At 39.3% G+C, this 1153433-nt stretch overlaps 2 protein-coding genes, 1 long non-coding RNA gene and 3 other non-coding genes across 21 annotated transcripts; 2 read left to right on the top strand and 4 right to left on the bottom strand.

Moving 5' to 3' along the window:
* Positions 1–191754: 191754 nt before the first annotated feature.
* TRNAS-GGA (transfer RNA serine (anticodon GGA)) lies at positions 191755–191826 on the bottom strand. The gene has a single exon. It is a non-coding gene; the product is annotated as a tRNA-Ser (tRNA).
* Positions 191827–438576: 246750 nt separating this feature from the next.
* On the bottom strand, positions 438577–994368 carry UTRN (utrophin). Of its 13 annotated transcripts, none has more exons than XM_069598624.1 (75): positions 993314–994368; positions 988091–988255; positions 883208–883269; positions 863321–863413; positions 861996–862073; positions 861561–861653; positions 858949–859121; positions 856486–856601; positions 855603–855769; positions 851815–852018; positions 850225–850406; positions 849210–849360; positions 847605–847724; positions 845547–845648; positions 842164–842271; positions 841705–841884; positions 839618–839787; positions 834903–835026; positions 830837–830924; positions 823210–823451; positions 822375–822555; positions 820124–820269; positions 818749–818961; positions 807729–807842; positions 806796–806951; positions 802487–802657; positions 800931–801110; positions 796235–796369; positions 793829–793978; positions 792282–792443; positions 791573–791701; positions 790473–790646; positions 787889–788044; positions 782265–782435; positions 776502–776681; positions 772868–772996; positions 770480–770650; positions 768229–768390; positions 767666–767803; positions 760183–760371; positions 759127–759299; positions 748835–748985; positions 747465–747640; positions 739934–740069; positions 738139–738288; positions 734577–734652; positions 725209–725423; positions 721802–721919; positions 719485–719690; positions 714237–714391; positions 693847–694036; positions 604306–604478; positions 589638–589794; positions 569729–569858; positions 554333–554601; positions 545698–545844; positions 542570–542648; positions 539408–539468; positions 514781–514842; positions 513067–513141; positions 505099–505300; positions 498539–498624; positions 492819–492976; positions 490407–490573; positions 489375–489486; positions 474505–474641; positions 468624–468662; positions 468332–468397; positions 466538–466603; positions 453382–453540; positions 452751–452991; positions 449861–449969; positions 448266–448364; positions 444140–444162; positions 438577–440577 (listed from the first exon to the last, which is right to left on the bottom strand). In XM_069598624.1, the coding sequence occupies exons 2-75, from the start codon at positions 988167–988169 to the stop codon at positions 440569–440571; spliced, it is 10311 nt and encodes a 3436-aa protein (XP_069454725.1). In that variant the 5' UTR covers positions 988170–988255; positions 993314–994368; the 3' UTR covers positions 438577–440568. The 13 variants fall into 13 exon arrangements, with proteins under 13 accessions (XP_069454725.1, XP_069454730.1, XP_069454733.1 ...); XM_069598629.1 differs by having other exon boundaries at positions 855609–855769; XM_069598632.1 differs by lacking the exon at positions 993314–994368 and adding an exon at positions 992635–993029 and having other exon boundaries at positions 855609–855769.
* Positions 994369–1050218: 55850 nt separating this feature from the next.
* On the bottom strand, positions 1050219–1050301 carry TRNAL-UAA (transfer RNA leucine (anticodon UAA)). The gene has a single exon. It is a non-coding gene; the product is annotated as a tRNA-Leu (tRNA).
* A 59-nt stretch (positions 1050302–1050360) lies between these two features.
* LOC138444922 (uncharacterized) lies at positions 1050361–1051934 on the top strand. 2 transcript variants are annotated; one of them, XR_011258659.1, is made up of 2 exons: positions 1050361–1050683; positions 1051037–1051865. It is a non-coding gene; the product is annotated as an uncharacterized lncRNA (long non-coding RNA). The 2 variants fall into 2 exon arrangements; XR_011258660.1 differs by having other exon boundaries at positions 1050383–1050569; positions 1051037–1051934.
* Positions 1051935–1064517: 12583 nt separating this feature from the next.
* On the top strand, positions 1064518–1064590 carry TRNAW-CCA (transfer RNA tryptophan (anticodon CCA)). Its single transcript has one exon. It is a non-coding gene; the product is annotated as a tRNA-Trp (tRNA).
* Positions 1064591–1067972: 3382 nt separating this feature from the next.
* Positions 1067973–1124522, bottom strand: STX11 (syntaxin 11). Of its 3 annotated transcripts, XM_069598616.1 has the most exons (4): positions 1124323–1124522; positions 1123974–1124156; positions 1123627–1123746; positions 1067973–1069589 (listed from the first exon to the last, which is right to left on the bottom strand). In XM_069598616.1, the coding sequence occupies exon 4, from the start codon at positions 1069582–1069584 to the stop codon at positions 1068721–1068723; it is 864 nt and encodes a 287-aa protein (XP_069454717.1). In that variant the 5' UTR covers positions 1069585–1069589; positions 1123627–1123746; positions 1123974–1124156; positions 1124323–1124522; the 3' UTR covers positions 1067973–1068720. The 3 variants fall into 3 exon arrangements, with proteins under 3 accessions (XP_069454717.1, XP_069454718.1, XP_069454719.1); XM_069598617.1 differs by lacking the exon at positions 1123627–1123746; XM_069598618.1 differs by lacking the exons at positions 1123627–1123746; positions 1123974–1124156; positions 1124323–1124522 and adding an exon at positions 1103903–1104095.
* Positions 1124523–1153433: the final 28911 nt, after the last annotated feature.

The raw sequence follows: 1153433 nt of genomic DNA, 5'->3' as shown, positions 1-1153433 counted from the left end.
CTTCTTATTTAAGGCATTAGTGCCTCATGGCTTTCTGCCCTTTCTGATTTTTTTTTTTTGCATTCATTTTGCATTTCTTGCATTTTTGCATTGCAATTCTTTTTTTGCATTCTTCTAATAAGCATCTTGATGAAAATGAAAGAGGAGAGTGAAAAAGCTGGCTTAAAGCCAAACATTCAGAAAACTAAGATCATGGCATCTGGTCCCATCATTTCATGGGAATTAGATGGGGAAACAGTGGAAACAGTGTCAGACTTTATTTTTGGGGGCTCCAAAATCAATGTAGATGGTGATTGCAGCCATGAAATTAAAAGGTGCTTACTCCTTGGAAGGACGGTTATGACCAATCTAGATAGCATATTTTTAAAATTAATTTAAATTTATTTATTTTAATTGGAGGCTAACTACTTTACAATATTGTATTGGTTCTGCCACACATCAACATGAATCCACCACAGGAGTACACGAGTTCCCCACCCTGAACCCCCCTCCTTCGTCCCTCCCCATACCATCCCTCTGGGTCATCCCAGTGCACCCTCCCCAAGCATCCTGTATCCTGCATCGAACCTGGACTGGCGATTCATTTCTTATATGATATTATACACGTTTCAATGCCATTCCCCCAAATCGTCCCACCCTCTCCCTCTCCCACAGAGTCCAAAAGACTGTTCTATACATCCGTGTCTCTTTTGCTGTCTCGCATATAGGGTTATTACCATCTTTCTAAATTCCATATATATGCGTTAGTGTACTGTATTGGTGTTATTCTTTCTGGCTTACTTTACTCTGTATAATAGGCTCCAGTTTCATCCACTTCATTAGAACTGATTCAAATGTATTCTTTTTAATGGCTGAGTATTACTCCATTGTGTATATCTACCACAGCTTTCTTATCCATTCATCTGCTGATGGTGGATTTCTGGCCAGCATAGAAACCTCTGCCTTGGGGTCATAGGCCCATTCAGCCTTGTCCTCATCAGCTGTGCCCAAGGGAGCAAGAATGTGCAGTACAAAAATGACCCACTTTAAAAAAAAGCCCCCTATGTGTAAGAAACACTTCAGAAGGGTGTGGCAGGCATTCTGAGGATACTAGAGGACCTCCTTCCATGAAATCAGGGCAAGACTGTGACTTAGGCAGTGGAACCTAGTATACTGTGTTGTGTTATATTGATAGAGGCACTCCTAGATAGTAAACAACAAAATTCCAAAAAGCAATAGGAGACCAGTTGTTGCCCAACAGAGAACAAGCTTAAGGGTCAGTCCATCAGAAAACTGCTTTTATTGTGGAAAGGTGTTTCTTTCATGGAAGCCATAGATTAACCTTCCTTCTTCTGAGTTCAAATAACCTTCACATAAAACCAACTTTATGTAATTTGACTACAGGGCAAGTATATATGGCTTTTTCAACAGGAAGATATGTGTGTATACAAATAAACTATATATACACACAAAGCTACATATAACACAAAAAGTCCCTGAGTTAGGATGGTTAAACTTAAAATTTTTTTGACTTTATGATGACATCAAAGAAATATACATTTAGTAGAACCTGTCCTTTGAATTTTGAGTTTTGATCTTTTCCTGGGATCTGCATTATGATACACTAGTGATACTGAGCAGGGTAGTGAGCTGTAGCTCCTAATCAGCTGCAAGCTTGTGAGGGCAAATGATTGATATACTTACAGCCTTCCTTTTTGTTTTTCACTTGCAGTGAGTACCGTATTCAATAAATTACATGAGATATTCAACACTTTATTATAAAATAGGCTTTGTGTTAGATGATTATCTGACTGTGGGCTAATGTAGGTAAGCTAAGCTATGATGTCCAGTATATTAGGTGTATGAAACACATTTTTTACTTACAATATTTTCAATTTATGACATCAGGATATAACTCCATTGTAAGTTGAGAAAAATCTGTATATCTGTATGTGTTTCTAGACAATGTACATAAAGAGAAAGTGAAGTCGCTCAGTCTTGCCCAACTCTTTGCGACCCCGTGGACTGTAGCCTACCAGGCTCCTCTGTCCGTGGGATTTTCCAGGCAAGAGTGCCGGGGGCCAGCGTGAGGAATTCCGCCCATGGCAAAGGTCATGAGGAAGGAGGCTTGGCATACGCAAAGGCGTGATCAAGCCTCAGGAAACCCCCTGTTCTCGAGCATCTAACCCCCAAACCAGAGTCTGTTTTATGCTCTCACCTACACCTCTGACTTTACAGGGGGCTCTCCCCCATAACCGTTTCTCTCAGATATGCAGCTCCAAGGCAATAAAAATTCTTGGGCGTGACAAGAGTGTTTCAGCTTACAGACTCCTCTGAAGGTTATCTAGCCCACCTGTATAGGTTTGTCCGGCCACATGTGATTGTTTATAGCCTCCCAACCTGAGAGGCATGAGATGTTTTAGACTTACTAAAGGCAAATTATTTGGGGGAGTTGGAAATTATTAGTATAGTGTGTTGGTTAGGAACTATATTGGTGAAGGGTTTTTTATTTGTTGTGTCAATAATTGCTGCTAATTCCCTGCTCTGGGTGGGACAAGGATGTCTCAGGTCAAACCTCTCTGCTGACAGACTAACTTGTGTGACAGGATTATTCATACTCCTGCCACATGATTGTTTACTACCTCTTAACCATAAACAGCACAGAGAGTTTTGGAGTATTTTGAGAGTCTTAATTAGCATAGGACTTTTTCTTCTTGTTGAGTCAATGATTGCCACCAGGCCTCCATATCCTTAGGCACCTGGGAATATATTAATCAATATATTTTTTACTATAGAAAAGGAAATATGGTAGTTTTTGGTGTTAGCAATACTAGACTTTTTGAGTTAATGGATTTTCTCTTTTGTAATAGATCACTGTACTTTGTTATAAATCACTGTCCTTGCTATGTAAGAATGTAACTTTATCATATCTTAAGACTAAATAGATCTTAAGGGGAGCATTGGTGAAACGATTTTCATTTGTTGGGCTGATGTTTGCTGCTAAATCTCCATGTTCCCTACCCTTATAATGAATATAACTAACATATAGGAGAAATAAGTATTAACCTTTAAGCATATAGGAGAAATAAGTATTAACCTTTAAGACTAATCATGTTAACCTTGGGTTAAATAAATTCCTTTCTTGATTGTAACTCACTACACCCTCACCCTATAGGAATGTAACTTTATTTGGAGAGTGGTGCCTGGTTTAAGAAAAAACACCCTTGGAAGAAATAAGTATTTTGGTTATAAGAAAGAAAGGATCATAAAATGTCAGCAGGTCTCATTCATGGCCAGAAGATGATGTAATATCCCTAAGACCTTTTTTTATACATTTATGTGAAGCACCTGATTTTGATAAAGGTCAGGACTGCTGACCCCCACGTGACTCTGTATTCATCCCTATGTGTAACAAAAGGTATATAAGCAAACCCAAAAATAAAGAAATCGGATCAGTTTCCCAAAAGACTGATTCCCCCATGTCGCTTCTTTCTTGCTCCCGTTTTTCTGGCTGAATTCCCATCTGCAGCATGATGCTATTCCACGTAATCCAAGTTATTCAGCCTCCTTTTCTCCACTAATCTTCCTACTACACTATCCATTTCTAATCTCTCTATATCTGTGATTAAATATGTATTTTTCCAAAGACGCCGACTCCGTCCCCCCACCTTTGAATCACCCTGGATCCACCGGGGCTGGACCCCGGCACAAGAGTACTGGAGTGGATTGCCATTTCCTTCTCCAGGAGATCTTCCCAACCCAGGGATTGAATCCACGTCTCCCGCATTGTAGACAGATGCTTTACCATCTGAGCCACCAGGGAAGACTCAGACAATGTACATAGACACAAATAGATTTATATAACATATACAGTAATGTATAATCTTCATTATATGTATTCCATCATATCATATGCATTCTATTATAAATGAAAGGGAAAGTCGCTCAGTTGTGTCCAACTCTTTGGGACCCCATGGGCTAATACAGTCCATGGAATTGTCCAGGCCAGAAAACTGGAGTGGATAGCCTTTCCCTTCTCCAGGGATCTTTCCAACCCAGGGATTGAACCCAGGTCTCCCACATCATAGGTGGATTCTTTACCAGCTGAGCCACAGGGAAGGCCAAGAATACTGGAGTGGGTAGCCTATCCCTTCTCCAGAGGGTCTTCCTGACCCAGGAATTGAACCAGGTCTCCTGCATTGCAGGCGGAGTCTTAACCAACTGAACTATCAGGGAAGCCCCATTTTATAAATGATAAAAATATATAATATGTAGTATATATATATAGATAAAATATAAATAAATATGTGTATCATATATGTATATATATTTCCATGATACTTGCAAATGTAAATTTATCCCTCAGAGATAGAAGAACTCACAAAAATTAAGATTCTGGCCCTCAAAAGTAGAGGATCAGCCCCTAAAATATCATAAATGCCTCCAAAGGAAATTTCTAGCTGAAGCTCAACAAGCCTCCCCCTTATTCTACACCTCTGACTCCCCATGAACAATAAACCTATTGGAAACTTCAATACAAAGCACTTCCTTGTCAAGGGAATCCCATATGTATTCACTCAATAATTGATAAGAATCATTTTAATTTAGCCAGACTGTTTGCTATTACACTGCACACCAGACTCACGAATAGTTTCCCAAACTGGGTCATGGGAGATGGTTAAAAGGAAGAAAAAAATGTTTCCAAGTCTTAAAGACAGTCTGAAATGGAGATAAATATACTATTATTTGCAGATTTTAGGTTCAACCTTGGCTATTCAACAGCATCAGTTTTCCACCTTCATTTCTGCCTCCCTTCTGTTCATGAGCACAATACACTTCCATTACGGACCACTCTCATACACACAGTGAGTTTCAGTAAGGTGGCATGCACACAGCAGAGGACCATTCTTCCACTCTTCTACCTTATGAAGACTTTCAAAGCACTGGTCTACTGCAGTCTAGGTATATTGCATCTGGAGTTGCACAGTGTATAGACTGCACAATTGTGTGCCTCAGTTGCATATAACTGACCTTCTAATACCTTTGATTGGTATACAGTCTAGGTTAAAACTACTCCTGTCTATTCACTTTGTCTTTTGAATTCTTAGAAAGCATAAAAGGACAATAATTACAGACAATTAGGGGACAAAAACTCCAATGTACACACAGGTACTAAAGGCAATAGGTGATGAAATGTTTAATGCTCAGGCTCAGTAAAAACTGCAGTGCTGGCGGAGTTATTTACATCATTCTTCAAGGTTCTGAAAGAAGTAAACTGTGTCAGGAGGAAATATTGCTTTGTGTCTGGGGCTGAGGCTTGGGAGATGAAGGTTAAATACAAGAAACTGCTTGGGGGTGGATTTAACTGTGGTCAATAATTCCAGGAAACACACTATATTTTCATTCTGTGGAAATTAGCTTCTGTAAGTTTCCTATGTGTGTGTGAGACAGAGAGAGACAGGGAGGGAGGGAGAGAAAGGCTGTATATATGCAAGAATGTCTCAATTCCTTCAATCAGAAAAATCATTTTGAATAAAAATTGTTTGATTGTGGAGGTGGTTATGAGATTCTTTCAACTTAAAAGCAGCAATTCTCCACCCCATTAATTCCGTCTTCAAAGTTCGCCATTATTTAAACATCGTTGTTTGTCTCCTCCTCAGAGTTGCTGGTTTGGAAAGACTCCTGCTACATCCATTAACCACTGAAGCAGGCAGGGCTCCTGTTGGATTATCTTATTAAATGACTGTTTGCTTTTTAAATGTCTTATATATATATTTAAAAAAAGCAGAAGATCTATTTCCTGTCATGAAATAACCACATTGATTAAAACACAACCAGCAAGATGGCCTCAAAATTTGCTTCTGCCAAACTGGCAATGACTATGAAAACTAAGATTGCTGTAAAATAGCTTAAAGATGTGAAACCCCACCAGTAACTATTATTGTGGGGTAGGAACAGCACGAAAATAAACAGTATTCTGAGAAGAATCTGGCAAGACAGAATGGTCTGAACTGTATGCTAAAAATGCTTCAAAGCATTTAAGGTGAATATGAATTAGAGAACTAAGGAACTTAATACCAACTAACTGGCCATGTCTCTTACCCACTGGCCTTGATCTGTCCCTCTTTCTCCTTCAGGACAGTTCCCACACTGCCACCAAAACATTCTTTCTTAGATATTAGGTAATTAAAACTGCTAGATGTTTCCCTCCTACTTACAGATCAAGTCCAAAATTTCGGCATTGAGTGCATTGCCCTCCCTCTGTGTGTTCTGATTTCTCTCTCTCTCCAGATGATGACCCTCTCCCACCCATGCTGGAGCACCAAACCCTGCAAATTCTCTCTGCATCTGTGTTGTCCTCTAAAGCACAACTCATCCTTTCTACCTGGTGTGCACTTCCTTTGTGGTCTTTCAAAATCGACTTCAGAGATCATCTCTATGGGATCCCTCCCCAGACTCCTTTCCCTCCTGTAAATATTTTGTGGCACCTCTCACTCTGGTAGGATGGGACACTGGCAGAGTCATCTGCTGGAAGTATTTGGGAGTATTTGAGGCTGGAGTAACTGCCTGTAAGTTGTGGTTGTTCAGTAAACACACTGACATACTTTGACTGAATGTTCATTTGGAGGATTTAGGGATGCTGATAAAGGCATCTGAAGCCCCGAGGCTTCAGGGTAGGGGCACTCAGCCCTCTTAGCCTGTCTTGGCAGCCACAAGTTACACAGCTTATGTTTACACTTTCCATCCATGCCTGCACTGAAGCCCCTTTGGGGCAGAAGCATTTTCATTTCTGCATCCCTCTGGCCTACAGACACTCTGAAGTACTCAAGAAGTGCTTGCTGAACTGAATGCTTCCATCAGTCAGAACAAACACATTTTGAATATTTAAATCCTAATGGACAAAAACATAACTTTCCTGAGAAAAGAGCAATCATTCATTAGGAAGTAAACCAATCTTTAGAATTCCTCAGGAAATTGACACATATTTCATTTAACCCTCACAAATAACTGTGTGGACACAAACCACAGCATAACAGAAGGCACCATCAGACAAATATGAGAGATTATTAGCTTCTACCTTACCTCCGCTTCCTGAGTCTGGCTTCATTTCTCATCCCTCCCATGCCACGCTGTCACCAGGTAAGGGCTGTGTTCTAACCAAGATAAGTTCTAGGGCTAGCAGAGAAATCTCACAAATTGAGTTTCCTACAGTAAAGTTGCCATGGACAAAGGCTTAATCCTTAGTCCCAAATGTTCAGAAATTCAATTACAAAGGCTTTGTATCTTAATATCTTCCCTCAAGGAAATTTTCCTTGAATTAAAAAAACATGGATTCTTCCTTAATGATCCCACAAGACTCTGCATTTACCTCTGTCCAAGCTCCATAATTCTCTATATTGTTAATACCCATGTCTATCTTATCAGATTATTGACTTAAAGACAAGTTTAGTCCTGATAATCTGTATCTCCTTTAGAAGTAAGATGTCAGTAAAGGTTTCATAAATAATGAGTGACTGCATGTATTCAGTTTGGAGATGTTTAATCTTTTGGACAAATGTCATAAGATTCTGAAATAGAAAACTATATCATCAATCTAATAGTTTCACATTTGGAAAGATAGCTGTCAAGCTATAGCAACTTCATGTCTTTGGTCACAAAGTATGTGGCAAATCTGGAAAACCCAGCAGTGGCCATAGGACTGGAAAAGGTCAGTTTTCATTCCAATCTCAAAGAAGGGTAATGCCAAAGAATGTTCAAACTACTGCACAATTGCACTCATCTCATATACTTGCAAAATAATGCTCAAAATTCTCTAAACTAGGCTTCAGCAGTACATGAATGGAGAAATTCCAGATGTTCAAGCTGGATTTAGAAAAGGAGGTGGAACCAGAGATCAAATTGCCAGCATTCATTGGATCATAGAAAAAGCAAGAGAATTCCAGAAGAACATCTACTTCTGCTTCATTGACTATGCTAAAGCCTTTGACTATATGGATCACAACAAACTGTGGAAAATTCTGAAATAGATTAGAATACCAGACCACCTGACCTGTCTCCTGTGAAACTTGTATGCAGGTCAAGAAGCAACAGTTAGGACTGGACATGGAAAGACAGACTGGTTCCAAATTGGGAAAGGAGTACATCAAGTCTGTATATTGTCACCCTACTTATTTAACTTATATGCAGAGTACATTATGCAAAATGCTGGGCTGGATGAAACACAAGCTGGAATCAAGGTTGCAAGCAGAAATATCAATAACTTCAGATATGCAGATGGCACCACCCTATGGCAGAAAGTGAAGAGGAACTAAAAAGCATCTTGATGAAGGTGAAAGAGGAGTGTGAAAAGGTAGCTTCAAAATCAACATTCAAAAAACTAAAACCATGGCATCCAGTCCCATCACTTCATGACAAATAGATGGGGAAAAAGTGGAAATAGTGACAAATTTTATTTTCTTGGGCTCCAAAATCACTGCAGATGGTGATTGCAGCCATGAAAAGACGCTTGCTCCTGGGAAGAAAATCTATAACAAACCTAGACAGTATATTAAAAGGCAAAGACATCACTTTGCTGACAAAGTTCTGTATAGTCAAAGCTATGGCTTTTCCAGTAGCCATGTGTGGATGTGATTTGGACCATAAAGAAGGATGAGCACTGAAGAATTGATGCTTGTGAACCGTGCTGCTGGAGAAGACTCTTGAGAGTCCCTTGGTGAGCAAGGAGAACAAACCAGTCAATCCTAAAGGACATCTGCCGGAAGCCAGTGTGAGGAATCCCGCCCGTGACAAGGTCATGAGGAAGGAAGCTGACATACGCAAGGCGTGCTCAGACTTCAGGGGCCCCTCTGGAAATTCCTAAGCATGTACCCCAACAAAAATCTGCCGGCTTTTGTGCTCTGCTTTTCCACTCTTCTGACATTTTCTGGAAAAAGTCAATTCAGGGCTTTAGTCTTCTGCATTTGAAAGAGTGTTTCAATCCAAATAACCCTCTGATGGCTTTCTAGCCTGCCTACAGCTGCGCTGTGTGATTGTTTGAGGCCTCCTGACCGCAGGAGGCACAGGAAGCTTAAAACATCCTAGGAATGTAGGAGCTTCCGAGGAGTCAAAATCTTTAGAATAGGACTGATTAAAGGTTTCATTTGTTGAGTCAATATTTGCTGCCAAATTTTCACATCCTTTATTTGTAGATATAGTTAGAAAAACAAATAGTAGACCTTGTATTAGCAACATTAGATCTTTGAGTTAAGTACCTTCTTTGTTATATCCCACTGCACCTTTGTTCTATAGAGATGTAACTTTAATGCTTTAAGGAGATGTAGATTAAAGAAAAACACTTCAGGGGAAACAAAATTAACATTCATTAAGGAAGAGAGCCAAAAAGTGTTAACAAGCCTCTTGGCCAGAAGATAATGTAAATCACCTGAGACCTTTTGTATACAAAATGATGTATAGAAAGAGTCTGAGCTGCGAACGCTACATAATTTTGTGTTACCTATTGATCTCTGTGTTTTATCAAAAGTATAAAAGGCCTTCTGAACAATAAAGGATGGGGCCAGTTTCTCGGACCAGTTTCTCGAACTAGTCTCTCGGCCTGGTTTCTTGGGGCTCTGGCTCCCCCCATGTCTTTCTCTCTCTTTCTTCTTCTCTCCCTTTCCTTCTCTCTGCTCTTTACTTTAACTTCAGGCTGAATCTCCACCTGGGGCACGGAGGCTCGCCAGGTCTACTTACTTGCCCTGGCTGTTAAGACCCGCACGAAAGGGAGCTTAAGGCGAGGCACCCTTAGATATTCAAGCGGGCGCCGGTGGCCCAACGTAGATGGTGCAAATTCCTTGTCTGGAATTTTATTGGCCTTCCGTGTAAACCAAGCTATTCAGCCCTCTTCCTCCACTTAATCTTCTTACTACACTATAGTTTCTTAATCTAATCTTACATTAATAAATAAACAAGTCTTTCCATGCCAACGCCGTCCACCCTTCGAATTCCCTGGATCCACCGGGGCTGGACCCCGGCAGACATCAACCCTGAATATTCATTGGAAGGACTGAAGCTGAAACTCCAATTCTTTGGCTACCTGATGCAAAGAGCTTACTCATTGGAAAAGACCTTGATGCTGGGAAAGATTGAAAGCAGGAGAAGGGAACGACAGAGAATGAGATGGTTGGATGGCTTCACTGACTCAATAGACATGAGTTTGAGCAAACTCTGGGAGTTGGTGATGGATGGGGAAGCCTGGTGTGTTGCAGTCCATGGGATTGCAAGGAGTAGGACACAACTGAGTGACTGAGCAACAAAACATATAAAGTATTAGAAACAGTAAGAATCTAGCAAGTTTTCTGAGTATAAAATACATTTTTAAAGGCTCATTGCATTTCAGTATACGAGCAAAACCAGGTAGAGTATATAATTTAGTTTAAAAGATGGCATTTATATAACATTTAAACAGTAAATATTCTGAAAATTTAAGGAAGAAAACTCAAATATTGTGTTCTCATTCACTAAGTTGTGCCTGACTGTTTGTGACTCCATGGACTGTAGTCCACCAGGCTCCTCTGTCCATGGGGTTTCTCAGGCAGCGATACTGGAGTGGGTTGCAATTTCCTTCTCCAGGAGATCTTCCTGACCCAGGGATAGAAACCATGCCTCCTGCATTGGCAGGCAGGTTCTTTACCAGTGAGCCACCAGAGAAGCCCCTAAAACTCATTAGATGCCACAAAAGAGATTGACAAAAGACTTTAGAGCCATTTCATTGAGGAAGTCTCTATGGTACATCACGGAAACAAACATGTGAAAAGATACTCTAACTCATTAGTGGGCCGAGAAGTTAACCACAATACATTCTCTTCTTAGCAGATTTGCAAAAATTAAGTGTTGTCAGTGATATGGAGTTACTAGTATACTTATGCACTCCTGGTAGTATGTAATCACTTCAGAAAACAATCTAGCATTATCTAATAAAGTTGATTTCATTTAGTGAATGCAGCTCAAAAATTCCGCTGGTGGAATATCTAGGAAATACTGTAGAGAAACACTTTGACATATACAAATGTCTATCCACATCAGAATGGGAAAAATACAAAATAATCATATGATAGATTACTATGTATCAGGGGAATTGAATGCATGTCAGCTACCCATAAAAATGTAGATAAATATCAAGAACATAATTGAAGAAAAAAAGCAGAGTTGAAAATGAATATATATATATATATATATATATACTATGATTCCATTTATATAAAGTTTAGAAATAGGGAAAACTAAACACTATATTATTTAGGTACAGTCACATATTTAATGTCTATAAAGTAAAGTAAACACAAAAATTGGAGTAATTTTTATGAATTAGAAAGGAAAGAATGGGATATGGTTTTTAGAAGGACTTAGGGAGAATCTGAGAGGTTCTTCATCTACATGGCGAATACCTTAGCAGGGCAGATATTCAGCTGGTACAAACTAGTAACTAACATATCCTTGTTTTTGTTGTTCAGTCACTAAGCCATGTCTCACTCTGTGACCTCATGGACTGCAGCATGCCAGGCTACTCTGTCTTTCTCCATCTCCTGGAGTTTGCTCAAACCAGGGGAAATGTGCTGATGGTTGAGGCTCTGGAGTGAAGAGAATGGAGGCAGGGTGGACAACGTTCCACATCCTCTGTAGTTGCCAATCAGTGGGAGAGTACAATAACAGCTAGACATGTGTGTTAGGCCCTTTTTAATTTTTCATTTCAAGTTTAGTCAATCAGCTCTCTTTAGAGTGTTAGTTGCTCAGTCGTGTCCAACTCTTTGCAACCCCGTGGACTGTAGTTCATCAGGCTCTTTTGTCCATGGAATTCTCCAGGCAAGAATACTGGGGTGGGTTGCCATTTCCTTTAGTAACACATGCTTATTATTTATTCTGAGTTGGGACATGCTCAGCTATCCTACCTACAATAAATATAATATGCTTTTGTTCAGTCACTAAGCCATGTCCAGCTTTTTGAGACCACATAGATTCCAACATACCAGGCTTCCCTGTCCTTCAGAGTCTCCCAGAGTTTGCTCAGATTCACGTCCATTGAGTTGGTGATGCCATCCAACCATCTCATCCTATGTTGCCCCTTCTGTTCCTGCCTTCAATCTTTCCCAGCATCAGGGTCTTTTCCATGAGTCGGCTCTTCTCATCAGGTGGCCAAAACATTGGAACTTCAGCTTCAGCATCAGTCCTTCCAATGAATACTCAGGACTGATTTCCTTTGGGATTGACTGGTTTGATCTCCTTGCTGTCCAAGGGACTCTCAGGAATCTTCCTGACTCCTTCAGGACTCTCAGGAATCTTCTCTAGCACAACAATTGAAAAACACCAATTCTTTGGCATTCAGCCTTCTTTATGGTCCAACTCTTACATCCATACATGACTATTGGAAAAACCATAGCTTTGACTATATGGATGCTTCCCTGGTGGCTCAGCTGGTAAAGAATCTGCTACAATGCGGGAGACTTGGATTCACTCCCAGGGTTGGAAAGATCCCCTGAAAACTGGGTCCCCAAGACCCAGTTCCCACATAATCAATCTCTCCCATCAGGAAGCTTCTATAAGCCTCTTATCCTTATCCATCAGAATGGCAGACAGAATGAAAACCACAATCACAGAAAACTAATCAAACTGATCACATGGACCACAGCCTGCTCTAACTTAATGAAATTATGAGCTATGCTTTGTAGAGCCACCCAAGATGGATGGGTCATGGTGGAGAGTTCTGACAAAACGTGGTCCACTGTAGAAGGGAATGGCAAACCACTTCACTATTCTTGCCTTGAAAACCCCATGAACAGTATGAAAAGGCAAAAAGATACGGCATTGAAAGATGAACTCTCCAGGTCAGTAGGTGCCTAATACGCTACTAGAGAAAAGTGGAGAAATTACTCCAGAAAGAATGAAGAGATGGAGACAAAGCGAAAACAATACCCAGCTGTGGATGTGACTGGTGATGGAAGTAAAGTCCAATGCTGTAAAGAACAATATTGCACAGGAACCTGGAATGTTAGGCCCATGAATCAAGGTAAATTGGAAGTGGTCGAACAGGCGATGGCAAGAGTAAACATCAACATTTTAGGAATCAGAAAACTAAAATGGACTGGAATGGGTGGATTTAATTTAGATGACCATTATACCTACTACTGTGGGCAAGAATCACTTAGAAAAAAATGGAGTAGCCCTCATAGTCAACAAAAGAGTCCAAAATGCAGTACTTGGGTGCAATCTCAAAAATTAAAGAATGATTTATGTTCACTTCCAAGGCAAACTATTCAATATCACAGTAATCCAATCTATGCCCCAACCAGTAATGCTGAAGAAGCTGAAGTTGATTAGTTCTATGAAGACCTACAAGGCTTTCTAGAACTAACACCCCAAAAAGATGTCCTTTTCATTGTAGGAGACTGGAATGCAAAAGTAGGAAGTCAAGAGATACCTGGAATAACAGACAAATTTGGCCTTAGATTACAAAATGAAGCAAAGGCTAACAGAGTTTTGCTGAGAGAACACACTGGTCATAGTAAACACCCTCTTCCAACAACACAAGAGAAGACTCTACACATGGACATCACCAGATGGTCAATACTGAAATCAGATTGATTATATTCTTTGCAGCGAAAGAAGGAGAAGCTCTATTCAGTCAGCAAAAACAAGACCGGGAGCTGACTGTGGCTCAGATCATGAACTCCTTATTGCCAAATTCATACTTAAATTGAAGAAAGTAGGGAAAATCACTAGACCATTCAGGTATGACCTAAGTCATATCCCTTACAATTATACAGTGGAAGTGACAAATAGATTCAAGGGGTTAGATCTGATAGACAGAGTTCTATCAGAACTATGGACAGGGGTTCATAACATTGTACAGGAGGCAGAGATCAAGACCATCCCCAAGAAAAAGAAATGCAAAAAGGCAAAATGGTTGTCTGAGGACACCTTACAAATACCTCTGTAAAGAAGAAAAGTGAAAGGCAAAGGAGAAAAGGAAAGATATACCCATTTGAATGCAGAGTTCCAAAGAATAGCAAGGAGAGAAAAGAAAGCCTTCCTCAGTGATCAGTGCAGAGAAATAGAGGAAAGCAACAGAATGGGAAAGACTAGAGATCTCTTCATGAAAACTAGAGATACCAGAGGAACATTTCATGCAAAGATGGGCACAATAAAGTACAGCAATGGTATGGACCTAACAGAAGCTGAATATATTAAGAAGAGGTGGCAAGGGTACACAGAAAAACTGTACAAAAAAAATCTTCATGACCCAGATAACAACGATTGTGTGGGATCACTCATCTAGAGTCTGACATCCTGGAATGTGAAGTCAAGTGGGCCTTAGGGAAGATTACTATAATAAAAGCTAATGGAAATAATGGAATTCTAGTTGAACTTTTTCAAATCCTAAAAGATGATGCTGTGAAAGTGCTGCACTCAATATGCCAACAAATTTGGAAAACTCAGCAGTGGCCACAGTACTGGAAAAGGTCAGTTTCCATTCCAGTCCTAAAGAAGAGCAATGCCAAAGAATGCTCAAACTATCACACAGTTACACTCATCCCTCATGCTAGCAAAGTAATGCTCAAAATTTTCCAAGCCAAACTTCAAGAGTACATGAATCGTGAACTTACAGATGTTCAAGCTGGATTTAGAAAAGGCAAAGGAACCAGAGTTCACATTGCCAACATCCGTTGGATCAGAGAAAAGGCAAGAGAATTGCAGAAAAGCATCTACCTCTGCTCTTGATTATGCCAAAGCCTTTGAGTATGTCGATTACAACAAACTGGAAAATTCTTCAAGAGATGGGAATACTGGACCACCATTCTTGCCTCCTGAGAAATCTGCATGCAAGTCAAGAAGAAACAATTAGAACTGGTCATGGAACAATGGACTTTTTCCAAATTGGGAAAGGAATGTGTCAAGGCTGTATATTGTAACTCTGGGTATTTAACTTATATGCGGAGTATGTCATGCAAAATGCCAGACTGGATGCAGCACATGCTGGAATCAAGATTGCCGGAAGAAATATCAATAAACTCAGATATGCAGATGACACCACTCATGGCAGAAAGTGAAGAGGAACTAAAGAGCCTCTTGAGAAAGGTGAAAGAAGAGAGTGAAAAAGCTGGCTTTAAACTCAACATTCAAAAAACTAAGATCATGGTATCCGGTCCTATCACTTTATGGCAAATAGATGAGGAAACAGTGGAAACAGTGGCTGACTTTATTTTGGGAGGTTCTAAAATCACTGCAGATGATGACTGCTGCCATGAAATTAAAAGACGCTTGCTTCTTGGAAGAAAAGCTATGACCAACCTAGACAGCATATTAAAAAGCAAAGACATTACTTTGCCAACAAAGGTGCGTCTAGTCAAGACTCTGTTTTTTTCCAGTAGTCGTGTATGGATGTGAGAGTTAGGCCCTAAAGAAAGCTGAGCACAGAAGAATTGATGCTTTTGAACTGTGGTGCTGGAGAAGACTCTTGAGAGTCCCTTGGATTGTAAGGAGATCCAACCAGTCCATCCTAAAGGAAATCAGTCCTGAATATTCATTGGAAGGACTGGACACTGAAGTTGAAACTCCAATACTTTGGCCACTTTATGTGAAGAACTGACTCATTGGAAAAGACCCTGATGCTGAGAAAGATTGAAGGCAGTAGGAGAGGAGTACGACAGAGGATGAGATGGTTGGATGGCATCACCTACTCAATGGACATGAGTTTGAGCAAGCTCCTGAAGTTGGTGATAGACAGGGAAGCCTGGCATGCTGTAGTCCATGGGGTTGCAAAGAATCAGACACAACTGAGCAACTGAACTGAACTGAACTGACTGTATGGACCTTTGTCAACAAAGTGATGTCTCTGCTTTTAAATATGCTGTCTAGTTTTGTCATAGCTTTTATTTCAAGAAGCTAGCGTCTTTTAATTTCATGGCTGCAGTCACCATCCATAGTGATTTTGGAGCCCAAGTCTCTGCCAAAATGATGTGAAATTGAATCTTTGGCCTAGAATTTTAACTCTTCTATTATTAGATGTATATAGAAACAGAAATCTGACAGTGATGATAGCAGAGGTTATTATGATTTTATAAGGCATACATTTTCCTTTTTTCACTTAATAAGCATATATTACTAAAATCACACAACCCTGTGTAATGCAATGAAGTGGAAAGAAAGATAAATTATATTAAGTATTTTTCCTCAAAGAGTACAGAGTTTAAGAGCAAAGATAAAGACATGGTACAGAATGTTTACTAAGATTTCATTTCTTTCATCTTCACAAACTGTTGTTTTTTGCATTTGTTAATAAAAATAACCAAAAACACATAAATGCCATCTAAAGTGCTTCATTTTCTATTTAAAGTAGGAGGTTTTTAAATTATCTGCTTCTATAGGTGAAAGAGTTAGCTGTCAAAGTAGTATAAAGGACATGAAGATAGAAAGCTGCCTATTTTTGTTTTATTATGAAGGGAAAAGCAGTCAATGACTCAGGGCATTTTCTTTCTGCCACTGACTGACCCTATGACCTTCAGGAAATCAATTCAACCCTAAGGTCTTTGGGTTTCCTGTCATTCAGATATCTTTTCCCAGTGTAGATTTGAAGTTTGGGGTTTATTTTAAGGTTGTCTTCATTGTTTCTGTTCAAATATCTTTCTCTGATTTTGCCTGGGAAGACATCCTGGTGCCCTGAACGAGTCTGACACCCCAAACAGAGCCTGGTCTCTGGAATCTGGACTCTCCCAAATCTCTTGTCACTCTGCTTTCCTACATCTCTGTTCTTTAGTCCCTTCTCTCAATCCTCTTTTCTACTTCCAAGGACTTAGCTACCCCAATAAACTAACATGAACCGATGTGTTCATAAGCCTGTTGCTTTATTCCCATCTTAAGTAACACAAATGTAGGACAAGTATAGTTTTATGGAAGAATTTTCTTCCCACAAAGAGCACTGCTAAAAAGGTGAACATGAAGTTCCTTGGTTTGTGGGATGACAGGGGAAGTCCTGCATCTCTGGCCAATCAGTTGGCTGTTGCTATGGCAGAGAATGGACATGTCTATAGATAATTTCAAGAGAACATCTGCCATAATATCTTCTCCTATCAAAAACATCTCTCCATTTAGCCAAATTTAATATCCTCCTGAGCTTACATTGGTTATATAACAGTGCATAATGAAAGGGTGTTGAAATTTGATCAAATACTTTTTATATATATGTAATGAATCATATGGTTCCCTCTTTTCTTTCATAACTGTGCTGAATTATGTCAACTGTTTTTGAATGTTAAGCCAAACTTGCATTCTGGGAATAAACCCAACTTTTTATGATATGCTACCATTTTTGCATATTCCTAAATTTGATTTGCTAATAGTTTGTTTAGGATTTTTGCATTTGTAATTTTCCTTTCTTGCAATGTCTCTGCAAGTTTTGGTATCAAGGTTATGCTGTACTCATAAATAGAATTGGGAAACATTTCTTCTGTTTTTACTTCTCTAGAAGACTTTATGCATATTTAGTATTATCTTTTACTGAAAAGTTTCTAGATTTCGTTGCTAAAGTTATCTAACCCTGGAGCAATTTTATTGAATGGCTTTTAAATTATATATTTATTTTTATTTTATATTTAACTAGTAAGATTTTATTTATTTGTATCAATTTTTTGATGTTTTATTTTCAATGAATTGTTCCATTTCATTTAATTTTTCAAATCGATTAATATAAAATTAGTTATAATATTTTTTAGTTATCCTTTTAATGAATAAAATAACTATAATGTTTCTTTTTTCATTTCTGGTATTTTTAATTCATAACCATCTTGTAAATTACCAAGAGTTTTTCATTTTTATTAACTTTTCAAAGAAGTAGTTTTTGACTATATTGATTGTCTCTATTGCATGGGTATTTTAAGTTGTATTCTTTGGGTTTAATTTATTATTTTTCTAATATATTTATATGGATACTTACAGCATTGATTTTCAGCCTCTTTTATTTCTCACACGTGCATTTGGAAACAAATTTTGAATTGTGGTTTTAGAGGTATCATAGGTGAATAATATGATTATAATGAAATATATGGTCTAATTCTCACCGTGATTTCTTCTTTGATCCATGGTATGCAGAAAGGAATTTTAAAAATCTGATTGCTAGCCTTTGAAAGGCCTACAACCAAAATTGGCCCTTGGCTGGCATCTAGGAACTTACATCTGGGGAGTTTCCACCATTCTCAGAACTGATAAGAGTGGCTTACTCAGACTAATCTATATACACAATATGGTTTATGCTGATGAAATGCTGTCCTTCTGGGGGTCTGCGATTTTGGAACATATAGGAAGAAGCTGGTCTGACCAGCCCCCAGTAAAGACCCTAGGCACTGAGTCTCTATGAAAGGCACTGGTTGGCAGTAGTTCACACATGTGGTCACACTTGTTGTTGGGGGAATTAAGTGCATCATGTGTGACTCCATTGAGAGCGAGTTATGGCAGCTTGCACCTGATTTCCCCCAGATTTTGTCCCAAGTACCTTTCCTTTTGCTGATCTTGTTCTGTATGTAATAAATCATAGCTTTAAATACGACTATATGCTGAGTTCTGTGAGTCCTCATAGTAAATCATTGAACTTGAGAATGGTTCTGGGGACCGTCAACACATATGAGTCCAAACATTAGATTTCTCTCTTTTAAGTGCATCTGTTTTGCTTCATTGCACTTAATTGTCAAAGAATGTGAGATGAACGATTCTAATTTTAAACTGGCTGTATGAAAAGTCTATATGAATAAGTGTTCCATATGTAGTTGTAAGGTATATTTATTTGGAAGTAGTGGGCAGTGTTTATATAAATCTACTAAGTCAAGTTTGTTAATTTTAGTTTTTAAATTTGCTGATTTTTTTGCATGTTCTACCAGTTAAAGAAATGCATTAAAATAACCTACCATGATTGTAAATTTATGTATTTTTCTTGCTATAAAAATTATATCCATTTTGCTTTGCATATTTTAAAGCTATGTTAGCTATATTATTACTTGCATTAAATATAGAACTGATAACATCTTCCTCATAGACTGACCATTTTACTATACTGAATCTTATCACTAATAATATTTCTTGTTTTAAAATAAAACCATTATCTTCTCATGTTAGTGTATGTATATGTTGCAAAGTGAAAGAGAAGAGTTAAAAAGTTGGCTTAAAGCTCAACATTTAGAAAACTAAGATCATGGCATCCGGTCCCATCACTTCATGGGAAATAGATGGGGAAACAGTGGAAACAGTGGCAGATTTTATTTTGGGGGGGCTCCAAAATCACTGCAGATGGTGACTGCAGCCATGAAATTAAAAGACACTTACTCCTTGGAAGAAAACTTATGACCAATCTAGACAGCATATTAAAAAGCAGAGACATTACTTTGCCAACAAAGGTCCATCTAGTCAAGGCTATGGTTTTTCCAGTGGTCATGTATGGATGTGAGAGTTGGACTGTGAAGAAACCTGAGCACCAAAGAATTGATGCTTTTTACTGTGGTGTTGGAGAAGACTCTTGAGAGTCCCTTGGGCTGCAAGGAGCTCCAACCAGTCCATCCTAAAGGAGATCAGTCCCCGGTGTTCATTGAAAGAACTGATGTTAAAGCTGAAACTCCAATACTTCAGACACCTGATGAGAAGAGCTGACTCATTTGAAAAGACCCTGATGCTGGGAAAGGTTGAAGGCAGGAGGAGAAAGGGAGGAGAGAGGATGAGATGGTTGGATGGCATCACCAACTCAATGGACAGGAGTTTGGGTAAACTCCAGGAGTTGGTGATGGACAGGGAGGTCTGGTGTGCTACAGTCCATGGGGTCGCCAAGAGTCGTACACGACTGAGCGACTGAACTAAATGGAACTGATGTTGCATGTGTTTTTTCTTTAGGTTTACAAGGTACACATCTTTTCTATTCAGTGATATTGTATCTTTCTGTGTCTTTATATTTAGGTATGACTTTGTGGTAGCTTCCCGGTGGCTCAGACAGTAAAGAATCTGCCTGCAATGCAGGAGACCTGGGTTTGATCCCTGAGTTTGATCCCTGGGTTTGATCCCTGTGTTGGGAAGATCCCCTGGAGAAAGGAATGGCAACCCACTCTAATATTCTTGCCTGGAGAATACCATGAACCAAGGAGCCTGGTGAGTTACAGGCCACAGGTTTGCAAAGAATTGGATATGAATGAGCGACTGAGCACAGCACATCTTCCAATAAGTTGGACTGTAAAGAAGGCTGAGCACTTAGGAATTGGTGCTTTCAAACTGTGGTGCTGGAGAAGCCTCTTGAGAGTCCCTTGTACTGCAAGCATATTCAGTTCAGTTCAGTTGCTCAGTCATGTCCAACTATTTGCGACCCCATGAATCACAGCATGCCAGGCCTCCCTGTCCATCACCAACTCCTGGAGTTTACCCAAACTCATGTCCATCGAGTGGGTGATGCCATCCAGCCATCTCATGCTCTGTTGTCTCCTTCTCCTCCTACCCCCAATCCCTCCCAGCATCAGGGTCTTTTGAAATGAGTCAACTCTTTGCATCAGGTGGCCAAAGTATTGGAGTTTTAGCTTCAACATCAGTCCTTCCAATGAACACCCAGGACTGATCTCCTTTAGAATGGACTGGTTGGATCTCCTTGCAGTCCAAGAGACTCTCAAGAGTCTTCTCCAACACCACAGTTCAACAGTGTCAATTCTTCAGCGCTCAGCTTTCTTCACAGTCCAACTCTCCCATCCATACATGACCACTGGAAAAACCATAGCCTTGACTAGATGGACCTTTGTTGGCAAAGTAATGTCTCTTACATCAGTCAGTTCTAAAGGTAATTAACACTGAATACTCATTGGAAGGACAGCTCCTAAAGTTAAAGATCCAATACTTTGGCCGCTTGATACAAAGAGCTGAATCATTGGAAAAAGACCATGATGCTGGGAAAGATTGAAGGCGGGAGGAGAAGTGGAGTGACAGAGGATGAGATAGCTGGATAGCATTACTGACTCAATGGAAATGTTTGAGCTCACTCTGGGAGATAGTAAAGGACAGGGAAGCCTGGCATGCTATAGTCCAAGGGGTCTTAAAGAGTCAGCCATGGCTTAGTGACTGAACAACAACAAATCTTCTGATAAATTGTTTTTACACAAACAAGCACCAACTCATTCATAGCCAATCTTTCCAACTCTTTCCAATATTTCCAACTCTAGAATCAATTAGTTTTTTCTTTATCAGAGTCCAATCAGTTCCTCCACTACTTCTAATAATTTTGCTTTTTGTTTTTTCTGTCTCAATATGTTCTACTGATTTATTTTCTAATTCACTGATCTCTTCCGTGTGTCTAATCTGTAATTAAACCATCCATTGTATCCTTAATTATTATATATTTTACTAAAACTTTTTTCCATTTGATATCTCTCATCTCTTTCCTTTGACATACTAGTCTTACCTGTGTTAAGTATGACTGAGTGACTGAACAACATATTAAAGTCTATAGCTGCTGCTGCCGCTGCTAAGTCACTTCAGTAGTGTCCGACTCTGTGCAACCCCATAGAGGGCAGCCCACCAGGCTCCCCCATTCCTGGGATTCTCCAGGCAAGAACACTGGAGTGGGTTGCCATTTCCTTCTCCAATGCATGAAAGTGAAAAGTGAAAGTGAAGTCGCTCAGTCGTGTCTGACTCTGTGCGACCCCATGGACAGCAGCCTACCAGGCTCCTCCATCAATGGGGTTTTTCAGGAGAAAAGTCTATAGCTATTAACACCAATATTTAAATGTCCCATAGTTCTATTTTATTATCTTTTTCGCTGGGTTTTCAGTCATTTGTTAACGTCTTCTAGTCTGCTTGGTAAAGTAATAATTGTGTATGAAAAGTTATAGAGATAATTTGAATCTCTAGCCAGCGCTATCTTTTTCCAGATAGAATTAACTTTTGCTTTCTTGTAAACTTTCAGAATACGGTAAGTAATCTAAAATCAGGCTGGGATACAGCTAGTGTGAAGGTGTATCAATCTTTTCTGTATACTGGTTAGTTTCTTCTTTAACCTTAATCCTAGAGCACAGATCCTATGGGGATCTCACTGGAATTCTAGAAGCCCCTTCCCCTGATTTTGATTCCAAGTTCAGTGTCCCCACCTTTGTGAGGCTGTTGGAAACTCAGCTCATCTCCTAACCTCTTAGGCAAATCTTTATGCTCTTATCTGTAGCCTTTAGCTCTGCACTCCTTATGGACTGGTAACTACCTCAAGGGGAAATGTAGTGCATGATTGGGCTCACTTCACTTGTTATTCCTTTTTCCAAGATGGCTTCTCAAGTCTTGACTGTGGTCATAGTGTTGCTGTACAGTCCTAAGTGAGACCATTTAAAGCTTAGCTCAGGATCCCAGCCCTTACCTTCCAAAGTCTCAGCTTTTGTTAAAAGACCTCAACTGGTCACTGGATTATTTCTTTCCTGAACTTGTAGTAATACATTTATTTCAGCTTTAATTCACATGTCTGTCTCTTCTGGGTCTCAACTTATCTTGATAACATCAAACAGACATCCTTGTTGATTAGAATTAAGTACAAAATAGTAGTTATGGTTGTTTCTTCTTTTTTAGGAAGGAGGGAAGTCTCAGTAAATTAAGTTGAGCATTTATCAGATGTGCTGCTTTTAGCCAAAAGAGAATTTCAGCAGATGTACAGCTTGTTGAATTATACACAATACTTACTAAATCTTGCCTCTTGGATAGTTTTGCGATTTGTATTAGATCACAAAATCTCAGTCTGTGAAACAAATATAAGGGGGAAAATGCCAAAATGGAAAATCAAATCAGAAAAAAAGAATAAAAGGAAAACCAATTCTACATACAAATGAGTAAATGGAAGGAAAACATAAACATATGTGAGTTCTAATTAGTTGTTGATCTCTGTATAAATTGCAAATACATGACCATTTATTTATATATGAAACAGAAAATGCTTAATATAAAACATATTTAAAGAATACAGAATGGGATTTCAAGTAGAAGTTGACTTTGACTCCAGCACCAAAGTACCAAATCTGGAGGGAAATAAGGAGAAAGGTTTGTAAACTCAGCCAGCCAACTTATTTCAAAAGGTGGACCAAATGCTGGTACATAACTGCTTTCTCCAGACCTGCCTGTACCTGCAGCAGGCAACTCCAAGGAACAAAGTGATCAAACAACAGCGGAGCTGTTCCATCAGCAGTTGGTGAGCTACCTTTAAGACGCATTCAGATGGAACTTCGATGTTAATGGTGTTAGCAGGTAGGGTAGAATTTTCAAATAGGCATTTTAATTTTAGCTTGATCTCCAAGGGCCAGATCTCCCTCTAAAGTGGCTGCAAGCTGTGCTGCTTTCTATTCACTTCAGGAAATATACAATTGAATAAGCCATCCTGGGGTTGGTGAGATCCTCCTCTCTGGCTCCCTACGGATGGATTCTCTTTTTTTCTCTCCTAAGCAGACCAACAACCAGGTGGGAATTCAATAGCAAAGATGATTGTATTTTCTGATTTAATCAATATATTTTACATAAGATTCTGTGTGGCACTGATAGTTGTCTGTTCCCTCAAACGTCTGTGTCCCCTTCTACAATGGGGAGAACGTGCCTTATCAGTAATACCATTTCCCAGTACTACCATTTCCTGCTAAATGGAGCCATGGGACTAATTTTCACCAATGGAATATAAGCAAGTGGTGAGTGTCAGTTCTAACCTGGAAATGCATATTCTAGTCTCCTTTCCCATCTGTTAGCTGAATTTTGTTGCTGCAAAAGACCAAAGGTGTACTTGTTGAAGGTATTAGAATTTCCTCAAGCTGGGTTTCTAATAGGTACAAAAAAAAAGTATGTTCATTCTCCACCAAGCAGGAATACATACTAGACTTTCCCAAAGCAAGAAAAGTATGTCTATTGTGTTAAATAGTTGAGAATTTTGTTTTATGAATATGTTGGTTCCAATAGCCAGCATTATCCTCACTAATGGTGCCTTTATGGACATCTACACGTACACACACACATACATACACCGACACACATAGAGATAAGCACTCTTAGGCAACTTACTTCATATTCTCATGGTCTAGCTGTTTCAATCAGCATTCAGACAGAGATGCACAAACTTCCATAGGATGTGTGTATACATGAAAGTGAAAGTGTTAGTTGCTCAGTCGTGTCAGATTCTTTGCAGGCCCATGGACTGTAGCCTGCCAGGGTCCTTCGTCCATGGAATTTTCCAGGTAAGAATACTGGAGTGGTTTGCCATTCCCTTCCCCAGGGGATCTTCCTGACCCAGGGATCGAACCCAGGTTTCCCGCATTGCAGGCAGATTCTTTACTGTCTGAACCTCCAGGGAAGCCCATGTATATACATAAATACTGACATATACAATAAGTATATTGTGTGTGTATGTGTGTGTGTGTATAAAGATATTTGTTACAAAGATTTGACCTTATATGAGTTGTGGGAGTTAAGCCATCTCAGTGAGGCTATTGTTTCTGCATCTGATCCAGGAGTCTGAGGTCTACAGACAGGCTGTCTGAAGGCAAGATGCTACAGTGTAAGGGAAGGCTAGGGTAATTTGGAATCCAAAAGGGTCAGACTGGAATCAGTGTCAGTTCTTCATTTCTCAGTGCTTCCAGAACTAAATATATGAGTATTCCACAGGACACACTGTCACCCTTCATCATGATGCTAAACACAGTGTAACATACAAGTGGCAAAACTCAAGGAGAATCTGAGGGCAGGCGAAGTTGTTTCAAGCCTGGCTACTTCTCAACACCAAAGAAGTGAGAGCAGATAAGCGAAAATGAGCTACAAAAATGTCTGACAACCTTGCTTCAACCTTAGGCATTAAAAGACAAGATGGGTGCTGCTTCTCTTCCACTCTCCAAATTTCATGCAAAGAATGTCTTTTGTGGATCATTCTAAAAGAAAACATTTAGAAAAAGAATATCCTGTAAACATAGTTGAGCCTAGTCAAGTCGACATATTACACAGCCCCCATCCAGTCTGCTGATTAAATTACCAGCCAATTGCTCCTTGAAAAATTACTACTCACTTATTCAACAACTGTGCATTGAATGCCATCTATTTTTCAGTATCTGGGAAGCACTGAAGATAAAGATATGCATAAGATGTGTTCCCAAAATTTCGCAACCCATTATCCAGTGGAAGAAACAAAACTATAAACAAAATCATGATGCTGTCATTGCAACGGCATCACTATTCACAGGGCACTGTACAAACACAGAGAAGGAGCAGTGTAGGGTACTTAAGTTTATAAGCCTACTAGACTACCTTGCCCACACCAACACTTGGTATTAGGGCAGTGTGATGCCCCAATACCAAGAACTTCCAATATGCTGTTTGCCATCAGCAACATCCCCTGCTATCTTCCAAAGATGTTAAAATAAGAGTCATATAAGTATAGAAAGAAATAGTGAACTTCATCTTAACTTTAGAAATCAGACATGAGGCTAAAAGCAATCACTAAAAGAAAATGACATCAACTGCTTTACTTTAAATTGAAAACAGTATAGAGGAGAGGCTAACAAAAAGTGAACAAAGATCTATAGCCTTTGTATAGAGTCATTTTTCATATATATTCACTTCACCAGAAGTATGACTTAGTAATATAACAAGCAGAGAACTGACAAGAAATAGGGATTCATTTTTCCTTCCAACACACTGAGCAGTAAATTCTATGTCAGTCCATCATCAAGGCATGGAACATACAAAGTTCTGTTCATACTGCTGAAGGCATCTCACCAGAATTCTCTCATTAGCCAACAAACATTAACAAAATTAAAAATCAATTATTATAGCCTTCACTTCCCAAGTGGGAAAACTGAGGGCAAAGACAGACTTATTCAAGGTTAGGAAAGATTTATGACAAAGTGAGGAACCCCGTATCTCTGACTCTATTTTGGTGTCCACACTGCCGGCCTCAATCACCCGGCAATAAATGAAATGAATTGTAGATTCAGGATATTCCACCTGCCACACTTAAATTGACTTGCTACTTACTTGCTATTTCTTCTCCTCCTCCTCTTCCCTGAGCACCGGGAGTATGGCTAGCTGTGCTTATTTCAAGTGGTTTAAATAATCTGAAATATTATTCCCTGAGGAATTCGACCCAAGTAAGGGAGATGCAAATTTGTGGGTCCCAGAGCAAGTTAACCCCAAAGTGACCCAGACTCCTGGAATTTAGAACTTCAGTTTGCTGCAGTGTCGAAGGGATTTTGACTCTGACAGTAGACGTCATCTTTTAAAAATCAAAAGCACTGAGTGTAAATGCTGAATTTTTTTTTTTTTAAGCTAAGTGTTTAATAGTGTGCACATAGGTAGAAAGATATCATTTATCATCCAAACTGGGGCATTTTTGAAAATGAAGAGGATGATTAGTTGTTATGCCCAGAAAGTAAATAGAAACAGGGTTTCCTGGATAAGCTGAGACAAACCTGATCAACCTAAATTGCAGCATGCTATTTTTGTTAATGGATGGGTAGAGACATTGGCACCTTTGGTGAATATCCACATCATGTATAATTAGTTTGTCTTGGTAAGCTGCTTACCTTATTGTCCCTCACTTTGAGGATCTAAATTTAGATAGCATATTAGTTTCCTAGGGCTACTTTAATAAAGCACCACAAATCGAGTGATTTTAAAAAACAGATATGTATCGCCTCAAAGTTCTGAAATCAAGGTATTGGCAAGGAACATTCTTTCTCTGAAGGGTCTATGCGAGGATCTGGTCCATGCTTTTCTCTTAGCTTCTGGTGTTGCTAGAAACCTCAGATATTTCTTGGCTTGTAGCATCACTTCAGTGCTCGCTCCATCATCACCTGGCATGCTCCCTGTGTGTCTGAGCCTGAGTCTCTTTTCCTTTTTTCATGAGAACACTAGACATATTGGATTCGGGCCCACCCTAATGACCTTATCTTAGCTTGATAACATCTGTGAAGACTATTTCCAAATAAGGTTGCATTCACAGATCCCTGGGGTTAGAATTTCAATGTATCTTTCTAAGGGACACAACTTAACCTCTAACAGGTAGCAATGGGATCAAAGAGCATATATTTAGAATGAAAAAAGTAGCACTGGCTTGGTTGCTTCTAGAACATACTTTTCAGTTCAGACTTTAAGTGTTTCTTGGACCAAAGGACCTATAGAGAGGCTGGGGACAAGTGACTGAAAGAGGACACTGGGGAACTGCTGATCACAGAGAAGGTTATTTGAATGCAAGGTTCAAATCCATAATCTGGAGAAAATAGTCTTTAGGATATAATGTGCCTTCTTTATGGCATATCCCTTTACTGAAGCATTTCCCCGCCTTGAGATAAAGTCCATAATTCAGGCAGCACAACCTTTTGATTATTTCTTAGTTACTGTGTTAGGAAAAATTGCCACATCTGTTTTAAAATAGCTCTTGGGACAGCTAGTGATCCAGTGCTCGTGGCTGTGAGCTCCAGTGATGCAACAGGAACACGTGGCCAACTGCTCACCTTCATGGCAAACAGCTAAATATATCCACTGATGCAGTCGATAAATTATTCATGCCATTTCTGCCTAAAAGCAACACTACCATTTAATGCTTATCAGATCCACTTCTTCATTACTATATTCTTATGTTTTCTGTAGACAAACACCTGGGAGAAATCATTATCATGTCTTCCTGAGGTATCGTTAGCAGCTTCATGCTATCATTTCACAGGTTACATTACCCAGAAATAAATTAATTTTTATCTGGAATGATATAAAATCAGAGATGAATTGTTATCTAGAAAAGCAAAAATAAACAAGGGAGAAAATATCCATGCCTTCAGGCATTGGTTTATGTTTATAGAGTATTTCACATTTTATTCTTCAAGTTTATTCCACTAAAAATGCTTTGGGCTTGTATTCCTATAATTTATGGAATAATGCATTTTGAGACTCTTAGTTTATTCACTAAGAGTGACATAGAGATATGTCTCAAATGCAATTAAACACAATCAAAATATCCAAGTATGAAATCATAGAAGATTTATTATACTTTATTGGGAGACGACAGTTACTGTTATAAGCTTCATGGCATATCACAATTATTCCATAAACTTTTTTCGGTCCTACTTAAAATGGATCTTCTTCCTTTTGTCCAAAAAATTTGCATTCATTTCTAAAGGACTGGTTTACTTAATGCAAACGGATACTGCATACTGTATGGTAAAGTCTCAATTACACATGTCTTTAATAGTAACAGTTGCTTTGTGTTCTGTGTGTTGGGGAGATTGTATTTTATCTTGTGTTTTAATGTGTCACTGTGTAGACATCCAAGAGGTAGATTAAGAATGTTTTCAATTAAGGGGTAGAGGGGAATATTTTAATCAACTTGAGCTTGAAAAGGGGAGAATAGAGGGGAATTTGATCAATAATAGAGACAAAGATAGGATTTCTGGTACTGCCATGACAGGTAAAGATGATGACATTGACCTTATACCAAGAATGAAATGTCCCCAAATTGCAACAGACTTCAATTTTTAAACACCATCAGGTGTCATACACTGTTCTTAATTCATATTATTAATACAATACCTTACCTCCTAAATATATTGGGAATTAACGTAAAGCATATCTTTTACATTTATAGTCATTTTAACTCACTTTCTTCTCACAGCCTTTTTGTTTTAATAGAGACTAATGTGTGAAGAACTTGTTAACTGCTCAGAGTATCTAGTTAACAGATTAGTAGTATCAATGCTTTTCTTTTCCATTGATTTATACTCATTTATTTATTCTCTCCAAAGCTGCTTTGACTCCTAGGAATTTTTATGCCAAATAAGATAATCTTAGGAATATTCTTTGAGAACACCTGTGTTGTTCATTTACCATTGTAGCAAGTCAGAAATGAACTCAGGAATTGTTCCAAATGGAGTCACTGAAAAGCAAACTTTTGCGCATTCTCCCAATTCTCTTTAAAACTGATATTTTATTACGCCCTCTACTCAGGAATTGATCCTTTGACCTGTTATTATATTGACATCTACTGATAGGAGGAGGGGAGTTATAGGAGATCTGCATCAGTTACAAAATCATGGGTCTTGTTAAAGTGGGGTGATGAACTGAATGCTTCCCCCATAGTCATACACTGAAGTACTGTCTCCAGTGTATTTTTCCACCCTTCGCAAACTTACAGAAGAGATTTTATTTGTACATGCTTCATAATGCTATGCAGATAAACTTAAGCATTTGTCATCTCTTTATTTTGGTTAAAATTCTCCTTGCCTGAACCAGAATATGACTGCTCTGTTAGTTGGTAAACTAAAAGAAGCCAGATCTCTGTGAAATTTGGCTAGGATACCTATTACATGAGCAGTAGGAATAGAAATCATAAAATATTAGCAGCCAACATTCACTTTTCCAGGAATTATTATAAGTCAGTTCAGTTCAGTCGCTCAGTCGTGTCCAACTCTTTGCGACCCCATGAATTGCTGCACGCCAGGCCTCCCTGTCCATCGCTCCTGGAGTTCACCCAAACTCACAGTTCACCGATATCCATTGACTCGGTGATGCCATCCAGCCATCTCATCCTAGGTCGTCCCCTTCTTCTTCTGCCCCCAATCCCCCCCAACATCAGAGTCTTTTCCAATGAGTCAACACTTCATATGAGGTGCCCAAAGTACTGGAGCTTCAGCTTTAGCATAATTCTTTCCAAAGAATACCCAGGGCTGATCTCCTTCAGAATGGACTTGGTTGGATCTCCTTGCAGTCCAAGGGACTCTCAAGAGTCTTCTCCAACACCACAGTTCAAAAGCATCAATTCTTAGGCACTCAGCTTCCTTCACAGTCCAACTCTCACATCCATACATGACCACTGGAAAAATCATAGCCTTGACTAGACGGACATTTGTTGGCAAAGGAATGTCTCTGCTTTTGAATATGCTATCTAGGTTGGTCATAACTTTACTTCCAAGGAGTAAGCATCTTTTAATTTCATGGCAGCAATCACCATCTGCAGTGATTTTGGAGCCCCCCAAAATAAAGTCAGACACTGTTTCCACATCTATTTCCCATGAAGTGATGAGACCAGGTGCCATGATCTTCGTTTTCTGAATGTTGAGCTTTAAGCCAACTTTTTCACTCTCCTCTTTCACTTTCATCAAGAGGCTTTTTAGCTCCTCTTCACTTTCTGCCGTAAGGGTGGTGTCATCTGCATATCTGAGGTTACTGATATTTCTCCCGGCAATCTTGATTCCAGCTTGTGCTTCTTCCAGCCCAGCGTTTCTCATGACATACTCTGCATAGAAGTTAAATAAGCAGGTGACAATATACAGCCCTGACGTACTCCTTTTCCTATTTGGAACCAGTCTGTTCTTCCATGTCCAGTTCTAACTGTTGCTTCCTGACCTGCATATAGGTTTCTCAAGAGGCAGGTCAGGTGGTCTGGTATTCCCATCTCAGAATTTTCCACAATTTCTTGTGATCCACACAGTCAAAGGCTTTGGCATAATCAATGAAGCAGAAATAACATTATATGTATTTTCTCACCTGATCCTTATAACCCCTTAAGACAAGTATTACATTTGTCCTATTTTAGAGGTGAGTGAACTGAGTCATAAGAAGTTAAAACCCTAATAAGTAACAAAACCAGAAATTGAATGCAGGCAGTCTGATCCTAGAACATATTGTTTTAAAGCTTTTCTGGACTGAGGTAATATTAACAGAAAGGCAACAGGGAGAGAGACAGTAAATACAGTGGTGCTAGTCTGTTTAGGAATGAAGGTCTCAAAGTGTAATGGACCACTAACAGTCCTTGATGCTGGTGTCTACAGCTGACACATTTGTCTAACCTGTTTCCAACCACCACAGGTGTCACAAGTCTTCACTCTACTGCCATTAATATGCCTACCCTGCTTTAAGTCAAAAGTACACAAAGCAAGAGCAGGTGCCAAGGATGGGAAATCTGGGGAGTTGCAAAAATGCAGTTAAAAAGCTAAGAGAGGCGATAAAAAGAATTAATGTTGGTCCCAATGTAAATTAAGGCTAGAAAATGCTTCTAGCAGTATAAGAAAGATGTGCACTTTCTTCAGTATAAAACTCAAAGAGTAGTGGCTCCATCCAAGGTGGAGTTTACATTTCCCAAGTGGGTGGAGTTTTCTTCATCTCTTAGGACTTCAGATGATGGCCATTGTGAATTTAAAGAACCCCTTGCCATTTGTGCAGAAGCCAAAATTATCGCCAAGAAACAATTTGATCCAGCATTAACCCTTGACAGGAATGTCACCATTTGGAAGTCACTAAGAAGAAGCAGCGCCCAAATTGCTTGCCTCCCACTCAGTGGAATACACCACACAACTCCCCATCAACAAAAAACAGGAGAGTATGAAACTAACCGGGAAAGACAAAGTTGTGACTTTCAGAGAGGAAAAGGGAAAAAGAAAAAAGCACTTAAGGGAAAAATGAGTCCTCTCTTGAACGTTGCAAGAGTAAGAGGAAAGGGAGACCAGTGAGGACCATGTGGCTGTCCCTTGCCATATTTAGTGTACTAAGCACTGCAATAGAGACGGATACTCTATTGTTAGGAATTATCATCTCCATTTTTAAGATAAGAGAAGTTTGGAAAAATAAAGCAATTCGCCTTAAATTCCACAGCCATTCTTTCAGTGCCCAGATGTAAGCCCATTTTTCTGTTACAACCATAATTGTACTCTCCACTGCTAAACTCCATTCCCTTTGAGTAGAAAATAAGGCTCTAATTCCATGTTTCAAATGCTTGTAGACAGAATTCCTTCACGATGCTGCATTCCTTGCCTGACTAGAGTGATTTCAGAATGCACTAAGGAGCTATCACAGAGAACCACAGGGGCTGTGGTTTTTCTGTAGATGGCCCAGAATCTGGTGGTCTCCTGTCCCTGACTCATGAAGCTCCATAGAGATCTGGTTATGTGATATATACACTACCCTCCTGGCCAAAGGGATTTGGACAACCTTTATGCAAATTCAGCCTGAGTATGAAACATGGTTATTTTTCGACATGGCATGCCTCTTGTTCATTACATCATAACCCTCGTTATACAGCAAGATCACCTGAAAAACACCGATGCATACTCTTGATTGGAGGTGGAGCCCAGGAATCCATGTTTTTACTTAAAGGACCCCAACTGATTCTAATGTGCAGTCAGGGCTGCAGAACCACTGTTCTGCCTGAAAGACTCTCTGACCTAACCTTGTCTTCTATGTCCTGACTTTATTTTTGTTCATCTGACTCTCTTTTCCTACTGATTTTAATTTTTGTCTCTAAAGATCTCTGTCCTTCTGTTCTCAGGTGGTAACTTGGCTTCAGTTGTGACTACTCTCTGAGTTCTATTTTGGTTTCTTTGACCCTAGACTGCAGATTTTAATTAATTTGCTCTAGCATTTCAGCAGCAAAAGCTGAGTTCCTTTTTCTGATTCTCAGTAGAATGTCAACTCATCTCATTGGCAACCAAGAAGTAGGGAGAAATTCTGGGACTGACAGGTGGACCCAGAGAGGCAACAATTGACACAGCAAAGGATAATTGCCAAGTTCCATGTTTAGGAAGCTTTTGTTTATTAGTTCCATGTAATTTCACCTCCAGGTTGGCTAGATTGTCCTTGGTCTCCAGCGGTGTCTAGTTAAATTCCTCTCCTAAGCAGCCTCTTGAGACTCAGAGCTGGTGGCTCTATCCTCTGACTGTCACCACTCAGAAATCCTGACAACCCTCCTGGAAAGGCACACAGTCCTGAGCTGTACCTAATCAAGGTGAGCCTCCACTTTGATTCTATAAATCTCCCAGTCAGCCTGCTTCATGCCACAGAGCATGAACAAGTAGAAAATGGAGCATTCTCATTATAGCCCTGAGGAAACTGAGAAGAGACTGTCACCACCCCAGATCCTTTTGTTGATAATGTGAAAAGTAGCGATCCTTGAAACAGAGGATACAAGAATTTGTTTATAATTGGCATCCACACATATTTAAAAAATAATTGATAGGTTATATAAACTCATGCTGTGCTGTGCTTCATCACTCAGTCCTATTCCACTCTTTTGAACCCCATGGACTATAGCCCACCAGGCTCCTCTGTTCATGGGGATTTTCCAAGCAAGGGTGATTGGCAGGTGGAGGTCCCACAGAACAAGACCGTGAAGTAATTATTCACTTGGAAGCTCATCAAGGCCAATATCTCAGTTGAACTTCTTCCTCTGCCAAACCCTGTTCCCTGATTCCTTTCATAGGTATCAGTTCAGTTCAGTTCAGTTGCTCAGTCATGTGACCCCATGAACTGCAGCACACCAGGCCTCCCTATCCATGACCAACTTCCGGAGTCTACCCAAACCCATGTCCATGGAGTAGGTGATGCCATCCAACCATCTCATCCTCTATCATTCCCTTCTCCTCCTGCCCTCAATCTTTCCCAGTATCAGGGTCTTTTCAAATGAGTCAGCTCTTTGCATCAGGTGGCCAAAGGATCGGAGTTTTAGCTTCAACATCAGTCCTTCCAATGAACACCCAGGACTGATCTCATTTAGAATGGACTGGTTGGATCACCCTGCAGTCCAAGGGACTCGCAAGAGTCTTCTCCAACACCACAGTAAAAAAGCATCAATTCTTTGATGCTCAGCTTTCTTCATAGTCCAACTTTCACATCCATACATGACCACTGAAAAACCATAGATGGAACTTTGTTGGCAAAGTAATATCTCTGCTTTTTAATGTGCTGTCTAGGTTGGTCATACCTTTTCTTCCAAGGAGTAAGCCTCTTAATTTCATGGCTGCAATCACCATCTGCAGTGATTTTGGAGCCCAGAAAAATAAAGTCAGCCATTGTTTCCACTGTTGCCCCATCTATTTGCCATGAAGAGATGGGACCAGATGCCATGATCTTAGTTTTCTGAATGTTGAGCTTTAAGCCAACCTTTTCACTCTCCTCTTTCACTTTCATCAAGAGGCTCTTTAGTTCCTCTTCACTTTCTGCCATAAGAGTGGTGTCATCTGCATATCTGAGGTGACTGATATTTCTCCCGGCAATCTTGATTCCAGCTTGTGCTTCTTCCAGCCCAGCGTTTCTCATGATGTACTCTGCATAGAAGTTAAATAAGCAGGGTAACAATATCCAGCCTTTATGTACTCCTTTTCCTATTTGGAACCAGTCTGTTGTTCCATGTCCAGTTCTAACTGTTGCTTCCTGACGTGCATACAGGTTTCTCAAGAGGCAGGTCAGGTGGTCTGGTATTCCCATCTCTTTCAGAATTTTCCACAGTTTCTTGTGATCCACACAGTCAAAGGCTTTGGCATAGTCAATAAAGCAGAAATAGATGTTTTTGAACCCCATAAATATATCTGGTCCAAATTCCATCTCAGCATTTGTGGCAAACACCTAACATTTTTCATGCATGTATGTGCCAGGAAATCCTCTAAGATTTATAAACATTATCTTGTTTTCTTCTGCCAACACTCTTACAAATTAGGTATTATTATTACTCCATTTTGCAGGAGAAGAAACAGACATCGAAGGTACAGATTGAGAATTTTGACATGAACTGCCCAACTCCAAACCTGGGTATTCAGTCACATTTTATTTTCTATATTTGGGGCATATTTGGTGTTTTCTGGTAGCTTTATACAAGGTATAGTTGGAAGGCTAAGAACATGAAAGGTATTGATGAGAAAGAAGGTTTGACATTCAAGAAAGAAATTAATACAGGGGGTAAAGATTAAATCAGCAAAAGAATCAGTATGAAAAGGTGATCTACTGGAGATCTTTAGGGGGTGAGCAGAGTAGTTGGGAGTTCAGAGTTCTCTTATCTCAGAAAACTTAGGTCCTTCCCCAGTATCTCTTAGAAGAGGAATAAGAGGACTGGGTCAACTCTGGAAATTTTTTTCTTTCTAGCTAAGAAGACAGAACCTGATGAAAGAAGAGACATTTGCCTTGTTTCTTCCTTCCAGTCTCGGTGGCAGGCACTCGATCAAGTGTTCTCAAGCTTTGGTCCATATGGGAATCAGCTGAAGAACTTGGTGACCCACATAAATGCCTATGCTATATTCAAGGAGCCTGGGCCTCTCTCTGCTTTCTCATCCCTCTAGATGATTCCGATGTACAACAAAGTTTGAGAACTCCAGCTAGAGAAGTAGTTTATCCAGTATCTGAAGGAAATTCAGAGACACTCACTGGTCCCCAGATGAGATGCTGAACCAATCCCAACAATGATTTATTTTCAGGCTTCTTGCCGTGTAAAAAGAAAAACCTACTTAAGCTATTTTAAGTAATTGTGGCTAAAATAATTCTATGTTGATACACAGCCAAAGCAAAAAAGGAATCACAACCAATTATAGTATCTCTGATGCCCATAGAATCAAAATGTTCCAGTTGCTCAGAAAAAAATTCAACTTGGGCCCTGAGGCCAAAGAAAAATCACTCCCCTATGCCTGCATAAAGGAGACATTGCTTGCTGTGGTAAATAACACCTTCAGCAATATCCCTACTAGAGATAAAAAAGAGAACATTTGGTACAATCTCTTTACAGTGCCTCATTGCAAAATATCAAATCGTATACCAGGAAAAATGATTCCAGGGAATAAGATATAGATTGCAGGTTATCTGAATTAATCTAAGAATGAAGTTTAAAACGTTTGGATGTTTAACTGTTGCATACTATGAAAAGGTGAAAATCAAGAAGCAAAACTACGAAAATTGGTTTGATTTATTAGCATTGATGGGCTTATAATTTAGCTTGACAATTTTTTCTCTCTTCTGATACAAACACAAGCTTCTACTTTATTCATAATTACCCAGTATTTACCAAATAGAACTCAATAGCTCCATCTTCCTCAACTTTATCATTAGAGTACAAATCAATTTCAACTCATCTTGTTCCAGTTATATTTTATTTTTTTGCTCTGCCTCTCTAGGTATATTCTCAAGCTATTGTACTTACATATCCCAGCAATCTCTAAAAAGTGTCCAAACACTATAGCCTTTAAAGAAAAGTAATAATTGCCTTAGCTAACTGTGGTCAGAACTACTCAGGGAAAATCAAGGGAGAACAGCTGTGAATGGAGAATGTTGGGCCACGTGACACAAGTGCTGATGAAGGCGGATTGTCCCAGGGCTGGCCCAGAGTACTTTTTTTTTTTTTAATTATTTATTTAATTGGAGGCTAATTACTTTACAATATTGTAGTGGTGTTTGCCATACATTGACATGAATCAACCATGACTGTACCTGTGTTCCCCATCCCGATCCCCCCTTCCCACCTTCCTCCCCATCCCATCCCTCAGGGTCATCCCAGTGCACCAGCCCTGAGCACCCTGTCTCATGCATCAAACCTGGACTGGTGATCTATTTCACATATGATAATATACAGCAGTACTTTCAAGGTTTAGACCTGGACATGGCAGTATGCAGCAAAACTATTGTCTTATATAGTCATAGAAACTACAGTCTTGTACTGACATGGCTTAACTATCATTCACAAAAAACCCCACAGTCCAATAAGCCAGTATCTCCTTTTGCCCACACTGAAGACAACCAAACCTTGAGTGCATTTCCATGAGATTCAGGGGAACAGACATTTTAATTATCTTCCTTTTTGCCTTAGATTTTCTCAGGGTCTATACCTATACTTTCTTCCTTTAGCCCTGTCTCAGAGGAAAGATTACTTTGTCTTTTTGTAAAATCATCATTCCGCTTGTTATCTTGATGCCTTTCATCCTCCTGTCCTCTGGGACTTTACTCCATCAATCATCTCTGCTCCTTCATCTTGAATCCTTCACCTTCCTCTTGTTTCTTCCTCCTGATTACAAACGTGTTTCTCTGTATCCTCCCCCAAAACAAATCCCTCCCTTGATCTTGCTTCTGCGTTAAACTACTGTCTAATCTCTTCCCGTTAAGAGGGAACTTCTAAAAATAAAAGGCTATGCTCAAAGACTTCACTTATAACACCCACCACTCCCTCTTCAGTTTATTTTCCAACACTTTGAAAATAGGATCTTTACCTAACAATCCGTTTTATTTTGTTTTGTTTTTTAAAGAATGACTTCAATAAACTAATTATCCAAGTCAATTGCTTTTCTACGTTTTTATGTTCCTCTCTATGCCATCTGACATGACTGATCACTCTGTGCTTTTGAAATTTTCTTCACCCTTGGTGTCAATAATGACACTATTCTTCTGATTCTTACTGTAACTTCTATTCATTCCTGACAACTTTTAACAGTTTTCTTCTCAGAGAAATTTGCTGCTTCCCCATCTACTAGTATGTATGTGTGCATGCTCAGCTGCTCAGTCGTGCCTTATCGACCCCATGAATTGTAGCCTGCCAGGATCCTCTGTCTATAGTAAGAACGCTGGAGTTGGTTGCCATTTCCTCCTCCAGGGTACCTTGCCAACCTAGGATCAAATTCATATCTCCTCTTTGCCGGCAGATTCTTTACCACTAAGCCACCAGGAATCACACACACACATACACACACACATTCATATATATGTGCGCACAAAGGCTGCTTTGGAAGAATGATGCCACATCCACTCTCATCCTCAGCTAAAAATGACTAGTCACCAGTGTCAGGCTAAGTTAGGGGAGTAAAGTGGGGTGATCAAGACTTGGGGACTTAGCTCTCCTTGGAATATAGGCAATCCCAATACCCTAATTTTGTTCTTGGGCCCGTTCCCATCTCATTTTGATGATATGTTGTTATTCGGTTGTGTCCCAGTCTTTGCAACCCCACAGACTGCAGCATGTCAGGCTTCCTTATCCTTCATTATCTCCCAGAGGTTGGTCAAATTAACCTCCATTGAGTATGTGATACCATCTAACCATCTCATCCTCTGCAGCCCTCTTCTCCTTTTGCCTTCAATCTTTCCCAGCATCAGGGTCATTTCCAATGAGCTGGCTCTTTGCATCAGGTCGCCAAAGGACTTAATATTCAGCATCAGTCCTTCCAATGAATATTCAGGGTTGATTTCCTCTAGGATTGACTGGTTTAATCTCCTTGCAGTTCAAGGGACTCTCAAGAGTCTTTTCCAGCACCACAATTCGAAAGCATCAATTCTTTTGTGCTCAACATTCTTTATGGTCCACCTCTCACATCCATATATCACTACTGGAAAAATCATAGCTTTGACTATAAGGATATTTTTTGGTGATTACATTAATCATAATTTCTCCCTAAATGACATTCACATTTATTCACATTCAGCATCAATCTTTCAACTCCAATTCAGGTCAGTTTATCTAATTGCTTATTAGTCTTATGACTAAACTGACAACCTCTCTAACGCTTTATGTTCAAAGCTAAGTCACAACACCCAGGACTAAGCACAATGCATTGTTAAATAGCAAAACAAATATCTGTTTAATTGTTTATCTATATTTCAGAAAGTTTAAACAATTATATATTATTTTAATAAAACTAGATTTTAAAGCATATTGTGCATGAAAGTTATGTCTAGTGACTAGTATTTTTTTAAAGCCATGAGGAGGTTTTACCATTGAGCTATCTTGAATGACAAGGCTTAATGTATTCATGGCTTTTTGCACTATTTTGCACATACATAATTTTTAGACCCTTTAACAGAAGGGGTAAGGGTTAGAGGTTGTTCCTGTCTGCTCAAAGTCTGTTTTATAAATATTATTTTTAGAAACATGACTTCTGAAATTGTCAAAATGAATTCAGGACTATTGTATAACTATGTAAGTTTTGTAGACACAGCTAACCTAATAACCAATTCAGCTTGCTATTGGGCTGCTTACTTCAGTTTCAAGTAATAACTAGGGTAGCACGGACTTTCTGTGTGTGTGTGTATAATAAGTACGTAGATGAAAAGGAAAGTGATGTTGAACAAGGGTTGGGATTTGCCTCTTATAGGTAGGCTGTCCCACACTGCCATTCCATCAGCAAATATAACATTTAAAAATGGATCCACTGTTTCGTGAAAATAGATGTGGAAGTAGAAAAGCAGATCTTTCTTTAAGTTCCATGGATGCTCCAGTATGATTCGATGATTAGACAACAGATGGACAAACACATAAACACTAAATAAGAAATACGTGCCAAACTCATGTCCCAGGATTTATTCATGAGCCTATGAAAACTTGAAGACTTATGTGTGGCTATGCATATTTATGAAGCTGAAAACAATGGTATATTATTATTTCCTAAGCTGCAGGGCACTTGATTTTATGTGTGCATAAAATGACTATAATTTTGAGATGCAACATTTTTCACCTGCATCTGTCTTTTTACATGATAAGCAAGGGAGAAGGGCTTCAATGTCATATAGATTCATCTAGAATCATAAAGCTAAAATTGAATTCAAGACCTCATCTGACTATTAGAAATCATCAATTCTTTGCTTTTTGCTTTATTGAGGAGTTTGATGACTTTGAGAGGTCTGTTAAGTTCCCACTAAAGGCAGCCAAAGCCAGTATTAGGCATAGAAAGAGCTGAGTCCAAGTTTATGCAGCAAAAATTGGGCCCTGCATTATTGTTACAGTTACTCCGTGAGGTGAGATAAAAGTGGAACTGATTTCTTGTGCTAAATATCCAAAAAAATAGCAAGAGTAATTAACATGTTTGAGGGTTCCTATGTGCCAGGCACTGTTAAAAGCACTTTGCATGTATATTAATTCATTTTAACATTATCATAACCCATCAGAATGGATAATATTGTTAGTCTCCATTATACAGATAGTAAACATGAATGCAGGGGCAGTCTCACTGCTAGTAAGAGTAGAGTCAGATTCCAAATGTAGGCAAAAATTTTCCAGAGTCAATGTTTAACTTTTCTCTTATGTTAGCAGTTTCTCAGATAAATCCAAGTCACATTTTAATTTAGTGGTAATTACCTTGCCATCAAAGGTCTGTCTGGTCAAGGCTATGGTTTTTCCAGTGGTCATGTATGGATGTGAGAGTTGGACTGTGAAGAAGGCTGAGCGCCGAAGAACTGATGCTTTTGAACTGTGGTCTTGGAGAAGGCTCCTGAGAGTCCCTTGGACTGCAAGGAGATCCAACCAGTCCATTCTAAAGGAGATCAGTCCTGGGTGTTCTTTGGAAGGAATGATGCTAAAGCTGAAACTCCAGTATTTTGGCCATTTCATGCGAAGAGTTGACTCATTGAAAAAGACTCTGATGCTGGGGGGGATTGTGGGCAGGAGGAAAAGGGGACGACAGAGGATGAGATGGCTGGATGGCATCACCAACGTAATGGACATAAGTTTGAGTGAACTCTGGGAGTTGGTGATAGACAGGGAGGCCTGGCATGCTGCGATTCATGGGGTCGCAAAGAGTCGGACACGACTGAGTGACTAAACTGAACTGAACTGAACTGAACTGAATGCTCTACATATTTACTTCTGCCATTATTTGCTCAATTATCCACAAAATTATTGAAAACTCTAATAATGAGGCATTCACTATCTGAAAGTTGAAAGTACAAGATGCCAATATTTGGGGTTTGCCACAAACTCATCTGCCTTATGAAACTTTTCAAGGAAAATACCTCAAAGTTTTGGGGAGCTGTGCCCCACCATCTCAATGCATCAATATGAAACTTTGTAGTATGACTCAGTCACCCAAGCCACAGTTCATCCCTGGGATGGGGCATGACTTGACTGAGCCAATGACCCCTGCCTTGGGAATCTGGGGAGAGGGGGCGCCTCAGCTGTGACATGTAAAACATGAACACCTTTTGAAAGTAACATTCCCCCATGTGGAACAGCACAAGGTAAGAAAAAAGTACATTCATGGGGGAAAATTCAAGATAAAAGACACACAATAAAGGTTTCCCACCAGAGGACCAATCCTGTGGCCCATTTTTAAGCCCAGTGGAAGCATGCCTTTTGGTTCCATCACATTCTTTAGTTTCCATACACTTTGGGATATGTTTCTGGTATCTTTTTTCTTTTGGCTTTGCTGCTGCTGCTGCTGCTGCTGCTGCTAAGTCACTTCAGTCGTGTCTGACTCTGTGCAACTCCATGGACTGCAGTCCACCAGGCTCCCCTGTCCCTGGGATTCTCCAGGCAAGAACACTGGAGTGGGTTGCCATTTCCTTCTCCAATGCATGAAAGTGAAAAGTGAAAGTGAAGTCGCTCAGTCATGTCCAACTAGTAGCAACCCCATGGACTGCAGCCTACCAGGCTCCTCCGTCTATGGGATTTTCCAGGCAAGAGTACTGGAGTGGGGTGCCATTGCCTTCTCCATCTTTTGGCTTTAGCTGGCTCTAATTACATTTCTGCTACTTGCAACCATAGAACCCTAACTAGTTTACAGTGAGACACGTTATATTTAAACAAGTTATACATATTTTATATTCATTATGTTTAATTAAATACATTTAGAAAGTATTTTAAAAATATTTGCTGAAATGTGTGTCAACTATTCTTACCAGCTACATCAATCTGAAGGTTAACCCTTTGACAGTAGAATTGAGAGGACAGTTAGGTTTTACAAGGTAAGATTCATCAATAAAACTGAGCCATTTACAGCTCTGCTTCCCCAAGGGCATATAGTTTTTTTTCATGTCTATTACGTAAGGTCCTGAAATTAAGTCTCTAGCATGTCAAAAGAATGTTGAATGCATCATATTTCTTTTGACCTCTATTTCAAGTTCCTGAGTCAAAATGTTACCTGACTTGTGCATCTTTTCAGCCAGGCTATGGGCCTCTCAAGAGCCAGAGGCTCTGGATGTGAGGCAGGAGTACGTGTGGGCAGAGTAATGGAACTGGAAGAATAACGACAGGCCCTACCCACCTCTGAATATTTCCCTCAGATGCCTTTCCCAGTGAGAATGCTTTCACGAGAAAAGGAAAAGAATACAACCTCAAAACCATCCTACCACTCTCCAACTATTTCAGTCAAATGCCAAGTCAGGAGTAGAGACAGTCATAGAATGAAAATGCTGTCACTCAGAGGAGCAGTGGCCCATATGGTCCATTGACTAGACAATAAAATATTAGATCAGAGCCAATTTTGTGGCATTAGTAGAGCCTGCATTTTATTTAACTGAACTGTTCTCAAGTTTAGGTGGTACTTTTATCATCAAGAACCAGGTGGCTAGAATGTAATAGTGCTGTTTCATTTAGTGAGAGTATTTACTCTGCAATAGTTAATGGGTGCTCAGTGTTTGAGAGAAAGAAAGAATAGGGGAAAATGATCACAGGTAATCTGAGTTAATGTTCAAAAGAAATCACTGCAGTTTTAGTTTGGCTGAATGGTAAATGGTTCTCTCAAATATTTGAGAAAAATGTGCTCAGTGTTTGAGAGGTAAAAAGAATAGGAAAAAATTATCACGGGTAATCTGAGTTAATGTTCAAAAAAAATCATTGTAGTTATAGCTTGGCTGAACGGTAAATAGTTCCCTCAAATATTTGAGAAAAGTCATTCGCCACTTAATAGGTCATTCTTGTTTTGCCCAGGGCTCTTTGCAGTCATGTCCATATTTGACTGTAGATATAGATTGAGCCTATGTGGTCAGAATGACTGTGTATGGGACAGAGAAATAAAAGTAGCCACATGCTGGAAGCAAAGGCCAAATTCCTGGAGCCTAGGAGTACTAAGTGTTTGCTGAAACAGTCATGTGGGTCCGGAGAGCTGCAGGACAGAGGTAGAGAAGCTGCTCTAAGAGCCCAGGAAAGTTCTCCCGAGAGAATCAGCTGCCCACTAGCCCCAACAGCCCCAGCTTTGTCTACAACAAGTTCAAGCAAGGTCTTTTCTATGTTCTTACCACTTCTTTCTTCTCATTTCCTACAGAAGAAGCATCAGAAAACTAGGTTGCAGACCAGGTGAAGGAAGACAACTGAAAATAGAACAATAGGAAAGGTATCACTATATTACTGGGCTTGCCTGGTGGCTCAGTGGTAAAGAATTCACTTGCCAAAGAAGGAGACATAGGTTTGATTCCTGGGTCAGGAAGATCCCTTGGAGAAGGAAATAGCTACCCACACTAGTTCAGTTCAGTTCAGTTCAGTCGCTCAGTCCTGTCCAACTCTTTGCGACCCCATGAATTGCAGCACGCCAGACCTCCCTGTTCATCACCAACTCCCAGAGTTCACTCCAACTCACGTCCATCAAGTCCGTGATGCCATCCAACCATCTCATCCTTTGTCATCCCCTTCTCCTCCTGTCCCCAATCCCTCCCAGCATCAGAGTCTTTTCCAATGAGTCAACTCTTTGCATGAGGTGGCCAAAGTATTGACGTTTCAGCTTGAGCATCATTCATTCCAAAGAAATCCCAGGGTTGATCTCCTTCAGAATGGACTGGTTGGATCTCCTTGAAGTCCCAGGGACTCTCTAGAGTCTTCTCCAACACCACTGTTCAAAAGCATCAATTTTTTGGTGCTCAGCCTTCTTCACAGTCCAACTCTCACATCCACACAGGACCACAGGAAAAACCATAGCCTTGACTAGACGGACCTAGGTCAGCAAAGTAATGTCTCTGCTTTTGAATATACTATCTAGGTTGGTCATAACTTTTCTTCCAAGGATTAAGTGTCTTTTAATTTCATGGCTGCAGTCACCATCTGCAGTGATTTTGGAGCCCCAAAAAATAAAGTCTGACACTGTTTCCACTGTTTCCGCATCTATTTGCCATGAACTGATGGGACCAGATGCCATGATCTTTGTTTTCTGAATGTTGAGCTTTAAGCCAACCTTTTCACTCTCCTCTTTCACTTTCATCAAGAGGCTTTTTAGTTCCTCTTCACTTTCTGCCATAAGGGTGGTGTCATCTGCATATCTGAGGTTATTGATATTTCTCCCGGCAATCTTGATTCCAGCTTGTGCTTCTTCTAGCCCAGCATTTCTCATGATGTACTCTGCATAGAAGTTTTTGTTGAAGCCTGGCTTGGAGAATTTTGAGCATTACTTTACTAGCATGTGAGATGAGTGCAATTGTGCAGTAGTTTGAGCATTCTTTGGCATTGCCTTTCTTTGGGATTGGAATGAAAACTGACCTTTTCCAGTCCTGTGGCCACTGCTGAGTTTTCCAAATGTGCTGGCATATTGAGTGCAGCACTTTCACAGCATCATCTTTCAGGATTTGAAATAGCTCCACTGGAATTCCATCACCTCCACTAGCTTTGTTTGTAGTGATGCTTTCTAAGGCCCACTTGACTTCACATTCCAGGATGTCTGGCTCTAGATGAGTGATCACACCATCGTGATTATCTGGGTTGTGAACTTCCTGATGTTCAAGCTGGTTTTAGAAAAGGCAGAGGAACCAGAGATCAAATTGCCAACATCCGCTGGATCATGGACAAAGCAAGAGAGTTCCAGAAAAACATCTATTTCTGCTTTATTGACTATGCCAAAGCCTTTGACTGTGTGGATCACAATAAACTATGGGAAATTCTGAGAGAGATGGGAATACCAGACCACCTGACCTGCCTCTTGAGAAACCTGTATGCAGGTCAGGAAGCAAGAGTTAGAACTGGATATGGAACAACCGACTGGTTCCAAATAGGAAAAGGAGTGCGTCAAGGTTGTATATTGTCACCTTGCTGATTTAACTTCTATGCAGAGTACCCACACTAGTATTCTTGTCTTCAAAATTCCATGGACTAAGGAGCCTGGTGGGCTACAGTCCACTGCATCACAAAGAGTTGGACATGTATTAGTGGCTACAAAACAATTTCATTATGACTTCATTTTCCATTGAAAATGAAAGTTTAGCCTAAAGCAAAGGTTGGGGGGAACTAAATATTATATCAAGTTGAGAATTGTGGTTACAATCTAAGACTAAGAACCTGGTTTCTAAATGAGAATACACTCATTTGCAACTTAGAGTGATCCAAGACACTGTTACCTAAAAATGAACAGAAAAGCCAAGGAGACTTTGAGCAATTTTAGGTAGGGATCAATGATGAATACATTTTATCAGGTGGCAATGGGAGACAAAAACAAAGAGTTCATTTAAATTATATCCTGAGTTTTCCTTGTTCATGAATTTTCTAGAATTATTATTTTATTTTCCAAGCATTATACTAAGTGATTTATATGTATTATTTTATTTTAACTCTCACATCAAATATATGAATTAGATACAATCGTTTCTCTTAGGAAAAAAGTGAAAATTTGAGAAGTTCCATATTTTTCCCAAAGTCATATATTTAGTAAGTGGAAGAGCTGGTATATTAACTAGATCTGTCTGATTAATAAGTTCATGTTCTTAACTACTATGCTTTCAACTGCTACCATGTACTACTGGCACAAATAAATCATTCATAGTTCAGTAGAAAGGTTTGGGGGAAAGATCTTTCATGAAACAGCAAGTAAAACATCCCAGTTTCATAAGTTAAAAGATGGATAGCTGGTGGGAAGTTGCTGTGTGGCTTGAGGAGCCTTGTCTGGTGCTCGGTGATGGCCTGGGATGGGGGCTGTGGGATTGGGAGGGGAGGAAGACTCAGGAGGGAGGGGATATATGTGTGATAGTGGTTGATTTGTGTTGTTGTATGGCAGAAGCCAACGCAGCATTGTAAAAATTTAAAAACAAAATAAGTATTTCTATGTGTGTGTGACTATATGTGAAATGTTTTTAAAGTCTAGAAAGATATACCATTATTTTTCTCCAGTTGTTTGGGGGTTTTTCCATCTACTTGTTTAGCTTTCTTTCTTTCTTCTTCTTCTTCTTCTTCTTTTTTTTTTTTTTAACTATTATTGCTTTTATAAAAGGAAAAAATACTTACTTTTTTTTGCAGTAATTGAAAGTATGTTGCTTCTCTGTCTTGTGTTTTATTTCCTTGAGTTTAATTATGTGACTGCTCCTTTTTTAAATTGATTTCAATATTTCTATCACTGTTTGGCTTAAATTGGTAAATTCTGCCCTTCTGAGTGGTTTCTCCTGGTTCCCATGTTGATTGCCAGTGCCTGAAGCTCCCCAAGAAGTGCTTCATGGTTAGGGAGACAGCTTGCTTTTTCAGACAAGGATGCTTGATCATTTCAGAGCGTATTGCACAGAATCTACACATTAATTATTTTCTATAAAAATATAACTATTTAAAATACAATGAAATTGTATGGTATCACTTACGTAACTCAGCAAAGGGAAAATGAGTGGAACAGAAAGCACATCAGTGGTTTCCAGAGTCTGGGAGAAGGAGCAGGGTTTGTCTATACATAGACAGAGGGTAATTTGGGGTAGGGGGTAATAAAATTGTCCTATAAGGTGGTTATACAACTGCATATATTTGCCAAAACTTGGCTAACTGTACACTAAAAATAGTGGATCTTATAGTAGGTATTTATTTAGTTTAGTTTAGTGAAGTCGCTCAGTCGTGTCTGACTCTTTGCGACCCCATGGACTGTAGCCTACCAGGCTCCTCTGTCCATGGGATTTTCCAGGCAATAGTACTGGAGTGGATTGCCATTTCCTTCTCCAGAGGATATTCCCAACCCAGGGATCGAACCCAGGTATCCCGCATTGTAGACAGACGCTTTACCGTCTGAGCCGTATAGTAGGTATATTCAATCTTAATTTTAAAAAATGAAAAGAAATACAACATATATCCTGATGTTTCATTGTCAATTTTTCTTTTTTGTCGTATGCAAAAAATAATATTCAAGAAAAGAGCTTATTGCTCAAACTCTCTTCTTTTTGTCAACATCACTGTGCTTAATTTTTCTTCTCTGGCTCTCTCTTCTCTTCTCATGGTTAACAAGCTCACTAAAGAAAACCCTTACAACCACACATCATAAAGGGATCGTCTCACTCCCTCTCTAGCCTCCACATATCATGCATCAAAAAATTGACATTTTAATTCTTTGTTTTAAACAATTAACTCAATCTTTAAATTTCATTATGAGGAAAAGTCTGCTCCTTTAAGAAAAAATGGTTAAGATCATTATTTTATTCATTCTGGAAAACATCTAGAGCAGAGGCTTGAGATTTTGGCTGCACAGTGGAATCACTCAGGGAGCTTTACAAAAATCACTGGATCTGGGATCGTACCTCTAGGGATTCAGACATATTGTTGGGATACAGACTGAATACAAGCATTTTAAAATTTCCCCAGATCATTCTAAAGTGCAGCCAAAGTTCAGAGCCACAATCCAAAGTTTTAAGAATAGACTTTTTCTCTTATAGAAACTTCTTTCATAGCTATTCTTAAAGAAGGAAATGCTTATTTTTAGCAAGGAAAGTGTGTGTGTGTACAGAGAAAGCCATCACACTGTGATGTCCTCATTGATGAACTGATGTGAGATTGTGTTAACGACTAATGATGGTTCATTACATTTCCTTTCCAGGTGACAATTGTAGCTGCACCAAGGTCTCAGTGACACCTCACCTTGGATGCAATTTACATCTATAATCAGTTGACTTTAAGTAAAGCAGGGTAACCTCAAAAGTGTGGGTGAGCTTCATGCAATTGAAAATCTTAAGAGAAAATATCTGAGTTTTCCCAGAGAAGAAGGAATTCTTCCTTGAAGCTGAAATGCAGAAATTCTGCCTGAATTTTCAGCCTGCTGAACTAGCCTATGGATTTTGGACTTGCCAGCTTCATCCATGTGAGCCAATTCCTTAAAATAAATCTTAATCTCTGTTTCTTTATGTATATATATATACTCTCTCACTCCATATGTATAAATATATATTATATAAATATCTTTCTATATATATACACATATATTTTATATATACTAATATATTCTGTTTTATGTTAAATAATTTTAATATTATATTAAATAATGATATATTAATACTTTCTGCCTGTGCATCTTGGTGGATATATTATTATATGCTTATTATAGATATGTAATATATTATTAAATAATAATATACTTTCTGCCTATACACCTTGTGGATGTCCATGAATGGTGGTTGTACTGGGCAGAGATTGCTAATTCAAAAATATTCTCAAACATTTTTGTTGCTTAAATTCTTAAACAATGGTTAAGAAAAGTTCAGATAGGCATTGGAATGTCATTAATAAAAATTTAAAATACAACAAAATATTGTTGGTTTCTCTGGGCTCTATGGAAAACTAAAAAATCTGTACTGGAAGTATGAACGGCCATCAAGAAAGCCCAGTGAAATAAAATACTCCCTGAAACAGAATATTGATTCTCCACATTATTTAGTAATGCAAAAGGAAAACTATTCACTAGCTTCCTGGTCACCTTAAAGCGCTTCTTTGAAAATGGTCTAGGTGGAAGCAAGCTCCCAAGATGTACTGAGTCAAAAATCTCTTGCAAAACAGTCACCTCCTTCCTTTGTGTCCCTCCTCTCACACCATCACCCAGGCAGGGACACAAAGAAAGCCAAGACCTGGAATGATGATTTACAGCCAGTGGTGGCTGCAGGAATAAAACACTAAGAATTCCTTCTGAATCTCCCACCGGGTTGATCTTTTATTACAAACACAGAGGGTGTAAACCAGCAGCATCTTTACAACCAGGGTGCACACCACCACAGGTCTGGCCAGGAGACCAGACTAAGAAAGCACCTTCAGGTTCCAGCAGAAAATCCTGGGCCTCAAGAATTGCATCTATGCATGTGCTCCTGCATTGGGCTTCGCTGGTGGCTCAGACAGTAAAGTGTCTGCCTGCAACACAGGAGACCTGGTTTCGATCCCCTGGAAAAGGAAATGGCAACCCACTCCAGTACTCTTGCCTGGAAAATCCCATGGACAGAGGAGCCTGGTAGGCAACAATCTATGGGATGGCAAAAAGTAGGACATGACTGAGCAACTTCACTTATTTACATGTGCTCCTACTAGAAATCTCATTTCTGCTATTAGAAAGACAGAAGTCTCATGCATCATCTAATTGGAGAGTTATTTCACTATAATCCGATGATCACAGGCAAAGGGAACAACTCATTTTTTTTTTTTTCAGAAAGGTCTACCTATACTTACTATAAATAAGTGTGGTAATTTATTGTTGTCAGTCACTAAGTCATGTCTGACTCTTGGTGACCCCACAGACTGCAACACTCCAGGCTTCCCTGTCCTTCACTATCTCCCAGAGTTTGCTCAAACTCATGTCCATAGTGTCAGTGATGCCATCCAACCATCACATCCTCTGTCATCCTCTTCTCCTCCTCAATTTTTCTCAGCATCAGGGTTTTTTCCAGTGAGTCAGTTCTGCACAGTAGGTGGCCAAAGGATTGGAGCTTCAGCTTCAGCACCAGTCCTTCCAAAGAGTATTCAGGGTTGATTTCCTTTAGGATTGACTGGTTTGATCTCCTTACAGTCCAGGAGGTTCTCAAGAGTCTTCTCCAGCAGCAGAATTTGAAAGCATAAATTCTTTGGCTCTCAGCCTTCTTTATGGTTCAGCTCTCACATCCATACATGACCACTGGAAAAACCATAGGTTTGACTATAAGGACCTTTGTTGGCAAAATGACGTCTCTGCTTTTTAATACACTGTCTAGGTTTGTCATAGCTTCTCTTCCAAGATGATAATGATAGAGTCTAACTTTCAGTTTCCCTCCAGGGTCTCCTGCTGATTTCTCCTTTTTGCTTATTTCCTTAAATCTTTAAAAAAAATAAACTTTAGCATCCACCTGAATATTTTTTTATTTGAGCTTTGTTATGTATTCTTGTTTTGACTATTTAGCAGCTACTGGAAACATTCTCAGTTGAAGAGTGCTAGGATCTTTTTCCTAGAAGTTTACTTCTGCCAGTGAAAAAGGTTATTTATTATTTTAATGGGCAGAGATTTTCATTCTTGACTTCTTAAAAAAAGAAACAGAATAGAATGTCCAAGGATACTAGGCTGAAAAAGGTAAAGTTTATAATGGGGACTAGTTGTCGGTTTCCTTGGCCCCTCCTTGATTCCCAACTTTCTTCTTTTTTTCCCCCATTTTAATTTTGTATGCACTTTTCCCCCTTCCCCTTGACCTTCATAGCTTGTCCCACAGGACTGGAGCCGTTTGCTGACCAGTCTCAGAACTGTTATTGTTTAGTCATTAAGTCATGCCCAACTCTTCATGACCCCATGGATTGCAGCACACCAGGCTCCTCTGTCCTCCATTATCTCCCAGAGCTGGCTCACATTCATGTGCATTGAGTCAGTGATGCTATCTAACCAACCCATCATCTGTTGTCCCCTTCTCCTTTTGCCTTCACTATTTCCCAACATCAGGGTCTTTTCCAATGAGTCGGCACTTGGCATCAGATGGCCAACGTATTAGAGTTTCAGCTTCCGCATCAGTCCTTCCAGTGAATATTCAGGGTTGATTTCCTTTAGGATTGACTGGCTTGATCTCCTTGCATTCTAAGGGAAGCTTAAATAGAACAATGATGTCAAAGACAAACCCAAACAGCACAAATTTACCTTTTTCTTTCCTAGAGCTTCAAGATGCAACAGAGAACATATATTTAAACCAGTATTTAAACTCCCTACCACCATACTAACAGCTAAAAATAACTATGGAAGCTCAAAAGCAGAAGCTGTGAATTACTAAGAAAGGACCATGCCTGGGACGTTATATTGTGAGGATACCAGATTCCTTGCCTCTGCTACACCCAGATCCTTCTAGCTGTCTCCCTCTCAGATGCCTGCGAGACTGGACTCGGGCAAAATGCCAGTCAAAAGGACGCATTTAAGCTATGCTTATGCTCCTCCACAAAATCTTTCAATGTTTTCAGTAACTTAAAGTAGAAAAGTATTTAGAATCCTCAAAACTCTCTTTTCTCCAGTGCTTCACTCCCTTGCATGTTCCACAAACACCAAACCCCCAGTGCTTACTGACCTAAGGAGCCACTTTCCCTTCAATGCTCACTGACCAAGAAGAGGCACTGGAGGAAAGAAAACTCGATTCCCTTATTCTTTTCCACTGATCTCATTGTCTCCTCTTATCCCTCTGAAGAGTGCTCTTACATTTTCCCAGATTGTTCCCCTACTGAGGGTATCATATATTGGTGGAAACTGTTTTCAAACAGTTCCTATTCCTAAGATCATAGGATTAATGCCCACCCAAGTAGCTTGGGGTGCATTGGTTTATACGCCCATCTTGTTCCAATCATCCATCTGTATCACCACAGAGAAAGTGTTAGAAGGAATAGGTTCTTTATCTTGCCTCTTTGTCTTGATGTAAGCATGAATTATGTTTTAAGCAGGAAACTCAGCTTCCATGAACTTAGAGGTTTCAATCTATTTCCTTCATTCTAGGGGAAATATTAAATTGCTACTATTCTAACCCAGGGCAAGCAGGAAAATAAAATGAGAGTGAGAAGAAAATTATTGAGCATAGATTTCCTTTAAATTTTACCATTCACCTTCCAATAGGGTATCTCACTAATCTAAAAACTATCTTGTAAATCAGATATTATTCTTCCCAATTTTGAGTAAATAAGCTAAAAGGTTAAGTACCTGCCTAAATTTAACTCAGAGTCGTGTAAATCATAGAAAAATAAAAGTGAAAGTGGGAAGTCGCTCAGTCAAGTTGATTCTTTGCGACCCCATGGACTGTAGCCTGCAAGGCTCCTCCGTCCATGGGATTTTCCAGGCAAGGATGCTGGAGTGGGTTGCCATTTCCTTCTCCAGGGGATCTTCCCAACCCAGGGATTGAACCCAGGTCTCCTGTACTGCAGGCAGACTCTTTATCATCTGAGCTCCCAATAAATCATAGAATTTATTCACAACCAACCAATTGTTCCTAACCAAAACACACTATCTTTCAAAAACAAGACAAAACAAAGAAGGGTGGGGAATTCAAAAAAGGAGGGAAAATTAACCGAATCATTTTATTAGCAAGTAGGCAAGTCTGCAAGGGATTCTCAGGTGGTGCTACAGGTAAAGAACCCACCTGCATATGCAGGAGAACCTGTTTTCTGGATAGGAAAAGGGTATAGCAACCCACTCCAGGATCTTTGCCAGGAGAATCCCATGGACAGAGGAGCCTGGTGGGCTACAGTCCAAAGGGTCTCTAATAGTCAGACACAACTGAAGTGACTTAGCACGCACATGTCTGCAAGTGCTTTCATTGACTCTGGCAACATCCAGACCACAGCCGCTGACAAAAATCCCTCCATTTTGATATAACCTCTTTAGCTTAAAAATGATTACTGTTAAAGAAATAATGCAGAAACCAGTATATTTTTAACAATTTTTTTTTATCAATTATACTTTTAGTGAAGGAACTCTCAATCCTCTTGGGAAGAAGAGTCACTTTTAATTTCCTCCAAAGCATTGAAAACCCTAAGCATTTGGAACTCCTCTGCTGGAACTGTGTTCAGGGCCAGTTTATCAACCACATAAAGATATCTGTTTCATTGCACATATTCACATAGTTTTATAAACCCAGCTTGTTTATCTGCTTTTTTTTTAATCTGCTTTTTTTTTATTGGGCTCTAAATAGCTTTTAGCTATCTCCAAAATGAAATTCAGTATTAAAGGATAAAGATTGGCTGCTGCCAAAGACATTCCAAAAAATTTATGTTGGATTCTGAAAAGAATTCCAAGGGCATTTTTGAGCAAGAGCAAAAAGGGTAAATATATGACTTTCAAAGTGCTACTTTTTGATGGGGCTCAAATTCCTCTGAATGTTAAACTTAGGGTACGTTTGTCATCATTTTCATTACCTGCAGAGTAGCATTTCTACCTAGAGCAGGCAAATTAAAGAAAAATGTAAAGCCCTCCTATTTTCTAGATTCAGGAATCCAGGCAGAGCATTTGACATGAACCTGCATGATTCATAGAGGTTCTCAGAGCACTGCTTTTTGGCAGTATGATCTTTTGTCAGTGTGCAACTTGTAAGATAAAGGGATATATATATAGACCAGTGGGATCGTGAAGGAGTAGGAGGAAGCACTGCACAATGAGGAAAAAGTCCAAGGATAAAACTCCCAGATGCTGCTAGAATCCCCACTTCCTGAGATCTTCTCAAAAGCACAGGCAACTTGACACGTCAGTTGGAACAGATACTGGCAACAAATAAACACTGAAGCTAGAATGTTCAGCCAAGTAGTATAGGACAAAGAAAGAAAAAAGATGGAAAAACTGTCCAAATGTGACACATAGTGGAAAACCTGTCCATGATGTTAAGGACAAAGCACAGAAGCTCAAGACTGAGGCTTCATTGTCAGGATTGATGGAAAGATGGAAAGAAGGAAGGAGAGAGGGAGAGAAAGGGAGAGAGAAAGAAAGGAAAATAGAGCTTCTTGTCTAACAAGAGAACTTTGTGGAAACCAACAGGAAAACTCTATCTCAGGTGAATACTGATCTGAACATTAGGAACATCTCTATTCAGAACTACTGAAGCAAGTCTCTACTGGGAGATAATTCTCAGTGGGTCTCTCCTATTTGAGCTGGAGGTACTGACACCCTTTTCTCCTGGACTATCTTTTCAGGGGTCTTCATTAAGCAAACAACTCTGGAAGACAGAAAGAATGTCTCCCTCTGGGGCAAAGGCAGACTTTTAAATTTATTTTCTATTTTTTGTTTTTGTTGTCTAGGGCAATAAAGATAAGATCTCTCTCTGGGGCAAAGGTTGAATGGTGTTTGCTGACAGTCCCAGTGAAAGAATATTTCCTCAGCTCCAGATTGTTACCTGGGATACAAGGCCACACCGTGGGTAGAACATCTACCTGGGCTGCCCACTTGGGATGAGGGAGCAAGAGAAATAAATGTGGGCATGACACCTAGAAGGCCTGCTGTGCCATAAGTAATCAAGTCCTTTTTTTCAGATGCAAGAGTTCTGTTTTCTGCTAGCATCATCCATGAAATTGTTGCAGGTTACCTTTCTAACTTGCAATTAGGGTAATACTTCAGATCTTTCACAGTTTGTGACATTCTGTAACTTCCAGAGAGAGACTCACTAGGATGTTTCTATAATCTCTCTCAAAGCAACAACATTTTATCTCTTAGAAGACAATTAAAGCAGACATAGATGTCGATGAGAAAAAGGCCCAAGCATGGAGGAAACACACGTACACCCCCTCCCCGCCCCGCAGTATTAAGCACAGGATGAAAATGATATTTTAATATTTTGAATAACATAAATAGAAACGATAGGCATAGATAGATGGATAGACATTGATATATAGAGAGATAGATAAGTATAGAAACAAGAGAGAGAGGGAGATGACAGAGACAGACAAACACAGGGACACAGAGAATAAAGAGCATATTTGGGAGTGTGAGTGTGTATCTGTATTTTCATGTGTGTGTATCAATACTGAGCATTAATATACAAGTTAAGAACACACCACATAAGAATAAAATACATTTTCAGATTTTGCAACTTAGAATTTTTATTTTAAAATGTATTTCACAAGATATTGAGCCCCCCAACAATGAGATGAGTGGAGGATGAAGTAGGCTGATTTTCTCTTTATTTTTCTCTTTGATTTCTATCTTTGGTGAACCTTCAGGAGAAATGATGCTGTATGAAAATTAGGTTTAAAATTGGATCATTCATTTCAATTTTATTGCTTGTTCCCTAAAAGAAAAGTGGAAGAGCAATAAACGGTCTCTTGCCTTAGCGTTATCAATTTGTATTCACTGTGCTTTATATCTCCCATTTAGACATGGCTGTGTCCTGACCTTCCTTTTAATTTAGTTCCAACATATTTTTAGCATTTCATCTCATGGTCAGTCTCAAAAACTTCTGGAGCATTTTCGCAGCTTGCTGAGGTTACCTTTCATGAAGGTCTCAAACAGTTTTGTTTTTTTTATACATGTCACTTAAACGCAATGAAAACTTTTGTTTCAGAGAACTCAGATAGCCTTAGCACATTCCTTTGGACTTTGTTTCTTCAGAAAAGTTGGTGTATCAGCACTAATCTGGGCAAGAAAAAGAACTGAGGCAAACTGTAGGTTTTATCTAATCCTTGGAAGACATTTTAGCAGCATGCACGAAGTAAGAAAATCTTTCATCTCCCCTAAACCACTGAGTTCATGAAAAAGACTTCACTTCATAGGGTGAAATGAATAACATGAGTGAATAGGATGAATTGACATGAGGTCAACCTCAGAGGTGAGCTTCCCAAGTTGCGTGTGTGCTAAGTCATTTCAGTCGTGTCCAGTTCTTCACGACCCTATGGCCTGTGGCCCACATGGCTCCTTTGTCCATAAGATTCTCCAGGCAAGAATACTGGAGTGGGTAGCCATTTCCTTCTCCAGGGGATCTTCCTGACCCAGGGATCAAGCCAGCATCTCTTATATCTCTTGCATTGGGAGGCAGATTCTTTACATTAGCACCACCTGGGAAGCCCAAGTGAGGAGGGAAGCCTAATGTGAAGTCTCTTCAAAAGAATGATTTGGTCTCTCACTTTTGACCTCATTACTTTTCCTGCAGTAATGAGCATAGTTCCATTTTCCAGAAGAGCATATATCTCTATGAAAGTGATTGAAAGAATTATTTTTGCTCACTTGCTTTTAAGAAATAAAATTAAAATAAAAAATGTGTACAACAAAGACTCTGAGGTGGGAGGGTTTATTGCACCTGCTGATCCTGACTATTTCCCAAGAGTTTGTTATTTCTTCTCCTCAGAGTTGTCAGCTTTGGACACAAAACAAAACCACAGAGTATCGTGTGCAGACTTCCTGAAGGCCTAGCCAGGTGTCACTAGCATCACACTTAGAAAGTTTCCAGTCCTCTGTTGTCTTTCTTGCTTTAACCCAATCTTTCCACTTTGGATCTCTACTTTTTTCCCAGGTCCTCTAAGTTCATTTTCTGTTTGCAGCACATTTGTGCAGTTACATTTAAAGATTCCTGGTTTTCCTAAAAGTTGAAACCTTTCCTTGATCTGCCAGAGATGCCAGCTCTGTCACTTTCCTGAGTTCCTCTTGGATGACGTGTCCCTATGTGAATTTCTTGGAATCTTGTCATTGCAACTTTATGTAGCAGAACTATTTTAAGCATACAGTAAGAACATGCTTTTTATTCCTTCTAACTCTTCACCACCAGAATGTTTTCTTTAGTCATTCAACAAACATTCCAAGTGTCTACTGTTTGCTGGTTAAGCTGCTGCTGCTGCTGCTGCTGCTGCTGCTGCTGCTGCTGCTGCTGCTAAGTCACTTCAGTCGTGTCCGACTCTGTGCGACCCCAGAGATGGCAGCCCACCAGGCTCCCGTCCCTGGGATTCTCCAGGCAAGGACACTGGAGTGGGTTGCCATTTCCTTCTCCAATGCATGAAAGTGAAAAGTGAAAGTGAAGTCACTCAGTCATGTCCGACTCCTAGCGACCCCATGGACTGCAGCCTACCAGGCTCCTCCGTCCATGGGATTTTCCAGGCAAGAGTACTGGAGTGGGGTTCCATTGCCTTAACATAAGATACTTTAGACATGGTTTCTGTTCTTTTTGAGGTTTCAAGCTCTCAGAAATATTAGCAGGTGTCTTTTATTGTATCTAATCAATCACTAACACTCCAGCTATGAAATATCAAATGCATTCATTTCTTTGAATTCCTTCTCAATTCTATATCATAAACAACTCTCCATGGATAAAACTTAAAAAGGAAAAAGCCTAGCTAGAAAGACACAGTTTTTAACATAGATTTCACATTATAAGCTATTTAAGAAAGAATTGTCTGTAAGTGAAAATGAAAAAGCCCTCAACGAATATTGAGAAAATCTGGGCTCAATCATCAAAAAACACCTAGATGGCTACAGAAAAGCCACTTAACCTTTTGAATTTCAGTGTCTGCATCTGTTAAATGATGGGTAGAAGCAAATGTCCTTAGTTCTCAGATCTAAAATTCAATGAATCTAAATGTAAAAGTATTCCAGTTATAAAATGCTGTTTGAAACACATTTCTCATGGAAATTCAGAAATGTAAAAATTCAGGCAGCAGACACAGGAGGATTCACTAAACAAATAGATGAGGAGTTGCACTGAAACTCCCCATCTTGAGCACTCTAGGAGGAGGGCCAGATTTGCCCAAAAGTATGAGGCATATTTGGCTCTGAATCTGCTCCACAGCTCAACTTCCTCTCTCAGCAAAGTCGGATACAGGGCCATCAAAAGATTTGGGGTTGACTGTGACTTTTCTTCTGTATCTGGTGATGATCTTTCCAAATTTATCAGAAAATTCGACTGAAAAAAACCTATTTGTTATTGGATATGCAGGCTGATCAAGATAGAGAGGAAATCATATAATAATATCTACATGTGATGAAAATGGATCTTTTCCAACCCTGCAGGGATCTGCCATTTCCAATGTTGCAGTCTACAGAGAACCAGAAAGTTACATGTGGCTTATAAAATCATATTAGCAATTGCTGTGGAAAATCCTTCAAGGGATGGGAATACCAGACCACTTGACCTGCCTCCTGAGAAATCTGTATGCAGGTCAAGAAGCAACAGTTAGAACTGGACATGGAACAACAATCTGGTTCCAAATAGGCAAAGGAGTATGTCAAGGCTGTATATTGTCACCCTGCTTATTTAACTTATATGCAGAATATATTATGCGAAATGCCAGGCTGGATGAAACACAAGCTGGAATCAAGATTGCCAGAAGAAATATCAATAACCTCAGATATGCAGATGACATCACCCTTATGGCAGAAAATAAAGAGGAACTAAAGAGCCTCTTAGTGAAAGTGAAAGAGGAGAGTGAAAAGGCTGGCTTAAAATGCAGCATTCAAAAACTAAGATCTTGGCATCCAGTCCCATCACTTCATGGCAAATAGATGGGGAAACAATGGAAACAGTGACAGACTTTATATTTCTGGGCTCTGAAATCACTGCAAGATGGTGACTACAGCCATGAAATTAAAAGACACTTGCTCCTTTTAAGAAAAGCTTAAAGAAAAGCTATGACCAACCTAGACAGCATATAGAAAGCAGAGACATTACTTTGCCAAAAAAGGTCTGTCTAGTCAAAGCTATGATTTTTCCAGTAGTCATGTATGGATGTGAGTTGGACTGTAAAGAAAGCTGAGTTCTGAAAAATTGATGCATTTGAACTGTGGTGTTGGAGAAAGCTCTTGAGAGTCCCTTGGACTGCAAGATCAAACCAGTCAATCCTAAAGGAAATCAGCCCTGAATATTCATTGGAAAGCCTGATGCAGGAGTTGAAACTCCAACACTTTGGCCACCTGATGTGAAGAACTGACTCCTTGGAAAAGACCATGATGATCGGAAAGGTTGAAAACAGAAGAAGGGGACAACAGAGGATGAGATGGTTGGATGGCATCACCGACCCAATGGACATGAGTTTGAGCAAGCTCCAGGAGTTGGTGATGGACAGGGAAGCCTGGTGTGCTGCAGTCCATGGGGTAGCAAAGAGTTGGACACAACTGAGCAACTGAACTGAATTGAACTGAATACCGATTGCAATGATAATGATGATAGTTGTGCCTTTCCCACGGACAACAAAATAGGGAAAAGAGGAGACATTTTCTTTATGCAATTTTAGGGACTTAAAGAAAGAAATGTTTGTACATAGAACTAATTTTTGTGCAAAATAGTCTTAGAGATGAATATCCACTACTTATTTAATGATTATTTTAAGTGTATTTTGGGATATTGATTCTGAAGAAAATTTGACTTTTTTTTTTCCTTTTAATAATCATTTCTGCTTCTGCTATTCTTTTTGTTAAAGATACATTTTTAAGACTAGCTCTTCTGAGCCTTTGGTTCAGTGTCTGCATATCATGAAAAAGTTATTTGACTTTTTCCATTATTTTATAATGGATAGTGTCATAAACTAATATAATCCTTAGTTTCTACTGGCTTAAAGACATAAAGTCAATGACAGATCTCCGGTTTTCCATTTTAATGGCCAACACAAGGCATTCTAAATCAACATGCTTACCTTCATTAGACTTTGGCCAAATATGAAATTACATAGCAAATTATCCATAGGCATACACTGGACTGGCCAAAATGTTCACTGGGGTTTTTCCATAAGATCTTACAAAAAAAATCTGAATGAACCTTTTGGCCAACCCAGCAAATACTACCATAAAATCAACTTCATGGTGCAAAAATTATACTCATTTTCTACATTCCCCATGTTATATTTTGGAAACACAATATTCATCACTAGAGAAACATAATTTAGCTCACAGCATTCGTAAACCTGTGCTATGAGAAGGAGATCTCCAATGGCATTACTATAGATGTATATATAAATATTACTTGTGTTTCAGTTCAGTACAGTTCAGTCACTCAGTCATGTCCGACTCTTTGTGACCCCATGAATCGCAGCACTCCAGGCCTCCCTGTCCATCACCAACTCCCAAAGTTCACTCAAACTCATGTTCATCGAGTCCGTGATGCCATCCAGCCATCTTATCCTCTGTTGTCCCCAATCCCTGCCCCCAATCCCTCTCAGCATCAGGGTTTTTCCAATGAGTCAACTCTTCGCATGAGGTGGCCAAAGTACTGGAGTTTCAGCCTCAACATCAGTCCTTCCAATGAACACCCAGGACTGATCTCCTTCAGAATGGACTGGTTGGATCTCCTTGCAGTGCAAGGGACTCTCAAGAGTCTTCTCCAACACCACAGTTCAAAAGCATCAATTCTTTGGCACTCAGCTTTCTTCACAGTTCAACTCTCACATCCGTACATGGCCACTGGAAAAACCATAGCCTTGACTAGACGGACCTTTGTTGGCAAAGGAATGTCTCTGCTTTTGAATATGCTATCTAGGTTGGTCATAACTTCCTTCCCAAGGAGTAAACGTCTTTCAATTTCATGGCTGCAATCACCATCTGCAGTGATTTTGGAGCCCCCAAAAAAGCAAAGTCTGACACTGTTTCCACTGTTTCCTCATCTTTTTGCCATGAAGTGATGGGGCCAGATGTCATGATCTTAGTTTTCTGAATGTTGAGCTTTAAGCCAACTTTTTCACTCTCCTCTTTGCTTTCATCAAGAGACTTTTTCATTCCTCTTTACTTTCTGCCATAAGGGTGGTGTCATCTGCATGTCTGAGGTTATTGATATTTCTCCCGGCAATCTTGATTCCAGCTTGTGCTTCTTCCAGCCCAGCGTTTCTCATGATGTACTCTGCATATAAGTTATATAAGCAGGGTGACAATATACAACCTTGATGTACTCCTTTTCCTATTTGGAACCAGTCTGTTCTTCCATGTCCAGTTCTAACTCTTGCTTCCTGACCTGCGTATAGGTTTCTCAAGAGGCAGGTCAGGTGGTCTGGTATGCCCATCTCTTTCAGAATTTTCCACAGTTTATTGTGATTCACACAGTCAAAGGCTTTGGCATAGTCAATAAAGCAGAAATAGATGTTTTTCTGGAACTCTCTTGCCTTTTTCATGATCCAGCAGATGTTGGCAATTTGATCTCTGGTTCCTCTGCCTTTTCAAAAACCAGCTTGAACATCTGGAGGTTCATGGTTCACATATTGCTGAAGCCTGGCTTGGTAAATTTTGAGCATTACTTTACTAGAGTGTCAGATGAGTGCAATTGAATGGTAGTTCGAGCATTCTTTGGCATTGCCTTTCTTTGAGATTGGAATGAAAACTGACCTTTTCTAGTCCTGTGGCCACTACTGAGTTTTCCAAATGTGCTGGCATATTGAGTGCAGCACTTTCACAGCATCATCTTTCAGGATTTGAAATAGCTCAACTGGACTCCATCACTTCCACTAGCTTTGTTCTTAATGATGCTTTCTAAGGCCCACTTGACTTCACATTCCAGGACGTCTGGCTTAGGTGAGTGATCACACCATCGTGGTTATCTGGGTTATAAAGCTCTTTCTTGTACAGTTCTGTGTATTCTTGCCACCTCTTCTTTATATGTATTATTACCCTCTCTTGTTATTTCAGTCTCTCAGAAGCAGAACAGACTTTAAAATGTCTATAAATGTACAGATTCTGTACAATTTGAACAAAAACAACCATTTTCCTTGATGCTATACAAAGTTAAAGACTATATTGTATAGAAAAAAATTTTATTGTTTTCTTTTTAGTTTTCAAATGTAAAAATTAGTATCACATATATGCATAAATAAATCACTTTACTGTATACTTGAAACTAACAATATTGTAAATTAACTATACTCCAATTAAAAAACAAAGTTGTATCAGGTCATGATTATTGGGTGTCTAGAAACTTGTGTGCCATAGTAAAGATCTGAAGAGATGGGAAATATTTTTGGTGTGTGGGTTGATGGTTATGTTGAATGTTTTCAAATTTTATGGATTATGCAAACTAACTATGATATTACTTTAGAGTCACTAAAAGTTGTCTTAAAATTTTGTTATCTATGATTTCTTTTTTTGCCAAAGCTATCTTTTTTTGACTCCAAATCTCACCTTCTCATAAATATTCTACCAAAAATTGCTGTGTGCTTATATAACTCATTTTATGGATTGAGGCTATAAGAAATAACAAATTAACTGCAAGAGAATTTGGCAGCTTAAAACTGTATCTGTCTTCTTCAGAGCTTGCTAACTCAGTTTATCAAGTGATAAAGGTCAGTTCAATAATATGAACTAAATTGTAAATCTCAGATTAAGGGAAAATCATGTATGAATTTTCAGTATATGCCTGAAGCCTGGGGCTTCTGAGACATATACTTTTTAAAATTATTTTAAGCTTTTTTTTTTTTGTATTGGGGTATAGCTGATTAACAATGTCGTGATAGTTTCAGGTGGATAGCAAAGGGACTCAGCCATACATATACATGTATCCATTCTCCCCTAGACTACCCCCACCCCCATCCAGGCTGCCACATAGCTGAGCAGAGTTCTCATGTACTATTACAGTAGGACCTTGTTGGTTATCAATTTTAAATCTGGCATTGTGTACATGTGTATCCCAAAGTCCCTGACTATCCCTTCCTCCCAGCAACCATAAGTTTGTTGTCTAAGTCTGTGACTCTCTTTCTCTTTTGTAAGTTCAATTGTTGTATTTCTTTTTAGATTCCTGCAATGCAGGAGACCTGGGTTTGATCTCTGGGTTGGCAAGATCCCCTGCAGAAGGGAAGGCTATCCACTCCAGTATTCTGGCCTGGAGAATTCCATGGATTGTATAGTCCATGGAGTCACAAAGAGTCGGACACGACTGAGCAACTTTCACTTTCATTTTCAATTGTATCATTTCTTTTTAGATTCTATATATAAGGGATATCATATGATGCTTCTTCTCTGCTAAGACATATGTGCTTCCCAGGTGGCATAGTGGTAAGGAATCTACCTGCCAATGCAGAAGACTCAAGTGATGCGGGTTTGATCCCTGAGTCTGGAAGATTCCCCTGGAGGAGAAAATGGCAACCCACACCAGTTTTCTTGCCTGGAAAATTGCATGAACAGAGGAGCCTGGAGGGCTACACTTCATGGGGTTGCAAAGAGAAAACATGACTGAGCATGCATGCATGCTAAGACATACACTTTTCATTCCACCCATCTTCTCCATCAACAATAGAGGCGTAACTAGCATATTCTCCTCTTTTATGAATCAGACAAATGGAAACTCATTGGAAACTTTCTGAGTGGTTTTCTGATAGTGCTGACAAAGTATTAAAGCAGAAAGCATATCTCGTAGTATCAAGCATGCTACAACATAAATGGCATATTCAGTTCAGTTCAGTTCAGTCGCTCAGTCCTGTCTGACTCTTTGCGACCCCATGAATCGCAGCACTCCAGGCCTCCCTGTCCATCACCAACTCCCGGAGTTCACTCAGATTCATGTCCATTGAGTCAGTGATGCCATCCAGCCATCTTATCCTCGGTCATCCCCGTCTCCTCCTGCCCCCAATCCCTCCTAGCATCAGAGTCTTTTCCAGTGAGTCAACTCTTCGCATGAGGTGGCCAAAGTACTGGAGTTTCAGCTTGAGCATCTTTCCTTCCAAAGAACTCCCAGGACTGATCTCCTTCAGAATGGACTGGTTGGATCTCCTTGCAGTCCAAGGGACTCTCAAGAGTCTTCTCCAACACCACAGTTCAAAAGCAGCAATTCTTCGGTGCTCAGCCTTCTTCACAGTCCAACTCTCACATCCATACATGACCACAGGAAAAACCATAGCCTTGACTAGACGGACCTTAGTCAGCAAAGTAATGTCTCTGCTTTTGAGTATGTTATCTAGGTTGATCATAGCTTTCCTTCCAAGGAGTAAGCGTCTTTTAATTTCATGGCTGCAGTCACCATCTGCATTGATTTTGGAGCCCCAAAAAATAAAGCCTGACACCGTTTCCACTGTTTCCCCATCTATTTGCCATGAAGTGATGGGACCAGATGCCATGATCTTCATTTTCTGAATGTTGAGCTTTAAGCCAACTTTTTCACTTTCCTCTTTCACTTTCATCAAGAGGCTTTTTAGTTCCTCTTCACTTTCTGCCATAAGGGTGGTGTCATCTGTATATCTGAGGTGATTGATATTTCTCCTGGCAATCTTGATTCCAGCTTGTGTTTCTTCCAGCCCAGCGTTTCTCATGATGTACTCTGCATAGAAGTTAAATAAGCAGGATGACAGTATACAGCCTTGATGTACTCCTTTTCCTATTTGGAAATGTCATATAACATCATATAATTATGTCATAACATTTGTCAATAACATATTTCCAAAGAATATTGTTGAATTATCCTGGAATATACTGGCAGGATAAACTTGGAGGAAGAGTCCATCTTTCTCCATTAGAAATGAAGATCACTGGAGTAATTTGTTGGGGAGCTTTGGCAGGAATTTTACATTCTCATTAATCTTTATCCCCCTATGACCTCAAAATGCACTGTAATTTTCTTCCCTCAACAAGGCTAGTGAATTTAAGATATTTTGATTTGGTTATATGTGTCAGGGCTTCCCTCATAACTCAGTCAGTAAAGGGTCTGACTGCAATGCAGGAGACCTGGGTTCAATCCCTGGGTTAGGAAGATCCCTCAGAGAAGGAAATGGCAACCCACTTGTATTCTTGCCTGGAGAATCCCACGGACAGCCTGGTAGGCTATAGACCCCAGTCTGTGGGGTTGCAAGAGTCAGACACAACTGAGTGACTAAGCGTGCATATGTGTCAAGTAAAATAATGTACTTATTAAAATACAAACAGACACAAGATGTTAGTCTAAATTTACTAAATCATTTGATTGAAAGAAAACATTTATTTAAATAAAGAAGCCAGAATACCTGAGCTGCTATATGCTACCTATGAATTACATGAAGTCTATAGGTGGAGAAAATTGAAGAAATTATAGGAGTTATATTAAACTGAAAAATGGAATTATAGGGAATTAAAGCATTAGATAAAAGATAATCCACAAGTGGCACATTGCATACACAAAGGAAAAGCAGACATGTAAAAATTATGATAATCCATATTCCTCAGTAGGTTTATCAGGGGTTTGGGGGGATCAGGTTAAATTTTGCATTGCAAAAAGATTTTAGTAATGTCATATATATTCTTATAATTTTATGCTTCCATTATCCATAGTATTTTGGTGATTCTTCCCTGAGTACCCAACTTCAAATAATTTGACCTATATCAGTAATCTACTTAAATTAAGCTTTTCATTGGAAGGTAGTCATACCAATTATAGAAGTTGTCTGGGGATTTCTGTATATAAAGTAGATTAAAATATGAGCAATAAACAAAAAAAATAAAAAAAAATAAAAAAAATAAAATATGAGCAATATAAATTCAAGGATATGCTAAAATGACATGTTTTTAAACAATTTCAATCATTTTTTAAAGTCCATTCTTCTTTGTGCTTAAAACTTTGATGGGCATTAGATTTGTTTTCACATTTTTCAGAAACTATGCTTGGTGTGCACATTTTCCAAAGCGAGTTCCTCCTAAATATAGCTCTACTTAAGTTATTCCCCATTAGCATAATGAGCAACAAGGGAAATAAGAAGGCAAGTGGGAAGAACTTCTGCTTCATTCTCAAAGGCAGCATGTACATATAAATGTATAATATACAATTTTGTCCTTTGTTGAGAGATTCAGACTTATCTTTGGAATTAATATTCATTCTAATTAGAAAGACACGGATGGCAGAGAATTTTTAGTTCTGGAAAAATCATGAACTTGATTATTATGTCTTTTTTAAAAAGTAAGACTTAACATTTGTTGCTATTGCATTTGTAGAATATTTATTCTTTCAAAAACATAAAAGACTCCAGATCACAGCCATTTTGGATAAATCAAATTGGGAATTTTGACCTTATGTAATCAATAGGGCAGAATACAGTTTTTGAATAAAACCTTGTACTTAAAGGATTTTCAACCCAATTGCAGCTAGTGCCTACAGACATCTTTAGGATTCTCCTTTAAGCAAGAATAAGTACAAAATTATGAATGACAGAAGCTTAGAGTAAAAGTGGGTTCCCAGGCAGTGGACACATTGCTCTGATTGAGAGAGATATTTGAGGTGCCCTGAACAAAAGGAAAGAACTGCAAAGCTCTACAAAAAAAGTAATTCCTTGGGTTTTAATTCAAACATCCAACAGGTCTGTTCAGGTGGGTACACAGTCACTTTTCTGTGGTGTTGATCAGCATCGTAAGCTCTTAATGGTTGAAGTGTTCATTTCACTCAGCAATTTTCCCTCTTGGGCATCTCTCCAAATGGACAGTAAAAGTTAGTGGAAAGCAAAATTCTCTTCAAAAATTGCTTCTTGTGCTTATTTTGCAATTCAAGTGATATGGAAATTAATACCTGTGTCAAAAGGGTTTTCATCAGGCTTGAGTGGAAGCTGGACACAGTGTCTTCCTAAAGCTCTGCTTTCCTGGGAAGTACAGTGTTAAGATAAATATGGAATGTTGTATAAGTTTTGCTGTATTTATGCCTAATCTGTAGGACTACGCTTGGGCTATGGAGCTGAAAGCACGCCTTGGACTTATGGGGGTGCTTCCCAGGCGGCTCAGTGGTAACGAATCCATCTGCCAATGCAGCAGGCCCGGGTTGGATCCCTGGATCAGGAAGATCCCCTGGAAAAGGAAATGGCAACCCACTCCAGTGTCCTTGCCTAGAAAATCCCATGGACAGAGGAGCCTGGAAGGGGTCAGTCCATGGGGCCGCAGAGAGTCAGACATGCCTGAGCGCACATGCACACTCGGGACCTATGTGACTATACGAGTATAAAAGATCTGTAGTAAGTCTGGCTCCTATCTGCAGAGACTGCACTGGTCTTGAATGGAGAGGAGAAGAGAGGAGGTATGTACCTGAGTAATGCCGTTCCCCCATGAGGTAATGCTGAAACTCTTGCCCTGTAACCTTCTATAAAGCTAAGAAAATGTGGCCTCAAAGCTTATTTATACCTTGTGAGTCTCATTGCCAATTTGAACCTCTACTTATGACTACGCTGATACAATATCATTCGAGGCTTTCCTTTCATCACCCCTTCTGCCCTGCTTTCCAACCCTGCAGATGCGGGGAATACCAATACAAAACACAAATTAAGAATGTGACTCAGAAAAAAAAAAAAAGAATGTGACTCAATGACTATGTATTGAATGCCCTCTATGTGGGAGGAGAAGTGATTTTCAACAAAATCTCTGGAGAAAGTTATTTTTCTTCATAAAAAGATGCGTACACAGCTGCATCCTCACAGACATACACACAGCCTATGTGTCATCTCTCTGCACCCAGGCATAGTAACATATGGGAGGAAAAGTCATCTATTACTACAGGCTGTGACAATCACTGAGAAAATTTACTGCAGAAAATTAGTCGACAGTATTTCAGCAGGAGGTCCAGAAATGATCTATCAAAGATTCAGAGACTTGAGGCAACATTTCACCTCATTTATTCAAATGCTTTGGGCAAATAAAATTATGATAAAGCCTCTGGCAACCTATGTGTCCTGTGCATTTTGACAAGATTACTGCTAGTTGATTATTTGGGTTCAGTTCGAACTCAATAAATAAATAAATAAATAAAAGATTACATTTAATTTTAGTTGACATTTCATATAAGGGCATATAATTTATTTCTATTTAGTTTTATGAAACTGAAATTCAATTCTGTAACTCCTCAGGAGGAAATAGAGGGATCATGATTTGGCTCCATCCTGTGGTTTTCAAAAGCAAGCGACAAAGTGGCCATCCAATTAACACTATGAAGAAACAATTGGTCAAGCATTTGTAAAGCATGGATGTTAATCCTACAGCATTTAAACAAGTCAATCAAACTTGGCATGTGGAGAATGTTATACAAATAAGAACACAAATAGATTTCCAAAAGTGGTTTTCAAGCTTTGTTGCTGTTGTTCATTTGCTAAGTTGTGTCCGACTCTTCGTGACCCCACAGACTGCAGCACATCAGGCTCCTCTGTCCTCTATCATCTCTTGGAGTTTGCTCAAAGTCATGTCCATTGAGTTTGTGATGCTATCTAACCATCTCATCCTCAAGCTTAGCCACTTTCAATTAACCCCCATCAGTGTCTTGACCCTTTTTGGTCCTGGTAAAACCTAAATACATTTTAGGAGATGTGGCAGTCATGTTAACAAAGGGTTTAAAAGCATCCTACTTGGAATCTGCTTCTAATGTACTGATAAAGCTGTAATGTGGATGACATAAATATATCAGCATTAGCAATTAACCAACCATGGGATTCACCAAATATGTGTTGAAAGGCTTTTGTCAACCCTTGTGCAAACACCTCTAAATAAGAAACAGACTCATACTCAGGAAATTCAAGTCTACTGGAGGATGCGAGATGGCTAAAGAGCTAACAGAAAAAAAAACCACAGTGAGGGCAACAAAAAAAATGTGCATAGGCTATTTGGAAGTTCCTAAAAGGTATGCTAAGCCAGCCTGCTCAGACTAGGTTTCCTAAATGTGGTAACAGGATCACTGAATAACTGAGAATCAGCACAGAAAGTCAATTTGAAGGGCTTCTAGTACCATGAGTCTCAAGGTGAAACTAGGAGTGGGCAGGAATATACATGGGGAGACACGTGTACTTTTAGAAAGTATAGAACGGGCTTTCTTAGGCTAGAGAGCAGGAGTGGAGTTGCCCTAGGACTAGAAAAGCGAAGTTCTCCTAACCAGAAGGCATGCTAGCTTGGAAGCCAGTCGTGAGCTAAGAAGAAAGGAAATGTTGATCTTTTTGGTTGGTTTTGAGGAGAATTAAGGTCTTGTCAGAAGGCATTGTCAGTGAAAATTTATTAAAATCCTAATGCACACAAGGTGATGTCTTAAGATTGAAATTAAAATATATGGTAAAATCTCTTCGGTCCAAGGTCAGGGAAAGGAAAAAAAACTTGCCTTTCTTTTTTAAAGGAAGTTAAAGTGTGGGTGAGAATATGAAAAATTAGACAGAAATAAAGCAAGCTAGGACATAAAAGTTGATCAGGTTATCTTGTGCAAAGGAGGAAGTCAAAGAAGAGGGAATGTGAAATGATGTGTAAACAGCATCGCAGAGAATGTGTGCTCCAGCCACGTGTTTTTGTGCAAGACAGGCTGGGGACAAACACTGCAAAACTCAACAGATATAAACAGCTAAGACCCAAAGTAAAGAAATGTTCGTCTTCACATTCTCTCCCAGTCAAGGCCTTCCACTCACCAATTGCTTTTTTGGTGTCATCAGTTACCTCTGCATGTTTTAAGTTTACTTTCAGTTGAAGAGTTCCCACCCCATTTAGCATTTATTCCAGTAAGAAATTTTTACCTAGCTTCTTGAAAAAAGACAAACACTTTAACATTGTGAAACAGACCACATTTTCCTTGTAAATGTTTTGTAATAAATGAGAAACTGTACAGCAGTTAGTTCAATATTACCCATGCAGGATGAAGTCTCTGAGCAATTACCTTGTTTCCATGGCAACAGCATATCTGCCCATCCTTCAGTGTGATATAGGAAAGCCACCAAATTGAGCTTGTTCAGTAAAGCTAAGGAAAGCTCAGGGAATTGGGCAGAGGGAGGGGTAAGGGGGATTGGAAATGTGATACTAACGGGGTTAACAAACAAACAAATCGCTATTTATATTATTTATCAAGTGGTTCATTTAACCAACTGCAAGGAAATTTCCAACTGCAATGCTGGAAAATGGAAACCAAAAAAAAAGTTTGTTAAAAAAAAAAAAAAGAGGAAAATGACAACTAGACTTTCTAGTACCTTTGCCAATACCTAATCCCTTAAGAGAAGACCTCTGAAGAATTTCAGGACCTTGAGTGCAGAATGGAAACCGATATCCAGAGACAGTCACCTCAGGACATTTGCCTGGACCCTTCACTCCATGCAGAGCCTGCCTAGGCCAGGAGCTAAACCTTCTATTTTTAAGCATATTCTGGGGAGAAAGCATACTATTACTCTAGCTGTTACACTCCAAAGAAGTGCAAGAAAAAATAAGTCAGAAAAATTGTATCAACGGACACTGAGCTATATAGGGCAAATAGAAAAGCTGCTTCAGACTGAGAGTCTCTGGTCAACTACAGCTACCTGTTTCGAGGAGGTTTTAAATAGAGATTTAAAGTTGGAAATTAAAGATATACTCCTCAGGGGAAAGTGGACATTATAACAATGTTGTGTCTGGTTATCACACTTGATTATAGGCTCTCGAGGGAGCTGCTTCTCAAACAGTTTTAGAAATAGGATGTAATTTGGAGACATTTTCTTGGTGGGGATGATAAGGGAGGCGCTGAGCAGGAGGTGGGAAGGGAATGTGGAAAAGGTACTGGGAGGATGCTGGCAGAACGGTAAGCTGATATGTCACACTGCTTGAGCAACATGACATGTAATTACCTCTAATTACAAACATCTCTTGGAGCTTTGACCACAGAGTTGCAGATAAATATAAATGCTTTGGAGAAATACCTGGGCTGATATACTCAATGACTTTTTCTATTAATTTTTTAAAATTAATTTTTATTGGAATAGAGTTGCTTTCTAATGTTGTGTTAGTTTCTACTGTACAGCAAAATGAATCATATATATATTATATATATATATATATATGTATATATATATATATCCTGCCTTTTGGATTTCCCACCCATTCAGGTCATCACAATACATTAAGTAGAGCTGCCTGTGCTATATGGTATGTTCTAGCTAGTTATCTATTTTATACATAGCATCAGTAATGTATAAATGTCGATTCCAATTTCCCAATTCCTCACCCCTGCGTTTCTCCCTGCCCCCCCCACTTGGTATCCATACATTTGCTCTCTGCATCTAAGTTTCTATTTTTACTTTGCAAACAAGATCATCTATACCATTTTTCTGGGCTTCCCTAGTGGCTCAGTGGCAAAGAATCCACCGGCCAATGCACTGAGCCACTAGGGAAGCCCAGAAAAATGGTATAGATGATCTTGTTTGCAACCCACTCCGGTATTCTTGCCTCAGAAATCCCATGGATAGAAGGAGCCCAACAGGCTACAGTCCATGGAGTTGCAAAAAGAGTCGAATACAACTTAGCAAATAAACAATAACAGCATATTATTCTTCTAGATTTCACATATATGCATTAATATACAATATTTGTCCTTCTCTCTCTGACTTCACTCTGTGATGCTCTCTAGGAAGGACTTTCTTCTATTTAGATGAATAAGCATATTAATACAGAATCTCTAAGTCAAGTGTTTATACATCTGAGACCTTTGCTTATAGTGAGGACTAAAGAAATATTTTTCTGGGATGCTAAAGGCATAGAGAAACTAAAAAATGGAACACAAAAGTATTCAAGGGATTATTCTATTTTATAAATTACTCTGCCTTTCAAGTGTTTACCTTTTAAAAAGTGAAAAGTTAAACGTGAAGGTAAAAAAAACTGATAAGTGAAAAGATAGACATACTTTAGAAATTATCTTAAAAACAGGATTTTGAAATAACAACTTTGTGAATCTCTTTTCTATGTAAGGACTTGGGAACACATTATTTGTATTTTATAAACTACACGTTTGCATTGCCATATCAAAATTCCTCAAGATGGTCAGGAAAAGTATTTCTAAAAGTAATATTCAAAGAAAATGTTTTGAGAAAATACCATTTTCCTTCTACTTGTAAAAGCATATATATATATTGAAAATTTTATTGCTTAATTTAATGATACAAAATTTAATGTGTACAAAAAGCAAATATATTAGATAACCTATGTTAGTTAAATATTTAATGTAGAAAACTACAATATAAGAGATCTATGCCTCAGTGCTCTACATTAAAACTGCCCATAGTTACAGCTGGATCAAATATCAATATTCAGTCTGTCCAAAATTAATATATTCAGTTCAGAGATTTTTACCAGTATCTAGTACTAGCCTAAGATATAACATCAGCAATTGTAAACAGTAAACAAATGTTTGTTCAATGAATTAGTTAATGGAAGTCCAAATAATCAGTTCATTTTAATTTACCAGAGCTCACCACATTGTTTGGGAATATAGGTGTAACCACAGGTATCTCTAAATTATCCATCATTAAAGGACTCTTTCTCCCTCTTATAATGAATGGCATTATCTCTTCTTCATCCCAAGTTCCTTCTGCAGGTTTCTTTAACTTTCTTGTCATTATGGAGCTCATTTTCATTGTCTCTTTTGTTACCTGCTACCTCCATGGTTTTTCCAGTCAAGATAATTACACAAATTTAACAGACTTACTAAACATCGCCTTTGTGTCCATTGCTTCTTATCACTATGAATTTCAGCATAGCTTCTACACTAATCTATTGGGAGAGGTAAGACAGACACACATAAGGAACAAATCTACAGTGAATTATTAGGCTAATAAATATAGATGGTGCAGAAACAAAACCCTATGGTAGCTTACAAAGAGCATTGGAAGAGAATGAGTAGAAACTCAATAGATGGAAAGATACAGGAAAGTAACCGCTGAGCAGTTGTTTTCCATCAGACCCAAGGCGAGGGGACTTCATTTCATAGTACTTCATTTATTTCTCACATCCAAAGGTTGAGATGTACTTTCTCATAAATAAATAAGATATGAAGCCTAGCAGGGTTTCAAGCCTTGCCTTGGACAATGTTGACTGTAGGTCTCTAAGCAGACATTCTAATTCAAGTTGATACTATTTCCATCCCAAGCAGGAGGAACATGAGCGTGAACTAAGGCACCAAGGTAACATTATGCACAGGTGTGTTGGACAGACTTGATGGAAGAATCATACAGAGCAGAGAGAAGGGGGAGACACAAGCTTGGAAATAGCGGGTTTGGAGATGCACAGACTCTTATCTCTAGCCTTTCTTTTTGTTTTCATTTTCCTTAGCATTTCTAGTAGATGACTATTGAAATAATTTTAAAAATTAATGAGTGACTCTCTGTTTTAGAAATTCTTACATTGCCCATATGTTATTGCATGTTATCTACTTTATCCATTAGTGTCCTTAGTACATTAATCTGTTGTTGTTCAGTCACTAAGTCATGTCCGACTTTTTGTGACTCATGGACTGCAGCATGCCAGGCTTCTCTATGCTCCACTGTCTCTTGGAGTTTGCTCATATTCATGTCAGTTGAGTCAGCGATGCCATCTAACCATCTCATCCACTGCTGTGCCCTTCTCCTTGTGTCTTCAATCTTTTCCAGCATCAGGGTCTTTTCCAATGAGCTGGCTCTTCGCATCAGATGGCCAAAGTATTGGAACTTCAGCATCCGTCTTTCCAATGAATATTCAGGGCTGATTTCCTTTAGGACTGGCTGGTTTGATCTCCTTGCTGTCCAAGGGACTCTCAAGGGTCTTCTCCAGCACCACAGTTTGAAAGCATCAATTCTTCAGCACTCAGCTTTCTCTATGGTCCAACTCTCACACTCGTTTTAAATTCTTGGTCTGGTTAATTCCAACATTCCTGCCATATCTGGTTCTGATGCTTGCTCTTTCTTCAAATAGGCTTTTGGCCAGGGGGTTGTTCTTACGTTTTTTAATTTTTTAATAATTTTTTTCTTGATAGGTGGACATGGAGTGCTCAGTAAAAGCAACTGCAATAAGTAGATCTTCAGTAAAATAATGCAGTGGTGAGTGTGGAGGGCGGGGAGCATTCTGTAGCCCTGTGATTAGGTCTTAGTCTCTGAGTAAGTCTGTGTCTCTGAACTGTGGAATTCAGCACTGCTTCTGTATTTTGTTGTTGTTTTTTTTTTCTCCCCATAGGTGGGACAGGATGGTTGGAATTGGCTGAATGGTTTTCTTTCCCTAGGTTGATTAGACTTTGATAATACCCTAGGAGGTTAGGATCCAGTTACACTCAAACTCTTTAACACAGCCAGTGAGGCCCTGTGTGACCAGATCTGGCCTCTCTCCTCATCTGGTCCCCTCACCCCTTTGCTCACCTCCTACTCCAGCTACACTGATATTTCAGCACCCCCAGGGACCAAGCACTTCCTAGCCATCAGCCAGAGGCCTCTTCTCCCAACTTGCTGCCTGGTTGGCCCTTATATCCCATTAGGTCTCAGATGAAATACTACCTCTTCAGGGAGGTCCCCCCTCACTATTGAAAGGTAACCCCCTACCCCATTCTCTCTAGCCCTAATGATCTATTTCAGTGATGTGTGTTCCTAAATTTTACATTTATTTGATTATGTCCTTATTTACTGTCAGTTCCTTGGCTGTGTTGGAGCATCTTGAAGACATTACCCATGTCAGGTTTGTGCATCACAGTTTAACTGCAGTCAAGGACTAGGCCTAGAATATAAAGGTCAGGCAATAGGTAACTGTTAATTAATTAAAGAATAAATAAATGAATGAATTTTTTAAAAATTTTAGTCTTAGCATGAATCAATAAAATAATGTCCACCACTATTGTTTAAAATCTTTGAAATAAATGGTGACTTTTTACAAAACTATTTAAGAGTGACAGATGTTCACGGCCAGAAGGCAACAACATAGGGCCATGGGTAAAACAATAACTATAATGCAGTGAGAAATCATAAGAAAACAAATTACTTTTAAGTTAGATGTTACTGAAATCCTTATGAGCTGAGCAAGTACAGTATTCCACCCCCCTTATCCACAGTTTCATTTTCCAATGTTTCAATTACATGCAGTCAACCATGGTCTGAAAATATTAAATGGAAAGTTTCAGAAATAAACAATTCCTAAGTTTTAAATTAAGCACCATTCTAATAGCATAATAAAATCTCATGCTTCATCCAGCCTGGGAGGTGAATCACCCTTGTCCAGCTTATCCCTCCTGTTAGTCTCTTAGTCACTGGCTCAGTTATCTGATCCACTGTGGTGGTGTCACGGTGCTTGTGTTCAAAGAGCCCTTATTTTACTTAATAATGGCCTCAAAATGCAAGAGCAGTGGTGCTGGCAATTCAGATATGTCGAAGAAAAGCCATAAAGTGTTTCATTTACATGAAAAGGTGAAAGTTCTCGACTTAATAAGAAAAGAAAAAATCCTATGCTCAGGTTGCTAAGATTTATGGTAAGAAAGAACTTCTATCCATGAAACTGTGAGGAAGGAAAAGAGATTTGTGCTAGTTCTGCTGTGATACTTCACACTGCAAAAGTTATGGCCACAGTTCATAAGTGCTTAGTTAAGATGGAAAAGGCATTATATGTGCACAATAAGATGTTTTGAGTTAGAGACCACAGTCACATAACTTTTATTACAGTATATTATTCCACTAATATTTTATTATCAATCATTTTGTTAATCTCCTACTGTACCTGTTATAAATTAAGCTTTATCATAGGTGTGTGTGTCTGTGTGTGTGTGTGTATATCTATATCTATATATATATTATTCATGGTTTCAGGGACCCAGTGGGGGTCTTGGAACATATCCCCCCCTCCCCCAGATTACAGGGAGTTGACAAAGTTATCATTTTTATTTATAGACATCATCAAACCTGAATCTTGGAGTTTTCAAATAAACAACAACATTTTTTTTTTCTGTGACCCCTGCAGGATTTGACATTCATAGATGGTCTCACTTTTGCCTTCCTTTGAAGCTTTTTTCCAGCCCAGACTCAGGTTACACCTTGCAGATCTTTTAAGTCTGCACTTTCTCAGAACTTGTGATCCTTGCCTTAGGTAGCAGGTTTAATGTCAGGACTACCTCCATCACTAAAAAGCCTCAGTCATGTGTGCATAGGAAGGGACTTCCAGGAGAGAAATACGTATATCAACAGTGGTTTTATTTGGATAGTGGGTTAACAAGCAATTTTTAGCTATTCCTTGCATTTTGTTTTTCAATTGGGAAAAAGAAAGTAAAATAGCTTTGTAATTAAAAAATAGTAATAAAACCAGCATGATCCTTGAGCTTACTTATTGCAAAAATGAGCCACCTTAAGGCCAATTTCCTCACTGTTAAAGCTAATAATAGAACTGGTGAAAAGAATAGACTTCATGTAGTGCTCTCCTGATGACATTTAACCAACTGTAATAGTAGAAATAATGGTAGAAATAATAGAGCTGATTGTCAATATTATACTGAAATATTTATTGAGCAATTGCCATGTCAGGCACTATGCCAAGTGCTTTACATAATATTACCTCATTTAATCCCCCCAAAATTACATAAAATACTATTATTTCCCCCATTGTACACTAAGGATAATAACAAAGAGAATTGAAAAGATGGATATTGGCCCAGTGTTCAGTTCAATTCTGAGATATCCATTTCACATTTTATTTTAAACCATTCTTTCATATGTTTATTCTACAACAAGGTTAAGCATAAACTATGTGCCAAGGCCTATCTTAGTCATTAGAAATATGTAGATAAGCCCTCAAGTACTCAAATCTAGTGGAGAGACAGTTGTATAAACAGACAACCATAATGAAGTGTGCTAAGACAAAAAGAGGCAAGTTCAAGGTTTCAGAAGGACACAAGAAAGGATCTCCTAAACTAGACATGGGTGGGAAGGACAGATCAGAGAGAGTGTCTTGGAGATGGATTTAAAAAACAAGTATCAGTTGAATTTTCCTAGGTGGCTCGCTAATTGGGGAATGATGAGTCAGAAAGCATTTAATATCATTGAGTCTGAACCAAACACCTGAAACCAGAGACCTCACAGCACATCAGAGAAGGTATAAACATCGAACTTGGACTGGTGATCTATTTCACATATGGTAATATACATGTCTCAATGCTATTCTCTCAAATCATCCTACCCTTGCCTTCTCCCACAGAGTCCAAAAGTCTGTTCTTTATATCTGTGTCTCTTTTGCTGTCTCCTGTATAGGGTCATCATTACCATCTTTCTAAATTCCATATATATGCATTAATATACTGTATTGGTTGTTTTCTTTCTGACTTACTTCAATCTGTGCAATAGGTTCCAGTTTCAACCATCTCATTAGAACTGATTTAGATGTGTTCTTTTTAATAGCTGAGTAATGTTCCATTGTGTATATGTACCACAGCTTTCTTATCATCTGCCAATGAACGTGTAGGGTGCTTCCATGTCCTGGCTATTGTAAACAGTGCTGTGATAAACATTGGGGTACATGTGTCTCTTTCAATTCTGGTTTCCATGTATGCCCAGCCGTGGGATTGCTGGGTCATATGGAAATTCTATTTCCAGTTTTTCAAGGAATCTCCACACTGTTCTCCATAGTGGCTGAACTAGTTTGCATTTGCACCAACAGTATAAGAGGGTTCCCTTTTCTCCACACCTTCTCCAGCATTTATTGTTTGTAGACTTTTTGATCGCAGCCATTCTGACCGGTGTGAGATGGTACCTCATTGTGGTTTTGATTTGCATTTCTCTGATAATGAGTGATGTTGAGCATCTTTTCATGTGTTTGTTAGCCATCTGTATGTCTTCTTTGGAGAAATGTCTGTTTAGTTCTTTGGCCCATTTTTTTATTAGATCGTTTATTTTTCTGGTATTGAGCTGCTTGTATGTTTTTGAGATTAACAGTTTGTCAGTTGCTTCATTTGCTATTATTTTCTCCCATTCTGAAGGCTGTCTTTTCACAGGGCACTCAAAGCCAGTGCGCCGGGACAATGCTGAGGGCTGGGATGGGGAGGGGTTTCAGGATGTGGGGCACATGTACACCCATGGCTGATTCATGTCAGTGTATGGCAAAAACTACTATAATATAGTAAATTAATTAGCTTCCAATTAAAGACAATAAATTTTTTTTTAAAAGAGGACGAATAACATATGAGATGAAGAGACACTGAGGATTAAAAGATAAATGAAATGCCAGACTTACATTTTAGAAACATGACTTCAGCATATAATGAATAACCTAAGAAAGACTTAAAAGGCTAGAAATTTTGTTGGGAAACTGCTGAAATATAACAGTCAAGAGAGAAAAAGGACATTCACTGGGGCAGTGGTGGCTGAGTTTCTAGGAAAAGGGAAGATTTGTGATTTGTGAAATATTTATGAAACAAAGCTTGCAACATTAATTTGCAATGAATGAGAGGTTCAGAAAAAAATTAAAAATAACTCTCAGAATGTCAGCATGCAATATTAGAGCAGTGAATCTCTGTGCACTTGTTCTCAGTGGAGACAGAGAAGACAAGAAGAGAAGCGGATCTGGGAAAAGATTCAGACAGGCCAAATGGAAGTGACTATGGGATATTGTGTGGCTATCCTTAAAATTTTGGAGCTTATAAGAGATTTGAGCTGGACAGAGATTTGAAGATCTCATATTAGTAGTAGGTGAAAGCAAACCTCTGGTGAGATATTTCAAGAAGGGTAGGAAACATAGAACCTTGCAAAGAAATACAAGATTGCACTTTTGAAGCATAGAAGCAGCAGAAGGACGAGATGGGTCGTGAGCAAGGACAGAGTCTGGAAGAAGGGACATTTTAGGGATAGTTCAAGACAGAGGAGCACACAAACCCACGCAGGTTAGGACTGATATCAGAAGTGCAGAAAACCAAATGAGAGTAGTCATTATAGGCATTCATGCCCCAATTCTGATAGTGGTCCATACTCATGACATCAGTATAAAATTCTATGCCCTCGGATTCTGTTAAACTTTCTTTAAAGATCCTCATCCTTTGGAAAAGAAGTCGTGGCACTAGCAATTTATTTTTTTCTTTAAATTTTATCAGACTTCCCACTGGATTGCTATTCCTTGATATGTTTATGACCCATTTAGTAAATGACCTTCTTTCTACCTTCCTGAGAAAATTGAAGTTGCTGGGCATAATGTATCTTATTCGACTTCCTCTATTGCCAAATCTGTCCACAGCCATTCACTCCTCCCTCCATTCCAGCAAGCTGAGTGGAAACAGTGTTTCTAAGGTCCACTCACTCCTCTACACCCTTAACTCCAGCCGCGACCATCTTCTCCTACACGACCAGTAGATGCGTCACTACGCTAGATATTCCTCCTCATCTCCTTTCAACATCCTTCTATGCATTAAATCACAAATTAATCCCCGCCCAATCAAAACCACAGTATCACTCCACAACTCTTTTTTGAAAACATATTTTGGGGGGTATAAATAGTGAAGAACAAGGAAGCCTGGCATGCTGCAGTTCATGGGGTCACAGAGTTGGGCATGACTTAGCAACTGAAAAACCACACCACCTAATGCAAGAATCACAGGTACTGAGGAAGTACAGAGTCAAAAGATCTGCTGAGGGGATGAGGATAAAGTGAAGGGTAGAAACCAACATCACCCAAAGATATGGGAGGCTGGGTAAGGCCATGAGAGTTAGGATTTCTCCCAACTCCTGAATGCAGTGAGAAGCTGGGGAAGAGGGTAGGCTTTGGACCTGCACAGACTACAAATCTGAAGATCTAAGCTAAGTCTGAACCACTGTCCTGGGACACTACTGCTCCCACTTTAGCCCCCTGGCCGACATCTATGATACACAAATATTCACTGAGCAAAGTTCAGGCAAAATGTTTAGGTGGAGCTGTCTGATAGATAAGCAGCAGGATGAGAGAGGCTATAGCATCATTTAACCCCAGAACATAATGGGAAGAAATATTAACTCGAACAGTTTTGACTCCAAACATCTGACAATTAAACAGCATCCAAAATAGACTCCAATATGAACAGATTGCTCCTTGAGAAAGAAGTACAAATATCTCATAAACATATGAAAAGATGGTCAACCTTACTCATAATTAGAGAATTGCAAATTAAAACTCTAGTGAGATGTCATTTCTACTTAGTGGAGAAACAGGCACCTCATAGGCAACTGCTGGCCAAAGTGTAAATGGGTACAACATTTGTGGAGGGTAATTTGGCAATATTTACCTAAATGTAATGAGCTTCCCTGGTGGCTCAGTGGTAGAGAACCCACCTGCCAATGCAGGAGACATGAGTTCAATCCCTGAGTCAGGAAGATCCCCTGGAGAAGGAAATGGCAACCCACTCCAATATTCTTGCCTGGGAAATCCCATGGACAGAGGAGCTTAGCAGGTTACAATCCATGGGGTCTCAAAGAGTCAGCTACAACTCGGCAACTAAACAACAACAACAACAACATTCTAAATGTAAGACATTTTTCAAAATGTAAAATGTTCATGCACTTTAAGTCAGCAGTTCAGCTTCTAAGAATATTCTATAGCTATTATGACTAGTACTTGTAAGAAATGGCACATATAGAAAGCTTTTCATGGCAGAATTATCTGTGATAGCCAAAGGTTAAAGCAACCTGAACATCCATTGGTTTGACATTGATTAAAAATAAAAAGGATGATGCAAGCATACAAAGAATATTGTACAACTATGGAAAATAATCAGCAGATCCACATGCACAGATGTAGCAGAATCTCCAAAATCTAGTGTGAAATGAAAAGATGTAAGATAGCATCGCTCAGTCATGTCCGACTCTTTGCGACTCCATGGACTGTAGCCTGCCAGGCTCCTCCATCCATGGAATCTTCCAGGCAAGGATACTGGATTGGGTTGCCATTTCCTTCTCCAGGGGATGTTCCCGACCCAGGGATCAAAGCCGGGTCTCCTGCATTGCAGGCAGACTCTTTACTGTCTGAGCCACCAGAGAAGCTCTAGTGTCTATAATGTTCTATCAAACATATACACACAAAAACACACACTTGTGTGTTTTATAAGGGTTGTTTACAGACACATACACAAATGTTTTACCTCGTGTATTTTAGAGCACATATCTAGACAGATGTATAATATATTTGAAATAATCATCATCTTCTTGAAAGGAAACGGCATATTGAAGTGTCAGGATCATAGAAAACTTGCTTTTTACTATATACCTGTGGCTGAGTGGTAAAGAATCTGCCTGCCAGTGAAGGAGATATGGGTTCAGTCCCTGGGTTGAGACGATCCCTTGGAGAAGGAAATGGTCACTCACTGCAGTATTCTTGTCTAGGAAAGGCCGTGGACAGAGGAGCCTGGGGGGTTACAGTCCATGAGGTTGCAAAAGAAGTGGACATGACTTAGTGACTAAACAACAACAACTATTTTTTAACCTTTTGAATTTTGATGTTGTACATGTATTGACTACTTGAAAATAAGTTAATTAAAGTAACTACATAAAGCAGAATAGCCTCCCTGTTGTTTTGGTTGAAGATTTGCCTCGGCAATTTGCAGTAGAATGAAGGGAGGGAAAAACAAGAACTAAAAAAAGATGAATGGACAGATTTAATGATCCACTCAAGTTGAGGGACCACAATTTGAGAGAGTAGAACTTGGCATGGCTAGGGTGCTTTTTTGTTTTCCAGAAAACCTGATGGATTCTGTCATTAAGAATTATGCAGGTGAAGGAATTCCCTGGTGGTCCAGTGGTTGACTTTGCCTTCCAATGCAGGGGATGAGGGTTCAATTCCTGATCAGGGAACTAAGTAAGATTCCATATGCCTCTCTGCCAAAAAAAAACCCAACATAAGCAAAAGAAGCGATATTGTAACAAAGTCAATAAAGACTTTAAAAATAGTCCACATCAGAAAAAAAATGAAAAGAAAAGAATGAGCAGGTGGATTTTCAGTATTTAGCACAGGATTGAAATTTTGAAGGATAGAAGCAGCAGCAAGATTGAGCCAATAAATTGAGAATGGAAGTACGAGAAGAATTCAGCTGATCAAGTTTGGGTCTGGCTAACAGACCAGAAAGACATGCCAGAGGTACCGATGGAATGAGAGAAAGTGGCAGCTTCAAAAGCCCAGACGTCTGCAAGATACCAAAGACAGCTCCCATGGAGATGAAACGGGAAAGGTGGTATATCGGACAGGAAAAATGTCTAACTAGGTGTTTTCCCAGTGAAGACATGGTCCAGGCTGGGGGTAGCTGATTGGAGAAGAGGTAAAGGTCGCCTGAGGAGAGAGGACCTGAAATTCTATTGTTGCATCATTGAGTGATTTGTCTACCTGGGTGTTGACAACATCCAGAACTCAAGTTCGAAAGTGGGGAGGAGATGCATACTATGAAAAGGGCCCCAGTGGTTTTTTGGTGTTTTGTTTTTTTTTTATGGAGAGGAAGAGACTGGTGTTGAGGGTAACCTGTGATGGGGTGAGAATAAGGGAGAGAATTACAGTTTGCAATACTTAAACTGACTTTAAGGATAAGTTTAGATGTTTGATCTCTGTTACTAAAGTTGAGATTTGAAGAGTCCAAGCAAAATGAACCATATTCAGAATAGTTAATATTTTAATATAAGTTGGAGTTAAAAAAAATTAACTCTTATAGTCAACCAGCATGAACCCCACAGGTTCTACAAGCTCCAGCTCGTCGTGTCTGCCCTGAGTCTTACCACTCCCGCCTGGGGTCACACTCTTCCGGCTCACAGGTCTCATTGCTGGTCCTTAAACTCTCCAGGCCAGCTTTACATCACAGCTTGGCCCTGCCCACTCCCTCTGCCCGGGAAGCTCTTCCTCTGGTGCTGCAAGCTTCTCTCGGCTCTTTGTTCATGTGTCACCCTCTCGGTGAGGTCTACCTGGACCACCCACATGTAAAGCAGCAACTTTCATCTGCTTTTCTTCCCTGCTTTCTCTTAACCCATAGCACTTATCATCTTCTTAATCTTGTCTCTTAAATGTCTCCATCCACTAGAACAGAAGCTCCTTGAGGACTGCAGAATTTTTTAAAATTGTCTTTTAAACTATGTCTTCAATTGTTGTCTCCCCAGTTCCTAGAACAGTGACTGGCAATATTTAACACAAAATAAATATTTGTCAAATGAATGATGTTAGTTTTTACATAGGTAAATAAGTAGTGGGCTTCCCCGGTGGTGCTAGTGGTAAAGAACCCACCTGTCAGTGCAGGAGACGTAAGAGACACAGGTTCAATACCTGGGTGGAAAAGATCCCCTTCAGGAGGGCATGGCAACCCACTCCAGTATTCTTGCTGTGAGAATCCCATGGACAGAGAAGCCTGGCAGGCTACAGTCCATAAGATTGCAAAGAGTCAGACATGACTGAAGTGACATAGCAAATAAGTAGTATTCTCAAAACAGATTATTTTCCTGGATATGTGCGCTCAAACATAAAGTGCGTTGAACGTCTCACAGATCAGTTTTTTCTGCTTTGCCAGCTGTTTAATGAGCGTTTTCCAGGTGCGAAGCACTCTGCTATTATAGTAGATGGAAAGATGGTCTCAAAGGTTCCTGCTCTCAAGGATTTCACCAACTGGTAGGGATTTGAAGACCTCACTACAACTCAAGGCACAACAAAGTAGGGACAGCCAAAGTGCTGAAAAGTGCCAGAAAAATCAGCAGTTTATTTGCTGGTTTCCAAAGTGGTAAATAAAGGAACGGCTTGCAGCAGGGTAAGTGTGATACCCTGAAGGCACTGAGAGCGGATCGCCAGCAACACAGTGAAAGGCAACGGTGGTGACTGATATGCGTGGTTTAAAGACATTGCACGTATTCTCTCATGCCAGATTCTTCATAACTGTGCAAGGCAGGTTCTACCATTACTTGTTTCACAGATGAGGAAGTTGAGATGCAGTGAAGTGATGTAACTTACTCAAGTTCACCAAGTTCATGGTAGAGCTATCTTCTTAAAAAAATTTTTATTGGAGTATAATTGCTTTACAATATTGTGTTAGTCTCTGCTGTATAGCAAAGTGCATCAGCGATATATATATATATATATATATATATATGTATCCCCTCTTTTTTGGATTTCCATCCCATTTAGGTCACCATAGAGCACTGAGTAGAGTTCCCTGAGCTATACAATAGGTTCTCAGTGGTTTTCTATTTTATACATGGAACTGTAGTCCATGGGGTTGCAAAGAGTTGGACACGACTTAGTAACTGAACAACAGTGATACATAATACTAAGTCACTTCAGTTATGTCTGACTCTGGGACCCCATGGACTGTAGCCTGCCACGCTCCTCTGTCCATGGGATTCTCCAGGCAAGAATACTTGAGGGGGTTGCCATTTCCTTCTCCATGATACATAATAGGAATCTAGAAAACTGGTACAAATAAACATATTTGCAAAGAGCTAGCTTTTGAATTCAGTGTGCCTCCAGAGCTTTTTATTTGGGGCAGAGGGGGAGGTCGGTGTTGTTATTATATAATTCTTTAGTAATTCTATAATAATAATGATTAATCAATATATTATTATTTTATAATTATTAAGTAATTATTTTATAATTATTATTTAGAATTAAATAATTCTACATAATTATTAATAATTATACTATTTATAATAATAATGAATAATTATTATATATTAAAATAATAATTCTATAATAATACTTCTTTAAATTACTTTTATTGAGGTATATAGTTGGTGTACACTACTGTGTAAGTATTAGAGCTTCCTGTTCTTAACAGCTGTATGTTACTTTCTCATTTATCAGCTGAAGAGGCCCTTAAGTAGCTGAGCGAGGCTGGAACAGAGTTTGTATGGAGGGAGGTGGCAAGAGAGAAATTTGGATGGCATGGTCAGAGCAAGGCTGTGGGGAACCCTGAGCTCTTTGCTCTTAGGTGAGGACATCGCTCTGTCTAGTGGAGAGCTATTTTAGGGTTTTAAGAATGGGCATCATCTGTCCTGAGTTGCAAACAGAGCTAACAGCAACCTGAGAGAAGGAGAGAGATGTAAATTGGGCTAAAGGAAATGTATCAAAGGAAGAGGGTCAGGAGATATGTCAGAGGTGTAACCAGTAGAACCAAATGACGCCTTGAGAGCTTGAGGCCTGAGAGGTCTGTTAATTGAGAGACAGCACACAGGAGATAAGCACAGAGAATTATTAGAACTACACCCATTTTTATATTCACTAGTGTCAAAAAAAAACCCTTATTATCTAGCCATAAGGATAAACATTCTAAGTTCAAATAGTTTCCTGAGCAGATATGGAAATTAAATATTCCTCCTTCCAGCCTAAGAGAGATTTTACCACCTGCTGGTGAACTCAATTTATCAAGTTAATTAAACTATCTGTAGTAAAAAAGTGTACATATGTTTCTCTGAAATAGCTTTAATGGGGTTTGGAGCTTTTATGGGAATCTTTACCTGAGTCTGGGATTGTATATTTAGTTTTCTATTAAATTTTTCTCTCACATTTTCCCCCAGAAGTGGGGGTGGGGGGGGTGGGGGTGGGGAAGGTTGGGAATGACCTTCCAAAGAAATTATTTTTAAACTTATGTTAAAATATTTACTATCCTGACTATGGCTCACTTTTCCTTAGACTCTTCAAATCTCAGTTTTAATAGCAGAGAACAAGCATCTATACTTATCAGGAATGGTCAGCAGGGTTCTGACGGTGGTGAAGACTGCCCGGCAAGGCAAGAGACAAATTCTCAGCTGCTACTGTAGCAGGAAAACCTCAAAGACATCACCACACTCGCCTGAGCCTACTTCCTTGATACTCCGTATTACTTACTCATATTGTCATTCCATTGTGCATATATTCAGCAAATACCCATCCAGGGTCCACCCTGTGCCAGTCTTGGAGAGAGAGAGAAATGAATTAGCCACTTCCTATTATCAAGGAGTTTTCAGTTTGACTATTACAAACTAAACACTTATGATTTTAAAGATTAATATACGTCCCTCATGGTCCAGTGGTTGAGAATCTGCCTGCCAGTGCAGGGAATACAGGTTTGATCTTGGTCTGTGAAGATCCCACATGCCATAAGGCATCTAAGCCCACATGCCACAACTACTGAGCCCCTGTGCCTGGATCCCGTGCTCTGCAACAAGAGAGTAATCCCTGTTGGCCACAACTAGAGAAAGCCTGTACACAGCAATGAAGGAAAAAAATTTCTCAAAGACATCTCAACGAGATGATGTATATTTTGAAGCCAAAGTAACCAATCCACTTAAACACATACGATACTTTTGATAGGTGTTCCCTGGGTAATAGTTTACTTTTTAGCCTTTGTAAAAACGGCTAGACTCAAAAAATTAAGGAAGGAAAAAGCCAGCCTGGATCAAACGCTTTTTGTCATTAGTGTTATTGTGCCATATTTGTACAAAGAGGTTTGACTCAAGAAAGCCAACGGAGAGCTTCCAGGAGACTCTCAGTTCTCCTCCAGCCTGGCTTTCACATTTGAAAAATGAACTGCTTGTCTTCGGGTATTATATGGGGCAGCCTCTGTAACTTTAGAAATGTTTGTGCTTCTGACCCCTCATGCCCTCTGTTACCCACTGTCTGCAGACATAGAGGAGGCCAGGCCTCCTGGGTTGGGGGAGGGCAGCATGTTTTCTAGGAAATGGCAGGAAGACTGCATGGGGGCAGCTTTTGACAGCCTGTCTCACATGCATTTATCTTCACTGACCAAGCTCCATTTCTAGAAAAAGTGTCAGGGGTCCTGCTGTCAGGCAATGGGGTGACCACGGGAAGCCTAGTTGCTTGTGACAGGAAAATGTTCCCCACTGGGCTGGCAGGACCACAGCTGTCAGCACTGTTTAGACAGACATGCTCCCCCCTCCCCACTTCAGGGCTGAGTAGAACATCATTCCCACAGGACAACACAACAGACCACCTCTCTTGTGCTCAGTTTTCCTTGTGCTTTTACTCAGGAAGCACCAGGATATTCTCAGCCATCTTCAGAATTTGAAAGATAGCAGAGAAGCTGAGTGTTCAGAGCTCCTGATTCATTGGAGGCTGAGATATGTCTCTTATTAGCAACTAGTCCATTGCTTGGATAATGGTAGATATATACCCCCAAAATATGTGTTGAATTAATTCATTAATGATTTAGTAATATAATTAATTTATGGGCCTATGCCTGGCTGAGCACTGAAGAATTGATGATTTTGAACTGTGGTGTTGGAGAAGACACTTGAGAGACCCTTGGACAGCCAGGAGATCAAACAAGTCAATCCTAAAGGAAATCAACCCTGACTATTTATTGGAAGGACTGATGCTGAAGCTGAAGCTGCAATCCTTTGGCCACCTGATATGAAAAGCCACTGGATACAAAGAGCCAACTCATTGGAAAAGACCCTGATGCTGGGAAAGGTTGAGGGCAGGAGGAGAAGGAGAGTACAGAGGATGAGATGGTTGGATGGAGTCACTGACTCAGTGGACATGAGTTTGAGCAAAGTCCGGGAGATAGTGAAGGAAGCCTGGAAGCTGTAGTCCATGAGGTCACAAAGAGTCGGACATGACTGAACAACTGATCAATAGCAACAAAATGCCTGGCATTTTGCCTGGCATGGTACCTGGCACATGGCAAATGTCAATAATTATTTGATGAGTGGATGAACCAGCTGCAAAGTCTGCAACTCAGTTAAGCTCATGCTCCAGCACCAGATCCACGGTCATGACTTTATGGAGAAAATGAAGTTGTTCCAGCCTCTCCCATCCTCACTGTCCACTCCAGTCCACTCTTAACCAGGGCCTCCTCAGCTCACTCCAAACAACCTGTCTGCATGCAGTGTGGTCCCTGGACCAGCAGCATCAGTATCACCTGAGAATATGCTAGAAAAGCAAATTCATGGTCTCCACCCAGATCTACTAAATCAGAAGCTCTGTGAATGAGGCATTATAAGAAGTCTTCCATGTGATTTTGTTGCATACTAAAAGTTTGACAACTACTGCTTAGGTTTCTGGTTTTGTTTATTTCTAAAAAACCAAACAACAACAAAAACTACCCACATGAGGCTCACCCAGGAGTGTTTTCTGGACAGGTGGTTTGGCCTTTCCCCTAGATGCTAAGAATCTGAATCTCCAGGGCTGCAGCCAGGAGGATCTGCATTTTGAACAAGTGATTTTTTTTTTTTTTTTTACACAGTAGAACCACTTCCCCAAAGACTTGCTTTCTTTCCATCATCTGTTAGTTTATCAGTTTCAGCAAAATTTTCTAGTGGATTAGATTCATTTTAGATTCATTCATTCATTAGATTCATTCATTCAAATAAGGTGATAACCAGAGATATTTTCATGTTTAACAGGGAACTAATGTTCCCTCTGTCCTAAAAGAATAATGTGCCAATATAACAATGGAAATTCAGATCCTGTTGTAGGCAGTAAAGGATGCTCTGGGTAAGGGTGGGAGTTTTGCCCTCAAATTAAAAGGCATCACTGGATTCCTAACTGACACAGTGAGAGGGATGAGGGTCACATTGTGTTTTATCAATATATTGACTATTACGTCTTTGGAATTCAGCTCTTAAAAGAGATGTGGCTCACATGTGAAGCTTAACTTGCAGATGTGTAAGCTATTTTTTGACCATTAAAATGTGCTTTATACATAGAAAACTACTACGTAAATATCTGAATTGCCATCCATCATGACTTGAAACTTTGAGACTCTGACACATTGTATGTGTAGCCATCAACTAGATGGTATGGTAGCCATCTGTATGGTAGTCATCAACTAGATCGGAGTAGAAGCTGCTCCTTCTAATTCAGCAGTTACCACTCCCTCCTGCTCCCCATAATCTTACTCTGACCCATATCATCACCATCTTACATTGAATTCCTGTTCTCTGTGGGAGTTCGAGTTTGTAACTTCTGCTTTACATAATCCATGGAATATACATGTTTCAGTGCTATTCTCTCAAATCATCCCACCCTTGCCTTCTCCCACAGAGTCCAAAAGTCTGTTATTTATATCTGTGTCTCTTTTGCTGTCTCGTATATAGGGTCATCATTACCATCTTTCTAAATTCCATATATATGCGTTAATATACTGTATTCATGTTTTTCTTTCTGGCTTACTTCACTCTGTATAATTGGCTCCAGTTTCATCCACCTCGTTAGAACTGATTCAAATGTATTCTTTTTAACGGCTGAGTAATACTCCATTGTGTATATGTACCACAGCTTTCTTATCCATCCTTCTGCTGATGGACATCTAGGTTGCTTCCATGTCCTGGCTATTATAAACTGCTGCGATGAACATTGGAGTACACGTGTCTCTTTCAATTCTGGTTTCCTCGGTGTGTATGCCCAGCAGTGGGATTGCTGGGTCATAAGGCAGTTCTATTTATCTGCTTTACACCACCATCACCTCAGAGGGAAGCTTTTGGGGAAGAGGAGGGGTCCTTATAGGGTTAAGAGAAGGGATGCACAGGTATCCCAGGCAGTCCTGCTCTCTCTACATCCCTTCAAACAATGAAGACGCTTTGGATGTCATCTGACCCCTGTTACTCAGGTGTGTGTTCAGGTAGTACTTTCTAACCATTTGGGTTTTAATATGTTTTCTTGTCTCCTCAGCCAGGGCAGGAGGATTTTCTAGACTTCCCTTCCTTAACAACTGATTTTCTTTCTAGAATTCTGCTTAGCATTTTAATGCATTTTGTCAGGTTGCAATATTTTTCCCCAAAAAAATTAAATAAGTATTTTATTAGAAACATTTTTCATGTGTTAAAATTGAATCACAACATTCACTTCAGCTAGTATTCATTTGATTATGATAATGGCCATTTTTAACTAAGCATATAAGAAGACAATACAAATTATTGCTGGTCCACTTAATAGCATTTCCTCACATACCTATCAGAAATATTATACTGCTTACACTATCACACTATTGTGCATAATGCATTAATAAATAACTTTATAAATTTATGTTATATATTCCCACTACAAATAATTTCCCCCACCAAATATTTCCAGAATTTCCTAAGCTCGTGAATTAAATAAGTAAATGTAGCATCTGCCATTCTACCTGTGCCCCTCCCCCACCACACACACCTTTTCCTACTCTGAAATCTATTTGATGCTTTATATTTATTTCATGAGAAATCTGGGAGTGAGAAGATTTAAATTTACAGCTCTAATAGCCACTCTGAACTAGAGGTTAAGGAATAATAAGTCTTGCTCATGATAAAGTTGGTCAGTTGAAAGATATCATAGCCCTTTCCTACTGATGATTTTCACAACTCTGTGCCAGGGTAGCTGTTATTTCCCCAGTGCTCCTCTGAGGAATTTCTATTTTCTAAAACAGAAGAATATTGTGAAGCAAGAAGAGTGTAGAGCCTGAAACCATCCCCGCATCCATGTAGGTCACCATCCACTTTTAACAGTACCTAACTATTCCACTGCCTCTGTCAACAGGATTTTACCATTCCAGAAACTCCTGCCCAGGAACATAAAAGTCACAGCTATTGTCACAGTTTACTTTGGAAAAGTCTCCAAAATCCCATTTCACCTAGTATTAGGCTGTCCAGCTTTCTAAGAGGTAGAAGCAAATGACTGTTGACTCTCCAAGGCTCTTGGAAACCTCACATAAAACCCTTGCCTTCCTGTACCCACTAATTTGATTTTAATTTTTCACTTTACTTAGTATAATTGACAAATAAAATAGTAAGCTACTTATAGTGTTCAATGTGGTTATTTGATATGCATATACATTTTGAAAGGATTCCTTCATCAAATTAATTAACACATTTATCACTTCATATGTTTACCCTTCACTTTTTGGAGGCTTCCATGGTGGCTTAGCTGGTAAAGAATCTGCCTGCAGTGCAAGAGACCTGGGTTTGATCCCTGGGTTGGGAAGATCCCCTGGAGAAGGGAAAGGCAACCCACTCCAGTATTCTGACCTGGAGAATTCCATGAACTGTATAGTCCATGTGGTCACAAAGAGTCAGACACGACTAAGAAATTTTCACTTTCACTTTTTTGGTGAGAACATTCATTCTCCTCTCCTAGCAAATTTCAGCTGTAGAATAGTGTTATCAACAATGGTTGCCATGGTGTACACGAGATCCTCAGGCCATTTTCTTCTTATAACTGAGAGTTTGCATCCTTACATCAACCGTTCCTATTTTTTTCTTCCCCTAGTTTTACTCCTGGAAAAAACTTTGTTACTCTGTTTCTGAGTTCAACTTAAAAAAAAAAGAAAATCCACACCGGTGATTCCAGCAGTATTTATCTTTGGATTGTTTCACTTAATGCTTTTAAGCTTCATCCCTATTGTCCACATGGCAAGACTTTCTTCTTTTTAAGGACTGAATAATAATCTATTACATATAAATATATGTAATTTTACACACCCACGTACTCACCACGTTTTCTTGGTCCGTTTATCCATTGACAGATGGTTGGTTTTCATACTTTAGATATCTGTACTCTGATGTTCATTACACCATCACATTCATTATCATGTCATGGTTTCTGTGTGTGTTTGAACCCAGGTCTCCAGCATTGCAAGCAGATTCTTTACCATCTGAGCCACCAGGGAAGCCCATTGTGGTTCTTACCCAGTCTTAACCCACAATTACAATAGATGCCAGTTCAGTTCAGTTCAGTCACTCAGTCGTGTCCGACTCTTTGTGACCCCATGAATCACAGCACGCCAGGCCTCCCTGTCCATCACCAACTCCCGGAGTTCACTCAGACTCACGTCCATTGAGTCGGTGATGCCATCCAGCCATCTCATCCTCTATCGTCCCCTGCTCCTCCTGCCCCCAATCCCTCCCAGCATCAGAGTCAATAAGATGCCAAAGACTCAAAAATATCCTGAGTTTGCTCTCCTTTCTCCTTGACTTTGTGAATAGTAAACTCAGATTTGCCTGGTCACCCAGGCTTTTCAGGGGCATTTGAAGAGAGTCAGCATCCAATACCCCAAATGACCAGACTCATCAGTGACTTAGTTGGTATGTTTACCAACAATCTCTTTTCCAAACACGCTTCACAAAAGTTTCTGAGTCTATTTCAGTTGATTAGGTTCTGCCCCCACTGAGACAGGAAACTGATCAGGACTGGATTCCAGCTCTGCAGCTTCCTATGACCGCTTGACCTGGTCAGCGAGCTCTACCTGCTGCTCTCATCTGCACAGGAGACAGCGTTTTATTGTCCTCAGTTTTTACCATTTGCAGCACACCTTCTGCTGGAAGAAGAACTAGCCTAGTCACAGAGGAAGCCTAATTCTGGCCTCGTCACACAAATACTTTAGCCACACATTACTCCCTGTTTTTATTTCCAGGATATACAAATACAAAGGAACACATTCCTGGGTCCTTGACAGAATCCAGTGTTGTGATGTGCTGAGCCAGTTTAGTATGTATACCCAAAGCCGATTCCCTTCAGGAGGGATCCCTTTATCCTTGTGCAAATATTAAGTGCTTTAAAATACATTAAAAATGATTGTAAAAAGCATAACTCATTAATTCAAAGTGTTTTTTTCAACAAGTACAGTATATATAGCAGAGAGGTCTTATTTTCAGCCCTGGGTGTACAGCAGGGAAGAGAACTGACACAGTGTCTCCATGATGGAGATTAGTCTAATTTTGAGTGGCCGTGAAGAAAATATTTGCAAAATAATTGGCTACATTGCAATTGTATGAAATTCTATGAGGGAAATAAAGAAGGCTGCAAAAGTACATGCCAGGAGAACCTAGCCAAACCGGAACTTGGGAAGCTTGTGCCAAAAAGGTGATCTTAATTATTTATTTTTTTCTATTTTTTGATTGTGGGATCTTGGTTCCTCAACCAGGGATTGAACCCATGTTCCCCTACAGTGGAAGTGCAGTTTCTTAACCACTGAATGGCCAGGGAAATCCCAGAAAGTGATCTTTAAACCAAGACTTAAAACTATGTGATCCAATCTGGCTTCACTGGAAGATCTTGAATCTTATTACATTAGTTATCAGCATAAAACCTTAAAAGGATACATGGTATTTCTTCACTTGTTTGAGATATGTATTCTGGTAAAATTTTCAAAGATACTTAAGAAAAAGATAAGATTTGGCACATTGAAAGTTCATGAGTGAAATTCCTGATACAAATTTATCTGATTGAATGTGTCCAGTTATTACTGATGAGTGTCTTTTGGTTTTGTTGGCTTGTTGGTCAACATCGATATTTATTTGCATATGAGAGATATACAGTGATAATCCTCAAATTTTGGGTCAAAATTTTGTTTCATCTTCTCATGTCTGTAAAGTTAACAACTAAAATCTCACCTAGTGATTTCTTTTCATTTTGATTTCTTTGAAAAATATTTTATTTAGTTTCATTTGTAATATTTTTAGCTTTCATATATTATTTTTCCTCCTGCTTATATTGGACAGAAAATGTCACAAAATGACAGAGCTATAGAACATCCTGGAGAGGTTAGACAGATTGTATTATATCTGTTTAGAAAACACAAATGAGAACTTCATGAATATAAATTAGTGTTTTATTTTTTCTAGTGTCACATACAATAAATCAGTTCTCTGGCAAGTGACAGTGATATGAACAGTAAAACATCTCCTCATCTCTATGCAAAATAAAGGATTTATAGATAAATGAAAGGAAAACCTGGGTATGAAAAGAAAAGCATTCTTGTCTTAAGAGAGATAATAACAAGGGGTGGGTAACAGAGAAGGAGGAGGGTTTCATCATCGGGTGATTCCCACCTCACCATGGAAATCAGGCAGCAATCCTAGTCAAGCCTGGCTTAAAGATTTCACAAATATCTTGAAAATCAATATACTAAAACAGCATATTTTCTCAGCCAATCCTTCTATAATTTCCACCTACGTCCAGAAAGCAATATAATAAGAAGGAAGAGGAGAAGGAAGAAAAAAAGGAAGGAATGATGTGAGGGAAGGAGGGAGGAATTGGTTGAGGGAGGAAGGAAGGAGAGGACTTGCCTTCTTTGCCACAAAGACAAACAGGCTTGGTGTTCTGTTTAAATAAAGAAAACAACCCAAAACTAACATTTTAGAGGGCCTAATTCATACCTAATGAAAATGAGTTTATTTACAAATATCTTAAAGAAATTGGGGAAATAAGTGAAAAACCATTCTGTAAATATAGACATGCAAAATCATACATACTCAAGATTACTTGGTCCTTGAGAATTCAGGGAAAAAAACACTGAGGGTTTTGTGCTTATACAAGTGTATTTTCAATTGCATTAAGGTATTAGAGACTTCGTGTTATTAAATTATCGCTCAACTCATCCAGTTCCCATTTCCTGTTTGCTCTACACATCTACATCTCCAGAGCTGTCCCATGAGATAGGAAGGTATATTATACTAATTCCAGATTGAGCTATCTTTAATTAAAGCTTTTCTTGCAAGAATTTTCTGATGACCACAGAAACATATGGAACTCAGAAGTCCTAACATCTTAAAGTTTAATCAAATTGATTAAAGTTCTTCATAAAGTTGCTCATCTTTGCACAGCATAGGAAAATCTTGCCCCCTAGGCCTTATGATGGAAGCACTCCCTAGAGTCAACAGTATGTCTCTCTGCTTAGCTGCTCTCTTTTTCTCTGCTTTCTTTGGATTTCCAGTTCAGGAGCAAGATAATCTTCCAATCAGATACATTACCCCAACTTTGACATCTTCTATTTTTAAAGTCTGAGTAACATTTTGCACTTGAATGCTAATGAGGCCATTTATTTTGAAGAAAACACTAAATTGGACTCAGAGAAATTAAAAGAGACAATTTCAAAATGCCAAGATAATTCCTTAATCTGTCTGTTAAACGGCTGCAATAGCAGCTCAAGTGGCTGAGTTACACAACAGGAAAGTCTTGGTCCTCCGCTTCTCCAGGATCTCATCAGGCTTCTGGAAAACTTAGCTAAATATGCTTCAAAAATTTTCACCCTTTGTCAGATTTTCTATAGCTCTTAAAGTATGCTTGGAACTAGAAAGATGGGTGTATCAGTCTCCAACACAGCATAAATGATGATGAACCTTGGTCATATTGCCCTGGAGTGATTTGGCTATACTCTGATATCCAAGTTTTCATCACCTTATTTTCTTTTTCCTTTTTTTGCTTTTCTTTTATGATCCTATAAAGTTTTTACCGTAACAAATAAATTTAATCTGATCATTTGTTCCTGAATGTTTAACTGTGGTTCTGCCACAGAATATAAAGGATTAGAGTTGGCCTGTGCTGTTCAATCCAGTAATCACTAACCACATATAGCTATTTAAATTTAAACACACATTAATTAACATTTAATAAAATTAGAAACTTGGCTCTTCAGCTCACAGCTACACTTCAAGTAGTCCATAATCATATGTGGCTCATAACTACTGAATTGGCCAGTAAAGAAATAGAACATTCTCATCTTCACAGAAAGTTATATTAGACAGTGCTGAGCTCAATGATTAAGGAAACTCTGTGTGTGTGTGTTCAGTCACTCAGTCATGTCCATCCAACTCTTTGTGACCCTTTGTATTATAGCCCACCAGGCTCCACTCTCCATGGGATTTCCCAGTCAAGAATACTGAAGTGGGTTGCCATTTCCTCCTCCAGGGAACAGTCTCCACTCAGAGATTAAACCTCATCTCCCGTGTCTCCTGTATTGCAGGCAGATTCTTCACATGCTGAGCCATCAGGGAAGCCCCTAAGGAAATTAATTCCTTAATTCAACTGGGCTAAGATTTTTTCAGCATGTTCTTTAACTTCTCAACTTATTTAGAATATAGACATGCCTCTCAGAAGCCTATAGTTAGGCTAGCATCCAATTTAAGAGGTTAATTCAGTATCCAGGGAAAAGTTTATCAGGCTGCGTGAGCAGATGTGGAAAGAGGGTGCCATGCCAAAAAGAACCATTTGAATTGGGCTGTCTATCTGGAAGAGGCAGGATTTCAGGAAATCAATGAAATTCTTTTTTTATGGAGCTGAAGTTATGGACTAAATCAGAGGATAGAACAGCAGAACAGGATGCAAATGAGAAGGAAAGTTAAAGCCCAAATGCAATTGCTGGCAAAGGAGCACAGAAGGGCCAGGGGTTCCCCAAGTGGGAGTCAGAGCACAGTGTCAGAGGGAGGTGGGTCCCGTTTAAACAGAAAGGCAGGTTGTGTGTCCAGACCACATGGGAGGGCTCACCTTCCTTTGAAATAGCCACAGGATTGCCAGGCATGGCACTTCTTGGTTCAGAGGACTGGGATCATGCAAAACTGAGAGTAACCTGCACTGAGGACATTAAAGAAAATCTACTCTCTGTGAACAGAGGGTTCTCTCTCACTTATCTCTCCTCTAGTTTGTTCCCACTCTCTCCTCATAGATGCTTCTAATCACTAGTTGTGATATTCAATATTTCAATTTGTACTTGGGGGAAACATCAGTGTGTGTATGTATGGGGGAAATACAGTGTGTGTGTGTGTGTGTGTGTGTGTGTGTGTGTGTGTGTGTGTGTGTGTAGAATCAAAGACCTAAGTAATAGAAGTGTGAGCCCGAGTCCATACCACTAATGACTGCAGTACTCCACATGGTGGGGCAGTGGGCGGAGGGAGAGGTTGGGTGGGGTGGTTTTGGGGAGGGGATAAGTACCAAATTATCCAGTGCTGGAAGGTTACGATTTTGGAGATGTTGGGATGGGATGACTGTATTTTGCTTGTGGGAAGGATATGAATTTTGGGAGACCAGAAGTTGGACTGTAATGGATTGAATTGTGTCTCCCCAAAAGATGTGTTAAGTTCTAATCCCTGATACCTGTAAATTTGACCTTATTTGGAAATAAAGTCTTTGTGATATAATCAAGTTAATGTGAATCCATACCAGATTAAGTGAAAGTGAAGTTCAGTCATGTCTAAACTCTTTGTGACCCCATGGACTATACAGTCCATGAAATTCTCCAGGCCAGAATACTGGAGTGGATAGCCTTTCCCTTCTCTAGAGGAATCTTCCCAACCCAGGGATGGAACCCATGTCTCCCACATTGCAGGCAGACGCTTTAACCTCTGAGCCACCAGGGAATTCCTGGTAAATGTCTTTCATTCTGAGCTACAGTTTGCTATCATTTGTTACAGAGGCCCTAAGATAATAACACATCCAAATACATGTTATACCCTATTCCTATGGTTGGACATACCTCAGCAGAGAATGTACCTCAAGAGAGTCCAGGAATTGCACCATTTTACAGAGTTCCCAGGTCAGTGTTGAGGTGCTACCTCTGTTCAAGGCAGATTACTCTTCAGTAGACAAGTTAGATATTAGGATGGCAGGACCATCTGAGTTTTGGTGACCTTATATGGCAGCAATATAGTAAAAATTAGAACAGTAAATGGCCTGACTAAAATTAAATAGACTATAATGCATTCCTGAGGTTGTCGCAGTTGTCACAAAAGAGATTTCAGGAAGAGAAAAAAGATACTCTTGCAACAGGTGGGATAAAGGTTTAGCATCATCTAGTTTGAATATGGGGTTTCCTTGGTGGATCAGATGGTAAAGACTCTACCTGCAATGCAGGAGACCTGAGTTTGATTCCTGGCTTGGGAATACTCCCTGGAGAATGGAGTGGCAACCCACTCCAGTATTCTTGCCTGGAGAATTCCAAGGACAGAGGAGCCTGGTGGGCTACAGTCCATGTGGTCACAAAGAGTCAGACACAACTGAATGACTAACATACACACACACACTTTGAATAAGAGAAAAAATATGATCTATTTCATATCTCAAGGACAATGATGCAGATGTATTGGTTGCAATAAAAATTCCTTCCTACCTGACAAGTTGCACACTTAGGTTTTAAGAAATCCACCCCAAGGACAGGAGGAAGAGAACATACGCTATACTTTTCTTTGGGACCAAAAGCAGTAAGAACAGAAAAGTCATATAAAGATTTTCTTTGTGATCCCATGGATTGCAGCATGCCAGGCTTCCCTGTCCATTACCAACTCCTGGACTCAAACTCATGTCCATCGAGTCAGTGATGCCATCCAACCATCTCATCCTCTGTCATCCCCTTTTCCTCCCACCTTCAATCTTTCCCAGCATCAGGGTCTTTTCTAGTGAGTCAGTTCTCATCAGTTGGCCAAAGGATTGTAGCTTCAGCATCAGTCCTTCCAATGAATAGTCAGGACTGATTTCCTCTAGGATTGACTGCTTTGATCTCCTTGCAGTCCAAGGGACTCTCAAGAGGCTTCTCCAACACAGTAACCTGGACCTAGATGCCTGTTCTAGAATCTACCACTCAGGCACTAGGCCACTGGGATGTGGGCCCTTGGTATAAATGAGCACCATGGATCTGGAAATATTCCTGGAGATTCAGAAAGGAATTTTATTCTATGGGCATCAGTCTATGTCTCCCCATCTACCCAGCTTCGTATATGGAACCATCCTCAATGGTCCTTCTTCTGAGATCCTTTGCTTTCTCGGACTATCTATCTTTCTGTAGGATTAGAGACCAGTCCTGGGGGGGATAGCTAGCTGATTTGAGGAGCTGAGGCCATCATGTCTTTCTTCTTCCTGCCCATCTCTATTGGAACTCTTCTCACGGTTCTCAGTATCAGCTTGCACGGTTCTCAGTATCAGTTTGTACCATCCTTCCTTGTTAAGAACCTGGCAGGCTCCACACGACCCTGAGAAGACCTCTCCCGCAAAGGATTGAGGGCTGTGCCAACACCTACGGTCATGACACTTGAGCAGGGATTCCAGATTGTCACATATTCATTCACTGAGGCTTCTGGTCCCTTCCCAAGAGGGAGGAAGAAGGAAGAAATCTTGCTCCTCTACTCAGGTTTCTCCTATCTTGCTTCAGCCCACAGTCTCGTCCTATCGTGCTCATTTCTCCTCTGGAATAACGCAGTATAGCTAGCACAAACAGCAGACGATCTATTGCACACATGGAAACTATTTTTTATATGAAGCTATGTATTTTGAAGCTATTTTATTATTACTGATATTTCTTTATTGCTTTAGGAATTGAAGTGGGAAAAGTATGCATGATTAAGCATGTTAATCCACCAATAGACTAATGTACCGCCAAGTAATTAATAGCTTCTTCTATTTGATGTGCTGGAATCTTCAAAAAAAAAAAAAAACAGATGCACAATTTTTTTGGCCAGTGAATGTATCATTCAAATTACAGTGATGACGAGAAAGAATTGCTTTTACCTTGGTTCATTGGCAGCAGCAAATTATTGGGACATGCTTGAGCAGTTTTCAGTTTTATATTTATCTTTTTGTGATGTTGTATTAACTTTCTCTATCCCCTGGAGGAGGGCATGGCAACCCACTCCAGTATTCTTGCCTGGAGAATCCTCATGGATAGAGTGACCTGGTGGGCTACAGTCCAGTGGGTCACAAAGAGTCAGACATGACTAAGCAACTAAGCACAGCACATACAAGTCTCCCAACTTCAGGGAATACTAGCGTAAAACCAGATGCAAATTACTTGAGACATTCGAAATCACCAAAAAAATCTCTGAGTATGTACAAGAGATCTACAAAAATTCAGTCTTATGCTTAAATTTTGAAGTATGATATACTTTACTTTTGTTCTAACCTATTGGCCAGGTTACTTATTCCTTAACCTTCTTTTCTGAGTTTCTAAAACCTGGATACTAATTTAGGTATAAAATATTTCTGTCGTCAATGTGGTCAAATAGGTAACTTTTATTCTAACAAATATGTTTGGCTACCATCACATGCTATGCTATGCTAAGTCACTTCAGTTGTGTCCGACTCTGTGCGACCCCATAGACGGCAGCCCACCAGGCTCCCCAGTCCCTGGGATTCTCCAGGCAAGAACATTGGAGTGGGTTGCCATTTCCTTCTCCAATGCATGAGAGTAAAAAGTGAAAGTGAAGTTGCTCAGTCGTGTCCGACCCTCAGCGGCCACATGAACTGCAGCCTACCAGGGTCCTCCATCCATGGGATTTTCCAGGCAAGAGTACTGGAGTGGGGTTCCATTGCCTTCTCCAACCATCACATCGGAACATATAAAAACGAACTTACTTGTTGAACAGAGACAGACTATTTGGGGCAGAGTTATACCAGAAACTTTGGTTAAACTTAATCACTGTTTCTTGTACAACAAAATCATAAGTGACACTTCTGAATGCCTGTCAACTGTGCTTCCATTTATACTGACAACAATAATTAATTTAACCCAAAGTTGTCACCAAAACACTTCTTGGAAACCATGGCCAGGAAGCAGGGAGTCACCAATTTGATGTAAGGACCATCTTCAGAATCAAGGGAGAAGGTTAAAAGGTTGTTCTCAGAAATTGAATCCAACAAAAAACAAGATTAAAGATACACTATGAATTTCTTTCTGAAAAAAAAAAATCTTATTTCAATAGATGTTTTGTTAAAAGAATTGCTTCCATCACACAGCAGGAATTGAAATGGAATGTTAGGACTTGGAGCAGAGGCACCAGGGGCTCTCCTCCCCTAATAAGGGATGGCTCAGTGCACAGAACTCCATCTGAAATTGCCCTGGCTACCCTGTATCATGTTACCACTCTTCTTCTATTAATGGGGTCAGATCCTGAAACCAATGCCACTTGATCAGAGGCGTGATTTACCATCTTGACAATTCCAGACTTTGGGGTAAAAGATATCATATTCTAAGGTTTTCCACAATGGAGACATCCTTTGAGTCTTGTGGCTCAGTTGGTATAGAATCCGCCTGCCATGCAGGAGTCCTGATCTCTGTGTCAGAAAGATCCCCTGGAGAACGGAATGGCAACCTACTTTAGCATTCTTGCCTGGAGAATTCCCTGGACAGAGGAGCCTGGTGGGCTGCAGACAATGGGGATGCAAAGAGTCAAACATGACTGAGTGACTAACTTTCACTTTTGAAACTAATAACGCCCAGTCTCCAAATTGAGACTCTTGGTAACATGCTAGTCTAACCTGCTCCTGGAAAGCTTCTTTTGGGGAGATTCTGTGTGTTGGATCATCCAGCTGTGATTGCTGGGGTCAGCCTTAGCAGCTTGCAATATTTCTCCTGACCAGTGCCCTTTGCCTTTGAGCTGAGTATTCCAGAACCAAACTAACTTTATGGTATAACATCATTTCTATTTCTCAGAGGCAACTGCAACTCAGAGCTGTTAAGATGTTGTTCAAGGTCATGTAGCTAAACTAGGTTCTCTGAAGTCATTTTGTCTAATTCTAGACCATCTGTTCTCTCCACGTTACCACTCAGTCTCCTATTATTTCTATTCTGAATAATTCCAAACAGGATTTAGAACTTTAAAATTAATAGCTGAAACCTGGTTTATAAATCAGCCTCCTGTGCATTTGGGTAGCATGAACAGACTCAGTGAAATTGAACCGAGTGATAAACTGATCTTCAGTATCATAGACCCAGAAACTGGACCGATGATTTCACCTACATGCAGCCATCCCATGCATGTGCGTGTATGTTAGTTATTCAGTCGTGTATGATTCTTTGTGACTCCCTGGACTGTAGCCTGCCAGGCTCCTCTGTCCAAGGAATTCTCTAGACAAGAATACTAGAGTGAGTTGCCATGCCCTTCTCCAGGGGATCTTCTCAACCCAACCGATTGAATCCGGAGCTCCTGCATTAGCAGGCAGATTCTTACCATCTGAACCATCAAGGAAGCCCTAGACACCTGAAACAAACACTCTGATCGATTGCAGGTATGGGAACTAAATGGGAACAGTTTGGCCTCCACAAGTCTCCATGTAACCGCAGACACTCTGGATAATGCCACTTAAGAGACTATTATACACTGAGACTTAAGATCAGTTGCAATTATCCTGGCCTCCCAACCAGTCACCTTAACAGCAAATTGAGTTTAATGATTAAATCTTATCTTCAAGCTCAGAATAGCTGCACTGGGGAGCAGAATGAGTCAGTCCCTTCAATGCAGTTCTCGCCTTATCTTGCCACACTGTAGCACCACCCAGGTACTGGCACAGAGATCTCTCCATAATTCTCCCCAGCTCTTTCAGCTGGATCTTAATCTTGGAAGCCCAGTGGGTATTTGCTGTGCTTCACTGATACATTTATCCCCACCTCTTTTCACAGTGATTCTTACTGGATCTCCTTTAAATAGAACTTTAAAGCTTTCTTCCTTCTTAGTGTGCCGGTCTCATTGGCTATCTACCTAAAGAGTTATCGCCAACCGTCTGACTAATGTTACACACGCTCTTAACATTCATTATGTTAGCTCATTTACTATCCAAGCCTCAAAGCAAATTTTTCAATCTCTAAAAAAGAAATGAAGGTTTTCTCCAAAATGGCAGGGCATTTCTTTACTTGGTCTGTTCTTTAGTACCACAGTGGTTGGGAACAGTCTCTGGATTCACAGATAAGTACAAATACCAGCACTAGCACCAGTTATATGGTTGTGGGCATCTGCCTTCATCTGTCTAAATTTCAGTTTCCATTTCTATCAAGTAAGACTAACAAGATACCTTTATATACAGCAAAAGAAATGTAGATAAGGCACTCATAGCTATTGTTATTCATTAAAATATTTTCATAAATCAAAATAAATGAACTCTGAAAACGAAAAAAATGAAAATTAGTGCTTGAGAGGTGGAGTAGAGAAAAGCATGTGTGTAACCAATGTATTCATATGTGTCCCTGGATTAGGGTTCTGTTTAGCTTTAACATGTCTCCTTTCAACTTTCCCCCTGTATGATTAATGTATTTAGCAGAGGACTGATGGAGTAACCTCTCTAATACCTGGCACTAATTTGGTTCCATTCTGTTCAAAAGACTTCAGTGGATCCTCATCATCAAATAATTCAAACACAATACAATCTCTTTGTCTTGACACCCTTCACCCCTATCCAAAGGGCCTTGAAATGTTAACTATGAAGAATCTAGTGGAGGGCTTGGGACATAATCAGCACATATCAAGTCTGGCTTTACATTCTTCTTTGAAAATTATTGCCCAACTCAGTTACAACTCCCTCTGCACTTCTGTGGGTAGGGACAGCTCAGTGTCTCCTGAACAAATCCAGTATTCCCATCTGCCTCCGCTCCTCATCCCATCTGCCAAGACTCCTCGCTCAACTCAAATGCTAACCCATCTATAATTCTTTGCCTTGTATTTCTCTAAACACTCTCCTCTTGTATAGTTTATTACCTACTTCTAGAATTCTCCAAAAGTTTTATACTTCATTGGAAATGCTAAGGAATTCCATTTTAGCCAAAAGTAGTGCTATATGAAAAATGGCTTGTTAGGAACCCAGCACCCCCTCCAAATTTAGGAGATGACTGAGGCCTGAGCATATGAAAAAGGTTTTGAAGTCTGGTGATCTGGGTTTCAGTATCATCTCTGGGATCTAACAATTACCTGGCCACAGGCCGTTCCTTTACCTCCATGAGAATTGGCTTCCTCTAATGAAAGTGTTAGTCACTCAGTCGTGTCTAACTCTTTGAGACCCCACAGACTCTAGCCCGCCAGGTTCCTCTGTCCATGGGATTCTTCTGGGAAGAATACTGGAGTGGGTTGCCATTTCCTCCTCCATGGGATCTTCCCAACCTGGGGATCAGACCCAGGTCTCCCGCATTACTGGAAGACTTTTTACCATCTGAGCTACCCAACTAATACCCATTTTTGAGGATTTGTCCTGCAGATTTGCAATAATACATGAAAATCTTAGAGCCCAGCCAAAGAGTATCTGCTGAGTAAACAGCAAATATAATTATTATTTAATCAACTGGCAAAACTATTGGTCTACTGGGTCAACTAGTCAATCCTTAAGCCTGTACTTTAGCCTCGTAGGAGTTTATGGAGTTTTTCTAGGGGTTAGGGTTTAGGTCAAGGTGTCAGTCAAAAAGTTCAGCTCAGCTATGAAACCCCAAGTGATATCTTGTTTTGAGAGGCCCAGTCAGATTCTTCCTAAAGAATATGAATCATTTTCATGAATACATTAGATCACAAAAGAAGTTATTTTGACTCAGCACTATATCCATGTTTCCCTTTGAGAAAGAAGATTCACTGGAAAATGCACTGATCCTTTATCTTTTAATGTAGGTATGAGGCTTACATCTTCATGTGTAACTAAGAAATATGAGTCCCAGGCATAGATGTGTGTTTGTCCAGCATTTCATACTTACCGAATGTTAGAACTAGCTCTTAACACTAGATTTTCTGACTCCTAAATCAGCCTTCCATATATGAGGTACCTGAAAGAGTCTAGCATATCACTAGCATACTCAATAAGTATTCATTTTTATCTCCCTTTGTTTTTCTTTTCATTGACTCCAGGTTGAATCTCTTACAACTGCTCCAAGCTTGTTTCAGTTGGGAAGTTGCTTTTGTTTTTGAACAGGAAGAGAAGTGGTCTTAAACTAATGGCAATATAATCCCTTTTCCCATGGTGAAGTTGTATATTGTTCATGCAATGGTATCAATTTGGCTAAATAATTCAAACTTTAAAGGAAAATCTCCTCATCTCTTCACAGTGGGTAAGAAGCACTTCTTTTCTCAGTATGGAGAAAATTGAAGTGCAGATAGATGAAAGCTATGTCTAAAATATATCAAAACCCTTTTTTATTCTGCATCTGGATGTTTTTGACATTATGTAGAGTCAAAGCAAATTCTTATAAAATCAGAGTAGAGGAATAAATAATAAAATCGAGATTTTCTAGGCTTCTCTTTTATCATCACTTTATACAGTTGGCAGCAATGCTTCTGTACTCCTCATTGTTTCTAAATGTATCTATATTTTTTCTCAAAATTAAAGTTGTTTTTGAAAATGTTTATCATCCTTAAAGTAAAGGAATTACTTCACAACCCATTGACTGACAAATTAAATCTTTTTGGAGACAAAGTAAGCAATTATGTTAGATTAAAATTCTCATTGATGAGCATTCCAGGATGCTGTTTACCAAGTACTCTTATGTTCGTTTTTTTTAAAGTAATGTTAGATAAATTGGTGTTTGTGCAGTTTTTTTGGGTGAATCAGCATTTTGAGTAGGCACAATTCAGACATATATTAAAAATACTTCAGGAGGGGTAACCTGATCCATCCAAGAAAAGAAAACCTTCTTTTTTAATGTTTTATAGGTCAAGATAAGGAGTATCTGAAGGAATACAATCTTTGTACTAGATGGAAAGAGGCTTCAGCCATTCCACAACTAAGGAAAGCATTCTCTCAATTTTTCTTCAAAATTTACACCAAAGAAAAGCAGAAATCATTGTAAAAAATAGTCAGATTATTCACCAGATCTGTAAAGATCCAAAACCTAATTGGGTTAAAATTGTGTATACAGATAGAATATCTTTAGTATGAGACAGCCGTTCAATAAAAGCTGTCCACTGATTGCAGTAAGGAGATCCCGTAACAGACACTTTGTTGCCTGTTAACTATCCATTGCCTTTTATTCTACATCATCACAATCCCAATTGTTTCCATGATATCAATTTTTCTTCATTAAAAAAATTCCCAGCCTCCTTTGCAAGTATGTGTGGCCAGTGACATTTTCTTGGCTAATGAGATGTAAGCAGAAGTCATGTGTGCTTCTCAGAAAACCCTTTAAAAGCAGGCTGACAAAGACCTTTGACTCTTTGCACTTTCAATTCCTCCTGCACGGAACACTGATATGATGGTATAGATAGACAGCCTTGGATTAACCCTGAGGATACAAACATGAAGAATCTGATTACAGGGCCTCGAGTGGCATCATGGAAACTCTTTACCAGTCTTGGAATTCTAACTTCATGCATTTCTTATTCTAGGGGACAAATAAAAATAAAAACAATTTAAAGAGCTACAACTGAATAATTGGAAAAGGAAATGGCAACCCACTCCAATATTCTTGCCTGGAAAATCCCATAGGCAGAGGAGCCTGCTGGACTACCATCCATGTGGTCGCAAGAGTGGGACACTAATTAGTGAACTGAATAATATGTAATATAGTGAGTTTTCTGTTACTTGCATCAAGTATTTCTTTTTCTCTTAAATGACAGGCTTATTTATCCTTTGAAAAGGAAAAGTTAAAATTAACATTGCTTCCTTGTGGCATTATTTTATGATAGAATGGACATTTTATCAGCAGCATAAGGATTTCTGTATTTATCATGCTCACCTTGGAAATGTCCACAACCCCAATTATAATAAGAATATTTCACATAAGTCAGAACCAGTAACAGAACTGATTAAATCATCAAGGAAGATAGGAGGACTTATTTTATATGGACTCAAAGTACTCATAGACAGAGTACCAAAAGGTAGAGACATCACTTTGCTGACAAATGTCCATAGAGTCAAAACTAAGGTTTTGCCAGTAGTCATGTATAGAGGTTGGTGATGGACAGGGAGGCCTGGCATGCTGCGATTCACGGGGTCGCAAAGAGTCAGACACGACTGAGTGACTGAACTGAACTGATGTATAGATGTAAGTGTTGGATCATAAAGAAAGCTGAGCACCAAATAATTTATGTTTTTGAATTGTGGTGCTGGAGAAGACTCTTGAGAGTTCCTTGGACAGTCAATCCTAAAGGAAATCAACCCTGAATATTCACTGGAAAGACTGATGCTGAAGCTGAAGCTCCAATACTTTGGCCACCCGATGCGAAGTGCCAACTCATTGGAAAAGACCCTGATGCTGGAGAAAGACTGAGGGCAGGAGAAGTGGGTGACAGAATTGAGATGACTGGATGGCATCATTGACTCAATGGATATGAGTCTGAGCAAACTCTGGGAGTTGGTGTAAGACAGAGAAGCCTGTCTCTGCCTGACATGCTGCAATCCATGGGGCAGCAAAGAGTCAGATACCATGACTCAGTGACTGAACAACAAAGCACTCTCTCTTTACTATGTGTGCTGATACGATACTGCTCTACTCTACTACCACTAATATTAATGCAGAGAAACACTGAAATACATTGAAATGGGAGGAGTTCTCTTTTTAGACATACATGGCTAAAGCAGCTTTTTTCAACTCAGTTCAGTTCAGTCGCTCAGTCATGTCCAACTCTTTGCGACCCCATGATCTGCAGCACGTCAGGCCTCCCTATTCATCACCAACTCCCGGAGTTTACACAAATCTCTGTCCATTGAGTCGGTGATGCCATCCAACCATTTCATCCTCTGTCGTCCCCTTCTCCTCCTCACCTCAATCTTTCCCAGCATCAGGGTCTTTTCAAATGAGTCAGCTCTTTGCATCAGGTGGCCAAAGTACTGGAGTTTCAGCTTCAACATCAGAACTTCCAATGAACACCCAGGACTGATCTCCCTTAGGATGCACTGGTTGGATCTCCTTGCAGTCCAAGGAACTCTCAAGAGTCTTCTCCAACACCACAGTTCAAAAGCATCAATTCTTCGGCCCTCAGCTTTATTTATAGTCCAACACTCACATCCATACATGACTACTGGAAACCCATAGCCTTGACTAGATGGACTTTGTTGACAAAGTAATGTCTCTGCTTTTTAATATGCTGTCTAGTTTGGTCATAATTTTCCTTCCAAGGAGTAAGTGTCTTTTAATTTCATGGCTGCAATCACCATCTGCAGTGATTTTGGAGCCCAAAAATATAAAGCCAGACACTGCTTCCACTGTTTGCCCATCTATTTGCCATGAAGTGATGGGACCAGATGCCATGATCTTTGTTTTCTGAATGTGGAGCTTTAAGCCAACTTTTTCACTCTTCTCTTGCACTTTCATCAAGAGGCTCTTTAGTTCTTCTTCACTTTCTGCCATAAGGGTGGTGTCATCTGCATATCTGAGGTTATTGATATTTCTCCCGGCAATCTTGATTGCAGCTTGTGCTTCCTCCACCACAGTGTTTCTCATGATGTACTCTGCATAGAAGTTAAATAAGCAGAGTGACAATATACAGCCCTGATGTACTCCTTTTCCTGTTTGGAACCAGTTTGTTGTTCCATGCCCAGTTCTAATGTTGCCTCCTGACCTGCATACAAGTTTCTCAAGAGGCAGGTCAGGTGGTCTGGTATGTCTATCTCTTTCAGAATTTTCCAGTTTATTGTGATCCACACAGTCAAAGGCTTTGGCATAGTCAATAAAGCAGAAATAGATGTTTTTCTGGAAATCTCTTGCTTTTTCCATGATCCAGTGGATGTTGGCAATTTGATCTCTGATTCCTCTGCCTTTTCTAAAACCAGCTTGAACATCTGGAAGTTCACAGTTCACATACTGCTGAAACCTGGCTTGGAGAATTTTGAGCATTACTTTACTAGTGTGTGAGATGAGTGCAATTGTGTGGTAGTTTGAGCATTCTTTGGCATTGCGTTTCTTTGGGATTGGAATGAAAACTGACCTTTTCATGTCCTGTGGCCACTTCTGAGTTTTCCAAATTTGCTGACATATTGAGTTCAGCACTTTCACAGCATCATCTTTCAGGATCTGAAATAGCTCAACTGGAATTCCATCACCTCTACTAGATTTGTTCATAGTGATGCTTCCTAAGGCCCACTTGACTTCACATTCCAGGATTTCTGGCTCTAGGTGAGTAATCACACCATCGTGATTATCTGGGTCATGAAGATCTTTTTTGTACAGTTTTTCTGTGTATTCTCTCCACCTCTTGTTAATAATATCTTCTGCTTCTTTTAGGTCCATACCATTTCTGTCCTTTATTGAGCCCATCTTTGCATAAAATATTCCCTTGGTATCTCTAATTTTCTTGAAGAAATCTCTAGTCTTTCCCATTCTTATTGTTTTCCAACTTAACATCTTGGTAATTATGAAAGTTCCTTAAAAAGCCACTTTTATATTAAGAATATGATTTTCAATAAAATGTACAAATCTCAGATTTTCAATTCAATGGCTTTTGTCAATTTTTATCACCTATGTATTGGCAGTCTTTTTAGTTTTAGCACTTTGTAATCTAGTGCTATCTTCAGTTCAGTTCAGTTCAGTTCAGTCACTCAGTCATGTCCAACTTTTTGTGACCTCATGAATCGCAGCACACCAGGCCTCCCTGTCCATCATCAAGTCTTGGAGTTCACTCAACCTCATGTCCATCGAGTCAGTGATGCCATCCAGCCATCTCATCCTCTGTCGTGCCCTTCTCCTCCTGCCCCCAATCCCTCCCAGCATCAGGGTCACTTTTCCAATTAGTCAGCTCTTCTCATGAGGTGGCCAAAGTATTGGGCTTTCAGCTTCAGCATCAGTCCTTCAAATGAACACCCAGGACTGATCTCCTTTAGGATGGACTGGTTGGATCTCCTTTCAGTCCAAGGGACTCTCAAGAGTCTTCTCCAACACCACAGTTCAAAAGCATCAATTCTTCGGCGCTCAGCCTTCTTCACAGTCCAACTCTCACATCCATACATGACCACTGGAAAAACCATAGCCTTGACTAGATGGACCACTGTGGGAAAGTAATATCTCTGCTGTTTAATGTACTATCTAGGTTGGTCATAACAGTTAGAATTGGACATGGAACAACAGACTGGTTCCAAATAGGAAAAGGAGTACATCAAGGCTGTATATTGTCATCCTGCTTATTTGACTTCTATGCAGAGTACATCATGAGAAACGCTGGGCTGGAAGCACAAGCTGGAATCAAGATTTCTGGGAGAAATATCAACAACCTCAGATATGCAGATGACACCACCCTTATGGCAGAAAGTGAAGAAGAACTAAAAAGCTTCTTGATGAAAGTGCAAGAGGAGAGTGAAAAAGTTGGCTTAAAACTCAACATTCAGAAAACTAAGATCATGACATCTGATTCCATCACTTTATGGCAAATAGATGGGGAAACAGTGGAAAGAGTGTCAGACTTTATTTTTTTGGGCTCCAAAATCACTGCAGATGGTGATTGCAGCCATGAAGTTAAATATGGTTTAAATTTGCTTAATAACTAGTGGTGTTGAAAATATTTTCACTTTTGTGTCTTTGGTGAAGTGTTTGCTTCAACCCTCATTTTTTACTTGGTTATTTGCTTTGTTATTGAGTAGTATGAATGCTTTACATATTCTGTATATAATGCTTTCATGGAATATGTGCTTTATAAATATTTGTCCTAATCTCTAGTTTTTCTTTTCATTGCTCTAACAGTGTCTTTTGAAGAGTCAAACTTCAAAAATCAGTCTGAAATCAATTTTGTGTTGAATTTTGTAAATGTGTGGTAAGAGCTGAGAACTGAGGTTTAATTTCTGTCTCTATCTCTCTATTATTTTTTATATATAGCTATCTTTTTTTTCCACATCGTTTGTTGAAAAGATCTTTTCCTTCTCTGAATCACCTTGCTACCTTTGTTGAAAATCAGTTGGCACTTTTGTTGGATATCAATTTGATTTATACATGTACCCCACACTGTCACATCCATTCCTGTCTTTATTTATCCAAAAAGCATACTATCTTGATTACTAGAGCTTTAGGGTTAAGTCCTAAAACCAGGTAGTGTGAGTTCTTTAACTTTGTGTGTATGCATTTTTAATTTTCTGACTCTTTGCAATTGTTTGCATTTCCATATAAAGTTTCCATTAAGTTTGATGTTAGCTTTAGGGTTTTTTGTAGATGCCCTTTATCAGGTTGAAAAAATTTCATTCTTGTCCTAGATTTGGTAAGAATCCTTTCTCTAAATGGTGTTGAATTTTGTCCAATGATTTTCTGCACCTATTGAGATGATCATATGATTTCTAATTTTTAGTCTGTTAATGTGGTGCATTACAATGATTTTCTTTCTGTTTCTTATTAATTATTGAGAATAGAATGTTATTATATCCAAATATAATTGTGGATAGTTCTATTTTTTGTTCTACTGGGTTTTTTCTTTTTTTTTTTTAATTTGTGTACTTTAAAACTGTTTATTAGAGTAGACCGGGCTTTCCAGATGGTGCTAGTGGTAAAGAACCCATCTGCCAATGCAGTTAGACGTAAGAGGTACTGGTTCCATCCCTGTGTTGGGAAGATCCCCTGGAGGAGGGCATGGCAACCCACTCCAGTATTCTTGCCTGGAGAACCCCATGAACTGAGAAGCCTGGCAAGTTACAGTCCTTAGAGTCACAAAGAGTCAGACATGACTGAAGCAACTTAGCACATATTTCAATAATCTGATAGTTTATCACTAGGAAATGACCTTCTTTTGATGCTGTTGTTCAGTCGCTCAATAGTGTCCGACTCTGTGCAACCCCCTGGATGGCAGCACTCCAAGCTTCCCTGTCCATCATCACCCAGAGTTTGCTTAAATTCATGTCCATTGAATCAGTGTTGCTATCTAATCATCTCATCCCCTGCAGCCCTCTTCTCCTTTTGCCTTCAGTCTTTCCCAGCATGACAGCCTTTCTCAATGAGTCAGTTCTTCACATCACAAGGCCAAAGTATTAGAGCTTGAGCTTCGTGATCAGTACTTCCAATAAATATTCAGGGTTGATTTCCTATAGAATTGACTACTGGTTTGATGTCTTTGCAGTCCAAATGACTCTCAAGAGTCTTCTCCAGCACCATAATTTAAAAGTCTTAATTATTCGGTGCTCTGTCTTCTTTATGCTTCAACACTCACATCTGTAACGACTACTGGAAAAACCATAGTGTTGACTAAAGAGACATTTGTTGGCAAGTGATGTCTTTGCTTTTTGATTATGCTGTTTAGGTTTGTCATAGCTTTCCTTCCAAGAACTAGACATCTTTCAATTTCATGGCTGCAGTTGCCATCCACAGTGATTTTGGAGCTCAAGAAAACAAAGTCTGGAACTATTTGCATTGTTTCCACATCTATTTGCCATGAAGTAATGGGGCTGGATGCCAAGATCTTTGCTTTTTAAATATTGAATTTTAAGCCAGCTTTCTCACTCTCCTCTTTCATCCTCATTAAGAGACTCTTTATTTCCTCTTTATTTTCTATTATAATGGTATCATCTGCGTATCTGAGGTTGCTGATATGTCTCCCAGCAATCTTGATTCCAGCTTGTGCTTCATCCAGCCTGGCATTTCACATGATGTACTCTGTATATAAGTTAAGTAAACGGGATGACAATATACAGCCTTGTCATACTCCTTTCCCTGTTTTGAACCAGTCAGTTGCTCCATATCAGGTTCTGACTGTTGCTTCTTGACCTGTACATAGTTTTCTCAGGAGACAGGTAAAGTGGTCTGGTATTCCCATCTCTTTAATAATTTTCCAGTTTGTTTGATCCACACAGTCAAAGACACTAGCATAGTCAATAAATCAGATGTCTTTCTGGAATTCCCTTGCTTTCTCTGTTATCCAACAAATGTTGGCAATTTTATCTCTGGTTTCTATGCTTTTTCTAAACCTAGCTTATACATCTGGAAGTTTCATTTTATATACTACTGAAGCCTAGCTTGCTGGATTTTGAGCATAACCTTACTGGCATGTGAAAAGAGCGCAACTGTGAGAGTTGGACCATAAAGAAAGCTGAGAGCTGAAGAATTGATGCTTCTGAACTGTGGTGTTGGAGAAGACTCTTGAGAGTCCCTTGGACTGCAAGGAGATCCAACCAGTCAATCCTAAAGGAAATCACTCCTGGATATTCTTTGGAAGAACTGATGCTGATGCTGAAGCTCCAATACTTTGGCCACCTGATATGAAGAACTGACTCATTGGAAAAGACCTGATACTGGGAAAGATTGAAGGCAGGAGGAGAAGGAGACGACAGAGGATGAGATGGTTGGATGGCATCACCGACTCGATGGACATGAGTTTGAGTAAACTCCAGGAGTTGGTGATGGACAGGGAAACCTGGTGTGCTGCAGTCCATGGGGTCACAAAGAGTCAGACACAACTTGGCAACTGAACTGAACTGTACAATAGTTTGATCATTCTTACCACTGTCCTTCTTTGGAATTGGAATGAAAACTGACCTTTTCCAGTCCTGTAGTCTCTGCTGAGTTTTCCAAATTTGCTGACATATTGTGTGCAGCACTTTCACAGCATCAGCTTTTAGGATTTGAAATAGCTCAGCTGGAATTCCATCACCTCCATTAGCTTTGTTTGTAGTGATGCTTCCTAAGGCCCACTTGACTTCAGACTCCAAGATGTCTGACTCTAGGTGAGTGACCACACCATCGTGGCTATCCAGGTCATTAACATCTTTTTTGTATAATTCTTCTGTGTATTCTTGCCACCTCTTCTTAATCTTTTCTGCCTCTGTTAGGTCCTTACAATTTCTGTCCTTTATGTGCCCATCCTTGCATGAAACGTTCCTTTGATAGTTCCAATACCATGGATCTTCTTTATCCGTGGTAATGTTCTTTGTTTCAAAGGTTTACTTTGTTTGACGTTAGTATTAAAGTACTACAGCTTTGTTTTGATTAGTGTTTTATGATCTCTCATTTTTGATCCTTTTACAATGAACAACCTGGTCTTTTATAATTAAACCACATTTTTTTAGATAGCTTAGGAATGGGTCTTGCTTTTATATCAGTCTTACAATCTCTGCCTTTTAATTATACTATTAATTTTAATGAAATTATTTTTAAAGTAATGCTTAAACTTACTCTCTAGCTATTTGCTTTCTATTTGTCCTACCTAATGTGTGTAGTTGGGATTTTTTTCCCTCTTTCCTGCTATTTTGGTTTTGATTATTCCCCTTTATCTACATTGTCGACTCATTAGTTAAACTCTTTTGGGAGTTTTAATTGCATTTCTGAAGTTTTCAATATATATCTTAAACTTCTACTTTCTGGTAATATTATACAACATCATGTACAGCATAAGAACTTACAACAGTGTATTTCCATTTCTCTGCTTTTACTGGCCTTTGTGTTATTTTGTCATATTTTATTTTACATGTTATAGATTCGAAAATATACTGCTATTTTGCTTTTAAAAGGCTATTATCTTCTAAAGTCTTTAAAATACTTTCAAAAGCTTTTAAATGTTCCCATATAATTACTGTTTCCAATGCTCTCCATTCCTTTGTGTAGATCCAAACTTCTGGTAACATTTTCCTTCCTCCTAAAAGATTTATTTTAACCTTTTTTTTGTAGAAAATATCTGATCTTAATAAATTATCTTAGCTTTATGTCTGGGAAAATTCTTCTTTTTAATTTTATTTTTAAGACATAATGTTTCTTGGATATGGCTTCCTATGTTGATTTTTCTCTTGCTCTAAGTTCTTTAAAGATATTCAGCCATTTGCTTCTGGCTTAAGTGGTTTCTGATGACAAGTTGGCCATCACTCCTTTATACTTAACATGTCTTTGTTTTTCCTGGATGATTTTAACATATCCTCTTTAGCACTGGTTTTAGCAGTTTGATTAGGATGTGCACTTTGTGATGGTTTCTTCATGTTTATTCTCCTTGGGGTAATTTGGGGCTAATTTGTCAACTACTGAGATAGTAACTTCCTGAAAACTGTATCCAGTGCTCTGTGTGTGAAGGTATTTCTCACTCTGGTTTTGAGGAAAATTAATTGTTCATGAGGCTTCTCTGGTGGCTTAGTGGTAAAGAATCCACCCGACAATGCGGTAGACATGGGTTTGATCCCTGGGTTGGGAAGATCCCCTAGAGAAGGAAATGGCAACCCACCATTCCTGCCTGGAGAATCCCATGGACAGAGGAGCCTGGTGGGCTACCGTCCATGGGGTTGCAAAGAGCAACTGAGTGTCTAAACAATAACAACACAACAACAACAATTGTTCATGACCATATGTGCATCCTGGGGATTGTTTTGCCTGCTCTTTCCATGATTCTTTCCCCTGATTCAGACAGTTTCCTAACATGCAAACCTAGGTCAGCATTCTGAAAAGATTTGAGAAATCTCCTTTTCAGACACCTGGAAATGTAAATATTTTATATACATCATGAATGAATATATACAGATATATTCTCTGTCTCTGGTCCTCTGCATGGCTTCTTAGAATTTTCAAATTCTAGATTCTTTCCTTCCTATAGTAAGACTACTGGATTCTCAGCACATTTTAAAAAATAGGTTAAATTTACCCTTGCTACTTCCCTGATTCTTTTTTTTTTTTTTTTTTTGTCTCTCTTACATTTCTAGTCTCCTTTTTCAAGCTTCTGGGCCAAAAGAGTTCCAGAACCCGCCCCTTATGTCTTTAGTACAATGTAAGGTTACTTTTAGATACAGCTGAAATCATAGTATGATGGAACTTACATCCACCAAGAATCAAGTGTTCTATATTCCAAAATTACCTATCTTGCCTTCCTCCAATTACTGGAGGCCCCAAAACCTAATATAGGATTACTATGTTGACAAATAAAAGAAACAATGAATGTGTTATAAATTTTAAATAATAAGCCAAGCAGTTGTCCATGTGGTATAATTTAAGGAAAGGCTACCTGTTCAGTCTAGTATTGAAGTCTAGGAAATTCTACCAGCTTCTAGTGACTCAAGTAAATGCGAACTTATCTGTTAAACTATACTAGTCAAACCAGTTTAATTTGTTTATGACTTAGTGGGGTTTCAGAATTGTAAGAGATCATATAATATAAATAAGCAAATTCCTATTATTACATAGATGTGCAATTTGAGAAAGAAAAGCACAGACGCTTGTCTGAGATGTTTAGCAGGAAGATGATAAAATTGGGACTAGATCCTTCACAATTTATGAATAAAGGAAAGGAATAATGAATACTTGGGCAGAAAAGAACTAGAAGGTGAGGAAACACTAATATAAAATTTATGTGATTTTGACCTGCTGGAATGTTAAATAGAGCAACCTGTAAACCTCAGATGAGCATTAAAAATAAAAAAAAATCCAGAAAAAACAAAACCCCAAATGAGGCTAATTCACAAAGGAATACAAACAATAACACACAGTGTCAAAAACTATTCTAAGGTAGAAACGTTTCAACTAAGATTATCTTGACTTTTACCTCCACATCTAAGTAGCCAAATCTGAATTATAATTGTAAGAAGTACCACACAGTTGGGATGGTAAATTAATAACTAGAAGAAGATATATAACTGAATACCATTTTTTCTTTCAGATTAAAGTTTCATGTGGTCTTGGATTAATTTTTCATGGCTTCATTTAAATGAGAATACTGATTCAATGAAGAAATTTTACCTTTCTCAATATTTTTTATGTTTTGACTAAGCGTTTCTATTTTTCTTGTCTCTAAATTGCTCCACCAGATGGCAGTAACTGCACCACCTAATACTTTTAAAAATGGAAACAACCTGCTGAATCAAACTGAGTTTATCTCCAAGTATTTGACAGAGTTAAATTTTCATTGGCAGGAGGAAAAGTTGTGCAGAAAAAAAGTAGGTTGACTGTTTTGTATGTTAAATTAGAGATATTATAAGAAGGCCCATGACAATGAAAAAACCTTTTTTAAAAACCAAATGGAAAATACAAAACTCTGACCTTTGTACAAAAATTATGAATTGAGCCAATAAAAGTGAAAAGGCCAAATTGGCCACATTTTAAATACATTTAGTAAGTTTTAGGTTTTTTTTTTTTAAATACTGGTAAATTATGGTGTCTTTGAAATAATTTCAGATTTTTCACTTGTAAATATGCTTATTTCTCTATAATTTGACCAAAGTACTGCAAAAAGATAGTTAATATGTATCTTCAATCTCTTTAAATTTACTGAAACCAGTCAAGAGAAGTGAACTTCTAATTCTACCAAGTATTACAGCAGAGCTTTCTTTGACCAAACTTAATCGAGGTCAACAGATTGCAGGATTGTCAAAATGGATCAGTATATTCAATCATAGACTGCATTAACAGAACTGCATTAACAATATTCAAAACAAAGGAAGGAATAGTCTAGTCTATTTACATTGCTTAGTCTGAGTCCTCAGGCTTTGAAGCTTTGTCTTTAAGGTAAAGTGAAAAAGAGTTTCTAAAGAGCTTTGATTTCTACCAAAATCTGAGTAAACTGAGTAATGATGAATATTAAATCTATAGAAAGGAAATAGAATGCCACAACTATCTGCAAATATATAAAGGGCTGCTATGCAGATATACCATTCTAACTGCAGAAAGTGAAAAGGAACTAGAGTCTTTTCATGAGGTTCATGAAAGAAGATTGTGAAAAAGCTGGCTTAAAACTCATATCATGGCATCCAGCGCCATCACTCAAGGCAAATTGATGGGGAAAAAATGGAAACCGTAACAGACTTCATTTTCTTGTGCTCCAAAATCACTACAGATGATGACGACAACCATGAAATTAAAAGGAGCTTGCTCCTTGGAAGAAAAGCTATGACAAACCTAGACAGTGTATTAAAAAGCAGAGACATCACTTTGCTGATTAAGATCCATATAGTCAAAGCTATGGTTTTTCTAGTAGTCATGTTACAGATGTGAGAGCTGGACTATAAAGAAGGGAGAGCACTAAAGAATTAATGCTTTCAAACTGTGGTGCTGGAGAAGACTTTTTAAATAAAACCAGTCAATCCTAAAGGAAATCAGTCCTGAATATTCATAGGGAGGACTGATGCTGATGCTGAAGCTACAATACTTTAGCCACCTTATGCAAAGAGTCAACTCTTTGGAGAAGACCCTGATGCTGGGAAAGATTGAAGGAGGGAGGAGAAGGGGGTGACAGAGGATGACATAGTAGGATGGCATCACTGACTCAATGGACATGAGTTTGAGCAAATTCTGGGAGATGGTGAAGGACAGGGAAGCCTGACCTGCTGCAGCTCACAGTCACAAACTGTCAGACAGGACTTAGTGACTGAACAATAATTATGTGAAAAACAAATAAGATCTTTTGGGTTGCATCAGCAGACAGGTGGAAACTGCAGTGAGAAATCATACAAGAAAGGAACATCTTCATAGGACAGAAAAAGAGAGGAAAGGATTAAGGTGGGATGAGAAACAAGACTGTTACTGGACCCAGAAATTTACCCTAATGGACAGTGTCTCTAACACTGAGGCAATGAAGGAATTTAAGACCTTGGGTACAGAGAGGCAGGCAGTTAGAAAAGAAATCCCTGCAAAAAAGCAGAAACCTGAAAGGGATACTCTAAATAAAAGATGGTTGGAGAAAACTCTTGCCTACCAAATCAGAGAGAAGTTTGGCTGTACTGTGGTGGAACAAAACTCTTTCAGAGTCCAGGCTGCCCAAGTTCCCACTGTAAGAGGGACTTTTCTCCTGGCTGACATTTTCCAGAAATGGGATTTACTGCCTTAGGGCCTGGTGAGCTCCCAGCCATTCGTACCATGGAAATAATCAAGCAAATGCTGAGTTTGGCAGAGCCCCGAAGCTCAAGTCAGCGTCTGGCAAAGGGGCTGTTTAAGTGGGATCCTTGAAACACACTAATAAATACAAATTTTAGCTTTTGTTAAATGACACACCCCATAATATACAGAAGCTTTTCCAAATTGTATTGGACCTATACCATTGCCAGAGTCAAAGCTTAACTTCTAAGAAAAGGAAACAAAGCCTTGAGTCAACTGTCTGGAACATTTGACTGTTTCCTATTTTGGAAACAAATGTTGCCCTTTGTCAAAGAAGGGAGGAGATACCTGGATTTCAGGAGGTTCACCTGCTTTTAACTAAAAACGCTTTGAAGTTATGTCAAACTATGTATCCTCTTTGGCTATATTTAATTAATTTTAACATACTTGTGAAGATAATAATGACAATAGCTACCAAATATCGTGTCAGCACTCAGCATATGCCATGTAACAAGCTAGACACTTTGCTTTTTTTCTCAGTTTATCCTCAGAAAAGCAGTATGAGGAAAAGTCTAATGAAGTATATGGAGAAGTCAAAGTTTAGGAAGGTTAAAAAGTTTATCCAAGGCCACAAAACATGTCACATGCACTGTGGGACTTCGATCTTTGGAAATTCCAGCTCCTAACATGGCTCAGTTGCTAACTGTGTGTTATTTAGGGATCGGTCAAAAGACCTGTCTGGGACCTTGTGGATGTAATGGCGGTAATAGGCTGGCTGAACAGAAGCCACCTGGAAACTTCAACAAGCAGGCTCCAAGTCTCCACGCTGGAGATGCTGATTCTGAACGAGGGCCCTAATACCTTATTTTAGTAACTGGTTCCTTTGGTGATGCTGAAGTACTTCTACTTATTTAATTTTTTCTTTTTTTTTCCTTTGGTAGTAAAAGCCACATAAAACATATCATTTTAACTCTATGTAACCATACATTTCAATGACATGAAATACATTCACATTGTTGTACAACTCACCATCATCCACCTCCCGCATTTTTCACTTTCCTAAACTAAAACTCTGTTCCAGTTAAACACTGACACACCATTCCCCGTCCCCATCCCCCACCCAGTCCAGCCCCTGGCATCAACCAGTGAAGTACATCTACTTTATAACCACTATCACAGAGAATACAAATTCGCATGTCACGTGAGTTGGCATAAAATAATTCCGTCTCCTTTCAACTTGCGATTATTTTAATTATGTGAGAAATGATTACAGACCCTTAAGCCCAGAGAAGCTGGCCATCTAGAAGGAAGATGAGTCAACAGACCCAAGCTGCCTGCAAAAAAGACAGGATTTCAGGTTTAAAGATGTTTTGAAACAGTGTTCTCTGCCTTCCTATGGGAGAATGGCAATCTACCGCAGTACATTAAGCTGACAATTTCCAGTACATTAGACTGACAATTAAACAGTAACCTATTTAATTCTATTTAATCAAGATTTCCTCAACATATTTTTAAATTATTCTTGTTTTAATATTTTTATTTTTTGGTCATGCCATGTAGCATGTGGGATCTTAGCTTTCCCACCAGGGTTCAAACCTGAATCCCCTGCATTGGAAGTATAGAGTCTTAACCACTGGACTGTCAGGGAAGACCCTCCCCAACATAGTTTACCACTGACTTTTCTCTTGTAGTACTTTTGAATTCCACAGGAGTATTTAAGATTCAAGCACAAACATTCTGGTAGCTGTACCAGCAACTGCTGTCAGGACATCCCGGCTTTCTGGCCTATAAACCCTTTGCTTCCCAGATCCTCTCTTCTTTAGCCTTGAGCTTTTCTGCCCTTGTCTGACTGCCTAATCTCACAATAACCACGCAGATCTGCATAGTACACCACACTCCTGCCTTCCACTTTGGCCTTAACGCATTGTAAGGTGGACTGGACACCTCTGAGGTATTTAAACTTTCTCAGCCAGCATTTCTCAATAGCTGGTGCAAATACTGTGCTCAGTCGCTGAGTCCTGTCTGACTCTTTTGCAACCCCATGGACTGTAGCCTGCCAGGCTCCTCTGTCCATGGGATTTCTCAGCCAAGAATACTGGAGTGGGTTCCCACTTCCTTCTCCAGGGGATCTTCCCAACCCAGGGATTGAACTCGCATCTCCTGGATTCTTTACCACTGAACAACCTGGGAACACCTGGACAAGTCCAAATGAACAGAGTAATAAGCCAGGAGGGTGACTCTACCCCTGTATTGAAGTGAAGTGAAGTCGCTCAGTCATGTCCGACTCTTCGCAACCCCATGGACTGTAGCCCACCAGGCTCCTCTGTCCATAGAATTCTCCAGGCAAGAATACTGGCGTGGGTTGCCATTTCTTCCTCCAGGGGATATTCCCAAGCCAGGAATTGAACCCAGGTCTCCCGCATTGCAGTCAGACACTTCCCTGTCTGAGCCACCAAGGAAGCCCATGTATTATCTTCACATATTTAAGAAATAGTCTTGCCTCTAAATATTTAAGAAATAGTCTTGAGGAAATGGAAAGCTTGTCCTCTGTTTTTTCAGGGGCTGTAACTAGTACTTGGAGAAGGAAATGGCAGCCCACTCCAGTATTCTTGCCTGGAGAATCCCACGGACAGAGGAACCTGGCAGGCTACAGTCCATGGGGTCACATGGGTATACAACTTAGCAGCTAAACCACCATCACCAACTGTTACTTTTGGGAAAGGACTTTGCTCTATCCAACACTGGAGTGGGAAGTCCCATCATCCAGTATTGTGACTTACCCTTGACAAATTCAAGTTATGGCTGGATACCATCTCCCAAAGTTACCTTTTAAAAGGATGCTTGTAGAATGCTGGGCTGGATAATCCAAATTCTAGAATCCTAGTCTTTTTTAAAGAGAGTGCACATTCTTTATAGAACATTTGCCATGGGTGAGCTGATTAAATCACATCTCCAGTGGTTTTAATGTAATTAGCAGGGCCTGGCAAACAACTGAAGCAATGACATAACCAGTCTGACTGTTTAAATATTCAAAGTCAGAGTTAGGGAGGACCCCTGAGGATGGAGGAATTGTGTGCTCCACTTAAACATATGCCCCATACTAAATTGAATCTGTAAGTTTCAATAGTTTAGCCATTTGACTAACTTAGTGAAAAGGCATTATAGAAGAATTACGTGTATACTTTGGTACATGGAAAAAATGTAAAATATTTAAATTGTCTGTTTTAAAAGCAAGTAAAATGGAATGATTACTAGTAGATTATATATTGTGTGGTAGGGGTGGCATTGTCCTATTTTCTTTCCTTCTAGGAGCATATTCCTATGCATGACAATAGGAAAGGTGATTTGCTATAAAAAATATATCTCATTACATACAAATCAGAGAGACCCCCTGATGTAAAAATGAGAATATCTGATGTTGGGACCTTTTTGCCCATTATTTATTTGCAAATGAACTAGTCCTTGATTAGATTTTTGTAAAATGAAGTTTTTGTATCAGACAATTTGAAAGAAGATAAAAGTCACCCTACTATAATAAAACTAGTTGTGCTGCTTTGTTCAAAAGTGGAAAATTTTTATGGCTGATCTTAGTTTTGGCAAATCTTCAAAGAGCTCTCAGCAGACTTATTAATAGAATTTTGCAGTGGAAGAAATTGATGAGGTTATACAAAGAATTGGTAGCAGAATGAGGAAGAAAACATTTAGGATTTCAGAGCCTTATTTCTGGAGATGCACTGCCTATCAGATCCTTGGAAAGTGGTGTCTAAACTCTTTCCTTAAATTCTGGTTAATTTTCAGTTGAGTAAATGGCAAGAAGGTAGCAAAATATCACCAGAAGAGTCAAGGGTCATAGTGATGAAGATCAAAGAAAATCAACAGTCATGCCTTCAATCTGTGACTATCGGACACACTCTAAATGTGCTGAGCAAGTATCTCTGGAAGGACTTAGACAAGGATAATTGACAAAGACAAATGAGCTCCATGAGTACAGAGGTAGGTCTTGTTGCTGCTGCTGCTGCTGCTAAGTCACTTCAGTCCTGTCCGACTCTGTACGACCCCAGAGACGGCAGCCCACCAGGCTCCCCCGTCCCTGGGATTCTCCAGGAAAGAACACTGGAGTGGGTTGCCATTTCCTTCTCCAATGCATCGAAGTGAAAAGTGAAAGTGAAGTCATTCGGTCATGTCCGACTCCTAGCGATCCCGTGGACTGCAGCCTACCAGGCTCCTCCATCCATGGGATTTCCAGGCAAGAGCTCTTGCCTGGAGTGGGGTGCCATTGCCTTCTCCAGGCCTTACTCAAGTCTATGTCTTTACAAGGGAAACATATCTTTACTAGGTCTTACCTGGTAGGTAGGTAAGGTAGTAGGTAGGTCTTGCTCAAGTCTATATCTTTATTAGGGAAACAGTAAGCATTAGATGAATGCTGTTGAATAAACAGATGGATGTGATATTATGTTTATAATTTAAGTTTAAATATAGAAATATAACTTTGGACAAGATGGTTAGTCAACAGAGTAATTCAAGGTTTTATTAATAGAACAGAAACTGAAGGGAAGTAGTTTAAAACCTGAGAGAGCAGATTTCAACATCATGAGATCTTGTAAGAAAGAAAGAGGACCCATCCTACGTGAAGAGAAGAGAGGAATCAGTGTCCTTATTTTTTCAGGCTACTTAAAAGTTTAGTTCAAAGTCATCACTTCTTTTTCCCTCTCAAATTAGAGTAAGCTTAAAAGAACTTAGTCATCTTTTGAGGTGATACAAGTCTGTGACTCTTATTACATGAAAATTTGATTAAAATATATTTCCATTTCAAAAAATATTTTCAGAAAGAGGAATTTAGATTCTTTGATAAAGTCTAGTGATTCTGTTCTGTTTTGTTTTAAAATAATGATGCCTACCATTTTAAAACAAGCCACCTAAAAGAGATGTGAATAAAAAGGCAAAATTAGAAAAGGCAATTATTAAAATTTGATAGATAAGGAAAATTTGCATCATCTCTAGCTTTTTTTTTCCTAATTAGCTATGTTTTTATATAGCAATATATCTTATCCCTAGGCCATACAGCTAACAGGAGAAATGGAGTCTTTTTATAGCCTTTCCATACTTTTTCTTTGTGCATTGTCTGATGCTGTCTGATGCCAGAAATCAGTTAGTGATAATTCAGCAATGAGAACTTTAAGGAAAAGCATTTGGAGTCAGGCAGTGTTATCTAAATTTAAATATGGTCTTTGAAGTACTTAAACTAATCAAGCTAAACATTTACTGAATCAAAACCACTTTTACTATTCACCTATAAACATGATATAAATGGTTACCTTAAAGAAGACTGAGTGCCAAAGAATTGCTGCCTTTGAACTGTGGTGCTGGAGAAGACTCTTGAGAGTCCCTTGGACAACGAGGAGATCAAACCAGTCAATCCTAAAGGAAATCAACTCTGAATATTCATTGGAAGGACTGATGCTGAAGCTGAAGCTGCAATCCTTTGGCCACCTGATGCAAAGAGCCAACTCTTTGGAAAAGACCCTGATGCTGGGAAAGACTGAGGGCAGGAGACATGGGTGACACAGAGGATGAGATGGTTGGATGACATCACCAACTCAATGGACATGAGTTTGAACAAACTCTGAGGGAACAAACTCTGTCTGTGAAGGACAGTGAAGCCTGGCATGCTGTAGTCCATGGGGTCGCAGAGTCAGACATGACTTAGCAATTGAACAGCAACAACAACAAATGGTTAGCTTGCTTTCTGTTTGGAATAGCTCAGATATCTCAAGCTAACAATAACCTCAGATACGCAGATGACACCACCCTTATGGCAGAAAGTGAAGAAGGATTAAAGAGCCTCTTGATGAAAGTGAAAGAGGAGAGTGAAAAAGTTAGCTTAAAGCTCAACATTCAGAAAAGTAAGATCATGGCATCCAGTCCCATCACTTCATGGCAGATATATGGGGAAACAGTGGCTGACTTTATTTTTCTGAGCTCCAAAATCACTGCAGATACTGACTGAAGCCATGAAATTAAAAGACGCTTACTCCTTGGAAGGAAAGTTATGACCAACCTAGACAGCATATTAAAAAGCAGAGACATTACTTTGCCAACAAAGGTCCGTCTAGTCAAGGCTATTATTTTTCCAGTGGTCATGTATAGATGTGAGAGTTGGACTATACAGAAAGCTGAGTGCTGAAGAATTGATGCTTTTGAACTGTGGTGTTGGAGAAGACTCTTGAGAGTCCCTTGGGCTGCAAGGAGATCCAACCAGTCCATCCTAAAGGAGATCAGTCCTGGGTGTTCACTGGAAGGACTGATGTTGAGGCTGAAACTCCAGTACTTTGGCCACCTGATGCGAAGAGCTGACTCACTGGAAAAGACCCTGATGCTGGGAAAGATTGAGGGCAGGAAGAGAAGGGGACAACAGAAGATAAGATGGTTGGATGGCATCACCGACTCAATGGACATGGGTGTGTGTGGACTCCGGGAGTTGGTGATGGACAGAGAGGCCTGGTATGCGGCGGTTCATTGGGTCTCAAAGAGTCGGACACAACTGAGTGACTGAACTGAACACCCTGCAGAGTTAGAGAATGGACCACTGAGCTGAACTGGAGCCTGACTCATTCTTTGTGTCTCCTGATCTAAGTAGTTAACACAGCCCAGATTCCCGTCTGTACCCTATCCAATATAACCTGCAAATATCACTCCTTCTTTTAGTGCAAAATGAGATTTTTCTTCTTAAAATTTGTTTTGAAAAAAAATTAGTTTTCCTTTTCAGTACTTACTATTAAATATTAATATACACCAGGCACTGTGCAAGGTGGACCAAATTTATCACATCTTTGGAGCCTCATTTCAGCTCTGCTAATAGGTCATTATCCTTGTTTTATAGAGGAAATTGAGGCCTATTAAGACAGTTATTTAGTCATTATTTTCCAACAGCAGTTTTTCCTCTAAAATAAGTTTGGGGAATTGGTTTGAATCTTCAGAAATGTTCTGTATCTTTTAAAGAGAATGGATTTGATGACAACAGGATGGACTCCATTCTTACTACTAAATTTGCAACTATTTGACTTCAAATTAGATCTTTATCTGGTCCTCATTTTACTGCCTATCCACCCTAGTTTGTGGGCTTCCCAGGTGACACAGTGGTAAAGAATCCGCCTGCCAGTTCAGGAGACACAGGAGATGCAGCTTTAATCCCTGGGTCAAGAACATCCCCTAGAGAAGGAAATGGACTCCAGTATTACTGCCTAGAAAATTCCATGGACAAAGGAGCCTGGTAGACTACAGTCCGTGGTGTGGCAAAGAATCTGACACGACTGAGTGACTGAGAACACTACCCTAGTTTGTGAAGTCAAGTGTGGGTGTACTGTGAAAACCTGGGTTCAACATCTTCAGAATGACTATTAGAAAACTGATTCTGGGTGTCACAGGGTATTTCCCACCAGATAGGAGAAAAGAAATGAGATTCCAGTATTCTCTGCCCTCCACAGAATCATAAATGTGTTTGAGGTGCACACAGAAAGCAAAGGCAAACTCAGAGAAGAAAAATGAACTAAACCAATGGCTCCTGCTGGGGCTCCAGCGAAGACAGGAGCTGAACAAAAATGATGGGCACAGTACATCAACTGTACGTCGACTGTAATATTTAGTTCATGTGGCAAATATACCTTGGCTTCTAGGTTATGCCTCTCTTCCAACTGGTAGCATTTCACATTCACCCCGTGTGCTTGTATCTGGAGTTTAAAGAGACCGTGCTACAGTGGCAGTGGGCACTGCAGGGAGTGGGGTGGGAAGGCTGAGCGGTCAGGTCGGGAGACGTGGGGCCAGCCCCTATCTGTGACTGACTAGCTAAGGGTATTTTAAACAGACCGCACTATATCTATGAATCTTACTTTCCCATAAATTCAAACACATACATCATCCTTAGGGCCATTTCCAGATTTATGATACTAAAACTCCATGGGTATTTTCTTTTAATTTCAGTTTCTTTTCCTCAGTTATTACTTCATCCACTCCATGCTCATCTGGCATAGATTGTTTCTATCTGTACCTGTCACACTGCTAGTATTAGAAATGGTCACATACAGAGTACTCGCGACACATATACATATTAATATAAAATATGGAATTCTGCCTCCTTTATGTGTGACTAAATTAGAACATATGGAAGTATAAAGTGGTAGTAAGCTAACAATTATTATTAGCTTTGGAATATTTATTTGGTTAATAAAACCATTTCTTATGATATACACAATCCTGTGGAATATTTTATCATTACCAAGATGAAGAAACTGAGGCTCAAATTAAATAAGCATGTCAAGATTAATCAATGGATGACTGTTGCATTAGTTAACCCATATTCTCCTAACTTCACAAATTAATTTCTTTCCACCGTACCATGTTTTAAGAGGCACAAACGTATTGCATTTGTTGCAATTTAGATTCAAAAATGAAAGAACAGCATTATGAAGTTTGTGTTTCCAGGTTAAATGAGGCCAGAAATTGTGTTTGCAGTCATTGATCAGTGAAGGAAGCTTATAGGCTAACATGGTCATCAAAGGGGTCTCCAAGAAACATTTTCTGAAATAATATACAATCACAACTGGGGAAAGTCGGGCTTATTTCCAGCAGAGTCTAAGCGATGGACATTTCTTCTTTTTCCTGCTAGAATCTCTAAGCAAAGAGTAAGGAGTAGAAGACCTGAGGCATGAGGTGCTGATGGCACATTTATTAGGACCTAGAACCTCTTGGATTTCATCAGGACAGTGAGCCAAGGCGTGGAGGAAGCAGAGGCTGAATGAGGAGTACCCCAGATGAGCGAGGTGCTGACTGCTCAACAGTGGAAAAATAACTGGTGCTCAGGGAAAAGCATGAGCTGGGAGATGAGAAATTCTCAGTCCCACACCTAGCATCTTTCCTCCCATGAGAGATACAAACTAGCCCCTCAGACTTAAGCCATTTAATAAGAAAGCATTTGCTTTCTCCTGCTAATGGTTGCAAAGAAAAGTGCATTGCCAATCTTCTTTAGAACTTTTTTTAAGGGCTTCAAAATTTAAAGAGAGTACTCTTGTGAAATCTTTTTTCTAATCAAGGAGGGTGGTTCGAAGCTGTCTAGGTGTGGTTTGAAGTCTTGTAAAATATTCCCCAAAAAGGACACCCCCAAATGAAGGTGACCTGGCTATAGCAGACACCTCTAATGGTATCGGCTCAACACAATCACTCTTTTTTTTTTTCATTGTTTCAAAAAGAATTTGGCCAGAAGATTAATTTTCCCAGGAAGAGGCAGAAGGACAACAAACTAAGTTAAGATGATGCAAGGAAAGCCTTTAAAGAGCTTCATTTATTTGAAATTGATCCTGAGGAAGAAAATGCTGCTTTAAAAGCCTTACAAAGGGCCTCTTACCCCGAGGCAAGCTCCTGGATGGAGGTAATCACCTCCAGCTGACCTATAATTACCTAGTTTGGACCGAATCCACTCCAATCACCTACGGTCAAATGGATTCGACTGAAATTCAGATTTGCTAAAAATAAAATCGCTAACGACCCAGAGCAACTTAACAGTCTCTAGATGATTCATCATAAAGCCTAAACTTAGATTATCATGTCTGCTTGCCAGAGCAGTTGCTGTCTTGCTTTCATGAACATGAAATTTCATCTTCCTCTAAAATGTTTGAAAATCAGCAATTCTGTGGAAAGCCACATGTGTCTTGGAGACTGAACTATGGCTTTGTGAATAAAAACTGGCCCTCTAGCCAGAGGCTACCGCCATGATGACAGCAAGCCGCGCAGGGAGCAGTCATGATTGCTTAGCCATGCTGCGCTGAGAAGGAAAAGCGCCACTGCACTGATGCACAAAATTCTATGACCCATAAGACGGATGATGGTGGCTCTTACTGACTTACCGCTGTGCAGAAGGCTCAGTATGCTGGGAGGGGAGGTCACACAGTTGAAGACACAGCCCTTGCATTGAGGAAACTCCTCCCATCATTAAGAGCAAAGAGATGGGCTATGTTTACCTGGAGGGTCTGCCCTACGATTCACCTGCTGGGTGAATTAGGGCAAGCAGTAGAAAGCGAATAGTATGAGCATAATAATATTGCTCTTTTTTAATTTAAAAAAAAATTTCAGTATAAGTGATGTATAACATCATATTCGGGCTTCCCAGATGGCTCAGCAGTAAAGAATCTGCCTGCAATGCAGGAGCGCGGGTTCCATCCCTGAGTCAGGAAGATCCCCTGGAAAAGGAAACAGCAACCTACTCCATTATTCTTGCCTGGAAAATCCCATGGACAAAGGAGCCTGGCGGGCTTATAGCCCAGGGGATCGCAAAGAGTCTGATATGACTGAGACACAACAACAACATTGTATTCGGGTGTACAACATGATTAAATATCTGTATGTATTGGAAAATGATCCCCACAAGAAGTATAGTTAACAACCAACACAGTTACAGGTTCCCACTCCAGTATTCTTGCCTGCAGAATTCCATGGACGGAGGAGCCTGGTGGGCCACAGTTCACAGGGTCGCAAACGAGTCGGACAGGACTGAGCGACTTCACTTCACTTCATGATGTGATGAAATCTTTTAAGAACATTATTCTTAAATGAGATGCTCTTTTGTAAATGCAAAACCAGACAAATGCTAGTTTTGCTTATCAGAAAAGCTGACAGAAATGTTTACTGAGGGCTTCAAGTCTAATGTGTTTGAGTCCCTCTTCCTTCCTGCCCAATTCGCTTTGCTGGCTCTTCAGCCCACACAGGGTAGCAGCAGTAATCGAGATGCTCAGCAGAGCATAGTCACTAAAATAATGTTCACTCTGGAGCTCGAGGATAGAAAACTTAGGCAAGCATCATTTTTTAAACTCACTCACAAGAATGTTCTTCAAAAACATGTACGGTTTGTGGTTCCTTTGACACTGGCCCCTCATGTTAAACTTACAGAATAAGGGGAAGTGGACAGATGTGATGAGCAGGCGTGTGGTGCTTGCACTGGAGACAAGAGAAGACAGATCTCATTTTGGTCCACTGCCATCCTGTTAATTGAACACAGTACACCCGACTTGCACTCACAGACCCAGATCCTTCTTTCCAAGGATGGCCAACCTCCATGGAAAATTTCTGCTCTGCTTTTCAACTAAGATTGAGATAGGCCAGCCCCCAAATAACACTCATGAGTAGAGAGCTGACATCTACAAAGTGGGACAAAATACCTCTCTAAGATCCAGGAGACAAAAGCCTAGCATGATGGGAAAAACAAAGCAAATGTTCTCTGAAGTTGTCTGCAAATAAACTGCTGCTGCTGCTAAGTCACTTCAGCCGTGTCCGACTCTGCGACCCCATAGAGGGCAGCCCACCAGGCTCCCCCATCCCTGGGATTCTCCAGGGCCAAGAACACTGGAGTGGGTTGCCATTGCCTTCTCCAATGCAGGAAAGTGAAAAGTGAAAGTGAAGTTGCTCAGTCGTGCCCGACCCTCAGCGACAGGGACTGTTTATATAGTATAACTTCATTATCAGTTTCAATATGTGAAAGATGATAGATGCTATTTCAAAACCATATTGAGATGGATTTCCAAAAGAAGGGGCCACCTCCTACTTGTCTTAGGCTGACAATGTCTAGGAAGATATGTTCTGAATCCAGGACAATTCTATTTTAAACAGTTTTGCATTTGGAATCCTATATAATCAATTTTTTACAAATTAACATTTCAAATCTGGTTATTTAAAAGGTAGTGGGGGACTTCTCTGGAGGTCCACTGGCTGAGACTCCACACTTCCAATGCAGGGTGCATGGGTTCAATCCCTGGTTAGGGAACTAAGATCCCACATGCCACATAGTGTAGCCAAAAAAGAAAAAAAAAAAGTGGCATAAGCCTAACTTCTTAGTGAAAAACACAGAGCTGAAAAGTCAAATTGTATTTTCAGCCCTGCCAGTTATTATATGACAAACAAATATTTATTGTGTGTATTAATCGTTCAGTCATGTCCGACTCTTTGTAACCCGGTGGACAGAGGTGCCAGGCTCCTCTGTCCACGGAATTTTCCAGGCAAGAATACTGGAGTGGGTTGCCATTTCCTTCTCCAGGGGATTTTCCTGACCCAGGGATCAAACGCGGGTTTCCTGCATTGCAGGCAGATTCTTAACCACTGAGCTATCAAGGAGGCCGTTAACTTATTGAGCTGATAAATAAAAATAAGAATGACCTTGGGCAAGGCATGTAATCTTTCTGAGCCTCAGTTGCCACATCTATATGAAGGGGAGACTAATACTTGCTTCACTATTTTAGCTCTCAGGGCTATTGTGAAGACAGACAGGAAGATATAGGAGAACACAGTGTCCTTCAGAGTAAATGGTCCAACTCGCTAAGTTTCCCAGTATTTTTAGTATTGAAAAACGTGCTGCTTGTCATACGCAAAGGAAGCACTTTGGTCCATCCCAGCCCGATTTTTCCCATCTGACATGCTTCTAATGTAGTCAGAGGAAAGTGCTATTAAAAGATAGTGAGCTCTTCCCTGAGTGTTCTGAATAATAAACCAAGGGCTATGTGACCTTTCAGCCCTTACAACAGCATGAGGAAAGGCCATTTTATAAAGCAGAGGAAACACAGTGTCACAAGTGTATGAGTAATAATAGAATCCAAGGACATTTTATTTTCAATGGCAGTGTGTGCTCTCTGCTTTAGCAAAGGCCTACCACTTATCACTCTAATAGCATAAGTGAATCCTTTCCCAAAATGGAACTTTACATTGACATTTCTAGAAGGCTCTGAAATGCACAAAACAGGAAAACAAGGAAGAAGGAGCCTATCGTCTGAGGTGTTTCAGTTTTCAGTTCAGTCGCTCAGTCGTGTCCGACTCTGCAACCCCATGAACCGCAGCACACCAGGCCTCTCTGTCCATCATCAACTCCCAGAGTTCACAGAAACCCATGTCCGTTAAGTCGGTGATGCCGTGCAACCATCTCATCCTCTGTCGTCCCCTTCTCCTGCTCTCAATCTTTCCCAGCATCAGGGTCTTTTCCAATGAGCCAGCCCTTCACATCAGGTGGCCAAAGTACTGGAGTTTCAGCTTCAGCATCAGTCCTTCCAATGTATATTCAGGACTGATTTCCTTTAGGATGGACTGGTTGGGTCACCTTGCAGTCCAAAGGACGCTCAAGAGTCTTCTCCAACACCACAGTTCAAAAGTTTACTTCAGCGCCCAGCTTTCTTTATAGTCCAACTCTCACATCCATACATGACTACCAGAACAACCATAGCCTTGACAAAATGGACTTTGGTGACAAAGTCATGTCCTTGCTTTTTGATATGCTATCTAGGTTGGTCATAACCTTCCTTCCAAGGAGTAAGTGTCTTTTAATTTCATGGCAGCAATCACCATCTGCAGTGATTTTGGAGCCCAGAAAAATAAAGTCAGCCACTGTTTCCACTGTTTCCCCATCTATCTGCCATGAAGTGATGAGACTCGATGCCATGATGATAGTTTTCTGAATATTGAGCTTTAAGCCAACCTTTTCACTCTCCACTTTCACCTTCATCAAGACGCTCTTTAGTTCCTCTTCACTTTCTGCCATAAGGGTGGTCAGCTGCATATCTCTGGTATGAATATTTCTCATGGCGACCTTGATTTCAGCCTGTGCTTCCTCCAGCCCAGCGTTTCTCATGATGTACTCAGCATAGAAGATAAATAAGCAGGGTAACAATATGCAACCTTGATGTACTCCTTTTCCTGTTTGGAACCAGTCTATTGTTCCATGTACAGTTCTAACTGCTGCTTCCTGACCTGCATATAGGTTTTTCAAGAGGCAAGTCAGGTGGTCTGGTATTCCCATCTCTTTCAGAATTTTCCACAGTTTATTGTGATCCACACAGTCAAGGCTTTGGCATAGTCAATAAAGCAGAAATAGATGTTTTCCTGGAACTCTCTTGCTTTTTCATTGATCTAGTGGATGTTGGCAATTTGATCTCTGGTTCCTCTGCCTTTTCTAAAACTAGCTTGAACATCTGGAAGTTCACGGTTCATGCATTGCTGAAGCTTGGCTTGGAGAATTTTAATCATTACTTTACTAGAGTGTGAGATGAGTGCAATTGTGTGGTAGTTTGAGCATTGTTTGGCACTGCCTTTCTTTGGGATTGGGATGAAAACGGACCTTTTCTAGTCCTGTGGTCACTGCTGAGTTTTCCAAATGTGCTGGCATATTGAGTGCAGCACTTTCACAGCATCATCTTTCAGGATTTGAAATAGCTCAATTGGAATTCCATCACCTCCACTAGTTTTGTTCGTAGTGATGCTTTCTATGGCCCACTTGACTTCACATTCCAGGATGTCTGGCTCTAGGTGAGTCATCACACCATCGTGATTATCTTGATCTTGAAGATCTTTTTTATACAGTTCTTCTGTGTATTCTTGCCACCTCTTCTTAATATCTTCTGCTTCTGTTAGGTCCATATCATTTCTGCCCTTTATCGAGCCCATCTTTGCATGAAATGTTCCCTTGGTATTTCTAACTTTTTTGAAGAGATCTCCAGTCTTTCCCATTCTATTGTTTTCCTCTATTTCTTTGCACTGATTGCTGAGAAAGGCTTTCTTATCTCTCCTTGCTATTCTTTGGAACTCTACATTTAAATGGGTATATTTTTCCTTTTCTTCTTTTGCTCTTCACTTCCCTTCTTTTCACAGCTATTTGTAAGGCCTCCTCTGACAGCCATTTTGCTTTTTCTGCATTTCTTTTTCTTGGGGATGGTCTTGATTCCTGTCTCCTGTACAATGTCACGAACCTCCATCCATAGTTCTCAGGCACTCTGTCTATCAGATCTAGTCCCTTAAATCTATCTCACTTCCACAGTATAGTCATAAGGGACTGATTTAGGTCATACCTGAGTGGTCTAGTGGTTTCCTCCACTTTCTTCAATTTCAGTCTGAATTTGGCAATAAGAAGTTCATGATCTGAGCCATAGTCAGCCCCCAGTCTTGTTTTTTTTTTTTTTTTTCTGATTGTATAGAGCTTCTCCATCTTTGGCTGCAAAGAATATAATCAATCTGATTTTGGTATCGACCATCTGGTGATGTCCATGTGTAGAGTCTTCTCTTGTGTTGTTGGAAGAAGATATTTGCTATGACCAGTGCATTCTCTTGGCAGAACTCTATTAGCCTTTGCCCTGCTTCATTCTGTACTCCAAGACCAAATTTGCCTGTTACTCCAGGTGTTTCTTGACTTCCTGCTTTTGCATTCCAGTCCCCTATAATGAAAAGGACATCTTTTTTGGGTGTTCTATAAGGTTTTGTAGGTCTTCACAGAACTGTTCAACTTCAGCTTCTTCAGCGTTACTGGTTGGGGCATAGGCTTGGATTACTGTGATATTGAATTATTTGCCTTGAAAACGAACAGAGAGCATTCTGTTGTTTTTGAGATTGCATCCAAGTACTGCATTTCAGACTCTTTTGTTTACTATGATGGCTACTCCATTTCTTCAAAGAGATTCCTGCCCACAGTAGTAGATATAATGGTCATCTGAGTTAAATTCACCCATTCCAGTCCATCTTAGTTTGCTGATTCTGAGAATGTTGATGTTCACTCTTGTCATCTCCTGTTTGACCACCTCCAATTTGCCATGATCCATGGACCTAACATTCCAGGTTCCTATACAATATTGCTCTTTACAGCATCGAACCTTGCTTCAATCACCAGTCCTATCCATAACAGGTTGTTGTTTTTGCTTTGGCCCCATCCCTTCATTCTTTCTGGAGTTATTTCTCCACTGATCTCCAGTAGCATATTGGGCACCTATGGACCTGGGAAGTCCATCTTTCAGTGTCCTATCTTTTCACCTTTTCATACTGTTCATGGGGTTCTCAAGGCAAGAATAGGTGTTATGTCAACATAATTTACTGGAGGACTTACACTCTCACCATCTCCTTGATAGTGACCAGGATCAGGGCTAGGTGTTGGCCCTATGTGACCACCATGTTCCCTGTTATCTTTGGAAACATCCAGCACAGTACTAGGACACCGTAGGTTTCCATGAAAGCTCAATGATACAGAATCTAATGTCACACCTTCTTTACTGACACTCTTTTCATGTTGACTGTCCCTTCTGAAAGATCAAATTTCATTTTTCATTCAAAGAAGTTTTCACACACTGAAAATCTTTTGAGAATTGCATATATCCAAAGGGCAAGAGCTCTTGCTTAGACCTTATCTGTGTTACAGAAAGGAGAGCTGCAAACTGGATCACATAATCACTCCTACTCATCAACCTCACATGAAGAACTCCTCCCCTGGTCATTCTAAAAAAAGAATGACCATGAAACAGTGCAGCTGTCCTCCCTTCTTAGAGCCCAGAGGTGACTATCCCTGACCATCCAGTACCCAGTGATGACTGAGGATCTGCTGTGCTGAGAGCCCCAAAATAGAGGAAGCAACCTCAATGTGTAGAGCAGCACTATTCACAATACCCAAGACACAGAAACAACCCATGTGTCCATCAACAGACCAGTGGTTTATCCAGACTCACAGACTTAGAGAATGAATTTAGGATTGTCTGGAACTGTCTGGCAGGGAGAGGCGGGTAGGAATAGTTAAGGAGTTTGGGATTGACATGTATCAGTTCAGTTCAGTAGCTCAGTCGTGTCCGACTCATTGTGACCCCATGAATCACAGCACACCAGGCCTCCCTGTCCATCATCAACTCCCAGAGTTCACTCAAACTCATGTCCATCGAGTCGGTGATGCCATCCAGCCATTTCATCCTCTGTCGTCCCCTTCTCCTCCTGCCCTCAATCCCTCCCAGCATCAGGGTCTTTTCCAATGAGTCAGCTCTTCTCATCAGGCGGCCAAAGTACTGGAGTTTCAGCTTTAGTATCAGTCCTTCTAATGAATATCCAGGACAGATCTCCTTTAGAATGGACTGGTTGGATCTCCTTGCAATTCAAGCAACTCTCAAGAGTCTTCTCCAACACCACAGTTCAAAAGCGTCAATTCTTCAGTACTCAGCTTTCTTCATAATCCAACTCTCACATCCATACATGACCCCTGGAAAAACCATGTCTCCGCTTTTGAATATGCTATCTAGGTTGGTCATAACTTTCCTTCCAAGGAGTAAGTGTCTTTTAATTTCATGGCTGCAATCACCATTTGCAGTGATTTTGGAGCCCCAAAAAACAAAGTCTGACACTGTTTCCACTGTTTCCCCATCTATTTCCCATGTATACATTGTTATATTTAAAGTGGATAACCAACAAGTTTCTACTGCATAGCACAGGGAACTCTGCTCAATGTTATGTCACACCTGGGTGGGAGGAGAGTTTGGAGAAAGAATGGATACATGTATATGTATGTCTGTGTCCCTTTGCTGTGCAACTGAAACTAAAACAACATTGTTAATTAGCTATACTCCAATATAAAATAAAAACCTTAAACAAAGAAACAGACCATTGGCTTAAGAAGATATTGTGTATATATATCAGTTCAGTTCAGTTCAGTTGCTCAGTAGTATCTGACTCTTTACAACCCCATGGACTGCAGCACGCCAGGCTTCCCTGTCCATCAACAACTCCCAGAACTTGCTCAAACTCATGTCCATCAAGTCAGTGATGCCATCCAACCATCTCATCCTCTGTCATCCCCTTCTCCTCCCATGTTCAATCTTTCCCAGCATCAGGCTCTTTTCAAATGAGTCAGTTATTCGCATCAAGTAGGTAAAGTATTGGAGCTTCAGCTCCAGCATCAGTCCTTCCAATGAGTGTTCAGGATTGATTTCTTTTAGGATTGACTGGTTTGATTTCTTTGCAGTCCAAGGGACTCTCAAGTGTCCTCTCCAACATCCACAGTTCAAAAGCATGAGGTTTTGTTGTCTTGGTAGGTAGTTTCTCTCATATTGATGACTTATGAAGTGTTCATTCCTGTTTATACTATTGCCTTCTTTGTTATTGGCATGTACAGATGTTATTATTTTGAACTTTGAGACATTAATAATTAACATCAAAACTAGATCTTCATAGAAAAGTCCATGGTAACTTCAAGTTCTTAATCTTGATGCAAACAGAGGGAGTGATTCCCCCAAATCCATCAAAACATCATAGATTTTGTAGAGTGAAGTATGAAAGAACGATTCAAAATTCATGATAAATAAAGCACCAAAATGGCATTGCACTGCAGCCAGGATTCATTTGCAATGCACCATGGCTGAGCTGACATTTGATGACCTTTCTGAACTGGCCATCTACAACCCATAAGCATTTCTCAAGGTGTCAGATGAAGAGTGGTAAAAAAACAAGAAACAAAACTTACCACTACTTCTCAGTGTTAGCTAGGCTACATAAATAAGATAATGACACAGGCTAATTTTATTGGTCGTGCTGTTTTTGGTTGTGGATCAGTGTGGGTAGTGGCACTGAAACTGTAGTTCTCATGAATCTGTAGGTTGAGATGGGAATTTGAACAAACCACCATCAGCATTTGACTGGCTAGGGGAGTAGAGGCTGACTTACCAACTCATGTAAAAGAAGCTTTACATCTCCCCCAGCCCCGCTGCCAGAACTAGCGCTGTATGCTTTTATCCTGTTTTTGCAGTTGCGACTTTGATGGGCTTTAGAAAAAGACTGCAGAAATCCCCTCCCCAGGAGACATGAGAAAAAGGCATAGTGGTTCTGGGATGCTTCACAGTTTTAACCAGGAATCCTGACCAGCTCTCTGTGCTTAACTGACTCTTTTTTGTTTTTTCTATTATTTTTTTCTTTTGTTTTCCTGCTTATCTTCTTGGTCTACTCATTTTATATTCTACTCTTGGGCTCCTTGTCCTTCCCTTTCTTTTGACTGTTTCCTGAGCACTTACTACGCACCAAATTAGGTATTACATTCTGGGGCACAGAAAGGTTCAAAAGACAAGTTCTCTGCCCTCAAGGAGGCATGGTCCAGGGTAAATGTTATCTCCTTTAAGTCTCACAAAAACCCCTAAGATGTACTTATTAATTATTTTCATATTCACAAAGGAAGAAACTGGAAGTCAGAAAGATTAAGGGGTTGGCCCAAAGTAACACAGCCAGGATGAGGCCCTGAGGAGGCTGATTCAAGGGTCAGCTCCTGAGCCTCTCCATCAGCCCTCAGCTTCCTGAATTCCCCACCTCACTCTACCCTCATTCTTCACTTAGTGCTTCCCCAGTTTTATTCTAACTTCTAACAATTTCCCTTCTCTGTTCTCCTTAGAGAAGGCAGACAGTTATTTTTAATTGATAAAAGTCCATTGGTTTTCAATCCAGTTTTTAAAAGCCCTGTGAAAAGAAAAAGATTTGATGTTGGCCCAGCCTTCCATAGATGATCATGAAAACCAGACTTCAAAGGGACTTGGAGAAAATTTGATCAATTCCTTACAGAATGCTTGCCTAATTCTCCTTTGGGCCATCTGATCTTTTTAAGGTTTATGGCTGTGGGGATTGGACCCTGATTTCATAACTCAGTGTCTTCAAATATTTTCCCTGACCCCTTTGTTAAGAACTGAATTAAGTTTCCCAAAGCAGACCTGGAATATAATAGCTCAGGAAAAGAAAGGGGGGAGGGAAAGAGAGAGAAAGGAAGGAAAGGGGAAAGAAGAAAAAGGAAAGAAAGAAGGAAAGTCTACTTTTCAAGTAGAAAGGATAGAATGCCTTCATTCATGCGTTGTTCAAGTTTGCTGTTAACCAATCCCAAGGTATCATCATTAAAATAACTTTCCACAAGAAAACAACAGGGAACAAAAGGGAGACCATGAAATCTTTGGTACTAAATTAATGAGGCAAAGAAATAAGTATAAATAGTACAGTATAATAAGCTCAATGGTATCATTCCAGAGGAGGAAAGAGAGAAATAAATCAATCTCTTCACATCAAACTTCAGGAAAAGAGACTACTTGGAAACAAACACTCCTTCAACAGAATTGATCTCTTAAAACAAGAGAACAGAGAAAACCAATAGAGCAAACAAAGTAATGAAACTGAAATGTAGGGTTAATGTTCACTCATCAACACCTCGTGACTCAGTGGTAAAGAACCCAAGTCCCAGTGCAGGAGATGCAGGTTTCATCCCCTGACCAGGAAGATCCCCTGGAGAAGGAAATGGCAACTCACTCCATTTTTCTTGCTTGGGAAATCCCCTGGACAGAGCCTGGTGGGCTACACACAGCCCACAGGGTCAAAAAAGAGTTGGGCATGACTAAGCAACTAAACAACAACAGCAATCAATACATAACACCTCAGATTAATGAAGCCCTGGCAAAAGAGTCTAACTTTTCCATATCACCAACGTCCAGTGGAAAAGGATGTGATTATCAATCAAAACATGATAACAAGGGAAGGGAATCGATCACTTGCTTCTCAGTATTAAATGAAGGTAGTTCACAGAAAGACCTGGAGCCTGTCCACCACCACCCTCAGTAAGAAAACAAGAAGGCATTAATAAGACTTCATCTGTGAAAACTTTCCATCAACACTCACAAACCACACTGTAAACAAGGCTTTCTACGGGGACAGGAGTCTGGATTAAAAAACAAACAACAAAGCTTTACCTCTGATTCAATCTGCAACTAAATAATGGCATAAATGGAATGCTTTTAATAGCAGATTGCAAAGTTTTCCCCTAATGCATAGCTTTTAAAAAATCATTACTTTCCTGGCAAGGACTCTAATCTGATTACATATCTTTTAACGTACTTCTATCTGAACTTATAGTAATTACATATATGAACAAATACAAATCAATTCATTTCATTGCCATCATTAAATTATTTAAGACATTTCAAATTTTTAATAATTTTGCTTCTGAAATATATATTCGGTTAACAGAATTTGCAGCAAATTATATGGAGAGAGGAAGAGAGTACTTTATCTCCTTCAAACAATGGAAGCACATCCATTTGTTATTTTTTAAACGGTGACAGCAAAATCAATTCCAAGGGGGTGAAAAGAAAATGAGATTCTGAAATTCTCACCATACCTTCTCATTCCTCTTGACACACTAATTAGTCTCCCACCCTCTTCTCTTTTGCCTTACAGGATGTTTGCCTGGAGGAAAATGGAAATGGCAAAACAGAAGAGACACAGTGACTAATGAAAAGGACAAGAGAAAAGTGACAATTCCTTTGAATGGTGCCATTAGCTGCATGCTGTTTTCAGGGCTCCAGGCCTCAATATTCCAACATTTTCAATTGTTTACAGAAATTCCTATGGAGACTTATAGACTGTACAAAGCACCATCCTTGATAGTTTGCTCTTTGTACAATTAAGAATGGCATGCCCTTTCTATATCACTTTTCAAGACTATTATTAATCTTCTCTGAGACACGAGAAAAGACACATAATGAATATTGTCTCCTTACTACCACCATCCTGTTGTGAAGTTCAGAAGAAAATCTTTGCCAGGTTTTGCATATCAAATGACAGCAAAAAATCTCCAATAACTTTGAAAAGCAATTATGCACACAGTTTGTGATCAAAATTTGATATTCTGAAACACAAAATGTGTTTCAATAAGGGAAACTATTTGAACACATATTTTTAGGGAATCATTGATACAGAGAAAAATTAGAATTGAGACTTCACTAAAAATAACCCAACCCTGGAAAGTATGTGACTAAATCCAATGTAATCAACAACTTGTAAGGTACTAACACAAAAGAAATGTCTCTGTTATTGTACTGCTTCAGGTACATTTCTACCTATAGGAACTTTTTATTCAAATATCCTGTATATGCCTGAGGACAAATAAAGCATATGTAAAAGGGAAAAGCAAACAAACATACAGGGAAATGTCTTTTAGCTTTTTCTTTTTGTCTTTAGCTATATCTTCCAAAACTAACAAGAGCTAATTGATTTTTCTTTTCACTGCAGCATGATCTGGGGTTATTTGTGCCTGTTAGAGTTCTGAAAATTTTTAAATAGAATTAGCATTACCTAAGACATGACCAACCTAGATAGCATATTGAAAAGCAGAGACATTACTTTACCAACAATTGTCCATCTAGTCAAGGCTATGGTTTTTCCAGTGGTCATGTATGGATGTGAGTGTTGGACTGTGAAGAAAGCTGAGCGCTGAAGAATTGATGCTTTTGAACTGTGGTGTTGGAGAAGACTCTTGAGAGTCCCTTGGACTGCAAGGAGATCCAACAAGTCCATTCTGAAGGAGATCAACCCTGGGATTTCTTTGAAGGGAATGCTGGTGAAGCTGAAACTCCAGTACTTTGGCCACCTCATGCAAAGAGTTGACTCATTGGAAAAGACCCTGATGCTGGGAGGGATTGGGGGCAGGAGGAGAAGGGGATGACAGAGGATGAGATGGCTGGGTGGCATCAAGGATTCGATGGATGTGAGTCTGAGTGAACTCTGGGAGATGGTGATGGACAGGGAGCCCTGGCGTGCTGCGATTCATGGGGTCGCAAAGAGTCGGACACGACTGAGCGACTGAACTGAACTGAAGACATGATTTTCAAATTTAGAGTAAAAGCATCAAATTGATATTTGGGGCCAGGGCTCAAGGGGAAAAAAAAGTATAGATGCATATCTTAAATTACTTTGTATCCAAAGGTTAATTCTTTAGATTAACCTTATACATACATTACACACACACACACACACACACACACACACACACACACACTGAACTTGACGAGACAAAGCACCAGGCTTTACCAAAAGAAAGTAATTTCCTGGTAGTAGTCGCTTTCCTATTGTTACATTTAAAGATGGTTCCTACTAGTTGACAAGGTTTGCTGGGTCATAAAATCCAGTTTGTTTCCTTAGGGAACACCTGTCTGGGAATAGTCCTGTCCACTTCATGGGCTTCTCTTGGGGTCTATCCTCTATGGCTTGTTGTTTGGTCTCTAAGTCATGTCCCACTCTTTTGAGACTGCATGGACTGTAGCCCAACAGGTTCCTCTCTCCATGGGATTGCCAGGCAAGAATACTGAAGTGGGTAGTCATTTCCTCCTCCGGGACCCAGGGATAAAACTCACATCTCTTTCATTGACAGATGGGCTGTTTACCACAACCACAGAGCCTCAGGGAAGCCCTCTACGACTTATAACCTTCTAATATTTGAGTGAATTCAGTGGTTCCAGGGAAGGCAGAGGAAATAACAGGAAAAGACCTGAACTTCTGCAAAGAAAGCTGATCATGCACTTCTCCTAGCCAGCTTCTGATATTAATGGACATTTCATCTCTCTATGCATCTCTGATTTCTGTCTATAAAATCTGAGGCACATTCTTTCCCCACCAGAATGATGAATATTTAAAAGAAATTTCTGTCAAGTCTTAGAAATTGTTTGCTAAAATTAATGCCATAATAGATATCAATTTAGCAGTTTAGTGAAGACAACTGAATCATCAGAGTTCTTTAGGTAAAAGGCCCATAAAAGTGTCTTTCAAGTTCAAATATGGACTAATTATTATGAATATGTGGATTTTATTCTGACTTGGAGTGTTGAACACCTGTTTGTAGTGGCCCGGGGCTTTGATGTTTTGTATAAATTCCTTGTCTAGAACAAAATAATTTGTATTTCTTCTGCTCCAGTAAAATCAATCCAGAAATGCTACCTTCTTGCAAGTTGAAACATCCTGGCTTTCCAAAATGGCAGAAGGAGAAAATCCAACATCAAAATATTCTGATCTAGTTTTATTCTGCTTGTATTCAGTCTTTTTCTCTTTTGAGCTTTGATCAGTCTTTATTTTTTTCTGCCTTTCTCTGTCAGGAGAAGAGATAAATAACTGGAACAAAAATTGCTACCAAACCATATTTTGAATTTTAACTCAATATTTCCATTCTTCATTTACCAATCAGGACTATCATGGCAAAAGATGGATTAGAATGTTTGTTTTGAGACTTTGGGTCAAGTGGATGGAAATTTAAGGAAATCAACTCTGAATATTTACTGGAAGAACCAATGATGAAGCTGAAGCTCCAATACTTTCGCCACCTGATGAAAAGTGCTGACTCATTGGAAAAGACCCCGATGCTGGAAAGATTGAAAGCAGGAGGAGAAGGGGGCAACAGAGGATGACATCATTGGATGACATCACTGACTCAATGGACACAAGTTTGAGCAAACTCCAGGAGATAGTGAAGGACAGGAAAGCCTGGGGTTTTCCTGGGGTTGAAAAGAGCTGGACGTGACTTAGAGACTGAACAACAGCAATGATTGTCATTATGACTAGGAAAGCTGTATAGTGAACAAGAAGTACAGATTTCAAAGGTAAGCATAATATGTTGAATCATAGGAACAGAATTGATCCAAAATGCTTTAAGAAAGAAATAAAAAAATATTTGGTCAGAAAAAAATGTGGGTCCCAAGCCAGGTTGTCCAGAGGTCCATGTCATATGAACTTTTACATTATTTTATGCAATTTTCTCCTGTTGGTTCCCCACAGATAGCATCTCTGAAAGAAAAAAATATTCTGACACTTGTTACAACAGTAAGGCATGCTTAGGACTATTGTTATAAGCACAGGGACTCTTAACAATGATGTTCTGCAGTAGGGGAGAGAGATTGGGCTCGACTCTGAATCCAACAAGTAAAACTAAGGATCAATGGCCAAGAAGCAAGGGAAGGGGGTCAGCAGGTGGAAAGTTATTAAGAGAAAACACTAGAGCTAAGAGGGATTCTGTCTAAGCCTGCTTGACAGGATTCTTGCTGAAGACAAGCCAAGGTGATCACATATCACCTGAGGGATGGTGACACAAGAAATCTGATCAGATATTGAGGGTGATCAAATATTGAAGGGGAGGGATTCTCAATAACCTGGATTAGGATTCCTGTTAAAACTGCGCTCTTGAGAAGATGCTCGAGACAGGGTCTAGTTGGGCCCAGAGGAGTCTGTCTAGGGTTTGGTCAATAGAAGAGTCTTTGTCCCAGTTCTAGACCACCCTGTCTTCAAAGGACACCTCGTCATGGAAGAGAAGGAGCCCAGGTCCCAGCCTCCCTGCAGTGGTGCAGGTACACCCTGACTGGACCATCCTAGGACAAGAACTGCCCCAAGAAAGTGAGGACACTCAATTTAACTGAAAGCCATTAGAGCCCACCTCAAGAATTGGAGTTGGGCCATTGCCACTCAAGCTACACAGTGGATAAGTAAAGAAATACAGGTGGTATGACAAGAAATAAGGAGGAAAGATGCTGCCAGTCAGCAAACAACAGAAGTGCCTCCCTCTGAGCACTGATGACCTCATAGGTCTCTGTGGGACTCCTGTCAATGGTTAAACACCTCTGCAATCCCTAACATAGCATTCGGATTATTTTACAAACAAACACAAATATTCAATTCCTTTCTATGCTCTTTCTGCAACTCATAAATAACAGTGCATTTTTAAAGAGACTTGGTCAGACTTACACATGCTGCCTGTCAATCATGGAGCATGGTTTTCTTTGGCCCCCAAATGTCCCCTAGTTGGTATATCAGCGTAGTAGTAACTGATTGCAGTAAGGGACAACGTAAGGCAGAGCACCATCATTCCTTAGATCTTCCTCACGACCAGATTTCCTTTTCTTTGTATCAGCCACAAACTGCTTAAGATAATCATGCTGGGGGATGACACATACCCAAAGGCTGCCCTTCTACAAGAGGGTCCTGCCACTTCCACTTTTCTCAGAATTCAGCATTGCTCTTGGGCACAGAAAACTTCACTCCCAGTTCAGTTCAGTTCCCCTAAAGGCTCATAAACACTAAGGGAATATTTAAAACATAATGGAAGGTATTCCATACGTTTAGTTGCAGCTTGTGACATTATCATAAACCCAATTTTGGAGATGGACTAGAATACAGTGGACTACTTTGAACTGCTTGTAATTCACTGAGTTTCCTCTATGTAAGGATTGGTGTCTTTCAAAAATTCTGATAAATTCTCATTCACTATCCCTCAGATATTGCCTCTTCAATTTTGTTGCTATTACTTATCCCTGAAATTATATATGTAATATATATTACATGTATTAAATATGTAACTTACCATTCTTATAATCCATTTAGTTCCGTTCAGTTCAGTCACTCAGTTGTGTCTGACTGTTTGAGACCCCATGAATTGCAGCACTCCAAGTCTCCCTGTCCATCACTAACTCCCAGAGTTCACCCAAACCCACGTCCATCGAGTCGGATGCCATCCAGCCATTTCATCCTCTGTTGTCCCCTTTTCCTCCTGCTCCCAATCTCTCCCAGCATCAGAGTCCTTTCCAATGAGTCAACTCTTTGCACGGCACGAGGTGGCCAAAGTACTGGAGTTTCAGCTTTAGCATCATTCCTTCCAAAGAATACCCAGCACATATTATAGATGTATACACATCACTCCTATCCTCCATAAGACTAGTAGTTATTCTGTTTTTCATAATTCCCTTCACTTATTTTTCTGAATCTATATTTTGTACTTTTGCAGTTCTATCTTCCGGTTCACTGAGTTTCTTTGTTTTTAGCTCTGTCTAACCTGCTATTCAATCTATCTGTAGGATTTTAAGTCTATTTTGCATATTTTTAATTTCTTAAAGTTCTATTTGATATTTTTCCTGTTTGTTAGGATATTTTTATAGTCTTCTCTGCTCCAATTTTCAAGCTTAATTTGAAGTGATTTAGACAGATTCCATAGTTATTTCACATTCAATTTACAATAATCTCCAAAGTCTCTCTGGGTCTGCTCTGGTGTCTGTTGTCCCACATGTTCCCATGGGGCTTCATATGCTTTGGGATTATTGACTATGGGCAGCTCATTCTCCTTGGAATTGTTTCTGTAAAAACACTTTGAAGGCTGGGTTGAAGTTAAGTCTCTCCAAAGGTAATTTGTATTCCCTTGTGTCACTAGCCTGGAGTCACTTCCAAACAAGGATCACTCTAAATTTGCTACTTGAGTTTTTCCAGACTACATATATAGAATAAATCAAGATCACACATATCCGTGAGGGGTGAATTTAGTTACATATTTTCAGATGAGATTATTTTTTTTTCCTCTGCCCCACATCATGGTAAACACAGTTAAATTTCTTTGCTCTCTCCTTCTTCACAATAAGATTTCTTTCCTACTTAACTTATCAGTTCATTTCAGTTCAGTTACTCAGTCATGTCTGACTCTTTGTGATCCCATGAACCGCAGCATGCCAGGCTTCACTATCCATCACCAACTCCCAGAGTTTACTCAAACTCATGTCCATTGAGTCGGTGATACCATCCAACCATCCCATCCTCTGTCGTCCCTTTCTCCTGACTTCAATCTTTCCCAGCATGAGGATCTTTTCAAATGAGTCAGTTCTTCACATCAGGAGGCCAAAGTATTGGAGTTTCAGCTTCAGCATCGGTCCTTCCAATGAATATTCAGGACTGATTTCCTTTAGGATGGACTGGTTGGATCTCCTTGCAATCCAAGGGACTCTCAAGAGTCAAAAACATAAATTCTTCAGCACTCAGCTTTCTTTGTAATCCAACTGTCACATCCATATGGTCTTCCCTGGTGGCTCAGAGGGTGAAACATCTGCCCGCAATGCAGGAGACCAGGGTTCAATCCCTGGGTCAAGAAGGTTCCCTAGAGAAGGAAATGGAAACCCACTCTGCCACTCTTCCCTGGAAAATCCATGGATGGAGAAGCCTGGTAGGCTATAATCCATGGTGTTGCAAAGAGCCAGATACAACTGAGTGACTTCACTTTCACTTTCACATCCATACATGACTATTGGAAAAACCATAGCTTTGACTAGATGGACTTTTGTTGGCAAAGTAATGTCTAGGCTTTTTAATATGCTATTTAGGTTGGTCATAGCTTTTATTTCAAGGAGCAAGCATCTTTTAATTACATGGCTGCAGTCACCATCTGCAGTGATTTTGGAGCCCCCCAAAAATAAAGTCTGTCACTATTTCCACTGTTTCCCCATCTATCTGACATGAAGTGATGGGACAAGATGCCATGATCTTAGCGTTCTGAATGTTGAATTTTAAGTCAACTTTTTCACTCTCCTCTTTCACTTTCATCAAGAGGCTCTTTAGTTCTTCTGCCATAAGAGTGGTGTCATCTGCATATCTGAGGTTATTGATATTTCTCCCGGCAATCTTGATTCCAGCTTGTGCTTCTCCCAGCCCAGCGTTTCTCATGATGTATTATGCATAGAAGTTAAATAAGCAGGGTGACAATATCCAGCCTTTATGTATTCCTTTCCCTATTTGGAACCTCTCTGTTGTTCCATGTCCAGTTCTAACTGTTGCTTCCTGACCTGCATACAGGATTCTCAGGAGGCAGATCAGGTGGTCTGGTATTCCCATCTCTTTCAGAATTTCCCACAGTTTGTTGTGATCCACATAGTCAAGAATATAAAGAAGGTACTTCTCCAGGGTTCCAGCTTTATTTTTAAGGCTTTTGTTAGGTCTTCTACTTTATGCAGTTCTGAGGACTTCATTCCATCTCCTTTGCTTGTATAGCCTCAGCAGGAAAGCTCAAGGTCTCAGTGCATATAACTCCTGAGCAAGGTCAGCATCAAAACTTGCTTACCCCCCAGCATTCCCATTTAACTTTTGTTCTGTCTCTGCAAATCCCTTCCTTTTTATCAGTATGTTTTACAAGATGTTCAAAATACCTTTTATCCAGAATTTTAATTGCTTCAGTCACAAGATTCACTTTCAGCATCTAATTTACTACATTGATAGAAATAGACATCCTGGGAACAAAGTTATTTAGATTTATTTTTAGATTCTGTTTTTGTTTTAATTTATAATTTCTGTTATGCACTTTGTGCTCAGTCACTCAGTTGTGCAGACTTTTTGCGACCCCATAGACTATACCCCACCAAAATTCCTGTCCATGGAATTTTCCAGGCCAGAATACTGGAATGAGTTGCCATTTGTCTCCAGTTATGCACTTTGCAATAATATAATTCATGAGTGTCCTACTCTTGTTCCATTTTACGGTGGGCAAGCTTTATAAACTGATACTTGATAAATAATTGCATACTAAGTTAAATAGAGCTAATCTGTCTAGGAGCCCGGCATCTAACTTTTAAACAACAAGGGGAGAAACCTGTGTCACTGATTCTTCATTAATCACAGTGTAAGACCAGGACTAAAACAGATTCGATGCATGCCATTTGTTTGTCAACCACAAATCATGTACAAATTGCTACAGGACTGACTGGCACAAAATAATCTGGGGTAAAGAAATGGATAGCAACTGAAAGTCAAGCAGTGTAGAGTAGAAAGTCAACTATCAGTAAATAGTGAACCTACTTACTTTGGTTTACATTATGTCCTTATACCTTTGAACATTTATATCATTATTTGTGAAATCACACAAATAAATAGTCATTTAGTTTCATAGGTTTTCTTAATGATCAGTTTGAACTTCAGATTTATAACTCTAAAAGTTTCTAATTCTATTTCTAAATATTATTGGCTAAGTAGTTCGCTATTTTTTGTCAGAACTAATTTTTTAATTCATTCTTTAAAACTGACTTCGCCTTGCTCAGTTGCTGACAATTGTTTAAAAGCTTTCTTTCAAATGCAGATGATAAGCTAAATTCAACAAAGCTGTTACCTTTTTTCAAAAAAGTGGTTTCATTTATTTTTTTTTGTCTGTGCTGGGTCTTCATTGCCGCGAGGGCTTTTCTTTAGTTGTGTCGAGTGAGGACTATGCTGGTTGTGGTGCGAAGGCTTCTCATTGTGGTGGCTTCTCTTTGTTGCAAAGCATGGGTTCTACAGCACAGGCTCAATAGTTGTGTACAGGCCCAGTTGCTCCCCAGCATGTGGGATCTTCCCAGATCAGGGATCAAACCCAGGTCTCCTGCATTGGCAGGTGAATTCTTTACCACTGAGGCACCAGGGAAGCCCACAGCTGTTGCCTTTTGACATGGAAGAAAATTATCGCTCTTGATAGCCTAATCTGCTCTGAATTTGTGGATACATCAGTAATCCTACAAACATGTGAACTATTTTGAATAGTCATGAAAATAAAACTCTGGTCTTGTTGACCGCAGATCTTATCATCTACACAAACCACTATCAACATACTAATATTTGCTCTCCACAAGCTTTATTTCACCTTAAAAAGTCAGTTACCAAGTGACACTGGACATCTGAATTTCTTTTAGAAATTAAGCAATGGCTTATATAAATTGACCGCAGTCTTCCCACACTGACTTTCAAAACATCAGAAAATTTTTAAAATATTTATTGGGTATGAAAAATGTGGAAGTGACACCAGTCACCAAACTCCTAATCACATACTATTGGTCCAAGACATTTTGTTCTTGAAGTTTCTTCTACAAATTGGATGTAACCATTGGTAGATTTGATGCTGATGACTCCCACTAAACCACACTCCCAATGGTTTGTTGAACCATCTTTCTTAGGGATGTTTGCTCTTAGAACAAAGTTTACCACTCAGTTGCCCCATGCCTGAATTAACTAGTCATCAAAAGCAGGCGTGGCCTTGGGTTATGCATCTTATCTAAGATGTTGAAAAGTTTATTTCACTGATTTATTTATTTCTAAAACCCATTCAGAGAATTTGAGTTTTATTAATTATTGGTTCAGTTGACTTAGCATACTAAAGAAAAATCAAAATAATCTTCCAGTTGGTATTCAGTTCAGTTCAGTCAGTCAGTCATGTTTGACTCTTTGTGACCCCATGAATCGCAGCACGCCAGGCCTCCCTGCCCATCACCATCTCCCAGAGTTCACTCAGACTCACATCCATCAAGTCTGTGATGCCATCCAGCCATCTCATCCTCGGTCGTCCCCTTCTCCTCCTGCCCCCAATCCCTCCCAGCATCAGAGTCTTTTCCAATGAGTCAACTCCTCGCATGAGGTGGCCAAAGTACTGGAGCTTCAGCTTTAGCATCATTCCTTCCAAAGAAATCCCAGGGTTGATCTCCTTTAGAATGGACTGGTTGGATCTGCCTGCAGTCCAAGGGACTTTCAAGAGTCTTCTCCAACACCACAGTTCAAAAGCATCAATTCTTCAGCACTCAGCCTTCTTCGCAGTCCAACTCTCACATCCATACATGGCTACTAGAAAAACTATGGCCTTGACTAGATGGACCTTATTCAGCAAAGTAATGTCTCTGCTTTTGAATATACTATCTAGGTTGGTCATAACTTTCCTTCCAAGGAGTAAGCGTCTTTTAATTTCATGGCTGCAATCACCATTTGCAGTGATTTTGGAGCCCCAAAATATAAAGTCTGCCACTGTTTCCACTGTTTCCCCGTCTATTTCCCATGAAGTGATGGGACCAGATGCCATGATCTTCATTTTCTGAATGTTGAGCTTTAAGCCACTGATCAATAAATACATTTATTGTAGTTTTACACCAAAATACATCTGATATCTAATTCTAAATGAGCCTGAATTTTATGACATTTTCTATAATCTTAATATTCTGTGGAATTCTCCCCTACCAGTAAGAAAATCACAAACAGAATTAACAAATCTATTCAGAGGTGAGAAGGGCAGGTAAGAAATCAAGAATGACTTGGAAATTTGGGGTTCAAGTGACAGAGAGATTGTTGGGAACCATCAAAAGAAATAAGGAAGTAAAGAGAAGAAAGTAAGTCTACAGAGATATAAAAGAGGCTAATTTAACTTTTTTACATATTGATTTTGAATTAAAAATGCAGAAGTGAAAGGGATCAGAGAGTTAAATGTAAAGATGAAACAAAGATTGTTAAAAAGTATGGGTAATTCAAATTCTAAGAGCAATTTAAAATATTAATAATGATGACACTTTATGGAAACTTTTGAATGACAAGAAACATCATGATCAAAGGCTGAAGACAAATGACAAACTGGATTTTTGGCAACTGATAAGCAAAAGGCTAATATCCTTAATTTACAGAGCACTCCTAAAAATTAAGATTTAAAAAAACCACATACAGCAGCACAGGAAAAATAAGCAAAAAAGTATGAATGAGCAATTCAAGAAAAACTAATTGAACTAAATTTTAGCCATAGGGAACAATGATTAGCCTCACTCATAATATGAGAGATACAAATTTTAACTCACTATGAAACCACTTCCACAGATCATGTAGACAAAATCCATAGTCTCTTTTGATAAAACTATGGGGAAACAAGTGCTGTAATGTATTCTTGGTGGGAATGCAAAATTATATAACCCACATGGAGAAAATGTGATAAAACATAAATAAATTACATGTATATTTCTTTTCCATTGATTTAGCAATCCCACTTCTAGGACTTTACCATATGTATAAGATACACGTCATATACATAATATATGGCAATATTATACATTAATATTATCTATATTAAAGAAATTAAATATAAAATATTAATACAACATACAGCATAATTTGATTTATGTTTACTATAAAATATTAATAAATTAATAAATAATATAAATATTAATATAACAATATACAATTAAGCAACTATGTATATAAATTTATACTTTCCCTTTTCTTATGCAAAGTTAACAAACTATACTATTCTGCACCTGCATTTTTCACTTAAATTTCTATCAAGGTAATTACCCATATGTAGAAGTTTTCTTTATCCCATTTATAGTTGCACAGTAGTTCTTTGAGAGGATGTGAATAAAAGCAGTTTCTTCAACCACACCACTATGCTGGACATTTAGGTCTCTCTAATCTTTAGCTATTACAAAAAAATGCCACTATGGTGTTGCCTTAGCTTTTACAGTAGCTTTTTTATAACTTTGTTTGCAAAGACCAGAAGGAAAGATTCCAATGATCAGCAATAGATATATGCTTTTTGGTAAAGTCATTAGGTTGATAGGGAACTCTACAACGAATTGATCAGATTGATATATGGAAAACCCATGAACAATATTAACTTCACTAACACAAGTCATTATATGCCTAATGAAAGGATTTCTTGGGAAATTCACAGCATCACCATCTGATATATTCTTCCAGCCTCTAGATCTAACCATTAATTTACAGATATTACTGGGTATATATGAAACAAGATTGGAAAAATATTGATAATTTTTAAGTTAGGTGATGGCAACATGGGAATTAATTGCATTATTCTGCCTACTTTGTGTATGTATGAAATTTTCCATTAAAGAATTTTTTTAAAAAGAAATATAGCAAATATGGAAAACTCAGCAGTGGCCATAGGACTGGAAAATGTCAGTTTTCACCCCAATTTAAAAGAAAGACCATGCCAAAGAATGCTCAAGCTACCTCAAAATTGCATTCATCTCACACGCTAGTAAAGTAATGCTTAAATTCTCCAAGCCAGTCTTCAGCAATACGTGAACCGTGAACTTCCAGATGTTCCAGCTGGTTTTAGAAAAGGCAGACGAACAGAGATCAAATTGCTAACATCTGATGGATCATAGAAAAAGCAAGAGATTCCAGAAAAACATCTATTTCTGCTTTATTGACTATGCCAAAGCCTTGACTGTGATCACAATAAACTGTGGAAAATTCTGAAAGGGATGGACATACCAGACCACCGACCTGTCTCTTGAGAAACCTGTATGCAGGTCAGGAAGTAACAGTTAGAACTGGACATGGAAAAACAGACTGGTTCCAAATAGGAAAAGGAGTACGTCAAGGCTGTATATTGTCACCCTGCTTATTTAACTCCTATGCAGAGTACAGCATGAGAAACGCTGGGCTGGAAGAAGCACAAGCTGGAATCAAGATTGCCAGGAGAAATATCAATAACCTCAAATATGCAGATGACACCATCGTTATGGCAGAAGAACTAAAGAATCTCTTGATGAAAGTGAAAGAGGAGAGTGAAAAAGTTGGCTTAACGCTCAAGATTCAGAAAACTAAGATCATGGCATCCAGTCCCAGCACTTCATGGCAGATAGATGGGGAAGCAGTGGAAACAGTGCTGACTATTTTTCTGGGCTCCAAAATCACTGCAGATGGTGATTGCAGCCACGAAATTAAAAGACGCTTACTCCTTGGAAAGAAAGTTATGACCAACCTAGACAGCATATTAAAAAGCTGAGGCATTACTTTGCCAACAAAGGTCTGTCTAGTCAAGGCTGTGGTTTTTCCAGTGGTCATGTATGGATGTGAGAGTTGGCCAATAAAGAAAGCTGAGTGCTGAAGAACTGATGCTTTTGAACTGTGATGTTGGAGAAGACTCTTGAGAGTCCTTTGGACTGCAAGGAGATCCAACCAGTCCATCCTAAGGGAGATCAGTCCTGGGTGTTCATCGGAAGGACAGATGTTGAAGCTGAAACTCCAATAATTTGGCCACCTGATGCAAAGAGCTGACTCATTTGAAAAGACCCTGATGCTGGGAAAGATTGAAGGCGGGAGGAGAAGGAGAGGACAGAGGATGAGATGGTTGGATAGCATCATCGACTTGATGGACACGGATTTGTGTGGACGCCGGGAGTTGGTGATGAATAGGGAAGCCTAGCGTGCCACGGTTCATGGGGTCGCAAAGAATCAGACACAACTGAGCGACTGAACTGAACTGAATTGAATGGAGAAATACATTGAAAGAAAGCTTAAGGTTATAAATTAACATGGAAGTCAACTATACAGAAATGGAGAGATTAAATTAATGAGATTACTTAAAGATGGCAAGAAAAGAGAATCAAGAAAAAGCTGTAGGCAAATACAATATTAATAAGTATGAGGGTAAAAGGGAGTAGAGAAATTTTTACGAGAGAGAGAGAAACCAAACCAGGAGGAAGCTATACTTTAGACTCCTGTGTCAGTACACTGGGCTGATGGTGATCCTGTGATTGAAAAGAGAACAAAATGATGCCCATCTTGAGAAGGGAAAAAAGAAAGGATGGGTGTCAACATTAAAACAAGGCAAATATCATCATCTCTGAGACTGGGTCCCTGAGAGGAATTGTTCTAACTCAGCAAAAATAATTCATTCTTTCCTCTATTTGCAACCAAGAAATAGGCAGCTTCTTAGACATGGATGCCTGGCTATTGAGAAGATGGCAATTAATTGCATTTGACATTACAAGGAAGGCTATATCATTGGCATAGAAGCCCCTTAAAGGAGTTTTTCTCTTTGATAAGAAGATCTAGAGACTACAAAATCTGCCAGAAGAGGGAGAATTTATGGTTCTATGATATCTTGATGAGATGATATTATCCTGCACTTAGAAAATACCACTTCACATTATTCTTTACTATAAGGTCTGTAATTAAAACCCACTATGCACTGTAATTCTGAGTCTTACCTCATATTGAATTCAATGTTTTTCTTCCAATACTTGAAGGATTTTCGCTTTGGGTAACCCCTGGGTATAGGTGCTAGAGATATGGAATTGTGGATAGAATTTTAAAAAATATTTTCTCCTTGCCTCATCCAATTTTCTTCAGAGGCAGGTATCATTTCTCCCAACACATCCGTTACATTATACAAAGTCTTTTGTCCAACCTCCCAGGAATAAAATTCAGGCTTCTTATTGCTGAAACCTATAAAAAAATTAATTCCAAGCATATTGTCATGTATAATACCTCTGGGAAAGAAAGTTACTCATGGCCTCAGTGAAATTTTGGCAGGATTTTTACTGTCACACCATTAGTGCCTACAAATGGGAAGAACATGTGTATTAACAATTAGAGAAATCTCATATGGGATGACATCACCTATATACGAGCTGAAGTGTATACTCCTATAAAATAAAACCAAATATTTTTCTGGCAGAAATCTAGCTCAATAAAACCTCTAAAAAGTGTAGCCTGAAACAAAATTCCCAAGTTGGCACATACAGGTGAGCTTCATCGGTTCCCAGCTTTACTCACAACCCCTATCAGAGTATGATGATGTTTTGATATGCTATGCAGGAGCATGAGTGCCACTAAGATGTGATCTTTGTTCTATGTTTTGCGGTGTGCTTGTGAATTAAGATGTCCTTTTCATTACAGGGGGCTGGAATGCAAAAGTAGAAAGTCAAGAAACACCTGGAGTAACAGGCAAATTTGGCCTTGGAGTATGGAATGAAGCAGGGCAAAGTTAATGGAGTGTTGCCAAGAAAACGCACTGGTCATAGCAAAAACCCTCTTCCAAGAACAGACAATTCTACACATGGACATCACCAGATGATTAACACTGAAATCAGATTGATTATATTCTTTGCAGCCACAGATGGAGAAGCTCTATACAGTCAGCAAAAACAAGACTGGGAGCTGACTGTGGCTCAGATCATAAACTCCTCATTGCCAAATTCAGACTTAAATTGAAGAAAGTAGGGAAAACAACTAGACCATTCAGGTATGACCTAAATCAAATCCCTTATGACTATACAGTGGAAGTAAGAAATTGATTTAAGGGACTAGATCTGATAGACAGAGTGCCTGATGAACTATGGATGGAGGTTCATGACATTGTATAGGAGACAGGGATAAAGGCCATCCCCATGGAAAAGAAATGCAGAAAAGCAAAATGGCTGTCTGGGGAGGCCTTACAAATAGCTGTGAAAAGAAGAGAAGTAAAAAGCAAAGGAAAAAAGGAAAGATATAAGCATCTGAATGCAGAGTTCCAAAGAATAGCAAGAAGAGATAAGAAAGCCTTCCTCAGAGATCAATGCAAAGAAGTAGAGGAAAACAACAGAATTGGAAAGACTAGAGATATTTTCAAGAAAATTAGAGATACCAAGGGAACATTTCGTGCAAAGATGGGCTCGATAAAGGACAGAAATGGTATGGACCTAACAGAAGCAGAAGATATGAAGAAGAGGTGGCAAGGATACACAGAAAAAATATACAAAAAAGATCTTCATGACCAAGATAATCACGATGGTGTGATGACTCACCTAGAGCCAGACATCCTGGAAAGTGAAGTCAAGTGGGCCTGAGGAAACATCACCATGAACAAAGCTAGTGGAGGGGATGGAATTCCAGTGGAGCTATTTCAAATCCTGAAAGATGATGCTGTGAAAGTGCTGCACTCAATATGCCAGCAAATTTGGAAAACTCAGCAGTGGCCAAAGGACTGGAAAAGGTCAGTTTTCATTCCAATCCCAAAGAAAGGCAATGCCAAAGAAAGCTCAAACTACCGCACAATTGCACTCATCTCACACTCTAGTAAAGTAATGCTCAGAATTCTCCAAGCCAGGCTTCACCAATACATGAACCGTGAACTTCCAGCTGTTCGAGCTGGTTTTAGAAAAGGCAGAAGAACCAGAGATCAAATTGCCAACATCCACTGGATCATGGAAAAAGCAAGAGAGTTCCAGAAAAACATCTATTTCTGCCTTATTGACTATGCCAAAGCCTTTGACTATGCGGATCACAAGAAACTGTGGAAAATTCTGAAAGAGATGGGAATACCAGACCACCTGACCTGCCTCTTGAGAAACCTATATGCAGGTCAGGAAGCAAGAGTTAGAACTGGACATGGAACAACAGACTGGTTCCAAATAGGAAAAGGAGTACGTCAAGGCTGTATATTGTCACTTTGCTTATTCAACTTATATGCAGAGTACAACACGAGAAATGCTGGTGGGAGAAATATCAATAACCTCAGATATGCAGATGACACCACCCTTATGGCAGAAAGTGAAGAGGAACTAAAAAGCCTCTTGATGAAAGTAAAAGAGGAGAGTGAAAAAGTTGGCTTAAAGCTCAACATTCAGAAAATGAAGATCATGGCATCTGGTCCCATCACTTCATGGGATATAGATGGGAAAACAGTGGAAACAATGTCAGACTTTATTTTGGGGGGCTCCAAAATCACTGCAGATGGTGATTGCTGCCATGAAATTAAAAGACACTTACTCCTTGGAAGGAAGGTTATGATCAACCTAGAGAGCATATTCAAAAGCAGAGACATTACTTTGCCAACAAAGGTCCGTCTAGTCAAGGCTATGGTTTTTCCTGTGGTCATGTATGGATGTGAGATTTGGACTGTGAAGAAAGCTGAGCGCCAAAAAATTGATGCTTTTGAACTGTGGTGTTGGAGAAGACTCTTGAGAGTCCCTTGGACTGCAAGGAGATCCAACCAGTCCATTCTAAAGGAGATCAGTCCTGAGTGCTCTTTGGAAGGAATGATGCTAAAGCTGAAACTCCAGTATTTTGGCCACCTCATGCGAACAGTTGACTCATTGGAAAAGACTCTGATGCTGGGAGGGATTGGGGGCAGGAGAAGGGGATGACAGAGAATGAGATGGCTGGATGGCTTCACTGACTTGATGGAAGTGAGTTTGAATGAACTCCAGGAGTTGGTAATGGACAGGGAGGCCTGGCGTGCTGCAATTCATGGGGTCGCAGAGTCGGACAGGACTGAGCGACTGAACTGAACTGAACTGATGGATTTTGTTTAGGGATATTTGGTCAGTCGGAAAAGAAAATCCTACCAATAAAATGTATCTCAGTAGGTGATAGTACTACTTCCCTGGTGGCTCAGCCATAAAGAATCCACCTGCGATGCAGGAAATGCAGGTTTGATCCCTGGACTGGGGAGATCCACTGGAGAATAGAATGGCAACCCACTCCATGATTCTTGCCTAGAGAATTCCATGGACAGAGACGTGCTGGCTACAGTCAATGGGGTCGCAAAGGGTCATCACAACTTAGGGCCTAAACCACAACCACCTCCACCAGGTGATAATAATGAACTGAATCAGACAGCCAGAGGAGATGCTCGACAGGACTAAGTTCATATAATAGAGTGAAATATTTGAATGTTATCAGTTTTCCCAAGTGTTGATCATACAGCAAACCTTTGGGTAACATCCACTTTCAAGCCAGGTAAAAAGATACCCTCAGATCATACTATTTACTCAATAAAAATTCAATTAATTGATCCAGCCCATCACTTAACAACAAGCAACCTGAGATTCTTGTACTCCCAGGTAAGGTGGCTAAAGGAACTGAGAACAGGGAATTAGTTAAAGATCTGAGTGTCCATCCTGGCTCTGTCCCTTAGTAGCTAAATGACCTTGAGCAGGTTAGTGAACTTCTCCTATACCCATTCCTCCTGATTTAAAATGGGAAAAATAATAACTATCTCACAGGATATTAGTGAACATATGTAAACATTTTCTTCTGTTTTTAACTGACTCCTGAACATCAGGCCTTGGGAGTCCTTATTTTCCTCCAAAATGTTGACATATAGTATTTGTGTTCCATGTTATTTCTATCAACTAGGTAATTAACTTGGAAAATATTTAAACTGCATTGCATATTTTAGTAACTCTACTTGCTCCTGATAGATGCTTAAAAGTTGGTTCTAACTCTTAAAAGGTCTGTACTCTTTCTTTGCTTTCTACACATTTAAAAAATAATTATTAAAGTATCTTTATGATGGTTTTTCATGCCTCTTTTAGAGTATTGGGAATTTAATTAGATCTGTATAGGGTTTAAGCCCAAGCAATGGAAACTAACGGTAGGAACTCAATAGGTTAAAGAGTGAATGATTTGAGAACAGATGGGCTTTTCTAGCGACCACAAGCAAATTTCAAAGTAATACCTGAAAGTGCTTCTGAGTATGAAAGTCATGGGTGCTGAGCTAGCATCTCAAAAGAAAGTTCAAGGAAGCACTGGCTAGTGTTGTCCAGTAGAACTCTGTGATGATGGATGGTCAATATCCGGACTATTTAATCCTGCAGCCACTAGGTACATCATGAATACTCAGCACTTCGAATGTGGCTACTGTGACTGAATTCTTATTTCATTTTAAAAAGAATGGATATATGCGTATACATAACAGAATCACTTTGCCGTACACCTGAAGCTAACACAACATTGTAAATCAATCACACTCCAGTAAAAATGAATTTAAAAAGAAAAACAAATTTTTTAAGTAAATTGGACAATTGATTCTTAAAGCCAGAACCCCTCTAACCTCCACTAGTTGTACTTTTCTGTCTCATGTTTATTCAGACAAGTCCTGTGATTTTTTAAATATATATATCTGACAGCCATCGTCCTTTTTCTATTCCCTTCACCAGCTTGTTTAGGGACCCCCCTCAATCTATGCCAGGGAAACCCATCGGCTTCCAATATTCTTGTTTCTAGACTCTCCCCTCTCTAATTCAGTTGCCATTATAGCTTCACAAACTACCAAATTCACAACTGCATAAAATCTTCCTTCACCAACAGTGTGAAAACTCATGTTCTTAGCTTGACTTCAAGACTATCAGTTCAGTTCAGCTCAGTTCAGTTGCTCAGTCATCACTGACTCTTTGCAACCCCATGGACTGCAGCACGCCACATTCCCCTGTCCATCACCAACTCCCAGGCCTTACTCAGACTCCTGTTCATAGAATCAGTGACGTCATCCAACCATCTGATCCTCTGTCTTCCCCTTCTTCTGCCTTCAACCTTTCCCAGCATCAGGGTCTTTTCCAAAGAGTCAGTTTTTTGCATCAGTTGACCAAAGTATAGACTATATTATGATCCAAAAGTGAAAGTGAAAGTGAAGTCGCTCAGTCGTGTCTGACTCTTTGTAACCCGTGAACTGTAGCCCACCAAGCTCCTCCATCCATGGGATTCTCCAGGCAAGAATACTGGTGTGGGGTGCCATTTCCTTCTCCAGGGGATCTTCCCAATCCAGGGATCGAACCCAGGTCTCCCACATTGCAGGCAGACGCTTTAACCTCTGCGCCACCAGGGAAGCCCTGCGATATGATCCAAAGTTAAGGTCTAATTATGACTTGGGTGAGGGTTCACTTCCAAACAGGTGACACTTCTTTTTCCCCCAAGAAGATGTTGTATTTGGTATTCTCTTATTGCCTGTTCATTCTGTCCCTACAAGTTAATAATCTTCCCCAGTCCTTCCATGTATTCACACATTGCTGCATTCCTGGATTCTCTATGATAGTGATTTTTAAACTATTGTTTTTACTATAACCTATAAAAGGAAATTTTTTATCATGATTCTATTGGGCTTCCCAGGTGGCTCAGTGGTAAAGAACCCACCTGCCAAGAGGAGACACTGGCAACACACGTTCAATCCCTGGGATGGAAAGATCCCCTAGGGAAGAAATGGCAATCCACTGCAGTATTCTTGCCTGGACAATCCCATGGACAGAGGAGCCTGGCGGGCTACAGCCCATGGGATCACAAAGACCTGGATACACCTGAGCACAAGCACAGTAGGATTCACACTGATATCTTCTATTCTGTTGTACTTTATCCTATTCCATCCCTTTTTTAAATGCTGCTTTAAATCACTAAACTGATTTCATGATGATACTGTGTCATGGGCTGAATTCTGTCTCTTAAGATTTTTATGTTGAAGTTCTAACCCTCAGTACCTCAGAATGTGACCTTATTTGGAGATAGAGCTTTTAATGAGGTAATGAAGGAATGATGAGGTCTTAGGGTGAGCACTAATCCAATGTGGTGGCTATCTTTATAAGAAGAGGAGATTAGTACATGCACCCGCATAAAGGGAAGACCATATGGAGACATCCAGGGTAGAGGGCCATCTATAAACCAAGCAGGAAGTCTTTAGGAGAAAGCAACCTGCTCACAGTTGACTTTGGACTTCGAGCTTCCAGTATTGTGAGAAAAAAACATTCTGTTAAGTCATCTATTGTTTACATTTACTAGCATGGAAGCACTAGCAAATTAATACAATGCTTTAATGGGCTGAGATTCACAGTTCAAAAACCACTGCTCTACAAGTCTTTCCTCAACTCCCGCAGCACATTTTAATCATCTTATTTTGTAGAACTTACTTTCTCTACCAGTCATTTAAGCATGAAATTATATACTAATCTTCAGCTTTGTGTGTATGCCTTGCCCCTCTGCCTTGATTATAAGATCCTTGACAGTACAAAATAATCTTGTTTTGTCATCTACCAAAAAAACAAGTACTTTCCTGAACACATAATTATTAAGTATATTTTTGTTCAGTGAATGAGATTTCTCTTTTTTCAAGGCAACCGAACAAAATCTAACCACTAAACCCTGTGAGCCCTCTTTAAAATCTTTTTTTTCCCCATACCCATCTTCCAACATCTCAATCTAAGTCAATGATAGCAACATGCTGTCAAACACAGCCTCACAGCTCTTCTTGGCCCTGCTCCAAGCAGCTATTCCCAGTCTATCTAAGCTGCCATCATTGTTCAGAACCAACATTAGAGTTGGAATTAATGGAGTAGATATGCAAAGGTATTCTACATTCTCTCATCTCTAAAAATTATTTTATTCAATTTATTACTTTTTAAAATGAAATCACCTTGTACCATTCTGCCTACTTCAGTTTCAGCTCTTCCACAGTCAAACCTCTTGAAAGATTCTATATCCACCCTGTCTCTAATTTTTCATCTGCCATTCTCTTGTCAATCCACACCAATATGGCTTCTTTCCCACAGTCCACTCAAAAGACTCTTGCCAAAGTCACTAGGCATCTCCAGCAAACCAAATGCCATAGATGGGTTCTTCCCTCATCTTCCTACTTCCCCGCATTACTCAATATACTTGCTCACTCTTATTACTTGAAACATTCTCTACTGAATTCTTTGACCCCTCTATTTCCAGTTTTCCTTATACCAACACCAGCTATTTTACTGTTCCTCATTTGCAAGATCTCAGAGTATTGTTATCACTCAAGACTTAAATCCAGGCCCTCTTCTTTCCTCTCATCTTAATGACACATATGTCAAATATGTGTGTGTGTGTGTGTGTGTGTGTGTATATATATATATATGTATATGTATGTGTGTATATACATATACACATAGTGTTTATTGGAATCATTAGTTTCACAAAATAATAGTTTATGCATCTGTATGATTCTCTCTCATACTTTCTACTCCACTATATCTTATTCTATTTGATTTTTTAAATATTGGTCTTAACCAAAATTGATGTGATAACATTAATGGATTGTGACTCACAGCTCTAAAATCACTGCTTTCCCTGCAACCTTAAATAACATCTATATGCTAAACATTCCTTAATTTATCTCTCTCTCCTCACTTCCAGGCTTATAAATCCAACTGCTTCCGTACTTTATCCATTTGGCCATCTAGTAAGAAATCAAATGTAACCTCACAAAAACTAAGCTCTACTTTTCCCACAAATCTCTACTTTTCCCAATTAGCAAATGACACTGCATTCAATCTTGTTGAGCAAGCCTGAAAACTCTGGGCCTTGGTTTGCCCTCTCCTTAATTTCCTTCACTCATACAGAAAGAATGGACACTCAGGTCTTGTCAGTTCTACACAGGGGCAAAGGTGATGATCAGGACAGTGTAACAACTTCATTCTGATGCCAAAGCATGTCAAAATGGCCTGGGGTCACTCAAGGGCTTGGTCCCAAAGCTGTACTTCACTGCTTTGGGACAGCTGTGCAGCACCAGGCCTGTCAGGGTAGGTCAGCTCTCTCAAGGGTCATGAGTTTCTCTCTCCATGAAGCCTCAAGTGTGTTTCTGCCTCATCATCTCTGAGAGGACAAAGAAGTACAGCTGAGGCCTATTCTGAGCACAGTTCTGCAAGCCTGTTAGTTTCACCCATTCCTTCCTTCCTGGTCTCAAAGCTTGCCTTTAAACATTGCCTCACAGCTTGGCTGTTATAAGAAAGAGAGGCTATAGTGGACTCAGAGTTCACTGAGAGGCCACACATTAAAAGATCAAGTTATCAAATGATCAATTTCCTACTTTTATGTATTTATTAAAAATAAATTATTTAAACTATTTATAATGCCTTTAATACTTAATATTGGGTTCCCTTGTGGCTCAGCTGGTAAAAAATCCTTCTGCAATGCAGGAGACCTGGGTTCGATGCCTGGGTTGGGCAGATCCCCTGGAGAAGGGAAAGACTACCCATTCCAGTATTCTGGCCTTGGCTGGACTGGCAGGGTCTACAAAAGCTGAGGGAAGCCAGGGCTCCAGGGGTCCAGGGCTCCAGGGCTCTATATCTGCACATTCCTCTCCCTGCCTCTGTCTCTCTTTGCCTGTGACTGTAACCTCCATCTTTCTTCCACTGGCAGTAAGTTCCCATCCTTTGCCTGCCAAGAACCAAGGCAGAAGGGAAAAAGGAGTAGGAGAATTGAATGTTCTTTTTAAAAAGCTTTATCAAAAGACAAAACTATTCTATGCTATTAGAGGTCATAAAATAATTCAAAGAGATGCCCAGAGGGGTATGAACTGGAAAAGGGGTAAAGGGAATGAGCTTTCTGGGTGCTGGAAATGTGCAACTTCTGGACCTGGTTACACAGGCATATATGCATGCTAAAATTCATCAGGCTAGTGATGTTGGAGAAGACTCGTGAGAGTCCCTTGGACTGCAAGGAGATCCAACCAGTCCATTCTAAAGGAGATCAGTCCTGGGTGTTCTTTGGAAGGAATGATGCTAAAGCTGAAATTCCAGTACTTTGGCCACCTCATGCAAGAGTTGACACATTGGAAAAGACTCTGATGCTGGGAGGGATTGAGGGCAGGAGGAGAAGGGGACAACAGAGGATGAGATGGCTGGATGGCATCACCGACTCAATGGACATGAGTTTGAGTGAACTCCGGGAGTTGGTGATGCACAGGGAGGCCTGGCATGCTGTAATTCATGGGGTTGCAAAGAGTCGGACACGACTGAGCGACTGAACTAAACTGATATATCTTTACCACTTATTTGTTGTTGTTCAGTCCTTCAATCGTGTCCAACTCTTTTTGACCCCATGGACTGCAGCATGCCAGGCTTCCCTGTCCTTCACCATCTGCTGGAGCTTGCCCAAACTCATGTCCATTGAGTCTGTGATGCTATCCAGTCATCCCATCCTCTGTTGTTTTCTGTACCTGACTTCAATCTTTCCTAACATCAGGGTCTTTTCTAGTGAATCAATTCTTTGCATCAGGTGGCCAAAGTATTGGAGCTTCAGAATCAGCATCAGTCCTTCCAATGAGTATTCAGGACTGATTTCCTTTAGGATGGACTGGTTGGATCTCCTTGCTGTCCAAAAGACTCTCAAGAGTCTTCTCCAACACCACAGTTCAAAAGCATCAATTCTTCTGCACTCAGCCTTCTTTATGTTCCAACTCCCACATCTATACATCACTACTGGAGAAACCATAACTTTACTATATGGACCTTTGTTGGCAAAGCAACATCTCTGCTTCTTAACATGCTGCCTAGGTTTGTCACAGCTTTTCTTCCAAGGAGAAAGCATCTTTTAATTTCATGGCTGCAGTCAGCATCTGCAGTGATTTTGGACCCCAGGAAAATAAATTTTGTCACTATTTCCATTGTTTCCCCACCTATTTGCCATGAAGTGATGGGACCGGATGTCATGATCTGAATATTGAGTTTTCTGAATGTTGAGTTTTAAACCAGCTTTTTCACTCTCCTCTTTCACCTTTATCAAGAGGCTCTTTCACACCTCTTTGCTTTCTGACATAAGGGTGGTATTATCTGTATCTTTGAGATTATTGATATTTATTCTGGCAATCTTGATTCCAGCTTGTGTTTCATCCAGTTTGGCATTTCTCATGATGTACTTTGCATATAATTTAAATAAGCAGGGTGACAATATACAGCCTTGATGTACTCCTTTCCCTGTTTGGAACCAGTCTGTTGTTCCATGTAGCAACATCTTAAAAACCCTAAAAATGGACAAGATGTTTACAGGACAGAAAATGACTTCAGAAGGATTTGCAAAAGAGAGCTGGTTAAAACTGAAAAATCCCATGTGATCCAGCAATACCACTAGTGGACACATACCAGAGAAAATGGTGATTCAAAACAATACATGCACCCCAATGTTCTTTGCAGCACTATTTACAATAATCAGGACATAGAAATAACTTAAATGTCCATCGACTAAGGAATAGATGAAGATGTGTGCTGAATATGTATGATAGAATATTATTCAGCCATAAAAGGAACACGAATTATGGCTTTTGAATTATGGTTTTCTCTGGGTATATGCCTAGTAGTGAGATTGCTGGGTCATATGTTAGCTCTATTTTTCGTTTTTTAAAGAATCTCCATACTGTCCTCCATAGCAGCAGTATCAATTCACCTTCCCACCAACAGTGTAAGAGGTTTACCTTTTTTTCCACACCCTCTCTAACATTTATTGTTTGTAAATATTTTTGATGAAAGCCATTCTGACCAGTATGAGGTGATGCCTCATTGAAGTTTTGATTTGCTGATACTGAGCACCTTTCCATGTGTTTGTTGGCCATCAATAAATTAAAAGACTCTTACTCCTTGGAAGAAAAGTTATGACCAACCTAGACAGCATATTCAAAAGCAGAGACATTACTTTGCCAACAAAGGTCCATCTAGTCAAGGCTATGGTTTTTCCTGTGGTCATGTATGGATGTGAGAGTTGGACTGTGAAGAAGGCTGAGCACCAAAGAATTGATGCGTTTGAACTGTGGTGTTGGAGAAGACTCTTGAGAGTCCCTTGGACTGCAAGGAAATCCAACCAGTCCATTCTGAAGGAGATCAGCCCTGGGATTTCTTTGGAAGGAATGATGCTAAAGCTGAAACTCCAGTACTTTGGCCACCTCATGCGAAGAGTTGACTTATTGCAAAAGACTTTGATGCTGGGAGGGGTTGAGGGCAGGAGGAAAAGGGGACGACAGAGGATGAGATGGCTGGATGGCATCACTGACTCGATGGACATGAGTCTGAGTGAACTCCGGGAGTTGGTGATGGACAGGGAGGCCTGGCATGCTGCAATTCATGGGGTCGCAAAGAGTCGGACACGACTGAGCAACTGAACTGAGCTGAACTGAACCCATTTTTTGATTTTTTAAAATATATATATTGTGTTCAGGAGACGATTTTATGAGCCCAAATTCTTGCATCTTTTCACATCTAAAAAAGCAGTAAAATTATTAAGAGAAACATCTGTTCCTGGTGATGACCAGCAACCTTCTCATGACTAGTAGCAACCTTCTAACAATCAAAATATGTTTGATTGCACATATCCCCCAAATCACAGAAACACTGACCTTCCCCCCTTACCTCTTCAGAGAAGTTCCTTAGAACTATCTGATAGGCTGTCTCCTGGGCTATTGTACTCATTTTGTCCCACATAAAACTTAACCTACAACTCGCACATTGAGCTTTTTATTTTTTCCGTCAACACCAGATTACAATGAGTTGAAGCATGGGTGGGAGAAGATGATACAAAGATATACAATACAGTTTTTTTTTTTTTAACTTGCCTGTAAGTGGAATAAAAATATGACTAAGAATGCAAATGTAAAATTAATTCAAATATCAGAATTGTCATGAAGTCACATTCTACCCTAGAACCTCAAAACCTCACATTGAGTAAAAGTTGAAGTAGGCCGACTTTAGACTGCTGAAGCATCAAAAGTAGTTTTATAGAGATATTTTGCCTATAAGGAAGGCTCCCCAGTGTTCATTCCAGGAGCATATTGGAGGAACCTAGGTCACTTACCTATGCACTGTACACACACTCCTGAACAAGAAGGTACTCTTCATTCATTCAACATTATACAACTGTACCCTGAAGGCCCACAAAGGACGAAGCCCCACACCTGGTGCTAAGCATACAATAGCAAGCAAAATGGACCCAATCCATACCCTTCAATTACTTGTATAGATTCACAAAAATAATTCTAAGGGCTGTGAGGAAAAGATGTAGAGTGAGATCACTTAACAAGAGGGACTTGAATTAGTCTGAGGGATGGGAGTGTGGTAGGAAAGACTTTGCCAAGGAAGTAGAGTTTGAGGTGAAATCAGAAGGATGAAGAGGAGTTACTTTAACTGGAGGGGATGGTGTATACATTGGGAGAGGGGAAGCATTTTAGGTGTACGAGGGAGAAGGTGGTGAATGAAAGATGGACTGTGGTGGGAGTGCTGAGACCAAGGGAGTGGGTGGTAAAAGATGAGTGAAGAGTCAGGTAGGGGTCAAAGCATGAAGGGTCTCATGGCATGTTTCCATGACTTCGGAAAACCACAGAAAGCTTTTTTCCTTTTTTTGGCTGTGCTGTGTCTTCATTGCTTTGTTTGAGCTTCCTCTAGTTGCAGTGAGGAGGGGCTACTCTTTATTGTGGTGCACAGGCTCTTCATTGCTGTCTTGTCTTATTGTGGAGCACAGGCTCTAGACCTTGAGGGTTTCAGTAGTTGCAGAGCACATAGAGCTCAGCCTCAGTAGTTGTGGCACACGGACTTAGCGGAGCCATGGCATGTGGGATCTTCCTGGACCAGGGGATCAACTCCATTTCCCCTACATTAGCAAACTAATTCCTATCCACTATACCACCAGGAAAGTCCCTTTGGAAAGTCCTTAAGCAAAGGAATAACATAACCAGATTTTAATTTTAAAACATTTTATCTGAAAGAAGAATAAATTGAAGGGACATGGTGGTGATAGAAGAAGTTAAAAAAAAAGACAAAATTTTAGCAACATTAATAGGGTTTGGCAAATTAGTAAAGAAAAAAAGTCTTAAAGATTGTGGAATATAATAAGCATAGAGTCTAGAATACCAAGAATACTTGTTCTATGGGTCCCTTGAAATTCTGAAGAAGAGTAAACAGCAAAATGAGCCACCAAGGACACAATAAATTTGCAGCTTCCTATTTCTGCCTATTTATATGTCATAAGATGATATAAAACCAAGTACAGTGGCTTGACTGAGTATCTGGCTGGAAGGCAGTCCCACAAATGTACATCTGCAAGGTTTGGACTGGACTTAATTAGAAAGTCTGAAGAAAGTCAGGTCATCTCTTGAAAACTGTGCCCTAGGTTTTTTGTCCTGTATAGAACTGCTAGCTGGAAATAGCAAGAGAATGCTATTTGTAAAATTGAGCTGAGTGTTGGTTGCAGCTATATTAGAGTAATACATCTGGTGGACCCAAGAACATCAGGGCATGCTCCTCTTTCCCTTCCTTGATTGTGTGTACTTATTCTTTAAGACTGAATCTGTAGGTCATGTTGTGAGCTGTCTGTCTCTCTTACTGTTTAAGGTACACACCACAAACACTCTGGTCTGACTTGGCTTGATTAGATACTGTGCAGCAATCTAGCCACATGTTGGCAAGATGTGTTAATTCTTATAGACAGTTGTAGCATCAATTAGCACTTGGGAGTGGTTATTTGGTCAATTCAGTTCCAGTCAATCAACATTTATTGAACAGCAGGCACTAATGTACTAGGCACTGAGCTATACACTAGGAAATAAAGATCCCTAAGAAATAGTCATTGTCTTTAAGGAGTCTATAGTGTGGTCCGGGAGTTGGTGAGGGACAGGGAAGCCTGCTGTGCTGCAATCCATGAGGTCGCAAAAAATCACACACGACTGAGTGACTGAAGTGACTGATAGTGCAGTCTAAGTGGTGCTAATGATAAAGAACACATTTGCCAATGTAGGAGACGCAGGAGACCAGGGTTCAATCCCTTGGTCAGGAAGATCCCCTGGAGGAGGGCACAGCAACCCACTCCAGTACTCTCGCCTGGAGAATCCCATGGACAGAGGAGCCTGGTGGGCTACAGTCCATAGGGTTGCAAAGAGTTGGACATGACAGAAGTGACTTAACATACATACCTACAAGGAGCTACAGTTCCTAAAGTTCCTCTGTTCATGGGATTTTCTAGGCAAGAATACTCTAGTGGGTTGCCATTTCTTTCTCCAGGGGATCTTCCGAACACAGGAATCAAGCCTGTGTCTCCTGACTTGGCAGGTGGATTCTCTACCACTCAGCCACCAAGGAAGCCCAGTTCCGTACAGATTGTTAAAATCTGTTTCAGTGAACACCACATCATATTGTTATTGAATTCTCATACATTTATTTCTCTCAGTAGCCAGGGACTTCCGAAAGGATGAGGGACATGTCTAATTAATCTTTATAGCCTCTAAACTGAGTACGGTTTCTGGAGTATAGATGTTCAATATGTATTTATTGAGACCGAGGTTTTATCCCCAGCTCTATTGAGCAATTCATTTAATAACTATGTGCTTTTAGCTTCTTGTGAAAATGTAGATGAGAATGGCCTGTCTGCCTCCACAAGGTCAAATGAGTTAATAAGAGTGAGAACACTTTGGGAACTAACAAGACAGAACCGATAAATTATTATTGTTATGAGGGAGGGCCAGACTGTTTAGGAAAGCGGTAGAACTGAAAGTTGTCTATAGAACACATGGGGAGATTGCTTTTGTGTTCCTCTTATTTACATGCAATTCTGCAAGTGAAATGGAAAAACCCTGGAGAAATGCATGTAAATTCTGTGTCTGAGGGGAGACAGAAGACAAGAAGAGAAACAATCACGCAGGTCCCAGAATCCTATGACCAAATTCTCATCCTTCATTTCCTACGGTGTTTGGTCAGGGAGGTGGCTCAGGAATACTACAGCAGATGCTGGAGCTGTTCTGATCATCTCTCCCCCCAGCACCCACTGTTCTGAGGGACACCCACAGCTTCTGACTGCCAACTTCTAACTTTCTGCTCTGTGCTCTGTACAAAACCCAGGCTCAAATTCCTTGGTGCTAATGTGCTTGGCAGCAGCCGTCAACCAATGATAGAGCAGATGTTGGTGGAGAAATACCCCAGTTTCCTCCCCTTCTGGATGGGAGAGCTCTGCTTTACAAAGTGGCTTAGAGGCCATCTGAGGCATGGTACCCTAAGTGCCCAGAGCAGACTCTTCTCACTGCACATCTGCAACGGCTTCCCTTTTATCCCAGTGCCTTTTTCTCCACTTCTTTGTCAGTATTTCCTGGAATCCCCCTGCAAGGAAACTATCTGTATCCAAATCCTTGTCTCTGCCTCTAGAGAATCCAAGTCAGAATAACCCACCTCCCACAAAGCATTTAATATAAAAAAATATATTTGCAAGTGAGTTTCCCTGGTAGCTCAAAGTATTTGTGTTTTAATATAAAATATATTAACAAACAGGTTTCCCTGGTGGCTCAGATGGTAAAGAATCTGCCTGCAATGTAGGAGACCTGGGTTCAACCCCTGGGTTGAGAAGATCCCCTGGAGAAGGGAATGGCTATCCACTCCAGTATTCTTGCTTAGAGAATTCCATGGACAGAGGAGCCTGGAGGGCTATAGTCCTTCAGGTCACAAAGAGCCAAACACAACTGTTTGACTAAAACACACATGTTAAAAATATATAGATTTATTAAACAATAACTATAGATGCAAAATATATAATGTGAACATATAAATAAAGACATATAAACACATAGAAGCAGACCTCAGATATATTGTAGGCTCAGTTCCAGACCACCGCAATAAAGCAAATATCACAATAAAGCAAGCCATGTGAAGTTTTTGGTTTCCCAATGCATATAAAAGCTATGCTTACACTACATTGTAGTCTATTGAGTATACAATAGCATTATGTCTAAAAAAGTACATATCTCAGTTTAAAAAAATATGGCAAAGAATGCTAAAACAGTTACATAGTAATATAAATAATCACTTTATCAAAAATCACAGATCAGCATAATAGCCATAATAATAATGAAAATTATGAAATAGTGTGAGAATTACTAAAATGTGATATAGAGACATGAAATGAGAAAATAGTTGTTGAAAGATGGCACCAAAAGACTCACTCAGATTTGCCACAAACCTTCAATTTATAGGAAATGCAGCATCTGCAACGACCAATAAAGTGAAGTACAATAAAATGAGGTATGCCTGTAAAATAAATAAAATGATATGAAATTAAAAATTACTACTGCCTCTTGCACAAATAGACCTTCTTTGGGTTCATAAAGAGTCTTTATACAGTATTGTTTTATCAGAAGAAACAAAGGGCAAACAGGTTACTGCAGACACTGGAATCATAGGAAACTATTTCAAGAGCATCATTCCAGGGGGTCAGGTGGACATGAGGCCAACCTACTGCTCCCTGGGAGAATGTAGGATGGTGGGGCCCAGGCTCAGATCTTCAGGGATATCAGTCCTTCAGACATAAGATGAGATTTATAGCAAATGACCCAAGTATCTTCACCCCTAGTGCCGGAGCTTCAATCTCTCTCTTTCCTGAGTTTCTTTTCAGTCACTGGGAAGCAAAGGATAGGACAAGTCCCCTGTCTTTTTCTTTCTCCCAATGTTGAACTGGCTGATTAAAATGAAGAAAGACTGCCTTTTATCAGCATTCTGACAGCCATGGCAGATTATTCCTCAAACTTTACTACCTTTAGACTTCTAGCTTCTTCCCCAATATTGTTTTCAACATTTCAGAGAATAAATTAGATACAATTTTTACTGTGGCTTGAATATACAGTATGGACATCAGAGCTGAAGCCTGCCTCCTTACCAGTAAGGTCGGTCCCAGATAAGTAACAGACAACCACAGAAACCATTTAGTCCCAGAACCATGGCCAGGGGATAAAAAGTGCCTTAGAGAGTGTAGAAATTTAAAAAAGCATGCACATTTTAGCAAACAGACTGATATCTTTTACTTTTTAAAAATCCACCTGAAATCTCTCAAGTGAGAGATTAATGAGTAACAACAAAGAAGCTCTGGAGACAGGTGGAGTGGGATAATATACAAACTTGATCTGAACATAAGGGTGTGCTCTGGCCATTTCAACCACTTTCCCAATCAGACCTGATGGCAGAGAGTAAGTCACACTGATTGCTGAACAGCTGAAGTGATTACGTCACCCACTGTGTAACAGTTCGGGCATTTGCAGGTGACAGTGCATTTGCTGTGTAAAGTGACCGCTGGCAGCCGTTCAGAAACCCTAGCTAAATTTAGAAATGGCTTTCAGAACAACATCAGCTGATGCCAAATCAATTCAATACTTGACCCTAGGTGAAGAAACTAGAAGGGAGCCTGTTTTGGAAACAGAACATTTTCAAATTAAAGGGTTGATTTTGTCATATCATCTTCATTCTGGGATTCTTTTTCATTCGTGAATTGCTTATTTTACTGCTTCTCCACAATTAATATAGTAAATTGTTCACTAGGCATTTCACATTTCATTCATTCATTCACTCTATACATATTTATTGAGGACTTACCACTATCTAAAATTTACCTAAAGAGAATTAAGTTATTGAGGATATGGACTGTGTCACATAATTGGTCATGGCGAACATAAGGCTAATTGAACTGAAGATACTAGCAGGATCTGGAATGCTGTGTGGCCTCTCTCTCCCTCTGTCTCTCACTCTCTCTCTCTCAGACAGACACACACACACACACACACACACACACAGAAACTCAGAATTTTGAGCATTCAAGGTCAATATATAAATAGCAAAACTATAACAGTAGAAAAATACCTCCATGATTTCTGGGAGTTAAGAGACCCAAGGGCTAAGCTAGATTCTGCCAGTGACTTTCAGTTTGACCTTCAGCAAATAAATTCGTCTCACTCCACCTCAATTTCCTATGAAAGTGAGAACTTTCTCTGTTAGTTTTTCTACTTTATCCTCAGCTTCCAGAATAGAGCCTAGCACTGGTAAAACCTCAATAAATATCTCTTGAATGAATGAATAAAATAGTTTGGCTTCAGATGGCCAGGGTGTGGTGGGCTAGACCACAGATGAATTAGAAAGACTTGTTGACTGTCTCTGACCTATGGCCTTACTAAAAGCAGACTGAGTGGCCTTCATTGGCCTTTCACTTTAGACTCTCAAACTAATCTAAGTGTTAGATCTCTAGTCACTCTGATGGTGAGGGCTGGTGAGCCTGAGAAAAAGAAAGAGCAAGGGGAGAAATTCACTCCAATGCCTCACACAGAACTGGTGCAGATGTTGGAGATAAGAAGGGTGGAGTGGGGTGGGTATGGGGAGATGGTTTTGGTGGAGACAGAACACATATGAATTTAGGTCTTGTCATAGTAAAAAGGCACTGAAACAAAAAATATCCAGTGACATTTTTCTGATTGCTTTGGGCAAACTTCAGTGCTAATTTCTCTGTGATTCCACTGCATCTTGTATTACTAACACTATAGTTCATTCCCCTTCATGAATCACAACCTTGTCATGGTGAAGGGGCTTGCATAACTCAATGAAGCTGAGTCATGCTATACAGGGCCACTCAAGATGGACAGGTCATAGCAAAGATTTCTGACAAACCAAGATCCACTGGAGGAAGGAATGGCAACCCACTCCAGCATTCTTGATGTTAGAACCCCGGCAAGAATATTGTTCTTTCATGAACAGTATGGAAATGCAAAACAGTATGGTAGATGAGCCCCTCAGATTGGAAGGCATCCAATATGCTACTGGGGAAGGGTAGAGGGCGATTACTAATAGCTCAAGAAAGAAGGAAGCACCTGGGCCAAAGCAGAAACAATGCTCAGCTGTGGATGTGTCTGGTGGTGAAAGTAAAGTCTGATACTGTTAAAAAAAAAAAAAAAGTATTGCACAGGAACCTGGAATGTTAGGTCCATGGATTAAGGTAAATTGGACATGGTCAAGAAGGAAATGGCAAGCGTGAAACATCAACATCTTAGGAATCAGTGAACTAAAATGAATGGGAATGGGCGAATTTAATTCAGATGACCATTACTCCCTTGAAGGGATGGCCAAGAATCCCTTTGAAGAAATGGAGTAACCCTCATATTCAACAAAAGAGTCAGATGCAGTACTTGGGTACAACATCAAAAATGATAGAATGATCTTGGTTACTATCCAAGGCAAACCATTCAATATTACAGTAATCCAAGTCTATGCCCCAACTACTGATGCTTAAAACGCTGAAGTTGATCAGTTTTATGAAGATCTACAACACCTTTTAGAACTAACTCCCCCAAAAGATCTCATTTTCATCATAGGGGATTGGAATGGAAAAGTAGGAAGTCAAGAGATACCCAGAATAATAGGGAAGTTTGGCCTTGGAGTACAAAATTAAGCAGGGCAAAGGCTAATAGAGTTTTGTCAAGAGAACCGGCTGGCCATAGCAAACACTCTCTTTCAAGAGACAACTCTCCAAATAGACATCACCAGATGATCAATACCAAAATCAGAAGCTAAAGATGGAGAAGCTCTATACACTCAGCAAAAACAAACTGGGAGCTGACGGGCTCATACCATGAACTGCTTTTTACAAAGTGAAAGTGAAAGTGAAAGTGAAATCACTCAGTCATGTCCGACTCTTTGCGACCCCATGGACTGTAGCCTATCAGGCTCCTCCGTCCATGGGATTTTCCAGGCAAGAGTGCTGGAGTGGATTGCCATTTCCTTCTTCAGGGGATCTTCCCAACCCAGGAATCAAACCTGGGTTTCCCGCATTGCAGGCAGACGCTTTACCGTCTGAGCCACCAGGAAAGCTTATTGCAAAACTCAAGCTTTAATTAAAAAAGTCGGGGAAATGGCTAGGCCATTCAAGTATGACCTAAACCAAATTGCTTATGATTATACAGTAGAAGTGACAAATAGATTCAAGGGATTAGATCTGATAGACAGAGTTCTTGAACTATAGACAGAAGTTCATAACATTATATAAGAGGCAGTGACCAAAACCATTTCAAAGAAAAAGAAATACAGGAAGGCAAAGAGGTTATCTGAGGAGAGTTTACAACTACCTGAAGAAAGAAGACAAGTGAAAGGCAAAGGAGAAAGGGGAAAAATATACCCCACTTAATGTAGACTTTCAGGGAATAGCAAGGAGAGAAAAGAAAGCCTTCTTAAACACAATGTAAAGAAATAGAGGGAAACAATAGAGTGGGAAAGGCTACAGATAGCTTTAAAAAAATTAGAGATATCAAGGGAATATTTCATTCAAGAATGTATATGATAAAGGACAGAAATAGTAAGGACCTAACAGAAGCAGAAGAGATTAAGAAGAAGTGCCAAGAATACACAGAAGAACTACACAAAAAAGGTCTCAATGAGCTGGTGGTGTGAGCTGATAACCTCAGTGGTGTGGTTATTTGCCTTGAGTCAGACATCCTGGAGTGTGAAGTCAAGAGGGCCTTAGGAAGCATTGCAACAAACAAAGCTAGTGTAAGTGATGGAATTCCAGCTGAAGTATTTAAAATCCTAAAGTACGATGCTATTAAAGTGCTGCACTCAATACGTCAGCAAATTTGGAAAACTCAGCATTGGCCACAGGACTGGAAAATGTCGGTTTTCATTCCAATCCCAAAGAAAGGCAATGCCAAAGAACGTTCAAAGTGAAAAGTAAAAGTGAAAATTGCTCAATAGTGTCAGACTCTTCACGGCCCCATGGACTATACAGCCCAAGGAATTCTCCAGAGCAGAATACTGAAGTGGGTAGCCATTCCCTTCTCCAGGGGATCTTCCAAGCCTAGGAATCAAACCCAGGTACACAATTGTGCTCATTTCACATGCTATCACGGTTGTGCACAAAATCTTTCAAGCTAGGCTTCAACAGTACGTGAATCAAGAACTTCCAGATGTACAAGCTGGGTTTAGAAAAGACAGAAGAACCAGGGCTCAAATTGATAAAATCTGTTGGCTCATAGAGAAAGCAAGGGAATTCCAGAAAACCACCTGACTCATTGACTACACTAAAGCCTCTGACTGTGTGGATTGCAAAAAACTGTGGCAACTTCTTAAAGAGATGGGAATACCAGACCATTTTACCCATCTCCTGAGAAACCTGTATGCAGGTCAAGAAGCAGCAGTTAGAACCAGACATAGAACAGTGGACTGGTTCAAAACTGGGAAAGAAGTACAACAAGGCTGTATATTGTCAACCTGTTTATTTTATATGCAGAGTACATCATGCAAAATGCTGGGTTGGATGACTCACAAGCTGGAAACAAGATTTCCAGGAGAAATATCACCAATCTCAGATATGCAGAAGATACCACTCTAATGGCAGAAAGTGAAGAGGAACTAAAGAGCCTCTTGATGAAGGTGAAGGAAGCGAGTGAGAAAGCAGACTTGAAACTCAACATTCAAAAAGCTAAAATCATGTTATCCAGTTCATGGTATCCAGTCCCATAACTTCATGACAAATACAAAGGGAAAAAGTGGAAGCAATGACAGATTTTCTTTTCTTGGGACTCCAAAATCACTGCGGATGGTGACTGCAGCCATGAAATTGAAAGACGCTTCTTAGAAGGAAAGTTATGACAAACCTACCTAGACAGCATATTCAAAAGCAGGTGATTCATGTTGATGTATGGCTAGAAACCAACACAATATTGTAAAGCAATTATCCTTCAATTAAAAATAAATAAATTAAGAAAAATATCAGAGATGTCACTTTGCCAACAAAGATCCATATGGTCAAACCTATGGTTTTCTCAGTAGTCATGGACAGATGTGAGAGCTGGACCATAAAGAAGGCTGAAAGTCAAAGAATTGGTGCTTTCATATTGTGCTAGAGAAGACTCTCGAGAGTTCCTTGGACTGCAAGGAGATCAAACCAGTCAATCATAAAGGAAATTAACCCTGAATATTCATTGGAAGACTGATGCTGAAGCTGAAGCTCCAATACCTTGGCCACCTAATGCGAAGAGCTGTCTCATTGGAAAAGTCTCCGGTGCTCAGAGAGACTGAAGGCAATAACAGAGGATGAGATGGTTATATAGCATCACCAACTCAATGGACATGAATTTGAGGAAACTCCAGGAGATGGTGGAGGACAGAGGATCCTGGCCTGCTGCAGTCCACCAGGTGGCAAAGAGGCAAAGAGTCTGTTGTTCAGATTTAGCTACTGAACAACAACTCAACAAATTTGTTTGCATAACCCTAAGGTTATGAGTTCACAAAGACTAAAATGCTTAGAACACAGTAGGTGCTTAATACAAACATTTTCAAGTTTAGTTTATATGTGATAATTTTCTTGCCCGAAGAAACAAAGATGATAATGCACCTTTGTTCACAAAGTGAAAGAGGGAAGCTGTTTCCTCACGCTGTCCTCTGAAACATTTTTCAGCTCTCTTCTTCTTCCATGCAAATGATTAATCACTTCCTTATCTTCCAACAATTGGTGTTTTAGGTCACCCAGAAAATGCAAACATAACCTGGTAAGGTAAGGAGATCTTGCTCTCCAAAGGTGAATTGAAGAGCATCTTTTTTTCTGTGGTAAACATTCTGAGCTTGCAATAAATAAAATCAGAAAGAAAGAAAACATTGGCTTCATTACAGCAAATGATTCCCATACAGCCAGGAAGTGGTTTTCACATGGATTCATCAGGAATCATTATTAAACAAAATTTTTTGTAAGCAAGCAAACAAACCTGTAGAGCATAGTCACAATCGTCCATCTGCCAGTTTGTCAAAGACTTAGCCTCTTTGGATAGTCCTTAAGTTCATTCTAAAATGCTTCATTTGAATACATTTTAATAGGTTACATAACATTATAAGTATGGAAAGGACCCCCCAAAACAACCTGTTTGTTCATTTAATTACCTGGGGGCACCATTGCCAGTTAGTAATTGGCTCCAGTGATAAACAAAACTCCAGTGAAGTGAATTGAATCTAGTGATAAACAAAAATTTGATGGATTAGGTTCAAGTTTGATTTCTTAGATAGGGATTCTAGTTGTTGAGGATCTGAGTGAGAAGGCAGAGGTTCAGCTTCCTTGTCAAGAGGATGGGGTCTCCTAACTCTGATTTACAAGCCACTAGGGCTCTCTGACCTAATTTTCTACCTGAGTTCTCCTAACTACGTCACTTGGAAACTGTTGGACTTTCCCATCTCCACTCCCTGGCATCTCAGAGTAGCTCACTGGACATGATTCCTTCACGGGAAGTGACCTCTGTAGAAGGAATGCTGTCAATCTTTGGTTTATAGGGCTTTGCCCCTGACTAAAGCAATAACACATGAGCTTTCTATCAGGCTGGGCATGGTGAGATGACCACTCTTTTACTTTGTTTATGAGAAGCATTTTAGGCTTAGAATGAATGTCTTTTTTCACCTTTGTATATGAGGGATTCATCAGTTTAACTTGAACTGCCCACTCAGGTTAAAATATGATAAAAGTCAGTGATAGTGACTATCACTAAGATAAGTGATTTTATTTATTATAAAATTAAATTTTATTTATCATAAAAGTTTATTAGTAAAATTAGCAAAGAAACATTAATTCAAACATTGGTAAACTATTCTATTCATTCAACAAATTTGTATTGAAAGCTTTTTATGAACTGAAGTGTTGTGTTGGGTTTTTATATGGGAAGGACTCACAGTCTATTAGAGGAGATTAAGCCAAAGAATATGTTACTATTATACAGAGTAAAAGTGAGAACATTGAGAAGGGACCTTGACTCGATTTCACCTGAGTTCCTATCCTGTATTATGAGCTCCTGGGTATTTTACATTTATTGTATCACTGCTAAAAGACTGACATAATCAAAGAATCATTGAGAATAATAGTAGCAATTTTTACAACAGTTAAGGCCTTAAAAGGACATTTTTATGCACTCATATGGAATCAGTTCAGTTCATTTGTTCAACTGTGTCCGATTCTTTGCAACCCCATGAACCACAGCACGCCAGGCCTCCCTGTCCATCACCAACTCCCGGAGTCTACCCAAACCCATGTCCATTGAGTCAGTGATGCCATCCAACCATCTCATCCTCTGCTGTCCCCTTCTCCTCCTGCCCTCAATCTTTCCCAGCATCAGGGTCTTTTCAAATGAGTCAGCTCTTCGCATCAGGTGGCCAAAGTATTGGAGTTTCAGCTTCAACATCAGTCCTTCCAATGAATATGCATAAATAATTCAGGAAGTGTGCCTGCATAAGAATAGATGCTTGATCTTTGTCCAAATGGAGACGACAGGGGGTAGAGGAAAAGAGAAGGTGATAGACAACGAATTTGAGAAGCGGGTCCTGAGAACTGTAGTTAATGTAATAGCTGGAACATTTTCACTTATCCATTTATCTACTAACCAAGTGCACATACCTCCCTATATAGAAGTGTTCGTTTAAAAAGAAAGAGATCTTGGCAAGAAGAGATTGGTTAGAAAGAAGAAACCAGGTAAATGTATCTGGGGAAATTATCTGTTTCCACTTGTCCTGCCACAAGCTACTATTAATGAGCATCAACTCCACACGAGGCACTAAACCCAGATGCACTGAGAAAATCAGCTCAATTCCACAACACTGGTACCAGCCAGGCATTGTTATCCACTTGTACAGATGAAGATGCCAGCCTCTGAGCAGTAAAGGATTTATCCAGACTGACTCTGAGTGGCAGAACTGGACTATGAAACCAGGTCTGTTGTATTCCAGTACCTATATTCCACCACCACCCCAATTTAGTGTTGGACTGTGGATGCAAAAGAATTTGTGAAAGCCAAAATTAAACAGGGAAAATACTTAGGGAGGTCCTTGGGGAAAAATATCAGAGCAAAAACATATTCACTTGCATCACAGAGGAGATAGACTAAACTCCAATTTGCTCACTTCTGCTGGCTTGCTTTTGCCTGATCATTTCCTGATTTGTATTTGGTATTAAAAAAACTGCCAATGCTATAACATAGAATTAATGAGACTGAAATGACAAAAGCTATAAACAAAGAGAGACAGGTTTCATCTAACACTAGTAAGTGAAATATATAAAAGAGAAAATAAAGTAGCAGGTTTTGTAAAGCTCAACTTCTGCAATAAGTAAAGGAAAAATAAGTTTCATGTTCTACTAATAGTATAGTAAATGTATCCTTTATGAGTAGTCATGTAAATTTTAAAACTATTCAATTTTCCCTTCTTTTTCTTATTTTACAGTTTCTTACATTGATTTTATTTACAGTACCTTCCTAATTGCTAGGTTTTATATTTTAATTGGCTAGTGAAATAATTACAAACAAGCTTGCAGTGAAATTCTTTAAAACTAGGAACTCTTGGCAATGATACTATGAAATTTCAGACTGCTGAACTTTCAAAATTGTTGGCCCAGTAATAATGTTTGATTGGTAATCTTTGTCAGGAGAGCATTCTTAAGTTTCAATTTTAAAAAAATCTTTGGCATCCTTCACAGCATTTTTGTAGACCAATTATTTTCTCCTTGGGTTATTACTAAGATCTCTGCATGGTATACAAATTTTGCTTTCTGTTTTTCCATTTTTCCATTCAAAATGTAATTTCCTTATAGACAATCAAAACAATAAATATCTTGATCTTCAATACTGTAATAACTTGAAGCTATATTTTGACTGGGCTTCCCTGGCAACTCAGCTGCAATGCAGGTTTACCTACAATGCAGGAAAATTGCAGGAAGAATCCACCTGCAATTCAGGAGACCCCAGTTTGATTCCTGAGTTGGGAAGATCCCTTGGAGGGGGGCATGGTAACTCACTCCATTATTCTTGCCCGGAGAATCCCCATGGACAGAGCAGCCTGGCAGACTATAGTCCACGGGGTTGCAACGAGTCAGACACGACTGAGCGACTAACCACAGCACATAGTTTGACTAATTGTGATGATGGTACCGTGTTAGAACAGGAATAGAAATTTAGCTTTATGTTTCCAAGATCAAGAATTTTCATACCTCAAGAAAACGCTTTTATTTGTTTGCTAGAATCAATGGCCAGACTTATAGTTTCAAATACCCATGCCTTCAGATGATACGAACTATTAAAAAGACTTCTAGGACAGGTCCTTCCAGCCTAAATCTGATCTCTCTCTTGGCTGGTGTGTGTGCGTGTGTTCATTTATATTGGTATGAATCTTGAAAAATAGATAAATTAATTTTTCAAAAGGCAGGTAGGAATATACAAAGAAAAAAAGGGACTGAATGAAATAGCTCTATACAATAGCCAGGTTTAACTTCTAATGTTAGTAAATAAAATACACTTGAAATATCTGGGAAACCTGCCAGATAAAAAATGTTGAATATATGTTTAAGGTGGGTTTTTTTTTTTTTCCTTTTTTAAAGGTTAGATTGAGGCTTATGACAAACCATCCCGATAGAATTGGGAAAAAAAATCAATCAATTATATGAATGTTGTGTCTCCAGATTCAAAGCATCCAGCCGCAGCTGAACGGCCAACTTTCACATTTTCTCCCTCCCCAAACGTTTCACTCAACATTTTGGAATTATGCAGATAGGACTGAAACATAATCAAATGAAATAAGAGACAATGTCCCTGAAAACATTTTGTGACTTGCAAACAACCACAGAAATATAAGGTATTGTTTTTAAATAAATGATCCTCTTAACAGCATTAACTATAAATAGTAATAGAGGCCAGACAGCAGATTTATTGAGAGCTGTCAAATAGATTCTTTTCCTTTGTTGTGTCCTTCCCTGCTGGCCCCATGAAATAGGGATGAGGAAGAAGCTGAAGACAAGACTGAGATTGTGAGACTCTTCTTGCCGTAAGAGCCCCTGAATTTCTTTAACAGCAACTGTGGGAACATATTTGTTCTCTGCTACATTTATTGAACAATTTTTGAGCATAGTGATTCAAAGCCTGAGGTTTGGAATCAAGCAGAACAGTGCTCGTCTCTTATCAGAACTGAGACCTAGGGCAAGCTCTTTAACCCCTCGAAACTTATCTCTTCACCTATAAAGCGTGGGGACCCAGAGTTATCATTTATTCTCTGTAGGGTGCTGTGTTTCTTCACACTAATACTTACTCTTCAGCATTTAGACAGTGCTCTACAAAGCCCTTAGCACCTTGGCAGCACCCAGAATTCCTTTATCCACACAATAAGGATTACATTGTTCTTAAAAAACAGAGCCAATAACTCTATGCAAAACATTTGTCATACCTTAAAATATAGCAAATCAAGCAATGTATGATATGGAAGAGAAATATTCTTGTTTTGTTTTCATGTCAGTCTTTCCAACCCATCAGAGCAAATCACAGCAGAGTAAATGGAGAGCAAATTTAAGTGAGCAAAGCTATATGCCCAGTCCCTTGAACGTGCCCACCTACAAGACAGAAGACCTCTGTGTCCCGGGGACTCTCGAAGTCTGTAACTGCAAACGAGCATTCCCTCTGCTAGCTGTCTGTTCCATCTCCTCATGCTCAGGCTCTTGACCTCTCAGACAGACATTGCCCGGCTCTGCCTTCACCTCCTGCGGATTAACTGCAGCTTGAAAACCATATCTGCTCCAACTTTGCTTACTCTCTGGATACCCTTGATGTGCTCTTGGTTCTTGCCTGACTTCAGAAGGTTTCCAGTGGGAGAGAAAAGGCCACTTCACTCTTGAGTCTGTCCTTCACAGCTCCCCCTCTCTGAGACGACTTTGTGTAACACTTAATGAGACAGTCGAAGGTATTTGCATTTCAACACCTGCATCCATATCCCAGCTTCTGTAACACTCGTACGTGAATACTCTCTTGGTAATTATACGACTAGGGGTGATAGGGTCCCTTTTAAAGAGAGTAGCCTTGCCATCTTGATCGGAAGCTAAGTTTTGCCATCAATTTTACTGGCCAGTGTTTAAGATAATCGATAGATCGTGTCCAACTCCTTGTGACCCCATGGACTGCAGCATGCCAGGCTTCCCTGTCCATCACCAACTCCCAGAGCTTACTCCTGAATATAGTTATGGCTAAAGAAGGAGTTTTACTGGCCTACCACCTGCCTCACCAGTCATGGGCTAGGTCAGGGTGAAGAAGGTTTCTGTGCAGAAGAGAGGGCCATAGGAGTACCTGTAGGCACAGAAACTTCATTTTTGTAGCCCAGGTGGTTCTCTAGACTCACAAGAAACTGGTTTTACTGCTCAGAATGTTAACACTTTGCTCTAATTGTAGGCAAACTTAGGAATGAGGTTAAATTGGCCACTGGAAGGGCAAATGAGTAACCATATAAAAGGTGCATGGTAAGGAAACCACCCAAAGAATCATTGCCATAGTGAAAATTTGCACCAAACCAATACAGCCTGGTAATTTGCCTTTGGACTCTAAGGATACTTACATCTCGAGGACATTTTGACCCTGGAAAATCCCATGGACAGAGGAGCCTGGTAGGCTGCAGTCCGTGGGGTCGCGAAATGTCAGACACGACTGAGCGACTTCACTTAAACTTTTCACTTTCCTGCATTGGAGAAGGAAATGGCAACCCACTCCAGTGTTCTTGCCTGGAGAATCCCAGGGATGGCGGAGCCTGGTGGGCTGCCGTCTATGGGGTCGCACAGGGTTGGACGCGACTGAAGCGACTTAGCAGCAGCAGCTGCAGCAGGACAACTTCAGCTCCGGGACACCTCATGTGATCAGTTATAAGGCCATGATTGAGGCTGCGTCAGAACTCTACAGTTTCCTCTATTCCATCTGACTTTTTTCGTAAACTGGAGCCAAATCCTATATATTCCATTTGGTTTCTGTGTATACCCATCTGTGATGCTCTATTCATACCTATCCATTCTTTACCTCTTTTCTTTAAGTGTGAAGACTCTGTTAAAACAAGGAACTTCTAAATTTACCACTTTAAAAAAAGGGGGGGGGGGCTTCCCATAGGTTTCATTATGGAGTTTTGGAATCGATGCTGATTGCACTAGTTATCCTAATTAGTGGAATTGCTTTCATTTTACAGGCTTGGACTTAGAGCCTCTTGAACTTGATATATACACAACTGAGCAAAAACATCCACATGTTTTTTTTTTCATTTTCATTAGGAAATGAGGGCACAGTATAAGGACTAAATTTTTCTTTTATAGTGATAATCCACAATTAAAAATATTTTGAAAAATATCAAACATTTTTTTGAAAAATTTTTGAAGTTTGAAAATTATTTCCAGAGACTAAGACTTAATCATTTCTTAATTGGTATTCAGGAATCTCTTGAAGTTAGGCTAATTCCTCTCCAAAGCCCGGAAAAAAATTCTTTATCCATGAAAGGTCTATTGCCAGAATGCTGCAGCCGATGTAAAATTAAGCTACCCAAGAAGACTAATTTCTTAACGATTACTACCTCTTACCATGTTAGCCTAGATGAAGGGTCAGCAAACTGTTGTGCATAGACCAAATCCCAGCCAGCGCCTCTTGTTGCAAATTGGCAAAGAACCAGGTCCATTCATTTACAGATCGTCTGTGGCTACTTTCAAGCCACAGTGACAGAGTTGAGTCATTTCAACAGAGACCACTTTAGGCCCACAAAGCCTAAAATATTTACCATCTGGTCCCATGCAGAACAGATTTGCCAGCCACTGGCCTAGATTTTTGTATTCCTTCCTTATCTCAGGAGAAAGCATGGACCTTTGAGAATAAAACTCAAAATATGTACTTTTTTAAATGCCAGAGTCAATTAAGTTGAGATAGAGAGCTATCAGAAAGATCTAGACAGAACAAAGAGCACACACAGCAAGGGGCACTGCTCATGTGGAGAGTAAGCAAACCTAGTAGTCATTCTTGATCCAGAAGGATGTTGATTCCTTTGCAGATGAAAAAGTATTATTAGATAGAAGTATTTTCAAAGGGTATGGTTTTCCTCTAACATCTTAAATAATACAGTTCAATAAATATGACAACTAAAACCAATGTACACACCTCAACTGGATCTTGGATTTAAAGATAAAACATAATGGATATTATTATGATTAATAAGGAAATGTTAATATGTGCAATAAAATAGATAATAACATAAAATCAATGTTACATTTACTAAGTTGATAATTGTACTATAGTTTTATAGGAGAAAGTCTTTGTTCTTAGAGGACTGAAGGTTCATAATTATCTGCAACTGAGATTAAAATGGAACATTAAGAAATCAGAGAGAAATTGAAAGGGAAAAACCAAATGGGGCAAAATGTTAACAATTGGTGAATATACTTAAATGACATGTGGGTATCGAATATACTATTCTTGCAAATTTTCTGTAGGTTTGACAATTTTCAAAATAGACAGTCAGAGAAAAAGCTTTTAAAAATAGATAATGAAAGGTTTTTTCCCTCCCATACTTGGGGAAAGAATGGAAAAGATAAAATCCCATTCTTTTTACTGAGAAGTTAAATTTGTTATTAGCAAGTTTATTTAGATATGCACATAAGATTGTATTTCCTTCTCTTTTTACCGAGTTCCATCTCAGGCCTCATTGTACCCTTAAACTCTTCATTTGATTTCCTACACATAAGAAAAACTGTGTTAAATATTTTCTCCAGGAAAACATTATATATATTACACATGAGTATACCTAAAGCACACATTATAATCATATCCCTCAAACAAATATTTTGCTCCAGTTAAACCACTGTTTTAAAATCTTTTGAGAACCATGTCATGTTATGATACAAAGAGAAGATAAACAAACTAGATCCAAAGGGATCTCCAACACATGTCCCTCGTCACTTCTCAGAAATCTGGTAGTGTGTAAGCTTGCAAGATTGACACATTCACAGATGACAGCAGACAATCACCAAGGGGAAAACAACGACGTCTGGCATCATAATTTATGCTGCTGCCAACTGCTGACAGATATTCCACATGGGGTTTGGCTATGTGGTTTCAATATGCATTTTGAATTGTATTTGAGAGTCTACATCTCTGAGAAATGGAGGAGTAGCTTTCCCAGTGTCCCTCATAGCAATTCCTGAATGTTACTCTGCCTGCCTGCAAACAGAAATATGACGAGCAGCCTCTTGGATAACAATCATCTTGTTAGAGAAGGGGGCCACTGCCCAGGTAGTGCAGACCTCACTAGAGTTGTTAAACAAAACAAAAAAGTGCAGGTCTCTGATTCCCAAACCTACAACTGATATAAAAAATTAGGCACCGCTGTCTAGGTTCTTAATTTGAATTTGGTTCTTCTATGCAGAAGACATCTTACTTAACTGAATTGGAGACTGGATCTTCCTATACTCTAGTTCTAACTTTCACTTTTCAAAAAAAATTCCAAGGCTTTTCAGTAGACACTACTTTTCCTTAGAGTCAACAGCTAGGGTAGAGGTACACCACGGCATTATGCAGGTGGCCAGGAGAAATCGTCAGTGGGCCAAAGAGGACAAGGGCAGAAAAGCTTCACATGGAAGTCAGTGTGCAGTAAAAGCTCTGTGTGTATCCAATGAGGCTAAAATTGATAGGCTGCTTACATATGTCAAATGAGTCAATATATCAGAATGACAAATTCTGCCCTGTCCCAGTGTTTGGTTGCAACACAGGAAAATGGGCTGACAGAGTTGTGACATTAAACAATTATAAGAAAACATAACACCAAGGATGCTGTGTTACTTGCACAGTTCCTGTTCATGTTCCAAATGTGTAATGAGCAATACTCCTAACAATCCATTATGATGAGGGTGTCAACAAGGTGTATCTTTTCTGGGTTAAAATACTGAGTGCATCTCAAGGAAATTTACTTATTTTTTAAGACAAAGTAAGTAATTCTTTATCTTAAATATGTAGTTTGTGGGGTTTTTTTATCTCCCAAAATTATCTAGCAAAGATCTAAGTGCTTATTTTATTGATAGAGGTAGACAGGATAATGATACAAGATGCCATCTAAACTCCTGCTTATTTACCAGTTACACTGTGGGAAGAATAAAACAAAATATTATTTTTTTGGTGGGGGGGCGGGCAGAGCCGGTTCAAATAAGCCAAAAGATTTTGTGGCTTCTACAAAGTCAACATATATGTCTGAATAGTAGGATATTGTTATTTTATTTTATTTTATTTTATTTAGTTTTTTATTTTTTAAATTTTAAAATCTTTAATTCTCACATGCATTCCCAAACATGAACCCCCCTCCCACCTCCCTCCCCATAACATCTCTCTGGGTCATCCCCATGCACCAGCCCCAAGCATGCTGCATCCTGCGTCAGACATAGACTGGCGATTCAATTCTTACATGATAGTATACATGTTAGAATGTCATTCTCCCAAATCATCCCACCCTCTCCCTCTCCCTCTGAGTCCAAAAGTCCGTTATACACATCTGTGTCTCTTTCCCTGTCTTGCATACAGGGTCGTCATTGCCATCTTCCTAAATTCCATATATATGTGTTAGTATACTGTATTGGTGTTTTTCTTTCTGGCTTACTTCACTCTGTATAATCGGCTCCAGTTTCATCCATCTCATCAGAACTGATTCAAATGAATTCTTTTTAACGGCTGAGTATTACTCCATTGTGTATATGTACCACAGCTTTCTTATCCATTCATCTGCTGATGGACATCTAGGTTGTTTCCATGTCCTGGCTATTATAAACAGTGCTGCGATGAACATTGGGGTACATGTGTCTCTTTCAATTCTGGTTTCCTCGGTGTGTATGCCCAGCAGTGGGATTGCTGGGTCATAAGGCAGTTCTATTTGCAATTTTTTAAGGAATCTCCACACTGTTCTCCATAGTGGCTGTACTAGTTTGCATTCCCACCAACAGTGTAGGAGGGTTCCCTTTTCTCCACACCCTCTCCAGCATTTATTGCTTGCAGATTTTTGGATCGCAGCCATTCTGACTGGTGTGAAGTGGTCCCTCATTGTGGTTTTGATTTGCATTTCTCTAATAATGAGTGATGTTGAGCATCTTTTCATGTGTTTGTTAGCCATCCGTATGTCTTCTTTGGAGAAATGTCTATTTAGTTCTTTGGCCCATTTTTTGATTGGGTCGTTTATTTTTCTGGAATTGAGCTGCAGGAGTTGCTTGTATATTTTTGAGATGAGTTGTTTGTCAGTTGCTTCATTTGCTATTATTTTCTCCCATTCAGAAGGCTGTCTTTTCACCTTGCTTATATTTTCCTCTGTTGTGCAGAAGCTTTTAATTTTAATTAGATCCCATTTGTTTATTTTTGCTTTTATTTCCAGAATTCTGGGAGGTGGATCATAGAGGATCCTGCTGTGATTTATGCCTGAGAGTGTTTTGCCTATGTTCTCCTCTAGGAGTTTTATAGTTTCTGATCTTACATTTAGATCTTTAATCCATTTTGAGTTTATTTTTGTGTGCGGTGTTAGGAAGTGATCTAGTTTCATTCTTTTACAAGTGGTTGACCAGTTTTCCCAGCACCACTTGTTAAAGAGATTGTCTTTACTCCATTGTATATTCTTGCCTCCTTTGTCAAAGATAAGGTGTCCATATGTGTGTGGATTTATCTCTGGGCTTTCTATTTTGTTCCATTGATCTATATGTCTGTCTTTGTGCCAGTACCATACTGTCTTCATGACTGTGGCTTTGTAGTAGAGCCTGAAGTCAGGCAAGTAGATTCCTCCAGTTCCATTCTTCTTTCTCAAGATTGCTTTGGCTATTCGAGGTTTTTTGTATTTCCATACAAATCTTGAAATTATTTGTTCTAGTTCTGTGAAAAATGTGGCTGGTAGCTTGATAGGGATTGCATTGAATTTGTAAATTGCGTTGGGTAGTATACTCATTTTCACTATATTGATTCTTCCGATCCATGAACATGGTATATTTCTCCATCTATTAGTGTCCTCTTTGATTTCTTTCATCAGTGTTTTATAGTTTTCTATATATAGGTCTTTAGTTTCTTTAGGTAGATATATTCCTAAGTATTTTATTCTTTTCGTTGCAATGGTGAATGGAATTGTTTCCTTAATTTCTTTTTCTACTTTCTCATTATTCGTGTATAGGAATGCAAGGGATTTCTGTGTGTTGATTTTATATCCTGCAACTTTACTATATTCACTGATGAGCTCTAGTAATTTTCTGGTGAAGTCTTTAGGGTTTTCCATGTAGAGGATCATGTCATCTGCAAACAGTGAGAGTTTTACTTCTTCTTTTCCAATTTGGATTCCTTTTATTTCTTTTTCTGCTCTGATTGCTGTGGCCAAAACTTCCAGAACTATGTTGAATAGTAGCGGTGAAAGTGGACACCCTTGTCTTGTTCCTGACTTTAGGGGAAATGCTTTCAATTTTTCACCATTGAGGATAATGTTTGCTGTGGGTTTGTCATAGATAGCTTTTATTATGTTGAGGTATGTTCCTTCTATTCCTGCTTTCTGGAGAGTTTTTATCATAAATGGATGTTGAATTTTGTCAAAGGCCTTCTCTGCATCTATTGAGATAATCATATGGTTTTTATTTTTCAATTTGTTAATGTGGTGAATTACATTGATTGATTTGCAGATATTGAAGAATCCTTGCATCCCTGGGATAAAGCCCACTTGGTCATGGTGTATGATCTTTTTAATGTGTTGTTGGATTCTGATTGCTAGAATTTTGTTGAGGATTTTTGCATCTATGTTCATCAGTTATTTTAAAGTAAAAGAGAAGACTCAGTAAATCAGGTCATGGGCACTATTTCAGAGAGAAGCATAGAATACATCATTTAAGTTTTCTGCCGTATTTCTTCAGTCATAATGTCTAAGATCAAAATAATCCATATGTTTCCCATACCCTACCCCTTTATACAAGCTTCTAAATAGTAATACTGTTTATGACTTATAAAGACAAAAAATGAGGTTAGAAAATTAGTCCTAAAGCCTTGGAAAGCAAAAGAGATAAGATATAAGTTAAGTCATTATTTGTTTATCTAAAATGAATCCTTGGGAACAATTACCACTTCATTTAAAGAAATAAATCTGAAACTGTAAAACCTGCATCAGAAGCCATCTACACCTGATGGCCAACTTCATCAGCATCCAATGAAAGAATATACAGACTAAAGTCTCTAAGAATAGCTTACAGTGGATAAATCTCTACCTCTACCTAATTGTTCTTGTAATTAGAGAGGAAATGAGAACTAATAAAAAAGAAGGCAAAACTCCAGGGTGGGGCTGACTGGCTGGCTCACTTAACAAAATTAGTCTATATTTTGTTTAGAACTGGAGCTCATGACAAAGTTTCAATTTTGGTGATATACCACATAAATACATTGACCACAGAACTCACCCCATCCACAGTATTCACATGCCATTCACAAGTCCCTACCTATCTACCTTGGCGCCTGTACACAGTAAGGATTCAGGTAATAGTGAAATTATGGAAGGTAAGAGGGATGGTATGAAGATGCGAGTATGTGAATATATGAGTGAAAATGTTAGTTGCTCAGTTGTGTCCTACTCTTTGCAACCCCATGGACTGTAGCCCGCAAGGCTCCTCCGTCCATGGGATTCTCCAGGCAAGAATACTGGAGTGGGTAGACATTACCTTCTCTAAGGGATCTTCCCCAGGGATCAAACCTGGGTCTCCTACATTGCAGGCAGATTCTTTACCATCTGAACTACCAGGGAAGTGAAGGGCGAATATGTGAGTGAATAAAGAAATAAATGTTGAATTGATATGAAATAACCGGGGGAAAAAATACTCACATTAACAAGTATCACAACTTCATTATAACAATCTGTTCAGGGAGATTAATTGCTCATAGTATATAAAGAATGCATATATTGTGTCTAGATAGACGTTAGAAAAACAAAGCTTAGAAAGCTGTGTCTATCACTGCTGTCAGTTCAGAAAGTGCCGCAAGCAAAGTTGAATGAGAATTTTCACAAACTTTCATCGTGAAAGATTTGATTTGCTTGACTACCTTGTCTCACCGGTTCAGATCACTCCTCTTGGCTTCTGAAGGAGAGACTATGGGCACCAGGCTCAGTATGAGGTGGGGAGGATGGGGAATAGATGAGAGAATAACCAGCCACCCTTCTCAAACATTTCTGTTCATTTCAGGTCTTTGTTTTTAGGTTTTGTTTGTTTGTTTGCTTGTTTGTTTTACAGAGCCTTTAGTTCTTTGGGTGCCCTGCCTTCTCATCAAATGTGTTACTTTTATGTTTTTATCCAAAATGTTTCATAACAGTCTTCCATAATATTTCTGTAGTAATTTGCATTTCTTCCCCTGAGAGTTGTCTGATTTCTTTTTCTGTGCTTGGTGTTTGAGTTTCTTTTGTTTTATTGTCAAAGAAAGAAATTGCACAATCTGGTAAACCTCTTAAGAAAAGCCACAGAAGCACCAGCAATCTACTCTGGGGAACACACGGGTGATTGAATATGGTTTCCTATAGAATTAGGAGTACCACTGAGAAGACAGCGGAATCCATACCTGAAGTTGCTACCTAGTTCCTCCCCAGGCTTGACTGATGATTTCACTTGCTAGAACTCCTTTTCCTTCCCTCTAAATTGTTGGCAAGGGGGAGAAAGAAGAAGGGTGAAGACTGGGTGGCAGCTTAGTTTCCTACCTTCCTCAATTTCAGGGACTACTGTGAAGATTAAATAAAACATGAAAAGATTTTAAAACAGGAAAGGAGGGCCTTACTAGTTAATTGGAATTGCTTTAAGTTGTCAGACCTTACCAGTTGCCTGTCATATTCTCCCTAATTATGGTTGCTACTGCACTCAACATGCCAGCAAATTTGGAAAACTCAGCAGTGGCCACAGGACTGGAAAAGGTCAGTTTTCATTCCAATCCCAAAGAGAGGCAATGCCAAAGAATGCTCAAACTACCGAACAATTACACTCATCTTACATGCTAGTAAAGTAATGCTCAAAATTCTCCAAGCCAGGTTTCAGCAATACGTGAACCGTGAACTCCCAGATGTTCAAGCTCGTTTTAGAAAAGGCAGGGGAACCAGAGATCAAATCGCCAACATCTGCAGGATCATCGAAAAAGCAAGGGAGTTCCAAAAAAATATCTATTTCTGCTTTATTGACTATGCCAAAGCCTTTGACTGTGTGGATCACAAGAAACTGTGGAAAATTCTGAAAGAGATGGGAATACCAGACCACCTGACCTGCCTCTTGAGAAACCTATACTCAGCTCAGGAAGCAACAGTTAGAACGGGACATGGAACAGACTGGTTCCAAATAGGAAAAGCAGTACATCAAGGCTGTATATTGTCACCCTGCTTATTTAACTTATATGCAGAGTACATCATGAGAAACACTGGGCTGGAAGAAGCACAAACTGGAATCAAGATTGCCAGGAGAAATATCAATCACCTCAGATATGCAGATGACACCACCCTTATGGCAGAAAGTGAAGAGGAACTAAAAAGCCTCTTGATGAAAGTGAAAGAGGAGAATGAAAAAGTTGGTTTAAAGCTCAACATTCAGAAAATGAAGATCATGACATCTGGTCTCATCACTTCATGGGAAATAGATGGGGAAACAGTGGAAACAGTATCAGACTTTATTTTTTGGGGCTCCAAAATCACTGCAGATGGTGACTGCAGCCATGAAATTAAAAGACGCTTAGAAGGAAAGTTATGACCAACATATATAGCATATTCAAAGGCAGAGACATTACTTTGCCAACAAAGGTCTGTCTAGTCAAAGCTATGGTTTTTCCAGTAGTCATGTATGGATGTGAACTGTAAAGTTGAACTGTAAAGAAAGCTGAGTGCCAAAGAATTGATGCTTTTGAACTGTGGTGTTGGAGAAGACTCTTGTGAGTCCCTTGGACTGCAAGGAGATCCAACCAACCCATCCTAAAGATCAGTCCTGGGAGTTCATTGGAAGGACTGATGCTGAAGCTGAAACTCCAATACTTTGGCCACCTCATGCAAAGAATTGACTCACTGGACAAGACCCTGATGCTGGGAGTGATTGGGGGCAGGAGGAGAAGGGGATGGCAGAGGATGAGATGGCTAGATGGCATCACTGACTCAATGCACATGAGTTTGGGTGAACTCCAGGAGTTGGTGATGGACAGGGTGGCCTACCGTGCTGCAGTTCATGGGGTCTCAAAGAGTCGGACACAACTGAGTGACTGAACTGAACTGAACTCATTCTTTTGATTCTTGACCTATACAAAAAGCTGAAATAGTCCCTAAATTCGCACAGTGTCAGTCAGAAGGTCTGTAGCTTTTGAACTGTTTTAGATTCTTATCTGGGAAGATGAATGGGACTGGGGGAAAAGGTGATCTAAAATGAGGCATTCCCAGTAGCTCTTGGTTGAGGGTGGCAAGCAGAAATTGGCATGGATGTTTAGGGGGTACCTTTGTTGGTAATAGGATCTTCCTTCAAGGATGCTTTTGACCTAGGCAGGACCAAGAGTGTTCTTTCCACTCAGATACAAGTGGTTAAGAATCTTAGTTTATAAATACCCACTGCCATGGAAAAGTTATTCTGGGACAGAGATGACTATGGAGAGAAATCAATGGGAGAGGCTGAGAAGAGTGTCCTAAGACTAGCATCATCCCTGTTCTTTTTATTTTAGTTTCAAGACTTTTTTTTAACTTAAGCTAATTTGAATTGGGTTTCTCTCATTTGCAACCAAGAAGGCTGGTTGATAAGACAACATTCAAGTTTGCAACACTTCAGAATAAAAGGGTTTACTGACCCTTCTCCTTCTCTCACACCCCCGGATGCAATCCATCAGCGAATCCCACTGGCTTCTTCCTCAGCAGCTATCCAGGATCTCACCACTTCTCAGCTCTTCAAGAACTACATGGGTTTTGGTCACCATCACCTTTCCTCTGGATTCTTGCCTTCTATCAGGGTTCCTGTTCCCATGCTTTCCCTGCCATACTCTTCTCACAGTGGCCAGAGCGATCCTTTGAAAATAATTATTTCTCCAACTAAAATACTTCAATGACTTTTCACTTCACCCAAAATAAAATCAAAAATCCTTATCACAGCCTCTAAGACCCTCCCTGATTTAGCTGCTTCTGCCCTCTCTGACCTCATCTCTATTACTCTGTTCCTTGCCCACTGCACTATACCCATACTGGCCTCTTTGATGCTCCCTAAACACATCAAACACCCTCCCAATTTAGGGCCTGAACTACCTCTGCCAGGAAAGTTCTTCTCCCAGCTAGTGCATGCCACTCCCCACTTTTCACTCAGGTCTCTGCTCAAACATTAGCAGAGAGACATTCACTGCCCACCTCAACTATAATAGCATCCTGCCAATAGTCCCAGTCCCATTTCAACCTCTATCCTCATTAATCTACTTCATTTTTAATAGCACTTGGCACTATTGATTATATTAAACCCATACGTATATATTTTCTTTCTTCCACTGAATACTTCCTGAGGACTGGGACCTTAGCCATTTTGCTCTCTGCCATCAGCACCTAGAACAGCTCCTGACATTCAGGAAGACTCTGGATATGAGTTGCATAATGATACACACATGGCTGAGCAAAGCCTGTGCTCACTCTAGACAGAAATCAAACAATAAGTAACTGTGAAAGCAAGCAATTGCAGTCAGAACTTCATCAGTTACTGTACATTAATCTCTGCGAGGAACCCTAGGAAACAAGACACTATGTAGACAGAATGAATGATGTGGTCTCAGGGCTCACTCCTCTCAGTCTCTTCCAGGAGGACATTGGACAGTAAGTCATCCAGCCTCCCCAGGTGACAATAATAGCAACAACTATAACCCAAGGTCACCTACTTTATGCCCACTCTTTTAAGTGTTTTGCTTTTGTTAGCTATTTTTTTTGTGTCACGATTTGTTCATTTTTATAAATGTATGTGAAGTGAAGTCACTCAGTTTTGTCCAACTCTTTATGACCCCATGGACTGTAGCCTACCAAGCTCCTCCCTCCATGGGATTCTCCTGGCAAGAGTACTGGAGTGGGTTGCCATTTCCTTCTCCAGGGGATCTTCCCAACCCAGGGATCGAACCAGGGTCTCCTGCATTCCAGGCAGATACTTTAACCTCTGAGCCACCAGGGAAGCCCCTTTATAAATGTATACTTGCTTTTAAATGTGTAAGTTTCAGGTCTATATCAAAGTGATTCAGTATATTTATTATTTTTAAGATTCTTTTCCGAGTTTGCTTTTTTCTTTTCTTTTCTTTTTGGCTGTGTCATGCAGCATGTGGGATCTTAGTTCTGACCAGGGATGGAAACTCTGTCCCCTGCATCACTGCATTGAAGCTCAGAGTCTTAACCACTGGACTGCCAAGGAAGTCCTTTGTTAACTTCTTTTAATGACCACAGTGACGCTGCGACAAAGGCCGTGTTATTACACTCATGTAAGATTAGAAAATTATGTCGCAAGCGGTCTGAATAACTTGCCTAAAGTCACAGAACTACTTAGTTGCAAGCCAAGGTTTGAACCATCACATGCTGGTGCACAAATGTAGATTAACCACATTGCCACTGGACTGCACCATGAGTTATAGTTTAAAATATAGTCCTCATTGTCTTGTAGTACACACACACACACAATGTAAAAAAAGTAAAAGCTTCACAAAACAGTGCTTGCCCACTAATTATATACTATAATTATCTATTATCTATCATATGACCAGTGATACAAAAAATAAAACAAAGGGCCCTGTTTGAAGTCCTCTTTAGCCCCATCACACCCACCTCCATCTCTAATCTTACTTTTAAACAGATTCCAGGGTTGAATTGCACTTAAATCCCCACTGACTCAGTGAAGGGACCTTATTAGACAGTTCACTCTATAAGGAAAAGGACACATCCAGAAGAACCCACCTACAGAGAGGAGAAAATAGGATGAGAAGGAAATATTAAATTCTCCTATTGCACAATGCTGCCTAAGGCTAGCCCCATCCTGCCTACTGGAGAATTTCTACAGAAAGGTAAAACAGTGTTGTGCAAATAAGAAGGTTGCTTCGATTGAGGCTTAGTAGCATTCCTCCATGTCTGAGGAATGTTAGCTCAGGTCTGTTTCTGCTATTTAGAGGGCAGTGCCTATATACTGAGGGACCCGCTGGGAGAGGACAGGATGCGCTTGCGCTCAGTCCTCAGTCATATCCGACTCTTGTGACCTGTGGACCATAGCCCACCAGGCTCCTCTGTCCCTAGGACTTTCCAGGCAAAAATACTGGAGTGGGTTGCCATTTCCTTCTCCGGGGGCTCTTCCTGACCCCAGGATCAAACCCGCATCTCCTATATCGCCTACATTGGCCGGCAGATTCTTAATTACTGAGCCACCTGGGAAGTGGTCAGGTATTTATTTTTAACTTCTTTTATCTAATTGAGGTTTTATTCTGTATCTCTTAGCATTATTGTTGGATCTTTGAGATATTTTAACTAATTGCCTTTTTATCTCTCATATTTATGCCTTAAAACAGTTTCTAGGTGAACACTTTCAAAATAGCTAAATAAATGATTAACCTCTGCATAGAATGATTATCAGTTTTTATAAAACAACCTCAGGTTTTCACTTGTACAGTCACTGTGTTACCCAAAGTAGCTTTAAAGTTCTTCCCTAGATATTCCAGAATACACAGTATACTTTATTTGCATGGCAGCTGTTGGTGAAAATATTGGGATACATTAGTAGGCTTTATAATTAACTCATCAACCTAAAGCTTAGTTCAAAGAATTAATGATAGAGAAATCTACTAGGAGAAGTTTCATTTAGTTGTAGTTATAGCTAGTTGTATTCATGGTTTTTGACCCATTTTCAATGGATTATTCCAAACATGGCACAAAGTCTTCAAAAACCTCAAATCCTGATTCTAGGTACTATGTAAAATGTCTTGTGTTGCTTCTGCTCCTTTATTTTCCCTAATATCTCACCACTCACTTTTAAATTCCCAGGTCTCCTCTTAGAAAACCAGTCCAGGCTGACTCTCAACTCACAGCTTGTCTCTGAGTTGCAATCCCCAGTTACAAACACCCCAAGAACCTACTCCTAAATTTAATTTGCAATTTCCTCAGTGAATATGCAAAGACATGGAGAAAGTTTTTTTCCCCCCCTTTGGAAGCTCTAGAATTAGCTCTTAAATTATTTCTCCTTCCAAAATAGCTCTTAGGGTGCACAATAAAAACTTTAACCATCTTAGTTGCACTGCACTGAGTATAAGAGTGTGGTCTTGGAAATAATTAAATTCAGAAGGTCACAGTTCACATCTCAGATCTACTATTTATGAGCCATGTGAGCTCTGGCCAGATCTTAGGTTGTGGTGAGCCTCTGATTTCTCATCTAGAAAATGGAAGGTGGTGATACTTCCTTCCCTGCTGTGGCTGGTATCAGCAATATCACAGGGAAAGCACCTGGTACATGCTATCAATTAGATGACAGAGTGCAAGGTAGCCTGGTACTAAGAGGACAGGTTTTAAAGCAGGTCCAAAACTAATGCTAGTGGCATGCATGCTAAGTCGCTTCAATCGTGTCTGACTGTTTGCAACCATATGGACTGCAGCCCACCAGGCTCCTCTGTCTATGGGGTTCTCCATGAATGGACTGGGTTGCCATGCCTTTCTCCAGGGGATCTTCCTGACTCAGGGATCAAAACCATATCTCCTGTGTCTTCTGCATTGCTGATGGATTCTTTACCCCGTGAGCCACCTGGGAAGCCAATACTGGTGGAGACTTTAGCAAATTATTTAACTTCTTTGTGTTTCTACTTTTTCATCCATAAAATAAAAATGATAACAAAAAAGCACATAGATCACATGAGGGTTTAAAATATTTTAAACATTCAAAACATTTCAAGCAAATCTTGTCATATAGTAAGCAAAATATGTGAGCTTTTAGATCCTAAAAATTAATAATACACATCCCTTGATGCATTCTGGGGGTAATTTGAGGGATGTGGGATATTTTCTTCAAAACGTAGAAACTGCATTTATCTTTCTCCCCAAATGGGCATTAAAAAAAAGAAACACTGAAGGAAAATTTTCTCTGAAACTCATTTATGTGTTTGTTTGCTGAACATAAGGTTATAAAATCATTTAAGTTCATAGACTGTTAAAACATATATTAGACCAAGGGAAATGCTGATGCTGAAAACATTTGCTTCCATTATGTGGCTGGTTAAATAAAAGTAGCATTTCATTTGGCCAGTGAAATATTGCTTCTCAGAGAACTTGGAGAAGATGGATTACCCAAATGCCCCCGAAAGTTCCCTCTGCATAAATCCAATCTATCCTAGAGGCATAACTGACAGCAGAAAAAAAAAACAAAAACAAAAACTTAGCAAAAGCTGAGCCTAATGTGTATTCTACCTGGTGATGAATAATTTAACTAGTCTCCCAATTTTTGAGAATCATGAGAGGAAAAATTTTACTGTGCATATGACAAGGTGTAGTTACATAGGCGTGAAAGCCAGAAATATTTTCCCTCTTGGCAATAATGGAAATGTCCTAAGTTAACTGATTTAGGACACCTAGGGAAAACTTTTTGGAATTGTACTAGTTCAGCTTTGCTTCCATCATTGAAGTGCACATTTAGGAATTAAAAAAATATATATTTTCCACTGGTATGTTTTTGAGTAGCAATAAATAGCAGAAGGATCAAGTCAAGCTGAGGAGAACTAATCTCATTAAAAGCTGAGAAGAAAAACTAATCTCATTGAGTATAATTTAAAGGGTTTTGTGTTTCACTTTACAAGCTTAATGCCATCAGACCTTCCCAAGTGGTGCTAGTGATAAAGAACCTGGTTGCCAATGCAGGAGATGGAAGAGTCGCAGGTTTGATCCCTGGGTGGGGAAGATCCTTGGAGAAGGAAATGGTAACCAGCTCTGGTACTCTTGCCTAGAAAATTCCATGGACAGAAGAGACTGGCAGGTTACAATCCATGAGGTCACAAAGAGTCGGGCACGATTCTTACACAATGCCATCAGATCATTCTTACCATAAACCAGAAATGACTAGAAACAGTATTATAGGCCAGTGCAGTTCACCTCTGTGTGGGTTTGGCACTGCATTTGCTTGGGGACGATCTGGAACCTATGGAATGGGCTGTCAGATTTTGGAAGGTCCCCACCTTGCCTAAGCAGCTATAGTTCATTCTATAATGAAAGGTTAGAACCTGAAGAAAGACCTCTACGTGGATGTTGGTCATCGGACTATGGAGTCCCACTGATATCCTAAGGCCCACCCATTTTAGAAAGCACTCATCACTCCCCATTGCTGTCTCCACACTGATCTTAGAGAACCCTGAACTCGTTCATATAACTAGCAGAAGTATAAGAAGGTCAGTACACAACCTGATCTTGTGTACCCGATTGTATAGCTGATGAAAGACTGAAACATTTGGATTAAGACTTTCTCAAACTCTCAGCCATAATAAAAGGGGAAAAAAAATGCATTCCTGGAGTACGGTGACTGCAGATACTCCTACTTAATGCATCTCACTTGCTTTCTGGGGCTCACGGTATCTAACTCATCCTCTTTCTGGGTTCATCTCCCCACAGTGGATACTGGCATTTCCTCCATGTCTTCTGGGAGGTATGGAGCTAGATATGCACACTCTTCTGTTCAGAACAAAGAGAAAAGACTTAGAGACAAACACTGTGTTCTCTCCCCTCTACCTAAGACCTACTTTCAGAATCTTTATTTCTTATCTGAGAAGCTCCTCTTACCCTTGTAATTAACATCAGACCAATAGTAAAGAATCTGTCTGCAATGTTGGACACTTGGATTCAATCCCTGAGTCAAAAAAATCCCCTGGAGAAGGGAATGACAACCCACTTCAGTATTCTTACCTGGAGAATTCCAAGGGCAGGGGAGTCTGGCGGCTACAGTCCATGAGGTCGCAAAGAGTCAGACATGACTAAGTGACTTTCACTGTCACTTTTCACTTTCCAACCATTCCCATAAGACAGGCCATCAAAGAGAAGTAATCTGTGGACTTCAGCAGAACAATCATATCTCACTACATTATGGCTCCTGAATAAGAACAAACATACATATTTTATTTCATCCTTACAGCACCCCCTTGATTTGAATAATTTCTGCTTTATTGACTATGCCAAAGCCTTTGACTGTGTGGATCATGATAAACTGTGGAAAATTCTGAGAGAGATGGGAATACCAGACCACCTGACCTGCCTCTTGAGAAATCTGTATGCAGGTCAGGAAGCAACAGTTAGAGCTGGACATGGAACAACAGACTGGTTCCAAATAGGAAAAGGAGTAAATCGAGTACTATATATTGTCATCCTGCTTATTTAACTTCTATGCGGAGTACATCATGAGAAATGCTGGACTGGAAGAAACACAAGCTGGAATCAAGATTGCTGGGAGAAATATCAATAACCTCAGATATGCAGATGGCACCACCCTTATGGCAGAAAGTGAAGAGGAACTAAAAAGCCTCTTGATGAAAGTGAAAGAGGAGAGTGAAAAAGTTGGCTTAAAGCTCAACATTCAGAAAACGAAGATCATGGCATCCAGTCCCATCACTTCACAGGAAATAGATGGGGAAACAGTGGAAACAGTGTCAGACTTTATTTTTTGGGGCTCCAAAATCACTGCAGATGGTGATTGCAGCCATGAAATTAAAAGGCGCATACTCCTTGGAAGAAAAGTTATGACCAACCTAGATAGCATATTCAAAAGCAGAGACATTATTTTGCCGACTAAGGTCCATCTAGTCAAGGCTATGGTTTTTCCAGTAGTCATGTATGGATGTGAGAGTTGGACTGTGAAGAAGGCTGAGTGCCAAAGAATTGATGCTTTTTTACTGTGGTGTTGGAGAAGACTCTTGAGAGTCCCTTGGACTGCAAGGAGATCCAACCAGTCCATTCTGAAGGAGATCAGCCCTGGGATTTCTTTGGAAGGAATGATGCTAAAGCTGAAACTCCAATACTTTGGCCACCTCATGCGAAGAGTTGACTCATTGGAAGAGACCCTGATGCTGGGAGGGATTGGGGGCAGGAGGAGAAGGGGACGATAGAGGATGAGATGGCTGGATGGCATCACTGACTCAATGGATGTGAGTCTGAGTGAACTCCTGGAGTTGGTGATGGACAGGGAGGCCTGGCGTGCTGCGATTCATGGGGTTGCAAAGAGTCGGACATGACTGAGCAACTGAATGGAACTGAACTGAACTGAACTAGTAGATTTTAGCTTCTGCAAATAGTAAAGTTTGTATTACTTTGGAAGAACTGAAAAAGTTCTGTGATACAAATCTGGGAAATGAATTTCAAAAGCAACATGCTATCAAATAAAACTTTTTATACATTAAGTTAACACCATTAAGTCATAATATTATGCATAGAACATTTAATATAAACTGAAAAGATCAATAGAAAAAAACAGGCACATGACAGCGTTGCATGTTGATAGGACCTGGGGGTTAGGGTAGGAGATACCGAATTTCTGCTTTGTCTGTCTCTTCAATGATGCAATGCAGGCCACATAAGCAATATCAAAAGATTGAAAGATTGAAAGTTTCCATATATACAGTCTAGCTTCCTATAACATTCAAATTTAAAAGATGAACTAAAATAAAATATATGGAAATAAGTTATTTATAACTGACAAATTATGACACAAAAATAAAAATATTATTCTCACTTTTGGCATTTTTCTGGATTCTGTTTCTTAGATTTCACTATATATCACCCACCACTAAGAATACTTGAGGCGGTTAAACCCCAGTAGTTAGAGAAACATAACTCAGACAGATGCATTTAAGATTAGCTCATGAAACTTTGTACTTTTTAAGATAAAGAAACTTTCAAAGTCTTAGAGGTGATGAAATGAAATTACACTGAAAATACAGTGATATGAGTATTTGTATCACAGGGGAAACCTGGAAGGAACTCATAAGAAACAGAAAAAAAAAGAAATGAATTTATGAAGTTTCTAGATGTACTTCCTAATTAAGATATATTCTTAACTAAAGTATAGTTTACAGTTGTTCCTTCCTACAGCTTTTGATTCATTTACTTCTGGTTCACTTGCTTGTCATAAATTCCAGAGTCCCAGAGTCACTGCAAACACATCACTGAATTGCTTTTTACCACAGTAACCTTTTATCTCACTGCTTGAGGCACACATTTGTAGGCTGCAAGTTTATCTGGGATAACATCAAGTAACTCAGATAGTACAGTCTCAAAGGCAGCCAAAAAACTTTTGGCTTTTGTACAACAAACTTTTGTACAATTGTACAACAAATCTTTATACAATTCAGACAGCTTCCTACAGCCTGTAGCCCCAAATTTTCCGTAAATCTACCATCTACTCATTTTCTTTACCACCCTCACTGACTTTTTATTAACACTTATCCATGACATTCAAACTCTTTGGAGACAATGGAACTTCACTTAAAATGTTCAACCAGAGAGAGAATCCTTTCTTCCTTTGTTCTTTCCTCCCTTCCTTCCTTTTTTCTCCTTTCCATCGATACTTCCTTCTTCTGCATTCAATAAACATTGAGAATCAGCCATATGACAGATTCTGTCTAATGGATATATATTTATACCTGTGACATAGTCCGTTGCTGTTGTTCAGTGGCTAAGTTGTACCCAACTCTTTGTGACCCCATGGACTATAGCATGCCAGCCTTCTCTGTTCTCCTCTATCTTCTAGAGTTTGCTCAAATTTATGTCCACTGAGTTGGTGATGATATCTAATCATATCCTCTGCTGCCCCCTTCTCCTTTCGCCTTCCATATTTCTTTCCCAGCATCAGGCATCAACACTTTGCATCAGGTGGCCAAAGTATTGGACCTTCAGCATCAGCATCAGTCCTTCCAATGAGTATTCAGTGTTGATTTCCTTAAGAGTTGACTGGTTTGATCTCCTTGCAGTCCAAGGGACTCTCAAGAGTCTTCTCCAACACCACAATTTGAAAGCCTCAATTCTTTGGCTCTCAGCCTTCTTTATGGTCCAACTCTCACATCTATACATGACTACTGGGAAAACCGTAACTTCAACTATACAGACCATTGTTGCAAAGTCTGGTCTCCACCATAAAAGATTTTACAGTTTGATGGAGAAGATAGACCCTTCAATATACTATGACATTGAAGTGAGAAGATGTGTGAACATGTTGCTTTGGGAGCAGTGACACAGATGGTCTCAAAACTCTGTTAGAAATAAGAGGGACTGCTTCAAGAATGTGGAATGTTTGAGCCAGTAGAAGAAGCTGAAAAGGTAGGCAGGGGCAAGAGTAACTGTACCAAGGAGAGTAAACTTCGTCCTATGGACTGGTGGTTGGCAAACATGGACCTTGGGCTAAGTCCCCATCCTGCCATCTATTTTTGTAGATAGTTTGGTTGTAATTCAGCCACACCTGGTTTATTCAATATTACCTGTAGCTGTTTTCATGTTACAATGTCAAAGTTTAGTTGAGACAGAGATGATATGGCCCCAAAAGCCTAGTTATTCACTACCTGATCCATTACATTCAGAAAACGAAGATCATGGCATCCGGTCCCATCACTTCATGGGAAATAGAAGGAGAAACAGTGGAAACAGTGTCAGACTTTGTTTTTTGGGGCTCCAAAATCACCACAGATGGTGACTGCAACCATGAAATTAAAAGACGCTTACTCCTTGGAAGAAAAGTTATGACCAACCTAGATAGCATATTCAAAAGCTGGGACATTACTTTGCCGACTAAGGTGCGTCTAGTCAAGGCTATGGTTTTTCCTGTGGTCATGTATGGATGTGAGAGCTGGACTGTGAAGAAGGCTGAGCGCTGAAGAATTGATGCTTTTGAACTGTGGTGTTGGAGAAGACTCTTGAGAGTCCCTTGGACTGCAAGGAGATCCAACCAGTCCATTCTGAAGGAGATCAGCCCTGGGATTTCTTTGGAGGGAATGATGCTGAAGCTGAAACTCCAGTACTTTGGCCACCTCATGCGAAGAGTTGACTCATTGGAAAAGACCCTGATGCTGGGAGGGATTAGGGGCAGGAGGAGAAGGGGACGACAGAGGATGAGATGGCTGGATGGCATCACTGACTCGATGGATGTGAGTCTGAGTGAACTCCAGGAGATGGTGATGAACAGGGAGGCCTGGCGTGCTGCGATTCATGGAGTCGCAAAGAGTCAGACACGACTGAGTGACTGAACTGAACTGAACTGAACTGATCCATTACAGTAAAAGTTTGCTGACCTCTACCACACAGCAGTGATTTCCAACTTCCCCTGACACATCATGGTATACAAGGAAAATGGTAACATTTGAACAGTACATTGGGTTAAACAGAGATGCTACTCATGACAAGAAACAACCAGTCTGGAACCCTGAGCTACTCAGAGCCCTCTGTGAACAGTCTTATGCGGGCATGAGTGTTAGTGTTTTATCAGGCTAGGACCTATTACTAGTACGTGGGTTGGGGGGAAGAAAAACCCCCCAAGCCCTCAAACTTCTTTGTATTGAGAAGTCACTAGAGAATATTTTAAGCAAGAATGTACATATATAATGTTTAGCCAGGAAAAAAAAATGCAATGAGAAATTCAAAAATAACTTCCTTAGGGAAATCAGAGGTTCAAGGATTTATAGTTCTAACCAGCAAGTTGAAATCAATCAAGCAAAAAAAAAGCACATATTTAATAACTTTCATCTGAAAAAATATTCTATTAGGTTCCAAAGGGAGACAAAGACACAGGCCTGACATCATCATGGAGCTTGAGTGTTAGCCCTGCTTGCCTCAGAGGACTGGAGAGAAGGGTGCCCCCTGTCTGCCTGTTTAATCCAGAGCTGAGGAGAGATAGAAACCACTTCTTGGCAGCCTTTTGTGACTTGATGCTCCTGACTGAGAGAGAACCCATTACTTTGAGAAATGCCAGGAGCTGTCTTCTGCTCACAAACAAGCATATTTGGGGATGACTTCATCACTGTTCTGTAAGACTACCTGCTGACATTTGTGGCCCTGGATTGTCCCATTACCAGAAATTCTGTCATCAGGAATTCTAAGTTGAAGAAATCCTTATGAAATTGTAAAGATTCCCAACCCCACAAGTGGCTGAAATACTTGCATCTAAGAGCTTACTGAAGCTTCATTCACTCATGAAAGATGTATTGGGCACTTTCACTATTGCAGGTGTTGTGCTAAACCCCGGATGTCAGATAAGTCAATGGCTGCAGCTTAGTTGAGAAATAACTAGATCAGGTTCTGTAGGAAGACCCAGGGGTGTGTGTGTCTGTGTGTGCATATGAAGGTTCGCGAATATACTAGGTACATGCTGGGGAGATGGCAAGGTCTTTAGACAAGAGGCAGAAGTAGGGACAGAAAGCAGATATCCTAGAGACAACTTTCAGCCAGTTCATACTTGTGCCTCAGACTGTCTCTGTAAGATAATTTCTTTTTTTTTTTTTTGTTTTTGTTTTTGATCTTTCATGAGTATTTTATTTTATTTTATTTTATTTTTTTTTTTAAATTTTAAAATCTTTAATTCTTACATGCTTTCCCAAACATGAACCCCCCTCCCACCTCCCTCCCCATAACATCTTCCTGGGTCATCCCCATGCACCAGCCCCAAGCATGCTGCATCCTGCGTCAGACATAGACTGGCGATTCAATTCTTACATGATAGTATACATGTTAGAATGTCATTCTCCCAAATCATCCCACCCTCTCCCTCTCCCTCTGAGTCCAAAAGTCCGTTATACACATCTGTGTCTCTTTCCCTGTCTTGCATACAGGGTCGTCATTGCCATCTTCCTAAATTCCATATATATGTGTTAGTATACTGTATTGGTGTTTTTCTTTCTGGCTTACTTCACTCTGTATAATCGGCTCCAGTTTCATCCATCTCATCAGAACTGATTCAAATGAATTCTTTTTAACGGCTGAGTAATACTCCATTGTGTATATGTACCACAGCTTTCTTATCCATTCATCTGCTGATGGACATCTAGGTTGTTTCCATGTCCTGGCTATTATAAACAGTGCTGCGATGAACATTGGGGTACATGTGTCTCTTTCAATTCTGGTTTCCTCGGTGTGTATGCCCAGAAGTGGGATTGCTGGGTCATAAGGTAGTTCTATTTGCAATTTTTTAAGGAATCTCCACACTGTTCTCCATAGTGGCTGTACTAGTTTGCATTCCCACCAACAGTGTAGGAGGGTTCCCTTTTCTCCACACCCTCTCCAGCATTTATTACTTGCAGATTTTTGGATCGCAGCCATTCTGACTGGTGTGAAGTGGTACCTCATTGTGGTTTTGATTTGCATTTCTCTAATAATGAGTGATGTTGAGCATCTTTTCATGTGTTTGTTAGCCATCCGTATGTCTTCTTTGGAGAAATGTCTATTTAGTTCTTTGGCCCATTTTTTGATTGGGTCGTTTATTTTTCTGGAATTGAGCTGCAGGAGTTGCTTGTATATTTTTGAGATGAGTTGTTTGTCAGTTGCTTCATTTGCTATTATTTTCTCCCATTCAGAAGGCTGTCTTTTCACCTTGCTTATATTTTCCTTTGTTGTGCAGAAGCTTTTAATTTTAATTAGATCCCATTTGTTTATTTTTGCTTTTATTTCCAGAATTCTGGGAGGTGGATCATAGAGGATCCTGCTGTGATTTATGTCTGAGAGTGTTTTGCCTATGTTCTCCTCTAGGAGTTTTATAGTTTCTGATCTTACATTTAGATCTTTAATCCATTTTGAGTTTATTTTTGTATGCGGTGTTAGGAAGTGATCTAGTTTCATTCTTTTACAAGTGGTTGACCAGTTTTCCCAGCAAGCCACAGTAATCAAGACAGTATGGTACTGGCACAAAGACAGACACATAGATCAATGGAACAAAATAGAAAGCCCAGAGATAAATCCACACACATATGGACACCTTATCTTTGACAAAGGAGGCAAGAATATACAATGGAGTAAAGACAATCTCTTTAACAAGATAATTTCTTTTTATTACACATTACAAAAAGCAACACCACCCATGCCTCCCCTGGCTGCATGAGGTATTTACATATTTTCAACAGTTTTGTTCTCAGATGCCCAATTACTAATATACCACTTTAAAAATCCACCCATTCTGACAGCAAGCCAGGAAAGCAATAGACACAAAAGAAAGATTCTTATCAGAACCAACTGACATATGAAGCCAAAGTGGCATTTTGATCAATAGCTGCTGAGCAGCTTGGTGGTGCTATGCCCTTGGAGGTACCACTCTGCATCCCTGTGATTTTCATCATTCCTCTCCATCTTTATAGCTGCCCCTTTCCTGGTTTTAGGATGATGAAAAGGAACTAGCCAAAAACTGATTCCTCATCAGGTAATATTTCAGTAGCTTTTGAACAATCATTTCAGAGACTATGAAAAATGATGTCATGAATTCTAGAGTGCACTTTATACCCTAGGTCTTTTCAGTTTCATCCATTTGTAGTATCTGCATTGTCCTGAGACACATAAGATGCATTCTGATTCTCATCCCATTTCTTTACTGGGAGTAAATCTGGTGTCACAGTCCTCACAATTGTGGACCATTAAGACTAGATTGTCTTCGAGATTATTTACCTGATAAATGGCTTACATCATACTCCAGCAATATAGCCAAGCCTTTATATAATTGCCTCATTACAAAGGGAGCAATTTAAAGTCTTTGCCAGCATAGGGGATCATTTGGTTCAATGACTAAATTTATTCTATTAACAAGGCATAGAGTGATGCTTAGAAATGTCATCTGGTGTTAAACCTTAGAAGATATGATTATATCTGATTAATTTGGTGTGGTGCTTTGCCATACACTCAAAAGATAATAGAGAACATCATATTATTTACCTTTTTCTTGCAAATTGCTCTTGAGATAATGCTACTCCCCAGAGCCAACTCACTAAACACTTGTTTCTCAGAACTTGCTTCTACCACATTCAAACCAGTTTAATAAGCATTCTTAGAGAATCTACTATAGCATGCACAAGGTATTGGGCTAGGTACTGGAACTCAGCAATTTACAAAATACTCCTACTTTCTACCCTCAAGAAGCTTGGCAGGAAAGAATGGGAAGTCAGTGGAACTGCTCTCTACATGGGTGGCAAAATATTCTCCTTTTGTATCCCAACCCCTCATATACTATCTTGGATTTTCCCAGTCCTCTCTACCCCCAGTGTCTAACCTACATGGATACTGTGGTGGTTAATTTTATGGATCAACTTGGGTAATACACAGTGGCCAGCTGTTTGGTCAAATATCAGTCTAGATGCTGCCTGTTGCTGTTCAGTCATTGTCATACCCAACTCTTTGCGACCCCATGGAATATGGCATGTTAGGCTCCCCTGACCTCCACTAACTCCTGGAGTTTGCTCACCTTCATGTCCACTGAGTCAGTGATGCTGTCTAACCATCTCATCTCTGCTGCTCTCTTCTCCTTTTGCCTTCAATCTTTCCCAGCATCAGGATCTTTTCCAATGAGCTGAGAGCTCTTCACATCAGGTGGTCAAAGTATCAGTGCCAGCAACAGTCCTTTCAATGAAAATGCAGGGTGGATTTCCTTTAGGATTGACTGGTTTGATCTTTGTGCAGTCCAAGGGACTCTCAAGAATCTTCTCCAGCACCACAATTCAAAAGCCTCAATTCTTAGGCACTCAGTCCTCTTTATGGTCCAACTCTCACATCCATACATGACTACTGGAAAAAACCATAGCTTTGACTATACAGACCTTTGTCAGTAAAGTTATATTTCTGCTTTTTAATACACTATCTAGGTTTCTCATAGCTTTTCTTCCAAGGAGCAAGTGTCTTTTTATTTCATGACTCAAGTCACTGTCCACAGTGATTTTGGAGCCCAAGAAAAGAAAATCTGTTACTGCCTCCACTTTCCCCCCATCTATTTGGCATGAAGTGATAGGACTGGATGCCATGATCTGTTTTGAATGTTGAGGTTTAAGCCAGCTTTTTCACTCTCCTCTTTCACCTTCAGAAGAGGCTCTTTAGTTCCTCTTCACTTTCTGCCATTAGAAATGGTATCATTTGCATATCTGAGGTTGTTGATATTTCTCCCAGCAATCTTGATTCCAGGTTGTGATTGATCCAGCCTGGCATTTTGCATGATGTACTCTGCATATAATTTAAATAAGCAAGGTGACAATATACAACAACCTTATCATACTCCTTTCCCAATTTTGAACAAGTTTGTTGTTCCATGTCTGGTTCTAACTGTTGTTTCTTGACCTGCATACAGGTCCATACCTGTTTCTCAGGAGACAGGTAAGGTGGGTGGTCTGGTACTCTCATTTTTCAAGAATTTGTGTGGATCACACAGTTTGTTGTGATCCACACAGTCAAAGGCTTTAATGCAGTCAATGAAGCAGAAGTAGATGTTTCTCTGAAACTCCCTTGCTTTCTCCATGATTCAATGAATGTTGGCAATTTGATCTCTGGTTCCTCTGCAGTACATGAACCAAAGTTCCCAGTTCATGTACTGCTGAAGCCTAATGACATGGTCAAGTAGGAGACGGCAAGATTGAACATCAACATCTTAAAAATCAGTGAACTAAAATAGATGGGAATAGGTGAATTTAAATCAAATGACCATTATATCTACTACTGTGGGCAAGAATTCCTTAGAAGAAATGGAGTAGACACTACTATGAAAGTCTTTTTAACATGTGATGAGCATTTAAATTAGTGTACTTTGAGTAAATCAGATTATTCTCCATAACACAGGTGGGCCTCATGCAATAAGCTGAAGACCTAAGAGAAAAGACTGAGGTCTCCTGATAAGGAAGGAAGTCTACCTTTAGACCCCCCTACCATCTCAAGATTGCAGAGAAATCTCTTGTTCTCCAATCTGCTAGGCTACTCTGCAAATTTCAGAGTTACCATAGCCTACAGTCAATAACACTCTTTAAAACAAATCTGTCTGTCTCTTTCTCTGTGTGTCTCTGTCTTGCTCTCTTCATATATACATATGGTCTTGTTTCTCTAGAAAACCCTGAGTCATATATCTATGGGCACTGTATTCTTTGGCTTTGCATTTGCTTTGGTCAACAAGAGGCATAGACGAGGAGATTAGAGGGAAAGGAGAGAGGGAGGTATTTCTCGGCTCCCTTCTTGTAGGGCCCTTGGTTAGCAATGACTATGTCCCAGTTATGGCTGTGGCACCTGCCCAGCGGTTCTTTCCTATTTTAATATTCTGTCTCTCTTTTTCTGAGTTATGATAACCACTCTGTCATCTCACTTCTTGAGGCCTAGGTGCAGCTATAATTTATTATCATTGTTTACTTGGGATATTCACCACACCTTTTCAGGTGTCCTTCAATCCCATTTATACCTATGTAAATAGTTATTTCACCTAAATTCCCCTAAATGTGTACATTTGAGTGTGCCCGTTATTTCCTGTTGAGACTGTGACTCTGATTCACAAACATTCAACAAAATCTCTTCTCATACTGTAATAAAAAATAGTTTGTAATATAGAGTATATTGGGATCCAATGATTGGATCATTATTTCACACTGTCTATTAATTTTTTATAGGTAAATTCTCTTCAGTGTCAGCCTATTTACAAGCAAAGGATTTTGCTCAGAATGTTTTAAAACAAGAAGGAAATTGATTAATTGTCCAGTTCAACAGTGATCCAGCACAATTTTCACACTGAGGAAATTAAATATGGAGAGCTGAAAAGACCACATAGAATTACACAGTTGCCATTGGGACTGATTCTAAAAACTATGTTAAACTTTAAATTGTTAAGGAAATTTTTAAGTCTTAAAATCTACGATTTCAAAAATATCTCAGATGACAAGATTTGTGCGAAACAGACTGCAGAACTGCTATAAAATCATTCTACAGATAAAAGGCGATCTCACTGGTGAAGTCCTGCTCACCGGGTATTTTATTCTGTTTCCTCCAGTTACAAGCTTTTCATCCCAAAGTATTGACAGTACACCCTCTTAGCCTAAGTATATTTTTGCATGAAGAACTAAAACTGCTCATACCTTCTCCCACCATGATAAAGTACAATTAACAGATAATGTCACTGATGCCTTGGGTGGTGATCAAGGTTTGGTAAATTATTAATAATAAAATTGTGCAATTGGTTTCCATCTTTTCTTATTTCAAACCTTGTTTGTCAATATCTGAGGCTATATTAATATTTATAATTTCTGGTAAATTGGATAAGCCTGTCTGTCATGGACTGAATATTTGTGTCCCTCCCCTGAAATTCATATGTGATGGTATTAGGAAGTGGGGCCTTTGGGAAGTTATTAGGGTGGTGAGGATGAGTCCTCACGAATGGTATTAGTGCCTTACAAGGGGCAGAAGAGACCAGAGTTCTCCCCTTCTTCCGGGTGAGGACAGAGGTGAGAACCAGGAAGGAGAGCCTCATCAGACACCAAATCTCTTGGTGCCTTGATCTTGGGCTTCCCAACCACCAGAACTGCGAGAAATCAATGTTTGTTATTAACCACCTAATCTATGGTATTTTTGTCATAGTATCTTGACTGAACTGAGACACCTATCTAAAGCAGACATTATTTCTGAATATGGATCTTAATGTAGCTATAATGCTTCACACCTGGGCAATTCTCTCTTATTAACATTTTCAGAAATTTGGAGTAGACGTATATGAAACTACATCAGATATAGTCGAGAACTCAGGGTAGACTTTTTTGAAGGCCTATAACATATTTGTCCAAAGGAACTCAGCAGCTATCCCCACTCAATTCTCATAACCACTAAACAGCTGGCAGGCCTCCCTGACACACTCCTACCAGTCTTACCGGGATCAAAACCACTGAAGCTGAAGCTGTGGTACTTCACTTGCTAATCCCTGAACCAGGCAGCCCTCCCTCACTGTAAAAAAGAGATCTTTTTCTGGCTTCCCGCAGGCTCAAGGGGAAAAGAGTTCATTTAGATTTAGATAAGGCTGAGAATCCATCTGAGCCCCAAAGCCACAGGAGGCTCTCCCCAGCTGAGGGCTCAGGCACCTACATCTCTGCCCCAGAGGAAAGGGGCCGTGGCTCCAGCTGAGCGGGGAATATTGCTCTTCTTCTTCCCTCCCTCCTCCAGGGCCTTGTCATGCCTGCCACACACTTTTTCAATATAGATTAAGCACTTGTAATTCCATTTTTAGTTAAACTGTATTTTGTCAGCTCCCAGGTGTTTCCTCCCAGACACCAGTGTAGAGATGAGCTTGTGATTTATCTTCTGAGTTCTGCACAGGATAACAGGAAAAGAGAGCTCAGTGTGTTGAGGGGTTTTGGGGGGAGAAATGCATGATCATTTAATATAAAGGAAATGGCCCCTGGCCTTTGCTTCTTTATCCTCAGACTGGGCAAAAATCCACCTCCACAGGAATATGATACCTGCATTGTGTGAAGCCCAACACATGTTCCAAAGGGTCAAGAACCACACCCTTGTAGTTCAGGTGCTCTAAACAGGTGGGAAGAAAGAAAAAAAAGATGAAACAAAGGAAGGAAAAAAAAGGGAGGGAAGGAGAGAAAAGTGGAGGAAAGAAGGAATCAAAGAGGAATAAGAAGGGGTTCACATTCTCATGCAGTTCATTTATCTGACATTTATCAACCTTAGTGAGCACGGTGATAGGACCAAACCAACTAGCTGCCACCTCTCCACCCTATTGGAAGGGAAGGAAGCTACACAGCCCCCTGCATGCTTGCTGGGGGCTGGGTGCCTCACATATTCTGTGATAAAAATAAGAGCTTACATTTATTCAATTCTATGTCAGGCATTTTGGGAACACAATTTATGCACTTTGTTTTAATGTTTACAACCTTAAACAGGTACTGTTACTATCCCTGTTTAAAAAGAGGAAAATGGATGGTGCCGTAGGACTTAACTAAGTGCCAGAACAAAACTTCGAACACAGGACACTACAAAGTCAATCAGCTTTATGTTTAAAAACTCCTGACTGCCTTAAAAATGTTTTAGTCCTGTTTTAAAACAGAAATGAACAAGAAAACAGAGTATGGTCCTAAGTTATCTAACTCATTCAAAATCAAGCTTCCATTGAGTGGGAACAGGATGTGAACCCAGTTCTATATGATGCCCAAAGCCTACATTCCATCTGTGGCACCATCTCAACTTCTTGATTTCTGACTGAAATCCCTGTGTTTATAATCTAAAAAGTGCTGGGTGACGGTGACTTTGAATTGCAGTGTTCTCATCCCACCGTCCCGCCCTCTCCCATATACAAGTCTTCTAAGAAGTTAAACTTGAAGTTCACCTACATGGCCTCCTCATTGCCACAACTCACCTTGCCTGTATTCTGGCTCTCAGCCTCAAGACCATGAAGTCCAGGATCCAAGGAAAGAGGGTTCCAATAGCCATTCAGCAGTTTTGTCCTACAATAGATCCAGACATGCAGCACTCCTGACATTCCTCAAGCATCCATTCCACAAACATTTACTGATTATCCCAGTATGAACTATGATAAGTCTTAAAGCTACAGAAATGTGTGGAGTGCAGTGAGAACTCCTGCACCCAAGAAAAGCCAATGTCCAGTATAGAAACAGACACACTAACCAAATATTTAGAAATAAATAAATTCCCAGGGGCTTTAAGTCAAGTCTAGATTCTATAAATTAGATCTAAATGGAAGTAGACCAAGAAAAGGACAGTAGATGTCCTAGAGGTCTCAGAGAAGTTCCTTCAAGACAGAAAGTAGCCTATCTTGAAGGAAAAGAAATAGTTTACCAGATCTAAAAGCAAAAGTCTCAGGCAGGGACCCTTCGCATGTGCAAAGGCAGAAGTAAAGGAACACATGAAATTCTAGAAATGACCATAGTTCCATGATGGGAGTGGGATGTAGGGAGACTGGCAGGATCATGTTCTGTAAACACTTCTTGACTGCATTTTATGGGCCACAGCATCAATACACAACCTAAATTCCTAGTTGCAGCTCGAGGGTACTGAATCCATCCCTGGCTCTGCTTGGGGGCAGGAGGCAGGTTCTAGGAAGTGGGATGTTCCACAGATGCATCTGCATCCTCTCCCTTAGATCTGGGGGTAGGGAACAGAGCTAGACTTCCCAGGGCCTCTTGTCCCTCCGAGATGCTAGAGTCTCCCAGCCAGAGTGCTGACTGGCCATCACAGCTTCCCTGGCTCAGCTCTCCTCTCTCCCTTCCTCCTGGCAACACTTTGAATCTAAAATAAAATCAGCTTCTGCCCATAGTGAGTAATTACAATAATAATGATATTTCTAAGAGCTTTTTGTCTCCCTCCCCCTTTCTGTCCTGTGGCGGCCCCAGGGGATGGATAAACTCAGTGAATTTTACATGATGTGAAAACCAAATCATTTACCCAAAAGCTGCCTAACGAGGTTACTTTGGAAAGGAACACTACTCATAAAACAGAAATCAAAATGCCAAAAGGCAGAGGAAGAAATTTTTCGATAGTTGAATTCCTGACACCCACAGGCAAAAGAAATACAGAAGGACAAGTGATACTTAAAAGTAATCAAAAGCCATGGTGTTATTTTAAGGCAGATCATCTCACAGGTGAGAATATAAATAAGAATAATTCTTTACATCTCCAGAGCAGCATAGCTCTTAGCTTTTCCAAAAATGCTTTCACAAATACCATCTCAGTTGAGACACAACTGTTTTGTAGAGAATTCATACTCAGAGAAACTCGGGGTCAAGTGTTTAAAGAATTACCCAAGGTCACGAGACCCACAGTGGTAAAACCCATGTGGAACACACACCTTCTGCCTCACGGTCAGCATTCTTGTGGTAAGCAGAATTTTCCCCTGGAAGAAGCTTTTATTATTCCACAGACATAGGATAGTGCTGATTGTGTGCCAGTCAATATTCCAAGTGTTTAGGAATATTGACATAGTTAATGCTGATAACAATCCTTGAGGCCTGGAGAGAGTTAGTAACTTGTCTGAGTTGCCACAGCAGAGCCAGGATTTGAACTCCTGTGGTCAGATTTCAGAAACAGAGTTCATAACCACTAGGTTTTGCTGCTACTCTGAGTTCATATTCATAATTTTCAAACAAAGAAAACATGTTCCATCTCTAATCTGTTATTTACTTACTTTCTAAAGACTGACCTTTTAGAGGTTCACTCTTGAAAGTTCTTCAAAGTCAGTCCATTTTAATGTCTTAGACCCCAGGATCCTCAAAGCCCTATCATGGGATCTTTGAAGCTAAAACTACCTTTATAATAATACCAGAACATTATTTCCCTTTTCACTTCCATTCTGTAGACAAGTGTACAGTGAAGGTTTCCAGAGGTTACTTAATGTATGACATTGCAATACGCTGCATACAGAAGCAGATAGGATAATGTAGCTTTCATCTATTAAACCAGACATTAAAGTCATTGGCAAAAATGTAAAACAATTCCACTCTTCTCACTAATTGTCTTTCTTTGGAAAAGCAATGATTTTTTTTCATTAAAAATATGTAAATATGTAATGGATTTATTGTTGCTTTTCAAATAAGTTTATTTAACATTTTTCATTTTTAATTTCCAGTAATGTAAATATCAAAAGATAATTCACCTGGGGTCTTCAATGATTGAAAAATATAAATGGCTCCTGAGACCAAAAAGTGAGAATTCATCATTCAGGACAGTCATGCACCTCAGGGAATCTAACATGTCCAGTGTGTTCCTGTTTGAGATTCTTCCTAGAGCTTTAGCCCTTCTGATCCAACATGTGTGAACTGATTGCTCTATCTCTCTGATACCCAGTAGGGTAGCATGGGGACTTCCTGTAATGTGTGCTTAGCTGTTCAGTCATGTCTGACTTTCTGTGATCCCACAGATTATAGCCCACCAGCCTCCTCTGTCCATGAAGTTTTCCAGGCAAGAATATTGGAATGGGTAACCATTTCCTTCTCCAGGAGATCTTCCCAACCCAGGGATCAAACCTGCATCTCTGGCATCTCCTACATTGGCAGGCAGATTCTTTACCACTGTGCCATGTGGGAAGCCCTCCTCTTTCCTTTAATAATTAATTCCTTTTTCTTCCTCCTGTGTTGAATGATCTATTTCATGGATAATATGTCTTCCTCTTTATTGAGTAGTTGTTCCATTAGCTGGACAGGAAGAGCTGTATGAGATGTAAAACATTTTTGAGAACTTGCCCATATAAAAATGAATTTATGTTTTACATTAGTTTTTTCTTGATATAAAATCATAAATCAAAATTTTCCTTTGGTTTTTTTAAAGTCATTGTTCCATTATCTCCTACCTTCAATGCATTGTTGAAAATCTAGTGTTAATCTGATGCTCAGTCCTTTTTGGGATACCTAGTTTCTCTCCTCCTTAGCTGTATTCAGATACTGTATGATGACAGAAGTCTTTTCTTATTCACTGTGCTGGGCACACAATGGATCCTTTCAATGTGAAATCATATTCTGTAGTACTTCTTTGACAATCACCCCCCACCACCACTATCATTTTATTTATGATTTATTTTTGAAATTTCTACTAATCAAATATCATGCCTTCTTAATTGCTCCTATAAATTCTTCTTTCCCTAATTTCCATTTTAGCCCTACTTTCTGGGAGTACTGATCAATTTTTGCATTCCATTCTTCTACAGATCTCTTTGAAATTTTTACCACCATGATTTTACTTTCTAAAAGTTCTTTCTTATTTTCATTACTTTTTTTTTTTTACAGTATTCTCTTTTCAATTAATGGAAACAATATCTTCTGTGAGAATGATCAATTATAGGTTTTTAGATGACAGTAGTTTCCTGGGTTTTTTCCTATTTATTCTTCTAAAATTTCTTTTTGTTTATTTATTTCATGTTGGAAGCTTTTCTCAAGTGTCCAGTACACTTGGTTTTTCACTCATATTTAAGAATGGGGTACTACAGATTTAACAACTGCTTTTCTGTGTGGTGAGAAGGAATGATGTGCTTTTGCATGGGTGCCGCCAAAGTACACATATCTATTGGTCTTTTTAGCTAGTAAAGAAAAGCTGGAGGTCACAAACTTGGTAGGCAGTACTCTGGGAACAGGGTGGAGAGAAGACAATGCAGCAGAGCAATTAATGTCTCTATTGTAGACTTTATTTAATCCTTTGTTTTTTTAGCAGTTGACTCCTGCTTTTCAGTTTTCCAGGTGCTATATACTGTTATATTGAGTTTGGAGTCTTATTTTCGTCTTTGTTTTTGTTTGTTTGTGTCTTGGTTTTGTTTCATTTTTTAGATAAAATACACAGCTAGTCTTGTAATCCAAATGCAAAAAGTTTGAAGTTGTACCAATTTAATGCACAGAAGTTGCAGAGATGGGAATATGGTTGAATGGACAAACCCACTGATCTTGCACCTGAATGATGCTGTCATGAAGCTGTGATGATATGGAGTCAAACTATTAATAATAAGAAAAACATTTTTTTGGAAAATGGTACTTACTGTTTTTCACTATAATAAATGACACAGAGGAGGAGGTAGATGATATAAATATGAAAGCTTTCTGATGGCACCAGTTTAAATGGATGAGAAATATAGTAGTCACAAGGGATCTTCCAAAAAAAAACTTACTACAATCCAGCAACTGAACTGTGGTCTTTGGCTCTATTTAATAATGTAATTATTTCCTCACTAAGGTGAAAGTGATGCCACCCAACCATCTCATTCTCTGTCATCCCCTTCTTCTCCTGCCCCTAATCCCTCTCAGCATCAGAGTCTTTTCCAATGAGTCAACTCTTTGCATGAGGTGGCCAAAGTACTGGAGTTTCAGCTTTAACATCATTCCTTCTAAAGAAATCCCAGGGCTGATCTCCTTCAGAATGGACTGGTTGGATCTCCTTGCAGTCCAAGGGACTCTCAAGAGTCTTCTCTAACACCACAGTTCAAAAGCATCAGTTCTTTGGCACTCAGCTTTCTTCACAGTACAATTCTCACATCCATATATGATCACTGAAAAAACCATAGCCTTGACTAGACGGACCTTTCTTGACAAAGTAATGTCTCTGCTTTTCAATATGCTGTCTAGGTTGGTCATAACATTCCTTCCAAGGAGTAAGCCTCTTTTAATTTTGTGGCTGCAATCACCATCTACAGTGATTTTCGAGCTCAGAAAAATAAAGTCAGCCACTGTTTTCACTGTTTCCCCATCTATTTGCCATGAAATGATGGGAACAGATCCCATGATCTTAGTTTTCTGAATGTTGAGCTTTAAGCCAACTTTTTCACTCTCCTCTTTCACTTTCATCAAGAGGTTCTTTAGTTTTTCATTTTCTGCCCCAAGGGTGGTGTCATCTGCATATCTGAGGTTATTGATATTTCTCCCAGCAATCTTGATTCCAGCCGTGCTTCCTCCAGTCCAGCGTTTCTCATGATATAGTCTGCATAGAAGTTAAATAAGCAGGGTGACAATATACGGCCTTGATGTACTCCTTTTCCTATTTGGAACCAGTCTGTTGTTCCATATTCAGTACTAACCATTGCTTCCTGACCTGCATACAAGTTTCTTAAGAGGCAGGTCAGGTGGTCTGCTATTCCCATCTCTTTCAGAATTTTCCACAGTTTATTGTGATCCACACAGTCAAAGGCTTTGACATAGCCAATAAAGCAGAAATAGATGTTTTTCTGGAACTCTCTTGCTTTTTCCATGATCCAGCGGATGTTGGCAATTTGATCTCTGGTTCCTCTGCCTTTTCTAAAACCAGCTTGAACATCTGGAAGTTCACGGTTCACGTATTGCTGAAGCCTGGCTTGGAGAATTTTAAGCATTACTTTAGTCAATGGACATGGGTTTGGGTGAACTCCGGGAGCTGATGATGGACAGGGAGGCCTGGTGTGCTGCAGTTCATGGGGTCGCAAAGAGTCAGACATGACTGAGCGACTGAACTGAACTGAAGGTGAAAGTATCCAGTTGAGAAGTGGGAGAAAAATAAAAATAGAGAGGTACAATGAAATATTAATTTTTCCTCTGAATACTGACTTCATGATGAATATTTTAAATTTTGTGTTTTGTATGTGTGTGTGTGTGTGTGTGTGTGTGTGTGTGTGTGTGTGTGTTTGGTCGTGCCACATGGCTTATGGAAACTTAGTTCCCTGGTCAGGAATCAAACCTGGGCCCATGGCAATTAAAGTGCTGAGTCTTAACCACTGGACCACCAGGAAATTCCCTTTAAAATGGTGTTATTGCACTAATTAGATTAGATTACACTGAGTGTACAATTCAATGAACTTTTCATGTGTGTATACCTTTGGAACCAATATCTTGTTAAGACAGAAAATACTCCCCAAATTCCAGAAATTTGTCATGTGCTCTTTTCTAGTCAAATCTTCATTCAGGGGTACTGTACTGGTTTCTAAATCTATAGCTTAGCTTTGCTTATTCATGGACTTCATAAGAATATAATCACGGTTTGTGCTCTTTCGTTTCTGGCTTCTTTCATTTTTTCATTACATCTATGAAGTTGATCTATGTTATTGTGTGTATCTGGAATTTCTTCTTCTTGTTGTTTTTTTCTTTCTATTTAATGTTCCATTATATGAATATTCCACAATTTATTTCCATTCCTATTGATGGAGAATTTTCTTACTATTTCCGGTGAGGTTATTATGAATAAAGCTGCTATAAATACTGTTGCACATGTGTTTTTGTCGGCACATGCATTCATTCTCTTGAGCATATCTATAATTGTAGCATTTCTGAGTCATGGGTTAGGTATATGTTAATTTTGGTAGATACTGCCAAACTGTATTCCAAATATAATTGAGGTTGTTCACTCTCGTCAACAATATGAGAAAGTTTCAGTTACTCCACATCTTCTCTAATAGCTGTTCAAATATATGTATTTATTCATATGTCCCAAAATTATCCTATCAATTGATTTCATTTCATCAAATTTAAATTAAGACCAATTCACTGAAATGTCCTGATTGCAATGATTAGCTTAGGATGAGTTTGCCATAGTAGTACCTACCATCCACTCTCTAATAGCTAGAGTTGCATACAACACTTCCTATTAATGAATGACTTTTGGGACTTTTTTAGTCTGGCACTTTCTACAACCTATGCTACTGTTAATTCCCTGAAGTGTCCTTCAACACTTTCACTTTATGTTTTTCATAGAAGAACCTTTTCAGACTGAATCACAATCATCAAATCTAAATTACTGTTTCTCAACAAGCAGCTTCTTATTTCTTGGTCACCAAGCCGATTTTTTAAATTGATTCAATTACTTGAAAGCATATGGAAGAAACTGTGATATATCTACCAAATGAGAAAATATAGATCAGGTACAAAGAGTCCTATACCACTCAATAGGCTTTATTTTAATGCCAAAGGGGAATTATTCCTATAAGAAGAATTCTGCTGAGTGAAGATCATTTCTATTATCTGGAGATTATTCCATGTTTCAATCGACTTCTTTCCATTGCTCCTTTTTCCCACTTTACATGTAAAACTGCAAACTTGAATTTAATTCCAATAAATTGATTCTTAATTTCTTATTCAGATAGAATGAGCTCATGAAGAAGAGCAGCTACTTGGTTTAACCTAAAATTTTAACACATAATTTAGAAAATTCTGTTCCAGGTGAGTTGCTCTTTTTTAAAAGTATATTATATTAACATGTTTAATATGTCCAAAAATGGTAACATAAGTCATTCTTGATAATAAAAGGAAAATCTTGTGGCAATATCAAAGGGTCACAAGAAATGGGCTTGCTTGTGTCTTTACAAGAGGTCAACTAAATCAAAATATATGTAACTAGGTTCAGTTTTTGATCCTAGCTTTTAAGTTTGGCAATTTGATTTTGTCAGCACACAGAGAATAAATTTCTCTCTTATGTCTAATTCATTCTAAATCAAACTCACATAAGACTTGTCCAAAAACCAGAATTATAATTTATGAATTAAAAATGAGAAGTGTAATGGTTTTAGTGCTTAGAACACATCAGTATTTTTATTGCATTTTCCCCCAGTAGACGCAGAAGATAATCATGAAGCTGTTTCAAGAGCAAGGGAGTTATAGCTAAATGTTTCCATAGCATCAGACTCTGTAAATTCAATGTCTGGATTTCCACCTAGAAAATAGTGAAGGGAACCCCTTCCTGTAGTTGTGCAAATTTTAAAAATCCACTCTACTTAGTGTAAGCAGGAAAACGATTTATTAAAGAGCATTAATCAGTTTATGGAATCTTGAAAGGGCCAGAGACTTGGAGTCTATGAGCCGCGGCAACACCAAATCACACGCGAAAGAGTCCTGATGACATCGCGGCTTCAGACCACACTGAGCACAGATACTGCGGTGGGCATGGGAATCTTACCTACTGATTCCTGAGAAAACAAAGCAACTCCACTGCTTTTCGCACCAGAAAATGAAACCTACTTTGAGCACCTACTTCGTCATGTTACTTTCTTCTGATGCAAGCTTTCACTAAGATGCATTTAATTGGTGAAGCCAAGGTCACATGACTGCTGCAAAGAAAACTGAGAGAGTGAATTGTGCCTTATCCCTTGGGTAGATGAGAATCAGGATGTGGGAAGTTCCCAAAGATCAGCAGGTTTTCAGTAGAAGTTCCTGCTGCTGTTGCTGCTAAGTCACTTCAGTCATGTCCGACTCTGTGCCACCCCATAGATGGCAGCCCACCAGGCTCCCCTGTCCCTGGGATTCTCCAGGCAAGAACACTGAAGTGGGATGTCATTTCCTTCTCCAATGCATGAAAGTGAAAAGTGAAAGTGAAGATGCTCAGTAGTGTCCCACTCTTAGTGACCCCATGGACTGCAGCCTACCAGGCTCCTCCATCCATGGGATTGTCCAGGCAAGAGTACTGGAGTGGGTTGCCATTGCCTTCTCCATCAGTAGAAGTTGAGTTAGCCACAAAACATGACAAGTACCTGTAGAGGACATTGCCAAAGTTTGGTTAATTCTGTAACTCTTTCCCCTGATGTCCAGAAATTTGCTCTTTCCATCAGGGAAGTGGTTATGAATATGGCTATATAAAAATATAAATTTTAACAAATTTTGGATTTAAGATTGGTGCACTTTGTATATGTTACAGCTCAATTTTAGAATGACAAATGATAAGCAAGGACAAGATATGCTTTCATATTTAAGGACTGGACGTCATTTCACCATGATCCTTCATTAATGTATTCCCTAAGTAGTTAATATTTCTTTTTCCATATTTTTCTAATTATACAAGCAAAGTAAGCCCTGGTACACCTTTGGGTGCATGGCTTATTCCATGGGAGACATTATTAGAAGTGAAATCACTTGTGAGACATGATGAAATATTTTTAATGTCTTAGTGCATATTGCTGAATTATCAGAAAAGTTGCACCACTATACCTGCCACTATCAATACCTGGGTGTATTTTTTTCATTCCCCTCAGCAGTTTTATTAGTTCCACTTGGTCTTTTTTTTATAAAATTAATGAAAAAGTTTTCTTGTTTTAATCTGTACTTCTTTGATAACCAGTGCTGTAAACATCTTTGAATTAATATGAAATCATTTTCTTTATTGTCAATACATGCTATCCAAAGAGCAAAGTACAGTCACACTTATGTCATTCATTCTATTCTCATGAAATGGTTTTATATAAATCTTAATAAGAGAAAGAAAGGGATAGTGCAATCTGTTCTTTAGGCTTCATTGTATCTTTAGGCACATTGTAAAAATGTGCAAGTCTGTGCAATTTTATATCGCTGTTAGCAGACTGATGGAACCTATTTCCAATGCCTAAAAAAAACAAAACAAAGTAATAAATGGAAAGTTGTGTTTGATGACATCATTGTCTTTTTTGGTCTTTAAAGAGGGAAGCAGATCCCTCTGGAGGAGAAACCATAACCACAGTCTCACATGAGATAGAAGAATAAAGCCCCAGATTTCCTTAGGCAATTAATAGAATTTCAGGAAAAAGTTACCATCGACAGAGGGCTGTGAAATCGATTCAAGTGATATTTTATTTTAACTCAATATTGTATGGGGGAGAAAATCAAATAACTTTATTGAATAACCCTTCAAACTAATGTCTGTCTCAGAGTTCTTACCCTTTCATCTAATCTTCTGTAAAAAAAAAAAAAAGAATTAATTTGGGGCTTGGAAAGAAAAACAGACACTTTTCGCTATTTGAATAAAAATTCCTGAAACCTCTGTTCTCATCTGTAACTTTATTTTCATTTGTCAAGTTCAAAAAAATTATACAAATTTAAATTGTATAACATTAATTATAACATTAATTGAGACAGATTTTTCACCTTTAGAATAGTGAATCTTTTGATATAGCTAGAAAGTCAGTCTTCTCTCATATCTTCCTTAAGTTTTTGTAATTTTCTTCATATGAGACATACACATCTCTTTGTTCATTGCTTCATAATTAGTTAATGGGATTGGGGCTGTAGTGCAAATGGATTTTTTTCCCATTATTTGCTTACCAGTTATTGCTGCTATAGAGAAGTATTGACTTGTGTGCATTTCTCCTGAATCAGATGCTCTTTGAAATTCCACTAATTTAAAATCTTTCAATTGATTCACTTGGATTTTCCAAGACAATTTTAGATGTATTGACACTGAAACCAAGTTATTCTACTGCAACAAGATGACTTCACCTCACCCAGTTCTGAGCCTTTCATCCTCATTTTTATAACAGTCTCATTTCAAAGTTGATTGGCCCCACCCACAATGAATACACATGTGCATGTACACACACACACAAAAAAAATCGTGCCCAAACAATACCTAAGAGATTTATAACAGTACCAGGAATAGTCTTTATCCCCATGGGGCCAGCTTTAGGCAAAACTTGACCCAGTAACCCTGACACTGTCTCCAAGGGCCTAGGTCCTCTGTCTCCCAACTCTGCATAGTATCTGTGTTACTCCACCCTGAGACACCCATTCCATCTTCTAGGAGATCCAAGATTTCTTCCCGTGGAAGCCAAAGCCTAAAGTAAATTGAAGCAAATTAAAACTTAAAAACAAATAAATACCAATAATAAAAGACACCAGTTTGGGAACTTACTTTCTTACCTTATCCAAAGAAGAATGACAGAGAAGGAGTTAATTTTTTTTCTTCTAAAAGCTTCTCCTTCATGTCTCCCTCAGCAAACATCTCACATCTAATTCTATCCACAGGTGTGACATAAATGTCCCTGATTCAGTCACTCTACTGAGACACACTGATAGATTCAAGACAGTCAAGACCCACCCCTGGAGACAGTGATGAGGTCAAAACCACACCCATGGTGACTGAGACAGGCAGTCGTGGCCAAAGAAAAGTGAGGGACAAGGATGAACGTTGGGCAGCAAAGAACAGATATTCAGCACAGATAGTAGGTGCTAGCTACAACCTTTTTCATCCCTGTACCCTAGGAAGCTATGCTTATCCAGTCCATGCTTGTCTTAAGGCTGTGTCCCTTGTAAGAATTAAAGTCCTCAAATCAGTGCTCACCCAGCATGAATTAATCATTACTATGATTTCAACCTGAACAGAACCACAGTACCAGGGTGTGTTTATGGTTTCCCAATTCCTGTCTCCCCTTTTCTGAGGAAGTGAAGGCAGAAAGCTTTATGACCAGAGGGTCTTTGGATTCACTGTCCACTAAAGCCTCAGACTGAAGCACTGTTTCTGGTTTACCACAGTTCCCAAAGAGTCCAGAAGGGAGAGGACCAATAACTCAATGGAAAGCCACCACCTGCCACTGGAAAGCCAATTCACATTCTCCCTGCTGTTCCCCGTGGGAATACCGCTTGTTATAAAGAATAAATGTGCTTTTAAGTAAGACTGTGTTCTTGCTCATACTCACGTTTGATTTCTATCTTTACTCTGGAGGATACCACAAGGTTCTTCCAGATGCAGCTACTTCCTCTGTGACCCAGGCCCCAGCTCCTCTGGACTCTGCACCTCGCTCTCAGATCCGATCATTTCCCACCAGGTCAAGTAGCTGATTCTGAACAGGCCTTATCTCAGTATCCTTGCCTGATTTGTCTGTCTCCTCTACAATACTGCTGACAATGCTATAAACATTCTACGGTCTCAAAAAATATCTTTAATGACTTGAGAATTTTATTCCCTTGGAAGAACTACATACTCCCTGAAAGGGATCAAAGCAAGCTGAGACTGTACACATTTCCATGGAAGACAACCCATACTGGTCATTTCTCAGTAAACTTCCTCTTAGATTTTAATATGCACATTTCATAAAACACATGTATCTTTTTTTACTTTTATCACTTTTTAAATTTATTGGGATACGTTGCTTTACAATGCTCTGTTAGTTTCTGCTATACAATGAAGTGAATCAGCTATATGTATATATATATATACATATCCCCTCCCTCTTTGACCTCCCTCCCACCATCCTACCCATCTAGGTCATCACAAAGCACCAAGCTGTGTTCCCTCTGCTACACGGCAGCTTCCCACTAGCTAGCTGTTTTACATATGATAGTGTATATATGCCTACAAAGCCATAGCAAACAAGACAGTACTAGCGCAAAAACAGAAATACAGATCAATGAAACAGGATAAAAAGCCCAGAGATAAAAATCATGTACCTGTGGTCACCTAATCTATGATAAAGGAGGCAAGAATACACAATGGAGAAAAGGCAGTCTCCTCAACAAGTGGTGCTGGGAAAACTGGACAGCTACATGCAAAAGGATAAAATTAGAACAATCCCTAACACCATACACAAAAATAAACTCAAAATGAATGAAAGATCTAAATGTAAGACAAGACACTGAAAAACTCTTAGAGGAAACCGTAGGAGGAACACTCTTTGACATAAACCACAGGAAGATCTTTTGTGACCCACCACCGAGAGTAACGAAAATAAAACAAAAATAAACAAATGGGACCCAATTAAACTTAAGATCACATGTATCTTTAAATACAATGTTTTCCTGTCAATAACGATAAAGGGAAACTTTATGTCACCAAAGCTCAGTGCAACATAATTAAGAACATGACCTGCAGATAAAAGTCTTAGTAAAAGTGAAGGTGAAAGTGTTAATAGCTCAGTCGTGCCTGACTCTTTGTGATCCCATGGACTGTAGTCCACCAGGCTCCTCTGTCCATGTAATTCTCTAGCCAAAAATACTGGAGTGGGTAGCCATTCCCTTCTTCAGAGGATCTTTCCAATCCAAAGATGGAGTCTGGGTTGCAGGCAGGCAGATGCTTTACCATCTGAGCCATGAGGGAAGCCCTAAAATCTTGTTACATTCAAAATACGGCCTATCAAAATGCTGTATTTTGATAGGCCTACAAAAGGTGTGGGCCTATCCCAGCTGTTGCTGGTGTAAGAAAGTGGATCCTAAGAGTGGACTGCAGCATGAGGGACCCTGCAGATACAATAACAGAGATTATCCTGGAACACATTGGTGATATGACAAGACTGTGGTGAAAAACTTTTTTTTTTTAAATACAAAGTTGGTTGTTTTTAGTGTTTCTGCATCCAACAGCCTCAACCAGCTCCTTAAAGATTGATCAGTCTTCTGTTCAGGAGCCTTTAGAGAAGCCTCAGAACTTCAAAACTGTTCCTCTGATTCTGATAGTTGCCTGAAATTGCCCTTTTTCACCCAGTCATGCCAACTCCTTACATCACCTCTTTTCATAATCCTTGACAAACAATGGCTTCAACCCTTCTCCCCAATTCCATTCTCAATATTTTTCAACCTACAAATGACAAATAATTCATTACAAGAAATGAACTTTTTATTGTAAATTTTTATTAGCTTTTTCCCCTAACAGCTATATTTATTGCTATGTATCCATTTCTATGCTCTATCATAAACATAATATTTATGACATGGAATAAAAACTGTACATGTTACTGCATAAAATGCATTATTAATAGTCTTACTAAGTGTTTGCTGATCAGGAAGGAATGGTTAATCTTTTTACTTTCCAACTTGTCAGCTACTTCTGCCTAGACGTTTTACTGGGTTGTAGTTATATTTGAAGAAATGGGTTGGTTGTTGTGTGTTGACATGTAATAGATTATGATTTTTCTCCTTTTAGATGGTGAGTCATACAATTTGGTTAGCATTTTCATGCAAAATATCTTATTTTCAGGAACAGATTCTTATTATCATTTCATTATATTATTCTGGACACAATTATATGATAATATTATTCTGGATATAATTTTTCAGCATTTTTGAAGTTTCTACTGTACTCAAAGCACTAGGCTAAGTAATACACAGAAATCAAGGTGATCATTATGTGATTCTTTCACCCTCAAACAGCCCCAGAATAGTAGGGTAGATAGACATCTATTCATCAAATGACAATACATGCCTAATTGTGGGAAGCAACAAAACTGAGGCAGAAACAAAGCTCTGTGTAAGCAAAGAGAGGCATTTATTCCAATCAAAACAAAAGATAGAGATTTGACAATAAAGCTTAAAACTATCAAGTTAAAAAAAAAAGAGCTTACAAGCATTAACAAATGTGTTTGTGCATATTCATCACAGCACTAGCACACTAAAGAGAATGGCAAATACGTCCAAATTCTCACTTATCCCCTCAGTAGTAGGGATGAGGTACAATTTTGCAATGTTAGTGAAAAGAGAAGTCTATTAAGAAAACAAATAGGGTGGGCAAGAATATAAATAAAATATCTACTTCCTAAGCAAATAAGTGCTTGGATTATTTTAGAATTATCCATTAGTCACATGACCTTGAGCACTTAACTCTGCAGGCTTCATTTTTCACATCTGTAAAACTGGGACATGAATTAAATGATTTCTGGATGTCTTATAAGGTAAAAATGCTATAATTATATCATTCACACACAATTCAAATTTTTATTAAGTGCCTGCCATGTATACAGTACCATATGCACTGGAAAATATTGAATAGACATAATACACAATATATAATGCTTTTTGGAGAGGTCCATCAGTGTCAGCTTCCATGTGCACAAGTGCCAAAAGACAGTCTAAATAATACACAATTTGGGAGCTGAGAGAACAAGAAGATGTTGGAACCACAGGAAGCATCCTGGGGAGGAAAAAAGGGACTTAAAATATTTCACAAAAGAAGCTAGTATTTGAAGATAAAATTAAGAGGAAGAAGACACCCAAATCCCCTAACTAAGGTACCCCCAAAGGGAGCGTACAGGAATCCTTAGAGCTCCAGATCGATTTCTGGAAAATACTACCTTAAAAATTACTCACTAAAAGTAAATATCTAGGCTATGCTTCAGTGCAATTAGCAAGGACTGGTTTTCAAGTCCTTTATAATATGTAACTTATATTTTGTTTTCTGTGAGTACTGTTCTTAGTTTTATGGGATCATCAATACAACATTTGAAAGTAAATCTACAGTCTGAGGAATAGCAATAATGATGAAAACCTTATAATACCTTATACCTTATTCCTAGTGTGTATTATTAATAATGGTAGGGTCTGTTCAATGATTCATACACCTTCCTCCTTGAACGTTCAAGGCTGCTATGAGCTCATTGTTACAGGCATTGTCACTGGGCGTACTATTCTATGAAGTGTAATGGTCTTCTGATTATCATATTGTAGCATGTGAATAAAGCACTCCATCATTTCATACATAGTCTTGAATGAGACTATATTACTATTTAAGATTTATCAGGAAATGAGGATGAAATTTTAATATCAGAGACGCTTCAGTTAAACACAGTGACTTGTTCCCAGCACCAGTAATCATAGATATTCATTGACATAACAAGTTGAGAAAACTGAAAAAAACTGAAGTGACTTAGCACATATGTACTCAGTACTGTATTTTTTTAACTCACTGCCTTCATGACCTTCCTCCGTCAACCTTCCTAATGAATGGCGTAGACTTATGACTATTTATTTCCTGTCGGTCTGTCTTTTCTTCCAACTTCATAAATCAGCATCATTATAAATACCTCTGGAGACTGTAAAATCAGGTGGATATTTTATCAGTTTATAAGGAGTCTGAGAGCACTCAGCTATTCACATAAACATATTACCAAGCCCTGTATAGATTCAGTGAAGTTGAACACATTCTACCTTGAGGGAATATGAACCATATGAGGAAGGTCTGGCTAATGGCTGGGTCACACTAAATATCACGACAGTTTTCCTTTGAGTTCTAAATTTAAATCAAGACTCATTCCTGATTTTTAATCTCCAAACCATGAATCCACCTTTGAGAGGCTAAATGGAAATGGAAAACCAAGATTTCAGAGGGAGCAACAGCTATAGTCCTATTCTAGAGCCCTTGCAACAAAGACATTTAAAACCTCAATACATCAAGCCCTTGAATATCATCCTTTGCCATCACGTCTAAGGAGGCTGTGTCTCATAATTTCTAATATGACAGGAAGCACCCAAATCCCTTTTCCTGGATCAAGAGACAAGCTTAAGGATTAGAAAGAAATTTGGAAACTAGGTGCTGTTTTTCTGGATTCCAGAAGCTTGTCAATTAATGTATAACTTCAATGAGATGCAAGGTGGAGGGACGCCTGAAAAACAAGGAAACTGTGCGCTTTTGTACATTGAAAAGGCAAGGTTTTTCACTTCATAAAAGGTATGAATAAAATTTGTTAAAAGGAGGAATTACACATTTCTTATGAAAACTACACTTGGATGATTCTTGAGAAAAAAAAAATCATTCTCATGGTCACACATTGTTTATGCCAAAAACTTAAGGAGAAAATAAAATCACAGCTCTGTTACTGGGCACAGACAGAACAGGAACTGAAGCAACTTTCATTCCCTCAACCCCACCTTCCCCAGGACCAGTGGGCCCCCTTAAGCCACAAGGAGACTTTTAGGGCAGAGGAAGCTCCACTTACATCCAGCCAAGATAGCTGCGGATGAGACTGGAAAGACACATGGTACTGAGGAAGGTCTCTGAAGCCTTGGATGTGTCCAGAGGGAGAATGTGGAGATGCAAAGGGTTAAAGACAGCTGCATGGAAGGAGTTAGAACACCGTAGGGATTGCCAAGGAGAAGGCTCAGCCACATGGAAGCAATTTCGAAGGAAGATTTACCAAAGGAGCCCCTGTCGTATATGTTGTGCTGTGCTTAGCTGCCCAGTTGTGTCCGACTCTTTGTGAGCCCCTTGGACTGTAGTCCACCAGGCTCCTCTGTCTGGGGGATTCTCCAGGCAAGGATATTGGAGTGGGTTGCCATGCCCTCCTCCAGAGGATCTTCCCAACCGAAGGATCGAACCCAGGTCTCCTACATTGCAGGCAGATTCTTTACTGTCTGGGCCACCAGGGAAGCCACATCCTTGTGTTATACCAGAGCTTAATTCCATGTGATTTTACTTTGAGGAGAATAGGCAAGAAGGTAGCACCAAGAGGACACTGGTCAACTCCAGGAAGTGTGCAAACCTGCGTTCATACCCAGCCTGGGGGACTCACCTATGAGGTCCCAGAGGCTTCACCTTTCCCCTGCAGAGGATCACTAGGAGCCATGCTTTAAATCTCACAAGTCTTCCGTGAGAACATAGATTCAGAATGTCTGGCAGCACTTAAGCAAATCTTAAATCATGTCTTGCGATGTTTTAGAATAAATTCACACATGGTAGGGGTTTGAACTGGATCATTTGTTTGTTTGCAGAACTATTCTATAACTTCATTGGCAATTGTTCTAAAACTTCACCTGGTGAAATCAGGGTCCTCTTGATTTTATTTTGTACAGACACAAAGAGGAAGTGGGAGGAGGAGGAGGAATCAAAAAAAGAGGAGAAGGGAGAGGAAAACACAGCACAACCACATCAGAGTACTTTATTTAGCCTTAAAAATCCCAGTGCTCCAAAGTCTATAAAAATTAGGTTGCTTTCTTTCTCTAGGCAAGATTGTACTTTGCCACTTATCTCACTGGGCTTGAAAACTCAGAGTGCCATGAGACAGCCAAAAGGGTTCCACTGAGCCTTTATTTCCTAACAAATGTAGAAACAATATCCAGAAATAACTTTCACTGCCTCCTTCTACCTGAAGATTGGATTTTCTAATTATCCAAACCATCTTGAACACACTTGGAGAGATTTTCCAATGAACTTCTCGACATTAGGGACAGTGACACTGTCAGCAGTTTCTTTCCAGAAACCTTTCCTAAATATAGCAAGTCCTTTCTGTACTGGTTTTGATGGCTGGAAGATCACCATAGTGGTTCTTTCTTCTCCTCTATGCCACCCTTGACTAAGGTCCTGGACATTGACGAGTCATTTTAAAAAGAGTTGCCACATCTAGGTGCGGATAGGCTTCCACAAAATGGGAAACGATAAGGTCTGGAACTGTCTATCATGCAAAAGTGAAAAGAAGTGAAAGTGAAGTCGCTCAGTCGTCTGACTCTTTGCAACCCAGTGGACTATAGCCTACCAGACTCCTCCATCCAGGCAGGAATACTGGAGTGGGTTGTGATTTCCTTCTCCAGGGGATCTTCCTGAACCAGGGATCAAACCTGGGTCTCCTGCATTGCAGGCAGACGCTTTACTCTCTGAGCACCACTTCACAGTGTCCATCATGCAAAGATGGGCACAATAAAGGACAGAAATGATATGGACCTAACAGAAGCAGAAGATAGCAAGAAAAGGTGGCAAGAATACAAAGAAGAACTTCACAAAAAAGATCTTCACGACCCAGATAACCACGATGTTGGGCTCACTCACCTAGAGCCAGACATCCTGGAATGCAAAGTCAAGTGGACCTTAGGAAGCATCACTACAAACAAAGCTAGTGGAGGTGATGAAATTCCAGTTGAGCTATTTCAAGTCCTAAAAGATGATGCTGTGAAAGTGCTGCACTCAATATGCCAGCAAATTTGGAAAACTCAATAGTGGCCACAAGACTGGAAAAGGTCAGTGTTCATTCCAATCCCAAAGAAAGGCAATGCAAAAGAATATTCAAACTACCACACAATTGCACTCAGCTAACACACTAGCAAAGTAATGCTCAAAATTCTCCAAGTACTTGAACCAAGAACTTTCAGGTGTTCAAGCTGGATTTAGAAAAAGCAGAGGAACCAGAGATCAAATTGCTAACATCTGCTGAATCATCAAAAAAGCGAGAGAATTCCAGAAAAACATCTGTTCTATTGATTATGTCAAAGCCTTTGACTGTGTGGATCACAACAAACTCTAGAAAATTCTTAAAGAGATGGGAATACCAGACCACCTGACCTACCTCCTGAGAAATCTGTATGCAGGTCAAGAAGCAACAGATAGAACCGGATATGAAACAATGGACTGGTTCCAAACTGGAAAAGGAGTACGTCATTTAGCTTATATCATGCGAAAAATGCCAGGCTGGATGAAGCTCAAGCTGGAATCAAGATTGTTGGGAGAAATAGCAACAACCTCAGATATGCAGATGATATCACCCTTATGGCAGAAAGTGATGAGGAACTGAAGAGCCTCTTGATGAAAGAGAAAGAGAGTGAAAAAGATGGCTTAAAACTCAACATCCAAAAACTAAGATCATGGCATCTGGTCCCATCACTTCATGGCAAATAGATGGGAAACAACGGAAAAAGTGAGAGACTTTATTTTCTTGGTCTCCAAAATCACTGCAGATGGTGACTGTAGCTATGAAATTAAAAGATGCTTGCTCCTTGGAAGAAAAGCTATAACCAACCTAGACAGCATATTAAAAAGCCGAGACATTACTTTGCCAACAAAGGTCCGTCTAGTCAAAGCTATGGTTTTTCCAGTAGTCATGTGTGGATGTGAGAGTTGAACCATAAAGAAAAGTGAAAGTGAAGTCTCTCAGTCATGTCCGACTCTTTGCGACCACATGGACTGTAGCCTACCAGGCATCTCCATCCACGGGATTTTCCAGGCAAGGGTACTGGAATGGGTTGCCATTTCCTTCTCCAGGGGATCTTCCTGACCCAGGAATAGAACCCGGGTTTCCCACACTGCAGGAAGATGCTTTACCCTCTGAGCCAACAGGGAAGCCCATAAAGAAAGCTGAATGTCAAAGAATTGATGCTTTTGAACTGTGGTGTTGGAGAAGACTCTTGAGAGTCCCTTGGACTGCAAGGAGTTCAAACCTGTCAATTCTACAGGAAATCAGACCTGAATATTCATTGGAAGGATGGATGCTGAAGCTGAAACTCTAATACTTTTGGCCCCCAATGCAAAGAACTGAAAAAGACCCTGATGCTGGAAAAGATTGAAGTCAGAAGGAGAAGGGGACAACAGAGGACAAGATGATTGGATGGCATCACCAACTCGATGGACATGAGTAAGCTCTGGGAGTTGGTGATGGACAGGGAAGCCTGATGTACTTCAGTCCATGGGGTCGCAAAGAGTCGGACACAACTGAACAACTGAATTGAACTGAACTGGAACTGTCCACACCATGGCAGCCTGATACCATACATTGGGAAGTAACATGCTTCCTAAAATAAGTGGCTCTGCTACCCAGTTCCCTGTGGTCATTATTGTCTAACAGTCTTACATCAATTAATTCAATGCAGGTTTTCATACTAAAGTCTCCAATCGGTTTTCCTATACTACCTCCTTTTAGGGTCATGATGCTTGACTTTGTTATGAATTTGTTTAAATGATCCATCTCTCTGTATAGAAAAAAAATTGAACAGATACACAAATAAACAATATTTTGGAGGGTTTCTGGACCCCTGAAGCCCATGAACTGATTCCCTAAGTGTCCATGGACATTTAGTTACTAAATCCTATGCAACCACATTGCTTCTGGAAATACTTATAACATTTAAGTTGTCTACAGTTACAACTTTGGAAAATTAGCAGCTCTAACTCATTTTAAAAGGCTCAGTCACTTTGGTTCAAATGTGTCTTTAAGATGAGGAGATGCCATTCTCTTAAAGAATGGAAGAAAATTGCCCTAAATGCCAGTAACTAGACTTTAAGCATTACACATAGTACCACTGAAAACTGAGTGACAGGACTGTAAAAGGACAGGACACATGTCAAAGACACTCAAGAATATGTTTAGATAAAGTCTCTTGCCCACATTTGGACTGAGAGTTTCTATACACTTGCCATCATTGGAATACTCAAGAATTACAAATATTTGTCATAGTTTATAAACTACCAACCTGTCTTATTATATAGTCAATGTAGATAAGATCTTAATGGAATTGTATTACTTTAATACTAAATATCACTTTATAATAAAAACACGCAGCTCAACCCCAATGGTGGAGTTTTAACTATAATCTTGCATTACATTGACATGAAGCAGCAAAGCCAATAGCATAATGTCTTAAGAGAGCAAAGTGCAAAAGCATACATAGTCAGTAGGAAAAGAAAGGATATGAATCCAGAAAGAAAAACATCGGAGGCAGAGAAATATGAAACTTTAATCCTTTAGACATAAACTCTAATCCTAGAAAAATACAGAAAGTGAGACATGAAGATTTTAATACATAGATTTACATAATATAAAAGAAACATTTTAAAGACAGCATGTACTTATTCCAAAGCTAGGAAGGTATAATATATATATATATATATATATATATATATATATATGGACAACACCAGCTTAATCCCCTAAAACAAACCTCAAAATCATCAAAGCACTTAGAATTTTCTCAGAGAATCAATTTAACTTGCAATTTAAGGTGAAGTTTAGAACTCAAAGAAAGCTGACAACCAAAATTCTTTCCGCCTGTCGGTATCAGATTTCATATCTTTCTAATGAAGAGGACCATCTGGCTTGCTTTCTTTATGTATGCTGTCTTTTCAGATGTGGCACTGTTTGCTTCTGCTTAATTTTGTAATATTCTCTTTTCTTCCTTTACAGCTTTCTTCTCAAGCATGCCTTAGAGAACAACAGTCTCTAGAATACTGCTGAATTGCATGACTTCTGAGATTCTTGGGGAAACATTTCATTCTTTATACTATGAGAAAAATCTTTGAGGAAAGTTATTAGTACAGTACATTAAAAACAATAAATATTTATTAGCCAAGTGAGTAGGAAGTTGGTCTAGATGTTTTTCCCCTTCCAGTTTTATTGAGCTATAGTTGACATACAGAATTGTGTGAGTTTAAGATACAGCATAATGATGTGACTTACATACATTATGAAGTGATTACCACACAAGTTTAGTGAATATCCATCATCTCATGTAGATACAACATTAAAGAAACAGAAAAAAATTTTTTCCACTTGATGAGAACTCTTAGGATTTACTCTTTCATGTATAATGTTGGGCAGTGACTATAGATATTTTTTAATGCTAATTTTGTTTTTAAATTTTGTAAAGTGTTTACAATTTTCAAAGTTAAGTCTCTGAAGTTTTTTTTTTTCACTTTTTGCAGGTCCATTTTATTTATTTTTCATAAGTTTATTTTTAATTGGAGGATAATTGCTCCACAATATTGCATTGGTCTCTTTCAGATATAGAGAGTAGACGAGACAGAACAAGGAAAACAAATATCATATACTAATGCATATATATGGAATCTAGAAAGATGGTGCTGATGACCCTATCTGCAGGGCAGCAATGGAGACGCAGACACGGAAAACAGACTTGCGGACACAGTGGGGACGGGAGAGGGTGGGATGAACAGAGAGAGGAGCATGGAAAATACACATTGCCATATATAAAATAGGGAGCCAGTGGGAATTTGTCGTATGATGCAGGGAGCTCAGATCAGGTGCTCTTTGATAACCTAGAGGGGTGAGATGGAGCTGGGGGAGGAAAGATCAAGGGCAGCGGGGGACATATGTATACCTGTGGCTGATTCTTGTTAATGTATGGTCCAGATTTTTATATGAGAATATTTTATATAAGGATCTATGACTTTCTCACATGTAGGTTAGAAAAGATTGTTCCTGGGCTCAGAAGGCTTGCAATCTAGTCTTCAGACAGAACAAAAAGATAAGAAATTTCAGGCAGTAGATGATCAGTGTCAAAGAAGTGGTACATACAAGTGTTTGGAGAAAGCAGGGGCTCAGGCAGGGTTGGGGTAACCATGAAAAGTTTCAAGGACCAGGTAGGAACTGATTGCTCTTCACATGGATACCTGAGTATAAGATACAGTGGATGAAATATTATGATTATACTTAGAGAGACTTTGAACCTCATGTCTTACTCATTTTCCTGGTCAAACCAGCTTACAGTCTTTGTGGCAAGTTCTACATGCCTACCCAGAGAACCAAATTCTAATAAAATTCCAGAGATTGAAAAATCAAAGTTGTATTAAAATCAGTCTTACACTTGCTCACTCACTTGATATAAAAAACACAATAAAGGAGAAAAAAAGACTGTGGGAAAAACATAAAGTAGAAAATGGTGTATATTTAATTGCACTCCATTAGCCATTCTTCTCTTCTCAGGTGAAGCTCAGTGGCTCCCAGAAGAGATGATCATGTCTTAGTTTTTTGGTTTAATTTTTTTAAAGCTTAGTAAATCTGGTGATTCATTAACATGCTATCTTACTGTTGGAGTACTAGTGTTTTGAAACTCAATGAAAAATGGTTTCACCACTTATTTTATGGTACCAGATGCCAGCATTTCATGCCAATCTTTCTCACACAGTGTTGGATCATCTAATGGATGTGTAATAACTAGAAACGACTCTGGATAGAGGACCTTAGGAAAAACAAAAAATACTTATGAATACTTGAAGAAGATGATAGAAGAAACATACTCTCTGGGCCTTGCTACTGTCTTTTGAAATTTAAATTCTGTTTGATGATTTTTGCTTTTGGACCAGATTGAATGGAGCTGGTCTAATGAGCAGGAAAAAAAATGGATTCACTCATCTCAATAAAGTCATAAAGTCAGAAAGATATACACAGACTCCTTGTGCTGGGTGTATACTCTAGATAATTTCTAATCGGAAAGTATTTAGGAAACAAATTTGGTTAAAAGACTATATAGTTATACAATTAAAATATTTTTCCTAGAAAGGTCTTTTACTATTATCAAGTAAAATTTACTAGGTTTCCAGGGCACAGATGGATAAACTAAGGGGTAATAGCGTAAAGTAAGACTCTAACTCACATTTCAAACTCCACGTCTCCTTTCCCCCTTCTCATTTCCTACCATCTGGCCCACAGGGAGTAACCCTGGCAGCGTGAACCTCAAGTGACACCATAAAGCACAGACTACCTGCTGTTGAGGCACTGAGGCTCCAGGGTCCTGAAATCTACAGGCACAGAATTTCTCATCTCTATTCCTAAGATCTGAGGCAAACAGTAGCTCTTCTCACCCAGCCACATCAACCTGGGAAAAGCAAATCAAACCACCTTGGCATCTAACATCCAAAGTCAGTGGGATTCATTCACAGGAGACTCTTTTCAGGAGGCTAGGATTTAGGGCACCCCCCAGAGCAGGGATGGGGAGGTGGGCATTTCCAACAAGTTCCCAGATGCTGCTGCTGCTGTTTCTTTGAAAACCTTGGTCCATCAATCAACTCCCTTCTTTCATAATCTCTACCCACATGGCCATTTCCAGGCATGCTGAAATCATACAGAATGCCAGACCTTTCTATGGGGGCAGACTCTTACATAGTGGCACAGCATCTAAGATAACTTTCCATATCTGTATTGAAAACAGTACATTATCATTCCACAAATGTCCTCACTGGAGCAGATGGAACAGAAATTGGCTGATTTCAACAATGTCTTGTTGTGTAGCACCTCTTCCATGGCAGATACACTCTCGTGGGTATTAATATGCAAGAGAAATATCTTTACACTTTTTCTTCATACCATATGCCCATCAATGTGCCTCTCCCCAACATCTCCATGTCCCCAACCTTCTCATCTTTCTTCTTCTAGACTAGCCAACCAAACCGTTCATTATTGCCCAAGTGTTTTGTTTTGTTTTGTTTTCATGTGGACCATTTTTAAAAAGTCTTTCTTGAATGTGTTACAATATTGCTTCTGTTTTACATTTTGTCTTTCTGATCATGAGGCATGTGAGATTTTAGCTCCCTGACCAGAGATCGAAACTGCGTCCTTTGCGTTGGAAGGCAAAGTCTCTTGCCAGGGAAGTCTATGTGTTTTATGTTTCATCCTTGAGACACAAAGTAAAAGACCAGATGCACTGCCTGGACACTACCTGTTGGGAGGGTTTTGGTTATCACCTTTTTTCAAGAATATGCCTGAATGGTACTATAAGCGCAACCCCTGATCGTTTTCAGCTGCTCCTCGTATTAACAATGCTTAGTCTTTTTCCTCTTCCATCAGTTGGTATAAAGGATGACTCATGTTACCAAGGATGTAGACTGAAAGAGAGCCACTAAGACAATAGTGGTGAAGAAAATGGGTATCTGCTCTACATGCTGGCTCTGATTGTTTGGGCCCCTACCTCTGTTTATGATCCCAGATGAACATCTTCCACCCTGTGAATGGTTAGTTGATATACCTGATCTTACCATGTAGTAACTCTGATAAAATCCATCTCATTATGGACAGTTCTGCCCACATGAGCACTTGGTGTGCCACGGTCAGGTGTCTGTCTCTCCTCGGACCAGTAATATGACAAGAGGTATTATTTAGAAGATGTACAGTTCTCTGCTTTTAATGGCGTAGTCTTTCTCCAATACCTTGTGAACATGTGCTGTTGCTTTTCCCAGAAGAACTTGGCATAAATTCCACATGCTGCATTTTTTCCAACACAAATATCTATTACACCACTGTATAGCCTGACAGATCACACAGCTCAGTGGCAGGGCATTCACACTGCAGACTGGACTCGATACAAGGCTCTTGCTTGCTATGGGCCTAACTCAGAACTGGCAGACTTTTGTGTCACTCAATACAGGTCAGAGTTATTCTCAAGTGTGGGATATGCTGCATCTGAAACTTTAAAACGTCTACCAAGCATTGGATATTCTTCTTTATGGGAGAAGTTGCAAAATTAATAACCTATCCTTACTTTGAGGAGATGTGCTGATGTGGAGGATGTGAAGAGTCCCTGAATGTTTAGTCCCATTTCTCTAGAACACATGCGTCCTCACAAAGTTCTCCAACATGCTACCCATTTCTTGCTTATCCTTGCTGTTTTACATGATAGTATCAATACCGCAAACCAGTGTCATGTTCTAAAGGATGTTCATCTGATCCATGTTATGACAGCTAAAGAGAGAGTTGACATAATACTGGAAAAAATGGTAAATACTACCATCCAAAGTGAATAAAGCTTTCTGTTGGATAGAAAAGAAAACTAAGGAAAAATTCCTAAGGAAGACTGATGGCTAATGGACATCTTCTGTCAGCCCTTCTATCAGCTGAGAATAATAGTTCTGGAGAAGGATTCTGAGCAGGGCCATAAAACATGTGCCCTACATAAAAATTAATATTCTAAGAATTATGAGTATTATTAAAACCAATTTTAATAAAATAATGTGACTATAGGACACTTAACTATTCATGAAGTATCTTGAAAAATTACATTTTTCTTTACAACAACTCTGAGAATATTGGGTTGGGTACTACTATCTTTAATTTATAGATTTTTAAAACCCTGAGGCTCAAAGAACTTAAACTAATTCCTTATGTTAGAAAAACTATCACTTGATGTTTGATGTTTTCACAAATATCAAACATTTGTTATTCATATAATTATCAAATGATAAAAAGCCCACACAACCTGACTTCAAGTTAAGAGCATTTCCCACTCTCCTACTGAGGATTTTTGTATGATAAATAAGATGAAAGATGCAATAATGAGAGTATAACATCACGCTTTCCCTCTAGAATATGAGTGAATTTTTTTTAAACTTTTCATTACAGCTCTGTTCTTTTACAGTAAGAAATAATTATAAGGACTGACACTCAAGAAGCAGGTCAATCAGTGAATTAGGAATAGGATTATTTTTAAAGTAAGAGTGCTTGACAGTTCTTACGAGCTGGAGGGAGGCAGCTCTTCAAACTCTGAAATAAAATAAATATCTTCTCAGAGAGTTTAAAAAAATCAATGCTTAAAGGATTAGAAAAGAATTAAGCAAATTCATCTTTGAAAGAAAGACTAGTACCTAGACCCACGAATTTCAGCTTCCATCAGAATGAAAATCTAAAGAACAATAGCAAGCCATATGAAAGGACTTAGTTAACCATAGAAGGAGAGAACTGGCAGCTCCAGTGGCAATACTGACATTACCAAGTCAGCCCTGTCCCTATTAGAGTGTGTCCAGCCAAGAACTGACCACCAAGGCCCAGTGGCAAGCAGATTCAAAAGATGAAAATGGATGTGAGCTTCCCTGATGGCTCAGTGGTAAAGAATCTGTCTGCCAATGCAGGTTCGATCCCTGATTCAGGAAGATCCTACATGTCGCAGAGCAACTAAGCTCGTGCACCACAACTAATGAAACTGCTCTATTGAGCTGCAACTATTGAGACCACATGCCACAGTTATTGAAGCCTGTGTGCCCTCGAGCCTGTGCCCTGCAGCAAGAGAAGCCACTACAATGAGAAGCCTGTGCACCACAACTAGAGAGTCGCCCTTGCTCACCACTGCTAGAGAAAAGTCTGCCTGCAGCAGCAAAGACCAAGCACACCAAAGTAAATAAGTTAATTAAATTACAAAAAACAACAACGAAAAGAAGATGGATGTATCAGGCCATCTTTGGTTGAAATCACCAAACATCTTTGTGAAAAGAAACCTTATGCTGATGCTGGCACTGATTTCTATCAATTAATTAATCAATTAATTTCATCAAATTCATTAATTAGCACCAGGAGTTTTCTGGTGGCATCTTTAGGATTTTCTATGTATAATACATGTCCTCTGCAAACAAGGACAGTTTTACTTCTTCTTTTCTAATTTGTATTCCTTTTATTTCTTTTCTTCTCTGATGAAGCATGGATGGACCTAGAATCTATTGGACAGTGAGGTAAGTTAGAAAGGGAAAAACAAGTATCATATATTAATGCATGTCCATGGAATCTAGAAAAATAGTACAGATAAATCTATTTGCAGGGCAGACACAGAGACACAGGTGTAGAGACTGGACACTGGACACAGAGCAGGAAGGGGAGGAGGGAACGAACTGGAAGAGTAGCGCTGAGGCATATGTCCACTAGCAGGCTTCCCTGGTGGCCCAGCTGGTAAAGAATCCTCCTGCAGTGCAGGGGACCTGGGTTCAATCCCTAGGTTGGGAAGGTCCCCTGGAGGAAGGTATGGCAACCCACTCCAGTAGTCTTGCTTGGAGAATCCCCATGGACAGAGGAGCCTGCTGGGCTACAGTCCGTGGGGTCGCAAAGAGTCGGACACGACTGCGCGATGAAGCACACGTATACTCTACCATGTGTAAAATAGCTGATAGGAAGCTGCTGTATAGTACAGGGAGCTCAGCTCGGTGCTCTGTGATGACCTACAGGGGTAGCATGGGAGGCGGGGGTAGGAGGGAGGCTCAAGAGCGAGAGGATAAATGTATACATGTAAGTGATTCACATGATTATACAGCAGAAACTAACACAACGTTGTAAAGCAATTATACCACAATAAAAATAAATTAACTTAAAAAATTAAAAGCAAAAACACGTGCTCGTAGTAAAATTCCACTTCTAAAATTCTACTGTCCAGGCTCCTTACGCCCATCCTCCACCAAAAAAGAAAAGGTTATCAGGTCACCATGCCTTTCTTGCATGGCAGTCAAAACATTTCACGGACACTCCCCAGCCACTGGAATTTTTAGCCTCCTAATTTTTCACTCAGTTTGTTCTTGGCACCTAGAGAGGAGGAACATTAAGTATCACAAGACCCATATGGCAGGAGAAGGCCATTTGCTCTGCACAGACTGATGGATAGGCTGACTCCAGAAAGCTTCACTTTCCCGGAGGAATGACAAGCCAGCATCTGTGCTAATCTCTTCTGAGACAGCCAGGGTTTCTTTAGCAGGGCTCAACCATCACAACAACCTTATAGTAGGAAGATCACTATAAGGGACTGGACCCAGGAAGAACGCCTCTCCCTCAGAAGGCTCTCCTTTCATTGCAACCCTGCCAATGATGCTCCTCACTAGAATCATAACTGTGAAACATCCTAACTGTACAGCTCCTCCTCCAGCTCAGCATGACCTCCAGTCACGGTCATGCTCCATAATCAGCCAGGCTCTGGCAAGGAGTACCCTACATGAGCTCGACATAATCTGTTTCAGTGTCTTGTGGAGATAGACATCCTGGGGCCTATAATGTCCTTAGTGCTTTGTAGGCATAAGTTGAGAAGAATCAGGGGCTGTGCTCCAGAGGCAGTGGCTCCATCTAATGATGACTGAGTGCTAGCTACATTCCTTGGTCTCCTCAGCTGCAGCTGAACACCAGTTTTCCAAAGAATCCTCAGGCTATTTCAACATTCTTCACCAAAAGTGAGCGAAATGATACAATAAAATAAGTCTATCAAGGAAAAAAAGGAAATGCCTATTACTCCCTTCTTTCTGCCTCCTCTTTACCTTTTAGTATATAATTTGATTGCTTTGCATATAGTAATATAAGATAATTACATAGCTAATACTCTCTCTCCCCACAAGAGTGTGAGTTTCTTAAGGAGCTGTAAAAATAAACAACTCCACCCAAATGAAAAAAAAAAAAAAAAAGCAAAGGTTATATCTATTCACAACTCACTATATCAAGGGAGTCAGAAACCATCATTCGTATTTGGTAGAAACACAAATGCAGGCAAGAGAAAGCTTTATAACTGCCAAAACTGAAAGGCTTCAGGTATGCTCTGATTGGAAGCTGTTGCCCTGAGCAAGAAGAGGTAGGCTAAACAAAAGTGGTGTGTCTTGTATGATTAGTTTGGAGAACATGTTTGGCTTTCTGATTGGTCTTGATTTGGAAACAGAGGCAAAGAAATAGGGATGCTGGCACTCATAGGCCAAGTCTTGACCATTCTTGGCTGATTGCCACAGACTATGAGTCAGATTTCTATTGTCATATGTAATCTGATCACTGTCCCTTTGTTCGTCAGTCTCTCAGTCTCCCCATTTCATCACTGACACTTTGCAGTTCAGGAAAGGGTAGATATAAGGATACATACTTTACTGCTTAAAGATTTTCTAGTTGTCTCCATATTCAATAGTATTACAAAATCTTTTTAACCTTTTTGTTGTTATATCATTCTGACAATCATCTGAGTAGGCTGTGCAAACGCATTTAAGAATCTGGATAAAATACAACAAACCAGCATCATGACCACCATGACAGAAACAAGAATAACGAAATAGCCCCCATAAGATGATTCAAAATCAGGAACTCTGGTGGCCTAACCCAGGTCAGGAGAATAAATCTTATATGCTATGAAGATCAGCCTTAGAGAACAAATAGATTTTTCCTTTAAGGTTTTTTTCCTTAAGCTTGTTCTACTTTCCTTGCACCCATTTCATTGATCCAAGTATAGCAAGTATTGACATTGTCACAGATGACACCAGAGCTAGCACACACACAGTATTAGAAGCTTGCTTCACTGCTGATGCCAACCAGTTTAAACTGATACGTTTTCCATCTCAGGCAGAGGTGATATTGTTAAAAAGCAGCTATTTGTCTCTTTGTCTCATTACCAACACTGTGGATACTTCTCTGTTTGCATAAATGAGTCAGTAATTCTTCCAGGGAGAGTGTTTGAATAATTAGGAGTGCCTTCATATAGGAACTTACATCTGATTTAGGGAATTATAAATAAGATTTCATTATTTACAAACTTGTATTAATAAAATATCTTCTCTCCAGCTTTGGTAACTTAAAAAATTAAGTTCTCTCCATACGGAGAATTCTCAGAACACCTTTCCTGAAGTAAATGAGATGTTGATGTAAAGCAAACAGGACCAGTGTGCTGGCACAAAGGAAGCAGCATTGTATAGGGTCACATGAAGATCCAGGGGAAAAGGAGTCATTTATGACATAAAGTTGGAACCAAGCCATTACATTATCTGGGTTACACATTTGGATCTCCATTAGTCAATTCCAAATGACAAAATGTTTGGTCATTGCCCTTCAAAGGTCGTTGAATTAAAATTTAGAATTATCGAGGATCTGATCAAGAGATTATAATAATTGTCTCTTTTTCTGAAAAAGAAGGTCACTAGCAAAGTCACAGGCTGATTTTTTTTTTTAAGGTCATCTGTTCATGCAGATGCAAGTGGAAATATCACCCTATGGTCTCATTTGATGAAACCAGAATTGCCCAGAGGTTTTGATGATAGGGTCTGGTGATAGATGGCATTTCTAGCAATCAGTGAGATTGAGAGGAGTGGATATAGCATTTAGGATAACCTAAGATTGAAATTAGTGTATACTCTAACAACTGTTATTAGGAAAGAAGGAAAAAAAAATAACTGCAGGTCGGCAAAAAAAAAAAACAGTGATCTTTAGAAAATGATTAAAAGGGTGTATACACAAGCAAATCAAAAACAAAGCAAAAATTAGGCAGGTGTTTTAGTCCAATGTCTTGGGGAAATCTATACATTATCTGAGGTCATTTGTTTGTTTTAAAGTTCTTGGGTTACTATTTATTTCAGAAAATATGCTGTTTGGAAGGATTTCTGAGAATTCTCAGTTTGAGGTCCCCTATTGGAATAGTCTTTCAATTATGTAGAATTTCAAATTACCTCTTTAGTTGTGAAAGGTGAACCCAAAGATTGACTCCCTGGAGTTTCACTGCTGTATTTGATGTTAACGTTATCAGATAAGGTTACTTCCAGAGAGGTTCAAGGGCAGTTTTTCTTTGATGTCTCTTCCAATAGATGAAAACTCTTGGTTATCACAAAGCTCCTTGGGAAGATGTTGTAGGAAGGTGGCAATAGGGAATGGATATAGCACATAAGTACCTGTAATATTTTGTCCTATCTGCATGCAGTAGGGAAGATGAAATCACTAAATGCATGAGCCTTCCAGTCACCAATGTATCTTCCAGGGAGTGGACCATAGGGCCATAAGACCTAGTAAGAATACTTTGGCCAGGGAGACTCAAGAGTTTCTGCGGTTTCTCCTAATTTTAAGGTAAAGAAGATTTTTATTCTTTCAACCTTTCCAGAAGATCATAGGCAGTAAGGGGAGTAAAGGCTTTGAGAAACCTAGAGTTATTATTCCCCATATAGTGTGTGCCTTGTTCATTGACACAAAAGTTGATATGCCAGAGGTTGGAAACACAAATTTAACCAGATTTTTAGCATCTCCAGGGGGTGTAAAGCTCAGCAAGGAAATGCCTCAACCTCTTCTGAAAACAGACAGGCAATAACTAAAACATAGTCAAATCACATGGAGGTGGGAGCTGAATAAGATGCATTTGATAGTGTTCAAAAAGCCCTTGAGGTTTTGGTTTCTGGCTATGTCCTACCTTTATAATTTTTTCAGCAATATGTTGTTGACAGGTGAGGCATGACCCCCAAATAATCTCAGCTATGTTTTTTAAATTTCCCCACCAAAATTAATTTAAGATAGTAACCAATTTCTCTATTCCATAATGAATAGTTTCAGGCCAAAGAATAGTTTCAGCATTGCAGTGAAGAGCACAACCAGACCTTTTCCATTCTTCCATTTACAAGCCAGAGGCTAAATGTTGGTAATTTATAATGGCTTCTTTGCATCCCTCTGGGACTTATCCTTTCAGGGATTAGACAGGATAATAATCCACTGTTTGACATACTGATCTGCTGGAGCAGTTCCTTTGGTTTCTATATTATGTCTTTTTGCACAACTTTTAGTAGCAGCAACTTTTATAATACTCACCTCTCTAGGAAAGCTGTAATGTGTTTAAAAGTTCCTTAACTGGCTTTTCATTTCTAATGGAGGTTCTAGCAGAAGTGAGAGTCTTTGTTTCCAAAGCACTCCAAAGCCATATGCCAAAAGCATATATGCGGTCAGTGTATATGTTTGTTCTCTGGCCTTTGGTTAATTGACAAGGTCTAGTAAGAAAATCCCATGGACAGAGGAGCCTGGTAGGCTGCAGTCCATGGGGTTGCTAGGAGTCTGACACAACTGAGCGACTTCACTTTCATGCATTGGAGAAGGAAATGGCAACCCACTCCAGTATTCTCGCCTGGAGAATCCCAGGGACGGGGGAGCCTGGTGGGCTGCCGTCTTATGGGGTCACACAGAGTTGGACACAACTGAAGCGACTTAGCAGCAGCAGCAGCAGTATGTACAGTAAGTTCTCCATTAGGTTTATTTTTACCTACGGTAAGGTCTTCCCTGATGGTTCAGCAGTAAAGTATATCTGCCTGCAATGCAGGAGATGCAGGTTCTATTCCTGGATAGGGAAGATCCCCTGCAGGAGGAAATGGCAAACCACTCCAATATTCTTGTCTGGAAAACCCCATGGACAGAGGAGCCTGGTGGGCTACAGTCCATAAGGTTGCAAAGATTCGGACACGACTGAGCAACTGAGCACACAGGACTATATCTATCTATGGAAGAGGACTATATTCTAAAGGGGAGTTTGAATTAGTGATAGTATATCCTGTTTGATAACCTTCAGTTTCAGTTTTGAGGCATGATCCATTAATAATCAGGTCAGAGTTCTCAATGAAAGGCTCCAGCAAACACGAGCAGAGTACAGAGTTCCCCAACCGAGGTATGAGGCTCCCCTTCCAGCTGTAATGGGACAGTGAAGGGGTTCAGGGTATTGCAGTGGAGAATAACATGAGAGGGAGACAGTGAAAGAATTTCATGAAAAGTTAACTGGCTGGCTGAAAAGTGTTGCATGTTCTCAGGCAGCAGTGATGTTTGTACTGTATGAGAAGCCATGAGGTCAAGAAGGGAGCCTAGATCTAGTTCAGCAGAAGTACCAACAAGTTGTACAGCAGCAGCTATCCTATCAGGAGTGGGGTTATAGCAAGCAATGAGTTTTTGATGATTCCCATGAAATTGAGTTACAACTACAAAATCTTATCCAGGTTGCACAAATAGACAAAAGGGCTTGTTGTTGTAGTTAATGATACTGAAGTAAGGTTGTTGAAGAACTCTCTCTTGTTAGAGAAGGCCTGTTAATGCTTGGACTTTCTGAAGTTTCTTTACTGTAGCCTCAGTCAAATCCTAAAATGCTGTTGTAATTTCAGTGAAGTCTGGCACCCATCGTCTAGAATATCCAGTTAAACTTAGAAATTCTTTTAGTAGCTATTTTTTTGAAGGGTCTAGGAAAAGTTTAGATTGTTTTTAGTCTATCAGGAAATAGTGTTCTCACCCTCATTATATAGGTCATATCCTAAATAATGAATGGTATTTTAGCAAATTTGTTTTTTGAAACTATATGTTCCTTTTCTGCTAAGCCTGAGAGAATGTAAACTGAATACTTTCCTTATGAGTTTCCTTGTTCTCTGAAGAAAATAGGAGATCATCCACATATATTTCACAATTGACTCACAAGGGAAATTTAATCTTTAAGTATTGATTTGAGGAAAAAAAGAAAAACACCCGGGGTGTGATTGTCCAGATATATTGTTGTCTTACTCAGGTAAAGGCAAAAATGTATTGTCTATTCTGTTCTAAAGCCACACTGAAAAGGACAATGATCTAATATGGTAAAGCAAGTGGCTTCAGGCAGACAGGGTGGTATTTACATTAAGTACTATCAGGAACCAAAGGATAACAATTTTGCTAATGGCCCTGAGGTCTGAACAAACTGATATCCTCATCTGTCTAGTTTCTTTACTAGCAGGACAGGAGTATTATGAAGGCTACTGAGTAATAGCCTTGGGATATAAAGCTTTCAACTGTAGGTTTAATCCCTTCTTTGGCTTCTGGCTTCAAGAGATACTGGGGAAGTTTGTATAAGTTTGGTAGGATCTGCCTGAATTTTGCTATGTTTTGCTTCTATTATTTTTCCTATGTAAACTGAAACTTTAGCTAATAGTGTCAGATATGATGTATAGATCTTTATCTGGGTTATGTACCAAATATAATGGAGAAGATAAAGGACCAGCCAGAGAAGACACAACTTTATAATATATAAGAGTACCCTTAAGAAACTGTCCCTCTGGTGTGTATTTAATGTTATAGTCTCATTTACAAAGTATTTAATAAAATTTTCACTGTTAAGTTTGCAGGGGTGGTATCGCAGAGCAGAAAGGAATGTTTTTAGTCAAGGGCCCACAGGTTACACTTAAGGACTAGGAGACAGGGAACACCTATGGTTATTTGAAATACTTACCATCTGAGTGGTGTGTTTAACTCTTAGACAGCTGAGCAAACATGGTAAAGCTTAACATAGATAAAGAGGAGTGTCTATGTCTACCAGTAATTGATGAGGCTAACCATTTATATTTATATTTAATTCACACTGAATGTTTAAAGTTGAAAATACTGAGCTCTTTTTCCTTCCTTGCATCATCCCTTATTCATCTGAATAAAAAATTTTTCTTCACCTTGGTTTTTCTTTGGATGGGACTACCTTTTTTTTTCCCCCAGTGTCAATTCAATTTACAAACATCTACAACTCATCCTTGGCAATAGGTGTTTAGTTTGGAAGTGAGCTACCTAACAATGTGATCTATAGGACCTTAAGATTATTTGGGTTCCATCTTGGTTTTTGTTCTAAAGCCCTTTTAAGATGTTCTGTCAAGTATAATTCAGGAAAAGGGACTATTTAAGATTCCAATTTCATCTTTATTTCCAATTTCATGTTTAACTCCATTCTCAAAATGAGATGAAAGGACTGCCCCTTCTTGAATTTCCAAATATATTTTTTTGGAAAGTATTTTCCAATCTTTCTAAAAATTTCCCATTATTTCATCTCTCTTCTATTTCCATGATTAAACTGTGGTGCAGCCAAATTTTTAAATTAAAAAAAAATTTTTTAATATGAAATTATCCCTGCTTATTTAACTTATATGCAGAGTACATCATGAGAAACGTTAGGCTGGAGGAAGCACAAGCTGGAATCAAGATTGCCAGGAGAAATATCAAGAACCTCAGACATGCAGATGACACCACCCTTATGACAGAAAGTGAAGAGGAACTAAAAAGCCTCTTGATGAAAGTGAAAGTGGACAGTGAAAAAGTTGGCTTAAAGCTCAACATTCAGAAAACGAAGATCATGGCATCCGGTCCCATCACTTCATGGGAAATAGATGGGGAAACAGTGGAAACAGTGTCAGACTTTATTTTTGGGGGCTCCAAAATCACAGCAGATGGTGACTGCAGCCATGGAATTAAAAGACACTTACTCCTTGGAAGAAAAGTTATGACCAACCTAGATAGCATATTCAAAAGCAGAGACATCACTTTGCTGACTAAGGTCTGTCTAGTCAAGGCTATGGTTTTTCCTGTGGTCACGTATGGATGTGAGAGTTGGACTGTGAAGAAGGCTGAGCACTGAAGAATTGATGCTTTTGAACTGTGGTGTTGGAGAAGACTCTTGAGAGTCCCTTGGACTGCAAGGAGATCCAACTAGTCCATTCTAAAGGAGATTAGCCCTGGGATTTCTTTGGAAGGAATGATGCTAAAGCTGAAACTCCAATACTTTGGCCACCTCATGCGAAGAGTTGACTCATTGGAAAAGACTCTGATGCTGGGAGGGATTGGGGACAGGAGGAGAAGGGGACGACAGAGGATGAGATGGCTGGATGGCATCACTGACTCGATGGACATGAGTCTGAGTGAACTCCAGGAGTTGATGAACAGGGAGGCCTGGCGTGCTGCGATTCATGGGGTCGCAAAGAGTCGGACATGACTGAGCGACTGAACTGAACTGATGGTTCAAAAGCATGTAAAGTAAAATCTAAAATCCTTAACTACTTTTAAGAATGCAGCTTAGTAGTGTTCAGCTTCCCTGGTAGATTGGACAGTAAAGAATCCACCTGCAATGCAGGAGATGTGGGTTCAGTTCCTGGGTTGAAATTATCCCTTCGAGAAGGGAATTCACTTCATGCACTTCATGACTGCCTGGAGAATTCCATGGACAGAGAAGCCAAGAGGTCAGAAAGAGTCAGACACCACTGAGCAACTAATAATAGTGTTAACTACATTTACATTATCATGCAACAGATCTTCAACTAATTTTTACTGGGAATATTTTGGGTATGACTTTTAGGAGACTTTGCTCTATTGGCAGGTGCATTTTTTTGACTCTCAAGTTTATTGAGGAAGGAAGGATCCTGCAGTTCCCTTTCTGGGTCAGTCCAATCACCTTTTGCAATTCAGAATTTAGCATCTGAGGTTCCAACCAACATGTGCATAACTTAATATAGATCAGATAACCATGGGTCTCACCTGCAATGCAGGAGACCTGGGTTCAATCCCTGGGTTGGGAAGATACCCTGGAGGAGGGCATGGCACCCCACTCCAGTATTCTTGCCTGTAGAATCCCCATGGACAGAGGAGCCTGGCAGGCTATGAGTCCATGGGGTCAAAGAGTCAGACATGACTTAGCAACTAAGCACAGTAAAACCATGAGTCTAATGCACTCCAAAGAATTTTAAGTTGTTCTATGAATATTTGTTGGTCTTGTCTGCATTTAAGGTTACCTTAGCTACAGCTCATGATTTAGTTTGGTTCCAAAGTTAAAATTCTACAGTTGCCTACACACTTAATTCATGGGAGGGATGGATCTTAAGAGGAAACTGGAGTTTCAATTCATAAAAAAATAGGTGATCTGGACAAGAGAGACAAAAGGGAGGAGTCCACAGAGGTACAAACAGAGAGATTAGAAAGGAAAAGAGAAGAGGAATATTTGATAGTGGGAGGCAACTGGAAGACAAGCCTAGGGAGGAATTACCTCTTAAATGCATCTTATCTTTTAATATATGAGCTTGTCAAATTGTTCATTGTCATTAGCCAAAGAATCTTCTAGTGAAGAAACTGTTGATGAGAATTTTATCTGGAGGCCTCTGCTACCAATAAAAAATGTTGCTCATTGGGCTTGAAAAATATTATTCTCTTTCCTTCTAGGGTATCTCTAAAATGATCAATTAAAGATTGGAGTAAAGATGTCAGAGTAGAAGAACCTTGAGCTCACCTCTCAGGAGAAGACAAAAATCACAACTAAATGATGAACAATCATCAATACAAAAGACTGGAACCTATCAAAAATAATTCCACATTCAAAGACCTAAAGAAGAAAGCCAACAAGAGGGTAGAAGTCACATTTGCAATATAGTAAAATCCTTTACCCTCTGGGTGGGTGACCTGTTCTCCCATAGGAGTAAGAGTTCTAGCCCCACATCAGACTCCCCAGACTGAGAGCCTAGATCAGGAGTCCCCAGAGCATTTGGCTTTGAAGGCCAGTGGGGCTTGATTGCTGGGGAGAACCAGAGATTCTACTTTTGGAGGGCACACAAAAGGTCTGGCACATGCCAGAACCCAGGGCAAGAGCAGTGACTTCAGGTAGGCCAGACCTACCTGCTAGTCTTGGAGGGTCTCCTGGGGAGGCAGGGGGTGGCTATGCCTCTCTGGGGTCATAAAAGCCGGTGGCAGAAATATCAAGTGAACAATTGTGCTCAAGTCAAACATTCTCCAGGTGGCAATATCAAATGAACAATCGTGTTCAAGCCAGACGTTCCCCAGAATGGCCACTAAAAGCCAAACCACCTTCGGTGAAGTTATGCCATTAGAGAAATAGGTGCAAGATTTAAGAGAGTGTTCATAAGAAGCAGGACTTTTTCTAACAAAAAGAGGTGATTCAGACGTAGACAAACCTGTAGCAATAGTCACTGAAAAATGATGATTATGTACCTCATGCCTTGGGCCCCAACTAATATTTATTTGCCTCCAAACACAGACCTGACAGTCTGAGCCTCACAATAGGCATCAAGCTCTCAGAACTCTCAAAGTCAAGCTTTCAAATCAGGAATTAAAGATGGAAAGAGACCTCTATCCAGTTTTGTTGTTGACACATTTCTTTTTTTCTAAATGGACACTGGCTTCAGAAACCATAAACTCAATGGTGGATGAAGCTAGCTTTTGCACAATGGGCTTATACCCTATAAACGTCTTAAACCCTGTAAGTATCTATGCCTATGTTCTATTCAGTAAGTCTCCTTCTTATCACAACACATTTATAGACACAACCAAACATGGAAGCACAAAAGGGGATGAAAATGAGTGGCTCGATTCCACCAAGGATGCAAAACAATTGGAAACCAATAACAAAACCCCGGTACCAAACTGAAAATAAATAGCCAAGTAACACAAAAACAGCCAAGTGCTGGCTTACCTCAGCAGTGTGGATTCAACGAGCACCAAGCAGCAAAATGCAGGGGCCTCCATGAGCATCAGACATCAAAGTGACAGGCAGTGCAGAGTGGATCTCAGTGGAACCTTCAGGAAAACTGTGGAAATAAACAAAGACCATCCAAATGAGAATGAACAGGCCTACTTATTGAGAACTCTCTACAGTGTGGGAGTAAGTCACCATCACTTACATTTGACAGAGTCTCAAAAGCAGGCAAGGGAGTGGAAAACTTTATAGTGCAAAACAGAAGACCCCAGGTGTGCTTTGATTAGAGATTTGTTAACACAGGAAAGCAGGAGCTGGCCTAACAGGAAGCCAGGTATGATTGGTTTGGAGAACACATTTGGTTCTCTCTTGTTGGTCCTGAGCTGAAGTGGAGACAAATAAATAGGGACACTGGCACTCATAGACCATGTCCTGACCATCCTTGCCTGATTGCTGCAGAAGTGTTGGTTTAACTTTCCAGGCTGGTTGCTGCAGAGATGATGGGTCAAAGTCCTACTGTTATATATGGTTTATTCATTTGTAAACGTACTGTCTGAGGGAAAATCCTATGACTTGTATTAACTTTTCTCAATGAGTTCTAGCCCCAATCCTGGTAAAGAATAGAAGTTTAATAAATATTTGTGAAGAAGAAAGGTGATGAAAGAGAGAGATAAAAAGCCCAAATAGCAGTGAGCCCTAATTAAGGATGATAAACTAAAGGAAACGTCCGTGGAATGAAGCCATTTGAGACCATAGGAAATATGCCTTCAGGTGGTGTTATTTAACTGTGATCCGCAGAAAGAGTAGTATAGAATCCTTCAACATGACATGCAACATTCTGAGAAGATGTCACTTAATCAGAGAGAAGCTACAGGATGTTAGGACCAAACTGAAGCCAGGACAGGCTCTAAGGGGCGGGCTCGGCCTGAGAAAAGCTGAGGCTCTGGGAATTCCCACAGGCAGTGTAGCTAGACCAATCAGAAAAAACTCCCCGTAGCCGCCCTCCCGTGCCAGACCTGAGCCAATCCGGATAGGGATGCGAGGTTTAAAAGTCCCACGCGCGCCTACGGTTTAACCAATCAGCTATGCTGTTACAGAAACAAAGAACCATCTGTATAAAAGTATATGTGATTCAGAGCTCCAAGCCTTTGTCTGATTCCACTGTGCTGGATGAAACATGGGTCCTGGCTGGAGCTGGTAATAAACCCCTTTTATGCTTTTGCATTGCTGTGGACATCTTATTCTCTCCATTCTGGGGACTCGGACTCTGGGCATAACACAGGACATGTGAAAATGAAAAGAGTCGCAATGACTGGCAAAAAATATTGTCCTCCCAAGCAAAAGGGATGGTCTTTGAGGTAGTGTCTTGTGGGACTACCTGTTCAAGTAAGTGTCTTTTCAACCCCTTGCCTTTGAGGAGAGAGCACTGTCAGAAACTTCTGAAACATAGTAATAAATAAGAAGTGGCTGTTAACTTCCAGACGAAACCTTATACTGCTCCCACGGGTATCTGAGGCAGGCAGGACATTAATCCAATGCCTTTGCTTCGCACAGACACCTGTATGCATGCACACCACCCACACGCCGCCGCTACCCCACGCTCACATACACACAAGAGACAGAATTTAAATAGATTCCAACATCACCTGGAGAAAAATAGTTATGGGTTCTCTAAAAAGGAAGTATCAATAAATCAGTGCCTAAGGTATCTGTGAGAGGTCAAGCTAAGAAGCTGGCAGTAAACCAGGGGAGGTTAGCAAAGAAATAAATTGTATGTTAATTTCAAATTAGCATTTACACTGGTTCCAGGCTTCAAAGGACAAGGATCTGAGAGAAAGCAGTCAGAGGAGGAAAATTATTCATCCTAATTGAAAAAGGACTGTCTTGAGGGATTCATACTAGGGAGGAAGGCTCTTGGGATTATTGTAATCTGTCCCCTGTATTTGGCTGAGCAGTATGGAAGTAAAAGCCATCTCCCCTGGGCTGAGAAGCTGGGTACCCCATCAAATCAAGTGATGGTCTAGGGCATCAAGAGATATTTGGTTTTAACTAAGAGCTAAAAGGAAACCAAGGAAATTTTAATACCTTGAATGGCCAACAGCTATCTCAAGGTGCTAGAACTGTAGCAGTAACTTCAAAAATTCTAAAATGATATGGCAATAGAAGAGGAAAAATAATTTTCCCTCAACTCTTGGCTGAGACCCTTGTAATAGAAGAGATTAACAAGAGAAAAACAAGATTTTTAATATGTATACCTCATGTATGCATGGGAGATACCCAAGGAAAACTGAGTAACTCAAAGTGAAGTCTTAAAACTCCAGCTTATACATAGCATCTTCAATAAAGAACTATAAACTCATGGAGAAATTACAAGAGAAAAGAAAGCTGTTTTTGACTTTCAAAGGTAACAAAATGTGGGAAGGTAGATCTATGGGAGGAAGCTAGGAGCAGATAAAAACTAGTTAGTTGTTTCTTATGTAGATTTCTCTGGTGCCTTCTACAACCTAAAGCTGTTTAGGCACTGAGGATTAACTACTGGGGATTAACTTTTGTCCTTGCTGATGGAGAGGAGAAGGGGGACACATTTACGTCCTGCAAAATCTATTTAGGAGGGGAGCAGGGAACATTTCTTGTACCTGCTTCTTCTCAGTTGCCGCAGCTCAAAACAATTCTTATGCCAAAGTGGCTTATTTGGGGGTGGCATATTCTACTGGCTTCCCTGGTGGCTCAGATGGTCAAGAATCAGGACAAAGTGGTACAATGCAAATCAAATGGTTTCTTAAGCAGTTCTGTAGAGAAAAGGAAACTTTTTGAACTCCTTTTTTTCTCCCTTCCCCCAGGATTCTTTCTTTTCCATAATTAAGAAGCCAACATGAAGCAGCGGGAAGCAAAGTGTTGGTGGGGAGGTAATTACTAATAGCAGCATCAGTGCTGACACACACTTGCTAGGAAAAAACCTCTGGCATTTTTACCTATAACAAACCTGTCATCAGTGAAGGCACTTTAGAAAGCTTCTTTGCTAGTCTTCCCAGCACTAGAGAAAATAATTATGGTAATATAAGGCATTTAACAATCACTTCATGAGTGAAAAATTCTTTTGCCCAGTTCCTTCTCAAATGATTAGTTCTTAGGGATGGAAATTAACTTCTCTTTGCCCCCAGATGATCAAATTAAAGGAACTCTATCTAGTTTTGACCCCTGAAATTTTTTTAAAAAAATGATAATTTATAAAGCCTGGAACTTACTATAGTGTTAGTGTTAATTGTTCATTCGTGTCCAACTCTTTGGGACCCCACAGACTATAGCCCACCAGACTCCTCTGTCCATGGAATTCTCCAGGCAAGAATACTGGAGTAGATAGCCATCCCCTTCTTCAGGGGATCTTATTGACCCAGGGATGGCAGGTCAAAGGATACAGATGTCCTATATCACAGGCAGATTCTTTACCATCTGAGCCACCAGGGAAGACCAGCTGACTATTACTATTACTGGAGTTAATTCCTCAAGTGACCTTCCACATCTTCTTATATCTTATATTTTCTTTTATCTTTCCTGGGTCAGGAAGATCCCCTGGAGAAGGAAATGGCAACCCACACCAGACCTCTTACCAGGAAAATTCCATGGATGGAGGAGGCTGGTAAGCTATAGTCCATGGTATCACAGAGTCGGACACGACTGAGCAATTAATTTAATTAATTTATATCTTTCCAGCACAGTGTAGGTTTGAAATACGTCAAAGAAAAATTGCACTGCACACAGTAAAATAAATGAGGATTTTATTCAAGACCAAGCTGGTTTTAGAAAAGGCAGAGGAACTAGAGATCAAATTGCCAACATCCACTGGATCATGGCAAAAGCATGAGAGTTCCAGAAAAACATCTATTTCAGCTTTATTGACTATGCCAAAGCCTTTGACTGTGTGGATCACAATAAACTGTGGAAAATTCTGAGAGAGATGGGAATACCAGACCACCTGACCTGCCTCTTGAGAAACCTGTATGCAGGTCAGGAAGCAACAGTTAGAACTGGATATGGAACAACAGACTGGTTCCAAATAGGAAAAGGAGTATGTCAAGGCTGTATATTGTCACCCTGCTTATTTAACTTATATGCAGAGTACATCATGAGAAACACTGGGCTGGAGGAAGCACAAGCTGGAATCAAGATTGCCGGGAGAAATATCAATAACCTCAGATATGCAGATGACACCACCCTTGTGGCAGAAAGTAAAGAGGAACTAAAAAGCTTCTTGATAAAAGTGAAAGAGGAGAGTGAAAAAGTTGGCTTAAAGCTCAACATTCAGAAAACAAAGATCATGGCATCTGATCCCATCACTTCATGGGAAATAGATGGGAAAACAGTGGAAACAGTGTCAGACTTTATTTTGGGGGGGCTCCAAAATCACTGCAATGGTGACTGCAGCCATGAAATTAAAAGACACTTGCTCCTTGGAAGGAACATTATGACCAACCTAGATAGCATATTAAAAAACAGAGATGTTACTTTGCCAACAAAGGTCCATCTAGTCAAGGCTGTGGTTTTTCCACTGGTCGTGTATGGATGTGAGAGTTGGACTGTGAAGAAGGCTGAGCACTGAAGAATTGATGCTTTTGAACTGTGATGTTGGAGAAGACTCTTGAGAGTCCCTTGGACTGCAAAGAGATTCAACCAGTCCATTCTAAAGGAGATCATTCCTGGGTGTTCATTGGAAGGACTGATGCTGAAGCTGAAACTCCAGTACTTTGGCCACTTCATGCCAAGAGTTGACTCATTGGAAAAGACCCTGATGCTGGGAGGGATTGGGGGCAGGGGGAGAAGGGGACAACAGAGATGGCTGGATGGAATCACCGACTTGATTCACATGAGTTTGGGTGAACTCTAGGAGTTGGTGATGGACAGGGAGCCCTGGCGTGCTGCGATTCATGGGGTCACAAAGAGTCAGACACACTGAGCGACTGAACTGAACTGAGCTGATCTCAGTAGAGGTCATTGTTGTTGTTGTTGTTCGGTCACTAAATCATGTCTCACTGTTTGCGATCCCATGGACTGCAGTATGCCAAGAACCTCTGTCCGCCACTGTCTCCCGGAGTTTGTTCAAATTCATATCAGTTGAAGTCGGTGATACTATCTAACCATCTCATTCTCATCCTCGGCCACCCTCTTCTCCTTTTGCCCTCAATCTTTCCCAACATCAAAGTCTTTTCCAATGAAATGGCTCTTCCCATCCATCAGGTGGCCAAAGTATTGGAGATTCAGTAACAGAGAGAGATTGAACATAACTGTGGAAACCAATAACAGCTGGGTATTTGTAGCCAATGGGTAGGGCGAGGGAGTAAAAAGAAAGTTATGAGGAATTTGGTTTGGTGTCAAGGATACAGGGACCCCCTACTAAACTGGTTTGGCAGGATTCTTGCTGAACTAGGCTGACAGGCCAAAGATAAGGCCTAGTAATGAAGAGGGCTCCGAGCAGCCCAGTTAAATGTAGTCAGGGAGTGAGAGTCCTTTCAGATGATACAGTCAATCAGTCTTCACACTAACAGAGGTGTGATAGCCCAGGGTCCAAGAACTGGACCACATTTACCCACATGTTTGATTGTGTTTGTTTTACTTTCCTTTGGTTCATTGGCCAATCATTCAAAATAATCTTAGAAATTATTTTGAAGGCATAATTTAGAAATCACCAGAGTCATTTTTAACTAGCTGGTATTTGTGAATTTACAGAAAGCCTACAATTCAAATAACTCATATGCTTATATATCAATAAAAACCATCATGGGACTTCTGTGGTGATCCAGTGGTAAGACCCCAATGCAGAGGACCCAGGTTCAATCCCTGGTCAGGGTATTAGACCCCGCATGCTGCAACTAAGAGTTTGCATGCCACAGTGAAAGACCCTGCATGCCACAATGAAGGCTGAAGATCCCACATGCAGCAACTAAGACTTGGGGCAGCCAAATAAATATATAAAATATTTTATAAAAAATTAAAAATAGCTTTCATGGTAAGTTTGCTTTGTTCCTTGTTCAACAGCTATTACACATAATGGAGAAAAGAAAGACAGAGTAGACGTCAGTCAGGAACAGGGCCTCATGAGGTGTGCACACAGCTGGCGTGGATTGCCATTCCCTTCTCCAAGATACCTACTGACCCAGGGATCAAACCCGGGTTGCATCCCCAGGGACCTCCTGAGGGCCTCCCAATGCTCCCTATTAGGAGAGCTTCAGACTCATTGTCTGAGTTGCTCAAGGTCACATGCAGAAGCCAGGATTTGAAGCCAGGCCTGTCTGACTCCAAAATAAGATTCTTTCCATTATACCAGCACTTCCCAAACACCAAGCCTTGGACCTGGGCCAGAAAAATTAAGTTATAAGCTGTCAGAAGCAAAATGAAAAATACAAGGACAATGTAGCGGGTTTTTTTTTTTTAACAAAAGTAATTCAACTTAAAGCATTGTTCTTTTTCTGAGATTGTGGCCACTTTAGTGTTGAAAATGTTCTTTCTATTATGAAACGATAGTGGTTATGATGATTACTTGCGTTTGTTCTTGCTTTTCAATATCCTTAACCAGACAAAATTTATAATTTGGCCAAGCTGTAAATGACACCTGAATGTCTTTGATATTTTGTCACTCATGGAATTTTAGAACCTGGAAATCAGCTCTGCCAAAAGGTAAGTTCCCGTGAAACACAGGGGAACTAAGCAGCTTGGCTTGTTCATTTAGTTCTTCCCCCACCCCCATGTTCACCTCAACCTCTGAAATTTAGAGAATTCACTCCAATTAAAAGAAAAATTAACATCTCTAATAATTGTTTTGGTTTTCTGATTTTTCTCTTTTTTTAATTTTTATTGGAGTATACTTGCTTTCCAGTGTTACGTTAGTTCCTGCTGTACAGCAAAATGAATCAGCAATATGTATACATATAGCCCCTCTTTTTTGGATTTCCTTCCCATTTAGGTCACCATAGAGCAATGAATAGAGTTCCCTGTGCTATAGAGTAGGTTCTCATTCATTTCAGTCTAGCCCCCCAGGTCGTGTCTGACTTAGGGTGACCCTGACTCTTTGTGACCCCATGAACTGAACCACACCAGGCTTCCTTGTCCATCACCAACTCCCAGAGCTTGCTCAAACTCATGTCCATCGAGTTGGTGATGCCCTCCAACTACCTCATCCTCTGTCTTCCCATTCTCTTCCTGCCTTCAACCTTGCCCAGCATCAGGGTCTATTCCAATGAGTCAGTTCTTCACAACAAGTGGCCAAAGTATTGGAGCTTCCCATTCAGCATCCATGCTTCCAATGAATATTCAGGACTAGTTTCCTTTAGGATTGACTGGTTCGATCTCCCTGAAGTCCAAGGGACCCTCAAGAGTCTTTTCTAACACCACAGTTCAAAAGCATCAATTCTTCAGCATTCAGATTTCTTTATGGTCCAACTCTCACATCCATACATGACTACTGGAGACTTCTGACAAAATGTGGTCCACTGGAGAAGGGAATGGCAGATCACGTCAGTGTCCTTGCCTTAAGAACCCCATGAACAGTATGAAAATGTTTTTATTAGTTATCTGTTTTATATATAGCCGTGCATGTCAACCACAATCTCCCAATTCATCCCACGCCTTTTTTTCCTCCTTGGTGTCCATACATTTGTTTTCTACATCTGTGTCTCTATTTCTGCTTTGCAAATAGTTTCACATTTATACCATTTTTCTGGATTCCACGTATACACATTAATACACAATATCATGGAACAAGGACAGACACCAAGGCACAGCTAGAGAGGATGAGAATCGAGACAATTCTAAGGAATAGAAGAAAACCAGCCACTGGAGGGTCTAATGGCAGGAGGAGAAGCCAAAGGATATTGCTCAGACTGACAGGCAGTATGCATGCTATTTCTTCTGCAGAGAGCACAAGCAGAATCGTTATTCTCTGTGGAATTCACATTGTTTTTCACCTCTCCAGGGCTCCACCCCCTGGAGGGATGCCCACCTTCACCCATGAGGATGCACGTTCCTCAGTGAACAGGCAGCAGAAGTATAGACACGTCAGCATTCCTGTGCGCGCAAGAAAGTCTTACTTCCCAGGTTCCTCATTTTCAAGGGCTACTATTTTTAGACGACCATTTTTGAAGATGACCAGACATCTCTGACATAACAGGAGGTGTTCTATTTTTCACTTTTGCCTGCTTGCTTACTGGATGTAATAGAAAAAAAGGTCTCATTTCCTACTGAACCAAAACAGACAGTACATCATATTTAAGAGCCTTACAGTCAAGAACACTGCGTGTGTAACGGTCCACATTCAGTGGGTAATTCAGCTCCTTAAACTCTAGGGGCCTCTGTTTCCTTGCTTATAAAATGTGAATAATAAGATTCCCCACTTAATAGAGTTGCTGTAAGAATTGAAAACTGTATGTTCAGTACTACATAGACCTCCAGGTATATCCAATCAGTTCAGTTCAGTCACTCAGTCGTGTCTGACTCTTTGCGACCCCATGAATCGCAGCACACCAGGCCTCCCTGTCCATCACCAACTCCTGGAGTCCACCCAAACCCATGTCCATTGAGACGGTGATGCCATCCAACCATCTCATCCTCTGTCATCTCCTTCTTCTCCTGCCCTCAATCTTTCCCAGCATCAGGGTCTTTTCAAATGAGTCAGCTCTTCACATCAGTTGGCCTATTATTACATGGATTATATTTACTATAAGTAGGATAGCTTAGCATGTCCTAACACACAATAAATAATAAACATGTACTACTAAAGAGAGTTGATTGCCTAAACTTGAAGTAAAAAATTCAAGGAGGCTTAACAAGCATGTCTAGCTGTTGTTATACTCTCCCACTGATTGGCATTTACAGAGGATGAGGAATGATATCTACCCCCATTCTCCTCACCCAAGAGACTCAACCTTTAATACAGTTCCCCGGGTTTCCACATTGGAGTGGGGTGGAGTGTGCAGTGTTAGCTATCTGCCACAAGAACTCTAATGATGTTGGTCCATTCTAGCCAGTAAAAAGCACAGTCAAAAGGTCATTAACTCTGTCCTTAGATTGACTCAGACACTGAGAGAAGAAATACCGTGATGGAGTGAGGGATAGGGCATAGGTATTATTCCTGAAGCTGGTCAGCTACTTCCATCCTTGTTCTAGGTTTTGGGTGGGAATCCCTTTTCCAAAGCTCTTTCAAATTCTGGATAGCTCTTCCAATTTTATTTCTAAGTATTGGTGTCCCTTGTTACTGCTTCCAGATTATCTCATACACAACCTTTAAGCTATCATCATTAAACCAAGTCTTCTTTTTCTTATTAATTTTTTTCATTGTAAAGCTGTTAATCTTATTAGTGTTAAGAGATTTGTGAAACAAAGTTGGATTACTATGACGGCCATCTGAAGCCAGATTCCTGAAGTCAGGGGTTGCTGGACTACAGCCAGCTGTCCAAGTGGCCCTGCAGCCTGATTTTGTAAATATGTTTTTATTGGAACATGGTCACATCCATCCATTTACATATATTCTCTATTGCTGCCTTCTTGCTACAAGAGTGGAGCTAACTAACTGGAACAGAGATTTTATGGCCTGCAAAACTGAAAGCATTTACTATCTGGTCCTTAACAGAAAAATATACTGTTTCCATGCCCTATGGAGTCAGATCACTATCAGAAAAATTGGTCAACTCTAACAAAAAGTAGTCATCTACCATCATGATAATTAAGTAGCCAGTTCTGTCCAAAACTGTCCAGGATTGCAATGTGTCTTAATGAGATCTGATACTTGAAAACATGTTCTATTTTGATGGTTCAAAAGAAGACCCAAATTACCATCTTCCAATGGGAATTACCGAGGTTCTTCTACATGAAGCATTCTCCCCTGAAAACTACCTCCAGCTAATTAGAGTTGAAAACCGAAAAAGCCTCATTGCAGGTTGTTTTGGTGAGAAAATAAAAGGACACGACAATCAAAAGTCTAGATTACACTGAGTGACTGGGGGGTGGGGGCGCAGGGAAATACCTCCAAATTTGAAAATCTTTGAAAGAAAATTTGAGGAACAGTTTAGTTAAAAATAAGTAAAGTTCTCTTCTCTTTCTCTTCACAAGAAGCCAACTGTATATCACAAGGGTATCAACACCAGTATTTCTGAGTCAAATCTTAAAACAAATAACGAGCACTTGTTATTAATTTGCATTAATAAAAGAAACATATTCTTGATGGATTGCTCCATTCACTGAGTGAGAAACAAAGTTTAGGAAAGTGTGACCAAAAGGAGGAAGACCAGAGGAGCTACTTCTGGCTCTTTTTGCAAAGACACCCTTATAAATTCTAAAGTAAGTAAGATATACTTCAATTAAAGCACCAGAGAGGATCATGTTCTATTAAAAACAAATCTTTCTAATATGTCTTTATTTCTTTGGTCACATGTTCCATGCATTTCTCCTTTTTGTGGGTTGTGTACAGCTGGGTCATATACATTCTGAAGGATGTTTAGCTTTCACTGACTTTCCTTAATTCAATCACCCATGAAATTTGCCTCCCAGTTAAAATCGTCACATCTCTTGTGGAAAGCAATTTGAGAAAAACATTTTAGGAGACACAGAGTGTTCACAGCCTTTGACCTAGTTATCCCTCTGCTGAGAATTTATCTTAAGGAAATAATTCCAAAGAAGAAAAAAAAACCTTCTTATTAACTAAAGAATTATTTATAATAGCAAAAAACCCCTTTACATCCAAAAATAAGAGAATAATTAAGTGAATCATGATACATCAACTAGAAGAACTGTTAGTTATACAGTCATTAAAGTGATTATGGAAACTATGTAACAATACTGAAAGTATTCATGGAATAATGTTAAGGGAGGAAAGTAGAATGTAAAATTGTATCTGCATGATGATTACAATAAGAAAACCAATGTCTGCGTAAGAACTAGGACTGGAAGGAACACCAAAATGATTTTTTTGATGAGCTGAAATACAGGATTACTTAGGGTGGTAGAACGAAGGCTATATTGCTTTATTTAATAAATGTTGTTTATAAGCTTAAAAACAGAGAACATCTCATTTTTCCCCTTCCATTTAATATTTAAAATAATTTAAGAACTGTATCAGTCATGGTCCAGTTACAAAGAAAAGAAACCATTCCAACTAGATTAAGCCGGATGGCATTTATTCCTGGACTGAGGCAATGGTGGAGGAAACAGACTCTGGACTGTTTCCAGAGGTGTCTTGAGGCTGTCACATAGAACTGGACACCCCAAAATGCTGTTCCTCCTGCCACGACCAGCAAGCAGCTTGCAAAAGAGAAGGAACACTGCCTCTATATGCACTGCACCAAGGAGCTGGAGCTTCATGCTTTTTTCTCTTACTGTGTAACTCACTTCTGAATATAAGTTTTAAACAACAGCATCAGATTGACAGTACCTAAATCACAAGCAACAGGCTTTACAGCTTCCCTGGTACACTGAGGAACTAAAAAGAGGCTGAATAGTTGGTAAACAAGCCAGTCTCTAGCATCTACCCCACAAACAATTGCCAGATAAAATTCGAGACACCTAGTTAAACTAGAATTTCAGATAAACAACAAATAATTCTTAGAATTTTCCAAATATTGCAAGGGACACATTGATACTAAAAAAAATATTCATAACTTACCTGAAGTTCAGACTTATTTGGGCATTTCACGTTTTTATTTGCTAAATATTGCAATCCTGTTGCCATGGAAACTGATAGAAAGTGAAATCATTCCCAATTCATACAAAGTTTTGGTAATATTTATTCTCAGATAAGGATTCCTGCTGTAGAGTACCCACAGATTTCTAATGGAAGCATTTTCTTCTTTTAAACTAATAGACATTCTCTCAATTCTTTATAATTTCTCCAAAAATAGGGAGCAAACAGATGTTTGTATGTTGGTTAGATTCTCGACACCAGTGAGAAGATATCAGTGCTAGATGGCTCCCTAGAGAGAATGCACTCCTTGGAGGGAACTTTTTTTATCTACTGTTTTCTTTTAACAGATAAGTTAGAACAGAGTCAGAGCCCAAGACTCTCAGACTTGATCCTTTCAGTCAGGTGCTTCTGAAAAGAATAAATCTCCTTTATCAGTTGTGGTAGGTGCAAACTTAAGTTGCTAAGACAAAAAACATGGAATCCTGATTAACGTTTCTCATGATCACTGAGTGCCGGGGAAAGCATGAGTTGCCACTCAAGAACTGTGGGAGGAAGACTTCCCTGGTGGTCTGGTGGTTAAGAATCCACCTTCCAGTGCAAGGAATGTGGGTTTGATCCCTAGTCAGGATGCAAAGATCCCACAAGCCACAGGCAGCTAAGCATGAGCACCATAACTTCTAGCCCACAAGCTCTAGAGCCCGAGCTCCTCAACAAGAGAAATCTGAGTGCCGCTACAAAGAGCCAACACACCCAAAAATAACAAAAAATAAATAAATAAAAGACTCTTTTAAAAAGCTGTGGTAGGAAAATCTCTGAACCAGGATGGCCTGGATTTTAGCCCTGAATATATTACCACCCTGTTCGATAAAGCTTGAGTGTGTGATCATTCTTCTGAGTCACAGTTCCCTCATCTTTAAAATGAGGTCATTAATACTTTTCCTGTTCCCTGTACAAGTTTGCCATAAGGACCAAATAAGGACACATCTGCAAAGTTTTCTGAAATGCAAGAGGTGCCATATAAGGAAACTTTACATAGTCTCATGACTGAGAAGTACTAAAGTTTAAAATATTCAATATTCCAACCGTCGTCCATCTGTGGTGGGATCGTTAGATGCAACTTTTTCAATTTTTGCTTATTTTACCCTTGAACAAAGTAAGCGTGGGGCTTCCCAGGTGGTGCAGTGGTAAAGAATCTGCCTGCCAGTGCAGGAGACGCTTATTATGTGGGTTTGATCCCTGGGCCAGGAAGATCCCCTGGAATAGGAAATGGCAACTCACTCCAGTATTCTTGCCTGGAAAATTCCAGGGACAGAGGAGTCTGGCAAGCTATAGTCCATGGAGTTGCAAAGAGTCAGATATGACTGAGAACACATACAATGTAGGCTTAAGCAGTGACAGAAATCCCAAAGTAGAAATGCTTTAAACAAGATAAACAATTATTTATTGCTGAAGTAAATGAATTTTGGAGGTAAATGGGACTTAATGATCCTCAGGGACTCTGATTTCCTCTATTTTGTTCCTCTGTCATTCTCATCATGTGAATTTCAACTGATTTCCCAAGATCCTAATCAACTCTAACCATCACATCTGCATTTCAGCCATCAGAGGAGAAAGTTTTGAAGAAGGCATACACCTTCATTTTGAGTTGAACATGCTTTCTGGAAAGCAAACATCGTTTTCACTTACATACTGTTGCCATAATTTCATCAAATGGTTACATCTAATCAGGAATTTATAATCTGAGATAGCCACTTGCTCACCTATAAATTGAGATCTCTATAGCTGTCAGTCAAGATTGCCCGCCACAGTAGGTAAAAACCAAGAATCTTTCCACATGAATTAGAGAGGACTTAGTTTGGGCTTATAAACAATAAAAATTTATTTCTCACAGTCTTGGAAGCCAAAGTCTAAGGTCAGGGTGTTATGTCTGGTTCTCATAAGAGTCCTCTTCCAGATTGCAGACTATTTTCTGGGCTCCCTTTTATAAAGGCATTAATCTCATTCATGAAGGCTCCACCCTTATGACCTAATTACTTCCCAAAGGCCACACTTCCTAATAACATAAACATTGGGAATTACAATTTCAACAAATGAACTGAGGGGAAGGTGGGGGTGGGATAGACAGATACTCACTTCATTTCAGAGTAAAGATTAGCATTTTTTTTTTGAAGATCTAATTGAATTTATTAAATGACTCATGAATCAGGCAATGTCTCATCTGGCATAACACAGAGGTGCTCCAAGGAGTTACACATAATAGGTTTTCGGGACAAAGAAGTCATCAGTTCAGTTCAGTTCAGTCACTCAGTTGTGTCTGACTCTTTGCGACCCCATGAATCGCAGCACACCAGGCCTCCCTGTCCATCACCAACTCCCGGAGTTCACTCAGACTTACGTCCATCGAGTCACTGATGCCATCCAGCCATCTCATCCTCTGTTGTCCCCTTCTCCTCCTGCCCCCAATACCTCCCAGCATCAAGGTCTTTTCCAATGAGTCAACTCTTTGTATGAGGTGGCCAGAGTGCTGGAGTTTCAGCTTTAGCATCATTTCTTCCAAAGAAATCCCAGGGCTGATCTCCTTCAGAATGGACTGGTTGGATCTCCTTACAGTCCAAGAAGACTCTCAAGAGTCTTCTCCAACACCGCAGTTCAAAAGCATCAATTCAGGGTTATAACCCTGTATGCGAGACAGCAAAAGAGACACAGATGTATAGAACAGACTTTTGGATTCTGTGGGAGAGGGAGAGGGTGGGAAGATTTGGGAGAATGGCATTGAAACATGTATACTATCATATAAGAAATGAATCGCCAGTCTAGGTTCAATACAGGACACAGGATGCTTGGGGCTGGTGCACTGGGATGACACAGAGAGATGATATGGGGAGGGTGGTGGGAGGGCGGTTCAGGATTGGGAACTCATGTACACCTGTGGCGGATTCATGTCAATGTATGGCAAAACCAATACAGTATTGTAAAGTAAAAAATTAATAAAATTTTTTAAAAAGCATCAATTCTTTGGCATTCAGCCTTCTTCACAGTCCAACTCTCACATCCATATATGACCACGGGAAAAACCATAGCCTTGACTAGATGGATCTTAGTCGGCAAAGTAATGTCTCTGCTTTTGAATATACTATCTAGGTTGGTCATAACTTTTCTTCCAAGGAGTAAGCGTCTTTTAATTTCATGGCTGCAATCACCATCTGCAGTGATTTTGGAGCTCAGAAAAATAAAGTCAGCCACTGTTTCCACTGTTTCCCCATCCATTTGCCATGAAGTGATGGGACCAGATGCCATGATCTTCATTTTCTGAATGTTGAGCTTTAAGCCAACTTTTTCACTCTCCTCTTTCACTTTCATCAAGAGGCTTTTTAGTTCCTCTTCACTTTCTGCCATAAGGGTGGTGTCATCTGCATATCTGAGGTTACTGATATTTCTCCCAGCAATCTTGATTCCAGCTCGTGTTTCTTCCAGTCCAGCGTTTCTCATGATGTACTCTGCATATAAGTTAAATAAGCAGGGTGACAATATACAAGTCATCAGTAAGGGGAAAAGAAAAAAAAAAAGTTCACCGAAGAAAAGCAAAAGTTCAGATGAAGACGGCTCTTCATTGGCTGAGCTGAGGTGTTTCTCACTGACTGCATCTGCGGATGGGCAAGAAAGAGGTCTTCCTCCTACTGGAGGAGTAAAGTAGTTGCACTTCCTGCTTGGGTGTGAAAGGTACCACTCTTCTTGTGGAGGTCAGTAACTGACATTTTCCTGTTAGGGTAACTGAAATCTTCCATTGAATAAAGTCAGTTAGATCTTAAAAATCATTCAGTTGTGCCTTCTAGTTCAAGATGGCGGAGTTGAAGGACTTGCACGCATCTCCTCCTGCTAGTGTTGGAGGGTCTCCTGTGGAGACATGAGTTGGCAGTTAGCTAGCTGTGAGGATTGGAGAAGACAATGGCAACCCACTCCAGTACTCTTGCCTGGAAAATCCCATGGATGGTGGAGCCTGGTGGGCTGCAGTCCATGGGGTCACTAACAGTCGGACACGACTGAGTGACTTCACTTTCACTTTTCACTTTTATGCATTGGGGAAAGAAATGGCAACCCACTCCAGTGTTCTTGCCTGGAGAATCCCAGGGATGGAGGAGCCTGGTGGGCTGCCATCTAGGGGCTTGCACAGAGTTGGACATGACTGAAGCGACTTAACCTAGTCGACTTAACATGACTTAGCACACATGTCAAGTTAAGTGACTTAACACAACTGAACCTAGATAGCATATTAAAAAGCAGAGATATTACTTTGTCAACAAAGGTCCGTCTAGTCAAGGCTATGGTTTCTCCAATGGTCATGTATGGATGTGAGAGTTGGACTGTGAAGAAGGCTGAGCACTGAAGAATTGATGCTTTTGAATTGTGGTGCCAGAGAAGACTCTTGAGAGTCCCTTGGACTGCAAGGAGATCCAACCACTCCATCCTAAAGGAGACCAGTCCTGGGTGTTCTTTGGAAGGACTGATGCTGAGGCGGAAACTCCAATACTTTGGCCACCTCATGCAAAGAGCTGACTCATTGGAAAAGACCCTGATGCTGGGAGGGATTGGGGGCAGGAAGAGAAGGGGACAACAGAGGATGAGATGGCTGGATGGTATCACTGACTCAACGGACATGAGTTTGAGTGAACTCCGGGAGTTGGTGATGGAAAGGGAGGCCTGGTGTGCTGCGATTCATGGGGTCGCAAAGAGTCAGACACGACTGACCAACTGAACTGAACTGAAATGAACTGAACTGAAGCGACTTAGCAGCAGCAGCAGCAGCAGCAGCAGCAGCTGTGACGATGAGGGGACTGGCAGCAGCCTAAAATCTTATTTTAACCCGCACATGGACTAGGAAAGCCAAACCACAGTTGGTTTAATCATATAATTAAGTCATTGTCTAGATAGATTATCAGTTCAGTTCAGTTCAGTCACTCAGTCGTGTCCGACTCTTTGCGACCCCATGAATCGCAGCACGCCAGGCCTCCCTGTTCATTACCATCTCCCGGAGTTCACTCAGACTCACGTCCATCGAGTCCGTGATGCCATCCAGCCATCTCATCCTCTGTCGTCCCCTTCTCCTCCTGCCCTCAATCCCTCCCAGCATCAGAGTCTTTTCCAATGAGTCAACTCTTTGCATGAGGTGGCCAAAGTACTGGAGTTTCAGCTTTAGCATCATTCCTTCTAAGAAATCCCAGGGCTGATCTCCTTCAGAATGGACTGGTTGGATCTCCTTGCAGTCCAAGGGACTCTCAAGAGTCTTCTCCAACACCACAGTTCAAAAGCATCAATTCTTTGGTGCTCAGCCTTCTTCACAGTCCAACTCTCACATCCACACATGACCAGAGGCAAAACCATAGCCTTGACTAGACAGACCTTAGTCAGCAAAGTAATGTCTCTGCTCTTGAATATACTATCTAGGTTGGTCATAACTTTTCTTCCAAGGAGTAAGTGTCTTTTAATTTCATGGCTACAGTCACCACCTGCAGTGATTTTGGAGCTCCCTAAAATAAAGTCTGACACTGTTTCCACTGTTTCTCCATCTATTTCCCATGAAGTGATGGGACCGGATGCCATGATCTTCGTTTTCTGAATGTTGAGCTTTAAGCCAACTTTTTCACTCTCCTCTTTCACTTTCATCAAGAGGCTTTTTAGTTCCTCTTCACTTTCTGCCATAAGGGTGGTATCATCTGCATATCTGAGGTTATTGAGATTTCTCCCAGCAATCTTGATTCCAGCTTGTGTTTCTTCCAGTCCAGTGTTTCTCATGATGTACTCTGCATAGAAGTTAAATAAGCAGGGTGACAATATTCAGCCTTGACATACTCCTTTTCCTATTTGGAACCAGTCTGTTGTTCCATGTCCAGTTCTCACTGTTGCTTCCTGACCTGCATACAGATTTCTCAAGAGGCAGGTCAGGTGGTCTGGTATTCCCATCTCTTTCAGAATTTTCCACAGTTTATTGTGATCCACACAGTCAAAGGCTTTGGTATAATCAATAAAGCAGAAAGCTAGATTATAAGTTCCAGGTCACAATAGTGCAGTGTCTGCCACGTATCTGATCATTTATAAATATTTGAAGAAAACAAAACAACTGTTAGAGGCAAAGAGCGAGGAATCACAAATTTTATCTTTGTAGAATCAAGACTGCCAAAAATGAAATCATTTTGGTATTAAGAACTGAAATACAATAACTTGGAAAATGGTCTAACTCACAAAACCGGTGAAAGTGAAGTGACTCAGTCGTGTCCGACTCTTTAGGACCCCATGGACTGTAGCCTATCAGGCTCCTCCATCCATGACATCCTCCAGGCAAGAATACTGGAGTGGGTTGCCATTTCCTTCTCCAGGAGATCTTTCCAATCCAGGGATTGAACTCGGATCTCCCGCATTGTAGGCAGACACCTTACCATCTAAGCCACCACTGTGACATGCAAGCAAATTATTTAAGCTCAAATTTCTCACTTCATTCAGACCCGTATGTTCCAAGACAAAGTACAAACTGACTTAACTTTGCCTAGATTCATAAAATCTCTAATTGGAAAACTCCCTAATTTACAAATTCTGACTAGTTCCTGAGAAGCCTGGCCCATATGATCAATTCCAGCCTGCAAGTACATTTCCCTAACTCCATCTTTCTCAAAACACTCCACAGCTACATTGGTATGTATCAATAATAATATTAACAGATTTAACTTTGATAAAGGTATATTTCTGATGTTCTTTGGTCAAGAGTGATAGACTGTGTGCATGAATGCTAAGTAGCTTCAGTTGTGTCTGACTCTTTGTAACCCCATGAACTGTAGCCCACCTGGCTCCTCTGTCCATGGGATTCTCCAGGCAAGAATACTAGAATGGGTTGCCATTTCCTCCTCCAGGGGATCTTCCCAACCCATGGGTTGAACCCATGTGTCTTATGCCTTCTGCATTTGCAGGCAGGTCCTTTAACACTGGTGCCATCTGGGAAGCCCAGTGATAGACCATGTTTTATTAAATATCACACCTATTTTTAAAGTTTGTTTTCACAGATTTTCTTGAGCTGTAGACATATCAAGGTATTAAGAATTTTTTTCTAACACAAATTATATGTTATTTAAATTCTCCCTGGAAAAAGAGAAAAGAAATGAGCTGAAATATGGAATCAGTTCAAAGAGACAACATCAGGAGAGGGAGCAAGCACAAGAAAATAAATACTTTACAATCAATAAATGAGTCAACAAATATCAGCACACAAGTCAGATGAATTTTATCCTTTTGAAAAGTATTGTACTCCAATATATTTGTCTTTTCTACATGCTTTACAGTCTCATAATATTAAGTTTACACTCAGAATAAATATAAGTACACAATTTAATTTTTTTCTTATAATGTATGGTGGGATATATATTATCTGAGTTTTAATTATCTCATTTGTAGAGATATTATATCACATTTAACTTTGAAGAGCCAACCAAATGGTTCTCTTTTACATAATTAAAGACATTGTAAAATTATATTTTATATCTGCATATTTCATTATATATAATCATTCTGTATGCATTATATACTGGTGACATTCACTTTACTATGTATAATTGTATACACAAAATCATGTTTATTACACTTTCTGAGCAATTCAAACAATTTTTCTTGTGAAGCTTTGACTATATACAGTATTTGCCTGATGTGCTGATTCTAGAAATGAATCATCAAGTAATTTTTTATTCCACTGCAATACCTACAACACAGATGGGTTGATATGAACACATCAAAAGAAAAAAAATGGTAAAACTGTCAGCATGCAGTCAGTTCTCCATTTTGTTGACCAAATCTGAATTTTTATTCCTGAAGCCTAAGACAAACATATTTAAATGATATAAACAGTCATAGAGTCATCTGTATAGCAAAGAAAATGACTATGTTAATGATAGCACACAGACGACCACCAAAAGATGGCAGTCTCATGTCTTTAAGGGATAGGATGACGCAGAGACAAATGGTTGGGATACAAGATGACAGAGTGCGGAAGATGAAATTGTTCAGGTAACTGCTGGCTACTGCCTGTCGGCATAATTCTTTCCCCAGGTAAGGCCAATGAACTCTTATTGCAGAAAGTACCAGAAACGGAAAAGCATAACTTTCAATGCTATGGATTACACCACAAACGATTACATAAGGGAAGAAAGAGTTCACAATTCATTGGAAACTTTTTCACCACTGCCTTTTTCTCATCTTTCCTGGCGCATTCCTCTTTCATGCTGCGTCACGTGAATGCTGAGATAAAACTGAGGGCATTCCTCTGCTGTTTTTTTCTAGACTCACCAAATGAAAGAGAAAATAGACCTACTGTGGTCAGGAAGAGACTTTGAGGCCAATAATCTAGTCATATTCACATCCTTCAAAGAAGATATTCCAACCTGAAATACATCTAAATCCAAAATATATATGTATTGATTAACCTCCTTCTCAGCTCTGAGGTGTCAGGCATTAAGGCAGCAGATTGGTCCTTCATGCTGTGTGTCTTCAAAAACCCTCTCATTGATTTTTGTGACTTTCAGATGCACCATCATGAGCTATAGGCTGAACACAAAGAAATCAAAAATTCTAAATTGAAGTTCTATAATAGTTACCCTGCTCTTTTATTTCCTGCCTTTTTGATAAGCTGCTTCTCTCCAACCTATGCATATAGAACAGAAACAATTTGGTTTGCCCTTGAAGAATCCCTCCCCTACCAAAAAAGAACACTGGCATTATTCACATTTTCCCAATATGGATTTATGTAATGCCTTTTTTTTTTTTCAGTTCCAATTTGAAGGCTTGGAGAGTGGTGAAAGCTCATATTATTAAGCACACCCATTTAATTTCCAAAGTTAATGAGTGGAGCTCAACAGATTGAGTGCATTGTATCAGAATAACTTTGATTTCCTTGGAATTGCTCTGAAACTCAGAGAGGGTATGATGACCAAATGGCGCTAAACTAATGATCTTTTCATATTAGGATCTGAAAAGAGAGAAACAAATATTGTAGCATGCATAGCAATATTGTTTCAATTTGTAGATGGCAAAATGCATTTCATCTCAATTAGCAAGTAGACTTTGTTATGAATTGCTAGCCAGATTGCTAATAATTAAAGACTCAATGTGTCTTCAGTCATTACAATTGGGCAGTGATGAGAGGTTGTTAAAAGCATTTGAATTCTGTTTGCTCTATTTATTTGGGGAAAGGAAAAAAATTCTGATCTTCATAACGATGAATTAAGAAATAGTACATATGATTATTCTGGATCTTCTGGAAAAGATATCATTTCACAGTGTTTGCAGTGATGATACCCTAGAACAGAAATGGTCCCCAGAGGACCCCAGGCAAGTTCAAACAAGTAACTTTCCCAAACAAGTAACTCCCTGGCCCTTGCTCCAAATTCCTATCTCCCTCTTATTTTTAAAATAGGTTCACTTTTTTAAAAGTTAGCAACTGAGAGCTTAATACATGTATGCTTTCCCATACTTATACTCTCACGTAACTCACCTACATGGCCAGTTTTAGTGTTTATTTTGATTTGAGCAAACTAACTGCTTTACCATCTTGTGTTGAGATTACCTTAGTTACCCATTTCTTTCTCTTCCTGCAGTTTAGGTATGTGGGCATGATTTCATGCATGCAAATTATCACTAGCATCAATTTTTAAAACCCAAATCAGTTTAAGACATCCATTTCCTATATATTTTATGCTGAAACCAATTGGTAATGATCTTCAGTATTTATTGATGACTTTTTCCCCCTAAGATTTTTAAATAATGAGCTTTTGCCCTTGCAGCAATTTGCTATTGCAAAGTCCATTTCATGCTGTGGATTCTTCATATCTTTTGAATGGGCTCTTATTTACCATTATCACTGTAACAAAGAAAATGGACCCTCCTCCACAAGTGGCCAACTATGCCAGGTGCTATACACAAAAGGTCAAAGAAAGCACTCTTCGGCCCATCAGGGCTTTGTTTTAGAGATGAATTAGATCTCAAGTAAGATTATGATATGATCATTCCTGGCTTAAAAATCCAGACTGAATTTTCTGGCATAAATGTTACTGTTTTATGCTGATCCAGAGCTCATTCTCCACAACAACAACAACAACAACAACAAAAATGAAGAGATCAGCAAATGTTAGGGTATTTTTCATCAGACTTAGACAGCCATTGTGTTTAATTTTCTTTCACATTATACAGACTGCATTTCCCATTTAATCCCAAACACAAAAAATTTGCCCATGTGTGACTCTAATTGACAAGTATGGCAAGACTGAATTTCATATACTCATACTGGTATTTGATATAGTTGGGTGAAGAAATGATTCGGATTATTTAAATCTATCAGATTATTTAAACTATTTAAATCATTTAAATCTATGATAATCACAGTTTAATCCCTGTGGAGTTTCACTTAAAAGGTCAAAAGTCTATCCTATGTTCTAGTTTATTTATTTCTCCAATCTCCTAGAATTGTAGAAACGAAAATAATTTTTTTTTTTTCATTTTTCTCACTGGCCTTGTGTGGTGCAATTTAGTCAACTTGCTGTGGTCATTCATTCGCAACATACTGCTTCTGCTGCTGCTTAGGCACTCAGTTGTGTCCAACTCTTTGTGACCCTATTTACTGCAGCCCATCAGGCTCCTCTATTCGTGGAATTTTCCAGACAAGAATATGGAGAGGGTTGCCATTTCATACTCCAGGGAATCTTCCCAATCCAGAGATCGAACCCGTGTCTCCCACATCTCCTGTACTGCAGGCACTCTTTACCAATGAACCACTAAGGAAGCCAGATGAATATTTATTGAGCACCTATTTCATGCCAGGGACTATGCTAGATGCTGGAGATAGATTAGTAATCAGAGCAGACACATCCCTACTCCTGAGGAGCTTTCAGGCACTTTAATAGACAAATTCTGGAAATAAACTCTAGCAGTTCCTTAATTTTCTGATCATTTCTTTATCTAGTAAGATATGATTACCCAATAAATTATCGCATATCTAATATTTCCTCAACTCTCACTAGAGTATTTTGATAGAAATGTTAATGATCTCTGATACTTTCAGAGATCATTAATTCAGAAGGAAAAGTGTTACTAACTGTGATCATGTCCTAAAGGTAGAATTCTTAATCTTATTTACCAAGCTTAGCTATTTTTTGTTTTCTTTTAACTGAACAAATAAAAATGAGAAAATTTTTATTTTCTTACAGGAAAATTGAGAAAATATCTTTGGCTTGGAAACTTTTTCACCTGGAGATGTCTTTTAAGAAATATCTTATGCATTATAGTTAGATAGCAAATGGCTTTATGAATTAATGCAATCCAGGAAGACAAAATCTGTGCCAGTTTCATTCACTTTTGTTTTTGACACATAAAACTGAGTGCCTACTATGTATTGGCAATAAAGAAGTCAATTTATTTATATTTATATCAGCGAATTAAAATGGACTGGAATGGGTGAATTTAACTCAGATGACCATTATATCTACTAGTGTGGGCAGGAATCCCTTAGAAGAAATGGAGCAGCCATCATAGTCAACAAAAGAGTCCAAAATGCAGTTCTTGGATGCAGTCTCAAAAACGACAGAATGATCTCTGTTTGTTTCCTGGGCAAACCATTCAATATCACAGTAATCCAAGTCTATGCCTGACCAGTAATACTGAAGAAGCTGAAGCTGAACGGTTCTATGAAGACATACAAGATCTTCTAGAACTAAAAGCCCAAAAAGATGTCCTTTTCATTATAGGGGACTGGAATGTAAAAGTAGGACGTCAAGAAACACCTGGGGTAACAGGCAAATTTGGCCTTGGAGTATAAAATGAAGTAGGGCAAAGGCTAATAGAGTTTTCCCAAGAGAATGCACTGGTCATTGCAAACACCTTCTTCCAACAACAAAAGAGAAGACTACACATGGACATCACCAGATGGCCAACAGCAAAATCAGATTGAATATATTCTTTGCAGCCAAAGATGGAGAAACTCTATACAGTCAGCAAAAACAAGATCGGGACCGGACTGTGGCTCAGATCATGAAATCTTTATTTCCAAATTTAGACTTAAATTGAAGAAAGTGGGGAAAACCACTAGACCATTCAGGTATGACCTAAATCAAATCCCTTATGATTATACAGTGGAAGTGAGAAATTGATTTAAGGGTCTAGATCTGCTAGATAGAGTGCCTGATTAATTATGGATGGAGGTTTGTGACATTGTATAGCAGACAGGGATCAAGGCCATCCTCAAGAAAAAGAAATGCAAAAAAATGCAAAATGGCTGTCTGAGGAGGCCTTACAAATAGCTGTGAAAAGAAGAGAAGTGAAAAGCAAAGGAGAAAAGGAAAGATAAACCCACTTGAATGCAGAGTTCCAAAGAATAGCAAGGAAAGATAAGAAAGCCTTCCTCAGTGATCAATGCAAAGAAATAGAGGAAAACAATAGAATGTGAAAGACTAGAGATCTTTTCAGGAAAATTAGAGATACCAAGGGAACATTTCATGCAAAGATGAGCTCAATAAAGGAGAGAAATGGTATGTAGGTAACAGAAGCAGAAGATATTAAAAAGAGGTGGCAAGAATACACAGACGAACTGTACAAAAAAGATCTTCACAACCCAGATAATCACAATGGTGTGATCACTCACTTACAGCCAGATATCCTGGAATGTGAAGTCAAGTGGGCCTTAGAAACCATCACTACGAACAAGGCTAGTGGAGGTGATGGAATGCCAGTTGAGCTACTTCAAATCCTGAAAGATGATGCTGTGAAAGTGCTGCATTCAATATGCCAGCAAATTTGGAGAACTCAGCAGTGGCCACAGGACTGGAAAAGGTCAGTTTTCATTCCAATCCTAAAGAAAGACAATGCCAAAGAATGCTCAAACTAACACACAATTGCACTCATCTCACATGCTAGTAAAGTACTGCTCAAAATTCTCCAAGCCAGGCTTCAGCAATACTTGAACTGTGAACTTCCAGATGTTCAAGCTGGTTTTAGAAAAGGCAGAGGAACCAGAGATCAAATTGCCAACATCTGCTGGATCATCAAAAAAGCACGAGAGTTCCAGAAAAACATCTATTTCTGTTTTATTGACTATGCCAAAGCCTTTGACTGTGTGGATCACAATAAACTATGGAAAATCCTGAAAGAGATGGGAATACCAGAGCACCTGACCTGCCTCTTGAGAAACCTATATGCAGGTCAGTAAGCAACAGTTAGAACTGGACATGGACAACAGACTGGTTCCAAATAGGAAAAGGAGTATGTCAAGGCTGTATATTGTCACCCTCCTTATTTAACTTCTATGCAGAGTACATCATGAGAAATGCTGGGCTGGAAGAAGCACAAGCTGGAATCAAGATTCCTGGGAGAAATATCAATAACATGAGATATGCAGATGATACCACCCTTATGACAGAAAGTGAAGAAGAACTAAAGAGCCTCTTGATGAAAGTGAAAGAGTGAAAAAGTTGGCTTAAAGCTCAACATACAGAAAATGAAGATCATGGCATCTGGTCCCATCTCTTCATGGGAAATAGATGGAGAAACAGTGGAAACAGTGGCAGACTTTATTTTTCTTGGCTCCAAAATTACTGCAGATGGTGATTGCAGCCATGAAATTAAAAGAGGCTTACTCCTTGGAAGGAAAGTTATGATCAACCTAGACAGGTTATTAAAAAGCAGAGACATTACTTTGTCAACAAAGGTCCATCTAGTCAAGGCTATGGTTTTTCCAGTAGTCATGTATGGATGTGAGAGTTGGACTATAAAGAAAGCTGAGTGCTGAAGAATTGATGCTTTTGAAATGTGATGTTGGAGAAGACTCTTGAGAGTCCCTTGGACTGCAGGGAGATCCAAGCAGTCCATTCTAAAGGAGATCAGTCCTGGGTGTTCACTGGAAGGACTGATGCTGAGGCTGAAACTCTAATACTTTGGCCACCTCATGCAAAGAGCTGACTCATTTGAAAAGACCCTGATGCTGGGAGAGATTGAGGGCAAGTAGAAAAGGGGATGACATGAGATGGTTAGATGGCATGATCACCTCAATGGACATGAGTTTGAGTAAACTCCGGCAGTTGGTGATGGACAGGGAGGCCTGGTGTGCTGTGACTGATGGGGTCGCAAAGAGTCGGACATGACTGAGCAACTGAACTGAACTGGACTAAATGAATGAATGTGGCCTTGGTGATAGTACAAGGCTAATTCTTATTATTTAACCAGAAAAGAAAAAAAAATCACATGAAAATCCTCAGTGAAGTAAAATTTTGTGATAGATTTAGTCTAGTAACTTTTATTGTAAATACTGGCTTATTTGGATTTATCTCAAACAGTTAACTTGAGGTCTCTACTCCATTTTTAGATTTCAAGCATTTCCCCCCTTTTATTGTTTTTGTGAAATCTGTTAGTGCAAAACTGGCTTTGTTGTAAGTAATCTGTCTTTCTTTTTGGCTGCTTCTAAGGTCTTTGGTGTAGTACAGTTGCATTAAAATGTGTTTACATGGGGATTTCTTTCTTTTTTTTTTTTTTTTTTTTTAATGTATCCTGCTTAGGACTATCTGTGTTTTGTAGAATCATTTCTTTCTTCCATTCTGGAAAGTTCTGACTCATTATCTCATTGAATATTGCTTCTCCCTTTTTCAGTTTTCTCTCTCTGGATACATGCTAAATGTATGTGAGATCTCCTTATTCACTTCTCCATCTTTTAGTCTCCCTCACAGTTTATCTTTTTCTAATTTTGCTGTTTCCTGAAGGATTTTTGCTATGTCTAGCTTTTAGTTCAAAAATTGATTCTTCACTGTGTCTAATCTACTCTTCAACTTACTAAATGATTCATTGAAACAGCTGTATTTTTCATTTTTGAAACTGTATTTCAGTTCTTTCTAAACCTGTCTGCTTCATTCTAATAGTTTATTAATTTATCATGTTTTTATTTCATTTCTTCTTTATATAATGATTTGCACTACATCTTTAAAGAAAATAACATGAAACTTGCTTTCTCATTATTTTAAGTTCTTAGAGGACCTAAATTTGCTTTGTAGTACTTCCAATGACACTTACTCTTGGTCCAGTGCAGAGATCATGGCCCTACAGAACTTTTGCATTAATGTAGTGTGTCCTGGGGACAACGCTAACATGCATTATCATCACAAGTACTCAAGAGGCAAACATCTTTTCAAAACAGTGAATGAATTGAGGCCAGATCTAGGGTTACAAATTCTCAGGGGTGACATTTTTTTCTTCTATCTACCACAAATATAGATACTTTTTCTCATAGTCTATCTCTGCTGGCACATATACTTTTTTTTTCTTAGCCCATCTTTTCACCAAGTGTTAGGATTCTGGTTTTATATGGAGTTAAAGTTAATTAATGTCCCATCTTACAGAGAACAAGTCTGTCTCCCACTCCAAGGGGAAGTTAAAGCCTGGTCACTAAATCCAGGAAGTGCCCCTAAGACAGTTCAGCTGCTTGATTTTCACCTTCCTCTCATGGGAGTTTTCCCTTTCTGTCTTTAAAACTCAACCATGCAATCAAAGTGTCTTGTTAAATTTTGCCTACCAACATTTGGGACGTGGTAATAAGATACCTGGTCAGTCATATTGCTGAAAAGAAGTTTTACAAGGTATTTTTAACTCTCCTTTGTTATTTTACTTTTGGTCTTGACACACATTAATCAAAGCTACCATTTTCATCTGAGTTGAAGGCAAAGAAAAGATGATAAACATTTCTCTGGTGCTGGGACATCTGTACTCCTGCCAGAAAAGATATGGATTTCCAGGCTCCCTTCCTAATGGTACTGCTGCCTGTGTTGCAGGGTACGAAAGAAGTAAAGACTGTGCACGTATGGATTAACACTGCAGATCAGTCCTTGTGAATGTTACTGAACCTTTATTTCTTCTCTTGTTAACATTTCTGTATTCCTTTCTGGTATCCCCTTGACTTGCAATTCTCTTTGAGTCAAGGACTTTTTCTTGAGAAAAAAAATCAGATCTCAACTGATCTGAGTAACATAGAAACACTCGTTACAGGACCATACCCACAGACTAGGAGCACAGGCTCCCAAGTCATTGAGAGAGGGACAATTCATTCCTGTTTTCAAGCACCTGTTTTTCCTCCAACAAATTTCCAGGTAAGGAGCGTGCTTTGTTGTTTAAAAGGAAGTTATGTGCTATAAAGATAGGACTAGCAATGAAAAAGGAGAAAAAACAGTCCTTAAAAACATTTTCCAGAATGGAAGTCTCCCAGCATGTGGAAGTCATCCAGTGCTCCTGACAAGTTAAATCAGTGGCCTAATTATTTTTGCACAGGAAAGGTGACTCAGAAAGAATATGAAGAATGTCTTACAGATATCTGCATATTTATCTCATTCTTAAACCTACTCTTTTAAACTCCTACTCTCATATTTATGGACAAAGGAAAGGGTGAAAAAAAATTTTAAAGGCCACATGATGTGCAGGCTGATTAAAAGTGAAAGCCAGATCTGCTGACAATTGACAAAAGATCAGGCAGTCATTTATTTAATTGGACTCCAAGTGACAGGAAGGTGAGATGGTTATCGAAGAGATTACTCCTTTGTTCCAGCCTCACTGTTTAAGTCATTTCGAATGGAAAAGGGACTTTTTCAATTTCTCTAGGACTCTAGCCTGAAGAGATTTTTCAATATTCATCCAGGTAATCAGGATCAAGAATACCATTTGCCTCCCTCACAGAAAGAAGGGATGATAGGCCACTGACATGGAAGGGCTGAGAATGTTGGCTGTATTACCTCAGCTGCATGTCAGTGAGATACAGGGACGTGAATACTCAGTCTGTGCAGTTTGGTTCTTTGTTCAAAGGCCTAAAAATATGGTTCAAAAGAGAAACCCCCAACTTCCTCCCTATCTTCATTAACCTACAGAAGAATTTAATTTCTAATTTACAACTACTAGAATTCTGACCCAGGAGCATCAGGCTTTTGGTACAGAAAAACTAGATACTGGAAGCAAGCATACAAATATATTTTTCATCTTCTTAGCACTAGATTGATGAGAGAGGAAATAATTAAAACTTGCTGAGTACCCTGTAAATGCCAAGTAATGTGCAAGGCACATTACATATTTTATTACATTCTCACAATAACCTTATCATAAGAAGGAAATAGCCCAATACTTCATAGAGCTAAAAATACTTTGAAAACACTATCATTCATGCCTCTAACACTTGGGGGTTCTATTTAAAGATAAAAAATAAGGGTCGACTCCAAATTAGAGAGATGTGATGGTCATTGTTGTAAAGCTCAAGCGCTGGTCACTCTGATCAAAAAATTGCTGCCTTCAAGAGAATGTTAGACATTTGCAAGGCAAACTGAATCCCTAGGAATTCTTAGCAGCTAAGGGGTACTTTTAAGGAAAGGGTGACCCATACTATAATCCTTTCATGAGAGATGACATGGTAGCCTCCCACCATGCTTGATGAATTCATTTCCACAGTATAGGGCTGGAATACATAGGCTAGCTCAGAATGGAAGCAAAAAAATATTTGGAAAATTATTGCTATCATCAAATTAACTTTTAGTTATTAGTAATACACAGATACAGGCCACTCTAGAAAGGTGGATGAGGATGCCGTCATCAGGCCTTGGGACATAAAAGTGGCACTGTACAGGCTGAGTGGAAGAGTCTGGAGCTTGGAAGCCTCCCATCCATTCACCAACTCTCCTGTTCCAGATGAACACAGCTCTAGGAAGTTGTGGGTCCCACAAGGTTAACCCAGGAGACCTGTGTCACCAGGAGAGGGGGAATTACCAGATGGTGGCCACACTGAGGTGAAGGTCGGGAGAACCTCTTTTTCTTCTTCTTTATAAGTTGACTATTAGACCACCTGCAGAAGGAGAGGATCAGATGACCCTTGCCAGAGGTATGTATCTCTGTCACTGCATAGAGTTTTATGTTTATACCCATAAAGCAAGATCACCCATTGAGCAGAGACATGAACTCTGAGCACGAATTGTCTAGATGATGGGAGAGCATCTTCTCCTCTTGATCTTAAAATATCTCTTCCTATGTAGAATATTAATACAGGATTCCTGGAGGGCAGAGATAAGACCAGCAAGCCACTTTCAACAGAAAAATAGCAAGTGTGGTATAAGGATTTTTTAAGAGATAAAATTCTCAACAGGATGAATCATAAAGAACACAGGCAGCGGCCTTAGGGGGACAGCACGGGCCACAGTTCAGCAAGGATCAGAGCAGGAAGTTGACTGATCATTTCTCTCTTTTTTCTCAGACTGCAGAAGTCTTTGCTATAACTAGGAAGTAGCTTTACATAAAAGTCTACCAATCTCCAAAGGATGCCGACACAACAAATATGGTCAATTCATGTCCCAGTGCCTTCCTGAGGCCATCTTTGAATCAGATCCAGCCATGGTCACTGTTAAACTAGATTGTAAAGTCCTGTGATCTATCACTTAATATTCTAACAGAGTAAGTAAGCATTTCTCAAACTATACTCCATGGAGATAAAGATACAGTTATAGATACATAGATATAGATATACTGAGAAACCCAAAGGAATCAGATTAAGTTTATTTAAGTCAATGATTGCCAAACTTATCCAACCATACAACTTTTTAAAAAATAACAAATGAAGTCTCTTGGGACTTCACTGATCATATTTAATAAACAGTGGTCAAATGGGTAAGTGTATCATTTATAGTCTCTGAGATAACTGAAAATTCAGCCTTATCTCATTGCCTTTGAGTTTTATTCATTCATTTATTCATCAAAAATTTGTTCAGAATAAACTACATGTCCACTTTATAAAAATTGCTACATAATACACAGGTAAACAAAACAGATATTGTTCCTGTCATTTGGGAATAAAAATCAGGCAATAAAAAATATCAAATGATTACTAGTAGTATCAAATGCCATGATGAAAATAATCAGGATGCCTAAAGAAATAGAGAAAGACTGGAATGCGGCCAGTTCTTAAAGAATGAGACTGACCCAACCATAAGAAAGCTGGGAGCAGAGGCATATGGCAAGACAACTGAAGTCAGATGAGCTTGAGTGAGATGCTACTTTATTTTCCATACTGAAATCATAAATTATATTTCTGTCTATTTTAGGAACTTCCATCAATGAAAGAAATTTTGAAATTCAAGAAATTGTCTTCTTGTTATTCTGAGAGCAAAAGTTGGGATATTACATTTAAGTTTCTTGTGTATCCTGTGTTTCTTTTTAAATTAATCATCAAGTTTATTGTTTCAAATTGACCTACCTTGATGAAGTCTATGTTAACGGAGAGTAAAGATCATGCCTATCTTATCACTTGCTGTATCATAAATATTCAAATATCATTTTATATGGTTAATATAATTTATTTTTATGAATAAGTATCTTGATCCTCAGGAATCTGGGCAAAACACTATAGTATCTACTACAAATACTATCCTGTTGGTTGATGTAACCTTCATATTCAGGTAATTGCATTTATTTCACTTTGTTTTTATATATGAATCATTTATGTGTAATTGATTTGGGATGCAATTTTTAAATTATTCATTATCTAAAAATATTCTTTAAAACATGTAATAAAGCTCATGGGTATATTTTTTAATTAGAAAAATATTTAAAGTGATTAATGTGCATCAACCATCTTTAGCAAAGGATTATCATAGCATATATATTATGAGCTGTATTTTCTATAAGTAAGAATATATAAATTTTCAAAGAATGACAATGATTGAATAAACATCATTTACATTTCAGAGTGAAAGGATGGATGACATAAAAATAACATTTATTTTAAAAAGCAGAGACATTATTTTGCCAACAAAGGTCCATCCAGTCAAGGCTATGGTTTTTCCAGTAGTCATGTATGGATGAGAGAGTTGAACTATTAAGAAAGCTGAGCACTGAAGAATTGATGCTTTTAAACTGTGGTATTGGAGAAGCCTCTTGAGAGTCCCTTGGACTGCAAGGAGATCCAACCAGTCCATTCTAAAGTAGATCAGTCCTGGGTGTTCCTTGGAAGGAATGATGCTAAAGCTGAAACTCCAGTACTTTGGCCACCTCATGCAAAGAGTTGATTCACTGGAAAAGACTCTGATGCTGGGAAAGATTGAAGGCAGGAGGAGAAGGGGACAACAGAAGATGAGATGATTGGATGGCATCACTGACTCCATGTACATGAGTTTGAGTGAACTCCAGGAGTTGGTGATGAATAGGGAAGCCTGGTGTGCTACAATCCATGGGGTTGCAAAGAGTTAGACATGACTGAGCAACTTAACTGAACTGACGAAATCCACATTCAGTTATTGTGACATTTCTCAGCTAAGCAACTGAGTGACTAAAAAGAAAATGAATGAGCACTTAGAAGGAAAGATGTCTAATAATTGATAAGCCACTCTTCCATATCAGAATTAAACTACATCAGCTGATTAAAAATGCTGTAATTTCAAAAAATCAAACAGAAGAATATATGTGGGATTTTCAAAATTGCCATGAAATAAACAGAAGTAATTCTGACAAATATTTTAGTTCTAGAACTTACTTTTTTGATGATGATGATATATGTGTATGTGCCTGCATGCAAATGTATGTATGTGTATCTGTGTTTTGTATATATATATGGAGAAGGCAATGGCAACCCACTCCAGTACTCTTGCCTGGAAAATCCCATGGGCAGAGGAGCCTGGTAGGCTGCAGTCCATGGGGTCGCGAAGAGTCAGACACGACTGAATGACTTCACTTTCACTTTTCACTTTCATGCATTGTAGAAGGAAATGGCAACCCAGTCCAGTGTTCTTGCCTGGAGAATCCCAGGTATTGGGGAGCCTGGTGGGCTGCCATCTATAGGGTCGCACAGAGTTGGACATGACTGAAGCGACTTAGCAGAAGCAGCATATTATGTATGGACATATATCAGTTCAGTTCAGTTCAGTTGCTCAGTCAAGTCCGACTCATTGCAACCCCAAGGACTGCAGCACGCCAGGCTTCCCTGTCCATCACCAACTCCCAAAGCCTACTTAAACTCACGTCCATTGAGTTGGTGATGTCATCCAACCATCTCATCCTCTGTCGTCCCCTTCTCCTTACACCTTCAATCCTTTCCAGGATCAGGATCTTTTCAGATGAGTCAGTTCTTTGCATCAGGTGGCCAAAGTATTGGAGTTTCAGCTTCAGCATTCATCCTTTCAATGAATATTCAGGACTGATTTCCTTTAGGATGGACTGGATCTCCTTGCAGTCTAAGGGACTCTCAAGAGTCTTCTCCAACACCATAGTTCAAAAGCATCAATTCTTTGGCGCTCAGCTTTCTTTATAATCCAACTCTCACATCCATACATGACTACTGGAAAAACCATAGCCTTGACGGATGGACCTTTGTTGGCAAAGTAATGTCTCTGCTTTTTAATATGCTGTCTAAGTTGGTCATAGCTTTTCTTCCAAGCAGCAAGCATCTTTTAATTTCATGGCTGCAGTCACCATCTGCAGTGATTTTGGAGCCCCAAAAAATAAAGTCTGTCACTGTTTCCTTTGTTTCCCCATCTATTTGCCATGAAGTGATGGGACTGGATGCCACGATCTTAGTTTTTATAATGTTAAGTTTTAAGCCAACTTTTTCACTCTCCTCTTTCACTTTCATCAAGAGGCTCTTTAGTTCTTCTTCGCTTTCTTCCATCAGGGTGGTGTCATCTGCATATCTGATGTTATTGCTATTTCTCCCAGTAAGCTTGATTCTAGCTTGTGCTTCACCCAGCTTGGTATTTTTCATGATGCACTCTGCAAGTTAAATAAGCAGGGTGACAATAAACAGCCTTGACATACTCCTTTCCTGATTGGAACAGTCTGTTCCATGTCCAGTTCTAACTGTTGCTTCTTGACCTGCATACAGATTTCTTGGGAGGCAGGTCAGGTGATCTGGTATTCCTATCTCTTTAAGAAATTTCCAGTTTGCTGTGATCCACACAGTCAAAGGCTTTGGCGTATATAGGCTTCCCTATACATATATAGGCTCCCTTCATATCTCATTTGGTAAAGAATCTTCCTGTAAGGCAGCAGACCCAGGCTCGACTCCTGGGTTGGGAAGATCTGCTGGAGAAGGAAATGGCAACCCACTCCAGTATTCTTGCCTGGAGGATCCCGTGGACAGAGGAGCCTGTCAAGCTATATAGTCCATGCGGTCACAGAGTCAGATACAACTGAAGTGAATGAGCACACACACATGCATGCATATATATATATATATACATATATATATATATATTTAGACTATATATGTGTGTTTTCTGTGTATGTATATATATACATATATATATAAAAGGATCCCTCAGTTGATATTGTGGTTTTCCATGTGGCCAAACATATGGTCTGTATACACATTTGTCACCACTTTATCCCTTAATCTTATGAGATGCACAGAGTTAGAACTTAGATGTGTCAAATGCATTGATGCCTGGAAACAGAGAATGTGAAAAGTTAAAATCTCTTAGTCATTTCCAACTCTTTTTGACACCGTGGACTGTAGCCCACTGGGCTCCTCTGTCCATGGAATTCTCCAGGCCAAAATACTGGAGTGGGTAGCCATTTTCTTCTCCAGGGGATCTTCCCAACGCAGAGATGGAACCCAGGTCTCCTTCTTTGCAGGAGGATTTTTACCATTGAGCCAGCAGGGAAGCCCAAGAATACCTGAGTGGGTAGCCTATCCCTTCTCCAGGGGATTTTCCCTACCCAGGAATGAAACCGGGGTCTCCTGCACTGCAGGCAGATTCTTTACCAGCTGAACTACCAGGGAAGCCTGAGTAGTTGCTTGACAGTGATGTGTCCTTCCCACATATCTCTGTAGAGGGCTATATATAAGAAAATGAGTCTGACTCACAGTACGACTCATCCATTCCAGCAGTTGAGTTAAAAACTCCCAGTAGTTCAATAATATCCCCTACAGCAAAGCTGTTGTTTAAAACACATTGTTGAGCACGAAGCTCAGGCCTTGAGGACCAAATGTGGTCTTTCACTTTCTCCAAATCTGACTCTTAAAGCTACCAAGTTCATTTATTTCTAGAAAGAGAGAGAGAGAATAGCTGGCCTGCCCAAGGTGAGTTTGGTTCTGACTAGTCCTCAACCTCTTAAAGAGCGGAAGCGGGAGGTGAAGGTCCTGGAGAGAACCAGAAAACCGTCATGCAATTTTGTGAACACATAATTACTCTGATTACCAGTTACAAGGTGATTTAGAATGGCGTATCTAATGTTTTTACCCATTAGGAAAGCTGGTAAAATGCATGTGCCTACCCAGAAAAAATATCAATAACCTTAGATGTGCAGATGACACCACCCTTATGGCAGAAAGTGAAGAGGAACTAAAAAGCCTCTTGATGAAAGTAAAAGAGGAGAGTGGCTTAAAGCTCAATATTCAGAAAATGAAGATCATGGCATCTGGTCCCATCACTTCATGGGAAATAGATGGGGAAACTATGGAAACAGTGTCAGACTTTATTTTGGGGGGCTCCAGAATCACTGCAGATGGTGATTGCAGCCATGAAATTAAAAGAGGCTTATTCCTTGGAAGAAAAGTTATGACCAACCTAGATAACATATTCAAAAGCAGAGACATTACTTTGCTGACTAAGGTCCATCTAGTCAAGGCTATGGTTTTTCCTGTGGTCATGTATGGATGTGAGAGTTGGACTGTGAAGAAAGCTGAGTGCCGAAGAATTGATGCTTTTGAACTGTGGTATTGGAGAAGACTCATGAGAGTCCCTTGGACTGCAAGGAGATCCAACCAGTCCATTCTGAAGATCAGCCTTGGGATTTCTTTGGAAGGAATGATGCTGAAACTGAAACTCCAGTACTTTGGCCACCTCATGCAAAGAGTTGACTCATTGGAAAAGACTCTGATGCTGAGAGGGATTAGAGGCAGGAGGAGAAGGGGACAACAGAGGATGAGATGGCTGGATGACATCACTGACTCGATGGACGTGAGTCTGAGTGAACTCTGGGAGTTGGTGATGGACAGGGAGGCCTGGCATGCTGTGATTTATGGGGTCTCAAAGAGTCGGACATGACTGAGCGACTGAACTGAACTGAACTGAATCCAGAAAAAGAACAGAAAAGATTTACAAATAAAATATTAAAAGTAGCTCTCTCTTGGTGGTGAGATATTTACACTTTATATCTTTTGTGCTCTTCTGTATTTTTCCCGGGGGAACTACAACATTTCTATAATCAGGAAAACATATTTTTTTAATTCTGCTGTTTCATATTAGCTTTGACTTTTAGTTTATGGTCATGTTAGAATGATGTTCTAAGTATCTTGTGAAGGACAATATGGCTTTTTAATTGTAGTTGATCACATAGGGAAACAATGATTGATGAATTCTTTAGTGCCATATTGTTAATATAAATCTTTCATAGGAACAGGAGTGGTGATTTTTCAGTTTTGTCAGCAGTCTCTGGTTACGTTAACTGAAAATAGTCCATTTAGAAACATATTTTCCTGGAAAGAACAAAACATATTCAGAATTCACTATTTCCTTTATTCCGTGTTTGAATTCTTTGATTGACTGCTATACATGGGGTTTATAGAAATGAATAAAATATAGTCCCTGACTTCATAGAATTCATAATCTAGTGGGAGAGACTAATAAATTGACAATCATAAACAGTTATATACATATACATATGCTACTGAGCCAGATTCATCTTGCCTAACATAGAGAAGCCAGAAAGCTGAGACACCGAGGTTTGTAGAAAAGGGAAGACTTCTTTACAGTGTAGCTGAGCAAGAAAACAGGAGAACAAATCTCAAATCCACCTCCTGAAGGGAAGGGGCTCAGAGTATTTATGTGATCAAGAATAAAGGAGAAGGGAGGTCTGAGGTGTGGGGACCACGGGGGGAAATGACTGGGGAAAGATGTGCAGGCATAACTAAACTACACATCTCTGATGCTCAAAGGCCACAGAGTTGACTCTTGCACGTGCCCAGTTAAAGTGTAGGTGGCCCCATCCAGTCTCAACAAGCTCAGCTGGAACTGCTGCTGCTGCATCGCTTCAGTCATGTCCAACTCTGTGTGACCCTATAGATGGCAGCCCACCAGGCTCCCCCATCCCTGGGATTCTCCAGGCAAGAACACTGGAATGGGTTGCCATTTCCTTCTCCAATGCATGAAAGTGAAAAGTGAAAGTGAAGACACTCAGTCATGTCTGACTCTCAGCAACCCCATGGACTGTAGCCCACCAGGCTCCTCCATCCATGGGACTCTCCAGGCAAGAGTACTGGAGTGGGGTGCCATTGCCTTCTCTGCAGCTAGAACCAGATGACACTGACTCCAAGTTTCTGGGAAACAACTCAAGCAGATGTCTCATTGTTTAGAGTACCTACCACTTAGAAGATATGCAAGTCTTAAAACAACATTGATGAGTAAGGCAGGTGAAATGGATTTGACTAATTATCCATGGTTTCATATACAATACGCAGATTGGCTTCCCAGGTGGCTCAGTGGTAAAGAATCCACCTGCTAATGCTGGAGATGCAGGAGATGTGACTTCGATCCCTGGGTCAAGAAGATCCCCTGGAGGAAGAAATGGCATCTTGCTCCAGTGTTTTTGCCTGGAGAATCCCAGGCAAGAGGAGTCCAGTGGGCTATGTCCATGGGGTCACAAGAGTCAGACATGACTGAGTGAGCATGCAAGCATGCATGTACACAGATACACACACACACACACACACACACACAATTTATATATATATACACACACACACACATAGAGTTAAGGACAAACTAAAAGGAACTCTTTCTAAAGGAAAAATGAAAGTTGCTCAGTTGTGTCTGACTCTTTGCGACCCCATGGACTTTACAGTTCATGGAATTCTCCAGGCCAGAATACTGGAGTGGGTAGCCTTTCCCTTCTCCAGGGGAATCTTCCCAAGCCAGGGATCAAACCCAGGTCTCCCGCATTGCAGGCAGATTCTTTACTAATTGAGCCACCAGGGAAGTCTTTCTAGAGGAGATGATGCTGAAGTTGAATACAATAGTTAACTTGGCATTCTAGAAGGGAGGAGAGGGAAAGATCTGTCCAGCAAAAGTAACAGTATTTGCAAAGCTATCAATTTACAATATACTTTGGGGCATTCAGGAAATTTGCAGTGATTCAGAATGGCTGAAAGAAGGACCAAATGTGAGTATGACAAAAGACGAGCCTGGAATTAGATCACAAGGATTTTATACAAGCCTTCTGAAGAAATTTGATTGAACTCTTTGGTAATGGGAAGCTATTAAGCATGTTTATTAGTAAACTCAGAAATCTCAACATCACTTGAAATTCAATATATCCAAACTTAACACATCTAGTTTCTCTCCAAAATTAGCTCTCGTATGGAATTCCATATTTCAGAGAATGTCACCATTATCTGGGATTCCCTGATGGCTCAGCGGTAAAGAATCCACCTGCAGTGCAGGAGACACAGGAGATGCAGTTTCAATCCCTGGGTCAGAAAGATACCCTGGAGGAGGAAATGGCGATCCACTCCAGTATTATTGCCTGGAGAATCCCACAGACAGAGGAGCCTGGAAGGCTATAGTCCAAAGGGTCACAAAGAGTCAGACACAACTGAGCGACTAAACACACACACCATTATCTGTGCTGCTTCATAAGCCAGAGGTAAATGTAGTACCCTTGACATTAAACCCTTTGTCCCGATCTTCATCATGTTACCAAACCACTACTAAAATATCTTTTAATCATCATTCTATCTCTTCATCCACCATTGCCATCCAAATCAAAGTTACCACTATCTCTCCAGTCTCCCCCATCTCCTGCAATCTGATATTCATATCAAAGCCAGGTCTGTTCAAAATGCAAATCTAATACCATCTTTACATGTTTAAAACCTTCACACTTCAAGCTTATAAGAACCTGCATCGTTAGGCTCTTGCTACCTTACCCATGCCTTCTCACCTCACTCTGAACTACAGCCATTGCAGCCTCCTCTCAGCTCTTCAAATGTATCTTGCCCCCGCTCCTCCTACTCCTATTGCGCGTTCTGCCTTCTGGTCTAGATTAATCTCCCTTTCCCGTCTCTGACACTTCTCTTCCCCTGTCACTATAACATTCCTGACATCTCTGTGTCAGTCACTGGTTCTTTAGTGTAATTACTTCATTATATGTTTTTCCCAATTGAGCTCTCTGACAATATTGTATCTCTAGCATCTAATAAAGTATCTGACAAATAGTCAGTGCTCAATCAATCTTTTTTAACACATGAAGGAATAACATTAACAATTTGTGATATTGAAGTTTATTCTGATAGCAATATGAATTTTTTTTGGCATGAGGAAGATTAAAGGTAAGGAGAGGATCAAGATATAAATTTCATCATCAGACTAGAGTCCATAGTTGTGTGAGTCATACATGAGAGTGAGAATGGAGGGGAGCGGGGAAATCTGAGCAGTATCAAGAAGTTGGAATCATGCTGTAAGATTTCATTCTGAAATCAGGAAATACCTATAAACTTACAGGATTTTCTAGATGACTGTCACAGAAATGTTTAGATGCTTCTAGGTCCTTGAATTGGGAATATTTCCTCAAAGCAGAAATCTTAATTAATTATTAATGTATAAGATTTTTAAAATAATGACAAGATGGACTTCCCTGGTGGTCCAGTGGTTAAAAGTCCACCTGCCAATGCAAAGGGCACAAGTTCCATCCCTGGTCTGGGAAGATGCCACAGAGCAGCTAAGCCCACGCACCACAACTACAGGGCCCACCCTCTAGAGCCCAGGAGCTGCAGCTGCTGACCCCTGCAGCTAGAGGCAGAGTCCCACAGGTCCCGAAGTCCACACAGCCTAGAAGCAATGCTCTGCATCAACAGAAGCCACTGTAGTGAGAAGTCTGTGCGCCACAGCCAGAGAATAGCCCTGCTCACCGCAACTAGAGGAAGCCCACGCACACAAACAAGACCTAGCACAGCTGGAAAAAATTTCCAATAAATAAATAATAAAATTAATTAAGAAAAAAAAACAATGACAAGAATTATCCTCAAGTAAATTTAAGTTGGTGATATTTTGGAAGGCATGCAGTTGGGAGAGAAGAGAGCTTTCAGAACATATGTATGTCAATGGGTTTCTTATGCATTACTGATATAAGCCCACCCCTACTTCCATTTCCCCTTATTGTCGCTCTGATAAGCAATTTGGCTTGAATCCACTGGGGGTCAGAGATGACTGTTACCAGTATGCTACCTGTAGCTTCAGGAAAATGTCAGCTCTGAGGAGGGTGTTTTTTTTAAGAGTTTTTTTTTTTTTTCATAAAGAGCTTATTTTAGATGAATAGAATAATATCCTGTCTCATGCATGTATCAGATGTCTTAGACAAGACTAAGCCACCATAGTGTAGTCTTAGGCCACAATGAATTCCTAAGAAAATCTGACATTGCAGTAATCTATTTCAAAGGACTTAGAACAAATCTGAAGACTTGACTATGATAACTCCATGTTCTCACTATCAAATATTAAAAAAAAAAAATTCAGCCAAGTAAAGAATTGACTTCATTCAATGATTCATGAGTCAAGCAGCACCCCACTTACTAAAGAGAAAGGTGATCCCAGGGGTTGTACAAATGGGAAGATTTTTAGGAAGAAGAGTAGGGCAAGGGAGTAAACAGTAAAAGGAAAAAAGGATGATTTCTAGGCCAGCACATGTTTTAGGGCGGTATGGCAAGGGTTTTATCATGCAGATTATCTCTTCTTCCTGCAGAGGAGGAGGGAATGGAAAGGATCCACAGAACAGATCACTTTTTTGGTGCGTACCAGAAAATTCCAGACTGCTTGATTAACATTACATTTCTGATGAAGGTCAAAACTGCAGTCAGGTTAGTTGTTGCATCTAGGTTTAGTATCATGAACTTTTGAACAAGTGACATCATTTTGGGCCTGTGGTTTCTTTCCTTGTTAACACAACAAACACAAATATCAATTCAGCTCCTACACATATATCTCTAGGAATTTTCAGTGTGTTTGTAGCCCATGAATGTGCCTATTACAAGTCATTTGCAGAAATTTCTCTTTCAGTTAGTGTGCTTCTCTGTGAATGGGCTCATCTTCTTAAATGTGGAGAAACATTAGAGTCATTCAAAGGGATCTGCAAGATGTCTATTAGGGATGCAAATGTGCAGAATATGGACAAAACCAGTATAGCTCCTCTTGCGAAACATTTGGATTATGGAAATTTAACTTACAGAGAAGGCACTGCCACTTTCCACTTGAGAAAAGGTTTTTAATTTTAATTTCTGCATATTTCCTCTCTTATCCCCAGATGTGGTTATGCATTTAGGCCTTGGCATTCTAATCTTCTTGTTCTATACTATGTACGTCAGAGCTCTCATTTACTCTCTGAGCCTCACTATCAAATCTTTGCTTTTGACTTCAAATTTACATCTGCTTCTCAGAAACTTAGTCTACATCTCCCACTGAAAACTGGGACATTTTCAGCTCAAACTTAAGATGTCATGTATACACCAAGTACACCATTTTTCATGTCCCATTCAGAGAAACATATTCTATCAGTGGTAATAAACTTGGTGTCAGCCTTCAGTTAACGCTTTCTATGTTGACTCATTCAGATGGGTGATCAAGTGCTATAACTTTCTTACCGGATCCTATCACTTCCCAAACCCACCCTTATCCACTGGCCTTCCCTCCACCTTGCTCACCAATCACTTTCTCTGTTGACAAGCTGGGTAAGAATTTCTTGCTCTCTAACTTTCATCCGTCTCTCAGAAATGCTTATCAACATCCTGCCTCCCTTACTCTCAACAGATGTTCAGGCTGTCTATCACAAGCTCCTTAAGCTTCTCTACTATCCATCTCCAAATCTGTTTCTCTATTTATAAATATCTGTTCTTTTCGATTTCAAAATAAATATTTTACATTTTCAGTAGTATATTCACTTCCCTGTGTCCTGCACTGTTTCTGCTCACTTTTCCCAGCCTTTAATTTTACCATTTATCTCTGTAGTTTCTTCATTTTCATTCATTCAGTATCCATTGGAATTTTTTCCTCTGTTTATAAATGTGTTAAAAAATAAATGTGTTTAGATTTTACATTACCTAAAAAAAATTTTTAAACTGACTATATCCCTTCTAGCTACTGTTCTAGCTGTCTTTCACTTCTGGGGGAAAAACATGTACAATAAAATTATCACTGTATAATTTATCCTCAGTTTTTTCTTCACCTAAGTAACCATTTGCCAATACGTGATCAGCCACTGCACTACTAATGAAATCATACTTTCAAGATCATCAAAAAAGCTCCTAATCACCAAACTCAATAACCTTTTTCAGTCTCCCTTTTTCCTGACTATCCTGTATTACATACACTTAACTGTTTTTTCCTTCTTTATCTCTTTTACCTGGTTTCCATGACATTGCTCTCACTGCTAAGCAGATCTTTCCCTAACTTTGACTAATCTTTCTAATCTTTTATTGGTTCCCTAAAGTCTGTCTCTATGGCTACATAAATTTTTCTCCATGACCTTTTATTTTCCTTCAACTTCTCCACAGTCTCACTTGTTAATTTTTCTTTTCCTACTGCTTTTACTCCAGGACTCATTTCTATGGAAACAGATATCAAGTTTCGTGTATCCAGTCCCAAACCTCTTCCCATACCTCAGGCGATGATTCATTATCACTACATTTCCCCAAATTCTACATGCCTAAAACCAAACTTACTATCTTCATCAAATGTCTCCATGTCTGTAGTGGACCAAGGATGTTTCCAGTTCCACATTTACTACGTGTATTTATTCAACAAACATTTACTAAGCTCATACCTGTCCATTTGAAGATCCAAACACAAAACCAGAAACTGCTCAAAATGTTCTGTGCAGACAAAAGTTAATGCGGGAAATGGGTTACACAAGTGATGGAAGTCAAACAAGGGATGATGAGGTAACACATAGATTAGCAAAACCGAATCTCGGCTAGAAGAATGAGGAGAGGAGATTTTAGTAGAAAGTTCAAGATTTAAGATCACCCAGAAGAAACTGCAATCATTTGGAAGAAGCTACAACAACAAAAAGATGCAGCTGTTGCCAGAGATGCTGCTCAAGCAGGAAGAGAGAGTGAGAAATAAGCTGAATTCTCACTTCGTTTTGTCCTTCAACATCTGCTAATGTCTCTTTCTGGACAAACCAATCCAGAAGCCAGTGGTCATTATAACCCAGAAAATGCAGCCCACAAAATCACCCCCTCCGCACAACCGCAAGGGAGATTATACAGAGCAGTGTCAAAGAAGAGTGAGGAATGGATCTGAGAGCAAAACAAGCCAAAGATGGATCATGATACATCTTTTCTTGCCTCTCCATCATATTTTATTTTCATACACTACCAACAAGCTTCCACTCAATGTGCTGCAAATCTTCTTTGTAGAAAGTTATTCTCATACTTTCCTCAAAGAAAGGAGACGCAAAGTTCCATCAGTATTTTTGTCTTAATAATTCATGAACTTCAGGTGATATGCAGTCATTCGCATCTATTTTGGGTGTGATTTCTCATTGATCTTGTGACTTGTGTATCAAGTTATAAATTTTAACACTACCAGCTTCCCTTTGTAAATAAATATACATATGTGTATATATATATGTATATATATATAGAGAGAAAGGAAAACGCAAAAAGGAGAAAGAGAATACCAGAGCTCCTGCCACCCCCATTTCAGTAACTGCTGCCAAGACCATAGCTGATTTTTTTTAATAGAAGTTTTATTGAGATATAATTCACATGTTACACAATTCACTTATTGGAAATATGTAATTAAATGGCTTTTAATATAGTCATCAATAATGTATAACTGTCAGCACAATCGATTTTAAAACATTTTCACTATTGCCCCCAAAAAGAAACCTTATATTCATTAACAGTCACTCCCTATTTCCTCCTACCCCTTGTTGAAGATCACCCCATTTCTCTGAAGATCAATTTAAAATCCAGTCACTCCAGCTTTCAGGCACTACTCCAGACTCTGAAATTGGAAACATTTACTGTCTGGCCTATTCATTCAGATTCCCCATAGTGCTATTTATCTTTTTATGTATATGTTCTGTTTCCCCAATTAGATTATAAGTCTCTCAAGAACAAGACCCTTGTCTTGATTGAAGAGATGGAAAACATATTTAGAAATGTAGCTGCCTCACTGAATTTAATCCTCTTTTATTTGTTCTTTGATTAACTCATATTACTGAGAACTTTTCCCCTAATGGAGATTTTCTTCCTTAATCATTTCCCCCAAGAAAATAATTCAAAACTGATGGAATGGATTTAACGAGCAAATTTAAGGAGTTCGTTAAAACACAAAAATGGAACTGTTAAGAAAAACACATCAGAAATTATTTGTGGTTCTCATCTATTGCCAATATGCATTTAAGATGTGCTGGAAATGCTAATGTTTCTTTTGTTCCAGCTTGACAACAGTGTCCCTTCACTGTGGTAGATAACAAAGCATGATACTAACACAAGAAGGGGAATGAAACAGATTCATTTCCTCTAATAAATGTTAAATTTACAAGTTAAATATAGTGTTAGATCTAGTGTACTTTTAATCAATTCTCTCAAGTGTATACATAATTATATGTGGTTTTAAATATGTAAAGATGCTTTTTGGCCTATTTCTTGAAATGAAACTCTTGAATAATTAACACTTTTTAAAATGTCCTTATATTTTTTAATAAATGTCAGCATTTTGGATAAGCAAAAGTTCCTTTCTGTATCTGTATTTCTTTTCCTTTCTCTTCCACTTCCTTCAGTCTTTCTTCAATCTTTCCTTTTCTCTCTTCTGTTCTTACTTCCTTCTCTTTTCATTCCTCTTAGGGAAACATTAAGATAACTTCTTATATTTCTTAGGAACAATCTTGAAAAGCTAAGAGAATTAAATTAACTGTGGAAGAGGAAGACAGTTTGTATAAAATTAGTATCGATTTCTCTCCATTTCTACATCTTACAGTCATAATGAAAATAATAACAGGTCATATATCCTGCTTTATATTAAGCTCTGAAATAAATCCTCACCTTGTAAATTCTTACCTTGAACAGTTCTTTGAAACAAATAATTTCCAAATTAGACAGCACCAGGTAACATGTCTATAGTATTATTTTGTATCTAGAATTGTGTAAATGTTGGAAATGTTTCGCAGTCTAGTAGAGAAAGACATATAAATGATAAGACTTCTTTGGTGGTCCAACGGTAAAGAATCACTTGCCAATGCAGTGGACACAAGTTTGATTCCTGGTCCAGGAAGATCCCACAAGCCATGGGGCAGCTAAGCCCGTGCAACACAGCTACTAAACCCACATGCCTAGAGCCCATGCTCCACAAGAGAGAAGCCCAAGTGCCACAGGAGCCGATCTTGCTCACTGCAACCAGAGAAAGCCTGCACATAGCAACCAAGGCCCTGTGCAGCCAAAAATGAATTATTATTTTTTAAAAAGACATATAAATGAAATACTGGCAATGTAGTGATTAAGACGCTGTCTGAAGAGCCATGGGATCGCTCAGCACAGTGTTTCACTTCAGCAGTATTTCTGAACACCATGCTTTTGCCGGCTACTATTCTAGATGTTGGGAATACAGAGTTATTTTCCTTCAAGCAAATCACAGTTAATACAAAATTACCCCACAGTATAGTAACCAATTGCCAAGTTAAAATTGAGTCCAGAATGTCATGGAAACCAGAGATGGGAGTAGGACAGAGGGAGAGATTTCAGGAGTGCCACAAAAACTGTTGAAAAGAGTTCACTGCAGAGTGGAACCTTAAATGATGAGTAGGAGTACAATATACCTAATCTCAGAAGAAAAGGGGTGTGTGGAGATTGGAAGGATAAAGAGGACCGTGCCACGCAGCAAAATTCTTTATAGAGATGAAAGCAATGTGCTGCCTTAAAGGACCAAGACTCGGAATCTCTGAATTCCAAGATGCCCCTGAAGAATTTGTAAGAGACTAGACTGCAAGTAAGGATGAGAAGCATGAAAGAATCAGGTCATGAAAACCTTCTGTTCTGTGCTTAAGGACCATAGATTTTACCCTGAAGACAATAGGGAGCCACTGAGGAATTAAAAGAGGGATAACATGATCAGCTCTGTTCTTTAGAAGACTCAGTCTACTTCCACAGTGCCAGGATATATTAGTGGATTGAGGGTTATGGGAAAGGCCAGGAAGACAAAGAAACTCACAAAGAATTTCTCTTGTCACTCCCCAGATGAGATGCTAAGCACCCAAATTGAGGCAGTGACAATGGGTATGGAGAAGAGAGTAAAAAGCTAAAGAGAACTCAGAAACAATAGTGCTTGTTTCTAATTATATAAGAAGGGTATAGAAGAGAGGAAACTCAAGAGTAATTACATCTCTGGCTTGTAGAACTTGTAAGGAACTGAGCAGAGGAATAGCTGCGGTAAGAAGGGGGAGAAAGGTTGAATTTTGAACGTAGTATATGTGAACCAAGAACTTCCCGATATACAAGCTTGATCTAGAAAAGACAGAGGAACCAGAGATCAAATTGCCAACATCTGCTGGATCATAGAAAAAGCAAAGGAATTCCAGAAAAACATCTACTTCTGCTTCATTGAATATGCTAAATCCTTTGACTGTGTGGATCACAACAAATTGTGGGAAATTCTTCAAGGGAATACCAGACCACCTTACCTGAATCTGGTGAAACCTGTATGTGGGTCAAAAAGCAACAGCTGGAACCACACATGGAATAACTGACTGGTTCAAAATTGAGAAAGAGGTACATCAAGGCTGTATATACTCACCCTGTTTATTTAACTTTTATGCAGAGTACATCATGAGAAATGCCAGGCTGGATGACTCACAAGCTGGAATCAAGATTGCTGGGAGAAATATCAACAACCTCAGATATGCAGATAATACCACTCTGGTGGCAGAAGTGAACAGGAACTCAAGAGTCTCTTGATGAAGGTAAAAGAGGAGAGTGACAGAGCTGGCTTAAAATTCAACATTCAAAAAACTGATCATGGCATCCAGTCCTGTCACTTCGTGCCAAATAGAAGGGGAAAGAGTGGAAACAGTGACAGACTTTATTTTCTTGGGCTCCAAAATTGATGGACAGTGACTGCAGCCATGAAATTAAAAGACGCTTTCTCCTTGGAAGAAAAGCTATGACAAACCTAGACAGCATATTAAAAAGCAGAGAGATTGCTTTGCTGACAAAGGTCCGTATAGTCAAAGCTATGGGCTTCCGAGTAATCATGCATGGATGTGAGAGTTGGACCATTCTTCTGAGCACTGAAGAATTTATGCTTTTAAACTATGGTGGCGGAGAAGATTCTTGAGGTCCTTTGGACAGCACGGAGATCAAACTAGTCAATCCTAAACAAAATCAACCCTAAATATTCATTGGAAGGACATATGCTAAAGCTGAAGCTCCAATACTTTGGCCACCTGATGTGAAGAGCCAACTCATAGGAAAAGACCCTGATGCTGGGCAAGATGGAGGGCAGGAGGAGAAGGGGGCAACAGAGGATGAGAATGTTGGATGGCATCACCGACTCAATAAACATGAGTTTTAGCGAACTCTGGGAGATAGTGAAGGACAGGGAAGCCTGGCATGCTGCAGTCCATGGGGTCGCTTAACAACAACAACACCTAACCCTGTAAGAGAACATAATGGAAGAGGTTGGTGCTGGATGTGTGTGTGATAAGGTCTTCATGGATGAGACCCTGAAGACAGTGGAGAGAACGTACAGAGTAAAAGAATGAGAGGAGACTAGAACCAAAACATCCACCCCAGGATTCCTGCAGAGGAAGAAAGAACTGACTGATAAAGGGTAGTTCTGGAGAGAGTACTAGAACCACAGGAACAGTTTCAAGAAGGAGTAAAGGAACATGCCAAATTCCACAAGGAGAGATGCATTGATTCCTTTTTACTTTTCTATTGTTTACATTTTTTCTACCTCCAGCCTACATTTTAACATATAAAAACTCTCATTTATAACCACCAGTGCTCCATCTTTAACCTATCCTGCAAATTATTTTATTAGAAAAAAAAAATCTATTTTTAAAGCCATGTGGGATGACAGAATTTGTGCTGTAGAAGGTCAGACTAACTGAGAGCAGTTTGGAGGTTCTAATAATAGTTCCAGAGAAGATGGAGGGAAGGGAATGCAGTCGGTAAATATCACGCTTATTGAATTGATAGAATGTTATATTTAAGTGAAAGTGAAACTTAGAGGGAAAGAGTAAAGGAGATGAAAGAGCACAGATATTTAGAGATATAAGGCTTGAATACCCGGAAAAGTGAGAATTGAAAAACAATGCAGGCATTGGGCTGGAGAGTGGAAAGGCAAAGGATAATGCAAAGCAATCCAGTGTGTTCTCCCGAGTGTATTCTATTTGTTTTTCATCCCAGACAGAGTCTGGTAGCTCTCGGCGCTACTCATCACATATTCCTGCCTCGCCACCTCCCTAGCATACAGGAGAACTGCACTTCTGTCCTGTAGCACCTTGTGATAAGCCTTAACCAATCTGCTGTGAGCAGGAGGAACCAGAGCACTTTCTTGCTTGTGTGAGACTCCCCAGAGCTCTCTTCCTCCTGACCCTACCTGCCCACCTTTAAGTCAGCAGCTGTTCAGACAGCCTGAGTAACTGAATGATAACAATGAGTTGCTGCTGCTAAGTCGCTTCAGTCGTGTCCGACTCTGTGTGACCCCATAGACGGCAGCCCACCAGGCTCCCCTGTCCCTGGGATTCTCCAGGCAAGAACACTGGAGTGGGTTGCCATTTCCTTCTCCAATGCATGAAAGTAAAAAGTGAAAGTGAAGTTGCTCACTCGTGTCTGACTCTTCGCAACCCCATGGACTGCAGCCTACCAGGCTCCTCTGCCCATGGGGTTTTCCAGGCAAGAGTACTGGAGTGGGTTGCCATTTCCCACAATCAACATGAATCATGAATGAGAACTGGACTTCTGTTCCTTAAAGCCACTAAATTTTGATGATACCCTAGCATAACCTAGTCTATCCTGAGGGACACACACTCCCTGGGTGATTTGATAAACTTCCATAACTTCAGCTATGCACTGATGAAATCAGGTCAACAACTGTAGCTTGATCCTTATTTCTAGCTGCTTTTTTTTAAACTTTTTATTTTGTATTGAGGTTACAGCCAGTTAACAATGTTGTGACAGTTTCAAGTGAACAGCAAATGGACTCAACCATATATATGTATCCATTCTTTCCCAAACTCCCCTCCCATCCAGGCTGCCACATAACATTGAATAGACTTAGATGTGCTATACAATAGGTCCTTGTTAGTTATCCATTTTAAATATAGCAGTGTGTACATGTCCCTCCCTAACTTTAGGATTTTACAAGCATTTCAAATTGAACATTCTAAAACCAAACTCATTAAGTTACTATATTTTTTTCCAAGCAGTTACTCTCTCCCAAGTTCTTATCATACCTTTTATGTAAATTTCATTTCACAGAACAATCATAGAAAATCATTTCATTCACAGAACAGTCAAGGGCAAAATATCATATCCCAGCTTTAGACTACAAACTCTAACAGAAAGTGGTGAAGGCGATGAAATAGGTGCTACCAGAGCCGTAGAAGCAGAACCAAGTCGAAAGAAAGGGGAGTGATAACTAACGCTAAATATCACAGATAAGACAAAGGAGGTAGAAATAAAGTGACTCCAATGCTTTGCAATTAGGAACTTACTGGTGACTTTTAAGGAGATATGAGCAGATGGAGAGAGTGAATCCTGAAAACAGAAGAGATAAGGTATCAGCTGGAAAAAGGTTGAAAGTTTCACTCTGGGGACTGTTTATAAAGAGATGCAAGCATGTTTACAGGCTAAGATGAGAATTTAAACATATAGGAGAGAGAATGAGAGAAGAGTTGATGATGCAAACTTTAGGAAGAACTAGACAGAAATGGCACCCTGAGCACAGGTGAAGGACTTAGAGTTAGGCAGGAAGGGGGATTTCTGTTCTTCTGAAGTTAGGTAAGGGTAAGGGTAAGGGTACAGGCAGGTTTAGGGGGAGGAGTCAGGGTTTAAAACGATTCACGATGGTCTCCAGAATCCTTGTTAATGTGGCAAGGCCATCTGCTCAGAGTTCCAGGAGGACAGAGCAGAAGGTACATTTAAAATACTTATCTGAGCTTAGAAAAATAATGAGGTTAAAAATAAAACATTAAAGATTCGAATTGGAAAATTTTTTTTAGAAAATAGTAAACCCCACGAGTGAAGAGTGAATGCTGATTCTCGGTCATAACCACCTCCAATTTAACCATTCATGAAGCTATGTATGGCAAGATGATTGGAGCTTACAAGTAGTCTTGAACTTCACTGTTGTCAATAGTTTTAATTTCCTCCAGGAATAAGCTTTTTATCAGAGCTACTGATGTGTCCCTGATGTGCGATTTAAGTGGTTTCTCCAAGTGGGAAGAAGACCAGTCAGGTGGAAATATGATTGAACAGAGACTTAACAGATCTCACCCCTAAACCCAGCTCTACCACCAGCTAGTCAGCATTTCCTGAAAGCTGCCTCACTTCTCTATGTAACTATCCACAAGAACATTCCAGTTCAGCTACTCACTTCTACTCTAGCACCTCATCCACCTATCTCCACATATATAATATTGTATAGCAACTATATTTCAGTAAAAAAAAATAATAATAATAAAGTACTGTGATGTATGTGTGTATGTGGCTGTGAGTAGTGTAGTATTTTACTGAAAAAGTCATTTCTTCTCTTTCATGCAACAACCCAGTGCAGGCCTCCTGGTTGGTGAACGTTTCTCTCTTGTGCCGTAGGTAGTCCAGAGACCCTCAGTCTTATGACTCTACCATTGCCTAAGGTTTCAGAGCTCACTGCATTGAGGAAGAAGGGGCAATAGAGGGTTGAGAAGGCATTTCTTAAACAAAGAATGATACGTATCACCTCCTTGGTGAAGTACTGATCACATGGCCTCACCTTGAAGGAGGTGAGGCTGCTAACGGTGGCCCTTCACAAGGCAATATATCCCATCAACACCGAAGGTGAAGCATCAGTATTTATGGACAGGAAACCATCTCTGCACATCTGGTCCATCCGGTACAGCCCTCTTCCCATATAGAATACACTCACTGCCTCCCCAAAGATGTCAACTCCAAGTCCCATCCAGTCACTGTATCTGGGACCACACCCAGGATCCCTCGGTGGTGGGTGTATGGTGTTCTTCATCAGGGACAGGTGAGTCTCCTTGTGGGCCAGTGACCCACCATCCAGTGAAAACTTCCTTTGTGTAAAGGGAAGAATGGTTATACTTAGCAGCCATGTGAAGTCGCTCAGTCGTGTCCGACTCTTTGTGACCTCATGGACTGTAGCCTACCAGGCTTCTCCGTCCATGGGGTTTTCCAGGCAAGAGTACCGGATTGGATTGCCATTTCCTTCTCCAGGGGATCTTCCTGACCCAGGGATCGAACCTGGGTCTCCTGCATTGCAGGCAGACGCTTTACCCTCGGCCCACAGGAATAGGGAATCTTTCCAGGAAGAAATAAGAAAGACCCTCTGCCTGAGCAATGGAAGAAATTCCATGCTTTACTCTGCTTTTGCTTTTTCTGAGAAACTCCCCTGTCCATAGCTCTCCAGAGCCTCTGGTTCTGTTCCCTGGGAGTTTCCTTTTGTCTATTATCCTCCATAGTCACCTTTAAACTGGGCATTGTCTTCCCTCCGTGGAGGCTACACACTGTCTTCAGCCCACGTCCTAATGGTACTTCAGGCTGATTTATAAACACAGGCCTTTCTCAGTCCAGGCTTGTGATGGCTTTGGCAGTATAATTCCCTTAAAAGCTCACTAACCTTTTGATACAACTGTTTCTATTCAGCCTCATGTGCCAAGAACTTATGCCATTATTACCCAACATTGCTTAATATATAGCACTCATGCTCTTATGTCTTTCTTCTTAATGGTGGCTCCTTGAGGACACCTGAAAAATAGACTTGGGTGAGAAAGAAACATTCTTAATAAATTCTTTGTTGCCAGAGTATGGTTTCTATTTAACTACATAAATCCTAACACATCTTTGTTCAAACTTCTTTTCATTCTCATTACTTGGCATTTTGAGTCCAGAAACTAGATTTTCCAACCCTGAAAGTCCCCACATTTTGAGAATTTCCTCTATCACTTCTGTTCTAAGCCTCCAACTCTTGCCTGTGCTCATCTTCTAGCTTCTGATGACTGTGACATTCCTTGGCTTATGGCCACCTTACTCCAGTCTCTGTTCAGTCACATTGCTGCTCCTCTTCTCTGTGTGTGTGTGTGTGTATCAGACTTCTTAGAGCCTCCCATCAATTATTATTTTCACTTTCATCATGACTAATATTTGACACCAAAATCCTATCCAATTCAGATTTGGTCACAACCAAAACTCACAGCTTAATAAAAGGAGGAGCATATTCAGGGCTTCCAGCTATGAGGCTCTCTCTCCCAGAATCTGCATGAATTATTAGCACACTTTTCTATTTTCTCAAGCTACAGATGAGATCTCCATGCCTCGATGTCTCCTTGAGGGCTTGGGAATTTATTAGATAAAATTACTCACTCTGGCCTCCTACTAAGAACTCAGAGTGAGAAGAGTTCTAGGGGCAAAACTCTGAACCGTGTCCTTGAGTAAAACAGTTAAAGTCATCCCAACCCTGCAGCTGCCTTATCAAGGAGGAAAATAAAGCGAAGGAGTGGGAGGGGGCTCTGAAAGGAGAGGGGATAAGGACAACACCTGCTTCTTGCTCTGTTGTCTCTACTTTGGTAAAGCAAACAAAAGCCCAAGATTTTCATATACATGAGGTTGTCTTTGTTGAGCTACCTTGTCAAATAAATTGAGGCTTTAATGTGCAGAATGTTTCCCACACCCACCCAAACTTTCACTGTCAAGAAGACACAGTATCAAAGGGCTGCACACACTCAATTTCACGAACCAATAAACACAGCTTTTGCATTAATTATCATTTTCAGCTCCTTGGAAAAGAGTGACAAGAGTTATCAGGAAGATGTCCATTATTGCCAGCCTTTATCTGATGGTAATGGATGTCTGGCTAGTCACAAATTGAAGATTCCCAAATGAGGATTGGCTCTCAATTGAGAGAATGGGACTGGTTGTTCCCACATAGTCCCTTGCACATTTTATTAGCAAGGACAGCTATAAAATTTCTTCCTTATGCAGCTTTCTCTTGTTTGATTGCCTGGCTCAACAGGACACCAGCATTTCTGGTTTTGGCCCTGATACCCAGTTCAGATGTCTGTTGGTCAAGCCTTACTCTGTGACTTGTGCCCCAGGCCATCGCAAGAAGATCCAGGTAAGGGCTCAATCTCACCCGAGCTGGATCAGTCATAGACTGCCTCCTACAGTTGGGGAGTGACATTTACTGGAGCTGAGGTAAGGCGATACCAAGAGTTGAAGACATGTGTGTACAGTCGTTCAGTTGTGTCCCTCTTTTTGTGACCTCATGGACTGTAGCCTGGGGATCCTGTATCCTGTATTCATGGGATTCTTCAGGCAAGAACCCTGGAGCAGGTTGCAATTTCCTTTTCCAGGATATCTTCCCAACTCAGGGACTGAACTTGCATTTCCCTTGTTTCCTGCATGGCAGGCACATTCTTTACTGGCTGAGCCATCAGGGAAGAAGTTGGAGAAAGGACATTAATTTCTGCATCTTCGACTCCAGAGGATCTTCCTTCCAAACTCCAGGAGCTTCTACTTTTTCTTTAAGTTCATGAGCTTCCCTAGCATCTTTCCAATGAATTCCTTTTCTTCTTTAAGCTAGAAAGGATTGGTTTCTGTTTCTTGCAACTTAAAGAAATCAAATTAATATTTCCTTGGGGATGTAGCTTAGAAACCTCCAAGCTCATTATATTTTCAGTATATTGCTGAAAACGAGTTCTAAATCCTCCTGGAGAAGGGCCTCAACATTTTCGGTATATATATATTACCCTCCTAACTCTCTCCTCACTTCCCCTGACTCTTAAAAGCAAATTTCAGGAGACTTTAAAATTTATCACGCTCTTCCTACAGACTTGGCCTGTTTTATATCAGAGTGCAGTTGGAGTCAGATCTCCCTGACAGAAGACAGAATATTAACTAAAGCACAGGGTTAGAAAAAATCCTGTGTTCTGGATGCTAATCCAGAAATCTCCCTTGATACCCCTTCCCACCTCCCACCCAAGGCAGCAAAGTCCCCTGGAACCTCAGACAGTGGATTTCCAGTGAAAGTCACAAGCATGAGCCACGGTGATTTCTGTGCCACCCAGTAAGCCATAGCCAAGTGCTCCTCGATGAGGTCTGGATCTCAGTGCTGGAGGGGTCATTTTCCTGGGGCTCTGCCAGTCCCCTGGACAGTGGCTGCTCCTTACCTTTACCATTTTTGTACCCTAAGGTTTTCTTTCTTCTGTTAGTCAACACTTCACTATATCATTCTTCCGTTTATAATTTTTATGCTAAACTTTTAATAGTCTCTATGTAGTGTTTGTCTCCCAATTAGACATTGACTGCCTGATATAATTAATATCATACACCATAAGTACCCAACAAATGAGTTTTGTTCTGATAGCACGTTCATAAGTCCAGTTTGTTCACAACTTCAACAAAGTTAGCCTAGGTACCCAACCAACACAATCAGTTATATAGTACTGTACTCTAATAGTTGTATAATACTTTTCACACAAATAATACATAAAAAACAAAACCCCAAAATAAGCACTTTTAAGCTTACAGTACAGTACTTTGAAGAGTACAGTAATGCCAGCTATATCATTTGCTTTTGCACTTGCTTTTGGACATGCTGGGCTTGAAATGAAGACACTGTCCTACTGCACTGCGTATACTACTGTACAATAGAGTACACAAAAGCCTAACCGCTTGTAGGGCAGGCACACACATGACAGTATATGCCAGATGCGTGAACTAACTTACATGATTGGACATATGAGTGCACGTTTGCATTTTTAAAGGTTCACAGCTTGAAGGTTTATATGTAGAGGACTTACTATATTAATATGATGGTTAATATTATGTGTCCATTAAACTGAGCTGTAAGATTCCCAGATACCTGGTTAAGCATTATCTCTGAGTGTGCCTATGAGGGTGTTTCCAAAAGAGATTAGCATTTACTTTGTTTAATGAAAATAGATGGTGATCCCCAGTGTCAGTGGGCACCATCCAATCTGTTGAGGGCTTGAATAGAACAAAAATGCAGAGGGAGGTTGAATTCACTCTCTCTCTATCTACCCTTGGCACTCCTGGTTCTCAGACTTTCAGGCTCAAACTGGAACCTATATCATTTCCTGTCTGGCTCTCAGTCCTTCAGATTAGACCGTTGGATTCCTGGGACTCCAGCTTGTAGATGGTAGACTGTCGGAAGTATCAGCCTGCATAATCATGTGAGCCAATTCCTCATAATAAATCTCATTATGTCTAGATATAGATGTAAACTCAGGTAGAGATTTAGATATATAATAAATGTCATAATGAAAATAAATATATTGTTGCTTCTGTATCTCCGGAGAATTGACGAATATACCTCATTTTAGAGATGGATAAACTGAGGCTCAAATAAGGTAAAAAGGATACCTATGGTCACACAACTACTAAGTAGAAGAGACTCAACAAGAATACCAATTCGGTCTAATTACCAAGGCTCTTCTTCATGACCTGGAGATTCCCATGGCCCACATAATTCTGGACATGTTCAGTAATTTAGTGGGGCAATTGCAGATAATGCCTTCAGGCTTAATGTCTTCTAAACCAGTGCTCCTCGGGGTTGTCTGTGGACCTATGCCAGTTTGCAAATTGTTTGCTACCAGTTTGCAATGAGATAAGTTGAACAGACTGAGGATGTAGAGCATTTCATATTGTTACAACATTTGTACTGGATTTTACAAAAGTATTAGGTCCATGACAAATTAATAATTTTGAGAAATAACTAATTCCTTTCCCATAGATAGTTTTCTAAACTTTGGGCTCATTATTAAGTATATATATACTTCTGCAGTTCTTGCTGCAGAATCAAATATTGAAAATCTATTATCAGGTATAATATACCAGGTGTATTATAGCTAGTATAACTGTTACAGAATATAGATGTCTAATAGAGAAAAGGTGATTATAGCTGGCATAACTGTTACACATCTATATTTAATTCAAAGAACAGCAACAACTGCACAAAGCTACCCAGATGTAGAAATACTTAAACCAAGATAATGTTTCAGAAATTACCATGGGGCAGCTCACGCATAGTACAATTTGGAAGACCAGAGTCCAGTTGATCACCACCTGTCACACATAAATACCTTTCCTTAGATTCTAATGGATGTTACCATGGAAAGGAGAACGAGTGTCCCAGGTTTTCTTACGCAGTAAATATAAAAGGCTTCCAGCTTCGGTCTGGTAACTGTTTCTTTGTTTGATTCCCCTTGATGATGTAATAGAAATATAATTTTAAGGGTGCAGGAAAAATTTTTTGGAGAGGGTTAAGATAAATTCACTTATTATAACCCTGCTTCCCTTACAAACATGTTGCATTTAACAGAATTCCCTGGTTAAACAAATGAGCTACCCACATAATGATAGTTTCCTCTTACATGTCTTCTTAAACATGTTTAAAGGGAAAAAAAATACTTAAACACCTTATATATATTCCTGTTTTCTTAATTAAAAGGCATTACATATAACTTTACTTTGAAGGGAGATAGAATCAAAGAACACAGAGACTATGCCCCTATACTCAATGGAATGGACTGGAATTTTTTATGTTTTATGTTTAGATTTAGAATATTTTCCATTCTTGCTGTCAGGCTCTATTTTTTCTGAAATTATAATTAGTGCCTTTGCTTATTGCAACTGCAAGTTCTTTACCCTTTGTCATTTACTTATTTCCGGTGATATGAACTAATAAAACAAGTAACCAAACACACTAGACTTGTGTCTAGAATAAGGTTTTGAATGAAAATGTGAATTACTCTTCAAGAACTTTAGGTCTTTGACATATATCACTTGACCTTTTATTTGGAAAGGCATGTTAACACTCCCTCAGACATTACAAAAATAATTTATTTATCATAGCAAACTAAAATCATTAGAATAGAAAGTTTAAATGATCACAATGCACTTCCTGGAGACAATTTCATTTCTATATCCCAAAGAAGCTGAGCGGGACTTCTGGAATAGAAGTATCATCCCAGTCTGTCTGTGACTGTTCACCCAAGAGAGGCCTTAAGAAGACTTTCTGATTCCTAGGAGGACTTCTCTGGTGACTCAGGGGTAAAGAATCCACCTGCCAGTGAAGGAGATGTGTCTTCGATCCCAGGGTCAGGAAGATCCCTTGGAGTAGGAAATGGCACCCCGCTCCAGTATTCTTGCCTGTGAAAACTCCATGGACAGAAGAGACTGGTAGGCTGCAGTCCATGGGGTTGCAGAGTCAGACACGACTGAGCACACACACACGCACATACACTGATTCCCAGGAGATGTGACTTTTCATTCCTGCTGTCTACAATTTGATGTCTTCCAAAAAAAAAAAATCTACCCCACTCATCAGTCTCCCATCCCCAGAGAATCCAAGTTTATGAGGACAACCACAAGGCAGATGGGCACACCTCTTCAGTTTATTGTTCCCACACTGATGTGCTGTCCATCAAATACTGGCACTTCTCAAAACTACAAAATCATCCCCTTTTTGATAAATGTATCAAATCTATATAAAGAAATGTTGTTATTTTCGATCTTAAGAAATCAGTTGGATTATAGTCAGTTTTTGATCAGAGGTTCCTGTAAAAATAAAACTATTAAGGAAAAAAAAAAAACCTGTTCAACCTTGGTTAAAATTAAGAGACACTGTAGCACCCAATGGTACCTAATAAGCCTTGGAAGGAAGCATTCTGCTGACATAAGTCTATTATAGTTGTCTGCTGGAAAGATAAAGTACAAAAGGTTTTGTTTTGTTTTGTTTTTTTTAAGTAACATTCCTTGAAAACAGGATCACAGTGAACAAAGTACATTGATCTGTGGGGGAAAAAAAAATCTCCGTTTACATCCTTACAGATCCTGTCTCATTATCTCTACTAAGAGCAAGCAGAGTGCTTCTGATATGTTTAACTATTAACCATGCAGCTTCTGCTTAAACTCTCAGGAACATAACCTTCAGCCACAAAGCATGTAAAGATCACAAAGCTCATAGAACATTTTGATTTATGAAATAAAATTCACTTCCATAATTTACAGAAGAGCACTCCAAGCCTTATCCTTGATAACTCTTTATTTGGATATCATCCACTACCTTCTATTAATCAGATGTACGTCTGCATCTAGTTTTCTCCTTGAGGATGCATGAAGTAAAAAGTGTCTGCAGATTCTAATCTAAATGCACAACCAGAAGGCCATTTTCTTCCATGTTCCTAAAAACTAGTCTGCAAACAAAGTTTCACTGGTCTATACATTCATTCGCCAAATGATGATGGAATACCTATTCTGTGGCAGGTAAACACAGTCAGCTCTTTTTCTCCAACACAAAATGTATTTAAATTTACAGATGACCTGTTGTGATGTTATGTTCTTCCTCCTGTTTGAGGGCTGAAATACAGTGATGCAAAATGAAATTGCCTTTTTTTTAACATCCTTACTTGGCAAATTAAAATGTTAATAACCCAGTGACTATTTGCAATATTATTGCTCCATGAAGTCCAAAACGGCTACAACCACTGATCTTGCTCCTTCCCATCATCCCCAGACTATGTCTATTTGTCACTATATTTTCAGCATCTAAGTCCGTGACTTCCAATTTATCTTTATTGAATAAATGATTACTGGATGGATGGATACATGTATCCATCATTTTGAGGCAGACAACTTCCTGCTTAAAAAGGCGCAAGTTAGACCAAATCGGGGAACAAAGGTATGCTAGACATGTCTAAATGGATCACATCTTTCAGTAATAATAATAATGATAGTCAACCATCATTATTACTAATTGCTTAGCATATGCTGTATTGCTGTAAGTACTTTGTGTATACTAAATCATTTAGACACCAAAATGAACCTCTAGAGAAAAGAGTTTTATAAGCCCCTTTTACAAAGAAGAAATGGAATTCAGGGAGAAGATAAGAAATGTGCTTAAGTGGAAGAATCCCAGAGTTCACTCTGAATGAATACTTATGCTGCCTTCCTTTGACAAGGAGAATGGTTAAAAAAAAAAAAAACAGAAAACAGTAACTTCCATCCAGTCCTCATCAAGCTCCCTCTCATGCGGCATGAGCTGCAAATTCTAACTGATAGCAATGCTACTCTATTAAATTAATCATAACATCAAGCAGCATCTATATTTACTTCTAAATGTTATTTGTCATAACATCAAGCAACATTTATTTCCAAGTTTTCTGCTGTGTTTTTTTAAGACACATCCCTCAGAATCTCTTCTATCCATCACAGGGCCTAGTGTCATGTCATGTTCACAGTAGGCACTCAAAAATACTTTTTGGATTCAATCAAATTATTTGAGGACTACACTAAAGGACTATGTGGATCACAACAAATTGTGAAAAATTCTTAAAGAGATGGGAGTACCAGACCACCTTACCTGTCTCTTGAGAAAACTGCATGCAGGCCAAGAAGCACCAAAGGAGTAAGACAAGGCTATGTATATTGTCACCATGCTTATTTAACTTATATGCAAAGTACATCATGAGAAACACTGGGCTGGATGAAGTACAAACTGGAATCAAGATTGCTGGCAGAAATATCAATAACCTCACATATGCAGATGGCACCCCTTATGGCAGAAAGTGAAGAAGAACTAAAGAGCCTCTTGATGAATATGAAAGAGGAGAGTGAAAAATTTGGCTTAAAGCTCAGCATTCAGAAAACTAAGATCATGACATCCGGTCCCATTACTTCATGGCAAATAGATGGGGAAACAGTGGAAACGGTGGCTGACTTTATTTTTCTGGGCTCCAAAATCACTGCAGCCATGAAATTAAAAGATGCTTACTCCTTGGAAGAAAAGTTATGACCAACCTAGAGAGTATATTAAAAAGCAGAGACATTACTTTGTTAACAAAGGTGCCTCTAGCCAAAGCTATGGTTTTTCCAGTAGTCATGTATGGATGTGAGAGTTGAACTATAAAGAAAGCTGAGCACCAAAGAATTGATGCTAGTGAACTGTGGTGTTGGAGAAGAGTCTTGAGAGTCCCTTGGACTGCAAGGAGATCCAACCAGTCCATCCTAAAGGAAATCAGTCCTGAACGTTTATTGGAAGGACTGATGCTGAAGCTGAAACTCCAATACTTTGGCCACCTGATGTGAAGAACTGGCTCATTTGAAAAGACCCTGATGCTGGCTGGGAAAGATTGAGGGCAGGAGGAGAAGGGGATGACAGAAAATGAGATGGTTGGATGGCATCACCAACTCGATGGACATGAGTTTGAGTAAACTCTGAAAGTTAGTGATGGACAGGGAGGCCTGGCGTGTTGCAGTCCATGGGGTCACAAAGAGTTGGACACGACTGAGCAACTGAACAGAACTGAACTGATATATTCTCACCCTACTTATTTAACTTCTATGCAGAGTACATCATGTGAAATGTGGGGCATAGACGAATCACATGCTGGAATCAAAATAGCTGGGAGAAATATCAATGCCCTCAAACATGCAGATGATACTACTCTAATGACAGAAAGTGAAGAATTAAAGAACTTGTGGATAAGGATGAAAGAGGAGAGGCAAAAAGCTGGCTTGAAAGTCAACATTCAAAAAACTAGGATCAATGCATCTAGTCCCATCACTTCATGAAAAATGGATGGGAAAAAAAGTAGAAGCAGTGAAAGATTTTATTTTCTTGGGTTCCAAAATCACTGCAGATGGTGACTGCAGCCATGTAATTAAAAGACACTTGCTCCTGGGAAGAAAAGCTATGACAAACCTAGACAGCATATTGAAAAGCAGAGACATCACTTTGCCAACAAAGGTACAGTCAAAGCTATGGCTTTTCCAGTAGTCATGTATGGATGTGAGAGTTGGACCATAAAGAAGGCTGAGTGCTGAGGAATTGATGTTTTTGAATTGCGGTGCTAGAGAAGACTCCTGAGAGTCTCTTGGACTGCAAAGAGATCAATCAATCCTAAAGGTAATCAACCCTGAATATTCATTGGAAGGACTGATGCTGAAGCTGAAGCTCCAATACTTCGGCAATGAGCCAACTCATTGGAAAAGACCCTGGTGCTGGGAAAGACTGAAGGCAAAGGAGAAGGGGTGGCAGAGGATGAGATGGTTAGATAGCACCACCGACTCAAAGGGCATAAATTTGAGCAAACTTCGGGAGATAGTGGAGGCCAGAGAAGCCTGGCATGCTACAGTCCATGGGGTCGCAAAGAGTTGAACATGACTTAGTGCCTGAACAACAACAAAATTATTTGGGAGTTGCTAAGATTTGGATCTCATGGTTGAGTTCCATAAACCCACATGATTGAAGGGATAAGATTAAAGCAGCCAGAAGCAGAGGGACAATTTCTGACATAAAGAAACATCTTGAGGGATTAAAATAAACATGTATGGAAATCACCTGAGGCTCTGAAAACTTGATTAATTGTTTCAGGAAAATCAGGAAAATACACCAGTCTCGATAAAGCACTAAGCAAAAGCTTTATTATGCAGTACCTCCTTGGTATGCTGAAAGTACAGCATTAACAGTACTTCTTAACCACTGGCTGCTCAAAGTTACATAAATTATTGCCATGACAACTATTTCTTTAGCAATAAAATTATGAAAATCCGCAATTTCCCCTACAGATAACAAAGCCTTATCATTTGCTATTCACAATGAGCTTAATGTTTACCCCTCAGCAGTCATCACAGACAATGCATCTGTGTAGCAACACAGACCCTACCAACTTGGAAAGGAGGTACTCTAAAAGAACTCAGGAAGAAGGCTATTTCAATTGCAGGAAGCTTTGTCCCCAGAGGCAAACACATAATAAATGTTGGTTGGAGTTCCATACATCCGCAAAGACCTAAGTTAGTCATAATTTGGTTATAATGCACAATATTGAGGAGGGGGGAAGAAAATAGTGTGTCTAGATTCATAATTAGACAACAGGAACAGTAGTAAAACTGAGGAGTGAAACTCAGTCTGATAAAAGAACCCTTGGACAGTGTCAAGAGCTTCAAGACTGAACACAGTTTTGTTACTTCACTTTGTTAATGAACTTCATCTCTAGCCCTCTCTGCTCCTTCCCCCCAGACTTTTCTTTTTTCTTCAACCTTTGCAGGCTCCTCTGAGCTCAGGGTCCCTGACATGATGCTCATTCTGTCTTTGAAGCTCTCCCCATCCACCCAGCTTCCCCACGTCACCTGGCCACCACTTACTCATCCTCAGATCTCAGACTAGGGGGCCATTCAGATGAGATCTGGCCCTTCTTACAACACAGCATAGCATCCTGGGCTGAGAATCCAGGCACTTCATCTCTCTCATAATTATTAGGAATTAGTACAATTTCTTGTGCTTAGTATTTTTTTAACCTTGTCTTCCAACTAGAGACAAGCTCCATGATATCAGGGACACTGTTCTTGTCACCTCTATGTCCACAGTACATAGCACAGCCTGTGCTCAATAAGTATTTGTTGTATTCATGTGTTTTTAAAGCAGCCCTCCCTTTTCTTTATAAAAATGTAATATTCACAAGATTTTTACACCATGATGTGGTTTGAGGATATTGCTTAAGAAATGAAACAAAGGAAGAGAAAAGAGATCTTGCCTGAAAGGAAGGGAGCTTACAATAAGCACAGTATACTGTATTGGTGTTTTTCTTTCTGGCTTACTTCGCTCTGTATAATAGGCTCCAGTTTCATCCAGGAACCCATGTATACCTATGGCGGATTCATGTTGATGTATGGCAAAACCAATACAATATTGTAAAGTAATTAACTTCCAATTAAAATAAATAAATTTATATTAAAAAAAAGAATAAACACAGTAGAATAAGCTTCAGGAAATAAAAAGTCAAAAGAAATGGGCTAACATATCTTTTGAATTCTCTCATTACAAAGGGAAGAAGCAATTGGTAGAGGGAAACTACAGGACCATACATACAAGTAGCATAAGGCTGTCTGCATCAGCAATGGGGAGGGGGTAGAATGAAGCCAAGACATATCTGGCAATTTCTTTGTTTAGTATGAACACAAATGATAGTATTAATAGCTCAGGGAATGGCTTTGCAGGGAAGTATCCTTTTGACTTGACAAACATAGCTTAGTGTATCTTATTTTTTAACTCTTCATTCATTTAATAGTCTTTAAATTTTTTTTCTGAGCACCCATTATGTTACCAAGTCCTGAATTAGGTCTGAGATACAAGATTAACAAGATAAGTGCTGTTGGAAAACTCACAATGAGCCAACTGGACAGATAATTATGAGACAATGTGTCAAAGTCCTAGGCTGAAATTGATTCAAGTAAATAAATCATCATGTGGGCTTGGCCAGAGGGAAAGGGAAAAATGTGAATGGGGTCAAGAGAGCTTCAACTGGGCAGAGGAGGCTTGGAGTTGAGACTGAGTGAAAGGAGTTTCTCTCCAACGGAGAAGGAAAGATTCCTAGAGAGAGAGGAATGCGTGCAAGATGTGGGAAAAGCCTTTGGCTTGAGAGAAGAGCAGAGCTTCTCTGTGACTGGAATAAAGGATGCATCTCATGGGCATCAGTGAGCCTGGACAAGAGGGGATAGATCTTGAAGAGCCTTGCAAGTCATGAGTTTAAAATTCCCTCAAGACTAATGACATTCAAAATTCTTCTAAACATAGGCACATTCTTTGAGAAAATCTTATACCGAAGCCTATAAAGTAGATAAGACCATAGCTGCTGTCGGCTGCTGAGTGGCCACCTGACTCCTTGCCTCCAACCTCCACACACAGCCTAAGGTCCTTCCTTGAAGACCACAGACCTTTGAACACTCTGCCTGTGGACACCACAGAGTTGTTAGGGCAGGAAAGGTGCTCAGTAAATGAACTAGCTAGAGTCATGTGATCAAATGAGACTTTCATTTGTAGCTCTAATTTTTGCTTTTGAGTTTACTCTGACTGCAGTGGGGAATGAACAGAAGGGAAGCTAACTTAGTATGGGACAGGCATTCACTGAGCAATCCAAGGGTGGCAGGAGGCTAAATGATAGGACAGTCTTGTTTCAGGCTCACAATATTTTCCAGCCCTCCCTGACATTCCCCTTCTCGGTTTGGTCTAGAGCTGCACGGGAAAATTATGTGATTGCTCCCACAAAAGAAGTTGTCTTGTGACCTTCTCAGCCTAAGTGCAGCTGATTCCAGGAAGAAGAGAGATCTGAAGACAGAGCAAGAAGAGATCTTCCCAAAGTTGAAGGAAGACTAAGATGAGAACTGACCAGACCAAAAGTTCATGGGTCTGAAGCTTATACAGTTTGAGAGATCTTCTAAGAAAATGAAGTTATGAATATAAACTCAGATTTTAAAATAAATTTAGAAACATAAATCACAAGTTACAAATTTTAAAGATATTTAAAAAGAGAAAACATCACGAATCCACAAATACATTTTTACTGATGAACTGCCCCACACACCCATATGATAATGCTTTTGCTTACATTTTCCAGCTGCACACTCTTCTATTATTTCTTCATATGATAACCATATATTTTCTATAGAAAAGGTACATAATTCACTATTTCTTCTAGCATGGTCAGTTGCATTTTGATATATTATCATCTTTGATTATTTACTTAAAGTTTAGAAAATTTTCTTTCAGCTTACTCTTTTTTGGTAGTATGTAAATTTTAAGAATAGTCAAATTCAGGAAACTTCTATCAAGTCTATTTTGTTTATGAGGTGGGAGACTTCAGGTTATTTCAAGTTTTCTTTTCCTGTGACAAATCTTACTCTTTCAACTGATGACACCCAGCGACGTTGGTCACTGTCTTCATTATAGTGTTGCACTGTGCATTTATAATACGATCACTGAAGTCACTTTTATGTCAAAATAACAGGAAGTTTAAATTGTTTTCCAGTGTGTCCATGTGAATCACTCCTCTTCATTAATTAGATTATTAAGCAATCCCAAGGCAAATTCGATATCTTTTCATATCAAGTCCTCTCATACAGAGAAAATGTTTGGCTGGTAAAAGAATTTAAAGTTATTCATAGGATTTCAGTAAGGAGAGTAGCATATGCTAGTCAACCAATCGAATCTGGCAAGACAACAATCAAGTGGGGCTTCCCTGGTGGCTCAGGGGTAAAGAACCCACCTGCAATATAGGAGATGTGGGTTCGATCCCTGGGTTGAGAAGATCCCCTGGAGAGATTGAAATGGCAACCCGCTTCAGTATTCTTGCCTAGAGAATCTCTTAGACAAAGGAGCCTGGCAAGCTATAGTCCACAGGGTTGCAAAGAGTCAGGGCATGACTGAGAGACTAAACAATGACAATAAGCTAGTAATGTCTGACATCTGTTTACTTATCTAACACTTTATTTTTACACTCTTCCCATTATTTAATTCTAAAAAATGATTTGGGATAATTAAGTCACATTTCCTTTTCATTTTGACATTTTTCAATGTGCTTATACAAAACTGAATCAAATGTAGTGATCTGTTCAATAAATCTTATGACTTCAATAATTATCATTATTTCAAGAACACCACTTTTCATTGTAACCTCTGAAAGGCAAATCCCATTCACTTGAAAATTTAATTGGCTAAATACTCAATTAAATGCTTAACAATAACACTAAATATTTTTAATAAATCTGTTCTCTCTCCTTGGTTCTTCAAGGTGTCCATTTAGTGCATTTGTATTTGATTGATGTGTAATTCAAGAACCTTCTTGTCTGTGGAGTCCTCCTGACTTTCAGGAAGTTCTAATTTATTGAACACATTTAATAAATCATATAATAATACAATATATACAGTGTCTTATCTTGGACTCAGTAGTTGGAATCTTTTAACAGTTGGAACATTGGGCTTTTTGCTGTTGTTCGTAATATCTACTTGAAAAATATTTCTAATGTCTATTGTATGTTCTGTTTAATTCTCTGTAAATGTTACTGATATCACGATTTTAGGGGAGAAAAACAGCTTTCTTTTATTAAATAGTACTATCAGGACAAATATGGTACATATCAAAGTCAGTAAATTTTCCCAATAAAGTTGTTGAAAGCCCCTCATGCTCTTGTGATAATACAAGCTTTAGTTTCAGTTGCAATCAGAGTTTTTGGTGTGCCAAATTCTGTCTTTTTGTGTCAAATTGTCTTTTGCCAAAATTGCTCCTTACATTTTTTGGTTTCTACTAGAATACTTTCTTCCCATAGTACCTGAATTTGTGTGTAATTAATAATTCTGGGTAACGATGTATTTAGCTTACCTGAAATTAAGACATATAAAATTCATATTTATAGTCTTCTGCCACTGTAGGTACCTACATAGTTGTATAATAATATTTCTCTAAATTAAACACACTGATACATCAACAAATATGCATAGGAACTTTGTCACTGGACCACTTGTTTCATGATGATGTTTTGCTATGCTGGTGGTAATTTGGCATCTCAATTCATCTGGGACCCGCAGACTTCAAGACACGTGTACACAAGCTTAGTCACTCAGTCATGTCTGACTCTTTGTGACCCTATGGATTGTAGCCCGCCAGGCTCCTCTGTCCATGGGATTCTCTAGGAAAGATTACTAGAGTGGGTTACCATGCCCTTCTCCAGGGAATCTTCTTGACCCAGGGATTGAACCTGGGTCTCTTAAGTATCCTTCATTGGCAGGAGGGTTCTTTACGACTAGTGCTACCTGGGAAGGCTCATATACACTAAGATGTGAGCTAATATGTTGGGTTAAAAAAAAATGTGATTTCACACACAAAAACACCAATATTTAAAGTCCTAGTATAGATTTATGCTCCACAAATACAGAAATTCTGACAAATATTTGATTTTTTTATAACTTTCATTTTACAAAGAAAATTCATGGTATATTTATGATTGTATATAATGCATCATCAAGTGTATTTCCTTATGGAAAATGTTCTGACTAGGCATCAGTAGGAACTGCTTCAACACTAACATCTGATAACTGGAAGGATTTTCCATAAAACCGCTTCTGGCTCCAAACTTTTCAAAACTCATCCTTTCTCCACTGCCTACATATTTCCAGTGCCTTGTTATTGTTTAGTCGCTCAGTCGTGTCTGACTGTCTGCGACCCCATGGACTATAGTCCACCAGGCTCCTCTGTCCATGGGATTCTTCAGGCAAGAATACTGGAGTGGGTTGCCATTTCCTTCTCCATTCCAGAGCCTTAGGATATACTTATATCACAATGGCCCTGCACCATTGTTTCATGGTACTGAATGAGTTCTGGGAGGATTTCTAGAAGCCAGTCCTATACTACACCTACCACTGGCAATAACATAATCACACACTGAAGGCATTGAGCATGATCTAAACAAACTAAACATTTCCTCGACTCACCTTTCATGCAGTGTGACTTCCAGCATGCCAGTAAATACCAAAGCCACCCAACAAGAGATGGAATCAGAGTGAAAACAATAATCCTCACTGATCATAGCTAAAATACACAATTGTATGAATACACTGTAGAGTCCTTCCGAAGAACCGTTCCTGAAAATGAGGTGCTTTGAAGGTAGTTTTAATGAGCTTTCTAGTAAATTCCTGATCGCTCAGTTGGTAAAGAATTGGCCTGCAGTGCAGGAGACCCTGGTTTGATCCCTGGATCAGGAAAATATGCTGGAGAAGGGATAGGTTACCCACTCCAGTATTCTTGGAGTTCCTTTGTGGCTCAGCTGGTGAAGAATCTGCCCGCAATGGGAGAGACCGGGGTTCAATCCCTGGGTTGAGAAGATCCCCTGGAGAAGGGAAAGGCTACTCATTCCAGTATTCTGGTCTGGAGAATTCCATGGACTGTATAGTCCATGGGGTCACAAAGAGTCGGACATGACTGAGTGACTTTCACTTTCACTTTCTTTCTAGTAAATCTACTTCCTGTCAGAGGAATACAGCATCAGGATCAGAAAGCAAAGGGAGCATGGCCTGCCTAATGAGCACCTCCAAGGAGAAAAGAAATGCCTCTGACACGGCTGAGTTCTTGGCATCAAAACATTCCCTTGCCAAAATGAGACATGGAAGCCACACGGTCACTAACTTTTAAGGACCTCAAAAACTTGAACAGCTGCATTCTAACAGAAAACTAGAGGAAACACTTTGAAGTTAGGTATTTTATTGCTATTATTCTTGTCATTTCTACTGCCACTGTTGTTGCTTTCTAATAAACTGGAAACTCCCTAATTCCCAGTAATGACCAGCTTCTCACTAGCCTAAGTAATAGGACAGGGGCTCAGAATAGACTTGATTTGACAATAAAAAAATATAACACAACTTACACGTCCATGTTGAGATTATGGTTACAAATCCAGGCCCATTATTATCTCAATATTTCACATAAGATACTTGTTATTTCTAACACCATCTCAATAAACAGAGAGGTTAATAACAAACGTATATCATTGTAAATACAAGTATGACACTAGCTGAGAAAAGTATTAAGACATTATTTTCACTGACTATAATTCCAAAGAACAATCCATGACACCCTAAAGAGATTTATTCATATTCTTATGTTCAGAAACAGTTTAAAAAGTGACTGCCTTTCAATTCTGTAGTTTTATTTTCTTAATTGTTTAGGACAAAAATTAAAGTAAAAATATTTCACTACACAAGAACAGTGTTCTGCCTTGCACCTGGTTTTTTCCATGACCCCCTTCTGCATAGTAATCAGAGACCCTAATCTGCTCTTGCAGCTCCATGAAAACTTGTGGATAAAATCACTATGTTTGCGAAGCTCCCCCTGGTTTCTGACCAGCCTTAAAAAACAGTGAGGGTTGCAATCATGACTTCTGCCAAGAATACTGTACAGTACTGTTACATAAACTGATACCTGACAAATAATCAGTTCCCAGAAAATGATCTCATTGCATGGAGCTCCTAGTACTGAATAAAATGGAGATTATATATTTGGTGGCCAATCTGAAATGTGAAATATGTTGAGCTATTCCAGTGGGTGACATACAAAACTATTTCAACCTGTGACTAGTACTATGCTGTGAATGTGTATCATTGGGTGAGAACTCAAAGAAGGAAAAAGCGGTTGGCATGCTACTCCAACTTCTTGGGGGAAGGAAAAACAAATTACAAGTGACCGAGTCAAAATAAACTAGGCATAGGACAGGATGTCAGAGATGTTTATTTTGAAACATAAGCCCCAGTTCTATTCTACCACAGGGTAAAAATATGTTGATTTTTTTTCATTCAAATTAAAAGGAAAAACTATGAGTGCTTTAGTAAAATTTAAAGAAGGACTTTTGGACTCAGAGGGAGAGGGAGAGGGTGGGATGATTTGGGAGAATGGGAATTCTAACATGTATACTATCATGTAAGAATTGAATCGCCAGTCCATGTCTGACGTAGGGTGCAGCATGCTTGGGGCTGGTGCATGGGGATGACCCAGAGAGATGTTGTGGGGAGGGAGGTTGGAGGGGGGGGGGGGTCATGTTTGGGAACGCATGTAAGAATTAAAGATTTTAAAATTTAAAAAAAAATTTAAAAAAAAAAGAAGGATAACACTGCAATCTCTTCATTTCCCAGGGAGACCTCCCACTAGTACCTCCAATAAGTTTATGTCCTTGCAAATGCTTTGGCTACTCTAAACCTGTAATATTATGTGCAGAAACTCATGTCTGGAATTAACTGTGGATCCTCAGCAACTGAGGTAGATGGCATGTGACTAACTGCTCCATGCTTGCTCTCACTTTGTATCACAGATGCCTTGGGCTGGTGCCTGAAAATATATGGCTCAACTGGAACATTTTTTTTCAAAACTTAGCATTACTTCCATGTCTGGCTCATTGATTTCTGGTCAAGCCCAAGGAAGTAGGAGTATCCATGGATGGAGCTGTGCTAATGCTATGCCATGGCTCCAAATGCACCGCTTCTCACTAGGCACAACAGTTAAGATAGGCTTACCCTGAGACCACACCAGACCTCACACCTGAACTCTTGTTGCTCTGCGACTTTGTGCAAGTGTTTGTTCCTCTGGATCTCAATTTCTTCACTATCACAAGGAGATCCAACCAGTCAATCCTAAAGGAAATCAGTCCTGAATATTCATTGGAAGGATCAATGCTGAAACTGAAACTCCAATCCTTTGGCCACCTGATGCAAAGAACTGACTCATTGGAAAAGACCCTGATGCTGGGAAAGATTGAGGGCAGGAGGAGAAGGGAACAACAGAGGAGGAGATGGTTGGATGGCATCACAGACTTGATGGACATGAGTTTGAGTAGGCTCCAGAAGTTGGTGAAGGACAAGGAAGCCTGGCGTGCTGCTCTTCATGGGGTTGCAAAGACTCGGACACAGCTGAGCAACTGAACTGAACTGAACAGAGATGATGCTAGTGCTTATCTCTTATACTAGACAAAATAATATATGTAAAGTGCCTGGCTCAAGATCAATGCTCAAACACTGGGGCCAGTATTATTTTGCAACTCCAGATAGCTTTTCAGCTTTGATTCATCCACTCAGCCATTCTAAATAGTAGTTACAGTTTATTCATGAAATATGCATCGGGCACTAGTTCTGAGACCAGTTGCTGTCCCGGGCACTGGAGCCGCAGCCATGGGCAAGACACAGCCCGTGCTTTCTGTCCTGCCGCAGAGTCAACTCAGGGCAAGTCTGAGAAGGACAAGTTCTTGAAAGGGTGTGCGTTCTTCTCCTAGCCACAGAGGAATCCTCACCGAGACTGAAAAGGCAATCATCAGAAACAAACCATCCCCTTGAAATTGTTTAGAACAAAAAGGAGCAAACAGCTTTATGGACTTTTTAATGCTAAAGGCTGTAATTCAAATAAACAAATCAATTCATCAGTTTTTAAGGTCTTAAGACATTTCTTCAGGAGTCTACATTATAAGGTACGATCTCTGCCTCCGTGTACTCCTCTCCCTCACATTTCAGAAGCCCCGCTAACACGCATATACATTGATGCTTACAAACACCTAATTCTTTAAAACAACTCCAAATTCTGAGCCAATGGTCCTTATTGTTGCTCACTTTCCCATGAGGCTTAGCCACAGATGGAGATTTAACTCCTCACACAGACCTGAACATGGCAGGCAGCACGAAGAAATAAGATTTCTCACCACAAATTAATAACTTATCATTATATTACTTATATGTGTATATCAGTCCCTCATTCAACAGATTTTATTGAGTTCCTACAGTGTACCGGGTTATGTCGCAGATGCTAAAGGCAGAAGAGTGAACATGTGTATGGGCTCATGCTCAGTTCAGTTCAGTCGCTCAGTCGTGTCCGACTCTTTGCGATCCCATGAATCGCAGCACGCCAGGCCTCCCTGTCCATCACCAACTCCCGGAGTCCACCCAAACTCATGTCTATTGAGTCGGTGATGCCATCCAACCGTCTCCTCCTCTGTCATCCGCTTCTCCTCCTGCCCTCAATCTTTCCCAGCATCAGAGTCTTTTACAATGAGTCAGCTCTTCACATCAGGTGGCCAAAGTATGGAGTTTCAGCTTCAACATCAGCCCTTCCAATGAACACCCAGGACTGATCTCCTTTAGGATGGACTGGTTGGATCTCCTTGCAGTCCAAGGGACTCTCAAGAGTCTTCTCCAACACCACAGTTCAAAAGCATCAATTCTTCTGTACTCAGCTTTTTTACAGCCCAACTCTCACATCCATACATGACCACTGAAAAACCACAGATGGACTTTTGTTGGCAAAGTAATGTCTCTGCTTTAATATCATATCTAGGTTGGTCATAACTTTTCTTCCAAGGAGTAAGCCTCTTTTAATTTCATGGCGGCAATCACCATCTGCAGTGATTTTGGAGCCCCCCAAAATAAAGTCTGACACTGTTTCCCCATCTATTTACCATGAAATGATGGGACTAGCCGCCATGATCTTAGTTTTCTGAATGTTGAGCTTTAAGCCAACTTTTTCACTCTCCACTTTCACTTTCATCAAGAGGCTCTTTAGTCTTCTTCACTTTCTGCCATAAGGGTGGTGTCATCTGCATATCTGAGGTTATTGATATTTCTCCCGGCAATCTTGATGCCAGCTTGTGCTTCCTCCAGCCCAGTGTTTCTCATGATGTACTCTGTACAGAAGTTAAATAAGCAGGGTGACAATATACAGCCTTGACGTACTCTTTTTCCTATTTGGAACCAGTCTGTTGTTCCATGTCCAGTTCTAACTGTTGCTTCCTGATCTGCATATAGGTTTCTCAAGAGGCAGGTCAGGTGGTCTGGTATTCCCATCTCTTGAAGAATTTTCCACAGTTTATTGTGATCCACACAGTCAAAGGCTTTGGCATAGTCAATAAAGCAGAAATAGATGTTTTTCTGGAACTCTCTTGCTTTCTCCATGATCCAGCAGATGTTGGCAATTTAATTTCTGGTTCCTCTGCCTTTTCTCAGTTGTATGCTCAGTTGTATCGAACTCTTTGTGACCCCATGGACTGTAGTTTGCTACAGTCCTCTGTCCATGGGATTTCCCAGACAAAAATACTGGAATGAGTTGACATTTCCTTCTCCAGGGATCTTCCCCACCCAGGGATTGAACTCTCAACTCTAGAGTCTCCTGCTTTGGCAAGTGGATTCTTTACCACTAGCACCACCTGGAAAGAGTGAATAAAGCAGATAAATGTTAAGTCCTTTAGGAGCCTACATTGTGAGCTTCAGGAATAGGAGTTTCTCCATTCTTCAAGGCATTGGCTATAGGACTCAGACAATGGTATGAACAAATCTCCACTGGAACATGGACTGTCCTATTGCATCCATTCTAAGATGCACAGATGCACATTTCTTTCACCTGTTAACATCTCTGAAGCCAAAGTGCATCCTACAGTGGGCAGACTCTCATAGTTACTGCCATTAGTGGCATAGTTTGTGGGGCCAGGGGGAATCAAAGTTTGATTATTCTGAAGATCAAGAAAGGCCCAGTACACTAACAATAACTAATAATAATAGCAGGCAAACCTCAAATCTCACTGACTAAACATAATAAAAGATTATTTCTCTTTCAGTCTGATGCTAATGTTCCATTCTGGAGCACTCTCCTCCAAGCACTAATTTAGAAACCAGATTCACAGTGAAAACTCTGCAGTCCAGGACTCTGTGTTTCCCTGTGGGTCTTTTCCATCTGGCCAGGCAGAAGGGAAAGAGTATGGAGGATCACGTGGCGGAGATACTTGCCAGGCAGGAAGCAGCCTGGGTCACATCTGCCAACACTCCACTGGACAGCAGCCAGTCACTGGACACACCCACCTGCCCTCTCACTCAGCAGGCCGGGCCTTGAGAGAAAGAATAGCAACTGCACCTGAGGGTGAGAATCAGGCTCAGCCAAGAGAAACTGTGGATCCTGGACTTTGCTAACTCCAGGCACAAGCATGAAAAATAGGACGCTCATCAAACATGTTTCACTTGCTTAGTGCATTGGCTTTTTAAAAGCTATTTCATGTCTTCACTCTCACTTACTCCACAAAGTAACTTTGGGGGATAGGTATTTTTAGACAAATGAGGGATGAAGACAAAAGAGTTACTTATTGGCCTGATTCTATATGATATTACAAGAGTGACTATATCATTTATCTTTTAAACCAGAAAAAGGAAACAGGGCACTCTTACTAACTGCCCTGGAGAGCAGGCATAAATTGGGATAACCCTGGGTAAACTGGGATGTATTGCCCTCTACTCATGAAGGGCAGCGTATGGATCAAATCACAGAGCTCCAGACCCTGAGTCTGATGTTCTTTTCTCTACACTCTAGCTGGCCTTTCAGTCTAATTGAATCTAAGAAACACTTATGGGAAACAGTACTTAGTTCATTCTGGAGAACTATGTTAAAACTGAGCATTTAATGGTTTCAAATAATGTATCTGCAAAATGTAAACCAACCCCAAAAGATGTGCCATAAAAGTCATAGGTATTTAGTCCATACAAATGAAACAGACAGGGATTTAGTTGTAGGTAATTTGGTTTTATCTTGAAAATCCAGGGGCATGTGGGCTTCCCTGGTGGCTCAGACTATAAAGAATCTCCCTGCAATGCTGGAGACCTGGCTTTGATCCCTGGCTTGGGAAGATCCCCTGGAGGAGGGCATGGAAACCCACTCCAATATTCTTGCGTGGAGTATTTCCATGGACAGAGGAGCCTGGCGGGCTGCAGTCTACGGGGTTGCAAAGAGTCGGACAAGACTGAGCAACTAAGCACACAGGACAGGGGCATATAGATTTAATGGATTCTGTTTTACACATGATGGAAGAAATTGGACACAACATTCCATGCTTTGGCCAGTGATTCATATGAAAAGGAATCTGCCATCAGATGTATGTGTGTGCTAGAGAGATTTCCCCCAGACTCTTAAACAGAGTGACCATTTAACTTATCATCCAAATCACAACACTTTTCAGAATGAAGGGGTTCCAAAATTAATGTCAGGGGAACAGATATAAATTTGGACTGCCTAGGGCAAACTGGAATATATGGTCATCCCTTACAAGGGGAGGGGGCCATTATGCTCTCAGGGATTTTCACCCTCACCTGGCCTGGACAGGCTCTAAGTGGGGGAGCCTGTTACCATTCATTGCTACTTCACTGGTCTACCTTTTAAGAAGTGGGGCAAGAGAATGTTTCCAAAGCGGCTTTTTCATTCACAAGTCTGGTGCCCAGGCTGAGATGACTTAAAGTCTGAGATGACTTCAGGACTTCCCTGGTGGTGCAGCAGATAGGAATCTGCCTGCCAATGCAGGAGACACAGGTTTGACTCTTGGTCCAAGAAGATCACATATGCCATGGAACAACTAAGCCCGTACCCGGCCGGCAACTACTAAGCCTGTGCTCTAGAGCCCAGGAGCTGCAGCTACTGAAGCTCGCACACCTAGAGCCTGTACTCCACCACAAGAGAAGCCACCACAACGAGAAGCCCTCACACCATAAGAGTAGCCCCTGTTCACCGCAGCTAGAGAAGGCCCACACGCAACAGTGAAGGCCCAAATGCAGCCAAAAATAAATAAATAAGAAGAAAGTAAACAAATTTTTTTTAAGGGCTGGTTCAACTAGAACTGCTGAACAAAGCATACACAAGCCGTTCTCCATATGGTTTGAGCTCCTCCTAGCATGGAGACTGGGTTCTGAGTGGAATTTCCTAGAAAGAGAGAGTTATAAGCCCAGGAAGAAACTACATCATCTCTTCTGCCCTAGCCTCAGATATCACCACCTGACCTGAAACTCTTGTGATAAACGCACCCAAATTCACATGGAAAGGACTCATTTTTAAAACTGCAATATATTGGATTGGCCGAAAAGTTCATTTGGTTCTCTCTGCTGTTGTTTAGTCGCCCAGTTGTGTCTGACTCTTTGCAACCCCATGAAGGGCAGCACACCAGGCTTCTCTGTCTTTCACTATCTCCTGGAGCTTGCTCAAACTCACATCCATTGAGTCTGTGATGCCACCCAGCCATCTCATCCTCTATTGCCCCCTTCTCCTCCTGCCTTTAATCTTTCCTAGCATCAGGGTCTTTTCCAATAACAATGTGCTCTCTGTAACATTGCAGTAAATCCTGAAAAATCTTTTTGGCCAACCCAATATGATGTCTCAAGCATGTTCCTTTTTCTTTCATTATTATCAGACTTGCATTTGGGGCTAGCCAGCAAAACCACCACCGTAACAGCCACAAATTAAGCTTCATTTTTAAGTATTAAGCAAGCAAAGAGAAGACTTGTGTAGCGGAAAAAATATTGCTGCCAAAACTCTGAAGATGGTAAATAAGGCTGAGGATACATGGAGTCGAGAAAATATTGAATCCAAATCACCAACTCAGGACAACAATGGGACAGAACCCATGCAAGACCTGCCGTGGGCCACTGTCAGACAAATGTTTTACCCTCTCTCGACTCCACAAGTAGTGTAGACTCAGTCACAGCCCACTGAGACATCATTCCATAACCAAGTGGATGGATATCACCACTGCTTCTTAATTAATCCCTATCTTCAGTCTGACAGCCAGCATGCATTTGCCTCTGTTCCTCTCAGACTAGTTTTTGAGTAAAAATAACGTTCTATGACAACAAATAGTTAAGTAGGAACAGGAGCTTGAAATGAGGGAACTATTATTACAGGTTCCATTCTAGGTGTCTAGGACCCTGGAACTAATAATCCTTTGGTTATTCATTGTTAGTATTGGTGGTGGTGATGGTAGTACTTGACCAGGGTTTTAATGGTGATAGGGCTTCCCAGGTGGCACAAGTGGTAAAGAACACAGCTGCCAATGCAGGAGAGGGGGCTTTGATCCCTGGGTTGGGATGATCCCTTGAAGAAGGGCATGGCAACCTACACCAGTATTCCTGCCTGGAGAATTCAATGGACAGAGTTGCCTGGCAGGCTACAGTTCACGGGATCTCACAGAGTCGGACACAACTGAGCATGCACGCTCCTTAATGGTGATAGAAATAATTGGGTTAATCCTGTTTTTCATTCTGGTCATAGAAAAGTATTCCAAAGAACCAAAACCAACACTTATCCTCTCCTCTTGCTTGATTTTCTATCCCATCTAACAAGTAAAACACAACCCTGTTCTCCTTGGTCCTAATACATGGGAAACTGAAAGAAAAATTCAAATGACTGCGTATGTTCAAGATTCAAAGGTTTGCATTTTCTATGAATTCCAGCTCTGCCCTTTTCTACCTGTATTACCTTGTGCAACTAATCTCAACCAGTTATCCTATCTGAAAAAATGATGAGAAAAATAATATCTATTTTAAATGGTTGTCGTGAAGTTAAAGGAAACTCTGGATGTAAAGTGCTTAGCATATTATAAATATGCAGTAAATCAGTAAATGTTAACTGTTCTTAGCTATTATGTTTCTAGTCCCAGCTGGAGTTGATGATTTTAACTTTTTCCTCCTCCATTATGCATAATCGCAGTTTTGAAGCTTCATTTGTCTCCAAAACTTTCCCATTTCCATGCTCACCCTCAGCTGATTGCGTCTATACAGAGAAAATCTTCCTCTGAGGGGACCCCAGACATTCTCAAAGCCCCTGATTGCTCAAGGGTTTAGAGTCCTGGGTGCTAGAATGCAAACTCCTGACATGTCCCTTTTTCTCTGCCCCACCATCTTCCACATACATGTACATTACACAGAGCATGGCAGACACAGAAGTTGGCCTGGTCTTCATCACGAGCAGCCATTCCTTGGCCAAGATTCCCCTTGAAATGGGCCAATTTATGCAAGGGATGCTTTCTCAGTGATTCAAACCACTGGGAATCTGGGAACCAGACCAGAACTTATTCTGTTAACAGTTTCCTATGCAAACCACAACATGTCAGTATCCACACTTTTACCAGGGACAATGGACAGGATCCGTTCCAGCTCTCATTTCTCATCATTATGATGTTTTAATACTTCTGAGCTGTGGCCAGTGGTGGTTTGGAGCCCACTTAGGCTGGCTTACAAGAGCTGATTAATAACTTTTTAAGAATCTTGTAAGCAGTTGTTATACATAGCCATTATTTAAAATCACATTATGCAAACTTACATGTTAAAGGAATGATATTAAAAATAAAGACAATAAACACTTGAAATGCATCACATCCTTATTATTACACTACATTTTTCTGTTATCTCTGCCTTTGAGGTTGTTTACACCTACTCTATCTGTGTGTTAGGAAGAATTTATGACTATACACTACTGCGTATCTCCTCCCAACTCTGCAATAAGTAATGCTGTGTTTGTAGCTTTAAATTGATCATGGTGGCCACCAGAGATTGATTTATTTTTTTGTTGATTGTCTTGACATGAGAAGTAATGAAGAAAATGTTAACAATGCAGATTAAACCTGTAAATGTCGGTAGCCATTACAGTGTGAGTAGCACAAAAAAAATTGAGGGCCACTGCCCCAGTATTTGAAGCAAAGAAATTGCTCATGTCACTCACACACTAATGAACTTCTGATAAACATCTTCATTGTTTTGCTTTCAATTTAGTCTTACTGATTAATGTAAACAATATCAACTAACATTCATATCAGAACTGTACTCATTCATCAATTACAGCCATAGATTGGCTAGATATAAACAGAGTTTAGCAAAAATCATTCTATGAGAATCTATTGGCTATATGGCATTAGAGATAAAGAGCATTTTATATTTTATTATTACTTGTCAGTTGTGCCACACATCCTTTATATCACCAAGGTTTATGATACACATGTACATCCATGTGTGCATGCTAAGTTCCTTCAGTCTTGTCTGACTCTTTGCTACCCCATGGACCGTAGGTCCCCTGGCTTCTCTGTCCATGGAATTCTCCAGGCAAGAATACTAGCAGGGGTTGCCACAAGCTCCTCAATGGGGTCTTTGGGACTCAGGGATCAAACCTGCAACTCTTATGTCTCCTGCATTGGCAGCTGAGTTCTTTATCACTAGTGCCACCTGGGATGCCCATTTATGTACATATATATGCACAGATTTTTTTCCAAAAGTTTGTCCTTAAACATTTACTAGAACACTACTGGTGCCATGACTGTTTCTATTGATTCCTTATAAAAGGGGCAGACAGAGCTCAGAGAAGTTTTATCTATTTCCAAATGCCACATGTAAGGAGTTCCAAAATTCTCATGTTATTGATTTTTACTTCTTCAGTGCTCATATGGCATCTTTGCTGTATTTACAGAATGACTATGATGTAATGAGGCTGATCTGATAATAGACAGACCTGAGAAGCCCAGTAAACAGACCAGTACATGGTAAGTCACTTCAGTCGTGTCCAACCTTTTGCAACCCTATGGACTATAGCCTACCGGCTCCTCTATCCATGAGATTCTCCAAACAAGAACACTGGAGTGGGTTGCCATGCCCTCCTCCAGGGAATCTTCCTGACCCAGAGATAGAGCCTGAATCTCTTTCATCTCCTGCACTGACAGGTGGGTCTTTACCACTAGCACCATCTGAGAAGCCCAGTCAGTTCAGTCGCTTAGACGTGTCCGACTCTTTGCAACCCCATGGACTGCAGCATGCCAGGCTTCCCTGTCCATCACAACTCCTGGAGCTTGCTCAAACTCATGTCCATCGAGTTGGTGATGCCATCCAACCAACTCATCCACTGTCGTCCCTGTCTCCTCCCACCTTCAATCTTTCCCAGCATCAGGGTCTTTTCGAATGAGTCAGTTCTTCCCATCAGGTGGCCAAAGTATTAGAGTTTCAGTTTCAGTATCAGTCCTTCCAATGAATATTCAGGATTGCTCTCCTTTAGGATTGACTGGTTGGATCTCCTTACAGTCCAAGGGACTCTTAAGAGTCTTCTCCAATACCACAGTTCAAAAGTATCAATTCTTCAGCACTCAACTTTCTTTATAGTCCAACTCTCACATCCATACATGACTACTGGAGAAACCATACCTTTGACTAGATGGAGGTTTGTTGGCAAAGTAATGTCTCTGCTTTTTAGTATGCTGTCATAGCTTTTCTTCCAAGGGAAGCCCAGAACCCTCCACTAATCTAAGGAAGTAGCTCTGGATTTAGGATACATCTAAAGCCAATATCTGCTTTTTGCTTAATTATCAGTGAAGCATTAGGAGAAGGCAGCAAAATTTCCCTGTGTGATGCCATAGTGAAAGAAGGCATTTGATATGCTCCTTTTCTGGATCGTTCTCCCTCTAGCTCATTGAGCCAAAACCTGTGGTACATGTAGCTCTTCCTGCCCCTGCCCTGCTAGGAAGATGCACCGTGCCTCTGCCTAAATTTGAGAAGGAATCTGACTTAAGCCCTGGGTATAGGAGGGATTGGCTTCCCTGGTGGCTCTGCAGTAAGAATCCATCTGCCAATACAGGAGATGTGGGTTTCATTCCTGGGGTGGGAAGGTTCCCTAGAGAAGGAAATGGCTACCCACTCCAGTATGCTTGGTGGGCTACAGTCCATGGGGTCTCAAAGAGTCGGACAAAACTGAGTGACTAAACAATGACATAGAAAGAGACATGCGCTGGGATGGATTGTACACAGGATCTCATATGCATCTCAGCTCCCAACAACTTGGCCAACACATATAATAACAACAACCCAGAAAGATTTAGCAGTCAGATGGGACAACATATTGAGAACCTAGTAGAGCTAGATTGTATATAATAGAAAAGACGAGACTCAGAGGAACATAGTTAAAGACTATAAATTCTTTCAAGGTAACAATGAAAGTGCAAAAAGAGAATTGTTGGTAGCATAGGTCAATAAAAGGAAATGGAGATACTATGATACAAAATAAGAAAAGCTTTGCCTTTAATTATAGAAAATATTTTGAAAATAATCAATGCTATAATTCTTTCCCAAGGTGAATAACCTAAGATTCCTTTTTAAATAGGTATTAAATAATACAATAAGTATTGGATAACACTAGGAAAATTACAATGAGGAACTTTTAAAATGAATGATGCTTTACTCGAGTATGTTTATTATGATTTTATGCCAGTAGATTATATAAATAGGTAGGCTAACATTAAAATTTTAACTTTTTTCCATAGGCTTTTTGCATCTGTGATCATATTTTTCCTAAGAATTTTGCTTGCACAGTAGTAATAGAAACTTGAATTTTTCTGCTGGGTATTTCTCATGATAACAAGCTCATTATGTGTGATTTCACTGAATCATTTAACGCCAAGTACAGATTAAATTTCACTATAATTGAGTTTCAAGTTTTTAGATTTTTACCTACTAACCACACAACTTAATAGGAACACCCTATTTAATAACATGTACTTTTGCAATTTCTAAAAGGGTAGGCTTCAGGAGAATCTGGAAAGGGTATGCCTATCTCTAAGTGGGTTTTTTTGTTTGTTTGTTTTTGCAAATAGGTCTGTTATTCTCAAATGGAAATGAGTGAAATGTTTGATGGTTTTTAAATAGTTGGTTATAAATAAGCCTCTTGATTTTAATTTTGAATGTCAAAGTTATCATGATTTTTTTAGGAAAAGAAGTTTAGTTTGAAAACACTTAAACTTAGGTTCTAATGTAAAGTGAAAGATTTGTTTGATCCTCTGGAAACCCACAGGTGGAAGGCAGTATAAGAGGAGGTGAGCACGTCACAGACCTCTGTATACCCCAAGCTGGAATTCTTGGTGGAGTATGGACATATGGGGAAGAGTTAAAGAGTGCTGGGTGGACTTCCAGAGCCCAGTTGTTTGCCCCATGTGACATACATCCCAATGCCAAAATCAGGTGCTGCCTTCACTACACAACTGGTCCAAGAGACTCCACGTTCTCAGCAATCCTTATTTGCATGTTTTATGTCATCTAATCTAAATTTTAGGTGCCATATTTTATACTTAATTTTTCGGCTTTACCATATGAGAAATGAAAAGAAAAAAGAAGCAAATTACCCTTCACTTATTCTTTTCTTCCTATTTCTGGAGATCACCAAAATAATCTCTTTTGGAGAGGAAAACCATCCAGTACTTGGCTATTGCAAGGGATAGGCCTAATATTTTCTGTGTGTGCACTTCATGATGTTTTCATCAGTTTTACTGAAGCCCTATGGTTTTCTTGCTCAGGGGCTTAATTTATCACATGTGAGCCCAATATACTTCATGTCACTAGAGGTTAGAGCTTTGGACCATCTCAGAATCAGTCCCCAAAATCAGTCTGCTACCAGTGATAGCAAAAACTTTTTATATTTGCAAAAAATTAAATATCCATCCCCAAGAAATTGTTCATTTCATCACAGTAGAATTTTCTCTATGCTCATGTGTATTATCAACACTTGGGCACATAGCCAAGGCAAAGTTTAGCTAGATTAAGAGACCACTACACTTCATCCAATGTAACTCTTGAAATAAATAGTTCTCCTGCACTCCTATTCAAAGGGAGATAATGAACTTCTTTGTTAATTCCCAATGATGTGTAATGTTATGTAGAGAAAGATTCTAGCAAGGATCAGGGCATGAGCCATTATCTGAATTGCTCCAAGCTATTTCTCAGTCTCAGAGAGCAGAGCACTTTTTTTTGAAATATTGCCTAACCAAAAGGAACTCATGAACATCTTGAGCAAATGCTAGAAAAACTTGTAGTGGGTATTCACATCTTTATTCTACAACAATACCTTCCCACCCAAGTCCTTTTAAATTCCTTTTGTTCACTGAAGGAAGTCTGGCCATAGGAGCTTTTCATCAGAAATGAAATAAATTGATATAGAATTTTAGCAAACATGTATTGATAGAACATATAACTGATTTATTGAATAAGTTGGGCACAGCAGAGTGAAGACGTAAAAGAAATCTTTATTCTTTCTCATGTCTTTCTTTTCTCTCTGGGCAATTGCTTACACAGCTTTATTGCTTCTCTCTGTCTTTTGGATAATAATAAGCAGTATCATCTTTAGGTATAAAAAAAGTCTGTGTTTGTGTTAGTCACTCAGTCGTGTCCGAGGCTCTGCCACCCTGTGGACTGTGGCCCACCAGGCTCCTCTGTCCATGGGATTCTCCAGGCAAGAATACTGGAGTGGGTTACCATGCCCTCCTCCAAGAGATCGTCCCACCCCAGGGATTGGACCCGGGTCTTCCACATTGCAGGTAGATTCTTTACTGTCTGAGCCACCAGGGAAGCCAAAAGTCTAGTTCTGTCTCATATTAAGTTTCACCTTCTCAACTGATTTAAAGCTTTTTTGACTCCTCTGACCTGAATCTAACCCAGGCCGAAAACACACAGAAGAGGAGGGGCAGGCTGTTCTGGTCCCTGTCTCTTCGCCTTCCTCTTTTACTCCCTCCCTCTCACTCTGCTGCCCTTGGACTTGGGGGCTTGCACTGGCAAAGGGGCTTCATAAGGGCAATAGATAAAAAGGCCCCCTGACCGTGGTAACGTCTCATTACAGTCCTCCCCTCTGATGTTGGTTCCTTCTTTCATAGGCCACTTCTGAAGACTCTTTCTGCCACGCCTGCAGAGACTGCTCCCATCCCTCTTCTGGCCCATGCAATCTCTGGCTGAACACCGAGAAGCGCTCCTCAGTCCTGCTCCCACTTCTTCTGTCTTTGCTGGGTTCTGTCTGATATCAAGCCGCCCTTCGGAGGGGGACCCTTTTCAATACGAAAGGCAAAACACTCAGTACCTTTTCCTGCCAAACCTGAAAGGATAGGTGGCTCTTTCTTTTTCAAAATTTTTTTTTCAAATTTTTTTCCCATTTAGGTTATTACAGAATATGGAACAAAGTTCCCTGTGCTATACAGTAGGTCCCTGTTGATTCTCTGTTTTAAATACAGCAGGGTGAACATTTCAGTCCCAAACTCCCAGTCTATCCCTCCCCAGCACCCTTCCCCCTGGTAACTGTAAATTCATTCCCTAAGTCTGTGAGTCTGTTTCTGATTTGTAGATTAGTTCATTTGTATCGTTTTTTAGATTCCACATGTAAATGATATGATATGATATTTATCTTTCTATGTCTTACTTTATTTAATATTATAATATCCAGGTCCATCCGTATTGCTGCAAATGGTATTATTTCATTATTTTTATGACTGAGTAATATTCCATTGTATATATGCAGCACATCTTCTTTATCCATCTTCTGTTGATCACATGCCACCCGTAGGAGACTTTTTTCTCTTTCTGCTGCCATCAGAGACAATGTCAGCCAGCTCCTTGCCTTCGGACCTTGCAGGTGAGAACCAGACACAGTCTCTGACACCCCAAAGTCTAGGAGGCACAGGTCAAGTTCTCCAAGAACTTTCCCTTCATGCTTTGCTCTCATCTGGGGTAGTCCCTCAATGACACAGGACCACGTCTTAACGTCTATGTCATGAGAACAAGATCGAAATGGCAGTTTCCTTCCTAGCTGATATCCCAGCCAACTTTGAGATGGTTTCTTGAGGCCCTCTGGTTTTCTCTTGATATCCTGGGTTTTCTCTTGATATCAGCTCCCCAGTGTAAAGAGAAAGCCACTGCATGGGCATCCATTTGCTTACTTCAAGGAAACCTTTATCTTCTGGGTATAATAGAGCATCCTTTTCAGAAAGTGGGGGACTTGCCCCACTGTTCTTAGCTTTGAGGCCTCAGCTATGAGTGAAACAGCAAGAAGAATCTTATCTAACATCCTGTTATACACACATGTTCTATCTAGACCCCATTCTGTAAAAGTCTTTGTGGGCTTACTTGCCTTCCTTTATCCATCCATCTAGGTGTCTCCCCAGGGTATGCATTCCTGCTGTGTGGCTCACCTTGCTCTACAATTATGTGGACTGAAAGTAATGCTTTTGAATGCCAATCATATCCTCTCATGGGTTTCCCAGGTGATGCCAGTGGTGAAGGACCTGCCTGCCAGTGCAGAAGATATAAAAGACATGGGTTTGATCCCTGGGTTGGGAAGATCCCCGGGAGGAGGAAATGGCAGCTCACTCCAGCATTCTTGCCCAGAGAATTCCAAGGACAGAGTAGCCTAGTGGGCTACAGTCCATGGGTTCGCAGAGTCAAATAGGACTAACACAACTTCAGTTTAGTTCAGTTCAGTTCAGGCGCTCAGTCATGTCTGACTCTTTGTGACCCCATGAATTGCAGCACGCCAGGCCTCCCTGTCCATCACCAACTCCCGGAGTTCACTCAGACTCACGTCCATCGAGTCCGTGATGCCATCCAGCCATCTCATCCTCTGTCATTCCCTTCTCCTCCTGGCCCCAATCCCTCCCAGCATCAGTCTTTTCCAATGAGTCAACTCTTCAGCACACACATATTCCCTCAGGGCTACTGGAAAGGTCACAGGTCATACCCAGCCTGTGGCACACTCACAAATCTGAAAAAATGAGCCCATTACCCCAAGCTGGAAAACTAGGCTTCTTTCCTTGAAAATCTGGAAATATGTCCCAGGGATGCTTAGGCTGCTGGCAGAGGTGAGAAAATAAGATCTCAGCACATAAAAATGGTTGTTAAAACAAATATAATAAGCATTCACCAAGGGAAATTCCACTCTGCAGGTGTGTATTAAATACAGGAGAGAGAGGTATCAAGAGAAAGAGCACAGCTGGGGGTAGGGGGTGGTGAGGTAGCATTAAGGCTGGTGAAATCAGAGTTTTAGAGGGAGGTAAAGTGAGGATGAGACGATTTGACAGGAGGAGGGGCTTGCTTTGCTTTATTTTGTTTTGTTTGGAAACTCTGTGGTCTTCAGGCTTGACCAGAAAAACTCAGTGAGGAAGGAAAAGAGATGCATGTCTCCTTAGACAAGGCACTGCTTAGAAAATAATGAGCCAGAATTTTTTTCCTGCCACAACTGGAAGTACTCAAAAATAAAGAGAAAAGTTTTTCTCGAGCTTTCCACTTCAGGAAATAGATTAACTTTCACATGATTTTCTTCTAAAAAATAATCTCAGCGTCAGAGCAGAATTGGTTGCTAGGGAATTGACCCAGCCTAGTATTATTGGCAAGGTCCAGATTCTGAGACAATGTTATTTAAACATTCTCAATAAAATCATACATAGAATTGTAACAGTGATTTTGTTGAATTCCTACTATGTGCAGGGCACAGTGTTGGCAGAAGAGATAATTTAAATAGAATTTGTATGCTGTGAGCATTAACTCTGGCGGAGCTGTAAAGAAGTAATTTCTTAAAGAAAACTTACCTCTACATTACTGTCTTCAGAAATTTCCATGTTGCCTATTTAAGAGACAAAACTTCACCTCTTGATCATTCTAAATCAAGAATTTTGAATACATTTAACACTTTAAAAAAAAGAGCGTGCTGGAAAGGAAAAGAAGGAAATGTAGAAAATGATATCAACAAACAGATTCAATAATTTACCATCAGAAATTTCCTCAGAGCTGCCAGTAAATCTTTGGCAGAGCACATAATTAATATTTATGAGTGAGGCACTGTAGGGCCTACATCTGCCATTGCTTGGTAATTCACTTAAGTTTCTCTATGTTTCCATTTTCTTAGTGCTGAGGTAGAATCAATTGACCCCAGTCCTTTGGGTAAGGGAGACTGGTTTGGTGTGGAAGAAAAAAATATTTGAAACTCTAGAAAGGTAATCAGAGGCAGTTCATCCTTCTTGGATGGCAAAAAGAAACAGATTTGCACCTGGTAGAGATTCTGGTAATTTGATCCAAGTCCCGGAAAAAGTCAAAGGCCCTCACAAGAATGCCATAGTTTATTGTTCTCAAGAAGCAGGCTGACTATTCTTTCTGCCTCAGACATTAGATCTCCTTGTTGTCCAAGGGACTCTCAAGAGTCTTTTCCAGTACCACAACTTGAAAGCATCAGTTCTTCTCAAACCAGTCAATCCTAAAGGAAATCAACCCTGAATATTCATTAGGAGGACTTGATGTGAAAATCCAGCTCATTGGAAGAGACCCTGATGCTGTGAAAGGTTGAGAGCAGGAGGAGAAGGGGATGAAAGAGGATGAGATGGTTGGATGGCATCGCCAACTCAATGAACCTGAGTTTGAGCAAATTCCAGGAGATAGTGAAGGGAAGCCTGGCGTGCTGCAGTCATGCAGACATGACTTAGCAACTAAACAACAGACGTGTGACTATATCATCCCAGAGAAAGTAACTTGGACTGTAACAATATGTGCCAGCATCCCAGGTAAACTTGTGAGGAAATTCTCTTGGTTCATCTCTGGGAAGGAGACTGAAGTGGACCTGAAGTGCCCATCTCCACCAGCACTGGCAGGACCATAGCCCCAGTCTGGCCTCTAAATAGTTAATGACTGTACAGACAAGAGCACAGATTGAATTAATAATCGGGCTAAGGTTTAGGATGGTAAAAAGGATGATGGATGCCTCTTCATATAGAAGGTAATGGACATTCTGAAGGAAAGGGTAGGAGACTGGAGAAAAGATTGACGGGAGAGGCAACAGAGATGAAAGGGATGAAAGAGAGAGAGAGTTTTGAATGGTTCACCCTCCTTTTAAAGACCAAGTTCTTAGATAGAGATCATTCTCTTCTGAAATCTGAGCCATTAGAAATCTTCAGCCTCCATCAGAGTTGAGTATGTGATGGGTTGGAGAAGACAGCAGGATGGTGGCAAGAAGGAGGGTGATGCCCAGGGGGAAAGACCACCTTCTCCCTCGTTGGAAGAGGCTTCATACAGAGGGAATTGATGAGGAACTCCTCCATCCCAGCCCCAATCCCACCCCGATCCTGGTGTTGTCTAAGCAGGGCCCCCTGTGACCTACAGAGTAGGAAATCCCATGGAACTACAGAAAGAGAGAAGGTGCCACGGGCCCACATGGCTACCCACCAGAGTTTAGTAAGGAAAAGTCTTCAAGACCAGAATAATAAATTTTCAAAGGTATACTGTGAGTATCGAATGAGACCACTTCAGTAAAAATGCTTTTCACGCCATAAAGTGCTACACAAAAGTACTATTGTATACCAATCTCAATCACATACATCCTGATACAAAGTTATTGGTCTGGCTTCCTGTCTCTAATTCCAAAGTAATCTTTTTTAATGCCTACAGATTATCATTCTGAGCTGAAAGTCATATGGATTAAGTATATATTCTTTTCCTTTTCTTTCTTTCTTTTCTTTTTTCTTTTGATATGTATTCTTTATTAACCAGTTGGCGTGTTCCCAAGGTAGGCTAGGACAGAAGACATTGGAAGCCCAGAGCATAAATAAGAAGGCACTGTGTTCATTTGCTGAGCTGTTTTGGAGCATCTGCTTTGTCCCAGACAGCGTGAGAAGTACCAGAGACAAAAATAAATAAATAAAAGAACAGTTTGTACTCTCAGGAGACCTCAGTCTGAAGGAGGAGACACAACAATTCCGCCGAGTTTAGGACAGGAAGTGCTAAGACAGACAATCACTCTTCTTAGGAATGGGTCAGCTCTTGGGAGCTGGCCTTGCTTATGTGGACACCAGGGTCAGCATAACACCCACGCCTGTGAAGAGGGAGCTGAAGTTGGTTGCCTAGTGACTGAGACTGGCAGGTCTGCTGTCGCCCAGAACTAGATTACATAATTAGGAAATCCGGGTTGTAAGGAACACAAACCCCGTCTAGAATATGGTGTGTGAGGAAGTGAGCAGCAAAATAATACTAAACATAAGAAAAAAACAGATATCAACCATGCAGAGTGGTTTTGCATGGTCAGTTAGAGTTTGGGCTTTCAATCATGGCACCTGCATTTGAATTTCAAATTTTATTCCTACTTACTGTGTGATGTTGGGCAAGTTATTTAACATTCCATGCCTTGGTTTTCCCATAATTTAAATGGGGTTAAAGAAAGTATTTCAAAAAATTGTATTGTGGATTGAAGAGAGAAATCCCTGAAAAACTTTTTGAACAGTTCTGGCAAAAAGTGAGAGCTCCGTAAACGTTATCATTCATCAGTGTTATGTTTCTATGCTTCAGCAAAAGCTAAATGGTAAGAATTCTTGGGAAGGAAAATCCATCTCAGGCAGGCAAGCCTCATGAAGTCTGGAACATCATGAATTGGTAAGTCACTGAGAATCTGGGGAGTGCTAATGTCCAAGTTATTTTATTTCCTCCCTCACCTAAACCCACCTCAGCTATAGATCTATTTGTTTTCACCCATCTTCACCACGAATATGACTCAACTTTTCTCCCTGAACCTGTGCCTACTGCTTGTCTCCTTGACTTTATAGCTTCTGCTTTTCCAGCTTCTGCCTATTCTTGATGTCCCCCTCCTGCTTTCTCTCTATATGGCACTGAACTTCTGCCCCCAGTACCAACCCCACTTCTGCCTGTATTTTACACTCAGATTTCCTTTGAGAGGATCAAATTAGTCTCAATGTCCCTGCCAAGCAAAATAGTTCTATTAGCCACTTAATAGGTGCTTGGCAAGTCAGTCTTCCTTGAACCGGGCATATGCTCCTGGGGCTTTCAGTAGCGGCCAGCAGAGGGCGCTGGGTAGCATAGAGCACGGCCTCTTGAGTGTAAGGATGCACTTAAGCATGCTTCCTACAGGAGGGCTTAGGTCAGAACCTCCCAGAAGTGGGCACTGGCTCCCTGAAGGAATGTGAGGCTTGAGCTCTACCTTACCAGTACCTCCAACCATCATCTGTCAGGAAAAGGGAAACAAAAACTTGTTTAAGTGCACAAAATACCCATATCTTCTGAATTTCAAACACAATAATATTAACATGGTTGAAGTCATTCGTAGCTGTCATATCACCTATATTATAGAACTTGTGTCCTCTTTCATCAATGAATCTATAATGTTCTGTTAAATTTCTGCCAAACTCTAAAGGATCTAATTTTCCTTTTCGGTAAAATGAGATAATTGCATTCTGTTGATCTTGACAATTGTCAGCTCTGATGCTCTATAATCTATGACTTTTTATAACATGTCCTGCACTGCAGACTACATCTAACATCTGTAGGATCCACAGTGAGAAAACCAATGGAATTCCACACACATAACACAGCATAATATCATAGCACAGAAGTTTATAAATCAAAGGGAAAAGCAGCTGAATGAAATATGCTTGATAACATACCTTTAAAAAGACCTGGGGGGCTAAATTTGAATTCAGAATTCCTGGACTCCTGAAGAGTTCTGGAATGTGGTAGCACTGGGAGGGCCAGCCGTTGCCTGCCTGGGCCCTCAGCTTACAGCCTGTTTCCTCTTTACTTCTCATCCCAGGCTGTATCCTGCATGATGGGAGGCTTGTGCACACACGTAGCCTCCCCCTCTAGTCCATATACACAACTCCTCCACTCCATCCCCCAAACTTCTGCTCCTCAGCCATGCCTGGGACTTAGGGTTGTACATGCAGCCAAGGGTCTGCTTAAAATGGAGAGACTGGGAGGAGGGGTGGCCATTTGAGCAAAGAATTTGGGAATCCCAGGAACTTCACATGGAGTAAAGAAAGGAAGGTGGGGGCTCTAAGTGGGCACATCCTCTTGGCCTCCCAAACTACTCATCTGATAAGGGGGGCTTAACCAGAGTAGGACCCCCTAAGTGTGGATCCCTAGGCAAGAATCACCCTTACCTGTGTCTCAGAGGAGGTACTTCTTGCCATGACTCCCTGGCCCACACCTACCAAATAAACTACCAGGTAACTGTTTTGTCCCTAATTCATTCTTCTGACCTTGAAATGCTACACAACTAACCTAAGAAAAGGATAAACAGAAACAGTTTAGGGAATAATGGGCTTATTTGATAAACTTTTGTTTGCATTCTACTGTGTTTACAAATGCCAGGAAGAAGCTTCCTTTGTCTCTACAGTGATAAAGGATTTCTTAAGTTCCCAATCCAATCCCACTTAAGTCTGACCTTGTAGATTTCATGAGGCACCCTCACTTTATAGATTGCTGAGTCACAAATTTCAGAAATACAGCACAATGAGACAAAAAGAGGTGACATGGTTTGACCACAGTAGTTTGGAAGTCATCACACGGGGCTCAAACCAACTCTGACCAACTCCAAAGTCCAAATCCCCAGCTATTCTCAATTCCCATGAAATGAAATATGTTCAAATGACCCCTGGCCACATTCTACCTTATTGGCATAAGTCAAATCATCTGAAAACATTTTAATTTTGCAAAGTAATATGTTTTATGCACAACTGAATTCCTGTGTCATGCATGAATGCAGAATGAAAAGAACTATGTCTTTAAATTCAAATCAATGGAGACTGCTCCAGGACAATAAATCCATTTATTATAGAGTGAAATGAAAATCAGTGGAGCCAAGGGAGCAAATAAAGCCTGCTCTCTCTCAGTACAACCTTAAAATCCAACTGAGTCCAACCAAATATACATACACATACACCCTCACACCCACCCACACCCACCCACACATCCACCACACACACACACACACACACACAGAGTAATTTTCTCCATCATGGTGCAGGCTATTGTTGAGCTTCTCTTCTCTGAACTAAATAATGGAATTTCTACTTCTAAAAAATTAACTGCCCATTAAAAGAGAAAATGTTATATTCACTAATGCCACCCCTGGATAAAGAACAACCTTTTTCTAATCACCATAATTACTGCAATTTTGAAATTCTTCACAAGTTCTGCAATGGCAAGGCTGCTTTGCTTTCTGGGCAAGGCTACAGATGAGCCCTGTCCTTAGCTGGCTATAAGCCACTCTCTCAGCAGGCCTTCAGGTCCCCTTGTCAGAGAGCTTGGTCCCCTCTCCAGCAGATGCTTGCCCTCTCCTATGACAACAGCAATTTAAACCCTTAATACGTAGATTTGTAAAAGATTTCTTAAAGTATATTTAATAAATATCTATTGTGTGCCTTTCTTGTGATTAGCACTATTCTGGCTCTGGGAACAAAGCAATGAAAAAAACAGACAAAAACCTTACCCTCATGGAATGTACATTCTCATGATGGGATACAAAGAATAATAAGATAGATGAGTGGTAGATGGTGAGAAGTGCTATGAAGAGAATCTGCTTACAATGCCCTAGTTATTAATACAAGCTATAAAAGAACAGCTTTATCTTTCTAGAATTACAATCCCTATATCAGGCTAGGTAGCCAGTAAAAGTAAAGTATTAATAAAATAAAAGTTATTCTTCCATAGGGAGTTGTTTGGGATGAGAGAATAACACACACAGGTATATATATACACACACAGGTATACACACACACACACACACACACACACACCCCTATTACAACTTGCATCTCAGGCTCTATAAAAACCCTTGATTCTTAGACATGGAAACAAAAACAGTGAATTTGATTTTGGTGTTTTTTTCTCTCCTAAGTTTAGTACAAATAAACCTCATCACTGTGGAATGCCATAGGAGACATGGTTAAAAATTTAGAAATTATTACATCTCCTAAATTTATGACAAGTATTCCAACAAGCAGAACTCCTGAAATTGGATAACTTACTTTGTTGGAATATTTTGGCATTTAACTTAAGAGGAAAGAGGAGAAAATAAAGGTATACTAGTATTTAAGGATCCAAAAAAAGTGAAATTTTCAGATGATGTCCTTGGGTCTGTAACATGTATCTCAATCTTTCATGGTTTTTGTACTTGCAACCATAATTTTAGAAAATGAAAACAAATATTCATGGCATGGAGGCATGGGAAAATCCCCCAGTATTCAAGAGAAATAGGATTATTTAAACAGTATTGAATTTACTAAATATGGAGACTGCTCAGTTTCAGCTCAGTTCAGTCGCTCGCTCATGTCCAAATTTGCGACCCCATGGACTGCAGCACACCAGGCCTCCCTGTCCATCACCAACTCCCAGAGCCTACTCAAACTCATGTCCATTGAGTCAGTGATGCCATCCAACCATCTCATCCTCTGTTGTCCCTTCAATCTTTCCCAGCGTCAGGGTCTTTTCTAAGGAGTCAGTTCTTCACATCAGGTGGCCAAAGTATTGCAGTTTCAGCTTCAGCATCAGTCCTTTCAATGAATATTCAGGGTCGATTTCCTTTAGAATAGACAGGTTTGATCTCCTTGCAGTCCAAGGGACTCTCAAGAGTCTTCTCCAACATCACAGTTCAAAAGCATCAATTCTTTGGTGTTCAGCTTTCTTTAGAGTCCAACTCTTACATCCATACATGACTACTGGAAAAACCATAGCTTTGACTAGACGGACCTTTGTAGGCAAAGTAATGTCTCTGCTTTTAATATGCTGTCTAGGTTGGTCATAGCTTTTCTTCCAAGGAGCAAGCATCTTTTAATTTCATGGCTGCAGTCACCATCTGCAGTGATTTTGGAGCCCCCCAAAATAAAGTCTCTCACTATTTGCATTGTTTCCCCATCTAATTGCCATGAAGTGATGGGACCAGATGCCATGATCTTAATTTTCTGAATCTTGAGTTTTAAGCCTACTTTTTCACTCTCCTCTTTCACTTTCATCAAGAGGCTCTTTAGTTCTTCTTTGCTTTCTGCCGTAAGGGTGGTGTCATCTGCATATTTGAGGTTATTGATATTTCTCCCAGCAATCTTGATTCCAGCTGTTTTTCATCCAACATGGCATTTTGCATGATGTACTCTGCATAAAAGTTAAATAAACAGGGTGACAATATACAGCCTTGATGTACTCCTTTCCCTATTTGGAACCAGTCTGTTGTTCCATGTTCAGTTCTAACTTGACCTGCATACAGATTTCTCAGGAGGCAGGTAAGGTGGTCTGGTATTCCCATTTATTTAAGAATTTTCCACAGTCTGTTGTGATCCATACAGTCAAAGGCTTTGGCATAGTCAATAAAGCAGAATGGAGACTGTACATGTTCATATTAGAGAGAGCTCTACCTAATGTTAATACATCAACAAACACTCATATTTATACATTTATAAGCACATAAAATATCATAATCTGTATCATGTATCTTCATTCCAACTCAAGAATAAAAAGAACTCTTCACAAATATTGTAGAAGTCCTGAACTCTATGATGGCAAGAGAGTGCTCTCTTCACAAAAGGGAGCCTCGAATCTCTGAGCGGTGAGAGGCAGCACATCGCTGAGACTTTCTCTTCCTGGAGCTGGAATAGTTCTGTCTTTATTGAACTTAGGAATGGATGCTCTTCTACTCAGAATTCTAAAAGGCTGAGCAGCCAGAGCACCAGGTATGAACCTGACCGAGTTAGCCTTGTCACAAGCATCCTTCAACAACCAGGAGAACTAAGCCCAAACCTCCTTTGAGAAAGCGGTAGCTTTTAAACATTTGTCTTTCATACTGTGTTGTGGACAAGGAACAGATCTGCTTTGGGAATATTCTGATGCTCTGTCCTTTGTGGTGTCACTGAGAAATGTACCAGAGCACATCCAAGACCATTCAGAGGAAGAAAAGTGAATTCATAAACAGGTCTGCCAACCGCAATACTCTGATGGATGAGGCAAGAGGGAAACATCTTTCAATTTTCCCTGAAATGGTGATTGGTTTACTCTCTAAAGCGTGAGGGCTGAGTTCCTCACAATACTATTTCTGCTAGAATTCTGCTGTTGCCTTTTTACATCCAAAAAGTTCCCTTTGTTAAACTTAAAATATTCGTCTTAAATGTATCTGCCAGCAATGCAGGTTCATTATACAAGAATCCCAGCATGAGACTGAAATGATTAAGGTCATGGTTATAAACCATTTAAGGTCATGGTTATAAACCATTCAATCTTCAAAAAGTATTTCTTGACCACTTACTTTGTGCCAGACCCTGCACAGGAATTGAACAGAGCAGTGTCTGCGATGGAACTAGCTCCTGGAGTCATGGAGTCTGGAGTCTAACAAAAAAGAAGATAGCTGAATAATTACCACTCAAACGATGGTTATAAAAAATATATAATACAGTGGGCTTCCCTGGGGGCTCAGTGGTAAAGAATCCACCTGCAGTGCAGATGTGGGCTCAATCCTTGGGTCCAGAAGATCCCCCGGAGAAGGAAATGGCAACCACTCTAGTATTCTTACCTGGAAAATCCCATGGACAGAAGAGTCTGGCAGGCTACAGTCCATGAGGTCGCAAGAGTTGGACATGACTTAACAATGAAATAACACAACAACACATAAGGTGCAAGTAACAGAATTTTGGGCAGCCTACCTTTGGAAATATCAGGCAAGATGTTTCCTCCCAAAGTGACATTTAAGCTGAAATGTGAATGAGTGAAAACTGGTCCTGTGAGTACAGAGGAAAGGGTGTTTCAGGGAGAGAAACTCCAGAAAGAGGGATAAGCAGCCTTGCAATTCACAGAATGTCAAGGTCAGTGTGCCAGGTGCACTCTGAGCAAAGTGTGGTGGCAGAAAATGACCGATGGACATAAGTCAGACTCCTTATGACCCCAGCGGCTGTTAAAATATTGACCATTTCCTCAGGGGCACTAGGAGACTTTGAAGGTTTTAAGAAAGAGAATTAAATGACTAGATTTTAATATTTTCAAAGATTGCTCTTAGGGAGGGAGGTCGGAGGGAGGTTCAGAAGGGAGGGGACGTGGGTATACCTATGGCTGATTTCTTGTTGATGTTTGACAGAAAACAACAAAATTCTGTAAAGCAATTATCCTTCAATCAAAAAGCAAATCAATTTTTAAAAAAAAGATTGCTCTGTGCTCAGTCTGAGGTTTGTCCTCAAATGTGTAGAAAGAGCACACAAGTCTCTTCTCTGGGCAGAAAATGCGGACTAAATGCCAACCTATACGGATATATTGGGCAAATGTGCTTACAGTGGGCAACCCACCCTCACTGTTAGAACAAATTCCAAACACATGCTCCTATGACCATATACAGACTCATGGCCTGGCACATCTCAGTTTCTCACAAGAACAGAAATCTTAACATGCCTTTCATTGACATTGATCAAACTATAGGTGCAATAAAGTTATCCTTGAAGGTTTTAAAGGCCCATCCTATAGCTCAGGTCCTAGCCTAATTTGCAAATAACTCTGTCAAAACTCAGACACCAATACATCGTCAAAGAGACGCTATTCCTCTGCCTCAGTATTTGCACCAGGAAATCAACTTGATCTTTGGTTTACATCCCAGTCTAGGATTACTGATTTCTCCCAACTTCAGAGGTGGGTGTTTAGTTCTAGCATTAGTAACAAAGTGTGTTTGGGAAAATCATGTTGGGCTAAGGAAGGAGATGATCTTCTTTTCCTTCCTTTGACTCTCTGCATCCTTCCTCATCCTTTTTTCTGGAGTCAGTAGCTTAGGAAAGGGTCTCAGGCCATTTCAGGTTTGGTTACTACCTCCATGCTCCATCATCAGTCTCAAATGTGTGGTTGTCAATCTACAGTGGCCACATGTGAGCAGTTGGATTCCATCTAGAACCAACCAGCACAACTTCCTGAACACCTGAGAACAAGGGCTGTGTTATGTCTTTAGAAGTGTAAATGTCCTAGAAGAGGGGTTCATCAAGCGTGAGGTCCATATGTTCTCTTGGATCCTGAGATCAGGGTGATGAGACAGAGGTTGGCTGAGCTCTGAGTTGAGTAGTTTGCCTCTGTATCATCAAGGCCCATAGAGAGACCAAGTCTAAAATCTCTTCTGGCTCCAGGATTCGGCCAACCTCCTGCTTTAGACATTTTTATTTTATCAGATAAGAGAAAACTTTGAGTGGATGGTTTTTGAGACATCAGAACTTTGGAACTGATGTTCGTCAGAGTTTCACATGTTTGAACAGTGAGAAGGCCGTTGGATGTGAAGAGGGGTGAACAAGGAGAAGAGTAGTAGGATTTTTAAGAGAAATTTAGTGAGAAACCAGATTATTCAGATATTGGAGCCCACTGTAAGGACTTCAGCTTTTACTGAAGATGAAATAAGGAATCATTGCAGGCTCTTGAGCAAAGGAGTGAGATGATCAGGATGATGTTAAAACTGGCCACTTGTGGACTGAGAAGGGGGTGAAAGGGACAAGGTAAGAACAAGTTAGAAACAAGTGAAATAATTGTAATGAGAACGGACAGTGACTTAGGTCAGAGAGATGGTTGTGAAGAAATAAGAAATGACTGAATACTTTTCAGTCTTTCTGTGTCTATCAATCCAGTGTAGATATTACCTCACGTTAGCAAATAATAAAATTATAAAATACAGTAAAATAGAATTATAAGATGTTTGTTGATAGCTCTAGGCCATGACGATATAAAATTCTGAATAACATAGTCAAAGGTTCACACCACAGAGTGCCTAAGATTCAAATTTAATGGTGTGATCACCTGACTGATCCTTTGACACTCTCAGTTGAAGAAGTAAGAGTTTGGGGAGATTGGGTTTGACCACAAAGGACAACAGAGAAAGAGAGAGACAGATGGACAGACAGACAGACAGACACAAAGACTGCAAAAGCTGTGAGACTTCAGTGCAAATGTCTATATGGCCATTCACTTCCCACAATTTGACTGTCCTTCATGGAGAAGGCAATGGCAACCCAGGGATGGGGGAGCCTGGTGGGCTGCCGTCTATGGGGTCACACAGAGTCGGACACGACTGAAGCGACTTAGCAGCAGCAGCAGCAGCATGGACACCAGGCGCTCTCCTAGTCCACAGTGATGTTATTGCTCTGCATGTAAACCAGAGACAAAGGATAGAGGCACAAGGCAGGTACCATTAATCTGGGCCCAGCCACGCTCCATGTGAGGTCTAGAATCCTGCGAGAAAATGTAGGATGAGAGAACCCAGCACCATGTTCTCCTCCCTGGAGGAGCGCGTTGTCTGGCTCCTGAGAAGAGCCAGGCATATTGTTTCTCATTTCTTTCTCCTTAGTATGACAAAGGCCTCTGCTGTCTGTGGAGTCAATTTTCTTTGTGCCTTATTCTCCTGGAAAACATACTCCTTCAGGCATTCCCACTTTTAAAAAGTCTCTTGTGAAAGTCAAAGGGTATTTCTCTCAACCAGCTCAGACAGAGTTTACACGCACTGCAGCTCTGACAAGATGGGAGGACTTATCTTCCATGTGCTGGGTCACCGAACACCCTCTCTGGTGGATTTAATCTAATTCAGTCCACCGAGGCCCCTAAACTGGCCAGTTGGTTGTCATCGCTAATTAAAGGGAACATTTTAAAGTCATTCCATGAATGATTCACAGACATATCTCAGTGTCCTTTGTGTTTGCAATGGCATTCGCAAAAGCAAATGTACTTGAAAAATGTCCCACAGCTACCAGAAGCTACTTCAATCAATATTTGCTTTTTTTTTTTTTGACTTGTCCTTAGCCTTGTCAGGTCACCTTATCCTTGAATTCTGGAAGATTTTTCTCCTTTTTCTCACAATTTACTTCTAAGTTACTCATCCCTTCACCATTTCCCTCCTAAACTCCATGATTTCTGTTCTATTATTTCTATGCCCCTTAATCCTTCGTATCATTCCAAACCATTTACCTGAGGTGACTGTGTCATAGTTGGCCATCATTAATGTCTTTCACAAAATGATCTCCAAAATTATTTTAAATCTCCCATCACCAACTCTAAAGCCAATGAACCAAGCCCATGAAGAGCTATTAATCAGCTGAAGACACATTTCTGAAAACCATCACCAACTGGGGTCCACAAGTTTTTCAGTCATAAGCCAGAAGGCAAAACAATCATTCGGCATCAAGGTTAACATTTTATTACTGCACTTTCCCCCAAGGATCCTCTTAAGATTCCAGCCTGCTCATATTAAATGCTGGAAAACTGTAACAGTTAGAAGGAAGCTTCCATTGCTTGCTTAGAATCCCATGTCTCCCAGTAGGTGGCTCTACAGTGTGAGAAAGAGTGCATTATCTCCTTTCGTGATGCTGCCCCTTGACTCACTTCGGCTTGGACTGACTGACAGATCGGTGCACTGGGCCTCCCCTTTCACTGACCCAGTTTTCCCTGTTGCTAAGAAGAAACAGCACAGTGCTTTGGTACCCTATTGTATCTCAAATAAAGAGAAACATGTGCTTCAAGAACTAAGCCTTTCTGGTTTGCCTCTTGATGTTTGGGAAAGATGCCAAGGCCAGGTACAGAATTGTCCATGCAAGGGAAGCTCAAATACTTTGCTAAAAAGACATACCTCATGTGTGTTGAGAGTATAGAATCTGTGTCTTCACAGTTTCAAAAGAATGGTGGGACAAGAAAGAAAGGAATGGCCACATGGAAAGGACTTAACCTTCAGAAGGCTGTTTTATTATTAATGATGCGTATTAAAAACGTAAACTATCCTGAATTGTCAGTTCTTTAAAAGAGTACCTGACACCCCTACTTTAGATTATACTTCTAACAAATCTACAAAATCAGTAAGAGAGACCAAAATAATAACAAATGACTCTTTCCCTGCATCAGCCAGGGATTTCTGTGTCCCCGAATTAGATCTTTAGATTTCTAGAGCTTTGGGCTATGGCTTTATCAGCCATACCAATGAGATTTCCAGGTTCTAAAGAAGGAGCAGGTCGAAAATAAGCCTACATGACAGGCTAATAGTTTGTGAAAAATAAGCACCAGATAAAAGGCATGGGTTACAGGAGGACAGTCACCAGAGAAAGAGGCAATGGAGGCAACCAAGTGAGGATGAGAAGCTAAATAAGGAAGGCAATTTCTTCTTCCATTACTGAGCCAAGAAGGCCCTTCAAGTTTACTAGGAAAAAAAAAAAAAATCAATGGATCTTTATCCGCAAAGTACACATTCACCATTCTGACCAATCCCTGTTTCCTGCGTTCTACTTCATGTTGAACTGAAGTCCGGAAACTATTTCTTTGTGCTGTGGCACCGTTGGTCTGTGGAGTACAGGGCACATGTGTCCAGTTAAAGAACAAATCTTCAGGGTCAGAATCAGCCATGTCACTTACACACTCCAAATGCATTCTATTGCTGAGAAACTTGAGGGGGGTTAGTAATTGGTCCAAGATCACACAGTTGCTAGGCAGAAGGGTGAGATTTAGGACCAGCTCTAGATGGTTGCAAGTCTGCAGTGTAGTACCATGCCTCATGTAAAAGGTGATCAGTCAATATCCTTTGATGGCCTAGATGGTAAGAGAGTAAATAAAGTTAAAAAATATTTTAAATCTAAAAATGCCACCAACTTGAGAAGAATATTTCCATATTTCATTTTCTAGTTTCCTTAAAAGGATATAGGAAGGGATTCCACGAGGAGCAAGCACTTCTTTCTAATTCATCAGAAATTAGAAATTTCCTTTTGTAGTCATTGAAACTCACATGCTTTTGTTTCTCTGAAGAAAAGGAAGACATAACACTAAACATTACGTTGTGCTTCTTAATTAGTTTAGAACCTTAGATGACGACACTGTGCCAAACATTAGAATAGTAACTAGAATTTTAGGATACGTATTCCAAAATTCTTGATTATTTATTTTAAAAATAAATAAATAGGGAAAACAATCATGGGTGTGACCTCTCCCACTTGAACCGGCTCTCTTGAGGTTCACTGAAGAGTCTCAGCACAAAGATTCAGAGAAAAATCTAGGAGCTCCACCTATAGCCTGCTCCTCCCCCAGTTACCTCAAGAGATGAAACTGGGGCTTGTTTAAGTGTGGCTATCAACTTTGACCCCCACACAAAATTTGAGAAAGTAAGGCTGGAAAGAGGAAGAAACGTGTTCTCTAGACACAGAGCAATTTATTATTGTTACGTTAATTGTACTGAAAGAAACACCGACTGATCACCTACTCTGTGCTCTGTGTTGTGTATCTAATAATAAGCAGTATGAGGTTCTGCCCCCAAGAACCTGACAAAAACCCTAATTAAATTCCAAGGTGACACAATGGTGTTTACATAGAATAAGGTAGAGGCAGAAATAAGGGAGGGATCAGTTCTACTAGAGAAAAAGAGAGTTCTGAGAGTAACAAGGAGGGAAGGGCGGGGCAGTGGGAACAGCCCACGCAAAGGACAATGGCGTGAAACACAGAGTAGAAGTGAAGAAAAACAAATACTTTATTGATGACAATAAGAGCTGGGGATGCTGGAGAGGAAGGCCACACGGTGGCGCTTGGGAAGGAGGCAGAGACTATAGCATAAAAGACCTATAAGCCTGGTAAGAAATTTAGGTTTTAGCTTGAAACTATGAGATTTTAAGAGATGGAAACAGGAAAGTGCATTTGAAAACACTTAAGTCTGATAGAGTTGCAGAAACAAAGAGAGTATAGGAAAAATCCACAAAAGTTTTGAGGGCCTAGACTGAGACTTTAACAGAAGAGAATGAAAACTATAGGCTAGATATCAAGGTGGCAAAATAGACATGATTTGAAAATCAATTCAATATATGTAGATAGAAGTCAATTAAATAGGTGATACTTCAATTCAGATGTCTGGCTTGGATAGCAAGATGATGGGTGATGCCACTTCACCATGACAGGCCAGATCTGCGTGCTGGGATAAGGTAATAATGTGAGTGTTCCACACACTGAGTTTGTGGTGTCTGGGGAATGGAAATCTGAGTGAAGATGTCCAAGGTCTTGAACAGACAGAGATTCAGTCCATGGATCCAGATTATCATGTGTCTGCAGTTAAAACTTTAAGATCAGATGTCATCATTTAGGGATAAAATTATAGAGCAAAAAACTAAAATCTAAGGACAGAGTCTCAGAAATAGAGAAGGAATAGGCAAAGGGAGGAAAGAAGAAAACCATGGAGAGTCATGTCCTAGAAGTCAAGGAAGGAGAGGAGTCTGCAGGAGTAGGGGGCATCACCACTATCAAAGCTCACAGGGCAGATGAGAAAGTATTAATAGCATCATATTGGTCAAACAGAAGATATATATATATATATATATATATACATACACATATATATATATACCCATTTCTAGAAGCAGAGTGAATGGGTCCTGAAAAAGTGAAGATGAAAAATAGAAACTGCTTTTCCATATGCCTGGTTGTGAAGGGGTGCCCTGATACAGGGCTGTAAGAGAGGGAATACAAGGGACTTACACAGAGGTTAATTTCTAAATGAGAACAACTTTAGCATGTTTCCAAGGTGTTGAGAAGCTAGTGAAGAGGATAACTTTAAAAATACAGAAGAGGGGTAAATATAGAAGAGAGGAGAGAAGATGAATGAGCTTAAGATCAGCTGTAAATAGAAGTGTCTTTCCCTAAGGCTGGAGGGAAAGAAGTGGAGATGTGAGTGAGCATAAAGTTTATCCCACTTCAACTTCAGTTATCTTTGGGATGCAGACAGCAGCTTTACCAACTAGCAGAGGAAAGGGCAAGTGCAGAAAAAAGGAGCTTCAAGAGGAGTTAAAATCTGTGATAAACATGGGGACATGGAGAGGAAACTTACCAGAGGCAGACAGAAATCTTGATGAGCTATGTAAATGGGTCATCTGAGACTGGAGACCATAAAAAATCCTGATACTGAGAACTCAGGTGTGTGATGTTCTCTAAAGGTTAGATTTATTACAAGATTTGCATGATGGAAAAACAAGGATAATCATTAAAACACTCAGAAAAGAATTTGGTTGAAGCAACAAATTGTGGGGTCTGTTCTGAATAGATAAGAATGATAAATCATGAGAATGAACAGGGAAGAAAAGACGAAAAGTTAAGGGACTAAAAATCTCAGCGGTAGTGAAGAATGAGCAAGCCTACAAGAGTTGGACTGTGAAGAAAGCTGAGCACCGAAGAATTGATGCTTTTGAACTGTGGTGTTGGAGAAGACTCTTGAGGGTCCCTTGGACTGCAAGGAGATCCAACCAGTCCATTCTGAAGATCAGCCCTGATATTTCTTTGGAAGGAATGATGCTGAAGCTGAAACTCCAGTACTTTGGCCATCTCATGCGAAGAGTTGACTCATTGGAAAAGACTCTGATGCTGGGAGGGATTGGCGGCAGGAGGAGAAGGGGACGACCGAGGATGAGATGGCTGGATGGCATCACTGACTCGATGGACTTGAGTCTGAGTGGACTCCGGGAGTTGGTGATGGACAGGGAGGCCTGGCGTGCTGTGATTCATGGGGTCGCAAAGAGTTGGACACGACTGAGCGACTGAACAGAACTGAACTGAACTAGATATTTAACATGTGGGAAAGATGGGATGAATTCATAAAGGAAATTTACGTATTATCCACTGTCCTTTAAACCTGTCGGTTAAGGGGATGGGATAGAATGTCTGACTCTAGAAGAGCTGGCCCCTCTTAGGTAGTGAATGGTTCTACTGCTGCTGCTAAGTCACCAGTCGTGTCCAACTCTCTGCGACCCCAGAGACGGCAGCCCACCAGGCTCCCCCATACCTGGGATTACCCAGGCAAGAACACTGGAGTGGGTTCTACAGCTCCTTTAATTCGCAAACATTCCAATAATCAAAATTGGCCAGTACAATACCAATCACAATTCAACTCTCATTGAAAGATGAAGCTTATCATCTTCTTCTTGAGCTAGGACTAGTTATAGCTGAGCTGCCCACCACTTGGGAAGGTACATTTCTAGTTGTTTTCTTCTCCCTTTCTCCCCACAGACCAAGCTGTTTTAAATCTTGCCAGAACTAAAGCAGAGCCAAGCTGAGGGAGAGTAAGGGGGACTGGAAAGTTCTTATTTGACTATAACAGTTTAAAGAAAGCTCTCTGAATATGGCCAGGATTTAAAGCTTATTCTTCTCCCCAGTCATTTTTGTGCCTTCTTTACAAATTCCCCTTGTGGGCCCCTCTGACTGCAATTATCATCATGGATATAATCTTCTCATTTACCCAGCTACTCCCAATTCCCTCCAAATTTCTGTCCTGGCTTTTCACTGCTTGACCCCTCACCCGGCAAGGCAACAATTTTATAACAGACAAAAAGGAGAAAAAAAAATACACACACAAGATTATATATACTTACATATTTGTTTCACTTCAACCTGTGAATTTAAATTACTGTCTAATATTGTTTCATTTCAACCTGAAGTTTCTTGAGTATTTCTAGTAAGACAGGTCGGCTAGCAACAAACTCCCCAAGTTTTTGTGTACCTGGGAATATCTTTATTTCATCTTCACTTTTGAAAGAGATTTATTGTATATAAGACTTTTGAAGGAGAGTTTTTTCTTCCTTTCACCATTTTGGGTGTATCATTCCACTGCCTTCTGGACTCCATTGGTTTGGATGAGAAGTCAACCATTCATTGTATTGGCATTCCCGTTATGTAATGAGTCACTTTTTTCTTGCTGCTTTCAATTTTTTCTCTTTGTGTTTTGGATTTCACCAACTTCACTCTTATGACCTATAAGTGACCTTTTGTGTTTATCTTAATTGGTGTCTATTGAGTTTCTTGGATTTGTAAATGAATGCTTTCATCAAATTTAGGAAGTTTTCAGCCATTATTTTCTCAAATATTTTTTCCTGCCCTTTTCCCTCTTTCCTCTCCTGGGAGGTCGATTACACATGTACTGCTGTGCTGACATTATTCCACAGGACTCTCTTGCTTTTCTTCAATCTTTTTTCCCTATGTTCTTAAGTTTTCTCTAACTTCAGGTTCACTGATTATTTCTTTTGCCATCTCAAATCTGTTCTTGAGTTCACCTATTGAATTTCTCATGACAGTTTTTGGAATTTTTAATTTAAGAATTTTATTTTGTTGTTAGAGCCTTTTCTCTCTTAAATTTCCCTGTTTGTTGAGTCATTGTCATAGTATCTTTTTTTACTTCTTTGCATATATTTGAAGTCTTAGTCTTCAAGCCTACACTTGAAACTACTCAGAGTCAGTTTCTATTAATTGTTTTTTTCCTTAAGTATAGGGTCATACTTTCCTATTTCTGTGCATCTCTCATAATTTATAGCTGGAAAATGGACATTTTAGAAAACCTATTATAAAAACTATAATTTTTTTTAATTTTTCTGACGGTTGTTTTCATTTGCCTGGAAATAAACTGCAATGCTTATGGGCCCACAATGTGCACTGAACAGAACTGTTCTTTTTTCTTATTAGTATATATCAGCCTGTCTTTTTAGGGGTCAGACTTGTGGCTACATAGCTTTGTGATTAGGCAACAATTTGTGTTGACACATTCTGACTATTGATTTATATATGCACCAGGAAGTACACTCCAGAAGATCAAAGGAGAAGAAACCTCTCTGCCTGCCTATTTCAGAAGTTAAAAGAGATTTAGGAATGGAAGAGCTCAGTTGTAATGCAATAAGTTAACAATGGATTATAAGAATCTAATAATTCTTGTCTTACTTTTATTTTACTTAATTAAGTATGTTAGTTTTCATTCCAATCCCAAAAAAAGGCAATGCCAAAGAATGCTCAAACAACCACACAATTGCACTCATCTCACACGTTAGTAAAGTAATGCTCAAAATTCTGCAAGCCAGGCTTCAGCAATACGTGAACCGTGAAATTTCAGATGTTCAAGCTTGTTTTAGAAAAGGCAGAGGAACCAGAGATCAAATTGCCAACATCCGCTGGATCACGGAAAAAGCAAGAGAGTTCCAGAAAAATATATATTTCTGCTTTATTGACTATGCCAAAGCCTTTGACTGTGTGGATCACAATAAACTGTGGAAAATTCTTCAAGAGATGGGAATACCAGACCACCCGACCTGCCTCTTGAGAAACATATGCAGGCCAGGAAACAATAGTTAGAACTGGACATGGAACAACAGACTGGTTCCAAATAGGAAAAGGAGTATGTCAAGGCTGTATATTGTCACCCTGCTTATTTAACTTCTATGCAGAGTACAACACGAGAAATGCTGGGCTGAAAGAAGCACAAGCTGGAATCAAGATTGCTGGGAGAAATATCAATAACCTCAGATATGCAAATGACACCCCCCTTATGGCAGAAAGTGAAGAAGAACTAAAGAGCCTCTTGATGAAAGTGAAAGAGGAGAGTGAAAAAGTTGGCTTAAAGCTCAACATTCAGAAACAAAGATCATGGCATCTCGTCCCATTATTTCATGGCAAATAGATGGGGAAACAGTGTCAGACTTTATTTTGGGGGGCTCCAAAATCACTGCAGATGGTGATTGCAACCATGAAATTAAAAGACGCTTACTCCTTGGAAGAAAAGTTATGACCAACCTAGATAGCATATTCAAAAGCAGAGACATTACTTTGCCAACAAAGGTCCGTCTAGTCAAGGCTATGGTTTTTCCAGTAGTCATGTATGGATGTGAGAGTTGGACTGTGAAGAAAGCTGAGTGCCAAAGAATTGATGCTTTTGAACTGTGGTGCTGGAGAAGACTCTTGATAGTTCCTTAGACTGCAAGGAGATCCAACCAGCCCATCCTAAATCAGATCAGTCCTGGATGTTCATTGGAAGGACTGATGTTGAAGCTGAAACTCCAATACTTTGGCCACTTGATGCGAAGAGCTGACTCATTTGAAAATACTCTGGTGCTGGGAAAGATTGAGGGCAGGAGGAGAAGGGGATGATAAAAGGTGAGATGGCTGGATGGCATCACCGACTCGATGGACATGTTTGGGTAAACTCTGGAAGTTGGTGATGGACAGGGAGGCCTGGCATGCTGCGGTTCATGGGGTCTCAAAGAGTCAGACACAACTGAGTAACTGAACTGAAATTGAAAGTAGGCAAAACGCAAGAGTCATATCTCTCAAAAGACAGTGCTTCAGTACTGTTAATGTTGGACCAGAAAGATTTATTGAATGAGCATCTCAACTTCCCTAGCAATGTTTCAATCAGAGAAGAAGACTTCAAGTGAACAATCATCTATATGGGGGGCGGGTACGGGTGGATGATGAGGTATGGCACATACATGCATAATAAACACTTTTATTTTATACATATAGGAATACAGCTGCCTACTTAAATAGTTTTGGCATCTACTGGAAATATTAAACACACTATTAGGCAAATTCTTTCTCATGGTCTCAGTTTCTTCATCTATAAAATAAGAGAATTTAACTAAAATCACAGATAGGAAATGAAATTTGTCCACCAAAGCAGAATGGTATGTGTTATATGAGTGCCATAAAGAAAAGAATTTTTGAGGCTATACAAAAGCCTAGGAGAAAAGTGCACTATGATGGATAAGAAATGTTTTCTACGGTCAAAGGATAGGAGAATGCTGATTTAAGTTGCAATTTTGCCATCCTTGGAAATATATCTGAGGATTCTTTAACATTCTATGATTTTATGACTCTTTGTTATAGTCTGTATTATATCTTCTAGAACAAGGCAGTCTGGTTTGTAAACAGAAATAGATCCACTCCACAGAGAATTGAGGATGAAACCGGTTTCATTTGTGGGCAGATCAGTCACTCATTTTTCTGATGAGATTTGGGAAAGCAGCGTGGATAGAGTTCTCTTTAAGCACTGATTTGAGACATGCTTTTCATGGGTCAAATTTTTTTCTGCAGATTATATATAATAATCCCTGTGAAAATAACTCACCACACTAAAATGAAATTGAATAATACCAATGGTCTCATATATTTAAATTAAAATTTTAACTTTATAAAATGCTTTCGCATTCATTTTTCTCCTGCATCACTGTCATTTCACAATAACCCTGTAAGACAAATATCCTTATTCTTATTCCAGGAGAGGAGTCAGATGCCAAGTAAGGTTAAGTGAATTGGTTGCCAAGACTCCCTGACTGGAGATGGTAAGTGTTAGAGGTGGCACATCAAAGCAGTGCATTTAACACTGTGTTCAGAGGTTTTTACATCACAGCCGATCCTTTTCAGGAAGTAGTTTTCAGTAGGAAGGTGAGAAAGGGCATAAAAGCAGTAGGTGCTGGAGAAGGTGGGAAGGGAGGCTGGTGGTGATGGTGGTCAGATGTTTGGAGAAGAAAAGGGAAATCAAAATCTCTGAGCCACACATCACTGACTCCCACCTTTGCTTCTCAATATCCTTTACTATGTATCAACCATCACATCTACATCTCCAAGAACTCTTGATTTTCAGCCCACCCTCCTACCCCACCAAATCTACTCCTTCCACAGTTTTATTACATGGTATATTAGCCTACTGGGGCTGCCATAACAGAGTACCACAGACTGAGAGGCTTAAACAGCTGAAATTTATATGCTCACAGTTCTGGAGGCCAGAGTCACGATCAAGGTACCAGCTGGGTTGGTTTTGGTGAGAGGTCTCTTCTCGGCTTGTCAACAGTAGACTCCCAGCTGTGTCTTCACATGGCCGTTCCTCTGTGGGTACAGAAACAGATCTTAGGTGAACGCCATCCTACCAGATTAGGTCCCTGATTTTAGGGCCTCATGCTGCGTGCTCAGTTGTATCTCTTTGTGACCGCACAGACTGTAGCCTGCCAGGCTCCTCTGTCCATGGAATTTTCCAGGCAAGAATAATGGAGTGGGTTGATGTTTATGGCGCTTCATTTAACTTTAATTTTACCACTCTAAAGGCCCTATCTCCAAATACAGTCACATTGGAGTTAGGACTTCAATATATGATTTGGGGGTGGTGGGGGTTGGGGGGGACAGACTATAGCACATGGCATACAAACTTTCACCTACTGTTCAAGCCAAAATATGAGCCATTATCCTTGATCCCTCTTCTTCTCTCATATCCCACATCCAATCAATCTACCTTTACTATTTTTTAAAATTAATTCATTTCATTGCTCCATATTTTAGTTGTAGCATACAGGATCTTTGATCTTCCTTGAAACAATCAGGATTTTCAGTTGTGGCATGTCAGATCTAGTTCCCAGACCAAAGATCAAACCCAGGCCCCCTGCGTTGGGAGAGTGGAGTCTTAGCCATTGGGCCATCAGGGAGGTCCCAATCTACCTGTAAAACATCCCTCTACATCAGTGACATCTCATCACCTCCCCAGCTATAGCTGAAGACCAAATCATTTGATCTTTCACCCAGACTACTGAGATAGCATCATATCTGGTCTCCTTGCAAAGCTGTCCTTTAACCCTATAATCAGATTACTCCTCTTTTGAAAGCCATGAATGTTTCCCATATCACTTAGAATTCAATCCAGTCTCTTCCTTAGGGCTAGGAAGGTCCTGAACAACCTGGCTCCTGATTGTCTCTCCAAAGTAATTTCTCCCCAGAAATTAATAGGCGCCCCAGCCACCCTGGTGCTCTTGCTGGTGCTTGAACACTGCACATTATTCCTATCTCAAGTGCTGGCCCTTTTCTCTTCCTCCTACCTGGAATGCTCTTTTCAAGAAGTGCCTATGACTCACCCTTCACATCAGTGGTCATCAACATGATCAAAGTAAGTGAAATAGCCCCCCAGCCCTCTAACTATCTCAAACACATAGCTCACCATTTTCAGCAACAGGGCTTCACTATCCTAGGAAACTCTTGCCAAGGTAGATTGATTTGCAGATAATGATATTGCTTATTTCAGAAACTTTTCAATATTCATTTATCCAAATAACACTAGCCTTCAATTAGCTGGGTTAATCACTTTCCTCTTCAATTTCAAACCCAAAGTGTGTTCAACAATCTCAATCTGGACTGACACTGGAAAGACTGCCTTAAACTATACCTTCCAAAATTCATCAATATCCCACGTTTTCTTTCCCCACCTGGGGCACATCTAAGACTGTCAAGGCACTGTTCTTCCTTTCAGCAGTAAAATTGCAATAGTGATTAGCTCAGCTTTGCTTATTCAGTGGGTTATTTTGATGATTTGGGAGAGGAGTTGGCACTTGACTCTGCCCACCTTTCTACTTACCCTGTTTAATTTGTATTCATACCATTTATTACTAACAGATACATATACAATCATTTACTTATTACTCATTTATTATTTTTTTTCCTGGAATAAAATATAAGACCCATAATGGCAGGGATATCTTTCGTCCTATCCTTGGCAGAAATCCCGGCAAAAAAAGGACAATGCCCGGCACATAGTAGGCTCTCATTAAAATTGTTAATAAATGAGTGAGCTCTGTAGGTTGGCTGAGCTAGGATCAAGGAGACAAGGCACATATAGAAGTCTCTTCATATTCAGTGAGATGAAATGAACAAGACGAAGCATCTCTGGATCTCTGGAAAGATTATAGAGGCTATAGACTTTCCGTTTGAATCCTGTGCAGCACTGAACCAGGGCACAGACGCCATGGGTGCCACAAGGCTGGTCTCCTGGGGATTCTGCTCATTCTGGTACCCCTGCCCCACCAGAGCAAACACAATCATCACCATTTTTCTGCTCTGCTTTCCTCAATCACCTTTATTCTAATTCTTTCCTTCCATCCAAAGGAAAAGGGACATGACAAAGTAGGGTATCTAGAAACATTTCTGGTCCTCCCTGCCCTTTCTCCTAAACTTTGAGCTCTATATAAAACCTGGCTAGGGTGAGGCTATGTAAGAGACATATTCACATATTGGGAGGAGCATATTTACTAGGTCTACTGGGTAAAATGTAAGATGCCAAATTAATTTTGAATTTCAGGTAAACAGTGAATCATATTTTAGCATAACAGAACCAATATTGCATGGGATGTGCTTAAAAAATTAATATGTTGTTTATTCATATTTAACTGAGTGTCCTATATTTTTGTTTGCTAACTCTGGCAACCCTAATCAATTAACTTATAAATAGGCACAGGTAATAAACATAAGCAGACAATTGAATGCATGTCCCCATATATTAAGGATGATTGGGACTTTTGTAAATTATTTTTTAAAATATAAATCCCTATGAAACTGATTTCCCATTAAAATACGAAAGTACTGCAGTAAGGAACACATGCCAAGCCAATCAAGGGTATGGCCATCTCTAACTCTTTGGCATATCTTGAGATTCATACAGGAACAAATTGTACACACTAAATAAATGCTATGGAGAAATAAAGACCACATAAAGAGAACAAGGAAAGCCTATATTCAGCCTATAGTACAGTAGTCAGCCTTTGTCATTTACATTTTGGCAGAGACTCAAACGCAGACAGCAGAATGGAAAGCATTCTAGTTGACAAAAGAGAAGGCTTCGGATGTGCCCTGACTGTAGGCTGTTGGCACAGAAGTTGTAGATGGTGAACTAGAGCAGGGGATCCTACGTGATCGACTAGGATTATGTATTTGGCTTTCTCTGGTTGGTCCTGAGTTGGAAGCAGGGACAAAAATTAGTGAAGCTGTCAGTTATTAATCAAGCCCTGGCCATCTGTGGCTGAACGTCAGGGGTGATAATTTGGCTTCCTAGTTGTTCCCAGACATAGTAGTCTGGCTTCTTACCAACCTGAGGTATAGCAGGGTGGCCTCCTGGATTGGTTTCCTGGGCAGCTTACTGCAGCTTGTGGGTAAGAGTTCTATTTTTCTGTGGTATGGCCATTGTCTGTTTGTATATTCACTCCCTCAGTATGAGGCTGCACTATTCAGAACGGTAGCCACTCGACACATGTAGCTATTCAAATTTAAATTAATGAAAACATAACATTTTAAATTCAGCTCCTCATTCATGTTAGCTACATTCCAAGCATTCACTAGCCCTGTGCGGATGATGGACTACCGAGCTGGACTGTGCAGATATAGATAGTTTAATAGAAGAGATGACAAAGCACTTTTACAACTTTGTTTGTTAGACTTCCAAACTCTAGGAATATGCAAGCACCATTATCACCTACTGGAAAATTTCCACCTTCTCCCTTCTCCCTCGGAGTCTCATTTATATTGTTTCCCCACAACTTTATATTCTCCATTCTCTTCCTTAATCACCAGACTGTGCCTCTGCCCTCTTTTATGCTTTCCCAGTTCGCTGGGTTGATGCTTTCCTTTATTCACAAATTGTTTTGAAAAGTCACTCCAGTGAGCACTTACTGAATCATCTCACTAACTCTGGTTTTCTAGAAATTACCTCCTTTTTAGCTAGCCACAAGGTTATTCCAGAAGCTGACACATTGCTACTCATGTCACTCCATACCTACATCCTCTGGTCCCATTGATTGGGTACCTAATCCAGCTTGGTAATCAGTCTGTCCCCTGGGAATAAAGAAAAACAATTCTTTAACCACAGCAAGCAGGAGATCTTTTCCCTATTGGGCCACTGGTCTGCAGTAAGCAACTGTTACTTGGAAGTGGGAGGTACCAGCCATTTTCTACCAGGCCATGCAGCTAATAGGAAAGCAGCGAGAGAGAGCAATGAAACAGATGAACAGAGAGAGAGGCAGAAATGAGAGCTGGAGAGAGGGCTTTCTGGGTCCCCTGCAGCACCGCAAGCTATTGTTCCTAAGGTTCAGCTGCTTCATTGCCCTCAAATTCAATGACATAGTCCATTATCCTGCCAATAAATTTTCTTTTTTGCTTAGAGTAGTTTGATTTTCTGTTATTTGCAAGCAAAGAGTCCTAATCAATATAAACTGTAATCAAGGGAATTTGGAACTTGCCTACTTAGACCCTTTTTCCTTCTCAAAGCAACACACACGTGATCAGCAAGCTCTCCTTTACTGCAAGCTGGAACAGGATATTTACAGTTCATTTCTTGAGAGGAAACAAAGCAACACAGGAGATAATGTGCAAAGTAGGATAGGTCTGGGGGACTTCCCAGGTGGCTCAGTGGTAAAGAATCTGCCTGCCAATACAGGAGACAGGAGTTTGATTCCTGGGTGGGGAAGACCCCCTGGAGGGGGAAATGTCAATCAACTCCAATATTCTGGCCTGGAAAATCTCATGGACAGAAGGGACTGGTGGGCTATAGTCTAGGTTTGCAAAGAGTCAGACACAACTGAGCATGCAGGCATGCAGGATAGGTTTACTTTTAGAATAAAGTAGCTCAATTAATAATGCTTACTTCAGAAGTCCTACCAGTAAAAATCGGAAAAGGGAAGGAAGAGGTGGGCATTTTCTGTAATGTGATTTAAATCATTAAAAATCTCATAATCAGTTTTGGAAAAAGGAAAAAATTAAATTCGTACTTTTTATTAATATATTATGTATTTATTCAATAAACATTCATTGAATATCTTTTAGGTAGTGGGGACTATGAGAGACAGAGGGATTCTACAATGTAATTGTCAAAAAGCTGAAATTCTTACTTTTGCATAATTGTAAAATGAATGCGTATCAAAGATTTTATCCAACTCACTAACAAAGGGGCTGTTGGAAGCGAGTCCTCCCTCTATTACTCCACATTCCCACACAGTGTGAGTCTCCTGAGCACTGAAAGTGACTCGCTAGAATGATAGGGAATGTCTTCTCTCCCCCCAGAACCATCTGCTCTTCACAGTTGAAAGGTATTCCTCATGAAGCTGCTTGACTCCTTCAAGGCAGAGGCATCTGCTCGCATTCAGTGATTCATAACATCGTTCCTATCCCTCCCCAAGCCAAATGTGTCCATCCAGGGTAAAGATCTTCTCTCCTCCCAGAGAGGATTTGTTTACATTCTGAATAAAAACATAATCTTTTCTCTTTCCCTAGAAGGGAGGAAGGGTGAATGTACCAGCTCCTATGTAAGCTCTGAGATTCATAATTTGGGGGTTTTCATCTGCGATGCAACCTCCTACATGCACAGGTGTAACCATCTGGCTCTCATCACTTCACCTAGCAAGGTGCGAGGCATGAGGAACCAGTGCTACGCTGTTATCACTATGAATAACAAAGGTGTGACATCCTGTTCAGAGTCTAGTGTTTCTGTGAGCAGAGGAATATCTCAGATCCTTCACTTTTTGACTTAATAGGAAGGAGTAAAATGTTAAAAATAGTTCAAAGAAGAATTTGAATAATGAATAGAAATATATTGATAATCTGGATATTAATTATTAATGATTTTATAATCAGAATAAAACTGCTGAAATTAACTAACAGATGGAAAACTGGTTAATATCCTATACGGCAGGAAAACATAATATTTGTGGCATTATTTCAACAAGACATAAGCTATCAGACAAATTCTTTGCCTTGCTGTAGATGAGAATCATTTGTGTAACTATCAGTTTTCTCTAACTTTCACATACATAATTCAACAATAACTTAGTAGAAAGATAAAGGTGTAAATACACAGAGTCAGAGATTATCTTTGGAGGGTCCAGTTCAGTTCAGTCACGCAGTCATATCTGGCTCTTTGCGACCCCATGAACCACAGCATGCCAGGCCTCCCTGTCCATCACCAACTCCCAAAGTTCACCCAAATCTATGTCCATTGAGCCGGTGATGCCATCTAACCATCTTATCCTCTGTCGTCCCCTTCTCCTCCTGCCTTCAATCTTTCCCAGCATCACGGACTTTTCAAACGAGTCAGTTCTTCCCATCAGGTGGCCAAAGGATTGGAGTTTCAGCTTCAACATCAGTCCTTCCAATGAACACCCAGGACTGATCTCCTTTAGGATGGACTAGTTGGATCTCCTTGAAGTCCAAGGAACTCTCAAGAGCCTTCTCCAACACCATAGTTCAAAAGTATCAATTCTTCTGCGCTCAGCTTTCTTCACAGTCCAACTCTCACATCCATACATGACCACTGGAAAAACCATAGCCTTGGCTAGACAGACCTTTGTTGACAAAGTAATGTCTCTGCCTTTTAATATGCTATCTAGGTTGGTCAAAACTTCCCTTCCAAGGAGTAAGCATCTTTTAAGGTCATGGCTGCAGTCACCATTTGCAGTGACTTTGGAGCCCAGAAAAATAAAGTCAGCCACTGTTTCCCCATCTATTTCCCATGAAGTGATGGGACCAGATACCATGATCCTAGTTTTCTGAATACTGAGCTTTTAGTTCAGTTCAGTCTCTCAATCATGTTTGACTCTTTGCGACCCCATGATTTGCAGCATGCCAGGCCTTCCTGTCCATTATCAACTCCCACAGTTCACTCAAACTCATGCACATCGAGTCAGTGATGCCATCCAGCCATCTCATCCTCTGTCGAACACTTTTCCTCCTGCCCTCAATCCCTCCCAGCATCAGAGTCTTTTCCAATGAGTCAACTCTTCACTTGCGGTGGCCAAAGTACTGAAGTTTCAGCTTTAGCATCATTCCTTCCAAAGAACACCCAGGACAGATGTCCTCTAGAATGGACTGGTTGGATCTCCTTGCAGTCCAAGGGACTCTCAAGAGTCTTCTCTAACACCACAGTGCAAAAGCATCAATTCTTCGGCGCTCAATTTTCTTCACAGTCCAACTCTCACATCCATACATGACTACTGGAAAAACCATAGCCTTGACTAGACAGACCTTTGTGGCAAAGTAATGTCTCTGCTTTTCAATATGCTGTCTAAGTTGATCATAACTTTCCTTCCAAGGAGTAAGCATTTTTAATTTCACTGAGCTATAAGCCAACTTTTTCACTCTCCTCTTTCATTTTCATCAAGACACTCTTTAGTTCTTCTTCACTTTCTGCCATAAGGGTGGTGTCATCTGCATATCTGAGGTTATTGATATCTCTCCCAGGAATCTTGATTCCAGCTTGTGCTTCTTCCATCCCAGTGTTTCTCATGATGTACTCTGCAAAGAAGTTAAATAAGCAGGGTGACAATATACAGCCTTGACATACTCCTTTTCCTATTTGGAACCAGTCTGTTGTTCCATGTCCAGTTCTAACTCTTGCTTCCTGACCTGCATACAGGTTTCTCAAGAGGCAGGTCAGGTGGTCTGGTATTCCCATCTCTTTCAGAATTTTCCACAGTTTATTGTGATCTACACAGTCAAAGGCTTTGGCATAGTCAAGAAAGCAGAAATAGATGTTTTTCTGGAACTCTCTTGCTTTTTCCGTGATCCAGCGGATGTTGGCAATTTGATCTCTGGTTCCTCTGCCTTTTCTAAAACAAGCTTGAACATCTGGAAGTTCACGGTTCACGTATTGCTGAAGCCTGACTTGGAGAATTTTGAGCATTACTTTACTAGCATGTGAGATGAGTACAATTGTGCAGTAATTTGAGCATTCTTTGGCATTGCCTTCCTTTGGGATTGGAATGAAATCTGACCTTTTCCAGTCCTGTGGCCACTGCTGAGTTTCCAAATTTGCTGGCATATTGAGTGCAGCACTTTCACAGCATCATCTTTCAGGATTTGAAACAGCTCAACTGGAATTCCATCACCTGCACTAGCTTTGTTTGTAGTGATGCTTTCTAAGGCCCACTTGACTTCACATTCCAGGATGTCTGGCTCTAGGTGAGTGATCATACCATCATGATTAGCTTGGTCATGAAGTTTTTTTGTACAGTTCTTCCGTGTATTCTTGCCACCTCTTCTTAATACCTTCTGCTTCTGTTAGGTCCATACCAGTTCTGTCCTTTGTTGAGCCCATCTTTGCATGAAATGCTCCCTTGGTATCTCTAATTTCCTTGAAGAGATCTCTAGCCTTTCCCATTCTGTTCTTTTCCTCTATTTCTTTGCATTGATCGCTGAAGAAGGCTTTCTTATCTCTTCTTGCTATTCTTTGGAACTCTGCATTCAGATGCTTATATCTTTCCTTTTCTCCTTTGCTTTTCACTTCTCTTCTTTTCAGAGCTATTTGTAAGGCCTCCTCAGACAGCCATTTTGCTTTTTTGCATTTCTTTTCCATGGAGATGGTCTTGATCCCTGTCTCCTGTACAATGTCATGAACCTCAGTCCATAGTTCATCAGGCACTCTATCAGGTCTAGTCCCTTAAATCCACTTCTAACTTCCACTGCATAATCATAAGGGATTTGATTTAGGTCATACCTGAATGGTCTAGTGGTTTTCCCTACTTTCTTCAATTTCAGTCTGAATTTGGCAATAAGGAGTTCATGATCTGAGCCACAGCAGCTCTTGGTCTTGTTTTTGTTGACTGTATAGAGCTTCTCTATCTGTGGTTGCAAAGAATATAATCAATCTGATTTTGGTGTTGCCCATCTGGTGATGTCCATGTGTAGAGTCTTCTCTTGTGTTGTTGGAAGAGGGTGTTTGCTATGACCATTGCATTTTCTTGGCAAAACTCTATTAGTCTTTGCCCTACTTCATTCCGCATTCCAAGGCCAAATTTACCTGTTACTCCAGGGGTTTCTTGACTTCCTACTTTTGTATTCCAGTCCCCTATAATGAAAAGGACATCTTTTTTGGGTGTTAGTTCTAAAAGGTCTTGTAGGTTTTCATAGAACCGTTCAATGTCAGCTTCTTCAGCATTACTGGTTGGGGCATAGACTTGGATAACTGTGATATTGAATGGTTTGCCTTGGAAACAAACAGAGATCATCTGTCATTTTTTAGATTGCATCCAAGTACTGCATTTCAGACTCTTTTGTTGACCGTTATGGCTACTCCATTTCTTCTGAGGGTTTCCTGCCTGCAGTAGTAGATATAATGGTCATCTGAGTTAAATTCACCCATTCCAGTCCATTTTTTTTTTGCTGATTCCTAGAATGTCAACATTCGCTCTTGCCATCTCTTGTTTGACTATTTCCAATTTGCCTTGATTCATGGACCTGACATTCCAGGTTCCTATGCAGTATTGCTCTTTACAGCATCGGATCTTGCTTCTATCACCAGTCACATCCACAACTGGGTATTGTTTTTGCTTTGGCTCCATCCCTTCATTCTTTCTGGAGTTATTTCTCCACTGATCTCCAGTAGCATATTGGGCACCTATCAACCTGGAGACTTCCTCTTTTGGTATCCTATCATTTTGTCTTTTCATATGTTCATGGGGTTGTCAAGGCAAGAATACTGAAGTGGCTTGCCATTCCCTTCTCCAGTGGACCACATTCTGTCAGACCTCTCCACCATGACCCGCCCGTCTTGGGTGGCCCCACGGGCATGGCTTAAATCATTGAGTTAGACAAGGCTGTGATCCTAATGTGATTAGATTGACTAGTTTTCTGTGATTATGGTTTCAGTGTGTCTGCCCTCTGTTGCCCCCTTGCAATACCTACCATCTTACTTGAGTTTCTCTTACCTTGGACATGGTGAATATCTTCACGGCTGCTCCAGCAAAGCGCAGCTGCTGCTCATTACCTTGAACGAGGGGTATCTCCTCACTGCCGCCCCTCCTGACCTTGAATGTGGAATAGCTTCTCTAGGCCCTCCTGCGCCCATGCAGCCACTGCTCCTTGGACATGGGGTAGCTCCTCTTGGCCACCACCCCTCGGGAATGGGGTCCTCCTGGCTTCTGCCCCTGTCCTCGGATGTGGGGTAGCTCCTCTCGCCGCGCTATAGGTGCCGTCGCAGCCTTTGCCAATCATTTTATATCAACTAATTACTTTTTAATTGTGGTTAAATTCAGGTAGTACAAGTCTATTGTACTGGTGATACAAGATGAAGGATAATTCTCCTCATCTCCAGTCACCCTGTTTCACTCCTGGAGAGAATTAGTATCAACAGTTCCTGGTGCATTCTTGCATTCTACTCTAAATGTATACATTGTTGTTGTTTAGTCACTCAGTCATGTCCAACTCTTTGTGACCTCACGGACTGCAGCACTCCAGGCTCCCTGTCTTTCACTATCTCCGGGATTTTGCTCAAACCCATGTCCATTGAGTCGATGATGCCATCCAACTATTTCATCCTCTGTCATCCCCTTCTCCTCCTGCCCTCAATCTTTCCCAGCATCAGAGTCTTTTTCTATGAGTCAGCTCTTTGCATCAGGTGGCCAAAGTATTGAAGCTTCAGCTTCAGCATCAGTCCTTCCAATGAATATTCAGGGTTGATTTCCTTTAGGATGACTGGTTTGATCTCCTTGCTTCCCAAGGAACTCTCAAGAGTCTTCTCCAGCACAATTCAAAAGCATCAGTTCTTCAGACTCAGATTTCTTAATGGTTGAACTCTCACATCTGTACATGACTACTGGAAAAACCATACCTTTGACTATATGGACCTTTGTCGACAAAGTGACAGCTCTGTTTTTGTTTTGTTTTGTTTTGTTTTGTTTTTTTACTTTATTTTACTTTACAATACTGTGTTGGTTTTGCCATACATTGACATGAATCCACCACGGGTGTATACAAGCTCCCAATCCTGAATCCCCCTCCCACCTCCCACCCCATATCATCTCTCTGGATCATCCCCATGCACCAGCCCCAAGCATCCTGTATCCTGTATCGAACATAGACTGGCAATTCGTTTCTTACATGATAGTATACATGTTTCAATGCCATTCTCCCAAATCATCCCACCCTCTCCCTCTCCCTCAGAGTCCAAAAGTCCGTTCTTTACATCTGTGTCTCTTTTGCTGTCTCGCATACAGGGTCATCATTACCATTTTTCTAAATTCCGTATATATGTGTTAGTATACTGTATTGGTGTTTTTCTTTCTGGCTTGCTTCACTCTGTATAATCGGCTCCAGTTTCATCCATCTCATTAGGACTGATTCAAATGTATTCTTTTTAATGGCTGAGTAATACTCCATTGTGTATATGTACCACAGCTGTCTTATCCATCCTTCTGCTGATGGACATCTAGGTTGCTTCCATGTCCTGGCTATTATAAACAGTGCTGCAATGAACATTGGGGTACATGTGTCTCTTTCAATTCTGGTTTCCTCGGTGTGTATGCCCAGCAGTGGGATTGCTGGGTTATAAGGCAGCTCTATTTGCAATTTTTTAAGGAATCTCCACACTGTTTTCCATAGTGATTGCTCTGCTTTTTAATACTCTATCTAGGTTTGTCATATACATATGCATAAAGGCATAGAAGTATTTTTAAACACATTTTTACACTGAAAACTATACACTAGCCAGTGTTCTGTCTTGCTTCATTTTTTATTTAACAATTAAGTTATTTTATATCAGTACATATAGAGTATCTTATTCTTTTTAACAACCACAAAACTGTCCATTGAAAGGATATATTAATATCATCACTTGTTTAACCAACTGGATATATTTTTAGTTGAAGAAAAATATGAGTATGATAATTTTAACTAGAATGTATGCAGTGTTACTCTTTTCATACGTAAGATTCATTTTGCCCAGGTTTTATGGGCAAAACCCACTGTTTGTGAAGACTACTACTGCTCCTTTGAATAGATATCAGCCCCAGTCACGGCTCTGTTAATTACTAGGTGCAAGATCTTGGGCAAATTGCTTAAATTTATTTACCTAGAAAATTTGGATTATAAACATCTGCCCAATTTGAATTTGAGGTAGTAATACATGTCAGTGGTTTTCAAATTTGATCCATGCAGCCCTAAGAGGTAGAAATCTTAGGACTCTGAGACACACCTTCCCTCCCACTCTCTACTACACACTTATCAACTGAGCATCTCAGCCATTTAATCTGGTTATCTATTTTAAGCTTCTAAGTAAGATTTTATTTGAAGACAGAAGGGGAATTTTTTTTCAAGTTGAAAATCTAGAAGATTATTAACTGTACAGTCAGGCAGTGTTAATTGCTCAGTCGTATCCAACTGTTTGTGATCCTCTGGACTGTAGCCCACCAGGCTCCTTTGTCCATGGGATTCTCCAGGCAAGAACACTGGATTGGGTTGCCATTCCCCTCTCTAGGGGACCTTCCTAAACCAGGGATCAAACCCAAGTCTTCTGCATTGCAGGCAGGTTCTTTACTGTCTGAGGCACCAGGGAAGCCCCAATTGATATTTATTTATATTTATACAGCAAAACATAAATAAAAGGTATCATTGTTATGATTGAAAAGGAATCATAAAGAAAATGGGCAGTGCAGTCAGGAGACCAGCAAAACCACAGGTGCACTAGGGATGGCCTGAGAGGTGCAACTGAACCCACTTCCCTGCTGTGTTCCTCCCTGAGATGAGGCAGCCTATCAAAGGCGATCTTCTATCAGAAGCAACTGAAAAGGACCATTTAGGGAAGAAAGCAGGAGAAGGAAACTCAATGCTGGTTTGATTACGTGAGAAGAAAAGCCTGAGAGCAGAAAACTCCAAATGAATGACTCATCATGCACTTCACAACCAGGGTGTTAAGGGCCTAACAGAATCTTGAATGGAGATATTTTCAGTAGCCTGGGGGCCTGATGTTATTCTGAAGGACCACCCTACTCAGCCTTTTCCTGAAAAAAGTGCATTTCATCACAAACATACACAGTGTCCTAGGATTAAAACTTCTGTAGTCTCTCTTGAATGCTATATATATATATATATATATATATATATATATATATATATATATTTTTTTTTTTTTAGATACAGTATCATTAGTTAGTGTTAGTTGCTTAGTCGTGTCCAACTCTTTGCCACCCCATGTAGCCTGCCAGGCTCGTTTGTCCATGGGATTCTTCAGGCAAGAATACTGGAGTGGGTTGCCATTTCTTTCTCCAGGGGATCTTCCCAACCCATGGATCAAACCTGTGTCTCCTGCATTGGCAGGTGAGTTCTTTACCACTAGCGCTACCTGGGAAGCCTTACAATATCATTATGTGTATAAATATTATGTCAACTCTCCACATGTGTTTCTACCACACACACATTAAAAACACACACACACACTTTCCATCTTTGGTGTCAGGTGATCAAGGACATATATATATATACACGGCAAATCTTTTTCTTCCAAGTGAAGTCCATTCAACAAAGAAAGATATGCTATGCCTTCTCTTATATGGCAAATGCTGCATTAGGTACCACAGATAGAGGCGAAGGAGACAGACCTGCAAGGAGCTCAGTGTGTGGCATAGTAACCCAGCGAATGACTAGGAAGGGCATAACAATTAGAAGAATATTTTGGTGAGAATTAGAATTAATAGGACTAAACTGCTACAAAAGTAGGAGTCTAGAACACAGACTAATAGTTGATGTGTGTGTGTGTGTGTGTGTGTTCATTTGTTTCTGACTCTTTGTGACCCCATAGACTGTAGCCCACCAAGCTCCTATATCCATAAGATTTTTCCAGGGAAGAATACTGGAGTGGGTTGCCGTTTCCTACTACAGGGGGTCTTCCCAACCCAGAGATCGAACCAATATCTCTTGCATCTCCTGCACTGGCAGGTGGATTCTTTACCACTAGCACCACCTGGGAAGCCCTCTAACTGAAAACATTACAGTGTTTGACTCCACTCTCTTCTGGTTCCGCTTGCCTCTTATGGTGAAGTTTATCTTTCTAAATGCTCTGCCTAGTCAATACTTACATATTAGCTCTTGAAAAGGATTTACATGTTATTTATAGTTTTGAAACCAGTGTTACTTTTTCCAGTAAATTTTTCATTTATTAAAGGTGTAATGAAAGATTATTTAATTTTCTATAATGGTGAGCTCTCTTTTAGCCTAAAATGTTTGCCCATTTATCTTCTTGATCTGTTTCTTGAGATGCTCATACTCTCAAGCAATGACAGTCATAACTTTTTCTTTCTGATCGTTATACCTTTCTTTTCTTTCTCTTACTAGAAGGACTAGGACCTACACACTTTGATGGTAATCAATAGTAGGAAGAGCAGGCATCCTGTCTTATTCATGAATTTAATGGAAATACATTCTGACAGTTGATCATTAAACATCATGTTTACTTCTGATATTTTATGTCCTTTACCAAGTTAAGAGAAGTTCCTTCGCTGTTAGTTTGCTAAGAGTTTGCATTGCTAACAGATTTACCGTGAGTTGATGTTGAATTTTATCAAAAGTGGGTTTTTTCCCGCATATGTTTCTTCTTTATTAATCTCCAGGTATTGTGGAGCATTAATTCTAATGCTGAACTATCATTTCATTCTGCAATAGACCAACTTGTTTATGATGGTAATTTGTTACATGCTGTTAGATTCAATTTCCTGGCCTACAATTTTATTTTTTTGTACTGTCTTTTTCTAGTTTTTATAACAAGGTAATAAAAATGAATCACACAGCTTTAGCTCTTTTTATAGTTTCAGGTATATTTTTTTATAACATATTGCTTAACTAAGAAAATTTGCAAAAATTTGCCTATAAATTTGGCCTAGTATATTTTTTGGTTGAATAGGTAAGGAAAAATTTTTTATTAGAATTTTATTTCTCTAGTGGTTGATAATCTATGCAGTTTTTTGTTTCCTTTTAGTGTGTTAATTTATCATTTTCCATTAAAAATGTCTGGTCATTTCATCTATTTTCAGTTTTTCCCACAAATAATATTCTTTCTTCAGTTCAGTTCAGTTCAGTTCAGTCGCTCAGTCGTGTCCGACTCTTTGCCACCCCATGAATCGCAGCACGCCAGGCCTCCCTGTCCATCACCAACTCCCGGAGTTCACTCAGACTCATGTACATCGAGTCAGTGATGCCATCCATCCATCTCATCCTCTGTCGTCCCCTTCTCCTCCTGCCCACAATCCCTGCAAGCATCAGAGTCTTTTCCAATGAGTCAGCTCTTCGCATGAGGTGGCCAAAGTACTGGAGTTTCAGCTTCAGCATCATTCCTTCCAAAGAAATCCCAGGGTTGATCTCCTTCAGAATGGACTGGTTGAATCTCCTTGCAGTCCAAAGGACTCTCAAGAGTCTTCTCCAACACCACAATTCAAAAGCATCAATTCTTCGGCGCTCAGCCTTCTTCACAGTCCAACTCTCACATCCATACATGACTACTGGAAAAACCATAGCCTTGACTAACTGATGATAAATCTGATGATTTCTCAATGTTTTGTTCTCAAGTTCTTAGCAGATACTAACTTTGACAACTAACCTGTCCATTTTTCTCCTTGTCAAGGCCCAATATTAACCAGTCTCTGCTTTGACACACTAGCTCCTTCCAAGAATATCAGATGTTGGTGTCTTTCAGTCACTAAGTTGTGTCCGACTCTTTGTGACCCCAAGGACTGCAGCATGCCAAGTTTCCCTGTCCTTCACTATCTCTTGGAGTCTGAGAAACTGGAGTCTGTCCACTGAATCGCTGATGCCACCGAACCAAGATCTCCTCCTCTGCCGCCCCCTTCTCCTTTTGCCTCCCACGTTTCCTAGCATCAGACTATCAGTGGATATTGCATAACCCAACTGTTGTCCTGTGACTTGTGACTATAAAAGCATCTTTAAGGAGATTGTTTGTGTCCCAACTACTTAAAGAAGTAATGTAGCTTCAGCCCAGAGGAAAAATTATTTCTCCCTATTTGAATATTTTGCATTTGCAATGGCTTATTCATTCTTGTGAAGCAGGTCAAAAGCAAAGCCACATTTTACAAACAACAGGAAGACAGTCAGGTAGACTATACCATCTATGCTTTATTTTGGATTTTAGTTTGAATTTTATGAAGAACAGGGAGCTCTTAGCTACTTTTCAGGAGCTATTTGGGGGCACAAGGGGAGTACTCCTTTGTATGACACAGTTAAAAGAATCATGACCCTAAAGACAATGTAATCAACAAGGAGACAGTGTAAAAGTTCTAAATGGACCCAGAGAGATGCATTTCATTTAGAATGTTTAGTTCATGGAAGCATTCAACCAACAACAAACAATAAATGCTTGCTGTCTAGAGGTTGTCAGGCAACAGTGCCTTTTTTCTTCTTGGAAACAAAATCCCCTCCTGCTCCCTTGAAATGCAAGTCAACTGACTTCAAAATCCTAGATCACTCCCATTTACTTCAAATATGGTCCCTTAATCATTCTCCCTTATTCACCAATGACTTCAGAAACTCTCTACCACCCACTCCAGCATAATTTATTGTGATTTCAACATCCACTTCTGACACTTCTCAGGTTCTTGATGACTTTAGTTCCTATTATTCTTCTCTCAATCCCACCTGAGCCATGCAACTGATGGCCATATCTTGTCAAGATGAAAGACTGCACTGAAATATCCTTTCATAACTTCACTCTTTCTGATTCTCAGGTTCTGTGTTCCAGGGTATTCTAACATTTCCATTCCAGTAATATTTTGACATCACTGAGCCTATGTGTGTGCAATACTTTTACTAAATAATATGACACTAATGTGCTCACTTCTCCCTGTGGCTGTTCAGGATTCAATGCAGAGCAAACACATTTAATGTCCTTTTCCCACTCTCCCTCCCCTGAATTCCCTCAGCAACACCCAGTTCAAGTACTGCTACCTACTCCTCACCTGCACCAAATCAGCTGAATGAGCCTGGAGAAAACCATACAACTGCGACGAATGGACTCACCTATATTAGTTTAAATTTAATTAAATTTTATTTTACCATAAATTATAACTGGACCGTTAACTTGGCAAAATAGTACTATTATGTATTCTTCAGTTCAGTTCAGTCACTCAGTCATGTTCAACTCTTTATGACCCCATGGACTATAGCACGCCATGCTTCCCTGTTTATGACCAACTCCCAAAGTTTGCTCAAATTCATCGAGTTTGATGATGTTCATTGAATTGATGATGCCACCCAATCATCTCATCCTCTGTCCTCTCCTTCTTCTGCCTGAAAACCTTCCCAGCATCAGGATCTTTTCTAATGAGTCAGTTCTTCACATCTGGTGGCCAAAGTATTGGAGCTTCAGCTTCAGCATCAGTGAAAAAGTGAAAGTGAAGTCTCTCTGTCATGTCCTACTCTTTGTGACCCCATGATATGTAGCCTGCCAGGCTCCTCCATCCATGGGATTTTTCAGGCAAGAATACTGGAGTGGGTTGCCATTTCCTTCTCCAGGAGATCTTCCCAACCTAGGGATCGAACATGGGTCTCCAGGATTGCAGGCTGACTTCTTGTCTGAGCCATGAGGGAATCCCAGCATCTGTACTTCCAGTGAATATTCAGGACTGATTTCCTTTAGGATTGACTAGTTTGATCTCCTTATAGTCCAAGGGACTCTCAAGAGTCATCTCTAATGTCATAGTTCAAAAGCATCAATTCTTTGGCACTCAGCTTTCTTTATGGTCCAAGTCTCACATTCATACATGACTACTGGAAAAATCATAGGTTTGATTAGACAGATCTTTGTTGGTAAAGTAATGTCTCTGCTTTTTAATGTGCTGTCTAGGTTTTCCATAGCTTTTTTCCTAAAGAGCAAGTGTCCTTTAATTTCATGGCTGCAGTTACCATCTGCAGTGATTTTGGAGCCCCCCAAAATAAAGTCTGACACTGTTTCCACTGTTTCCCCATCTATTTGCCATGAAGTGATGGGACTGGATGCCATATTAATGTTTTGCATGTTGAGCTTTAAGCCAGCTTTTTCACTCTCCTCTTTCACCTTTTCAAGAGGCTCTTTAGTTCCTCTTCACTTTCTGCCATTAGGGTGGTGTCATCTGCATATCTGAGGTTGTTGGTACTTCTCCCGGCAATCTTTATTCTAGCTTGTGATTCATCCAGACTGGTATCTTGCATGATGTACTCTGCTTAGAAATTAAATAATCATGGTGACAATAAACAGCCTCAATGTACTCCTTTTCCGATTTTGAACCAGCCCATTGTTCCATGTCTGGTTCTAACCACTGCTTCTTGACATGCATACAGGTTTCTCAGGAGACAGGTAAGGTGGTCTGATATTCCCAGCTCTTTTAAGAATTTTCCACAGTTTGTTGTGATCCACACAGTTAAAGGCTTTAGCATAGTCAATGAAGTAGAAGTAGACATTTTCCTGGAAATCCCTTGCTTTTTCAGTGATCCGATAGATGTTGGCAATTTGGCCTCTTGTTCTTCTGCCTTTTCAGAATCCAGTTTTTACATCTGGAAGTTTTTGGTTCATGAATTATTGAAGTCTAGCTTGAAGGATTTTGAGCATTACCTTGCTAGCATGTGAAATGAGCACAATTTTACAGTAGTTTGAACATTCTTTGGCCTTGCTTTCTTTGGGATTGGAATGAACACTGACCTTTTTCAAAACTATGAATTGAGTTGGCTATATCTTTCCTTTTCTCCTTTGCCTTTTGCTTCTCTTTTCTCAGTTATTTGTAAGGCTTCCCCAGACACCACTTTGCCTTCTTGCATTTCTTTTTCTTTGGGATGGTTTTGGTCACTACTACCTGTACAAGGTTATAAACCTCTGTACATAGTTCTTCAGGCACTCTGTCTATTAGATCTAGTCCCTTGAATCTATTCATTACCTCCACTGTGTAATCATACGGGATTTGATTTAGGTCATACCTGAATGGTCTAGTGGTTTTCCCTACTTTCTCCAGTTTAAGTCTGAATTTTGCAATAAGGAGTTCATGATCTGAGCCACAGTCAGCTCTGGTCTTGTTTTTGCTGACTGTATACAGATTCTCCATCTTCAGCTGCAAAGAATATAATCAATCTGATTTTTGTATTGACCATCTGGTGATGTTTATGTGTAGAGTCATCTCTCATGTTGTTGGAAGAAGGTGTTTGCTATGACCAGCACGTTCTCTTGGCAGAACTCTGTTAGCCTTTGCCCTGCTTCATCTTGTACTCCAACACCAAACTTGGAAGTCTCCATGAATATCCCCAAAGTAAAATGTTCATAGAGTTTCCAGAATGCTGAATGTGGGGAAATACTGGGAGAGTGGAGCACCCAAAGGAAACATGGAAATTCAAGGCCCCTTTCCACATACCCTGATCCATGCATCTCTTCCATCTGATGTTCACCTGTATCCTCTACCATATTCTTTCATTTTTATTATTATTATATAAGTTTCAGGTGTACCTCATTTTAGTCCAACATCTGTATATATCACATACTTTTACAATAAACTGCTTCACAGTGAGTAAATTGTTTTCCTAAGTTCTGTGAACTACTTTAGAAAATTAATTATATTTGAGAAGGGGATTGGGAAACCTATTTATAAGCCATTGGTCAGAAGCAACTGGCAACTAAAATGAGGGTTGGAGGCAGTCTTGTAGGAATGAGCTTTTGACTTGCGAGATCAGAATTAAGTTAAATTGTAGGGCATCCAGCTGGTCTTGCAGAATTTCTTGCTGCTGGGGGAAAAAAAAAAACACATCTAGCATCAGAAATGTTGTACTGTTCTGTGTATAAGAGTGAAAAAGAAACACGTAGAAGTATAGGTTCTCTTTTAAAGTAAATTTTCTTTAACCTACCCATCTTGGTTTCTCTGTCTAGGACCTTGTAAATTAAACTAATAAAATGTAGATTAACAAGAGAAAAACAAATAGAAGTTTATTAACATGTACAATCATTGATGCACATAGGAGCACTCAGCAATAAGTAACTCAAAGGTGTGGTCAGAACTAGAGCTTATATAGCATCTTAACAAAAGAACAATAAATTTTTAGAAAAGTGACGAGACAAAGGAAAAGGAAGGACTCTGGACTTCTGGCAGTGGCAAATTGTGGGAAGGCTAATAGGCTAAATATGGGGAAACTAATAGTAGATAGGGGCTACGTGATATATAATAAATATATATTTGATCATCCTCATTTCTGGCAAACAGTGCCCCAAACCCTAGGAATTTCCTAGGCAATAAGAGCAATGGGAGAATCTTCTGTTACACAGTTTGGTTTCTTGCCTTCAGTTCCTGAAACTGCTTCAGAACCATAAAGGCAAAATGGGTGTCTTGTTATTTTAACAAGTCCCTTCCCACCACAACTTAGTTTATACTAGCTAGGTGACTTTGGGAAATTCCCTAAAGATGGAGGTGAGGGAAGTGGGGTGAGGGGAACACTGGTTGCCTCACACTGGGGAGCCAGTTATGTGATTAGAGGGTTGGGACTTTTAGTTTCCCCTCCCAATTCCTGGAAGGGGAGAGGGGCTGGAAGCTGAATCAATTAGCAATGGCCAATGACTTAATCAATCATATATATGTAATGAAGCTCCCATAAAAACCCAAAAGAAGAGGTTCAGATAGTTTTCAGGTTGGTGAACACATGGAGACTGGGTGAGCATGGCACAGCTGGATATGACATGGAAGACCTGTGCCCTTTCCTGATACCATGCTGTATGCATTTCTCCCATTTGACTGTCCCTGGGTTAGATTCTTTTACAATAAGCCAATGATATGGTAAGTAAAATGATTCTCACAAGTTTTATGAGCTTCTCTAGCAAATTAATGGAACCCAACATGGAGGTTCAAAATTGGGAAAGGAGTATGTCAAGGCTGTGTACTGTCACCTTGCTTATTTAACTTTTATGCAGAGTACATCAAGTGAAATGCCAGGCTAGATAAAGCACAAGCTGGAATCAAGATTTCTGGGAGAAATACAAACAACGTCAGATATGCAGATGATACCACTCTTAAGGCAGAAAGTGACAAGGAGCCAAAGAGCCTCTTGATGAAGGTGAAAGGGGAGAGTGAAAAAGTTGGCTTAAAACTCAACATTCAAAAAACTAAGATCACGGCATCCAGGTCCCATCACTTCATGGCAAATAGTTGGGGAAACAATGGAAACAGTGACAGACTTTATTTTCTTGGGCTCAAAATTCACTGCAGATGGTAACTGCAGCCATGAAATTAAAAGATGCTTGCTCCTAGGAAGAAAAGATATGACCAACCTAGATAGCATATTAAAAAGCAGAGACATTCCTTTGCAGCAAAGGTCCATCTAGTCCAAGCTACAGTTTTTCCAGTAGTCATGTATGGATGTGAGAGTTGGACCATAAAGAAGGCTGAGCACTGAAGAATTGATGCTTTTGAACTGTGGTGTTGGAGAAGACTCTTGAGAGTCCCTTGGACCATAAGGAGATCAAACTAGTCAATCCTAAAGGAAATCGGTCCTGAATATTCATTGGAAGGACTGATGTTGAAGCTGAAGCTCCAATACTTTGGTCACCTGATGCCAAGAGCCAACTCATTAGAAAAGACTGTGATGCTGGGAAAGATTGAAGGCAGAAGGGGACAACAGAGGACAAGATGGTTGGATGGCATTACCGACTCAATGTACATGAGTTTGAGCCAGCTCCAGGAGATGGTGATGGACAGGGAAGCCAGGCATGCTGCAGTCCATGGTGTTACAAAGAGTTCGGACATGACTGACCAACTGAACAAAGCAGAACAAACAACATGGAGGTGATTGAACCTTGAATCTATAGCTAGTTGGTTAGAAGTACAGGTGATAACCTGGGCTTGCAAATGGTATCAGAAGTTATAGGAGGAGCAGGTAAGGCAATCTTAGATGGTTGACCTTAACCTGTGGGATTAATCCTACCTGGGATGGTATCTCCAGGTAGACAGTGTCAGAATTGAGTTAAATTGCAGGAAACCCAGCTAATGTCTGAGGCATGGTAACACTGCTAAATTGTAGCACTCAGCTCCTCATACTTTGGAATTGGGTATCCAAGACCCTGGGGCTACCTTAAGTAAAGTTCATTACTGTTAAGTAGATTCCTCTAGTGCCCTCTCTGGAACAATCAGAGTTTAGAATTCTGTCCAGTGATTAACTTCTCTCTTTCCTAATAGAGAGCGGCAAAGGGAAATCTTCAAAAACTTATATCTTGCTTTTAGGCAAATAGGGAAGAGGGCAGAAAGATTTTCTTGTATCTGCTTATTCGTAAACTCACTCAGCTCAAAATAATTCTATGCTATAGTAGCATATTTGGGGATGACATATTCTGCTACCTATCATTTATGTGTATACATTTGTGTGTGCACAAAGAGGAAGGTACAGGCAAACATCAAATATGGCAAAAAATATTAACAAATGTGGACAAAAGATATATGGCTGCTCATAGAAATATTTCTTTTTACTAGAAGGTTTAAAATTTTTCAGAATAAAAAATTGGGGGAAATGTATCATGATCAGTTTAGATTCATCCCTGAAATGAAAATATGTTTCAACTTTAGAAAAACTATACTGTGATTCTCAAAATCTAGAGATTGATGGAGGGAAAAACATAATGATTTTACCACATTCAGGAAAAGCATATAATAAATTTGATTCCATTTATGATTAATTGATTAATTTTTTTAAAAAAACTTAGGAAATTGGCATTGGAAGAGAACTTTCTTCATTTGATTAAAGATCTCTACTTAAAATCTATAGCCAACATCATTCTGAATGGTGAAAATACCATTAAGGTAAAAATTGAAGGTCCTGGCAAATTAAACAAGGAGGGAAAAAAAATACATATTTTCAAAAGGAAGAAATAAAATTGTCATTTGATGCAGAATATGACTATCAACGTAGAAAACCCAGTAGGCACATCAGTTTCTGTCAATGTAGTGTGCTACTAATAACTAGAAAGATATTCTTCTTTAAAAAAAAACTATAAATTTTGGAAAATATAATAAATATATCTAAAGAATATAAATTCTGAAATAGATGGGGAAACAGTAGAGACAGTGTCAGACTTTATTTTGGGGGGCTCCAAAACCACTGCAGATGGTGACTGCAGCCATGAAATTAAAGGACGCTTACTCCTTGGAAGAAAAGTTATGACCAACCTAGATAGTATATTCAAAAGCAGAGACATTACTCTGCCAACAAAGGTCCGTCTAGTGAAGGCTATGCTTTTTCCTGTGGTCATGTATGGATGTGAGAGTTGGACTGTGAAGAAGGCTGATCACCGAAGAATTGATGCGTTTGAACTGTGGTGTTGGAGAAGACTCTTGAGGGTCCCTTGGACTGCAAGGAGATCCAACCAGTCCATTCTGAAGGAGATCAACCCTGGGATTTCTTTGGAGGTAATGATGCTAAAGCTGAAGCTCCAGTACTTTGGACACCTCCTGTGAAGAGTTGACTCATTGGAAAAGACTCTGATGCTGGGAGAGATTGGGGGCAGGAGGAGAAGGGGATGACCCAGGATGAGATGGCTGGATGGCATCACGGACTCAATATACATGAGTTTGGGTGAACTCCAGGAGTTGGTGATGGACAGGGAGGCCTGGCGTGCTGCGATTCATGGGGTCGCAAAGAGTCGGACACGACTGAGTGACTAAACTGAACTGAACTGAACTGAAGGGCTAAAACAAAGAGGAGAGTTAAAGACAGGCAACAGCAGAAGTGATGCTGTAGCTGTATGGAACTGAGGTACATTTCTTGATTATCAAGCAGCTTAGGATCTAGAAGACAAGGAAAAGATGTGAGGCTTTGAGTTCATATGAAGGAAAAGGTTAGAACAGTCTTCTTGTGAAGCCTAGACTCTTAATGGGCTATAACCTGCATAAAAAGGTGGATTATAAAACATTACCCATCAGATCAGGGAATGACAGGTCTCTTGTCTTCCTAGGGCTAGCATCTAGGTGAAAAAACAATTCTCCCCAGAGAGCATATACCTGTGTTCACACACATTTGGAGTTTGAATTTATACCAACTATGTCATCAGAGAACTAGTAGAGTGAGAAATCAACATAAAAAATTATCCCAAGATGGTGGTTATGTAAGCATAAAGAAATGCACATATTGACTGGGAGAATATACCGCTTTCAAAACACACAGGGTTCTACAAATTATGCCCTGCCAAACAGGAGCTCACCTACAGGGATAAAATTCTTGATAAACAGAAGCCACTAGGCCCAATCAAAAACAAACTTAATGCCCTAAAAACTTGAGATAATCGAATTATCAAATACAGGTTCAAAATTAAAATGATTAAATACTTATAGTAAGAATTTATATTGATTCATAAAATTAAAATCTCAGTTGACAAGTTAATAGTAATTAGGCACCAATAAAGAGATCATTTATAAAATGGAAGACTGAGCTCAAGAAGTTAACCCAAATTCATCAAAATAATTAAGTAGTTAGAAAGAGAAGTAATGAGACAGAAAGACAGAATGAGAAGGATGAAACATACACCTTTTTCATTTAAACATGGTTTGGAATGCAAGATTAGAGAATTGGGACTAGCCAAGAACTCTCTAGAATTGACAAAAAGATATGAGTCACCAGAATAAAGAACCTTTGGATTTGTTATTCCAAGGGAAGATAAATAAAAAGAAATCCACAACTAGCATTATGAATATGTGGTGGTGGTGGTTTACTTGCTGTTGTGTCTGACTCTTTTTCAACCCCTTGGACTGTAGCCTGCCAGCCTCTTCTGTCCATGGGATTCTCCAGGCAAGAATACTGGAGTGGGTTGCCATTTCCTTCTCCACGGGATCTTGCTGACTCAGGGATCAAACCTGGATTTCCCACATTGCAGGTCGATAGCTTACCTCTGTGTCACCAAGGAAGCCCTCATAATGAATATGTAGAATAGCAAAAACCGTAAAGGAATTAGAAAGAAAGTACTGTGTTTTAAGATAGAATTAATTAGACTAACTCCAGATATATCAATGTCAACAACTGAAAGCAGAAAAGTATTGAATAATATCTTCCAATCCAGCAAAGAATGATGAAGGTGAACAAAAAACCACTCAGATGGACATAGTCTAAATGAGTTTACTTTTAACACTCCTGGAAAAAAAATAAAAAACAAACCTAATTTTCAGATGGAACAAAGAATGAAGGTTGAACAAAAAAGCCACAGATAGACATAATCTGAATGAGTTTACTTTTGACACTCCAGGGGAAAAAAAAGCAAACCTAGGAGTAAGTGTTGAGATTCATAAAAGAATTACAAGTGATATCTCAGGCAATGAAGATAAATCTTCATAAAGATTAACAACATAAACAAATAGTATTAATAATTTTGGCAATGATGAATTCTGACGGTAAAATTAAAATTATGAAAAATGACCTGTAAGATAGGAAAAAAATGATCAGAATTGAAAAGCTCTATCACTTATAATTTAGGGCTTTCTAGGAAGCACTAGTGGTAAAGAACCCACCTGCCAGTGTAGGAGATGAAAAAGATATGGGTTTGAGCGCTGAGACAGGAAGATTTTCTAAAGTAGGAAACGGCAACCTGCTCTAGTATTCTTGCCTAGAAAATTCCATGGACAGAGGAGCCTGGCAGGCTACAGTCCGTGGGCTGCAAAGAGTCAGACACAACTGAACAACTGAACATATTACCTGAATAATATCTCAGATCAAATGAAGAATGATGAAGGAGAAAAAAAATTAAGATAGACATAATCTGAATAAGTTCACTTTTAACACTCCAGGAAAAAAATAAAAATAAAAAGCAAGAGTTAGGAATTCACACACGAGTTAAAAATATTAACTTTAGATTCTATGTAAATATACACATAAAATTTTTGAAGGAAACATCAAAAATAACTTTTGGTAAACAAATTTCTGATGCATTTTTCAGAATATATAAATCCTATAATCACTCTTGGCTGAAAGCTCAACATTCAGAAAACTAAGATCATGGCATCTGGTCCCATCACTTCATGGGAAATAGATGGGGAAACAGTGTCAGACTTTATTTTGGGGGGCTCCAAAATCACTGCAGATGGTGACTGCAGCCATGAAATTAAAAGACGCTTACTCTTTGGAAGGAAAGTTATGACCAACCTAGATAGCATATTCAAAAGCAGAGACTACTCTGCCAACAAAGATTCGTCTAGTCAAGGCTATGGTATTTCCAGTAATCATGTATGGATGTGAGAGTTGGACTGTGAAGAAGGCTGAGAGCCAAAGAATTAATGCTTTTGAATTGTGGTATTGGAGAAGACTTTTGAGAGTCCCTTGGACTGCAAGGAGATCCAACCAGTCCATTCTGAAGGAGATCAGCCCTGGGATTTCTTTGGAAGGAATGATGCTAAAGCTGAAACTCCAGTACTTTGGCCACCTCATGCGAAGAGTTGACTCATTGGAAAACACTTTGATGCTGGGAGGGATTAGGGGCAGAAGGAGAAGGAGACAACAGAGGATGAGATGACTAGATGGCATCACTGACTTGATGGACGTGAATCTGAGTGAACTCCGGGAGTTGGTGATGGACAGGGAGGCCTGGAGTGCTGCAATTCATGGGGTCAAAAAGAGTCGGACACAACTGAGCGACTGGACTGAACTGAACTGAACTGATGATCACTCTACAAATCTAATTTTTAAGATGAGTAATAACTGATCAAATTACAACAGAATAAATCCAAATGGATCATTAGCAAAATAAATGACACTGAATTTCATTGGTAATCAAAGGAATTTAGATGGAATCAAGACAGTCTGATGCTTTCAAAGGTGGAAAAGACATGCAGATATGGAAATATTTGGAAAGCAGTTTACTAGTATATAATAAAATAGAAAAAACATAGCCTGTGATGAGCAATTCTATTTACAGTATATAGTTTAGAGAAACTTTTGTGAATGTGCGCAAGGATGTACAGTATAGAATGACTTGTACAAGTCAAAATTTGAAAACAACACAAATGAGAATGGTGTTGGAACTCCTTATAATCGAGTACTATAGAGACACTTGGAGAAGGCAATGGCACCCCACTCCAGTACTCTTGCCTGGAAAATCCCATGGATGGAGGAACCTGGTGGGCTGCAGTCCATGGGGTTGCTTGGAGTCAGACACAACTGAGCGACTTCCCTTTCACTTATCACTTTCATGCATTGGAGAAGGAAATGGTAACCTGCTCCAGTGTTCTTGCCTGGGGAATCCCAGGGACGGGGGAGCCTGGTGGGCTGCCGTCTCTGGGGTCGCACAGAGTCGGACACGACTGAAGCGACTTAGCAGCAGCAAAGAGACACTAATGAGACTGCAATAGCTATGTGACACATCCACACAGATAAATCTCAGAATACTAAGTGGAGTAAATAAAGTGGACCACTACATAGGTCAACACATACCATATTATGGCATTTATTCAAATTAAAATAAATGTTCACAAACATGTATCTGGATATATATAATAGTAGCAATTGGTTCTCTAGTATATGAAGGGAAAGTGGACAATGGAGCAGGCGCCATTAGCAAAAGACCTTAGCTATATTTGTAATGCTTTTTATCCTATCTTTTTAAAAACAAACAAATATAATTAAATGTTAAACATTGCTAATTCAGGATGGTGGGAATATAGGCATTTGGTGTTTTCATTTAACTGTTCTAAATTTTTTTAATTTCTAAAATTAATTAATTTTATTTTCCTGGTTCAAGATGGTGGAGTAGAAGGATCTGTGTTCATCTCCTCCTGTGAAAGCACCAAAATCACAACTAGCTGTTTAACAGTCATTGACAGGAGAGTGTAGGAACCCACCAAAGAAAGATACCCCACATCCAAAGACAAAGAAGAGGCTGCAGCAAGATGGTAGGAGAGGGCACAATCACAATAAAACCAAATCCCATACCCAATGGGTGGGTGACCCACAAATTGGAAAACAATAATACCAAAGAAGTTATCCCACTGTTGTGAAGAAGTCTTCCCACTGTTGTGAAAAATAACACTAAAGAAGATTGTCCCAGCCTGGGGATTGACAAAAGGACTGGGAATCATGAGGGAATCAGACCTTGAAGGCCAGTGGAAATTGATTATAGGACTTCCACAGGAGCTAGGGAACCAGACATTTCAGTCTTAGAGGGCACAAAGAACATCTTGCTTGCACCAAGACCCAGAGGAAAGGAACAGGGCCCCACAGGTTGTTGTTCAATTGATAACTTGCACCTGACTCTGTGAGCCCATGAACTGCAGCATGCCAGACATCCCTGCCCTGTATTATATCCTGGAGTTTGCTAAAACTCATGTCCATTAAGTCAGTGATGCCATCCAACCATCTCATTCTCTGTCATCCTCTTCTCTTCCTGCCCTCAATCTTTCCCCAGCATCAGTGTCTTCTCCTATGAGTTGGCTCTTTGCATCTGGTGGCCAAAGTACTAGAGTTTTTGCTTCAGCATCAGTCCTTCCAATGATCATTCACGAGTTCCTTTAGGATTGACTGGTATGACCTCTTTGCTTGCTTTCCAAGGGACTCTCAAGAGTCTGCTCTAGCACCACAGTCCAAAAGCATCAATTCTTTGGTACCCAGCCTTCTTTATGGTCCAACTCTCACATTAGTATGACTACTGCAAAAGCCATTGCTTTGAGTATATGGACGTTTGTTGGAAAAGTGTTGTCTCTCCTTTTCAATACACTGTCTAGGCTTGTCATAGCTTTTCTTCCAAGGAGCAAGTGTCTTTTAATTTCATGGCTGCAATTGCCATCCGCAGTGATTTCTGAACCCCAGAAAATAAAGTTTGTCACTGTTTTCATTGTTTCCCCATCTATTTTTCATGAGGTGATGGGACCAGATGCCATGATCTTAGTTTTTTGAATGTTGAGTTTCAAGCCAGCTTTTTCACTCTCCTCTTTCACCTTCATCAAAAGTTTCTTTAGTTCCTTTTCACTTTCTGCCATTATGGTGGTGGTGTCTGCATATATAAGGTTGTTGATACTTCTCTTGATTCCAGCTTGTGATTCATCCAGCCAGGCATTTGGTATGGTGTACTCTGCATATAAGTTAAATTAGCAGGGTGACAATATACAGCCTTGACATACTCCTTTCTCGTTATTGAACTAGGCCATTGTTCCATTTCTATTTCTAATGGTTGCTTCTTGACCTGCATATAGGTTTCTCAGAAGCAGGTAAGGTGTTCTTGTAGTCCCATTTCTTTAAGAATTTTCCACAGTTCATTGTGATTCCCACAGGCAAAGGCTTTAGTATAGTCAATGAAACAAAAGTATATGTTTTTCTGGAATTCTCTTGCTTTTTCTATGATCCAACAGATGCTGGAAATTTGGTCTCTGGTTCCTCTGCCTTATCTAAATCCAGCTTATACATCTGGAAGTTCTTGGTTCATGTACTATTGAAGCCTAGCTTGAAGAATTTTGAGCATTATGTTGCTAGCATGTGAGATGAGCTCAACTGTATGGCAGTTTGAGCATTCTTTGGCATTGCCTTTCTTTGTGATTGGGATGAAAATTGACCTTTTCCAGTCCCATGGGCACTGCTGTTTTTCCGAATTTACTGGCACACTGAGTGCAGCACTTTAACAACATCATCTTTTAGGATTTTAAATAGCTTAGCTGGAATTCCATCACCTCCACTAGCTTTGTTCTTAGTAATGTTTCATAAGGCTCACTTGACTTCACACCACCAGATGTCTGGCTCTAGGTTGGTGACCCCACAGAGACTGAACCAAAACTACCTGCTAGTGTTGGAGTGTCTCTGTGGAGGCATGGGTTGGCAGGGGCTAACCACATGGACAGAGAAACTGCCAGCAGTAATCCTGGAAGGTCCCCCTTGGCTTAAGCCCTCTTGGAGTTCTCCACTAACTCTACAAAAGAGCCCATAGACTCCAGAGCTGGGTCGCCTCAGACCAAACAACTAAGAGGGAGGGAGCACAACCCCACCCATTAGCAGATAATTGGACTAAAGATTTGCTGAGCAAGGCCCTGCCCATCAGAGCAAGACCCAATTTTTCCCACCACCAGTCTCTCACATCAGGAAGTTTACACAAGCCTCTTAGCCTCATCCATCAAAGAAGCAAGAAGAACCACAACTCCACAGTGGTTAGGACAAAAACCACATTACATAAAGTTAATCAGGATGAAAATACAGAAAGTTATGTCCCAGATGAAGGGACAAGATAAAACTCCAGAAAAAGAAAAACTAAATGGAGATAGACAACCTTCCAGAAAAAGAATTGAGAATAATGATAGTGAACATGATCCAGGATCTTAAGAAAACAATGGAGAAGACACAAGAAATGTTTATAAAATATCTAGAAGAACTAAAGAACAAACAAATAGAGATGAATAATATGTTAGAAGGAATCAATAATAGAATAACTGAGGCAGGAGAATGAATAAATGGCCTGGAGAACAGAATGGTGAAAGTCACTGCCACAGAACAGAATATAGAAAAAATAATGAAAATAAAAATGAAGACAGGCAAAGAGACCTCTGAAAGTGAAAGAGAGAGGTGCTCAGTCGTGTTTGACTTTTTGCAATCCCATAGACTATACAGTCCATGAAATTCTCCAGGCTGGAATACTGGAGTGGGTAGCCTTTCCCTTCTTCAGGGGATCTTCCCAACCCAGGGACTGAACCCAGGTCTCCTGAATTGCTGGCAGATTCTTTACAAGCTGAGCCACAAGGGAAGCCCAAGAATACTGAAGTGGATAGCCTATCCCTTCTCCAGCAGATCTTCTTGATGCAGGAACTGAACTAGGGTCTCCTGCATTGCAGGTGGATTCTTTACCAACTGAGCTATCAGGGAAGCTGGGACAACATTAAATGCACCACATTTGCATTATAGGGGTCCCAGGAGGAGAAGAAAAAGAGAAAGGAACTGAGAAAATATTTGAAGCATTAATAGCTGAAAACTTCCCTAAGATGGGAAAGGAAATAGTCAATCAAGTCCAGGAAGCACAAAGAGTCCCGGGCAGATTCAATAAATCCAAGGAGGAACACACCAAGATACATAGTAATCAAACTGACAAAAATTAAAGACAAAGATAAAATATTAAAGGCAACAAGAGAAAAACAGCAAATAACATACAAGGGAACTCTCATCAAGCTATATGCTGATTTCTCAATAGGAACTCTACAAGCCAGAAAGGAATGGCATGATATATATTTTTTTTTATTTTTTTTTTATTTTTTTATTTTTTAAATTTTAAAATCTTTAATTCTTACATGCATTCCCAAACATGAACCCCCCTCCCACCTCCCTCCGCATAACATCTCTCTGGGTCATCCCCATGCACCAGCCCCAAGCATGCTGCATCCTGCGTCAGACATAGACTGGCTATTCAATTCTTACATGATAGTATACATGTTAGAATGTCATTCTCCCAAATCATCCCACCCTCTCCCTCTCCCTCTGAGTCCAAAAGTCCGTTATACACATCTGTGTCTCTTTCCCTGTCTTGCATACAGGGTCGTCATTGCCATCTTCCTAAATTCCATATATATATGTGTTAGTATACTGTATTGGTGTTTTTCTTTCTGGCTTACTTCACTCTGTATAATCAGCTCCAGTTTCATCCATCTCATCAGAACTGATTCAAATGAATTCTTTTTAACGGCTGAGTAATACTCCATTGTGTATATGTACCACAGCTTTCTTATCCATTCATCTGCTGATGGACATCTAGGTTGTTTCCATGTCCTGGCTATTATAAACAGTGCTGCGATGAACATTGGGGTACATGTGTCTCTTTCAATTCTGGTTTCCTTGGTGTGTATGCCCAGCAGTGGGATTGCTGGGTCATAAGGTAGTTCTATTTGCAATTTTTTAAGGAATCTCCACACTGTTCTCCATAGTGGCTGTACTAGTTTGCATTCCCACCAACAGTGTAGGAGGGTTCCCTTTTCTCCACACCCTCTCCAGCATTTCTTGCTTGCAGATTTTTGGATCGCAGCCATTCTGACTGGTGTGAAGTGGTACCTCATTGTGGTTTTGATTTGCATTTCTCTAATAATGAGTGATGTTGAGCATCTTTTCATGTGTTTGTTAGCCATCTGTATATCTTCTTTGGAGAAATGTCTATTTAGTTCTTTGGCCCATTTTTTGATTGGGTCGTTTATTTTTCTGGAATTGAGCTGCATAAGTTGCTTGTATATTTTTGAGATTAGTTGTTTGTCAGTTGCTTCATTTGCTATTATTTTCTCCCATTCAGAAGGCTGTCTTTTCACCTTGCTTATATTTTCCTTTGTTGTGCAGAAGCTTTTAATTTTAATTAGATCCCATTTGTTTATTTTTGCTTTTATTTCCAGAATTCTGGGAGGTGGATCATAGAGGATCCTGCTGTGATTTATGTCTGGTGGCTATGGAGCTTCCTGGCAGTATGAAGACCGTGACACTTGCCCATCCTGCTGGCGCCACGGGCCTGAGCGAAAGCGGCATGATATATTTAAAGTGATAAAAGAGAATAACCTACAACCAAGAATACTCTATCTAGCAAAACTCTCATTCAGATTTGATGGAGAAATCAAAAGCTTTCCAGACAAGAAAAAATTAATAGAATTTAGCACCACCAAACCCACTTTACAACAAATCCTAAAGGAGCTTCTCAAGGCAGGAAACACAAGACAAGGAAAAGACCCACAGAAAATAAACCCAAATCAATAAAGAAAATGGTAATAGGATCATATGTATCAATAATCACCTTAAATGTAAATAGATTAAATGTACCAACCAAAAGACATAGTCTGGCTGATTGGATAAAAACATGTGCATGTATGCATTTCCGCTTATCACATCACTCTGCTTGACTCCCCCCTCCAATTGTATGTAATTATTTTATATTGTTAGGTTAACCATGTTTCCATTACAGCTTGAAACTGTAATGATCTTTTTTTTTTTTTGGTCTGGCTATTGATTGTGAAAAATGATAAATGTCTTGTACTATTGTAATTTTTGCTTAATACAATAATTGTATTATCATTGATAAACAGAAAATATTAGAATTCTATATCAGTAAAACAACCATTTAATTAAAAAATCTTTAATCATTTTTTTAAAAATTCAGATGCATATCAGAATTACCTTGGAACTTTCTGAAAAATATAAATATAAATGGCCAGGTATTGCTTTTTTTCATCCAAAGCACCAGTTATGTTTCTAATGAGCAGCCATATTTAAAAACAACTGGACTACATAATTGAAGAGGGAAACGGCACCCTACTCTAGTATTCTTGCTTGGAGAATCCCAGGGAAGGAGAAGCCTGGCAGGCCATGGTCCATGGGGTCACGGAGAGTTGGACACGACTGAAGCAACTATGCACGCATGGACTATATGATGATCTTTCACTTGTATCCAGTATGTTTCACCTTTTCTACTTCATATAGTTGTGATAACTAATTTTTGTTGATGATGTTCATACCTTTGAAATTGTAAACTCTTCTATCATTTTGGACTTTATGTGCTAAATCAAATTACATATGGTTCTCATTAGACAAATAGATATGTGAAATATGAGTAGGAGGAATATAATGATGGCTATTGAGAGTTTCCTGTTGGCAGTGGTAGTGTCTCTTAGAATACTTAGGGCCAACACCTGCTCCCCTACAGGCAGGTGGTAAGGAGGTTAACATGTTGTCACAAGAACTAACCTACAAGTAAGAGAAGTTCATCATATCCTACATTTTCAAGACACAGACCCTCAGACTGGTAATTGGATCTCAGCATTTATTCAGTGTAGTTGTTTAGTCCAAACAACTTCTACTTCCTGTTTGAAACCCCCAGAGTCATGAAGACAAGTCTTTTTACTTATCAATCAATTTCAGAGTTAAGTAACCATTTGGAGACATTTATATTAAGGTAATCAGTTAAAAGCTGAAGCCAAACTATCACTCAGGCACTAAATGAAAAAAAGAAACAAGGAACCTCTGCTTCTGGACATGATGCAGTAACAAATACCAAAATTCTGACGATGTTAAACAACTTAGAAACTGGATGAAATGCATGAAATAATTAACTTTAAGCACTAGACAGCAAGCAGAATCAGAGTGTGATCTCTGAGAAAAGGAGTCAAACATGGTGAGCATTTAATTACTCAGGATATCTGCTTAGAAAGCACTATCTGAAGCACTAGAAGCGAAAACAATAACATGGTAGAATTGCTGTTTGAGAAGATTAAATGCTTTTGAAGAAAATATCAATGACTTGAAAACAATAATATAGATTGTGCAAACTAAACACAGAGAGAAAAAAAACAAAAAAAATTACCTTTTAAAAAATTTTAAAAGAACAGCTTCTTAGTGACTTCTGAGACAATATCCTGTCTGATATACTGTAATTGAGGTCTTGGAAGAAGGAAATGGCTACAGAAAAACATATGAATAAATTATATAGAAAAACTTTCCAACTGTAATGGAGATTATAAATTCATAATTTCAAGAAAATTAGCAAAACTCAAGCAGAAGAAACAAAGAAAAACTACATCAAGGTGCATAATAATAAAACTGCTAAAAAACCAATGATAGAGACATTTAAAACAACTGGGGAAAAAGAAATGAATAAAGACCTCATGTCAGAAAAAAGAAGGAAGCTAAAAAATAGTGTATAACATTTTCAATTTCCAAAAGAAAACATCGCCAATCTAGAATACTATATTCAACAACAATAATATCTTTCTAAAGTAAAGGTGAATTATATGAGATTTATCTCAGGAATGCAAGAGTAGTTAAGTATACAAAAATCAATCAATAAAATATTTACACCTTAATAAAATTCAAGGGGATAAAGCCACATGATCATCTCGAGGGACACACAAAAAGCACTGACACATGATAAAAACACTAACAGATGGAGAATAAAAGGGAAATTTCTCAGCTTGATAAATGACATCTGTGAAAAACCCATAGCTCGTATAACACTCAATGCTGAAAAACTGAAAGCTTTCTTCTTAACCTCAGGAATAAGTCAAGGATGCCTACTTTCACCACTTAAATTCAGCATTTTACTAGAAGTTCTATAAAACAATAAAATAATTTTGAAAGAAATTAAGGAATACCTAAATAAATGGAAAGACATCACATGTCCTTGGATTGAAATAATACTATTAAGATAACAATACTCTCCAAAGGGATCTGTAATCAATGCAATCCCTATGAAAATGCAGTGGCTTTTTTTTTTTAAACCATTATAAATGCAAATCAAAAATACAATGAGATAACACTTCATACCCTCTAGAATGGTTATAACTTTTAAAAAAGGAAAGTAACAGGTGTTAGCAAGGTTATAGAAAAATCAGAACCCTCCTGCATTCCTAGTTTGAATATAAAACAGTGCAGTCACTGTTTCCATAGTGATGGAAAACAGTTTGGTGGTTCCTCAAAACATTAAACATAGTATTAGCATATGATCCAGCAATTCACTCTTAGGTATACATTCAAAAGAATTGAAAATAGAGACTCAAATAAATACTTGTACATGAATGCTCATAGCAGCACTATTTACAATAGCCAAAAGATGGAAACAACCCAAGTTTCCATCAATGAATGAATGGACAAACCAATCACAATATATCCATACAATAGAGGATTAGCTGTAAAAAAGAATCATTAGTGATATGTGCCTTAATAATGTACTGATATGTACTGATGTACAATAATGTACTGATATGACAGACTCAAAAATGTCATGCTACATGAAAGAAGTCAAACGAAAAATGTCACATTTCATATGATTCTATTTATATGAAATAATCATAATAAGTAAGTGTGTGGCCACAGATTAGTGGTTGCTAGGGGCTAGGGCATAAGAAATGGGTTATTGCTTAATGGGTCTCCTCTGGGGGAGATGAAAATGTTCTGGGAGAGCAGACAGAGGAGATGGTTGGATAACACTGTGAGTATACTAAACACTACTGAATAGTACACTATTAAATGGTTAATTTTATGTGTTTTACCTCAGTAGTGACAAACAAATAAATAAAACTTTTCCCCAGTTGCAAAAAGGGTGAGAATTTTATCAAACAAAATCTGAGAGAATTTACATCACTATAAAATCTCTGTAAATCAGTAATGGAAAGCCTGCTCAACCTCATATAGAATGTGTGTGTGTGTGTGTGTGTGCATGTGTATGTCAAAAAACCCTATAACTAGTTTCATATTTAAGAGATAAAACCTAAACTCCACTTAAAATCAGGTATAAAGTAAGGCTTCTACTTTCTCTGCTTCTAATTCAACATAATTCTAAAGAGCCTACTCAGTGGAATAAGGTTAAAAAAAGAAAAAATTAAAAGCATATGGATTTGGGGGAAAAAAATCTGTCTTTTTTTGTGGATATATAATCATGTATGTAGCAAATTCCAAAGAAACCACAAGTTACAAAAACTAATGAGTGAATTTAGCAACATCCTAAGATACAGGATAAATCAGTTTATCCTAGTATTTATCCAAATACTAACAAAATTTACTTATATTTCTAAATACTAACAAAAATCAATTGGGAAATGAAAATTTTAATATCAAAGTTTATTTCAGAAAAGTATTAATAACATGGAATAGCTGGGAATAAATTTAATGAACTATGTGCAAGTCCTGTAAAATAAAATGTGAAAACACTGCTGAGAAAAAAGATTTGAAAACATAAATAGATATACCAGGGTCATGAATTGAAACACTCCATATTAAGATATCCATTTTTCCCCAAATAATCATCAGTATATCACAACATCATTCAAAACCCCAGCAACTTCGTTTTGTAGAAATTGATAAGTATATCCTAAAATTTTATACAAATGCAAAAGTTTCAGTAAAATAATTCTAAAATGGAAGAACAAAGTTGTAGAATTTACCCTACTTGGTTTTTAAGACATTATATTAATATAAAAGTCAGCAAGACAATATTGGTGTAAAGATAGAAATATAAATCAATGATAACAGAATATCAATGATAACAGACTTTATTCTGTTATCATATTAGACATACATATGCAGTCAACTGATTTTTTGGAATGCTAACTGAGAAATAAAAGCCTTTTTAACAAATGGTGCTTGCATAAGTGGACAACCATATTTCAAAAAGTTAATAAAGACCCACAACCCCTTATCTCACAAAGAAAGGCTAAAACTTTTAGGAATAAAATACAGGAACCTTGGGTTCCCACTCTTGGGCTGGACAAAACTTTCTTAGCGAGAACACAAAAAACATAAAAGAAAAATTAATAAATTCGACTTCCTCAAAATTTAAAACTTCTGCTATTTGAAAAATAACAGTAAGAAAATGAAAAGTTAAGCTACATTCTAAGAAAAAATATTTGCAATATATACATTGACAAAGGACTTATATCCAGAATTGATAAAGAAATTTTACAATGTAATTATAAGCCAACCTAATAAAAATGAGCAAAATATTTTAGCAAACTAATGATGTTATTAAACACATGAAAAATAAGCACATAAATGACTAATAAGCACATGAAAATATGCTCAACATCATTAGCCATCAGGAAAATAAGATTTTAAACTAGAGACACCACTAGAAACTCACAAAATTAAAAAGACAAGGGACATTCTTGGCGGTCCAGTCATTAATACTCCATGCTCCCAATGCAGGGGGCACAGTTCAATCCCTAATCAGGGAATTAACATCCCTGCATTCCACAGGGAAATCCTTTAAAAAAGACTATCAATACCAAGTGTTGGAGAATCACTAAGGATATAGAACAATTGCAACTCTCACTTCACTGCTGGTAAGGGTATAAAATGGTACAATTATTTTGGGAAATAGTTTGCAGTTTCTTATAAAGTTAACTTATTCTTAAAAATACAAGCCACTAATTCCACTTTTAAGTATTAACACAAGAAAAAAAGAAAGCAAAGATCTGTATGTAACATCTTGATTTAAAATTGCCCCTCCCCAAAAAAATAAAATAAAATTGCCCCTAACTAGAAACAACCCCATAATTTATTAACATGTAAATGTGCAAGATAATGGTAGCAATATACATCCATATAATGTAATATTACTCCCTAATAAAAGCAATAACCTTTTATTACATAGAATATCATGGATGAATCACACACACACACACACAATGCTGAGTGAAAGAATATAGGTACAAAAGTACATACTGCTTAATTCTATTTATATGAAGTTCTAAAACAGGCAAAACTATAACTCTTTCTGTAAAACTATACAGAGAGAAGATTAGTTTCCAGAGGCTAGTACTGGGTGCTGAGATTAATTATAAATGGCAAGAAGAAATTTGGGAGATGATGAAAGATTTACTTTCATGAAGTTTACACAGATCTACACATTTGTTGAAACTCATTAACCTCTTCGGTTAAAATTGTGTATTTTATCTTATGTAAAGTTGCTTTTAAAAAGTAAGAAAAGCAAAGGACATATATATTTAACACTACTTATGGAGTTAGGGCCCCCAAGAATGAGTGAATATTTAACAACTGCAGGGGATTTTTTTTCCATGCTGTCTTTGCCATTTCAGAAATCCAGGGCACATTTCTTCCTGGCAGACAATCTGGAGCAAGAGGGAGGAAGCCATTCCTTGTCATAAAACTTTACATCATCTGATTTCCAATTACCTCATCAATTAGGGAGGAACTTCCAGGAAACCCTTAAGAGCAGAGATCAGAATCAAATCCAAGAGAAACTTTTAATTCATCATGAAAGGAAATCTCAGAAAATCGACTTGGCTGTGAACAAAAAAGTGCACAGGGCCCTACATCATGCTTTTAATAATCAGACACACTAGGAGTATCTTTTTTTAATATTACAAATCAAAGGTGAGGGCTGTGGCATTTCAGAAAGAAAACTCTAAATCACCTGTAGATAAGAGACTCTTACAACAATCTTTGACCTTTACCATTCCTCAGAAATCTCAACCACTGAACCCCAAGGGGCTTAGAGGACAACACTGAGTCAACAGAAACATAACTGTCAGGATAAAAACAGAATTCCTCCCTTATGCTGCTTCTTGCAGGAGGTGAGGAGTTTTTGTCGCCAGAGAAATTAGAAATTATTCTATCTTCAATTGACAAATTAGTTGATTTAATAGACTTAAAGCCGATGTACCTATTTACTTAAGAGTATGATTTTAAGGTCTGATGAAAGTCTTGAGGATTCTAAGCAGAGATGCAAATTATTTTGAAGCCAGAGGGAAGAGGGCAGGGAACAGCCTATAAAAAACACGACAGAGCCATAGGATGTAATGAAAACCAGTTAGAGCTAAATAGGCCCAAGATGGCACACAAATCAAATTCCACCAAACCTTGATCCTCACTACACACTCTTCTTTGTTTATTACACATCAGTAAGCTAAGTGACACACCCACCAGCACTAATACAGTTCCAAGGCCAACCATCACAGTGGCCCAATTCCTGGAAATCCTTGCTCTCTTTCCCCACATAGTTGGAATAATCCTCTCACTCATTAGTCTACGAAATGTCAGCCTATAAAAACTACCACACCATATTTTGGGGTCTCTCGACCTCTGAGATGGCTGAGACTCCATCTGTGAAGTGTGTTTCTCTATAAATAAATCTACTTCTTACCTATCACTTTGTCTCTTACTGAATTCTTTCCACACTGAGACACAGAGAACCAGAACTTCAGTAAGTCCAGACGCCAGGTGAAGTGTTTAAATTAAAAGGCCATTCTTACATGATAGTATACATGTTTGCCAGTCTATGTCTGACGCAGGGTGCAGCATGCTTGGGGCTGGTGCATGGGGATGACCCAGAGAGATGTCGTGGGGAGGGAGGTGGGAGGGGGGTTCATGTTTGGGAACGCATGTAAGAATTAAAGATTTTAAAATTTAAAAAATAAAAAAATAAAAAAAATTAAAAAAAAAAATCAAAAGGCCATGGGGTCAAGTCCCAATCTAGATTTAGACTCGGTTCAAGTCCCAGCTCGTGGGTTCAAGTCTCAATCAGAAGTGTATGATTTCAATTCCAATTGGTTTCCATCACTGACTCGGGACTGTGTGGGGTAAAAAGAGCGGGGCTGGACTTGAGTCAGAGATCAGAATGCTGGCTCTGTCACATGCTGGAGTATCCCCTGGGGAAGTCACTTGACTTCTTGTATTTCATTTCCCTCATTTGAAAATATGTCTTCCTAGACCAGGGTCTGTAGAAAAGGAACTAGAACCTGCACACCGAGAACACACAGCATGTAGGAGGGCTGAGTGTGTGGACCTTGAGGTCACGGGTAAAGTCAGGGCTGCAGGACTACGGGGATGAAGTAAGGGGTGTGGCTCAGAAATGAAGTCTCTTGCCAGGAAATTTCCACAGAACCCGGTGGATAATCTGTAGATGAGTGTGGCTGGCTTAAAGGATCTGACCAGGCAGACAATCAATACAACAATTCAGGATCATGCTGAGGAATAAACAAGAGCATAAATGCCTATCACACTGGCCGGCACAAAAGAGCACTCAGAAACAAACTTCAGGTGTTTGTTATGGGCTGAATTGTGTCCCTCCACCATCCACCCCGTTCATTTAACTTATATGTAGAGAATATCATGTGAAATGCTGAGCTGGATGAAGCACAAGCTGGAATCAAGATTGCCAGGAGAAATATCAATAATCTCAGATATGCAGATGACACCACCCTAATAGCAGAAAGTGAAGAAGAACTAAAGAGCCTTTTGATGAAAGTAAAAGAGGAGAGTGAAAAAGTTGGTTTAAAGCTCAACATTCAGAAAACTAAGATCATGGCATCTGTCTAATCACTTCATGGCAAATGGGGAAACAACTGAAACAGTGAGAGACTTTATTTTGAGGGGCTGCAAAATAACTGCAGATGGTGACTGCAACCATGAAATTAAAAGATACTTGCTCCTTGGAAGAAAAGCTATGACCAACCTAGACAACATATTAAAAAGCAGAGACATTACTTTGCCAACAAAGGTCTGTTTAGTCAAAGTTATGGTTTTTTCAATAGTCATGTATGGATGTGAGAGTTGGACTATAAAGAAACCTGAGCGCCAAAGAATTGATGCTTTTGAACTGTGGTGTTGGAGAAGACTCTTGAGAATCTCTTGGACTGCAAGGATATCCAATGAGTCTATCCTAAAGGAAATCATTCCTGAATATTCATTGGAAGGACTGATGTTGAAGCTGAAACTCGAATACTCTGACCAACTGATGCAAAGAACTGACTCACTAGAAAAGACGCTGATGCTGGCCAAGACTGAAGGCAGGAGCAGAAGGAGATGACAGAGGATGAGATGGTTAGATGACATCACCGACTCGATGGACATGAGTTTGAGCAAGCTCTGGGATTTGGTAATGGACAGGGAATCCTGACATGCTGTAGTCCATGGGGTCGCAAAGAGTCAGACATGGCTAAGTGACTGAACCGAACCCTCCACCCCCAATATTCATATGTCGAAGAGAAAACCCTAATATTTACCTCAGAATATGACTGCTTTGGGAGATTAAGCTGTTAAAGAGGTATTTAAATGAAAATGAGACCATTAGAGTGGGCCCCAATCCAATCTGACTGTGTCCTTATAGGAGAGAATTTCAACACCCAGAGACACCAAGGATTTGCAAGCACAAAGGGAAGGCCACATGAGGACACCATAAGACAGCTGTCTGCAAGCCAAGCGCAGACGCCTCAGGAGAACCAAACCTGATGGCATCTTGATCGTGGACTTCTCAGCCTCTGGAACTATGAGAAAATTAATTTCTGTTGTATAAGCCATCCAACCTCTGCTGTTTCGTTATGAGAGCTCTAGCAAACTAATACAGTGTTCAATATGAACTGAGTCAAAAAGATGAGCTACCTGTTCAAGTAATAGGGAGTATGTATATTCTGAAGGAGATCAGCCCTGGGTGTTCTTTGGAAGGAATGATGCTAAAGCTGAAACTCCAGTACTTTGGCCACCTCATGCAAAGAGTTGACTCATTCTAAAAGACTCTGATGCTGGGAGGGATTGGGGGCAGGAGGAGAAGGGGACGACAGAGGATGAGATGGCTGGATGGCATCACCGACTCGATGGACATGAGTCAGAGTGAACTCCTGGAGTTGGTGATGGACAGAGAGGCCTGGCGTGCTGCGATTCATGGGATCTCAAAGAGTCTGACACGGCTGAATGACTGAACTGAACCGATTTGTAAAAAATATGAGAACCAGAAAAGCCACTTTCTCACTCACACTGTGGATTCTGTAACAACAACAACAACAACAAAACAATGTAAAGAATATTTGCTAATGTTCCTATCAATAATATGCTAAATGACTCATAAATATTCTTTAGAGTGTTCATAATAGTTTAAAGTCTGCTCTCTAGGGAGTAGTCTAAGGCACAAAAAGATAAGGATGGAAGATGAAATCCAAGTATTTCTCTATGATAAACTGATGATATTCTAGAACTTTCTGGGAGTTGGAGTGCAAGCATGTCCCCCTGAGCCAAACTGCTACATCCTCCACAATGCCCCCACTACCCTCAACAGGCTTGTCTAATGGTCCAAAGATACACACTAGATGGCTTTAGGGGGAAATCTGAACATCCTCTTCATTTTAATCAATAGAACAATGAACACAGGTTGTTCTGCCTGATGAATCAAGCAAAAAAGAACACAAACCAACAAATGTCCTGCTTTTACTTAGAAGAATAAGGTGAATTTTGGAATTCAAAACTGGGTAGATTTCATACTGGCAGCATCCTAGAACAGAATTCTTTTCTGCTTTGAATGGCAGTCTTTTAAAAGGGAACAGGGAAAGAAAATGGGACAATTAGGCAGAGAAAGACCCCACTGAGAAAGGGGATGATAAACAGCGGGCGGCCTCCTTGCTCCCAGGCTGCAACTCCTTCAGGTTTCTCTCTGGGGAGGGGTTAGGGAGGGGTGGGGAGTGGGAAAAACATCACAGATTGTCCCAGCGCAATGGCAGTCCTGGGTCGCTTGAGACAGCTCCCTTGCGGGAGAAATGTCTGCTTCTTGTGCTCCTGCTCTGACTGTGCCCCGGGCTCTCTAATCATGTGCATCAACACAGCCAGAACCGCGAAGGCATCTGGCATTTTCCAAACCAAGTGGGGCCAGTGAAAAAGCCACCTATCTATCATCTGTCCAGCCTGCAGGATAACTTATTTCTGTGAACCTAAGGGATGTTCCTTCAGAGTAACGCAGGTGAAAGAAGAATACAAATGACCTGTTTACAGATGTCAGGGCTGAACAGAGCAGCTGGTTAGGTGGACAGCATGAAATGTTGACAGATTTTAATACCTTGCTGTCTAGCCATGGGAGTGTGTACACTGACTTGCAGACTCACCCACGACCTTGGAGGGGCATCTTCTTGGTTTCTCAATCTACAAACAAAATAAACTTTAGTTAGCTATATAGAATAGAATTTATCTACCACTTATGTTTTCATTCTTCAACAAGTGATTGTGGAGAGGCAACGGTGCCAAGCACTGGACTAAGTGCAAAGGAATAAATCACGAATAATTCCAGCAAGTCCCCTCTGCCCACTCTCTTGAGGTGACCAAGAAACACACCAACATACCTGAGGACCCTATGGTCTTAGAGATACAGTAGAAGCATCTTCCCTTGTGTAGGAGGAGAGTGGAGCAGGTTTAAGGGATCTGAAACACTCTAGAAAGGGAGACTTTTTAAGTACGCATTTATTTATTTTGTTACACTTAGTTGTGGCACACAAGATCGTCAATCTTCGTTGTGCCAGGCGGAATGTTCAGCTGTGGCATGCCAACTCTTAGTTGCAGCATGGGGGACCTACTTCCCTGACCAGGGATCGAACCCGGGCCCTCTGCATTGAGAGTGTGGAGTGTGGTTCCATGGACCACCAGGGAAGTCCTGGGGGTGCTTAAAGTATTGAAGCAGCAAAAAGATGGTCACCAATATGTTCAGGGTTGGCACAAGTTCAAGATTTTTCCTTCCTTTTTTCCTCTTATATACTGTTTGGATTTTCTACAATGGGCTTGAATTATTTACTTAACTAGACAGATAGTCTGTGTTTATTCATCCTAAAATTATTGGATTGGACTAATCAATTCTTGCCACCATCATCCTCCCCCAGCCCCCAAACACACACACCTATACACAGCTTCTCTCTTCTGTTATCTCAAAATGATCAGTAACACAGGGAGAATAAAGTCACATTTTCCTTGAAGTCTCAGTTTAGGGTGAATAAATTTGCCACCAAGTCTGTATCCCAGAGGCACACCTGTAACTCCAGAGCCTGTGCCGCTTGTTGACTCACCACACTCTTTTGTCCCTCAGAGACAAACAATCCTGTGCTTCTTAATTTCCCACAGGTTTGATGCTCTTCTATCTGGTCCTTACTTATCTTTCCCACCCTTAAGAGGTTCTCTTTATTGAGATAAAGATTCATAATGTCTTAAAAGAGAGGGTGCAGATTCAACAACTGTTTCCTTTGCTTCTTTTGTAATTTTTACATGAATTCAGTCAAAGTCAGTTCCTACTCAACATGCTTAGTAACCTTTAACTAAATCGCCAATGACATTCAATAAGCAAAAGGTAGGACTCCAAACAAAGAGGTGGAGCTAATTAAACAAAGAGGGTCTCATTTAATAGTCTCTCCATAGACTCACTGGCAGCAGTCAGTCAGTCCCTCAGGGTGAGTGAAATGATCAAGAGAAAGGAACAAAGTTTAAATAAATCAAAGAGAGTTCTCAAAATACAAATGGCAGTAAGAAGAAATGGAAGAAGATGAACTTTCCCTCTGGAGAGGCAGGGTGGAGTGGGGGAGAGCAGGAACCAGCACAGCAGGTGGGCCCTGACTCCCAGGGGCTGACCGCTGAGCCCCATCCCATCAGAAGGGGCAGCCACCCCTCCTCCAGGCTACAGGTCTGCTCTCGTGGTTCTTTAATCACCTCCCCCGGTTCGCCAGGGCTGGAACAGGAGACCTGTGACACTCAGGTTCAAGACCACAAGCAGCCAGTTTGGGCTCGAGATTGCTGTTCTTCCAGATTTTCATTAGAAATTACTTCTTCCACACCCCAAATCGCAACTTGCCTCTTTGCCACCCATTTTATGTTACAGTGGCTTTTCTCCTTTGCCTCCAAATGTAACTTACCTGTAAGCACACAAAGCCACAAAAGCTTCTCAGACAGGGGAGCTTTTGCCCCCCAGAAACGTATGGCTATGTCTGGAGACATTTTGGTTGCCACTAGCATCTTGTGGGTAGAAGCCAGAGATACTCCTAAGCATACTACAGTGTTCGGGACTACCCCACAGCAAAGAATTATCCAGCCCCAATTGTCAACAGAGCCAAGGGTGAGGGACCCTGCTCTGGAGGAAGATTAGCTTTGGGGCCCTTTTATGTTCCTCAAGAGGAGGCATTCTAGAACCCAGCCTTTCATTCCACTAGCCAGACATCCTCCTCTTTAAAAAATAAAACAAAATTATGGAATTGAAGAACATAATATTAAAATGGCCTCATTATACAGATGAGGAAGTTGAGGGCCCAAGGGAAGATGCAGTTTTCTCAAGATCAAACAGTGAGGCTGGGTTGTCTGGAAACTAATGTCCTATTACAGCAAAATTTGCCATTACTCTATCTGGTAGGCATTTTATTTTGAAAAGGAAACTAGGTTAGCCTGACCATACGCTCTGCACAGTTCTGCCCTGTGTCCTGCTGCCTTCAACTAAAAATTCAACTTCATTCTTCAGGCAGATTTCAGAATTATTTTAATTGATTTGATGCCTGTATCTTTCTCTACTATAGAAAACACGGTTGTCATCCCTTGTATACCTGGATTATACTACTTCATTTAATTGTTTATTACCTCCCAAGGCAACATTTTCACTAGACTGACCCTTGCACAGTAAGACAGCCAGTGACATGCTGTAGCACTGTTTTGAGCTTTAGTTCTAGAGCGACACAAATTTGGATTCAGCATTTTGCCAATCTCCTTTTCAGCTGTCATGATAGAAACTCACACTATCTTATTTAAAAAATGGAACTGTCTGACTCATTTATTTGGGAAGTTCATGGTTATTACTGGCTTCAGGAAAGGATGGATTTGAGGATTCAAACAATATCTCAGAATTTGTTTTCCCTTTCTCTATTTTCTTCTATGGAGTTTATTTAAACCAAGACTCTCTCCCCATGTAACAAAGATGACCCTCCAAACCTCAGTTTCAGGCACTCAGAGTCCATACCTGTGGCCTCTTTGTTCCAGCATCTAAATAAGTCACCAGAAAGGTCTCTGTTTAGCCTCACCTAGCAAAGGAGTTGGGGGGGAGGCTCCTTTGTTCCTCAGGTTTATCACAATCACTTTGAATGAGGAAAGGGGACCTTAAAGAAAAGAAGCATTCAGAAGCAGAGAAAATATTAACAGTTCATCCAATTTAGTAAGTGTTGACATCTCTCTCTCTGTTTCTCTCTGCCTCTCCATCTTTGTCTCTGTCTGTCTGTCTGTCTGTCTGTCTGTCTCTCTCTCTCTCTCTCTCTCTATATATATATATATATATATATATATATATATATATTCATACATACATGTAAAGAGATGCTGGTTTGATCCTCAAGTAGAGAAGATCCCCTGAGGAGGGCATGGCAACCCACTCAAGTATCTTGCCTGGAGAATCCTGTGGACAGAGGAGCCTGGTGGGCTACAGTCCATAGGGTCTCACAGAGTCAGACACAACTGAAGCGACTTAGCATGCATATGTTTATACACACACATGCTGTGAAACTATCACTTCAATCAAGATAATGAACATATCCTTTCTCTCCAAATAAGTTCGTTCATGTCCATTTGTAACTCCCTGTATCACCTCTTCCCACTTTATTCCATTCCTCTCCACAGGCAACAAATAATCAGCTTTCTGTCACTATAGATGATCATTTCCAATTGCTAAATTCTAAATAAATTGAATTATACAGTATGTCTTCTCTTCTGTCTGGCTTCTTCCACTCAGCATAATTATTTTGAAATGTATCCCTATCATGAATACTTCCTTTTTGTAACTAAGTGGTATTCCATTGTAAGGATGTCCTACAAGTTGTTTATCCACTCCCTACTGATAGAAGTTTTGGTTGTTTTTAGTTTGGGGTTGTACTAGTTCCCCAAAGACAAGCTTGGGTCCTAAGTCGCAGTACATGTGAATGTGAACTTATGTGGAAATAAGGTCTTTGCAGATGTAATCAAGCTAAAGATTTGGGGATGCCATCTTCCTGGATTTAGAATGGATCCTAAATCCAAAAAGTGGTGTCAAAAGAGAAAAGATATTTGAGACATACAGAAATACAGGGAAGAAGGTCATGTAAACAGAAGAGAGCTGAGTTATACAGTTACAAGGCAAGGAATATCAACAGCCATCAGAAGCTGGAAGAGGTAAGGAAGGAGTCACCTCTCAAGCTTTAGAGGGTATGACTCCGCTAATATCTTGATTTCAGGATTCTGGCCTCCAGAACTATAAAAGAATGCATTTCTGTTGTTTTTAGCCACAGGTATGTTGTAATGTGTTGTGACAGGCCTAAGAAACTAACATGGGGCTCTTACAAATAAAGCTGCTAAAATTCTTGAACAATCTTTTGGGTCATTATATGCTTTCATTTCTCTTTAATAAATACCTAGAAGTTGAATGCTAGGTGATATGGTAAGTATATATTTAAAAGTCTAAGAAACTGCCAAACTGTTTTCCCAAGTGGTTGTATCATTTTACATTCTGCTCAATAGCATATAAGAGTTTGAGTCACTCCATAGATACTTAGCATGGTTGGTCTTTTTAATTTTAGTAATAAATAGTCCACACAGTTGCACTCATCTCACACGCTAGTAAAGTAATGCTCAAAATTCTCCAAGCCAGGCTTCAGCAATACTTGAACCGTGAACTTCCAGATGTTCAAGCTGGTTTTAGAAAAGGCAGAGGAACCAGAGATCAAATAGCCAACATCCACTGGATCATGGAAAAAGCAAGAGAGTTCCAGAAAAACATTTATTTCTGCTTTATTGACTATGCCAAAACCTTTGACTGTGTGGATCACAATCAACTGTGGAAAATTCTTCAAGAGATGGGAATACCAGACCACCTGACCTGCCTCTTGAGAAACCTATACGCAGGTCAGAAAGCAACAGTTAGAACTGGACATGGAACAACAGACTGGTTCCAAATAGGAAAAGGAGTACGTCAAGGCTGTATATTGTCACTCTGCTTATTTAGCTTCTATGCAGAGTACATCATGAGAAACACTGGGATGGAAGAAGCACAAGCTGGAATCAAGATTGCCGGGAGAAATATCAATAACCTCAGATATGCAGATGACACCACCCTTATGGCAGAAAGTGAAGAAGAACTAAAAAGCCTCTTGAAAGTGAAAGAGGAGAGTGAAAAAGTTGGCTTAAAGCTCAACATTCAGAAAACTAAGATCATGGCATCTGGTCCCATCACTTCATGGGAAATAGATGGGGAAACAGTGGAAACAGTGTCAGACTTTATTTTGGGGGGCTCCAAAATCATTGCAGATGGTGATTGCAGCCATGAAATTAAAAGACACTTACTCCTTGGAAGGAAAGTTATGACCAACCCAGATAGCATATTAAAAAGCAGAGATATTACTTTGCCAACAAAGGTCCATCTAGTCAAGGCTATGGTTTTTCCAGTAGTCATGTATGGATGTGAGAGTTGGACTGTGAAGGAAGCTGAGTGCCTAAGAATTGATGCTTTTGAACTGTGGTGTTGGAGAAGACTCTTGAGAGTCTTTGGACTGCAAGTAGATCCAACCAGTCTATTCTAAAGGAGATCAGCCCTGGGTGTTCTTTGGAAAGAATGATGCTAAAGCTGAAACTCCAGTACTTTGGCCACCTCATGCGAAGAGTTGACTCATTGGAAAAGACTCTGATGCTGGGAGGGATTGGGGGCAGGAGGAAAAGAGGACCACAGAGGATGAGATGGCTGGATGGCATCACCGACTTGATGGACGTGGGTTTGGGTGAACTCCGGGAGTTAGTGATGGACAGGGAGGCCTGGCGTGTTGCAATTCATGGGGTCGCAAGGAGTCGGACACAACTGAGTGACTGAACTGAACTGAACTATTAATGATATTTAGCATTTTCTCATGGACTTTTATCCATGCCACACTTTTTTTTTGATGAAGAGCTGTTTCAAATCTTCTGCCCTTTTTTACTGCAATTTTTTATGTTCTTAGGATTTTTATATCTCTAGATACAGGTCCTTTATCAGGTATGAGATTTACAAAATTGTGTTCCATCTTGTGGCTACTCTTACCGTCCACAGTGTCTTTATACAAACAGTAGGTTCAATTTTTGAAAAAGTTTAAATTCCCAGTATTTTCTTTCATGGATTTTATTATTAGTGTCATGTCTAAAAGAAATATCTGTAATTCAATGTCACAAATATTTCTTTCTCGCACTTTTTTTTTAGCTTTCTAGTTTGTGGTTTTATAGCATGTGCTAATTTTTTATACAGTTCAGGGTTCTTTTGTTTTGCAAATGTATATCCAATTTTCCCCATACCAGGTGTTGAAAGCTTATCTCTTCACCATTGACTTTCAAATTGACCACATATGTAGGAATCCATTTCTAGATTCTATCCAGTTTCATTGATTTATTGGTCTACCATCATGTAATATCATACTATCTTATTATTATACATTTTAAAAAGATTTGGAGTCAAGAAGAAGCTCTCTGACTCTCTTTTTTAAAGTTATTTTGACTATTCTAGATATCTGCATTGCATTTCTACATTAATTTTAGAATCAACTTGTCAGTTACTACAGAAAAATTGTGCTAATATTTTGAATGAGATTGCATTGAACCTACAGACTGATTTTAGGAGAATGGCCATCTAAAAAAAAATTGTAGCTTTTTATTCATAGACATGGTATATCTCTCAATATGTTTAGATCTTTTTAAATTTCTCTCAATGATGTCTTGTAGTTTTCCACACACAGATCTTATACAACCTTTGTTAATGTGATCCCTAAGCATCTGTCATGCAACGTTGAGTGGTATTTTTTAAAATGTTAACTTCCATTTTTTTCCACTTATTATTGTATTTACAGTAATACCATTAATTTCCATAAATTGATTTTAGATTGTACAACCTTGTTAAACTCACACTTTACTTCTAGTAGATTTTTTATAGATTTCATAGTTTCCTTATTAGAAGATCATGCCATCTGTGAATAAAAACAGTTTTTACCTGGTGGTTCAACTGGGAAAGAATTTACTTTCAAACACATTCAGGCTGTTGGAAGAATATGTTTAGCTGTAAGAGGTCACTTCTAATTCCTTACTTCATGGGCTTCCTCAACATGATTTCTTACTTTATCTGGCCAACAAGAATAGCCACCGTGAGTCTTTTTGGCAAAGAGGCTTATATAATTTAACATAACAATAAGACTGACATCCTGAAACCTCAGGGGAAGAAGGTTATATAAAAATATAAGCACTAGAGAGCAGATCACACAGGGTCTGCCTACCACAGATTGTGACATGGGGTAGTAGTAACCTGGCTAAGTGTTTTGTGCTTGGGCATAGGGGCAGGTATGGGGTGTGTGTGTGTGTGTTTGTGTGTGTGCATTTGTTTCTTTCTTTCTTAAGTAGAAGGAGAATAATCAGGCCCTCTCCACTATAGTTAATTCTGTTTACAATTTTCATCTCCTTGTTCCATAAATCAACATATGCGATGGTTAATTTTATGGGTCAACTTGGCTAAGCTATCAGACCCAGTCATTTAATCAAACACTAGTCTCAGTGATGCTGAGAAAGTATTTTGCAGATGTGGTTTAACATTTATAAATCAGCTGACCTTAAATAAATGAGATTACCTTCCATAATGTGGGTGAACTTCATCCAACCAGTTGAAAGTCTTAAGAACAAAAACAGATTTCCAAAAGAAGAAATTCAGCATCAACTCCTGTCCAACTTTCAGCCTCCCAGTCTTCTCTACAGATTTCAAACTTTACAGACTTCACAATTACATGAACCAATTCCTTAAAATAAATCTCTTATATATATAGATCTATCTATCTATCTATCTATCTATATAGATATAGATATATACACCCTATTGGTTTTGGTTCTCCAGAAAACTCTAACACAGCATACATTGGTTGACAATTTTCATCTACTGTTAACTGCTTCTTCATTCTTTTCACTTTTGTGGATTTGTAACTCTCTATTGCCCCTTTACTATTGTTTTGATGCAGTCTTACAAGGAAAACTAAAATACAGCTCTGTGCTTTATCTTAAAGTGGATGTCAAGATATATTTTACTTTGTTGGGTAAACTTGAACCTCTAATGCAAATGGACTACATGCATGCTTTTTAAAAATATGTCTCTTTAGAGTTTTCTTTAAATAATGCTATTTGTATGTAAACTGTAACGGAAAAAGAAAAAGACATACAAGTTATGGAATTCCAATTTCCAAATAAATTTCTTTAATACTTATGTAGGAAAACCAAGAGAGAGAAGCACAGATAGTTAGGCACCATAATTCATTCAGAGAGGTCAGCTATAATTGGGCAGAAACAGATGGCTACTTTGGTCTGTTTTGATGAGATACCCTAAGGAAATTTCATTTTCTTGACTCTTCATACAAAAAGCCAAGAAATTTGCAGCAGTTTTCCTACCCGTATAACGTATTTACAGTGAGCATGAAAGTGTTAAAAAGCGAGCCATCGACTAGACTAGGCAATTAACCCAGCCACTGCTGCTAGTGTGCATGTGGAGACAGGAAAGCATTTATTTGGTGGTCAACAGAGAAAAGTAAACATTACTAAATAATGGCAAGATGACTTTACTGTTTTAAGCAGGAATGGCTTTTCTCTACCTGTTGAAGTGTCAAAATTAACATATCTATAAGCCCTTTTACTGCGTTAACACAGAAAAAAGAAAGCTGGGTATCTATAGCAGCTTTGACAGGTATGTTGGCAGGCACAGAAGAAAGTCACACTTCTATTTCAGGATTACATGGCTCTGGGTAGGAAACAACAGGAAAAGAAGTAACGACCTAAGTACTTGGGTATATGTTCATACAAATTTTAAGTCTGAAAATCTAGTAATTATTGAGATACTGAAATTTGTGCAATATTAATAACACTAATATTAAGTTCTTCCAATATAGAAGGAATACTTTTAAGTGATTTTCATGTACCATCATGGCGACTTCTTATCTCTAATCTCTCTTGCTGCAGACTCTCCCTAGCGTAAAAGGTCTCAATAGAGTATGCTTACCAGACCAAACCAAGCCCCATTTTACTGGTCCTGTTTCATTCCTGCTTCAGCTCTAGAGACATCATGATATGACTGCCACTCTCCCATTGTACTTTATCGTAAACTTCCATTGATTCTATCCACTTGAGTTCACACACACAGACATGTACCTTTAACTCTTTCCCCTATCCAGGTTCAGTCTTTTCTAGCCTTCATTACAATCCTTTCCAGACGGGTCCTTTAACATCAATTTAAGCCTGAGCTTTCTGCAACAATTACTCTGTTTGTTCCCCATAACGGGAACTTGATTTACTATTAAAGTATAGTTGATTTACAATGTTGTGTTACTTTCAGGTATACAGCAAAGTGATTCAGTTGTGTGTGTGTCCTTTTTCAGATTCTTTTCCCTCATGTTCTTGTTGTTCAGTCTCTAAGTCATGTCTTACTCTCTGTGACCCTATGGACCACAACACGCCAGGCTTCCCAGTCCTTCGCTATCTTCCAGAGTTTGCTCAAACGCATGTCCATTGAGTTGGTGATGTCAACCAACCATTTCATCTTCTGTCACCCACTTCTCCTCCTGCCCTCAATCTTCCCCAGCATCAGTGTCTTTTCTAACGAGTCAGCTCTTCACATCAGGTGACCAAAGTACTAGAACCTCAGCTTCAGCATTAGTCCTTCCAATGAATATTCAAGGTTGAATTCCTTTAGGATTGACTAGCTTGTTTTCCTGTTGTCTAAGGGACTCATAGGAGTCTTTTCCAGCATCACAATTTGAAAGTATCAGTTCTTTGGTGCTCAGCCTCCTTTATGGTCCACCTGTCACATTCATACCTGACTACTGGAAAAATCATAGCTTTGACTACAGGGATCTTTGTGGGCAAAGTGATGTGTCTGCTTTTTAATATGCTATCTAGTTTTGTCATAGCTTTTCTTCCAAGGAGCAAGCCTCTTACAATTTCATGACTGCAGTCCCTGTCTGCAGTGATTTTTGGATCCCAAGAAAACAAAACCTGTCACTGTTTTCATTATTTCCCCATCTATTTGCCATGAAGCGATAGGCCCAGATGCCATGAACTTAGTTTTTTGAATGCTGGGTTTTAATGTTGAGCTGGTATGTGTCAATGTTAATTAGTGGTGTCCAGCTCTTTGTGAGCCCATGGACTGTAGCCTGCCAGGCTCCTCTGTCCATGGAATTCACCAGGCAAGAATACTGAGTGGGTGGGCTTTCCCTTCTCAGGGAATCTTCCCAACCCAAGGATTGAACCCAAGTCTCCTGCACTGCAGGCAGAATCTTTACCATCTGAACCACAAGGGAAGTCCTCTTTTCCCTTATTGGTTATTACAAAATATTGAACATATTTCCCTGTGCTATACACTAGGTCCTTGCTGGTTATCTAGGTCCTTGTGTGTTACCTACACACAGCAATGTGCATCTGTTAATCCCAACATCCTAATTTGTCCTACTCTTCCTTACCCCCACTGGTAACCACAAGTCTATTTTCTATGTCTGAGGACTAATTCTGTTTTCTTTATATTTATAAGTTCATTTATATCATTCATTTTTTTTAAGATTACACATATAAGTGATATCATATGATATTTGTCTTTGTCGAGCTTACTTCACTTAGCATGATAATCTTCAGGTCCATCCACGTTGCTGCAAATGGCATTATTTTATTTTCTCACAGCTGAGTAAAATTTCATTGTGTGTGTGTGTGTGTGTGTGTGTGTGTGTATACATACCACATTTTCTCTATTCATTCATCCATCAGTGGCCATTTAGGTTGCTTTCATGTCTTGGTTATTCAAATAGCGCTGCTATGAACACTGGGGTGCATATATCCCTTTGAATTATGGTTTTATCTGGATATATCCCATCACTTAATGGCAAACAGATGGGGAAACAGTGGAAACAGTGACAGACTTTATTTTGGGGGGCTTCAAAATCACTGTGGATGGTGACTGCAGCCATGAAATTAAAAGACGCTTACTCCTTGGAAGAAAAGTTATGACCAACCTAGACAGCATATTAAAAAGCAGAGACATTACTTTGCCAACAAAGGTCTGTCTAGCCAAGGCTATGGTCTTTCCAGTAGTCATGTATGGATGTGAGAGTTGGACTATAAAGAAAGCTGAGAGCCGAAGAATTGATGCTTTTGAACTGTGGTGTCGGAGAAGACTCTTGAGAGTCTCTTGGACTGCAAGGAGATCCAACCAGTCCATCCTAAAGGAGATCAGCCCTGGGTGTTCTTTGGAAGGACTGATGCTAAAGCTGAAACTCCAATACTTTGGCCACGTGATGCAAAGAGCTGACTCCCTAGAAAAGACCCTGATGCTGGGAAGGATTGAAGGCAGGAGGAGAAGGGGATGACAGAAGATGAGATGGCTGGATGGCATCACCAACTTGATGGACATGAGTTTGGATAAACTCTGGGAGTTGGTGATAGACAGGGAAGCCTGGCGTGCTGCAGTCCATGGGTCACAAAGAGTTGGATACGACTGAGCAACTGAACTGAACTGATGCCCAAACAATCACTCCTAATAATTACAACTGAACTGATTACTATAATAAGCATCCTTATAATTTGGATTATGGCGGTTCACACCTATTTCTTTGTTGGTGAACCTGACAAGGATTCCAGGATTGCCCAGAATATTACTATTAAATTATATTCATGTGTAAGGCCTGTTTCTGTTAATAAGCCAGCCAGTGAGAAGACACGTGAAACAATCAGAGAAAGTCATAAAATAAGATGTGCTGAGTTTAATATGTTTCCCTTTGAAAATCTTCTACTGGCACCTCTACTCATACCTGCTCCTGTATTCCTATAGACTATTTTTCTCCTCTTGTTCCATTCTTACATATGTCGATTTTTCTGTAGATACTTCCTTTACCTTCTATTTATTCTATCTAGTTAAGCGAGGTATAAGATCTTGTCAAAGTGGATCAGCACTACACTGCTCACTCAGTAATGGACGCTCAGCAAATATGTTGGGATATTTATAAATCAGCAGATATATAAAGAATGATGGAGTTATGTCTTCAGTTCCTGTTTCTTTTTTGGATGTTTTCAGGAGGCAGAAAGAGAGAGAGAAGGTGCCATTTCTGGTCCTGGCTCTGAGCAAAGTGTAAGCCCACATGTATGATGACTGAGAATTTTACAAAACAGTAGGTAAAAGATTGGGATTTTTTAAAGTCCGGAGTCATTATTTCCTTCTTCTATACGCCATGGTGGAATCTGTAAGAACATCACTTAGATAACAGTGAAAATAAAGGACTTGGAGACTCAAATCATATCCTTAAATATCCCAATATGATCTACTATTATAGTAACTAAAATTCTGGGCCTCCCTGGTGACTCAGTGGTAAAGAATCCAGCTGCCAATGCAGGAGACTCGGGTTCAAACCCTGGTCAGAAAAATACCATGGAAAAGAAAATGGCAACCTACTCCAGTATTTTTGCAGGGAAAAATCCTACAACAGAGGAGCCTGGCAGGCTACAGTCCATGGGGTGCCAAAAAGTTCGACACAACTTAGTGATAGAGCACGAGCACCTAAAATTCTAATTAAAGTCTAACAAGTAAAAAAACAAACATAAATAACTATAGTCCCTGCCTTTTCCTGTTTTTCTCTTTTTACACACTGTAGGAAATATACCATGTTACTTAAAAACATTATGACACTAGACTCTTATTTTTGATTTGGACCATTAAATCCTTTTCTGTTTTGGTGTTATCACAGTTAAGAACATTTAAATACAGACTTGCTCTTGGAGTTTATCAGAAAGAGGTGTGATGACTACAAATATGCCAATATTCTTGCTCTGGCTTGAGATCTCTGGTGATGAAATCAAATGTAGCCCCCCTGGCCTAAGGTCAACCTGGTTATAGACTGGGAATGCCCAGGATCGTGCTCAAGAGCAAAAGGCGCTGCCAGGCAGACCATGCAGATTGTCTCTGGGTGGAATCTGGATAGGGAAATTAGAGAGATAGCCAATGGGTGGGTAGTGAAAAGAACAGAAATATAAAAAGACAAGCAGAAACCAAAGAAAGGAGCATAGCCACACATACACATAGTCACACAGTCGCTGGACCACAGAGCAACTGTGGATCTTCAAACACAACTGTTCCTGTTCTGTTTCTTGGACAGTTCAATCCCTCTTCATGCCGCTCATCTCACTGTAACCCCATTGCTGGAGGCGGCTGTAATCTCCTGACCAGCACAGGGCTTAAACCAATACACTCTTTCCTATTATCACTCATTGTTGTTCTTGACTCTCAGATCTAATAAAAACTTACAAGTGCAGTGCAGTGGATACTGTTAGTCACTACTTGACATCTATTCCCATCTGTAGCCTTCTTAATTTATAGAAAACCAAGATGTGAAACGGAATTGTCTAGGAGGCTTCTGAGTTTTCTGGTTTCTAAGAAAGCTATAGGAAGATACACTCTTCTTTTCTGCTGGTTGCTGGCTTGTCTGAGAATGAAGCTGACACTGAGGGAGGCAAAAAAGAGGGAGGCAGACTGGGTGCCTGGTGACATGCCTAAACCATTAAATCAATATAAAGCCAACTCTCCTCTTGGACTTGCCAATATTCAAGATAAAAAAAATCTTTTGTGTTTAAACCCTTTTGAGTTGGATTCCTATTACCATGTAAAATATGTAGTTGGAGTTTGGCATTTCTCCTTTTTATCCGTTGAAGATTTCTTAAAAATAAGATGATGGGAACATTTGGGGTAGGGGGAAGGGTACCACTGGATTTTTCCTATGATGGAGAAAATTTTCAACAGTGACCCTGGCATCCTACCTCCAGACCTGACACTTCATCCCCACTGTGCCAAGAAAGAAAAGTCAGTCCTCTGGTCCGTAGCATGTCCTTCAGCCTGAGGCTCCAGGGCAAGCACTGGAGTTGGAGGCCTAAAGTACAGGGGGCCCTCGAGAGGACCAATGTCCACCCAACACACCTCTCCTGGTTCCTGATGATCCATTTAGATCTTCAACCCTGGGACTCAGAGTAGGGATATTAAATTCAAATGACGTGAGAGCCCAGAGAAAGGGGACATTTCAAGGTCTCTTTGTCATGTACACTTCACTGTGAATGATTCTGTGATGCTTTCTTCAAATTGAGTTTTCCTATGGGAGAGAGAAAAACCAAAAAGGAGAAGGGGAAGGAAACAAAGTTTCTGGTAAAAGCAAACTTTTAGTCTAATAGGGGCATCATTTAAATAAAAAAAATACACAGATTGAGTGGCTTACACATCTTAAATTTAATTTGTCACAGTTCTGGAGGCAAGAAGTCTAAGATCAAGAAGTCAGTAGGTTTCCTTTCTTATGAGGCCTCTCTCCTTGGCTGGCAGATACCCACTATTCCTGTGTCCACACACGATTGTTCCTCTGTGCCTGTGCACCTCCTGTCTCTTTACATATCCAAATTTTCTCTTCCTCCAAGGACACCAATCACATTGGATTGAGGCCCACCCTAAGGGCCTCATTTTAATTTACTTGCCTCTTTAAAGGTCCAGTCTCTAAATAACCACATGCTGAGGTTGTGGAAGTTACAGCTTCAACATATGAATGGGGTGGGGGCGAGGCAGGCACAAAGCAGCCCACAACAAGAAAGGACAGGATTTGTGATACCAGTGAAAAAATCCTTCCTGAGCACCGAGAGATCACTGGTTCCTTGCAACATTTAGGAAATCTGTGCACATGTGGTAGGTGAGAGCCCAGGAGAGCTGGTCCAAAGACCCTCAGTGGTGGCCTTGCCTAGGCCGAGCTCAAAGGGCTGCGCTTTTCTCACGGTCCATGCTGTTCCCTGCATGCCCATCTCCCTGGTCCTTCCAAAATGGAATCAGCTTCCCGGTTCAGAGCCACATGACTTACTATAAATTCATGGTTTTTAACGACAGCCACTGACAGGCTTGCTGGATTTCCACACATGTTTAAAAACCATGGGCTTATTCCCGGACTGGCCAGAATGCTGAATGCCATTAAAAATATCAGAGTCTGAGGACGCCCGTGGTCAAAGTCAAACAGGTTTTATCTCCACATGCTGGGCAGTGCTGCTTCCCTGAATATTTATCAAAGCAGATGAGCAACATTCAAGCACATGGATCTCCTCTTCTGAAAATCTCTCATCTGAGTCAGCAGCCAGGTGGGATTTCTACCAAAGATTCCTCTTGCACAACAGGCTGACCTTGAACTCCATGAGTTTCAGGAAAAGCAGTGGGGTGTTTCTTGTTGACCAACCAGAGTAAACATTTCCAAAACCCGTCACTGTCTGTCACACTGGGACTCCAGGTGCTGTCTCGTGGAAAACTGGCAATTAGTCATACACAAAAACAGAGCAGGAGGAGAGCTGTGTTTCTAGTGATTATTTTCCAATTTCTGAACACTTAATGTTATCATCTATATTTTATTTGATAAGCTGCAATTTTCCTCTTGTGTTTCCCATCATGTTTACTTCCTAGCCTAACTGGGCTTGGTACACACAGGAAATCTCTGCCTGTCAGCCTCAGGTGGTAGAAAGGAGGAGATGTCCTCAAGAGCAGCAGTGAGCCGGGCTCAAGGCAGGCAGCCATTCACGGGCTTCCTCCAGGCTCTGTCTTCCTCGTCTCCAACTCTGCTTCACACAGTCTTTTTGCAGGCCCTTCTGACACTATGCTGTGAGCCACGTATATAGCCCCCTGGCAGTACCCTCTCCCTGCCCCAATACCAGCTTCTTTGCCATCATGAGATGTTTACCACAAGGCTGGGCTTTCAAAATGATCCGCAACTTCATTTGCAAGGAGCCAGTTTTCAGAATGCTTCTTTCTGGCAAGCTCCACATTAACATCTCCAGAGGTTTCTCTATGTATTCCCAGTGCACGTGCTGGCAGGGAAGATAAAGCCTGAATGTATCCATGTGCCTCCAGGGATGCATTGTGTCTCCCCTAGCCTCTCCAGCTTTCTGTGAGTGAGCAATGGGATAAGGACGTTACAGCTGATGGCTCTAGATGGGGAGAAAGAGCACCCTCACCCCCATGCTGGAAATTATAATTTTCAATTATGTAATCAGCAAATTCAGTAGAGTGGAGGTGAGAATGTCACAAAACAAGCAGGGTCCCTGGGTACCTCTTGTCTACTGAAAGTGAATCATGACACTTCTATGGCAATGAACCTGAATTGCCTGATATTCATTTCTGTCACAACTAGCCTTGGGTTTCTGCCTCCAAGGGCATGTGTTCATTTCAGTTAAGAGAAATGTGAAATAGCGGAGAAGTGGCATTCTTATTCAACCCCATGTTGTACTCCATCAAGTTTTCACTTTTTTCCCCCCACATCTGATTTTTATGGAAAACTGGTAAGAGCTATGATTACTATTAGAAAGAAATAGGTCAGAAGTACTCTTTTGCTTGCACAGAGGGCCTCAGCAGCAAAGGAGAGGAACCTGAACAGAGACACTACTTGCCTCTCTGTCTTCCTGTTATGGGTTAAAACCTGGGCAGTACCATCCACCAAGATGGTGGATGAAAAACGAAATTAACCCCTTATCTGTCAGGAGTCAGAGACAGGGAGTCTATCCTTGTTGCTAGCTTGGTGCAAAACTGTTAGTCTGACACCCTCTCATTGCTTTCTAATTCTCTTTTCCCAAAGTGTAAAATGATGGAACCATTTTAAATGTGTGCCATATTATATAGAGGAAGAAGCTGAGCTCAAGCCTCAGAAAAATTGCTAATAGCAAAGAAATGAAGGGAAGTTCTGTAGAACTATTCAGAAAAACGATAGCCATCTTAGATACACACCTCTGGCCAGTTGGCTCCCCAAGTGTCTGACAATGTTGCTTGATTACAAGCTCACTACAGTCATGGGACAGAATTAAGAGCTCACAACTGAGGAACCAGTTAGAGCTTCAAGAGTGTGTCTGACTTACCAGCTGACAGTCACCTCACCCTAGCTCTACAGCTGCCTCCTGCTACTCAGGCTGCCTGAATCTCTGTGACTGTCTTACTTTCCCTCTCTGCAGCCTGATGTGTTTCTTGTTCCTCATTTTGCCTCTTCCTGGGAAAGCCAGTTCAGTGGAAGCATGAGTCTGAGGGAGCTGCAGTGGAGATATTTTGGTAGACAGTTCAGTTTGGTTCAGTCACTCAATCATGTCCGACTCTTTGCGACCCCAAGGGCTGCAGCACACCAAGCTTCCCTGTCCATCAGCAACTCCTGAGGCTTGCTCAAACTCATGTCCATCGAGTGGGTGATGCCATCCAACCATCTCATCCTCTGTTATCCCCTTCTCATGCCTTCAATCGTGCCCAGCATCAGGGTCTTTCCCAATAAGTCAAGCCAAAGTACCAGAGTTTCAGCTTCAGCATCAGTCCTTCCAATGAATATTCTGGACTGATTTCCTTGAGGATTGACTGGTTGGATCTCCTTGCAATCCAAGAGACTCTCAAGAGTCTTCTCCAACACCACAATTCAAAAGTATCAATTCTTCAGCGCTCAGCTTTCCTTATAGTCCAACTCTCACATCCATACATGAGAAGTGAGTCCAACTCTCACATCCATATATTTTTGCAGACACATTCCTCCAAATTCCATTCAAGTGCTCAAAAAATTCATGGCAACATGGCGTTCTCCTTGTATTTATGTGGTTTCAAGGTCCACCAGAGTCCATGTAGGTCATTCTGACTCAAATAGTGAATTTTAAGGCCTGTTGGAACCTGCACATGATTTCTCCTGATTCTTGATAGTTAGCTTGCTCAGGGTGCCTAAGATCTCCACCCTGTGTTCATTTGTACTGCCTCAGTCACTGCCAAGTGACAGTCTCACCTTTGCTGGTGAGGGGCGGATCTGGGACTGGAGTTCGTAGTCTTTGCCTCAGTGTTAGGGGGAGTAGAAAGGGAGGTGGATAGTGGTGGTAAAAGGGGGTAATCAGATAGATAAACAGGAGAGGGATCTGACACCAAGCAGGCCAATAGAGTGACATGAGCTAGAAGCTCAATACCCAGAATGTGAAGGCATTGTGGACAACACTGACCTGGCTTATCTAATCTATCACCTTGTGATACACCTGAAGGAAAATTTGGAGTTCTGCAGAAAAAGCTGTCATTCCCAAACCTTATTTCAAGATGTTGCTGCCTCACTAGAGTTTTAACCTGACTGATGCTGAATTATGTGCAGCGCTCTTGCTCTTTTAAGTGGCTGCTTTTTGAGGTAAGAATACACTGTTGGAGTAGGGCATATCTAGGTTCGAAGCCCAGGTCTTCTTGTGACCTGTCAAGGAAGCCACCTTGTTGAACGGGTTCTCTTGTCTGTAAGAAGGCACCAAATTACCCCTCTTCAGGGTGTTATGAGGACTGGAGCAATGTGTGTACCGAATCCAGCACAAGTGTCCAACAACATAGAAAGTGCTCAATAAAGGAAAGATATTTCAATTCCTGGTAAAGTGCCAGGGAAGAATGGATTCAGGAACCTAGAGGCAAATGAATGCATCTTCCCAATACCTGGGCTTCCCTTGTGGCTCAGCTGGTAAAGAATCTGCCTGAAACATGGGAGACTTGGATTTGATCCCTGCATTGGGAAGATCCCCTTGGAAAAGGGTACGGCTACCCACTCCAGTATTCTGGATCAGAAAGAGTCAGACACGACTGAGCGACTTTCACTTTCTTTCCCAATACCTAGAAGCATTTAACAAGTAACCAGACTTAGGGACACATTTTTAACTGGGGAAATAATTTATGTGCACATGAAGGCCTGAGCACATTTTAAACACATTTGCAAGAGTTCAACAGAAACAGCACATGTTCTTTCTTAGCTTTTTCAGAAATTATGTTGTGAAAGGAATTACCATGATCCCTGAAGAAAACACCTAGTTTTTGTTAATCACAGAGAAAACTGTAACCTCAAACTGAGAAATGGTCTCTCTTGCAAAGCTCAGTGGTGTCTTGCTATTTTTAAAAGGGATTAATAGAAAAGTTTCCTGTTCAAAAGATCACAAAGTGTTCCTTGTTGCAAACAGGAAAACATATTTAAAGCAAAATCACTTTCTCAGTATTCAGTTCAGTTCAGTTCAGTCACTCAGTCGTGTCTGACTTTTTGTGAACCCATGAACGCAGCACGCCAGGCCTCACTGTCCATCACCAGCTCCCGGAGTTTACCCAAACTCATGTCCATCGAGTTGGTGATGCTATCCAGACATCTCATCCTCTGTTGTCCCCTTCTCCTCCTGCCCCCAATCCCTCCCAGCATCAGAGTCTTTTCCAATGAGTCAACTCTGTGCACGAGGTGGCCAAAATATTGGAGTTTCAGCTTTAGCAACAGTCTTTCCAATGAACACCCAGGACTGATCTCTTTAGGATGGACTGGTTGGATCTCCTTATAGTCCAAGGGACTCTCAAGAGTCTCCTCCAACACCACAGTTCAAAAGCATCAATTCTTTGGCACTCAGCTTTCTTCACAGTCCAACTCTCACATCCATACATGACTACTGGAAAAACCATAGCCTTGACTAGATGGACCTTTGTTGGCAAAGTAATGTCTCTGCTTTTTGATATGCTATCTAGGTTGGTTATAACTTTCCTTCCAAAGAGTAAACATCTTTTAATTTCATGGCGGCAATCACCATCTGCAGTGATGTTGGAGCCCAGAAAAATAAAGTCTGACACTGTTCCCACTGTTTCCTCGTCTAATTGCCATGAAGTGATGGGACCAGATGCAATGCCACGATCTTAGTTTTCTGAATGTTGAGCTTTAAGCCAACTTTTTCACTCTCCACTTTCACTTTCATCAAGAGGCTTTTTACTTCCTCTTCACTTTCTGCCATAAGGGTGGTGTCATCTGCCTATCTGAGGTTATTGATATTTCTCCCAGCAATCTTGATTCCAGCTTGATCTTCTTCCAGCCCAGCGTTTCTCATGATGTACTCTGCATAGAAGCTAAAAAAGCAGAGTGACAATATACAGCCTTGACGGACTCCTTTTCCTATTTGGAACCAGTCTGTTGTTCCATGTCCAGTTCTAACTGTTGCTTCCTGACCTGCATATAGGTTTCTCAAGGGGCAGGTCAGGTGGTCTGGTATTCCCATCTCTTGAAGAATTTTCCACAGTTTATTGTGATCCACACAGTCAAATGCTTTGGCATAGTCAATAAAGCAGAAATAGATGTTTTTCTGGAACTCTCTTGCTTTTGCAACTAGAAAACATCATTTTTTCCCTCCTGTTTTCCATAAGGCTTAATGGTAAATGGAGACCAGATTGGGATGATTACAGATAATGAGCATTATAATTTCTATATGGAAGGGTTTTTTGTTTGTTTTTGGGTCAGAAAATTAGATCCCCTTTGCCTCTGAATTTTGACTGTGTGTGTGAGAGAGACTCAGAGACAGACTGTTACTCATAGAATGGATACAGGTTTACTGTACTAAAGAGATGATCTAGGTCCCCAAAGTGGAGTTTCAGAGATGCCTCCTTGTTAACTGAAAAATAAGCATATACAGAACTTTCTTAAATTCATATTCTTCTTGGGGATTATGTAGACGAACTGAAAAAGAATACACTAAGATTACAGATGTGGTCTCTCTTGGTGTGAGTTTAGCTCTTTCTTCCTTATCTTGACACTTTGCCCTGGCAAACCAAAATCCTCTGCAATGCAGATCCCATCTTAAAATTACGTCTCCACTGCTACTCAATGCTTCATATTATATTCCTCACTCCCTTTTACAGTTACACTTCTTAAAGGAGTGAATACAGATTATTTCCAAGGACCCCCTTATTCAGTTGGCCCCCTGTGATCTACATATACCTCCAGCACGCTACTAAAAATGGAGGCAAAGTTTCTAACGATCTGCTAGTTAATTTTCACATCTTTTCTTGACCTATAAGTTCTTTAAAGGTACTGGATATCTACTCTTTCAGTTTTTGTACTTTTTCCTTCAAAAATTTGAGTACTTGCATTATTTTTCAACTGCAAATCCCTAATCTTAACCTTGTTGCTTTTGCTTCAGTTTGAAATATTCAGCTGCCTGGTTTTAATATCTTTGGTTTTCTTGTTGATTTAGTGAGCTATATAAAATTAATGAAATGTGTTCAAAACACATTGGAGTTTGTTGGAAAAGACTCTGATGCTGGAAGGGATTGGGGGCAGGAGGAGAAGGGGACGCTTATTTGTATAAGAGTCATGATTTTAACTTTTTAATTAAGTTAAAACAATTGTTCTCTAACTCTGTGGCTTCCCAGGTGGTACCAGTGGTAAAGAACCTGCCTTCCAATGCAGGAGATATAAGAGTTGCAGGTTCAGTCCCTGAGTAGGGCAGATCCCCTGGAGAAGGAACTGGCAACCCACTCCTGTATTCTTACCTAGAGAATCCCATGGATAAGGGAACCTAGGGCTGCAGTCCATAGGGCTACAAAGAGTTGTCCGACTAAAATGAAATACCACACACAAAACAATTGCTTTCTAACTCTATGAGCCCTCACAGATCTCTAAAACTACAATTTGTTAATACCACTATACTTGCTAAAATTTGTTAATATAGCTGTCTGAAGCTCAATTGATTTTACTAAAGAAGGTTCAAAGTATTATTTGGGGCCCAAAACATTCAGAAGAAACATGGCAATCTATGTTTCAGAACAATTTGACTCTGTCCTACAGTAGGGGCTATCAAACTTGAACCTGTATCAGAATCATCTCTAGGGTTTATTGAAGCAAGATTTCCAGGCCCAATCTCAGAATTCTGAGTCACTTAGTCTGAGGTGGGGGCCCAAGAATTTGTGTTCTAACCAACTCCCAGTGACAGCGATGCTGGTGGTCCAGGGACAATACTTTAAGAACCACTATCTGTCAGTAAACCTAAATTTATTGATTATATTGCTTAGAAAGGTCATCTAATATTGGTCTAACCCCTTCATGGATCACCACCTTGCTATGACAAAAGGGCTTGCATAACTCAGTGAAGCTATGAGTTGTGCCCTGTAGGGCCATCCAAGATGGATGGGTCCAGGTGAAGAGTTCTGACTAAACGTGGTCCACTGGAGGAGGACATAGCAACCCACTCCAGTATTCTTATCAGGAGAACCCCTTGAACAATATGGCAAGGCAGAAAGATATAACATCAGAAGATGAGCCCCTAGGTGAGAAGGTGTTTAATATGCTACTGGGGAAGAGCAGAGAGCAATTACTAAAGAGTCAGACACAACTTAGCAACTGAACAAAACAACATTGGTCTAAAGATTCCACTTTATCAATAATAGCTCTTTTCTTTCCCATAAATTTGACAACCATTTTATCATTTAATTAAAGTTTACTGGGATTTTTCTTAAATATCCCATCTCTTTCACTAAATTTTATTTATGTTCAAAAGTAAATCAAACATTTGTACATTGTTTTTAGTTTGATTTGGCAAAATGAAACTATCCTTCCCACTCCCCACCCCACCTCTTGTCCCTGGCAAAATAAATTACCTATTCTGTTTTTCCCTTTAACATGAGGCTCTCTGGGACTCAAAGTACAAAAATCACAGCATAATTTGAATAAATGTTTCTTATGTAAGATGAAGATAGAATGAAAACATGTTATTTAAAACCTATTAACTGTATGCTCACTGGCTGATTTTAATATTGCTAAGTTTGCAGGCCATTTTTATCAATAATATGACAACTGCACATGCAACTGAGGTATTGACATTTTGCATAGATGCAATGCTCTGAGAAGCATGGAAATATAGCTACAAAATCCATGCCCACACAGCTTACTGCTTCTGTTAGCGCAATTTTTACCATTAGGCCATCTTCACTAACATTAACTTTAGCATTTCACTATCTTTGTCAACATGCTTTTACTATTCCAAGAATCTCTTGCCCAGGAAGATGAAAGTTGCAAATAACTTCATTGCTTATTCCAGGAACTTCCCAAAACACCATTTAAATGAATATCACACTGTTCAACTCTTCAATAAATAGCATCAAACATCTGTTTACTCATCACAGCTCTTTAAAACCTTTGCCTTAAAATCCTTTCCTTCTTGGATCTATTTAGATTTCATCTAAACTAAAATCCTAAACTATTCTACCATGATACTTATCCAATCCTAATCAAATATCTGTACTAAAAGATCTACCTTAAACCAAACTCCAAGACTCATATAGATCCCCATCCAAGACTCTATGAAGCAGTGCTCTTTCTCCATGGTTAAAAAACAAACAAACAAACAAAAAAACCTCTCAGCTTTGTCTTATCAAGAGGTTACTTTAATGTTTTGGGTTTTTTCCAGGAGCCAGTATCTGACAATCTTGCAATTCCTACCAACATCCAATGTAGCTCTCCTTACTGCAGTTAAATCAAGACCCTTGACTAGGACTTTGCTACTCTGAGTCCCCTTGACGTCCTGCCAGGGAAACTTGTTAGAAATGCACATTCCTAATCCTGCCCATCCCCGCATTACTCAATCAAAAAAGTCTGGTGGTGAGTTTCCAAAACGCTGAGATTAACTTCTAAGACTAGGGAACCCATTTTAGGAATTCCTTATTGTCTGCTCATATTTGAAAATGAACAGAGGTCCCAGTATGTCCCTTTATCATACTGGCCCTAGGAAACTGAGAAGTTCACTAGTTTCTTACCTGTCCTGGTCCCTAATCAAATCTAAGAGGACTTTCCTGTCTTGATTTGTTTTGTTGATAGGAGTCCAGGTTGGGAAAGATTTCTCCAAGCTTTTCCAACCTCTGAGATTAATCAGATATGGCCGAGCCATTAGGCTGGAGGATTACAGTCATGAGGTGCACAAACCATCCTCTCTGACTAACCACTCCCAGACTCCTGCAGGTTTATCTCCATCCATATACACATCTGCATTCCCTCTGAGCCAGATGTCTAATTCTCATATTTTTAACACTACAACTGCAAATCATGAGTTTAACTGTCTAAATGACATAATTCACCAAGGATAATTTAGGATTACAGAAGTCACTCCAGGGGAACTTTATGATGTAACCAAAAGTGTTCATTTGAGAGTGACCTTAGGCCCAAAAGGGGAACAAAATTTTAAATATTCAATTTTTGTAAATTTTGATTAGCGTAGGGAAGTGGCTAAAAGAAATTCAGATCCAAAATTGCTTCCTTAAAAAAAAATTCTCCAAAGCATGATGTGAAAAATATAAAGCAATCTCCCCTTTTGATTCCTTCAAATTACAAAATGAACCTATTAGTTTTTATCGTATCATTCTTTTCCACCAGACTATATACCTTCATTTCTCTCTACTCTAGCTCTCTCTCTGACACTCTCTCTTTCACTCCTGGTTGGCCAGAAACCTTGAACCTTGATTAACTCTTTATACTACCCTCAGAACAGGAAAAAATCTCCTACGGTTGGTTTTAAGCTGAGGTCTCACTATGAGTTGAAAGCCACTGGTAATTCATTTCCAAAGTCTATATAAGATAGAAAAAACTTTGCAGAGGAATGTAGAATAAATTTAGAAACCAATAATCCAGGGCTTCCAGGTTTATACAAATTAATTAATACATTAGTGGAAATTCAGGTGCAAAAAATTAGAAGAATAAGGCAGAATGAGAAGATCTCAAGGGTAACTGAATCAAGTTCTAATTAAAAAGGGATCTAGAGAGGTTTAGAAAAGCTTGAAATGTTGAGCAGTCTTTTGGTGACTATCCCCAAAGACTTTTCTACAAAAATAGATGGGACTATGATATAGTCTTGTAGCAAACAAGGCTAAGTTTATTTGATACTTCAAGGACAGACTCTTTTCTATTTAGGCAAAATTTAGGAGTAGATCCTGAGGCAAATGGGACCCCAGCTTTCTTCTCATTTTTTATTAATAGTCTTAAGCTACAACTAGAGGATTTTGTATGAAAGCAAAAACTAGATTGGGGAATAGCCTTTACCAGGCTTTAAATACTATTCTGAAAAAGACTTAGAACAAAAATAGAGTAAGATTCAGGGTAAATTTATGCCTTTACAGAAAACAAAAACAAAAAAACAGCCAGATACTTCCATCTATATGGGCTCCTATACGGGAAATCAGTCATTCTATATAGGAAAAGGCCATCTACTGATGAAGCCATGAGTAGCTACTATAAGCAGAACTGCATTGGAGAAAAATTACCTTGCGTTAGCCCAGAAAGGACAGTGACAAAATGAAGCGAAAAATCAGTAAAGGTGCTCCAAGGGGGAATCCAATGTCCTGTTTCACTTTCAAACTTACAAGGAAACATTTCTCTAAGTATTAAAGGAAAGCGCTGCAAAATTTTTATTGATACAGGTGCTACAATATCCACCCGAAATCCTACCACTGTTACACAACCTCATTGAGGAATGAACTTTTAGAATACATTCAAACAAAGCACTGAACTTTTAGAATACTCAGTGGTGGGTGTCCCTAACAACCCTGGCACTCCCTATGTTCTAGTCATAACCATCACCCTTGGATCTTTAACCAAGCAACCTGTTTTCCACCTTAGTGATCACACACCCATGCTCACTCACTCACACACAGTGGTTTACTATGCAAACTGAATTGCCAAACAAAACACGCTCCCAGTTCCTTTCTTGAAGTCCCTGAGGGCCTTCTATTCATCACAACAGCAGAGCTAAACTGGACAGTGACCTGCCAATCAATATCAGTATATCTAACACAAGCTCACGGGCAAATCTCGAGGTGCCAGACTTCTCGCGGGCAACATATTCTAGGATGCATTACTGGGGCTGGACCCCTCCAGGTTAAGACTGCCTCACCAAAGTGACAACTCAAAGTTTCACAACAACCTCTTAGCCAGAGTTAAAGACAGACTACAATCAACAGACAAAATAGAGAAGTACTCATCATACCTTGTCGCATTCCCTGTAACACTGGTAACATCCCCATTAATAATCCACAGGACTCAATACACATGCCACCTAGCCCGGTTCCATCGAGCCTGGGTTCCCCCCTAGCCCGGGATCTGCTGAGCTTGGTTCCGCTTAGCCTGGATTCCACCTAGCGTGGGTTCCACCTAACTGGGCTCCTGCTAGCGTGAGTTCTGCCTAGCTTGGTTCCACCTTCTGCTGCTGCTGCTGCTGCTGCTGCTGCTGCGTAGCTTCAGTCGTGTCCGACTCTCTGTTGACCCCATAGACGGCAGCCCACCAGGCTCCCCCGTCCCTGGGATTCTCCAGGCAAGAACACCGGAGTGTGTTGCCCTGTCCTTCTCCAATGCACGAAAGTGAAAAGTGAAAATGAAGTAGCTCAGTTGTCCGACTTTTAGCGACCCCATGGACTGCAGCCCACCAGGCTCCCCGATCCATGGGATTTTCCAGGCAAGAGTAATGAAATGGGTTGCCATTTGCTAGGACAGGTCAAAAATATTTGGGAAAAGAAAAGTTCCTGAAGTTCCAAAACCCAAAACTTGAATTTTTCAGTTACTGGCAACTATTTATACAGCATTTGCATTGCATTAGATATTGTATCTGGGTTCAATCCCTGGGTCAGGAAGATCCTCTGGAGAGGGAAATGGCAACCCACTCCAGGAAAATTCAATGGACAAAGGAGCCTGGTAGGCTACAGTCCATGGGGTTGCAAAGAGTAGGACAAGACTCACTTTCAAAGATGATTTAAAGTATACAAGTGAATATGTGTAGGTTATTTACAAGTACTCTACTATTTTGTATAAGAAACTTGAGTGTGAATTTTCTTATCCACAGGGGTCCTAGAACCAGTACTTGCAGGATTACCCACTGACAATTTTATGGACTTGTCTAGGACATGAGGACAATTTGTTCCCTGCTTCCCTGTAGTACCAAACTCAAATATTGTTTTGTTTTTGGTGGTTCCTGAGGCTAAAATTCTACAATAATGAGTCTGTGTTCTTGTTTTAGTGATCCTTTAGACCAAAATTATCAATACTTGTTTGCCTTCTCCTGGAAAAATCAACAGTCTACCTTGACTACTGTGGCCAAAAGTGTTATTGATGCACCCTCCTTCTCTTCATAGGTCTTCAACCACAACCTCAAGGATCCAAATTTCTTTGTGATTCTATTCTTATCTAATATGTGGATGACCTTTTGTTGTGTTCTTAAAATGAAGTGAACTCTAAGGTTGATTCCATCTGCCTGCTTATTGTTTCAGCTCAGAAAGGGCACAGGGGTCTCAAAGATACAATTTTGTCAAAGTGATACAAACTAAGCTTTGTCTAGGTGACAGAACATGACTTACCCTGTGAGTCATGAAGTACATGAAGTACATTTCTTTCTCTTAACAAATTTGGTTTTCCAAAACTTCACCAGTCCATTAATTGAGAGACAATTAAGAGGATTCCTAGATCTCACTAGCTGCTGGAGTTCCCAGGTTTTTGAAGTCTCTACATCACTGTAGGACTCAATCAAATCTTCAGAATCAACATTTTTGAAAATCTAAGCACAAACACTCCTTTCATGAATTAAAACTAACTTGAAAAACCTCCCACTCTAAGTCTAATTATCATGTACTTGTCTAATTGTATATATTATAATGTGAGAGATTTGAATAAGCCCTGAGTATTCTGATTCAACTTTTGTGAATCATTTAAAGGGCGATAGCTTACTATAGTTTCTTTCTTGACCCAGGGGCAAAAGTCTACTCATCTTGTTAAGGGCATAAGCCACAGCAACCAAATAATGAAGGCTCTATTAACTGTTTTTTAGGGTCTCATTTAAACTTGACAATTCATCATGTTGCCCATTCTTTATTGCTCATTGAAAATAAATAGTGCTTCTCTGCAATTAGACTTGTTTTCTAGGAAGTACTATTCTTTTCTCTCTCACATATCTCTATGCATCATTGTAATGCTTTGAATCCTGCTACTCTTTTACTATCATCTTTAAGAGACACTTGTGTTTCCCTGTTGGTAAAGAATCCACCTGCAATGCAGGAGACCCTGGTTCGATTCCTGGGTGGGAGGATCTGCTGGAGAAGGGATAGGCTACCCACTCCAGTATTCTTGGGCTTCCATGTGGCTCTCCTGGTGAAGAATCCACCTGCAATGCGAGAGACCTGGGTTCGATCCCTGGTTTGGGAATATCCCCTGAAGAAGGGAAAGGCTACTCACTGCAGTATTCTGGCCTGGAGAATTTCATGGACTGTATAGTCCATGGAGCCTCAGAGAGTCAGACATGACTGAGCGACTTTCACTTAACCTTCGCAAATTGTATAGGCTCTTCAATAGGCTAGAAACTAGTTTAGAAAATCAAGACTTAGTTTTCATTGTTGACAGGACATATCTTAAAACTGGGAGTTTCCCCAGTGGCTCAGCAGTAAAGTATCTGCCTGCCTGTAGGTGACACAGGTTCAGTCCCTGGGAAGATCCCCTGGAGGAGGCATGTCAACCAACTCCAGTATTCCTGCCAGGAAAATACCATGGACGTAGGAGCCTGGAGGGCTACAGTCCATGGGCTCACAAAGAGTCAGACACAACTGAAGCAACTGAGCACATTTGAACACTGAAACAGGAAAATAGGTGGTTCAGAATATAGCTGCCATGTAACATGGCTCTCTAAAGGGAACAGGTGCTATTTTAGAAGAAGGATGTTGTAATTACATCTCTCTAAACCTCTCTGGTATCTAAAATATTACTAAGATACAGGATGCAAACAAAGAAGTTATAAATTTGAAGATTTTTGCTAATAACCCCATAGTTAATCTTGCAGGCTCTTCAAATGGGTGATTGTATTTATTCTCTTGGTTTAGGTTGTGGCTCTTGAGAAGTGGAATGCAGATTCTGATCATTAACCTTTCCTTGCTGTTTGTGTTGCAGTGTTCAGATCTGTGATCCCCAGAGTTTTGCATACTATGTGTGTAGCTGTCTCATTTAATGACCCAACAAGTGATTCTCCAACAAAAAGAACAGGAAAACCTGATGCTTGGGGAAGTTGAAACAGTTACCCCAGAAATATGATACTTAACTGTAACAAATTGCCCTGAAGTTGTGACTTGATCACACTTCCAGATATTAATAATCTAAGCTTTAGCTCAGGCTAAAGAAGCTGAGAGTTGAGAGTGTCTATATCCACTCAACTCTGTCTACAATCTCATAAGTTTAGAATTCTATTTTCTTCACTAATATAGCTTTAGTATTCTTCTATCTTCATCATGGCTTTATTATAACTTCATCATTCCAGAAACTTCCTGAAGAAAAAGTGTATATGAACATCAGACTGTTCAGTTCTTTTTCCATCAGATAGCATCAGACCTCTTTATTTCCCCAAATTCTTCAAAACTTTGGCTTCTAAACCTTCATCTTACTGTGCCTTCCAATCATAAACTATTATTTCCCCTCTGACATGTTACAAAAACATCCATCAAGTAGTGTTTTTTCTTACTACTTTTATCAATAAACTCAACTTTCTCTTATCAACAGGTTATTTGGGGCCTGGGGAACTAGTTGACTGGTATAACAGAGATTCCTAACCACGGCCTATGCACTCTGGGTAATTCTGAGGATGGTGACACAAAAATCTCAATACTCTAACATCTAGCTGTGTTTATCATTTTAAGTGCTGGCTTAGATTAAATTAATTGACTAATTACTCTTTGATGCTAGGCCAATTGCAGCATAAATTCCAGTCCCTCTTGTTTATGGGTTTGGTTCTAAACTGTTCTGATTCAGGAATGCCACTTAAATAATTTATCTGTAGGAGTTAAAACCCAAGAGCACTGGCATTTAATAACTAATCTTGAGACGATCCATTACATTTACAGTGCTCATTTCCAAAAATTGCTCTCTTCAACTCCTTTGTTTGCTACCAATAGTATGTGGGAAATGAATTTAATAATCTGTAGATATTTTCTCCAAACACGAAAGGAATGGATTTAGAAAATAATCAAACAGATTGTGAAAATCCAGAACATTGTTTTGCTGTTTTAAAAATATGAATAGATCTGGAGGAAAATATGACTGAGTTTTTACCTGCATGTAAAAGAGCCAGATTGCAAAAGAAAGGGGTTTTTGGAAGAGAGAAACTATAAGCCATTTATAGCTCCACTTAACATGGCAATCATGGTGGGGGGTTTTTTTGTTTCTTTTTGTTTTTGTTTTACTTTTTGGTTGCGAGGCCTGTGGGATCCTGGTTCCCTGACCAGGGATCAAACCTGTGACCCCCGCATTGGAAGTACAAGCTCTTAACCACTGGACCACCAGGGAAGTCCCAGTAAGTGATAGGATAATGTTTGGGTCATTTTTAGCAGACACAAGGAATTCCAGTCATTAGTTAAGCAAAGAAATTGTTTTAAAAAGTGGTCTTAGGAAACAAATTTTGGATACTCCAGGCATTCCTAGATCCTGTGATTTTTATAATACATGCCTGGTTTAGCAACACTTGCTATGCATGGCTTGTCTAGGAAGATATGGATTTTAGAAATAGAAATTATTTTCCTCTATAAATATAACTGTTTCTTGAACCGAGAACAGAGACAAACCATTTTGAGTCCTATCAATGCTTTAGCGTATCTCGCTAACAAAAGGAATATATTGGTTGTCATACAAGGTTACTTTCCATTTTAAAATTCTAAATTAATACTGATAATTGTTTTACTTTTGTCACTTCTCTAGATTTCATGGGCTCACCACCTATGTATACTTGCAAGATTAAGACCTATGACATTAATTCAGGATCCAAAGTATATATTGTCGAAAGCTTACAGGTCAGCAGAAAAAGGATTTTGTTGCTTAAAGCTTTAGAAATGCAGGGTGATACACAGTTAGACCAACCTAGACAGCATATTAAAAAGCAGAGACATTACTTTGCCAATAAAGGTCCATCTAATCAAGGCTATGGTTTTCCAGTGGTCATGTATGCATGTGAGAATTGGACTGTGAAGAAAGCTGAGTGCTGAAGAATTGATGCTTTTGAACTGTGGTGTTGGATAAGACTCTTGAGAGACCCTTGGACTGCAAGGAGATCCAACCAGTTCATCCTAAAGGAGATTAGTCCTGGGTATTCATTGGAAGGACTGATGTTGAGGCTAAAACTCCAATACTTTGGCCACCAGATGCGAAGAGCTGACTTGTTGGAAAAGACCCTGATGCTGGGAAAGATTGAGGGCAGGAGGAGAAGGGGACAACAGAGGATGAGAATGGTTGGATGGCATAACTGACTTGATGGACATGGATCTGGGTGGACTCCAGGAGTTGGTGATGGACAGAGAGGCCTGGCGTGCTGTGGTTTGCGGGGTCGCAAAGAGTCAGACACAACTGAGAGACTGAACTGAACTGAACACAGTAAGACAGGTTTCTTTAAGGATTTCTCAAAGCTTTTATGTTCATGTACATTGTGAATCTCCAAAGTGCCTTAGAGCATGCATTGTTTTTCAAGATTATTTAGCCAGAGAATCCTTTTACTGGGTAACTACTGCTACATTCATTGCATTTTATTGATCATTGTGATGCCTTCTTTGGACTACTGTCATCACCAACAAGCACATTAATCATCACAGCGAAATTACTACGATATGGTTCCATCAGTTCAGTTCAGTTCAATTCAGTCGCTCAGTCATGTCCGACCCTTTGCGACCCCATGAACCGCAACACGCCAGGCCTCCCTGTCCATCACCAACTCCCGGAGTTCACTCAGACTCATGTACATCGAGTCAGTGATGCCATCCAGCCATCTCATCCTCCGTCGTCCCCTTCTCCTTCTGCCCCCAATCCCTCCCAGCATCAGAGTCTTTTCCAATGAGTCAACTCTTCTCATGAGGTGGCCAAAATACTGGAGTTTCAGCTTTAGCATCATTCCCTCCAAAGAAATCCCAGGGCTGATCTTCAGAATGGACTGGTTGGATCTCCTTGCAGTCCAAGAGACTCTCAAGAGTCTTCTCCAACACCACAGTTCAAAAGCATCAATTCTTCAGCGCTCAGCTTTCTTCACATCCAACTCTCACATCCATACGTGACCACAGGAAAAACCATAGCCTTGCCTAGACGGACCTTAGTTGGCAACGTAATGTCTCTGCTTTTGAATATACTATCTAGGTTGGTCATAATTTTCTTCCAAGGAGTAAACGCCTTTTAATTTCATGGCGGCAGTCACCATCGGCAGTGATTTTGGAGCCCCCAAAATAAAGTCTGACACTGTTTCCACTGCTTCCCCATCTATTTTCCATGGAGTGATGGGACCGGATGCCATGATCTTCGTTTTCTGGATGTTGAGCTTTAAGCCAACTTTTTTACTCTCCTGTTTCACTTTCATCAAGAGGCTTTTTAGTTCCTCTTCACTTTCTGCCATAAGGGTGGTGTCATCTGCATATCTGAGGTGATTGATATTTCTCCCGGCAATCTTGATTCCAGCTTGTGTTTCTTCCAGTCCAGCGTTTCTCATGAAGTACTCTGCATAGAAGTTAAATAAGCAGGTGACAATATACAGCCTTGACGTACTCCTTTTCCTGTTTGGAACCAGTCTGTTGTTCCATGTCCAGTTCTAACTGTTGCTTCCTGACCTGCATACAGATTTCTCAAGAGGCAGGTCAGGTGGTCTAGTATTCCCATCTCTTTCAGAATTTTCCACAGTTTATTGTGATCAGGAAGCTGTTAATTCCACACATTTTTCTCATGAGATGTAGCCCTGTATTGGGATACACAACTTGTGGGAATCTAGAATGCTCTACAAGTTCATATCTGCTATGCTGTGCTCAGTCGCTCTGTTGTGTCTGACTCTTTGCAACCCCATGGACTGTAGCCCACTAGGCTCCTCTGTCCATGGGGATTTTCCAGGCCAGAATACTGAAATGGATTGCCATACCCTTCTCCAGGGAATCTTCCCAACCCAGGGATCGAACCCAGGTCTCCTGTATGCAGGCGACAAGTTATTATAAGGGCCTGCTAATCCTCCTTCCAGCTTCCATTTCTGTTATCAATATTTTACCTTCTTGTTTATGGTTGGGCCAATCTACTAGATTAGACAGGTAGAGATTTGCTCCCTAACTCTGTTTTCAGCAACTTGAACAATGCTTTGCCCATTGCGGGCACTAGATACTTTGTTTCCAATTCAGTTATAGCCACTAAATTTCAAGTCAAGGAAGACTTCTGATTCATGGTTAACATCCTCTAATCAGAAAATTCCTCTTTACTCTTAAAATTGTACTATTTCATCAATATTTTCAGAATATAGTATCCAGCATGCATTTTGTTTTACACTAAGCAACATCTTTTCATACTGTTCATGGAGTTCTCAAGGCAAGAATACTGAAGTGGCTTGCCATTCCCTTCTCCAGTGGACCACATTTTGTCAGAACTCTCCACTATGACCTGTCCATCTTGGGTGGCCCTACATGTCATGGCTCATAGTTTCCTTGAGTTAGACAAGGCTGTGGTCCATGTGATTAGAACATGAACAGTACGAAAAGGCAAAAAGATAGTACACTGAAAGATGAACTCACCTACCCAGATTGGTAGGTGCCCAATATGCTACTGGAGATCAGTGGAGAAACAACTCCAGAAAGAATGAAGAGACGAAGCCAAAGCAAAACAACACCCAGCTGTGGATGTGAATGGTGATGGAAGCAGGGTCTGATGCTGTAAAGAGCAATACTGCATAGGAACCTGAAATGTTAGGTCCATGAATCAAGGCAAATTGGAAGTGGTCAAACAGGACAGGGCAAGAGTGAGCATTGACATTTTAGGAATCAGACAACTAAACTGGACCAGGATGGGTGAATTTAACTCAGATGACCATTATATCTACTACTGTGGGCAAGAATCCCTTAGAAGAAATGGAGTAGCCATCATGGTCAGCATAAGAGTCTGAAATGTAGTACTTGGATGCAATCTCAAAAATGACAGAATGATCTCTGTTCATTTCCAAGGCAAGCCATTCAATATCACAGTAATCCAAGTCTATGTGCCGACCAGTAATGCTGAAGAAGCTGAAGTTGAACAGTTCTATGAAGACCTACAAGGCCTTTTAGAACTAACACCCAGAAAAGATGTCCTTTGCATTATAGGGGACTGGAGTGCAAAAGTAGGAAGTCAAGGAACACCTGGAGTAACAGGTAAATTTGGCCTTGGAATACAGAATGAAGCAGGGCAAAGACTAATAGAGTTTTGCCAAGAGAATGCACTGATCATAGCAAACACCCTCTTCCAACAACATAAGAGAAGACTCTACACATGGACATCACCAGATGGCCAACACCGAAATCAGATTATTTATATTCTTTGCAGCCAAAGATGGAGAAGGTCTATACAGTCAACAAAAACAAGACCAGGAGCTGACTGTGGCTCAGATCATGAACTCTTTATTGACAAATTCAGATTTAAATGGAAGGAAGTAGGGGAAACCACTAGACCATTCAGGTATGACCTAAATCAAATCCCTTATGATTATACAGTGGAAGTGAGAACTAGATTTAAGGGACTAGATCTGATAGACAGAGTGCCTCATGAACTATGGACAGAGGTTTGTGACATTGTACAGGATACAGGGAGCAAGACCATCGCAAGAAAAAGAAATGCAAAAAAGCAAAATGGCTGTCTGAGGAGGCCTTACAAATAGCTATAAAAAGAAAAGAAGTGAAAAGCAAAGGGGAAAAGGAAAGATATTCCCATTTGAATGCAGAATTCCAAAGAATAGTAAGAGATAAGAAAGCCTTCCTCAGCAATCAATGCAAAGAAATAGAGGAAAACAACAGAATGGGAAAGACTAGAGATCTCTTCAAGAAAATCAGAGATACCAAGGGAGCATCTCATGCACAGATGGGCCAGTAAAGGACAGAAATGGTAGGGACCTAACAGAAGCAGAAGTTATTAAGAAGAGGTGGCAAGAATACACAGAAGAACTGTACAAAAGAGATCTTCATGACCCAGATAATCATGATGGTGTGATCACTCACGTAGAACCAGACACCCTGGAATGTGAAGTCAAGTGGGCTTAGGAAGCATCACAACAAACAAAGCTAGTGCAGGTGATGGAGTTTCAGTTGAGCTATTTCAAATCCTGAAAGATGATGCTCTGAAACTGCTCCACTAATATGCCAGCAAATTTGGAAAACTCAGCAGTGGCCACAGGACTGGAGAAGGTCAGTTTTCATTCCAATCCCAAAGAAAGGTAATGCCAAAGAATGCTCAAACTACCACACAATTGCACTTATCTCACACACTATTAAAGTAATGCTCAAAATTCTCCAAGCCAGGCTTCAATAGTGCATGGACCATAAACTTCCAGATGCTAAAGCTGGCTTTAGAAAAGGTAGAGGAGCCAGAGATCAAATTGCCAACATCCACTGGATAATCAAAAAAGCAGGAGAGTTCCAGACAAATGTCTGTTTCTGCTTTATTGACAATGCAAAGCCTTTGACTCTGTGGATCACAATAAACTCTGAAAAATTCTGAAAAAGATAGGAATACCTGACCATCTGACCTGCCTCTTGAGAAACCTATAGGCAGGTCAGGAAGCAACAGTTAGAACTGGACATGGAACAACAGACTGGTTCCAAACAGGAAAAGGAGTATGTCAAGGCTGTATATTGTCACCCTGCTTATTTAACTTCTATGCAGAGTACATCATGAGAAACGCTGGACTGGAAGAAGATCAAGCTGGAATCAAGATTGCCGGGAGAAATATCAATAACCTCAGATATGCAGATGACACCACCCTTATGGCAGAAAGTGAAGAGGAACTAAAAAGCCTCTTGATGAAAGTGAAACAGGAGAGTAAAAAAGTTGGCTTAAAGCTCAACATCCAGAAAACGAAGATCATGGCATCCGGTCCCATCACTCCATGGGAAATAGATGGGGAAACAGTGGAAACAGTGTCAGACTGTATTTTGGGGGGCTCCAAAATCACTGCAGATAGTGACTGCAGCCATGAAATTGAAAGGTGCTTACTCCTTGGAAGAAAAGTTATGACCAACCTAGATAGTATATTCAAAAGCAGAGACATTACTTTGCCAACAAAGGTCCATCTAGTCAAGGCTATGGTTTTTCCTGTGGTTATGTATGGATGTGAGAATTGGACTGTGAAGAAGGCAGAGCGCCGAAGAATTGATGCTTTTGAACTGTGGTGTTGGAGAAGACTCTTGAGAGTCTCTTGGACTGCAAGGAGATCCAACCAGTCCATTCTGAAGGAGATCAGCCCTGGGATTTCTCTGGAGGGAATGATCCTAAAGCTGAAACTCCAGTACTTTGGCCACCTCAAGTGAAGAGTCGACTCATTGGAAAAGACCCTGATGCTGGGAGGGATTGGGGGCAGGAGGAGAAGGGGACGACAGAGGATGAGATGGCTGGATGGCATCACGGACTCGATGGATGTGAGTCTGAGTGAACTCCGGGAGTTGGTGATGGACAGAGAGGCCTGGCGTGCTGCGATTCATGGAGTCGCAAAGAGTCGGACACGACTGAGCAACTGAACTGAACTGAACTGAACTGAACTGAACTGAACGACTGAACTTAACTGAAGCAGCCTTTTATATTGGACATCATTATCAATATATAAATCTGTATAGTGGAGGTGGAAGTGGGTAGAAAACAGGATACATGAGTTTGGGATGGGTTGAGCTTTTCAAACTGCCCTCAGGCATATCCCAAGCAGCATACATAGCTGTCTCAGTTTGCTAAGGGGTAAACAGGGCTCATATAAACAAGGCTATTCTAGACTTTGATAGGCTTACTTGGGTCAGATTCAAGTTAGAATGACTTGATTCTTCCAACAGTTTTATAATGTCATTTCTTCTAAATTAAAAGAAAAAACATGATTTGAAGTAAAAATTTAAAAATCAGTATTTTGATACTTTTGAAAATGGTTCTTAAAAAATAATATCAGGAATTAATTGTAATTACATCCCATGACAGCCTGGGAACTCTTCTCATTTAATTACAAATTCTACATTTGTGCTGTCTCGGTTGACAACAGGGCAAGACTGCGAGCATATTATCAATTAACTTTTCCTAATTACTCACGTACAAAATTCAAAACAGTACCAAAAATAAGCTATCTATAGAAGAATAGCTGAACGCAAGCATACACTGTAAATATTCCCCAATTATGAAAACTACGTCACCAATTGGAATGCCTTCACAACGCAAGATTAGTGCCACGTTTGTAAGCTTAAACAAAATGCAAATAAATTGCGTATTTCTAAACAAATGCTTGCCAGGGCACAGTGTCACACGTAGCTACTCATTTGTTCAATGTGAAAGACTTCCTGTGCATTGTGTGTTTTCATCTAAAAATCGAACAATTTAATTTGAACACACCTTCTGAGAAGTTGATAATAATATCCCTTTTATTCCATTTCTCATATAGATTTTTTTTCTCTTTTATTTTTCTAATTTTACGCCAGTCCTTTTCTATCACATCTTCTGCTTCTCCTAGGATCTGGGGCAAAGACTTGCTAAGCCTTCCTATTTGCTTTTCCCCTGAAATTGGATTGATAGCCTGGGGCAGAGGGGCCATCTTCTTGACCTTTGTTTTATTTTATTTTTTTTACCTATTGTACGGTTTTATTTATTTATTTTTATTTTTTTTTTTACTTTAATTTACAATACTGTATTGGTTTTGCCATACATTGACATGAATCCACCATGGGTGTACATGCGTTCCCAAACATGAACCCCCCTCCCACCTCCCTCCCCATAACATCTCTCTGTTGACCTTTGTTTTAGAAGAAAAGTGAAAGTTAAATTCGCTCAGTAGCGTCTGACCCTTTGCTACCCCACGGACTATATAGTCCATGGAATTCTCCAGGCCAGGATACTGGAGTCAGTAGCCTTTCCCTTCTCCAGGGGATCTACCCAACCCAGGGATCGAACCCAGGTCTCCCACATTGCAGGCGGATTATTTTTGTTTGTTTGTTGTTGTTTAGTCACTATAAATATGTCTAACTTTTTTGCAACCCCATGGATTGTAGCCCACCAGGCCTCTATGTCCATGGAATTTCCCAGGCAAGAATACTGGCGTGGGTTGCCATTTTTCTCCAGTGCAGGCGGATTCTTTACCAGCTGAGCCACAAGGGTTTTAGAAGGCCTTGTGAAAAGCCTACTTCCTCCCCACTCCATTGAGGCAGCTAACATCAGGGTTTTAGCCCAAGTCCTCTGCTTATAAGGTGAAATTTGATGGCCGCTCCCCAGCTTAGCTGTACCCTTTGTTCTGGGCTCTGCACTTTCTCTCACAACAGAAGTGGGTTCTATTCCTCATACTTAGCCTTGTAATTTGCTTTGACTAACAGAATTCAGTAGAAGTGATGATGCACCAGTTCTCAGCAAAGCCTGTCTACATTCCGACACTTCCATCATTGTACAATAAGACACCCAGTTAATTAGCTTGCTAGTGGATGAAAGAACTCAGCCCAATATCCCCAGTCATCCCAGTCTAGCCATCCCACATCATTCAATAGCTAGCCAACTCCAGATAAATCCAGATCAGCCAACCCTCACATCTCATAAATTAAATAAAGGTTTTATGACTGTTGTGTCCTATTATTGTGGTGAGTGATAACTAATGCCACAGGTATGAACGTAATGTGACTATGATTGGGCCCTGGCCTCCATCAAAGGCTTGCTTTTGTTAATTAACCTTAAAAAACACAAGCTGATATCATATGTCAATGAATTTTCAGGATACAACTTATAGTGTTAGGTGGTGTGGTGTTAGTGGCTTCAGTTCTATTCGGTTCTCAACTAGGGGTTTCAGTTCAGTTCTATTCAATTCTCAACTAGTGAGTTAAGAAATGACCCTGAACAAGTTGGTCAGTTGAGACAGTGGAATGGTGGTGGTGCACAGGGTTGGGGGAATAACCAAAGGCAAACTATATTCTTTAAAGAAAAAATGTATAGTATTGTTTGTTGTTTAGTCATTAAGTTGTGTCTGACTCCTTGTGACCCCATGGACTGTAGCCCACCAGGCTTTTCTGTACATGGGACACTCTTCTAAAAATATATATATATATGTGTGTGTGTGTGTGTGTGTGTGTGTGTGTGTGCGTGCGTGCATGCATGCTAAGTCACTTCAGTGGTGTCTGACTCTTTGCCACCCAATGGACTGCAGCCCACCAGGCTCCTCTGTCCATAGCATATCCAAGGCAAGAATACTGGAGTGGGTTGCCATGCCCTCCTCCGGGGGATCTTCTGCACCCAGGGATTGAACCCACGTCTCTTACGTTGCAAGTGGATACTTCATCTCTGAGCCATTGGGGAAGCGTATATTTTCAACTATCTACTTACCTCTATTTTCACCTGCCTACTCAATAGGTTGCTGGAAACCAACAATCGGTTCTTTAGGGATGCTTAATGTGACTATTACTTTGAAGCAGACAGGATGCTTAAAATGTATGTTCATTAGAATGGGTCAATTTTCTTTAACAAACTAAGGGGACTTTTCTATTTCATAGATATTACTTTCAGAATCAAACAACATGAGTCTCAGTACTCATTCCCATGGGGTAGCTTTGAAATGGATTAAACTTCTACTAGAGTGGCAAAATCCAGCGCATATATAAAAAGTGCATTATTTAAGAGCTTGAAGCTGAAAGTGGATTTGAAGGAGTAATTGACTAAATACTAATAGCATCTAAGATATTAAAATAAAAGCTAAATAGGTTTCACATATGTGTTTTTAACATCCAATATTATTTTTCCCTAACCTTCTATCTGTAAAGAAAATTGAGAATTATGTATATATATATAAGAGAGACGAGAGAAACAGAGAGAAAGAGAAAGTAAGACAGTGAGAGTAAGAAAGAATGTATTAGGGTGTATGAGAGAAACTGCAGGAACACATGTAGAGTATCAGGATACAGGCTGTCTTTATATTTTATTTTCATAATCATACATTCAAAGTTCTATCAGTAAACACCATTGAAGAATATCAAAGTCATCTTGTGTTAAAATTACTTTTATTCAGGATGAAAAATACAACATGTAACCAGTTTAGATGATAATCTACGATTAGTTCTTTACCACATATTTCAAAAGAACTACATACTTGTTTCCCCTTGCTGTTACTGCAATATATTTCTTTATATTTACTCTTACTTAAAAGGTTACCATGTAGTGTTTTATGTAGCTTTTCCTTAATAGCAGATAGAGAACATGTTGCACACAATTACAGGCAGAAAAAAAATTAATACATAACTTTTCAAAGTAAGGACAAGGAAGACACCAAATCTACAACTTTTACTTCAGAGTTCAGGGAATTTTTTTTCTTTAAATAGATATTTTTACTGGGTAAGATGTGATCTGATAGAAGCTCTAGATTTTTCAAACTGTAGCGGCATAAAGCTATTTCCAACGCGATGGATGAAGATGGATCTGAGGTAGAAAGGTGGTCATGGCTTTCCTCTTATATAAAACAATTTTCTTCTTCTCAAAATATCTTTACTGCAAATAGACACCCTTGCCCCCCAACCCACCCAGCCTATTCTAAAGAACAGGAATTTCTAACTTTAAGCCTCCTTCTGGCCAGATCCCAGTTAAAGAAGAACTCAAAGTTAAAATGTCCTGATGTTTTAAAGCACATATGCTTCAATCAAAACACATTTCACTTTTTTTTTTTTTTTTGGTTTCTTTACATTTGGTAAACGACACGGCATGTTTAAACTGAACCAAATAAATGTTAAATCAGGAGCTGAACCAAATACCTAACTGAATGCACTCAAAGGTGTAAGCCAGGATTCCACCATCTAAGCATTAATTTCATTCTTCAATAGAAGCAGGTTTTTGATAAACATCGTTCCCAAATGCATTGGTCAAATGAAGGGTAATATAACAAGCTATTCCTTCAAAAAGTAAAATGAGACATTCATTAAATTTGTGTCTGCTTTCAGAAGGAAAATAACTGGGGGTTTCAAGAATCATAGAGGGCTTGAATATATTAGAGACATAAACAACCATTAAACTTTCTTCAAAGGGAACTAAAGACAACCATGTATTTTGGTATCACAATTAGGCACAGGTCTGCTGTGTACTGAATGATGAAAATCAAGACCTGGGAACTAGGAAAAGTTGGACCAAGTCTTGTTTCTGTGTCAAAATGAAAATATGCGTAAATGGGCAACCTTTGGTAAAATAATCTTTGAGATTATTATAATTCTGTCATACAGATTGGAACATGAAATAAATAAAGAAATCAACACCTACTTATATAGAGTAGGGAGATAAAAGACAAGAGGAAAAAAATCCCAATAGAAATGCCTGTTAGACCCACAGGATTTTTATTGCGATTATCCAAGTGGTCACTAAAGAAGTAAGTGTATGATGTGAAGTAAAGGTAAACAGTATACACAGAGCTGTAGCCTAATCCATAAATGTATAATATTTGATTGACATATATGAAATTGTTAATTTGGCCAAATCATGGAAACAAATAAAATCTATTTGGTCATGTGGCTGATGAATTATAAATAACCAAAACATAATGGTAAAAGCGTCAAATAAACATGAAGTTATTGTACAAGGTTAATATGAAGGAATGTAAAAATGTAAAATTGTCTTCTAATTCTTATGCATTTGTCCACGGTTATTAAAAAGAAGGTCTCATATTAGAAACCCCCCACCCACTTTCCCAATACTGTATACAGTATACAAATCAGTGACAAATGTATTTCCATTTCCAAATACCATTGTGTTCATTAATTTACAGTTGCATAGAAAGGGAAGAAGAAAACAATAATATATGATTATTATAAAAACAAAATATCCTTTCCTCTTTGGATAGGCAGTGTTTTACTCCTTCAGTAGAACACACAGTCCGCACCCAACAGCATAATTCAAAGAGCCATGGAGCTTCTGATTAAATGGAACTTGACATTGGCATTTGCTGAAAAGGGCAACACTGTAAATCAAGAAATGTTGGTTGGCTAGATGAATACTTCACATTGCCTGTGGGAAGAGAAAATAGCACTGTCAGAGCGACATTTACAGAAGGCATTACAGGTAGCAGAGAGCTGTCAACTCTTAAAAACAAAAAAGTGCTTCTTTCAGCACAGACAAGCCCTCTTTTGCTACGTTCAGTGGGGACACTTTTACTCCCATGTGACTTTTGTTTCTGGAATGAAGTCCTTTGCTTTCATCCTAAAGTTTCATAGCCTGCTTTTCATCAACTCAGCTGATATAGAGGAAGTCTGGAAGACTTTTCTCTTGTCCAGGCTGGAAACCAAGTTAAAACTGAGACGATTTGTCTTTTTTTTTTCTTCCTGAGAGATACTAATGTTGACTGAATTAGGTTGGTGCAAGCACTCCTTTGTGTTCCCCTGAGGGTCTGTGGGAGGTCTTCTGCAGAACTGGTACCCTGACAATTCCAGGGTACCAGCTGGATCCCAGCTGGGATCCAGACAATGAGAATTCAAGACAAGAATCAAAGCCCAAGGGTGTGCAGTGGTGCCAGTTAAAGGCTCAGCGCCAATGTACAGAAGCAAGGGAGGATAGAAATCCAGGTCACACTCAGAGGAGTGCCATCAACCTTTCAGAGGTCAAATGGTTGGGTCCATTATCATTAAAACCTATGTCCTCAAACTCTTCTCTAAATGCGTCTTTCACTGACTTGCTCTGATGGATATCTACGTCTCCCTAAAGGCACAGCTTCCTCCATAGAAAGGAAAGACTTCTTCCCATAGGACTGTTTTTCATCTCTCACACTCCTCAGATATTGCATTGGTTCATATTGTGTTTTTCAGGGCCTTTTCTCTCTCTCCTTCCTAAAAGTACCCAGCTTTGAATCTCTTGTCATCAAACCATACCACCCACACCACCCACTATGCAGTCATCTTCTGGCCTCTTAGCTCATGTCTCCTTACCTCTTGAAGAAAAAAATGGCTGTCATTCATTGGTTCTAAACGTTCATGATTTCAATACACAGATGGCTTTTCCAAACCTATGGCCTCTCAGCTCCTTGTGCTCCACTCCTCCCAGAATCTGTTCTTCACCCTTTCCCAGCCTTCCACTCAAATCTGGATGATTGCCAATACCTGCATCCCTTCCAATATTTCAATTTCAATCATCCCCCTTTCTGACAACCCACCCGTACCTCTCCAGCTTACCTCCACTAGGACCCAAACTTCACTCATCCTATGGTACTATGGCCTATGGATTTTCTGTCTCCCACACCTATTGCATCCTCACTATTCTTCCTACCAGACTTGGGTGCAAGCATTATCATCACTCCTCTGCCTCTTCCCTTGAACTGTTGTACTCTCTTGGCCAAACAACCACTTCAACTTAAATGCAATAAATTTCAAGTTAAATGCAATAAATTTCAAGTTAAATGCAATACTCGGCCTACTCTGGTGCCTGTGCCCATGAACTTGAATGTAGCTGAAGGGCAACACATAGTCCTGCAGACAGGCCTCAAGTTAAATTCACAAGCAAGCAAGTGGTGGCCTTTAATGCTACCTGGCAGTCACTCTATTTCCACATGCTCTCCCCAGCTCCAAGCATCTACTGTACATCTTCCAGTCTCTCCTCATACCTCCAAGGCCTCCTCCCCATCCTCACTCTGTGCTGAAGCCCCTGCTTCTGATCCACTAAGACAACAGAACATTCACAGGACTTGGCTCTCTGGGATGAGGTTCTTCCTTCTCACAGGCTCTCACACCACAGCCACTGATCTACTTCATATTCCCTTGTGTTCCCTCCAGTTACTAAAGATGAACCATTGGTGCTTCCCCTTAATATCTTAGCCTCTTGTGCCATTAAGACAGTAGCACAATCAGAGGGTTCATGGTTTCAAAAAGATTCATAAACAAGTTCATAAGGAAAAATGTTCTCCAAAGATTTACTGTGGTCTTGGGACACACTATTTCTAAGACTACCTGATAAGGAAAATACTGAAAAACACATGGGTTATATCTGCCAACAGTTCTCAGCAAATTCTTAAATGAAAAATCAAAATCTTCTCCCCTCAGAGTACAAAGCAGCTTTGTGTACTGCCCCAGGCATGGCTTTTAAGTCCATGTTCTACAGTAGATATCCAAAGTAGATGTTTGGGAGAACCCTGTCAGCTAAACCTATCTGGGGTAATTTTACATAGTACATAGAACTATTAAAGGCTTGAGTCGACTGAGCGACTTTCACTTTGGGCATCCCTGGTAGCTCAACTGGTAAAGAATCCACGTGCAATGTGAAGACCCTGGTTTGATTCCTGGGTCGGGAAGATCCCCTGGAGAAGGGAACAGCTACCCACTCCAGTATCCTGGCCTGGAAAATTCCATGGACTGTATAGTGCACGGGGTCACAAAGAGTTGGACACGACTGAAAGACTTTCACTAAAAAGCTGTAAGAACACAAAAGATCTGGCAACTGGGGCATCTGGAAAAACTGGCTTGGGAGGGGTCCCCCTCCTGAGACTGACAAACTGCTGTACCAAATCAACTAACATGTCAACAAGTTTCCTTATTTACACGGGGAATAAATCAAAAGTGCTGTGCTGTGCTTGGTCACTTGTCGTGTCCCACTCTTTGTGACCCCATGGAATGTAGACTGCCAGGCTCCTCTGTCCCTGGGATTCTCCAGGCAAGAATACTGGAGTAGGTTGCCGTACCCACCTCTAGGGGATCTCCCCAACCCAGGAATCGAATTCATATCTCCAGCATCTGCATGGCAGGCAGGTTCGTTATCCTCTGAGCCACCTGGGAAGCCCACTAAGACCCCATAAATCTTGTTTCCATTAGCTCATGGTATCGGAATGTGGAGAAGCAAAGCTACAGGTCTGTCTCCTGACTGCCTTCATAAGGCATGTCACTGGTCTGTTATCAACTGCACACAGGCCTCCTGAATGCATGCTTTCTCCAGCCTTGCAGAGCTCTTAAACTGCAGCTGTATGCAACATATGCAGTAAGCAAGGGCACCAGTATAAAGACAAACACTGACTGAATAGTGTCAGAGCAGCATTTCACGTACTCTCATCAAGCACGGGATATGAAGTAAGTGAAGAGCAAAACAGGGAGAAATCATGTCCTAGGGCAGGGCTGGTAGGCACTGCGAGTGGGCTGTGCAGGAGGGTCCTGTGCACTAGCAGGAAGCCAAGGGATAAACTCCATACCATGGTGCTACCAAGAAATGGGAAGAAAGGGGTCTAACAGGAAAACATTCTGTCCCTAAATAAAAACAGAGCATGGTTCATGGACTCTGAATGCACATTCATAGCATAAAAGAATTTCAATTCTCTGTTTTCATAAGGTGAAAATATAGCAAAAATCAAAAATCAACAGTAGCTAATCACTTAAACATTTTATTTTTAAATAAAGAAAGGAAAAAATACAAAATAAAAAAGCAAACCGGCCATCCTGTGAAGCATGTGGGATCTTAGTTCCCTGAACAGGGATCGAACCCTGACTCTGCATTGGAAGCACAGTCTTAACCACTGGATCACCAGGGAAGTCCCACTAATCGCTTACTCCAAGTTATAATCTGTAACACCTGAACCAATCAACCCATGAACTCTTACCTGTGGCCTGCTGGGGAGATTTGCTGAAAGAGAAAACAAAACCAGTCAACTGCAGGCAGTTCTGTGGTTCTCCCTTTTATGCATGCAAAAGTGTGAACTGTACCATTCCCAGCTGCTAAATGGATATTAATAAGAAAATAAGAAAGAGATTTGGGGAAGGTTTTTTTTTTTTTTTTGGCCAGATGCTTCAACAGGGCTAGTTTCCCTACTTAGCTTTTCATATCCCATGTGCTTTAAGAAATAAAAATTCCACCAAAATATGCAAAAGATACGCCAGCTCTCTCAAATCAGTACATGCTAAAGCATTCAGTGAATAATTAGTTTTGCAAAAAAAATCTCAAAATTTCCCACTGAAATCATGCCATATATTTGGTTTATGCATTAGAACAGAGAAAATTCTGTATATTCTCCTGAACAGTACAAATTCTGACCAAGAAGTCATTAAGGAAATGCCAGGGCCAGAGTCTTTAGTTTCTGCCACCCTTACCCCAAAGACCAGGAAGATGGTGGCAATAACCTAGTCTTTAGCACTCAGAAGTCTTGTAGGAACTTGGGTTATTCCTTGTGTCTTCCATGGGCTAAGTTAAGAGCGTGAGATAAGTTAGAATATGGTGTCTACTTTGCCTTTGCATCTGAGCAGCTCAGTTCCTCCTTGGTGGCAGAGGGCATGTGCAGTGAAGCTGATCCAGTACAACTTGAAAGGGCAGCCACTAGCACAGCTCTTCTCTAAGGCCTCTGAGGTTTCATCTCTCCCTTTCACTGTGACATCTCACAATTTCTGAACTGGTACTCAGCCCTGGGAGAGAGAGGCTCTCCACTGCTTATGATGGTAGCATCTGTTCTGGGTCATTAAAGATTGTCCCTAATCAAACAGCATGTGACTACTTTCATCATTCCATTTTTTTGTTTCCCCCTTTTTGAAGGGAAACAAACAAACAAAAAAAACCCTGTGACCACACAGTAGGTGCTTCGTGAGAAAAAGATAGAGCAAGAAGTGGAAGCTTCTTATGATGCCCTGGAGGGAAAGTGTGCACCCCAGTAGTATTAGGGGGAATAATCAAGTCCTATCAATTATGTAAGTTATATCAGGGAAAAAAGAGTGGACTTTCTTACATATGGAAATTACACTTGCACAGAACTACACCCTCTTGAGGGAAAGCTTAGTTGCATGAGCATGAAGTATACCATAGGCAGAGTTAAGCTTCTCTTCTCAGTAGCAAACAGCCAAATCCAAACAGAAATCAAATCTGTTTTGCTGCAAATCAATATTTTAACCCTGTAGCCTCTTATTAAATAAAGGCTGCAAGTTCCCTCTTGAACAAATCATACAAACATATTTTAAAGAAATCAGGAAATCATTGTATTTTAGTAGGTCTTGAAGTTTTGATGAATGTCAATCAAGCTCAATAAATATAGGCAATTCACAGTGAGAATATGCCTGCAGATAAAATAATTTAAAAAGCATTTGTTAGTCTATTAGTGAAAATAATATTCAGCTTACTACTAGCATTCTGTATATTTGGATGACATAAAAGAAAACAACAACAAAATGATGTTACACTGAAAAAATTAGTTACAGCAGTCAGTGGAAATTTTAGTATATCAGTTAATAGGCAACTCGATTACTTTCCCTTCATTAACTTCTTGCCAGTAAGAGATGGAAATGCTTGTGTCTCTGCTCTGAAACTCAACATAAATAATTAAAAGAAAACTTTAAAAGGCCATAATTCAAGGATGCTATCAGGACCAAGTGGGACATTAATCCAAGACAGAGGATTTATAAAGTGTTATGTGCAACAATATACAGACAGAGTAAGAAAAAAAAGTCATGTTTAAGTAGGCAATTCATGCAATTAGGATTTAAGAATACAGTTTCATTTTAATTCCAAGAGTGCCAGGAGTGGAAATTCACTTGTGACCATGCTAATTTTTAATTCACAAAGGATCAAAAGTCAAGATTAACATGCAGATCAATTCACTGTATGCTGGTGACCAGTAATTTTAAAGTTCTCATTAGTTACAGGGGCTCAAGAAATTAGCTTGGCATTGGGAGGATGCCAATCCAATTTGCTTTCAAAAATTCTCCAAAGATGGTCAGTAAGCTTTGGGAGTTTGTGATGGACAGGGAAGCCTGGCATGCTGCAGTCCATGGGGTTGCAAAGAGTCAGACATGACTGAGTGACTGAACTGAACTGAAGCTTTGGACATGCAAAGGCTTATTAAAGTATTTGCTAGCTTGTACAGCTTAAAAGGGGCAAAAAAGCAAAGGAATCTGACTGAACCTTCTAAGTACTATCTAGTACTATCAATTAAACCTTCCTTCCCAATAGGAAAATTTAATCATTCATTCATTCACTCATTCAATTCAGAAATATATTGGGAACCAAATCTGGGGCAGGTGCTCATTTCTATTCTATATCCATTTTAAAAAAAAGTTTAATCAATCCAGGCAGAATTTTAAAAGTATATATCAATTTCATAAATAAATCAATTTATGTTTTTATTTTTATGAAAAGCTATCCCTATCTTGGGAGATTTTTATATGATCAAAGTATAAAGACTCTTTACTGTCATTTAAAATGGTATTTTCTGAGGAGAGGATGGAAAGGGGTGTAACGACAGGCTGTTTTATATACTACATATATATGATGAATAATATATAATAGTGCTGTGCTGAGCTAAGTCACTTACTGCTGCTGCTGCTGCTGCTAAGTCACATCAGTCATGTCTGACTCTGTGCGACCCCATAGATGGCAGCTCACCAGGCTCCCCCGTCCCTGGGATTCTCCAGGCAAGAGCACTGAAGTGGGTTGCCATTTCCTTCTTCAATGCATGAAAGTGAAAAGAGAAAGTGAAGTCGCTCAGTTGTGTCCGACTCTTTGCGACCCCATAGACTACAGCCTACCAGGCTCCTCTGTCCATGGGAGTTTCCAGGCAAGAGTACTGCAGTGGGTTGCCAGTGCCTTCTCCGTGAGTCACTTGAGTCGTGTCCAGCTCTTTGCAACCCCATGGACCATAGCCTGCCAGACTCCTCTTTTCATGGGATTCTCCAGGCAAGAATCCTGGAGTGGGCTGCCATTTCCTATTCCAGGGAATCTTCCCAACCCAGGAATTGAACCCGAGTCTATTATGTCTCCTGCATGGGCAGGTGGGTGGTTCTTCTCCACTAGCGCCACCTGATATGTAACACTAAAATCTTAGTGTAATGGCTGACTAGAGTTAATCACCCTAAAATTATAAATTTTAAAATAATACATTCTGATTTCTTTAAAATATTATTTAAAATATAATCGCAGCATTAAGTAGTGTGTATGTCTGTACAGTAAGCTGTTTGTTTGAAACAGCAGAAATGTTTTTGCTGACAGCTCAGTAGAAACTGCAAGACGCCAAGGTGCTGAAGACAAAATGTTTGGGGGAAAAAAATCAATAAACAACAATCATACAGTTTCCTCTGGGATTTTTATTTGGTTATTTTCTGGCTCTTGGTTGTTCATATGGAAAATTCACGGGGTCATAATCTGCCATGCTTTAAATTGTTTGCCCTTTATACAGTGACTATTTTATTCCTTAAGAAAAGAACCCCTGAACTGAAAAAAAAAGAAAAGAAAAGAAAACAAAACAAAACCCACACCAAATCAAAAAACAGGGTGGGGGGTGTGAAATGGAAAATAATCCCTTTTTACATCTGAACTTGATGACATCAGAAGATAATATCTGAAGAAAAGAGAAGGGATGACTTAGAAGAAGCTATTTTCAGACTTTGTCTGGCATACCACAAAAAACACTCTTTTGGAGAAATGTACCTTTCTTACTATGGCCTGCACTGAAGAGGATAATTTCTCCTTAAAGACAGGCTTGTTTTATGTGCCCCGTGTCGCTCACAGGGCAGATCAAAGGATCTCAAAGAGCAGGGTGGCACTGGCCCTCCAGCACGGGATGTGATGGCATCCAGGTTGGGCTTTGTTTGCCTTGCTGACATATAGAAAGCTTGATTTATCTGCAAATAATGTTCAGTTTCGCTTCCAATACTGCTGTTATCTCACCAAAGAAGACAAAGGGCCTCACACAGGAAAAAAGAAATGGAAGGAAAAAGCACAGCAGTGGCGTTACGATCTTTCATACTCACGGCAACAGGATGGAAACGTACTGTTGATCTGCTCCATGACCTCTGTGAGGTCCGTGCTGGTGTCATGAGGGGGCGCCAGCAGCTCCTCTGCCGCTGTGCCTGCAGATACAAAGAACAACAGACGCTCTCAAATTCACGTCCGGTCTTCCATTAAAACCCAACTGCGGGGGAAAAAATGCCAGTACTGGCCTCTAAACATCCGTGTGAAAATAGTCTCCTTGCAAAGAATAATTTTAGGGGAAAATTCCAAAATCATTTCTGCATTAATTTCTGGTAACAGAATTGTACATAATTAAAATGTATTAGATGTTTCTATAGAAAGAATTCAAGTGCCAGGGGAAAATTCATGAGTGAAAAATAAGTAATGGGGTCATATGATTTCTTAGTTAGAATTCCACTATTTTGCACAGCTATTTTAAAAATAACTTTATTTATTTTTGGCTGTGCTGGGTCTTCATTGCTGCATGTGGGCCTTTCTCTAGTTGCGGAGCACAGGCTTTAGGGCATTGCAAATTTCAGTAGTTACAGCACATGGGCTTAGTAGTTGCAGCTCCCAGGCTCCAGAACACAGGTTCAATAGTTGTGCTGCAAGGGCTTATTAGTTTCTCTGTGGCATATGGGATCTTCCCAGACCAGGGACTGAACCTGTGTCTCCTGCATTGACAGGAGGATTATTTACCACTGAGCCACCAGGGATGCCCATCAAGTATATTTTCATATGAGAAATATATTCCATCAATTTTTTCCTTTCCTTCTTGATGGAGACTTCAGCATAGGCTAGCTGACACTGCTACAAAGTTAGAAGTATTTTATAAGATACTTTCTATTTTGATATTTATTTACTCTACAATCAATAGCAAAATAATTCTCTTATTTAACAATTTAAAATAATTTCACTATTTTAGGTTTTCCTTTGATATATGCAGCAAAAGGTATGCCATTAACAAATTAATTTGGTTAAAGTATGGGGTTCTCAGTAGGATTTTAGAACTTAATTTTATCAATAACAAAATGTCATTCCAGAATTCCTGGTTGACAGAGCCCATCCTCACAACAGTGACAGGTCCCCATTGTGACCAATGACAGGCTAGGTGGGACTTCAACCTCAGATGAGGGTGGGTGAGGCAGAAATGTCTGGGGGAACTAGGATGGAGAAAGCAGAATACTGAGTCCCCAGCCCTGGGCAGAGGAAACTATATTTTATGTGATATTCTTTAGTCGTTTATTCTGAATGTGTACAACTATGAAATTTCAGAGACAGAAGTTTATTGAAAAAAAAATCATTCCTAAGGCAAAGAACAAAATAAACTGTTGCTCATCCCAAAAGGAAGGAGCTCTTTTTCCCCTCCTCATCAAAATTCGATTCACTACTATACCTTACACAAACAAGTGCATTATAGTTTATTATTCTAAAATGCTTGCTTTTTTTGGTATTGTTAAAATGGCTTTGTACTCAGCTGAGATGAAAGAGAATACAAATTCCCTTATGCTTAAGGCACGCATGTGCAAGAATGTTACTTAAAATGAAAAGTGCACAAATGGCAAAGCCCGGGGTAAACCAGGGGAGAGAGTAGCTGAGTCTTGCGGATACAGACCTGCCTGGTGGAACTGTGGGCCCGGGTCTGGATCCAGCGAATAGTTCAGTGCCGACTGCTGAGGGGAAGCCCAAGGAGAGACGCCATTGATTTGTGAATCAGATTCAGGCTGAAATCACATTCAGAGGTTAGAATTGAAGAAATTCAAAAAGTGATTAAAGAAAACATTTCTGTTTCTAACTTCCCTTCCCCAACTACGGATAGTTAAATCACATAACATCCTTCACCCTCCGTCATTTTCAAATACGCTTTAACATCAGTTGGTGGACTCACTAGTGTTCAACTGAGGACCAAATGGTCCTTCCCTTTGGATCTGAGAACTTTGAAGAATTCACTTGGTTATATGGCAGGATTTACCTATCAATGTCAGGGTCATTCCCTCAATTGTTCTACTACTTCTATGTCAACCAAGCGATTTTGGAAGGTGTTTCATTCATCTTTAAAATTAACACTGCTTCTCATCCAGTAAATTTATCTAATTTAAAAATTATGCAAATTTTTAATTTAAATCAATAGTTAAGGGCAATATTGGAGAGCGGTAAAGGGTATGAGTTTGGTTTTTTTGGTTTTTTATTGAAGTTGCTTTACAATGTTGTGTTAGTTTCTCTTGTACAGCAAAGCGAGTCAGTTATACATGTATACATATATCCACTCCTTTTAGATTCCCATATAGGTCATTACAGAGTACTGAATAAAGTTCCCTGTGCTTGAAGAGCATGATTTTGGATTCAGCTGCTTAGATACAGACTTGGTCACTCAGAGCTGTCTAATTCTGAGGCAATTTTACAACTATCTGTTTTTTATTTACACAAACCTAGATTTTTTAAATTTAAAAACTAGGGTTGGTGATAAGAATATCTGCACGAGAGGGTTTTGTGAAGGAGGTGATCAATTAGAAGTGACTGGAATGGACTCTGACACACCTAATAAATACTTCACAAAGGCAGGAAGGTTGAAATGGTGATGGATACATTGACAGGTACATGGTCAGATTAGAAAAGTGTGATTCATTGTAAAGGCAATGCAGAAGTTCCATTGATTTTGATGCTGTTTGTTTCCATTAAATCTATATTAGCCGAAGTCTGGCAGTTTTGCTAGTTTTTACTATCAGAGTTGAATTTTCCATCAGCTTTTGGCATTCATGCTAGGTCATTAAGAAGAGATAAGAGCCTTATTGTCTGGAATATACAGAGCTATTTAGATATCCGATATCTTGTAAAGCATTACTGTGTAATTCTGAATGCTCATGAGCCATTAGGCAGCTCAGTCTAATGGGAGGAAGAGAGTGGGGGGAGGCAGGGGGTGAGCAGGTTAGCCTTGGCTCTCTTCAGAGCATCACCAGGCTACAGCAAACAAAACTTTCAAGCACAACTGCCTTCCACAGCAATTCTACCTGTGCACCAAGTCCTTAATACTCACACTTCATATTCTAAATAAGAGAGTTCGAGGGAAAAGTCATCCAGGCACTATTCAGAAACATCATACTTACAATATTGACAATACAGTTTTTCCATTGTATGGGAGTGACATCAAGGTAAGAACCTAATATTCGAAGGACTAAGAGAAAGCCTGCCAGGGGAAGGTCTACATAATGCACAGTTTCTAAATAAACCTTCTCCCCCAAAACAGTCTCACGCAAAATCTGAAACAATGACAGACATTCAGAAAGTATAAGGGGTGTTTTGTGGCCCCCTGTATAGGTAATGCAAAAATTACACTGTTTTGAATGATTCTGACAAGTTAAAAGAGACTGCTAAGCAACTGTGAAAAGATGGTTTTCTAAAATTTGAGAAAATCACTGGAGAGAAAGTTGTTTCTGCCTTTGATTCATACATCATTTCTGGAGAAAAGCATTCCTATTCACTGTCTAGGGGCCCCCACACTACATGGGCCAGAAAAGAAAGCAAAAGATAGCATGAATGGTGATCTCAGGGATTCTTCAGGAGAAGGAAGTTCCAGGCCCATCATCTGGGATTCTTCACAATAAACACCTGCTGCAAAGATATCTTCACTACTAGCTCTGTGACATGATCCCCGCTCTTCACCTGCTAGATGTAATCAGTTACTTAATTCTCCAAAGTGTGTATGTCTTTATAGATGATACTAGCTTGTTATATATCATACTATCTTGTTATGGTCCCTAACAAGATTGCAGAAACTATATCTGATGCTTCTTTTATATCCCAAAGAACAGTGTGTTTCAAAATCGCAGGCTATTATCCACTGATAAGTTATAAAATTGGGCCTGACCAACACTAAGAAAGATAGAAGAAAAATGAAAGGGAAGAGGGGAAGGAGGGGGAAGGAAGAAGGGGGGAAGGAGAATAGAAAGAGGCAGTATTTTTTAGTAACAGCAATTAGTATTTTGTATCCATCATACTCGTATGCAAATTGTATTTTTATTGTCAAGAAAGTTTGCAAACAACTACCATAAAACATGGTGCTATGTGAGGAAATAATAGCTGAAAATTAATAAACATCTGTTACTTAATTTCTTGAAAATAGTTTATGGGAAGGAGGTTTTAGCATGAAGAGTTCAGGTCACTTCCTTTCCCTTAATATCCACAGATGTTTCCCAAATGTAATTTATGCAGATGTATGTGACAGGATCTTTTCCTTTAACCTATTCAGAGCTGAGACAGATTTCAGTCTTAAAGAAGAACGAGCAATTCCACCTTAAGCTGGGAAAATGCCTTTTTTTTTTTTTTTTGGTGCCAGTGAGGATTTAATGCTGATGTTTGTAGAGGGATTTCTAAGCCAATTGAAATCAAGTATGGAGAGGAGAAACCAGAAGTGAATCTTTCTACTGACTCTGGGACTGGGCCCCATGGGACGTGGGACTAGGGCAGATGGTGTGGGGACAGGGGACACCAGGTTCCACACACTCTACCTGCTCTAGCAGCTGCCGAAGTCGGTGGAGCTGAGACTCCAACTGCTTGTTGTGATCTTCTAAAATCTGCATCCTAGCCTCCAGCCGACCTTTGTGCTGCCTGAGGAGTTTCGCCTCTGCTATAAGTTCTGAATCCTCAGACGTGTGATGCGGGGACACAACAGAGTCTGGAGGGGAGCCGACAGGGAGGCCCCTTCTCAAGTGCTGCTCTTTCAGCTGCTCGTATTCCACCTGCAGATTTCTAGTGGAGAAGCGAAAACTAGAATTAGTATTGGACATATCACCTTCTTTCCAAAATTGCCCATGAGCTCCAAAGGTAGCCCAGGCTACTTATTTCCTCATAGGTAAAAACATTTATCAATGAGACAAGCAAGCATGAATAAAACCATAGCTTTAAATAAATAGATGTTCTAACAGACAGCACCCCTGAACCCTGGAATGTAGCTGTAATCTGTACCCAGCTGCCCAGTGTGTTAATGACCTCTGAAATGCCTCCACGGTATTTCCTGGACAATAGTCCTGAAAAAAGAATGGGTAAGGGCCATGTGGAAGTGCATATGAAAGGATTTCCCATGAGAAGTCTTCCCAGGGTGAAAGACTTCTTGATTTCGCCGAAGTCTGTCTAGCACACCTTTGTTCTTCCTCCAGGTCGGCAATGATCCGCTCCAGTTCTCCGCGTTCTTCCCTTTCTACCAACTTCAGGATCTGAGCTGGACTCTGGGGCTGGCTCACCGGGGACTCGCCTCCGAGCGTCTGGCAATATTGCTGGATGAGAGCATGCTCGTCCTCCCTGAGGTGACAAAGCAGATATACACAAAGGCTCACATTTGGAGGTGGATGTCGCTGGACATAGAGGAAGTAGAAACGATGACAGTCAGGCTGGCTGCTGAGCCTCTACTGCCTTAAAACCCAACGCCCCTATAAGGTGTCCGACTCTTTGTGACCCCACGGACTGTAGCCTACCAGGCTCTTCCATCCGTGGGATTTTCCAGGCAAGAGTATTGGAGTGGGTTGCCATTTCCTTCTCCAGAGAATCTTCCCGACCCAGGGATCGAACCCAGGTCTCCTCATCAGACGCTAAATCCACTAGCTCCTTGACCCTGGACTTCTCAATCTCCAAAACTATAAGAAAAAATGCTTGTCATTTATAAACCATCCAGTTTAAAGTATTTTGCAATCACTGTCCCAATCAAGTACTTGATTTCACTATCTTTAGCATGTGGTTGAAAGCAATTTTGTAATGCTTTGTAACCCAAAGGGTGGTAGAGCTAATTGTTACATTCTTTCATTTAAGTAACTTAGTATAAATTATAATTGTAGATATTTATAAAATATCTCTATGTATTCTATTTGATATTATCAGCATATCATTTCTAGGATCAATCATTCTGTATTAAACAAGGAATTCCACTTAATTCACTTGGGTTCTCCCACTTTTCTAACTACTTGTCTAATGGACTAGATGTATTAATAATGTGGTCAAATAGAATAACTGACAAACAGAAGCATAAGAGAGTAGACAAAGTTGACATGTTTATGGGAAGGAAATGCTTTACCAGCAAGCTTGGAATCCCTCTCCTTCTTTTACCAGAAATCCAGTCAGTGTCAGTTGCTCAGTTGTATCCAACTCTTTGCGACCCCATGGACTGTGGGAACTCCAGGTTCCTCTGTCCACGGAATTCTCCAGGCAAGAATATCGGAGTGGGTTGCCATTCCCTTCTCCAGGGATTTTCCTGACCCAACGATTGAACCTGGGTCTTCAGCACCACAGGCAGATTTACCGTCTGAGCCACCAGGGAAGCCCAGAGATCCAGTCAGATCTTGTAAATATGCAAATGATAGATTTCCTGGTTAATGCTAGCAGGAGAGTCCTGCTACATAATACCTTGAGCAGATTGTACCTGATCTGTCTTTTACGGCTTTTGGTAAACAAATCCTGGAATCTATGGATGTATAGGGTGCATGCGAGCACGCTGTTGCCTTAGTCATGTTTGACTCTCTGTGATCCTATCCTGCCAGGCTCCTCTGTCCATGGGATTATTCTCCAGGCAAGAATACTGGAGTGGGTTGCCATGTCCTCCTCCAGGTAATCTTCTTGAACCTGCACGTCTTATGTCTCCTGTATTTTCAGGCAGGTTCTTTACCACCAGTGTCACCTGGGAAGCATGTATAGGGTAGGGCTTCAGAAAAATATCTTGTAAGTTATGTAGCAATCAGAGTATAAAATGGAGCTATCCCATGCCTGAACCAGTTCCCTCCTGTGTAATGATGTGACTGTAAATATTCCTTAAAGAGGTTGTCTGTTGCCCTGGGGTCAGGGCACATCCTATCGCAGCCAGAAGGAACCAGGTGAGTGGCACGGGCAGGCCTGGACCTTTTGCTTATGCCCTGGAGCTGATGAACATGCTTGATACTGGGCAAGATCTGTGACTCTAAGTCGCTTGAAAATCTAACCTTGTGTTATCACAGTTTACTCTGATAAAGAGAGGACATGAAATTTCATCTGAGAGGTAGTGCATTCTTAGAAAAGTTGTGTCCTGATCATTGAGATCAGAGTGATACAAAGAAGCAAATGAAAATAATGAATGTTAGGGCTGCAAAACCGCCAAAGCAAAGGTTCAAATGAGCCCCTTGCTAGTTTACATTGCTCCTTTATCAGTAAACTTCCCTAATCTCACCTTCCTTCTATTATCAAATGAATAAAAAAGGAATAAACTGGAGATAAGAAACACAGATGGGAAAGATTGAAATAAGCTATGGCATCATCCTTTGATGACCAGTCTTGTAAAAAGGCAGTATCACTGTGAAATAAATAAGGAAGCCTTGAGAAGACTCTCACACTTGCTCCTAAATTTAGAAGGATAAGGATAAGAAGGGAGAATGGCTCCTGCACTACTGCAGGGCAGCAGTGTTTGAAAGCAGAACCCAAAGCTCTTAGGATGCCCATGGAGCAAAGTCAAACAGAAACGTGGCAAGGAGGTGTGCGCATGCGCATTTTGAGGAGGGAGAGGGTATTTTCTTGATAGGGAATAAATAGGTAATTTATTATTGTACCCTAAACCTAACTGTATTATGAAGGAGCAGAGAAGACTATGAGGCTAATGTACCAACATCACAGGGACACCAATTAGCTGCTAAGGATGACAAGACTCTAATTCAGTAATGCTTGGAGTCACTTCACCCAATTTAAGTAAAGAGAAAGACCGTAACGAGAGGGGATTATAAAGTACATATCAGATATATGGACAGAACAAATGGACAAATTAAAAAGATACAGTGTATATAAAACAAATAATTAAATAATTAAAAAGTAAGAGTAAAGCAGAACATTTAAAATATTTCTTAGGCCAAAAAAGATGAGTATAGAAATCAAAAAGACTGAGTATGCAAAAAAAGAAGCAGTAACAAAAGAAAAGTGCTCATATATATCCCAGTGAAATTTTATCTCATCAGAATAAAGCATCACAAGCAATCAGGCAGAAATCAAAACAAAACAATAAATCATTTATAAAGAAAGAAAAAAGTTTAGCCTCCTACTCTCCATAATGTTTAATGTCCAAAGATACTGGTCAATGCCTATAGTCCTAACCTGGCCATTCTTCTGAACAGCCAGGTTATATAAATATACAGCAAAGCACTTTGTCCATAATGCAAAAGAAAGAAAGAGCGACAATAATGCAAAACAGAACCAAATTAGGTGGTAATCTCAGGGATTGTAATAAATAAGAGTGATAAACTCATGCTCACATTGGTTTAAAAAGCAATTAATTATATAATTCCTATGAGTAACTCACCTAAAAGAAAATCAAAGACCAGAGTAAAAGTTAAAAAAAAAATACTATAAGGATAAGTTAGAGGAAAGCCTGGCCCCATAAGCTCCCTGGCAGACCTATGATTGGATTATAGACCCCCACATGGTGCCTCTCCCATATTCTGAGACATTAATCCATTTATGTCCTTGGAGCACTTATGCCTTCAGGCACCTGACCTCAGGAATTATACTTAATGCTCAGTATTAATACCAACTAAATATCTGTATTAGAAATCTGGGGACTATCCACAGTGAAACAAATACAAACAGCTAAGAGTTAAAATTTGACCTGAGAGGCATCTTGCTGTCAACATTTATATAGATTCATTTCTTTTGGGAAGTGTATGGGACTGTAACATAATATTATTATTTTAAAAATATAAGTACCATCATCATCTCTATCATTACATTCTTTTAATAAGGTGTCTGGAAGAAAATTAAGACAACTTTTCCAAAACTAAGAATTTAAATATCATTCATATATAACATATAATTTTAGTCTTAAGTGGTTTTCACAGACTACTAGTCCTAAAAGTTAAATATAAAAATAGATATAGTTGAGTTCTTAATTATACAGTCATGAGGTACCAGATTAAAGTCATTTAACATCAATAGTGTTCCCAGTGCTAAAACAGAAAATGCCACCAACATGTGGACTGTACCAATGAAATACAATTAGATAGAACACCATTACACTGTATTTAAGTCATGCATAGTAAATACTGTCTAGATTACAAAATTAGTACTTATCCAATGACAAAAGAACTGTGATTCATTGAATGACCTTTTGCAAGTAAGACATAAACAAAAATAACAATAATTTCCTTCCTTTAAAGATGTGTTTTGTTCCAGGCTCCAGAGTTGCAAACAGCAACGCCAGTGCAAATCATGCCAGCACACCAATTTCATCCTTCCACATACAACAAGGTCACTCAAGAGAGGAGGTGGAGTGAGATACCCTGATGGCAATGGCCTAAGGAAATGTCCTTGGGTTTCAGTTACTCAGATTTCCCAGGACTATCCTGGGTCCTGTCTCTTTTTGAGACAGGCCTGGTTCATTCTTTGAAATGAAAGAAAATTAAGTTGTGTCTGACTTGCAATCCCAAGAACCGTAGCCTGCTAGGCTCCTCTACCCATGGGATTCTCCAGGCAAGAATACTGGAGTGGGTTGCCATTTCCTTCTCCAGGGGAACTTCCCAAGCCAGGAATTGAACCCAGGTCTCCCACATTGCAGGCAGATGCTTTACCAACTGAACTACTCAGGAAGCCTTGAAAGAAAATTAGTATCCTAAAATGAATGCGTTTATAGTTTCCAAGTTAAACTTTCAGAAGAAAAGGGAGTACTGTGGATTAGGTTTTAGTTCAGTTCAGTCGCTCAGTCGTGTCTGACTCTTTGCAACCCCATGAATTGCAGCACGCCAGTCCTCCCTGTCCATCACCAACTCCCAATTAGGTTTATGTGAGGTAAAATGCCATGAAATTAATTCAGGCCTAAGCTGAAGAAGTAGCAGCCCATGATGCATGAAGGGTCAACAACTCTTAGTAATTAACCAGATTCACCAAGTGGCACTAGTGATAAACAACCCGCCTGCCAATGCAGGAGACATAAGAGACCCCGGTTTGATCCCTGTGTTGGGAAGATCCCCTGGAAGAGGACATGGAAACCCACTCTAGCATCCCTGCCTAGAGAATTTCATGGACAGAGGAACCTGGCCATCTACAGTCCATGGGGTCGCAAAGAGTCAGACACAACTGAGTGACTAATACTTTCACAGAAGATGAATGCTGTGAGGGGCCAGGGAACTGGTTCCACAGACCAATTTGAGGGACAGAGAATGGCTCAAATTGCAGGATAGGATACAAATGACTAAAAGGGCCTGGGGTAACTTAGAATTACAAGCTCAAGTCTCAAAATTCATACCTCAAGGCAGGGGCTTTCTTTTACTGTCGATAGCTGAGACCACCTAAAAACCAAATTTGGGAGGTTGGGCACAGCAGATGTTGAATTACAAAATCTTCTCCTTGGGTCTGGACTGTGAAGCTGGAGCACAGATGGACATGAGCAGAAGCAGAACAAGGACAGAAGGGACTAGAAGGATGTGTGGATGCTCCTACCCTCCCACCTCCCCGACTGCTGGAAGCCCTCCCTTCCCACACCAGCTGAGGCAGTGAAGTGAGGCAGCGAGGCATGGTCAAGGGTGCCTGTGCCTGGAGCCAGGATGCCTGAGTCTGAGTACCAGCTCCACCAGTGACTACAAAATCCTGGACAACCTCCTTCAGCTTGTGGGATCCTGATTTCCTCCTCTATAAAGTGGTGTAATGAGAACAAGAGCATCATGGACAATTGAATAAGCGACGTGGGCAAAGTGCTTAGAACAGTGCCTGCCTGGCTCTTGCCTGCCTGCATGCTCAGTTGCTTCAGTTGTGTTCAACTATTTGAGACCTTATGGACTGTAGCCCACCAGGCTCCTCTGTCCATGGGATTCTCCAGGCAATATGGAGTAGGTTGCCATTTCCTCCTTCAGGGGATCTTCCCAACCTAGGGATCAAACCCATGTCTCCTGCATTTCCTGCATTGCAGGCAGCTTCTTTACCACTGAGTCACCAGGGAAGCCCTGCCTGGCTCTTAAGAGTCTCCATATCAAGGAGGAGATGGTGGTTGTTTTTGCACCATTACCATTATTATTCAAGAGATATTTGCTAATATTTCTACACCCTTGCTTGGAATAACAAAAACCTCAACTCACGAGGGCCTAGGGGTAAGGTGGAGAATTCAAGAGAGAGGAAAAATTCCAAAAATTATTGTGGAAGTTTGCTAACATACAATTTTTGGCTTAAGGCACTCTGAGTTGTTTTTTTAACCCTTCCCAACAACAATAAAAATTACTAGTACCTTGGGATTTAAATTGCTAATACTGATGTTGGTTGCCTCCAGACAGATCTGAGAGTGAAGCAGAAGAGTCAAGCCTGCCTTAAAAAGCCACTGATCCCTCATTCAGAAGTTGGCAATATCGTTAGGTGGCACTGAATACTGTCATCTATTGTCTCTGGGGATTGTATCAGTATCCTACCAATGCCAAAGCCTTAAGAAACTTCCAGGAAAAGGCCAGGGTGTTAAGAGTATATTGCACACGTGTGTGTATGCTAAGTAGCTTCAGTTGTGCCCAGTTCTTTGTGATGCTATGGACTGTAGCCTGCCAGGCTCCTCTGTCCATCGGATTCTTCAGGCAAGAATACTAGAGTGGGTTGCTGTGCCCTCTTCCAGGGGATGTTTCTGACCCAGAGATTGAATCTGCATCTCTGAAGTCTCTTGCATTGGCAGGCAGGGTTTTTACCACTAGCGCCACCTGCAAAGCTCATATTGCACATACACCTCCTGCTACTATAATCAGGTCCTGTAAGAAATAGATAAGCCTTGATCCAAGCTAAAAGCAAAGAAAGAACAACACTGTGTCTTGTTAAGGGCAGCAAACATTTCTTACTGTATCCCATGATCTAAGATGCTAAATTATTAGATGGGAAACTTAGCAGGAGAGCAAGGAAAATAGTAGGTTTCATTCTTAACTCTGCTCTCATGAGGAGCGCTGTCAATTCAAAGGAGGGAATAGTCACCCTCATTGGGATGAGATATCCACTGGGAGAAAAGATATTTATTATCGTAATACTTATTCACTTTGTCAAGTCAATAATGCCGGTTAAAATGAAAATATTTGGGGTGTCCCTGGTGGCAAGTTGTGAAGAATCCGCCTATAATTCAGGAGACTCAGGTTCAATGGCTGGATTGGGAAGATCCCCTGGAGAAGGAAAAGGCAATCTGCTCCAGTGTTCTTGCCTGGGAAATCCCATGGACAGAGGAGCCTGGTGGGCTACAGTTCATGGGGTTGCAGAAGATTTGAACATGACTTGGTAACTAAACAACAACAATGAATTTTGTCAAACCACCAGACTTAGGTCCTAAGTAGGACTTCGAAGGTTGAGTCCTTGTAAGATTTCTCACTTGAATGATCCCTGCATGTTCATAGGAAAAGACCCCCAAAATACTCAGTAGTTTAAAGTGTGGAAGAGCAAAGGACTTCCAGATTGGCTTTATCAAAGTAAGACTTCTTAAAATATTCATCAAAAATATTAATGTATCAGTAACTAGACAACAATTTCTCTTTAGTGATTTATACATTCTTACACTATTCATTTAATCTCCCACAAAAGGGAAAATTTGCTTCCTTGCCTTTTCCAGTACCTCGAGGCCATCACATTCCTTCACTTTCAAGGCCAGCAGTGTAGCACCTGTAAAATCTCTTTGTATCTCACCTCTGATCCCAGAGTTTGTATCCCAAACTCTGACTCTCCTCCTTCTTACAAAGACCCTTGCAGCTACACTGGGCCCACCCAGATAACCCAGGCTAATCTCCCCATCTCAAAACCCTTAATTTAGTCACTTCTGCAAAGTCCCTCTTGCCGTGTTAAGTCACAGTCATCGGTGTCAGGGATTAGGATGCGGATTTCTTTGGGGGCCTATTATTCTTTCTACTTTAAATGCCCTCACCATGTTCCTCCTCTATCCATCTCCCTGCTAGGCCATAAGATACTGAAGACAGCATCGACCTTTACAGAACTGGGCACGTGTCAGGGGTGTGCTGCCAAGTGTTTACCAGCAGCTTCTCTACAAGATAAATAAAAAGGCCCTGCTTTGTAGCATTCCTCGTCCAAGGTAAGGAGCAGCGGCTGTGCTTTGCTGGAGCAGCCGTGAAGAGATACCCTACGCCCAAGGTAAGAGAAACCCAAGTAAGATGGTAGGTGTTGCAAGAGGGCATCAGAGGGCAGACACACTGAAACCATACTCACAGAAAACTAGTCAATCTGATCACACAGACCACAGCCTTGTCTAACTCAATGAAACTAAGCCATGCCTGAGGGGCAACCCAAGACGGGCGGGTCATGGTGGAGAGGTCTGACAGAGCGTGGTCCACTGGATAAGGGAATGGCAAACCACTTCAGTATTCTTGCCTTGAGAACCCCATGAACCCCATGAAAAGGCAAAATGATAGGATACCAAAAGAGGAACTCCCCAGGTCATTAGGTGCCCAATATGCTACTGGAGATTAGTGGAGAAATAACTCCAGAAGGGATGAAGGGATGGAGCCAAAGCAAAAACAATACCCAGTTGTGTATGTGACTGGTGATAGAAGCAAGATCCGATGCTGTAAAGAGCAATACTGCATAGGAACCTGGAATGTCAGGTCCATGAATCAAGGCAAATTGGAAGTGGTCAAACAAGAGATGGCAAGGGTGAACGTAGACATTCTAGGAATCAGTGAACTAAAATGGACTGGAATGGGTGAATTTAACTCAGATGACCATTATATCTACTACTGCGGGCAGGAATCCCTCAGAAGAAATGGAGTAGCCATCATGGTCAACAAAAGTCTGAAATGCAGTACTTGGATGCAATCTCAAAAACGACAGAATGATCTCTGTTAGTCTCCAAGGCAAAGCATTCAATATCACAGTAAATCCAAGTCTAGGCCCCAACCAGTAATGCTGAAGAAGCTGAAGTTGAATGGTTTTATGAAGACCTACAAGACCTTTTAGAACTAACACCCCAAAAAGATGTCCTTTTCATTATAGGGGACTGGAATGCAAAAGTAGGAAGTCAAGAAACACCTGCAGTAACAGGCAAATTTGGCCTTGGAATGTGGAATGAAGCAGGGCAAAGACTAATAGAGTTTTGCCAAGAAAATGCACTGGTCATAGTAAACACCCTCTTTCAACAACATAAGAGAAGACTCTACACATGGACATCACCAGATGGTCAATACCAAAATCAGATTGATTATATTGTTTGCAGCCAAAGATGGAGAAGCTCTATACAGTCAACAAAAACAAGACCAGGAGCTGACTGTGGCTCAGATCATGAACTCCTTATTGCCAAATTCAGACTGAAATTGAAGAAAGTAGGGAAAACCGCTAGACCATTCAGGTATGACCTAAATCAAACCCCTTATGATTATACAGTGGAAGTGAGAAATAGATTTAAGGGCCTAGATCTGATAGATAGAGTGCCTCATGAACTATGGATGGAGGTTCGTGACATTGTACAGGAGACAGGGATCAAGACCATCTCCATGGAAAAGAAATGCAAAAAAGCAAAATGGCTGTCTGAGGAGGCCTTACAAATAGCTGTGAAAAGAAGAGAAGTGAAAAGCAAAGGAGAAAAGGAAAGATATAAGCATCTGAATGCAGAGTTCCAAAGAATAGCAAAAAGAGATAAGAAAGCCTTCTTCAGCGATCAGTGGAAAGAAATAGAGGAAAACAACAGAATGGGAAAGACTAGAGATCTCTTCAAGAAAATTAGAGATACCAAGGGAACATTTCATGCAATGATGGGATCAACAAAGGACAGAACTGGTATGGACCTAACAGAAGCAGAAGATATTAAGAAGAGGTGGCAAGAATACACGGAAAAACTGACAAAAAAGATCTTCACGAACCAGATAATCATGATGATGTGATCACTAATCTAGAGCCAGACATCTTGAAAAGTGAAGTCAAGTGGGCCTTAGAAAGCATCACTACAAACAAAGCTAGTGGAGGTGATGGAATTCCAGTTGAGCTATTTCAAATCCTGAAAGATGATGTTGTGAAAGTGCTGCACTCAATATGCCAGCACATTTGGAAAACTCAGCAGTGGCAACAGGACTGGAAAAGGTCAGTTTTCATTTCAATTCCAAAGAAAGGCAATGCAAAAGAACACTCAAACTACGGCACAATTGTACTCATCTCACACGCTAGTAAAGTAATGCTCAAAATTCTCCAAGCCAGGCTTCAGCAATATGTGAACCGTGAACTCCCTGATGTTCAAGCTGGTTTTAGAAAAGTCAGAAGAACCAGAGATCAAATTGCCAACATCTGCTGGATCATGGAAAAAGCAAGAGAGTTCCAGAAAAACATTTATCTCTGCTTTATTGCCTATGCCAAAGCCTTTGACTGTGTGGATCACAATAAACTGTGGAAAATTCTTCAAGAGATGGGAATACCAGACCACCTAACCTGCCTCTTGAGAAATCTGTATGTAGGTCAGCAAGCAACAGTTAAAACTGGACATGGAACAGACTGGTTCCAAGTAGGAAAAGGAGTACGTCAAGGCTGTATATTGTTACCCTGCTTGTTTAACTTGTATGCAGAGTACATCATGAGAAATGCTGGGCTGGAAGAAACACAAGCTGGAATCAAGATTGCCAGGAGAAATATCAATAACCTCAGATATGCAGATGACACCACCCTTATGGCAGAAAGTGAAGAGAAGCTAAAAAGCCTCTTGATGAAAGTGAAAGAGGAGAGCAAAAATGTTGGCTTAAAGCTCAACATTCAGAAAACGAAGATCATGGCATCCGGTCCATCAATTCTTGGGAAATAGATGGGGAAACAGTGGAAACAGTGTCAGACTTTATCTTTTGGGGCTCCAAAATCACTGCAGATGGTGACTGCAGACATGAAATTAAAAGACGCTTACTCCTTGGAAGGAAAGTTATGACCAACCTAGACAGTATATTCAAAAGCAGAGACATTACGTTGCCGACTAAGGTCCATCTAGTGAAGGCTATGGTTTTTCCTGTGGTCACGTATGGATGTGAGAGTTGGACTGTGAAGAAGGCTAAGCGCCGAAGAATTGATGCTTTTGAACTGAGGTGTTGGAGAAGACTCTTGAGGGTCCCTTGGACTGCAAGGAGATCCAACCAGTCCATTCTGAAGGAGATCAGCCCTGGGATTTCTTTGGAAGGAATGATGCTAAAGCTGAAACTCCAGTACTTTGGCCACCTCATGCGAAGAGTTGACTCATTGGAAAAGACTCTGATGCTGGGAGGGATTGGGGGCAGGAGGAGAAGGGGACGACAGAGGATGAGATGGCTGGATGGCATCACAGACTCGATGGATGTGAGTCTGAGTGAATTCCGGGAGATGTTGATGAACAGGGAGGCCTGGCATGCTGCGATTCATGGGGTCGCAAAGAGTCGGACACGACTGAGCGACTGAACTGAACTGAACTGATGGTTTAAATACTTCAGTGTGGCCAATTTAAGCTAATGACTTCACTGAATATAGAGCTGAAAAAAGATTCATAGTTGCACACCACCTGACACCCCAAGAGCACAGGTAACAGTAAAATGAGGTAAAATAACTAAGATGTGATGCGTCCTGAGTATTATTTTTGTTATTATTTTAATCTAATCTGTTGGTTTGCAAGTATATACATGGGCTTCCCAGGTGGCACTAGTGGTAAAGAACCTGCCTGCCAATGCAGGGGATATAAGAGACACCGGTTCAATTCTTGGGTCAGGCAGATCCCCTGGAGGAGGGCATGGCAATCCACTCCAGTATTCTTGCCTAGAGAATTACATGGACAGAGAAGCCTGGTGGGCTACAGTCCATAGGTATATACAAATGAATTTTAATAATGTCTTTGTTTAACAAGCAGCTTACAAACTTCCTGAAAATTTAACAACCAGCTCTCACAACTGCCTCCAGCACACCACTGCAATGTAAGCATGCAATAAGTTTTTTTTTGGATGGAAGAATGAGTTAATATATCTCTTGACAGTATATTAAAATGTATTCAGCTGTTAGTCATATGATTATTTTGTCATTTCTCTGACATTAGTGCTAAACTTAAAAATCAATAGTGCCTTTTCTAATTTGAAAATAGGAAATACTAAATTTGATTATTGCCTTTACTTGGATCACAAGGTGTGACAAACATATTTAAAGAATTTAAGTTTTGTTTTAATTAGTAGTTTTAAATTTTGTTTCATTCTTTAGCTATTTCTCAACCTTGATGGAAAATATGTTGATTTAGGATATTCAAGATAATTAACTGCTTTATAAGAAATACATACTAAGAGTTTAAATACGAAACAAGCATTATGTATATGCTCTTACCTTGGTTTGGGAATTGTTCCAAACACACAGTACATTAATAATAATGTATAAGTCACTATTGTATTGTTATAAAGTACTAACTTGCTAATTTTTGAAATTGAAAATTGAAAAATCTCCTGAGAACTTTTATTTATAAGCTTAATGATAGTAAAACAATTAAAAACAAATATTGACCAGGAGACATTTCATGTTAGAGTACCTTAGGTATTTCAACTTGGCTATCTCTATGATCTTTTCTAGTATAAAATACTAAGAACCAAGTTTGACAACTTTCCTGGCAACCTTAGAGCTTTCCAACAGATCCAAACCACAATGACTGGGTGAGCCAACTAAGCTCCACACTACTGAAATCATAAGACACCATCCAGAATTGAAAATATTAATTCCAAGGTGGTGGAGGGTGGGGAAAGCTATAAAAGCAAGATGGCACACGACAGTGGAATAATCAGAGATAAAATATCTGCCAAGAAAGGTTTTTAAAAAGCATTCTAAAGTTAATGAGGCTTTTCCTAGTTGCTAATAAAATCAAATTATTGGCAGAGGAGTTAACACTTTCCAGTGAAGGGTAAGGAGTAGATGTTCAAGCCTGTGTAGGTCATAACTATTAAATGGCAGAGATTATGGAGAAAATATGAGCACACAGAAGGAAAAGAATTTTACAGAATGGCACATATTCTATAGAATTAAATCTGCTAAATTAACAAGATGTAACAAGAATTACACCTGTTAAATTAATATCAGATAAATGGAATGAATATCTATACCTGTATTTATAAATAAATAAATATGATTTTCCTAGGGCAGATGAGTAGCCAAATATAGGATTTTCTTCAGTAACTTATATGAAACTAAATAAATAAACATATCCAATTTATACTATCATGGCTTGAAACCATAAAATCTATGTAGACATTTTTATAACCACACTTATCAATTTTGATTTAGATCAAAATTCAGAGCCACAGTCAATGAAGATTACTTCCGACAGCCATAATATAAGAACCAGCTTTCCAAGGCAGCACTAATTTCATGATTTACTTACACGCTTCCTGTGGTAGAGCTGCTATCAGTGAGGAAAGACCCATTAGTCCTTTCCATTTGGGCCAGTCTATAAAATGAAAATAAAGAGGTTAGAGAATGTGACCACACAGGGTATAGTTGATTGGTACAGCCTTCGTGTTTCTTAAACTGTCCTAATTCCCACAAAACCCAGAAGAGCTCAAATTCCCTAACAAGACTTTGAAATGAAAACGTCTAACGCTGAGTTCTGTTTCTATCACCACCACCATAAGGACTAAAGATTTTATTTTACATCATGTTATGTAGTTTCCTAGTTGATCTCTCAGATTCTTAAGTCAGTCTGCACTCTCGCACACATCTGATTATGCCCCTCCCCCTCTCATGTTTAAAGATTCTCCATAATGCCTCTTTACCAAAGGACAGAATATTACTCCTTAGCAAGTGAAAGTGAAAGCCACTCAGTTGTGCCCAACTCTTTGCAAGCCCATGGACTATACAGTCCATGGTATTCTCCAGGCCAGAATTCCGGAGTGGGTAGCCTTTCTCTTCTCCAGTGGATCCTCCCAACCCAGGAATCGTACCCAGGTCTCCCGCATTGCAGGCAGACTTTTTATCAGCTGAGCCACAAGGAAAGCTCAGAAATACTAGATTGGGTAGCCTATCCCTTCTCCAGTGGATCTTCCTGACCCAGGAATTAAACCAGGGTCTTCTGCATTACAGGTGGATTCTTTACCAACTGAGCTATCAGGGAAGCCCATCCTTAGCAAGTGGGCTCCGCATAACTGGACTTCAGCTTCTGTCCCTTCACTCTGTCTTGTCCTTTCCCCTTTCTCTACTTGCAATTCTTTAAATAAACTGTATTCTTTCTGAGCTCAATGCTTTTAAGCACGTTTTTCCACTTTTTCCTGAAATTTCTACTTCGCCTAGACTCAGCTCAAATGTTACTGTTTTATTAGGTTGCTTGAACTATAGCCTTTTATTTATTTATTTTTTCAGGTATTATATTTGTCCTTAAGATTTTTCACACCTTTTTAAAAAAGCTTTTCATTTTATTTTGAAGTATAGCTAATTAACAATATTGTGTTAGTTTCAGGTGGACAGCAAAGGGACTCAGCCATACATATACATGTATCCATCCTCCTCCAAACTCTCCTCCCATCCCAGCTGCTACGTAACATTGAGTCGAGTTCCCTGTGCTATACAGGAGGTCCTTGCTGGTTATCCATTTTAAATACAGTGAGGTGTACATGTTTATCCTAAACTCTCTGACTGTCCCATCCCATCATCCTTCCCCTCAGCAACCATAGGTTGAACTATAACCTTTTAAAGCATAGCCAGTTACTAACACTGTCAATGCCTAGTACATATTTGGTTGTATAAAAGTTTGTACAACTCAATAAGACCAGCTTATACTTTTATATTGTTTGGGAACTCCAAAATAAACCTCTATGGTAAAGTATGAGCATACATTATATATTGTAATTCATATGTACACCATCTCTGGGGAACGCTTTCAATACTTTCATTCATTGAAACTGGGTTACATTATCTAAATCCTATTTGTAGTGTTTGCATTCTCATGAGCTCACTAATCACATCCCATGGAGATTTACTCAGTAGAACATATTGCAAGTGTTTGGCAAACTGCAAATTACAGTATAGAAAGATGAAAGCCCAGATTTCAAATATAATAGAATCACCACTCCTGCAAAACTATGTCTCTTAAACCAAGGCATGTGAATGATATAAGATTAATGCAGAATGAGATACATTCTGGGTGGCAGCGCAGTGGAGGGATCCCAGCAAAGTTTCTTACCGTGTAGCATACTGTTCTATTCTTGAATGGGTATCATCATGAAACAGCTGAGGAGACTGCGAAGGGCTGGAAGAGAGAAAGCAAAGAAACAGTTTTATACCCACATATTGACAGATGTTACTATTAGGAATGTTAGCTTAGTTAAATAATGAATTTGACATGCAAACAAACCACTAGGATTGTTACCCAGGAGGCAGAACTAGTATTTTAGGATAAGAGTTTAGTAATCACCCCATGCTAGTAAAACTGATCAGAACATCCGTCTTGTGCATACGGAGCTGTGGATACTCACTCATAGTGCTCTGGCCACATACTGATGAGTGTGATAGGACTGCAAGGAGGGCAGAGGGAGACAAAAGTCATAGAAAACACACTTTAGAGCAATTTAAGACAAAAGCGGTCAGTCGGCGGGTCGGGGGTGGGGTACATCTCAATCGTTTTCCATGCCTGCATTTGGTTGCCCTGAGGTCCACCATGAAAGAAGTCAAAACAAACAGAAGTGATTGTTTATTCTAGAAAAGATGCTATATGTATTCAAGTGCCTGCAGGGGCCTTTCCACGGATATTATAGGATATTTGTTATAACTGCAAACACATTTAAAGAGTCTGATTGGAAAAAGACAGAGAATGCTCTAAAACAGCTCAAAATTATGGGATAATTTAAAAAGCAATGTTTCATAATGTACTGGACAGAGGTGCAATCATATTTTTGTTTTTCCTGCAGAAGAAACTTGATCAGAAAGGAAAAGTTAAATACCAAAGACTACATTATATATTGATGGCAGAGTTGCAATAAAATGAGAATGTTCTGAATCTTTTCTCAATTTTATTTATTGTTTTTCAAAAACATATTTTCCTGGCTGCAGCACATGGCATGTGGGATCTTAGTTCCCTGGCCAGGAATGGAACCTGTGCCACTTGCATTGGACACTCGAAGTCTTAACCACTGAACTGCTAGGGAAGTCCCCTTTGCCCAATTTTAAATAAAATCCAAATAAAGGTGTACACAGAGTATCTCAGCCTCACAGATACACTGAAAAAAGATACAGCCTAGATGTTCTCCTCTACACCTGGCCAAAATTCTCAATTATCCATAAACTGAAAGAAACGTTGCTAGATCATGGTACACTTTCACCAAACAAAATTTTATCCAGAAGTTCTATCCAAGAAACTGATAAAAGGAACACTGTCTACTAGAATCAGAGCTTGAGATTGGAACTTGATTATTCACTATCATTCCTAGCCCGGGAGATACACTCCAATCTCACAGCACTCCCTAGAAAACCCCAAGTCTGTAAGAAATATCATTTGAAAACAAATGATCCTAATTAAAAGTTAGTTCAAACCCTAACCCTTTTTTATTGGAGCTGTGGGGAGGTGTGGGGGAATACTGATGAATGTGGAAATTTAAAAGCCTAAAGAAAATTAGTTGTCTAATTAAATAAAGTCTCCTGCAAAAGGTAATGCTGGTTAAAACAAAGAAGAAGGAAAATTTATTCTAGATCTACTTGATTCTCCTATTTCTATTATAGATACATACTTAAGAAAAAGTTAATGATCTCATTATCTCCCACTGAGAAGCAAAAGTTGATGTCTGCAAAGTGAAGATTAAAAGATGACGGAAAGTCATCTTATTGGTGTGGAAAACTGAGATTCTTTGGACTTATTTCAAAAAAAGGCATTTATCTGGTCTGTGTTTGTCAGACATTTATACTGTAAATAGAGTTAATTACCTATGTATAAAATAGACACAACAATGAAACAAAACAGTATTATTCAATAGTCTTTTCATATCACTACTTTTCATTAACTCTGAAATACAGATGTTCAGTGTCAGATAAATGATTTTCTATACACTTTCCCTGGTGGCTCAGATGGTAAAGAATCTCTAAAGAATTTAGAGGTCATTTCTAAAATTTAAGTATACCACAACATTTGCTGTGAGCTTTAAATGTAAGAAAAATACGTGTGTGTGTGTGTGTATATATATATATATATATATATAAAATCTTAATTGAACTCACAAAAGCTTTGTGAAACTGCTTGACTGGTTCCCGTAAAGTTAATTCAGTTAGTACAATAGTGATTCATTGAACTAAGATAAGAATGGCAGAGGCAAAAAGCTGAACTGAAGAGTGTCAAAAGAAAGCTTCTTTATGTATTGTGAAAATTTCTGAGAAAAGAAAAAGATTTAAAAAAAAAAAAACCTTTAGGCTTTATTGACTTCAAAGTACTTTGATTTGTAGAAAATATATTAACTGATAAGCTTTTTCATTTAATTTCAGAAGAAGAAAACTGGGCAATATTCTCCCTGAATTGTTAGAATCCATGATTAAGGGGGTTAAGAAAAGACCAATCTCTGTGTTAGCCCAGACTTCATAATGCTGCCTCTCAACTGTGTTCCAGAGTGGTATCTGAACAGGGTGTTTTGGCTAATCACACACTAATATGCAAGACTCTACTAAATATACTTAATGTTATAAGAAATATAATTCAGACTTTCTCTGAAGAATTTAGAGACTTCTCAGTGCCTTAAATTCTCAGCAGACTTCTCACACTTCCCGTCTATTTGCCTTCTGAAGTCCATTTGTCGCAGAGCAGGGGTCCCAGCGGCTCTGACAGATAAAGCTTCAGCGCCCCCTCCCCGCTGCTCTTGAAGACTGGAAACATCTTCACCTGCTTTACCAGGCTGATCATGATCTGCTTCCTGCTTTCCTTTTCATTCCCATTTCTTGTCATGATTCTCAACTTGCCATTCCAGTTTCCAAAACAGGGTTGTCTTTCGGCTGTTGAAAATGTTTGCCTTGCTGGGAAACTCCCTCTCCTCCCCGGGTAGCAAACACTGAGTTTTGGGCCCTATTCATCTTTCAGTTCTGGGATGAACTGCCACTTCTTCCCAGTCCAATGCTCCCACAACCATAATTCCACTTACTATGAGATGGTTCTTGCTACCATAAGAACTTAAAAAACCAAGAAACTCATCTATTCCACCTTAACCAATACATGTGGTAGTGGTGGTTGTTTAGTCGCTAAGTTGTTTCTGACTGTTGTGACCCCATGCCCTGTAGCCCACCAGGCTCCTCTGTCCATGGGATTTCCCAGGCCAAAATACCAGAGTGGGTTGCCATTTCCTTCTCCAGGGGATCTTCCCAACCCAGGGATCCAACCCGGGTTTTCTGCATTGCAGGCGAATTCACTACCAATTGAGCCACCAGGGAAGCCCAACCAATACCAGGGAGAGGTGCCTATTTTATTCCTTTCAATTTTTAGGGAAACTAAGCTACCTTTTTAGCCAATAAATCTCACTCAATTCTCAAATTACTTTGTCACCCTTTGAGCTTGTTTCTCAGGTCTATTTTCAACGGTAAGAACTCTTTCATCAAGCTCTACTCATTTATTTTGATTTATTTTTGTGAAAAAAATCTTGCATAGTTATAAAATTAATTGAATAAACCTAAGCATGGGTTTGTTTACCTCCTTTTAATAATAACTAATTTTCCCATAAATCCCCTCCATGCATGCATGTATAATTACTGGATAGGGAATAAGACATTATATTTTGCAGGGATGAAAAAGAAAGAAGCAAAAGGAAATTCTAATCAGCTTCATAAATAACTTCAACACATTTACCACTTCACTGGTTTTTCTCCAATGTTCTCCTCCCACAAATAGGAGAATAAATGAAATCAAAATTTTTACTACCTATTCACATAAATTGTTACACCAGAAGATTAAGTGGCCCTGTACTAGAAAGGGCTCAGTAGAAAAATGAACTATACCAACTCCAAGAATACATTCTAGGATTAAAAAAGGAAGAAAATCTGCCCAATGTATCCAGTAGCTCATAAATCTTTTTCAAAAAAGGATCTCATGACATTTGATTTAATCTTACACTCTTTTTCTTTCCCTCATTTTCTCTCACTGCAAATGCTGGTACATTCATCTTTGATGAAATGAAGCATCTTCAGAGTTACAGCCAAAAATCATAGCACAAAATTATTTGGCACACACTTTTCTGTTCTCTTTTCCTTTAACTGAATCACTCAGAACTATTAACGTCAGTCATTATTTTGACAGTGAAAGGCAAATTATCAAAATTGCTTAAAAGCAATTTAAAAGATCTATCTATCTGCATGACTCATACAAGGGAGGTAGCTATTTGGAACATAAAATGCCAATGGTTTATCCAAAGAGTCAAAAGCACATCACTATTTCAAACCTATCAAATTATCTTGTAAATAAAACCACTGTGTAATAATTCTATGCTTCAGGCCCTTACGCTAAAGGTTGTTTAGATCTGATACCAAGATAGGCAAAATTTTACCTTTATTAGGTATTCAGCATAAACTATATATTAGACACTAAAACAAATAAGAATGTACTATCATATACTTTTTGAAAGAAAGGGGAAAAAATCTAACCGCAAAACAAAGACAGGATCAGGATATACCTTCTTTACAGATTTTAAGCATTGCCAGCAGATTCTTTACCAGCTGAGTCACTAGGGAAGCCCAAGTATACTGGAGTGGGTAGCCTATCCCTTCTCCAGTGGATCCTCCTGATCCAGGAATTGAACTGGGGTCTCCTGCATTGCAGGCAGATTCTTTACCAGCCAAGCTACCAGGGAATCACAAGTATTTCAATAGTATGCCTTAAATTAAAATCATTTCAATAAAATTTCTTCTAAAATGTACTGCAGAAAAAAATGACTGGGAGACATATATCTTAATTGTACGGAATTTGATATCAAGCAAAGTTATCAAAAAGTTTGAAGTTTTTGGTATGCTTTAAATGAGTATGTGGTATTTTTGGACCTATCTACACATATAGCCACGTTGTATTTCTTTCTTCATGCACATCCATAATATTACCTATGGAGGGATAAAAATACCCACTTTACTTTGTCTATAGTCTTCCTTTTATTGTTTAGTGGTTAAACAAACTAAAAATAAAAAATGCATATAAATGTAGCAAAGCCCCTGGTCCAAAGAGTTTTATATGGATAAAAAAATTGGACTAAATAGTCTATCCCTCTATTTTGACATCTTTGAGACATGGACTGTCATAATACACTGGACTGCTACTGTTCTCTGATTATCTCTCATATATACACAAATCAGTTAACTATGAGTTTTGAAGGTTAAATGTCAACACATTTTTATGTGAAGTTCTTTTACTGAAGTTCTTACTTCAGTTTTCTTTACCGTATAATGTAGAAAACGCCACACTTCAGAGCTTCTCTTCTGTAGTTACTTGAGAAGGAATATTTCTGTAACTAGAACTCCACTATTCTTTATGACTAGGCACTCTGGTGATGATTAGCAATAAAACTTAATTTTCCCCAAGATTCAAGCACAAGAAAATTGCCTTGGCAGGCATATTTATGCTGATATTTCAAAAAAAAGTAATTCAAAGACTTAAAATCATATTTATTTTGACCTTGACATATAATTACTTAGTAATTTAAATTTTGTTCTTGCATTTATTCTGGTTCATTTTAAAATTTCTTTTCATTTCAGGCTATAAACTATTATCCTTCATTTTATAATCCCAAAGTAATTTTGCAATCTGAAACTTTGTTTCATTTATGTTTGTAAACTCAAATGATATACTTTTAAGAAAACTCTGTCTATTACAGGTTCTATTTAAAGCTATCTTATTTCACTGCCATGTTTAAGAAAAAAAGAAATTAGAAACGCAATGTGAGATTTTGATGAAATTTCATACAGACATATATCTGAAGCAAGGAATTAAACATTATTAATAAACATATTAAAATAAGTAAAATGAGTATAAAACATATAAGAAATAGTAAAAAAAAAAAAAACCACAAAGACGGAAAATTGGAAAATAAAGTAATGAAAGAGCATAAATACAACAATTTGCTTAAAGTATTTTTAAGAGTAAAAGAGATGACCAGTGCAAAGGCGGATACATTATTACATATTTCAAAAGTTCTGGAAAACATGCAAAATTAAACCTGTGCTGTCAAAAACAGTCAAAATTCATGTTGCAAACACTGAGTCCAAGTTTAGTTTCCCTTTTTGTAGATGAAACATTTTACCAAAACACAACTTCTTTTTGGGTATCAGACTTATCTTTTGTCACTAATATAAAAGTATAAGGTATAACAGCACATACAGATACAAGTTTAATAGTAAAATTAAACTTACGTCTCTAAGTTGTCACCTTCAAGAACTGTCTGGACAGGTAGGTAGCCAAGCCGAGGATGTTTGGCAAAGTATTTCTTCGATCTGAACTTATTCTTCAGCACCTTTGTGAAGTCCCGTACATCTTCCCCAGATGTTGTCTATGAGGTTGAAAAAAATTACACTTATCTCATTAAAATGGAAAGAGACAACTATCTACAATCAAATTAGAGCAGATGTAAATTGATGCAATTAAATGACAACACTTTCAGTAGTTTTATGTATTTTTGGAATAGCACACAAGGTCATGAGAACACATGGCAATCAAGACTCATCGTTAAATATTTCCAGCAATCAGCTTATAATTTTTAATTTTCTGTTGAGAATAAGCAATAAGTAAATCATTTCCCCAATACGTTAAAATCAATTTTGGCAGTGTTATTCATTAATTCCTGTCACTAGAAAAGCTGCAATTTGCTATTAAACACTTGGTGAGGATGTATTCTGGATATTATATGATTTTAGCTAAGTAATGAGGCACACACATCCTCATAATTCACCCATATATATATGCATATATATACATATATCCTGTACCGACTTCACAGAAGCCAGCACAAATTGTAGTCTAGAAAAAGAGAAAACAGTACACAAGAGAGAAAGACCAGGGCCACGCTGGTTCTCTGTTCTGCAAGGAATACTGTCAGATTCTTTGTTCTTTCCCACCCATATAAACATAATTATTTGACATGGGACTTTCCAGGTGGTACAGCGGTAAAGAATCTGCCTGCAATGCAGGAGATGTGGGTTCAATCCCTGGGTCACAAAGAGCCGCTGGAGTAGGAAACACAACCCACTCCAGTATTCTTGACTGGAAAATTTCATGGATACAGGAGCCTGGCAGGCTACAGTCCATGGGGTCTCAAAGTGTCAGATATGACTAAGTGACTGGAGCACGCACACACACACACACACACACACAGAGCATGCATTTGACATGGACTTAATTACTAATGGTGATATAAAATGTGACTTTTAAAAAAAGCATTTCAATATGATTGGTTAACATAACCATTTAGGGTGACTGACCTACCTGCCACCTGCTCCCCCAGCCTTTGCACCCTCCTCAGTCTGTCTTTTCCCTCCTGACAAGCATGCCCTGGATTCACACAAACTTGTTTTGCAAACAGAAGCTTAACAAAATATTTTTTGGAACAACTGAATTGAGTCAATCCTTACATGGTTTTGTTACTTTCTATTTGCTCTCATGCCACCTAAATATGTTTTCTTCTGGTAAACAATTAAGGGAATTTTTGATTCTCTATGGAGAAGGTAATGGCAACCCACTCCTGTATTCTTGCCTGGAGAATCCCATGGACAGAGGAGCCTGATGGGCTACAGTCCATGGGGTCGCAAGGGTTGGACATGACTTAGCAACTAAACAACTGCTACTGCTACTACTTGATTCTCTAACCTTGCAGAGCAGAAATAACATAAATCAGCCCAAGCTATGTATACATCAGTTTTCTTTTTATTTAAAAGAATATGTATAGCAAGCAAAGCCCACGTTATCACCGGACCTTGCTATCAGACCCACAATGTCAAATCTTTTTCTGAATAACAAAGAACAAACTATATAATACTTCCATTATATAGATACAGACCCTCTCAAATATAAAGTGTAGAAAATAAGCTACTAATTGGGGGGAAAAAAAGAGAATTCAAGGCACTCTATACAGGGAAAAGTGTTGCTATGAGATGCTGGTTTGGGGGTATTTATCTCTGACCAGGCAGAACAGGGGAGAGGAGCAGATCACAGCTGGGAATAAAGAAGGCAATATTTAGAGACACAAAGCCTGGTCCTGAGAATAAAGCCAAAAAGATATATCACTGCTATAAAGGACATTTGGACTTTCAGCAATGGGTATCACAGCTTCAGATCATTAAGTTTATAGATATGTTTATCCTGAATGTTTTGGTAAAAAGAAAGAAAAAAAAGAAGAAGAAGAAGCTTTCCATGATAGAAATACAAAAAGAAGGCCCCATGCAAGAATAAGCATTTATGACCCAATTTATTTCTGTGTCTGCTCTTAACAAATTGTTAATATACAAGGAGACAGGAAAGTAATGGCCTCCAGCTTTTACTTGGTCTATTTTCATCTGGCAATAAAAGAGTTTATATTGTTCGGATCAGTGATTTTCAAGCCATATCCAGGTCTCTAACTCAGGCAACCCTGAGTGGGCGGGTGGGAGAAAGGCCAGGTGGGCAGGCACCAGGCCACTTTCCCAGTCTGCCTCCTCCAGGACAGCCCTACAATACAGGGCCCTTAGGTATATTCATGGTGGTGTGCAACCATCATCACTATCTAATTCTAGAATAGCATCGTCACCTCAAAAAGAAAGAAAGCCTGTACCCATTAGCAATCATTTCCGCCCCCACTACCACCCCCATCTCCTCCCCTCAGCCCCTGGCAACCGCTAATCTACTTTCTGTTTCTATGGACATGTCTATTCTGGACATTTCTTATAAATGGAATCATATAATATATGGTTTTCTGTGACTGGCTTCTTTCACTAAGCATAATGTTCTTCTAACTTATCTCTATTTGGGTTTCAATGTGACCTCTTGATGGGGAAAAAATGACATCTCATTTAAAAGTACAAGTCCCATTCCACATCACACACTCTTTAGGTAAAGACATTCACCATATAGAAGAAGAAAGCAAAACCAGACAACCAATGAAAACCCTTCTCTCTCCCACAGAAAAGCATACAAAAAACAACTACCTGCCTCCCAAAAAGTTATAGAAGGGGTTTCTGATAATGCTCGAGTTTTATTTTTAGAAAAAATGAGTGCATTCTCCTATGAGGAATGCTAATGAGGAGAAAGTGCCCTCGTAATCTAAGGGCACTAAATTTGCTATCACCATAAACTTTACACAATATTAAGAGAAAAAGTGAAAAGTAATTCATCCCACAGGAATGTGATTCCTTAATTTAGATAGAACCAAGAAAATGAATTATGCCTATTTTCTCACCAAAAAAAGGTTAAAATATATTTGTACATATGTGATCTAATTTGCTATCTAATGATAGTACCTAAAATTTCTCTGTTTGAAGGTGCTTGAGTAACAGTTGGTAAAAAGGTCAAACAGAGGACCACTCACCTAACATAATCAATATCATCAGACTTAACTCCGTCTCCATGCTAGTGTGGAGAGTTGTTCTTTTTTAAGCAAACAGCTATTGATAATATGATGTGAAGATGAAATTGAAAGGATCATTCATTACTACACAAATTATCCAGCATTTTAACTTATCCATGCATCTCCTGAAAGACTAGGTTTTCATTTATTGCTCTAAGCAAAGAAACAAAAAGATTTTGTAGATATCAGTAGATGTAATGAGGGTGATGTATTAGCACAGAAGTCTCACCTTACAAACAGCTTTCCTTGAATTTCTTTTTACTATCAAGTGTGATGAGACCATTACCACTTTTTTGACCCAAAAGGAACGTGACACTAAAGCTTAGAGGGATTCAGATCAAGAAGGTCAGGAAAACTCACAAACCTACGTCTGTTCACCAGACTGGCACTGTGTCATCTCTCTAGGAAAAACTAAACAGTTTTAAGTTTTGAAAGAAAAAGAAGTCACAGCCATTGATTAAACTATTATAATATTCTGAATTTCCTCTTTATTTTAAATAAAGTCCTACCAAGATACCCTGTGGCTGATTTTTACAAGATTTATATTGAAATGTCACTTTCTAATTTTAAATTGCATATCTAAGAAATGTTCAGTGTAAGTACAATTAGAAAAAATACACATGAAAGAGAAAAAAGAAACATTAAAATTACCAGTTCTTCTGTCACCCAGAGATAATCAGTCTTAAAATGTTTGGTATTGGATCAATTTATTTTTAATCCTTTTTATGGCAAAATAAAACATACATATATAAAACTATATACAACAGACATATGGTTTAATAAAATAAATTATATGTTAAACACCATCAAGTCAGGAAATTGAACTTCGTTGGACATTCCAGAAGACTTGTTCCAGTTACAACCCCTCCCTACCTCCATAAAGCCATCATCCTCATTTTTGTAACAATAATTTCCTTGTGTTTTAAAAGTAAGTTTTATCACTCCAATGTCTGTCCTAAAAAATATGATATATTTAAAGTCACTTTTAATCTACCAGATTTCTTCTTCATACTGTCCATTTTCTTACAACTTATCTGTTGGAAACCCAGGCAATTCGACCAGTAGCATTTTCTATTGTCTAGATTTTGCTGGTTGCACATTTTTGGTGCAGTTTAGCATGCTCCTTCCAATTGGCAGCTGGATCCAGAGAATACATGAGACTCAGGTTTGAATTTCTGGCAAGATTATTGGTGGCATTTCATAGGATTACAGAAGACACATGATGTCTGGTCATCTCTATTATGTACTCCTAGCTCACACAGAGTCGGACACGACTGAAGCAACTTAGCAGCAGCAGCAGCAGCACCTTTCATGCTAAATGTCTATATTCATCCAATGAGGACTTTTAAATGGTGATAGTCTATCATTCATTCCTAGTTTAAAAAATTAAAGACATCCTCCCCCATCTGTTTAGTTACTCAGTAGTACAGTTCAAGAAAGGCAAGATTATATGTTTGATTTTTCTCTTTTATTGACCACTTTGCTCTGTAATGGATTGGTTTCGTATCATCTTCCAAAGATGATCAATTTTTAAATTGTTTCAAAATATCATTATCAATTCATAGATTAATATATTTATGAGTTTTCATCTATTGATGAAAGGGTCAATTACAGTTGACCCTTGCACAACATGGGTTTGAAATACATGGATCCACTCATATACTTTTTTTTTCACTGAATATGCACAATAGCACTCACTACACAAACTATGAATAAGGAGGGCCCACTGTAATGGATTTTCCACTGTTCGGAGGGTTGGTACTCCCAACCCCTGAGCTGTTCGAGGGTTAACTATATTATCATTACTGAAGCTCAAACTGTCCCAACTTTGGCCTGTAGGGGGCCTCTTCCTGGTTGTCCTGTTTAAGTTCTACCAAGCTGTGGTACATATACACAATGGAGTATTACTCAGCCGTTAAAAATAATACATTTGAATCAGTTCTGATGAGATGGATGAAACTGGAGCCGATTATACAGAGTGAAGTAAGCCAGAAAGAAAAACACCAATACAGTATACTAACACATATATGGAATTTAGAAAGATGGCAATGATGACCCTGTATGCAAGACAGCAAAAAAGACACAGATGTGTATAACGGACTTTTGGACTCAGAGGGAGAGGGAGAGGGTGGGATGATTTGGGAGAATGGCATTGTAACAGGTATACTATCATGTAAGAATCGAATCGCCAGTCTATGCCCGACACAGGATACAGCATGCTTGGGGCTGGTGCATGGGAATGACCCAGAGAGATGTTATGGGGAGGGAGGTGGGAGGGAGGTTCATGTTTGGGAACGCATGTACACTCATGGTGGATTCATGTCAATGTATGGCAAAACCAATACAGTATTGTAAAGTAAAATAAAGTTAAAAAAAAAAAAGTTCTACTAAGCTGTGTATATGTTAGTTGCTCAATTGAGTCCAATTCTTTATGATCCTATGGACTGTAGCCCATCAGGCTCCTCAGTCCATGGAATTCTCCAGGCAAGAATACCGGAGTAGGTAGCCATTCCCTTCTCCAGGGGATCTTCCTGACCCAGGGATCAAACCCAGGTCTCATGCTTTGCAGGCAGACTCTTTACTGTCTGTAACAATGTATTTAATGTTGTTAATCCATCAGTTCCCAGGATGTTATTTCTCTAGTTACTTTAGTTATCTGAAGTCTGGTCTCTCAAATAATTCTGCAAGAAGTGTTCATAGGACCAATGTTACCTGAGTTCTTACATGCTAATGACAGATTTCCTGTGTTCTTTGCTAGTTACTAGAAAGTTGGTTTTTCTAGATATAAAATTCTTGGCTCATATATTTTTCCCTTGAGTTTCTTAAGTATGTTCCTCCATTTTCATTTGTATAAAGCATTGATATTGAAAAGTCTGATGGTTATTTAATTTTCTTTCTTTTCTAATTCAGTTTTTCTTTTTGTTTAAATGACCAAAAGACTCCGTTTTACTTCAAAGACCAGTAATTTTACCAGGATATTCCATAGTGTTGGAGAGCCCAGGCATTAATATACTCTTTCAGTATAGAGATTCACTTTTTCTTTTTTTTGGACAGTGGAAAGATTTTTCCCAAAAAAATAATTTTGGAAGTAGAACTGATTAGTTCTCCTTATTTTCTGGCATTTTTATTAACAGTGCTTGTTCTACTTTGGGTTTTTTCTTCATGGACTCATATTGTCCATATTTTCCATTTTTTCTTTTCTTTTATGACTATCTTCAATATTTGTCATTTTTCTTGATCCTTTATGTTGCTTTCTTTACTTCTCTTCGAGTTTTTTTTTTTTGCTATACAGTATATTCTCATTAGTTATGTTTTATACACAGCATCAGCAGTGTATATGTGTCAATCCCAATCTCCCAATTCAACCCCCTCCACTACCCTCCCCACCCTCTCCCCCACCCCCGCTGCTTTCCTTACATTTGTTCTCTACCTCTGTGTCTCCATTAACTTTTCTTTGAGCTTTAAAGTTTGCCTCTTATTCACCTTCTATTTTTTTAATGGTATTTATATGCTCTGTTTATTAAGACTAAAATTAATTAGCTTTAACTTTCAAAATTATTTTTCTTTTATTTCTAATTTTTTCCTGAGTTCTATCACCCCAAATACAACAAAGGGGCATACCAATCAGTTGTTAAAGTTACTTGAAAACAGCCAGCACTCGAAGAACACTCTGGCCCTCCTCTTTGTCCCCCTGAAAGCAGGAAATCATCTCCCATGTAAAAAATAGTCTCCCTGCACCAGGAGGGACAGAGACACCTTATCATGGAAAGAGGGACTTCAACGCCGAGAAAGCTGTGTAAACCATCTGCTTAGATGCTTCACTAATTGGTACCCAAGCCTAAATTTCTCTGCATTATCAGTTCTTCACAACGTTATTTTGCTGGTGTTTGCTTGTCTTAAAGGTACAGAAGCTGCCTGCTTTGGTCACGTCTTTGAGTCTCTCATATGCACAAAATTAACATTAGGTTTTCTCCTATTAATCTGTCTCAGGTCAATTTAATTATTAGACCAGCCAGAAGAATCTAGAAAAGGAAGAGGTAAATTTTTTTTCCTCTCCAACAATATCTTGCAAGTTTTGTGACTGGTATGGCTTGTTACCACCTAGATTTATTTTGGGGATATCTCACTACCTAGTTTTGTTGTAAATATTATCCAGAGGTTTGGTATTGCTGTGTATCTGCTGTGTCTCTTTTTATGTAACTACTTTACTAACGGGAAGAAAACGGCAAAGGCAAATAGACTGAAAAACTCTGAAGCCACTGCTACCACCATCTCCCCCCAATCCTTCTGGATTGATTTGTAACAATTATGTAAGAACTCAAATATTCAAACAAGGACTGTCATTCAAACTGTCATTTTTGGAAATCTAACGAAGGTGAGTCACTGTGACAAACATTTTAAAATTGAACCTACATAGACAAGTGGGTACTTATGTTTTCTTTCACTACTATGCTGCTATTAAGTAGCAGTGAGATAATAATGAAAACTTATTTGGATAATAACAAGTAATTAGTTCTTGACTTGGTCCCTACCAACTAGTACAAATCAATTATTTAAAATGTGTTGCTGAATTATAAAAGGTAGCCTGCAGTAACTCTCAACCCAAATCCTCAAAACTCCTGTGTAAGCTGGCAGCATGAGATGATTTTTAACTCTTGAATTCTATTTCAGAAAATAAAACTATATTCATTTTAAATCTTCTAAAAATTTATTTGGTCAATTCATAACTTCGGATAGCAGTATCATCTAATTCTTTATCAAATACTCCCAACATCATGTTTTTAACTTAACTACATATATGCATAAGTTATAGGCAGAGGAAGACAGGCTAGAATAAGGAGGAAAATCAAGGTTACATAAGAAACAATATGATCTTTGGCACCTGAATAGAATAATTAAATAATACTATTTAGGTCATGCACAAGTACAAAAACCACTGTTGAACAAGATTCTCATTAGCAACATTTACTTCTTAAATATAGTCAATAGTCTCAAATGACAGATGCAAAGTGTAAAAAGTACATTGCATTATCATAGGGCTAATCTTAAAGACATTCCAATAGTTTTTTAAAAAATGAAAAACAACCTCTCAGTTTTGCTTTAAGTTTCAATGATTTCAACAAGTTGAAATTCAGATACACTGAATTTTATAGGTAGGATAAAATTAGTAAGACAAGCTTCAGAGCATTCTCAGTTCTAATGGAAAAATATGAAACTAAAATATTAGCATTAAAAAAATCATCAAGGAGTCAAGAATAAGAAATGTCACCTTAAAGGTGAACAACGCGATCTAAATGCACTCAACTTACTGGGATAACAATGTAGACTGGGCAAGAACTAAAAAACCACTTAGGATGCTGAGGCCAGAGAAAGCAATGATGCTGCGTTTTTAGAGATTGAGATTGGCAACATCCCAAGTCTCATCTAAAGAAGTAAGACTGCCAGAAACAAACTACACTAACTCAGTGGAGAGCTTTCCAAAGAATGAATCTGCATGTTCTATATTTGATGTTTATAGTCCTACGAATACATTGATGTTGGCAGGAGTAGGGAGGGGTCGACAAAACAACTATTTCTAGTTTTTTTCCTTTGTTCTTTTTGTTTCTTGCCAGTGACATATTGTTTGTAAAGAAAAGAGAGATTTCACTTTTAGCTTTAAAAATAAAACTTTTTCTGTTTTTTTTTTTCAGTAGGAAACTGATTTTTCTATACCTCTAAAAACACTGAAAATATGAAATTTAATTTCCCCATATGTTAACCAATAGTGAGAAGAACATTCTTGAACCTGTTTCTTTAAAAGTAACATATACTTTCTAAAAAAATGCAATACAAATCTGTTTGAAGTGTTGCTAACTTTTAATAGACTGTTACCAATCTTCCTCTCTTCTCATCAGGAACTCAACATGACTATCAGAACAAACTAGTCCTGTCCAAACCCAGCATGTAAATGAGAATTTTGCCTTGATTCCACTCCCAACAATTTGAATGCTGGAAGTAGCTGATGTTTTTGACTTTGCTAGAAATAAAGTTTTACAAATATTCCTTCTCCCTGAGCTAACATGACTCTCAAAACTTCCCATCTGGGCTACTGCTTCAGTTCCTGATGTCTGTATTTACCAATGAGTAAGCACTCTATTCACTTTCCCCACTTTCCCAATGTGGATCAGGCCACCATCCACAGATGCACACAGCCTCTATTAATCTTTTATTTATTTTTTCCCTTTTAGCTGTTAGTGTGGATTCTGTGTTTTACTTATGAACACATTCCCTTACATCTTGTTCATAACTGCAATTTCAACCTTTCTCTTTCAGTGAATATTGACGCTCCCATGACAATACCATCTCCCCTACAATCCTTTCCATCCCAGACTATACAATCAAAGAACAAGAATAAAGCAGGTCTGTGCCATTTCTCCCTTAGCCTCAGCCTAAAAAGTAAAGTCGCTCAGTCATGTCTGACTCTTAGCGACCCCATGGACTGCAGCCTACCAGGCTCCTTCATCCATGGGATTTTCCAGGCGAGAGTACTGGAGTGGGTTGCCATTGTCTTCTCCTAAACTGTATATATATTTCTCAAATGTAGATAAATCACTAAATCCATGTCACTGACTTTAAACAAATCACTTACTTTCTCTAAGACTTAGTCTTTTTTAAAAATGAGGATGAATTAGGTATTTTCTTAGACTCTTTCCAGCTTTAATATTCTATAAATACTATATATAATATCAGGTATGGGCACATTCAGTTTTTGTGTACAAGAATTAACCATGCATATTAGGAAAAGTATGAATCATCCTTGTCCCAAGGAGTGAAAAAGATAGTTGAAAGGGCAAAAACACCAACAGAGAAAGCAATGCAAGATAACACAGAATCAAATACCAAATGGTAAAGCAGGGGCTAGTGGTCAAAACCACAGAATGACCTGTTTCGTTGAGCAAAGGCAAAAAAAAAAAAAAATTTGGGAAGATTTCTCACACAAAATAAGAGTCATGCTGTTTTCATGAAAAAGTGGGATTTTCAAATGAATGGAGAGATAATAGTAACAAGCATTAAATATAGTTTATGTCATATTGTCTGTTTTAGAGGAACTCTTTTTGGGCCTCATGAAAGAACTTTAAATGTACAAATCTGGATTATAGAATGGTGGAGAGGAAATAAGCATTTTAAAAAGTCATTTCCTAGCAAAAGAAAAATTCTATTTCATTTCTGTAGATAAATGCTTTACTATCAATTTCATAAAATATCTTCATAAATTAGGATAGTTAATTCATACACTATTAGTCATTCTACATCTAAAGACAATAGATAGATAATACAGTATTTTTTCAAGATACATTTGAAAAAAATATTTTTTGAGCTTTGAGGGTTTAAAATAAGGCTTATAAGCTTTGGAAAGCTTTTACCAACAGAAACATTCAGATTCAGCTGAAAAAGAAACTTGAATGGGAAAGAAATCAAGTCAGTAATATGACTAGGGCATTTTCCTAACCATAAGCAGAGATGCACTATAAGAAATGCCAACATCAGCATTTATACAGAAAGGTCTAATCCATTTAACATTTAAGTGGTGCTTACTATGACTGTATTGAAAAATTCACATTTGAGTTCATTTTATAAGGCAGAGATCAGATGAGTTGACGGAACACTGGATAAAAGAAAAATATACCAAAAATGAATAAAGCTCACTGAAAGAAAAAGAAATTTTAGAAAGCAGTTAAATCAAATAATTCATTACTATTTGAATTTAATAGTATGTCTTTTAAAGACTCAATTTATATATATATATATTTTTTAGTCATTTTATCAAAAGTTGTGGGGTCAAATGCAGAAAATAACCTGCCCTAAGAGGTGAATGATGAGTAGGGTGCTGATTAATATTGCTATGCAAACTTCAGAAAGGGGCAAAAAACCCTCCCAGAACACATCTTCAAAAAGGAAGCCATCCTATACAATGCAGGGCAAGCTGTACTCTTAGGCATAATAACAGTGATTTTGCAAAGAGTAGGTAACAAGAAGAGCTTTGGGTAACTTAGATTTTATCCTAAAATGATAGCCAGAGAGTAAAATTCATCAGTGTATCCGTGGTTCTCAAGCTCACCCCACTGACCACAGATTGATGCTGAAGAGCCATAGATTTTAAATTGTAGGTGTTTCTCAAAATCATTATGAATTATTATTATGAATCATTATGAAGGCCAAAAAAATTAGTAATTTTAAACACCTTTACTGAATTCATTGTTGTTGTTTAGTCTCTAAGTCATGTCTGACTCTTTTGTGACTCCATGGACTGTAGCCCACCAGGATCCTCTGTCAATGGGATTCTCCAGCCAAGAATACCAGAGGGGGTTGCCATTTCCTTCTCCAGGGGATCATTCCAACCCAGAGATGGAACCTGGGTCTCCTGCATTGGCAGGCAGATTCTTTACTGCCGAGCCACTGGGGAAGCCTTACTGACTTTGTTGTTGTTCAGTCAATCAGTGGTGTCCGACTCTTTGCAACCCCATGGACTATAGCAACCCAGGCTTCCCTGTCCTTCACCATCACCTGGAACTTGATCAAATTCATGTCCATTGAGTTGATGCCATTCAACCATATCATCCTCTCTCACCCCCTTCTCCTCCTGCCTTCAATCTTTCCCAGCATCAGGGTCTTTTATAATGAGTCAGCTCTTTGCATCAGGTGGCCAAGTACTGGAGCTTCAGCTTCAGCATCAGTGCTTCCAATGAATACTCAGGACTGATTTCCTTTAGGATTGATTGGTTTGATTTTCTTGCCATCGAAGGGACTCTCAAGAGTCTTCTCCAACACTACAGTTCAAAAGCATCAATTCTTCCATGCTCAGCCTTCTTTATGGTCCAACTCTCACATCTATACGTGACTACAGGAAAAACTACATCTTTGACTATACAGATCTTTGTTAGCAAAGTAACGTCTCTGCTTTTCAAAATGCTGTCTACCGACTTTATACATCTTAAAATGTGTAGTCACTTTTATACATCTTTAATGTATATTTACTTTATGATTTTTCCCATGTTGACATTAGTTCTTTATAATCAGTTTCCAAAATTTCTAGCTGTAATTATGCAAATTTCACTATATGTGCTGTGCTGTGCTTAGTTGCTTCAGCCATGTCCAACTCTTTGTGATCCTATGGACTGTGGCCCTCCAGACTACTCTGTTCATGGAATTCGCCAGGCAAGAATCCTGGAGTGGGTTGTCATGCCCTCCTCCAGGAGATCTTCCCAACCTAGGGATCGAACCCAAGTCTCCCACATTGCAGGCAGATTCTTTACCATCTTAGCCACAAAGGAAACCCAAGAATACTAGGTTGGGTAGCCTATCCCTTCTTCAGCAGATCTTCCCAACCCAGGAATTGAACTGGGGTCTCCTGCACTGCAGGTGGATTCTTTACCAGCTGAGTCACCAGGTAAGTCCTTCAATATATATTTCACCCCAATCCAGACACCTTGTAGTGACCAGCAGGGGTCTGCACAGGCTGATAACTGCATTTCTCTTTAACCTCATCTCTTACCTTTCTCATTCTCTCTTTTGTGAAGGGAGAAATTCACTCTTTGTGAAACTCAACTGAGTTTTTTTCTGTTCCTAGTCTTTTTGTTCTCACCTCCTTCCCAACCCCAGGGCCAGGTCTGCGGCGGTGTGACCTGTGCAGCTACAAAGGGGTTCACACTCAGTCAGAGTCTCCCTGAGCTTGGCTTAATGCTCTACTGTTACCATCTTGAAAGTCTTAGCAAATTTTTAGCAAGGGGCCCCACATGTTTACTTTGCTCTGGGCACTTCAAATAGCCAGTGCTACCTACCACACTCCCCTTGGGCAATAATATACTCCATTTTCTTCTATGCTCCAGTCATGCCAACCTCTTTCCAAAATACCCTTTGATACCAGCTATTTACACACCCAATTCTTTCTCATCCTTCAAGCTCAACTAAAACACTAATTTCTCCAAAAGACCGTCTGTGATTTCTTTATCTAAAGTGCCTCCTCTAATCTTCTACCTCATTATCCATTTATTTCTTTCGAGGCACTTACTGCAATCTGTAATGATCTCATTTATTTGTTTCCTTGTTCTCTGTCACATATCTTCTCCTCCTGAACAGAAAGGAGTAGGAGAGTCAGTGATCTTGTCTATCTTGGGAGTACACTGATGAATTATCAAAGCTAAAAATAGCATCTGACACATGGCAAGTCCTCAATATTTATTTGTTGAGTGAATGAGCATGCTAATCATAATAATAAATGCTGCTTCATAGATTTTCTTGGCATTTTTTTCCTAAAATTATTATGCACTGCATTCCATCTATTATAATTCAGCAACATTCTAGAGGTTTTTTTCTCCACATATATGGTACCTATTTATCTGACATAAGATACCTAAGAATGTGAGTGAGATTTATGTGTGTATATTTTATAAGTATTGCTGCCTTTCTGTCAATTTATGACCCAAAAAGTAACTCAATTCCCTAAGCCAAAGAAAATGTACAACTCTATGAATAAATTTTGGTTCACTATTTGGAAAGAAGCTGAGAAATAGTTATTGACAGGAAAAGAAGATTACGTCCGAAAAAAAATATCTTAGATCAAAGGAACAACAGGAATCAGTATCCAATACCAGTGAAGCATTAACAAAGTGTTATAACAATGTAAAGTGGTGAAAGGATTAGTTGCTCAGTTGTGTCTGACTCTTAGTGACTCCATGGACCCACCAGGCTCCTCTACCATGGGATTCTCCAGGCAAGAATACCGGAGTGAGCTGCCATGCCTTTCTCCAGGAGATCTTCTCAACCTAGGAACTGAACGTGGGCCTCCCATGCTGCAGGCAGATTCTTTACTATCTGAGCCACCAGGGGAGCCCAATGTAAAGTTGTATAAACTTCTTCTGGAAAATAACTAGACATGAAGTATTTTGGCCACTGACTCAGATCATCTACTTCTAAGTACTTTATTCTATAGAAATGTAATTTATGTAATATATGGAAAGTTATTTTCACAATGATATTTATGAGTGTTGCTTATAATATCAGAAAATTGAAAACGAACTAAAGGTTGAAACCTAACGGAATGGTAAAATAAATTGTAATAATTCACTCCCATATTCTGTAACTAGGAAAATTATACTGCATGATAATATGTGGGAATACTTATTATATAAGATGTTCAGTGAAAAAAGCAGTATCAAAATTACAGAAATATGAAAATAAATAAAGTCTTAAAATCAGAGATATAGAAGGATATTGCAAGGTAGTTTATTCAGCAGCTAGATTTATGACTTTTTTACTTTCTCCAGTTTTCTACATTTTGTTAATGTAAATACAATGTTTCATCATGTAAACTATTTTAAATATGTCTAAAAAAACAACTTCTCATTACAGTATCGTTTTCAATGTAGGTCAGTGTAAGCTCTTAAAAGAGTTTGCTACTAAGAATGTTAAGCTCAAAATCAAAAACATAGATGTAAATAAAATTTAATAAGTTAATTTTTCTGAAAAAAGTATAATTATTCTGTGCTAAAAATTTCAACACAGATGTATTTGCCTAAAACAACAAAAAAATATGGTTAAGCAATTTTGAAAAGGACTTTTTTTCAGACAATATTAAAACTGAATAATTTTAGATACTAATTAATGAAAAAGCAGTACTTAAAAAAAAGCAAACAATGGTTTAGTACTCACAGGTATACAATATTCCACCATTGGGTAATGCAATTTGTGACCTTTCGCTGTTCGACCCGAAAAAAAGCAACTCTGGCAAACATCATAGTTAAAATGCTTCAGGCTTCTATACCTAGAGAGAAGAAAAGAAAATTCTTTGATTTGTAAACTTATTATATAGTCTAAAACACGTGTGGTAAGGAATTTTACTCATCTGAATCACAATGAAAATAAAAGTTATATTGGCCAGAAATGTAGAATTTGCTGTTGTCGTTTTTTAGCTCCAAATTAGGACAGAAAGAATCTTAAATTTCACAAAAGAAATTAAGGAAACCATCTCCTAAGTGAGGGGAGAAGGCAAATTTTTGTAGTTGAAATCTCTAGATAATATTTTCATCTGTTTCAACATAACAAGATGACAAATATCCATGTCAAAAGATTTTCTATAATGTTTGGATGTGAATGCAAAATGACAAAGGAAAGAGTTATGTTTATTAGCCTGACACATCAAAATTTAAAATATCACCTTTACCGTCAATAAAAAATGAATCTCAAAATTCCCTGACAAAGACTCCTGGTGTGAAAGTTGGCTTAATCTCCATCATGTCAAACTTGGCAGAAGTAACATGAAGTAATCTGATTACTTCTCAGTTAGTATTTAAATGCTACTTCTTGTTTACCAAGTTTGATCTTAAAGGTCTTAGAACATCACCAAATTCCATCAGGGTCATATATACATAAAGACTCATGCAAAATATTATGCATGAACACTTCTCTGACCTATGTAAATAGGAATTCAGAAAGATCTCTGGTTCTGGAGCCAAATAGTATAAATAAGAACTATAAAAAAAAAAAAAAAAAAAAGCTTTGTGTCCTGGCTATTTGAGGGAATGCTATTTTCAGATAGATGGTACATATCAAGCATACCATTTCTTTAGGAGGCAAACCCCCACAAATGGGAACCAGTGGGAAGGAATAATGGACAAACACTGAAACTACACAAATGGAACAGAAAAAGAGCCTCCTGACACCACTGATAATGGATCACCCTACCTGAATCCAACAATTGGACATTCTTTACAGATGTTGCATTTAGCCTGATGTTTTGCAGTCTCAGCTGCTGCCACGCGATGTAGAACCGGCAGCCAAACCATGGACTGTGGCTCCAGACGCATCCAATCTATAAACTCTTTCACACTTATCTCTGGCTTGTTGTTATTCTGGGCAAGAAACAAGTATGTTAAAAGTGAAGAAAATGTCTCCATTTAAATTGCAGCAACTGTTGCTGCTTCAAACTCTTCTGAAAATCTGTATAGAAGTAAAAGGAGAATTATAGAACCCTTTCCAAGTCACTTAAATCACAAAATATTTAATGTTCATCAAGGAAAAAAATTTTAGAATTGGAAAAGAGAAAAAGAAGAAATTGTCATATACAAAGAAGAAAAAAACCCTCAATATCTTAATAGACCCAGATTTTTAAAAAAAAAACAACTCAAAACTCATACAATTCTAGCTGCTCTTCACACAGATACTTTAAAACTATAAAACTCATTCATCTAAGACTGCAAACACTGAGAAAGTAAAGACTCACTGATAAGTTCCCAAACTTGAAAGCCATTGTAAATGCTAAATAAAAGCTGTTATTTCTACAGTTTGCCAGTTTTTCTTATAATTCTCTGATTGTTTTTATGTGATAGAATCAAAACATTACAGATTAAGTTGAAGACCTAATTTTTACTTGCCACTCTCCCCACAGCATTCACTTTCCTTTTTCTGTAGAAGAAACTGCTATCATACATTTGTATACATTTTTTCAGTCATTTTTATAAATTTTACTTCATATAAATGAATCCATGACCCAAAAAACTGTTATCCCTCTGTTATTTTTCAGTCCTGGTATAACATCACACCAGGAGCACATTACCGTGAATATATTTTGCAGGATTTCCAAATGTATTGTGATAAATTGTTTGAAATGTCTTGGTGTCTTTTTAAATCCTAAGACTAAGTAATTTTCACATGTGCAAAGTTTAATTTGTGCTAACATCTATCTTCTGCTGTTGTCAAGGTCATTCTATGAACCAGCACATATGAGAATCATATTTAGAATTTTCATTTGGTATTTTTTGTTATCTTTAAAACAACAAACAGGGCCATTATAAAATGTAATAACCCATAACATCAATTCTTCTTAAAGAGATAGTGTAGGCATTTTTCCCTCAGCAGTGACAAATCATTGGATATGCCATGGAAAAATATCTACAGGCTTATAGTTTATGCATATGCATAACATCAACAGTAAGATTCCTAAAATGCTTTTCTATACAGTAAGCATCAAAAAGAAACAAACATGCTTTTCCTGTTTAATAACAGTAACTTAAATCAGTATAAATTTTTATATAAAGGAGAATATACATCATTCTCCTTTTGTACATATGTCTCAAAGGAAACAATGCAATTTCAACAACATCTTAATATTTTTAAAAAATCTTGCCTATAGGAGCTCAGGGCAATTTTATTCATTTATTTAATAAACAACTATTAAGTAGCTATGATGTTCATGACACTGTAGATAATGATACAACAGTGAAAAGACAGAAACAGCTCTTGTTCATGGAGGTTTGTTGTTCATTTGCTAAGTTGTGTCTGACACTTTGAGATCCCATGGACTGTAGCCTGCCAGGCTTATCTGTTCATGGATTTTTCTAGGCTAGAATCCTGAAATGAGTTGCGATTTCCTTCTCCAGGGGATCTTCGCTGATCCAGGGATCAAACCTGTGTCTCTGGCACTGGCAAGTAGATTCTCTGTCACTGAACCACCAGGGAAGCCCTCATGGATCTTGGGTTTATACAGAAGAATAACCCACTAAATCACTAAACAGATAATTATATAATTCAGTATGTAATTATCAATTTTAATGAGCATGCGAAGAAGGCAGAGGAGATTCAGGTGAATATAGCAGGCACACACAGCTTCATCTGAAGGAGTCAGAGGTTTTTCAGAGGATGTGAGATGTAAGGGACGATCTAAAGAAGGAAGAAGGATTAGCAATGAGAAGAGAGTTTGCGGGTAGATGGTAAAGAACATTCTGAACAGAGGGCACATGTCCAAAGAGATCAGCACCAGAATGAAGGAACTAAAACAGCATGATTGGACAACAGACAGGAAGCGGATCAGTGGTGCAAGATGAGGTTGGGGCAAAGGCAAGGCCTAATCACAGCAATCTAGCGGTGCATGGTCAAGATTTGAGGTTTTATCCATTGAGGGACAGTGCGTCTCCTTGAATGGGTTGCTGTATCTTGAATTAAATGTGCTTTAAGAACTAAAATATACACTTCCTGGGATGGTATCCAGCATCTTCCACCACCTGGTTCCAGCCCAAGACCCCTGTTTCATTTCTCAGAACATCCTCAGTACCATTCCCCAAACACTCTATACACCAACGGTCCTTCAAAAACGTTTACCTGTTGGAAGCAGCTGCGAACACTGGGCTCAATATTACTGCCCCCGAAAGCTGCTACCTCCCCCAGCTGCCGAGGGATCTGGATCGCATCGTGCAGTAACAGGCCGAGCTGCCTCTGGTCGCACATCTCCGTGGGCCCCGCCACTTCCTTAAAGAGATCTACAAGGAAGAGAGGAGGGCGGTTAACTTCCCATACTGATCTTTTAAGTAAAATATACCTTTGGTTGTGTGGGATGAACGATGCAGACTGGAAAAAAAAAAAACTCATGGGGACATGGATTACATTACTTGTCTCCTGAACTCTGACAACTTTGATATTCTGTATAGTTGTAATCAGGAACTGGTTAAGAACAAGTTTCCTAAAACAATCTACTGTAGTATATAAGTATATATGAACAGACCAATAAATATAAATTTCCTTTTTAAATGGCCAATGTATGCACGTGGATTCATTCAATGGTCTCAAATAGGTTTCCCTTCTTATTGAAAAAGAGAGAGCTAAAACCAAGTTTTCTTTATGACTTGTCAAAGGAATGAATGTACCTGAAGTAGCAAATCTCTTAAGTTTTAAAAGATTTGTTCATCAACTTTTTGCGTTCACTTCTAAATTCAGTATTTATTAAACATAGGTATTTCAATTTCTTTTAAAGTTTCTAGACTCACATCTACTTTGCAAAAGAAACTTTGAACAGTGCAAGGAATTGTCTTTTTTTTAAGTTTTTTTAGACCCAATCAGACTCTCATTCCTTATTAGTGATAAAAATTATTTTTGTTTTACTTCACTTTATGTCACAAACTACATTAATTCCAATGTAAAGGACTTAAGAAAAATACATACTTTAATAGTTCTTAGGCTTTTCTATTCATTTAAAAATGTTTAAAAATATTTTTAATTCAGTAAAATAAAAGCTTTTCTCCCTCCCAGTATTGGCTTATCTTCATCACTTGTAATATTTTGAAGAATAAAGTTGTTACCATATTTCCAGCAACAAAGTTAGCATACTTAAAAAAGTTACTTTTGGAGTAGGGAGAAATTTCACATAAAAACAATCCACTTCATTATAGAAACTAATGCTTTTTGGAAAGAAATTTTCAAGTTCTAAAAATTCAAAATTGTACAGATTCTGAATAGTTTTCATATGAAGTTTTCCAAGAATAGGAGAAAGGAGAGTAAATATTTTTTGGATCCTAAAAACCATTTTCAAAAAACACCTGATAAATGAGTATCAGATCAAAATGTATCATTCCTCTGCCCTGCCCCCCCCCTTTTTAAAGAGAATAAGGATAGATTTAACACTGTCAACAGTAAATTTTCAAGCAAATAAACCAAGCTCAGTGATATTGACACAGTAATTATAATGAAATATGACTTTAATTAAAAGCATACATATGGAAAGCAAATTCAATTAAAATAAATTTAATTGTTATCATTTGTTCACTTAGATTTGGTTAGAGTTTACTTGTTTCTTCTCATTTGTTAAAAATAAGACCATTCTAGCCAAAATTATTTATCCAGAGTTCTTATTTTTTAATTGAAAGATAATTGCTTTACAGAATTCTGTTGGCTTCTGCCAAACATCAACATGAAACTCTCACTGTTTGCAGCTGACATGATACAATACATAGTAAACCCTAAAGATACTATCAGAAAATTACTGGAGCTAATCAGCGAATTTAGCAAAGCTGTAGGATACAAAATCAATACATAGGAATCACTTGCATTTCTATATGCTAAAACAATGAAAACTCAGAAAGAGAAGTTAAGGAATCAATCCCATTCATAATTGCAACAAAAAAAATATTTAGAAATAAACCTACCTAAGGAGACAAAAGAACTGTATACAGAAGACTGTAAGATACTGATGAAAGAAATCAAAGACAACATAAACAGATGGACAGATATTTCATGCTCCTGAGTTGGGAGAATTAATACTGTGAAAATGGCTATACTACCAAATGCAGCCTATAGATTCAATATGATCCTTATCGAATTACCAATGGCATTTCTCACAGAACTAGAACAAAAAATTTCACAACTCATATGGAAACACAGAAGAACCCAAATAGCCAATCTTGAGAAAGGAGAATGGAGCTGGAGGAACCAACCTTCCTGATTTCAGACTTTGCTACAAAGCTACAGTCATCAAGACAGTATGGTACTGGAACAAAAACAGAAATACATATACCAATGGAATAAGATAGAACCTAATAGAACTTAAAAGCTTGTGCACAGCAAAGGAAACTATAAACAAGATAAAAAGACAACCCTCAGAATGGGAGAAAACAATAGCAAATGAAACAACTGACAAAGGATTACTTTCTAAAATATACAAGCAGCTCATACAAGTCAATATCAGAAAAACAAACAGTCCAATCAAAAAGTGGGGAAAAGACCTAAACAGACATTTCTCCAAAGAATACATACAATGGCTAACACACACATGAAAAGATACTCAACATTGCTCATTATTAGAGAAAGGAAATCAAAACTACAATGAGATATCATCACACAATTAGAATTAGAATGTCCATCATCAAAAAGTCCACAAATAATAAATGCTGGAGAGGGTGTGGAGAAAAGGGAACGCTCTTGCACTGTAGGTGGGAATGTAAACTGATACAGCCACTATGGAAGACAGTATGAAGAGTCCTTTAAAAACTAGGAATAAAACTACCATATGATCCAGAATTATTATAATTCTCAGAGTAAACCTGTTCCTGGGATGAGGCCTCTGAAATCAATACAGAGTTGATGCATACATGTAATAATAATAATCTCTAGAGAGACGTGCACATGTTCAGCAAGATCCATCCTGCCCACCTTTCCCCTCTTGAGGAAGACTGCTACACTACTATGCCACTAGTAAGGTAAAACTACACACAAAACAGAAACGATTTCCTAACATTCCGACATATTTCTGAATTCTCATAGAAATTCACATTTGGATGTTACAGTCAGATACAACAAGGAGTGTCAGGATGTGGGGATGGATCATAGGAAAGTCTCAGTCTAAATATAAATACGCAAAAAAGAGATGCAAAAGGCCATTTGAAAGCATCTTTGTAAAATGTGCTCTGATGAGGCCAGGAAACCACTGAGCTATAAGCAAGAAGGCCAAGGTGCTGTTAGAACCTAATCAAGCGACATTCACAGGAAGTCACAAAGAGAAAGAGGGTGGCACCGGGGTAGACACCCTGACATGAACCGTTGCAAAATCAATGTTCAGATGGATACCAATTCACCCAGAAGAGCAGCTCTGCCCCTGAGTTTGGAGAACAAATTGTCCTGAATATTAATTTCAACAAAGAAAATAATAATGAGAAAGTGTTCTGATATCACTGGGAAAATCACAACTGGAATCAGAGTTGCTAAGGACCTCAAAGTAAAAAACAAACAAAAAACCCCAGAATATTCTGAGTCTCAATACTCTCAAGAAAGATTTAAAGATTTCAACCCCAAAATTTCTTATTTAATTTCTAAATGGCACGTGCATGCATGCTGTGTGGCTTCAGCTGTATTCAACTCTGTGACCCCATGGACTGTAGCCCACCAGGCTCCTCTGTCCATGGGATTCTCCAGGCAAGAATACGTGAGTGGGTTGCCATGCCCCCCTCCAGGTGATTTCCTGACCCAGGGATTGAACTCGCGTCTCTTATTTCTCCTGCATTGACAGGTGGGTTCTTTACTACTAGTGCCACCTGGGAAGCCCCCTAAATGGCATACGTCATGGATTAAATTAAATATCAGAGGTTTTCATTGCAGGGCTTCCTCTTCCCCTGCCACAATCTGAAACTTTAATGTTGAATTATACAGAGTATTAAGTTTACCGATATTTGTGGAAAGTGTGTCCACTGTAGTTCGAGTGTATGAGTACATGTATGCTGAAATACCTCCTCATTTGAAAGAGTATACATTTCAGAAATATGTGTAGATAAGAGATTTTTTTTATATTGCATAGAATTTGGTTTCTGCTCTAAACCTACAGACACCATGTTGTAACTCTTTTGGCCTTAGATGACTCTCATAATCAGCTTGAAAAATAAAGGGAGGAGGAGGAATGGTTGATCTAGAAAAATAGATCACCATTACATTTTAATAGTATTCATGATAAACTCTGCAGTTGTATTTACACTCTTTTCAGAGTAGGTTGAGCCCCATGACATAACTGTAACTTTTCAACAAACCCTAAATTCTTTCAGGAACACATGAAAACAGCAAATCACAGTTGATTTTAAAAAGTCCGTTTCTAATCTGATACACTGATGATTTCATTAACATTTTTCTTTCTCACTCATTATAGTAACAACATTTTTAGCTTTGAAAATGATATCTTTTGACAATTATGATGCTGAAGACAATTTAAATTCTAGATAAAGTGCCACCATGCAAAAGTCTGGGTAAAGATTTTTTCTGCATGGTTTACTGAGTTCTGACTCCATCAAGGCACCTCACCTCCTGATCCTACAATCAGCTTTTCATTTCATACAGATCCACAGCTCTTTTCATTGGCATTCTTGTCAAACTGTGTAAGAACAAGCCGTCATGATCTAGCCCTGGAATTCAAAATCAAACCACCTCACAGCTGTCCCAAAAAATAGATGTATTTTAAAATGTATTCATGTTCAGTGAAGATACAAAACTAAAATTATAGAAGCTGAGGTCAAGTATTCTCTTGTCTGTGGTATCTCCCATTCATGAAACATCCCCCTCTCCCTCTCTCTCGAAAGCATGGATAGATGTATCTGTACAGAATCACATGAGGCTATGCTAGACATAATCAAGTAACTCATATTTTATGGATATAATTAAATTTAAAAATTTACAGGAATTAAGAGTTTGGAGACATAGCAGTATTTACCACCATTTATTCAACAACTACTATTTTAGGTAATTACTTTCAAAGCAAGAATTATTAGTTTCACTCTTCAGTTGAAGATTTACTAACTTTCAGCTTCCTGAAATGTGAAATGGAAGTATTCCTACTACCTCTTAGCTGTTGGTATTCAGTGGAATCACCCAGCCACTAAGTGGTAGAGCTGAGATTTGAAGGCAGGTCTTCCTGGCTCCTAAGCCTGTTCATTTCCAAATGCCAAGATGCTGACCTTTATTAACTGATAGTTAAAAAGTCACCACTGACTTATTTGCTGAATAAAAACAAATATAACAAAAAATTTTTTTAATGTTCCACTTTTAATTTTTTCACACTATAAAATATAATTATTTGTCTCACTGTAACTATCTATAACAGTTATAGTCCATCCTGATTCTCTTAAGCATTGGAAATATATGGAAATAGAAAAGGCTGTACCTTTAGAGGCAGAAAAATCTACAATCTAATTCTAGCTCCACAATTAGTGTCTCTGAAGCCTTAACTAGATTTTTAACCCATCCCCAGCATGATTTTTTTTTTCGGCTAGAAGATGGACATCACAATGCCTATATTATGGGACAATCATTCAAAGAATTAAATGAGATATAATTTGTAGTTGGTTCTTACTCTATCAAGGCACCTCACATCTTGATCCTATAAATCAGTTTTCTATTTCATAGAAATCCACATCACTTTGCACCGATACCCTTTGTTTAGCCTAGTACATGTATAGTCAAGGATTTTTTAAAAATGGGAACAGTTATTACTAGCAAATCACAAAAGTAAATATACAATAAGTTGTTATTATTATTACTAAAAACAGTACTGGTGGAGGAAAAGTCTTACATACATCTGTATTTTTCTTCTAACAGGCCTTTGGAGAGAGCAATCAATCCAATCTTCAGACTCTGTACTCTTATTTTTCCAGTCCGGCCCCTGAAATTGTAAGAATCTCAATGTGTTAGATGTCTTTAAAACTGCATAGATATGTTAATTATTCCTGGATGTCTATTTTCTTGAGGGTAAACCATAAAAAAGCTGCATCTTAATGCAACTTTCTATTCAATTTTATTAATTACCCTTAAGTCCATACCATAAGTTCATGACAAATTGTAACAGTATATTTGACTTAGTCTGGAAACAATATACAGCCTAAAATCACTTTACACAACATATGAACTAGAAAGAACAAAATAGAGCAAAATCAAAGTGTTAATTATAAAGCTAAAAAGATTTCATTTTTATAAACACTGAATTAAAATTTGTTAATAGTTATAAATGCAATATACAAAATAGCTACTGATATATATAATATGCATGTGGCAATATAGTAAAACAGGGATAATGATGTATCTAAAAACAGATGTAAAAAACCTGACTGGAAAATTAGCTCTATATTGAGGGTTTATAACTTGTTGAATACTTAAAACACGTGGTCTTCATTGTTTTTTTTTAAGCTCTGTCAATGTTGTTTCTATAAATTACTACTGCAGTTATAATAGTCAATGATCTTAAACACACAGGTGTGCAATCTTTATTTGGGGAAGTATCAAATTACAATTAAATACTAAATGTATTTAATTAACCCTAGGAAATAGCTTCATATTATACCAAAGAGAGACCATTTCAATTTAACATATACTTTGACTAGAAGAATAACTTTATTTTATGTTTAAAAGCACGGAGTTTTTTTTGTTGTTAAAGAATTTTAACAAAAGTTAAAATCTTTTGTTAAAGTTGTATTTATTCTTTTGTTAAAGAATAAATGAGTTGTTTTATCAGATGTCATGCTGTACTGGATCTTGGGGCTGTGGAAGGGAAAATGCAGAAGCTACAAATACTAATAACACATGATCCTTGCTGTGAAATAACACACAGTCTCAAAAAAATAAAGATATAAAGACTGCTATCTTTACTATTTCATATAAACAGGATCAGTCTTCAATTTCAGTTTTTATTGTGAATTTTCCATACACAAGTACAACACATTCAAAACCTATAACTAAATGTTTACATAATTATACGAGCACATAAAATGTAGTAATTCATAACATTTAAAAACATATAAATATTTGTCTCATTTAATTTTAGGTAGTCTTATTGTCAAACTGGACTTAAGTCTGGCTTATTGATATTTTTATTATTAATGCTAATTGATATCTTTCCTTCTCAAATTATAAATATTCAAGTAAGTTTCTGTATTCACACTATGACATATAAAGTATAAAATAAGTTTATAAAAAGGAAAACATGCTTAAGGATTAGTAAAATGTTATTTTCAAATAGTCCCTTGTGGAAATTCCTTGACTGTCCAGTGGTTAGGACTCTGTCCTTTTACAGACGAGGACCCAGATTCAATCCCTGGTTGGGGAACTAAGAGTCTGCAAACTGTAGGGGACAGCAAAAAAAAAAAAAAGTCCCCTGATAGCCTACACTTTATAATTTTAATCATACCCAACAAACATACTGAACCCTTGCTATATATGTGTACAACATTCAGAACTGACCTATGAAATAACTAATACTTAAATTTTAAAATAAATATACCCATTATAAGCAGAAATCTACTATATACACATGCCAGTTTCTCACAATGATAGAAATACAGGTTTCAAACTAGCCTTAAACTGAGCCCTGCTATGAAGTGTGTTTCTACCGCATATTTTTAAGTTCTTTCCTAAATATCACATGAAAAGAAGACTGTGTCTGTTTTTTAGCCTCCAAAACTCAGGAAATTATATTCTCTGGACAATAGACTTGCAGAAAATAACAAAATGCTGTGCAAATGGACTAGCACATGAATGTGGCTAAGAACAAAGTAAGCCCTTAAGTGGAAAAAAAAGATCAAACTCATACATATTGGAGGCTGACCTCCAGTCTATGGTGACAGGACAACAAAGGATCACCATAAGGAGACTATTGAAAATGTCAATCATCCATTCATTGTACCATCAATGATTATGAAGGCTTACTGAGATCCCAGCATTGTTCTGTGTACCATAAGTGTAAGATCCGATTCCTACCCATGACTAGCTGGACAGGTGAGACAAGAAAACAGCTAGAGAATCATCAGGAAATACAAGACCAATCTTGTGCATGGAAATAATCAAATACAAGATCACTGTGGCTGACTAGTCCTTAATGATTGATGTTTAGCCTAAGTATATTAGCCTCACAACATTTGATAGAGAGGATAAGTCTAAAATCAGACATTGAAGACATGACTTGGCTGAGCTACCCTGACTAGGAGAAAGCAAATTATCATAGGAAAAGCCCAGACAAGGGGACAGAGGAAAGGGATTTAAGCACTAAAGTCAAGATTCATCAGGTACAGCAAGAACTCGCATCAAGGGTAAATGACTGACAATGTTGCCGAGGTTATATGGAGCCAGATGATAGAGGGCTTTAATATTAAATATGCTGCAGAATTTGAAAGAGAATAGGGAGACAATAAAATTTTTCAGTGAGTAACATAACCCTATATTTCAGTATTTAGTTCCCTTATAGTTTTCATAAATTCTCCTGAAATTAATTCAACCAGAAAGATATATATTATACCTTATAAATAAAATTATATCCACCTTGGATAGTGGGGAAAATGACTTAACAATGCATCAAATGAGATTAATATTTTCTGCAGGGACAAAAATATTTAAACCAAATAATCCAGACTACTGCTTTAAATCTTTATTTAAATGAATTCGATTTCCATTAAATTTAAAAGGAAGATTGTGGAATTAAGACTTTTTAGCCCAGAAAGATCAAGACTGAGTGAGGCTGTGAACACATAAATGGAATCAATCTTATCTTTATAGTTTATAAGGTACTTTCTAAATATACTAGATCATTTGCCCTTCACAATCACTTACGTATGAGAAGCAGAGCAGACAATTTTATCTGTTTTTCATCTGAAAAATTGAGATGCCAAAAATTAAGTGGTTGCCAAGTTGTAAAGCAACCAGAACCTAAAATTTGAATTCTTATCCTCCACAACAGAAGAAAATAGACTTTTTTTCCAGACAATTTAGAATATTAGAAGGTGGCACATGTTAAAAGCTGAAAGAAACAGCAAACAATATAATTTATAAAGTCCCATTTTTCTTAGATATGGCAGTATAGTAGGAAAAATCAAGTGATCATCAAAAAACCTGGATACTAGTTACATACCTACCACTAATATACAGTAGGTAGCTGTGGATAAATTATCTTATCTCATTGGGTCAGTTTCTCAATCAGTAAAACGAGGACAGAATGGAAGATCCTTGAAGTCCTTCTGCTTCCAGAATTCTAGGACCTTCTGTGTGTGCATCATTTGTTATTTCAAGAGCTGGTTGAATATATTTCAAGAGCTGAAAATACAAGGTCTTGTTGCAACATGCTACACAAAGCAATGCAGTTATATATATATATCCATAGTTAATAGCTGAATGTCAGATTAACTGAATGAAGAGAAGAGCTTGGTCATGATACCATTTCCAAGGTTCAGAGACTTTTTAGGGGTCCATAATATCCTGGTGCATTGGATGCAGTAGATCACAGTTTTATCAGTTTCTCAAAGGAAACTAATGACTTGAAAACAGCTAATAACTCTTGTTTGAAGTGAAGTGAAAGTCACTTACTCATGTCTGACTTTTTATGACCCCATGGCCTATACAGTCCATGGAATTCTCCAGGCCAGAATACTGCAGTGGGTAGCCTTTCCCTTCTTCAGGGGATCTTCGCAATCCAGGGATTGAATCTAGGTATTCAGTATTGCAGGAGGATTTTTTACCAGCTGAGCCACAAAGGAAACCCAATATCTCTTATTTAGATAAATGAATAAGTCATAGTTGCTACAGAAATTTGGATCATTAACTCTGGCCATCTGAGACTACCATCAGAGGAGTAACTCTTTTTTCCTTAGGTGAATTAGCAGCGTTTCTCTTCAAAATGGAAAACTCAGCTGAACGGCCACTGCTCTATCCAGCACGGTTGTTGCAGTTTCTTTGGCATGCTGCTGTTGTTCAGTAGTTTAGTCATGCCCATCTCTTTAATGTCTCCTGGAGTTTGCTCAAACTCATGCCCATTGAGTCAGTGATGCCATCCAACCATCTCATCCTCTGTCACCCTCTTCTCCTCCTGCCTTCAATCTTTCTCAGCATCAGGGTCTTTCCCCATGAGTCAGCTCTTCACATCAGGTGGCCAAAGTACTGGAGCTTCAGTCTCAATATCAGTCCTTCCAGGGAATATACAGGGTTGATTTTCTTTAGGATTGACTGGTTTGATCTCCTTGCTGTTCAAGGGATTCTCAAGAGTCAAGGACTCTCTTTGGCATGGAAAGGGGATAAATCCTAAAAGCTCTTTTCTTTTAAAAAGGAGAATTTCAAAATACTGTCTTTCTAAATAAGAAACACTTATCTCTGTGTTGCATTTCTTGTGGGTTCACATTTGATGGTAGAAAGTGGTAATATGCCAAAATTTAACTCCCTGGAATATGAATCACAACACTTCACACACTGCTTCCTTCCCAACTAAGTGGCACTATTCCTTTTGGGCAGTCCAGTGAAAACAGCATATGTACATGTTATGGGCTGAGCTACATTCCCCTAAAACTGACATGGTGCAGTCCTAACTCCCAGTACCTCAAGATGCAACTAAATATGGAGAGTCTTAAAATTTGCAGTTAAGTTAAAATAAAGCATATAGGGTGGGCTCTAATCCACTATGATTAGAGTTCTTAAAGAACATTAGGACACAGACACACACAGAAGCAAAACCATGTGGGACACAAGGAGAAGACAGCCATTTAAAAGCCAAGGAAAGAGGCTTCAGAAGAAATCAGCCCTGCTGACATCATGAGTTTGGACTTTCAGCCTCCAGCACTGTGAGAAATAAATTTCTGTTGTTTAAGCTACCTAGGCTGTGCTGTGATACTTTGTTACGGCAGCCCAAGCTGACTAACATAGTGTGTTAGAGTCACAGATAATGCTGAAAGAAGGAGGGCAATTTAACATCTTCTCCAGTTCTTCCTTACAATATAGATCGAAAGGCACACATCTACCATACACCATAGAGCTAATGAAGTTCTTAACTATAGCTTTCTGAAACATAAAATTAAGTGATAAGCTTTGTAGATAAAACACCTAATTGATCTGTTATTTTAGTGAATTTACTACAGAAAATGTCTTACAGGTTTAAAAAAATTGAAGATCAACTTAACAGTGAATTAATGCTAACAGTCATGTTTTATCCTAGAAGTATAAAAATTGGAGTCAAAATGAAATGTATTAAAATGTATTAGACAAGCAGATAGCAAAGCCCATGTTCATCATGGTAATGGAGATTCATGCTATCTGTTCTTCAGTGAGTTTCTTAAGAGCTCTCAACCACACAATGGCGATTTGATTATTACAAAAGGCTTTGTTATGATATTCATAAGTAATGGAAGATAAAAGATTTTTCTAACCAAAAGAATAAATGAAATTTTAATTAAATCATCCTGAAAGCTATTGTAACTATCATTTACTTCTTATACAGAATCAATCAGCTGCTTGTATTTATGAACTATCGTCTATTTCTATCACTCTAAATCAAATAAAAAACCGACAAGCACAAATTTTCATATAGCTAATTAACAGAAAATAACTTTCAGAGTCTGAGAGAAAAACAAAAGTTCTAATTTTCTTATTTCATCTTTGCATACTTTAACCCCCTATCAGAAGAATGAATAATTCCTAATGTCAGCCCACAGCAGGGCTTTCTAGAATTGATTATTTCACAAATGCATTGTCACATTCAAGAAAGTCAAATTAATGGCAAATGAGTCATGCTGGAAGTAGGGAGTGCTCTCTATGTAACACTGAGTATCTAATTAAATTGTAGATATTAGAGTAGCCTAAAGCATAAGTTATTTAAAACACAATATATACACATAACCACAATTGCAATAAATAAAGCCAATACCAAAAGAGAAATTAAATCCTTATAACTGCCATCCAAATTGCTCTTAAGTAGTCATACAAAAAAATGCAGAGTGGATTATTATGAACCAATAAATTTGTAAACTCAAAACAATACATACTAAATTTTTTCTTTTGAAAAAATACTATAGAAAACTGAGGAAGGAAATCAGACTTTTTTCATTAGGCTTCCTCTAGCATGGAGACTAAAAACACTACAAATTTGACAGTCTTTATAAACTGAAGTAAGATCTTAAAATCATAAAGGGACATTCTTTTTTTATTCCATTGTTTGTTAAGAACTCAATGTTTAGAAAGTCATTCCTTCTCAGCAATTAACATAAATATTTCCACTGGAAAAAGTACTTTGGAAGTACTTTCTTAAAAATTCAGTTACAAAAATTCAGATATTTTACATCATCAAAAAATTTCATCCAATGATTATATTTTAATGGGAAAAATGCAAACTTACGTATCATATACATTGAGTAGCCAGTTGAGACACATATCCACGCAGAGAGGAACGTTGACCAGGTTCTTATGCATTTGCTCAAGGCCATCATAAGTTGTTGTCAGACAGTTGATGACATCTGGAACACTAAGAAGCTGATCATTTTGGTTCAGTTTGTGCTGTTCGAAAACTTCATTTGTTGTATTCAACTCTAAGAGATCCACTGATCAGGTGAAAAAAAGGAATATGTACAGTCACTACATTACAGAACAACATTGAAACAAAGTTACTTCCAGTCTTGAGCTTTTAGCTTGATTCTTCAATTTAAGAATCTATCCTTTTAAGCTAATTCAACTTTTAAAAAAATAAATAGCATTTCCATTCTTACATCTCTAAACTCTTCTTTTATCCACATCTCTTACATTCACACTTTTGAATCTATGCTCTTGTCACTTCTCAATATGACCTCATTTTTCACTCTATAGAATATTCTATATCCTAGTTTATTTTTCTGGTTTTCCTCTCTTCAGCCTCTTTGTACTTTTGAATGTAGGAAAGCATAAATCTCTAAGCCTATTCCTTATGGGGTGTGTGTGTGTGTGTGAGTGTGTGTGTGTGTGTGTACACTCAGTCATGTCTGACTCTTTGTGACCCCATGGACTGTAGCCCACCAGGCCTCTCTACCCATGGCATTTTCTAGGCAAGAATACTGGAACGGATTGCCATTTCCTAACCATAACAGATACAGAGATCTTCCTGACCCAGAGATCTAAACTGAGTCTCTTGCATCTCCTGCATTGGCAGGTGGATTCTTTACCACAGTACCACCTGGGAAGCTCTATTCCTTATGGTAGAACATCTAGAATATGATACACCTCTTTTTCAAACTCCTGAAAACAACCCACTCACCACTCTCCCATTCATTCTTTATATCACTGTGAAACTGATCATTCTTAAATAGTTTCTCCACATGTACATCATTAAATACAAAGTTCACTGAAGATATTTAGTTCCTAAAACAGGTTCTGTAGAAAAATAATAGCTCTCTACTGCCTACTGAGTCAAGCCTTATCTATGTTCTAAGTCACTTCAGTTGTGTCCAATTCTTTGCAATCCTATGGACAGTAGCCTGCCAGACTCTTCTGTCCATGGGACTCTCCAGGCAAAAATACTGCAGTGGATTGCTCTGCCCTCCTCCTGGAGATCTTCCCAACCCAGGAATCAAACCCATGTCTCCTATGTCTCCTTCGTTGGCAAGTCGGTTCTTTATCACTAGCACCACCTGGGAAGCCCAAGCCTAGTTTATAAGGCCCTCAAAATCTGGCCCCAACCTGGTTTGCTTTCCATGAAACTTTGGCAAATACATAACTTGTAACTAGGTAGGGGTAAAAGAGGTTCACGGGCCAGGACCACCAGCCATGACTCTTCATGTATTTGCTTCCACTGCCTATTCTTCACGGACAGAACCTCTACATGGGCATGGCTGGTGCTAGAGCATGCAGGGTGGGCACAGAGGAGAAAGTAGAAGAGCCCTGCTCTCAAAGATCACCAGTCTAAGAAGCAGGATAAGCATTCCGATAACTTTACTGAAAATGCCCTAACAGAAGACATCAATTTCCATGAGAGCTATTACTGCTAGGGGAGTAGAAGCAGCCTAGAAAAGGCCCGCTGGGAAGATGGGATTTGAAATGGACCTTAAACAATAGATAAGATACAAGAGATCCATGTAAAGCAAGGAAAGAATTCCAGGAAGAGAAAATTGCTTGAGAAAAAACAAGAATTCAAAGAAGTCTAGGCAGTTCCAAAAAATGATGATGGCAATATGGATGGTGTGTGGTCACACACTGGGTGGCATATGGTTACTGTGAGGCAGACACACAGAGGGGCGGGCCATGTTGGCCCAGGGGAGGCCCTCCAAGGCCAAGAAGAAGAGTTTGGACAAATAGAAGAACTTTACATAATCTTTTCTTTTAATTCACTTTGAGTCAATCATTAGCTAACTGAAAACAGGAAAACATGTTAGATTATCAAACTACCACATATCTATACATTTATTAAGTATGCAGACAATGTCTAAATATAAACCTGTAGGTTTGGAAAGTTACAGAACCCATGTGAACTTAAGGTTTGCTCAGGGAAACTACTGCATTATAAAATTCTTCCCCTATTGCCATACTTAACTTTTTAATGTTAAAAAAATAAGCTTCAGAAAACTTTTTTTTATATGTAAACAATTTTCTTTTTGCATGATATAAAACTGTTCCCTCAAAAATATGACCTATGTTGACAGTTTAATAAAATAAACAAATAGCTTCCTTTGTATTTTTGTTTTTAACCAATGAATAACCACTACTTTTGAACTTTTAAAGACATTTATGAAACACCATAGAATGATTTTTTCCTAAGCTATCTACAGTGGAAAAGAACTGCTTTAAAATTGTACAGATTAAAATGATTTCTAAATCAACAGAGAAGTCATTTCTTTCAACAGAGAGAAAGAGAGAATATAAAACACACACATCTAGATAACAGATGAATCTATTTCCTTCAGATAGTCAAATTTCAGCTAATTACAAAAGTAACCTGTATAAGTGTCACATGCATGCTAGACGGTGTCAGACAAAAACATAAAGAACCATCTAGAATTTTCATCGTCATTTTTACCCCATTTCTTGGCACTGTACACTATTTTCAATTATAACCTTGAAGAGGACAGGAGTAAAATTCAAATTTGTTCCTCACAGTGCTTGACAAAGAGAAGTGCATAATAAATGACAGAGCCATAGAACTATAATTCCACACAGATACAGAGAAACATATTCAAATACTGCCAAAATGTTCTAAGTTTTCTGAATTCCAACACGAATTCTGCCAGCAACACAGCACTGCTATTACATTCCCACATGACATGAAGTGACAAAAGCCCAAATTCCAAAAAGACCATTTCCTGGATCAGGTTGTCCTTGAATTTCTTCTAGAAAAGCCTCCTTTGTGATACACTTTGTAGCTGTGACAGTGGTTTGCCACATCCCACAGACTACCATGTCTTCAATTTTTAGTGATTTATTCTGACACTTTACCTTAGTGCCTAAGCCAGGAAGACATCTCCCTGAAGTGTGTCACATTTAGGTATCGTAAACGACAGACTACATTTAAATCACAGAAAATGATGATTTTCTCTTTTCAAAGAGAGACAAATCAGTCATGCAGCAAATGAAATAAACAGAAGAATCATTTTCTACCAACTTTAAGGCTTTTCTTTAAACCCACAATGAAGCAAAGGGGGTTGAATGGAATTGGATCACCTTTCTTCGGTTCTGCAAAAACACACACTGTTTAGCATCTGACCTTGGGCTTCTGCGACTCTCCTCCTCTTGAAATGTTTAACCATCCCTTCACAGCATCCTTCCTAGCTCCTCTTCCCCAGACATCTCAGAAGTGTAGTGGTGCTCAAGGTCTCATGTCTGCCCTTTCCCTCTATAAGTCTGATGCTCTCATTCAATTCCATTCCTGCAGTTACTACTTCTCTCTGGAAGACTCTAGATTCTCTTTCTCATCTCCTGCTTGAATATCCAATCCACATTCCTACTGCTTTGTTCCCAATCAGAGCTATACTGTCTTCTTCCAGGAATCTCCACCTTAATACGCACAAATAAAGGTCTTGCCTTTTCATGACATAGACATCCAGAGATGGTTAGACAGGATCACTGACTTAATGGACATGAATTTGAGCAAACTCTGGGAGATAGTGGAGGACAGAGGAATCTGCCATGCTACAATCCATGGGGTTGCAAAGAGTTAGACATGACACTATTTAGTGACTGAACAACAAGGCTGTTGCTGCTGCTGCTGCTGCTGCTAAGTGCTTCAGTCATGTCTGACTCTGGGTGACCCCATAGATGGCAGCCCACCAGGCTCCCCCATCCCTGAGATTCTCCAGGCAAGAACACTGGAGTGGGTTGCCATTTCCTTCTCCAATGCATGAAAGTGAAAAGTGAAAGTGAAGTCGCTCAGTTGTGTCCAACTCTTAGCGACCCCATGGACTGCAGCCCACCAGGCTCCTCCACCCATGGGATTTTCCAGGCAAGAGTACTGGAGTGGGGTGCCATCGCCTTCTCCAAACAAGGCTGTTACTACCATCCATAGATCATCAGTCTGTAACTCCTGAGATACCCTAACACTTTCTTTTCACTCTCTGCAGTCTATCAAGTACCAAATCCCCCAGTCCTTAGTTCTCCCACCTCCTCAAAAATCTGTGTTCTCATCTCCCCTCCAGCACTCAGATTTCATCATCTTTCACCTGAGCTCTTACTTGTCCTCTGTTCCCTTGGTACTTTGATTTTAGATATCGCCTAACACATACATCCATGAGTTGCTCTATCTCCTAACTTATGCAAAACAGAAAGCATTCTATAGTACCTCAATCTATAAAGAAAATATCTAAACATCAAATATAACACTGTGAGAGCCTGAAGAACAAACAAGTGTCACATTAGGAAAGAACTGGATCTATGAGATGCAAAATCAGGGGTGACCTAATTTGGAGTACAGCAGCCAAGAAAGCCTGGTTAGAGATGCGTGACAGTTAAACTAGGACCTAAAAAAAAGAGAATGAGCTCTTCAGGCAGGAGGAGCAGAAAACAGAGCTTGCCCTTTCAGCATCCACTCGAACTGCAAGAGTCTACAGTGGGCCATGATGAATGAGGAGGATGGAGAGACTGGCCAAGGTAAAGGCCGTTCCATGCGGCGGGCAGCAAGACCTGTTGTGTCTGAATTTACATTCCTTGAGTGTGGGAACCAAGTCTCTATTGTTTTATCCCCTGCCCAATCTTGGAGCCCAATAGATGAAAGAACAATGGTAACAACAACAATACGCCCTCTTTGTGAGGACACTATGCTGGGCGGAGATTTACACAGAATGAGAGACAACTGTTGACTCAAAGCAGGTGTTGATGCAGACGGCGCAATCCTCCTCACATTATCTGTCACACAAAGGCACGCGACGGGTGCTCGATGGGAGAGAAAGTCGTTACAGACCATCATAAAGTTCTGGAAAAGCTGGAGGCAGGTGGGATTAGCTTGTAAATGTTTCCAAAAGAAGTAAATTTTTAACAGCCTTGGAAGGGAATAAAGGGTTGCAAACGATTGCAGAGGAAGGGTCAAGGCATTTAGAGTAAACAGAAAAGATGGGAGAGGAAGGAGCAGATTAATCATAAACAGGTGAACTGGACTAGGGGTGTCAAGGCCCCACTAGGAGCTCAATGGAGGCAGAGACAGCTGAGAAAGTGGCGGCCAGGTGGCCCTGAGGACATCACCTCGAACGTTTGCAATCAAAAACAACCCAGCCCATTTTTAAGTGAGTGTCACTAAAGGTCATTTAGTTTAGAGGTGGGAAGCATGTCTCTTCTGCTCCTCTCCAGTTTGAACGGATGAGTTGAAGGAGAGAGTTTTTTCTTTAGGACTCAGAGAACCCACAGAAGAAAACAAGTAAATGTGTTTAATCTGTTTATCTGCCCACAAGTATTACTGAAAACTGTACCCGTGTTCACAGTGATACATAGCCATCTCCTGTCAATGGAGAGGGTTCCCTGATAGCTCAGTTGGTAAAGAATCAGCCTGCAACGCAGGAGACCCTGGTTCAATTCCTGGGTCAGGAAGATCCCCTGGCTTCCCTTGTGGCTCAGAAGGTAAAGAATCCGCCTGCAATGCGGGAGACCTGGGTTCAATCCCTGGGTTGGAAAGATCCCCTGGAGAAGGGAAAGGCTGCCCACTGCAGTATTGTTGTGGCTGAGGCATCTGTCCTCATTCTACAGCTCATCCGGCCTGAGAAGTCCCTCCAGGTCTGTCAGCTGGACACCAGACCTGCAGCTGAGCCTCTTTCAAAACTGTTGGCACCCTGGCCCAACGGAGCTCCCTAAAATCCCTTCTGTGTGCTCTCCATTCACTTCCTATTCCCTTCCCGCTGAACATACAGACCACCAGCCAGAGTGCGCAGGCTTTCTATTTGGGAACTGGCCATTCTGCCATCCTTGCTGTGACTGCTGCTATCTGCCAATCATCTTTCGCACTCCAAGGACGATGGGCTTCCAGGCCATGTCAGCCTCTTACCCGTCGCCTCACTTGGAGGTTTTTTCAGCCCTTCAGACAGCTCTTCCACATGTAGCTTCCACCACATTAGTCGCTCAGTTGGGTCCAACTCTTTGTGACCCATGGACTATAGCTCGCCAGACTCCTCTGTTCATGGGATTTTCTAGGCAAGGATACTGGACTGCATTGCCATTTTCTTCTCCAGGATATCTTCCCAACCCAGGGACTGAAACTACATCTCTTGCATATCCTGCATTGGCAGGTACGTTCTTTACCAGCTGAGCCACCAGGGAAGCCCAAACATAGCTTAAGTGTTTCTTATTCTAAAGCTTTGCCTTGCTATATTTTCATGTCTCTTTCCTCAACTCTCCTCACATAACCAGCTTAAACTGTACTTTTAATTTCTCCTGACCTAGCAGATTTTTAACCTTAATATATCATTTCTAAGGGTAATCTGCAAAGCTTCACTGAATGGCCTAGGCATACAACAACTGTTAACAAAAGGTAGCAACAAGAATATTTGGAATTATTCAAGTTGTACTGTTATAAACATAAAGGCACATGTCACTTTCAATAACAACTACCTGATAAGGCCTAAAAGTTCTTTTAGTAGACTCAATCATTAAAGCTATAGAATAGAAGCTACAGATAGAATCCAAATAGCATGAATCTACACTCTGTTGCAAAGCATTCATATAGATACTTAAATTTAGGTTATGGGAGAAGGAATAATCCTTTAGTTAAACTATCATGTATGTGTGTTAGTCACTTAATCGTGGCTGACTCTTTACGACCCCATGGATTGCAGCCTACCAGCCTTCTCTGTCCATGAGATTTTCCAGACAAGGATACTGGAGTGAGTTGCCATTTCCTTCTCCAGGGGATCTTCCCAACTCAGGGATCAAACCTGGGTCTCCTGCACTGCAGGCAGATTCTTTACCAACTGAGCTACAAGGGAAACCCAAAACTATCATAGACTACCATTATGAACATACTCTCTACAGGTTAAAGTTCATATTGATAATATTAAATGTCTCAAGACACAGTGTTACATGAACACAGAGCTTTAAATGAACACATAATTGTGGTACTGGAGAAGACTCTTGAGAGCCCCTTAGACAGAAGGAGATCAAACCAGTCAATCCTAAAGGAAATCAACCCTGAATATTCATGGGAAGAACTAAAGCTGAAGCTCTAATACTTCGGCCACCTGATGTGAAGAGCTGACTCACTGGAAAAGACCCTGATGCTGGTAAAGACTGAAGGCAAAAGAAGGGGGTGGCAGAGGATGAGATCGTTAGATAGCATCACTGACTCAATGAACATGAATCTGAGCAAACTCTGGGAGATGGTGAAGGACAGGGAAGCCTGGCATGCTGCAGTCCCTGGGGTCACAAAGAGTCAGACAGGACTTAGTGACTGAACAACAATGGTCAATTCAAATTTGGATCAGGAATATAATTTTTCAGTATTTCTTTATTATGTGATTGCTCTGAATTAAACTGTTTTGAATCCTATGCTCGAAGTGAATCTTACAGATGAATACAAAGTACTAAAAAGGCAATGATCTACTACTTCAATTCCTTGATTTAATCCTTTTAAATTGGGTGGCAGCATAATTTTTGAAAAAGCTTTTTATGTGACTCCTGTATTTTGGTTAATTTTGTTCTCCAACTGAGAATGGCATATGTTCATTTGTTTTACTACTGCATCCTTGCTGATGGGGTGAATAATGGAGCATTCACAGAAACACAGCCAACTCCTTGAGTGAGGTACACTGAAAATCAGATCAACTCGACAAACACATCACCCTCTTCATTTATCTTTGTCTTAAAGAAAAAAAAAAAAACAAGAAAGGCAATCCAAACAACAGAGTGATTAACTCTGGCAGAATAAACTCACAACATAGTGCTTTTTGGAGTCTTCGGATTTTGATGGCTGTACGGTAGGCAGAGAAACGTACGTTATTCAGGTCAGCTGAAATGGAAAATGGAACACATTCAAAAAGCGTGCTTAAGATTGTTTAACTTACATTGAATGGCAAGAATATATCTGTTCACTTCAATGATGGAAAATTATTATGTCTTTTCACATGAAAAGGTCTTTTCCTAAAATCCACAGTGTTTATAAGAAAATAATTAAATGTTCATTAGCACCATGGTGAGATACTTTCCAAAGCAATGCTATATGGATCTCAAGAAAGCGTTTTCAAACAGGAAAAGGAGGGAAATGAGGAAAGGGAAACATGGCCTGTTTACTTTCCATGACTTAATAAATACATCACACCGTAGGCTGCCTTCTCTACTGCTCAGAGGGATTCTCTTCCAGGGCATTTCCCCACAAGGACAATCAGTTTTCTGCCACCAAGGCTGTCCGTCTCACTACTTGCAAAGCTAGTCTTATTTCTATGCACCTTCTGTCCTGTTCTATTTGCTTCTTCCACCCTTTAATCTATCTGGTTAAAATTATACAATAATCAATATTCAAGTCTTTAGGAATGATAGCTTAACTCCAGTTAATAATACCATATTGCCTATTCAAAAGTTGCTAATGAATAGATCTTATAAATTCTTATCACAAGAAAAAGAATTATGTAACTATGTTTGATGATGGATGTTAACTAGACTTATCATGGTGATCATTTCACAGTATACACAAATATCAAATCATTATGTTGTACACCTGAAACTAATGTAATGTTATATATTATCTTAATTTAAAAAAACCTGAAAGATTTAGCATCAAGTTGAGAAAAAAAGACACTGGAATTTCTTTCTTTGTCTCCTAAAGACAGAGTATTCATAAGCGAGATTAGAAGAGTTAGTCTTTAATTCTTAACATTGGCGTGCTCATTTTACAAACTAAAACAATCCAGTGGTTTGTCTTTTGTCTGTTCAACCTTTGTAACTGTCCTCACTCATCCAAGAGAAAGCTCACACAGAAGCCTGATATAGAAAGAGATAAAAGGAGTGCCCCCTCCTTGCTGAAATGGCAGCGCAAACGAGAGCCTTGGGGTGCCACTCCCCTTCTCCAGTGGCACTTTAGATCCCCTGTAAGAAAACTCTTTCAAAGCCACTGGAACGACCTAAGAGAAGCAGTAATAATAATCAGCTCACAGCCATATTCTCCTAGAAATCTACTATGCTAGGATTCTCATCTCACGTGTCCTCATGCATTTTTATTAAAGTGAATTTAGCTTTTAATGACTACTTAGACAAAAAATTAGACAAGCTAATTTAATAATATTTAATAAATAAACAGTGAGCAAAAAGTAAATATGAAGCAGTGGATTACGGGCTGCTGTACTCTCTTGTTTTTATTTTCACGCAAAGCTGAAGCTTAAGATGATACAATATGAGGGAGGTAAAACCAATTATATGTCTTTTAAAATCAGCCTTCTTGAGTTCACGCTATTGTGAACCATATGTTCTCTTAAGAAAAGTAAAATCTGTTTACTGCTTTGCCCTTAGAAATTCAACTGCTTTTACATGCCCGTGACAAGGTCCTTTAAACATAATATGCCATGTAAGGAAAACTGGTGACTAGAGTCCATTTAAGAAATACAATTCTCAGTTGTTGAAGTCAATTAATTACTATTAACTAAAATAACACTCACCAAGGGATTGAAAGAGTTCAGTCATTTTAGGATGATCCCAACAGGTTGTCTGTGTTTGATGACTAGGAAAAAAAAAAAATAATACATTTAAATAAAAGACTGTATAAAATAGTAATTGCCACACAGAAAATAGGCAAACCGAATTCTTATTCAAATTTTTAAGGATGCATACAAAATTATCCCCTTGATAAATCACTTAGGCTTATTAATGTTTTGGCCAAAAAGCTTGTTTGGGTTTTTCCAGTTATTATGTGGCCCAGTTATTATTATTCTGGCCAAAAAGCTCATCTGGGTGTTTCTGTAACATCTTATGGAAACCTGAATGAACACTTTGGCCAACCTAGTACTTAGTATGTGAAACGATATTAGATTTTTGTTTGAGCAATTATATCATGATGGTATAGATGAATAAATATGCTTTATCTGTTTCAAAAAGAATTACAATTAAAGATTAAAACCTAGGTATAAAATGTGACTGTCACAGACCCTGGAGGCTCAGGCTTGAGGTAGCCAGACAGGTGTAGGCTCTAAAATAACTCTACCCGTGTCCGGCTGATATAGATTCTCATTCAGGATAAATTCTCTGAGAGCAGAAGTGCTCTGAAGAGTCGCTTAACTTTAGGAGTCCTAATCAAATTTCCAAAGAGGGAAATGAGGAGAAATGTGAATCACACCTCCATCACACAATCCACTGAGTCTTCCTCCTCTTTAGCCTCAAGCCTTTCCTTCTTCACTGTAATGTAAATGTGCTCTTCTCTGTAAGTGTGCCCTCTCCTGTGGGGATTCACTCAGACCTCACACCCTTACAGTACAAAGATTAGTACAAAGATTATCTTAAGTTGAAGACATCTCAGAGTCAACAAATGGAGAAAGAAGCTTTGTCAGAGCTTCCTTTATCTGACTTAAAGTAGCATCTTCTGGGAAACAAGGCTCTCCAAGAGAGTCTCTCCAAGAGAGTTTCAGGGCTATGAAAAAAAAAAGAAAAACACACTCCTGCACAAACAAATATTATCACAGACATTCTTATCTCATGTTTGTTCTCAAGAAACACGTGTGTTTCCTAAAGAAACCTACTGGGTCTTCTCATAAGAGCCTTTCTCTACCCAATTCTTTTCTCTTAGTGCACTGGGTATGCTGCTGCTACTGCTAAGTCACTTCAGTCGTGTCCGACTCTGTGTGACCCCAGAGATGGCAGCCCACCAGGCTCCCCCATCCCTGGGATTCTCCAGGCAAGAACACTGGAGTGGGTTGCCATTTCCTTCTCCAATGCATGAAAGTGAAAAGTGAAAGTGAAGTCGCTCAGTCGTGCCCGACTCTTAGTGACCCCATGGACTGCAGCCTACCAGGCTCCTCCATCCATGGGATTTTCCAGGCAAGAGTACTAGAGTGGGGTGCCATTGCCTTCTCCAAGAGCATTGGGTATATAAGCCCTAAATTCCAACCACTTTTTTGAGTTACTTATCACTATATGCAGATTGCATTCATAAATAAACTCTTTTCTCTTGCAGATTTGTCCTTTGTCACCTTAATTCACAGGTTCCCAATAACTGAACCTAAGAGAGTAGAGAAAAAGTTTCTCTTCCCTGACATGCTCTTCATGAACATCTAGATTCTTCACTCTCCTTACATATGCATTTCTCTTTTGCCATTTTAATTTCTTCTTCTTTCAGCCTCCTCCAGTTAGCCAGTATTTTTTATAAGTATTGAATAGTTTTTTTCTCATGATCCTTATCCTTTGCTTTAAAAGCAAGTTTTTGTACTTTCTCTTTTTCAGTAACTTCCAAAACTAATTAGAAGTTTGGGGGAATAAGGTGAGGGTAATACAGATCAATGCAGTACTTAAATTAGGTTCCTTCTTTGTGTGTATATGTGGTGAACAGCTCTTCAGTGGGTCAGTGGCCTTATTTAAAATAGTTTACTGTTCATTATCTAGGTCAGAATAGAGTAATAACATTTAATAGTACTCAAAAGACTTCTTAGATAACACTCAGTTCTTATAAAACTGTTGAGTAGGCTAAATAAAATCGCACAGTACACAAGAGACAGTGATATTAAAATACTCATACAATCAAATGTCAGGGAAATTATTTTTAAAGCCTAAGTAATATATCAAGAAGTGAGGCATGTCACTGGAAAAAGAACATAATCAATGTTTTTGTACACAAGTAATAGAACTCCCAAATAACTCATACTTTACTTTGAAAAAAATTTCAAGTTTAGATTTGAAATTGGGTATGTAAAATGTCCTAGAAATTTCAAAATCTCAAACAAAATAACATATGTTCAATGTGAAAGTCTGTCTTGGGAAGAGTTAGAAAGTTGTCTGACTCTTCTACCTGGTTCCTGATACCAGTGTGAAGGCAAATATCTCCAAATACTTTGGTACTACCGCTGCTACTGCTGCTAAGTTGCTTCAGTCATGTCCAACTCTGTGCGAGCCCATAGACGGCAGCCCACCAGGCTCCCCTGTCCCTGGGATTCTCCAGGCAAGAATACTGGAGTGGGTTGCCATTTCCTTCTCCAATGCATGAAAGTGAAAAGTGAAAATGAAGTCGCTCAGTCGTGTCCGACTTCGCAGTCCCATGGACTGCAGCCTACCAGGCTCCTCCATCCATGGGATTTTCCAGGCAAAAGTACTGGAGTGGGGTGCCATTGCCTTCTCCGACTTTGGTACTAAACACCAACCAAATCATTCTACCCTTTGACTATCTAAATTATTCCAAAGACCAAGGAAAAAGTACCAAAGTTATATGCCCTGAGGTTTTTTACTGTTCATAGTGGGGCCTATGCTGAATTGAAATACAAAATCTCAGATTCCTAATTCGACAGAATCAGAATCTTCATCTCATCAAAATCTCAAGTGATTCATCTGCACATTCAAGAGAAGTACTGACCTAAAAGACTCCTAATACAAACGAAAGTAAAACATGAAAAAGATACCTCCAAATTTTGCTAATAAAACAACTTCCTCCCTATTACCAATAAGAATTTTAAAAGAAAAGAGAAGAACAAGAATTAAAGAAGGAGTTGCTGAAAATAGAAAGCAATCCAAAGAAATTCATCACAGGCTCCCAGTTTTTAAAAGAGCCTACTAGGATTCACTGGAGCTCTTGTCTCCTCTTTGGAGTAATTTCAATCCCCATGGCAACACTACTGCTTAGAGACAAATACCCCATCGTGAAGGACCAAACCAAGGCTCAAGAATCAAACTAAAACTATGAGTAATGCAGAGCCAAACTTTATACCTAAACAACAAACAGACACACACTTTCTCTAGAATCACAAGTGTGGTGCTTTGGCAAACAACCTCTATGGAACCACAAGGGAAAAATACCAGCAAGCAGTCAGACAGAGGACTGAGAAATCAGTGAGAACACCCGCTTGCTAATGGCTCTTTTTAGTGAAGCCACCACTAAGAGCTGAGGGAACACACACATTTGGCAAACAGATGGAGGGCGGGAAACGGCACCTCCCCTTGTGAATTCAATACCAGTTGATTCATTAGGCAGAACTGCCAACGCTGAAAATAAACACAGCCTCTGGTTAAAAAAGTAAAACTACAGCTTACCAAACAACAGTTTTTTTAAAAAAAGTAGTAGATGCAATTGACTGTTGGATTTTCTTTCATTCTCTCTCTCTTTTTTTTTTTTTAATTTGGGGGAGGGTTTTAAAGCAAAATCCACAATCAATCCAAAGGCTCAAAGTATTTGAACAGCTGCAGATTGCTCAGTTCCTCCTGCCAAAATGCTTCCAGTCCTCCCAGAGGAGGCAACCAAAACAGAATAAAAGTAGCTTTTCCCCCTCAAAATAACAACAGTTTAGGTTCTGGCCAATCTCAAATATGAAAGAGGAGTAGAACTTAATATTGTACAACTTGACAAACTGTAAAATAAAATTCCAATTTTGTTACTAAAAATCCTCTTTTTAAGAGGGAACCAACACAGGAGTCTAAGAATAAATGAAAAACCAGAAAATCCACCAAAGCAGCAATTAGGAGTTAAGTCCGGATCATGTGATGCAAACAACAGCGAGAGTATGCGACATGTAACTAAGCAGGTGCCCAGCCTGCTAGCGCCAGGAAAAACTGTGAAGGCCTTTGATGTGGGCCAGAAATTAGTGAGTGATACACCTGTGTAGCTGCGATTATCTTTAAGCTATTTTAAACTCTACAAAATGAAGAAAACCGATAGTAATGCAAATGATGTTTTGTCCACAGAAATGCAAATTGTTTCCACTCGAATGCAACTGATCATTGTCCTGATGGATATTGACCAGTCTGTCAGATTTGCATCCATTGTTAATTCATTTCAGCATGCCTTAACTATAAAGACTAATATTTAGTATTCTCCTTGGAACCTACTAGAATTTCTTATCCATTCCCTTATTATTTACTGGATGCTCTTTTCAACATTTGTACAAGTCAAGATTTTCTATAGTTTAAATTTTATTTTATATATTTAAATTTTAAAAATTTTTTAATTGAGATATAATTTGTGGTGACTCAAGGAGGAAAGAGCAGATAAAACCAAGGAGGTTCTTGGAATGCAGGAACGGAAAACCAGACCCTTATCGCCCTTCCCTCCCCCCATGTTGTAACTATTAATGGATTTCAGGTCTTCCTGAGCAGTAGAACCTGTCTCCCCTCCTGCCCCATAGGGAGAGGTATTTGTCTTACTCTTCTCCCACCCAGTATACATGTCTCATCCAATCAGCAAATGACCTACAAGACCCCTATCTGACTCTTTGTACCCTAGGTATAAAGGTGGACTAAGGACCCCCACTCAATGTCGGTTCTCCCTTGAGCTGGCCCACTGTTCTAACAGCATCTCCCATTCTAATAAACTTTATTTCCCTCTCATTCTGTCTCATGCCTGGAAATTCTTTTCCAATCCGCACCTGGACCATGACACAACTGACATACAACATTGGGTAAGTTTAAGGTGTGCAGCATGTTGGTTTGATATATTTGTATACTGCAATATGATCACCACTATAGCATTATCAAACACCATTATCACATCACACAATCATCATTTCTTTTTTTTTGTGGTAAGAACATTTACAGTTTAGTCTCAGCAACTTTCAAGTTTATCATACAGTGAACGTGAAGTCGCTCAGTCATGTCTGACTCTTTGCGACCCCATGGACTACAGCCTACCAGGCTCCTCGGTCCATGGAATTTTCCCCACAAGAGTACTAGAGTGGGTCACCATTGCCTTCTCCAGGGATCAAACCTGGGTCTCCCGCATTGCAGGCAGACACTTTACCGAGCCACCTGGGAAGCCCTTATCATACAGTATCGGTATCTATAAATCACTGTGTTGTGCATTAGATCTCCATCACCTAATTTTTAAATTATCCTTCAAAACCTGGGACAGTCCTGGATTATACCTGCTGTCGCATATAATTATTAAAGTGTCCCTGTATCCTTAAGTGTTCCAGTTGGGATAACATATGACTTTGCTATATTTTACGGACTTTGATGAAATATTAAACCAGTATGGTTAATAAGCAGCATATGCTTCTAGCTATTATTATTCATAATGTGTTCTCACAAACCACAGAAAGGTAAAGGCAAAAAAGACTGTGCACCAGTGAAGAGAAGACAAAAACTGTTGGGCCACAACACTTGCCCAGTATATAGTATAGTGAACCGAGAGCAATTTACAAAGAATATCAATGACACTGATTTCTAGGCAAAGACTGCTCTGGGGAAGATATCTGTTGAACCCGTTTGTTCTCATTAGCTTGGTCTCATTTTTTTCATTAAAAGATGATAGGATGGGATGCTGGATATTCAAAAACTGACACACACTTTCTTGTTACTTATCTATCTAATTTAATGTTTGAAACTGGATTTTGTGGGGTTTGCTATTTATCATTCCATTCCCATTTTAATTATAAAGGCTTATAAGAGAAAAAGCTTCCCAAGTGGTGCAGTGGTAAAGAATTCACCTGCCAATGAAGGAGACGTAGGTTTGATCCCTGGCTTGGGAAGATCTCCTGGAGAAGGAAATGGCACCCCACTCCAGTATTCTTGGCCTGGAAAATTCTATGGACAGAGGAGCCTGGTGGGCTACAGCCCATGGGGTCACCAAAAGTCGGACATGACTGAGTAACTAAGCACATACATAAGAGAAAAGAACTGTAGGTGAGTTAGCTAATTAAAAATATAAAAGTAAAATATAAATTTGTGTGAGAATATAATGCTGTGGCTGAGACAATCACAGAAAGAGACATATTTCCTCTTTGCGGTACATGTGTACATGTGTGCTCAGTTGTGTCTGACTCCTTGCAATTCCATGGACTGTAGCCTGCCAGGCTCCTTTATCTATGGAATGTCCCAGGCAAGAATACTGGAGTGGGTTGCCATTTCCCACTGCAGGGTATCTTCCCGACACAGAGATCAAACCTGCGTCCCTTGCATCTCTTGCATTGGCAGGTAGATTCTTCACCACTGAGACACTTGGGAAGCCCAATTGCTACACACAGTAAAACTTAATACACTAGGTGAGGATATGTAATATTAATTACAGTAATGGCCTATTATTTGAATGCACAATTTGTACCAAGTACTCTCCTAAACTCTTTATATAAACTCAAAACCAAACAATAATTCTATGAGTTCGGTGCCAATATTATCCCCACTTTACAAATAAATGAACCTAGGAAAAACTTAGATAACTTGTTCAAGGTCATAGTTTGTAAATAGTAGAAATGGAATTTGAACCCAGATGGTCTGATTTTAAGCCTGAGTTCTTTATATGGATGTGTACTTGCACGATTGAGGTTTTAAAATATTTCTGACGAAGCTGTCTAAATTTGAGTCCGAGGTCCATCATTATAATCATTGCAAACAACCTCATCTCCCTTGCTTCTCTCACTCCTGGCAAAACCCAAGCATGGATCAGCTCAATTACTTGCCTTCTCTGGACCAGAGCAGCTGTGCATGAATACAGCTGGAGAAAATCACTCAACAGACTGATTTTACTTTAAATGTTTGACTTCAAACCTCAAATGTCCAAGTGCTGGCAAATGCACTACATTCCCTAATAAAGTGCTTCCCAGAGCCCAAGGCAACAATTACTGCCGGCATCTCACTCCCCAAATCTAAGTAAATTTCCCTGCCTGTCTTAGTATCATTTAACTCAATCTCACACTTCATCTAAAAAACTAAAAATCATCACACTAGAATTCCGTCATCTTCCCACCTCTAAATCAGTAAGCTTCCCTGCATATGCCTTGTCATCTGCCCCCCCCCCCCTTTTTTAATGAGAAGTGACCCCCTTTCCTATGAAGGGCCAATTCTTCCCAAAGATTTCTAAACAACTCTTGTGCTGATTACTAACCCCTCTCAATAAGACTAGGTTCAGAATGTAAATGTAGAAGGGTTGGCCATTCTTAATCTCAATCTCTCTCTCTCTCTCTCTCTCTCTCTGTCTCACACGCGTACACACACACACACACACACACACACTCACTCACTCACTCATTGACACCCTATCTTGAATCTGCATTTCCTGCCACCTAGGACCCATTTTTTCAAGGCAAGAATACTGAAGTGGTTTGCCATTCCCTTCTCCAGTGGACCACATTCTGTCAGACCTCTCGCCCGTCTTGGGTGGCCCCACAGGGCATGGCTTAGTTTCATTGAGTTAGACAAGGCTGTGGTCCTAATGTGATTAGATTGACTAGTTTTCTGTGAATATGGTTTCAGTGTGTCTGCCCTCTTGCAACACCTACCATCGTATGCAGAGTACATCATTAGAAACGCTGGGCTGGAAGAAGCACAAGCTGGAGTCAAGATTGCCAGGAGAAATATCAATCACCTCAGATATGCAGATGACACCACCCTTATGGCAGAAAGTGAGGAGGAACTAAAAAGGCTCTTGATGAAAGTGAAAGAGGAGAGTGAAAAAGTTGGCTTAAGGCTCAACATTCAGAAAACGAAGATCATGGCATCCAGTCCCATCACTTCACGGGAAATAGATGGGAAAACAGTGGAAACAGTGTCAGACTTTATTTGGGGGGGGACTCCAAAATCACTGCAGATGGTGACTGCAGCCATGAAATTAAAAGACGCTTAATCTGTGGAAGAAAAGTTATGACCAACCTAGACAGCATATTCAAAAGCAGAGACATTACTTTGCCAACAAAGGTCCATCTAGTCAAGGCTATGGTTTTTCCAGGGGTCATGTATGGATGTGAGAGTTGGACTGTGAAGAAGGCTGAGCACCGAAGAAATGATGCTTTTGAACTGTGGTGTTGGAAAAAACTCTTGAGAGTCCCTTGGACTGCAAGGAGATCCAACCAGTCCATTCTGAAGGAGATTAGCCCTGGGATTTCTTTGGAGGGAATGATGCTGAAGCTGAAACTCCAGTACTTTGGCCACCTGATGTGAAGAGTTGACTCACTGGAGAAGACTCTGATGCTGGGAGGGATTGGGGGCAGGAGGAGAAGGGGACGACAGAGGATGAGATGGCTGGATGGCATCACTGACTCAATGGACACGAGTCTGAGTGAACTCTGGGAGTTGGTGATGGACAGGGAGGCCTGGCATGCTGTGATTGATGGGGTCGCAAAGAGTCGGACACGACTGAGCGACTGAACTGAACTGAGGACCCATTTTGTCTTCTTTACAGACAAAATTTTCATATGAATAGTCCACATCCTCCAGATTCATTCAGGACTTAAGTCACTTCTATTTGGATTTTAACCTCACTCCACCCAAACTGGTCCTGTCAAAATTATCAAGGCACTCCGTGTTATCAAGTGGAATGCCTGCTTTTCTGTCTTCAGCTAATTAGACCTCTCCTCATAAGCAAAGAGAAATAGGGTAGAGACTTCAGAAATAAGTTATCTAGTGTAGTAGATGCTGAGAGATGCTATGTAAAAAACAGAATATCCAGAATGAAGTTGATGTAGGCAAAATGTATGCTATTTGAACACCTTCTTTACATATACAAGTTATATACAGGGATCAAGCAGAGCTCCCAAGTAATCAAATTTGCATTCAGGTGACGAAAACATAAAGACTAAAACACATTTTGGCAACCTCATGTGATATCATTTATCTCAGTAATATCTTTTTAAAGATCTAAGAGGTGACATTTTGGAATTTATAATCCCCTCAATATTGGTTTCATCATCCTTGAATATATGAAGAATATGGAATACACCTATCATAACGTTGATTCATGCTTTGTGTGCATGCTTGTGTGTTTGTGTGTGCCTGTGTGTGTGACTACTCGGGAGGGGACAGGGCAGTAGATGAGGATGCTGTGTAAGGGTAAACATATTTGTTTCTCTGGTTATATCCAACTTCTTGAATCTTCACCAATGCTTTCTACCATTTTCTGATCTTTTAAAGGCATAAAATCCAGGATTATACTTTTGGAAACACAAGAATAAATCTAAAGGAAAACTTAAAGTGTGAATGTCAACATTTCAAGGAAAAAAAAAAAAACCCTTTCTGTTTAAAATCCAAATAATATATATGATCCCATGGATATCATACAACCATAAAAAATGCCATTCGTTTGTCATGATAATGAAGACATAGTTGTAAACAATGGATATCTCTTGGATTCAATTATAAAATGTTATTAAAAAGAAACAACAAACCCAAAATGGAGTCACTTGTGCTAAACCCCACCAAGACTTAATACCTAACCCAACTGCAGTTTTACCCTCTCCCAGGAGTGGAATAAACCATTAGTTTGAAATTTCCTGGTCAGCACTCGTGAGGGAATCTATATAAGAAGACTCTTACATTCCCTTCCCCAGAAAATAAGATGACCTGGCCTGAAACAATCTTTTCTTTTCTTCGGCTAATAACTTCCTTGTTATCAGCTCCTTCCTTTCTCTCCAGTTTCTATAAAAGCCTTCCATTTTGTACAGTTCCTTGAATCTGCTTTCTATTTACTAAATGGATGCTGTCCACTTCATAAATTATTGAATAAAGCCAATTAGATGTGTAAATTTACCTAGCTGAATTCTGTTTTTAAAAAATGCACTTAAAAGTTCTCTCACACGTAAGAGTAGGCTCAAAGACACAAGCACGTAAAGGGCTACCCCAAAATACATGTGTCAACACCCCACACGCGGATGACGGAACAATAAGGCAAGGTTAGTTTGTGTGTGTTGAAGTAAAGCAGTAGGATTAATGACCAAAGTGGATGTGCCTGGGTGTGAGGGGAGATACAGGTGACAATTGTCTTAAGGCAGTGGAAGACTGATTGCAAGAATAAAGCATTTGACAAATGCAAGAGAACCTCCCCTCTGGTAATATCTCTACTTCAGCCCAGAACTCAAAGGAAGCCCTGACCTCACCCAACTCTACCCTCCTGTCTCTTTAAGCCCTCAAACTAGGGAGAATCAGACCATCAACCAACAGAAGACCTATAGGTCACCTGTTGTGGCACTGGCCCCGCCGTGTATGCCCTTGCCTGAGGGTGTTAACCCCAAGTTTAGGTTCCTACCAGAATTCAATTTATTGTTGTATCCTTCAAGTTTTGTTTTTCAACTACTGCTACTGCTAAGTCACTTCAGTCATGTCCGACTCTGTGTGACCCCCATAGATGGCAGCCCACTAGGCTCCTCTGTCCCTGGGATTCTCCAGGCAAGAATACTGGAGTGGGTTGCCATTTCCTTCTCCAATGCATGAAAGTGAAAAGTGAAAATGAAGTTGCTCAGTCGTGCCTAACTCTTAGTGACCCCATGGACTGCAGCCTACCAGGCTCCTCCGTCCACGGGATTTTCCAGGCAAGAGTACTGGAGTGGGGTGCCGTTGTCTTCTCCATTGTTTTTCAAAGCTGAACTTATATCATTTAGTTTTTTAAACAGAACTATTTTTTCTCTTTCACATTTATTTTTATTTTTTCAAAGTTTTTTTTTTTTTAATGTGGACCATTTTTAAAGTTTTTATTGAATTTGTTACAGTATGGCTTCTGTTTTATATTTGGGTATTTTTAGCCCCGAGGCATATGGCATCTTAGCTCCCAGGGACCTGCACCCCCTGCATTGGGAGGCAAAGTCTTAACCACCGGACCACAAAGATAGTCCCATTTCACATATATCTTAAATGAGAAATTTATTCTAATTTTTACTATAGAGTTGTATTGAATCTTTTACTGTATCATTTCAGGTTATAATCAGTACAGAAAAAGATATTCTATTTATTTCACAATTTATTTGATCATTATTACTTCTGTATCTTTGCTAATTATAGCGATTATTTTAAATATTGAGTCATTACAAATTCAAGTTCAGATATCATTTTTTTTTCCTTCCCTTAATGATCCCTCAGTGATCCTTCCTATGCTACACGGTAAACCTTTATCAATTGCTTCCCTGACCCTAAAAACCAAAATGTACAGTACGACTGATGGTGCTGTTATAAATCAATGAAGCTGAGTGATCCAGAAGATTCCAAGCCAAAATTCCACTTCATGGTTATAATATCTCTGGCACCAGCAACATATGGATGAATGGCAGGAAAGATATCTTCTCAAGTCCTGAACTAGTCAATATATTTCTAAGACAATGTCAACTCCACCTAAATAATCTCAACAAACTATTTACATGGGTAAGTGCTCTAGAAGTTGCCCATTTGGGGCTGCTGCAGAGCAGGCTGTCTGCTGCTTAGTCTCCAAGTGAGCTAAGGCATGCTCCTTTGTCTGAAGCTGCCCCTAAGCCCAGGAGGTTAAGTGATCCCAAGGTACTTAATTCTCTCATAAAGCAAATTCATTCTTACCTCCTCATCAGCAGATTGGGCCCAGTGAATTTTAAATACTTTATTTTCAATAAAAATAAAGTCACAGATCATTTCTTGGGAAAGCAGACTCTCTAGGACATTCTCTTATATTTCTATTTCATTTATTTCTTTATCATTAAAACCAAAAACACAAGCCCCATTTCTGGAGAAAAGACTTCTCCACTTAAAATTCTGGAATCAAAAAGACACCCTTTCCCATCCTGATGAAGGAGGAGAAAGATGAGGGCTGCTTTGGGAAGCCTTTCCGAGAGAACTATATCTTTCATTGTTAAAAATATCTTTGTTGTGGATTTATTTTGCTTTGGGATGAGTTTCCTTAACCTTTAAAGATAAAATGTTTTATGTTAATTTCTTTTTTGATGTTATTATACCTTTGTCAGCTGTGATTTCCTGGTGAGGCTGGATATTTGAATTTCCCATGCTGCCACTCTTCTCTGCTCTTATTAAGGGGAGAAATATTTCACCTACATCATCTAAGCAGGGTTCACAATTCCTCTAAAGAAATAAGCATTAATTCTCTCCTTTAGACTGTACATACATAATGAGACAAGTATATACAGTTTATGCAAATAAATTGCATGACTACTATAAAGAACAACTACTTGCTCTCCAAGATTTCATTTACAACTATAAACTTTATCTTTTTTTGCTAGGAAGTGATGAATTAGGGCAGCAGAGGGTGCCCTTGGGAGGCAAGAGAGGGGTCCAAAACAGTATTGCAGGATTATGCATAATGAACACAAGGATGGAAAAGGAAAATATAAGAGAGACATAATAAATGTAGGGAAATCTTGATTTAGACCTATTCATAAGGAGGCTTTAGAAAAGGCAGAGACTGCAAGGTAGTGCTATTTGTAGCTGAAGACTCATTTATTCTGGTGACTACATTGTAAGATTGAGGAATATTAACTGTAGGGAAGGTGACAGGTATTATCTATATAATCAGAGATGACTAAAGTCTTTATGTTAAAGCTGGGTGTGTGTGACTACATTAGAAAGAATTAAACTTTGTACTTCGGAGAAGGCAATGGCAGCCCACTCCAGTACTCTTGCCTGGGAAATCCCATGGACGGAGGAGCCTGCTAGTGGTAGGCTATAGTCCATGGGGTCGCTAAGAGTCGGACACGACTGAGCAACTTCACTTTCACTTTTCACTTTCATGCATTGGAGAAGGAAATGGCAACCCACTCCAGTGTTCTTGCCTGGAGAATCCCAGGGATGGGGGAGCCTGGTGGGCTGCCGTCTATGGAGTCACACAGAGTCGGACACGACTGAAGCGACTTAGCAGTAGCAGCAAACTTTGTACTTCAGATTCTAATGGGGAAAATAAAGCTATAGAACTGAGCTGTGAGCTTGATGCTGTCATATAGAGCAGAATCATCATCTTTACTAACACTAAGGCTTACTGAAAAGTCACACACGTGGGGTTTAAAGAAGCCACTGCGGAGAAAGAGAGGAAAGCTCTATTTCCTAACTACCCCTCGTGAAATTCTACAAACCAGGATGGCTTATTTAACAAGCTGAATAAGGTAGAGCAGCAGCTATGCTAAAAGCCCCAGGAGACCTATAAGCCAGCTTTGTTGGCCAAGCTCCTCCTCACAGATGGAAATCTCCCCAGTGTCAGAAACCTCCAGACTCTGTGCATGAGAAAAAGTAGAGGAGGGCCAGACAGCCTTCTCCCCACCACCTCCAAACTGTCCCCATCCCACTGGCGGGACTGTGGCAAACGACATTCACTATCTACAGAAGAGCACCTTAGTCCATTGTCAGAAGACAGCATGAACTTTCCTTAATCATGTATTGTTGCTGAGTCTGTTCAACACTTTTGCGACCCCAAGGACTGTAGCCCTCCAAGCTCCTCTGTCTGTGGGATTTCCCAGGCAAGAATACTGGAGTCGGTTGCCATTTCCTTCTCCAAGAGATCTTCATGTCCCAGGGATTGAGTTTAGGTGATGCCAGCTCAATCGACAGGTGGATTCCTTACCACTGAGCCCCTAGGGAAGCCCTAATCATACATCAGGCCTACAGAAAATAGCTTATGGAGAATCCTATGGAAAAGGCAAAGTGCAGGTTGGAAGAAAGCAAGGCCTTGCGCTAAGACAGCCCTGAATTTCACTGCTGACACATAGCAGGGGCACAATAGATGATAACCAGTCTACAGTATGAAAGAAAGGATGTTTGCTCCTAATTTCTCCACTTGACTGAATTCTCTAAATATAATCTTTCATCCCACCCCAATTTTCCATGGACTAAACGTTTCTGTTCTCTACTGTTTCTAATACAGAGAATAAGAGGCAGTAAATGCATACCTGTCAAGGGTTCAGGCACTGGAGTTTGAATGCCAGCTCTGACATGTACCAGTTATGTGATCTCAAGCAAGTTATACGTGTACTTATGACTTAGAAAGTGAAAAGTGAAAGTGAAGTCGCTCAGTTGTGTCCAACTCTTTGCAACCCCATGGACTGTAGCCTACCAGGCTTCTCAGCCTTGTCTATAAATGGGGGTAATGATAGTACCTATGGGCTCCCCATAGCTCAGTCGGTAAAGAATCTGCCTACAATGTGAGAGACCTGGGGTCGATTCCTGGGTCGGGAAGATCCCCTGGAGAAGGAAATGGCAATCCACTCCAGTTTTCTTGCCTGGAAAGCCCCACAGACAGAGGAGCCTGGCGGGCTACAGTCCATGGGATAGCAAGAGTCAGATACGACTTAGCAACTAAACAACCACCATAGTACCTATACTTCACTGGGCTACTGTGAGAATTAAAAGAGATAACCCAGGCATAGGATTAGCACAGTGGCTAGCAAGTGAATATTGAAAACATATCACTTATTACAATGATCATTATTATCACCCTTTATGACTATGAATTATTATTATTATTTCTGCATCAAAAAGAGAAGCAATGAGTTTTACATGATAATTATGACATATTAAGAAAATTCAACTCAAGGCGTTTATTCTTCATTCCCTTTATACCTGAAACTCTGTGGATGTTAACTTTTAGTTGAGGAAATGAACAACTTGTACAAAGCACAATGCAGGGCCAAAAATTCACAAAGAAAGAGATCTTGATTTTACAGTATTATTGTACACTGTGAAGGCAGCAAGAGTCATTTCAAATTTTCTTAAATTGATGGAGCAATGAGTTGGCTTTGGACTACAGTAGAAAAGAAAAATAATTAGATCAGCTCTGGAAAGTCTATCTTATAAGCAGCAAGTATCATTTAAAGATATGAGTTTTAACTTAAGATATTAACAGAGAGACTTACACTATACAGATTCTTACAGTTCAGATCTATATCCTATCTTTTTCTAGAAACAAATAAGTCATGGAACCACGGCAGTTCACCTCAAAATATTAATAGAGAGAAAGAAATGCATTGAGGAACCATCCAAGTATGTTTTAACTGACCTATAAAATTAAAATACAAAATAAAAATAATTTGTCCTTCATATTCTCTGCCACCTTTCTTACTATACTCTAGCATTACAGTACATAAAACTGTATACTTAAATACTGAAAATATCTAATATTTCTACTGGGATATTACTTTCTTGTTGGTCAAATTAATATATCTTAATATGTTCTAGGAAATTCTAGTTGCATGACAATCATGTAAAACGTGTTTCTAACATTTTTCTTCTACTTACTTGTGCAACCATGCAAAGGGAAGTATATATTAAAATCCTTTTCATTCATCATTTACTTACTTATTAATTTATATGGGAAATAAATTTTGTTTTCATAATAATTTTTTATCTGGAGACACTGGCCTACATAACCTTATCTCTAGTGATTGATGTGCCTTCTTTATGAGGTCTAAATAAACTGTTAGCTTTCACAACAGAGCAAGTAATGGAACAATCTGGTTAAACAAGTTTTCTAAATATAAGAAAATTCATTCTATATACACAGGCAGATTTTTAAATATTTGAAAATCCTAAGACATTTAACACTAAAAATTTAAAATACTTAAGAAAATTCAATCTTTCACTAACGGCATTCAAAATATTTCAGGATGCTACAATCCTACAGGCAACATTAAAAATATTGGCCATCAACGTGTTATACTTATTTTGAAATGCTAGTTATGCACTCTAGCCAATACAATGCCAGAGAAACCAGCCTTCACTTTACCTGCCTGCCCCATAAGAACTTGTAGACTGGGAAAGGAAACAATTCAGCTAGGTCCTCCCCAAATTATAAAAATATTGATCTAGTAAAATTCTGACTTAGACAATGTAATGCTCAGTCATATTTAATCGACTTGAACATACAAAAATTCCTTTTAATTTAAAACATTTTTATTTTTACTTGCTGCAAAAGTCAAAGAAAGGGGATGTGCTCGCAGAACCTTCAGAGAGGAACACAGCCCTGCAAACCTTGATTCCAGCTCAGGGAGACATGGATGATAATTTGTTACAGTAGCAATAGAAAACTAATACATGTACCATACAAAATCTATAAGTCCATATAAATATAGTCCATACAGTCTGTGCTGTAATAAATTATTATCCATATCTCCCTGAGCTGGGATCAAGGTTTGCAGGGCTGTGTTCCTCTCTGAAGGTTCTGAGAGCATATTGCCTTTCACAGCTTCTAGAAGCTGCCTGCATCCCTGGATCATGCCCACTTCTACATCCTCATATAACTTAACCTATTCTCTTCCAGGGGTCAGGAAGTGGGCATCTTTATAAGGCCAGATTCTGCCTACTGCAGTATGTCAGGTTTATATCAAAACCTGTAATTTTCAAGTCAATATTCACCAAGCAAATTAAAATTCTCTAATACTATAATTATTATTATTATGCAGAATAAAAATTAAAATGTCACATTTAATTAGATGATGGCATCTTCTCTGTTTTTAATTGGAGTAAAATTGTTTGACAAAGTTGTGTTAGTATCTGTTGTACAATGAAGTGAATCAGCTATATATATACACATATGTCCTCTCCCTCTTGGACCTCTCTCCTACCACCTCACCACCCCATCCATCTAGGTCATCACAGAGCATACATCTGAGGCTCCCAACTTAAACATCCAGACAGAAAAATGAATAAAGAAAATATGGTACAGAGGGGCGGTTCTAAGATGGCAGAGGAATAGGATGGGGAGACCACTTTCTCTCCAACATATTCATCGGAAGATCACTTGAACGCTGAGCAAATACCACAAAACAACTTCTGAACCCTGGCGGAGGACACCAAGCACCCAGAAAGGCACCCCATTGTCTTTGAAAGGAGGTAGGACAAAATATAAAAGATAAAAAGAGAGACAAAAGGGTTAGGGATGGAGACTGTCCCAGGGAGGGAGTCGTAAAAGAGGGGAAGTTGCCAAACACCAGGAAACCCTTTCACTGGTGGGTCTGTGGGAAGTTTTGGAATCACAGAGGGCAACATAACTGAGAGGAAAAAAATAAATATATAAAACTCACAGATTATGTGCCTAACTGCAACTCCCAGAGGAAAAGCAGCCCAGACGCTCACATCTGCCACCAGTAAGGGGGATTGCTGAATAGGGAGGTGCGGGCTTCATTGCTTAGGGTAAGGACAGTTCCTGAACGCCCTGAGGACAATCTGAGGGAGCCAATGTGAGATAGCAACCCAAGCTGTGGGATAGCCAGAGAGAGAGCGAAAAAAAGAAAAAGAGGAAAGAGAGAGAGAGAGAGAGAGAGAGAGAACTTTCCCAAGAAAAGCTCTAATCTAAGGCACTGCCGGCCTGCTCACAGAACAAAGGACTGAGAAAATACCAGAGGAGAGCTAGCCAGCAGCAGACCGGCCCATCCCCCACTGGAGGCAGGTGGGAGGCTACAGCCAGAGCCAGAAGGTGAGGGGCAAATTCGGCCTCAGAGACAGCATCCTCTACCAAACTGCGAGCAGGCTCCCAGTTGCTAAGTCTTCCTGGGATCCTGGATGGTTGACATCTGCCAGGAGGATCGCAACCAGAGATCAGCTCCCCAGAGGAGACACAGGGCACACCTGAGACGGCAGGCACACTGCGCACCTGGGAAACCCAGCGGCAGGGACAGGGGAGGTGATAAGATGCACCGATCCACCTGGGGAGAGTGCACTCTCCAAGCACCTGGTCGCCTGAGTTGCTCAGAGGTGGGAAGGACACAAAACGCAGGCCCAACAGAGTCTGTGCCTTTGTGGAGTACCCAAGAACCTGAAACTGAGTGGCTTAGATTTGGGAAGTGCACGTAATGCAGGGCCTGCTTTAGACAGTTCCTGCAGAGCAACGTGGAGCCTGAGTAGTGTAGACTGGGAAAACACACACACCGTGAGCAGGGGCAAACCCAGCGTGGCCCAGACACTGTGAGCACTCCCCACACACGCCAGTGATATTTGTTTGCAGTGCTCCTCTATCCCAAAGCACAATTGAACAAGTGAGCCTAAATAAATGTCCACCTTCACCCCCTTGTGTCAGGGTGGAAGTTAGATACTGAAGAGACTTGCAAACAGAGGAAGCCAAAATAAACAAGAGAGAACCACTTTGTAAGTGACAGGTGCAACAGATTAAAACCCCTGTAGTTAGCATTGACTACATTGGAAGGGACCTATAGACCTTGAGAAGAAGTATAAGCTGGAACAAGGAACTATCTGAAACTGAACATACCCCACACTGCCCTCAACAGCTCCAGAGAAACTCCTAGATATATTTTACTATTATAATTTTTTAATTTAAAAAAATTTTTAAAGTTCTTTATTACTCCTTTAATTTTCATTTTTAACCTACTATGCTGCTAAGTTGCTAAGTCACTTCAGTTGTGTCCGACTCTGTGTGACCCCATAGACGGCAGCCCACCAGGCTCCCCCGTCCCTGGGATTCTCCAGGCAAGAACACTGGAGTGGGTTGCCATTTCCTTCTCCAATGCATGAAAGTGAAAAGTGAAAGTGAAGTTGCTCAGTCATGTCTGACTCTTCGCAACCCCATGGACTGCAGCCCACCAGGCTCCTCCATCCATGGGGTTTTCCAGGCAAGAGTACTGGAGTGGGGTGCCATCGCCTTCTCCGAACCTACTATTACCTTGCAAAAAAAAAAAAATTTTTTTAAAGCAAATTTCATGTTTTTTATCACTTTTGTGATTTTGTTTTGTTTTTATTTTTTTTAATATTGTATTTTTGAGAGTCTAAACTCTAGATTTTTAATCTTGGCTTTTGGGTATTTGTTATCAATTTTGTCCCTTTAAGAATCCAATCTTCAGTACCCATTTTTACTTAGGAGTGTGATTACTGGCTTGATTGCTCTCTCCCCTTTTGACTCTCCTTTTTCTCCCCCAGGTCACCTCTATCTCCTCCCTCCCCCTTCTCTTCTCTACTTAACTCTGTGAATCCCTTTGGGTGTTCCAGGCTGTGGAGAACACTTAGGGAACTGGTCACTGTCTAGATTGGTTTCTCTCCTTTTGACTCCCCCTCCTATCCTCCTGGTCACCTCTATCTCCTTCCTCCCTCTTCTCTTCTCTATGGAACACCATGAACCTCTCTGAGTGTTCCAAACTGTGGAGAGCAAACAGGGAATTGATTACTGGCTAGACTGCTCTCTCCCCTTTTGATTCCCCCTCTTCTCCTCCTGGTCACCTCTATCTCCCTCCTCCCTCTTCTTCTCTCCATGTAACTCTGTGAGCCTAGATTGAGGGCAGGAGGAGAAGGGGATGACAGAGGATGAGATGATCGGATGGCATCACCCACTCAGTGGACCTGAGTTTGGGTAAACTCCCGGAGTTGGTGATGGACAAGGAGGCCAGGCATGCTGTGGTTCACGGGGTCACAGACACGACTGAGTGACTGAACTGACTGAACTGAACAGGGAAAAAAAACTATTAAAAATATAAATGTATGGAGGCTAAACAGCATACTTCTGAATAACAAACAAATCACAGAAGAAATCAAAAAAGAAATCAAAATATGCATAGAAATGGATGAAAATGAAAACACAACAACCCAAAACCTATGGGATATAGTAAAAGCAGTGCTAAGGGGAAGGTTCATAGCAATACAAGCCTACCTCAAGAAATAGGAGAAAAATCAAATAAATAACCTAACTCTACACCTAAAGCAACTAGAAAAAGAAGAAATGAAGCATCCCAGGGTTAGTAAAAGGAAAGAAATCATAAAAATGAGGGCAGAAATAAATGAAAAAGAAACAAAGGAGACCATAGTCAAAATCAACAAAGCTAAAAGCTGGTTCTTGGAGAAACAAATAAAATAGATAAACCATTCACCAGGCTCATCAAGAAAAAAGGAAGAAGCAAATCAACAAAATTAGAAATGAAAATGGAAAAATGACAACAGACATCACAGAAATACAAGATCATAAGAGACTACTATCAGAGACTATATGCCAATAAAATGGACAACTAGGAAGACATGGACAAATTCTTAGAAAAGTATAACTTTTCAAAACTGAACCAGGAAGAAACAGAAAATCTTAACAGACCCATTACAAGCATAGAAATCGAAACCGTAACCAGAAATCTTCCAACAAACAAAAGCCCAGGACCAGATGGCTTCACAGCCAAAATTCTACCAAAAATTTAGAGATGAGCTAACATATATCCTACTCAAACTCTTCCAGAAAACTGCAGAGGAGGATAAACTTCCAAACTCATTCTATGAGGCCACCATCACCCTAATACAAAATCAGACAAAGATACCACAAAAAAAAAAAAGAAAACTATAGGCCAATATCATTGATAAACATAGATGCAAAAATCCTTAACAAAATTCTAGCAAACAGAATCCAACAATGTATTAAAAAGATCATACATCATGACCAAGTAGGGTTTATCCCAGGGATGCAAGGATTCTTCAATATTTGCAAATCAATCATTGTGATACACCACATTAACAAACTGAAAGATAAAAACCATATGATTATCTCAATAGATGCAGAGAAAGCCTTTGACAAAATTCAACATCCATTTATGATAAAAACCCTCCAGAAAGCAGGCATAGAAGGAACATACATCAACATAATAAAAGCCATATATGATAAACCCACAGCAAACATTATCCTCCATGGTGAAAAATTGAAAGCATTTCCCCTAAAGTCAGGAACAAGACAAGGATGCCCACTCTCACCACTACCATTCAACATAGTTTTGGAAGTTTTAGACACAGCAATCAGAAAAGAAAAAGAAATAAAAGGAATCCAGATTGAAAAGAAGTAAAACTCTCATTGTTTGCATATGACATGATGCTTTACATAGAAAACCCTAAAGACTCCACCAGAAAATTACTAGAGCTAATCAATGAATATAGTAAAGTTGCAGGATACAAAATTACCACACAGAAATCCCTTGCATTCCTATACACTAACAATGAGAAAACAGAAGGAGAAATTAAGGAAACAATTCCATTCACCACTGCAACAAAAAGAATAAAATACTTAGGAATAAATCTACCTAAAGAAATAAAAGACCTGTATATAGAAAACTATAAAACACTGATGAAAGAAATCAAAGAGGACACTAATAGATGGAGAAATATACCATATTCATGGATCAGAAGAATCAATATAGTGAAAATGAGTATGCTACCCAAAGCAGTCTATAGATTCAATGCAATCCCTATCAAGCTACCAATGGTATTTTTCACAGAGCTAGAACAAATAATTTCTCAATTTGTATGGAAATACAAAAAACTTCAAATAGCCAAAGCAATCATGAGAAAGAAGAATGGAACTGGAGGAATCAACCTGCCTGACTTCGGGCTATACTACAAAGCTACAGTCATCAAGACAATATGGTGCTAGCACAAAGACAGAAACATAGATCAATGGAACAAAATAGAAAGCCCAGAGATAAATAAATCCATGCACATATGGATACCTTATCTTTGACAAAGAAGGCAAGAATATACAATGGAGAAAAGATAATCTCTTTAACAAGTGGTGCTAGGAAAACTAGTCAACCATTTGCAAAAGAATTAAAATAGAACACTTTCTAACACCATACACAAAAATAGACTCAAAGTGGATTAAAGATCTAAATGGAAGATCAGAAACTATAAAACTCCTAGAGGAAAACCCAGGCAAAACACTCTCTGATGTAAATCATAGCAGGATCCTCTATGACTCACCTCCCAGCGTAACAGAAATAAAAGCAAAAACAACCATATGGGACCTAATTAAACTTAAAAGCTTTTGCACAATGAAGGAAACTATAAGCAAGGTGAAAAGACAGACTTCAGAATGGGAGAAAATAATAGCAAATGAAGCAACTAACAGAGAATTAATCTCAAAAATATACCAGCAGCTCATGCAGCTCAATGCCAGAAAAATAAATGGCCCAATCAAAAGATGGGCCAAAGAACTAAACAGACATTTCTCCAAAGAAGACATACAGATGACTAACAAACACGTGAAAAGATGCTCAACATCACTCATTATCAGAGAAATGCACATCAAAACCACAATGAGGTACCATGTAACGCTGGTCAGAATGGCTGCTATCAAAAAGTCTACAAACAATAAATGCTGGAGAGGGTGCGGAGAAAAAGGAACCCTCTCATACTGTTGGTAGGAATGCAAACTAGTACAGTCACTATGGAGAACAGTGTGGAGATTCCTTAAAAAACTGGAAATAGAACTGCCATACGACCCAGCAGTCCCACTGCTGGGCATACACACCGAGGAAACCAGAATTGAAACAGACACATGTACCCCAATGTTCATCACAGCACTGTTTACAATAGCCCGGACATGGAAGCAACCTAGATGTCCATCGCCAAATGAATGGATAAGAAAGCTGCGGTACATATACACAATGGAATATTTCTGAGCCATTAAAAAGACACATTTGAATCAATTCTAATGAGGTGGATGAAACTGGAGCCTATTATACAGAGCAAACTAAGTCAGAAAGAAAAACACCAATACAATACATTAACGCATATATATGGAATTTAGAAAGATGGTGATGATCCTATATGCGAGGCAGCAAAAGAAACACAGATGTAAAGAACAGACTTTCGGACTCTGTGGGAAAAGGCGAGGGTGGGATGATTTGAGAGAATAGCATTGAAACATGTATATTATCATATGTGAAACAGATCTCCAGTACAGGTTCGATGCATGAGACAGGGTGCTCAGGGCTGGTGGACTGGCATGACCCTGAGGGATGGGATGAGGAAGGAGGTGGGAGGGAGGTTCAGGATGGGGAACAAATGTACACCCATGGCTGATTCATGTGAATGTATGGCAAAAACCACTATAATATTGTAAAGTAATTAGCCTCCAATTAAAATAAATAAATTTTTTAAAAAAGAAAATATGGTACATATATACAGTGGAATATTACTCAGCCATAAAAGGAACAAAACTGGGTCATTTGTAGAGACATGGATACACCTAGAGTCTGTCACACAGAATGATGTAAGTCAAAAGGAGAAAAACAGACACTGCATATTACCGCATATATATGGACTCTAGAAAAATGGTACAGATAAACTTATTTCCAGAGCATCTTCTCTTAATAAAAATGTCAGTTTGTTGAGCCTCTGACTTCTTTCCCGTCATACCTGCATACATTTGATACCAATCTACCGCTTGCTACCTTATTCTAAATTTATTACAACTCAGCACATGGTAGATTCAGTTCAGTTCAGTTCAGTTCAGTCGCTCAGTCGTGTCCAACTCTTTGCGACCCCGTGAATCGCAGCACACCAGGCCTCCCTGTCCATCACCATCTCCCGGAGTTCACTCAGACTCATAAAATATTAAGTTGTATTAAGACAATGTAATATATATTGCTTATTATATTTGCTATGACTATGGCAAAATTACTTGTTTTTTTTTTACATATGAGGATATATTTCAGACCACAATAAAACCTTCACAGGAAAATGGTATTTCGTAAGCATTTTGATTTCCCACACAAAGTTTTTAGGAAGAGGGATACTGGAAAAATAGACTATTAATCTTGGCACAAATTTTGGAGATACCACATGCCACTTTAGGAAAGATATAAAGGAAACGGCCGAGAGATCTTTACCTGACTTGCCTATGGTCATAGGACTAATCTGAGACATAGTTAACTCCAGATAACAGTGAACTTTTTCTCTCAAAATGAAGCTACCATCACTTTATATATAAAATAGATTCAACTACAACTCTCATCACTTTTATCACACTGTAAATCAATAACTCACACTTCAAGGGATGTGTAAGATATATTTTACCATTGTGCCCAATGACAACACACAAACTAAGGCAAGGATCAAATCCTATGCAGACCTTGTGTAAATTACACAAAATTTATAAAATGTTACATGATATGGGAAAACTTACTATGTAAAAGAGGAGAAATTGTCAAGTTGACAACAAAAGTGCAGGCTATTAAGCCTAAACTATTTGCATATAATTTCCACAAGTTGAGAAAAAACTTGAAAATATTTACTTGATAAAAAAAAACTTGAAAACTTTTTAATGATAAAATCCTGTTTCTTTTTGGTGGACTAAAATGAGAAGGGTACAAGTACTTTTTAGATGAATTTTCTGGGAGACAAAAATGGCTTAGAAGCAATACAGTTGGAGAAACTGTATTCATTATGTCAAGAATATTTAGAAATATTTAAAAATTTCTTCCCAAATATTTTAATATCTGCTTTATAAAAATATCAGCTATATTACCTATAGCCTAATATAATGAATTACAAATATCAGCCTGATTTTTAAACTAATTTTTTCAAATATTAAATATATATTCTTTATATCCATATAAACATATAAATTCCTTCCTATAATAAGTTTGAAATCCAGTTTTTAAAGTTACATGGGAAAAGCCTCTTAAGTTATTAACACAATTTTATTGTCTTGGTATCATAAAGGAGAATTAAAATCAACTTACTTGATGTAATAGGGCACTTTATTATGTGAAATGGATCTTTGCCATGGCAGCTGGACTGAAGCTGAAGAAACAAATGGAGGTTATTGGAAACACTTCTAACTCTTATGTCCTACGCCTTAATGCAAAACAACTGAACATGTTTTATAGCAAATTCAATGAGAAATGCTGGATTCCTATAATTATGAAATATGCTAGGCCTAACAAAGAGTGGCTTTAAAGATTCATTTAAAGCATGGAAAGAAACAATACAGTCTCAATTTCTAATGCCAACTCTGATTAAACCTGTTGATATAAATATTTTTAAAAATCACATTTTATTGTTTCTAACAATCAACATTTAAAACTTATTTGAAAATACATATGCTGTATAAATTTTGTATAAGCTAAAACCAAAGTTAATTTTACCTAGGCAAAATCTAGGTATAATCTACAATCTACATATACCGATATTGTAAACTAGATTTCTTAAGATTGAATTTTCCAGGTCACTAATAATACTCTTTACTTTGCTTCATGGGCACAGAATAACTAGTACAGATGTCATTTAAACAAACTCAATTATATGGATTTTGAAAGGAGAAAATTAAACATAGCCCAAAGGTTTTAAAGAACCAAGGCAATTATCTAGATAGAAGAATTCCAAATACTTATTTTCATCTGAAATGCACAGGAAATACAGTTCCTTACTTTTATACACTAGACAGCACTATGATTGAGATTTTATATTTTGTTTTACTGAGGTACAAATTTCTTATAATTCCATTTACTATTTATAAAATTTTTTTCTACATTAATTAAGACTTATTCAAGTAGAGTTGTACCTGTGCATCTAGAACGTTTAAGGAATTTTGGTAAATATACTAAAAAAACAAGCAAATCCATCTAAAGTGTTGCAAATATCACTAGGTTCTCATATAACCAGTTGTTGCTACTATTTTTTTTTTCTCCTGAATAAGGTGTCATAATCCTACTCACTAATATTTAGCATTTTGAACTTTACAAAGCATTTTCAATATGTCTGTTAATAAGGAAGCGAACAATGAGGAACTAAATATTATATGTGAAATAACTTGCTCAAAAATAAATGGCCGAGCCCAAACATGATTTCAGGATTTCGGACCACCAGTCAGCAGTATTTCTGTTCGACAACCTTTCCTCTCTTTCTAAAGTGTGAGCATTCTCTTCTTGAACTATGTCCATGAAAGAATAAAAAGGGGATGACAATGTGGAACTAGGTATATTAAATTTCTCGTTAGAGCCAACCTCTTTGCAGTACTGGCACCAAGCTAATAGGTCAGTCTTTATTTTGTGCCTAACTAAACAGGCTCCTTTCATAACCATGGCTAAAGTTCAAGAAATTTAACAAAGCCAAAGATTTCAAGCAGCAGTGGATAACAATTACTAAATTTATTAATTGGGATTTTTTGGTACAATTCTCCATTCATTTTAATGACTGTTTTGATCTGAATAACCTCGACCTCCTGGACTGTTCATGCCAGACAATGAAGGGCAATGTGCTGGAGTTTCACAATTTTTACAATGTTTCACTTGCTAAAGAGCAAGAGTTTGATTTTTATTATGAAAGAATGGTTACTAGGTGAAAGTGTTCAGTTTCATCAATACTAATAAATATATACACTCTAGAACTATAGAGTCTTAATGGTTTGTTAAATTTCTCTTTACTTTGGTCTCAGCATATAGCTTTATGTTCCATAAAATAAAGTGCAAGCAATCTGGGGTAACTCACAGCTAATGAATAATGAAGCAAACCTATTTACTTCATGAACATGGAGAGTATCCAAACTTTGGACATGCACTATTGCATCCAGGTAGACAGCATATTCCAGGAAGGACTCAACATTTCAAAGACAGGCTACCTAAGAGCTCAGGTGTGTGAAACAGGTGTGGGAGTGATGGGGTGAGAGAGGACCGGGGAGAGACAGGGAGAATTGAAACAGAGAGACAGAAACACATTAGAGAGAGCTGGCTTGGGCACTAGAGAGGCGCAGGACAGGAAAATCAGGAATGACTGATTAGGATTCTTGAAATTGTAAGAGTAAGAAAAGCCTGACCTTGAAGTGAGGTAAAGCAAATCATCAAGCATGATGAATATTAAGAGAAAATATAAATGTAATAAATTTAGTTGGAAGACATATCATTATTATTTCAGTTTTCTCTATGGCTGTAGATACAAAGGCACCATAATTGGAAAAATAAGCTTTGCATTAAGTTTCAACCTTCACTTAAATTAAACTAAGTGCTTGCTTACATATGTTTTCCAGAGAAAAGGAAAGGAAAGGAATAACATTTAGAGAAAGCACTGGTGCTAAGAACTGTGCTAGGTGTTTTGTGTAACTTGGTATGTTTTCTTATTTAAATCTCAAGGCAATCAGAGGAAATACGTATTATTTTAGTAATTTTAAGATTAAAAAAATGAACTTTCAGGACTTCACAGTCCCGGTAAAAGGGAAAATTAATATTTTAATCTCAATCTGGGTGACTCTGAATCTGATATTCTTTAATTTCCTTAGCAGTGAGTGATAAAGAGCTCAAATTACTTATTAAAGATCTCATGAACAGTCAGTTCACAAAATGAAAAATTTCAGTTGAAGACTATTACATAAAACTCTACATGTGTGCTTTGGCTAAATCTGCAATATTTAATTAGAAGAAAAGCTAAGTATGATTGCAATGAGCCTAATAAACCAGAATCTTCTCAAAGATTTATGGGGAATTTTTTTCTTTTTGCTTTTTAAGTCTCCAGGTGCATTGAAAATAAATATGCATTTCTTAGTAGGAAAATTAATTTAAAAATTTTATATATAAAAATGATTTCTTTACTGTGAAAAAGTTCAAAATCTTTGCATATGGCACAGCAATAGGATACTATATTAGTTATTACAACAGATGGTTCAGTGAAAAACCCTAGCTAAAGATGAATTAATTTTTGCTTCACTTCAAAGACTTACCATGACCAGATGATAGAAACAGTAACCAATAAGCACTGGGTATTGATTGGTCACTGATGTTGAGATCTTTTTTTATATTCATCTAATAAAGCATATCTATTTATAGCAAAGGATATAGTTTCTTGAGTGAAAGTGAAATAATATGCTGATTCATTCAATTAATGAATTAACTGGAAGTCACATTGGTACTTACTAGAGAGAAAATGCTGAGAGGATGGTCCAAAATCTCTGTGGGCTTCCTGAAGCTGTTTAAGGCGATCATCTACAGAAACCTGCACATATACATACAAGAAATAATTTGATTTCAAAACAATGACCTTAATAATAGCCTTGATTTAACTACTATAATAAATGGTACTGTAGCCCAAGATATGACTGCTGGTACAGACTCGTCTAAATTTGGGATCAAAGTATGGGTATGAAAATAAACTCGACATCAAGTAACAGTAAATAGTGCCAGGTACTCTTCTAAGTATTTTATGTGAATTCTTTTAACTCTCACAAAACTCACATTGAATAAGTATTACTCATTACAATCATTGTTTTACAAATAAAGATATGGAGACCTAAAGAGGTGTTCAAGGAAATAAAGTTATTATTATGTGGCAATGTTAGTATCCACACCCAATCCATCAGATGTCAGAAGCTATGTCTTGACATTATTCAACACTTTAGTCAAAAGCAGTAACACTCTAAAGCATCCAAAATAAAGATATGGCCATGGGGTCAGTGCTACTCATCTCTCTTTTGTAAGGAAGGTGGTAAAAAGGGCTGTAAAAAGAAGTCTAAAATATTCCAAGGGAAAAAAAATAGATGATAATGATGATGACACAGATGACAGATATAGATGGAGAGTGAAAGGACATATAAATATGGATGACTTATATTCCTCCAAGTTCATGTCTATCATCTTGACTTGGGAGTATTCAAGTAGATACCAGGTGAATTATACACTCTATATATCTGTTTACACACAGTCTTAGCTCTCTACATTTTGAAAATGCGGATTTGGTACCCTGAGAAATTAACTGCAAATCAATAACAATTGCACACAGCCTACTGTCATTTCCATTTCTCTTCCTGGTCTTTGTCTAGTAGTGCTAGTCAGGTGTTCCACTTAGATTGCCAATCTTATTTTCAGCTGCCTTTAAATGGAACGTGTGTCTCTGGCTCACTGGGTACCTCCTTTTCTTCCTGGTTAGCTATCAAAATTACATTAGCAGGTACTTGGTTTGTTGTGACCAAAAACATTCAAATGCCACACTTTTACATTCCAGAGAACACAAGACGCTACTCTTGAAATTTAACATCACTGTCAGCCAGCATAAATTGAGCTCCTCATATTTAATCAGCAACTAACATCTGAGCAATCCACTCCAGTATTCTTGCCTAGAGAATCCCGTGGACAGAAAAGCCTGGTGGGCTGCTGTCCATGGGATTGCACAGAGTTGGACATGACTGAAGCGACTTAGCATGCATGCATGCATTGGAGAAGGAAATGACAACCCCCTCCAGTATTCTTGCCTGTGGGCTGCTGTCTATGGGGTCACACAGAGTCGGACATGACTGAAGCGACTTAGCAGCAGCAGCAGCAACATCTGAGCTCTAATGGTTACCAAGCTTAGAGATCAGCATGAAAGAATAACTTTTTCATGCATAATGTATTCCTTGACTTCTAATCTTTGCAGATGGTAACAACAGAAGCAGAGTGGCAAGGGAATCAAGATGGACCACAGCAATACCAGTATGAAGATAACGAATTAGAGAAATGGAGCAGAGTCAATTGAAATAGAATAAAATTCAAATGCTACTCTGTTCTACTCAGTAGAAAAGCATGCATGAGTTTAACAGATTCTGCTTTACTAATCCCAGATTAATATTCTTTTCAAAGACAGAAAAGACTGTTTAATACTACATACTCATTCATAACCTCTTCAATTTCATGAAGAAAATATAAACCACTAGGTGTTTCAACAGTTGAATTAATTCAGGACCTATCATGGGGCTTTCCTGGTGGCTCAGACAACAAAGAATCTGCCTGAAATGCAGGAGACCTGAGTCCAATTCCTGGGTTGGGAAGATTTCCTGGAGAAGGGAATGGCTACCCACTCCAGTAGTCTTGCCTGGAGAATTCTGTGGACAGAGGAGCCTGGTGGGTTACAGTCTATGGCGTCACAAAGAGACGGACACGACTGAGCAGTTAAAAATACTTGGCAGGCCACAGGACTTATTCAGGACCTACCATGCTATAAAATATTATACCTCTAAAATAAAATGGTTTTATGTGCTACCTCAAAATTGCATGTTTATCTTGTCAAATTAGGTCACTTCAATTTAGGTCCAAAACATATAGAGAGACTAGTAAGCATTATTTTTTTCAATCTTCCACTTTAACTGGGGCTTCCCTGGTGGCTCAGAGGGTAAAGCATCTGCCTGCAATGCAGGAGACCCAGGTTTGATCCCTGGGTTGGGAAGATCCCCTGGAGAAGGGAATGGCAACCCACTCCAGTACTCTTGCCTGGAAAATCCAATGGACAGAGAAGCCTGGTAGGCTACAGTCCATGAGGTTGCAAAGAGATGGACATGACTGAGTGACTTCACTTTCACTTTTTACTTAAAGTATCCCACTACTTTTCAAGGGAATAAATTATTATTATGACTCCTAGAAACTGGACACTCAGTGTGACAAAGCTCTACAAAGACTGAGCCAAATATTACTGACTGGAACATGTGGTGACTTGCAGATACTTAGTAACACTCAACAAGATTCTTCCTGGTTTGACTCTTAAAACTGAAATGCTCAGCTATATTAAAACAACTACATTAGAGCAACTAAGATATAAGAACCTAAGGTAAAATACCATTGTACTAAAGTGTGCTAGCTGGAAAAAATGAGCAAGATACATAAAAAGCAAGCAATGGAAGAAGGATGGATACTTTCTTAACTTTTCAAAAGAAAAAAAAAAACAAACCACGATTCAAGTAAGAAAAATGACTCCTTTATGAGCCATTATGGAAAGAATGTTTCTGTGACCTACCACAGGTTTCAATTACTATGATTTATTTGACCTTTTGCCATTTTCTACAAAAATCCTATGAAGAGAATGCTATAAAATTACATTAAAATCTATATTCAAAAGTAAATGAGGCCTTTGGGTTCAAGATACAGAAAGACAAATAACTAATGTCATCATATGCTAGAAATCCATTATTAAATACAACCCATAAAGACCGAGGAAAGGATGGCAAGTGGTAGAACAGTGGGGTAGGGCTTAAAGACCAAGGTGTGAGCCTGCATTATGAAGAGGAATCAGCTGACACCTGCAAAAGTTTCCATCGCATATTAAGGTCATCGAGCTGGCGAGACATCTTTAGAGACGGGTGCAAGTCAAGAGGAGACAGTTGACTGGATAAATCATTCATTGTTTTAACTTTTAAGTTGATTGGTGCAATTTCTTCTCTAAATGCCTAGGAGAAAAGATAAAAATAATGCCATTAGAAAAGAATAAAACAAAAGCTAGTATTCTGTATTTCCTAAAATAAATAAATAAATAACAAAACACCAAGATCAGCTGAAAAGCCATCTGTTATACCTACTCACTCAACAACTGACTTGACTGAGGTCTTAAAGAAACAGGACTACCAGCCAGAGTTCCCCTTTATAAACCAGAGACTCTAAATAGATGCATGAAGAGAAAAAGTATAGCACAAACACATTTAAATGATTTATGTATTTAATGATTATGTATTTCCTTCAAATTTTCCATTTATACTGTTTATTCTGGGAAACATTATTATTCATTTCACTAATTGCTAGACTGGATTTTATCTTTAATTTTCTTTCATATTTTCCAGCTTTTCATATGGATACTTTAATATTTTTTCACTTGATGCAAAAACTCAATTTGAAATGTCTCTATTTAAAATTAAGTTAGAAAGTGGCCAGTACAAAAAGCTTTCCTCACCATAAAATCCGTGCCTATTATATACCTAAGATGTAAATTTTCTCTCTTTCAAAGTCATTTATGACCTTTCTTTGTGCTTAGAGGTAGGGAAGGAAGAGCAGGGTCTATCAGAAAAGAGGTAAACAAAGCTTAGAATTGACAAATGACAGTTTGGGGCATAGTAAGAGACCTGGAACAGGTGGAGGTTGAAGGGATGTATGTCAAGAGGGAGAAATAAAACAAACAAAAAATATTTGGGTTCAGTGACAGTGATATGTCCTATGAGAACGAACAACATAATAATGAAAACACCAAGTTTTTCTCCTTTCTCCACATAATTTCAACCCCCTCTATGTTCATGTATATTTTTTTCCCATAAAGTTTTGCTTAAGATTCCATCCATCCCTTGAAAGACTCACTGGAGTGCGCCACCTATTGGGAAGACTTCCCAGAGGCCTTTCTTATTCCAGTCCTGGTTGAAGGCCCTGCCCATGTGTTTACCAGCTTTCTATCCCTCATCTCCAAACCAGCCAGGATTTCCAAGCCACACTTCTTTGGACACACAAATCAGGTTTTACAGTGGGGGCATTTTTTATTGTTTTGTGCCATATGAACCACTTGTTCTAGATTTTATATACTATTTCTTATTAGAGCTCTTAGTTCCTGGTGATGTGAGCTTTCATATTTTAATATCTCCCTCCATATAATGGAAGCTTCCTGAGAACAGACACTCTCCAGTACTCAGTACAAAGTTAGTAATAAAAGAGGGGCAGAGTTCCTTTCTAATGATCAAGGTTCAAAAATGGTATTTGAGGCAAGATTAAGTCAGTAGAGGATCTGCCTGAAATGCTGAAGACCGGGGTATGATCCCTGCATTAGGAAGATCCCCTGGAGAACGGAATGGCTACCCACTCCAGTATTCTTGCCTGGAGAATCCCATGGACAGAGGAGTCTAGTGGGCTACACTCCATGGGGTCACAAAGAGTCAGACACAACTGAGCAACTAACACTAACACACAAGCCAGTATAGCACCAGGAACAGAAGTGGGATATTAAAAGACACTTGAATATTTTTAATTCTTTGTTATGCTAAATATTAACTGTGTACCAAACATACAGGCATTAAGTGTTGTGAACATACTATTAGAATAAGCTCTCAAGTGTCATCTTTTCTGCAGTCTTCACCCTTTAAGAGAGTAGGCATATGTGTCTCAGTCCCATTTCTTCTCCTCTTTCATCACTCCAAGTTTAGCTAATGAATAACAGATATCAAAGTGCTTTTGAACGCTTTAAGGTTTTATTGAAACACTACAATATTAATTTTACTTCCTCCTCATACTTATAAAAAGGAAACCTTTAGGCACTTCCCAAATCCTCTTTTTATAACATGAAAAGGCTAAAAATAATCATTATGGTTGGTAAACATCAAAATAACATTACTAACATAATTTTGTTTTTAAAAAGAAAATTAATTTTCAACAAATCAGATAATACGTTTATTTCAAAATTGTTGAACATGTCCAAAAACCACATGAAGATGCTCAAGTTGAAGGGTCAGAAGAACAGATCTGGAGCCCAGAGAAAAAATGAAAGATATAGACCTTGGAGGTAACTGTGTAAATGACACCTGAAACAGTGAGCATAGAAGGCAACACAGGAGGAAATATCACCAGAACCTTTAAGACACTAGCATTTCAAATTTAGGCCTCGGATGGACATTTGATTTCAGCTGTAAATAAGTGATTGAAGTGGTGGAGTTAAATAAATTACTCTGTAATCGAGCATAAAGTAAAAAAAAAAAATTAAAATCAGATAGAAGAAAGCAAGCCCATGAAGATGTGAAAATTGCTGCTGCGTGGAAGGAATTCAGTTTGGGATAGTTTTTCTCCATGATTGCAGATGTTGATCATTCATAAGCGACAGAATGTATACAAATAAACAAATTCACAAATACAGGTCAATGACAAAAGAGGTACGATAACAGAGACATTATAGGTTTAAAGAATTCATATTTAATAAAAAAGCATGGGACATAGAGAGGGGTGGGAAAGGAGAATTTTTCAATCTGGACTTTGAAAAGGCCCGAGTTCCCGCAGATTCAGTTTGAGATACAGAACTCATATCTTTCAAGCTTTCCTCAGTGGTGATCTTATATCATAGTATAATAATCAGCTTTTAAAATCAATATCTTTGTATTTTGAAGGCCTTAAAGATGAACAATAAAATGCTAGAAAATATTCTCAGGTTTATATAATTTTAAATAATAACTAGTTTTACTTCAAATGATGGTGAAAGTTCTTTAAAAATTATAACTCTAAGACAGATTTTAGAGATGACAAGAGCTTTTTCCTTGGAATCAAGGCCATCCCCAAGAAAAAGAAATGCAAAAAAGCAAAATGGCTGTCTGAGGAGGCCTTACAAATAGCTGTGAAAAGAAGGGAAGTGAAAAACAAAGGAGAAAAGGAAAGATATATCCATTTGAATGTAGAGTTCCAAACAATATCAAGGAAAGATAAGAAAGCCTTCCTCGGTGATCAATACAAAGAAACAGAGGAAAACAATAGAATGGGAAAGACTAGAGATCTCTTCAAGAAAATGAGAGATACCAAGGGAACATTTCATGCAAAGATGGGCTCGATAAAGGACAGAAATGATAGGGACCTAACAGAAGCAGAAGATATTGAGAAGAGGTGGCAAGAATACACAGAAGGACTGTACAAAATAGATCTTCAAGACCAAGATAATCACAATGGTGTGATCACTCACCTGAAGCCAGACATCCTGGAATGTGAAGTCAAGTGGGCCTTAGAAAGCATCACTACGAACAAAGCTAGTGCGGGTGATGGAATTCCAGTTGAGCTATTTCAAATCCTGAAAGATGATGCCGTCAAAGTGCTGCACTCAATATGCCAGCAAATTTGGAAGACTCAGCTGTAGCCACAGGGCTGGAAAAGGTCAGTTTTCATTCTAATCCCAAAGAAAGGCAATGCCAAAGAATGCTCAAACTACCGCACAATTGCACTCATCTCACACGCTAGTAAAGTGATGCTTAAAATTCTGCAAGCCAGGCTTCAGCAATACGTGAACCGTGAACTTCCAGAGGTTCAAGCTGGTTTTAAAAAAGGCAGAGGAACCAGAGATCAAATTGCCAACATCCGCTGGATTATCGAAAAAGCAAGAGAGCTCCAGAAAAATATCTATTTCTGCTTTATTGACTATGCCAAAGCCTTTGACTGTGTGGATCACATTAACTGTGGAAAATTCTTCAAGAGATGGGAATACCAGACCACCTGACCTGCCTCTTGAGAAACCTATATGCAGGTCAGGAAGTTAGTATGGGACATGGAACAACAGACTGGTTCCAAATAGGAAAAGGAGTATGTCAAGGCTGTATATTGTCACCCTGCTTATTTAACTTATATGCAGAGTACATCGTGAGAAATGCTGGGCTGGAGGAAGCACAAGCTGGAATCATGATTGCCGAGAGAAATATCAACAACCTCAGATATACAGAAGACATCACCCTTATGGCAGAAAGTGAAGAAGAAGTAAAGAGCCTCCTGATGAAAGTGAAAGAGGAGAGTGAAAAAGTTGGCTTAAAGCTCAACATTCAGAAAACTAAGATGATAGCATCTGGTTCCATCACTTCATGGGAAATAGATGGGGAAACAGTGGAAACAGTGTCAGACTTTATTTGGGAGGGCTCCAAAATCACTACAGATGATGATTGCAGCCATGAAATTAAAAGACGCTTATTCCTTGGAAGGAAAGTTGTGACCAACCTAGATAGCATATTCAAAAGCAGAGACATTACTTTGCCAACAAAGGTCCGTCTAGTCAAGGCTATGATTTTTCCAGTGGTCATGTATGGATGTGAGAGTTGGACTGTGAAAAAGTTGAGCACCGAAGAATTGATGCTTTTGAACTGTGGTGTTGGAGAAGACTTTCGAGAGACCCCTGGACTGCAAGGAGATCCCACCAGTCCATCCTAGATCAGTCCTGGGTGTTCATTGGAAGGACTGATGTTGAAGCTGAAACTCCAATACTTTGACCACTTGTTGTGAAGAGCTGACTCATTGGAAAAGACCCTGATGCTGGGAGGGATTGAGGGCAGGAGGAGAAGGGGATAACAGAGGACGAGATGGTTGGATGGCATCACCGACACAATGAACATTGGTTTGGATGGACTCTGGGAGTTGGTGATGGACAGGGAGGCCTGGCGTGCTGCAGTTCATGGGGTTGCAAGAGTCAGACACGACTGAGCAACTGAACTGAACATAAAAATAATGCTTTTTGCTTACAAGCCACAGATAAAAACATAAAAGTCTTTAGACAAATAATGCATTTTAGGCTTAATTTTGTTTTTGTGGTCCAGTATTTTATGGTAACAAGGAATCTTTCCATTAAGAAAGTTTATCTTTTGGGTTTTAAGAGCCCCAAACTAAAGGCGCTTTCTGAAATAAAGCAAATTGTAAAACAGTTTCAGATCTGCTATGTGTTCTGATATAAAGAACAAATTTATCATGATTTGGCTGCATTTTCCCATGGAAGAATAAAATCTATGAGGTTTTCTTTGCTACAAAAACAGAAACATCTGCGTGTATTAAGGTGCTGACCAGCAGCCTATTGGCAGATGGGAATCTCAGCTCTTCTCCTGTCAGAGGTGTATACCCCACAGACAAGAGCGATTAAGTATAATTTAGGAACTTGAAATTATTCAATCACCCTAAAATATTTTGTTTTCCAGTTGCTTTGGTATATTTAATAATATTTAGCAATAATCAGAGAACTTATTTTCACCTGCCTATAACTTCAGGAGTATTCTTTAAGCACATATGAAACCTGCCAAAGTTTGAATATATTTATTTGGCTTAAAGAGACCTAGGTTTTCTTTTCTTTTTTTCCCTAATAAGATGTTAAAATATTTTAACCCTTGGTCTTAAGTATTAACTGTATTTTTCCTAGCTTTCCCACATAAGCAGAAATGTAAACAGAAGGATTTGGATGCAGAGATGGGTAATTTCTTCATCAAATGGGATTAACAAGTCCCAAAATTTTAGGCCAGATATAACTTCATTTTTCCCTCAACACTAATCATCCCATATTAAAAACTGATGCTTTCAAATTCAAATAGGTAAATTCTTACTCAATCAAGAGTCAGTTTTGCAAACCAATAGAACATAGTTTCTGTAATCTATTGGCTTAACGATTTTTCAGTGTTTGAAAATCGTCTTTTAAAGCACAAGAAGTGTGCAACTTTCAAAGAACTTATCCTATCCTAAAAAGTTGTATTTTCAGTTTGCTATCTTAACTCAGATTTATGGATACTACAGTTGACTTTATTTTTCTGAAGTCCAAAATCACTGGGGATGGTGATTACTTCTTGGGAGGAAAGTTATGACCAACCTAGACAGCACGTTAAAAAGCAGACACATTACTGTGTGAACAAAGGTCCATCTACTCAAGGCTATGGTTTTTCCAGTGGTCATGTATGGATGTGAGAGTGGGACTATAAAGAAAGCTGAGTGCCAAAGAATTGATGCTTTTGAACTGTAGTGTTGGAGAAGACTCTTGAGAGTCCCTTGGACTGCAAGGAGATCCAACCAGTCCATCCTAAAGGAGATCAGTTCTGGGTGTTCATTGGAAGGACTGATGCTGAAGCTGAAACTCCAGTACTTTGGCCACCTGATGTGAAGAGCTGACTCACTGGAAAAGACCCTGATGCTGGGAAAGATTGAAGGCAGGAGGAGAGAATAAGATGGTTGGATGGTATCACCGACACAATGGACATGGGTTTGGGTGGACTCTGGGACTTGGTGATGGACAGGAAGGCCTGGTGTGCTGCAGTTCATGGGGTCGCAAACAGTCGGCCACGACTGAGAGACTGAACTGAACTGAACTGAACTGAACAGCTACATGAAGAAGCCTACTTAATTCATGGTCCCTGGAAACATGTATATTTACCATGAAAGATGGCAAGATGGCAGACCCCAATACTTTTTAATAATAAATATTTTGTTTAAAATATAATATGTAACCTTTAAAGATTCAAATTCAAATAGTCAATCAAAATTGAGCTTAATGACTATTATCAATGAGGTCTCTACAATGAAAGAGAAGAGCAAGAAACTAATCATGAAACTCCACCATTTACTAGCTGTGTGGGCATGAAGCAATATCTATAGTTTTATCATTTGTACAAATAATAATACTTAGCTTGCTGGGTTGGTGTGGGAGTTAAAAAGGACAGCAATACAAACTGGCTAAAGAACAGGTCTTGGCATATAATAATCATCAATAAATGCTATTATTATTCCTATGTCTATACACAAATATATATTTACTTATACAATTTGCCTGAGTAGGAATCAGTACATTTCCTAGACCTTTCTTCTATTTCCTATTCAGCCACATGTAAAACAAACAGGAAACTATTATCTAATGTCTGTGCACAAAAGATGTATATCTTTTGCAATAAAAATCCCATTCCCACTATTGATACTGCCAGTCTGATTTGTCATCCACTTTTTCTTTGTTTCATGTTTACCTACTACATGGTTTACTGCATGCTAAGCTGCTTCTGTCATGTCTGACTCTTTGGGACCCTATGGACTGTAGCCCTCCAGGCTCCTCTGTCCATTGGATTTTCCAGGCAATAATACTGGAGTGGGTTGCCATTTCCTCCTCCAGGGGATCTTCCTGACCCAGGGATCGAACCCTTGAGCCTCCTACGTTGACAGGCGGGTTCTTTACCACTAGCTTCACCTGGGAAACCCATACAGTTTACTATGCTATTATGAACCTCAATGGCTTCGCTGGTGGCTCAGAATTTAAAGAATCTGCCTGCAATGCAGGAGACCTGGGTTCAATCCCTGGGTTGGGAAGACCCCCTGAAGAAGAGAATGGCAACTCACTCCAGTATTCTTTCCTGGAGAATTTCATGGACAGAAGAGCCTGGTATACTACAGTCCATGCGATCACAAAGAGTCAGACACGACTGAGAGAAGAAGACTTTTACTTTTTCACAAATCCCAAAACATTCTAAATCTGTTTATTTGTGTCTTTTACTGCCTAAATTCCACTAATCTCTTTTCTGGATATGTTCTAGAATACAAGAGCCAAAGGGAATCTAGACCAGAAGTCTAACATCCTTAACTCTGGGCAATATTACAAACAGAATTTATAGCTAAAATAATTCTTCATTATATACTCAGACAATAAGATATAATTAGTAAAAATGCCCAGTAAAACAGTACACTTTTGACTAAACCTCTACATCCAACCACCCATGTAAAAAGCAACCTGCCAGACTACGTCATGTGGATGCCATTCTGCAAGAGCCAGGTTGTGAAAAACACTATAAAGGAAACAATTCAGTTTCTTCAACAAATACCTTGCAGAGACAATAAAAGATAAAGGGGAAAATAAAAGATAGAGGGGAAAAGATAGAGGAGATTAAAAGGGACTTCAAAGTATTCTTACAAAAACAGATAAAACTAAATCTATACTGTTTAGGGATTCACAGGTGGGTGAAAATGTATGACACAAAATAAAAGTAAAGTATTGAAAAAGTCACCTTAGTTGCTGTTTTGGTAGGGAGGGGAGTTCCGATGGTGAGGGGCATATGGAAAACATCTGCTGTGTCTAGAAAAGTTCTATATCCTGACTTTGATGGATATTGTCACAGTGTTGGCCTTATAACAATCCTTTGTAACAATTTATATAATGTATGTGGCTCTCCTTATTTGTGTTACATTTAACAATAATAAAGTGAAGTCACTCAGTCCTGTCTGACTCTTCCTGACCCCATGGACTGTAGCCCGCCAGGCTCCTCTGTCCACAGGGAATCTCCAAGCAAGAATACTAGAGTGGGTTGCCATTTCCTTCTCCAGGGGATCTTCCTGACCCAGGGATCAAACCTGAGTCTCCTGTATTGCAGACAGACTCTTTACCCTCTGAGCCACCAGGGAAAGGATTTCTTAAAACCCTTTATCTGAGGCAGGGATGCTGACCATGGTTTTCTCAATGTGGTCCTGAAGTGAGTCGATGAGCAAGTCTCCCACGGGCTTCCAGCCATTCCGCACAGCCTCTGCCTCCTTCAGGTCAGCATCCAAGTCATCCATCGCTCCCTGCAGGTCTCTGAGCTTTTCCAACGCCTTGTCCACTTGCTTTTGCCAACTGCTAGTAACAGCATTTAGACTTTCCCACTTCTCTTTGACTTCGGAAGACTGCTTGCGCATGGCTTTGGCAATCTTTTGGGCTTTCTCCTCAGGAGTCAAATCTGTAATTTAGGAAAAAAAAAAAAAAGAATATTTGGATGACTGGTCAACTCTACTTTCTTATAGGCAAGTGTAAGCACCACCTTTCAAAGGGTAGCACCTAAGCTACATTAGCCAGAGTAAGAAAAACTGTCTCCATACTGCTTCTACTTATCCCTGCTCTTCTTCAAAATAGACAAGAGCCACTCAGAGTGATCAACAGCCCTGTGGTTTTGGTGACTTTTGAATTTTAATATATTTGCAAACCTTGAAATGTAGCAACTCAAGAAATACAGGAATTTTTCTTTAATACAAATTTAATGAAGTAAAATCCAAAGACAGCTTTTCATTAGTTTTTCATTGTTCTCTAGAGAAATGGGAAAGATAACTAGGAGAAAAACAGCTTTAAGTCATAAGGGAAACTTTGAGAAAATAAGATTAATTTATCATGTTACCAAAAAAAATACAACTGACATATCAAATAACATATAGCAAATATAAATAACATATCATAGATAATCCATCACCGCTGAATCTGTTTGGCAATTAGCTCATCTTTAATACAAGTTATTCTCTGTAGCCTAGAAGTATAACACATCCACACATACTTCAACAAAAAGACAGCAAGACTTCAAGAACCACCCTAAATATTTAACAGATCAACAGAACTTGGGCTTCCTCAAGTGGTAAAGAACCCGCCTGCCACTGCAGGAGACAAAAGGGAAGCAGATTTGATCCCTGGGTTGGGACGATCCCCTAGAGGAGGACACATCAACCCACTCCAGTATTCTTGCCTGGAGAATCCCTTGGACAGAGGAGCCTGGTGGGCTACAGTCCCTGGAGTTGCAAAGAGTCAGACTAAAGCAACTTAGCATTATCATCAATGGGACTTGCAGAATTTCTGAAATAAAGTAGACTTTTCAGACAGGAAAGGGCAGGCATAATGTAAGATGCTGCCAGAGGACAGGAGCGGTAAGACAGGGTAAGAGTCCAGAAGACAAGCGCAGGAAATAGAAATCAAAGTCAGGTTGAAAGCCAAGAGTCAGAAACAGTGATGAGACGCTGGCAAGACAAGGACAGGGGAACTTGATGGTCGTAGAACAGACACTCTTGAAGCAGGTAGAGACCTCCATCTAAACACTCCTGAGCCTCACTACCCTTAACACCCCAGGATGCTGCCTTTCCTTTCTAGCAGCTGGTTTGATGGTTCTCATGCTTGTCCCCTGTAAGCAGAGAGGCAAGTCAGAATCAAGGTAAATAAACTGTGTATTTCTTTAGAATAGAAGTGCATATTCTTCTTTGTGATGACATCCCATCTTTTAGTATCAATCACATTAGCGACACCCACTTCACCTCAAAACATTCCACACCACTCATAAAATGCACAGAAGTTCATCAAAACTTCTGATAAGATGCACCGAAGCAAGCCCTTCAAAACCATAACTTTTCTATGCAACACACATCTGTCTGCCTGTCTTTATTTAAATATTACGTAAAAGTCGAGATAAAATGGACAGAACATTTATTTTTATCTAAGTTTCCAGAAGACCCAGTTCACTGGAAAAGACCATGATGCTAGGAAAGACTGAGGTTAAGAGGAGAAGGCAGTGACAGAGGATAAGATGGTTGGATGGCATCACTGACTCAACGGACATGAGTTTGAGCAAGCCCAGGGAGATCATGAAAGAGAGGGAAGCCTGGTGTGCTGCAGATCATGGGGTCGCAGCGAGTCGGACACAACTTGTGTAGTGAATAAAAACCACAACCAGTTTCCAGAAATTTCTAGACCTCATTGTTTAAATGCAAACAGCTATAATAAATCTCCAGGAATGACACAGATGATGAAGAGCTTAGAAACCCAAGAACTTCGAGTTTGCTGCTGAAAGATATGAGGCTACACAGAAACATGACCCATCCCTTAGCAGATGAAGTGATTATAAGAAGAGACAATGTTATGATAGACAGATTGAGTATACTAGTAAAAGATAAATAAGGAAAATAAGTGAATTAAAGCCCAGCTTTAAGGACTGCTTAGAATTAGATACACAACCCAGTACAACGGTGAGGGGAGGGAGTTAAGAATCCTGGAAAAAAATAACTTCTTTTTCCAAACTTGTTACAGGTCAAGGTTTCAAGGTTCTTGATAAAAAAAACAATTTTGTGAGGACAGGTATATCACTAAAAAGGCAACTTTATTTAAATCCTTAAACCTTCAAGATTTTTTACAAATCAAAAAATGTTATATCAATACTATTTGTATTTTATATAAATATAACATGCTATGTGTAAGAGAAAAAAATCATTCTTAGCCTGATAAGAAAGGGAGTCAATAATTTTTATGGTGGCAACTGCTGTACTTGTTAATAAATCACTTGAATTTTTTGAAAGATATATTTTAAACACTCTTGTTTTATTGACTTTTGTAAAAAACATAATACAGTGCCAATTTCAGAAAGACAACTTAATTATGATTATTTTCTCTAGATAAAGTAAAAACTGTTTCTAAGTCAGTCACTGAATAACCTGGTAGGGAGACACACAGCTTCTTTGTCCTGTGACAAAACAGCCAACTCTGGCTGTGACTTTTTGTCTTCATTTAATGTGAAATCTTTTGATTGAGCAGTCCTTCTGTGGTATTTATAATAAAATCCCCACTCAAGCAGCTACTCGAAAGAAAAGTTCTACGTTCAATTCACCATCTGTTTGCCAGAAAGAAAGTGTATTAACTAATCACAGAATCAGAATAAAAGTGCCTCCTGTTGCAGCAACAATCTCAGTTTAATATATACTTTAAGAACAGAGCAAAGTACAAAGCCAAACAAAAACCTTCCAGAACTTTTGTAAAATAGGTAATAAGAAGCAACATGTGAAATCCCAAATTTTGACAATTTGGGCTAAGAAAATAGAATAAATCAAATCAAAACAGAAAGCAAGCATAAAACATGAAAATAATAAAGGGATATCCAGACTTTAAAAAAAAAAAAAAAAAAACCTCCTGTTACTTGAAAATCAAAGGACAAAGTTCACTTCAAATTTTCCAAATAGATATTTTGCAGTAAAGTTCAAGACCCTCATGCAAGAGTGGAGAATCTCTTCGACCAGTGGTTTGGAATTCTGGTAACATTAGAAACCTCCAGGAGAGGGGCTGTCTTTTTACTTGTTTGTTTTTAAATGCTAATCCCCAAGGACCAAGTATTAAAAGATTCTGGCTTAGTTGGTCAAGGGTGAAGGGAGGCATGGATATATTTTAAAAAGCTCCCCAAGTAACAGTAATTGTTGCCAGGATGGAGCAGCGTCAGTCTATTGGATTATAAATTGATTGCTCTGGTCACTGCTGCTGGACAGAGTGTTTCCACCCAATTGAGCTGCTGTGTCATTCCCTTGCAGAGCAGGGTGCTAACTACTGAAGGTGGGAAAGCAAATGAAGCTTGGTGATAAGAGGGGAATCTAATTTGCATTTGAAAAGGCAGTAATAGAGGCTAATAGACAGAGGAAAGAACAGGATAAAACCAGGTAAATTTAGTGACAATTCACAGATCAGAAGCACTTTTCCTAGGTCACTCTCCTACTCTCTGGTGTGTGTGGGTATGTTTTTGGGAGGGAGTACTTTGCTTCACTCTCCATTCTCCCATTCTTCTCCCTTTAAGCCTTCCTATTTATCTCTGAGGGTGGGACTGTATTTATTTTTATATTTATAATTATATTATAGGCTCAGAGGGAAAGAAACTGCCTACAATGCAGGAGACCCACATTTCATCCCTGGGTTGGGAAGATTCCCTGAAGAAGAGAATGGCAACCCACTCCAGCGTTCTTGCCTGGAGAATTCCATGGACGGGGAACCTGGTGGGTTACAGTCCAAAGAGTCAGACTTAATTGAGCAACTAACACTTTTACTTTATCACTATATATTGTATATAGTATAATGTGTTATAAAGTATTATAAATATTATCATACTTATATTTATATAATTAAAGTAGAAATTCATTTATTGTGTTACAAAACATTTAATGAAGAGCAGATATCTTTTAGGAAGGAGAAACAAGAGAAAGAGCGGAGAAAGGAATGACCAACCCTGCAGCTTTCTTTCAGGTCCACTGACCTTTATTCTTCAAATATGCAAATTAATTGGATGGCACTTACACCACTCTCTTCTTTCTACCCTGTATTCTACGCTTCACTGGAATACAGATGGAAAACGAACCTGGACCAGAAGCAAGGACTAAGACTTGCAATCAGCACTGCTCCCATCCTGCCCTTGGCTCCCAGGTGAGCTAGATGACCTGCTTTATCAGTGGGAACTCTGTGTTCTCATGCTGGGAAAAGATTTTACACAGGGCCCCCTTTTCTTCTAAAATTCAATTATATAAGAAAAACAAAGCCACTGTGTGTCTCAAAGAAGTCTCACATTAGAGGGAAAAACAATTTTTTCCCTCTTTTGTGTACTTATAATTTTTTTTTACATTTAAAAACATCGAAATATATGTCCTCCCTATGAAATACCATAGAAACCTGAAGAAATTAGAATCAGTTCAGCTATTTTAAATAAAGATTTTCCACATTTGTCATATTTTCTTTCTCAATTTTGGAATTAACACACAATCTCCATAGTGACTTTTTATTCTTAGATTCTAAAGCTTTATGTCATGCATGTTTGTTTCTGTTCATCTTGGTTTTACAGTATTCGGTCTAGAGACTAGTATGTCTTCAATATATATATATATTTACTGAATTGAAATTTTCAATTTTCTGAATGGAATTTTCAACCTTACTCTTTATTGAGAATATTCAACTTCATAATTTTAAATGGAAATCTTTCCACTTATTTTTTCTTCCTTCACCCTAAACCCATTAAAGCATTTCCATTAATTGTTACTATTTTTTTTTTTTACTGTGAAAGGGAAGGATAAAGCTTATGTAGTTATTTAAAGTATGGTAATTTCATCTCATTTGTACTGTTTGCTTATTTTTTGCATGTATCTATAATCTTCTTATATTTCATCGAGAGATAAAGAGGACATGTTAAGACAAACAAGTAGAGGGCAAAAATTCTCCAGAGTAGCCTTTTTACTCCGTGGATAATTTGGTGCAAGGATGAATTAGTTTGTATGCCAATCCAATGCTAACTAGTTATGTGTTCGTACCATAGATATATTCCTTACCTCTTCGAACTTCAGTTAATATCTGTAAGGCTACTGACACATGCCTGACAGAAAAGCTTCAGCAAAGGTTAACTACTTTCTTTTTTAAAATGATTTTGTTACTACGTCTGGGAGGTTTAGCTATCTCTAGAGATTTTTCACATAAGCAAACTAAGCTGATTAGCCAACAAGAATTCACAGGAAAAAAAACAAAGCTTCCTCATATATCTAGAGACCAAACTTCACTCTGTCTCTCTCTTTAGCCCCATTCTGTTTTTCTGTCTCCTTCGTAACTAGAAGATGTTTCTGATTAAGATAATGGGAAATACATTCTTCTCAAAGTTTCTGATTACATGATTAACATCAGTTTAATCTTTCTGAAATGATCAGTGTTGAAGACGACCCTGCCCATTTCCTTTTCTGCATGATGATTGGCGACAACAATTCATTAGGAACCAGATTACAAGTGCACCATCAAGTGCCATCATCTGATTACTGTAATATTTCTCATTATATTCATCTAATACATTATAAGGATGACAACAGTAAGACAATACCCAGAGCAGATTAACCTGATAATGTATAGCCTAAGTCTTTCAGTAGGTATATGATAAACATAATAAGGATACATCTTGCTGCCAAGGAATTTGTCAAATCCTTAAGAGAAAGAAGACAGTGAACAGAAACATTTAGGTCACGAACTGTACAGTAAAGAGATTTAGGGAAAATCTTTTACAAATACCAAAATACAAGCTATGAAGGAGAGTCAGGGGTGGAGGTGGGGTGTATGGAGAGAATAGGAACATAGACCACACGGTGGAGAGGTATTAAACAGCACTTCAGAGCAGAAATCAATGAAGGCAGAGCTAGAGTCTGAATACGTTAATGTGCTACCCTTCTCTCAAAGTGGGCCAAAGCAAATAAACCTAGCATAGGGTTAAGGATGAGAAATGAAGAGACCATTAAGAAGGTTAACCGCCAAGGAAAAAGGTAGAAATAGCAGAATGGCCCTGGAACAGATCTAGCTGAGACACTTGAGACCCAGCTTGCAATTTTCTGTAATGGAATATTCCCTAAATTTCCTCATACCAATGGCAATTTTATAACTTATTCAAGTCAGTTTTGAGAGCTAGACAGCTATAAACAGGTCACTGGAAACAGGGGAGTGGTCCTGAGAGGGGGAGAAGAGAAGCTGGGACTGTATGTTCCAGGAAGGCAAGGATGTGTTTTGTTCACTGCTGTCTCCCCAGCATCTAGAACACTACCTGGCACAAGGTGGGCTTTCAATAAGTACTGGCCAAGGAAATAAAAAGATGTATGTATTGGGCTTCCCTGGTGGCTCAGAGGTTAAAGTGTCTGCCTCCAATGCGGGAGACCTGAGTTCAATCCCTGGGTCGGGAAGATCCCCTGGAGAAGGAAATGGTAACCCACTCCAGTATTCTTGCCTGGAGAATCCCATGGACGGAGAAGCCTGGTAGGCTATAGTCTATGGGGTCGCAAAGAGTCAGACACGATTGAGTGACTTCACTATGTATGATATTTCTTTGTTTTGGAAAAAAATCACTTTTAAGATCAGAGGACAGGAATCTTCGATTAGAAGTCTTGGCATTTGTTGCCACATTGCTGCCCCTCTCTCCCCAGGCTGCTTCCCTGAGGAACATGGCAGCTAATGATCCATCAACTTGCAAAAGAAGTCCCAGGCTTTCTATTCAAGCTTAGCGCTTCTCACTAAAGAAGTTAAGCATGTCCTAAGTTTACGTACTGTCAAAATGAGAAGTTTAAAGTGGAGAATTTACTCCTTGGCTAGGATTTCATTTTCTAAAAGATAGTAAAGCCTCCAATTCACTCTTGAGGACACCAGCTTTCAAGATGAGCAGCAACAACAACAGGAAGGAAAAAACACACCACACTGAAAATGTTGTCTCCTCCTAGTCTTTATGTTTAAATCAGAGAGTGACACCCCAGATGTTAATTTCAACAAAATACATACATGTAAACTATTGCCATATTTTTTTATGAGGCACATGTGATTTATGTATAGCCATAATGGTGATGAAAGACCATAACAGATGGTAAACAATTAATTTAAAATGCTATGTCCATCAAACTAACCTTTGTTCTCATATAAATCTTCATCAAGAATTTGATAGATTTAAATTGAATTTCACTATGATGGTATTCATTAGTTTTTATCCAATCAATAGGGCTACTCAACTAGTTTGTTATATTTTAGGAAAGTTGAACAGTGGATTCAGTACAACCATCCATACATTACGGAACTTTAAAATGGATCACACTGCTGCTCTGTAGTTAACATTGAAAATGGAAGTAACATTATACGTTTCTGTGCTTTTTCATGCATGACAACTTTACTAATCTAATTTGGACTTAAGAAGCTAATTAAATTACTGCCTTGGTCTACTGACCTGAAAGCAATTATTTATCCTTCAAGTTTTTATATGAAAATTAAAAAGACAAAGTCTAACATTGCCTAAACACCCTCTCCCTTGGTGCTAGGAAATCAGTGAACTGGTACATCATTCTATTAAGCAGCCTAATAGTTCAGTAAAGGAAAAGTAAGAATGAAGGTAAAAGCAATTTAACTGTTGTACTAATTTTTTATAAGTAGACAAATATAGCTAAGGTAGTTTGCTATGATGGTTAAGGCCACCACGGGATGTGACAAGCCTGAGTTGGTATTTCAGATGTGACAGTATGCCTCCAGATATCACAAACTCTTGGTTTCCTCATCTGTCAAATGGGTGGTAAAGTACTCATACCTCAAAGAGTTGATATGAGAATTTCAGGAAACAGTGCCTGGCGGGTTTATAATTTATTCAAGGATAAATGTTGGTTTGTGGTGAACACTCACGTGGACTAACATTTTTCTCTTCTTCCTTCCTTTCTGGGCAGTGATTCCTCTTCCATTTGACATGATGCTTATAAAGCGGAGGGTGGGGGGCGGGGTCTGCCAATCCTGCAAGACCCCAAGCTCCATGGTGCTCAAGCTAAGTCAGTTGCTGCTTTCTCTTGAAACGTGCTAGATCTAAAGAAGGGCTTTCCCTCCCTGATATGTGATTGTGAGGTACAAGGTCATGGGAGTGAAGTCGCTCAGTCATGTCCAACTTTTTGTGACCCCATGGACTGTAGCCTAACAGGCTCCTCCCTCCAGGGGATTCTCCAGGCAAGAGTACTGGAGTGGGTTGCCATTTCCTTCTCCAAGGTCATAGGAAAGGGAAGAAAATGAAAACTTGTGGAGAGAGGTAGAAAGGGCCAGCTGTGCGCTTGGTTCCTATGATCAGCTGTGTCCTTGTGTTCAATGTAATTTTGTTATGGGGTTTAATATTGATAAATTCCCCCCTGTGTCTATGCTTATGGAAGCTGGGTATCTGTCACTTACAATGAGTGAGGTTCTAACTAATAAACTGGTTATTAGGAAAACAAAAAATTCCCTGGGGAAAAACACCCATGAATTTTACTGCCTCGTTACTTAGGTTATGTATAACTTGGTCTCATTTTATGAAACGCAAGGAAATAATTACTGCCACCATTTTTATGTGATCTTATGTTATACTGAGAATCAATATAAGAGTTACTTCTAAACTCTATGATAATTTCACCTTTTCACTCATTTAACGGTCATGAAATTTTATTTGTACAAGTTTGCTAATACTGGCACAAAATGGACTGACATAGTGGACTGAAAAATGTCATTTATTATTTCTTTGTTATATCACAAAATATATGAGATTTCACAGAGGTGAAAAATACTCCTAATTGGCTTTCTAAAATAATATGAAGCATTTAATAATTAAAAGAAAATAGCATATTCTGAGTTAAAATATTAAACATTACTAAATATACACACAGTTGTTAAAGGTCAAAGAGGAAAAACACTAACCCATACATACTTTTTATCTGAAAAGTTTTTTATTAGCCTTGAATTCCTGGTGGCTCAGAAGGTAAAGAGTCCGTCTGTAATGTGGGAGACCTGGGTTCGATCTGTGCGTTGGGAAGATCCCCTGGAGAAGGGAATAGCTTCCCACTCCAGTATTCTGGCCTGGAGAATTCCATGGACTGTATACTATATATACTATATAATGTTTTATTTTTTCTTCTATCATTTAAATGAAATACCAGGCTGAAAAAGAAACAATGTTCAAACAGCCTTCAGTAAAATAATAGTTGTAGTAATAGTAATGTCTTGACAGGAATAAATTTTAAAGAAGACCCAAAGGGAAATTTATGAGCAAAATAATGCAATCTTTTTTTGTCTTAAAATCAGAACCTGAGTAGAGGAAAATAGCTTTTCCACACCCGCATTGACAATCATTTGTATAATTTTCTGAACACTTTTAGAGGTGAACTATACTGTTAAAGTGTTAACTGTTCTGTTTAATAATTGCTACCATAGCTTCAACTCGTAAAATACGGATGTGTGTGTGGGTGGGTGTGTGCGTGCATGCCTGCATCTGCATACACACCTGTCTGCATCTGTGTGTGGGGTAGAGAGGGGGATGCAGACATGACTCAAATTCCCTGTGCAATTTTGACTTTTAACCTGAACTCTAGATAACGGAGGGGTGAGAAGGTATGTATATTTCCTGACTACCTCAAGAGCTGTAGGGGCAGGAGTGGGCTAAAGACCCACAGCTGTCCTGCCCATCTACTTTCACTATGCAGCTGTGTGGTTTTTAAAGGAGTTCAAATCTGGGGCTGAGAACCGCAAAGGAGGTTGGTGAACAAGAAAGAAGCCAAGAAACATTTGCACAGGCTTAAGAGAGTCTCTAGACACTGAGAGTCAAGAAAGAGCTAGGAGGTCAGTGGCCAATGAGCAGAGGGAAAGAGAAAGGAGAGGAGAATGAAGGGATGAGTTGAAAACAAGCCCCCAAACCCAAGGTTAAGGAAGGTTACCAACACACAAGGTTGGTTCTGTTCTTTGATCTACTCCATATTAGCTGATGACCTTGGTCAGCACCACAGTATTTTCTTGGCCTTTGTGTTTTAACTTAATTTTTTTTTAAAAAGGCATGCTATACAATCTGCTCAATTCAGTAGACCAAATACAAAAGTGGTTTGAAGAGTACACATAGTAAGACCAGTATGAATGATGAGAAAATTTTTGCTGTTTCATTGTCCTGCTTTTTAACAGATAAACCAGGTGGTTAAAATCAAATGAAAAACCATTCAGTTCAGTTGCTCAGTCGTGTCCAGCTCTTTGTGACCCCATGGACTGCAGCATGCCAGGCCTCCCTGTCCATCATCAACTCCCAGAGTTTACCCAAACTCATGTCCATTTAGTCGGTGATGCCATCCAACTATCTCATCCTCTGTCATCCCCTTCTCCTCCTGCACTCAATCTTTCCCAGAATCAGCGTCTTTTCAATTCAACCTCACTAAAAGGAAATATTATACATTGACATGATACAATTCAAGTTAAATTAAGTAGTTCCCTATCACTCAAGAGAAGGAAATTATTGACAAAGCTGTGAACTTTAGTTCAAGTAAAAATTATATTGACTGAATAACCTTTCATAGGCAGAATGAGTAATTCTGGGAAGCTGAGTGGTCCAGATGGCTATATTTCATTCATTTAGCCCTATTTTTGTATGGTTGCCATTTTGGAAGGAAATTTACTAAAATATAGTATAAACTCCTATGGCTTCTCTTAACTGATTTATATTCTATCTTCAAAAATAAACAAACCACAGTTCATTGCTTCAGCTTTTCTTTTATTGTAAAAATCCCCAAAGACTACTCTGGTTTATTTTAGAATTCTCATGTATCCTTTTTATAATTTTCTTTCTCCTCATTGCTGTCAGACTGCCAGACATCATTTCTCACTGCCACCCTTTCCCCTGCCGTATCATTTCCATCTTGCTACATACCCATAATTCACTGGAAAACAAGGGAAACAAGTTACAACAGTGTCTAAAGTAAGAGTTAATACCTCTGAGAGAGTGGCTTTTCTATGATCTTCACTATATTTTCAACATAATACTATCTTGGCTGCTCAGATAATTTTTCACACTCTTTCAGATTCTCAGCAAATGGGAGAGGTCACTAAGCAAGGGCAAGGCTGAGCTTCAGACACAGATATTAGTATATAGTCAGAGAGGGGACCAGGTACCAGGGAGCAAGGAGAAGAGCTAGACAGGAATGGGTTCAGGGTGACACACAGCCTCAGTGAGTGGGACAGAACGAGCAAGGACTGGGTAGGCAAAGGAAGAAGGAGTTGGAGATCAGGCAGAAGAGACCACTAGGCAGAAAAAAAATAGGATGGGCAACGAAATCATTACCTGCAGACCATCATGAGAAGCTGGTGTTAAATGACATTAGTTTGGAGCAGAGAGAGGCATGAGATGCTACTAAATAGAAAAATGAAGTGAAAGTGTTAGTTACTCAGTTGAGTCCAATTCTTTGCAACCCCAAGGACTGTAGTCTGCCAGGGTCTTCTGTCCATGGACTTCTCCAGGCAAGAATACTGGAGTGGGTTGCCATTTCCTTCTCCAGGGGATCTTCCCAACCCAGGAATTAAACCTGATCCCCCTGCATTGCAGGCAGATTCTTTACTGTCTGAGCCACCAGGGAAACTGAGGCCAAATCACTGTGCAGCTTTGCATGACAGGTAAAGGAGTTCAGATCCTATTGCAGAGGCTACTAGAGGTTTTAAACCAGGGTAGCAAATGCTAGCTCTGTGTTTTAAATACATCATGGTAGCATCTACCTTGATGCAGAGATACCAATAAAGAAAGTATTGCAACAGTCCTAGCAACAGATGCTAAGGACCTGAAATAGGGCAATTAATGTTAGCAATGATTTTTAGTGTTTAAAATATACATACTCGAAAGTTGTTAGGAGACTAGATCTTAAAAGTTCTCATCACAAGGGAAAAAGTTGGAACTGCGTGAGATGTTAGATGTTCCTAGTCTTATGTGGTGATCATTTAACAATATATACAATTATTAAATCATTATATTGTATATCTTAAACTTGTATAATATTATGTAAATTATGTCTCAATAAAACTGGGGGGAAAAAGAAAATTTTTAGCAGAGTGTACCTGATAAGATTCTTTGTCAACAACTGATTATTTGGTTGAAATAATTAGTTTGCTTGTTTTTTTAACAGCATTTATTAAATGCTGCCTGAGAGCAACTCATCCAGTGTTACTCAGTAAGAAAATGAAACTCAATAAGCTATCATAAAATGCACATATACACGTGACACTATGAGATAGTAATTGATAATAGAAAAAAAAGAGCTAGGAGAAAAGGCTTCAGGAGAGAAAAATCATGGAGAGAAGTATTTTCGGAAATGGTTATTCAAAAGTAAAGAAACGGATTCACCTTGGTGTGTCCTTTGGTACATTACACATAGCATACTCAATAAATGCTCATTAAATGGAACCCCCAAAATCATTTAGGTTCTCTCTGCTCTATTTCCTTTAACACTGAGTACTTTGAGTAGCATCAAAAAAGATAACTAATGTTCAAATACGCTGTTTCTGACAGCAGAGGTTCATAAATCACAGTAAACAACAAAGTATAAAAGCTATTATGGTTAATTTTCTTTCATTTACTTTTAACAACAGGTAAAATCAGCCAACATTATACAAAATAATATCAGGAAAGGAGAAAGCATGGGAATGACTAATTGTAAAAAAAAAATCATAAAGTTACACTAACATGACATTTTTTTCTTGCCTCCCAAATATAGTATATGAAAATGGACCTTAAAAATTCTCAATATAAGGGCTCAAAAAGCAGTATGTTTTTACCCTTTAAACTGACTAACCACTGAGAAAGAAAATTGATAGCAAAGTGAAACTCAAGTGATGTAACACTTTTCTACTGCTATGAAGTAACTGATTATAAAAATTTTTCCTCTATTCTCTGAAAAGTATTGGGGAAACAAGGAGATGAGGCAGGTAGATTTAAGGTTGACTTTAAATTGGATAAAGTAAGACAAGCGAACTTCCTATTTTTCTTCCAAGCTTAAAAAAACAAGCAAAATAGCGCCTTCTTCTTGCTGTATTTAAACTGAAACGTGCTGTCCAACTGCCCAGGGCCTCCGTAATCTACACCAGACAGCACGCACAAACTCCTCACTCATACCTCCTGTGCAGGCACAGGCCCTGACCACCCCCTCCATCACCCCCTACCCCTCTTCCTGAGCTCTGCTGACTTTCCCTGACACACAGCTGCTCTGCTCCTCACGCTGGGCTGCTGCTTCCAATGGTTCTATCCCAACTAATCACTTTAATCCACACCCGAGCGTGCTCAGCATCCAATCCACACCCAAGCGTGCTCAGCATCCAAGTCACTCAACCACCTGCTACGTAGGTGTGTGCATGGTGTGTGTGCATACATTATGTCCGTGTGTGTATATGATACACATATAATTTCATCTATAACAGAGTACCCAGAAGGCTAGTCTTCCAAAGATAGAATAACCATCATGAACAATCTGCAGACTGTGAGAGGTGGAGACTCAACAGTGATTTAGGCCCCTGGGTAGGCTGACTGGAAAAACAGTGATACTGTCAGGACAGAGCAGTAAAGCAAAGCTGCAAGAGACGATAAGCGTGCTGTGTGTGTCTCTGTATGTATACATACACACACATACACACACACACACATTCCCCCAAAGGGTCAAGAAAAGTGGTATGATCCTGATGGGAAATTTATTCCCATTGAAGTAGAGCTTCCCTGACAAAGGCTGAGAAGGAAAATGGCTACTTTCCAAATGTCTGATCTGGTTCCAACTACAGTCAAAGCATCTTCCAACACTACATCCCTTACAAGTAATAAATGCTCATGAATTACACCTCTGGACACAACATGAGAAATTGTTCAGGTCTGCTTTTACTATGGAAAGTGAATGATGAGAAAATATTCTGAATGGCATGTTTATTTTTTTAAATGCATCAGAATGCTTTTATGCCAAAAGTGAAAAATCAAAATAAAGATATATGTTGGCCCCCAAGTTCATCTCTTAAATCTACTATGTAATTTATTACTAGTTGCTAGTAAGGTAGATACCATTTCAGTTTTAAGCCAAAGTACATAAACAATATAAGTTGTTGCTGCTACTGCTAAGTCACTTCAGTCGTGTCCAACTCTGTGCGATGCCATAGATGGCAGCCCACCAGGCTCCCCCGTCCCTGGGATTCTCTAGGCAAGAATACTGGAGTGGGTTGCCATTTCCTTCTCCAAAGCATGAAAGTGAAAAGTGAAAGTGAAGTCGTTCAGTCCGACTCCTAGGGACCCCATGGACTGCAGCCTACTAGGCTCCTCTGTCCATGGGATTTTCCAGGCAAGAGTACTGGAGTGGGGTACCACTGCCTTCTCCATAAGTTGTTAGCATCTGAATTAAATAAATTCTGTGGTCTGCTTATAAAAGAAAGGCACTTCAGTGTCTTATTTAAATTTGTAGTCTTGAAAAAGAAAAGTTAAAAAACATTATAGATATTTAAATAATGTATATGTTTACTCATATTCTAAATACCATTCTTCTATATATAATTATTTATCATATAGTTTAAATGTAAGAAATGTAACTATTTATTTCTTAAAGAAATTATTTGTAGTTACAGCATGTTTTTTAATAAATTAATTTTTCAGTTAATTCCCTTTTAAAATAATGATACTGAATATACAGTCATTTCATTTTTTAATTTAAGAATCTAGATATTTATTAACGACATATTTGCCTAAAGTAATACTTAGAAGAAAAATTTTAATACTAGGCCCTGATATTCTGTAAGGAATTTAAAAATATCAGGTCCTCAGTTCAGTTCAGTTCAGTTCCGTCGCTCAGTCGTGTCCGACTCTTTGCGACCCCATGAATCGCAGCACGCCAGGACTCCCTGTCCATCACCAACTCCTGGAGTTCACTCAAACTCATGTCCATCGAGTACTTAATGCTGCAAAAAAATTCTCTACTCAATTTTGGTGTTTTGTTCTCCTCATATGTATTTTTATGACATACTAAAGAAACCAGTCTCACCTGTTTTTGATTGTAGGTTTCTTCTTGGTTCTTCAGGGGCCTCAATTGGCTGATCAGCCAGGAAAACTCGAGCTTGGTCTATAGCATTCAGGACAGAATACTCTTTCTCCTTTAACTCACGTCTCAGTGCCTTTGCAAAGAGAAGGAAAAGTTGAATTTGTAACCCAATGTGTTTATCAAGTCATGGAATATCTTCAATTAGACCACTTCTGTTCATATTTGTCTAAGGCAATGGCTAATCACCAGCATGTAAGTGAGGTTAAAAATGAAAACGTAAATTCTACCCATTGGAATGATGAAACATGAATAAAAGCAAAAAGATGATTCCTGTAGAACTAACATGAAAAAACCCACCAAAATCCCCTAAATTTATAATATTCACCTGAGGGAAATTGCTAGAGTATATCTGAACTTCCACAAAATGTACTTTAGAGTTATCAGATTGCTAAAATATAAGAGCCTGGTCTAAGATACTTTTCTCTTATGAGACTGACTGACCAAAAAGATCATATCCAATGATACAGAAAGAGGCAATTTCACAAGTAGTAATGAGATCCTCAGAAGTGTTTTACATCCTTTGGAATATATTAAGAAAAAAAATTAAGAGATAGAAACAAATTAAAGTACATGAAATCAAAACTAAACCAAAGAGAACACATAAAAGACAATCTCCAATTATCTTAAAATATATTCTATCTCTCATGCTGAGGCAATTACAATTTTTCCCTTGCGACATTTTTCATGCAAATCTACAAGTCTCAGAACAGTTTATCTATAGTACTTTGGCTGTTTTCAGTAGGGTTGAACTTTCACCTCTGCTCCTATAAATGTTTGGTGATTAAGACTAATTGACTAGGGTTTAAAAACAACAAAGCTCATCCAGTGTCTACTGAAAGAGAAGAGTAAAAGAAGACTTTCTCATGTGCTATTTCAGTACTGTAGCTAGATCAAAATTATTGTTATCCTGTTAAATTATGTACATAAACACCTACTGCCCCTAATATTTTGCTTTTTATACAGTTCCTTGGCAATGTATTATGAAAACTCAACTTTCTGTTTTCTAAAATATTACCCTCTAAATTGTATGTTGCTGTTGCTGCTGCTAAGTCGCTTCAGTCGTGTCCGACTCTGTGCAACCCGGTAGACGGCAGCCCACCAGGCTCCCCCGTCCCTGGGATTCTCCAAGCAAGAACACTGGAGTGGGTTGCCATTTCCTTCTCCAATGTATGAGAGTGAAAAGTGAAAGTGAAGTCGCTCAGTCATGTCCAACTCTTCAAGACCCCATGGACTGCAGCCTACCAGGCTCCTCCGTCCATGGGATTTTCCAGGCAAGAGTACTAGAGTGGGGTGCCATTGCCTTCTCCGAAATTGTATGTTACAATCAACCAAATCCTCTGAACCTAAGTACTTTTAACAGCATTTGATATACTGGGATGACAGGGTATTTGGAGGCGATATCCTCACCATCCACAGTAAATAAAAACCAAAAATTCTAAATATCTAGAAGGAGAAGGAAATGGCAACCCACTCCAGTATTCTTGCCTGGAGAATCCCAGAGACAGAGGAGTCTTGTGGGCTGCTATCTATGGGGTCACACAGAGTCAGACACAACTGAAGTGACTTAGCAGCAGCAGCAGCAGCAGCAGAAATATCAGAATAATCTTATGTTAAAAAAACCTGAACCTGAGCACCAGAAAAACACTGGTAATGAAGTTGAAAGAGACCATCACAGGTGGGGAGGTGCAAGAAGAGCAGGCAAGGAGTAGAGAGAAATGGAGTTGAGAGTGTTGGTTTTTTGTGATAAGCATCGTAAATATTATTTGACTTATAAACTGTATACAATTATTACTTTGATAAAAATTTCAAATTAAAGGAATAAAAGTACACAACAACATCAACAAAAATACCAACCCATAATTTGTTGGGTTGTTTAGTAGCTAAGCCCTTTTCAACTCTTTTGCAACCCCACAGACTGTAGCCTGCCAGGCTCCTCTGTCCATGGGATTTCCCAGGCACAGGGTGTTGGCAGGGAATGTCTCCTGAACTCCTTGGATGCGCCAAGGAAGGGAAGTAGAGGAGGCAAGTGTGGGCAGGTGGGAACCATGCCGAGTACATAAAAATATGGGGTTCAAGCTCTAATGCCAACTCACCACTCAAATATCCTAGGGAACAGCATACATTCAATATCTTTTCATACTCTATTTTGCAAATATAATTTTGTTATTCAATTTGTTCTATTCCAATTATATTTAATTGCATGTCAGAAATGAGTTTAACTTTCAACAGCACTATACATATAATCATTCTACCACCCTTTACCTCTCAATTAGACATAAAAGAAAACCAGCATTTCCTAACCACCTGGTGCACATTAATAAGATAATTAGACTCCAACAGAGTTGTTTTGTACACAGAGCTACAAAGTGGCATTCAGCTTTAGGTTCTAATATCACATGATATATATGAACTATCTTAAATGAGTATAACACTATCTAATTGGAATTTCTTCTATTTTAATGACTTTATATTTTCATTCAAAACAATTCTGTTCTCAGGCAGTAACAAGTATTATCAAGGATGTGAAGAAGTTGGAACCTTCATAAACCAATGCTGGAATGCTTAAAATAGAGCATCGACTTTGAAAAACAATTTGGAAATCCCTAAAAATGTTAAACACAGTTACCATATGATCCAGTAAAACCACTCCTAGGTATATACCTAAGAGAACTGAAAGCATATGTCCCCATAAAAACTCACACATGAACATTCATAGCAATGTTATTCATATTAGAAAAAATGTGGTCACAACCAAAACATCCATCAACTGGTGAACAGATAAACAAAATGCTGTATATCCATATAATAACATCTCATTAGGCAACAGAAATGAATGAAATAGTGATACATGTTACAACACGGATGAGTCTTTTTCAAGAAGTGAAAAAAGACACAAAAGCCCATTACTATGAAATGCCCAAATAGCTAAGTGTATATATATATATATATATATATATATATATATATATAGAGAGAGAGAGAGAGAGAGAGAGAGAGAGAGAGAGAGAGAGTAGATTGGTGGCAGCTTAGGACTTCAAGGTTGAGGGAAGAATGAGTGAGTTAATTGCTCATGGGCATCAGGTTTCCTGGGGCAGGGGGTAACAAAAATGTTCTAAAATTAGATAGTGATGATGACTCTACAACTCTGAATATACTAACAGCCACTGACCATCTGGTCCCATCACTTCATGGCAAATAGATGGGGATAAAACAGAAACAGTGGCAGATTCTATTTTGGGGGGCTCCAAAATCACTGCAAATGGTGACTGCAGCCATGAAACTAAAAGATGCCTGCTCCTTGGAAGAAAAATTATGACAAACCCAGACAGGGTATTAAAGAGCAGAGACATCACCTTGCTGACAATGGTCCATATAGTCAAAGGTATGGTCTTTCCAGTAGTCATAAGTGGTCCAGACCAAAAAGAAGTCTGAGCACCGAAAAACTGATCCTCTCCAGCTGTGGTGCTGGAGAAGACTCGAGAATTCCTTGGACAACAAGGAGATCAAACCAGTGACTCCTAAAGGAAATCAACCCTGAATACTCACTGGAAAGACTGATAACTCATTAGAAAAGACCCTAATGCTGGGAAAGATTAAGGGCAGGAGGAGACGGGTATGACAGAGAATGAGACAGTTGTGTGACATCACCAACTCAATAGACATGAGTTTGAGCAAACTCTGGGAGACAGTGAAGGACAGGGAAGCCTAGCATGCTGAAGTCCATGGGGTCACAAAGGGTCAGAAACGACTTAGCAACCGAAAAACAACTAAATTGCTCACTTTAATAGAGTGAATTTTAATGCTATGTGAATAATGTCTCAATAAAGTTATTAAAATAAAATAATTCTGTTCTTTCCCCCAAAAAAGTCCCCTAGGTAATCTCTTTATGAACCTCCATTCCCACCCATCTGCAAGGTAATTGCTCATCCTGTATATTAAGTATGCTCCCACCTCAGCATTTCCAGGGACAGGTCATCCTCATATATTGTAACCATGCATCTCTCCCCTCCATTATACTGTTCGTTCTTCCAGGTGAGGCTCACCTCTTAATTATTCAAAATTCTCAGTGCCTGTCTTGATATATACAGTGTGTACATATATATGTGTGTGTGTGTGTGTGTGTGTGTGCACGCACGCACTTAGTTGCTCAGTCATGTCCGACTCTTTGTGACCCCATAGCCCACCATGCTACTTTGTCTATGGGAATTCCCCAGGCAAGAGTACTAGAGTGGGTTGCCATGCCCTCCTTCAGGGAATCTTCTCAACTCAGGGATCAAACCTAGGTCTCCTGTATTGCAGGCAGATTATTTACCATCTGAGCCACCAGGGAAGCCCAAGAATACTGGAGTGGGTAGCCTATCCCTTCTCCAGGGGAACTCTCCAATCCAGGAATTGAACTGGGGTCTCCTGCATTGCAGGTGGATTCTTTACCGGCTGAACTATCAGGGAAGCCTATATCTATCTATCTATCTATCTATCTTATCTATCTATCTATCTATCTATCTATCTATCTATCTATCTATCCTATATATTATATAGATAAAATATTTATTAAAATTTAATGGGGTAAATAGCATATTTAATATATTATTGGGCTTTCCTTGTGGCTCAGCTGGTAAAGAATCCACCTGCAATGCAGGAGACCTGGGTTTGATCCCTGGGTTGGGAAGATCCTCTGGAGAAGCGAAAGGCTACCCATTCCAGTATTCTGGCCTGGAGAATTCCATGGACTGCATAGTCCATGGGGTCGCAAAGAGTCAGACATGACTGAGTAACTTTCAATTCACATAAATCCTATATAAATATATATATATTATATATATACCCATTTATTTCCCCAATAAATGCTTGGGGAACAATGAATAAAAGAAGGTATAATTTCAGAATTAAATTTTAAATTCTGACAAAGTAAAATACACCAGAGTCCCCAGACTCTGGCTATCCTAAAACGGAATAATTACTGGATTCCAGTTAGCTCTGGATTATTTGAACGATCTACTTTGAAAATTACTGGTAAATAATTTTGGATGCAAAGTTAATTTTCTCTTATCATTTAGTAAGTAGCTAGATAATCTAGTAACTCAGTGATTAAGTAGTACTTCACTTTGCTGTTGGTCATTGTTTTATTAATAACAAATATCCTTTTCTCTCTCTAACCAAAGAACTTATTTCACTGAAAGAAGTGATGTAAGCTTACTTCATCTTGCTTATTTTTTCCACATCCTAATTCATGAGGTAAATGCCTAGGGTAACAGTTCCAAAACTGATGCATTCATTAGGTTGAAAGTAGCACCTGTTATTACTATCATATCAAATTCATCTAAACGGACTGACTTAAAACAAGGACAACTTATTTGTCATGAGTCTATGGATTGCTAATTTGACCAGCTCTTCTGCAGCTGTCATAGAGGATTGCTCGTGAGGCCGTAATCATCTGGGGCTTGAATGGGATTGGAAGTCCAAGATGGTCTCACTCACATGTCTGGAATTACTGCTGGCTGTTGGCTGGAAGACCATGGTTTCCCTCTATGTGATCTCTACCTGCCCAATAGGCTGGACCAGGCTTCTTCAACATAATGATTGGTGTCCCCAGAGAGCAGAATGAAAACTGCAAGATCTTTCAAGGTGTTAGCTTTAGAATAGCTCTGCCCAACAAAACTTTCTACAATGATGGAAATGTTCTAAAACTATGCAGGCCAATAAGGCAACACTAGTTGTGTATGGCTATTTGGTATGCCCTTGAAATAAGACTGGTATAGTGGAGGAACTGAATTTTAAATTGTATTTAATTGTAACTGATTTAAATCAAACAGAAATGGTGACACGTGGCAAGGGTTACCATGTTAGACTGCATGCGATCCAGGGAGAAGGAGCTATAATTGCCAAGGTCCTAGGGAAGTGTTTGCCCAGCTTGGCAGGCTGGCACTGTCAGGACTGAGAATGGCAGATGAGGGTAACTACTTCTGCAAAAATATTTTATATCATGAAAGTTAGAGGGAAAAACATGCTTTTCTGTTGTTAGGAGAGGTACCTGGTAACCACATTCTTCTTCATACAACAGAATCTGGCTATGTTGCTGACTCAGGCTTGGCTATCAACCTAACAGTTTTCCATGTCACAAAGCTTATGCATTTTCTATTCTAAGACATAGGCAGAAAGACCCTAATCCCCCTCCCAGAAAAACATGTGTAAAATGAAGCTTGGCTTAAAAGCAATAGACCAAGATCAGCTGTAATAAGAGGAAGATACGGAGTAATTTCAAAAAATACAATTGAAATTATATTTTAAATTATACAATTGAAATTATATTGTATGCTCCTAGGTGTTTAATTTAAGGGGATAGAGACTCAGCTACCTCAAGTCAAAAATAAATGGAGGGCACAAGGACTGTCCATGCCCATAAGAAAAGATTCAACTTCTCTGCCATCCCAAGGTGCCATGGGAATGTACAACAGAATTTTCCATCAAACATTTCCACCAACATTAAAATTTCAAGACACATATTACATTCACATAGTCTACAAAGAAGGCTTCCCTGATGGCTCAGTGGTAAAGAATCCGCATCCAATGCAGGAGCCACAGGAGACGCGGGTTCAAACCCTTGGTCGAGAAGATCTCCAGGAGGAGGAAATGGCAATCCTTTCCAATATTCTTGCCTGGAAAAAATTTCATGGACAGAGAAGCCTGGTGGGCTACAGTCCACGGGGTTGCAAAGAGCGGACATGACTGAGCGACTTAGCACGAGCACAAATCTATAAAGAAATATGCCAGGCAACAAGAGAGGACAGCAGTTAATAAGCCCATGATCCAAACTCTTAAGGAACTTAGAGTCTGAAGAGAACACAATGCAAGTGAGAACGTGTTGGTGCCACCAATCTTTACCGATGTATACATGGGCCCTGAGAAAACAAAGAGGAGCGGGGAGGCAGAGGCAGTTACAAGCAACCTTCTCCAAATGTGTAATCTTTGTATTGAAAAAGAAATTGGAATCAGATTAAATGTAATTAGGGGAAAAGCAATTCAAGAAAACAGAATAAACCGGTAAACTAATTTAGTCTCTCATTGTTTTCCTATTAGGTAGCTTCTGTATGCTCATTTAAATGAAATGAAGCCCCAGAACATCCGATGGATGAAGACCTGATGTGCATATCAGAATTTAACCACTAAAACCCCAGAGTTTTCATCTTCAGTAATTTCTATGAACCCAACACCCCTTCAGCGGAGCTCTCCTTTCCTCCCACTTCTCTTCAGTGGCTCCGGCTGTTTTCCCATGAGTGTCTGGCAGCTGAGTAAATCAATTGCTTCTTACTCAACTTTAAATGCCTAAAGAGAGATTCTCAATGATCCTTCTGAATGGTCAGGGAACATTTCTCCCCACCCGCTATTAGTTCGTGGGAAGGCAGGGGATTAAGGGATAAGGTGGTATAAAGAAGTGACCCGTGTGGCTTAAGTTAGAAAGCCTCATGAATCAATCAGCTGCTCTTCATTTTCATCATGAAAGAGGCATCACTCACGGGGATGGCTGAATCACTGCCAAGGAAACAGCAGTATTATCAGTTGTTTCTGGCACCACTGACATGGACGAGGACGGATCCTGCAAGCTCCTTAATATGAACACAGAGTCTGAGCGAACCTAGAGGGAGAAGGGAAATCCCGCCATCTTCTCTGTCCTCAACAGGCAACTTGGTCACACTGGACTGAGAAGAGGGACAAGAATGACAAACCTGTGGATGTGAACTAAATCCTGGCGTCATCCCCTCCTCTATAAATAACAACTCTCCCCTCTCCTCTCTTTAATCTAAAGGCATTAATCACCCACACTGTCTGTATGTGTGTGCATGCTAAGTCACTTCAGTTGTATCCGACTCTTTGTGACCCTGTGGACTGTAGCCCATCAGGCTTCTCTGTCCATGGAATTCTCTAGGCAAGAATACTGCAGTAGGTAGCCATTCCCTTCTCCAGGGGATCTTTCCAAACCAGGTATCAAACCTAGGTCTCCTGCATTGCAGGTGGACTCTTTATCATGTGAGCCACCAGGCCAATCTAAAGTCCTACGCATAAATCTCAGCTCTTCTCCAAGACCAAGTTTCTTTCTTCAACTTCTATTCACTGTTATTTGTGGGGGAAGTACTAGTATTCTTGCCTTGAGAATTCCATGGATGTGGAGGAGCCTGGTGGACTACAGTCCATAGGATTGCAAAGAGTCAGACACAACTGAGCGACTCACACAGACACACACACACACACACACACACACACACACACACACACACCCCTCTTATGTCACTTCAGTTTCTTAGAAGGCAAACAATTGTAGTATCTATTTGTGAACCACTTGTTCCAGAATGAAACAGCAATGTAAACCTCTGTGGTGGTAAAAATGGTTAGCCAGGTTACATCACTCACCCTAATTTGGTAGAAATATCAAATTTCTTCAACCATTCAGTCCAACAAATGAGACTTTTTTCCTGTCCTTCTAGAAGCAACAAAGTCAAACATAGCCACCAGTTTGCCCTCTTTCTTCTTTTTGGGAGAGAACTTAAGCCAGACATCCTAAAACAACTTTCTAAATTCCCATGCTGACATGGAACACCAGCGTTTTAATTCTAACGATACAAGATATACGAGAAATGGGGACAAAAATGAGAAATCACAAGCAAGACTGCCATGAAACTTTACTTCCATGCATTGGTGGAAGCAGAAAATTGCTTCAGTCATTTGGATAGTAAGTTGGCAATCTATCAAGGGTCATTACTATGATCATACTGTGTGAAACAAGAATTTCACCTTCGGGACTATATCCTAAGAAAATGATCCAGAAAGAGCTACAAACACAAAAGTTTTCACTATAACATTATTTATGATTTAACAAATGAAAGCAACTTAAATATCTAACACGTGGAAAATATTTAGATTCATGACAGTACAGCTACACTAGGGATCATTAAGGAAATAACCTTGAAAAATGATTGTGAAAATGACTGCATAGCAACGTGAAGAAATAGGTATGACATGTATCTCAGTTTGAAAAAGATAGGAAAAACTATTAAAACTGTGTGAAAGGTGAATATGTGAAAATAAAATAACCCAAAATGAAAATGGTTGCATTAGAGTAGTAAAATTATGGCTGATATTTTGCCCTTTATTTTATTTTATTTTATTTTTTGCCCTTTATTTTATAAGATCTGTAATAAATTATTTTCAATGAAAAATTATGCTTTTAAGAAAAGACTGCCAAAAGGAATCAAGTTCATTTATAATGGAACAAACTACAATTTTTGAACAGCATTATTAAGAATTTCAAATGTGTTTTAGAAGCAAACTTTTCATATAGCAATCATAAAACTTGATGTTTTACATCAGTGAGAATCTAGATTTACTTGTAAAATGCAATTCAGGACATCTCTGAAGCTAGAGTTACTTATAAAATTAATACACGGCAACATAGTTACCAAATGAGAGACTCCACATGTTTATGCCACTCCCTATGTTTGGTAGGGATCTTAACTCATCTAGCTTTTATTTTTTTCTTTCAATGTTTATAGCAACTTTATTCACAATTGTTTCAAGGTGGAAAAAACTCAAATATCTATCTGCTGGAGAATGGGCAGAAAAATGGTATGTCGATATAATGGAGCACTATGCAGCAATAAAGAGGAACAAAATCTTTTAAGAAAAATGTTTTTATAGCCACCATGCTGTATGTTATATCCCCAAAACTTATTTATCTTATAACTAGAAGTCTGTATCTTTTGACTGCCTTCACCTGTTTCTGCCAATCTCTTCCCTCACTTCTCACAACCACCAATCTGTTCTCTTTTAAGGCATCAAATTTCTACACAAAAGTGAAGCTCAAGCACTGGGAGAATCTAGTGGTACTCAGCACAAGAGGGTAAAATAATAAGCTATATTTTAAAATCTACCTCAACAATCAAAGATATTCCAAATCTTTTCCCCTCATAAAAAAATTGTTCCCACTCTTGTTTTGAATAATTTAGGCAGTATTTAGACAGGAAGAAGGTAACCTCTTAACTGACTACAATATTAAGGCGTAAAGAAGTATAATGGTATTGATAAATTTCCTTACAACTTCAAGCATGTTATTTCCAGCTCTTGAAGAAAAATTGTTGCTTACATTTCTGTCAGCTATTACCTTTATTAAAGATTCAGCTATATAAAGTAGAAATATCTTCAAAATGTATTTTTTTGAAAAAGAAAAAAAAGGGATTATAGAGAGGTAAAGAGGAAAAAGGAACATTCATACCAAAGGACCTTTATTTTTGGGTATTTTCATTCACTCAACATTCAACAAATATTGACTTAGCATCTAGAGTGCCAGAAGTAGACAAAGACACAATAGAAAATGAGTAATTGAATGATTATAAATGCTATGAAAAAAGAGAAAAGCAGAAGAGAATTAGAGAGTTTAGGAGTATTGGGATGGGAATTACAATTCCAGTAGAGAAGTCTAAGTAGGCTTCATTAAGAAGGTGCCATAGAGCAAACATTTGAAAGCAGTGGAGAATTAACCACATAAATATCAGGGAAAAGGCATTCCAGGCATAGAAGTCAGCATGGTGCTGTGACTGAAGGCACAGCATGGCTGAAATCAGCATGTAAGAGAAAAAATAGTAAAATGAGATGAGCAAGGTGTAAGTGGGAGGTAGGCCAGATCATGCAGGGTTTTGGAGACCATTATGAAAACTGTAGCTTTCATTCTGAATGAGACAGGAAGTCACTATAGACTTCTGATTTATTTGAATATGAATTCTCTGGCTGTTGTGCTGAGAACATCAGAGATGTACTTGTAGCTGTGAATAGCTGGTAAGAAGTAGACAGATTCAAATTCTATGTTCTGAACATATAGCCAACAAGATTTCCAAAAGATTTCCAACAAGAGTCACAGACTAAGTATGCAAGAAAGGCATGATTGAAGGTGATTTTTTTTTTTTACCTAGCAGTCAGAATAGGATTCTATCAACTGAAATGAGGGAAGACTGGTTAGATCAAGTTTTGAGGGGCAGGTTCAGGAATTCAGCTCAGACTTACTAATTTGGAGATGTCTATTAGATTCCCAGATGGAGACGGTATCAAAACATAAATTTGAGAGTGACCATATAGATGACACATAAAACTCATCAGGAGGTCAGACAAATGAAGGAACTCATCAGGAGTTCAGGGAGGAATGAATATAGAGAAGCTGGCATGGCCTGAACCACGATGCATCTCAACTTTAGAAGGCTGAGGAAAGAAGGGGCAACTAGCAAAGGAAACTGAGAAGGAGCTACAAGTAAGGTGAAAAGAAAATCATGATATAGTAGTATCTTAGGAGCAAGGTAGAGACAGAAGTACTGTCAGTGAGCCAATAGGAAAGAGAGGACCAAAAATGTCACAAGTCAGCCAACATTAACAAACAGAGACATAAGTTAAGATGAGGGACATAGGGTGCTCAGGGTGGCTTACTTGAGAAAAGAGATGCTTGTGATAAGTTTAAGAGGCTTTTGTTCTTGTAACAGTGTTGCTTTATGTATGTCAAAACACACACTGTTTTTCTTTCGGATGCAAGCAGCTCTGGCTATAAAATTTGCAGAGCCCAGTGTAAAGTGAAGTTGCAGGGCCCCTTTTCCAAATATTACTAAGAATTTCAAGATGGAGGCAGCAGAGCATTAAATCAAGTGCAGAGCCCATCAAAGAACAGAGCCTTTTGCGATGATGACTGCATGGGACACACACCCATGACAGAAGGCATCTGAACTATAGTAAACAGAAGTATTGCTGGTACAGCAGGCTTTCTGAGCTTCTGGTTTCAAAAAAGCACTTGACTGCTTACTAAAGAATGCAAGCAGGAAAAAAAAAATGACAAAAACATAAGGAGAATCTGTTAGAATGTAATTTACTTTTCTCCCCAACTTGCTTTCAAAGCTAAATCAGCATATATGGATCTGAAGTCATTATAGTATGACAGCAAAAAAGGGCAGAAGAGTCGTTAAATTTGATAGCACTAATAAAACTATGTGAAAAAAGGCAAAGAAAACAAGCTTACTTGTCATTGGTATGCAGACAAGTTTTTTTTTTTTTTTTTTAAGAATCTCCATAGTGTTTTAAGAGTTTTGGTTAACATCCCTGAATGAACATTTAATATTTAAATTCATTTTGGTTCTACCCCATTGACATAAAAAATGATGCTTGAATCAGAAGACTAAGTATGAATGCTAAAACTAAGATAGGAATCCTCAAGCTTCTCACAGTAATAAAACAATAGTCTTTCCTACATTTAAAAAATATGTGCATATATAACTGTATCCCTTCATCTACAAATGTATTTAGTGTTTACTATTATGAGGCACGATATTAGATCCTGAACTTGTATTCTCTTTCTCCTTCAGCCTTGTTCTAAATATAATCAGAAAGAGAATGAGCAACATCTCTTGCTCTGTTGCATACTCCAAGTCACACCAAGTCATGGCCAGTTTGGAGGATTTTCCCTCCAGGAGTTTTGAAACACTCTTTAGTGAATTTTTATTCCAAGGTCTCTTTCCAGCTCAAAAGCTACATAGTTGCTCTATGGAGCTTTTCCAATCTTCTCAAGTACAAACAGCCTTGATTCATCTGTATCTTTCTGGCTGTGTATACATACTCACATCACAGCATTTTTTATATCTACTGTAGTCTCTTGTTTTTGAGCCTGTTTCTCTCCTTAGATGATGAAGTCTGTGACAGCAAAAACAGTCTTAGGAATTGACGCATGCTCAGCACCTAGCAAGGAACGTAGCAAACATCAGGTGCACCTTGGAAGTTTCCTGAACAAATAAATGAACTGTTCGATAAATGAAACTATCTCTCAGCTAAATATGACCGCGGCAGTTCATTAGGAAAGGGCTGAATGAAAGGGAGAACCATACTGCTTGGTTTCACAGACTTCAACTTGCCTACATCTGTTGTCTACTCTTCAATTTCACCACTAGGCAGTGATAATTATTAGGTTGCCTCGCCTTTCCCTCTTGGAGAAGGAAATGGCAACCCACTCCCGTGTTCTTGCCTGGAGAATCCCAGAGACAGAGGAGCCTGGTGGGCTGCCGTCTACGGGGTCACACAGAGTTGGAGATGGCTGAAGCAACTTAGCAGCCTTTCCCTCTAAACTTAGATATTCTATGGCCCTTTGGGGTGAGGTTCTCAATACCCATGTTAGGCTTGGGAGGCAAGTCAACTGCAGTCAGCTGAATGGGTAGGTAGGTGCAGACTCACTTACAGAACTGTTGCTTTTTAGGTCTTTCACAGTCTTAGTTTACAGACCTTAGATGGCTGTGCTTTTGAAAAGAAGGAAGTCAACACAGGTGGCAAAGGGTGAAGGGGAACTTGGGAAATAATCAATTTTAGAAAAAGACTGACTTTTCACATTAGGTAACATTATAACACAGCAAGACCTTGAAATTATAGGTTTTCAGGCAAAGACTAGCAGGGAGAATAACATATTTAATAGGGAGAATAACCACACGCACACACACACTCTAAATTTAAAGGTGACATGTTTCTGTTTTAAACACAATGTTCAAATTTGTTATTTTAATGAGTAAACTTGCAAATATATCTTGGCAATTCAGTTTAAGGCCCAAATGTCCTGATTTTTATATAACGAGGTTTGAATATAGGAATGAAATTTAATTAAGCAAAGGACAGAGTAGCCCTGAAGGAATGGAAAAAACTCATAAGATCTTGCACCTGAATCATACACTTTCAATTATTCTTGGTGATTTCCTTCTCTAAAATCAAGCATGCATTAGATTTTGCAGAAAGTGCATTAGAGCTCTGATAACTGCCCCTATATAACTTAATATATACATTGTTATGAAAATGAAGTGCAAATAGCAAAAACTGAATCTGCAGTTTTATCCAATCTTCAAGTATCTGACTGAAGTAATTTCATAACATTACAAATGAATGCTATATATATTATAGGTGTTTTCTAAGTAATTGCTGATTGAACAATAATCTCACACTTTTGTAAGTGAAGCTACACATAAGGGACTTCATTCCCCAAAAAACTTTTAAAATTATACTAAGTAGAAAAATTAAACTTTGTCAATATTTTATAGTAGTAATTTATTTCAACATTTAAGGGTATTAAACTTGTTCCTACATGAGAAAAAAAGATAATATGATTGTATTGTTTACCAAACAGAAACCTAAAAAGTTCAGAGCATGATTTCTACTTAATGTAACAGGTTGATCCAAGATTAAAAGGGAAGCTAGTTCTGCTAGACAGTAAATAACAGATATTATTATGGTTTTATTTAATTAGCTAAAACAACTCATATAGCCTATGACAGTTTTAAACAAAATAAAAATAATTAAAACTATCAAGACCGATTCTCAGCAGTTATGGGAAATGAGACCAGCCACCATTTACTGAGCATTTACTGTGAACCAGGTGCCAAGCCAAACACTTTACCGTCAAGGCACTTTGACTTATGATTATGATTTAACAGGTTGGCCTATGATGGGCTGTTAAAACATTGAACAAAGTATTTATTAGAATTATTGCTGAAAATCTATCAGTGTTCTAAGTCACTGGTTAAAACATCCAAGAAAGTATAGATATTTAATTAAGGGTTCAAAATATATTGATGTTTCATAATATCAGTTCCTGGGACATTTAAATAACAGAAGGAAAAGATGCCAATCCATGAGTCACGCATTTCCCTGTATAAGACAGACTGCTGAGCCAAGCCTTTGCTATGGGGGCTTTCTGCTTGCTCATTGCCTAGGACTGCTACATTTTTCCAGAAGCATCAATCCTACTAGCTTCTTTGTTTTTCTGCTTTGTTTCTGATCTACAGAATGTTTGTTGTACTTTCGAGCCCAATTTTGCCATGTTTGATTTTTCTGTTTTTTTACATTTTATCTGTAATTATTAGGCATTTGAGCGGATGAGGTGCTTTGAAATATGACCTTACAGTATCATTCTAACTGAAGTCTCAGAGCCATCACCTAAATATTTAAATGTATATTTCTTCTGGATACAGTCAAAAGCACAAAGCATTTAGGTATAAGAATAAGTGAAATATGTTATTGAAGTAGTGGCTATGTCTTACTGCCCTCTGTATATTTAGCATCAATTTCAAAATATAAGTCATTCCGTGAATAGTGGAGGTAGATAGATGGATGGATGGATGGATAGAAGGATGGATGATGAAGTGACTGGCACTGCCATTATCAAAAAAAGTGTCATTAAATCAGATATACATGTAAAGTACTAGAGTATAAAAATATACTTGGGACTCAGAAAACTTTGAGAATATATGAGTTTCCATAAATCAACCTCTTTGTATCAGAGGTGACTGAGTACATACATCTGAGACAAGCGAGTCTCTTACCATCTGCGATGTTGAAAGTAGACTGGACCCAGGGTAAAGAGATATAAATATAAAATAATGCATATTTTATATTTTATACATTTGTGTTCTTTTACTTACAAACCCTCAAATATTGCCTTTCAAGGTAATTAGATTCATGGTTAAAAATATATAATTTGCCTATTACTCTTAAATAAGTTAATTAAAGGCAGTGTATGCACATTAGTGTTATGGGTTTGGCCTTTCCATGATAAGTTCTTTTATTATGAACAAGAAATAAATCACCTTCCAGTTTCTAAGCTCATATCTTATCCCATATAAATTCTCAAAAATATTGTTGTTTCAATGGCTTCATCCATTTTTTTGAGGAGTCTAAGTTTGCTTAAGGCACCAATAGGCTAAAAAATAAGTATAAGTTATGATATTAAAACTTAGAGCACTCAAACATAATGAATCTAAGGGAAAATACAAACTGCAGACACAGAGGAACTAATATTAAAAATATTCTATAAAATATAAGCTTAAGTCCTAGTTTAAAGAATAACTCCAACATCTGTTGCTTTACTTACTATGTGTCCCCTGCTAAGTGGTCATATATAGTGATGATTAGACAATATGCCCCAAAGCTGGGATTACAGGGCTGGTGTGTGTGTGCTGGGGACAGGTGGGGGTGGTAACTGAAACCAGGTCTACCTAAGACCATGTGCTAGGTTCAATAACTTTGTATATAGTCAGGTCCAACATAAGGTGTCTCAGAATAGAGAACAATACCACTATCCAAGTGAGATGAGCCAAAGAAAGTTTTCAGTGAACTTGAATACATATACTGCTGAGGATATGGGTTAAATCATCAGATGCCTACCTATAATTATTTTCTCCAAATTCTTCAAATAAATCTTTGACATCAGATTTTGACCTTATTGGAAGCAACTTTGGAGTCATCTAACAGTTTTCTGCATGTAGTGACTCTACATACACCTAAGGTACTGAGACACAGGTTTGTTTTTCACTTTGTATATAATAATGCCACTGGAAATTTTAGTGTAAAATTTAAGTGCTAATTAAGTGTAACATCAGCACAGGTGGTTATTTGGGGCATCTGGAGAATGTGTATTTTTGTCTTGTCCATAATGTAACATATGGTGTCATTTTCTAAATAGATTTTTAAAAGACTTCTGTGCAATGACATTCAAGACTTGCATTTATGTGATCATATCTCCTGGAATAATTAACAAATCAGAGTAAATTTCTTTGTCTTTCACTTAAAAAAAAATCCATCTAGTAATCTCTTAGACATTCTAATTGAGCACACAGAGATTATATCAAATTTATTCAACTTCTCTAAACAGTACTGTGTGATTGAAAATAAAGTAATTCAGCTCATACCTTATCCCACCTATAGAATGAGTGTGAGTTTGAAATCAAATACAAGGTCTCCCCTCTTTCTCAAGGAACATTTCAGAGAATAAAATATCTTGCCTAGTATTAATATCAAACCACTCAAGGGTTGAATTTCATTGTTCTAACTAGGTAAGTCAAAAGGCAAGCATTCTTTGAAGTTAAAAAGATTTTTTTAAACTTTATTATGACAATTAAAGACCTAAAATAGCAAGTTGGTAAAAAAAAATTACAGTTTGTAATAATGAGAAAAACTAAATGCTAAATTTAATGCTAAGCATATCTGTAAAAAATTAATTTAAAAATTATTTTGTGTTATGTTTAAAGCTACACCATAATGTTATAATTGAAGAGAACTCTACAACCCATTAATGAAAAAAAATTGGTAATAAATGTGCACGTGAACTGAAAACATGCATAGATTATAACCAAGGGACCAAAGTAAGGGGTTAGAGAAATGGATGATTAGGCAGACAACCAGAGATTTGCGACAGCAATGTGCAGTTCCCAGCTGAGCTACAAACCTTGCTGGCAATGATTTCTCACAGCACAGAGAAGACACAGGAACTCCAAGGTGGAGAATCACAAACATAGGTTCTCCCTGCCTGCCAGGCCCGTGTCTGTTTTCTGTACCAGTGTCCTTCTGCTGTGTTACAAACTGCCAGGCGCACACTAAGTAAATGTTAAGTATTTGCTAGAAGTGAAGGAAGGAGGAAGGAAAACTCAGATATGAGATTATATGCTTCTTATAAATAAGGGGACTGGACTGAATTATTTCTTGGGTTCCTTTCAGTCCTAACAATTGATAATTCTAAGTTGTGTATACACACACACACACACACACACACACACACACACACACGATTTCCTTGATAAAAAGCATATGAAGGCTGGGGGAAAAGACATCTCCAAATACCCAAGAAAGAAAAATCTTGCCTGAAACATAGAGCTACCACAGGTACATCCAAATGGATTTTGATTTTAAGAAAAGACTGAGGATGGAATACTGGCAAGGCTGAGGGTTTGCTGCATTTGGACTATTCTATGTCTATAGCCAACAAAGTTCAGTAAGAAAAGTAAACGAATATTACATGTAGGTGTCACATCTTTAAATATTGTCTTGTTTGTACCAACACACAGCGATTGATTCTCCTTGTAATAATTTATAGCAATTAGAAACACTACTCTTGGCAGTTAGGAAAGAAGGTTACTTTTGACCAAATGTGACAGTATTTGTACACAGGGCTTTTAAAGAGCTAACCAAATTTAAATAAGGCCATTCATTAGAGTGGGCCTTAATCCAGTATAACAAGGGTCCTTATAAAAAGAGGGCATTTTGACCAGTTTTAAGACACAGATACCCACAAAGTGGACACCACGTAAAGACACAGAGAGAAGACAGCCATCTACAACTCAAAGATGGGCCTCGGAAGAAACCCACCCTGCTTGCATCTTGACTTCAGACTTCTAGATTCTAGAAATATGAGAAAATAAATTTCTGATGTTTAAAACACCTATTTAGAAACTTTGTTATGGTGGACCTAGAAAACTAATACATCTCCACAAACTTCACTCTAAAATCTACTGCCTAAGTTATTTATCCTCGCATCTTCGCCTCAGTTCTCAAAGTAAAATATGAAGCTTTCATCAAAACATTAATGATATATAATACTAAGAGAACTTGGAGTTTTGGATCATTGATAAATTTAGAAGGTAGACTATGATAAAACATGTTTCACAATCTAGAATCAACATGAACCTGTACAAAAGAAAAATCATTTCCTACCTCAAGATTTCAGCTTTAATCAAAATGGTAGTGCAGTCACAAACACATTTTATTCCTTAACAAAATAATTGTATTAAAAGAGCTTTGTATTATTCCATTTCATCACTAATACCTGAATCCTCAAAATGGGTACATGAATAATCAATAGAAGACAAAGCTGAAGAAAGTAAGGAGACATTGATTTTTTAAATCAGTAATTTCAAATCTTCTATCTTTATTATTACATACTGTATCTTCCTTTTTATCTCAATCTTAGAGCTATTTCTATATTATATTCTCTTTTCAAGTACAAAGATAAAGTTTACCCAAATGGTAACTTGAATAACCCGATCACAAGCATTTGAAATAGAATAAATTTCAGGATCTTATCATTTTGCATTGAAGCAGCTTATAACATAGAGGACATCTTCCTTTAGAAGAAGCATATGTTAGTGTTTGTCATTTTTTAAAATGGGAACAGAGTTCTAACATCACAGCAAAATGTAAAGATTTAGAATAAGAACTTGTGTTGCATGTGAAGAGTAAAACAATATAACAAAACAAGGTGATACACAATATATGAGAAAATGGGTATGAAGAGATATAAAATAAATGAATGGAAAGTTAATGAGGCAAACAATCTAAATAATTCAAGGACATAAGAGTCAATGTGTCACTTGATAATATTCAGTATATCTGCTTTTCGAAGTAAAAGTACAAATTTGCATAGAGATAGATATTTGAACAGAATAAAAATGCAACAAAGAGTTTAAGATAAAAAAAGAAAGAAAGAAAGAAAACCCCACAAACCTGTAAAACAGTTTTAAACACAAAGGTCTTCATTTGCTTTCGGACTTATATCTATACTACTACAAGTCCTTATTTTTCTCCACTTTCATTTAATAAAACAGAATAGTTTGTAATTCTTTATGACTCTGTAACTGCTGAATTTAAGATTAACTTAGAGTAAATATTTCCCCAATATAATATATAAACAATTTAAAATCTATAAGGAATAGATTAAATAAATAAATAAATAAAATCTATAAGGAATAGATAAATTTCATGATCAGCTAAGAATAATATTATGCTTTAGATACCTGCAACATTTGAAAAACTCTTCAGTTAAATATGAAGAGAAAACTTAATCTGAAACAAAAGGGAGCAAGGCATGCAATTTCAATAAGATGCCTAAATACTAGTAATTAGAAACAGAGGAAGGAAAAAAAAATCCTGTCATAATTGGTTCCACCAACATATTTATTTTATCTGGAATATTTACTTCACAAAATAAAAATGAACAAAGAAAGGTACCCACTGAATGCGGTCAACTTACTTTACAATGATCATATTGGAGTTGTAAGGCTGGGACATCCCCTCCAATAGGCATTTGCTTCTTAAGCTCTTCATCTTTTATATTCAGCCATTTGATCAGTTCTTCTAAAGACGTCAGCAATCTGTTCCATTTCTCAGCACTGGCCTCCAAATGAGCCCTGTTGAGAGATAACACTGACCACATTTAGACATTTGAAATGCATCTGAAAAATTATATACCCTCTTTTGGCCTAACAATCTTATATAACAAACTAATGCCCATATCTAAGAAAGAGACTGACACTTTATAAAAAGAACATATATTTCCTGTAAGAAATAGTTCTTTTGAATAAGCTAGACTAGTCAGGATTTGTTTGTAATATTTGTCAAAAGTTAAAACACACACCTCCATGTCACAAAGGCACCTATGAGGCTTTCAAGAAGAACGTCCATGACATAATACAAAATTAAGCAAGTTTCAATAGTTTATGAATAGTGTATATGCACATTCAAATGTAACTTTTTTCATTTCTATCTATATAGGAAGAGAGGTATACAAGAAATTATATGTATATAAAATGTTTAGAAAGACACATACCAGATGTAGTTACTACTGAGAGCAAAATAACCACTTGATTTTTATATATTTTGGTACTAATTGAGTATATGCAACAGACTTATGTGATTTTTCTTTCCAAAAAAGCTAATTTTGAGAGGGATTATTAATGTCTTAATTTCTCTCATAGTCAAATAAATTACTGAAAGCAGAATATCACAAATATTTATCTCAGAATATTGAAAAACAATAACACATTACTTGGACAGAACACTATTTGGCTTTTGGATGAATGATATCCAGTGACATACGTCCACTGTGAAAAGAAAATAATTGGTCAAAAACCATTGACTGCATTATTTATACTCTGAATCAAAGATAAGTTCTTTGTTTCAGTAAAAATGTCTGTCTTTAACACAAAGTACCTTCAGATTCTTAAATTATGAACTTATAATCAGGGAACTTTATTTAGGAAATACATTTTTATGTGATGAATATTAAAATAAGAGAAAAGCCTTTGAAAATAGACATGTAAACAAAAGACAAATTTGCTAGTTGCTCCTGTTAGAGCCTTAGAGAAAGCCCAGTTATACAGCCTCAAGCCCACATGGGTTTAAAAGGATGAATTAGTCAAAAGCAATTCAAAAGACTCAAGGAATCAGTGTTTCCTCATTCTTGCAGCAGACAGACCATGAACGTGGACTTACAAGCTAAACTGCAAAATGGAATTACCTTGACTGTCCATGACCTTTCAGAATGAGAGAGGCAAGGCTAATGGAGACAGACATAAGCTTTGTTACATAACAGCTTCCAAAGACTAAAGATTTATGATAGATAAAGATGACTCATTTGGGGCAACTCCAGGTACATGAAACCTCTGTTGACCAGGCTTCACATCCTTTCATACACTTTTACCGTAACGCTGGCTTATGATCCACACTTCCACAAAACTGCTGCTTTACTGAATGGTATGAAACAAATCAACCAAGCACAACTACTGTCTCTCAGACTGATCAGTGATTTCCTTTTTGGGAAAGGAAATCCGAACCTTTGTCTCAAAGCTAATAATAGCTTGCTCTAGAAAACCACAAATATTTCCCCAATGATCACATTAGGTGATCTCAGCAGTGGATATTCAACAATATCATAAGTCTTGTTCAAAAGTTCATAATGTTTTCAGAAGAACAACTACGTATCTCTGATTTCTAGTTCATCTCTAATCCCTAAAACAATGGCCACAGTCTAGCAGCCAATATTCTTGGCTAAAAGAAAAAAAAATGGTAGTTCTGTATATCTCTAAAACACCAAGAACCTGCATTCAGTCAAACACAAAAGACCAACTGTCCTGCAATCTATTTATAGTTCCATTGTCAGCTGGTTAATATAAAACAAACTCTTCAAACAACAAATTTATATGTCTTATAAAACCAAGATATGAAATATTTTTTTAAAAAATTATAAATACAGAAAGAAGTTTGAGGTATCTTATAATTTAAATTTTTATTGTATTCTCTTGTATTTAAAGTCTTTTCTGTTCATTCTACAGGTGCTAAGATTGACCTCACATTACAAACTTGTGCTGTAATGAGATCCCAGTTCTGTTTGAGGACCAACTTTCCTGTGTTCATATTGATTAATTTTAGGCCAAATATGTAATTACCTATCCCTGATAAATAATAATTTTACCTGGCACAGAACAGAACTAAATAATTTCAATTATAAAAGTGAAAGTCGCTCAGTCATATCCAACACTTTGCAACCCCATGGACTATACAGTCCATGGAATTCTCTAGACCAGAATACTGGAGTGAGTAGCGTTTCCCTTCTCCAGGAGATCTTCCCAACCCAGGGATCGAACCTAAGTGTCCCACATTGCAGGTGGATTCTTTACCAGCTGAGCTACAAGGTAAGCCAAAGAATACTGGAGTGGGTAGCTATCCTTTCTCCAGCAAATCTTCGCTACCCAAGAATCAAACCAGGGTCTCCTGGATTGCAGGCAGATTCTTTAGCAACTGAGCTATCAGGGAAGATATTAACTGGAAATTCTCTCTGCCAATTACAAAGCATTTTGTCAAGTATATTTGACCATTGATGCAATTTCTTTCCAAATATTTTTAAATCCCCCAAATAAATAGATAAATAAATAACCCTTAGAAATCAGAAGTCCTTAGTCAATCAATAAATGCTTGAGTGTCTTGAGTGTCTTTGTGTGCAAAACACTTACGCACACACCCTGACCTCTTATTTTAGATTATTTGATCCTGCATCTTCACTGTCTATAGTTTAACACTTTAATCAATCACCAAAACAGACATTACAGTCCTTTGATAGCCAGTTACATATTCATTGTATTGAAGAGCATGCAAAAGTCTTTTTCAGTGCAATTAACTTTTTGACTGCACAGGGATAATGAAATTGATCACTGAAATCTATGGCATATGGGACCTGAATAATTCTTTATAAAGATGAAGGAAATATATTTTTAAGAGAGATACTGAAGTAACTTTGAAATAAATAAAGATAACACTCATGTATGTGCTTCTCAGAATCTTTCCTTTTCCATAATAAAAAACAAGCTGATCTTGTTTTTTCCAGGCAACAGAATCCTTGCCTGGAAAATCTGTTCTGGTTATTCTCTGATAGATTATAAATATGTGTTTAGTGGATTACTACCATATGTCCAAATAAATGTATGCTTCTGTAGTAGCCTTCAGTGTCCTAGTTTCAATTTAATTCTTTCATCTTTCAAGATGAAAGCCTTTTCTTGGGCACTGGGTTGAATGGTTTACAAAAAGAAACCTTACATTTGTGTTTGGTGTAGCTGTACTTCTTTAATTTTACTTTAAACATTCTGAAGCTTGTATTTTCCCAAGACTACAGATAGCCAGTCATCAATCATGCTTTCAGAATCATCACTTAAAACATTTCTTTATCCCACACATATCTTCGGGCACTCACATTTTGGATAATAGACTTATTATACCCTCACCTGCTTCAGTTCATTCTATGGGTACCTAACATGTGCAAAGCAACAGATACTTTCATTGTGCTATTAACTCAAAGTGATGTCTACCACAGAAAATGCTTTACAAAAGTTACTTCTTTTAGACTGAATCACTTATTTTGCAACTTTGTAAACAATTTAAAGTGATCAGTTATTTTTAAAACTATAATATGAAAACATTTTAGAAGGTAAATAATCATTAAAAAGACACCTCATCATTTAAATATAGTAGAAAAGGAACTATGGATAAAACTATGTATTAATATATATTCTAAACCCAAAAAACTAATTATGTTTCTTAAAGAGGTATTTATTCCTTTTCCCAACATACAGATGCAAAAAGAGGAAAAAAAAATAGAGTAAACAGTATAAGAGGGACATCTATTTAAAGAAATACAGTTTTCCTTTTTTTTTTTCTTCAATAAAAGCAAACATCTATGGAGCACTTCGGAGAAGGCAATGGCAACCCACTCCAGTACTCTTGCCGGGGAAATCCCATGGATGAAGAAGCCTGGAAAGCTGCAGTCCATGGGGTCGCGAAGAGTCAGCTACGATTGAGCAACTTCACTTTCACTTTTCACTTTCATGCATTAGAGAAGGAAATGGCAACCCACTCCAATGTTCTTGCCTGGAGAATCCCAGGGACGGGGAAGCCTGGTGGGCTGCCGTCTCTGGGGTCGCACAGAGTTGGACACGACTGAAGCGACTTAGCAGCAGCAGCAGCAGCAGCATGGAGCCCTTGCTCTGATATTAGGCACTACACTGTTACAGAAATATAAAGTTCTAGGGTCAAGTTAGGAGAAACAGAAGTAAACCAAATACACTCTGAGATAGGAAACCTCCTAAGAACTCTCTGCGGCAACTACAGCTCAGAGAAGAAAGAAATTTGCTCAAGAAGCTGTGGTGAGAATTTGGAATATTCATACTTAATTCTAAGCCCTTTATACTACGTGGCTTTCATCATGGAGAACACTCAAGAGGGCAGATAGAAACTGCCCAGATATATATGTAGACAAGGATGATACATTTAGAAAGTAGTAAGTCTGCCAAAGAATTTGAGATTCAAATTAAGAGGAGTAAAGATATACCACCCCTTATTGTGTAAGGAAGGAATCGTGCTTGTGTTTGTGCTCACTTGCTCAGTCGTGTCCGACTCTTTGTGACCCATGGACTATAGCCCACCAGGGTCCTCTGTCCATGGGATTCTCCAGGCAAGAATACTGGAGTGGGTTGTCATTCCCTACTTCAAGGGACCTTCCGAACCCAGGAACTGAACCCATGTATCTCATGTCTTCTGCACCGGCAGATGGATTCTTTACCACTGGTCACCAGGGAATGCACAGAATTAAATATCCACTTTGGCATTCTTACTGCACAGAAACTTTTATTTCATGGTAAACCCATAGATTATAAGTTGAGTTATAATGAAAAAAACAAAAAAAACCCTTCATTAGTGCAAAAATCACCAGTAACATTAAATGTGAGTTATTCCAGCTCCCAGAGAAGAAATTAAGACTGACTACAAGAAAAAAATGGAGTTCTCAGAATTCAGACTGTTCTGAAAAGAACACCAAAGCTGTGCTTCCAACATTATAGCCACCAGCAACTTGTGACTATTTCAGTTTAAAGCTTCAGGGGGACTTCCTTGGTGATCCAGTGGCTAAGACTCTGAGCTCCCAGCACAGGGGGCCCAGGCTTGATCCCTGATCAGGGAACTAGATCCCATATGCTGCAACTAAGAATTCTCATGCTGCAACTAAAGATCCTGCATGTTGCCACTAAAAAAAAGAAAGGAAGAGAAGAAAAAACACTCCATGTGCCACAATTAAGACTCAATGCTGTCAAGGAGTCAAATAAGTATTAAATCTTAAGGTAACTAAAATAAGTAAAATGGGGAATCTGATTCACCAGTTAGTTGCACTTGCCACATTTCAACTGTTCAACTTTCCACATAGGGCTAATGGCTACTGTAGCGAACATGTCCATCACTGCAGAAAGTTTTACAGAAAAGCACTCAGCCAGAGGCAAAAATAAAGAAAGGTGTAGAATCTTCTTCTATGAGATTTGAGAGAAGAAAATTTTAATAGTTTTACAACATGGCTAGCAAAATCAACTTGCTTAAGTTAAAAGCGGTGTCGATGACATTGTACAAGTGTGGTAACATCAGATGTAATGATGATGTTAAAGGTTAATCTTCTCTAAGGGCTTTCAAAAAGGTGCTCTGAATCTTTAGGAGGCTCATAAAGGGAAGGGAAGATAGAATTTTATCTTTGAACTCTGTTTTCACTAGATTTGACAATTTCACTGGCCTTTGAAACCATATGTTAATAAGGATCCATATTAAACATCATTAAGCTGATAAGTGAGCATTTAATTAACATAATTCTAAATGACACAAATGTAACATAAAAGTTTAAGCCGTGGTATTCACATTACTGAATTTATTAGTAATTTCCAATTCACATTTTTTCCAGGAGGTAAAATATTGAATACACTGTCAAAGTTCTTAACCACCTATCTTCTAGCTCAAGTTTCAAGTTACTAGCTATCTTTATATCCATCTAAGTGGAATATATACTTGTAAGCATCGTTTTTTGATTGCAAAAGAATAGTTGGCAAATTAGATGTCACTATTTTAAAGGTGTAGTCGAAGTTATCTGCAAAGACTTGAAAATAATATTTAAGATATTAACCCAAGGCGTTGAGCCACGTATAATTCCACAGTTCTAATGACCACATTGTGATCAAAGGAGGTAATATCAAGCATTTCTTATAGGCATGTGGAATGTTCAAAAAATATTGACTGTCATTATGATCTTTGACAGATATTCTCTTTCCTAAAAATGATGATAAATTGCAGCAAATACTCTCTGCCATGACAATACTGACTTCAGCACAATTACAGCACAATTTGAAAAAAGAATGTACAGAAAGGACATCTATCTGATAGCCTTATTTTCAGAAAAGAATGAAGCAAGGCTGCATGTCACGAAGGAGATTTGGAGAGGTTTTAGAAGTTAAAGAGGAATCAAAATGTTCAAAAGTTAGAGATAGTGGTGAATATGATAGAAAATCATTCAGAATCACAATACCAATTCTAAGTAACAACTGTCAAATTACAGTTGAAGAAATTTTACCATTTTTCACTTTCCATTGCAACACTAGGGAGTCCAGAATTTAGATCAGGGGATAGGGAAAGTGTAGTCGACAGAGCAGCAGAGGCTGGAAAAGCAGACAGGAAGTTCAAGAAGGACAGGGATTTCAAAGTCCTGACATTACTGAAATGGCTTATAATGAAATCCAAGCTCAGTAGAAGGGGTTGATGAAGTCTAAAAAGAGGAAAGTTTTTAGCAACTAAAGATACGGAGAAAGATGGACAAGTTGAGGAAGAAGAAGGAAAAATAAAAAGAAAACTAGGAATTCCACAGTTGAAAATATTAGTGGATGTGCATTTTTAAACAATCTAGTTGGAGTATTGTAGATTCATTATGTATACAGAATAAAATGATAAAGTTGGAGGACAGTATATGGTAGGATGGTCCTGGTATATAAGAAGCTAATGGAGGAAGGTCCTCTTCATAAAATCCATAACTGTCATGTGAAAGACAGTTGTTTTACTGATGATGTCCTAAACAATCTTGATTTGCTACAACAGAGGGCTCTTCACCAACTAACACGGTAAAATCAACGGCACTCAGATGCTCACGGCCTAATGGGATGTAATAAAATAAAATGTGTGTTTTGAAAACAATTTGCCCTTCCTCTCTTAAGACTGATCATCCCAGGGATGCCAAGATAACATGGGGTGTTAACTGAGTCCCAGGCATGGCCAGATCTATGGGGCTTAGAAACAAAATGGGAATAAAAGCATTTACAGATAGAGTGAAAAGAAACTGAGAACTCAAAATATAGCAAGTTATCAAGAGAGATATCAACACCAAGGATGACAGTTGAAGAAAGGATGGAGAATAAAAAGGAAATCAGATGCTCAAATCAGTGAGTGAAGTAGAAGTTGCCCTTCAGATCAGGAAGAAGCAGGAATAAGACAGTGAGAGGGTAGAATGATGGCTGTATTGATTTCTAAGGACAAGTTGTTGAGAGGTGCAAAAGCAATGCTTAAGAAACCAATGAGGCTGCCAACCTTCTCTCTCAGCCCTGGGCAGCAGGACTCTTGTTCAGCCAGTGTCTGCTGGCACCATATTGAGAGTTTATGACTGGCATTCTAATTGTTTGCTGTCCACAGTAGTAGTTATAGATTAGATTCTTCTTGCTGACTGCCAGGTGAGGAAAATTGGAAAACTGAACTCTATTAGAGTGTTTTAAGTAAAGCAGGGAATTAAGGGGACAACACTCAGCTTTGGAGAAAAGTGATGGGAGAGTTTACAGAAATATTTAAAACAGAGGAGAATTTGTTCACAACAGAGGCCAGTGCAAGGGTAGATGATACTTTAAAAGAAATGAGAATCAAGAACACAGAAACAGAAATGCACAGTGCACTCAGCACACATTATTTTCAGTAAGGACTGAAGCAGGCAGCTGGTTAGGGGGTGGGGGGATGTAGATTACTCTACACTTTTGTTAATGAGAACACCTGCCCACCCCAACTCTTTGGGAAGGGATTTTCTCACTAACTTCCGTCTAGTCAAGGCTATGGTTTTTCCAGTAGTCATGTATGGATGTGAGAGTTGGACTGTGAAGAAGGCTGAGTGCCGAAGAATTGATGCTTTTGAACTGTGGTGTTGGAGAAGACTCTTGAGAGTCCCTTGGACTGCAAGGAGATCCAACCAGTCCATTCCGAAGGAGATCAACCCTGGGGTTTCTTTGGAAGGAATGATGCTAAAGCTGAAACTCCAGTACTTTGGCCACCTCATGGGAAGAGTTGACTCATTGGAAAAGACTTTGATGCTGGGAGGGATTGGGGGCAGGAGGAGAAGGGGACGACAGAGGATGACATGGCTGGATGGCATCACTGACTCAATGGACATGAATCAGAGTGAACTCCGGGAGTTGGTGATGGACAGAGAGGCCTGGCATGCTGCGATTCATGGGGTTGCAAAGAGTCGGACACGACTGAGCGACTGAACTGAACTGAACTGAAGCACACTTCTGGCCACTTCTCCATCCCTGTAGAGGGAGAGTGAGGAATCTAATTTGTAGATTTGGGGAATAACCAGATATACTTAGGTCAGCCCAATCTTCCCTTTTGAGAACAAACCTCCAGAGACTAAGTCCTTTTTTATCCTTCCATGTAGGGTTTCCCACATGGGAGACCATACTGTCCAGTAACTGCTGATGATTCTGCCTGCTTCTGGAGTTCAGTTAACAGTTTCATTTAGCTCTCACTCTAAGCTACCTCTTATAGACTGGCTTCTATCAGTAATTAACATGACACTGCTGTTCTCACTTGTTATTACTTTTGTTTACTTTTTCTTGCACCCAGGATGTTAGTTCTCCAAAATTCCTAATATTAATGACCGAGAAAAAAGATGGGGTAGGGAGAACTTCTATCTCTTTTGAACTAATTAGTTTCAAACATAATGGTAATCAATGAGAATAATAATAATGAAAAAAGTAAGTGAAAGTGTTAATCACTCAGACATGTCCAACTCTTTGCAACCCCATAGACTGTAGCCTGCCAGGCTCCTCTGACCATGGATTTTCCAGGCAAGAATACTGGAGTAGGTAGCCTTTCCCTTCTCCAGGGGATCTTCCAGACCCAGGGCTCAAACCCAGGTGTCCTGAATTGCAGGCAGAGTCTTTACTATCTGAGCCACTCATGGAATAGTTAACAATTATTCAGTGCTTACCATGTGTTTTAGGCACTTTATAAAGGCTAATTAAATCAATTATTCATGATGACTCTATAATGAAGTTAATCTTCATATCCCTATTTTGCACAGGAGGAAATACATATAGGGTTACTAACCTCCTCCACAGTGTCACAGCTGCCAAAGACAAAACCAGTGTTTAAATCTAGGTGGTCTAGCTCCAGAGTATTAACACATCCTGTATTTCTCTCTGAGGTGTGCTTCTTATATGAGGGCCCGTTACTAAGAATAATGAACCATTTTATCTCTTTTTTATTGAGATATAATTGACATATAATATTAGTGTCAGATGTACAACATAATGATTCAATATTTTTATTGACTGCATGCCATTGTCATGATAAAATACTATATTTCCTGTTTTGTATATTATATCCTTGAAACTTACCTATTTTATACCTTAATTCTCTTTACTGTCTTTACTACTTTAATTCTCTTTATCCCCACTTCCCTTTGATAATCACCAGTTACTTCTCAGTAGTGAGTCTGTTTCTATTTTGTTATATCTATCCGAATTGTTTACTTTTTCAGATTCCACATGTAAGTGAAAACATACAGTATTTGTCAGTATATGTCTTTGTCTTATTTAAATAAGCATAATACCCTTCAGGTTATATATATATATATATATATATATATATATATATATATGGTGGTGGTGGTTTAGTTGCTAAGTCACATCTGACTCTTGCAACCCCACGGACTATAGCCTGCCAGGCTCCTCTGTCCATGGCATTCTCCAGGCAAGCATACTGGAGTAGGTTGCCATTTCCTTCTCCAGGGGATCTTCCCAACCCAGGGATCAAACCTGGGTTTCCTGCATGGCAGGCAGATTCTTTACCGACTGAGCTACGAGGGACGCTATATATATATATGTTATATATGTTAGCTCATATACATGTATATTCCACAATATGTGTGCGTATAGTGACTCAGCGGTAAAGAATCCACCTGCAATGCAGGAGCCACAGGAGACATAGGTTCAATCTCTGGGTTGGGAAGATCCCCTGGAGGAGGGCATGATAACTCCCTCCAATATTCTTGCCTGGAGAATCCCCATGGACAGAGGAGCTTGGTGGGCTACAGTCCACAGGGTTGCAAAGAGTTGTGCATGATTGAAGTGACTTAGTGCGCACGCGTGCACACACACACACACACACAGTGGAATGTTACTAAAAAAGAATGAAATTTTACCACTTGTGACCACACAGATGGACCTTCCCAGAAGGCGCTCCTGGTCAATCTGCCTGACAATGCAGGAGAAGCAAGAGACGTGGGTTTGATCCTGGGTTGGGAAGATCCCCTAGATTAGGAAATGACACAACACCCCATGCTAGTATTCTTGCCTGGAAAATTCCATAGACAAAGGAGCCTGATGGGCTACAGTCCTTTAGCTACTCGTTACAGGGCTGCAAAGAGTCAGAAACAACTGAGCGACTGAGCACGCACACACACACACATACAATTAGATGAATATTTATAAAAATATTCTTTTGTATGTGTATGAAGTGAAGTGAAGTGAAGTGAAGTGAAGTGAAGTGAAGTCACTCAGTTGTGTCTGACTCTTTGTGACCCCATGGACTGTAGCCCACCAGGCTTCTCAGTCCATGGGATTTTCCAGGCATGAATACTGGAATGGGTTGCCATTTCCTTCTCCAGGGGATCTTCCCAACTCAGGGATCGAACCCAGGTCTCCTGCAATGTAGGCAGAGGCTTTACCATCTGAGATACCAGGGAAGCCCATACATATATATATATAATCTTTATGCGTTTAACAGTTGATGAACATGTAGGCTGTTTCCTATATCATGGTTATTGTAAAAAATGCTCCTATGAACAATGGAGTGCATATATCTTTCTGAAGTGGTGTTTTCACTTTCTTTGGCTCTATAGCTAAAGTGACTGTAATCAAAATAGTATGGCACTGTCACAAGAACAGAAACATATATCAGTGGAACAGAATAGCCAGAAATAAGCCCATGCACAGAAGATCAATTAATCTACAACAAAAGAGGCAAGACTATACAGTGGGGAAAAGACAGTCTCTTCAATAAGTAGTGTTGGGAAAATTGGACACTACCCAGGAAAAATGAAACTAGACCAGTTTCTCACACTGTATCTAAAAATAAACTCAAAATGGATGAAAGATTTACAGGTAAGACCTGAAACCATCAAACTTCTAGAAGAAAACATCTGTGCAGTATATTCTTTGTTGGTCTTAGCAATGTATTTTTCAGGTGATTTGTCGCTTTAGGCAAAGGCAACAAAAGCAAAATTGAATGACTGGGATCTCATCAAACTAAAAAGTTTTTGCACAGAGAAGGAATCCATCAACAAAATGGAAGAAGATATTTGCTACTATGTCCCATAAAGGGTTAATATCCAAAATAGATAAAGAACTCATATAACTCAGTATAAAAACAGTCCAATTTTTAAATGGGCAGAGAAGCTGAATAGGCATTTTTTTCCAAAGAAGACATACAGATGTCCAACAGGCACATGAAATTTATTCCACATCACTAATCATCAGGAAAATGCAACTGAAAATCACAATGAGATATCACTTCACACCTGTCAGAATGGCCATAGTCAAAAACAAATAAATAAAAAGTGCTGCTGAGGACATGGAGAAGAAGGAATCCTTATCCACTGTTGGTGGGAATGTATATAGGTATAGCCACTATGGGAACAGTATATCAATACTTCAAAAAATTAAAAATAGAACTGCCATAGGATCCAGCAATTCCACTCTTGTATTTATCTGACAAGGTCTCTTAGCAGCTCTCCTTGTCTTTAGAACTTTGCTTACCTAATAATGCATCCTCCATAGTTGTGTGGGAGGGAACTTTCCAAAGCTTATTTTTCAAATTTTATAAGCAGTGGAATGGAGCACACTGCACACAGGTGTTCCAAGATTCTGTCTTACCTCTCCACCCTTTTCTCTAGTCACAATCTTTCCTCTCTACATCTTCAGCAAACTCTATTCTCACTCCAGATTGAACTTCTTAACTGTTCAGTGAAAACACAGTGCTATTTCCAGCCTCCTATTTAGATGTCTTTCTCTAGTCTTCAACCAGTCCATCTGGGGAGAGCTATACATCTTTCAAGGCTCAGCTTAACCATCACCTCTTTTTTGAAGCCTTTGATAATCATCTGCAACGAAAGTAACCACCTCCTCCTTTGGAACCCCTTTATCCTGAATAGAACTGTGAAACCTCTATGAGTAGGGGCCATAACTTAATTATGATTTGCAATGCCTCAAACTTAGAAGTAAGTTCTCATTAAATGCTTGAATCTCCAGAGATAGGTAATGAGGTTGAAAAATATTTTAATTCATTATCACATTAATAACACATTTTACTGGAATGTATGATTTGTCTTGATGCAGAAGTCCACTGACAAAAGCTTATTCTCCCATCTTCTAAAAATAACATCATTGATTAGATAATATTCCAACAATAATTTATGAATTCTTCCTTTCCCGGTTAGAAAAAAAAAAACATGTGACTTGACAGGCTTCGTCAATAAAGGCCGTGAAGAGTCAAAAGAAGGTTTTTTGTCTTCAATAAATTCTCCTTTCTGAAGAACTCATCCTCCAAACTCTCAAAATTTCAGCACCACATGCACAGTCTTCACCAGGGCCATCCCTGTGGCTTTCAGCTTGTTAGGCTTGTTGGTTTTTCTAGAACCTCAGTGAACATTTTTCACTGTGTTTAACACTTTAAATATTTTTATTTATTTATATTTATGGAGAACAGAAAAGGGAAAACCAATGGGATCTGGCTAGTTGAAAATTCAATTTTTAGCAAGCACAAGTATATTCTCTCAGTGTATAACACTCCCTAATTTTCCTCTCTTCCTGGAAAAGAGCAGAAGGTGGATAAAGTCCAACAGGATCTTTACACAGAGGCTTCCACAATCATGCTACATTACCTCCTTCATTAAGTGTAAAAAGAAATACAAATCTCCCTTCATGAGTCTTGAAGAATAAAAACCCTTTCGGGATTTTTCTTCCTCAGAAAGAAAATTTTAATTAAAAAACATCTCATTCGTGATAAACAGCCACTGAAAGATTTCTGCCCTATATGAAGTAGTCTATGAAATGTAGAAACCAGTTGAAGCAGATTCCCTGAGCCCCTTTATGTAAGAAAAAATAAAACCACATGCTACGAAACTTAATATAGATTAAGGAACAATCAGATTACCACATCCAATCTTCACAGTAGTCATGTGGGCTAAATATTTATATTTTCACATTTAAATGAGAAAACCAAGGCTCAGAGAGACTAAGTGACTTGCCCAAGATCAGTAAGTAAATAGTAAAGTCAAATTCAAGATTATCTGGCTGAAGGTTCTACGTTTTTTAAGACATCATACTGTTTCTGAACTTTAAAATTTAAGAAACCAACCCAGGTGCAAGATCCAGGTCTTTATACCAACATTCATCTTTTGTACCTTTGCTCAATAACATATTCTCAGTCACTTCCCACTAAACTCATATCTAGTTAGGTATTATCCACCATTCAGTAAACGTAATTCTAAAATGTTATTAACTCCCAATAATATTAATAGTTGTCACAAAGGTCATTTTTCAAGGTCCCTTCTTAGTCAACATTCTGGTTGTCAAATTCATCCTTATTTAATTTAGAAAGTGAAAGTTACTCAGTCTTGTTGGACTCTTTGCGACCCCATGGACTATACAGTCCAAGGAATTCTCCAGGCCAGAACACTGGAGGGGGTAGCGTTTCCCTTCTCCAGGGGATCTTCCCAACCCAGGGATCGAACCCAGATTTCCCCTTTCTCCAAAAGGAGATATGTCATCAGTTTTCCATTTTAGTATCAAGTGACATGTAATTTCTAAAACTTCACCTTCAAACTGGACATACAAATAGCACAATGAAGCAAAACACATTCATTGCCAAAAGTCAAAAAGATCTAGATTCAAATCCTGGTATGAAACTAGTTAGCTCAAAAACTTGTCAAGTACTTTATATTCAGTAAGCCTCAGATACCTCATGTAAGAAAGGATTTTACTATGCACTTTACAATGATTTTTTTGAATACTAAATAAAGCAGTATTTGTAAAGATTCTAACACACTACTTGGTCAAGGTAAACTGTCAACAATTAGCAGGTACTGGTAACAATGTCAGCATTATTAAGTTTAAAATGTGATATGCAAATTTGCAAATAGGAACAGCTGACAATGGCACTGGACACTGGTAAGGCCTCTTGTTCTCTTCCTGATATGCAAAATCATGAAAATCCTGCCCCCTGTTATTTTTGCCACTGACGTCACTGACCGGATGCTGGCAGATTTCGCTTTTAAGTCATTCCATCTTTGGTTCATATCATCCAGTCGATGCTGAAGCATAGTTGCCTCTTCGGAATTTCCCAAAGCTTTTACCATCTTCTGCCTGTTTCCATCAATGCTTTTAAATATGTCATTGTGGGCATCAATTTCCGCCTGGATGTCCTGAACAGAAAAAGGCAATGAGGTAATACAAATATTAGATATTAGTGTCTACACTACTTGGGACTGCTGTATAGAGCTGTATTCTTTTATACTCCACAGATGAGCTTTTTAAAAGTAAAATAGCTAATTTTACCTTATATGATAACAAATTGACATGTTTTCACAATTTCTACACTGAAAATAATAGTCTTTAAGTCTTTAAGGCACGGATTACCCCATTCTTAAAAATACAACGTATTAAAATCTACATTTCAAGTACCAAGTAGTTAGATGTTCAAATTCAATGAGAAACTTTTGAAATGCTGTACAATTGTGATGGCCAAATCACTCAACTTTGGCTAATACCCAAACAAATTTCTTCTCCCCTTTTTACACAGACAAAATTTCCCTCAAAATATGAAGTTTTACAGAGGTCACTATGATATTACATAATTTAAAAGTTTTTGTTACATTTAGACAAACTTACTAATAGTTCATCCTTCCAATCCAATAAAATTCATTTCTAAATTTAAAAAAGCATTTCACAAAAATGTTCTGAAGGACCTAAGTTACTCCATTTTGTTAACAGAAAAACTCCATTTTGTAAGGTTCCAGGAAAAGAGCCTTTGAAAATCCAAGAGCTTTTGAGAATCCCCTGACCTCACCCCACCACCCTCGAGCCAATCGGACCCCAGACCAAAATCTCCTGACTTAACGTAGTCTACCTAGGTAATGGGAACCAATCAGAACCCGGGACCAGCCCAAGAAAATAAGAACCAATCAGAAACCAACACCTAACCCTTCCACAGAAGGTAACCAATTAGATGTCTTCCAACCCGGAAACTCCTGTTTTTTAAATTTCTCGTGCAAGAATACCCTATAATAGCAATGTAACCCAGAACTCGGGGCTCCCTATAGCCGCTGTGTCGGTATCAGGTGGGAGCCCCAGCTCGAGCTTGGTAATAAAACTCTCTTGCTTTTGCATCGGATATCGGCTCCCTGGTGGTCACTGGGAGATTTCACGACTTGGGCATAACAGTTTATCCTATTAAGAAATAAAAAACAATGACAAAATAGTATTTCTCCTATTCAAAAGGAAAATATTTGGTTCACTTTTATAAAGTAAATCTGAGTATAGTTTAAGTAAAATAAGAATTATTTTATGGCCGAGAGGAGCTACCCTGGATCCGAGGTCAGGGGCGGCAGCCAAGAGTGCCAGGCTGCAACAGTTCAGGAGCAGCCAAGAGGAGCTATGCCACGCCCAAGGCCAGGGGCGGCGGCCGGGAGGAGCAACCCCACATCCAAGGAGCAGGGGCTGCACAGGCACAGGTGGGCCTAGAGAAGCTATTCCACATTCAAGGTCAGGAGGAGCAGAGGTGAGGAGATACCCATTGTGCAAGGTAAGGAGCAGCGACTGCGCTTTGCTGGGGCAGCCGTGAAGAGATACCCCACATCCAAGGTAAGAGAAATCCAAGTAAGACAGTAGGTGTTGCAAGAGGGCATCAGAGGGCAGACACACTGAAACCATACTCACAGAAAACTAGTCAATCTAATCACACTAGGACCACAGCCTTGTCTAACTCAATGAAACTAAGCCATGCCGTATGGGGCCACCCAAGACAGGCGGGTCATGGTGGAGAGGTCTGACAGAATGTGGTCCACTGGAGAAGGGAATGGCAAACCACTTCAGTATTTTTGCCTTGAGAACCCCATGAACAGTATGAAAAGGCAAAATGATAGGATACTGAAAGAGGAACTCCCCAGGTCAGTAGGTGCCCAATATGCTACTGGAGATCAGTGGAGAAATAACTCCAGAAAGAATGAAGGGATGGAGCCAAAGCAAAAACAATACCCAGTTGTGGATGTGACTGGTGATAGAAGCAAGATCCGATGCTGTAAAGAGCAATACTGCATAGGAACCTGGAATGTCAGGTCCATGAATCAAGGCAAATTGGAAGTGGTCAAACAAGAGATGGCAAGAGTGAACATCGACGTTCTAGGAATCAGCGAACTAAAATGGACTGCAATGGGTGAATTTAACACAGATGACCATTATATCTACTACTGCAGACAGGAATCCCTGAGAAGAAATGGAGTAGCCATCATGGTCAACAAAAGAGTCCGAAATGCAGTACTTGGATGCAATCACAAAAACAATAGAATGATCTCTGTTTGTTTCCAAGGCAAACCATTCAATATCACAGTAATCCAAGTCTAGGCCCCAACCAGTAATGCTGAAGAAGCTGAAGTGGAATGGTTCTATGAAGACCTACAAGACCTTTTAGAATTAACACCCAAAAAAGATGTCCTTTTCATTATAGGGGACTGGAATGCAAAAGTAAGAAGTCAAGAAACACCTGGAGTAACAGGCAAATTTGGCCTTGGAATATGAAATGAAGAGTTTTGCCAAGAAAACGCACTGGTCATAGCAAACACCCTCTTCCAACAACACAAGAGAAACTCCACACATGGACATCACCAGACGGTCAACACCAAAATCAGATTGATTATATTCTTTGCAGCCAAAGATGGAGAAGCTCTATACAGTCGACAAAAACAAGACCAGGAGCTGACTGTGGCTCAGATCATGAACTCCTTATTGCCAAATTCAGACTTAAATGGAAGGAAGTAGGGGAAACTACTAGACCATTCAGGTATGACCTAAATCAAATCCCTTATGATTATACAGTGGAAGTGAGAAATAGATTTAAGGGCCTAGATCTGATAGACAGAGTGCCTGATGAACTGTGGAATGAGGTTCATGACCTTGTACAGGAGACAGGGATCAAGACTATCTGCATGGAAAAGAAATGCAAAAAAGCATAATGGCTCTCTGGGGAGGCCTTACAAATAGCTGTGAAAAGAAGAGAAGTGAAAAGCAAAGGAGGAAAGGAAAGCTATAAGCATCTAAATGCAGAGTTCCAAAGAATAGAAAGAAGAGATAAGAAAGCCTTCCTCAGTGATCAATGCAAAGAAATAGAGGAAAACAACAGAATGGGAAAGGCTAGAGATCTCTTCAAGAAAATTAGAGACAAGGGAACATTTCACACAAAGATGGGCTCGATAAAGGACAGAAAAGGTAGGGCTCTAACAGAAGCAGAAGATATTAAGAAGAGGTGGCAAGAACACACAGAAGAACTGTACAAAAAAGATCCTCAAGACCAAGATAATCACGATGGTGTGATCACTCACCTAGAGCCAGACATCCTGGAATGTGAAGTCAAGTGGGCCTTAGAAAGCATCACTATGAACAAAGCTAGTGGAGGTGATGGAATTCCAGTTGAGCTATTTCAAATACTGAAGGATGATGCTGTGAAAATGCTGCACTCAATATGTCAGCAAATTGGAATACTCAGCAGTGGCCACAAGACTGGAAAAGGTCAGTTTTCATTCCAATCCCAAAGAAAGACAATGCCAAAGAATGCTCAAACTACTGCACAATTGCACTCATCTCACACTCTAGTATAGTAATGTTCAAAATTCTCCAAGCCAGGCTTCAGTAATACTTGAACCGTAACTTCCTGATGTTCAAGCTGGTTTTAGAAAAGGCAGAGGAACCAGAGATCAAATTGCCAACATCCGCTGGATCATCAAAAAAAGCAGGAGAGTTCCAGAAAAACATCTATTTCTGCTTTATTGCCTATGCCAAAGTCTTTGACTGTGTAGATCACAATAAACTGTGGAAAATTCTGAAAGAGATGGGAACATCAGACCACCTGACCTGCCTCTTGGGAAACCTATATGCAGGTCAGGAAGCAACAGTTAGAACTGGACATGGAACAACAGATTGGTTCCAAATAGGAAAAGGAGTATGTCAAGGCTGTATATTGTCACCCTGCTTATTTAACTTATATGCAGAGTACATCATGAGAAACGCTGGGCTGGAAGAAGCACAAGCTGGAATCAAGATTGCCGGGAGAAATATCAATCACCTCAGATATGCAGATGACACCACCCTTATGGCAGAAAGTGAAGAGGAACTAAAAAGCCTCTTGATGAAAGTGAAAGAGGAGAGTGAAAAAGTTGGCTTAAAGCTCAACATTCAGAAAACGAAGATCATGGCATCCGGTCCCATCACTTCATGGGAAATAGATGGGGAAGCAGTGGAAACAGTGTCAGACTTTATTTTTGGAGGCTCCAAAATCACTGCAGATGGTGATTACAGCCATGGAATTAAAAGACGCTTACTCCTTGGAAGGAGGGTTATGACCAACCTAAATAGTATATTCAAAAGCAGAGACATTACTTTGCCAACAAAGGTCCGTCTAGTCAAGGCTATGGTTTTTCTGTGGTCATGTATGGATGTGAGAGTTGGACTGTGAAGAAAGCTGAGCACCAAAAAATTGTTGCTTTTGAACTGTGGTGTTGGAGAAGACTCTTGAGAGTCCCTTGGACTTCAAGGAGATCCAACCAGTCCATTCTAAAGGAGATCAACCCTGGGATTTCTTTGGAGGGAATGATGCTAAAGCTGAAACTCCAGTACTTTGGCCACCTCATGTGAAGATTTGACTCATTGGAAAAGACTCTGATGCTGGGAGGGATTACGGGTAGGAGGAGAAGGGGACGACAGAGGATGAGATGGCTGGATGGCATCACTGACTCGATGGACCTGAGTCTGAGTGAACTCCAGCAGTTGGTGATGGACAGAGAGGCCTGGCATGCTGCGATTCATGAGGTTGCAAAGAGTCAGATACGACTGAGCGACTGAACTGAATAATAAAAATTGGTTCAGACTTTGAGAAAGCATTTTGGCAATTTGTATCAAAAGCCTTAAAGCTGTTCAAATTACCTATCCCAGGAAGATTTATGTATAAACACATTAATCACATTGATTGTTTTTTTAAAGTAAAAAGTAAAAGCCATCATAATACATTAATGCTGACATACTATTGTGTTTTAAAATGGAGGATTTTTAAATGGAGGATATTGTGATGTCAATTTAATTTTTAAGGTAGGTGTTTAAATTAGCATATGTATTCATAAATCATTGAACATACATACTCTAGAAAATTGTCAGAAATAAATCAGAATAGTGTAATCTCTGTATAAGAGGATTAAAGGTGATTTTAGTTTTCTTCTTTACATTTCTCTGAGTTTCCAAGTTTCTATAAAAAACAGGATTTCTTTCTGTAATTAAATAAATATAACAAATTTAAGCTTTAAAATACATCCAGTCTCATGAATTTTTTAGTATTCCCCGTTACAAAGTTGTCAACACAATTTTTTGTATTAATTTGGCAATTACCTTTCCTTCGTGAAATGAATGGGACATGTGGCTAACTCTAGTGTGATCGTCATTACCATGCAACAACCAAGCATGAACTTACAAATGGAAAAGCAGACACCAGAAGGGCCCTGAATTTGTGGGGTAAGTCTCCAAGGCATTAATTAGTAATGAGTATTAAGGCAACGTACTGCAAAAATAAAAATTATATTTCTGGTAATGAATGAGAATTAATAAAAGGAGAGCAAACTCTTAAACACCATAGTTTTGTTATATTTCTCATCTTCAATTTCCCTAATAAACCTCATTCTAAAGTTTTTCCAATTCTAAATGAGCATGGTAAAAAATTAACAGATTTTTTTCCAATACTCAGAAAGCTGTTACTAGTTTAGAACTCACTCCTGATAAGCAATTCAGGTATTCCATTATGAATCAAGGCTTAGAGGGCTTCCCTTCTGTCCAGGGGTTAGGACTCAGCAGTTTCACTAAAGAAAGCCTAGGGTCAATCCCTGCTCAGGGAACTAAGATCCCATAAAGCATGAGGCACAGCCAAAAAAAACAAGAGGGGGAAACATTCCCTCCAACCCCCCAAAAAAGAACCAGAGCTTAGTGGCCAGCATCAAAGTAATTGTTTTTCAAGCATCTACAGACCTCAGACACATGGAAAAGCCTTTTGTGCCTCATTACTCCAATCAGCATGGTAAAAAGATAACAATTACATAAGGTTAAGGGATAGAACTGTTGTATTAAAACTTCTGAGAAGATCTGAGATATCTAGCATTAATGGAGTCATATTTGAGAGGTGGAAGAGGTGAACACAAAGTCTGATGGATAGCTTCTGCAAAATTCATGCTCCAAATTTGCAAACCCATTGGTCTTTGGATTATCTAACGACAAAGCCAAACCAGGTCTCCCTGCAAAGTGTAATCTGAGTACACCCAGAATTAGCAGTAACCACTAAACAAAAACTCTAGGACTATTGACTCTTCTCCACTTTACTAGCACCTCCATCCCAGACAGTACAGAGCAGACACTAATGGGGAATCAGTGGGACACAGCCAGATACTGATTCAAGGTTCAGGTTGAGCAACATTATGCATGCAAATGGCAATCTGGATATAATCTTAGCTTGGGATGTTTCAAATAGAAATTCTCAGTACAAAAGAGAAAGAAAAGTAAAGTTTTGCTGGAAGAATCTTTCATGACATCTCCTGAACAACACAGTCCTATCATTTAGAAGAGAACTGTTCTGTTTTTGTGTACTTAAGTGCATTTGAAGACATCCAAGGAGATACGTTGAAAGCCAAGTTCTAAAACTTAGGCTGTTAATATGTATTATAGCCATTTTTCTCAAGAAGCTCAGTGACAGAGTAAATAAGCTCTGCATTGCCAAGGAGAAACTGGCCTCAAATTTCCTGTGCAGGTTCCTAAATATCATTATCAGTGGACCACACCAAAAATCACAAGGCAATTTCAAAACACAGCTTCCTGAAGCAGCCTATTTGCTTCTTTTCATATTGAAGAGACATAGAAAGGCATTGACATAAGATTCATAAACAATTGTGTAAGTTTCACAGGAGCATTCCACAACATGAGGAAATTTGGATACCAACAGCACAAAGCAAATTTGGCTCTTCACATCAGATCAAGTGATGGGTTTTCCAATCTGGCCACAATTACAAATGGAGTAAAACAGAACTACGTCACTGGCCCAGTCAATGATTATAAGTATTTCTATAAAGTTGTGATTAACTGCACCAGCAGTGATCATACACTCATGTTGGAATATAAGTTTCAATATGCAGAAAACCCTTCCACACATGCGCCTCATCAAAAGTGAAGAAGAAAATCAACAACCAGAAAATGATCAAAGAAGAAGAAACCAACATACATTATTTTTTTAATTTAATAGTTGGTGGTATATTTATTTGGTCAAATGCATTAAGACAATCATCTTAATATTCCTTCTGTATCCTACACAGTTTCTGTCACACACAAAAACAGATGTAGATAGATAGATATAGATATAGACTGTTGTAAAATGCATAAATTAATGTTTGTATAAGTTCATCTGATTGACTAGCATATTAATGACTGTAATGCCAAGAAAAATCAGACAAATAATTAGAAGGAAATGTGGCAATCATTTTGCTTAATCTCTTCATTTTAAAAATGTAACATGGAGAATCTAAAATTACTTACAAGCTTGCATTGCAAAGCCTTGCCTCAACTTCTCACTGGAAATTTAGAATTACATGTGGCTAATGAATCATGCTCCTTCATAGATCCCTGTGTAATGATGCACAGGTTCTTAAAATCAAGATGCCAGCATGGGAGGCTGTCAGATCACGACCTTGATGTAACATCAAATGCTAAAATAAGTTAAAGTTCTATGAAAGAGGTTGAGTCTCACTGCATAGCCGGCCGGCTTGCCCCACTAATGCTCACCTCTGTCACCTGAAAGCCTCTGACCATTAAAGAGACATTAAAGCATGAAATGCTTATTGATAATTAGTTATGTGAATGTAATCCCTCTAGAAGCACAAAGCAATGCTCCTCCAAGCATTTAACATAAGCCAGTCATGTGCACAGAGGGACCTTAGCAACATATTCAAGCAGTTAAACTAAGATTTTAAAAACAGAATACTTCAGGAATGCAACACCCCTTCAAATAACGTAAGCATCATGCAGAGGTTACAGAAAGCAAACGGTTAGAATAAAGAGATTACATATTACTGTGTAAGTAAATGGCACAGTACTAAGTAATGGCACTTTACGACTAAGCACAGTAGTAGAGAATCATCCTGCCAATGGAAGAAATGCAGGTTCGATCTCTGGGTTGGGACAATCCCCTGGAGAAGGGAATGGCAATCCACTCCAGTATTCTTGCCTGCAAAATTCCATGGGCAGAGGAGCCTGGTGGGCTACAATCCATGGGATCACAAAGAGTTAGACACAACTAAGTGACTGAACATACACACACACACACACACACACTCTAAGTAAAATACCATCAAAAGCCTAAGATGCACACTTACAGAAAAACTTTGCAGAAAACAGTTACAAGAATTCACAGAGGTTCACTGGATGAGCAATTACTCTTTTTATACATAACACCCATTACCCAGGTCAAAATAAACTACGCAAATAAAGAAAAAGCATTTATTTATTTTCTTACTCAATAGTTAATATTTTAATACCAGCTTTACCTTAACTGAACATTTCTCTAATGATATAACCCCTAGAGATATAATATGCAAACACTTTATACTGTAAATCACATACATTTTATTTCTTTATAAGGATCAAATAGTGGCTATAATTATGTAAGAAAAAAATGTTTCCTTAGACTACAGTAAACAGAACTGTTTTAGCTCTCTGATAAGAAAACGAAATTCATAACAGTACTACTAGGAAGTCTTCAAAAACTTCAAAAAAAAGTTGGTGTTAGGATAGATTCATCCCCTTTGTTGACATAATTTTGGTTTATTCTTGCATGGCATATTTACCTAACCCTACATGGCCATTGCAATGTTTTCTCTGAAGGAGTTCTGACCCCTTTCCTGAAGGCAAAGGAGTGAGGTTAGCAAAAACTTCCCAACTATATCCCAAGGCTCAGGCTAAATCAACAAAGTTAAGCATTAGGGAAAAAGAAATCTACTGTTCTTTCCAAAGTAAGACCAGAAATCAGAGACCATTTAGGATAGATTGTTGAGAGCCCAGTAAGATCACTACCAAAATTTCAGGTTTTGAAAATGAGGGATCATGAGTATCTTTAAAATTAGGCAGGTGCTACCTAAAAAATACACAACCAAACAATATCTGCAAAGGTCATTATGTGCTATGTAAATATGCTTTGAGACAGTTTGTGAGACTTCTGGAATGGTGAGCAATTGCAGTTAGTCAATTAATTATTACAATTAATTTGTTGATGTCAACAAAGCATTCAATTAATTATTTATAAATTATATTTTCTTTCAATAGCTAATCCCATAAGTTTCAACCATTCTACTGATAATTATGGAAGCACATTTTGACACACACACAAAAATGGTATCCCCTGGTATATAGGAGCATTTAAAAAGTAAGAAATCAATGCCAGTAATGTTCTTTTCCCATTATCTGTGATTATAAATACATGTTAGACAATTGAGTAGGAAAAAAGTTAAATTACCAACTGGAACAAAGTTAAATTAACTGCACTTGCAAGACAATTTGAAGAAGCCAACTTGAAATGACAGAAAATCAATAAACAAACTGCATTTTAAATTTCAACAGAGCAAACACCGCTATTAAGGAAGATATCTTTCACAAGGAAAAAAAGGTGTTCAAAATCCTTGACTCTATACCAACTGTTACTAAAACATACTAACATCCTAGTGAGTTAAAACATAGTGGCTTTCCTTCTGAGGCGCACTTTATATAAGCAGGCTTGATCTGCACAGAACATGAGTTTAAGAACAGTTATTAACCAATGTTTTCATGTAATTTAACTATTGTCCTACCATAATTCCCAAAATAGGACTGTATAAATAAAATCAAACAAGTTTGAAAACTCAAAGGTTTCTGAATTTTAAATATTTTAAACTACAGTCCTGGGCACCCAACTTTTCAACTCCTAATCTGTGAAAAGCAGTTCTATTGCCCAGAAAAGTCTCCATTTCTTCCCCAACACAACCCCCACCATATACATATCAGCACAAAACCTCAGTTCCTTCCTTAATTTTAAAGCCATCTTAAGTCCCAGCTTAAATGTCATTTCTCTGGAGGAAACTTCACTGCACTCAGATTTTGGCTACCTCTTACACTTACTTACAGCTTCCTCCTTTTGCTCAATTACAGACTCATATAATGTACACTTATTTAAGGTCTATTTTCTTCTACTAGGCTATAAGCTCAAAGAAGGGAGGTCTTCCCTGTTATCCACCCCATCTTTGAACTCAGCCCAGTATCTGGTATATAGTGTGCACTTCTCAAATATTTACTAAATATATATTAAAGAAAGAGTAGATCTTGAAATTGGATACTGTGTCTTTCTAGGATAATTTTTTTGTAATTAGACACTACAGATTGAGCAGCAAAGTATAGCTTGAAATTATATTTTTAAATATTGGTCATCCTAAAGGATATCAAAATCCTAAAGGAAATTTAGCATTGAGTGGTTTCTCTCTGTCTTGTCACTTTAAGAAACATGTTTCCCAAAGAATTCACCAAGAGGGTGGACTTACAGAAACACATACACACACACATACACACCCTTAAAGAACTACTATTATCATTCATCATCAAGTAGCAGAAATGCATAAATAAAAGGCAACAGTCACTCAAAACGTCACCAAGCTAAAACTGTCCATTATTCTATCCTCTGTGACTACTATATAAATAAATGGGACACACAGTACATAGTGTAGGTGGCTCAAGTATGACAATATTAACAGCCACTAAGTCCGTCACATACTTTCTTTATGAAGTAATTTCAAGGAAAAAATTTATTCATTAAACTCAAAGCAGCAATAAAACAACTCACAGGCTGGGCTTCAGAAATGTGCTTTAGTGGGTCAGCTTACTGTGTCAAGTCAACTGTGAGTGTGAACTCTTTGTTTACACCCTGATGCAAATGCTCTCACCTCATCACCTGGTTGAGTGGTTAGGACCTGCTTGCGGACTGGCACTTCTGGCCATAAGGTCATCCTCCCCTGATGAGAAGTTTCTGTTTCGATCTCCTCTTTAAGACTACTCTGGAGAACACATGGTTCCCTTCAGTTGGGGTTTCCTGATCCCTGGTGAGCTGTCACCATGAGGAAACACTATAGAACCCTTGCTGCCACCTGGGTCCCCAGGAACCCTGAGTACCAGGTACAATCTGCCCATCCTGCTTATGGTGGAAAACCACAATTCTGGCATCACACATTTTGGGACTAGCTAACCAAATTACAGACCCTAACCATATGCCAAACATCTATGTGTGAACAGATACACAATGTAAGTCACAAACCACTAGATTTCTCTAAACTTCAAAACCATAAACTAGATACCCTCTTTCAATTTACAAACTGCTGTCCTGAAGTTATGTTGAAGATCGGCTATCACCTGGAAATTTCAGTTATCTGACCAATCTGCAACTATTCAGAAAACCCATGACTATGGCAAACTTGGACTCCAGCTTTCTTAAAGCCTGAAAAGGCTTCAGGACACCAGCAAAATACCTTTTTGCTCCAAGAACCCGAGCATAAGCCTGAACTATTACAGCTAATAGTTGAAGCACAGGCTGCATGAAGCAAAAGCTGGACTCCAGATTGCAGGGAAAATACCAATAAACTCACATATGCAGATGACACCACCCTTATGGTAGAAAACAAAGAGGAACTAAAGAGTCTCTTATTGAAAGTGAAAGAGAAAAGTGAAAAAGTTGGCTTAAAATTCAGCATTCAAAAAACTAAGATCATGGCATCCAGTCCCATCACTTCATGGCAAATAGATGGGAAAACAACAGAAAACAGTGACAGACTATTTTTGGGGGCTCCAAAATCTCTGCAGATGGTGACTGCAGCCATGAAATTAAAAGATGCTTGCTCTTTTGAAGAAAAGCTATGACCAACCTAGACAGCATATTAAAAAGCAGAGACATTACTTTGCCAACAAAGGTCCTTCTAGTCAAAGTTATGGTTTTTCCAGTAGTCATATATGGATGTGAGAGTTGGACCATAAAGAAAGCTGAACGCTGAAGAATTGATGCTTTTTAACTGTGGAGTTGGAGCAGACTCTTGAGAGTCCCTTGAACTGCAAGGAGATCAAACCAGTCAGTCCTCAAGGAAATCAGTCCTGAATAGTCATTGGAAGGATTGATGCTAAAGCTGAAGCTCCAACACCTTGGCCAGTTGATGCGAAGAACTGATTCATTGGAAAAGACCCTAATCCTGGGAAAGATTGAAGGCAGGAAGAGAAGGGGAGGACAAAGGATAAGATGGTCGGATGGTCCAACACCAACTTGATGGATATGAGTTTGAGCAAGCTCTGGGAGTTGGCGATGGACAGGGAAGCCTGGAATGCTCAGTACATGGGGTCACAAAAAGTCAGACATGACTGAGTGACTGAACTGAACTGATCACAGTTACTGATGAGAAGAGAAAAGTGTTAAATCACCAAGGTTAGTATTCCCTCTAGAAGCAGATCACTAAGACTAAGGAAAAGATAAGACTGAGGAAACTAAGAATAAAGGGACTGTGGGAAGACTGTTATTCAGTTTCCAAAGGTATCATGTGCCTTTTGCTTTAGAGCAGTAAGCCTTAGCCTTTCCCTAGAAATGACATTTTTGCTTCCAGAGCTGGGGGGAATGTAGCTGTATTTGAGAGCTGTGACGTAGTGGTACCTTTCCATAATATAGTTTTCCTGGCAAGGGATCAATGTAGCATAGGCTAAATATATGAGACAGCTTTTGTGAAAATACACAAAGGATTTTTTTAAAAGAGACTTAAGCTGGAGAAAAATACACTCACGTATGACAACTTCCTAAAAATGAAATATGGCAAAGAGATTAACTTTCACATAAATTTTTATAAAGGCATCTAAAACAAAAATAAATATATATGGAGAACTTCAGATGATGAATGGCAACAAAATTGTTTATTTGATTTTGCTCTCTCAAAAAAAAAATCCTAAATCAAGCCTTTGACAGGACTAAGTCAGTAAGCTTCTTTTACTGTCAATCTAACTACTAAAATAGAAAAATGCAGGTACTAAAGTTTGGGAATTAAAGAAGGAAACAAGGCAATATGACCAGAACTTATAACTTCGTCAATCAAATGGCCAAAAGGCTGAGGCAGGTTACGAACCTCCGGGATCTGACCTAGGCTTTGGAGACTAATAACAGCAATTACAATACAAAAGTCCAGCTATTGCCCACAATTACTGCTTCTCAGGGGGTCTAAGTAATGAATTATTTATGAAACATATGCCCTATACCTTTTTAAGAAGAAACAAAAATCTATGCAAACCAAGCTAACAGACCTCTTTATGGTCATAAAGTTTGTCACCTGCTGTTACCAGCTGCCATAAAGAAAGTTTCTCTAATCTCCTCCACCCCTTCTAAATGGTGGGTGAGTTAACCAGGAACCATCCTTTATCCTCAGGAATGTAGGTGCTTAATAACGTATTAAAGGGAGAGGTCAAAGTGAGTCCTGAGTTAACAACCCTTGCTAGGACAGTTGGGGTGCAAGGAGAGAAGCCAGGAGGAGGGATCATTTGACCAGGAGAAGTTTAATTCTTCCATTCTCTTTTCACTGCACTGCTTCTACCATCAGGAGGCGAGCAATGCCTGCAACTGTTTTGGAAAAGCTTTCAAACTTTTCATAAAATGACGCGGTTTTATGCTTTTTTCCTCCAGCAATTGTGGGTTTGTAAGAAAAAGCTCATTATTCTTTCAGTGACTCAATATAGTCTTGCTTATGTTTGTACATTCAATGAACCATAGGGTATTTGTGGTGAAAGCCCCTGAGTACATCTTTAACAACTGATAAGTAATTGATTTATGCACAGCAGATCCTCTGCCCCTTTTCTTTCCTTTAAACGTGGGAAATTGAAAGAAGATAGGTGTTTGGTATCCAAAAGCTGAGGAAGGCAGGAGCCCATGAGCAGCACGCTGGGGGTTTCTGTTTTGTTTAACTATAAATGTAAGGTAGCATTTGGCAGGCTAGACTCAATCTTAGAGTGTGCCAAGAACTTTCCTATGGAAAAAAAAGAACTAAATGCAAAAATAAAGATCCAAGCATGAAAGCTCCACGGTGCACACAAGCACTCCACATTTAAGACAGAGCCAGCCGGAAAGAAAAAGGAAAAGTCTAGGATCAATTGGGCCATCATCCCTGGGAGGCATCCTCCGCCAACTCTCAGAACTAAAACTTCAGAAATGAGGCTAGAAAAGTCAGTGCTTGGCCACTGCAGGGAGAGAAACCTGAGGGGTATGGAAAATAGAACCCACGCGTGATGAAGTCAGACTCTGGCATGAAAACAGAGTGTTGTTACTGGTTTTTTTTTTTTTTTTTTTCCAAAATAACTTTCAATTAAATTACCAGCCGACCTGACTACAAAGGATCTCTTCTGATGTGAAATTCTAAAACTGACAGGCATCATGACAAGCCCTCCAGACCAAAGGAAAGATTGCTAACTCAATCTTTAGTTGCAAAAAAAAAAAAAAAATTTAAGAGGCTATCAAATTAAATGCCTTAGAAATTATATTAAATAATCAGAATTGATAGAATATCTGCCATCCAAATGCATAGTAGAAAAAAGAAGACAAGGAAAGGAAGAAGAGAAAAAAAAAGTACATTCGTGAAGTCTGCTTTCTGCATACCTTTTCAAATTTTGTCAGCAATTCCCGTAAGCTGAAGTTCAGACCAATCATTGTCCAGTAGCCCTTGAAGCCTACATCTTTCCGGCAAACTTCCTTCAGACAACAGCATTTAACTTCTAAAAACCGTATCTTTTCTGGCTATACTTTAAAATCCTTTGTAAAATCCTTTACAAGCCTTGCCCTTGAGCTATGGTCCATGAGCAGCAGCAGCTTGCGTTGGGACATTTTAGCCACTTCACTGAGGCTCCGGGACTTCATGGACTTCGGAGTTCATAAGGAAAAGACCTGTCGGTATGTTCTCTGCTAGCTGCGTTCCACGAGGCTGGCATGGTCTCCTTTTTCTCTGGGAAGCTTAGGAGTCCCTTCTGTTCACCTCACTAATGACCTGCAGCCCACAACTGTTCTCTCCTGGGCCCCAAGCTTAGAGTTTGGTCTCAATTACGCACAGCAAAAAAAAGAAGTTATATCCTGGAAACTTGCATGAGAGAAGGCCAAAAAAAGAAAGAAAGAAAAAAAAAAGAATAAAAATAAAGAGCCAAGCATTACCAACTTCCTCCATTCACACTGGTTTCAGGAAGAAAAAGGGAAAAAAAAAAATCCTGGGTAAGGAGCCAGTTTTCAAAAAGCATGACTTATGTGGAGTTCGAACATCGAGGAGGGCACTCCTGTCTGAAGAAACACCCAAACACGGGACAAGAGGCCACCGGCTTGCACTCTCACAGACACCAGCAGCCTGTGTTGCTATGGTAACCACCAAGCTAGTTTCAATCCATTTCCCTAAGTCAAGCTCTGCCTAAGGGATGCTGTGTCAGTGCAACAGAACTAAGTTATTTAAAAAGTGGTTCTATGCACCCAGAGAAAAGTTTAAGCAGCAGGTCTCATGGTCCCCCTTGCAGCGTGTGCAACAGGGCAGGCAGCCTCATCAGCTTTGGCAGCTCCCCAGGCCAATCTGACAGGAGTGTGGTAATCCACTTCTCTTTCAAGCAGTTGTTTATTATTTTAATCAGCATCCTCCCTTCCACCACCCCTCACACACAGTTTGAAGTGAAGCTCACTCCCACTTCCTGGAGGTCTCCCCGCCCCGATCTGCAGTACCAGAACCTCTCAAATTGTCTCAGTCTGAATAATCACAGGACCCATATTCCAGTTCAGAGCCCACCCATGAAAGCATGAGGGGCTGGGAGCACAGCACCATACAAATCATCAAACAAAATAAGTGTGATCAACTGCATTATTTCTAAATGAGGTTTTAACAGCAAAATGGATGGGAAAGTCTTTTTAAAAGGAAAGTATTTTTTTTTTAAATCTCATTGACTATTTTCATGGGGGGGAAATCTACTTGTTTCTGAAATAAAACTTAAGTGAAATTACTCAAAATGTGAGCAATAACTAGTTATTTTTAAATGTGCCCTCTATATTGATGTTAAATTATTCCTGACACCGAGAGAAACACTATCTTCTACAAAGTTTTAAGAGTTTAAATGCTTTCAAGGAAAAAGTTGAATCCAAATGATATATTCTTTGCACTGCTATTAAGGACATCATTCCAAGGCAAAAATGTGATTTTGTTTTTGCATTACATAGCTATTTAATACACCAATAAAAATATGAAACATACTTCTTTAATTGTGTGCAGAATTTCATCATAAATATGTAATGCTCTTACAAGTGACACTATCACAAATGGAATGAATTTAATCTTAATATAACTGAGCTTTTTTTTTTTGCATCAGTACTTAGAGCAAAGGAAAATTAACCCTGAAATTAGAATATATCTCCTAAAAAGCTATTTGAATTACTTAAGTAATTTGAATTACTTAAGCTATTTGAATTACTGAAATATCAAAATTATTAGCACTCATTTAACCATATGGAGAAAGAGATTCCAAACAAAAGGAAAAAACAAATGCTACAGGGGAACACTATACAATGTAGTTACTATTTTTTGGATTTGCAAACAATTTTTCTTTCCAAGTCATTCCCAACTTATTCATATCAGTATTGAAGTAGCATGTGTTTTACATATGCAGATCTATACAAAATTTAACAGGTTTTAATAAATATTTTCATCATTTATTCATAAAAATCAACATGTCCCCAGAGGCAAGCTGGCTTTATGAGATCTCTAGTGGAATGTGTTTTCAAACTGCCCATTTCAGATTTATACACAGACACTACAATTTCAAACACAAGCGTAGTATACCGGTTATCCAGAAATTTAGAAATAAAATTAGTCTGTACAGTGTACATCCAGAAGGAAAAAGCACTGACATCAGCATGAAGACCAATCATCAAAAACGGAGTGAAGAAACTTACACAGAAACTGACCAGGGCAACCCTGATCTCGGAGGGTTCAGGGGCCACACGCTGAGATCTCTCAGCAGCAACAGATAAAACTTTTTACATAAATACACGACAAAAGGAACCACCAGCATGGACACCACCTCCAGCACCACCACCACAAAAAACAAATAAGTAAAGGGGAGAGAAAGAGAGAGAGAGAGAGGGAAAAAAAAAAAAAAAAGAACAATCTTTCTCAGCTGGGCAAACGTCCAACTACCACCCAGGGTGCTGGGTGACTGTGATCAGAGACGTGTGCAAACATGAACCGCCCCCACCCCCAACTCCGTTCCATGCATATATCAGAAGAGTGAATGAAATAAAAACTCTCTGTAACAGAGAGGAGGAACACAGTCTCTCCCTAAAGTAGAGCCTTATGTTTAAAGGGGTTTTATACCAAGACAAGAATGGCATGATACAATTAGAGCTCCGAATATCTGGTATCCTTAGGCAAGACTAATTTTTACAAGGGAAAAGAAGCAGCACCCTGTGGGTTAGGGTACCTTCCCTGAAGAAAAGAGCAGAGGGAACTTTATCAGCATGACTGAAGCTGGCACTTTAGTTCTAGAAGAAATAAAGACAGAACAAACCAGTCAATCCTAAAGGAAATTAGTCCTGAATATTCATTGGAAAGACTGATGGCGAAGCTCTAATATTTTGGCCACCTGATGCGAAGAGCTGACTCACTGGAAAAAACCCTGATGCTGGGAAAAATTTGAAGGCAAAAGGAGAAGGGGGATGTAGAGGAAGAGATGGTTAGATAGCATCACCGATTCGATGAACAAGAATTTCAGCAAACTCCAAACTCTGGGAGATGGTGAAGGATGGGGAAGCCTGTTGTGCTGCAATTCATGGGGTCGCAAAGAGTCAGACACAACTTAATGCCCAAACAACAACAAGGGAAGAGAAGAAGAATTCCCACATGGAATTCAAGAGTGGGGTGTCCAGAAGTCAGAGGCTCTACCCACCACTCACTGCCCTGATGGTCCCTGCAAATGTCATTCTCAGAACTCATTCTCAGAACTAACATCCTCCACTTGGGCAGAAAAGGGAATACTTAAACAAAGCTCCCTACTCCTAGTTTCCCTCCCTGGGTTTGGAAGATCCCCTGGAGGAGGGTACAGCAACCCACTCAGAATTCTTGCCTGGAGAGAAACCTGACAAGACAGAGCAGCCTGACAAGCTACAGTCCATAAGATCACAAAGAGTGCATCATGATGAAGCAACTTAATATGCATGCATGCACGCCCTCAAAAATACCAAAAACTAAGACAGTGATGAACCTAGCTATGATGACATCCTCTTTCAGAGAAAAATGGATCCACATGGAACCATTTAAAAGACGAAAATTTTTTATTCTCACCTAATTTTAACAAGACTGTAACTATATCTTCACTAAAACACTGTAAAGTAACTAAAAGTGTTAGTTTTTAATTGAGGCAGAAGTGACATTAACAATTTTATTTTTAAAGGGTTAAAGACAAATTATTTTATGTAAAGTCCAAAGATACTCCATAAATTTCAAATAGCTAAATATTTAGTATATTATTCAAAAGGACTGTGCCCTATGTAACTGAGTGACACGTTAGAAGTAAAACCTGTAAAATATGAATGTGAATTGTTTTTATAACTGTGAGCACGTTTTACTATGTGTTTGTGTTTGGCATCTATAAATAAGAATATTTTCTCAGTTTAAACTCTGTACACAAAATAACTTCTTGGTAATATTCCTTACACCTCCATAGTCCTTTCTGTTTTTAACCAAGCACGTATTTGATAAATTATCTTCTGGAATCCTGTAATTATTAAAACAAACAAAAAAACAGGCCACCAGTGAAAGCAATACATCAGCACAGAAACTTAGTAAACTGGATGGTGAAATCTGAAGCAACTGACATTTTGCCAGTCTAAACTACTGTGCCAGGAAATTGTGCACTAAATCTTCAAGTGGAATAAACATAATTCTACCAATCTGTTTGTAACAGATCAAAAAACACTGACTATTCTAAGATTCTCCAGTTAAATAAATCATGTCTCAAATGTAGACAACATAGTCCCATGAGAAAGTGAAGGTTACAGAACCAGAGAGAAGAACAGGAAAAGTCAATAATGGAATCAATATAATCTAAACCTACATTAGTTAATAAAAATGACATTCCACTGCCAAAATGAAGAGAGCTACATGTATATACGGCTTTGGCAAAAATGTTCAAAGGATAAGCTAATTTAAAAACTTTTTACACTTCAAAACAGCATTTTATTTAGTTTGTTAAAAGATGACTTACCTTTTAGCAATTTCATCAAGGCAAGAAAACATTTTTTAGGGTTCAGTCAAATATAAGCAAAAAGAGAAGTCTAAATGCTTTGCTGAAAAACAATTTATGCCATACCCAAATAATGGATTTTAAAGTACCCTTCCCACTAAACATAAACTTCACATTTATAAACACTGTAAAGACAAAAGTATGTTTCTTATGCAAAACCTAACAGGTTTCTCTTCACATTGATCAAGATAACAAAAAGAAAAGAAAGCCTTCTTGGGAGTTTCTAAAGCAAAGCATATGGAGGTCAATAGGTGATTACAAATAAATCAGTACATCATGGCTTTATTCAAAATGAAGAGCTTCAGGCCTGGGTAGAAAAATTTACTTATTACAAAGCCATTCAGACGTAAGATCCCGATTCTAATGGCTTTGAAAGGACTATACACAATTGTCTTTTCTCATAACCTTTCTAACTTGGGGTTTATGTCAGAAATAAAATAGCTTCTAGACCCTGATCATGATCTGAGATTCCCCTTCATTGTCTACTGCCTCTGTAGTTCTCTTAAGGGAAGACTACTCAATACATTACTGCCTTCTAGTTAACAGCAGCCAGCAACCCAGTCTGTCAGCTGGTAGCTATTTAAAATAATATACAGCCCTAAAGGGCAGAAGGTTCACTCTAAAATGGAGGCCTGAGCCCCCTGATGAAAGGCGGAACTCTCCTTTTATCCCAGGAAGTTTAGGCAACATGCTTGTGCACAAAGAGTTATTTTGCACATTCATCCCTTCAATAATGTCATCTATTTTGATAATTATGCAGGTAGCAATTGGGAAATAAACATTATAAATTGTAAAATAAAAGAGTCAATATAAGATTTCCATAACCTACAGGCAGAAGACTCTCCTGACATTTTCAAAGGCACAAAGAGCTTTTTCTTCTTGTGGGAAGCGGATGGGTGCGGTGGGGTCTGAGGAAGAAAAATGCCAGCTGATTTGCTTCTGAGTTAGTCAACCTGGTGCAGGGGTCAGCCTTCAGCAATCTTCTCAATATTTAATGATTCAGAGAGTACTTTATTAGGTGACTAAAATAATGCCAAGATAAGTTAATGCTTCAAAACCATATCCTTCCTAAAAACTATGCAGCATCAGACAAGAGTGAAACCATCCCAGATGGCTGAACCTCACAATTCCAGATGTGTTCTGATAGCGGAATAAGCAACTAAATTGCAAGGGCTTTGAAGAAGGTCCTTAAAGATTTTTAAAGGGTTTTTCCAACTTTCTGCAGCTCTTCAGATTGAGACATTTAAAGCCAAAATTAAAATACAAATTTTAATAATAAGGATGAATGTGTCAAGATAAATCAAAATCGAAGGTACTGTTTTCACTCCCGAGTAAAACACTGGTACTCTTCCCAGGAGGGCAGTGTTCCTACAATCTCAGTATGGATTTAAGGAACTAGACACTCAGCGAACCATGAAGAAGTTCGGACTAACCTAGTGAGATCAGAGAGGCTTCTTTGTACAATAAAAGAGGTGGGGCTTTTGTGAGGCTTGTAAGCCAATCCATTCAAAGCTGAGTTATTGCTTCAGCTCTGATCCATGCTCCTGCCATCTTCCTGCTTAGCATCTCACCTGCAATTCTCTGCAAAATCATGCCCCACGCCTACTTTGACCCCCTAAGCATAATTCACCCTCACTAGTCTCAACAATAACTAATCAATACACGTACCACACAAACCTCTTATACCTACAAATATGGCTTCCTACAAAGAGTATAGTCATCCTTTTTTCTCCCTGAGGATATTTAATTTTATTTACTATCTGTATCTTTATCTCCATTCCCTAATCTGTTTACACTAAGCAACAAGTTCTACATTATGTCTTTATTTCCTCCCCAAAAAGTTTCAATAAAGTACTCTATAGACAGTGAACCCAGACAATGCATTATCCAGCTCATAATAAAACTTGATTATGGAATGAGGAATTCCTATGTTTGATAGCATTAAGTTAAGCCATTACATTTCCTGAAGATTATTAAAAGCAGCAGAGTTGACTTTTAAAAATCCGCCTAACTTGGGGCTGGGGATCATTTAGCAAAATTCATCAAACATTAGGATGCATATAAACTTTGAGTCAGAAATTCTATCCCTAGGAATTTAATTTTCAAACATGCGACCAGACGTATGTACAAGGATGCACAGTAAGTCATATGTGACAGACCAAAAAGCTGAAAACAATCTAAATGTCTGTCAGTAGATAACTATGTAAATAAATTACGGTGTACTCCTATAATGGAATGCTGTACAGTTTTGGAAATGACGGAGATGACTGCTATGTGCAGATAAGAAATAATCTCTAATTACATACATGTATATTGGATATATATGTATACACTAAAAAAGCAGAGATAATTGATATAGTTACATAAAGGAACAATATATGAAATGCAGACAATATTTCTGGAAAGAGATAAGACAGATACCTCTAAGAGGGGGCTGGAGATGTGAGTGCCTACAATGAGACACTTTATTTTGTCTTTTATTCTGTGTGAAAATTTTACTACAGAGCCATGTTACTTTTTCTACACAAAATTAATTCAAGAAATAGATGGGAAATTTCCCAGTAAAACGAAATTATCTTTCAAGGTAGATACCTATTTAAAAATGGTAGCCTCCTTAGACGTGAAAGTAAATGCCACTGCAGACAATCATTTTTGTCTCTGCAAGTTTCAGAAACTTTGAGGTGCCAGATGGCCTGACATTCTAGCAAATCAAACCTCAATAGAAACAAGGCTTCCACAGCAGTGGGTTGGTCAATGGTAAACTTTTCTAAAAGAGATGGAGACAAAGCCTTTTTGTTCTCATAAGTTACTCTATAACTAGTAACTCCAGCTTCTTTAAGTAATAACTTTGTGTCTAAATAGGCATTGTACAATTCAAACTATTCTTTTTCTAAGGAAACCAGTACTCCTGTTGTCCTCTAATACTGTGATACTCTACCCTATAAAAAAGGAGGAATGCTTATAAAACCCATTGAAATACACCCCCAAAAAGAGTATCTAGCCTGAGTTGCTCAAGGCCATTGAAGTATGGCTTTACCTTGCAAACTGGGCTACAAGATCTGAACTGGTGGGTTGGCAGAGAGAGTTGAGGACCAGAGTCCACTAATGGCTTAAGAGATGCTGCAAATACAAACAGCGATTTCTTTCATGGATCTAAGTTACAGAAGTGAGAGAGAAAAATCCATGGACTCTGCTTTGTTTGCCATGTCTGGAGTGGGTGTCTTTAACAAAATACTGCAGGAAATGTACAACTGCAGCTTAAGCAACCATGGGACACCGTGACCTGGCAATTTCTTGTTTAAGGCTATATCAAATAGTAGAAGGAGGTCTATAATGTCTGTGTTGTTCCTTGGTCGCTGACTTGTATTCAGCTCTTTCGTGACCCCCATGGACTGTAGCCCACCAAGCTCCTCTGTCTGTGGGATTTTCCAGGCAAGAATACTGGAGTGGGTTGCCATTTCATTCTCTGGTTATCTTCCCAACACAGGGATTGAACCCATATCTCCTGCACTGGCAGGAGGATTTTTTTTTTACCACTGAACCACTAGCTCTACATTAAATATTGTCAAGTGAAGGCTTCAGAGCACTATTTAAATGCAAAATTTGATCTGGCAGGTGTTTTAACTTTAAAATAAAATTATGAGATGATTGAAGTAATAGCGCCTTTGAGAGCACAACACCAAATCTAGTATTTAGGCTTATAAAAGGAATACTGGCATCAAAATTCTAACTTTGGGAGGCTAACCAAGTACCCAAGCAATGTTGCTACTGCACAAAACCTTTTTGGAATATTGTTTCAGAGACCCTTTTATAATTAACCAGAGAGCCAAATAATAAAACTTATCTCATTTTTTAAACATATTGCTACTTTTACCAGTTTTTGATACTATCATATCAGCCCTTCTATGTTTATTTAATGATTCTTCACATCCCAATCCCAAAATATCTAAACTGTAATACAGCATTGTCCAGTAGAACTTTCTGCAATGGTGAAAACATTCTCTATTTTTGATGTACCTAAGAGCAGAATGGCTCTTACATGGCTAATGTGACTGAGGAACTACATTTTGATTTTGTTTAATTTTAGTTAATTTTAATTTAAAGGTAATACTCACATGTGACTGGTGACCTTGCCATACAATTCCAGATGTGATCTCCACACAATATTTTCAAGGACATTTCTCTAACTTTCTGCAATACATACTCCACTGTTTCTCTAGTGACAGGATCTTTTCCTCTCAAATAATAGCCTCCCTTTTTCCTATCTGTCCAAGTTTTACCCAGCCATTAAGTTCCATTTCAGTTTCCACTCTCTACTCAAAGCCCTGTATTACACAGCTTTAACTCAACAATTTTCTTTCCTCATTGGCTATCTCCAGTATGCAGCACTATCACCCTGTACTTTACCTACAGGTATTAAGAGCATGTTTTGTTTAGAGGTTGTTTTGTGAATTTGTTTTAACTTTCCTTTCACCTCATTAGAGATTAGGCTCTTTGAAGAAAAAAGAGGGAGAAAAAGTTCATTGGTGCCTCAAATGCCCTGTAGACTGCTTAACATACAGCCACTGTCCAATAAATAGTTTTTAATTGACAAGAGTAAAACAACCAGAATTTACTACAATGATACGCCCTTAATGTGATTTTAAAATTGAAGAGAAAGCCATGATCTTATTAGACTCTTACATAATTAAAAAGTTACTGAAGTAGTTCATCTCACAACTTTAAACAATTCTAGGGGTTATTATAATTCATCTTTTCATTTCCTGAAAGGATCCCAAGTTACTCTAAAATTTTGCATTTATCTTACTCTTAAATTTCCCCAGAGAAAGAAAGGTGCCAGCCCTTCTGTAAATCACTCAAGCTTAACTTCAAGACAGAAAAAGTTAATCTGACTATATTTTTAAGAGTCATACTTTAAATTTTAAAAGAAAGTGCTGCCCTCTTGTGAAATGAGGTAGAAGATTTGTCATTTTACTGACAGTTGAGTAAATACTTCAGCGGGATTGAAAGTTAAAATTTAACATTGAAACAAAATGGAGTTTCTTTTCAAATTGTGTTTCCCCGGAGGTCTCTTCCTCCTGCTCTTGGTGACTTTTCCAAATAAGGAAGGATGGATCATCATGATAAAGCTGCACTTATACTATAAACTGAAAAACAATGGAGTGACAGGTATAGTTGCACAATAATAAGGATAAAAGACTGCAACTTTTAATTATGTTACTGAGGGGAGAAAGGGAGCAACAGCTAGGGGAGGAACAGATGAGTCCATGACAACACGGCAAATCTGAGGTCAACTCACTGTCTGACACTGGGCAAGAGCTCTTTGAGTCTGAGGGAGGAAAGGAACAGGCTGAGCTGACTCCATCTCGAAAAAAGAAGGAAACTCCGTCTTGCACTTTCAGTGAGCTTTGGACTATGTGCCTGGTAGCCAGGGGGATAACATATCTATAGCCGAACTGGCTTCCCGGATTGATAAACACCGGATTCCATACCAAGATTTCTCAAACACCAGATTCCATATCAAGATTTCCCAAACACCGGATTCCATACCAAGGTTTCCCATCGCCAAAAAGAATGTAATAATCCCCTATGTAGTCAATCACCTTTGTAATCTTTATGGCACCCATTGGTTGGTGTAGGCTACAACGTATAGCCAGCTGACCCTTCTGATTATGAATCATGGCTGTAACCTGACTGTATCTCCCTTTAACACTTTCCAGGCTAGGTTTAAGGAATTTGGGGGTGTAGGCTTGAGCAGTACACAGGTATATAAGGTTTTCACAAAAGTTGGTCAGGGTCTTTGGCTAAGGAAGACTCTGCCGTGGGCCCACCGGTGTAATAAACTGCACGCCACTCTCTGCATTGTCCTTCTGAGTGATTTTCTTTCCTGGAACGCATGGCTATAGCAAATCCACTTAGTCTTCCATATAAGGTGAGTAGCACTCTAATAATGCCCCAATTGCACAGATTTGTGTTGAGATTAAGTGAAACAGCAGAGGTAAAATAAAGTCTAACACTTGTCCAGTATATGTTGTCCTTTATTTATGCATCCATATGTAGTACTAGGTACAAGGTACCAGGTACAGTTACAAGGGACCATTTTAAAAAGCCATGAAAGTATTATTTTGAAGGAGCTCACACTCAAAACTGTTCATGAAAATACATGAAAAATCTTTCCACAATTTCATGAACAACAAATGTGAGCAGATTCACAATTCACAGAAATACCGCTATAAATACTATGGGCTTTAAGGATTTGATTAAATAGATCAGTTTACTAAAAGCACACTAGAGTGACAAATTTGGAGTATTTTGATCTAAGGGTACTAAGAACTAGAATAGGAGAGTAAAATTTATTTAGCATTACCTAATTTAGTATGATCTAATAGTTTCCTCTATTTCCACAGAGTGTGTTCCTTTTAAATATTTCAAGATTCTAAGTTTTTTTTTTTTTAACTTTTTATTGTAGTATAACACAGAGGATGCTTCCTTGAGTGAAATTTCACTTTGTCTCCAACCCTCTTCTCTGGGAGTGGGATGAAAGGATGAGAGGTTAGCAGGACGAAATAGTATATGGCAAAAGTAGACCAACTCATCTTGGCTGTTTTTTCAACACTGGCAATTCACAAACCATTTTTCACTTATCCCCCCACGCTGGGACATACATGTCAATAGCATGCATTTACACATGAATATTAGGAACAGGTGTGCCCATAAAAGAAAGTGTTTAAAACTTGGAACATTCTTTGATTGGATTCTCAGCACACTAAGGGACTTGTCTATTTAAAGTAATCTTCAGGAAATTCTTTTGGAGTGGAGAAGATCTTCTGTCAAAAACCACCTCCTGATATATTTGTTTTAGCAGTTTGAGTTTTTATGCATGAAAGGTTTTTTTTTTTTTTAACTTGGGAAAACATTCCATTTTTTGGTTGGTATTATGATAGAAAATAAAGGAGTGTCTAGATAATGAGGTGAAAAAGTGCCTTATGAAAGAGTGTGGATCTTATATTTAGTAATATAATACATTTTTTGGCACAGCTTCCTTAAAAAAAAATCCCCTTAAAAAAAAAAAAACCTATAAAAATGCAGGAATGACAATCATGCTGTTCTGTTATTCTAATTAGTTGCCTCTCTGTTCAAATACCAGACACAGAGGAACCTAGGAACATTTTGGTGAGGACGTGAGTCTGAGTGAACTCCGGGAGATGGTGAAGGACAGGGAGGCCTGGCGTGCTGCGATTCATGGGGTCGCAAAGAGTGGGACACGACTGAGCGACTGAACTGAACTGAATTGAGAAAAAGTCTCCAATTAAATGTTAAGAAAAGAACATTAACATGTACATAATTTATAACATTTTAAATTAAATAATGCTTTGATTTTATTGGACTTAGGCAAAAGAAATGTTGACTCATCATACACTTCAGGGAATGCTTCTAACAAATAAATGATGGTTAAGAAGGTGGGAAAATATATGCCTCAGTAACTTTTCAAGCTGAATAAATTACATTACCTTGTAACCACTAATTTCCTTAATCTTGTAGAGGGGATAGAAATTTGACAAAGTGAACTGTTAAGTAAGTACAGTAAAATAGAAGAAGTCGACCTAAGTCTTGTTACCATTTATCTAATCAGGAAACAGAATCTGTTCAATGACCCATATTAAAGATCAACAAGAAAAGGTTTTCAAGTTCAAAGACCAAGAGAAATGTGCCCCCCTAGGGTGTGCTAAATAATGTTCTCCATAAAGGTGTGTTGATTCAATGTGATGGATCACTGAACACCATTTTGACATAAATTTTTTTAAAGAGGTGCTTGCTTTCTCCCTCCTCCGCTCCCTAGCAGTCAAACTATGGGCATCTCCCACTTGCTGCCAGTCAGAACCTTGCTCCCAGCAGCTCAGAACACTCACCAACAAGGCTTTCTACCTCTTTCCCTCCCCTGACTTCTTTTTTTTGTTTCCTTAAGCCCCAACAACTCCTCTATTCAGCACAAATTTCTTAATCACCACCTTTAAGGCTGCTTTTTCTGGTTCATTTTACTCTCTTCAGATTTTTACATATTTCCTCTAACCCTTGATATTTTGTCTCCAGTTATTAACATACCTTACTGACTTGTACTAAATATCTTAGTGTTGCTAAGCTCCACTCTATCATGTGGATCATATTTGTGTCATTTACCTAAATTCTTGTGTTTTCTCTATTTTCAAATTGAACTAGGTGCAAGGTCCAAGTTGGAATACAAAAATTGTCTTTAGAGCCAATAACTTTAAACACATCTTCAAAACAAAGTACTTTATAATTAAACAGTATCTAATAAGTTCTGTAACTTTTTAAACTATAATTCTATTGCATTAGATGAAATTATGCAGAATAATAGGACAGACAAAATGATTCTTTTTAACTTATTTAACTTATATGCAGAGTACATCATGTAAAATGCTTGCTGGATGAAGCACAAGCTGGAATCAAGATTGCCAGGAGAAATAACAACCTCAGATATGCAGATGATACCACCCTCATGGCAGAAAGCAAAGAAGAATTAAACTTAAAACTCAACATTCAAAAAACTAAGATCATGGCATCCGGTCTCATCACTTCATGGCAAATGGATGGGGAAACAATGCAAACAGTGACAGACTATTTTCTTGGGCTCCAAAATTACTGTGGATGGTGACTGCAGCTATGAAACTGAAAGATGCTTACCCCTTGGAAGAAACACTATGACAAACCTAGACAATGTATTAAAAAGCAGAGACATCACTTTGCCGACAAAGGTTCATATAGTCAAAGCTGTGGTTTTTCCAGTAGTCATGTACGGATGTGAGAGCTGGACCACAGAGAAGGTTGAGTGCTGAAAAATCAATGTTTTTGAACTGTGGTGTTGGAGAAGACTCTTGAGAGTCCCTTGGATGGCAGGGAGATCAAACCAGTCAATTCGAAAGGAAATCAACCCTGAATATTCATTGGAAGGACTGTGCTGAAGCTGAAGCTCCAACACTTTGGCCACTTGATGAGAAGATCCAACTCCCTGGAAAAGACCCTGATGCTGCGAAAGACTGAAGGCAGGAGGAGAAAGGGGTGACAGAGGATGAGATGGTTGGATGGCATTACCAACTCAATGGACATGAATTTGAGCAAACTCAGGGAGGTAGTGAAGGACAAGGAAGCCTGGAGTGCTGCAGTCCATGGGGTTGCAAGACTGAACAAGAAAGAAAAAAATTAAATAAGAATAAGAATTCAATTTCATAACTGGTATGGATATACTTCCAAGACCAGAGAATCTATGCCAACTAGACTTGAATTCATTAGCAGTATTTATTAAAAATGAGATAAAGCTGGTTTCTCTGATAAACTAAGAATTATGAAGTGATAGCTATTTTTAAAAAAAACACTATGGAAAAATAAAACCAAAAAACTGCTGGGGGGAAAAATATACATTAGGCCTCTAAAAAATAAATGTATGATCAAACATATAACTAAACATGTACCTAGCTATCATAATTTCCTCTTTATTATAAAGCTTAGACTTATTATTAGGTTATTAACAGTTTATAAAACTAAATAATAGCACATGTGTTATGAATTTTATTCTTTTAATTCTTAATCACTTGGATGAGAGGTCATTATACCCCAAATATTCTGATACTTTATACCAGAAGCTTAATTCAGTTTAGAAAATGATTGTACCTCTGTATGCAAATCTATATATTGGATATCTGGATCAAACATGACATAAACATCAGCCATTTGAACTAGTCAGAGAGACTTTTCCAATACTAATTTTCAAGTTCATTTAAAACAGCATAAGAGGATAATGAAAGTTGTATGGACCCACATAAAGGCCATCCCAGTAGCCCAGCTTGGGTCACAAATCAGAATCTAAGTCAGCCTGCAATTCTGGGAAACACCTCTTGTCCAGGAAACAGCATCATCCACCAGTCGTAATCAACCACAGCTGGCTTATCTTACCCTAGAAAGCAGGACCTCTCAGCCTTATAAGAAACTCCAACTTCTTAGCCAGCCATGTCCTTGTTTCCACACTGCCTCTTCTAAACGCAATAAAACTCACTCTTGGAGGATTTCCCTGGTGGCCCAGTTGCCCCTTGCAATGCAGGTGATACAGATGCCATTCCTGATCTGGAAAAGAGCAAATAAGTCCCTGTGCTACAATTAGAGAATCCTAACACCTCAGCGAAAGATCCAGAATAATGCAGTGAAGATACCACATACTACAATGAAGACCCAATGCAGCCAAATAAATTTATACTGGGGAAAAAAAAAAAAAACACACACACACCTCACTCTTGCCCCAGATCTCTTGGGAAGAGTACCCTACTGCTTGTGAGGCACTGCACCTACCTTGTCTGACTTGAATAAAGGACATTAAACATCAAATGGTATTATCTCTGTCCTTTGACAAAGATGACGATTAGGATTTTTCCTTAATAAAACTGAGTTTCGTACACGTTTCTATAGGGTTTTGCTTTCCTACATGATACTGATTCACTTCCGCAATTAAGGAAACATGATTTTATTCACATATATATCCCTCTTTTGCAAAAGTAAAAGTAACCTTATAATCGTATGTGACATATTAAAGAGAACAATATCCTACTGGTTTTTCTCTTTTCAGGAAGATGATGAAAATAATAACCTAATCACAAATATGGCAAGCCATGTAAAAAGTGTTAATGGTTCTGTTCTGTCCAACTCTTTGCAATCCCAAGGACTGTAGCCCTCCAGGCTCCTCAGTCTTTGGAATTCTGCAGGCAAGAATGGAGTGGGTAGCCATTCCCTTCTCCAGGGGATCTTCCGAACCTGGGCCTCCTGCTTTGCAGGCGGATTCTTTACCATCTGAGCCACCAGGGAAGTCCCATGGTGAGCCATAGACACTAAGAACTCAACTGTACATTCAAAACATCATTTTGAAAAGTGAACACGTGTATGTATATAGAAGTATACAGCAGTACAATTTCTGACCCAGTCTCAGTGTTGCTTCGGCATAATTGACATAAATCTTTAATAAAGCCCAATTATTTATAAAAAACAGAAATTTGCATATTTCCATTGAAACCATCCAATCCAACCTGCTCTTCATTGGACAAAGCTAAACTCATTTTCTTGTTTTTCCTGCATGCAATACTTGCACCTGAACCTAGACCTTGAGTATATTTGTAGTTCCCTTAAAATATATTATTATCTAGTTCTTTCTGATAAACCCAAATTTAAACTTCTACCTTTAAAGTCCCCTCCCCACTTCTTCCATGAAACTCTAATTCTAAAATGATGACCACTCATTTAAAAAATTTTTTTAATTGAAGGATAATTGCTTTAAAGAATTTTGTTGTTTTCTGTCAAACATCAATAAGCATCAACCATAGGTATACATATGTCCCCTCCCTTTTGAACCTCCCTCCCATCTCCCTCCCCATCCCACCCTTCTAGATTGTCACAGAGCCCCTGTTTGAGTTCTCTGGGTCATACAGCAAATTCCCACTGGCTATCTACCTTACATATGGTAATGTAAGTTTCCATGTTACTCTCTCCATACTTATCCTCTCCCTCCTTGCCTGCTTCCATGTCTGTTTCTTCACTGCTACCCTGCAAATAAATTCATCAGTGCCATCTTTCTAGATTCCATATATATGCATCATATATATACAATACTTATCTTTCTCTTTCTGACGCACTTCACTGTATATAATAAGCTCTAGGATCATCCACCTCATTAGACTTCATCATCTTCTAGACTTTATCACTTTCTGAGAGAGACAAGAATCTTTTTTTTTTTTTCCCTTAGTATATTTATTTGGCTGTGCTGGGTCTTAGTTGCAAAACACAGGATCTTTAATCACGGCATGTGGGATCAACTTCCCTGACCAGGGATCCAACCCAGGCCCCCTGTGTTGCAAGCCCACCTGCATTGAAAGCATGGAATCTTAGCCATTAGACCACCAGGGAAGTCCTGAGACAAGAGTCTTTGATGACAGTACCTTTAATTTTTGCCTTATACTTTACCCCATGCATCAACAAATTTTCTAGGGCAATGTACTTCAACTTTCACTAAAGCTGTATGATTATTTTGGATGAAAGAGCAACTGATAAAGAGTGCTTTGGGTTTTGAGAGACTCCATGGGAAAATCAAAAGTTTATCTATGTAAATTCAGAAGGAGAAAACAGTATTAAACTAGGCTCAGGGTTAAAATCTTCTTGATTATAGGACATCTATTTAAGAAACATGGGATTCCTGGATGGCTCAATGGTAAAGAATCCAACTGTCAATGCAGGAGACGTAGGCTTGATCCCTGGGTTGGGAACATTCCATGGAGGAGGAGGAAATGGCAACCCACTCCAGTACTCTTGCCTGGGAAATCCCATAGACAGAGGAGCCTGGATGGCTACAGTCCATGTGGATTCAGAGTCAGGCAAAACTAAGCAACTAAGGACACATGCACATACCTAAGAAGCACATCCATAACATACCGCACAATAATAAATATAATTTATGCAGGGAAGTCAATATAATAAAATCTTAACTTATTTATTCCCTGAATTCTCAGGTGACCACCCTTTACACTCAGAATAAAACAACTACCCTATTAGAGAAAGAGCTCCTCCTTCATGGGTTGGTGATGTTGTGTCAGTGTCTTTAAAAATTTCCCAAAATAAAGCATTTCCAGTTTATAAAGCCAAGAAAATGGGAAGTTATAGAGCTCCTTGAGATGGTGGAGGAAGTTGGTAGACTTGTGACATTTTATCTCTAAAATGACCTTCTGTCACTGCTTCATAAAGTAGCTGGAATTGAGCTTTAAGCATTGCAACTTGCTTGAGAGGGAGAAAAACAAGCACAGGATACAAAAATTTAAAAGCATCCCTCCTGAATCCTTCAAAATATATTAATTTTTCCACTTGGGATTAGGACTAGAAACAACAAAAGATCACATGAAAAAAAGAAATTGATTATGGGGTAAATGACGCTGGATTAGCAGGAAGTTAAAGAGCAATGACTGGAAAAATCTTAATTTGACTTTGCCAACTAAGGGAAAAAAACTGAACATTTATACAATATGTACAACCTCTGTGCACTCACACTACAAATTAAATCCACACCTGTGAAATTTCCTGGCTCATAATACAGGGTATTTGTACAAGTAGTATAAATTTAAAGGAAAATTGGCCATAATAAAAAAAAAAGTTTAGACCATGTATTTGCAGGTTTGTAGCTAAATCAAAGTTAGCTAATCCATACACAGACACTCATTAAGAAAATATCATCACCTTTGCAAAAAGGGACATACACTCTATGCCTTGTTAAGATCTCATTAACTTGGAATAAGTTGTAGTCAAAGACAAACAGGTTTTACCTACCACACTAGATTTTAATTACAGCTAAATATAGTTGCTAATTTTATATTCATGTAAACACCTGCAATGCCTGTGTCAAGATTTCTGAGCAATAAGATTTCTGTGAACCTAAAAGCATCAAATGAACCAATCACAAATTAATTACCTTATTCATGGAAATATTATTCAGGTCTCAAGTATTTTTTCCTTAGGAACTGAGTCCTGCTCAACTGAATTTACTGAAGGCAAGGCAAGCTGAAACTCTAAAATTAGTATTTTATTATATTGCTTAGTATACATTGCTTAATGATATCCAGAACTCATGACTACCTTAGGACCAAAGAATAATTTCAATAATGAGTTATTATCATTGATGAGAATGTGTTAGGATCACTAGGATACTAACATTTAAGGGTGTAATTTTTATTAATTCTCACCCTCCTCTGTTCCAGAAAAAATTCTCTCATTCTTCTTATCAGTCTGAGATAGAAATTCTTTGTCTAAGAACTTCTGATCTTTAAATAAAAGAGGGAAAAAAAGACTGGCAATACAAACTATTTCAACTGTATGAAATGAAAACAACTCCAGTGCATTTTGGATTTCAAAAACAACAAAGATCACAGTTGAGAAGCAGCTCTTTTCAAAACATTTTGATCTATAATATAAATATTGAGACCATGTTGGCAGACTTTCACACAAGCCCCTAATAATAACAGTTGTTGAAACAACTATACATATAGCAATTTTCATGAGACCAGAGCTTTGAACAAATAAATATTAACTGTCTCATGATTCTATGTCTCCCCGCCTCAAATCTGGATGTTGCAAGATGCTCTTTAAAGAACACAGAAATAAAGTAAACATTTTTTTTCTGGCAATTTCTCAGGAAATTGTAAACTAATAATCTTAGTTGAGAATAAATATATAAATTTTATGATACCTGTTCAGAAAATAGATGTAAAAGAAAGTTCAGACTTCGTCTATAAGTAGTTTATTCTTGCAAATGCTTTCAAGCTTAACAGTAAACCATTAAGTCTCTGAAGTTCTTTAGTATCATAGCAAAGGATGTTTGAAGTGGACTTTAGAGGGCCCTCTAAGCTACATTTATATAATGATTCAGTTAACATAATGATTTCCCATAATTTGTATTATTAGCAGTATGAACACTATAACGATCAGTATAAGTCCATCTACAATATACTTGATAAGTATTTTCCAGTTTCTATATGAACATCTGGAACAGTAAAGATTGCCTCTCATGGCAGCAGATCCTAAACTTTCTTCTTTTTATTAAAGCAGGGGGACATGGTACCCTTGCGCTACCTTCCCCTCCTGCTGATATCACGGAACAAACTCGCATTTTCAAAAGATGATCCATCCTCTATTTGAATGTAATGATCATGACTCTTTTAGTTTTTCTCCTTTTTTTTTTTTTTTGCCTTAGCCTAGAAGTTTCTTTGCCAAACCACTTTTCCTAAACTCCTTTTTAATGTTAGATTTTTAAAGTTTTGTCTTAATGTTACCTGCTTAGTTTCTAGCACATGCTGGAGCCTTTCCTGGGAATATATCCTCTCTCTCATTCCCCTGATAAGGCCTCCTGTCCCTTTGGCAGGATAATGCTAATACATTCTTCTATCTGCAGATGGAAACTTCTAGACTTTGACATCTCAAGGCTTGATTACGTGCCTCCTCCCTCTACCTATCAACTCCCATAGCAGCTTCCTGCAGACAGTCCTAATACAACCTATTACCTTACCTTCTCTGTTTACATGGCTTTGTGATTCAAGAAATAATGGCAGTGAAAGCAGTAAGACAAGAAAAAAAGCAAGAAGCAATAGGACTTGGTGTTAGATTGCCTGGATGTGACAAACGATGGAGAGAAAATCTTCAAGCAGGATGCCTAAATTTCTGTCTCGGGCAACTGAGTAAGATTAAGGGGAAAAAAGGAATACAGTGAGAGACATGGATTTCGGTTTTGAAAGATCTGTGAAATCACCAACTGAAACATCTAGCGAGCAGTTTGAAGAATTTAGAGCTCAAGAAAGTCAAAGTCTAGAGATAAAGATTTGAAAGTCATCAGCAAATAGAGACAGAGGCCAGAGAAGAGTGCACCCAAGTGAAAATAAAGTATGTTTGAGGACAAAATTCTGGAAAATTAGCTAAGTATTGAACAAAGGAAAGAAAGCCAACAAAGAATAAATGGAAGAGATAGCCAACTACAGCAATAAAAGTAAGAGTGCGTGATATGCCAAGAGATGAGAACACTTGGAGAGTATTTCCATGTAAAATGGTACAGAAAGACAATATTAGGTAAGACTTGGGAAAGTGTAAGCAATAAAGTCATTGATGATCCTGGCAACCACAGCACTGATGTGGCTGAAGCAAAAGCTAGAATGCATTATATTGAGAGCAAATGGGAAGTGACGATGTCAAGACTGTGAGTGGAAACTGTTTCAAGATGTTTGACTGAGAGAAATGATGAATGAATGAATGCTACAGAACAGCTTATCCTGATGATTCATAAAAACACTGAAAAACAATCTTGGCTAAGCTAACCGCTAACAGATGCAAGAATATATGAATAGTAGTAATTCTAGTCCTAGTTCTTCTAATTAAATAATTGGAGTCCTAGCAATAAAGTCACCAGACAGTGATTGACTAGTTCATCTCACTGCCCTCTAGAAAAGGATCAAAACCAAGAGCCACAATTTAATACATGGACATTAAGTCATATAAGAAAAAGACAATAAATCACACACACACACACACACACACACATAACTTCCAAAAATAACTTTTAATACTACTATTAATCCGGAGCACTAATTAGTAACTCTAACTGAAAATCAATTCTAATCTCATTTTCCAAACAGACATATTTTAGGCCTAATTTCCTTGCTAAGAAAATGATACTGAGCTCCTAAGAATTCTATATATAAAGGCAAATGAGGACAGACCTATGTGAAATGACTTCTTTCACCGAAACTAAAATTCTAGCAATTTACCACCTGTGAATCCATGTTCAAGGGAATCACCTAGGGTCCAGAGATAAGCAGTCCCCAAGGGTAATAAAATCAATGTTTACTACAGTCAAACCATAATACTGCAGACTCAGAGAACTACAAAAATCCATGAAATATATTTCCTATTTAAATATGTTGCCAAAGAATACAGTGTAACTATATCAACAAGGATGATAACAGATGCACAAGGGTTTATCTTAAGGATGAAACAGTCACTACCTTAAAAAAAAAAAAAAAGACCCTCTTTCAAAATGGTTTAAAATGTTTCAAATAGAAAATCATTAGTGTCTTTTTTTTTAACAATGCTCTCATTGGATTAAAAAAATACTTTCCTGAGTTTGTGAACTATATTAAAGTAGTTTATTTGGAGTACTTCAGCACCCACTATAATACTGAAAAAGTAATTTCTGAAATATTATCTTGATGTTTAGAACTTCCAGTCATAAATTATGCAGAATAGCATCTAACAATAACTGGTGCATAAGGTCAAATAGACCTCTTTTTTTAATAATAACTCTTCAATTCTCCTATTTACTATAACTGCTTACATGGCTCATGTAAAGAAGGTATAATAGCCCACCTCTCACCAAAAAAAAACTTTTTTAAGACAGAAGACAAATTAAACCAGAAAATTGGTCCTTTAGTAGACAACTGTAATTGGACAGAAGGTTCCTGGCAACTGTGAGCCCAGATACCCCTGGCTGCCAAAGCAAGCATAAAAGGAGAAATTAGCTATATCACCCCTCAGTGTCAGTTCTAGATGGGGTGGGGCAAGGAGTCAAGATATTGAAACACATGTGATGTACAAAATAACAGTATTTCCTTAAAAAAAATGTATGTGAATATCAGTGCATGAAGTACATGTATGTATAATAACATTTTCTGGAAAGCCACATTCAAAACTGGTTGTTCTGGGTTGTGGTACTTGGGAAATAAAGAATCACAGTGTGGGAGATATCTCACTGTATAATTTATAAGCTTTATATTTATGTTTTTCTTAAAAGAAACATATTTTATGTCTCAAAATCCAATATAAATAAAAGCAAAATAATAAAGAAGAGAGTGGGTGTCAATATACTCTAAGGGCCAAATGATGCTTTCGATTCTGAACATGATAACATGATGAAAATAAAGACGCATGATTTCAACCACATGATTACGAAACAGTTATCATAAAAAGACTCAATGTTCTATTACAGTGTGAAATCAAATTTAAAGATAGCTCAAAGCAGAAATCTAACCATGTTATTTCACAGGACCAGTGAGAGATGAGAGAAGGGGAGTGTGAGAGGAAGAGAGAGGATGAATAAATAGGAAAAAACCAAGAACCATTTTCAGAATGACTCATAAGAAGAAACTAAAATTCCAAACACATAAATTCATACTGTAAACAACTATATTCTTAAGTTATGGTCCTGGAGTAAACCATGAAGACGGCTATGAAAATGTCTAGAAAAATAGAGAAAAGAATATTTCTGCTGGTCTAGTCTATCTTTATTATCTTCATCATTAAAGGAAAACTTTGCTGGAGAATCTGGTTAAAAATAATTAATTTCATTACAAGCATAATGAAGTGACAAATCAAATCATGGGAGTTTGCATTTCAGTGTAAACAAACTATTAACAACTTGTAACATATTATACCTTAGAATTTTCTGTTTAAAAAAGTCAACATAATATATTACCATTCTTAAGACACTTAAAATTCATACATATAAATTATAAGCAAGAACCCTTATATGGTGCCAAAAGTCATCACATTCTTATAAAAAAGTAACAGAATAACTGCCAAAGAGACCACAAGCCAAAGAAATTCAGAACAGACTTAAATATTTTAAAAATCTGGATAGAAAAGAAGGGCTAGCTACTAACAGTTCAGAAAACTTGACTGTACTAAAATGCAAAAAGCCTTTTAATGGCAACCACAAATAATTTGAGGTTTTATGTTATTGATAAAATAATTTACATTAGCTGATAATGGTCCCAAATACATACAAAAAGTTACAACATATTAACCAGCCTAGCAATTCTACTCCTACATGAAATATCCAAGATAAATTATATGTTCACATCAAAAAAAAAACTGTATAGGAATATTCATAGCAGCATTGTTAATAATAGCCAAAAAGAAGACATAATGCAAATATCCATCAACTGATGAATGAATATATAAAAAATGGTATATCCTACAATGGAATATTACTTAGCAATAAAAAAATACCGATACAAACTATACCATGGACAGTTCTTAAAAATATGATGCTTAGTGAAAAAAGCCAGTCAAAGAGTATCACAAACCATATGAAACCATATGAAATATATGGAATGGCAAATCTACAGACATAGAATATAGATTCGAGGTTGCCAGGGGGCTGGAGATTAGAAAACACTGGGAAGGCATTAGGGGACTTCCTTTCAGAGAGATAAAAATTAAGTAATGGGTGTGCAACTCCATGAGTAAACTAAATACCACTGAACTATACAATTTAAAAGGGTTAAGTTACATGGTATGAGAATTAAATCTCAATAAAGCTGTTAAAAATTTTTTTTAATATATTAATAAAACAAGTTCTTCCCCCGTTGTACTCATTGATCCCAACCTTATAAATCCTATTTCTGAACCAACTCTGCCAGAGGCAGAAAGAATCTGAACCATTCCAGCCATGAATCATGGATAATTACTGTAAAGTCTCCTTGTTGTCACCCACATGGCAGCTCTAACCAGGGATGACCAGCCCTCAGTGGGTAGTCAGAAACTGATAGGCAACCACTACCAGGTTTGCAACAGATCACAGGGCTCCTATGCCCAAATCCTTCAATCCAAGATACTTCTTGGTGTCTGACTATCTGAATTTTTCTACACCCTTGTCCTAATGACCTATTTAGCTTACTTGAGTGTGGGCACAAGTCACTTCAGCCACGTCTGACTTGTTGTGACCCTATGGATTGTTGGCCATCAGGCTTCTCTGTCCATGGGATTCTCCAGGCAAGAATACTGGAGCAGGTTGCCAAGCTCTCCTCCAGGGAATCTTCCCAACCCAGGGATTGAACTCGCACCTCTTATGTCTCCTGCATTGTCAGGCATTTGTTTACTACTGGCACCACCTAGGAGAGCTCTAAGTTCTTGACCACTGGGAAGACTGCACATCCACAAATCCCATGCCTGGATTTGTCCTCTTTGTGCTTCACCCACCAGCCTGGACACCTATCTGGAGGTGGCTGACAGCAGGAATTGCCATAGGCAGTCTGATCTGACTGCCAGCTTGTACAGCTGGACGTCTGTAGCTAACAGGATACCTATCACTGACCATCAAACTCCAAAACCTTCCACCTCCTAAGCAGATACTAATCAGACAATATGTGAGATTACAGAACAGTTAAGTATTGATGAAACATTTTCTGAGAAAGTGCAAAATAAGATTCTTTTTCATTTATTTTCAGTTTCCTGGGGTTGAATAAAATCATTTGGAAAGAATTTATCATACTGCAGGGAAGATAAAGAATGAAAATTATCCTAACAGATCACTAAAAATATCCAGTCAATCTCTCAGACAGAACTCAAGAGAATATTTGTGTATTATAGCACATTAAATGGGAGGTGTTTCTTTTTGATGATGATTCTGGTGACTGTCTCAAAGAAACTGTGCGTTCACAGAGAAAATGTCCTCACTGCAAAACAATGGATAATTCAATACCACAGTTCTGAGAGATAATGTATTTCTGTTTTCAAAATAAGAAGTGGGAGATTATATTTCAAGTTTCTCAACTCCTTAAAAACTATATTATCTGACTGAGTAGGTGAAAGAATTATAAATCTACACTCCCAATTCATTCTCTTAAATGCCTCTTTGCAAATAAACAATGAAGCGTTGGCAAAGTACTAAATTATGCCATTTATTAATTGCCTAAAAGCAAACTGAAAGAAAGGTAAGAGTTTAAAATGGTGTATACTCTTACACAGCATCTCAAACATTTGTGAAAGCTAATCATTGGTATGTTCTCATTATTACCACAGAATGAAAATAAACACGTAAGCCTAAATATTAGCAGCCATTTGAGAAGTGAGTTTCTATGGTTCAATACTGAAAACAATATTTTATAAAAGTGTATACCTCTGCTGTTAAGAAAGACAATATAAAGGTCTGAGGACACAGAAGCCATATTTGCTAATACTTTAGTCCTCATACTTCTGGAATTTCCCAGGGAAAAATATAGTTAAGGTAAAAACCTCTCCTTAATCTGGCTGTAAATTTCTGATACAGTCAGCTCTCCATAACTGTGGGTTCATCTTCCTCAGATTCAACAAATCTCAAATCAAAAATGTTAAAAAAAAAATTCCAAAAAGTGCCACAAAACAAAATTTGAATTTTCTGTGTGCTAGCAACTAATTACATAGCATTTACACTAAGTATTCGGTATTATAAGTAATCTAGGGATGATTTAATGTACATAGGAAGATGCGCATAGGTCATATGCAAATACTCAACTATTCTATGTATATGGATCTTTGGGTTTTGGTATTTGCAGGAGGTCCTGGAGTCAATCCCCTGCAGACACCTGGGACAACTGTACTTGGAGGGTGGGGCGGGAGGGGAAATGCCCAGAGACTCTGTATCTGTGTACACAAATGTTTCTCAATTCAATTTCCTTTTTTGTTTCAGTGTATTTAGAAAAGACTTTTTTATTCGATACAGTTGTCATGCAGAATCCAGACAAGACAAATAACCGAAAATCCCAATTTTTAAAAAGGATTTTCATACCCTTTAGAGCAAGTGGCTTTCTAATAGGACTGAGTCAAGAGAAAATTGAGTTTTTCCTCGCCAGAATTTTTCTTCTCAAGATACTCTGAAGGCTGGATGAGCTTCAGGGCACTCAAAGAGCTTACAGAGATGTGGGTACTAATAAATTTCCTTACGTCTTGATGTACCCTAGGGTCTCCTCAGGTCCCTCAGAAGCCAACACATCTGAGGGACTTTTCCCTTAACATCTGAATGTCAGTTCTCCAGGATTTCTCAGAAAAGTTCAGGATTACTTCACCATGGAAAATTTCGCTTTTCTTCCTTCTAAATTCTTTTCCTTGCTTTTCAGAGCATTAGTATGCCATAGTGACGAACCAGACATTATTGCCTTCCCAATGTCAACTGGAATTTCAACAAAATTTTAAACAAAATGAAAACTTTTTTTTTGTTTTTTATAAAAGGAAAAAAAAAGAACTTGAAGCCCTCACAAACAAGAAATGGGAGAATCAGCAAACTCAAGGAGAACTGACCCACAGCAGATGAAATGAAAGAAAATATTCTATATTTCCTTGAAATCGTGACAAGCACTGCTCTCAACATCTTTGATTACCTGCTAAATTACCATCATTTTCCAGTATCTACGCCCAGCTCTCTGTTCTGCCTGCTCCTCCTTTCCAATACAAAACCAGTTTTTCCCTTAATTATTTGTTCCCACAAATTACCCTGTCGTTTCTGAATTTTAAAGAATGACGAATCACGAACCATGAATATTTTACAAGTTCTGTAAAATGAAATTTCTTTACAAGCTTCCTCTCTTTGTTCCAACACTTGGAACATGAGCTGTAATGGTAAAAATATCCAAGGACCAGCAGAGCTGGAGCTTGCCAGGTGAAATGAGTGAATTCCAGGCAGGAAGTTACTCAGGAGCAGGCCCAGAACATCTTAAAATGAATAGTTACATGTGTACATACACACATGGGTTCTTACTTCTAGTAAAGAAATTGCAGAGTGTGCCTTCCTTTCTTATCCTGGGAGAGGGTGTCAGTTAACCAGGCGCAGTAACAGACCAGGTCTGAGAAGAGTCTTCTCAATATAGTCGATCTGACGGTCTCTGCTGCATCATGACCAGTGTCAGGGGACATCATTTCTAATACACTACAAGGACAGAGTGACGAGAGAGCCAAAATTGAAATAAGAAAAGTATCTTCAAATGAGGATATTTCTTCCTTTCCTCACTCAGATCAAAAGAAGCCCCAAAAGTCTTCTTAGGGTGCTTATTGTAAAAGATGGGGAGCTGAGTGACGGATAAGGAAGGGTGAAAAATAAAGCAAAAGACAGAGTCAGGTAGGCCAATACTGTCCTCAAGTCACTAAACAGAGGAAAATGTATCAGTGATGTGCAGAATGCCTGAAGAACACCTATGACAAATGAACCATTAAGTTCAAAACTACTCAATAACCATTTATTAATAACCTGCTAGGCATAAGCACCCTGAAGACCATCAAAGTAAGACGAAGCTCTCTTTTTGAATGTTAATCCTTCTCACAATAAAAACTTAGTAACTCCCAGATGCCATTTTTGAATGCTCTATACTTTCAAAAACTGTCTTCCGTTTTCCAAAGTTCCATGCTGCATTAGCAGGTGTGCAATATGTCTAAAATAACATGAATATATTAAATTTTGAAGTGCTCTTATAGGTGGAATTACTTTCTAAATCACGTCCTGGTGGTAAGGGGAGCAAAGTTTCAGCTCAGGAGTACTATAATTACACGGAAACATCTACAATGTAGTTTAAAAAAAAGATGAAGAATTCATCAGTGCTTTAGAGGCTCAGTCTCTATATCTGAAAAACGTATGTTAGCAAGGGCTTTTAGGATTCCATGTCCCTGCTTCTTTGCTGGACAGAGAGAATGGTCATCACAAAAGTCAGAATTCTGGTCAATTCTTAAGAGAAAGGAGGCCGGTCCAACTAGGGAGGCACACAGAGACAGCTTGAAAGGACTGGCAACAACTCTTTCCTGAGGGCTTGGGGTTTTTTTTTAATTTAAAAAACGTTTCATTAATTTATTTTTGTCTGCACTGGGTCTTTGTTGCACAGGCTTCTTCTCTGAGTTGCAGAGGGTGGGGGCTGCTCTCCAGTTGCTGTGTGTGGCTTCTCAATGTGGTGGCTTCTCTTGTTGTGGAGCACAGGCTTTAAGGCATGTAGGCTTCGGCAGTTGTGGCTCCTGGGCTCTAGAGCAAAGGCTCAATAGTTGAGGTGCATGGGCTTAATTTCTCCACGGCATGTGGGATCCTCCTGTACCAGGAATTGAACCTGCGATGACGGGCAGATTCTTTACCACTGAGCCACCAGGAAGGCGCCAGGGCTTGCTTTTATTATGATTCTTCATACTGAACATATATGCTTTATATATTATTCTATATATATGCTGTACTGCACAATAAGAAGAAATACACTGAGTGTTCCTAGAACACACAAAAAAACTGGTATCAGCGACTTGTCTCATGGGAAAAAAATACGCACTACACATCTTTTCCACTTTTTAAAAAATTAAACATAGGCAGCACTTTTTGAAAAATCAGTAAAAGTCAATATGTTAAAACTTCACCCATTCATCACATTAACATCAAGGGTAGGTCATGAAGATCTGCATTCACCGTTAAAGGGAAAGACCTCAAATATGAGAGTTAGTGTTTCTAATGCCCACATTCAGTATAAAAAGTTTTTTTGAAAAAGAGCTGCAAATGTAGTAACCAACTTTCCATACACACGGTGGTGGTGGTGATGGTGGTGGTTTAGTTGCTAAGCCGTGTTTGACTCTTGTGACCCCATGGACTATAGCCCACCAGGCTTCTCTGTCCATGGGATTTCCCAGGCAAAAATATTGAAGTGGGTTGCCATTTCCTCCTCCACACACGTGGTAATCATCAAACTTAACAGCTGTAGAGCCTTATTTCTACAGCTCAAATATCCAAGATGTATTATGCTGCTGCTGCTGCTAAGTTGCTTCAGTCGTGTCCGACTCTGTGCAACCCTATAGACGGCAGCCCACTAGGCTCCTCCGTCCCTGGGATTCTCCAGGCAAAGATGTATTTTAGGTACAAGTTAAGTGACCTGATTAGTTAAACCAGTCCTATCCCAGATCCTCCTACCTCCCAGGGCAGGTTGTTCTTCTCCACAATGACAGTTGATATATCCCAAGAAGATATGGATTGTGAATCAGCCAATCTCTAACCCTAGGCCTCAGAGTGGGAAATTAAGATTCATAGAATAAGAAACTCTCTATCTCAAAATAAAATCAACTGTTTCCAAGTCCTCTAATTAGATGACTCAATTTAGATAATCAATAACCTAAAAAATCCAGTTCAGACAGCAATCAATAAATGAATGTTTTACCTAAGTAATATCAAGTAATATCTACTAAAGAAAAAGTCAAAGAAATGCTACAAGTATTGGAAGTTCTAAATAAGCATGGTTTTAGCAGAGCTTCAGTGGAATTCCTGTGAGATAAGAACCAATGGTTTCAGAGGGAAGTTTCAAGCACTGGAGTTCTGTATACATTTCGAAAAATGAGTTACCACATTCCTCCCAGGAATGCAATAATGAAAGCATAGTATATGCATTTAGATAGCAAAGGAAATATACATTGGGACAAAAACTGTAAGAGATGAATAAAACACCTGATTAAAGTCATGTTTATATATATACCCCCAAAGAATTGAATGCAGGGACTCGGGCACTGTACACCCATACTCACAGCAGCATTATTCACAAAACCAAAAGATGGAAGCAGCCCAAATGTTCATCAATAGAAAAATGGATAAGCAAAATGTCTTATCCAACATACAATGGAATAGTGCTCACCCTTAAAAAGGAAGGAAACTGACAAACGCTGCAACATGGATGAATCTTGAGGACAAGATGCAAAGCAAAATAAGCCAGTCGTCAAAATAAATACACAGTATGATTCTTCCTTTATGAGGTAACTAGAGTATTCAAAATCAGAGACACCAAGTAAAATGCTGGTTGCCAGGGTCTTAGGGAAAGAGGGAATGAAAAGTCATTGTGTAATAGAGTTTCAGTTTTACAAAAGGAAAAGAGTTCTGGAGATGAATGATGACTATGGTTGCATAATAATGGAAATGTACGTAATGTTGAATTGCATACCTAAAAATTACTAAGATAGTAAATTTTATCTTTATGTGTGTATTATACCACACATGGACAGAGGAGCCTGGTAGGCTACAGTCCACGGGGTCGCAAAGAGTCGGACACGACTGAGCGACTTCACTTTCACTATTATACCACAACTTTTAAAAGAGAAAGTAAAAATCAACCCATATGGTGCTGAAACAATTATTTTCTAGCATACCTGTTACCAAAATTACACATGTATATAATTTCATACGTTTGTATACTTATATAAAACCTATAATGGTTGTATATTTCCCTGTTTCCTCCATGAACTACAGGCAAAATAAATGTTAATATATCCTATGTTTATGTAAAAAAAAGGAAAACATTAATGATAAAACATTAATGAATCCTGAAACATTATACTAAGTGAAATGTCAGACACAAAAAGGACAAGCAGTGCATAACTCCACTTATATGAGATGCCTAGAGAGACAAATTCACAGAGACAAAAGCAGAACTATCAAGGTGCTGGGAATGGGGAGTTACTAATTCATGGGTACAGAGACTCAGTTTGAGATAATGCAAGAGTGCTGGAGATGGATAATGGTGTGGTTATACAACAGTGTGAACGTACCCAATGCCCCTGAGCTGAACACTTCCAAATGATTAAAATGGGTACCAAACGGGGCCTGATCTACTCAGGCACAAGCTACTCCCCGGAGCTGCAAACTGAACCCTGGTCCCATAAATGCAAGAAGTGAACAGTGTGTGAGAAAAATAAGAGCACAAACTTGATGTCAGATGGGTGACACACTCAATATTGGAGGAAACACAGCAGTCGGTCAGGCTACCGAGGAGCAACAGAACAAAGGAACATCCACTCACTTCCAGACAGTTGCTGCCATGTCCGAGCCCAAGGTTACCACAACAACCAATTCTCCAAGAGAAATTATTTTGAACTAATGGAAATGAAGCTTCTCATAAAATATAGCTCTGGGGTCATATCTTGAAGGTGGAGTACAACTGCAGAATGAGGGACTTCTCTGGTGACTCAGTGGATGAGATTTCACACCCCTGATGCAGGGGACCTTGGTTCAATCCTGGGTCGGGGAACTAAGCCTGTGTGCTGCAACTGCTGAGCCCTCACATCATTAACTAGTAAGCCCGTGCACCATAATGAAGATTCTTCACAGCGAAAACAGATAATTTTTCAAAATTGCAGAATGAGAGTAGAAACCACTTCAGGTATCTATAAGGTACTTGGTCCTTAATCTAGTAGAAGACCTAGCATTAGAAAAGAAGTACTTTAAACTCAGTGTGCAATTTTTGCCACTTGTCTGTAAAGTCTAAAATTATATCAAAATTAGAAGAGTTTTTAAAATTTAAAAAAAAAGGAAAAGAGGTACTTTGCTAACAGGAAATCTGCAGATATTTCTGAAAGCCATGTTAAGAATTATGGACTATTTATTACTGATGCATAAGCTTTCTTACTGATGCATAAGAGCTTTTCAGATTCATTGAAATAATTTTTGTAGTACCTGAAAAACAAATGGAAAAGGTTAGAGATTATAGGGGGACTGGTTGAAAAATTTAAATCAGCAGTCTCATTAATTCTCTAAGTAAATATCAACTACTTAATATATATATATAAATATTTTCATTGAAGTATAGCTGATTTACCATACTCTGTTACTTTCAGGTATAGAGCATACTGATTTGTCTTCTGTGTTTTTTTTGTAGCTTATATTCCATGGATAGGCTATTAAAAGATATTGGGTAGCATAGATAACTCTCTATGGTATATAGTAAATCCTTGTTTCTTATCTACATATATTTTAATCAAGAACTTTATAAATCTACATTCACTTTCTTTAAAAGTTTGAGGCAGTGAAACTTTACTGGCCACTGTGAGGCCTTAATTTCTGTGATACAGCTACAGAAATATTGTCTCAAAAGAAAACTATTTACTTGGCCCAGTGTCAATGGAAAGATTTTCAGCTGGAAATTGATTTTTCCCATTTCAGTCTTAGAACTAAGCTTTATAAATCTCCAATTTTGTTTCTATTTTCAAAATAATTAAGCATTATTCAATGTTTCCCAATAATTTCTGACATATATGCAGGTATAAAAGGAAGGTAAAATTTATTCAGCTGATCCAAAGAAATAATTTATGCTTTGTTCCACATTGCATAGAATTGATTCTAATAAGTAACAGATGACTGAAAGGCACTAGGAAAAATATTCAGACCAAATCAATTCACAAGTATTTTTATTATTACATTTCCTCATAAACTTGGTAGCTTTTCTCTGAACAAAGCATACCAATTTTTTCCCTTGAATCCTCAAGCTTCTAAGCCACTTCCTTTGAAATATCTAAGGGAATTCTAACTGTAGTGGATTTATGTCAGATACTGTTTATATACCAAAAACAGGCAAAATGCTTCCTTAACAAAGTTCAAGTTTTCAATTCTGAGACTTAACAAAGCTCAGTGAGTAAAGAAGCCTCCAGCAATGCAGGAGACACAAGGAGATGCAGGTTCCATCCCTGGGTTAGGAAGATCCCCTGGAGAAGGAAATGATAACCCACTCCAATATTCTTACCTGGAAAATCCCATGGACAGAGGAGCCTGGTGGGCTACCAACCTTAGCCTCACTTCACTCTTTCTGGTAATGGTGCTCACAACCATACCTCTGGTCCTCTTAGCTGAAATCTTGGAAAGCATCTCCAACTCTTCCTTTTTCTTCTCTTATATACCCCTGATAACCAGATATCAGTGACTATTTTCTACTAATTCTAACTGCCCAAATCAACTAATGCTTGTTGACTTTCACTGATATTTCCGTTCTTGTTTATTGTCTTGCCTATAGCATTAATAACATCACCATACCTGGTTCTCCCTGTTCCTTCCACCTACCTCTCTATGTTACATTTTGTGGTTGGATTAATCTTTCTAAGATACAGTGAGGCTCTCTCCTTTGCTCAAAAACCTTTAACAACTTCTTTGAATCTAGAAAGCATCACACTCAAAAATTTTTAGAAGAAATCCAAATTCTCTGACCTAATTCTACCTTTTTTCTTTTAATAAGTACTACTTGGTGATACTGCCTTAATCCCTGTTCTAAAACACTACCCAACTGTCCCTTCCAACCCTGGTGCCCTTTTCACCTTTCTACCATTCTCGCAGTCCCCAGATTACCAGTTTTCCCAACTAGAAGCTATGTCTCTCAAGTCAGAATTACTATAATACTTTGTGCCTCTCTTTCAATAATAACTTCACCCTACTTGTCTTCTTTTATTGCTACAGTGATACAGTTTTATCTGCCCTCTAAAATTCCAGAGTTTTTTTAAAGGCATCACTATCTTTCAACTTTATATCTTTCTTTCTTCTACCAAGGCAGGATAATTTCCCTAAGATGTGCTCTACAACCTGTTGTTGAATGACATGAACAAATTTCATAAATACTCATTAAAAAAAGAAAAAAGCCTTGAAATCTGTAAAACACTGGCACAGCAAAGAATGAATTGGGAATATTGAAGCTAATATATTTCCTCTTTTTACAGCTTGCAAGGCCCAAGGACCTTTTACACCAAGAATTTCAAACAGCTGACTCAGGCATCTATTCCAAAGGGGGCTATTCTTTTTCTTCACTAAATTCTGTGTGTACCATAATGAAATTGAAAGAAACCCTCCTCGGTGTCCTAAACAAGATCCATTCAGTCTATGAATGAAATACAAATACAACACTTTGTAAAGAATTTCAAAGATACATTTTATATCTAAGTTCCTTAAATGATTAAAATACTTTGTAGATGTAAACTTTACTGATGTCAGTAATGTTTCTATTAAGATTTATAAAATGTAGTGCCTTGGACTGCAAGGAGATCCGACCAGTACATCCTGAAGGAAATCAGACCTGAATATTCACTGGAAGGGCTGATGCTGAAGCTGAAACTCCAATACTTTGGCCACCAGATGCGAAGAACTGACTCATTGGAAAAGACCCTGATGCTGGGAAAGATTGAAGGCAGGAGGAGAAGGGGACAACAGAGGATGAAATGGTTGGATGGCATCACTGACTCGATGGCCATGAGTTTGAGTAAGCTCCAGGAGTTGAGAATGAACAGGGAAGCCTGGCGTGCTATAGTCCTTGGGGTCACAAAGAGTCGGACACAACTGACTGACTGAACAGAACAGTGTCAATCAATTATTTCAACCTTTCTCACATCACAGATGAAGAAACTGAAGGTCAGAGAACTTAAATGACTTGATTCAACTCGTGCAGCTCATAAAGTTGCAAAGTCAGGATCCACACTGTATTCAGTCCTCAAGTCAAGAAAGCCACTCTGCTGAGTGATAAAACACAGCCAGTATAAAAGTAAGTTTATATGAGAGATTCTTCTGTAATTTTCTGGAAAAAACCTGGTTGATAGGAAGCACTGTCATGGCATGTCTCTATAACACCTCTCCTACAGTCAGCCTTCTGCAGCCACAGGTTCAACTGATTCAACCAACCTCATATCAAAAGCATTGGGTGCTAAGTGGCTTCCGTTCTGTCTGACTCTGCGACCCTATGGACAGTAACCTGCCAGGTTCCTCTGTTCATGGGATTCTCCAAGCAAGAATACTGGAGTGGGTTGCCATTTTCTACTCCAGGAAATCTTTCTGACTCAGGGATTGAAACTGTGTCTTATCTCTCCTACATTGGCAGGCAGGTTCTTTACCACTAGCTCCACCTGGGAAGCCCTCAAAAGTATTAGAGAAAAGAAAATTCCACGTAGTTCCAAAAAGCAAAATTTGAATTTGACACATAGCAGCAGCAGCAATTATTTATATAGCACTTACACTTACAATGATTTACAATGTAAATCATGTAATTTACAATGATTTACATAGTATACCCAGTATATTAGGTACTATAATTAATCTAGAGATGGTTTAAAGTATATGGGATGATATGTATAGGCTAATATATGCAAATACTAAGCCATTTTATATAAGGGACTTGATTTTGTTCTCCTAGGGTCATGGGTGGACCAAGGGACAACTTATACTTTTTGCTTTAAACATACCTTCCCAGTAAGTACTGTCTTTATACTAGTATTATAAAATTACTAATAATATCACTCTCAGATATGTAGATGTCACCACCCTTATGGCAGAAAGTGAAGAGGAACTAAAAAGCCTCTTGATGAAAGTGAAAGAAAAGAAACCTATATGCAGGTCAGGAAGCAACAGTTAGAATTGGACATGGACCAACAGACTGGTTCCAAATAGGAAAAGGAGTACGTCAAGGCTGTATATTGTCACCCTGCTTATTTAACTTATATGCAGAGTACATCATGAGAAACGCTGGGCTGGAAGAAGCACAAGCTGAAATCAGGATTGCTGGGAGAAATATCAATAACCTCAGATATGCAGATGACACCACCCGTATGGCAGAAAGTGAAGAGGAACTAAAAAGCCTCTTGATGAAAGTGAAAGACGAGAGTGAAAAAGTTGGCTTAAAGCTCAACATTCAGAAAACGAAGATCATGGCATCTCATCCCATTACTTCATGGCAAATAGATAGGGAAACAGTGGAAACAGTGTCAGACTTTATTTTGGGGGGCTCCAAAATCACTGCAGATGGTGATGGCAGGCATGAAATTAAAAGACGGTTACTCCTTGGAAGGAAAGTTATGACCAACCTAGATAGCATATTAAAAAGCAGAGACATTACTTTGCCAACAAAGGTCCGTCTAGTCAAGGCTATGGTTTTTCCTGTGGTCATGTATGGATGTGAGAGTTAGACTGTGAAGAAAGCTGAGCAACGAAGAATTGATGCTTTTGAACTGTGGTGTTTGAGAAGACTGTTGAGAGTCCCTTGGACCGCATGGAGATCCAACCAATCCATTCTAAAGGAGATCAGCCCTGGGTGTTCTTTGGAAGGAATGTTGCTAAAGCTGAAACTCCAGTACTTTGGCCACCTCATGCAAAGAGTTGACTCACTGGAAAAGACTCTGATGCTGGGAGGGATTGGGGGCAGGAGGAGAAGAGGATGACAGAGGATGAGATGGCTGGATGGCATCACTGACTCGATGGACATGAGTTTGGGTGAACTCCAGCAGTTGGTGATGGACAGGGAGTCCTGGCATGCTGCAATTCATGGGGTCGCAAAGAGTCGGACAGGACTGAGCGACTGAACTGAACTGAACTATATTAATTAGTCTTCTCTAATTTTCAAATAGAGGTGGTTCAGAATGAAATAGATACCATTTGCAACAATCATTGGCCCAGCATGAGAAAAGCCACTTTCCAAAGCAGATGGGAGTTTCTACAATCCTTTCCTGTTTTCTAGAGTGAAACTTCCTCTTTTGGAGGAAACATGTGTGAAAGATCCATTTATAAATAAAATTCTATAAATGTTCATGCTTTATTTCCCCTTGGATTTGATGATACAGCATTATAATACAGACGATTTATAAAATACCTGTGAAGATATCAGAACAAAACACCTATTATTAATCCCATTTAAAAATAATAAACCAGCATATCTCTCTTATCAGCTGATCCCACAAATTTGTATATGGCTATTGTTCTTAAATCTGGTGTCATAATTCTACTATTTTCTTTTTCTTAATTATGGAACACCACACTTTGTAAGACCAAAAAACAAAACAGATTGGGTTTGGATACTGTGTTTATATAAATAGCTTATACACAGAAAATAATCAACCAGTTATTAATTAAAATTTCATGAAAATATAATAAAATACTTCATAAACAGGATGAAAATCTATTTATACCAAGATTAAGTAAATCCCTAAATGGTTGAGCAAAAATGAACAGCGACTTTAAATAAAGTAACTATACCCCTCCCCCCCAAAAAAGAAGTAGGTTTAAAGAAAGAAGAGGAACAAGAAGGAAAAAGAAAAGTAAATGGATATGGAGCAGAGGAGGAAGAAAGAAAATAAGCATTTCTTTTCCATAACCATCCAGATCACCCTACCAGTTCCCTTGAGCATTTCCTGGGAAATGAAGCCATGTTTACTACACTCTCAAAATGGGATCTTATAAGCAGGATAAAAGGCATGGCGGTGTCTTAGGTACAAAGAGAATCTCACCTGTGAACACTAGGCGAATCCTATACCTTCCCTAACCAAGTATTAGTGACATTCACCTGTTTCATATACACAGATGGCCCATGTTGATTATCAAAATTTACAAGATTCTGCATTTGCTAATAAGGAGGGAATACACAAATGTAAGAAGATACTATAAGTGTCATATTAAAGATATTAACTTTATAGGCACCATAGGAGTTCCTGGGAGAGGGTAAACTAATTCTGCTTGAAAGCACTCAAAGGGAATTCTCTGAGAAGACAGCATCTGAGATGAGCCCTGAAAGATCAGTAAATATTTCTAGAAGGAACGCATTCTGGGCAAAGGAAGGGCACAAAATCAAAATAATGCATGGTTCCTTTGAAGACCCATGACAAAACTGATGTACAGTGTGGTCTACTCGCATTAGCAATAAAATAACTATTTCTCTCTAAAGTAGAACTCAGATTGCTATTCCCACTATAGCTAATAATTATTAAATAAGAAGATTACAATTAAATAAGCATTTTCCTATGCATTTTGTCTATAATAGCTCATTTAATCCTCACAACAACCCTGAGAGGTATATGCAACTATTACTCTCCCCATTTTATAGATGAAAATACTGAGGCCCAGAGAGGTTAACAAAGTCACGCAATTTGATTTCAGGATGTCCTTAGAGTATATGTTTTAACCCATATACTGAAATGTCAATCCTCATGATACTGCACCAGGGCAGCCCTTACTCTACAAGCATCTAATGCCTGTCTAATACACTCTGTACAAAAAGAAGAAAGATCTGAGACCTCACACTCACCTCCTGCTTCTCGTTAGAACCCTTTTCCACTTCTCTACTTTTCCTTCTTTCCTCTCACTGTTTCAGACTTGACTTTCATCTCACTCTCTGAGAATCCCTTATTCCCCTCATTCTCATGGTAATGTCACCAACAGGGCAGGAGGGTTAAAAGCAAAGAGTTCAGTGTCTGTGCGAGACAGACAGAGAAATCCCTGGGCTGCTTGTCTCCAGCTCCCCATGCCTCTAAAGAGAAGGCAGATTTTCATGAAATACAGAAATAAAGATGCACAATGGATGGGAAAAAGTAGTAAAAAAAAAAAAATAACAGGAAAGTATTATTTGTGATGCTATTTCTCATTCATTACAATTCAGCAGGTCAACAGCAGAAACTGACAGTCTCTTAAATAATACATTTTAAAGTGTCATAGTTCTTCTTGCCCTTTACGAACTATGCTTTTTCAAGTTGACTTTTAAAATAGGAAAGGGCTATATGTTCACCAATTTGGCAGATGGTACCTTTATTAGAGCAAGGACAGAAGCTAAAAGGGTAACAGCACAGACACATGGATTCATTCACCTGCGTATAAGAGCTGAAGGAACGAAAACTGGAGCAAAAACACATTAGCCAATAAAATTCAAATGGAGAGTTTAGCAGCACAGGTGGGTACTTAAAGATGATTTAAATGAACTGGCAGGTTGTAGTGACATTTTCCATTCTGCAATCATGGCCATCACAATGTGTTATGATCTCTTTAAATTCACAAACCAACCCCAAATAAGTCAGGCTCAATAGAAGCAGACAGTAACTAAACTAATGATACAGAAGGTATACAATATATTATATTGCTTTTATATTCTCAGCAAAAAGGAGAAAGAAAGGGAGACAGATAGACAGACAGACTCATATATGCATACAGGATACCTGGCTTGGGGCTATGGCTCACACTTAAACAATATATATGGTGAGTTAAAGACCTTTTTTTAGACACCAAATGCATTTTCTGGGTGGTCTGGATTTTATCACTCACGAGGTTTTTAAAACACTTCTTTATTTCTAACTCAACTGTAATATAAACATTAATTCACAAAAGTCACACTCTCAGAATTGGGAGAGATTTTAAGAGGTCATTTAAATTCTCTTCTTTCCTATGGAGTTAGTCAAACTTTGTCTTCTCCAGATTATGTGCTTCAAGTCACAAAGGTAAGACACTTTATGTTTTCGGTACATTGGCAAACTCAACCAAATACCAGGGCAACTTCAGAGAGATGAAAGGAACTCTCCAGAAATAAAGCACATAGAACAATAAATGTATTCACCATTGGGCACTTCCTGAGAAATTTCACATGGCACATTATCACCTTTTTCCATGCAGACACCAAAACGTTTGAAAGGTAAATTGGACCTCTTCCATATTCTGGTTTAAGCGGTTGTAAAGCTATATTCTGCTCCATTTATTAGTTATTCTACTTAATCCCATAATGGATTGCATTTCGAGACTGGATAGGTATATTCTCAAATGATAATGGCATCATTTAAAGTAGAAAGTACTGCTTAAATGCCAATATTCCTGATGGCTTAAAAAGCAGTTGTACTTGGCTAATGAATATGAAATTGGTCATACTTCTATTTATTGATTGAAAAAAAATAATGTTAACTTAAATGCCAACTGGAGAAGGAAATGGCAACCCACTCCAGTATTCTTGCCTGGAAAATCCCATGGACAGAGGAGCCTGGTAAGCTACCATCCATGAGATGGCAGAGAGTTGGACATGACTGAGAGACTTTACTTACTTTACTAAAAGCCAACTAGTCTACCGGCACAATACTAAAATGTGTATATTGACAAATGTGATCTGAATTTGCTGTGCTCATTTAGTCACATATATAGCAAATTTGTAATATGCTACCAAAACTTTGAGAGAGTCATTTATTATTTTAAACTTACTATGATCACAAAGCAGTTATATCTAATATAATGGGCTATTTGCTAAGTGTCAAAATGCACTGATTCCATTTTAAAAGATTAAATAGTTTAATTTCATCAAGAATTACACATGGTCAGTTTCACTCTCCTCTTACAAACAGTTCTTCTTGACAAAAGTATAAATTCTGATGGGACATGAAGCTTACTAAACACTACATCTAAGTATGTCATACTAAATCTCTGAGTATAAATAAAATATATTTGGTGCATCCTGACTTTATTGGCTGTTATTATTGTGTTTGGTGACACACCTTCGTGAAAAGCTCTAACAAATAAAGCATATAACTGTAATGTATTTTAATCTCCAAAAATTAATAATGACAGAGAAAAAGAACTGAGCAAAGGTTTTCATAGGGCCAGGTATATAGTAGGGGCTTCCCAGGTGGCACAGTGGTAAAGAATCTGCCTGCCAATGCAGGAGACACAGGTTCGATCCCTGGGTGGGAAAGATACCCTGGAATAGGAAATGGCAACCCATTCCAGTGTTCTTGCCTGGAAAATTCCATGGACAGAGGAGCTTCACGAGCTAGTCCACAGGGCCGCAGAGAGTCGGACATGACTGAGCAACTGAGCACAGATACATAGTAAGCACAAATAATTGTTTGTTAAATGAATGAATAGCTGGACAGATAAAACTAGAATGGGCTCCGCTGTTTTAAATTGCATGATTAGCTACTAAAATTAGTATTAAAATTATTTGAAACAAATGGATTTTGAGAATTAACTCTAAAGCTTTTTAGTCTGTGACTAAAACACAGTTAGCAATTTCCTATGTTTTATACTTACCTAGTTTATACAGAAGTATAAATTCAAACTGAAGATGAGCTGTGGCAGAGTAGTCATATATGTTGAAGAAATATTATTAAGGAATATCACATGCAATGAAACATTGTGCCTCACAGTATTAAAAATTAAAAAATACATATAATTTGAAAATTGAAAATTATTCAGCTGACTATATTTCCAACTTTTGAAATAGTGTAACATTGCTGAGGAGAGGGGAGAACCTCAAATTTATGTCCCAACTCTTTTGTTTTCCAACATATGACAGTTACATTGAAAATTATTATCCTAATTCTAACTATCAAATAGTGACATATGACTTCTCTGAATGGTCACTATACCTTTTAATTTAGTTTGTAAAATAACCCATCTTCTGAATTACAGCGTAAGTGCATTAACACTCATATGTACTCTCTTTTTAAAACACCAAGGTGCAATTTAGTTAAAGTAAGCTTTTAGAGAACCAATACAATACAGTCAGAGTAAGGGGCTTCCCAAAGGTCTGCTAAATCTAGGGATAGATTTTGATGATCTGGAGGAATGACTGAATCGCATATTTCAGGTAATCCTCCCTAAGTTCTCAGGCCAGGGCTGAATGATACTGAGTGGGTGGCAATAAATTTGAGATTATGCTCCCTGCAAGTATACTTCCCAGTAGAATCGTAAGTCTATCTATATAGCTTATTAAATGCAAAGTGATCATGCTTAACAATCTGGCCATGAAGAACAGGGCTGATGGATTTTATAAGGAGCCAAATGTTAAAAACCACATTTCTTAAGAAAAGTCCAACTCAACTCTCCTGACATGAAGTACAGGGGCTACGATCACTCTAATATAGACCCAAGGACAATCAAATTCCTACAATTCATCCGCAGAGAATGGTCACAACGCCTTTAAACTGGAGGCTGTTCAAAGCAAATATAACCCAACACTCACAGCCTTAGCTTTCACGAACATAACCTCAGCAGATCTAGCTTTAACACATGTGCTCTTCTGATAATGTTAAAAGGAATTAGCTGTGAAACACCTGGAACCCAGGTTTCCAGGTTTGGAACCTGGGGACCTAATTGACGCAACTTGCTTTTTCATACTTCTGATCATACTAGTTTAAATTCAGGGACTATCAAGCGAGATTTAAAATGATGGTTTTAAAATAATGAACCAATGGCAAGGACTGAATAGCTAAATCAATGGGTGATTTAAAATATTCTCAGTTCCTGTTACTAAACATGTTATCTGCATTCTAGAGAAAGCTTCTCTATTTGCCATGTCAGGTTATAATGAATCCAACTCATCCCAAACTGGTATTAAATCATTAAGAACTTAAAACATGTGGACAGATGGAAGACAAGAACACACTCCTGTCTAACATCAACAAAAACTGCCTTCTGATTTCTCAAGAGATCACTCCCGTTGACCCTGAATGTAACCAACAATATAACAATATTATAGCACTAGCTCTGCTTGAAAATCAATAATACAGTGTCTGAGTTGAATTCATGGTGCTTTATTCAATAGTGGATTTCTGTTCACAGATTCAAAGGCAAAGGAATAGTCAATAAAAGCCACAAACAGTCTTCTCATACTCCTGACAGATTTCTTCACCAGGTGGTGGAGCACCATGGCAGGTTGGCTGGGCTGCAGCCCACCTGAGCCTGGAGCAGAATGTGGCACAAGAAATGCAGGCTCGCAATTCACAAGAGCAGAACTGGCGTAAATTTCAGAGAGACTATCCAGTGAGCCAGTGGGCATATGATTTGGAGAGACGAAAGAATTCTTTTCAAACATTGGAAAAACATTCTGGGTCTTAGGAAATACTAAGTAACTCTAACAACACAGATGAAAAGCAGAGTTTAAAATCTACCCAATATGTTCACATGGGTCAATTTTATGTTACATGAAATTCACCTCAATTTTTCAAATCCAAAAATAAAAGGCTATCAGTGAAAACTCTGCTAGAGAAAACGCAAATTTCCAAAGCAATCACTGATCCATGACTGAAAAAGAAACAAATACAACTGACTCACAATTGTGATTAGCATCAGAAGGCCTGCTGCTGCAGACTATCACGGCTTGGTGCTTAATCCAAAGAGATCGGCTAACAATTATTTCCTCTCATCTGTGTGAATGGTCTTTATTATTTGAAGACATCTAATAAATTCCCTTCAGATTCCAACCCCAAGCCTCACTTTATTAAGTAGTTCTTAAGCAACAATGCTAATTATAGTTAACTGTGAGAATTATTTGACAGTTCCGAGTCAGTAATTTCTTAAATGTTTCAAGATTTCACCCTGATATACTGTATGGGCCTCTATTTATCTCGCTCAGAGTAACTGAATGAAACACAGGATTAAACATGCATATCCTTAGAGCCCAATGCTACTGCTAATGAGGAGTGACCACATGGAGATCCATGAAAATTGTTTCAAGATAAGGGAACATTGGTACAAAGGCTTTGCGGGAGGAATGAATTTGATGTGTACAAAAAGAGATGTCAATGTGGCTCAAGTGTAGTTGGCCAAGGGGACAGGAGTGATTTTTTTAAAACAGTAAGGCCGGAAAGACAAATGGATCCCTGATCATGCAGGACCTGGTAGGTCAGGTTGTAGTTTTAGCCACTCAATCATGTCCAACTCTTTTGTGACCCCATGGACTGTGTAGCCTGCCAGGCTCCTATGTCCATGAGATTTTCTGGGCAAGAATACTAGAGTGGGTTTCCATTTCCTTCTCCAGGAGATTTTCCTGACCCAGGGATCGAACTAGCATCTTCTGCATCACATACGGATACTTCATCATTGAGCCACCAGGGAAACCCAGGACAGGTTAAAGGGTATGAAATTTACTCGAAGTGTAATAGGAAGACTTTAGCGTTTTAAGCAGAGACCTGACATGACACCTGGTAGCTCAGTTGTAAATAATCTGCTTGCAATGCAGAAGACCCAGATTCGATCCCTGGGTGGGGAAGACCCCCTGGAGAAGGAAATGGCAAACCACTCCAGAATCCTTACCTGGAAAGTCCCATAGACAAAGGAGCCTGGTGGGCTGCAGACCAGGTGGTTACAAAGAGTCGGGCACAACTGAGCAACTAACAAACAAGATCACTGGAGCTGCTGATCAGACTGCAGGGAAGTAATAACAGAAGCCAAAAGAACACTTAGGTGGCTACTAAATTTGTGTGGTTAAAATGGCATGGCTTTGACTGATTAGCAGTGAAGATGAAGAGGATGGTCTGACTGAGAACCTGCTTTGAAGACAGACTGACATGCTCCCTGATATGGACTAAATAGGGATGGAGCAAAAGACAGGTGAAAAATGAGCAAAGCAGCATTACTTTCAGGGCTTTTTTTCAAGCTAAAAAATTCAGAAACTAATCAGGATGAAGATAACAAGGTGGGAAAGGGTACTACATGAGTAGAGAGAAACTCCTAGGCCAGGTATCTGAAGAAGGAAGCAGTCAGGCAGGCTTTCAAGAGCTGAAGGAATTAGAAGACTCCTAAAAAGAACACTCTACATGGTCAAAAGGAATAATACTTGGTAAGGATCAGAATCAAAACATAAGGTCCATACATTTGAGAAACTGAATTATGGTCAAAGAGTAAAGGAAAGGACTTTTGGAAGTGAGCTGTTAAGAAGTGGGCAACTGTTCATGATATATATACTGACTGACTCCTCACTGAAATTGATCATTACCCATACAGATCCATCAGTTTGGGACACTGGGTCAATAGTTCAGTATTTCTAAACAATTATAAGTTTTTCATATATTGAAACAATAGATTTTAACACTATTTTAAACAATTTCACCATTTTTTCTGATCTTAATTTCGCTATCGATATTTTATACCCTGCAAAGGAATACCAGGAAAAAGGCACCACTTATGTGCACTACCCAAGGTGAAACTTTTGATAAAGGAAATAAAGTGCTCTAATTTGGAACACCTTTGGAACACTTAGGATTTCTTAAAGACTCATATATTGAAAGATAGATGTTATTTTTGTTTAGTATCAGAACCTCTTCTAAGCTCTTGTGATTATCATACAAATACTTCACTGGGAAGGAAGCAATTTTGGAAGAGGTTACATTTCTAACCTTATACTGACTGCATAGCTCAAAGCACTGAAGGGAATTTATCCTTCTTCACATTTCATACCACTGTGCACAACATTCAACCACTTCATTTTTCAGTTAAACATAACTAACTAACCCGCTGCTGGTAATGGAAGCGCCACTGTAGGTCAGAGGAATCTGACCACCAGGTCCCTTACATTCATTCATCTGTTCATTCATTTTTGCCAGCAGAATATGCAACTGACACAGAATTCATATTATATACCTGAGAAAATATGACATTTGTATATAATTTGTATTTTCCACTCATTTTTCTCCTTCATCTGCTCTTCTAGAATCTGCTGAATCTTTTTCCTTGCTTTACTGTTTCTGTTTTAAGGTAACATTTGAATTTATGTTCTTGTTTACCACTAAGAATCACACTCAACACACCTGAAAACAGCATGTTTTGGAACCAGGCAGAAAGCATTAAACACCGGCACTGTACTGCATAATATATCATATATATTTTATTCCATTAAAGGATTAATGATGGACAAACCAGGTTGCTGAGAGCACTTCTAGTGCTAAGAAATAATTGAAAATTTGGAAAAAAGAAAAAGGATGTTGTTCCTAGTAGAATTCCTTCTTTCCTATAGTAATGAGGTGGGGAAAGGCAGGAGAAATGAGTAACAGTCTGAACTTTTAGTAGCAGTGGTCAATATACAGAAAAGTGTGCTTTTTAAATATGTATGTATGTGTATATATATATACATCTTAACATGTATATATACTTTATATTTCACAAAATATAATTAAATCAACATTTTTTTAAGGTTCCTTTCTCAGTTTTCTGCCTCTTACACTCAATTCAGGACCCCGAAGCTCATAAAATAAACCACAACTCAAACTCACCATCCTATCAACATATACAAAATTTAGGTGAAAAAAACATAGCTATGGACTTTTCTTTGGAAAATATATGTTATCCTCATTTACTCATTAAACCTTTCCAAAAAGTCACAAATGGTGGTGATACTGTTTTGTTCTGTTTTCTTTTAACTTAAACTTAGTGTTTTCCATAGAGACCTTTCAATCCATTTATTGTCCACTAGGGAAAAGTACAGTATATAAAGCTGAAGGAAGTCACTCTTCTTACTGTTTTAACTATGAAAGATGTCACTTCTGAACATTTAAGACTGCCCTTACAACTTTAAAGAAGCTCTCATCTTATGAATTGTTTTGCTAATGTTCCAATATTACTTTGGTGAAAGTTCTCTACAAACCTACTTTATTCAATATTTATTCCATTTGCTTAAACATTGTTTATTCAATATTCATATTGCATGGGAAACTGACATGGCTGTATTCCATATGCATAGCAAAGATAATTCCCAAAGCAGAATTTGCTACTTTGCTATTTTTTCAAACACAGCTGAGGTTAACTAGAATGAATGAATGGTGAATTGTGCTACTAGGGAAAATCTGTCCTCCCAGGACTCCTGAATGGTGCTCCCCTACAATCACAGCACTTGCCTAACTCCCCTGCTAGAATGTGAGTACCAGGAGAGCAGGGCCTTTGTGGTCGAATTTGTCCATTACTGTATCCCCAGCCATAAAATGTTGCCTGACCACAGCAGGTACCAAATCAATGCTCTGCAAGTAAGTCTGGGAATGGATGAGTAAATAAACAAAGAAGATATGTATCAGCCACCCTCAAGTAGATCAACCCACAGATATTTTAATAGAGCAGGATTGTTTACTAATATTAACTTTAAAAAGCCATTTTTATTTTCTTATTCTGCAAATAAGCCAGCCCAATTGCCTTGCAGTGTTGTTATGAAACACAAAGGAGAGTCATCTGAAGGGCCACTCTAGTAACATCACTCTCAAATTCTTCCCTCCCGGAAAATATGTGTATATAGTCTATTTGTCTACCTGTCTTCCCGAGAGGACAAGGAAACCCAATTTTTGACCTTTAAAACACTAATATACCTCTCCTTGGATGGGGAGAGAGAAGAGAAAAGGATGAGGCTCCACTGAAAAGGCAGCATTGTCTTTATCTTCACTCAATTAAGCCAAAACAGAAAAAGTTAAATATTTTCTCAAAATTTGCCTTACACTATGTTCTATGGACTCTTCAGTTGAAACAAGCAACAGTTAATGAGTTTCCTCCATTTCATAATTCTGCACTTCATATTCGTTTTTTAACTTTTTATTTTATATTGGAGTAAGGTGGCGCTAGTCATAAAGAACTTGCCTGCCAAACAAGGTGTGTTTGATCCCTGGGTTGGAAAGATCCCCTGAGGAGGGCATGGCAACCCACTCTACTACTCTTGCCTAGAGAATCCTATGGACAGAGAAGCCTGGCAGGCTACAGTCCATAGGGTCACAAAGAGTTGGACACGACTGAAGCAACTGAGCACACATAGCTAATTAACGACGTGTGATAGTTTCTACTGCACAGCAAAGGGACTCAGCCACATGTATCCATTTTCCCCTAAACTGCCTATGCAGGCTGCCACATAATAGTGAGCAGAGTTCCCTGGCACTTCATGTTCTTAAAAGAGTGCAAGAATTCACTTAAATCTTTGCTAACTTGACTCTCACTGGAACTGAGTAAGATTTGGAATTCCAGCAGACTACAGCTATCTTTGTTGGTTTCCACATGCAATGTAATTGCCCTTTTCAGCTTCATGTTCTCCAGAACTGAAATGGCTTGTGCATCTGGGCTTACTACTTACAAAAGAAAAAGAGATCTTTAAGCAAAAAATAATGAGTTCAATTACAAGGTGGCTTAGATTCTGACAAAGAAAAAATATTTGAGAGTAAAATTGATGAGACACCAGGACAGGATAACAAACAGAGCTGCACAATCATTCTTCTTGAACATTATTTTTTTTTTAAGTTACTGTCTTCTTTCTTTGGAAGACTCTGACCTTGTGGAATGTCTCCTAAAGTTAGATTCTGTAAGAACATTATTGAGTATCATGACAGATAACAATTAAACATCATAAATCCTTTTCTGTAGGCAAAATCTGGTTACATTCACTGTTGTGGACTTTCAGTATTAAAAAACTGTTAATCGCAGCACTGTTTATAATAGCCAGGACATGGAAACAACCTAGATGTCCATCAGCAGATGAATGGATAAGAAAGCTGTGGTACATATACACAATGGAGTATTACTCAGCCGTTAAAAAGAATTCATTTGAATCAGTTCTGATGAGATGGATGAAACTGGAGCCGATTATACAGAGTGAAGTAAGCCAGAAAGACAAACACCAATACAGTATACTAACACATATATATGGAATTTAGGAAGATGGCAATGACGACCCTGTATGCAAGACAGGGAAAGAGACACAGATGTGTATAACGGACTTTTGGACTCAGAGGGAGAGGGAGAGGGTGGGATGATTTGGGAGAATGACATTCTAACATGTATACTATCATGTGAATTGAATCGCCAGTCTATGTCTGACGCAGGATGCAGCATGCTTGGGGCTGGTGCATGGGGATGACCCAGAAAGATGTTATGGGGAGGGAGGTGGGAGGGGGGTTCATGTTTGGGAATGCATGTAAGAATTAAAGATTTTAAAATTAAAAAAAATAAAAGAAAATAAAAAAGAAAATTAAAAAAAAAAAAGGAAAAAAAAAATAAATAAAAAAAAAATAAAAAACTGTTATACACTGTGACAAAAGAGATTTTTCCCAGGAACACTGTCCTCAAAGTAATATTAATTAAATTGGTACCACAGTTAAGAAGATGGTAAATTCCTGTCCTTAGGTCTGGTGAAGTGGCAGTAGCTTAATCAAATTTTCTAATGTCTCTAAAGAAAACTGAGCACGGAAGAATTGATGCTTTTGAACTGTGGTGTTGGAGAAGACTCTTGAGAGTCCCTTGGACTGCAAGGAGATCCAAACAGTCCATCCTAAAGGAAATCAGTCCTGAATATTCATTGGAAGGACTGATGCTGAAGCTGAAACTCCAATACTTTGGCCACCTGATGCAAAGAGCTGACTGATTTGAAAAGACCCTGATGCTGGGAAAGATTGAGGGCAGGAGGAGAAGGGGATGAGAGAGGATGACGTGATTGGATGGCATCATTGACTCAATGAATATGAATCTGAGTAAACTCCAGGAGTTGGTGATGGACAGGGAGGCCTGGCATGCTACAGTCCATAGGGTTGCAAAGAGTCAGACATGTCTGAGTAACTGAACTGAACTGAATGTCTCTAAGAAAACAAATGCCTCAAAAAAGAAAAGAAAAGAAAAGAAATGCCTCAGAAAAAAATGGTAGCCAACAGAGAAAAACACAGAGGAGAAGAACAAAATCTGGTAACAAATCTTTGAAAAGGTTCTAGAGAAAAAAAATATATATATAATATATATAATTTATTTGTGTGTGTGTATATATATATATATATATATATATATATATGCATATTTAAACAGAAAAGGCTCTACAAGGAGATCAAGGTCACCACATGGTACAGTAGAAGCCCCTCACTTTGGGCTCACTTGAGGCTTGGTGGGCGACACATCCCTCTACCAGTCGGGATTCACAGGTCAGGAATCAATGGGATACATGTCAAATTAATCTAATTGACTTCATGAGCTCCAATAAGTTTTTAAGTTTATATTGACACTAAATCTCATATATGAACTGCAGGATAAATGATCAAGATAAGAAAATATGATCAGGGGAAAATTGTGTGTTGCAGGTTGGGCGGGTTTGGGGGGAGGGGGAGGATTGTTAGCTGGGTGGGAATCTAAATCAAGTAGGCTCAAACACACAAAGACCCAATTCAAGGGTGCTGGATAACACGTTTATGACAATTTGGATCAGTGCTAGTTTGATCCACCGGAGAGACAAGCTTTAGGACCAGATCAATTTGGAGATAAGGTCTAAAGATTATTTTAAATATAATACAAGGCATTCATACAAAAATGCATATTTATTGAAATAAGAAAACAGAAAACTAGTAAAAATATTGAAAATGTCAGTACATTGCGTGGCACTTAAACTGAGCATTAGCTAATTTTAAATGATTGCTTTCTCCTCCAAAGCTGCCAATATTGCCAGCAACAGATGTTGTTACTGAAAATGCTAATTATTATATGCCCTAGCCGCCATCTAGTTCTCTCTCTCTGTCTCTCTCTTTTTCGTTTTGTATTAGCAACTACATCTGTGCATGTATAAACTGCATACGATTTGAAATTGTGTTTTATGCAGGATGACATCACAAAACCAATATAGCAAAGAGATCACTTATTTTATTTCCCAATATTAGATACTGTTTTATAAATAGTACTGAATAAAATGAAGTTCATCTACGATCTCTGACTTTGTCACATTTCAGGTAAATGGGTTATAATCTGAATTTATTTCCATTAAGTTCTAATAAACAAATACCCTCAAAATATCAATAAAATGTTAAGACATGGAAAAAGGTCACAAAATACACGCCATGTTTAACTTTCCAAGAAACAGTCACGCAGTATGAACTTAAATATCATTAAAACAGGTACACACCTTAAATATTACTCTTTTTAGCAACTCAGAAAGGCAAATATTTACAAAGAAAAGGAAGATCCAAAATGAGACTAGACCGCTGTCTGAAACCCTAAAATAATTTCTCCTGCTTCATTTCTAAATATCTTATATATCAAAAAACTTACTTAACCTGCATTTATACTAATGAAATATGAAAATGTATCACTTCATACCTAGTATTAAATTCAGTTGTTAGATATAAAAGATTGAAGGTTTAAAAAAACACTGCATACACTAAAGGATTCTGAGATTAGATACCAAAAACACGGGCCTGTAGCCTTTTAAAGTAGAGGTGACACAATTAATAGAATATTGATTCATTTCTAAGTAATTTTCTACAAGTAGTTGACAGGTTATTTCTTGCCAAAGTGATGATAAGGGAAAAGTTATTCAGTCATAATGAAAGAAGAGTGGGAACAGATATGGAATTGAAGTTTAACAATGATATTGCAGGGGAGGTTCTATTATCAATGCCCTGCCTAGCAACTGATATTCTATCCTAATTTATTCCAAATACTTTTGAATATCTATTATGTGCCAATGCTGGCTATCAAGGCTGTGATTTTCTGTGCACAGCAAACCTTTGACAGATGCACTATAGAATTTTGATGCATAGAAAATCTATTTTTGTTACAAATTTTGTACCCTGCTGTTTTGAATATAACTGTCAGAAATAAGTGATGAATTGAGTAAGTCCTATGAGTTGGTACAAAGGCAATTCAATGAAGTCTAAGGCCCAAGAGATAATATCAAACTCTTGCCAAAAAGAGATCTGTGTTTACTGTGAACTTGGAAGAACTTTTTCAGGGCAGTAGAATTTTACTCAATGGCAACAGAGCTGTAGGGGAGCCAAGGATAGACAATGATGAACGAATCTTTCCATAAACAGTGCAAGAGACTAGGCTCAGATCAAATACTTGCAGACTTTAATGAATTTTCATCTCTCTCTCTCTCTCTTTTTGGACTATAATTGCTTTACAATGTTGTGTTAGTTTCTGCTATACAACAAAGTGAATCAGCTGTATGTTTACATATATCGCCTCTCTCTTGATATATGTATACATATATTCCCTCTCTCTTCTACTTACCATTCTTCATTCTTTCATAATTATGATGATCTTCCTGAAGACCATCAGGGGAGGGACAACTACATTTTTGAGAGAGCTCCTACATTTGCATGTTGTGTAGGACTCTTTCCATGCAGAGTATGTCTTATGGACAACTCTTGGAGATATGAATTACTATATCCCCACTCCACCCATCTAGGTCATTACAGAGCACCAAGCTGAGCTCCCTGTGCTTTACAGAAGGTTCCCACTAGCTAACTATTTTGCCCATTGTAATCTACCTATGTCAATCTTTTTGTCCCAATTCATCCCACCCTCCTCGCCGCCCCATGTCACATGTCCACTTGCTACATCTGAGTCTTTATTCCTGCCCTGCTAGAGTTTGACAAACAGAGAGAAGTAAGTCAGAAAGAGAAAAACAAATAGTTTATACCTTTTTAAAGCCATCAAAACATACTACCAAACTGCACTATTTAGAATTAAGCAACAAGCACACAGCGCCCTATCCATTACATTGGAGAGAGATGATGGAAGAAGGACAAAAGAATTACCTTTTATGGAACTCATAGAAACAGAAAAGTACGGTGGTGGTTGTCAGAGGCTGAGGAGTGGGGGGAATGGGGAGATGCTGGTCAGAAGGAACAAGCTTTCAGTAATAAGAGGAATAAGTTTCAGGGACCTATGGTACAGCATGGTGACTAAAATTAACAATACCATATTATCAATACATGTTATATGTCAATTATATCTGAACATGAGCCTATAATTTTATGAAGTGTTAAAATAACACTAAATAACACTTAAATTGTTTAAATTCTTAAAATCAGATCATTGATTTCTTAAGACTAGATCATTCACAATCAGGTAGAAGTTACACCTACCTCCCATTCTTCATTTTCTCTCATAATCCTGGTGATCTTTCAGAAGACCATTAGGGGAAACTAAAACATTTTTGAGACAGCTCATACATTTGTATGTTATAAGGGACTTTTGCCATGCAGAGTCTGTCTAATGGACAACTCTTAGAGATATGAATTACTGTGCATACAACATAGATGTGGAAACAGGGTTCATACAGCTTAAAAGTGACAAAAGAGAGTGTGATCAATGACTCTGAAATTACATGGAAAGAGAAGTAGAGATAAAGATGCAGAGATAGACGAAATCTGTATTCTAGAAGGCCTTATATTTCAACCATATCTAAAATCATTTAATTCAAACATTTTGTTTATTTAAATATTATGAGAATACAAATATTGATACCCTATTCTTGTGTCAGGAGCGGACTAGAACCTTTCAGAATTAATTTTAAATATATGCAAATTCCCAAGAAAATATTAATTGTTTAAATAAAGCTAAGACTATGCTTGTAACTTCTGCTTTTATATTGAGGACTAACAGATATATCTGCAAATCAGCATTTTTAGCAAACAGTAGAATATCTGATCTTTTTCATAGATGTCAAAACTTTTTACTCTAGAAACTGAGGCATGTGATTTTGTTCTCAAATACCTAGGAAACTACTTCATGACTTCAGTGATGGAATTGCTTTCTAAGGAATTTGAATCCCATAACATCAACTAGATGTTGGCCAGGTATTGATATATCAAACAGATATAAAACAGCTCAAAGGAAATTTAAATTTTTTAACAGAAAAGGGCCAAATAAATATAAGAAAAAATTCTTACAGGTCGTCAGTGATTTCAATGTAAAACTATCAAATCAACATGTATCTTAAATTATAAAATTCATGGCTCACAAGAGTATGATAAAATCAATAGTCTCATATATTCAGTCAGTTCAGTTCAGTAGCTCAGTCCTGTCTGACTCTTTGCAACTCATGGACTGCAGCACACCAGGCTGCCCTGTCCATCACCAACTCCTGGAGCTTACTCAAACTCATGTTCATTAAGTCAAAGACATCATCCAACCATCTCATCCTTTGTCGTCCCCTTCTCCTCCCACCTTCATTCTTTCCTAGCATCAGGGTCTTTTCCACTGAGTCAGTTCTTCACATCAGGTGGCCAAATTACTGGAGTTTCAGCTTCAGTATCAGTCCTTCCAATGAATATTCAAGACTAGTTTCCTTTAGGATGGACTGGTTGGATCTCCTTGCAGTCCAAGGGACTCTCAAGAGTCTTCTCCAACACCACAGTTCAAAAGCATCAATTCTTCAGCACTTAACTTTCTTTATAGTCCAACTCTCACATCCATACGTGACTACTGGACAAACTAGAGCTCTGACTAGATGGACTTTTCATACATTATAGCAGTATATCTGGGAACAGTCCACCTGCCAGTGTACAACTTTTGATCCAGCAGAACTACTTACATGAATTCATCCTAACAAAAAATTACAGTCCACTAGAGTCAGATCTTTATAGAGAAAGAATCCACTGCAACATTATAAGGTCAAACAGAAAAAAAGGCATTTTTCCAGTTTACAAAGTACAACTGAATATCTAATATTCCATAAAAAATCATGATTTTTTTAATATAAAGAAATATAAAAAGCTTACAAAATACTATTATGAGAGGAAGAAAGAAATCAGTATTCAAAAAGACAAAAGCATGATATAAAATATGATTCCAAATTTGTATAAATATGCTTTACATAAATACATTTATACAAAGAAAAGTAAAGTTAAATAGAGAAAGACAATAACTTTCGCTCCTGAGCAGCAGAATTAACTGGTAAGTTTTATTTTCTTCTTCCTTTCTTTCTGCATTTTACAAGAAGAGTACTTTCTCTTTAATATATTCAAGAGTAAAAATGTAAATGCTATCTTTAAAACTAATGAAATCTGTTTCAATTTGCCAAACAACATTCAAGGTGGTTTGCTATATATATGCACATGTGTGTTTAAAGCTGACTTTCATTACTGTCTTTGATGACAGTATAATTCTCAGACTTTTCTGAAGAACAATTTTTATACCAACTTTTTCAAGATGAAAAACCAAGGCTCAGCAAGGTAAATGCTGTGAGCAAGGTAAGACCATTTCACTCAACATAACACAACTTTTGTGTCCAGAAAGACAATCTCTTCATTCTCCTTCCCCGGTTCCCTCTACTATCTCTTGCTGCTTCAGAAGTAGTCATTCCACTATATCTGGGGGTGAATGGCTTCAGGACCATTAGAGATAATAAAATCCATGGATGCTCAAGTCTCTTATATAAAATGGCATAGTATCTATACACATCCTCTCACCTTCCCACGTACTTCAAATCACCTCTAGATTATTTATAATACATACTATAATGTAAATCCTATGTACCCTCTTGTAAGTACAATGTAAATACTATGTAAATAGTTGCTGTGTGTGTGTGTTAGTAGCTCAGTCGTGTCTGACTCTTTGCAATCCCACGGACTACAGTCTATCAGGCTCCTCTGTTCATGGGATTCTCCAGGCAAGAATAGTGCAGTGGGTAGCTATTCCCTCATACAGGGTATCTTCTCAACCTAGGGAATGAACCCTCATCTCCCATATTGAAAGGCTGGGGACATCACAAATTCAAGTTATGATTTTTGGAAATTTCTGGAATTTTTTTCTTTTCAAATATTTTTGAGCTGTTGTTGGTAGAATCTATGGATGCAGAACCTACAGATAACAAGGATCAATTATATCTTAATTCTTTATTTAACCTCCCAAAAGATGTTTTCAATGTAAAATGATAACATGGAGAACTATTTAAATGAGTAACCTCCTCAATTCCTTCCAGCCCTAACCTACCACCATATTTCCTGATACACACTTGTCCTAAATAGGTATATATCAGGAAACGGGGTAGTGGAGTCCCAGTCTTCAGTTTCTGGTTTTTATTAAAGCAAGCACTCTACTATTTTACAGTAGTTTGAGCCTCAAATGAGATTTCTCCCAGATTGCAATAAATATTTGCTAATTTTGATTTAATTTAAAGAGCAGGGAGGCTAATCAAGAGCAATTAATCAAGAGCACAAACTACATGTTACAAATAAATAAATATGTTTTGAAATCTTGCAACAAGTCTTCCAGTTATTTATAGTCTCGGAATATGCCATTCCAATTCAGTCTTAGAAAATAGTATAAAATGTATTCCATATAATTTTCAGTAAATAAGCAACTCTTAAGTTTCAAATATTATAATTTCTATCATTTCTTCATCAGATGAGAAATTTCAGTTTATCTGGCAATGCGAAAAGTATTATGGATATTGAGGTATAAAAGACAAAAAGCTTAAAGATAATAGCACATGTCCTGAAAGAAACCACAGCATACATGATTAAGTCATAGTATAAAGCAGCAGCTTTAAATGTCAACTCGTAAGAAATGGGAAAAATTAAAACAAAAAGATGCAAATATAAACAGGTTTTATAATAATCTACCAGGAGTAAATTGCTTTTGTGATAAAGTTTGTGTGTCTTTCCCAAGACAGGATTAAGAAATTAAGAATTTCGTCTTGATAAACTTCTACCAACTGAGATAAATGTGAAAGTCAAAGACATTATGTCAATACCCAAAATGAAAAGGCCCTCCTCAACAGACGTTATCAGTTCCAAACAGGATTTGGAAAATCTTATTAAATAGGGGTGCAAATCAAACTTTCCTATTAGACTGAATTTTTAAAAATAAATGCTTTCATAAAAGACAATCTTCTTTCTAATCTCTATAGGAATTACTAAACTGTAATAAATGAGGGTGTCAACACTACAGATTTCCTGCCTTGGGAAGTCACAAACTTTAGCTGTAGGCATGTGCAGCTTTTGTAAAAGGAAAAATGAGAATTTTAAAACGCCTTTTGTTCAATTGGAATGACCTAAAAGAATGAAAAGCTACAGAGCAAATATTGACCACCAGGTAAAAAGTCAAGACATTTTTAAACTAGTTTGTATTTGTCACAGTCAAGTTGACAAAATGCACAAAGTTGAAAAAAGCACAAAGGGGCAGTTGCATTCTTTTAAAAGATCCTCAACAGTTATGTCTGCAGAGTTTCAAGTAATCTCTTCAACCATTATCAGAGTAGAGTTGCTGCTGCTTTTGAAACATTTTATCATGAAAATACCCAAGCATACAGAATAGTTGAAAGAATGGTATATTGTCCAATACTGACAACCAGACTTAACAACTGGTAAGATGTTACCGTATGGGTTCTAGCTAAAGAGATACATTTTTTTATTTTTGGGAATCATTTCCATACCAACTACTTGATTCATCTGATGTCTGTCCATCTCAGGAATCTATAAAATATTCTTTTATAATACAGTCCCATAAAACCCCCAAACAGAACATACCCTTATCAAAACAGTTCAACCACTGCCACTATTAATAGGTCCCAGGACAAATCACTTAAACTTTCCAAGTCTCTGTCTTCTCATCTTTAAAAAATGAGGGCGCTAAACTTGAACATATCCAATGTTACCTTTGGTTATGGGCTTCCTTGGTGGCTCAGAGAGTAAAGAATCTGCCTGCGATGCGGGAGACCTGGGTTCAATCCCTGGGTTGGGAAGATCACGGGGAGGAGAGCATGGCAACCCACTCCAGTATCCTTGCCAGGAGAATCCCATGGACAGAGGAGCCTGGTGGGCTACAGTCCTTGGGGTCGCAAAGAGTTGGACACAACTAAGCGACTAAGCACACAAGCACCTTTGGATATAATGTTTATCATCTCAATACCACAAGAAAACTGCTCCCACTGGTTTCTTCAGTCTTGATATGGAATTCAGAAAGTACAAGACACCTCAAAAGCAGTCCTCTCTCTCAACTCTCAGTGCTGTGGATGCATTTCTGGAAATCACTCCAGCTTTAAAGCAAGGATAACACATGGTACAAGTAAATTATTGAACTATTTAATTGTCTTAAAGTATTGATTCTCAACTACATGAGATTTCCTGAGATTTTGGTTTATATTATAATTTCTCCAATCATTCATTAGCTTGCTATCAAGATTCACTGCTCATCTTTTATAAATAAGCATAACAGGTCATTAGGCTTCCATTAGATGCAATTACTTCAAAAAGAGCAAATGTTCCCTTTTCTTTCAACACATCACCTATCTCCCACAACAACAGGCTAGGTAATGAAGAAACCTAGGGTTTGCTTCAAATACTAATGCAGAACAGCACTCAGTCATTACAGTCATTAATTCAAGTTATTCACTACCTATCAAAAACCTCACTCTCAAAACAGAGATTAGGCCAAAGTCATCCGAGAATCATCAGAAAGTTTAATTATTGAAATTCAAAAAAGATCTTCCCCTGAGACTCCCCAAATCTAACACATGGCCACCAGCATCTGAGATAAAAAGTACACAGATTATAAAAATTACAGCTGCCCGAATTTTGTAATTTTTTTTTATTTTGCCATGTTGCAAGCTCTTAGCTCCCCGACCACAGACTGAACCCGTGCCCTTAGCAGAGAAAGCACAACGTCCTAACCACTGGACATCCAGGGAATTCCCGCTGCCCTAATTGTAGATTGAACAAAAATGTCAGAATATTTCTTTTCACTAGATACTGCTGCCTCAGGGTCCATTAGTCACACTCAGAAGACATGGTCCCTTTCATGTAGCTCCAATGGGAATCTAAGTTGTCTGGAAATTGTATGATTGGGCTGGCAGAGAATGTACCTTAAAATGGAATTTGGCTTGCTGCCCTAGAAAAGAAGAAAAATGAAAAGACCCTGCATTGCAGAAAGATAAGAGGTGGTTGGTATGCAACATTCTGCCACCTGAGTTGAGACAAACAGAAACTTTTAGCTAACATGTTCTTCCATTATTTCAAAAATTAATCCAGCAGTCAACAATAGTAAAGCATGTGAATAAATACTGTCATGGTTTTTGTTTACTTGGAGAATAAGAAATTATAGAAAATCTAATATTTCCATTTAGTAATACTCTAGCCCTAAATAGTGAATTCATGAATATTAACTTATCAATCCTATACTATCTTTCTAAAATAAATAATGCATATTACTCCCACTATCTAGAAACTGAGGATGGATATACCACTTGAATATTGCAATAGATCAGACAGCAAATAAGACAATCAAACAGAGGTCTTCAGATCCTACATTCAGCATTTTCCCCATGATATTTCACTTTTAATATACTCTAAAGAACTAACATGATAACTAAATTATACATTTTGTAGTTTACAAATTATTTAGCAAAGAGTGCTGGGCATGGCAACCCACTCCAGCATTCTTGCATGGAGAATCTCCATATACAAAGGAGCCTGGCAGGCTACAATATATGGGGTCACAAAGAGTCGGACACAACTGAAGCAACTTAGCACACACAGCACAATATAAAGTTTATAAATTGTTTAACCAAAGCTATTCTAATTATTATTAATAATTAACACATTCTAAAACTATCAAATTCTGTAAGATAAAGTCATAAATTTATCCCAATAAATTTGAAATATTTTTCTAATTTTTTAAACCTAACATTTATGGTTTCAAACTCTTACTCCCAATCTAATGCTAAAAAGTAGAAAAGGCAGAAAGTAGATTAGTGGTTGCCTAGGGGTAGAAGGATATGGCTTTTCCAGTAGTCATGTATAGGTGTAAGAAATGGACCATAAAGAAGGCTGAGCGCTGAAGAATTGATGCTTTTGAACTGTGGTGTTGGAGAAGACTCTTGAGAGTCTCTTGGTGTGAAAGTTCCAGAAAAACATCTACTTCTGCTTTATTGACTACGCCAAAGCCTTTGACTGTGTGGATCACAACAAACTGTGGAAAATTCTTAAAGAGATGGGAATACCAGACCACATGACCTGCCTCCTGAGAAATCTGTACGCAGGTCAAGAAGCAGGTTAGAACTGGACATGGAACAACGGAATGGTTCCAAATAGGGAAATGAGTACGTCAAGGCTATATGTTGTCACCCTGCTTATTTAAATTATATGCAGAGTACATCATGAGGAATGTAGGACTGGATGAAGCACAAGCTGGAATCAAGATTGCCAGGAGAAATATCAATAACCTCAGATATGCAGATGACACCACCCTTATGGCAGAAGAAAAACTAAAGAGCCTCTTAATGAAAGTGAAAGAAGAAAGTGAAAAGTTGGCTTAAAATTCAACATTCAGAAAACTAAGCTCATGGCATCTGGCCCTATCACTTCATGGGAAATAGATGGGGAAACAGTGGAAACAGTGTCAGACTTTCTTTTTTGGGGCTCCAACATCACTGCAGATGGTGACTGCAGCCATGAAATTAAAAGACGCTTGCTCCTTAGAAGAAAAGTTATGACCAACCTAGACAGCATATACAAAAGCAGAGGTATTACTTTTCCAACAAAGGTCTGTCTAGTCAAAGCTATCATTTTTCCAGTAGTCCTGTATGGATGTGAGAGCTGGAGTATAAAGAAAGCTGAGCGCCAAAGAGTTGATGCTTTTGAACTGTTGTGTTGGAGAAGACTCTTGAGAGTCCCTTGGACTGCAAGGAGATCCAAACAGTCCATCCTAAAGGAAATCAATCCTGAATATTCATTGGAAGGACTGATGCTGAAGCTGAAACTCCAATACTTTGGCCACCCGATGTGAAGAACTGACTCATTGGAAAAGACCCTGATGCTGGGAAAGATTGAAGGCAAGAGGAGAAGGGGACGACAGAGGATGAGATGGTTGGATGGCATCACTGAATTGATGGACATGAGTTTGAACAAGCTCCGGGAGTTGGTGATGGACAGGGAAGCCTGGTGTGCTGTAGTCCATGGACCGCAAAGAGTCGGACATGACTGAGTGACTGAACTGAACTGAACTGAGGGCTAGGAGGATGGAGGAGAGGAAATAAAGAATCCTCATGAGTAGTGGGTTTCTTTTTTAGGGGACAGTACAAAAACTTTAAAATTTCATTTGTAGTAATAGTTGCACAGTCCTGTGAATATACTAAAAAACACTGAATTTTATACCTTGAGTGAATTGGATTGTATGTGAATTACATCTCAATAAAGCTATTTTAAACAGGAAAATAAGGAGTCAAAGTAAAGCATTTTTACTTATCATAATAACATTACAAATCTAAGAACAAATTGAAATTTGCATTATTTATTCAATATTTATGAATACTTGCTCTATTCAAAACACTCTTTTAAAATAAGATATGACCCCAAATTCAAGGAATTGACAATACTTCAGAAAGCAATATGGAGAAACAGACAGTGAATTTTAATACCAGAGAAAGTTCAATATAAACTATATAAAAAATAAGTACACATAAAATGTAATGGATGCTAGAGTGATCCCCTGGAAATTTAAATATGTAGCCAAGTATCACTTGGCTGTGTGATCTTAGGCAGCATAAAATAATATATTAAAGCATATTAAGAACAAAGGTCTACATAAATGTAAATACACTATTTCCTCATAAATTAAATGAGAAAAAAGGTAAAAGAATTTCTACAATTTTTATATACACTAAAGTTTTATAAGTCTAAAATTTAGATTAATGCAAAACTGATTTCTATCATGAATTATTTTTCATTTTTGCTTGAAAAATTATGTCAATCTCTCATCAACAGAGTATAACTATTTTTGTCACTATCATACTGAAATAACTCACATCCAAAGGAAGGTCATTTCCATTTAAGGGAGACATTCAGAAGAACTGTTTTTTTATTTCAAAGGTATGAATATTGAATAATTTCAATATTATTCAATAATTTTTCATTTTAGAATGCTATCTTGGAAATGTTCTCCATGTCTGAATATCTCCAATATTCACAAACAAATTTTCTTTAAAACTGGTCTAAATTTTGGAAAGAGTCAAAAGTCAATGACATTTGACTGGCATTCAAAAGAGTAATTCTTTTTATTAGGATGAAAATATTGATAAATGAGCTTCATAGCCACTTCTGATAAACAAGTACCCAATGTTCTCTGAATATAGTAAGCACGCTTCTATTGCCTATGTCTTTGCTCACTGAGGGGTTTATTTCCAGAATGCTCTATTCAACTCTACCTACCTAATCTCAAGATCTCTATTAAGTATTACCTTTCTCTAAACTCTTCTCTTATATTTTCAAGTCAAAATATACTCTCTACTATGTTCAAACAGGTTTGAACTTTATTGTATGCTATTTGTCACATTCCATTTAGACAGTGTTTGGGTTTCCAGCACAGCATCTGGAATTCAGATAGTTTGGAATAGACTATTTGGTCCCCAAATTCAGTAAATCAGTTAACATCACTATATTTTAGTTTATATTATACAACATGGTTTCATTTTTCATCTGAAAATTCCATAAAATAGTTTTAAATGATATCACCTATTTTCTGGGAAGATATAGGAAAGGAGAATTCAAGCTGCCAGTAAGCATGTAAATAGTTTGTCTTGCCAAGGGGAAATTTTGCAATATATAGCAAATGTCATTAAATGCAAATTTGATCCAGTTATCCTATTCTATAATGAAAATATATCCAGGAGATAATCAGGATGGTCTCAGTGATTTATGATGATGTTCACCACAGAATTATTTATCATGAGAACACTGGTAACAACCTAATTATGTAACCACAATGGATCCCTTAAATAAATTATCCTTCAATAGAATTTATATTTATCCCATTAAAAAAAAATCACAATACAACAAAATGTTTAATGACATGGAGAAAAATTAATGGTGTGTAATGTTTAAAAAGAAGGTTATAGAATTCCAGAGAAAACCTAATCATAACTAACAATTCCTTTGCTTTCATATCACAATCACACGGGCATGAGGATTGCAAATTGCCCAGAATCTCCACGTTAGGTAGGTGCACACCCAACTTCATTTTTAAAAAATTCTGAATTCTGAGTAAATGCGATTTCAGATAATGTTTTCAAGCAAAAAAAAATTCAATACTTTTGGTACAGAAACTTTAAATTATGAATCAAAAACCAAAATCAACTGTATTAATTTGCGTTAAAATGAACCAATCCATCTTCTTAGACCCACAAAATGAGCCTATTAAAAAAGCATCCAATGAACCAATTTCAATAAGAACAAAGTCTTTATCCTCTTACAGTTATACAGCCAGAACTCAAATATCAAAATATCTTTAAAAAGAACATATTTCACTTTGCTTAAACTTCTAGGAGAAAACAACTACATCTCCACTTCACAGAACTGGCAGCAATAAAGCATTCATTATAGATGATCTGTTTCCTCATCTGTAAAATGAAATGGTTGAACTCAATGGTTTCCAACATCTCCTCTTGCTCCAGGATTCTCTAGCTCATGTCTTAAAGGATACTAGCAGAAATTTATATAACTGAAAATGAAATGTACATAAATTTAGAAATAATACTATTACTTAGTTAATGTGACTTCTCTTTCTATACCTTCAATAATGCATGGTTCATTCTAGTCCCATATAATTCCTAAAACTATCTGAAATTAAGTGTAAAAAGACACTGAATCTGGAATCAGAAAGACTGTGTTTAGTTTAGGTTGTATCACATATTAGCTGAGCAATTACTGACATATTTCTTAACCTGCCAATTTATAAAATCTGTTTCTCCACTTGCTAAATGGGAATAGTGACAAATTTCTTTCCTACCTTGCTCTTAAGGAAAAATAATCATGTAGTAGTTAATTAATGCCATATGTATTAATGATGAAATATATGAGAAAATACACTGTAAATTCTCATACACTCTAAAAATAAAAATAAACTACACCAGTAGTAAAAAGACTTTTTTCAGTCATGGAAGCTTGAAGTTATTTTATTGCTGTGTTTGACCACTCTTCTTTCAATTTTCCTAAAGCAAAATAGTCTATTGTGGAAACAGTTCAATGTGTTCTTCCATTTGATGCTTATCCAAAATTCTTACTTAAGCTTTATCTAGCCATACATTCATATTGGCTTATTATTTATTAAGCATTTAAAGGTTCTTTCTGCTTTTATAAGTGAGCTTTGTTATAAATTAATCTTCTAGAATTTCACAGAACTGAACAAACTAGAAGAAGAAAAATGAAAAGAAATCCTCTGATGCACTTCATATGCTTTCCAATTTCAATTATTTGGATTCATTTACCTTGCCCAGAAATGAATATACTTTGTGAAACTGAGCAAGCTACCATAGCATGAATTTTTCTCTATTCTTCTATCTCTATGGTAGAAGTTCTACTAATTGCTTATTTTAGAGGGCTAAAAATAAACTACCAAATATACCAAGAGAAGCAGGAAGTGCTCACAGTCACTACTAAGGGGAGTAGATAATGTCTGTACATTTAAAATCTATCAGTGCATTCCTCTTGGAAATTTCCCCTTGAAGTTTAATAAACTTTATCCCTAGGCTAAACACAAATCACCAATATTTTAGTTTAAAATTTCACTACTCTAAAGGAGATCTTTTATCCATAGTCATAATGCTATACCAATGCTGTCAAAATGGCTGTTTGTCCCCAATTTCTAGATTACAAATCTAGACTTAAGCAAATAATGATATCCTGGCTGTTAAAAAAAAAAACAATTTAGAAGGCAATCCTGTAGAATGGTTTCAATTATTTTTTAGTTAATTGGAAAACCATTACCTCATATCTGATTATACTGCTTTAGCTAAAAGTCACTGATAGCATGAGTTTTCTGAATAACAAAATGTTAATTTGATAACTTTTTAAAAATAATTTTGAGATACACATTGACTTGAGGAGCTATGTAAAATACAGATCAGGAAGTCATATAAATAGTGCTGCTGCTTTTTAAAGCCAGAAGAAAATATCTGATGACAAATAGGGAGGTAGATACTGTCTTTCTTGATCCGCTGCACTTTAAGCTGTAATCTGAACCCATTGAGAAAAAAGAAACACAGTGAGAGTAAGGGAAGTAAACTTCCCAGGTGTCTGTACAGCCTTGAGGCAAGAGACCCAGCACACTGATGGAGATGGGGAAGATATAAGTAAGTCCTTCCACATTTGGCATTTTCCTCCCATTAAATTCTTCAGGCTTCCAAATTTTTTGAACTATCCAAAATGTGTTTATCATACAACCAAGAAGAGAGAGTGTTCATGTGATCAACCGGAGTTCTCCTCCAGGCAAGAGACCATGACTCTGACCATTCTTAGAGTTCAAACAATAGGTGTATGAGTCGATTATAGAAAGAAACTGAGGGAATCCAAGAGATGACCATCAAATATCTACATCTCAACACTCAAATAAAGACGAAGTAAAGTTCTATCACCCTAGAACACTGGAGGATTTAATTATTCAACGAATGGAAATTTTCCACCTGCAAAAGAGGACATTTAAGGGAATAAGAAATATAAAATTTAGCTATATGGAGTGTAAATCATTTAAAGATATGCCATTCCACTCTCTATATTCTCTAAAAATGCATAATCAACCTTAACTACCTCTAAATAAAGAGAGCCCCCACTGTAGATGAGAAGTGGTACATAAACTTAATTCATCAGTGAATCTGAAACTCTATTCAGAGATTATGCACCTCTGTCATCACACACCCTTGCTTTTTGGCACCATAAGCTTCCACATGGCTCTCTGTTGTCTACATGCAAACACACACACTACACCAACACAAGACATTTGTAGACATCACCTATCAATCCCGATTTCTGGGTGGCATCTTCCCGTCTCTATTGTTCACAAAGTACTCAGAAGCAGCTGCTCTGGTACCACAGAAGACATGGTCTTTCAGAAAGGACTGAGATCAGTACAGTTCTGAAAATCTGAGTCCTCCAGAAGATTGGGCTAAGAATAGTCAGAGTTTCACTGTAAGGATGAATCAGTAGTTACCAAAATGGTGTGTGTATATTATCACATAGGAAGAAAAAGACAACCAACTGGGTTGCAAGAAGAGAATAGTAGAAAGTATACTCTACTAATTTTTTAAATGCTTAAATCATGAAGAATCCAATTTATAACTAATTTTATATTTTTCTCATTTTTCTATAATGGTTAATGTCTCAATCTACTTTACAAATAGTTGCCTTCACCATGTCTTCAAATATTTTCATAACAAATATTTTATGAAAGTTGGCACTAAGGAAGAGAATGGCACTATAAAACATAAATTTATTCAGCTCCTAGTGCAAAGATTTAGTGATGAAATATGCCCAAGTAATCAGATAACAATGAAAACAAATAAAAGTACATTTTATTTTTTAATCATTTACATTTATCTTTGCTTTTACTGTACTCTATTAGGAGAAAAAAATATCTTGATAGTCATTAATATTTTAAAGGAACTAAGCAATCAAAACCAAATCTGGAAAAATTAGCATCCAGCATAAGGTGATTTTAGGTCATCAGGGCAATTTCAATGTTGTTAATTATACCTTCAAGTAAGCAGCACTTATTTTTCAGTTTCCTGTCTAAATTTTATGTATAACCAGAAAGAAATATTTTAAGTGTCAAAAATACTAGTGAAAGTGTAAATAGGTGAAGAGAAGGGAAAAAGTATATTTTAACTCCAAAGAGTTATAAATTCCAAGGGCTTCTTTTTACTCCTCCCTAATCTTCAAAACATACAGGGAAAAAAAAAAGAGAGAGAATATTCAACACAAATTTCCAGTTCTGTCATACATAAGCTATTTTCTTATAGATAAAAGACATATAAATACAAGCAAAGAAAGAGGCAGTATCAGAAAGGAAAAGGTCCGATGAAGGCTGAATTTCCACCTAATATGTAAAAACAGAGATCCTAAATAAAAATGTAAAAGAGGGATAAACTGGATTTCAAAACACAAATATGAATTTAAAATAGTCATTTTCTCAACACTATTTCCAATTCATTTAAGTCTGTAAATGTACTTACAATAGACTGCCTCTATATTTTTATGAAGAAACACTGCAACTTAGAGCATTTCCTTTCTAAGAAACTAAATTTAGAGAATGTAGGAGGCATAGGAAGCGATAGTCATGATAGCATTTAAAATGTAAGGGGAAAAAAATTTACAGTGTCTTAAAGTAAACAAACACCAAACTTATTTAAACTTTTAAGTATTATACACAGAACACTACTGATAATTAAAATACAATAAAGTACTTTTGGTTGGTATAGATATTTCACTTATGTCAGTATTTCAGATGGCAGTTGTTTACTAATATGCAATTCTGCAACCAAAATTTTTATTTACATTATATGAATTAATATAGTTCAGTAATTAAGATCAGTTCTTAACCAAGCAAATAAAATATATCCATTACTAAGTGATTTATTTCCTAGTAATTTGCCACTTCCTATTTTAGGTATCTAGTTCTTCAGCCAAATTTCATATATCACTGACTTACATTGACACCTGCTGGAAAGTACTGGAATTGTTTATTTCTTATTTCATTATCTGGACAGTTGTTAATTTTACTTTTGAGAAAAAAAAATGTGAAAGATAAACATTTTAACTGAGAATAATGCAAATTTTAATTTTTTAAGAGAAAAAAGTAACATTCAATTCTAAACATTTAAATTGTAGTGGTTTCTTTAGGAAATTAAAATCTCAAGAAGTCAGCCCAAAGAGTATTTTAGTTGGGAACTAACTTATTCAAGGACTTTATTAACTTAAGTTGTACTAATTTGAGAAGTAATTATGAAACTAAGCAAACTTCTCCAGTATTTGAACTTCTGCCTTTCATCTTAAGACCATCTTAATACCTTGGTCACATGACTTTAGGAAACTATCTAATTTTGTGAAAGTACACACACAAATAGATGAGAAAAAAGATCCAGTTAATGAAACAGGATGTTTTATATATTCATACTTACAGATAAAATGATAAAATAATGAGTTAGTGAGTGAGCTTTTCTTCTCTATTATCAAAACTGCCTATTTATGAACTATATAAACATTTCACCAGGATAAATTTATTATCTGAAGTGAACCAAAACATAAAACATTTGAATAAATAATTTATGAATTTTTACAAGTTGTATTGTTTTGATGAACTTCAAATGAAAACGCTTCTATTTCTGCAAAGAATGCCCACCACCACAATCTGTCTGCTGAAACTTTTCAAAAAAAAAAAAAGATTCCAGACAGAAATACATTTAATTGGCCAAAATGTAAGAAACAACAATATATATGATAAAGTTAACAGAATTCTGCTTTCCCCTGTCTAATCCACTGCCATATAATAAGCACGATTCAGGTGCTCAGACATGTCATATTTTATGATGTCAGAAAAGTAACATCGTCCTAGAGACAGCTGTTTGAATTATAAATGACTTTGGCTAACAGGGCAACAAGATACATTCTCGGGAATGGTACTAAGAATATGATATGAAGGAGGAATATTGTACTGCGGTGCTGGATAAATTTCTTCAGCATTCCAGTTATAACACCCCCTTCCTTTTTCATACCAAATCACTCCAATTTCTGACAAAAGTAATAAGAAAGTACGAACATAGTTTACATAAAACAAAACAATGATCAAAAATACAATAGCTAACTTAAAAAATATACAGAAGCTCATTCAATGGTTTAGGATGACGTAGTATTTGAAATTTGCAACTGTTAAACAAGTTGCCTTCTCAAAGTGTACTTAAATCCACCTGTCCAAACAAAATTCAGTTCTTCATGTTTAACTATAGTATATGAAGATTCAGGGATATGGGGGATATTTTACCATGAGATGTGTTTCTCACAGTAGTTTCTAAAATGTGTTTTAATTTTTTAATTGATAAATAAGAACTATAAAGAGATGAACAGTTTTTAATGAATCTACTAAAAGATTATTTTAAACTTTTTAAAAATCTACTGACATTTATGTAAAATTAATTGCCCATTTAGTATTAAGACCACAAGTACCTCAGAGGTAACAGGTCTTAATGAATGTAGTTTTTGCTATTATTTCCTCCAAACAGTTCACTAGTCCTTTACAAAACACAAGATTTTGTCAATTACAAAATCAAATAGGCACTAAAATAGTACTTGCTCCTGATTCTGAAACAAAATGTAATTAAGCAATTCACTTCAACAGCTTCTACAGTCAGTCACTAAGAAAAGGAATCTTTGCTTGATAAGAACCCTGAAAGACTAGATTTTAGAGCCAGAGAAACAGTAGAATAGTCTGACACCAGAGATCCTCATTTTCAATCACTCAGTTACCTTACAGAGCTTCTGATACCGAGGAGAAGAAACTGCCATCCTTTGTAAACGATGTAACAAAACCACAACTTTCTGCAGAGACGTTCTCACCACAGCCATCATTTTAAGTTTACCACACTTCTGCAGACACCTCAGAATTTGCATTATAAATGAAGAGCAATGATCATTTCCTCCCAGTCACTGGACAATGATTTGCCAGTTCTCTGAGCATGCTCGTTTTCAGGAAAGCATTTGAAAAATACAGGGGACTTAGGTGCTAGGCAGAAGGAGGCTGGTATTCCTTCAACTTCTTCTCAATTTAAAAAACATGCACAAACGCCACCCAGAAAGCCCCCAGCAGATGCACACAGCCAGGACTTGCTCAGCCCAGCACGGCCAGACAATGAGGCAAGTTGTTGGGCAGCCAAACGCTGCCTGCTGCTGGGAGAGGACAGCACTCAGTAGCCAAAAAGGATATTAAGTGAAACATTAAAGCTGCAGATACAAAGCAGATATCCCCGGGGAACAGAGATTCAACACATCACCAAGATGCATGCCTTGTAGCAGGTTTATATTAAGCGATCCAGTGGCATTCACTCTCTCACTTTAAAGAAAGATGCGTTCGCTACCCGACTAAACGCAGCTCTGGCTGTGTTCTATGGGATGAGTGAATAGAGCCCATGACAAATCTCGAGCAGAACAGAAGGGGACCTGACTCAAAGGATATCAGCCCAGACGTTAAGTGTTAATAAATCCCCTCCACGCAGGTCTCAGAACAAGACCATCTGAAACAAAACAAAAAATACATGCAGGGGACTTTACCTAAGATCCCCTAAAAGCAGAGTCGTCCACAGGCTCTCAGATGCCTGCTTAGCTAAGAGGAAAGCCATCAGAAATCAGATTTCTAATGTCAGGTTAAGACTCCCCTAATTACACAGTAAGGTTAATAAAAAAACAAAACAAAACAAAATCTGTAATTGACTACTAACATTCAAATTACCACATTTCCCCTTAGTATCTTCATGATCTTGTTTTATTTGCCACAAAGCTGTTTTAATTTTAGAAGTAAGAAATGTAAGACATGATGTGTATGTCACACAGACAGAAGCACCCAGTACAGAATTTTGAGGTCTTATGTTTATGTGTATATATTTCAGATGCATTTTCTAAATACTTCAGCTTTTGAATACCACAGTAAATATCAACTGAGGTAAAGTACTGTTAGGTAATAAGCAAAATAACCCAGAATGATTCCATGACCAGGTTAAAGGGCACAACCAGAAATAGAAGCCAGACGTTTCTCATTATGTCCTGCTCAAATTAATAACCTGGGTAAGTCTGCATTTTCACCTTTCTGCATCACTGTCATAATTCTTTAAAAGAAAGGCAGCATTTAAAAATATTCGTTTCTTATCTTTTACTTTGTCTGCCTTCTTAATCCTTCATTTTAGCATGATTTAAAGCCCTAAAGTGGGTCTTAGAGGGTTGCGTTTATCAAGCAGCATTTTTTTGAGTTTCTGTTTGTCTATTTTTTCCCAGCAGCTGTATACTGAGAACCTATACTGCCTCCTTCTGGAGAGTCTAACATCAAAATATCTATACAAAGCCCAACTCGGAAGAGGTCATCAAAGAATGAGGTGATTAAAACTAGCAATTTTTTAGGCAAATATATAGAAACAGGAAGTAGATTAGTAATTATTTGAGGGTCAGAGAATTGGCAACAGAGGATTGATAGCCAAGGGGTATAGGGTTTCTTTTTGAGGTGATGAAAATGTTTTAATTTGATTATGATAAAGGTTGCATAGCTCTGTGAATACAGTAAAAACAATTCAATTATACAACTTAAAGGGATGAAACAGAAGGATTGTAGGGTATGTGGAATGTTAAAAAGCTGTTATAAAAAATGAAGTTGTAATTCCTGTCCCTGAACCAACAGGTGAAGCTTCTACAGTACAGGTAATACTCCCTAAACACCAGAGAGCTGGGTAACAGACAAGATCTGAAATGATCTAAACAACCAAAGCCTACGCCTATGGTAAAGAGGATACAAATTAGGCTGAAAGAGAACACAGGAAACAAAAACAGAATAATCCCAAATCATATATTATTAGAGAGTAGAAACAGCAACCCCAGAAAGGCACAGGGCAACAGAATTTTACTCAGGAAAGAATCAAAGCATGTTAATTAATTGGTACTGATGAAATTTAAAGCTTATATTTTGAAATATAATTAAGGTGACGATAATAATATCTTAGAATACAGGCAGGAAAATTAAAGAGTAAATGCATTTGAATTAATAGACAAACTGGCTTTCATTCAAAAGCGAAAAAAAAAAGTTTGTGCATCTTTGGTCAAGTTCTCTCATTTGAATACAGATCCACAGTGACAACTGTGTGCCAGGCATCTTGTCCTGAACATTCCTCAGATGCCTCATTTCCCTGCAGTCCAAATGGAACTCACCATCATACTCTGCACTAACTTGCACTGCTTCCCTGACTTTTTCTTTTCCTGTCATCCCCAATCTCAGATTCTGACACCATCTATCAGTTCTTTGTCCATAACCCTTTCCCCGCCCTTAGTCTACTCATACTATCAAGTCATTAGGTCTCTTCACCCATACTGCCTCATTTCTAGTCATTTTTATCCCTGACCAGATGGCTGCAGTATCCTGTTTGGCTGTCAGTCTTGCCCAATTCAAACACATTCTCAGTTAGATTCCTGCAAAATAAAGTCCCACTGTATCACTCTCTTGCTTAATATTCTCTAAAGACTTCTCTTCGCTGCCACCAGGTTAAAATATGAAATACTTGGCAAGTCATACAAGACTCTCTATGATCTGGACCACTCAGCTCTCCAAGAGCTTTCGTCTCCAAAAAGATCAGGTTTTCTCTTACCAACAGTTCTCCGCTGAGGAGAAAAACCTAACTGCTGTGCAGCAGGGCAATGAAACATAAATTCATAAGCCCAAGTGATCATTTATTCTTATCAGAAGTGGTATGTATCATGGCATACTCCCAGAAATTAATCTTCATCTTGCCATGTGCTTCCAAACTATGCTTTATCAAAAATTACCCAAATTCACCTTAAACCAAATACAGAATAAATTTCTTCACCTTCATGAAATAGTCCCATGGCCTTGCATCCCACTATGTTAAGACACAAAGCAAGTACAACTAGAAAATATGTCACGTAAGCAGTTCTACATACAGCCCTGGTACACAGAGCACACACTTGCCGAGGTCCTTATTCCATCGTTTTGTGAACACATGTCCTCCACCACCATCAGCACACCAACAGAACATGAGTTTTATAACTCTTAAGTGCTTTCCCTCATCCTTTTTCTTCAACAAATATCTTTCCATTTCCAAATAAGTTTTCATTTGTAACTGCCTGTTCACTCACACAAAAGGAGAGTCATTAAAAACAAAACTCCAAAGGAAAATTAAAATTCTATTGCATAAGAAATACTAAGCTAATGGTACTAAGTCTAAAAATCATCTACCTATAAGGTTCCCAAAGCAAAAAGCAAAGCCATCGATTTTCTTTTTTTAATAAAGTGAAGGGAATGTTTTAAAATTAAGAGCATTTAACAAAGAAGCAAGGGAGTGAAAACTCATGCAAACTACCATAATATGAAACATCCAAACCATAAATAAATGAATGTGCTTATCTTTAGGTAGAGAGATGTTAATACGGTTTTAATAAATGCCCTCTTTATTATTTCTTATGAGACAAAATAGATTATTTTAGCAACATTAAATTAGTTTCAAGAAGCATTTAGCATTCATGTTATAATGTATAACAGTAACCTCTTTAGTCAGTAACCTCTTTTTCCTGACGCTGGTTGCCATAAGACAAGTAGTCCTGTGTTAGTTATTTTTATTCAAAAAGACTTTAAACATCTCTATTTATATGTATTTTTTCCACAATTTGAATAATTCATTAAATATTGAGAAGAATTTTTGGCTATGTGAAAATATATCCCAGGATAAAATGTATTTAAAGACATTATTAAACTCCAAAATAGGTCTGTGTTTTACTGGTGCTCATCATCAAGGTTCACTTCAAGCCTCCTTTGTTCATTGTGTAAAAGTGTTACCTTCTTAAACGCACAACCTGCGTATGTTTGAGTTTAACATCATTATATAAATTGAGTATCCGTGAGCATTATTGGGTCAGACTTATCATTAAATCATAAAAAAATAATATATTCTAGCATACAGCCACATTCAGAGCTCTCCATAACCCTCTAAACATGAGATGATAGCTAAATATCTTATCAATTAACATGTATAGTGACTTCATAGGACTCCAGAGGGTAAGACAAAACACACACAAAAAGAACAGATTTATCTTCAACATTTGCCTGCTCATTCTCATTATCAAGACCCAAGGGTATTATGTAATGAATCAATGAATAAAATATAAGAAGTAATGTAAGTAAACAGACTTTTGTTGAATTAATCTTGAGAATTCAACCATCAAACACTCTAATAGTCACTATGCATGGGAATAAGTTATTAATAAGTCTATTCCAAAAGGGTCTTTTTAAAAATTTTATAACTTTTTGATGATAATAATTTCAAACAGAGAAAATTTGTAAGAATCAGAATTGTTCCAAGAAAGTTTCTGGACCCTTCATCCAGACCCAAATATCTGTAAACATTCTGATGTTTTGAGGGAAAAGATTTTCTAAGAAAGGACTCGAAAAAGGTCATCACACTGTATTTCATAATGATGATGTTTTAGGGCCCAAGGGCAGCTGTCAGTATTTACTTAGAATTTCCACACAGAGCTCTGCATAGGCAACAGTGCAGAATAATGTGATCTCTGCCCTTGAAGAACCACATGATCAACTAGGAGAGGAGGAGACAGGCATCAGATGACAATGGATCATGAGTTCACAAGCATCAGAAATAATACCTGTCAAAATGTTGTGAGAATGACACAGCACAAAGAAGTAATCAGATGTAAAACTCTGGTAAACAAGTAGACTCCTCCAATGAAGCTGGTTTAAGACTGAATTCTAAGTGAGAAGGCCTGTGATTGGCAAGAATAGGTCATTCTTCACAAATAAAATGGGAAATTCAAGGGCACTGAAGAGTTGCACTTAGGGCAGAAAAAAGATTCAGACATGCTTCACAAGATTCCTCAAAAATTCTTTTAAAGGAAAGATTTTGTATTATCATATTTCATATGGAAGAAAATTTGAACCTCAGACTGCATTTACAATTGTAGTTATCAAGCAAAAGACATAAAAGCAATACCTTCAAGCCTAATATTCTTAGTTGTAAACTAAGCCACAGGGCCTTTGCAGCTTTTATATTAAGCATTTACAATAAATGAACAAAGAAACAACTTCATATTAAAAGGAAATGCCCTGCTGTGATTTATGTCTGACCCAGCAATCCCACTTCTGGGCATACACACCGAGGAAACCAGAATTGAAAGAGACACATGTACCCCAATGTTCATCGCAGCACTGTTTATAATAGCCAGGACATGGAAACAACCTAGATGTCCATCAGCAGATGAATGGATAAGAAAGCTGTGGTACATATACACAATGGAGTATTACTCAGCCGTTAAAAAGAATTCATTTGAATCAGTTCTGATGAGATGGATGAAACTGGAGCCGATTATACAGAGTGAAGTAAGCCAGAAAGAAAAACACCAATACAGTATACTAACACATATATATGGAATTTAGGAAGATGGCAATGACGACCCTGTATGCAAGACAGGGAAAGAGACACAGATGTGTATAACGGACTTTTGGATTCAGAGGGAGAGGGAGAGGGTGGGATGATTTGGGAGAATCACATTCTAACATGTATACTATCATGTGAATTGAATCGCCAGTCTATGTCTGACGCAGGATGCAGCATGCTTGGGGCTGGTGCATGGGGATGACCCAGAAAGATGTTCTGGGGAGGGAGGTGGGAGGGGGGTTCATGTTTGGGAATGCATGTAAGAATTAAAGATTTTAAAATTTAAAAAATAAAAAACTAAAATTTAAAAAAAAAAAGAAAGAAACAAGGAAAATCTCAAATAAGCAACCTAACCTACCACCTAAATGAATTTGAAAAAAAAAAAAAAAAGACCAAAAATTTCCAGAGTCAGCAGAAGGAAGGAAATATTAAAACTCAGAGAGGAAATAAATAAAGTAGAAATTAAAAAAATAGAAAGGATCAATAAAATCAAGAACTGGTTTGTAAAAAAAAAAATAAATAAAATAAAAAAAAAATAAAAGGAAATGCCCTGATAAATCAGGTCTCAATAAGGCTAACTGTAATAGGGCTTAAGATGACAGAAAATAGAATAGTTATGAGCTTATAAGTCTAAATGAATAATTATCACTTCCATAAAACAAGGTGTTTTTTTTTTTTTCCTTAATGATTAACTAAGAGTATTTCATAGACCTCACTTCTGGAAACCAACTATTCACAGAGGAGTATGGATTTCATAACTGAAGAAGGTGATAGCCTCACCTGTAAACTGTAATAAATGTTGCATGTAGATGGATCAAAAGAGGATGGCAAAAATTAAAATAGAAGGCACAGTTTCCCATGCACTTGCCTGTATCTGCTGTGTGAGTTCTCTGGCCAGGACAGTGTCCTGAAGGGCATTCTCCCGCTGAGAGGCATCCGCAAGCACATTAACTGTGGTTTCTGCTTCTTGTATCCACTTTAGGAAGTTCTCCAGATCCTTGCGAGAGCTTTGCACTGTCCTTAGCTCAGCCTCCAAGGCACTCTGTCTGTCAGCAATGCTGCAAATAACAAAATGACAGGCACATCTTCATTACTTACAGTGTGACAGGCCACAGCAAGCACATCCTCAAGAAAAATTAACACACAGCCTCTAAGCAACCTTTATTTAAGTACCTAATGTAACTAGAAGATCTGTTTCTATGTGTGTCTTGAATAATCCTTAATAGTAATGTAAATTTTGAGAGGAAGGAGTGGGTGAGAGATATAAATATTAACAAAATAATATCATATCATAAAATAATCATCACATTTTACAACTCGTAATTGTACATTAAGTTAGTCCCCATACATTTTATTCTTCCCTGGTGGTAAAGAATCCACCTGCAATGCAGGAGACCTGAGTTTGATACCTGGGTTGGGAAGAGCCCCTGGAGAAGGGAAGGGCTACCCACTTCAGTATTCTGGTCTGGAGAATTCCATGGACTGTATGGTCCATGAGGTCCCAAAGAGTCGGACATGACTGAGTGACTTCCACCAACACTCAAAAGGTAATATCAATAAATATTCATACACATGACTAAATGAATTCTAGAAAGAAGTAATATCTGAATAAATGGTTAAGATACAAATAAAAAATTTAAAAGACTTACTTTATATATTTTAAACACTTCATATCAATACAAATTGGTTCTTTAAGCTCACATAATAATATTCAGAAGACATCAGACAATCCAGTTTTTATAAAGCATTCATTAAATTTACACCAAAAATTAAAGCATATATCTTGAAGTTGCACGATTTAAGAGATGCACACACCTGTAAACCCAATCTGTAAAACTTCATGTATCTCAAAGCTCCATAAAAAGAAAACAACTTAATTTATGAATGGACACCAACAAGTTCACTCATAAGTATTTAAACTCAAGAGAACTGAATATAAATATCCACACAAAAACTTGTACACAAATCCAGCATTACTTATTTAGAAGGGTCAAATAATAGAATTGACCCAAATATCCATCAATTGAGAGAGGATGTGCTAAACAAAATGTAGTATATTCATCCACAAAATATTATTGCATCATAAAAAGGAATGATATACTGATACATGCTCAATATGGATGGACCTTGAAAGCATTCTGCCAAGTGAAAAAAGCAGATACAAAAGGCCATATATTTTGTGATTTCATGTACATGAAATATTTAAGAGGACCAAATCCATAAAAGGAAAAAATATATTAGTTGTTGAGGAGGACTGGAAGGTAAAAGAAAAAAGAGATTGTCTTGCTAATGGTTGTGGGTTTCTTTGGGGAATGATTAAATGTTCTGAAATTAACAGTGTTGTAATGAAGCACAACAGGGAAAAGATACTAAAAGCCACTTGGTTGTACACTTTAAAAGGGTGAATTTCATGAACTATACCACAATTTAAAAATCAGCACATGTAATAAGATTTTATGTACATATTTTTTCCAACTGTCCATCCACTCATTCATCCATTCATCAGTATCCATCCATCTGTATATACAGACAGAGGGAGAAAGGTCTGGAACACTAACTTAACATTAAAATAGTTCCAGGTGCTGGATTCTAGTGTGGTTTACTTTCCTATTAGAACTTTTCTGCATCCTTTGAATTTACAATAAACAAGCATCTTTCTTACATATCAACAAATGCATTCATTTAAAAAACAGATGAAAAATTTAAATAGACATATCAACATAGAAGATAAATGAATAGCAAAAAAAAAAAATCACATGAAAAGATGCTCAGCATCATTAATCATCAGAAAAAATGTAAACTCAAACCACAATGAGCTATCACTACATAGTAGAATGGCTTTAAGAAAATGACCAAACCAACTCCTGGTAACATTACAAAGTGTAATGACTGCAACTCTCACAGTTGATGGTAGGAGTATAAAATGGTACAGCCATCCTGAAAATGTTTGTCAGTTTTTAATAAGGTTAACCATGCACTTAAAGATATAAGCCAGGAATCTTATTCCCAAGAGAAATGAAAACACATGTCCACACAAAATTTAAATGCAAATGTTCATAGCAGCATTATTCATAATGGTCTAAAGCTGATAATAACTCAAATATCATCAACCCATAAATAGATAAACTGGGGCATATGCACATAATGGAATACTACTGAGCAATAAAAATCTAAATGCTAATGAAGGATGCAACATGGGTGGAACCTCAAATGATTTTGCTAAGTAGAAGAAACCAGACATAAAAGCTACATACTGTGATCCCATTTACATAACATTCTGGAATGTCATCAGCCTCATCTCAACACTTACTTCTGAAAAATCTCCAACAGTGTTTGGCTGCCTACAGAACAAATTGAAATTGCTTTCCTGTAACTAAATAATAATCCTCCATGCTGCTGCTGCTGCTGCTAAGTCGCTTCAGTCGTGTCCGACTCTGTGCGACCCCATAGACGGCAGCCCATCAGGCTCCACTATTCCTGGGATTCTCCAGGCAATAACACTGGAGCGGGTTGCCATTTCCTTCTCCAATGCATGAAAGTGAAAAGTGAAAGTGAAGTCGCTCAGTCGTGTCCAACTCTTAGCGACCTCATGGACTGCAGCCTACCAGGCTCCTCTGTCCACGGGATTTGCCAGGCAAGAGTACTGGAGTGGGGTGTCATTGCCTTCTCCAATAATCCATCACTAATTTACTTTTCCAACTTTACCGTGTAGTTCAGTCCAATGATTCAAATCAAAGTGGGAGGTTCCTTTTCCTCTAGAATATTTGTAATACCATGTCCACATAAAAATTGTATACTCACATAAAAATGTCCTTCTGCAGTGATGAAAGAAATGAAAGATGACATGTTCATGGATCGGAAGAATCAATATAGTGAAAATGAGTATACTACCCAAAGCAATCTATACATTCAATGCAATCCCTATCAATACCATTGGTAAATGGTATTTTTCATAGAACTAGAACACATAATTTCACAATCTGTATGGAAATAGAAAAAACTTCAAATAGCCAAAGCAATCTTGAGAAAGAAGATTGGAACTGGAGGAATCAACCTACCTGACTTCAGACTATACTACAAAGCTACAGTCATCAAGACAGTATGGTACTGGCACAAAGACAGAGCTATAGATCAATGGAACAAAATAGAAAGCCAAGAGATAAATAAATCCATGCACATATGGACACCTTGTCTTTGACAAAGGAAGCAAGAATATACAATGGAGAAAAGATAATCTCTTTAACAAGAGGTGCTGGGAAAACTGGCCAACCACCTGTAAAAGAATGAAACTAGAACACTTTCTAACACCATACACAAAAATAAACTCACAATGGATTAAAGACCTAAATGGAAGACCAGAAACTATAAAACTCCTAGCAGAAAACATAGGCAAAACACTTTCTGACATAAATCACAGCAGGATCCTCTATGACCCACCTCCCAGAATATTGGAAATAAAATCAAAAATAAACAAATGGAAACTAATTAAACTTAAAAACTTTTGCACAAGAAAGGAAACTATATGCAAGTTGAAAAGACAGCCTTAAGAATGGGAGAAAATAATAGCAAATGAAGCAACTGACAAATAATTAATCTTAAAAATATACCAGCAGCTCATGCAGCTCAATGCCAGAAAAATAAACAGCCCAATCAAAAAATGGGCTAAACAGACATTTCTCCAAAGAAGACATACAGATGGCTAACAAACACATGAAAAGATGCTCAACATCACTCATTATCAGAAAAATGCAAATCAAAAGCACAGTGAGGTACCATGTCATGCCAGTCAGAATGGCTGCTATCAAAAAGTCTACAAACAATAAATGCTGGAGAGGGTGCGGAGAAAAAGGAACCCTCTTATACTGTTGGTAAGAATGCAAACTAGTACAGCCACTATGGAGAATAATGTGAAGATTCCTTAAAAAACTGAAAGAGAACTGCCATCTGACCCAGCAATCCCACTGCTGGGCATACGCACCAAGGAAACCAGAATTGAAAGAGACACATATACCTCAATGTTCATCGCAGCACTGTTTACAATAGCTAAGACATGGAAGCAACCTAGGTGTCCATCAGCAGACGAATGGATAAGAAAGCTGTGGTTTTACATATACACAATGGAATATTACTCAACTATTAAAAAGAACACATTTGAATCAGCTCTAATGAGGTGGATGAAACTGGAGCCTATTAAACAGAGTGAAGTCAGTCAGAAAGAAAAACACCAATACAGTACACTAACACATACATATGGAATTTAGAAAGATGGTAAAAACGACCCTATTTGCAAGACAGCAAAAGATATAAAGAACAGACTTTTGGACTCTGTGGGAGAAGGCGAGGGGGAGATGATTTGAGAGAATAGCATTGAAACATGTATATTACCATATGTGAAACAGATCACCAGTCCAAGTTTGATGCATTGAAACATTCAAAGCCAGTGCACTGGGACAACCCTGAGGGATGGGATGGGGAGGGATATGGGAGGCGGGGTTCAGGATGGGGGACACATGTATACCCATGGCTGATTCACATCAATGTATAGCAAAAACAAGCATAATGTTGTAAAGTAATTAGCCTCCAATTAAAATAAATATACTAATTTGAAAAAAATATGTCCTTCTGACTATCTTTACCTATCAAAATCCTTCCAGTCCTTTAAGGGTTAAGGATTACTTCCTCCAAAACATTTCAGTCTAATTAGGTTTCCTTGCCCAGAGTTCATCAAAGGTCAAAACTCCTCGTCAGAAATTTATCACATGTATCCTGAAAAAACCCTTAGACTGTGATCTTATCTCACTCTTACATTTTACTTTAACTATATCATAGAGATTTCTTGTCTTTCTCCCAGTTCCATAAACACACAATAGGCAAAAGCAGTCTTTTGCATCTCCATATTTCTCAGCATCTATTATAGCATTCTGTGTAAGTTGTTCAGTCATGTCTGACTCTTTGTGATCCCATGGACTGTAGTCCACTAGGCACCTCTGTCCATGGAATTCTCCAGGCAAGAATACTGGAGTGGGTAGCCATTTCCTTCTCCACGGCATCTTCATGACGCAGGGATCAAACACAAGTCTCCTGCATTGCAGGCATATTCTCTACCATCTGAGCTACAAGTAAGTCACTATTATAGCATTATAATAGCATGTATAAAATAATGAACATCTTTTTATAATAGGACTTCAAAATTACCTCCCAAATATCACTTTTCAAGAAGCTACAGAGTAAAGGCCTCTAGAATATTCAGTTTGTAAATCCAGAAAGAAGACAATATATTAAGAAGCATAAAAACAAGAAATCCAATGCATGGAGAAGCAAACAGGTCCTCACATTAATGGTGAAAGGAGATCTCAGACAAAGGGTTATGTATTCAAATCAGATCAGATGATGTCTGTCTTCATCATACCACCTGCTCTGTTTCTTGTTTGAGTTTGGCAAAATTAACAAAGAAGACACTCCGGCAAAACAGTCTTGAAAAGTGGACAAACCCAGGTGTTGTTATTATGCGTACACAGGTTAAACTTGCGAAAAGTACTGTAATTTTAACTTATGTGTCATATGTCAAATATGTTGAGGTCTGTACTCTCTTAACATTAGTATGACATTAAAATCAACTTCACATCCTAACAGAAAAAAAAGGACAAAAACAAATAAACAAAAAACTCCATGAGATCCTATGAGGAAAGCACAGAAAACCCCTAGGATAATGGCTGTGCACGAGGCTTTGCAAACTGTCTCCAGAAGAGATGTCTGCAAGAAAAATTATTAGAAGTGATAGACTGCTTAATGTGATTGACCTTGCAGGAAATTGTACTGTCAGGCCATGGAAAATGTGGGAAGACTTAGCAATAGGTGCAAAGAAAACTAAGCATATAAAAACAAGGCAATTATTAATTTCAGGTAAAATAAAGAAACAAAATTATAGTAAATGTCAGTGCTCGGCTGTTAATGATGCTTAGATAGACATAATACTATCAACACTGAATATCTGCTTCTCTAAAAATTCAATGATAAGACGATACAGACACTATGGAAAACAATATGGCAAGTCCTCAAAAAATTAAAAATAGAATTAACATGATCAAGCAAGGAGAGGAAAAATGTTGCCCCTAGGGAGAGGGCTGTGCTGAGTAGTGAGAGATTCACTATAAGTCCCCTACACATGAACCTCAGGTTGCAAACTTTCAAAGATGCACATGCGCATTTACAGGTCTAGTCATGAAAGCTAGTTCACATGCCTGGCATACTTTGTATGTGCGTGCATGCATCCTCTACAAGTGGTTGTTCTTATGTACTTTACTGCACAGTACTGTGCAGAGTATGGTAGTATGGTACCTTTATTTCAAGCCCAGAATGACTGGAAACAAGCATAAAAGCAGCAGTGATACAGCTGGCACTACTGAACTTTTCAAGGTACTGTACAGTAAAATTAAAAGTGTCTGTTTTTTGTGTTTGCTTGTTTTTATGTATTATTTGTGGGAAAAGTATTATAAACCTATTACAATACAGTTCTATATAGCTGATTGGGTTAGTTAGGTACCTACACAAACTTCGTTGGAATTAACAAGCAAATTGAGCTTATGAACATGCTCTCAGAATAGAACTCATTTGTTTGGAGGAAATTACTGTATTATAAATCTTTCAATTTTTAAAGAATTTTTAATCATATGCATATATTTCTTTTTAATCATTAGAAGTTATCCACCAGAATTTGCATGGTTGGTGGTGATAGTGTTTAGTCTTCCACTTAACCCTGCCCATATTTTCAATTATTAAAACATCAGCTAAAAAAAAATACTAGGAATAACCAAATAAAGGCTGCACCAAAAAAAGTATCAGAATTAAAGGAGTACACATGCACAAGTAATCAACCAGGAGCAAATGATTCTAATTTTAAGAACATTCATAAAAAATTTAGTAATTATAAATTTATTAGACTATTCTTATTTTAAGAACACATAAAATTTAGTAGTTATAAAATTTAGTGAAGTCAAACACTTTCATTTTACATAAGTGTCCTACATTCCTAAGAATAAAGATGAACATAGCATGTACCTAACAGGTTATGTGGCAAACAGCTAATGTAAAATCACATCATTATAGATTAGCTCTATTAAATCCTAAGAATGCCCAGACTAGGGAAGAAGGAAGAGGACACAAACATCTAAGAACCTCATGGGTGAAGTGAGAGAGTCTCTATGTAAGAGTCATTTATATACTTAACAAGCATGAAGGACTAGCCTAGCAGGGGAGGTGAAAAGTCTAAAATGATGCTTCAAAGGAAAAGGGAGGTAAGAGGATCATGAGCGCTTGACCTTAGACAGTACTGGATCCACTGAGCTGCATTAATACCAGCAGCACACTCTGTTAACCAGCAGAACATTCTGAATTCAGAAACTAGGGCATTTAGTATAAAACTGTCAAATTATCTACTAGTCATCGGTGGGAAAAGAGATTGTCCTTTAAAAATATTCACTTTGTAGGAAATTGCTGCAAAATAACTTTTAGGCAATGGTTAAGAGACGTCTACTTTGCTGGTTACTAAAGCAAAAAGAACTGAACTGAACTGACAGTAAAAAGAATATAGGTTTTGAATCAAGGCAGATATGGCTCCACCACTGACTAGCTGTAAAAGCTAGGGCAGTGCCCACCTCCTCCCACATAATTTTTATCATCCTTAAAGTCCACTTTAAGGCACTAGGTTTTCCACGGTCTGAGCCTTGCTTACCTCTCCTAAGATTATTTAATCACTCCAAGCCTCATGCTTTATCTACGTCCAAAAAGGAACCGACTAACCCTCAAAGTGGTAGCTATTTCACATTTAGAGCTTTATTTTTTACTTTAAATATCCTTCTTCACGCCTCTCTCCTCCCATTGACTTTTCCCTTTCTGCCTGGTTAATTTCTGCTTCCCTTACAGAACTGGGTGCAGACACCTTCCAAACCTATGGTATCTCATTCCCATAATTTCTCTTATGGTGGTTATAAGCAGGTCATTGCTGCTGTAACGACAAATCACCACAAATACAGTGGCTTAAAAGATTTTCCCTAATTTGGTGAAATACTAGGAAATTAATTTTATTTATAGGATGCAAATGTGCACTTTAATAAATAAATGTCCTGGGAAATTTTTTAAATTCACAAATATCTGGTGTCATATGTTTTTACCATGATCATAATCAACTACTAAAAACAGGGAACATACAGAAAACTAAATTCTGTATACAGAAGTCCAAATTATCTTCATGTTATTATAATAAAAATCACAATCACAGTATTTATATATAGTCTTATTTTTGAAACTAATGTAAGTTTATATGATATTTCTAACAGAGTACAGCTCAAAAGTATCAGTTCTCCACATCACTCATTTCATTCTTTTTTTATAAAAATCTAGAAAAGTTACACTGGACACTACAAAATACTACAAGAATCTTTTACTTATTTTCAAGGAGTTTCACATGATTTATCATAATACCATAAGGCAAAAAAAGTCACTAAAATTAGGCTCAGGAGTATGTATGCACACTATATGACATAGGCTAAGTTACTTTTACTGCCATTTGTACACTGCTCTCAGAAGGAAACCACCTAATTTTACCACCTCTTCCATTTACTAGATATATGCTTTGGGGTAAACCATTCAAATCTCCAATTTTCTATTTCCATCCTTAAAATAATGAGCTTGGCCTAGTTGAGTAAAGGGCCCATGTCAGAATCAGAATCTCTAGGGGTCCTTTGAAAACTACAGAGTCCACCAGAGATGATAAAACCCACTGGAAGAGTTTATCCATTCTCACTCCATCCACAGTCTCAAATTCAGCTTCATGAAGAATCACTGCACGTAAATAAAATGCTACTGATGGGAATGGATATGTGGTGCAGACAGCAAAGAGGTCAGGAAGCACTAATGTGGAAGATTCAGTCCTAACATCACATCCAGCACTGAATTTACACGAGGCCACGATTCTCAATGCAGAGCTTCTATCTGGCACTCCTGGTTGCTACATCTCAAGAAAGATCAGAACAGAGCCGGAGGAAGTTCTGAGAAATGTAAATGAGAGGGTTAAGCAGAAGGAACACTGGCAATGAATCGGAAATAGTTTTAAGTTCAGGAAATTGTGGCTACTAGACAAAGATACAGAAGATTTTGTTTTTAATCTTTCAAAATCCACAAATCATAAAGCATAAAGATAGGCTGAAAATCTAAAAGACACAAGTTTTGATGTTTAGAAGGATAATTTTAGCAGAAATAAAAAGTTTTTGTTCACACAGAAGTAACAGATTATAGAATTCTTTAGAGCAAGAAATGGTACAGAACAAAAGTATAAATAACTTCTCATAAAAGATTTAAGGAATACATGGGTGACAAATTTATAATAGTTCATATTAAAAGGAACTGAGATTTTTTAAATGCAAATGCTTATTTTTTAAAGAGAAGTCTGTTATACAAGCAACTAGCTGATATGCTACAGAATAGCTTACCGTCATTTTGCAGCATTACAACACATGGTCACCCACATAACTGATTTTTTTTTAATGTGATTTTAAATGTTAAATAATACTTCATTTTTAATCTATAAGATATAATATTGTTTAATATACATGTGCTTATCATTAGTCAAAAGAGTGTCTGAACATAAATAGGTGAATTTTTTTTTAAGACTTCAATGGAAAAGAATGTCTCAACAAATCTAGAGATGTGTCTTGCTAAATTCTGGTATACTAGAATGGCAACCTTTACAGTTACATGAGATTTAAACACATTTTTCTCTTCTAGAGTGGAAAATAGTAGCATCAGTAGTTTGAGTGGCATGTAGAAAACTTGCAATGAAACAATTCCTTAAGCTTTCCAATGAGTACCTTCACAAGGTAATTTGTCCTTTGGTGTATAAAATATCATTTAACTAGGAAATATATTCAAAGCACACTTTAATGCAGTGAGGAAATGCAGTGGATTTGACGATTAATTAGTCACTGGAGACATTCCCAACCTTCTATGGTATTTTGTAACTAATCTTTGTTACCTAGATATTGGGTTCTCATCAAGCATTTAAAAATTCACTCCATCGAATTTAAGGAGACTGTTCTAAGCTGCCAATGCCACATCACTTGGAACCTTAAGAGAATTTCCCCACTCCCACTGCATATATATTCAAGACAGAACTATTTCCCTGTGAGGATTCAGCACTGCTGCTGCTGCTACTAAGTCGCTTCAGTCATGTCCGACTCTTCGCGACCCCATGGACTGCAACCCAACAAGCTCTTCTAACCATGGGATTTTCCAGGGAAGAGTACTGGAGTGGGTTGCCTTGCCTTCTCCGGAGGATTCAGAATATCACATCCTATTTCCCTTTCCACTAAGTCAATTCAGTTCAGTTCAGTTCAGTCGCTCAGTCGTGTCTGACTCTTTGCATCCCTGTAAATCGCAGCACGCCAGGCCTCCCTGTCCATCACCAACTCCCGGAGTTCACCCAAAATCATGTCCATCAAGTCAGTGATGCCATCCAGCCATCTCATTCTCTGTCGTCCCCTTCTTCTCCTGCCCTCAATCTTTCCCAGCATCAGGGTCTTTTCCAATGAATCAACTCTTCGCATGAGGTGGCCAAAGTATTGGAATTTCAACTTCAACATCGGTCCTTCCAATGAACACCCAAGATTGAGCTCCTTTAGGATGGACTGTTGGATCTCCTTGCAGTCCAAGGGACTCTGAACAGTCTTCTCCAACATCACAATTCAAAAGCATCAATTCTTCGGCGCTCAGCTTTCTTCACAGTCCAACTCTCACATCCATTTGTGACCACTGGAAAAACCACAACCTTGAGTAGATGGACCTTTTTGGCAAAGTAATGTCTCTGCTTTTTAATATGCTGTCTAGGTTGGTCATAACTTTCCTTCCAAGGAGTAACCGTCTTTTAATTTCATGGCTGCAATCACCCCATCTATTTCTCGTGAAGTGATGGGACCAGATGCCATGATCTTCGTTTTCTAAATGTTGAGCTTTAAGCCAACTTTTTCACTCTCCTCTTTCACTTTCATCACGAGGCTTTTTACTTCCTCTTCACTTTCTGCCATAAGGGTGGTGTCATCTGCGTATCTGAGGTGATTGATATTTCTCCCGGCAATCTTGATTCCAGCTTGTGCTTCTTCCAGCCCAGCATTTCTCATGATGTACTCTGCATATAAGTTAAATAAGCAGGGTAACAATATACAGCCTTGACGTACTCCTTTTCCTATTTGGAACCAGTCTGTTTTCCTATGTCCAGTTCTAACTGTTGCTTCCTGACCTGCATATAGGTTTCTCAAGAGGCAGGTCAGGTGGTCTGGTATTCCCATCTCTTGAAGAATTTTCCACAGTTTCTTATGATCCACACAGTCAAAGGCTTTGGCATAGTCAATAAAGCAGAAATAGATGTTTTTCTGGAACTCTCTTGCTTTTTCGATGATCCAGTAGATGTTGGCAATTTGATCTCTGGTTCCTCTGCCTTTTCTAAAACCAGCTTGAACATCTGGAAGTTCACGGTTCATGTATTGCTGAAGCCTGGCTTGGAGAATTTTGAGCATTACTTTATTAGCATGTGAGATGAGTGCAATTGTGCGGTAGTTTGAGCATTCTTTGGCATTGCCTTCCTTTGGGATTGGAATGAAAACTGACCTTTTCCAGGCCTGAGGCCACTGCTGAGTTTTCCAAATTTGTTCGCATATTGAGTGCAGCACTTTCACAGCACCATCTTTCAGGATTTGAAGGAGCTCAACTGGAATTCCATCACCTCCTCTAGCTTTGTTCATAGTGATGCTTTCTAAGGCCCACTTGACTTCACATTCCAGGATGTCTGGCTCTGTGAGTGATCACACCATTGTGATTATCTTGGTCATGAAGATCTTTTTTGTACAGTTTTTCTGTGTATTCTTGCCACCTCTTCTTAATATCTTCTGCTTCTGTTAGGTCCATACCATTTCTGTCCTTTATTTTGCTCATCTTTACATGAAATGTTCCCTTGGTATCTCTAATTTTCTTGAAGCGATCTCTAGTCCTTCCTATTCTATTGTTTTCCTCTATTTCTTTGCATTGATCGCTGAGGAAGGCTTTCTTATCTCTCCTTGCTATTCTTTGGAACTCTGCTTTCAGATGCTTATAGCTTTCCTTTCCTCCTTTGCTTTTCGCTTCTCTTCTTTTCACAGCTATTTGTAAGGCCTCCTCAGACAGCCATTTTGCTTTTTTGCATTTCTTTTCCATGGGGATGGTCTTGATCCCTGTCTCCTGTACAATGTCACGAACCTCAGTCCATAGTTCATCAGGCACTCTCTCTATCAGATCTAGTCCCTTAAATCTATTTCTCACTTCCACTGTATAATCATAAGGAATTTGATTTAGATCATACCTGAATGGTCTAGTGGTTTTCCCTACTTTCTTCAATTTAAGCCTGAATTTGGGAATAAGGAGCTCATGATCTGAGCCACAGTCAGCTCCCAGTCTTGTTATCGCTGACTGTATAGAGCTTCTCCATCTTTGGCTGCTAATAATTTAATTTCACTAAGTCACTACAAATATTTGATCTTCATTAGCCAACCAATACTGAAACACACCCCAACACTACTCCACACCTTCCCCAATCTACCTTCAAAACCCTTCTTCCATTAAACCTGGAGAGCTATCCTACCACTGGCAGACTCCTCAGATCAATCCCTTCATCTTGTCAAGTGAAATTGGTTTCCGTAAGGCCATGAATTTATCTGTGAACTTTTAAAAAGCTTCTTTCTCTTTCCTCTTGGACCTTATATGCCTGGGGTGAGGGTCTGCCTCACATGAGGGTCTGCCTCCTTAGCAAGGTTACTTTCCAAGCCATTGTTCTCCCATCTTCCAGACAAAATCCCACTCCTTCAAAGCAGAAGACATTCTCCACTGTGTTCATGTGCTAACCTCCAGGTCCATGGAAATGGCACATAGACACTGCTCGCTGCCTCAACAATGAAGTAGAGTCTGAAATCAAACTCAAGATCTGCTTAACAAGCCACAGGCTCCAGTGAGGGACTTCACCCCGCAGGGAAAGGGACATGATAGACACCATTATGGACTAGACGTGTCCTAGTCTCCACTCCCTTACAAATACCTTCCTCTCCCCCACTCCCTCTCTGTCTGTGTTTCATCTGCATTCTTTTGACTTATCTCCAAGTAGATGCACGTTGATAAAGAGCACTACAACAGGACCATCTTCCCTTTACATGTATTAGAGATCACAAACAGGGACCCAGCACTGCCCAGCACTGAAGTTCCCCTAGGAAGCTATCTGTCCCATCCACCTAGACTCTGATTTTACAAACGATCCTCTTTCTTCAAACTTCTGGCAGTCCCACCTCCAACCTCACTAAGAGGATGCCTCATGGATCATAAAGAAAGAAGACGTCATTGCACTGAGAATCTTTCTACTTCCCACCTTTAAAGCTCCAGGCCACGGGCATCTGCATTCATCTTCTCACTGCCTTTCTGTCATAATGGAAAAAGCATCCCAGCTCTTACCAAACTCAATTCTATAGATCCTGCCTTCTTATCAACAGAAGGACCTCTTTCCTCTTCCTTTCTCTCCTCAGTCTTGAACCATAACTCTACTAGATCAACCCCATGAGCACATTCACATGCTTTATTTTTCTCCATTTTAAAGAAAAGTTATTCACTTCTCTCTACCCTTCATTGCCTTCCAGGTACTACCTAATCTCTCTGTCCCTCTTAACAAACTTTGCTATAGATGGTCCCAGAAATTGTTTCTACTTCCTCAACTTCACCTAACTCTCTAGCTTCTACTCCATCGCTCTTTAAAATTGTTCTTTTCAAACTAACAAGAATCTCCAAGATGTGGAATTCCAGGAATAGTGTTACGTCATCTTTTCGGATTTCTCAGTTTTAATGAAACACAATGAATCATTCCTTGCTAGAAACATTTTCTTCTCTCCATTCTTTCTTTAAATATTCTTTTTGCCACACTGCTGGGCTTCCCTGGTGGCTCAGACAGTAAAGAATCCACCTGTAATGAGGGAGACCTGGTTTTGATCCCTGGGATGGGAAGATCCCCTGGAGGAGGCCACTCCAGTATCCTTGCCTGGAGAATCCCTATGCATAAAGGAGCCTGGCAGGCTATAGTCCATGAGTTCACAAAGAGTCAGACATGACTGAGCAACTGAACTGAACTGAACTGAGGGCTTTGAGAGACAATTAGGTCATGAGGGCAGAGCCACCATGAATGAGATTAATGGTCTTATAAAAGAAGCCTGAGAGAGCACTCTTCTCCCTTCTGCCACATGGGGGAACAGGAAGTCTGTCCAAAGGAGGTCCCCCACCCAACCATGCTGGCACCCTGATCTCAGACTTCCATTTCTGTAGTTTATAAGCCACCCAATCCGTGGTGTTTGTTATAGCAGCTGAACAGACAAGGACTCCAACCAAGAAAGTTGCATTTTCTAAAAGTTCCATCTGTTAATAAACATTAGAAAATCTATACTGTACTCAGTAAATCAGATCACCAACTAATTGAAGCAGAGACTATTCAAAATGACTATAGATAAACAACTGATGATGACTCAGCCTTCCGCTCATTTAACCACAGACAGTACTGTCAAACAGACTGAAGGTCAATGGATTTACAGGGAAGACACAGTATGACAGAGCGGATGATAATAATTTGGGGTAATCTTTTGTTGAGCATGTACCATGTACAAGGAACTTTTATACATAATTTTTGATCTTCACAATAGTCTCACTCATTAGATATTATGTTCTGTACAAGAAGGGGCTTCCTTGGTGGCTCGGTGTAAAGAATCTACCTGCCAATGCAGAAGATGCAGGTTTCATATCTGAGTTGGGAAGAGTCCCTGGAGGAGGAACCCACTCCAGTATTCTTGCCTGGAAAATCCCATGGACAGAGGAGGCTGGTGGGCTACAGTCCATGGGGACACAAAGAGTCAGATATAATAACTTAGTGACTAAAACAACGAACAAGAAGCAGCAAGGTACTGAAACTCAGTGAATTGAAATAACTTGGTCAAAGTTCACACAAATAAGTGAATAAAGTACAGATGTCAATCAAGGACTATTGATACCAAAGCCAGTGTGCTTTTTGTCCTGCCTATACAAACCAAGAAACGCATTAACATACGCAGCAAAAGCTGGCTTCCAGGGAATGAGGACAAAGAAGAAAATATCTAGTAATTAATGATCTATAGCATCATTTATTCTTTATAACATAAAGTTATATTGTCTCATTTCCCTCACAATGTTTCAGGATAAATAACTGCGTGCACATGTATATGTGCACTCCAGGGTTAAAATAACATTTCAGATCCAACTGAGGCATCTACACTGTGAAAGTTACTATTAGTAAATTTCAACTATCATTATCTCAATGTGTGCTACAGAATTTGTTAATGGGCATTATGAAATGTAAGAAAAAAAAATTCACTGGTGAAAAGAATGGTAATCAAGATATGTCCTAGGCTTCCCAGATGGCCCTAAGTGGTAAAGAATCCATCTGCCGATGCAGGAGACACGGGTCAGATCCCTGAGTAGGAAAGATCCCCTGGAGTAGGAAGTGGCAACCCACTCCAGTATTCTTGCCTGGGAAATTCCATGGGCAGAGGAGGCCGGCAGGCTGCAGTCCATGGGGTCGCAAAGAGTTAGACACAACTAAGCACAAGGTATTTCAATTAGTTTAAAATGTTAGACACAGACCTGTTGGTTATAGAATCCAAAATATTAAGAGCCAGTTATGTTTAAGAACTAAGAATTTTTTTGTACATTAGGAGTGTACCTAATTGGCATATTAACCCCAACTACAGTCTGAAGTAGAAAACACATTAATATTTCTGCAGCTAGGAACAAAGTTATTTGCACTAAGCAGGATAAATAAAGACTATAATAAATAGCCTCATGTCAATTCAAAGCATTCGGTTATCAGAGCCTATTGGATTTTGGTATGACAGATAAGGGACTGTGGACCTGTAACTGTGAATGGCCAAATTACTTAGTCAAACTGCAATTCAGACAAAACATTTCCTTTGAAAGCTGATATTAAACTTCACACATTATGCCACAATAACAGTGTTCCATGGAAATCTAATAACCCTTCACCCTCCAGAATCTGGCTGACAATGATGTACATTCAGAATGTGGCCGGACAATAAGGGAAAAACCACAGTATATGGCGGTTCCACGGCCACTGCAACAGGCACAATGGCCATGTTCCGGAAGAGAGTTACATTTATTCATAGCAGATGCTCCCATATCTTTAATCAGATCAGGTTTCTAAACTCAACACAGATAAGAACGAGTAACTGGAATGCCAAAGATCCAAGAGATGGGTACACAGAGCCGTCTTCAGCAACAGCTAAAGTTCTGATAACAAAGAAGAAAGTTCTGACAGCATAGGCAAAGAGATTTGGATTCCAGCCTCAGCTCTGTCCATATGAGCTGTGTGATCTTAGGTCTTGCCTAACTTCTCTCTGCTTCAGTTTATTCATGGACAAGATTGATGAAAATTCCGCCTATGAGGATAAAATAATACAAGGGAAGAGCTTAGCACAGAGCCTGACCATGAGGAGCTGCCCAATAAAATTTATACACTAAAAACAAAGCACAGAATCTCACAAGGCATGGCAACCTGAATAAATTTGCTACCAATTCTTCAGAACATGGAGAGCACTGTCACAATTCAGTTTAGAAAAATGTCATCTTGGCTCTGCTCTGTGCCTTTAAACATGTCATTTACCTTCTCTGAGCCTAAGAGCATTACAGCAAACCAAGTATTCTCAATGGAAGAGATAAATGGCTTTTTGGCGGAGTGAGGTGGTAGAGGGAGTGAGAAAAATTGACTCTTTTTAGGAAGAAATCATATAACTATAAAGTACCAAGACAGATCACAGTATTACAATATCTTGGGAGCAGGAAACTGAAAAAGTTCTTTAAGGGGGATGATAAGGTCAAAAAGGTTAAGAAACACCAGTTTAAGTGAACTATAAGGTCATGTACAGCTCTTAAAGTTCCTTAATTCTATCTTCGTAACAATAATGCCAAGAATTCAAAAAATGTTTAATATAGGTTCATGTACTATACTTAAGAAGGCAAGGAAAGATTTCTGTATTCTAGAAATATCTCCAATTAAACAGTTAAAATTGTAAATATCATTCTGTTTAAAAGAGAAAATCCTAGCAATAGAGCTATTATTCACGCTGGGATTCTGTGAGCCACAATTTGTTGTATTTTCTCTGCTTTATAGATAATAATATATCTAACTCATATCTAAATATTAACATGTTTATTTATTTCCTCCTGAAATGCAGAAAGAAAATAAGGAGAATGACTTGTTAACTACTATGAAACTGGAACACTGTGGCCGTTTCGGCTTTGATAAATGAAAGATCACCTTGGAATATAATTCATTTTTAATTGCCTCTTCCATCTAATCTAACTACTGCTGTAGGCTGTCTTAAAATATTTACAAAGTAAAAGCAAAAAAAAAGAACTGGAGTTGCTAAATAAAGCAGGCCACACATTCCAAAGTGATCAGTTTTTTCGGTATTGTTTACAATATAAACAAAGTCATAATTCTTACAGATGGAATATTTGGAAACACAGGCGAAGTATGCTTAAGGATGATCTCTCTCAGTGTTACGTCGGGGTTTCTAACTGAGATACAATTGACATATGTGACTGTATTAGCTTACCATGATCTGATATATGTATATACTGCAAAATGATTTGCACAGCAGGTTTAGTTAACATCCATGACCACACATGGTTACAGATTTTTTTTGTGATGGGAACTTTTAAGATTTAGTAACTTTCAAATACACAATACAGTATTGTTAACCATAATTACCATGCTTTACATTACATCCCCAGAATGTAAGTTTGTACTTTAAAGATGCTTTGAACTCCCCTTTTTTCCCGCCTTAGTTTTAGAATCCTTCAGTCAGTTCAGTTCAGTCGCATAGTCATGTCTGACTCTTTGTAACTCCATGAATCGCAGCATGCCAGGCCTCCCTGTCCATCACCAACCCCCAGAGTTCACTCAGACTCACATCCATCGAGTCCGTGATGCCATCCAGCCATCTCATCCTCTGTCGTCCCTTTTTCCTCCTGCCTCCAATCCCTCCCAGTATCAGAGTCTTTTCCAATGAGTTAACTCTTCTCACGAGGTGGCCAAAGTACTGGTTTCAGCCTTAGCATCATTCCTTCCAAAGAAATCCCAGGGCTGATCTCCTTCAGAATGGACTGGTTGGATCTCCTTGCAGTCCAAGGGACTCCCAAGAGTCTTCTCCAACACCACAGTTCAAAAGCATCCATTCTTCGGCGCTCAGCCTTCCTCACAGTCCAACTCTCACATCCATACATGACCACAGGAAAAACCATAGCCTTGACTAGACAGACCTTTGTTGGCAAAGTAATGTCTCTGCTTTTGAATATGCTATCTAGGTTGGTCATAACTTTTCTTCCAAGGAGGAAGCGTCTTTTAGGTTCATGGTTGCTATCACCATCTGCAGTGATTTTGGAGCCCAAAAAAACTAAGTCTGACGCTGTTTCCCCATCTATTTCCCATGAAGTGATGGGACCAGATGCCATGATCGTTTTCTGAATGTTAAGCTTTAAGCCAACTTTTTCTCTCTCCTCTTTCACATTTATCAAGAGGCTTTTTAGTTCCTAATCACTTTCTGCCATAAGGGTGGTGTCATCTGCGTATCTGAGGTGATTGATATTTCTCCCGGCAATCTTGATTCCAGCTTGTGCTTCTTCCAGCCCAGCGTTTCTCATGATGTACTCTGCAAGGAAGTTAAATAAGCAGGATGACAATATACAGCCTTGACGTACTCCTTTTCCTATTTGGAACCAGTCTGTTTTTCCATGTCCAGTTCTAACTGTTGCTTCCTGACCTGCATATAGGTTTCTCAAGAGGCAGGTCAGGTGGTCTGGTACTCCCATCTCTTTCAGAATTTTCCACAGTTTATTGTGATCCACACAGTCAAAGGCTTTGGCATAGTCAAAAAAGCAGAAATAGATGTTTTTCTGGAACTCTCTTGCTTTTTCGATGATCCATCAGATGTTGGCAATTTGATCTCTGGTTCCTCTGCCTTATCTAAAACCAGCTTGAACATCTGGAAGTTCACAGTTCACGTAGTCACAACAAAAGAAAAGCAGCTGTTCTAAAATGCTAGAAAGATCAATATGACAACTATATTCTGCTTTAACCACTTCAGAGTTTTGTATTTCCAACACTTGTTTTTATTTTCTCCAGAATCCAAGGGAGACAGAGCAACATATTTATGTTCATGAACTGCCTCATAATTTTCCTTGAGTTTCCCAAAATTAACAATATAGATTCTAACTAAAAATGACATTTTAAAAATGTACAAAATACATCCAGATCAAACTGTTAAAAACATTTGGCTATAATTCATTACCTGTAATATGTATAATAAAGTGTTCCATTTTATTCACTGCAAAATATATGTGGTTTTGATATCAAATTAGCTTTCAGGCATTTGCATCTGAATATATAAGATGCATGTGAAGCCATAATTTCATTTAGACACAGGTATTCCCAGTACTATGCAAGAAGTACACACTTTCTTTTACTGAAGATGAATATAAATATGCAGCCTTAAAGAGATGCTAACCACTGTTAACACTGCCTCAAATTCTAGATGTTCAAGTGACATAAAAATTTCTCTTATAAACACATGCTATTTTAGACTGTTCCAAACATACTGACAAGACAGAGTAATGGAAAGAAAAAATAATAAATGAGTTGAAGCCCAATATACACTTAGTACATTTCAGGAGTCTAGTATGGATCCATGTGTTTTCAGCCTCAAATGAGAATAACCTGGTCACATAGCACATGTTTCCCTATTAGGGATAATGTTACCCTGAGGTGACATAATACCAAAGTGTTCCTTACCATCAGAGTACCACCAAATGTATTCTAGGCAATGCTGAGAAGCATAAGAAAATCAGAACTCATAAAATGATCACTGTCAAGGTTTAGATTTAATCAAGGAAGAACTTCATTGCAGAAATTCAATTAGCTAACGTATCACACTATGTTAAGTGTGATAATACTAACTCAGCACAGCATAATATTTTAAGAAAAAATAATAAAATATGCATCTAGTAGGGCCATCTTCTACATGCTTCCATGAGAAAGCCAAAGCAATCAAATTCTCAACTTGACAATATACATAGATACACCTGTCAAAGCTTCAGCAATACCTTTGTTTTAGATTGATCCATGCTGTTTTTAAGTACTCTGTGGTTTCTTTCACATTTCTTGTGTCATCACTGCCATATTCTTCCAGCAGTTTCTGCAGGACATTATCGAACGCCAGTACAATACCATCTCCAGCAGCCAGTTCTTGAAGCAGCATCTAAGGTGTAATTTCAGATGTAATCATTAAGACTGGATCACTCAGTTACAAATATGACCGAAACACTTGGTCCTTTCAATAAGTTTTAATATGTTTCAGACACAGATATCAAAAGAAAGGAACACATTATAAGACAAACTCTTGCATGTAAGCTCAAACAAAAATAATTCTGGAAATGAAAAGTGATCAAGTACATAGCAAGTACATAGCAGATGGTGTTAAAAGATTACTATCTTCTCCTCTTTGATATATTTTAATTCCTCAAACCATTTGCCTTGTTCATTACAAATGCTATGCATCTGATCGTAAGAGGAATATGCATCTCATAGGAATGAATTTACTATAGAGTTAGTTCCTCTATATGCACTTGGAGATACAGAAAGGTCGACAATATGGAAATCTTGCCCCTGGATCACTATGCCTGCTTACAAAGTTAACTCTTGGGTGGATCCAGTAGTGAAGCAAGAGTTACTGAGAGTGCCTGAATAAATTATATTGATGCTGTGTGTCCATAGACATTAGCTTTATGATACATTTTTTTTCCCCTGAGAGTCCCTGCATCAAGATGCTGCTGCTGCTGCTGCTGCTGCTGCTGCTGCTGCTGCTGCTGCTGCATCGCTTCAGTCATGTCTGACTCTGTATGACCCCATAGACGGCAGTCCACCAGGCTCCCTGGTCCCTGGGATCCGCCAGGCAAGAATACTGGAGTGGGTTGCCATTTACTTCTCCAATGCATGAAAGTGAAAAGTAAAAGTGAAGTCCCTCAGTTATGTCCGACTCCTATTAACCCCATGGACTGCACCCCACCAGGCTCCTCTGTCCACGGCATTTGCCAAGCAAGAGTACTGGAGTGGGTTGTCATTGCCTTCTCTGCCTGCATCAAGATACTCCCCATGAAACCTAAATGACAAATGAATGTTCCCATAATTTTTGTAGCAACTAGCAGAAAAATCCACCCTAGAATACCAGACGAACAGAACCATGCTGCTAATTCAGTTCAGTCACTCACTCATGTCTGACTCTTTGTAACCTCATGAACTACAGCATGCGAGGCTTCCCTATCCATCACCAACTCCCAGAGCTTGCTCAAACTCATGTCCATAGAGTCAGTGATGCAATCCAACCACTTCATTCTCTGCCGTCCGTTTCTCTTCCTGCCTTCAATCTTTCCCAGCATCAGGGTCTTTTCCAAGGAGTCAGTTTTTCACATCAGGTGGCCAAAGTATTAGAGTTTCAGCTTCAGCATCAGTCCTTCCAATGAACAGTCAGGACTGATTTCCCTTACAATTGATTGGTATGAGTTCCTTGCAATTCAAGGGACTCTCAAGAATCTTCTCCAACAGCACAGTTCAAAAGCATCAATTCTTAGGTACTCAGCTTTCCTTATGGTCCAACTCTCACACCCATACAGGACTACTAGGTTGGTCATAGCTTTTCTCCCAAAGAGGAAGCATCTTTTAATTTCATGGCTGCAGTCACTGTCAGTAGTGATTTTGGAGCCCAAGAAAATAAAATCTCTCACTGTTTCCATTGTTTTCCATCTATTTGCAATGAAGTGATGGGACCGGATACCATGATCTTCATTTTTTGAATGCTGAGTTTTAAGACAGCTTTTTCACTCTCTTCTTTCACTTTCATCAAGAGGCTCTTTAGCTCTTCTTTGCTAAGGGTGGTGTCATCTGCATATCTGAGGTTATTGATATCTCTCCCAGCAATCTTGATTCCAGCTTGTACTTTGTCCAGCCCAGCATTTCTCATGATGTACTCTGTAAATGAGTTAAATAAGCAGGATGACAATACTCAGCCTCGATGTACTCCTTTCCTAATTTGGAACCAGTGTTGCTTCATCTCCAGTTCTAACTGTTGCTTCAGGAGGCAGGTAAAGTCTGGTATTCCCATCTCTTTCAGAATTTTCCACAGTTCAATGTGATCCACACAGTCAAAGGCTTTGGCATAGGCAATAAAGCAGAAATAGATGTTTTTCTGGAACTCTCTTGCTTTTCTGATGATCAAATGAATGTTGGCAATTTGATCTCTGATTCCTCTGCCTTTTCTATATCCAACTTGAACATCTGGAAGTTCACAGTTAAAATACTGTTGAAGTCTGGCTTGGAGAATTTTGAGCATTACTTTGCTAGCGTGCGATGAGTGCAATTGTGCAGTAGTTTGAGCATTCTTTGGCACTGCCTTTCTTTGGGATTGGAATGAAAACTGACCTTTTCTAGTCCTGTGGCCACTGCTGTGATTTCCAAATTTGTTCGCATATTGAGTGCAGCACTTTCACACCATCATCTTTGAGGATTTGAAACAGCTCAACTGGAATTCCATCACCTCCACTAGTTTTTGTTTGTAGTGATGCTTCCTAAGGACCACTTGACTTCACATTTCAGGATGTCTGGCTCTAGGTGAGTGATCACACCATCATGATTATCTGGGTCATGAAGATCTTTTTTGTATAGTTCTTATGTGTATTCTTGCCACCTCTTCTTAATATCTTCTACTTCTGTTATGTCCATACCGTTTCTGTCCTTTATTTTGCTCATCTTTGCATGAAATGTTCCCTTGGTATCTCTAATTTTCTTGAAAAGATCTCTAGTCTTTCCTATTCTATTGTTTTCCTCTATTTCTTTGCATTGTTCACTGAGGAAGGCTTTCTTATCTCTCCTTGCTATTCTTTGAAACTCTGCATTCAGATGGATATATCTTTCCTTTTCTCCTTTGCCTTTTGCTTCATTTCTTTTCTCAGCTATTTGTAAGACCTTCTCAGGCAACCATTTTGCCTTTTTGCATTTCTTTTTCTTATGGATGGTCTTGATCATTGCCTCCTGTACAATGTCACGAACCTCAGTCCATAGTTCTTCAGGCACTCTGTCAATCAGATCTAATCCCTTGAATCTGTCACTTTCACTATTTAATCTTAAGGGATTTGATTTAGGTCATACCTGAATGGTCTAGTGGTTTTCCCTACTTTCTTCAATTTAAGTCTGAATTTGGCAATAAGGAGTTCATGATCTGATCCATAGTCAGCTCCCAGTCTTGTTTTTCTGACGTACAGAGCTTCTCCATCTTTGGCTGCAAAGAATATAATCAATCTGATTTAGGTGTCAACCATCTGGTGATGTCCATGTGTAGAGTCGTCTCTTGTGTTGTTGGAAAAGTGTTTGCTATGACCAGTGCGTTCTCTTGCAAAACTCTGTAAGCCTTTGCCCTGCTTTGTTTTGTACTCCAAGGCCAAACTTGCCTGTTACTCCAGGTATCTCTTTGACTTCCTATTTTTGCATTCCAGTCCCCTGTGAGGAAAAGGACATCTTTTTTGTACGTTAATTCTAGAAGTTCTTGTAGGTCTTCATAGAACTGTTCAAATTCACTACTTCAGCAATACTGGTTGGGGCACAGACTTGGATTACTGTGATATTGCATTGCTTGCCTTGGAAACAAAGAGAGATCATTACGTCGTTTTTGAGATTGCACCCAAGCACTGCATTTCAGACTCTTGTTGACTCTGATGGCTACTCCATTTCTTCTAAGGGATTCTTGCCCAAAGTAGTAGATATGATTATCATCTGAATGAAATTCACCCATTCCAGTCCACTTTAGTTCACTGATTCCTAAAATGTCAATGTTCACTGTTGCCATCTCCTTTTCCATGACTTCCAATTTACCTTGATTCATGGACCTGACATTTTAGGTTCCTATGCAATACTGTTCTTTACAGCACTTTATTTTACTTCCATCACCAGTCACATGAATAATTGGGCACTGTTTTCACTCTGGCTCCATCAGTTCATTCTTTCTGGAGTTGTTTCTCCACTCTTCTCCAGTAGCACATTGGGCACCTACCAAACTGGGGAGTTCATCTTTCAGTGTCATATCTTTTTCCCTTTTCATGCTAATGCTGTTAATTAGGAAAGAATATTCTGAATAGAATGATTGAAACATTGTGTTTCAATTGTATTCCTCTGGTTAAGAGTCAAAGGGCTTTGCTGATTATTATTTTTTGAGTCATTTGGTTAAAACAGATCAGCAGATAGCATAGAGAATGATAGTGATAGCATAGCAGATAGCATAGAGACAGACAGAGAATGATCCAGAAAACCAAGATACTGGCCACTTGATTTTTAAATAGCAATCATGGAAAGTCTACAGGTCTGAAGAATAAAAACATGCTGTCCTGTTTCAGATTTTGCTCCCCATATATTCTATATTATATCCTTCACAAGCATACACCTTCATCTAGGCTATCTGAAGGGCAAATCAACGTTACACCAAAATATAACCTAACAACCATAACCTCCAATTCAAGAATATTCTTTATGACTGTAGAGAGATTTAAAGTAGCACTTTGAAGTACCATAAGTATTCAATATCATTAACTCTATAGTCAAACTAATCATATAAAGGTACTTGCTCTGATGATATTGATAAAACAGTTTGGTTATAAAGTGTTAAAAGAAACTAAACTTAATACTTGATTTGCTCACTACATGTCTGCTAAGTCTCTTCAGTCATGTCTGACTCTTTGTAACCCTCTGGACTGCAGCCTGCCGGGCTCTTCCATCCTTGGGATTCCCCAAGCATGAACACTGGAGTGGGCTGCCATGCCTTCCTCCAGGGGATCTTCCTGATCCAGGGATCAAAACCACATCTCTTAAGTCTCCTGCATTGGAAGGAGGGTTCTTTACCACTAGTGTCACCAGGGAAGCCCTTGTTCACTACATTAGCCCTCATGAAAATTTTGGGAGATTTCAAAAATAAAAATGACCTTCAACATAATTACAGAAGGGAGTAAAAGGAGGATTCCTGGGATTCTGAAGGTGGTTTTTTTTCTAGATGCTGGTTCATGGGTGTGTTCCATCTGCAAAGAATCAGTGAGCTGTAATTCTGGGATACAAGTACATTTCTATTCGTTATTACTCTAGAAATTTTCCAAAAAAACCTTCCTGGTCAAATTCTTTATATAAATTTCAATGTACATTCTAAGCCCTTGGGAAAACTTTATGCCAAGGGTCCTAAAAATTCTGGTTAACAATAGACTAAAAAAGCATATCCCACAAATTGGTAATGCCAGAAAGTAACTAATGAGCCTTACTTACTTGATTATCAGAAATCTGTTTGACAAGGGGATCCCTTCGAGCCTGTTGCAGAATGTAGAGGCGAGCCTCATACTTTCTCATGAGCTCCTCCGTCTCCTCCCTGTGGTCATCCCACTGGAGACTGTCAACAATCATGTCCTCCAGCTGCTGCCGTCTTAACTCCACACCGTGCTGGGTGTTATCCCACTGGTTCTTGACCTTTTCCACTGGAGGAGGCATTACATTAAAAAAAAAAAAAATCCCAGAAAGCAGTCATTAGGAAAAGGAAAAAATACATGACACCAAATTCATCGTAAATAAGGTCACATATGCAAAAGAGAAAGGTAGCCAAATGGTACATACATTTTAAAGGAATTTTATTATGTCTGCCACACTGTATGACTGATACATTTTTGAAATCATCCTTGAAGAAAAAAATGTTGAATTAAACTCTATTCTGATTGCATTAAAATATCTCACAATAAAGATATTTACTATTTAAAACTGATAAAAAATTATTTTAAAAATTAATTCTTACCTAGTTTATATTTACAGAACCTGGTCTGAAGAAGGGAGATGACAGTACTTCTAACAGTACTTTATGATATAATCTTATGACCACAGATACAGTCACTTGTCATCCTCTAAGGAAATGCTCTAATGTAGCATTGATTTTAAGAGAAAACAAACTATTTAAGAGTTCTTTTCACATTTGTTTTTCTGTAGCATGAAACCTCTCTAAAAGGAAGTATTTTTATATATTTAAGAGAAGCACTTAAAGTAAATGAGATTCAAGTTCTATGTATCAACAGTTTCTATTATAAAAAATCTATATTGACTCTTTTTCCCTTTTTTTTACTCTTTCTTTTTATTTTCCATTCTTTGATTTTCTTTTTTGGTCCCTTTCTCTTCTCCTTTTCTCTCTCCTACTTTCTTTTCTCTTCTATTTTTAAGAGGGAGTTACAAAAAAGAAGAGACTTCCCAGGTGGCACTAGTGGTAAAGAACCCTCCTACTGGGTTCAATCCATGGGTCAGGAAGATCCCCTGGAGGAGCAAATGGCAACCCTTGCTGCCTGGAGAATCCCTTGGACAGAAGAGCCTGGCAGGCTACAAGTCCATGTGGTTGTAAGAGTCAGACATAACTGAACACACACACACACAATCTATCAATTAATTTAAAAAGAAATAAAATGGCTCACTTAGCAAAAACAAACCAACAGTGTGAGACACTAAAAGTTCTCTGCTAACTCATCTCTTATAATAACTTTGCTGGTGCCACATTCATGTTGAAATCAAAACATGTTTAATAAGGGGAACAGTTGACTTTCCTGGAGAAATATTAGCCAAGGTAATAAAATACTTTCCAGTTCATATTCTGCCACAAATATTTGTTAAGTTCCTAATTGGTATTGGGCAGTGTGGGAAATCTTGGGGCCAAAGAGGTGAATATTCACAACTTATAGAAGGGAGAGAGAATTAATAGTGAGATCTACAATGAAATTATAGGAGGGAAAGGCCATAGCAGGAACTAAAGATAGAAAATACAGTTCACTGGGGACTAAAAGAGGGTGGGAAAGACTTCGCAGAGTGGGTGACATTTTACCTGCCGAGTAGAATTTCACCTGGGGAGAGAAGGCCAAGAAGAAGAAAACATAATGTGAATAAAGGTAAGAAGACTAGGAAATGTCAAGACGTTATAAAGAACAGATATCCTTCAGAACAGCTACAGACAGTGCTGAGGGCTACAGAGAGGAAGGGAATGATGCAAATGGACAGTAATTGTCCCTACATGACATTCTTAAGAATCCTGACTGTTCTGTATGTCATACAGATTTAACAGATGCCTGTAAGCCAGAAAGCCAATTTGAAATAGGGAACTTTGTTGCTGCTGAGTTGTATTTAATTTTTGTTTCATGTTGTATTTAACTGAAGTATTCTCAAATTAGAGCCAGATACACAGGTATACAGTAGCTACTCAACACATATTTTTGGAATGAATTGAATGGATTTTTATTCCTATGGGTTTCTCTAACTTTTGTCTTTTTGGTTTCTTTAAAAGAAATTCTAACCTAAATGAAAAAAAAAAAAAAAACCTTCAATGTATTACTAATTACTTAGAAAGTAATGCTGTTCATAGTTTAAGGAATTCATCAGGGAATTATGACAATCTTCACAAAAAATTTAAAAAGCAAGGGAAAGCTATTTCATTAATAGAGATTATCAAATATTAAATTATCAAATAATGTTCATTTCTGGCTGAATAATCTTCAAAAATGTGCATGTTACCATTTTCAAGGAAAGTGAGTGATGATGTATAATTTTATTTTTTAAATCTTACATTTTTCAGTGATTGCTGTTCTCACGTCTGAACTGGAAGCTTTATTTTTCAGATTCTGTGCCAATGTAAAGACATAATCGAGCTGAGGATGGCGCTGTTCTAAGTCAGCCTTTGTGATCTGTCAAGACAAAATGATCGTTAAGATAGGTTAATAAGCCGTATGATAAAACACTAACAAAGCATAACTGGTGTGCTGCCATCCAAGCTGTTGTTTTCCTCTGGAAAGGAGCAGTGAGGCATCAGTGCTATAGAGGAGAAAGTGCAGGCTCTGGAGTCAGAGGCCCCAGGTTCAAATCTTGACTCTCCCACTTATTATCTGGATCATCAGGCAAGGTATTTTACCTCTCTTGTTTCCACAAAAAGAAATAATAAAAACACTTGCAGTTCAGCTATATCAAGTCTGAGGAGATTAAATGAAGAAAATCCCTTTGAACTCTAAAAAGTATGTTCAAAACATTCAGCAAGGGGACTTCCCTGGTGGTCTCTGGTTAAGAATCCACCTCCCAGTGCAAGGGATTCAGGTTCAGTCACTGCTCTAGGAACTAAGATCCCACATGCCTTGGAGCAACTAAGCCCGCAGAGGGCAACTACTGAGCCTGTGTGTCACTAGAGAAACCCATGCCCTGCGACAAAGACTTGGTGCAACCAAAAAACAAAAACATTAGCAGTGATTTCTGCAACCAATGCTCTGCACATCTGTCCTACAACGGAAATGAACATAAACTAATGGCACCTACAGGGTGGAGATGAGCGGTTAGAAAAATTCAAACTAGAAGAACTGCAAATTAACCCTAAACACAAAGAGTCGGACACAACTGAGTGATTAAGCACAGCACAGCATAGACATAAAAGACTGCTGCTTGAGAAAGTTTGAGTTTCTTAGGAGGGAAAAGTTAGCAATATTAGGAAAATGGTGTGTTTTAAGCATCGAACTCACACATAGCCATAAAGATTAAAATATATAACTTCCAAAGAGAATCCACAGCTCTTCCTCTGTGAATTCCCTAACTTTTCAGATTTCAATTATTCCTATAGTGTCAAGTATTATTTCTAAATGGCTCATTCACAACCTCTAATCCTGAATCACACAAAGACAGTTCAATGAATGTTGATCATTTCCTTGCAAGTGGCATAAGGACCTTTCAACACAACATATCTGAAACTAAATCAAACCCTTAGCCACATTCCATTTCTTCTGTTCCTGATTTCCACTAATTGCAATGAATTGCAATGACATCATCTCAGCCACTCAGAAAGGGCTTTTCTCCTTGTTTTAAGCATCACTTGCACTATTCCCAGTCTTCTTACTCAAGCAGAACATTCTTATGATCAGTCTCCAGCCACAGTTTTAAAAAGAAAATGGGAAGAAAAGATGCTTACCGATTGCTTACAGACTGAAAGTCCAAAGAGCTTTGCTTAGTCCACAAGCTCCTTCAGAAGGTGGACTTGATCTGACTTTACTGACTTCCCACTACACCTCCTTATTGCACAACTGTTGAACCATCCCTCATGTTCCCCACCTCAAATCTTTATTCTCCCTGGTCCCTGTACCAGGAATGTCATTTATTTTGTCTCTAAGCATCAAAATTCCACATAGCCTGCATTCCTTCATTATGGATGTAACCCTTTCTTCATCCTGGCTCCTCTACCACATGGCCTGTACCTGCCCAGTGGCTTTTATAAGACTGTGCCTGGTCACATTTAACTTTAATATGGGAATAAAACTGGTACCTACTTCACAAGATTGTTAAAGTGAATGAGATAATACATGCTAAATACTTAGAAAGACATCTAGCACACACTAAGCACTTAATAAGAGTTAGTAATAGCTGCTATTGTATTATTATTTTTCATAGTTCATTCTTAGTTTCTATCTGATATATTCTTTTCAGCATCCCTAGACAACATATAGCCCAAGACCAAAAATACACTGAGTATGGAGAAAGAACTTTAAAATTGATATCAAATGGCATATGTATAGAAATAAAATTATGGTCAGGAGAGTTTCACTGATGATGTCAACAATTAAATAAGCTCATTATGAAATATAGGTTGAAAAGGCACTTCAACAAATGCCTATATGACACTAGGGACTAAATTAACACCAGTTTACATTTATACTGATACTGCCAGATTTAGGACATCAGTTTTAGCTCGTAAAAACAGAGTCTACAGCTCACATTCTTAACCAAAACAACACAAATGCAAGAAAACCTTTATTCGTCAGACCTAGCCAGCATGGCTGACAGATCAAGAACTTTTAAGAGGAACATGAACTCTGCTCTGAGAGGCCGGGGGCGGAAGGGTGGTCCACGTCATGAGCATCTTGGAGGCAACCCGGTAGGGCCAGGCTGCTTCAGACCTACTGCCTCTCCAGTCAGTGCACTGGCATCTGAGCTTCTGCAGTGCCACCGGGACCCAGGAGTGGATGGAGGCGATAACTTCGCTAAGGAAGGGCTCGTCGCCATTCACTCCTGTGCAGTCAGTCCCCCTAATTAATCATTTTGCATCTGCTTTTCAGACACAAGCACAGTTGCTTTCCTTGTGAAAGTGAAATGACATCACTCAGTCATGTCCGACTCTTTGCAACCGCATGGACTGTAGCTTACCAGGCTCCTCTGTCTATGGAGTTTTCCAAGCAAGAATACTGGAGTGAGTTGCCATTTCCTTCTCCAGGGGATCTTCCCAACCCAGGGATCGAACCCGGATCTCCCTCATTGCAGGCAGACGCTTTACCATCTGAGCCACCAGGGAAGCCCCCAAAGCGGTTTATTAACAGAAGAGTACTGAAAATCGGAGAAGGAAGCTGTCGGGGCCACGTACTGTGAGAGGCTGGGTGACCTGCTTCAGCGGTCGGACTTTGTGATGCTGGCTGTGAGCCTGAAGCCCCAGACCCAGGGCCTGATCAGGAGGCGGGAACTGAGGTTAATGAAGCCCACCATCATCCTCATCAACATCAGCAGAGGTCTACTAATTGATCAAGACGCGCTGGTGGAAGCCCTTCAGACCCGGCTCATTAAGGCAGCAGCGTTGGATGTGACATACCCAGAGTCCCTCCCAGAGATCATCCTTTGTTGGAGTTGAAGAACATCACTCTGACACCTCACAGTGGAAGTGCAACTCATCAAGCAAGTCGGATAGATGATGGAAAATTTGGTTGAAAGCATCCTGGCATCTTTCAGGGGCCTTCCTGTTCTTAAGGAAGTGCTGCTTAAATCATTTATGTGAGTTAAGAATTCAGTGGGATGAAAACACGGCAGATTCAGTGGGAAAGAAACACTTTTAAAAAACAATTTTTTTAAAGCTCATTCTCGCAGAGTTTAAGATAAACAGAAGCGATCCAAACAGATCTTGTCTACTCCTGTGCTGTGGTGTTTCCATGACAAACCTTTACACTAGGTACCTACTTTCATTCGCGAAATTGTCTTATTGATCTCTTCTACATCCCCGACAGTGACAATGTTGGACTTCAGCATCTGGTCGATCAATACCAGCCAGTCGGCTAGTTCTGTTATCGTCTTATCCAGATCAGCAGGAACTGAAATTTCTGAAGTACGAGGAGATGCAACAGGAATATCTGATGCAGATGATGCTAGCACCACCTTTTGGACACCGGGATGAGCTGAAATTAAAAATGAAGCAAAGTATTAATGACACAGCAGGATATTCTGATACTGGTGATATAATGGAGATGTATGTATATGTGTATTTATGTAAATTTTACTTTAAGTAAGTAAAATGATTGAAAGAGGGTTTTTTTTTTAATTGGAGGATAATTGCTTTACAATGTTGTGTTGGTTTCTGCCATACAACAAGAATCAGTCATAAGTACACATACATACCCTCCCTCAGTTTTTCTTTTTTAATACTGAAATGGCAATGTTACTTCCTGAAATATCTATAAGACGTATTGTTGCAGTAAAGCTAGTTAAAGGCAGTCTCACCGTATTTTGGGCTTCCTAGGTGGCACTAATGGTAAAGAACCCACCTGCCAATGCAGGAGACAAAAAAAAGAGCAGGTTCAATCCCTGGGTTGAGAAGATCCCCTGGAGGAGGGCATGGCAACCCACTCCAGTATTCTTGCCTGGAGAATCCCATGGACAGAGGAGCCTGGTGGGCTAAGGTCCATAGGGCTACACAGAGTCGGACACAACTGAAGTGACCTAGCATGCACATAGCCTATTCGAGGGTAGCAATAACTCAAAAGCAACTAACAGTAACTAAGACCAATATCAAGAGAAAATTGTAAAAAATACATCAACCATGAGAAAATTAGGAGTGTTATTTTATTTTGTCAAGATGCTTTTGCTTTAATTATAAAGCCAATTTATTTGTAATTTTCCGTCCTTTTTTTTCTTAACTTTATAACATATTAGTCATTTTAATAAACACTATTGTGAATACCTAGGTAACAATATTTATTTATAGTCACTAACTTTTAGTTACCCTTTTTCTTATGGCTAAATACTTAGACTCCTCTTAAACTTTTACTTTAGAAAAGATTTGCAGATACAGCCAACTAATAATTGACAAGGGAGCCAAGAATATTCAATGGAGAAAAGATAGTCTTTTCAATACATGATGCTAAGATGATTGGACATTCACATGTAAAAGAATAAATGTCTTACACCATTTACAAAAGACTTAAATGTAAGACCTGAAACTATGAAACTCCTAGAAGAAAACATAGAAATTAAAGCTCCTTGACACAGATCATGGTATTGACTCTTTGAATATAACACCTGAAGAATACAAAGCATAAGCAACAAAATCAAAACTGAACAAGTGGGACTACCATCAAACTAAAAAGCTTCTACAGAGCAAAAGAAACCATCAACACAACAAAGAAAAGACAACATACACAGAACAGGAAAGAGTACTTGCAAACCATATATCTGCTAAGAGGTTAACACTGAAATACATATGTATACACAGAACTCAGATATAAAAAAGTGAGAAAAATCCTATCATTTGAGACAAGATGGATGGACCTTGAAGGTATTATGCTGAGTTAAGTAAGTCAGCTAGAGAAAGGCAAATACTGTATGATCTCACTTATGTGTGGTGTCCAAACGAGGAAAAAAAAAAATCATAGGAAAAGAGACAATCAGACCTGTGGCTACCAGAAGTGAAGGGGAGGAGGGAGGGGAAATAAGAAAAGGTGGTCAAAAGGTACAAAGATCCAGTTACAAGATAAACACTAGGGATGTAATATACAACATGAAGGCTATAGTTAACCATGCTGTATGAGATACAGAAAAGTTAGGAGAGTAAACACTATGAGGTCTCCCCATAAGAAGAAAATTTTTTCCTCTTTTCTTTTGTTAATTATGTCGATATGAGAAGATGACCCATTTACGATAATCATTTCACAATACATGTAAATCAGACCATCATGCTATACACCTCAAACTTATACAATGATATATGTCAGTTATTTCTCAATCGAACTGAGGGGAAAAAGTAGGTTTGAAGATGCAAAGTAATAGGGTATGAAACTCAAAGTTAGTCATAATAAGCTAAAAAAAGACTTTGCAATTCTAATGTTTCTATTAGTGCCAGATGCTGAGCACAGCCTCTCACAGGCAACAAAGAAGGGTGGAGGATGTAAGCACCTCACGAAAAGTGGCACTATGACTAGGAAACACCTGCTGGCAGAATTCCACTCAGTTCACTTAAAGGATAGGTCCCGAATATTCCTGTTTTTAGTTGCCTTTCTCGCTCTTCACAGGTTCTAACACAAGAATGTCATTTTGTGCCCACCAGCCACATTTTCCACTTAGACTTATGACACACTCTTAGAGATGGAGACTTCAGTCTTTCTTTTCTGTGACTCAGTCCATTCCTGCTCACTGGTTTTCAGTACAGATTTTACAAGCACAGAAAGCACAAGCCCTTGGTTTTGCTTTTACAAAACCTTGACATGCTGGGCCCGCAGACTTGATGAGGCACATAAGCTAACTCTGCCAATGTAGGTCAAAGCTGACGAATACTTGGCACAAGCGCTGTCTCTTTGTCCTCTTTCTCTGCATCGCAGACATTTCTAACAATTACATTTTTTCTCAATGACTTAAGATGTACCTTCTCAACACAACATTCCATAGAGCCACTGCCAATCAAAAGAAACCAGTAAATGCATTAAAATCTTTAGCTTCCATCCATGGCTCTAAGGGACCTGAAAATCAAGATATTTTCTGGTCATCCATCAAAGTCAATTCAGATAATCTAGATTAACCCTTTCTTTCCCTAAATAGTCAAGTTTTGACCTAAACTGTGTATGCGATTACTTGCTTCTGTCCATATGTAGGGGCTGATCAGCCATATGTAAATGTTTAGATGTAATATTCCAAGTTCAGAGAAAAGCTTGATAAATCAAGATCCCTCCCATCAATACATTTAATTAACAGCATTATAGAGGGGTTAGTAATACTTTTAACTCTTTGTTTTTCGAACAAACAAAAAGAGCTTAAAAATCATTACTCTGAAAGCTTTAAAACAAACTTTTTATACCTAGGTGTTTATCATTTGTCAGTTTTCAGGTAAGGTATTATCAACAGAACTTAACACAGGTACAGTTATATCTATCAAGGATACTTTCAAATTCCTAGGACAACACTGAAAGTCAGAGAACATTAAAAAATAATAATAATAAAAAGCAAGCCTGTACCATCAAAAAAAAAAAGAAAAAATAATACTCTTAATATTAAGGAATATTAAAGAAATTCAACAGAAGTGATTTTTCTCTTAGTCTTTGCTTACTTGTCATCTTCTAAATTAGGTCTCATGCTGCTCTTTTTAAAATCTCAATATTCTCTCAGCACACCTAATTTCTTCATGTGTTCCAGAGCCAACTCAGTGGCACAGTCTCTCTTACACATCTCCGTTTCTCCTCTAACATACCATGTATTTCATTCATTTATGTGTATTTACTGATGAATCCCTGACAGTTAGAACTATACCTGGCACATAGTAGATGCCCAATAAATATTTGTTGAATTAAAAAAAAAAGAACTTGCAAAAACAAAGCAACAAAACTAGAAAAATAAGAAATTGTAAGATGTATCTTTTTCTATCTTTACATTTCTCTATAATTTTGTATCTTTACATTTCTGATTGCCATCTTAGTAGATAATTCCCAAAACAGAATCACTGGAGTAAAAAACATGAAAATATTTAATGTATTTACTACTAATTGCCAAGTCTTTTTCCTTAAAAGTTGGAAATGTTTAGAAAAGTCCCAACAGGTTTGTAACTTGACAAAATTATATATTTGAACTCTGATTTTAAAATTAATTTGGAAAGAAAAGGGTCAAGAACAGTCAAAACAATTTTTTTTGGATAGAGGGTTATGCCCTACCAGATATTTAGTTGTATTTCTCAGCTAATAATGAATGATTAACTTCGAGTATTATAGATCCAAACATTCAAATAGACCACGAGAAGAGAAGAACCACAGTGCACAGGTGGCAGAGAAACCTGACCTTGGCAGAGACTAAACTGTAGATCACTGAAGAATACACTGGTCAATAAGTGATGCTGGGAAAAGTCATGACCCATGGGTGCAGTTGGAAGGTAATAGGACAGATTTTTATCTCATATTCATCTTAGGAAAGCTAATTTTCTGTGGAATGAAGGACCTGAATATGAAAACTAAAATTGTAACATATAGAATAATCTTTATGAGTTCAGAGGACTAAAGGAGCTCTAAAATAAATCACAAAAAAGAAAGCTACTAATAGATCACTAATGTTTAAGAATTATGAAACTAGTACCACAAACAAAAATTTTAAAAGCCACAGATTAAGGGAGAAGGTAGGACTTCCCTGATAGCTCAGTTGGTAAAGAATCCACCTGCAATGCAGAAGACCCTGGTTTGATACCTGGGTCGGGAAGATCTGCTGGAGAAGAGATAGACTACCCACTCCAATATTCTTGGGCTTCCCTTGTGGCTCAGCTGGTAAAGAATTGCCTGCAATGCAGGAGACCTGGGTTCGATCCCTGGGTTGGAAAGAGCCCCCTGGAGAAGGGAAAGGCTATCCACTCCAGTATTCTGGCCTGAAGAATTTCATGAACTGTATAGTCCATGGGGTCACAAGGGGTCACAAAGAGCTGGATACGACTGAGCAACTTTCACTCACTTACTCATCATTTGCAATGCACATTCCAGACAAGGAATTAGTAACTTAAGTATTTTTTTTTAAACTCAAAGACATCAACCAACAATCCACAGAAGAGGAAGTAAGAAAGACAATAAACATACTTTTTAAAGGCTCAAGCACACAGATAACTGAGGAAACACAAATTGAAATCAAGCACCCTATTTCCACAGGTCACATGTTCCAAATGTGATGTCTGGGGATCTCTAGGTCCTGAGAGATCCTTCCAAGGAATGTGGATGCCTAAACCAAAAGCATCATCATTATAAGTTATTTGCTCTTCCCGCTCATTCTTTCTCAAATGTAAAGTCTCATTTTACCCAAGGCTACAAGATATATGATATCAGAACTGAGCAAATGCAGAAGCTGATACAAGAATCTAAGTTTCTTCACTTATGCCAGAAATTTAAAATTTTCAAAAATGTAATGCTGTCACTTTTCTGATTTTTTCTGTTTTGGAAGGTACACTGTCTTATGTTAATATCTTATAAAATATTTTATTGACAGAATGTATTTTTATTGTCTTTTGAACAAATTAACAAACAAATAATCTTTGAAATTTTTCAGTTTTACTTTCTAATTAGATAAACACTGATAAACATAACACACAAACAAAAGGGAGTAATCAATAATTTTTAAGAGCATACAGGAGTTCTGAGGATAAAATGTTGGAGTGCTGAGAACAATGTAGAACAATGAGTGGAAAGGTTCATATTCAGCAGGTAGATAGGTAATCTGGAACAACTAGTCTAGACTGCAGTTAGTGAAGTAAAGTTGCCAATATTCACCATGGTCACCCCAGTACTTCACCATGATATACCCTGGAGAATAACTCACCCATCATTCTGCCTGATCCTCACTGTTACTTTTTGTAGTTTTAAAAAATTGAAAACAACCTACATTATCCATCCATTGCTTCATCAGCATCTATTAAGAACCTACTATATGCAAGGCACTTGACTAGATGCTACAGGTATGGGAATGTATAAGACTTCACTGGTAGCTCAGATGGCAAAGCATCTGCCTACAATGCAGGAGACCCAGGTTCAATCCCTGGGTCGGGAAGATCCTCTGGAGAAGGAAATGGCAACCCACTCCAGTATTCTTGCCTGGAAAATCCCATGGATAGAGGAGCATGGTAGGCTACAGTCTACAGTATCGCAAAGAGTCAGACATGACTGAGTGACTTCACTTCACTTCACTTCAAGACAAAGGCCTTGACCTCGTGGAGGTTGCATTCTGGTGGGAGTGGATGGATATACGAAAGTGAAAATGTTAGTTGCTCATTCATGTCCGACTCTTTGCGTTCCCATGGACTGTAGTCTGCCAGGCTTCTCTGTTCATGGAATTCTCCAGGCAAGAATAGTGGAGTGGTTGTCATTCCCTTCTCCAGAGGATCTTCATGACCCAGGGATCAAACCTGGGTCTCCCTCACTGTAGGAAGATTCTTCACCATCTGAGCCCCTAGGGATGGATATATGGCATACAGTAAATCCAATGCAAGAAGCTGGAGAGAGACAGGATGGATCTTGGAGAGAGGATGTAACTGAGTTATGGTGCTCAGGCCAGGAAAGACCCATCTAAAAAGGGAATATATGAGAACTAAATGAAGTGAGTATGTGAAACATGTAATAACTGAGGGAAGGACATGTGGATAAGAAAGAAAGAAGAAATAGCAAGCACAAGGGCCATAAATAGAAATGTTTTTGACATATTAGAAACAGCAAGAAGACCAGTATGTCTGAAGGAGAATAACAAAGGAAAAGTGGTAAGGAATGGGATTACAGAGATGGGTAGCAGACAGATCATACATGGGCTTCTGGACCATGGTAAGGGAACAGAAATCACTTATGTATGGTGGAAGTGATTAAAAGACTGAAATCAAAGGAATAACACATCAAACTTGTTTTCTAGAGCTATTGCTTGGCTGCTATCAGAATAATCGATGAGGGGTAAGATCAGAATAGAATCCAAACAGTAATTTAGGAGAATATTCCAACAATCTATATGAAAGATAAATAGTTTAAGAGCAGGGATGGGCCATGGAACTGGCACAGGGTGGCAATGGATTGGATTTGAAACCCAGAGAAGAGTCAAGGGTGATTCCAAGTGCACTGGCCTAAGAACTGGCCAAATTACCTAAAGTTATAAAGTGTCTAAAGTCATGGGACTGGTGAACAAAGCTACAGAAGAAAGCTCTGAGGATTAAGGTACACCCATGCCACGAAATACTATACATCAGTTTAAATGACTATACTAGCACTACAAGCAGAGAAGGCAATGGCACCCCACTCCAGTGCTCTTGCCTGGAAAATCCCATGAACAGAGGAGCCTGGTGGGCTGCAGTCCATGGGGTCGCGAAGAATCGGACGCAACTGAGCGACTCCACTTTCATGCATTGGAGAAAGAAATGGCAACCCACTCCAGTGTTCTTGCCTGGAGAATCCCAGGGATGGGCGAGCCTGGTTGGCTGCCATCTATGGGGTTGCACGAAGTCGGACATGACTGAAGCGACTTAGCAGCAACAACAGCAGAGTTATAAGCATCAAGATGTATGCTAATAAGAATGATCCAGTAGAGGAGACAAAGGGGATCAGTTAAACTCAAGAGAAGGTGTGATCTGTAGCACAAGTGGACGAGGAGGTGGTCTTCAAAATGGAGATAACTCTTCCACTGAATAGGAAGAAAGCATGTAGTTTGTGGGTACACAGGAAGGCAGATGGAGGGAGTCTGTGATGGGAAAAAGAAGACCTCATTGAACAAACAGTACTTTAGTTTTTAAAAATGAGATGAGGTCATTAGTAGAGAAATGAGCAAGGGGCACTCAGAAGAAAGTGCAGTGAGTTGGTCTTCAGTGCTGAGTGCCCATCTGAGTGTAGTCAGCAAGAAGCTAGCATGTATAAACCTCAAAGACAATACACAGGTGAAAGAATCCAGAGCAGATAAATTCATCGAGACAGAACACAGATCTGTGGTTGCCAGGGGATGGGGCTAGAAGGGAAGGGGACAAACTGTTGAGTAAGAGTTTTCACTCTGGAGTGATGGAAATATTTTCAAACGAGACAGAGACGGTGGCTGCAAAACACTGTGGAATGTCCTTGAATTGTTCACCTTAAAACAGCTAACTTTATTTTTTAATATAATTTTTAAAGGAATAATAAAAATCTGAATTACAATACTGTATAGGAGGCGCAGAGCACACTGGAATTAGCTTCAGGTTTCACACTTCAGGGAGGAATATCTTATGAAGAATAAACTGCCCACCTAACGGAAGGTATAGTTTTGCTGGCAGCTTTTTGTACTTTATTTTTTATTTTTATTGTTTGGATATATACTTTTAAATTTTTATTGGAGCATAGTTGATTTACAGTGCTGTGTTTTTTGTACTTTTAAATATGCATTCAAATTTTCCCCCCTCCTTTGCCATAATGATGTTAGATAATGATGTAAGTCATTGGCACTTCTCTGCAAATCTACAGCATCAGGCCAAACAAAAAGAGAATAGTATATGAATACGGATGATGATATTTTCAAAAGAGAAAGCGTTCTTCTAAATAATAACCTAATGTGCTTTTGCAAAATGCATCAGGCCTCTTCCCTATGGTTATGGAGTTGAACTTGAGGTGACAAAGCAGCAGGACCCAAATGCTAATCCAAGTGTTCTGGATCTTGATCGACAAAACCAATCAGGTGCCAGGTATTTCCTGTACAAGGTATTGGGAAATACAATTAAAAACGGAATACAAACTTGGCCCTGAATAAGCTTCCAAAAAAAAGAAGAAAAAAAGTCCTGTCACTCATCAGTTTCCGACTCCAGAAGGGGAACAGGAAAAAGAAGAGAGGAGCAGTGAGAAGAAGGGAGGAGGGGTAGAAGGAGCAGGAGGAAGAGCAGGAGGACAGAGGAGGAAGGGGAGAGGCAGCAGATGGCACACAGGAAGCAGACAGGGTTAACCACATCTGAGGTTCTGCCTGGTGACTCAACAGCAGGAGAGCCGGCCAAGGTGGTTCAGAGAGCTTGCAAAGCAGTGATTAATTAGCAGAGGTCACAGGGGTTATGGGGCAGTAGCCTGCACTCTAGCCTCAGCAAAGGGAAGGAAATGAATAGTGAGAAAACACTCTTCATTCCCCTATCTAAGTGATCAGCATTTGTCCACAAATAGCCTCCTTGAGATGGACACCTCTTAAACTCCTTCTCCCGGGGATATCCAAACTTTTTGTTTTCAGTCATCAGTGCCTAGTTACACATCTCCAGAACATGCTAACACAATGACCTACCATTGATTTGCTGAAAAGCTGCATGTCCCTAGAAAACTATTTCCCCAGCGTCCCCACCTTGCTTCTCCCCTCGCCTTCAGCAAGCTTTTTGGGGGCTCAGGTTCCATGTTCAAGAAAGGCTAAAAGTCTTATTTCCCATGAGAGGAAATGCCTTGCACACACTAGGCAGTGAAATACATCTTGTGTTTAGAGAAGACATTCTTTTCAAATGATTGAAAGCAGAATAATAAGTCATAACTGCATTGTGTTTTTAAATGTTTTCCTAATTCACATATAATGCTCATAATCATAAAATTCTGCTATGTTTATAAAAAAATTTTGTGAAAAAAAAAGCTGTATCTTACCAGCAATTCTCATCTGAGCAACAGAACAGGGATCCTGGAAGCGTTCCTTCAGCACACCAGGCACTTCTCTGCATATCTACAGCATCAGGCCAAACAGAAAGAGAAGAATAGTATATAAATACGGACGATGATATTTTCAAAAGAAAGCATTCTTCTAAATGATCTTGCTGTCATTTTCCTGCCCCTCCTCAATGCCTAAGCTTCTGTGTCCACTTTCACTATTCAGTGGGGTCTTGCCTGACCCCCAACTGACATCAAGAATGTCATCCAGTCCTTAGCCGGCCTGCTCCTGTACAACATTTAATACTGCCGCTTCCTCTCCCTTGGTTCTCTTGGTATTTTACAATGGTGGTTTTACTCCCACCTCTGTGAGAGATATTCTATGCTTGATCCTGGCCTCTCTCCCCAGGTCCTGGTTTCTAATTGCTTCATTTATCAAGTGGAGTTTCAAGAGACTGATGACTTTCCAAAACAGACCTTCAGTCATCCTCTTCCTGTCAATTGTATATATTCAGATATGTCCAAGAGTGGAGTCATCACCTGTCTCCCTGACATCCGCTTCACTCTCTGTCTCCTCTAGCTCCTGTCATTTATGCTTCTTTTCCCTGCAATGTCTTTCCCTCCAATCCTCCATCTGACTAATACTCATTCATCTTTAGTAAATTAGCTTGAATATGAACTCCACAAAACCTTCCGTGGCTACCACCCAAAGTTAGGTAGGTTCTCCACTTTTATATTCCCACAGATACCTCCTTGTTATAATTGCTTATCTACCTGTCTCACCCACAATGAGCTCTTTGGGTTAAGAAGCATTTTCATACTCTTGGCTACATTTCCAGTTCTTAGAATGGTACCTGGCATAAAATGAGAGCCCAGTAAAATCCCACTGAGCAAATAAAAGCATGAATTAATGAAAAATTCCCGATTAGTATTTCCTAAAATGTGTCTGTTGAAATTCTCTACATGATGAGCCTTGCTTTTGCTTGGTCTTAGATTCTCATAACTCACATAATTAGTGTAGAATCTATGTGAAGTCCTGCGATAAAGGAAGCTCTGTCTGACATTGTGCTCCCAAAGTGACCAGCATGCCCTATTCTACACAATACCCATTGACATCCTCTGTGTTAAATAAATACATGTGGTCCGACTGAATATGCACAAGCTGAGTCTGGCATGTTGGACACGGGGCCAACATGTCTGAAAAACAGCAAGGAGAGAGTGTAGCAGATGAAGTCAGGGAGATAACAGGAAGCCAGAACACGACAGCCTCATAAGCCACCATCAGGACTTTGGCCATTACTCTGAATGAGATGGAATACTATTAGTGGGTTTTTCTCAGGGGATTTACTTGACCTGAATGATTCTTAACAAATACTTTGGTTGCTTTGTTAAGGAGAGACAGACAAAGGGGAAAGTGAGGCAAAAGGGAGGCCAATGAAGTGGCCGTGGCAGGAATCACACGAGATGACGGCAATGATGATCACACAGGAAACAACTTAGTGGCCACGGAGGCAGTGAGAAGTGGCCAAGTTTATGAAATTTCGCAAGCCTAAGAAAAGAGGAAAGAATTGCCCAGGGAATACCCATGTGCCACTCAATATCGACATTTGTTAAAATTGCTCCATTTGCCTTATTGTGTATCTACTCATGGAGCCTTCCATTCAAACTGTCCATCAAGGAGACAGGAATTTTGAAGGAGAAGCTGATGATGGTGACTCCAGGGTTTATTCGTTTGTTTTTCACTGAGATATAATTCACATGTTGTAAAACTGAGTCCAGAGTTTGGGCATAAACCATAATAAGGATGTGATTACCAGTAATTGAGGTGGGAAACGTAAACTAAGACCCCAGAGGGAGGTGGAGTCAGGTACTCGTCTTGTATGTTAGTATCAGATGCCTATTAGATGTCATAGATATCTATGTACAGATGCTAAGGACGCAGCTGTAATGAGGTCTGAATGGGGAGAGAGGGCAAGGCCAGAGATACAGCTGTGTGAGTCATCAGTAACAGTGACCCATCAAGACAGTAGTTCTCAAGCAGAGAGGCTGGGTCAATAAAGTATCTAAATCATTAGATATAGAAGAATGGCTATCATTCTAAAACCTGTCCAAACCAAGACAGAAACATATCTGTTCAATGTGCCAGACAGACTTCTTACTGAGTATGTGCTCATCGACTCAGTCATGTCCAACTCTTTGCAACACCACAAACTGTAGCCCGCCAGGCTCCTCTGTCCGCAGGCTTTTCCAGGTAAGAATACAGGAATGGGTTGACATTTCCTACTCCAGAGGATCTTCCCAATCCAGGAATCAAACTGAGTCTCTTGCATCTCCTGCATTGGCCAATGGATTCTTTACCACTGTGAAACTTGGGAAGCCCCATTATGCTATGTATCCAAGTCAAAATAAATAGAAACCTATTACTTTACCTCTGATTCAACTGCAAAAGAAGCAGTGGTGTGAGAAAAAGGACTTTATCTTAGTCATATTGGTAGCACATACCATTACAACCTACTTCAGTTCAGTTCAGTTCAGTCGATCAGTCATGCCCGACTCTTTGCAACCCCATGAATCGCAGCACGCCAGGCCTCCCTGTCCATCACCAACTCCCGGAGTTCACCCAAACTCATGTCCGTCGAGTCAGTGATGCCATCCAGCCATCTCATCCTCTGTCATCCCCTTCTCCTGCCCCCAGTTCCTCCCAGCATCAGACTCTTTTCCAATGAGTCAACTCTTCGCATGAGGTGGCCAAAGTATTGGAGTTTCAGCCTCAACATCAGTCCTTCCAATGAACACCCAGGACTGATATCCCTTAGGATAGCCTGGTTGGATCTCCTTGCAGTCCAAGGGACTCTCAAGAGTCTTCTCCAACACCACAGTTCAAAAGCATCAATTCTTCGGCACTCAGCTTTCTTCACAGTCCAACTCTCACATCCATACATGACCACTGGAAAAACCATAGCCTTGACTAGACTGACCTTTGTTGGCAAAGTAATATCTCTGCTTTTTAACACGCTATCTAGGTTGGTCATAACTTTCTTTTCAAGGAGTAAGCGTCTTTTAATTTCACGGCTGCAATCATCATACTCAGTGATTCTGGAGCCCAAAAAAATTAAGTCTGACACTGTTTCCATTGTTTCCCCATCTATTTGCCATGAAGTGATGGGACCTAGTAAATACATTCTGAATGAATAAAATCATTTGAAATAAATCTATATATATGAAAAGTCACATGCTACATCACAAAGTTATTTTAAGGCTTTCATTTTTCAGAGCATAATTATTAGCATTTTAATGCCTAACTCTAATATACACTCATTATTTAATATAGTATATAACATATAAAATCTTCTATGCCAAAAAAATCCCATGTGAAATAAGTATTCTTTGAGAGCATAAGCTTCCATCTATGACAGATGAAAAAATATAATTATCAATACTAGTAAGCATTAGTAAAATGTGCCCATATTTGGGGACACTTAAAACAGTTGCATAATCCCACTTCTTTGAGAACAAAATCAATAAACATGAAAAAGGTATCACAGTAATTCTTAATGCACACCTTATTCCATGACGAATTTACAGTTCTTAAGCTCTCTGAAACTTTTTCTCTTTCATGTAAACTCAGACTTTTATCTGAAAGCATTTCCAGTTCAGTTCTATTCAGCCACTTGAGTTTCTCAGCTTGTACATCCATCTCCTGGGTTAAGTCCTAAGAGAGTCAGAAGAGAGGTATGGTTAAAAGTTTGTCATGCCAGTAAAAGATCAAGAACTGTGTTAGAAATCTCTACGGGAAATAGTCCTATAAATGTGGGCCTTTAATTTCTTAAATGGAAAATAAACTTCTAAGAAGCCTGAATTGATGTTAACAAACTGTAACTAATTTGGGAATGAACTCCCACTTCCAGTATGCACTGTATGAAAATGAATTACTACTCCCAACTCTGCACCTCTTAACAGGGTCATATAATATCATATTTATCTTGACAACTTAATATTCTGTTCTTAGATAAATCATAAAAATTGTGTTTATTCTACCAAAAGGCCAAAAATCCCGAGAAACAACAGAAGCATTTTAAGCGTGCATGTCTACCTATCCCAATATACTGTGCTAACCCTTGTGACTAACCCCAAATTGTTTACAAAAGGCATATTCCAAGAAAACTACTAAAATTTTTATAATAAACACAAACAAGCTTGTTAGATATTTGTCAGATTTTGAAATGAAAACTTAATAACCACTTGCCATGTATTTTTCATCGGTATTAAAATTTTCTTTCCCCAAATACCTCAATCCTATTCCTTTAGATAAAATCTCTAATCAGATTAGTGGGTATCATTTTAGATATTCCTTGCTGCACTCATGTATATGTATCTATACTCACACACAATTTCTTTTAATAAAAATGTGAGCACATTTTGCTTATTGCTCTACCAGTACTTTAATTCTTAACACAAAAAATATAAAATTTGTGGATATAAAAATGTATGGACATTTGGGTATATTAACATACCTATATACCTTTACGTATTTTTATATGTTGTATACCTATACAATTTTAAACAATTCTTGCTGGTTGCAGATCAACAAAGAAACTTTAATTAATACAACTGTGACATTAAGTCCATAATAAGCTGCAGTAACTGCAGTAACTCTCAAGTCACTTGGAGTCTTCTTGTAGAACTCATTTTATAGATGCTGCTGCTGCTGCTGCTGCTGCTGCTAAATCACTTCAGTCGTGTCCGACTCTGTGTGACCCCATAGATGACAGCCCACCAGCCTCCCTCGTCCCTGGGGTTCTCCAGGCAAGAACACTGGAATGGGTTGCCATTTCCTTCTCCAATCCATGAAAGTGAAAAGTGAAAAGTGAAGTCGCTCAGTCATGTCCGACTCTTTGCGACCCCATGGACTGCAGCCTACCAGGCTCCTCTGCCCATGGGACTTTCCAGGCAAGAGTACTAGAGTGGGTTGCCATTGCCTTCTCTGCATTTTATAGATAGTAATCAGTAATTAGTAATTTTCTAAATCCAAAAGGAAAAAACTATACTTCACAGCATTATTATATTCTAAAATGATGATGACAGTTTAAAAATATTCTAAAATCCTTTGGTCCAATACTTAGACCCACATGACATCATTTTTACATGAGTGAAGCCTTACCTCTGCAATGATGAAATAACAGTTGTTCTTTAAAATTAAAAATATATATATATTCCTCTTTAAAGTTCACCACTCTTACCATAAATACAAAGCTTCTTCCCCTTTTCTTATTTAGTCATGCAATATCTTATTTTTAGTGTTAATGTTCATGCATCAAAAAAGCATCAGCAAATATAGAGACAAATAAATCACTTACTGTTAATTCTTGCAGGTTTCCTTCCAGTTCAGTGGTTGATCTTTTCTGTACAGCATTCTCAGCCTTTGTTAACCAACAGATAATCTCATCTAGTCTTTCTCTATATTCCATCATCTGCTTACTTTCTCCTTTTAACCTAAAAGGACAAATTATTTAAAAATACTGAGAAAATTAACCAATTAACTAGAACACTATATATCTACATTGGATATTCTGACCAAATATGCCACATACAAAAAAATAATCTTAATATGTATCAATTATTTTAACATGCACTTCTAAATGAGTATTAATGTATACATTTTGCAAAGTTATATGCAAATATAAGAATAAGATTTCTTCCTTCAATAAATTAAAAAATATTGAAACTAAAAAATGTTGTCTTCCTTCATCATAAAAACTATGTATAAATTTAATACAAAGGACTTTTTAAAGCTAGACACCACCATACAGCATAATGGAGGCTTTAAAAAGAAAACATGAAAAATGTCTTTATCTAAAATAATAAGGAAAAATACATAATTCTCTTTGAGTACTCCATGGAGATAGAAAGGTATCATTATATGACATTCACATTAGGGGGCAACTATTACTCTACTTTATTCATAGGAAGGAAAGAAACAGCAAGAACAAGGCAAGATACCAAAAATGGGAAATTTTTAGAAATATTAGGAAAGACAAGAAAAATGGGAATTTGATGAGCTCATTAAAATAAGTATTATATTTGAAAATAGCACCAAGTTACAAAAAAGGGTTTAGAAAAACAAAGCCAAAGTTTTAAAGGACATAAGGAAACAGTCATATGAATATAAAAAAGGAACTGCCTTAATTACATCTTTTAATGTTATAAGAATAACATTTATAATTATATAAACCATCTGTCAAAAGATGAGAATATGATCAGAACTCATTTGACAAACACGATTTTTAAGAAAGAGTTTGAAAGCTATTTAGAACTTGGTGGTGGTATCACTTCTATAGCTCCTGCTATTAGCTGATGGCTTAAAAATAAAATGCAATTTTTTAAATGAATTATATTATGTCATCCCTAATAAGAATTTACATTTTTATGCCTATAATTTTTTCTTTTTAATCACAAACACACCTAACACAATGATGCAATACGTATAGATAAAATGCTAAATAATCTATTTAATAGAGAGTCAGTGATATTTGAAGGAGAATATTTTAATGTTTAAAAATCTAATAAGGAAAGGGGGAGGAATAAATTAGGTGTTTGGGATGAACATATACACACTACCATATATAAAGTAGACAACCAACAAGGACCTACTCTATAGCACAGGGAACTATATTTAGTATTTTGTAATAACAAATAAGAGAGAAGAATCTAAAAAGAATAGATACATATGTATGTGTATAACTGAATCACTTTTGTGGTACACCTGAAACTAACACAACATTGTAAATAACCTTTAATTTTAAAAAATTGATGATAATCTCTACAGAATCACATCCTTCCCCAGCAGCTCAGTCGGTAAACAATCTGCCTGCCATGCAGGAGACCAGGGTTTGATCACTGGGTTGGAAAGATCCCCTGGTGAAGGAAATGGCAACTCACTCTGTTATTCCTTCCTGGAAAATCTCATGGACAGAGGAGCCTAGCAGGCGAGGCTAAGAGGTTCCAAGTGTCGGACACGACTTAGAGACTAATCTCCACAGGATCATAAGCTTTCATTTTTAAGCATTCATCGGGAGAGAACACTGCTTCAAGATTTAAATAAATGAATAAAGCTATATATGAATTGTTTAGACTACCAGAACCCAAACAGGTAATTCACCCTCTGTATCGAAGAGTCTTTAAATAACAACCGGAAAAACAATGAAAATATTACTATTGACCTTGTGTTTCAAAAAAAGTAGCAATTTAAATTTCCAGGGTTTCATAATCACAACTAATGTAGTATTTTGAAAATATATCTACGAGGAAAACCAACATTATCAAGTAATTTCAATAAGACATATTTGAGACTCACAAAATTTTCATCTGCAAATTAGCTAAATATAATCTACATTTTAAATGTTATCACTAAGTAAAAACAAGTTATAAATTCATGTTCAAACAGCAGATAACAATTGCTCATTAAGGAATAACACCATAAGTTGCTGAACTGTGCAAATATTTAACAACAGACACTCAATACAAAAATAAATTGAGCTGTGTGTTATTTCTCAATGAGTAATAACAGTACACATAATAAGCCCATAAAGTTGCAAGGTGGCCCCAAGTTAAGACAAATTCAAACCTAAAGTTAAATGTGAATTTATGAAAACAAATACTGCTTTAATTAAAATACAAGATGCTAGAGAAGAGATTCATTATTCTTTCCTCTTCTCAAAAAAATGAGTCAAGCATCTTTTAGCTTCACCATGTCAGTCCCAGAAGCAATAATTGTCACATTCCACAGAGATCCATTTGAAATTGATTAGGGAAATTTCTACAGTTATTGCTAATACCATACCAGCAAGTACATCTTTTTTCTTAAGAAGACCTGGAAGAGATCATTTTCAAGATAGAGGGACTCTCCCTGCCAACTCATTCACTTTAGTTGAGTTGCTCAGTCGTGTCTGACTATTTGTGACCCCGTAGACTGCAGCAGGCCAGGCTTTCCTGTCTATCACCAACTCCCAGGACTTGCTCAAACTCATGTCCATCAAGTTGGTCATGCCATTCAACCATTTCATCTTCTGTTGTCCCCTTCTCCTCCTGCCTTCAATCTTTCCCAGCATCAGGGTCTTCTCTAAGGAGTCAGTTCTTCACATCAGTAGGCCAAAGTATTGGAGCCTCAGCTTCAGCAACAGTCCTTCCAATGAATATTCAGGACTGATTTCCTTTAGGATTGACTGGTTTGATCTCCTGGCAGCACAAACTCATTAGCATGACACATAAAATCCTATGGGACTCCCCACCCTGCCCCTGATCCCCTGAGCCCTTCTCACCATCTAACCACAGGTTTTTTACTCAGCCACACTATTTCATGCCTCCCACCTTGCCTGTTCTGTACCATTTGCCTTCAAGACCATCCTTAAGAAGAATTTATAGGAAATTGTATAAATGCTTCAATTTCAGCTTCTGGATCCCTCCCCTGAATGTGTGAATTCCACAGCCCATCACCCCTGAGTCTATGACAACACACTATCTTCTTATAATAATAATGTACCCTTTATCACAACAGATTACTTTTTCCTTTAAACATTTTCTTCATCATAGTCCCTCTGAGTTCTTTAGTCATACTTGTATCCCCTGCGCTAAACACAAAGTTCATAAATACTGATCAAATCATTTAATCAATCATTGGTAAAACAGCAATACCATGCTTGGAGAATAAGTCATAGGATAGCTTACAATAACAGAACTAGATATTTTGAGTGTTTAGTATGAATAGACAGAGCATAAGCTTTTTACAAAAAGTGTCTCCTTTAATCCTCATGACAATCCTCTGAGAAGATAGCCCAGTTCTCATTCACATAGGAGGAAACTTAGCCAGAGAGCTCTGAGGTCTACCCACCTTTTACATGCACAGTATTCACGAGATTAAGTACTGTCACTAACTTTCTATGAGACCCTGGACAGTTATTAACACTTCACTTCTCCACTCTGAGCCTCAGTTTCCAAAGCTGTACAATGGATCTAAATAGCCCCCTCACAGGGTAGATGTGAGGATTCAGTTCAGTTCAGTTCAGTCGCTCAGTCGTGTCCAACTCTTTGTGACCCCATCAATTGCAGCATGCCAGGCCTCCCTGTCCATCACCAACTCCCAGACTTCACTCAAACTCATGTCCATTGAGTCCGTGATGCCATCCAGCCATCTCATCCTCTGTCGTCCACTTCTCCTCCTGTCCCCAATCCCTCCCAGCATCAGAGTCTTTTCCAATGAGTCAACTCTTCACATGAGGTGGCCAAAGTATTGGAGTTTCAGCTTTAGCATCAGTCCTTCCAATGAACGCCCAGGACTGATCTCCTTTAGAATGGATTGGTTGGATCTCCTTGCAGTCCAAGGGACTCTCAAGAGTCTTCTCCAACACCACAGCTCAAAAGCATCAATTCTTCAGCACTCAGCTTTCTTCACAGTCCAACTCTCACATCCATACATGACCACTGGAAAAACCATAGCCTTGACTAGATGGACCTTTGTTGGCAAAGTAATGTCTCTGCTTTTGAATATGCTATCTAGGTTGGTCATAACTTTCCTTCCAAGGAGTAAGCGTCTTTTAATTTCATGGCTGCAGTCACCATCTGCAGTGATTTTGGAGCCCAAAAAATAAAGTCTGACATTGTTTCCGCTGTTTCCCCATCTATTTGCCATGAAGTGATGGGACCAGATGCCATGATCTTCATTTTCTGAATGTTAAGCTTTAAGCTAACTTTTTCACTCTCCTCTTTCACTTTCATCAAAAGGCTTTTGAGTTCCTCTTCACTTTCTGCCATAAGGGTGGTGTCATCTGCATATCTGAGGTGATTGATATTTCTCCTGGCAATCTTGATTCCATCTTATGCTTTCTCCAGCCCAGCATTCCTCATGATGCACTCTGCATAGAAGTTAAATAAGTAGGGTGACAACATACAGCCTTGACGTACTCCTTTTCCTATTTGGAACCAGCCTGTTGTTCCACGTCCAGTTCTAACTGTTGCTTCCTGACCTGCATACAGATTTCTCAGCAAGCAGGTCAGGTGGTCTGGTATTTCCATCTCTTGAAGAATTTTCCACAGTTTCTTGTGATCCACACAGTCAAAGGCTTTGGCATAGGCAATAAAGCAGAAATAGATGTTTTTCTGGAACTCTCTTGCTTTTTCCGTGATCCAGGGGATGTCGGCAATTTGATCTCTGTTTCCTCTGCCTTTTCCAAAACCAGCTGGAACATCTGGAAGTTCACAGTTCACGTATTGCTGAAGCCTGGCTTGGAGAATTTTAAGTATCACTTTACTAGCCTGAGAGATGAGTGCAATTGTGTGGTAGTTTGAGCATTCTTTGGCATTGCCTTTCTTTGGGATTGGAATGAAAGCTGACCTTTTCTAGTCCTGTGGCCACTGCTGAGTTTTCCAAATTTGTTCGCATATTGAGTGCAGCACTTTCACAACATCATCTTTCAGGATTTGAAACAGCTCAACTGGAATTCCATCACCTCCTCTAGCTTTGTTCATAGTGATGCTTTCTAAGGCCCACTTAACTTCACATTCCAGGATGTCTGGCTCTGTGAGTGATCACACCATTGTGATTATCTTGGTCATGAAGATCTTTTTTGTACAGTTCTGTGTATTCTTGCCACCTCTTTTTAATATCTTCTGCATCTGTTAGGTCCATACCATTTCTGTCCTTTATCGAGCCCATCTTTGCATGAAATGTTCCCTTGGTATCTCTAATTTTCCTGAAGAGATCACTAGTCTTTCCCATTCTGTTCTTTTCCTCTATGTCTTTGCATTGATCTCTGAAGAAGGCTTTCTTATCTCTCCTTGCTATTCTTTGGAACTCTGCTTTCAGATGCTTATATCTTTCCTTTTCTCCTTTGCTTTTCTCTTCTCTTCTTTTCACAGCTATTTGTAAGGCCTCCCCAGACAGCCATTTTGCTTTTTTGCATTTATTTTCCATGGGGTTGGTCTTGATCCCTGTCTCCTGTACAATGTCATGAACCTCAGTCCATAGCTCTTCAGGCACTCTGTCTATCAGATGTAGTCCCTTAAATCTATTTCTCACTTCCACTGTATAATCATAAGGGATGTGATTTAGGTCATACCTGAATGGTCTAGTGGTTTTCCCTACTTTCTTCAATTTAAGCCTGAATTTGGCAATAAGGAGTTCATGATCTGAGTCACAGTCAGCTCCTGGTCTTGTTTTTGCTGACTGTATAGAGCTTCTCCATCTTTGGTTGCAAAGAATGCAATCAATCTGATTTCGGTGTTGATCATCTGATGATATCCATGTGTCGAGTCTTCTCTTGTGTTGTTGGATTAAATGAGGCCAAATGCTGTCTTTGCCACATGGCTACCTCTCAATCAAGACACACAAACTATGACTGACTTTTACCAAACCACACAAAATAAAAGATGATGTTAGTTTATAAACAGTTGCCAGGACTGCCCTGGTGGTCCAGCGGTAAAGAATCCACCTGCCAATGCAGGGAACACGAGTTCCATCCCCGGCCCAGGAAGATCCCACGTGCCATGGAGCAGCTAAGTACATGTGCCACAAATACTGAGCTCTCACTCTGAAGCCCACGAGCCACAAATACTGATGCATGTGTGTCCTTAGAGCCTGTGCTCTGCAAGAGAAGCCACCACAATAAAAACCCTGCACTCTGCAACTAGAGAGTAGCCCCTGCTTGCTGCAACTAGAGAAAAGTTGAGCAAGGAAGAACAAAGACCCAGCACAGCCAAAAATTTTAAGTAAATAAACAGATAAAAGTTTTTCTAAATTAGGCAAAAGCTCCTTTTTGCAACAAGCATGTATTATTTTAACAATAAAAGAGAATAAATCTTTCAAAAGCAGCCACAAGCCAAATACTCAAAGTTCAATATTTTATGTTATACTATAATACTGAACTTGATAAAGTATTAGATTGGCCTTTAACAAAACAACAGTTTATCACTAAAATAATATATCATCTACAGTTAAAATTATCAGAAAAAAATATCTCGGAGATTTTAAAACAAAACTATCATTAACTCACCCTCTCAAGATGAAATGTATTCAGCAAAATAGGAATCATCCATTAAATCCTGACTGTCTCAAACATAATTTCAAATAATGGTAAAGTAATACATGAAATAATATGTGCAATGTTGAGTATTCTTTCACTGGTAATCAAACATGTTTGCAACCAGAAGACACCCTAGTATTAATATGTGGGGCAGTGCAACATAATCTGACATAAAAACACAATAATAAATTATATTTACTATGTCATATAGATGAGGAACTGTATTATGTACACAGCACTGACGTATAAAGACACAGGGCCTTAGACACCAAGAATTTCTCAGTGAGACAGATTCCTCATCAAGACCCAGAAACCCTGTCAGGAAGTGAGGGAGGGAGAAGCTTGCCCTGAAACCCCCTTCTTCAGCCAGAGAGTTCAGAGTGCTCCTCCACCTACTTCAAATTCCGGTCGCAAAGTCCCTGTGTCATAATAAACAGAAAAAAAGAGGAATGAAGATTTTTTTTGACATATCTGAGTAGAAAAGTTAGACAATGGATGGCCTTTTAAACATAGAAAAACACAAAAATACAGAACGTGGACAGTGGAAGTCTTAAACGTCAGCAAAACTCTTGTAACATGAGAGCAAAAAGTGAAAGCGTTAGTCACTCGGTCGTGTCTGACTCTCTGCAACCCCATGGACTGTAGCCCGCCAGGATCCTCGGTCCATGGGATTCTCCAGGTAAGAATACTGGAGTAGCCATACCCTCCCCCTAATATCAAATGATAAAAAGAACTTGGAACTCATCATCTTGTATCTCAAGGTTCTGCCCAAATACCCTCACCCCGTGCCCTTGAGTTATCACGGCTTAATCACCTTGGTCGCCGATCCTTCACTTCTGCAGCGATTGCACCCCAGCGTTGGTTTAAACCTGCCAGCTTGTCCTTCAAGAAGCTTCCATCTGTCGGGGAGAGTTTCTGTATAATCCCATCCCCCGTTCTGTTTAGTGCTGCAAAACTCGGCTGGTGGCTGCTGATCCCCTCCTCGAGTTCCTGTAACAGAGAACCACTCAAGATTAACTCCACTGCTAAATTAAACTGTTCTGAGGCAGTGAACCCATTTAGGTACCATGGCGTAGTGTCAATATCAGTGTTAGAGAAACAAAGCCCTGGAAAGATATTTTATGTATATGAAAAAGGCATTTTTAACACTTTAATTACAGTTCAATCAACAGATTAAATGAAATCTATTTTGAAATCTAACCCACTCTTATGAATGTCATCAGGCAAAATACAGCAAAAGAGAACAGCCTAATAATACAAAATAAATAACAGCTTTTTATATTGACACATAAGCATCAATCATGCTTGATTAAAATGAATTCCTTATCATCTAAACACGGGCTTGAAAGTGTCTCTTAAAAAACGGTTTAAACCCTCTACTCCCAGATATTATTATGTCCTACCATATGTAAGTAAACCTCAGCGTGCATTTTATTGAGACATTGCTTCACTGGTCTGTAAATTTTTAAGCACTGGATTAAGAAAGGATATTTTAAAGTCAAATATAAGTACTTCTCTATGACTCTAAAAATAAGAAAAATGTATTAACATATTGATGAGAAAATAAAAGCATTCTCTAACTCCTCATAAACCTTCTACACTAAATATATTTTAAAAAATTAATAAAAGAGAAAATATTCTCAACAAGGGTAAATTGAAATTTTAACCGTTATTTCTAAAGACCTATTACTGTCAGCAGAACTGATTTAGCTATTGTGTTCTATTTTCCCAAGACTGAATTAGACTTACATGAGCAGCTGCCCTGATATAACTCAAAAATAATTTACTTTTATAATAATGATCAATGATACAAAGAAAAATAAGATCTCTAAGTATTTAACTATAGAAAATAAAGGTGAGGTATACAGATATCTTTTTGTCCTTGATAGAGTCTTGAGTATAAAATTTTATAGGTTCTGAATATAAAATTTTAAAAATAAAATTGTTTTGATATTTTTCAAATATTATTTAAATTTCTTTAAATTCCTAATTTAAATTGAAAGACTATTTTTTTCATAGACCTTTGAAACTGAAAACTAGAACTGGAACAAAAATAACAGATTGTCTGTATATCCCTGAAAAATTAATATTGTAGGCCCCTCCTTTTAAAACCTGTCTTAAATGGTGCATACTAAATAAGCCAAGTTTTCAGCATGTCCCCAGCCTCTTACAGAAAGCACTCACCTGCTGATGTATCCTGGCCTTCTCTAAGTCCAGGCCACCATCCTGACCAAAAGTACCAGCCAGTAACTCTTCAGCTTCTGTTATCCAGTGTGTGAGGTCATTAAGGTCACAGTGGAACTGTCTCCATTCCTCCATAGCCCTATCAAAATAACTAAGGGGCAACAAACAAAATAGGTTTCCAAACTTTCCAGGACTGTCTAGAAGCGATTTTCTAAAAAGGAAATTTAAATCTCATTTAAACCAAAAGCCTTAAAATGAGTGAATTCACAGCTCACTGCTCTATAAGACCAGTTTTCGTAATGGATTACTGTTAATGATTCCTCTTACAGAAACATGCATCATACCAAGAGTAAAGCAATCTGCATCTACCTTCCCCCTCACATCATGCACACAGACACACACACACTAGGCAGTTTTCTAATTGAATAGAGAGGCATCTCTGTCTGCAAAAATCAAGATAGATTAGCTGCAGGCGTGTTAGCCCACCCAACTTTGAACACTTAACATTTTAGATATCATGAAATGTATAATATGATTAATTACTTTATTCTCTTAGGAAAAAATTAGGGTATTTTATTTCCAAAACACTTAGTTCCCAGCTAGAACAAAACTTAAAGGCCAAAACACATCAAAATTCCCTTGCAGTCTATTAACTCTGTGCTACAGACTGAATTGTATACCCCCCCCCCCCAAATCCATATGTCGAAGCCCTAACCCTTAACATGACTATATTTGGAGACAGGGTGTTTAGGGAGGTAATTCAGGTTAAATGAGATCATAAGTGTTAGTTTCTCAGTCATGTCCGACTCTTTGTGTCCCCAGGGACTGTGGCCCAGCAGGCTCTTCTGGCCATGGGATTTCCCAGGCAAGAACACTGGAGTGGGTTGCCATTTGCTTCTCCAGGGGATCTGCCTGACCCAGTGATTGAACCCACATCTCCTGCACTGCAGGTGTATTCTTTACCCTCTGAGCCACCAGGGAAGTCCAAATGAGGTCGTATCGGTCACTAATCCCATAGAACTGTTGGCCTAATAAGAGAAAGAGACATAAGAATCTCTTTCTGTGTCTCTTTCTGTCTATCTGCTACTGTCTGTCTGTCTCTCTCTCTCTGCAAGAGCACAGAGGAAAGACATGTAAGGACACAGCAAGAAGGTGTGTCCTTGCAAGCCAGGAAGAGAAGCCTCACCAGAAACTGAGCTCTGCTAGTACCTTGATCTTGGACTTCCAGCCTCCAGAACCGAGAGAAAATAAATGTCTGTTGTTTAGGCCATCTGCAGTCTCTTATTATGGCTGCGCTACACTTAGCAGCAGCAGCAGCAGCAGCAGTAGACTAACGTATACTCTGTGCTGTAACTAACCTGGTGTGTCTCACTGATCGGAACACACAGCAGGATGGGAGAAGCTGCAAAGCTCAGGTTAGACAATGAGACAAAGACTGCTAAGACTTCTATTCAAACCTAACTCGTTAGAAATGAGATAAAGTCAGATTCCAGTGCTTGTCATATCTGGAACAAAATAAAATACATATGAAGAGGAAAAGCCTTCTTGGCTTGGAATCCTATGTCATTTCTGTCGACCTTTTAATTTAGAGTAGTGGTACCAGGAGAAGTTTAGAAGAGATCTCAGAAATTTTAGTGACAATACAAAATAGTTTGTAATAAAAAGGTAATATTAATATTTTAAAAAGCAATAAAATGGTCCCTAACATCGCTAACTGCTAAATAATGTTTATGTTTCCTTCTTCCATGAAAAACATTTTGAAAATTCAATTAATATTTGCTGAGTGCCCACAAGGTAACAACATTCTATTGGGCATGACAAAAATAAAAGCACTTCAAACAAAACGTGATGAGAAGATATTAAGATAATCTTCACTATCATTTGTAAAAACACAGCAAACATAAATTCTGAGATGGTGAAGTGTGAATAGAAAATATTGCTAGAAAGGCTGCTCCAAAGACTGAGAATAGAAATGTTAAACTTAGTAAAGATAATTACCATCAAAACAGAACATAAATTCCAGTAAATCTAAGCATAATACCTGTGGATTTTATATTAAAAAAAAAAAAAACACGACAGAAAGATCCATGTTCAGATGGGATTCAAAGAACTATCTCATCCTCTCTAATCCAGCCAGCTTTTATGGGAGGCAGCAGGGAATTGCAAAGGACTATGGACTTCCAGAGACTCATAGGACTCAAAGTACAAGTCTTACCCCATCTATGGTTTGTATTAGAAACAGAAGCATGTAAGTTTACTGTCTCTAATATTCCAACTTGATATATTCCCTCCCAAACTCATCTTATTGCGAAGGAGGCATAAAGGAGTTCTCAAAGAAAGATATCTGATTATTTTCAAAGTATTTATCTTTTACCACAGATCAATAATACTAAAAAAAAAATTCATAGGCAAAACAGCATAGAGAACTCTTTAGACAAATGGACTTGGTGGTCACCAGATGTAATTATCATCTATAACTGAAACCATGTAAGCACAGAATATTTGCCAGTGCCTTGATGTTCTAAGAAAAGAATAGAATAGAAAGGAGCGCTCTCAAGTACTGCCTTTAAAACTAGATATACAGGAAAGGGAGGAAATAAACATTTTAGGATAGGTTACCAAGGTTGGAAGAGGAAAGCAAGACAAAAATTAGAGGCATGAATAAGAACGTAAACAACTAATGCATCCAAGTGCTGGGCCAAACCAAATAAGAGAGACAACCTCCCAGCAAATGAAATCTAGCAAGCACAGAAAAGAAAATAATAAAATACAAATGTGATAGAGAAGAACTTTCTAACATAAGAGAACACTGTCCTGTGCTCAATTAAAAAAATATCTAGGAAAAAAACTACTTGCTAAAATTTTTATAATCACAAAAATGGCATGAATATTGGCAATCAACATAATCCACAACGTCCTTGAAATTCTGACACATTAGCCAGATGCATATATGCAAATAGGATAAGTGAAAAAAGAAGAAACAAAATCATATACACAACTGATGTGTCATAAGAAAGACTAAGAAAACAAATGTTATACCCATATACCGAGGTGTACACACACACACACAAATAAACACAGTGCAGAAGGTGCAGAAGAAACTTAACATACATCAATTCTACAAACGAAAAAAAAGCACAAAACTGCCAAGCGATAGTCTTAGAGAGAAAGATGTAGACAAATCTTCAAAACCTTACTGAAGACACAGAAAGGATCCAAATGAATGAAAGAATACATTTCAAATTGACCGTTTTTTCTAAAATTGATTAAAATGACTAAAATTTTACTGGAAGAATAAATATAGAAAAAGAGTATGAATTTTAATGTTAGAATAATTAGAGGAAACTTACTGTGATGGATTTAAAAACTTTATAATGCTTTGAAAATGAAAATGTTATGGTATTAGATTAAAATTGATGGTGCGATAAGGTGGAATTAGCAAAATTAAATAAACATAAAGTAGAAATGCCTTTAAGTGTATGATAAAGGAAGTATCACCAATGATACTTTCTTGGTGGCTCACATGGTAAAGCGTCTGCCTACAATGCAGGAGACCCAGGTTCGATCCCTGGGTTGGGAAGATCCTCTGGAGAAGGAAATGGCATCCCACTCCAGTACTCTTGCCTGGAAAATCCCATGGACGGAGGAGCGTGGTAGGCTACAGTCCATGGGGTCACAAAGAGTCAGACACGACTGAGCGACTTCACTTCACTTCACCAATGATAATGGAGAGCTGGATTATTCAGCAAAATGTATAGAGCAAATTGGCTGCTCATTTAAGAAAAATAAAGCAAAATACAACAGACTGGTGTTTCTTAACTCAGGCTCCACAAAAAATGTCAGCTGGGAAGTGTTCAAGACGTAGATATGTGTGGCCTCTACTCTTGCTACTAAAGAGCTGGTGGTGTATACAGACATAGAGAATGGACTTCTGTTTGCCATGGGGGAAGAGAGATGGTGGAGGGACACATTAAGAATTTGGGATTAGCAGATGCAAACTACTACACACAGAATGGATAATCAACAAGGTCCTACTTTATAAGGAACCATAATGATAATGGCAAAGAATTTTTAAAAAGAGTTGGTATATAGAAACACCAAACCTGTTTTGTGAAAAATAGCATGCGTGTTTTGATAGTTCAGTTCAGTTTAGTCGCTCAGTCGTGTCCAACTCTTTGCAACCCCATGACTGTGGCAGCTCAGGCTTCCCTGTCCATCACCAAATTCGGGAGCATGCTCAAACTCATGTCCATCGAGTCAGTGATGCCATCCAACCATCTCATCTTCTGTTGTCCCCTTCTCCTCCTCCCTTCAATCTTTCCCAGCATCAGGGTCTTTTCCAAGGAGTCAGTTCTTTGCACCAGGGGGCCAAAGTATTAGAGCTTCAGTTTCAGCATCAGTCCTTCCAATGAATATTCAGTGTTGATTTCCTTTAGGATGGACTGGTTGCATCTCCTTGCAGTCCAAGGGACTCGCAAGAGTCTTTCTTCTCCAACACCGCAGTTCAAGAGTATCAATTCTTCAGCACTCAGCCTTCTTTATATTCCAACTCTCACATCCATACATGACTACTGGAAAACCATAGCTTTGACTAGACGGACATCTGTTGGCAAAGTAATGTCTCTGCTTTTTGATATGCTGTGTAGGTTGGTCATAACTTTTCTTCCAAGGAGGAAGAGTCTTTCAATTTCATAGTGGCAATCACCATCTGCAGTGAATTTTGGAGCCCAAGAAAATAACCTCTCTCACTGTTTCCATTGTTTCCCCGTCTATTCGCCATGACCAGATGCCATGATCTTAGCTTTCTAAATGTTAGGTTTAAGCCAACATTTTCACTCTCCTCTTTCACTTTCATCAAGAGGCTCTTTAGCTCTTCTTTGCTATCTGCCATATGAGTGGTATCATCTGTGTTTCTGAGGTTATTGATATTTCTCCCGGCAATCTTGATTCCACCATCTACTTCATCCAGTCTGGCATTTCGTATGATGTACTCTGCATATAAGTTAAATAAGAAGGGTGACAATATACAGCCTGACACACTCTGTTCCTGCTTTGGAATCAGTCTGCTGTTCCATGTTCAGTTCTAATGTTGTTTCTTAACTTGCATAGGAGGTCAGGTAAGGTGATCAGGTAAGGAGACCAGTAAGGCAATCTGGTATTCCTATCTTTTTAAGAATTTTCCAGTTTGTTGTGATCCACACAGTCAAAGGCTTTGGCATAGTCAATAAAGCAGAAGTAGATATTTTTTTGGAACTCTCTTGCTTTTTTGATGATCCAATGGATTTTGGCAATTTGATCTCTGGTTCCTCTGCCTTTTTTAAATCTAGCTTGAACATCTGGAAATTCTCCATTCATGCCCTGTTAAAGCCTGGCTTGGAGAATTTTCAGCATTACTTTGCTAGCATGTGAGATGACTACAGTTGTGTGGTAGTTTGAGCATTCTTTGACATTGCCTTTATTTGGGATTGGAATGAAAACTGACCTTTTCCAGTCCTGTGGCCATTGCTATGTTTTGCAAATTTGCTGGCATATTGAGTGCAGTGCTTTCCCAGCATCATCTTTTAAGATTTGAAATAGCTCTCAACTGGAATCTCATCACCTCCACTAGCTTTGTTCATAGTCATGCTTCCTAAGGCCTACTTGACTTCACATTCCAGGATGTCTGGCTCTAGGTGAGTGATCACACCATCATGGTTATCTGGGTCATAAAGATCTTTTTTGTATAGTTCTGTGTATTCTTGCCACCTTTTCTTAATATCTCTGCTTCTGTTAGGTCTATGCGGTTTCTCTCCTTTATTGTACCCATCTTTGCATGAAATGTTCCCTTGGTATCTTTAATTTTCTTGAAGAGATCTCTAGTCTTTCCCATTCTGTTGTTTTCCTCTATTTCTTTGCATTGATCACTGAGGAAGGCTTTCTTACCTCACCTTGCTATTCTTTGACACTTTGCATTCAGATGGGTATATCTTTTCTTTTCTCCTTTGCCTTTCACTGCTCTTCTTTTCTCAGCTAGTTGTAAGGCCTCCTCAGACAACCCTTTTGCCTTTTTGCATTTCTTTTTCTTAGGGATGGTCATGATCACTGCCTCCCGTACAGTATCATGAACCTCTGCCCATAGTTCTTCAGGGATTCTGTCTATCAGATCTAATCCCTTGAATCTGTTTACTACTTCCACTATTTAATAGTAAGGAATTTGATTTAGGTCATACCTGAATGGTCTAGTGATTTTCCCTACTTTCTTCAATTTAAGGCTGAATTTGGCAATAAGGAGCTCATGATCTGAGCCACAGTCAGCTCCCAGTCTTATTTTTACTGACTGAATAAAGCTTCTCCTTCTTTGGCTGCAAAGAATATAATCAATCTGATTTTGGTATTAACCATCTGGTGATGTCCATGTATAGAGTCTTCTCTTGTGTTGTTGGAAGAGGATGTTTGTTATGACCAGTGCATTCTCTTGGCAAAACTCTGTAAGCCTGCTTCGTTTTGTACTCCAAGGCCAAACTTGCCTATTACTCCAGGTATCTCTTGACTTTCCACTTTTGCATTCCAGTTGCATATAATGAAAAGGACATCTTTTTGTGTGCTAGTTTAAGAAGTTCTTGTAGGTCTTCATAGAACTGTTCAACTTCAGCTTCTTCAGTATTACTGGCTGGGGCATAGATTTGGATTATTGTGATATTGAACAGTTTGCCTTGGAAACAAACAGAAATCATTCTGTTGTTGTTTGAGATTGCACCCAAGAACTGCATTTCAGACTCTTGTTGACTATGAGGGCTACTCCATTTCTTCTAAGCGATTCTTGCTCACAGCGGTAGATATAATGGTCATCTCAGTTACATTTGCCCATTCCAGTCCATTTTAGTTCACTGATTCCTAAAATGTCAGTGTTCACTCGTGCCATCTCCTGTTTGACCACTTCCAGTTTGCCTTGATTCATGGACCTAACATTCCCGGATCCTATGCAATATTGCTCTTTACAGCTCTCCACAAGATGGTGGAGCAGAAGGATGTGCACTCATCTTCTTCTGTGAGAACTCCAAAATTACAACTCACTGCTGAACAATCATCAACAGGAGAATGTTGGATCCTACTGAAAAAAGACACCTCACAACCAAGGGTAAAGGAGACGCCCCAGCAAGACAGTAGGAGGGGCAAAATCACGTTTAGAATCAAACCCCATACCCACCAGAGACGCTTGAAGGGCTCAAACAAAACTTGTGTGCACCAGGGACCCCACAGAGACTGAGCCAGACCTGCCTCTGCATGTTTGAGTGTCTCCTGTGGAGGTACGGGTCAGCAGTGGCCTGCTGCAGAGGTTGGGACTCTGGGTGCAGCAGACCTGGGTGTGGCATAAGCCCTCTTGGAGAAGGTCACCATTAATCCCACCAGAGAGCCGCCAGAACTTACATAGGACTGAGGAAACAGACTCTTGGAGGGCACAAACAAAATCTTGTACACACCAGGACCCAGGAAAAAAGGGCAGTGACCTCATAAGAAACTGACCTATACTTTCCCATGAGTGTCCAGGAGTCTGCGGTGGAGGCATAGGTCAGTGGTGGCCTGCTGCAGGGTGGGAGCACTGAGTGTGGCAGTGCGTGCACTGGACCTTTTGAAGGAGGTCGCCATTATCTTCATTACCTCCACCATAGTTTGGTCTCAGGTCCAACAACAGGGAGGGATCACAGCCCTTACCATCAACAGCAAACTGGATTAAAGATTTACTAAGCATGGCCCTGCCCATCAGAACAAGACCCAGTTTCCCCCACAGTCAGTCTCTCCGATCAGGAAGCTTCCATAGGCCTCTTATCCTTATCCCTCAGAGGGCAGACAAAATGAAAACCCCAATCACAGAAAACTAATCAAACTGATCACATGGACCACAGCCTTGTCTAACTCAGTGCAACTATGAGACATGCCACGGAGGGCAAGGCAAGATGACAGATCATGGTGGAGAGTTCTGATAAAAGGTGGCGAACTGGAGAAGGGAATGGCAGACCAATTCTTGCCTTCAGAACCCCATGAACAGTATGAAAAGGCAAAAAGGTATGACACTGAAAGATGAACTCCCCAGGTCAGCAGGTGCCCAATATGCTACTGGAGAAGAGTACAGAAATAACTCCAGAAAGAGATGGAGCCAAAGCAGAAACAATGCCCGGTTGTGGATGTGACTGGTGATGGAAGTTTTGATAGGGATTATATTGAATCTGTAGTTTGCTATGGTTAGTACGTACACTTTAACAGTATTAACTCTTCCAATCCATGAGCACAATACGTCTTTCCATTTATTTGTTGTCTTCAGTTTCTTTTATTAGTATCATACAGTTTCCACAGTAAAAGTCTTTCACCTCCTTGGTTTAATTTATACTTGGGTCTCCTATTCACTTTGATGCATTTGTAAATAGGATTTTTTTTCTTAAAGTTCTCTTCCTGAGAGTTTGTTATTAGTGTATATAAATGCAACAGATTTCTGGATATTAACTTTGTATCCTGCAACGTTACTAAATTTATTAGCTCTAGTAGTTTTAGATGGAGTTTTTAGAATTTTCCATATATAGTATCAGTCTCTTCAGTAAGCAGTGTTGAGGAAACTAGACAGCTACATGTTAAAAAAAAAAAAAGGAATCTAGACCATTTTCTCACACTATATTCAAAAGTAAACTCCAAATGGATTAAAGACTTAAGTGTAAGACCTGAAGCCATAAAGCTCCTAGAAGAAAATATAAGCAATATGCTTTTTGACATAGGTCTTAGCAGTATTTGGGGGGATGTGTCTCCTCAGACAAGGACCACAAAAGCAAAACCATACAAATGGGACTACATCAAACTAAAAAGCTTTTGCACAGCAAAGGAAACTATCAACAAAATGAAAGGGCAATCTGCCACCTAAGAAGTTACTTGCAAATGACGTCTGACAAGGGGTTAATACTCAAAATACGTAAAAAACTCACACAACTCAATATCAAAAAATCAACAATCCAATTAAAAAACGGGCAGAGGCTGAGGAGACATTTCTCCATAGAACATATATGAAAGGCCAACAGGTTCACAAAAACATGCCCAATGTGTCATTAGGGAAATGCAAATTAAAACCACAATGAAATATCACCTCACACCTGTTAGAAAGACCGTCATCAAAAAGGCAAGAAATAGCAAATGCTAGTTTGGATGTGGAGAAAAGAGAATCCTTGTCCACTAGTGGTAGGAATGTAAATTTGTACAACCACTAAGGAAAACAGTAAAGAGGATCCTCAAAAAATTAAAAATATAACTACTCTATAATCCAGCAATTTCACATCTGAGAATACATCCAAAGAAAATGAAAACTAACTTGAAAAGATATCTGCACCTTCATGTTCATAATAGCTTTACTTACAATAGCCAAGATATAGAAGCAACTTAAATATCCATCAACACATGAATGGATAAAGAAGGTATGTGTGTGTGTGTGTGTGTGTGTGTATATACAAATATGTATATGTATATGATATATATATATATATATATATATGCACTTAGCTGTAGAAAGAATGAAACCTTGTCATTAGCAACAACATGGATAAACCAAAAGGGTATATGCTAAGTGAAATAGGTCAGAGAGAAAGACAAATACTGTATGTCTTTACTTATATGTAAAATATAAAAACAAAAGAAACAAATATAACAAAACAGAAGAAGACTCACAGATACAGAGAAAAAACTAGCTATCACCAGAGGAGAAAATGGTAAGTGGAATGGGCGACACAGATAAGGAAGGATTAAGGGAAATGAACTACTAGTATAAAATAAACATGTTACAGAGATTTAACGCACAGCACAGAAGATCAGTCCTGGGTGTTCAATGGAAGGAATGATGCTAAAGCTGAAACTCCAGTACTTTGGCCACCTCATGCAAAGAGTTGACTCACCGGAAAAGACCCTGATGCTGCGAGGGATTGGGGGCAGGAGGAGAAGGTAACAACAGAAGATAAGATGGCTGGATGGTATCACCAGTTCGATGGACATGAGTTTGGGTAAACTCTGGGAGTTGGTGATGGACAAGGAGGCCTGGCGTGCTGCAATTCATGGGGTTGTAAAGAGTCGGACATGACTGAGCAACTGAACTGAACTGAACAGGGAATATAGTCTATAATATTGAAATAATTTGTATCTTACATAATATGTAAAAATATTGAATCACCATGTTGTTCACCTGAAACATAATATTGTAACTCAACTATGCTTCAATAAAAATAAAGTACATATGAATTTACAGGTCTTTTAAACAATTAAATATTAATCTAATTTGCACATACCCTTTACGATCATTGTACATTCTATTAATTCTGTCCCATTTTGCATTCAACTGAGTAAGTGCATCCCGAATCTGAATAGCTTCAGGTCCGGAAGCTTCAAGGATAACATCCGGTTGTTTTTCATGAATGACTGCAATCTGCTCTCCGAGTTTGTCCAGTTGATCTTTGATATTCTACAAAGATATTTTCATAAATTAACAAAAGCCAGCAAAGAGATATAAGAATGGAATCACAAGAGACCAAAAATTTATATTGAACAAGTTACTTAAAAATAATGAGATATAATTGCTGCTCATCAAAACTGGCAACTTTTTTAAAAAATAATATCCAGTACAGGCCAAAGCAAGTATGCTTTGAAGTATGCTACATAATTTCCTAACAGCAGGGAAAAACATCCTGTGAAGTTCAAAGTGGCAATTGTACAGGACATAAAAAGCTTTAATAATATTCTGCAAAGGTAATGAAGTGTTTTAAAGCTAGAAATTACATATACTTTCAAACATCTAATAATGCTAATTTAAATGACAAAACTTGAGTTACCAGATAAACCTATCAACTCTATCAGCGTTTATTATGACATGATACAAAAATGCAATCAAAGTATATGAGTCTTGAGGATATCAAATAGTTTTTGCAAATTACCTGAAAACTTTCAGACCCCTAATTAACTTACAATCAACATGATATTCCATTTCCAACCACTAGACAATCAAATCATTCGTTCTAGGTGGTAAGATAAATGCTGACATTTTACATCAAATGACAATCAAGTTTCCAATATAGGAATAAAATTTGTGCATGTGTTTGACTTTAAAATACCTCTGATGTTGCCAAAAACACTGTGTGCATTTAAAAATCCATGCCAACTATTAATAAATTAAAATGTTTGACAGCATTTCATTGGCAATATAGGAAAAGTTTGTTTTTCATACATATTACTAATTCCTTGGCCCAAATGTAAAAGACTAAAGACCATTTAAGTAGGTACAGTGACAAATTCCTTGCTTTATTTCTATATTAACTACAGGTATTCAAATGTACTGCCTGGATATTTACCTTCAGAGAATCTTCCTGAAAGGAGAATTCTTCATAGACAACAGAGCTTAGCTCTGGAGTATTAAGTGATAATTCAACATCATCCATGGAAAGTAAAACTTTGTTAATTTCAACCAGATAATCTGCGGGAAGGGGTGGTGATCTAATTCCAGAAGCGAGCTGACTTGTTCTCTGTTGAATAGGGACTACCTGTATAGACATCAATAACAGCAATACACATCTCTTAGAATATCCCCACAATGAACAGCAGTAAAGAAAAAACTTTTTAAAAAATCAACATTATTTTGTGGAGAAATTCAATACCATAAGCAGAAATTTTAAAACTTGCTTTAATTTTTTAAAAGTTCCCCTGCACTGCCAATCTCTCTGTAGCCTGCTGTTAAAAGGCTTAAATAAGCTGTTAATGCTTGAAAGGATTTTCTTTAAGATTTACACCACTAAACTCATTTAGAAAATAGGAAAGCATAATGACTCCTTTCCAAAGTTATTGAAGAAATGAGAATATGCTGCAAATCATGAAATTCTGTATGAAATAAAATTTTAATACCATTGTTATTATTATTAATAATAATACCATTATTATTACACTCTATTTTTTTTTGAATTTCACAATTAGATTAAACAATTCTGGGCCTTGCTGGTGAAAAAGTAAATAAGGGTGAAACATGTATTTGTAACATAAATTGCAAATGCAATGGGAGGTTTAATTAAAATAATATCCAGGCAATTCAGTATATAATCTTAATCTTTGAGAACAATAAAACACAGTATGAATGCCCTACATAAGACGACAGGTCCTATGATGCTAAATTCACACAGGTTCTAACTTAGGTGCACAATTATTTATCTTAGTGTAGTATTTTCTGTAATTTTCTAATCAGAGCTTTCTAAACAGTAAAGTGCTCTCTGGGATAGGCCATTAGTCCCTGGGTTCAAGTCCTTTACTCTTTGACAGCTACCATTTAATAATTGCTGTCTACTGCTTGCCAATGGTCAAAGAGCATCTAACTCATGAATTAGGGTAGTTTCCTTGACACTTTCATCAGATTTCTATATTGAACTTCTGAAAAATGGTCCTCCTCTGAAAACTCAAAGATGACACTGAAGAGGCTTTCGTGGTGGCTCAGTGGTAAAGAATCCGCCTGCCAATGCAGGAGACACAAGTTTGATCCCTAGTCCAGGAAAATCCCACATGCTATGGAGCTGCTAAACCCGAGTGCCACAACTGCTGAACCTGTGCTCTAAAGCCTGAAGTTGCAGCTACTGAGCCCACGTGCTGAAACTATTGAAGCTTGTGCGCTATAGAGCCAGTGCTCGGCAACAAGAGCAACCACTGCAATGAGAAACCCACACAACATAACTAGAGAAAAAGGATGTGCAGCAAAAGAGACCCAGTACTACCCAAAATAAATAAATAAACAATATTTTTAAAAAGATGACAGTGAAAACGGTCATAACTGAAAACGGTTACAATTCCTAAATAAGACCTAAAACCAAGATTAAAAACAGTGACTGATTAGGATGGTGTTGACTCTTGCAGTCTACATTTCTGTGTCTCCTACAATTTGATAAACTGACTTTCACCAACTGATAGGCAGTCCTGGGTAGCCAACTGAGAAGCAAGTCCACTGATTTCCTAACTGTATCCACAGGTTTGTTTCTACCTGACACTAATATTAATTTTATTAGACTAATGCCACACATTCAAATTTCAGTCAGAAAACATGTCTAGGTATTTACTTGTATGTCTAAGAAGGCAAATTATGCATTTTAATATAAAAGGCTGAAAAAAAATGTGTACACTCAGGAACCAATTTTAATAAAAAGATGTGAAATATTTCTTAACAATATCTTTTTTCAGATTTTAATTTTAAACAGGCCAATGTTTTGGCACATCATAAAAGGAAACTCAGTTGTTCCTCTTCTTAACTTTAAGGAAAAAGTAAAAAGGCACAAAGAAAGTACTTAACAGGTTGAGTAATCACAGCAAAAGAGTAAAAAAACAGGGACCTGTTCCCCTACTTGGCTTTCGCATCTATCAACCAGTATCTTGCTCAGAGAGCCTCTGTTTTTTCAAGACCCAAAATTACTCCAGGCCTCCAGCTATATTTGATCTGTGCTTGTAGGACATTCAACTTTATAGTCTTTTCCTTATTAGCAACACTAAACATCATACGCCAGATTGTCTTTTTCAATCTGCAATGTTGGATGACTGGTGAGAGTGACTTGTATGCCTTAACAACCACTACAAGGCGAGGAATTCTGTGCTGTTTCTTCAGTTATACAACAGACTGTGATTCTGCAAGGTCACATGTATCTGATTCAAGGTGAACTGGGCAGGTCAATCGGTATTATAAATAGAAAGTTCAAAGGGTTTTTCTTTAAAAAAAAATTGTTCATTAAACACTGTATTCTTCTATTAATGCAAACATGCAGGCTCAGTCACTTCGGTCGTGTCCCACTCTCTGTGATCTCCTGGACTACAGCCCACCAGGCTCTTCTGTCCATGGGATACTCCAGGCAAGAATACTGGAATGGCTTGCCATGGCCCCTCCAGTGGATCTTACCAACCCAAGGATCAAAACCAAGTCTCTTGCATCTCCTGCATCACAGGTAGACTTTTTACCCACTGAGTCACCTGGAAGGCCTTTCTATTAACACTATACACATAATCTAGGATTTCCTGAGTGAGCCTCTGTACCCTTGCAGAAGCAGCAAGGCCATCCAAGATTCAAATATAAGCTTACTATATTCCCCAAATAGGTGTTATCCCAAGAGAGTGATCAATCAAAACACCCGAGGAGAAAAATAACATCCTCAAGATCTAACCTAGACTTTACTTCTCAATATTTTTATTTTTAAAGAATTCAGCTAGAACACAAAAATACACATATATACAAGGTAGCACTAAAATTAGACAATACTACATGATGCACCTCATGTCATCCTGCAACCTAAATTCCAGATACATTAAAATATTTATTTTAAATGACACCTTACAAACATGTCCCATGGGCAGAGGAGCCTGGCGGGCTATTGGCCATGGGGCCCAAGAGTCGAACATACCTTAGGAACTAAACCATTACCACTATTACAAACATTTTCTAAGTTTTGTTTTTATCAACCATAGGGAAAACCTGGGGCTTCCCTAGTGGTTCAGACAATAAAGAATCTGCCTGCAATGCAAGAGATCTGAGTTTGATTCCTGGGTCCAAAAGATCCCCTGGAGAAGAGAATGGCAACCTATTCCAGTATTCTTGCCTGGAGAATTCCATGGACAGAGGAGCTTGGCAAGCTACAGCCCGTGGGGTTGCAAAGAGACGGACATGACTGAGAACTAACACTAACACACATAGGGAGAACTTGGAACTAAACAGAGTTGAACATTCATCAACTCTCTGGAGGATAAGGACAGTTTTTTTAAAAAAACTCAAAAAGGAAAAACCTAGTCACGTGTGGCTAAACAAAAATTTTAAATGGCTGTACATTAAAAGTAGAACAATCGAAAGATAAAAATCAATAAGATGATACTTTTAAAGCAAATATGACAAGGTTAACAGGTTTAGTTTACAAAGATCTAGCATATAATTTAAAATAGCAATACCCTATTAATTTAAGCACACGAGAAAAGGACATTCAATATATATTTCAAATAAGAAAATGAGTCCTTTTTTGAGTTTACATTCATAATTTTTTAAAAGCCACCTATATCACTTTGTAAGAGAAACCACGTGAAAGGCAGAAGATGAAAAGGGAAATGCTAGGAGCCCCTCTGTGCTCTATGGAAGTCTCTGGAAGCCTCTGACCTGAGGGGTTACTTATATTTTAAATACGGACGGAAGAGAAGGAGGCACTGAGGATGAGTGTGATCTTGACTGAAAGCTTAATGTCCCTTCCCTGACAAAAACTAAGGACGCTGACTATGCTGTGTCAATGTAGATTTATCGGTTGTAACACACACAGCTCTCTCGGGCGGAATGTGGATAAAGGAAGAGTCTGTTTATGTGTTGGGGGTGAAGGGACAGGGTGTATGCAGAAACTCTTTGCTGTGAACCCAAAGCTGCTCTAAAAAATGATGTCTATTTTTTTTTTTAATCAAACAAGAAATTTAATATTCCTTCGCAATAGGCTCTGGTTCCCCACTGCCTGTCACCTCCTTCCATTTTCTCTCTTCACCAATCTCCACCCAATTCTCCGCTCACTCCTTTTCCCATTTCCAACCTGATTTCATAAGGAGGTTGAAGTGAAAAGTGAAGAGAAAGTGTGAGTAGCTCAGTCATGTCCGCCTCTGCGACCCCATGGACTGTAGCCTGCCAGGCTCCTCGCTCCAGGGGATTCTTCAGGCCAGAATACTGGAGTGGGTAGCCATTCCCTTCTCCAGGGGATCTTCCCAACTCAGAGATCAAACTCAGATCTCACTGCAGGCAGATTCTTTACCATCTGAGTCACCAGGGAAGCCCAATAATGAGGTTAATCCAAATGAAAACTCACTGAAGAGGAAGCGAAAGGATTTTTTCAGCTAAAATCCTTCCCATGCTCCAGCTTTCTGTAGGTGCACACACCACCCAGTCCTTTCTAGGCCCTTTCCCCACCTCCTCTCATCCACATAAACTTTTTCAAATCATTTAACCGAGGGTAAAATATTGCCCATAGCATGCAGTGGCTCACTGCTCACCCGAAAAAAGAGAAAAGAAAGAAAAGGAAAGAAAACAAGTCCTGTAAACTGGTGGTCCTCAATGCTGACTGTACCTTAGACTCATCTATAAAGTTTTCTTTTTCAAGTCTCCACGCCTAGGCACAACCTGAAAGAATTTGATTTAACTGGTTTGAGGCTTGATTTTATTTAAGCTACTCAAGGGATTCTAATGTTCACAGTTAACAGTTTTAAAAACTATAGATTTGAAGAAGAATATAGGTCACTGTAAGAGGGAAAAAATGCTTTAATATTTTTAAATCATTTTATTTATAATAACTAATGTTAGTGAAGTCAAAATGAAGCCACCCTGTAACAGTATACATTAGGGCTTTCAAAAACCAAACGTATTTATGCATTAAAAGTCTAAAAATTATCTGTATTTTGGATCATTAATGATTTCTGATTTGGGACCCAAAGATGAAGTACCAGAGATTAAAGATAACTTTAAAACCAACAATTAAACAAACAACTATAATATAATCTAAAAGATGTTAGAAATAAAAATGGAAACAAGTCTTAAGAGACAACATGTTTTTAAGATAAAATAAGAAGATAAAACTCACACCAGGGAACAACAATAAAATGATGCGTTTGAACTGTGGTGTTGGAGAAGACTCTTGAGAGTCCCTTGGACTGCAAGGAGACCCAACCAGTCCATTCTGAAGATCAGCCCTGGGATTTCTTTGGAAGGAATGATGCTAAAGCTGAAACCCCAGTACTTTGGCCACCTCATGCAAAGAGTTGACTCATTGGAAAAGACTCTGATGCTGGGAGAGATTGGGGGCAGGAGGAGAAGGGGACGACAGAGGACGAGATGGCTGGATGGCATCACAGACTCGATGGACCTGAGTCTGAGTGAACTCCGGGAGATGGTGATGGACAGGGAGGCCTGGTGTACTGCGATTCATGGGATCGCAAACAGTCGGACACGACTGAGCGACTGAACTGAACTGAACTGAACTGAACTGAACTGAACTGAAGGCACCAGTTGAGAAAGGTAGAAAAAAACAGTATAGCTATACTATATGGGGAATGACAGTGAATCACAGAGGTGGCAGAGGTCAAACCAAAGCCTCTATATATCATTACGGTGACAAATCTTATACCTAAAGCTTTTTCTGCATCTCACAATATTCCTGAACAAGTTCTTTGGAATAGGAATCGTATGATCAGCCATGACTTGGGGGATGAGGAATAATCCTGAGAAAAATACAGAAGGTGGGCTAGAGCTATGGAAAGCTTGGGGAATAGCTAACAGGTAAAAATCACAGGAGTCTGAATTATGGAAGGGATACAGGACTTAGGAAGTTTCTTTCCCAGGTTCTTAAAACAAGTAACTGGTAGAACTGGATTCAACTGCCGGTTCAGGCCCATATCTTATTTCATTTGGACCTACTGGTTTTAATCCTTCCTCAAAGGGGTGTGAGGCACAAAGCCTATGAGGAACAGGAAATGATTGAGATGATTTTGAGGTTACTACCTTGAGAATGGGTAATTTTGAAAAGTAATTAACTAGGTTGTTTCCATGTCCTGGCTATTATAAACAGTGCTGCGATGAACATTGGGGTACATGTGTCTCTTTCAACAACCTAGATGTCCATCAGCAGATGAATGGATAAGAAAGCTGTGGTACATATACACAATGGAGTATTACTCAGCCATTAAAAAGAATTCATTTGAATCAGTTCTGATGAGATGGATGAAACTGGAGCCGATTATACAGAGTGAAGTAAGCCAGAAAGAAAAACACCAATACAGTATACTAACACATATATATGGAATTTAGGAAGATGGCAGTGACGACCCTGTATGCAAGACAGGGAAAGAGACACAGATGTGTATAACGGACTTTTGGACTCAGAGGGAGAGGGAGAGGGTGGGATGATTTGGGAGAATGACATTCTAACATGTATACTATCATGTGAATTGAATCGCCAGTCTATGTCTGACACAGGATGCAGCATGCTTGGGGCTGGTGCATGGGGATGACCCAGAAAGATGTTATGGGGAGGGAGGTGGGAGGGGGGTTCATGTTTGGGAATGCATGTAAGAATTAAAGATTTTAAAATTTAAAAAATAAAAAAAAAAAAAGTAATTAACTAAGATAGGGAATAAAGCAGGAAATGGGTTGTGGGGGGAGTGAGAGGGCTAGTTCAACTTGGAACCTGTTACGAGGCAGCAGTATAAACAGATGGAGACATCCAACCGACAGCAAGCCAAGAAACCTGCATCTTCTCGTAGATTCCAACATCATCAACGGAAACTGGTTCTAGGATTACCTAACAGACCTCTAAGGAACACCAGCATATTTACAAAGCAGCTGCAAAGATGGCCATTGAAAAGGGAGCTGGTGGTGAATCTTTTTCTAGGATATAAATCATATTTTATCAAAGTCACAAATTTAGTTATTTGTAAGCTAGAATCTTTTTTTAATGTGGTCAAGACCTCCACACATAAAATACAGAACTGAAGGAGAAAGTCACACCGCAAAGGTTTAAAACATTATCAGAAACCCAAAAGGGATGTCCTATAATAAAGTGTTATGTATCTATTTTCTTAGTGTTGCCTCACCCAAAAATATAAACCTATCTAGCAATACACACTAGAAAGAAGGAAATACCATGGCAATTGGTTTGTTTTGAGACATCATTGATTTGATGTCTCATTGATTTGAGAAATCATTTCTCAAATGATTTGAGAAATCATTTGATTTGCAACACCAAACATCTGAATGGCAAGAGCTGAAAAAGTTATTTAAGTGGAAAAGAATCTCCCCCAGGACAATACCTTAGTTTTGTTGTATCTTGTGTGCAAAAGTAGTAACTGCAAACGGATCTTTTCTTTCTTAGTATCTTCCATAGGTTGATGCAACATTTGTTCTCCTCTCTGTAGAACTTCCTCAATCTGGGCTCTCTCCTCATCCATCTGAATGTTTGAAAGATATAAATTACTCAAAAGGAAAAAGCACAAGGTCAATTACTATCAGTTCCAAGCAGAACCAACCTACAAAGTATAATATAGTCAACATATGTTTATCTGAATGATACACAACAAATGTTTGTGTTTTTCTTAAAATATTTTATATATGAAGTTAAAATAGTTCATAAAGACTGCTAGTTTAGAAGTTAAATAGCACTAAAATAACACTATCATCAGAAAATATGTCTATTTTTTTCAAATATTCTGTAAATCACATGACAAATCTTACATTGACACTTTGTAGAAAATCACATTTAAATCTGTTCTATCATGTTTGGCAGATATCTGGGTAAACATCATTAGTGTGAAGATGTAATTAACAGAGAAGAAAAGTGACAACACCATGGTTTTTAAAATCTCCTTCAACCAACCTTTTCATCTTCATCACTGGATTCCAAGTGTTTTTCCATAACTTTTAACATATTATCTATGTCATTTTCTAACTTTTCCAAGTCAGAGAAAGGCACACCAACTTCAAACGCTTCAGTAGTGACCAGACACGGATATGATAACGGATCCTGGCCGATTAGCAACTGTGGAGGGAAAAGCGCTCTTGAAAAGACGGTCTTAACTTGACCTTTCACCTTTAATCGGTGTCAAGAAAGAACTAGCATTTATTTGAATTGACTTTAGTTTATTCATTCACACAGCAATAATTTTACCAACTTGGGCGTCTCTGATTGCCACGTTCTCCAAACTCCAGCCACAGACGTGAAGTAGTGTGCAAATGACCCTACTGCCTGGAGTGTGTGAGGGGCATTGTAGGACCACTAACAAACACATCGGGAAACAGTGCCAGGATGCAGAGCCACCCCTGCCTTGGCCACAGAGAGGAAGAAAGGCCACCTCCTAATACAGGAACACCCCAAAGAATGACTCCCAATTAATGTTCTCCAGTAAAGGCCCCTTGGACTGTGATACCCAAACTTCACAAAAGTATACCTTTTTCAATGCAGTACTTTCAGACAATATCTATATAGAAATAGTTCATATGGACATGCCTAAAATCAATGTGTGTGCATGCTCAGTCACTTCAGTCAAGCTTCACTCTTCATGACCCCATGGACTGCAGCCCACCAGGCTCCTCGGTCCATGGGATTCTCCAGGCCAGAATACTGCAGTGGGTTGCCATGCCCTGTCTCCAGAAGATCTTCCCAACCCAGAGATCGAACCCATGTCACCTCAATCTCCTGCAATGCAGGTAGATTCTTTACCAGTGAGCCACTGGAGAAGTCTAAAATCATGTAACAACTTTAATAAAATGAAATGCAGGAAAACTGGCAGTGTTGACTGAACATGGGGAAGCTAGCAACCTCTCTGGAAAAATCTATTTAACAGCATTTATATGAACAATTTTCACAACAATTCCAAGGAATTCTATGAAGTGATCCTAAGGGCATATTAAGACACAAGCAAAAAGACATGCATAAGAGAATTTTAACAAGACAATATTTAAAAAAGCACAATAAAAGTGGAAAACTGACTTAAAAACCACAACAGATCATATAGTTTAATACCTGTTAAAAACCTTGTCAAAGGAGAATACACAAAACAATATAAAAATGTTGATACTTTAATATCACATACATATAAGAATATAAATACATGCCAAAATGTTAACAAATTATTTACAGGAAAAATAATCATTTTCTTTGTACTTTCTTTCAATCCTCCTCTTATGTCTCCTATATTACTCTTTTACATTTGTAGAAAAATCTCCTATAGAGCTACTGAAAAGACTAAATAAGTAAGCTTAGGTCACAAGGTAAGGAAGGCAAGAGTTAAAGCAAGATTTTTGTTTGTTTTCTTTAAGTTGCAAATAATCTAAATATATTCTTAGGCTATGAAAGATAGTTTGGCCTATTATATCAGATATTTGGGGATTCCCTGGTGGCTCAGTGGGAAGAATCTGCCTGCAAATGCAGGAGACCCAGGTTTGATTCCTGGGGCAGGATGATCCCCTATAGAAGGAAATGGTAACTCATTCTGGTATCCTTGCCTGGGAAATCCCATGGACAGAGACGCCTGGTGGGCTGTAGTCCATGGGGTTGCAAAGAGTTAGACAGGACTTAGCGACCAAATGACAACAACATCAGATATTTCAAAACAAAGCAAAGTTAGAGAATATTTACTTCCTACAAAAAAAGAGGACCCTCCTCTTAGATAATTTGAATACTTGAAACCTTTTCTCAAATGGGTTATTTTCTTTAACACTAATTTCTTAGATTCTCTCCTTCGTTTGGACAATCATAAGAACAAATGCTCAATCAAAGAAAAGTGATAAAACCATTTTCGTTTAATTTTTTTGTTGTATATACCATATAACTGAGGCTTCCCAGGTGGCGCTAGCAGTAAAGAACCTGCTTGCCAATACAGGTAGATATAACAGACGTGGGTTCAATCCCTGGGTGGGGAAGATCCCCTGGTGAAAGGCATGGCAACCCACTCCAGTATTCTTGCCTGGAGAATCCCATAGACAGAGGAACTTGGCAGGTTACATTCCATAGGGTCGCAAAGAGTCGGACACGACTGAAGCAACTTAGCACGAGCACCATGTAACTATCTACCATTCAGCTACATATCTACAAGAAAATAGTTTTATATAAAAACATAATTACTTACTTTGGCACTTCTGATGTGTTGAGAGACTTTTTCAAAATTTCTGTTCAATTCAGCTAATTTTGGTTCTACAAGCTCCCGGCTTGAGCCTCCACGTGCACTCATCAAAACAACAGCTTGATCTCGGACGTTTTGTACTTGGAGATTGACATCATCCATCTCAGAGAGTAAACGCTAATTGTAAGAAAGCACGAAATAATCACATGGGAAAAATCAAAACCAAACATGGGTGCAGTGCTAACTGGGAAGTAAAGGGAGCTTAAACAAATGTCTGAGACTTCTAGTAAGAGACTTCTGTACCATCAATTTGAATAAGAGCTGTTCATATATTTAACGAGAGAGAGAGACAGAGACTCATTCATGCTATACAGGAAGCATTTTAAACTACTCCCAGTTTATATAAAACTTTACTTTATAATTGAATAGTCTATAAGATTTATTGTGTCATTTCCTCAACCATCTTATTCTAAGAATTGCAAAGTTTCTTGAGGCTGATAAAAGATTAAGTAGCAAGGAACAGACTTTAACTTCTTTTCCCCCTAGAAATCTTGTTTACCGCCATCCCCCTTTCCTTGGTGAAGGTAAACTGGTTTGGAAGGGAATTGAATATTACCATTTAGTTTTTAACTAAAATGTACAAGAACATTACGCAGTCTCCTCTGGCTAATTTCATAATGGTCATTAAATTCATTTTCAGGCCTAAGAAAGGGATGCAAATACCTGCCTCAATTCCTACTTCATTCATAAGTTTTTGAAGAGTGCTGGAATTCTCTCAGGAGTATGGGTATGAGTACTTTTTGAGTACCAGCTTATCTGTATGCATCTATAAATTCTGCAAATGTTTTCCTTGTGATTACAAGAATGAACGATACCACAAGGCACTAAGTGATCTAAGACATGGAGCCTAATCCACTGTTCTAAAGAATCTGTGCTTATTTGTTATGGTGGCTGAGAGAAATTAAGTCGTTTGAGGAAGTAGTTTTTAAATTAGTGTATGTAGATAGAAACAGGAGAACATCAGCTTAACTATGGAACTTTTAGAATGTGTTCTCTTGCATCTAAATCTAATTGTCATATTAAAAAAAAAAAGCCACTGCTTGTCTCAAATTTTGCTAGTTATGTAGAGATTCTTGAAATTCTCTTTAAGAAAAATCAAGTAGAAAGAAACAAACACTTTGCAGATAGGTCTTGGCTTTTATGAAAAATTGTCTAAAGGTATGCTAAACATATGTTAGTGATCTAATAAATGTAATAAATTTAATAAATTCACTAAAAGTGTAGTCTAGGAAATAAAGAAAATGTAGTGAAGAAAGGAAACTACCTCATTCTTTAAAGGTTTATAGATGCATAATAAAACACTCTAAAATGGTTTTGTTTCATATAAACCATCTGGTGTGAAAAAGCTCTGTAACATCTGAAGGACCTGGAACAATTGTTATTTTGCTGGCAACAGACACATTCTTTATTGTTTGCAGGTTCCTCATCAAATCTTTAATTATGCAGTATTTCCTGTCATTGATAAACAATGTGAAGGGGAAAAAAAGATTCATTCAGTGATGTCTGCAAAATGTTGCGAGAGTATATTTGTAACCCAGAATTCAACTGTTCATCCATATCTGATGTGTCAGAGAGTTCCAAAGAAGGATTGGTGGGGCCTGAGCAGTAGATAGAAAAGATTTCCCAGGGGGAATTCTTAAAAGTTAGGTCTGACCTTCAACTTTGAAACAAAATGTAAAAACACAGGAAAGAATAAGGGCTACTCTTAGAAATTTTCTGAGACTCTGGAGTTCCCAAGACAACAAGTTCTTCTTTGCTTATCACCAGTGCATAAGGGTATCAAGAAGCTGAGCAAAGTGAAGAAGTCTGCCATACGGCACATCTGAAAAAACGTACTATCTTTTCTTTCACAGCAGATTCCTCTGAAAAGCTGGGTCAGTGGGGAATATGCACCAAGAAATGAAAGCCAAATTACTCATTATGAAGTCTGTTTTGCTCCAACTTTCTGTAGTGCCACCAAATTTTGCAAGTCATGAAAAAAATAACTAAGACTGCACTTTTGCTGTTAACTAATGATGCAGCATTCAACTATGCACCATGACAAAATGAAGTATTTTCTGTTTTCCCAGCTTATTAAGTTACAATGGAAAAATTATGTTAACAGCCCCATAATGTGGCACTTTTAGATGCCAATTCTTACCTAAGAGGAATGGAACAAAAATTTAGCTAAGACAAAAACCAAAACAAACAAAACGACTCATTCTGTTTATCCCACCAACATAAAAGTTAATAAATCTGCACGAGAAACACATGTGTGCAAGTAACTTGGAATATTCATCAAGACAAAGGAGACAGCTAAACCTTCCATTCTCAGAAGTGTTACTGATCTGCTACCTTCACAATTTCTTCTCGTTTGCTTGCTGGCTTTTTTTCGATCTCATCCAATAGTGCTTCAGCTTGATAAAGCCAGGTGCTTATGTGAGCAACATTGCCATCAAATATTTCCAACTGGTTCTGATGGTTCTAGAAAGGAATTAATAAAACACTGATACAACCATATGAAATAATTAAGACAATAATCTTTGAAGACATTTAAAAGGTCTTCAAACACCTAAGTAATGCTGAATTTGAAGAACTTCTACCTTCCTGCAAAGCTCTTCCCCAGTGGATAAATATCATTCCAAAAAATGCACAGCTGTAAAAGTGAAAGTTTTAGTCACTCAGCCGTGTCCGACTTTGCAATCCCATGGACTGTAGCCTGTCAGGCTCCTCTGTCCACAGAATTCTCCAGGCAAGGATACTGGAGTGGGTAGCCATTCCCTTATCCAGGGGATCTTCCCAACCCAGGGATCAAACTTGAGTCTCCCACATTGCCAGCAGATTCTTTACTGTCTGAGCCACCAAGGAAGCACAGCTGTGGTTGGGTACTTTTTCATTTTAATTTAGACCTCAACATAATGAAAAACTGAAGATTAAAAGGCAAAAAGTTTCTTTATAAATTTCATTTTATTTTAATCCCTACTTCTCATTCATATACTACAAATAATCTTATTGGCCCTGCCTTGATCATATTAGTTAAGAACTCATTTAAGGCAGCAGCAGCATTTAAGTACTAGTAAAAAAGCATTTCAAATATGGTTGAATAGATTTTGCCTACTCAAAGCTTGAGTGCTTGAGGCAGGGCCCATGTCTTTTCACCTCAGTACCATCAGCACTTAACAAGACACTTGGCATAGATCTCAGTGATATTTCCTGAAGCATAATATAACATGTGATTGAGTTAAATTTGAAAACAGAAGCAAACACTTAAGCCAGTTAAAACAGGGCAAAATTTCTGAGGCAAAAGCAAGAAGTTAGAATTTGATCAAAAAGAGTGCAGAAGCTTTATGATGAACTTAACAACTTCTAGGAAATATATTTTATAGGATGAAAGAAGTTTAAAAATAAGCAAATTATTCATCTATAACATGTAAAAATCACTGAAAAGTAAAATGAGAATAAATGACATAAGGAAAGTTTTGACAGTGGTCTGGATTCTAATTAAGAATTGATAAACATCAGACCAAAGCAGGTAAATCAAGTGAAACAGAAAGCTATTATTTGAAAGGAGAATTTAGAAGGTACAGACTACAAAAGACAGAAGTAAGGAACATGAGAATGTGGAATAAAACTAGTCACAATAAAAATGAATATATAAAATAGTTAAAGAACATATTCTATGAGTCAAGATTTCACATTTGTTATTCAACACTTAACAACTTTGTTGCTGCTGCTACTGCTAAGTTGCTTCAGTCGTGTCTGTGCGACCCCATAGATGGCAGCCCACCAGGCTCCCCTGTCCCTGGGATTCTCCAGGCAAGAACACTGGAGTGGGTTGCCATTTCCTTCTCCAATGCATGAAAGTGAAAAGTGAAAGTGAAGTCACTCAGTCGTGTCTGACTCTTCGCAACCCCATGGACTGCAGCCTTCCAGGCTCCTCCGTCCATGGGATTTTCCAGGCAAGAGTACTGGAGTGGGGTGCCATTAGATAGGTTCTTTTAACTCCATTTTATATATAGGGAAATTAAGTAATTTACACAAGGTTATGAAGATAGTAAGTTGTAGATGAACTCTGAATATGAATCTGACAGGTCAAGACATAAGCCCACCAACTTTAATGCCCTATACATTCTGATTGATATTGAAACACATGATAATTTATTCTTCTCTGTTTCTATCCATTACCCAGTAATTCTATGAATTTGGAAAAAGTCCTATCTCAGATATATCTGAACAAATCATAATTTATGGATGAGAACTCTTTTTAAGGGAGGAGATGGTGATGCTGCTATATAGTATTCATTGCTAGTGTTAATACAAGAGAAACAGAAAACATTACGAAAGTAGAGGGTCACTATTTTCATGAAATGCTAGTTAATTGTGTAATGGTATAACCAAAGATTAACAGCATATAACACTTAACAATTATCATAATTATCATAATAATATCTAAAATTGATTGTTCTTAGTTATATAAGAGCATAATCACAAAAACTGTGTGAGGTAAAAATTATAATAATGTCCATTTTACGTATGAGAAAACTGAGGTTTAGAGAATGCTTAATTTAAGTAACTTGACCAAGATCCTCCAGTTTATAGTCAAAACTTTAACCTGGGCTATCAATATGCAGGTCAGGAAGCAACAGTTAGAACTGGACATGGAACAGACTGGTTCCAAATAGGAAAAGGAGTACGTCAAGGCTGTATATTGTAATCTTACTTATTTAACTCATATGCAGAGTACATCATGAGAAATGCTGGGCTGGAAGAAGCACAAGCTGGAATCAAGATTGCCAGGAGAAATATCAATCACCTCAGATATGCAGATGACACCACCCTTATGGCAGAAAGTGAACAGGAACTAAAAAGCCTCTTGATGAAAGTGAAAGTGGATAGTGAAAAAGTTGGCTTAAAGCTCAACATTCAGAAAACGAAGATCATGCCATCTGGTCCCATCACTTCATGGGAAATAGATGGGGAAACAGTGGAAACAGTGTCAGACTATTTTGGGGGGCTCCAAAATCACTGCAGATGGTGACTGCAGCCATGAAATTAAAAGACGCTTACTCCTTGGAAGGAAAGTTATGACCAACCTAGACAGCATATTCAAAAGCAGAGACATTACTTTGCCAACTAAGGTCCATCTAGCCAAGGCTGTGGTTTTCCCAGTGGTCATGTATGGATGTGAGAGTTGGACTGTGAAGAAGGCTGAGCGCTGAAGAAATGACGCTTTTGAACAGTGGTGTTGGAGAAGACTCTTGAGAGTCCCTTGGACTGCAAGGAGATCCAACCAGTCCATTCTAAAGGAGATCAGTCCTGAGTGTTCTTTGGAAGGAATGATGCTAAAGCTGAAACTCCAGTACTTAGGCCACCTCACGCGAAGGGTTGACTCATTGGAAAAGACTCTGCTGCTGGGAGGGATTGGGGGCAGGAGAAGCGGATGACAGAGGATGAGATGGCTGGATGGCATCACCGACTCGTGAGTCTGAGAGGAGTCCAGGAGTTTGTGATGGACAGGGAGGTCTGGTGTGCTGCAATTCATGGGGTCTCAAAGAGTCGGACAGGACTGAGCAACTGAATTGAACCGAACTGAATCCAATATTAAAACCTGTGCCCTTCTTTAACTAGTACACCTTTTTTAGAACATTAAAAACATTATATATATAGCCTGTAATAGTATGAATATTAAATACAACATTGTCATTTAAACTGTAGCCAATAAGTTACATTTAGTAAGATGTTCAAGTACATATTTTTATGTATATCACAAATGGTTTATTACTTAATAGAAATGAAGTACTTTGAACTCTTTCTAGTTATTATCTTTTCAAAGCAAAAGTTACAATGTAGTCTAAATGAAATTAATTCACAAGCAAAACATTATTGTGACAAACCGAAAACACGGTTTGGAATTCCAATCTAAGCTGTCTTCATTTTCACATATTGGCAGGAGACACGATCTCGCCATGAGGCTCTTGCTAAAACTCACCATCAGGGTGCTGCACCAATCCTCAGCCCAAGTGCGGACCCGGCTCCACCCAGCACTAAGCACACAGAGCTTCTCTTCCAAGACAGCCTCACCGCCCTCGACCAAGTTCCTCAGGGCAGCACCGCTCTCTGTGATGGCGTTCAAATCAGCTTTTCTTTTCTCCAGATCCTTCAGAATATTCTAAAAAATAAAATTCCAACACCCACTTGATCTCGCAGAATATGATAAAAGTTTACACAACCATCATTTTTAACATATTTTTCTTCCATATATATACAACTCCCTAGATTCGTCAAAAGTGCACAAGATTCCACAACTTGCTAACATGAGAGTTTTTAAGTTTCAAATAAAAATTAAATATTTAATTACACAAATACCAAAGAATGTAACAATTTTAGATGTGGAAAGGTAATTATTTCATTTATTTTTAAGTATAAATTTATTCAGTTCAGTTCAGTTCAGTTCAGTCTCTCAGTCTGGCCAACTCTTTGCGACCCTATGAATCGCAGCACGCCAGGCCTCCTTGTCCATCAGCAACTCCCGAAGTTCACTCAGACTCACGTCCATCAAGTCAGTGATACTGTCCAGCCATCCCATCCTCTGTCGTCCCCTTCTCCTCCTGCCCCCAATCCCTCCCAGCAGCAGAGTCTTTTCCAATGAATCAACTCTTCGCATGAGGTGGCCTAAGTACTGGAGTTTCAGCTTCAGCATCATTCCCTCCAAAGAAATCCCAGGGCTGATCTCCTTCAGAATGGACTGGTTGGATCTCCTTGCAGCCCAAGGGACTCTCAAGAGTCTTCTCCAACACCACAGTTCAAAAGCATCAATTCTTCAGCACTCGGCTTTCTTCACAGTCCAACTCTCACATCCATACATGACCACAGGAAAAACCATAGCCTTGACTAGACAGACCTTAGTCGGCAAAGTAATGTCTCTGCTCTTCAATATGCTATCTAAGTTGGTCATAACTTTTCTTCCAAGGAGGAAGCATCTTTTAATTTCATGGCTGCAGTCACCATCTGCAGTGATTTTGGAGCCCCCCAAAATAAAGTCTGACACTGTTTCCACTGTTTCCCCATCTATTTCCCATGAAGTGATGGGACCAGATGGCATGATCTTCGTTTTCTGAATGTTGCGCTTTAAGCCAACTTATTACACACCAATAATTATCTGCATCATAACTTCACATATGAAGAATCAATTTAATTTTCAGTAACTACAAGCAGGCAAAGCAAGACTACCCCAGAACTCAAAATTCTAAAATACTCATAGTGAATTTATCTCCTTGACTACTACAGGAAACAATTGATGTGCACTATATTTATTTGCAAGGACTACAACCTGATGCGAAGAACTGACTCGTTTGAAAAGACCCTGATGCTGGGAAAGATTGAAGGTGGGAGGAGAGGGGGACAACAGAGGATGAAATGGTTGGATGGGCAACACCGACTCGACGGACATGAGTCTGGGGAAACTCCGTGAGTTGGTGATGGACAGGGAGGCTTGGCGTGTTGCACCCCATGGGGTTGCAAAGAGTCAGACACAACTGAGCGACGGAACTGAACTGAACAGCCCTATAACTAGGTAACTTAACATATAGTCTGTTTATAAACATTACAAAAAATATTTCATCTTAAGCACATCACAGGAAAAGTAGCACGTCTAAGCTTTGGTTCTGCAATTGTCATATTATGTAAAGGTAATACTCTGGATGGTATTATAACAACTTGATTCTCACATTTGTAAGTTTGACTAGAGAATTATAAAGAGAATGTTGGGTTCCAAAATTAAAACTGCAAAGTTCTTTCAATCAAAACGTAGCATGCACATATCTACCCTACTGCTGTTGTACCTTTTTAGAATAATATTTAAATAAATCATTTCAAGGAGCTCAAGTCCACATTCATTCTTACAACATTCAATCACATTTTGAAAGATAAAAATCCCAAGTGAGTCAAGATGTAAGATTCATTTGGCCTCATTAATTACTGGTATATTTGTAAAGACATCAAAATATTTCTCTCAATTAAGTGTTCTTCTCCAGCAAGGAGGGGAAAAAAACAGAAAAACAGAATACCCAGAGCCATGCTCTCTTCAGTTATTAACTTTCTACATTCCTTCAGTGGCTATGGACTGATTGGCTACAGTAGTCTTTAAAAACTATAAGAAATAATTAATTACATGCAACTAAATTTAAACAGTACACAAACTATGTTAATAAATTTTATTGTAAAGAAAATGGCTACACCGAAAATGCTGATTTTTAAGCTATGGAATAAAAACATTACATTCTGGAATGAAGATGCTATTTAAATTCTGCAGTGGAAAATATAATTTTATAGTGGTGGAATGGAGAAGGCAATGTCAACCCACTCCAGTACTCTTGCCTGGAAAATCCCATGGATGGAGGAGCCTGGTGGGCTGCAGTCCATGGGGTCGCTAAGAGTCAGACACAACTGAGCGACTTCACTTTCACTTTTCACTTTCATGCACTGGAGAAGGAAATGGCAACCCACTCCAGTGTTCTTGCCTGGAGAATCCCAGGGACGGGGGAGCCTGCTGGGCTGCCATCTATGGGGTCCCACAGAGTCGGACACGACTGAAGCAACTTAGCAGCAGCAGCACAGTGGTGGAAATACACTGAAGAGTTGTAAAATATGCATGGTTCTTAACTCTGACAATACAAGTTGAAACAATTGGGTGAGGATGTTACGTACTGATGCTTCATTTGGTTTAATCTAATGATGTGAATGTACTGTGAATTTGTGATTTGTATATACCATCTTCATTATTTCAAATCTGAAATAAGATTAAGTGGGAATTTAAGAGTGAATGGTTCCAGAAGAAATAAATATCATTACTTATTGTCTTTGCCCTAAAGATGATAATCAATTGAAAAACTAATTGAATGTATGTGAGTACACAAAGATGATTAAAAATTAAATATGCAAAAATGGATATTGCCTGTGTACCAGCTATAAGAAATCAGTTTAAAATAAAAAGTATACTTTTTACATACTAAAATAAAATACTAAAATAAATACACAGGAATAAACTTTTTGGCATATATGCATAATGTTTACAAAGCATTATGTAGACAGGGAATTCGGAGAGGAAATGAGACATTTACATGTTACTAAAAAGACTTAATTTAGTAAAGATGTCAATTCCCCTCAAAACAAATTTATAAACTTAAGGCAATTCAAACCAAAGTTTCTGAAAGAATTTTTTAAAGAATTTAAGAGTAATAATTTTAAAATTCATATGAGTATATACAAAAGAAGGAACATAAAGTCAGGAAATCCTGTCATTAACTACATGCTAAAGTTTATTATAGAACCACATATTAAATAGTTGAAGAACTTTTCAGAGGGTCAGATCAGCGAAGCAGAAAATAAAGCAAAGTAACAGACAAAAAGAATACATGAATTGAGCAGGTCAAATCAGTGAGGAAAGGATAATTACTCAACAAATAATGCTGAGATAACTAGCAAAATATTTGGGGAAAAAAAGGGTTAGAGCCTTTCCTCATTACATACACCAAACTAAATTCCAGAAGGATTAAAGCATTAAAGGTAAAAAAGATGAAACTACAAAAGAGCTAGAAGAGAATATAAGTAAGTAATTATGTAATTTTGTTGTAAAGTTGGCCTTTCTAAACACTAAAGGCAAAAATTAGGGGAAAAAAAGATCATATTCTTTAAAAAATGTATAATAAGTGTTTTTAAAATATACAGAACAGGAAGGAAACTAGAGTGGCAAAAAATTGCATCAATACACAACATATTAAGCTTTAATAATTGTAACAGGTAAAGATCTCCAAATTACAAGATCAAATGGAGACAGAGCTACAAATGGCCTATATACTAAAGGAAAATGTTCTAATTAAATAACCAAGACATGTTATCTGTCTACCATTGTCAAAAGTTTAGTTAAAACAGGCAAGTAGGAATTCTCACTCACAGCTGTTGGATAAAACATTTCTGAAGGACAATTTCTTAACCAGTATAGACTTTAAAATGGATACATCCCCTGACCCAATATTTTTAGAGCTAAGAATTTATCCTCAGAAAATTAATTAGCATTAAAATATATGCTAAGATTTAACCACAAGTATACTCATCACAGCAGTTTTTACAATAGTGAAAACTGGTAATAATTTAAATGGCCATGAATAGAGGAATGGGACAATAAGAAACAAAATATTCAATGAAATACTATCTATCTCCAATGTATGACACAAAACACTTGTAGATAAAAGAAAATGTTAAAGACATAATCTGCTTTTCAAAAAGGTAATGAAACACTAGATAAAATTCTTTTTAAAATATATGCTTATGCCCGAATGTCTACATGGGCCTACAAAAAAACTGAAATGATAACAGGGTATTCCTTCAACAAAGATCATTTTTGCTCCTGTCTCTTTTTTGGTATTACACTATGCAAATATCATTTAATTAGCTTATAGGACTCATGGGACTAATAAAAAATAATGACTTTCAAAGTGTATTGTAGAAAAAAGATAATATTTCCTTGAAAAAACTTTAATTAAAAAAAATATATAGTTAAGTGCCTTTGGTTGTCATTCATCCATTGTAACCCATGAATTCCACTGTTTTTCACTTCCTTCATATATCCCTTTTACTCCACACAGCCCACGGCAATTATACATTCCATGAGCTATTAAACTGAGAACATTCTTTCTAGTGACTAATATCTTGAGTTTCTTACAACAGCTAACTCCAAAGAGCATTCAAATTAAGGAACTATATCACACCAGGACCTCAGAGCACCTCCCTCTTCACACCCCAAAAGTCGACACCTGTAGAAGAAGTCAAAACTGATACCTGGGGTTTTATATAAAGCTCTGTCACAGTACTGATCATTTATTTTCAGCATTTATCTCTAGTATACATGCTTCTTAGAAAATGAATTGAGAAAAAGAGAATGCCTTGGTTCAAAGAAAGAAAAACTAGTTTGTGTTTCATTCAATTCTTTGTCCACCTCAAAAGAGAGAATTGGCAAATCAATGCTCTAATCTATGTGATCTCTAATGTAGGACTAGAGAAAATTGTTTGATCTTTTATTGATTTTTTTAAAAATTCTGTTTCTCTGCTCTCTACAGTTAGCAATTAGCTTGCAATAGAAAGATTAGTTTGCAGTTAGCTTGCAGTAGAAAGATTAGTTACTGGTACAAAACTTACTACAGAAGAATTAATAAATTCAGCACAATACTTTGTGAAGAATGAATACCCAAAAAATGTCACTGATTTTGAAGGTGATAGTTATACTATATAAGTATAATGACTACAAAGACCTTGTTGAGCCATGTGAGTTTAACTCTTCAGAATCAAGATAAAAATATCTTCTGGGGAATTCCTTTCCAATTATTTGGACTCTGCACTTTCACTGTCAAAGACCCAGGTTCAATCCCTAGTGGGAAACGAAGATCCCACAAGCTGAGAGGTGTGGCCAAAATCAATCAATAAATCTTTCCCCTATCTTAATATACATATATGTATATATTATATGTATATGTCTATATATGCATGTGTGTGCGTGTGTGTGTGTGTCTTCTGAAGTTAGCTGCTTTTAAAATATTCTTATTCTTTTTCAGGACAGAGATGTGGAAAAAAGAATGGAAAAATGAAAAGACGATATTTAGTATGAAATGGAGACAAATGACATATACCCAGATTTCTCTGATCAGAATGCCACAGATTACACTGATAATCTTCATGGTTCACCTGAACTACAACTTACTTTAGCCCAGGAAATTTCTGTATCCAAATCACCAAGCAAAGTTTCTGAAGTGGATTTCTGTACCAGTTCTGTTTCAGTAACAGAAAGCCATTCAGAGAGAGAAGCAGCCTCTTTCTTCATTTTCCGAGCCAACTGGGATGCTCTTTCCAGATCCTGTTTTCCCTCTGTCACCTTAAAAAAAAAGCACAAGTGAGATGAACACGGGTGGAAACAAATATGAACTAAAGATCCACACGGATTCATAGTTAACCTCCAAGACATACCTAACCTTTATCTCTGGCACCTAGAATCACTCCATTCTTGCATTTCTGCAGGAAGATAATATACTGTAGTGGTTAAGTGTCAGGCAACCCTGGATTTTTATCTTAGTTCTACCACTTAACTTCCTAAGTGACCTTGGTAGAGATATAGCCCTCAGAAGGTTGTTATGAGTTTTTAGTGAGGAAAATATATACACAAAGGTCTTGCCCCAGTCCCTTCAACAAGGTTAAGGAATCAATTAATATCATCTTTCATCATTTTGAGCATAAGATGTCTTAAAACCCTCTCAATGAAGGATTCTGTTTTAAAAACATACATACATCAACAAGAGGGAGAAATAGCAAGATTTTTTACAATCATATGTTTCACAATTAACTGCTTAATTTAAAATACATTAAATGGCTATGAAATACAAACTTTTATTACTATTTTGTTTTTACTGTTGTTATTAAAAAGCAAATGAACTTAACTGACATTTAACCAGCCTCTCATATTATAGTAATGAATCTACACATGTCATAAAATAAAACCCTGTGATCAGCACCGTTTTTTCCACTTAACAGAACAGGACAGTGAAGCTTAAAAAGGTTAAGGCCATGAGCAGAGCGGCATGACCACAAGACTGAGCCTGGTCTGACCACTGGCATTACACAATGGTACGTTCAGACTAAAGTGATTCACAACCTAATGCTGAGCTGACACTTTAAAGGATGTCAAACACAATAAATACACGAAAACATGTTCCTCCTTTTATGTGCACGTATGTGTAGATGACAATATTATCAGTAGTAGAGTGAAATGTCATGTATGGGATGAAATTTTTCAGATATAGAAATCAAATTTTCTTAGTAAGTAAAATGGGATTGCATTTCTTACTCATCCTATAAGTTTATTTTTACTCTTGCATGTCTCAAAGATTATTATTCAATTCCTTCATAAAAGTGAAATTTTTTTCCTATGGAGTTTAATTAAAATTCATGACTCTAAATTAATAGCACCTCAAGTCAGACTTCAGGAGAAAAATATTTGAAATATATTAAAAGATATTATGATACTTATCTGACTGACAAGCCCAGGCAACTACACAATCATCATAAAACTTAATGCTACCAAAGATTTTGGTATACCAGGAAGAAAATAATTTACAGTTCAACTTATAACAATTTACACTCTCTTCAGCTGATCTAATCAATATATTTTAAGATGTACTGAATATTAAATTAGGCAATATCAAGTTGTAAATCTTTTACCTAATCATTTATCCCTTCTCTCTCCTGGATATGCAAACATTCCTTCTCAATAGGATCATTCCCACCAAGGATGAAACACTCAAGCATCTGTCTGTCTATCTCTTTCTCTCTCTCTCACACCCACATACACACACACATACATACACATACAAATTTCCTCCTTTGGCCCCACCTTCCCTCCCTCTCTCCTACCTTTCTCACGCAAATTCTCAAAACCATTTGTCATCCCCCATACAGTGTTCAAGCCATGACATTCTGGCCTCTACCTCCATCATGCCACAGAAATCATCTTTGCTAAGCTCAGTGATGACCTCAATGGCAAAAGATCTACTGTATGCTTTTAAGTGGATGCCTTGTTTTTAATATTTCAGTAATATTCCAAACAAAAACCTACACTCCTTCTCCAAATACTCTCCTTCCTTCAGCTTCTCACACCTAGCACATTCCTAGTATACTACCACTTCTTATCACTTTTTTATATGTAGTTTCTCATGCATATAAAATATATGGTTGCACAGTGTGTGTTTTTAAGGTGTATATTGTAATCATTTTATACACATATACATTGTGAAATGAGTACCACAGTTAATTAACACATCCATCATTACATAGTTACCTTTTCCTGTGGTGAGAACGCTTAAGATCTACTTTATTAGCAGATGTCAAGTTTGCAATTATAGAAAACAACACGGAGGGCCCTCAAAAATTTTTAAAAAGAACTACCACTATATGATCCAGCAACCCTACTCCTGGTATACAACAAAGGAAATGAAATCATCATTTTAAAGAGATATCTGCATTCCCATACTCACTGCGGCATTATTCACAATAGCCACTGATAAATAAATGGATAAAGAAATGTGGTATACATATATAAACACACACACACATACATATATACTTTAGTCTCTTTTACAAGCTCATCTTCTTCAAATATCCTCCTGAGTGATGTAATCCCTCAAAACTTACTTAATTCAGAAACTTTTCTTTTTTCACTCTTGATATATCCTCTCCCTAGGCAATCTCATCATCACTGAAAATTTTAATTATCACCTCTATGCGTATGACTCAAAAAATTTGTATCTTCATCCCAGATATATTCTCCAGACTTGAATAACTGTGTGAATATCTGACATATCAATTAACTCTCGCAAAGACACTTGAAATGTCAGCATATCCAATACACGTTTATGATTTTCCACGCTTTTGCCTTTAAGTGTCCCATCCAATGACGGCACCACGATCTTCCACATAATCAAGCCAGAAACCCAGGAGTCTCGTTCATCTCTCTCCTGCATCTCCACATCAAATCCTCCACCAAGTCCTGCTTACTTTACATCCTAAGTATCTATTTTAAAAATCTGTTCATACTATCTCCAATGTTCCACCCTAGTTCAAAGCACCATCATTTCTCACTAAGAGCATGACAATGACTTCCTAACTGGTCTTCTTACATCCATGCTTGCCTGTCTGCAATGTACCCTCCAAACTGCAGTGAGTGGCCTTTTAGAAAAACAAATATCTGCGCATGTTCTCTCCCTGCTAAAGCCCTGCAATAATTGCTCATTACTGCAGAGACAGAGATTAACGTATTTACCACAAACTCGAAGACACTGGTAGGATCTGGTATCATCACATCTCGCCAACACGCTTATTCTCACACTTGTTCTCTCTGCTTTAGCCACATAAATGTACCATGCTGCCTAGTGCCACGGACTTTTACACATGATGTTCCATCAGCCTCAAAAATTCTTCCACTGATTTTTGCCCTGGCTACTACGACTTATCCTTCAGATCTCAGCTTATACACCACTTTCTCAGGGAAGCTTTCCTAACCCAGACTGGATCAAATCCCTCTTTACACATACTCCTACAGTGCTACATATATTCCTTCTTAACACTTTCGGCTGATAATTTGACATTACTTTGTATGACTGCTTGATTAAAGCTTTCTTCTTTTATTTCTCACAGTTCCGCTTGGCAGAGAGAACATGTTTTTGCTCATCACTGTATCTCTAACTGCCTGTGTAACTCCTCATATACAGTAAAGTCTAGTTGTGTTGAGTGAGAAAATGACCTAACTCTAAAGCCATAATCACAGAAATTTGGTGTAAAAACCAGCCACACTGTTACCATTTATAAAATGCCCTGTCAATTAATAAATACAGTGAAAGTGAAAGTCGCTCAGTCTTGTCCAACCCTTTGTGACCCCTTAGACTAATACAGTCCATAGAATTCTCCAGAATACTGGGGTGGGTAGCTGTTCCCTTCTACAGGGGACCTTCCCAACCCAGAAATTGAACCCAGGTCTCTCGTATTGCAGGCAGATTCTTTACCATCTGAGCTACGAGGGAAGCCCAAATAATACAGTACTATTTCACAAGTAACTTCAGCTGTATAATATAAAAAGAAGCTCTTACCATACGTGTTCCAGATGTGCAGTGTATCAAAAATGGTATACCAGTATATCACATCAGTAATCTAATATTGCAGAAGTGAAATCCAAATTGCCCAGGAAATGTATGACTGTTAGTAATCTCAAAGTAATCACAAAATTGCAGCTTGTATTCTCTGGGCTTGTGTAGAAACTTGGTTAATATTTAATAACCACAGAAGGGTTTAATATATTATCTAACACAGCTTTTCAATATTAATGAGAATGTTTCACTTCATTTGTTTCTGTGTTTTATCTTGTTTTTGCTTGTCTGGTTTCAGGGCAGAGATTCTCAATAAGAGAAGACGTTAAGCTTAATGGATCCAGTCAGTCATTCACAATAAAGGGCCTAACAACTTCGCCACAAATTCACTAAAATGTCCAAGTTATAGATGTTTCTGGATAGGATTTTAAATCCTGCTGGATTAATGTGAAGTTCCTGATACTATTTATTAGAGTCCTAATGTTTTTAACACTTCTCAAAGGATTGTTCAATCTAGAAATCCAAGGACCAATAACCTGTGTTTATACAGAGACTATTACTTATGGAGTTTCCTCACAATAACTTATGAAATGTCATAGCCTTTGAAAATATAGAAATTAGTCTGGATTAAATATTAAAAATACATTTCTATGTAACTATTCACCACTTTAATAGTAACATACTCTGTGAAAAGGCAAAAAGATATGATACTAAAAGATGAACCCCACAGGTCAGTAGGTGTCTATATGGTCTATAAGGTGTCTATGAGGTCAATATGCTACTGGAGGAGAATGGAGAAAAGAGGCTGAGCGAAAGCAAAAACAACATTCAGTTGTGGATGTGACTGGTGGTGAAAGGAAAGTCCAATACTGTAAAGAAAAATATTGCATAGGAATCTGGAATGTTAGGTCCATGAATCAAGGTAAATTGGAAGTGGTCAACCAAAAGACGGCAAGAGTGAAAATTGACATTTCAGGAATCAGTGAACTAAAATGGACAGGAATGGGAGAATTTAATTCATATGACCATTATAACTACTACAAAGCTATGGTTTTTCCAGCCATCATGTATGGATGTGAAAGTTGGACTATAAAGAAAGCTGACCACCAAAGAACTGATGCTTTTGAACTGTGGTGGTGGAGAGGACTCTTGAGAGTGCCTTGGACTGCAAGGAGATCCAACCAGTCCATCCTAAAGGAAATCAACACTGAATGTTCATTGGAATGACTGATGCTGAAGTTGAAACTCCAATATTTTGGCTACCTGATGCAAAGAACTGACTCATTGGAAAAGACCCTGATGCTCGGAAAGACTGAAGGTGAGAGGAAAAGGGGACGACAAAGGATGAGATGGTTGGATGGCATCACTGGCTCAATGGACATGTGTTTGAGTGAGCTCTGGGAGTTGGTGATGGATAGGGAAGCCAGGCATGCTGCAGTCCATGGGGTTGCAAAGAGTCAGACACAACTAAGCAACTGAACTGAACTGAAATGTGGACAAGAATCCCTTAGAAGAAATGGAGTGACCCTCGTAGTCAACACACACTTTTAAAGATATATAATAAAAATTATTGGAATAAACGGAAACATGTATGATTGATGCCATAAAATTCAAATAAGCATTCTTCTCCCAGAAGTAACATTTTAGAATACATAAATGAGAGAGACAGAGGGGGCAGTACACCTGCCCTGCTCACCTGGGCACCCAGGTCATTGTAGAGAACCTTCAGAGAAGTCAGCTGCTCATCCATCCCCTTAGGGTTGTCGGTTTGCTGCTTCTGGACAATGTGCCTTCCTGTTTTGATTACTGTCTCCACTTCAAGCTTGACTTCACTCAAAATTTTATAGAGTTTCTTAAAAATAAAGCCAGACAAATAATACATATTAGTGAAAATGTGGTAACTGGAAACATTTCAGAACATGGATGACAAAGATCAACAGCTAAGAACTAACCATGGAGATCAAAGGGCTTTATCTCTCTCAGATCTGGTTCAAAGAATGAGTAAGATGAAATCAAGGTTGTAATAATTTTTTAAATTCAGATAAGAAAATACACTCATAGGGATTATACTTGTCTTATTTAAAAAAGACTCAAACCTGTATCTTAAAGGTTTAGGGAAGTACTTGATAATATGCACATTTTTCCTACAAAAAATGGGAAACATGAGGACAAAAAGTTGAACATCTAACATTTTTTAAAATTACATTTTTCAAAATCCTAAATGCCATTACTAGAAAAAAGCTAATGCTGGCTATTTCCGGCTGTGGGAATTTCAAAGTATTAAGATACAATTTTTTTCTTACAGTTCTCTGAAATACAAAGTCTACCACAATGAGCACATGTTAGTTATATAATGAAAAAACATATAAAAGTTCCATACATCAATATGTAAGAAGCTGAAGTTATATAGGTCAAATTCAGAGATGTCCTCATCCTCATTGCTTTGAAACTGAAAAGCTTTATCCTGGGCAGGTTCTCTTATCTCCATTCATCATAGTGTTGACCTGAAACACCCACGTGGCATGGCCCCATAGTAACAGACCATTGGACTATATGACCCAAGATCAAGGACAGTGCTTGCTTTGGTGATCTCTGCATCTCAGTAAATATACCTGTACATTCATACATGCATATGCACACATATTATGTATAAAAATACATCCTATTTGTTCATCCTTTCATTCATTCCAGTTTTTAAGTAATCAAACAATCTTCAGTATGCAAATACATGTGGAGATTGCAGTTTTGAAAAGCACAAAGAACTCTTCCCAGACTTTTCTTAACATGTGTCATCTTCCATTTTCTCATGATTCTTCTCAGGCAAAACACCAATTCTAAGACTGAATACTCAGGCTGCTGCTGCCGCTGCTAAGTCACGTCAGTCGTGTCTGACTCTGTGCGACCCCATAGACGGCAGCCCACCAGGCTCCCCCGCCCCTGGGATTCTCCAGGCAAGAACACTGGAATGGGTTGCCATTTCCTTCTCCAATGCATGAAAGCGAAAAGTGAAAATGAAGTTGCTCAGTCGTGTCCGACTCTTCACGACCCCATGGACTGCAGCCTACCAGGCTCCTCCGCCCATGGGATTTTCCAGGCAAGAGTATCGGAGTGGGGTGCCATTGCCTTCTCCAAATACTCAGGCACATGATCTTTAAATTTCTGTGCAACTGAATTTTAAAGTTCAAACTAAAAAGTAATAAAGTCTTTTAAATAATTTTTTCTTTTATATCTTAAGTTTAGATTTGATTTAAAATTTTATTTTCCTAGAGAATGATTTTTATGCTACCATATGACTGACATCCATTCTAAGTATAATTTCTTCTTTCACACTTTAGGCTTAAACTGTATAAATTAATATTTAAAATTTTACTTTCTTTGAGAATGAATTTGCTGTACATTGCAATATTCCTGACATTCATTCTAAGTATGATTCTTCTGGTAGTGGTTTAGTTACTAAGTTGTGTCCAACTCTTGCGACCTCATGGACTGTAGCCTGCCAGATTCCTCTGTCCATGGGATTCTCCAAGCAGGAATGCTAGACTGGGTTGCCATTTCCTGGTTCTTCTAGCTAACTCAAATTTATCCTTTAAAATTTAGCTGTTTAGTCACATGCTGTCAAAGCCTTCCCTAACTTCATACTGTGATTAAGATATGCTTTCTTCTTGTTTTTAAATCATGTTATATACATGTCTATTCTGGTTTCCTTATCTCATTACACTGTACTTCAGTTCAGTTCAGTTCAGTCACTCAGTCGTGTCCAACTCTTTGTGACCCCATGAATCGCAGCACGCCAGGCCTCCCTGTCCACCACCAACTCCCAGAGTTTACTCAAACTCATGTCCATCGAGTCGGTGATGCCATCCAGCCATCTCATCCTCTGTTGTCCCCTTCTCCTCCTGCCCCCAATCCCTCCCCGCATCAGAGTCTTTTCCAATGAGTCAGCTCTTCGCATGGAGTAGCCAAAGTATGGAGTTTCAGCTTTAGCATCATTCCTTCCAAAGAACACCCAGGACTGATCTCCTTTAGAATGGACTGGTTGGATCTCCTTACACTGGAGTGATTGATTTTAATCTCTGCTGTCTCTCTCTCCTATCTCTTCTAATTTCCTAGGAGGAAAGAACCACACTTCTAATTTTCTAACCTGTTTTTCATCATTTATCCTTATTCTTAGCACATTTTAGACTAACAACAACTGAACAAACCATGTACATAAGCACTAGATGAAGCCATATTAGCAACAGGAAAACCCGTTGGACACATTAACTACCCAGTGGCCTTACCATACACTTGTCCAAGTGGGTCTGTATGACATCAGGGTCCACATCCTTCACATCCAGAATATGAAGCTCTGCTTTCACACCATCAAGCACACGCTTGCAGTCAAGCATGCGCTGTTCAAAGTTAGCAGGCTTCTGGAAAAGCTGGAACTTTGTGGACACCTCTCGAAGTTTCCTCTGTTGGCAGAAATGAAAATAATAATTCATGTTAGAATGATAAACTCTCTCAGCAGAGAATATTAGCATAATACATGCTTCGAGAAGGGGTAGAATAAAGGAACAATAAAAATACTCCTTAACGGAAATCTGTGAGGTTGCCTGATCATCTTAAGGAACTGTACAGCCCAGGTGTCATGAATTCCTGGACACTCAGGGTCTCAATCTGAAATATAATGAAAGGCTAAGCTAGCCTCACTGTAATGAAAACCACATTAATTTTCTTACCTGTAATTTTCTTACAACACAGTTCAGAAACCTAGAATTCCTAATGCCCTTCAACACAAGCTCAAAGTGCAAGTCAGTCTGCTTCTTCCATCACAGGGCTAAGTCGGACTGTGCCCCATGCACTCAGCCTGCCCAATGTACCAGCCACACCAGTCCCGATGGAGTGCGTGCACGTAGTCATGTTCAACTCTCTGCAACCCCATGGACTGTAGCCCGCCAGGCTCCTCTGTCCATGAAATTTTCCAGGCAAGAATACTGGAGTGGGTTGCCATTTCCTTCTCCAGGGGATCTTCCCAACCCAGGGATCACACTCATGTCTCCTGCATTGGCAGGCAGATTATTTACCACTGAGCCTTCGGGGAAGCCTGTACTGATGGAGGTTCTGTGTCAATGGAAAGACCTATATAAAGTGAACTTCTAAATCGACATTGCTCTGTCTTCTCAACTCAGCCAGAAAACTCAGATCCTATAGTTTCTACCCAAACAACAATTTGTTTCTGCTGCCCACCTTAGGACACAGTATGCCTTCAACGTATCACTCTCAGCCCCTTCTTCACATCACAGAGAAGACCAAAGGCATCCAAGTCATCAGCTCTTTCTCATTTTCTTTTTATGCCCAACACACTGAGAAGTAAAAGGAAGCTGCTCTCCCTCCTCACCTGCAGCACATCCATCTGACTTCCTCCCCTGGCAGTCCGGCCCTCTGGGGAGGTCTGGGGTGGAGATCTCGTACTTCTTCTCAGCTCCTCTAGAGTCAGCTCATGGGCTGAGATCTCTGCTTGGATTTTCTAGAGAGATTAGAAAAGGGAGAGAATGTCGTTTTTAAGTTTCATAGAGTCATACAACAGGTAAAAACACACTCTGACACAAACTTTAATCAGCATGCAGAATAATAATAATGTGTGTGTGTGTGCCCAGTCGCTCAGTGGTGTCCCATTCTTTGCAACCCTATGGACTTTAACCTGCCAGGTTCTGCTGCCCATGTGATTTTCCAGGCAAGAATACTGGAGTGGGTTGCCATTTCCTCCTCCAAGATAATAACAATATGGCCACCCATATTGCAGGACTCTGTGCATGGTGCATGAAGATCTTTGCACTGGTCATTTCGAATGCTCACCACTTATTAACAAAAACAGAATTTTCCCAATCTCATAGCTAAGAAAATTAGAATTTTCAAATGGTGGCCATTCGCTAGGACCTCACATAAAAACTATGAGAACCCCCAAACCCACATGCTGCCCTGTAAGTAAGGTCAGCCTCTCACTGACTCTGGGTTGAATGGCAGGCAGGGGTGGTTCCCATGCAGATGAGGAGACGATTAGAGATGCTCCCTTTATGATTGGAACACCCTCACATCCATGGCAGTACCTGAGCTTCCTGCGGAACTTGGAAGGCATCTACTCTGTCAGTCAAGTACGTTGTGAGCTGCTTGTCCAGCTCCCCTAAGCTCTCCTGCAAGACCTGAAGCATGTGGTCAGTTTCCCGCAAGACCTGGAGCTGCTTTTCCAAAGAAATCTGCTTGCTCTCTGCCTACAGGAGGGGAAATGTAATCATTAGCCTCTCAGCACAAACAGAAATGGCTGAATATAAGAAAACTCTTATGTTCTAACCACCAAGAAAAAGAGCAAACTATAAAAGCACTACTTCAAGACTTTGGCCTGCACTTTAAATAACAATTAGCAATAACAGTGAAATTGTCCTTCTAATACCTTATGCATCTTGCAGTAAATTACTTCTTTCTATATACGTAACATGAAAAAATAGGAAAATGCTCTTCCAGGCACTATGTTCAGTGAAATAAGTCAGAGGGTAAAGGACAAATACTGTATGACCTCACTTATATGGGGAATCTAAAAAATAACAAAAACAAGAAAAAGAAAACAAAACAAAAAGGAACACCAAGCTAACAGAAACAGAGAATTGGTGGTTGCTAGAGGCTGGGGGCAGGGAGTAGGCAAAAGGGTGACGAGGATCAAAAGTTACAAGCGTCTCGTTATAAATATATCAATCATGCCGAAGTGATGTAAGGCATGATGGTTATAGTTAACAGTACTGTATTGAGAGATTAGATCTCAGAAGTCCTCATATTGCAACTATGTATCATACCAGAAGTTAACTAGTCTTATAGTGGTAATTAATTTCTAATGTATACAAAAATCAGATCATTATGTTGTACACCTGAAACTAATAAATGTCATATATCACTTATACCTCAATATAAAAAGGGGAAAATGTAAAGATTTTTTATGTAACATACTAAAATAAAGGGAAAAAATAAAACATCATTTATTACACATTTAGGGCATTCTTAGGACTCAATAAAAAGCCTATAAACAAAAATATAAAATATAACAGAATATCTATAAATACAGTGAATACATGAATCTCTATGTTTCCAAAGTTTAAAAAAGTTCTACAGATGTGCCTAGTATTGAACCACTATTTGTTGCACCTTGGGGTTAAGTTTGAAGCTATTCATGATCTAATCATCAACAGTTATTTTTTTTAATACATGCCTAAAAACTTATAATACCCACTTATCCCTTCTATAAAAACAGTCTCCTTTCTTTGCTTACTGATATGAACATGCACGTTTGATACTTTCTGAGTATATATCTAAGAGACAATGAATGGCTCTAATGTTTACTAGGATAATATGAGTTATTATTTTTATATACAATATAATATAATCCTTACAGAAAATTAAATAGTTCACAACTAGCAACAATCTCAAAATTAAAAACTTTTTTATCATCAAGTTCTGCCTGCCTTATAAAGTCTGCTCTTCCCCACCTAGTATTTCAACATCCTCAGCACCCCCACTGGTTACCAACTTTTCCCCTTGGTTTAAGTTTTTGAGGTCAGCTCCATATCATAAACATTTAACCAACACTCAAGCATGGCTCCATTCTTACCAGGTGACTGAGGTCTTCATATCGACTGTTGAAAGCCTCCAGTTTCTCACTGATTATGTCATCAAGGATTCCTCCATCAATCAGAGTCTGGCCAAGTTCCCGAATCTGGGTGCGATTGTCTGCTGGATGTCGCAAAACAGATTCTAAAGACTGGACAGGGACAAAAAAAAAAAAAATAATGCATTTACTAAGGCAAAACATATCAACGATCCTAAAATTGTTCACTTGTTTAAGACAAGCACTATATGATATCACATATATGTAGAATCTTAAAAAAAGTCAAATTCATGGAAACAGGCACTTGCTGGGGGCGGGGGGTGGAGGAGAAGGGGAGAAGTTGGCCAAAGGGTAAACATTTCCAACAATAAAATGAATAAATTCTGGGTGTATAATATATAGCATGGTGACTATAGTTAACAACACTATATAATATATTTGAAAGTTGCTGAGAGAGTAGATCTTAAAGGTTTTCACCACGAAAAAGAAATGGTAATTATGCAAAGCAATAGAGATTTAACTAACCCTGTTGTGGTAATCATTTTTCAATATATGAGTGTATCAAATCAATCCACTCTACATCTTAAACATACACAATATTATATGCCAATTGTATCTCAATAAAATTGGGGGAAAAAATTGCTCATTTTTTTAAACAAATAATTCTGCCTTCTAGAAATCTATCAAAGGAACAAGATCATAAATAATTAGATAAAATAAATAAAACTGAGAATTCCAGATGAATGATGATATGATAAATTCACAAAAGTAATTTCAATAATTATTAATTACATAGAGAAATGTTCATGGTATGATTCAAAGTTTAAAAACAAAAACAATTACTATACAAAGAGCATTATTTCAAACTTTTATTTATTACATTATTAAAAATAGGTTCTTTTTCTACAACATATATAAAATGCAAGGCACTGCTTTATACACACACACATATATATACATGTGTGTGTGTGTGTGTGTGTTAGTCACTCAGTTGTGTCCAACTCTTTGCAACCCCATGGACTGTGCAACCCAACAGGCTCCTCTGTCCATGGAATTTTCCAGGCAAGGATACTGGAGTGGGTTGCCATTTTCTCCTCTAATATGTATACATACACACACACACACACAAATCTAATCATCAGGCTAAATACTATTTTCATATTACAGATGGGAAAACTGAAGCTCAGAGATATTAAGTAATTTGCCAACATACACACAGTAAAAAGAAGAGCTAAGGATTCCAACTGGGCTCCTATGCTCCAAAGCCTTTGATCCCGTCACTAAAACCACTACCTTTCAGCATGTAGATGTGAGAATAATAAGAAAAAGAATTCTACAGAAGTACACTAAAATGTTTCACAGTGTTGTCTTAGACTTGTCATATCACCCCTGCAAACTGGAAGTTATCATCCCCATTTTATAGATGATACCTTGAGGCTCAGAGACATTAAATAATTCACCAAATATTACTCAAGTAGAACATGGTAGAACCTCAATTAGAATCTAGTTCTGCTAGATTCTATACTTTTCTCCATGTTCCATATTTTTAGAACGTATATTTTAACTCTCATGTTAGGAAAGTATGTGTTTTTAAAATAAGCTTTGATTTTTTTTTTAATACATTCAGCCTCTGACTCTATTTTATCTGAGAAATGACATCTCTCCAGCAGAGCATGTGGTTCCTAGAATTTAGATACCAAATCTGACCTATTTCTGACCTTTAATCCAGTCATCTACTTAATCACTTCATCACTTTCCGTTCTTACAGTTTTAAAAGCATAGCTACAATCTTCCTCTTTTAAGAAACTCTATTCTCTCCACACTTTATTCCACCTAAGAAACAGTTACTAAGTTATCATGTGCCATAGGCTGTGTTGGTAACTGGGGAACAACAGAAAATTCAGGCACATTTCTTGGCCTCAAGGAGCTCATGTTCAGGCATGGGGATAGGATCCCAGGCCTCTAACACTGCCGTTTTCAATCTGTCCTCCAAGTTTTCACATCTGAGGAAAACAGAGTAGGAGTCACTGTAAATACAGGTGTCCCTTGCCACGTCTAAGGAGCAAAAATAACTTTATGAAGAAACAAGAAAGCAACTGTCCTAACGACAGAAGGCAGGGTTTTATCCAGGGACTGGTAAAAACAATCTGGAGAATTACTAGAATGCTTTATGGGGTCTAAAATGTACTAATCAGAAAACAACCGTCTCATGAGGCTGAGTTAGTGGGTCACCAATAATCTAAATATATGATGGTATGAATATTTCAGGCAATGCAAGAAAACACAAGTTACACCGAAAACCACGGAGGAAGCAAAAGCGTTTGCTGGCATAAGGCATTATGATCCTCATTAGAGTTCTCTTTCAGCCTCACTGAAACAAAAAGCTCCACTCAGAATGCAGGCTCCCACCTCCAGGGCTTCGCCGACAGCTTCTGTCTTCTCAGGCAGGGCTTCTGTGCTCTTCATGCGCTCTTCCAAAGTGTTTAGCCAGGTGGTCTCAAGATCCAAATAGTGAAGCAGTTCAATCCAACAAGACCATACCTCCTAAAATAGGTGGGGAAAAGTTAGACAAGACACAAAGCCATTTAGAGATACAGTGCATGTCTACGACTGCACATTCTCGCCAATCAAGAATAACTTCATTTAGACATGAGTATAAATGGGCATTGAGAAACTGATGAAGCTGGAATTTCAAATAAGTGGAATAAAATCAAATTCTTCAATTAATTGTATTAAACCAGTTGGAGGGAAAGTAAGTCAGTTCCTCAGTCGTGTCCGACTCTGTGACTACATAAACTAGCGTGCCAGGCTCTTCTGTCCGTGGAATTCTCCAGGCAAGAATAGTGGAGAGGGTAGCCCTTTCCTTCTCCAGGGAATCTTCCAGACCCAGGGATCGAACCCGAATCTCCTGCATTGCTGGCAGATTCTTTACCATCTGAGCCACAAGGGGGAGCCCAAATAGAGGAAGGTGGGAGGCAAAGAGCAATAAGCTGCCTCACCTTTTTACCCTAAGATAAATTCCAAGGGTCTGTTTAAATGCCAAAAATAAAATTATGTAATTAGTAGAAGATGCCAGGAGGGAAACACTATTATGATGTGGTTTTTTTTTTTTTAACAGAAAGTGAGGGAAAAAAAAAAAAACAAAAAACTCAGACTTGTAACTTTTTTTAACAACTATACAGGAAATTGGAATTCCCTGGGGATAACCCTACTCCTATATAGACTTTTTCCAACTTTTTTCTAAATTCATATGAATGTGTCTGTATATGAAGAGAACCGTATTTATCCAAATTGGAGTTTAGCTATGCTTACTGTATTAGCTGCTTCCCACGTGGCTCAGTGGTGGTAAAGAATTCACCTGCCAATGCATGGGACCCAAGAGATATGGGTTTAATCCCTGGGTCAGGAAGACCCCCTAGAGAAGGAAATGGCAACCCACTCCAGTATTCTTGCCTGTGAAATCCCATGGATAGGGAGCCAGGTGAGCTATAGTCCATGGGGTCACAAGAGTTGGACACAACTTACTTTACTAAACAATAACAGCAATTCTATTAGTTGGGATCAACTTACTCCCTATTTCTACGGGGAGCTGGGTGTTAGAGCGTGAATTTATCCTTCAGTTCCTATGAGTAATATTATGGGAGGAACATGCCCCTTGGAAGAGCCTGTCTGACTGACAAATTTAGGAGACAGAGCTCAGCATGGTGCCTCCTGCACTGGTCCTCTTTCAGACCCACTGAGAGAGGACACATTTCAGCATGGACTCCATATGAGATATACCTACCATGTCAGGGCTCAGCCAATATTCCTATAAAAGGCCAGATAGTAAATATTTTAGGTTTTACAGACCACATTTGGTCTCTGTCACAGATTCTTCTCTGTTTATTCTTTCTGTGTGTGTTGTTTTGTTTTTAACAACACTTTTAAAATATACAAACAATTTTTAGCTCCTGGGCCATACAAAAAGAGCCACAAAGCAGATTTGACCTTTAGACTATAATCTGCCAACTCCTGTCTGAGACTGGAAGGGAAAAGAGGTTTCTTGTCCCCCAAATTTCTATAGGCAGGAAGCAGGCTGAGAGATCTACTCAGCTGAGGGACTTCTCTGATGGTTCAGTGGCTAAGACTCTGCGCTCCCAATGCAAGGGTCCTGGGTTCGATCCCTGGTCAGGCAACTAGATCCCGCATGCAGCAATTAAGAGTTCTCATGCCACAGCTAAAGACCCCACGTGCTGTAACTAAGACCTGCCACAGCCAAATAAATAAATATTTAAAAAGAAAGAAAGAAATCTGCTGTAGAAAAGTAATAAAACTGGTGGAGAGAGACCTGAAGAAGGAGAGGCCATCAGGAAAGTTCCCGCTGAGCTCCCACTTGAACGAAGCAGCGACCTGAGTGGAATACCCATAAACTACACGGAGCAGAAGAGCCACCCAGCTCAGCCAAATCATCCCACAAAACCATAAAAATTAATAAATGGGTGCTTTTGCAAGCTATTACATTTGGGAGAGCTTTGTTATGCAGCTATGAGTAACTGAAACATGAAGAGTTTACACTAAAAAATATAAAAACATGTTTGGGAAGATTAAACACCATCTTCTGGATAACAGGTACTTCAAGAGAGGGATCAAGAGATGGGATGGGATGGGAAAGAAGGGAACAGGTTCTGTAATGCCAATGTATTCTATTTTAAAAACAAGATCTGGAAAAATATGGGGAAATGTTAACATTAGCTATACCTGAGGGATATATTTATGGGTGTTAGTAATATCATCTGTACTCTTCAAGAAGTTTGTAATACTTCATAATTTAAAACACTTTAAAGGAATATAGAAATAATCAAGGTAACAAAGTTAAACTCTTCAGAGGAAAGGCATCCTTACTCTAATTTAGAAATCTGGGCTGTTTCTACCCAAGGTCCATAATGCTGAGTGCTTGCATTCAAATCTCTTCTTGCCACTTTCCATTCAAAGATACCAAGGTGTCATCTCTTCTCTTTTATCTATATCGTTTCCTTACACTTTCCCTTTATTCTCTTAAACTAATTCTCTCAAATTAATTCCAAAATAATTCTAAAAGTATTTCTCAAAGCAATACTAAAACCTTGAAATATTTTCATTCTTCATTCTCAAACTGTCACCTCTGGGTGATAAGACACCATGAAGAAATGATACAGAATTTATGGTGGTCTTTCATTAGTTTGGGATACCCTGGGACTCTATTATTTAAACATATGGTGAGTAGCTATTTTGGCTATAAATAAACAGGAAAACAAAGAAATAAAAGCAAAATCATGGATGGTTAGGACAGAAAAGACAAGACTGTAGTAGAATTCAATTCCAGGATCATCCAGCGGGACTTCAGATTAGCCATAGATAATGTTACATACATGTTCACAGAATTTTAAATTCTCAGATGAGTAACCTCAGGTGTTAGACAATATCTTAATGTTAAAGAATGAGGTAGCATTTGACTTGCAGCTTCCTAACTGTGACTTGATTAGCAGCAGTGCCTGTGTAATCCAAATTACACACAATTTATCTTAGCACAGGTTTTCCCTGGTAGCTCAGACAGTAAAGAATCTGCCTGCAATGTGGGAGACCTGGGTTCAGTCCCTGTGTTCAGAAGATCCTCTGGAGGAGGGCATGGCAACCCATTCCAGTATTCTTGCCTGGAGAATTGCACAGACAGAGGAAACTGGCAGGCTACAGTCCATGGGGTCGCAAAGAGCCAGACATGACTGAGCAACAAAGAACACAACACAGATCTTAGCACAAAAGAGATTCAGAAAAGTGACTAGCGAGTGAATTTACTTTATAGATTACAATTGTCAGTGACATTTTAGGATATATCACAATATAATCGTTTGTTTTAGGTTGAACTGAATTTAAAGTAAAATTGCTATAAATTGAAGAGCTTCTTAAGTCTTTTATGAGATGTAACAAAAGTCACACATACAAAAACAAATAAGCAAACACTTAATATTAAAATGAAAAAACTTCACAGACTCATCTAAATCTTAAACCCAACGGCCAGGGTACAGGAAATGGTCCAGCAAAATACCAGCACATTCAAGTTAGTGTTTCCTTCATTCTAAGTAAAACCTATAATTTTAGTGTTCAGTTACTCAGTCACATCCGACTCTTTGAGACTCCATGGACTGTAGCCTGCTAGGCTCCTCTGTCCATGGAATTTTCCAGGCAAGTAAACTGGAGTGGGTTGTTTTTTCCTACTCCAGGGGATCTTCCCGATCCAGGGATTGAACCAGCATCTCCTAAACTGGCAGGCAGATTCTTTACCACTGTACTGTCTGGAAAGCCAAGGTCATCACCACCTATCTATAATTTCTTTTAATAAAATATAAGTGGGAAGGTATAACATTAAGTATTACACTATCATTCTGGAATTTTAAAATGACACATGTACACATTTTTAACAATTATACATATTAACCAGATACAAACTGTAATTTCCAAAAAATATTTTAAAAATTAAACTCTGAAATTTTGGGCTTATAAAAATAACCTTAAATGCAGGATGTCAAGAAGTTTAAATAACTATTATGATGGTCAGCCACATATAAGCCACATTTCTTTCAAGTTTAAAGTACTTCTCCTAAGAACTAGGCTAATGGTTGATTCTTCATTTATAAATTTAGACACCACTGTAAAACAGAAACTTCAGTTCATCTCTGTGTACTACCATGCAAAAAAAGAGGAAGTACTCATTGTACATTGTTTTAGAATTTCAGAACAGGAACAGACCCTACAGATCATCGATATTATGAAAACCTTGTTCTCACATTTAGTCAATGTCTAAAGCTAAGAAGAAACTTTTCCAAGAACCTTCCACCAACTGCAGTCAGATCCTTATATCCAACTTTCTTTTCTCTCTGTTTCATTTTTATCAACCTAATACCTAAATTATCATCTAATAATATATTGTAACTATTATCACCAATCATTATTTCAATCATTAAAGAACTACTTTTATGATACAGTATTTGAAAAGAAAAATGGAGGGGTTTTTTTTCCCCCATGATATGGAAATAGCCAATACAGTACAGAGTTTGAATCTCAGAAAGGCATCTGAGAAAAGATCCGGTACCTCCAGGGTGTGGCACTTTCCTCGAATTCTATTACAAAGAAGTTGGTAATTCTCCAGCACAACGTTCAGCTCAGACGTCAGCTCCTGGCCACCAGAGGGCACTTTTGCAGCTAATAACTTGATGCTGTCCTTGAGAATCTTCACTCGCACCTCCTTCTGCAGCACGTCCTCTTTCGCCCTCTGTTCCAACACAGAATGAACTTAAAAATCAGCTCCCTGTCTCAGAATCAATTTCTTCTTCAAAAAATAACCAAACCAAAACTAAAATGTCCAGATGACTCTAACTGCCTGTTGGAACAGAGAATACTTTGTGAAATAAGAGTGCTAACTACAACAGTAGAAATTAACACAACATTGTAAAGCAATTATGTGAAGTGAAGCGAAAGCTGCTCAGTCATGTCCGACTCTTTGCTACCCCATGGATTATACAGTCCATGGAATTCTCCAGGCCAGAATACTGGAGTGGGTAGCCTTTCCCTTGCATTGGTAAAATATAATCCTTTAAAAAACTATTTGCACAGAGACATTTTGCTTTTGTTATACTTATAGGCAAGCTGCAACTCATTTTTTTTTTTAAAGTAGCTTTCAAGACACTCTGTCCTTTGGCTTCAACACTGAAGGACAGTAAAAACAGTGTTAGAAATGTGGGAATGATATCCAGCTCTTTTGTATATATAAAAAAGAGACTGGGCAAGGCTATTGACACAGGAATGTAAGTTTACAAGAAATACATCCTGTGGACCCAACTGACACTGAATCCCTTGACAATATTCCTATGACTACTCTTACCTGCCCTAGTAAAATGTTTGGTATTCATGTGCGCCCTATGTATTAGCTGGAAGAATATGGCTGGTGAAATAGAGATAGCTCCCAAATGAAATGGGTAAGTCTCCCCTGTTCCTTATGAAAAATAATTCTTCCTGAAAATATCTGGAAATAAACAGTGGTGATGGTTGCACAACATTGTGAATATAAAACTGAGGCCAGTCAATGGGTCATTCTCTGCAGCTCCTCAAGATTCTAACACAGAAGACTCTGTCAGGAGCCCTCATGGGCACAACTCATGGCCGAAATTCAACACATGGAGTCTCAGCTTCCTGCTGCTGCTAAGTCGCTTCAGTCGCGTCCGACTCTGTCCGACCCCATAGACGGCAGCCCACCAGACTCCCCCGTCCCTGGGATTCTCCAGGCAAGAACACTGGAGTGGGTTGCCATTTCCTTCTCCAATGCATGAAAGTGAACAGAGAAAGTGAAGTCACTCAGTCGTCTCTGACTTTTCGCAACCCCATGGACTGCAGCCAACCAGGCTCCTCCATCCATGGGATTCTCCAGGCAAGAGGACTGGAGTGGGGTGCCATCGCCTTCTCCGCTCAGCTTCCTATCCCTACCCAAATCATTAATGGTAGCTGCCCTTCTACTTGTTTTAAATGGAAATTTTCCTGTGAGAGATTTTATGTACATACTACCCTCTAAGGCTAGGTAGATGAGTGACTGACTGGTTTTAAGCAGAGAAGATGAGATATAAAGCCCCGTGACCCTCACTGTCCCAGGCTCACCTTCATTTCTTCCACAGCGCTCTCGAGTTCTTCTGGTGACTTGTATTCAAAGTCCCTCTCCAGGTAGTCCTCTTCTGCCTGCGTCATCCATTCCTGCATCTCTGCCAGGTCTTTTTTCAGGTTCACCACTTTTTCCTGACTTTCAGACAACCTATTCTTTTTAATAGCAATCTACAAAGGAAAAGTCATTCACTCAAATAAACAAATATTAATACATTAAATGTCAACTTCTAGTTTTTAATATCTAAAAGAGCAATAACTTTCCACCAAGAATCTCAAGATTTCAAAGTCAGATGAAGCCCTTAATACATTTGGTCCTGATGCTGTGGAATAGAAGAAATAACGAAAACAACAATTATCGCTGGGATTCACTATCACATTTTGGATAGTAATATGGAAATATCTAGTATAATTTTGAAAATGCAACCAAAGGACTCTAACTTAAATCAATAAAAGCATATCTCTCAAGGAAATCTATTAACTGAAGCAGCCAAAATGTCCATTTTCTCCTTCTTAACAGGATTCCCCATTAAAACAGCATTTTTAGAAAACAGAGAAGAGGGACTTCGCTGGTGGTCCAGTGGTTAAGAATGTGCCTGCTAATGCAGGGGTCACAAGTCTGGGAAAATTCCACATGCCGCAGGGCAACTAAGCCGGTGTGCCACAACCACTGACAGCCAACATGCATGTGCTATAAATACAAAGTCCACATCCCTAGAGCCCATGCTCTGCCACAAGAGAGGCCACTGCAATGGCAAGCCCACGCACTGCAACTACAGAGACGCCCCTGCTCTCCACAACTGGAGAAAACCCGCAGCCATGAAGATTTGACACAGCCACAACTAAGGAAATAAAAACATAATTCAAAAGATAGGGAAGAGGAGACTACTACTAAAGATATTCATAAAACAGTGCTTTACAAAACTTTGGTTTTGATAACCTGCTCTACTGGTATACTCCACCCAGCTACAAAAAAGTTACATTAGAAAATAGGTATTTGTCTGAATCTGGTTCAATAACTTTGTCAACTATTTCAGGGAGCCTGAAAACACCCTTCAGAGAGATCCTCCCTCTAACCACACACTGACTTCTGCTGTGAAAGAAGATATCAGACCATGTAGACCTTCCAGGACTCACTTCACTATTCAACCTCCCGCTCAAATGAAATCTCATGGTACTGGTCACTTTGCCAGGGCTTGGTTGGCTGTGAAACTGATGGTGACGAAAGGGCAGTACAGGAATAGGATGGCTCTCATGAGAATAAGGGGGAAATACTTACTGGCTTTCCTGTTCCACTGTCCAAACAGGGTCATGGTCATAAAAATAGACAGGCACTAAACAGGGGCTTGGATTTTACTGCCCAACATGGAACTCAGAAAGCCTACTGGCAGCAACCCACACAGCCCTGCTGAGCAACACTTCAACTTGGTGAGCTTTAAAAAAAGGAAACACAGATTTCGGGGGCCCGCATTCCCCAGATTCTTTTCACAAGTAGTTTCTAAACACTAGTCAATTATATACAATTTTCATGGAGCCTCAGAGAAGTAAGAAAGATAAAGACACTGTAGCAAACTTCTCAAAAAAAGAAAAGCTCAAAGTTATCATTAATTATTTTGAGATTATATACTTTCTATATTTTGGCATTAAGATGCTTTTTCCTTTCATGAGATTGGGAATATAACAGACTGTTTTTATTCGTTGATTTTATATGTCTGTCCTTCCTTAGAAAAATAAAAATTTCGCAACATGATGTTTGTCCAAAATTTCTTCAACCTTTTTACTACTCAATGAAATACAATAGTTTAGAACTTTACATAATTACTCATACAGCACATCGTTGCCTCCTTGCTGGAGACACTTAAAAATTTTTCCTGTATATTTATCCCCATACTTTGAGTCAATAGCAATTCACAATTAATTCCATGTTGTCATTTGTGTATGTATGTATATATGTAAACAGATGTTGTTGTTGCTACTAAGTTGCACAGTCATGTCTGACTCTTTTGAGACCCCATGGACTGCAGCATGCCAGGCCTCTGTCCCTCACCATCTCCTGAAGTTTGCCCAAGTCCATGTCCATTGCATCAGTGATGCCATCCAGCCATCTCATCCTCTGATGCCCTCTTCTCCCTCTGCCCTCATATATACATAGATAGATACATAGATGTCTATCAGTGGATTAATAGATCTAAATACCTACATGTATCTATCAATCAAGGCTCTATCACTCTATCCATCTATCTCATCTTCCTTGCTCCTCATCATCACTTCCAAACCATTTTCCTTATTTACTTCCTCAAAATACTTTTAAGCATATATCACCAAATTATAACACATTTAGAGGAGTCTGAATTTGACTAGAATATAAGATGATATTATGAAAGCATTTTCTTAAGTGTGACAATGATATTGCACTTTTGTAGAAGACTGTCCTCATGCATGGAAGAAGCATGCTGAAGTATTTAAGACTGAAGTGTCAAAATACTTTCAACTTGCTGTCAAAACTACATGTAGCAAAAAAAAAAAGGCATACGTGTGGGTGGTATGTATATATATATATATATATATATATATGTAAAGAGGTGAGGGAGAAAGAGAAAAGGCAAATGTGGTAAGACACTCAGAATTGGCAAATTTAGGAGTGGTTTATGGTTCTTCCCGGAACCATAATTTTAACTTTTCTTTAAAATTCAACTTGCTCAAAATAAGGAAATTGTGGGGAAACAAAATACTCAGGGATGTAAATATAAAGTTTTCTTATATAAACATTAAATAAGAAAACACTGTATTGAGGGATATACACTGTCTATGTGACTGTCTGTAGAGTAGTCCCGCATTTCACATTTTCTCTTCTCATTCTTTTATCCCTTCTCACTCACTCCAGCTCTATGCAACCTCACTATTGTTTCACTAACAAAATAGAACAATCAAAAGAAAACCACTACACCATATTTCTACAGTACCTACAGGTGCTGCCCCATCCATTACCACAGAGGGACCTCCTAACAGGAGCTCTTTCACTTGAAGGGTGGACCTCATCCACTCTTGCCTAACCACAGACTTTGTTTCAGTCTTTATCTTCTCTCAGTCTTCTGTATCATCTCCTCTTTCTAAGTGAAATCTTTTTTGGCATGCAAACTTTCAATAATATCTTTGAAAAAAATAATTACAAAAACAGTTCCATTCTAGTACAAATCTCATTTCTCTGTTCCCCTGAATAGAGAAATTCTCAAAGCTGGTTACCCTTGCCCCAGGACCTCATCTCCTTTCCTCTCCTCAACATTCTGCAGTGTGACTTTCTTTCCCACCACTCCATTGGAACCACTTTTCTCAACGTCATCAAAAGCTTCCATCTAATGTGCTTTCCAGTTTTGACTGGGCTCAGCTCAGCATTGATCTGTGAAAAGTTTTCTCCACCCAGCTTGTGGGGTCTTACTCCTCTGGCATTTCCCCTGGGGCAAACCTTTCCTCCTTAGCATCCTTGGCTGCTGATTAGTGCTAGAAACCCCATTTGCACGTACTGTAATTTTGAATTTAGTCCCAGTATGGGCAGCATCACTTGACCTATTCCCACTAAAGCTTCTCCTTGAGTTTTTTACCGTTTCAGTAAATGGCACCACAATTTACACAAACTGGAAGCTTCGCAAAAATCCAGAACAGTTGCTAACTATTCACTTTTTCTCATATCACATTAATCTATTACTAGACTCCCATCTCCACTTTCAAAATTTAGTCCAAACCTAACATTTCCCATGACCTCCACCACTATCTCCCTAGTCCATGGGGCCATCTTCTTTCTCTAAGACTGCAATAACCTTTTAAGTATTCTCCCCACTTTTATTCTTGCTTTCATAGAGCAAATTATCCACAAGGAAGCCACAGTGATCTTAACGGATCTATCATATGTCAATTCATTGCTCAAAACCCTCTGCTTTCTAAGTGAAATCATATTTGGAATAAAATTCAAAACCTATGCCTCAAAAGCAATACACAACCCATCTCTACTTACCTCCTGACCCCAAATCCTTCCCTCCAACCTGCTAACTCTTCCCTTCATTCTATTCCAGCTACAATGATGTTCTTGTTCTTTATTGCACACATCAAGCTCATTCCCATCCAGGGGCAGAGTGGACAACAGTACCCACTCTTCATTTAAAAAGTTATCCAATTCTTGCCCCAACCTGCCACCCATGCTATAGTTATTCTAGATCACTGGTTTTCAGTCTGGATGGGATATAAAATTATTCAGTTAAGAGAAGCCATTATCTACCCCTTGAAATTCACATGCAGGTTAAGCTGAAAAACTTACCTCCTTGCTAAATTTCTCCAGTTGTGATTGGCAGTCAACTAGCTTTGTTTGCATCCAGGTTTTGATTCCAGCAGCTGGACAGCTTCGGAAGTTAGCCTCTATTTCTTTCATGTCTTTCAGAGATGATTCGATTGTTTCTATTTCATTAACAAATGCCTGAACACGTAAAACAAGCCCTTGTTGAGTCCATTCCGACATAAGTGGATGCCATTATTATAGTCTGTCTGCCTCTATCCCTGCAAATATTTTAAGAACAGACTGCTTGGGAGTGAAAACGTTTAACGACTTACGAAATACTGTGTCTTAAGAAATTCATTTCACCTGGGTGATTCAAATAGCCATCTGCCAAATTAGACTGCAAATACTTCACTTTCAGCAGGGAAGAGTACTTTTAATTAATTTACGGAAGCCTAATGATTCCACCAAATATAAAATGCATGAAGTGCTACTGGCAAACTTCATTTGTAAACAGCGTTTTTCTTAAAGTCTCACCATAAGTACAGTAAGAGTGATATACAGTTGGATGACACTAAGACTGTCACTGCAACATAAAACAGCAGCTACTAATGAACTAAAATTGTTCTTGTGTTCTCCATCCAAAATTTATTCTTTAATAACCTATGTGTGAAAAGAATCTGAAAAAGAAATAGATACATATATAACTGAATCACTTTGCTGTACATCTGCAACTATGTTCCAATATAAAATAAATAAAGTTTTTTAAACTTTATAATCACAGCCAAAAATAGAAATGATAATTATGTCATTCTTTGACTAGCTATAAAGTAAAAAAACAGGTTTATATTGAAACATATTTTATCTAGGTTTATTGTCATGCCATATTCTTACAATTTTAATAAAAGCAGCAAATAATAAAGAGGAAGAAGAAAATTTTATTTATTACAGCAGATTCCCCAGATCAGCAGAACTCACAGAGCACTGGTCAAGCTGTCTTCGTAGCCCTTCGGCATCTCCTTGGACAGCCTGCTCTCTCATTAAGAAGTCTTTCACACCATCCATCCACTTCTCAATGACTTTCGAATCAGCCTAGATCGAACACAATAACAAAGGGGGATATTACTCAGTGACATTCAACCTACTACATCTCAAGATCTATTGCTACAGGAGAAAAGGCAACTTTTCAAAACTTTGATAGCATCATTTTCATTTATTTTATTTCTTTAAAAAAAAAAAAAACTTCCAACATTGAAAATAATTATTTCCTTCATTGTCGCCTAAAATCCTCATGAGATGTTATCTTAGTGATCATTCTAAAAATTTCAAAATGTTCTCCAGTGAACAAAGCTATCTTGCTTAATATGAGCTATATCTATGATTAAAAATTCAAATTAAAGGGAGAAATGCTTTTCTAGGTATAATCAGCTTAAAAAATCTTTCATTCTTATATAATTTAGAACTATTTTCTCCTTAAGTTAGCTACTCAAAGCAGGATTTGAAAAATAGCACAACGGAGAGAATACAGTAGACTGTTCTTAGTTCTGTTATTGGATGCTTTGTTATCTAAGAACCCAATATGGTCCACTACCCAGCTCCATTCCTTCAGCCAGCACTTACTAAGCACCCACTGTTACCCAGTTCCTGTGTGTGGTGCTGGGGAAATGAGAAAGCAAACATTTTGCAGAAAGAATGAGACTTCAGAGAGGTAGTAACATTCGACTGGACCTTAAGGAATGCAAATAACTAGGTCCAACTTCAGCTCCAAAACTACATTAAAGTGATGGTCATTTCTTTCCAGGTGCCCATTCATCACTGGTCAGCATGACTGGTTTCTTTCCTTGTACCTTCCTCAATTATGTGTTTCTTGTTCCTCCCTAGGAATGGAGATAAATTAACTATCTTACTCAAAAATAACCTTCAGACCGGAAAGCAGCCACTATGTCTCCCCTTAGTCTTTTAGTGGTTATAAACTCACAATTCATGCCGTAATGTCTCTGGAACATGATACTCAGATACTGTTCTCAACATCCCGATCAACATGCTCCGGTAATTACATCAAATTTTTAACGTATTTAAAATATGCCACCAAGAACCAATTACTCTTATCTTTAAAATACTGGAATGAATGACAAAGAGGGAACCTAAGTGGTATTTCAGACATAGATAGTACATTCAGAAAATGTCATCTAAATTTTTTTTGTTTTATTTTTCTTATTGTAGAGCTGCATTTTGTTTCCTTTTCAAAAATTTTTATAGATATATATTATTCATAATTATTATGGTTAGCTGAAACCCCAAAACTTCCATAACGACCTCAAAAGGATATTTTCCCTACCCTCTATTGTTTAATTAATCTCTGTAATAAATTCAGAACTTGAAATTTACAAATATCAATAATATTTAACAATACTACTTAGTAATAAAATAATAAAAAACCAACAGAATGATTTGAATTTTCAGTCTCTCCACTTTCTTATCAGCTGCTCTTCCCAGCTTTCTCTTATCTGCAGTCTAACAGTGAGGCACTGTTCTTCTGTTGGCTTGGGGTTTTTTTGTTGTTGTTGTTGTTTGGTTGGGTTTGGGGGTTCTTTCCCAGGTGAAAAATAAGGCCAATTACAGTGCCTTCCTGAGCATCCCCCCATAAGGACATCACCTCGTTCATTACCCAACAAACTTCTCAACTTAGTTTTCAAAACATAGGATAGCATCTAAGTAGCATTTCACTTAGGTTTTAAGGGATGTTCCCAAATACTTTACTGAAATCAAGCCTTACCCAAAATGATAGTCTGTGAGCACTATTTAAGCTAAATGAGCACACATGAAATGTGAGACTATGAATCTGTATATCTAATAATCTAGTATCCTCCTCCAAAAAATAAATAAAAGAAAGCAGTACTTAAAGAAATGAGGTCTGGACAAGGCTTCTGAGTGGTGTCCACGCTGTTTCCTGCGGACCACCACACTCCTTCCTTAGCACAGGTAAGGTTTCTGGTCAATCATTTATCTACAGCTTTGCCAGGAACTGACATCAAGCTTAGTGCAGGTCCCTTAGCTTCTAGAAAAGAATGTACCCCCTTATTTAAGACATTTACCCATTTCCATTGTCCTGGTAATTTCCTCACAAGTCGCATAATGCGACCTTGAGACCATGGGTAAAACACCACATTACTGGGGATGTAGATTTAGGCATCAGAAGGATCGCGTGGGTTTTCCATCTAACTCATAATTCAGGCTCTAATGCACTCTCAGTAATGACCATTCTCCACTTTCCAGCTCGCAAGGTCATTCTCTGATGAAGATGGGAAGCAAAGAGGGCTTATGTGGCCGAGCCTTTCTGTCTCCTCTATTCATATTATACCACCCAGAGCAAGCATTTCTCATTCTCCTTGTTCCAAGCACAGCTTTGAAAGCCCTTTCAGTCACACTGAGCTCTTTCCCCAAGCTTCCTTTCCCTCTGCTCTTTAGCCCATTTCTGTCACTCTTCTCATACATCCATGCTACTCTGATAATATTTTCAATCGGTGACATCTCTCTTCTTTTGGGCTGGCTTCAGCATTCACGGGTCTCATCCAAGAAGACTGCTTAGGAAGATATAGTCAGGGCAGGGTAGGGTGGGGTGTGCAAAAGATAAAAAGTGCAAAAAGAAAGTATAAATATATCTATAGAGTTCATGAGAGCCTTTTTAAACTGTTCACTTAACTTGTTACCACTTCTTGCACTGTTAATCTCTAGTCTGAACTTTTTAAGAATTCAAGGCAGCATTACAGCTGTGTAACTGGGCAATTCATTAAATCGAGTTTGGAATAAGGAAAACTGACAGTTTCCGGGCCAAGAATTTTTGAAATTTATATGGAGGTTTTAACCACAATCAGCCTTGACTGAAGTGAGCAGCCTGAGTGATCCCTGCCATTGGTACAGAAAAGGAAGTCCTGTGCCATCAACTCCTCCCCTCCTTCAGACACACACAGACCCTTGTGAGCATACACAATTCACACACACACACCCGTTCCTCCTCTTACAGTTACATGCATGCATGCTCAGTCACTCAGTCATGTGTCAGACTCTTTGAGATCCCATGGACTTTAGTCCGCCAAGCTCCTCTGTCCACGATATTATTCTCCAAGCAAGAATACTAGGGTGGGTTACCATGCCCTTCTCCAGCAGATCTTCCTGACCCAGGGACAAACCAGCATCTCCGGTGGCTCCTGCATTGGCATGCAGATTCTTTACCACTGAGCCACCTGGGAAGCCCCCTTGGACAGTTAAACATGAGAAAAAAGGAAGAGGGAAGCAACAGACACCGACAACCCATGGAGACCAATGGATCATCCCAATGGTAACAAAGGGAACAGAGAGGAATCTGAAAAGCTGTTTCACTACTAAAAGTCCTGCAGGTAATCCTGACCACGCTCAGTTCGAAGACAGACAGCGTGACCTTTGAAAAGAAAGACCAAGGTCTGAATACCTAGCTCAGCACCTAACCAGCCACGAGACTTTGAGAAACTTCTCAGCTTCTCTTCTGGGAGCTTCCATAACTTACCTATAAAGCAGGAATAATAACAACTACTTTGCCTGACTATTCTGAAAAACAGAGATGGTTCAGACTGGCTCTGGTACAGAATAGCTTTGCAGTAAATGGTAGCTATTATTACTCAGACCTACAAAATCAAGTGCCTTATTACCAAGGTTAAGCCCACAAAAGACTTACCACTTTGGGTTCTGGTATCTGTTCCCAACAGACACTTTGCAGAACCAGCAGCAAGGGTGAGGACATATTTGCATAAGCATCAGTGTAAAGTGCTCAACTGCTGTCAACATCAATGCTAGTTCCATCCTATAACTGCTCAAAGTGACTGTGTGAAAGGGCTACTGCTTATGAAAGGGGTCCTGTGCTTTCTCACCAGACCTGGCTGAATTCAGCTCAGCAGAAGGAACCTAAGTACATGAGAAAAGGCCCAAAAGAAAGAGGCCTGAAAACAGCAGCTTCACAAGACCTCTCTACCCTATGGCTGTACCATGTGGGAAAGGTTATTAGGTCACTAAGATCACTACAGCAGCGACTTGTGCGCAAGTAAATGTGAAAGATGGAGAAACCTTCCAATATCTCCTCTTTCCCTAGAAGAAAAAGAATTGTCTTAGTCCACTTGTAGCAGATGTTTCCTGTGCTTTTAAAAAATACTGAAATCTGCTCATCTTTAAGTGAACTATACAGATAAGAGGTTACAAAGAAAGTGAAAAAGCTCACATGAAGAGTGTCTCTCTGTCCATTTAACAATCACTCAGCTGATGCCTTTACGAGTTTCTAATGTACACTAATGTGTATTTAATTTTTTTTTACCATCTCCATCCACTTGCAGGATGAATATAGGAATAGATAAATAGAGATAAAGAGAGATACTTAAATGGGGCAGTTTCTAATGTTCTATCTTCACTAGAGGGACTTCAGTTCTTTTAAAGCATAACAAAAAAAAATTGTTTAAATCCGAGTAAATTTCTAAAATGAATGTTATTATTTCACAGGCAGAAACACACTATATATACTAATTGAAGGTAACCATTTCTCATTCCTATTTATACTCATAAATTCTCAATGAAATATAAAATGACTAATATGGAAGTTATAAAAACCAAAGTACCAAATACTTCAGTTTGGAGGGGTCAAAATGCTGCACTGACCACCATAGCTCAAAAGCACTGATTTGTAAGCACTTTGGCTGAGCAGCACCTGCTGCTGGGTCACAGAAAAGGAATGTGAGGTCACAAAAACAATTCCATTAAGCCTACATGTCCATCTCCCACACCCCAGCCCCTGAACCAGGGATGGAGGAAATCTGAAGCCTGGTATCTCTGGATGGATGACAGTAAGATTCCAAGGTACACAACTACCACCCAAGATTTTATTTACAGCAAAATTCTTGGCATTGTATCTTGTTCCTCCCCCATCTGTTGGAATGTCCATGGCTTGTTAAATAGCCAATATCTAACCCAAGACATAGGCAAGAAGAGCTGTGAAACCAAATTTAAAACAATAACTTAAGGCAGTATGTTTCTCTTTCCTTTGATATATTCATTAAATCTCAAAACACTCTCGGTGTTCCCTCACTTAGTAGAAAAGGCCAGCAGTGACACTGCCACTGCATTTATTCATCTGAAACCAACAGAATTCTTAACTTTAGATCCAAAAAGCACCAATATTTCCTGGATTAAAGTAGAACCCATTCACAATGAGGAGAAGAGAAAGAAAAAAAAAAACCTGTGAGATCACTGTATCAGCTATGTGTTACCTAGAAAGAATTAAATCAGTTAGACGGCACATTACTTTTAGAAAATGTTTACCATCGGGTTTTTACCCTGATATGTGTTCCAAAGTAATTTCTAAACCTGGTTCTGCTTGTTTCAGAGCTCCAGCATGTTCCCTTCTGCTCTCCGGGTAAGAACACACGGAGTGTTCAGTGTGTGTCTTTGCTCATCAATTGAAGGGAGAGGTGTGGCTACATGGGTGGCCTGCCAAGGACACCCAGGCATTTAGACTTTATAACAGATCCAACCTCACTAGAGGTACAAACGCGTATTATGCCTGCAGGCACCTGCAAAGCAGAGGCATTCACATCCACTTGCCTGCTATATGCCAGACAAGGTTTCTATGCTCAAAGAGCTCACGCCCTGGCAAAGGACAGGCAATACAGGTCTCTGCCTTAATCAAAGGTGGCCTGAGATCGAATTGTGAAGGTGTAAACAACATGTAGTGGAGGAAGGAATAATTAGCTGTGAGTGTGATGGTGAATAAGACCAAAGACTACCCGTAGAAGCAGCTTCTTCTTTAAGGATGAACCGAGAAAAGGAGGCTGTAAATTCCTAGCAAGTAAGTGACTTTTCCGGAAAAGGGCAATTGTCCGCTGTGTTCTTTGTGACCAACAACACTATCTCTGCACCTGACACAGCTCACAGGAGAAGATGCAGGCAGGGCTCGAGAGCAAGGAGAGGGCAGGAGATACGAAATGTTTGCGAGAGCACTGTGTATTATCATGGTAAATACAACCAGATGCTTTCCGGACACACAGCTCTGGTATTAGTGCGGACAGTGAATCCAAGAGAGAAGAGGCTGCAAAAGCAAGAGTCAGATTTAAACGGTAATGGGATTATCAGGGCAATAGGTTACATGACAGTCTGCAAACAGAAGGAAGGGGCTAGAGAGAAGGTTCAAAGAGGAGGGAGGTAAATACTGGTAAATATGAGAGTTTGTGTGGGCCTTGAGGACAGTTTCATGACTTGGAGGTGCTGTGTCCAACCCCGTGCGACTCTACGGACTGTAGCCACAAGGCTCCTGTGTCCATGGGATTTCCCAGGCAAGAATACTACAGTGGGTTGCCATGCCTTCCTCCAGGGGATCTTCCTGACCCAGGATCAAACCCACATCTCTTAAGTCACCTGTATTGGCAGGCGGGTTCTTTACCACAAGCGCCACCTGGGAGGCCCATGACGTGCTACAGGGGATCTTGAACAGGGTAAAGGAAACCACAGGAAATACACTTGCAGCCCCTGAACTCAAAGATATTACTGCTGGTGACAGCAGTGTCTTAGGATTTTATAATATTTAATCCCCATAATTCATAAGAAACTCATGTCAGTAAAATCAACAGTGAAATTTTTCATATGTTTTAAAATATTTTGCTTTCTGGAAAGAGTGGTAGGACTTTCCGTAAGAGTTTTTTTTAAGCACCAGTCTACATCTTAAGCACAAGAATTGAGATCATTAATTTGGCAAAAAATAGATTTAAAGAAGAATTTACAAACATATTTGAACATGACACTGTGAATAACAATGTCGGCCCCACCACTATCTATATAAAAGAAACCAGCCATGTAGATATAGGAAAGGCAGGCATATAAGAAAAACACTATTTGCCAATGAATAACAGAAAACTAAAATCTGCACATAAAAAGATACCAAGATCACCTTACAAGTATCATAGGGATGGAGGGAAACTATAAGTACACAGCTCTGAAAACACTCTCAAAGTTTAAATGTGCTGTGTCAATAAAAAGCATTATTATTTTGAGTAGTGAAATTGATACTCTAATCCATATTCATGCATTTGTGTACCGTCTATTTAAACAGACATGATACTGGGATACAAGTAATACTGGGAGTATCAGTGGAGTCCCTCATGGAGTCCCAGTATCACTTGGTTCTGTTAGTAAGGGGGGAAAATGATTAAAATTAGTCATATTCATGAACTTTTCTTTCTTACTTTGAGTATGTTTATCTCCAGCAAGGATCGCTGTTACTGTTAGCTACTCCCAGGAAAGGAAATGGTATTGGGGAAGAAAAGTGAAAGCTGGTTGCTCAGTCACAACCAACTCTTTGCAATCCCATAAACTGTAGCCTGCCAGGCTTTTCTGCCCAAAGAATTCCCCACATAAGAGTGCTGAAGTGGGTTGCCAATTCCTCCTGCAGGAGATCTTCCCAACCCAGGGGTTGAACCTGGATCTCCTGCATTGCAGGCAGATTCTTTACCATTTGAGCCACCAGGGAAGCTCATTGGGAAAGAAAGATGCTCATTCTCAGTCTCTATTACTCAATGTCTTCAATGAACAGTATGTATGTATTTCTTACACAGTTTAAAATGCATTTGAAAAATAAACAAGTCAACAACTTTGTTCCCAAGAAACATCATCATAAATTGGCACTGAATCAAAAACCTACAGTACTTCATGCCTTAAAGACAAAATAGAACTTGGGTGCCTAGAAAAAGACACCAGGTCAGTAAAAAAGGAAAAACAACTTTAACCTGCAAATGAATATTTATTGTAATTATCTTTAGGGAAAAAATAAAAGTTTTCCTAAGTGAACTGTAGGTAGTTAAGTAACAAGCAATTAGTTCAAAGCAAATATAGGAGCAAAATGTTCTTCAGAATTGAAGAAATATATATTTCAATAAAGAAGCTGCATAACTAGGGAATACAGACATCACCAACAGTCTTATAGTTAGGTCACAAAAAGTAAATTAAAAATTTGTAATTCACATTAAAATCTGTTAATGTAATAAAAAACAACCAAAAAGTCTAAATATCCAGACACATGTGCTTGAAGTGAGACATTTTTAATGGAAATAAAGTTGGGGTACGAGCCAACTGGGGTTCCCTGGCAGCTCAGACAGTAAAGAATCTGCTTGCAATGCAGGAAATCTGGGTTCGATCCCTATGTTGAGAAGATCCCCTGGAGAAAGGAAGGGCTACTCACTCCAGTATTCTTGCCTGGAGAATTCCATGGATAGAGGAGCCTGGCAGGCTGCAGTCCATGGGGTCACAGAGAGTCAGACAGGACTCAACAACTTAAGAAAAAGAAAAGTTGGCATATGCTCCAATTGACCTGGATTTGCTACATTAGTAACAACGACAGAACTCGCTTTTGTGTTCTGGAGGAATACTTATTCACTTTAAACTCCATATTAAAATATTGGCATGCATTTAGCTAACCCTAAAATAACACATCAAGAAGTCAGAAAAGACTAACCCTTAGGTCAATCTTCACTCATAAATTTTCCTAACTACATCTCGGAATTTATGAAAATAAAGCAATGATCTTTTGAAAAGATAGGAAATACTTTAACCAGCATTGCTCAACCTTGGCCCTGATGACATCTGGACCAGAAAATTCTTCTGTTGCGTGGGCTGTCCGGTGCATCAGCTGTAACTGCGGCCTCTATCCACTAAGTTGCCAACAGAACCCACCCTTTCCCTATAGTTATGATAACAAAAGATGCTCCAAACATTAAAAAATGTCCTTCTGGGGGGAAATTTACCCATGGTTGAGAACCACTGATAATCCAATATTTGGAACATAACAAAAATTTTAAATCACAAATAAGAGTAATTGTGGATTTTAATGTTGGAAAGAATGACAACTGAAGACTGGTGGCTCAGACAGGAAAGAATTTCCCTGCAAAGCAGGCACCTGGGTTCAATCCCTGCTTCTGGAAGATCTCCGGGAGAAAGGAAAGGCTACCCACTCTAGTATCCTTGCTTAGAGAATTGCACGGACAGAGGAGACTGGAGGGCTGCAATGAGGTCGCAAAAAGTCTAACACTACTGAGCTACTAACGTGCGCGGACGTGCACACACACACACACAAAGGGAAGTGGATCCACTCACAAATTTAAATAAGCCAAAAACACTGAACTACAGAAAAACACACTCCTCTTCAAAATTAATGGTTTGTTCGAACGAGATCTCAGTGTAGAACTGCAGCTTATACTTCAAGAAAACTAACTCTTTCCACTACGACCACACACACACAGAGCCCCTGCCGTCCTTACTCTCCTGTCATGCTTTGGATCTGTCCATTGGTTTCTGTGTCAAATGGCTTCCCTCATATTTCAGTGATCCCCTCTCTTGCTCATCTCCCTGGATCCGTTCCTAGACTGTATCGCTTACCAGCTTCTACCACATGCTCTGATTTTAATTTTTAACACATCATTTTCATAAGTTTTGTCTTCATTTCAATATTTCCACTTTCTTTGAAACAACTTTTATAAAAATTCTCATATGTATGTATAAAAAACATCTCTAAGTATATGTGTGTGTGTGTGTGTGTGTGTGTGTGTGCACATCTAAATCTCACATTACTAATCTCATTTCATTCACTGAAAAATATCACTGTGTGCCTTCCCTATGCCAGGCACGATATGAGAAGTATACTTTGGATACATCAGTAGAGAAAATAAACCACAAAAGACCAAGGTAAACAGGCACTGAAAGTGAAAGTGAAAATCCCTCAGTCCTGTCCGACTCGTCATGACCCCATGGACTATACAGTCCATGGAATTCTCCAAGCCAGAATACTGGAGTGGGTAGCCTTTCCCTTCTCCAGGGGATCTTCCCAACCCAGAGATCGAACCCAGGTCTCCTGCATTATAGACAGATTCTCTACCAGCTAAGCCACAAAGGAAGCAAGGAGGCACTAGTGGGCTACAAAGAGATTGTAATCAGTTCATCCTTCATCCCGACCTTGTCTACCAGGTGAGAAGGTAGAGGAGTTCATCCTTTTCTCTACCCGACCGTCATTACTTCCCTTCTTCATCCTCCTTGCAGGTGAAACATTAAATCCTGACTGTCCCATTTGACATGGACCTTGACCAGTTTCTCCTTACATCCTCACATTATCCTTTCCTCTGGAACTATTTGCCAACATTTTCAGATGGAACAAAGGATCCTGCTTCTGAATACCTCAGTTGGTAAAGAATCTGCCTGCAATGCAGGAGACCCCTGTTTGATTTTTGGGTCAGGAAGACCCCCTGGTGAGTGGATAGGCTACCCACTCCAGTATTCTTGGGCTTCCCTTGCAACTCAGCTGGCAAAGAATCCGCCTGCAATGCAGGAGGCCTGGGTTTGATCCCTGGGTTGGGAAGATCCCCTGGAGAAGGCTACCGACTCCAATATTCTGGCCTGGAGAATTCCACGGACTGTATAGTTCACGAGGTAGCAAAGAGTCGGCTTTCACTTTGCCGAGTTTTCATGTCCCTCAAATCACCTGCTTTCCCAATCTGATACTGGTTGTTAGTAGCCGAGTTCAGGTTTTACAAAGGTCCAAAAATGTCTGAAATCTTAACAAATCATCTTCATGAACTCGGCTATCTGCTACTATCCAGGCAACTTCTACCACTCTAATCGAGTCTCCACTGCAATCTAACCACCAGCTATTTCATGCAGGCTCATCTCTGAAACATTATTTTGACAATTTTAAGCAATTTTCTCTTATCTGCAAGGTCCAGTTTACTGCTACCAATAAGCTTTTTTGCCAGGCAAAAAGAGATAAATGTGTTTTCCAGCACCATTAAAAGTATGTCTTTGGTTGGAATTTTATATCCCATCTTAAGTACATTAACAAACATGGGACCAGAAAGAATGCAAACTGCTCAAATAATAGATATTTACTGACAATTACTACTTTACTCTGTAATAAACTAAACCTCCTAGTGGCCTTTTGATTTACCTCAAAAGTTCTGAGTTTGGGGGTAATTTCTTCAAGCAAATGCAGATCTTTGGAAACCTTGACCTTCAGTTTGTTCCACTTTCCTTGAACATCATCAAATTCTTGCTTAAATGTTTTTTCTGTATCTGGAGAAACATTTTTCTCCAAAGCCTTTGTTTCTTCTGCAAGTTTATGTAAGGTAGGTTTTTGATTCACCAGGATTTCATCAAGAGCCTGGAAAACAGAGTTCGAGGTTAAAAATACACATAATAATCTATCTGTGAAGATACATTCAATAATAATGATTATAAACAGTCAAAATCACTTTTTAAAGAGAATTTGATCAAAAAATAATTGTGAAAAATTCATGAAAAAAGAATGTGCCCAGTCGCTTCAGTCATGTCCAACTCTTTGAGACCCCGTGGACTGAGTCCTTGTGGCCATGGGATTTCCCAGGGGAGAACACTGGGGTGAACTGTCATCCCCTCCTCCAGAGGATCTTCCAGACTGGGGGATCAAATCCACGTCTGCTGCACCTCCTGCATTGCTGGCAGATTCTTTAGCGCTGAAACACCAGGGACATCCCATGAAAAACCAATAAGTATAATCAAAAAAGTCATAGCTTTCCCTATATGAGTTGTGTGTGGTTTCAAGACAATATATTGGGTTGGCCAAAAGTTCATTTGGGTTTTCCTGTAATAGCTTATGGAACATCTGAACAAACTTTTTGGCCAACCCAACATTCTCTGCTCTAAAAACCAGCAGAACAACAGGCCCAATGAGGGCCCAGTGTGCAAGGCTTGATGGAGAATCAGTTATATCTGATGAAATAGTGCAGGCACATGCTTTAAGTGACCAGGGAAGCATTTTCATTCAACACAGAAAAAGAAGAACACAATCGATACTCTTCATTTCATTAAAGATATTTTATCCAGCTGAGAATTTTAAGCTAGTCAAATAGAAGGAGAAAATATGCTTTTATTCTATTAAAGGGTTTCCCAGGTGGCACTAGTGGTAAAGAACCCACCTGCCAATGCAGGAGACATAGAGCCACAGGCTCGATCTCTGAGTCAGGAAGATCCCTGGAGGAAGAAATGGCAACCGGCTCCAGTATTCTTGCCTGGAGAATCCCATGGACAGAGAAGCCTGGCGGGTTATGGCCCATGGGGTCACAAAGAGTTGGACACAACAGAAGTGACTTAGCAAATTCTATTTAAAACATTTAATAACTATCTTATATCTGAGATCTTAAATTATAGTAATTAACTCTCAAATTACAAGAAATATAAGCAATGGTTGATCAATTTTGACCAAAACGAATACATTTTTAAAAAACATTTCAAAATATATATGTTAGAAATGAACCTTGACCACTTAGACCTAAAACATATATTACCTTTTTTTCTTGGAGGGCCTTCTCCACTTTTGCAAGATCATTCAAGACATTCAAAGACATCTGGGCCTTACTTTCAGAGTCATTTAGCAGCTCTGTCAGTGTTTTCAATGTTTCCAAATATGCACGTCCAGGTCGGCTCTTCAGTTCTGTTTACGGAAAAGTATTCACTTTGAGAAACTATTGTTAGGAAATTAATATTGCTATATCTATTGTTAATCTTCATATATAATAGGTGAATTCTGTTACACAAGAAGTTAAACTCCATAATTAAAATTACAAAGGGTCTCTCTTAGAGATCAAATAAATCACTCTACTGGCATTTCTGAGAGTCAGACAGTGGTGACTTCATTCCTGCGGATGTTGATGCTTGAAATATTAAGTAACCCACCATCATTTTTCTTCATTTCATCATGATGAAATGTCTCTCTGAAGACAGTACTACAATGATCCTTTTGTCTTATATAATCTCCTTCTCCCCAGTAGCTACACAAAGAATAAAAGGAGACAAAGATCCCCTCAGCCAGTTATCCTCTAAGTTCAAGTGTGTAGACAGGCCGACATCCGCAGAGGGGTGGACGCTGTACAAAACACCACAGCCAAGTGCACAGGTACCCTGAGGAATAATGGCTGCCCCAGCCAGCTGGAGGGATGGCTACTTCAGCCACTGATGTCAAATTTACAGACAAGCAACACTAGAATGGGGAGGAAGCCACCTCAAATGAACCACAAAGAGCTGAGACCAACCAGCAGCAAAAGTTAAGAAACCAGGAAGTATTAGTCACAATAGCCCAAGGGTAGAAACAACCCAAACGCCCATCTACAAAAGAATAGATAAGCAAAACATGAGGTCTACACAAAACAGAATACTATTCAGCCTCCAAAAGAAAGGAAATTCTGACATACCCAACCCACAAAAAGGAACTCTGAGGATAAGTGAAATGAACCCGTCAACAACAAAGAAAAACTGTCTGATTCCACTTAGGAGAGGTTTCTAGAATAGTCAAACTCACGGCAACAGAGAGTAGAATGGTGGCTGCCAGGGGCTGGGGGAAGGAGGAGGAAATGAAGAGCTGCTGTTGAACGGGTATATAGTTTCGGTTTTACAAAGTGGAAAAACTGGGGCTGGGTTGCATGACAATGTGAATATATTTTACATTCCTGAACTCTACACTTTAAAATGGTTAAAATGGTAAGTTTTATGTTATGTATACGTAACCACAATCAAAAACAAAAATAAATAAATTTACCAATTGTTCTAAAGGTAAAAATAAACATTTAAACTGCTCTTGTCAAAAATAAAAGCCTATTTCGTAACGGCAAATTGAAAAGGAGGTCCTCTCAAACCCTTCAGGGTCTAGATTAACTGAGTTCAGTCAACAGAATTATGGTGTCCAAATGCCTTTCCAAAAGAAAGGAAATAAGACACAATTGCTCGCCACGCACACATACAGGCTTAAACGTCATTACATAACTTACAATAGCCCCAAGGAAGGATATGGTTAAATGTATAGCTTTTCAGCATGCCTTCCCCATAGTATTACATAATACAACACAATTCCTGACTTAAAAACCAAGGAGAAAATAATATACGAGGAATGAGTTTTAAAGATCTACAGGAATTAACTTTCCCAGACCAGTCCTAATCCAAAGGTAAAAATTCTTCAAAATGTTTCCGACGTTGAAAGAGGAACACTATTTCTTTGAAAAGAGGAGACAGTATTGCTAAAACTTTAACCATTTGGAGCAAACAGGAGCAAGCAATCATTCTTTTTAGCCTTGTTAGTAATGATATCAGCTGGCCTCCTTCAGTGAAAGGGAGAAACAACACCCTTAAAAAAAAAAAAACTCTGTAAAAATCATTATATCCCATTAACACAGTCTGAATAGCATGTGAAAGATGTCTGCATTTTTACAAACAAGTGCGAATCCAGGAAATGGTCTGAATATTAAGAAGTGGAAGAGTGGCAGGCACAGAGGAAAATACAGTGAGGCTGGTGTAAAGCAAGCAAGTGAACTAAAGGTCTAAACGCATCCTGCGCTGTCACTTCAGTCATGTCCAGCTCTTTGCGACCCCATGGACTACAGTCCACCAGGCTCCTCTGTCTATGGGATTTCCCAGGCAAGAATATTGGAGTGGGTTACCATTTCCTTCTCCAGATTTAAATATTAGGAGTAATTTTTAAGTTAAGTCAAACTGAGAAAGCAAGATAGTGGAATCATCTAATAGAAAAATGCAAGAGAGTGGGTTTACCGTTCTCGAGCTGTTGGTGGCGCTCTTCTAAACCCTGTTGCACGGCTTGGTAGCGGCCCACCAAGCTCTCGAAATCCTGCTGGACAAAGTCTGGGGCAAAAGGCCGAGACTTCAAGGCTGAGCAGCTTGCACGCAGCATTTCAATTCTGGGGTGGAGGCTTCGGAGGTTTGTCAACTCCCGCTACGAAGAGAAAATGTGATCACACAACTCGCTGAGGATGAACATCCTCACAGAAAGTCAATCAGAGCAGAGTTCACCGAAAGCATGGGATACAAGGGGCATCTTCTTTATTTTTTTAAATGTATACATGTATCCCCTCCCTTGTGAGCCTCCCTCCAACTCACCCCACCCCATCCTCCTTGGTCATCACAGAGCACCGAGCTGAGCTTCCTGTTCTATACTCAGGGAGCTACTGTGTGCAAGCGAAAGTGCTAGTTGATGAGTTGTGTCCGACTCTTTGAGACGCTGTGAATGATAGCCCACCAGGTTTCTCTGTCACAGGGATTCTCCAGGCAAGAATACTGGAGTCAGTTGCCATTCCCTCTTGCAGGGGATCTTCTCCACCCAGGGACTGAACCCAGGTCTCCCGCATTGCAGGCAGATTCTTTACCAACTGAGCCACCGGGAACCTGCTATTTTACACACCGCAGTGTATATATGTCAGTGCCACTCTCTCGACTCGCCCCTCTCCTACCCTCTTTGTGTCTACAAGTCCATTCTCTGTGTTTCTATTCTTCAGTACTATTTTTCTCGATTCCTTATATAGCGAGCATCTTCTTTAAATACAGAACTGAACATAGAGTCCTTTCATATGCTGGATGGCTGTGTCTTTACCTGATGGGAGTCCTTCAAGCTTGGCAAGGACTCCTGGGGAGATTCTGAAGAGGCAGTGTGTTTTACCCACTCTTCTTTTGTCTTTATGGTCTTTTCAAGCTCATCAAGGTGTTTGAAATAAGCATTAATATCTTCCTGCAGCTGTATTTTTCTTGCCTGATCTTCCAAACGCTGTGATATATTCTTCCATTCCGATAATACCTTCTCTAAAATATTTTTTACTTCTTCAATAGGAAGACCTTCTACATAGACATAAAAAATAAGCAGACACTTTAGATATTGTTACAAAATTTGTTTCCAATTTGCTGTAAACATTATAACATATTGAAAATGAGGCAGTATCATATTTACTGATCATTCTCTTAAGTTCCTTTTTACACAACAAAAATTAAAATGATGCTCTCAAAAATCATTATGTTTAATTCCCTGATAAAAACAGGAGAAGGGGAGCTTATAATAGCAGTTCAGGAGTGGGGTGACCATCACAAAAAGCATAACAGTGGAGTTATTCTGCCTTCTCTACAGAATGTGTGTTTCTGTCCTTAGCAACCTACTGCTCTACTAGTTTCTAGTCTGCGTCTGAGAAATAAAATGAAGTGTTTGGGTTTGTCTGGGGCCCTGACATCAGAAGGTAGGCCCTCTGTCACCAGGAAAAAGAGAGAAAAAGGAGGAGACAGATTGAGACTTTGATGACCAAACCACATGTCATAGGAATTTCAAAACAAATGTCTAGAGTCCCTAGTGCTGGGAGCAACCTAGTGAGTGCAGAAAAGGAAGCCAGCAGGCAGGATTCAGCAAGAAGCATTAGCAAGCCTACTGGAATGTTACACATAGACCAGGAAATGCCAAAATATCAATGCAGTGCTAAGATTATCTACTTTAGAAACATATCAGAAAAAAAATATTATGTTTATTGTTGACACCTTAGAATTTTGTTTGTCTCATATTTTCGAGAGGTAGAGAATGTTCATAAAAATAAGTTATATATAATAACAGGCTTTATCATAGTCTTTCCCTTAATATAAAATACTATCAAGTCATAAAATTACTATGAAAAATTATAGGAAATCTACAAAAGAAATGTTATATCCTGAGGAAGGCATGCATGTTGAAAAGATGGGCTTAACATCTTTATTATTTAAGTAGGAGGGCAATAAAACTTTGTAAATATATGCCATCAAAATCCAGGGTAATGAGAGCTCTACAGGGGAAAAAATGGCATGTAAGACAAAAGATCACTTAGGATCCAGAGACGATGCAATTTTGAAAAATTTTGTAACACACCACATCCACTGAAAATTAGAAATACAAACGTGACATTACATAATGTACATGTATCACCCATGACAACTGCTAAAGTAAACTGTCCATCATTACAAAGATAAACATCACACCTAGACAAAACATTCACACCACAGTTCAAGTTCAATTAGCCCTGTTAATTCAGGTCATAAACTAAATAAATTACTAAAAAAAAAAAAAATAGTTTTTTTCTGACAAACTACCTGAGCAATGGAAATCTAGCCTGTGCTTCTGCCTGGCCATTTCCATTTTAAGTGGGCAAAGAAATAACAGCAGCCACTTCCAATTTACATGTCAGGGTAATTTATGATAAACAAGAAAGGAAATTAAGCTGGAAATAAAATTCCTAAGATGGAAAATTGTCACTATAAATCCAGAAAATAGGTAAGAGGTACTTATTTTAGGTTCTAGGCAAGCTGAAAATCTTCAAATACTGTTTTATTCACTGATGATATTTCACCATCCATTCACTTTGCCCTTTCAAACCAGTTCTCAAAATTTAAATCTCCCTCCTCTAAGATTGATATTATTATAGTTTGGACCAGTATCAAAGTAATAAACAAAGCACAGTTTACATCTTAAAAGAGGAAAACCATACACTGTCTTTTAAAACAATTGTTTTGCTCCTAGAGGTCCAGAGTTATAGCTTTTCTATTTCTATAGAACATCCAACTCTTAGATGACTGATCTAAAGCCAAAATCAATATCCCATCCTTGTATTAATTTTCTAGAAGGGATAAAATATAACATTCTGGCTACTTACTCTCACTTGACTTTAACTTTTCAATCTATCACTATTAAAATCAGAGAATGTTTGCAGAACATTTCATCATTATCAAATTCTTTAGGCTTATGTGTGTGTTAGTCACTCAGTCATGTCTGACTCTTTGCAACCCCATGGACTATAGCTCACCAGGCTCCTCTGTCCACGGAATTCTCCAGACAAGAATACTGGAGTGGGTTGCCATTTCCTTCTCCAGAGGATCTTCTCAACCCAGGGATTAAACCCGGATCTCCCACATTGCAGACTCTTTACCATCTGAGCCACAAGGACTTTGCCAGACAAACAGGAGTCAGTTCTTAGAGCTACATCATCCAAGTGCCCCACTTTCCTGTTATAGTAATTAATGATCTTTTGGAATAAAATAAGCTAAACCAGAAAACCAGGTTTGTTATGGCAGTTGTGAAAGTCAAACAAAACAAACTATTTCACTTTTTAAAAACATTTTTGCGCTACAAGAGATGTCACAAAACGTAATTCACACGTGTTAGGTAGAAAGGTCCTATCAGACTGCACTGTGCTGGAATGTTTTGATGAAACTAGTTTGAGAAAACCAGTGATACAATTATTTGAACATCTGTCTACTGAAGAGCTTGATGTGTTTTTCTAGCTGAATGGAATCATGATCTGCCTCCTTATATAGAGAGACTCTGGGTAAATTTACACTCTATAAAATCACTTCTACATTAATTATCCAAGGTCTAGGATTTATTTCAAATGTATTGAGGAAGAGGAAAGGCAGGAAGGATGACCCAGTTGTTCTTTCATTTCTGTTCAACATTTCTGGTTTTAAAACAGCAGTAGGATTAACAGCACTAACCACATGATAAGAAGGAAAATGCAACACTGTAAAATTAGAATAATGGATAAAATGGAATAACAGTGGGAAATTTTTTTAATCACTTTTCTTCTCTCACTAACAAAAGGCACAGACTCCCCAAAAATGAAAAAATTAAACCCAGAATATATAGACTCTGTTCAGATCAGTGTCTCCATTTCAAAGCTTCCTACCCCATCTTAAAAAACTTTAACGACTGACGTTTTTTAAAATAAACAGAATTGGGGCCCTGTAGGAATGAACAAATTTTCACTCCTACCAAAGCTCAAAAAAAAAAAAGGTAATGCAAAATATCAAAGGTTCACTATAAAATTAAACAAGTATACATGAGGTCACAAAATTCACCCCTTTATAAAATATCATATATTCCCTGATATTTGTACTTGATCTTTCGCAAACAGCACTTTCACATGAACTCAGTTTTCAGAGTATATATTATAGAAAATGCCTATTCTAGTAAGATTTTATCAAGCAAAAGGTGTCATCACCTATCGAAGGTTCTTCACTTTCTAGACAAGGGAGCAAAGTAACAAAAGGGTTACTTGATTTGCCCAATGACACAAAACTAGGAAAAGACAAGAGACACCAAGGTCTCCCATTCATTCCCCAATTCAGTGTAATTCTTGCTTTAACCTCTCATGACCTCCCTCCCTATGTAGTCTTCCTATGAGTCTCTGAACTCTAAATCTGCCATACCCACCAAACACTGACACAGACAAGAAGTTAATTGAGTTCACAGACTTATGAAATTACCCCCTCACCACCCAGATAAAGTCTGGTTTCCAAGCTCAAATGTTACTGTAGAAGTAAAGAATCTATGATTGTAACTAACATGAATTTAACACACAATTTATTGTAATTATTGAAGTATCTTAAAGGAAATTACATTCTCTGTCTCTAGGTCCCTTCAAGTAAATACTTGAAAGAGTAATCTTCAAGTGGGGTGCCCACACCCAGGAATAAGACACTTAACAGTGGACTGTGAATGAAAATACTATTCTACTTGGAAGGAAGGGGAACTAGAGAGACGGGAGGGAAAGAGAGACAGAGGAATGAGGGAGGGAGAAGAAAAGAAAGAAATTAAGCTGTACAAGTAATTTACAACCTGACCTGACTCTTGAGAAACCTATATGCAGGTCAGGAAGCAACAGTTAGAACGGGACATGGAACAACAGACTGGTTCCAAATAGGAAAAGGAGTACATCAAGGCTGTATATTGTCACCCTGCTTATTTAACTTATATGCAGAGTACATCATGAGAAACACTGGGCTGGAAGAAGCACAAGCTGGAATCAAGATTACCAGAAGAAATAGCAATAACCTCAGATATGCAGATGACACCACCCTTATGGAAGAAAGTGAAAAGGAACTAAAGCCTCTTGAAGGAAGTGAAAGTGGAGTGAAAAAGTTGGCTTAAAGCTCAACATTCAGAAAACAAAGATCATGGCATCTGGTCCCATCACTTCATGGGAAATAGATGGGGAAACAGTGGAAACAGTGTCAGACTTTATTTTGGGGGGCTCCAAAATCACTGCAGATGGTGACTGCAGCCATGAAATTAAAAGATGCTTACTTCTTGGAAGAAAAGTTATGACCAACCTAGACAGAATATTCAAAAGCAGAAACATTACCTTGCCAACAAAGGTCCATCTAGTCAAGGCTATGGTTTTTCCTGCGGTCATGTATGGATGTGAGAGCTGGACTGTGAAGAAAGCTGAGTGCCAAAGAATTGATGCTTTTGAACTGTGGTGTTGGAGAAGACTCTTGAGAGTCCCTTGGACTGCAAGGAGATCCAACCATTCCATTCTGAAGATCAGCCCTGGGATTTCTTTGGAAAGAATGATGCTAACGCTGAAACTCCAGTACTTTGGCCACCTCATGGGTTAGGGAATCTTCCTAACCCAAGGATCGAACCCAGGTCTCCCATATTGCAAGTGGATTCTTTACCAGCTAAGCTACCTGGGAAGCCCATATATATTTACATCATATATATATATATATATATATATATATATTTATATATGAAGGAGATCAGCCCTGGGATTTCTTTGGAAGGAATGATGCTAAAGCTGAAACTCCAGTACTTTGGCTACCTCATGCGAAGAGCTGACTCATTGGAAAAGACTCTGATGCTGGGAGGGATTGGGGGCAGGAGGAGAAGGGGATGACAGAGGATGAGATGGCTGGATGGCATCACAGACTCGATGGACGTGAGGCTGAGTGAACTGCAGGAGTTGGTGATGGACAGGGAGGCCTGGCGTGCTGCGATTCATGGGGTCTCAAAGAGTCGGACATGACTGAGCGACTGAACTGAACTGAACTGAACTGAAATGTTTCTCATATTTAATGTTCAGCAACTCATGTGATAACATTCTAGAATAATATTCTGCAGAATAATAGCTGTAGAGAGCATCAATTATTTTTATACATAATATGAAAATGAAAGTTGCACAGTCATGTCAGACTCTTTGTGACCGAATTCACTATAAAATCCATGTTATTCTCCAGGCCAGAATACTGGAGTGGGTAGCCATTCCCTTCTCCAGGAAATCTTCCTAACCCAGGGATCGAACCCAGGTCTCCCACATTTCAAGTGGGTTCTTTACCAGCTAAGCTATCTGGGAAGCACATATATATTTATATCACATATACATATATATATATGAAGGAGATCAGTCCTGGGTGTTCTTTGGAAGGAATGATGCTAAAGCTGAAACTCCAGTACTTTGGCCACCTCATGCGAAGAGTTGACTCATTGGAAAAGACTCTGATGCTGGGAGGGATTGGGGGCAGGAGGAGAAGGGGATGACAGAGGATGAGATGGCTGGATGGCATCACAGACTCGATGGACGTGAGGCTGAGTGAACTGCAGGAGTTGGTGATGGACAGGGAGGCCTGGCGTGCTGCGATTCATGGGGTCTCAAAGAGTCGGACATGACTGAACAACTGAACTGAATAATTTATAACAATGGTATATTTGCATAATTAATAAATAAATGTATATATACTGGGCACATACATGTTTTTCTGTATGTGTATGTGACCTCAGTGTATTTACAAAATAAATTTACATATTTTTCAAAGGTAGAGGGAAAAATAATCTAAAGTGTTTTAAAATGTGGTTTTATGGGATGGAAGCAATTGATTGATCCATTACAGACACCAGGAAACTTTCTGGACAGGTGGAAATATTCTATATATTGATAAGTGTGTGTAGGTTTGTCAAAACAACACAGTTTCATATATTTCAATATAACTTTGGAAATGTGAAAATACTAATAATGATTAAGTGGATGAGGAGTGAGTAAGTACAGATAATTGGAGAATGGTAGACTATCATTAATTACCAAAGGGATAATTGATACAGGAGGTTCACTGTACTATTCTATCTGCTTTGTGTATATTTCCATTTTATAGTAAGAAGTCAAAAAATAAAAAGGTTGAAAACTACGCTGTTGAAGAGTCTCATCTACTAATATTCATAACTCGGCTTTGGGTTACTCTGGCTTTTATCAAGGAGAACTGCAACAGACTTCCAAATCACTTGTTGTTGGAATAAAGAATAGGGCTTATAGGAAAAGTCTTTCAAAGCAAGACCCAAAAAGAATCATATACAAAACTGTATGGCAGAAATATTAATCTTTACATTCTCCAGAGCCACTGGGTCTATGGGGGAAAAAAAGCTCTTTAGGTACAAATTTCAAACACAAGTAACACCTTGTCAATTTAACTATAATAAAATACCTGTACTAAATCAACATATGCACTGAAAGCTATCAAAAATCAAATAATCTCAATGAATTTACCCTAATGTAACTTCACATCCCTAATATTGCCAAAGTAACGTTTTCTTTTACTGCCTCCCTCTAATATATAATCCCATGGACGAGATTTTAAAATCTCCCACACAACTGGATTTGATGAATTGATGCTTTTGAACTGTGGTGTTGGAGAAGACCTTTGAGAGTCCCTTGGACTGCAAGGAGATCCAACCGGTCCACTCTGAAGGAGATCAACCCTGGGATTTCTTTGGAAGGAATGATGCTAAAGCTGAAACTCCAGTACTTTGGCCACCTCATGAGAAGAGTTGCCTTATTGGAAAAAACCCTGATGCTGGGAGGGATTGGAGGCAGGAGGAGAAGGGGATGACAGAGGATGAGATGGCTGGATGGCATCACGGACTCGACGGATGTGAGTCTGAGTGAACTCTGGGAGATGGTGATGAATAGGGAGGCCTGACGTGCTGCGATTCATGGGGTCGCAAAGAGTCGGACACAACTGAGTGACTGAACTGAACTGAACTGAGGTATGAGAGTTTTATTTGGTTCTCTTATCCATATAAATATCCATATAAATCCTAAAGGAAATCAGTCCTGAATATTCGTTGGAAAGACTGATGTTAAAGCTGAAATTCCAATACTTTGGCCACCTGATGGGAAGAGCTGACTCATTTGAAAAGACCCTGATGCTGGGAAAGATTGAAGGCGGGAGGAGAAGGAAACAACAGAGGACGAGATGGCTGGATGGCATCACCGACTCAATGGACATGAGTTTGAATAAACTCCGGGAGCTGGTGATGGACTGGGAGGCCTGGCATGCTGCAGTCCATGGGGTCGCAAAGAGTTGGATATGACTGAGTGACTGAACTGAAACAGCATTCAGAGTCACCATCTAAGAAAATATTTTTTAAAAAGCAACGTTCTCACCTTTACCCATTTGCTCCAAAAGGATTTGTCCGGTTTGGTTTAATTCATCCAGTCGGGGTTTTATTTCCATCTGTTCTTTTTCTAATCCCTGAAAATAAAGTCCCAAATATAAGAATAGTTCAAACTTTCTTCTCAGTATAATGCTGATGCTTCTTGACATTTTTATATTTTATGGCCCTCTCACATTCTCTTTAGGGGTTACAGTCAAAGTTTACCTAAAAAAATACTACAAGATAAAACTATGCCATGTCAGGCTGCCCTCCAGGATGCCAGAGGTTATTAAATGTCAAAAGGTAAATGCAAACAAACAGTATAAAATCTTCATTTCTTTTCTAAGGGAAAAATCTGTACAGTACATTTATGAGTTTCTATCAGGAGGAAATAATTAAAATTAGTATTTTAGATCCAGGATATCTAGTCACATATATGAACACAGTAAAAATAAGTTTGAGTCAAATGAATGTGCTATGAATACAGAGATTACCAAACAAAAATTATTTAAGATTTAAGAAAGAAATAATGAGTCTCAATATCATTTGTTGGTTTTACATTAAGTATAGGGTATAATGCAAGTTTTAACCACAAGCATAATTCACACATAATTTTTAGACACTGACAATATGTTTCAGGACCAAGTAAAGAATTTTATTCTTTATATTTGAGAAATGGCTGCTAATTTTCATATTTTTGTCTCTACAGTTTGATATTCTCAATGTCCCTATATCTCAGAGACAGAAGAATACAAAATCTTTCAGAATCAGTAAGAAAAGGCTTATCAAAATCATGGACACACAAAAACACACTCAAATTTTTGTGTACACAGTCAATATTAGAAATTTCAATAATTACCTATTAATTAACTACTCAAATAGTGTCCAAAATAGCACAATCAAATGTTCCAGGCAAAAACAAAAACTTCCAGGTAAACCATATTATTTCAACCAGATAACCTGGAGGTAACTTTTTTTTTTTTTTGGAGGTAACTTTTAAGATAACTTTTAAGGTCTATGCAGGTAACCACTATCAAATATTCAACAAATTTAGCTCGCCTATTTTGATGCATACAAACTTTACTGTAACTCAGTCAAACAGCCATTTTTATAATCAAAGATCAAGAAAGAACAAGAGATTCTAAGAAACACTACTTACTTTTGTTTAACTACCAATGCAAAAAAGTTACCATCAAACTGGAGAAAATTATTACCTGCATTATATAAACTGATCTGCTACTTTTTATGGCAGTGGTACATTGAACAAAGGATTCTCCACTCAAATATTGCATCAGTTACCAGTTATTCCTTCATTAAAACAAAACTAGCTGATATTTCCCAAATTTGCAAGAAAAATTAGCAATGGTTAAATTTTCTTTATTTTACATATTTCCCATCCTACTGACACTATTTATCTAAAACAACAAAATAAGCAAAGTTATAAAGGAAAAACATAAGAACTGCCAATCATGCTTTACATACACATGTGAAAGTTGCTCAGTCGTGTCCGACTCTTTGCAACCCCATGGACTATACAGTCCGTGGAATTCTCTAGGCCAGAATACTGGAATGGGTAGCCTTTCCCTTCTCCACAGGTTCTTCCCAACCCAGGGATCGAACCCAGGTCGCCCACATTGCAGGTGGATTCTTTTCCAGCTGAGCCACAAGGGAAGCCCAAGAATACTGGAGTGGTAGCCTATCCCTTCCACAACTGTTATTTTTATCCTCTCAAGTATTACAGTAACAATTTCTGAAAGTAAAATTGCTTCTAGATCACACAATGGAACTTATCAGCATTTTATGGGATTTGTTCCATAAAGATCACCATAACTTTCAAGTTCTCTGCCAGTTTACTGCCTTGGATTAGTATCCTCTACTGGTCATTCAGAAGCACATGAAATCATGGAACACAGCTCTCACATCTGGCTCTCTTGATCCCCTGTGCAGAGGGCTCTGATAATGGTGCTTCCACATCCCCACTGTCCACAGTCATCATTCTCTCCTTCCATAAGCCAAGAACTTTACAGAGTGCTGAAAACACAGGCTTCAGTGGAAAATCATCCTCACTTTCTAAGCATTCGCAGTAGACATATAAACAATGATGTAAATGCAGTAAGGGTTTTCAGAGGGGTATGGTCAAAGCAATATGGAATCTGCCTATCGAGGCTAATGGAAGCTTTCTGAACTAGAAGGCGTTTCAGCCACAAAGCACAAAGGCTTACTAAATGGCCATTTGGAGCCCAGAAAACAACACATGGAGAAGGCAAAGGATTGAGAAAAGCACAGGAGTCAGGAGGGCTGGAGCTCTAAGGAGTGAATGAGAGCTGCAGAGGCTGTGCTGAGAGGTAGAGAAGACACCTGCCTGGGAGGCCTTGTATGCTGGGGCCCGGCAGCATTCCCATCATCTCCCCACGCAGTGGGAAGTCATCAATTAATTGCAAGCTCTGGAGCTGCAAAATCAGATTGATATCTTACACTGACCACTGGTCGGAGAAGCTAAGGCTGTGAGAATTTGAGAAGGGAAGGTGAACAGTGGCAAACACAGCAGAGAAAGGAGATCTGAGGAAAATAGAAATCTATCCTTTTGAAAGCAAGCGTCAGTGGTGACCTCTAACTAAGAACAGTCACAGTGGAATGATAAAGCAAAAATCAGTCCCAACTTCTCATGCACACATTCAAAGTCAGGTCTAACCCCAAACCATCTCTCCAGCCTTAACTCTCTACCACTTTTACACACACATCTAACACAAAACAAAACAAACTCTCTGTTCCAAGCATTACAGCATGATTGCCCCACTCTGAACCTCTGCTCAAGGGCACTGCCTGCCAGGTTTGCCCTTGAGCCCAGCTCTAAGCCCCTCCCTTCAGGGTCACTTCCCCCTCTGGACTTCACCAGTAGATAGAGACAGCTGCAATCCTGGCCTCCTCTCAATTCCCACAGTACCTACTACTTTCTAACTCACATCATGGACATCTTAATTTTTAAATGTTCTCCAAACTCTTTTCCAACAAAGGTCCATCTAGTCAAAGCTATAGTTTTTCCAGTAGTCACGTATGGATGTGAGAGTTGGAGCATAAAAAAAGCTGAGTGCAGAAAAATTGATGCTTTTGAACTGTGGTGTTGGAGAAGACTCTTGAGAGTCTCTTGGACTAAAAGGAAATCAAACCAGTCAATCCAGAGGAAATCAATCCTGAACATCCATTGGAAGGACTGATGCTGAAGCTGAAGCTCCAACACCTTGGCTATCTGATGTGAAGAACTGACTCACTGGAAAAGACCCTGATCCTGGGAAAGATTGAAAGCAGGAGGAGAAGGGGACAACAGAGGATGAGATGGTTGGCTAGCATCACTGACTCGATGGACATGAGTTTGAGCGAGCTCCAGGAGTTCATGATGGACAGGGAATCCTGGCATGCTGCAGTCCATGGGGTTACAAAGAGTTGGACATGACTGAGCAACTGAACTGAACTGAAACTCACTCCACTGGTGATGAAGATGGAGTGAGTTTGGCACTGCTCAAAGTGCCCAAATAATTCATGCAAAGATGCACGGAGACTTCATGAACACCAACGACATAAATCACTACAACCTCCTGCTTCAATTTACATTACTACTCACGCAGTATAAAGTAGCACAGCTAAGATCCCATACATTTTATAGTATTTATTTTTTAAAATACATCTCATCTTAAAAAAATGTATATAGAAGAAATCTGGAGATTCAAAATTGCTTGTTATATTCAGAAGCCAAAACATCTTCAGCATATGTTCAAATAATATTAGGTGTCAGATTAAGTTAGATCTAATCAAGCTAAAAAAGGAGTAGTAACAACTGGACCATTTTAGCAAGTGTCCCTTCTTGCACATCTCAGTGGTTAAAGAAGGAAGTAAAAAGGGAATTGATGTTAGCCTGCTTGAACAGATTTAAAATGTATAATAGAGAGTTCTAAAAGCTACCTTATGGCTACATTTATTTTACAGGAAGATTTTTGGATCCCATCACATCTTTATACCAACAGCAGATCCATTCTGATGAAATATTTTATTCACTGGGATATTTTTGTTTTATGTTTTACCTTCAACTTCTTTTTCATTTCTGATGTTTCTTGCATCTTCTTATACTCTTTTATCTCTGTGGCTTGAATGGCAGTCTTTGATTTCAAGATCCAGTTCAATAGCTCAGCATTTATAGCATCAAACCTGATTTAAGATTCAGATATTACCAACTGTCATTCATTTTCTACTATTGTTTCACTTGGCTCAAGAAAGAGAGCAACCACAACACCGATACACTCCTCAAAAATAAAGGCAACCCAGATATACAGTAACCACACAAAATCACATCACACATTTACAGTTTAAAGTATGAAAAGAGGAACAAAGTTGTAATGTTAATAAATACAATTATTAAATAAAATTTTTAAACATTATAAGAAACCCCTGTATTTTTACAAGCTCTTTGTAGATCATGAAAAACAGATACGATGAGATACCCACAGGTAACAACAAGTACAGACATTCCTAAACTAATGCCTTCTTTAACTCAACATGTAATTGCTGAGCCTCATATATGCCAGGCACTGGACTAGGCTCTTAATATAGGTAAACCAAAAACAATCCCAGAAATTCTCAGGATGCCTCCTAATTCAATTGGGGATAGCTTCCTGGAGAAAACAGCTTTATGCCCACGAGTTATCCTTGCAAAGGGAGAACAAAGAAAGGGAGGAACACACTCTGAGCACTGTAAGTAGTTAAGTGCAATTGGAATAGCGAGTACTAACTAAGCAGGGAGGAACAAGATGTGGCAGAGAGCCTCTAGGACCAGTAACTGGAAGGCCCTGCAGGCTAGCTGAAGGAGCTGAACCTTAACTGAAAGGCAACAGAAAGCCAGTGAGGGGCTTAAAGCATGGCACTGACATGATTATATTTACCCTTTTGGGTCCCTGAAAAGAGACAATAGAGGCAAGTCCAGCAAATAGACTGTAGTATTCACAGGAGCCAGAACTAAGTAACAGTGGATAGAGAAAAAAGGGAACAGACCTGGGAGGTGTTGAGAAGGTCAGTTAAAACCACAGTGATGAGGAACAAGAGGAGAAAGAGTCACTGGGTGCTGGCCACATGCCAGGCCCTCTCCAAATGGTTTCTGTGCATTATTAATAATTCTGTGCATTATTCTGTGTTGTGAGGATTCCTCACAACAACCCTGTGAGTATACACTATTATTATCCCTTCTAATGATGAAGGAATTGAGCTCACAGAGGTTTTAAATAACTTCTCCAGACCACAAAGCTAACAAAGGCTAGAGCTGGGATTTAAGCTGAGCAGTCTGTGCTTGTAACCAGGACTCTGCACACAGAACTCAAAGCAACTTCTGGATATTTTTAGATGATTCTCAGGTAAGCACAGGTTGTCCTTGCTGATTCTTTTGGGAAACTTGGCTGAACGGGTTTTCAGTGAATTCTGAGTATTTGTCTTTTCACCAAGGTAAATTTTTCTTGTCATTTGAATGGGATTTTGTGACACTCTAGGTAAATAACCAAAGGTCATAGTATCAGTCAAACCACCATACACTCCTCATGTCATCTTCACAGCAGATTTCTATTTAACCTTTCAGGAGCACAAGCCAAAGATCATGTTTTAAATGACCTTGGAGACTTAGTCCATCTCTGCCCTCAATACGAGCAAGAACAATGTGAATGCATTAGAGCCACCCTGATCATCTCAGGTCATGTTAATAGATAGGAATCTAGATTATAGGAAATGACTGTTACTATGGTGTTAAAAGAAAAAAAAGAAAGAAAAAAAAATAGCCACTAGCAGCACCAGGAGGGGAGAAGGGGAAATAAACCATTACTTCTGAAGCATGTATTATAAGCTGTGCTATGCAGTTATTCAAGGTTTATACCTGTTCAGACAGCCCATTTTAAGACAAGCTAATAGTGCTTTCTACATCAGACTAAAAATATTAAAGGATCTGAAAATCAAGTCTCACCAGGATACTTAACAATATTCTGGACTTTAGGACAATGTAAACTAGAATATGAAATGTATCCTTAAATTCTGAAGAGGTACCATATTGAAGGGGGTGATGTGGTTGCGTATCACTCCAAAATGCAAAACTAGCACCATGAGTAGACTGAGAGGGGTTTTAAAGTTTTTAAAAAAACAATATTTGGGCAAAATTTCTAATAATGAAATTTCACTGCTGTCTATTGTAACAAAACTGAATGTACTCAAGCCTCTGTGGGTCTAAGAATGAACTGAAGCCATTTTTGCATCAATCAAATCGCAGACAGAAGACTGTGGAACTCACAACTGGCTGCCCACCCAACAGACACCTCCCTCCCCACATATCTTCCTTGCTGCCTGAGTACCCCCAGAACACAACTACAGAGATAGAAAACGCAGGATAGATTCAACCTCCCAAGAACCCAGGGCAGGGCAAATGTCTGAGTTTTGGCCAGTGAGATTAGAGTCAGGGAGTTAGCTAATATCTTCCAGAAAAGGTCTTTCTCCCTGATTGGAAAAAAAAAAAAAAAAATTCATTTAGAAGACAAATAAGGAAAAACTTCCCTACCTGCGTAGAAAGCAGGTTATACAAAGTTGTCATGCCAAGTGCTACAGCAGCATCTTGCGACCATGAGAAGACACGTTTTGCCTTTTACCTTGCTAACATGCTGAGGATGGCAGAGACAAGGTGCCATGATGCTGACCCACACCATCCCACTAAAACTGCCCCACCTCCGGACTTTTTGCAACATGAGATAGTCAATGACCTCATTGTATAAGTCACTTTGGGCACAGTATTCTGTTTCTTGCAACAGAACTCACCCTATACAACATGGACATGTGTAAGATTGTATAGTTAGGCACCATGACATTGCAATTTATAGTAAGAAATAAACATTTGTTTTTTGGCCTTGTTTCTAACACAGAGTTCCCAAACTCTTGGAATTTCCAAAGTGATAAGAGCAACAAAGGTGTCATTTGTCATGTTAGTGAGATGACTTTTGAATCCCATCTAAAAAGGTAGGCTGGTTGTCAGGAGACCCAACCTTGTAATTAGAAGGTTGGAACTTTTACTCTCAACTTGCCCCCCGATCTCAAGGGAGGGGAGAGGGGCTGGAGGTTGAATCAATGGCCAAAGATCAATGATCTAATCAATCATGACTTTGTAATGCAGCCTCCCCAAAAAGCCACAAGGATAGGGATCAGAGAGCTTCCAGAAGGTGAGCACGTGGATGTTCAGGCAGACCAAGTCACCTGGAGAGGGCAGGGGAGCCCACACCCTCTCCCCATGTCTTGCCCTGTGCAGCTCCTCAGTCTGGCTCTCCCTAAGTTGTATCCTTTTATAACAAACCAGTTATTTATTAAGCAAAATGTCTTCCTGAGTTCTATAAGCTACTCTACAAAGTTAACTGAAGCAGAGGAGGTGGTGTTAGAAATCTCTGAACTGGTCAGAACTATAGGTAACAACCTAGATTTGTAACTGGCATCTGAAATCCAAGGAAGAGGTGGTGGAACCCTCTAACCTGTGGCCAGTTGGTAAGAAGCATAGGTAACCTGGCATCTGATCTGGGATGCGGCAGGAGCAGGAAAAACCAGACCTGGAGGAATAAACCCCTAACCCATGAAGTCAGAATTGGTACCAGAATCTATTCATGCACCCTAGTCTTTCACAGCCTACCCAGTTTCCAAATGCACAAAGTCAGCACTGGAGATACACACTGCCTGATACATGGACAGAATTAGACACTCAAGAAATAAAAGGTCTACAGTAAGATCAACATCACAAGCATCTCCCTCATCTGCTGCCTTGGCTCCAGAAGAAAGTTCCACAGCTGCTGTTTGCAACTCAGAGGTCCAATTCATGGTCTTAAAAGGAGATGCTGTTAGGATGCAGGAATGCAGCCTTATTACCAAAACTAAAGTCAACAGGTAAAACTGCAATCCTGCTTTGTCTAACAAAAGCTAAATTGGGGAAATCATATTATTTTTATTCAGGCAAAAGTAACTGCCCAGGTACCCCACACTGGAATTCTACCATCAAAGGGCAAGAAAACTGCAGTATTCAAGGGCTGCTCTGAGACTATCTGTTCCAGGGCTGGTGAGCAGGGTCCCTGCCTGGCCCATAGGAAAGCGCTGCAGAAGCTCCAACATTAGTGAAAGCTCAGTGTATACCAGACTGACTGTTCCTCCCGTAAAGATCCTGAGTTTCTTTTGAGTCAGAAAATGAAACAAATTTTACCAAAGATGGATCTTTGGTAACATGATCCATTAGCAAATTCCTTTACTAAGACAAAGGAATTAACAAGAAAGAAGACATGAAGAGAGAAAGGGAAGGAAAAAAGAAAGATCTAAAGGAATTACTTCCCTGAATTAAGTATCTTTTAAAGGTAAGAAGAAGGAGGGTCACAAAGAATAAGGAGATAGATCTAAAGCAAAACTGTAGGAACTGTGACAGTGAAAGAAAGAATAAACAAAGGATCATAGACAATTATATCCACCCACAGTAAACGATGGGAAAAAAAGGACTAAGGAAACGATATATTCTGTCCATGAAGGCTACAGGCACACAGTTCTCCTATCGAACCAAAGATAAATAAAATCCAGATGAGTTAGATGCTTAACCAGTATAAAGTGGAATATTCAGAAGACTCAGAGGTAGAGTGGTTCAGTAGTTGAATTTCCATTACAATAATTATGTTTAAATTTGCATATGATTAGCGATCAGTACAAAATAAGTACCGAGCACAAAATATTAATACATCATGTGCAAAATAGTTCTCACTTTTTTTTAGCTTCCAAATCCACAGGGATCTGTCTCTTCTTTGGGGGAGGAGGAGGAGGCAGCTCTTGCTTAGACCTTTTTGTGGTTACTTGTTCTCTTAGGCGAACTGTCTCTAAAAGATCCTTCTGAGGAATCTGGGACATTCCCAGCTTTGCAACAGCCTGAGTCACCTGAAATAAAAATCAACCAGGTTTAATGTTTTACAACAGCTTTACTGAAATATAATTCACAAGTCATAAAATTCTCCCTTGGAAAATATAAGATCCTATGGTCATCAATATATTCAGAGCTGTGCAACCACGCCCACTTTCTAATTCCAGAATAGGCTTATCATTTCAAAAGGAAATCCATACCAGTAACAGTCACTCCCATCCTTCTCTCCTTCTTGCCCCGAGAAATGACTGATCTACTTCCTGTCTCCATGGATTTGCCTACTCTGGATATGTCATGTATTAATAGAATCAGTGCATTAACCTGTGACCAGCTACTTTTACTTAGCACAGTGTTTTCAGGGGTTCATCTCTGTGGATTCATATACTGGTACATTACTGTATTACTACTTAATATTCCCAGGTGGCACTGGTGGTAAGGAACCCGCCTGCCAGTGCAGGAGATGTAAGAGATGCAGGTTTGATCCCTGGGTCGGGAAGATCCCCTGGAGTAGGAAATGGCAACCCATTCCAGCATTCTTGCCTAAAGAATCCCACGGACAGAGGAGCCTAGAAGGCTACAGTCCACAGGGTCACAAAGGGTGGGACATGACTGAAGTGACTTGGCACACAGCACACAATAATATTCCATTGCATGAATATACCACATTTTGTCCATCCATGTATCTATTGATGGATGTATGGGTTGTTTCACTTTTTGGCTGTTGTGGATTTTGCTGCTCTAAACATTCATGTACAAACCAAAGGGTTATTTTTGATCAAGGTGTTAAAATATTTTTTAAATTTGTAAGATTATTTAAGATGAAAAAATCATTTTGGAGAAGGAAATGGCAACCCACTCCAGTATTCTTGCCTGGCAAATCCCATGGACAGAGGAGCCTGACGAGGTCACAACTGAGTGACTGAGCACCAAGATCATGTCTAAGTGTTATCAGTTACTAATGGTCGAATGACTGGATATCAGAAGTTTTCTAAGGTCTGCTAAAATTCAGTTTTGAAAACTAAAGAATATACATGCCAATTTTTCAATTTCACCGTTAACCAGGTATTAAAAAAACAGCTTTTTAGTTTAACTACTACTTCCACCCTTATGGCAGACAGTGAAGAGGAACTAAAAAGCCCCTTGATGAAAGTGAAAGTGGAGAGTGAAAAATTTGGCTTAAAGCTCAGTATTCAGAAAACAAAGATCATGGCATCCCGTCCCATCACGTCATGGCAAATAGATGGGGAAACAGTGGAAACAGGGTCAGACTTTATTTTTTGGAGCTCCAAAATCACTGCAGATGGTGATTGCAGCCATAAAATTAAAAGACGCTTACTCCTTGGAAGAAAAGTTATGACCAACCTAGATAGCATATTCAAAAGCAGAAACATTACTTTGCCAACAAAGGTCTGTCTAGTTAAGGCTATTGTTTTTCCAGTGGTCAAGTATGGATGTGAAAGTTGGACTGTGAAGAAAGCTGAGTGCTGAAGAATTGACACTTTTGAACTGTGGTGTTGGAGAAGACTCTTGAGGGTCCCTTGGACTGCAAGGAGATCCAACCAATCCATTCTAAAGGAGATCAGCCCTGGGTATTCTTTGGAAGGAATGATGCTAAAGCTGAAACTCCAAAACTTTGGCCACCTCATGCAAAGAGTTGACTCATTGGAAAAGACTCTGATGCTGGGAGGGATTGGGGGCAGGAGGAGAAGGGGACGACAGAGGATGAGATGGCTGGACGGCATCACCGACTCAATGGATATGAGTTTGAGTGAACTCTGGGAGTTGGTGATGGACAGGGAGGCCTGGCGTGCTGCGATTCATGGGGTCGCAAAGAGTCGGACACAACTGAGCCACTGAACTGAACTGAACTAAAAACATACCTGAATGTATAATTTCCACGTAATGGCACAAGGTATTACCCAAAGCAAAGGTACCTGGTTGGAGGAATCTTCTAATCTCTGAACCAAGGAATCCCATCTCTGAGTCAGTTCTTCTGAGTCACTGTTGATCTTCTTGGATGTCTTAGGATTATCAAGTAACTGACCCACATCCTGGCCAATCTCACTCAGCTGATCCAATGCTTGGCGCTTCATTTCCATGTCTTCCTTCAAAATCTAGTATTTCAGATATTTATTAGATCACTGAATCACTTTAAACAGGAACTCATCTTCCTGTTCCCCAGTCAGAAAATGTAAACATGTATATTTCAGAGTAAAATTTACCTGCTTTAATTCCCTAAAGCTAAAACATAAGACTTCTGGTTCTAGATGGTTACAAGGCAGCATTCTAGCGTTAGTGAAATGAATTCATTCACTAAATTCTATTAACTATTGACATAAAACACTAAGATATCATAGGCTCACAAGAGAGGTGCTGACAACAACATCACTTACAGCCAGTCGTCGAACACTGACGCTTAGTTCCTTTTGGTCTTTAAAGTTGCTCGTCTGGACTTTATTTAAAGATTCTTCTTTTTCAGTTAACCATGCTTTCAACAAGCACTGCAAATAATACCAAAGTTAGAAATATATTTAGGGAATCATTTGGTAATTCAACTCAATCAAGTTCTAAAATCTCTCATTTTTATGTTACTAGAGGCTTTATCCACATCTGGGAGAAGGATTTCAAACCCCTAAGCCTGAGGCATAAAAAACTCAGAATATCTTTGCTTAAGATATAACCCTTCACAGATTTGCAACTGATCAACCTAAAATTAGCCTCAAACCTGGAAAACAAAACCTAATTCTCAGGGAGGCTGATAGCTCTAAAAGGCTAAATCCAACTATCCAAGTCTGCAAAAGAATCACTTTATAACTCTCTAGACGCAGAGGGAAGGTCAGAGATTTTCTTTTCTCAGTCCCTCTATTAGGGAGAAAAGAGAAAGAAGTCAAGTTACATGGCTTGCAAACTGCAGAGCCAGATCACAGACCCACACCCCAAAGCTGATGGATTCTCCAGGTATCTTGCAGCACAACTTCACTAATGCTCCAGATTCAACAGCAGTTATGATTAGAAAAGGAAGCCTGAGGCTACTCCAAAGTCAATATGAAAATCTTTAAACTTCATTGGCCAACAATGCATGTCTTTTAGACATAAGATATTTAGTAAAGAGATAAATTTGAAGGAGGGATTAAAAAAAATGGCTGCCTTGATATAATTTTTCCCAAAATGTAGTATTTACCACAGAAACCTTCTTCTATAGATTGAGGGGGGAAATCCTTAGTTCTGGGTTTGGAATCAACTCTTTCTCAAGTTTGATTTATCAGTTTATTTAATAACCATTCTCTGCCTTTATATTTCACCCAGAAAAGGACAAATATTAAGAAAATAATGTAAATCTGAATTCTACATTGTCCTCAATGTAATAAGAGTTATCACAAAAATACCTGCAGCACCAGATAGAAAATGCAGACACCACAGAGACTGCTTCTAGTTTTGAAACAGTGGGGGAGGGAGAGGGAGTTCATAAATGACTTCATGGTCCCTGATGGATATGTCATTGGCAAAGCCCACTGGGATACTGGGAAAAATAAGGTGGAATCTAGGTGACATGGTCTGACCTCTTCTGGGTTTAGTCTAGCTTCACTGGCTTATGAGGGCAGTGTGCAAAGCCCTCACACCTAACAGGATGGATTAGTGTTCCCAGAAGGGAGTTACTGTGCCCAGCACCTCAGCTGGGCACCCTATGTGCACAAGTGCTGTGTGGGATGCCTCAGTCCAAGATGGCGGTGACAGGTATAGAGAGGCTGTACATGGCACTGTGATCCGCAGCCCAAGAGCTCTGCCCCTCCCGCCAAGAGGAGCCCTCTAAGTCAGCCCCATCAATGACTGACTGCCAGGGATAGCACTGACTACAGCGCAAGCTCACTCCTTTCCTTTCTTTCATCAAAGAATAAAATTCTCCTTTGCTTCTGAACCAGACAGTTTCATTCTATGGGCTCGAATATCACTAGGCAAGAGGGCCCTTGTAGGAGCCAGACTCAAAAAGAGTTGGTAACAGGTGGGGAGAACTTAAAGACAGATAGGCAAAAAGACATTTCAAGGCAGATGCCACACTTAAACAAAAACACAGAGACTAGAAGACTAGTCCACTCTTTCAAAAAAAAAATGAAAACAGTACAAAAGCCATAAGGACTCTACCGTGGACCATGCACTGCAAACACAGCACTGAAAGGAAACAGCACTATTCTGCATTGAGAAGAAGCACTACTCTGCACTGAGAAGAAGCACTACTATGCACTGAGAGGAAGCACTACTCTGCATGGCCACATGGCCATGACAGTCTCGGAATGAGCTACAAAACGGGAATGCAGGATCTGAACACTGAGTACATGAAAGGACAGGGGACAGTTTGGAAAGGCGGGTTAAAGTCAATCACAGAATATCCCGCTGGCCACACTTGGCTCACGCTGGAGAAATTTTGAACTAATTCTCAGAGCCCATTTCTAACTATCTTAAAGCCTCTGCAACTAAGTGAACAATAATCCCTTGAAAGACTGTTTAATTCAGACACAGCTGATTGGTCTTATTCTCTGTAACAACAAATTATCAATTAAGTACCAACGTTGGCTTCGTTTCTATATTTTAATAAGATTTCTCCTTCCATATCACTAACAGAAGGCCATTCAAAGGTCAGTTTTAAACCTAACATAATAAATGGCCAAAATCCTAGCCACTCTGTATTTTTAAATATTTGTAATTACAAAATTTTGATTCTTTCTGAATTTTAAATTAGTTTAATTCTTTAATTATTTTAAGAAGAGTAACACAATGGTTCCCTAGCAATCAGTCTCCTTACAACCATTAATGAAGTTAAATTTCAATTACTCTATGTGACTTTTTGGCCTGAAGAAAAGATAAGTAAATTTAAGTCTTTGTAAAGCAAAATGTAAATATTTCAGAAATCAGAATCAGGTCTATCATGCAATTCTCAAGAGGAAAATTCTGGTCAAAGATTGAGGGCAGGTGGCAGTAACTTATAATTTAAATAGGGACAAATTGTGCAACCTGTTTTTTAAGAGTTCTCTCTGCCACCATATTTAGTAAATCACAAAACAGCATACATTTGTTTTTATCCCATGAAAAGAATATAGCTGCTTTTTGTGAATGGAAATAAAAGGCATTTAAAAGAATCACAGTGGACCCTGGGATGTGGGAACAGAGTATCTGTTTATTTTCTACCACAACTCTTTGGCATTTCGAAGAAGAGTCTTGCTTATTTGTATTCTGTTTTGATGGTTGCTTTTCTGGAAGGATGGAGATGGGCAAAAGGCCACCAATCAGACTGAAAACTCTAAGTGGCAGCTTTGCACCAAAGGTTTATTTTCCATGTTAATCCTTAGTGAAAAAAATAAGCTACGTGTTCAATCATCGGTGTTGCTAAATAATATTTTTCTTGTTAATTTCAGCAGTTATTCTGATTAAAAATCACAGGTTTAAAGTTCACAAAGTACTGAGTGGATTCATTTATCATTATGTACTGAGCACAAGCCATACACTAGGCTGTATGGCTACAAGTTCAAATACATTATCCAACACAAATGCAGTAAAAATTAAGTCAAGTAAATCCTAAAACTAGCATATCTAAAAACTAATCTAACTAATGAACAAGGTCAAATTGTTATTACAATAGAGCTAATTTATAATGCAATCTCTATGAAGAAACTGCATAATGGACTGAAATCTGACTTATAATAAATAGTTATTTATAAATTTTCCTTTTGAAGAAATATAAGTGATTTATTCAAACGCAATAATTATGTATACAGCTTCGTACCTGTTCTTCCAATAACTCCTGCCACAAAATGTTGATTTCCTGTAACCTATTCCAACGTTCTTCAGTCCATCGGCACACAGCAGTCCAGCGTTCACCGAGTTTCTAGAAAAGGAAAAACTGATCCTTTGTCAACAAAGCCTTAAGGGCTAGTTACCACGATCCTTAAAGAAATTCTTGAAATCCATTGTTCTTTATTACAGAGTAGTAATTATGAAAAATATTATGAATGTTGCTTTAAATAATACAGATGAATTCTATAAAATTATAGATAAGACAAACTAATTTCCATAGAATTTAACTATTTCATATTACACAGTTAGAATATGGCACAACTTGAACTCTATCTTGTAACTTTTGACTCCAAACGCCAACTCTTTTCTTTCATTGTGGCTGTTATATGAGAATTTGACAGTTTCACATATACCTTCAAAATGCAGCAAACATATTTACTTTCAAGGCTTCCATTTTTTCAGGCTATAATTATCTTTAAGATAAAATTCAATGCGTGGCTCATTTCTTAACCATTTCTACTTGCCAAGACAAGCTTCATCAGTAGTACCAAAAATTATGAAAAAAAAAAGTTTTTAACTTATAAAAACTGTTTTGATTTGTTCTGTTTATATTGCATGATACACAGAAAATTCCACCAAACAGCAACAGAATATTATAAGTATTAGCAAGACTAAATAAATAAATTTGATACATTAAAAAAAATCAATCTTCATGATGACTTTCCCAACTAATTACTTCATTACCACTTTATAAATAATGATTAACAAATTCTGTTTTATTTCTTCATTACTTACCTATGAGCAAGAATTATTTAATGCATTTTATCTTATTTCAATTTTTATTATCAAAATGGGCTTTGTATTGCACAAAAGTAGAGAATGTAGAGCCAGAAGACAGATCTCTCGTCTCCACATGAAAACTCATTGCCTATTTAAACCTCAGGGCCTCCACTCCACCACTATGGATATCCTCACTGTTAAACTGACAAGACATGAATGCCTACCTCTAAGATTACTGTAAAAACTAAATACTATCACACCAAAATCTCAAAACTATAGGCCAGTTTTAAATGTTGCAAAAGAAAAAGAATTCCATATGTTAATTTATAGTTACTAAAAATCATCAACTGAAAGTTACTGGAATCATCACCCGGCAACATTATATCAGGTAATTCAAGTTCAAATAAAATACAGCTGACCCTTGAACAATTGGGCGGGTCCACTCATACTTGGATTTTTTTCGATAAATACATAGGAAAAAATTTTGAAGATTTGTGACAAAAATTTGAAATGAAGATAAGCCTAGAAATATTAAAAAAAAATAAATAAGAAAAAGTTAAGCATTCAGGAATGCTTAAAATATCTGTAGATATGTATATAACATACAAAATATGTGCTAATGGACTATTTGTTACCAGTACAGCTTCCAGTCAACAATAGGCTATTGCTAGTTAAGGTTTGGGGAAGTAAAAAGTTATACTAGGATTTTCAACTGCTTGAGAGGTCAGTGCCCCAAACCCCACGTGATTAAGAGTCAACTGTAGCAAAAACTCTCTTTATAAAGACTTGTAAACATACACTTCAGTCACTCAGCAAAAAGCAGCAAGTTGTCAGGGTTCCCAAAACTGATGTTGACATTTACACTTTCTACTAAAGAAACAGGGATATTACATCCTACATGACTGAAATTCTCAAACTTGACTTTTTTTTGCATACTCATTGGGCCCCACTCCCATGTGAGGCCCAGAAATATGCATTTGAAGAAATTCATCGAGTGATTCTGAGCAAGAAGTCCGTGGATCATTTGTTGGGATCAGTTCTTGAGCTTCAAAATCTTGTTCATACAACTCAAAGGCTGAAGTAAATGAATGATACCTTGGTTCTCCTATAAACTCCCATGCTGTGGAACCCCAGCTGGGAAGTACAACCTAAAGAAGATGGTTTTACTAACCTAAATAAACAGACTGAACATGAAGAATAGGAACAGTGTGTGACTGAGGCTCAGACCCCAGGTGCCTTAGCACCATCCTACTTTATAAGTCCTTACCTGTAACTGATCTTCCAAAATAGCTGTAGCACTCTCGCCACTGTTTTCATCAACAATCACCACCATGTGAGTCAGGGAATTCACTTTCACTTGTTCAGCCTCAAGATCATTTTGCAAACTCTACAGAAAAAATTCAGATAAACCATTATGTCTACTCTTTCCATTTACATATTTAAAATCTACCCAGTTGTCAATAGCAATTAAGAACACTTAATGAGCCATCCTGTTTAAATTTCCAACCATTAGCCTAAGTGTTCTCCTAAGGAAACAAACCCATTATACATCTTTACATTTCATTATGAACCAAAGCAATTTGAAAATGCAATGTCATAACAGACTGCAAATGTGATGTCATCACTTTTATTATTTTTATTCCAAGTTTTGGCTGAAAGAATAAGAGAAAAGGGGTCACATAATCAAGTTGGGTACATACAGTAGGAATTAAGAATATAGAATCTTTAAATCAAAAAAGTTCCAAATTTAAATACACAGAGACAGAGATCATTTTATCTAGTACAACACGGTATAAAGCGACATAAGTCAAATGTGATTGATAGTCAGAAGCTGTTCTGATTCATTACCCAGGAAAGCAACTGGGGTATACAGACAATTTTCTTCCCACCTCTTCCATGGGAAGAGAATGCCAGGTCACAAGACATATATTTAGGTATATAGGTAATTTATTCAAATACTACCAATAGTGTTGTCAAATGCCTTGAGTTTTTGTGTTTAATGTATCCTTAAAGCTTAAATTACCCATTTATCTAGTTATTTCATTGAGAAATAAAATTCTTCAAACACTTTGCAGAGAAACTATTTTACTCTACCTTTCCTTGATTGTGAAAAGTTAACTTCTAAATTTGTGACCTCCCTCATAGCTAAGTTGGTAAAGAATGTGCCTGCAATCTTCTGCCTGCAGGAGACCCCAGCTGGATTCCTGGGTTGGGAAGATCCCCTGGAGAAGGGATAGGCTACCCACTGCAGTATTCTTGAACTTCCCTTGTGGCTCAGCTGGCAAAGAATCCGTCCACAATGCAGGAGACCTGGGTTTGATCTCTGAGTTGAGATCCCCTGGAGAAGGGAAAGGCTACCCACTCCAGTATTCTGGCCTGGAGAATTTCATGGGCTGTACAGTCCATGGGGTCGCAAAGTCGGACACAACTGAGCAACTTTCAGTTTTCAAACCACTCACAAAACTCGTGAATCCTCACCTAGGAAAAGAAGCAATAGCTTTCCTGACAGGATTATGAACAGATCAATCTGAGGGTTTCCTTATTTTCCAACACGTTGCATTCATGCAATGGACTAGGGTTCTTAACCACTCATGAATGAAAAAAAAAAAAAAAACCCTTGAGAATCTTATGAACACTATGTACTTTCATAACAAACCTCTACATACCCATATAAAATTTGACCTGTGCTTTCATCCCTGGCTCAGAAAACCCACATCCTTATGCACTCCTTCCTGCAAGCTACTGAATACAAGAGCGCATTGAAGGAATGTCCCAGCTCTGTGCTAACGATAGACGCCATCAGCCCCTGAGAATTCTAAGTGCTGCTTTTTCATATTTGATAAGGTATAAAAGAAATATGAGCCAGATTTACTTTATGATCTTCCAGCAGCTTTTGCAGGGATTTTAAGTCATCATCCAGGGGGCAAGTTTCCATCTTTTGAATGCGTTCTTCCGTGAGCGTTAACCAGGCGGACAGCTGCTGAAGCTGTTTCCTCTGGAGTTCCATGAGGACATCGTGCAACCTGTCCAAGGGGAACAAAGCGTTATCCCCACTCCTTCTTCCCTTTGCAAAGGCAAACACACACTCCAGGCATCAAGGAAATGGGGCAGGGAACACACTCTTGTCTAACCTTTCAAAGCAACATTTAGTCTTTAAATATAGAAACCAGCAAAAAAAAAATTATTTTCTTCCTAAATGCAGTCAATTAAATGCACTCCAAAAATGCAAATAACAGCACCCTCTATTTGTATCAGAATCATTGTTTCTTTAATCAGGAATTCCTGCCTATTAAATAGGTGGAAATTACAGTGGAATAGTTTGCTCCTTAACATACAATACATGAAATAAAATGAACCATCCTCTTAAAAAATGTTACAAAATGGAATTCTAGATAAATAAAACATAGCCCTATCTTCAGGTCAGAGTTGATGTTTAGCCAGCTTTAATACTGCAAAGTCCACATAAAATGACTTTGCCCTTTTTTTGCTGATTTCTGTATGGCCGCTTTTACCTTTTTATTTGGTTAACATATCAAAGGAGAAATAAAAATCATAAAAATTCCAGCAATGCTACATACAGAAAAGAGTCAAAATTTGACAAGGCAAGTTCTCTGGTTATCTTGTTCCCACAGACATGTAGACTTTTACTTGTGTTAAAGTGGGCAACAGGGACTTTCAGTGGTTAAGACTTCACCTTCTAATGCAGAAGGTAAGGGTTCAATCCCTGCTCAGGGAACTAAGACCCCACAAGCCTTGTGGACAAAAAAACAGAACATAAACAGCAGAAGCAATATTGTAACAAACTCAATAAAGAGTTTTTAAAAATTTTTAAAGAAAACAATTAGGCCCCATCTTGCAGCAGTGTTCACTCCTGGGCTTCCACTCACCGAGACTGCCTGTCCATACTTTCGACTCTGAGCGCCTCCCATCTGGCATTCAGCAGGGACATTTGTTCCTGAATCTCAAACTCCTCTTCATCTGTCAGAGTTCCTTGTGTTATCAGTTGGTTTCCTGCCTGTAAGACGTTCCCCACGCTGCTCTGGTGAGCTGTCAGCTCCATCATGAAAGCCTGGGAAGGTACATCATTATGATCTATGAGCTACTCATTGAAGAAAAGCAAATCTTAATAAATTGTTAATGCCCAAATATCAATGCTGTGGGGGAAAAAAAAAAGTAACCATGCAGACTTCAAATAAAGAGGACTTTGATCCATTTTTTTTTAAGCTCTGAATATTGGAAATAAGCAGCTGACCTAAGGAAAAAGATAAGATCAAAGAGGACCATGTTACATCTGATAACACGAGCTATTTTTATGTCAATGCTGATATGCTACTGATAGATCATTAACATGGAACTATGAGAAGATATAATAAATAAAACACCATGCTTACCCAAAAGGACTTGCTTAAATAAAATGACCATTTGTATTATTTTCAAACCAAAATAGCAAATAAGACCTGTCAATTAACATAACACCAAAAAACTACTTAATCAAAAGAATTCTTCACATAATCCAATCACTACAATGCAAATATATTCCTGAAATAGTAGGAAATTTTCATTATATAAAAGTATACAAGAATACTGGATACAAGTTTGCTTAATCATATAACAAATAAAAATAACCACTTCCTAGGGAGCATTCAAAATTTAAAGACTTGATGTACTGATTAGCCATTTTATGTCTTAACTATAATAATACACTTCCAAAATGAGCAGTACTAAAGCGTTGATTTTTGTCAGTGGCTCCACTGAATCTACAAATTATGGTAAGATCAAAATCGAAAATTTAATTCTAACGTAGAGTTAATCACCCATGCCAATTTTATAATGAAGCCCTATTTAAAAATCTTAAGTCTTCCAAAAAAAAAAAAAAAAAGTGTAAGGCAGAGACATTACTTTGCCAACAAAGGTCCACCTAGTCAAAGTTATGGTTTTTCCAGTAGTTATGTATGAATGTGAGAGTTGGACTATAAAGAGAACTGAGTGCCGAAGAATTGATGTTTTTGAACTGTGGTGCTGGGGAGATCCAACCAATTCATCCTAAAGGAAATCAGTCCTAAACATTCATTAGAAGGACTGATGCTGAAGCTGAAGCTCCAATACCTTGGCCACCTGATGCGAAGAACTGACTCATTTGAAAAGACTCTAATGCTGGGAAAGATTGAAAGCAGGAGGAGCAAGGAACGACATAGGATGAGATGGTTGGATGGCATCATCGACTCAACGGCCATGAGTTTGAGCAAGCTCTGGGAGTTGGTGATAGACAGGGAGGCCTGGCGTCCTGCAGTCCATGGGGTCGCAAAGAGTCAGAGACGACTGAGCGACTGAACTGAACTGAACTGAAGTCCTCAAATAATGCCATGAAATTTCTGTGGAGCAGAATTCAGTAAACATTATATATCAGGGTACATCTCCTGATTAAGACACAGGCACCACGGCACATATATCCTGCTCATCAGCTACAGATGACTTACTTCATGGGTTGCAAACTGGTCTTTGACTTCTTCCACATCATCAGAAATGTCATCCTGCTCCTGAAAAGTGTCCTCGGCAGAAAGCAACCAGGTCAGCACTTCCTCCAGTGCTATCTGATAGCTGTCTAGATCCATATCAACCTCCGTGACAGTGCTGGGGGTTTCAGCTCGGGGACTCTCTTGCTCCTCCTCTGGTGTTGAGCTCTATAAAAACAAATCCAAGAAAATCCACAAGCATCGTGAAGACCAGAAGGTGTTCAACAAAGGCACACTGGATGGAGACCCAAGGTAAACACCACTGGGTCTTAAGGCATCCGCTGGATTCTCAGGAGCTGAGTGAGCAATGCTGTGAACTAGTCAGAAAGCATTTATTCATGCCAGGATGGCAAAGAGTACAAAAGCTGTATCACTCATGGATTCTATACTCAGACATGCTCTAATATAGCTGTTGGTGTTGTTCAGTCGCTCAGTCCTGTCCAACTTTTTGAGACCCCACGGACTGCAGCACACTAGGCTTCCCTGTCCTTGACTATCTCCCAGAGTATATAGTTGGGAAGAGACAAATAACCGACATGAATCACTTCTGAACAAAAATAAAAAGGCTCTTAACAAAGTTATAAATTCCATGGGTCTAACAAGGGATGTTATTTGAATTCATCAAGGGATAGATCAGGACGTTTCACAGAGGATCTGGAACATGTTGGACCTTGAAAGGGTAGATGTCATTTAAAGAGAGCAATTAGAACTCTTGTTAAATTGCTTTTACTGAATAGCATTTTAGCATTGCATTTTAGACACTAAAAGACAGCCATACATATACAGGCTACTGTACTGATGATATTTTTCTGAGGCAGTAGCCCTCTAGTTTACTAGCTGGTTTTTGTTTGTTTGTTTTTAAGAGCATGTGGAATAAGTTATTCCAAGCTCCTTCTAAGCAATGGAGTATTTTCTTATATACTTCAGAATTGTACAACCAAACTAACCACCTATTTCATTCACTAGTTCCCTTCCAGAGCAAAGTTCTTTAAAATTTGCCTACAGCCTGTCTCTACCTTTTCACCTCTCATCCACAATTTTCATGTATCTGAAACATACCAAAATGTATAGAAAACAACATAAGAAAAGCTCATGTATTTAACAACTGCTTTTGTTAACACTCCCTTTCATGCTGATCAGATTGGTCCTGATCACACACCTGGAAAGTATTTTGCCACTGTTACCAGTAACCTTCTCAATGACAAATCCATTCTTCAGCATCATCTTCAGGATGATCATGTAATGAACACAAAACCAGAACATGTTTTATAACCACAGTGCTAGAACAACATACATAAACCAGAACTGTTTAAAGCAAACTCAGAAGTCTGGTCACCTTCTGTTTCTGAAGGGCTCAGTGGCATTCTATACATCTGACCTGTCCCCACCCTCTTGAAGTTCTCCTTTCCCTGCTTAAATAACACTGCCTTGGTTTTTCTCCTAGTTCAAAAGCATTTGCCAACATGTAAGTAATGAAGCTCCTCAAAATTAAGTCCCAGGCCGTTTTTTAATTCTCTTTATGTACTTTGCCTGCAAAGCTTCATCCATTGCTATTAGATTTCAAGAACCTTCTATTAATATATCCTATTACCTTTATGTTTCTCATCCAAAACTCCTATGTCCCACCTTCCTTAACATTTCCACTTCAATTTTTCATAGGCATATCAAGCCTTGTCAATATTTAAACCCTTCACTTTTCCCCCCAAACCTCTCCGGTAATTGGCTCCTCCATGCACTTAACTAACTCCTCCAGGTAAACACCAGGGGGCCAGACGTGGTTCCTGTTTTTCTTTCCCCTCCTACATTTAATATGGATAAGTCATTCCTACCTTCAAAATTTATCTCAAACCCATCCAGGTCTTTCCATCTTCACAACTGTCATTTGATCTCAGGACTACAACAGCCTGATCACCAGTGTCTTCATTTCCCTATTACTATCCAAACTTCTACCTCCACCATCCACTTCTCACAGAGCAGCCGGAATGATGTTTGGAAAATGCAATTATATCCTAAGACTTCTCTGCTTAAAATCTTTCACTGCTTCCTCAATGCTCTTAAGATACAATTGAAAATTCTTAACATAGTTTGTAAAAATACTGTGACAGCGAGAAACAGACTGAGAGTGTGTGTGTGTGTGTGTGTAGGGCCGGATTTCAATTAGGTTAATCGGGGAAGTCCTTTCTGAAAAAGTTCCATTGAAACTGGGGAAAGATGGGAAGCTTGCCATGCAAACAGTGGGTGGAGGAGCGTTTCATGGAGATCAGCCCACAGGTACAAGAATCTGGGGGAAGGAGAGAAGTCCACCACGACTGGAGTACACTGGCCTGCGATGAGTTGGGGCAGTGGGCTGGGCCTTGTAAACTACAAGAGGAGATGAGGTCTTTAACAAGTATGAGAAAGAAAGTAAGTAAAGTAAACACACCCCAAGATATTTTGAAGGAAGAATCCAAAGGGACCCAGTAAATGACATGCAGGAGCTAAAAACAGTGAATCAGTGAGCCCATAGATGCAACACTGGATAATTAGGAGACAGATGATACCAAAGAGAGAGAAGTAAAAATGAGCTAAGTTCTGGACCTAAAACTCTGAAACTGGAAAGCCAGCATAATCCTGGAGATCATTTAGTACCAAACCTCCATAATCTAATGAAGATATCTGAGAACTAGGAAACTTAGTGACCAGCTAAAGGTTATTAAGATAGGCACTAGGATCTATGAGGTGGAAAATGGAAGGCGTTATCTAACTGCAAGTGTTCAGAAGGTATTCATTCAAATATAAGAGGAGATTTTTGACTGAGAGATCAATTTCAAGAGAAATTCAGGAATGATTTACTGATCACCTAATGCTCTAAGCACATTATCTGTAGAAAGAGAAAGAGAGGAAGGCGGGCTATTAGCATTCATTGAAAAGTAAAAGATAGCAAGATAGGTCAAAGTGTAGATGATTACAACTTGACCACATCATATTTCTTTCGTTAACTTAATTCAACTTCTAAGGCATTAATGAAAGCATGCAAATGAAGCGTTTAATATCAATATACTGCTCTTTTTTATTATTCAGTTATACATATACATGTATCTGGGCTTCCCTGGTAGCTCAGACAGTAAAAGAAGCCACCTGCAATGCAGGAAATCTGGGTTTAATCCCTAGGTTGGAAAGTCGCCCTGGAGAAAGGAATGGGAACCCACTCCAGTATTCTTGCCTGGAGAATCCGTGGACAAAGGAGCCTGGTGGGCTCCAGTCTATGGTGTCATAAAGAGTCAGACACATCTGAGCAACTAACACATACACACATATACACACACACACACGTATCTATAGTCTTTCTAAAATTCTTTTCCCAGTTAGATTGTTAGTGAATATTGAGCAGAGTTCAATATTGCTCAACAGTAGACAGTAGACAGTAGGTTATCCATTTTAAATACAGCAGTGTGTACATGTCAATCCCAAACTCCCTAACACACTTGCTCTTAATCAAACAGCATGTTTATGCAAAAGCATAATTATCTCAGGCCCTAACTCCAGCCTTGCTATATGAAACATATTTTTTTTCCCTTTTAAAAAGTAAAATCACTAAAGTTGTGGTTTTCCATCACATGCACATGATGGAGACAGCATGCTAACTGATAAACTGAAGCTCTGATGCTGAGAAACCAAGATCTTCTCAGTCAAGAAAAGAATCCTCAGAATTCTCTTACCTATTACCTTCCAAAAAACAATACGGCAAGTCAAATATATTAGCAAAAGTTTACCTGTACCTGTATGTTAATTTCTCCTTCTTCACATTCTTTCTTATATTTCCTTGGGAGTGTTTCTACCTCACGGATGGCATCTATAGTGACTTGCTGAGGTAGCACTTCAAACAAAGACGTTAAGTACATAATTATGGATTTCTTGTCAGGAAGCTGAACAGCAACATCTAATAGTAAAAGAAAATAAGAACCAGCTTAAATTAGATGTCCAAAGTATGTGAATTACTCAATATTAGACATAAAATAACTGTCCTTAGTGCCCATAAACAATACTAGTATACTATCTTCGCAATACCACAGCTTGGTAACTTTCATATAATATATGAGACACAGGTAAAGATAATTACCTATGGATTTTTGTGCAATATCCCATTTCTTAAAAATCTTCTCTAAAAGTTTCCCCCACAGGCTAAAAGATAAGCTGCCATTTAAGGTAATGTCACAGATTTCATTCATATTATGAAAATAAGTCTAGACTTCAGTCTTGCAACATTCATAAGTAGAGTTTTCACATCGTATATAAGAAGCTCGTTCATACAAAAAACACATTTTAATGAAATGAACCAAACACTAAATTGTTTGTCTAAGAATTTTGTTTTCCTAAAACATTAAATCTTATACTGGTATTTATTAACTATTCTTCTGTGATGTAATTAAATTTCCTCCTGAAGGATCCTAGAAATTGTTAAGCACAAAAGTATTATGTCTATAATACAAAGTCTTGTACCATATTTCAAAAGGAAAAGCACTTCCTTAACTCTCACAATTCTTTCTACAAAGAGAGAACAACAACAAACAAACAAACAAACAAAAATACTGCATTTCAAGTATTCAACAAAATTGTAAAGCAAAACCAAGGTTGAAATTAAACACTGAACAATACCTTCAGGATCTAATAGCTTTTCAATTCCCAAATAAGTTTGAGCCTTGCTGAAGGCATGTTCAAGTCTCTCAGTTGGGGACATTTTGACAACTCTATCCCAGCTGAAGAGATCAGGTCTGAAATTAGCATGCAAATAAAATTCAGTGATGATGAAATACATGGGGAAAAAGTTGTTACTGTTGTAATCATATACATTTCAGTTTTTTACTTATTTATTTGTGACTATAAATTTAAAAGTTTATCATGTATATCCCAAAAGCTTGTCAAATCTATAATACTTTATAAAATAATCTATAAATATGAAATTGACAGGTAAAAAAAAATTCTAAGATTTTTGTATTGGTTAAATATGCTGTTAAAATTCTAGAGTAGCCACTGAATGACTAGAAATGATATACTATTTTCCAAATAGTGAAAAAAAGAAAAAAAAAAGGAGGAAAAACCTACGAGAAGACAAGAAGAAAAAGCAAGAAAATGAGCTCAAAATAAATTTAAGAATGAACTTCTGTAAATACATCAGTTATCACAATAATGTTAATGGACTAAAATCTCTGATTAAAAGACCAAGATTAGCAGGATAGAAAATCCAGCTCTAATCACTTCACAGGATATTTCTAAGGCAAAAATCCCTAAGAGAATTTCCATCCACTCTGCTCCATAGAGCTATTGTTTAGTATTTCATTTCTATCGTGATTTTCTTTTAATCCCACAAATTGGACATTATTGTCACCCTGACTGCTTAAAAGTTGATCATTTTCTTTGTGCTCTATCTGCTCTTGCACCTTGGACCAACCTACCTTTCTGAGATTTGCCTCCATCACCCCACCCCCAGTTTCCTCTCTGACTCCATCTCCTGTTACACTCCTTACTCACACCCCTGCACCCAGGGACCTCCCACATGCCAGGTAATTCCTCTCATCTTGCCTGATAGATTTTTCTTCGGCAATATTTACCACTTCTATATGCCACACAACTTACATTTCCATTTTTTTTTTAAATTGCCTCCTTCCCTCTATTTGAACATTAATTCCAAGAAGGAGGACTGGGATTTTTGCTTGCTTTTTATCTCTGTTCTACGTCCTATGCCCAGCACTCAGAAGATACTCCATACATTTCTGTTCAGTCAAGCAATAGATAGAAAAATGTTTTAGCTACAATTCAAGTTTTCTGGCAGCATCTCTTAACCAACTAGAAACAGAGGACAACCTCCTTAAACTGATAAAGGAGATGAAGAAGACTGGGGTTTTTTAAATCAGATAAAAGGTATATGAAAAAAAAACTACAGCAAATTACAGCATTATGGTAAAACATTAAAGAACAAGGCATTCTGTCTCAGTACTACCAATTTAGATTAACATTATATTGAAGGACAAGGCACAAATAAAGGGGAAAGAGAAGAGGAGGGAAAGAAAGAGGAAGGGAGGGAAGGAGAGAAAAATTATTATAATTCATGAAAAAAACCTACAGTAACAAAATAAAACCTACAATAACAAATTTGAAATTTATCAGAATTTAATAATCTTCTAGATATAAGCCATAGAAAAGTCAGCTGCATTTTTATATATCAGTAAAGAACATACAGGAAATAAAACTTGAGACAATAAATAATTTACAAGAGGGATAAAACACATAACAAATTTTGCCTTTCACAATTAAATTCTTGCTGCATCTGGCATTTATTGGGGATATGGTGATGCAGGGATCCAATTCATGCATTTCCACTTATTCCATGCCATCTATTAATCTGCAGCGTTGGCTCAGTTGTAGATCAGAATGGAGCTCTTTCTGAGCTATTTATTCCCTTAGGTTGAACCACATGAAACTGCCATTCTTACGTGTCAAAAACAGTCAAATATTGGCAATTTCTTATGCTTCAGCTTATTATTACATTGTACTTTATTGGTAGTGCTATATAGTCTCAATTAATATAGCTTCATAATTAGTCTTGCTTTCTGTTTGGAAAGTACTTTAGCCTGTCTCTTCTTCAAGAGTGAAGTGGCTCCTTTTGATTCCTTGGTCTTTTATTATAGAATCAGACTCTGATCACAAGTTTCATGAAAAAAAAAAAAATCATTTATCTATTTTTAAGTGGGATTGCACTAAATTTATAGTTTTTTCTTTTAGCAGAAGGCTGAAAAGTATCACAGTTCTTTGTGTATATCATTGGCGTAGTGGGGAACGAGTGGGCTTGAACTATGTGAATTATTTTACATTTTTTAACTTACAAATATGCACAAGAAATCATGGGTTTTGTACACTGTGGCATTTAAGTCCTATGGAAACAAAATGTGATGGGTGGGTTTTTTTTTTCTATGATATTTCTTTTTTTTTATGTTTTCAGAGAGCATGTGCAGAGGAGAGAGTGGTCATGGGAAAGGACATTAGGAGGGATTAAGTAGGGAGAGACAGAAAGGATGTACAGATTTGTACAAATCTGCACAGCTAAGAAGAGTCACATCTCACTTATGTCGGTGGAGCACAGCATTAAAGGCAAGCCCATCTGTCCAGCTGGTGGTGAAGTTGAGGACGTTGACCTGACTGTATGGCCTCGTGGACTGGCGCACCCAGCTCAGCAGGATCTTCTCGCTGTTCGTCTGCTGCAGGTCTGACATGATATCCTTCATGACATCTTTCACCTGTTCAAATGAAACACCACCTGCCAATAACTCCAAGTAGTAACTAGAATCAAGTCCTTGAATAAGGAATGCTATATTCATGAACCATTGGGCCAGGCCAATGGTATTCATTTTATTTCAAAAGTTTCCTTTAAACACTGGAAAACATTTTAACATATAATGATTTAAACATTTTAACAGTAATGATTTTGATTCAGAGGTCACTTTAACCTCATCTTTACATATCATGGCATTTTCTATATCTTAGCAATATTTTTAATACATTTGGTTACAGTGAACACTAATTTCATAGCCACAAAAAATATTTTAAAACTATACATTTGCAAACATCTTTTAACAGGAGGAAAAATCAATTTTTATTTTCTACAGAAATGAGAAAGAAGGGAAGAATTTGATTGACTACGAAATCCAAAATGAATTGCATTTCCTGATGGCAGTAACAATTAAAATCTAGAAATAATATTTTATGTTACTATTCTAAATTAATACATATGTTTTAAGGAAGTGTTCAAATAATGGTGTGGACATTAAAAAAAAACACACACACACAAGAGCCAACTTAAAGGGGCCTATAAAATAAATAATGATAGTGAAAGATCATAACCTACTAAATAAGTAAAAATCCATCAGTGTGCACAGATATATAAGTGAATAGATAGACAGATACAGAGAAACAAGACACAAGGGAAAGCTCTTCCTCACAAGTGGAAAGATAATTAACAAATGTAGAAGAAATGATGAAATTAGAAAATCACTTTGCCAAGCACCATAATAATAATTGATGGCTCAGTGGTAAAGAATCCGCTTGTCAGTGCAGGAGACATTGGTTCAGTCTTTGGGTGGGAAGGATCCCCTAGAGAAGGAAATGGCAACCCGCTCCAGTATTCTTGCCTTGGAAATCCTATAGACAGAGGAGCCTGGCAGGCTACAGTCCATGGGGTCACAAAAGAGGGACAGGACATAGCGACTAAACAACAACAACTACTAACGGATCTTAAAAATAACGGACAAAAGTTTAATAAGTAGCTGAATATTTACAAAGTCTCAAAATATATCTCCACAAGATACTTTTCAATAGCAAAGGGCAGTCACCTTACAGTGGAGACACTGGCAGAGTTCACCTTACCCAAATGATGAGTTAATACAGCCGGAAAAAAAATACCAGACAGCATGTGCTTTGTGATATGGTATATTAAGAAAAACTCAGCAACATTTTTGTGGCATTTATCCCACAAATGAATAACCTAAATCTAATCAAGAGGAAATATCTGTCAAACCCACAAGGAAGAACATTCTACAAAAAAACTATCCAGTACTCTTCAAAAACGTCAATATCATGCAGTGCAAAGAAATACTCAGAAATTATGCCAGATTAAAGATGACTCAAAAGGCAAGAAAAAATAATGTAATTCATAGTCCTGTATTCTTTTCTCTAAACGATATTATTGGGGCAATTGACAAAATCTCCATCAGATCTCTAGATCACATAATTATTTTGTTTCAATATTATCTTCCTGATTTTACTAATTATACAGTATTTGTTAGGGTATAGTATAATAATTGTATAATGATTAATATTAGCATTATAAATATAATAATGTATAAATAGATTTATAACAATATATAAATATTATGTATTTGATATTTTTATTATTTTAATATATTGTTATATGAGAAAACTTCTTGTTTTTAGAAAAATAATTTGCTTTTACAAAATACACACTTAACTATTTAGTGAAAGAGGGACAGAGAGAGAAAACACAAAAATACAAATAGCTGTTAACATTTGGAAAATCTGAGTGAAAGGTATCCAGGAATTCTTTGAGTTATTTTTGCAATGCTTCCATAAGCCTGGGATTTTTTTTTTTTTTAATTTTAAAATCTTTAATTCTTACATGCATTCCCAAACATGAACCCCCCTCCCACCTCCCTCCCCATAACATCTCTCTGGGTCAATATTTAAAAAATAGATACTTTTTCTCTATGCCAGGAAAATAGAGCAGTTTGTCAGGCTTTTCATTCCAAATAAGTTGAATTATATCCTTTCTCCAAATTCGTATGTTGAAATCCTAACCCCCAGCACCTCACCATAGGGATGTATTTAGAAATAGAATCTGTAAAAAAGTAGTTGAGGTAAAATGAGATCACATATGTTAGCCCTAATCCAGTATGACTGGTATCTTGGAATAAGCAAAGATTAGGACACAGATATACACAGACCACATGAGAAGACAAGAAAAAGGTAGCCACCTACCAATAAAGAAGAAACCAACCTTGCTGACACCTGGATCTCCAATTTCTAGCCTCCAAAATTGTGAAAAAACAAATTTCTATTGTTGAAGCCACCCAGTTTGTGGTACCCTGTGGCAGCTCTAAGAAACTAATACACATATGATCCATTCCCAATTCCTATTAAGAAGTAATTGAAAATTTCCCCACCTGCCAGTGCAAAATGATGCTCCAAAGTAATCCTAAAGTCAGTTTGTGATTTCCATCTACAATGTCCGTTCCTCCTATATTCACTAAATCCACCTAGTAAAATGAAAAAATAACTTTTAAGACGACTTTTCTACAGAAACCCAGGTTTTTGGTTTAGCACATTTGGACAACAATATAAGTAAATGATAAGAAAATTTTCACTTTAGAGAGTCAGGTAAACCAAAGTCACAAAAATGTATTACTTAAATAATAGATCAATATAGTAATCACAAAAAAGCACCACCATTCCTTCACTCATAGAAAAGGTTCAATACTTCTCATATGAGAAATGTTTCTAAAAATCGGTTGACACCGCTGCCCAGAGCAGGTGGCTGGTTTCGTAATAAATCATCCCAATGGCATCAAAGGACCCCCAAAGTCACACGACAAACTTACATTATTCTGATGTAAAACCTGCAGCACTCTGTTGACATTATTTAAAGCGTGCACCCTTGTGGAGCCACGTTCTTTTGGCTGGAAAGCACAACACAAAAGCAAATGAGACAGTGTCCCTCCATGTTGCTGTCAATCATTGCATTGACACGTGCATTGAGAGGCACATGAACCAGCAGCTCAGCCTACAGATCCACTCTGTGCTAGGAGCCCACACTGGGTTCTCAGACCACCATGGAGGCCAGCACTGACAGAATGCAAATCCTCCCACAAATAGCATCCTAAGATAGTGGTTCCTTAGCATTGCCTGATCACTGGAATTCCCTAGGGATCTTCCCAAAACACCAATGCTGTGTCCAATCCCACTCCCTATGATTGTGTTTTAATGAGCCTTGAGTGTAGTTTGGTTTGGGAATTTGTACAAGATTTCCCTGGTGATTCTAAGGTACAAACAAGCTTGGGAACCAATGCTCCACCAGGGAAAAAGCTTATTCTGTCTCAATTGGGCTGAAGGCACAAAGATTTAGAAGTTACATCACCTCCACCTGCACTAGTGTAGACAGAGCAGAGGGGATTCAGAGGTGCTATACTAGGATCCAGATAGCATCACGAGGTCCCGCTGGGAAGGCCGGAATTGCCAACTGGGCCAAGGTGACCTGGGAGGCTTCTTTCTGCCTCACTGGCCAGGGAATCTTATCTAAGAAAGGGATCAGTTTCTCCAGTAGGTGCCTGCCCACCATCTGGTGCAAAAGGTAGAGTGTAACATCCCACACTCTAGTAAGAAAGAACTTCATCTTCAGAAGTGCATCTCTCTATACCTTTTATAGTAATTCTACCTCTAGTGTCAAAGTTTGTACCCATAAAATGCATCCTCTTCATTGGCAAACTTACTTCTGTGTGAGTATTAGGTACTGTGCACCTAAAGTAATAGAGTTGGATTTGACGATGAAACAAACATGAAGAGAATACGGAAAATCTGAATAAAAATAGATGTCATCAGTTTTGATAACTTTTTTTAACCATTTGTTAAATAACATTAAACATATTTGTCTCTACTTTCCACTATTCAAAATATCATACCTTCTTTACACATCCATCCTTCTTTGTAATTCTCTACTGCCTGAGAGCAATAAAAATAAAGAGTAATTTTTTGGATAAAAATAGAGTCCTCAATAAAGCCTAAATATAGCTCCATCAAAAAATTCATTAAAACCCTTTTTTTATGTTCCTATATCAGCTTTTACATTGTAAGGACCCCCAGAGGGTCTTTAAGTATCAGCTATAAGAGATACTCCATTAGACTGGTTCTAGAAGATAACATTTCTCACCAGTGAGGTTCCTGTGAGGCCTTCTAGAAGATCCAATAGCTTCCTCCCATCCTTGAGGTCTGTGAACATATCACTGATGGGTGGTTTTCCACTCTATAAAAGAAAAGTACAATATCAGCAGCAGAAATTTCACACATAAATTGCGATTTTTTTTTTTTTCAGTTACAAGCCTGGGTGATCAGCAGACAATACAAATTTGCCTTGTATGGAAAAAAGCACAAAGAACCTTGAATTCTATAACAAATGTTATAAGCTGAAAGATATAAACTGCATTATTTCTTAGAAAAGGAGTAAATAAAACTGTGGTTAATGTCAATATGCTTTGACTATGATAAATGTGGTTGACCATTGAACAACACAGTTTAAATCCTACAGGTCCACTTACAGGTGGATTTTTTTTTTTTCTTAAGTAGCAGATACTACAATTTGGCAATAAGGAGTTCATGATCTGAGCCACAGTCAGCTCCCGGTCTTGTTTTTGCTGACTGTATAGAGCTTCTCCATCATTGGCTGCAAAGAATGCAATCAATCTGATATCGCTGTTGACCATCTGGTGACGTCCATGTGTAGAGTCTTCTCTTGTGTTGTTGGAAGAGGGTGTTCACTATGACCAGTGCGTTCTCTTGACAAAACTCTATTATTAGCCTTTGCCCTGCGTCATTCCGTATTCCAAGGCCAAATTTGCCTGTTACTCCAGGTGTTTCTTGACTTCCTACTTTTGCATTCCAGTCCCCTATAATGAAAAAGGACATCTTTTTGGGGTGTTAGTTCTAAAAGGTCTTGTAGGTCTTCATAGAACCATTCAACTTCAGCTTCTTCAGCATTACTGGTTGGGGCATAGGCTTGGATTACCATGATATTGAATGGTTTGCCTTGGAAACAGAGATCATTCTGTCATTTTTGAGATTGCATCCAAGTACTGCATTTCAGACTCTTTTGTTGACCATGATGGCTACTCCATTTCTTCTAAGGGATTCCTACCCACAGTAGTAGACATAATGGTCCCATCACTTCATGGGAAATAGATGGGGAAACAGTGGAAACAGTGTCAGACTTTATTTTGGGGGGCTCCAAAATCACTGCAGATGGTGATTGCAGCTATGAAATTAAAAGACGCTTACTCCTTGGAAGGAAAGTTATGACCAACCTAGATAGCATTTTAAAAAGCAGAGACATTACTTTCCCAACAAAGGTCCGTCTAGTCAAGGCTATGGTTTTTCCAGTGGTCATGTATGGATGTGAGAGTTGGACTGTGAAGAAAGCTGAGCACTGAAGAATTGATGCTTTTGAACTGTGGTGCTGAAGAAGACTCTTGAGATTCAACCAGTCCATCCTAAAGGAAACCAGGTCTGGGTGTTCATTGGAAGGACTGATGCTGAGGCTGAAACTCCAACACTTTGGTCACCTCATGTGAAGAGTTAACTCATTGGAAAAGACTATGATCCTGGAAAGGATTGGGGGCAGGAGGAGAGGGGAACGACAGAGGATGAGATGGCTGGATGGCATCATGGCTCGACGGACATGAGTTTGGGTGAACTCCGGGAGTTGGTGATGGACAGGGAGGCCTGGCATGCTGCGATTCATGGGGTTGCAAAGAGTCGGACACGACTGAGCGACTGAACTGAACTGAAATACTACAATATTATATGATCCGTGGTTGGTTGAATTCACTGATATGGAACTGGGACAGGAGAGAGCTAATTAAATTATTTGTGGGTTTTCAATTCTGCAGCATCAGCACCTATAATACCCCATGTTGTTCAAGAGTCCAATGTATTCCTGAGAAGGAAGAGGTGTTAAAAATATAAGTCAGCATAGAACACCTGGGTGCAGAGACCAAAGAGAACAGCGTATTCCTCTTCCAGCTCTACACTTGACATTCACAGTATAACCGTGGCTTTCGCTATTTCCATTCATGGAAGCACATCATGTCGTCATCAATTTCAGCTCTCCAATTCACTCTCTGGTGCTTGGTCTGTGCTTGGTCTGTATTTCTAGCTACTAACTTCTGAATGATTAGAATATTTTTGGCTCTGTGTCTAAACTCAGTATGAGTCCTGTATTTTAAATGACAAAACTTACATAATTTCTAAACTCTTTGTTTCTGATGTTGTTAGTTGCTCAGTCGTGTTTGACTCTTTGCAACCGCGTGGACTGTAGCCTACTAGGCTCCTCTGTCCATGGGATTTTCCAGGCAAGAATACTGGAGTGGGTTGTCATTTCCCATTTTGGGGGATCTTCCCAACTGAGGGATCAAAGCTGGGTCTCCTGCACTGAAGGCAGATTCTTTACCATCAAGCCACCAGAGAAGCATGAAGTTCCCCTGATGAATATATTCTATTGTCTAATGCCAGAAAATCCAAGTTCATTCACAGATAGACCTTGTCTCTGTGTGACATCACAGTTGTATGCAACAGGACAATTACTCATGGAAAATCTCAATATGACCATTAACTAAGTAGTGAACCTAAATCACCAACTTAACTGTCTTCTAAATCACAGGTTATTATAAAAATTAAAAAATTAATATTAGGTGAAAAGGTTATAAAGCACAGTATAATAAATGTTTCATAATTATGTTGAATCAAATTGTTCTCTTCCAGCATGAAATCTCCAGAGATTAACAGTCTTAGTTCTTATCAGTAATAAAGATATTTTATAACCATTAATTATTGTATCTTCATTATTCTTCACTTTAAAAAACATGAAATCATATGAAACAGAATTATACTGAGCTTGACATGGATAAGCGGGAAGTTTCCTAAACTTTGCATTTTCCCTTTTTTCCCTCTCCTCTTGATTTCTTATGATTTTGATTACATATAACATATACTCAACCAATGGTTTTTATCAGGTGGCTTTTCCATAGTTCACATATTCTAAATGAAGGGAGGTATGGTAAAGTCTTCACCACAGAATCGGTAAAGAATAAACTATCATGTATTTATATCTGAAACAAAGCTGGTTTTTATTTCCACCTACCACTGTGTTAGCAGCAATGATGTCAGAAACACATAGATGATCTCCATCTATCACATAATATAAAGATTTGCGTGATGCAGGAGGCCAGATCCAGAGGCAATACCCTGAGGCAGAGCAGGAAAGATTCCTGCACATTAAAGACTTCTTGGGACCGTTCCATGTTTCCAATGCAGGGGTATGGGTTAGATCCCTGGCAAAAAAAACTAGGATCCCACATGCCTCAAGGTGTGGCCAAAATTTTAAAAAAGAAAAAAAAAAAATTTTTTTTAAGACTCCTTACCTGCTGTCAGTAAAAGCAAAGAGCAGAGACGGCCCCAATCATCTGCTACCCCTACCTTCCTCCTCTCAAAACCCACCCAAGTACACTTAAGCAAAGTAGCCACCAAATATCCAGATTCCCTTTTAGGAAGAGGTGAACAACACTGGTCTTAGAACAAACAGACAAGGATACAGGTAAAGTTCATGGAAGAAACAAATAGAGATATCCAAGCACAGAAAGGATCTTAAGAATACTGAGGATACAGGCAGCTAAATAATGTCTGGGCAGCATTTGTGATTGTTGCTGATTAGTCAATAAGTCATGTTCAACTCTTTGCAACTCCATGGACCATAGCCCACCAGGCTCCTCCGTCCATAGGATTTCCTGGGCAAGAATACTGGAGTGGGTTGCCATTTCCTTCTCCAGGGGACTTTCCCAACCCAGGGATCGAATGCACAGCTCCTATAATGACAGGTGGATTCTTTACCATTGAGCCACCAGGAAAGCCCCTGGGTGGCATTTATCCATTCTTAAATCCACTACATTATCCATTTTCCAAAAAAGAAATAAAATAACACAGACCAGCATAGAATAAAATATAGTAAATATATTAGTCAAGGACTTCCCTGGTGATCGAGGGGTTAAGAATCCACCTTCCAGTGCAGGGGTCCATGTTCATTCTAACTTGCTGCTCAATCTCAGGTCAGGAAACTAAGATCCCACACGCCACAGGGCAACTAAGCCCTCGCACCACAACTAGAGAAAGTCCACAGGCCACAGTGAAGAGCCCGTGCACCACAACAAACAGCCAGTGCAGCCAAAAACAGAACAAACACATAAACTGAAAAATGTATAAATAAGAGTATTAGTCCATATTACAAGCAATTATGAATGCCCATTCAGAACCTAATTGTAGACCAGCCTCTTACCAGCCATGTAACTTTAGAAAAGTGGCCTTTCTACATCTACTGACTCATCTGATGATGACAGAGGTTCAATTAATGTTTGGAATTATCATTCATATCAGAAGCATAACCTTCATGTTTTATACTGTCATAAAAGTGCCATAAAATGTCAACAACAGCTGAAAGAAAGGGTGAAACAAATAAGCACTTCATCTCAGGCAGGCATGTAAAAGCAAATTCGGACCTTGAGTATGTTAGTGTCACTTCACAGGGAAAGATCTTCCAAGCCCCAAATTCACCAATTCAGTGACCTGTACGGATACATCCCATTCAAAAACAATGAACGTGATTCTACAAGAGCACACCTGCACTTTACGTATGCACTGTGAGACAAGCATAACTCAGCAGCAAACGCAGTAGATTCTTCCTTAAGCTCCACTGCTGCTCAGTGGTTAAAGCAGGAGGCATTCATCAAGGGGCAGCATTCACTTTCCTTCATCAGACACCCTTTTCCTCTCTCTTGTCCAGCTCATTCATTTGTTCACTGAGCAACACATCTTCAGGAAAACTCCTTGTGAAACATTCTCTTGAAACAAAGGTAACTGAGACTTAGTTCTGTCCTTCCAGAAGCTAATCACTCATATAAGGTAAATCAATGTCTTTACATGTTTTAAAAACCAAAACAAATCCAACAGTAACAACTCAACTGCTTTATTCATTTTCCAGATTTCAGGAAAATATTGATGGCAATGCATATGAAATATGCTTTGTGCTATGTCACTATTCTCCTAACTCCCCTACCCCATTCCCAGTGACGACATGGTCACTGTGACTTCCAGCTGGTACCTTCAGAAGCACCACATACACCTGCAGGAAGGAAAATACAGCCCATGGATTTCCTCAGTGGAGATTTTTTCCCTTAAATTAGGTTTCACTGCAATATAGATTATACTAAGCTCAGGAGACCCTGGTTTGATTCCTGAGTCAGGAAGACCCACTGGAGAAGGGATAGGCTACCCACTCCAGTATTCTTAGGCTTCCCTTGTGGATGAGCTGGTAAAGAATCACCTGCAATGCAGGAAACCTGGGTTCAATCCCTGGGTTGGGAAGATCCACTGGAGAAGGGAAAGGCTACCCATTCCTGTATTCTGGTCTGGAGAATTCCATGGACTGTATAGTCCATGGGGTCACAGAGTCAAGAGTCCGGCACAACCGAGCAACCTTCATTTTCACTTTCATGAAAAGACACTTAACATCCATCAGAGAGAGGCAAATTAAAATCACAATAAGAAACCACCTCACATCTAAGATAGCTAATTTAAAAAGCAGCCACAATAGAAAATAACAAGACTGGAGAGAAATAACAAGTGTTGGGGAGCAAGTGAAATACTGGAACCCTGTACTTTGCTGGCAACAATGTAAAATGACGCAGCCACTGTGGAAAACTGTTCTGTCATTCCTCAAAATGTTAAATTACCATACAACCTGAGGGAAGGAAGGGACCAGGGCTCTTACAAATTCAAAACAAGTTCTGCGGTTCAGAACTTACATATAAAACACACATTCACGCTCCCCACACCCACGGCCAATCACTACAAAATACTGCATATTCCTGAAAAAAACACAATTTAGGAATGTCCCAGATACAGATGGAAAGAACCATGACCCCTTTCCACCTACCAACTAGTAAAGTTATGCCTGTAAGTATGGTGATTCAGTGATTTGTGTCTTACAACAGAGGGCAGAAAATGCCTTTTGTAAAGGTTCAGATAGTATTTCATTTAGTCTTTGCTGGCCAGGAGGTCGCTACTGAAACTTCTCAAGCCTGTTGTCATGATGTAAAAGCAGCACAAGCAATATATACACAGATAAGCTGAAGGAAACATTGTCTGTGTTTCAACAAACTTGATCTGTGGACATTGAAATCTGAACTTCATATACTGTCCATGCATCATGAGATCTTTTTTTGATTTTGCAACCACCTAAAAATGTGAAAACCATTCTTAGCTCATGGGCCATACAAAAACTGACAGTGGAAACATGAAAAGTTTAGACATAATAATAGCATGACTTACTATGTATCGGTTATGTTCTAAGAGATCAATATAGATTAAACGCATTCTTTGTTTCTTTAAATAGAACTTTAAGGTAAGAAAACTGAGACACAGAAGTGACATGACAGATGAGAGGCAGAACCAGGCAATGATACCACAAGGTCTGACTCCAAACCCAGGTTCTCAAAGTCCATACTGCATTGCAACTAAAATTACAATTTAGAGAGCACAGGGTCCTGACATACAGGGAAGGAAACAGTTAATTAGTGGTGAGGTGGGAGGAGAAAAGGAGAGGGTATATTTATTTAATGACTTCCCAAAGACAGCAAACAAGATATAGACCACATGTAAATGAACTAAAAATGAAAATTCTGTTCCAAGTTCATGGCTTTAAAGCATCTCTGGTACTTTCAAATCACAGGCTCTAAACATGGGATCCACCCTGGGAAACAGCTGGAAATGTCAGAAGTCATTGCTGAATAAAAATAAAAATTGATTCAGCCCAACAGTTAAACTTTTATTTAGATTTTTAATTCTCTGCTGAGACTTATTTGCAGAAATTTCTCTGACAGAGAGAATACAGTTTAATAATTCAATTGGACAAATATCTGGTGAATACCTCCTTTGTGCCTGGCCCTGCAGAAATGCCAAACTCAAGTCACCCTCCCCATTTACAAGCGAGGGTTTCCATAGTTTTTCAATAAACACAAAATAGTACACATGAATAATCCTGAATTTGAAAGACAAATAAGCCTTGAGCAGCATTTAGCCTTTTTTGTTGTTTAGTCGCTAAACTGTATCTAAATCTTCTGCAATCCCATGGTCTGTACCCCACTAGGCTCCTCTGTCCATGGGACTTCCCATACAAGAATGCTGGAGTAGGTTGCCATTTCCTCCTCCAGGGAACCATCTCGACCCAGGAACTCAACCCAAGTCTCTTGTGTCTCCTGCATTGGCAGGCAGATTCTTTACCACTGAGCCGCCTGGGAAGCCCCCATAGATATGGCATACACACACACATACACACACTCTCACACACACACGTATATAGTGTATATGTGCTGTGCACAGTCACGTCTGACTCTTTGCAACCCCATGGACACAGCCCACCAGGCTCTTCTGTCCATGGGGTTATCTCAGTCAAGAATACTAGAATGAGGTGCCATTTCCTACTCTAGAGGATCCTCCCAAATCAGGGATCGAACCTGAGTCTCTCATGTCTCCTGCACTGGCAGGTGGATTCTTTACCACTAGTCACCTGGGAAGCCCATATAGTGTACATGCCATCGTATTTTTTGCATTCTTCTCAGGTCAGTCTGATGCCCCAATCAATTTTAAAATGATGCTCCAGCATCTGATAACATATGGTAAGTTGAATAGTCTCTTTCTCTCTTCTTCTGAGTGATTTTTTTTGCAAGGAGTTACTTTAAAAACTCAAAAAGAAGTGAACGATTTACTTTAATACATCTTTTAATATTTTAAAAAAGAATCTTTAATTTATGAATCCCAAATCTCAGCACTAATAAAAATGTACCTCTTGTAATCCTTTTTTTTTTTCTTAAAAATCAATAATGAATCAGTGAGCACCACGTACAACGTCATTTTGGTTAATTATGTGTATATGTAAAAGGATTTCTTTTAACTATTTTACAACAAAAATGTACTTTTTCTCTTGATGGCAGAATTAAGAGTGGTTTTAAAAAGTCTCTTTGGATTTACTCTACCATCTAATTTTTGTAATGTCTATTACTGTATAAAAGAAATATACACTTTAAAAAGTGAGGTGAAGTGAAAGTCACTCAGCCATGTCCAACTCTTTGTGACTCCATAGACTATACAGTCCATGGAATTCTGCAGGCCAGAATACTGGAGTGGGTAGACTTTCCCTTCTCCAGAAAATCTTTCCAACCCAGGGCTCAAAACCAGGTCTCCCACATTGCAGGTGGATTCTTTACCAGCTAAGCTATCAGGGAAGCCCAAACCATTTAAAAAGTGGTATCAAAGGGGCTTGCCTGGTGGCTCAAATGGTAAAGTGTCTGCCTGCAATGTGGGAGACTCAGGTTCAATTCCTGGGTTTGGAAGATGCCCTGGAGAAAGGAACAGCAACCTACTCCAGTACTCTTGCCTGGAAAATCCCATGGATGGAGGAACCTGGCAGGCTATAGTCCACGGGGTTGCAAAAGAGTCAGACATGACTGAACAACATCACTTCATCAAAGGTCCATCTGATCAAAGCTATGGTTTTTCCAGTAGTCATGTATGGATGTGAGAGTTGGACTTGTAAAGAAAGCTGAGTGCCGAAGAATTGATGCTTTTGAACTGTGATGTTGGAGAAGACTCCTGAGAGTCCCATGGACTGCAAGGAGATCCAACCAGTCCATCCTAAAGGAAATCAGTCCTGATTATTCATTGGAAGGACTGATGCTGAAGCTGAAGCTCCAATACTTTGGCCACCTGATGTGAAAAACTGACTTGTTGGAAAAGACCTTGATGCTGAGAAAGATTGAAAGCAGGAGGAGAAGAGGGTGACAGAGGATGAGATGGTTGGATGGCATCACCAACTCAATGACATAAGTTGGCGCAAACTTCAGGAGATAGTGAAGAACAGGGAAGCCTGGCGTGCCTGAGTCCGTGGGATCGCAAAGAGTTGGACACAACTGAGCGACTAAACTGACTGAATTGATCTCTAGGAAAAATTAAACAAACTGATGAAATTAGGTTCACAATAATTATAAAGCATACAGCTTAATGGATGAAATGAAGAGTGCATAATCTTCAGTGCCTACTTTATGATTCAGTCCACGGCAAAAGAGCGAAAGCTGCACTGCTTTCAACTGAAAAGCAAAACAAGAGCAATAAAATGCCAAGCAGGTCAGTAAGCACCTTGACAAAGGAAAGCCGGCAAAATGTGCCACAGTCACTTAAAGAGTGAGTGAGTGCATGGCTCTCGGCCAGCCTCTTTAAGAATTCGTGGTGGTCAGCACAAGTCCTTACGAGCTGGACAAGATTCCATTTAGAAGCTTGTTTGGAAGAAGGGAGGGCAAGAGGAAAAGGAAGGAGAGAGAGTCTGGAGAAGCACATGGCTCAGGCAATCCAACTCACGTCACAGTAGCTACACAGCAGTGATAGTTGCTGTGCTCACAAAGGAGTCAAAGTAATGAAGGTGCATTTGCCTTAGAAATTATAGAATACCGTAAAATACAAGTTAAATCCAATAATATCTTTCAAAAAATCAAAAGTAATACAGAGTGAAGTCAGAAAAAGAAAAACAAATGCCATATATTAATGCATACATATGGGATCTAGAAAAATGGTACAGATGAAACTATTGTGCAGGGCAGGAACAGAGACACAGACATAGAAAACAAACACGTGGACACAAGCAGGACAAGGGGGACAGGGTGAACTGGGAGATTGGGATTGACATAGATACACTACTACTACTAAGTCGCTTCAGTCGTGTCCGACTCTGTGTGACCCCATAGACAGCAGCCCACCACGCTCCCCCGTCCCTGGGATTCTCCAGGCAAGAACACTGGAGTGGGTTGCCATTTCCTTCTCCAGTGCATGAAAGTGAAAAGTGAAAGTGCAGTCGCTCAGTCATGTCCGACTCCTAGCAACCCCATGGACTGCAGCCCACCAGGCCCCTCCGTCCATGGGATATTCCAGGCACTACCATGAGCAAAATAGACAGCTAGGGAGAAGCTGCCATATAGCACAGGGAACTCAGCTGGGTGCTCTGTGATGACCTAGATGGGTGGGATGCAGGGTGAGGAGGTCCAAAAGGGAGGGAATGTATCTATACCTATAGCAGATTCACTTCTTGGCACAGCAGAAACTAACACAACATTGTACAGCAATTACACTCCAATAAAAATCACTTAATTATTTTAAAAGGTCATACAATATGTAACAAAAAGTGGCTCAGAAGGTAAAGAACCTGCCTTCAATACAGGTTAGAAGCTTGATCGAGACCAGGGTTCGATCCCTGTGTCAGGAAGATCCCCTGGAGAAGGCAATGGCTACCCAATCCAGTATTCTTGCCTGGAGAATCCCATGGACAGAGGAGCATGGCAGTCTACAGTTCACGGATAGGACCAAGCAACTAACACTTTCAGTAAAAACAAAAGTAACTGAGATGATACTGAGAAAACCAGGATGCAAAAGGAACACAATCCTAAAAGAAATCAATCCTGAACATTCACCGGAAGGACTGATGGTGTAGCTGAAGTTCCAATACTTTGGCCACCTGATGTGAAGAGCTGACTCACTGCAAAAGACCCGATGCTGGGAAAGATTGAAGGCAGAAGGAGGGGACAACAGAAGATGAGATGGTCGGATGGCATCACTGACTCAACAGACCTGAGTTTGAGCAAACTCCAGGTGATGGTGAAGGACAGGGAAGCCTAGCATGCTGCAGTCCATGGGGTCACAAAGAGTCAGACCTGACTGAGCCACTGAAGAGCAAAAGGCTCCTACACGCAGCAGCCATGGGCAAGGCCACTTGCACACTCCATGAACAAATAACCAGGTGAGGTCTGTTGCATCAATAAATAATACAGCTCATTCCATATATGCTCAACTAGCAAAGCAGTGGAAATGGCTGCAGAATCCAGTGGCTGCCTCAACAGAATCCCTGGCTGCCTCAACAGACAGCCTTCCATGGAAAAGGGCAAGGCATCAGTCAGGGCTTTGATAGTGGTAATGTAAAGGTAAAGAAAAGATTTCTTTTGTTTAATAAAGGAGAGGCAGTCACCCTGCCCCTTCCTTCTCCTTAAGGTCTCTCCTTAAAGACATAACAGGCCTAATTTTGGGGTCAGGAATTTGATAAATCCATCCTCAATTTTCCAGTGCAAAATAACAAAGACTTCAAAATCATCTCAGAAGTCTGTCAGGAGATTGACAGGAGACCAGCACAAGGAGCATCCGTTTGTCTTTCCAGGAGAAACACACTTACTGTTCTTTGTTCTACTGTATTGTGTGTTTGTATGAAATTCTGTCCAGATTTCTGGTCTTTTACCAATTGTCTGTGTGCACCTCATCTGACACAAACATTCAATAATAAATCATGTTTTCTCTGTATTCTATGATGAATAGAGATCTTGTAGTTGACAGGATTTTTTTTATTTCCCCAACGAATTATAAAAATAAAAATAGCAGTGTCAGCTCCCTCTACTTCCCACCCAGTCTGACTCCCACCAGGACTGGTCATAGTTGAAGAGTGACTACCAGCAGCCACTGGAGCCAAAAGCTTCCTAGGGCAAGAACAGTTGAAAACGGTTCCTAGATCTCCTAGTCCTCTTTAACAGAAAGAGCTTCTTTTCCCTAAAACCACCATCTCTTTAAGAATCCTCTGTTTATAACTCACTGGCCCACAATGTGCCAATCAGAGCCCATCTCTTAAGATGGAGATGGTAGGGTTACATGGGCTGAATGCAAAAGCACAAGGTAGGTGGCTCTGTCTCCTCTCTCTAGGTGAAGGCGAAAAAGCCATTTCCTATCAGCAGATCAATCCCAAAACTGATTATCAATGACAAAGGCTTAGCATACACTACCAAATTTCCAAACCTGTTTAACGATTAGCAATACTAAAGTTCAGTCGCTAAGTCATGTCCGACTCTTTGCAGCGCCGTGGACTGCAGCACACCAGGCTCCTCTGTCATCCAGTCATCCACCATCTCCCAGAGTTTGCTCAAATTCATGTCCATTGAATCAGTGATGCTTTATTTAACCATCTCATCCTCTGCTGCCCACTTCTTTGGCCTTCAGTCTTTACCAGCATTAGGATCTTTTCCCACGAGTCAGCTCTTCGCATCGGGTGGCCAAAGTACTGGAGCTTCAGTTTCAGCAATTGCCCTTCCAATGAATATTCAGGGTTGGTTTCCTTTAGAATTGACTGGTTTGATCTCCTTGCCGCCCAAGGGACTCTCAAGAGTTTTCTCCAACACCACAATTCCAAAGTATCAATACTAATAGCCTCAATCAAAATTATTTATTAAATCCTCAATATGTATGAACACAGCATGTTAAATAATGTTTAATATATATATATATATTTTAACTTAACCACAGTAACTAAGTGAAGGTCATGTTTTCAAGTATGTTTGGAACCAAACCAATCAAACTGAATGAAAACAATAACAACAAAAAACAAATATTTACATAATAGAGCTAAAACATGTCAGGAAGCTGTTTAGGAATATGAAATGCACTGTACTGTTTGCTTTATAGGTACTGGTGAATAGACATAAATTGAAACTTAAGGAACCACGTGAATGTTTACGGCCCCCTAAAACAATTAGCTGGCCACCATACACATATTCATGAAAATAAGTCAATAGTAAACTCAGTGTGTAACTCCAACTCAAATCTCTACTACAGATGTTTTTTATGATCAAACAAGGAAGCCTGTACAGTCTCCCTCATGACACTGAGAAGGGGACCAAGCACATAGAGGCAGCTTTTGTTGCACTCTCCTACACATCCTTTCCCACTCCTATTTTTGTGACCCACCGCATCCAGTGTGAACAGAGTTGCAAACAACAGGACACAAAGCAATGTCCCACTGTCTCCAAAGGGAACATACTGGAAAAGCTCTTCACATTGAAATGGTTTAAAAATGCTTCACAGATTTCCTTTCTGATGTTCTATACATTTGAAGTTCAAGTTTGGAATAGTAACGAAATGAAAACTTGGCTCATCTTTGTCTTCGAAAAAGGAAAAGCAGAAATCTGCCCAAACTGAAGTTCAGCATTTTTAAGTGGGCCTATTCTCTACCTAACCTTTATTCTTTAAACTTCTTTTGAGAACTGCCTCACCAAACTGATAAAAGAGCTTCTGCAATTTGTACATCTCTGCTCTGACAGATGAGCAGTTCTGAAATTCAGCCACAGAAAATGCAGGCTTAAAGTCAGAACAAATTTCTAAACACTGAAAGAGTGAGGCCTTCGCTGCCTCCCTTCGGAGAAGAATCCACTAATAAACGAGCCTCTTAAAATCAGAGTGAACAAAACACTCAAACTTCACCCACCAGACCATGGAATAAAGTGGGCTTAATGAGCCAATGCCTTTTTCCATTTTTGCTTTAAAATATATGTACAGCACAGATCAGGGGTACCACAAATTGGAAGGGTCCCTGATAGAGTTTTAATTTAGCATTCCTAGGTAATGATAATCTCCTATAAAGTTTCACAATAATGCCCCAATATTTCTTAGCAATATGAGGCAAGTAATTATGCTCCAGTGTGTTTTATAACTAAAGGAGTAAAAACCAAGTGACCTGGCCAAAAAAAAAAAAAAAAAAAAAACTGGCTAATAATTTGCTCGAGGTCATAAATAAATGAGCAGAATACCCAGGAATAAGTATTTAATTTCCAAATTCTCAACTCTTCTAGATAATCATTTTTTCCTATGCTTTCCATAACTTCTCAAACCCAATAATCCTAAATTATTCTACACTGTGTGACTTCTCAGGATAACCAGACTCCAAAGTGGCATGTATTCTGTGACATGGACTTGCAGCGAAAAGAATATATATGTATAGTAAATGCTGTCTTAGCTATGCAAGTATTATACAGTATTCTCAAACTCTTAACCAAACCCCTTAGAGAAGAATGAATTGAGCAGATTTTAAGTTTTAAAGTTCATTTTTAATCACTGTGAACTCAGTAGGCACATCCTATTTGAAGAAGCCTCTCCCATAAATAAGAGAATCATACATATTAAATCCAAATGATGATTTAACAATCTTTCCAGCACATCTCCAAGACACCAGGTAAATGTGGAAACTTTGCATGGTTGGATTTGTGGATAAATGCAGCAAAACCTTAATGTTTGCTTCCATGAAATAAAGCAATTTATGCCATTCTGCACTCAATTCCATACTCTACTCCATCTATTTCCAAGACAACCACTTTCACCTGGTTTTTGGACGTATATACTGTTAGGCATTTAAATGTATGTTTCTGTCACTGCCATTCATTTATTTATTAAGCGTACAGACACTCACTGAATGCTTACTAAATGCTAGAGGTTGTGCCAGTTAATAAAATAGACAGTCCCTGCACCCATGGAACATACCACTGTCTAGAAAAGGGAAGACAAGTATTTTGAGATGCAATTAGTTAAAAGACAATTATAGTAAGTGCTTCAAAGGTTAACACTTTAGCATACAGAGCATATCTGCCCAAGTCTGGGAGCTCAGAAAAAGTGTCCTTGGGAAAGTGACATTTAAGCTCAGGCAAGAAAAAAGAGTAGCAGCTGCCTAAAAAAAAAAATGGAGGAAGGAGAACGTGCTAAAGCCATGAGAAGGTCCACTTCAGTGGCCAGAGTATAATGAGCTAGAGTAATGTGAAATTAGAGTAGATTGCAGGGGCAACTTCTTAGGTTCTTAAAAGCCAAATAAGAACAAATAGACAGCCATTGAAAGATTTTACTGAAGAGAAAGAGGTATTTAGGCTTACACTTTAAGATACACTCCAGCTATTCTGTAGAAACTAGAAGGAAGGAGATGGATAAGGTGAACCATAGAAAGGAAAACCTAGTAGTAGATTATGATAATGGCCCACATATTCAAGGATAAATTCCCCAAATAGTTAAGTCATGATTCTCAAACAAATGTATTATTAAAGTACATTAAAGGCTTTAACTCAGTAAGCAATCAGGAAACCAGTAAGGTATTACAACTGGTTCAAAGAAAAAATTTTTAAACCACATGTTAAATGCAACAAAGGAAAGTTGAAATAAATTGACAACAGATGTAAAACCTAGTCTACCCAAGGGGAAATAATCAATTGCATTCCAGCCACTCTGCATTTTTATGGATAAGAATCACTTCCATTACTAACCATTTTCTACAACTCACTGAGTTGTACAGTAGCTCAAAGATGATGTAAGGCAGATACCTCATATGGCTGAGCTGACAGGATTCCCACAGATTTTCTGCCCACCAAAAAGGCATTTAATTATTCTTAACTCAGATAAAAATGACTTGGCAAAAGGGGGTGTCAGTGTCAGGAAAGATGGAGAAAAATGAACAATGTTGAATGTATATGGTACTAGAATCAACAAAATTTGGCATTTGAGAATTTGGTTGGTGCGGGGGGGTGTTCAAGAAGGAGATGTCCAGGGAAGGAATTTAAAACAAATTTCTAAATGGCAGAAGAGGCCATAGGGTCTACTTGGATTTCTCAGCACAAGGACAGTACTACTCTGTAGAGAGACTCACATTGCACGGAAAAAGTAGACTCGATCAATAATTACATTTTAAAGTCACCACAACATACCAAAGGACACGGATAAAAAAGAAATGAAATAAAATCCATTCCCTTCAATAGTACCATTTTTTCTCTTGCTAACCTCTTTAAAGAGGAGAGTGGAAAAGTTGGCTTAAACCTCAACATTCAGAAAACTAAGATCATGGCATCTGGTCCCATCACTAGATGGGGAAACAGTGGAAACAGTGTCAGGCTTTATTTTGGGGGGCTCCAAAATCACTGCAGATGGTGATTGCAGCCATGAAATTAAAAGACACTTACTCCTTGGAAGGAAAGTTATGACCAACCTAGATGGCATACTGGGAGAAGGCAATGGCACCCAACTCCAGTACTCTTGCCTGGAAAATCCCATGGATGGAGGAGCCTGGTAGGCTGCAGTCCATGGGGTTGCTAAGAGTCGGACATGACTGAGAGACTTCACTTTCACTTTTCACTTTCATGCACTGGAGAAGGAAATGGCAAACCACTTCAGAGTTCTTGCCTGGAGAATCCCAGGGACAGGGGAGCCTGACGAGCTGCCATCTATGGGGTCGCATAGTCAGACATGACTGAAGTGACTTAGCAGCAGATGGCATATTCAAAAGCAGAGACATTCTTTGCCAACAAAGGTCCGTCTAGTCAAGGCTATGGTTTTTCCAGGCATGTATGGATGTGACAGTTGGACTGTGAAGAAAGCTGAGCGCCAAAGAATTGATGCTTTTGAACTGTGGTGTTGGAGAAGACTCTTGAGAGTCCCTTGGACTGCAAGGAGATCCAACCAGTCCATTCTGAAGGAGATCAGCCCTGGGATTTCTTTGGAAGGAATGATGCTGAAGCTGAAACTCCAGTACTTTGGCCACCTCATGCGAAGAGTTGACTCATTGGAAAAAACTCTGATGCTGAGAGGGATTGGGGGCAGGAGGAGAAGGGGACGACAGAGGACGAGATGGCTGGATGGTATCACCGACCTGATGGACGTGAGTTTGAGTGAACTCCGGAAGCTGGTGATGGACAGGGAGGCCTGGCAAGCTGCAATTCATGGCGTCGTAAAGAGTCAGACAACTGAGCAACTGAACTGAACTGAACTGAACTGAACCTCCGGATACACCACGCCCAAATACAACCCGATCCCAAACTCAGCAAGAATCTGTGGGGAGTTTATGGAAATCTTCCAGTTCAGAATTTTTATTCCCTTTTCTGATCCTCAGTGTGGAAGAGGCCCGACTTACAGAATTAAAACAACCAGAAGAAAGGAAACAGTGCGCTTGGAATTTAGTGTGACAGTTATGAGCTCTCCTCTTTGTATCGAAATAATCATAAATCCTTTGATAACTGTGTTCTAGGCTCCTCCAGATTTCCTTCTAGACTTTGACTTCTTATCAGAAGTAATCGGAAAGGAAATGTTTCCAGGGGCAGCTCTACTTTGATATTTTTTTCTCCAAAAAATCTTTTAATAGTAGCCATAATAAAAAATAAAAATAAAAAACCTGTTCTTGAAAAAAAAAAAAACCTAATAGTGGTCTTAATAAAAATTGTTCTTCAAAACAATAATAAGGTTTTAGCTTCCATGTCAGTCTACATAACTGGACCTTTTACTGTAACTGATAATGTTACTTAATCATTTCATTGTCTTGCTAATAATTACAAGCTTCCTGGGGCAAAGAATTTACATGGGACTTAAAGTCTTCATTTAATACATTATAAATGTATACATGTAAATATCAAGTTCACTAAATAAACTATTCTAGTACTACTGGACTTTGTGTTCAGATCTTTTTAAAGATATCAATGCTGTGTTGTGCTTAATTGCTCAGTCGTATCCAACTCTTTGTAACCCCATGGACGGTAGCCCACCAGGCTCCTCTGTCCATGGGATTCTCCAGGCAAGAATACTAGAGTGGGTTGCCATGCCCTCCTCCAGGGGATCTTCCCGACTCAGGGATCAAACCCAGGTCTCCAGCATTACAGGAGGATTCTTTACTGTCTAAGCCACCAGGGACACCCAAAGATATCAGTGACCCATGATAAATACTGAGTTACTTCTTGAAAGAATTCGGTGGGGTATATGACCCACATGATCAGTAAATACTGAGAACCATCCAGGGAAGAAGAAGTCCCAGGACAATAACAGAAGTGAGAATATTTTTAAAGCTCAGAGTGGAGTACTTGGGCAGCACTGGGTTCAAGGGTCTAACCTGACATGTATCAGCAATGGCTACGGACCTGGAAAGGACGTGGGTCTGCCGGGTGATGCCCCAGTTCAATGATCTATCATGTGCTGTTAAGGGAATGTCTTGTCTGGGTCAGATTCATGGCAATAATGATAAGCTTCAACATTTTCAGTTACTCTTGCTCAACTGTCATCTTTACTCTACTTCTCTTTTCGTGTCCTACAGTACTATCTAGGTCTCTCTAGTCTCACAAACAGGAACAAAGTAATTCACCTGGTTTCAAATGTTACTTAAATGCAAGCCTATCAACACTACAAAGTTTTCACATCAATCTTCAAAATCAGCTCTAAGGTGATTCTTCCACAATGACTCAAGCTGCTAAAAATGAGGTCTGCTAACTTGCACTGTCTAGAAAAGGACCATATTAACCTCATTAATCATCAAAATAGAGAATCTCACACAACTGAGCACTCATGAGGCCCTTGCGATAAAATATCTCCTGTATAGACTCTTCCTTCCTAAAACCATGTTGCTCAGAATCTGGTCCACATGAAGACGATTACTTCAAAAGTTTTGAATAATGTTGAATCCAAAGCACCCAGACGTTAACTGTACCTCTTGAACAAAACAAATAAAATTTTACCAAAAATCACCTCTGTCTGCTTCAGAGTAATCCTACACACAAAACCACCAATTATGGAGTAATTCTCTTCCTTGACCCTCTATCAAAGTCAGGCGGTTTTCACATTCCTTACATTCTCAGAAGCAAGACAAAATATTCCTCAACAAAAACTTGGAAAACCTAAAAATATACTGCAATCAAATAATGAACTGTAAATAGTGGGACGTGGAACAACTTTTAAACTGCACTGCAACTCAAAGTAATCTTAAAACATTCTGATTTTGCCTCAAAGAAATGCCAATGTTTATTTTTCTGACCTTTGCAACATTCTCAAGTGGAAAAATAAGAAATTTTAAAATTAAAAACCCCAAAACAGGGTTTCTCTGAGATGCCTTTAGCTTTTTGCATAGTCCTATAATCAAAACTGGAGAAGGCAATGGCACCCCACTCCAGTACTCTTGCCTAGAAAATCCCATGGATGGAGGAACCTGGTAGGCTGCAGTCCGTGGGGTCGCTACAAGTCGGGCACGACTGAGCGACTTCACTTTCACTTTTCACTTTCATGCATTGGAGAAGGAAATGGCAACCTACTCCAGTGTTCTTGCCTGGAGAATCCCAGGGACAGAGGAATGGTGGGCTGCTGTCTATGGGGTCGCACAGAGTCAGACACGACTGAAGCTACTTAGCAGCAGCAGCATAATCAAAAAATCTGAAAATTCTTCTCCCATCTCAGATTTAGAAGACAAAATTCCAACTCAAATGACCAATGAATAATTATATTAGAACTAGTTTAAAAAGAGTAATATCAATTTCTCTCTTCAGCATTCTTGCTCCTAAAAAATATTAATCAAAACTTGATTATGATCCAAGTGGTTAGAAATGCTGAGAAAGAACAGATTTGGGGGAAATAAATCAGGAAGTTCAAAAGAAAAGAACCACAGGGCAGTAAACATTATTAGCCAGACCTATCAGTATGACAATCCCCAAACACTACACAAGGTAGAAAAGGCTACCTGAATGATAGCAAATTGATTTTAACCAGGCAAAAATGAAACCATCATCTTTTTAGCTAAGTAAGCACAAAAATTCCCCTAAGAGATATTATTTCCTAAATGCACCAAGAAGCCACAGAATCCAAAGCAGCAAGCTAGCAGCTTCATATCTAGAGAATGCTGTTATTTTTTTAGTCACTAAATTGTGTCCGGCTCTTTTGCAACCCCATGGACTGCAGCCCGCCAGCCTCCTCTGTCCATGGGATTCTCCAGGCAAGAATGAATGCTGGAGTGGGTTGCCATTTTCTTCCTCAGAGTATCTTCCCGACCCAGGGATTGAACCCGTGTCTCTTGCATCTGCTGCACTAGAAAGGAGATTCTTTACTGCTAAGCCACCTGGGAAGCCCCTACAGAATGTTAGATAAAATTCAGAGCTTTTTACCATGAATGTTTATACCATGAACTTTTTATACCAGAATTTCCATTTAAACTTATTATAGAGAGTAAAGGAAAAATAAATGTATCTGCATACTCAGAAGATTTCTGTTAGGTCACATTTCCTAGGGAAAATTCACTGCACCTCCAACAAAACTCTATCAACCAGAATGAGGCATTCAAATCATCAAAGTTTTTGAAAGTCTCCATTACCTTTGAAAATCGAGCATTTATCCATTTGGTAAAGGTTTTCTTCTGTACATCATTGTGTTCATCTGTGGGAGGGAAAAGGAGAGAGAAGGGAAAATATTAGAGTTTATAGTTTTACTCAGGTGCTAAATAAGATTATCTCCATCCTGGAGAGTTTTACATTGTCTATTAGTAGAATTCCTGAGGCACAATGATCCATAGTTAATGAAGGGATGACTGATGGATTCGATATGTATGGAGTCTGCTAACAAACATCCATAGCAGAGGGAGGCCCAGGCACCTTTCCAGAGAAGCTGGCTTTCTCACCCCACATCTCAGCATATCGCCACCAACCCTTAAATCCATGTTCATGAGAAAAGAATCAAGACCTTGCTTTCAAAGTATTATATACATGTACACATAGACTTTCTGTTGCATTTTGTTTAAATACAGTTTCAGCATGCCAAAAATGTTATAGCATGTTCAAGACAAAAAAATGGAAGTTCTTTTTTCAAAAAAACTAAGAAACTCATGATTCCCCCCCTTCTCATACAATTCCTATAGAACAAAAACTACTGTAAAGTTTATAGCTAATTGTGTAATCCGTCAGTCTTATCTTTGAAAGCAATCTACACCCACCATTGGGCACATACCCTGAGGAAACCATAACTGAAAAAGGTACCTGTACCTCAGTGTTCATTGTAGCACTATTTACAATAGCTAGGACATGGAAGCAACCTAGATGTCCACAGACAGATGAAGGGATTAAAAAGTTGTGGTATATATACACAGCGGAATATTACCCAGCCATAAAAAGGAACGCAACTGACTTAGTTCTAATGAGGTGGATGAACTTAGAGCCTATTAGATGGAGTGAAGTAAGTCAGAAAGAGAAAGACAAATATCATATATTAACACATATATATGGAATCTAGAAAAATGGTACTGATGAACCTATCTGCAGGGCAGCAGTGGAGATGCAGACAGAGAGAACAGACTTGTGGACACAGGGTGGGGAGAACTGAGTGAGAGAGTAGCATTAAAACATGTACATTACCATATGAAAAACAGAGAGCCAGTGGGAATTTACTATACGACACAGGGAGCTCAAACCCTATGCTCTGTGACAACCTAGAGGGGTGGGAGGGGATGGGAGATGGGAAAGGGGTTTAAGAGGGAGGGGACACACATATACCTATGGCTGATTCATGTTACTACATGGCAGAAACCAACACAATATTGTAAAGCAATTATCCTCCAATTGAAAATAAACAACCTCCCTAAAAAAAAAAAAAAAAGGAATCTACACATTTTACAAGCGGAGAAACCACAGGAGTTTTTTTTGTTTTTTAATGACTAATGTTGGCTTGAATTACAAATTCATTTTCCAGGTCAAACAAATAAAAATTGACCTTAAAAAATCTAAAGGACCCTGAACCTCTTGAAGATGGGCAAAGTGATCTAGTTAGGTATAAGGAAGTCATGTAAAATGGGAGTTAATAACACTTACAAGGCACTGTGAGGGCTGGTGGATACAAGTGGAAATACTTGGCAAAGAGCTGGCACTGAGCTCTTTGTTGTTATTCTAGTTGTAATTATTATTATAGTATATGTGTGAACAAGACAAAAATATCCATGGTACCCTTTCTGTTACTTCTAATCATACCCTCTTCAATTGCTCCTCAATTATCTGTTAAAATGAGCAACAGTCAATGTTGGCATAAATCCTACAAAGGAGCATGTTAACAGTCTCTGAGTTGTTCTAAAAGCTGTGCAAGGAATATTTGGAATAAAGCAGAAAGCTTGTGGTACTATCTGCACACACACACACACACACACACACACACACACACACACCCCTTGTTCCACTACTGTCCATGTAAGGAATATTTGGAAGAAAGCTTGTGGTACTATCTGAACACACACACACACACAAACACACACCTTGTTCCACTACTGTCCATACTGCCAGGCTGCTTCCCACATGATGACAGTAAAACAGTAACAGAGAAGGCTCAATGCATCAATTTCAAAGAGCTGCCTTCAACCCAGACCTCCTCACTCATCTCTAATAGCATAATTACAAGTTCAACCACGACTTCACCAAGTTAGTGGTATCTTTGGGCCTTATTCTGTTCTGGAAGGAGAGCTTGTAATTAAAAGGTCACTCCTGGAATAAATATAGCAAGAGTTTCAGAAAAGAGTGCCCTTCTACAGATCCATAAAGGTAACTGGAGACTGACTCTGAAACACAAAGAGGGCAATGGATGAAAAAACTAAGAAACTTCGTGTTGTCAGCCGAGCTAGGACTCAGCCTTTCACAAAGGACAACACAGTCAGCATCAGCCTCAATTTCAGGCTTTCTACCATCTGATCAATGCCACGTATGAGCCATTTATTAACCAAGAGGACTTGCTGATACACTCTGAATGTCCCAGCCTTGACCATCACATCGAAGAGAGACAGAGCTGCGATTATATGCAGTATGTAAGACACACACCAGCCTGAACAGTGCTATACCAGCCCACTAATATGAATTTAATCTTAAATATGTGTTCAGAGTACATGGCAAATTCAATCATTTTGCTATGAACAAAAATATATATAATGGTCATAAGTATTACATTTTCTCAGTTCCATAAAATTCCTTGAATTTAATAATTTTTAGCAAATTATTGGGAATTCGGGAAATTCTGAGAAGCAAATTTTATTTCACATTTTATTTCTATTTTATTTTTTACATTTCTACATTTTTTAACCTCTTTTCTGAGCATTTAATCTTCCTACTTTCAAAAAATATATTAAAATAGCTAATAAATACTATATGGGTTCCTCTCCAGAAATAATGCAAACAAAGAAATGAGTACCTGTCACCTTCTCAAATGATGACTGTGTGGGTACTAAGTCATTTCAATCGTGTCTGAGTCTTTGCGACCCCATGGACTACAGCTTACCAGGCTCCTCTGTCCATGTGATTCTCCAGGCAAGAGTACTGAAATGGGTTGCCATGCCTTCCTTAGGGGATCTTCCCGACCCAGGGATCAAACCCTCATCTCCTGAGTCTCCTCCATTGGCAAGCAGGTTCTTTATCACTAGTGCCACCTGGGGAGCCCCCAAAAGATAACTAAAAACCTCCAGCTGTATCACATATAGAATAAGATCAACTATTTAAAAATAGGTTCCCATCATACAGAGATGTGTGTAAAAATTAGAAGTTAGTGTTTCTATAATAGTTTTTATCTTTGGTTCAAATAAAAGTCTGAATATATGTCTAATTAAGTAAATGATATGAAAAGAAGTTATTGTTGTTTAGTTGTGAAGTCATGTCCAATTCTTTTGCGACCCCATGGATTACAGCCCACCAGGTTCCTCTGTTCATGGGATTTCCCAGTTGAGAGTACTGGAGTGGGTTACCATTTCCTTCTCCAGGGTATCTTTCCAACCCAGGGATCAAACCCACGTCCCCTGCATTGGCAGGCAGGTTCTTCACCCCTGAGCCATCAGAAATAACGTACTGCCTTGTAAAAGATAAAATGTCTTGCATTCAAACTTTTTAAAAATACTCCAAACTTTATAAACACTCTTCTTTATTCATTTTTCTGGGGAAAGGGGGGATTTACATCTCAATAAGCCTTGATTTCACATTTCCCTTTTCACACAACATACAGACATACACACACACACAAACCTCTTATTTTCTATCAGATATGAATTCAGTAAAGGAATAGGAATTAGCCTGCAGTTTTTCAATTATGAGATTTTTTTTTTTAATGTAACAAATTTGGAACACTTACTAGTATAGAACTGCCCTCCACACCACAAAAAATTAAGCTAACAAGCTTGGCCCAAGTCAGTGTTTCAGGGAGACAGAAATTTGCTAGCAAAGTTGGTAGCATGACAACTAAAATCCTAAATCACGCTACTATGATCAGTTGTTTTCATTATATACATAGAAATTTATACCAAATTTCAAATCTCAAATTTGTTCAACTCTCCAAGTCAAGTAGTTATTTTAATGTTTCCAAAATAAAAATATGTAAGCAGATAATACAACTTTACAGATAACTGGATTATTTATATGTGTATTAAGTGAGTATAATTTACATGTTAAATTTATTCTTTCAGGTTTCCAAACATGTGTTTTCTTTATATTTGAATTTTAGAGAAAACATCTAACTTTTGAAAGCCTTTTTTGGCTTAGTAAATCTTACCCATTAATGACCTTTCTCCATTAGGGGGACAAACACGGGACTGAATTAGGAGAAGAAAAATGTGTTAAATCCCTTAAGGCTGATTTTCCAAATTCTTCCTCTAAATATTTCGCTCTTCTTAAAATGCTTTTGACAAGCTCACACAGATCCAAGGGCCGCTGCCCAGGCTGGAATTTTATTTTTGTGATGGGTAAGAGAAGTGAAGCAAGAAACATCAACAAAACCGCCTGATAAATCTTCCAGGAAACTAGCTAAAATTTTTTTTCACTTCATCAGCTCAAGGGCACATCAAAAATTCTTTTAGCAGAACCTAGAAACAAATCTCAATTTAAATCTTAATCTATAATGTTTCTGTAAAAAAAAATAATAATAATCCAACATTACAACCATAAAACAAAATTCTGTATTTCCATAGGTCTATCTGTATGTATATAATATAAACACAAACTTAGGATAATTGTTGTACAATATTGTGTGGTTTCTCCCTTCACCCCGCTTGTCCACAAGTCTCTTCTCTATGCCTTTGTTTTCATGCTGCCCTGCAAATACATTCATCAGTACCATCTGTCTAGATTCCATATAAATGCTTTAATATATATTTGTCTTTCTGACTTACTTCACTCTGTATAGTAGGCTCTAGGTTCATCCACCTCATTAGAACTGACTCAAATGTGTTCCTTTTTTATGGCTGAGTAATATTACCTATGTACCATAGCTTCTCTACTGATTCATCTGTTGACAGAGAGCTAGGTTGCTTTCATGTCCTAACTACTGAAAAATAGTGCTACAGTGAACACTGAGGTACCTGTGCCTTTTTCAACTATAGTTTTCTCAGGATACATGTCCAGTAGTGGGACCGTTGGGTCACTGGGTAGTTTCATTCCTAGTTTTTTAAGGCCTCTCCATAGAGATTGCCTTTTTTAAAAAATATCTTTCTGCAGATATAATTTACATACCATATAAGTCAGCCATTTCAAGCATGCAATTTAATGAGTTTTGGTATTTTAAAATGTCAATGTTTTGTGTAGAATACATATAACATAAAATCTGCTACTTTAATTATGTTAAAGTACTCAATGTGGTAACATCAATTTCATTTACAATGTTGTGCAACCATTCTCATTATTTCCAAAATTTTTCATCCACCAGAACAGAAATTCTGTAACCATTTAGCAACACTTCTCCCATTCCCCCACTTGCCCAGGCTCCAGTAACTTCTAATCCACTTTCTAATTCTATGCATTTAAGCCACCTTAATATTTCACAGACATGAATTCACACATCATCTGTCCCTTGGTGTCTGACTTATTTCACTTAGAATAATGTTTTCAAGATTCCTCCATGTTGTAGCGTGTGTCAGAACCTCATTTCTTTTTTGTGGCTATTCATAGTATGTAGTAGTCATTGCATGTATATGCCACATTTTTTTACCCATTCGTCTGTTGATAGACACTTGGGTTGTTTCTATCTTTCAGCAATTGTAAATAATGCCACAATGAAAACTGTGTATTAGTGTCTGTTCCAATCCCTGCTTTCAGTTCCCCTGGATATACACCTAGGAGTGGAATTGCTGGGTCATATGGTAATTCTATCTTTAGATTTTTGAGGAACTGCTGAAACGTTCTCCATAGCAGGTGCATTATTTTATACTTCCACTAGCGATGCATATGGGTTTCAAATTCTCTACATCCTCACTAACACTTTCTTTTTTAAAATTATTATTATTACAGCCATCCTAGTAAGTGTTAAGTGGTATGTAATGATTTGTATTTGCATTTCTTTAATGACATTACTTTGCCAACAAAGGTCTGTCTAGTCAAGGCTATGGTTTTTCCATTGGTCATGTATGGATGTGAGAGTTGGACTGTGAAGAAAGCTGAGTGCCAAAGAATTGGTGCTTTTGAACTGTGGTGTTGGAGAAGACTCTTGAGAGTCCCTTGGACTGCAGGGAGATCCAACCAGTCCATTCTGAAGGAGATCAACCCTGGGATTTCTTTGGAGGGAATGATGCTAAAGCTGACACCCCAGTACTTTGGCCACCTCTTGCAAAGAGTTGACTCATTGGAAAAGACTCTGATGCTAGGAGGGATTGCGGGCAGGAGGAGAAGGGGACGACAGAGGATGAGATGGCTGGATGGCATCACTGACTCGACGGACATGAGTTTGAGTGAACCAGGAATTGGTGATGGACAGGGAGGCCTGGCGTGCTGCGATTCATGGGGTCACGAAGAGTCGGACACGACTGAGTGACTGAACTGAATTGAACTGAATGACTTAATGATGCTGATCATAAAAAGACATTTTGGAAACTGAAAAATTACCAAGCAAAATCCCCTAAACTTTGAAATTTCCTGAAGACTCCGAACTAGCCCAAGTTCAAAAGTATGCTACTACAAAGCGGCTAGGATTCAGCGACAGCTCTTTTGCACTTAATCCATACAAGATTGGAGAACAATTAATTTATTCCCCAAATAATTATTTTCAGAATTTGATATAGCCATTGATTCCTGTCCATCTTCTAATTCTAGAGTGTATTTACCTCTTACCTATTTTCTCCTTGATGAGTTCCTCATGCTTTTCAAATGAATGCACAGGAATACAGGAGGGAATGTTTTCCTACTTTCACTCTTTATAGCTGCTAATCTTAACTGAAGAGTGTCTGTAAGTCCTACAGGTACCTGGCATTGTTTCTAACCTTCTTTGTGGAAGTATGCTTTGGAAAAACTTTTTTACATCTTAGATATAACCATATTAAATGTGCTGCAAATGCAGAAGAACAAGGAGAAAGAAACTGTAAACTTTACATACAAAACACTTCACTTTGGACTTCTATCCTGAGAGTAAGAGAGTTTTATTAAAATCACTGGAAATATCACAGAATAAGGAGAGGTTATTTAGGAGGAGCTGAATGAGTTATAAAGATGATGAGTCGCTGTCATCGATAAAAAACTAATTTTTTCTTAATGATTGACAAAAGTTAGACTAATTAAAAATTTTTCTGTAAACTTTGATTCTTCACTTTATTCCAGCTAAATAAAGATCTATTGTGTTCTAAAAACTGTCTTCAGCTCAGTTCAGTCGCTCAGTTGTGTCCAACTCTTTGTGACCCCATGAACCACAGCATGCCAGGCCTCCCTGTCCATCACCAACTCCCGGAGTCTACCCAAACTCATGTTCATTGAGTAGGTGATGCCATTCAACCATCTTATCCTCTGTCGTCCCCTTCTCCTCCTGCCCTGTCTATGAACCCTCAAAAAACTATTTCCTAAAAATATATCTCAAGATGTAGAAAATCCTTGCAAGTAAGTTTCCATGAAAATTCTCTAAAAGAATCCCCGGGCACATTTTTAAGTTGACAACTAATATTTATAGTAAATTTAAACACATAAACAGACATAAGTCCTAGCACATTGTTAACAAGGTGCAAACCTAGATCATTTGATTATAAAAAATGTCTCCTCTATTCCCTAACTGGCAAAACTAACTCCTCATTGTCAAACTAATCAGCTAAATCAGACATAATTTCTGACGTGGGAAGTCTGACTTTAGTTTTCTATTTAAAGACACATTTGGATTTTAAAGATTCGGTAATAAAGAACCTACAATCTTAAAAAATTAAAATGAAATAAAATAAAAACCACTTTCAGGGAATTCTCTTGTGGTCCAGTAATTGGGACTCAGTGCTTTCACTACCAGGGCCTGGATTCAATCCCTGGTTAGGGAACTAGGATCCGGCAAGCCTCACAGTGCAGTCAAATAAATAAATTTCAAAAATTTTTTAAAAATTAAAACTACTTTCACATGTACTCCAGGGCAACAACTCAATCCAGAATTCTGATTCTAAGGTGAGTGGATGGATAAACAGATGGATGAATGGATGGATGGATGGATGGATGGATGGGAGGACAGAAAGAGGCACAAAGCCTGGCCCCAGATACAGTAAGTCACTGACTATTTTAAAAATTCTTAAGGAACTGTTCTTTGCTTTGCATTCCTAAACTGCCCTGTGTTTGGAGCCTCACAATAATGCAGCCCAGTAAGATGGATGGAGGATAAGAAGTATGTCCTCCTCTTGAAAACTATAGGAGGAGAATCCTAAAAGGAAAGACGGGAAAGCAGAAAGCAGGTACCTAAGATGCCTCCTCACGAGGCTTAAACAACTTGGAAAAGTTGGCCACAAAGGGACACACACATTCCAGTGTGCAAACCACTCTAGGGGCTTGCTCACAGTTGTCCCAACCCAAGATAACACTCCAGAGATGATGAGCTCTAATTTAATTAGAAAGGCTAAACTCCAGAGGTGGCTGCTACAAAGGCATCAATTATCTTTGTCTCCATTAACACCAGAGCCTTTGCTAATTAATTTAATGAATGTGAGAAATGCACTTTTTCTGTGGCTTGAGAACTGGCATAATTAGAAGGTTGGAAACAATCTCCCACTAGTGAATTTAGTGTTATTCAAAGCATGTAAATTGGCCAAAATATTTTACAGACATATCCCAACATCAATTAAACAACTGAAATCTAGCAAGTCTAGAAGGCCCTGTACTCGGCCATGAGCTGGGAGGGTCCTAGTTATCCAGTGCTGTCTATATTTCTAACTAAATTGTTTCTCTAAACCAGCACTGTGCAACAGAAAGACACTTAATTTTAAATTTTTTAGTAGCCACATTTTAAAAAAAAGAGGTAAAAATAATTTTAGTAATGTTATTTAATCCAATATATCCAAAATAGTATCATTTCAACATATATTCAATATTTTTAAAACTATTGATATCTTACATTCTTTTTTCTTACTGTCTTTGAAATTCAGTGTATATTTCACACCTTTAGCATGTCTCCGCTTGGACCAGTCACAACAACCTTCACACTGCATTGCACAGGTCTAGAATATTGCTGCATCTCTTGCAACTAAAACCTCAAGGACAGAGCACCAAGCCCATGAAACAGGCTGCATGAACTTTTTTTGAGCCTGGTGGCTAAGAATGACTGTTTAATGAATGGAGCTAGTATTACTGAGTAAAAATTAAGCAGAAATTTACAGTTGGGCATGACCAAATTGGTCTTGTTCATTTTGTAAGACTTCTGGTCCAAGAAATAGACAGTAAAGATAGGAAATATTTCTAAGTCATTCTTACATTCACCATTTAGTTTTAATATTTTCTACTCTTTCAATGGAAATTAGTTGTTCATCTATTTTGAGGAAAACATTGTACGAAGAAACAGATGGTGACACTGAGCACCAGACAAATTCTATTGGTCCCAAAAAAGATCCAAGTGCTGCTTTTAAGAAGCTATCAAGGGGAGGTGTGTGAAGAATTGGGAGACAGGTATGAGGCAAGTACATAAATAACAGATGGACAATTATAACTAATATATTAGGGTGTGTGTGTGTTTTAGTTGCTCACTCATGTCCAACTCTTTGCGACTATAGCCCAACAGGCGCCTCTATCCGTGGGATTTCCCAGGCAAGAATACTGGAGTGGGTTACCATTTCCTTCTCCAGGGAATCTTCCCGACCCGGGGATCGAAACCAGATCTCCCACACTGCAAGCAGATTCTTTACCATTTGAGCCACCAGGGATGCCCATAAATAGGTACAAATATATTTATAAATTCAGAGGGAAAATGTTTCTTCTTGGTGGAGGTAAGGAGGAGATCAGAGAAGAATTCAAGAAAAAAGTTGCATTTGAATTGGGCCTTGAATTAACATGTTAAAAGCATATATAAATGGTGGTGGAGAGGGCATTCATGGAAGAGAACAGCTGAAGCAAACAGTCTTAAAGGCCTGAAAGGAACAGGACAGGCAGACAAAAATGCATGCCCTTTCTCTGGCTGGATGACTATGGACCGGAGTTACAATGCCCCGAGCCCTTCTGTCCATGGGATTCTCCAGGCAAGAATACTGGAGTGGGTTGCCATGCCCTCCTCCAAGGGATCTTCCTGAGCCAGGGATCGAACCCACATCTCATGTCTCCTGCATTAGGATGCAGGGTCTTTACCAGTAGCACCACCTGGGAAGCCCGGAAGGTCAATAGTGTCTCTCAATTAGGGAAAAAAAGGACCAGAAGAGAAATGGATTAGGAAAGGAAACTCTTTTCACCTGATGAGTTAGAGGTTAGCAGGATATTTGGCAATGGCGACCCACTCCAGTACTCTGGCCTAGAAAATCCCGTGGACGGAGGAGCCTGGTAGGCTGTAGTCCATGGGATCTTGAAGAGTCGGACATGATTGAGCGACTTCACTTTCACTTTTTACTTTTCTGCTTTCGAGAAGAAAATAGCAACCCACTCCAGAGTTCTTGCCTGGAGAATCTCAGGGATCAGGGAGCCTGGTGGGCTGCCGTCTATGGGGTCGCACAGAGTCGGACACGACTGGAGCGACTTAGCAGTAGTAGTAGGATATTTGGGTGAAGATACCAAGCAGGATTAGAGCAAGTGGGAGAGAGTCTTCACATAAAGGAGGCTATCTCAGAAGCTCAAGTTTTCAGAAGAAAGACATATGCCACAGTGTGAAAGCAAGTTATCAGAATTTCTGGGGAAAATGAGGCCTGAAAAAGAGATAAGTGAACTTAACCCCTAAGACCAGCTGACATGATGCTATAAGGGAACAGGGAAGCTGGGCTGGCAGACCTGCCAATTATTACAAGTTTCCTGGCGCAATATGACAATATCTATATTAAAATATTTTTAAATTACATAACCATTGACCCAGAAATCCTGAGAATTTATCTTACGAAATCATTAGACACACAGATATTTAGAAATCTTCAAAAGGATGTTTTTCAAAACATTCTTTATAATTGAAAAGAAAATTGTTATTCTAAATGTTCATCCTTGGGCATTATTTAGAAGTATATTTTCATACATAAGTGCAAACATCAAAAATGATACTAAAGAAGAATATACAAAGACATGGGAGGATTTTTCACACTATATTAAGGAATAAAAGTGCAGGCCGAAGAGTACACACAATGCATCATTTATGTAATACGACCAGAAAGGTAAGAGCCGAAACATTAGCACTGTTGATTTCTCAGGAGAGCCTGAGAGACTCCTATAGTCTACTATATTTTTAATTTCTGAAATACACACATAATACTGTGCACATAATACACATAATTTTCTTTAAAACACTGACCCTGCAAAAGGTATTTTTCTCCATTTCAATGTGCACATGCAGAAAGGTTAGAGAATTTAGCAGCTATAAAAATAAACCAGGCTAGGAGGAGGTCTGCCTGCCTGTCGGTCTGCTTTTGACTGGGATGGCAAGAATAAAGAGACTTCCGTGTGTTTGTAATTACATGCAGACAGGAAGGATCTAGTGGGGAGGGAGAGATGGTAGATGCCAAGACTCAGTATCCGAGGAGGGTTCCCTCAGGGAGCCAAACCCCAGAAGATGAATGAGAGAAATGTATCAGAATCCACACTTCTAAATTAGATGTAGTTAAGGGCACATATTTCTAAAAATGAAATTCTCCAGGTTAAATTGCTTGTATCTGCCTTTCCAGTGAGTTTTCCACTCCAGTCTGCAGAGATTATTAGATGTAAAATAAAGGTCCCTGAGTTGGTCCATCTCTCCTCACCTTCTAGTCTATTCACTGTGGAAACACTGTTGAAAAAGAAGTTCCAATATTTAAAATACACCATTTGCAATAAATTCAAGTATATCTAGGCAAAATGATCAGGGCACTGATCAGTTAGGAAGAAGAGAAGATAAAATGTAAGATTAAGGCAAAACAGAATGTTATCCACAGTTCAGGGCTTCCCTCATAGCTCAGTTGGTAAAGAATCTGCCTGCAATGCAAGAGACCTGGGTTCAATTCCTGGGTTGGGAAGACCCCTGGAGCAGGAAATGGCAACCCACTCCAGCATTGTTGCCTGGAGAATCCCATGGACAGAGGAGCCTGTCAGGCTATAGTCCATGGGGTCCCAAGAGTCTGACACAACTTAGCAACTAAAGAGAAGAGAGATCCACAGTTCACACAAGCTACCTAGACTTTATAAAAGGCCTAATACTATACTCACTTTGAGAAAAAGAACATTTACCTGGGAGAAAACGAAGTATTTGTCCTTTGATCATGTACTCTGATGAAATACCATGCAGTGCAAATGCAATTTTTAAATTAAAAAAAAAAAAATACAGTATATCAGAAGTAGCTTTTTGAACTTTTTTTCTCTATTTTGGAATGTTTTAATATTTAGCCACAGCAAGTTAAAATCAAGATGTAAGATAATTTTTTAAAAAGGAAGTCATTTTACTAAATTTTCAAAATTGCAAGTCCATTGAAATGTGATCCTTTGCCCAAGATAAATATTTATAATAAGCAGAAAGAAAATACCAGAAAGGAACACTATGTCTCCCCTTAAAATCACGGGGGTAAAGATTTTTCCCATGAACCTCAGAGTTAAGAAATCAGCCCATGAAACACAGCACTCTGCTTAAAAGTGTATAAATTGAAAGTTAATAAACAAAACAAATTAAATATAGCCTTATGTTGAAAAATGCATATTTCTTCATTTTCAGTTTAGATAACCATGTAAAAAGTTCACAGGTGTTATTAATACTTTTTATTGAAAAGCTTATTCAGGTAGGGTTAGACAAAGGAACTAAAAGATAAAATCTAGAGTATCAACAATGCAAGAAACCACTCCCCAGCACACTAACCATGATCAGCACACATGATCATTTATCCTCTAAAATCACTGTTAAAAATTAGGATCCTGCTTCAAATTAGCACTGTCTTTATTTAATAGTCTATAATGTGGGTCTGATTTTTTTGCTGTTTATAAAAATTCATAAAGTCAGTCTATACCATTTCTGGGAATTGCAAACTTGGCAATTATTTCTGTATATCATAGATCTTCCTTCTCTTTGTCTTAAATGTACATCATTAAAGCATCAAAGTGGGCTTCCCTGGTGACTCAGATAGTAAAGAATCTGCCTGCAATGTAGGAGACCTGGGTTTGATCCCTGGGTTGGGAGGATCCCCTGGAGAAGGGAATGGTAACCCACTCCAGTATTCTTGCCTGGAAAATCCCATAAACAGAGGAGCCTGGCAGGCTACAGTTCATGGGGTGGCAAAGAGTCAGACACGATTGAGTGACTAATAAAGCATCAATAAGTCTAGATTAACTTGAAGATTACTTTAATCAATTTAGTTGATGATTAGAAGAAATTCATGCTTGCTTTTCTGAAATACATGATTTTATAGCTAGTAATTATATCTTCTCTCCTCTTCCATCATTTTGGACTGAAAAGTGTTACTCATTTTAGTCAGTTTTATAAAAACACCGAAAGCATTTGCTCCAAGACTTAGCTTCCTTACTAGATCTCTCTCACTCTAAAATCATTTCTAAAGTAGGAGACCAATACTCCCTGAGCACAGTCAAAACAGCTTTGCAAAGAAAGGATAATGTTTTCTGTTTTCTCCCATATGAGAACACTGCAATTGCTGCCTCTCTTCCATCATCCTAGACATTATACTGTAAAACATAATTCATGATGACAAGTTTTTTTTTGGAGTTAGCAAGAGAGTGAATCAAACAAAAAAGATTTGGACAGATAATCTTTCTTCGGAGCATTAGCACTTCCCTCAGAACAGTAAACTAGCAAACCTGACTGAACCTGAGTTAAAAGCACATGCAAAAATATGCCCAAAAGAACTGAAGTCAGGACCTTGAATAAACATCTGCACACCCGCATTCATAGCAGTCTTATTCACAATAGTTAAAAAAATGGAAGCAACCCAAGTTTCCACCCACGGGTGAAATGGATAAACAAAACATGGCATATACAGACAGTGGAATATTGCTTGCCCTTCAAAAAGGAAAAAATTCTGACACACTGTATGATGTGGATAAACCTTGAGGACATTTTGCTAAACAGTCACAGGAAGAAAAATACTGTATGATTCCATTTATACAAGTTGCCTACAGTAGTCAGATTTATAAAAACAGAAAGTAGAACAGTGGTTTCCAGAGACTAGGGGAAAGTCAGGAATTGGGAGTCATTGTTTAATAGGTACAGAGCTTCCATTTTCCAAGATAAAAAGAGTTATAAAGGTGGATGGTGGTCATAGTTACACAACAACGTAAATGTACTTAATATCACTGAACTGTTCACTTAGAAGTGATCATGATGATAAATTTTATGCTGAGTATTGCGTCACAAAGAAAAATTAGGGAGGAAAAAGCACATCAATAACCACTTTCATTTCTATTTTCAAATCAAAAACATGATTTTCAAAGAAGAGATATCTGATATGTCTCAATGCATATATTCCCCAACAAGACAAATAAGGAAATTTTTCTTGGTTTCATTTTCATCTTTTAAAAGACATATATTAGAGCTCAGTAGCTCAGATGGTAAAGCGTCTGCCTACAATGAGGGAAACCCAGGTTTGATCCCTGGGTTGGGAAGATCCCCTGGAGAAGGAAATGGCAGCCCACTCCAGTATTCCTGCCTGGAAAGTCCCATGGGTGGAGAAGCCTGGTAGGCTACAGTCCATGGGGTGGCAAAGAGTCAGACACAACTGAGTGACTTCACTTCACTTTCACTTTGAATATAAAGGCAGGTATTCTGAATTCTAGACTCAGACTTGTTTTTCACTATGACCATACCTCTAGTCATCTTACTTCAGAGGGATTTCCTACTCAGTCCTCCTTTTCCCTTCCTTGCTTTCATGTCTAATCTCATTTTTTTCTTCCTTAAAGCAAGTTAGCCATTTATAACACTCACCTCCCCCTGGAACTAAGGATAACCATATGGCCCTGTTTGGACTGATGGTGAGCCAAAAGCCATGTGCATAAATCATCCCAGGATCAGATCTTCCAGCCTCAGTCAGGCCTGCAGTCCTGGCCAACACACTAACTGCGACCTCATGAGAGATCCTGGGCCACAATCTCCAAGCAAAGCCACTCCCAAATTCCTGACCAAAGAAATTGCATGAGATAATAAAGATTTGTTTCAAACTGCTAAAGGCTGGGATAATTTGTTAGACAGCAATGGATAACTAACATAGATTTGATGCTAAGTTTCAGAGTAATTTGTTATGCAGCAAGAGACAAATAACACAGCAGGTATCCAGCGATCGATCTGACACCTGCACAGACTCATTTCAAACTGAACACATCTGAAACTGAACTGCTGGTCTTCTCTCAAATCAATTCTGTCCAGTCTTTCTTAACTCAGAGTATGACACCTTCATCCATTTGCTTTTTTATGCCAGGACCCTGAAACCAATCCCTGGCATTCCACAATCTATCCGATACCACAATCTATCACCAAATTTTGTTGGTCCCAATTCCTAAATATACTTTAACTCCAGCCACAACTCTACATCTCCCAGCCATCTCCAGTCCGAGCTACTGTCATCTCGTGCTTGCAATCCACTAATCTAAAGCCAATAACCTGGCACCATCTCCTAATGTCTGTTCTTGTTCCCTTCCAATACACTTTCTAAATGTAGCCAGCTTAACAATGAACTTTGAAACAATTAAGTTAACATGGTTTACAAAGCTCGGAACCTTCTGACCCTTGCCTATGCCAAGTCTTATCTTGCATGCCTTCTCCTCCTCTCTGAAGCTCCAGTCAGTGGCCTCTGTGTTTCTCAGATGTACCCAGCCCTTTGTTGCCCCAGGATATTTGCTCACCCTGCTATGTCTACTTAGAGTCCATTCTCAACCTGCTGAGCCCATATGGGTATTTCAGGTCTAATTTTAAACACCTTTTCTTCAGAGCAGACTTCTAACATCCCCAGTCTTTCAAAGTATCCAGCTTCCTTTTGCACCCTATATCTATCTGAATGTGATTACATTTTGATTTGTGTAAGCCCATTAGGTCAAGAAAAGTCTACTTTGATCACTATAGTATATACAGCTCCCAATACAGGTTGTCAATTTTAAAAATTTTTGAGTGGATGTATATAACATGTCCATTAAGTTCAAACAAACTATATATTGACTATAATTCAATCCAGACTTAATAACTGTCCACTCCAATAAAAGAACATGAATCTGCTATATCTATGGCCTTTCTATCTATCCATCTGCAAAATATTAAAACCATGATCACTGAGATGACCCAGATTTTCTTTCTCATTTCCTCTTATCCACGTGCTTAAAGATCATTTTAGTATTGGCAAAGAATGAAAATGTGACTTCTAGAAACATTAAAAAGAAGAAGAGCAAGAATTAAAATACCCCCTAAAGGCAGACAAGAAAAGTAATTCTAAAGCTCATTAGAAAACTAAATTGACCCCTGATTCATCTAAACAAGAACGTTTTATCCTGGTGCTTAGAGTTTTGATGAACAATCATTTCCCTTTCCAAAGCTTGGCTGATTTGTGAAGGCAGGCGGATCATGACTCTGTACAGGATGATTTTGTGATGAAATCAGAGACCTGCTGCTGGGAGAACCAAGAAATACTAATAAGGGCAAGCTGGAGCACAGCATAAAGCAACCATCCCCAGTTACTCACTGCCAGTAAGTACTACCCTGACTTGCAACCAGAGAAGAAGCGGGTCTGGGAGCAGACACTGTGGGTTCTGAAGCCACGCCACACACAGTGAGCAGCCCAGCAACAATGCCAGCAGCAACTGACCAGAGAGGAAACTGTGCAGTGCCCTCCCCAGCGGAAAGAACTAGAAACCACGCATCAGTCTTTGCCCTGTACTCATACACACTGGCCATCAGCCCAGCTGCAAGACTAAACTCCAAGAGCACATGGGTACATGATACAAAGGCGTGATGGTGCCAAACTTTCACGAACAGCACACATATTTTGACCTAATAGATCTATATGAATACACACTAGTAGAATATAACCGCAATTATACATACAGTCCATGGCGGGGGCGGGGGGGGGGGCGGGGGGGGGCGGGGGGGGGCGGGGGGCGGGGTCTCAAAGAGGTGGACACAACTGAGTGACTTTCACTTTACTTCATTCATATAAATACATGTTATAGTATATTATACACATACACACAGAAAGAATGGTAAGTTTTTCACTTCACTAAAAGTGGAGTTTTAATAAAAGAATTTAATCAAAGACACCAATGGCAGTCGTATACATAATTTTTTAATGTATAAAGTACCAGAGCTCACTGATTAAACTATTTTTTCTTAATAATAAGAAGAAAATAAATAACATTTAGGATATTATTATAGAAATTCTCAAATCAAAACAATAACCATATAAAATATATTCATACATGAATAAGATTTTACTATTAATACTCATGTTAAACGTACGATTTATGAAAAGGCTGCTTTGTTGGGGGTTGGAATCATGCCATAAAACTGCCACGCAGAAGGTAGTGACCATCAGAGTCACTAGAACAGAAAAAAGGTTTCCCCAGGCATGAGCCAAGCAGGAGCTAGGAAACAAGGATACCAGTTTTTAAAGCCATCAGGGGATACACTCCAACCAGCAAGCAAGACCAAAGCACCCGACTGGCAGGGCAACCAGGTGGGTCCCCACTAGGAAAGAAAGAGCCAGTGTAACAGCTCTATCGGAGGTCAAAGTGAAATAGCAAATCAATAGCCAGGCAAATCACACTGAGTAGAGATATATAATAATCAAAGACAAGTCAGGCAAGGTCACACATTCAAACAAAGAGCCTGGCCAAAAAAAAAAAAGTCACCATGACACCCAGCTAAAAGGAAACTGAAATGACCTTGTGTTAATATGGATAGTAACGAAATCAGAACATTCTATAAACTTGAAGGAGTAAATCTAGAAATGAAAGTTATAGCTCAGATCAATTTCATATCCTATAACAGGCAGATAATGTGCATTTCCCTAGCCATAAGCTAACATATTACAGTTTATATATTTGCATAGTGAAAGTGAAAGTGAAGTCGTGTCTGACTCTTTGCAACCCCATGGACTGAAGCCTATCAGGCTCCTCCGTCCATGGGATTTTCCAGGCAAGAGTGCTAGAGTGGATTGCCATTTCCTTCTCCAATAAACACCATTTAATCCTGAAAACCATGAAATCCTCTCAAGTCTCACCTATTATTGGTCCTAAAAGGATCAGTGTTGAGGATAAGGTAGACATATGCAAGATCCCCTGGAGAAGAGAATGGCTACCCACCCCAGTATTCTTGCCTGGAGAATCCCACAGATAGAGGAACCTGGTGGGCTTCAGTCCATGGAGTCGCACAGAGTCAGACATGACTGAGCGACTAACACTTGTAAACTTGTAAGTGTTATTCCAAATAACTGACTACATAAAGAAAAGACTCGATTTTTACATATATTTTATTTTTAAAAATGTAAAACTAAATCCAAGTATGGTTATGTTAACATGTTGTACTACTACAAGTCCCATACCATGTAGCTATTGCCAGAAGGAGAAAAATTCCTGGTCTAAGAGTGGGAGGAAAATTATTGAATTATTTCATCAAGATTGAGGAATTCTAGATCATCTTATTCTTGATTTTTCTGCTTTCTATTCATTATAAGAGTGGACTTCATTACAAACCCAATCAGAAAAATCAAATGAAAGAGAGTAAAAAGAAAAAAAAAAAGTCTATCAATATAAATGTCATATGACTTGCCAAGAAGTACTCTATTTTATCTAAAAAGATGCAGTGGAAGCAAATGGAAAAGACATGCCAACGGTAATCCAAAGGCTTTTCTTCACAGAACCTGTTCACAAATGCAAATCTTAAAAGACACTGTGAAAGCACCAAATTACTAATATTTGTGTAGTTTGAAGAAAAGAACTAGAAATAATATAAGCACATTACAAGCAATTGTTCTTTTATAATAATGATGATAGCAGCGGCAGAAGTAGTTAATATGTGCAGAGTTCTTACCACGTGAGGGAATGGTACCACTCCCCTATATTATCTTATTTTTTCGTCAGTTGAAATATAATTCACACGTCACAAAATACATCCATTTAAAGTACATAATTCAGTGGGCTTTAGTACATTTGCAAAGTTGTGCGACAGTCATCTAATTCCAGAACATTTTCATTATTCCCAAAACTCTGTACCCTTTATCAGCCATTCCCCATTCCCTCCCCTCCCCTAGCCCCAGGCAACCACTAATCTACTTCCTTCAGATATTCCTATTCTAGACAATTCATATAAATAGATTACATGGAATGTGATCTTCTGTGCCAGGCTTCCTTCATTCGGCATTATGTTCCTAAGGTTCATGTTTATATCAATACTACATTGCTTTTTATGGCTAAAGTGAAGTCGCTCAGTCGTGTCCAACTCTTTGCGACCCCGTGGACTGTAGCCCACCAGGCTCCTCCGCCCATGGGATTCTTCAGGCAAGAATACTGGAGTGGGTCGCCATTTCCTTCTCCAGGGAATCTTCCCGACCCAGGGATCGAACCTAGGTCTCCCGCATTGCGGGCAGATGCTTTAACCTCTGAGCCACCGGGGAAGCATCATTTTATGGCTAAATAATGTCCAGTTGTATGAGTGCACGTGTGCACTCAGTTGTGTCCAACTCTTTGTGGCCCATGGATTGTAGCCTGCCAGGCTCCTCTGTCCACGGGATTTTCCAGACAAGAATACTGGAGTAGGGTGCTATTCCCTTCTCCACGAAATCTTTCCAACCCAGGGATCAAAGCTGGGTCTTCTGCATTGCAGGCGGATTCTTTACCTGCTGAGCCACCAGGGAAGCTCAAGCAGTGCATAAGGGTTCTAATTTCTCCATATCCTCATCAATACTTCTTTCCTATACTTTTTATTATACTCATCTTAGTAGAATCTCATTGTGGTTTTAATTTGCTTTGCCGTAAAGACTAAGGATGTTGAACATATTTTCATGAGTTTACTGGCCATTTGTGTATATCTTTGCAGAAATGTCTATTTAAAAGCTAGCCCACTTTCCAACTGGGCTATTTGTCCTTTTATTGTTGAACTGTAAGAATTCTTTACATATTCTGGATCGTAGGTCCTCATCAGAAATATGATTTCTAAATATTTTCTCCTGTTTGCTACACTGTCTTTTCACTTGTGTTCTCTCACTTAGTCCTCATAACAACCATGAGATCGTAACATGATCCTGCATTTTACTGATGAGGAAACGGAGTTTATAAACTTGTCTGACGTTTCATAGCTAATAAGAATTGAAGAAGAGATTCCAACCCAGGCAGTCTGCCTCCACTAATCAGTAGGATGTACTGTCAGAAACACTAAGTACTAAATAAATAAGCAGGATTAAAAATAATTAACTTAAAAAAAAAAAGACAAAACCAGCATTACTGATGCTTTGCATAGAAATACCAGAGGGCCCTCCTCTTGTTTATACCAGTCTTCTTGAGAAGAAAGAGTAGCTTAAAATAAAGCACATTCAGCCTTTAAAAGGCAAAACTTGGCCTCTAAACAGTGTCTATTCTTTTCAATTGTAGGAAACTTTCTTACTGAGTTATGTAGTTGAAACAAAGGAATTCAGAATATAAGGGGTATTTTTGCTGAGATTTAAACATTGTAAATCATCACAGTGGGTGTTCTGTTAGGTGGAGGCCCATTTCTTGGCCAACAAGCCCCTCTGTTCGAAATGTATGCCTCCCCCAGCTCTATACAACCACACTCGGAGGAGATGAACAAAGCAGAGTTTTAGCAACTAAGATGTCATTCTGACAAGTTGCTCTTGACTCTCCTCTTATTTCTGCCACCAACCATATTAAATATAAAAGTCAATCTACAAATGATTTTATTGTTTCTATAGAATGATGTTCATGCTAAATAAAGAGTGGAGCAGTGGTTTTAAAGGAATATACTAGATTTACCACTACTGGCATGAAAAGGAATTCAACACGTACAGCTGAAGCAAAAACAAAAAAAACTGTAAAACATATGATTTTTGTATTTGTTAAAAATATGAATTATGAATGTATAATAATATAGTCTGTGAGCATATGCACACACACACACACACAAAAAAAAAAATCTAATGATGAGGATTTCCCTCCCTAGGAACAGGGCTTAATTTTTATGTGATGAAATGCTCAACTTTTTAAACATATATACAAAATATTTTTTTTTTTAAGGGGAGCATTCTCTCCAGTAATTCCACAAACCTTAAAAGTCACGGAAATGAATGAATAAATATGAATAAATGAACGAAAGTTTATATTTTGTTCTATATCTGGATAAGTTTTAGTGACTTTACAAACTTCTTTAAGTTGTGAGAAAAACTGTAATTGTATGTGATTTCGAGTGAGGGCAGAAATTCCACAGTTCTCATCAATTTTTAAATGACTCTTTGGCCCCAAAAATGTTTAAGCACATTATCTCAAAAGATTGTTAAAGTCTCTGTTTATGAAAGGACAAGACAGAAACTAAAGGATCAGATAACTAAACAAAATCCCTTAAGCCAAATATAGTACAAACATCTTCTAAATCATGAAAAAACAGTCACTAGATCTCATTTAGATCCTCTTTTAAAAATTCTTAGGATGACACTAAGCCAATCTTACTTTTAAGCTTATAATTTATAGGTCTAAACACTGAAACATATATTTCTCTTTCCTTTATTTACAACACAAACACCTTTCCCAAAGCAAAAAGAGAGGGAGGGAAAGAGGGAGTCCACCCTGTGAAAAATAACTTTAACCACATCTATGAAGTATTTGATGCTTCCCTGGTGGCTCAGAGGTTAAAGCGTCTGCCCGCAATGCGGGAGACCTTGGTTCGATCCCTGGGTCAGGAAGATTCCCTGGAGAAGGAAATGGCAACCCACTCCAGTATTCTTGCCTGGAGAATCCCACGGGCGGAGGAGCCTGGTGGACTACAGTCTACGGGGTTGCAAAGAGTCGGACAACTTCACTTTCACGAAGTATGTGCTTCTTTCTTTTAATCATTGTTCATCAAGCATCTACTACAAGTCAGACTCACTGTTCTCTATTTAATGTCATGCTTACTGTGATAGCCCAGGGGCTTTCCTTCTTTCTTCTACTCACTACAGAATATAGAAACTGAAAGAATGAATATACAGAATCAAGCCATCTTAAATGTCCATGTGATCATTCTCAACTGCCTGTACAAAAGATCTTCATCAGAAATGAAAAGGAAGAGTAGTGATAAACTTACCAATCCTTAGATCACCAAGGATTATTAACATTCCCCTTACAAAGGGGCACAACTTTCCTAGACTTTCTCTTGGCCTTCATCCAACAAATAATTATCTCCTTGAAGATAAGTTTCTCCTTGCAAATAAAAGCTAATCAAATTTATTACAGGAAAACAAAAGAGTTAGATAGTGTCTAAGCTAGTAAGCTATTAAACTGACATCTATCTGTCTATGACAAAATCCTACTTTAACAGTAAACTGAGTATTTCTGAAATGTACACTTTCTAAAAATCTAAATATTTGCTATTTTTAAAATTATAAATATTAATCAGTGACAATTACATTATTTATATAATGATGACTGGGATGGAGGTCAGAAAAAAAATCCCAATCTATAAAGTAACCAAGGAAGAAGTAACATGCTTAAATGACTCTTACGGTATTGGAAGTATTTTCTTAATAAATCCTGATTTCACATATAAGTCCTTAAAAAGGTACATAGAGATTTCTTGGAAGTGACATCCCCCAAAATATGCACCTTAGTTCAAACTATATTAACAGATTCAGTGGGTAAAGAATCCGCCTGCAATGCAGGAGATGAAAGAGACACAGGTTTGATCCCTGGGTCGGGAAGATCCCCTGGAGGAAGAAATGGCAAGTCCAGTATTCTTGCATGGAGAATCCCATGGACAGAGGAGCATGGTAGGCCATGGTCCATGGGATTGCAAAGAGTCAGACACGACTAAAGCGACTGAGCATGTGCTTACTACTGTAACAGATCAACTTTTATATTCATATGATAATTGTAATATCCAAGTTCTTATGCCAACAGTAGAATGCAATGAACATAAAATCTGTATCATCTGCCATAATAACACTGAATGACCTAAAATAAATTCCTTCCAAAGGCCAAACTATCATTGAATTCACAGATGAACAAAGAAGCACCTTTTAACTAACCTCAACCTTCTTCACTTTTCATAAAATGAGTCATTTAAATTTCACTTTTAATTTAGCTACTCACTTGTTTTGTTCCCAAATACACTTCAACACCATGTTGGATATTTCTCCTTAGTAATATCCTTCCAAATGACACTGACAGAAACCCCTAAATCACAGTAACTGAAGTATATGGTTCAGAATGAAGTGCCAGTAGTTTACATGTTTTTGTCAGAGCAAAGTTAAGTCTACTCTTGATTGTTCATTCCAGAACTGCAGTCCTATACTGTCCTTGCAGTTGAAAGCAAATGGGTCATTCCTGCCCTTTTCCCCATCATCAGATAAATATGCAGCTCGTAACACAATCACACACACACTCTCACACTACTTCCAACATTTTTAAAAATTAATTATAAGTCAGCTGCCCATAAAAAGTGCTGAAATTTATTTCAGACATGCAAGGAATGATTGGGGAATTAACCACCATGCCAAATTGTTTGTGCAGAGGTTCTTTCCCCCTGCCCCCACCAAAAAAGTGCAAATCAAGAGTTATTCACCACAGCATGAAAAGGACTTGACCCACCATTACTGGCTTTGAAGATGGAAGGGAGCCATGAGCGAAAGAACACGGGCAGCCCCTTGAAGCCAGAAAAGACAAGAAAACTGATTCTCCCCTAGGGCTTTCAGGAGGAATGGAGGCCTGCCAACACCCTGATTTCAGCACAGTGAGAACTATGTCGGACTTCTGACCTCCAGGACTGTAAGGTATAAATTTGTGGTTGTTTCAAGCCATCCAAAATGTTCACTTGGAAGGACTGTTGCTGAAGCTGAAGCTCCAATACTTCGGCCACCTGATGTGACGAGCCAACTCACTGGAAAGACTCTGATGCTGGGAAAAATTGAAGACAAAAGGAGAAGGAGGCGGCAAAGGATGAGATGGTTAGAGAGCATCACTGACTCAATGGACATGAACTTGAACAAACTCTGGGAGACAGTTGAGGACAGAGGAGGCTGGCGTGCTGCAGTTCTTGGGGTTGCAAAGAATCAGAAATGACTGACATTGCACACATGCAATGTGATACAGCAGCAATAGGAAATGAACACTTCTACTTATCTACAACATTTCTTCGTCATTCATCCTTGCCAGTGAATCACAAACTTGGAAATAGCAAATCAGAAGTAATGATATCAACACTAAGCAGGGAGCGCAAAGCTATAGCTATCTAAGCTTCTAGCCCCCTTTGGGCAAAATATACTTGCCCAAGGAGATCAGTAGCTATTAACAAAGCCCACACAAACTGGATCAAAAGAATGAAATTTGGCCTCAGAGCCTCTTTTTATCTTTCAAGGGAAAAATAACTAGGAAAAAAACAAACACAGAAGAGAGTGCAAAGAAGACACAGATCACAATCGAAGCAGTTTCTGCAGGTATTGGCTGAGCTCCTAAACCAGACACTGACAGTGAACATGCAACCGCAGGGAACAGTCATTGACACACGAGTTCTTTCAATACAGTTACACCCAGGAGAAGAGCGAGCTCAGCTTTTGGCGGCAGAATCTTAAATACTTGAAACCATGAAGTGAGCTTTGCCATAACTCAAGTTAACTCTTCAGCAGAGCCAAGACATTCCCAAGCTACCAACTCCAGTGTCCAGATCCTCCATCCCTCTCTCGATGTAGAACTATCCACCCTCCTATTTGCATCCTAAAGATTTCTGAAAGATTTAGGTTCTTATATCACAAGTCCTGCACACACAACATCTCCAAACCTTACCCAATGCCTTCAAAGTCATGCCTAGTTATCTCTATTAAACAGTGTGAAGTAACCTACTTCACAAGGCCATTTGGCACACGTGCCTACAGTCACCCCCTACTCATTGGCGCCCTCTGCCTGGGGATTCTCCTCCAGCCCAGTACCCCATCAGTTTTCATATCAGCTGGTACCCTCTCTTTCATGAAGACGGATTTTCCCCCTCTATCCAGCTCTCTACTCCACCCCCACCTTCTGTTTTTTGAGTTTTTGTGGCGTTTTTTTCTTCTTGGTTGTGCTGTGTCTTCGTTGCTGCACATGGGCTTTCTCTAGCTGTGGAGAGAGGGGGCTACTCTCTAGTCTTGGTGCACAGACTTCTCGGTGCAGTGACTTCTCTCGTTGCAGAACAGAGGATCTAGGCACGCAGACTTCGGCAGCTGCAGCACACCGGCCTCACTGCTCCTCGGCACGTGGAATCCTCCTACACCAGGGATCGAACCCATGTCCCCTGCACCCACCAAGTGGATTTCCATACACACTATCGCCAGGGAAGTCCCACTCTCACCTTGTGAATTCACATTGCATTTTGTTCATTACTTATAACAAAACAATTGGGGGATTTTGAAAATTAGTAATATTATGAAAGTGTTAGTCACTCAGCCGTGTCCAACTCTTTGTGACCCCATGGACTGCAGCCCACCAATTTCCTCTGTGCATGGAATTCTCCAGGCAAAAATATTGGAGTCAGTTGCCATTCCCTTCTCCAGGAGATCTTCCCAACCCAGGGATCGAACCTGGGTCTCCCGCATTGCAGGCAGATTATTTCCATCTGAGCCACCAAGAAATCCCTAATATATATACATATACATGGCCTATACACACACACACACACACACACACACACACACACACACATATTATATATCCATGCCTATGTTGATCTCCCCTCCTAATGAGACTCTTAATTCCCTGACGGAAGAAATTTTCTTATTCCCTGGCCTCTCTCACAAAGTTCCTTACACACCATAAATATACAATAAGAAATCACCCAATATATCCTTAGGGGAAAGAGAGAAGTCTTGATCATTAAGAAGAAATTAAGAGTTAGCCATGTAAGAAAATTTCTTTAACAGGGGTAATTCAATTCCAACAGAATTATAATGTTTGGGGTGAGGGGAGCTTTGTTTTGTTCTGTTTGCTTGCGTTAAGCAGGGGAATATTCTAATGGGAACTATTGTAATAAGTAGTTTGTATCTCTGCCCATCTGCTTATTCCAAGCACACAATCAAATGCCTACCAGCTGACTTACAGCCTAGAAGCTGTCCTGAAAGAGCAGATGTAAGACCAACTGGAAAGCAAGCAAGTAATAACAGGAGGAGCAGAATGAAACCAGGCCCACTCACCTCTCAACCATTTCACATCACAATAGTCCTGGGAAGGCCAGGCTCTCAATGCACTGCTTTTCAAATGAATCTGTCCCAAGTGTGTAACAGTAATAGCTACAAGATCTTGTGACAGTTCACCATACTAATGGATATGTGTGCATAAACAAATAACTAAGAGCAGGGGCACTTCCATCTCCAATGGATGGAAGTAAAGATGGACTGACTAGAAGGCAATCTTTTCCTAACTTCTGACTCCAAAGCCCAGAAAACGCACAGAAAAGAAAATAAGCACAAAGCATAGTTCTGGATGATACTGGGTTTCATATCATAATATTTTGTCTCTCTGTCTTTAAATCAAAGTAGTAAATTATCATGTGCTACTCTTAAATCGTTATGCGTTATTTTTAAATTCTCCTGAAAACATAAAATTCAAAGTGCTAAGTACTAAGAAATGATTCAAAATCATATTTCAAAGACCAAACCAATACAATATCAAACTTTAAAATCAAGCTACTAACAAAGTAGACATACCTATAAGTAACTCTTCACTATATTTCTATTCTGAGCAACTTGCACACAGTAGGTCCTCAAATGCACCTTTATTTCAAAGTGTTACAGTGCAAACTCAGCTTCATAAGTCATCATCTATCCTAAGGATCTAATGATCCGTTCACCTAACTGAAATCAACTTTCCCATCATATAAAGAATAACCTTTTATCTTTTTTGTTTTTTCTCTGCCTTGCTTCAAACACTATCCAGGTGTAAATGCAGACCTATTCTCCATATCTTGGCAAAGCTTACTTTGAACAAGCAGTTTCTCATGACCTTTAAGTCTGTTTTCAACAATGAAATCATTTGGCACTACATCCTATTCAGTTATTAATCACAAACAACAAAGGAAGAACTTTCACATGAAAAATGTAAAACCTATGTGCGCCAACATTCACTATGGGTCACTCTGGGTCACGTTCGCAACTAAGGTCATTGAAGCCCTTGGAATGACCTCAGCCTTTTAGAATACATTCAACATTGTGCTGGCGAGGAAACAGCCCAGTTCTGTGACTTCTAGATAAGTACTCCTCAAGGTCTGCACGGGAAAGAGGGTGTGCTGACAGACAGTGGCTGGGTGATGGGTAGACGGGAGGGTGTCGGGAGGGGCAGAGATTCAGGTGCCTCTGTGTATGCTGAGCACCTCCCCTCCCTGGGTAGGCTCTTTCTAGGGGGAAAATTTGTACCCCATCTAGGGTACCCACACCAGGACCTCAGTATTCTGACTCCACCCATTTAAAGAAACAGAGTCATTGCTTTCTGAGCAAATTTGACTTTTTAAAAATCAGCTCCAGTGAGTTGATTTTTTTTTAATTAATGAAGCTAATATTTTACTCCTTTTCTCTGTTTCCATTACTATTACTATCCCTATTATTAATTTGGACTTTGTTTTTATACTTTAAATTTTAGTAAGGCAGTGGCAGCATAATGAAAAAAAATATATATATATATATATATCCCTGGAATCAAGTTGAGCCTCTAATTTAAAAGGCACTTCTTTCTTTATCACCTGTCCCTTTAAGGATCCGTAAATAAACTCATCTGGTTTTCCCCTCAATTCCTTGATGCTTTTAACTCAAACACAGCCCTCCAGACTAAGCTTGAAATGGAAATAAATATTGCCCCACCTGCAGCAAAGGAGATGCAGACATAGAGCACAGACTTGTAGACACAGCGGAGCAAGGAGAGGGTGGGACGAATTGAGAGGGCAGCATGGAAACATGTACAGTACCATATGTAAAATAGATGGCCAGTGGGATTTGCTGTGTGACTCAGGGAGCTCACACCAGTGCTCTGTAACAACCCAGAGGCGTGAGATGGGGTGGGACATATGTATACCTATGGCTGCTTCATGTTGATGTTTGGCAGAAACCAACACAATATTATAAAGCAAATATTTCCAAACTAAAAATTAATAAATTAAAAAAAAATATATTGCCCTGCCTAAGTCAGGACAGATGCAGCTCTTCTTCAGAGAACCAGGGTGGTGGGCCTGGTTGGGCCCATTGAGCAGAGGGAGCAAACACCTGTCCAGCCACACAAGCTCTAAATGATCCAAGCTGCTACTCTGTGTTTTGTGCGGAATGCTGGCCATAACCTAATGTACTGCAAACTTGTAAAGAATGTATGTAAAGTTTTACATAACAAAAAGTTTTAATTTTTACAAGTAAAAGTATGTATGTTGGTTGACAAGAAAAAAAAATTTTGTTGTTGCTAAGTCACTAAGTCACCTCTGACTCTTTCTTTGACCCCATGGACTGTGTAGCCCACCAGGCTCCTCTGTCCATGGAATTTTCCAGGTAAGAATACTGGAGTGGGTTGCCATTGCCTCCTCCAGGGAATCTTCACAATCCAAGGATTAAACCTGTGTCTCCTGCATTGGCAAGTGGATTCTTTACTGCTGAGCCACCAGGCTGTATACATATATATATATATATATTGCCCTGCCTGTCAAACTAGCAGAGCTGCAGCTAAAGACATTAATAATTAGCTCAAATTCAAGAACAAAATTCAGAGGATAGTAGATGAGGATTTTTTTTTTCTTTCTAACCTTAGTCTCCCTCTATATGGAGAAAGCCACAAACTGAAAACCAGCAAGCCCTGGAGTCACTCCATGGTGTGCAGGCAGTGGCAGAAAGTCACATTAGGCAGGGACACTGAAAGCCAACCTACTGTGGCTTTAATCTCACCATGCAGTCCAGAGACTCTTTCCTGGCAGTAGCATAACTAGAATTTTTTCTTGTCCAATTGTGTCTTCAGTCACTGAAACTAAACTCATCTACCTCCTACACAGTCGGGTCTTTCAAAGATTTCTATTTTCCTGGTCTGTTTTTTCTCTTCTTCCACCAAGGTCAAAGGAAAAGTTGTCTAACATCTTAGTCCACTTTACCCCAGAAGCAGCCCATGAGATAAGGATTCTAGTATAAGTAGTTTATTTTGGAGACAACCCCAGGAAACACTGGTAGGGAGTGACGAATTGAGTCAAAGAAAAAGGAGCCAACAAAAGAGTTGTTTCAATTATCAGTGAATCTTAATTCAACAGGGAACTTGGGAGAACCCGTATAAAATGCTCATCTCAAAGGGATCTGACCTGAGATTTACAAGAGAGCTAGGGACTTATACTACAGCAGTCACTGGCTGTGAATTGCTGGGGGCTGGCACTTCCTACCAAACCTGGGGATGAGCTTTTCCAGAAAAGTGAAAGAATGCAGGTGCCTGAACTGGCAACCCCCCTGTGCAACAAAGTGTTGGAAGCAGGGGTTGCGAGATGGGCACCCACGGCCTCTGCTACAGCTAGGATCCCGATTGTTTCCAAAACCAGAGGCAACCACATTAGATGACACATATCACAGAATACAAGGTTGAGTGCTTTTCCACCAAAATATCCTTCAAAAAAAGAGGATGCCACCTTATATTTAAATCCAGAAAGTTCTCATATTATGGGACACTGTCAATTACTGTGTCTTAATCTGAAACAGTAAAGGACTATTTGGGTAAAACACAGTAATCTGAAAGGACCTCAACAATGTTCAACTTGGATGCTATTAAAGGTCAAGCAAAGAAACTTGATGCAAACCTGCTTATTGAGGGTATGACTTTTCAACTTCATATGGTAGATGGCAAAACAGCTCAAAAAACAAAAGTGTGGGGGGGAAAGGGGATGTCAGGATGGATAAGCCAGAATCCTCAGATATGACAACACAAATAAAGAAACATAGGCAGTGCTTGTCTCGACTAGTAGTTACAAGAACTGAAAACAAAACAATATGTGGTACTAACAGTTGCATAGTGGCTGGATCTCAGAAATGCTGACATAATTATACACAACTGATGGCATTTAACTTAACACCGTCCTTCTGGGGAGTGATATTTAGTCATACGAGTCAGAAACCCTAAAACTAAACCTCTTGTCCCAGAAATTCTGTTTCTAGGAACTTATCAGAAACAAGTTAACTGAAATGAAGAATGGTAGCAAAAAGCAATAACAGTAATAACAAATATTTATATAGCACACATTAGAGCAGAGCCCAGTTGTTCTAAATGTTTTATTTCAGGGTTTTCGACTGAGAGCCAGTCTGCCTTCTAGGACACACTGGACAATGTCTGGAGACACTTTTGTTTATCACAACTAGTGGGTAGTGGCCAGAGATGCTGTTAAACATCTACAGAGTACCAGACAGCCCCCCCGGCAAAGAATTTCTGTGTATTTGTGTGCGCAGTCACTCAGTTGTGTCCAGCTGTTTGTGACCCTTAGTCTGTAGTCCACCAGGCACCTCCGTCCATAGAGTTTTTTAGGCAAGAATACTGGAGTGGGTTGCCATTTCCTCGTCCAGAGGATCTTCTCGACCCAAGAATCAAACTTGCGTTTCCTATGTCTCCTGCATTGCAGGAGGACTCTTTACCACCGAGCCATCAGGGAACCTCCAGCAAAAATGTACCTGGCCCACAACGGCAATAGTGCCATGGTTGATAAACCCTGCTTTATATCTACTCACTTATATAATCCACAAGACAATCCTATAGTACTTTCATCATCTTCATTTTACAGATCAATGAAGATTATTTTTCAATGTAGTTACCCATAATGTCGAAAAGCTAGTAATAAAATAAATACCAAAAAAACGGGGAGTTAAATAAATTACATAAAGCTACCCAATGGAAACATGAAAATTACTTACAAAATATTATAAAACTAAAATAACCAAAACAAAGAGTTAGAAGAGTTATGTAATTACAATCATTTTTAAGATATGAACACAAAGACTAAATGGGAAAATAAGACCTGAAAGGTACTAATGTATTAAGATGGCAGATATAAGAATATTTTTCTTTTCTAAATTCTTTCATATTTCTGATTTATAAAAGAAAAATTACTCAAAAATGTAGGTAAGAAATCTGGAATTTTCTTTAAAGAATAAAAGTGTTTATGAAATAAGACATTATCTTTTTTTTAACAACACAAAAATTAATAGGCTAAAAAGATAGTTAATATCAAGACATTTAGGAAGAAGGATTTCCATGGAATAGCACCAAATATTAGTTCTTTAAATTCTGAAGTCATAATATTTCTGTTCAGCGTAAGAATAAAGAAGCTAGCTTTTATATCTCTTTCTCTTCCCTGGTAACTCAGTTGGTAAAGAATCTGCCTGCAGTACAGGAGACCCAGGTTCAGTCCCTGGGTCAGGAAAATCCCCTGGAGAAGGAAATGGCAAACCACTCCAGTATCCTTGCCTAGAAAATCCCATGGACAGAGGAGCCTGGCAGGCTGCATTCCATGGGGTTGCAAAGAGTTGGGCATGACCGAGAGACTAACACACGCACACTGTACCTATTTTATGGCTCACTATTACCTAAAGGGACTTCCCTGGTGGCTCAGACAGTCAAAATATGACTGCAATGCAGGAGACCTGGGTTCAATTCTTGGGTCGGAAAGATCATCTAAAGAGAATGGGCAAAAAGAATCAAATTTCAATTCAGCTAAGTTTGAGTCATTTAGCATCTCTAATCAGAGAAGGCAATGGCACCCCACTCCAGTACTCTTGCCTGGAAAATCCCATGGATGGAGGAGCCTGGTAGGCTACAGTCCATGGGGTCGCTAAGACTCAGACACGACTGAGCGACTTCACTATCACTTTTCACTTTCATGCATTGGAGAAGAAAATGGCAACCCACTCCAGTGTTCTTGCCTGGAGAATCCCAAGGACGGGGGAGCCTGGTGGGCTGCCATCTATGGGGTCCCACAGAGTCGGACACAACTGAAGCGACTTAGCAGCAGCAGCAGCAGCATCTCTAATACATAAGTGAAAGTGGAAGTGTTAGTTGCTCGGTCCTCTCTGATTCTTTGTGACCCCATGAACTGTAACCAGGCTCCTCTGTCTATGAAATTCTCCAGGCAAGAATACTGGAGTGAAAAAAAAAAAAAAAAGAATACTGGAGTGGGTTGTCATGCCCTCCTCCAGGGGATCTTCCCAACCCAGGGACCAAATCCCCGTCACCTGCATTGGCAAACACAATTCTTTACTTCTAAGCCACATGGGAAGCCCGTAATACTAGTCTTATTAGTAATAGTAACATCATTATTGTTGCCATTACTAGCAACATGTATTTAATGCTTCCTTCATGGGTTACTATGTAATCTAACCTCTATAACATCCAAATGATGTAAATGCTTCTATGGTTCCCATTTTTCAGCAGAGTTCACAGACATTAAAAATTAAGGAACTTTCCCAGGGTATACAGAGGTAGTAAATGGAGGTACCTGGACTGAAATTCAGGTAATCTAACTCCTCTGAAACCCAACTGCTCCAATCAAAATATAGGCGTGCTTGGGACAAGGTGGGGGTGAACTGACCGTATCTGATACATGGGATGTAAACCTGCCTTTTGAAGTACATATCCTGGGACCTCCCTGGCAGTCCAATGGTTACAACTTTAGCTTCCGATGCAGGGAGTGCGGGTACGATCCCTGGCTAGGGAGGTAAGATCCCTCATGCCTTGTGGTCAAAAAATCAAAACATAGGACAGAAACAATATTGTAACAAATTCAATAAAGACTTTAGAAAATGGCTCACATTAAAAAAAAAAAGAAAAAAATATATTTCCTAAATTTTCTGAGTAGACCTACCTAACAATGAGTTAACCAACAGGATCTCACATTTTAAATAATTTTAAATCACTAAAATTAATTTTTATTATTTCAGATTTAAATACCATAAATAATTATTTTTAAAATCAATCAATATTGACAAATAATTATTTGCGAGGATGCAAAGGAGAAAAAAAATTAGGCTTTCAGAGTTTTCATAAGAAGTCCTACAACCAACGATTCTCACTTGAGGGGATTTCATTTGATCCTAGACCCCTATTGGGATATTCTCCCTCTCACAGATCTGAAGATTAATAAGTCTATCTATCTCCTTTCAATAGGAAAATGGATACCTAAGACTAAGGAAGAAGGGATATCTGTTTAAACAATTTAAGTATCTGTTTTTAGAACGCTGAAGAGGAATGGATAGGAAAGTTAAATATAAAACACTATTTGTAGATATTAAATTATTGGGCTTACACATCTCTAGTCACCTCACCTCCCCAGAGTAATTATTACAAAATGAAGTGGCTGAAAACAAAGTGCTGTGATCTTCTGAGATCCCTGAAGCAAAGATTAACTTAACAAACAACAGGGATCAGGACACTAATAACATATCATCATGGGAAACGAGGGGAACTTGGCATGAACCAAAATACAGGCTTCTGCCCAGGCTGAGCCACTATCAGCTCAAAGCAGGCTACAGGTTGGTGTGAGGAAGGAGCAGGAACAACTGATCTTTACATTCCACACCTACAGAAACCTCCAAATTCCACACCTGTGAGCTGCCTTAGTCACAGGCTACAACCTCAGGAAGGAAAATGGCAGGTGAGGAAAGCAGAAAACCTTTGTGAATAGAGCTGAGATTTCTTCCCACCATATGTACATGTCTGACAAACTGAGTAAATATTATAAAAAAATACAGCCTTATTTACATGTCGAGATTTCACTATGTAAAGAATCCTGATGTGTCTTTCTTAGTTAGCTGAGTGTTTTTAACCATCAGCGGTAACTGAAATGAAGACACCACCAACAACAGCAATAATAGCAAATATTTAGAAAGAACTTACAGAAGCAGTAATCAGCTCAGTTCAGTCCAGTGGCTCAGTCGTGTCCGACTCTGCGACCCCATGAATCGCAGCACGCCACGCCTCCCTGTCCGTCACCAACTCCTGGAGTTTACCCAAATTCATGTCCATCGAGTTGGTAATAGATGGCTCAAAAAGCTTTCTATCAGGGGTTTACGACCAGGAGCAATCATTCCCCATAGGAGATTTTTGACAATGTCTGCAGATATTCTGGGGAGACTGTAGACATTAGTTGGTGAGCTTCCCTGGAGAAGGCAATGGCACCCCACTCCAGTACTCTTGCCTGGAAAATCCCATGGATGGAGGAGCCTGGAAGGCTGCAGTCCATGGGGTCACTAAGCGTCGGACACAACTGAGTGACTTCACTTCCACTTTTCACTTTCATGCATTGGAGAAGGAAATGGCAACCCACTCCAGTGTTCTTGTCTGGAGAATCCCAGGGACACGGGAGCATGGTGAGCCATCGTCTATGGGGTCGCACAGAGTCGGACACGACTGAAGCAACTTAGCAGCAGCAGCAGCAGGTGAGCTTCCCAGGTGGAACTAATGATAAAGAATCTGCCTGCCAATGCAGGAGATGTAAGAGATGCAAGTTGGATCTCTGGGTCTGGAAGATTCCCTGGAGGACAAAATGGCATCCCACTCCAGTATTCTTGCCTGAGAAATCCCATGGACAGAGAAGCCTGGAGAGCTTTAGCCCATGGGGTCAAAAAGAGTTGGACCTGACTGAACATCTGAGCGCCAGGGCTGACAAATACATTTGCTCACCATTATTCCTTCCGATCATTTGGACATTATTCTGACTGGTGGGGGCCCAGGCCATCAGTTCAGTTCAGTTCAGTAGCTCAGTCGTGTCCAATCCAGGTCATAACAGTTGTTACATACTTTTTTAGTAGTATACCTCTACCTGCTGCTGCTAAGTCACTTCAGTCATGTCCGACTCTGTGCGACCCCATAGACGTCAGCCCACCAGGCTCCCCCATCCCTGGGATTCTCCAGGCAAGAACACTGGAGTGGGTTGCCATTTCCTTCTCCAAAGCATGAAAGTGAAAAGTAAAAGTGAAAATGAAGTCGCTCGGTCGCGTCTGAGTCTTAGCAGCCCCATGGACTGCAGCCTACCAGGCTCTTCCGTACATGGGATTTTCCAAGCAAGAGTACTGGAGTGGGATGTCATTGCCTTCTCCAACCTCTACCTGAATACACTATAAATTGTTAAAACAAGCCTCATACCTAACAACACCTGAGAGGTCAATAAATATTTTCATTAATACAGAGTGCTTCAGATATATTAACTGAATGTCAGCCTTTGAAAATAACCTTCCCCTTTTCCAGGTCCCCAAAAACCAATGACACCTGAAAAATCTATTGTATAATCTAATTATCATAGGAATTGGCCCACTTGCTTTGTAAATATACTTGCAACTATGGCTGCATGCAAGAATTCAAACACAAAAGCCTAACTTAAAGAAAAACTTGGTAGAAGTTATACGTAGTATTTCATCTGTCAATCTACAAACTTTTAATAACAACCCTTAGGGAGGCCTTTAGTTAATGCTATTTAATAATGACTTAATGAATAATAATATATCATTATTGTTCACTAATTATGACACAGTAAGGGCTTCCCTCATGACCCAGATGGTAAAGAATCTCCCTGCAGTTCAGGAGACCTGGATTCAATCCCTAGATCCTGGAGGAGGGCATGGTAACCCATTCTAGTCAGTATTCTTGTCTGGAAAATGCCATGGACAGAGGAGCCTGGCAGGCTACAGTCCATGGGATCACAAAGAGTTGGACATGACTGAGCAACTAAGCACACACAAATATTACATAGTAATAAAATATATCAACAACAGAGGGAAGGGAACACAGAGAGGGGTATATGGGAATGCCCTGTACCATCTTTGCATTTAATTTCTATAAATGTAAAACTATCCTAAAATAAAATTTGCTTCAAACAAGGTAAAAATACAAATAACAAAGTTACAGTATATTTTTCTGGGCAAGAAAAATTTTAAAAAGCTAATTCTCATATATCCATGTTACATTTCACTCTCACATGCTGTTGATTTAAAAAACCAATGAAACATGGTCGAGAATTATCCAGGTGGCTTCTGACTGTGCTGCTGTATTCCACACGCACACCTGCTCTCCAAACACTTCCGACTGGGATTCTATCTCATTCAGTGGAGAGAAAGAAAAAAAAAAGAGCAACTAAAATGTGCCAGGAGCTGTGGTAAGTCTGAGGATTCAAAGACAGGAACAAGCCCAGCCTCTATCCTCAAAGTCCAGAGCTGGGGTTCTCAAACAGGCAAAATCACTTGCAGAGATTTTTAAATGTGATAGATCACACTTTCAAAAACACTGATCTATAACATCTGTAAATGGAAATCAAGAAGAAAAACAAATACCATGGAAAGATAGGTAATTATTATTTCTAAATTTTAATAAGTCATCAAACCAAAATATAAATTCGTATGTTCAAATTATGTTTAAAAGCCACTTACTTTATGTGTGTTGATTTGGAAAGCAGTGTGCCCTCAGCACATTTATATCATAAATATAGAGTTTATATATAATCTATAATAATATCTTGGGGCTTCCCTGGTGGTTCAAATGGTAAAGAATCTGCCTGCAATGTGGGATATCCAGGTTCAGTGAACAGAGGAGCCTGGCAGGCCACAGTCCATGGCATTGCAAAGAGTCAGACATAACTGAGCACGCACACACATGTAAGATCTTGCCTACTGGAAATATATGTTGAGCTAAACACAGTGCAGTAGGTGGCTCAGTGGTAAAAAAAAGAAATCCACCTGCCAGTTCAGGAGACGTGAGTTCAGTCTGGAAGATCTCCTGGAGGAGGAAATGGCAACCCGCTCCAGTATTCTTGCCTGGAAAATCCCATGGGCAGAGAGCCTGGTGGGCTATAGTCCATGGGGTCACAGAGAGTCAGACACGACTTAGTGACTGAGCACGATAACATCTGACATAAATGCTGGGACAGATGAACACTCTAAGGATTGCTGACTTTGATCCTGGTGGAGAAGCTGTGGGAAAAGCAGAGGGGAGGGTAGCCAACTCACACCTGGAAGGCAGGAAAGGATTCCTAGAAAAGATTTACTTGACCAGCCATGAAGTAAATTGGTTTTACTCCAATAGCAGAATGAACTTAAGGGACTTCCCTACTGCTGCTGCTGCTAAGTCGCTTCAGTCATGTCCGACTCTGTGCGACCCCATAGACGGCAGCCCACCAGGCTTCCCCGTCCCTGGGATTCTCCAGGACAAGAACACTGGAGTGGCTTGCCATTGCCTTCTCCAGTGCGTGAAAGGGAAAAGTGAAAGTGAAGTCGCTCAGTCGTGTCCGACTCTTAGCGACCCCATGGACTACAGCCTACCAGTCTCCCCCACCATGGGATTTTCCAGGCAAGAGTACTGGAGTAGGGTGCCATTGCCTAGTGGTCCGGTATTTAAGAATCTGCCTGCCAATGCAGGGGACACAGGTTCAATCCCTGGGCAGGGAAGATTCCACATGGCGTGGGGCAAGTGGGCCCCTGTGCTGCAACTACTAAGCCTGCGCTCTAGAGCCTGTGCAATTAGAAGCCCACACACTGCAACTGGAGAGTAACCCCTGCTTGCCGCACTGCAGAAAGCCTGTGTGCAGTGACAAAAATTCAGTGTAGCCAAAAATAAATAAACAAATAAATATATTTTTAAAAAATAAAATAAATAGTTGTAGGAAGGGATAAAAAAAGAAAGAAAGAATGAACTTGAGGACACACTGCTCAGAGCAGGGAAGGCTCCGTACCAAGAATATTTACAGCTTCCGAAAGCAAGTGAACACTGGCTGCTAAGTACCGACCCTCTGCACCTGGAAACCAGTAACACAGATTAGCCTAAGTCACGCCATCCAGGGTCAGAGAAGGGGCCTTTGTTCATTTGAATTCAAGTGGCTTCCCTGGTAGTTCAGAGGGTAAAGAATCTGCCTACAAAGCAAGAGAGCTGGCTTTGATCCCTGGGTCGGGAAGATCCCCTGGAGAAGGGAATGGCTACCCACTCCAGTCTTCTTGCCGGGAGAATTCCATGGACAGAGGAGCTTGGAGAGCTACAGTCCGCGGAATCCCAAAGACTCAGACACAGCTGAGGGACTAACACTAACCCAGACAAAATATGCAAAGAGGACTTTAGAGCCTGAAAGGATGCTGCAGAAAACCATCCTGCCTCCTCTCACTTGCATGGTCGTCTCACTGCGAGAGCTTCTTCACGTGCTAATAGCTTTCTCAATTTAGCCTACTTGAATAGCAAAATATTTGCGTCATACGGACTCTTGTTGCTTGGCTTTGACATGTCTTTGCTCTTTTTTTTTTTTTTTTTTGTCTTCTCTAGGATCAGCCTGCCAATAGGCCTGTCTCATGATTGTCAGTGTTTCCATTTTTAGCAGCCCTCAGGCCCCCTACCTTTCAAATTTACTTTCAAACTGAATATCTAAGTCTGAATTAAGGAAACAATCACTAAAATGAGTGCCTAAGACCCATAAGGAAAGCTGAGCACTGAAGAATTGATGCTTTTGAACTGTGGTTTTGGAGAAAACTCTTGAGAGTCCTTTGGACTGCAAAGAGATCAAACCAGTCAATCCTCACAGAAATCAGTCCTGACTATTCATTGGAAGGACTGATGCTGAAGCTGAAGATCCAATCCTTTGGCCACCTGATGCAAAGAACTGACTGCTTGGAAAAGACTCTGATGCTGGGAAAGACTGAGGGCAGGAGGCGAAGGGGAAGACAGAGGATGAGATGGCTGGATGGCATCACCAACTCCATGGACATGAGTTTGAGCAAGTTCCGGGAGTTGGTGATGGACAGGGAAGCCTGGAGTCCATGGGGTCGCAAAGAGTTAGACACGACTGAGCTACTGAACTGAACAGAAGACACTTCACTGATGTCCCCATCTGCTTCATCAGTGATGAAGCATTCTCCCCATCACTTCATTCTCCCCATCACTTCACAGTGATGTCCCCACTGATGTCCCTCAACATTTATGTGCAGCCTGCAGGGCACACAGCAGTCCTGGAATGCCAGTCAGCAGAATCATTTAGTTCAAAACCTGACTTAAAACACCCAGTGAGACTTCCCTGGTGGTCTAGAGGCTAAGACTCTGAGCTCTCGATGCAGGGGGCCCAGGTTCAATCCCTGGTCAGGGAACCAGATCCTGCATGTCACAACGAATATCCCACACATTGCAACTAAGACCTGGTGCAGTCAAATAAATAAATTAATCAAACAAACAAACGAAAGCACTCAGCAATTACAACAGGACTCAGAAAACAGCAGGTCTCCATAAGTATTCTCTGAATCATTTATTTTGGGGTCTTTTTTTTTTTTCTTATCTCTCATTCTTAACCATGTGTAGCTGGGTTGAGGTTGACAGAAAACTGAGCACTACTCTAGGTAAGAACCAATGAAGAGAAAAATAAAATTGGAAAGTTACAGGAAAATCAATGCTTACCTTCTTCCTAACACAAACCCAATATGATAAGACTTCTTCGGCATGAAACACCAGACAAATATAACCTACTGACTGACTTACAAATTATGGGAAGTAAATGTCAATTCTTTATTACAGTAATCAAGAAGGAGATTTACCTTCAACACCATTCTTTTTTTATTTAGATTTTATTACTTTGAGAAATTCTGCAGCATAAGACCTAGCAACAAATTCAGTAAATACACAGGACTTTTTTAAGGGTGCTCAGTTAATTCAGCCACAGACAAATTCTCAACATAAAGCATAGGCTTTTTCTTGTAACAGCAGAAGAAATGGATAGGAAGTAGCTGGTTGGATAAGAAGGATCCAGTGGGACACAGAGGAAAGTGAGAACAGCTTTCTCAACCCACTTGCAAAATATCCATAACTCCTCAGCGTAAAGTCCATTACAATGAAATCCACCATGATTTTTTAAATGAATGTGAGTAAAGATGGACTGTAATCTTTATTTTAAAGAATCCACATGATTAGGTATAAAATATAGTAAGTATTTCATTTCACAATTTTTTTCCTTCTCCAAATGTCCCATAAATCAGTGGACCTGCAAATACACACAAACTTTAATTTTCCTTTGCCTGCTGTAATACTATTCAGAGTCCGACAATAAATATTTGTTAACAACTAACTAAACAGTTATCAGAGTACTGTCAGATATCAGACTGCATGGGTAGGTCAGGGTTATCTAGGGAGAAAATGTATCTGACGGGGAAATATATTTCTTCCGTCAAACACAATCCAGGAGCTTCTAACACCAGAAAGAGAGTTATTGCCTGAAAGTCAAAGCAGAAATTAAAAGCACAGAATCCAGGAGTCAAACTAGAAAACAGGCCAAGTCAAAAGCCTGGAGACTCGCTATGGCAGCAGGTACCTAGCTAGTGGCCGGAGGGCTGGGCCAGAAGTCTGTGTTGGTGCGTCAAGAGGAGCTGTTTCTCAGAAGGTCATGTGAATAGCTATCAGATGAGGCACTCCCACTGATGATACATGAAGACTTTGTGCAAGATACCTATCTCAAAACTTCAGTGTAGCTCAGCCTCTAACAGTATCCCGATCAATGGCATTAAATTGAAATCTATCACGCTTCCAGACCATCACAACAGTTTTCCTCTATTTGGAGAAATAGTCCTCTCTACAGACTATACAAAGCTTTCTATATAATAGGCACCAAATGGCAAACAGGTCACACAGCACAGACTCACATGGGAAGCTGTATACCCTTTCCCTTTGCTTGCCTTGCTTGCCTGCAAACAATACAAACCTTTCTGAACAAATGAAAGTGAACTTTGAAACTAGCAAAACATTTTAGGCACCCTGCCACAGACACTCTCCAAGCAACAGTAGGCCGTTTGCCAGCCTGTATAGGTTGAAATTTCTTGCCACGTACTGGATCTGTGGTTAAATGAGCCCAGCAGAGAATTACAGCTTTGATGCTTTGATGTGAAAAATCACTAACAGATCTTGATCGAAGGATGAGAAAAAACTGGTAAATTTTCAGTATGATGGTGCATGTGGGGCCTCACTGAAGCCAATATTACCTTCATTTAGCATCTAAACTGTATTTTTTTCCATTAACTTAAAAAGCTCTACTATAATCTTTCCTGCAACTTACCAAGCAATGTGCAAGGGATCTTACATGCATACACTTAAAAATTTTTTTTTCATTATATATTTTTATTTTTGGCTCTCCTGGGTCTTCACTGCTGCTTGAGCTTGTCTCCTATTTCGGTGAACGGGGGCTACTCTCTAGTTGTGGCCCTTGTGCTTCAACGGTGGTGGCTTCTCCTTTTGCAGACCACAGGCTCTCGGGCTCACAGGCTTCGGTAGCTGTGGCTCCCAGGCTGTAGAGCACAGGCTCAGTGGCTGTGGTACACAGGCTTAGTTGCTCGGAGGCATGTGGGATCTTCCCAGATCAGGGGTCAAACCCATGTCTCTTGTATTGGCAGGAGGATTCTTTACCACTGAGTCACCAGGGAAGCCCTTATACGCATACACTTTTTTTAAAGACTTAGAACAGCTCCACTATCTCCATTTTGCAAAAAAGGAAACTAAGACTCGATATGCAACATAGCTGAGATTCAACCATGCAATTCCAAGTCCAGATCCTTTCTGATAACTCTAACATGTTCCACAAACTACACAGAACATGGGCTATTCTAAAAATAATCCTGGGATTCACCATTGCTACGAAAATAAGTTATCAGGATGTGAAAATGTAATAAAATAGCAAAGGCACTTAAATAATTACCAGTCTCAAGGGCTCCTAAATAATTATCAGCCTCAGCACAGATTGGGATGATGACAGCTTCCACAGCTGAAAGGGAGCAAGAAAACACAGAGCCCAAGTCCAAAGACACAAACTTCTGTCCCAGAGACCCAGAAATCAGGTTTGTCTTTTAGACTGGAAGTTAAGCATCTTAAAACTCAAAATTCAAGTAAGTCATTCAAAATTTGCCATTTTGGATTAATTTCCTTTGAAATCAGTAGAGGTTTAAAAGTTCAGAGATCCAAACAGCATGGGGGTGGGGGTGGGGAGGAGCAATGTATAAAAAGGGAATTCATTGAAGAATTTCTCCAAAGAGCCAAAAAATATATGCAGAGTTCAATTTCACATGCAAAAAAGCACACACAATGCAAGTCCAAACAAATATATACTAGTTTTCATCTCTCTCCCTTTTGTAGATGGCAGTTCAACAGTGAAAGCATATCTGCCCCAGAAATTACCCAAATGAACTAAATTATATGTACACAGGTCATTACTGTTAATATTTTTTTAATGGGATACACTATGGCCAGAAGGTTTCAACTTCAGTTTAAAAAAGAAAAATTCTGCTTGTAGGAATTTAGACCTAAAAGTATACACTTGTATAGTCACCAAAAAAGAGTTGTGGCAGGGCAAACAAAACAACAATGATATGGAGGGGGAGAGGAACTGGAAATTTGCCAGTTTGTATAATTTTAATTCTGCATTGTATTTTTTAAGAAGGGACCTGATTATTTAAATATATCACTAAAAATTAGATTTAGGATCAAAAATGTACTTCAATAAACAAAGTGAGATAGTGAAAGTCACTCAATTGTGTCCAACTCTTTGTGAACCCATGGACTAGCCTGCCAGGCTCCTCTGTCCATGGGATTCTCCAGGCAAGAACACTGGAGTGGGTTGCCATTTCCTTCTCCAGAGGATGTTTCCTACCCAGGGAGTGAACCCAGGTCTCCTGCATTGCAGGCAGATTCTTTACCGTCTGAGACAATGCTTCATTAAGCATTAATGCTTCTTAATGTAGCATTGAAAGTAACCCCACAGAGAGGGCCACACTAATTCCCATCCAGCTCAAAATCCAAGTTTCAATACTTTCTGGTTTAAACAGAAAGTTTCTAAGCTGTGTTCCTTTAGCCCTGGACTAAAATTGCACTTTGTCACAAAGGTAGGACTGGGCTATGACTCATCTTCCTCTCCCAAACAATGAAAGTTCTAGTTCAGTGGGAAAAAACTACTTGAGCTGCCAGTTCATTGAACTGTTCAAATCAAGGTCAAAATATTGCAGCAGGGTAAGGGAGTCACCAAGCCCAAATCCCATCTAATTCCCACACCAGTCTATCAGTGGCCCTCCAACTAAATCCTAAATTTGCCGACAATTAGAGTAGGAAGCACCTGGTGCCCTCTAACTAGGGTCAAAGAACCGTAGTGAAACATGAAACCAGGACCCATGTCATAATCATACCTTTCAAGTAATGCCAAGGAAAACCACAACTAAAAAGATGACAGAGTGCACAGCATCAGCTTAAATACATTTTAAGTACCATTTTAAGCCTAAATACATTTTAAGTGCCATACCAACACAATATTTGATTTTCCATTCCTATATTGTAGGTAGCAGGCAAAGTTTATTTTCAATTGACTATATTTGTATAATTTTTACAGAACTTACTATTCCTTTTATTTACCTGGAACTGTTACTACAGCTTGCAAGTTGCTTTGAAACATGTTACCTAATTATTCGTGACCAAAATCACCTGGGGGATGCTACTGATTGGGGACCCGTCTCAGAAGTTCAGTGACTTACACATTGATGCCACAGGCAACTGAGACGTGGATCCCCTCCCTCAAACAACTCTTCATTACCATGTTAATTATACTTCTCATTCCCCCCCAAAGTTCTTCAGTTTCAAACAACTCACTCCATCTACCCTTAACCCAACTGAACAATTATTTTTCTCTCAAGCCTCGGCAAATTACATTCCCCTAACCACTAACTCATTTTCTTTATAAACATTAAGATCAGCTAAAATTTCACAAGCCCTGAGAAACTCCCTCAGACAAACCTCACTGCACTCTGACCACTCTAAATACTCATACAGCCTTTATATTCATACAGCCAATGGGTGGGTCAGGCAGCCACTAATTCCTGGCAAAGATAATCACACTTCTTCCTTTCAAACTAACCCTGGCACCCAGAACCTCCCTGTAGTGTCCACAACAGGCCCCACCTCCACATTCAGACAGACACAGGCACCCCAGCCCCTGATCAAATTCTTATTCCAAAGTTCTCCACTTGCCTTGCTTCATGAGGACACTACCATCTAGGACCTCTGTCTCTTCAGAGCGGTCTGTTCAGTGCACCCCGAGCTGGCCTATTCCCCAGCGAGCTCTTCCAAGAGCTTCTTCCCAATGACAGCCATCTTCAGACAGACCATAGTCTCATGTAACACACTCTTCTCCATCAGCTCAAACCAGAAAGCAGGAGGTCTGGTCCTCCTGTAGCCTCCTCCAGCTCAGAGAAATCTGTTTACCCACCCATTCCTCAAGCGGAACCTGAGACTCCCCTGCCAACAGGCATGGGCTGAGTGCAGAAGGAAAGCATAAGCTTCCTTCCTGTCCTTCTTCTGGAGCTTTCAGTCTAACAGGGAACCATACACTTCCCCCATATGCTTCCATCTTGAATCCCCATCAGAATCACTTGGGCAGCTTTTGAACAGTTACAGTCAGGGCCTCAGTCTAATTATACCAAGATCCCCGGCGTGGGGCTCCAGCACGCTGGTGATTCTAACGTGCAGCCAAGGTTGAGAATATGTGAACCCATTCAAAATGACTGACTCAGAGTTCTGTCAGCCTGAAGAGAAGGCAGGAAGGATGGCAAGAAAAGCGAGGCCTCCCAGAAGTGGCTTCCTGGGCAGACCTAAATCATCTGTGCGTTGGTAGATGCCTGCAACTCCGAGTAAGTTTTTATTTCACACCTTCAAGCCTTTTTTTAAAAACTTATTCTCCTTCAATTAGATTATTTGTTAACATTTGGGCATTTGTACACAGACATCAAGATTAAGAAAAGGCAAAGAAATATTTTAAATATTTTAAAATGTAATGATCCTATACCAGAGAGAGAGTGATACAGATAATCAGATTTCAACTTACTGAGAAGCAAATGCACTAAATTAGAGTTGCACATTTTAGAAGATAACACAGGGCAAAAGGATGGGCAGTTTCAAAAATAACACTGAAAGGCTTATTTTCAACAAATATATATTTCAATTTATTCCATTTTATTACTTGTTTTATTACTCCCTTTAGGTTCTGCAGAAGTCATTTGAAACCTCAACCCCAGTAACATCAACAGTTTAATGCAAAACACTTATGGTTTCACTCTTTCCACCTTACTTGAGGTCTGTATATAAAGGATTCACCCCAAAGTTTAATCTATTATGGAGACTGCTTGAAGATCAAAAATAGCCACATATTGCAATGGAATATGCCACCCATAAACATGTACTTTTTTATACCTTTATTTACAAGATCACTAAAGAGAGCTATCCTGTAGATATAAGAAAATAGTAAATTAATAACAGCCAATAAGAAAAGAATCTAGGTCCTTGCAAATCATATACACACTAATCTTCTATTTTGATTAAAATAATGTGCCCTAAAATGTATTTTTTTTAAAAATGCTTTTTACTTTCCTAAAGCCTTTGGACTGACCACAGAGTAGGAAATAATGCTGTATGAATGAATGAGAATTCATGTTTAAAGCTGAAGTCTACCCGTATAAAAGTTTGCTTATTATTTAAAAGTTTATTTGAATTTTTTACTTCTAATTATCTTCCTATTTCTGAGACCCTTGGTAGCAAGACATTACTGCACAGACTAGCAGACAATGAAGATTATTCATGCTGGGAAAAGGAAGAGAATTAAGTGAAAGTCAAGATATATATTTGAAAGGCTACAAGCTGCAATGCTGCTCTTGTACCTGAGGTTTTAATTCAGGTTTCTGACAGATATTTTAATTTTCTGTTGAGACCACACGGTTCTTTAAATAAGAGAGAAAAGTAACAGCCAACAAAGTGAATTATGCCATGCTGATCTCTTATTACACTTGGCCAAGAAGCCAAATTTGCTAAGAAAACATGGGCTGCTCCAATCATTCTAGTTGAGAATTCATTCCAGGGAGAGGATGCCTACCAGCATTTACCACCACATTCACATGGAGTTAGGGAGGAAAACTTAAGAGGGAAAGAGTAATTCCAAAAGAAAGAAAACCATTTTTTAAAAATTCTGACCAGTCTAAAAGTTGTTCCATACTAACAACATTCAAGCATGATATGTAAGGTCAAGTATTACACATCACTTGAGTTTTTTATTTTTTTTCCCATCAAGTTTCTTTGATCTATATGGACATCAGAACTAATCAAAAAATCTAGGTCCCCCTGGAAGTAAACTCCAGCAACAGAAAAGTGCATGATCACATCTAACATGAAGTTCCGAGTCTGAGTTCTTCTGCACAAGACTGCCTAAACACAAAACCCCTCCATTTACAATCCGCCCAAAAGTACAATGTCTGATTCTCCCCTTAATCAGCTCTGAACCACTTTTAAAAGTAAAATACATTTTTAGTCAGCACAGTAAATCAAGTACAATAGTACACTATCCCTACGCAACAGCGCAAAGGAAACTTTCTCTATAGGACAGAAATAAGCTAGTTTGAAAATACATGAAACATGTTGTCACAACAAATATATGGTTCCTTATGTACTTTTTTTCCAAGAAGCCAAGAACTGGAAAATCATCGCATTCTGAAGAAAAGGTGAAACCCCACAATGCTGGTCTCGACTCCTCAGACTCTACAACAGATGCGACATCAGGAAGAAGATGCCGGGGTGTTCCCATCCCCAACTTGGTCCTGCCTCCAGCAGCTCTGTTACTTAACACACTGGGTTCAGTAAGTGACTGAGAGAGCCCCGTCTTGCCTGACATCCTCTTTTCAAAACCTCAGCGGAGGGAGGGCAGGGAGTCAGGCAGGCAAGCTGACAAACTTACCTGGTAAATGCTTGCCAGACTGGCGAGCTACGTGTCCTGGCACATCAAATCTGTACTTTTTCCAACGAAACGCAGTGGCCGCCGGGCCGCTCATCACCTACATTTGCTTAAGTGACGAGGAAAAAGATGCAGAGGAAGTGGATTTTAACAGAAGCAGCCTGCGAACTGCACACTGGGATGTCCTGTTTCGCCGTGGCTTTTATTTTTCCCATGAGAGGATCTGACTAAAACCTAGCTGAATCTCTTCTAAATACCAGACAGGATGTTACACTTCGCAGTTAGTGAAAATTCCTTAGGTCATTTTCTGTCACTGTTCTTTTAATTGTCACAACGCAGGGCCTTTGAATGTTTCTGATCCACTACAAAGAGATTGTAACTTTGCTTCCTGTTTTTGACAGCGTCAGCTGATAAGGACACCTCCACCCACCTCCTTACCCACATGTATATAAATAGAGGTGTTTGCCCTGGGTATACAACTGGACTGAAGAGTTTGGTTATATATTAACTCTACTTCAAAGCATAAATTGAACTTGTTATTTCACTTCAATATGCATATACACCTTGGGAAAAATGGAACTCAAAAGAATTTCTTAATTCCTTAGAGATTGCTATTATGGAAAAAAATACATTCAACCACACAGAATCATAAGATCAGAGGTAACAGTTTTGACTCATATTTTCCAGCCTGTTCTATCTTGTGTATTTGCCTTGCTCTTTTATTATCACGGAACACAGATGTCAGGTGCCTCAGTGGTAAAGAATCAATGCTGGAGTCACGAGTTCAATCCCAGGGTCGGGAAGATCCCAGGGAGAAGAAAATGGCAGCCCACTCTAGTATTCTTGCCCAGAAAATCCCATGGACAGAGGAGCCTGATGGGCTACAGTCCATGGGGTTGCAAAAGAGCTGGACACGACTTAGCAACGCAACAACAGCAACATACAGATATCATCCACACACATTCAACAGCAAGGAAAACCATGACCCATACTGCCTCAAGGGCTTTTTATTCCTGTTTAACTCTTTTTTTTTCTCTCCTGCTTCAAAACAAAAACTTTCAACTTATAAACAAAGATTTTCATAACTTAGGTTCTCTTGTCAGGATACACACAGATTTAAATCAGAAGACATCTCTCTTCCTGCTACTGGCTGAGATACAGTCAGTCCTGGCCCCACTCTCCTCTTCCTTATCTCTGTATTTTCTAGACTAGAAACCATAGGCCTGGCAAAACACCCTCTCTAAGCCTCAATATCCAAACCTGTAAAATGAGAGTAGAGACCTCACCTGTCTTGTGGGATTGTGGTGAGGAGAGAAAGAGTGAAAAGCACAATGCTATAGATTAGGTCACATGGTCAAAGCCTGATTTTTTTTTTTTTGGGGGGGGGGGACAGCTTTATTTAGATATAATTCACATAGCATACAATTAACACATTTAAAGTATATTATTCAGTGGTTATTAGTATATTCACAGAGTTATGCATCCATCACACAACCAATTTTAGAACATTTTCATCACCCCCAAAAGCACTCAATCTCCATCTTCTCTCTGCACCGACCCCCTAATTCTAGCCAACCATGAAAATCTAATTTCAATCACTATAGATTTGCCTCTCCTGAGCATTTCACATAAATGAAATCATAGAATATGTAGTCCTTTATGACTGCCTTGTTTTACTTAGCATAATGTTTTCAAAGTTTCTTTCATGCTGTAGTATGTCAGCATATCATTTTGGTTTACAGCTGAATAATCTTCCTTGTATGAATATCCTACATTTTATTGATTCACTTATCAATTGGCAGACATTTGGGCTGTCTTTACCTTTCAGCTAACATGAATAATGCTGCTATGAGCATTCAAGTACAAATTTTTATATCAAGAGATGTTTTTATTTCTCTTGAGTATAAATACCCAGGAGTAGCATTACTGGATCATATAATAGGATTCTACAGTTAACCTTTGGAAGAACTGCCAGACAGCTTTCCAAAGCGGCTGCACCATCTTCCATTCCTTCACTAGCAGTACATGAAGGATAAAATTCTCTCCATCTTCACCGACACCTATTTTTATCTAGTTTTTATTTTTTTTATTATAGCCACCCTAGTGGGTGTGAAGTGGCATCATCATGGCTTGATATACATTTCCCTGATGGTTGTCAAAGCCCAAATACAAAAATGTATTTCAACATTGTAATCTGGTATAACATACCAGCTAATACTGCTGGTGTTCAGATTACATCTCTAAGCAAGAGGCTGCTAAAGCAGTTGGTTTATCTTCCCCTACCCAAGGGCTGCTTATAAAAACATTAAATTCTAAATCAGTTGTTTCCACATGTCTTTCTGTATTTGTCGTCTTCCTAAATAGAAACAGTCTCAATTAAAGCAGCCTTTTATATGTGAATAACCATAATTATTTATAGAAAGAAATTTTAGACGATTTAATTTAAGATTAAGGTTATTACAAAATTTTAAGGAAGCCAAGAGGAACAAGTCAGGATTCTAGATACTACCGATGTCTTCCCCTTTTCTCTAAAAAATGTGATATTGAGAGAAGGATAGTAATTATTCTAATTCAAAGGGATTATCCAATAAAATTCAAAGAGATTATCTAATCCAAAATTCAAAACATATAATCCAATCTAATTTGAGGGATTATCATATTTTCTAATTTGAAGTCTTTATCTAATCTAACTCAATCTCATTCAAAGAGATATTCATTTTTTTCAGATTTCTGATGTTTGAAAAAATTCATGTACAATGAAATGAATTATTTTATTCCTAAAACATTCTATTTTAAATTATTTGTAATGCCTTAAAAAATTAAAAAGAATAAAGTCTACATAAAACACAAGAAGGAAAATACAAAAAGGATACAAGCTTTAAAAAAATAACTTTTCCCCTGTTTTTCAATATAAGGCCTCAGGCCCCACAAGATGTATTAATAATATGATTCATTCATCTTCTAAGAAATTTTCCATGTCCCAAGGCTGCACTATGTAATCCACTGTTTTCGTTATTTCTTGGCATACAGCTGACTATGAAACTGACCGCTGAACTTTCCTATGTCAAATAGAACTTTCCATTGTGGGAAATTTCTAAAACATTCATATTAAGCTAAGTGGAAATGTCATCAGAGTTCAGGAGCAAATACGGCTTGTATCACCCAGTACAATTTCTAAACCAGATTTTACACAGGAAAGGCAAACCATTGAATGAAAACAACAAGTACAAAGGCCACATTGGAGTTTCTGTAAATACTTGACGGTGAAGAAAATCAAAAGCAACAATTGGTTTATCAAGGTTATCTGAAAGTTCTTCCAAAAAAAGTCTAAAAGAAGGGCACTTTTACAAACTGTTCTGTAATGTCTACCCACTGACCCCTTCTTCTGCTAGATTACACGGTGGCCTCATTTCTAGTTCTCATGAAATCAATAGACCATTTATGTCCCAAGTATCTGTCTAGGGTATGCACTTTCTTATTCAATCTGGTGTTGACAGCTGTAATCAAATTTTGTACATACCACTAGCTCTATTATAGCTCAATGGCTACTGGCTGCCAGCCTAGGTCTACTCTCAGCCAAAAGGAAGGGAAAGAGTAGCCTGCAGAGAGAATTACAGACCGCATCAGCTGAAACTACAGAAGGTGATGTGGAAGTGAGACAGTGAAGCAGAGGCCTTCAAGACAAACCCTCCTTCCACCGGGGAGGCACATGCCGGGCACATGAGCACAGCCAAGCCCGAGTCAGCCAACCTTGACCATTTTCTTCATTCCCTCTGTTATCTGCAAAGCTCTGAGTTTTGAACATCTTATTACAACTTTCTGTTCTAACCAATGAATCTACACCTACGCCTGCAGAGCAGCAGACAAAAGCCAGAAATAAACCATACCCTCCAACACGAGGGAGATGAAAAGTGAGGCATCACAGGTGACAACACTTCCCATGAACTGTCCAGACACAGTCAGTTCCATGTTGTAACTAGGATCAAGGCTTTTTCTTGGATCAAAAATTTTTCAATTAATCTTCTTCTGCTAAAACAAGGTCAGCTTAAAAAAAAAAAAATGAGGAGGGATAGAAACCTAGAAGTCTACTCAACCTGCATTTTTAGAGTTCAAAGTCTCTAGGAAAACCATACTCCTGCTAACAGATATTCTCTGCTTAAAGGGAGTATGGATGATACCACTTCTTGCTATCTAAGGTTGGCTAAAGCAACTATTTCCTCATTTTTTAAAACCTGAAATAATTTTAGACTTACCCAAAAAGTTGTAAAAAATTGTACAGGGTTTTCATAGTCCCTTAATCCAGCTTCCCCAAATGTTACGACCTTACAGAACCAGAGTACTTCTGTCAAAACCAGAAAATTAGCACTGATGCAATACATTGAACTACTCCACAGATCTTATTTAAATATCTCCAGTTGTTCTCCAGGACCTGCACACAAGCAACACTTCAAAAACACATCCTTTCATTCACTCTCTAATGAATGATTCTGATCCCCTCACCAGAAGTCCTATTTTCTCTCATGTTGATGAGGTAGTTTCATTATTAACCACTGAGTGTTCCAGTCTAGAAATGTTGATTTCCTCCACAGTTCTCTCCACAGCTAATCTGAGGGTCTTATCAGCCTCATCTTGTAAACACAGGTCAAACTGAGTTTCGCAATTCCTTGCCCAGAACACTTAGAACATAGAGGAGCTACCAAATCAGAGCCTTTCCCACTTGAGAAAAGTTACATAGGCTATGAATTCCCCTGGAGGAGATAGTGGTAAAGAACCTGCCTGCCAATGCAGGAGACATAAGAGACAGGGGTTCCATCCCTGGGTCAGGAAGATCCCCTGGAGAAGGAAATGGCAACCCACTTCAGTAAACGTACCTGGAGAATCCCACGGACAGGGGAACCTGGAAGGCTACAGTCCCTAGTACCGCAGACACGACTGAAGTGACTTAGCACAGCACCCAAGACAAAAACAGCAAGACGTAGGATAATTTCCCCCAGTCAAATACACTAATACTCCTGCAGTAAATATGTGTGTTTTAGGAGGTGAGTGAGATAAGGAAAGATTTCAAAAGCATCCCAACACTTCTGGTCAAATTTTGCCCCCAAAATGAGCTCAGGTCAAGCCCAGGTTTTACTATCAAATGAATTACAAAAACCTTTCTGTTTTCAGAGTTCTTTTTAGCTACTGTAACTGCAAATGAGAGAGTGTGGACCTCTACCAATAAAACCTGTGGCTTCTTGTGTTGCCCACCCACCTTCACACCACATCCACTTTCGCCTCCAGTGTTACCTCTGCCTCCAGGCTCTCTTCACTCCAATTAACCCTCCCAGAGTCTCCAGAATGACCTTTGTAAATTACTTGCAGCTCTCTAGCTTCAAAATCCTTCAAGATTTCCCATGCAAAAAAAAAGGAGGTTGGAATCTAATCTTATGCAGTTTAGTTTACAAGGCTCTCCACCATCTAAGCCAACCCTTTTGACTAGAACAGTGCTACACCCAAGAAGAAAACAGAAGTGAAAAAGGTGTAATCCCTGTCCTCAAGATGCTGCCAATCTAATTCAGTCTCTTGAATATTTTCATCAAACTGAAAATGTAGAATGTAGCTTCTCCAACCATCAAAGGAATATGGGAATTTTTTTTTTAACTCATTCTTTTCTAGCTAGGAAATTCTACCTTAGCTCTTGATCACATTAAAGATTACTAATAAAATCCCATATGTTGACATGAAAAGGATTTTTTACATGATTTTAACAACACGTCTAAAAATACTTGCTATGCTACTGTTCCAAATACAAAGAGCGAAAGCCAGAAAAACTTTTCTAAAAACAAGCAAACCCAAAAAAGCAACGTCAAAGATGGTATTTAATGGGCTGAGTGAGTTCTCATGAGATTGTTTTTCCAAAGCACAAAGATATAAATAAAATCTGAAACCATGTCTTTGTTTCCATATTAGTATATTAATGGAAGTGAATGACATTATAACCAGCAAAATTATGTTAGAGAGAGCTAAACAAAAATCCCCACCACCAAAGAGCTCAGAATTTATTCCCAACCACATAGAGACCTATCTCTGATGCAGACTTTAAGGAACATACACCAGTGAAAGAGGAAAGAAATCATGTTTTAAGTATTTTGGTTTTATTTTCTAATGTGCAAATAGACACACAGAAGGGTAAAAGTTCCTACATATTGTATTTGAAGATAAATTATAACATTTCTTACAATTATCTCAGGAAAAGTGCACAAAAGCAGTAAGCATAAGAGATAAAGAATAGTACCACTGAATCCCATAATGACGGGGGTAGAGAGAAGTGGTCGGGATATACCTGCTTCTTCCTACACCAAGAGAGGGGAGGAGGCTTCCTTCCCAGGGCTGTCTTCCTCTCACAGCAGACTGTGTGTGTGACTGTGTGTACACACACGGCAAGATTTTCACTGGCAGTGCTAAGTTACTTCCAAACAGAAGTGACAACTGCTGTGATCTGACCAATCTTACCGAGGTGAGATATAGGTGGCTGACAGCACTCATGGTAGAACAGGCCAACACTGCATGGACATCAAGTGACGCTACCACTCTGTAAAAGACAGGATCCACTCTGCCAGGGCCATGGTAGAATCTTGTAGTGCCTGCCGCTTAAGGCAGGGGTTCCTGGCACAACCACTCACGTGGCAAACACCTCACTCTAGCAGAAGGAAGGAAGGTTATCACCAGGGTTCTTCAGGGAGCAGGAACAGGTATTTAAGGAGACATGAAAAGAGATGAATAAAACTCAGCTGCTTTAAAAAGAACTTTTAAAACATTACCAAACAAGAAAAGAAGGGAGTAATTTTCCCAAATTTTCTACATGTTCTGTTTCTATCAATCGGGCAAAAAATAAACATTGTCGTTTTTCATTTACCTTTGTATTGTCATCCTTTAGCATGGAGCCTGAAATGTTGTAAGGACTTAGTAAATGAGCATTTACTGAAAGAATAGACACAAGCTGATGTGGAAGACATCAGAACAAAAGTTAAGAGTGATCCAGGATAGTGAGAGGAACCCTGGGCATCTCTCACACACACAGAGCTTCAACAACAAGGCCATCTGAGGCAGAAAGGAGGTACCACAGCCTATGACATGAGCAAAATCAAAAATAGCAGTTCTGGGGCAGACTCTGCTCTGGGGCAGACCACAGCATTGCAGAAAGGGATCAGAGAAACTGACCAAGTGAGAAGGGTGCTTTCAGGAATGTAAAAAAGGATACATTTGGAAATAAAAGTGCTGTAAAGATAGAGGCAATATCATTGGCAACCTGCTGGGCTGTGGAGCAAAGATCAGCCAGGGAGTTTTCTTGAAGTACATCTGCTGTCACTGTGAGGAAAACCTCTCTAGTTTCCAGAAGGTTCCAGAACCCTCCAGCTTCATGGAAAAGTATGGGAAAAAAAAAAAGAAATGTGGGGATTATTCTTTGTTGTTAGTTGTAAAAACATCTAGTGGGAGAGCTGACTTAAGAATCCTGGTGACTTAAAAAACAGTCACAACCTGAAAGTCGAGAGGTATGTTATATTCAGTGTGAATTTTTAGGACTTCAAGGCCAGGAGACAGCATCTCAAGTGACCCCAAGAGAACAGCTCCGAGGATGCAGGGGGAGGAGTCAGGTTATATAGAAATGTACAACAAAGGGCAAGTAGTCTGAAAAACAAAAGTATTTTTGCGAATTAAAGAAAACCAGATTATTTAGTGTTTTTCTATGAATGGGAAGATGCAAGAGTCTTGGCTCACGGAAATCATTCCTTTCATATGCATCTCAGCTACCTGGGGCCAGGATCCCAGGTTTTTTTTCCTCAGTGCTCACCAGAGGGAGCGGTTGCAGCCCAATGGATGCCAGATCTCCTTCTTAGTTGCCCTTGAGGGCTGGAATGGCTGATGACTGTGACATCCTAGTTTATTGACACAGCAGGAAATACTCCATTTCTCACTCCCATAGGCCACAACACCCTATGAAGCTGGACATGTCACTCATAACAGTTTGCCCTTTGGTCACCTGCAGTGACAATCTCAATTCAGTGTTTCCTGTGGAGCTCTTAGGCCCTTATGCAAATCTGAAGCTGTGGGCCACTCATTAGACATGGATATTAACTTGCATGAGTCATCTGTATATTCAGCCTGCAGCTGATACCACACAAAGATAGTCCTGCCTACTCATGGCACACCCACCCCACTCCCATGTGGGAATGAGACATAATCACCTACTGAGGGCTGGGAGTGGGGAGAAAATGAAGGATCCAGGTAATAATGAGGCAGAACCAATGCCAAAGAACTGACCTTGGGTATTTTAAATCCGTTTCAGGATTTCTAGGATGATGTAGCTGCCAAGAGATATCCAGGTGCATGCTACGTTGCTTTAGTCGTGCCCAACTCTTTGCGACCCTATGGACTACAGCCTTCCAGGCTCCTTTGTCCAAGGGATTCTCCAGGCAAGAATACTGGAGAGGGTTGCCATTTCCTTCTCCAGGGCATCTTCCTGACCCAGGAATTGTCTCCTGCATTGACCAGTGGATTCTTTCTTTACCACTAGCACCACCTGGGAAGTCCAATAACCAGGTGAGGAACAGAGAATGCAAGTAATGGTTGTCAGCCCAGAACTTATGAGCCATGGGACTTATAAACAAGATCCCTGAGCCTTGGGCCCATGGGAGTCAGTCAGCTAATTGATTTGTTGACTTAGCACCGACTCTGTTCCATGCGGTGCAGACAAGAACCAGTTCCCAGGCCCGGCAAAGTGAGGCAACTGCAGAGGAAATGTGTGGTGCCCGCTGTCACTCCCTCAGGGATCAGCCCCAGTACAGGCTGGGGCCTGCAAAGGGGGAAAGGAGAGGGCAGGGGCTGCCAGACGAGGTGGGAGTGAGCACGACAGAGGCAAGAAGCGCACAGCCTATGATTAAACCATCTAAGGAGTGACAGAGAACAGGGAGGAAGACAGCAGGGTGGAGCTCAGAAACAGTACCAGAAGGTACAAAAGAGAAAAACAGCGATCCAGAAAGGAGAGGAGAAGAGAGCCAGGCCCGTAGTCCAGGGCTGCCCCTGACAGCAATCAAGTTCTTCCACAGTTTGCAGGTTGGGACCACTTATGTGCCACTTCGTACAGAGTTCCACTTTCCATAAAATCTCTCTCCTCCAGAGAATGTTCATGAGTAAATCCGTGTATCTATAAAAAGATTTTAAAATGGAGCCAATAGAACAAACCTGGTTTTAAATGAGGAACGTTTAACGCTAAAAATAACTTCCCTGAGGCTGCCAATTCAGTAGAGGATTGGAACGACCCATGTTTCTATTGGAACATCAGTCTATAATTTGGTGAGTAAAAAGTGACCAATTTTAGGGACCTCTGAACTTCAGAGTCCTTTCACATTTATTTTCATGGATGCCTGCAAAATTCTTACAGGTTAAAGCTGTGTCAGTATCTCAGCCTCTCTTTAAAAAACAAGGTAACTTAGGTTTCATAACCCCAAGATAGAGTTACTCGCTCAGTTGTGTCCAACTCTTTGAGACCACATGGGCTATAGCCTGCCACGCCCCTCTGTTCATGGGATTCTCTGGTCAAGAATACTGGAGTGGGTTGCCGTTTCCTTCTCCATTCATGACACCAAATTCATGCCGTGAGTGTACTGAACCTCAGATCCAACTCCCTGCCCCAAGTATTTCCTCCCATCCCATCGTGGGCCTTCAAGAAGCAGCTCACTGGCTGTCAACAGCACTGCCTGAACCATCATGAAGCCCAAAGGTTTCAAAGTTGTTTCTCTGAGGGTAAATAATACTATATAATACTTCCTCTCTTCCTCAAAGTCACAGCCAAAAACCATATGAAACCAAAAGGAAATGCATGTTCCTCAACAGCAGTCAGGTCCCAGGTATCATGTAGCCAGCTCCACCCCCATCGCAGTCCCAAACTCTGGCACAAACACAAGCTGCAGAATCTTGAGGCCAGTCAGAGGTGAGCCCTTCTGCAAGAGAATGACAAAAGGCCCGGACACTTCCACTCCCCAGGGCATTAAAACCACAGCCCCGAAGGAACAAGGTGGTTATTCTTCATCTGAGTTACTAAACTGAGCCCCTCCACGCCGGAAAGAGGGGGAAGGAAAAGGAAATGAAAGCAAGTGACTCGAGGTTCTGGATTTCATATGCAAGATTAGCCAGCAACAGGTGCAGCGTTCCGGTGAAATTAAGCATCTCCAAACGCCTCTTGTCTGCACCGCACAAAGGGCCCAGGCACAGAAACCCAACATTAGCAGCGCTGTCAGAAGTGCAAGCCATCATCATTTTCTAGCCAGTAGCAATTTTGGAAAAAAAAAAAAAAACATTACCAGGCAGACCACAAAATATTTCTCTGCTGACATAAGACTTCTTTCACATTATCCTCTTCTGAAACACTGTAAAATAATTTAAACGTTGGTAATCGTAAGTCATTTTTTAATGCCTGGTGACCACCACAGTGCCTGGTATGGAGTACATGGGCAGTAAACATTTACTGGATGAATGAATGAAACCAACAGGTAAATAAGATGTTGCCGTCACAAAGAACGATAACCAAAATCTCACTTTCAAAATAGTACATAAATGTATTTTTCCGCATTTCTCCAAGAAGGGAACAAAAGGCTGGAATCAGAAGCCAGGGAAAGAGATATCAATAATGAAACATATCAGGAGGTGCCAATCACCCAGCCACTGACTAAAGCCGAGAAGCCCTGTCTGCCGCCTCTTAGGATTAACAGTTCTGCACAGGCATTCTCATTTGGAGGAGAACAAATGGGGAAAACAATCATAACCATTGAAGCAATTCACTTTTGGATTTTCCTTTCACTCAGAGTGCCATTTCATGTAACAGTTTCCACCTGCCATCACTATAGAACTTACAAAATAAATGTTGTTGCATAATCTTTCAATATGATGAAAATAATCTGCTGATGATATGTCATGGAAAATATCTTGTGCTGTATGTAACATGTATAAGAAAAATATGAGTGTGGGTAAGATGAAGTGGAAATGAAGCCATTTTACGGACTTTTAAGAACTGAAAAAAAAGTGGAGGGAAATAGCAATGAAAGTGATGAGGAATGTTAATATGAATACTGTTTTAAATAAAAAGAATAATTATCAATATGAGAACATCACTGATTTATATAAGGGTTTAAATAATGATAATGATATTAATTATAAAAATAAGATTTAAGAGCACCGATAAGAATAAATCACCAAAATTATCAGGACAAGTCAGAGAACTAAGCAGTACAAATAGAAATGCAATATAATTTTATAAAATGACTATAAAGAATGACTTGATTTAATGATGCAGTTCATTCAGCTTTCTTTAAATTCATAAATTTCTCTTCTGTTTATAACTTAAGCATTCTGAACAGAATTTCTCTCACCTTTGTATATTCAATTTAAAGAATCCTTAGATTTTTTTTTCACATCACTCCTTCCAAGATCCAGAGGAAATTTCCACTTTCTTTTACCTAGTACTTTGGCCACCTCATGCACAGAGTTGAATCATTGGAAAAGACTCTGATGCTGGGAGGGATTGGGGGCAGGAGGAGAAGGGGATGACAGAGGATGAGATGGCTGGATGGCATCACCGACTCAATGGACGTGAGTTTGAGTGAACTCCGGGAGTTGGTGATGGACAGGGAGGCCTGGCGTGCTTCGGTCGCAAAGAGTCGGACACGACTGAGCAACTGAACTGAACTGAACACCCAAAGGTCTTAAAATTCTTCACTGAGATACTAAGTGCCTAGTTAAGAACTACCTCAAACTTCAAGGAATAAACTGGAATTGCAAGTCCATTAAGAATGTGTTTGATGAACCTAGGGTCTGCCATACAGAGTGAAGTGAGTCAGAAAGAGAAAAACAAATATGGTATACTAACGCATATATATGGAACCTAGAAAGATGATGCTGATAAGCCTATCTACAGGGCAGCAGTGGAGACGCAGACCCAGAACAGACTTGTGGACACAATGGGGGGAAAGAGAAGGTGGGGTGAACTGAGAGAGTAGCATGCAAAGATACACATGACCACACGTAAAATAGAGAGCCAGGGGGAATTTGCTGTATGACTCAGGGGGCTCCAACCAGGGCTCTGAGACAACCTAGAGGGGTGGGATGGGGCAGAAGGTGGCAGGGAGGTTTAAGGGGGAGGGGACCTATGTACACCTATGGCTGATTCATATTTATGTATGGCAGAAACCAATAAGATATTATAAAGCAATCATCCTTCAGTTAAAAATAAATTTTAAAATGTTTAAAAAATAAACAAAAGGACAATCAAATTAAATAAAAAAAGAATGTCTTTGGTTTTCAAGTGAGGCCTTTTCATTCATTTCTTCACCCATTCATTCCCTCATCTATAAGGATCTATCACCCCTATGGGTCAGGCGTTGTGCAAAGCACTATGGAAACACCAGTAAACATGAAATGCCCTGATGGAGATGACAGTCTGGGGACCTCTCAGCAACAAAGTAAACAAGCAATCAGCATTGTGACAAGTGAGCTGAAGCAAGCAACAGGATGGATGGTAGGAATAAACAGGACGAATCTACTTCAGACGGGGAGTCAGGGTGGGCATCTCGGAAAAGGTGCAATTTAATCCATCACCCAATTATAGTCAAAGGGGCTAGCCAAGAGCTGGGGAAGGTATCCAGGCATAGGAAAGAGCCTGTACAGAGGCTGTTTCCAGAGCTGCAAGCTGGCCACGGCTGAGGCGATGGGCAGCGACAGAGGAGGCTCATTAATAAATACACAAACAGCATCTCACCACATAATTCACCCAACACGCCTATGCCCTGACACACACTTTCCCTTCAGCCTGGAATTCCTGTCTTCCACACTCTCTGCCATCTCGCAGGTGCCTCCTCTGGGAAACATCCCCTGACTCTCCAAGAAGAGTCAAACTCCAGAAATGAATCCCTTCTAGTCCGTGGTCCCACCAGCCCTAGTACTCGCCACTATTACACTCCTTAGCAACTGGCCCTGAGTCATTCTCCAAAAGCCACTAAGCACAGGTCTTGCTTTATTTGTCTCTATTTCTCAACAGTCTGTCATGGAATTCGGCACCAGCAGACATGCAATAAATGACAAGTGAGTCAGCGAACAAATCGAGAGAGGGATGGCCAAATGAAGCGAGCACAGGATGGCCGCTCATGCCAATTCATTACTCAGCCTTGGAGCTTTGGAATAGCACCACACCACGGTTTTAGCTGATTAACCCATTTATAGTCTGGGGCGGGGGGGGGGGGGGGGTGCGGGGAGGGCGGAGATTTATATCCCTTTATGATTTCCATACAACAAACACTTTGGGACAAATCTCCTGGCATCACAGACAAATGATGGATAATTTTCAGGGTGTCATTAGATACAGACTCCAATCCATCCATATCAACATGCGTAAAGTGCCAGGTTTGGTATTAAGCTCAAGGGCTGACAGCGGTTCTGTTCTGCCCTGGAAGGTCTACAGCACTAGCAAGCAGAGCAAAATCCTGTTTCCAAAATACTGTAAACTAACTTCTTTCATAATATTTCTACAAGAAAATGGTGGTCAAAAAATTCCAAGGTCACCCACAGGACAAAATGATTTAGAATCTGTTACTCAGTCATTTTTACACTATTTCTTGGCTTAATGAGTCCTGCCGAGGTTTCCTTTCTACAAACAACGCACAAAAGTTTAATGGCCACTGTAAGTTCTTTACCTGTCTGTGACCCTCCATCGTCCCCATGTGTAGAAGCGGATGTCACTTCCATTTCCTGCTGGCTCAGCATGTTCTCCAAAGGTAGTTAAGTTTCACAAGCCAACCGTGCATGTTTCCTGAAGTCACAAAGATGTGTGTACCCCTCGGCTCGAGAGTGTGCTTTGCTGGAGTCAAATTTTAAATGAGGGCCAAACAGTATGAGAATTGTGGGGAGAAGAGTCCCTCCCCAACTGGCCTGACCAGAATGGTTGCATTCCTGCCCTGTGCTCAGCCCAATCCCCTTCTGCTCCGTCTGAGCCTCTGCCAGGCTGTGGAGCCTGTTGCCTTAAAACCCAGAAGAATGAACAACACTTATTTGCCCAGGACTAGCCAGGTAAGGAAGGTATGTATCTTTACAAACACAAAGGAGCGTAGCACCTCCTCAATTCTCTTTAGGTTTTTCTTACATTTGTGCCAAATGAAAACATGGGTGAAGAATAACGTTTAGGAATTAAATGATAAAAAATGTTAAGGGTCCAGCTCTCTCAAGAAAGCTGGTTCTCATAAATTTTATAATCAATTTTTCAACCTATATACTTGAAACAAATTTCTAAAGCTTTTAGAGGTGGAGCCATTAATACACGAAATAATACATGCCATCAAGCTAAAAGGTAAACTCGGCCTCTTCAACCAGAAGTAAAAACACTACCGAGTGAAATACAAACTGTATCTTTTTGCCAACCTTACCACAGAGTCTCAGCTCACTTCGTTCCCAATCACTGCCCTCATTCAGGTTTTGCATGGGCCAAGTTCCACCCTCAGACAACACCCCGGCGTCAACTGAAATGTGGCTTCCTTAGGAGGCCTTCCCACCACTAGAGCCCTCCCAGGTCCAGTGAAGCCCTCTGACGCACTATCACAGCATTGCAGGACATTCTGATGCCCTAGAGCTGCAATTACACAGCTCTGTATATTCTGCAGTGTGGTGTCTGTTTCTTCTCCTAGTCTGCACACTGCAAAGGCATCACCGTGTGTGTTCACCGGCTTTGTTGACCATGGCAAGTACAGTGCCCAGCCTAGGGGACACTCCAGAAAGAGTTATTCCCATTCAAACTGTTGTCCCTGTAGAAATACTCAACATGAATATCATACGATACAGCTTATAGATGGAATCTAAAAAAAATGGTACAAATGAACTTTCTTACAAAACAGAAAAAGAGTCACAGATGTAGAAACCAAACTTATGTTACCAAGGGGGACCGTGGGGGGAGAGATAAATTGGGAGACTTGGATTGACATATACACACTACTAGATATAAAATAGGACCTACTGTATAGCCCAGGGAACTCTATTCAATACTCTGTAATGACTGTATGGGAAAAGAATCGAAAAAGGAGTAGACATTATATGCATATAACTGATTCACTTTGCTGCACAGCAGAAACATTGTGAATCGACTATACTCCAATAAAAATTAAGTTAAAATACTTTTCATGACATACTGCTGTTACTGCCAAAGCTCTAAGGAAATAGATGTTCGTCTTAAATAATCACCATCATCCAAGGTGATTACAATGTCAAGGGTCCCCGAACTCGCACAGGGAAAAAAAAAAAAAAAGAGATATCCTCACCCACTTCTTCCATCCAAGTACTAACCAGGCCCAACCCTGCTTTGCTTTCAAGATCAGATGAGATCAGGCGCGTTCAGGGTGGTGCGGCCGTAGACTCTTCAACCCACTTGTAACAGAAATTTGCATCTCTAACTAGGCAACCCACTCCAGTATTCTTGCCTGGAGAATCCCATGGACAGAGGAGCCTGGTGGGCTACAGTCCACAGGATTGCAAAGAGTCGGAGAGGACTGAGCGACTTCACTCATTCACTCACTAAGAAGTTAGATCACAAAACACACTCTTAGGAGTATCTTTGGCAGGATCACCAACAAAAATCACAGCCATTTTTACATTACATTATAGCTGGAAATCATTTGGTTCATAATCACTTCAGAACAGACCAGACTAGACTAGAATAAAAGTTACTGAATCCACTGTTGGAACTTGTCATTCCAATGCATTAATATAAAAAAAATTGCTCTATCACAGGTTTTTTCAGCATTTTGTAACTGAATTTCAGTATGAATTGTTTTTCTTCGTAATGCCAAATATTTTATTCTATATGCATTTTAAAACATTTGCCTTGATTTAACTAACTGCCAAAGGAGTCCAGAGGTAAAACAGGAAAGGATGTGTGATAAACAATAAAAACCCTAATCTCTATCATTATCAAAAGATATAAACATTTGATGTACTGAGAAACGCTTTTTTTTGTTTTGTTTTGTTTTGGTTTTGGCCACACCACACAGCTTGCAAGATAATCCCTCAAGTAGAGACTGAACCTCACCCTTGGTAGTGAAAGCATGGAGTCTTAACCACTGGACTACTGGGGAATTCCCAGGAAACACTTATATTCTGTTTTCAATGGGTTGAACATAAATTTACTCACTGAGGAAATGAATAAAACATTTCCAAAAGAAAGACAATTTAAAATTAGCAGAATTATTAAACCAAGAAGTTACTTTTTATGATAAATAAAAATATGTATTTCAATAATTTTAGTATAAAATAACTTTTAAACAGGTGGCACTAGTGGTAAAGAACCTGCCTGTCAATCCAGGAGGCATAAGAGATACGGGTTCAATCCCTCAGTCTGGAAGATCCCCTGGAGGAAGAAATGGCAACCCACTCCAATATTTTTGCCTGGAGAATCCCATGGACAGAGGAGCCTGAAGAGTTATAGTCCACGGAATCACAAAAAGTCAGACAGGACTGAGGTGACAAAGTACACACACAGCTTTTAAAGAAAGAATTATCAAAGGATGTTCATAGGTTTTAATAGTTACTGTACAATTCAACGGGTTCAACTAACAGATTTCTTCAACATGCTATTTTTGTGATATATAACTGACATATAATATTAGCTTTAAGTGTACAGCACAAATAATTGATGTATGTATGTACTACAAAATGATAACCACAATAAGAACATCAGTTAACATCCATCACCACACATAGTTACAATTCTTTTTCTTGTGATGAGAATTTTAAGATTTATGCTCTTACTAACTTTCAAATATGCAATATAGTATTGCTAACTGTAGTCACTCCACTGTACATTAAATCACTAGAATTTATTTTTGTAGCTTTTAAACACCTTTACCAATCTATCCCTCCCCCAATACCCTGCCCCTCTGTAATCACCAATCTGTTCTCTGTATCTTTGAGTTCAGGCGGGGTTTTTTTCTTTTTTTCAGATTCCACATATAAGTGAGATCATGCAACACTTGTGCCCCCTTGTTTGACTTATTTCACTTAGAACAATGCCTTCAAGGTTTACCCATGTTGTGACAAGTGGCAGGATTGTGTGTGTGTTTGTGTGTGTGTGTGTGTGTGTTTACATCTTTGTGTGTCAGTAGACATTTATTTGTTTCTGTGTCTTGGCTATTATCAAAAATAATACAAAGAACAAAGGAGTGCAGATACCTCTTGGAGATAGAGATTTCATTTCCTTTGGATATATACCCAGAAGTGGAATTGCTAGATCACACTGTAGCTCATTTTTAATTTTTTCAGGACCTTCTATATTGTTTTCCATACTGGCTGTACCAATTTGCATTCCCACCAACAGTGCAGAAGGGTTCCCTTTGCCCCACATTATTGCCAACACTTATTATTTGTTTTTTTTTTTGACAACAGTCATTCCAACAGGTGTGAGATGATATCTCATTGTGGTTCTGATTTGCACTTCCCTGATAATTAGTGATGTCAGCACCTTTTTTTTAACATATTCTTGATAATGATGAAACTTCACCAGATTTTTTCCAGAAAGACTCATTTTTGAGTCACTAAGCCCCTGGGGTTTGCAAAGCACAGATACTAGGCAGGTAGGATTACAAAGGCTTCCCTGATAGCTCAGTTGGTAAAGAATCCATCTGCAATGCAGGCGACCCTAGTTTGATTCCTGGGTCGGGAAGATCCACTGGAGAAGGGATAGGCTACCCACTCCAGTATTCTTGGGCTTCCCTTGTGGCTCAGCTGGTAAAGAATCTGCCTGCAATAGGCCCATGGGATCACAAAGAGTCAGACACAACTGAGCGACTTTCACTTTCACATTTCAGGATTACAAAACATACCACATTCTAATTGCTACCAGGAGCTTCCACAGTAACAGCTGAGGTTTACCCCATCTTGCTTCTGGAACAGCTCTATGAGAATAGGCACATACCCTCCAGGAGAAGTAATCATTAACACCCTTGCTGTGAGTTCCTTTAATCAGCCAACCATTAATACCCACAACACTCCACTAAAAAAGGAGCTCCAGGAGATGCCAAGCCTAGATGGAGTCAGAAGGCCAGTGAACAACATTTAGGGGCTGGATCAGAGGGAAAAAGTTCAGAGAAGGTACAAACATCCAATTTCGCACAAACCTTGATGGCAGCCAGCAGATCTCTGCCGCATTGTAAAAACTGCTCTGGAAGACAATACCACAGCTTTTCTTTCACATAAACCAAAAAGAAAGTAAGAGGAGAGAACTGGTGCTCACACCTCTACTCTCTTCCCCCTCCTCTTGTTTCCCCTCTCTCTTAACCTATCTTTGTTTGTGCTAAAACCGAAGACTTCAAGCCCAAGATCTGCCTGTTTTACTCCACAGGTGTATGTCACATCTCTTTCAAGAAATTAACGAAAACCCCTGGGCTTCCCTGGTTGGTCAGACAGTAAAAGAATCTGCCTGCAATGCAGGAGAGACCTCAGTTCAATCCCTGGGTCAGGAAAATCCCCTGGAAAGGGAATGGCAACCCACTCCAGGATTCTTGTCTGAAAAATCCCATGGACAAAGGAGCCTGGCGGACTCCATGGGGTCCATGGGGTCGCAAGGAGTCGGACACAACTGAGTGACTAACACACACAGCACAGTAAATATAAACTTAGAATCCTTCAAGAAGTCCACAGACCCCACCCTTAAATATACGATTATTTCCTGGAAAGCTGTCTCTTTTCAGATACAAATTCATAGACAACCACCAAGAACAGAATGAGATTTGAAGGAAAGTGAGCAAGACATTTTCCTGCAGTCGAGGCAGCCCAGAGAAGCAGAAAGATTACTGTGTCTGGGGCTACTGTGTAAGCCACGGAAAGTCATTTCCCAGGTCCTTGAATGAATTTCAACAATCATCAGGGAACAGATGTGGACGAGATGGCCCCTTAAAGCATCTTCCAGCTCTGACATTCTGTGGAGGCCCATGTTTTCACAACAGCCATTCACAGTTATTAAATGAAGAGCTGAAGGAGGCCGTTTAACTCTAAAAAATGGTTTCTAAGTCCGGAAACGCTGGAAAGAGTCCACTTCGGCTGGAAGGTCTGCAGGCACTCACTGTTCATTTAAAATGTTCCAATGCTCACATTTGTATTCCATTACAACCACAACTTGTGAAATGTCTAACAGAAAATCTTCCCACCATCACTGGCAATATGGAAAGTTCGTGGTGGTAACGTGAGGAGAAGCCTGTCTCAAAATAATCTGCATCTTTGCAGTTCACATGCACAATAAAGGATTTCAAAAGCCACAAAGCTTGCCAAGCCTGGCAGAAGGTACAGAAAATGGTAGGACAACCATACCTAACTTGGCAAGAAATTGGGTGCTGAAAAAAGACGGCTACTAAAAAAATTTAGGGGACCATACTACTTCCGGGATTGCCAAAAAAGTTATATTGTGCCACATTTCCTATCCTGTCAATAATTTTTTTCAACAAAATGATTTCTGAAGTAAATCTCTCATTACATGTTTTTCCATTTTTACCAAGGTAATAAATGCACATGGTTTTTTAAATCAAATAGGACTGCAACAAAATGCAGTAGGCCTGCTTCAGTTTTACTTCCATGAGGCTGCCCCCTTTCATCTGTTATCTATTTATTCTGACATTCATTTACCCATTTCTAAATACTGTGCTTGGGACTTCCCTGGTGGTCCAACCGCTAAGACTCCAGACTCCCAATCAAGGGGCTGGGGTTCAATCCCTGATCAGGGAACCAGATCCCACACGCCACAACTAAAAAGATCCCGCATGCCTCAAATAAGACCCGATGCAGCCAAATGAATAAATCAATATTAAATAAAAAAATAATAATGTTGAAGAGGTCTGATCCAGATAAAAAAATTAAACATTCATTAAAAAAAAATACTATGCTTACACTACTATTTTCTGACTGTCAGACATGATTTACAGAGTTTCCATATAACTTAACATTCACTCTCCCAATTTCTAATGTCATATTTTTAATTTCCAAGATCTCTTATTCTCTGAATCTGATTTTTATAGCATTTTCTTGCTTCAAAGATGCAATTATTTTCCCACATCTCTGATATATATAATATCAGGTATCATTTTTCTCTGGTTCCCCTAAATTCCTTTTTCCTGGTGTTCGGGTATGGCTGTAATGACAGAGGCTCCCCTCCAACATCCAACTTCTGGCATCCTCTCGCATTTCAAAACAAGGCAGTCAACCGCTCAAGTTCTATGAGCTTGGGTGTCACCTGCCAACTCCTGGGCTCAAAGTAGGTCACCCAGTTCCATGCTGTGACATCACTATACTCCAAAGGCTTCCTAGTGGCTCAGGTGGTAAAGAATCTGTCTGCAATGCAGGAGACCAGGTTCAATCCCTGGATAGGGAAGATCCCCCTGGAGAAGGGAATGACAACCCACTCCAGTATTCTTGCCTGGAGAATTCCATGGACAGAGGAGCCTGGCGAGCTACAGTCCATGGGGTCGCAAAGAGCTGGACACAACTGAGTGATTAACACTTTCACACTTTCATACTATACTCCCAACAAAAGCATTCTCTGGTTTGGGCTGGGATAGCTTCAGGAATTCTGATGTCCCTTCCTTTTCCTGATGTCAAACCGGAACCTCACCATCTCCGTGAAATGTATAAATGTCTGTTCTCCTGTGCGGGAAGGGATGAAGGGGGAAAGACCTGAGAGATAAAGTACACTGTTTACCGTTTTTAGCCCCAAACTCCCTCCGCTTCCCCTGACCCAGCCTCAGACAGTCCTGGTGACTCTAAGTCAGGCGCCTGCCAAGTCTGGGAGGTGCATCAGGCCACCTCTGCCTGCCAACACGCTCCCCTGGTCCCCGGGCAGTCCCCACCACTCTGCCATCATGTTCCTCAACCACACACAGCTACCTTGTCTCCACTTTCCTTTGGCCACGTAAGTTTATTCCTTTGGGGGATTTTGCTCTAACTCTAGTGCTATGACAGCAACAGCAAAAATAGGCACATATAGACTCTTTCACTTTTAACCACAAGTTCTGCTTTCTTCAGTTTATCCTTAGGAAGGCTGCTTCCCCAGAGAGGGGCATTGGTTGCACATGGCAGTAAGAGGCAAGTAAGACCTGGTTCTTGCAGTCCCAAATTCTAAAAGACAATCCTGCTGAATATTTTAGGGTCAAACCAGACTTTGTACAGGAATACCTGTCACATCAGATGTAACTGTCCTTTACTCATTCTCTTCACGACTGGGCCCAGTTTAGAACTGGAATTCAATATTTACAGTACAACACAGTGACTTTATACATAACAAAATTTAACAGTTATAGGAGGAGAAGGGGATGACAGAGGATGAGATGGTTGGATGGCATTACCAACTCAATGGACACGAGTCTGAGCAAACTCTGGGAGATGGTGAAGGTCAGGAAAGCCTGGTGTGCTACAGTCCATGGGGTCACAAAGAGTCAGACATGACTTAGCAACTGAACAACAAACAGTTACAGTATAAAATTACATCTCTTTCTTTTATCTTCAAATATGAAAATTTACGCTTAGTAATTCAATACAGCCAAATTATAGCTGCTATTTGGGGACCTCAAAGCAGGCTGACTGGTATGTACTGAAAATACTAAACTGCCTTAACAAAAATTAAATAAATTCAAATGAATTTTATCTCTGAAAAATATATGCTAAAATAAACACAGAAATTCAAAGCCCATATTTACTAAAGAAAAAATTCTATAACCATATCAAGTATATTATTAATACTGAAAGAGAAAACACCCAATGTAAGATGTTGCTATAACCCAGATGCTAACTGTCTCAAAGAACTGACTATAAGCTTTCAAACACAGACAGCATTTCCCATAATTTCTCAATACTTTACTTTTGGACTAGAAAGAATTTCACAGCTAGATGTCAATATCCCCTATAAAATCCAACAAAAAGAAAGAAGAAACTTCTCAAGCCAAGAAAGTAAAGATTTTCAGCATATTCATAAAATTGCAAACCTTTGCCCAAAACACTTTGTTTAGAAGCCAATCTGATTAAGACACCGAAAGTCATGGAAGCTCGCAGAAAATATTTTACCAATATTGTGATATATCTTTAATGCAGCACAAAAAGATGCTAAGTAAAGAAATGTAATAATAGGTTCTTTCCTTTATTCCCTTTAAAACTTTATGTGTTTCTGAGATAGATGAAGTTAAAAATTAAGGTAATTACTATTAAGTGACTTTAAACTTGAAAGCAAAATATGTATTAATATTGTTCTCCACAGATTCTGACCCAGGAATATTTAATAACTCTAACATTCAAAACAGAGGATCTCAAAAATATATTTCTTTGCTCTTTTCCATCATATCATTAGAATGGGAGGATCATTTTGCGCTCATTCAAACAATAATAGTTATATCAATTATAATAATTACTCTTGAGAAGAGGAGTAAAGATGAAGATACTAAAATATTTACAAATACTATTTATAGTATTTAATCTTAAATTTGCCTGGTAGTCATGACAATTTAATGGCCTGCTGAAGTAAGTATAATTGATCCAATCTCACCAAATTTAAGAATTACTAAGAATTACCTTTCTTGTGCCTTTGCTACATAAATGTGGAAATTAGTCCTTGAGTTCCTAGGCAAACCAAAACAGTGCCACTCTCTACATCTAAACAGAATTCACCTTCTAAAAAATCAAAATCAAACACTCCCTACATTTTCCTACAAACCTACGGTATTCTACAAATTAATCCATTATACGAGTATCAAGTCCCTAAATGTCAAGCATCATTCTAGGCAGTGACATAAAACGGTCCGTGAAATCCTTTTTCTTTTTCTCCAACACTCAGCATACCAAAATATCAGTCTCACCTACTGGGTCTCTGTGTGGGAAACATTTCTGAGATTTGTTAGTTTCCAATACCTAATAAGGAAAGATAGAAGCCCTTCATGATGAGTCACAACAATGTTTCTGGTGGCTGAAATAAATTCCTGCCCCACAAAGTTATCTGCAGGGTCTAGTCAAGGCTATGGTTTTTCCAGTAGTCATGTATGGATGTGAGATTTGGACTGTGAAGAAGGCTGAGCACCGAAGAATTGATGCTTTTGAACTGTGGTGTTGGAGAAGACTCTTGAGAGTCCCTTGGACTGTAAGGAGATCCAACCAGTCCATACTGAAGGAGACAGGCCTGGGATTTCTTTGGAAGGAATGATGCTAAAGCTGAAACTCCAGTACTTTGGCCACCTCATGTGAAGAGTTGACTCATTGGAAAAGACTCTGATGCTGGGAGGGATTGGGGGCAGGAGAAGGGGACGACAGAGGATGAGATGGCTGGATGGCATCACTGACTCAATGGACGTGAGTCTGAGTGAACTCCAGGAGTTGGTGATGGACAGGGAGGCCTGGCGTGCTGCAATTCATGGGGTCACAAAGAGTCAGACATGACTGAGCGACTGAACTAACTAACCGTGAAAGGCCACTCACAGACTTTTGGGGATCGGTTGACCCAGGTTTCCAGATAAGTTAAATGAAGTGAAGTTGCTCAGTCATGTCCGACTCTTTGCAACCCCATGGACTGTAGTCTACCAGGCTCCTCCTTCCATGGGATTCTCCAGGCAAGAGTACTGGAGTGGGTTGCCATTTCCTTCTCCAGGGGATCTTCCCAACCCAGGGACCGAACCCGGGTCTCCTGCATTCCAGGCAGATGCTTTAACCTCTGAGCCATCAGGGAAGTCCCAATGAGAGACAGTAAATTCCACAGACACACTTGCTGGGTGCTCACTAACGCAGGACACAGTTCAGGAAGTCACACAGATGTTGGTCACAGAAACGTCTAGACCATTCAACTCTCTACCTAAACAGAGACAGCCAAATCCCTAACAAAGGCCCATTTTGTTCCATGCCACAGAACTAGGTTCCATTTTTTAAATTACAGTTGACCGCTGAGCAAGGTGAGAGTTGATCCAAGTATAATTTTATAGCTGCCCTGCCATGTCCATGGTTCCTCCTTAGGTAGGGATTCAATCAACCAGGCAGTCAGGTAGCACTGTAGTATTTACTATTAAAAATACCCATGCATATAAGTGACCCCACTCAAACAGTTCAAACTAGCATTGTCCAAGGGTCAACCATATATCGTTTTTAGATTTTCTTGTAATAAAATAACTTTAGATGGGCTTATTATGATTATTATTTGCTTGGAGTTAAATACTAAGCACTGAGAAATACTACAGGGTAGTGATATGGACTGCGGCACAGCTACTTGGATTTAAATTCCAGCTGTGCCACACACTACCTGTGCTTTGTTGGGTAAGTTACTTAACCATTCAGTTCCTTGATTTTGTCATTGTAAAATGGGAATAACGAAAGCGCCACTTTCATAGTGTTGTTGTGAGAAATAAATAAATTCATATGTGTGTGTGTTCGTGTGTATATATATATATACACATGGATATTTGAGTCAATAAGTAATATTAAAACAGTTGAACAGTGGCTGGCAGAGGAAGCATGCAAAAACCATTAAGCTACTCTCCTTGTTACTATGATGCTTCTTATCCAACAAACGTTTTTACATGCATTTCAGATTAAAGTTAAGCAACATGTGCAAATGCATTTAATATGATGAGGTAGAGATTATTTAAAATTATCAGCTGATTCCAAACATCTGCGCCCATACAGCTGTTCATACACAGCAAGCTCATGTGAGTGCTTTCAACCAACACTTTCTCCTACTTATCCCCATCAGCAGAAAAAGGCCATTAGAGAATATGGTAAATAGAGCCGGAGTACCATCTATCTTGGAGTAGAGAAAATACTTAACAGATTCTAAAAAGCCGACTCCAATGAATGTTCCCAGTATTAAATGAGGCTTATGTGAGTCCAGCATCAACCTGAATGCTATTAGTTAACACCCAGACTGAAAGGAAGGGCTGAAAAACAGAGTGGTTATGCTAATTGTTTTGATGAATGTTTTTACACCAATTTGTTTTGATTAATGTTCTTGACTCAGTAATCCTACCTATGAGAAACTGTCCTTTGCTCCAGGACGCACCCTCTCATCTTACTTAATACACTTCCTCACTCTCTTGCTCTCCCCTTGTTCCCTACACCGCAAAGCCCAACCAGAACGTCCCACTGTGTGACCATCAGGCATGTGCCAACCAACATAGTAGCCGGAAACATGGGTCAGAGTCCATTTGGCCAGACCTGGGAAACCTGGATCAACAGAGGTGCCCCCTGTCTCACTCCACAGCCTACCAAAAGTCAAAAGCAAGGATGCAGAGGGGAAGGGAGAATAGGAATAAAGACAGAAAATAATAATAATAATAACAGCAACAAAGCAAGAGCCTCCAACAGAATTCACCACTCTTAATTCATTTAATCCTCACAGCAACTCTCCAGATTCACTAAAACTTAGTAGAATCATTCTTTTCCTTCTACTTAATCCCCAGATTTAACATTTTTTTAATTTTTCTTTAAATAAAGTGGAAGTGTTAGTCGCTCAGTCGTGTCCGACTCTGCGACACCATGAACTACATAGCCTGCCAGGCTTCCTCCAGGCAAGAATACTGGAGTGGGTTGCCATTTCCTTCTCCAGGGGATCTTCCAGACCCAGGGATCGAACACAGGTCTTCTCCAATGCAGGCAGTTTCTTTACTATCTGAGCCATCAGAGAAGTTTCTTTAAAAAACTTGGGACCAAAAATTGAAAACAGATACAATGTCTCAAATAAATCTCATGATATATAAATCCTACAGGAAAACCTACCAGGCTCCCTTATTTATATAAATGATGACATGAAAACAAGAAGCAGGATATGAGTGACCCAAGTTACTCTTAAGAAACAATCATCTAAATCTCTAGGACCAAGTGAATGTCTCATAAAACAAACAACTGAAAGCATTATCAAGAAATCCTTGAGTGTCAAGGTCCCTGGCAAAGGAAACATGTTAAGTGCAAAAGCTGTGGTACACCCAGAACAAGCACTCCCAAGGAAAAGACGTTATGGATAGGAACACCTTGGGACATGACATCATATAGGTGAAAGACAAAGACACGTGGCTTCATTTAGAAAATTACAAAAGAACATTGTGGGGGGGGGGGGGACGTCTAATCAAATATCGTACAAATTCACTTTATTTCAAAAAGATACCAAGCAAATCTGTCTTTTTACTATTTTTTTTCAATAGAGATGATACAAGAATTAAACTAGCTAACCATGTATTTCTTGTATCTTCTAAAGAAACCTACAGGTGTGAGAAAGAAGGAATATCCTGCTACTGCTACTGCTGCTAAGTCGCTTCAGTCGTGTCCGACTCTGTGCAGCCCCATAGACAGCAGCCCACCATGCTCCCCTGTCCCTGGGATTCTCCAGGCAAGAACACTGGAGTGGGTTGCCATTTCCTTCTCCAATGCATGAAAGTGAAAAGTGAAAGTGAAGTTGCTCAGTCGTGTCCAACTTCGAGACTCCATGGACTACAGCCTACCAGGCTCCTCCATCCATGGGATTTTCCAGGCAAGAGTACTGGAGTGGGTTGCCATTGCCTTCTCCGAAGGAATATCCTGAAGGGAGATAATTCCTCTAAGAACTGGGCGTGGCAAAGAAGTCCTGAGCACGGCATCATTAGCAGAGTTGTGTGGCCTTATAACAGTTGCCAAGTGTTTTCAGGATGTATTATAGAGCAATAAAATCCTAACAGCAAAATGCCTAAGCCAAAAATGAAACTCAGAAAAAAACAGGTAGTAGGTCAAAAGATGGTAAAACAAGGATTTGAGGTTTGTTTAAAAAAAAAAAAAATTTAATTCCCATCTGGAAGCTATTTCCAGGAAAGGAAAGGAAGAAAGACCAAAACCCAGAAAGAAAGCTTATGCTTAAGAATTACTGACTGTGAGAGCAGAAATGTACACACAACTGTGGAAAAAGTTCCACACCACACGATCAAATATCAAAGGGTTTCTTGACAGGGAAGTCTGAGGACCACATTTTTTTTAAAAAATCATTTCTGAAAAGAAAGGTAAGAGTTGATGTTATCCTCATATTACAACAATTTGATAACTGACCAAGGAAACAGGATCCTTTAAATGTGTTGCTGATTTGAGGCAAAACACCAGAGAACTTCTTCCCATATCTATTATTTTAAATGATTTTACAAATCTGTATCAGGTTCACAATAAAGGATGCCACAAGTCAGAGTCAAGAGTCTATTTAGTCCAGATATCATGTAGAGCTGGGGATGCAGCTTTCTCCACATCATTCACTGTCCCATTACAAGGTACCAGGGAAAAGGTTTGGAGGGCTCAGGGCCATGAAAACAACTGTTTCACATTAGTAAATGTCTTTTTGAAAATTTATGTATCATGCCAGTCTTCTAACTAACCATTTTCCTCTTTGCATTGCCTAACAGACATTCTGAAACAAACCTGCATTCAAAGTTTAATAATAGCACAGGGTATTTTATGCAAAGCAAATAGAATGTCTGTGCACCAACTCCTCTTGGCCTTATCTTATTAACTGGCTCATTTTTTCTTCTCTCTGCACTTTCGTTGATTTTTTCCCCCAAATTCTACTTCTTATGTGACTTTCTGTAGTAATCTGCAATAAGATGGGGGGTGAGGGCTTCTTTGGTGGCTCAGGCGGTAAAGAATCTCTCTGTAAGGCGGGAGACCCAGGTTCTATCCCTGGGTCAGGAAGATTCCCTGGAGAAGGGAAAGGCAACCCACTCCAGTATTCTTGCCTGGAGAATTCCAAGGACAGAGAAGCCAGGAAGGCTACAGTCCATGGGGTCACAAAGAGTTGGATACGACTGAGCAACAAACACACATGCATCTTTTAAATATTACAAAAACTTACTGTAAGATCCAACTAATAACTCAAATGTATCCTGGTCTATAAAACATGAATGATTATATCTTTCTCACAGAATTAGTTTAGGGAGTAAATGAAATAATGCATGTGAAAGGTCCCAGTACATAAGCTGACCTCTCTAGCTCCTTCTCTTTTAGGAAATACTTTCTCAACCTAAAATTAATTTTCTTCATGTTCTTCTGTTTAGCAAGCAATCAATTCATTCACACATTGCTAGCTTTTATGATATAACTAACCAGTTACAATTCTAAAAGGTTAATGTATATCCAGACACTTCCCATTAAAAAAAATTGACTTTGGCTAAGACTCCTGAACCCATCTATTACATGAAGTAAAAGTTTAACAAACTATGTTGAATTTTAAATAAGGGTCATATAAATGAAGACATTGTAACTAAGGGGTTGATATACTAACATATTTACCCAGACCTTCTGATTTCCAATATTTTCTTTTAACATGACTGCATTTCCCCACTCAGTGGCACACCAATGAGCCCACTATACCCCAAACTTAGGAGTGAGGGCTGTGAGATCAGTCAGAGCCAACAAGTGACAATTTTGCCAAATACTGGAGAAATAATACTTTCAACAATAATATCAGTTTATCCATTTTTAAAAGAGTTTTGAAAGAGTTGTTGCTGTTCAATCACTCAGCTGTATCTGACTCTTTGCAACCCCATGGACTGCAACACACCAGGCTTCCCTGTCCTTCCCCATCTCAGGGAGTTTGCTCAAACTCATGTCCATTGAGTTGGTGATGCCATCCAACCAGTTCATCCTCTGTCATTCCCTTCTCCTCCCACCTTCAATCTTTCCCAGCATCAGGGTCTTTTCCAATGAGTCAGCTCTTCATTCACATCAGGTGGCCAAAGTATTAGAGCTTTAGCCTCAGCATCAGTCCTTCCAGTGAACATTCAGGACTGATTTTCTTTAGGATTGTCTAGTTTGATTTCCTTGCAGTACAAGAGGCAGTGGAGAGTGAAACATTGGGGGAAACAGAAACTGAAATTCCAAAGCTGCATCTTCCACCTAAGAGCAGGGAGTGGGCAGAAAATAGCCCTGACCAGGATACCAGGGAGCCAGGAGTCACAGACTCTTGAGATGGGCTTAGACAGCGCCCAGAGCCACGGCCCTCTCATCTGTCACCTGGTAGTCACGTCTACTCCCTGTGTGTGTGTTAGTCACTCAGTCGTGCCTGACTCTTTGCAACTCCACAGACTGTAGCCCACCAGGCTGCTCTGTCCATGGAACTCTCCAGGCAAGAATACTCGAGTGGGTTGTCATTTCCTCTCTTCCCAACCCAGGGACCGAACCCGGGTCTCCTGCATTGCAGGCAGATTCTTTACCATCTGAGCTACCAGGAAAGCCCCATAAAACAATCCCTAGGATTGTTCATCATAAAACAATCCCTAGGATTCTAACAAGGATACAGTGCTTTTCAGGCAGATCTCTACTAATGCCAAGCTGCCACATTCAAAGTGAAGTCTATAACCAGCGTGAAGGCACCAGGTGAGAGGGCAGAGGGGCCGAAACCAGCCAGAACAATGACTTCAAGGAGAAGGAACACCATTTTCTTTGCACAAAGGCACAGTCCACCAAGTGCAGCCATCAGACTGCGTCTCCCCAGAGGAGGTCGTGTTTATCCGATGCCCACCTAGAAAGGATGCTCTGGCCTAATATTCATAAAGACAAAACATTGCCAAGCAGCAGCCCTAACAGATCCGCTGGACTCGCCAGGTCTCTGATCCCTCTTTCAGCAGTGCCCATGGCAACCGCTATGAAACAGTAACCAGTGCGTGGAGCTGGCCCTGACCACACAGTGTCAGAACCTCAGTCAATTTCCCCTTCCCTGACCTCTCCTAACACAACAAACACCCGAACCTTCCCCTCTCTGCCCTGCATTTTACCCACGTCTGACACACACGCCCCCCCAGTGCTAAAAGAGGGCGCTGACCCACTGCCCCTACCAGGCCTGGAGGAGGAGCTGCTGGAAGGATGATCACTACAGACCAGTGATCCTGGACCCTGCTCCCGCTCTGCAGGTGAACCGAGAGGCATTTTATCAAGAAGCAATGTTGTAAAGGATGATTACCTCCAATGGCACTGTTAATGTTCTCACGTCTTTCTGTACCATTCAGTGTGACATAGGATTCTGTCGGCTAGTTTATAGTTTAGAGTTTCCAACAAGTAAATCAAAAACTTTTTACGGCACAGCAAGTGCCTCGACCTGGGGTGCTGGGCCCCTCTTGATCTCAACCAAGTCACTCAGACTCACAAACTTCAGTTTCCCTATCTATAAAAAAGAAGGAAAGAAAAGAGATGGAGACAGAGAGAGGTGGGAGAGGAAGAAAAAGAGAGAGGAGGGAAAAAGAGAACAAAAAACAATAAAATATCTTCTTCCTCCCAGATCTGCTGTGAGTGCTACAAAACTCAATACACAGGACTGTCTGGTCACTGAGAAAAACAGTGATCATCACAGACACACAGTTTCTAATATATGATGCCAGCATCCAAAAAGCTCTGAAAACCAAGGGTTTTCTCATAGCCCACTTGGCAACAAAACATGACCTGAACTGACCTGAGGCTATTTATAACCTTGTTTGTTTGTCTTCTATTTGTGTGAATATTCATACATTTTAATACAGAAATATTCATCTATTTAATTATGGAATGCTGTCTCAAACTCCCCCCGAGACAGTTCATCATATTCGGCAGTGGTCCTCAATCATTTTGGCACCAGGGACGAGTTTCATGGAAGACAATTTTTCCACGGACTGGGAAGGAGCGGGATGATTTCAGAATGAATCAAGCACGTTGCGTTTATTCTGCACTTTATTTCTAATCTAATGACGCCCTGATCTGACAGGAGGTACGGTCCATGGCCTGGAGGTTGGGGATGCCTGATATAGAGCATGCTGCTGCTGCTGTGTCGCTTCAGTCGTGTCCAACGCTGTGCGACCCCATAGACGGCAGCCCACCAGGCTCCCCTGTCCCTGGGATTCTCCAGGCAAGAATACTGGAGTGGGGTGCCATTGCCTTCTCCAATGCCTAAAAGTGAAAGTGAAGTCACTCAGTCGTGTCCAACTCTTAGCAACCCCATGGACTGCAGCCTGCCAGGCTCCTCCGTCCATGGGATTTTCCAGGCAAGAGTACTGGAGTGGGGTGCCATTTTCTTCTCCAATATAGAGCATATGTACCATAAACTCTGAAACCAAAAAAAAAAAAAAATACATCTGGTTCCAACGGTTTTGGATACGCAATTGAGGGTGTATCATAACTCATCTCTCAACTGAAGGAGAGGGTATTTTGCTGAATCAATCCAAGGGCAGTCTCACAGGTTGGATTTCGACTTTATTTCCCATCAGGGAGTTGTCAGGCTGTCAGAGCAGCTGGGGCTGAGCCCTGGGACAGGTTGGGATAGGGGTCCTGGGTCTAAGCGGGCCAGGCACAGGGTCAGAGGAGGGAAAGCTGAAGGCAGAGCAGAGAGTGGACAAGGAACCCAAGCCTGCTGCAGTACCTCAATTGCTGTTAGAGGACACACGCCATCAAGTACATTCTTATTATAATTTGCTTAGTCACTTTTCTTTCTAAATTTTCAAAGTGAATCTAGTTTTCATTCCCAGCACTGGCTCCCTCAAGTCTGGGCAAACTGCCATTGAATCACAAGGGCCACTCAAAGGGACTTTTTTTAAGCTGTTGACAACATTAAGCTAAATAAGTGAATATTCTCCAGCCTCTTCCACTGGTGTCCTTCCCCACCTCACCATCCATTAAAATGACACTCCATTCATTCCAAAGATACTCCACTCCTAGTAGATTAAATATATAACATATATACTATAAATGATAAATATGAGTAAAATGAAACAGACACGGAAAGCAGAAAAGTTTAAGAACTAAATCAAGTTAATCTTTCCCTTTATAATACAAGCTCTGACCTGAAGGGGTGCTGCCTTCAACACTGCCCTTTTGAGGGGCTCTATTCTGTCTTCTACCAGCCTCATCCCTCCCCTCGGGATGGAGAAAATACAGAGCCAAGGGGACACATGCACCCAGAGTCCACATGACCTCTTCTGCCCAAACAAGCCCTGAGCTCACTTTTCAAGGGTGAGCCACACTATTCACTGTTTGCAAGTGAGATACAAAGAGAGACCGTGGAGGTTTGCCTAGGAGACCACCAACTTGTGCACATGGCCCTTCCCAGTGCAGAATGGAGCAGACATGGGAAAACCAGGGAAAAGGCCAGTTCTCCCGGCTGCCAGGTTCTGACACAGAGCTCCTCTACTTAGGAGGCAGAGAACTCTAAATTTAAACCTAGCCCACCAAGCTGTTGTAACAGTATACTTGGCATTGTTATAAAAGTATACATGGCATTATCCATTCTTCCCTTCTCCTTTTTGGTATCAGACACCCAGCCCTCTTCTGTTCTCCTGCAATTTTTGGCTCAGCGCATGGCCACCCACCACAAATCACACTTTCCACCTCCCTTGCCCCTGGATGAGATCATGTGACGAAGCTGCAGCCAACAGGACAACAAAAGGAAACCTGGATGCAGTCTCTGGGTCATATCTTTCCAAAAAGGACGTTGCTCATTTTTTACTCCTCTCTCCCCTTTCCTTGGACTAGAACTTGGACGTAGTGTTGACGGGCAGCTGCAAACAAGATGAGACAACACTGCAGAATGATGGAATTTATAAGAAAGAAGGAACCAAAATGCCTAAGAGACCGTATGGGGCAGAGCCACCAAGGCATCCAGCAACTCTGAACTGTAAGATGAGAGGGAAGACAACTTTGCTCGTCTAAGCCACTGCTTTGGGGTTTCTTTGGTCTAGGCTCTAAGTAAACATTTGCAAATGATCTAAATAAACTGGTTATAAATTTGATACTTGTGGATACACTAACGCATTCAATATGTCAGCTATAGTGACCCCAGACAAAAGACGACAGCACCAAGCCTTAGCAAGAAAAATAAAATGCAGAAAGGGAGGAGGGATTTCTGTATGCATGCAGAGCTTTTGTTTTTTTCCCTCAAAAGTCCTACCAGAAAAATTTATCAAATATATAGCTAAACATACAAGAAAAAATAAAAAGCTCCAAATAAGAATTAAGCATAGCATCAAAAGGTCTATAGCATGACCTGAAGATGCTCAGTCTATCCTAGATTGTTTTCTTATTGAATATAAAACAGGAAAAATTTTGGATATAGTTAAAAAATAAAAACACAAATTTTGCTCATGTGATATGACTGAAGCTATTGTTACATGCTTGTTTAGAAAGACAGGAAAGAATACAGCCACAAGTATAATATGTTCTTATATGGCAGTAATAGCTAATATTTATTGAGTGCTTCTGTGTACCAAAGTACTTTTACATATATTAATTTAATTTTTGCAACAACACGAGGAAGAAGGTATTATTACTATGCCCACTTCATTGATAAGGAAACTGAGCTAAGCAATTTGTCCAAGTTGACCCAGCCAATGGGTGGTCACGTTTAGATTCAAAATCATATCTTCAGATACAGTTTTGAACCAATCCCTATAGTATTGCTGCAAGAGAGTATGGATAAAAATTTTAAGTACTGCAGGATTTTCATATTCTGCTTTTCAAACATTGTATGAAATAATAATGTGCTATACTTCATCCCTAATCCTATTGAGACATTAAATGCTTAGCCCAAATGCTATCATATAATCCTTTCTATAATCTCAACAACAATACTGCCTATAAGAATCCAGGGATAGAGAATATTTGGGACAGTCACAAGATCAATGCAGACAAAACTGAAGTTCCTATGGGGAGAGAGGTGGGAGGGGGGTTCATGTTTGGGAACGCATGTACACCCATGGTGGATTCATGTATAAATTTTTCAAAATTTAAAATAAAAGTTTAAAAACAAAAACAAAAACAAAACTGAAGTTCCAGCAATGAAGAAGATGGTAACAGAACGCACTGCTTCCCTAGCATAGCTTAGATAATTGCTGTTGATGTTATTTAATCGCTAAGGCATGTAGTGACCCCACGGACTATATAGCCCACCAGGCTCTTACATCCATGGGATTTCCCAGGCAACGATATTGGAGTGGGTTGCCAATCCCTTCTCCAGGGGATCTTCCCAACTCAAGGATCGAACCCTGGTCTCCTGCATAAGGAGGCATGAGCCACCAGGGAAGCCCAATTCATTTATTTGAACAATTGGTTCTCTGGATCTTCTAAAGCAATCTATGCAAGATCATCTAACCCACAAACAAATTGGGTTAGAGCTGATTCTTACCCTACAAACAAATCAATTAACTGTGCAGAGAAACTGACTAGTTAATTCAAGGTCACATACCTGGTTATTTGAAGAACAAAATTAGACCCTTACTCCTCTCTGAGACTAAAGTAAGATCTTTCTTTTTAATAGAGTGCCCAGATTTTCTAGAATTTATCAACTAAACCAGTGATTTTAAGTTCCAAAAACTATAAAGGACTCTTAGGGGCCTGAGGTGGGCTTCCTACCACTCCCATCCCCCAAAGCTACCCTCTACGTATCAGCTTGCATTAAAGAGAATAGCAATGCATCATCACAGTCCTAAAACAGGCCTCTAGCTAAGACTTGTTTTCAGAAAGACTTCCAAGATCTAAAAAAAAAAAAAAAGGAAAGAAGAAGGAAGGGAAGAAAGCTAACACAGTTAACAAAGTATGAGCATCCTTACTTTCAGGAACCCTATACCTGGATCTTTTTGGAGTGCTTAATCTGAAGAAAGTTTCCTACTGCCAAAATTCATCTCATAGAAAAATCACCATGATCATTTCATTAAATGGGCATTTTTGTGCCAAATAAAAAGTTAATGCACTCTCAGAATAAATGACAGTCTTGGAAAAGAAAAGGCAGTTGATAACCTTACACTAACAAATATGTACATTACACTGGCCTTAGTCTTCTCATTTCATGTCTGAGTGCTGAAAACATAAAGCTGTCTGCCAACCAGTAATTGGGAAACAGTCATAGGCTAACATGGAGCTACTTGATCACTACAATAAAGATATAATAAAGAGTAAACGCTTTTATTTATCTCAGGGATTACACATTTATTGAAGGCAACAGAAAACCTTTATTTATTGAACACAAGGGCTTCCCTGGTGGCTCAGTGGTAAAGAACCTGCCTGCAATGCAGGAGATGCAGGTTTGATCCCCGGGTCAGGAAGATCCCCTGGAGTAGGAAATGGCAAACCACTCCAGTATTTTTGCCTGGGAAATCCCATGGACAGAGAAACCTAGTGGGCTACAGTCCATAGGGTTGCAAAGAGTCAGACATGACTGGCTGGCAGAGCATACATGCACAGTGAACACACACTGTGTGCCAGGTACTGTTCTAGATACTAGCAACTGAACTCAGGCAAAAGACCTACCCTCATGGAGTTTACACTCTAGTGGAAAGAGACACATGTCAGTATAGCACACAAGTAAACTGTAGATTGTGCTAGTGGGTGACAAGCGTTACGGGAAAAAACTAAGCCAGGTAAAGTGTGTGGCTCAGACGGTAAAGCGTCTGCTTACAATGTGGGAGAGCCGGGTTCGATCCCTGGGTCGGGAAGACCCTCTGGAGAAGGAAATGGCAACCCACTCCAGCAGTCTTGCCTGGAAAATCTCATGGATGGAGGAGCATGGTAGGCTACAGTCCATGGGGTCGCAAAGAGTCGGACACGACTGAGCGACTTCACTTTCACTTTCACTTTAAAGTGGGTGGAGAGTGCTTCAGAAAGGAGGGTTTACAGCTCTAATCAGGTAGTAACACAAGTCACAGAGAATTGGGAAGAGTACTCCAGGCAGGGCCCCCAGGGCAAAGGTCCTGAACTGGGCGGGCACTGGCTGTGTACAAGGAGCAAGAGGTCAAGGGGAGATAAAGCCAGATCACCCAGGGCCTGTGGGTCACTGCCAGGTCTTTTGCTTTCTCAATAAGTAAAATGGGAAGTAGCTGCAGAACTGCGAATGCAGAATGATATAATCCTGTTTTTATACCTTTAACAGAAGTTTAAAACTTCCGTTTTTAACAGGCTCACTCTGCTGCTGGTTCATACCAGCCTCAGTGGGACAAGGAGGGAAGCAGGGAGACCGTGGAGCGGGGGAGAGAGGCTGCAGAAATTCAGGCACGTGTCACAGTGACCTCGCCCACGCCAGTGGCAGTGGAGATGCTAACACTGGACTAGGATTCGGTAGGAAGAGTATCAGGAAAATAGAGCCAACAGGATTTCCTGATGGACTGGATGTGGTTACAAGAGAAAGAAGGGACCACAGAGATGACTCCAGAATTTTCAGCCTTCAACCTGAGCAACTGGAAAAATCAGATTGCCTTCAGGAGAGATGGGCAAAACTGTGGGGTCAGGTTTGGCTTGAGGGGAGATGAGGAGTTCAGATTTGGGCATGTAAGTAGAGATGCCAAGCAGGCATCTGTTAATATCAGTATGAAGTTCAGGGGGAAATGTTGGGGCCAGAGATAGAAATGTGAGTCCAGTGTTCAGATGGCATTTAAAGCAAGGCTGAAGAATGACAGGGAGTGAGTGGTAATAATGAAGACCTCCAAGGACTATACCATGGATCCTCCAATGTGAGGAAGAAGAATCAGCAAAGCAAAAGGAGAGAGAAACTGGGAAGAGTATGGTACATCCTGGAAGACAAGCAAAGGAAGTGCTTCCTGGGGGAACAAACGACGGACTGTGTTGACACTGCTGAGAGATCGAGCAAAATGAGGACTGGAAACTGACCGGCAGATGTAGCAATGGGGAAGTCTCTAGTAACTTTGCCAAGTGCAGTTTCAGTCACATTGTAGAAACTACGCACTTAAGTGCCATTAAAGTGGTTTAGGAAAGAATGAAAGGAGAGGACTTGCGACTGTGTATAAACACCTCTTCAGAGGAAGTCTTTTTACAAAGGGGAACAAAGAAATAAGATGATAGGTGAAAAGAGCTGGAAGACCTAGAGTGAAAGACTTTTTTAGAGAATAAAACTCGTAGTTCATATGCTGATGGAAAAAATCTGCTAGAAAGGAAAATAGTGAGGACGCAGAAGGTACACTGAAAAGATCCTCGAGTGAGCAATATGCGAACTGTGAACTTCCAGACGTTCAAACTGGTTTTAGAAAAGGCAGAGGAACCAGAGATCAAATTGCCAACATCCGCTGGATCATGGAAAAAGCAAGAGAGTTCCAGAAAAACATCTGTTTCTGCTTTATTGACTACGCCAAAGCCTTTGACTGTATGGATCACAAGAAACTGTGGAAAATTCTGAAAGAGATGGGAATACCAGACCACCTGACCTGCCTCTTGAGAAACCTGTATGCAGGTCAGGAAGCGACAGTTAGAACTGGTCATGGAACAACAGATTGGTTCCAAATAGGAAAAGGAGTACGTCAAGGCAGTATATTGTCACCCTGCTTATTTAACTTATATGCAGAGTACATTATGAGAAACGCTGAGTTGGAAGAAGCACAAGATGGAATCAAGATTGCCAGGAGAAATATCAATCACCTCAGATATGCAGATGACACCCACCCTTATGGCAGAAAGTGAGGAGGAACTAAAAAGCCTCTTGATGAAAGTGAAAGCGAAGAGTGAAAAAGTTGGCTTAAATCTCAACATTCAGAAAACGAAGATCATCGCATCTGGTCCCATTGCTTCATGACAAATAGACGTGGAAACAGTGTCAGACTTTATTTTGGGGGGCTCCAAAATCACTGCAGATTGCGATTGCAGCCATGAAATTAAGACGCTTACTCCTTGGAAGGAAAGTTATGACCAACCTAGATAGCATATTCAAAAGCAGAGATATTACTTTGCCAACAAAGGTCCGTCTAGTCAAGGCTATGGTTGTTCCAGTGGTCATGTATGGATGTGAGGGTTGGACTGTGAAGAAGGCTGAGCACCGAAGAATTGATGCTTTTGAACTGTGGTGTTGGAGAAGACTCTTGAGAGTCCCTTGGACTGCAAGGAGATCCAACCAGTCCATCCTAAAGGAGATCAGTCCTGGCTGTTCATTGGAAGGACTGATGCTGAGGCTAAAACTCTAATACTTTTGGCCACCTCAATGGAAAAGACCCTGATGCTGGGAGGGATTGGGGGCAGGAGGAGAAGAGGATGACAGAGGATGAGATGGCTGGATGGCATCACCGACTTGATGTACATGATTTGGGGTGAACTCTGGGAGTTGGTGATGGACAGGGAGGCCGGGCGTGCTGCGATTCATGGGGTTGCAAAGAGTCGGACACAACTGAGCGACTGAACGGAACTGAACTGAGCAAGAGAGGATGGGATACCATTATATTGTGGGGATGGCCTTGGGCAGGAGTGGTCAGAAGTAGATGAATTGTCAGAACTTATGGATTGATTCCTCTTCGGTTGACTTCAGTTTTCTTAGGACAAGAGTAGGCAAAGTCATCAGCTAAGAGTCAAATAGGAAGGAAGGGGTGAATATTTCAGGAAAGAGGAGATGGTATGAAATAATCATGCAGAACAGTGGAAGATGAGTGCCAAGTAACATCAAGGTCTCATGCACGATTTTAAATTACACTAAGGCAAGGAATGAAGGGTGTGTTTTTTTCCAGCCATCGTCTCTGCATGGGGACTGCTAGAGAATCGGTAGAGACTTAGATTAACCAGGGATGGGGTTGGACAGTTATGACAAAGCAAGAACGTCAAGGGAATTGCAGGCATGAGAAAGGAATGATTTTGATTGGTAATTGGCAAAGGGACAGGCAAGAGCATAGTGATAGTGGAATGACAGATTCTAGACCCTGCTGGAGCAGAAATCGCTCAACTTACAATGCGAGAGGGAGTGAGCCAGAAAGTGTGACACTTGAAATTCAGACTGTGAATTTCAGAAATTCAGACTGCCGTCCTAAATGACGGTATGGTTTGGCCAGGATATAAGCACTGAAGTGAAAGACAAGATCATTAGAAAGAGAAACTCAAAAACTGAGAGTATAGTGTTGAAAGAATCATCTATGTTTACATTAAAATCACTAAAACAAGGGTATCTTTTTAAAATTTTTTTACTCAAGTATAGTTGGTTTACAGTATCATGTTAGTTTCAGGTGTATAGCACAGTGATTCAGATATATATTTTACTTTCTTCTTCTGATTCTTTCCTTTATAGGTTATTACAAAATGTTGAGTAGAGTTCCCTGTGCCATTTGTTGTTGTTCAGTCACTAACTCATGTCCAGCTGCTTGTGACCCCATGGACTGCAGCACGTCAGGCTCCTCTGTCCTCCACTAATCTCCCAAAGTTTGCTCAAATCCATGTCTATTGAGTCAGTGATGCTATCTAACCATCTCATCCTCTGGCACCCCCTTTTCCTTTTGCTTTTAATCTTTCCCAGCATCAGGGTCTTTTCTAAACAGTCAGCTCTTCATATCAAGTAGCCAAAGTATTAGAGATCCAGCTTCAGCAACAGTCCTCCCAGTGAATATTCAGGGTTGATTTCCTTTAGGATTAACTAGTTTGATCTCGCTGTGCCACATAGTAGGTCTTTGTTGGCCTTCTGTTTTGTAAAGAGTAGTTTATATATGTTAATCCCAACCTCCTAATTTATCCCTCCCTGATCCTTTCCTCTTTGGTAGCCATAAGTTTGTTTTTAAAAGAGTGACTTTTAGAGAGAGTTAACAGTGAACCACTCTTGAGAGCCCCTTGGACTGCAAAGAGATCCAACCAGTCCATTCTGAAGGAGATCAGCCCTGGGATTACTTTGGAAGGAATGATGCTAAAGCTGAAGCTCCAGTACTTTGGCCACCTCATGTGAAGAGTTGACTCATTGGAAAAGATTCTGATGCTGGGAGGGATTGGGGGCAGGAAGAGAAGGGGACGACAGAGGATGAGATGGCTGGATGGCATCACTGACTCGATGGACATGAGTCTGAGTAAACTCCGGGAGTTGGTGACGGACAGGGAAGCCTGGCGTGCTGCAATTCATGGGGTCACAAAGAGTCGGACACGACTGAGTGACTGAACTGAACTGAACAGTGAACCAAGAGTTAAAATGACTGAGAAATGAGAGGGAGTGATGGAGGGACAGAGTGACATTTAGTGGGTGATTAATTCAGTGATAAGAGACTTAAGCTGGGGTTGGGGGGTGGCACGGTCTGGTCAGCACGTGGCATGAGAAGCAAAGGGTACATGACCTGATCTCTCCAAAAAAAAAAAAAGAGAGGGTGGAAGAAAGGAGATATCAGAAAGGCCATCAGGAAGTGGGGTTCTCATGTGAGGACCACTACTCTTACTCTGAGAGTACAAGAGAGACTGCTGGCCCATTTTCAAGTGACAAATATGTCATCATTTGCAAAAAATATTTGATGTTATAAAAAAATGAAGCATTGTGATACCCACTCTACCTGAGCTTGATGAAGCACAAGTTCCACTAATTTAAAAGAAAGATCTGAGCCAGATTATTAACTAGCAATTTGTCTGATTATTTGCTACTCTTAGCAACAAAAGGGAAAGATTCATCAACAAATAAAAATTCATTATATGCAAAACTGGGGTCAAACATTATCCGAAATTTTGCCCTTCAAGCTTTGTGTCTACCCACCCTCATCCTGGCAATCAGGTCTTTTGTTTGAATGGCCCTGAAACAACAGAGGTGACATATGGCCCAGAATTTGACCTGGGGCGATAGTGTGGGTCCCCAAACTCATGTCAGAGTGTCAGACCGTCAATTTAGTTTCCATCAAAAAAGACTGAAACCCTACAAGAGACTAATAAGACAAAAGTTTCTGGCAGATCATAGGCCTCTTTGATAAAAAAAAATTAAAACTGTACACACTTTTTTCCCAGAAAACATGCAAGAGCATATTAGTAAAAACTCTGGACACGCTATAAGCATTTCTTAATAACCCTCTCCATTCCCTCCCCAAGCTAACCAAGTCAGCTAGAATAATATCTGCAAGTTGGTTTCCTATGACTCTTGGAGATAAATACAGTCAGCTCCCAAGGGGTTAACTACCAATATCTGCTAAAAATATTAAAAATCAAAAATCACTTCTTAATTCCTCATTTTCCACTGCCATCATCTACCATGTCTTAAATTACCCTTTTTCCAGATGCTCATTCTAGGGTCAGTCAAAAATCTCAGACAATATGAAGAGAAATAAAACAGTTCTTGACAAAATTTGAAAAATTTTAAGGATGTGTTTAAAAGAGTTCCATGGATACTGAGGAAAATAGTCAAGACTCCAGCTGTCAATTTTCAAGGATGTGATCCTAGTCTGATAGGCAAACAGACAGACAGAAGGACAGAAAGAAAGAATACATCCCCTAATCATCTTTCTCCCCTAAAATGGCTCAGAAGGTAAAGAATCTGCCTACAATGCAGAAGACCTGGGTTTGATCCCTGGGTCAGAAAGATCCCCTGGAGAAGGGAATGGCAACCCAATCTAGTCAGTATTCTTGCCTGGAGAATTCCATGGACAGAGGGTCCTGGAGGGCTACAGGCCATGGAGTCGCAAAAGAGTCAGACATGACTGAGCAAATGACACCAACACTCAACAATCTCTCTCCCCCTAAACCTTAACAGAAAGGCTACTCCTGCCAGGCGTTGAAAGCAGACTCCTTCCCCACCACTCCATCCCATTCTGTCCATCTCTTGCCTAAAGCTTTCCAACACTCCCCTCTTCTTATCGCAATTACCACTCCTTAGTTCAAGCCAACAATACCCCTCATTCTTCACCTGTGACAGTCACACAGTGGTCCCCTAGGCCTCTAGCCTTGCCCCATCCACCACCCCCAACACAAGTCATCTATTCTACAAAGCAAATCTCATCAGATCAGCCCTCTATTTGAAACTTCTCAGAGAAGCAAAACCTTCTAAAACCAGGAGTGAGAGAGAGGAGGGCATCACCAATTGCCAGAGAAAAATAAATAGCGTGTGATCAGACACTTGAATTGAGGTTTATGTTGTAGTGTATGTAATCTGTGTGTGTGCATGTGTTGGAGGAGGAATTGGGGAAATATCTGGAAACTAGACAACTTTTTTTTAATGCTGAGGTTTGAAAAAATAGGAACTATTTCAAACCCACAAACAGACAACAGGAGAATGGCACGGTGTATATCACTGAAGGGACGCTAGGCTGTATGATGCAGAAGACAACACACGCCTTCATTCATTCTTCCAGCAGCTCAAAGTGCTGGCACTAAGTCACAGTTCTGCATAGCTCCAGCAATGGCAGTTGGCCCAATGCAGTTGACTTGGCCAGACTTGCACCTCTCCTCCTTCCCAGGGTCAGCCTAAAGCCAGTGCACAGGCCGAGACATGGGCCCCAAAGCTCAACACCGTGGTCTCACTTGGGGAAACCTCTGAGGAGCCACCCCAGCTTCAGGGCTCTCTAACGAGTCAGATGGTGCCCTTGCTGTAACTGAACTGAAGTTCAGATTTTTCCTACACCCAAACCTTCTTCCCTCATTTCTTTCAGGAACTGTTCTCATATCTGGTATATCATTTCTACATTTTTTTGGTATGAACTGCTTCATTATTTTTTAAAATAGTGTTAAAATTTCAATTTTAAAAAAATCCTTTCAGAGTTCCATGTGCTATACAGTAGGTCAGTTACCCATTTTAAATAAAGTAGTGTGTACATGTCCATCCCAAACTCCCTAACTATCCCTTTCCCCTATCCCCACCCCCCAGGAACCATAAGTTTGCACTGGAAGTCGTTGAGTCTGTTTCTGCTCAGTAAGTTCACTTGTATCATTTCTTCTTAGATTCCACGAATAAATTCCACGAATAGTCACACACCATTTCTCCTTCTCTGTCTGACTTGCTTCCCTAAGTATGATACTCTCTAGGTCCATCCATGTTACCGCAAATGGCATTATTTCATTCTTTTTAATAACTGAGTAGTATTGAATGAGGGAGGTGAAGGGAACAACAGAGGATGAGATGGTTGGATGGCATCACCGATTCGATGGACATGAGTTTGAGCAACCTCCGGGAGTTGGTGATGGACAGGGAAGCCTGGCGTGCTGCAGTCAATGGGGTCACAAAGAGTCGAGCACGACTAAGCGACTGAATTGCACTGAATATTCCACTGTGTATAGGTACCACACCCTCTTTATCCATCCCCCTGTCGATGGACGTTTAGGTTGCATCCATGTCTTTTGCTATTGTAAACAGCTCAATGTTATGTGACAGCCTGGATGGGAGGGGACTTTGGGGAAGAATGGATACCTGTATGTGTATTGAGTCCCTTCTCTGTTCACCTGAAACTATCACAAGATTACTTGTTAATCGCTATAGCCCAGTACAAAACAAAACAAAAAAAATTTCTAATCCTTTCAGAGTTACTCAGGATACAACCCAAACTCCCAACCATGGCATATAAGACTTCAACAATTGGTCTCAGCTTAACTTCTCAACCCCACTTCAGCCACACTGAGTGATCTGCGGTTTTAACCTCCAAACCTCTGGCACGTCACTGATTCCCTTTATCTCAATAGCCCTCCTCATCTCCCTCTGCCCACTTTTTGTCTCACTTGTATTCACTCTTCTGATCTTAATTTAAATACCTCTCCTCAGGAAAGAAACCTTTCCTGAGACCCTTAGACATCAGCTACCCTTCCAGGGAGCTCACACAGCAATCTATGCTGTTTCACTTTTTTAAAATCTAACTGCCTATTCAATCTGTTTACTTAAAAGCCTGTGCAACCGCCCTCTCCAGGCAAAAGATTAACTGACCTCTGGAACTCCGTCTTAGTCACCCTGTGCCAATCCAAGTGCTTGACATACAGTAGGCGACAACATGCTGGTCAAAATGTCTTTTACAGGTAGGATGGATGGCTGAATAGACAGATAGGTAGCTAGGTAGGTACAGACAGACAAATAAGTCCTTCCCTAACAATCTCCATAATAGAAAATAGAGCTGAATCTTGAAGCCAGATTCACAACCTCAAGAGACAATTAAACTGGCCAAGTCAAAACCTTAGAAACCACAATGTACAACCCAACAACACAGAATTTTCAAGCTAGCTCTTCTGTTTTTCCTTGAAAGTCAAGGGAATGACCATTCTGAAATATCAGCTTCTATATTAGAATTTAAAGTTAGCCCACTGAATATCAGGATTTGAAAGACAGAACTCAAGAGAGAAAATAATATGACAAGAGTAACTTCTTCTTTCTTCTATTCCTCAAAGCTCTACAACAGAGCATCACATTAGGAAAAGCATCTGTTATCTGAATAATTATGATTTTTGAGCATCCCTGCTTTATTGACTGAACTCCAATGACCTTTCCACCACTTAATTATTTCCTAAATGAGAGATATTTCTCAACATCTGTTCTTGATTTGTTTTTAATTTCCATTTACTCTATCCTATCTGTTGAAAGTGAAATCAGTAATATAGGATGACACTATCCGCACATGAAACACCCTATTCTTCAGTTAAGTTCCCTCTGAAATAGTTTTCCAGGCTCTTTTCACACATAAATTTTCTTTCAGCTGTCCAAGACTATTCCCTTCAAGATAAAATTAATATTACCTTTCTTTGCCTCCTTTTAAAAGAGGTTTTATATTATCTTTTCTCTTATTTTAATCAACCTACTTTTTTCCTAAAGCATGGCATTTCTTTCAGAATATACATATAGAAAAAAATTACAAATGCTATTAAAACATTTCAATTCAAAGTCACCTGAACAAGCCAACCAAGAGCGCTACTTTAGAAAAACAGCAATTGTTAATGTAATTAAGGTGTAAAAGCTACCTTTAAAATGTAGAAATTAATCAAGTTAAGCATATAAATTCTGGAGGAAGAGCAAATACTAAAAGGGTTGTTACGTGATTTATAACATAATTTTTAAAACTATACATCTGATTGAAAAAAATATATATGAATTATAATGTGAAAAGCTATCTATCAGATTGAAGAATATAAAACAAATCCCTTGAAGTGAAGTTTACATTATAGCTTTATACATGTGGTTACTAACTGCAAACCATCTCTCAAATCCTCTCCCCTTCTCCTCTACTCTCGTACCACTCTGGTCCAAGCTCCCATGATCTCTAGCCTTAGTTATTTTCACAACTTATCTGCTCCCTTCCTCCTGTCAACTCTGCTCCCTTTGAAATTTATCATTCATACTGTCCACCAAGTTATCTTTTTGAAAAACAATACTTACTCCATCATTAACCCACTTAAAATCCTATAGTAGTTCCCAACAGGGAAAAGATCAAACCTCTTAGCCTGCTTTCAAAGAGCTTTCAAAATCTGGTCCCAACTTCTCTCCTCATCTACAACACCCCAGCCACACTCACCTACCAGCTGCAGGCTCAAAACGCACTGTTCTTTCCCATCACCTTGGAATGCCCTCCCCTCACAGCCACACAACTACCTCCTATGCATCCCTCAAGGCACACCTCAACTCCCTTCCTCTAGCTCTCTCTTTCCCAATGAAGTAAGACCTGTCCTTTCTCCTCCCCCGACTCCCCAGCTTTGGGTACACTACACAGGGTTTGTGCAGGGCTGTCTCCTTACTCTTCTCTTCCCAACCAGCCTGAGAATACCTGAATGAAGCAGAGACCAATGTCTTGCTCACCTCTGGGCCCTTCATCTAGCTACACTGAATGAATGACAAGCATTTGCTGAGTGAATAAGGTATGTATATCAGCAAGTCTGATTATTTTAAACCATTAAAGAGCATGGCAAGCCCTTATTGAGCACTTACTGTGTGTGGAGACTAAGCTAAAGGCTGCATCAGAAGGTCAAGTTAGGAAAGCACGTGCCCATACACAAGCAAGAGGAGCCAAAAATAGAAATAAAGAGTGAACAAGAGGGAAGAAGATTGATTGTGGCTCTGTGATCGATCAAAGAATAGAATGCTTTGTGGCATTTATGCTGATGTTTGAAAGATGGAGGTTTCAAAACCAAGGGGTGGGGAGGGAAGAACAATCAAGCGGAGAAAACAAAGCAAGCCACGTCCCAAAGACAGGAAAAGGACCACGGGCCGTCCTCACAAGCACCGTGCATCTCCCTCACAGGGTATATTTTGGAGGGAGGGAGACATAAAAAGATAGGTCAGCATCAGACGTCCCTAAATGTTTCACTGAAACATGCATGCAAATGAGTTCCCCTCTCTGAGCAATCTGCCTTGATGCCAGGTCCCCAGAGTAAGATCTGTGCTACACCAAATGCTCCAAAAGGCCAGCCCCAGACAGACAGCAAGCATATGTGTGCATTCTCCAAATACCAACACCCTTCGATCTTCTAACACGCTACATCTCTTGAAAAAGCACATGTAAGTTAGAATAATTCAAGTCACTCTGATTTTTTTTCTTGAGACACAGTATTATAATGGTATTTAATATATGATTAAGAGTCTCTCCTTGATGAAAGTGAAAGAGGAGAGTGAAAAAGTTGGCTTAAAGCTCAACATTCAGAAAACAAAGATCATGGCATCCAGTACCATCACTTCAAGGCAAATAGATGGGGAAACAGTGGGAACAGTGGCAGACTTTATTTTGGGGGGCTCCAAAATCACTGCAGATGGTGATTGCAGCCATGAAACTAAAAGAGGCTTACTCCTTGGAAGGAAAGTTATGACCAACCTAGATGGCATATTAAAAAGCAGAGACATTACTCTGTCAACAAAGGTCCGTCTAGTCAAGGCTGTGGTTTTTCCAGTGGTCATGTATGGATGTGAGAGTTGGACTATGAAGAAGGCTGAGCACCGAAGAATTGATGCTTTTGAACTGTGGTGTTGGAGAAGACTCTTGAGAGTCCCTTGGACTGCAAGGAGATCCAACCAGTCCATTCTAGAGATCAGTCCTGGGTGTTCTTCGGAAGGAATGATGCTAAAACTGAAACTCCAGTACTTTGGCCACCTTATGGGAAGAGTTGACTCACTGGAAAAGACCCTGATGCTGGCAGGGATTGGGGGCAGGAGGACAAGGGGACGACAGAGGATGAGATGGCTGGATGGCATCACCGACTCGATGGACATGAGTTTGAGTAAACTCTGGGAGTTGTTGATGGACAGGGAGGCCTGACGTGCTGCGATTCATGGGGTCACAAAGAGTTGGACACAACTGAGCAACTGAACTGAACTGAGCTGAACTGATGTTATAGAACTGACCACAGATACTATAAGTAGAAGCACAAAAATAAATAGCTTTACATTCCGCAGTATAACATTTTCTAAACACCTTACAAAGAGACTATAAGGATAACAAAGAAATAGAGTACAAAGTGAAAGTTGCTCAGTTGTGTCTGACTCTTTGCGACCCCATGGACTGTATCCTAAGTCCCTTCAGCCGTGTCTGACTCTGTGAGACCCCAGAGACGGCAGCCCACCAGGCTCCCCCGTCCCTGGGATTCTCCAGGCAAGAACACTGGAGTGGGTCGCCATTGCCTTCTCCAATGCCATGAAAGTGAAAAGTGAAAGTGAAGTCGCTCAGTCGTGTCTGACTCCTAGCGATCCCATGGACTGCAGCCCACCAGGCTCCTCCGTCCATGGGATTTGCTAGGCAAGAGTACTGGAGTGGGTAGCCTTTCCCTTTTCCAGGCCATTTTCCCAACCCAGGGATCAAACCCAGGTCTCCCACATTGCAGGCAATTCTTTACCAGCTAAGCCACAAGGGAAGTCCAAGAATACTGGAGTGGGTAGCCTATTCCTTCTCCAGGGGATCTTCCCAACTCAGGAATTGAACCGAGGTCTCCTGCTTTGCAGGTGGATTCTTTACCAACTGAGCTATCAGGGAAGCATCAAATAGAGTATACCTGGAGTTTTATCACAGAGCATCCCAGGAGGTGGCTTCCGGATATGGCCCAGGGCCTTCAACACCAAATAAGACTCAGTCACTCTCCCAGCTCTAAGTCAGACTCACATTTCAAAAGACAGTATTTTGATAAGGGGTCACGTTTCTTGCAAACTTTAGAATTCCCTGAGTAAAATCTGAACATGGCCCCATTCACAAAAAATAAAGAGAGATGAAAGAAAGAGGCAGACCAAATAGGAATCCATTTCACCAGTATCTCAGTTGGTAAAGAATCTGCCTGCAATGCAGGAGACCAGGGTTCAATCCCTGGGTTGGGAAGATCCCCTGGAGAAGGAAATGACAATCGACTCCAGTATTCTTGCCTGGAAAAATTTCATGGGCAGACAAACCTGGCAGGCTACAGTCTATGAGGTAGCAAGAGTCGGACATGACTTAGTGACTAGACCTGTATATAGGGTTAGCGCTGTATAGCACAGGGGACTCTCCTTGGTGCTCTGTGGTTACCTAAACTGGAAGGAAATCCAAGAAAGAGGGGATATATGTGTGCATGCAGGCTCAGTCACTCAGTCATGTCTGACTTTGCAACACTATGGACTGTAGCCCACTAGACTCCTCTGTCCATGGGATTTCCCAGGACAAGAGTACTGGAGTGGGCTGCCATTTCCTTCTCCAGGGAATCTTCCCAACCCAGGGATCAAACCTGTGTCTCCTGCATTAGCGGGAGGATTCTTTGCCACTGAGCCACCTGGGAAGCCCGACGTATGTATACATATGGATGGTTCTCTTTGCTGTACAGCAGAAACCGACACAGCAGTGTAAAGCAACTATACTCCAATTTTTAGAAAAAGAGGCAGAAGCTGGAGGGATGCTGCCACAAGCCAGCGAAAGCCAGGAGCCACCAGATGCTGAAAGCGGCAAGGGGAATTCTTTCCTAGAAACTTCGGAAGGAACAAGGCCCTGCTGACACCTCTATCTTGGGCTTCTAGCCTCCAGAACTGGGAAACTATAGACTTCTATTGTTTTAAACCATAAAACTTGTGGTCATTTTGTTACAGAAGCCATAGAAACTAATACAGGGGGGTTGATCCTTGGTTTCCTTTACAAACTTAAACTCCTTTCAGCAGCTTAAAAACTGCAGTTGACGTATTTGATTATCTTTTAAGACAATTCAATTATCTGACAAGTTAACCTCAAATGTACTTAAATTCTTATAACTCTAATATTGGACTTGGAGGGCATTATGGTCCAAGGGAAATAAATGAGACAGAGAAAGACAAATACTACATGTTATCACATGTGGAATCTAAAAAATACAACAAACTCGTGAATATGACAAAAAAGTAGCAGACTCATGGACATAAAGAACATACTAGTGGTTACCAGTGGGGGAGGGGCAACATAAGGGGAGGGGAGTAACAGGTGCAAACTATTAAGCATAAATTAAGCTACAAGAATGTATTTCACAACATGCAGAATAGAGTTAATAATTTATAATAACTATAAATGGAGTATAACCTTTAAAAATTGTGAATTACTATATTGTACTCCCATAACAGATTGTATTACTGTACATCAAACATGCCTCGATAAAAAAATAAAGATTATTAAGAAAATAAATACAATTACAAAAACAAGGAGGCAAATACAATTGTAATACCTTATTAACCTTAAAGAAGGTAAGAAAACTAGCATCAAGTTACTATGTTCTTGCATCTTAGAGACCATCCCATATCAATACAGAAAGAACCTGTGATTTTTCATTGCAAATAATTCCACTGTATGAATAAGTTATAACTTAAGTAAAAAGAAAGAAAATCAACATAAAGGATGGATGTGGGATTTTTCCTCACCATGAGTCAAACCATATCTGTCTTGGAAATGTTTCTTAGAAAAAACAGACAATAAGTTTTTACGATAAGTTCAGAATATCCCATGAAAGAATTCAGGTTTCTACTCTAACCTTGCAGCAGGAAGAGGTTAAATGCACCAAACTGAAGACCAAGGTGCTCCAAGAAGAAATATTTCAAGGCTGAATATTTTGGTAGGATCTTCCAGTTCAACAGTCCACTTTAAGAAATGCACCAAAGTTTCATCACGCTCCTGCTCTCTTTACACAATTTTACCTTTGCTTAGCACAAAAATACAAGGCAAAAGAAAAAAAGTCCAAAACCACAAAATCCACTACCTCTTAAAATTATTTAAAAAGAAGAGGTTGTTAGTAGAAATAATCTTCAACATTGGACTGTAGCTCTCCTTTCTCCTCTGAAATGCACAGACCACTTTCACTTTGGTTCCAAGAGTCTTAAACCTGCTTCCTTTGTCCATAAATCAATGGCACTAAACAGAGTAACTGCAGAGCTTGTTAAAACTCCAGACGCCGGGACCCCACCCCACGTGACTGAGTCGGAATCCCAAAGGGTAGTTCTGACATGTAGCCAGAGTTAGGAACTCTAAGAGGCTGAGCCTAAAACCCGACTTTCAAAATAAAAGCATATGTCGACATCTATGTAATTACTGAACTAATGAAAATCACAAGACTCACCCATAAAGAATAAGAAAACTAATCAATTCGTATTAAAGCCTTTTTCACAGAAATATCCTACACCAAAATCTTAATCAGAACATGGCATGAGACAAATGTGCAAACATTCGAACAATGGAATTAAAAAAGATGATCTCACCAGATAATATCTTTTTAATCATGGGATTTTTCTAAGTTCTGCCAGTTTAGAGACAGAAAGTCATTTTTTTTTTTACTGGATTTCTCTGCTCTATCAGAAATGTCATTATCAATGTGCTTGTCAATGTGCTTTGTTCTGATCTTCAGGAAAAAGAATGTTACATAATTCAATACTGAGATTGATGAACTGGACAGAAATCATAATAATTAGCCTGCCACCCACCCACCAAAAAAAATTCATTTGAAAATATTCACCTACAAAATGTTATTCTCCTGCTTTACACCTTGATTTTAATGACTGTGACAAACAAAACTGATTTTTTTTTTTTTTTGCTTTTTTAAGTGAACAGATCTTAAAATCGGTATAACGTTGTGCCAATGCAAACTTTAATCTTAACTGCCAAGAGTGCACACACACAAATGATTCCTATTATTGGCTAGGCTAGGAGAACAAGCTTTTGACAGAGAAGGTTCACAGAATATAAATAAATCTCAGGTGTTTGGTTGTGAAAAGGCTTGGATGTCAAGGCCAGAGAGCCAATTTTTGGAACCTGGGACTACTTGCCTCCCACACTTGACCTATGCAAATCCAGGGGTAGAGCAAGGAAAAGTGAAAGGACCAGGTCTAGCTTAGATTTCTCAGTCCACAACCAGCATTTTGACAGTAAATATATATTAAAATTTCACACCGATTCACCTCTCAAATACTAAACTGACTGTATTTATTATTAAGCAATTAGGGCACAGCAAAAAATAAAAAGAGTAGAACAGTAAATATCTATGCCTACACACACACACACACACAGCTTAAAGAGAGAGGGGGGAAAAAATCTAACCAATACATGTGAAACCACCTAAGTAATCTTTTGCAATAGAATTTTAACTAATATTTTCAACCACTTCAATGATCTTGCATGTTCCCTTGTTTCCTGAAAATCATCCTATCGACATCTACTTCAAATCTGGGCTCAAATAAGGTTCAGTAAAACTGAGTTTTCCATTCTGTGTATATACTAAAGACTTCTACTGCTTAGAACATTCTCCAAAATTTGTTTTCCTGTGGAGAACAGATCACCTACACAGCTTTCCCAACCTTAGTAACAGGTCATGAGAATTACATGAATGCAGAAATCTTTTTTATGATGGCATTATTTCAGCCTAAATGAGGTACCAACACAGAATATTTTATGTGCATGACAAGAATAGCTACTGTCCTCTGTTAAGAGTTGAATTTCCACCAGGGTCACCGTCCCTCACCACAAATCCCCAGGGCTCATGGAAAAAAACCAAACACGCTCAAAGACTCCCTTCAAAGCACAGGCATTCCAGCCAAGTAATGCTTTGGTTGGGGGGAGGGGGGCAGGGTTGGGGGAGAGAAAAAAAACCTATATTTCACAATCCCTTAAACTCTTCAGGAAAATCCCCACACAGATATTTCTTTAAACAAAAGAGAAAGAAGACCCATGGGAAATACAACATAACCACTGTTTTTCCTAAAGAAAGGCCTCTAAAAGATAAACAAATAAGGTAACCTTCCTCCCAGGTTCATAAAACCACATCTTCTTAAGAAAGTTTAAACATAGTATCATGTAAACACAGTATCATTGTTAGGCCTGTTATAAATGTAACCAGGTATAATATTCCATGGTAAAGAATTCATTTTATTTTTATTTCACTGGCCTCCCTTTTCTCCCCTCCCAGTCCACTCCTCCCCAACCAACCCTTTCAATGCCATAGATACCCATCCAGGCATCAGACCAGGCCTCAAACTGTGCCAGACCGCAGTCCATCTGAAATCCACTACCTTTTTTTTCACCAGCCAGTTAAAAGCCTTGAGCAGCAAGCAAAGAAAAAGAGAAAAGGGAATTCACGTCAGAAACAGATTATTAGTTCTTCTACCTTCCACCCAGAGGACTGCCAGTCCTCTGCTATTTTCCTTTGCCAACGTCTAGAAGAGAATGATAGAGACCAGGGCCAATAATCAGGGCTGAGAGCGGCAGGTTATATCTCCTGCAATCAGCCTTCCCATGGCAGGACAGGATGCCCGCCAGCGGCCTGGAGCAGCTCTATCTCACAGCCAAAGGCCCCAATTTCGTAACCACAAAGGCAGAGGCAGAGGGATGTAGCGAAACAATTAACACTCTGCAAAATTTCTAAGGAATTAATTTAGGCACCAAAAAAAACAAAGGACCATCTGGCAGCAACAAAATAAACTACCTGGTAAATTAGGAGACTGGGTGCTCCATACAGAGCTCGAATGCAGAGTTTCTGGAGTCAGAGCACCTGAGTTCTCACCCCAGCTCTGACATTTCTAGCTCTGTAGCCTTTTTCATTGACTAGACATGCATTGCTTACCTGCTATGAGCTAGACACTGGGCTGAGCCCCAGGGATGCATGGGTCCCTGCTCTTGTGGAGTTAAGTTGAGTAGGACATTGAAAGAAAAGTTCAGGTGTTAGTTGCTCAGTTGTGTCTGACTCTTGACGACGTCATAGACTGCAAGGCTTCTCTGTCCTTGGAATTCTCCAGGCAATGATACTGGAGTGGGTAGCCATTCTCTTCTCCAGGGGATCTTTCCCACCAAGGGATCAAACCTGGGTCTCCTGCATTCCAGGCAGATTCTTTACTATCTCAGCTACCAAGGAAGGTAACAAACACACACACACACACACACACACACACACACACACACACACAAAGAGAAACAAGAAAACTACCAGAAAGTGACTGAGCATAGGGGGAACTTAAATATACAGATACAGTCAAAAGTGACTGGGAGTGACCTTCCTCATGGTCTTCTGGCTAAGACTCTGCACTCCCAATACAGGGGGCCCAGTTCGATCCCTAGTCGGAGAACTAGATCCCACATGTCACAACGAAAAGATTCTGCATGCTCCAACAAAGACTGAAGATCCCTGTTGCCACAACTAAGGCCTGGCACAGCCAAATAATTAAATATTTATTTGACTGTGCCAGGTCTTCGTTGTCTCACGTGGGATTTTTCATTGCACAGACTCTAGCTATGGCGGTCGAGCTTAGCTGCTCCACAGCATGTGGGATCTCAGTTTCCAGTGTTGTTGTTTAGTCACTAAGTCATGTCTGACTCTTTTGCGACCCGCGGACTGTAGCCCGCTAGGCTCCTCTGTCCGTGGGATTTCCCAGGCAAGACTACTGGAGCCAGGTGCCATTTTCTTCACTGGGGATCCTCCCGACCCAGGGATCGAATCTGCATCTCCTGCATTAGCAGGTGGATTCTTTACCAGGTTTAGCCATCAGGGAAAACCCTCAGATCCTAAACCAGGGATCAAACCCACATTCCTGCACTGCAAGGCAGATTCTTAACCACTGGACGGGCAGGAAAGTAGTAAATAAATAGTAACAACAACAACAAAAAGATGACTGGGAGAGTTACTTCCTACAGTCAGAAGGCAAGTTTTCTCAGAGGTGATACTAAAGCCTAGATCTACCTAATAAGAGGAGCCCATCAGGCAAAGACAGGGAAAGAGGGATGTGCAAAGGCCCTCAGGCAGGCATGGTTGGGCCGCTGCAGAAATAGAAGGTCAGTTTGGCAAATTACTTCTGTGTGGCTCGTGTCCATCATCTGTAAAATAGTCATTGTGAGGATGAAACTCTGAGCACCACATCCACTGCATGTATTCAATCAATGTCAGTTGCTACAATTATCATAATCAGTGAGATCCCATCACTAGAGGTGTGCAAGAAGAGGTTGGGTACTCGGGGGCATGGCCAGACAACAGGACCTCTCAGGTTCCATCAACAATTAGGTCAGGATTACACAAGAAGACAAAAAGTGAAGGAAGCAAGGATAAAAATGTTACACTCAGGCTTCCTGTCCAAAGGCTGTTAAAGAATGCGTTGAATCATGCAACAATGTGGAGTTTTAGTGACTAATTCATTCAACAAATGGCCCCTTCCCATGTGAGAATCTATGATTCTAATCCCTACTAGTCAAAATCCCCACAAGGAGCTAGTTGGCAGTATTTAGCCCTGAAGTCTACCCTCTTTACGGGGCTTTGAGCTAAAACTTACCAGAACAGCACTGAGAAGAACAGAAAAGGTTGACTTATTCTATGTTACTGGCATTAAAGCATCAGTATTGATAGAATAAAATAGCACTGAGGCTGTTCTTTGATTTTACACATATCTCAAACCATTTTATTATTTCATGTTTAAAATGTTCCAAGCATAAGTTTACACACCACAGACTCCATTGATAATATATTTCACTTAAAAAAAAAAATCTTACTCTTGATCTACTCTCAAAATACTTAATAAACTGTAAAACTTTCTGAAGCTCACTAATTCCGGCTATCAAAGGTGTACTGATTAATGACAGACAAATTTGACTTGCATGTCTTTAAGTTAGGGAAAGATTTACTTTTACCCAACCCCAAACCCTGAATCATTAAAGGTCATATTCTTTCAAGTTCTTTTCTAAAACTCACTCAAATCCAAGACAAATGAATTACAATCATTAAGAAATACATGATTTTTATATTCATGAAATATTTCATCACCTACTCTTGATAGTTCAGATTTCTGTTTAGTTGGTAGAAATTACTTTAAAAATTATTAAACCTCATACACTGCATAAAGCAAATTAATACTGAATGAGGGCAATATAAACAATCCTAATACCTTAACATAAAATGCACCAATACTTTTATGAAGCGAGGTTTTTAGACTGTTCAAACTTAGGGATTTGAGGAGGAACGAGATAAATCTTCATGAACCAAGACAAAAGTTTATCAATATAATCTCAGCATCAGGTCTTCCCTACCCCAATCTCTATCCCCTCCACCATAGCTAGATCCTCAAAAAGTAGAAACACAGAAATAGATCTGAATCAAAATTCTCCTATAGGAGAATATGCATTATATGTATATGATTCCTTTGACTTTCAGAAAGCAAGATTGAAATTAACAGGCCCATTCAAATCCAAATTTATCTACTGCCTTTGCAACATAATCCAGCCGAAAGAATGTGATTCAGATCTCAGCTATGCAACAGCTAAGTTTTCAATGCTTTTTGAAGTAGGAGCCATCAAAAATAAAAAAGAAAGTAACAGTCATCACCTTGGCATTAAAACACTTGAAGCAATTTGATATTTTTAAGAATACTTTAGAAATACTTTAAGAAGTAATACAGGCTCATTGAAAAGCATTTAAAGTGCCTGTGAGTAAAAAAAGAGAAAATAATAAACCCCAAATTCCAAGATGACCACATTTTTGTGTACATTCTATTGAACTTTATTGGGAAAAAATTTTTTTCACATAAATGACTTTATATTGCACATAATTTTTATATAACAACATCAACAATATGTTTCTATGTTCATATATACATATTCATAACATTTTTGTGAATGTATAACCTTTATTTTATGAATACACCTTAATTAGCTCCACTGAGATTCTATATGATTTAGTCAAGTCCCCTACACTAAAGGAACAGCATAGGCTAACCATTGTTTCCTAAAGTTATTTGCCTATGACATCCTTTTTTGACTTATATATTAGAATTTACACTTGTTTCAAATGCTTTGGGAAATTATGATTTAATCAATCTTCAGTATTGGATTTTTATGGTATTTCTAATTTTTTTCTATAATAAAAATGCTATGATCAACTTTTTGCTTGTATATTTCTGTGTCTTCCCTAGGAACAAAACTCCAAAAATAGAGGTACTGAGCCAATTGGAATGCATACATTAAAAACATAGTAAGTTCTACCTGACTGTCCCCAGTAGTATATGAGAATAGTCAGTCTTTTGAAATGATCATTTTTAATTTAAAGAGTAGTTTAAAAGTTATGTGTACTCATCATATATAACGAGTATTTTTAAACTTATATAATTACTTTTTTATGGACATGGTTAAAATACACAGTTATAAATAAATATCAAAGGTCTTACCGTAATGGAGGTTGACTCAGAAACTATTTAAGAACATAACTCCTCACAATTTATAGAACATGACAAGCATGGGTACATTAAATTGTCTCACTGTCATCTTCCTCCTTGTTACATCTATATTTTTCTGGACATACATTCTGTACTGTTTAGAAGATATTAGTAATCCCTTACATCAACACAGTACTTTATACAACTAAAGCATTTAAATCAAGATAAAGTTTAGGGGGCATTAAACTTTCTTGGAACATACTTTAAAATAGGACGTTAAGCTGTACCCCCCAAAAGATCCTTCAAACTACACAGCAGTGGCTACACATTTAGAACCAAGACTGTAATAACCAGTCTTTACCAATCCACCAACACCAGGGCCATGAAGGGAAATATACCTGAAACGTGTGTGGCAGTAGATCAGTCATGTCCAACTCTCTGTGACCCCATGAACTGTAGCTCACCAGGCTCCTCTGTCCATGGAATTCTCTAGGCTAGAACACTGGAGTGGTTGCCATTCCCTTCTCTGGGGGGTCTTCCTGACCCAGAGATCAAAGCCGAGTCTCCCACATTGCAGGCAGATTCTTTACCATCTGAGCCACCAGCAAAACCCTCATCTCTATTAATTTAGAGCCTATTTTCAGTGCATATTTCTGCAGATTCATACAATAAAAAGCAACCTTCTAACATAATATAAAGATGGTTCACATAGCAAAAACAGACATGAGGTTCCTTTTTTGGTTTTAAAGTGACACTGGGTATTAAGTTTATAGGCCAAAGTAACTCTCAAAGTTACTTAAGTATAGTGTTCACACCCAGGGTGGAGTTCTGTGTAATTTTCAAAACTCAGGTCCTGGCTGCTCAAAAATATCTCCCCATAGAGTCTATCTCAGAATCATATTTGTTGCTTTTTAAAAACACTGAAATTTTTACTCAGTAGGTCTAGAGAGAAGCCAATTTATCTGTATTTAAAAAAAAAAAAAAAAAACCCTCCCCAGTTGATTCAGTTATACAGCCAGAGTGGTAAAGTACTTGATTATATAAAAAGATCGGGGGGAAAATAAATAAATAAAAAGATTGAGGGAAGGAGTGATATCCTTACATAATCAATTTAAATCTTCAATGAAAACCATTCATCTGTCTTAATCTAGTTTCCTAGATAACCTAAGTAAAACTGTACCTTGAGAAGGTTTATAAGATGCTTCAAAAAGGGAAGCAGAGGTAGAGCACCTGTTGGCCTAGCACTGGTTAAAAATGGGATGGGGGAGAGGGGGTATGAAAGCAAAGCTCAAGAAGACTACCCACCCCATCTGAAACCACAGCATTTCCTACCCAAAGCATCATTTCTTAAGCTGCGCTTTTATGTTCAAGAGGTTTCTTATAAATGAACAGCAATCAGCTAACAGGTAGCAGTTTCACCAAGCAATGCCAATCAACATACCAGGAAACCAAGATGGATTGAGAAATTTAGACAGAATACACAGAGATATCAAGGAGGGCATGGCAACCCACTCCAGCATTCCTGCCTAGAGAAACCCCGTGGACAGAGGAGCCTGGCAGGCTATAGTCCATGGGGTTGCAAAGAGTTGGACACAACTGAGCGACTAAGCACAGCACACACAGAGATATTGTATTACCATTTACAGTGTAATAGTCATTTGTCAGATTTTTGTTTCTCAAAAGAAGTTTGTCCCATAAGAACAGTACAAAACAAACAAAATCTCATGTCTTCTAAGTAGCTTATGAACAAAAAATCAGCCATTTTCTGAAGGTTCCGTTACTTACCAGATCTGGACTTAATGATGTCGCTGAACTCATTCTGCCCATCGTCAGCTCTGGCCTCATGCTCTCCATACTTGGCCATCTTAGTTGCGTTTCAGTACAATCCAAAGGCTTGACAAGATCCTCTTTTAAAGACTTTCAATTTTCTATAATCATCAACATCAATACCTAAAGAGAAAAGGGGAAACATGGATTTTTAAAAATATACAAGACTATATTAATATGTTGTAATATATTAATACATGCTGACATATATTTATGTATAACATATTGCATATAGATGTAATATATAACCACAATATATATCATAGCTGTATAATATATATGACTATAGATGTTAAAATATATGTATATGTATTATATATGGGCTTCCTGGTGGCTCAGTGGTAAAGAATCCACCTGCCATTGCAGGAGATGCAGGGGTCTAGGATTCAATCCATAGGTCAGGAAGAGCCCCTGGAGGGCATGACAATCCACTCCAGTATCCTTGCCTGAAAAATCCCATGGACAGAGGAGCCTGGTGGGCTATAATCCATGGAGTCACAAAAAGTTGGACACTACTGAAGAGTCTGAGCACACACACATGCACATTATATATGGTTTTATATAGTAATCCTTCATTCAACAAATATTTATTTGGAGCCTATGGCAATCCACTGCAGTATTTTTGCCTGGAGAATCCCACGGACAGAGGAGCCTGGTGGACTAACGTCCACAGGGTTGCAAAGAGTCGGACATGACTGAGCAACTAACACTTTCACTTTCATGTATAAAGCACTGATCTGGGCAATGGAAATATGACTATCAAAGAGACAAAACCTATACTAGTTTGAAATCCACAGACACCAAGCAATTAATTATATAATGGAGTATTTCATTATACTACTAATATGTTACAAAAGTACAAAGGAGAAGCATAGAGTAATATGAGCATACTGCAGAGGAATCTGACCTGCTCTGGGCAATTAAAGAAGGCTTTCTTGAAGATGTGACATTTGAGCCAAGCCTTCAAGGATAAGTGATGGGAAGAGAAAATGGTAAGAATCTCCCATGTAACGTGACAGGAAACATCAAAGAACATTCAAAAATCTGAGCAGAGGCCAGTGCTTTTGGAGCCTAAGAGGAGAGGGATTTGTTGAACTAGGTGAAGTAACAGACAGGACCAGGAACAGGGCTGTGAAGACAGCCTGTAAAGGATTTTGTTATTTCTCCAAAGAACAGTGGGAAAACAGCAGATGATTTCGAGCTGGGAAGCAACATATGATTGTGGCTTAAATAAGTGTAGATAGAAGTGGGTGGACATGTGGGCTATTAGATATTAAATGAAGGCCAATGGGATTTGGGAACTGACTGGATATGAGTTTCAGTATACTGAGGCACAAAATGACTGCCCAATTTTGGCTTGTGCAATTGAGTCACTGGAGTATGAGCGTCTGAAGGAAGAAACAAGGAGTGTGATTTGGATTGATGGAGTCTGAGATATACAAGTGGAAATAACCAAAAAGTTTGATCTCAGGAACGGTCTGGATTATACATAAATCTGAAGAGTTACATGGTATAGCCATTGACACAGATTTTATTCTGGAAAACACACCATGTGAATTCTCCTGAGAACAGACAGGACTCAAAATAATTTTAATCTTTTAGTAATTAATAAGTCAAGGCATGTTGAGAATTTACAGAATTGAGGATTCTACCCTGCACTACCACTTTTCTTTTAAAATGTCATCAATTAGACATGCACTGCCCTAGAACTTTCTGGAACACAATGCCAAAGCAACCCAAATAGAATCAAAATTCAAGTTCAAGTTCAGCAATTTGGCTATATCCTAACATCCCCTTACGAGCACCCCAAATGCCAGCTAAATAAATCAATCATTTAATCGGGAAAATAACTGTCAAGACATCCCAATATTAATCTACAAATAATAGACATTAATTCACATATTGTAATAGATATCAAAACCAGAGTTTATTGTTAGCTAGGATTAGACAACTCAATTATTTAATTCAAGGACACATCATATGGCATTACTATTTTGTAATATAGTTCATTTTACATATCTATTCACTATTTGCTTCCCTGGTGGCTCAGATGGTAAAGCGTCTGCCCGAAATGCGGGAGACCCAGGTTTGATCCCTGGGTTGGGAAGATCTCCTGGAGAAGGAAATGGCAACCCACTCCAGTACTCTTGCCTGGAAAATCCCATGGATGGAGGAGCCTGGAAGGCTACAGTCCATGGGGTCACAAAGAGTCGGACACGACTGAGCAACTTCACTCATTCACTATTTAGAAGTTCTTACATATTATGTTTACAATATACAACACTCAAGGACATACCATATTGTTTTATATTTCATAACAAAATAAATACATAAAATGTAAAATTTCTTTTCCTTAGTAGTTAGGAAAAGGGTATGTTCTAACAATAAAGAGGTCAAAGTTACCTTAGAAAAAGGTTTTAAATGTTAAAGTGTTTGAGGCAGATGAAAACTGATGAACTACTAAAGCTTTAGGAACAATTTCCTCTCCAAAAGGGAGAAATATATGGATTGGATCATCAGCCTGAATCTGCGAGATTTTGAGAGTATAAAAACATTTTTCACTTTTTATACTGTCCACTACTATTGCACTTTATGGATGATTATGTAATTAGGTTCCTTTCAGGGGGTAAATTACCTGCTAAAGATTTGCTAAATTCTTAAATGTATTTTATTACATTCAAGTACCAAACGTTTTGTTCAGAAGAATACACATAAAATTTTATTATGAAAATCAGCTTTTCCCAACAAAAAATTCTTTTTACTGGAAAGCAACTAATTATTTCCTTTGAAATATATTTCTAATTCTTTTTCATAAATGGTCTTAGCCAAGGTCTTCAAAAGATTTTTCCCATTCCACAAAAGAGAAAAGTAAACTGCTTGCACAGAAGTGTGTTTCATTTGCAAGTTAATATTCCTTCATCATAAAGTTTTACTTTGCCAACTCCTTAAGATAATCTCAGATTTTCTCTTGATAATCAAAATCCTTTACAGGCTACACAGATTCAGCAGTAAGTGGGATCAGAGTACAAGGAAAGACTAGGCAAATTCAGAGAACTGCAAATGACCATTTTAACAGTGCCATAGCCACTGACTGATACTTTGTGCCACTAATTGGCAGGGATCTCCAGGTTGAGTAACATTTGGCAGCAAGTCATTATTGGTTGCCGGAAGACAGGATCATAGCTTCATCACAAGGCGCCTGTGTGACCCTCCACGTCCACATATATACTATGGAAACACTACCATCTTCCACACCAATCTAGGTGACAAACCAAATAAAAGAAAGACATATTGCTTTATAATTATAATTTATTGTTACCTCTGCTCTAGGTTCTGTTTCCCCAAAATGAAGTTCTGCAAAGTTTAGCCAGTTCTTTCTCACTGAAACCAATACCCTTAACTCTAAATCCAGTTCTTTCTTCAAAAACTTCTCTCGCTGTCATAGGCAACCAGAAGCCACCACAATAAACCTGGGTTAAAAGGACGGGGGATGGCCTCACAGGCAAAACTCATGCTTTAATTTTTTTTTTAATTTGGAAATTAAAAGACATAAGAATACAAACATGTTTAACAATGTACAAGTATGATGGAAATATGCTGTAGGTCCTTGGGCGAAAAGTACTCATTCCTTTACCTAATCCTAAGAATGCCAGAGATAGTGGAAAGGAAAGCCCGGAGGCCAGAGTTTGAGGCTCCGTATGAAACTTAGTAAGACACCGCCCAGTGCCAAGAACTGCCATTCATTCTCGGAAGCGCTTCAAGGGAAGTTCATACTGTTGTGGTTCCTGCCATTTACGGGGGCAACCAGTTCCAGGTAAACACCTGAAGGAGAGTTAAAGCGCAGTCTTCAGGTCTCAGAAACTGGTCCAGGGGGCGGGGAATGACTCCGCGTAAACCATGGCCCTCGCCCCACCGGTGCTCTGGAGGCCGAAGAACCCAGGAGCTCCGCATTCCTGCGCTGTCGCCTGATTCCCGGGTCCCCCGGGTCCACTAGCAACCAGCCCAGAGGCGCCCACCCGACTCCCAAGGCCCATGCAAGTTACAAAGGAATAGATGCGGCTACTGCCGGGTTCCCAGGAGCAGCAAGCTCCCGCCCGGACCCAGGGGATCCGGGCTTCCCAGAACTCGGTTCACTCCCCCACAAGGGGTTACAACTCGCGGGGCCCAGGTGACCCTGGGGGCTGGCAAAGAGGAGACTCTCCCCGGGGCATCCCGGGAGCGGGGGAGACCCAGGTTAGACCCGGGATCCCCAGTTCAGTGGAAAACAAAGTGCGAGTCTTCTGGCTCCTGCAAGCCGGGCACACTCTCTCCTCCCCTTGAAACAACCCTGGAATCAGTCCCTTTCGTAATCTGGGGCTTGGCTTTAAAAAAAAAAAAAAAATCCACTTTTAACGGAATGCCTTCTAAAACTTGCACAGCCTAAAATCTGTGCTGTCGGTTTCCTAAAGGGGCCTTGAGCGACCAGTGCCTCGGACCCCAAGCAAAACAGGGACATGAATTACCTTACCAATTGCTGCAAGATGTGCCAAGGATCCGGGACCCCAGAAGACGCAATCGCGCGGGACTACTCACCGACTGAGCGCTCCTTGTCACCTCACCAAAACCCCACCCTCGGGAGCAGCAACGGCCCAGAGGTCGAGCACGTTTCCTGCCAGGCGGATGGCTGGGAACGTCTCCCCACCCGGTCCTGGCGGACACCTCCGGGGCCCCGCCTTCCCGGGGCTGAGGGGTGTGTGTGTGTGTGTGTGTGTGTGTGTGTGTGTGACAGGCCCTCCTAGGAAGCCACGTCCCCTCTTGGAGATCACTGGCCCAGAGCGCACGGAGGCACGACCCTCTCACCCCAGCCAGGAGAAAAACTCAGGGAGTCAAGAGGCTGCCCAGAACCAGTCGAAAGAGTTCGGATCTTTAGGAAATACTACACGGATTCCGAGGACTTCCGAGCCCGAGCTCTCCCCCACGTTTCTGGCATTCCCTGTCCCAGGGCGGGGAGCTGAACTGAGGTTCCAAGGAAAGTGCACGCAAAAGTTGGTTACATCTTAGGCTCAGCCTTGAGAAGGAGCTCGGGACGCTGATCCTGGGCACCGGAGCCGCTGAAAACTGCATCCTCCCCGCAGCCTACGTCCCGCGTCCCGGGGCTGTGGTCACATTACCCGGCCGAGGCTCAATAATGCATGGACTTACCTGCTCCCATGCCCCGCGGGCTGCCTCGCCAGCCCGCCGCCGCCGAGTCCCAAGCCGGCCCGGGTCTCCTCGGATGTGTTTCAGGCGTAGTAATCGCGGGTGTGTGTGCAAACGTGGGCTTTGTGGTGCGGTTTTTTTTTTGTTTGTTTGTTTGTTGTTTGTTTTTTTTTTTAAGGAAATATGGAAAGCCAGACCAGATCCGAAAGAAAAAAAAAAATTTTTTTGGACACTCGATTGTAAACGCCCCTAACTTGTGCAATCTTCCTGCCCCGTAGTTCCGCCAAAAACAAAACAGTCCCACTGCAAACCTGGAACGGGCGCGCAGGCACCAAGTTTGCCAAACACTGGAGAGTTTTCCGTCTGCAGAAATGACCCCGAAGGAGGGTGGCGGAGGGTGAGGGGTGGAGGGGCACCTTTCCCTGCGATTCCCCAATCGGCTTTGGAAGCCGGAGGCTCCTCCTCGCCCCTCGGCGGGAGAAAGCCCGCGGGCCGCTGCGGCCGCCCGCTCCCCTCCTCCGAGGAAAGGCGACTCCACAACTTCGTGCGCCGGCGGCTCGCGCCCCCGGCTCCTCCTCCTCCCCTCACCCGCCCGCCGGCCGGCCCCTTTGTTGAAGCGGGGAAAGGAGCGCCGGAGGCCGGGGAGGGCGCAGGACCGCGGGGTGCGCGCCTTCGCCCTCCTGGGAACCGGCTCCGGTACCGGCACACGGGTTCGTCCTCCCCAGTAGAGGGGCGCCGAGCAGGTCCGGCTCCCCCCTCGGCTCTCCCGTCCCGGCTGCCGCAGGGCCGGCAACTTTGTTCCGGGAGATCAGGTCCTCTCGGCTCCGGGTTCGGCCCCGGCCCGGCCCAGGCGGCCACAGCAGGCTGGGCTCCGGGGAACGTGGCGCCCGGGGTCACCTGACCGCGCGCCCCGTCAATCAGCGCCCGCCCCGCGCTCCCTCCCCGCAGGCAGCAGCCCGGCTGGCACTCGGCTGGCCTGGGGCGGCGCACCCGGAGCGGACGGTGCTTGCTGAGAGCCCGGAGCTAGCATGGATGCCTGGTGCTGCCTGGTCCCGTTTATTCAGATTAACCGAAAATGTGAGTCACACCCACCCCAGGCCAACCCGGTCTCCAGCTTTCCTCCCTTGAGAAATGAATTCTCATTTGCCCCTCCATTCGCCCCGTCTCAGTGTGTTGACGTTTTCAAATTTTTGGTCCTAGTTCCAAGGGTATATATATATAATTTTCTTGGTGTCGTTTTTAATATTAAGAAAAACTTGACAATTTCGTTTTACATTCGTTCATACATATATACAAATAGTGTTTGCGCTGATCTTATTTTTCCATTTTTCCACTACACATACACACTTAAACATCTGTTACAGAGTCTGTTTCAAGGCTAAGGTGCTGGTCAAAATAATACCTGGTAAGAAATGCCTTTGTGCTGTGTAAGCTTTTTTGTTTACATATTTCATTCCCAGTGTGTTCCTGTGTTTCTCTTACATGATCAATACACTTGGGAGGGGGGGAAAAAAAAAAACCAGCAACCTAAATTCCTAGTTCCTATAAACAATGAGAAAAGGAACTCTGGTTTGTTGCTGGTTTAATATTTGAGAGTTAACAAATTTTGAGTTAGTAAAGACAAACACTAGGGGCCTTAAACAGTTTTTTCAGAAAGAATTCACTAGTCTTTTATTAGTTATAGAGTAAAAGGTCTGTGGGTGGGGTGGAGGGGGTTGCATTCTGAAAGACAGTATTCCTTATAAAATCTCTAGCTTAGACTCCTTCCTTTATGTGGAGTTTCTTCACATAAGCCAAATAAAATCCAGAATATTAATAGGAAATAAGTATAATTAATCATCTGCTTTCATTCACTCATTCATTTTACAAACATCAATTTGGGGCCTGCCAGGTTCACTGGTGCTGTGAAAAATACACAGATAAATCTGTCAGAGATGTTGCTTTAAAGAATTCAAATCTACTAAGTGAGATAAGGCAAGTAAAAAAAAGAAAAAGAATATGCAAGATCAGTGATAAGTGCTATAAGAAAAGGATAGATCAAATGCATTCTGAGTCGGGCTATATCACAGGAAACTGGGGCTTCTTTTAACTGATAATTCTACAAACTCTTAAAGCTACTTGTCATGCACTGTGTCTTGGTGGAGTTAATGAAAACTCAAATCTCCTCCTTTAAAATAAAACCACTTGGGAATGTTTGAGTATTTCATTACTCAAAATTATGTAACTGAAAAGCACTTTGCAAATTGCAAAATGTTACACAAAGATAAATTTATTAAACTCAAAATTTTGAAGAAAAACAATCATTTGGGAACCTAGAATTTCTGAGTTTTCAAGCTCTGAGGGATGTTTAGTTAAGTTTCCCAAAACACCCTAAGGAAGGGGACACATGAAACAATAGGCACCATCTATATGAGACCAACTCCAACCCTGACATCCAGCTTCAGGGGTTTCCAGTGTCTTCCCTGGGACCTGTGCCCTGCCTGTTTCTAGCCCTTCTCCTCTCACCCAGACACAGATATTCTTTGCAGGACATAAGCAATGGAGGCCAAAGAACTTGCTGCTGATGGCATAACCGAGTAGTCCCACTCTGGTCCTGCTCCCTGTTTGCTCAGTAAATAGAGAAACCACAGTTAGTTGGAGACTTTGTCCTCAGAGGACTATCTCTCCATAGAGCAGCCAGTGTGACCTTGAGAACTGAGTTGAGGGGAAAGTGGAGACAGACCACCAGGACGCAGATAGCAGTTAGTGCACCTGCAATCAACATTATTCCAGCTGCAGTCCATGCAGCAGGGACAGAAGCCTGTAATGGGGTTTTGTCCCCTCAACCCCAAAGTAGATGTAGAACATTCAGAAAAATTGATAGGAATGTGGCCCATGTTTGTCATTAACCCAAACTCTGAATTGCCCCACAGTCATCGAGAACATGAAAATTCAAGAAAACGGAACTGACGTCTCGGGGATAAAGTCCTTGACATAGGAGAAAATATGATGATATGAATAGTGGATAGATTTCTATATAAAGATATATGCATATGTAGGTATATATAATATCAAGAGACATGATTCTACATAGATATGGTTCATATATAGGAAACTGCATACTAACATAAGAGCCAAAAAGAAAGCTTTCCAACTAAACTTTTTATGCAAAATTATATAAATGCAGATCCTCTGTGAACAACAGAAGCATCGTGAAATACACAATGTATTAAAAAGCAAGGTGTTGAGTAATATTTCATTATATATATATGGAATCTAGAAAGAGGATACTGATGAACCTACTTGCTGGGCAGCAATGAAGATGCAGACAGAACAGACTTATGGACATGGGGGTGGCAGGAGAGGAGAGGGTGGGATGAATGGAGAGAGTAGCATGAAACACGTACACTAACGTGTAAATAGACAGCCAGTGGGAATTTGCTGTGTGACTCAGGGAACTCAAACCAGGGCTCTGTGACAACCTAGAGGGGTGCGATGGGGTGGGAGGTGGGAGTGAGGTTCAACAGGGAAGGGACGTGTATGTACCTATGGCTGATTCATGCTGATGTATGGCAGAAACCAATACAGTATTATAAAGCAAATATCCTTTAATTTAAAATAAGTAATTTTTTTTTAAAGCAAGGTGCTCCTTCAACTTTTTCCTTTGTGTTGACTATGAATCAGTCCCCCCACATGGAAGCATTTAAAAGAGGGACATAGGTTGGAGAATTCACCTTACCTTTTTCAAGTCAAGAGAGTATAGCTCTATGGCTTATGTATAATAGATATTAAAATAGTTGCTGAATATTGTTGCTAAATTCTTCAGTCTAATAGCTAATATCTAACACTTGCACAAGTTAAAGGTACATATAAATAAAATTCTTTGTGATATAAAGAGGGAAAATTATAATGGATTTTTAGAGGATAATGATTTTTAGACGATAATTAGCACAATGGCAGAGTTTCTCACAATTTAGTGAACTTAAAAATCTCCAAGGAGCATATTTAAATTCAGATTGCCTGCCAGCTGTGAGAAATTCTGATTTACTGGTCTGGTGAGGCCCAGGAAGCTGCAGTTTTAATAAGCAACCCATGAGGTTAGATCACAATGGTTGGGGAATCACACTTTGAGCCACTATTCCCTAAGGGGCTAGCCTCAAATAGGCCATTCTGGATGATTGAATGGGTCTAGAAATTGCCCTACAAGGAAAAAAATCCATACTGGATCAATCATAATTTCAAAATACCCACAATTAGCCTTAACACTTCATATTCAAGGGTTTCATTCAGTTGTGGATCACTCTTGAGATTACCAGAAGTCATTCACCCCTCAGGAGCCGTCTGGGCAATCCAACCTGCTCTGTGGTTCAAAGCCTGCCTGGCTGATCTGCAAGGAAAAGTCTGATGGTGTGAGGGCAGAGAGGAGAGGACCCTGGAGAGTATGCGTGCTGAAATGCCAGGTCCAGGGAAACTAAGGATAAAATAAAAGGACTAAGCTGTTGGGGAGGAAAGAGCAACTGATACAAATGGAGAAAATAAAGGCGGCTCTGAAGCAGAAGGAAGGGGAGCAGAGAATGGAAGGTGTAAACCCACACCAGCTCCTTCTCTGTGTGCCTGCCCACTGACAACCAGAAAACTGGAGTTATCACCAGTTCAGTTCAGTCGCTCAGTCGTGTCCAAATCTTTGTGACTCCATGGACTGCAGCAGGTCAGCCTTCCCTGTCCTTCACCAACTCCGGGAGCTTACTCAAACTCTTGTCCATCAAGTCGGTGATGCCATCCAGCCGCCTCATCCTCTGTCGTCCCCTTCTCCTCCGGCCTTCAATCTTTCCCAGCATCAGGGTGTTTTCAAATGAGTCAGTTCTTCGCATCAAATGGCCAAAGTATTGGAGCTTCAGCTTCAGCATCAATCCTTCCAGTGTATATTCAGGACTGATTTCCTTTAGGATTGATTGGTTTGATCTCCTTGCAGTCCAAGGGACTCTCAAGAGTCTTCTCCAACACCGCAGTTCAAAAGCATCAATTCCTCAGCACTCAGCTTTCTTTATAGAGTTAGCATACTTGTTACTTTTACTTAGTTTCATTAACTTTGTATGATTTTATAATGTTGCCACTGGCAGAGATTATACAGAGTTTCTCCTTCAACCCTTTAATTTAATGGATAAAGAAACAAATGGACCCTCCTACACTGTTGTTGGAAATGTAAATTGGTGCAGTCATTATGAAGAATAGTGTGGAAGTTTCTTAAAACTGAATTTTCAGTTTTAGAGTTACCGTATGACTCTGCAATCCTACTCTTGGGCATATATCCAGAGGAAAACATGGTCCAAAAGGATACATGCACCCCAATACTCATTGCAGCACTGTTTACAATAGCCAAGACATGGAAGCAACCTACATGTCCCTCGACAGAGGAATGGATAAAGAAGATGTGGGATATATATTCAATGAACTGTTACTCAGCCATTAAAAAGAACTAAATAAAACCATTTGCAGCAACAAATGGTTGGACCTAGAGTTTGTCATACTGAGTGAAGTAAGCCAGACAGAGAAAGAGAAATATTGTATGATATCACTTATCTGCAGAATCTATAAAGAAACGATACATATGAACTGATTCAAGAAACAGAAAAGGACTCCCTGACTTAGAGAACAAAATTATGATTACCAGGGGGTAAGGATGGGAGAAAGGGATAGTTAGGGAGTTTGGGATTGATGGGTACACACTGCTATATTTAAAATGGGTAACTAACAAGGACCTATTGTAAAGCACAGGGAACTCTGCTCAATGTTACGTGACAGACTGAATGGGAGGAGAACAGATACATGTATATGTGTGGCTGAATGGCTCTGATGTTCATCTGAAACTATCACAAGTCTGTTCATTGGCTATACTCCAATATAAAATTTAAAAAAATATTTTTTTAAGATATAAAGAAGTGAAAGATGCAAAACTTACTAGGGAGTACCTTTAGGTAAAATAAAACAATCTTGGCAGAAAATGTCCAAATTACCTAGAAGTGGGAAGAGCGCCACTAAGTTATATAAGTTCATTGTTAACCTGAAGGAGGAGGGCAGAAGATAGTGTAGCTGAAAGCCAACAGGCTGATGTACATTACCTGTGTGCAGTGCGTGCATGCTAAGTCGGGTCCAACTCTTTGTAACCCCATGGACTGTAGCCCACCAGGCTCCTCTGTCCATGGGATTTTGCTGGCAAGAATCCTGGAGTGGGTTGCCATGCTCTCCTCCAGGGGATCTTCCCAACCCAGGGACTGAACCCATGTCTCCTTTGTCTCCTGCACTGCGGATTCTTTACCACTGAGCAAGTGCTTATTATTATATTGACACATCATTTGTATGAGGTTGTGGGACCTTGATCTCTAACCTCCTGTCTGTGAAATAATACCTCCCTCAAATGCTGTTGTGAAAGATCAAATGAATCCCTTGATATAAACCATTTATCACAATGTTTGATACTTTTAAGCTTTCATTTTGTTCTTTCCTCTCAATTCAAAAAGATTTGCTGCCATTTTGTAATAATCTTTCATTTTTTTTTAAACATTTCCAGAACCCCCACTATCTACTGAGGGGCTGGGTGCAAATGGGAATAAGCTACAGCTGTCTTCAGAAAGCTCCTGTTTGGTAAGAAAGACTAACACATAGACAATTATAAATTATAAATTATAATTTTAATAAATTTATAAAACAATCATAAGTTTTAATTTTAATAAAATAATAATATATTTTATTATAAAAAATTATAATAAAATTTTATATAATAAAATTATAATTTTAATAAATTTATAAAATTATAAATTTTAATAAATTATAAATTAATATGGATGCAGTACAGCCAAGATGTAACATGAACCCAGAAAGGGACATGTAACCCAGTAGAATTACTTTGCCAACAAAGGTCTGTCTAGTCAAAGCTATGATTTTTCCAGTAGTCATGTATGAATGTGAGAGTTGGACTATAAAGAAAGCTAAGCGCCAAAGAATCGATGCTTTTGAACTGTGGTGTTGGAGAAGACTCTTGAGAGTCCCTTGGACTGCAAGGAGATCAAACCAGTCAATCCTGAAGGAAATCAGTCCTGAATATTCATTGGAAGGACTGATGCTGAAGCTGAAACTCCAATACTTTGGCCACCTGATGTGAAGAACTGATATTTGAAAAGACCCTGATGCTGGGAAAAATTGAAGGCAGGACAAAAAGGGGATGATAGAAGATGAGATGGTTGGATGGCATCACCGACTTGATGGACATGAGTTTGAGTAAGCTCCCAGAGTTGGTGAAGGACAGGGAAGGCTGGCCTGCTGCAGTCCATGGGGTCGCAAAGAGTCGGACACGACTGAAGGACTGAACTGAGCTGAACTGAACTGAGGGGGTAGGGGATATCAAGAAATGACACCCAAGCTGATCCTTAAGAGAGCACAGAGATCATTAAGGACATCTATGGTCTTGACTCTGCCCAACATCTTTTCTCCTCTTTTGGAAAGAATGTTATCTCTTCCTTTAGGTAATTGTTCCTCCCTTGCACCAATCAAATTTTGTGGAGTTGTCAATCATTTCTCTACCTTGTCTTGGGGTGGGCTTATGACTCAAGAACAGCCAATCATTTCAAATTTATGAAATAAATTTAGGAAAAATCAACAGAATATACTGTGTAATGTACTAGCAATGTTGGAATCAGACCAAAAGAAAGTTTTATTTTTTGTAAATTTCTTTAATTTACCATCAATCTTACCTAGAAATTTTGATACCTAGCAGACAGAGCATTAACTACAGAGTAAATGAACTCTGTATTTTTCTCTATGTTTCTCCTTTCTTTTCTGTAGGGTGGATCTAATCAGTAGGTATGGGAGATCCAGGCTGGGCCCATCTGAGTCCTTCCAGAAGAGTTTTCACAATAACACTGGAAGGGAATCTTTTTTCTCTTTGGAATTAGTTTACTGGAGCAGCATAAAATAGAATCTCTCCACAGCCCTCTCCTGCTGCTACTTCCAGCTTGAGTTCTGTACCTATAGAGGAGAAAATAAAGTACCACATCTGGAGCTGAATAAATGTGCAAAAGGAGACTTGAGGATGTGAGAGTTCCCGGTTTCCACATACAGAGGAGTGCCCTTTCTGTAGCTCCTTTTTTCTCAGTGTTAACCTAGGTTGGAATTCTATCACTTGTGACTAGACAAGCCCAGTATAATACAGAAATTACCCAGGGACTTCCCTGGTGGTCCAGTGGCCAAGACTCTGCACTTTCAAGGCAAGAGGCCCAGGGTTCAATCCCTGGTCAGGGAACTAGATTCCACATGCCACAAATAAAGATTCTGCATGTCGAAACTAAGACCTGGTACAGCCAAATATATAAATAAATACCTTTAAAATAACAATAAATAAATCATTATGTTCATGATAGGAAGTCAATAGATAAAATCTAAACCTTAAAAAAAAAATAACAAGGAGCATTACAAGCTTGTTACTTAGAGGTTTGGAGGTAATATCAGAAGAGTAGCTTAAAAGTACAAAGTAGATGCTTCTGAGAAAGAGGCTATGGAGAAAAGCCATTGGAGACTGACATTTGTCTTTGCAAACTTTATAGAACTAGCTGATGCTTACTTATGGGCATATTTAACTTTAATTAAAATAAAATAATAGGCTGACAGAATTCACAAGTGAATGAAGAATAGTATGAAAAGAAATGGCTTATGGTTAGAACTAGAGACCTAGATCTGAGTACAGGAGGCAGGCCACATTATGACTTTTGTGGACCCTATAGTCACTTTTGACTCTGTGGCTCCCTCCCACTCTAATATCAATATTTTAAATTATTTTTTATGTAATTTATATGCTTCAACATTTTTTTCTTCTTGCTGCTGCTGCTGCTAAGTCGCTTCAATCGTGTCCGACTCTGTGCGACCACATAGACAGCAGCCCACCAGGCTCCCCCGTCCCTGGGATTCTCCAGGCAAGAACACTGGAGTGGGTTGCCATTTCCTTCTCCAATGCAGAAAAGTGAAAAGTGAAAGTGAAGTTGCTCAGTCGTGTCTGACTCTTAGTGACCCCATGGACTGCAGCCTACCAGGTTCCTCCGTCCATGGGATTTTCCAAGCAAGAGTACTGGAGTGGAGTGCCATTGCCTTCTCCGTTTTTCTTCTTAGATAAAATTTAATAAAATTTCATGGGCTTTTTAAAAAACATCATGGTCCCTAAGCACTGTACCTACTGATTAGATCCACCCTACAGAAAAAGAAAGGAGAAACATAGAGAAAAATACAGAGTTCATTTACTCTGTAGTTAATGCTCTCTCTGCTAGGTATCAAAATTTCCAGGTAAGATTGATGGCAAATTAAAGAATTTTATAAACAATAAAACTTTCTTTTGGTCTGATTCCAACGTTGTTAGTACATTACACAGTATTTTCTCTTGATTTTTCTAAATTTATTTCATAGCAGTAATATCATATTGAAATGCTTGAACCTAGCAGCTTAATGTAGGCTTCCCTGGTGGCACAGCAGTAAAGAATCCTCCTGGAATTCAGGAGATGCAGGTTTAATCCCTGGGTCAGGCAGATTCCCTGAAGAAGGAAATGGCTACCCACTCCAGTATTCTTGCCTGGGAAATTCCATGGACAGAGGAGCCTGGTGGGGCTACAGTCCATGGGGTTGGAAGAGTCAGACAGGACTTAGCAACTAAACCACCACCACAGCAACTTAATATAAACCGTTATTAAACTTGCTGGATGTATTTGCAATTTTCCATAGGGTTATTCTCAACCAAGTATAATATTAAAAGGCTTTCTGTCTCGAATTCTTTCTCTGTAATTATAAAGTGAACCTGATATTTGCCATTGAGCTACAACCCTTCTACTTCTGCATGAAGATTATGGCATACATTGTGATCAGCTTAATCATTCCCATTTCAGTTAGTTAAGTTGAGGAGATCAAGACTTTGTGCCAAATTTTAAACAAATTTGTTTAACATGTGTTTGAATAATAATCCCTAGTCAGGGATTGAACCCACATCCCTTGCATCGGAAGGCATCACCAACTCAATGGACATGGGTTTGGGTGGACTCCAAGAGTTGGTGATGGACAGGGAGGCCTGGCATGCTGTGGTTCATGGGGTCGCAAAGAGTCAGACACAAGTGAGCGACTGAACTGAACTGTCATGGGCCAGGTTCAATTCCTGGTCAGGGACCTGAGATCCCACAAGCTGTGTGACCAAAAAGAAAAAGGCATCATACTGCTTTTCATGTTTAGTTACAGCCTCCTATTTATGAATCTTGTTTCCTGAACAAGTTATAAACTCCTGAGGTCCTAGAGTCTGTCAGATTCTAACATGGTAGACATAGTAGGCCATGTTAGACATGGCCTAATATGGCCACATAGTAGGTTCCCATTCAATAATTGATTGAGAAAAGAAAAAATACTTTTGGCTGAACTTTCCCATTTCCATGCAGATAGCGGGCATTGTAAAATATATATGTGTATGTGAATGTGAATGTACTTAATACCACTGAACTGTACACTTAATTATTTTATGTTATATATATTTTACTACATTAAAATTATTATTATATGTATAGTAAACCAAAGTCCATGTTTTATGTATCTTCAAATTATATCTGACAATTTTGATTACTATCTGCTTGGTTTATCAGACATGAATGAGTTGGAAGAAAACACTGGGTTTGAGTCCCTGCTGTGTCAAGAGAACATCTGTGTGATGACCCAGGATACTGTTAGTTTACATTTTGCACCTCCACTGCCTGTTCTGGAAAATCAATGGGCAGACTCACTGGATGATCTCCGAAGGCCCAGTTCAATGAGTCTGTAACTTCACATGTCTCTGGAGAGCGCACGTCATCTCCAGAATCATGTGAGAACTCTATCTGGCTCCCTTCCCAGATCCGCAAACCAAACTGTGCAGAGCATAATCTATCCCACTCCCAACCCTGGAGATAACAGTTTGGGAAACTGATAGCAGCTGTGAATTTGGAGGCCTGTGCTTCTGCCCCACCCTGGCTGTGCCTCTTTTTTGGGAATTCCAGCTAGGCAAATGCTCAACCAGCATGCAGCCCTAGTAGCACCGTCTTTCAGGTTTGGGGGAGGGCTGGGGAAGGAGCCTTTTCTTCCCTCAACTACAACAGGAAGTGCTTGGGAAACTGGTCTCATTCATTACTTTAGCGAGATTTCTTAAGTTTATTAACCTCAAATTTTAAGTAGAGGAACTGTCGTCTGTTTTGCGGTTTGCAAAATCCGTTACTTTTTTTTCAATTTTAATTTCCCACATTAGGGTAAAGGATATTGTTCTGATGGTTGTCCTTTGAAATTAAGTATGGAGGCTGAGTTGGTGGCTTGTTTTTTGTTTTTTTTTTTCAAAATAATAATAGGTTTTGTTTGAACTTGCAAAAACCTCTATATCTTTTAGCTCAGATTATTTACCGTAACTACAAATCTGTCATCCAAAAAGGCAACAGTATTAATAGGGTTTTAGAGTGCTAGCACATTGCAAAATCCCAAAGCCTCCATGTGTACAGGCAAAGCATGGGGCAAAAGAGGAGGGAGCGGGGATGACATCTTAATTGTAGATCAATGGACCACCCCAGCTTTCCGGGAGTCCTGAACAAAAGGCAGAGCTAAATATTTTAGGCCTGAGATCACTGCATTCTCAAGGAATCTTTGTATAAAGAAAAGAGAGGAGAGAGAGAGAGCTAGAGAGAAAGGAGGGAGAGAGAAATTTCTTGCTGTCATTGTCTTAGTAAGTATTTAACAATTTAATGATCTGCTGACTCTCCATGGGATTCAGGGTTATTTATATAATAATTTAATAAAATTCAAGCTAAATGGCTGAGGAAAGCTGAACCAAATTAAAATTATAGGTTGGAAAGATAAGATGAGGTTAAGACACAAGAACACATGAATAAATTTTTGATTACTTCTTGGTATTGTGCCACAATGATTGTGAATAGCAATGCTTGTTTAACTATCACAAAATGTTAGATGTTACCAGGGTGTTGCTCCCAGACCCTTCTTCTAGAGCTATTCCCTGCAGTGGCTCAGTGCCGATGTGCCAGAGCCCTACATACTTTGCTTATCTCCCTTCAGACGATACGGTCTGTCCAATATTAACCTGAGAGGTCATGGCATGGCAGGGCCAAGATTCCTGGGGTTAACTTCTTCAAATTCTCTAGTCTCCTTGGTCATCTTTCTGTCTTTGGGGTTGATTGATGGTCTTGGGTTGGCTGGGTGAACACTGCAGTGCGGTTTCTCTGTGGCACCTCCTTGGACTCGACCGCCAGCCTCTCCAGTGGTTACCTTAAGTAGCCGAGTCTTCGGATCCTGCCAAATCGAGGTTCAGCGGTTAGATTCATTTTTCCGGTGATGATGGAATACCAGTTGTGTGGTTTTGTGATTACAATGCAGTTTCTTCAGAACATTTCTATGCTACTTTATATTTTCTCCAGGAATTTGATAACCAACATATTTTTAAAAATATTAAAATGATACTGCTATTTTTTTTAATCTAGAAAATTTTTCCTAAAAAAGAAACTCAATCCCAGTTTATCATTTCCTCTAAAAACTGAAGCTTTTCTATCTTTAACCTAGTTGTTCAGCCTGTAGGCTAGACTGGAGGTGAAAAGGTCACAGAAGAATTATTCCAAAGGAGAAAGTATTAAACATTTCCACACTCCACTGATGAATCAGAAACAGAGAAGGAGGGGCTGGATGATGGCTCATACACTGAAGAATTCTAGAGCTAGAAAAGAACGTTGCCCTTAGGCTAAAGATTTCACAGCTGTATTTCTCCCATTGAACTTGGCCTTGGGTAACAGAGGTCGAGTTGGGGGCAGGGTGGGAGGAACTGGGAGATTGACATATATATGCACTATTGATGGGCTTCCCTATATGGGCTCAGCTGGTAAAGAATCCGCCTACAATGCAGGATACCTGGGTTCCATCCCTGGGTTGGGAAGATCCCTTGGAGAAGGGGCTACCCTTCAGTATTCTGGCCTGGTAAATCCCATGGACAGAGGAGCTTGGCAGGTTACAGCTGCAAAGAGTCAGACATGACTGTGTGACTTTCACTTTCACACTATTGATACCTTGTGTAAAATAGATAACTAATGAGAACCTACTGTATAGTGCAGGGAACTCTACTCACTGCTCTGTGGTTACCTAAATGGGAAGGAAATCCAAAAAAGTGGGGATATAAGTACATGTAGAGCTGATTCACTTTGTTGTACAGCAGAAACTAACACAACATTGTAAAACAACTATACTCCAATGAAAATTAATTTTGGAAAAAAATAAAGAGTAGAGGGTGGAACAGGGGCAAAGCAGAGACTATGGCCACTTGATTCTTTTTAAGTCAATTTGCTCCACTGTAAGTTCATGATTTGAGGAGGTGGGGGGCAGTATGACTGACACACTAAAAAGCTGAACATATTTAATGCATACATTTTGGTGAGTTTGAAAATAAAAGTGTATACCATGAGTCTATCACCATGTGTTAGTTGCTCGGGATTCCCTGGTGGCTCAACCAGGAAAGAATCTGCCTGCAATGATCCCTGGGTCAGGAAGATCCTCTGAAGAAGGGAATGGCTACCCAACCCAGTATTCTTGCCTGGTAAATCCCATGGACAGAGGAGCCTGGCGAGTTACAGTCCATGAGGTCACAAAGAGACACAACTGCAAGACTAATATGTAATCAGTACGTAATCAGTAAAGTTTTGAAAGTTTTGCTTTGGTTTTATTATGGGACTGAGCTATACGTGGCCTTATAAAAATCTTGCTTTGTGTCATTTTCAAACCTTACAGATAGCTATGATATGTAATACGCAGATTAAAAAAAAATTGAAACTCAGTACTATGGACTGAATGGTGTGTGTTCTTGAAGTTCCTATATTAAGTTCTAACCTCCAATGTGATAGTGTTTGAAGGGGAAACTTGGGGAGATAATTAGGTTTGGGTGAAGTCATGAGGGTGGATCCCCCATGATGGAATTAGTGCCCATATAAGAAGAGGGAAAGATCACAGCCCTCTCTCTCTCTGAGTCACATGATCATACAACAAGAAGATAGCCTTCTGCAAACCAAGAAGAGGCCTCTCACCAGGAACTGAAGTGGCTGGCATCTTGATCTTGGATTTCCCAGTCTTCAGATAAGTGAGAAATAAATGTCTGTTCTTTAGCCACCCAGTCTACATGGTGCAGTGGTAAAGAATCCACCTGCCAATGCAGGAGACACAGAGACGTGGGTCAGGAAGATCCCCTGGAGAAGGAAATGGCAACCCACTCCAGTATTCTTGCTTGGGAAATCCTATGGACAGAGGAGTCTGGCAGGCTACAGTCCCTGCATTGCAAAGAGTTGGACCCGACTTAGCAACTAAACAACAACAACTATGCTATTTTAGTAAGATCACTCAAGACCACACAAGCAGTGAGTAATTGTACCAGAACTGAATAAGTGTTTGAAACCAAAGCCTTGCTTTTTCCAGAAAACTATACTGCCTGCAAATGTCAGAGGGAAACTACTTGAATATCTCCAGACAGAATGTTCCTCTGGCCCAGCCTGAATCCAACAGGTTTATTTTGTGATCTGTGTTACCATATGTAAGTTACTTGAGTTCTTCGTGCCTTGGCTTCCTCATATGTCAAATGGACTAATGGTAATACTCTATCTCACAGGGTTGTTGAGGTAATTGTATGAAGACCTATAATGTGTTTAGGACAGTGCCTGGCATGTAGTTAAGTTTTAATATTATTGTTATCATTACTAGGGCTTATAACTTTGGGGTCAACTCAGATTATTAGTCTTTGGGAGATGGGAAGAAAGACCACCAACTGCTATATTTTTCAGCACATATTTTAATACTTTCTATAGTAGCAATACTAGTGTATTCCTTGTGGAATATTAACTTTGTGGTTTTCTGAAATCATCTCAGAAAAATTTACAACAGATTGTGACGGGCTACCCAGCAGAGCCACCAGCAGAGTTTCTAGAAAACAGATTTCAACACACACTCTTACCCCTAACCCAGCTCCTATCCTCATGCCACCACTTATTCGAATCTGCAAGGATGGGCCAGAAATATCTTTTATTTTTTCTTTTAATATTTTATGTGTTTGGCTGCACTGGATGTTTGTTGCTGTATGTGAACTCTCGGCTGCACTATGTGGGATCTAGTTCCCTGACCAGGGATCAAACCCAGGCCCTCTACATTGGGAGTGTGGAGTCTTTGTCATTGGGTCCCCTAGGGAAGTCCCCAGAAATACCTACTTTTAATAAGTATCCCTGGTGATTCAGATGTGCAGTCTTCTAATTTAGTCCATTTTAAAACAAGCGGAAAATGAGACCCAGAGAGGTTATGTGATTTTACCAAGATTTGGGGCTCTTTCCACCATAAGGTGCTAGCATTCACACAGATGTCCACGTCTATTGCCAGCAAAACCTTTTGTCTTTGTCAGCCAGAAGATTATAGATTCAATCAAAATGCCGAACTGGCCTCACAGATCCACCCATGCACACCAGGGATGTTAGGAAGCAGAGGGTTGGGGGAAGATTTGAGTGGCAGGTACCCAAACTCTCCTCCCCTCCTCTGTGAACTGGGGTGACAAACACAGCGAGAAAACAACTCACTTAAGCTGGCTTGGACTCTGGGTCTGCACAAATATGATTGGATTCTGCAAGTAAACATGTCTTTTATCTTCTGTTTGGCTTAGCCCTGGTTGAAAGATAATCCTAGGTTAGCCTTTTGAAAAGCATCTTATCTCTTTTGTATTTTTCACCAGGTGCGAGTCTCTTTTTCTGTCGTTTCAGCTGCTGTTGACATTGGGGTTGAGTTTGGACCTAAAGATCTTTCAGAAGATGCCTAAGTTGTAGTTGTTCATTTACTTACCCTCTGACAAGCTTAACTGTGCTTAGAGAGCCACCAAACAGCTTTCATAGCAAAAATGTTTCTGAGCTATTGACTTGTAAACATGGCCTTAAAGTCAATAAAGTCTTTTTCCTGAGAGCCCCCAGGTATTCAAGAAATCTAAGACTAAAGAAAACAAAAAACTCTCCTTAAGGCTCTCATGAAACCAATTTGTAGATATGGTCTAACAACTCTCTGAACTATTGTTTAAAAGCATAGGAAAACAATCTTTTTCACAGGGTGTTTCTTCTAAGTATCTCCCAGGCAGTGATAGCTTATAAAATGTGGGGAACAGCTGTAGCCACCAAGAGAAAACTTGGAGAATTGTGATAAATACCTAGTCTTGCTCAGCCGGCAGCTAAACTAGAAGAATGACTACTGTTAAGAAAGATGTTTTGACTTTTCTAAAAAGGAAAAAAAAAAGTCATAAGGACTTGTTTCTACTTCTTGACATGATATTCCCTATGTGGAATCTTTCCTGTGGGTTGCCAGGAGCAGGGAGTTGGAAGAAATACATATCATTTTTTAAGCTAGTTTGCCCCTCAAAGCGCAAAGGAAAAAGAAATGCTCCCATAGCAAACATCTTGGGCTTGCCCTTCCTTTATTGTGACACTCATCAACCTTATAACTGCTTGTTCAATATCTGTCTTCCAGTTAGGCTACAAATTCCATGAGAGTGATTGTTTTTCCTTATTCACAGCCATATCTCTGATATAGAGACCTGGCACATAGTTTGACGTTCAATAAATACCTTTTGAATAAAATGCTGAATAAATTATGTTGAAGCCATAGCTTTCAAGAGAGATGATGGGAGCCAGTAGATTTAAATTGCAGATAAAACCACTAGGTGGATTTGGAGTTGCTGTAGGTGTACAAAGTGATGCAGTATATAATGGAATCAATTAGATGAAAAAGTGAGAATTTTTTAGTTTTGAAGATGAGAAAGGGAAGAATCTTGCATTGAACCTGGAATGATTACATTGGTAATAACGAACAAAGAGAAAAATGTCAAATTGCCCCTAGGCTTGCCTATCTTAAAACATCTTTCATCTATGACAGAGCACATATTAGTATTTTAGGTTCAGTTGCTTTAACAAAGAGGGGTTGTAGATTTTTCAAAGTACTAGTGTCAAAGGAGTTACATCTATTACTGAAACTGTACAACGTCAGTGACACAATTAGCATCTCAAAGCCACTGGGGGTAACATAACATCATTGCTGGTTTTCATCCTGATAAATAAAACTCTTGAAAAGTGAAACTCCAAAGTTAAATGTATAAAGTGTCTGCAATCGTGTCATAAATGCTATCTGCTTTTAAAAATTAAGAGAACAAGATTATTTCATAGGCACAACCTGCTTTGATGAGATGAATATCAATCTGAAAATGCAATGATGAAAGAGTCTAATTGGAAAATGGTTGGGAGAATATTTCTGTTGAACTTCTTTATAGTGCTGCTTCTACTCAAGAAGACTAAGAGTGATTGCCTCAGAGTTGAATAGCAGATCAGGATCAAAACTGGAGATGCAGGAGCAGGCAAAGTACAGGAGACAAATACACTAATATTGACTTTGTAGTGAAGGAATTTTGAATAGACTAAACTTAGAAAACAAATCGCTTGAAATAACGTACGCCTGCAAATTTTAATTTTTTACTTGTTTATAGAAATCTGCAATTTGATAGCTTTATTGAGGTATAATTACATACCATAAACTATACGTATGCAAAATGTATAATTTAATGAGTTTTGACATATGTTTCTATCTGTGAAACCATCGCCACAATCAAAATCCATCAGTCTCGAAAAATTTCCTCAGGAGCCTTCTCATTCTTGTTCCTTCTCCCAGGGAAACTGACCTCCTTTTTAAAAGATGTTTAAATTGTTTTTAATTATCATAAAAACATAAGATAAAAGTTACTATTTTAAAGATATAATAAAGATTAGAGCAGAAATTAATGAAATTGAGAATAGAAAAATTTTTTAAGTCAATAAAACTAATGGCTGCTTTATTTAAAAGACCAACAAAAATGAGAAACCCTTAGTTAGATTAAGAAAAGAATAACTAAAATCAGAAATGAAAAGGGGGGGGCATTTTAACCAATGCCACATAAATAAAAAGGATTATAAGAGAATACTAGAACAATTGTATGCCACAAAGTGGATAACCTAGAAGAAAAATTCCTAGAAACCTGCCAGAACTAAATTAGAAAGAAAAAGAAAATCTGAACACACCAATAACTCATAAGCAGATGGAATCAGTAAACAAAAACCTCCCAACAGATCTCTGAGCTCTCAGACATCAGGGCTAGAGCATCAGGAAGACTAACAATTGTAGACTAACAAAAAATAAACCATGTTTCAAACACCTGTATTACAAGTATTTACTAGGTTTATGAGTCTCAAATAACTAGCAGTTTGGTTCTCAAAAGATCTCTGAATTGTGTGCAGTTATTTGGGCAAGTGAGTCAGGACTCTGTTATGAGACAGGTGAAAAGGGAACATCCAGCAACAGTGTTTTCTCTAGCAATAAATGAGGTGTTGTGATCAGGGGAAACTGAGATATACCAAATGGGCGATGTCAGTCAAAAGGCAACCTGGCACAGAACAGCAGCTTTCTGGCCAGGCCTCAGAGGCTTGGCAGAACAGTATGTGAAAAGGGGGTCTTTGGAAGAGAAAATAGGTGCAGCTGAATGCACAAATAAAAAACAATTGGGAGTGACAAGCAAAAGCCACTAGCTGATGTGTTTCTGAGTGACCCAACAAAAGAGAAGGCATAGAATGGATGATTCTCCTTCAGTCATTGTTTGGTAGGGTCTCATTTCCAAATAGAGTACAGTCTTCATCGTTTCTAATGACGGGGAGATATATACAGAGAGAGACAGATGGATATATATCTCCCAACAAAGAAAAACTCAAGACCAGATATTACTGAAGTTTACCAAACATTTAAAGAAGTAATTCACTATAGTTCTTCTCAAACTCGTGTGAAAAAAATTGAGCAGAAGGGAACACATCCAGATTCATTCTCTGAGGGTAGCATTACCTTGATACCAAAACCAGATAAAAACGCTACCAGAAAACTACAGGCTAATTTCCCTGATGAATATTAATGTAAAAACCCTCAACAAAAAACTAGCAAACTAAATTGAAAAGCACATGTAAAAGGATTACGCACCATGACTGAGCCGGATTTATTCCTGAGATGCAAGAATTGTTCAACATATGAAAATCAGCGTAATAGACCAAATTCACAAAATGAAGGACAAGAAACACATGATCATCTGAACTTTTGCAGAAAAAATATTTGACAAGTTCTAACATTCCTTCATGATAAAAACAGCCAAATAGGAACTGAAGGAAACTACCTTCAAAATAAAGCCAATATATGAAAAGCCTGCAGCTAATATCATACTCAATGGTAAAAAACTGAAAACTCTTCCTCTGAGATCAAGAATAAGACAAGGATGCCGACTTTAACCACTTCTCTTCAACACAGTGCTGTCAGTACTTGCCAGTACAATTAAAGAAGAAAAGGAAGGAATAAAAGGCATCTAAATTGGAAAGGAAGAAATAAAATTTTCTATATGAAATTACTCATCACAAAAGGACAAATGGTGTATGATTTCACTTATATGGGGTATCTAAAGTAGTAACATTCATAGAGACAGAAAGTGAAATAGTAGTTGCCAGGGGTTAGGGAGAAGGGACAACGGGGACTTGCTTAATGGATATAGATTTTCAGTTTTGTAAGATTAAAATGTTCTGAACATGTTTCAAACAATGTAAATATACTTAACACTAATGAACTGTACACTAAAAATAGTCAAGATGGCAAATTTTATTTGTTTAACCACACACAGCAATTCTATAAATGAATAAACTGACTATCCCAAGTATTAATAGCAATGGGAAGGACTGGAACTCTCATTCACTGTTAGTGGGAATAACAAAGGCACGACCACTTTGGAAAATGGAGATTTTTTTTTTTTGTATTATTTTAAAATTTGTTATTGGAATATATGTTTTACCATGTTGTGTTAGTTTCTACTGTACAGCAAAGTGCATCCATTATATGTATACGTATATCCTCTCTTTGTAAAATTTCCTTTCCAGTTAGATCATGAGAGAGCACTGAGCAGAGCTTCCTGTGCTATGCGGCAGGTTCCTATAGTTATCTACTTTATATGCAGTAGTGTATATATGTCAGTCCCAGCCTCCCAGTTCATCCCACCTCCTTTCCCTTGGTACACTTTGGGAATTTTGTAAAAATTAAAAATACATCTCCTATTCCACTCTAGAAATTTACCCAAGAGAAATTAAAGCATCAGTTCAGTTCAGTCGCTCAGTCATGTCCAACTCTCTGCAACCCCATGAATCGCAGCACGCCAGGCCTCCCTGTCCATCACCATCCCCCGGAGTTCACTCAAACTCACGTCCATCGAGTCCGTGATGCCATCCAGCCATCTCATCCTGGGTCGTCCCCTTCTCCTCCTGCCCCCAATCTCTCCCAGCAGCAGAGTCTTTTCCAATGAGTCAACTCTTCGCATGAGGTGGCCAAAGTACTGGAGCTTCAGCTTTAGCATCATTCCTTCCAAAGAAATCCCAGGGTTGATCTCCTTCAGAATGGACTGGTTGGATCTCCTTGCAGTCCAAGGAACTCTCAAGAGTCTTCTCCAACACCACAGTTCAAAAGCATCGATTCTTCGGCGCTCAGCCTTCTTCACAGTCCAACTCTCACATCCATACAGGACCACAGGAAAAACCATAGCCTTGACTAGGCGGACCTTAGTCGGCAAAGTAATGTCTCTGCTTTTGAATATACTATCTAAGTTGGTCATAACTTTTCTTCCAAGGAGTAAGCGTCTTTTAATTTCATGGCTACAAAACTTTGAATGCTTCCAATCTCTGTTACAGGAAATAAGCCACCTTAAAAAAAAAAACAAAATTCATTGAATTTAATGTATCAGAAACCTGCTCTGTGCAATGCCCTGGGCTAGGCACTGTTGGGGATCGAAGCTGAGTCAGACAGCAAAATCTCTCTCCTTAGGAATTTTGCAGTCTATTAAGCAAAATGCCCTGTTGGATGATTCAACATTGTTAATATTTATATATCCTGTGCTTTGTGATTGATTGGACTTTAAAAATTTGACTCTGTATCACTCTTACCTATTTTGCATTATAAGGTACTTCCAGTGTGGCTTACTAAGTAGTAAAGAGTCTGCCTGCCAATTCAAGAGACTCTGGAGACATAGATTCTATCCCTGGGTCAGAAAGATATCCTGGAGGAAGGCATGGCAACCCACTCCAGTATTCTTGCCTGGAGAATCCCATGGACAGAGGAGCCTGGCGGAATACAGCCCATGGGGCTGCAAAGAGCTGGACACGACTGAGGCACATGGTACACAGAGGTCTGCTTTTTGGAACTCAGGGAAGATCTAGAAGGATGAAGCCTTTCCCCTACAAACAAGAAATGAGGGACCCTGAAAGGCTGTGTACCCAGGAAGGCCCCACAGGGACCTGCTCAGTTTCAACATTTCATTTCCTTTTACTTCTGAAACTTAGTGAAAGTTACTAAGTTAAATCCACTTTGAAATAAAGTTTAAGCATTTTAAGCATCATCAAACATAACTTCTAGATATTGTAATGTTATACGCAGAAACCAACACACCCCTTTAGTGAGGGTCAGAAGAAATCAAAGGTTATTGTGGCTTAAGGCAAACTGAGTTTTTGGAGTTATGTAGGTGACCTCATTTGCTTAGGAGAAAAACTAACTCACATTGGAGCTGTAACTGTAGGACAGCTACATCTATTGAAGATCGAAACTAAAGCTAGCTTCAGTTTTGGCACAGGGAAACTTGCCTAAATTGATCACTTGACCCGTCAGCAGTGCTGGCTTTGGCAAAGGGCAAACAGCACAGCTACATCAGGTTCTGTAACTTAGGGATCAGCATTGTGAGAAAAGCTATGTAGTAAAAATCTGTTATGGGTTGTGTTGACTGAAACAGTTTCACAACCTAAAAGTTGAGAATTAGGGTTTATTCAGCAGACACACTGAGGCTGGGAGACACTTTCTCAGATAGCTCTGAGGGGCTCTTCTGAAGAGGATATATAGGAGGATATAAGGGAGGATATATAGGAATTTTTGCAAAAAAAAAAAACCCTCATGGTCAGAACATCTAAAGACCACTGTTACTTGCAACTTCCCTGGTGGTCCAGCGGCTAAGACTCTGCACCCCCAGTGCAGGGGGCACAGGTTTGATCCCTGGTCAGGGAACTAGATTCCACAAGCTGCAACATAAGGGTTCACATGCCACAACTAAAGATCCCATGTGCTGCAACCTGTTGAGGCCAAATAAATAAATACACAAATATATTTTTAAAAATGATTACTGTTACTTAAAAAACATATCTCAAGTTAATTAATCTAGTACTTTTCTATGCATGCGAAGATGCAAGAATCTGGACTCTGTGAAATCATCCCTTTGATATGCACCTTAACAACCTAGGGCCAGTGTTTCGTTTTCTTCACCCTGAATTCTCTCAGTGTGCCCCATGGGGGGTGGCTGCAGTGGCTGATGGCTTTATGACAAGGCGGTCAGTGACATTCTTTGTCCACAGGTGAAATGTGTCCCATAGACATTCATATGTGAAGTCTTAACCCATGGTAGCTTAGAATGTGACCTTATTTGGAAATGGGATTGTTAACTTACATAATTATTTAAGGTGTGGTCAGTAGCTTGGGTCCCTAATCCAATATGACTGGTATCCTCATGAAAAGGGGAAATTTGGGCACAGGGATTCACACACGGGGAGAACACCATGGAAGAGCAGAATTATGCAGCCTTAAACCAAGGAACTACCAGAAGCTGGGACAAATATTTCCTTGCACATTCAGAGGGCTTGTGGTCCTGCTGACACCTTGATCTCAGACTTCTATCCTCTAGGGCTGTGAGTTACAACCACTCAATATATGTGCTTTGTTATAGCACCTTAGCAAACTAATACAAGACAGGAAGGGAATTCTGTTCTTTTATTTATTTTTTTTTCTCTTTAATGTTACGCTAATGTTAGAACTCTACTGAAACACTCATGGTGGAAAAAAAAAAAGAAAAAAACATGAACCAAGGCATTGTGTCCCCAAAACACAAGTAGTGAGGCTTAGGCTGGAGGGTTTTTAGCCTAACTGTCTTCCTTAGAGAACAGCCCTGACAACCTTGACTTAAATGGTTGCCCACCTCCGCCCCGCCCATCCCTCTGTATCTCATCACCCTATTTATTTCCTTCTTAGCTATATCACAGACTATCATTCTTCTGCTTATTTACCTGTTTATTTGTCTATTGTCTGTAAGAGTAGTCTGTCTGTTATTCAGATATATATCCCAAGTGGATGCTCAATAAATATTTGTTGGAAGGAAGGGAGAAAAAGAGAGATAGAAGGGAACTATGTGTGTGTGTGTGTGTGTGTGTGTGTGTGTGTGTGCTATGCTCAGTCATGCTCTTTGGGACCCCATGGACTGCAGCCCACCAGGCTCATCTATCCTTGGGATCCTCCAGGTAAGAATACTGGAGTGGGTTGCCATTTTCTCCTCTAGGGAATCTTCCGAACCTGGGGACCACACCTCCTGCATTGCAGGCAGATTCTTTACCACTGAGCCACCTGGGAAGCCTCTGAAGGGAAGGAGGAAAATGAATGAAAGGATAGTAGAGGAGTACCAGTAGGTCAGGTCAGGATGTAGTGTGGAACTGTAGCATGAAAAAGTTCTTAAAATGGCAGACTAGAGACCCCAAAGGAGACCTCTGAATCAGTGTTCCCGGGGAAAGATTTGCTATTTGTATATACAACAGTCACTTCTGATGAGCCTTACACTCAGGCAAATTCGGGAAAGACTACATTGCTGCTGCTGCTGCTAAGTCACTTCAGTCACGTCCGACTCTGTGCGACCCCATAGATGGCAGCCCACCAGGCTCCGCTGCCCCTGGGATTCTCCAGGCAAGAACACTGGAGTGGGTTCCCATTTCCTTCTCCAATGCATGAAAGTGAAATGTGAAAGTGAAGTCCCTCAGTTGTGTCCAACTCTTCGCTACCCCATGGACGGCAGCCCACCAGGCTCCTCCGTCCATGGGATTTGCCAGGCAAGAGTACTGGAGTGGGGTGCCATTGCCTTCTCCGGACTATATCACAGTGGTTCTTAAAGTATGGTGCCTCCATCAGCAGCATCAGTATCATCTTGGAGCTTGTTAGAAAGACAATTTCTCAGTCCCCACTCCAGACCTACTGGCTCAGAATCTGCATTTTTAAAATGTCCTCAGATGATTGAAAACTGAGAGTCAAAATCCTGCCTCTTACTATACCATCCAGTCTTAATCCATTTGAGCTACTCTAACAAAAATACCATAAACTCAGTAGCTTGAGTAACAAGCATTTGTTTCTCAAAATTCTGGAGACTGAAAAGTTTAAGATCATGGTGCCAGTAAATTTGGTGTCTGGTTTATAAATACCTGTCTTTTGGCTATATCTTCACAGGGCAGAAGGGGGAAGGCAGCCCTCTGGGGTCTTTTTTTTATAAAGGCACTAATCCCTTTCATAAAGGCTCCACCCTCATGACCTAATAACCTCCCAGAGACCCCCCCACCTCCAAATACCATCACACTGGTGATTAGATTTCAACTTATGGGTTTTGGGGACATAAAAAATTGAGTCTATAGCATACTTTGATGTCCTTTTACTGCTTTGCTTCTTCTAGGCCTGAGTAGAGAATTGGGCTAAATGTACTCTGAAGTAATGGGAGTCTTAGCACAGAAATCAGAGATATAAATATTCCCACCCTATTTGGGACCTATAGATAGATCTCAGGCCTCAATCATGAGAGTTCCTTAAAATTGCAACGCACAAGTAGTCTTTTAAACAGTAGTTATTCTGGGACATTCCAGTCTGAAGCCAAAAATGATCTCCCACCCAAGAAAGGAACTCAAAAGAAAAACACTAGCGACAGTAAATCACCACAATTAGGAAAAAAAGACAAGGGAAAAATAAATCACACAAATAAACTCAGAGAAATAATCTGTCCATTTAGGAAAATGCTGAAATCTGTGCGGAAATCTTTAGGGTAAAGACAGGGCGCTAAAGGAGTAGAAACAGACCTAAATCCTTTAATGAATCATGGAATCTGTAAACTGGTATCAGATGTTCTCCATCAGTCATAGAGCCACAGGGAGCCTTAGCAACATTTCAGATTCTTCCAAATAAGGTAACCCCAGTCAAAAGCTATGCTCTTAAAGACAACAATGTCCTCTTACCTGCTCATCCACTTGGTTTAGAATGAACCAATTGTTTTCAGAACTAAAGTGCCTTTATACATGTCAGATTAGAAGAATTGTAAAGAAGATTTCTTTACACACACACACGCACACACACACCCCCCACATTTTTACTGAGTCAGACTTTCCAATGTCAGTTGGAGAGAAGGATTTATAATCTAAGAAGAGAAGCTGTCTGTGGTTTCATTTGGTGGTTAGGGAGCAAGGAGGATGTGTTTTCCCATTGTAACATAGCAACTTGATTTCATTGCTGCTCCTCTATCATATGTATGAAGGGAGATGCCAAATATCCCAAAAGAAAATATTCCAGAAGGTGCAGAGGTGGTCTTTAGTTAGCCTATGAGTTTGCAGACCTAGAGACAAAAGGTAACTACTTCACGTTTTATGGGAGTTGTATCTAAAACTTGATTAGATTTAGGTTAAACAATTTTGACAAGAATATTTCATGACACCACATGTTTTATTTGCATCCCATCAGGAGACAGTGTATCGCCAAAGATATAGAGGGCCACCAGTGCTCACTGGAGTTTTCATTCATCGCTAGTCTCTGCAACAGCATTGGAGAGCTAACAAAGTAGAAAAATCATTTTATCTGATGGGTTACTAGTAACATAAACTGTATTAATTTATGTGAACTGTTTACTATTCTTTCCTAATCAGAGAACAGAGTATGAAAATGTGAAGTAGAACTCGCTCAGTCAAGTCCAACTCTTTGCCACCCCGTGGACTATAACCCGCCAGGCTGCTCTGTCCATGGAATTCTCCAGGCAAGAATACTGGAGTGGGTTGCCATTTCCTCCTCCAGGGGATCTTCCCAACCTAGGGATCAAAACTGAGTCTCCTGCATTGCAGGTAGACTCTTTACTGTTTAGGCACCAGGGAAACCCCTATTAATGATTATATATTTCATTAACTCCTGAGCCTAAATCATTTTGTGATAAGTTCTATTTACTCAAGACTGGAAAACCTTACACATGTAATCGTCATAGATTGCTGTTGGGCCAAATAAACAAATAAATATTTTTTTAAAAGAGTAATAAAGTGAAAATCTATTTATTTAGGATTTACTGAGAAATTTGTCTTAAATTTGTCTTTAATTTGAAATTAAAAGACACTTATTCCTTGGAAGAAAAGTTATGACCAACCTAGATAGTATATTCAAAAGCAGAGACATTACTTTGCCGACTAAGGTCCGCCTAGTCAAGGCTATGGTTTTTCCAGTAGTCATGTATGGATGTGAGAGTTGGACTGTGAAGAAGGCTGAGCGCCGAAGAATTGATGCTTTTGAACTGTGGTGTTGGAGAAGACTCTTGAGAGTCCCTTGGCCTGCAAGGAGATCCAACCAGTCCATTCTAGAGGAAATCAACCCGGGGATTTCTTTGGAAGGAATGATGCTGAAGCTGAAGCTCCAGTACTTTGGCCACCTCATGTGAAGAGTTGACTCATTGGAAAAGACTCTGCTGCTGGGAGGGATTGGGGGCAGGAGGAGAAGGGGACGACAGAGGATGAGATGGCTGGATGGCATCATGGACTCGATGGACATGAGTCTGAGTGAACTCCGGGAGATGGTGATGGACAGGGAGGCCTGGAGTGCTGCGATTCATGGGGTCGCAAAGAGTCAGACACGACTGAGCGACTGAACTGAACTGACTAAAGAAATTTGTCTATTTGATAAGAAAAATAAATGCAGGTGGGAAATCTTAGCATCTTTTTACCCCATGCTTATTATTCAATATAGTTGGAGGAAGACTCTCATTTGTTTTCTAATTGTTTATTGCTCTTCGGAGTGTCCCTCCCCTCCATCTACTGCTCCTTATAATACCGATAAGAAAAATTCAGATATTTCCCTTGGGCTACCATCTTGATTTTCTTCTATAGTGATGTAAACATTAGTAATTTCACTGCTATTTGATTGTTATGTTACCTTTTTATCGTCCTGGGTTATTTTCCCTGATCATAAGAAAGTAGAAGCATTATCTATTTTCACATCAAGCAATCTTGATGTTTATATGATTATACTTGCAGGTTCCTTGCCTCCTTTTTTCCACCTGCTGCTCCATCGCTTCTCAGTTTTTATACCTTTAATTTGTTTGCTATTGAAAAGGCAAAATACATTATATTATTTGCTCTATGTATAATTTTATTTTCTTTAATCTGGGGTAGATATGAGTGTTTGGGGGCAGCTTTTCATTCCGTTTCTAGACCTCCTCTGTACATAATGTTTAAAATGGATACTAGAAAGTCAACTCTGTGCACAGTGAAGAAGAGTTTGAAGAATTTAAGTAACTTCTGCTTTTATTTCATTTGTTCCTATGGGCTTCTTGGGTGGCTCAGTGATAAAGAATCTGCATGCCAATGCAGGAGATGAAGGGGATGGGAGGTGGGGGCGTTCAGTCCTTGGGTCAGGAAGATCCCCTGGAGGAGGAAACAGCAACCTGCTCCAGTTTTGTTGCCTGGAGAATCCCACAGACAGAGCAGCCTGGTGGGCTGCAGTCCATGGGGTCACAGAGGCAGACAAGACTGAGCACATATGCACACAGGCACTGCTCTAATCTCATTTGTTCTTACGGTCCTCTAAACATATTTTATGACTTTCAAGTTTTGGTATTTCAATAGGCTTTTCTAATTTTTGTTATGTTGTCTTTATAAAATGTTTATAAGATGAATAAATTTGCAGTCAACCCTCCAAAAAAAAAAAGGAATAACTACTTCAAACTGAATTTTGGATTTCATAAATGTGAAGAGTAAGTAGTGTAGCATTTTAGACTTCTAGAAAGAACTCTTGGGAGTTCCTTAGTCATCCAGTGGTTAAGACTCTATCTGCTACTTCATGACTTTAGACTACACTACAAAGCTATAGTCATCAATATAGTATGGTACTGGCACAAAACCAGTAAAGACCATATTCAAATGACCAAAGTTCAGAAAACACCATCTATTGAATTCATTCTATGATATCTCTGATGATAAGTGATTTAAAATGCTTTTAGACTCAGCAAGTGTATTATCAACACAATTTATTCAATTTTCAGACACATTAAATTGTTAAAATTATAACACTTTGAGTTGAAATTTGTTTCCCAGGTTCTTGTTATCATGCTGCTGCTGCTGAGTTGCTCCAGTCGTGTCCGACTCTGTGAGACCCCACAGATGGCAGCCCACCAGGCTCCCCTGTCCCTGGGATTCTCCAGGCAAGAACACTGGAGTGGGTTGCCATTTCCTTCTCCAATGCATGAAAGTGAAAAGTAAAAGTGAAGAAGCTCAGTCGTGTCTGATCCTTAGCGACCCCATGGACTGCACCCCACCAGGCTCCTCGTTCCATGGGATTTTCCAGGCAAGAGTACTGGAGTGGGTTGCCATTGCCCTCTCCATGAATTCTAACTAAATATTTGACGGTATTTTTCTTTGTTACCCTGCTCCATACTTTCAACATCCTTCTTTTCCTGGAACACATACACACCAGACTTTCTTTCCTTAAGTCAAACTCTCTTTGATTTCTCCTTTTTAACATAATTCTGATCACACTCACCCCCAATGGCAATTCTTCTCTAGACTTATTCTAATTTATCAATGTCTCTCTTAAAACGAATTAGCAAAAACTATTTTTGTTGCATATGGCAGAAAACTCAGTTTAAGCTAGCTTAGGCAAAAAAAAAAGAGGTTTATTGGCTTGCATAATTTAAAATTCCAAGGTCAGTTTCATTTAAGACATGGTTTGAAACTGAGTTCATAGAAGATCCCCAGAACCAGGATTTGCTGTCTCTTTCATCTCCCAGCTCTCATCTTTCTAAGGAAGATTTTCAGGCAGGCTTTTCCCTCAAGACAGCAAGATGGTTAAAGAATTCCAGTCTTATCTTCTTGCAGTCTCAAATCTAACAGAGAAGAGTGGGAATTTTTCAGGAATTCCAGACAAAGTTTCATTGCATGTTAGTAGCTCTGCATGTGTCAAATGCCAAATGCTTTCCCTTGAGCTCACCTCTGTCACCAAAAGAATGTCATATGGTGACTGGTCAAGAGTAAGGAATAAAGACATCTTTACTGGAAATGCATGCACTAGGTGGGGAAACAGTTGGTGTCTCAGAGGGAAAGAAAACTGTGTTTTCTAGAACTTACCTTGTGATGTCCAGATATGAACTCAGTATCCCGGGTGAGGTAAGTCCAGAGAATTCAACAGGACAATCACCTCCTTTGTAATGAATGTTATATGTCAATATGGAGAAGTCAGTGGCACCCCACTCCAGTACTCTTGCCTGGAAAATCCCATGGACAGAGGAGCCTGGTGGGCTGCAGTCCATGGGGTTGCTAAGAGTTGGACACAACTGAGCGACTTCACATATAGGAGGGACTGAGAGTGTGTTCTCCATTCTGAAACTATACCTCTTTCTTTTGGGATTCCCTCCTGGCTCAGATGGTAAAGAATCCGCCTGCAGTGTGGGAGACCTGGGTTTGATCCCTAGATTGGGAAGATCCCCTGGAGAATGGCATGGCAACCGACTCCAGTATTCTTGCCTGGAGAATCCCCGTGGACAGAGGAGCCTGGCAGGCTATAGTCAATGGGGTCGCAAAGAGTCAGACATGACAGAGCAAGTAAGCACAGCACACTTAGTAAATGGAGCTGTTATTTTCCAGTCCTCTTTCTACGTTGGTAACTCACACATGATGTGGGAAATATAAAGCCCTACGTCAACATACGACAATGTTCTTTGGTTTCCAGACCTAAGTATATGATTAAAATGAGCTGGTGGAAAAAAGAAAAAAAAAGAAGAAAGAGGAAAAGAAGGAGAAGAGAAAAAGGGAGTCCTAGTATTAGATAACATAATAGCAACCGGTTGTGAGAAACAAGAAGAAGAAAGGAAATAGACCAAGTGGTGACTATAGCTCAAAGAGCAGAGCAGAACTGCCAAAAAGAAAAACAAAGATACCAATTTCAAAACTCGATGTAAAACTACAGTAATCAAGGTAGTGTGGTACTAATGTTTAAAAAATAAAAAACGTAAATCAATAGAATTTATAGCTCCGAAACATTTATGGTCATTAGATTTTTAAAAGGGGGCCAAGACAATTCAATGTGACTTATCTTTTCAACAAATGGTTTTAGAATAATTAAATATCTACATGCACAAAGATGAATTTAGATTCTTACCTCACATTATACGCCAGAAAAATTGAAAACAGATCATAGAGCAAGGTGCAAATCATGCTGTTAGACTTCATCAAAATTAAAACATTTTGTACTTCAAAGGATATCATCAAGAAAATGAAAAGATAAGTTGTAGAAAAATAAAAAAAATTGCAAATTGTGTATCTGATAAATTACTAGTATCTAGAACATATATGGGTTTTCCATGTGGCTCAGATGGCAAAGAATCTGCCTACAGTGCAGGAGACCCAGGTTCAATCCCTGAGTCGAGACGATCCTCTGGAGAAGACAATGGTAACCCACTCCAGTATTCCTGCCTGGAAACTCTCATGGAAGACTTCTTTCAAATCAATAGTAAGAAGACATCATATTAGGAAAATGCAAGTTGAAACCATAATGAGATACTGCTTCACACCTATTAGAATACAATAAAAAAAATCAGGCAATACCAAGTGCAGGCAATAATATGACAAAATTGGAAATGTCGTACATGGCTGGTGGGAATTTTAAATGGTGCAACCACTTTAAAAAGAGTTTGACAGTTTCTTAAAATGTTAAACATAAATTTACCACATGGTGCAGCACTTTCACTTCTAGCTATCTACTCAAGAGGAAGGGAAACATATGTCCACACAAAGATGGACATACATGTTCACAGGACCATTATTCATTACCAGTCAAAAAGTGGAAACCATCCAAACTTCTCTCAAGTAGTGAATGGTTAAGTTAGGTGTGGAATATCCATAATGGAAGACTATTCTACAATAAAAAGGAACAATACATGCTACAACATAGATGAGCCTCAAAAACTTTACACTAAGTGAAAGAAGACAGTAACAAAAACTTGAATATTACATGATCCATTTCTAGGAAATGTCCAGAAAGGCAAATCTCTGGACATAGGTGGATTAGTGGTTGACAGAGGTGGAGGTAGGAATGGGCTCCAGCCAATGGGCATGAGGGATTGATTTGAACTGATGTAAATGTTCTAAAATTGGATTGTGATGATGGTTACACAGTTCCATATATTTACTAACAATCATTGAAATGGGTGAATTTTACATGTAAATTTTACATCAATAGGATTGTTTTAAAAAAGCAGTTCTATTGATAGAACATTCACAGTAATGCAGAAACAAACTCTGCAATTAAAATATATGTTTCAACCAGATGGTAGAATTATGAATTATCTTGATATTTTTCTGAATTTTCCAATAGAAAGTGCATTTTTAGAGGAGATCAGGCGCATTCAGGGTGCTATGACCAGACACTGAAAACTGTACTTTTAAATAAAAACAAAACAATAATTTTTAAAACTATTGTCTGAAAATCAAACATAAACTCACCACATGACAGACCAGAGGAGAGTTATGTAAAGTCACCTTGATAAACAGACAGAATGGCTTTCAGACCTGAAAGATTTGATAGTAACCTGATTAAAGTTAACAACACATTTGAAAAAAGAAGAAGCGATCAACAGAGAACACTGATCAATAAAGAAAGCAAAGCAAAGGGGCAGAGGGCAAAGCAAGTGTGACAGGCCTTACTTGTGCCGGGCAGAGAGTCTGAAGGCTGAGCAAAGCAGGTGTGTGCAGTCCCAAGGCAGAGACGGAGGCTATACATCTCACACAGCTTCAGGCCATTAGGCATTCTAAATCTACCACATGCTCACCACAAAGTATTTTCTAACATATTTTTTTCCCCAAGTAGTCTTCTGTAATAGAGAAACCCTAGTCATATTGATATATTGTGAATTAACACATATTTGGGTTTACATATGTCAGGCTCCTAATGTTTACGCAGCGTGAGTTGGTTTGTCCAAATTGAATCGACTCTAGAGTGATGGCAAGCTGGAAATTATGCATCTGGAAAACTGTGATAGTCATTAAGATAAATACCACCTCGTGAGACCTCTTGGAAGCCAGCCCATCAGTCCACCTTTCTCAGTGACAACCCAACCTTGACGAGAGTTTCTCATTCAGACTTCAATATCAAGAAATCCAAGACGCCAAGACATACTGAAATAATCATATGTTCAGCCTACTTTTTTAAGAAGCCACTTATGGGAAGGATTTAAATTATCTAAATTTCATACTTGCTGACTCCAGATCCATCCAGTCCCAACAATGAAAACTCTTAACACCCACTGGTTCAGTTATACCCTAGTCATAAAATGAGTCCTGGTTAAATAGAGAGCTTCCTTTCAATACAGGATCTTAGTTTCCTAACCAGGGATCAAACCTGTGCCCTCTGCACTGGGAGTATGGAGTCTTAACCCCTGGATGACCAGGGAAGTCCCTATCAGCTTTCACTTTTAATTTTGAATGTAAAACTGTCTAAAATAAATCAGAAATTATCTAAAACAATCTTATATATTAAGAAAAAAGTAAGAGCTGAAAGATTTCCACATGAAATGCTAACATTTTGTTAAACATTTTGCAAAAGAAAATAATGAATTTTGTAAATTCATAAAAATATGACATATTAGCCTACAGATTAGCTTTCAAAAAAACTGGCCTTCAATGAATTGGAACCTGCATGTTATTTTCTTGGCTTTTGCTTATTACTAGCTTCCATCATCTAAAATGAAAAGGGCGAAGAGGTTGGATGGCATCACCAACTCAATGGACATGAGTTTGAGCAAACTCTGGGAGATGGGAAGGACAGGAAAGCCTGACGTGCTGCAGTCTATGGGGTCACAGAGAGTTGGACACGACTTAGCAACTGAACAACAAATCATATAAAAAATTTTTGCTAATGTGGAAATGATTTATAAAGAAAATGGGTTAAACCCAAATATTTTTCACTAATATTTCTTAAGAGATAACATTTTTAAAGTGTTTAAAATTAAAAGGCAGGAGTAGGGAGATGGAAAATATGAGCCACTTCTGATCCACCCAGGTTTTTCCCAAAGGCCTGGGAGGTACTCTTCAACAATGAACCAAGACATTTTTGCCATAGAAAATAAACATTTTTAAAGCAGAACTTGGCAACTGTGTTGGGGTAAGAGGTTGTATTTGACATTAAGGCCCTGACACTGGCATATTTCTTGAAGGAAATAGTGATCATTTTTGTGCACATTATCTTTGCAAAGCCAGTTCAAGGTACTTATGTGGGCCATTTTTTGGTCTATCCATCTAGAGAAAAAATTCTCCAGAAAACTTCTCTTTCTACCTCAGACTGGAATAGGAAATATATTTTTAAAATTTATTTACTTATGACTGCTTCAGGTCTTAGTTGCTGTGTGCAGATTTAGTTGCCCCATGGCATGAGGGATCTTAGTTCCCCAACCAGAGGTCAAGCCCAAGTTCCCTGCATTGCAAGACAGATGCTTAACCACTGGACCACCAGGGAAGTCCAGGAAATAATTTTTTAAAAATTTCTTTTTCTGCCACTGTGAAGGGAAGGGAATTTGTGAGTAGGATCACATTTTAAGTTGTCTAAGAAAAATGTTGATGCTGAAGCTGAAGCTCCAATACTTTCGCCACCTGATGGGAATACTTGGGCCACTGACTCATTGGAAAAGACCCTGATGCTGGAAAAGATTGGGGGCAGGAGGAGAAGGGGGTGACAGAGGATGAAATGGTTGGATGGCATTACCAACTTGATGGACAAGAGTTTCAGCAAGCTCTGGGAGATAGTGAAGGACAGGGAAGCCTGGCAGGCTACAGTCCAAGGGGTCACAAAGAGTCGGACATGACTTAGCAACTAAACAACAACAAAGAAGAATGTTACTGAGAAAAAAAATTGGCTTCTAGAAATAAACCATAGCAACTGAATTAAAACTTCGCTAGTCCTAGCACTGAAAGCTCTTTCTGAATTCCAAACCTCTAGTTGTCAGTTTATCTTTGAGTTTTTGATGAATTTACCAGCCCTGAGAGCCGACACTGTAGGGCTCATAAAAATCCTAATAAATAGGGACATGCTTGGTAGTCCAGCAGGTAAGACTCCAGACTTCCACTGCAGGGGCTGGTTCCATCTCTGATCCCAGGGACACTAAGACTCCACCTGCTGCTTGGTGTGGCCAAAAAAATAAATCCTAATAAATATGTAGCTATGGTTGGTAGTCTTTGAAAGATAAGTAAAATTTCCCAACTTGTTCTATGAACCTCAATTATCTCAGACTATTAGAGGATCTGGAAATAGGGAGCCAAAAGTTAAGAGTTCAGAGCAATCAGAGCAGTCAGCTTCCAAAGTGTCATTTGGGTGGGCTAAAAGGTGCATATTAGTTTGGCTTTTACACCTCCTGCTCCTTTCCAGGAGAATAAATAATAACAGTGATTTATCTTTGAAATGTGCAGCTTCGAGTTGGATGTAGAAAAGCCACATAATGGTGTCAGCGCTTCAGCCCGAAGTAAATAAAATGGTGAAGTATATTTAGCACACGATAAGGCGAGGCACTGAGAAACAGAGATAAAAAGAAGAAACTGTCTCTACATGATTAGAGAACTTTACCAAATACTCAGCGTTTGCAGAAAAAAACATGATTTTTAAAAATACAATCACTGGGAAAAAAACAGTCCAAGTTCCAGATTTCCATCCTAATTCTAGCTCCCAAAAGGCAGGGCAGTTTTTGAGGCACTTCTCCTAGTTCCTTCTCTCCCAGTTTTCAGCCTCCCTCCCCATGTTAAGTGCCTGATTTTGCATACAGGGGAGCAGTTGTTTAGACAGCTAATGCCTTTCAAGGCTGATGTGAAGATTCAACCTAGCAGCGGCCATTAGGGCTTCCCTGCCTTAGGCAGCACTGTAGTGCCTGCCACTAGCTTCCCTCGTGGCTCAGACAGTAAAGAATCTGCCTGCATTGCAGGGGATGCAGGTTCTATCTCTGGATCAGGAAGATCCTGTGGAGAAGGCAATGGCTACCCACTCTGGTATTCTTGCCTGGAGAAATTCTATGGACAGAGAAGCCTGGCAGGCTACAGTCCATGGGGTCACAAAAGGTAGGACACGACTGAACGATTAACACATGTAACCATAGGGTGCCTGCCAACCATAAAGATTTTACCCTCCAAGAAAAGCTGCTTTCCAGTTGTTCTCCTTCCTCTAACAGAGGTTGGGTTTGCACACAAATGCTAAGATGCATCAGAGGACTTGAAAAGTCTAGTCAACTGACTTTTAAACTGATTTTGCCATTGAATGCAACAAAGAAAAAAAGCAGCCCAGTAGTTTGGGTGTTGGATGTAGCCTTGGATATACCTATATACAAAATCTCAGCCCTTCTCCCGCCTGAACCTCTCCCCATCCCCAGTTCTGCCACCTGAAACTGCTTGTTGCATCAGTCCTCACTGATGACCTCCTAGTTGCTAGATCCAAAGAACCATCCATCAATTCGTATCTTATTTTCCAGGTCACAAGAAGTTGATACTGTTCACCAATTAATCAACAAAGGACACGTTAATGTCTTTTTCTTTTGACAGCCAGGGATCTTAGCTTCCCAGCCAGAGATGGAACGCACACACCCGGCAGTGGAGGCAGGGGGTCCTAACCACTGGACCCCCAGGGAAGTCCCAGATAATGTCTTTTTTTTGTTTTTCTACCTCTGACCACTTCTTCATGTCTTCATTGTGCTACTGATGCCCTTTCTGTATCATCACTTAGATGTGAACTTTCTGCAGAACTTCATCTGAGACTGTCTTTTCACTGATCTCTTTATTCTTAACAGTTGGATTCAGCCCTTTGCTTTCATTGTCATCTGTAGCTTGGCAACTCTCATCTAATATCTGTTTTAATATCATATATCTGAAGGTCCTTGGGCAAGCAGAGAATGGGAGGATCCAGAGGGGAGGGACACAATCAGGAGGCCAGCAGCAAAAAAAGTTTAAATATGTGAGTATTTCTCTAAGTCAATATTCAGGTACAGGAATTGAAATTTTTACAATTTTTTTTTAGATTCTATAGCATTATTTCAGAGATGGGTTGAGAGGACATGTGATAAAAAAGGAAAAAGCTAGAGTATTCTGGGGAGATGGTTAGTGACTTCTTTCTTGTATTTCTTATACTAATAGTTACACTTATTTGTGCTAATATCAGGTAGGTCTGCAGATGAAAGAAATCTCCAAATAACAGCTTATTTTAGTCTTCATAAAAGTCTGAAGGTTGGTAGTCCAGAATTGGGATGGAGACTTGACTAAGCCGTCAGGAAAAAACCAACTCACTTCTCTCCCAATTCTGGGCTGTGACCTCCATCCTTATGGTCCAATACAACAGCTGAAGTATCAGTCATCAAATTGGTGTTCCCAGGAGCAAAGGGCACACTGACACAATCTTTTAAGTATGTTTTCCTGGAAGCTTTCCAGTACCACTTACAAGTCACTGGCCAATTATTCACATTGCAGCTTGCAGTTAAAAGAAAACTGGACAATGTGGTCTTTATTCAAGGCAGCTCTGTGTGCCCTCGAACACAGCTTCAATTACTACCGATGACGTGAAGACTACACGTGGGGAGGAGCACAACATGCAGTCTAGCAATACTGTTTTCTGAACAATGGATAAAACCTTGAGAAAATACCTAGATATTTGATCGTGAAAGTGAGTGCTACTTTTTTTTTGGCCACATGGCATGTGGGATCTTGGTTTCCCAATCAGGGATCAGAGCCATGACCCCTGCATTGGAAGTTCAGAGTGGACCACCAGGGAACATGCCAGAAATGTTACTTTTGTATTTGTAGAGAAAAATTAAGATATTCATATGGATAAAGTCGATGAGCTCATAAGATGTTTTTCAAGGATCCTCCTGCTTGTTCAGTTCCAGGTGCAATCCAGCATGGTGGGAATCACTTTAGCCAGGACTTAAAGGCCTGCAGGCCATTTTCCTGAGAGGCTGTAGGCAAGGAATTCTTCCACAGAAACTGAGAGAGCCCTAGAGCCATCATCGACTCTGGTCCTGGTGGGTGGACTTGTCTGAGCAACTGCCGGCTTGGGCTGCTTTCCCACAGAAGGGCCTCTATTATTTTATGCAGTTCATCTCCGAGTATTCCAGCGGGCACTCCCACCACTGCTTTTGAATTTACAGACTCCTCTGTGGGGATCTTTCTCGCTGCTAGTCAACTTAAATCTTCCTTTGTTCAGACTCTTTCCTTGTCCTGTGTTCTTACACCTTCAGCACGACCACAACCTCAAGAATGTGATCTTTGCACAAAACATTCTATCAAATCCAGCAAAAAGCCTCAATCGACCACTTTTAGTACTTGAGATTTTTGTTTGTTCCTCTGTTTTTTTTTTTTTGGCTAGCAATGCTACCTTCATCAGGTTCTTGGATATGGGTATATCTTCCGTGGCTTCTTAGGCATTTCTAAGCTGTAGATTTAGATTTAAAGGTGTTATAAAAGATTTGTAACTTTCTTGAACTAAAAAGCTGCATAGAAATCCATATTTGAAATATTGATGTTCTGAGAGATAAAACAATGTTGACTAAATATTTCACATGTACAAATAATTCAATTTCATATTTGTGTTTTAGAAATGCTTGGCTCTTGAAGAAACACACGTTTTTCTATGTTAGGTTTCTATCTGTATATGTCCATGGAATTCTCCAAGCAAGAATACTGGAGTGGGTTTCCATGTCCTCCTCCAGGGGATCTTCCTGACCCAGGGATCAAAACCATGTCTCTTATGTCTTCTGAACAGGCAGGCAGGTTCTTTACCAGGAGCACCACCTGGGAAGCCCCAGGGTACCCAATGGCAAAACAAAGGTTAATCTGGTAAGACTCAGGAGTTACCACTATCTCAGGTCCCTGAGGGTGGGGATGAGGGGAGGGGAGGTGGGGAGGGGAGCAGATGTATACAGGAAACTGTTATTTACAGCTTTTTGAGCCCTTTCCCAAGATGTCCTTGGCTGTGGATGGGGAAAGAAGAGATCCTTTCCCCATCTCCATGTAAAATGATGGAGGTGTTGTAAAAAGAGCAAGGCTTTGGAGACACACCAGCCTGAATTCAAATTCCAGGACTTCATTTAGTAGCAATACTTAGAGCAAGTTACTTAACCTCTCTGATAAGAAAGCCATGAGCAGTAGAAGCCAGTGTAGATTCATTAATAACATCTTAGGTCAAACTAACATGATTCTAATCTTTTACAAGGTCACTACCATGCATAGACAGAGTGCATTTTAACTTTGGCACACTAGAGGGAAAAATACCTAAGTTATTCTTGTGATCACAATAAATAAAAGCAAACTGGATAATTATTAAAAGTAAGTCTGGAAATAGTTGAACAATGACATACACAGATGTGTATTAATGTATCAGTTCTCCTAGAAAGAATATCTCTAATCACAGGAAAGTCTCGTTATGTTCGATATTTTATCAGCAACTTGAATATAAAATGTATTAAATGCTTGGGTGGTTCAACAGTAGGAGAGACAGTGGATGACAGAATCAAAATTAAAAATGATCTCAATAACCTAAAAAAAAAAAGCTTAAAAAAAAAAGGCTATTAAAAGACCTGTGTCAGGTTCAGTATTTAGATTCATAACTGCTTGGGATATGGGTATGGCACAGAATTGGGAAGGGTGTCAGGTCTACATGACCACAGCAAGTCGACTGGGTCCACTGGTTGGCAAGTGTGGAGAGAGTCAGGCAGAAGATGACCAACTTGAAGGGGCTCCCACAGACCAAATCTTCAAACAGTCTGAGCAGTGAAATTTTATTTGTTGATTGTATAGATTATAATTTAATTGAATAAAATAAGAATCCATGAGCCTACATTGATAATAAATAAGTAAACAAATTAATATGTAAGGGAGAAAAGTCTGTCTTATAGAAAAAGGCCAACTAAGAAATATAGAAAGAATGATGGATATAGAAAAAAAACATAGTAATTTTTTCAAACAAAATCAACAGAGGCTAGTACTAGTGGGTGAAAGTATAAAATACTTAGTAATTTTACAGTGGAGAACCTGTCCAATACCATCTTATTGAAATTATAAGACCAGAGAGGCCTTTTTTATTTTTAAAATTTTTATTATTTTTAATTTTTATTATTTCATTAATTTTATATATTTTTAATTCTTATTATTTTAAAATGTATTTACCTTTAATTGGAGGATAATTGCTTTACCATGTTGCATTAGTTTCTGCCATACATCAACATGAATCAGCCATAGGTATATATATGTCCCCTCCGTCTGGAACGTCCTTCCCACTTCCCACTCTATCCCACCCCTTTAGGTTGTCACAGAGCACCAATTTGAGTTCCCTGAATCATAACAGCAAATCCCCACTGGCTATCATTTTACATATGGTAATGTATATGTTTCAAGCTACCCCCTCCATTCGTCCCACCCTCTTCTTCCCCCACTGTGTCCACAAGTCTGTTCTGTATGTCTGTGTCTCCATTGCATGCTATGTTGCTTCAGTCATGTCTGACTCTTTGCAACCCATGCACTGTAGCCCGCTAGGCTCCTCTGTCCATGGGATTCTCCAGGCAAGAATACTGGAGTGGGTTACCATGCCCTCCTCCAGGAGATCTTCCCGCCCCAGGGATTGAACCCATGTCTCTTACATCTCCTGCATTGGCAGGCATGTTCTTTACCACTAGCACCACCTGGGAAGCCCCCCCGTGTCTCTATTGCTTCCCTGCAAATAGGTTCATCGGTATCATTTTTCTAGATTCCATATATACACATTAGTATACCATATTTGTTTTTCTATTTCTGACTTACGTCACTCTGTATAACAGGCTCTAGGTTCATCCACCTCACTAGAATGGATTCAAATCCATTCCTTTTTATGGCTGAGTAATATTCCATCACATATATGTACCATAGCTTCTTTTATCCATTCATCTGTTGATGTTCATTGCAGCACTATTTACAATAGCTGGGACACAGAAAGGCCTATCTTGATGAGTGAGAAGGTTGAAGACTTCTGGTTCTAAATTATATCTCAATATGTAAGCGTTAGAGCATGACTATAGAAGACAGCCAGTTGAACAGGGAGGAATACAACAGCTATGAACACATGCTGAAGCAGGTGTGTTGAATCAATGACTCAAATGCCACCAGTGCCTTTGCTGTGAGTGAAGTGAGTTTTCCAACATGGAAACAAACTCTTGATGAAATTCTATATAAAACAAAATACAGTGTTCCCTTGATTTACATAGTAGTGGTATACTTTGAAAATCTACTGCATATTGAAAGCTTGCAAAAACTTTTTATGTTTAATATGAAAAATCAATTTAGTTTGTAGTTTCAGGCAAACGGGCTTTTAACCTACAGGGATACCCTGCTGGACATTCCAAAATCTTGCAGGATGAAGGGTAATTCTTTAATGTGTGGGACACCCATACATTGCAGTATGCCCAACATCCCTCCTCTCTCCCTAATGGCAGTAGACTCCAAAAATTATGATGACAAGCCCAAAGTGCCCTACTTTCTTCTAGAATGTCCCCCAGGACCAGCGTTAAGGACCACTGATTTAGAAACAAGTTTACATCTGGCAAGAGTCGTTGGTGGATTATTTCTGCCTTATTGGAAGCTTTGTCTAAGTAAATCCCTTCAAACTCTGATCTTCAATAAGCCCACAATTACATCTCATGAAGACGTTACTTGTTTGCCTTCTGAAATACTATATATTTTTGCTTCTTTGATATTCAAAAAGACACTCAACTTATATGAATATTAGTTATTTTAGTCAGAACTCTTAGCTTCAAATAACAAGAAAGCAACACAAACTTGTGTCCATCCACATACAAAAGAAGACTTTACTGTCTTAACTCAATGGCTCGGTGGGTCAAGAATCTGCCTGTAATGCAGGAGACGCAGGCAACACGGGGTCCATCTCTTGGTTGGGAAGATCCCCTGGAGGAGGAAATTCTTGCCTGGAAAAGTCCACAGACAGAGGAGACTGGCGGACAATAGTCCAGGGGATTGCAAAGAGTCAGACACAACTGAGTGCATGTACGTACACCCACATACACACACACACACACAAACTTGGAACCAAGAGTGTGCAACTGGTTCTGAAATAACTGGATTCAGGAAGTCAAATGAGAGACTTCCCTGGTGGCACAGGGGATAAGAATTCACATGCCAGAGCAGGGGACACAGGTTCGATCCCTGATTCCGGAAGATTCCACATGTGGCGGATCAACTAAGTCCACTTGCCACAACTACTTAGCCCGTGCACTGCAACTACTGAAAGCCCGGGGGCCCTGAAGCCCACGTTCTGCAACAAGAGGAGCCACCACAATGAGAAGCTCACACACCACAACGAAGAGCAGTCCCTGCTCACCACAAATAAAGAAAGCTGGCACAAAGCACTGAAGACCCAGTCCACCCAAAAGCAAATACAATTATTAAAAAAAATTTTTTTTAAAGAAGTGAGGTCATGCCCTTATCTTCCTTCCTCCTTTCCTTCCTCTCTCTCTCTGTTTCTCTCTCCCTTTCTATCCTTCCTCCCCTCCTCTGCCCCTCTTTCTTTCCCCTCCCTCTCTCTCTCTCTTTCTTTTCCTCTCTCTTTCTGCAGGCTGAATCCAGGCTGTCTCCCGGTGACGGTGCACAGATGGTTATGGCATCACTCACATTCTATCTGCTCTCTGAAAGGTCTCTGCTTCTCTTCTCCTACTCCGAACTGTGTCCCGTGGTTCAAGAAAGACATTGTGATGATGAAAAAGTTAATGCTGCAAGTAGTTAACACTTGCGTTCCCTAATAAAATGTAAGCTCTATTGACAGGACTTGGTCTTTCTTATTCATTGCTGTATCTCAGCAGCCAGCATAGCATTGCTCATTCCAGTCACTTAAAAAATACTCACAGAGGACCTCCTTGGTGGCACAATGGTAAAGAATCCACCTGCCAGTGCAGGAGACACGGGTTCGATCCCTGATTCGGGACGATCCCACAGGGAGCAACTAAGCCTGAGCACCACAGCTACTGAGCTCGTGTTCTAGAGCCTTCGAGAGCTAAATCCTAGAGCATGTGATCCACCACAAGAGAAGCCACCGTAGCGAGGAGCTTGGGCACTGCAACAAGAGAGTAGCCCCCACTCACCCCAACTAGAGAAAAACCTGTGCAGCAACAAAGACCCAGCACAGCCAAAAACAAAAAAATAAACTTATTTTAAAAATACTTACAGAATGAATGACTTACCCTGTTGAAACTAGAGGTTGCCCAGTTCTGATATTTTGCCACAAGGGTTTCCTAGATATTTGAAAATATGGGCAAAAGGCAGCAGTAGCTGTGTGTTCTATAAGCAGGCAGTGGCCTGACTCATGGTACTGAGATGTAGAAACAAAATAGAGAAATCCAATGGGAGGGATCCTCTTCATCCCAGATTCACCTAGGGGGCTTCTCCATTCAGAATTATCCAAATTCACCCCCATTTCACTTTAGTCTGAGAATTACTCATGCTGCTGCTCCTGCTGCTAAGTCGCTTCAGTTGTGGCCGACTCTGTGTGACCCCATAGAGGGCAGCCCACCAGGCTTCCATGTCCTTGAGATTCTCCAGGCAAGAACACTGGAGTGGGTTGCCATTTCCTTCTCCAATGCGTGAAAGTGAAAAGTGAGAGTGAAGTCACTCAGTCATGTCTGACTCGTAGTGACCCCATGGACTGCAGCCCACCAGGCTCCTCAATCCATGGGATTTTCCAGGCAAAAGGACTGGAGTGGGGTGCCATTGCCTTCTCCAAGAATTACTCATAGGAGACCAAAATCAGCATGAAAGAAATTGTCTAACTGATTCAATTAGTATATTGCTGTGGTAATTTCAATTCTTTAGGCCACTGTAAAATTTCATTCTATGTATGCTTATCCAAATTGGGAAAGGATTACATCAAGGCTGTATATTGTCACCCTGCTTATTTAACTTACATGCAGAATACATCATGTGAAATGCCAGGCTGGATGAAGCACAAGCTGGAATCAAAATTGCAGGGAGAAATATCAATAACCTCAGACATGCAGATGAAACCACCCTTATGGCAGAAAGAGAAGAACTAAAGAGCCTCTTGATGAGACTGAAAAAGTTGGCTTAAAACTCAAAATTCAAAAAACTAAGATCGTGGCATCCAGTCCCACCTCTTCATGGCAAACAGATGGGGAAACAATAGAAACAGGGACAGACTTTATTTTGGGGGGGCTCCAAAATCACTGCAGAGGTTGACTGCAGCCATGAAATTAAAAGACACTTACTCCTTGGAAGAAAAGCTACGACCAACCTAGACAGCATATTAAAAAGCAGAGACATTAGTTTGCCAAAAAAAAGTCTATCTAGTCAAAGCTATGGTTTTTCCAGTAGTCATGTATGGATGTGAGAGTTGGACTATAAAGAAAGCTGAGTGCCAAAGAATTGATGCTTTTGAATTGTGGTATTGGAGAAGACTCTTGAAAGTTCCTTGGACTACAAGGAAATCAAACCAGTCACTCCTGAGGGAAATCAATCCTGAATATTCATTGAAAGGACTGATACTAAAGCTCCAATACTTTGGCCACCTGATGCTAAAAACTGACTCGTTGGAAAAGACCCTGATGCTGGGAAAGATTGACGGCAAGAGAAGAAGGGGACGATAGAGGATGAGATGGTTGGATGGCATCACCAACTCGATGGACATGAGTTTGAGCAAGCTCCGGGAGTTGGTGATGGACAGGGAAGCCTGGTGTGCTGCAGTCCATGGGGTCGCAAAGAAACGGACATGACTGAGTGACTGAACTGAACTGTATACTTTTCCAGGGCTTCCTAGTGGCTCAGCAGTAAAGAATCTGCCTGCACTGCAGGAGACTTGGGAGACAGAGGTTCCATCCCTAGGTGGAGAAGATCCCCTGGAGGAAGGCATGGCAACCCGTTCTCGCCTGGAGAATACCCATGAGGAGCCTGACAGGCTACAGTCCATAGGGTCACAAAGAGTCAGATCCAAAGAGTCAGACAGGATTGAAGGGACTTAGCATACATGCACACACTTTTCCCTGTTCTTTGTAATGCACTAATAAAATTAGGCATTCCACTGAATCACTATAAAAGAGTTCTCCTGCATAATAATAGACTTCAATGCCAGTCTATAGTGTAAGAAGCACTTTTCCATACTTAAAAGCATTACATTATATATTGTTTTGCATATGTTCCAGTGACAGGCATTTCTTATTTTTCTTATGTGAAATTAAAAAAAAAAATTGTCAGGTTGCTCTTAAAATTGAAGCTAAACTGGGTGGGTCAGAATTGCTAGTGTTTAAAAAAATGTGAGCAACATCCTTAATATAGCTATTTGTGACTAACCCAGTGGGTGTAACACCCAAAGGAAAACAATAAGTTCATTTATAATGAATTTGAAAACTTAGAGTTTAGAATTCTGTGCTATTTTTTAAGATACAAATTATTAAAGGACTTATAGAAGTTTTTTAATAAACAGAATATTGATTATGGAATATTAACATTTAAAGACTTTTAAATGGAAAAATAAAGTTTAATGAACAAATCAGAAGAATGAAATCTAAGTCCTTCTTTCGAATATTCATGTCTTTAAAAACTGTGTCTTTTGTTGCAGTTTCTATGGCAAATATAATGTATCTCCTACAGCAGAATAATTTCCATGAACAACTTTTACCATTTTAACAAATCTGGTCTCATACTGGATTTTGTAAATGTACCTTACAAAATAGGAACATTTTATAAGAATCACAAAGTATCAGTCAGTCAGTTCAGTCACTCAGTCATGTCTGACTCTTTGTCACCCCATGGACTGCAGTATGCCAGGCTTCCCTGTCCATCACCAACTCCTGGAGCTTACTCAAACTCCTCTCCATTGAGTCAGTGATGCCATTCAACCATCTTATCCTCTGTTGTCCCCTTCTCGTCCTGCCTTCAATGTTTCCCAGCACCAGGGTTTTTTCCAGTGAGTCAGTTCTTCACATCAGGTGGCCAAGGTTTTGGAGCTTCAGCTTCAGCATCAGTCCTTCCAATGAACATTCAGGACTGGTCTCCTCTAGGAGTGACTGGTTTGATCTCCTTGCACTCCAAAGGACCCCCAAGAGTCTTCTCCAACACCACAGTTCAAAAGCATCAATTCTTCATTGCTCAGCTTTCTTTATAGTCCAACTCTCACATCCATACATGACTACTGAGAAAACCATAGCTTTGACTATACAGACCTTTGTCACAAAGTATAGCAATAGATTAATCTCTTGGTCATTCTACATGCCACTACTTTCTAAGCACTTTATCAACATTGACTTAATTCTCACAACAAGCTGTTTGATAGGTACCTTTGTTATCACCCATTTTACTTGTGAGAAATCAGAGTCTTGGAAATGTTAAATAATTAGTCTAAAGTCACACATACTAAGTTGCTTTAGTCATGTCTGATTCTTTGTGACACCATGGACTGCAGCCCACCAGGCTCCTCTGACTGAGGGATTCTCCAGGCAAGAATACTGGAGTGGGTTGCCATGCCCTCCTCCAGGGGATCTTCTTGACCCAGAGATTAAGCTTGCGTCTCCTAAAGTCACACAGCTATTAATAATAAAATGTGGAGATGGGATTAAAACTTGGAATGGCCATGGCCAGGCCCTGCAGCCAGTCCAGGTCCAGTCCAGCCCACCAGCATGCCACAACAGTAGTCACAACCCTGACACAACAAGAAAGTGTATGTAGCCCATATTCAGGACACCGCTTGAGCTCCTGCTCTTGTGGCTAGGCAGAATTTTGACTCTGAGCGCCATAGAACATCTCCTTCAAGACCAGGAGAGCTGATTTGCTTCATATAGAAAAACAAATACAAAAAATTAGGCAAAATAAGGAGACAAAAGAATATATTCCAGTCAAAAGAACAAGACAAAAAACTCAGAGAAAAGAACTAAATGAAACAGGGATAAGCAAACTAACTGATTTTTCTTGCAATGGCAATGGCCAGGGATGATAGAGAATGAGATGGCTGGAGGGCATCACCGACTTCATGGACATGATTTTGAGCAAGCTCTGGGAGTTGGTGATGGCCAGGGAAGCCTGGCATGCTGCAGTCTATGGGGTCGCAAACAGCTGGACACGACTGAATGACTAAACTGAAACCAACTAATAAAGAGTTCAAAGTAGTGGTCATAAAAATGATCAATGAACTCAGGATGGATGAACACGGTGAGAACTTCAACAAAGAGATAAAGACGTAAGCAAATTCAAAACAAAAGTTATAATTGAATTGAAAAATACATTAAAGAGGTTCAATAGCAGACCGGAGAATGCAGAAGAACAAATCATTGAGATGGAAGACAAAGCAAAAGAACTCACTCAAACAGAGCAGCAAAATTTAAAAAGAATTAAGAAAAGCAAATGTACTTTAATAGACCTTTGGCACAACAAGAAGAGCAACATTCACATGAGGGTGAAAAGATAAAGCTTTGGAAAGTATTCAAATTAAAGTTGTTACCAACTTAAACAAACAGGCCACCGTTGATATAGTATGTTACGTGTGAACCTCATAGTAACAATAAGTAAAAAACCTATATAGCAAATAACCGAAAGAAAATGAGAAAGGAATCAAAACATAACACTAAAGGAAAGCATCAAAACACAAGGGAAGAGAGAAGGAGAAGAAAGAACAGAGAGGAAATACAAAAACAGTCAGAAAACAACAAAATTAACAAATGTATCAATAAGACCTTTATGAAAATGGACCATATTTGACAATCAAAATATATAATGGCTGAATGGACTGAAAGACCAAGACCCATTCATGTGCTGTGTATAACAGACTCACTTCAGAAGTGAGTGAGAGACGACTGAAGTGGAGGAATGGAAAAATATACTCAAGTGTATGAAATGCAAAGAAAGCTGAAGTAGCTATAACTCATATCAGACAAAATAAATTTTAAAATAGAGGCTGTAATAAAAGATGAATAAGGGCATTACATCATAATAAACAGGTCAATCTAGCAAGGAGATATAATATTTATAACTGTACATGACCCCAACAGAGGAGCCCAACATACATAAAGTAAATATTAATGGGCTTAAAGGGGAAAAAAAATGAAAGCAATACAACAGCAGCATGGAACCTTAACACCCCACTTACATCAACAGAAAGTTCAACTAGACAGAAAATCAATACGGAAAGCTCCGAAATAAATTAAGTAGAGACTAAGAAAGCAACAGAAAAGATCAATGAAACTAAGAGGTGATTCTTTGGAAAGATAAACAAAATCAACAAACCTTAAGCTAGACTCACCCAGAAAATGAGAGAGGACTCAAATAAATAAAATCAGAAATGAAAAAGAAGTTACAAACTGAAACGGAAGAAACACAAAGGATCATAAGAGACCATTATGAACAATTCTATGTCATCAAATTGAACAATCTAGAAGAGATGGATAAATTCCTAGAAATATACAATCTAATACTGAATTGTAAAGAAATAGAAAATCTGAACAGACCAATTACAAGTAAGCAGAATGAAACAGTAATAAAAAAACTTGGATCTGATTACCCAGGCAAGGGAAACAAAACCAAAAATAAATAAATGGGACTACATCAAATTAAAATGTTTCTGCATAGCAAAGGAAACCATTATCAAAATGAAAAGGCAACCTACTCAATGGGAGAAAATATTTGCAAATCATATATCTAATAAGGGTTTAATATCCAAATTATACAAAGACCTTGCGTAACTCAATAGCAACAACTAACCCCAAACAACTTGATTTTAAAAAGGGGAGAGGATCTGAATAAACATTTTTCTAAAGAAGACATAGGTACAAGAAAAGATGCTCAACATCACTAATTGTTAGGGAAATTAAAATCAAAATCAAATGAGAAATCACCTCACACCTGTTAGAATGGCTATTATAGAAAAGACCAGAAACAGCAAATCTTGGAGAGGATGTGGAGAAAAGGGAGCCCTCGAACACTATTGGTGGAACTGTAAACTGCTGTGGACATGATAGAAAACAGCATGGAGATATGTCAAAAAATTAAAAATAGAACTGTTGTTGCTGTTGTTGTTGTTCAGTCACCAAGTCTGACTCTTCACCATCCCATGGACTGCAGCACAGCAGGCTTCTCTGTCCCTCACCGTTTCCTGGAGTTTGCCCTAACTTCATGTCCATTGAATCAGTGATGCCATCCAACCATCTCATCCTCTGTTACCCTTTTCTCCTCTGCCTTCAATCTTTCCCAGCATCAGGGCTTTTTCCAATGAGTCAGCTATTCACATCAGGTGGCCAAAGTTTTGGAGCTTCAGCCTCAGTCCTTCCAAGGAGTATTCAGCGTTGATTTCCTTTAAGATTGACTGGTTTGACCTCCTTGCTTTTCAAGGGACTCTCAAGAGTCTTCTCCAGCACCACAGTTCGAAAGCATCAGTTCTTCAGTGCTCTGCTTTTACTGTCTAGCTCTCACATCTGTACATGACCACTGGAAAGTCCATAGTCTTGACTATATGGATCTTTGTCAGCAAAGTGATATCTTTGCCTTTTAACACACTGTCTAGGTTTGTCATAGTTTTCCTGCCAAGAAGGAATTATTTTCTAATTTCATGGCTGCAGTCACCATCCACAGATATTTGAGAGCCCAAGAAGAGGAAAATTGTCACTGTTTTCATCTTTTCCCCTTCTGTGTGCTATGAAGTGATGGGGCCAGATGCCATGATCTTAGTTCTTTAAATGTTTAAGCCATCTCTTTCACTCTCTTCCTTCACCCTCTTCAAGAGGCTCTTTAGTTTCTCTTTGCTTTCTGCCATTAGAGTGGTATCATCTGCATATCTAAGGTTCTTGATATTTCTCCCTGCAATTTTGATTCTAGCTTGTAACTCAATTCAGTCTGGCATTTCGCATGATGTGCTCTGCTTATAAGTTAAATAAACAGGGTGACAATAAACAGCCTTGTCATACTCCTTTCTCAATCCTGAACCAGTCAGTTGTTCCATACAGAGTTCTTACTGTTGCTTCTTGACCCACATACAGGTTTCACAATTCCATGCTGGGTATTTATCCAAAGAACACAAAAACACTAATTAAAAATGATGTATGCAACTGTATATACATTGCAGCAATTTTTACAACAGCCAAAATATGGAAACAACTTAGTTTTCCATGACGGATGGATAAAGAAGCTATGGTATCCATATCTATATATACAATGGACTATTTTCAGCCATTTTAAAAAAAAGAACAAAATTCTACCCTTTGCAACAACATGGATGAACTTTGGAGATATTATGCTAAGTGAAATGTCAGAAGAAAGGCAAATACTGTATGATTTCACATATATGTGGAGACAAAGAACAAACAAAAGAAACAGACAAATTCAGATGCAGAGATCAGCTCAGGGTTATCAGCATGGAGGCGGGAAGGGGGATGGGTGAAATGAATAAGGAGGTCAACTGTATGGCGGTCAATGGTAACTACACTTGTGGTGGAGATAACTTCATAGTGCATACATATGTCAAAGTTTAATGGTATACACACCTGAAACTAAATGGGCCATCTTCCTCCTAATCACAGTTCTATGTTGCCACTTAGGACCTATGTTGCATATTTCACAAATATATATATTCCTACATTTATACATAAAGAAGACTGTGGAATTGAGACAAATAGGCAACACTCCTTTTAGTAATCCATCTTTCCAATGCTATTTTAAAAGTTAACTCATTCAGTAACTGCTAGCCTCATTATTCCATAGTAATGAAGAAAATGACTGAAAACACAATCTAAACCCAACAATACATCTGAGACTTGAACTGCACAGATGTTCAAGCTGGTTTTAGAAGAGGCAGAGGAACCAGAGATCAAATTGCCAACATCCGCTGGATCATGGAAAAAGCAAGAGAGTTCCAGAAAAACATCTATTTCTGCTTTATTGACTATGCCAAACCCTTTGACTGTGTGGATCACAAGAAACTGTGGAAAATTCTGAAAGAGATGGGAATACCAGACCACCTGACCTGCCTCTTGAGAAACCTATATGCAGGTCAGGAAGCAACAGTTAGAACTGGTCATGGAACAACAGACTGGTTCCAAATAGGAAATGGAGTACGTCAAGGCTGTATATTGTCACCCTGCTTATTTAACTTATATGCAGAGTACATCATGAGAAACGCTGGGCTGGAAGAAGCACAAGCTAGAATCAAGATCGCCGGGAGAAATATCAATAACCCCAGAAATGCAGATGACACCACCCTTATGGCAGAAAGTGAGGAGGAACTAAAAAGCCTCTTGATGAAAGTGAAAGAGGAGAGTAAAAAAGCTGGCTTAAAGCTCAACATTCAGAAAACGAAGATCATGGCATCTGGTCCCATCACTTCATGGGAAATAGATGGGGAAAGAGTGGAAACAGTGTCAGACTTTATTTTGGGGGGCTCCAAAATCACTGCAGATGGTGATTGCAGCCATGAAATTAAAAGATGCTTACTCCTTGGAAGGAAAGTTATGACCAACCTAGATAGCATATTAAAAAGCAGAGACATTACTTTGCCAACAAAGGTCCGTCTAGTCAAGGCTATGGTTTTTCCAGTAGTCATGTATGGATGTGAGAGTTGGACTGTGAAGAAAGCTGAGTGCCGAAGAATTGATGCTTTGGAACTGTGGTGTTGGAGGAGACTCTTGAGAGTCCCTTGGACTGCAAGGAGATCCAACCAGTCCATCCTAAAGGAGATCAGTCCTGGGTGTTCTTTGGAAGGAATGATGCTAAAGCTGAAATTCCAGTACTTTGGCCACCTCATGTGAAGAGTTGACTCATTGGAAAAGACCCTGATGCTGGGAGGGATTGGAGGCAGGAGGAAAAGCAGATGACAGAGGATGAGATGGCTGGATGGCATCACTGACTCGATGGACATGAGTTTGAGTGAACTCCGGGAGTTGGTGATGGACAGGGAGGCCTGGAGTGCTGCGATTCGTGGGGTCGCAAAGAGTCGGACACGACTGAGCGACTGAACTGAACTGAACTGAACTGATTGTATAGCTGATCCAGATAGAAATGATTTTTAAAACTCCCAATATTTAAGTACTTGTCTGTTTGGGCTTCTGAATCTAGATTCTCCTAATGAGTAGGGTCTACCCTAGATGAAGATGGAGAAGGAAGAAGGGGAAAGAAGTGTGACAATGTCTGACCTTTTATACTAACTCTACTTTCTTACTTTTGTATTCTTGATGTGCTGGCGACTGGGGCCTTGCTGACCAGGGAGGGACTGCTCCCCCGAGGGTTAGGTAATTCCTACAAATATCAGAAAACTCAGGGCAACCCCAACACTCCAGAGCCTGCTGAAATTATTCAAACCAGCCAATCCTCAGCCTGTTTACTCTGCCTTGCTCATTCCTTCCTGTAAAAACTGAAATGAAAGTTTTCCCGGGTGACTCAGTGGTAAAGAATCTACCTGCCAAGGAGACACCGGTTTAACCCCTGGGTTGGGAAGATCCCCTGGAGAAGGAAATGGCAACTCACTCCAGTATTCTTGCCTGGAGAATCCCATGGACAAAGGGCTTGGCGGGCTACAGTCCATGCGGTGGCAAAGAGTAGGACTCTTAGTGACCAAACAACAACAAAACCACAATAAAAGTTCTTGCCCTTGCTTTTCCCTTGTTCCCTCTGCCTCCTGATCCTGATTCTTCCCTAGGTGGCCCTGTGTGGTGTGCCAGGGTTCTTGTTTCTAGGGATCTGTGAATGTAAAAAATTCTTCTTCATGACAGTCATTTCCGTGTCTTAACATGCCTGACTGAAGAAAATCCTGGGGACATTTTAAAACACATATCCTAAATGAAAATTAGTGTGTGTACAATAAATAGAATGAACTGTGCAATATACTCAGCGGACTTCAAGGCTGATCATTTATTCAACAAGCATTTATACAGTGCATACCACGTATAGAGGAGATACTCTGCTAAGCAGTTTCCATCTCACTTTAGTAAGTGCCCAATGCAATTACTGCTTCTTTGCCAAGCACTGATAAGTGGTTCAGAAACATCAAAACCTATATGAATAAAAATGAAACCAAGTGGTTCACAAATAAACCAGTTGGTTCACGATGGCCCTCTCTTCAATAGTAGGGTGGATGCAAAGGACCTAGGATTATGTCTCTGATTCTTACATGACATCTTCATAATTAGACACATTCCTTAAAACTTGGAGCATTACCATTTACATCATTTGAACAATTAGCAAACAAAAGTTAGTCAATCCGTCATGTCTGACTCTTTGTGACCCCATGGACTGTAGCCCACCAGGCTCCTCTGTCCATGGGATTTTCCAGGCAAGAATACCAGAGTGTTTCCTCCTCTTGGGGATCTTCTTGACATAGTGATTGATCCATGTCTTCAGCATTGGCAGGTGGATTCTTTACCACTGAGCCCACCAGGGAAGCCCAATTTGTTCATGAAATAGCTGCAATTGTATTTAAAAGCAAAATGTAAAAGAAAGGGCATAGTTAAGCTCTCCAGGGAAAACTTCTTGTTCAGGATTTCTCAAATTGGATATGATTTCTGTAAAGCACAGGACTAATCCAAATCTCTATTTTCCTTCAACTTCATAGTGAGTTTTGGAAGAAAAATATTATATTGGAAGAAACAAAGATGATGGATATGATGAGATAAAAGCCCTATTCATACAATTAAAATAATAGCTCATGTGAATGGTGTCAGTGATTTGAGATTCTCTTCAATGGCAGCTTTATCTTTAATAATAGCAAGAGAGAGAGAAAAAGTTCAATTTACTGGTTGGATTACACATAGCCTTAATGTACTCCTAAACACAGTAACTGTGGAGTAACTATCAGGATTTTACAGTCAGAGTAAAGCAGACAGAATTTAGCAAACATTTTTACCTCAAATGAACCAGTAGATGTCACTATTTAAATACATTGGCAACACTTCTCCTGTGTTCTATGTAAAGTCCCATAGAAAAAGATCAATTTTTTAATAACTTAAAGTATGGCATCACCAACTCAATGGACATGAGTTTGAGTAAGCTCCAGGAGCTGGTGATGGACCAGAAAGCCTGGTGTGCTGCAGTCCATGGGGTCACAGAGTCGGACACTATTGAGCAACTGAACTGAACTGAACTAAAAAATATGCTCATAAATCTACACTCATATTTATAGTTCAATTTAATGACTTAATTTCTTATTGTTAAAATAATCATTGGAAAATCATCCTCAATTTAGGTGTAGTATACCTACAAATGATTCAAACTTAAATTCAAAATATTTTAAGAATTTTAAAAAATAAATAGTCAAAATATAGTAGGTCTGCTTCTCAAGGAAAAGTAAAAATTCTGTTACATTTTAGGAGAGAGTTTCCATTTTTAAAGAACTAATGCCATTCCCCTAGCTCTATCTATGTCATTTTGAGTGAAAGAAAACATTATTCTTTACATTTATAAAGGGAAATTGTGTCCAATCGTATCCACCACCTAAGTACAATTAGTCTACGTATATGATATTGTCTGTCAAAGGAGGATATGAATGTAAAAGTGTTTGGGAAAACTGCAAAGTGGTCTATACAGGCAAGGAAAGCTTCCTTCCTACTTGCTCAGTGTGGGTTCTGCTGTACTTTTCACAAAAGATTGCTCCAGAAAAGGGAAGTAAACTCAGTTACAAAACACCCACTTTTATGAGAAGAATATTACAGCCTCACAACCACTTTATGTGAGTAAAATATTATTTTCCTATTTGCAAATGAAGAAAGAAGTCTGATAACCTGGGAAAGTGGATATGTTCTGTCTGACCCCAAAGCCTGGATTCTTCCTACTGAGTCACTTTGTGATATGTACTTCCTAAACTGAATCATAGTCTTAGAGTTTGCCGCACTAAATTGAAATTCACTTAGAGAATTCGTCTAATCAGAGGAAATCAGTGATAGAACAGTTCATAGAGAAGGATATAGTAAAGCAGAAAATTCCATGTGAAGATTGCAGTTAAATGGGCCAACTGTATTGATCAATCACACTGCCCTAGGATTCATCTAATAAATTCTCTTGTTTTCAGACCAGCAGCTTTCAGACATCATTTCACTCCTTTTCGTGGCATCTCAGGGATCTGTCAGAATTTTAACAAGCACAAGAAAGAATACTAGCTGTCTTTTATCATCTTTGCTATAGCACAGTAGCTGGTTACTACTGACTAGAAGCTTGATATACAACATACTTTTAAAGGAACAAAGTACACAATTCTACACTACTCTGCCTGTTCTTGGAAGTTTTGTTCCATTTTTGCACGTGAACATATTAATAAAAACAAATCAGCAAGAACCCCAGGGTTCAGACTGGGAAGGCTTCAAGTCAATATTGTTTCTCTCCTTGCTCAGTTTTTAAGGAGAAAGAGAGGCATAGAGCTCAGTCTAACTGGCTACTGACTGCATTAAACACTTTTTCCCTAAGAAATATTTTCTGCCAATTCAACAAGCTCCCTGTCCTGAGCATAAAGAGACCCACTGAGTTTGTACACCAAGAGTTTGCACATCAATAGACAAGAGATACTTTCAAATGCAACACTGATCAGGTTGCGTCTTGTTTTGGATCCTTCAGTGGACTTCAGGCACCATACTTAGTATGGTTTCAAGATGTTTTCCCCGACGTGTACCCCTCTTCCTCCCTGCCCTTCTCTACTTCTACCCTCCTCCTCTTCCTTCAGTTCTCATCTAAAGCTGACTCTCCGGGAAAGAGGGCTTTCAGCACTGCTCCTTTAGCATCTTGGGTATAATTTATATTTTCTCATCATAAATGTGGTTAATTAAAATCTGTCTCTCACTAAGCTCACTGAAGAAAAGGCTGGCTTATTTATCGGTACATCTGAAAGGTCCAAGGGTGACTGGTTCATAGCCAGTTCTAGGTGCTGGCAGGATGCTTATTTCTAACCTGTTTAGACCCTCTTTCTTTTCTTCTTCCCTTCTTCTTGAACAATTCAATTCTAAATCCATTAGATGGGCCCAAAAAATGTAGATGGTATACTGGGGCCAGGGACCAAGAGGCAATTTTGGGAATTACACATATGGATAGAAAAACTAGAACAAAATTTATTGTGTTGTATCAGAATTAGAGTATTGGTATGAACTCCTAAATATAAATAGATATGTAGATAAATACAGGTGTGTACACACACACATATCTATTTCTGTCCACTGAGAGGCACTGGGAACAGTAACACATCAAAACCAAGGAGCACATCTACTATTGAGATCTTGGTTTCTGATTACCATTCTCCACTAAAGGAAACAGAGCTTCTTTTCAAAATGTCTGATCCTGCATTGTCTGGATCAAGAGCAACACAAGGTAAGCATGGACCATCTTGGACTAGGAAGTAAGGACGTGCTAAAAAACGAAGGCATGTCAAAAGTCAGTTTGAATTAGACTCCCACTGGGGCCAAATCTGGCACACTTTCAGCATCAAAAGAAATAAAATAGATTGTAACCATTAATTAAAAATAGGACACCATGAATGCATACTTGCCCAACTTGTGATTCTATAATAATTGAATAAAACAAAGTTTAATGAGTAATAGGATATTTACATACCTTCCATGCACTTCACATCAAAATATGCGTCAATCACAAAGGGTTAAGTATAGTCGGGGAAACTGGCAGAAAAGCCTCATCAGGTGAATTCAGATCAGTAACAGGACACACCAAAATCATGCCACCTGAGAGGCCACAAAGCAAACACAACGTCAATTCTGGGACAGCCCTGGGCTTTATAAGCATAACCTGAATCGAATCACGAGAAAACATTAGACAAACGAGAGATATTCTGCAAAATGGCGAGCTTGTAATCTTCAAAAGTTTCAAGATCATGAAAGTCAGGAAACAGTAAGGAATTATTTCAGATTGCAGAAGCCTAAGGCAATGTGACCAGTAAATGCAACGCGTTATTCAGAACAGGAGCCTTTTACTTTAAAGGACGACTGGTGATTAAATGGGGCCTGGGGATTAGATGGTAGTTATCAATGATAATTTACTGATTTTAACGGTTGTACTGGAGCATCTATTTGGTATCTTACTCTCAAATGATTTTGTGGTGGGGGGAAGTAATTTTCACTGTACTTGCAACTCCGCCCCTCTAGATTTTAGATTACTTTCACTTTTTAAAAGTATTTTAAAAACAACAAAGACAAAAAATAAAAAACCTAGACTGTGTATTTTATTTTAAAATTCTTAGCCGATTACCGATTAGAGTCCATTTGGTAGCTGTGATGTATACTGTATCCGCCTTCATGGATTTAACGAAAGAATTCTGGGCACACAATTAATTTTGGCGAAAAATGAGGAAACGGCAGGGAGGCATTCTTGACTTTTCTGCACTTTTCTAACTACGCTGCCTGCCGTATCACAGGCGGCCTTCCTGCCCAGCTAGCGAGGGAAGTGAGCCCCGCAGCGCGGCTGCCTCCCGAGTCCCGACCCCGCCTGGACCCCCGAAGCAGTTGAGCGGCTGCGACGCCCACCCCACCCGACCCCGCCGCCCCGACCCGGGGTCAGCGCCCGCACCCGAGCCCCGCGCCCGGCCCACTCGCTGGGTTGCCTCTGGCCTGTGGGAAGCGGAGCCGCGTGTTGTGGGACTTAACTAGGAGACAGAATTCCTGCCTATAAGTCGTAGTGTGCTTAGTGAAAATGTATATATATTTAAAAAAAAAAAATTTTTTTTAGTGTGAGAAAAACGCAACTACCAGGAGTGGGGTTCGAACCCACGCGGACATACGTCCATTGGATCTTAAGTCCAACGCCTTAACCACTCGGCCATCCTGGTGTCTCACTCGCTCACCCTACAAGCCGTACTACACCGTCTCCCACTTCGCTGCCGCTCCTTTTTTTTTTTTTTTCCCCAGCCGGAGCAGCAGTTGCCCGCCAGCCGGAGCCTGCTTTTTCTGCCGCCGCAACTCACTGTTGCTGTCGGCCGGCCGCGGCCGCCCAGGCAAATGCAGCCGAGCTCGGCGCGTTTCGGGCGGCGGCGGCGGCGGGCCAGGCCGCTCGCTCGGGCGGGCTTCGGGCCCAGGCACTCTGCTTTCGGTTTCGAGGTGCGCGGGCGCGGGAAACAAACACCCCAGGGAACCTCTAGATTCCACCGACCGCGTTTGGGAGCGGCGCTGCGACGCCGCCCAGAGAGTGGCGGTTGGTTTGTTTTATACCAGGTGGGATAAACTTCAAGGAGTGAGTTGCACGGGCAACAGCAGAGTTCGGGGAGCCCACCTCCCCCGCCCTGTCCCTGTGGGCCGCTTTTCTCCTCGATAGGTCACACGGGCAGGGAATATTGTAGCAACGTGGGTCGACACAGAGCCGCCAAGTGCAGGGAGCGCGGCACGATTCGCCCGCCCGGCTGGCTGCGGACAACGGCCTCCGTGCAGTACGGGGACCTCCTCTCTCTTCCTGACCCACCCGTGCACCTAGATGTTTACGTTCTTATCTTAACTGTTCTGCAATGCTTTCCTTCCTTCCTGTGCACCAGAGATTGCAGATGGTCCTTTCACTTCGCTTCCTTTTCCAGGGCTTTCGCTCCATTCTCCACCACCCAGGACCTGGAATCCAGCACAGTGCCGAGGCTTCTGCGTTCTGGAGCGTCAGGGAGCTACCATCTGGCAGCCAGGCCCTTGTCCAGATTGTGCAGGCTGGCTGTCTTTGACCGAGAGACTGCACACACATTCACATCACCAACTGGCTCCTCACCCACTGGGTCACACGGAGAAGCCCATTGCCTTGCCACCTCCTGGACGCCAGTGATCCCCGGGAACATTGCCATGACCCCGGGAGGCCTTGGCCCAGCCCGTTGCCCTGGTTCTCTGAGTACCAGTCAATAATACGGACCACCCCTGAGAGAGCTCCCCGGGAGAGGAATGGATGGAATTGCCGCCTACCCACTTGGCCACGGAACATCGTGGGGGATCAGTGGCCTGCATGTACATTCCAGCCTGAACACTGTCCCACCCGCTGGCCGTCAGGACTGGCCCTCCCAGAGCCTGCAGAGGAGAACAGAGCCAGAACATCCCTCAGGCTGGCCCTGCCCTGCTGAGAGGAGATGGATTGGACTCTTGCCAGGGTCTCCAGGCACCTATGTGGTGCCAACACTCCACCCACGGCTCACCACCTCCATCTTGGAAGCCGAGTGCTGGCTTGTACCTTAGGAAGCCAGCCTCAAAATGGAGGAGATTCCTCAAATGTCAGAAGGTGTTCAAAAGTGCTGGCAACTGCAGGACATGACAGATACTCACCTGAAAGCTAGAACAAAATATGAAAAGCACCATGCAATGACATTTGTTATAACTGACACTACTACAGCGCAAAAGACAGTATTAAAATGGATTTTTTTAAGGTTGAAATGACCTCATGTTCAGGAAATTGCATTTGACATAATTCTCGTGGGGAAATGTTTTACTCTATTTAAACTACTTTTCACTGTGTATGTGTTTATTTAAGACATGACATTCTTTATGCACTCTATAGTGGTTTAAAAAATATGTTCATAACTGCTTTGATACTCCTCCCTTTAAGACTGTGCTCAATAGCTTCAGTCACGTTTGACTCTTTGCCTCCCCATGGATCATAGCCCACCAGCCTCCTCTGTCCATGGGATTCTCCAGGCAAGAGTTCTGGAGTGGGTTGCCATGCTTTCCTCCAGGGGATCTTCACCTGCTCTGGCAGGTGGGTTCTTTACCATTAGGACTGTCTGGGAAGTCCCCCTCCCTTTATTTTTATTTATATATTTTTTTGTTTTATTTATTTATTTTTTTAAATTTTAAAATCTTTAATTCTTAAGATATGGAGGCTAATTACCTTCTCCTTCAGTGTAAGCTGGATCCTGTTTCTTTAGTTTTTAAAGTCTTATTTATTTATTTATTTGGCTGCTTGGGATCCTAGCTGTGGTGTGTGGGATCCAATTCCCTGACCAGGGATCAAACCCTGGGTCCGCAGCATTGGGAGTGTGGATGGAGCTTGTTTCTAATGAGAAGAATAAAACAGAAGAGACAATATGCAGCCTGGGAGACTAGGTCATCAAAGGCACTGCTGTATCAGCTTGGTTTCTCTCTGTTGGATGATTCCCTCTGGAGGAAACCAGCTGCCACCTCCTGAGAAGCTTTTTGGAGGCCCATGTGGTAAAGCGCAGCCTGCAAGGGACTGAGGCCTTAGTCCAGTCAAGCCTTTGAATGACTGTAGCCTTGGCCAGTATCTCGACTACAACCTCTTGAGAGCTCCTGAATCAGAACCACCCAGAGAAACCCTGATTTCCTGACCCTCAGAAACAATGTAAGATAAATATTTCTGTGATTATTTTTATGCAGCTATAGATAACTAATAGACATACTTAGTGAAAGTGAAGTCACTCAGTCGTGTCTGACTCTTTGCGACCCCATGGATTGTAGCCTACCAGGCTTCTTCGTCCATGGAATGTTCCTGGCAAGGGTACTGGAATGGGTTGCCATCTCTAGCTTTGACAGTGTATTCACAGGCATATATTTTGTTTCTATTCATAATCTTTTTAAAAATTTTTTTATTGGAGTATAGTTGCTGTACAATGCTGTGTTAGTTTCTACTGTATGCCGAAGTGAATCAGCTACATGTACACATATAGCCCCTCTTTGTTGTGTTTCCTTCCCATTGAGGTCACCACAGAGCATTGAGTAGAGGTCCCTGTGCTATGCAGTAGATCTTCATTAGTTATCTATTCTATACACAGTATCGATAGTGTGTATATGTTAACACCAACCTCCCATTCATCCCACACCCCGTTTCCCCCCTTGGTATCTGTATGTTTGTTCTCTGCATCTGTCCATACATCTTAAAAGAATAGTCCAGCTGACTCTTTTGCTAAAATTGAACTTTCCCCTCTTCCGTTTCTTTTCAAACTCTTATATGGAGTTGCCCACACTTCCCAAGTCCTCTCATTTACTTTCACTTTTCTCCAAAATCCTCTACTGTGGGGCTTCTACCCTTGCTTTTCTCTCTATCTTTTCAGAATGAAAACATCTTTACTAAAACAGATTCAAATTGAAAAAGTTGTATGAAGCTCAAACAATATAGAAATGAATAAAGTAGAGTCCATAGCCCTTTTCCATAAGCCCTGTCATTCCAGTCATACTGAATAGGGACCCTTGTCCCTTAGAAATGCTGAGCCATTTTCTGTCTCTCTCCTCCTGCTTCTTTCTGCCCAACTCTCCTCCAAGGCTCAGCATAAACCCTACCTCCCCACTACACATTGAATTGTAAAGTGAAATGAGTAAGTGTCAGTTATATTTACCTGCAAATATGAGTGTACAAAACTTAGGAAGTTCCAAATTAGACTTTAGAAGCATCCATATCACTCTGCTTGATCTTGTTTATTATAATAATTAAGGTCTGTGGTAACATTAGTGTGTGTGATTACAATGTGTGATAACATATTATTGTTAGTAACATAATTTCCTGAGGTATAGAGTTTGTCTCAAAACTTAAAATTTAGAATACACATTTCCTGTATATTAAGCAGCATATACCCTTTTTGTCTAAGGATTGTTGTTATGACAGCAGTGATTTTTCTACAGATGAAACACGAGGAAGCCGGATGTCATAATATAAAGACATTATTTAGTCTGTGGAGTCAATAGATCTAGTGCAAATTCTGATTTTTCCCAAGCTGTGTAGACAATATACTTAACATCTTCAAGTCTCAATTTCCTCATCTGTAAAGTGGGACTGATAATACCTGTCTCAAGAAATGTCGTGAGAATTGAGTGAAAAACCACATGGAGAGCATCTAGCAGGCTGCTTGGCTGGAAGGAGACTCCTGGATAGTCACTGTTTGTTGCTTTTCAAAGGTCATTCCCAGTTTGATTTCAAGGAAGGAAGATCCCCCCACCCCCACGAGGTAAATTATTGTTGGCCTCTTGCCAATAATTGGCCTGGGGCAGGGAATCAGGGGGAGAGTGGACCAGTGATCCAGTTCTGGCTAGTAGGAGATAAGGAAAGTTGGCTAGAACTTCTGAGAAAGGTATTCTTTCAGAATTTTTTTTTTTTTAAAGGAGTCTTGGGAAGTGAAAGCTTGTGCTATTGTGCTATGCCTTCCCCTATTCTTCCTGCCTGCAATGACATGGTGTGAGATGAAATTCTTGGAACTGTGTTAACATCCTGTGGCCACAAGATGACGAGCCTGTGGCTGAGGAGCTAACGCCCCATGATGTGAGAAAGGTGTTTGAAAGAAACTTTGCCCTTAAAGACCTTTGAGAGCCACTGCTAGCCAGAAACTACCTACCTCCAATCTGTCTGCGATATGGGATAATTAGCATGTCTTGAAATACATGCCAGTGAGTCTCAGAACACCAGGATCATTGGGGAACTTGTTGGAAACACCGATTCTCAGGCCCCAGCCCAACTTCCTGAATCTGTGTCTCAGAACTGGGGCATGCTCAGGGTTTTTTTTAATTTATTTATTTAATTTTTAAAATTTAATTAAAAATTTTTTTAATTTAAAATGTTTAAAAAATTTTTAAGTTTATTTAATTTTAAAAAATTTATTTTTAATTGGAGGATAATTGCTTTATAATGTTGTGTTGGTTTCTGCTATACATCAACATGAATCAGACATAGGTATAGATATGTTCCCTCCCTCATGAATCCCCTCCCACCTTCCACCCCATCCCACCCCTCTAGGTTGTCACGGAGCCCAGGTTTGAGCTCCCTGTGTCTCACAGCAAATTCCTACTGGCTATCTATTTTACATATGGTAATGTATGAGTTTGCATGCTACTCTCTCAGTTCTCCCCACCTCCCCTATCCCCCACTGTGTCCATAAGTTTGTTGTCTATGTCTCCACTGCTGCCCTGTAGATAGTACCATCTTCATCAGTACCATCTTCCTAGATTCCACATATATGCATTCATATAGTAGCACTATTTTCACCATAGAGTTTCTGCCAAAACGTTCCTAAGGGCTCAGACAGTACATGTAGAGTACATGAAGTATTCCTCCAAGGTCAAGAATCCATCCTTGACTGATTCCCCATTACTGGCATGATGTCTTATCATTTATCTTTTTTCCCCTAAGTGAGGCTGTCTCCTGTGAATGCACTTGCTATCTTTCTGTTATTTAAATAAATATATAAATTACTGTGTAGGGCCCCGAAGCTGCCTTCTCTCTAGCTGTGTCTTGCCTTTGATAGAATCTTCACTTTCACCTTCCCCAAAATCTCTGATTTCCTGACTTCATTCTAACACCCTTTTATTTCAACATCAGTTAAACACTTCAACTTCCAGCTTCCTTTAAACCCCTTCATAATCTCTATAATGAAGAAATATGACCATATCATAGATTTTTAGAATATTATCATGACAGGCTGGCACCTGGGATCTGGGACCCTTTGCTGCAGTGCTTGTGCCTGGACAGACATCTCCTCGAGTAACAGGATACAAACTGTAAAGGACTAAAAATAACAGACAGTTGGTTTGATAAGATCAAAAACCCAACTGCCACTTCTGAGGTGTCAGGAGCTAAAGCAGGTTACTTCCCATGATCCCTGCACACAGCACCACAAGGGGGTGGGGAGACCACCTAAGCCACCCCTCTCCCAACGCCTAAATCTGGCCCTACCCTCACCCCATTTAAGGGACAACCTCACGCTGCCAAGGGAGCAAGCAATGAAATCTATTATTTGCTTTCACTCCCTTGAGCTGCAGCCCAAGTCCCAATAAAACTGCATGAATTTCTTGTCTGGCCTGTTACCAATTTCTATTGATCAAAGAGACCAAGAACCAGACTGAATAACATTATCACTAAACAGCATTAACACCAGGACATATTTTTTCATCTGAAGGTGAGAAAGAGAAGCATTCTGTTTGCTTACAGTGGGGATTACCAAATACTTCCCAGGCACTTTTAGCTACCTCGGTGTGCTTTTCTTCTGGGTTCCAAAGAACAGTGTTGGTGACTGAGCAAGTGTGAGGCCAACCTGCTCTGACTCTGCTGAAATTGTGATGAGGTTCTTTCAGAAAGCTAAGGGCTAGAGGTATCACCAAGGGATGCAAGGTTGCTGGGACATGAGACAAGGGACAGACAGGGGAAGGAGGTTTGTGTTGCCTGGTGCCCTCTGCCTCCCAGCAATTCGAGACTCAACTACAGAGAAGCCCACTGGGAATTTTGCAAAGGACTTTTAGCCTGCTTTCAACAGGGCTGTTTACTCCCTTCTCTCCTTCCTTCCCCCTCGTCTTTTGTTTTCCAGTTTTATCAAAGACAAATTTTGTTTTTTGGAGCAGTGTCTTCAGATCACTTTACTGTGAGGAACACTTTACACTATTTATTTATTTATTTGACTGTGCTGGGTCTTAGTTGTGGCACACAGGATCTTTGGTTGGAGCTAGTTCTTTGACCAGGGGTCGAACCTGAATCCCCTGTATTGGGAGCTCAGAGTCTTAACCACCAGACCACCAGGGATGTGTCCCATTTATATTTTGGTTCTTTATTATTTAAGTGTTATGCTTCTATCTTATTTTCCTTATTTTTACCTTTATTTGCATTTCCTTTAAAAGTATTATTACTTTTATATCTGATTGAAGTTATATTTAGTCTTAGTTTAGATTTTTTTCTTAATCTATATTTATGCTTTTATTTTATTTTATTTAGCTTTTAATTTTTATTTTATAGTTAAATCTAGTTATTTTATCTTGCTATAGTTCACTTTTCATGATATTCCTATTTTAACCTGTATTTGGATTTTAACATTTTCAGTTCGGTTCAGTTCAGTTGCTCAGTCGTGTCCCACTCTTTGCTACCCCATGAATCGCAGCACGCCAGGCCTTCCTGTCCATCACCAACTCCCAGAGTTCACCCAAACCCATGTCCATTGAGTCGGTGATGCCATCCAGCCATCTCATCCTCTGTTGTCCCCTTCTCCTCCTGCCCCCAATCCCTCCCAGCATCAGAGTCTTTTCCAGTGAGTCAACTCTTCGCATGAGGTGGCCAAAGTATTGGAGTTTCAGCTTTAGCATCAGTCCTTCCAATGAACACCCAGGACTGATCTCCTTCAGAATGGACTGGTTGGATCTCCTTGCAGTCCAAGGGACTCTCAAGAGTCTTCTCCAACACCACAGTTCCAAAGCATCAATTCTTCGGCACTCAGCTTTCTTCACAGTCCAACTCTCACATCCATACATGACTACTGGAAAAACCGTAGCCTTGACTAGACAGACCTTTGTTGGCAAAGTAATGTCTCTGCTTATTAATATGCTATCTAGGTTGGTCATAACTTTGCTTCCAAGGATTAAGCGTCTTTGAATTTCATGGCTGCAGTCACCATCTGCAGTGATTTTGGAGCCCCCCAAAATAAAGTCTGACACTGTTTCCCCATCTATTTCTCATGAAGTGATGGAACCAGATGCCATGACCTTGGTTTTCTGAATGTTGAACTTAACATTTTAGTTTTTCTTAATTTTCTCTCTTCTTTGCATGATTATACTTGATTTTTTAAGGGGTTTTTATTTTACTTTCTGTTTTTAGCAAGTAGGAAACACAGCCTCAGGAAGTGGCAGTGAGAAAGGCCATATCCTCTGTCCCCATGGTGTTACAACAAGGAGAGGGAAAATCTAACAAAGAGTAGAGTCTTCCTGCAGCTACTCACAATGGGGACTCAGACTATATTGGCTAGATATTAAAGGGCACAGTGAACTAAGAAAATGTCATACAAAGGGACACCCAAATTATATATCAGATATATGTTGGGTGACCATACAATTTATCATACACACTCAGACACTTGTGAAAGTGAAAGGAGAAGCTATTAAAAGTTATGCTGGGATGACAGATCTGCAAGAAGCTGGTGCTAGGCAACTTATGTATTTGAAAGAAATAGGTATGCAAGTTTAGACCAGAATTAAGTAATATCAGCTCTGCACTTAATAGACAGTTATTGAATGAACAACCACATTGATGGTTATATAAACTTAAAGTGTTAGTCAATCAGTCTTGTGTAACTCTTTGTGACCCCAGAGACTGTAACCCACCAGACTCCTTTGTCCATGGAATTCTCCAGACAAGAATACTGGAGTGGGTTGCTATCCCCTTCTCCAGGGGATTCCTCAACCCAGGGGTGGAACCCGGGGTCTCCTGCATTACAGGCAGATTCTTTACTTTCTAAGCAGCCAGGGAAGCCTCTATATAAACTTAAATGTAAATCAAAATGCAATTCCTGAAATGTGAAACTTTCTTGTTGCGTCACTTAGAAAAATCCAGACAGAAAATTGTAGCTGCTTTTATAGTTCAACTATCTCGTGTGCATTTTGGATTAAATTAGCCACGTGTGTGTGTGGTTAGTCGCTCAGTCATGTCCAACTCTTTGCAGCCCTATGAAATGCAGCCCACCAGGCTCCTCTGGCCATGGGGATTCTCCAGGCAAGAATACTGGAGTGGTTTGCCATGCCCTCTTCCAGGAGATCTTCCCAACCCAGGGATCAAACATTGGGATCAAATGTCTCCCACATTGTAGGCAGATTCTTTACAGACTGAGGCACCAGGGAAGCCCACATTAACCACATAATAACCCACAAATATTCATATTTTTTCAAAAAGTATAAACAGCAATTCTTTAATTTCTTTTTTGGTTGTGGACAGAGGGGACAGAATTGAATGAAAGCAATTCTGATGTTTTGCCTCTAGATATCTGGGAGGGTGATGATTCCATTAACTGAAGGAGGTCCATCAGAGGAGGAAGAAAGAGTTGAGTTTGAGAAATCTTGGGACATTCAGGAAGGGAATTCAAGTAGACAGTAGGATATAAAAGTCTGCAGTTCAGGCGACAAGTCCAGGCTTAAGATACAGATTATTGAGTGAACGGCTCAGGCAAACGTCTGAGTGTCCCATGGTGCAGGCAGAACCACAGGCTGGCAGGAGGGAGATGCCATGGTGTCATGTCTAGTGATCCTAGGATATCCTTGGGCAGGACCCAGTGCAGTCATTATGAGCTCACCCTTGCTACTCAAAAGCAGTATTTTCCAAATGTGAGCATAAGAGCGGTCTTGCAACTAGAAGGAAAAGAGTCTAATTTGGGGGCCACCTGCTCAGGGAGGTGGCCCACTCATGCTGATTGCGCAAGGACACCTTGAGTGCACTTAAAACTGTATGCTTCCTCCTTGTCAGGCAAACTCGAGACAGATGCTGGGGTCATCAGTGAGCAGTCTTCTCCCCACAAAGGTTTGAGAATTATCACCATAAGGCAGTGAAGCCATGGGATGAATGAGGTCATCTACAAAGAAGGTACAGAGAGGAGAGAGTCAAGGGTACACTCCCTTGGCCATTTCCCATGACAGTGTGTAGGCACACTCATTTGACCCACTACTCTGAAAAATAAAAGTGGTACCTCTGTGTTTTTATGCTGCCAAGCACTGAGGAGCAGTCACTTCCCTCCCCCTTTATTCTTAGTTGCCTTACTCATTTGATAATTTAGTTGTGTAGCGTAGCTATGGAGAAGGCAAACACTGTCAACTAAGCCCACAAGAGCATGTGGACACTGGCAGATCACAGCCTCTTTTTCCAGTCAAATAAATCAGAGGAAATGGTAATATATATCTGAATGCGTGAATATTTCCTTTTGTTTTGTTTTATTTTAGCAATATTTTTAAAGAAGGTAATTCAGTTGTTCAGTTGCTACATGATGTACCTTTAATCCCAGGAGTTACTGTTTAAGGTGTAAACTGTAGTATCTATTTTGTTTTTAAATGTTGCAAAAATTTTGAAAAGGGAAATATATATATGTATATATTATACATTTTATTACATATATACATACATATAAATTTTCTTCTGAATAAAGCAGACCAGGTGAAGAAACAATAGACTAAATGGAATTAATAGCATCAGCCTCTCCCAGTTTTATTTATTGTTAAAGAAAAATGTAATAGTAAGACAAAGAGAGTAGTGACAATCATATTTTATCAAACTTTGATGCACAGTTTTTTCATTTTTGTTTTATAAAAAATGTGAAAGGAAGAGAAATTAATATGCAAGTGAGTATAAAGACTCTGAGTTATCAGAAATTTATACAAGCCTTTAGGTGTTAAGCAAAATTTCCAAAATTTTCAACCCACTTACTACACTGAATTTAGGTTAGGTCCAAACAAAATTATATTCTAGAATGTTATAGTACGTAATTTAACCAAATTATACTCACAGGGCATACACAGAGGAGAAACAAAGAAGACAACCTACCAACTTCTAGTTGAAACCATTGTCACTGTTGACACATCAGCCAAGTAAGTCGTTTGGTCACAATTTCTATTTCTTAGCACACAGATGAAAATCAATCAGGTTAATTCACTGAAAAGTCTACGTTTGTATTTTCATCTTCCCCTTTCAACTTCTTTCCACTTCATATCCCCTGATCCTCCTCCCTATAGGGTGTCCAGGGTTATCTTGCTTTCTGACTTTAAGAACAGGTCATCCTTCCTTCTTCCTATTTTGAATATCAAATTCATTCACACCATTCACACCATTCCTTCCAAACATATTGATTTTAAGCCTCTTGTCTCTTATCAAGAAGGAAAGGATTTCTCGTCACCGTTTTTATATTCCCCGGTGTGCTCTGCCAGTCATATTTAATATAACACTGAAATTCTTATCAGTGAGAAGGGACGCAACTTTTGCTAATAAAGCTGTGGTTTCTTTTTGGAAATGAACACTTGGTGCAAAGTTATTCAGGTATTGATAAGACCCAAGGCAGTGTGCCAAACCCAAGAAGCTCCCCTACTGAGGAGTCCCAGCATTGAGAGAACAGGCACTTTGTTTCAGTTCGGTGAGGGTGTTACTTTCTCCTACCCTGGTGCCTGTTTTAACATCTTGCCACCCAGTAACATTTCTTGTTTGACAGGTTTCCTCCGTAAACCGGCTGACCAAGTGCGATGAAAATCGCGAAAGAGAGGCTCTGTAACCTCATCTGTTCCCTTTTAAGGGTGCTTTTAGACAGGGTAAACCACAGGGCAGGGCGAAAGAATGAACTAGTTAAACATGCCTCACTGCAAGAGAAATTCCTGTTTTCTCACGTGCAGGCTTTTTATCTAGGGGTGACATTCCTCCTGTATCCTCTCTACCCGCTGGAGAGTCTTTCCTTGATTTGGTCCCAACCTGTCTTTTGAAAGTGTTGGAGCACCAGCTGCTGGCAGCTGGGAGAACATTAACAGAAGTTCTGCCAGGATGGTTTCCAAAGGCGGAGAGTGAGGCCTCATAGCCCAGAAAAGCTCACAACTCAAAGGATGGGCAGTTTGGGGTCCTCCGGTCTCTCCTTGATCTTCAACTCCTGCAGGAGAAGGAATGGCCTTGCCAGTTATTTCTCTGCTCAATTCGCCTGCAGTTGAACATTTTTGTACTGGACAAGTATTATGGATCCCTAAGGAATCTGTACTGGGATGTGGATGTAGCCTGACACACTTAGGAAAATGGACTGACGCATCTCAGGGCCGCCTCATAAAAAGACCTCAGTGACTGCGGACAGTCTAGGACTGATGCCCAAAGCCACTGCCCTGAAACACAGCCTTTTATGACCAGATTTTTACACTAGTGTCTTGTGTAAATGACCCCCACTAGATGCCATATGAGAGAGGAATGTGGATAGCTGAAACCTGAGCCAACATATTTTGTCCACTATTTAAAAATAATTTTTATGTATTTTATTTACTTTTGGCTGTGCTGGGTCTTTGTTGCTGTGAAGGCTTTTATCTAGTTGCAGCGAGCAGGAGCTACTCTCTAATTGTGGTGCGTGGGCTTCTCATTGAATGGCTCCTCTTTGGGGGGAGCTTGGGCCCCAGCGTGCAGGCTTCAGCAGTTGCAGCACCTGGGCTCAGTAGTTGTGGCGAGTGAACTTAGTGGCTCCGCAGCATGTGGAATCTTCCTGGACAGGGAGTGAATCTATGTCCCTGCATTGGCAGGTGGATTTTTAATCCCTGGACTACCAGGGAAGCCCTTGTGCACAATTTTGAAAATAATCTTTGTTTGGCTGAAAGAATAAAAAAGAAAAAAAAATCCCTTCTTAGAACTGAAATTTAAAACAGTTTTATAGCTTTCTTTGCAGCCCACCTTATTAAAGGTACAGAGTCTTCCTGGTCCCAATTTGACCCCAATTCTGCTGACTTCAGTCCCTGAGACAGACTTTCATTCTCTCTCCATGAAGTCTTTTGGACTGACCATTCTCTTGGATGATCTGCTTCTCCCCAAGTAGCTTTTTCTCCAGTCTTGTCTGTCTTCCTCTCAGCAAGACCTACCCCTGCTCCCAGGACACTGCCCCTACTCTGGGCCCAGCACCCAGCACAGGACTGCTTCTTAGTTTCCACTTAAAAAAAATGAGAAGGTAATATTACTTCACAGAATTGTCATGAAAATAATGAAATCAAAGCATTTTATAGGGGAAGTTTCCTGGTGGCCTAGTGGTTAGGATTCTGGGCTTTCACTGCTTGGGCCTGTGTTTGATCCCTGATTGGGGAATTGATAACCCCCCCCCAGGTGCACAGCCAAAAAAAGTGTTATGCCAACAGATATTGTAATAGGCTTTCCTGATGGCTCAGATGGTAAAGAATCCACCTGCAATGTGGGAGACCTGGGTTCTATCCCTGGGCTGGGAACATCCCCTGGAGGAGGGTATAGAAACCCACTCGAGTATTCTTGCCTGGAGAATCCCATGAACAGAGGAGCCTGGTGGGTTACAGCCCATGGGGTCCCAAAGAGTCGGACATGACTGAGCGACTACACATAGCACATTGTTATGTGTATAAAGACATCTTGTTCATTCTTCATAACATATGTTGCTAAAAAAGATGCTCAATTTTTATATGATGGTGCAGTTATATTCTAGATCCTATTTATGTTCCATTTCTAATAGTCCTATTTTATTAATTCCAATAATTTTTAATTCTGCTATCAAAAGTAAGTCAACTGTTATTCTGATTATAAGTGCATGTTTCAAACTATCACCTTGATTACAAACGAGAGACTTGCATGCTGCAGTTTGAGATACCTTACATATTTTTTTAAATTGGAGTAGAGTTGCTTACGGCAACACTGCTGTGTTAGTTTCTGCTGTACAACAAAGTGTATCAGACATACATATACATATATCCCCCTTTTTTGGATTTCCTTTCCATTTAGGGCACCACAGATCACTGAGTGGAGTTTCCTCTGCTATGCATTAGGTTCTCATTTTATCGATTAATATTTACCTTTCATATTTTGAAGGGTATTAATAGAAAGTATTAATAGAAAGTAGAATGGCAGAATTTATACAGAGAAACCAAGACTACTGGTACCCTATTTTATTATCTTTAAGCTATGCACAATATTCAGTAGTTGCCTGTCAAGATAGCAAGTTTATACTGTAGAGCCTGAAAAATCTTTGCATGTGACATTTAACTACAAAGCATTGGAACTGTTTTTAAGTATATATAAAGCATTGACACAAGAAGAACCCTATTCTCTTTCCAAGTTGTTATCTTGAAAGACTATAAACTAACTCTTGTGATGTCACAGTTCAAATATTTTAATATTATTGATCAGCTTTTTAAAAATTCTAACTTTTTTTTATCCTGGATACTGATGCATCCAAGGTGAGCATCTTTCCTATTATTTACATTTCTGGAGTTGTCACCACCTAAAGTCTGTGGCTTTTGGCTAGTTAGGAGTCATTTCATGTGTTAAAATAGCTTTAAGCTGGCAGGGGTGGGGCATGGTGGGGGGAAGAAGAAGGTGGGATGATATGAGAGAATAGCACGGAAACCTATACATTACCATATGTAAAACTGATAGCCAGTGGAAGTCCAGTATATGTTGCAGGGAACCCAAAGCCAGTGCTATGACAACCTAGCGGGGTGGAATCGGAAGGGCAATGGAAGGTAAGTTCAAGAGGGAGAGGCCATATGTATACCTATGACTGATTCATGTTGATGTATGACAAAAACCATCATAATATTGTAATTAGCCTCTAATTTTAAAAAATAAAATATAGAAGTTAAAAAAAAATAGCTTTAAGGGACTTCCCTGATGGTCCAGTGGCCAAGACTTTGCACTCCAAATGCAGGGGGCCCGGGTTCAATCCCTGGTCAGGGAATTAGATCCTGTGTGCTGCCACTAAAGAGCCTGTGTGCTGCAACTAAGGCCTGGTGCAGCCAAATGTTTTAAATGAAAAGGGTTTTTAAAAAATAGCTTTAAAAGATTTTGCCTTCAGCCCCTGAAGGATCTATTGTTCTTTGTGATTGGTTCTTTCATTTTGTACCTAAGTGACCTAGTGCATGAAGTTTCCAGGTTTGCCTCAAAGTCTGCTTCTTACCCACGGGCAACTTTCAGAGGTTATCAAGTGAGCATCACAGGATGAGGTAAACCCCACTCTCACCACCCGTTTGTGGCATTGGAGCCCCCTTTCTTAAGGAAAAAGCCAGCATTTCACCCACCCCAAGGCAGGGCAGTCGGAGCCAGGAAGGACTTTCAGAAAATAGGGTGGGATATGGGAAGAGTCTTTGGTCTATGGTGACCCGGCCTCCACAGCTGAACTTCTGGGACTTTCTGACTCATAGCTTGGAAGGATCAGGGGAAAGCACTTGTCACATGGAGCAGAACAGCTGCTTCCTGCTTAACTTTTTTTGAGTGGAACATCTTATTTCATCTTCCTAACATACTTGAATATAAGAAGGCATGAAATGCCACTGTGAAAACAGCTCTTTCATTGTAAAAAAAAAAATTTAAACCTTAATTTTCAAAAAGGATAAGGTCTTGGTTTCTTCTATTTTATTAAAGATTATTAACAGAAGAATGGAAGTTTAAGTGTTATTTGCTTAGTTGTGTCCAACTCTTCATGACCCCATGGTTTGTAGTCCACCAGGCTCCTCTGTACATGGAATTCTCCAGGCAAGAATATTGGAGTGGGTAGCCATTCCTTTATCTAGGGGATCTTCCCAACCCAGGGATTGAATTCAGGTCTCCTGTATTGAAGGCAGATTCTTTACCGTCTGAGCCACCAGAGAAGCCCTTATAAGCATGTATTTTTCCTCAGAAGTAAATTAGTTCAGTTCAGTCGCTCGGTCGTGTCCGACTCTTTGTGACCCCATGAATCGCAGCATGCCAGGCCTCCCTGTCCATCACCAACTCCCGGAGTTCACTCAGACTCTCATCCATCGAGTCAGTGATGCCATCCAGCCATCTCATCCTCTGTTGTCCCCTTCTCCTCCTGCCCCCAATCCCTCCCAGCATCAGAGTCTTTTCCAATGAGTCAACTCTTTGCATGAGGTAGCCAAAGTACTGGAGTTTCAGCTTTAACATCATTCCTTTCAAAGAAATCCCAGGACTGATCTCCTTCAGAATGGACTGGTTGGATCTCCTTGCAGTCCAAGGGACTCTCAAGAGTCTTCTCCAACACCACAGTTCAAAAGCATCAATTCTTCGGCGCTCAGCCTTCTTCACAGTCTAACTCTCACATCCATACATGACCACGGGAAAAACCATAGCCTTGACTAGGCGGACCTTATTCGGCAAAGTAATGTCTCTGCTTTTGAATATGCTATCTAGGTTGGTCATAACTTTTCTTCCAAGGAGCAAGCATCTTTTAATTTCATGGCTGCAATCACCATCTGCAGTGATTTTGGAGCCCCCCAAAATAAAGTCTGACACTGTTTCCACTGTTTCCCCATCTATTTCCCATGAAGTGATGATAGCTATTAATTAATAGCAGCTCTATCAGTCTACAAGAAAGTTATGCAATAACAATAATGAATATAGTACTTAGCATGTGCCAGGCACTATCCTAAGTACCCTTACATATTTAGTCATTTACTTCTTCCAACAACTTTAGGAGGTGGGTTCTATCATATCCTTTTTTACAGATGAGCAAACAGGCACAAGTCATATGGCTGGTATGTGGCAAAGTCATGATTTAAACCCAGAGAGTGTGGTCCTGAATCTGTGTTCTTTTCTGCTGTGCCACAGTTGGATAGTTACTGAATAGCAAGAAGAGAAATTCTTGCCTTTTCAATAAGCAACAGTTCACAAATCTCTGAGTATATTAAAGTGAAATTTTTACCTAACTTTACAATGTAAAAAATTTAAAAATACACAGAACCAGCAAACTCCTTGACTTTCATGAATGGTTCCAAACAAAGAAAATGCATTATGGGGTAAACTCAGGAAGTATTCTCTCTTATGGAAACTAGTAATAGCCCATGTCCTGTATTCCCAGTATCTCTTCACTACCATGGAAGACTTAGTAATGGAGCTGTGTGAACTTTTTCTTTTTTAGAGAAAGGGAATTAGGTCAAAGGTGAAACATATCATCCCTGGAATTAGCTGAGAAAGAATTGGGAGAAGTCTAAGAAGAATCCAGTGGGACTTGGTTTCCACAATTCTTATATTAACCATGAAATTAAAATTAGGAGCAGGGCTAGATTTCATGGTCATAAGCAGATTAGTTAGTGAGTTCCAAAGAGTTCAGATATTCTTTCTACTTCTTTTAAAATTTCACTGTCTGAAGCACCTGAGAATAATGACCATTGAATAAACCCTCTCATCTATTAAACAATAAGTAGAAAGAGTTCAGAGTTGATTCATAAAAAAGACAGGAAACATGGTGAGTGTAGGTAAGGATATTACAAAGTTTGCAAATGAAACCAAATCTCCAAAACAGGATGATTTTGCTAAACTATTACTAATAACTCAGGAGAGAAAGCAACACATCCCTGTGTGAATTTTTTCATTCCCCCCTCCCCCATTCAGAGGTCCATTCACCAGTTGCAGCCTCAAACAAGGTGGTAGAAGAAGTTTTAGAACAATAAGTGAAAAGTTAGACAAAGATTTAAATGGTCAGGACACAAATACATAAAAAGCACGCTTAAAATGTAATGTTTATTTAACTTGAAAAACAAGACTATTCGCTCAGTCGTATCTGACTCTTTGCGACCCCATGGACTGTAGCCCACCAGGCTCCTCCATCCATGGGATTCTCCAGGCAAGAATACTGGAGTGGGTTGCCATTTCCTTCTCCAGGGGACCTTCCCAACCCAGGGATAGAACGCAGGTCTCGCACATTGCAGGCAGACCAGGGAATCCCTGTTTTAAATTACTACATTTCAATCCATGAAAGGAATGGGTCACAGTAAAAGAAAAGTAATTATTTCTCAGACCTTTTTTTTTTTTTTCTAACTCTGTATGCATTTTCAGCATTTGATATCTGTTCTTTACCACCATAATCAAACAACTCAAAACAAACTTGGGTGGTTTTGATCCAAACTGAACTATGGAGATGCAGACAGGAGCAAGATAAACTCAAAACAAGCAAACCAACATCAATACAGTAAAAATGTTTTTCTTGATATTTATATATCATATTTACAAAGGTAAAGCTAAACCAACTGGTCATTATGTACATACATTAGTAAATATTGGTACTTTACATTTACATATAAGTGTATTCATAATTATCAAGTAAAAAGATAAATTTTAAATTATTTTTATTTATGAAAAAATATATAATGTGATATACATACTTCAATTTGAGTGCTTGTTCAATATTGAGTGCTCAAAATACTTTGGGGAAAAAAAAATCCCATAATGTATTCTGATGGAACATAATGAAAGTAAAGAGGTAAGGAAATAATAAATGTTAAATGTGATTTTAGTAAGTAGAGGACGTGAGCAGAAGATATACATTCAGATGGGGATCGCATAGCATAAACCAGAGGAAGCCTCAGAAATGGAAGATGTGCAGTTTTTCCCAAGGTCAGTTTCACTCAAAAAGGTACAGAACCGAGGTACTTTCAGGATAAGGTAAACGAACTGGAATTTTGATGACAAGTTCATACTTTGAGCCGATCCAGAATTGACTTCCGGCTAGAGGTTCTTGTACAAACATGCCTTGGACATATACTGTAGAGTTAAGTCACAACGTCAGTTCCTTATTTGGCTTCCTTTAAGAGGCAAGGGTGCTATGTGCCCTTTAAATGACCTCAGAAAACTTCAGCTGGCATCTGTCGTGACTGAAGAATCAGCGGGTGGGATCCACCCTTGTTCCAAGTACCAGATGGGCTGGAATTCTTGCACCTCGTGTTTGGTTTTTTTGTTTTCTTTCTCTAAGGGCTCAGGTCCATAGTGATTAGCGCAATTCACCCCAGGACAGATGGCCTCAAAATCTACCCCCAGAGCGTTTCCCCGTCCTTCCAGCTCGGGGATGGAGGTGTGGCGGCCCAGGGTCACTTGCTAGTTGAGGCAGGGGCAGCAGAAACAGCAGATCGTCCGGCAGGGGTTCTTCTTCTTGTACTGCACAGCCTTGCGCACCTGCACCTTGGCCTGCCCGGTGTATTCGACGGCCTTCTGCACGTTGAACTCGATGACGTCCAGGGTGTCCGCCTGCTGCTCCACGAGCAGGGCCATCTGCAGAAAGAGGTCGTGCAGGTCGCGGATGCGGCCCTCCAGCTGCAGCAGCTCCCGGTGGCGACTCTCTATCTCGTTGAGAGCCGCCCGCGCGCCCTTCACGTCGGCCAGCAGGTTCTCGGAGAACACGTCCCACTTGCCCTGTTCGAACATGTCCTCGATCTGGTCGCCCGACACGTCCTTACCCATGATCTCCAGCTGGCGCTGGATGCGGATCTTGCAGTTCTCGCGTTGCTTCATCTCGGCGCAGTTGTACTCGTGCATGGCGGCCTGGAAGGTGCGGGCGAGCGCGCTGTACTGCGCACGCGCGATGCGCGCCACGGCCGAGTGCGCGCCGTGCTGGACTTCCGCCTGCTCGCTCAGCGCCTTCATGGCGCCCAGCTTGCGGTTAATGCTCTCGCCCCGGGCCTTGATGTCCTTGCCGATCGAGTTGGTGTCCCGCTTGATGCTGCTGAGGCGCCGCATGGACGTGAGGAAGCGGGTGTTCTGCTTTCCCAGCCGCCTCACGTCGGCAATCAGGTGTTGGTTTTCCTCCTGCAGGTCTTGGATGTCTCGGTACAAGGATTCCAGGATGTGGTCGGTCTCGAACACGATGTCCTCGTGAGGCGAGTCAAAATCATCGTCGTCGTCCGGGAACTGCTGGTCAAACTGCTTGGTTAACTCCACGAGTTCTCCTAGTCGGTCCTTCATTTTGCCTGCAAATGGAAACATGGAGGTTAAATTCCTCTAGCGAGAGTCAAAATATTTGCATTGAGAGAATTAAAGATTAAAATAGAGAAATGTTCTGCTCACTGCTCATCACTCTCAATTCTTTATTCCTGGGTGTAGGTAACAAATGCACTACAGGAGCTATACGGTTCACGACATTTGGCTTATGAGTGAAGGGCTGATGGGACTGGAAGTCACAGCACCTTTGTGTTTTATAGCTTGTAGCTATCTGCAGTTCTTATGGAACATTCTTCTTTACAGCATGGGACTTTACTTTCACCACCAGACACATCCACAGCTGAGGGTCTTTCCCGCTTTGGCCCAGCCACTTCATTCTTCCTTGTTTTAGCCCCTAAGTCATTGCCTGCCAGGCTTCTCTGTCCATGGGATTTCCCAGGCAAGAGTACTAGAGTAGGTTGCCATTTCCTCCTCCAGGGCATCCTCCCCACCCAGGGAGATATGAACCGGCATCTCCTGCATTGTCAGGTAGAATCTTTACCACTGAGCCACTAGGGAAGCCCTATATATATGTATGTGTGCCAGCGTGCTTGCTAATTCACTTGAATCGTGTGGGACTCTGCGACCCTATGGACTGTGGCCCACCAGCCCCCTCTGTCCATAGGATTCTCCAGGCAAGCATACTGGAGGGGGTTGCCATGCCTTTTTCCAGGCGATCTTCCTGACCCATGGATTGAGCCCACATCTCATGTCTCCTGCATTGACAGGTGGGTTCTTTACCACCAGTGCCGCCTGAGATGCCCTTAGCAAAGATAAAGATTGTTAAATAAGTAAAATACATACTTATAAAAAAATACACTGACACATTAATGAAAAATTTCTTCCTTGACTTTCAGAATATTTTTTGGATCTTTTTCTGCATTTTTTTATTTTTTAAGAATAATTTCTGTATTTTACTATTTACTGTTGAGACATCTAACAGTTTTTATTTACCACTATTTATTGTTGTTAGCTGTTGATTTAAACTTATACCATATGTAGTATCCATCATCTGAAAATATTGCTTTACATATCAAAGTTCAAGCACTCAGATAGCCTCAGTCTACTTGCAGAAAAATAAAGGCCAATAAGAAGCAAAAAAAGAAAAGATTGTTAAATAAGAATAGTCAATTTATAAGCTCTGAGACCAACTCTAAGTGTTGTCTATTCTGTGTCTATTTAAGCACTGGTGAGCATCTTCAGTCTTGTATATCATAACAATTTTTCAATGATATAAATCATGGTTTAGTTTTTTATCTTAAAAAACATAAAAATTGAACCTGCTTAAAGTAAAACAACAAAATGAACAACAATGAAAATCTAATAAGGAAATATAAAATTTGGAAGTTGAAATTTCCTTGCTCTTATGCCCAATATCACCAATACATACTTTAATTTGAGTGTTTGTTTGAGACTCAGTGCTTAAAAATATTTTTTGGGAAAATCCCAAAATACAAGCTAATGAACGATATTGAGTAAAAGAGATCAGGAAATAGTTAAGTGTGGCTCAGCTGGTAACGATCCGTCTGCAATGAGGGAGAACTGGTTCCATCCCGGGTTGAGAAGATCCTCTGGAGAAGGGAAAGGATATGCACTCCAGTATTCTGGCCTGGAGAGTTCAGTCCGTGGAACATAGAGTCGGACATGACTGAGTAAATTTCACTGACTGACTGATGTGATTTTAATAAGTAGGAGGGGTGAGCAGAAAGAAGATATTTATCTATGCGGGAATCACATGGCAAAAGCCAGAGGAAGAATCAGAAGTAAAAGACGTTCAATTTTTCCCTATATCTCTAGTGGTAAATATTGTTAACAAAACTACTTTTAAAAATAAGTTTTATATGGAAAATTTCAATCGTATGCAAGCCTACTAGCAATAATATAACACACTCCCATATACCCATCACACAGCAGCAATATTTGCCCATTTTTAATAGCTTTTTGAAATATAAGTTGGCAGCTAAAGCAGAATTTCCATGCTTTTATAAGGGTGGTTCTGATCAATTCCCTGTTTAGCAAGGCAAAATAATGTTCTCTGTGTCCATATTTTTTCCAGTGAAGTGAAAAACTTTCATTATTAATACTGTATATATGCCAAAATAATGAACATTTTTCCCTTTTATACAAGATTTTGTGGCTAGAAAGATTTCTTTCTATTATATAATTTGCAGGAAACAGGAGAGAAGTAGTAGCATTTAATGGCTACTCAATCTATCAGGGATCTTGATCTCAAAAGCTTCCCTCAAGTTGAAGTAATTAACTTCACAACACCACTAATGGAATGCTGACAACTTGGATTCAGTGATAAATGGAAAATGGTGAAATATTAACCATGGATTCCCATCTGCCATGATTATTAGTTACATAAATCAAGCAAAGTTTTATTCCATGGTGGTGATTTTTAATACAACAAGTTACCCTGCTTAAAATGCCATTTCTGCTTTCTGATGACAAAGGTCAATACCAGACCTTCTCACTGAGGGGAAAGTGACTCCAAGAAGCACTCCAAGAAGTTGAGAGGCAGAAAAAAGAACCAGGCTGGACCAAAACTATGCCTTCCCTGGCCTGAATTGCCTGATACCTAAATATTTCCTCATTTTGAATAAAAGTTAAAGACAAAGCACAAGTTGGTGGGGGTTAGGGGATTGCAATATATACTAGATAATGAGTTAACATACTTACTATATTAAAAACGCTTGCCCCTCCAAACCAAAAAAAAAAAAAAAAAACCAAACCAGAAAAACCACTTGCCCTAGCAAAGACAACGAAAAGGCAATTCATATAAGAAGAAATATAGGTGCCAGAGAACATGGAAATAGTTAGTAGGTATCAGGTACTTATTGTAATGCCAGTAAGCATGTTCTAAGCACTTCTCATGTGATACTGTCTTTAATCTCCATACGGACTTCATGAAGTAGGTATTGTCATTATCAGAGTTGGTGAGTTTAGGGAGACGAAGGAATATACCCAAGGTCACCAGTAATTGACTAGTCCAGCTCTAGAGTGACCCCACTTAATCACTACCTTCAATTATTTCCAGCAGGTGTAAAAAAGTGAGGCATGAGGGACTTCACTATCAAAACAAGGAAATGCAAGGTAAGCCACTGAAATTTTTTTTGGTCACCAAACTGGCAAGAATTTTAAAAAATAATAATTTAGGGACTTCCCTGGCAATCCAGTGGTTGAGATTTGAACTCCCAGTACAGGGGGCTTGGGTTCAATCTTTGGTTGGAGAACTAAGATCCTGCATGCCACAGGCTGTGGCCAAAATAATAATAATAATTTAAAAGAGAATTCTGGGAACTCTGAAAAAAATGCTTGTAGGAGGGCAAATGGATAAAAACTGTTGTAGAAGGGCAGGTGAATACTGTGTATTAAAAGCTTTTAAAATGTGTATTTGTTTTAGGTACATTTATTCTAAGCATATATTCAGAGTTATATGAAGCTCATCGTTGTAAATATTTTCATCACCATAGTTTTCACAGGAATTCAAAAATAATTTAAAGGTGCAAAAACGAGATAGTGACGGCTACATGATCACAGAGTTTAGAAGGCTATCTAATGGGATGAAAAGCATAAATATCATTTTAGGTAGAAAAAAATCTGTAAAGGGAAGAGAATGAGCAGGGCTGTCATGCAAACGTCTTGAAATAAAGACTTGAATCATACACATCAAAATGTAGTTTTCTTCAAATTGTGGAATTATAAATCACTTTAATTACTTCCTTGTGCTCTTCTCTATTTTCCAACATTTTTATAATGTCCTGTAGATTCATCAATTAGATAAAACCCCACAAAACCATAAGTATTTGTTTAAAAGGCTAACTCCTTTAAGATGTATGCATTAAGTACATGAGTTGGCTAGTATGGAGTTGAGCTTTATTTATCTGCTTAAGTTAGCAGCCAACATATGCTACTCTGCAAATGTAGAATTAATAATTTTTGAAGATAGATACAGATAGAATAAAATATAAATAATTTTTTTTACATAAATAGAACAGAGAATGAATAATTTTTGAAGGACAAGACAAGAAATGGTGATGGATGCAAGGAAGGCTTGGGAAGCACTACCACAGAAGGTAAGGGGGTAGTTAAAGGACAGCATCACACACCAGAACGTTAGGGACCTGCTTGTTGGTCTCTGCTAGTCGTAGACAGGTCCCAAGCCCAGTACTGCTTTCCTGAAGCCCTGAAAAAGCTATCATTTCATTCACAATAGGACGAGCAAAGTGCACTGCAATTATATAGAAGGTGGCCTTCGAAGAAGATGTTCTGAGATAGTCATTCCTTCCCAAGACCTACCAACATGAAGCCATGGATCCTGAATGAGATGAAGGTCTAAGTTCACTTTAAGGCTTAAGTCTACAAACTGGTCAGGAGAGAGGCAGGACTTGGAAGCTGGAGATTCTCTAGGAGGTGTACACAAGAAAGTGGCCTTCACTGCCTTCCTGCTCACCTTTCTTGCCCCAAATGAGCTGGTCCCACTGATCTAGAAGGTTTCCTGGTTGCCAAGGTACAAACATTAGGAAAAGTACAATAGAAAGTCAACCAAGAGGCTACTGCTTCTAACAATATTCCCTAAACTGTTTAAATGTACTTCTTACTGTAGTTATACCAAAATACAGAAGCAGGCACAGAAAGAAAATCAATATAAGCCACATACCCAATAGCTTGGTTCTATGCTGTGACAGCTGAAAAAGGGAACCACAGTAAATGAGAAAGAAAAGTCAAACAATTCTATTGACCCCCCCCATCTCATTATGATAAAGGATAATGTAATAAACTTTGGTAAACTATTCATAGTTAGTTCATTCGCTCAGTCGTGTCCGACTCTGTGACCCCATGAATCGCAGCACGCCAGGCAAAGTTGTTCAAATCAGTTCAGTTCAGTTCGGTCACTCAGTCGTGTCTGACTCCGTGACCCCACAGACTGCAGCACGCCAGGTTTCCCTGTCCATCACCAACCCCTGGAGCTTACTCAAACTCATGTCCATCGAGTCGGTGATGTCATCTAACCATCTCATCCTCTGTCATCCCCTTCACCTCCTGCCTTCAATCTTTCCCAGCTTCAGGGTCTTTTCCAATGAGTCAGTTCTTTGCATCAGGTGGTCAAAGTGTTGGAGCTTCCGCTTCAGCATCAGTCCTTCCAATGAATATTGAGGACTGATTTCCTTTAGGATTGACTGGTTTGATCTCCCTGCATTTTTTTTTTTAAGGCACAGCGAGGTTTATTTGGCTCAGGAATTGAAAAGCAGAAGCAGTAGTACAACACATCTCTGGAGACACTTAGCTGTGCCGTGCTGGTCATCACAGCTTTGCTTTTTTGGACAAGAAGTTCACGATGGCAATCATGCACTTGTCTGACAGCCACCTCTCCCTCAGGACACTGCTTTCTTCCATGTTAACTGCATGTAACTTTTCTTTCTCCTTGTTTCTGATGATCTGCTTGAAAATTCTCATGTCATTTGCAGGGGGCTTTAAATATGCTTTCAGCCTGGCCCAAACTTCTTTCTGAAAAGTGCTGTCAGGAACAACTTCAGTAACAAGTCCTTTGTTACTTCGGTAACAAGTTCAAGGGACTCTCAAGAGTTTTCTCCAACACCGTAGTTCAAAAGCATCAGTTCTCTGGTGCTCAGCTCTCTTTATGGTTCAGCTCTCACATCCATACATGACTACTGGAGAAACAATAGCTTTGACTAGATGGACCTTTGTTGGCAAAATAATGTCACTGCTTTTTAATATGCTGTCTAAGTTTGTCATAGCTTTTCTTCCAAGGAGCAAGCATCTTTTAATAAATCCTGCTTTTTTGCTTCTCATGGAGATGAAAAATTCAAAAGAAAATTTACAACCAGCTGCCAGAAATCTGCTTCTGTCGTCTAATGTTCTTTTAAGGCATGCAGGTCATCTGTTCTGAGTCCTGGATTCCACAGGGAAGTTCTGGGAAATTCTGTCAGCCTCCTTTCACGGGGCAATGTGATTTGATGTAAGAGAAAATAGATGATGGTAGCTCAGTGATTCTGAGACTTTAGGAGGCAACAGCATCTTCCGAAAAGCTGAAAACATGGAGTACTGATGCTTGGCACCCTGGAGGTTCTGACTCAGAGGGTCTAGGATTCCCTCTGGGTGATTTTAATGCACACCCAAATTTCGGACCAACTCCACAGGTACTTACGGCAGCTTTTTATTCATGCCATCCTGGACAACTTATAATAGCTCCCAGGTTGGGGCATCTTGATGAACAAGCAACTGCTAGGGAAGGATTCAGAAAGATGGGGAAAGGAAGATTCAGAAAGTAGGCTTCTACCTAACTCAGAAGATCAATGAGTGGGGGTGATAACTGCGTAAGTAACCCAATATGCAGGATGCTACAGAGAATAACCTAGGCTTCCCTGGTGGCTCAGTGGTAAAGAATCTGCCTACCAATGCAGGAGATTTGGGTTCGATCCCTGAGTCAGGAAGATTCCTTGGAGAAGGAAATGGCAACCCATTCCAGTACTCTTGCCTGGGAAATCCCACGGACAGCGGAGCCTGGCAGGCTACATTCCGTGGGGTTGCAAAAGAGTCAGACAGACTCACTGACTAACAAAACAACCAAACAACAAAGAATACCCATGAAAGCATTATTCCCTAGTTGCTTCTAAGGAAATCAGTTATAAACACAATACATAGTCATATCTCTGATCATAAGAGATGTTATCTTTCATGTGCCTGCTTACTCTAAGGGGAACAAAACCTACAAAGTTATGGGCTGAAATGTCTCGCCTCCTCCGAGCCCCCTTGCAAATTCATATGTTGAAGCCCTAACCCCAGTACTCCAGAATATAATTCTACTTGGAGATAAAACTTTTAAAGAGAGAATTAGGTTTAAAAGAGATCTTTATATAATACATTAAGCAATACATATACTAAGTACATTTTGCCTACTACCCAGGGAAAAAAACCTTTCCCTGCTTCGTAGCACTATGTGAGAGACTCAGACACAAGAAGATACAATGCAGAGCAGCAGGGCAACACACAAATCATGTGAGGCTTTTTATGGAGATTAACTTGTAGATTACAGGAGGAGAACCAATCCAAAAGCATGAAGAGCCTTCCTTTCGGTATTTACCCAAAGAGATGCTTTAGAGACTATGTTTATGTGATGTGAGTTCAGAAAGTTTAGGATTCTTGTTTCAACAGGAACTGAAGTACACATTTAGACACACACACAGGGCTTGGTTATTAATAAAACTAAAAAGATCTTGCAGATATATACTCCAAATAAGCACTTTTGAGCAGGAACTTGAAATGTAGCACCCATGTTCTGCTTTTCAGATTTTATAATCTGTATCTCTTAAATCCTAACTTTATACCAATTTTTTAAATCCTGTTAAAAAAAGATGATTCCAGATCAGGATGTGTCTTTATGTTGAGGTCCACCACTGGTCCAGACAGTGCCTGGATGAGTCATATGGTAGGAACCATATGACATCTGACATCTCTGGGTGGACGCAGCCCTGCGGCAGGGCACAGGGACTGATGAACTGGGTGTGGGATGGGATTCCAGCCCTCCTCATGCTGGTGCTGAATAAAAGTTGCACAATCCTATGTGATCCTCCTGAAAACACCTTTCTCGACCACCCCACCCTGTCCCTCCCACCCATCATCACCACAGACGTGCAGTAAGAACCAAGAAACCCCACAGGCCTCTGTCACAGTAATCTGGCAGTTACTTTTAGGACACACCATAGTAACACTGGGCTTCCCTGGTGGTTCACCTGGTAAAGAATCTGCCTGCATTGCAGGCAGAGACCTGGGTTAAATCCCTGGGTTGGGAAGATCCCCTGGAGAAGGGAAAGGCTACCCACTCCAGTATTCTGACCTGGAGAATTCCATGGACTGTATAGTCCATGGGGTGACAAAGACTCAGACACGACTGAGCAACTTTCATTTTCATTTTCACTAGTAACACCACCCTTAAAGAACAAGGAATGTACTTTCCCAGCACATTGATTCAGATCCATAAATAATCATTTTATTCCAATGACTAAAGCCTGGTGTTTTAAGCAATTTGCCTAAAGCCATATAAGTTAATAAATATGAAACTGAGATCTGAATCCAGAAAAATATGACTTGAGAGCCCTTCTGTAAACCACAGAGCTATGCTAGCTTCTTTTTCCTGAGCCTCGCCCTAAAAGATTTCTGAAATCTTTAATCTTATAGGGAACTTCTTCCATCTTAGTTCATCTGAGCTGCTATAACAATGTACTAGATGGCTTATAAACAACAGAAATTTGCTTGTAAGCACTGGAAATGTAATTCTCACAGTTCTAGAGGCTGGAAATCTGAGATCAGACTGCCAGCATGGTCAGGTTCTGTGTCTGGTAAAAGGCTGCTTCCTCATTCATAAATGGCCTTCTCACTGTAACCACACATGGCAGAGGGGCAAGCAAGCTCTCTGTGGTCTGTTGATGGGGGCACCTTTCCAGTTCACAAGGGCTCCACACTCACTGCCTAGTCACCTCCCAAAGACCCCACCTCCCAATACCATCAGCCCGGGGGCTAGGATTTTAACCTATCAATTTAGGCGGAAAACAAGCATCCAGACTGTAGCATTCCCTAAATGAGGTGTTTTATTTAGAGCAACTGTTAGCTTCTAATAACCCAACTCTCAGTGAACACATGAAAAGATTTTCACTGTTCCAACCATTACCTTCTTTTCCACACTAATGTCTTCATATTAGAGTTTTCCCAACATAGTAATGTTTCAATTATTAGAGCACTCAGTCAGGTAGTCACTCATCATAACTGTTCAAAGCCCACAAAATTATTAACAAGCACAGATAATTCTAACAAAGATCCACTGTGGTTATGACTGACTCAAGATTGTTGAAAGACCTTGGAGGGAGTTTTACAGTTGGGGGTGTAGAAGTGACAAGTGAGGAAATGCTAGTAGACGACCTTGTACAGGAGAAAGTAAAGGGAGGAGAACTCCAGATTCTAGGGTCGAATCATCCCTACAGGTTCTTCCCCTGTTATCTGTATCAGCACCTACAAATACACAGAGTTGTTGCTGTATCTTACATCTGATCTGGTTTGGCCCTGGAATGTGAAGCAAACCTTTGTCTGGAAAATACAGCAGAAATTCATGTAGAAAGAAAAAGTGATGGGGAATAAGTCATCGAGTCTAGTTTGTTTAAACTTTATATTTCATACCTATTCCATGGAGCATTTTTTAAAAACAAGAGAAATCAGGGCCTTCCTTGGTGGTCCAGTGGTTAATGCTTCCAATGTAAGGGATGTAGGTTCAATCCTTAGTCAAGGAACTAAGATCCTACATACTACATGTGGTATGGCTAAAATTTAAAAAAAAATTTTTTAATAAAAGAGACATCAATAGTGTTTCCAGAATTATTAATGATCTTTTCTATTCCAATTCACAGGGCTTCCCTGATAGCTCAGTTGGTAAAGAATCCACCTGCAATGCAGGAGACCCCAGTTCAATTCCTGGGTTGGGAAGATCCCCTGGAGAGGGGATGGGCTACCCACTCCAATATTCTTGGGCTTTCCTTGTGGCTCAGCTGGTAAATAATCCATCAACAATGAGGGAGACCTGGGTTCGATCCCTGGGTTGGGAAAATCCCCTAGAGAAGGGAAAGGCTACCCACTCCAGTATTCTGGCCTGGGGAATTCCATGGACTGTATAGTCCATGGGGTCACAAAGAGTCGGACATGACTGAGCGGCTTTCACTTATCCCACTTATTTCAATTCATAATACTAGTTAAGGACAAACCCACAAAACCTTTACATTTCTTTTTCTGTCCCTCTTCCTCTTAACCATTGATCCTAATACTGTTGGCTGGTTCTTCCTCTTTAATTCTCCAAGGAAACAAATTATTATTTTGGCTGACTTTTTGGGGGGAGGAGCCCACAAACCAGGGATTGAACCCGTGCTCCCTGCAAGTGGAAGCAAGGAAGTCCCTTGGCTGACATTTTTTACCCAAATGCAGAAAAATCTCAGTTATTCAACATCATCAGTGCATGAGGTTTTTTGTGTAAGTGACTTTTACCTAACTGAAGTTTCTTCCTTCAAATGTGAAAAATATCACTCCTTTTTTGTTGGAAGTTCAGTTCAGTCACTCAGTCATATCTGATTCTTTGCAACCCCATGGACTACAGCACGCCAGGCTTCCCTGTCCATCCCAACTACCAGAGTTACTCAAACTCATGTCCATCAAGTCAGTGATGCTCTTCTAAACTGCAATGATATATTTCACTGCTTCCTTAAAGAGAGAGAACTGAATACAATTTATTGGTGACTCAGATTATCATTACTAAAATCCCTGAATTGTGTAATGATGCACTTTTGTTTTAAAACGTTTCTCTTTCTGCACGGGTACAATGTCAGACTTCATCTCAGTTACTTCCCTATACTGCTACTGACATTCCTCTCACTTCCCACACAGCTTGTATCAGGCCAAGAAATTACATAAAAATCAAGCATTTAACAATGTAAGCTATGAGAGGGTCAGCAGCCCTCTAGGGTCAAACCTAAGCATAGCAAGGAAGGAAAAGCTAGTGCCTGTGGTAAACTGAGTGTCCAGTGTGAGCCTGCCTTTGTACTGGACAACTGATATATAACCCATCAACAAGATTCATAATAATTATGAAAGCATCAAATTGTTAGGTTATTGCCATGATGTGATTGACCATCGATTCATAATCTACTTTCTTGACTTGACTTCCTATAGGGCCTATTTTCCCCTCCCAAATATGGACATACTCTTGTGGAAGGCTGAAAAAATTTTACTACACACTCTTTGCATGTTCTCTAATCAAGAAGTATAGACTATTTCTCAACTTCTTGAATTTGGAATGTGGCCATGAGACTGGAACTTGCTCTGGCTAATGAGACAGTAGTAAATACAGTGCAAGCAGAGGCTTGAAAAGCACATCTGCAGAAGAGCTTGTTACTGGGGACCCTGATATCAAACATATGAAAAAGCCTCGACTCGCCTACAGAATAAGACCCAGGAGTCTTAGTAATCCTGGCTGAACCTAGCCCCCAGCTAATCGAAAAGCTGACTGCAGCTACACAAATGAGCCAGGAGACAACCAATAGAAAACCGATGAGCCAACTGATAGAACTGTAAGAAATAATTAATTGTTACAGCTTAAAAGTGAAAGTGAAGTCGCTCAGTCATGTCCAGCTCTTTGTGACCCATGGACTATAGCCTCCCAGGCTTCTCTGTCCATGGGATTTTCCAGGCAAGAGTATTAGAGTGGGTTGCCATTTCCTTCTCCAGGGGATCTTCCTAACCCAAGGATGGAACCCGGGGGCTCCTTCATTGCAGGCAGACACTTTACCCTCTGAGCCACCAGGGAAGCCCATTGCTGCTTAAGCCATTAAGATTTGTAGCAGTTTCTTAAGCCACAAAAACTAACTGATAGAGAAATTGTTACCTACAAGCAGCATGTTGCCATGACATGCTTAAAACATTCAGCATCAGGTTTGGGAGCAAACAGTAGGTGAAAAGCATAGAGGTAGCTATTAGCAAAAACCAGGAAAATGGCAGGCAAACTCTTAGTGGAGGCTGGATAGTGATGAGGACACTGTATAGTTCAGTTCAGTTCAGGTCACTCAGTCATGTCCAACTCTTTGCGACCCCATGAACTGCAGCACGCCAGGCCTCCCTGTCCATCACCAACTCCGGGAGTCCACCCAAACCCATGTCCATCGAGTCAGTGATGCCATCCAGCCATCTCATCCTCTGTCATCCCCTTCTCCTCCTGCCCCTAATCCCTCCCAGCATCAGGGTCTTTTCCAATGAGTCAGCTCTTTGCATCAGGTGGCCAAAGTATTGGAGTTTCAGCTTCAACATCAGTCCTTCCAATGAACACCCAGGAGTGATCTCCTTTAGGATGGACTGGTTGGATCTCCTTGCAGTCCAAGGGACTCTCAAGAGTCTTTTCCAACACCATAGTTCAAAAGCATCAATTCTTTGGCGCTCAGCTTTCTTTATAGTCCAACTCTCACATCCATACATGACCACTGGAGAAACCATAGCCTTGACTAGACGCACATTTGTTGGCAAAGTAATGTCTCTGCTTTTGAATATGCTGTCTAGGTTGGTCATAACTTTCCTTCCAAGGAGGAAGCGTCTCTTAATTTCATGGCTGCAAGCACCACCTGCAGTGATTTTGGAGCCCCCAAAAATAAAGTCTGACACTGTTTCCACTGTTTCCCCATCTATTTGCCCTGAAGTGATGGGACCAGATGTCATGATCTTAGTGGTCTGAATGTTGAGCTTTAAGCCAACTTTTTCACTCTCTTCTTTCACTTTCATCAGAGGTTCTTTAGTTCCTCCTCACTTTCTGCCATAAGGGTGGTGTCATCTGCGTATCTGAGGTTATTGATATTTCTCCCGGCAATCTTGATTCCAGCTTGTGCTTCTTCCAGCCCAGTGTTTCTCATGATATACTCTGCATATAAGTTAAATAAGCAGGGTGACAATATACAGCCTTGACGTACTCCTTTTCCTATTTGGAACCAGTCTGTTGTTCCATGTCCACTTCTAGCCGTAAGGCAAAAAGGCAACCCACATTCTTTAGCAGCAAAACAACTGGTAAAAGTGAGGCCTGCAGCAGCATAAAGGACAGAAAATGCACACAATGAATTCTGAATCTAGCTGCCAAATTCTCCAGGCAGAAGCTTGGAAGCATTCATTGAGCGTTTATAGCTGCATATAAAGTTCTGCAAAGGATGGATGGGCTGCAAAATGATTTATCCAGTTAATAAGCATGATTTTGAGAAAATAGAGAAGAACCAGAACTCATGATATTAGAAAAGAAAATCTTTTATATCTCCAGTCTCTTCAGCTGGAAGACAAGCTTCTTAGAGCAAGAAATGGCCTCTGGGAGAAGACTTTTGTAAAATTTAACGTGATGCCTTGTAGCCCTTCTCAGCTGGACAAGAGGGGCTCTGCGACTCCTAGAGGCACTGTCTCATAGCAGTCTGACGCTCAGCCCAGAGTCAAGGGAGGTCTGTCTGACTTGGGAAAAAAACACACACACACAAAAAAACTAAGGCTGTGGATTTTAGGGGCATGGACTCTCTGGGATTTAAGGAAATCCTCAAAGTTTTTAAGCGAGTTTTATAGACAAGCATGGGCTTCCTAGGTGGCGCTGGTGGTAAAGAACCTGCCAGCCAATGCAGGAACTATAAGAAAAGGTGGGTCGGGAAGATCCCCTGGAGGAGGGCATGGCAACCCAATCCAGTATTCTTGCCTGGAGAATCCCATGGACAGAGGAGCCTGGTGGGCTATGGGCCATAGCATCACACAGAGTTGGACACAACTGAAGCGACTTAGCATGCACGCCTGCACTGACAAGCACAAAAATATGATCTAAAGGAGACAGAGATCATTCAAAGGAAAAGAGGCCGCTAGATGCTTGGGTTTTTACAAGAATGAGGCCACAGAAATTATTTAGAAGCAAACAGAAGCCATTTCTTATGGAAAAAGGAAGAATGTTTCAGAGGATAGAGCCGAGGGCAGTAGAGAGACACAAGTGAACCATTCCTGGGGAAGAGAACTGGGTCCTAATCAGGAACCTCCACTAGCCCCGGAGGGCGGGCACCTAACCACGCAGGCCTGCAGAGAGCTGCTGTGGACTGCTGAGTGCTGCCTGTAGTCTGTTTCTCTAGTTTTGAGGGGTTATCTTTTGCCTTTTCACCAATAGTGTTGGGTGTGTATAAGGAGATAATTTGTCCATGATAAGTAAAACCTATGATAACTATTGATAGATAACTAAAATATATGTTATCATATATACTGTGTATGTATCATATCTATATGCAATATAGATACAATATATGATCGTAAAAAGTTATCTAGTTATCGGATCCACATCTAGATCGACAGATCCAGATCCTCTTGATCCAACTAGATCAAGAGGATCCATATCTGATGTGCTGTTATCTGAGGGGGCTCCTCTGTACCCAGAAGTGATGCAGATCACAGATAAGCCTCTGGACTTCAGAGGCTGATGCCTTAATGCGATAAGGCTTCTTCAAATTCTATGGTAAGAGTGAATGTATCTTTCTTATAGCAGAAATGTGAGTAATTTTTACCAAAGGCAGACTATATTTGATTGCACACACACACACAAAAAGGCCACAAATTCTTTGTAGTACCTCCTAATCAAGAAGTGGTGTTGATGGCAAAGACATACCCTGTTAATAAAAGTTCATCACCCTCGGTATTCTGAGGGAGTGAGGTAAAGCTTCGCTGAGAGTAACTGGCTGTCTTCTCAGCAGTCACAACTCACAGGGAGGGCAGAGGGCCAGGAAACTCACAGCCCTGACAATAAATGGGGTCTGCATAGAAAAGCAGGTGCAACAGAACGAGAGAGCACATGGAAGAAGAGGAACCAGCCTGTGCTGAGCAGAGGCCAACACATCAACTGGACCTGTCTGGCAAAGTGTTTTCAACAGTTCTTTAGTGAGGGGGCACCCAAAGCCGGCAATCTATGTACTTGTATGTATATATGCTTATATTATTTGTATTAAAACAGAAAGTTATCGTTCTCAAAAAAAAAAAAAAACACAAAAAACAGTGTCAATTTCCCTACACTTTCAATCTGGGTTTGGCCATGAGACTTTTACAGACAGGACAATAGAAAACGTGACGCAAGCAGATGCTTAAATAGCACTAGCAAACTGGGGCTTGTGCCCTGTTACTACCAAGAACACCAGAGCCTCATGTCAAGAAGCTCAGACTAGCCTCCTAGAAGGTAATGACCACCATGCAGAGAGAGGCCAGCACCCCCAGGTGACCCACCCCTTCATCTGTCTGACTGACCTCAAAGTGAACCCATTGGAAGAACTAATCAGAATTTACTTTCTGCCAAGTACTACTGTCGAAGCTTTACATATTGTAGACTCTCTCATTTAAAGTTCACAATGATGAGAAATAACAATAGTAATTTGGGAGTATTTTGTTATACTGACAGAGCTAACTGATACACCCCTCTTTAGGTTTCTCTATACCCCCAAATTTGTGTTCTTCTTAAAGAGGACCTAGGAGGATGATGTGACTCATGGATAAATCATAATTCTTTGAAAGTAAAGGCTGCTGCACTTAAAGTTCATTGCTACAATTTAAACACACAAACATAAGAAATGTGTACCAAATCCTTGTCCCAATGATCATGGCCTAATTACACACCTGGGTTTTGACAGTCCACATTTACAACTTCCTGTTCATACTGTATACACACTCAAATGTAAAGCATACACATAAAAGGAGCATGTGTTTCTTAACAAGTCTGAGGACAGCCTTCCTTTCCTTTTGAGGATTGTGGTCATAAGCATGGTAAGGAGAAAAAAAATGATGCTAAAAAAAGACTATCTCACACACAAGCAGCCTCCACAAGAAAGACTGCAGGAGCTGTTTGATAACGCAGTATGCTAAATCGAGGTTGTTGAGCAGTGGGGGCAGGACAGCACAGAGAGGCTAGGCAGCTTGAACTTTGGCTGAGTTTCAGTCTGATAAGAGGTTCTGAGGACTTGAAAAGCCAGCTTTGAAATGGAGGTAGATCGCTTAAGTGTATCATCAGTCTATTGTCCAAATCAGTAAAGAACACCAGGTAGGCAAAATGCAGCCTCCAAACATGGTTCTTCTGCCATGTTCCAATCCTTCGTCACCCAAGACTGAACCAGAGACCTTTCTTGCTGACTAAAAGGAATAAAAATTAGTGTGACATGAACCAGGTTCCTAAGGAGCACTGGATTAAGACCTTACTAGTCTTTGAGAGTGTTTAAGGCAATCAGGATACTGCTTCCCAGTTGTAGAATCTGCTTAGGATGCCATACCCACTCAGGGCAGTGGAAGAGTGTGGCAAAGTGTTCAGCCTGGGGAGAGAACTCTGCTGCCACTGGGAGTAGCCTGGGCTTCCTCTCTGGTTTCAGGGTTCCTGGCAGTAAGAGAGGGCAATTCGTACCAGATAAGTGCTTTGCAAATGTCTGCTGATGTCACATTTCCTTATATTCACCTCCTCTCTGTCTTATCTTCCACATGTATAAATACCAACTACGGAAGGTGAGGAAGTGAATTAAATGAGATAATCCAAGCTGGGTAGGAGAGGGTGGGATGAATTGAGAGAGTAGCATTGGTGGCTCAGACATTAAGGAGTCTGACTGGAACGTGGGAGACCCCAGTTCAATCCCTGGGTCAGGAAGATGCCCTGGAGAAGGAAATGGCAACCCATTCCAGTATTTTTGCCTGGAAAATCCAAAGAATGGCGGAGCTTGTCAGGCTACAGTCCATGGGGTCACAAAGAGTCAGACACAACTGAGTGACTTCACTTCACTATTGACATATACACACTATCATGTGTAAAATAAACAGCTAGTGGGAAGTTGCTGTGTAACACAGGGAGCTCAGCCTGGTACTCTGTGATGACCTAGAGGGGTGGGATGATGAGGTGGTGAGAGAGAGGCTCTAGAGGGCGGGGATATGTATATACTAATGGCTGATTCACTTACTGTATGGTAGAAACCAATACAACATTGTAAAGTAATTATCTTCCAATAAAAAAAAAGGTCTTAGAAGAGTGTCCGGCAGAGAGTAAGCACTCTGTATATGTGCTCTATTATCATCTATTCTGTGAGTTTAATTCACTCAAAAACTAATGCAGATTCAGTAACTATCAGTATAAATAGTGCATTGCCTGGTATACCACTAACAGTTTATTACTAACATTTTGTTACTCATATCATAATCATAAGTGAACTCTAATACCCATGGGTCAGCAGATTATTTAAGGTTTTCTTTGTAAAAGTCTCTCTCCTTTTCTCTGATTATGAAAGCAACCCTTGCTCTTTGAAAAGATGAAGAAGAAATAATCCAATGATACAGAACTGTTTTACATAGAAAGTAAAAACGTCTCATCATTTAATACCACTATATATAATAACTAGGACTTCCCTGGTAGCTCAGCCATAAAGAATCCACCTGCCAGTGCAGGAGACACAAGTTCAATCCCTGGTCCAGGAAGATCCCCTGGAGAAGGAAATGGCAACCCACTCCAGTATTCTTGACTGGAGAACCTCATAGACAGAGAAACCTGGAGGGCTACAGTCCATGGGGTTGCAAAAAGTAGGATACGACTTAGCAAATGAACAACAACAATAACAATATGTAATAACTATAAAATAACCAATGATTAAAACCTAATACATAGTCTTCCTGACTCTTTTCTATTCAAGAAGGCTGTGAATACTTAACAGTATCCAGAAGAACTGACCCTGATTACAAACTATGGAACATTTTTCTGCTAAACTGCAAGAATTCCCTAGGGGTTTATTCCTGCCAGGGGACCACTGTACTTTCCACCACCAACATTTTTGTGCAGGTGATATCAGGTAAAAAAGGAACACCAAGGAGCAACCTAGAAAAGGAAAGGAAATTCTTTTTAAAAAGAGAGGGGACTTCTTGGCGGTTCAGTGGCTAACACTTCACCTTCTCCAACACAGGGGTTACAGGTTTGATCCCTAGTGGGGAGGATAAGATCTCACATGCCTTGAGGCAAAAAAAAAAAACACAAAACACAAAACACCATAAAACAGAAGCAGTATTTTAACAAATTCAATAAAGACTTAATTAAAAAAAAAAAAAAGAATGAGAGAATCCTTGTGTTTTACTTTCATGTTCAAGAATCCCAAAGCGGGATACTGAGGACTGGTATCTTCAGGATTCAGCGTTTATAAAGTCAGTGGCCAGGCTTTCTTTCAAGAACAGATGAACAATTTTAATTCAATAAACATCCTCCAAACACCTCCCTCATAAATGTCTATAAAGATAAGCCCTATTCCCCACTCCACCCCACCAGGTTTTGTTGTTGGTTGGGGAGGGGTTTGTTTTACTTTCCAAGAGCATTCACGGAAGAGTCTAGCTCATCAGCTAACTGCCTTGTCCTGAAAACAAATGAGGTGTGGGAGAATGAATGCTCCCCTAGGTGTCAGAGGCCTTCCTGTTTCTAACTCTAGCTGAATAAAGTAGATGGAGACATGTCAGACCTCTGAGTGTCAGTTTCTCCATTGGTACAATGGTAATGACACTACCTATAAAGGTTTCTTTTTCTGGTAATTAAATGAGGTTTAAAATGTATATAAAAGCACTCTGTAAATTTTAAGTCTTTTACAATCATGATATTGCGTGCTCAGTCGCTTCAGTCATGTCCAACTCTTTGCGACCCTATGCATTGTAGTCCTCCAGGCTCCTCTATTCACAGGGTTCTCCAGGCAAGAATACTGGAGGGGGTTGCCATGCCCTCCTCCAGGGGAATCTTCCCCACCCAGGAATCAAACTCTTGTTTCTTCCGTCTCCAGCACTCCCAGACGGGTTCTTTACCACTAGCGTCACCTGGGAAACCCACAACATGATATTAGGAGTTACGCTTTGCACATTTTCCATCCATAATCAGTTTATTTCACGAGGTAGTTTATTCAAAATACTTCAAGTACTATTCCCTAAGAAACCCATATAGACCAACTGATTTTAAATGATCCTATAAAACCGAACAACTATTCTGATATCAGTTTCTATATTATTCCTATAACTCAGGTGACAGAATATTAATGCCCTAGATTCAACATTAAAAAAACTAAGATCATGGCATCTGGCCCCATTACTTCATGGCAAATAGAAGGGGGAAAAATGGAAACAGTGACAGACTTTATATTTTGGGGCTCCAAAATCACTGCAGATGATGATTGTGGCATGAAATTAAGATGCTTGCTCCTTGGAAGGAAAGCTATGACAAACCTAGATAGCGTATTAAAAAGCAGAAACCACTTTGCTGACAAAGGTCGATATAGTCAAAGCTGTGGTTTTTCCAGTAGTCATGTATGGATGTGATAGCTGAACCATAAAGAAGGCTGAGAGCCAAAAAATTGATGCTTTCGAATTGTGGTGCTGGAGAAGACTCTTGAGAGTCCCTTGGACAGCAAGGAGATCAAACCAGTCAATCCAAAAGGAAATCAACCCTGAATATTCACTGGAAGGACTGATGCTGAAGCTGAAGCTCCAATACATTGGCCACCTGGGTGAAAAGGTGACTCATTTTAAAAGACCTTGCTGTTGGGAAAGACTGAAGGCAAAACAAGAAGGGGAAGCAGAGAATGAGATGGTTAGACAGCATCACCGACTCAATGGACATGAAACTGAGCAAACTCCAGGAGATAGTCCATGGGATAGCAGAGAGTTGGATACGACTGAGTGACTCACACACACACACACACACACACACGTGTGCACGCGCGCGTTTAAAGAAGGTCTATATTCTGAGTAAAATGGCAAATTGAACATTACTTTTTCTTTCTTCCAAAATTCCACTAAAGGAACTTTGGAAAAGGCATACACCAAGATAAAGAACAAGATAGAAGAAAGCAGCAACAAAATTTCAGAATTTGTGAAGCAAATGGCCAATGGTAACTAAGTCAGCAGATTCAAAAAAATTGAATCCTAAGCAAAAAGTGGAGAAGACTAATGTATGGCAAAACCAATACAGTATTGTAAAGTAAAATAAAGTAAAAATTAAAATTAAAAAAGAAAAAGAAAAGTGGAGAAGACCAAGAAATGATTACACCATACACAAGTACTCAAAGGCTTAGGAACCAGAACTGAAAGCTGAGGACAGAAAAGGAGGCAGTGGTGGTAGGGTAATAACAAACATGTTTGGTTAGAAGCCTTCTTAAAAAGTGAGCGTAGGAATTCCTCTGGTGGTTCAGTGGGTAAAACATCACACTCCCAATGCAGGAGGCCTGGTCAGGGAACTTGATCCCACATGCCACACTAAGAATTTGCATGCTGCAACTAAAAGATCTCACATGCTGCGACCTGGCACAACCAAAGAAATAAAAACATTTATAAAAATACTTTTTAAAAAAGAGGTGAGTGTATCCTACTGTGGCAGGAGGGTAGCAAGGCTAGAATCTGAACAGAGACTGGGTTAGAGATGCCCACCTAAAGAGAAGATGTTTAAGTGAATATCTTCTTTCACCTACCGTCCAGCACACTGACCTGCAGCCTATAGGCAGGAGAATGGAAGACCCTTTTGATAAAGTAGAAAGAAAGAAAAGCAAAAAATAACAGAATAGGTGGGACTTTAGGGGTCCAACCATTTAAGTTCAAATTCCAAATAATAGGAATTCCAGAGAGAAAGAAATAGATCACCTAAAAAGCATTAAAGGTCAAAACAATTTAAAACTAACAGAACAACACCTTTTAAACTTTTGAGGAAGATGTATTTTTAACCCAGACTTTAGTCAAACCATCAATCAAAGGTGAAGGTAGAATAAAGACATTTTCAGATTGACACTAAGTCTCAAAAAAAAAAACTTTATCTCCTCTGTTCTTCTCAGGAAGAAGCTGAGGAAGACGTTCCAACAAAAGAAAGAAATGAAGCAGAAAAATAACACAGAATAAAGACTCCTAACAAGTTCGAACAGAGGAGAGAGGCAAAGGCATCTCAGGATGATGGCAAAGAGACAAAGAAGACGGCTAGGAACCTGGCTGAAAGGATCCTCTGTTTAGATGAGGTGAGTAGGCGGCCAGAGAGATTTCTTCAGGAAGGTGAAACTGATAGAATTTTTGAGGAGTCAAAATATCTTGAGAGGAGATTTAGACCATGTGGGGTTGAGTAGGTTGTAAGTGTAAATAAAACTAACAGCAACAACAGAGAAACACAATTAACTTCTAGAAAAGCAAAAAGAAATATGTAGTTACAGGAAAGTAATCATGGCTCAGCTGTGATTAGCATTTTCATAATCATAAAAATATAATCATAGAATACTGATCTAACAAAGTATAATGAACTGTGTTGGGAGAATGGGACAGGAAGAGTGTGTGCCTATGGAAAAGAGGTGTGAAAGTGAATTAAAATACCATCTTCCACACAGAGAAGTCAATAGGCCACGCCTAAAACAAAATAGAAAGCAATCAAGAAGTAGTAATGGAAGTGTGTTATTTAGAAACATGAATATACATACTAAAAGAAACAGCAAAAATAGTCGAAAGTAGCTGCCTTTGGGAAGGCAAAGTGAAATAGACTTTTTTGTCATTACACTTTTCTTTTTATTAAATGTTTTATGGAACTAGTTCACTCTAATTATCTACGTGTAAGTTTGATGAAATTAAAAATGAGAGAGAAAGAGACAGAAAGAAGAAGGAAATGGGGCAGGAAGGGAGGGAGAAGCAGGAAGGAAAAAAGAAGGCTTTCTAGAAATCCACAACACCAATCCAAAGGGCAATGATACGAATTTATGAGTTTGGCTTGGGGTAAACCAGAGCTCTCTAGGAACCCTCCGTCTTGTCTGCTCATTTCTTTCTCGTGTCAATATTTCTTTACAGGTTCTGCTATAGCACTGATGCTTAGACACAGTTATAAGTGCAATCTGAAACTCTCCTCAAGTTAGTATTTTGATGGAACTAAATCCAAAATTCCTGACAGAGTTAAAAAATAAATCTGAAAATGAAAGTGATCCTAAAATAAGACTCAAATAATAAATGGTTAATTTTTTTAGAAATTGGAAAGAACACAACACTGGTGAAGCAGAGGAAGCCCCACAGATATGAACGCCTATTATAAGACAATCATTCAAGGTGTGATCCCTGGAGAAGGAAATGGCAACCCACTCCAGTATTCTTGCTTGGAGAATCCCATGGACAGAGGAGCCTGGTGGGCTGCTGTTCATGGAGTCACAGAGTCAGACACGACTGAGTGAATAAGCACACAAAGATGTGATACTTTTGCAAACATGAAAAGTAGATAAATGGACATGAATAAAACAAGGAGAAATAAACCAATTATATATAAAATGTTAGTTTATGAAGAAGCAGCCGCTGAAAAATAATAGGAAAGAATTTAAGCAACTAGAATGATGTAACTGACTGGCAAGAATTTATTAAAAAAAAAGAATTTATTTCTCTCTAATCCTTATCACAGACCCCATAATATACCTCAGAAACATGAGAGAGTTAAAAATGCAAATGTCTATAACAGTAACATTGATAGAAAATAAAATGGAGTATTTATCAGTACTCTGGGATAATGATAACTGGACTGGAGGTTGTAGGGGAACTCTCAAAGAAAAAGATAACCAAATGTGACTACACAAAATTTGAAAATTCTGTGCAACAAAAATAATAATAAATGTTAAAAATCAAAGCAAGAGACCAGAAGAAAACATTTGCACAAAATATAATAGACATTAGATAGATATACAATGTTATATGAATACACAATCTTAACCAGAAAGAAAATAACATGACAAAATATATTGAGGAAAACATATAAAAAGACAATCACAGGAAATAAAATATTCTCAATAAAAATATGAAATGACAAGATCTGCTCTTTAGCAAATAAATACAAATTAAAAATAAGATACTACTTTAGACTAACAGATAAGAGAGAAAAAAACCCAATACAAGGTTTATTGATGCCTTAGCTACCAGATGGAAAGAACAAAATTGAAAATGTTTATTGTGTGTTTATGCTGCTGCCAGTGGTAGGTGTAGGGGTCTAGATGTCAACAGGAGAAAATGTCAACGCTCTCAGTTTCAGCAAAGGGCAGTTAATATCTTGAGAAATTAAACAAAAACAAAACAATGCTGACTACATGGAATTTTCTTCCACCAACTGTTAATCTTTTCAGATGGGTTGGTACTACTATAATTTTCACTCTTTCAGGAATAAGCTTCATCCTCTAAAGAGTTCTAGATTTTCAAAAGAGAAAAATATTTCAGCTCACCAGCAGGAACTGAAAGAAGTTTTTCTTCTCACAATATAGTATTCCCTTTTATGTGGAATCCAAAAAGAAATGATACAAATGAACTTGTTTACAAAACAGTAACAGACTCACAGAGAACTAACTTATGGTTGCCAGGAGGAAGAACAGAAGGAAAGGGATAATTAGGAAGTGTGGGATGGACATGTACACACTGCTTTATTTAAAATGGATAACCAACAAGGACTTACTGTATATCACAGGGAACTCTGCCCAGTATTACGTGGCAATCTGGATGGGAGGGGAATTTGGAGGAGAATGGATACACGTACATGTATGGCTGAGTCCCTTTGCTGTCCACCTGAAACTATCACAACATTGTCCATTGGCTATACTGCAATATAAAATAAAAATTAAATATAGGGACTTCCCTTCTGGTCCAGTGATTAAGAAAGTTCCTTGTAATGCAGGGGACATGGGTTCGATCCAAGGTCTGGGAACTAAAATCCCACATGCCTTGGGGCAACGACCTCGAACTCCGGAGCTCACAGGCCACAACGAAAGATCCCTCACGCTGCAACTGAGACCTGACATAGCCATAAATAAATATTTTTTAAGTTAAATATATTTTAAAAGTCTCATGGAAATTTCTCATTGAAAAAAACTCTCAATGAAAATATAAAAGCTGAACTAATTAACAAAAGTATTCAATTGGATTCACCGTGGTTAAACTTGTCACCCACCTACACTCAGCAATAAACCAAGCTTGAACTATGAAAAATAGAAAGTATAAGAACTGATGCAATGATTTCCTCATCGTTCATATACTCCCTGTATATCAATACAATATTTATAGTAGAAGCAAGAAAAAAATTAGAACATAAATTACATTTGCAATACTAAGGAATATGCCAAGCATGGGCAGAAAGATAAGAGAAAACATGGCTTATGGTCATCAAAGGACATCACTTGTCCATTCATTTAAAATCACACTTCAAATCTGAGTTATATTTTAACTCTCACTCTAGTCTTTAATTCCACTTTTTTAGTGTCAATGTTGTTTTGAGATGCTAGATGGTGGACAGTGCAGATATGTGTAAGTTGACTGAAGTGAGACACAGCAGAGCATTCTACACTTCCACCTACATCTAGTAAACGTTGTTCTATGATGACTTAACCCTCCCTTCCCTGAAATCAGCCAAACGGATTCTTTTTTTTTTGGTCACACCATGAGGCTTGTGGGATCTTAGTTTCCTGACCAGAGATTGAATCTGGCTTTGTCAGTGAAAGTGCCCAAGTCCTAACCACTGGACCAACAGGGAATTCCCCAATGGATGGTATTCTTAGTAAAGCAGACATTCATAGGTTAAATGTGCACATATTTGCTTTGTGATATCTGGTTAAACGGGAAATAGATTCTTAGTAGAGAAGCAATCTGGTTACTTTCTCAACCCAAGGACTCTTAATTCAAATACTATACTTATTTAATGTAATCAGTTCAGTTCAGTTCAGTTCAGTTCAGTCACTCAGTCATGTCCGACTCTTTGCGACCCCGTGGACAGCAGCACACCAGGCTTCCCTGTCTATCACCAACTCCCAGAGCTTACTCACACTCATGTCCATCAAGTCGGTGATGCCATCCAACCAACTCATCCTCTGTCACCCCCTTCTCCTGCTTTCCATCTTTCCCAGTATCATGGTCTTTTCAAATGAGTCAGTTCTTCCCATCAGGTGGCCAAAGTATTGGAGTTTCAGCTTCAGCATCAGTCCTTCCAATGAATATTCAGGACTGATTTCCTTTAGGATTGACTGGTTGGATCTCCTTGCAGTCCAAGGGACCCACAAGAGTCTTCTCCAACACCACAGTTCAAAAGCATCTATTCTTTGACACTCAGCTTTCTTTATAGCCCAACTCTCACATCCATACATGATTACTGGAAAAACCGTAGCTTTGACTAGACGGACTTTTGTTGGACATAAATAAATTGTAGTAGAAGAGATGTAGGAGATTAAAAAATCAGGAAGTCACAATCGCTGCCCTCAACTAAGTTTTAAAATGTATAGTGAGAAATAAGCATGTACAGAAATAATCAAAGAGCAAGAACTGGCCATAAAAGGAGTAAAAGGACTCAGCGTGAGCTGCTAAGCCAGGCAGAGCCTATACCACCAGTGCCAGGCCCTCCCACAGCAGGGCCAAGAAAATGAAGTGGAAAGACGAGAAGTCAGAGCAGACACTGACCTCTGAGCAAAGGTGCCTCTACCTTGATCTAAAACAAGATCCAAAGGCAAATCTGTCCAACACCCTCTTAGGCTGTAATCATCAGATTCTTAAAGTTAACCCTTAAAAAGCTGTAACATAAGCTCATGATTGTCAGCTTTAAGTTTATATTCCTTTACTGTATATTACATATTAAAATATTTATACATTAGCTTCTTGCAATGGCACATTGAAAGAGATGGATAGAAACTTTCTTCTCAGTTCCTTGCTATCTATTTTATTCATTAAATGAAGGAGTTGAGGACTTTCCTGGTGGTCCAGTGGTTAAGACTTCACACTTCCAATGCAGGGGGTGCAGGTTCAATCCCTGGTTAGGGAACTAAGACCCTACATGCCATGCAGCCAAAAAAGAAAAAAAAAAAAAAAATGGAGTCACTTTCTTGTTCTATCTTTGCCGGTGTGTGTGCTTACACACACACATGCGTGTGAAGGACTGGTCAGTTTTGAACTAGGTAGAACAAAAGATCTCCCTTTATTTAAAAAGAGGTCCTTTGTCTTAGAATCAGAGCCAGGCTCACAGATTCTATTTTTCATATAAACTGTGTTCCGTAAGAATGGGAAACTTCCTCTGACCCAAGACTAAGCTGGGTTGCTGGCTCCATAATACTTCCTCTTTCCTGACATTCATCATTTTCTATTGTTAATTGTTTCATTGCTTATCTTGTTTGTTGGCCAATAAGCTCAATGGGGTCAAGGGCTGTACTTACTGTGTTTGCCACGTGCCCTCAAGGGTCCAGCTCATAGAAGAGCCTCAGTAAATATCTGTTGACTAACTATGCTTGCCAGACTGGTTATTTCTTTCAACCATTTCTGATGAAGCTAGGTCTCTTGTACGCAAAGAGGAAGTGACACTCCTTATCTTTAAGATGAAGAAGACAAGGGACTTTCCTGGTGGTCCAGTGGTGTGACTCGACCCTTCCAATTCAGGGAAGTGGGTTCAATCCCTGGTGGGGGAACTAATATCCCACATGCCATGCTTCAAGTTGCAGCCCCCCCAAAAAAGAGGACAGGCTGGTAGAAGGATAATAATAAATGTAAGAATGGGGGGATAGATGGGTGTACTTTCTGAACTCACTGGAAGATGGAGAACTCAACTGGATGCTTCTAAATGGCTTATCAGGAGTTTGCTGAGGAAGGAAAAGGGGAAGGAAGCAGGCAGAGACAACCCAGACCATTGCAGGTATAGGAACTAGAGCAATTTGGTGCTGCAAGAGTGAACACAGTATATCAAAATTTGCTAGGAGTTTATCAGACTACTCTTTAGGTGACTGATATTTCCCGCAATAACCTGACTCAAAATCAGTGCTTTTCCCTTTGAAGAAAAATGTGCTGTGCTGTGCTTAGTCACTCAGTTGTGTCCAACTCCTTGCAACCTCATGGACTACAGTGTGACAGGCTCCTCAGTCCATAGGGATTCTCCAGGCAAGAATACTGGAGTGGGTTGCCATTCCCTCCTCCAGGGGATCTTCCCAACCCAGGGGTCAAACCCAGGTCTCCCACATTGCAGGTGGATTCTTTACCATCTGAGCCACCAGGGAAATAATTATTCCCTATTTCAATGAATCAGGTAATATATTTTCCTATCATAGCAATCTGTCTCATTCTATTAGATGGTCATTTAAAGCTTTAAGACAGCACCTCAAAGTTTCATCTGGCATAAGATTTTCTGGAACCTCCTTATTCTCCTAGAAATTACTGATTCCTATAAATTCACTGATTCTCTCCCGACCCCCAACCTTTTTATCTACAACTATTCCAGGAATTTGGTATCTCTCCCCCAGTTATCAAGACAGTAAAAGGCCAAGCCAGAAACTCCTCTCTCAAGCAATCCCAGCTGGAAGCCAGCCAGGAAATTTGGGCCAGGCTCTCCGGTGACCAAGCCAGGAATATGCTATAAAGGACAAAGAGTGAATATCACTAAATCCATCCTGCTGGGATTAAGGCTCAGGTGCTCCTCTGCTCCACAGTCCCTGTGACTTTTCGCTAATCTGAAAAATCCCAATAGACTCGGTCACCATCAAGGGCATAAGAGTTCCAGGCAGTGGTACTTGAACTATAGTACAGATCAAAACCATCTGTGGAAAAATGGGTTGAAAATGTTAATTCATGGTTTCCACTATTAAAGATCCTACTCTAGTAGATCTTGAATGTAAACCTGGACTTCCTTTTCTGTTTTCTTTTTGTTGCTTGTTTGTGGGGCATGTTTTAAAATATCCCAGGCAATTCAGATCTTATAATCTACAGGCTACACACTGAGATTCACTGGACTGATTTGGGGCCTTTCAAAGGCTTTTAAAAAAGGGAGAGGGGAGGAGGGAGAGAAGAGAGAGAAAATGTAGCCCAATGTAGCCTAATAAATATACTGTGCTTAATCACTCAGTTGTGTCCAACTCTTTGCAACCCCATGGACTGTAGCCCACTAAGCAGCCTAATAAATAGAGCCTAATAAAACTGCTTACCATTTAACAATGCTAAAGCCTTGTTGCTGTCATTGTTCAGTCGCTAACTGGTATCTGACTCTTTGCGATCTCATGGACGGCAGCATACCACTCCCTTCTCCTTCACCATCTGGAGTTTGCTCAAACTCATGTCCATTGAATCGGTGATGCCATCAAACCATCTCATCCTCTGCTGTCCCCCTTCTCCTGCCTTCAGTCTTTCCCACCTTCAGGGTCTTTTCCAATGAGTCAGCTCTTCACATCAGGTGGCCAATACTTGAATTAGTAAGTACTAATTCAAATACAGTAAAGTCTTGAATTACAGGAAAGACCAGCTCTTCTGCTCGTTGTCTGAACAGCCTGCGTGTTTGGTTAGCCTTCTCTGTGATGCACCCTTCTCCACTCATCCTGGTCGACCCTCACCTGGCTCTTCTGCTCATAATCTTTCCAAGATTAAGACTACTATCTTCTTGATCTCTGATCAGCTCTTCCATATCCTCCAGGATCTTGGATGAACCCCAGCTTTCTGGGCTCCACTTGGCAGGGCAAGTCTGGCTCAGAAGGACATGGCAAAGCCCTCATGGAGGAGAACGCTGCCTTTCAGAGAAATGCAGTGGTTGATGGGATACTCATATCCCCTTCAGGACCACGGCCCTTGCTCCTCCAGCTGCCAGGAATGTGGACTGTAGAAGGTTCATAGCTCCAGCAACTGCCTTTGACTAAATAAAGGGAGTTGCTTGGCCCAAGATTACACACTTCTGCCTGGATACAGCCCACATCCAATGATGAGTTGATGCCAGGGATACAATGACCAGCCCCCATGCTTCAAGATGGCATAACAATTCTGAAGGGCCATCCCACCTCCAAGTTTCCCCACTGTGAAGACCACCCTTGTACCTGCACTGCAGTTCTTTCTTTCATCTGCACATTCCTGCTCTCCTCTCCACCTGCCAAGTCCTCTCTCAGAGTACCTCCCAATAAGTTTCTCATATGCAAATCTCAAGAGTCTGTTCCCAGGAAACTTGCCTCTTTTAGTCGAATAAGGACAGCATGGTGCACTGGGCCTGCACCTTACTTCTCAGGTAATGCTGGGAGGTCATTTAATCTCTCCCGTAGTCTCCTTCCTCATCTACATAATTAAAATACAGAAAATAATAATACTTGTCATATCTGTCTTGCCAGAGTTTTATGAGAATTAAAAGAGAAAATATCTATGAGATTACTTTGTAAGGAACGAAGAACTGTATAATCCTGTCAACTGACATCACTGTATGTTAGTTTGAAGTGAAGTGAAGTGAAGTCGCTCAGTTGTGTCTGACTCTTTGTGACCCCATGGACTGTAGCATACTACATTCCTCCATCCATGGGATTTTCCAGGCAAGTGTACTGGAGTGGGTTGCCATTTCCTTCTCCAGAGGATCTTCCTGACCCAGGGATCGTACCCGGGTCTCCTGCATTGTAGGCAGATGCTTTAGCATCTGAGCCACCAGGGAAGTCCATATGTTGGTTTAGCCATGTAATAATCAGGGAAGAGGGGAAAAAGAAGGGGGATATCTACTAATATTATAGAATTCCGCTTACACACTGTGCTTGACTTTATTTCGAATCAATAGATTTGTGTCACCAATCTGTGTGTTATGTCGCCCAGGCACATAACAGAAATTAAAAGCAAACCAGGAATGAGACATGCATTGATGCAACTCTGAAACAAAACTGAGAACAATCCTTGTTCCCTCTTTTTCCATGTGAAGATAGCAATTGAGCCATTTCCACTACTCTAAAAAGTCAGAATTTACACTATTACCCAACAAGTTATGCAATAGCATGAAATGTCGTGTATCTTTGAATAGAGAAATAAGTGAAACAATTGGGTATACAAAATGGGGAACACTTTACTAAGCAACTTTGTACTTTCTAAATTACCTTGATACTGTATCCACCAGAAAGAAAAAAAAGTATATAAACTAACTGAAAACATTCAATTAGCTCAAGAAAGATAAATGAAAATTACCAATCCTAAAACTTCTTCCTACTAAAAATAATCAAATTATTGAGTTTTACAAAGAACTTGAGTGAGATACACAAATAGTGTCTGGTATTCTAAAACTCAGAAGGAGTGACCAGCAAACTTACTCTGACAGATGGTTTCATAGTCAGCAAAAGTCACAGAATAGTCAGAACTCAGAGGAGGCTGAGAGACCTACAAGAGCCCTTAACTCTGGCAATTCTCTGCACTCAGGGAAACCACAGTGGAACTGAGGAGGCCAGACAAACCCACATGAAATATTAACCAAAACCCTTCCCTTTCTTGTTCTCTGAACACTGAATGAGTAACAGGCAGACATATAGGAATTTAGACCAAGGGGTAAACACGTGGACTGGATTATCTCAGAAGGCTTTATGTCAGTTTCATATAATGGAAAACTATAAATATCGAGATTTCCTGGTAAATCTAAAGAAACGCTGAATGAAACATTTTGTTCATGTGTGGAGAAAACATTTCAAAACTTCAAGTGTTAGATATTTGAGCATTTTATAATTTCAAACTTAAGTGAGTTTGTTGATTCATTTAGGTACTACATTAATTCAGTGTCTATAACCTTTATATGGTCCAAAGGAGAGGCTGCTGAGGGAAAAAAGAATTAGACCTTGCTTGCTGGATAAAAATCAGAGAATTGTTTCAAGCCAAAAGAGAGTGAATCATGAGCCAATGAGAATAGTGAAGAGCTGGGGTCAGATTTTGGGGTTTGATAGTGAAAAATATATTTATCAGGACCAAAGGAATGGACCTGTAAATAAAAATGACAGTCCAAACCCAGGAAACTTGAATCATTTTGCCCAGCTTAAATCAAGAAAATGGGAAACACGGGCACCAGCCCCAACTTACCAAGATTCTGAAAGTTAGAAGCAGGAGAGTTTGGTAATTACCTGGTTTGGGGTAAAACCAAAGCAAAATAGCCCTCAGAATACAGATGATAAACCAAGACTGTAAGATCTGGAGCTGTTATGGACCTGCCTGCATCTGTTAGTAAATCTTCTACTATCAGACCCTGCTCAGTAGATGTATATCCCCTGCCCAGTCTTTCTGCTTCCCCATAGGAGGCATACTACAGATCTTAGCTATAAAACATCGAGCATCTATGAAACACAAGCAGCTTCCCAGGTGGCTCTGTGGCAAGAATCTGCCTGCCAATGCAGGAGCCATAGGAGATGCGAGTTTGATCCCTGGGTCAGGAAGATCCCAACCAGGTAACTTCTTGGGGTAAGGGGAAGGGCAGAGGTGCAGCAGCACAATGGGACCCCTGGGAGCCATCTCCTGTACTGGGCTATTCCTCACTGTGGGAGGACTGTCAGAATCAGGAGAATGACTCCAATCTGAGTTTGCCACAGTGTCCAAAACATCACTCATTCATTCATAGAGACAGCCTATCAGAGCAGAGTGGTAAGAACACAAGCAAGTAAAACAAAACCCAAACAAACAAAAAGTACACAAGCAAGCTCTGTGTTTTGATGTATAGCTTTCTAAACTGCTTCATAAATGTACGTGTACATACGAACATTTTTTTAGAGTTAAGAGCGTGCTTTTCATACAGTTTATAACTCAGTAATAGACTGTTAATATTTAGTTATGTCAGGAAACATTCTAAACGTAAAAAACGAAAAAAGAATACAAGCAAGTTCTGGAGTCAAAGACGCTCAGGATCAACTCCTGGCTCTGACAATTACTAACATTGCACTTTCTGCACCAGTCAAAAGTAGTTAACAACAGTACCTATCTCAGAGGATTGCAGTAAGGAGCGAAAGACTTGATTCACATAATGAGCCTAGAATAGTGCCGAGAACTTAATATGTACTCAATAAACGTTAGCTGTTATTAGTATCCCTTCAAAAGTGTTTTATGAGTACTGACTATATGCCAAACCCTGTATGTGGTCCTCATTATCCTTGAAACCAAGCCTACTCTTCTATTTATCTTCCTATCTTAGTCATTAACTAGAAATGTGGGAGTCATCCCAACCCCCTCCCTCTCTCTCACTGCCACTTCTGGGTTCTGGGCCAGATTCCACCTACTAAACACTTCTCAGCTCCTTCCCTCTTTTCTGTTCCTCACTGTCACTGCTTGACTCAAGGCTTCTTTAATTTCTCATCTTGAATATTACAACAATGTCCTCCATGTCACCCAAAGGCCAGTGCCATGCTCATCCAACCTATTCTCTATCTTGAGTCAAAGTTGGCTTTTCCAAACACAGATGAACCTGATAATATCATTCACATGATTAAAGTCCTTCATAGGATAAACTCAAACCTCTTACATAACATATGGGCCTATGTGATCTGATCCAGTCTGTCTCTCCAGCCCTCTCCCCAGCCAGTGTCCACCCTGAACAGGCTGATCCTTCTGCTGGGTCATCTATCCCTCCATTGGATGACTAATCCTGCTCTTACATTAAGCTTCATTATTTAATTGATGCCTACTCCCTAAAACTTATCATGACAAAGCCTATGCCAAATTCAAGTACAATGATGAAGATCACACTCAACATTTTCTCACAGAAAAAGTAATTTTGAGGCTCTTGAAAGAGAAATAAAGTATGGAAATTAAGAAAAATTTGTGTCAAATTTAGCACTGTTTCCCTTACTTGGTGGATATCTTACGGAATTGGAAAAACTGGATCTATTTTGGTATTAGGTCCAAAAAGCACTTCAGCAGATTTCAGTCCCAACAATGGATTTACTCATGTTGAGTTATACAGCTATAACATGTTAGAAAAGACTGATCTGAACTGTAAAAACAATGATCAGAAAGTTGTTTCAATATGGTGTTGTAATGTTGCTGCTAAGTCGCTTCAGTCGTGTCCGACTCTGTGTGACCCCATAGATGGCAGCCCACCAGGTTCCCCTGTCCCTGGGATTCTCCAGGCAAGAAACACTGGAGTGGGTTGTCATTCCCTTCTCCAATGCATGAAAGTGAAAAGTGAAAGTGAAAGTGAAGTCGTGTCTGACTCTTAGTGACCCCATGGACTGCAGCCCACCAGGCTCCTCTGTCCATGGGATTTTCCAGGCAAGAGTACTGGAGTGGGGTGCCATTGCCATTAATTAGTCACTTTAAAATGTCTGTGGCTATCTAGGGGTAAGAACAGGTTGGACTTATTTTTACATGGTTACTAGATAATTTGAAATGTGGTTAATTTTTTAAAAATCTCTAAAAACCATGCCTTTCTAATTAATATATTTTAAAATCACTTACTGAATGAAACACTGACCGAATGAGCTCAACAGGCTGCCTACAAAGACAAATAGATGATTAAGCTCAAACCCTCATCATTCTTCCAGCAATGATGATCCACTTCATTCAGAATCCCAGAGCTGCAGGAACTTCAGTCATATTGGGACAGAGGCTCAACTGTGGGCATAGATCTGTCGTTGCACTCATCTCCTTCTACTGGATTTTCTAGGTATTTGCCAGTCTTCTACACTGGTCTTTAGGGTTCTTGTCAGCAAGATCCTGTCTTATTATCAATTATATAACCAGAGCTCGATAAAGAGACTGGCACAGAGAAGGCACCCAATAGCTGTTTGCTGGTCTGAATTAAACTCAGCTCCAACAGTGATGCTATCCACATCTCTACTGTGTCTCTATCCAGCTGCAATAGGACTTATCAGCTTGAACATTTTAATTTCTCAGCTCCAAGGGGTATCCACCATCTTCACAATTTTTTACATGGCACTAATTTATAAAGACAAACTGTTCAGAAGATTTCGATTCAGTGTGACATACAATCACTATATAACATGACATGTTTCCACCACACCATCCCAGCGAAAGCAGTAACAAACCAGTTTTTGAATAACGAAATTAAATTTCTCTTGGGGCCTCTGTGGCAAAGCACATGATTTTAATGGTTATCTTACATCAGCCTGGTGAGTCCAGCTGGTATTCTGTACCACCCAGGCGCTCTTGGAAACAAAACTTTAAACTATTACTTCCTATACAACCAGTTCCAGTGCTATCAGCGCCTGCATTTCACATCTTAATCTTATTTTAAATACAGCCAGAGCAAACCTCACTTTTCAAAAGTTCATTAACAAAGTCTCACATGTAAGAGAGCAGCTCTGTGACTCATTTTTGGATACCCGAAATAACAACTCCTCCCTTTGCTGAGAAACGGCTTCAACAAATGCGTGAGAACCACCGGAAGTAATACAGATCGTGAGCACTGCGAGCCAAGCCTAGAATTCCCTCTCTGGACGGTGTGGAGCACCTAGGCGCTGCAACTATGTCTTGTCTCCATTCTACTAAAAAGAAGAAGAAGAAGAAAAAAGTCTTCTGTGGGCTGGGAAGGAACTATTTCAAGGCGGTACGACTTCTCTGTATTTCTTGGCTCCTGAGTCATACTGCCAAGCTGGTCAGAAAGTGCTACCTAATAGGAAGTGAAGAGGTGATCGAAGTCATGGCCCTTCTAATTCAAAAAACAAACACAATCCCCCCAAACTTCAGACTTTCGACTGAAAAAACAAAAGCAGTCTTGGGTGGGTGCCGTATAAAGTACCAACAGGTGTCAGTGAAATAATTTCTAAGAAGCCCTAAATGCGCAGACCTTGTCCATTAGGTGGAAAAAACAATCACTCCTCTCAGAATTAGAGACCCAAAGGCTGCGTCCCCCGATGTGAACAGGAGGCGAGGGACCCGAGATGCCCCCTCCCCGAAGGCATCCCTCGTGTCCCCGAGCGAGCGAGTACCCCTGCGGCCGCACGCCTACAGCGCTCAGCCTCTCCTGAAAGAGAAAAAGAGCCCCAGGTAGAGAAACACGAACCAGGAACGGGACAGCGAGGGAGACCCAAGGAGCCGTCTCCAGTGGGCGCGCGTCCCAGCGGGGGTGGAAACCTGCGGCTCGACTCCCAGTGGATGGGCTCCCGGCGCCTCCCGCGGCTCCTCCCGGGCCGCCCGAGCTCCGCGCCGCCGCCGCAGCATCTGGGCGCCCGCCCGGCCCCCCGAGGCGTCGGAAGCACCCACAGCTGGGGACCGGGCCCCGCCCCCGTGCGACGGCGCAGGCTCCCCGCCCCGCCCCTCCCCGCCTGGAGCCTGTGCTTTCCCGACCCCGGGCAGCCTGGCCGACCCGCCCCAGCCTCCTCTCACTCGCGTGCGCCCCGGATGCTCTGCGCGGGGGCGACGAGGACCAGCCGCGAAGTGTGCCGCCAGGGGCACTTCACCGCGTTCCCTAGCCTCCTCTTCCTTGGAGGCCCCCCTGGAAGCCGGGGGGCCGGGGTGGCTCAAAGGCGGCTGGACTTTCCCCGGGGATCCCCCTGCGCTGGTGACGTTTGCAGGCCGTGCAGGTGTGTTTCCCGCGCGGTTCTCAGTGCGGGGGTGACTGTCGCCGACCCTGCACCTGTCCCTACCCTTGTAGGCGGCCGGCAGGGAGCCTGCGAGTCACCCCGAGGCTGAGTATCTTCTTCTCAGAACTCACTCGAATTCACCCCTTTCCAGTGAGCTTTTAAACACCAGTCCGGTTCGTTCATTCATTCATTCATTCATTCAGTACCAACCCAGCGTCCACACAGGCGATGAGGACGCTATGTGGGCTAACGCACCGCCAAGACTTTACCTGCAAAGACTCGGAATTCCAGTGAGGAAAGACGGACAAAGTGCTTGTCATGGGAGGTTAGTGGTGTATTGAATAAGCTTGAGGCTTAAAAGTTAGAAAATGCTCAAGAAGGGGGATGAAAAAGATCTTCGTTGATGGGGAATGTCAAAGAAATGCAGTCAACCCTAAAGAGCTTCCTCAGCCAGAGGGAGAGCAATTTGAACAGCAAGATAAAGTAATATTAGATTACAAACTATGCTGAAGCTGAAACTCCAATACTTTGGCCAACTGATGCGGAGAACTGACTCGTTTGAAAAGACCCTGATGCTGGGAAAGATTGAAGGCACAAGAAGGGGATGACAGAGGATGAGGTGGTTGGATGGCATTACCAACTGGATGGACATGAGTTTGATTAAGCTCTGGGAGTTGGTGATGGACAGGGAAGCCTGGCGTGTTGCAGTCCATGGGGTCACAAAGAGTCAGACACAACTGAGTGACTGAACTTAACTGAACTGAATATTTCTAAAAGCTGTGAATATCATAAAAAACAAAGAAAGTGTGAAAAACTGCTACAGCCTAGAGCATCCTAAGGAAACCTGACAACTAAATGTATGTGGGATCCTGGATGGGATCCTGGGACAGGAAAAGGCTTTTCAGTAAAAACTAAGGAAATATGAATAAAGTATGGACTTCTGTTACAATATCAAGATTAGTACGTGAGTTATGATGATGTGCTGCTGCTGCTGCTGCTAAGTCGCTTCAGTCATGTCCGACTCTGTGCGACCCCATAGACAGCAGCCCACCAAGCTCTGCCGTCCCTGGGATTCTCCAGGCAAGAACACTGGAGTGGGTTGCCATTTCCTTCTCCAATGCATGAAAGTGAAAGTGAAGTTGCTCAGTCATGTCAGACTCTTAGCGACCCCATGGACTGCAGCCTACCAGGCTCCTCCGTCCATGGGATTTTCCAGGCAAGAGTACTGGAGTGGAGTGCCATCGCCTTCTCCCTATGATGATGTACCGTACTTAATTGTACAATGATAATAATAGGGGAAAATGGGAACAAGATTTATGGAAACTCTCTTTGTATTTTTTTTCCTGTAAATCTAAAACCATATGAAAAAAATTACGTTTAGGGACTTGCCTGGTGGTCCCGTGGTTAAGAATGTGCCTTCTGCTGTTTATAATAGATAGGACAATGGAAGCAACCTAGATGTCTATCAGCAGACAAATGGATAAGAAAGCTGTGGTACATAGACACAATGGAATATTACTCAGCTATTAAAAAGAACACATTTGAGTCAGTTCTAATGAGGTGGATGAAACTGGAGCCTATTATACAGAGTGAAGTAAGTCAGAAAGGAAAGCACCAATATAGTATATTAATGCATACATATGGAATTTAGAAAGATGGTAACAAGGACCCTGTATGCAAGACAGCAAAAGAGACACAGATGTAAAGAACAGACTTTTGGACTCTGTGGCAGAAGGTGAGGGTGGGATGATTTGAGAGAATAGCATTGAAACATGTATATTACCATATGTAAAATAGATGACCAATCCAAGTTCGATGTGGCTGATTCATGGCAATGTATGGCAAAACCACCACAATATTGTAAAGTATTTAGCTTCCAATTAAAATGAATAAATTATTTTAAAAAAAGAAAAAATAATAAAGTTTTCCACAGAAACAAACAAACAAACAAAAAACCAACAGGGCACTCAAAAGCTGGTGCACTGGGACAACCTGGAGGGATGGGATGTGGAGGGTGAAGGGGAGGGGGTTTGGGACAGGGGGACACATCTACACCCATGGCAGATTCATGTCAACGTATGGCAAAAACCAACACAATATTGTAATGTATCCAATTAAAATTAATAAATAAATTAAAAAATAAAAAAGAATGTGCCTCCCAATGCAGGGGAGACAGGTTCAATCCCTGCTCTGGGAAGATACCACATGCTGTGGAGCAACTAAGCCTACTAACCACAACTACACAGTCCATGCATTCTGGAACTCATGAGCCATAGCTAGAGAGAAGTCCAGGCACCACAATGAAAAATCTTGGGTGCTGCAAATAAGACCGGATGTAGCCATAAATAAATAAAATAATAAAGTTCACTTTAAAGGTGAAGCAAAGTAAGAGACATGACAGATGCTATAAGAACTGAAGAAAATGGGTTTAATGCAAAGACATCTAAGATAAAACAGTTCAGGGAGGAAGCAATGTAGGTATTTTGACCATTTCTTTTTTTGTTGTTGTTTGTTTTTTGTTTTTGTTGTTTTTTTGTTTGTTTGTTTGTTTCTGTGGAAAACTTTATTATTTTTTCTTTTTTTAAAATAAATTTATTCATTTTAATTGGAAGCTAAATACTTTACAATATTGTAGTGGTTTTGCCATATATTGCCATGAATCAGCCACGGGTATACATGTGTTCCCCATCCTGAACCTCCCTCCCACCTCCCTCCCTATCCCATCCCTCTGGGTCCTTCCAGTGCACCAGCCCCGAGCACCCTGTCCCATGCATTGAACCTGGACTGGTGATCCGTTTCACATATGATAATATACATGTTTCAGTGCCATTCTCCCAAATCATCCCACCCTCTCCTTCTCCCACAGAGTCCAAAGACTATTCTATACATCTGTGCCCCTTTTGCTGTCTCACATATAGGGTTATCGTTACTATCTTTCTAAATTCCGAATATATGCATTAGTATACTGTATTGATGTTTTTCTTTCTGACTTACTTCACTCTGTATAATAGGTTCCAGTTTCATCCACCTCATTAGAACTGATTCAAATGTATTCTTTTTAATGGCTGAGTAAATATTCTATTGTGTCTATGTACCACAGTTTTCTTATCCGTTTGTCTGCTGATGGACATCTAGGTTGCTTCCATGTCCTGGCTATTACAAACAGTGCTGTGATGAACATTGGGGTACATGTGTCTCTTTCAAATCTGGTTTCCTTGGTGTGTATGCCAGCAGTGGGTTTACTGGGTCATGAAAGTGAAAGAAAGTGAAGTCGCTCAGTCGTGTCCGACTCTTTGCGACCCCGTGAACCCCACCAGGCTCCTCCGTCCTTGGGATTCTCCAGGCAAGAATACTGGAATGGGTTGTCATTTCCTTCTCCAGGGGAACTTCCCAACCCAGAGATCGAACCCGGGTCTCCCGCATTGCAGGCAGACACTTTAACCTCTGAGCCACCAGGGAATATGGTCATATGGCCATACTGGGTCATACGGCAGTTCTATTTTCAGTTTTTTAAGGACTGGTCTCTATAGTGGCTGTACTAGTTTGCATTCCCACCAACAGTGTAAGAGGGTTCCCTTTTCTCCACACCCACTCCAGCATTTATTGTTTGTAGACTTTTGGATAGCACCCATTCTGACTGGCATGAAATGGTACCTCATTGTGGTTTTGATTTGCATTTCTCTGATAATGAGTGATGTTGAGCATCTTTTCACATGTTTGTTAGCCATCTGTATGTCTTCTTTGGAGAAATGTCTGTTTAGTTCTTTGGCCCATTTTTTGATTGGGTCGTTTATTTTTTTGTAATTGAGCTGCAGGTGTAGCTTGTATATTTTTGAGATTAATTCTTTGTCAGTTGCTTCATGTGCTATTATTTTCTCCCATTCTGAAGGCTGTCTTTTCACCTTGCTTATAGTTTCCTTTGTTGTGCAGAAGCTTTTAATTTTGATTAGGTCCCATTTGTTTATTTTTGCTTTTATTTCTAATATTCTGGGAGGTGGGTCATAGAGGATCCTGCTGTGATTTATGTCGGAGTGTGTTTTACCTATGTTCTCCTCTAGGGGTTTTTATAGTTTCTGGTCTTACATTTAGATCTTTTATCCATTTTGAGTTTATTTTTGTGTATGGTGTTAGAAAGCGTTCTAGTTTCATTCTTTTACAAGTGGTTGACCAGTTTTCCCAGCACCACTTGATAAAAAGCTTGTCTTTTCTCCATTGTATATTCTTGCCTCCTTTGTCAAAGATAAGGTGTCCATAGGTGCGTGGATTTATCTCTGGGCTTTCTATTTTGTTCCATTGATCTATATTTCTGTCTTTGTGCCAGTACCATACTGTCTTGATGACTGTGGCTTTGTAGTAGAGCCTGAAGTCAGGCAGGTTGATTCCTCCAGTTCCATTCTTCTTTCTCAAGATTGCTTTGGCTATTCGAAGTTTTTTGTATTTCCACACAAATTGTGAAATTATTTGTTCTAGCTCTGTGAAAAATACCTCTGGTAGCTTGATAGGGATTGCATTGAATCTATAGATTGCTTTGGGTAATATACTCATTTTCAGTATATTGATTCTTCCAATCCATAAACATGGTATATTTCTCCATCTATTAGTTTCCTCTTTGATTTATTTCACCAGTGTTTTATAGTTTTCTATATATAAGTCTTTAGTTTCTTTAGGTAGATATAGTCCTAAGTATTTTATTCTTTTCGTTGCAATGGTGAATGGAATTTTTTCCTTAATTTCTCTATTTTCTCATTATTAGTGTATAGGAATGCAAGGGATTTCTGTGTGTTGATTTTATATCCTGCAACTTTACTACATTCATTGATTAGCTCTAGTAATTTTCTGGTGGAGTCTTTAGGGTTTTCTATGTAGAGGATCATGTAATCTGCAAACATTGAGAGTTTTACTTCTTCTTTTCCAATTTGGATTCCTTTTATTTCTTTTTCTGCTCTGATTGCTGTGGCCAAAACTTCCAGAACTATGTTGAATAGTAGTGGTGAAAGTGGGCACCCTTGTCTTGTTCCTGACTTTAGGGGAAATGCTTTCAATTTTTCACCATGGAGGATAATGTTTGCTGTGGGTTTGTCATATATAGCTTTTATTATGTTGAGGTATATTCTTTCTATTCCTGCTTTCTGGAGGGTTTTTATCATAAATGGATGCTGAATTTTGTCAAAGACTTTCTCTGCATCTATTGAGATAATCATATGGTTTTTATCTTTCAATTTGTTAATGTGGTGTATTACATTGATTGATTTGCAGATATTGAAGAATCCTTGCATCCCTGGGATAAAGCCCACTTGGTCATGATGCATTATCTTTTTAATATGCTGTTGGATTCTGTTTGCTAGAATTTTGTTAAGGATTTTTGCATCTATGTTCATCAGTGATATTGGCCTGTAGTTTTCTTTTTTTGTGGCATCTTTGTCTGATGTTGGTATTAGGGTGATGGTGGCCTCATAGAATGAGTTTGGAAATTTACCTTCCTCTGCAATTCTGGAAGAGTTTGAGCAATATAGGTGTTAGCTCTTCTCTAAATTTTTGGTAGAATTCAGCTGTGAAGCCATCTGGTCCTTGACTTTTGTTTGTTGGAAGATTTCTGATTACCGTTTCAATTTCCATGCTTGTGATGGGTCTGTTAAGATTGTCTATTTCTTCCTGGTTCAGTTTTGGAAAGTTGTACTTTCTAAGAATTTGTCCATTTCTTCCACATTGTCCATTTTATTGTCATATAATTGCTGATAGTAGTCTCTTATGATCCTTTGTATTTCTGTGTTGTCTGTTGTGATTTCTCCATTTTCATTTCTAATTTTGTTGATTTGATTTTTCTCCCTTTGTTTCTTGATGAGTCTGGCTAATTGTTTGTCAATTTTATTTAGCTTCTCAAAGAACCAGATTTTAGCTTTGTTGATTTTTGCTATTGTCTCTTTTGTTTCTTGTGCATTTATTTCTGCCTAATTTTTAAGATTTCTTTCCTTCTGCTAACTCTGGGGTTCTTCATTTTCTAGTTGCTTTAGGTGTAGAGTTAGGTTATTTAGTTGACTTTTTTCTTGTTTCTTGAGATAAGCCTGGAAGATGAACCTTCCCCTTAGCACTGCTTTTACAGTGTCCCATAGGTTTTGGGTTGTTGTGTTTTCATTTTCATTCGTTTCTATGCATATTTTTATTTCTTTTTTGATTTCTTCTGTGATTTGTTGGTTATTCAGCAGCGTGTTGTTCAGCCTTCATATGTTGGAATTTTTAATAGTTTTTCTCCTATAATTGACATCTAATCTTACTGTATTGTGGTCAGAGAAGATGCTTGAAATGATTTCAGTTTTTTTAACTTACCAAGGCTAGATTTATGGCCCAGGATGTGATCTATCCTGGAGAAGGTTCCATGTGCACTTGAGAAAAAGGTGAAATTTATTGTTTTGAGGTGAAATGTCCTATAGATATCAATTAGGTCCAACTGGTCTATTGTATCATATAAGTTTGTGTTTCCTTGTTCATTTTCTGTTTAGTTGATCTATCCATAGGTGTGAGTAGTATATTAAAGTCTCCCACTATTATTGTGTTATTGCTAATTTCCCCTTTCCTACTTGTTAGCATTTGCCTTACATGTTGCAGTGCTCCTATGTTGGGTGCATATATATTTATAATTGTTATATCTTCTTCTTGGATTGATCCTTTGATCATTATGTAGTGTCCTTCTTTGTCTCTTTTCACAGCCTTTATTTTAAAGTCTATTTTATCGGATATGAGTATTTCTACTCCTGCTTTCTTTTGGTCTCTATTTGTGTGGAATATCTTTTTCCAGCCCTTCACTTTCAGTCTGTATGTGTCCCCTGTTTTGAGGTGGGTCTCTTGTAGACAACATATATAGGGGGGTCTTGATTTTGTATCCATTCAGCCAGTCTTTGTCTTTGTGTTGGGGCATTCAACCCATTTATATTTAAGGTAATTATTCGAAAGTATGACTGAAAGAGATGGGAATACCAGACCACCTGACCTGCCTCTTGAGAAACCTATATGCAGGTCAGGAAGCAACAGTTAGAACTGGACATGGAACAACAGACTGGTTCCAAATAGGAAAAGGAGTACGTCAAGGCTGTACATTGTCACCCTGCTTATTTAACTTTTATGCAGAGTACATCATGAGAAATGCTGGGCTGGAAGAAGCACAAGCTGGAATCAAGATTGCTGGGAGAAATATCAATAACCTCAGATATGCAGATGACACCACCCTTATGGCAGAAAGTGAAGAGGAACTAAAAAGCCTCTTGATACAAGTGAAAGAGGAGAGTGAAAGAGTTGGCTTAAAGCTCAACATTCAGACCACTAAGGTCATGGCATCTGGTCCCATCACTTCACGGGAAATAGATGGGAAAACAGTGAAAACAGTGTCAGACCTTATTTTTCTGGGCTCCAAAATCACTGCAGATGGTGATTGCAGCCATGAAATTAAAAGACGCTTACTCCTTGGAAGGAAATGTGGTGTTGGAGAAGACTCTTGAGAGACCTTGGACTGCAAGGAGATCCAACCAGTCCATCCTAAAGAAGATCAGTCCTGGGTGTTCTTTGGAAGGACTGATGCTAAAGCTGAAACTCCAATACTTTGGCCACCTCATGTGAAGAGTTGACTCATTGGAAAAGACTTTGATGCTGGGAGGGATTTGGGGCAGGAGAAAAAGGGGATGACAGAGGATGAGATGGCTGGATGGAATCACCGACTCGATGGACGTGAGTTTGAGTAAACTCTGGGAGTTGATGATGGACAGGGAGGCCTGGTGTGCTGTGATTCATGGGGTCGCAAAGAGTCAGACATGACTGAGTGACAGGACTGAACTAAGCTGAACTGAACTGATGATCCTGTTGCCATTTACTTTGTTGTTTTGGGTTCGAGTTTATACACCCTTTCTGTGTTTCTAGTCTAGAGACGATCCTTTAGCATTTGTTGGAGGGCTGGTTTGGTGATGCTGAATTCTCTCAGCTTTTGCTTGTCTGTAAAGCTTTTGATTTCTCCTTCATATTTGAATGAGATCCTTGCTGGGTACAGTAATCTGGGTTGTGGGTTTTACTCTTTCATCACTTTAAGTATGTCCTGCCATTCCCTCTGGCCTGAAGAGTTTCTGTTGAAAGATCAGCTGTTATCCTTATAGGATTCCCCTTGTGTGTTATTTGTTGTTTTTCCCTTGCTGCTTTTATTTTTATTTTTTTTATTTTTTTAAATTCCTTGCTGCTTTTAATATTTATTCTTTGTGTTTGATTTTTGTTAATTTGATTAATATGTGTCTTGGGGTGTTCTGCCTTGGGTTTATCCTGTTTGGGACTCTCTGGGTTTCTTGGACTTGAGTGACTATTTCCTTCCCCATTTTAGGGAAAGTGAAGTCGCTCCTTCGTGTCTGACTCTTTGTGACCCCCTGGATGGTAGCCCACCAGGCTCCTCCGTCCATGGGATTCTCCAGGTAAGACTACTGGAGTGGGTTGCCATAGTTTTCAACTATTATCTCCTCAAGTATTTTCTCATGGCCTTTCTTTTTTTCTTCTTCTTCTGGGATTCCTATGATTCGATTGTTGGTGCATTTGACATTGTCCCAGAGGTCTCTGAGGTTGTCCTCATTTCTTTTAATTCTCTTTTCTTTTTTCCTCTCTGCTTCATTTATTTCTACCAGTCTATTTTCTACCTCACTTATCCTATCTTCTGCCTCTGTTATTCTACTGTTGGTTCCTTCCAGAGTGTTTTTTATTTTTTATCTCATTTATTGCATTATTCATTATATATTGACTCTTTTTTATTTCTTCTAGGTCCTTGTTAAACATTTCTTGCATCTTCTCAATCCTTGTCTCCAAACTATTTATCTGTAACTCCATTTTGTTTTCAAGATTTTGGATCATTTTCACTATCATTATTCTGAATTCTTTTTTAGGTAGACTCCCCATCTCTTCCCCTTTGGTTTGGTGGGCATTTATCCTGTTCCTTTACCTGCTGAGTATTTCTCTGCCTTTTCATCTTGTTTAGATTCCTGTGTTTGGGGTGGCCTTTCTGTATTCTGACAGTTTGTGGTTCCTCTTTAATGTGGAGGTTCCTCACTGTGAATGGGGTTGGATGGGTGGCTTGTCAAGGTTTCCTGGTTAGGGAAGCTTGTGTCGGCGTTCTGGTAGGTGGGGCTGGATTTCTTCACTCTGGAGTGCAATGAAGTGTCCAGTAGTGAGTTTTGAGATGTCTATCGATTTGGTGTGACTTTGGGCAGCCTGTATATTGAAGCTCAGGGCTATGTTCCTGTGTTGCTGGAGAATTTGCATGGTTTGTCTTGCTCTGGAACTTGTTGGCTCTTGGGTGGTGCTTGGTTTCAGTGTAGGTATGGAGGCTTTTGGATGAGCTCTTATCAATTAATGTTCCCTGGAGTCAGGAGTTCTCTGGTGTTCTCAGGTTTTGGACTTAAGCCTCCTGCCTCTGGTTTTCAGTCTTATTCTTATAGTAGCCTCAAGACTTCTCCATCTCTTTTTGAAGACAATGGGCTGCCTTTCTGGGTGCCTGAAGTCCTCTGCCGACATTCAGAAGTTGTTTTGTGGAATTTGCTCAGCATTCAAATGTTCTTTCCATAAATTTGTGGGGGAGAAAGTGGTCTACCCGTGGTAGAAAGTCGTCTCCGCCATCTTAGGACTGCCCACCTATTTTGACCATTTCAAGCTGAGGAATCTGCAGATGTAAAGGCTCTCAGGTGTCAAGCATGTAGGAGCATGCTTGACTTCCTGAAGCAATACCAGTGTGGTAGGGAAAGAATGAATGGGGAAGAGTGATAACTGATGAGAGTGGGTGGGGAGTAGAGCATGTAGAGCCTTGGTGGGCTTGATAGTTTTTAAATCTTACTTTGATTAAGAAGGGAAGACATTGGAAATTTTTTAACAAAGGAGTGGCTTAAAGCTCAACATTCAGAAAACAAATATCATGGCATCCGGTCCCATCACTTCATGGCAAATAGATGGGGAAACAGTTGAAACAGTGTCAGACTTTATTTTTTTAGGCTCCAAAATCACTGCAGATGTTGATTGCGGCTGTGAAATTAAAAGACGCTTACTCCTTGGAAGAAAAGTTATGACCAACCTAGATAGCATATTCAAAAGCAGAGACATTACTTTGCCAACTAAGGTCTGTCTAGTCTAGGCTATGGTTTTTCCAGTGGTCATGTATGGATGTGACAGCTGGACTGTGAAGAAGGCTGAGCACCGAAGAATTGATGCGTTTGAACTGTGATGTTGGAGAAGACTCTTGAGAGTCCCTTGGACAGCAAGGAGATCCAACCAGTCCATTCTGAAGGAGATCAACCCTGGGATTTCTTTGGAAGGAATTATGCTAAAGCTGAAACTTCAGTACTTTGGCCACCTCATGCGAAGAGCTGACTCATTGGAAAAGACCTTGATGCTGGGAGGGATTGGGGGCAGGAGAAGAAGGGGACAACAGAGGATGAGATGGCTGGATGGCATCACTGACTTGATGGATGCGAGTCTGAGTGAACTCCGGGAGATGGTGATGGACAGGGAGGCCTGGCATGCTGCAGTTCATGGGGTCGCAAAGAGCCGGACATGACTGAGCGACTGAACTGAACTGAACTGAACCTGATGTGGCTTTTGTTTGTTTGTTTAGTCTACTGTTGTATTGAGAATAGATTAAGGGACAAGAATGGAAGTAGGCCAGCCAGTTAGGAAGCCATGATGATTAATTTTATGTGTCAACTTGACTGGGCCAGGGTTGCTCAGGTATTTGGTTAAACATTATTCTGTTTAACCTTCTGTACATCTGTGAGGATGTTTCTAGATGAGATTAACATCTGAATCCATGGACTGAGCAAAGTAGATTGCACTCCTCAGTGTTGGTGGGCCTCATCCAAGCTGTTGAAGGCCTGAACAGAACAAAAGTCAGGGTAAGACAGCATTTGTTCCCCCTAGGCCTGCCTGTCTTTGAGCTAGGACATCAGTTTTCTCCTGACTTCAGACTTGACCTCAAACTGAAACTTAGGCCATTTGCTTTCCTCCTTATCAGGGCCTTGGACTCAGACTAGAATTATATCACTGACTTTTCTGGGTTCCAGCTTGTCATCTGCAGATCTTGAGACTGTTCAGCCTCCATGAACATGTGGGCCAATTCCTTCTATCTCAGTCTCTGGATATAGATGTATCTCCTATTGTTTCTGTTTCTTCAGAAAACCCGGATTGACACAAAGCCATGACAGTGGAACTGGTGAGAAGTGGGCAGGTTCTGGATTTATACCCAAGGAGGGGCTGAGAGGACTGACTGATTAATTGGATGTGGGGTGAGAGAGAGAGAGAGGGGAGTCAAGGATGAGTCAAAGGTTTTCTTTGGAGCAACGAGAGGAAAGAGGTTCCTTAGACTGAGATGAGGAGACTGCCTGGGAAGCAAATTGTGGGGGTTGAGGGAGGGGAGGGGAGGTTTGTGGGGACTAACAGCTCCATTTTGGACACTTGAAGTTTGGAGTCTTAAGTTGTCAAGAATATCAGTTGGACTGGTGAGTCTGGGATGATGGTTTCGATCCGGAAGTCTTCAGCACACAGAATTTAGATGTCTGAAGTCTGAGTCATAGGGTACTCCAAAGTTTAGAGGTCAGGAAGATGAAGAACAAGAAAGGAGGATGAGAAGGTGTAATCAGTGAGATAGGAGGTAAGCTGATGAAGAATGTTCCAGAAGCCAAATGAAAAAAAATTTTTCAAGAGTGGTCAATTCTATCAAAGGTTGCTAAAGTGGGTAAAGTTAGGATTGAAAACTCAGCAATGGGCTTAGCCATATGGAGGTCGATGGTGAAACTGATAAGGGTTCAGTGGTGTGTGATGACCAATGCTTCTGTGGAGCCCAGAGAGAAGGGCTGGAAGGAAATGTATGGTCTAGGGAGAATTTTTTTTAATTAGAAAATGTGCATATTTGTATGCTCACAGGCATGAGCCAGAAGACAAGTAAAAGGTGACAAGACAGAAGAGAAAGGGGATAATTGCCAAAGCAGTGCTCTTGAGTAGATGAGCAGAGATGGAATCCAGTGCACAGATGGGATTAAAAAAAGAGAAGATAGGTTTCTCCCCTCATGGCAGTGGGGGGGGGGGTGGGGGAGGGAGGCAGGTAAGGGCACAGATGCTACTGAACGTGGAAACAGGAACATGTATTATCAATGAAGAAGGAAAGTCATCAGCTGAGAGTGAGGAGTAAGAGGAAGTTTGAGAAGAGAGGAGAAAGTAGGAAATAGCATCTTGGGACCGGGAGAGAGCAAATGGACTTTGAAAATATAGTCAGATGGTTAAGTGGTACTAAGAGTTCATTTGAAGTCAGGGATCATGAATGTAAAGGGAGACCAGTTGGTATAGTTGTGTTTTCATGAACCTCAGGTGTCTACTTGGGCACCAATAAAATTAGGCAGAGGTCCAGAGATAATCAGAGTTCGGAGCTGCCAGATGAATATGGTAGAGGTGACAGAGACCAGAGTGTTGAGGTCTATACAAGAGAATAACCATAGTTCAGGACCATGGCATCTAAACCGAGTAAGGAGAGAAGAGAGGACATGAATGATAGTGATGTGGCCATGTGAAAAGATACTAGGTCTATGGATCAGAAGATCCAGGGTATCAAGAAATTGCTGCAGTTGGGAGGGGGTGGTTAGAGAGATTCCATTGAAAACAAAAGTTGGTTGTCAGAGAGCAGACTGTGAAGAGATGCAGATATTGATAATGGCAAGATCTAGACTGACCTGGTTCTCTGCACTTGGCCTGAACACCCTGGCTAGGCTCCCGGATAGATCTTCTATATTTATAGACATTTTTCTGGAGATGTTGGCTCTCACCTTCAGTCTGGATTTTTTTTATTCTTCTTTACTTATCTTTTGGCTGTACTGAACCGCAAGGGAGTATCTTAATTCCCCGACCAAGGATTCCCTGACCAGGGAACCCGAGTCCCCTGCAATGACAGCATGGCGTCTTAACCACTGGATCACCAGGGAAGTCTCCCTCCAGTCTGGATTCTTGGAGCCATTAGTACTTTAGGGTAAAGCAGGGCAAGCACTTGAAGAAGGGCACAACTGCCACATAAAGACTCACCTGCTGGCTACTGAGTACATCATCCTGTGTACCACTGCCATCCCTCACCGGAAAGGCTCATAAACCCATTCAGTCTCAGTGTTAGAAGATCATCTATAAACAGTCATTTCATTTTACTTTTTTAAGTTAAAGCATAGTTGATTTATGACATTCTGCCAATCTCGGCTATAGAGCAATCTCTCCTTTCATACAATATTATAAATAGTCATTTTATATCCCTATACCATGTAGCAATCACCAGCTCCCGTTTCTTTTTTCTATGCTAATTTTCAAGTTACTTGAGGACAGATGTTTAACCTATCTTTTTAAAACTGCGATAAAATATATGTGACATAACATGTACCATTGTGGCAACTTAAAAAATGAGAAGTTCGGTTACATTCAGTACATTACGTTGTTATGCAACCACCACCATCCATTTCCAGCACTTTTTCATTTTCCCTAACTGACAGCTCTGTAGCCATTAAACACTAACTCCTCATTCCCCCTCTCCCTAGTCCCTGGCACCCACCACTTCACTTTCTGTCGCTGACTACTCTAGAGACCACACATAAGTAAAACCATGCAATATTTGCCCTTTTATAACTGGCTTATTTTAGTCTGTATAATAGCTTCAAGGTTTATGCATGTTATAACTGTGTCAAAATCTTCCTTTTAAAGACTGAATATTTTTTTTCAGCCTCTGCCTTCATTTTTCTGAGGTAGAGACCCAGAAGTGGAATTGCTGGATCATATAGTAATTCTCCCCTTCATGGATCACAGCCTTGTCGTGGCAAAGGGGCTTGCATAGCTCAGTGAAGCTATAAGCCATGCTGTGTAGGGCTACCCAAGATAGATGGGACCTAGTTCTGACAAAACGTGGTCCACTGGAGGAGGGAATGGCAAGCCACTGTAGCATTCTTGCGTGAGAACCCCATGAGCAGCATGAAAAGGCAAAATGATATAATGTAGGAAGATTAGCCCCCAGGTCGGAAGCTATCCAATATTCAAGGAGGGAAGAGCCAAGGGCAATTACTAAGAACTCCAGAAAGAATGAAGCTACTGGGCCAAAGCAGAAATGATGCTCAATTTTAGATATGTCAGTGGACATGAATCTGAGCAAACTCCGGGAGATATTGAAGGACAGGGCAGCCTGGCATGCTGCAGTCCACAGGATCTCAAAGAGCTGGACACAACTTAGTAACTGAACAACAACAAAATGGTAATTCTATTTCTTCTGGGATCATTATACTATTTTCCACAACAGCTGCACTACTTTACATTCACACAGCAACGCATAAGTGTTCCAAATTTTCCACTTCTTTGTTAACACTTGTTATTTTCATATAATCTATCTTTAATTTCCTCTCTATTTGACATCCTGCTGGGCCCATGATGTTGCATGAGTAAATAAATAACTGTTATTACCTCTGTAGAAAAGGGAAATGAGATTAAATGAATCAACTTGTATTCAGCAACCCCACCTCATACATCTTGTTCTTACTGTAGCCACATGTGGCTCCTTAAATTTAAACTAATTAAAATTAAGCAGATTTTAAAATTCAGTTCATCAGTCTCATTACTGACATGTCACCATAATAACTAGTGCTTATTAGTATCTAATGTTTCAATCAGTACAGAATAGAACATTTCCATTATTGCAGACAGCTCTTTTAGCTACTGCGATGGACAGCACTTTCTAGATCCTGCTGCTGCTGCTGCTGCTGCTGCTGCTAAGTCGCTTCAGTTGTGTCTGACTCTGTGCGACCCTATAGACGGCAGGCCACCAGGCTCCCCCATCCCTGGGATTCTCCAGGTGAGAACACTGGAATGGGTTGCCATTTCCTTCTCCAATGCATGAAAGTGAAAAGTGAAAGTGAAGTCGCTCAGTCCTGTCTGACTCTTAGCGACCCCATGGACTGCAACCCACCAGGCTCCTCCGTCCATGGGATTTTCCAGGCAAGAGTACTGGAGTGGGGTGCCATTGCCTTCTGTAGCCACTTATTCTTTGTCTCACTAATTATATTTGGATAAGTTTTCCCAGAACTGGATAACTAATATTTAAGATAAAAATCTTTCTTAAATAAGAGAGGAAGTTATTGTTGTTGTTGTTGTTGTTCAGTTGCCCAGTCATGTCCAACTCTTTGCAACCCAATGGACTGCAGCACTCCAGGCTTCCAGGTCCCTCACCATCTCCCAAAATTTGCCCAAGTTCATGTCCATTGCATCGGTGATGCCATCCAGCCATCTCATCCTCTGACTCCCTCTTCTCCTCTGCCCTCAATCTTTCCCAGCATCAGGGACTTTTCCAATGAGTCAGATTTTTCACATCAGATGAACAAAATACTGGAGCTTCAGCTTCAGCATCAGTCCTTCCATGGAATATTGAGGATTGATTTCCCTCAAGGCTAACTGGTTGGTATTCTTTGGAGAGGGCAAAGTACACTGCCTAAAATGTCTGTGGCTTTTTAGTACATAAATGGCTACTCTGTGAATTCTCCCAAATTTTGTGCTTACATATTAATTTGGACTTTTGGTGAGCATGTGGTTCTGTTATTCTGGATGATTACCTTTATGAACACAGACTTATAAATTATTTAAGTTAAAAAAAAATTTTTTTTTTTTTGGACACACCATGCAGCATGCAGGATCTTAGTTTGCTGACCAGTGATCAAACCAGTGTACCCTGCATTGGAAGGCAGACTCTTAACCACTGGACCACCAGGAAAATCCCTATAAACTATTTAAATCTTTCTTTACATCCTTTAAACTACTTACCTACTAAACCACAAATTTTGAAAGACATTCTCAGATTCACAGTGGAGATTGTGTCCATTCTACTTATCACTATTTACTCAAAGTCTAGCAAAATACCTCAGATATTGGAGACTCTCGATAAATATCTGTTAAATAATGAATGAATAAATGACCAACGTAAGCCCCAAGTGGAACTTGGGGGAGCTCAGGGCACGGAGAGAATATTTTAGAGGGTGACACTGGGTATAACGAGATTTTGGAATTTGTCTCTAGCACTGATGTAGCTTTAAAAGACTTTTTAAAAAAACAGAACATGGAATTTAAGCTTTGTTCTTTTATCCTACTGTTGAAAAAGTTGCTTTAAAATTCCTGTAAGGATTTTATTGCATGTTTATAAAGCTTGAACTCCATTTTACGAATAGTGCTAGTTGCTCAGTCATGTCCGACTCTTTGTGACTCCATGGACGGTAGCCCGCCAGGCCACTCTTTCCAGAATTCTCTAGGCAAGAATACTGGAGTGGGTAGCCAACTCCTTCTCCAGGGGATCTTCCTGACCCAGGGATCAAACCCAGATCTCCTGCATTACAGGCAGAGTAAGTCTTTCCCATCTGAGGAGAAACACTTGCCACCAATGGATATAACAAGAAAAAATGAATTCTAGATTTTATAATGTCAGCATGTGTGTAGTTATCTTCTGTTTGCTCCTTAAGATCCACTTTCTGTCACCCTCTGTTCTGCTCTCAACCCTGGGAGGTTGATCTGAAAGGACTATTCTTTTATCTATTTATTCATTTTAATAGGAGGCTAAGAATGGACTATTCTAACAGGCTCCTGTGCCCTTTGGCTTTCCTTGGGTTTGGCCAGAAGGGAAGTCCTGCAGGAGAGCAGAAGCAGGGGATGAGGTGAGGGAGTTTATTCTTGACAGAAGGGCTATCTGAGTCTGCGTCCCTCAGCATAAGCTCATTCTTCCTCTAAGGTGGTCTGTTCTATGTGATTCCCTCTCCCTTGGTTCCGGATACCTCTCTCTACTCATGGTTCTCAGGCCTGGGATATGACAGCCCAGAGGTCCCTTTCAGTTCCCTCTCTGCTCACACCTTTACAATAGTACCCTTATTCATAAATCTTCCTTGAATTATTTTAATTTGAATGTGCCATTTCTTTCACATTGAGACTCTAACTGACACAGCATCCTTAAATGGTAGCTAAAGCATAGGTATTGTTTAGTTGCTAAGTAGTGTCCAACTGTTTTTGACCCCATGGATTGTAGCCTGCCAGGCTCCTCTGTTCATGGGATTTCCCAAACAAGAACACTGGAGTGGATTGCCATTTGCTTCTCTAAGAGATCTTCCTGACCCAGTGATCGAATCAAGGTCTCTTAACTGGCAGGCAGGTTCTTTACCACTGAGCCACCAGAGCATAGAACCTGAATCTGCTCTGAAATGTTTATACCCACAGTCTATGAAAAATGTTCCCTGATGATATTTTCATCTTATTTAGATCCGCTGGTCAGCTTTTCAAAGAAACAATGTTGTATGTCATATGATATAAATTTTTCTCTAGTACACTCAGACTAGAAAAATATTCTCAGATTCACATCCAAATCTTTTTGCATATAGCTTATCTATATAAAATGTAATTTATGGAAATACAGAAATAAGACTTTATAAAGTAAATAGGTAAATTTTAAGGTTTCATTTATCCAGTATCTACTAAGCTTTTCTTTAAACATATTTATTTATTTTTCCCAAAAAACTACTTTTTAAAGGTATATGAGGAAATTAGTACATCAGTACTTCAAACAAGCCATTGTTATTCAACATACACAGCATATAGGAGAACAGAGTTTCTAACCCTTTCCTATACACTGAATATTTCTGTCCCTCTAAAATTCATATGTTTAAATCCAAACCCTATGTGATGGTACTGGGAGGCGGAACCTTGGGAGGTGATGAAGTCATGAATATAGAAACCTCAAAAACACGATTCATGATTAGTACCCTTATAAAAGAAGCCCCAGGAAACTCTCTTGCCCCTTCTGCTGTGAGAGGATATAGCAATAAGATAACCATCTATGAACCAGGAAGCAAGCTCTCATCAAACACCAAATTCATCACTACCATGGTATAAGACTTCACAGCCTCCAAAACTGTGAGAAATAAATTTCTGTTGTTTATAAGACACTCAGTCTGAGTATTTTTGTGTACCATTTAGCCCAGACACATTAAGACACCTTGGAAACTTAAGATATAAACACACAAATATTAGCAAACAACAGATCATTTAAAAAAATTAAACCCCATAATGCTAATATGTCAAAGTCACTCAGTCATGTCCACCTCTTTGTAACCCCATGGACTATATGTAGCCCCTCAGGCTCTTCTGCCCATGGAATTCTCCAGGGAAGGATAATGGAGTGGTTAACCATTCCTTTCTCCAGGGGGATCTCCCTGACCCAGGGATTGAACCTGGGTCTCCCACATTGAGAGCAGGTTCATATCAAAGATAACCAACACTTATCACCTGCATCACAAAGTATGAGGTATGCACAACTCAACCCCATCCGACCGAGGAGGAAAAGCGCCTTCAAATCTCCTGTCCACTGTCTCAGGACCAGCAAGCAAAGGAACCTGGATCCAAATCTTAGCATCCAACACAAAAGTTTATGTTCCTAACTACAAAAAAGTGTCCAAGAGCAACTCAAAGGCCACATAAAAAATAAAAAAGAAAAATTTTCCAAAGCAAATGATTTATTCATCCTGTTATATCAAACTAAAAGTAAGCTTAGAAAAACTACTAAAAAAAGAAGAGAAACAAGAATGCAGATATACACACTACTATATATAAAATAGATAACTAATAAGGAGAACTCTTTTCAATACTCTGTAATGGCCCATATGGGAAAAGAATCTAAAAAAGAGTGGCTGTTTGTACAACTGACTCACTGCTGTTCACCTGAAACTAGCAGAACACTGTATTAATAAATCAACTCTACTCCAATAAGAATTTTAAAAATTAAAAAATAAATACATATATTCAAAAAATAAAACATGCAGCAGACATCTCTCTTAGAAAAGCAATCTTTTTTTTAAATAAGCTCATTTTTCTGTGCATGGTACACAAGAAGGAGTAGAAAGTGAGGTTGCAAATTGTACTATTTTGGTGTCCATTAAATGTTATCTTTGCTTATAGTTCCTGAAATGACACCATTGTATTTTCAATTTAACAGAAATTGCAAATAAGTGAAAACGTTCCTCTGATATACTGGCATACTTGTTGTAAGAGGCCTGAAGTTTAGCATGTATTGGCTACTCTATGCATACAAACAGAACATTCTCTGTGAAAGAGAATGGGCTGAAAAAATCTGGACTAGAGATAGCATAATTGATCTGTTTAATACCTCAATTTTTCTGCAACTGTGATTTTGCATAACAACTTGCAAAAGTATTTTAAGATGAGACTGTTGATCAATGCTCACTTCTGGTAAATCCCTTTTGCACCAGAGTCCAGTCCTGAGGAACTGATAAAAGTGAAACAAAAAAAAATCACCAACAGAAGGTAACAAATAAGCCATGCCTTTTACAAATGTTTAGCAAATGCTGGTTTCAAATCTGAATAATTAAATTAGTTCTCAAAGATGTAGTGTTCACAAATAGGCTAAACATTTTTACATCTATAGTTTATTCATTTAGAAGAATTTGTGCCATCCATTTAGAAACTATAAGCTTCTACAGCAAAAAGCCTTACTTTGTGGTTGAGATGTGGTCTTCTTTTTTTACTCATCATCCATTTCATCCCCTTGAGGAAGCTTCATGTCTTTATTTGTCTTATTTTTCCCTTTAACACAGACTTCAAATGGATGGATTCCTTCATCAAAGGTGGTTTATAACTTCTGAGTTCATAGACCACAACCAGCATTCCTTTGTGATCCTAAAGAAAATGTAAAAGTACAATATTGGCACCACAAAAAACAGTGTGTTTTAAATAATGACTATTTTAAAGATGAGCTTAGTACAAATAAGTGATGCAATGAAAACAGACTGAAGTTCGAGCAGAGAGGTCACAGATTCAGCAGACAGTCTTTCTTTGAGGATACCTGCTCTTGGAATGATGAGCTTGTTGAGGAGACCGTGGAGAAGCTGACAGATGTTCCTCTCGGGTCCGCAGCTCCTCACCTTCCTTATGTGTCCCAGTGTGAGCAGGAATCATTTCTAGCAGCTGACATGGTCTGTGTCGCCAGTACTGGGTGTTGAAAGCAAGCCACCCCATCTGATTTCTTAAAACCCTATTTTCTATAGGCTGACGATGACAAAGGTCAATTATGAAACAGGAACTTTTGACACAACTCAACATCCCTAGTCACAAAGAAACATTTACAAAACAAATGCCCCCATGCAAATTGAAATTCTTAATTGATTACAATGTAGATATGAGTGTTGGACATAACCCATTCACTCCTTATTTCTTTTATGGTCCTACTACATCATCTTTCCAGCTTAAGTAAGGATTACACTGCTCTTCAAGGAAAAAGAATAAATGGCAATTAGTGCCTGGAAAACCCCATGGATGGAGGAACCTGGTAGGCTGCAGTCCATGGGGTCGAGAAGAGTCGGACACAACTGAGCGACTTCACTTTCACTTTCCACTTTCACGCATTGGAGAAGGAAATGGCAACCCACTCCAGTGCTCTTGCCTGGAGAATCCCAGGGACGGGAGAGCCTGGTGGGCTGCCGTCTCTGGGGTCGCACAGAGTCGGACATGACTGAAGCGACTTAGCAGCAGCAGCAGCAGCAGTGTTGACAAATTACTTGAATATGATATAAATACAATGTAGCTTATATAAATATGGCATAAATTTTGTATGACTACAAGTTCTTTAAAAAACTATAAAATTTAAGCCAATCTACGTTACAAGTATAAAGTTAATAATGTTAAAATAAACAGCATTGATAAAATTTTTCTTGATGAAGCAAAACCACAAATGTCTATTCCAAAAGTGCTTTGGGGTAATTTGTATTTCATTTATCTATATGAGTCTCTTTATTTTGAAGATAACACTCATTTGAATGATTCTCCTTATTATTGCTATGATTTTTCCTTTTAAACTATACATTCATCTTGTATCATCAAGCCATGATTTTTTTTCAGTTTTACTGAGATGTAATTGACAAATAGAAATGTAAGGAACAAAGCATACATGGTGGTAATTTGATATTTGTATGCATTGTAAAAAGACTCCCACTGCCTAATTAATTAACATATTCATCACCTCACATAATGATCTTTTTTTTTTTTTTTGGTGAGAACATTAAAGTTGTATTCTCTTAGCAAATTTCAATTATATAATACAGTTGACTCTTGAACAATATGGTAGTTAGAGGCATCAACTTCCCACACAGTAGAAAATCAAAGTATAATTTTAATAGGCTACTGTATCTGCAGTTTCACAGCCAAGTAGTCAACCAACCACAGATTGTGTAATACGTATTCAATTAAAAAAAAATATGTGTATGTGGACCCATGCAGTTCAAACCTGTGTTGTACAAGGATCAACTGTACAGTGCTATCAGCTGTAGTCACCATGGTTTACCTCATGTTTACACATGTTTTAGTGTAAACTTATTCATCTCATAGCTGAAAGTTTGTAGCCTCTTACCAACCTTTCCTTATTTCCCCCAACCTGCAGGTTCTGACAACCACTTTTCTAATTTCTGTTTCTATGAGATTTCACACGTAAGTGGAATCTTTTTCTTCAATTAAGATTCCACATATAAGTGATACAGTGCAGTAGTTGTCTTTCCGTGTCCTGCTTGCTTCACTTAATATAATGCCCTCAAGGTCCATCCATGTTGTTGCAAATGGCAGGATTTCCTTTTTTCTCATGGCTAAATCATATTACAAATTTATTTTATGTATTATTTATGTTTATTATGTTTGCTCAGTGATGTCTTACTCTTTGAAATCCATTGGATTGTAGCCCTCCAGGCTCCTCTGTCCATGGGATTTTTCAGACAAGAATACCGGAGAGGGTTGCCATTTCAGAAAAAATATGTCCTTAGGTATAACATATATCCCTTATCCATTTATCTGTTGATGGGCACTTAGGTTGTTTCCATAGTCTGGATATTGTGAATAGTACTACAATAAACATGGGGGTGCAGATATATCTTCAGTATCTTGTTTTTTCATTTCTTTTGGATTTATATCCAGAATTGGGATTGTTGGATCATATAATTGTTCTATTTAATTTGGAGGGAAACTTCCATACTCTCTTCCATAGTGGCTGCACCAATTTATATTCCCACCAACAGGGTATGAGGGTTCTCTTTTCTCCACATTCTCACCAACAGTTTTTATCTCTTATCCCTCTGATGCTAGCCATTCTAACAGATATGAGCAGATAACTCACAACTCATTGATCCCTGATGATTAGCCACATTGAGCACTTTTTCTTGTACTGATGGCCATTTGCATGTCCTTTTTTGGAAAAATGTCTACACAGTTCCTCTGTCCATTTTAAAATCCAAATGTTTGGTTTTTTGCTTTTGGCTTGTATGAGACCTTCACACATTTTGGACATTAACCCCTTATCAAGATATATGATTTGCAAACACATTCTTTCATTCAGTAAACTAACTTTTAATCTTGTTGATGGTTTCGTTTGCTATGTAGAAGCTTTTTATTGATGTAGTCCCATATCTTTATTTTGCCTTTGTTGCCTTTGCTATGGTGTCCAATCCAAAAAAATCACTGCCAATGTCAAGGAGCTTATCCCTATGTTTCCTTCTAGGAGTTTTATAGTTTCAGGTCTTATGCTCAAGTATTTAATCCATTTTGAGTTGATTGTGGGGTAGGGTGTAGGAGAGAAGTCCAGTTTCATTCTTTTTCATTTGGCTGCCCTGTTTTCCTAACACCATTTATTGAAAATATTGTCCTTTCCCCATTATATTCTTGTCACCTTTGTGGAAAATTAATTGACCATATATGCATGAGTTTATTTCTGGGCTCTTTATTCTAATCCATTTATCTATATGCCTATATTTACATCAACTACCATACTTTGTCTATGAAAATGACATTGAAACTTTGATAGAGATTGCATTAAATACCTATCAAAATGCTTTGGGTAGTATGGATATTTTAACAACATTGATCCTACTAGTTCACGAGCACAGACTACCTTTTCATTTATTTTTGTCTTCTTCAATTTCTTTCACTTCTATCTTATAGTTTTCACTGTATAGATCTTTCACCTACTTGGTTAAATTTATTTGTAGGTATATTATTTTTTTTGATGCAATTGTAAATAAGATTGTTTTCCTAACTTCTCTTTCTGATAGTCCATTGTTAGTATGTAGAAACATAACTGATTTCTGTGTATTAAATTTGTATCCTCCACCTTTACTGAATTCATTTGTTAGCTCTAACAGTATTTTTGGTGGTGTATTTATAGTTTTCTATTTATAAAATACCATCCACAAATAGAGAAATTTTACTTCTTCCTTTCTGATTTGGATATCTTTTACTTCTTTTCCTTGCCTAATTTCTCTGCCTAGGACTTGCAGAAGTATATCAAAAGTGACAAGGGTATCTTCATCTTGTTCCTGATCTTAGAGGAAGTTTTCAACTTTTCACCTCTGAGCATGATGTCCACTGTGGGCTTGTTTTAAGTGGCTTTTATTATGTTGAGGTATATTTTCTCTATACTCAGTTTGCTGAAAGATTTTATCATGAATGGATGTTAAAGTGAAAAGTGAAAGTCAAATAGTCATGTCTGACTCTTTGTGACCCCAAGGACTATACAGTCCATGGAATTCTCCAAGCCAGGATACTGGAGTGGGTATCCGTTCCATTCTCCAGTGGATCTGTTGAATTTTGTCAAATGCTTCTTCTGTGTCTATTGAGATAATTATATGATTTTTATCCTCCATTACATTATTGAGATGTATTGCATTGACTGATTTGCCGATGTTGAACCATCCTTGCATCGCTGGAATAAATCCCACTTAACTGTGTATGATCCTTTTACTGTATTATTGAATTCGGTTTGCTAGTATTTTGTCTAGGATTTCTGTATTTATGCTTATCAGAAAAATTGGCCTGTAATTTCCTTTTCTTGTAGTGTCCTTGCCTGGATTTCACATTAGGATAATGCTGGCCTCATAAGATGAGTTCAGAAGTGTTCCCTCCTCTTCCACTATTTGGAAGAGTTAGACAAGGATTGGTATTAATTCTTCTTTATTAAATGTTTGGTAGAACACATCAGTTAAGCCATCTGATCCTGGACTATTGTTTTTTGGGAGGTTTTAAAATTACTAATTCAGTCTTTTTATCAGTAATGGAACTGTTCAGATTTTCTATTTCTTAATGTGGTGACCTGAATGGGAAGGAAATCTAAAAGAGTGGATATATGTATACATATAACTGATTCACTTTGTTATATAGCACAAACTAACACATTTTAAAGCAACTATACTCCAATTTAAAAAAGTTAATGAAAGTGTTATATTGTGAATGGAGGGTAAGTAGTAAGAGTAGATTTTTCTGAAAATATGAGCTGAGAAACCCTACCCTGCATTCTCCAAAGCTTGTTGGAGAAGATTAAATAGACGGATTCTTAGCAAGCCTTCTCTTTTAAGTTGATTTAGGAGCTGATTATATATGTGTCAGGTGCATTTGATAACTTCTGGTCCTACAGCCAATTTATTATCTCTTGACCTGGAGTGGCTTTTAATTATTATTTTTTTTATTTTTAATTTTTTAAAAATGTGACTTCCCTGGCAGTCCAGTAATTAAGACTTTGCCTTCCAATGCAGGGGGTGTGGGTTAAATCCCTGGTCAGGGAACTAAGATCCACATGCCTTATGGCCAAAAATCCCATAAAACAGAAGCAATATTGTAACAAATTTAATAAAGAATTTTAAATGATCTACACCAAAAAAAATCTTTAAAAAAAATTTGGGGGGCAGCACTGCATGTGGCATGTGGGATCCTAGTTCCCCAGCCAGGGATGGAACCCGCACCCCCTGCATTAGGAGTGTGGAATCTTAACCACTGGACCGCCAGAGAAGTGCCCTACTTTTAAAGGTCACTACTACACTTGAATTTTTTTTTTTTTAAGTCACTGTGGAATTGATAAGTTTACCAAGAAGTTAAAAAAAATTTTTTTTAGCTCTTTTGTTAGGCTATATTAACACAGCCCTCTAGCAAGGCAGGGTAACCATAGAAAAGTGAAGCTAGAAGACTGATTTTTAAGATGATAGTTCATAGAAAGTATCAGTTGTAGAGTCAGCAGGCAGGACAACAGCCTTTTAAAATATTAGAAAGTGTTTTAATTGAAGTAGGGAGTTTCAATTTGAGGTTGTACTTTTCCTAGCTGGATACTATTCAAAGTTCCTGGGCCTTGGTTTCATCATCTACATTATGGGATAATATCTCTATTCAGAATTAAATAAGACAGGGCACATAAAAGTGCTTGAAAACAGAGACAGAAAGGAGGGAGGGAAGGAGGGAAGATGGAAAGAAGGGAGAAAGGAAGAAAGAGAATACCAACTGTATTCCAAAGAAAGAGCCAGAGATTTACACTTGACTTCTTAAATTTAAACTTAAAGTAAGAGTGTGCTTGAGAAGTGTTTTGTTGTAATACTGACTTCAATCCACCAGTTTAACTAAGTGCACTGAGTGCCGTGACTTTGTTGAGCTGCTTGCTTTCTTGTATTATTACTCGAATGATGTATTAACCCATCATACATTTCACCTTTGGAACAGTTGAATTGCATTTCAGTGCCTGACCATGAGTTACTGTGGCTCAGAATACTTAAGAAAGTTGACTACATGCATAAAATTTATGAGTAGCAGAGTGAGAACATGGCAGAATCCCATATATCACTTTTATTGAAAGTTGAGTCACTCTTTGCTATGAAAATAATTTATAGGGCAATGTTCCATTTGAGGGAAAATGAAAATTAATGGCATTTGTCAAGATAATGATGAATAAAGTTTCAACACCAATGGAAAAGAACCAGTTTCACAGAAAATGTAAACTTTCTACTATATTATTTATCATTATAAATATTTCAGGCTCTTTGGTAAAACGTTAGGAAGTTTGGCTGAATTGGATATTGTTCACAGTGCTAGCTGATCTCTGTGTGTTCTCTCAGATCCATTTTCAGCCCTTCTATCTGCTGCTCTGAGCCCCAGGAGTTCCTAAGGCAGAATGACAATCAGCAGAATATTTCCTTTTCACTCCTTTCCAGGCTTGACACCGAGGTCCTGGCAGTAGCTGTGTCCCTGACCACAGCAGCTGCCATGGAGCTCTGGTCTGCTTATAAATCTGGGGAAGGAAAGCCTTCTGCTGGCACTTGTTCTGGATCATTCCAGAACATACTATATCATCTGAAACATGGTTCCATATGGAACATTCATACCATATGAAACCTGCCTCAGGTTTTCTTCTTGGTTCCTTTCACCTGTCCTCACCTGTGTAAACTTAATTAGTGCTAAGTCACTTCAGTTGTATCTGACTTTTTGCCACTCAATGGGCTGTAGCCCACCAGGATTCTCTGTCCATAGGATTCTCCAGGTAAGAATACTGGAGTGGATTGCCATTTCCTCCTCCGGGGAGTCTTCACAACCCAGGGAGCAAACCCACATCTCTATGTCTCCTGCGTTGGCAGATGGGTTCTTTACCACCGGCGCCACGTGGCAAGCTGATTCTTATCCAAATCCTGCCTGGAAGGACTTTTTTTTCCACTGGGGCCTAACCAGATATACGGAGAAGGCAATGGCACCCCACTCCAGTACTCTTGCCTGGAAAATCCCATGGACAGAGGAACCTAGTGGGCTGCAGTCCATGAGGTCGCTAACAGTCGGACACGACTGAGCGACTTCCCTTTCACTTTTCACTTTCATGCGTTGGAGAAGGAAATGGCAACCCACTCCGGTGTTCTTGCCTGGAGAATCCCAGGGATGGGGGAGCCTGGTAGGCTGCCGTCTCTGGGGTCACACAGAGTCGGACATGACTGAAGCGACTTAGCAGCAGCAGCAGCAGCAGCAGCAGCAACTGGATATATTCTCCATAAACAAAGTGTTTGAAACCCTTCTGGGGCATGTTCTGGGGTGCCCGTTCTTGGTCTCCCCCATTTTCTGCCCATCTTCCTTTCCTGCCTGTCTGTTCTGGACTTCAGGCTCCAGTATCAGTCTTGCAGAGTCTGCTGAACAAGCAATCCAGTTGTGTAAGGTCAACTGCCTGTATGTATACGTGTACACACACATTCATATATGTATTCACAAAATTAAAATTAAAATATCAATAATTCCCTTTGTACCTTTTCTTTCAGCACTTTAAAGTCTATATTTAATGTACCTTTTTTCTTAGTTCCTTTTAAGGTTTTTCTCCATATTGCTGACTTTCAGTAGGTGGATTATTATTATTATTTTTTTGTATATTTTTGGAACAGGGATAGGCAGGTTCTTAGACATGACACCAAAAGTATAATCACTGAGGACATTAATAAATTTCCATAATTAAAAACTTTTGTTCTATGAACAATCTTGCAAAAAAGATGAAAAGACAAACTACAGAATTGGGGTGGACTTGCAAGCTATATACAATATCTGACAAAGGCTTTATATCTTGAATATCTAAAAAACCTCCAAAACTCTATAGTAAACAATTTAGTTATAGTGTAAGCAAAAGGCATGAAGAAATTTCCACCAAAAAGAAATAAGGATGGCGTATAAGCATGTGAAAACATGTTCAGCGTGATTAGCCATTAAGGAAATAAAAATGAAAACTGCAATGAGATATCGCTACACACCTATTAGACCTACTAAAATTAAAATTTCTGTTAACACAAAAGACCACATAGTATGATTGCATCTATATGAAATGTCTAGAATAGGCAAGTCTATAGAAACAAAAGGAGACTGGTGGTTGTCAGAGCCTGGGAGGAGGAGTGGGGAGTGAGGAGTAACTGCTAATGTGTGCAGGGTTTCTTTAGGGTATGATTAAAATGTTTGCTGTTATGTAGTGGTGATGGCACCTATGCTAAAACCCACTGAATCATATGCTTTAAAAGGGTGAGTTTTATGGTATTTGAACTGTATCACAATTAAGAAAATGGAAAAAACAGTGATAATACTAAGCGCTGGTAAGGATACAGAGAAACTGCATTACTCATACATTGCTGGTGGAAATGTAAAATGGGATAGGTATTCTGGAAAATAATTTGGCAATTTTTTACAAAACAAAATATGCATTTACCATGTAATTGAGCAGCCACATTCTTTAATCTCAGAGAAATGAAAACTTATACTCACACAAAAAAATCTCTACATGGATGTTCACAGCAGCTTTATTCATAATAACAAAATACTACAAACAGCCCAAACGTTCCTTTATGGGTGAATGGTTTAAAAAATGTACATCCATACCATGTAATACTACTCAGTAATGAAACGAAGTTAACTGTTGATATAATTATCTACCTGGTTAGACCTCAAGAGCATTCTGCTCAGTGAAAAATGGCCCTCCCAAAAGATTACCCACAGTGAGATTCCATTTATAAAGCATTCTCAAAATGATAACATAATAGATCACTATTAGAGTCAGAATAGAGCTACAGGGATGAGAGTCAAGGAGTGGAGGAGGTGAGAGGTGGGTACAAATACAAAGAGGTAAATAATGGAATCACTCTGTATCCGTTACTCTGGTGGTAACATGAATCTATCCTTGGAATAAAATTGCACAGAATTACACACACACACAGGATTCCCTGGTGGCTCAGTGATTTAAAAAAAAAAAAAAATCCACCTGCCAAGGCAGGAGACATGGGTTCAATCCCTGGGTTGGGAAGATCCCCTGGAGAATGGAATGACTACCCACTCCAGTATACAGTCCATGGAGTCACTAAGAGTTGGAGATGACTGAGCAACTTTCACTTTGCCTATGTAGGCTAGCTAGGAGAGAAAGGCTGCTTTGCTGAGAGTGGTGGCATGTTCTTAGAGACAATCTGTTCTGTTCATAGAAACGTATTGAGAATTACCTGAGATCATGCATATAAAGGGTTTAATACACTGCCTGGCACATAGTAAGCACTCCACGATTGCTATCTCCTCAAAAGCCTTGTCTGCAAGGCTAAGGAGTTGCAACAAGAAACCGTCAGGTTTATGTATGTGTTTGAAAGAGCGCTATTTGCATGAACTAAATGATGCGCAAACTTTTATGGAAAAGTGAAACACTGAGAATGTTGAAGACAATGTCACGGGACTAGGTCTTAAAGGGGAAGTCTTTTTAATGAGAAGGCATAGCAAGAGCCAAAATGTGGGACTTGTGAGAGGGCTGTGGGTATCTTCACAGAATAACTTCACATAGCCTTTCACTCCCGCTAACCCACTGCTGCTCAGGACCATCTCAAACCAGACTGGCTGCCATATCATTCCAAGTTGTGTCTTTGCCTATTGATTTTCATCTCTCCAGTTCTTTCAAGATACAGTGAGTGAGATTCTACAATTGATTATATTCATAATTCCATTCCTCTGCTTAAAACTTTTTGCGGCTCTTCACAGCTCACAGATAGGGTCAGTTATGAATGACAGAAAGCCCCAACAACAATGGCTAAAACCAGACCAAAGTTCATTTCTCTCAGATGAAGTTGCAGAGATAAGTATTCCAGGTCTCATATGTAGAGCCAGATGTTAAGGACTTGGCGTGCTTCTAACTTGTTGCTCTACCATGAGTGACTACCATGTTTGAGCTTACCTCATGGTCCAAGAGCGTGGCTACTCCATTTCTAGTCATTTTGCCCCTATTTCTTAGTCCGTCCAGGCTGCCATAACAAAAGCACCATAGACTGGGTGGCTTATAAACAACAGAAATCTATTTCTCATGGTTCTGGAGGCCAGGAAGTGCATAATTAAGGTGCTGGTAAATTTGGTGTCTGGTGGAAGTCTCATTTCTGACTCATAGATGTTTGTCTTTTTTCTGTGTCTTTACATAGGAAAAGGGTCAAGAGATCTCTTTTATAAGGGCGTTAATCCATACACTGAAGCTGCACCTTCATGATCTAAACACCTCATTAGACTCCACCTCCAAATGCCATCACACTGGAATTACGATTTGACATGCGACTTTGAGGGTAGGGGGCAGGGACAAAGGTTTAGTTTATATTCTAACCATCAGGAAGGAGAAAAGTTGAATATAATACCTATTCTTTAATACCACTCCACAGAAGCTACACAGGCTATTTCCACTTACACCCATTTACCAGACCTTAGACACATGGTCCCTGTAACTGCAAGGGAGGCAGGGATTAATCTCTATTCCAAAGGAACATATGTTTGACTAAAATGGGGTGATTTGTAAGTAGAGGAAGAATAGGAAAATCCATCTTGGAGACAACAAGCTGTCCTAATCTCAGGTGCCTCAAATTCAAGGCTCTCCAAAATGTGACCTTGTTTCCCACCTATAGTCACACCACCTCACTAGTCTATCTGCCTCCACTTCCAGATTCTTCTAGGTCACCGTCATTGTCCATCAGTTCAAAGTACAGGTTTACAAGTGTAAAATATTAATAGTTACCTAGTGGGAAGTTGCTGTATAACACAGGGAACTCAGCCCAGTGCTCTGCGATGACCTAGGGGGTGGGATGGTGGTGGGGGTGGGAGGGAGGTTCAGGAGGAAAGGGCTATATGTATACTTATCGCTGATTTGTGTTGTTGTACGGCAGAAACCAACACAACATTTTAAAGCAATTATCCTCCAATTAAAAATAATTAAATTTTTAAAGTACAGTAAGTTATTCCCTTGTCCCATAATCTTCAATAGGTACCTATTACTTACATAGAAGTTTAAACACTACTGAATACATTATTAAAATCCTCCATAAGATCATCTCAATACTTGGTCACCCTCTTTTTTTTTTTTTTTAATTTTAAAATTTGGTCACCCTCTTCTTTCCTACCCTTCTTTATTCCTCTCAACTAGCCATTCTCTGAATACACCAAGATTTTTCTCATGACAGACCTACCAGGATGATCTAAAAGCCCATCACCAACTTTTGTGCTGCACAGATGTCCAAGCCTCTCCCAGATGACATTTCTTTTGTAAAGTTATTTTCCATCACTTCCATTAAAAATAGCCTACCTGTTCTCTGAATAGTTGCTGTTTTTATACTGCATTCTTTTATAGTAAATTGGAAAATATTCATAATCATAACACGCAACAATTATATTGTAAATTACATAGTACTACATCTTACCTTTGTAGGACTGGGAGCACCTAATCTCTGAATTTTTACTTAAGAGCTGCATCATACATGTTTATTAAATGAAATTGGTATATAAGTGCTAAATTTATACAAGGTAAGAGAAAAATCTCAAGCCAGCTCACTTTGTATGAGGCACTCATTTAAAGTGGATTAAAGGCTTTATCAACAATCTGGTATTACTTACTGCATAATTCTCTCTAAGTCTATATGTGCTCATTTGGAATTGTTTTGAGTGATTTGTGTTTGTAATACAAAGCTTAATATGGATTTGCATCAGGAAGAACAATTGGTAAGAGCTATTTTCAGCTTTAACAAGGAAGTGACAGTTTTTCCATTTTTAGCACAAGTGTTATAACTTATCTCTGTCAAACACTTGCTAGGTCATTTAGCATGCCACTTATGTTACTTCACTTTCTATTTCACCCTTTCAGGCCTATTCAGAAACACGAAGAAAAGAAAATGATAGTTTTGACTGCTACTAAATTTTTTGTGACAAAGAGTAGAAACGAAAATAGTTGCAGTGTTAAATTGTGTGTTACAATAGGACTACAATTTCTACTTCATATGAATCATTTGTCCATGTTGGCAAATTTCATTAGCTTTTTGTTAGAATGAGACAGGAAAAATACGGCTATATTTGTTGAAATAAATAAACTCTAAGTTTAAAGTGAATAAACTATTTAAAAGCAGATCCCATATTGGCCTTATAAGGACACCTCTTCCTAAGAAATAGGATTTCATATTAACCCTTTTGTAATTTCATGTTACTGGCCTCTCTGTTTATTCTACATATGACCTCTTTTTTGGTCCATAGTTCTTGTTTCTGATCTGATTTAAACTATATCATTCACTTTGTACTAATCCTGGTTGTATGGGAAGAATAGGACACCCGTCAGAGCTCAGGACCATACATCACTTGAACAGAATCCTAAGCTAAAGAAGACAGATAAGTATATGATAGGATGAAAATAAACCGTAAGACTAACACTTCTAGTTCTAACTCTATGTCAAATGTTGAGTCATTTTTGATACAAGGAAAATCAGTTACCTTTCTAGGGCAGGGAAAAACAAAAGAAAAGATCTGTCATTTAGTCAGTGACTCATGGAATCATCTAGGTACAAAGCAAAGCATAACAAAAACAACAAACCAGTGTGTATGCTCAGGCACTAAGTCATGTCCAACTCTTTGCGACCGCGTGAACTGTAGCCTGCCAGGCTTCCCTGTCCATGGGATTTTTCCAGACAAGAATACTGGAGTGGGTTGCCATTTCCTCCTCCAGGGGAACTTCCTGACCCAAGGATCAAACCCAGGTATCCTGTGTCTCCTGAATGGGCAGGCAGATTCTTTACCACTGTGCCACCTGAGAAAAAAAAAAAACCAGTATCTTTTTGTAAAGGTTAATTTTGAGCACTAGATTTTCTAGGTTATTGGTTCCTTCTACCCACTTTGAATAAATAGTTGCCATTTTGGAATTTAATAAAAAGATTTTAACAAAGACTTTATCATTAAATGAAAGAATTTGGGAGGGTGTGTTTGGGAGCTAGAATGTTCCTTAAACTGACAGTAATTAAAATATGTATTTAGGGTGCCTGCTTGGTGACCTAAGGGCAGCAAGGTCAAGGCACTGAACTGAGGAATGGAATAATGGAATAATGGGTTGAGAAGGCAAGGGCAACCCACTCCAGTACTCTTGCCTGGAAAATCCCATGGACGGAGAACCCTGGTAGGCTGCAGTCCATGAGGTCGCTGGCAGTCGGACTCGACTGAGCTACTTCATTTTCACTTTTCACCTTCATGCATTGGAGAAGGAAATGGCAACCCACTCCAGTGTTCTCGTCTGGAGAATCCCAGGGACGGGGGAGCCTGGTGGGCTGCCGTCTCTGGGGTCGCACAGAGTCGGACACGACTGAAGCGACTTAGCAGCAGCAGCAGCAATGAGAGTAAAGCTTTGCACACCCTCCTGAGTGTTCTAGACAGGCTAGAGCTGGAAGCAAGCTTCCTTAGGCTTCATCAGCCAGACGCTGAGGAGGGCCTGGGGAGTTTCTGACAGTGCCCAGAGGACTCACACATGTACTCATGTACTCAGAGATGTCCATGTCTGTCTCCGACTGCTACAGTCCTGCAGAGTCACTGTGCTCTCTGTTGACAAGTCTTCCCAGCAGTGATCTCCCATCTCAGTCTCAGTGAACCCCTTGATAACAACACTCTTGATGTTCTGCTGTGAAGTGGGAAGTAGTTGCCCCACTCCCTACCCCCGTTCATGAGCAGGACTTTGTCAGATGAGTTCCTAAGCTATGCTCCTCGTTTCCACTACAGTAGAGATTTTAGTAAAATATTCTTTTTGTTTTTCCTTATTGCCCTCAGTCTTCCCAGGTCTCAGGCTCGGTCAGGCTCGTCACGCCTGCTTCATGTTTCAATGTGTTTCAGCTCCAAGACAGAGAGGAAAGGACTTCTGATGGATCACCTCTCCAACTTCCACACATTGAAACCAGTCAAACATTCACAACCTAATAGAGGGCAGGCACATGAATGAAGAGCACTAAGCATTTGCCAGGGAGTGAAGGAATGAATCAATCTTAACAATCACAATTTGAATCTTCTCCGTGCTTCTTACTCCCCATCCAAACAGGCTCTTGGCAGGCTTAGTCAAGACTTCCACAGACATCCTATCCTGGCTTGTCCAAATTCCACTTAGATTCAAGCCACCTATCATTTAATTTCCTTTACTTCCAAATAAATCTGTGAATTAAATATTGATAGCCATATTTTATAGATAAAGGAAATTAATGCACAGAAGTTTCAGGATCTGCCCCACCCAAATCACTTTTATCACATTCTTGAATCCATCCCCAACTGCTCTAGACACTGGCTGCTCTCAACTTTTGAAGAAGTACCTTCTTCTCCAAGGAACTGCCCCTGATTGAATAGGAGCCACCTTACCCTTGGTGCAGACCGCAGTTAGTGATGAACACTCGGAAATTAAATACTGAGCCCCTTGTCTCAGTAGCACCAACTCTGAGATGCAATTAATGCTCCCGAACATTCACTGAATCAATGTCTTTCAGAAGCTCAGTGGTGGCTCTCCTCTATAGGTTAGAATTGATAAAATAATTCTGTTACAGAACTAGGATCCTTAATAGCCATGGAAATGATGGGATCCCAGAAGAGCAGAAGCCATATGGTTGCACTTAACTACAAAATCAACATGGATGCAATGTTTTTAATGGGTAACATATTTGGAATGCAGTGAATAGGGGGCTGATCTTTAGGAATCTATGGAGATATTTAATAGAATAAGGTTTCTAAGGAATAAGATGGTGGGTGTGCATCCACCAAGAATATAGCTTAATATATCTAATAAAAAGAGATCAAGAACAGATGAGCAGAAGACTGTGAATCAGCTGCCTCAAAGGAAAGTCATGATCCCTTGCATACTTTTCAAACCTAAGCCAGTTTTCAAACTCACCGCAGGACATCTCCATTGACTGAAAAATAGACTTGGTCCACATAGAGAAGGACCCTGCAGTACCGTGGGAGGTGTATATGGTATTTATTCCTCTGGTTCTCCCCAAAAGGGTTTTATGGCTGTGTACTCGAGAAGCCATGGACTGGAGATAGGGGAATACATGCCTCCTTTAAGGACTACTAGATACAGAGTCTGAGTTGATGTTAATATCCAGAGACCCAAAGCACCTTCTGACACTCTTGTTAGAGTAGGAACATGTGAGGGTCACCGTATTAATGGAGATCTAGCCAGGTATACGTGACCACTCATCCACAGAGCCAAAGAGATCATTCCCTCAGTTTTTTAAAGTATAATTGGAACAGACATTAGAATTTTACAGAAAATTCACACTAATTCCTTGACTTTTAGACTAAAAGCTATTGTAGTAGGAAAGGCAAGTAGAAGTACCCAAAACTACACCCTCAGCAAAGATTGTAAATAAAAAAATAGAATTACATCCCAGGAGAGGAAGGGCAGAGTTTAATGTCATCCTCAAGATTTTAAAGGATGCAGGGACGATTAGTCTCATTTTATCCTTCACTTAATTTACCCCTCTGGCCAAACTAAACTGGGTGAATCACCTTTTTTCTCTGCATATGCAGAGAAAAAATGTATCTTGATTCCTAATAATAAAGAAAATAAAGGCTTTCATGCATGAATAAACTTTAAATTCTCCTATTCTACCCCCTCAATAAAATTTTTGCATTCCTTTTCTGGTCTTCAACAAAGGGGCACCTCTTTTTTCCTCAATTAACATCCCCATTTAGATCTTATCATCTTAAACTTATTCCATCAAATTATTGTCTGCTCTTTTAACTTTAGGCTTTTGCCTTGACTTGTTCTCAACCCTCAGTATATAAAGATGCTTCAGTTAGCCGCTAGTTAAAAATGAATTTATCATTCTACTAGCAATGGGCATGTGGGTTCTTTCCATTTGGGAATCTGCTATAAACTTTCTTGTTTACATGTTATTCTGTCTGCATGAACAGAATAATCTCTGTCAGTGGTTCTCAACTTTAGTTTTCATCAGAATCACCTAGAGGACTTGTTAAAACAGATTTCTGGGCCCCATTTCCCAAGTGTTTGATTGAGTAGGTCTGATGTAGGAACCAAGAATCTGCATTGCTCACATGTTGCCAGGTGATACTAATGCTGTTAATCCAGGGAACCTACTTTGAAAACCACCTCGGAACATCCAGGAAGGGCACTGCTTGGACATAGGATATGGATATCATCAATTTAGATAATACCAAACTGTTTTCCAAAGTGCCTGTTTTTCCACCCAAAGTTAGATTTCCTCACCAGTATGTGATGTTATAAAACTTTTGAAAGTTTGCTAATAATAGTGGGCATATCTTCTTTACTAACTATGTTAAAAACACTTTTTAATGTTTATTAGCCATTTGGATTTCCTCTATTGTGTTCTGCATAATCAAGTCACTTATTTTTCTATTGGATTTTCTGCCTTTTTTAAGACTCAAACTGTAAAAATTCTTTATATATTTAAAAACAAAATATTTATTGTTGTTATTGATTGGTTACATAGGCTGCAAATACCTTCTCCCAATCTGTGGTTTGTATTTTTTACTTTTAAAGTAAATTTTTGATAAACAGAGTACATTCCTTTAATGTAATTGATGTACTAATATTTGATTTAAAAAAATACATGATTGCTACTTTAATTCAATTGCTATACCAAATCCTGCCTGATGAAAATAGCAAAATGTTCCTGTCAAAATTACATTGCAATGTTAGTACAGGTTTGATATTTTGCTTTTGATACAACTCTAGAAAAACATTTGGCATCAAATGCACTTTTAGAAAGCTTTTAGGCTTAATAGAGAGTCTACAATTTCTCAACGTAGGCTAGAAGTTGAGAAAAAGAATGCTAAGAATTTTTGAATCTTCCAAGTACAGGCGGTCCTTAATACACAGAATTTCTTCCTAATATGAATGACCACCCCAATCAGGCACAGAAACCCATCTTGTGATTCTTACAGTGACCAGACTACCCAGGCACTATAAACCCAAGCTCACAGCCTCATGGAGGAAAAGAAATGATGAGAAGAAATTTAGGAGAGTTTTGTCACCATCACCCAGAGGCTTATGCTATAGTTCATGTTTTTCTTTTTCCTCCAGGCCTGTATTCCCATCTCTGGCTTCCCCCCTCTCCACTCCCCAAATCCCTGCCTTTGGTGGACCTGGAGAGCTTTTCCTCTCATTTGGCCGACAGCAGCAAGTGGTGGGAGTGGGGTGGACCAGAAGGCCACCACTACAATGGTAGGTTTCTTCTTGGCAATCCAATTTTGAATTCACAAATCATTTTCTTCTCTATTAAAACAAAAACAAACCACAGACAAAAATGGTAGCTCATTTCTACAACTAGACCGTTACACTGTAAGTTAAACAAGTTAGCATGTTTGGGCCTAAAAAGCTAACCACCATTTATGACATTTTTTAATGGGAGAAAAATGCGCTGAATTCCAATTAACTTTTTATAACCACTTTTGAGCTGCAAACCATTTAAAGGATGGAGATAGGAAGTGCTTGACAGAGTCATGTGGGGTGAGTGTTTCTTGGCTCCAAAGTCAGCAGGGCAATTGAAAGAGGGAAAACTGGTTGACAAAGCCATGAACAGATCCCCTTGAGCCAAGTACGTGAAGTGGAGCTTGGCAGGTAGCTCTTGCAGGCACTTAACCAGCGAGGCTGAAGGGAGTGTAGTGGCTTAACACACTCTGGGCTTTTCTAAATTTTAATAATGATGAAGGTATTTCTGGCACTTGATGTCAGCTTTGTAGACACTCATATGAGTAGCTCCACCACCCGGACTCTCTCCTCTGTTGACAGTTGGTCCAACAAGAGTGAAGGGTGGGAACCGAGACTGTAGCCCTACACGAACTGACGGGGAGAAACTTTCACCTGACAGATTACAGCAACGTGACTCGTGTGTGTGTGTGCTCAGTCTTGTCTGACTCTTTGCAACCCCATGGACTATAGCCCTCATGGCTCCTCTGTCCATGGGATTCTCCAGACAAGACTACTGGGGTGGGTTGCCATTTCCTTCTCCAGAGGATCTTCCCTACCCAGGGATCGAACATGGGTCTCTTGTGTCTCCTGCATTGGCAGGCGGATTCTTTAATTACCACTGCACCACCTGGGAAGCCAACATATCTCTTGCCAGTACGTAATCTTTGGGCAAAAACCATGAATTTAGCCAGCTGACACTTCTCTGTTAAACAGCTTAACCTCCTGGTCTAAGGTCTCCAAGTCCTTTCTGGAAATTGTTTGTAAATATGATTTAGAGCTTCTGGAAAGCTTTATAAAGTAGCCTAATTGAAATTGTCTTCCTCTTTGGTGTACCTGAACAACTGACTTTTTCCTGGAAAGGTACCAGAAACAGGCCAGAATCAGTATTCATTTATGGGAAGCAGATTTTTTAAATCTCTTTTTAGTTATTGCTAAATAATTCAAATTTCAGGGCCTATGGTTCTTGAGCATCTCTTCTCATGATTAACAGGGATAAAGAACTATTAAGGTTTTAAATAACCCCATTACCTAAATACACCTGAATAAAGTCTTACAGAAGTCAGTGGGCCCACAAAGAGGAAGAGTTGTAGCTTGTGAAGGAAATTGTCCATGACACTGATGAAGGATAAAGATTGACCTTTAAGGCTGGTAAGAGAACAAAAGAACAATTAATTCATAAGCAAAACCACCTGTGAAGAGGCCAAAACCAGTCCCTCCTGAAGGAAGAGCAACATTTTGGTTTTTGTTGACAGCTAGAGAAGAAAAGGAATAAAGATCATTCAAGAAAAGATTGCAGAACAATAGCTAGGGATTAAATACAATGTATGCATTGGGATTTAGCAGCAGGAGTTTCTCAGAACAGGAAACAGAATCCCCAAAGGGTAAATGGCATTGGGATCTAAATAAGGTTGTAACCAGAGACTCCCCACAACCTTTAGCGTCCCTGCTTATGCCTTCCTTCTCTACCCCACAGCAGTGAAGAGGTTGGCTGTACAGTGGCTTTAAACTGCTACTATTTTAGTCATTTCAAGATACTCAGTTAGTTGGCAGAATCGCTAACGCAATAAGGGTTTGGATAATCCCACTTCATCAAGCCTTATTGTGGCCTTGCATCTTATAAACTTCACCTTGGGGGAGCTGTCATCCTTTTAGATGTGTGCTGAGGTTCTTCCATTGATCAAATATTTTAGGTGCCAGCCTATGGGGAGGAACCGCTTCTTCTGGACTTACAAAAGGACTGCTCGATCCTCCTCCTGGAGGCATCATGATTTGGAACTGGCCGGTCACCCTCCCTGGACTTTAAACCTGTTGCCTCCAGCTCGGAGTTTCCTTTAGCCCTCCTAATCTGTACGTTAGGGTTAGTGCATTTGTGTCTCATTTAAGAAACCCTTCACTATCCCCAAGGTCGTGAAGATACTCTCCTATACTAATCATTGAACAACTTTATAATTTGTCTCATATTAGATCTCATATCCACCTGAGGTTGATTTTTATGTATAGTGTGAATTAGGAGTCCAATTTTATTTTTCTCCCACATGGTACACAACTGTCCAACCTCCACTTATTGGAAAGATAGTCTTTTTTTCTCAATTCCCTGTAATATATCACTGTCATTTATCAAGAATCCTTTTTTACAGTGGCTGTTTCTTTATTTTTTCTTTTTTTTTGCTGCTGGAATATGGAAATACTATTAGTTTTTTATATTGATTTTTGTATCCAGCAATGTCACTTAAATATTTTAAACTATATTAATTAGTTTAATGTGTTCAAATTACTTTTAAGCATTTCAAATGTCTCACCAATCTAGTACATGATCCTTGTAAGAGAAACCATCCAAAGCATTTCAGACTGTTGTAAATCTTATTTACCTTACAAATTTGGTAAGCCTATTTCTCTTAAATATTAGAATACAACTTATAAAAAATTTTCTCATATTCTTTTAACTGGAAATTATAAGTCAATTACATGTTTTGAAGAAATAGTCATATTTTTCTATCAGATAGCCTACAATGCCAAAGTCTCTTAAGTATTACAAATACTTTAAATAACATACATAAACAGATCATTTCTAAACCTAACATGAAAATATTGAAGAAAAGCTATGACAAACCTAGACAGCATATTAAAAAGCAGAGAGATTACTTTGCTGACAAAGTTTCATCTGGTCAGAGCTATGGTTTTTGCAGTGGTCATGTATGGATGTGAGAGTTGGACCATAAAGAAAGCTGAGCACAGAAGAATTGATGCTTTTGAACTGTGGTGTTGGAGAAGACTTTTAAGAGTCCCTTAGACTGCAAAGAGACCCAACCAGTCCATCCTAAAGGAAATCAGTCCTGAATATTCATTTGAAAGATTGATGCTGAAGTTGAAGCTCCAATACTTTGGCCACCTGATATGAAGAACTGACTCATTGGAAAAGACCCTGATGTTGGGAAAGATTGCAGACAGGAGGAGAAGGGGATGACAGAGGATGAGAAGGTTGGATGGCATCACTGACTCGATGGACATGAGTTCGAGCAAGCTCTGGGAGATGGTGATTGACAGGGAAGCCTGGAGTGCTGCAGTCCATGGGGTCTCAAAGAATTGGACAGGATCAAGAGACTGAAGTGATAAATTCTCCTCTGGTTAAAAAGTCATTTACCTACTTAATGAAGCAACAGCTTTAACACTGAAGATGATCTTTAGAAGTTCCATTTTAGGAGAACTGAGGTTACCACTTAGCAAAAGTCACTGTTACTTATTCTACAATACAAAACCAAAAGGTTACTTACCTATAAGAAATTTGAGACTGGGAAGGGAAACTGGAGGAAGTTTAGGTTCTGGGTAATCTTTTCTGAGGGCTTCTCAGGTGGCTCAGTGGTAAAGAATCCACCTGCCAATGCACGAGATACAAGTTCAGTCCCTGCGTGGGGAAGATACCCTGGAAAAGGAAATGGCAACCAACTACAATATTCTTGCCTGGAAAATCCCATGGATAGAGGAGACTGGTGGGCTACAGTCCAGGGGGTCACAAAAGAGTCAGCCATGACTTAGCAACTAAACAACAACCTTTTCTGAATTATGGGTAGAACTGTGAGTCCTTAAAGTCTAAGAGAGGCCTCCATGCCAACCCCTTCAAGTGAAATTCCTCAATTTGCCTCTTTGAGTTCATAAAGTAAACACCCCAGCCAAAAGCCATTCTTTGGGCCCTTTTCAGGCCAAGGGGTGTACACACCAGCAGTAAGGTTAGCCTTTAGAAGGACAGAGCAGGGAGGAAGCCTGCACAAGTTCTGTGGTTCTTGGAATTTGTGTTTCAAAATATGATCTCTGTGTGTGTGTGAGCCAGGGGTTAAAGGGAGTATCAACAGGGATAGGTACGTCCCTTGACCCAAGGACTTTTCAGCTCTTGGGATAGTGCATCGAGAGGGGAGCCTTGGCAGGACCCTCTAAACTGAGGGGGGCCCAGTTCAAGGCCCACTCTTGTCTTGATCTAGGGGCAGAACTGCACCTAGACTCGGACAAAACTTCAGGCACTTTTCTGAGTTTTTAAAGCTAAACTATTAAGCCGAATATAAAGATTATCCTAACAAATCAGGGGACATAAAAGTAGAGACAAAAGACTAAACCAACAGCATTATGCTCTCTCGAGGGCCCCATAGAAGAGGCAGTAACTGGAGATATGTCTCTATTTCTATAGAGCAAACCAGTTCCTAATTCAACAGTTTTCCTCCCTAAAACTTATTATTAGAGCAGTCTTCAGTAGCTGTAATGCTAGAATTCCTTTGTAAGAGAGGCTTAGAGGCAGAGATCTAGTTGGAAATGGGGAGACTTGAAACTGCATTTGTAGAGTGGTTTACATAAGCTGAAAAAAATGCAAAAGGAACAGGTGGGGAAAGGGCACCGTTGGTACTTTGCCATGACTGTGTGTGCCAATCTCTCCCATCCTCCAAATTCCTTTTTGGCCTTAAGCTACCATAAATAAATCAACAGCATTAAAAGTATTAGGCCTGCTTCTGTGTCATTTTCTTTCTGGGCCACTGTGCATAGCTTATTAACATAGAACCTTTCGGGAATGCCGTTAGAAAACACTCATAGGTGACATGTGAAGAAGAAATAATACAAAAGAATAAAGATCACAACAGCACATATGCAGACTTTGAAGCAGTTTTTTGTTTTATGAAATCAAGTGCAACTTGTGAAGAGTGAAAAACACCATACCTTGATAAGCCCAAAGTCTTCTCTGCTGCACATACACTTGTTCTAAAAATTCAAGATGAAAAAACTGCCCATGTTGATTCAAAACTGCAGGCATTAAACCTTCACTAGTGGGGCTTCCCTGGTGGCTCAGTGGTAAAGAATTCACTTACCAACGCAGGAGACACGGTTTTGATCCCTGGACCGGGAAGATCCCACATGCTGCAGAGTAACTAAGCCCAGGGGCCACAAGTACTGAGCCCAGGAACTCCAGCTACGGAAGCCTGCACACTCCAGAGCCTGTGCTCCACGAGAAGAGAAGCTACCACAATGAGAATCCCATGCATTGCAACTAGAGAGCAGCCCCTGTTCACTACAACTAGAGAAAAAGCCCATGCAGCAGCGAAGACTCAGCACAGCCATAAATTAATTAAAATTAAAACAGACCGCAAAACTTCCACTTGCTCAAATGCAAATCAGAAGAAAGGTATAAACTCAACTCCTTTCCTCCAGGTTCATCCTTGACTTTTACTGCACGTAGACAAGAATGAATCTTATGTTTAATTGGATAGCTGAAATGTTGCATACATCAGTCCCATACATTTCATTTCTTGTTCTTAGATTCTGTATCCTAATTTCTGATTACAGATGTTCATGGACCTCACTTGAACTGGCTCAGTTATGAAAACTATTCCTTGCAATCTTTTTAGATAACTGATTGAAGCAATTCTAAAACAGTTAAAATGTAGTATATTCATAATTTTGTAAAGCCTTGTCATGGGTCTTTTTCTCTGACATTAACTCCATAAGAAAAATTATTCCCCCCAAATTTATGTCTCTTATAAAGTAAAGGATGGTTGTGATTTTGAGGTGGGCAGTCCCAGTTCCTGGGGGATGCTTTGCGATTTGGGGCTACTCATGCTTAACCCAGTTCAGTTCAGTTCAGTCGCTCAGTCATGTCTGACTGTTTGTGACCCCATGAATCGCAGCACGCCAGGCCTCCCTGTCCATCACCATCTCCCGGAGTTCACTCAGACTCACGCCCATTAAGTCCGTGATGCCATCCAGCCATCTCATCCTCTGTCATCCCCTTCTCCTTCTGCCCCCAATCCCTCCCAGCATCAGAGTCTTTTCCAATGAGTCAACTCGTCGCGTGAGGTGGCCAAAGTACTGGAGCTTCAGCTTTAGCATCATTCCTTCCAAAGAAATCCCAGGGTTGATCTCCTTCAGAATGGACTGGTTGGATCTCCTTGCAGTCCAAGGAACTCTCAAGAGTCTTCTCCAACACCACAGTTCAAACACATCAATTCTTCGGCGCTCAGCCTTCTTCACAGTCCAAATCTCACATCCATACATGACCACAGGAAAAACCATAGCCTTGACTAGACAGACCTTAGTTGGCAAAGTAATGTCTCTGCTTTTGAATATACTATCTAGGTTGGTCATAACTTTTCTTCCAAGGAGTAAACGTCTTTTAATTTCATGGCTGCAGTCACTATCTGCAGTGATTTTGGAGGCCCCCAAAATAAAGTCTGACACTGTTTCCACTGTTTCCCCATCTATTTGCCATGAAGTGATGGGACCAGATGCCATGATCTTCGTTTTCTGAATGTTGAGTTTAAGCCAACTTTTTCGCTCTCCTCTTTCACTTTCATCAAGAGGCTTTTTAGTTCCTCTTCACTTTCTGCCATAAGGGTGGTGTCATCTGCGTATCTGAGGTGATTGATATTTCTCCCAGCAATCTTGATTCCAGCTTGTGTTTCTTCCAGTCCAGCATTTCTCATGATGTACTCTGCATATAAGTTAAATAAGCAGGGTGACAATATACAGCCTTGACGTACTCCTTTTCCTATTTGGAACCAGTCTGTTGTTCCATGTCCAGTTCTAACTGTTGCTTCCTGACCTGCATACAGATTTCTCAAGAGGCAGGTCAGGTGGTCTGGTATTCCCATCTCTTTCAGAATTTTCCACAGTTTATTGTAATCCACACAGTCAAAGGCTTTGGCATAGTCAATAAAGCAGAAATAGATGTTTTTCTGGAACTCTCTTGCTTTTTCCATGATCCAGCAGATGTTGGCAATTTGATCTCTGGTTCCTCTGCCTTAACCAGCTTGAACATCAGGGAGTTCACGGTTCACGTATTGCTGAAGCCTGGCTTGGAGAATTTTGAGCATTACTTTACTAGCATGTGAGATGAGTGCAACTGTGCGGTAGTTTGAGCATTCTTTGGCATTTCCTTTCTTTGGAACTAGAATGAAAACTGACATTTTCCAGTCCTGTGGCCACTGCTGAGTTTTCCAAATGTGCTGGCATATTGAGTGCAGCACTTTCACAGCATCATCTTTCAGGATTTGAAACAGCTCAACTGGAATTCCATGACCTCCACTAGCTTTGTTCACAGTGATGCTTTATAAGGCCCACTTGACTTCACATTCCAAGATGTCTGGCTCTAGATTAGTGATAACATCATCATGATTATCTGGGTCATGAAGATCTTTTTTGTAGAGTTCTTCCGTGTATTCTTGCCACCTCTTCTTAATATCTTCTGCTTCTGTTAGATCCATACCATTTCTGTCCTTTATCGAGCCCATCTTTGCATGAAATGTTCCCTTGGTATCTCTAATTTTCTTGAAGAGATCTCTAGTCTTTCCCATTCTGTTGTTTTCCTCGATTTCTTTGCATTGATCGCTGAGGAAGGCTTTCTTATCTCTTCTTGCTATTCTTTGGAACTCTGCATTCAGATGCTTATATCTTTCCTTTTCTCCTTGCCTTTTCGCCTCTCTTCTTTTCACAGCTATTTGTAAGGCCTCCTCAGACAGCCATTTTGCTTTTTTGCATTTCTTTTCCATGGGGATGGTCTTGATCCCTGTCTCCTGTACAATGTCACGAACCTCATTCCATAGTTCATCAGGCACTCTATCTATCAGATCTAGGCCCTTAAGTCTATTTCTCACTTCCATTGTATAATCATAAGGGATTTGATTTAGGTCATACCTGAATGGTCTAGTGGTTTTCCCTACTTTCTTCAATTTAAGTCTGAATTTGGTAATAAGGAGTTCATGATCTGAGCCACAGTCAGCTCCTGGTCTTGTTTTTGTTGACTGTATAGAGCTTCTCCATCTTTGGCTGCATAGAATATAATCAATCAATCTGATTTTGGTGTTGACCATCTGGTGATGTCCATGTGTAGAGTCTTCTCTTGTGTTGTTGGAAGAGGATGTTTGCTATTCTAATTCAATGAATATTTATTGAACACTGACAATGGGTAAATCACCATGCTAACATGATGGAGAAAAAAGTCACATGTTTCAAAGGAACTTATATTCAAATGAGATATGCCACATATACTCAGTTTACAGCATAATTTATGTAATTATTCCTGTATTGTTGGCACCAAGCTTGTTTCCAATCTTTCCTTGTCACTTAAGATGCTGTCATGAACATTGTCATTGACCTATTCATTGAATATTGATTCAGCACCTATGATATATAAGTCATTAATCCTAATGCTGCAAGATTTCAAATTACTGCAACAAATGGAAAATATGCATAATACTTCAAAGTTCCTTTGTGCAACTTTTCCTATGAGAAATTTTTGTTCAAAAATTATACCAGCATGTCATTGACTATTATTACTAAACAGAGAAGGACCAGCCTATAAAATCTCAAATGAAAAGTTATTGACTACAAACCCATGGCAATCATATCTGCCCAAGGAGAACTCTTAAAGTACAGAACATTTTACACTTTTGAAGTATGTGCCCAATTAGAAGTAAAACCCTACAAAAATTAAGAGTTCTAGATCTGCTCCAATATATGAAACCTATGGTAGCTGGAAGAATAAAAGCTGGAGTTAAAGACATTTTTAACCTCAGCAAAGTAAGATCATGTCCAGCAAACTTCTTTTTAAAAGTTCCATAAATTCCATATAACCTAAATTCCACATCATCGCTTATTCCAACTAAATGTAAAACCCTAAAGTAAAATCTTTATGATGATAAAGATAACTTAGTTTTCTCCTATGTTATAAAAGTCTTGCTGCTGCTGCTGCTGCTGCTAAGTCGCTTCAGTCGTGTCTGACTCTGTGCGACCCCATAGATGGCAGCCCACCAGGCTCCCACATCCCTGGGATTCTCCAGGCAGGAACACTGGAGTGGGTTGCCATTTCCTTCTCCAATGCATGAAAGTGAAAAGTGAAATTGAAGTCGCTCAGTCGTGTTTGACTCCTAGTGACCCCGTGGACTGCAGCCTACCAGGCTCCTCTGTCCATGGGATTTACCAGGCAAGAGTACTAGAGTGGGTTGCCATTGCCTTCTCTGTATAAAAGTCTTAGTTGCCTTTGAAAATACAGCAAACCAAAGTTTTGTCTTCAGCATTTCAGTCATAATGTACTTTTCCTGCTTACCATAGTTGAGATACTCAAGGTGCCTAATAATAAAATGTTCTCAACTACAGGATTATATCTGATAGATAGAGTCCCTGAAGAACTATGGACAGAGGTTCGTGACATTGTACAGGAGGCAGTGATCGAGACCATCCCCAAGAAAGAAGTGCAGAAAGGCAAAATGGTTGTCTGAGGAGGCCTTATAAATGGAGAAAAGAAGAGAAGCTAAACGCAAAGGAGGAAAGGAAAGATATACCCATTTGAATGCAGAGTTCCAAAGAATAGCAAGAAGAGATAAGAAAGCCTTCCTCAGCGATCAATGCAAAGAAATAGAGGAAAACAATAGAATGGGAAAGACTAGAGATCTCTTCAAGAAAATTAGAGATACCAAGGAAATATTTCATGCAAAGATGGGCACAACAAAGGACAGAAATGGTATGGACCTAACAGAAGCAGAAGATATTAAGAAGAGGTGGCAAGAATACACAGAAGAACTATACAAAAAAATCTTCATGACCCAGATAACCACAATGGTGTGATCACCCACCAAGAGCCAGACATCCTAGAATGCGAAGTCAGGTGGGCCTTAGGAAGCATCACTGTGAACAAAGCTAGCGGAGGTGATGGAATTCCAGTTGAGCTATTTCAAATCCTAAAAGATGATGCTGTGAAAGTGCTGCACTCAGTATGCCAGCAAATGTGGAAACCTCAGCAATGGCCACAGGACTGGAAAAGGTCAGTTTTCATTCCAGTCCCAAAGAAATGCCAAAGAATGTTTCATTCCAATGCCAAAGAATGTTCAAACTACTGCACAATTTCACTCTCTCTCACACTAGCAAAGTAATGGTTAAAATTCTCCAAGCCAGGCTTCAACAGTACATGAACTGTGAACCTCCAGATGTTCAAGCTGGATTTAGAAAATGCAGAGGAACCAGAGATCAAGTTGCCAACATCTGTTGGATCATCAAAAAAGCGAGAGAGTTCCAGAAAAGTATCTACTTCTGCTTTGTTGACTATGCCAAAGCCTTTGACTATGTGGATGACAACAAACTGTGGAAAATTCTGAAAGAGATGGGAATACCAGACCACCTGACCTGCCTCCTGAGAAATCTGTATGCAGGTCAAGAAGCAACAGTTAGAATCAGACATGGAACAATAGACTGGTTCCAAATTGGGAAAGGAGTACGTCAAGGCGGTACGTCAACCCTGCTTATTTAACTTATATGCAGAGTACATCATGCGAAATGCCGGGCTGGATGAAGCACAAGCTGAAATCAATATTGCCAGGAGAAATATCAATGACCTCAGATATGCAGAATGCACCACCCTTCGCAGAAAGAGAAAAAGAACTAAAGAGCCTCTGATGAAAGTGAAAGAGGAGAGTGAAAAGTTTGGCTTAAAGCTCAACATTCAGAAAACCAAGATCATGGCATCCGGTGGAGATCACTTCATGGCAAATAGATGGAGAAACAGTGGAAACAGTGACAGACTTTATATTCTTCTGCTCCAAAATCACTGCATATGGTGCTTGCAGCCATGAAATTAAAAGACGCTTGCTCCTTGGAAGAAAAGTTACGACCAACCTAGACAGCATATTAAAAAGCGGACATCACTTTGCCAACAAAAGTCCTCCTAGTCAAAGCTATGGTTTTTCCAGTGGTCATGTATGGATGTGAGAGTTGAACTATAAAGAAAACTGAGTGCCAAAGAATTGATGTGTTTGAACTGTGGTGTTGGAGAAGACTCTTGAGAATCCCTTGGACAGCAAGGAGATCCAACCAGTCCATCCTAAGTGAAATCAGTCCTGAATATTCATTGAAACTGCAACTCCAATACTTCAGCCAGCCAATGGGAAGAAATGACTCATTGGAAAAGACCCGGATGCTGGGAAAGATTGAAGGCGGAGGAGAAGGGGACGACAGAGAATGAGATGGTTGGATGGCATCACCAACTCGATGGACATGAGTTTGAGCAAGCTCCGGAAGTTAGTGATGGACAGGGAGGTCTGGCGTGCAGTAGTCCATGGGGTCGCAAAGAGTCAGACACAACTGAGCGACTGAACTGAGCTACTGGCTTGTTTCTTGGCTTTAAATACTGTTTTGGCGACCCCTAGTGTGAAACATGATATCAACACCTGGACATACAGAAAATCCTTTTGATATTTTAAAATTTCCTTAGAGAAAAAGGATATCTAAAATAATTATTTCAGCAAAGGAGATGTGATTTTAGTTCATTTCAATTTGAACTTTGTATTTTTCTGCAATAGTAATAAAACTTAAATATAATTTCTGGATACACAAGACATTTGATAATCAATAAGAGGGTGTTTATTTATAATAATACACCCATAAATGGACTATTATACAGGTTTAAAACAAGACCAAAAATCAAAAAGGATGAGGAAGTTTTTTATGTATTCATATGAGATGATCACCACGATATGTCCAAGAAAATAAAACAAAAAGCAAACAAAAAAGTAGAAGTAGAGAACTATGGCGAGAATTTTGCTACCATCTAAATTTTAAGAAGGGTTAAATACCAAATATATCTGTAGGCACTTAAATAAGTATATCATATACATTTGTGCTTTCATTTTTAAAATCTCTGGAAGGATAAACAACATACACATAGCAGTTGTTACTTACTGAAGATGGGAAATGGGTAGATGTTGAAAAATGCATTCTTTTGTATACTTTTTTGGTCTTGAATGAAACCTTGACCATTCAGAATATTAAACGACTTAAAAAAATTTTAAGCCAGCAGCTATAAAGATAGACCAAGAAAAGATGAAAAGAGAAAAATGTTGCCTTGCATTACTGGACTTAAGAAATGGATTAAAGTATAAATT

This window comes from Ovis canadensis, chromosome 8 (genome assembly GCF_042477335.2).
Source record: "Ovis canadensis isolate MfBH-ARS-UI-01 breed Bighorn chromosome 8, ARS-UI_OviCan_v2, whole genome shotgun sequence".
Taxonomy (NCBI): Eukaryota; Metazoa; Chordata; class Mammalia; order Artiodactyla; family Bovidae; genus Ovis; species Ovis canadensis.
The sequence above is the reverse complement of the archived record's forward strand: the minus strand, read 5'-3'. Positions and strand labels throughout refer to the sequence as shown.

Excerpts from the sequence above, each read along its gene's own strand:
- UTRN (XM_069598622.1), bottom strand. The coding sequence starts at position 930,175 with ATGAGCGGCCCGGCGGCCACTGCGTTTCGTTGGAAAAAGTACAGATTT. Across the intron at positions 842,272-845,546 it reads AGGAGTTATTGGAAGAACAG|TGCTTGTTGAAAGCATGGTT; the intron begins GTACGAAGCTGT and ends TATTATTTGCAG. Across the intron at positions 807,843-818,748 it reads CCAAACTCAGAACTTTTGAG|GCTGATTCGAAAGTCATTGA; the intron begins GTAAATCAAAAG and ends TGTTCGATCTAG.
- STX11 (XM_069598616.1), bottom strand. The coding sequence starts at position 1,069,584 with ATGAAGGACCGACTAGGAGAACTCGTGGAGTTAACCAAGCAGTTTGAC.